Here is a 969,908-nt window from a genome sequence, read left to right on the forward strand (position 1 = left end):
TAGTATAGTTAAGATTGTTTGTATAACTCTGGTTGGAATAACGAGATAAATGTATTAAACACGTTTACTCTAACATTGTGTTGTTTACTGTTCCTGGCAGGTCAGCACAATTGTTAATAACTTTTTAACGAAGCTTCCATCAACAAATTGGTATTCTAGATTTTCGTCTTATTTTGGCCTTTGGAATCCCCTATTAAAATTTCTCCCAGGGGTGGCCGAACACCCTGTATAATTGTATTTGTCTCGATATCGATTCTGGAACGATAAAAGTGCGTGACCCTGATGTTTCGGAATTTGATTGCACAAACAAACGCGTAAAAACAATAAAAACAATTCACGACCAAAAATCGATATAAAAATATGTTTCGAGGGAAGAAAGAAACGGATTATTTATTCTCAATATTTTATTTTGTTTGTATACACTTAGAGGCCCTAATTAGGCGTGAGCTATTCCACTTTCAACTCGAATTAACAATTCAATTCTCAATAGTAAACGCACCACGATTATTAATCAATATCGTGATTCTCGACACATACATTACAATGTTAATAGTATATGTACACAGAATTGTTTTGCCTACCTAAGCTAGCTAATGCAACAAGCCGTGTAACGGAAATCAAATTGTGCAGTGTGCTTTTGTTATTAATTAACAGGTTCGTGTCGTCGTTTCGAACCGTCCTACGGCCCATGCAACCGTATAATCCGACAGCAATTTCATCGGGACGCGTTATCGACAAATAATCGCGACTTTACTCGCTCGGTAATGTCGGGTTATAAATTTGCATAACGCACAAGTTACGCAGAAGCTTCATTTTTTTTTTTTTTTCGAACGGGGAGACGCGTCCTTTTTATCTCTACTTTTAAAATTCGTTCGCTATTCCGTTAAATTAATTCATATTTCGCGTACCTTTCCACTTGGGTTCTTTTTTTTTTATTTCAACGACGTCGTCCGCTATTGAAACGCTACAATTTTTACGATCCAGGTACAGATTTAATCGATAGTCTCGAGAGGCTCCAAGGCAAAATTGTATTTAGAAAACAATATGGCGTCGACCAAACGAAAGCAACGTTACTCGACAGAATTAATAAATTTTTGTTTTTCTCTTGTATATTTATTCGTGATTCGTTATATTTCAAAGTAAAGTTTTAATCTCAATTAGAATTAATTTTCAATATATATTTAATTATATTTAAATTATGCTCGCAATTTGCACGGTCGAAATCATATTTTCGCCTCGTCGGTGCCTCAACGTCTCTAATTTTTTCCTTCGGTTGCTATTTCAAAACAATGTACATTTGTACAAATAATTATTACAGTATAGTACCACAAAATAATCTTTACGATTTCATGCGTTACACGGCCGCGTTCTGAAACACATACACGGATATACAGAGTGACGTACCTAAAAATGGCGAAATATTTTAAAGAAATATCTTTCCGTTCAGAATAAAAAAAGTGCACGATCAAACAGACGTAACCGTACGTATTCTATGATTTCATCGTTGTCTGGGGTAACTCTTAATTTAAATTTATTTCGAAATCCTCTACACGGTACGGTCAAATTATTTTTTTTTTTTTTTTTTTTTTGGTTTCATTTTTGGTAAACGTTTGCAATTCCACATTTAGATATCTCACCCTGTGCACAGTATATCATTATCCACTTAATAATATTTATAATTTATGTATATATATATATTTATATGTATATAATAGTTATGCGAGTACGTATATACAATTATATGTATATATATATAAATATATGTATGTGGAAGTCAAAAATTAATAAAGTTAAAAAAATATAATCTTCAAAATAGAAACTATAACCGTCTTTCTCTTTAGCTACAGCACTATTGTGTCACTTTATGAGTCCTTTTTTTTTTCTTTTTTATTTACTTTTCGCGAGAACACGTCGAACGTCGTTCCTTCCTTTTTTTTGTTTTCCCCCATTTTTGTTCGTATGCACGGAACCACCGGGCGTGTATCTACTGCGATATACGTGCCGCGGTCCGTTGGTTCGCGAACCAAAGAACGTTTGTAAAAGTAAAAATTACAATCATCGGAAATCGTTTTTGCCTTCTTTTTTTTTTTTCTTTTTTAATCTTTTGTTTTTACTTTTTGGAGCGTCTGTCGTCTGATCGCTACGTACAACAAATTGCTCCGGCCTACGTTTGCGAAAAAATTCGCGTTTTAGAAACGTCGATCTCGTTCTTTCGCTAGCCTCGATTAATCCTTAAACGTTATTTTAAATGCATCGCGGAGCATCGTTTCGTTAAACTTAGACACACTACGCGGGGGAGAGGGGGGGGCGGCTGATCCAGGAACGGGGTTGGAAAATACGCGAAAGTAAGCATTTTCAATTTCGAATTATTTATTTGTGCAACCGGAAAATATTTCCAAAATATAACGCGAAACGGTAAATGTATTTTTCCAAGATTTTGTAATTCTTGGTAGTCCAACCCCTCGTCCGGATCCGCCTCCGACACTACGTTTCCTTTAAGTGTTTTAAATTCCTCGCTTGATTGTTCTCTTAATGGTTAAAGTAAATTCCCAAAACGTCGCCCCTCGTTCTTGCAAATTCTTCGTTCGCCCTAATAAAACGGTAGCAATTTGAGCAACGATTCTCGCGGATCGCGGTAAAAAGGAAACCTACGGCTCGAAACACATCCCGTTGATCATCGACTTCCGAGGAATTTATTTTCCCGCGCGGGGCTGAAACCAAAACGAAACTGTTCGGGAAATGAAAATCTTCTACGAACTCAGAATTTAGAAAAAAAAAAATGAACCTGCATATTTACATAGAAGTATCAAAAACCTTTTTTTTTTTTTTAATATTATATGTACACGTGGAAGTAATTACGTAACAAATGTTCAACACGTATTTTTCCACGGGAATACGCTAATAAAGTTTCTCGTTTAGTTAGTAACAGAGGGGTCGTGGAAGTTTCGTTATAAATCATCGTTCGACGATTCCGTCGTTTAAATGATAAATGAACGTTTCCACAATTTCATGTATTGCTCTAATAAATACTGAACGACAACGTTGCTTTGTAAAGTGCAACGTAACCGAGGATACGCCGCGTCCGTACTCCTTCAATCGTGTTCTAAACAATGGAGTTTCTCGCTCGTAATGTCGGCTGACAGGCATTTAATGAAAAAATACGCTCAATCAATAAGACTCCTCTTTAAACCTTTAGTAAAAACGCGTTAACGATAAAAACTCTCTTTTGTTAGCATTAATGTACAACACGATTTATAGGAAAATCTAATTAATTAGTCTCTGGTAATAAGGAGGTATAACAAGCAGCTCATGCTTCCGACTCGCGATTCCAATATTGAACATATCGGTGGACAATTCAAGGGGGGGGGGGGCTATATCATGGACCAAAAAATCATCTGAATTTGAATAACTTTTCTTCAAGTTCTTCGAAACTTTAACATTTCCATCTAAAAATTTTTTAGGGTTGGAATTCTCAAATTGACCACCCCCTTTGAATTCTTCTAGATCCGCCACTGGTATCTATTCAAATACGAGTATATTCGATAAACATATATTTAAAACAACGTACAGTCTTTATACGTAATTTTCGTACGCTAATTATAAATCATTTATTTTAAACTATACGCAACAGCTGAAGCTTCGTTTAAAGATCCACGGATATTTTCCAGTATGGATGGTAAATAGAATATTGAAAATCAAAACCACTAGAAATTAACAGAGTTTGCAAAACAGTGCTCCCCGGAGGATATAATTGCCCACTTCGATCAATATACACTTTTCCTTCTTCTTTTTTTTCTTTTTTTTTTTTGTTTTCTGGAGAATGCACCGCTGGAGGAATACAAGGGTGTCCCGTATTAATCTTCCCGTCTGATCACATCTCGAACTCGAACAAACGTTCGAACAAGTATTAGTTAAAATAGCGAAATACGCCGTACTCTTTTTATTTATTTAGCTTTATTCCGACGCGCACGTTTGTAGCAAAGAGTCTCGTTAAATTCTACAACTATCAGCACGTACAGAGTACAGAGATATGCAAGACACCTTATACAAAATCGTTACGACTTCCTGACATTGATTCTTGTTTGTGCAATTCACTAGAACGGTGGATGTCTATACGCTGACCATCGTGTCGATAGTAACATCGAGAAAGGACAAGTCTTGCACTTAACGCACCGTAGCCTGTCCAACTCTTCGTTTTTACACCATATTACAAAAAACAAATCAGAGATCACGTATACTTATTTTCTCAAAAGCAGATTTCATCTTGCTAACATCGTGGTTTCGAAACCATAGGCCACCAAGCGATTAATATAAAATTTTTAATCTGTGTGTTTGTGATTCCCCTGTAACTCCTACTATTTTTGTCCAATCCGGGTGAAATTCTATTTATCAGTTCTTTATGCTTCGATGGAAAGTACAGACTACTCGATTTGTTTAAAAATTGTTCCTTGTGCGAGTCAGAGTAGGCGAAGTGGCTTCGAACGACCATGAGTTTATCCTGACTGTAGAGAGTCATCGAATTCTCGATTTATTTTCGAAAATAAATTAATCTTGTACTCCCCGTTTATTTTTCATTATTTCATTTTCAAATTTTTTTTTTTAGAAATATTCAAAATTTGTACGCCTTCTTTATCGTCGAGATGACCCAGTAATGGTCTAGAAAACATTTATAGCGTCGGTTACAGTTTCCAGCGAATATCGAAAGACTCGCACAATGATGGTCTCTCATAATAGAGCGTCGGGAAAAGTTGGCCAGACAGCAATGTGTTAGTACACCCGCACAAAGAGCTAGAAATACCAGAGCATGCGGAAGTTTTTCATAGCTGATTATTCGCGTTGCGTTTCAGTCGTGTTCGTGCAACGAAAAACGTTTTCTATCTACTGCGCCAGTTTCTAGAATCGTGTTAGGGAAGAGCTCTCGTTTTCGTCCCTCCTCGCGTAAAAGCGAACAGTATCGGCCAGAAAATGTGTCGAGTCCCATTCTTCATTGAAAAACTCGGGACTTGAATAAATTGATCTTTGATCACGCTGAGAACCTTCGAAGGTTCCAAATGGGGGTATCTCGGGATTTAATTCTTTTTAACAGCCGTTTTCTTACAGTATTACCCAAAGTTTAACTTCAAAGCAACGCTACTGTAAATCGTATCGCGTAACGGATTCAAATTAATCGCTTTATGCAAAATAATTCGTATCGCTTATACCAAATTACTTCATAATTTTCGTATCAAAAGTAAAAACCGTTACGAAAATTCGAAACTATAAATATACACGTCTCTACTTTTCTCAATATTAATCTCTCGTAATTTATCGTTAAGTAATACGTAACCATAAGTACAGTATTCCCTGGTTAACCGAAAGAATTTCACCAGTTAACGAATATTTAAATTTTTATATTTCTCATTAGATTTTTTTTGCGAGCATTACCAATAGATCGACGAGATTTTTCCGATTAAAATGAGTCCAAACACGACCTTGTTCGGACCACTTTCGGTTACATGCGCGTGGCGCACCGTGCTCGCGATACGGCACTGCTCGAAGTATTATCAGGCCGAATTATGTCGTGTTTGTACTCGTTTTAGTCGGGAGATCATTGACAATCTATTGACAATAATCTTTCGAAGATCTAACGACAAATATACAGATTTTAATTTTCATTAATTATGCAATATAGAAGTTGTTGACTTGCTTCCTCTGGCGAGATTAATTCTAGTTCGGTTATCCAAGGAATATTGTGTACGAGTTTAGACGCGTGAAGCGTGACAAGTGAATATATTGTCAAGATAATCGTATAATAATAATCACAATTAAAAATATTACCAAACGTACTTAAAAAAATTTTGTTGATTGTTTCTAAAAATTCAGTTAACAACTTTAAAATATTTCAAATAAATGTTTCTGGATTATAATCATAACCTACATTCAATATATTCACCTGTTTTAACTTTCATGCGAAACCTCTGTAAAAATAAGTAGAATGTACTAAAACGATAATAGCTATTTGTCAATTCCTTAAATCGAGTCTTAAGCATTTGATCAAACAGACTCGTAAAGCATTCGGTGATTCCAATATCTCCAACGATCGTACTCATCGATCTTTCGCGTGAGATACTTATACCAAACTGATGTACGTGTTGTAAAAATATGCGAGTCTTACGAGCTACATGCTTTCCACGTTGTAGGGTCACGATTACTCTTTTTCCTCGGTTTCCTGGCACTCGGCGCCCAGCAGGGTAGATTTGTCTTCCTCCTGACCGCCGACTTCCGGTTCCTCGACGCTCTGACGTTGACGTCTCGTGGTCTTTCGTTGCACGTAGAACATAAGGATTATACTGACGCCCGCCAACGCTGCCAGGCCCGCCAAAACTACGTAAATTGTTACTGGCATTTGATTGAATCCCTGCAACAAATAAACAATTCTGAATTTTCCTAAATTCTTAAGTTATTATAATTCTTAAAACAACCCCCAATCGGTGGGCAGGAGAAAAATAAATTAAAGATAACAGGAATAGGGTTTACATAATCTGTTTTTTGGAAGTAAATTCAGCCCTGAAGCGTTACTTATTTAAAAAACAACCCCTATAGCCTCCCCACATAGGTAATGGTGACACCAACAAATAAAATTTTTCCAGGCTACTATTATTTGCTAAAAAAAAATTATTTTGGGTAAATTCAACCCTGAAGTATCACACGTTAAAAAAGCAGCCCCCACGGTGGAATAAAGATAAATGATAACGAATGAAAATCAACAAATAAAATTCCTCCAAGCTACTATTGCTATTGTTGATTAAAAAGATATTATTTTAATGTCAAATAGTGGTAAACAAATTTTGTTTCATATTGATTTTCGTACCCTACTAAAGAAGACTTAAGAGAATTAACGATTCAGTTGGTACCGCGGCGAGGTTCATTAATCGAAGTCGTACAATGGACTTCAGCGAGTGTGAAATTTGCAGAAAAACAGACGTACCGGTTAGGAACGATGCCTATTTAAATTCTATCCCGACACGGAGTAAATTAATCCGTCGTGATGACACAAAACTCAATATCGGAAATTTCGCCCTAGTTAACTAACTCGGCATGATAACGGTTTTAAGCTTCGTGTTTATTAAATAGAGGACCTCGTAATAAATATTCCACGTGCCGCGCGGGTGTCGGGGGAAACAAAATTTCCTATAGTAACGCAATATTCCATAATAATTCGGTAAAAATGATTATCCTCGTACGCCGTATTATCGATACACGGAAATCAGTTTATTTCACACGCTAATATTTAGTGGCGCTAACGTCTTCAGGGTTGGCGCGTTATCGTTACTTTTGCCTTAATTATTTCTTAAAAATAAAATATTTTCTCCCCCTGAAAATTGTCGAAATCGTAAATTTACGAAAATAAATTTTGTCGGTCGATTTACATTAAATTTTGTTCAAAATCCGGCCGACCTTTTTGAAATTACTCAAATACGATTAAAGTACGTTTTTCTTTTTATAAAATTTTGAAAATCGTGTTTGACAAAGTGACTTTAATAATTTATTAACGAGAAGTTTTGATTGTATTTTGTTTAGCGTCGTGAAATCGGCGCGAGATTTAATTTCCATTGAAATCGAACACGAGCATCTGCCTTTCAAAAGATCTTCGCCTTTAAAAAGCTTCGGGGGATAACCTGTTTGAAATTCTGATACGGAGGTCGTCTTACGCGGGGGTTAATCGTCCCATTTAAATAAGGTTTACATCACTTTTAAGACGACAAATTTCCCGTGGAATGTAATTTAATTTAATCCCTGAAATTCAACGCCGTTCCGCGGAGGCCAATCTTTCATTACTCGCGTATACGCATATCGTAAAAATGATCTGCGTCGAGATATTGACGTTTAATGGCGACTAGAAGAAAAAGTGCAATTCACCGTACAATAGTTTCACGTTTTACAATTCGTACGAAAACGACTATACGTCAAACAAATTGCTCCTTTTAATCAGTTTCAATATTCCTTTTTAACGTTACTTTACCACGAATATTTTAAACATACTGGAATTTTTATTATAGAACAAGAATATAGGGTGTTCGGCCACCCCTGGGAAAAATTTTAATAGGGGATTCTAGAGGCCAAAATAAGACGAAAATCAAGAATGCCAATTTGTTGATGGAGGCTTCGTTAAAAAGTTATTAACAATTAAATTCAACAATTTCAAATCGTCTTGGAAAAATTATTTTCGGTTGCGGGGGTCAATTACAATCATTTTTGGTTATTACACATACCCCCGAAATCCTACGCTCTTTCGAGAAAAAAATTCGAGAAAGTGTGAAATTTTTCGACGAAATTAAAATATTTCAAATCGTTCTGAAAAAAATATTGTTAGCTGTGGGGGTCAATTACAATCATTTTTGGTGAATAGACATACCCCCGAAATCCTGCGCATTTTCGAGAAAAAAATTCAGTACTGGCGGAACTTTAAACGTTAATAACTTTGTAACAAAGCCTCCATCAACAAATTGGTATTCTTGATTTTCGTCATATTTTGGCTTCTAGAGTCCCCCATTAAAGTTTTTAAAAGTATTCGAACAAGTGTATTACGCAAAAGTAGAACGTGACTCTAAACGAGCGATTTCTTCAAGGAATAAGTTTAATTTGGAAATTCCTTTAGCCTAAGTAACCTGTGACCTCAATTAGTTTCAATAGAACGTGCTCACTTTTATAAGAACTTATACGCGCGACGGTCTGAAAGGAACAATTAAGCGTGCACGGTCGAGGAAAAATCAATTAAGAGTAGTTATGTGTTACGATCAGGAACATTGTTGCAGAACCGGAATATTTTTAAAATTATTTTACGCTGACAGCTTCGAATCTCTTTTTCAGACGCTTGGTTATCTTCGTTTCAAATACGAAATTCAACGATAACGACGACGCGTGTGTGTTCGGAAAATGTTTTTATCGCGAAAGAAACAAATGTCTCGACTGGATGCGGAATATTGGAACTCGTATTAATCCGGGCGGAATTAAATTTCGTTTTAGGAGCCCGGAACGGATTCGCTCGAATCCAATATGGCGGCTACCGAAAATGTTCCCGAGTAAATTAATTCGCGTGTGTCGCGTTTCGCGACAGCTTTTGCATCGACGACAGTTTTCCTACTGTCCTCGTTTCTCGTTTGAAAACAGAGCACGGAAGAAAGAGTCAGCTGGGCTACAACAGCAGTTGCACTCACTGGCGGCTAAGAAATTAAGGGATGTATAACAGGGCGAGTCGAAAATGAATGACAACGCCGGGTACGAGGAAAATAAGTCTACGAAAAGAAACGTTCTGTCGCGTCTGTCCGCCTCGTGGGACGATAAAAGGTAATGGCGACCTGGCGAGAAACGTGGAAGAAGAATAAGGAGAACCGACCGTTTCCGGTCTCCACTTTTAGATTCACGAACATGCTCTTTCTATCGATCGGCCCGAGCTCTTCGGTTTAGATGTCTTTTGGTGCAATACGATCGCTATTCGAGCCCCTTACTCGATACACCTCCATTTTATTTTAGTCTTAGGAAACCCCAACAGTGATACTTTATATAAAAATTGAATATTTTAGTCGTGTATAAACTCGCAGATATTTGTGACCCATTTTCCCGTCGGTCAGCTCTTTCGATCGTTAATAAAAGCCGGGGGAAAAAGTTACACGGCGCTGAGTGAATTATTTAAAAAATGGCGAACGATGTTTTCGTCGTTTTACATCACTTTTTGCAACCTTCGATACTTTCGGAAATATATTAAACAGATATACCGTGCTCCTCTGGTTTAGTCGCGGAAAGAGGGCAGACAGAAATTTTTCAAACGAACGAGTCTGTCTGGTATTTAATGGGTCAAATTTAACATACGGAGAGACTTCTATTAAACGTAATAAACTGTTTCCCCCCCTTCGTTTACGATGTCGCATTCTTTTCGTACATAATACTTACAAAAACTTCTGTTCGTACAATATCTTTTGTCGTTGTTGCGAAATATTTCTCGCCAGTTACAAATTTTTCTATTTAAGAAGACACGATGCTGTTTCTGAAAACTTTTCACAGGTATTCTTTCATCTCGAACAGAAAAGAATGTTTTCAGGGAGATGATGAATACCGAGATTGCAACAATACAACCCCGACGAAAAGATAAACTCCGCGGGATCCTTTGACTTTGTTTCCGGTAGCTACTTTTAAAGATTCACCGGTATTATTTAACAGGGATAATATTCCCTGCAATTTTTCTGTCGTAAGAATTAAATTTCGTGTTTCGAACAGAGCCGTTTTAACGATTAAACTGAATCTCGAAAGCTTTTTAATAGCGTTTCTACAGTAATAATATAAATTCCGAATTGAAACTGGCAGTTTAATTAGCACGTAAACGTTTTAAATTAAAAAATTTCAAATCGTTCTAAAAAAATTATTTTCGGTTGCAGGAGTCGATTACAATCATTTTTGGTCATTACACATACCCTCAAAATCCTACGCACTTTCGAGAAAAAAATTCGAGTAGATTCTGAAATTTTTCGATGAAATTAAAAAATTTCAAATCGTTCTAAAAAAAATATTTTTGGTTGCAGGGGTCAATTGCAATCATTTTTGGTCATTACACATACCCCCGAAATCCTACGCAATTTCGAGAAAAAAATTCAATAGGTGGACAAATTTTTCGTCTGAATTAAAAAATTTCAAATCATTCTGAAAAAATTATTTTCGGTAGTGGGGGTTAATTATAATCATTTTTGGTCGATACACATGCCCCCGAAATCCTACGTACTTCTGAGAAAAAAATTCTTTATCGAAAATATACTGTTTGGCCAGAAATTTTCTACTTTACTATTTTTTATCAAACATTAATGGTCTTGAATGATACGATTGTTCCGAACGTAAAATCTTTCTTGACCTTGGTTTCAAAGATTTCGAGTCGGAGTGAAACCGACGATGAGGATTAGCGAAAGTGGCGCCGCAAAGTGTGTTTCTGACGACGAGGATTAGCGAAAGTGGCGCCACGAAGCGTGAAACGTAGGAATTTGAGGACCTACCTTCCATTGAAAGTCGGAAGAGGGATCGGTGAAGAACCACTTCTGCGGCCAAGGTTTTATCGTTCCCTCGGGCGTCTTGAAGATCAACCCTTCGAGACTTAGGCCGTGCGCGAGGACGCTCGTGGTGATGTTCCCTTTCTTGTACGAGGCTATGCCCGCCTTCATGTACATTTGGGGTATTGTTTCGTTCTCCCTGAGTTTCAGCGTCACTCTGGGCAGCTTCGCCTTCCTCGGCGAATTCGCCAGCGTCGCGGCGATTTCGATCGACGTGCTCGTCACCGTCTTTAGGGTCGTCGGGGACGACGTCGACGTCGTTGGCTGCGTGACGGACGTCGACGTCTGTCGGTGGCTGTTCTGCACCTCCGAGACCATCTGAAGACGCTGCGTGCTGCTCGCGACAGGGTCTGTAAAATTATCTGACAGTTCCAAATTTTACTTTCATACGAATTTATATCTTTTATGTAACTTTAAATCATATTAAACTGCTTCGAGACACGCGTAAACGTAGGCTTTCTCGGTAAGAGCAACGAGAACTTTCAACCGTCATGGCCGCCATGTTAGTTACGCTCGAGGCGCAGGAATTTAAAAAATCGAAGTAACCCACGCGGGTAAATGTTGAAAGAATTGCACAGAATTTTTTACCTTGATCGAGTATAGTGAAACACTGGTAAATTAAGCGTACGAACTTATTTTTGTTACGATTAATTGTTTCTAGTGGGAATCGGGAAGTTAAATAATTTGAAAAATGATTGATTATTTTAGAAATATAAAATTTACGAATTGATGAGGATAAAGTAATAATAATTGCAGTCTATAACGCTAAATGCATCGGGTAGCGATGAATAATGAATGTTGTACGCCAGCAAACGGCGAATATTTTTCCCCCGCTCTATAAATGTCGCGTAAAATCGTAATATTCGCACGAAAGTTTTGCATGTCGCCGCACGCGTTGCATAAAACCAAGCAAAAGGGGTTAACGGCGATTGCATGGGCATCGTCAATTTGTTCGTACTGCAGCTGGAGTGGTTATTAAAATTTCTACAAAACTTTTGTGGGACCGATCGAAGAGCGACTTCAATTACCAACGCTTTAAAATCTTCCGCCAGAGCCGTTGATCTAAATTGACTTCAAAATTAATAAACGAACACTGTAAACTCTAGCTCGAGTATTCGAGTTCAGTTCCTACCGTGTACAAAAACGTTTATAAAAATAATTTCCCGCAGGCTGCCCTCGTAGTCGAATATTGCAGTTATTTTAATTTTGTATATTTCTTTAAAAATATTTTTAAACGTGAATGCGAAGTAGAAAAAATAAATATTTAAACGGTATCGATTATTGATTCTCTGGAGATAAATAAAAAGTCAAAGAACTTTTTCATTTACTGAAATGTCGTTTGCTTGTGACTCGCGTTCATTTTTGTTTGATAAATATTACTTTTATTTGCTCCTTTGCGAACGCACTGCTATTGCAATTGAAATTTCCGGTGTTCGATGAAAATGTCAATTTCAAATAATTAACATTTAACTTTTGGCTTCAGTTATTCATTCTAACAGTTAAATAAAAATGTTATTTTTCTCTACAGCATTAAAGTCTCATATTCCAGAGTATGAATTTATGTTGTCTAATTAAAAACTTAATTGAAAAGGCTCTCGTTAATTTATTAAATGTACGATCGAAGAAATTCTCTTTTTATTTACATTTTTTTTTTTTCATTATTTCGCGTTGTATTCTTTGGGGTTTATTTGTCGATCCAATCAAATTCCGAATATTTGAGTAACGTACAATAATATCGAAGATGTCGATGTTTATTGCTGATAACTATTCAGGACTTCGAGCGCATCTGTGAGAGAAGAATAGAGATGAAAACTCGACAGTGATCTGGAAGAGCGATTGGATCGATCAGTTTCTTCAAAATTAAATTCCGCGTTTTATTCCATCGGGAGAATCCGTTTTCACTTCAAGTAATTCCAGGTGGCAATATTATTAATAGCGACACGTTGCCACATCGCGATTAAATATTATTTTAATCGGGAATCCTATTAAATACAGGAAATATTAAAACTTTAAGAAACAGAGAGTAAACTTATCTTAATATTCGCATTTTTTGAAAATTAAATTTCGCCTTCCGGTCGTTTTTTAAACATTTTTTTATTCGAGAAGCCGCGAAAGAAAAAACTTAAGGATTATTTATGTTTACAAAACAAGCTCTTCAGGCACTTTATCCACAAATATTTTTCGTTTTCTCGTTAAAATATGCACAGATATTTATTATTGTAGTAAACGTTCAAGAAAGAGGAAAAGTCTCGTATGCGTAAACGTAAAGACCACTTCCAAAGTTATTTGTTTCTTCTCTAAAAATGGAGGCGATATTTTCCAGCGCATTACTAAGGAAAATGCAAAACTTCCCTGGGAACGGAATACAGGAAACAAAGGAACGTAAAAAAATAACTCATCTTCGACTCTTTGCCACCTAAAAATACAAGAAGTAAGAAAACAGCCTTCGAATTTAATCTGGCTATTTAAATAAGATTGTCGTTTTGTTCTGAAAAAATACGAGTAATTTTGGAGTTTAGTTCCTCTCCGGAATTTTACTTATTAAACTCCGAATCTCAAAAAATCGTACGGCGGTGGTTGAAAAATATTTAACATATTTTAAGTGAATAAATATCCACGGTCTAATAATTTTACGAAATAAAACGTTTAAAAAACATTGTAAATGGTCGGAATTAAAAACAGGGACTAAATTAAAAAATTATCAGGTCGTGTTCTCGCCAGCTATTCACGATCTTTCGCAGTTAATTCATTAATTATGCCCTATTTTCCATTCCGTATGCTAAGTAATTTTAATCTCCAGATTCCCATTGTTATTCCTCCGTTCTTTGCAATATAATTTACATGTCGCTTGCGAACGATCTACAGAAATTAATAAATGGTAAACTTTAATCAGATCGAAAGATACGTAATTAAATTTAAATTTAATTAAATATTTAATTCTAAAAATAAAGTAAATACTAAAAAATGAATGGACGAATTCGTCCAATAAACTAAACCGATGTTCTACTTTATTATCTTCGTTTGAAAAATTTAAAAATAACTAAACTTTCATACTGCACGTTTCGGAATAAAAATCGAGACCAGGTCAGACAATTGTTATTGCGAGAACCAATACCCTCCGGGATCTATAAATAAGTACACGAATAAAAGGCTAGAATATTAGTCGCAGAATATTCTGTGCCGGGTCACGGAGCTGCTTAAATTAAATTTAAATTTCTTGCTAAGTCCATAACATTTCCATAAATTAATTTTAAAAAAAGTAGATGCCTTTCAGATCTCCATTGGTCGTGTTTCTCTGTAATACTTCGTGATATTTAACTTTCCAATAATATACAAACCACAGGTGTGATTCGATCATGAACCCTTCACTCGTTTAACCATCTTTATAGCTAATATTTCTACGAGCTAGGAAGCCTATATTCTTCGTTGGAACACGAAGAACAAGTAAAGAAAATTTCATCCCGATCGGTAAAAAATCCTACAAGTTACAAGGTAATCACAAACACGCAAATTCTAGATTTTACATTAAGGATCGATACACACCACCTAATAACGAGCAAACTATGAGATCGAACGAACAAAAATCATTAGAATTTCAATGCAGTCTGTTCCGAACGAGAAGGACAGTTTTTATTTGCATCGACTTTACGTACAGTGGAAGTTTCTTACCTGTGTTCGTGGAGTTTAGAATCCCCTCTTCCTCCGTCATCAGGACCCCTAACGCTGAAGTCATTCCATCCTCGGCGCCCTGCTTCCTGTAGGCCTCCGTCGACGACATAGTCATCGTATCCGAGAGTCTGGTTCTGCTTCTGTTCGTATTTTCACCCTGACTCCTTGATGTGTTTCTAAGGATTGTGTTGTGGCCAACGCGACCCATCGCGAGTATGGTGCTGGCGAATAGGCTCTGATCGTCCTGGTTCATTAGAAACGGCGTCGCCACGCAGGACAGAATCATGAGGATCATCAGCGTCCCCATGGTGTATTTGATGATCCTCGGTCGTGATTTACTGTAAGTCTGAGGGAATCCCGACGAGGTGAGCTGGTCCGTTTGCGGTAGAATAGTATACTGCAGGCTGGCATCGCCCTTTCGTACTGTTTTGTACATAATTAATAAACCTGTTGGAGGAATAATACGACCTGTAGTTGGCAAGCTCGACTCTGATCGGTGGTAAATAACGAACGAGAGTCGAGCGTCTTTTAGATATTTCTTAGGTGGTCCGAAGTCACGAAAATTTCAATAGTTAGGCTGCCTTTTATTCCCCAGTTAAACCTTGGAAATTCATCGATTTGATATTATTTGCAATTCTAATCGTTTTTAACGCAGTCAGCCACGTTGAATATTGAAATTTCGCCGTTTTGAGTTTCGATATTTTTTACAGCGGTCCCAAAAAACTGTAATATGTTAAAATTTAAATCTTGCAACTTTTTAGTGTACAAGAGGCAATTTTTAATTTTAGAACTTGTGTGCCAAATATGTAATCTGTGACCCTAGAGACCCTCGTCTGTTAATTTCGATGCAAATCTGAGACTCCTATTTGTAGCCGTCTTCCATGCTTTCAGACCACTGTGATGTGTGACGTATAGCTTCTAATGATGTATATTATACTACTCGACAGCGAAATCCTCCCTGGGGTATAGTCATGTACACTGTGTAGATTATGATGCGCTAATTCCGAAACTGGCAATCAGTTTTCTAATAAGGTGTTAAATTTAAAAAAGAAAAGACTAATTCTAGAGCAATATTAACGATGATATTGCTTCGAAGTAAATTTTTACTAATTACAATTATCTATCTCTCAAAAATTTCACACTATAGTGATTAAAAAGATTACTTGTACGGAATGTTCGCGGTTTTCACGTTTAAATATGGATTCCACAAATGTAAAAGGAAAATGTAAACGATTTGTTAGAAAATTATAAGCAAATATTGAACGCGACGCGAAATAGGTAATAGATCTTCCATTTCTGAACAGATAAGGTCAATCGTATTTATCTTATCTGTGCATTCGCACGATGCTATAAATTATGCCCAAACGGAACTGGCTGAGGACTATTCCTTTGGGTAATGCGACCATGAGGTCTTACACCTATTGATTTCTACCTGTGGTGAACTCTAAAACAAAAGCCTCGCTGTACCAGACTAAGTAAATTCGCATCGAGAAACGATACAACCAATTAATCCAATTACTGAAATAGAATAAAATTCTCAAAATGCACCTAGCACGATAAATAAACGTTGCATCCTTTTATTTTTTATAAACGAATAAAAATGAGATTTTCTAACAAGAGAAATTCAGCGTCTTCGTGATAATTAATCCGTTACTATGTGAATTAAACATCAAGGATTTGTAAAAATTAATGTAACGAAAATACGAAATTGAACACGATACAAGAAATTCATAAATGTAAAAGTTGGATTTATCTTTCGATAACGGAATTTCTTCGGTTGGCGCAACGGTTGCTTTTTAGAGCTTTCGAATCGAATTATGCAATTCTTTTTACATAAATAAATTCCTCTCGCCGTTCAGCGTACGAACGTGTTTAAGTACGACCATTGAAAACGCAACATTTTACGAGTTACTTCATATTTTGTGTCGGGATAACAGTTTACTCCAACAGGTGTTCAAACATTTTATTACGCGTTTTTAAATCGTATAACAGTTACATTCTCCGATTAATTTTAATTTAAACCTTTGTATTATGGATTGAAACGAAATAATGCGCGAAATTCTTTTCAGTTTCTTTTTCGAATTCACGAAAGTGTAACTCGTGCTCTAGCGAAAGTACAAGCAGTTACAAGTGGTGGGGATAACTACGTGCAATTAGAGGGGACAGAAGTGTGACATTTAGAGGGACATTATTGTATCGACAAGAGGACAGCCCTGACAGTGAGTTAAATACCAAGTGTCCATAAAAATGAATATAAAGAAATTGTGAATTTTTTCAACCGTCACTCGAGAATATTTAACAGAATAGCAAAAAATATAAATACACGAATGTGCAAAATAGAATAAATAGAAAGCTCGTCAATCTTTCTTTTCGTTTCTATAAAATAATTGATTGCCACTCTGCAACGAAAAAGATATAAATATGCAAAACGACGTAGAATTGCATAAAAGAAAAAAAAACATGTTCCTACTACGAACACATTGTCATGCTTTCAATCTGCATATTAATTTTTACAAAATATCGATGACTTTTAAACGTATTAAGAAACCTTTACAGTCTCGTATTTTAGTTTAAATCTACAATATTCATACTCTATAAAGCAATATTAATTCAGACAATATAGTACCAACAAATATTGTTATTTCAAATGATTAATTCTACGATACAAAACACGGGGAAAAATTACTCTTTTAAATAAAGTACAATTATTTGAATCTATCAAGAAACTATTAAGGAAACTTTCAAACCGGATAAAAAATATTTGTTCTAATCCCAACACGTGCTTAGGTACAGAAGCAATCCATAACAAATGTACAGCAATTCTGTCGGGTATGCAACAATAAACTTTCGTGAGTCGATTAACAATTTACTGTTCAAACGAGCTACATTTATATTCGAGCACGTCGGAATTTCGCTATCTGTAATATCAATAAAGCGGGCAGCGTGCAAATTAGAGGAAAAAAAAAATAATTGTTAGCAAATTCCTTCGACGGGGGGCTCGCGCCGCTATCGAACTTCTAATTTCACAGCGACGGCGACCTATTCTTAAAATTCCCAAAGGTCGAGGATGGTCGTCGAAAAGAAGCGACAACAGACCTCGACATTTTCCTACGGGGTGAATCGATTTTCGATTTTCGGTCTGTACGCGTTAAATCGCCAACATATATCATACGCATAGACAACACAGGGCTTCGTCTGAAGGTTAAGCCCTTCGTGTCGACGCCAAGATCCAACATTTATTCCCCTTTTCTTAAATCCCGTCCAATCACAAATAATCGTTAGGATAAAAAAAACTTTTTTTAAACGTAATACAGAATCATAAATTATTCGATCGTTCCGTCATAAAGTATCACCGTTTGAAAACACACGGTTGACGGTGGTGATAGAAATCGTTTAAAACTAACGTGTATCGGAACGGATGGACACGAAGGGGTTAAACTCCGAGACGCCGTGGAAACAAAATAAAAAGCAACGTAAATATAGTTCGCGGCGAGAAACAGACCACTGGAAACTGGAAACTTCACCGTCCACGGAGGCGAATTAATAAAGACACCAGACGTTCGACGAGAACTTGTGAAAGAAACAGCGAGCTCGACGTCAAACAAACGAATTCGGTGGACGTTGGCTGTGCGCGATCCGACGACCGTGATTAGCGGAGAAGAAAACTAGTGGAGGCGTCACGGATGAGGTGGCATGTGACGATGAACAGGTACTCACGATATGTGAACAACTGAAGGGTTTGCTATTCTCCGTTTCCACTTCCGGCAGCCTGCTCTGTCGAACGAACACGACAATCCGGGACAGACAGAACCTCCCCTGTGAGAGAATTTCACCAAAAAACTGCGCAGGCTCGTCCCACCGGGTGGCGGAGGTCGCAGTGCGCGCGCGCAGGCGGTCAACTTCCGGAAATCCGTCACCGTTTGAACGTCGACAGGGTTGCGAGGGACCAACATGGGTTCAAGGACGTTTGAGTACTCCTCGACCTTGAACTCCCCTTGCAACGTTCCTGTTTCGCATATGGCAAAAAGTGCCCGCTACACTCCCCGCCATTTTGAATAAAACACGAGTCCCGTCCGTGGTGGTTTTAATTTCGAAACTTCGTTTTTCCCGTGTGTTTACTTTGGGCAAAAAAAGCCAGCGATACTAACTCACACGCGTATATCGTTATACGTATAATAGTTCAAGGTTTGGTGTACTGTAAACACTTCGAACTTTGAATTACACGTAAATGGGTTACCGGTCAAATAGTTAATCTTTGAAACTAGTTTTGTAAGTATTTTACAAATTTAGGTATTTTTATTTTTAAAAAATTAACGTTAACTCTTTGTGGTAGTTTCTGATTTATTGATTGGTTTTTCAAATCTAGTCGTCGTTTCAAGTTCAGCGTAAAAAATAAGTCAATGATCGTATTACGTCACTTATTTCGTCTTTGATAAACTTTGCACTGCGCAGAGATCGTAAGTTGCCGAGTATTCGTAAACTTTTCGTCGCAGGAGCGAAGAGATAGGGCCTCCGGTTTACATAATCCTCACCTTTAGATTGCTATTGATTTGATCCATTGGCAACTTTCGATTCGTGTGTAATAGATTTGTAATCTCTTCTAGTTTTGCGAGTTTAGATTCTATATCGAATGAAGAGATTGCAAAGATTGCAGATTAATCAAATGCGACAATTTCTGGACAACTTAAAACTTGAATGTTATCAAGACTGTCGACTAAAAGTTATCCCGGATTAGTGTAATCAAAGATTTCATTTCAACTTGGCGTAGGTCCAGGGAAGTATATAACGGTCATTAGACACATTGAACAAGGAAGTGTGCCAAGAAGCACCTTAGCAATTGAATTCACGGACTTTCATTTAAGTCACTAAGGCATTAGATGTTTCGTTTACATTGATAAATACGAGTAATGATATTCTGCTCATAGTTTTATTATTTTATTACAAAATATAGATTTATTAAACATTATAGGAACACTTCGTCTAAGGAATTGTGTCTGAATATTTCAGACTAATGGAAGACATTACTATATTTACATATTGTCAGGAAATTACGAATTACCCTTTTCAAGAGAAACTGTTCGCCTCCTACTTGTTTTTTGGGCAAAGCAGATAGAATAATTCCATATTCAATACGAGCAATCTTTTAACGAAACAAGGTGTTCAGACTATTGCATAGTCGGCATGGCCGTTGAGGATGCAATGTCAGTGGCGTCTCCGGACCTCCACAATTGTGTTATGGTTTTCGTTTGCGTGTGGAAATTTATGCCCTAGAAACAAATCATACATTTTACAATTCTAATAATACAGGAAAATTCATAGTTTCACTTACATATTTCCCATAGAAATGATTGTCGCCTAAGAACGACCCCTTATTTCCCGTAAAACTGAACATCGGTAACGGCACTGGAATTGGAACATTTATACCAATTTGACCGGCCTCGATTCTGTTTGAAAATGCCCTAGCTGTTGCACCGTTCGTCGTAAATACAGCAGTACCGTTTCCATAAAGATTTTTATTAATAATGGTAATAGCCTCGTCCATAGTGTCGGTGAATATACACAGGAGAACAGGTCCAAAAATTTCCTCGGTATAACACTGCATGGAAGGCTAAAACAAGATACGAATTAATGCTGTGCTTAGATTCGATCAAATAAGATTCATCATCTCGTAAGGCGAAATAATTACTATCGAGAAAATAAATTAATTCCAACAACGCTACCTGCACGTTCGCGAGCACGGTTGGCCCCACGAAGTTTCCTTTCTCGAATCCATCGACTACGAGTCCTCTGCCATCGAGAGCCAAGGTGGCACCCCCTTTCACCCCCGACTCGATAAGATCGCATATCCTCTGCTTCGACTGGGGCGATATAACTGGTCCAAGGTCCGTGCCAGGTATATGCCCAGCATTGACCTTCAACCTTTTCGCGGCCTCCACCAATTCTGGCACCCACTCCTTCGATCTGCCAACAAATATGGCGACCGACAGAGCCATGCACCTCTGTCCAGCCGCCCCGAAAGCGGCGCCCACGATCTGCGAGATGGTTTTGTTCTTATTCGCGTCTGGGAGCACCACGCAATGGTTCTTCGCTCCCATATTGCATTGCACGCGTTTCCCGTGCGCGCTGCTGTGTTTGTAGATGTACTTTCCCTGCAAAGGCGAAGATCGAACGTTTGTTTCCCTTTATACAAAAGAAGTTTCTAAAATTGGTTTTACATATTTCTGCGAAAACGAAACGCAATCGATATACGGATCGAATGTTGGTCTCGCTAGCACTCAACGAACCCCACTCTCGCTTTAGACGAAAGTGGGGAGAACTACGATGAGCTATAGTGCTACGAACGAAGGAACTGGAATAAACGCGATAGCTACGCACAGCTACTGGACCGTCAGCTCTGTTACAAACAGAACTAAAACTTTTAAATGAAATTTTATGGAATACGTAAGGATAAAAACCACCTAACGATTTTAATTGATTAAAAGTCTCCCTTGACTCTTTCGTTGAGGGTATCCGTCGAACGTTGCATATAAAATACGTTTCTCGATGCGATAAACACGAATGGAGGTTTACCGATAGAACGTACCGCTTGATCGGAACCGACGAAAGAGACCGCCTTGATGTCCGGATGCTCGCAGATAAAGGTGACGGCCGCGTGCTGGCCATGAATAACGTTCAGCAATCCTGGCGGTGCACCAGCCTCGGTGAAGAGCTCAGCGAGGATCATCGAAGCACCCGGTACACGCTCTGACGGTTTCAAGATAGTCGCGTTCCCGCATGCGACCGATACAGGAAACGACCAAAGAGGTATCATCGCTGGGAAATTGAATGGACAGATAGAGGCGGTCACGCCCAGAGGAACTTTATAAGAGACTATGTCCATATCTGTGGCGACGTTCGGTGTGCTTTCGCCCATTTGAAGAACGGGAATCGCGGTACATGCGTCGACCACCTCTGTAACAAACAAATACGGCGCGCAATATATCATTTTCCGATCCAATTATATATTCTTCTTAAACTTTCCTACGATATTTTTGCAACAACACTCACGGAGTCCTCGAAGAACGTCCCCCTCGGCGTCCGCCATTGTTTTGCCATTCTCTTTGACTAAATTCTCTGCGATTTTTTTCTGAAAGCACGAGATACTTATACGATTAAAAAAGGTAATGTCGATCATCGGATAACTTGTGAATTATCTATTTGCCAATGTACCGAGTGTTCGCGAATAAGTGCTTGGTACTTGAGCATCAGAGTCTGTCTGGTGAGTACGCTGGTGTCTTTCCATTGTTCGAAAGCTTTCTTCGCGCTTCGAACGGCGGTCTCCATTTCTTCTTTCGTGCACTTTGGTGTACGACATAACAGCTCGTTCGTTGCCGGATCGTGGACTTTCGTAAATTCTGTGGCTTTCGATTCTGAAACAAATCGAAACCTCTCTGTGATTAGAAAAGAAATGTTTTTATGGGAGCACAGATTATCCTCCTTGTCGCATGATCGGCTTCACAAAGTCCCGCTTAGAAAAATGTAGTTGATTTTTGTATACGTTTGTGTTTATGTCTAAAAATAATTAAAATATTTCGAGCAAAGAACCTCTACTCCACCTTACATAATTGGCCTTATTCATGTCGCTCTTAAATATTCTTCACAACGTCGATTCTCAACATTAAATTCAATCCTTTTCTGTTTTCAATGGGTACTCGAGCAACAATCGTGAGCTCCAGAAGTGGACTTTAATTATTCATAAAAGGCTGTATGAAAAATAGGTTGTAAAATACCTCTGAAATGCCTCTTTCATACAAATAATTTATCACTTGTAAAATGCTTCGCAATTTTTCCTTTGTGCTCCAAAGCTTTTTAAATTGTAAAATTTAGTAATTTCAATTCGTGTAAAATTCTCAATCTATCTGGCAGTAATAGAAGATAAATAATATTTTTCATCGAGATCGTTTTTGCGTCATGCAATGTTGATTTAATTAAAATAGTTAATCCTTTTTTCGAAATTTTTTCCCTTCGCCGTTCCACTTTATTTAATAACGAAATATTAATTAAAGTTCCCTTTCACCATTCCGCGGAGAAAAACTGTATTTTGATTATAAAATTTGCAATTACAAGGGTAAAACGTGTTCGTCGCGGATCGATTTATATTAAATTGATTTGAATAATCTCATAATACGACATGCATAAACACGAAACAAATTTGTAGAATAATATCTATTTGTATTTTCATATTAATGGACTTTGCTACTAATCTAACATATTTTTTTTAACAATTTTTAATGCAATAATATAATTACCTACGAATTGGCCATCAATGTACATCTTAACCGTCGGTACGCTACTGCTGTATGTCCTTCTGGCAAGTAGCGCCTAAAATATCATTCAATTAACATTACATAAACTTGAATTCCAAAAAAAAAAAGAAAGAAAAACAAAATTAATGAATTTATAAATTCTACGTTAATTTATTCACAATTATTTTAAGCTTTTAAATAAGTTTAGGGGCTTGCTACGATCTACTAAGTATTTTAATTTCGAGTTCATTTTTTCCAATGTCATCGATTATATCGAAATATCGTGTGTCGCTAAACGAAGACGTTGGTCTTTAAAATTATTCATGGTGTGTTAATTTTCCTCTGAAGCTCGTCCATTGTAATCAACGAAGTAATTCCCTCGTTAAATATGTAACACAGTGTTTATTTCGAGAAGCTCGAATCGCATCGAAATAAAGAATTCATCCGACTGCCCCGGTTTTCGGAGTGCCTAAGCCGAGATAAGGAGCCCCCCCCTCCCCCTCCCATCGAGATCAATGGTTTGTTCCACACGCGGTAAACGTCACTTTGACACGATACTCTGGTTGGCCGATCGATTAATCGCGAACCACGCGTTACGTAAAGTATGCAAGCCCCATTACGCGAGATTGATAATGGCATTCCCCTTTGCAAGCTCCGCCGAGCTCCCGTCAATTTCGTAGTAAAGCCATTTGGATCAAAAATGCCTAATCCCGCGTGAAAAACAAACATGGCCGTCGCGATGCTCGAACGAATTTAAAATAAGGTATAATTTCAATTTCCGGCGACTCTCGCGATCGATTTAATAAATGATAATAACAATAGTTCGATGACAGTGGTTTCCTGTTTTCGCGCATTATTCATCGAACGTTCGTAAATAATTATTATTAATATATGTAATGTTTTATTCGATAAGGCTGCAGTGCTCTAGAAACTTGCGTTTTTATTTTATTTTTTAAAGGGGGATTTTCTTGTATTTTCTTGTTAGGGTTAAATCACCCTGGTGCGGTCAAAAAATTGTGTAATTTTGGTAATTTATACATTCTTTTTTTTTCTTTTATTAACGACAGCTAAGCCTCTCTCAGGCTTATGTGTTCATAATTTATCGTAATATCAGAAGTGAAAACAGTTACTGTATATGTGGATTTTAATATGCAAAGTTTATCGTGAATTATAATAAACAAGATGCCTTGCATAATACAGAATCGTTTTACGTACTGTATAACATTGACGATAAGAGAATCTGCTGATAATGCGATCGTTAATACGTGAGCTTCGAAGTAACAAGTTTAAAGAAATAATATTATACATCCTCGTGTTGCACTATCTAATCAAAATTAAAATATAAATATTATGATATTTCTATTGCAAGTATACGGGGGATATTAGAATTTCGTGGGTAATTATATTAAGAGAAAATTATTTTATATATATCCTAAGATAAATGACACTATATTACACGTGTTGAAAATTAATTTATTTAAGTACAACAGTCTAGGTATACACACTTACGTAGAGCAAAAATAACGTATATTTTACATATATTGTTTAATCGTACATACTTTATTAATTGCATAAAATAGCTCTAATATTCGTACAATACTTTGCCGGCGTATGTCATTGCCAAGGTCCAACGTTAACTCGATTATAAATCATTAACGAACCGAGCCACTCGAATCAATGGAAGTCTAACCTCGCTCTAACAGCCGACAGTTTTGATACTGCGAAATTAAATTAAACTCGTACGATCCTAACGTATATGGTCGGGCAATTTATCAATCGTCGGAAAAGGCTGCATCTTCGATAACTTAGATAAACAAACGACACAAACGAGAGTTGCTACTGTGTCGTATCGATTCTTCGCGGTTAATCGAAAAGTTCACTCGTTCGCTTGAAAACAAACATCGAGATTCAACCAGGATACATACTCGGTGCGCTTCTCGGCTATCTGTTTTACGAACGAGACTGTAAAATTCGAAACGATAACGTTTGTTGCAAATCTTTAACATACCTCGAACTTGGCGATTCTCGCGGGGAACGCCATGATTTCAGAACACCTTCGTAGCTGTCTGCGGTGGAACTGATACCTTCGAAGAAAAAATGGCCTTGCCCACGTTAGAACGCGAGAGTCGATATTTTTAACACGGTTAATCGTCGGTGTTTACAACGTTTGGAACGGTCGATGTTTCTGGGAAAGTTTCACGTAAATTTGGCTCGATGCCGCCCGCACAGTGTCACCGGACAACAAGCCGGTGCCCAGAGGCAACTGTCCCTCCATTTATGTGGGTTAATACACAGCCATCTCGTACGTGAGCCGTGGCGCTTCGGTCAGCTTCGGGGATTCGAGAAAGAAGCCTTTCCTCCCTCTCGAAACAGCTGATCGTTCGATGGAACTTCAGGACGCATGAACAGACACGCCAACCTCGTAAAATATCAGTGCTTTTAGGGCGATATTTTCACCAAAGCAGTATTGCACGAATGATAATTGATAGGATCAGCGATGGGTTCTGAAAGCCATATTTAATGATTGTATATTTCAAAGTTACTTCCCAGCATCTGAATCTCGACAGAGAGGGACAAAGATGGCTGTACATTAATGTGCGTAACTGGTGGGGCATTCTACTCTAATCTGGTTATCGGTTCGATATTTGCTGCGTTGTGCATTTAGTATATCGATGAACTCTCATTGTTATTTAACATTATAATTTTAATTGCGAAATGATAGTAAGTTTGGTATTTTATTGACTGTTTGAATCACAGACGAGGTATACGAGTAGACCTTCCACCTTATGAACTATCGTGGCCCAATCTGACTGCCATACCGACCTGAAAATTCGGAGGTGATTTTAGCGTCCTCTTCTCATAGATGGCGGTCAGTTGAGAAACTATTCACTGAATTAGTATTTATGGGCAACAGCTGTAGTTTCAAACTACTATACACCTACAATAGTGAATATATTTCAATGAAACTTTTTTCCGACATAGAGCTCATGGGTACCTACAAAAAAGTATTGGACAACTTTTCTGTAGAGCGTAAAACAAAATTACTAAAAATCAAAAATGAATTTTTAAGGAAGATCGATAGGGGCTTAAATTTTTCGGGGGGAAAAGAAAAATTTCAAATCGTTCTAAAAAAAATATTTTCGGTTGCAAGAGTCGATTACAATCATTTTTGGTTAATAGACATACCCTCGAAATCCTACTCAGTTTTGAGAAAAAAATTCTTTACTGAAAATGTAATGTGTGGCCAGGAAATGTTTCTGTAATTTCACTTTCTGTCTCACTTCTTCTTGTGATCATTTGTGTTACCTGTTGGTATTATTGCGAGTGATACGAAAATATTAATGGGGCTGTAGGGCCCCAGAAAAATGGGCCCAAAAAATACATTGGATGTAAGGTCTACTCGTATACATCGTTTGTGCCTACAGCTCGTCTATGGCATCGGTCTGCCGTTTGCACTTTGCACGCGACAGCTATCTCAAGCTCAAAAAAAGTGAAAAGTGCAGTGGTGCGTTCAGTGCATATTCCAGAATCACTCAAGAGTTGACCATTCCTATTCTATTTTAAATTTCGTTCGTATCTATGCCTCATCTGTATCAGAAGGCCACGAATCCCTTTATTAATCAAATATTTCTCCATATTATTCAATGATTTTCACAAAGTATTTACGAATGTTGCTTTATCAGTGCATTTTAAGTGTAGAAATCTGCAAGAGATAATATGCAGAGGCGACATCTTTCAATCGTATAAAAAAGAAGATATATATTATTAATTTGGAAGGTTTGATGCATCCATGAAAGGTTGGGGTCCTCACGATCGGAAAATGGCACGCGGATAGTAAGAATTATCAAGGAATATAATTAAAAGTATTCACGGCGAACGATCGTATCGAATAACGATGGCGTCGGCTTACATTAAAGATGAGCAAGGTAATAACCTTTTTCGCTCCCTTCAAACACTTCAGTTACTTCATCGAATGAACTATTTATAACCTGTAAGATGTAAACAACTTATATTGCTGAAAAATGTAAGCCGTATTCTGATACTTATTTTCTTCTACATCATGACTAAACATTGACAGATCCTTTCGTACAAAATAAATATTCGATTTAATGTAACTCATTGTTAATCGATGTGAAAGAAATGTTTACATGTCTAAATGCATTTTGATGTATGAAATATGTTTTTCTTTTTATAAACATTTTCATAGGTGGAACGTTTATCCCTGCTAGTCAACGTCCAGATGGCACATGGCGTAAGCCACGTCGTGTAAAAGATGGTTATATACCACAAGAAGAAGTTCCACTGTACGTGATAATTTATCAAATACTTATGCTAATATTATCTCTCTTATATGTAATGTTCTTGTTGTTTCTTGTTTCAGATATGAAAGCAAAGGTAAACAAACAAAAAATAAACCCATATATCCAATAGGTGCAAGTCCAGAATTCATTACTGAGCACAAAGCTAAACACGAAGCGCTACTAGCAGCCAAGAGTAAAACTGTATCTGGTGTACAAGTTAAAACAGAAGTTAAAAAGAAAAAGAAAAAGAATAAAAATAAAACAACCGAACGTATAACAGAAGAGGTGGCTAAAATTAATATCTCAGAATCAGAACAAAAGAAAGAACCATTATTACACAATAACAAACTGCATATTAACGCAAAGTCAATACCAAATGATCAAACTCCAATTCTAAAATCAAATGCCACAAATCAATTTGATACTGCAACACTAGAACCACAAAAAAGATTAAAAAATCTGAGGAAAAAAATTCGAGAAATCGAAACATTGGAACAGAAAATAAAATCTGGATTGTTAAAAAATCCAGAAAAAGAAATACTTGATAAATTATCGAGGAAAGCAGAAATCTCGAAAGAGATAAAACGGTTAGAGGCAAGTCAATAGAAAAAGGGGGTTGAAGAAAGTATATTTGCACACTCTCATTGATCATCACTTTGTAGTTGTATCTAAACCAATGTGTGTTTCTTCAATTTTAAAACAAATTTTAATACAGTCTTACGCAATATCATACTTTCATCCTCTTTATACAGTAAACGAATGGCAATATAAAAATGTACATTTATATCGAGATTAAAATCGAATACTAATGAATATAGTAACTAGAATGTCACTGTGTGAAAGACCAATCAATCAGATTTTAATAAAAATAAATTGTTTTTGCATACTACACGTTGTTTATGTCATTGGAAATAAATACTGCATCGATAAAAACAAAATTTATATTCATTTATTAAATTCCCAATAACTATGATAAAATACTAAGGACTCATTCCACTTTCTCGCTATGCCAGATCACGCGTACGTGAGCTCGTAGAGCTTCGGAAAGTCGACAAAGGCAAATTGACACATGCTCTCTTTCTCGATTCTCCGAAGCTACCCGAAGTAATTTTGAACTGTCTCGTGGGAGACGAGAGAGTCGCCCAAGTTTGTCGTGGAATAGTTCGTCATTTTTAACGATAGATGGCGCTTATTTTTCGACCTCAAACCCTCTGGTGCTAAAACGCCCAAGTTTGTCGTGAAATAGTTCGTTATCTGCAACGCTAGATGGCACTTATTTACCGACCTCAAACCCTCTGGTGCTAAAACGCCCAAGTTTGTCGTCGAATAGTTCGTATCGTCCACGCTAGATGGACTTTTCGACAAGCTTGGGCTTTTTAGCACCAGGGGGCCTGAGGTCGGTAAATAAGCGCCATCTAGCGTTGCAGATAACAAACTATTTCACGACAAACTTGGGCGTTTTAGCACCAGAGGGTTTGAGGTCGAAAAATAAGCGCCATCTATCGTTGAAAATAACGAACTATTCCACGTCAAACTTGGGCGGCTCTCTGGACTCCCACGAGGCAGTCCGAAATTACTTCGGGTAACTTTGAGGAATCGAGAAAGAGAGCATGTGTCAGTTTGTCTTTGTCAACTTTCCATAACTCTACGAGCTCACGTACGCGTGATCTGGCATAGTGTGAGAGAGCATTTTCGGTGCCTTTCTGGCATCTCTGAGAGACTCTTGAAGGAGGGCAGTCAGTTTACCTTTGTCGACTTTCCGAAACAGTACAAGCTCACGTACATACGCGTGATCTGTCATCTCTGGTATAAACCAGAGATGCCAGACGAAGCGCCGAGTGCACCGTGGATACGTCTCATGGGAGTTAAGAGAGACAGGCTCACATTTGCCTTCTCGCTCTTGAACAACTGAAATCCGACCTCACGTCAACGGCATACGATTCGGAATCTCGACTGCCCAGGTATTTTTACTTGCCTTTCCTAGAGTTCATTACTGAACTCTACAAATTACTCCTGATTTCTATTTGCCTCAGATGATCCCTGATGACCAGTGCTGACAAAACACTGCTGACCACCCCTGATGCTTCTGACATCGTATAACAATTACTACATGCTACTGTTCGCCCGCTTTTTTTTTTTTTTTTTATCGTGGGGAAAATCTTCGTAAGACTCCCTCCCACCTCTTTGGGGAGAGGCGGGAGGGGTGTGTGGGATTCCCCGCGCCCATGGATTGACGGGCGCGGGACCTACCCACTAAAAACCCCACGGTGAACCTTCCGCACGATTTTGGAGGATACCGAGAATCGCTCGAAGCATACTTCCGGTATCCTCCCCGTGCCTGCACTGTGCGCCCATCCACGGGGGGACAAAAGGGTCCTCCCAGCAGTCACACTATTTCATGGCGGCAGGACGAGGCCACTCCGTCCCGCCGCCATCCGTCTCGGGGCCACGTTCAGTGGCGGCTGCGAGCCCCAACTCGCAACCGCCCGCGACCCCATTTCTATCCCTCGTCGGCTGGTGGCTCATGGCCGCATCATGCTACCGACGGTGAAAAAACATGACCGCTGATCTCAGCTTGCCACTGCATACCTCTGCTCGTCTCTGCTGACCGCTGCTGACCACCCCTAATGCTTCTGACAACATATAACGTTTACTACTTGCTACTATTCGCCCCTGGTGATCTCTGCTTGCCACTGCTGGCCTCTGCTGACCATCGCTTATATTTCTGACAACCTATAACGATTACTACTGACTTCTGCTAACCTCTGTTGGTCTTTGCTGATCTCTGACAGCGTGTGCTTGTCTCTGATGAACTTTCCTGGCCTCTGCCGAACGCTACTGACCACTGCAGGTATTTCTGATAATATATAACGATTAATACTTACTACTGCATGCTCCTACAAGTCTCTGCTTGCCTTTGCAGGTTTCTGCTTGCCTGTGCACGCCTTTGCTGGCCTCTGCTGAACACTGCTGACCACCCCTGATGCTTCTGACATCGTATAACAATTACTACATGCTACTGTTCGCCCCTGCTGATCTCTGCTGGCCTCTACTGACCGCCGCTTATATTTCTGACGACGTATAACGATTACTACTGACTTCTGCCTGCCTCCGCTGGACTCTGCTGACCGCTACTGACCACTCCTGTTACTTCTGACAACGTATAACGATTACTACTGACTTCTGCCTGCCTCCGCTGGCCTCTGCTGGCCTCTGCTGACCACTCCTGTTACTTCTGACAACGTATAACGATTACGACTGGCTACTGTCAACCTCTCCCAGTCTCTGCTGACCTCTGCTGACCACCCCTGATGCTTCTGGCAACGTATAACGATTACAACTTGCTACTGCTTGCCCCTGCTAGTCTCTGCATGCCTCTGCATCCCTCTGCTGACTTCTGCTGGCCCCTGCTGACCACGCTGACCTTTGTTAACAACTTCTAACATGATGTACATGTATTAAAACTTTGTATAATGTAAATCTATGACAATAAATGATATAATTTCAAAGAATTCTATGTGTTCTCATCACTTTTACCTTTCTTTTCCTCTCCCCATTATTCCCTTAGTTATAAGAAACCGTTTCTCTACTTAAAACTGGAATTCCAAAGTGCCCAGAGCGTTTTTTGAAATGCCGGTGACCTTGACCCACTTTCGAAACTGGGTCAAGGCCAAATCCTGATTCCCAAAGCGCCCGGAATTTTTCTAAGATTCGATGGCCTTGACCTACTTTCGAAATTGGGTCAAGGCCATCCGGATTTCCAAGTCGGCCAAAAGATTTCTAAAATTTCGAATGGCCTTGACCTACTTTCGAAATTGGGTCAAGGCCATCCAGATTTCCAAGTCGGCCAAAAGATTTCTAAAATTTCGAATGGCCTTGACCTACTTTCGAAATTGGGTCAAGGCCATCCAGATTTCCAAGTCGGCCAAAAGATTTCTAAAATTTCGAATGGCCTTGACCCAATTTCGAAAGTGGGTCAAGGCCATCCGGATTTCCAAAGCGCCCGGAATTTTTCTAAGATTCGAATGGCCTTGACCCACTTTCGAAATTGGGTCAAGGCCATCCGGATTTCCAAAGTTCCCAGAACATTTCTAAAATGCTGGTGAACTTGCGAAGAAGGTGGTACGCATCTTATAGGTAAGAGAATGGTTTGGAGAGGAAAAGGACGGTAAAAAATGATGAGAACACATTGAATACTTTGAAATTATATCATTTATTGCCATAGATTTACATTATACTAAACTTTAATACATATAAACATATTATATTATATTACATCATGTCACAAGTTGTCAGCAATGGTCAGCAGTGGTCAGCGATGGTCAGCTGACGTCGAGAGATGTTGGCAGAGGCCAGCTTAGGTCGGGAGATGCTGGTAGAGGTCAGCAGAGGGTGGCAGTAGCCAGTAGTAATCGTTGTACGTTGCCAGAAATATAAGCGGTGGTCAGCAGTGGTCAGCAGCGGTCAGCAGAAGCCAACGGAGGCCAGCAGAGACATGCGGAGGCAAGTAGAGTCCAGCAGGGGCAAGCAGTAACAAGTAGTAATCGTTATACGTTGTCGGAAGCATCAGGGGTGGTCAGCTGTGGTCAGCAGCGGTCAGCAGAAGCCAACGGAGGCCAGCAGAGACATGCAGAGGCAAGTAGAGTCCAGCAGGGGCAAGCAGTAACAAGTAGTAATCATTATACGTTGTCGGAAGCATCAGGGGTGGTCAGCTGTGGCCAGCAGAGGTCAGGAGAGGGATGCAGAGGCATGTAGAGACTAGCAGGGGCAAGCAGTAGCAAGTTGTAATCGTTATACGTTGCCAGAAGCATCAGGAGTGGTCAGTAGCGGACTGCAGAGTCCAGCAGAGGCTGGAAGAGGCTAACAGTAGCATGTAGTAATTGTTATACGATGTCAGAAGCATCAGGGGTGGTCAGCAGTGTTCAGTAGAGGCCAGCAAAGGCATGCACAGGCAAGCAGAAACCTACAAAGGCAAGCGGAGACTTGTAGGGGCATGCAGTAGTAAGTATTAATCATTATACATTATCAGAAATACCTGCAGTGGTCAGTAGCGTTCGGCAGAGGCCAGCGGAGGCTGGCAGACGTCAGTAGTAATCGTTATACGTTGTCAGAAATTCCAGGAGTGGTCAGCAGCGGTCAGCAGAGGCCAATGGAGACCTGTTGACGGGAGGTCGGATATTAGTTGTTCAAGTGCGAGAAGGGAAGTGTGAGCCTTTCTCTCTCGACTCCCACGAGACGGTCCGAAATTACTTCGGGCAACTTCGGAGAATCGAGAAAGAGGGCATGCGTCATTTTGCCTTTGTCGGGTTTCCGAAACTCCACGAGCTCACGTACGCGTGATCTGATATAGTGTGAGAGAGCACCTTCGGTGCCTTTCTGGCATCTCTGACTCGGTGCTCAATCTGGCATCTCTGAGTGGATCGACTGCATAAATTGTGCTATAACTTCATTCTTATTGACTATAAAATCGTGGTAGATATTTCGAGTTTATAACTACGTACAGTTAATTGTATATCGTGTAACAAACGTGGAAAATTTAAATAAAATTCTAGCGAATACCCTGGCAGGTTTTTCCTTCATTAAATCCGTATATATGATATGCGATCATTTGTATTAGATTACTGTTTGTAATCAAAATGAAATTGGGTAGAATTGAATCAACGAAACGATCGCGGAACAGATTAAAGGAAACATTCGTCGGTGATCGTCGGTGAATAAATAATTAATGACATCAAATTAATTAAAGTTCAATGCCTCTCGGCAGTAAACCCGAATGTGTGAAGTGTGGGACTCAAGAGACCCCACTTTGGCACTCAACTGAAGCCGGTAACCTTTGTAACGCTTGTCTCGAAGAAGAAAGAAGTTCCGAAACGAATCCGAACGTTAGAAACGAAGATGAGGATAAAGCAGGATCACTGAAGCCTACCAGAAGAAGTACAAGAATAACGAGATACTGCAATTCAAAGTCTGCTATTCCACATAAAGTAGTACCTAAAGGGAAAGGACGAAGAAATTTATTTAAAAAAACTGTACGTTTATCAAGATTTATCAGTTATTGAAAAACACAATCTATGTTGTTTCTTTTATTTTTAGCCGGTTAAAGCACCGACAGCTACAGCAACTCCAGTTACAAGTAATTTTGTATTTTACAAAGGTACTTATTTTCAAGTGGGTGATATAGTTTCTATGCAAGATATTGATGGAGGAACTTATTATGCTCAAATTCGAGGTTTACTCACAGATCAATACTGTGAAAAAAGTGCTGCTGTTACTTGGCTCTTACCCACTACATCAAGGTAATACATTAAAATGTATATTAATTAGTTTATTAATCTTGAAAAAACAAAAAATAATAGAATTGTATACATATATATGTTTTTATTTTCAGTCCACCACCAGATAAAGGATTTAGTCCTGAAACATATATTATAGGTCTAGAAGAAGATCTTCCACGCAAATTGGAATGTATGGAATTTGTAATGCATGCACCATCAGATTACTACAAATTAAAGAATACACCATATCCACCACCACTGACAGAAAGAGGTACTGGATATATATGGACTACACTCAGAAATGAAATTACTACATCTAAAAAATAATTTTTTATTTTGCAATTTTGTTATTTCATAGCTATCAACAATTCTGTTCAATTTCTTATGAATATAAAAAATAAATAATCCTATTTAAAAAAATGTTACAAAAGTAATTAACATATGTTTAGAATTCTTTAATGATCTTTAACAAATAAAAATTGACATGCAGTATTATAATATTTATTTGGTACTTGTTCGATACAATATAACAATGTCTAACATCTTTAATGATAACCGAATGAAGATGTTCATAAATGAGATAATGCTAACCTATACTGCTTTGAATTAAGTAATAAAAATTAAATTTTATGGAATTACATTATAATGAAAATATATATTTTTTTTTAATATTATATAAGAATGATGGAAATTTTATTAAGTATAGTAGCAGTATGTTTATAAATCTATCTCTTTTTGAGTGAATATAGTGTTTCAATTACTTCAAATCCTTGTTTCCAAAGTCAAACATAAATACTCTTCTAAATTTCATAATAAAACTCCTCTTCGGTATAAATAACCTTTAAGAGCATTAAAACCCAAAACGATCTTCATTCTTTAATTCTGGTACTGCCGAGATAGGATCATACGAAGAGTTTGCAGACAGTATTGGTGCATTTTCATTTGCTTGGAAGGAGGGGAAAAATACCCTTGTTGTGGTATTACTTGCACTTGAAATTGTAGAGGAAACCAGTCAGCTTGGGGCCAACGAAGTAACGGCTGGTCAGAATTTGAGATCTTTTATAGCTTGTGGCAAGTCAGGTAACTTCATATCCTTTATCTGTTGCGGTATATTCATATTCTTGACAGCAGAAACAGCACGCGCTGGTGCTGCTGTGATTCCTGCCTGCACATACCATATGGATGGAAAAAATGGAAAACGGAAAAATTTTAAGGATCTTTTAACTAAAATTATTTAGTAAAAGTAAAGACAAATGAGTAGCTACGCAATACATATTTTATTCTTAGAGCATAGCGACGTATACATTTGCATTAAGGCACTGTTATCCGAGCAGACATTTACAAACGAGAGCACCGTCATGCGTGTTATGAGTATTTATTTTGTAAAGCTACGAAAAATTTGTTTCGAAATTCTTGGTGAAATAGAAAAAAAAAAGAAGGGATCAAATAAACTATACAAAGGAATGAAAGTGTACAAAAAATGGTCTGATTTCTTTACTGCCGATTTACTTAGGGAAGGGGCCCCAGAAGGACAAACGGACGAGGTGAGCAAGATCGTCCTGATTTGTAAGTTCCCTAAAATTCATGTTAGGTCAATCAGTCCTACCACCATATGAAACTGCTCTACAAAACATTCCAATGCATGCATAGCTAACGCATAAATTGCTATAGGCTGTTAACTTCTTCAAGCCCAGATAGCTACTCTTGATGAAGTTTAATGTCACTTTACTTATGACTTTTTATTTTACAAAAATAATTTTTATTAGATTAAAGTCACATTGGGCCCAAACAGTTTAGGGATGTTTACACAGCTTAGTCATTGCAACTATGACTAATCAAGTTAAACTTTATCACAGTGCATTGCTATTTTATGTATAAAATTTGTTATCTTTGATACTCATAAACTATACAACAAAAGCTTAAAACGTACAAACATGTATTTATCTGTTAAATATTAACAATAAAAATCTACTTACCTCTTGCTTTTCCAATTTATTTTGATCTTCAATTCTTGTAAGTATTTCTGTCATATTAGTCTCTAAAACCATTCCACCCATTACTAATTCATTGAGTATATAGTGAACTTTATCTACATGGAAGATAAGATCCAATTCGCAAACATTTTCAAAACATTTATCCAATGTTTCGACAAAAACTTGTATTAAGTCTAAAATTCCCAACTCTGATTCTGAACTATCAACACAGAATACAAAGTATAGTGTTGCATAATGTCGATAAATCAACTTGTAATCTGATCCACCGATTAAACTTCCACCTTCCAAAAAATTACAAACATTATCATCTCTTTTTGAAACTAGTTGAAATGTTTCTTTTATTATCTGTTGTTGCATATCCTCGTTCTAAAAGAAAAAGTAAGACACTTTCTATTTAATCTAGCAATGGCTAACAGAAACAATAAAGTTTAACTACTTTGTTATACTTACAAAGTATTGATAAAACTTCGAAAGTCGGGGTTTTCCATGATTATTAAACACTAAAATTGCCTTAATCATGACTAATAATCAGTTAACGAGATGAACGGTGATTTCGTTTTTTCTGTATCGAAAATATATGTTCATTTGTACATATACAAGCCGGTTAAAATTTCGAATCTCGATGTTCACAATATGACAAAAATATAACTAACTTTTTCTGACCATTACGGCATCGAAGAAATTCGTATTCATTACCGGTTTAATTGGCATAAAAATAACGATACGAATTAAACCAATAAATGGTTCACCTTACAACTATTAACATACTCAAACCTCATTATAAACTTTATGTATTTCCTACTTCCTTTTAATTTTCGTAAAATATTTTTACAAACGGTATTGTACAACTGTCAATTAAAAAACTTTACTGTTTTATAATTATAAACTATAGTGATTAAATGCCAATTTTTCAATGTTGATGCACAACTCAAGAGACAACTGACGTTGCCACTGATCCAACTGAACGTGCTACGTAGCCCTCTGGTGGTATCGGAACTATCAGGTGGTACCAGTGTACGACGTCACACCGGTACCCAGGGGAAACTGCCCCACCACTTGCACCTTGATAACAGCCACGTGTACGTGAGCTCCCACGCTTCGTACAACTTCGGAGATTCGAGAAAGAAGACGAATGTGAGCTTTTTCTTCTCGCTCTCGAAACAGCTAAAATTTGGTTTGCGTCAACCGGCACACGGGTTTGAGTCTTGACTGCTTAGGCATTTTTATTTTCCGACCTATGTATGCCTATTATTACTATTGTATCATTAACGGGCTACAGAATAGGCCTATCATTTAATGAGGCTTCGTGACACATGAATTGCCGATGAACTGTACTCGACTACAGAAATCAGTAAAGTTAACAAATGTAGAAAAGTCTTTCTTCCGTTACATGATGTCCAGGGTTGCTATTATTAAGAAACTATTTTCAATTGTTCAATTAATTACTGGTTTTGTTTACTAGGTCGTACGAAGTGCAGGGGCAGTTTCTTTAGAGTCCCGGTCTGCCGTTTAGTAACATTGGTCGAAACTCGAAATTGCGTGCCGGTTGACGCAAATTGGATTTCAATTATTTCGAGAGCAAGAAGGAAAGATTCGCATTCGCCTTCATTCTCGAATTGTCGAAGCTGCCCGAAGCACAGGAGCTCATGTACACGTGACTGTGCATTAGTGTGCGTAAGTGTGGTCAAGAAGGTTAGTTACTTGGCCACGAAAGAACTTTCCTGATAAACCGTTTCAATGTAATTCGTGTCTTTATCGTGTATTGGGACGGATGGAAAACAACTGGGGCGTAAATGCTCCTTTCATTTTCTTTTTTTTGTGACTCGTCCACTGAAATGTGTTACCAAAATTTTATAATACTCTTCGATGAATCGTAAGTCCTAACTTACGATTGAAGTAAATGGAGATCTGTCAAATGCACCGTAGTAACGTAGTCATCGCATCTCAAAGGTAAGATTGTTTACAAAGTACATATTTAATTTGACAGTTGTATTGCAACTTTCCTATCTAATTTTCGTTATACTGTACATTATGACTCGATCAAAAAAAAAAAAAAAAAGCAATCATTCGAACATCCGCGTAAATGGATAATACTTTTATACAAAAATTATGGAGATGACATTTCGTACAAAATGTATTTTGTTTACCTTGGTGATTTATTGCATATAATCAGATAACAAATTTACGTCGCTCTTCGACAATAACATGTTTTTACAAGATATCATTGCAAAAAGTTTCATCCATATTATAAGAATTGCTTCACTGTGGTCTTTTTAAGTTTCTAATAAAATTTAATTTATTATCGCGTTTATTTCTAAAATATTATTACAAGTATTTGTTGGTTTTTTAAATAATTACTTTTCTTACATAATATATATGTATATTCCAAAGATGGTTAATAGATTGTTTTTAAATAATAAAGTTATAGAGATAAAATTACATTACATCTAGTACAGTTTATAGATTCGTTTTTTTATAAACTTGATATAAGAAAAGATATGTTATTTGTACTTAGATGGACAGATTACGACTATTGCCATTGGAATTGCCATCAGCCACCAATATAAATAATAATGGAACAATTAAGGGAAGAATATCATTTGTTCGGCGATTAGCAGTAGGATTTGTTATTTTGGCTACACTAGGTTTATTATATGTGCCAGCATATCATTCTGTCCAAAGCCCATTTTCAGGCTTAGGTGAGAATCCGTCCCCTGCAAAGTCTAATGGTGTTTCGCACTTGGTAGCCTCAGTTGGTATGCATTCACTAACATTGCTCGAAATCCTATTGCAATATAAACTAACCGGTCTTGTCAATTGATTTTGCTTTCACTTTCTTTCCTAATTATTGATTGATATTGAACTTAAATTATCTTTGGAATCTACTAATGTAAGCTTAAATATAATTTTTGATAGATGTATATTATATACAAGAATATTTAAAAACAATAAAATAAGTATCATTATTGTGATAGTAATTATAGGTAATTTGTTTTATATTATAATGAATAAATTTCAGCAAGAAATAAAAAATAAATTTAAATAGTAGAGTGAGTACTAGCACAAATCATATAACTTTTCTTCTTCTGATTATTTATTATAGTGTGCTTGAGTGATGCTGAAGTTGAATGAATATTTGTTTCTATCAGCATGAACAAAGTCAGAATTTAAGGGAAAGAATTTGTCTGATTATAGTTTTATTTATAGATTTAGAACAAAATATTTTCTAAAAAACCATTTACAGCACAGCTGCCAGGATGGGCATATAATACTTCAAGAGACCTTTGTACATATATACATCCAGAGAATACAACCTCAGTTTTAAATCCTACTGGCATTTGTTCTCCACCACCATATCTCCTAATTGTTATTTGTTCAGCCGTTACGAATCTCAAAGCCCGTTCAGCCATAAGAAATACTTGGGCTAACAGAAATAATTTAGATAGTGTATATAATTCAACGGTAAAGGTAGCATTTCTTTTGGGACAAAGTGACAACGATACACTTAATGTGCGTACTTGTATACAGTAAGGGGTTTAACCGTTTGAGTACCAGAGATCGAAAAAAAACACGATCGAAAAAAAGCCGAACAGCGCAGTAGCGTTTGTTTTATTCTGTGTCTAGAAAAGCCGAGCAGCGCGATAGCGCTCGTCTTAATCTATGTTTGCAGGTACACTTTTAATTTCTAACTTATTATTTTATGAAATATGTATGTATATACAGTGAGTCACGAAAGTATTCGAACGCTCTGAACTGAAAAGTTTGAAGCTAAAAAAATATGAGTCATGTTATGAATTACGTAATATTTTTATATCTATAATAAGATATAAGGATCTTAATTACATACATTAAATTTCAAGTACCTTTGATAATATAAACATTAGTCATGAAACATTTCTTGATAATATCGACTAAATGAACGTCACAAAAGTATTCGAACGACTAAATTCAAAATAGAGATTTTAAACAAATGTAGTGTTTTAATATTTTGTCGGACCACCACGAACACTTATCACAGCTTGTACATCGATAACTATCAAAAACAGAACATTTAAGTATCAGAAAATATTTCGAAGCTTCCTATCAGGGTATTCAAGGTGTTTGACCACTCCTGGGAAAAATTTTAATGGGGGATTCTAGAGGCCAATATAAGACGAAAATCAAGAATACCAATTTGTTGATGGAGGCTTCGTTAAAAAGTTATTAACTTTTGAAGTTCCGCCCGTACTGAATTTTTTTCTCGAAAATGCACAAGATTTCGGGGGTATGTGTATTCACCAAAAATGATTGTAATCGACCCCCGCAACCGAAAATAATTTTTTCAGAACGATTTGAAATTTTTTTTTCCGTCGAAAAATTTCACATCTCGAATTTTTTTTTAGAAAGTGGGTAGGATTTCGGGGGTATGTCTATTCACCAAAAATGATTGTAATTGACCCCCGCAACCGAAAATAATTTTTTTAGAACGATTTGAAATTTTTGAATTTAATTGTTAATAACTTTTTAACGAAGCCTTCATCGACAAATTGGTATTCTTGATTTTCGTCTTATTTTGACCTCTAGAATACCCCATTAAAATTTTTCCGAGGGTTGTATTACTTGGATTATTTATATACGAAAAAGTAACGATGCGACATGCATCTGAAAAGTTCAGCGCGAAAGCGGCGCATGGGACTCAAACGGTTAATAAATAAAAGTTCATGTAACAAATTTGAGAATAAATTATTTTACAGAGTATAATAGCTGAAGAAAATCACCAATTCAATGATATTATTCAAGAAAAATTTTATGATACATATAACAATTTAACATTAAAGTCTGTCATGATGTTAAAATGGATAACATCAAATTGTGGTCAAGCTAAATACCTCATGAAAACAGACGATGACATGTTTGTAAATATTCCTACTTTGCTGAAAACATTACACTCAAGATCACAAGCTACCAATACATTATTAGGTTCTCTTATTTGCAATGCAAAACCTATTTTAGACCCAAATAACAAATGGTAAGTAATAATTTACCATGGAATAAATACATGTAATAAAATGTATAGATGTAGTCCACATCAATGTGTTTATATAGGTATGCACCAAAATATATGTATTCAGAGAAAGTATATCCTAATTATTTATCGGGTACGGGGTATGTGATGAGTCTAGATGTGGCATTTAAGTTGTATCAAACAGCATTAGCAACACCACTGCTTCATTTAGAAGATGTTTATATTACTGGTCTTTGTGCAAAACATGCAAAAATACGGCCTGTAAATCATCCTGGTTTTAGTTATATTCCAAGGAAATTAGATCCTTGTATATTAAAAAATGTTATTACAACACATAAAGTTAATGTGTCTAATATGTATGTGATATGGAACAAATTAATTGATACAAATCTTTCTTGCAGTAACCATTCTCATACTGATAAAAAATCAGTTACCTTAAGCAGAAATGGTAGGAATGTTGGATACTATATAGTGAAAAGGAGAACCATAAATAAATGTGTATAAAATAATTGGAACTTTTAAACATCAAACTTGTTATTTATTTTTGATTTAATGTTTGTTAAAAATTACTAAAAGAAGTTTTGAAATCGGACATTTAGTATTTTCTCTTGATAATCATAAGAGATACTTGTATTAGAATTGTTAAAAGATCTGAATATGTTTTTATACTTTTGAATTTTTAAATGTCATGAATTTTTGTACCAGTTTTTTTCCTTTATTCTATTGTCTCCATCATGCATTTTTACTGCAAGAAGGACTTGTACTGACATTTAGTAAATAATTGAAGGTTTTATACACTATTTTTCCATTTGAACAGTAGTAGGTCTTAAGAAAACGCTGTCAATTAGATTTCCTGTATAAGTAGTAACTTTTTTGCCTACTTATATGAAACTTTGATGATTAAGTACTGAACACTTGTCTGACTATTGTGTAAAAAAAATTAGGAATCTCATTTTAATCAAAATATTTACTTTAAACTCCAGATATTTGATATTTTATCAGCTGCTTCCTATAGGTATTACAATGGTATAAGTTTATATAAATGACATAGAAACGTTGTTAAAAAGATATATTAGTAAATGTCGTGCATACAAAACTATTGGTAAAAGTAGTTGATTTTAGTAAAACTATTTGAGTTACGAACTTTTTATATACTTATTTAACCAAAAACTATTTTAAAAATTACGGTGCAAGTTTCAAATACAGCCGCTTTTGTTATAACAATATTTAAAAATTGCGATTTATAAACATGTAAATTATTAGAAGTGGCTGTACGATATTTATAACACAGAATAGATCTGAAACTATACAATATTAATTATGATAATTTTACATAATGAAACTCGTAGCATAATTAAAACTTGTGTATGGTAATGATAAAGATTATCAAGCGTTTTCCTCCACTTTATCATGCTTCCTTTACAATCTCATTAATCTTAGTAGATTTAGTTAGGTACTGATAAGTTTCGAAAATTTAATAAGACTTGAATGTTTGTAGTTTATTTTGAATTGATCTTATATTTTTATAAAAATTTCTATTGAGCAATGTATTTACATTCGATGTTATGATAAAATATCTCTGATGTTTACTATAAGTAATATATAAAATTACATTCATATTTTAGAAAAAGCTTCTAATATGCAATAAAATTTTTTAATGATCGTATTTATCTCAATAAGCATAATGATACAACAAAAAATATATAAAACATATTATAAGTGTGTAACACAACACTTATTGCCTAAATAAAATGAAGTTTCTCTTCAGAATAAATATTTGACTTTACACGTTCTAGAAAAATTGTTATGTGAATATATACATATATATTTTGCTATTTATACTTAATCTCAATAGTTTTTCATAGCTGATTCCTTTTAAAAACTTTCTGTAAATTTGTATATTCTGTATGCTACTTATAAAGTAATATCGATATTTTGTCATGATTATGTATTGTAATTATTTACAAAGTTAAATTATACATTTTATGATTTTAGTAGCTGTTATTTATTGGTATGATAACAAGTAATAAGTTCATTTATCCAGTTCTTTGATGAATGTATCTTGTATATAATACCATTATCTACGATATTTATTTATAAGTATCAACGATATGCATTTAACAATTAAGAATTTAATGTAGCCTAATGTATGCTATAATTATATAATATAAAATTTTATAAGAGTTCATTATAATGCATCAGTTAAGACTAATAATGATGATTATGAAGGTGATAAAAATGATAATTATATTTCTAATATTCTGAGTAATTGAATTAATTATCATCTAGTTAATGATCATGAAATTTAAATAAAAGTGTGTTTTTTGCTGATCCTATTACAAGATATATAATTAATGTATCAATAGTTAAATCAATTATTAACACAATTAATTAATATAAATTCAGGTTTTAATAATCATTAAATTTGTTGAGTGAGATCTATTCACTAGTGTAAATGAAATTATGATTATTAATGACTCTATGGAGTATGTTAGTGGCCTTAGAAAATTCGTTTTATTTTGTACAAATACATCGCTCGAAAACTTCTAACACATTGCAAAATTTGGTGCTAAATAGCAATTTAATTATACATTTATCATATATATTCTTTTATAAGTCATTGTTTAAGTTTTAAACAAACTTGATTCTCCGTAACAAAAATACTATATTTTTTAATAACAAATTTTTATTGAAAAAATATATATACGAGGTGTCCTCCAATGAGTGTAAACAAAAGTGTAATTTTTCATTTCAAAATAAATGTTTCTTTATGGCACTTCGTTTTCGAAAAAATTTATATTAAACTTGCTTGGGATATACATACACCATTTACTAAAACTCGATTTAATGTATTTGGTTATAAATATTTGTTCTATTTGTCCCTCTCAGTTATCACTTGTTTTATGGGACACACTATACACAGTATACTAGAACCAATTTTTGTGTGTTCATTGAATTGTTAGACATTAATTTGTCCAGTAATAAATTTTAAAATAGAAAGTGAGACTCTGATATTAAGAGCATGTAAAACTATGATTTTTTTTATATTTAAGTATCAGACCCCCATGTTTAAATTTTTAATAAAAACAATATTATATACTTTCATGTCTAAATTTTATTTCTATCATTGTATTAAATATTTCGAAATAAAGATATATGTATTATTTACAATTAAAATAGAATTGTATCAATAATTGTGTTTGAATATAAATACTTTTTATTTTGTTAAAAAATGAATAAGAGCCAACAAGAGTTATTATTAACTATAATATAAAAAAATATTAATTAGACGATTATACACAAATATTAATTACGTTTAAAAAATAAATACATACATAATATTTTGTATGTATAATAACGTAATTATATGTATTAAAGTATATGTATATTATTTTAACATTTTTTTTTCAAAAACTTAGCAATATCAGTTTCTACAGTATTTTCCACTATTGTATCTAATTTCTTTTTACTCTTATTTCTTTTAGTAGGTTCTTCAGCATTAAAATTAACAGCCTTTAAACTTTCTGTTATTTTATATAATTTCATTTTTAATTTTTTTTTTAATTTTGCCTTTTTCTTTTTTGATATTCTAGAATTTAATTTATTTGTCTCCCTTTTGGAATGTGCATCTGGAGACTCCTCGCACAAAAATGGAGAAGATTCTGATTGAAATTTAGAGTCTGATATAGTAATATCTTTATCCTTAATAGGAATGTGTATACTTGAATCTTTTGTATGTGATTTTTTAAATTTCTTTCTCTGAGAATCATCTAGTTTTAAATTTGTCAATATATTAACTATGTTACCATCTTTGTAATCTTGATCTTTTTTCTTTTTCTTTCTTGATTTTCTTCTTTGTTTTCTGTATGTAGATTCACTATCAAATTCTTCTACATCTTGCTCATTTACTTGTTTTTGAGTTTCAGAAAATGGAATATAAGTTTTCTTATCTCCTTCCTCTTTATTACTACTCTTAACATCACAGGATATTAAGCTCTCTTTCTTTACTTTTGTACACTTCAATTTTGAAATTTTTCTAACTGTTACATCATCAGAAATATTCTGTTTAGTTTTTTCATCGCTATCACTTATAGTGCATAAAATATTTAACTTATGGTTTAGGTCATTTATCCGTCTTTTATTTTTTCTCTTTGTATGTTTAGATACCTTTGAAGTGCTTACTTCTTCAGGGAGTAAACTAGTAGTAGGTGAGATTGTGTGTTCATTATTATTTATTATAAATGTTTCACTTTCAAATTTACTATTACATTCTTGTAATTTATCTGATACATTTATATTTAATAAATCTTCCTCTTGTTGTGCAATTCTTTTCAATTTCCCATTTAATGTTAAACCATGCCTAGCTCCTTTATGAGCAGTCCTACCACCGCATACTTTAAATAATTCTTCATCCGTTAAAGGAAAATGTGTTATATCCTTTTTAATTTTTTCTATTTCAAATACATTTGAATTATCTTCTTTTACTAAGTTGCCATTAAGGAGTGTAGAAGTCTTAAGAAAATTTCTATAATTCTTAGTATATCTATATTTAATTTCATCTAAATCTCTCTTAGAATGTTCACCAGTTATATTTTTCTTTGAAACTGATATAGAAACACCATGTACTTGTGATTTAACTGTAATATTATTAGCTGCTTTATTGAAACCAGTCTCCCACCATTCATTCCAATCTTCATCTTTATGTCCTATTCCTGATGTATCAAATTTCAATTTTGGTTTTAATGCTTCTGTGATACCACTTTCATTTTTACCTAGACCTTTGCCTGTTCCAATATAAAAGTACAAACATTCTTAAAGAATAACATCTCTCATGAAACTATGCTAATTCGTTTGTAAGTTGATGTATGCAACTTTTAAACTACACAAATTTGTTTAAATACATTGACATAACAACACGATATAGTAGTAAAACATTTTAAATGGGTCATACAGGTTGTCTCTGTTAAATAAGATCACCTAAATATCTGCCTTATTTTTTGCTACACGAAAAAACTTTACAGAACATATTTGTGAAGCCCCATAAATCCTACGATATGCAATATGTAAAATACTGCACTAACACACTGTACCTTATTAGGTAATAACAAATAAGAGTTTAGTCAAATAACAAACCATGAAGGCACTCCACGTGCTCACTCACCGACCATTGACAAAAGACTGCCTTGTCTCGTGCCAACGTTCGCAAACCAGGCAACCGACTTGCGCCGAAGATTCCCGAGCTTGCCCGAGCCGCGCACGGAAGACTTGCAGTTATATGGTGTTTTTCATTCCAAACATATTTACAAAAAATGTTTTTTCAAGATTTCAGATACTCCCTAATTTTTTTCTTTATCCTTGTAGAGCATAAAAAAGCAATTCATCGACCGTAATAACCATACAGTTCTTGACATTTTTTATTGAGATATTTTCTGTGCATACAGTTCGTAAAACACTTCAACTTTGTCCTGAGAAGTCTTTCATACAGCAAAAAATAAAGTAGACATTTAGGTGATCTTATTTAGCTGAGACATCACGTATACTTATAATTTGAACTCAAATATCACGAGTTTTCCATTACTATACCTTCTGTCCATCCATATTTCATAAGTTGTGTCTTTGCAAAGCCAGCCATATCTAAATTTGTTGTCACTATAATTTTATTTGTAACTGCAAACAACCTGCTCTATCCAGCTCTATTTAACACGATGAAGTCATACGCCATAGCACGACGGCTATACACGTTTTCTGTACTGTGTAACAATGAGTCTGAATAACCTAGAGGATGAACACCATATTGTTTTGCGAAGACTATACGAGCTTTAACTCTCAAAATAATTGTATGATGGCGTTGTAATAGAATTTCATGCGAAGTGCATGTTCCAAAGTAACTTTGTCCAGTTCTAACATTTGAGAATTATTAAAAAATTCTTTCTGCATATATTAAATACTGATTCGTAGTAACTATTTTAGTTAGAATAAAATTAATTTGTTCCATATCATTGATAATTTGCACCGATTCCAATATGTCAGTGTATCTTTATTATATCTCTGTTAGGAGAATATGTCCAATTTAAAAATGATCTTCTGTATCGTCGACGATCTCATATCTTCGTCAAGTGCACGAAGGGACATAAAATGTGGACATAATATTCATAGCAATTTTAATTAGTTATATAACTATTCAGTAGATAAAAAGTTTTCGTTTAACAACAGAAGAAAATTTGCAAAGTTCTTATCATTTAAAATTGTATATTGTTAGTACGAACAATGTATTAGTCGTTACAGAAAAGATGTTCAAGTTTTTACGTCGTTCAACAACTTGTCGATGATTTGACGTTCATGCGCCAATTGTTCGTGCACAATGTCTTTATGATATGCATCTTGTTAGTATCAAACGTTAACACGTACTACATTTGCTATGATAATTCCGCCCGCCCCACCATTATACAGCGGAATTTATTCGGTGCGTGTTACCGATATTGTCCAATGTCAGGGAAATGAACAATCTTGAACAGAGTGTGTTTGACATAAAGACACGTTTTTAGTGTAACGTCAACGATACCATCAAAATATTAAGTTACATCAGTAACAAAATAAGGTTTGTGCACTTTATTCTTTCGTGTACACGCGAAATTCGTGATCACTTTTTTTTTTTATCTAGCAAAGGCATAAATAACATTCAACTTTAATGTTGTGTAAGCAGTCTTTTGTAGTAAACGTCTTATTTTATGTTTTAGCTATATTTCACTTTAATATTTAATGTCTATCAAAATTAATACTGCTAATACTGCTTGGTTGCTTAGTGAAGTTTTTGTTACATGATTGTGTATTTTATTGTGTCTTATCAAATATGATAATCAGGAGTTACAAAGTGTAAAGGTCTATGAATGTACACATATATACTATTATTATTATTAATATTAACGTTAATCAAGGTTTCCCAAACTAAACTTGCTTTCTTTGGATTGATACAGGTGAATATTAATAATAAAAAGAGATGGCATTTCGTGAATTAGTTGAGGGTGACTGCGGAGGATCTAGTTCTCTGATTCATCTTACATCACATTTTGTACGTGATCATGGGTTCAAAGAAGAAGGAATACATCGTCCTTTTGGACCTATGGAGCCTTTTCAAGCTTCAGACTCAGATCAGTTAGTTAAACAATTTTTAGAAGAAAATCCTTCGTGTCCTCAAACATTTAGAATGGATAATTTATTACAAGAAATGCGTGAAATTGATCAAAACATTCATCCACCTATAGCAGCACCAGGAGTAGCTCAAGAATTAACTGGTTTAGATACAGCTTGGGCAAATCAGTATCTAGAATCAGGGCGTCACTTTAATGTAATTTTTTTTTGTTGTAACATGATATTAGCATTAAAATGTTATAGTATAAATGTTTACTGTTCTTTCTATTGATCTAGGAACATCATACTGATGATATCTGGAATCCAGAAATAGAACAAAATTCAAACATTTTAATTCAACAAACGCACGAATTAGGATTAGGACCAAAATGGGCAGAAGAATATATTGAGCATAGTATAGATGCTATACAAAGTGACATTAATGAAGCAAATAAAACCGAAACGATAGAAAATAGCGATAATCCTAACTTTGCATACTCGAAATTTATGAAATTTATGCAGCAAGAGGGAGATATTCCATTAGATAGTAATGAAAAATCACTGCCAGATTTTCATACTACGAGCGAAGAGTGGACAGAACAATATGAAAACAGTAATGAAAAGTCTGAAGACAAAACTTCTAGTAATAGTGACCAAGAAGTTGAAGTTCTGAATAAGGTAGAAGAAGAATTAGCTGTTGCTGGCAAATGGGTAAATGAATTTCAAAAAGAAGATGCATCTTCAGGTCAGTGTATATGTTAATATTAATTTACTAACTTAATGTCATTTACAAGATATACTTTTAGCTAAATAATTTTCATTTTAGAGGCAGACAACTATGAATCTGACTTTTTACGACTACAAAATGAATGGGACAAAATATCATCGTCCGAGGAATTGTTCACAAAACACCCGTGGCTTTCGGAGTACGATACATTCTACGATCCATTCAAAGAGTATGAATTTCACGAAGAAAATCCTATGAAGAATGTATCTAATGCGTTAGAAGAAGGAAAAAAGAGATTAGAGGCTGGTGATTTACCAAGTGCTATACTTTGTTTTGAGGCTGCAGTGCAACAAAATGAAGACAATCCAGAAGCTTGGCTACTTCTTGGTAAAACTCAAGCTGAAAATGAACAAGACCCATTAGCTATTTCTGCTTTAAAACGCTGCCTGACTCTTGATCCAACAAATGGTGCTGCTCTTATGGCTCTTGCAGTTTCGTATACAAATGAGTCTTATCAAAATCAAGCATGCTTAACTTTAAAAGAATGGTTATTAAAAAATGAAAAATACAAGTATCTTTCAGTGAAGAAGACTAACATTGATCGACATCCAAAGTCCAGTGTATCATCTATTTTGTTCGAGTAAGAAGTTAATAATTTGAATAACATACATAGGAAATTGTACTTAACGACATTTACTTTTCCCTTCTAGTGATATACACGAAGAAGTAAAAAATCTTTATATTCAAGCTGCACGAATGAATCCACGGGAAGAAATAGATGCCGATGTGCAATGTGGGCTAGGGGTACTTTTTAACTTGTCCAATGAATATGATAAAGCTTGCGATTGTTTCCAGGCAGCGCTACAAGTACGCCCTAATGTATGTATGAAATGAAGCTTCTCCTATTTCATTTAAAATGTTGTTAACATACCCTCAAAAACATAATGTTTCGAGAAGGATTCCAGATTGTGGAATAGATTAGGTGCAACTTTGGCTAATGGTCAGAAATCAGAAGAAGCTATAAATGCATACCATCGTGCCTTAAAATTATCGCCCGGATTTATTAGAGCACGTTACAATTTGGGTATTTCGTGCATTAATCTTGGTGCATATAAGTAAGTAAACTCATTTTAATATGATAGTTTTTTTTTATTATGAAATTACTTATTTTCTTATAGAGAAGCAGGTGAACATCTTTTAACGGCTTTAAATCAACAAGCTGCTGGTCGCGGAACGCAAGGCGAAAGCTATTTGCCGAAAGCGATGTCGAATACCATTTGGTCAACGTTAAGACTTGTTATTTCGTTGATGCACAAATACAATCTTAACGAAGCTATAGAAAGCAGGTATACATTTATCGATACTTCTACTGAAAACCATATCAAAACTTATGATACATGTAGTGTTGTATATTATTTCAGAGACCTTACAAGATTGAATAAGGAATTTGAAATTATATGAAGGCATGCAAAATTGTTGAAGCTATTTGTTAAAAAGTATAAACCGTTTTTAGTTTTTAAGGTACCGTAAATACAATGCTTAAAAAATATTTTTTAATAGTTCAAAAATGTATATACAAACAATAACTAGACTCATGTTTTTACTCACTACTCATGTATAATTTCTTCACTACGAGAGTTAAATACCCGATTAAGATATATATTTTTAGAAGTTGTTTTAATTCAATATTTCTAACAGGTATACAGCTTCTTATTATTTCATCTTATATGAATTGAAAATGGGTTATAAATTATATGTACATAAAATTGTTATGAATTCAATAAAAATGAATTAATCCCTGAGTAAAATAATTAACTTTTTGGGCTTTAAAAAAATAAGATAGGGAGAACATATGTTCTCAATGGTCAAGTAATATCCATTCCCCCATACAATAAACTAATAACACTATTAAAATAAAGAAGCATTTTAGTATGAGTTATAGGTATATTATTTCTATTAGAATTTATAAATATCGTAGATCACTTCTAACAGAATTATATTAGATTTATAACAAAGAGAAATTAGTCCTAAAGGCACATCAAAGTTACACATTCCGTAACATTTAAAGAGTGATGAAAATATGTGCTACATTATAGAATCAACGAAGTCAATAGAAAATAATCATCTTAACACTAAGTGTTTTTCTAAACACATGCCATCCCGCCCTTAGCGGTTAAAATATAAACAATTTTTAACAAATTTTTAGAAACAGTCAAACACCAGTCAAAAATATATGGTCACCACTATAGAATTTCTTAATTCAATTTATCAAGCAATCTATTATATTAAATATTATATTTAACACTTTAAATTAGTGTTTTTCAAAGTAGAAGGCGCGAAAGAAAATTTAAAATCTCTATTGATAGATTCATTGATCATTGAAATTTAACATCTGTAGAAGTATATTTTTCTTATAATATTTTAAATATACTATTTATCTTGGACACAAACATTTTCTTTAATTTTTTTTAAAGGTGCGCCTTCGATAATGTTTAGAAACCACTGCTCTACCCTTTTAAATTTTATTTACTTGGTTCTGTATAAATTTCTATTAGTTACGATTTAATTATTTCACTAGCTAAGGGAAAGATAACATACGTCTAGACATAATATAATATATCTATATAGAACATTTCAACAATTGATTATAGATGAATTAATTTTATCTATAGTATTTGTCTCTAGTTTTTGACAGTTTTTTTAATAACTTTGTCCATAAAAAATTTGTGCGTTACTGTAATTATTGTAACGAAAATCATATACCTTAATCAGTTTGATAAAAAAAAAATGTGTGTTTCTTCAACCCTATGCGGACGGTGTTTGTATATAACTGGACAATATATTTTTATCATTTTAAATCTACATCAGGGGAAATTCGTCACCATAAATTAAAATTAAAATTGACACATTGGATAAAATAATTTTTAGATACACATTACTTTTTTGCACTTTCGTAATATTCACACTTCAAAATGACCGTCCGTAGAGGGTTAAATGTGTTTAAATGACCGAATATTAACAATACCTGTAAAATTATGCATACGATAATAATTATTTGCAATTTTATCATTACTTTTGATAAAAAGGACTTCCACGAAAGTGTAATTAATACTTGAAACATGATTAGTGATGCAGATGTACTTTTTATGAAGAAATAAACGACTGATTTGATTCATTAAGTAATAAATTGCGATTAATAGAACTTCGCAAAAGTCGTATCACATGAAGAATTAATTATTGTTCTTAACAAACTCGACTAAGTATAATTTGTTTCGAATTTTCCTTCTCTATATAATTTTCATATAACACAACTTATTGTGTTGTATTTAAGATATCTATACCGTTTTTCTCTTAATAATAAAATGAATTGGACCTATGCTATCGTCATATGACGATACAATTAATTAGTTCGAACTGTTGCTCATAATTTCAGAGTCGACAGAAGTTCCTGTCCAGTTTCCATTATTAAGGATTTAACGTGTTCCGCGTGCATAATCTGTGTGCACATTTCAGTGCATTTTTGGAATGCTATGATGTCGTCTTTCGGAAGAACACAATGCAAACTATCTAATGATAGTATACGCGGTAGATAATTTAGAATTTCTGAAATATAAAAAATACATTACACGACTCCGTATATTCGTAAACATCTATGCAGAAATATTACGAAGTATTTCGACAAGATTTACCTTTTTTAATTTGCGTGTACAAACAATGCAAATCTTGTCGTTTGGTCGACATAGAAATTTTATTTTGCGTTAATTCAATTAAATATTTCCATTCAGATTCTTTAGTATAAATATCCTGCAATTACAAAAGAAATCTCGTAACATTTTATTATAAAAATATCAGATCTCTTGTAAAAGGTTATTTCAAAAATTGAAAACGAAATTTTATTCTTGTGCAGTACATATGTACCTTTGCATATTGGGTAACAGCTTGTGGACAGTTCTCCATGAGTATACTTGTTACTTCTTCCGTATTCTGAATGCATAGCGTTTTCAAAGACAAACTGCCATCAATTTCTTGTGTCTCAAGAAATTGCTTCACTTCGAGCAAACATTCGTTTGGTATGAAATCACAGGACAGTAACAATTGTAACTTGAACAATTCTGCGGGTATAGGTTTTTCAGTTCCAATTTTGTCGATATTAGCCAAATCGTTTAATTTATTCGTATTTAATATCTTCTGATAATCTTTCGCGTACGGGGGCATTTTATCTAAATAATCGGGTCTAAACTTTGAGAATATGAAATTTGTATAATTTTCGTCTATATTTTCTTTATTTTCTATTTTGTACACTTTAGTTTGAGACAATTTGCCTAGATACGATCGTACCAGTAGTTTGAACGCCTCAACCAAAGCAAAGTCCGTGCATATTTGATTTTTATTTATAACAGACGAGTCTGTGATTAACTTTGTACTAAAGTAATTGTGTAGATACTTCTCGAGAAAAACTTGTAACGCCATTGCCGCGCTATGCCCATCCCGACCTACTCTCGAAGGTAAGTACTCCAAGAACACTTGGATGATTTGATGAAGAGATAGAATTTCATCATCTTCTACTATTTGTATTAAAATATCAGCGAACGTAGAATTCTTTAGACGCATCAATGTTCCGGCGAAATCAGAGAATGTTGGAATCATTGGACTTTTCTTCCTCATTGCCGTCATGTCGAATAATACGTCCCAATGCTCAACAACTACTCTTTTAATACACTGTGCCGAGACTGGTTCAAGTATTCTTTCTGCTTGTTCTTGTTTTTCGGCTTGGATATATAGAAGAGCTAAAGTTAACTTAACTAGTTCGTCAGTTTCGTACAACAGCAAAAGATGTATCAATTTTTCCGTGGTGTACTCGCGCAACACGGGGCTGCCGAAAATCAATTTCAATAAGTCCCCTTTCTTCAGCTTACAGATCATTTCTACGATATTAAACCCTTGGAATAAAGCATCTGCTTCCGAACCGCTTTTCAATTTTAGAAGTATATCTGTTAAAAATGTAACAAGACCTGGTGCATCTTGGCTTGATTTTCTAGATAATACTTCTGAAAATTTCAGCCCCGACATTTTGTAATACGGTATACAACGATCCCAATCAGATTCGTTTTCCGACCGGATATAATAATCTGCGAGTAATGCACATGATTGATTATATAAATTTTTCAATTTCAGTCTGTTCTCATTTGCAGTATCATCGGATTCATTGATGTCTGAACAATTGCACGCGGTGTCTTTCGCTAAACGTATCAAAGCATGAGCTTCTCCCAATAAATGTCTGTAAGTGCTAGGGCTAGAAGATTTGTGACTTCTTGCTGCGCTTAATATGTCGTAATATAAGTTTTCCAGTTTAGGTAGAATTAAAGAATATAACGTCCATGAATTCTCAGCTTTAGCTAAAAGAACTAAATAGCTTTTGCTATGTAATAATTGCTGTATTCCCAAAAATGATCGTAAGCCGATTAAGCAAACAGGTTCAGAAACACTAGGACATGTTATTTGAACATTATCTATATTATTCGAGGTTCTCGCGATGTGATGAGACAAACGTAATGTGTAAGATTCGAGACCAGCTTCAGTTAATGCATGTAAAGCAGTGTGCTCCAATGCTACATGATTAACAGCTGCAGTAAATGGATAAGTAGTTAAACAGGTCGCATCTGTGGGATTTGTACTAGTAGCAAAGAAATGATAAAGATATCCTTCTTGTAGTGTACATAGGAAACAACTTACACCTTGTAAGTACCTGTATTTGTCTGATCTGAGAATTGACTTTTTTATACAAGAACTGTTGCATTCTTTTCTCATGTATAATGGCTTCAGTAACAAGCAACTGAATAGTTCAGAATTTCCATCTAGTTTAGGATTATTATTAACTGTTACTATTTTAAGAGATAATAAATTTTTTATTGTATAATTTTCTGACCAACCTAAGTCAGGAGAATTTGTTTTAATTATGATTCTTATGTCTGGTGGGTTTAATACAAAAGGACTTAAAGTATGTCCAGGTCCTGCTCTTTCTAAACTTATAGATGGAAAATTGACAGTTAATGGTTGAGAATTTCCATCAATAACTTCTTGAGCAATTAATCTCTGTAATTCATCTTTTTCATTGCTCATTAAGCGATCTAGATCTATGATAGCTTTGTTATTGTTAGATTTTATTTTGTTGAATTCTTCCATTTCTAATTTGCACCATATGCTTGTTTTGGAGTTTTTATGTTTATTAATTTTAGATTTTGTGTTTATTCCACTGGTATCATTATTGTCTGATGTGACAAAATGGAGATTCTGAGTAGAATTTTTATATTTTGAATTTGTTGCTTGCAATACTGTGTTACTATCTTGATTTCCCATGTGATTACTACTTTCCACAAGCGAGGAATCAGTAGATATAGATGTTTTATCAATAGATGAGGAATTTGTAGAAGTTAGAGAACTAAGTTGATCAATATCTTCATACATTGAATTAGTCAGTCGAAAAACAGATAAATTTGATTTATCCATGACTGATATAAAATCTTCAACAATTTCCATGTGTGTAGGAGAAAATGAGAATCCCAAAGACCATGGTCTTGCCTCAAAATCTATGAATTTCATTTTTGATACTTGTTGTGTTTCAATTTTGAATTCATGAAGAATAGCACTATTTCCTGAAGCAACTAGAAGGTTACCAGTACTTTGACAGCATGCAATTAATGTTGGCTGTACAATTAATGGCAATTCTATCATTTCTAAACTATTTAATCGACGATTTAAAGTTGGAGTAACACGTCCTGCTATTCTAGCACGTATAGATTGATTTTGGTCTTTTACCATAGCCCAATTAACATAAATTCTAACAAAATTACTAGTTGCTTTTCCAATCTGGTTATTGACACTTGCATCTCTACCATATTTTGATTCTAATGTTACAACATAATCACCTTTAGCACAATGTACCATTTGATTAATTGTATCAACTGTTGGGAATACAGTATGTAATTTAATATCTGACAACATCAATTCCCATACTTCAACACAATGTGTTGAAAGTGCTAAGAGAAGCATTTCATGGCCAGATGCATTTGCTATGCAACTTGCAGTTGGCTCCTCAATCTGAGTGATGTTTTGTCCCAAAAAATTATGTACCGTAATAACACGCACCATGTTAAAATTTGTACTAAGACAGATTCATAAACATACTTATATTATGTTTAGAAGGAAATCACTGTACCTGTAATTTAAAATATGCGAACAATTTATGTAACAAAACTGAATGTAAGTAATATTGAGTTGGAAATAATTTCTTAAATCTTTGGTATGGCTGTACCTTTTTATACATACTGCAATCAAATTGCACCCAGAAGAATATCTTGTTGCGATTCGTTAGACTTTATTTATATTTTGTTCTATATAATAATTAATATGAGTTATTCGCATAAAATCACGAAAAAACGATGAATTCGTTGTTGTTTTTGTTTAACTTTTCAATACCAGAGAGATATAGTTTAGGAATAAAAAGAAATTGTTCAAGTATCGTTTATAATTTGTTTAAGTGACAAAAATCTGATTTAGCCGCCTAAAAATCTGTGTTAACGAACTCAATGACGCGTACCTTGACATTCTCGATCACTTTCACGCATATAACAACGATTATACAGTAAGTAATATTGAAATTGATCGGTACAGTAAATTACGGAACAAGTATATTAATAAATCTGTCTGAAATACTTGCTACAGCATTTCATACGTGATTTTATGCAGAATTATCATTAAAAAACACTGTTAATATCACAAAGGAGTAGCAAACAATACACTTCGTTTGACAGATACACTTGTACGCGCATGTGCATTTACAATTGGAACACAAACATACAACCTACGCGCCTTAATATAATTTACCGCCTGTTCGATACGATTTAAAAATAACAACATTACAAGGTGCTCCTGACATATATTTGATAAAATATTAATAATTGTACTAATAAAAAATGTCATTTCGTTAATCTATTTTTAATTTGGAAACTTTTTCTTTAATATAATAATGTCGGCATATCTCCCCCCCCCCCCCCCGGAATTATAGTATTTTCCCACCAACAATGTTTGAGTTTAAATAGTTTATGTATTTATTATTTTATTGCAACACAAATTAACACCGGTTTATTGTTTGTATAATCCAGTGTGTTCTCTTTGCACTTTAATATAACCGATCCGTCCCCTTCAGCGTTCGGTGCACTACTGGTTTACGGAATGAGCCCCTTCTCCTTTTTTGCAAGCGGTAATCCGTTACATATCTGCTATGACGGGGACATCTACCCTATTCGGGCGGCAAAAGCTCGCATTGTCGTAAATCTTTGATCTCTTCGCGTTGAGAAGTCTATTGTTATTGAACTATTGTTTCAAAATATTTTTATTATACAAACAATTATACACGCATCTCCATAATATCAACCTTAGCTATATATAGTACAAGGATTTTATTCTACATAAATAAATTTATTTATAGGAAATTTTTATATATATTTCTTATTAGCTTATAATCTTATATTAACTTAATTCTTGCTCAGTCAAACGCACGATTACAAATGATGCAACATACCAATGTTGAGTCAAAATGACTTGATTCTGGCTAGGCAAGAGTCAGTATGCTACATGTGCATTATTATCACATACAAACTCTGCTGTTTAAATATCAAATGAACATATACTGCCATTTATTTCGTCAATATTACTTACAATAAAGTTGTAACAAAATACTTAAAACACGTTTTGATCAATCATTCAGTTAAATATAAAATACATTGTGAAAACAATTATTATTTCGAAGAGATAACTTTTTCAATATGACATTTTAAAGTTTTCAGTTGTTGCATGGTTTCAGAATCTAACACAGGAATCTGTGACATACGTAGTCCATATGTAGGTAACAATGATACTATACTGCCATTACTCAGAGGCACATTAACATTGGCAACATTTTGCTGAATATCTGTAGAAACTAATAAGGGGCTACCTTGCATGCTAAGAACCATTTCTCCTCCTCGTGGGCGTCTTAATATATTTAATGGTGTGTTGGGTTTGACTTTTGGAGTCACAAGACCATATTCATTATTCCCAGGCTTCACAGGTGCAGGGGTTTTAAATTTATCAACTTTCATAGATTCCTTAACAGGTTTCTTTACAGTTTTCTTTGCAATAGCCTCATTAATTTCACTAAGTTTCATTTTGCTATTCCTTGAACTGCTACGTGTTCTTCTGTTTGTAGACAGTTTAGTACCCTTTTTAATATTTGATACACGCGTTGTGGCTATTCCTTCAGTCACATATCCATCATCAGAAATAGCAGTGATCCTTTTTGTGGATTTTTTCTCTTTTTTTATTCTCGAAACCGGTGGTAACAAACAGTCATCAACTGACAACAAATTGTTGTTACAATTCTCTTTTTGATCGTCAACGTCGATGTTGAGTAACTCACCAAGGGTCATGTTTCGTATATCTATTGGAAGCCGCGACAAGGTAACGTCAACAAACGTTTCGAAACTTTTTATCGTCATTTTTCCCTCTTCTTCCATTTTTAAAATTCGCAAATGGGCCTGTCGTTCAAAATCTTGTATTAATAAATCACTCTCTTCCATAGATTGATGTTTCCGTTTCGATTTCTGAACATGTTTCGTTCGCGGCATTTTTGATCAGTGTCAAAAATTAAGTTCAACAGGTTCGTTTGCTTATCTTACACTTTATTCGACATCCAAATGAATTTTGCAAATTCATATATTTACAAAGTTTTTCCTCAGAATACTTGCATTCAAAACAATGTTTTGAATTCTACGTACCAACCGTTAATAGTTTAGAGTTTTATGTCAGTGAATACATGAATGATAGAACAGTAACACGACGCTAAAAAATAAACCCGCCTTTACTATCTGGTAACTATCTAGTGACGTTGGTCGACGTTAGGTTTTAAGCGTTCAGAAACGCATACAAACCGATTTTATTTATTTTAATTCGAAAAAACTAGAAAATGTTTGTAGTAAATTCAAATAGTAAATTCAATGAGAGTTACCACTCCGGACCGCATCTTTGAAGTCCTTAACTTAACCTTGACCTTTTAAATTGGTCGGGAAATCAGCGGGCTATTTGAATGAACTGAAAATACCTTTCTCTCACTTCTGTTATGATAATTTTAGTGTAGGAAGGTTCATAAATTAGTACATGTATCAATAATACTTTTCAAAGTGTTTCAGTGATTACTTTTATTTGACATTCTTTTTTTAATGAGACGAATAAACAAAGGATGCCAATTATACGATGCACACTGTACAATAAGCATTTCAGAATATGTACAATCGCCTGAAAGATTTCAGAAATGTAGATATGATTTTTTTCCTTATCGATTGTGTTTGCTACTTATTTTCTGTGTCACTAAAAAGTACAATATGGACATTAATGTAACACGGTATGCCTTTGAAATTATCAATGAAAATGTTTGTACAATAGGCGCAAGATAAAAACTGAAATTTTAGCCGTGAAAGCATTGTTGAAAAGAGTTATGCCTGTATAAGCTAATATATTTATTAACAATGGTACTTTCAGTGTCTTTCAGAAAGTATAGTTATAAATATATTTTATTATTTTAGAATAATGAGTTTCTCTTTTCGCGTTTGTACAGTATCGATATTTTCAACTGATACAATATAACTCGATATTTTACGTCCCTGGAAAAATCTACTTTTCTTTGTAATTATATTTAGCATTATATTCAGAAATATTGCGACGAAGTGTTTATTGATTCGAACTGATTAGTTATTCGGTTGATATTCATCCTATGTTGATATTAATCCTACGGGTTTAAAGTGTTTTGTAATTTAATACCGGATTGAAACGAAAAATCATGGACATCGGTCACGTAGAAATCACATTTTTTGTTTATCCTCGATATTTAAAAGCAGTGAAAAAAATAAATCTTTATTTTAAGGCCGTTGATTTGAAATTCTCTAACTAGTATGATTAAAAAATTTAATTAAGTTTAGCTAAGTTTCTCATAATTTGATATCCTTGAAAAGTTAGATATGTACATATTTGTATATGTATTTACATACATATATGTATACAGATGCATCGATGATTTACACATTATCATATCTAACACGAATAACAACTTTTTTTTCCTCTTTCGTTTTAATTCTAATTTCAATGCCGAATTGGTGTACCGTATGATAATAGTACATCTTTGAACATTATTTGACAATTCGTCTGCTTTGGACGCACTCGTGCGCGCGTTAAGAAATAATTGTATTTTGTGCTCACTGACATTTTCCATTAATATTAAAATGACGAATGTTTTCTTTATATTTGTTCGAAGAGTGTAAAAAGTAGTAGAATACGTGAAGTAGGTTAGACAACATTACAATACGTTTAGCTTGAGTGACAAGGTGTGGAGCATAGAAACAGTATAACAAAATATATGAAATATTTATAAAACAGCTGCTTTCATTGACATTTGTGAAATCACGGTATCATAATAACTATAATTATTTTATTATTCGTCTTCTAAACAAATACCTACTATACACGGGACTTGTGGTGTTTTATGGTTATTGGTCTCCGTTTAAATAATAATATTCGTCCAATAGAATGATCTTTTAGAAAGTCATTCGTATTGCATAATCTTCCGTCTTTTCAAAAGTTACTTTCAATTTCGTTCTTTGCATTTATTCAGATCTGACTATTAATCACCATGGTTTTACGAGCAACCTTTGTCACCGGAAGACCTTCACAAATGACGATGAAAGATGAACGAATACAATTGTTGTGCATGGCCAAAGCCGTGCCTTATCACATATTTCCGATAGCGATATATGTATACTATTTACATTAACTTCATTCGAGAATTACTTACAATTGGACATACACTCGCGTGATATACTTTTATATGATACATTAATTTCGAATCGGTCGGTTGATCTCTATCTACGATGTGTCGTGTTACCTATCACGAAATTAACAGTTCTGAACGCGATAGTAAATGCTCGAATTAATTACTACTTTCCAGTAACTATTAATCTAATTTGGACGTCGGCGGATACATCGAAATTTCTTGTGCACGTTATTGCTACGCTAATGTTTAAAAGTTTCGTTCCTCCGGTATGTTTAAAGTCTTCCCGTACCAGAGAAGACTACGATATGAAATGTTGAACGTCTTCCGTACCCGAGAATGGTCGAGTTTCACCGATTCGTATACAGCAAACTGGTCGCGAATGATCAGTTTAAAATACATTTGGGAAAACACGTCGTAACGGCTTAAACGAAACAGTTTCGCTAACTAGGTTTAATCAATCACAGCAACACGTACATGTATATGGAATGACACAAGAACGAACGTTACGAAGAAATATAGGTTCTCGATAAGCATTTATACAGGGTGTTTGGCCACCCCTGGGAAAAATTTTAAAACGAGATTCTAGAGGCCAAAATAACACGACGATCGAGAATATCAATTTCTTGACTGAGGCTTCGTTATTAAAAAATTAAATTAAAAAATTTCAAATCATTCTAAAAAAATTATTTTCGACTGCAGGGATCAATTACAATCATTTTTGGTGAATAGACATACCCCCGAAATCCTACACAGTTTCGAGAAAAAAATTCGAGAAGAAGTGAAATTTTTCGACGAAAAAAAAAATTTCAAATCGTTCTAAAAAAATTATTTTCGGTTGCAGGAGTCGATTACAATCATTTTTGGTGAATAGACATATCCCCGAAATCCTGCGTATTTTCGAGAAAAAAATTCATTACGAACGGAACTTTAAACGTTAATAATTTTTTAACGAAGCCTCCATCAACAAATTGATATTCTTGATTTTCGTCTTATTTTGGCCTCTAGAATCTCCCATTAAAATTGTTCCCTGGGGTAGCCGAACACCCTGTATATCGATATTCGATTTCCAAATGCTCGTGTTGGGAATACGCGATTAAAAAATATCCTTTATATAAAAACGTTTCTCGATCTGTGTGTTAAAACGAGGTTGAACACGAAGAATGCGCGATGAGCGTCGAGTTTAATTTTCAATCCAAATTTATGATTGTACACGTGCTTTATTATAGAGGCGTTCGGACCGGACAGTAAAGCATCAGATGTCCAACTAATGGAAACATTTAAAAACGAGCGAGGCCATTGATATCGTCGCTGTCGAACGTTTTTCGAAAAATCGTTCGAATTTTATAAATGTTCCGCGTTACGATGGGATATTCTATTCACGCGTATTGTTGTCCGAGTAATTCTTTCAGCTATTGCGATGAGATACCGTTGACGCCGACGATAATTTTTATCGTCGTCGTTCGTAACTGTCGATCGAAGGGAGATGCGAGTGTCTCTATTTCGCGCGTGTAAAAAAACGTACAGACCTTAAAAATTTCATGGTATTTCATTCCGATCGATGAAACGAATCTGAACGCGATTCGGCATCTCGTTTTTATTTTTTTTTTTTTTTGTTTTTCAGACGGTTGGCTCTTCTACTTCGCTCTCGTTTCGGTGTTCGTACACGATCGCACGAGCATTCCGTTTCGTTGGTCTCTGATATGTCTCTGGAGATGCTCAATTATCGAATGGATCAAATTTTAACGATCGCGATTCTGGCAATCGACGCAGGGTACTGAACGCTTGATACAAAGACGCGTTTTCGGCGTCACCGGCACTGTATCGGTGTTTATTCTCGGGATCCCACGTAGAATGTGTCGGTCTGTATAAACGAGGAATGTGTCGATCTCCATGACTTCCGACAATGAAATGACCCTTTCCTGTAACGGTGACTAGTAAATGTTAACGAAGGTTACCCCGATAAAAAGAAAGAAAAATAAGTACACACGCTGCGTGCCCTAACTGTAAAATCACCCTATCAAGTTTTATACGTTGCTGTTAAAATAATGAAAAGCAAAGTGTATCATATTTGACATTGCGTTAAAAAACGATATTCTGCCACAAAACGGTAAATTGTATCCACTAGGGAAAGGAATCAAGCGTTTTACTGAAATTGCTCACTGTGTTAAGGATTAAACGTTGAGATTTGGTCCCTCCATATTGATTCGGATTTTTAAAAAAAATTCATCACAACATTGCGAGAACGATTAAGTCTACGCGCAATTTCACGTATTTTCACATTACCTTTGTGAAAAGCTAAAGTTTTGGCAAATTCTTGCTCGTTTAAATAACTTCTACGTAGCATTATTAATCAAATTGATATTTTCGACAGAGAACAACATTTGAGTGCTTGGTTCTATAGTCATGAAACAATAACGAATTAGTTTTCCGTAGTTAATATTATTAAAATAAATATAATTCTAACGTATAATATACATGTAAAATTGAACATTTTTGGGTGGTTTTATAGTTACGACATGCAGTGTATTTTAGCTGGTAGAAAGGGTTTTTCAAACCAAAACTCATTACTGTCCAATTTTCGACTTCCTTAAGTCGAAAAAATTATAATTTTAAGTGCCACCACTGTACGGAATCTCGTTGACGAGCTTTCCTGTAAAAATGTTCAATTTCTTCCGGTTACCTTGCGACGGGGATGGCGATTTCGGCGGCGTGCCCGCGACAGGCGACAAGGGTTCGTACGGCGGCGGCGGCGGAGAAGACGGAGACGGTGTCGGGGATCGAGGTTGCCTTAAAAGAATATCAGGATCTATTTCGAGAATCCTCAGTACCCTTTGAGCGTTCGCTCGAACCCAGGAGTCGAATATGTCTACAGGCCAGTCGGTTTGCGTCGACGCGTCGCATACTCTCGGAGGAGGATTCCAGCATATAGCGTCCGGAGGATGGGACGAACTTCTCGCTAAAACGCCGCTCCCACGATTCACGGGCATTGGCAAATTCGGATTACTTTGCGGCGAACACGCCAGTATCTGCAGAGCTTGAATCGCGTTTCTGACCTATTTTTATCAAATATAGAATGTTGGAGAACCCGGGTACAATTTTTCCGTGTAAACGTTTAACACTAAACCTACCACGACCGGTCAAATGACCATTTTTTAAATTTCGTTTAGAATTTCTAACGTATAATATTATTTTAGCGCCACTCAACTTCACGAATTTTCTTACAGTATACGTACAATGAATTTTTCAATATTCACTTCTATTCTTATTGTTCGTTTTCCGCGAAAAATATGTAGTCTGTCTTGCCTACCACAATTTATATTTTTTTATAAAAAACCGGATAAAATTTGGTAGCAAATTCTGGTTAGCTTATATATACGCGCAGTTCGGACACTACTCGTGTTTTCTGCATAACTGAGCCATCGTTAGGAGCGACAAATCTTCCCCTTTAAAATGGCTTTTGATTTACGTCGATTCGACTTTCCGTTTTCGAGATATCGTAATTTATGTAAAGGGATAATTTCTTTAATTCGACTATCTCTGTCTCCGTCTGACGCGTCGCGTCAGGCCTCTCTCTCGCGCGTGAGTCGAGACAGTCGCGTGACACGGAAGCCGTAGTATTTCCAAGAATTTACTACGCACTGTTTACTATTTACGCACGCGCGGTCATTGATCTCGCGTCAATGAAACGTAAACAAACGCTTCGAACTGTTATATCTCCGGAACTAATCACGCGATCGAATTGAAACAAGTTTCATTTTAAATTTTCTGTACGAAATTAAAGTACCAAGTAACACATTTCGTGTAAAAGTATCGAAAGATAAAGATGTCTTACGAATAAACTTAAAAACACAACTTTCTATACATTTAATGAAAAAATTAGAAGTACGTTACCTCGTAAAAGAGAAAAAGAACATCATTCGACCGATCATGGTAGGAATGGGGTATATTCGAAGTATCGGTTAGTGCTGATGAATCTAAAAATGATTAGGACTTTTTCAAATTGATAATAACAGTTTCAATACCTCGCAACTAAGCGTAGCGACGTCTTGATGGAGAGTTGAGAATTGCGTATCGAGTCTTTCCACGGACCCTCGAATATGTTCTTCCACGGATTCTTGCGCGATCACTTGAGCCGTTCTGCCCCTCACCAGAACTCCCCTTGCCGCTCTTCTGCCCTCTCTGTATTCTTCCCTGTTGTCCGGTATAAACTACACTTACAGACTGTACGAAAAGAAAAACGGGCGAACCGACGTACCTAAACTTCGCGTGACGTGGACTCGACGTGTGCAGGGGCGACTTATTCGGGGGCGACAACGGCGAAGTTTCGCCTTCGTCGGGCACATTTTCGTCGTCCTCGCTGATCGACGGCAGCGTCAAAGACGGCCCGTTCATGTCCGACTCTTGCTGAAAGTTTCCAAGCAAAACGATCGTCGATATCGTTTCTCTTCTATTGCGCTATTGGAACTTATTTGTTTGAATTTACCTCCGCCTCGTAACCTTCTCGTATATTATACGTGAGATCGTGTTGTATGTCGTTCGCGAATTCATGCTGATACTCGGGGTAAAGTCGAAGAACCTCGACCAGACCTTGCATATGTATGCACTTCAAGTCGCAATAGGTCAACGCTTTAACGTCGCTGCTCGATTTTACTATAATGTCCGTTGCTCCTGTTCCACCTGTTCCACCTCCGTTGCTATTGTGTTGCAAGTGAACTTTTATATCGGAGCCTACTAGGTCGCCTTTCCCTTCACGCAGATGCAAGTAACGTTAGAAAATTGAATTGTGGAAACGCGAGTCGATGGACGTGGTCCGATATCGTACCTAATATAGCGACGACCATGTCGTTCTGTACGACTTCCATAGACCCGTTGCATAAATAATAGATGTACGAAAGCGCGTCCCCTTTGTGAATAAGGTACTCGCCGGGCGCGCAGAAATTATTTCTAATGCGTAGCGAAAGCAGTTTTAGGCAACCCTGGGAGGCGGCTTCGAATATTGGTAAACTCAAAATCTCGCGATGTAGGTGCATCGAAACATCACCCCTGAGTTCCTCGGGAAATTGTTCGAGAGTCTGAAAGGATTAATACGTTACGTATCGTAGTTTGGTATCGTCGTTACACGCCGGTTTACCTCGTGTATGTCGATACCGTGGTTCAGGGACCACATTGTCTGAAAGTAGTCTTGCATTCGCTGTTTCAGTTCTTCGGGGATCTGATGCAACACGAAAAAATCCTTGAGATCCCTTAATTTTGTTTGATACAGCGATTTTCTAGAGTAAAGTCTTTGAATAATCGCCGTCACGTTACCGAACACCACAGCATGCATCAGAGCTGTAGCATACACGATATGTACAGTGTGGAAATATTCCCTACTGTAAATTTACGTCAACTTTATTCCGCACTAATTAACATCGTTCGCTTCTAGTACACGTATACGTATATTCTTAGCGAGCAAACAAGCTTATAGGAACCAACAGGTTGATTATCGTATAATTAATTGATAATCCTTGTGGATTAACGTGTACTATATTGATCGATGATGATTACTAACCGCCAATAAGCATCGCGCAAATGGAGAATAACTTTTCGGAGAACGTGTTGGCCGAAACGTTGCCGAATCCTACTGACGTTAAGCTGCTACAAGTGAAATACAATGCTGTGATGTAACTTTCCGCGTGCGTTACATTCTGCACGGGTATCTTTAAACGGTCCGCCAACGTGTGAATCCAACCTGAAACATTGAATCGATCAAAATTCCTTCGCGCGCCCGTCAATCGATCGTCGGACGTTCCATCGTGAAAAGAATCAAACCGTCCGGTTCGTGAGTCTGTTCCCTGATTTTAAAGTGTAGTAAACTCGGTTTGGAATACATTGTAATGGAAATGTCGGCCACAAGTGCGCTAATGCCGATAAAATCTATTCGATTCGGGGAATAATGCACGAACGTGCGCTCTTAAAGGCGGATAACAGATTCGATCTTTACAAAGCTAGCGGAGAGGTCCGCGAAACAGCCGACGTATACGTATGTGTACGTGCTTAGATATAATCCGGGCTGAATTCCGTCTTCGAGCTTCACCGTTAGACGTTATTAATTTACGCGTGCCGATGAAACAGCAATGGCATTACAACTGCTTGCCTAGTGGCTGAGGCATGTAGTTAAATTACGCGATACAGTTCCCTTCTGAGAGAAAAGTTTACGGACTAACACGAATATAGTTCTAACTTTCCCGAGCATGGATTTCCACGCAGGACCCGAAGCTCTTTGAAGATAAGTTCTGTGAAACGAGACACGGGAGGATCAATCTGTATATCTAAGCATGTACGCGAATCCGTACTGAATAGATTACTATACGCGCCTGAAACGATTATACGGCTCCTTGCTTCAAAATATTAATAATATCTATGCTTCGCTATTTTTTCTGCGATGCTTGGGTCTGTTTGGACCTGAATTAATTATATAAAGTGCACTAAATGTTTTAAAAAAAGTTTACGTTCAAATAATATGTAAAAATTCGAAATATGTATTGTTTATTTATAATTATAATTTTTCTTTATTTTACTAAGAATGTAGTAATATATAATATGGGTCTGAACGGACCCAGGTACCGCTTCCAAAGGTTAAACAACGGGGCAGGAGTGACGAAATTACGAAGTAATTTCTAATAAAAAATTTGATGAATTTGCATCTTATAAAAATGATCGACTTACCGAGGTCCCAATCACTGTCGTTTTTAAGTCTTTCTTTTTCAGCGATAACGAACCACACGCAAGCCATCCAATGCGCCAACGTGATAAAACTGAGCATTAACATTGTCAAAATCACGCCACTATATTGCGCGTATCTATCCATCTTTTGAAGCAGTCGTGCTAGCCTTAGTAATCTTGTTAACTTTACTAAATGTATATTACTATGTCCCGAATCCTATGCAAAAAATATGCTATTAACGCACAAAAGCGATCGAACGTTATCGACGCATATGACGAATCGTGATTCGCGATCTTCTACGTGATATCGCATAGTCGATAGAGTGGGATCGATTTACAATCAGAATACGGTTTAGAATAAAGTTGGCTGGTTAAAAAATACAATTAACGTCTCCGTTGGTAAGAAAACGATACTACTTTCCGAACCCATTAATATTGGCAACGATCCGGAATGGACGCGAGCAACAGGAATTATCGCCTCGAATGTTCGCGTTCTCGAATGTTTGATTTCATAGGAATTGATGTAATTACGAATTCTCGGGCGCTCCGAACTTACGACGACTGGATGATTGTGCCATTCATCGTCTGGGTTACTTCGTACGTCGAAACGTAGCCGCGTACCGACGAAAACACGACACAAAGAATACGTCGCGGCGCTCAACGTAATAATATATCGATCTTTAGTAAACGAACTCCATTCACGACTCGTCTCTTGATATTTTACAGTATTCCTTGCACGTACCTTTCTTACGTTTCGCGATTTCATCGACTATCGGAACAAACTATTCGCGACAGGGGTTCGAATACGATAAACTAACTGCGATTTAACTTAAAAGCGACTCAACGAATCAATTTACGATATTGTTTCATATCTCGTGATCACGATCGATTTTACAGCGAATCGTAAGCGTCAAGAAAGATGGATGCTTTTTGGGATTATTAATGAACACTCACCTCGCCGCTATAAACGTCGGAGGCATAAAGAAAATCAAACGGCAGAGCTGCGATTAAATCGACAACAAACCAGCCCTTTACATAGTTCACGGCGATGCATTTACTATTGCTGACAACCTCACCCTTCTTGCTCACGTACGTCGTTCGAAAGTTCAGGACGATATCTGTAGAGAGGCAGAAGACGTTGGAAATATCGTGATCATTGTTTTCGGTTGTCGTTGATAATTGACGTTTCAAAATGGTGTCCGACGCGCAGAGGCGGTAGACGAGCCCGGGCAAATAGAAACGCCTGTGCCTGGAAACGCTACGACGGTCTCTCCGTCACGGTCAAAGAGACAAACTGCTCTTATAGTTACTCGTCCTTTCGAGTCCCCCGACACGGAAATGCATCGCGTTAAGGAACTTCGTCTTGGCGCGACCAACTGCTTTTAATCCCGTTTGCAAACCGGATTTCTGTCTCTAAATGCGCCTCGTCATGCTCGTTTACGCACTGGATAACCCCGGGATACTTCGTACGAAGTTACGGTTCCCGAGAGTGAAAACGAATTTGGCATTCGAGTAGCCGTAAGGATTTTTAAACGATTCCTTTGTTCCGTTCGCGAATCAAACATCGACTGTCGCTCTCAAAGAAATACTAGCTCGTCGAACACCCGCGAAGAGCCCGTTCTCGATAGATCGTTAATCGATACGCAAAGCGATACCAAACGAGTGTTTTCAAAGTGGATCTATCGCTCGTCGAGAGCGATTCGAGTAGTTTGATTCGTCGTCGACAGATTCGTTGATCTTTGGTATCGACTGTCGCGGCTCGAATATAAATAAATGTATATAGGCTTGTAAAGTAAATTCAGCTGCGTACACGTTTGGAGAAATTGCTTCGAGTGGCAATCACTTGGATACTAAACGAGACAAAAAAAAGATAAAAGGAACACCCACGACAATCCTTTTCGATCGAATTATTTTCACCGTACTGTTTCGTTATTTTTGTCAGATTTCATTGTTTCAAGTTCGTCGCGGTGGAAATTCTCTGCCCTCGAACTTCGTTCCTTACGGTCGGAAAATAAATTGGACAATGGTACCCACCGATTATAAAGAGGGCTTCGACGACAACGTCACTGACCATCGTAGGCCTATCGATATTAATGAAGCTCGCATTGAAGGGGACGACGATCGCCACATAAAACGTTGCGAGGAGTATTAACCAGTCCCAGCAAGACTTGAAGCAGCCGTAGTGGCTTAAGATAAATTGTGGCTTTTTGATTCCTGATGTTTTATACTCTGGTAAAGGCGCCGCAGTGGAATGCAGAAGGTTCTAGAATAGATGTAAAACAGCTTTATAAAAAGTATACTTTGGTGTTTGGAGATATTTGAGCCTAATATGGAAAATGAGGACCTCGGTAAAAAAAGTAAATATCTATAAATTCATAACATTTAAATTTTTATAAAAGTTCTGCAGGCAAGCGAAACATGTGTATAAAAAAAGTATTCCATATTGGGGCAACTGAGCGTTGATGTTTATTTTCTAACTAAAATAATCATTTTTGCATAGAGGAATAGCTTTATGTATTTTAATCGATCGAACGTACAAATAAAACGTTGCAGAAACAAGAGTAAATCCAATTGAAAAACACACGAAAAATATAGAACGCTGAAAGCGAGGACAATAGCAAGCGTATCAATTAAAGTAAAATCACTTACATTGTTCAACTTAATTTTGGGCTTATTATCCTGCCTGTAGTGGCCTGATAGTTGATAAAGGACGGCGCGACTCCTTCTTCTGCCGTAATTAGCCGGCGGTGCCTCCGGATCGAGACTGCCATTTGCATCTGAAATGCAATTGTACCGTTGCCGTGCACACTTCTTACCTCGTATAGTTTGTAAATTAGTTGGCATGCAATCAACGAACTTTAGCGCGATACAAATAGTTCTCTATAATTAATAATTAAAAACAAGCAACGTTCAGCTAATGGATACGGCCTTACTGTTTATCGGTTCTTTTTCTTCCCGTTCGAAACGCGTTGCGTAAAAACGGCACGCGCGATGAAAATACGTTTCGATATGAGTGTACCTATTCGCGTAGCTTTCCGGGGTTTGATTTTGCACGAAAACCAACGCGTGCAACGCCGGGATGTGTAAATACTACAAGGAAAGCAAACTGTTCGAAACTGTTGGCTTGCTTGATTTGTGCTGTTTGGTGTCTCGCTTTGAAGAATAGTGTTGCATTGCGTTTTACGTGCAGCGTGTTGCGTGGATCGCGGTGTAGAGAAGCACGAAACGTTAGGTACGTCGAGAAAAAAAAAAAAGAAGAAAGATAAACATCGTTCAATCCATATTCGATGGGTCCGTTGATACTTTGGAATGCAATTCGCCGATCGAAATGCATTCCAAGGAAAATCGTTTCGTCAGACTCGCGTTCAGCGGCGAAGCATGGCCAGAACTCACCACTGTCGTGCAACTCACAGAGCTGAAAATCCTTCTTGATCTCCTTGTGCGATGCCAGAAACAGAACGACGTCGCCCTTCTCGTTTTTGATCGGAACAATGTCGAGCAAGCAATGGAACGGGTCCCCTGGAAATTAATATCGGATTCTAAATCTTGTTAAACGTAATGAGAAAGAGGACCTAAACCGTTCGACGAACGAGCACCATCGATTTTACGTACGCGATGTTTTTTCATCGATTCGAACTCGACCATTCAAACTATTAATAAATACGGACGGTTAGTATCGTGCAAATATGATGTACACTTGATTGGATCGATTATACTGATTAAACGTGTCTCCGTTGCGCGCGTTTGCATCGTGTATTATCCGTGAAATTAATTTAAGCGAGACAGAACGAGTTTCGTTCGCGAATCGTTTCCGTTAGAATTTGAAATAATTTTGAGTCGGTAACAGGATCGAAAATCAAGCCGGGCTAAGTAAAATAGAGGTAAAACTTGCTGCGTAGTCAAACTCCAAGTTGCTTTTGCGAATCGAATCGAAAGCTGATGCGTTCCACTGCCCGTAATTGCCTGCATTCTGAACTCGAGGAGTTGCATCGTAGACACGAACTCTATATCTCTTTAATCCACCGAACTCGGAAAAAAGCGCAAACTTCCGAGCTCTCCTTAATTTTTACCGCTGTACCGTGCGAAGCTTACCGGTCTTCTTATAAAACACGACCTCCATCTTCAGTTCCGTCTTGCTCTCGAGGCTTTTGTCGATCATCCCTATCTCCTCTTCCTTCGTTTTCTGTCCATGTAGAAACTTGCAAGCGCAACCCTTCTGCATAATTTGCGCTCGCGCGAATCCTGTCAGCTCGCAGAAACCGTCGGAGCAGTAAACGATCGGATAGGTTGGCGGAACCTGCGCATTTCCCAGCACAAAGTTGCTGTCTGTCAACAACAAACAACAAAAATCTTCTATCAACAAAGGATCCAAAAAGATTCCTATCGGGGGAATTTTTTTAAACGAAAAACCCAAGGTACACAAACGTGAACATCGGTAATCGTATTTATCGATTTCTCGGTATAGTGTCTCTGTATTTCATTAACACGTTGTAACAAACATTTTGAGCGATTCAAGCTGCGATGCATCCCTTGTCCGAAAGCAAAGATATTTTCGCTGTCGACACGATTGGCTCCGTTCCACAGATAGGAAACAGATCAAGCAAACAAATTATCAACGTACACCAGCGAGGATATTGTCTCTACTGGATTTCTTATAAATGGTAAAATATAATTTAACAAAATGGTTGAACTTTAGAATGGGACATTAAATATTGTCAAAAATAATGTCAGTGATAACAAAAACACAGTCACGTATGTTTGCCGCGCGAAAAGCGAGAATTCTGTCGTTAATTTTATCGCAATAGAGAATATATTGCGGTATAGTCAATATTTTGTATCGAGCATATCATAACTTCAAAATATTTATTGCTCTGATCGTGATAAATAGATTATGTGACCAGCGGGAGAAATGGCCACGTTGTTTCAAAAGCTCATATTTCATACGGCGTAGAGTTAATTATTTTTAAGAAATGCAGTGAAAAAATTAATCTCCGCCTCTAGCAACTTGTATAGCTGTATTTCTATAAACAGTGATACTACTAACTATTGCAAACGGTGTGGGGAAAAACTATTATTCGACCGAAAAGAGTGAAGATTGAATGCAGTATATGGTATGCTTTCATTGGCTCTGTGAAAACTGCATCAAATTTGTGCCATACATGCAATCAGAAACAAAAGAGCGCGAAAACTAAACTAAAAGTAAAAAGACAGAATAAAAGCAAACTCCTATCGCGATTGACGTAGCCATCGTTCCCTTACTTTTCTATTCAAAAGGTTTTTATCGAGGAATTATGATACGTAAATCCCTAATTATTGCGTTGATCAAAGCTGTAATTGTGTTTATTTATAATACTTCATAAAATTGAACAAAATTTAAACAAAAAATAAACACCGTCAAGTGACACGGAAACGAATGGTCATGAGGGATGGTCAGTGGTTGATTTTTCGTCTTACTCGACAACATTTACTTTGTTTAAGAATTGCATAAATACGAACAAGGTCTTGACAGGAAAAAGGTTAAAGGGAATGGGCAGAACACGGCTGTTGTTCAAAATAACGACTAGCTACCCTTGTCGGTTGTCGTTACTTTGCACGTTTAGGTAGAGCACGCGTTTTGTTCCGCGGTACCGGTAACGCGAATTTTACAAATTAATTCCGCGTGGATTGGGTTTGTTTTCAATTATTCTCCGATGCAGCAATTTCCACGTGGCGATTCAATCGAACCAATGGCATCGTACAAAGAAGAGCAACCAACAGAGATCGAAGCACAGAGAGCGTTGATTAAACTATTAACCCGTGAAACTGAACAATTGAGCCCCGTTCGTCTCAAAGAGACGTTGAACGACACGAATTTCGATGTACAGGTCGTCGATACTCGTATGTAACACGATGTTAAAAATCGTTGTGCTTTTACCTTGACCGGGAATGAAAAAATTCTTTCGTAACGTGTTTCTGCATATACTTAGGGAGCAACAAGTGTAATATCCATTTTGCCCTGAAATGGCGTAAAAGATATGAAAAATGCATTTAAACAATCGAAAGAATTATCTTACGCGTCATTCTAAACGTATGCATTATCACAGTCAGTGTACAGTAAAAAAAAAATAAATAGAAACGCCTGAAAATATTTAAAAAATTGTAATCTAATAGTCGTTTCCTTTAAAAGGTTGTAAAGCATTATAATTAACTTGTATAAATGTATAATAAAACAAACAATTTTTTGTTATCCCATTAGGTGTAGAGTGTCCTAACATTATCCTATCGAGTTTCCTTCGTAGACAGCGATGGAAAATTTACATGGCGCTGTGGTGCATTGAACGACATTGTTATTGTGAAACGGAAATCGGGACAGGTAAACAAGATTTTGATAATTACATGCGTGAAATGCATGACGCAAGAAGTTGATGCATGAACGCATCGTGTGGTACAGTTCATTGGTTGATAGCTTTGTCAACGTCTCTGACGTCATGCATAATCTCTCTCAGGGTAGCGACGGTACTATTTTTAATTTTACGCTCACCCCTGAGAAACACTTTCATCTTTTCTCAGCCTCGCAGCGACTCCGTCCCCCTACGCTTCCTGTTCTTTCAAAGAAAGTCGACGATTCCGATTAACAAGGAAGTCTCGTGAAACGTTAACGTCCGCGTGGCAAATGCTAGAGAGCTTTTGGCACGATGAAAACCCCGTTTCAGATTTTCCTTAAAATAAACACGCGACGAAAGTTCTTTTTTTTTCGGTGGATGAGCATATCCAAACAATGTTGCGTAACCCTTTTGCAGTTAGTGGAATGTATCGTAATGCGGTGACTGGCGTTGAGGCCACCCTTTATGCGGCGTGGAAAATAACGAGTTCGGCCACGAAGGGTTCGAAGATAAAAATACGATTTAAGGGTAACGTTTTAACGTTATTCGATGTGTTTTCCGGCGGTTATTCTTGAATTTACGTTATTTTACTGATGCACATTCCGCGGTTAAATACAAACGAAATCTGCGTGTGTCTGTTCTTGGAAAATCTTGATCGGAATTTCAATCGCGATCAAGTTGATTGACGTTCGGAGGTAGATCGAGCGTTTAGTACTCGCAGAATCTACGGGGATTATAATTAATCATTTATTATTGCGATTCGACCATGAAACGATGAAACATTCGTTTTAATCGCGGGCACAGTACTGTCGGAAATCTGTCTAATTGAATTTCATTTGAGTGCACGTCGCAGAGAAACGAGTCGTTATAACGCGCTAACGATTCCAGACAAAGTATTGCGACAACTCTACGTTTCCTTTTACAGCGAGCGTACTTTTACGTTAAAGGTACATTTTGTTTTTCTCGTGTTCTTCTCTCCCGTAAATTTACGCGTTCTCAATAAGCGTGTGAAATCATCGTTCGAATATTCGATCTCGTTATATACACTAAATAGTATGTACAGACTCGTGATCACGACAACGACATCGTTTACGATCATCGCATCAGCCGCTAAAAGCGGTGTAAATGCTACAGTTTCAATTGAGTCTGGGCAAAGACTAATGGAGCCGTTTGTGCCGTATATATCTATCAGAACGCCTGCACACGCTAGTCGATCGGAATCTAGTCTCAGACAATTTGGTTATCCACAAAGATGCGATTCAAGTTCTTTCCTGAATTCGAATTTTAGTGGTACGGTCGAAAAACACATTTCACTGGACGCAGGTGGACGAACAAATACTTAAATAGTCTCAGATTGCGATCTTCTAAATTTATGCACGGAAACCCGGTAAACCGATACGCGTGCAGAACATTGTAAACAATTAAATGGTCTGGCGAGGATAAATGTAGTTCATGAAATGCGCATCTTAAACAAATATGGGTTTTACGATAGGTAGATCTGTGCCTGGTAGAAAACTTCCGCTTGGGATAACAAACATTTGGTTAAAATGGATTTTCAACTTTTCGCTTCAAAGACACACAAATTTTTGTGAAATCGTCGACTTTTTCGCGCTCGGGAAAATACACTACGCGCGTGTATACATGTACATATGAGGTATAATAATTTCACCGAAAACCGTCTAAAAATAACGCGAAATGAAACAGGGTGGACATTCGATTGTAGGGTATAGCATAATTCTGTTGGTGACCTTTGGAACGTAAGCGTTTTAATAATTCGTCTAGCCTATAAATCTTCTTCTCGGTTTTCGACAACTCGTAAATCTGGGTGTTAAAATAATTCGATAAAATGCTACCTTAATCCAATTGCACGTAATCAACGAGTATTTTCGGAATCTCTATCCGTAGCCAGAGTGGCTAGACACGTTTTCATGTTTTCCGGCCTTTAATTGAAAAGCGATAACCGCGTCATAAGTTCCTGGCCATATTTCCCAGTAACCGCAAAATAATTAAGTGGGTATGACGGTGTTGCTGTAGCTATTGTGGTTAATGTGGTTCAATTTATGTCCCGTTGGATGCATTGGATAGTTGTATTTACGATTTAATTTCTATGCTTTATGCCCGTTTATGAACTGTACGACCCCGTATTTTCATTGTCCTTTAAATTTCTCGGGACACAGGAAATTAATTTAGCACGGAACAGGGTCGAATTGAACGGCTTTCCACGAAGCGAGGGGCACAAAATATATCTACAATGTGTAAAATTATAAATTCCAATAACTATTATACACCTGTTTACACGAAATAATTATACAGGGTGTTCGGTCACACCTGGGAAAAATTCTAATTTTTCGGGGAAACATTTCTGGCCACACAATATATTTTCAGTAAAGAATTTTTTTCTCGAAAATGCGCAAGATTTCGGGGATATGTCTATTCACCAAAAATGATTGTAATTGACCCCTTCAACCGAAAATAATTTTTTCAGAACGATTTGAAATTTTTTTTTTCGTCGAAAAATTTAGGCATCTACCCAAATTTTTTTTTCGAAAGTGGGTAGGAATTGGGGGGTATGTCTATTCACCAAAAATGATTGCAATTGACCCCTGTAACCAAAAATAATTTTTTCCCCATGGGTGGTCGAACATCCTGTATATCGTTGCTTTTAAAAAAATTCGCAAAGCATGATCAGCTTTGTTGATCGTTCTATGTATATTTTCCGCGCATAAATATTATACATTGTTTACACATTTCATGCGTACACAACGACGATGAAACCAGGAAGGAAGGAACGCTTAAAATGAAAAACGAGAATCCCCAAACGCAAAAATTAATACTTTCGCCCCCGTACACAATTTAACGAGCAAATATTGATTCGAGGGATCCTGTAAAACGAGGATTTGATTCTGGTTGTCGCATCGTTACACAGTGGGATTAAGAAAACGTGACGGTTACCGGAAAATATACGAACGTGACGGAAGTGTCGTAACGTTCGCGTGGTAATGAAAACCATGGCTTCGCGCTTGACAACGACGATATCGTGGTCGCTAGGGATTTAAAGTTGGTATTACTCATATATGTCGACCTTGCGTTTTTCATCACGTACCGTGGACAAAGACGGAGCCCTTGCAAATAAAGGGAATGTTTCTAATCTTTCGTTCGCGCGTGAATTCACCTACGAGTGCCATTTCTCCCATAAAAAAAAAAGGTCGAACGCTACGCCGACCCTCCTCTAACGCGGTTAATTCGTTCCGCGTTGCATCGATGCGGGACGATAATCGTATGGAAGTGCCAGGAAAGCGTCTCGATCGAACGTGAATCCGCACGGATCGGATAACGGAGAGAAAACTTTGTAGCAAATTGTATTTGTTGTCGACGGACTCGGAAGTTCGGCCGTTCGAAACGTACACTCGAATGCTCTTGGTATTATCCAACCGAAGAACTCGACTCGATTGCAGATGTTCAATTAGTTTCTGTCGGCGATGCGAGGGGGGATATAACTTTTGCCTTTTATTCGCGTGCAAGTTTTATAAAATTAATCTCTCGATCGGCAGAGAACGTTTCGCGACGTTAATTAGATTTTGAAATCGTGTAATTCTTTTGTCCCGCGCGTCGACCGGGATGGGGCGTAATATTCTTGAAAGGATCGCGAGCGCTCGTAGAGGTTGACCTCCATTCGCAAGGAGATTTGCCGTTTCTTTGAATGCTCGGAACCGAAAATATTCTCGTTCTCCGTGGAAACTTTCATTCCGCTTTCGAGCACTTAGGTAAAAATCTTCGCATTATATACCTCTCTTCTTCCCCGGGGTCTAAGGCTTCTATTCCTGGCGTCCGAACGCCAACGATGCTGTAACACGGTGTTGTTGGTGCCCGTAAACGGTCTTCCCCGATGGACCATAATCGGAATTTTGTTACGGAATTCTATGCACGACTATCGTCCCGACGAGTACGAAGAACGACGCTTCGTATTCAGAATCGTCGTTCTTCGACGTAATTTAAAGAGGAAGGCCGAGAGACTCATTACCAGCGGAACTTTATCACCCATGATTGAGGTCGGTGACGATGATAACTTAGCAATTTCCACCTAGGTCGCAGTGTACCGTTTCTCCTAATCAGATTCCTACAAAATTTCGAGTACGTGGAAGGACAAGACGAAAGATTGGCTCTCCGTTTCGTGCTTTAAGGGGGTCTTCTACTGTAAACCGTCAAAAACTTCGATTTTCTTTTTTCTTTGCATTCTCTTAGAGGATATAGTCTTAGAAATATATGTGCAAAAGCATATCACCGAACTCCTAAAATTGACGAAGGTACACGTATTGCTTGGTCGAGCTATACCCGTTTAATTTTACACTAGTCACCTAAGAATGGCAATTGAATTTAAATCGAATATAAACTTGTTACTTCGTAGAGTATTTTTATTATTAGTTCGGTGTTTAGGCCTTTCAATTAGAGTGTGGTAAATTTAAGTCGCCAAATAAGCGCATCATGATGGATAATGGATTTTCCTGAAATGCATTCAATAATATAACAATGATCCAAATATGCAAATGACGCGTATGTACATAGGTAGCATCAAATACGCGGGACAACGAGCCTAGTTGGAATTCAATGAACAGCTGTCCGACATAATTACGTGGGTTCGATGTTTATTTATGAGCACGTAATTATGGCATGAAAATGAAACTGTTAAAAATACATGTCCAATATTAATAAGAAGTATGCACAACCGGATAGAATGTTTAATTAAAGCCACAGGCATGCATATAAAATATTGATTAGATTATTATAATGTATGCCTATGAAATAATAAACTATTTTATCGAGAAAAATGCGATTGGATTAATTTGCTCGCGTCGGTATTTCATTTTTTATTATGACAGTCACCTAAGCATGATTTCACTTGATTATGTAGCAATTACGTTACGGGAGTTGACTCGGGGCGCGGCTGTTAAATGAATAAAGTGGTATTTTCATCCGGAAGATTCAAAATATCGTCTAGATACGATGCGATATTTATATTATGAGTTAAAAAAGAAAAAAAATAATAAAAGCTTGACATGGCGGTTTCTACCTCCTATACCAGCCTTTAGAATTAGTTAGAATTCCGCGGTATACCGTAATTTTGAGAATAAAAATGTTTTTATTTTGGTCGTATTCGTTTCAGTTTTTCGCCTGAAATGGTAAAAAGTCAGTTCGAAAACTATCGTTCGCGGTACGCTCTTACACATTTTCGTTATTTTTCCTTTTATCCTCGCGCGAGCGCAGCGATAGCGAACTCGGGTAGAAGTCGGAATTTTGTTCTCAGAAAGATACCTGAAATAAAAGTTGGTTTCTTACGACTCGTTGCTGTCCGGCATTTTCTCTTTTAGCTTACAAGTTAGATCCCCCTCTGCTTCAGAATGCCTTTCTTGGCCCGGAATATGAAGAGATTAAGCCTGGTAGTATTAAGCCCGCCCGAGGGAACCCATACCGACTTTCCTCCACGGCATCGACTAACTTAGTAACTCCCTTTCAAAAAATTCGTCCGCCGTTCGACCAATTTGAAATCACCGCGAATGGATTTTCGTTCGTTGAACGATCGTCGTTTCGCCCAGAAAATCCAACGGTTATCAACGTTTTTTTTCCTGTTGCCGTACGTAAAGTCCGTAACGTTTTGCTGTAACACCATCTAGCAATTGCCGTTTAGTACTGGTTCATTTCCTACGCAATGCGAGGCCGTTGAAACGAACGGCGAACGATTTATTCCTGTTGGAACCAGTTGCTTGTAACGTGTATTTCCATTACGCTCGATAGAACGAAGGAATCGACTTTTAATCGACAAACGTATGTATCTTTCCCCGAGAAAGGAACCGCGTCATTATCTATCGTTACGATGTGGATCGTTACGATAAGATAAGTGTCATCGATATTGTGCAATCATTAGGTCCCGTCATGGCGATCAATACCTGAATCCTCGGCAGGTAGGATGCGTTACGTTCGCCAACGCTCTTGGGAAGATCGATGACGGTTGTAATGTTATCAGACAACTGTATAAAAGTTTCCTTACTACTTTGAAATTGCAACTAAATGCAAATACAATCCTTTTTCGTTGCCATTGATGAAAATCGTAACATTTTCTCCGCTCGCCGATCAAATAACCCCGGATAAACCGGTAACAATACTCGTACAAGAATCGTCGTCGTAAGTGCAATAGTTTTCACGTAATCCAATTCTAAATTTAACGCATTACGACCGACGTTCTCCCCTACAGCGATTGCTCCCTAAAATTTAATTCTGTAAATTACGCGTTTTGAACCGTAACGAGCAACCGTTATTAACTCGATGGAAAATTTTCCACAGGCCGCATAACTTCGATTTAGAACAGGTTTATTAAACGCGACGAAATTCAACGTTTCGCGCAATTACCAGGGTTTATGCCTCCTCGTAATACAAGTTCCCTTGCATTCTGTATTTAGATCGCTCGAACGGTTTGGCTACGCGGGCTGGTGATTTTTCAAAGTTTACCCCGGTTTATCGCGCGATCGATATCAATTACCATCGTGACAAGAATATTTTACAAACACCGTACCAGAAAAACTGTTGAAACGGCGGCGACGTCTGCTCGAGCGGTGACGCAATCGCGAATAATTTCCAAACCAATTTGTATTGTTATAGATCGATCCGCGTTACGATTTACGCGGTTATTGAAATTCATTTTTATTCCGTATCACGTATAGGGTCGGCTGCCTTAATATGGAATACGTTCCTGATTTGGAATTCCCGCAATATTAAAGCAATTATCGCAACATTGCTATTGGCGATGAATGCAATCGATTACGATTGTCATTTGTTGCGATTATCATGCATATGCTCGAATTCTAAAGCAACACGTGTTCGTGGAAGAATATTGAAGAAAATATCGCGATCTGACTTTTTCCAAAGTGATCTTTTACCTGATATTATACAATATAATAAGGTAAGTGTACCAGCTTTATATTAGCTCGATTATTTCTTCAAACATGGTCAAGTTTTCGCAATAATAGTCAAAATTATGAATTTCTATCACGTAAACTTAATATTTTTAAAAACTCAAGGAACAATGATGTGCCTAATATTGGAATACCTGAACGGGCTCAATATGCAATATTTCATATCAGTATCCCATATTACGAACACTATGAGCCTAATATGGGAAATGAGGATCTCGGTAAAAAAAGTAAACGTTTTCTAAACCGTTATTAAGTGTTACCAGTCGAAAGAGTATAAAATTTCTGATTAATTCATTTTTTTTATAAAAGTTCTGCAAGCAAGCGAAACATGCGCGTAAAAAAAGAAAGTATTCCATATTGGGTCAACTACGATCCAACGTCGATACTTCGAACGTAATTCCTAAACTCGCGATACTAATGACGTTTACCGTCGCGCCATACGACGATGCAATTAAAGTTGTTAACTGGTTCTGGAGTGATCGGATTCCTTGGGGCGAACACTACGTACGAAAACAATAGTCGGGAACGTTTGTCGTCGCGGCATTTATTTGCGGCGAACGTCAATTATTAGTGGGAAGTTTTGAGGTCGCTCGATGCGCGATACGCAGACTTTGAATTCACTGAAAGTGCATCGGGGTTGTATCGCCATTAAATATACGTGTAAACGTAGCGAGAGGCAAAACGATTCGCGGTGTACGAGCCGCATGCATGGCGTGCAGAAGTTTTGAAACTGTCAGGGATATTGAGTCGTGCCTCGCTTCCAATTTCTCCGTATTTTCGTTCGGTTCCTGCCACGTTCGTGTTTAGTCTGTTACTGTAACGTATCACCGGGCTAGACGAGCCCGAGAAGAAATATTTAGCAGTGGAACGTACGGCGTACAGTGCGTTTCGATTTCTTGGCTGACGTTTCCTTGATCGTTACTACTCGTACCAAGCGGATCATATCAACGTATACAGGGTGTTCGGACACACCTGGGAAAAATTTTAATGGGGGATTTTAGAGGCCAAAATAAGACGAAAATCAAGAATACCAATTTGTTGATGGAGGCTTCGTTAAAAAGTTATTAACAATTAAATTCAAAAATTTCAAATCGTTTTGGAAAAATTATGTTCGGTTGCGGGGGTCAATTACAATCATTTTTGGTGAATATACATACCCCCGAAATCCTACACAGTTTCGAGAAAAAAATTCGAGAAGGTGCCTAAATTTTTCGGCAGAAAAAAAAAATTTCAAATCGTTCTAAAAAAATTATTCTCGGTTGAAGGGGTCAATTACAATCATTTTTGGTGAATAGACATACCCCCGAAATTCTACTCAGTTTCGAGAAAAAAATTCAGTACGGTCAGAACATTAAACGTTAATAACTTTTTAACAGGGCCTCCATCAACAAATTGGTATTCTTTAATTTCGTCTTATTTTGGCCTCTAGAATACCCCATTAAAATTTTTCCCAGGGTTGGCCGAATACCCTGTATAACGTCTGCTGCGTCGCAGATTCGACTGTTTGATCCTTCCCGGAGAATCGGTGAAACAGTTTCCGGTGCAAGACTTTCCTTTTTTTCCGCTTTTCATCGCGAGATTGCTCCCCGGAGGCGGTCGTGGGATATATCGAACGTTCCTCGACGAGAACGTCTTTCGAAATTTGTTGCTTTGCCCCGCGAAATTGCTCGGTTTTCCCCCGTTATCGTGCGTCGTGCTGTAATTATCGACCATTTGCCCCGGGAAAATAGAACCGTAGAACCGCTAGAAGATAACCGCGAAGAGTAAATAGGTCATTCGGGGAACGGAAAGAGTTTTCTTGACCTCTCTTGTTCTCAACTTGCTCGCCACTCAACATTCACTGTTACAGCTCGACCACTCCCGGCGGGCTATTTTACTACGCGAAACCAAGCACCTTTTTAGCACGAGTCGCGCAAAACTTCGTTCCAGGTTCTAAGACACTTCGTAAATTGTACGAGCACGAATCTCCAGATACTCGACGCCACGAGTAGATCGGATTTTATAAAGAACGTAACGACGGGATGCGGGCAATTAGGTGGCCGACGCTTTTCGGGTATTTCATTGTTACGGAGCTCTCCCTTGCACTGTTCCCGGAACAAATGTAAATACAACTTCGCTGCGAGAGCACGCAAGCTCCGCGCCACATTCTCGGAAACGGGGTAAACATCATAAATCTCGGATTATTTAGTTTAACAGACGCACCACCGAGAAATTAATCATGTATCATGATTACATTGTTTGGCGAGATTCTTCGCGAACTGTACGACCGTAGATGTACTCGGTCCCCGCGTACTTCTATTTATCATTCCTGATAATATTCACCGAACGATATCTATCTACCCCTCCGCCGTTTGCTAGAATTACGCGCAATCCTTGCTTATAATAGGGGAGACGTGGTATGAATACATTCAGACACGACGTTGAAGGAGAATAATTACAGAAGAGCGTTCTGATCGATCATTAAGAAGAAATTAATGATGTTGAATTAAGGTCGCGAAAAAAGAGTCGTTTCTCTCTGTTTCGCCTACGCTGTAACGCGATAACTGTTCGAAAATTCCAACGATCCGTTTCAACGGATTTATCGGAATGGCATTATAAACATTAAGAGATAACTAATGTAAAATTCGAATTCCGAACATCGCATTCGTCCATTTTAATTTTTGGATTAATTACACGCGAATCAGCGGGGCTTTGTGTATTATTAATATTCCATACGTCTGTTGTGCGTACTTATTTTCCATCGAAATACAGAATTATGGGTCGAAATCTGATTTTCGAAATCGCGAAATAAATTTTTACAAAATATCTTATATAGAAATACTGGTTGGTTTTTTTTTTACCAACTGTGATGCTTGTTTTGCTGAAAAATCTCTAACGAGGTACTTCTTTGAAAGTTTCTTCGAGTTCGACTGCTTTGTACCATCCTTACAGTGCCTGAAGATATTAGGAGAGGGTAGAAGCAACGACTCGTAGGCAGTTATCATTAATTTCTTCTTCGAAAGCCTCATCAATTATGAATAAAAAACCCTGCATGCTATGCATTCTTTGATACTTTATTTCTGCAGATTTTTCTACAGTTTGTTATTCATCGTTTATTGATCGTGAAATGGTATTCATTAAAAAATTACGGTTTGGACGAGAACCAATCCTTAATATACCTATCTCTGAATGGATATATCAATCGTGTGAACCGTATGGATGTGCGTATAGTTGGAATAAGGTTGATTTTCGCGGCGCCGATGTTAAATTAATATTCTATTCTTCGTCTGAGGTCGACGAACTCGATAATAAAACTAGAGGTCATATTACAGAGAATTCATACGATCCAAGCAAGAGGGTTATGCATCCCCTACGTTCGGTATTGAAACACGATGTCACGGCGAAGTTTGCTTCACTTAAAGCTATATCAAAGTTTTGCGTGCATTTAATGGTTACGTTCCCGTTCGATGTGAAGACTTTTTAAAAATTCATAACAGATCCGTAGGTCACTGTCGTGGTAAAATTAAGCGAAGTCTTTCAGCATTCGCGTTCTCGAAACTCCGACCTTTCGAGTCCCGTCTATTACAGTCGAGAAAATCCAGCGTGAGAAATCGAAATTGAATTTCCAAACGAGAATCAAAGATTCCTATACGCGCCATAAAGTTTAAATGACGCCGTGAAGTTCCACGAAACCCGAACGAGCGGAAAATATTCGAAATTGAACTCGATCTCGGAATTTGGACATCGATCGACCATGAGTTACGCGCAGGGTGACGAAATAGAGTGGATTCTAAAATGTGAAATCCACTTTCGCAAAAAAAGATATTATAACTGCAATAAAGTAAAATAATATAATAAAGAAATGGTACAGAAATCGATTATTCGACCAGAAAATAATCCCTCCTCGACATAGTTTGTGTCTTGAAATTGGTACGCGATGTTCGATCATACGATTCGTACCCAGACCACCGGATTTGTTATTCTTGGGAAAATAGAAAACTATATCGGTGAAAAAGGTTGTATGAATACTTATCGCGGTTCCTGTTCCGCGAAGCGAACTTCTGGCGCGCGCGTTTCGAAATCGATAAAAAAACCGCAGATAGACGTGTACACTCTGCTAAAACGAATATTCCAATTGGTCCTCCATGAGTCTTGGTCAGCAAAGACAAACGAGTGTTTGAACAGTCGTCAACCATCCTTTAGCCCAGTTGGCGATGCGCCAAACACGCTCGGAGAAAGAGAGTGCCAAAAATATCTTCGGATAGGTACTTCGGGCGTCGTTAACGAGCAATTATTTCCCTTTTCTCCTACCAAAAAAAAAATCGGAGCGTTCACAATGGAAAGGTCGCGAACCCGCATCCAACACAGGTGCGGATTTTCACCGACGTTTCGCGTAATGGAAGCAGGTAAATCGATACCAGGCGTGAAAAATTGACTCGGGGCTAAGAGTTAATTATGCATTCGAGTAATTGCGCTGTTTTCTTGTTACGCGGAATCCTGTCGAGTCGTGTTGTATATGCAAGCACCGTTGTCGGTGACGTTAACGATCCTGCCTTTTGATTACTTTATGAGGCAAGGATGTACGTGTACGATATTTGTGTTTTCTCGAGAGCGATGGAGTTTGAAGGGAAACTACTGAAGTATTTGATGGAACGCCAAGATTGAGCGTAATCGCATAATTCTAGGGTGGTGGTATCCTCTTGGAGCTGCGAGACGTCCTACTATGACGACAGGATAGCCTCGAAAGTGTGTTGAACAAGCAAGTACTCGATCACCACTCCGAGTTACTTGAACTAATACAAACACGGTTTTGCATGCGATAAAGCAAATCGAGTTTCAACGTGTATTTCGATAACGCGAACGGTTTAACGGGAGACCGTACAAGGTGTGCATCGGTAATTGCTGGTATATTTCCTTAGCCCCGAGCTCGACGTAAAAGGACCAAAGCGTACGAACAAAAATTAAATATTCCCGTCTCTACGTGTATATTAGGATTAAGTAGTACATTAATCGACTTAATACCGCGCGCCAGGTGTTGCTACGGGATTAATTCTTACGTAGACGATAATCCAACGTTACGTAACTATCGTTACACACGAAACGAAGCATTTCTCGCGTTGCGCGAGACAGGTGTCGCGGAGACGAAATTCATCTTATCTTAATGTATAAATTAAGTCGTTATGAGTAAATATCCTCATTTAAAATTCCGCCACTAAATTGAAATGTACTGCCGGAGATTATAGTTAGATAGCGACAGGAATGCAATTTTGTCATCGTCTCGAAAGGAGGGGCGAAAATGTGATTCCATTACTTTCCAAGGACGTAACTTTTCTGTAACTCTCTTACGACCACCACCACGACGATCTGTAACCTCTTTCTCGTAATTAGTTTTCTTCGGTTTGTAGGCCCCAAGTTTATATTGATATCGCTGGAATCTTTAAGTTTCTGCCCGTCGATCGAGTTGCAATGAAACGATGCATCTAACAAGGGGACCTTCCGGCAGTGGAAATCGCTTTTGAAACGGTAGTAAGTACAAGTTACAGTACGTACCTAGTATTTTAAGCTTTCTTAAAATCAAAATATCTCGAAAACGAAAACTCCTTTTGAAGAAATCCTTCAGGGTGTTCTGATACTAGGTATATACTATAATTTCTACCTACTATCGTTTCAAAAGCGATTTCCACTGCCAGAATCTCCCCTTGTAAGCGAACACGCGGCCGAAAAGAATGTATACCGGGTGGGCGTTGTTGGTTAAACAGGAGGACGCGGGTTGAATCCAATACGCGGGTAGTCTCGGTTCGTTAAACGTTCGCGTTTCGCGACAATGCACGCGTTCGTGTGCAGTTCTTCGCGCTCTCGCCATTTTCCTTTGCCCGTAACCACTTTTATCGCGAAACGAAAAAAAAAAGAAGAAAAAAATGGGATAGCATTAAAGCGTTGGCGACAGTTTAGATTACTTTTTTTCCCCCTCGCCTTCACCGTTAGTCCCGAAACTACGTCTCCGAAAGGGAAAGGTTGAAGATAACCGAGTTGGTGTCCCGAGGGAAGCGTAACTTGGGCGTTATTATTAGCGAAAAGATGAACTCGTTTCGTCGTATTCTCCAAACGTGTCGCGAAACAGCGTTTACACGACGCGTAGTCACCCGATATAATTATATCGACGTAAATTCACCTGGACTTGATCGGTACCGGGACAATTCGGTTTCCCGCGCTGTTAACGGTTTCGTGCCGTAATATCGGTATACGAATTAGCGCCGCAACATACAACGGGCGGTGGCAAGTATTTGAGAGACGCCTCGATATTAATTTGTAGCTTGATCGAGCGATTGGTAAACATCGACACGTGCGTCCCGCCAAATCGTATTAGATATTGCGGGGGCGCTAATGGGGAAGCTAAACGCGCGTTAAATTTACGAAATTTCAAATTTGTCGTGAGCGAACGGGCAATGAAACACGATCGATAACGAATTGTGCGTTTTATAACCACAAATCACTTAATTCTAAGCCGACAAAAAGCGCGAACGAGGATCGCCGACGAATATTTGAATCGAGGCTAATCGAAGTACGGTGATAGCACGATTTGTTCCTTTGAACTCTTGGAAAGTTTAAAGGGATAGCTCCGAGGCGAATGGGATTTTGTCGGTTATGGCTCTGTTTTATTTATGCGCGACGCGATTCGACCGGACAGGGAACTTTATCCGCGATCAGTTCACTTTTGAAACCTTAATGGGAATTAATTGCTTACGGTTCGAAGAATGGATGGAACAAATTAATCGGCTATTAAACCGCGCTTCCGACCCTCTTTTCCAGCCGCGTTTCCATGTGTGCCCAGTGTAACGCGAAAAGCAGCGATGCGCTTAAAAAGAGCTTACCCGAATTAGATTTTAATAACAGCAATTTCAGCCGTATCTCGCCGTTTGGGCGCGTACACATTTTTTAACACAATACTTTAGTCGTTCGCGTTTTCGACAACGATCGAACATTTGCATTTTTCGAAACGTTCATCACCACGCTTTACAATCGTTTGAACAATTTCAGCGACGGACGATTCTAATATTGCAATATTTAAATATTAATAATCCTTCGAAAATGCTTAGTATTTTTAACCAACGGTATTCCATACATGTTGATTTTTCTCTACCAACAGTTTAACCCTTAAGTGGATTACTGGGGCCGCTGCGGCTCTCCGCAAGTTTATTTATTTATCTATTCGTTCACCGGATTAAATACTCATTAATGCAGAAAGAGATGCAAGTATAAAAGAATAGTTACATAACAAAGATAAACAGAAATGCAAAATTGAATGATACGAAGTATGAGACTGACTGTGAATAATTACAAGGAGTCTAACTAGTAATTGTTTGATATATGTCATTGCAAGTATTTGAGAATTTATGTAATCCTCCGTTAGTTAATTATTTTTAAACGTCACCGTTAAGTAAAATAATTCAATTGAGATTGAGAGTCCACTGAAGGGTCAAAGGTACCGTGTGTTTCGGGTTATAGGTCGCGTGAGCGAAAACGTGGCTGAACGTAATAAAGAGAAAATAATTAGTTAAGTGATTAATCTTTTATATACTCACGGGTTCCATCGAAACGAGTGGCGATGGTATCTAGGAAAGTGTTTTGTGGGGCGAGGAGGCCCTTCCTGCCCGGCATTGGGGCCGCCCCGCCGCGCTGTCAGGCGCTGAAATCTGTAAAATACGAGGAAAATTTCATTCAAATTGAATGCATGCAAAATCCTTGCATTAATCATGCATCTCGCGCGGAGTTCCTTACATAAGGGCACGTCGCGTAACAGAAAAGTTTTGAGGCGTTTGTTATTCGGCAGTAAAGCGCTGCTTTGAATCTGGAAATTTATGCAACAGAAAAAGGTCCGAGTGTTCGATAGGTAGGTCAGTGGTCCAATGAAAATAAAGGATTGCGTGCAGTACAGTAGTTGCGGTGATAGATGATTGCAGGCTAAGCAAAGTCGGATAGGCCTATTTTTAGCCGAGAATTTTAATTTAACATGCTCGTAAAACAATCGAAGACTTCGATCGAGTATAATTCTGTTCTTTTTTCTTGTTTCTTTTCGACGTTTCATGCGTCTTGCGAAATTTTTTCGACCAGAAAGAGAAACGCGTTTACAGAACAGAAGTTGTCGTTGGAAAGCCTGAAAGCCGGCGATATTCATAGCTTTTCATTATTGGACAGTTCTATTGTTACTCGCGTTGTTCAATGATATTCTTGATTTCTGGAATTAATCCAACTATAGTTATACGTTTCTTTCATTCCGGGTGTCCGTGGATACACATCGTTATTGTTACAATTTCGTACACTCGTATAACAATAGATAATATTTATAATATTCTAATATATTTTTCATTTCGCGAATAAGATACCGTTTCGAGGTAGAATTAGTACATGTCCCGAGTCGAAATTCGTTACAAAACCAATAAAAGTTTAACTATTTTTAGAAACAAAAAATAGTATCCAACGGGTTTCGACCGGAACAGAAAATATAGAACGAGGTTAAACGTTAATAATAAGTCGCCGGTTTATAAATAGGTAATATTGTCGTTTATAAAGATGAAATGTTTCGTATTTAAAAAACAGAATTATACGTGCACGAACATGATAACGAAAAGCTGTGTGTGCGACGAACACGAGAGAGAAAACAATTATATATTCGAGTCTGTTTCTGAAATGTTCAGCGTTATACACGTTTTTAACGTTCGTTTCAAACAGTGCATCGGGAAGTACAATTAACACGCTAGCTTTTATGAGCAACTCGTTATAGTAATAATTTGTTTTTTGCCCGTTGCTCGTTTCTGGCCACAAATCCGAAAAAATGCCAGCGTAATAGCAATTCCAATGCGTTCGTAAAGCTTTCGCGAACTCGTTGTCACGTTTCGATTTATAACGACGATTCCAACGTATCAGCTTCTGCGAGACGTAACGTAACAGGTGTGAGGTGAGGATATACTACAGGATACACCACGCATTACGTTTTTATTCACAGAAAATAACGCTCGACGAACGACAATCTTTGGTCGTAAATTTTAGAAGAAAATAAATCGCGACGCTTTAAACAATATCCGGCCTCGATAACTATTGTTCGTATACTTTTTATGTCAGAATATTGCTCGGAACGTTGAAAATTTGTCTACCGTCGTCTCTCGCGAGTAAGGACTAGTTATTCGAACAAAGCACTCTAAGAAGCTCGTTTCGAGTCGTACGATTTCACGATGGATTCGCACGGTGGTTCCGGTTCGAAGCAAACATTTCGTAGAAAATGTCGCCGACGCGTATACCCGTGCGGCAAAAATCACAGGCAGTGTAAGTCATCGGTTACAGACCTTATCGAAAAGAAAGTACCACCTCAGTGGCCAGGCATCTTAGGCATCGTCCGGAGCACTACACTTTACTTTCGTATCCTTCGACCTCGATGTGTTCACAAAACCGCACTGGACACGTTGAAGAAAGTAATCGCGTATAACCGTTAGGTTTCCTCGAGGAATCGGGGGTTTATCGCGACATCGCCATGGGAAAAGCGGGAGACACGCGGAACGTTCGCTGATACTCGCGTAACTGACTGAGCCGAGGGGAGAGATTCTCTCTATCCTGATGGCCCGGGCTCCTGGCTGACTTGCGCTCCGCGCACCAAGGAGCGCAACATGTGGTAAACCGTTGAAGGTACACGCGAACACACTCGCGACTTCCTGTACGTGCAGAGACACGCGCGGGTGTTACCCTGATAAGTGTACCACCGCGAAACTGTGTAACCCGCGCACGCACGCGCGCTGATTATTCCGAAACGCGTGTGTAAAACAGGGTCAAGACTCCGTGCGAGGATCAAACGTGTTGCCTGTCTTCGATGATTATTTCGGGGGATACTATTAACCCTCGAGCACTGGGTCTGCGTAGACCCGAGGCTCTTCGGAAAATGCGCGATATACAGTTGAACAAATATTTGTACACCTTGCTTTTTAGCGATATCTTTACATAGGCGAACGATACATTAACACAAACTGTTTTCATTAACTCGACGAAATCCGAGCCCAAACTGATGCTAAACTGCTTTGTAACGGAGATTATAAGAGCCGTGACCGACTCTTGTCGCGTACTGATAGGAACTAAAACTCAATGACGATCGTGATTTGCCGTCCACGAGCTTGGCTCGTGATGTTTACGTTTGAGCCGACTTTCTGTTCGCGAGTCTGGCTCGTAACATTCATGTTTGGGTCAAAATCTTTATCACGAGTCAGACTCGTTAAAGTACAGGAAGGGGTCAATAGTCTATTATAACGATACATAACGATAAACTAATATGTATATAATATTGTACTATTCATCAATTAAAACTATGTTACCGCTTCTGGGGCCTGTGTCAAAGGTAAACCTGAAGGTAAGACAATTTTGAACGTCATGGCGGATAAGAGAAACGAAATACCTTTGTCGATACGAGATAAAGTGATTTTTCTACATGGACGTGGTGAAAGTTATAGAAAGATTGGAAAAACATTAAATTTAAACTTTACTACGGTTCGATGCATTATTGGAAAGTACGAGAAAACAAAAATTACAGAAAATATGCACTCACAGAGAGAGAACGTCGAGGAATCGTAAAAGAAGAAAAATATCCACTGTATAGGTGCTCGAACACTACGTAATGATATCGCGACAACGTCAGGGAAGAAATCGTGTCTCCAAACTGTGAGAAACATATCTAAATAAGCTGACAGAATTTTGGAAGCTCTTCGAGAAGTCGAAGTTTAACGAAGATCCGTAAAACTTAAAACCTTTTCGTTTATTCTTTCGTTTATTTGGAGCGACTCTAAGAAAAATTACGTTTCGTCTCGTTAACGTTAGTTTCCAGAAAGCTTCGAGATCGGATGTGAAATCAAATACAGGATCGAACGTTATGTAAGTAACTCCTTCAAACGTTATGGAACCAGTAACATTCGCGTATATTTGATATTCACGTCTACCGATATGCAAAGGTATGCAGTCGTATACGGCTTGTATAAAGGAATTCATCGTTCCTTTGGTACCCCCCGAGAAAGTACGTGAATATGCTTCTTACTATAGCACAGACGTATCACGCTGCGCAAGGATTTTTACTTAAGCAGCTTAAGTAGTTGCGTTACGATTTCGAGCATACGACTCTCTCGGTACTATTTGCTTCGACAGTCGTAAGATATAGAAAAGTCGAGTTAAATTTTGTCCCCGTTAAGGAGGTCTCCTACTGTAAACCGTCAAAAAATTCGATTTTCTTTTGCATTTACTTAAAGGATATAGTCTTAAAAATATATGTGAAAAAGCATATCATCGAACTTCTAAAAGTAGCGTCCGATCCTTCCGTTTAATATGCGTTTCTCTCGACACTATCTTTTTCTGAATTGGCTTCCACGATATCACCAGATCCACTTGACCGATTTCGTTCAAATTTGGCGCGTACCTTCAGTACACGTATCGCTATAGCTTGCACTGCAACGAAGTCGAAATCATTATTCTTTCTATTTTTTTGTTCAACCTGCTAAAGTTAAAAACAAGTAAAGAATCGATATTTCAACTTCAAAATGCTGCCATTTGTACGCGATTACGTACGAGGCTCCGTACTGCCACTAATTTTGACTATTTCTCGTTGCAAAAGTTCGAGAATATTACGGAAAGAGTAATAAATACATATGCGAAACGCTGGTGCAAAAAGTTGCATAGTTTCTTTGTAAAAAAAAAAAATATACCAAAGAGAACGCAAAAAAACGCGTTTTACGGTAGAAGACCCCATTAATCCGCCTGCTTGTGTAAAATATTGTACTGGCAGCGAGTGCCGCGTTAAGTGGAATATGGCTGCGAATACAAATCCTATGGAATTACTATCGAGGCAATTTCGTGCGCAGTTTCATCGACTTTTTTTTTTCATAGCTGGATGCAGTGGTGGGCGCGCGTATAAATATATATCGAATGGAACGTTAAGTCAGGTCAGTTTCATAGTATTGTATATGTATAATGTGGCCGCCCCGAAGAGGGTCGATGACTGTATTCGCGTGTCAGTACCTCGTGAACAGGGCATGCAATCTGTAGGCGTTCCCGATATAGATCGCCGTAGAAAAATCTTCGCAAACTGCTTGCTTCTAAGATCCTGTATTTAATGATACCGACTGAATTGTAAGGCAGGCATGCGACATCGCGGTAGTCGCAACAATTATCGACCGATTGGGGTTAACGAAGAACGACGGTTGCCTCTGTATCCGTAAAATGAATGTTTACCGTCCTTAGGAGGTGTGCGTCAATCCCCTATCCTCCTAGAAAACTTTATCCGACGACTCGTCGAACGATATTATTTTAGCTGACTTTACTATACGATGCATCTCGTTAATATTTTATTAAGGGGTGAGACTCATGTAAAATGGTAAAACGAGAAATGTTTGAAAATTCTTTTTACAGCATAAGGTCATATATTTCGACAATGTCTAGCATTTTTTTCCTTTGATCTAGAATAAGAAATCGAACGACATTTTGTTCATAATAGTAGAACGCGTCGTATGAATTAACATCCTTCGTAATAATAATTATTTAAACTATGTTTATCGCATAATTAGATTAGAAGTTTATTGCAAGAATCATTTTTTTGTGTATTTTCGACAATTTTGCATTTTTTAAGGAGGATTTTAATTTATACGACGCGTAGTACTATTATGAATAAAATGGAAAATGGAATATGGAGTAACACTTATTATTTCATCCAAAGTCGATTATACTGTAAAAAAATTGTCAAATAACTCTTCTCGATTTACCATTTTACGTGAGTCTCCCTCCTTAATGACGTCGATGATTTTAATACCACTTATATTAAAACCCATCTCTCGTTTCCCGACTCTTTCTCAGTTATTAATATTTCATCTAGTTCGGTATAATATTAATCAGCAACGATCTGAACAGTTTTCTGATCGCTCCCCGATGCACTTTTCGCTAAATATTATTCCTGCCGGGCAAACGGATCAGAAATTCATATTTAAATGGTATATCATAGATTCCAAATTCGATAGATTTCGTTCCCTTGTCACTTATTCGGGATTAGTATCCGTATCTAATCACTTTAAATCGCGACTAACGCTAACAGACATTTATGCTCCGTAATCTAGATTTGACTTTGACTCGTTATATGTAGTTCGACATCGTATTTTTTGCGGGAGTAAATGTTTCTGGATTTAGAATTTGGAAAAATTACCTCACTATCAATTCCATAAATCATTGAGGCTGGGTTTCGTAATATCATCAGATATTGCCTAGTCTTCCTCGTTGGTTGCAATCCTTGCGATTCTCTCCAAATCGTCTTTTTCCTATCTTTACTCTATTACCGAGTGTGTTGTATCGCGCAACAAGATCAAACATTTTAAAACTCTTGTAGGAAATAAGGCGTAAGCGGAAACTTGTTCCTCGACGTCTGCCCCTCGATAATCGATACTGTGGGAAGAAAGAAGAATTAGCTCCGTAATAAATTGCGAGTCGTAATGAATCAAACGCTTCACTCGAGGTGCCTGGGTTCCCCCATACTAGCGGTCCCGTCGATCCCCTCAATCTGAAATTCATCTTTCCTTTCTTCTCGCGATGGCTTTCAAACGTGACGCGTGCAAAAGGCAAATCCGTGCTCGCCGATCGATTTTTCAAGCACGAATCAAACGCGCCAATATACCCGGCAGAGTAGATCACGCTTAAATGTAATATCGGAAGCTTTTGTCGGTCAGCTCCCATTTTCCAGAAAAGATTCGAACCCATCGATCCGACCGAACAAACGCCACTTTCGGTCAACCTTTATTTCGATTTCTTCCCTATTTCCATCTTCTCTTTTTTTCAAACGACATTGTACGCGCGTTACAGCGTCGCAATTTATCCCACTCGATCACAACCGACGCGTATTTCAGGGTTGTCGAGAAATATAGATTCTCGTGTATCGTGAGATTTACTTTTCTATTTTATGGTCTAGTGTAACGAGGATAAAGAATCCCCCATAGGTAGCATTGCGCGAAAGCTTATCGCCGCGTTCTGGAAAGACCTCGCGAATAACGAGAAGCGTGGAAGCGGCGACGAAAATCCGCGTATGCAAGAACCACGATATCGACGGGTCATAGAAACGATAATCGATAAAAAAATAATGTCTGCGTTGCACGAAAATTGTCAGTGTCAGTGGGCTATCCGGGCAGCACCGGAGAACCAGGGTCCATATAATCGATACTCCACTACTTCGAGTACCCGACTCCGTAGGGAGGGATGGAGAGAAAAAAAGACGAATTCAGATAAAAAAAAAAGAAGAAGAGGCAGGAATATTCGAAGTATACCTACCAGTTTTTTTTTCTCCCCTGTACCACCGGGGATCTCCCTCTCGCCATCCCCCAAGGAACGCCGGAATAACAAGAAGTCGTTTGCACGAATGGCGGTAAAATTAACGAGTCCGTTTCACCGCGTCATTTTCATACACAATTTGTCTCTTTCCTTGTAACAGAAACTTTACATTCGCGATCCTTATAAGCATTTTTATCATCCCACGTATGCGGTCGGGAAATATTTCGCGTGCCGCGTAAACAAATGCTTTACGACGCGCAAAACGCGATTGGAAGGAATAGCGAGATACAGAAAGCGTAACGAAACTGCGTTTTCCTGTTTAAAAATTAAAAGTCTGTTATTAATCTTTAACATAATAATAATAAAAGTAATAATAAATTTTGCGTTATCGTAAAACGAAGTAGGGGTTTGTACAAACCCCCAAACGATTTATATGAATTATATACCTTACGCAGGAACACGTATACGTATACGTATACATAAAATGCATGGATTTGGTGCGAGGGGCTCGTACTCGATCTAGGCTGTAAAATAAATTTGTTTCCCGTATATACACAGTTTTCGTGAAAATACTACCCTCGCGTATTTGGATTTAAACTATTGTGAATTGTTAACGCGTTGACTGCCATAGTTGGTACAATCTAACACGCATAATTTACCCTGTATAATGTAAAGGTTTAACAAGCGTTATTCTCATTGCATAATATTAATTCGTTTACATTTTATATTTATAGTTATATCGATATATTCCGTCATCGTTAACTAAAATTAACACGCAAGTGCACATACGTCCAAGTCTCTTTTAATATTTCATGTATCGAAACACTTATTTTAGCTCCAGCATTCAATGCACCACTGGCGTCAGCCTTTTGGCTGCACTTCTGGGTCGCGGAGAAATTGCTTTCAGGTTAAAGCTCTTCACAGACTAAAGAACTTATTACATCTTTGTGCAAACAGCACAATCTTTCTAGACAAGAATTTCCTCTTACCGAGATAACTGTGACATTAAAAATTTCTCGTAATTCCGTGGAACCAGTAAGTCTCGCAACGGTACAATATATTAGAGACTTGATCTAATATATCGAACACGATGCATCGACAACGTATACGTTATAAGTGGAAAAAAAATGATCTAAAAGATAGACATTAAGAGGAATATAGAATATCTCGAGTAAGTAGGAAGTACATAGTTTCAATACAACTTGCGATTCCTTCTAGAGCCGATCTTCATTTCTCTCTACAGCACTTGCAAAGCATAAATTATTCAGATTATACACATTACCTGATAAAAAAATATTTCCTACCGAAGTTAATCAGTATTTAACTGACAAGAAATTGCAGTTGCTTAAATTTAAAAACGTATTGATCTTCGATACAAAATTAAGGTCACTGTTATATTTTTAAATGGAACTAGGTATTTTTAACTCCATTTTAGGCGATGTCGAGACGAATTCAACGACTTGCTACACTATGACCTTCGGATGACATCAAAAGATGCACTGTGTTGCAGAAGGTGGAATGCAGTTGAAACATTTAATTTAATTACTAATTGCATGCACCTTTTTAACATGTGTGTTTTCTGTTTTGTTTAGTATAAATTCTTCTTTCGTGCGTTAAGTTCGGAAGTTGAATAAATGTTATATTAATAATGCATTCGTGACGTTTACGTCTAAATACGAGGTCTTAGTGTTATCTGTCTTCCTTCAATGTCATCTGAAAGTCATCGGTGTAATAGGTCGTTGAATTCGTCTTGATGCCACCTACTATGAAGTTAAAAATAGTTCAATTTAAAAATATAACAGTAACCTTAATATTTTTTTAAAATTAAGCGACTGTAATTTCTTTACTGAAAAATCGTGGGGCCTGGTTCGCGCCTCGCCCTGTACAATTAATTAATTTTAACGTGACGACTAAGACTATCGTTGTGGCGAACAGCCCGACGACGTTCAACGTCTGTAGTTCTGCATTAGATACCGGTCGGGTCAGTCTGTGTTCGCCAGTGGTGCCAGGTGCGATAGCTGAACGGTATAACGACGTAAACGGCTGCCGCATTGCCGATGTCGTGCCTGCCGTAACTACGGTACGTGGGGTACGTGTACCCTTGTGCACCCACGTCGACCTCTGACTCTCTCAAGGGGTGGACGACTTATCGACCTGGTGCTAGTCAGGCCTACCACCTTTATCTCATCGGTGCTCGAATCTCGAAATTTGCTACGCGGGGGGTGCTCGATCGTGCACCATTTTCCCTCGAGCGCGCCAGCCAGAGAGATCGATTTGAGACCAGAGTGCCCGAAGATCCTTGAGCGACGCGCGATGCCACGTCGAGATTGTCCCAACAGAGAGTTTTCAATGAAGATTCGACTTCCTTTTCTTCCTTTATTTTCTCTCTTTTAATACCGGGCGTCCACTTTCCCAGATGAATTGAACGTTCATTTTACATCACGACGAATCCGCCGGCGTAAAAAGAAAAACCGTGAGTTCGGTAGGTGAACATCACCGGGGCGTTGAAAGATTCGCAATGTGCATTCTGCTCTTTAGTCCACGCTCCCAAGAGAGAAAAGTAGAGGGGGTAGTACCTTCCCAGTGTTTGACGAGAGGCCCTTGTCCTTCTAGGTCGTCTCTTAGAGTGTTTGCGAATCAGGCCGCGACCCCGTCGTCATCGTCGTGAACCAGGGCTGTGGTAGTGGTTGCGCCGTGAAATTAGAACGTTGCATTCGTGAGGGCTGTCGCTGTCTCGCCCCTGTGGCGGGGCATCAATAGGAATAATACGAGGAACTATGCAATGCAGCTCGGGCATAGGTAGACACGAGTGTAACGACCTTACACCCCCGCAGGTAGCGGGATCGATGAGCTCCAACTCCGGGCAACCTCTCATCCACGGCTCCTACCCGTGCTGTGGGCCGACTTCCTCCACCGTCGTACTGACTTGTCCCACTTTTCTATCACGTTTTACCACTACGATGCTGGCCGCACTTCGGTTCACGCCTCGCGACTGCTGTTCGCCGTCTCGATCAGCGAACTTGCGGTGTTCCTTAAATACAATGGCTCCATTCGAAACGTTTCGATACGGTAAACAATGGCGAACCAGGGAAACGTTTTAAAATAGAGGAACAAAAAGATGCTGACTCGAGTAAAGGATATTTTTAATTCACGGTTCAGAAATCATTCGATACGCGTTGGCTTCCAGTAGGCCAACTTTCCGAGGGAGCACAGGAAGCGAGACGCGAGGATTTCAAAAAATTTGGTCAACAGCAACGTAGACGTCTTTTACAGATTCTTACATGTTAACGTCGGATTCGTACATCTCTGCAATTAAGATAAAATTATATAAGAAAAAAGTAAAACCATTAGACTCTGAAGCTCGATAACTGTTGTTATAATATAATAAAAACTCTTTCTTTTATCGTTAATATTGTCAATCATATATTGTATAAGTTTATGATTGTTACTATTTATATGACTATAATTATATCTATAATATAATAATTTGTTATTGTTACACAATTTTTCTTTAATCTGCATGTTACCTAACGTCCCTACATTCTACGCTTCAAGTTTCATGCAGATATCTTCTACAGTTCAAAAGATAATGTCACTAAATTTTTCAAGCCTCGCCGCCTAGCTCACGATCGGCTCAAAAGGAGGTTAAAGCCAAGTTCGAGTTGATGATCGAGCAAGGTGTCAAACGACCGTTAAAAAATCTCTAGGCATTTCTCTGAGCATAGAAATGGACGGACCGTTAAAAGGTAAGCTGTTTATTGTGTTGAGAGAACATTTGAATGTAATACCTTCAACTACTTCGACGCGGGTTAAAAAAAATAGTTGCACAACTTGAAAATATTCATATATGTTCAGTAACTACTCTTCAGGATAGGACATTCGGAAAAGTTATTAAATCATTTATTATAATTCTAAAAACTTAACGCACATTATATTGCACACACGCTCTTCCAAGCGTTACATACCTCATAGACGCTAACCTTACAAGACTCGCCTGCTCACACCAGAAACCTCTCTGCGTCTCTGCAGAATCTGCAATGCAGATGGCAGCATATATGTATTCATTGTGGGAAATTTTTTAATTAATATTAGGAAATATTCGATGGTGATACAAAAGAACGATGTACGTTTTATGTAACAAAAAATAACTTTGTTCAACAACGATTTAATATATGTGTCTCTCTGGGGAGTTTGTACAAAACAAACATGGACACCTGGCGGCGTTCCGATCGCCATGGCTGCCACATTAACTAGATTGCCTTTTCCAATCCCTTTATAGTACATTCACATGTATTTATGCACACACTACAGCTATCTACCCATACTAACTTAGCGAATAGTTTCTCAACTGACCGCCATCCATGAGAAGAGGACGCTAAAATTACCTCCAAATTTTGAGGTCGGTATGGCAGTCAGATTGGGCCACAAAAGTCCATAAAATGTAAAGTCTATTCGTATACCTCGTCTGTGGTTTTACACACCTTCATTGCCAATTCCAGATACAACTTTACAGCGCCATTCCAGCTTGCGTACCATTAACGGTGAGTCCTATTTCTGTAAGATCACGTTACGCGCCACAGTGAAATTCTCAAATAAACGTTTAACGTATCAAGTGTTTCGTGAACTAAAGGATTACATTCTCCGAATTAGACGAAACAGAATACCTTCGCGCGTGATTTAGGCAGGTGAATTTGAAACTGCAACCCTCAAAATGCGGGAATTAGGCAGAGCGAGTGACCTACTCCCCTTGCTCCTGTGCTGTTCAATTTGTTGGTGTTTAACTAACAAATCATCTCTGGTTGGTACTTTTAACCGTATGTTTACAGATACAAATTCGATTCAATAACTGATCATCGCGGTTCCTGTTTTGCTAGTACATACAATCAAGTTTTTCGTGCGACTTCACTTTCTCGTATTCAGTTCCCGCCATATTAAATCCTTCTCGCGCCATTTCTACGGCTCCAATTTCTACGGTAGCCAATTACGTACGAGCTCTCTTGCCTCTACCCTTTCCTCACATGCATTGTCATTATTGGTCGAGTCGATCGCAACTACAATTACATTGCGTGACGAAGGACACGAATGAAACGTATCGAGACAGAATAGGATAAAATCATATTGAACGATATTGGTATAATCATATAGTAAACTCAAAATATTAACTATGAATAGAACAAAAATGTATTTCTCGTGGATATGAACGCAATATCCCCGATTTTGTCGTACGATACATCGTCATTTCGGCCAATAACGACAATACATGTGATGGGACTGTAGGTTCGACAAACTCTAAACTAGTGTGGGAATCTAAGTACCAATCAAATCCACATTCCTTTTGCTAGCCAACTTCTCGCGGACGCACAATACATACTTGTATACCTCGTCTATAATTTAAAACCTACAACTGAAATTTCTTAAGAACACTAAATGCTGTAGTATTTAACACCACGACCGAGATCACTGTAAGTTCAAAGAATTTTGATTTTCACGAAAAATTACCGTGATTGGAAACAAACGTGATCGAATGATTTACAAGCAGTTCTAGCCATTGATTGAAACTTGTTGTACTTTAAGGTGAAAGAAACATAATTGAATGTTTTTATTTTTATTGATTTATTACTAAAGAGCAAAGTACAATAATATAATATATTACTGCAGTTAGTGATAGTAGAAATAAATTACTAATAATTTAATTCAGATATTCGTGTAAATTTGTAATAAATATTAAACGATGTAAAAACTTACAAACATAACGTCCCATATCCGTGCAGTACGATTTAGTCTCAAATTAAATAAATAATATATTTTTCTTTCGTCAAATGTTTCAAGCCAGAAAACAATGAAAAACATGTGAACGCAACCTTTAAAAGGTTAAAAACATAACAAATTTAAATAATACGATAAAAGAAAAATTATAACAGAATATAATTACGAAAGAATAAAAATATATGTGCAAGTTATTATGTTCTGGCTAACGAAACATTTTTAATAAATATTAGAAGCTTAATTAAAAACAGACATAATGGTAGAATAAAAAAATACTTTCTTTTAATAAAATTTTGTGTCTGATAAAAAACTGACAAAACCACAACCATGGATCGATAATATTACTAAACAAGTTTTCTTTAATACATGTGCAACATTAAAAATGAATGCTACACATTGTCATAAAAAAAAAAAAAAAAAAAAAAAAAAAAAAAATAATTAAGAATAAGAGACATTTTTGCTTCCATCTGTCCATACAATTAATATTACATACTGCACATAAGCATCACCATTTTAGTGTATAAAATATAAAATCTTGAGATTAAATGAAACCTTTTTTTTGGTTATTATGTCACAGCAGAGTAATTACCAAAATGGTAGTTCCTACTTTAAATAGGTAGACTAGACTATGCTAAATCACTGTCCGTTCCATTACTTTGTTATGTCTGTTACGTGTAATAAGAGAAGTGTTACACGTGGAAAGATACATTTCTCAAAAACTTATTCAAATTAGACTCTAAAGTCAGTTTCTCTTTAATTGTAGAGACAATTTGCATTAATTTGTTAGTATAATTATCGTAAAAATTTTTCCTGAATTAGAATTATTTTTCTCTCCTTATTCAACTTCTACACTTAAGCTGTTTAGCTTACATTGAAAATTATTAATAAAAATGCTGAACATAATTCATACATAATTTTCATAAGTTGAACTTTTACGAGTACTGCGATTTAATCTATCATGCTAAGCATCGTTAAAACTGCCTTACTGTCCGTCACAAGTGTTTAAACGTATTTGCGAATATCCCAATAATAAGAGAAAAATTCAAAAATTAATTTTCTATAATACGTAAAGCGGTACGTACGTTTGATATGCCAGAAATGTATACGATAAAAATATTTGCTGCAGTTCACGCATTTGATTAAATAGAAATTAAGTAGCAGCGTACAACGAAACCTCACGAATTTGTAACAGCATAAATGCTTAAAAAAAATATTACAATTCTTCAGAGAAAACTTACGATTTAAACACGCACAAATTTATAAATATTATCGTTTATCTCGACATTTATATTACATATTTTGTATTGCTATAATTGAATTGAGCAATACATATTATCTGTCTTACGGAACGTTATACATATATATATATATAATTGTATATATATGTATGTAGTGCATGCACGCGCGCGGGCGTATATATCTGCAAGAACTTGTGTATATCATGTTCATTTATGAACAAATAATATACTGAAATTTTTTTGAAAATTTATCACAATACATCGACGTAAAAGATCGATGTAAAGATTACTATTAATACATACGATTTCTCGACGATCGAAAACGTTACTTTCTCGACTTCATTCCGGGTCAGTTTCTCCTTCTCCGACCGGCAATACTGTAATAAGACCAGCAGCTGCTACCTTAGCTTTATATGCTCCCGGTTCGAACCAGCGAATCGGTGCCTGTGACAAAAAAGTATTGTTGTTAATGTACATTATCGACGATAATTTAGTACTATGTATATAGTAAGAAATACTTTAATGTCTACTTTACCTCGGTACGTTGTTACAAGCAGCATGCTTTAAATTTGTAAAGCGAGTGTTAAATAGTTTATATACGTGCATGCCTTCTTATCAAACGATACAAACGTTCTTAATTTAATTTTGAAATAAAAAAGAAGAATTTGTCATTGTTTTATTATAATATTTGTGCTATACGATTTTAAAAATACAAGAAGTAAAAATGCTTTATTATCTTCGAAATCTCATAAAGTTATACAATAATATTCACACTTTAAATCATTTTTAATCTCTCAGATAATGTATAAAATTTAATACTTTTTTTTTTCACATGATGCTTAATACTAGTACTAATACTAATGCTAATACTAATAATACTAATAATAACAAAAACAACAATAACGACGACAATAATAACGATAATAAAAATAAAAATTGCGATAATCCCTTTTTAAATTCATTTAATAGGAAATTGTACAACTATAGAAACTATAATACTTATGGAATATAAAAACGAAAAATATAATTGTATAAGAACAAAGAAATAAAGATCATATTTCTTATAACAAATATAACATATTTTCACTTTTCAGCTTTGTTGTTAAATATGCTTTTATTTAATAAACGAAAATATTTAGATCTATATCTTTTTAATAACGTAAAACAGAAAAACAAGTAAAACGATTCCGTGTATCCTATTAAATGATACTGTGTAATGCAAAACTATATCGCAACTATAATGAATCAGACGCATTGTACTAATACAATGTAGACTACTAATATATATTAATACAATGTATAACTTATACGTACATATTAGTATAAGCATTCATTAATATCGTTATTAGTATAATCCTGATGCAAATTATGTTACCATATTTGTAAAATTATTATATATATATATATATATATAAAAAAAAAAATCTTACATTCAAATTCTCTATATAATACTGTCAACATAAGAGTTTTCTTCGTAATATCAAATATCACGTCATTCATGATAGTGACATAATCTTTGGTTTAAGTATATTTGGTTCAAATAACTCTGTTCATACGATTACAGATGACTTAGAAAGTGCTACGTGCATCAAAATTATTTGAACAGATCACATAGACATACGTCATGCACATGAATCTGTTAGTGCATACTTTTATGAACATGTCATTTGGAATTGTCAATTTCATAATCTCGCATTTACAGAGATATGGAAATATAAGTTTAAAACAGAATTTGGCCTAATCAATAGAAATTGAAAATTATCAAATAATTATTCCGTGATCTTAATTATTTGAGATTAATGAAAGAAACTTGTTTGATTCTATCATGTTAATATCCTTTTCTGTAATATTATAATAATTAATATTCTTATATGAGTATCGTCAAGATAACAGACAAAAATGTAACAGTTATTTTGGTATTAACACATTTCAGTATAGAAGACAAACGTAACTTTAAAATATAGTTAACTATAATGCAAATACCGTTAATTTCGAGGCATTAAACGCGTGTCATTTTGTAAGAAAAATTAGTAACATTGTTGCACTTCAGGTGATTAGCATTGGTATCACATTGATATACCTTGCGAACAATGTTGGGACACTCCTTTTGAATACGAGCCCAATCTGCGGGCGGCCGCTTGGCATATGGGCCTGTTGAACACAACAACAAAAACTCGTACGTGAGTTCTCTGACTTCTGGAACTAGATAGATGCCTAATAAATAATTATTCACGGTAATTAAATTGCTTAAGCAACAGTAATCATTTGAAACAATTACCTTCCTGAGTCGAAGGATTTATTTCAGAAATTATACGAGGTTTATATGTCTCTTCACTTTCTGAAGTTGCAGCACTATCCATATTTAGTTCTCGGCCTATTTCATTGGTATTACTTGGGGTTAACAATGTTTTTTGTGTGTTACAAGACGAGACCGAATAAGGAGATTCTTCTTCAAAATTGAAATATTCTATACCGCTTGTGAAATTCTCTGTATCTCCCAAGAAATACTCGTCTAAGACTAACTTTGCAGTCTAAGATACATATCATTTAACACATGTTAATATACATACATTAAACAACGATTTATAAATACATACTCTTTAAAATACAAGAATTATTACCCTGACAAGATCCAGATTGCATCCTGTGATCTTTAGAGATTGATTACCAACTGTAACTGTATATTTATATTCGCCTATACTGGCGTCGTTGGTGGAGAAGCTGTGGAGGAGTGAACGTACGCGAGAGTTTTGTTGTTGATGTTGCAATCGATTACTTTCGTCTGATGCACTACTATTTAACGAAGAACTAGAACCACCCATAGCTCCTTTTTCTCCTCCACCTTGCTCCAATCTCACCGGCGATGCATTTCGTTGAATCGTATCTTTTATCAAGTCCTTCGCATAACTATTACCATAATATTTCAGAAATAAGTTATATATTCCATATAACTTAACGTTATTACATATTTTGAAAGTTCAATAAATTGAAATGAAAACGAAATTGTACTTACTGTATCTTGTCCTCGGAAGTACCCGTGATTTGGACAAGTCGTTCTTTGGCTCCAGGGTTTACTGTGAAAAAAGGATAATATTGAACTAATATAATTTATGATATTAATAAGATGTCAAACACTTGTTAAAATCAAAATTAATTTATTTCAGAAATAATCATCTGCGTTATGGTTAATATATGGTGTATAAGTGTGAGATTACATCTCAATAAAAATGTATTAAATACGCGGCTTCCTGCAGACACTCTGAGACAATTATTTGTGAATTAAAACAATAGCAAGTAGATTAATATTAATTGTATACGAGTTTTCCTGTGAAAGGAAGGTAATGTAATCTTCAAGTGCATTTGGTACTATAAGCAATTATAAGCGATAAAGTCAATTGTATTAAATACATAAAATGCTGCTCATAACACTTTATACTTACATAAATGTGACTTATTAAGATGCAAACACAATGCATATTACTTATCATACTAATGGTACTCACATAATAATAATAATAATAATAATAAAAACAATTGCACGATAAAAAAAATTATGTGAGCAATCAAACTTCAAAAGCTCTTACAGCACATTTTCAATCATTTATGTATTACAACTCTTTCACCGATTAATTAAAGGTAACATAAAAAAAAAATTAAAATATTTCATGCAAATAAAAGTAAGCACAGGTTAAAACACAAGTTATAATTATGAAATTAAACAAATATTTTTTTCAGAAAAGTGTCATAAACTGATGATAAAATATGAATCTGTTGTATCTTGTAAATACTGTATTATAAATATAACTGGGAATAATATTTAATTCCACCCAATACAATACCTAGACTCATATCTTCTTCTGTGATATTGTAAACAAAATATTTACTTCATCATGTGCGATAAATAATTTAAAAATTATATAATTACAGAAACAAAAATTCCAGTTTCAATTACCTCGTTAAAAATTGTTGTTGTAATAAGAACATTTAAGATAATAGACGTTAAAAAAAATATACAATTAGTTATTTTTGTAATGCATGAGCATGATGCTATCAAGCCATCTGCAAATTATTTGTTTACCTCGCTGGAAGGAGATGATTGTCTGGCTGAGCTCTTCGATCATGTGAACCCGCCGCCCTTTTATTCCCATCACTGTATTTTTGTGCAAATAATTTAAAAATAGAAACATAATACTTACTACTTACAATACGTGTGAAAAACGATGTATAAAATAAACATGATATAAAAACATATTGAAGAACAAATCCTAAACAATAGCACATGATAACTTAAAAATTAAATTAAACAATTAAAAATCAAAATAGGCCGTATTCTACATTTTACAAAGCTTTACACGTATTTTTCTGCTATAATATAAATATTATTAACTGAATATATAAAGCTTGTGAAATTTCCTTTACCTTTTCCAGAATCACTGTTACGTATAACAACTTCATCTTTGCAGTAGTTTTTCCCAGGAATACGTGTAGGTTTAACAAATTTGCCACTATTTTTTATCACTTCACCAGGTCCTAAGATCGGTGCCACAGTGGGTGAAGTCATTGCTGCCAAAGGAGATGACAATGCATTCGTAGGTGTGTCAGGAATCACTTCTGCCTGTTAATGTCATTTTTTACTTTTTCATGAAATCCTTGAGATATAAATATATACATAATAGAAAAAACTGACTTAACATACATTATCCAAATGTGATAACTTCTGTGTGTAATACACATCCATAGAATCATTGTGACGCCATTGCTTAGCTCTTAACTCTATAAGTTCCAGCAGGTGAACCCTAGTCGTCAGATCTAGTTTTTCGTCCTGACTTCCATTTCTGATCGCCACAAAAGCTCTATCCAACTGATCTATATGTAAAATTAACATTATTGAGAATAAAATCTATGTTGTTAATACTTTGATTAATCTACAGTTTTATCATAGAATCAACTATTTCAAGTATATATTAAAAGTCTGTACCTTTATAAATAGCTTCTAATTGATGGGCATAAAGTTTTAGATGATTACACATTGTAACCACATTCATTTGCAGCGTTCGGTCATGGAAGCCATTGGTTAGTTGCATTGCAACGTTGTCGATTAAGGACACTATGTCCTCCACTGTCAGACAAACAAAGTTTAGTCCAAGTCATGATACATATTTGAATTTTACATTTAAAATACATAAATTAAAAATTACCAGTCGTAATCCGCCCATCGACGGTCGAGTGGCGTTGATTGAGTTTAAGTGGCCGAGGTTTTTCGACTTTCTTGATTGTTCGAGCCCTGCTTAGTTGCGTTGCAGCCATTGTTTACAATCTTAAAAAAGTAATGATACAATGTTAACAATTTTATTCAATCGATTTCTCTTGAAATATTACGAAAAGTTTTAATAATATTTAATACTTAACAATGAAACAGACGTGACAATTATTTGTACAATCAATATTAAGTGAGATTAAATACAGAAACGAAATTATAAAAGAACAGTTCATATTTATTAGCCTAAATAAATTTCTTTTGGTTAGGTTATAAAATTCTTCAAACACTTTGAACAGAGTATTCTCCTAAACTTTCAACGTGTAGTTCTGCGCCGCGGGTGATTTAAAAATAACCACGGAAAAGTGGGTGGTTATGAAGAAAATAATGACCGATAACAAACGAAAAGAAACTGAAAATCTAATGCAGTAATATGAATTTCAAAAATGTCCGCAACACCCGTCGGAAATGGTGTCAAACGTACGGTCTTTACAACAGCAAGCTATTTTACCGTAGTCTACGTAGCGATAAAAATAATTTATACGGTACCCATGTGAGCGCCGCTGGCATTTTCGACATCTTGCAGGGAACGTTGGAAGAAGAGGGAAAATGTACAACGAACAAAGAAAGATGGTAAGCAAAAGAAAGGAGAAAACAAGAGTGGGGAAAGGAAGGGCGGAAAAGAAGATCGAAAGGTGTGAAGGAAGGCGACGAACAGAAAAATTATGATGAATTAAATTTGAATGTTTTACAAAAAACGATGTATATGAAATGGATGATGTATATGAAATAAACAAACTGTCTTACGTATAAATCACGCAATACTAAATGATTGACACATCTAGCATTGACACGAAATCCAAAATTATGAGAGGTAAAAGATATATGTCATGTCAAGGAAATACTCTGTACCTGGTTTTAAATGTATCGCTACAATCAACAAGTATTATTTTTGCACTTGAATTTTTATCGTTGGAAGTGACTTACCACCACGTCGGCCGTGCCACAGATCAACGACAGGCAGACAGTCCGAAAGAAATCGGTGAGATGTGTCGTTGACATACGTTGCGAAGATATACTCGAGTATCTTAAATTTAATACAATAATACCAACACGACGGTTAAAAATCACTAGCAAATGGATCAACATACAGAACACTATGTACCACTCTTAACATTTAAAACTATGATTTTCAAACAGCACGGGGGTAAATTGTTTGCATAACTCAATTATTGACATTGAAAACATTTTATTCAGTCAGTAAGAAGCATTCTACATGATGATGGTGATGATAATGATGGATGATGAATGATGGATGATGATGATAATGACAATGATGATGATCATAATGTAATAATAATCATAATAATAATAGTAATTCATAATAATAATAATAATAATTCGTCCATAATAACCATTTGTAATATACAGGTAAACTCTCTCTCCTTTTCTCATTTTTCCATCTTTCTCTATCGCTCGTTCACACACATTGAATTGTCATAATACATAAATTATAGAAATTTCACCAATAAATGAAACATTACATTCTTCAGACTATAAATGTAGTCAATAAATCATCCTTATCTCGTTTTTGCTGCAAAGATATCTTGTTATTTTTTTTAGTTTGGTATTCGGCAGCGTTGTTGGATTTGAAGGACTACTTTAAACTCACTGCCCACAGTGACGTTTACATACTTTGTGCTTTCTTTGTACATCATTAAAAGATTCGCACCTGCTAAGCAGGTTCAAAGATAACAAATCCTAGACACTTCTCTCCATAAGGCATAATATATTCCATTATATCTCGCAACAGAATGGTGGTATCAGTAAATATATAAATAAATGATGACACAACAATGTAAACGTAACTGATGCAGTTCTATTACTGTAAATCCATATTTCTATTGATTTGAGGTAGTGTATTCAATGTAATCCTATTACTTTGCTGCTATATGTTGTGTGCGGATATGTGTATCATATGAACATTTTTCACACCCATACACTTTCACTATAAGTCCAAAATATGCAAAGCATGTTAGGAAACTTTGTACTCAATAAACAGATGCAATCGTAAGTATGTAAATCTTTTCAGATCATATTCTCAGTAATAATCTTATTTGTTGTAAACAACGCGATATTCTTTTATCAATATTTATAAACAGTTCAGAATGTATAAACGAAGGAATATGTTCTATGTATATATGTATATATAAATATACACACACACGCACTCACACAAATCAGTATTTTGGACTTACAGTTATTTCAGTTGTAAGTGTGTTTCAAAAATTATCATCTATGTATAAAGTATGAGAAAACTAAATGTCGGGCAAATTTTGAAATCTGCTGTGACTTTTGCATCAATCATTTTGTACATGCCATACGTAAAACGAGCATGAGACTTTGTAAGAATGTCTTGACATTATTTGCGTCAAAATCTTCCCGCTATTCAGTATTCCAACTTCATTACCAAATACGACAAGGCTGCTGACATTAGGCTTACTAGCACTTGTAAATAATGCCCAGCAATTGTGCTATTTTGTTAGTTTCTTTAACTATTATTTCATGAATAATTTATCACATTTTAATCGTCTTCACAGATTGAAAAAGAGAGGGCACATGTAACATTATGCATTACCAAGTTGGCTCAATCTATGAACACTTTTGTAAAAAATATAACATCTATGGATGGTTGAGCCCTTGGTTAGCACATAGCGAATTAGTACTTTTGAAGGTAATGCGGATCACTTCTGCAGGAACGAGCAATGGATATAGATATCCATATACGATCTGTATTAAATGCATATAACATTACCCTTTCCTTTATTTTAAAAGGAAACATTACTTTTGGGTTTAAAAAGATACCCAATAGTTATATCTAATATTTAAAAAATGGAACCTATTTAAGCGCAAGAGACGGATACTTCCTGCAATTTGATTGTACAACCACTTTATTCTATTGCAGAAGTGATTTTCGCTCTAGTCTTCGTATATTAGTTTTTATTCCAATATCACACATACCCCCTCCCTAAGAAACTAAACACAGTAAACTTAAACAGTACTCGAGAAATTGACGACATCAATTTTGAATTTTGACACATTCGTGTTATCCTTATATTACCTTTAATATAAGTTTAACGACTTAACCAAATCAATTTTAAAGTTAAAACAACAAATACAATGCACGAACACATTGTAAACAAAGAAACTTAACATAAAATATGACTCACATCGAGATATAATAGCCTCAACAGTTCACCAGGGGAAAAACACAAACGAAATATACATATAATAGTAAAACTAGTAACTACTTCACTACTCTAAAATAGCGAGAAAATCCTAAGACATGCGATATCGCATGATGAACATTATTCTTAGAAGTTGCAGAATATTTGCAATTTCTAGAGACATTTTCCTTTATTAAAGTTGAATTTTCTAATGCTTGCACTGAATGTCTTGTGATTTTTACGCTTCTGTAACAATTAATTCAATATCATCCCTCCTGCTATGTTACCAGTTTTTTTTTTCCCTATAGCTGGAGAATATCTCAAAATAAAGCAGAAAAATCTTCTGCTTTCAACTTTTACGTTTAATTTACAATTTTAGATCTTGGAGCCGAAATCCATTATTTGATTAATTGTGTCACGGTTACACGTAATTTTTTTAATTATAAGTTAAGCTCGTATGTACCTTGACATTATTCTTCACATCTCGGAATATTATTTCTTGCGTTTCATGGAATATTTCAACTCCATAGATAAAAATTGATTTCAGACAACAATTAAAGGTTAAAATCATTATTAACTATAATTATCAATTACACGACCATTAGTATGTCTTATGCAGTAATAAATTACCATCGTGCTATTTTACTTTACCGTCGACGGTTGTTTTTTTTTATTACTAGATGTTATGAGTTATTTAGCTTAACTTATTAACGAGTATTAATGGCATCTGCTTTTGTCAAGAAGAATTGAAGTAAATTTTTTGCGTTTTACCTTAATTATTAATGCTGTACGAAATTCAGCTTTTTAAATTATTGTAAAGTTGATTTAGTGATGCCGTTTTTTCTTGAAACCTACAAAATCAAATGAAATTATTTAATGAATACTAATTGTTAGTAGAAAATAAAAATTTAACAAAACGAATTAACTTACTTTTTTTAGCTTTGCCTTTTTTCTGAGTTTTTCTTTTTTTATCAGACACAGTAGATGATTCCCCAAAAGATGTAATTTCTTCCCCAAGTGTACCAAGAGTTGTCATTTGACGACGTCTGTGTTTTTCTTGTTTAGTGACTGGCAAACGAGTCATGTAAGTTTCTTCATATTCTATCTTTCGTTTATTCTCACGGCCGAGGCTGACTTGTTTCTCACTTAGACCATGCGTGTCTTCGATAGGTGCATCTAAATATTCTTCCTTTAATTCCCTCAAAACAGCACCTGACACTGCACGTCTACGAGCTCTTTCACCAGCTTTACGAATTTTTTCTGCAACTGTCTCATCTCCATCTGCAATTATAATAAAAGTTAAGCTTTACACTTTGCTACATCATAAAATTGTATCGTTACCATACTTGTATACAATATACTAACCATAGTGTACTGCAGCAAGTTTTGGTGGTACATAAATATTGGACTTCCTCGATTGTGTCGATTTAAAACCATCTACTTCACCATCCTGATCGCTATCCGATTCTTCATCGATACTATCAACCTTGGCAATCAGTGCATCAGGATTCGCTTTAAAATTACTTGGGTCGTCATTGTTAGTAGTACCAGTTACAGCAGTCTTAACGAGCTTATCTATTTGATATTTAAGTTTGTGATCTATTGGTCGGATTTTCTCTAGGACAGTCCTGATTTCAATTAAACGATCGATCGATGGATCTCCTTCTATACGTTCTCCTGAACATTTTCTTAAAACTACGTAAGTCAAATTAATCAGATAAGAAATTAACATATGATATTTCATTTCTAGGAAACTAAGACCCTTGTCTGTAGAAATTTCCCCATTTTTTACACGAATCAACATATTATCTACAAGTTGATTTACTTGTAAGACATTGGCATTCATCTCCCCAAGCAGGCGGAATGCTTGCGGGAGATCCCTTTGCTCCATCTCATCGATTGCCTGTAAAAATAATTTTTACTTTTGAAAAACAATTATAACATTTGACATAACAGTTACAACATATGAATTTATAGTAAAAAAGAAAGTTATGTACCCTCATTTTCGTCATATTTCAAACAAAAAAAACGGAATATTTATAAATAAGCAATTAACAATATATTCTCCATTCATGAAACATTCAAATTTTTACTTTGTATCGTCATTAACCACAGTAACGTTTAACAGAATCCCTTAATATTTCTATGTCGTCTTATACCGTATTTGACACAAGTCCGGCACATAAAAATTATTATGTATTCTATTTGGCTCAACATTAACTGTGTTTCATTTTAAAAAATGAAGTACGCGATAAATTCTGTTCGTAAAACTGAACCGTATCCAATGTTTTTGAATGACTTTCCCGTGAAAATTTGCGGAAAGGCTTAATTTTAAGAAAAATGTCGGATTCGCGGATGTACGGGAAAAAAGCGCAATAATCTGCTGCCATCTTTCCTATTTACTAATGGATGACAGCGGAAAAAAAAAACAATCAAAAATTCCCAATAGACCCGATAGAAAAATGCACTGCTTTAGACAATCTCAACGGAAATTTATCGATATAATATGCTTAAAAGTTTCCACTCACCTGCACCATTGTTCTGAAATAAAAATTAACCGAACAGACGCATATCTAAATAACGTAACTTGTAATTAAACGAGTCCCCACGTGGGACGATATTTTCCTTTTCGGGGGTATATTTTTTCGCTCGGAAAAGCCTGATCAAAACACTAACTATTATATGGTATAACTGTATTTATGTTTTAATAGAAATAAATTTGTGAACGACTAAAAATAATAATTTTAATACATTGCTAATTTATAACATGCTATTTCAAGTGATAAACTGACAATTAAACAATACTTTGCATTTATAAAAGATTCACTTCCTTTCCGATTACGGTAATAAAAAATTGCGGGAATTTCAAGAATAAATATGATGACGAATGATTTATATATGGTAAACTAATGTTTCGAGCAGCATGCTAATTGATTGATAAATTGTTTTCTAAAATTAAATCAGTCGTAAGTTGCAATCAGAGTGCAAATTATTGTTCAAACAGTAATGAAATACAGTCTCATATTAACAAACTGCAGATAAATGAAATTATTAATGCGCGAGAAAGGTATTTCATTCTTTACAATATTGGCTGTGAATGTTATGACATAAAAATGCGTTATTATGTATGAGAATTTTTGTTCTGTTCGACATAATTGAATTAACAGATTGTATGCTAGCAGATATCGCGCTTACAATGAACAATGCACGGTTGTATACATACTTATATGCATGCAAATTGTAAGCGTGACACATATTTTGTAGGGAATTTCATGGAGTTACTTTTCTGACAAATGTTTCGATGCAAACTTCGTGTTGAAGTAAATTTCATTTTTGACGTGAACGGAGTGGGAACTTTGCAAGCAATATCAGGAATAAAATAAAAGGCACGGCGTGGCGCGCCTTTAACAAAAATAACATTGTAGAATGGTAGGTGCTATTGCCATATAATTCATTTTTAAAAAGTGTTAAGATCGGTCTTACGACGTTAATATTTTTAGTGAACTGACGTGGCGTTTTATATTCGTTGTTATATTTTCCAAAGTTCGGGACGAATGTATTCATAAAGTACAAATGTATCGGCTCTTAACAGAACTTGAAGACACTGTTTATTATAATTACGATAACAATATTTTGAACATCGATCTTGCTAATTATGATAGATAATTAAAATTTGTTCAATTTTTTTATATAATCATACATATTTCGCGTTCATATTTTATTGTTTATAAATTTTCATATATACAAAAACAAATCTTTTTATTAATACGTATTTGTCGTAATTCTGTAGATGCTATTGAAATTATTTATTAATTTGATAATAATACATATATTACTTATATTATTTTCTGTTAACAGGGAAGGTTAAGGAATAGTGCTGTGCTTGTAATAATATCCTTATTAATTGAAACAAATGGCTTCTATGTGCCTGGTGTTGCTCCCGTGGAGTTTAAAAAGGGGCAAAAGATTGATGTCAAAGCAGTTAAAATGACCAGTACCCATACACAGTTACCTTACGAATATTATTCTGTTCCCTTTTGCAGACCAAAAAATGGAACTCTTATTTATAAATCTGAAAATTTAGGAGAAGTATTACGTGGTGATAGGTAAGATTAAGTTAATTGTCTTATTTATATTAACACAAACTAATATGGCTTATATTTATACAGAATTGTAAATACACCATATGAGGTACAAATGGCAGAAGATGTAGGTTGCAAACTATTATGTCATGAATCATCCACTAGTATGACATGGAACGAAGAAGAGTCACAGCGTGTCATAGAACGCATCCAACACGATTATACTGTGCATTTGTAAGAAAACTTGAAGCTTTAATGATTGCATTCCTACAAGAAAAATTGCACAACATAAAAATGTTAACTTTATCAGAAAAAAAGAAAATATTACAATTCTTTAATTTGTAAATTTCCTATCTAGCTGACAATTTTTATACAATATTTGTAATATGGTTTTTTTTGATAATGTAACATATTTCCTATACAGTGGCTATATAATCCAATAAGTAAACATTTTGCAGCTGTGTCACTTTTTTCAGGGATACAATATGTTTAACTTATCTATGTAACAAATTTTGTTTTTTTTTTTTTTTTCATAGGTTGATTGACAATTTACCGGCAGCTACGAAAAAGGTCCATAAAGATACAAACAATGTAATTGTATATCATGGATATCGTTTGGGAGGCATCATAAATGATCAGTTTTACATCAATAATTACCTTAAACTAAAATTAAGCTACCATAAATATGGAGAGTTAGTATCGATCGTATTAATGTATAGATAGAATAATGTACCAGACTAGCTGTTTTCTTTACTTTTAGAAATGAATTTAGAGTGGTTGGTTTTGAAGTAGAAGCTCGATCAGTTGATATAAGTCAACTAAAATTCGAGGGAAGTTCTTGTACGTTACCTACACATGCAAATCTTCAATTTGTCAATCCTAAAGGAACTAAATTGTTATTCTTATATTCTGTGGATTGGAAGGAATCTGTTGTAAGTTGGGCAAGCAGATGGGACATATATCTAGGAATGAGCGACGTTGAAATTCATTGGTTTTCAATCATCAATTCTCTTGTTGTAGTTCTTTTCCTTTCTGGTAAATATATTCTGCTTGTTTTTAATTCTACTTGTTATTTGAAATTGTATGGACAATATTCTTCTTTATTAAAATTGTATAGGAATTTTAACAATGATCATGGTCAGAACTCTCAGAAGAGATATTGCACGTTATAACGCTGGTGAAAGTGATAGTTTAGCAGGCTTAGACGAGACAATTGAAGAAACTGGTTGGAAACTAGTTCATGGAGACGTATTTCGACCTCCACCAAATCCTCGATTATTTGCTGCTGTAATAGGCAGTGGAATTCAGATATTTTTTATGACTTTAATAACAATATGTAAGGCCATATTTCCTAATACAAGGAATCTCTGCTATTGTCGATATTTTTACGTTATCTTTTCGTAAATATTTTAGTCTTTGCAATGTTGGGTATGCTTTCTCCTGCTAGTAGAGGTGCACTTGGAACCTGCGCAATATTTTTATACGTATTTTCTGGTCTAATTGCTGGATATTTCTCTGCGCGTCTTTATAAAACAATGCGCGGTCGAAAATGGAGAAGGACAGCACTATTGGTAAGAATATAAAAGGTCGATGTACTGTTGAAAAAATATTAAATTGTAATCAATTTTTACACTTATTACAGACTGCAACACTCTATCCTGGAATTGTGTTTACTACTTGTTTCTTTTTAAATTTCTTTATATGGGGAAAGCATAGCTCCGGTGCAGTTCCATTCACAACAATGTTATCATTGTTGTGTTTATGGTTTGGAATATCACTTCCTCTCGTATATCTGGGATATTTCTTTGGGTATCGTAAACAGCCTTTTACGCATCCCGTTAGAACAAATCAAATTCCTAGACAAGTTCCTGATCAATTATGGTATATGAATCCGGTACTATGGTAAGTATATAAAGTCTATGCAGGATTCTCGTTGTATAAAAATAAAAATGTGCCATTGGAATTGTTGCAGTACACTAATGGCCGGAATTCTTCCTTTTGGAGCTGTATTCATAGAATTATTTTTCATTTTGTCTGCATTGTGGGAAAATCAATTCTACTATCTTTTTGGATTTCTATTTCTTGTTTTTTGCATTCTTGTCATTTCATGCTCTCAGATATCCATAGTTATGGTCTACTTCCAGTTATGTGGAGAAGTGAGTACTATATTATTTAAAATTCTTTTTATAAAATACGTATATACATGATGTTGTTTATACGTTACTAGGACTACAGATGGTGGTGGAGAAGTTTCATTGTAAGTGGAGGGTCAGCTGTATACGTCCTAGCCTACTCCATATTTTATTTTATGACAATACTGGAAATATCAGAACTTGTCCCAACACTTTTATATTTTGGTTACACAGCGTTAATGGTGCTAACGTTCTGGTTATTAACAGGCACAATAGGTTTCTTTGCAGCATATGCTTTTATTCGAAAAATATATGCTGCTGTAAAAATAGACTAGTCAAAATTATCATTGTCAAAGTAAGTGATGAAAGAGGATAAAACGTTTTTAAATTTATAACGAGTATTTAATTATTTTTAACTTAAATTTATAAAACCAAAACAGTATAATAGTTTCCAGTTTCCTTAGGTTAATCTAATTTTGGTTACGAATGAGTAGTGCGTCTGCGAAATATTATTCCTAAATATTTTAAAATTGGTTTTGGCTATTAAAGTAACTGAACAGAGCTAAATATTAGTTTAATTAAATGTAAAATATTGTTCAATGCTTACTATATGGTTCCAGTTTCTAATTGTTCATTAGATATTTAAAGATTTCGTTACTATTAAAGTACTTACAAATTTATAGAACAGAGTGCTACTCAAGTAATTCAATGAAGAATATACGTATATATTAAGAATGTATATACATATACGCAACACACATACACACATCATCATACGAGTTTCATTGACTATATTAATATTACTGTTTTAAACAGTATAAAAAGTATGTAAAAATGTCCGTAAATGTAATATTAATCATAGTCAATGTAAGTACTGTAACTAACAGCATTAGTTTATATTATCCTTTGATTTATCATAATAAAATGACAATACTTTGCAAATGATGTCTGCAAAAGATTGTTGACTAACACACACACACATACACACACATTGAATGCGTTACAATGTAAGACTAATAATATAAAATTCGTATATTTACTTATATTTGTATGAGCTGAGTGTAAACTTCATTCCTCAATATTCTGTCACATAATCTAAATAGGAATTATACATAAATTATTTTTTGGATCATTTATAAAGATCTGAATATTCAATTACACAGATATGTTCAGTAAATATATATGTAATAATATTTTGTTGGATTTTCAATATATTATTAAGTCAAATGTATAATAGATGAGCAACTTTTGTACATGTTACAATGGAAAATTCATGTCACGATTTAATGATCTTATAGTTCTTTATATATGTATTATATTTTAGTATGGAAATATAAAGAAAATTGAAGTGTATCAGAATACTAAAACAAATTTGATTGCATTCAAGGAATATATTAATCTACAATAATGGACAACATACAAATTTTGTACTATGAATAGTGTAAATAATATGTAACTTATACTTTTAAAGATATATATACAAACTTTTAACAATCTGAACCTCATTTCTATATGTTTGCTAGTTTACTGATGAGTTTGATTTTCATTATAGATGGAACAAAATGCACAAAAATAAATTTCAATGAAATTTTAAAAGGTAATATTGACTTTATCTTACAATTTATAACAATTTGTACAGGGTGAATCGGTTTAATTTATTCTATTCTCACGATCGACTCCAGTACAAGCCATGCTAAACGGGAAGCAGTAAAAGTGCGAGCGAGAGTGATTTTGCATTTGTTAAAAAGAGTATATAGCATTTATGCGTCTCTGTCTATCCAGTGCAAAATCGGACTTTCGATCACCATGGCTCGTAGTACTATAAATATAGAGTCGGCTGTGCAAATGCTTATTTTTATAGAAACTAGATAGAGAAATGGAATCAAGATAGAAATTTGTTTTATCATTGAGATGTTTTAAAGCAATATATTTTGCACATTGCATATTGTGTGCATATTCTTTGCACATTTCCTACACATTTGATCAACTGCCCACCGTGTTTGGAATTAGTCATCAAACAATTAACAAATATATACTTACTAATAACTTTCTTGAGTTTTTCTACATCACATACACCTACATGCGAATTACTGTACATGCACTGATGATTTTACACACACACATCAAGCATGAAGTATATATTTATACACATACATGTTATATCGAATGATTACTGTTTTATATAAATTCTGTAACATTTCATGATTAATTTGCGTGTATAGATAATATACGTATTATGTAATAATGATTGTATTTTGTTGAAATTTGTTATTTTGTTACAATGAATAAAGTTATTTTATAAATAAAACATATATGTATACATATATATTTTACACCTTATTTTACGTCACACTCTTTATTGGTCTTATAAACTATTGGATAATTTTCGGAAATAATAAAATAGGGTTTCGTATGATACCCCTTTTTAATACTAGATCAGGCTCATCAAGCACGTCACTAACGTCTATTTACACGAATGCGTGAACGATTATAACGTATTTAATACTACGATAATTTTACATTTTGTTTTGACAAATCATTACGCGCTATAATTATAAGTAGCATATCTTTGTAATTTGAATGCGAAAATCACGTTGTAATCAGCATTATAAATAAATGGTAAAACACGTAGTAAGCACGTGATGAAAATGTTGCCACCTATTGCAAAGTGTCAATGTTTAATCATACCTCTTACTAAAAAAAAACGTAAAGTTAAGACATCATATAATGCGTTGTAAAAGATAATTTAAAAAATTGTGATATACTTATTACTAAAGGATGACGAGTGTTAATGCAGTATTACGTGTTTTATTAGTTGAGTTGAATGTGTTCACGTATATACTAAGTGCAAAAAAATAGCAAATTTAGTACTATTTAGGGATTGAATCAGATTTTAGATATGAAACCTCTCACAGATTTACCTTTGATCTCAAGATTGTCTAATAGAGTAATACGTATCTTGGGATGTAATCCAGGAAATATGACATTGCAAGGTACAAATACGTATCTTGTTGGAACAGGCACCAGGTAACAACTGTCAATTTTCTATTTTCATGGAATTGAAGTAATGTGTGGAACAATGCAAGGAAGTGTTTTGGTTGTAGACGTATACTGATTGATTCTGGTGAAAAGAGAACTGCAGAAGAATATACTAAAATATTACGTAATGTATTAGAGGAAGAAAAAGCTACAATAGAGCACTTGATAATAACACACTGGCATATTGACCATTTGGGTGGAGCAAATTCTGTATATAATTTGGTAAAGTCGATGAATCCTACAGAAACTAGTATAATATGGAAATTACCCAGATCTATAGAAGATAAAGGCACAAGCGAACAGGAAAAATCGACTAACTGGCAACCATTGACAGACAAACAGATAGTGGAAGTAGAAGGTGCTAAACTTTCTGTTGAGTATACTCCAGGACATTCGAGCGATCATGCATCTCTTTTACTATTAGATGAAAGAGCATTATTTAGCGGGGATTGTATTCTTGGAGAAAGAACTGCTATCTTTGAAGACTTGTATAGTTACATGAAGTCCCTGGAAAAAATGTTAGCACTGAAACCAGAAGTGATTTATCCTGGTCACGGGATAGTATTAAAAGATGCAATAGCTAGTATTAATTTTTATATTCAGCATAGGCAAAAAAGAGAAAATGAAATTTTAGGAGCTTTAAAGGAAAATTCAAAAACCAATACACTCACTGAAATGGATATTGTAAAACATATATATGTGGTAATACTCGAATCTTACTTCGCAATGTGTGTTAAAAATACAGAATAATATAAATTTTGATATTTTTAGGATACTTCGAGTATTATGTGGAGAGCAGCAGCCTACAATATAGAACAGCATCTTTATAAATTATTGAAAGAAGGCAAAATAAAAGGCGAGAAAGGAAAATGGCAAAGTTTATAACCTAGTTGAATACAGAAAATTATTTAATTTTATATTGTAAATTTAGAAAATTATCGAATATCACAATGGTAAAATAATACGTGTAAATGTTATGTAAATTAGATTAACTACAGTTTTTTGTTTTATAGTTTATTATTATTTAATACTAACTCTATACCCATGTTGATTAAAAAAATTATTGAAAAAGCGATGCTGTGAAACATTTATTCAACTTACAGGAATAAAATGATAATACACGCTCATGACTTTCGTTTTGAATATTTAACCTGACAATGCTACAGATGTGCGTACAGTGTACAGTAAACGTTACAAACAATTTCACGAAGTACATACGACGTAGTACAATGATCTGTTTATTTCATTAACGTAGCATTCATGCTTTGATTTTTAACGACCCTTTTAAACGCGTGACACGTAAACAGATGCTCGATATAAAATATATATACTTTGCTACAAAGACATAGCACGACAATAAATGTTTCAATATTTTATTATAAAATCTGTTTTCTACTAGATAATGTTGGCGAGTATTCGTGCACGCGGTACATAGCACCCCTCATCCTGAACAAAAGGGAGAACCCTTACGTAACTTGTTACAATATATAATATAGATTTCGTTATATTTTTAATAAGCTCACTTTGTCCGATCATCTGCTTCTCTCTTTGGGTAAACGTAAAATATATTATATATCTCAGTGATATATACTTCTATATTAATTATTCTTCGTACCGACATATAATATAATCTCTCTGTCGTTTTACATTTGTCTATTAGTTATCGATAACATCATCAACGCAATCACATAATATTCTATTATTTGTATTAATTATCAACAAAAAGATTCAATTATTAAACAACATACGAAATATATTATACTTAGAAATATAATAGAAACGACGTCAAACAACAAGATGATCCATTTGTTAGAATGAAATCAAGTCAAAAAAGAAGAATGTATCAATGAACCGTAGAATATTCTACTTTAAGATACATCGAAACGTAACTTTTGCTACACTCAATTCCGTGGCGCCACTTAGAGTTGAGTGGGGTCAGCACATTGTCGATTATTAGGACACATACACACGCGATCTCGTATTCATGATGCTCCTTTGCTGCGAGAGAAAGACCAATTCGAGATACTTTACAATAGGGGAAAAGGCACCTGGATGCGCAAGAGGCATTGATAGAGATAAATAAAATGAATTATCACATTCGACAACTCGTAGAAAAAGAGGAAGAATAAAGGAAAACCCTAATTGTCGCGCTCTCGTGCGCCCGTCTTACTTAACATGATAATAGTTTTCAATTCATTACAAAGGTGGTGCAAACTTCGTCCATTTTCGTCGTACAAAAGTGAATTTTCATTTTTATCATATACAAAGTCTGAAACGACAATGTGGCACAGATATAGAATTCGTACCGAGCCAACGACATACACTTCTCGTACTCAACTGGCTGGAATTAGTAAACACGTTTTATATCCGATCATCTCGAATACAATGAACAGTTTTATTTTTAACGACAAGAATGCGGCGACACTACATAAGAAAACCGCTCTGATCGAAACAGCTGGGATTTATGTAGCTCAAAAGATCATGCTCCGACATCGACGTAAGCTCCTGAGGCAGCATACCGTCCTCTTGCTTTCTAATTGTCGTTCCACCCGCGTTATTGGGTGCATTCGCTATAGGCGGATTCACGTTTTGTCTATTAGGTGTTACGGGTAAGGCAACCGGCGGTGACTTACTCGTAACTTGTTCGACAATGTTGTTCTGGCTAGAAGGAGATTTAGGCAAAATGCCTTCCATAGCAGTGTTCATTAATTGGGCACTTTGAGTGGCCACGCTATTTAATATGTTCTTCGTCGCGATGATAGCGTGTGCCGTTGTCGTGGTAATAGGTCGATTATTAATAATATCTTGAGTCGCATTAGTAATTACATTATTAATTGCCTGTTCCGCAGCAGTGGTCAATCGTTGCTGCGACGGTTCCTGTGCTGCTCCGCTCGCAAGAGCGGAGCTGGCCTCTGCAACGAAACCAGCCGGTTGGCTCAACATCGAACCAATGTCTTGCTGTACCGCCTGTTGCATTGCTTGGGCTGCTTGCGCTTGCTGCACCGCTTGCTGAACAGCTTGAACCTGCTGCACCACTTCCTGGGTCGCTTGTTGCACCGCTTGTTGTACCGCTTCCTGGGTGGCTTGCTGTACAGCCTGCTGAACTGCAGGCACAGCCTGAACTTGTTGTGCCGCTTGCACCTGTTGTACAGCCTGTTGAACAACCTGTGCATGCTGCACAACGTGTTGAACGACTTGTTGTTGCGCTTGCTGGACAGCTTGAACAGCTTGTTGCTGCGCCTGAGCAACAACCTGTTCAACTTGCTGCTGTGCCTGTGCTACAACTTGTTCCACTTGCTGGACTTGTTGCATCGCTACAACGTCCGACTGAATGAGACCTTGAATTTGAGGAATGTGATCAGCCGTTGTCGACATAGTCTCGTTCGTTACTTGTAATGGATTATGGGCTGACACAGTGACGGTAGCGTTTGACGTACCGGTTGCGGTGGCTGGCGGCTCCTGCATCGACGGCATCAGGGCAGCGTTGATGGTTGTAAGTAAATTGTCACCAGCGGTCTGCTCCTGCACCACCGACGCGGGAGGCGAAACGGACGGTGCTACATTTGACGCCATAGGCTGAACGGTTTGAGGCGGCATCAAGGCTTCGAGTAGCATAGTCTTTACCGGGATTGGCGGGCTAGTTCTAGTCTGTTGGGGACTTGGGATTGTTTCGTGATCGCTGACCGCGTTCACGTGAGTCATCAGGGTACTGCTGTTAGGGTTAACGGTACGAAGCGACGACACCAGCTGATGAGTTTCCGCGGCGGAATTAACGAGAGTATCTAACTTTACGCCTGAAGTGGCAGGGGCTAGCATGTTGGAAGATTGTCCCTGTTGCGGTTGCCGTCCTGAGGCGATAATGGACGCTCGTTGCTGTATGTTGGCTACGTAGCCGTTCTCCTGATTATCGACCTCTTTAACGTTCGATTCGATATCGTTTAGGTACTTCTCCAAGCTATGGCCACTTTGTGCGGGTAACGGTTGTCCGTTAGGCGATGCGGTAAAGTTCGACAGAGTTCCAAACTCCGATTGATGGTGTTTCATTCGAAGATCAACGACACCGCCACCCTGAAGACTCCCGTTAGGACTGCCTTCTGTCGGCAATATCGGGTTAGTGTCTTTGTTGATATGATGAGGACTTAGAACTTTGGCTTGAGACGATTCGTGCATACCTCCGAATGTATTTTGATGCGCCGTCACCATCGTCAAGGAATGCTGATTCCGCATCATATCGACAACTTCGAGGAGATTAACCGCTTCCTGGACAGGCGAGCTGTTCGCTGCGACGGGAACTGATCTGATCATGTTAGTCTGCGACGTTTCCCTAGATGTATCGGTAACCAGCTGCTGCAACGGACTTGTTCCAGTCGAGCCGTTCGCGGTGGGCGTGGGTATGCTTTGCATACTGTTTTCGCTAATCATACTGTTTTCGCTATTTTCATCTAGGACTTCTGTCTTCAAATTGTCTGGCAGTATCAATTGAAGGTTCGACGATGATCTACGATTCAGAAGCGGATTCGCTACCAACGCTGGTGGTGGCATCATCACGTCAGGCGGTGAATTTTGACAACTCGAACTCTGAGTGGCCCACATCATGACCGAGGATACTTGAGAAGACGCTGTTACCGGTGGTGGGCTCGGATCGTTTTTAAGAGCTTCTGTCGTCTGAGATGGCTGTTGCTGTGGTTGTATGCTGGATAAGAAATTCGGCGTTCCTGCTGCTGCTTGGGTTATCAGAGCTGAAAATTCACGATTTCGTTATATGTACGTAACATTTGTAGTACGATGCTTTAATAAGCTATCTTGCATGTGTAGCTTTCGAGAACTACATGGTCGTTGCATATGAAATGGTAGATTTCTGTGAAGAATTATTAAAATCAATTTCGTTTTACCATTTCATCTGTAACAACTTCATACATAGATTGTTTGTCAGGGATAAAAGTTCGCTTACTGTTAGGTGCTACACCCGTAGTTAGAGATACTGCTGCAGGGGACGTCGCAAGGGTAGTTTCGCCATTCGTGGTGGAAAGAGGTGGAGTTATGGGCTCGACTTTACCCACCGATGGCTCGGGTGGCGTGGACACAGCGGTGTAGAGAAACGTGTGAGGCTCGCTGGTTTTACCAGAGGACATTGCGTACAATTTGACACTGACCGTTTCCGAGGGCGCCAGATCTTGCCTTCTGTAAGCGGGTACGACGCACACCAGATGCGTTTGTTGCAGGAACTCTTTGTCGGGTAAGACTGCGCACTCCCAGTGCGGCTCTAAGCTACTCGATAAATCGTCGTTATCTAATTGAAACACCACGCGAGTGTCTTTCAGGAAGTTCTTTCCGAGAATGAATAGTTCCAAACCACCGGTGCATGGACAAGACGTGAGTGACTTCTTACAGATCTCCGGGATGCCAGGTGGTTGGGCTAAAAGAAACGTTATAAAATTAAAAAAAAAAAAGAACAATGAATTGTCAGATCTATGAGAAAATTTTGTCGCTAGCATGCATGCAATTACAGGTTTTCTTTTACTCGGTTATGCTTTCACCTTGTAAAAGGAGGGTCGGGTGTATTTAGTTTTGGAAAAATCAAGATTCGGAGAACGTTTTCTTTTGTTTTGATCGATTTACAGTTTGTGTTAGACGTTTCTGGTGAGTCGAATTAGAATAGTTATCGAAGCTGGGGCTTTATTGATTGTCAATGTGATTGGTAAGCTAAAGATGGTAGTGCCTTTAGGTTTAGTGGTATTAGGTTGATTTCTCAGGATCAAGTATGCTCGGGTACACGTAAAATAGAACGTACTGCAAACTATTGGTTGAGAGCAGACTTGCAAAGTCTCCGTGGTACCATCCGAATGGGTGATCGCCGTGCGAAAGACCATGCGGCAACGAGTCGACTTCTTTTTACTGCGTCCTTGAAGGATACCAGCCTCCTGTGGAAATCTGTGCTCCACGTCGACGTTCCGTTCTTTCAGAATTCCCACGCAGTCGCAGGTGATCAGCATGTCCTTCGTCGGGTCCATGTCCACCTCGATGACGATGGTACCGTCGATTTTCCGCTCGATACAAGGAGTCGAGTTCTTGCCGCTCACGCGACAAGCTTGATAGAACATATGGGGCGCGACACGACCGAGATCCGTGCCTATGAAAACTTGGAGCGTCGCCGGTTTGTCGTAACCGACCAAACGCACGATTGGAAACCCGTTTCCTGTGCGATCTTTGACTGCTCCTCTGGAGCCCTCAGTCTGATATCTGGCCCGATGCTGCTGCTCCGGCTGGCAGATGATTTGCAACTGGGCTTTGCCATCCGCGGAAGCGCTACCTGAACGTTGCAAAGAAAAGATTCAATCAAAATTACCATCCTTTGAAATGGGGAAGAAATACGAGCCTAAATCTATACGTAAAGTTCCCTTAAAGCCGCATTTAAACTTTCACCACCAAACCAGAGTACCGATCCAAGAATTTATTCTTAACAATTGCAACGGACGAACGAACGCTTAACGACAAATCGTCTATGTCTCGTCGATAGATAAGTAGTTCCATCGGATCTTAAATCGAGAAATTATATATTATAATCTCAATTAGATTATTTTACTTAATGTTAATTTTTAATGGGGGATTACGTAAATTTTCAAATAATGAAAAAAAAGAATGTAATATTCTTGGTAAACTAGATACATGACTCTTCCACATTATGGAACGAAAACGAATGTAATTCAACATCTTCGAAATTTTCATGTTTGTACAAGAACGGTTAAAATTGTAGGATTCAAATTCAGAGAGCGCGTATCGCTTGTGATATCGCAGAAACAGTATCGACGACTCTTTTCAGACGAAATAAAACAGTCTCCGAGCAACGGCGATAACGTATCGTTACGGTAAAACTAACGAAGTGAAGGCTGGAAACGGTTTCCCCGACGGTTATTCGAGACGCGTGAAAAACGATCGATTCGCGAACGAATTCGCCATTTTAAGATCAGAAGATCCGACGTCTCGTTACGAATGCACGAAAAATCATTTGAAAAGACGATTGCTCTCGGTGGTATAATCCCGACGCGTTACAACGAACAATATAAACAACAACGGTGTTCCCGAGTTGGCTTGTAAATTCTCTGAAAATCCCACAAAATCTCGAAACGTTATCTCTTGGCTGCGACCTCGCGTCTGTGACCTCGGTTACCGGTATCTTCGCCAAAAAACTACAATATCAACAGCAGTAAATTGTCAAACCCGCGCGTTTAACGACTCGCTCCAGACGAAAGATCGATAAACCTAATCGAACGATTAGCGATAAATCACATATTTCGCGCGTGGATCGTTTCAAATCGTACCGAATCGGACACTCTCTGGAGCGACGTTTTAGGTTTAGATTAGTCTCGAACAAAGCGGGCATTTTCTTAAAATAATTGCAAAATAAAATAGTTGAGGATAACGTTCGAAGAATGGCAATTTTTGGTGCTCGTCGGGAAAGAGAAATTTTTGCGTATCGTATCGTCTGAAAATTCTAAGTTATCAGGGAGTTATCAAGAATAATATAAACAAATGATAGGCACTACGGGAGTATTAAAAAAACATTGTAGTACGAAGAGTCGAATATCTGAAATCATTTGGTGGAATTATTACTGGTAATATAATTTTTCTGATACTTCTAATAATTTGATCGTTCCTACACGTACACAGTTGGGAGGTGAGGGTGATGGGTCCTTGGTGGGCTGATGGCGGTCTTTTGCTGAGGACACCCATGCCTGGACGAGATCTGGGTACGTCGACGACCCTTCCAGCGGTCCCGTTTCTGTTGCTGGAGATCGTGGCCAACCCTATGCCGTTCGACGTGGTTCTGCTGGCCGTTTTGCTCTCGGGACTAGTATTGTGCGCAACCTCGGGGAAAGCGAAGTTTGCGTCCTCGGACTCGAGCTTGATGTCCATCTTCCTCCTCTTCGAGTCCTCCTCGCCGGCGCCGTTCCAAGCCTGTTAAGCAACGACAAATTGATAGAGGCGCGCATACGTGTACGTACTCGCTGTTAAGTTGCTAGCTTAATTTAACGAATCAGAACGCCCATCGGGCCGGGTTCAACTACCGTTAGAGACCGGTCGGTGTCGTCGTCGTCGAATCAACGACGATCCCGTACCCGCAATACGTGATCGCATTAGATACGAGGCGTCCACGCGCGCGCGACAGTGGCGTAACCGAAGGGGAAGCTTCAGAGGCTTCGAGGATGGCCTCTTGGGAAACGTTTCCGGAGCTGGACGATGCGACCTTGTTAAGGGGGGACCACTGTGACGGATTGGCAAAATCGAAATTTTTTTTTATCCCTTTTGTTACAGAAGATTTAGTACGCGTAGAAAATGTAATATGCGTAACGCTTGGAACTAAGTGCTCTTTACTTCGGTACATTCGTTTGAAACTCTTTTATTATTTCTGCTGTAGTAAAGGTTTCGTACGAATAGGAAGTGTTTTGATCGAGATAACTATGCGAATCAAGAGTATTTAGTCTAGAGCGATAAGCGGTGCGATCGAAATGTACCGATACGCGACTAAAGTGTAACGATGGCTATTCAGGATTATTACAAATAATTCCTCGATATTAAATTTGAAGAATTTGTAAAATATGGATTTTAGCTATTTGCGCTTTGTTAAAAAATTACATGACGCATCGGGTCATCCGACCACAGATATATTTTATACCCCTATTTTTACACCGTATCGTAATTAGATAAACTCCACCGCGGAGAAGTAAGAAATAGGTCGATTATTGGACTAGGATTTGAACTTTCGTTCGAAAACAGTTGCCTGCGTCTCGTTCGATCGTTACAGAACGAGCACGATGCTTTGTGTCAATATCGAGCAATCGAACCGTCCACGATATTCGTCCAATTATCATCGATATACCATTAACCGCGTTGCAAACAGTATATTATTAGAATGTAATCTGCGCGAGTGCCTTGTGTATTATATGCACGGACGCGATTTGTGTTTCATTCGTGTATCGGGTTGTTACGCAACGTAAGAAATATGAATTATCGTTGCACGTACCGATATTAATCAAAGCATGCGCGCGTCGTGTCTGTGCAGCGCGTAAAAAAGCAATTTCTTCGCCGGGGACTCTCGCGGATGATATAAATGCGTATTTTCGATCGTTTCGACGTTATTTCTTTCGCGAGGCCGTTGACTGGGCTCGCGTATTGTTTTCGTTCCGATACAAAAATAACGCTCGAGACAGATTACGGAGAGGTAGGGATGCTTTTTTGGTTTTCCTTGTCGGTTACGCCACTCGAGCGAGGCTCGTATAAACGAATAAACGCATTCAACGTCAATATCGACGATAATTTCGCGATCAATCCACGAACGTAATGCCGTTTCGCGACGTTAATCATCGATAAGATCGCTCCCGTTGCTTCTGGCAGTTTTTGTCGGCGTTCTCGATAACGCGTTTTGTTTCGCGATACGTAAACAAACACCAGAGCCATCGAATAATCGTAAAAAAGTAAATCTACAACAGTGCATTTCAATTTCGCACGAACGTTACATTTACTATACTTTAAAGCATTTGAAAAATAACAAACTAATGGAGGGTTACATAAATTACATTTACGTATATTATACAATATTAGTTTAAACTTGTGGCGGGCCCCAATAATCCACTTAAGGGCTAACATTATGGAATAGTCTAAAATTAATCACCGTTTAGAGAAACTGTCGCTACAATTATTTCACTTTGTCGATTGTTCGTTATTGACCAAACGGTTTCGCAACGATTCCTACGAAATTGTGAACCACAGGCTCGATTTATCGCTTTTTACCGAGTTCGCGAAGCTTCTGGTTCGTTCGTTATATTGAAAAATATAACACTGATAAATTTCAGAAGGCAGTCTCAACCTTATGAGCCATACTGCGCATGCAATGCACTAACGTTTGCGGTGATGAGATGTTGTTGTCGTTCCTCGAAGCCAAGTCCAGAGTCGTTCGAATTGTCGCAAACGTCCTGTGCCGAATTCGCTCTTGACACGTGGTCATCCGAGTTCCGTAAGGGTCCCAAGGGTATCCTGGGTTGTTGTTGCTGTTGTTGCTGACGTTGCTGATGACTGATCCTCCTGGTGGCGGAGTGGGCGCGGTTACTCGAACTGACAGTACTTCTTTGTACCAATCCTGTCACCGCTGACGATCTTCCGCCTGCATTGTTACCTAAAAACATCAAATACAATCAATTTACAATTACTCGATAGACGTAATACGCAATTTGTGATCTTAAATTTAAGGGGGTCTTCTACTAGAAACCGTCAAAAACTTTGATTTTGTCTTAGACAAACGGAACACTTTTTCGGTACGCGATTGCGTACGAGGCTCCGTACTGCCACTAATTTTGATTGTTTCTCGTTGCAAAAATTTGTGAATATTACTGAAAGAGTAATAAATATATATGCGAAACGTCAATGCAAGAACTTGCATAGTTTCTTTATAAAAAAATATCAAAAGGAACATAAAAAAACGCGTTTTACAGTTGAAGACTCCCGTAAGGACAAGGAAACGCGTCTCGTAGGGTTAGGTGCTCGTTTAGAGTATCGAAATACAACAGGACTTATCAGATCTCCGATTGTCGCAAACAAATTCTGTTTGAAAAACCAAAATTTTAGGCGACACGGTGGCCTAACACGACTTATCGAAGCTTATTGTTTCGCTCCCATTCTATTAAGTTATTAGCGGCTTCAACTACGCAAGAAGGTCAAAAAGTTTCTGCAACGAGATAAAGATGACTAGAATGCAATTGAATTTATTATATTCTTGAACCGCTGCTGACAATGCACGCGCCATAAACAATGATATATCTGTTGTTGTGTGTGTTTTTTTTAACACGCGTTACTAACAAAAATTCTCATAAAAGATGGAATTGAAGCGTTTGAGATTCTACTACGATTCTAAACAAGAAGGTGTTTAAAAACACATAGTTTTACAGTATTGCAGTTACTTTGTTATATTGAATGTATTATTTATTCAAAAATAACCCATTTTGATTTCCAAACAAACTTATATTATGGGATATTAATAATCGCTTATAATGAGATAGGGATCAAGACATAAACGGTGAAAAGAATGATTACCTGAATCCAGTGTAAAAATTATCACTTCGATTCGATCATTTCTGTCAGCGATTTAGTCACGTTCTATCAAGCTATTAAATGAAACTTTAACCACAAGACCCACGAGTACAACGTACAGAAACACCACAAGAGAATGGACTATTTGTCGAGCAAACGTTATCTTCGAACAACGAATAAAGCTTTTGGATTCGTTTGTTTTTAAACATAAGAATCTGAAACATTTTATTCGTTATTCGGAAGCAACGTTTGCTTCCTTGACGAGTGGAAAAGTGATAGTTTGATAGAGTTGCACGAGTCACGTGACACGCAAGCAACGAATCCCTACATCGATTGATCGATCGTGCACCTTTTCGCGCGAACCACACGGGATCGCGGCGGACGAATAACTCAATTCGGACAATGACACGTTCCCTGAGTCGAAGTTCAAGGCTGAGAGTTTGAATAACGAGTCAAGATAAAACGAGCCGCGGGGAACCTTATATAATGTCCGATCGGAGCTTTCGAAAAGGATAGTAGCTGAGGAACAATCGATAACGATGAACGCAATCGACATTACATCGCGCCATTTTTATGCGCTGTGGATCTTGACGCACAAGAGATGTCTCTTTTGCGACAATTTTGGTACCTTCAAATTTTTCCACGTACCACTTAGAAATTGGAAAATATTTGAAGATGTTTATCAAAATATATTTATCCTAAAAATTGTAAAATTGTGTTTTATATGTGTATAAGGAAACTAATAATTTATCATGAATTAAAGTTTGTGAAAAACAGTCTGGATTAAAAGCGATACATGAAAAGTATTTGGGTTTAAGATGTCTTTTGGTACCATAAGGGTTAAGGGAGTTTTGGACGTCAGAATACTATTAAAAAGTGATGGTGCAAGACTTGAAGCTAGCAATGGTTTATAAAATTTTGTCCTCTGATTTTTCTACCCTGGACTCACCCTGTATTATTTTTAAGGATTCGAATTGTGATTTTATAAATGAGAATTATGTTGAATAACCGCACGAATGGTTCTTAGTCGGTAATCGTCGGGCGTGATTCTCGTTTTTCTGGCACGAGCATCCATCGGCCGCCGCAGACATCGAACCGTGCAAAGTCCGATCTAGAGATCGTCGATTGCTCGTGGTCTCGCCAACGTCGGGGTAAAAAGCGGCGGGTTTATCTCGCGGCGATTAACGAGGCGCCGCGATCGACAAATGGAGCGGACGGACGCCGCGATCTCGCTGTCTTCATTTCGAGCTTCAGCGACTCGATTATGAATCGTCTTTGTTGGAGAATTTCGAATCCCCGTACGCTTCGTTCGAGGAAACAATTAAATATAAGGTGTAGAATACGCGCATCCAGTAACAATGAACGCGTAGATCAAACACGGACACTGTAAAGTTAAAAGAACGCGTTAGAAAAGTAAAAAAGAACATATTGGGTTGTTCGAAAAGTAATTTCGTTTTTCTTCTTCGTGAAAGGGAACAATTTTCTTATAATATACAGGGTGTTTGGCCATTCCTGATACTAATAATGAACTAACTGATACTAATTTGTTGATTGAGGCTTTGAAGTTATTAAAAAATTAAATTAAAAAATTTGATATCATTCACGGAAAAATTATTTCCGGTTGCGGGGGTCAATTACAAGCATTTTTGGTGAATAGACACACCCCCGAAATCCTACCCACTTTCGAGAAAAAAATTCGAGTAAGTGCTGAAAGTTTTGGGTGAAAAAAAAGACTTTCGAATCGTCTTGGAAAAATTATTTTTAGTTGCAGGGGTCAATTGCAAGCATTTTTGGTGAATAGACACACCCCCGAAATCCTACCCATTTTCGAGAAAAAAATTCATTACCAAAAATATATTGTGTGGTCAGAAATATTTCTATAACTTTTCAACGAAGCCTCAATTAACAAATTAGTATCCTTGATTTTCGTCTTATTTTGGTCTCTAGAATCTCCCATTAAAATTTTTCCCAGAGGTAGCCGATCACCCTGTATAATTATTTTATTGAATCATGTACTGGCCATTTTGGTCCAACACCTTTTGCTATCTTCATGGTAGTAGCATGATTCTATGCTCATAAAATTTCTGATCTTTATAAAAAACTGATGCAAGTGATTTTTGACATCGTCACTTTAAGTAAATGTTTTATCGTTTAAGAAATTTTTTAAAGACTGGAACAAGTGATAATCCGATGGTGCCAGATCTGGCGTGTATGGTGGGTGTGGTAGCACGTCCCATCCAAACTGCAATAGCTTCTGACGAGTTACTAAACTTGCGTGAGGTCTGGCATTATCACGGTGAAACCCAAATGTCGAGCTTTGAAACAAAACCATCGAACCATTCTGAGAAGCTGTATCATCGATACGTAAACGTTAAGTTGAACTGAGTATTTACTGACAGTATTGATTTGCAAATTACGGTAGATTAAAGTTAATCTGGCATTAGTGTAAGCACGGTCTAGAGACACGTGTTCCAGACGTCTATTATACTATACACGTGATCTGTCTTCATTTGTAAACAATTTAATTTTATCTGGGAAGCGTGTTTACAACTATATTGAATTTACGATACACATATATGTTTAGATGCATTTATAAATAGATGTATTTGCAGTTTGTTATATAAAGTCTAGTAAAGTTGGAATAGAATCACACCACGAAACGTTACGTTTATAAAAATTTAAAGTTTACACAAAATAAAGTCTCAGGTAATATCCGTATTGCACACTATTTCGTCTACTTGGGTTGTATTCAATTTTTAGATAAATTTTTAATCGCGTTTTATTCGAAATCACGTGTAACAGAACGGTGTTCGCGATAACTCGCGTAGATCTAACAGAATCTTAATCGTTTATCTGTTCGCGTAAGATTTCTTTGATTAGACGTATAGTTTACGATAAGTACAATTAAAGTCACGTATCCGATATTTAAAAGACTCGTAAAATTCACTAAAATGGTACCAGGATTTTTCGAGGGGGTTGAACTTTTTAAAATCGAAATTTTGTATCCGATATGTTGGACGAACAATTTCTATTTCTATTTAGAAAATCTACTGTCAATTTTCAGGGAACCACGAATTTTTTAGCGTTCAACGCGAACCCCTCGAGTCCCCGAGTAGACCTCCCGAAATAACCGCGAGCGATTCACGATCGATGCGTACGCGATGATCATCCTCGCGAATACACTGCACTCGCTGTATATTCTGCCCGCCTCGACTACAGATAAAGAGGGAAAAATGCGGTCGTACGGGAAAAAGAGGAATCGTAGAACCCGAGAAATATCAAGGAACAGGGAGGGGGTGAGAAAGAGAGCGAACAGGGAGGGGGAGAGAGAGGGAAATATCGTTCTATCTATAGAAACACGGCTACTGGATGGCATAATTGCGTGGGGGTGAAGTTGCAATCGCGAATGCAACTGGTGGTGCGGAGCCACGTCCTCTCCGCCCCTCTTCCCCACGTCAGTAGGGGGTGGGCAGGCAGACGTAATGAACGTGCACACACGTGCAAGGTGCATCCATGTGAACGTCGAGGAAAATCACGGGACGATGTCAACGACCCACATCGGTGACGATCTTCATCGTTCGCAACCTCGACGCTCGTCGGTCGTCGCGATTCCTGTCTCGTTATTTTCCGCTTTTCCCGAAACGAATACACGAACGCAGAGCTTTGTTATTCGCGCAACTTTCGAGGCACGAGCATCGAACAGGACGAGACGTCTTTGTACGATGCAACTGTCGGGAACAGGCAACACGTAATTAAACAATTGCTCGAACTGCTTCGCTATGGTTACCAAAGATAGTCTTTTGAAATTTTAATGAATTATTAAACGCGTAAGAAGTGTACCAAAATTCACGTAAGATTATAATTTTGCGCAGTTTGTGGGTTATTCAAAATGGAGCGCTACGCGAAAGAACAACGTGTCCTCGTTGTTGAGCAATATTTTTAAAATAATGAGTCATTTCCTCGTCGTGCAATTTCTCGTTTCGGTAATCAAGATTGGATTTTTTTCTTTGGGATTTGTTGAAATCCAAGGTTTATGCTAACGACCACCCACGTATTAAAGGAGGAAATTGCGCGCTGTATCAACAAAATTCAGCCACATTTATGCAAAACGGTCATGGAAAATTTCGACAAAAGAGCGCGTATTATTTACCCGATATTCCATACACAACCCCATAGTGTGTACTTCACGAATCAATGAAAAATTTTTAATTAAAACCTTGTGTTTTCTATCAAAATTACTTCTTGCGTGAATTTTGGAACTTATAATTGCCTCGGTACTTCGATTATTGCTTTTGGAATGCGTCGTACCTTGGTATTAGAAGACCCTCATTCGAAAGTAATCCCGAAGTTATTAATTTCGCCTTGGAGGAAGACGGTCAAAGTTTAAAAACTACGGACGTCGAAACGAACGGTACGACCATCGACGATCAAGATAACGATCGGCTGGAAATATGGCGACAGCAATTATGTATCGTCGATCATCGGAATGAATTCTCTGGAATTCAAAGCGCGGTAAAAATTCAACGCCTTTTATCGCGTTGACGAGCATCGATAGCGACTCGTTCCCCTTTTTTCTTTTCCTTTTCTTCTGGAATTAGGCCTCCGTTTGTCTCTCCTACGCCGTGTATTTACGTATCTTCGGTTCGTCCTCGAACTGCTGGAAGCCCCGTGCATTTGCAAGTGTACTCCCGATAACAGGATCGATAAACATCGTTACTATTACACTGTAAACAGAGCATCGGACCGCGCGCTAACTATGACGCCTCTCGAGTCTCAAGGATATTGTTACCTGCGACGCCGATCGATTCCCTCGATCCTTATCGCGCACGATCGGCAGCGTTCGACGCGCGGAAGCGAGACGCACACCTTCCGCGAGCCGCCATCTTTACTCGAGGATCTGCAATTTTAGGTAACCTTTGAACTATCGATTTAGAAACGCCACAAAGTGCTTAAGGGAGGAAACCACCGTGACGGATTGAAAAAATCGAAATTTTTTGTTACCTCTTTAGAAGAAGTAGTTCAAGAAATGTACTTTCGAAAACATTGAACATTTCTCAGAAAAAGCTTCATAGTCACGCCCAAAAAATTCTTGAAAATTGCCTTTATTTTTGGCCGTCACAATGGTTTCGACGTTACAGTGATTATGGGAGAGCCAGTTCTGTATTTTACAGATTACTTTTTTCGGGGTATTTAACCCTCTTCCCTGTAGCCATCGAATCAGTAAAGTGAAAGCTTGAGAAAGCAACAATTTAAGAATAGAAAAAATCAAACTATCGTAAATAAGAAATGCCACTGTTAGGGCTTTCATTTGAAAACAAAAAAAGACTCGGAAGTTGTACACTCGATCACGTTAATTCGTTCCATTTTGCCTACTCGAAGAAGGGGTATTGGACCTGTTGACGGTTACTTTCTCTTAGAAATGGAACGAATTAAGGTGGCCGAATGTTTTCGAACGCAGCGATGCAGGTTTCGTGGTACAATTATATTTTCCAACTCGAATTATACTTAGCTAGTCCTCAAATAATATTTTTAGTAAAACAAACGTGTATATATAAAAAGAAAAGGTTCGTTTATTATGCTTTCAAGATCAAAGAATGTTGCAACCATTATAGTATTTAGCGTGAATCAGAGAATAGCCTTTAAGACAAAGTTTGTGCAAACGGACTCTTTGAAATAAAATATGGAATATAAAAATAAGAGCTGGTTACCCAACGACAGCTATCTATCTAGGCCCTAACCAGTCCCAATTCAGTGCAACGTTAACACGCTAAAATTAACACACCGTGTATATTTTAAGAGGATGGAACTTATTTTGTAACGCTCGGTACAAGTGTCGAAATGCAACGATAGCAGTCTGAATGATTGATATAGTATCGGGCGGTTGAAGATATCGAAGTAGAATGTATGATACAATAATGAATAGATAACGATTTAGTGTTTAGATGGCCTTTGACCTAGAAACTATAGTTCTAGGCGAAGTCTAAACTCGTGAAGTATACAGTGCACGGACGTTCTTAAATAAACATCTAACTAGACGTCGACTATGGGCATCGCAGCTCAACAGTAATTAGCTTAATAACGATTGTAACAAAGTGATTATTAATTACAAGCTTTTTTCCTGTACGTTACGTAACTCGCGAGTTCCAGCTCTAGGCGAACTTTACACTTCTCGGCGCCAATAATGCATGGAAGTTCTTAAATAGACACCCACCTAGACAGTGATTATCGGAGAATGGGTCATTCTTACGCGGGAAAAGTTTCTTTCTTTGCGTTATTTAACTTGAAAGTTGCAGTTCTAAGTGAATTCCTAACCAGGTTTGTGACAAGGTTAGGGTAACAGAGGCACGTGCTCAAGTACGCGTATATTATGCATAAGGGGTTTCTCAGGCCGCTGATTACCCACAAAGCTGCAGGAAAAATTCAAGAATTCAACATGGCGAATCCAATGCGGCCGACTTGTGCGTTGAAAAGTTATTGCACGAAAATTGTCACAGAAGGGTTTTAAGACTGCTCATTTCGTTATTTGTTAATCGAAGAACTGGTTACTACAAATATAACATTTTAACGATCGAAACAAATAAAATAATCAATCGAAATCAAATTTTCTTTCCCCTACATTTTGTTGAATATAATTTACCTCAATTATTTCCTCAACATTTGCACCAATCTCTATTTCTAATTATTTGAAAGTGTAACGCAAAAATATTCAAAGAATATTTATGTGAGCAGGAACAGTCCTTAAATGAATTTCATTCCTCTTCGATAAACAAAATTACCTTAATAGTTTTGCAGTTTTGCAATGAGGTTCTAGGTAGACACCCAATCGAGTAGAAATCATGTTCAACGTAACTCGACTTCCAGAATGTTTTCTTTATATCTTTGCGTCGATTAATCAAGAATCGACACGAGTAGGTCCTAGATAGACGCCTAATCGAGTACAAGCCATGTTCGACGTAGCTAAATTTCGCTGATCAAACAGGAAAACATGATAACAAAGTTCTCGCCGTCGCGAAACAGAAAACTCAGTAGTTTGTTCGCGAACAAACAACGGATCGTGCTACTTCTACGCGTTGCTACACTCGTAGCAAGTTAATACCGAGCGAAATCATTTAGCATTAAAGGATTGTTTTCAGAAATAGAAATAGAAAGATAACAGAAAACAGAGTTTCGTCGCTCTCGTAATTATTTTCTGTAATTTATTGTAGACGAGGCGTGTTTCAGTATCTTTATTGATAGTCTCGTAATAAGTACCGTTAACATCAGAACTTTTCACCCTACTATCGCTTAATCGGCCTTTCGATGGAATATGTTATTCCTTTTAAACCGTTTACGCTATTCGACACTTTCCTTCGACTTTCACTGGCTACACAACTTGGTAAATTTTTATTTCGACGTGCCCCACTTCTTCGCGTTTCATTCAGTCGTTACACTGTCCTCCACGGATCGTCGATACCCCGAAATTTTTCACATTCTCCACCAAAGAACGCGTTCTTGCGACAGAGACCGCGCGACTGACGCGGTCATCTACGCGCTTAATGATACCGATGATAGCCTACTTAAGAATTCGAGATAAGCTCGTAAAATCTGCGAGGGCACGTCTCCTGGCCTCGAAGAGGAAAAGGAAAGAAAATCTTCGCTGAAAACCATCGACAGATAAACCCTCGTACCGATACCACTCGATAGACTCGATAACGACATCGATCTGAGAATCGATAAGACATCTGCATAACTCTGCTGCTCACGAGTAGCCATTTTGTTGCTAGATAGAAGACACTCGGTTAATCCTTGTACAGTCTTCGAGTCATTTTATAAGTATTTATGAATTTCGATGGTTAAAGATGAAAAAACAGAGGCTTGAACCAAATTTGACATACGATGGATCCAAGTTTCAACCCTCTATCTTGTTCAGAAGGGTAGTTATAGATTAAATACAGAAAATAGACACACATTCGATAATCCGAACTACCCTTCCGAACAAAATAGAGGATTGAAACTTGGCATAGAACGTATTTCAAATTTAGTTCACATTTAGAAAAAAAGTTAGAGACTCTTTTAAAAAAAAATAAGTTCGTTTCCCTCGTTACTTTTCACCATGAAAAAAATGAAATCGAGAAATTTCTGGGATCTTCGTCGACAGAGACGCAATTGTGTCAACACGGAATAGCAACGAGGTTCGCGAAAAGTGGAGCAGGTCGTACAAACTCGAGCCTGTTCGATCCCGATCGAAGATCGCGCGTTTCGAACCAGCCCGGCGATTCGACGACGCGTGTTTCTCGCGTACCGATCGAGAGCCAATGACGTCAGCGATAATGTATCGATGTAAAGCGTGGCTCCAGTTTGCCGCGAGATTACGAAACCGTCTTCGATTTTCCACTTTCCACGAGAATCGCGGTGTAGCCGAGGCCACGTTCGTTTCATAATTGATTTCCGTCGCGTAAGATCCAGGCGTCGATCGACCACAATACGCTGCACGCGCCTGGAAAACCGGATATCGCGACGATCGGATAACAACGATAACCTCCGACCTTTGGGCGAGTCGAATATCATTATATTCGAATATTGTGATTCTGGGTTAATTTTTCACTTCCGTGGGACCACGCGTGATTTTTCACGAAGATTTTCACCCCCCTGTAGAATTTCTCGAGGGTTACGATGTAAAATCGTTGCGCTTCAACGATGCAAAACGGGTTGAATGCAAAACGTTTGACCTCCTCGATATTGTGTTCGCAAAACAACCGCGACGGAGGAATTAACATTTCAGTAAATAAATATTAACCTCTTATCGCGCAACTACCTAGTTATCAGGATTAGTTGTCTGCGGAGACGCCGAGTATATTTCATATTTATCAGCGTCCACGGTACACTATCGAGAGACTCGGTTCTAATCAATTTAGTTCCCAGTTATTCTTGGATCGAGTGGTCCCACGAGATTACTAAACGCCGCCATTTTGCACGATATTCAAGGTTGAAATGTTCAAATTGTAAATTGTTGCTAGAGTTAACAGACGGAGTGGTTTTCATAAAATATACTTTATCTATAATCTTGAACAAAGTACTTTGGTTTCGTGGTAAATATGTAAAAATTCGAATAAATATATCACACGTTGTTACGATGCAAACAAGAATTCGACCGAAAGAAGAAATATTAAACTAATATTACGAAATGTTACATTTTACGTTCACTTCGCTTTTTTTAATTAAACGTATACTTTGCACGAATATTGTGTATGGTATATTCGATAAATCAATAAAAGAATAAATACCTTTACCAAACGTTTAATTTAGTATTTCCAATAAACGAAAACTTTTATCAAACCTCTCGAGTAGAATTATTATCTTCTAAATATATTTTCAAACTGTTAAAAAATATTCGGATTAAATGGTTTCGTATTTATTAACGTGAGACAATTTTGAAATTAAAAAATAAAGAATATAACGTGTCTAAATTTCATCGATATCCAAGCTTCGAGAAGAAATTTGGCGCGAAACGACTGGATGTTTGATGTATGAAAAATTTTCTTTTTCCGTATTTTGGAGGACACTGTAGAGAAACGGTGATCCACCGTGCAACGTATGGTCGACGAATCATTCCAGAAATTGAACGAACTTTCCCTAATTTCGCGGATTTACAAGCACGCGTCCTCTTTGCTCGGATGCTTCCGCGTGAATGGAACCGAAGAGCAGAGTCTCGCATTTTAATTCAACCTGTCGACTATTGCCATTTGCTGGAAAGGCCAGCTCTCTATTTTAATTGGATTCCCGTCGCGTCGCCAGTTGAATCAACTGTACTGTTAGTCGAGCATACGAGCGAGGCTGCATACATTACTCGACTACGTTTTCGCGCGAGCACGTCGAAGCACATGTCGAACACGTGCGCGTGGACAACTCGTGCAGCGAGATTTTATCGAAAGGGACGACACGTGTGGAAAAGACTCGAAATATATCGAAAAAGAACGTTTTACGTATCCAATCGCGAGCAACTGTACGAATCTACGAACGTGATTCGAATAAGGCGCGCGCGGAAAATTCAAAATTCGAGCTATAGTCGCCAGAAAAGCAATTGGATTTCAGATTATTTTGTTTTGTTAAATTAAACGATGAGTGAGGGAATTTGACGTATCTAATATGTAGGGGAGAGTAGGGTAAAACGTTTTTAAAGTAATTTTGGGGGTCCTGTTGAAGAGATGGAAGGTGATGGAGTGCTTGCGAGAGAAACGGGAAGCGACCTCACATAATATAATACTAAATGAACGAGATATCGAAAGTAAAAGCAATAGTTTTTATTAATTGCTACCAAACGAAACAGATAAAATAACGTTGATTAAATGGAACGAGCACAAGGAATTTTATTAGACGCATAGTGTGTAAAGATTTTCCACGGAAATGCCAAGGGCAGTGGTTCTTAAATGATTCTTGAAACTCGATCACGCTACTGTGGCAACGATTGAACATTACTAAAAAGAATGCACATTTAATTTTCGAATTTTCTACGAACATCCACTTGGAGGAGTTTCCAGTTAAAATGTGCTCGATTAGAGAATTAGATTCTCTAAATATCTATCATGAGTTTTATTTGGCAATTTCTTCGGTCCTGCGTTTTGAATCGTAGTTGGTGGCAGTCGGTTAACTGCTTTCACTTTCGATAAAGAGAATTTTAGAAATTTAAACGAAATATAAATAGACTTGGTTTCTTGTTGAATTATATTTAAACGCAACGCGAGGCATAAATTGTATGCTCTTAACGCAAATTTCTATAGTTCCAGAGGCTACTAATCTCTCGAAACGTTTCAGTATGATCGTATAATCTTGTAGACGGTGGCTAGTTAAGATACAAAATGCGTAGTATATTTTCTCAGACAGCGTCATAATTCCAGACAATTCTGCAAAGAATGCAAGTAATGGGCGCGAATCCCATCAGTAACGATGCATCATGCTCGGTTTCTTCGGTAAAACGGAGGCTCACCTAGATTCCCGGAAGCGTTTAACCGATGAAGAGGATCCAGGAAACGTTCGATTCGAGCGAATTCATTTTCGATATTAACTAGTAAAAACTTCACACCGTTTCCCTTAGGCTGCATCGTTATTAACACGAAAAAAAAAGGTCGATTTTCAAACACTTCCAGGAACGGCTTCACGGTCGCCGCTGCACAATTGCATTCTTGATATTGTTCAACCCATTACGTCGTCTTCGTTCACTTAAGCTTATTTAAGGATAGATAAAAAAAATGCTCTAACCGCGTACAAACATCTTTGTCGTAGAAAATCTTTCGAGGCATCCTCCCATGACAATTTCAAACGACTCGAAAATTGTTTCAAAAACAAGACTACGTACAAATAATGAAGTTGCTTCGCATACTTTCACAAAAGTACTTCGATATTTGAAAGTCCTATTTAATCAAATAAACTTTAAAGCAACAGATATTTTAAATACTCTCAACTAACATGTATTTTAAATAAGCCTTGAATTAACAGTGTTATCGTTTACATAACGAACCAATATTTATGTCCTTATCAAAAAATGTATTTCTACGTAGAAAGATAATAAGACTAACAACAAATCGTGCATAGTTGTGATTCATTATATTGTATTGAATTGTTATTATTTCGCTATTTCAATTATGCAAAGATTCATAGCCTCGACTAAAATGTTTTGAAACATTGCAGGTTTGGTACACCTGCATTATTTTCAAGAGTATCTTGTTATTTCGTCAACTACTGGAATATTATTTTCAAAGTTATTTCATGAAATCAGATAGCATAATTACTTTTCGAAAGTGAAGTAAGAAAATACGTTGTTTGAAATAATACTTGAATTAATGTCATTTCAAAAATGAAGTAAATAAAGTTACAGAAACGAAACGGTGATGTTAAAAAGAAATACTACAACTGAAGACATATTTTTAATTATAAAATTAATAAAGCTTAAAAAGTATTATCACTTGTGGTAGTTTGAATGTGAATAGAAAATAATTGAATCGAGTAATCCAGATTTATGCTCGAACATTTTAAAAGATATTAAATTTTATGAACCTTAACCAATAATAAATTGCATAAATACGTACGACAAAGGAAGATACTTTTATATAGCTGAAAAATATATTTAAAGAGAATGTTGAGTCACCACGAAACAAGTTTTCGAGACGATTCTCAAACATTCAGTACCATTCAACAGATATTGAAAATATTCTCGATCATTTACAATTCGAATTAGTTAATTTACAAATAAATGTTACTATACTATGCCTTTGAATCTTTTATTAATTTTGTTCAGTTTAAATGACACTGTAATTTATTCTGATTTAATCCTATTGTAGTTCAAACTCATATTAATTAGGAATCGATTGTAGAATGGCAGAAACCATGAAAATTTTTTTTTACTGCGTTCTAGAACATGCAGAATGCCTAATTATTAATATTTTTAAAATAATAATTAAAGAACACTGAATTATAGGACATTCCTTTACCACCTGAGTCAATATTAGTTAGATGAAATACTTCGTTAAAAGCAACTATGTTTTATTTCAGATTTATCATATGGAAAAGTTCGTCTCGATAAACTGGAAACATACCTACAGGAAAAGTAGAAATAAAACTAGAAAATTATATTAAAATTTAATGTTAAGATTGAAACTATGATGTCAAACATTAAATCGCGTTCCTAACGATTGTGAAATAATCGAGTATTTCCCAAAATCGAAAGCATCTTAAAAAGAAACAAAGATTTCGCAAACATTTAAAAGAATTTCACAAATTCTGCAAGAATTACCCAATGGTATTTCCGGTATACAAACCGCCATTTGAATAAATTTAAATATGCTCCAGTAACATCGTGCGATCTAGAGGGAATATTTTCACCGTATAAACTTATTTTGATCGTCTAACGTCACCACAGTTATCTTTCGATTATACAGGGTGTTCGGTCATCCCTGGAAAAAATTTTAATGTGGGATTCTAGAGGCCAAAATAAGACGAAAATCAAGAATACCAATTTGTTGATGAAGGCATCGTTAAAAAGTTATTAACGTTTAAAGTTCTGCCCGTATTGAATTTTTTTCTCGAAAATGCGCAAGATTTCGGGGGTATGTCTATTCACTAAAAATAATTGTAATTGACCCCCGCAACCGAAAATAATTTTTTTGGAACGATTTGAAAAATTTTTTTTCCCCTCGAAAAATTTCACACCTTCTCCAATTTTTTTCTCGAAAATGGGTAGGATTTCGAGGGTATGTGTAATGACCAAAAATGATTGTAATTGACCCCCGCAACCGAAAATAATTTTTCCAGAACGATTAGAAATTTTTGAATTTAATTGTTAATAACTTTTTAACAAAGCCTCCATCAACAAATTGGTATTCTCGATTTTCGTCTTATTTTGGCCTCCAGAATCCCCCATTAGAATTTTTCCCAGTGGTGACCGGACACCCTGTATAGAAAACACGGTCGTTGTTTTATTTTAATTTAGAACGCGTTTCAAATTTAATATGTATTATACTTTCTACGATAATATAATGGCTTGTGCAACACACGTGCAAATATACTGATTAAATAGAATTGTATACATTTTCTGATCCCTAGAAAAATGCATATTCATTGCATATTTCATGCATATACTTCACATGTATTTTGCATGAACTTTGCATATTTACGATATACCATACTTGCATAAACTTCCGCAGCCTACTTATAACTTCCAGTTCCCTGTCATATCAAATAAAGTGCATTTTTAATTGTATTTCGAATATCTGAAATTTCAGAGACTTTCCTGGAATACATGGACGACATTAATATTTTATTTCATTATTTCAAATAAGCAGATATTTGATTATAATTCACGATTCGATAATAACAACTAAACGCCAGAGTAGCCCATATGATTTTTCCTTTTTCCTAGTATTATCTTTAATACGACTCATCTAATTGACAAAATGTATTATATTTATTAGTTTGAGCGAAGAGTTCGTGCATTTTTATTCTAAATAAATTCGACTGTATGTCTTTTATTTAATCAACGATACAATTTCCATTAGTTTAGATAATATTTTAACGTCTCGAGGAGGCAATAGCGACTCTTTACAATATCGAATTGCCTTTCCCTTCAAAGACTCGTAAAGCAATACATCACGAACGTGTATCTTATTGGTAGCAATTTTTGGTGGATTTTAACAACGAGGAAACAAAAATGAACCGTTTAAAATGTCTTTGCAGTTACAACAAGAAACATAAATAAAGAATTAAGGTTACGAAAACGAAAGAATGACTACGAACAAACGATGGTACGATGAAAGGTAATTTTCTGATCGACGAGAATACGAGAAACGGTAATATGATAAAATAATTCAGGACATAGCAACTCCCGACCTATCGAACAGTCCCCTAAGTGGCTTTTCAGTAGCGAACTCGACACCAAACGCTTCGTTCCACGTTAATTTGTGATAATTTTAACATCGAGTCACCTTACAGCCAGCTCTTTGTAATTCGACTCAGATAATTTCTGCGTGCGAGCGAGAACAGACAGTATCGACAGGCAATCGATACATCGAAAGGTCACGCGTGCAGCCAGCCAATAAATTATCGATCTGCTGTGTGTGTTAATCATTAAAAGAAAGAAAAAAAGAAAGAAAAAGAAGAAAAAAAAGTTTGGCTGACGTCACCGCCAAAATGTGTTGTTTTAATCAAACTGCAGAAGCGGAGGTGTTAATGAAGAAACAAGAAAGCACGTGCATACGTGCATTTTAAATCGTCTTTCTGTAATTTACTATCCCTCCTTTGGTGTTCGTTCGTTTTACGAATTAAACAGTGGGATAAAATATTTTTTTTCTTTTCTATAAAGTTTAACGTCGCGTCCACCGCGCCTAGATGGCCATTAGCGACGATTGTTTATTACTGTAGACGAAGTAACATGAATACCATTCAATTGTGTCTTTCGAACGACTGTCGTTGAAATTCTTAGCTATGATTCAGAGTAATACGTACGTGTATCATGTTGGTTACACATTGGAGGGTTTGTTTTGGAAATTAAATACGAATGGGTGAATTATTTGATTGCTTTGATCCAATTAAAAATGTTTAAAATAGCAGCAGTTCTGTTGAAATTATAGATTGGTTAAAAGAATTCGTTACTAAATTTGCGCATTAATATTTTAAGGGATTTTAGAATCAAATAGCAACGTGTAGCTTCCTCTTTCGTTTGGCGTGTAAAATACAATAAAAAGCACAGTAACTTGCCAAACGTCTTACACAATTCGGTGTTACCATACATGCTCCCATAAAATTGTGGCTCTAGAGATTCAAACACACGTCAAAGAAACTTTCCCCGAGAAGTCCTTGTCAAAATTCGGCCGCGACACGCTTCGCTCAATTCGCACACTGTGGCGAAGTTGACTAACATTCCTCATCTGTTATAAACGCGTCAGTTATATGCACAAACAATTGGAATAACGAATAAAAAATAAATGACTGTTTATCCGTTACTTGTTAAGTGAGTATAAAAATTTTAATTATACGATCTTATATTAATGTACCAGAATTTTCTTTGTTCTTAAAAAAAATGTCTTTTCGTTGCTCTGTTGTTATCCAATTATAATATTAAAACGATCCAGCGTATATTTATTATTCAGAATTTTATAACCAAGCGTTAATTTATATTTAAGATCTAGAGACGTTTAAGATCAAGGCACTGCGTGATTGTAAAATGTACAGATCTTTGTTGGTATGTTAAAACTAACGTAATCAAAAATTTTCAATGGTAATGCCACAAATCAATATTTAACGGACGTTAACCAATATTTAACAGACGCATGGTGGACCTTGTATCGATCAAAATAACGCGCGATCAACACCAGCGATTTTTTATTCATTTCATCGAACACCTATCGCGTTTTAAACGCATATAAAAAATTATGCTTCCTCTCTCTGGCATCTTCCTCAGTGTCATAGTCTTTTTTCGAAGACTTGCGTGCTTTTTCTTGCCATTCAGCGATATTAACTTTAATCGTGGTCGAAAGTATTTAGAAGCCGCCCAATTTCAAATTAGCATAAGTAGAAACAGTGGGCAATAGGCAGACATACCAGAGCCACTGTTATTCACTTTCAATTATCTCGAAAACAATCACACATAATTTTTGTAGTATTTTTTTTAAATATTTAAAGAATACACTTTATAGAATATCTCTAGATCAAGTTTGCTCGGGGAGGATTAAATGTGTTTGAAACTTCGCTTGAAACCACATACCTAAATTACGTTTGATATTTGAAACTCTATCGCTAACTAAAAACTCGATGAAAAGTGATAATTACGTCTCCGTACCACTCCTTATCAGTATATTTAGATCGATTTCTAGAACAAAATCGTTACCTTCGCTGTACAATTGATCGGGAGTCGATGAATCGGACTTCGGGGATCAGTTATCCGGGTGAAACTGTATTACCGACCAGGGAGACGCGTATACTTTCACCGCATACGCGAGATGGACGATCGAGAACCGAGGGAAGTCGAGCAATCGCGATTTATTTACGCGCCGAAGCGAGTTCCCTTTTTTTCACATTGCCCTTGAAAACGATCGCGCGAAAGTTTTTTTTTACTTACGACAGTGAGAAAATCGCGGGAAAACTAAATGAGTCACGAACGATGGAACGACGATAAAATGCAGAAAAGTGCGCTTCAAGGGCAAATGGGGCGAGGGGGAGGGCGTTGAGGGTGTGATTTATCGTCGCGACCGATAGTGGAGAACGAGAAGAAAAGAAACGTAGAGTATATGCCGCGTCCTCGAAGGTTATCTCAAAGCGAATGCATCAATTTCCCGGGTGTTCGACAACAAAACACGCCGCGATATTAATAACAATAATATTGACCGGGAGATAGACGCGGGAAAATAACGTGGACTCTAATAAGAGTTTTACGAAGACTCGGGGATCAGCGATGCATCGAACTTTGACTTCGATGCGAGAGACATCGAGTTTCGAACTCCGTCGTTCGATTCCCAGGCTTCGAACGCAAGGTACGAGGATCGTAAAGTTCGGGCTCAAACGCGCGCGAGTTTCGAGTTTTGAACTAAACGCGCGCAGCGCGAGCCTCGAACTTTGAACTCGATGTTCGCGAGATAAGTCGCGAACTTTGAGCCCAACGTGAGCAACGCCAGATTTCGATTGGTGCGACGTAAAATTTGAGCTTCGACGTGGGTTCGGATATCAACGAACTTCGCGAAAGTTTTGAGCTCCGCGTGACGCAATCGTTGAGCAATCTTTGAGTTCAGATTTGGCTTCGCGTAAGCTTCGCGAGGCGTAAGATTTGAATTTAACGTTTACGAGATAAGATTCGAGCCCAATCGACTCGTTTTGAACTCGATGTGCCCAAATATCTGATATCGGTATGCAAGACGCGAACTTTAAGCTCGCGAGGGGAGTTTCCAACAGTGAAAATCGCTTTCGAAACGGTAGTAGGTGCAAGTTATAGCACACGTCTAGTATCAAAAAATTCTAAAAGGTTCCTTCAGAATGGGCCTTCGTTTTCGAGATATTTTTATATAAAGTTTTGTACGCAGTAGTAAATGAATTGTTTAACACAATTTAAGACTACGAATCTGGAGATAGTACGTTCGAATTCCCCCGCTGTTGTTGCTATTTTTTTTTTTATTTTTAATACAACTTTGAAATGAAAAACTGCGAGCTTGTAAAAATTGAACGTTATAGATTTTTAATAATATTTGTGACAATGAAAATTATAAATTGAAAAGTCTTGAACCTCTCGAGGGACGACTTGTTTTGTTATGAATGACCATAATACATATAGTTACACCGATATTGACCCATGACATCTATCAATCTTGTGGCGACGTTCAATTATGGATATTTATTCAAAATTGTAGTGGCTGCTTCGATGTTGCAATGTTTAAAGTAACTTATGAACTAAACGTACATGAATTTATCAGTATCTCTGAAGAAGTTCAAAGTAATCCGAAATGTTAAACCTTTTTCAAACGGGACCAATGTACAGTAAATCGCAAAAGTACACGCAACCTGTAAATTTGCAACGATTTCGAGAGTACGTTAATTTAAATAAAATTGTGTGCCAGTTACAGTTAAAAATATTTTGAAAAAATAAAATTTGATTAGTACCAGTATCATGAAAAATCAAAGAACATATTGCAATTTATAAAAATTTATCTTATCATTAATTAATTAGATGCAGAGTTGTAAAGACACACAGTCCTAGGTTAGCGTATCTTTTTAATTTAACGTGTATATATAGAAATGTTTAAAAATACCACGCATTTATTGCAGTAATATCTTTAACAAAGAACGAACCAAATACTGTAGACTTAATTAGCAATGACTAATTCGTATTGTACGTTGCAGATTTTAAAATGTGTAGTTATCTAACAGAACAATGAACTGCCTTGGTTGAGTCATCCTTCAATTATTTTAAACTGTGAACGAGACACAGTAAAAAATTATTAATAAAATATCCATATTATGCAGAATAATGGAAGCTTTTCTTTTATCGTTAGATATGAGAAAAATGCGATCCCAAGTAAAGGGAACGCTTTTTAAACGAATAAAATTTTCACATTTGAATAATCCTTGGTAAATTTGAAACAATGTAATCGTATCTTAAGATAAACATAAAAAAGAAACCGTGATCGTTCCCATCGATAAGAACATAAACAATCTGGAATATCGTCTAAGAAAACGCATTTATTAAAGACAGAGAACCGAAAAATGAAAACGCGAAACCTGTTATCATTTAATCGAGGACCTGTACCACAGAACTTGTCATAATTTTTCTAATTCCGCCAATTAATCATCCCGGTTACACGCAAACTGTAAATCCCTGGTACCTCGATCTATGCTCGTAAAATTTTACGAAGATAATACTTTTAAATCTACCAACCACGAGCGATAATACAATACGCAGATGTCTATTAAGACCAATAAAAGTCAACAAACGAGCGCGCGTTATACGAATTCGAAAATACGTAGAAACGCGGCGAACTAAACATGAAAGAATCGTTCAAACAATCGGAGAATCTACATATATCACTTGATTTATTGCTATCGAATATCGAAATATTAAACTATATAAAAGTTCTCAATTTGGGTTAGCGATTGCCGCGCCGATGGACGCGTGGCATTGCTTTGAAGCTCGGTCAGCTGATTTTAATTTCACAGCTGGCGGCCGCTCGAGCTGAAGGATCGTAAACAGTAGCCGGAACGATTCAATTTCATTATTCCCGTGCTAAAATGAAATCTAATACGCGAGAAACTAATGTACGGAACCACGTACAGTACTGCCTCGCTTCTTGCAACAATCTGTATTACGGATACTTGCGACTGAATCGTCCCCCCCACCCTCACTCCATCCCCACCACTGTTTACGTTTCTTAGGTGCGCGGATCGTCGACTCGCATTGCCAGCAGCTGTGTAATTAAAAACTCGTTGCAGCGGCTCGTTCGTGTTCGATTAGTTACGAGAACAAAGTCTCGTTTCGTACCTCTGCTCGTGAAATCTGGCGGTCCCGATTCGATTGCACGAAGTGAGACAGTATCGTGTAACGCACAAGCGGGAGCACAGCCGCGTAACTCGATGACTCGCTGCATCGAACAGCTAAGAATCGACCGCGAAAGGCAAATTGAGTTTACCGTGTCGATAGGGCTCGATCAGCGCATTTCCGACGCAGTGGAGCTGCAGGAGCATCTGAAAGTGTTCGTGTCCCTGCTCCAATGTACCGCTGTTGGTTCTCCTGAGTTCCTGCCGCCTTTTCTCGAGGTCGGGTGCCATCAGGTCCCTGAGGACCGTTGGCCCGATGAGATCTCTCCTTTTCTCAACAAGTTACGCGCACCGATCGAAGATCCTCAACGATTGCAGCTATCGATCCGCGCGCTTTCACTTGGTTCCACGGCCCCGGACAGTCCATCGGGCAATGTTCCATGTCAGACTGGCCGGTCCACGTGTTCGCGAGCCATCGAAACGCGTGTCACTTCGTAACTTCGGCACACGATGCTTCCTCGCGTCGACGAGTCACCGATACCGAATCGAGTTCCCGGCAATTGATTTCGAAAATACGAAAACGATCTGCACAACTAGGAGGCGCCCGATCGCGAGGAGACTGCGAACGACGGAAACACTGTCAGCACAGGCGACACGAGTTCGACGTTGATACGCGAACGACGAGGAAAAACTGTATATAGACACCGTTCGCAGCGACACCATACGATCATAGCGAGTGTCAGTCGCGGACTGGCGTTCGTCGTTACGTCGACGATCGGCCAACCCAGCATGGTTTGAACAGCGAGTAAATAAGCCCCCACCACGAGCCCACGCGACATGTTTATACGCTCCCTCATCCTCAGCTAGCTCGGATATGCCGAGGAGGAAGGTGACCAATCAGCAACCGCTAATTACCGACCGGGCTATCTATCGCATCTCGAGCTACTGTGCTGTCGGCGTTGCACACGATCTCTCGTTGGAATTTATCAGGCCAACTCTGATCTCGTTTTCCGGGAGGGGGACGTGTCGGGGCTGCCTCTCCAACGTGACGGGGTTAACACCCACGCTGCTCGTGATCGTTCCACGGGTTGCCAAAGGGCTAAGGAGGACGCAGGACTCGCAACGAAATATCGAAAGTCGAGGGGAATTTCTTGTCCACGAAAAATCATCGACGCGAAAGCATTCAGAGAATTTAGATATAATTAAGAAATTTGTAGAAAGCGGAGTTGCTCCATTTCGGTTCACGTTTCGTCGTGTTCATCAAGATTAGATTTTATGGGATTTTAATAGGAGATGATAATTTCGTCCATCTTTCGTTCTATAACCTAAAAAAACGAGCATCTCGCTGCTCGTGCCGATGGGCTTCGTGCATGCCCATACATATATGTATGTGTGTCTTAAGCGTGAACTGCATACTAATAATTTTAACTAGCGCATAACAGATTGTTTCGTACGTGATATACAGGATATTTAAAAAGAAAAAGGGTTCAGAACTTGCAAGGCAGGCAGTACTAAAAAATTAATATTCTGGGAATTATAAACAATTTTCTTGTCTTGCGAATTTTTCTTTTGTGGAAAAGATTGTTTTCTCTGTATTGAGAAGCAAAATCCCTGAACATTGACTCAGACCTAGATAAACGTTGTTTCATAGAACAAAGTGTGAGTCACGCAGATAAATTCTTAATTTTGTACAAAATCCCTAACTATATATACCTATTTGCAAAAAAAGAAGTGCAGTCACGCTTTTTACTTCTCGTTTCTTCCGGGAAAGTAACTCGCCTGAATATTTCCATAGAACGTAATTAATTTAACAACAAATCCATTCAGAAGCAAAGAAACACAAAATTTAAATACGATTTGAATCCATATTTAAAACAAAAAACTATGCACTCTTACGTAATATTTTACAATAGTTCCATTTGAAACCGTCTCATAAAGAAAAATTATATCATTAAAATATAGTTTCGTTGCGGCATTCCACTTTCTCCTCCACTAATTTGTTTCTGTTTCTAAAATCACTTTGTATATTACGAGGTATGCAACTTTAATTGCTCGTATCTCTAAATTACCGAGTTGAAATACCAAATATTTTACACAGACGACTGCATAAGTAGACATTTTACATACACGTTGTTTTAAAAGTACCATTTGTGTATAAATCATTTGTAAAATATAGTATCTTATCCGATTCCATCGTTGTATCGTACGGAAAATTTTTTTTTGCAACAATCAATAGGAAAATTAAATTTGCTTTTGAGGTTAGAATATCCGGAAATGCCAGATCTACCGATGATTTCAGGATCCCAACGAGGCGATAAAGCGTGACGTTTACGTTGTTTCCGCGACACGTGTTCGTCGAATTATTCTATCGTGCTTTTTCTCGCAGTTTCAACGTTCCTATCGACTTTTTATTCGCACGCATCGATGAGCTGAAACGAGACAGCATCCACGATGCACGTGCTTCTATCCACGCCAATGAACACTGATTCCGGGCGCTGTTAAGCCTGACAAAATGATTTACAGAAAAGGTTCTAACTGCGGTCGATTGCGTGCAATTTAACAAACTACGAACAGAAGGTAGAATTCGACAGACGACTGAATACCTATTGTAGAGGGCGACAAAGCGATACAAAGACTCGACAACTTCTTGGACGAACGACGAGCATGGAAAGAATCGTTGTAAATTTTTTGAACTGAAGTTAATAAGAACATTTGGTCGTATCTAACCATTGTTTCACAAATGTATACTGTATTTATACGTATTAGGTATACTTGGAAAAATTAGTTGTATTTCTGTTTAGATCGTTATTTTACAGCGTTTGCTGTTGAAGATTGCAGGTTATGTTGTAAACCCTGACTTGTGAAAAATGTGATTTTTCGACAAACAAGTTTATGACGTCATCCTGAGAAAGAGTTTCGTATTAAAATTAAAAGAGAAAGCGAAGAAAATTGTGAGGGATGCACGTTGTACGCGCGACGATCAATCGAAAACGCTTAGTTACCAGCTATTGGAATTCCGTTCTCGAACGTTTATCTCGTAATATGTGGAAGGGGCTAATCAAAGGAAAATATCTCACGGTCGATCTCGTCATTAGAACATTAATGACCCAAGCCCTCGTTACCGGTTGACGTCATCGGTACTAGGGAGAATCTCGTGATTTGCGCGATCATTTACGTCGTCTGGAACACCCGATCGAACTCCTGAAATTACGCAAGGTCAGGACGATGAACTAAAACGAACGGAGCGTTATCTGTTTACTTAATTGCAGGCGCGATTCTGCTGTGCAGATTAAACAGAAAAAGAACGGAACGGAAGAATGGCGTTACGTAACATTCATGGCGAAACGAAGGAATAGACGGTCTCGACGCTTTACAGGTACTCGTAAAAGGGGACAGAAATTAAAATTAGCTACCTACATTTCCTTATTTTAGTAATAAAAACTCAATTTACTCAAAAGTCAGTTGTAAATTTCACTTTTTTTTAATGGTTTCCTTACTATTTCTTAAGTCCTCGATACTTTCTGATTTTTTACTCGAATATTACGAACTTTAAACCACTTGTGGGGTCCATCGCTTCCCGAACTCGCCGCCAGAGAGACCGTTCCTCTCACAAGCACTCGACCGACCTTCCATCTGCATATATACAGTCTAAGGCACTGAATTCGTACGAATACAAATGAAATAATTATGCATCGAATCGCGATATTATTAAAAGAATAGATATTATAGCGTCCAGTTAGACTCGACATGGGGTTAATTGGGAACGAAATACCGCGGTGTCCAGATACAGCTCAACGTAGGATCACCATGGATTAATAATGCGTTGAACTTTAACGTAGATCCTCTGCACGAAACACGATAGGTAGAAGTTCGTTCGATTAGACATTGTAAATGAAGGAGATAATGTCGAAGGTCCTCTAACTTTATCGTTCAGAGTCATGTCGCTGATAATCCGATAGGAAAACGAAAAACCCACAAGTTCTCCTTCTCGAGTAATTAGCATCGAAGGTTAACTAACACTTGTACCACCCACTCCGTCAAACTGCTTGCTGCGAGAGCGTAATATAATGCTCTTACATAAATTAACCGTCGATATTTATGCATTGCACGTTTCGAAAATTGTATAACATTCGCGTTAGGTTAGGTAATAATAACCTAATAACGAATATTTTCGCCGAGCATTAATAAAGTTGTTTTTTTATCGCGGATGTAATAATAAAAGAAACGAAACGGGGAAATATGCGAGCGTGGTAGAGCTGGTCACAGTAATTGCGAATCACGCCAAACTCGATCCCTATTCTTACGCCATGAGAACTTATCTCTCTGCTTGACCGACGGAGAGCACGTGTCTGTAAGTTGGCATCAGAGCTGGGTAAAATGTACTATTTTATTTATTAAATATTAAATGACCGTTTTATTTTAGACGACACGCGTTAAGAGAAATTCTTTAAAGTATTTTATTTGAAGCGTAACGAAAATATTTGTGTCGTGGTATAAAATTTTTGTTGTACGTTTAATTTGTCATCAGCAAACAAAATATTGTTAATTTAATAAACGAAATCGTAAACTATCTTTATTTTTTACTTTGCAACATAGTAGGCGTTAACAATTTGGATGAAAATGATTTATTATAATTTTCGTAAATAAAAGAATATCGTCTATTTTCGTAGCTATAATTCTTTTTAATTTCCTGCGTTAACGATAGCCGTGATCACTGTAATACTGGGTGGGATTGATCGAACATTGTGAACCCTTTCAGCGACACCCTGGTAATTGGTATATGTTTATAGCGTGGTCACTGACCCCTAAGTCAATCATGGTGGGTGAAGTCGAATTTATCGTCGATGAATAACAATCAAAGATCATTTGGATTTCTGCAAAATCATATTTCAATATGAAACTCCTATGAAACATAGGAGTAGCTATCTGAAAAATTATCAGGGAGAAAGCATCGTTTATAGGTTAGGTAATCGTACGCTCGTTCATATCGCGCTTGAATAAATTTGAAACAAGCAAACAATTCGCTTAATATGCAAATGGATTTTAACAATCAAATGAACGTTTGAATAATGTAACTTCTTCTGTTTGTTTATGTGCATTATGTTCTACGTGCGATAGTGTTTAATGACAATGCTATCAGGTGAAATTAGAACGTAAGACAATACTCAGGATCATCGAAAGGTTACTTTCATCAATTTCTCTTTTTTGTGTTATTTCATTTACGATAGACGAATGACCAAGAAAAAAAAAAATTCTACCTGGATTTAACCTTCAAACTACGACGGTAAGAATAGGATCGGGAAATATCTCTCAGGAACGCATTCGAAGAGCTCCAAATAGCCAAAACCAAACGCGTTCGAAGAAAACCTCACGGGCTTATTATGTAACCCAATATGTTATTAGAAAATATTATTTGTATTTCTCTTAAATTATCAACCACAGAAAAAACGTCTACACGAATTGATTTATTACCCTGACTCTTTTTTGTACCATACATGACGGTCTTGCAAACTTTTTTATTATAGAAATTGACCCGTGAGATCATTTCTGTTGGACAAGACTGGTTTCGAACATATCGGCTTCCGCGGTGTCGTTAACTTTACGAAATAGTTCGAGATCACTCGCATAAAATAGATGTTCAACACTGGTTAGATTATCAACAGGGTCATTGATAACAGTTATGAAAAGTAATGGCTCTAAATGTGTCTCACAGAACGCCAGATATGCTACTTTAATATTTTTACATATATCGTCTTTAATTCTTTCGATGTAGGCAAGCTAGAAGAATTCTACGAAAATCAAAATTAACTAATTTGATTTCAGAAAATTTATGATCGACTTTCAGTCATCGAAGTACCAAATTCCATGAAGTCTGCTTGATAACAATTGTATACATCCGATATATGGTTTCGTTATAAATAATAACTTTTCTTACATGTACATTATCGTCGTATCTTGAAACAATCATAATTAAACTGGATTTCGAACAAATTGGAAAAAACCAGTTCTTACTAATTTATTAAATAGCATGTAGAGGTCGAGATATGATAAACTCCCAGTGTCGAATGAAAATAGGAGGGATACCATTATCATCGTCTCCCTTATTAACACCAAGAGTAGTAATGGTATTAAAAATATTGAGCTCACATCATTGTTCGTATTGGTATTTGAACTCGAGCACGACGAACAAGCAGACTCGAAATGATTCCAAAAAAGATTTGGGATAATACATGAATTGCATTTGTTGAAACCCTTCGCGATCGAAGGAATGTTATTCTTTATTTTCGATTCATTGTACGTGTATTATAATAGATATCGTGAAGAATAATGGCGATTTGTGTAACGTTGGATGTTTAAACTCAACCAAATTAAAATTTGTTTCCCTATTAATATCTAGCATTACGACATAACCTATTTTCCACTCGACGACCAAAAATCGCAAGAGATTGGTCGGAAACATGCCGAAATTTTTATTTTAAATTGAAGAAACGCACAACGCGAACGGAACGGAGCCGATACGGTCGATCGTTGCGGGCCACGATTGTTGGTAGCAGCGAGTAAACAAATGTAAAACGATGCCCATCTGAACGGCGGTAACGGTCGCGGGACTCGTGACCCTCGACATTAAGGTCGCCCTAATCGAGTCAGCACACTCCGCTCGCGCCAACGAATCGCGCACGTGTATGTAGAATTTTTTCTTCCAACAGCCGCCAATCGTCGCGAGCGCTTCCGAACTCGATGTAGCCGGTTTTCTTATCGTCGCCCTCGGGCTAATCTAAAGGCGGATACACACTCGGCCGCGAGCGTATCGACATCTCGGCTGGCGCGTCTCGGACCCCTCGTGGCGTTGCCGAAATAGTCGAACTCGTCTGACTCACCTCACGTGCGTCGAACTGTGTCACGAGCGCGACAATATCCAGCACGACAAACGACGAAACCAAAACTGGCTGGCAACCAGACTGTACCGTGCTTAAGGGATTAAAGCCGCATTCCCACGCGCGCAAATCTCGACGCGAAACGCACGAAGCGAACACAACGCGTTAAACCTTGCTTCGCTTTCCACTCAGGCGGCGCTTAACTACAGAAAGCCTTATTCCCGCTTAAAATGTTTCGATAAAATCTATTACTCTCTAGGGATCGACGATGCCTAAATGATAACTGTAACTTTTCGTACTTAAGTAAATTCTGTTCACGAATGACGAATACAAATTTCAGATTCGTTTGCAGGTTATGCTTCACGGGATTCCAAACGATTACTGTTCCCTTGACCAACACATCAAATTCATGTATTAATAAAGTCCGATAATACTTTGTGCTAACTAAATTCTGTTCACAAATGACGAATACAAATTTCAGATTCGTTTGCAGGTTATGCTTCACGGGATTCCAAACGATTACTGTTCTCTTGACCAAAACATCAAATTCATGCATTAATAAGGTCGAATACAAATTTGAGATTCGTTTGCAGGTTATGCTTCACGGGATTCCAAACGATTACTGTTCCCTTGACCAAAACATCGAATTCATGCATTAATAAAGTCCGATAATATTTACTGCTAACTAAATTCTTTCACAAATGACGAATACAAATTTCAGATTCGTTTGTAGGTTATGTTTGACTGAATTACTAATGATTACTGTTCCCTTGACCAAAACATCAAATTCATGCATTAATAAAGTGCGATAATACTTTGTGCTAACTAAATTCTGTTCACAAATGACGAATACAAATTTCAGATTCGTTTGCAGGTTATGCCTGACTCGATATTGTTTTGCGTTTGGACGTTTGTATAAATAGAAAGATATAGCATAGTGTAATACTATAAACGAGAGTTGGGCAAATTTCATTAACAAATAATGAATTTTAATTTTATGAAATGGAATTTTAAAGCGATTTCGTGTAATCAATGGAGCCACAACTGGCTCCCTTCTCTTAGAATTCTGTTCTGCGCAAACGTAGAAGATTTACTCCTATTATGCCTACCTTACAGAGTTGGGACTTTGGAACGAAGGCTCTTTCGATACCTAACTAGTGAGGAACCTGATGTTGAGAAAAGACTTGTTCGATTCTCAGCGGAGTTCGTCACCCTGCTGTACCTTACCAAGGTAATTTTTATGCACAGGGCGTAACAAGCATATGTTGAGGTTTTTAGGAATACAAAATGTATTACAAAAACCTGCTATAAAATTCAAGGTTGAACGTTTTTGTTTTTATTTCTATATATTTTCTTTGAAGTAGTTTTAAAATTCTTTTACTTCTAGTTCGAGCAGAATATATAGAAATAAACGAAAATTTGATAAAATGAATTTTTCTACAGATTCTTTTAGGAATGACCATCGATCCGAATTTGTAGATTTACTCCTGAAATCCATATTGTACAACTTGTACATAGACAATATGTCCATAATGTTAGATTGTTTGTAGCTTGAGAACGTTTCATAGATTTATTTCTTCCTTGTTATAAATATATATCTCTAACTTGAACCTTAATAATTCTTAATTATTTTACAGAGGCGAATGACGATTAGATCTTGGAACTCTACTCGTTCTAATTAAAATTATAGAGTAATACATACCGATAATTATTGTATCGTTCGTTTCCAATTGTGCGAGATTACTTTTTGTTTTCTTTTCAACGAGCACGCTTCTGATTCCATTTCCGATATACTCGGGCCTCGGTAAATGAATCGATTTGCATTAATCTGCCGCGATCGCGTCAACACACTCCGGAATTAATCGTTTCTTCTGGTTTAAAAATTACATCGGTAAAGGCAGACAGATAAGGAGAGAAAGAGAACGAAAAACTGTAGTGCGGTATCTATCGGCGTCATGGTCACTCGATTATTACAGATTATTCGATAGATGCCCGTTCTCCGTGAACAACAACGGCAGCAAATTAATTCGGAAAAGATAAAGAGCTGGACACGTGCGATAGATAGATTTGGCTCGAAACTTGATTGCCCGCGCGAAGGCTGCTTGAAAATATTATTTTCGTCGACACGAGCAAAAATTCTGCGAGAAAGACAATCGTACCGAACGACAATTATTCGATTACGAATACAACAATAATACAAACAATTTTGGTAACGAAAATAATCACAGTTCAAACGTTTCTCGCGTATGGAAGGATTAGCATCGTAATCGTTCGATATAATTCAAGTATCGACTCATCGAGTAATTATGTTTCTGAAGAACGATAGTCGAGACTAGGTTGCTTCAAAGAAACAGATTTTGTCGCAGAAATAAATCTTGTTGAGATTCTGGTGTCCTCCGGTAGATAATGAATACATTAAAATTTTACATGGAACATCTAACAGAATCGTTTTTCTTTTATGACGAGGCAGTCTTTGAGAAACGTTAAAAAAGTGTCCAACAGCTGTCCCGCAAACGTATAAAACCAGTTCGCTTTCGAGCAAGTTTCTTGTTGATAATTTTATTTCACAGTCGATGTTAATCGAATGTTTTCTATTATTTTTCTCGTTGATTATTTTACTAATGAACACCTAATCGCTGCGCACAGTGTTTGTTTTCCTTTTGGTTTCCAATAAAAAGAAGAAAACTGAACCCAGCGTTGAATAAAATTGTTGAATAATTAATTTTTTTCACAACTACTGCTACTGTAAATTGTGTTTTACGTTTCTTAATTATACGAACATTTTGTAAAGTCTCTCAATCTGCATGCATTTACGACCGTTGGACATTTGCTTATTTCTTACATTTAAAGATGATTTTTTTCAACCATTCTTGAACTTTTTTAAACATTCTTGTTCTTCGTTGGATCATTAAATTGATTTTAAATTAATTACACTACACAGGACTAAGAATTCAATATAAAAATAAATATATATTGTTCAACTAGTAAATGTAGCTCCAGAAAAGGTTCGATGCTTATTTATTGCTCAGCAATTTTTATTAGGAAATCATGAATAATATAACTACATATACCGAACGAGAAAACAAGGTACAAGGAATACTACTGCGAAATTGGTCAGAAAATTGATAACATCGATTAAGTAATAATACTTAATAATGCAATTGCAACTGGGAACAATGAAGCTCGGATAAATTCAGTCGAAATCATTTTCTAATTTTTCTTGTCACAACGGTGACTGCTTGTTCCTGGAAAATGAAAAAATGCCTGGCAAAAGTCCAGTGTAAATTGATAGAAAACTGTGACACGAGAAAATGATAACATTTTTTAATTTTTATTTTCTATTTAGAGTCTGATTTATAGTCTAGAGAATATACAAAAAAAAGAACAGTTTTTAAAATATAATTTACTTTATCTTCTTGTATAAAATTAACTTTTTGTGTAATTTTTGTAATTCTACAATCTCTTGTATCGTTGAATTATGTTACTACTCAATCATTATTTTAAGTCATTTCTTTATTTCCAACTCATATATTACACAAACCTTAGTGCATTCATGTTCCTCAATTTTTCTTAAAAAGTCAAATTATCTACGATATAAATTTATATTATGTTATATGATTTGTATTGTTATTATTCTTTGAGATTTTCAGTGACACAATTTCCTTCGCCTTGAAACAATGCAAGAAATAGCAATACCAAGAGCAACGTCTTACTTGAAAAAGCATGACTGTATTAGATAATCGACGCTGACACAATCAATTAACGCGCAGGCATAAAGCAGTATAATTTCTGTCACCGATCGTGTACGTGAAGGGACAATGGTGACATTATTAGCGACGGTATGCATGCAGCTGCATACTTAATTGAGTCTTTTGCGCGAACGAAGTAAACCCTGATACATCGATAGCGCAATTTAAATAAGTTTGAGACAGTAATCGTTAATCGAACCAATTACTATTCAAATCACTCGAGTAGGAAACAAACGTTTTTACATTAACCGTTTCAATAATCCCAATAATTGATGTTCCAGTTTCCTCGATTACGATTAAGTACGAACAAATTTAATTACACTTATCACAGTCGATTGTTCTAAACGTTGCTTAATTTTTCAAAGTCTAAAACTAGTATTGGATTACATTCGTCCAAGAGTAACTGTAACTAATAAAATTTATTCGTTAAACGATATTTACTTATTCATTATATTACTCAAAACGCCAAAATGGACGATCTGTTTTCATTTGTCAATAGTTCCAGCGAAATGTTTCTCGTTACCTCTAATCGAATCCACGTGTCAACGCATTTTTCATAAAATATGCACAGCGTAGCAAAGTCGTTGTCGAATACTTTATATGAATGAAATCATCCGTAGTCCGACTATAATGACAAACCGCGACTTCGTTATTTGCAAACGTATAAATTTTGTGTAAACAAAACATTAGTATGGAGAGTATAGATATCATTTTAAGTATATTATATTTATCGTTCTTTGAATGCAACTTCGCGATTGCACTGAAAACCGATGATTAATCTCATAATCCGATCGTTAAAACCGACTATACTAAACCGTAATCTACACGACACCGACGCCCCTCCCCGTAACTTTTTTTTTTTAACGCGTTCGCTTATTTTTACGACCATTTTATGAAATTACATAAGCTTCCTTCGCACCGTGTGATCTTTTCCTTTAGTGCAACTAGTTGCATAAAGTACACTTATGTTGTTGACACATCCAACCGAGTTATGAAAATTCACGCATCTCGAAAGACAGAATCCTTCGGAATCGTTTGAAAGATTATGGGAAAAAGTAAACGATTGATGCGTGCATCAAATTCTGATATTATTCAATGAAATACGTGAACGATTATCGTTGTAAATTTGGACACTTTATAAGCGTAATTGAATGGCAAGAATGGTAATCAATCTTGATACGAGGACAAGTGGCGACGTTTTAGAATTACAATTGCATTTGTATTAGGTCTGTCGTAAAGTTCTGATGGTTTACCATACAATTAAGGTGAGCAGAAGTTGTTAATGGGAAGTGCATGTTAAATTAAATATTAATAATCATCATAAAAATATAGAAAAATTGCAGTTAAACAAGTACATTGGCATAAAATTTAGAAGAGTTTCTTGATTGATATTATCCAGTAAAAGTAGTTGAATTCCTCTGACTTCCTAATATAAGAAAAAAATATTTCAGAAATTTGCATTTACTTGGAAAAAGTCTCAGAACCATTCTTAATCAAAATTGACTGTAAATTAAATGTTTTAAGGGCCCGTCTGCCTAAAATAAGAACAAATATTTTAGAATCGTATCGTAGTTGGGATTGCGAACAGTAAAATGCAGCATAGAAATAGTAAAAGCGATTGTATATTTAAAACGATGATCTTCTAATAATATTTGAGAATTGTAATTGCGGTCGTATAGAAAAATTGCAATTACGTAAATGTATCGGGTGGGCAATTTAATCTCTGCACAGCTTTCGTCTCGTTTCTACGATTTAATTGCAGTTCAGCGGGGGCAATTACGGTTTCGTCGAGACGAACGTTGCGCCGCAAATAACGTTCTATCTGAAAACAATTATTTACGATTATCGACGAAGGCTCGAACACGCGTTCGCGTCGAGTGGCAAACGCGCCGCAACGTTGGCGTCGGTGTCTCGTGCACGTTGGACCTTATTGCATTGCTGACTCATTCTCTGTGTTAATAGTTGCACTGACACGAAGTTTACCACGATGCTTTTTTTGTTTATATACGGGGAAGTCCAGGAGTTTGCTTCGCAGTTTGCCGGACGGTCGTGATATTGTTGGCCGATAAACAGCGTCGAAAAAATAAAATTTCGGTCCGTCGCACAATGGATTAAAATAAGAAAAAAAAAAAAAAAAAAAACTGAAGACTAAGGAAATCTTAAAATAATAACAAAGGAACGTAGACTTTAATATCCTGAGATTCTAGAAACAACACAGTTGTAAACGATGATTGTTAGTCCTTAATAATCGATGACTAACTCAAATGCATGTAACAACATTACAAATCAATGGTCGTCGAAGAGACTAATATTGATTAATGGTGTTCGATTAAATAACAATGTAAATTTTTTGTTGTTAACAAGAATACTTATCTAAAGTGACTTGTTTCTTCGATATTTATTTTCATGAAAACAATTTCTTATCACGATGAATGTGAATTAAAATTTTTTAATAATACAAATTTGACTACGTCGTTTTCCCGAACTTTTATGTATACTTTTTCCAAGATTGTGGATACGTATTTATCACTTTACCAAGTTTCACTGAAATGGGTAATGGCCACGTCTGATCCTTGGGATCGCTATATATCATTGCTCTTGCCATGTAGCTACATATTTTAATTTTTAAAAAGTGTTGAGATTATCGGTGCAGGCGATATTCATTCTATACTCAGCACAGTTCTGAAAATCGAACTGACCCACATATGTGGGTCAGGGAACGAGTTAACCCTCGATATACCAAGAAAATATGTCATTATTATTTATCATTTGATTCCAATGGACGCTTTTTTCTGTTTCATTTTACGAACATTTTACGAGCAGAGCAACGAAAGAATAGCGAAAGAATACTTTGCTAGAAATTTTAATTCACTTAAATATAGAAGTCAATCTTTACTTTTGCGATTGAAAGAAATAACACTTTCATTTTCTAATTTAGATTACTATTTACTAGAGCAAAATTTTGTTATTTCTACGTCGCGTGCAAACTCGACATTATGCAATATTAAACTGGAAACTTTAACGAGAATATGAATTTATTGTAACAATTAAATGCATCTGGTTCTCTCTGCTGCCACGAAAACATGTCACATTCAATTGATGGTTGTTTGGAAAACAAGCAGCATCTGCCGACCTCGTTATATTTACACATCCAATAATACATTTTTTTACGAACTTTAATAACAGATATCCTATGAATATTGTAAATACGCAAGAGTTTGTCGAAAAAGATGGTATTTACCACCAGAATTTAATAGTACTCGAGCTTTCAGTGAATGAATGCATTCGCGCGGACGCGTTTCCTTATTTTCCGAACAATTACGCGAAAATTGATTACACATACGTACTCGCTAAATAGAAAAGTCAATTTTGAAACATCGCAATTCCTTTTCACACTAATGGATCAAGAGGTTGGTCAAACAAAGTTTAGCAACGACTTCCAAAACATTCTCATTTTTACTATCTTCATTTGTTTCTTAAATTCATAAAGTGTCTAATCATTAAATTTCACTTTGAAAAAATGGTATAGTACCTTGCCAAAAAAATTATTAAAAAGGACCTTATCTAAATAGAAATAGTAAATAGAAATATGCAGTAGTTAGATGGAGTATTTGTTATTTTTTAATATTACTAATATTAATGACATTATTGTGGACGTTTTAAAAACACGTAGGTTTGATCCAATGTGGACTGCACACGCGCCCACGAGTCGTATGCAAATTCTATCTGAAACCCGCGTGCACTCGTGTAAAAGTGTGGCAAAAGCACGGACATAAAGCACGAGCCAGAGCAATGGTGTCGAAAGAAATCAGATGCATTGTTTTGTAACGAAACGACGAATCTGAATATAAATAGAGTTTACGCTTCTGCTCTCCTTTCTACGCGTGTAGATTACGCGTTTATATTTCGGAATGGAAATTAGGTATCGATAAGCCAGTAATTAATTTTTAAGCGATTTCACTCTAGACGTACAGCTTACAAAAATTTTTATTCGTTTGTTTTGGGTTAATTCAAAATTTAAAAATAAAATATATGAAAAACCCAATTTCTTTTTTGTCAGGACACAGAATAGACTATTTATCGATGTAGTTCTATTGAAATTGTAAATAAAACTTAATGGTATTTGTCTGCTCGATGTTGTGTCACTGGAAAACGACTGGAGGGATCGCGATAAAATTTAGAACGGTGTCCCTAAAGTAGACCTACTTAAAATATCAGCTACATAACATCGAAAGGTTCCTGAAAGGGTAGAGGAGGGGAGAGAGACTAAATATAAAATGTATGACATCTCGCTAATATCTGCTTTTACAGATATAACAAAAATTGATGGAAACTACTCCAACGCGGACGAAAACAGCTGGTTTCAGTATAAAACTTGAGGTCCGAAAGAGGATATGACAACGTCAGCATGATTCACCTACTATTATCTTGTAGACGATAGAATTTTCCGATTATGAACGCAAATGAAACAAACGAATAGAGACGTAAAAATGAAAATGATTAAAATCGGTTTAACGTGTTAAGCCTCGTAGAAATTTTAAATATGATATTGCTTATGCCAGGGATGAAGAATTTATAGTCTTTTCGTATATTTTGTCAGTTGTGGGCATGCGGAGGCGATCATATTCGTTTATTTTTCTAGGAAAATTGGAAAATTACCGACATTATGTTTCAAAACGATCTTGATCTTTCCTTATATACAAATGTAAATTTCCTTGTAAACAAATACGTGGGAACGCTGTGATAATGATTGGCTAGGTCATAATGTAAACGATAGGAACAACTTTCTCAAGTTTCTTTCAAATAATGTAGATAGAAGTATTTTAGTTGAATCACTATGTGCGGCGGAAAAAAGATTAAACCGCATTTAACAACCTCAGGTAAAATTGCTTCGCAATGTGGAAAAATCATATCGTGATATTTTCAAGGATCTTTATATACAGAATGTTCCAAAACGTGCGAACACAACTTCAGTTGTTTATAAGCAACATTGTAAATGCTATTTTGCAATATGTTCAATACGCGTTGCTTCACGCGTGGCCATCCTTAGCCAAAAGGCTCTCTCTAACTCATACTTGCAATATACTAATACTATTTTATGTTTGCCCAAACTATGAAAAAGAAATAAATGTGTGTTAATAAAATAAAGAAAGAATCGACAAAATAATTGAAATACGCAGAACGATACAGTCCCGCGTATTTAATTTCATTGTACATACTTACTCGTCCGACTTTTTCGAACCAATATGGCGACTACAGCGTCGAACGGACAACTACCGCCATGCGTGGCGTGTACGCGAAACAGCGATAGTCTGGGAACGCCGCGTATAATACGAATCGATGACAAGAGAGCGAGCATCGAGTGTGATACAGAAAAGGAAATCGAAACATATTATTATATTTTTGAAAAATGTGTTTCGCGTTACTAGTTTAGGGCCAAGCGTAATCTGTCGAAAGCAATAAAGATTAAAGATAGACGAAATTAATTCACAGAGTAGTAAGCTCGTCGCAGAGAAAAATGAAAACTATAAAAAGAAGAAACGGCTTTAACTTCGATGGTTTCTCGTCGATTTTTCCATAGCTTTTCGAGAGTTTTCACTCGAACATTTCAGGGAAAGATAGAAAAGTCGTGATCGCGACGATTCTAGTACACTCTCAGAGCGGACGCAAGATTTCGCGCGTGAGTGTACTCGAAGAGGATCATCGGCAGTCTCGTTCGGCTCGTTGAACATAAATCTCGTCTCCCGGCTGGACGATGACCCGTCGTCGCACTTATTTATCATCGCTGTCTCTCTGTTACGGTTTAACTGCCATTCGGTGTTCGCGATGCGCATTGAACGTCAACAATGACTCGCGATTGTTGGCCGCACGTTTTTACAACGGGCCAGTCACACCATGAGCCACATCGAAGACACCATGAATCTTATCGATCCGTCGATACTTTTATTTTGAACGATCCAAGAATTTGTCATCGATGTGTAGCGGCCATGGTATGAATGAAATGGAATGCCGGGGTAATAACTTTTAAGCTTTCTATTTTTCCATTTTCCCAGAGTCTCGTGCGAACCTGGTCGTCCTGTTAAACACGTACGAGGCGTCTGTTTTCCTTCAAGGTTTCGCCTGGGTCTCTTTTATGACTCTCTTCCGCTGTAATTGAACTTTCCCTACACTAGGTATTTTCTAGTTTCGTTTTTCCGTCTTTCTGTCCTGTCTCTGTTTCTCTCCCTTTGCTATTAGGGCAAGGTCATGTACATATTCAAGGGAGTTGGAAGAAAGACGCGCAGTCTGTTAAAGACGTTGTCATAGGACAGTTTGGTAAAGACGTCGTCGTTGCATAAGCTCAGTCTATTAAAGACGTTGTACCATCACAGTAATATTAACCTACGTGTGGCTACACACCCACACCGCGAATAAACATTTAATAATTGTGGGGGTAGATAGTTGGATCGTTATTTGAACCACCAGCCCCCTCAGATGTATATGCGTCATTTTCCGTTTGTTTACGTTCCCTTTGGCTACCACGCGGCGATAGTGTGGCCTGTAACTCGGCCACGCGAAGCTGTTTGCCCCGTCGACAATTGTTATCGACGCTGCTGGACAATAAATTGTTTTTGCACCGATAAAGCTGACTCGTGCTTTCGAAATTCCGATCGTTGATCCAATTGAGTCGACCGTAGCCCGATCGATCGGACGCTTCGCGAGAACGTCGCGACTGTTTCAATTCGTCGACACCCATTCTTTTTTTGCCGTTCGTCTTCGAAGAAGAAAACATTTTATCGATGCTATCGCCGTTCGTTAAAAAAAGTCACGCAGATCGTCTTAGATTTGAAATTATTTTATGAAGCGAATAATTAGGTGTTCGCAGAATAGAATTAATTAAACGAACCAGCTGAATGTTCCGGGTGATTACAAAAACTCAAACTGTGCCTCGTTTCTAAAGAGAAAGTACAAGAAATTGTTATATTTCGATGATACGGTAGATCCTCGATTATTGCACGCAAGCCTCGTTTGTTGCGTGGTATTCATAAGTGGAGGGGGATGGTCGCTAAGCAACGAACAAGGATAACGCTCTGTGGGATTACTTCTCATTGAATGAATTACTATGATTGTCGTAGAAATCTTTGAACGAATGCGTGCAATACAGGCTTGCATCTGATTCTTAATTGGAATCGTTTGTTGCATAATTAGCAAAGATATAATCAAATAAATTGTCCTGTATTGGAAAACATGCTCATCCAACGTGACTGTTGACACGACTTGTCAGGCAACTTTGTTTCAAACGGAGGTCGTATTGGTAAATACAGTCCTTGTTAGATGTACACCGTCAATACGAGATATCAACTAGGCTTAGCAAAGGCAGAAGTCGTATACGAGAAAGGTCTTACTTTTATTACGGTGTTCGGTAGCAACGAGAAATACGCTATAATAATTGTTCATGACGCGCGTGCGAAGTAAATGCCACGTGAGTTAAAATATTATACAACGGTAAGCGTTTCCGAGACTTAGTGAAATGCTTGGAAAAAGTGGCGTTAACAATCACGTTGATCGAGCACGTTTCAACGTAGGATAAATTATTTAAAAATAACACCTTTTTAAATACGCGAAATAATAAAAATATTAATTAGAATAGCTATGTTCCTCTAGATACCAATTGAAGTTTTACTGATAATGAGAAAGTTGACACGCATACCGTTTACATTATATTTCTAACATAGTTGGTAGCATCGTAATTGAAGTTACCATTGTACGTTCTTCGTAGAAAATTACACGAACGTGGCTTCTAGAAAAAGTAATTTTCAAAAGAATTAGCGGCGACAGTTACTCGATAAAACTTCCATTCGCGGAAAATGATTGTCGAAAAAACTGTTCCAAGCCCCGAGGAGAAAAAGCTGATATTCCACTCATTGTCCCTCGAATGTCATTCTGAAAAGAATCCATTTGCGACTGTATAGAGTCGTACCAGACAATCCGTCTATTATTATCTTTCGCAAATAATAATAGCGATTATCAGGGTTACAAATCGTACGTCGATGATCTACGGGCTCTTGGAGCAACGATGAATCGCAAAGATCGCGAAGAAATCGAAAACCAAAGTACAAAATGTTCTTTTGTCCGAAAAGATTCCAACGATATGTGCACAATATTAGATTCTAATAGATATTTACGCCAACTTGGATCATGGAAGTATTAAAAATCCCCTAGAACGTTGAACTTAGTACGTTGAATTCCATACGTTTTGAAACAGATCGGAAATCGATTTTACCCGTTATTTCGCGTCTTCCTAGATTTCGTACATGTATACTAACTACGCTAAACGCGTTAAACTACATTCTAATTGAAAATTTAAAATCAGGCTACAATTTTACGTTGCGTACTAAAATCGATTGACGAGAGTGCATCGGTTCGAGTTAATGAACGCGATTCAAAACGTCGTTAACGAGTGCGTAAAAATTGTTTAAAAATTTTCCGAGAACTCTACGAGATTTCTCGCTTCGAAGCGAGTGCGTAAGTTTAGTGCATCCGCGAAATAATGATAGTAACAAATACGGTAAATATGACTTTGCACTTTTTCTTTTCACTTCTACGAGGTAGAAGCGTTAATACCGATCGATAGAATACTAAGAAAAACATAAGGACATCCGTCTTTGGAGATCTAATTAAATCTTCCTTCTCGTACCATAAATCAATCGAACTACTATAATTTTCCAATTTGTAAAGACAAATTCAAAGCTTGTTTATCACACATGACGTACATACAGTTACTCCCACTCGTATTCGTATAATGGTGATTCGGTTTAAACGAAACAGAATTAGTTTTTTTGTGAATTGAACCGTTGTTTTTGAAATTGGAATGAGTCTATTGTTTTTTATATATCGAGATTTTTTTTATATGGACTTTCGTGACCGGAAAATTTTTCAGCAAAAAAACAAAGTTCCAAATCATTCTGAAAAAATTACTTTTGGCTATGGGGGTCAATTACAATCATTTTTGGTGGATACATGTACCCTCGAAATCCTACGCACTTTCGAGAAAAAAATTCGAGTAGATGGACAAATTTTTCGACAAAAGTAAAAAATTTCTAATTCTTCTGGAAAAATTATTTTCGATTGCAGGGGTCAATTGCAATCATTTTTGGTCGACAGACAGTAGCCTCGAAATCCTAACCATTTTCGAGAAAAAAATTCCTCACCAATAATATACTGTTTGACCAGAAATGTTTCCCCGAAATTTCCGCAAACGATTCTAGTTTATTTTGAATCACTTTTAACGGACAAGTGAAATTAATATTAAAAATCACAAAGAACGCACGTGATTTGAAAATAAAATGGCTTAAAGTAGGTAATCCCATCCGAGTGGCTATTCGAACGTCGAGGATATTTTTTAACGTCTCAAGATTGACGCAAAAGCCACTCTACGATCAATTGGAAAAGAAAAGAAAAAAAATAAGTAAATGGAAAAATCAGGAAAAACAGGATACGCGTTGAACCGGTCTGCGAGAACGCGTCAGCGATCGATCCCCAGGCACGCCGGTTCATCCAATGCGGCGGAGCGCGGGGAGGAAAAAAAAAAAAATAATCGAGACAGAATTATTACGGGTCATTCGCTCAGCCTTCGCGATTGGGATAAACATTAAATAGTCGCGCGATTTTCTCGGGCAGGCCTGGAGCTTTTATCGGTAGGTAGACGGCCTGTTATCAGGCCGTGGTTCTCATTGTTGTGCGCTCGTTAGGCGTCGCGTCGATTCGATAAAAAAAAAAAATTAAAAAAATTAAAAAAAGAGGGGAAAAAAACAGGAACAATGGGGGCGCGCGAAACAAGCACAGAACCAACGGGGTGTCACACTCTCTCTCTCTCTCCATATCGGATTCTTCGCGAGTTCTAAAATTATGCGGTTCGATTCGAAGTGACCCGCCCGAAAGGTCGATCGGCCGCGCTGGTCGCGCGCCTTTCCTTTTCCTTTCCCCCTCGAAACTCTTTCGCTGCGACGTCACCGTCGTCGGATTTTCCGTCGTTCGTTTTTCTCCGGCACGGCGAACGGAGTCTGGCTTGGAACTTGAACGCGAACTCGCGCGCAGCGGAGGAAAAAGAGTTCGACGCGCGCGCGCGCGAGAGAGAGAGAAAAAGCGTCGTAGCAGAAACTTTTCAGATTAATTTCTGCCTGGTATCTCGCGCAGGCAGTTTTGTTATTAATTATCGCTATTTAACGAACTTTTTTTTCCGCGCGATCGCTTCGAACAGCAAAAGAATCGGACGCTTTTAGTAATCAAAGGGTTAATTAAATATTACGCGTTTATAGAGTATCTTTTCTTATTGAAACGTTCCTTCGTAACTGTGAAAGTTAATTATAACATAAAATTGATTCGAACGATAGCAACGGCGAAAATAAACACTGCACGATTGCTAATATTAAAAATGCTTTCATTATTTAAGGAGGAACTGACTTCCATATTGGTGAACGTACGTAAATATTTGGCGGGATAAAAGATTCGGACGCGCGTCGTTTGATAAATAAGAACGATAGATCGTTCTCTTTTTTTTTTTGTTACGTCCTGTTTTCATCGCGTTATTTTTTCGCGTTTCTGGGACGATTGCGAGGAATTGTCCTGGCGGCTTAACATTGCACGTTTAGTTTACCATTCGTTCCATGAAACGGCTCCGCGTTTGCATAACTTATCGGCGAAACGAGACGGTGCAAATAGGGATTAACGGTTGCGAACAGAAGTCACGTGCGAGGCTAGAAAAGCAACAGTATCATCGCCGTTAGTATTACTTGATTATTATCTGACGACCTTCTTTCGGTACAAAGTATTCTGGCTCCGGTGAATATTGTCGCGGAACGACGGAACGTTGAAGCGGATTCGCATTGTCTGCCAAAGACAACCGACTCGCTCAACTTTCAATGGAATCTGAATGGTATTAGTCGTATTTCGTGAACGTTACGGTTAGCGTATTTTTTTAAACAGATTTAAACGTTATTTAAATGATTTTCTATATGAAATAAACGACTATTCTTTCGACAAAGCTTCTTCAAACCTTCTAGAACGCATACAGCACTATAGATTAGAACACTACTCTGCTTTAGGTCTTATGCTCCAACTAAGTGAATCATCCTGTTTACATAAATTTGTCAAAGTTCGATGAATCATCCTGTACACACTCGAGCCAAACAGATCAATCAATGTTAGGAAGAATGTAATCTGATTTCGTTTGTCACTTTACAGCGATTTCGTTATAGTAACACGGTAACTATACAATTTAACAACTCACCAAACATACTTTGACGTTCGAAGGAAGAAGCAAGAACATTTCACCTTTAACTCATTTACAAGTACAATTACCTTGTACAATTATGGCAAATGTAATCAGATTGCATTTTACTCGACACTGAAATCAATCTACATATTTGAACGGTTGGAAGAATATTTTCCTGGGCGATCGACGACTCAGAAACGGTCCTGTTCGGAAGAACAATATTCATAGACAATTGAAATTAATTAATACGATAGTTCCTAAACAACGTGTCGCGGAATTCGAAAATTTGTATAAACGTCGAGCCACGACGTCTTGTTGTTTTCGATCGTTTAACAAGTAAAAAACTACGTCCTACTGGCAACCTCTGAAATGTAAATGACGACTGCATTTACTTATATGAAGTACGGCCAGCCGTAAATGAAGTTGTAAAACGACGAGTAAAAAAAGTTGTCGCGAGACGTGAAATCTATCGATTGGTAAATCGATATGGGTGATTATCAATTAGTAAAATGCGTCGTCACCAGTTTCATTCTACCAATCGGAAGCCTCGCGCCGTACGTAACGTCCGTGACGCCACTGAACAATTTTTGCTCCCCGGTGTTCGACGCGTGCAGTTCGTGAATGAACAAGGATCGCGCGAAACTTGGCCGTGAATCATTACGGTTATGAAATATTGTACGAGCGAAGCGTAATACGCAGCGGTGGTCATGCACTTGCATATTGGACGTTCCTGGTTCGCAAACGTCGTACGCTTCTACCGTGTGGTGCAGACAAAGCGGTACTATTTCATCGAAAACGATCGAACGACTCGAGAAGAAATCACGCACGAAATCTTGGAAAGTGAATTTTCAATTCTTTAAGATTCTCTTAAATTATTCGTCTGCATCTCCAATTCCATTAACGAGACGCGTCGTCTCCCGTACTCGCCACCAGAGGGCTACGCTTCTTGTCTCTCGCAAGCGCTCGACCGACTTTCCTTTTCTGCTTTCCTACTATCTTTCTCGTTTTCCTATCACCAGCAATATAACTTTCACTTCCTCGTAGAAAAAATATAACGAAAGTTGATCGACAATTTCAACAATTTTGTTCGAACCCAGCTTCAAAGTACTGGTTACATTCGAGGCTTGAATTTCGATCGTATAACTAACGATTCCTCTGTTTATCTGTAATACTTCGATGGAACGATTGCAGCAGCTTGAGAAATCGTTCGAATAGTTTTGTGTTAGTTCCTGTTGCGTCAATACCAAAAACACCACCGAAAACCGATCAATGTCGAAACATCCCCCCGGTTGTGTGAATAAACGCGCGACGGGAACACGCTGAAACGCGTTTCGTAATAGTACGCGGGCCACGTGCTCATTACCTTCTACCTGTTACGACACGCGTCGCTATCGGACACAATGTTATGTAAAATGTTAATTGACACACGTGGATCGCGAGCGGTACACTCGCCGCCGAAACGGTTCGAATTCGAACGGGGCACGTGTTCGTAACAGAAATAGTCAACAGCGTCTAAAAAAAGAAAAGAAAATGATCGCGACGCTTCCTGCGGCCCCTAAGTTGTTTCGATTGTCCAATAGAGAGAAAATAAAAAAAACAAACTGAATTTGAATAATTTGCTCGAAGAAACAGACCCTTGATTGGACGAGGAAGTTATCGCGTCCTTCGCGTTACACAAATATTTGCGGCGCAAACTTTATAATTTAGCCAATGTATACTCGAAGTAATACGCTACTTCGAAATTTTTATTTCGCGCGCCCAAGGCTCGACGATGCAAACACTCGGGTTTCAGATAAAGAGCTAAGCGGCCCGGAGACGGGGAAACTGCAGCCTTTTCAGATTTTAATCACGGTTTCTTTTTTTTTTATTAGAGTAATTCAAATCTCGAGGGAAGAGTTAAAACGTTGGAATTAAACGATTTTTACGAGAATTGTTCATTTTTAGAGATGAGATTAAAATTGGTTCCATTCGATTACCTGTGCCTAAAAAATTCTAATAAATTCTGATCAATTGTTTTTATTCTAAAATAAAGTGTGTACCTTCAAGATTCATATAATACAAAATGAAATCATTCTAATATCATTATTTTCAAAAATTGACCTATTTAAACAATTTTTAGGGACAAAATAATGTTTCGAACGAAGATCCTCGAGGATTTACAAACTTAACGACCACCTAAAGTAAAATGATTGACTTTTTCGCTTCTAAGTCGCCGTTTTCGAACACTGTGCGTCGTCAGGTGTACGCGTATTGGTATTTTCTGCGTACTTTCTAATCGTATGCTCGATTTTATATTTGGAATTACTCTGCTAGGAGATATCGATGCACGTTCTCGCGCGACAGGCTGCACGGTAAACGGAATAAATTATACTTGCCGGTAGAAGTTTTTCTCGCAAGTAGGGTTTCGATGCGATACCGGGAATGGCCTTGAGACCGCTATGTTCATACGGATTAATGGTTGTTTCGACGTCAGTCGCATATAGGAGTGTCGGTGACCCGGGTCTATCACAGTCGACGGTAAGCGTCGTCTCGTCGGCCGTCTTATCGCACCTGCTGGACGATTACTTCGACCATAAGGCAAGGATACGTCAATGACCCTGACGATCAATTAGAAACGAATTTCTATTAACACTAGAGCTACCGAACTAGTCAAAAGTGACCGTTCGTAATTTCTAACAAATCTTGTAAAAAATTTATTCGACTGAATGTTTGAAGATTGTTATCTATACAGGGTGTTCGGCCACCCCTGGGAAAAATTTTAATGGAGGATTCTAGAGGCCAAAATAAGACGAAAATCAAGAATACCAATTTGTTGACTGAGGCTTCGTTAAAAAGTTATTAACGTTTAAAGTCTTACACATACTCGAATTTTTTTCTCGAAAGTGGGTAGGATTTCGGGGGTATGTCTATTCACCAAAAATGATCGTAATTGACCCCCGTAATCGAAAATAATTTTTTTAGAACAATTTGAAATTTTTTTTTTTCGTCGAAAAATTTCACACATACTCGAATTTTTTTCTCGAAAGTGGGTAGGATTTCGGGGGTATGTCTATTCACCAAAAATGATTGTAATTGACCCCCACAACCAAAAATAATTTTTTCAGAACGATTTGAAATTTTTGAATGTAATTGTTAATACATGTAGACTTCTTCGATCATCAAGATAATTTGCTCCCCTCTGTCGCTCGAAGGATTAACTTTTTTAATTCGTGAAAAGCTACAGTTGGCATCTTTCAGAGGGGTTGCTGCATGCGTTCGAACGGAGAGGAGCGTAAGGTTTACAAAAATTGATTCTTTCCTGGTAGCTACACACAGAATCATAGTCTTCTCGACACTGGAGCCGATGCTGAAGTTGCGTAGACCTCGAGATTAATTGTATCGCGGTTAGATTAGATCACGAAAGAAGCTATACTTCTATACTGTACACGTGTTACTTGATCGTAGCTAGTCGATTATGGAGTCGATACTAAATTTATGTAGATCTTGGGTCTGTTCGGACCGTTTAAGAGCGAATCGCGTTTAGATTAGACGGATCAACCGGGGGAATCTTCTTTATGAATATTTATACATATTTATACATTACCGCGAGCCATGGAAGTATGGAAAGTGAGATGAATTCGTTGAGTTGCGCTCTCGTCGTTTCAGGCACACATTCGCTATTTAACTTTTATGCAACACTTGTTAGCACTCCAGTTCGCCCGCACCTTGAATAAGGGTCAATTATCTGGTGTCCTCGCTTTACTAGCGTCTCCATTAGACGAAGGTCAATAAAGTAAAGGCTCGAACGACTGCTGCAAAAATATTGTTTATTTAATAAGCGTTGTAATTCTTCTATTTTTCAATGTAATCTCTCCTGCTACCACGATGGTACTTGTTCCATCGATCTACCAGCATTTTTATACCGGTACCTTTCCAACTATCAAACGTACAATATTTTTCATCGTCTCTGATATAATTTTCTTTATTCTTTCTTTTGTTGTACGCACTTCCCTCTGGTTTATATTGTTTCTCACCGTATCGAGAAACTACCGTTTACATTAACAAATAAAAACAATTACGTCGTTGTTCGATCAATGTTTTTTAACGTTGCAGGTCACCAGTGACCACCAAGTGGAAACAACGAGGATTCTAAGATTTTAAGATAGTCGATGATTTTCATTTTTGTTTAGTGGAACGATATACCTTTGTTTACGTTCTATTAAAGGCTCGTGAGACGAATACCCAAGGTCAACGAGGTCATTAAAAGGCACTTACGAAGAAAAGTATTTCGTTTCGAGAATTTACATCTTTACGTTTCGAATTCTAATTTGAGTGCTCGAAATGGTGGCCTTGAACGACGACACATGCCCCGAAGCAATTTCACGTGCATGCTATTGCATTTTATTATCGTCTATAAGCTTCTCTTATACAATCTTTCGTACCTTCCTTAGCTGTTGGCATCTTACACCCTTGTTGTCATACTGTGGTCTAATAGCGCGTCCTTCGATACCACATGATATATAAACAAACATTCCATCGTGTACACGTCACGTTTATCGCAATATTCTTGTACTAGTCTATGACAAAACCACGACGAGAGTCGTTGCTTCGAACTATCAAAATTACGATAATGCTTTAACACGAAAGAAAGGAGAATCCACGTGAAACCGCTTTACAGCCTAATTTATGGCACAGAGTTAAATTAGAACTTGGAATGCGAAGATGAAAATTGTCGTTTTATTCGTCTTGGAAGCTTTTATTAAAATGTAAATGACAGGATGCATCGGTCCATTAAAAGAAATATGGATGCCCTCCAAAAACTAAAACAACTTCAACGACAGGTGAGTCGGATTAAATGTCCCACGCTATACATTTTAATCCTATTCCTGTATCGTTGTTCCTCGTCCCCAACTGTTCTTAACCACGCTTTAATTTCCGTACGGACACTACGGTCTTGCGTTAACTATTTTGCATATTAAATTATTAATTCGAACGACACTTGTCGATGCTATAACACGTGTTCGCATTTGGCAACGCTACGAGTGCTGCTAAACTTTGTAGAAAGTCTGAGAAAATTTAATATCTGGCATTCCCAAAAGCAGCTTTCTCTCAAAGATATTTAAACGTTATTTAAAATTGAAATAAGTAATGGTAAAGGTTGTGCACCGCTGATGCAGGGTAACTATATTAACCACTACTAACTATCAAAGATAATTGTAGTTTCGATTAGAATAAACAGTATTGAAATTCTTACTATTTGTTTGGAATAAGCACCGATAATACCTACGCACATTAGCTTGTTTGAAACAAGCACAGACAATATCTACGCGTTAGCTTATCTGAAATATGCACAGATAACGGCTATATTAGTTTGCAGTTCTTGATATTGTTATAAATGGTATACAATTACCCTACAATGCAACGAATTGTAAATGCACGATAACAGAAAATTAATGTATCTCTGAACGTGGAAATAAAATTATTGAATTTCAACCGTTTACAACATTCATCCTACGCGTTATTAAATTCGATATAAGATAGTAAAAACCACTGACTGTCGCTAAAAAAGGATCGAAAGTTCTTTGAGGAAGTGGTGCGCAAAATTAATATAGAACAAAATATTATTTTCCACGAGCGAACTGAATTCGAACGATACCCTTTTGCAACGAATTTTCCGAACAACCCAACAGATATTAAAAATTGAAGATCGTAAACCAAAATTTCGTTGCGTCTTACATACATACTGACAAGGAACAAATAAACACAGTTTGAAGAAAAAGTGTAATTGAAATAGGTGATCACTTGTCAACGAGTGAAGTGAAACCTCGATAATTGTACGAGAACCTCGTTCGTTGCGTAGCGTTGACGAGTGGAGGGGATGATCGCCTAGCAACGATCGAAAACGAAGGCAGACGAAATTTAATATTAATTAATATTAGGGTTCCATCTTATTGGTTATTTCTATGCTTGAATTTTCGTATCGATTTCCTGGAATTATCCGGTTCTTAATAAATGGAAACATTTACTAAAATTTAGCACGTAGTACGCGACACATTATTTTCCATTTGAATTCTTTGGCGGTCTCGAGGTATTTGGCGTCGCGGCAGTAACGACGATAATGTTAATGAGGTTGCGCGAACGACGGGGGTGGCGGGAGGAAGGGGAGAAAAAAAGGATAACGAGTTATCCGCGATTTCCTTCGTCTCCTCGCGCGTATCCCTTTTTCCAGCCCGTAAATACCGACGTCGACTGGTCTCCGCGAGAAATCGTTCCAAAGTTCAACATATGCGCCGTCCGTCGATCCGTCGAATTAATTAAAGCGGCTAACAATCACGCCAATTAGCGAAGCAATGCCCTCGGAGAAATTTTCCACATTCGAAGCGTGGTCTAGCCCCTTTGTTGGAGAACGAGACGCGCGAGGGGTCGGGATCCGGTTGCGATTTTTGAGCGCGAACGCACAAGGATCGCGTTGTCTTTGAAAGCATGATGCAAAACCGATTCGATTTTTACGCGATTCGACGTAATTTTGTACCGTCTCCTTTAGGATTACAATGACTTTCGATCACTCACTTCGCGTATCACTGTTGCCAACAACTGTACGTATTTATACCTCCGTTCCTACCACGATCTATTTTTACGGTAAACTATTATTACGGTAACCTAATCTTACTCTCTCCTTCTGTCTTCTCTTCCACGGGTCTCTATCATCGATCGTTTTGCTAACAAGGAGAGTGCAGGACCTTCCGGTCACCGATTTCATTGAGATTTTTAGCACTGGTAAATTCAAAAATTTCATATCGTTCTGAAAAAATTATTTTCGGTTGCAGGGGTCAATTATAAGTATTTTTGGTCAATAGACATATCCCCGAAATCCTACCCACTTTCGAGAAAAAGTTCGAGTATGTGTGAAATTTTTCGACGAAAAAAAAAAATTTCTAATTGTTCTAAAAAAATTATTTTCGGTTGCGGGGGTCAATTACAATCATTTTTGGTCATTACACATACCCCCGAATTCCTACGCACTTTCGAGAAAAAAATTCCTTACCGAAAATCTAATTTCTGGCCAGAAATGTCTGCCCGAATTTTCATACGAATCTTTAAAACGTCATAACTTCTGAACGGATTGGACGATTTTGATGTTTAAAAAAGCAAACAACGCGTATTTTAATGGAGAATATGTAGAAATTACAAAAATATTCGAGAAGTTGTTCCTAAACCCCGCAAAATGAGAAAAACCTGATAAAAACTGTCTAATTTTCAAACAGCTATAATTCCTACAATAGTGAATATATTTCACTTTTCAAACTTTTTTTTTGAAGTAGAGCCCGTGGGTACCTACAAAAAAGTATTAGACAACTTTTCTATACGGCGTCAAACAAAATTACTAAAAATTGAAAACGAATTTTTAAGAAAAATCGACAGGGCGAAATTTTTCGGCGAAAAAAAAAAATTTTAAATCGTTCTAAAAAAATTAGTTTTAGCTAGGAGGGTCAATTACAATCATTTTTGGTGAATAGACATATCCTCGAATTCCTAACCAGTTTCGAGAAAAAAATTGCAGTAGGTTGACAAATTTTTCGACAAAATTAAAAAATTTCAAATCGTCCTGGAAAAATTATTTTCGGTTGCGGGGGTCAATTACAATCATTTTTGGTGAATAGACATATCCCCGAAATTCTGCGCATTTTCGAGAAAAAAATTCATTACGGGTGAGACTTTAAACGTTAATAACTTTTTAACGAAGCCTCCATCAACAAATTGGTATTCTTGATTTTCGTCTTATTTTGGCCTCTAGAATCCCCTATTAAAATTTTTGGCTGAACACCCTGTATACCATTATAGGGTTATATACTCAATATTTTTCGAGATATTTACTATTAAAAAGCTTCGATACTCCTTGAAAAGTACTTGAATGGACGCTAATTTATTTAAAGAAATCTAAATAAAATATTAACTAGTGTGAAGAGAATTCAGTAGCCGTACCACAAACTTACGTACTAATTGGTATCATAATAGTTGACGTATGTAAATCAGGAAAAGCTGTCCTATTATTCGAAAATTCTATTACTGGAATACACGTGTCTTCCTATTAGTTTTTGATGATCGAGGCTCTACTGTACGTATGTTTTAAATTCTTTATCGCCCCAAGCAATTATTAGTAGACAGACTACCGACGGACTACGAGACAGAGTGTCGACATTTTTGTTTGTTTTAAAAGTTTAAGTTTCCATTTAAGCAATCGTAAAATGGTATCCTTAACAGAATGTTACCAAACAAGGGGTCGATGGTCGATGACTAATGCAAATATCTGCCCAAAAACGCGTATACCATAGCCGAGCGCTCGTTTTCTATCGCTGAACGATTCCTTTCAGCTGAATTTTAATAACGATAAATATATTATAATTTATGGCGTCGAACGTATTACGAACGTCTCTATAAAGATAGCATCCTAGAGATAGTGATAACAGAAGAACCGTAGTTACAGTGTACTGCGCGATTCGTAGTTGTAGATCTTTCAGTCAGTAAATCACATTGTGCGTCATAAACTGCTGATAAGTTGCAGCCTAATTTTCTTTGCATTAATACTGTTCCAATTGCAAAATCTGAAATGTTAGTGGTAATAATGAATGGACGGCTGAAATCACGATACTGCGAAAATGCTTGCGCGAAAATTCGTTATTAATTGTTCAAAATTGATTTGTTGCTCTTTGTTCGAACGATCTTGGATAAAATGGCGGTAATATGTATCCTGTTAGCGTTTTCTTTTACCCAGAAATGGACAAAACTCACGTCTGGATTACATTTTCTAAACAACGATTTAAAAATAAACAATTTGATCGTCCATATTTTCTGACACACTCTGTTATACAGGGTGTTCAGCCACCCCTGCGAAAAACTTTAATGGAGGATTCTAGAGGCCAAAATAAGATGAAAATCAAGAATACTAATTTGTTGATGGAGATTTCGTTAAAAAGTTATTAACATTTAAAGTTTCACACCTTCTCGAATTTTTTTCTAGAAAGTGGGTAGGAATTCGGGGGTACGTCTATTCACCAAAAATGATTGTAATTGACCCCCGCAACCAAAAATAATTTTTCCAGAACGATTTGAAATTTTTTTTTTTCGTCGTGAAATTTCACACCTTCTCGAATTTTTTTCTCGAAAATGCGCAGGATTTCAGAGATATGTCTATTCACCAAAAATGCTTATAATTGATCCCTGCAACCAAAAATAATTTTTTCAGAACGATTTGAAATTTTTTAATTTAATTGTTAATAACTTTTTAACGAAGCCTCCATCAACAAATTGGTATTCTTGATTTTCGTCCTTATTTGGCCTCTAGAATCCCCCATTAAAATTTTTCCCAGGGGTGGCCGAACACCCTGTATAGTTAAAGCGACGAAAGATTTTAGAAAACTACTTCTTTGTATGAATTTTTTTACAATAGATTTGGAATTCTGAAATGTGCTCGCGAGCGTTATATAAAATTGCATATTTTTATTATCATAATTCCATATGAGATATGTAGATGATACGGTTTAGATCTATAAAAAGTCTGCATAAAGGACGGCGTATTCCTCGAGTGTCTTCCGGAAATATAAACATTGATTTTCTCAAGCAACTGCGGAGGCGTAATAAGAACAACGATGATTTTAGAAGGATCAATTAGATCGTTGACATTTCTGAGCGTTTTACGAGTGCTCGTATCGAGACACGTCAAGATATTATCATAAACGTGACACGAATTGCTCGTAAGAAACGTGCAAACTCAGAGTACCGGACTCTTTGTTATGTAATTTCAGGGTATAGTGGCACGGCATAATTACTGCACGATGACAGCAGATCATGCGTTGATAAGTGGCAGATCGACGGCGAAAAATCTGTCCTAGCATTACAGTAGCAGGTCTGCCACTGAATCGCCGACAGCCATAATCTGTCGTCTAGTGCCTTTCAAGATCTTTCACTAGCGAACTAATGATATTAATGAGTACTCGATAGTTTAGTACACAATATCCAATAACCCGCCATCTTTAAAAGTTGGAACGATAACCGAAGAAAAACTAGACAAATAGTAGATAAATATAGATTAAAATTTCTAGGTCTCGAGTGCTTTTACGACCGTACTAACTTCAAATATTGGGATATCTCGCTAATATTAATTGTAAAATCTGGAAAAGATAACGATAGGTTCAAAGGTATTGCGCGTTGATTAATCATAGACGGAAGAATGAATAAAAAATTAGCAACGTCGCGACTCATAGCAGGAAGGGATCCTTTCGGTTTGTATTTTGTATTGTCGAACTTCCAAAACAAATTGTACGTATTTGCCAAAACAAACGTCTGGCTCGTGGCCCGGAAAAGCCCAAATAATCAGTATTCAAATTAGCCTCCTCGTACCCAGACACGAGCCGTTCTCTTCTTCGAAATTAACTTTGGTTCGAAACGAAAAACGATATTAAAAAAAACTGGCCTCCTATTTTTGTTCGTGAACTATCTACGAAATTCGGATTCGTGACAACGATGTTATCGTCGCAACGATATTTAATTAAAAAACGATATACCTCGACGTCAGTTATCGAAGATTAATTTCAACGATACAATTCGAATTTATCGAGCGCAACTATCGGTTAATTAGCATCAAAGGGGCGCCGATGGGACCGCGTACCGCCGACCAACGAAAGGCATTCCCTTTCGTCGAGTACTCAGAAAACGTGACCGTTTCAACGAGAGTAACTGGCCTAATTGAGGCGAGGCGAACACACTTCGTTCAACAGGCGATCCTCTCGAGCTTCGGTCCCTCGCACGAAAACATCTCGCGATGACACGACGCGTCGCGGATCTTGTGTAACAGCTTGCGTGACGTATTATGAATCAAGCTGGTGAATCAAACCGTTATGCTGCACACAAATGTGCATCGCACGTAACGCGTTATCGCTCGTAGGAGTTACACTCGACCCGTAAAAAGTCTTATCGGGTACCGGGTATTTCCTAATTTGCATCAGATGCGCCAGAACATCTGTTACGACTTCCCAAAAGCTGTCTCGTGAATTTTTTAAAGAATTTCAATCAACGATGTTCTTTGTAATACAAGAACTTAAGAAGCCTAAAATTATCCTTGCATTGTACATTAATTTGCTAAATTTTACGAGCGACAATGTTTTCTCTGTATAATTCTTATTTTCTTGCATAGTTTTGTACTAAAGAGGTTTCCCGATAATAAGAATCGAAAAACCATATTGTATGAATGCAACAAAACAGGTATTACGTCAACAATTGATCTCTCATATTTATTTCAATTAAATTAATTTCTCTCCAGTGGAATGTAATTGTACTTACAAGAGATGCAGACTGAGTTGGATGGGTAGTTTGGATGAGTGACGATAGAGGGCAGGTAGAACAAATGGCGTGTGGAGAAAGAAAGCGGTTGGTGCACGTGGCTAGAGAGCGAATAAAATTGAACAAAACTTAAGATAGAAATGCAATTTTGTGTGTTTAAGATATATTAAAAATCAGAAACTGTAAACATTATTTTGTTCGTGTTAAATATATGTTATACCTGTCGAATAAAGAGTATTATAAAAAATAATATTAAGACCATACTCTTAAGCATCGAATACATCAGAATGTCCAAGGATATTATTTCCAGAAACATATTCTTCCTCGTACGTTTTATAATAACTGCTTTCCTTGATCCTCTCGATAATTTCGTCACAGGTCGTTCCGTTGCGTCGTTTTCGTCGCAATTTTCGCACGAAAACATGATGGCCAATTTTTTTGACGACGACTAATTTCTGAAGGGGGATCGTGCAGAAAGGACGCTCCGATCGATGAGGTTATGATCCTTCGTAATTGTTTTCTTCGTTCGGAGCGTGAATTCTGAACAGGTAGCGGGCAAGGTCGATCAAAACGCGCTGTACGAATACGAAAGAAGGACACGAAGGGTGAGTTGGTTGTTCGCGAACGACGCCAACGTAAACTGGTTTTCCTCAAACTCCGGATTCTTCGCGTTTGTAGGGGATACTGCGTCGTATTGCGCGAAGGTACGGACTCCGGATAGTTATTATCGAATTTTCCTGCGCGTCGTCGAAAAACAAGCGCGAACTTAGGTTAGGGTCACGCGAGCGTCGAAATGACGTGCGTTTCTATGTTCTTCCTTGTCTTGCGATTGAAAACAACCAAGAGACAGACAAGACCGGCGTTCCTATATCTGTCTTTTGGTTGTTTTCAATCGTAAGACAAGAAAAAATATAAAAAAACGCACATCGCGTCGACACTCGTGTGGCCCCAGCCTTAACTCTCCTTTTACGGGACGGCGACGTTTGCATGCGATTGATTGGCAGCGCCATCAACGTCAAAAGGACGAAGAATTAGGAACTGAACTAGCAAAAATGACAATGTTAATTTCTTTGTCAAATATATACAATTGTCCAACGATCCATTAATGTACGATGAGGTTACCATTGTCGCGCGTCGTTTGCGTACAATTGGACGCGATTTCTGGAAGGAAATGCGACGAGTTCGTACGTAAACGAACGCAAAAACCATTCCGCTTTGAAAATCAGGAACGCACGCACGCGTGACGCAAATCTACCCCTCGTGGCACTCGCGATGATTTCATGCGCATTCGCGATTTATTTCGTGATGCATTTGCATCGGAGAACCGGTCATCGAGATCGTGTCTGCGCGTTCTAGTACGTTCGCGAACATTCCGCGCGACACAGAAAGCACTAGAGTGTTTCAGCGTCGTTGATAATCGGTTCAACGCGCTACAATCTGACAAAAATTCGCGTTGCGTAAGCGGCAGATGGATGTACGTCGAAACATGCGTTCAACGCCGACAATATGACCGCTTATTTGGATCAAAATGTAGGCGTCGCATCTTGATGAAACTTAAAGGGCATTAATTAAAACGTAGTTTTTTGGACCACGCACGATTCGAATGAATTTAAAGAAAGTAAATCAAATTGATCGAAATCACTATTTAATAGATAAAACCGTTATTGTGCTGTAATTCGTACTGATGATATGATTGAAGAATTGCAAGAGGTATATCAAGGACGACGGTGTAGCAGTACTGACACTGATAACATACCGATGATAACACTGGTTACGTAATGTAACAATGTTGAGTGTTATTTAAAAAAAAAATCGGATTTTTAATAAATTGAGATTACTGACAAAACGATTTTTAACCGTTCGATTCGAATTCGAATTTGCACAATTTCTGCATATTCTTCGCGGTAATAAAACGTACAAAAACTTGTGTCGCATATACTATAATTAATTCATTAATCGAACGAGTCTCTGTGCAGCGTAACCCCTGCAATAAACCACGGCGCGAGCGATAGGATTTAAAGAGACGGTGTCAGGCGCCGCGGCGCCAGTCGTCCCTCTGTAGTCAGGCAGAAATTGTAGCCCGAGCGAAATACAGTGAACTGTTGAAAAACGACAGAGACGACTTCCGACTAACGTTCCCTCGAATAAAACTTTCAATTGGAAGTCATATATAAACGTAATAGCTATTTCTTTTTTTTTTTTACTCGTATAATAATTTTTATAACATTCAAATCGAATAATCCGAGAATGTTTTTGCATCTAATTCAATTAAATTCATTGGAAGACCTAAACGTTCTATATCCAGTGCATTCTGGTGAATTTTTGTTCCACAATTAAAGTAGCGAAATACGGAGCGAAGCAATATCGAGCAATTAAACGTTTTAGTTCGATGTTTTAATGGAATTTTGTTCCCGGCGGATCGATCCGCGCGAACGAGCCACGAAACGTGACTGTCCGCCCGACGAATCGCAAGAACGTACGAAAGAAGTCGTTTTATCAAATCGAGAGCGAGAAAGGCTGTGTCGCGCGAGAAGGTGGCTCCGCCATAAATTGTAAAGATCACTGTAGATTGACGGTGATTGAGACTACATTACAAAGGCCTTGAGTCGCTTAACACCCGTCGTTAGATTCACCGATCGTTATTTCTTCGTGAAATTCTTCGACCACCAGTATCAAAACCACAGAGAGACGCGAAATGAGTCGTTTGGTCCTTGGCAACATTTCGCGAAGATAATTTACATACGTGTGCAGCGGCATCTAAATACCCAAATTAAGCCTCGATTTCAACGGAATTACAGTCCGTCGAAAGAGTTATCCGAACGACTCGTTAGAATTTGTTTAGGTCTGGGTTAGGTTAGGTTAGGTTAGAATTTGTTTAACGTTGTACGAATTTAACGTAGGTCGTAAATAAGTTGATTTTTAGAAACAGACGAAAGGAATCGAATAACGTAACAAAAATGAGATAAAAGTAGCCACCATAGATTTTATTAATTTTGCTAACGATATTTTTGTAATTGTCCACCTAATGATATCTTGCAACCCCTTTTAAAGAGTACTAATTTTTAAGCGTCAGCCAAATAGCTTTCTGCATTAAATTCTGACCCAACTCATAACCATGTACTTATCGAATGAAGTTATTGTTCAACAAATACGCATAACTGTAAACTCACCATCGTTACTCGAAGTAATCATTATAAATAATAATCTTAAAATTCAATCTATCGGAACACGTGACACGAGCCATATCAGTGATCATCTGCTTATCTATATCATGTTTGATTTACCTAAACTTGTCCATGTTCTGCTACGTAGAAATTTTTTAAATATACATATCGACGTCATCTACTTACGACCGGTTAAAAACATCGATCCGCGTCTTTATCGCCATAGCAACGTGTGTATACTCATACAATAATCTCTTTGTGTGAGACTAGTCGTGCATGCACGTTTCTATTCGACATTGTGTCAGGATGCTCGCGCGAACACACCTCACACACCAATAGATAAATGCACGCACACACAAACGAACCGATTACGTACGTGCACGTACATACGACGTACCTCTCCTCTATTTGTTATCTTAGTCTATCTTCCTTGCTCTATTCTTATCGTAGCACGCTAAGAATGCATTTTCACGGTTTCACTAACACGCACCTTCCGTGTGACGTGCGAACACGAACGAACAAACTCGTCCCGTTGAAATAGTTTCGTGGCTATGGCTAACAAGTCTCCAAAGATCTATAAATTTTATCGGTGTAAAATTATCGTCGGAAACAGCGACGATTAGATGCTAGAAACCGACTACCTATCGACTAGAATACCTTCGCCGACATAAATTGTATTTTTACCAAAAGTGAAAGCTACCTTTTAAACGTATACGTAATAATGTTGCATAGGATTAAAGCGATCAGAAACGGTAGTATTAGTATTGGAAACGCGTATTTCAGCAATTGTATAGCAAACAGATTTGTATTACCTTTGATTTGTGCTATATTGTTGGAAATACAAAGTATCTGATATGTATATTTATCAAATGATGGTTTTTTAAATAAAGTGTGGTTTGCTAATTAATAATGTAAAGATTCTACAGATCTAAAACTAAATTCTTTAGCAAATTCTATTCTTTCTTTCTGTTAACTGCGGTTATGTGTGGTTTCCTTTTATAACGTAACCATTACACAAGTTACTTTTAAGCACTCGTACTATTTCATTTGAAACAGGTTTTTGATAAAAATCTTGAAACAAATATATTCTAATATTACTTGCTTTAGTTTTCTCTAACCACCCGAATAATGAAATGCTCTTCCAGTGAAATTTCTTTCTGTTGCTAATGATTTTATTTTCTATTCGTTTGTTTCTACTTGCTTTAACAAGCTTAATTGAATATGCACTTTTATGGTTGTAAGTTAATGGCAGTTTTTCTAATAAATTCGCCTAATTAACGATTATGTTAGTCAGAAGTTCTTTACAGTATATGACTATTAAGCTACATGTTTATTCTGTGGCTGGAAAATAAAAATACAGAATTAACATTATTCTGAGTAAAAAAAATCGATTTGAATTGAAAGTGATTTAACGCGGTAGAAGCTACGCAGTTAATACATATGTATGTAGTATGTAAAATCTAGCGCCTGACGAGCTCTAATGCGATATCGTTGCACGAAGAAATGGTGTTTTATCCAAGAGAATAGAAAATAATCACGGTTAAGTGATAGCGATGGTATTTCATCGTCAACAACAGCGCCTGTCAAACGAAAGGACGAAGTTCAGATTCATTGATAATCGCGTACACATTCGATGAACGATCTGTATTAGCTCACACTCCGACTCGACTTAAGTTTAAATAAGAACACTCTTTATCGCATACCATTAGTTAATTTGTGCAAGACCGAGTAATAGGGAAAGTACTGATAAATATCGGAAGCGATCATGAATCATGTTTACTAACGCAAAAGAACGAAATGCATCTATACACACAAGCTCGTGGGCCGTCCATATTGAAAACAGCATAACCTCACTAAATGTTTGTAGTACATTTCAATTCTTCGCAATGACACATCGAACCACAGATTGTACTTTAATAGCGTGAACGCATAATGCAATGAATTATCGTAAAATATTACTATCTCTCGTAAATGAACTATAAGAACATTGTTACCGAATATGCACAGTTTTGTGCATAACCTTGATATCTGACATCACTCCAATCACGCATTCTTTGATTAAACAATATACGACGAATGGTTTTACTCCCAAATGTATTAATGTTGACATCGTCCTGTTTCGATATCGTTTAGAAAGTTTTTTAAGAAATTCAGATGTAAAAACGAAACGTCATTCGACTTAAATAAACTTGGAAACTGCGACTAAGGTTACGATTATTCACTAGAAGTATCGACTTAAACCTAATTAGTCGCAACACATTCGGCCATGTTGTGTTGATACCATGGAAAACGTTTAGAGGGACCGAGAACGCAGCAGGGCTATCTCGTCGACTGGCAGGCGAACCATTTCGCAAATTTCCTGGCGTACCAATCTATGCACTTACCGGCCGTGGCTTTGGTGTTTTTCCCATGATACCTCCGGTTCTTCTTCTCCGATAATCGGCCCTTTAGTAACATGGTACACGCACTTTATCACGATTTTTATCACTCGTCTTACACTGGCTACGCATTATTATTCACCCGCACGGCAGCCATTTGCCCTCTACCTAGTCGGCTATAAAGCCAGTCTCGTCGTTTCGTTTAGCCTTTGGCTTTCGTCCATTCGATAGTCTTTGACGTCACGTGGACCTCGGTGACGTACCTATAACCTTCTTGAGTTTGTGCCGTTTTACTTACAAATTAGAAGCGTAAAACGGTTTTCAAGCAAAATTTTCTCCACGTAATACATTATAACGACGATCTAAATAGTTAAGTCCGGTGCGTAGAATGATACGTATCTTTAATTCGTTGCTATATTTACTTGTATGTTTTTTTCTACGGACGGGGTTCTGCGTTCTACGACAAATAGAGAGGCACTGACAAGGTTTCGACACGATCTCTTTTACCGACATACGGTTATATTTTGAACCAACAGTCCCGAAAACGTAGTATTTTAATCGTAGCGCTAATTCCTCGATGAATCGATAAACGTTTTATAGAATTACGAATGATTGATAAATCGTTTCGTTGAAAGTAGGTTTAAAAAGTGTGAAATAGAATTATGTAAAATAGAAACGACGATGTATGGATGTTTGGAAAAGGCAGATAAAAGGGGACTGGTAATAGAAGAAAGAACTACCAGAGTTGCGTGTAGGTACGGCCTTTTACTTCACACAATCATGTTCTTTTTCGAACACACATTATCCCAACTAAAGAGGTTAAACAAAGAATATCGAAGGCAGCCAATGTATCGTTGAGAAATTGGTTTTTCGCGATTTTTCATTCGTCTAGTATAAGACAATACCAAAGCTCACAAGAAACCATAGTATATTGTAATGATCATATCATATCTATATATATTTATATATTATAACGTAAGTCGAAAAGGACAATCATAACATACATACGTCGGGCATTTATATTATAATCGTACGAGATACATTTTGCAAAAGATCACAACAATTATGCAAAAATAGACGTTATTCGTCACCTATCGTAACTGTAAGAAAATGCGAAATCATCCGACTTTCTTTATGACGTTGTAACACGTAGCGAATTAATCGCAACACTCAGCAGTATAGGTTATAAGTTGCATATTCGTCGACGTACGAGTTCAAGTGTTTTCCTTTCGAACTCTTTTTACTTAATTAGTTTTTATTAATCTCGCGTTAACATTTCTGCGAATAGCCCTTTGTAAAAATTTTCTGTATAATATCAATATCTAGAACGTAGGGTATCGGTTGCAATATCACTGCGACATATTTTTTTTTTTTTTTATATAACCCTTTGTTTTATGACGATACCGTGACCAGAGCTAAAAGTTTCCTCCAGTTTTTGGTATTCCCCAATATATGCGAGTATCTACGAAGGCCGAGAAACCACCAGATGTCTATTTCGTTAAGGAAAGGGAAATTTGACGAAAACTTTGCCCCGGTTACGGTTATTACATTAGAAATAAGTACTTCCAGCGACGATATATAATACGAAAAAAAGAAAGTTAAGGCCCCTAGCCACGGTATCCATACGAGCGTAGAGGAATTAAATGTCTTGCTCTCTCTCTCCCTTTCTCACACATTCTCACTTAAACACTACACATTTTGACATATAATTAAGTCATCACAGAAGCATCATATTATCATATTCAATTAGACTACATAACTTGTGAATGTTCTTGTTCAGTTAGCGCAGTAATATTACAATGATCGAGTACAAAATGGTTTTAAAGTTTTCAAGCCTAGTATAAAGCACTATCATATATATTATGTGTGCTTAGATGTCGGCACGTACCATACACGTAGGTACGTTTATTTCGTATGGTACGTGTACACACATATGGTCGCAATTACCACTTAAGATCTAATTGTAGCGGTAGTATTCTATTATTATCCTATGAATGATGAAAGTAAACATTTAACGAACGAAACACCGAAAAGTTAGAAAAAAGAAAATAGACAAAACTCGAGAGAAAACATATGAAATATTATAATGAAATGTTAAAACACTTGACTCTGATGATCGTTATGATCCTTCTTTTCGATCTTAGAACTCGAATAAATGATTCTTCAACTAAATAATCAAATTAACAATAACACCATAGCCATTGTAAAGGAAGCAAATATATTGAAAACAAGCGAGATATAAAAAATTGTAAAAATATTAATTACTCCAACGTACATAATCATTCACAAACGTAGAGAAAGTTATTATTTTTTAATGCCATCTTGTAGATCCACAATCGTTTAAGTGGTAGGCACATTAGAACTGAAAAATAATATTTTACATGTATTCTAAACTGAGGTTAGTACGCGTATGTTTGTGTATTTTTTTTTTTTTTTTTTTAACAAACCAGTGTATAGTTAGATGAAGGCAGTGATTTTACACAAGTACAAAGTGAGGGGGGAAAAACAGGTCGATCGTTCCATACAAACGACTCCTCAAATGACTTTTAAATATTTTTTGTCTAAACGGATTTAGTCTGTCTCTCAACCACTGTAATAAAATAAGATCGTTAAAATTGCAAATCTCTCCAACTACTATAATCGCTTGCGAGTTCTTTAAAAAATTTTCTTCCAGCGAACAAAAATGGCACAAAGCGTAACGGAGTCTCGTCAAGCACGAGATCGCAATCCTCGTTAAAATATCATTCATCGAGAACGATCTTCTGTTTACCCAGAGCTGGCGGTCTCCTTCTCGGCAGGCAGCCCAGATTGTTCAGACAGAGCTGCTTTGTTCTGTCTCACCATCTCCGCGCGCTTTTCCTTTACAACAAGAAAGAACAAACGATACTTTAAACCGTAAACCAACGGAATTGCATTATTTTATAAACAAAATGTAAAAGTGGTACATGCTAACTAAGATTAAGCTAACATGTATTTATAAAATATTGTAGCTCATAAATGCGGGGTCATGCTGAAAAGAAAATGAGAAAAAGAATTAGGTATTGTAATCGTACATAATACAAATGAATTCCTATTGAATATTCTCTGCAACATAATGCGTCGAAGCACGGTAACATTCATTAAAAACTCTAACAATTGTAGCCTACTGAAATCATCGGTATTCCTACTGAACTTAATCAGCGTAACAGATATAATAATAAGCCACGTTCATGACAGCAGGGGGGGATAAGACAATAAGAATATCGAATCAACAAAAAGAGGGCGAAATTACATGCTGGCGAATAGCCTGCACACGACGTTGAATCTCTCGCTGTCGGTTCTGCTCCGCAGTAGAAACCCTCTTGTCAAATTCGAACTTTTTCGCCAGAAGCTCTCTCGTGGCGCACTCATCCGCCATCTGACGCACTTTTGCTATCTTCACAGTGTTCTAAACGACCATTTCAAAGTCCCTTATTGGGTAAATTTGTTGATAGTGCGCGAGAAAGGATTTCCACTAAAAAACAAGTTTTGAAAACTTCAACGCTCGCCGCGTCCTGTTTTCTAAACTTTACCAAACCAGGTCTGTAATTACTTCTACAAAGCGAGAAATCCTTCCTGATACTGCCCAAAACAATCGAATAGAAAACCCATAAAACAATATACTGTAACTTAGCAACAGTATAACGCGTGCAACTTACATGGTTACGCAGCTTCTCCTTTTGTTCGCGTTCGATGTTCTCGCGACGTTCGCGAGCTTGATCCAACTTGTCTTGAATTTGAGCCTCGACCTGTTGCACGCGCTCAGCTATTGCTTGGCGTATACGAGTGACTAGTTCTTCCTAAATGTTAAGGGACACGTATTTATTAAATCGTAATGTTTGATGTACCACATAATTGATTAATGATCTCGGATACTAACATGCGCCTTGAAACGATCGGGCATCCTATTTTCGTCGCGTTGAGCAGCACAACGAACCTCCTCGGTTTCAAGTTCGAGACTCAAGCGAGTCTTCTCTACACTTTCTAACTGTAACCGAAACACAAATAAAATAGTAACGTGACTGCAAATCATTCATTTGTTCTAGGTAACAAGTTTCCGCGATAAGTTCCATCGACTTTCCGGATACTTGTACCGTAGTGAACTTCAACTAACGTGTTCCTTCAGCTTGTTCTTCAGTTCCGCGATATGTGCCTCTCGTTTCTCCTCGGAGTTGTTCATCTTGGCGTCCAAAGCTTCGCGAGTCGCGGCAATGAAAGCAGAGTTAAGTTCATCCTTTTTGCGAGCGGCCTCTTCAATTTTGCTAAGCTTAGCGGTGAGAGCTGCGAGTTTATGAGCTTCCAAAGAAAGTCTTCTCTCCTCGGCCGCTCTAAGCTTATCTTCGATAGCGATTTGTTGAGTCGAACTTGTCTGCGGTGGCGATGGTGCTCTCTTAGGTACTGTTGGCTCAGCCAAAATTACCTCGTAGCACAGGCCACCCTTAGACTTTTCCTGGCATCGAATTTCGGTCGCTACAAGAGTAGTGGGGGAGTGAAATAAGTCAATTCGCCTTTTACAGAACCATTTGTTACATGTAATGATGTGCAAACACAATGTTACCACCTCGACTCATTATCGGTTTTTTTCTTCTTGTTGGTGTGCATGATCGAGGAGAAATATTTTAATGGAAGATTCCAGAGACCAAAATAAGACGAAAATCAAGAATACCAATTTGTTGATCGGGGCTTCGTTAAGTAGTTCTTAACGTTTAAAGAGAACCACTAGCAGCTGTATGCAGACTGTAGTTCTACAGGCGAAACTTCAAACGTTAATAACGAAACCCGAATCAACAAATTGCTATTCTTCATTTTCATCTTATTTTTGTCTCTAGAATCTCCCATTAAAATTTTTTCCCCGGAAAATAAAATTGTTTTGTACGAGGTTTCAGTTTTGAAAGTACTTCAGGCACGCACGCGTTTCATAAAGTCTTTTTAATCGTAAAACGATCATTTATAACCAGGCATAATATGGTTTTATAATTAACTTTGTATTCTTTGCGCGTAAACACAATAGTCTATAAAAATTCGCAAAGTTACAACATTACGGTGAGACTCGCGCGTGACAGTCTACGAAACCATAAACAAAACAATGTTATTTTAAATTTATTACTACACTACTGCAGGAAGTACAAAATATTCGTACCTTGTGTATTTAGATCACTTTATGTAAAATAAGTAATATCATTTGTCAATGAAAAACGACAACAAACAGTGATAATTAAATTAATTTTTTATTATAGATCAGAGGTTCGAGGAAAACGCGAAAGTATCGAACGCAGCTAATCGCTTTTTGGTACAAAAATTTTGCAAGCGATGAATTTATGAAGATTGCGTCGATGGAAACATTCACCTTCAACGTAGGTAACAAACCTGTTTTTAAAATCATGGATGCAATGGGAGTAATTGACGCGAAAATTTAATTGCCCCCCCCCCCAGCGATAAGACAACTGCCCAGAACTGCCCGAAAATCGAAATAAATTTTTTCGAGAAAGTTCGTTGATCGTTGCGATACTTTTTAAATAATTTTCATTTAAACTCGGTTTCAAGTAATTTTATTTTCCAACAGAAATCGATGGTTCCGTTATAGATGTGATTAAAAAATCGCGGATGGAAATAATCCACGTAGGCGAAAGATTTCTCGATACCACCAATCTCCGTTGCTCCCTAAGTGCACGAGTAAGTTACGGAAGTATGACTCATTGTCAGAGATGCGAGAAGGAAGGATCGATCAGCCCACGGGACGATTGTCTCTAGGCGCCGCGATGTCTAGCGTCGGCACACGCACCTTTTAGCGGCCACCTCACGTACAACACACGTTGGAGCGTTCTTCGACATTCGCCGCTTTCGATTTATAATTCAACCGGCGACATATTGGCGACCATTCGCGTCGGGTTCATTACACCCCCCTAACGTGCGCGATTCGATCGATGAAACACGTCGACCAATTCCCAAACCGTGATACTAACGAGATCTGTTCGATGCGACGTGCTAGATGGAAGCGAACAATTTCGCCGATCAAAGCGATACTTTCTGCTCTGATCGTCTAACAAGGAGAATACAGGACCTTCGGGTCACCGATTTCATTGAGATTTTTATAGCACCGGCAGATCTTGCTACCTCATTTACAAATATATACCATTATAGGGTTAGATATTCAATATTTTTCGAGATATTTACGATTAAAAAGCTTTGATACTCCTGGAAAATAAATTAAATAGATGTCATCAACGAAGAGTTGGCGTGGCTCAGGTATTACGTGTTAGACTGCTGGCCGTGCGGGTCAGAGTTCGATCCCCCGTACGTGTGCAATTTCTTTTTCCCTTTTTGTATTTATATACGCAAAATATTTTCGTACATTTTTTTAATTTTACGTAAAATATTTCGTATATATGAAAAGAAAAAAATTTGCATGGACGGGGAATGGAACTCTGACCCGTCCGGTCAACGGTCTGACACGTTAATACCCGAGCTATTTTTTAATTGTAAATATCTCGAAAAATATTGAGTATCTAACCCTACAATGGTGTATATTTGTAAATGGGGTAGCAAGATCTACCAGTGCTAAAAATCTCAATGAAATCGGTGACCCGAGGATCCTGTATTCTCCTTGTAAGTCAAAAATTTATTATAGGTGTAAAAGTTCGCCCCGTGAAATGTGCTCGACTCGAAGACGTCCGATCGTGGGTCCCGTAATTGTGAAAGCAAAGCGACTCGTTAATTAAAAGCGTACTCACTGATGAACTTCACTTTCTTCGGCTGCTTAGTCCGCGGCTTTCCTTTGCCACTGGGCTTCTTGAAGGGCGCATTGCCCCTCCTATCTCCCGCTTCGAAAATTGAGAATCAATGAGAGTACCGTATTACCGTAGGGACCAGGGAAACGGGGATCATGCTTTAATTATCGGGAAATCGATGCAACCGTCTGCTCGCTATCGGCCAACAACCGGGGGTGGCCATCTTGGGCCGCACCCCGATCGTTTCGCGAAGAACTTTTCACGAACCACGTGCGTACCGGGCGCTATTGCGATCTTTGCGTGTGCGGTTGCACGAGTCGAAGATGATCCATGAATAAAAAAAAAAATAAAAATAAAAATGAAAAAAAAAAAGAAAATTGAAGGGAAAAAAAAGGAATTTTGTTCGATTAATATTCCGATTACGTTTGGTAAAATAAGTCGAATTGTAATTTTATTTTCAAAAAGACATTTCGCCTGTGCAAGAATTTCTATCAGCATACCGGTAATACACGAGTGCTGCACCATGAGTACCGATTGGCGGACGGTGGAGAAATTGATCGAACTGCGGGCGTCTAGAATAATACGATAGTAGTAGCGAGAATATCGACCTCCGTCGACTGCAGTAAAAATACGACGACCGTCAAGATCGAACAAGAGCGCATATATAACGAAGGACCTTTAAGGGAGGTTTTACAAGTAGTTGGCTACTTCGACCGAGACGTACTTTAATAAAATACTATTTTTTCTCAAAGTTAACCGGAATGTTCGTTTCAGATTTGAGGAACAAACGGACGGTTGGTCCTCGAGGAACGGATACCGACGACTTCGAATCGACTTACGATCGAAATTGAAACGAACGGGTGTAAAATTCCATCGGATCGAAACGGGTACGAGGTGATGCCGTACAAAATCAGATTAAAAGCGATCTGGTCGCGAGTTTAGCGGATCACCTCGATCGCCGGAGGAGTCATTCACCACGATATCGACTCCTCCCCTTCTAGCGTTCGTCGGTGTACGCGTATCTAAGCTACCGGTTGCGGCACATCAAAAAGCGGCAAACGGTTGCGGGACGATTGAAAATGGGTTCGACGTGCGGTTCGTTTTGGGACTCACCTATGATGCCCAGGGGTGCTTTGCAGCTATGACAGAAGCACTGCAGCACTGAGTCGCGCACGAGACCGATCAGCATATTTCTAGCGTTTACGCTCTCCTCTTGTTCGCGAATCCACGCAACGAACGAAACTGAAAGCTCTGCGGGAAACTAGCGGCGAGCAGCGGGAAGGAAACGAGGGAACACAGAAGTCGCCGAGAGGGGCACGTCCGACGAGCAAAGAGGAGAGCCGGAAGTGGCTGAACTCGTATCTGGGGCGGTGGCTGGAGGGCGACTGATCCGCACAGTGCGCCACGACGCCCGGCGTCGCTCAATATCCACCTACCGGCGCCTCTTGCGGCCCTAGCCGTGGCAGACCACCCTTCCCAGCCGTGCCGAGCAGCCACCTACCCGACGACATGCCACCCTTCCACCTCCGCTAACCTCCAACCTCCAACCTCCACCTCGAGCAGGCTCAACATGCCTATATGGTGGACCCGGCAGCCGGTCGCTAGGCACGTGTGGAGGCCTACGTGGAGGCGTAAAATACCATCTGCCCAAAATCCAACCGCTTTTATACTTTTGGCACCGACTCCTAAAATTCCGTCACACTGATCCACGAACGATGGCGATCGTCCTCGCGAAGTTCTGCAGTCTTTGGAGGACGTTTGCAGATTTCGTGGCGTCGAAAACAACGAACAATTAGGGACTTTTACCAAAGCCACTGTATCGAGTACAGGAGTTTGGCGACTCGAATCGTTGTAACGTCTTTGTACTTGTAAATGGAGGTCTTGATCAGCCATCAGTCTTCGCCCATTTTCGTCAAATTCTGCAATCTATAAAAATAAAAAGAGAACCGAAGTTCCCGTATTGTTTTCTCTGTCGTGTCGAAGACTGATAGTATTTCCATCCAAATTCAACTGTATCGTGTTTTGACGTAAGTTTTTCGTTTCAGACTGCTGATCAATGGACAATATCCTTGTTTCCACCATGTTCACGAAGTTACGTAATATATCGAAGACATTTGTAGATTCTGAATTACTGGAAAGGATGAAACTACGACTGAAGGCGATAGTGCACAGGTATCAGTTGTCGACTGATTGTACACAGTCGTAGTATTGTAGGTGTTTTTAGATGTAGATGTGAAGAATCTCTCCAAACCCTACCACCGTCGACCCTCTTGCATTTTGACTCAGGTTCTTACCCAGACTGCTGATCAATAGACGATGTCTTCTTACAACATCTGCGCGAAGTGTCGCAGTGTACCGAACATGTTTGTAGATTCTGAGTTATCAGAAAAAGTAGGACTATACGGAGGCCACGTACCGTGATCGGGTTGCGATATTGCATATACATTGGTCGAGGACTCATTGTATAGTCCTAGTATTGTAGATGTCAAGTATCTCTTCAAACCCTACCGAAAGATATATTCCAACCACAGTCGAGGCTCTTGTATTTTGTCTTGGGATTTTAGCCAGACTCTTGATCAATGACGATATCATCGTGCCACTATCTTTGCGAGGTCCCACAGTTTATTATAGATATTTGTAGATAGAGTTATCGGAAAGTGTAAATCAACAGCTTTCAGATCAATACGAGATCACGATATCACGCATAGCGTAATAGAAAATTCACTATATTTTCATTGTGTATCTTTTAAAAAATTGCTCTCTGTTTTTTTACATTTTTGGAAGTATCAAATGTTTCTTCTTGTATTTAAGTGGCTTTGGATGTAAGCGTGAAGAATTATCGACTCTTTTGTATCTTGACTTGGGCTCGTAGCCAGATTGCTGATCCACAGACGATATCTTCTTTTGATTTAGATTTTTAGTCGTCAGAAATGGGACTATAACGAATAGCTATTTAGTAAGGCATCGTTGTTGCATTTCGCAGAGACCAGTTAGAACCTGATTGTATGGCAGTAATATTTGAATACTGCTATGTAGAGACGTAAAATATCCGTCCAATTTCAACCACTCTCGAGCTCTTTATAGTTTTGGCTCTGCCTCCTAGCCAAGTTGCTGACCAATGTGCAATATCTTCTTGCAACGATCTTCGCGAAATTCAGCAGTTCATCGAGAATATTTGAAGATTTGGTGAGAACAGGTCTTTTTATCGGCGTAATGTTGCTCATCTACAATTTATGTCTCATATATATAAAAATATACACAATCCAATTAAACTACTACCGCAATACTGATATAAGGTATTATCCGTCTAAAGATTCGTCAAGATTCGTATTGACTTACGTTAATCGATAGATTCCTTTGCTAAGTTTCATAGTTTAGCAACGACGTTCGATTAGTTCAACCTTTGCCAATTTTGTGTCACTAACCGAACTATAATGGAGGATCGTTTCACATTATTTACAGACAAGTTTAAGTATAATCGTGCATTGTAGTACGTTTGGTCGAATCTAATTCTTCTACCTTTACTCGAGCTCCTAGCCAAGCGTAATGATTTTTTTAAAGTTTTTTTTAGCTTGATTTAACCTTTCTGTATTCCTCGTCCTTAAGCACAAGTCTATAATGCAGTCTATAATCTCGTATGTGCACGAATTTATGTATAATCGTGTGTCGTAACGTATAAGTATCTTTAGATAATTACTCCACGGTATATTGATTTTGAAGTTTGCGAAATTTTACGTAACCGTTGCCCTATTTTGCGCAGATGTCTACTATAAATCTAGCCCTGCTGCTAGATCTCCACTTTACTTGGTTGCGTCATTGTGCGCGCAATGCTGGAAATCTTAACTTTGCAGCACGCATACCGAAGTGCAACCGGAATGCTTAGCAGTCTAGCTTCGATTGCCCCAATATTCCTGACAGACACGTGTACTCCGATATACTTGATGCTCCATTAAAATTGCAGACGAAATAAAAAAATTACCGCAGTGCCTCGAAAGACACTTACCTAAATATAAAGTAATATCTTTTTAAGCGTCCATAAACGAGCAAATCATTTTTTAATCTTTGTTTTTTCCCCCGTGTTTTGCCAGCAAACGATGCATAGCACGATGCATAGATCGATAAAAGCAATTAACTTTTCATCGTCATGTATCATCGAAAGTTTTATCGGGGTCAGCGTTTCGATCTAAGTTGAATCTTCAATATAATTATAACAAAGATATATCTTAACTGGGAAGATATTAATATATTAAGATTGTACATTTTTTTCTTATAATTCAAAGTAATAATTTGCAATTTTGTTCAACTTAGTCGAAGCATCGATTTAAATAAAACTTATATTGCTATACCTATTATTTCCAAGCTTATTAATCATTTTTAATAGTAACAGTTAAGTAATACATTCTCCAATTAATTCCTAGCAATAGTGCTTGTTGCAACGGTTCAATTTCATTCAGAATTTAACACTGTTAATATTTTACAGGTCAACGTCCATAGGTACGATTATACTTATAGACGGTAGCGTAAGAAAATATGCGAAAATGAACATCACAAAAGGCCGCAGGGTCCCCCACCCCTGATCTACGATCTTCTACCATCGTTCTGAAAGTAATTGCATTCCTCTGCAATACCATGATGCCTCTTTGGACGCGAAAAACTAAGTATATTCAAGTTTGATACGACGATCGAATATTTGTACCGTACACTGGATAAATTATAGTTTCAACTATAAAAGTAAAGCTTCTACGTACAGTCTAAAAATGAAACGTACAGAGAACACGCAAAGAGCATTGCTGAGTCGATTTACCGTGATACGTAATCTGGTAAGGGATCCATTGTCAGCGTAATCGATTCTGCTTGTAGAAAAAGCAGAAGGTTTACGTAAATGACTCATAGAAATTTAAAGATAATAGAAAGGAATGCGGCGAAAATACACATTTCCTGGAACACCCTAATAAGAAAACATCCCTTAATTGTCACGCGAATCGAGTGGCCTCTCGAAGGGGTGAAACACAATTAATTCCAGCCATTGTCCCTCCCTGATTTCGACCAAGTGATTCATCGATACTTTTTGTTTGTCCTGGCGCGAGGGTACGCGTCTATATTTGGGCTAGATTGCTTTTGTACGGAACTGCGTTTCTAAACTTTTCGTTCGACGCACCCCTTGTCTCGAGAGATCTCTGACCGAGGACAGGTCCCACCGATTTCTTTATCCTTCCCGGTATTATCGTGGACTTTTAATAAGCCGCGACGAGCAGGATCGATCGCTGTAAATGGCGTGACAATGGCCAAGGAAACGCCGTTGTTGGAAAATGTGGGACAGAAACGGCGGACCGTTGTTCCGTAAACTTTTCCGTTCGACGGACGCGATCGAACAGTCGCAATGTCGGGGAACACGTGACGCATTACGGTCGAAGGATACGCCGTGAAGTGAATGAATCTTTCGACGGCTGGATCGATATCGCAGAATATTTTCAGAACTCGGAACCGGAGAAACGGGCGATGTTAATAATGAATACGCCCCCCTTTTTCTGCTAGTCACGAACCACGGTAAATTGCGCAGAAATCGGAAGCACGGCATACGACGTAAGCGTCACGAAACCGACAGCATTATTTGGCTACGTTTTTAAATAACTTCCATGTTCGATGTCTTCCGCATTTTTCTTTCTTTTTGAATTTTCTAATGTAAAATACACCCGTAAAATACATAACAAAACAATTGCATACCTACATATATTACACAATAATTTGTTGTATAAAAAAAATTTTGTACCTCTGAGATATCATTGATATCAATAATTTGCTACCAGGAATTATACGGGACATTTATCCACCGGTGGTAAATATTTTAAAGAATAATTTTAGAAACCAAAGTAAGATAAAAATCAAGAACGACGAAATTGCTCTTCGGACTTACTGAATATATGCAGAAACTAAAATTTCATTAAATTTTTCCTTTATTGCAGAGAATAGAGAAACAGTTTATTTAATTTTCTTTAAAACAGTTCAACTTTCTTTCTTTAATCTATTTAAAACAGTTTTTTCAAAAGTTTATAAGTAACGAATATACATATATCAGAAGAATTATCAAACTGTAAGAGTTACCATTATCCATGGATCGATTTTGCTCAAAATCTGATTAAATGTCGAAATAAGAATAACGAATGAACGTTAACAGCATACATGTAATTTTGTTATTCTTGATTTCTGTCATATTTTAGTCTATAAAATCATCCCCTAAAACATTTATCACCGGTAGGTAAACACCCTCTATTCAGGGTAATATAGACACTGAGATTCAAATGGACACTCTCTTCCAAAGTGGAACAAAATGTTAAAAAGACCATACATCAAATTGTAAGGGGATCCTCTTAAGAAGACTTTAATCTTCGTAATAGTTTTAGTGGGTCTATGATCAACAATGACTAACTTATGGTCACTGGTGGTCAACAGTGAGGTAGACATCAAGGTCAGCAGTCCAGTGAAGATCCAGAAATGGTCAAGAGGTGGGACCAATTGAAATAGTATTGTTCTCTAGACCAAGCGGTTCTTAACTCTTCACGTTGACACTGTCTCCCCACTCTTCGACTTCCCCACTTGAAGACTACCGCTGGACAAATTCTTCAGTACCCCTGGAGCATCCAGGGGGAACGGGTCTCGCGGGCCTACGCCAGGCCATTCGTGGAGTGCTGACCACTGGGGGGACCAGGAGTGTCCACGACTGACCAGGACTGACCAGGAGTGACCAGAACTGACCACTACTGACCAGTGCAGATCCGACTACTGACCAGTGCCGGACCGTGATGACCACTGGTAAGAACTACTTAAAATTGTTCTCCCCACTTCTATTTTGTCGTTTGATACCAATTGAACGTTATAGAACTGTCGTTTCTTATGTTACAGCTGGACCTTTGGTGCTTCCTTGGTAATGGTAACTAATGCTCAACAAGTAGTAAGCCCACTTTACTTATTTTTATTATTATCACAAAATTGACCAGTTTCTTTTATTTGTTTGGTCATAATTCAATGTTGTTTGACTGTCCGGTTTTATCTGATTATTATGTTTTCCTCCTCTATTTCTTCTGTTGCCTTATTTTTTGAATTGGCATGATTGTGTTGAATCATATACCATTTTTGTTTGCATATTATTGTATGAATTTTGTTAACCCATGTAAAATTTTTGTTTGTTTAATTCTTGGACATTTTCATTCTTCGATTTCATCGTTGGATTTTCAATTCTGCTCCATCTTAGTTTCTGTTCTCGAATTCTCGTAATAATCTGCGAAGGTACTTTGTTTGATTCTTCCATTTCGTTTGATTGTTTGGTGTTGATTCAATCTGGTGTTTCGATCCAAGTTTCTTCCATTATTATGAATGCCGCGTTTTGATATCTATAACATTGTGTCGATGCATATACCATATTTGTTTCGATGACACTGATTAATATAAGATTTTTATTTTTATGTTTCAGCTTAAATTCTTGTAATATTTTGCTTAATTTCCTTCCATATTTCACTAATATAAGTATTAGTTTTGATTTCAGTTTAAATTTAGATTAATCGCAAGAACATCGAGGGAGTACGCCACAACCGCCGGGGGACTTTTAATTCCAAGTTGATTAGTCTTAAGCTTCGTCGCGAATCTTAAAATTAACGTCGAAGATTTCTTTATTGTACATATTTTCGCGTTTTACCAAGCAATTATTCAATAAGTAGCTTCTCGTTTTCTCGTTCCCTCGTTCCTAGCTTCGGTCACCGCTGTTTCATTGATTGAAACATGTGATCGGCCGTGTATCTGGTCCGAAAGATCTAATCGCCTTCCCTTGGTAAGCTTGATTGAGGGAAAACGGCACTTCGCTGGAAGGTGTGGAGTTTCCGTATTCTGCGGAAACGCATACCTTCCAGCGGAAGTCGACTCCGTTTCAGGTACTCTCTCTTTGTCAGACAGCCTAAGTCGGGTCCTTCGGGCTCCCGGCGGGTTGCGTTGGAGAAATGGAGACCTCGACTCGGGGTTGCAGTTCTCTGTTTTCTTGTTGAGATCGAGTTAGCAAGGGCAGTAGGTTCGATCCTCGGATCCGCTGCACGGTTCAGCATCGCGTCGCGTCGCGTCGCGTATCCCACGATTTAGCTTCATCCCTCTTTTTAACCATATAATTGCTTGGTAAAACTAACATCCAAGGAACTTTGTTTCCTTCTATCGTCCGAATTTTAGCTTCAACTTGACTAGACCTGAGCTTCGACGTTAATTTTAAGTCTCTAGTGTATCTGCGTATGCCAAGTAATTATTTAACAAGTAGCTTCTCTCGACTCGTTCTCTCGTTTCTTGCTTCGGTCACCACTGTTTCGTCGAACGAAACATGTGATCGGCCGTCCAGTTTGTCCGAAAGATCTAGTCGCCTGCCAATGATAGATCGATTTCTAGAAATAGAAATCAATCTACCAAGGGTAGTGTTGATTCGATCCGAAGATCTGCTGCACGGTTCAGCATCGCGTCGCGTCGCGTCTCCAACAATTTAGCTTCATCCCTTTTTAAACAAAATAATTACTTGGCATGACTAATCTAGTTTCTAAGGATGTAAAAGGGAGATCGATGGAACTTGGATTCCATCTATCTCCCTTCGGGTCTCCACTCGCAGCAACCTCCTCGTGGTGAGACCTGGGTAATATTATTTAACGTTTAATTAATAATCGTATCGCTCTTAGCTGGGTAATGCAATTATTAATTAAAAACTAAATAATATTAGCAAATTGGCTGCGATCCGCTTTGCATAGGTCATCATAAATATAAAGCTTCTTCGCTAAGTTAGTTTGGATTCTCATTGATTCATCAAAGATTCTAGAGTATTGTCAGAGACGAGGTATACGAGTAGATCTTTCACCCAATGTATTTTTTCGGCCCATTTTTATGGGTTCTCGAAACCCCATTACCATTTTCGTGTTATTTGTAATATTACCAACAGATTTAGAAATGAATTTCAATCCCTGCATAGTCAACTCACATGTATTTATGCACACACTACAGCTGTTAGCCCATCAATACTAATTCAGTGAATAGTTTGTCAACTGACCACCATCCATGAGAAGAGGGCGCTAAAATCATCCCTGAATTCTCAGGTCGGTATGGCAGTCAGATTGGGCCACGAAAGTCCATAAGGTGTAAGGTCTATTCGTATACAACGTCTGTGATAACATCTTTGATTTTCTAATCGGTCCATCACGAGTGCAGGTATAACAGCAACTGGAAAAATTAGTTCCTTTTATAACGGTTGCACAAACAACTTACACCTTAAAAACTATTGCGTATCTTTCTGTGAAAAAATTCACGTAAATTGACAAGATAGGTATAAATGACGATGCTAAATTTCAAACTAATATTCTAAACACGCTCTAGCTTGTCCGTGCCCATGTTACAATATTCCTCCAAATATAATTCGTTTCTGTTCTTGCAGAGCACCAAAAGATTCCTTTAAAAAATGAAAGGTACAAAAAAAATCAATAAAATAAATAATTAAAATTTAAATTTCACAATTTTAATCATCTTCGCTTACGCGATGCATTTAATTGGATTCAAAGAAACGTTAACGAAAAAAGAAAAAAAAAAAGATAAAAAGAGGGAGTCGTTCGAATAGAGAAAATGCATCGTTTTAAAACATGCTTTATCGTTGCATGCCCTTTAAGGCGAGAAAAACATACTAGAGTTTCACCGTGGAAACACTTATGGCCGTTGTAGCCGATATATCTTGAACGCTGCCGGACAATCGGATTAACCTACGCACTTCAATGTCACCGTGAACGCTCTTTAAAGTCAACCAAGCCGACCGAGAGGTCTTTCACGTGTGCAGCAAGCTTGAATCTCATTCCCCAGAGCGAGAGCAGCGGCCCGGCAAAAAGAGCTGGAGGTTCTAGTCGCGTGCTATATAGCAGTCTACGTCGCACTGAATTGTGAAATAGCGTTATTTATCGATACACGACACTCATGCGGGGTCCGTTACACCGCGTTCACCAACTCCGGAATTAAGAGATCGATACAATCGCGACATAATTATTCGCATTGCGAAATTGGCAACGGTAGCGAAAATGCGCATGATAACGTAAAATTCGAATAAATATTCCAAAATAACAAGCTGCGGGAAGCAAAAATCCTAATGATCAAATAGATTGTCCAGCAATCCTTTTGCTTCTAAAAAATTAAATTCTTGAGTCCATTCATTATGTATAAAGATATTATTACTTCGATGGTATCTATTTTAGATACTAACTGGCAATTAAGTTATACTGTATCAGTCTAATCGACGCGGTATATCAGTTTATTTGTATAAATAAATAATATATTCGTGAACATTTCGTAGTGGGAATTTATTGTATTCGAGAGGGATTGAGAATCACTGAAAAGCGTTCGAGCACTGCAGTCGAGTCAAGCTGTAGTTGCCACGGCGAAGTGCAGGCTGCACTTCTCCGAGGACGCCAATGGAGGGCTCTGACCTCTTCTCAGCATCTATCTACTTTCTGCAGCCTTAGGGTGTGTTCCTACTGCTACCTAAGTCGTCATACTAATTAAGGATTCTTTGTCCTACTAACTTCGCAGCGATGCACGCTAAAATCGCGTTACGCGCAATTTGGCTAGCGGTTTCTTTGTTTGATACGATTTCGTTAGGTGCTTTATTCGTGGCAACACGATAATCCTGCTACAGAAAACGACATCCTGATCGCACAAAAAAAAGTAATGTTAAAAATATTTTTCTAACATTTCGTACGGAGGTACTAAAAATTATATTGCATAAATAAGTCGATCCAAATAATCCACATAGAATCTACATCCATTGCATCGTAGTATAGGACGAAATTATTTTTAACAAATTTTACGAGTAAATTATTTATCATTGATCTATAATAAAAAAGATACGAATATTCTGTAATTTACCGATAAATATATGTAACGTGATAAAAATTATTTTGAATTCATAAAACGTGTCATTTGCTCATAACTCGTATATAAATGTTTTCACTTACATTCATTGTTGACGGGTGATTCCGAAGCAGTAGCCATTGTGGGGTCACTAGAAGGAAATGCCTTCATTTCATGAACCAATCAGATATAAAAAGAAGACATGAAACTTTTTCAAATCCATAATCTCTTTTTCTTTATAATTTATATTGTTTACTCCATTACCCCTGTCTCAATAAATCTGCGCGATATATGCGTCTCGAACAAAGAAACTGCACAAAGTTACGCATCATTTACCAATCGCATCAAAATTTTCCATATTTCCAAAACAATTCTCATTAAAAGCCAATAATATAGAAAAGATTAGCTTTTCAAATTTTAACCGTTATATTCTATCGAACAATGGCAAGGTACATTTTTTTGTATAAAGTCTAGAGATAATTAAATACATGTGTCGGTAAGTAATGTACTATTTGATAGCGCTTCTGTTATTCTTATGTAAGCGGAGCAGTTGAAACACGAAGAAAAAAGGTGTTTGAAATCGAGCAAAGCCTCCTGCCGTCAGGACAATGTCACAGTGTAATCAAAAACACGTTTACTTTGGCAAAGCGGTCAATTACCCGATTAAAAACAGTTTTTTTATGTATTTTATTGCATCTGTAAGAAAGCGTCCAACAAACTCATTTAAGACAACATACCGCAGTTGCGCCGTAAATCGAATGTGGAAGACGTCGTTCAGCGTTGCCGGATAAAAACGAAATTTTCTTTGTCTCGTGTTCGACATTGATTAAGCGTTTTCATAGGACACATGCATACGAGTAACCGGCACGGCGTCTCTTTGTTCGAATTCGTAGCGTCCCCTTGTCACTATGCGAAGTTATCACACGGTCACGAGCAATGCTCGACTTACCTGTTTTCACCTCAGAAGAACAAAGAAACGAAGTATTAAAAATTGCACAGAGCGTTGGGATCCTGCGACAGGAACAATCACGTACACACTCGACAATAATGCAAGGAGATCTGAACGGTCGCTGGACTAGCTAGCTGCTTTTATTGCTACATGCAAGTATCCCTGTGTATTCCAGCGATTCACACCAGTTACCATTTGGCTACACGCACGACATATACTTACATTTTATCGCTTGCCTGGAACGTCCGCGCATTCTTATTGGTCGATCCGGGTGATCGGTTGGTCACAATTGGTCGGTTTGAATTCGAAGCGTTGTGTTGAGTCTCAACAGAACGTGCCATGAGATCCTTTACCACGCATTCGCAGTACAGTTTCATTGTTCAAAAACATGGTGATTCTAAATACGAAGTGTTTGAAAAGGAAGTCATTATTTGTAAGTTTACTTTGTTTATTGCATGCAAATGTACATCTTTTGTACACTACAGCATAGAATCAGTTAGCACAAACTGGAATTGTTCGTTGAAAATGTAATTTACTGATATTTAGAAAATAGAGATTTAACCACAAATTTAAAATACAGTATGCAGCTAATAAGTACTTTATACTTCATTGAATTTGATATAAAAATTTGTAATTAGCACAATTCATTTTTCATGATTCCAATGGTAATTTTTACAAATTCATAACGAATGGTCTATTGTTTGTGCTGTAGAGAAGCTTCGTAAAAATACGATCGTCTGTATTTTTGTTTGCGAGTCGGTTACACTGTTTAAAAAAGATTCATTCTGGATGAATCATATGTCTCTGCATCTCCAGTAACGTGCGTACCAATATGTGTGGGACGCCGTGACCGTTGTGCGACCATACGAACGTAAAAATTCGTTCCAAATATGGCCGAGTCGTTATAACTGGTTTCGATGATTTTACAAGAAGCACCATGTATTCGTTAAGATTTTAACTAAAAGTTAAGCTTTCGATAATTACTTCATGTTATTAATATTTGTTTGGTTAGTTTTGAATTACTAAGTGCCAGTACAAAATTATGTTTTATTATTTACTGAAATATAGTTCAGAAATTTCCTAACATATACACTGCTTTGTTATTCTGTTAGTGTTTTAAAATAACACTGCATTAAAGGAAACTTTTAATACAGATAATAGACGGGTATTAGAAATTAATAAACTTATAACAACGGAGGAAAAAAATGTTTCAATTAGTATATATTTAATGTTACTAATCTTTCATAGTAAAATATATGTTGAAATTGCATATGTTTATAGTAATACATTTGTATCAAACCGTTTCTTGTACAAACAAAACTTATGCATACTTACTAATTAGGGCAGTATCTTTGCATTTGAATGTTATGATTCATGAAACTAAATGGTAATATGATATATTGAGCAAACACGTATAGGCGTTCTGATTATAATTAGTGTTTAAAATATAATTTTACTGAGGTAGAATGTTCTAAATATTACGTGTACATGAAAAAAGAAAACACTGAACATTTCTACGAGAAAAAAAAAAAAAACAATATTTTGCTATAATAAAATACAAAATCTATATTAAATGAATCATTTGTTTCTGTTAGTCTGGCTCGCGTAACTAAACATTTTACATCAAGATGCGATTAAAAATTCGTAATGAAAGTCTGAAAAAAATTCTAAAAAAAATTTGTACTTGTAATAAATACTTCATATAATAAAAAATGACCTATGCCAACGGGCAAACAAAAGATCACCTATAATGGGTCAGTTTACTCGTTTCTTTCTTTATAGAGCAGAGTATAGTTTCAAATGACTAATTGACCTAGGTATATGTAAAACATATTATTGCCTTCACCAGTTTTCATCGTATAAAGGAGTACCGTCGCCGCTGATCGACATACTCCGAGGACTAGAATTTGTAAATGGAGTCCCTTTGGGAGATTTGTAAGATGGAGTACGAACAGAAGGAGTTCTATTTCGTGGAACTGCTCTATCGTTTTGAGTTTCTTGATTCCGTGGCGTTCTTCTATTGTCATCGTATCTTGGAGTAATGTTGCTAAAATCGAAAAGACGATATTTCGTTGTTCTTTCAATATTGATGACTGTATCAATTATAAACTTACAAGTTTCTCGAAGTAGATTGTTTTGCACGAGCCCAGGCTTCCGCCGCCTTTGTCCAATTCGTTGAGTCAGACGAAGCAGACCTATGAGATCTTGAAGTTCTATGTGTATTTGAATTCATTGCGGGTGGTATTGGTTGTAAGAATGGTCCTTGATTATGACTGGGGGTCTGTGGATGGTGAGGTGTATGATGTGGAGTATGATATGGAGTCATAAATGGAGTCTGGCCTGAAGGCGTGTAAGGTGTGCTTCCATAAATTCCATAATTATTAACACTGGCAGTTCCTGGAGTACATGGCGGGTAATTATGTGGAGTTTGGCTTGCTACTTTCGAGAGAGAATGTAACATGTGGTGTGGCATATTTTGGGCTACTTTTTGTATTGCGTCTGAATTCACTCCTAAATTAGAAAAAGTAAAGTTCCATTAGAATAGAATAACAATTATTGTGATGTTTTAATGTTGTAACGGTATTATGAAATTTACCATTAATTCCGGGAGTACCAATGTACGGTGTTCTGGTAGTCATACCTCCATGTGGCGTACCAGGTGTAGATTGACCAGGTATAGGATCTCTAAAATGTTCTTTAAACCAACGGAACAAGTCGTTCACTCTATTAAATATTTGACCTCTGTATCGAAATCCATCCGGTGTCACGGTCACATACTCGTGACGGCAACGAACTCGCGGTAAATATGAAAGTAAAAATTTTCCAGGATAATTCTAGAATAACAAAGGGAGTAATTATATTTTGAAAATAAATATTACCGAAAAATCTTACCTTAGCAGCAGATATAATATACGGTATTCCTCCAGGATTTTGTTTTTTCTGTTCTTTTAATATTTCCTCCGCTTTATCTTTAAGGCCTTCCACATTTGGTTTGTAGTATTTAAAATCTAAAAGTTCCGAAGCATAAACAGCCATTGGATTAATATGTCTTGCAATAATTTCATCCAGATCTTCGAATTCTTCATTGCCAATCCACAGACTACGACCTAAAGAAAATACGTTTTCTTTGCCCTCCTCCCTTACGTCAATATGTTGATGAATTTTTTCTGTGACTTTCCATGTTACTGTCAAATGATCGGATCCTTTACTGCTTGGACGTATTATCGTTTCTCCTTGTTTCACTGTTTGCATTAATTTCTCAACTTCTGCGAAGCTTATGTTATGAAAACTGGGATGTATTATAACACGTTTTACGTAAGTCTGTCTTTGTTGCGCTTTTTTGGTATCTTCTTCAATCTTTGTATCCTTCTCCTCTGCTTCTGTGTCATAGTAAGCGTCCTTCTGAGGTCTGTGAATAATGTGTATAGAATGATATTTATAAGAATTATCATAACCGGCACAAATAAAAAAATTATTTGATACATTACCTCCATTCACGATTTTTGTCAATAAGGTCACTCGTCTTACTAGTACATTCGACGCTAAATCGTTCTACTTCTATTTTTGTTATACGACAATGAATCACTTGACCAACATGTACTCTTTCCTCTGGATTATTGACGTGTTTATCAGATAAATTTTTTACATGAATGTAGCCAGAGATTCCATTATCCAATCTTAACCGAATTCCAGTTGCTTTTCCAGGACATGCGCCAGCATCAAAATGATTCCACACTTCTGACAATTCTGGGAAATCGTTCTTCAAACAAAACGGGCATTGCCATAAACCAGTCTCATCGTTTCTAACAGGATTTGCTTGATCTAGCTGATCTCCTTGCGGTTTCCTGTGACTTATTCCAACAACTGTTGCTAGGACTAATTTACCAACATAGAACGTTTCCGGGGTCTCTTTTGTCAAAACATCAAACAATTTCTCTGTATTTAGAGATTGATAGGCTACACGGAGATCTTTGTACCTACAATTCAGTTCAGCTCTTATATCGTAAAGAGTAATGCATTTGTTTCCAAAACATTGTCTTTCAAGCTCTTCGGCAAACGCATCCAGATCTAAATCTTTTAATCTTTCTGGAGATTCAAGAATTTCTTCTAAAGCACCAGCAGGATTTGCATCTTCATCGTCATACTCTAATGCATCTACTGCCATTTTTCTCGCCCATTCGTACGTTTCGGGATGTACACGTGAACCATCCAAAACTTCTACATATGCCTCGGTACTATCCCCTAAACTATTTGTGTCTATCTTAATAAATCCTGCACAGTTAACAAATACCTTAGGCCCCATGTGAAAAGCTGTTACAAGTTGTGTTCTGTTCTCTAGTCTCTGATTAGTTTGCTTTAGAATCTTAATCAACGATTGAGCCTTTCTGGCACCCAGACCACACACAAATTGTACTAAGTTTGATGTATAAGGCTCCTGAACTGTTCGATTTAAATCTACTCCTACTTCATTTACGCGATTTATAAACTCCAAATATAAATTCTCTATAAGATCTTCTTTAAGTAATTGATCTTGCAAAGGATGATATTTAAGGCACATAATTTCTTCATCTACGGTACACAATTGAGAAAACTCTAATAGAGGATCTTGTATCCTTCTTGCTAAAGATATCGCTTGTCTCAATAATTCTGGATAATCTCTGAAATCGGATGTACCTTTGTTACTATTCGCATATACTTTAGCTAAGTCATTATCACATATCTCCACTTGTATTGTAGGGAATTGTTCGTCTTCTACTAAATTAGTAATACATTCCTTCAAATCTGCTACTATCATTAATGCTTCTCTAGATTCACCACTTACTACCACAACATGTGGTTTTTTTGTAGCAATGAAATTCTTAACTGCTAATAAATCAGCCTCCTTCATCATTTTTTCATTCTCTCTAAAACTATTTTTGCGTTTTAATAAATGTGGTAATCTCAAGTAATCTGTACACTCTCCATCTGGAGCAATTATACAAGTAAAAGCAGATACAGACGGATCAGATACATAAGCCAAACCCATTACTCGAATTCCTTTACTAGTATTCCAGTCTTCATCATCTTCATCAGGGAATTCGCAATTGTATGGAGCAACTTTTATCCAGTTATACATTTTACGACAACAAGCTTTCATAACACATTCTTTCGCCTCTATTAAAAGATTAGATCGTAATTCTTTCTTCAACTGTGGTATTACAATACGATTTAAAGCTATTTCAACACTGCCAGTTCTCAGTGCATTCCAATCTTGTACACTTTTACTGAATTCGTCTCTATAGTATAGTTGTTTTATTTCATCGATATAATTATTGGTAGTATTTCCTTCTATCATATCACTGAATGAAATTGTAATTAATTTATCTTCTTCTGCCATAATTAATTTTAAAAATTGATCTCCAATAAGATCTCGTACGGGCTTGTCTTTAAGATATTTTAACGTAAAAAGAGGATGATTTTCATCAATTTCTTTAATTCCTTTCTTAGTCGGTCTTACAGATAACTTTGCTCTTTCCATATACATTTCTCTGACGCACTTACATACTAACGGTTCATGTGCTAATTGAATTGCAACCATTAATTGCACAGCTTTAAGCACTTCATTGCTAGTTTTAAAAACTGCTGAACAAAATTCCTCGGCTACTACAGTAGGTTCTATTGATTCCTGCTCTACTTCGTGACGCTGATAATTATCTCTGAGATTTTCAGCGAAGTGTTCTGGCGTGAGACCAAACTTTTTAGCAAGTCCATCTAAACCAGCCTTTCTACAAACGGAATAAGGACCTTTCCTGACTGGCTGTTTTAATGTTTCATCTATTTGTCCTTCGTCATCATCCTCTATGTCAATACTTTCTTCTAGAGAAATTCCATTTTCTTCAGCTTCCGCAATTTGCTGTTTCCTTTTCTCAATTCTAGCTTTCTTTCGTATTTCTATTTCCTTCTTACGAAGGTCCTCCTGCATTGCTGGAAGGTCATGACTATAGTAAAGCATAAAGTGTCGATAAACATCGTTTAATTCTTCAAAAGTCTGAACATTTTTAAGTCGTTCAATATCATCATCTTTAATGATCCGTATATTCTCGGGTAACGGAGCATCAGGATTTTTCATAATTTCGTCCAATTGAAAATTTCTCATTTTTTCAAATAATTTCAATAAATTCTCTTTTCTTTGTTTAAGCTGACACCATTTTGTGTCGAATTTATATATTTTCCATAAATCGTTAATATTTAATTCTGGTAAAACATATTCCTTCCTATAAAATGAGATGAAAGGAACTTCGAAATTTTGATTACGCATGAAATCTAAAGCTTTTTTAATTTTGCTGACAGTTTGTGGGCCCTTTTTAGCTCTTTCTTTGGCTTCTTCATTTAGATGAGCATCTTGTACCGAAATTGTTGGCTGGCAGAATGCTTGCTTGTATATCCATTCTGCTTCAAGATCTAGTTCATCCGAACCTTCTGCCGTCGGTGTAATTGGAATAGAACGAAGTTGCATACGTTCAGGAATGTCTGTAGTACGAATCTGAAATATTAGATCCATGAGAGTACATTATGCAAAGACATAGATAATAAATTAAACCTATTTTTAATGATGTTATTACCTCGTTATCCACATCAGTAAAATGTCCACGGATAAGTTCACTAGGTTCATATATTTCAAAAATACTCTTCTTTGTGGTTTTCTTTTTAAAATGTTTCCTCGATCGTCTCGGTCGGTCTTCTCCATCTTCAAGGTATTCATCTTCTGCATCCTCCTCTTCATCTTCATCAAATTCATCATCTTCGTACTTTCCAAATTCTTCATAATCAAAATCAACACCAAATATGTCCTGAGCTTCTTGCAAAGCACTGTATCAACGAAACGTATAATATAATAGATGAGTATATAAAACATTTGTACACATATTTTTGTACTATAAATATTTCTTACGCGTCGGAAAAAATATGTTTCTTCTTTCTTTTTTTCTCAGTTATAGGTACCCCATCACCATCCACAATAAAATCATCTTCATCTTCACTTTCTTCTTCATCAAATGCTTCTACTTCGGGCCTATGACTAATTTCACTTCTTTCATCATCTTCCTACAGATAAAAACGAATACTATTCAAAATTTGTTCATTTCCTTTTATAGTGTATTATAATTTTGCTTAGAAATTTACATCTCCAGATCCTTGAAACAATTCATTAGCAATAGCATTTCTTTCATCTGTTTCTCCCTCTTCTTCCCCTTCAGATTCTTCATCTTGTATTCTGCGGAGACGTTTAAAACGATGTTTCTAAAAAACAAATTACATCATGGAATTTCACATTAATGTATTTTCTATTTCCATTTTTTATTCTTTACACACCCTCTCAACTTTTACACCCAAATTCTCTTCAAGTAGATCATAATCTTCATCTTCCAAACGATCATCAAAATCTTCATCATCACTTTTTTTACGTTTCCCAGAACCATCTGATCCATCACTATCTTCACCATCATTGTCTTCAATCGGATTATCATCGATAAGTCCATCAATTTGCCCTTTTTAAAAAAATTAAGAATATTTAAAATATACATATTTTTGGCCATAACTCTACTTCAAGCGAAGTAAGACTTTGGTAAAAAATTTTACAAATGGAGTGTAAGGTACAAAAATCTTATGAAATATCGAGGAGCCTTGAAAAAGTAATAATCAAATATTGTGTAATTCTCATTACACAAATCCCTCCAAATCACTTCTTACCTTCATCATCATCTTCCTCATCGTCACTGTCCTGCATAGCCCTTAACTTTTTAAGTTTTCTCCTTTCATAAACATCGAGTTCTTCTTCTTCCTAAAATATTATGAAAGGTTATATAAAACCAAATACTTTCACTGGTGTATATTAAATATTTCAATGCTCACCTCACTCTCTTCTGCTTCGGCGTCCAAGTAATCTGCCATTTTTTCTTAGAAATATAAAAATCTTTCGATGAAATCTACAGCGAAGTCGATAATAAAGTGAAAAACAGATCGAACAAATCTACTTTGTTCAAAGAGACCATGATATCCAGTGACATCCGCGCATATATTTGATATGTATATATAAAGGCTTATTCTCAAAGAAGTACATAATGTTACAATTCTTGTCTTTACTATAGTATGTGTTACGATTCCCGCCTATATCTTCGATCTTGTTCTTGCGTGAATACTGTGAACGTAGCTAGACTGAATTGCGTAACCATATCATGCTTAATTTTGGAGGGAAAATAAAATCTGAGAATACTTCATATAATTGCGACATTATTTATTATACAATGTATTCATTATACAATGCAATGTATATTAAATATTCAAACTTATGTAATTATGCATTCGATGTAGAACAAAGTCGTATTATTTATGTTAGTAACGTAGAACTGAAAATCAGCACGTCATTGTACTTCTTAACACCGAGTTCGTTCACTAATGGCCTATTCAATTTTTGTCCAATCTAAAGTTTATTTTTGAGTTCTAATTTCTTTGAATCTGATGATTTCTGCCTTAAACTTTAATTTACTGGAAACTCACGGAATAGTGACATAGTGTACATATAGAGATTAGTGGCTTTGGTAATCAAGCATCGACGAGATACAGAATAGACCTATCGTTTATTAGAATTCGTGTCTCACGAACCAAAATACCAACTTTGTACAAAATCTGAGATTTTAAATTTGCTCTTTGTTTAAAGAAAATGAGTTGTTCGTGCTTTATAGCAAACATAGAAAGTACGGACAAGGTACAGAATTAACCTATTATTAGTGATGGGATTTGGAATACTTCAAATCACTTCAAATCTATAAAATGGCGGAAAAATCGAATTACTTCGAATCTAATTCGAAGCCTTAGAAATCTTAGAAATCTTGACTGATTTAAAAGTCTTGATCGTCTTGATCGTTTGGGAAGTCTTGTATTTGTAGGTGTTTATTAATATACTTTCTTTGTACGATGAAGAGTCACCTTTCTGAACCTTGTTAAGGTAAGAATAATAATTATTATATTATATACAAACAGTTCTGTATGAATAGTTAGAAGTTAGAAGTATGTGATTATCACATTGTGCTCCTAGGTGACAACTTTTTAATTAAAAATTTAATTCAATTTAGTTCGAGTAATGTGCTATTGATATACGTAGAGCAAACAACATACATTGTAATTAGGGGTGTGTGGGATCCCAAAAATATTCGAGATTCTTAAAAGTGACTTAAAACTAAAAATATAACATACTAGTTAAATCTATTAAAACTGATTCCTAGAATGCAATGAAATATATCATAAATAAATAAACGTGTAATTCTTGGATTAATAAATTATTTTAATCTTGACATATGAAATTATTGACAGAGCATTGTTATTCCATATCAATTTGTACGATTTATGTATAGGTCAAAGGTTCTATTAAGTTAAAGTCATTTGTCGGGCGTGTAATTCTTCTACGCTTCCGCCAAGCATCTTCGCGCCTAAAACCGAACTACGTTTTAAGAAATCAAGATACCAACGTTGGTGACTTTTTCCTTGAACGGCAAAAATTATAAAGTTGTTTGATACATTCAATTAGTTGACATACTCGCAAGACGATTGGTCAAATTTTCTTTCTTTTATTAAAATGCAGATTTACAACCGGAAGTGAATCGATCATCGTAGTACTTTCCTGCCTGGTTCGCTATTCGTCTGCGACAGAGTGGTTTGTAAATTCCTCAATAGCGTGTTAGTGATACGTAGAAATCGCGAGGTGAAAACGTGGCGAAAAAACGCGTGAAATGATTAGAATACGAATTTGAAACGATTAATTACTTTACGAGGATGCCATCTAACGAAGAATCTACGGGTGACGGTCTTTTGGAGAGGCTTGTTAAGAGTGACGAAAATGAGGTTGTAAATTGCCGGAGTAGCGCGGACAATATTGAAGGGCACAAATTACGACACGGCACAGACAGTTTTCCAAATATCAATGAGAGGCCGGTCGATGATATTTCTATTAAATTTTTTTACAAGCCGCATAGCATTACGTTGCTCCTCGTTGCGATTGGTGCTGTAATATATTCAGCCTTCACTAGGTAATTGAATATACTGATTCTGATTTTGTTCTTATAATACGAATGTAAAATTTCTGTAAGTATTCATGTTAATTTAATGCAGGAATACTAATAATCTCGAGGACAACATTTGGGCTGGAATACTTTGCATCATATTTTTTTTTCTAATCATATCAATACTCACATTTCCAAATGGACCATTTACAAGACCTCATCCGGTCGTTTGGAGACTCGTATTTGGCTGTAGTGTATTGTATTTAATGGGCCTGTTGTTTTTGCTGTTCCAAGATTATGATACAGTGAGAAAAATCTTTGTGTGGATCGATCCAGGCTTAGCATCATTTCACATCGACATGGACAAAGAATACGGTGTTAATTGTTCAGATATTACATTAGAGAAGATATGGAATCATTTAGACATTTTTGCGGTAGCTCATTTCTTAGGATGGACTTTTAAAGCAATACTCATTCGACATTTTGGTATTCTTTGGGCCATCAGTGTTATGTGGGAAGTAACAGAAATAGCATTTGCCCATTTACTACCAAATTTTATTGAATGCTGGTGGGATGCTTTTATACTTGATGTAGTTATCTGTAATGGTTTCGGGATCTGGGTTGGATTAAAAATTTGCTCTTTGTTGGAAATGCGAGAATATAAATGGGTAAGCATTCGTGACATTGAGAGCACTACTGGAAAGTTGAAGAGAGCAATGCTACAATTTACACCTGGCAGTTGGACTGCTGTTAGATGGTTGGATCCAACTTGCACATACATGCGATTTGTTGCACTGTGTCAGTTGGTTATTTTCTGGCAGGTTTCGGAGCTGAATACTTTTTTCTTGAAGCACGTGTATGAATTTCCACCCTCTCATCCTTTTGTTGTGTCAAGATTGGTACTAGTTGGAATAATTGTTGCACCATCAGTTAGGTAGGCAAGGGTTATAATATAAAAAACATTAGATCTGTATATACAAATTTTTTAAATAGTCTTTTTGCTTTAGAGCTTCAAAAAATGAGATATCTTTGAGAATTCTTGGTCGATAAAATATAAATTAGACTTTGCTCATTACTTAACAAGGTTATAGAATATTCTTGATGATATTTACATATGAATTATAGGCAATACTACATGTATGTAACAGATCCAACATGTAGTAGAGTAGGGACTCAGTGTTGGGTCTATGGTGCAATTATGCTTACAGAAGCATTACTGTGTATACGACATGGTGCTGCATTATTTGAGCGTACTCAAGCATTGAACATTCTTGTATGGTTACTTTGCCAATCTCTAGTCTCAGTTCTCTGTGTTTATGGCTGTGTTCTATGGCACCAATACTTTGAGGTATGTGTCTTTTTCTTTGGAGTTGAGTTATTATTCATTTTGTAACTAACTGAATGATTATTTGTGGTTTCTTTTATGCCTCCTGCATGGCTCTCGTCTTTTCAGACGGAAACGAAAGCTACTTCAAAACAGTCAATTACCCAGTTAAGCAACAGCCATGTGGACGTAACCCATAGCAGTGGTATGTGTTTATGTCTACTAGATTCTTTTGAAGCATAAATAACGTACTAAGCTGATAGTGTACTGAGCTATTGATTTATAATTAACAACTACTAAATATAAAACAAGAGTGCCACCTAAACGTACTAGTCATTACCTAACTGACATGAATGGTATCAAAGCAGGAGAAATTGTGTCATGGATACATTTGTTTTATGTCCTCAATATTGAAGAGCACAAATTTGTATTTACATTCGTATTGTGTCATACTTGCAGCAATAAAAAATACATAGTAAGTGTAATAATAATTTGTGAACATTCATGAATATGAGTGCATGCTTAAAAATATTTTTGAGTTACTGTGTATGTTTATGTATTTATTATTGAAATAGTACAAATATTTTATCAGAGCTCAGTTCATCATTGGTTCAATAAATGCTAAAGTAATGTAGAGTTGTAGCAATCAATATCTGTTCTAGGGGGTATGGTTCACTCTACAAAATCTGTGCTGGAGAAGAAACAATTGTGAACAGGTTTGCAACAAAAAACGACCGACTTAAGGGTGAAGTGTTTACACTATCAAACTTTCTAGTCGTATTATAAAATAATATAGAGGGGAGTATTTAATTTTAGTAGGTTTCTGATGAATGAGCTTATCTGACTTTCTCCATATTGCGTCTGTTAAGTGTGAATGTTAAGAAACAAAAGAAATCTCGTTTCTGAGAATAAATGAAAAGCGTCGCGACCACTCGATCACTCTTCCTCATAAAAGTCAGTCACTATATCATTTACGCGTCGCAGGTACACTGGTTGTATCGCTTAACTCAAGATATGGAAATACGTTGCAAGTGTGACTAGGTAATATTCCTGAACCCTCTGCACATTTCCAAACGCCACCTAGAAATCTACTGTTAGACGCAGAAACAAAGATACGAACGCGACTCGGCAACTGCTCGTCCTCGTACAGAGATATATACGACGACGTAAATGGTGACTTCGCACAGTGCATCTGTGGAGATCGTGAATGAAAAGTTCAGTTTATGGTAATTGCCTTAATAGTTGTAGATTTTAAATGATAATGCCATAAATTTCGTTGTAACAAAAGTACCTGAGCATAGGTGAGATAGAATAGCTGATCAGAAGCAAGTTCAAGCCATGGAAGTAGAACTTCCTTAGAAGATCTCAATCGATGTAAAGTATCGTATGCTAATCTCAGCCCCATCGTTTCGGATAACCGTTCATTTAGCGTCAATTGCGAAATCTGAAAAGTTTTAGCGAAAGAATAGTGGTTACTTTTCAACAGCGTATCCTAATTGAACGTTTTACTTTAAAATAATATTTGTACATCATAACAGTTTTATAGAGGAAAGGGAAGTACAATTTCACCTCGTAAGACACATTCTGTCCTGTAGATGGTATCATCATGTTTATAGGACTTCCATAGGGATTATTCCTTTGACAGTAAATGTATTCTTCAAAAATCAGGTTTGTAGAATCGTCATTTAATAGAGAGTACTTGGCGTCGCGAGTTCCATTCCAATAATAGATACCTGGCGTACAGTAAAGGTATACTGTTGAATATTTGAATGATAAAACTTTCTTAACGTTAAAGATCTATCGTTATAAATGCTACAACGTTAGTCACTGTGACATTACGATTATTACATATTGTTTAAATACCATTTGCGTCGAAATGATGGGCAATTTGGTGTGCTATCACATTACCAAGTGTTCCAAATATTATGTAATCAAACTGAGTTTGGTTATATTTCGTGGACCAGTCAATCACACCAAATGGTATCACAATGAGATTTAATCCGTAAATTGCAAGTCCTTTGGATTGGAACGGTGTTGCGTAATGCGTCCAACTATATATTAATTCGCTTATTAGAGTAACTCATAAATGTTTCGTACACTTCTAATTGTAAAATCTTACATTTGTTCAGGATTACCCGGATTTGTAAATAATTCCGCATATGTCAGGTTTCGGTTTCTTTTCATTAAAGTAACAGAATTCTTGAAATAATTATCCGATAAAACTACCTAAAGTTAAACACCGTGATAGTTAAAATGTTATTTAATGTAAATATTTTTTACATGTCAAAGACATTAGATTTCCTAAGAATCGTATCATGTATTTATGTATACGTCAACAGACTTGAAAATTAAAACGTTTTTTTCGTACCTTATTCGCGCGAGTTTTTCTGTAAATCGAGGTGCTATTAGTAAAATACGAAATATCCGGAATGGTCACTTTCAGATCATTTATTTTTGCAACCAAAGTGTTACGTCCTTCTGCTACCCATTCTGCCTGTTCTACTTTTAATTTTAGCGTTTCTTTCAGTTTTTCAAACAAACTACGTATCTATTAATTTGTACAGCAGTAGTTAGTTATTCTTTAAAATTACATTTCCAAAGAATTTCAATATGTACATATACGCAAGAAGTATCGCAAAGTGTACTATTATCAAGCAAGAGGTAATTTTATGCGAAAAAGTAAATCGAAAATGAAGAATAAAATTTTTTTAAATAACAAAACAAAAAGCGTTGTTTAAAAAAAAATTTATTTTTCATTTATGATTCACTTTTTTTTTTATATAGAATTATCTCTTGCTTGGTAGTACTATACTTCGCGGGATACCGTTTATATATGTAAGTGTGAATTCTTACAGTTATATTCATGTATAGGATTTCATCGTTTGAAAATGAGGAAATGTACAAGCTTGAAGCTTCTGGAATTAGAACATTGACAGCTGTACGAAGGCACTGTTCCTTAGGAATTGTATGTTTTGATAAAACAAACTAAAAGAAAAAAAGATATGTCGAAAAACAATTCAGAGATTAATCGTAGACAGAGCCGTACCTTGTGATATACATCGTGTGCATATAATCCTAACAATGCATTATTTAATCCTATCGCGTCTTTAGCTTCGAACGCCTCAAGATTTTTCAATCCTTGAACCAGAGCATCGTAAAAGTAAACCTGTACATTAACTTCTGGCTGAATCTTTTCTTTCGTTAACATAAAAATCAATCTCGTCCAGTCTATCTATAACATATATTATAGAATATATCGATTTCATTGAGTAATATATAGCCAGATAAAACTCGGTCGCTTAAAGTGTTCATATGCTATTTTGTCCCCTTGTTTGAGACATAAACTAAAGTGTAGTCAAACAGTATGGTGCCAGGCAGTCACTCAATGACTTTGAGTGGTCAAAATTAATTTTGACCTGACTGTAATTAACCAATAGAATACATAAACTTATATCTTACGACGCCAAAATTTGCTTGCAGATCTTCGATCGAAACGCGGGTATAATTTTTCATCAGATACGCCTCACGTATCTTATCCTTAGTTGGATAATTCTGAAACATAGGAGTAATTAACCGTGTTTGTGAAAACTATCGAGGTATCTTATACAGCAAATGTAGACTCTGATTTAAGAAATTCATAAGATATTAAATTTTCATAATGTTTCGGCGAAACAAAAATAAGCTTCAGAATGAAATATAGATTTTAATTTGGACTTGATGAAATTAGTGTAATATTCTACATTGATAGTAATATTGTACAGTATTCTCCTAATCAAGTACTGAATGAGATAGTTATTAAAGTTTTTTTTAAATGAAATGTTATATTTTTCCTTTTTTTCAATATCACGAGACTACAAAAAAGTTAACAAATTCACTCGACAGTATTCGCAACGTTGCAAGTGTACGACATGCCATAGATCTGAATTTAATTGGGTTGATGTAACATGAAATTTTTCTGACTTACTGCAAAAAAGTTTTGCACGAGTTCAAAATCGATGTTGATGACCGTAGTGTGCACGTGTTGAGAGATATTATACGAATTGCTCAACTCGTTGAAAACGCCGAGTGCTTTCAAGGCTTCCGTGATGGAATTTATAAATGTCTCTGTATTGTTCTATCGAATATAAGGAAACGCGATTAGATTTCTCAATGATAGAGCATATTTTTTATCGAATTCATGTACATATCCGTACTTTACACGTTTTATATTCTCTGTACAGCTTCCCTAAATCAACCGTTTCTTGGTCTCTTTCGTATCGATTTGCGTAACAGGGATCATCCTCCGTTTCTTCTGTCTCGAAGGGATTTTTTAATGTCGCAGGGCCTATTTTAAGGGTGAATACTTTCGGAGAATACTCATTAAGATCTGGAGCGATGTCAAACAATAAAGCGCTGGAATATTGAACGACGCAAAAAATATACGAGTATACGCAATTTTTGTACAGTAGTCGTGCATAAATTTCTTACCTATTGTGTAATAATAATGTACCAACTAGTTCGGTGAAGTCTGTATGATTTTGAGGCCAGTTCTCGACAGTATAAAACTTTCCAACATTGTCTAACACTTCTTTCGCTGTAACGAAGATGTTATATTGTTATCAATTGTACATTAAATGTATGTATATTCAAGTTAGAGAGTAGTTAGATATCCTTTATATACCCAGCTTTATCCTTTCAATAAAATCGACGTTCTCATATTGCATGCAACTGTTGTAATACTTAGTGAAAATACGGGATTTCTCATCGTCGATGTCCTCTTGCGCTTGTCCTGAAAATGAAATGAAACTTACATATGTATATAGGGTGGTTGTGGTTGTGAAGATATAAAAAAATGTTACAGACGTAAGCGCGAATCTTTTATCAACTACCTTTAAGATTCGCGGGTTTTCAAAACATAAAGTTATTTAAATGTTTTGCTTTCAGTAGATCAAATTATATATGTACATAACGTTCTAAGGTAAATTTCGGAAGCATATGGCTGTTAAACAGATTTTTATTATACTCTATTTTTTATTTAGGATCTAGGATTAGATAAGTAATATTATATTTGTAAAGAAGAAGTGTTTGTATTTTTCCTCATAGTTATTTCAAAGTCATGTAGTATTTTTTCAATATCGTCGAGATGCTAAAAAGTGTTTTGAAAATTTACGTAGAATGACCTTCAAAAAATTTAAGGTCGCAGAAGAATAAATATTAGACCTATAGACGAAGACGAAGATGTCTATTAATATATGTTCTATTTACGTAACATGTTAAAAAGTTTCGATCTAATTAATTAAATAATAATATCTGCTCTTCTATTAATGATTTAAATAGTGTCTAATTTGATTCACTCTTTGATACTTAAAGTGACCTTGAAATGACAATTTTTTTCGTTTCATTGAACTATTTGCTTAAACTAGTATGTATTGTGGATGTGTAAATACTGTTCCTACATATTGAATGTTGGAAAACGCCCTTTGTTTAGAGATTTTAAGAAATAAAAAACGTTACGAACGTAATATACGCTGATAGGCTGCATTTTCTAAATCCACTTCTATAGTCTGTGGATTTGCCTCGAACCCACCGCAAGCGTATTCATAAAAGTCTTCACACGGATCGGCCGTATGATTCATGTAAAATAGCATTTTGCTAGCTATATTTTTACATTCGCCTGTTAGGCACAGGTTTTCATTAAATAGATCCCACGGGGTCGTGGTTATAGGTCTTCCTGTAGTACTATTTTGCACAGTACTTATTGTTGTAAAATCGGTAGTTGCATTCAGAACGTAATCGGTAATTTCAGTTATAGTACTTTCTTCATTTTTAGTTACCGATTCGATAACGTTGTCTGTTGTAGTTTCAATTATAGTACTTTCTTCATCTTTAGTCGTTAATTCGATAACATTGTCTGTTGTGATTTCATAACTGTCTGAGAAAGTCATTTTATTAACAAAATTTATATCCGTGGAAGTGGAGAGTTGCGTGGTATCGATTTCGGATCGATTAACATTTTCTTCGTATTTTTCTGTAGTTAAATTTGAAGTACTTGTATCTGTAGCATTAACATTCTCGAGTAACGAGTTCACATTAGTCGAAGAAACTTCGTACAATTGTTTGTCAGTTACTGTGGATGTTGATATTTCTTGTTTTGTGGAAGTTTCAACATTTACGAGTTCTTTGAATTCAGTTGATCTGTATATAGAGTTTGTAATATTTATCACATTAAAGTTCTGTGTGGATACTTCAAATTCCGAAGTTATTTCTAGCTCGACCGATTTATTTAAAAAAGTATCATTGTTCAAGTAAGTCGATTCCGTTGTGCTTGTCGTTCTCCCTGCATGATGCTTATGACCATAATGATGGCGCTATATCGATAGAATTATTTTTATTACCTCTATTCTAGAATTATACTCTTAAGAAACTTACCTGCGTTATACCCCAATTATCATCTTGATATTCTCGATCGTAAGTATGATTTCTTTTCCACGGTAAACTGACAAGTATTAGAATAATACACAAAAAGAAAAATATTAATAATGCCAGAACACAACTTCTATAAGATTGATCTGCTTGTGCAGCTTCTCCTTCATCCTTATTAGCGACTTGATAAAATTCTCGCGAAGGCATTTTTCAAATGTTAATTTACAATACTCATTTGCAATGTTTTAAGAAAGTGTTTATATTAGCACTAAAAAAATAATACTGGTTTCCCAACTGCACAGGATTGCAGTACTTTTTCAACTGAACTCGACACAAAAAATATTAATGCAAAAAAGGAAGTGGTAATGTGGTTTTACTAACCACTTCCTTTTGATTACAACCTAGTCTTTACGAAGTATGCTATCACTGTATCCTGTATCGATTCAGTAGGAAGTGCATTAAACACAAAATATATTAAACGCTATATGGGAAATTGGTTTGAATTAAATTAAACATACATATTGATACAAACACCTTTTCTTTTAATACATCCATAAATTCCAAATAACCTAAGGAAGGCGACATTAAAAATACTTAAAATAGATATAAGTTACTTATATTAATATATTTTATAATACAATTATCACAGATATGTAAACTACAAAATATTATATGCTATTATAAAATGCAACTTGCAGTTTGCCAATGATCCCATTGCACGTACTATGACAACTTATCTACAATCTATACTATATTATAATTTAAATACAATTAAAAAATATATTTAAAAACTCTATTCGCCTATCTGTTGTACCGAATATGTATCAATGTTGCGTTTGATTTCATTGTCCGTTGCATCAGATCTAATGAGTACTTCGATCGTTGAACCAATTTCTTTTGATATAGAAATATTCTCTACTTTTTTGGTACAAATTTCGTCTTTGTAATCGTCAGACTTTAACGTTTCGGAGGTAATCTAGAACACCAAAATGGATTAAAACATTGTAAATTTTAAACGACTACAGTAATGCCCTGGATATTGGCCGTCGTTCAGGACCGAAACTGGTCAAAGTTGAAGAGAGGTAGAGTTTTAGGAAATCCCATGTACAGTCCTCCGCTGACTTGAAGTCTCGCGGAAGGAATGCGGGAGAAGTAGAGGGGATACACGTATTCCCACGCACACATTGATCTCTAGTTCGCTATTCGTCGCGGCAGTTACACACATACACACGTGGACTGCCTGTGAGCAAGGGAGCGAGTTAGATAAATGGGCGGTCCGACTCCCTTCGCCCCTGTGTCGTCCCGCGAGACTTCAAATCAGCGGACCACTGTACCTCTTTTTTAGAAAGTGCGAGTGAGATAGAGTTGCATAACACGGCATATCGATATTTATCAATATTTATCGATATCACTAGTTCTGGACTGGTGGATATAGTAATAGGCCTTTTTAAGGGAAAATTCTGACCAATTTCTAAGGCATCACTGTAATTGAATTAAACATGGACTCTTTTTCTTACTTTTCTTTGTAATTCATCAGCCTTAAATTTCTCTAGTTTCTCCTTATCAGCAAGTCCAATTGCAGTCTTTGACGATGTTTGTCTCTTTGGAGTAGGTTTCCTTGGTTTAAATGATCCAGAAGCTTTCTTAGGTAACTGTGAGCTCGAGTGCTTTTTAGTCTCGTTCGACTGGTCACAATTATGAGTCAGTAACTGCTCTTTAGTTTTAAATGCCTGTAGCGAATATTTTAGAGAGTGAATTTCTGCTTTAACTACTTTTTATCAGTTCACTTATAGCATGACACTTACGTGTGAACAAATTTCGCATTTCAAACTATGCTTATTCATTTCGTGATGCTTAAGAGCTTGTGCCCGATGGAAATTACGATTACAATGACTACAACTAAATCTTTTGATATTGCTATGCGTCAGAAGGTGACGCTTTAATTTATCAGGTCGCGAAAATTCACTCATGCAACCTAAGTAACCTCTGAAGGGACACTTTAATCTCTTTGTTAAATCATGAATCAGCATGTGGCGACCCAAACGATCTTTTCGTTTGAATCTAGCTGGACAGTGCTATATGATAAGAAAAATTATATAAATTAAGGATGCGATGAAATTTTACGATTATTCAAATCCACCGTAAAATTACTCACTGGACATAGAAACGGTGTCTCCTCGCTATGTATTAATTTATGATTGGCTAAATATTGCTCAGTTTTAAAGGCCTTCCCGCAATCTTCGCAGGCAAATCGCGCGGATGAGGCGTGCGTTTTTAAATGACGCCTTAAAAATCGTTCGATCAAGAAACTTTTTCCACAATGTAGACAGGCGTAATCGTGTGTCGTAGTTTCGGTATGATGTTGCAAAGCCTCCAAATTCGAGAAGGAGGACTTACAAATAGAGCAACAGTAATATTTCTCTGTTGTTTTTTGTTTTTGGACGGAATGGGTATATTGATGTAGCCCAAGATCAGACAGAGTATTAAATACTCCACCACACACATGACAACGATATTCTGATCTCTTATGACTGCGGGTATGTTCCAAGAAATCTTCAAGTTCAGAAAACATCATACTACAGCTACTTTGCACACATTTGTACACTTTTAGCGCTAAGTGAGAGACTATAAGGTGGCCCTTTAGAGCTTTGTACGAATCGAATATTTCTTTGCAAAACTGACAGTGATAGGTACGGTCTATGCTTCCATCTGGAGGTACCTATCGATGTTCATGAACTATTAAAAAGAGAGATGCAAAAAAGAATTGCAAGTTTATGAAAAAAATTTTTAAAGTACCTCAGGTGGTAAAGAGTGTATAGCAGTGCCAGGCCAAACTTTATGGGACGACATATGTTTCTTCACGTTGGATTTTTGTGCAAACGCACGTCCGCATACAACGCATTGATATGGTTTTTCCCCCGTGTGGGAACGTTCATGTTGTTGCCAATAAAATTTTTTCGCAAACTGTTTGTTACAGTAACCGCATTTGTACTGCAATGAAATATTTTAATTAGAGAAATCAAAAAATTCAAATTTAAAGTGACTCATTAAGTCGTTGAAGTACATACTTTTAAATTTTGTGTTTGATTAGCAATAGTATCTGAATCTATTAATGAATTTTCAGTCATTTGTATATCAACCTTTTCTGAATTGTTAATGGTGTGCTCTTGAGAAATATCACTGGGTAAAACTTGAGATACATCGCTCGAATCATCGTTCATGGGCTCATTATCAGATGGAATAGTTGAGTTTGCAAAAGGATCCAAGCTTTCTGAACTCAATATAATTGGAACACTAAATGAGGAATCTGTTGTAAAATAACTAGCACCCTCTTGATCCATGCTATAATAAAAATACGTATCATTTGTTATAAAGAAAATATTTTAAAATATATATTTAGAATGTAACCACTTGTAGCTGACCTAAAGAGCATGTCTGATTCTTCGAGTATAATTGGTTCACCAAGTTGATCATTTTGAACAAACGTTTGTTGTGGATTGTATTGTGATGTATCTTGATCATTTTCTTCTGTATGAACAGGTTGGCTTTCATCATTCACTAAAAATTGACTCAGATCTATGGTTTCCTCATGCGTTTTCTGATGGGCCCTTTTGTGCAATATAAACATGTGCAGTGATGTAAACTGGCTTTTGCATTTCCCGCACTGAAATATATCTTCTTCATCCTGATCTATTACTAAATTAAATATATAAAACTCTTTATTGTAAATTCATTTAAGCGAAACTTTCATAAGGTAAAAATGATCGATTAATAGGTTATCGAAATTATTTCATTAAAAAACCTACCTGAGTGATCAACCTCAGTTATTAGAGTCTGAGACTCTAATAACGATTGCACAGGACTGTCCAAAGATACGCCTGTAAAGTACGAAACATGACGTTCTTAAGTGCATGAAATGCTATCTTAATTTTCTTTCAGAAAGAAAGATAAATAGAATACTCTTGTTGGTTAACCCCACCTATTTCTATGATAGAAAAGTTTTACCTGTTAAAGCGTCGAAAATAGATTGCGCCATACTCTGCAATAACATTAACGCTTCATTTTAAGCGAAACCAGCAATCAGGCTTTCATGAGTCGTTTAATGTAAAGAAAACGAACAAATACCAAGTCGAAAACATACCGAGAATTTCTACGCCCTGCCAGCGTTGTTGCTGACCAGACCAGACTAGCGAATGATAATCGATATGTCGACTGCTAAGACCGATCCTAACCTCGAAATGGGACAAGTTGCATCGTAGCGCCAACATCAAAGAAATCAGTGAAACAGGTTTAACCATTGAACCAGGTTAGACGAAGTACAAAATATTCTGTGAGTGTTGGAACGTGTGAGCGTTTTTTTCAAGTGTACCTTTGAAGAAACAATATAAAAATGGCAGCGGTATTACGCGTGAAACGTAGACACGACGACGAACCATTAAATGCATTATTAATTGCGTGCAAACGAATTAAAACAGAAGAAAACGAAGAAGCAGTAGAATCAGCTGCGTCTGTTCCACTGACGACGGTTGTTACATTTGCCGGGACTGTTAAGAATCAGGTAGAATTTAAGAGATTTTTAGTAATTATTGAATAAGCATTTTACAAATCACTTTTAAATTTACGTTAACATATTTCTTTCTTTATATTAGGAAGATAATGTTGTTGAACACATAATCCAAGCTTTGAAGAAAGATGAATTGAAAGCGAATTTCAAACATCATTCTGTTGATATTTTAAAGAAAGCACGGGAAAAAACAAAACAGGCTTCGGCAAATAATCGTTATAAAGTAATCAATTGTATTCGATCCTTGGATAATTCTAATCCAAAAGAATTAGAAGACAAGGTTATGACAGTAATAGATGTCGAGGACTGTATCTCATGTGCCATTCCAGAGGAGAAATTCGCGGAAAATGTATATAATATTTTGTTGATATTAGTTGTAGAGTTCTGTGTTTGATGCATGGGGTGTATGGGGGTTAAAATGGTCATAAACTGATATTAATTAATATTGTTAATATCAGTTTATAATTATATATATTTTACAGAATGAGGACTATGTATATGATTTGTATTATGGACAAACTGAAAATGAGCTGTACATAGATAATATGGTATCCGTGCAGCCATTTGATCAAGAATTAGTATTTGATACTTATAGAAATAATACTCACTCTGACATTGAATGCGAATCGGAGGATTCTAATTCAGAGTCTAACTGGAAAAATGATTATCCTGATTCTGATAACTCTGATTTATCTAGCAAAGATGATTCTGTGTACAGCTGCTGTAAAATGCAAGCTGTTATGAAATTGGGAATAGAAGAAGACTATGATTTATCTAGCGAAGATGATTCTGTGTACAGCTGCTGTAAAATGCAAGCTGTTATGAATTTGGGAATAGAAGAAGACTATGATTTATCTAGCGAAGATGATTTTGTTTATGCAGTCAATGAAAAGGATGTAGAGGCTCATGGGTATAAATACGCGAAATATAAGGCAAAGGTAAAGGAAATATTAGGTGAGGATGCTGATGATCATAGCGATAACAGCGGAGACACTTGACTGGTAAAATGATACAAGTGATTGTCAACTGATAGAATATCACATTACCAATGTCATTCTATTAATTCTTAGTGAATATACATAAGTTCTTTTCTACTGGGTAAAATTGAGTAGATAAACAGTGACTAGCACAACTATACTTTTACTAGAATTAGTTTTGTACGGAATTCATTTTTCATACTATTTAAAGTAATTTAGAGAAGTAAATAGAACACGTTTTGTTTTGTAGTTAAAATTGTTTTTTAAACACACGTTCTACGACTTTAAATTATTTTTTTCATTGCATAGAAGTAAGGGTCATAAAGGTCTTAGAATTTTATTTATGTCTATATATTTATTACATATTTATATAGATATATCTTGTGTGTAAAATTCATCTATCAAAATAAAAACAATAAAAGTAAACGTAGTCGTCGAAGTGACAAAGGAAGGTGTATAGGTATTTAGAAAAAGAACCGTTTTCGACGATATGGCATATAATAATATACCAGATTTATAATGTATAACAAATTGTTGGAAGTACCAGATAGAGATTTACAAGTTTTCAGTAATAAAGAATAGCTACTCCGTGATGCATTATCAAATCTTTTGTATTTATTTTTAATGGAATATCGTGAATCCTGCTTTCCTTTAGACAGCGATCAGCAAGAGTACAGGCCCGTAAATAACGTAACAATTACTTTTATAAAAGTATTTGCGAATATTTCGCGTTTATCTGGCTATTCTACTCGTCGAAATACGAAAACAATTTTACATTAACTGAGATTTTTGGATACGCTGTCGCGTTCTGCGACAATGCGCAGATTAACATCCTTTCTTTTCTCATTGTCGAAATTCGCACGTGGGAAAATTGATGCCATTAACGAACTCGTTATATGATATGAATAGTACGCTGCGTATACGTGTAACACTGGCCTTAATTCTAATTTTTACATTTACGCGCTCGCAACGAATCGTTACTTGTTTATAAGTAAGTACACGCGATGCTTTTTGATTGTATGTACGAAGCAAATGCGTTGGTAAGAATCCAATTACACCGAATCCTGAATTCGTGGAGAGACATACGGAATTTTCGTTCCTTTTCTCCCGCGATACATTTGAGACGATTGGCAAACAACAGGAAATGATTCCCAATTCTTATGGCAGTCTATGGATACATTTATCAACGTACTTACTCCTCGAAGAGTATGAGCGCGATTTATGGGCATGAAATCATTTTTTATTCATATTTATATATTTATATATAATATATTAAATGTCATATTGCAACTTAGCGTTTTCACAAGCTTGAGATTGGTATCATTCAGGATAATTACTATCGTTCCGTTAATACTCTACTCGTCTACTGTACAACATTTTACACTCATCTTTATTATCCGTAATTCCTTAGGTATGTCGATTAATTAGTTACAGCTACGAGATTATTGAAGAGTCATGAGATTGCACACCTTTGTATCGGTAGATCGTGGCTTTCGAGGCCCAGCCGTAACTTTTGCCCGCATTCTTGCTTAAACCCAACCGCAACCACGATCCTTCATATACAGGACGTGTCTCATTCGGCAGCCTCACTTTGGTATTACTTCATATAATTTTTACGCTCATTTTTTTTATTTTTTTATCTTTGCACCCAGTCAATCCAAAGCGAACTACCAAACGCCACTACCACGATCACCTAAAATATCGCTGCTATTAAAAACGTCGCTCTTTTATCCCTCCGTAACTCCGTGTCTACGCACGCATATGTACAACGCGTCGGTTGAATCAATTTGTAAGTACAAACAATTCCCTGGATCAACAGAAATCACACAACGGTAGTCGTCTAAATCGTATAGTCGGTAGTTCTATTATGTATATATATATATATATATATAATAGATATACATGTATATACATATATATGTATGTATATATATATATATATTTATATAAACTGGCAACAATTAACAGTCCCGTTGGGTTGTCCTGCTAGCAACATCTAAGAACGATCACCGCGGACGGGATGCGAGCATCCTGAGAGTCTTTAAAGTACGGACGCCTCGGTCCTGCCACTCGGAGGCGTTGTCGCGTGACTGCTCGAGTTGTTATTGTTGTTGTTGTTGTTGTTATTATTGCTCGCCTCACCGGCGTGGCTCGAACAGTAAAATTTTTTATGAGCTATGAATGTGCTCAGATAATTGAAGCTGATGTCGCAGGACCGACAGTAACGCGGACCGCTCTTGTTGGGGTCCAGACTCTCTTCCGGTGGAGGCGTGTCCTCGCGTTCCTGCTTCACCTTGCTCGTCACCGTCGGCGGTGGCGGAGGCGGTGGTGGTTGCGGACTCTTTCGAATCTCGGTCTTACCGTTCACCTGCACCTCCGCTGGGACTTCTTCGGGAGTGGTGGCTGGCGGGGGTTCCGGGGTCGGTAGGACCGTTTCGTCGTCGAGTACGCACGTTATATAATTTTCTTCCTGAAATATAAAAGAACGACGATACGATTATTTAAGAAACGTGGAATATTTTGGTCTTCATTATTGTTCAGTAATGATTCTTAAAATGAATCCCAGATGTGATTCGTGAATTGAACACTTCTATTTCCTTTTGTTAAAATATACTGTAGTTTAAGGCAATAAGAATCATTACTGTACTCTGCGCTTTAGAAAATCTGAATAAATTGAAGAAACACTTTATCGATTGATATCCAACAGAGCAAAGGTCCACTTATAGTTGGAGAACGCGTTCTTTCAAATCCACCGTTTAACATTTAAACATTTTCTATGTATGTTAGGTGGGTTACTTGTATAAAGTTAGCAAAAGGATAACGCGCTACTTCTTTCCTTACCTGCAGGTCGGTTCCGCGTTTTTCAAAGTGCATCTTGATATGCGTCCTCATACCACGCAACGTGTTTCCCTTGTAACGACAGATCGTGCACCTGAAAGCTTTGACACCCTGATGCGCGTCCATGTGACGCTGAGCAGCTCCCGCTGTTGGACTAACCGCGCCGCATACGGGACACCTCCAACCACCTGTCGGTCCGCTGGTACACGTATGCGTGCCTCCGGGTTCGATTATAGCCTATAAAAATACAAGTATAAAATACGAAAGATTCTAGCTCGAAATTTCGCTTTTCATCGTTAAACGCGATTAAATCAAATAAGTTATACCGCGCGGTTAGATCAGTCATTTTTATATTATTTATATTATATTGTAATCAATGGGATATTTTTGTTTGTTTCAATAGATAAACTTACTTTGCATTTGGTGCATCTCGAGTGATGTTCCTGAGGCTCTGGCCTTTTGGGACAGTAAAACGCTTGATGAGCCACCAGATTGTCCATGGAAGCGAACTTGATGCCGCACGCGGCGCAGATGAGCTGGACTAAAGGAGGCGAGGGTGTACCGGGTGGCGGTGGACTGTTGCTGACCGTAGTTTCCCTCGCTTGACAATAGTGCTTCTTGTGCGCGACGAAGTTCTCGTGTCGGCAGAACACGATGTTGCATTCTTTGCATCTGACAAATTCAACGATTTTATGTTTAGTATCCACTAAAGGTGAGGTTTTTAAAGTACGATACAGTAGAACTACATTTTCTACGCTTATCTACGTTTATACTTTATAGTGTTTGCTAAAAAAGTTTCGGAGTCAACATACCTCGAGACGCCCTGTTTGACGAGGACACCAGGAACAGGCGGAGGTGGGAGCTCGGCTAGTCTAAGGGCGAGCTCCGTCGGTGGAGGTGGCGCAACGGTTCCAGCTGCCGACGGTGTAGATCCGATCGACCTTGCTCTGGGGCTACCGCTTCCTCTGGACCTCGGACTACCGGGTGGCGGAGGCAGAGAAGAGGGTGACGGCGACACCCTGTTCTCCTTTTCGTCCTGATGCGCTGGCGATTTTCGGACGCTCAGATCGAGCGGCGCCGAGCCTGGCGGCGAGGTGGACGACGCAGCGACCGACGCCGGCGTTGTTGGCTTGTTCGCTGCTCGAAGGACCGGGGAAGGTTCGACCACGGCGTTTTGCGCTGTTGCGGCGAGGCCCCTAGTCATTGGCTGGAGATGACCTGTTAGGAAATGTCACTTATCATGCTGCTGGTCCACATTATCACAAGTACGTAGAGCTAAGTGTCTATTACAACAAACCGTTTGGAAGAAGGAAGCACGCGGTGTCCGGCGCGGGCAGAGTCGGTGCAGCCAAAACGCTGGCGCCGCGGAACAGGGAGTACGGCACGATCAGAATGGGATTGGTGGGCAGCGCCAGGCACGGTTGCGGCGGCGGTGAATCACCAGGACTGGCGCTCGTGGGTGGCGACGCCTTCACTGACGAGGAAGCCGCGCTCGTCGTTGGCGGCGTGTCCTTGACGACGTGCCTGGTGCTACAGTAGTGAGTCTTGTGCGCCCGATAAGTCTTGAGGGAGCTGAATCTGATGTCGCAATTTCTGCAGTACCGTTCCGCCTCCTCGTTCAACGAGCCGTTGGAAGCCGTCGCGGTGCCGCTTCCTGGCGTGGTGGTTGGAGCTGGCGCCGCCGGTATCGTGGACGGTGCTGGCGACGCTGCGTGCATCCTCATGTGTCTGTTCAAGGAGACCTTCTTGTCTGCACTGTACGAGCAGTGGGGACAGGCGTACGCCTTCCTCACTTCGAACTTGTTCGTCTTCTCCTCGTCCTCGTCGTTCGCGGTGTCCTCCTCCAGCCGTGGACGATGGGCGCAGTAAAAGGTGCGATGCGCCTCCAGGGTGCTCGCCGAACTGAAGCGGATGCCGCACGGCGGACAGATTAACGGCGCTGGCCTTGCTGGCTCCACGGTGATCGTTTCCTTACCGTCGGTTGGCAACACGAACAACCGACCAGACGCGATTGCTGAAACGTTTGTTCAAAGAAAGTAAGAGATGTGTCCCCAAGAGACGTGTGGTCGCTAAGATGGTACGCCATCCGAAGGTTAACCACTTAACACTTTAGATTATCCCGAATGTCGCCATTTGCATCGATCATTTTTTGCATACTTTTTTATTTTTATTTTCATGACAATCGATTAATAGGCTACCGGTCGATAAAGTGTTAAGTGGTTAGCATAGACCAGAACTTATTTGGCGTTACCATTTTGGAGGCCAGCCGGTAAAGGTGGCACAGGATTGGGCGGCGAGGTGTTCTCCGGTTTGACGGTGAGCGCGGCTACGGCCGCGGGTCGAAGAGCAGGGTCCGTCGCCAGACTAGCATTGAGTCTCAGTCTTGGTGCCGCTTCGTCGTCGAGTTTCAACTTTTTCTCCAAAGGTGGGTCGTCCGCGTTGGATCGCCTCGAGGAGTCCTCGGAATCTCTCCTGCAGACGGACTCCCTTCTTCGGATCGAGGAGGACGAGGAAGACGACGATCTCGGTTGACAATCCTCCTCCTTAACCACGACGATACCACCTTCCTCGTCCATGTCTTTGGGACTCGACTCTCGCGTCTGGTTGGGCTTCGAGGTAGCATGTCGGTCTCTTAAGCTTCTAGCAACCTGGAAAGCGCGAGAATTAAATAACGATTGTATTCGAACGATATTACCACGTTATGTTTACACGAAATGCAAAATATCTCTCGATTCTAATTATATTAAAACCCACGTGTTGCTGATCTTGACGTTCCGAGTTTAAAAAAAGAGGAAACGGGTTGTCATTATAGTCTTACCTCAATATCTTCGGTAAGACTAGCTAGCCGTTTTCGAGCATCCTCAGAGAGCACGCTGAGCCTCAATCTGATGTCCTCGGCGGCCGAATTGACGATCGCGACCGACGAGGAAGGGGGATTCAGTCTCGGCGGTGGTGGCAGGCTCGATTCCTCCTCGACGACCGGCGCGATCGGGCTGGAAACCGCCGATCCACCGCCCTCCACGCCACTGCTCACCGATGGTGTTTTCTCCGAATCGCTCCATTCCTCATCCTCCCCTAAAACGAGTAAACAAAAACACGGTTAATTTCTTACTCATCTACCTCGTTGATCTACATCCAGATCAACGATTCCTTTATCCTCTAATTTTACAACACTTCTACTTTACGATCTTAATAATCTCTCCAACCCGCAAAGGTGTAAATGTATAAAAATATTTGCTGTTGCGCGCTCAACGATAATACTGTTCCTACATTTCTTTACAGCGGCCCAACGACGATCCACTGTCTCCCGAGAAACGACCATAGCCACAAAGCGGATCCACGTGGAAGGAATGGCCGATCGCGGCGGAGCCGGAAGTCGTGGCCAACGGAAGAAAATACAAGAAAAAAGCCAGCACGCACGTTCAACGATGCGTCTCTATGGCCGTTCGGCTCCCTAATGGTCGCTCGCCACGCCAGCCTTTGCGTACCCTCTGTTCCCTTCCCCCTGCCCTTCACTCCTCGACCTATCTCTCTCTATTCATCTATCTATCCCCCTACCAGCCCACTTCGCCCGCTGCACCCTTCGCGCGCCTCCGGGAACCCCCACCATTCGACGAGTCGCGTCGCGGCGTGTCGGCTCGACGCCGAAGGGGCTGCTCTCGCGTCGGAATCTCGGATAAGCTGGCAGGGTTGTTTGGGTTATTGGGCACTCAGCATCCTATGAAACGGAACCGTCTTTCCCGGAACGCTTTAGGAACACTTCGGGAATTTCTGTTTCGTCGTTCCGTGGAGATTCCGACAGCAGATTGCCAGCGCGGAGATAGACGGATCTCCCTTTGACCTTGCTTATCTTCGCCCATCTATTTTCGGCCACGAGAAAGTCGAAGCGCGAAGAATCACGATCGGTTTCGAAACGGGTTTTGGGTGCGATACCGTGTTCATATTTAATACTTTTACTTCCACGTCAAATATAGGACTTTTCGCTAAAACAGATACTTCTCAAGCTGAAACGTTAAAGGAAATTAATTTAAATAGAATTCGTGAATTTTACCGAGGTTAGAAGACAAATTTTAGTCTGGTAGTTAACGTGCAAGCCCTTATTTTATTAAATATTTTATTACAAAATATTTCATTTGGATCCTCGTTTTTCGCCGTAGTAAAGGAGGATATGCGATCGAGCATAGTGTCTTGTACTGTTCAATGCTGGCAAGTTGGTAGTCGGAAAGAATTTTCAATTGGTCGAGACAAAGTACATAAAAAGGTGGGGTCTGTAGTGTCGTGCGATGAAGAAACAGGAATATCTCGAGTATCAATAGAGAGGAATAGGTGATGCTAGTATTTACTCTCTTGGCCTCTGTGCCTGGTTTCTTTAACCCTTTTGACTACGAAAAGCGCCTATAGGCTCAGTCAGTCGACTGTGTGCATTAAATGCGTATGAGCGTTCAACACGCGTGCTGCTCAAGGCATAAAAATCGACCGTAGTCAAAGGGTTAATATAACAAGGTAGCAAGAAATCAGTAGCAATTTCTATAAATTGCAGGCATCTCTCCCGGGAATTACCCTATATTATCCGAATCGGATCTGCTAGCGGGGAAACGTTGCCAATTGTCGAGAGACGTAACGGCTGACACCTTCTCAGGATAACCGTATCCCTTTCTCGTAGATCTCGAGGATATCGGTTGGGCCGGAGTATCGTCTAGGTGGGTTGTCCTCGAAATCGAGACGACACGCGTATCGTCCGTCGAATTACCCGGATGCTTTAATTGCCTCCTTGGGCGAGGCTCGGCGAGGCGGACGGAGTCCACGCGATCGAGAAGGACCGAGCACAGACGAAGAGGAGGAGGCAAGATGCCGAAGGAGATTGGGTAGAGGGTAGCAGCGCACTTCTAGGCTATCCTGAGCTCGCATCTACAGGACAGTCGTGTTCCTTCTGCCTCTCTGTAAATAAGCGGTCATCGATGGATCGGCAGCAGGCCTCGGACCCAGCACCACGTTCCTCTCCCGTCTCCCTCGTTTCTATTTTTACGTCTCCGACTCTCTCTCTTTTCTAAGCTATCTCGTTCGCCGTCTATTTCTTCGTCTGCTTGTTGTTCCCTAGGTACCGTGCCACGACAGCATTCTTAATTGCACGCGCGTACAAGCTACCTGGGACCGCGGGTTGCGTCCGCCGCGGATTTAGACTGGGAGCTCTTGATTGCACCCGGGTACACGGGTATTACGGTCACGGTTATCCGGGTGGTAGCGGCGGTTCGTTACGGGGGCGAGTCTGTTACGGTTATCCGAATTTATTAGATCGTTTGGGGAAAGTTCGTGCGGTTTCGGTTGCGGCGCAGGCCGGATCGGGGTCAAAAGTAACAAGTTGAATATTTTAAAACATATTCCGTAGGACTTGCGCGAGCGTTGGTTACGAGCAGTTTAGGCACGCAATAGCAAAGTAGCTTCCCGATGTCGTAAGCTTCCTCTTTCTTAAGCGAGTTAATATTGCGAGGTCGATCATCTCTCGTATTCGCTGCCAGAGGGACCGTTCCTCTCGCAAGCGCTCGACCGACTTTCCGACTGCATATATACGCTACTCGACTCCCAATATCCCGGTCGTCTAAGGCAGAGTCTGCTAGGATGCCTTAAAATATTATGCTGCAGGAATCATCCGCGCCTAGTCAGAAATCGTAAACGAAATGCATGGTAATTAGGGGGTAACCTTTTCCAACGTGTCGCAGTCTTATTAACTAGATACCAGACGGAAAATAGAACATTTCAGAGTAATAAAATTGTTATGTTAGTTCCGAGCTTCATCCAATTATGAGGCGTCGTGCCTAGAACGTTTTAGTCATGCTAGATCCGCGTACACCGAACCTTGCCACACCCGTAGCCCCATATCATCCCGCTACTTACCACCTTACATACAAAAACCAAATCGTATCAATTTAATCTTGCATTTTGGTGTAATCATGTATAATTGAAATGAGACCAAATCTGAGAGTTGTAATCAAATTCAGAACGAATCGCACAACACAGACATCATAGCGTATCTCTAAAATCCCTAGCGACCGTAACGATCAAAATTCGCGTCTACCCTGCTCGGTTTTTTATGAAACAGCATAACTGAGTCATCGAAATCGTCGTGACATCGCGCGTTGTCGTAGGGCTTATTCGACCACGTGCGCCCCGCATAGAACTATTAAACACGTTCCAAGCCCGTTTCTATATGGCATTCTGCCTTTCATTCTCGTTACCGCCTTCGACCATTCTTAATTGCGCGTGCATGCAAACGTTCCCGATCGAGAGGGCTGCACCTTGCTCGCCTACAACCACCTAGAACCGCCACCAACCACCTCCGGGCGCTGAGGGTGTAATATATCTCGAAAAGAAGAGGTGGAGGATGGAAGGGGATGAGTGGGGGGAACACGGCCGCCATTAACATATCCGCGGCCTGATAAGCCTTTCTCAGAACCGATACCGCGCCCGTGTACACCTCCGGCCCCGCTTTATGCGAGAAACGAACAGCCGCAGCCGCGTGAGAAACGGGGTTCGGAAGCTCTGCTCTTTGCCACTCACGGTTTCCCTCGCTTTGTCGTCGTACATGTTACGGTTGTTCAGACCGAATTCTGGAATCGCCAATGCCACGCATTGCACGCGATTCTAGTCCTCGATCACTCGTCTTCCACGATTTTTTTATCCGGTGACCAAGGTATCCACTGGAATGGTAGCTCATTGTCATGTCTCTAACGCGACAAGCAACGTTTCTTAATTCTTTTTCTGAAAATTATTTATCAACTCCGATTTTGATGATTGTAAAATATGTTATAGAGAATAAGATTTTGAACAACTTTTTCCTATACATACAGGGTGTTCGGCCGCTCCTGGGAAAAATTTTAATAGAGGATTCTAGAGGCCAAAATAAGACGAAAATCAAGAATACCAATTTGTCGATGGAGGCTTTGTTAAAAAGTTATTAACAATTAAATTCAAAAATTTCAAATCGTCCTGGAAAAATTATTTTCGGTTGCGGGGGTCAATTACAATCATTTTTGGTCATTATACATAACCCCGAAATCCTATCCACTTTCGTGAAAAAAATTCGAGTAAGTGCTGAAAGTTTTGGGTGAAAAAAAAGACTTTCGAATCGTCTTGGAAAAATTATTTTTAGTTGCAGGGGTCAATTGCAAGCATTTTTGGTCTACAGACATACCCCCGAAATCCTACTCAGTTCCGAGAAAAAAATTCCTTACCGAAAATATCATTTCTGGCCAGAAATGCCTGCTCGAATTTTCATGCGAGTCTTTAAAACGTCATAACTTCTGAACGGATTGGACGATTTTCATGTTTAAAAAAGCAAACTACGCGTAATTTGGTGGAGAATATGTACAAATCGCAAAAATGTTCGAAAAGTTGGCCCTTGACCCCGCAAAATGAGAAAAATCCCATAAAAATGGTCTAATTTTCAAACAGCCATAACTCCTGCAATAGTGAATATATTTCAATGAAACTTTTTTCTGAAGTAGAGCTCATAGGTACCTACAAAAAAGTATTAGACAACTTTTCTGTAGAGCGTCAAACAAAATTATTAAAAATAAAAAACGACTTTTTAAGAAAAATCGGCAGGAGGTAGGTGCCTAAATATTTCGGCGAAAAAAAAAATTTTAAATCGTTCTAAAAAAATTATTTTCGGTTGCGGGGGTCAATTACAATCATTTTTGGTGAATAGACATACCCCCGAAATCTTGCGCATTTTCGAGAAAAAAATTCAGTACGGTCGGAACTTTAAACGTTAATAACTGTTTAACAAAGCCTTCATCAACAAATTGGTATTCTTTATTTTCGTCTTATTTTGGCCTCTAGAATCCCCCATTAAAATTTTTCCCAAGGATGGCCGAACACCCTTCGGAAATATTCGTAAAATTCCTTTTGTAATTATTTACTTTAGGGCACCTCAATTAATTTTACGAATATCTCGGAAACTAAGGCCATGCGGCGGTTATGTGCATAGGAAAAAGTTGTTCAGAATCTTATTTTCTATAATATACTTCAAAATCATCAAAATCGGAATCGAGACTCCCTAATGTAAATAATTATCTTTTTCTTTACAGATCCCTTTGACAGGCTCATTGCCAGATAAAACTCGTACAATATTCTGCAAGACTAATATTTTGTTTTCAGACCGTTCCAAACTACATAACCCGAAATTTGTTTCGGTACTTGTTTCTCATCTCATCTTACATTTGTAGTGAATCACTATTACAGTGTATGAACACGAGTAGTAACTGTATAATATATTCCGGTTCTCTATCTACACAGCAAAGTATGTTTTTCTAAATAACATGTTGCTGTCATCTGCGTATCGTGGCACTATTTAGTCTTAATTTCGTACAAACATCGTGCATATTTTATCGAAATTATTTAATAGGTTTTAGTAGCGGTTGAGGATCGCTGGGATGATTTATGCAAAACGCGCGAATACCGAATAAATTATGCATGACGAGCGTTAAACTGGAAGCCCGCCCGATAATGTTTATCACTCAGTTTTAAAACATTGTAGCACGGTAAGCTTGCAAGGGCACACGTCCTTCGCATTTACAGAGTTAATTATGACATGGAAATGAGATATGCTTTAAGTGGTAGTTCGCACTTCCACTTAACGATTAATAGTTTTATTAAACTTGTCGGTAGAAGAAAGATCCGCCAAACGAGTAGAAGAGTAGAGGGTAAATTTACTAATATATTTATTATTTCTTAGAATATTTTTCAGCCGTTCGTATTCGCGTTCGTCCGGTCGTCTCTGAAAAAATTACGTGAAAATAAAATAGTCCGCGTGCATGGTCATTATATTTAGGAACCAACGTTTCATACATCACGACACGTGGCTCGTTTTCGGTCACGTAACGCACTATGATTTATCGTGTAACGTGTTCCACGACTACTTGTCAAAACACCGCGTTTTTAACACACGTCCTATTATCGTTATTGATTCTTTCAACGATTAAACTTTTTAACAGTATTTTTCGCTAATCGTACCGATAAAAATGAATATCGGACTAACGTAGGTCCGCGGATATTTGTGCTTTAAAAAGGTGAAGTTTGAAGTAGAAGTAACAGGTAGTCGTAGATCGTAGATCGTAGTTGTAAGGGAAATAATTGAGAATCCAAATGGTCTCAACAATTTGACTCAGACTTTTGTGTGGCGAATTCTGCATTCTTAGGTCTTCGTTCTTACAAAATCTAGTTTACCCAAGTACCGAATCTTCCTGGCCATTGTACGCGTCGTTCGTTAATTAGGCTCTAGAGCAGATCACAAAAATCATCTTCAGCGACCAAGTTCGCTTTTGTACCCGATAGTCGAGCAAGAACTTGGTATCGTTTTTCCGCTGGTACATAGAGTCATTGGTCCTTCAAAACAAATTAATGAAATCAGAGCTTCGTAGAGGCTTGTCTCGACCCCTAAATATAACAAATTCGTATCTCGTTTTGAGTACTTTTTATATTTTTACAAGTTAAGAGATATGGTTTCGATAAGATGGCGCCACTAGACCTCTTCTAGAACTACCATTTTATTTCGAGAAACGCTGTCGTCTTTAGACTGTTTCATTTATTCCAACAAACCACAAACGGTCGACGATTTCAAAGCAATCATCGTTCTTGTTCCTCGAGAGGTACAGCCCATCTTTAATAGTTTCATTCATTTCCATTTCGCGTCTCGAATTTCTTATTACATCACCCGCGAGCCCATCAGCGTAAGCAGCGAGTTCGAAACGAGTGGTTTCATTGGCGCGACGATTCATCCATAACACGGTCTCTCCAAAGTCCGAACAGCCCCCAGGTCTGCTGGCCGTTCGCCTAACCGCGACTGCAGGCCATCATCCCAGGCTGAGCGCGTAGCAGAAGGCGAAGGTACATCGGTGGCAGGAAAACGAGCGCAACGGTAGCAGCTTCATCGGCGCTATGCAAATAGGATCCTGATCGTGACGCGGGTAGGCAAACACGCGACGTACAGGTAACAGGCAGGGCTGGTGTGAGCAGCCCTGAGTGAGTCCTTTCCTCCTCCTTCGACTCCTCTCCACCTCCTCGTCGTCTTGTTCTTCTTTCCCAGTCGTATTATGGTAGTGTGCGCCCTCTTTTCACGGGGCCACGACCCATGCCAGAGATGCATGCCAGTCGTACCGATGCATCCATGAACACTTTGCTTTTCTCTTTCTGTCCCCTCCTTACTCTTTGTTTCTCCGGCCTCGTCGCGTCTCCGTCCCGCCTACGGTCACCGTCCCGTTTTTCTCTCTGCCTCTCTACACGCTGCATCGCGGAGATATGCTAATGCAGCCGTCCCGATCGTGACACTGCGGCTGCTAAGTGAGAGCTCAAGTCGCAACCTTCTCATCGGCTCCTACGCCGCGGCCCGGGCCTCCTCGTGCTCGTCGATCTCGCTCTCGGCCGGTGTTCCTGCCTCGAGCACCCAGACGGAGAATCTTTTCTTGACGTTGACAGTCGTCCCTGTTTCGGATGACGGCCCCCGTCGCGGCTTTACGACGCCCCCGACGACCGCTGCCAACCGACACTGATGGGGGATCCGATAGATCACGGGACCCCGAACATCGCTCGACTCTAGACGGTAGAGGTTACACCAGAGTTTATAGCCTATAATCTTCGAATCACGTATAGAAAAAATTTTTAAAATCGTCTTCGGTAGTCAAAATTTCCATCTCGAGTTTCGAATTGACATTTGGACATTGGCGTAAAACGGTATCAACAAACGTAATGTAACGAAATCCTCTTGCAGTTTAAATCCAATTGGGTTCGATTATCGTTTTAGCGATACTTTTTTACCATTTTTAGTAAATGACGCCCCCGAGACTGCTGACAACCGGTTGACATTGATGGGATCTGATAGATCAGGAGAGGTGAAAATTACTCAGAGTTTAGAGTCCATAGCTCTTGAGCTTTGAACTGACCTTTGGACATCAGGGCCAAACGGTATTAACAAATGTTACGTATGTCGGAATCAAATGCGTAATTACACTTAAATACAATTTGTGTTTAAGTAAGTGTGAGTACAAAATTGTATTCGAGTAGCCAGTTAGTTCTATCGAAACGAATTCTTGGAGCGCAAAGGGTTAACCCTCTGCGGTCTACGTCGTGGACGAACATTTCCTCTGTAATTCGACGTCCATCGTTGCTTTCACCAGACAGGTACATAAAATATTGCTTTTTTTAGGGCGGTTCAAAGAATTTCGTGCACCACACGGTGAATCAACGTGTCCAGAGATTTACGGTGAAAATTTCTGGCGTCCCCCCGATACGGTGCTCGTCGTAAAGGGTTAAAACCCGATGCAATCGATCAATTCAATTCGTCCCGTTACACTTAACTCCTCAAGATTCAGCGGGCATCGCGCAAGCACACCTCATTAAAACGCAAATCTACCCGATCGATCCGATATCTCCGATCTGCCTTTATTCCGGGCCTGCTCTTCGCGTCGTTTTCTTCGTCGTTCCGCGAGGGAGAAGGGGGAGAAGGGGGGGGGGGGGGTGGCGGCGCGGGGGGCGGAAGCGTGTGGGCAAGGGGAGCAGAGGATCTTGTACGGACCGTCCACGTTCGTCCATCCCTTCCAAGAAGTTCAGATCACGTCGCGGAGCACATTATTCATGCAAAGCTCTTACTACGTCCACCTTCGTCTCTATCTGCGTATCAACACGCATGGCTATACGTGGCCGTCATACATGTGTGACGGCATCCAGGCGACTCGAATTGCCTCCGATCTATGGCCAGGAATTTCGTGTGACACCGCAACCTGGTTGGAATCGTTCACCTTTTTCGTTTTAGGCGTTTCGGTGGTTTTCGTATACAACTGGAACCGATTCGATGCCGGAGTGCTCGATAAGAAGTATCGATTCGGATCGAAAGTTCAAGTGCTCGATATCACTTTTTGATACCAATTGTTTCTCAAAACTTTACGGAATCGACGCAGGCTAGAACCTATATACCTGTAACAGTTATATCTTTTCGGTTTTCCTAATTGTTTCGTGTCGAGACAGCCGTTTTCGGAACCGTTTCAACCACCAGGCAGAGTGTTCTCTTCCGCGGAGAGATCGAGAACGATATAGAAGTCATGTAACGAAGATAGAAAGTAACTTCAATTGCATTGTCACGAGGACGTCGTTCTAAAGTTCTGAATAGTTGATGGGTTAATACAGTAAACTTCTAATGTCAGTGTTCTTATCTGACGATGAATGGAAACTGCACAAGAGACGGCTGAAAGAGAAGCTTCGATAAATCCAAACGTCGAGAACATCTTTTGGAGCAAACGTTTCAAACACCTCTGAATCAAGATGTGCCAAACATTTTTACGTAGGAAGAATAATAAATAGACTTTCGCGAAGATCATCTATCCGTCAACTCGTTTTATACATATCGATGAGTGTTCTCAACAGAGACCTAAGCTATAAACTTATACATATGTTTATGAATCTGTCTGCTAAATCGATTCGCTTAACAAGGGAACGGACAACAAAATCGTTACACTAAATTATAAGCAACTATCGTAATAATATCCCTCAACTTGCTGTTTACTCTGTGAATCAGGCTAACTGTTTCAGTCAATCAGAAAAGGTACATAAAACATGTTTTTGTATAATTTGGATAGAATATCTAGGCATAGGATCATTTTTGAACCGTTTATGATAGATAAAAATATGGTTTGAACCATTTCTCCTGATTTTATATCGAACAGCGAAAAGATTAAGACACCTTTGAATCTTCCACGGATATAAATTTTGTCACCGAACGTCGCGATTGCAATTGCGCCAAAGGTCGTCGCGAATCGAGTGGAAAATTTAATTACGACGGATCCGTAATTCGATCGAAGATCGTCCGCGGATCGTATCGCCGCGTGATTTCGATGAACGCGACAAGCTCGGAGGATCGCTAAACATTACGTGTCGCGTGTTGGCGCGTCCATGTAAGAGCATTTACGCTCAGCGAGCGTGTGCACAAACGCAGGACAATAATGATAGTAATTATGCTAAAGGGCGACGATAAATCCCGGTGGCGATATCGTGACGAGATAATAGCATAACATTCCGACTTTCAGCTATTACCACTTAATTACTCGATCGGCCGATCCCATTCGTATGAAATACATGCCAATTACCAGTTGGAAATATTATTAGTTTATTGGTCTGATTGAATGGAGATAATGACGTCCAGTTATTGTCGGTACAACACGTTACTTCTGCTCTAATGGTAGGGTTTATTAGAGGACACTGGGTGTAGTTACTATTGACTTTGAAGTACACTGTCAATTTCATAACCACCGATTCTGTTGCTGGATATCTGATCATCCGGTGCTTTTCTGGGGTATTCAAGGTTGAAAGTTTCAACTTAAAACGGTATGTCTTTGCTATCAGGGAGCTTCCTCGAGAATACTTATTTTCACAAGCTTTCGTATGATTCCTATTATACAGATTTATAATGGAGTCAGTGGAACTTATTGATCATATCAAATTTTCTAGCTTCGTTATTCTGAAACGTCTATTCGGAAGGTTTATTCGAGTAAACGCGTACACCATTCGCGGAAGGTCACAATTTTTGCAACGATCCCAAAAATACAACGATGACTGAGTTTTATTAACAATGACGTTCCGAAGTTCCCACTTGTTTGTCTCAACTTTTCCAAGATAAATAATTACTCTCTCGTTGCCAATCGAATCTAATCTTCACAGATATTTTAACGCCAAAATCCCATCGATTCCCAATGTCAGGGTTGGCTCTAATCACCGACGTATCCCACTAAGCAGGATAATTCATCAAATTCGTCCAATTTCGTCGGTGCACAGTCGTTAAAGCCGTTCCGTCGGTAGTTAACCGGTGTCCCGTCCGGTCACACATTGTCTATTGCGGCTGTAAATAAATAGATAAACAAATGATCTCCATAAATTTCCATACGATTGTGCCTACGTCGAAAGCATTCTGGTACGGAGAACGATCTCCGATCAGCGCCGGGACGCAGCTGTTTCTTCTTTTATCGCGCGACAGGAACAGGATCCGTGCAGGTCGTTTCGCTTGCTAGCAGGACCTTCGAGAGACGTTATCGATACTCGCAATCTGTCACCGACTTGGTTTTCACTGCTTTTGCTGGCGATTTTTTTCTGTTACCGGCGAAAACCAGAAACCCAGACCGTCCACCTCGTATCGGGGATGGAAATATTGCATGCAACTTTTACGCTTTATAAGTGAAACAAACGAAACACGTTCAACCCTTACGACACCGTTCTTCGGTCTTCTCCACGCTCTGTCGACGTCTGTCGAGGGTTTTCCTCACTTTACGGGGTTAAGGAACAACTTATCGGATATTCTTAGAATTTCTACATATTCTTCACTAAAATACGCGTCGTTTGCATTTCGAAACGTTAAAATCCTCCAATCCGTTCAGGAGTTATGATTTTTTAAACATACGCACGACATTTCAGGGGAATCATTCGTGTCTCTGATCAGACATTGTATTTTCGGTAAAGAATTTTTGTCTCGAAAGTGCGTAGGATTTCGGGGGTATGTCTGTTCACCAAAAATGATCGTAATTGACCCCTGCAATCGAATATAATTTTTCCAGAACGATTTGAAATTTTTTAATTTTGTCGAAAAATTGGTCCACCTATTTGAATTTTTTTCTCGAAAGTGCGTAGGATTTCGGGGGTATATCTATTCACCAAAAATGATTGTAATTGACCCCTGCAATCGAATATAATTTTTCCAGAACGATTTGAAGTTTTTTAATTTTGTCGAAGAATTGGTACACCTATTCGAATTTTTTTCTTGAAAGTGCGTAGGATTTCGGGGGTATGTCTATTCACCAAAAATGATCGTAATTGACCCCTGCAATCGAATATAATTTTTCCAGAACGATTTGAAATTTTTTAATTTTGTCGAAAAATTGGTCCACCTATTCGAATTTTTTTCTCGAAAGTGCGTAGGATTTCGGGGGTATGTCTATTCACCAAAAATGATCGTAATTGACCCCCGCAACTAAAAATAATTTTTTTAGAACGATTTGAAATTTTTTTTTCCGCCGAAAAATTTCTGCACCCACCCTGTCTGTTTTCTGTAGTGTCTCATTGTCGCGTAGCTTAAGCGTCGGTGGCAGAAAGCCGATTAATAGGCTACCGGTCGGGTAAAGCGTTAAATTACCCGATGCGGAATAGAAGGGGAGAAAAAAGAACGCGTCGAACCGCAAAGGGTTGAAGCCCAAAGCCCCGTAGCACGCCTGTAAGCGTGAGCAGAAACGAAAAAGGAGAAGGTTTATCGGCGCGAGTGTCTCCGCGGTGTCAACGGCTGCTATCTCTTAATGACTGCCCCATCTTTTAAGGCTTAATCGTCGACACGTATAAAGCATATACCTGCCCTCTGCATATTCAATGCGCGTGGTACACGGGCTCGTGCTGCGTACACGCGTTGAAAATTATCTGTGCCGCCTCCTCCTTCGATTAAAATTCCGAATTCCCGTATTCAGGAAGGAATAAAACATCCGCGACGATAGGGGAACGTAGAAACTCGTGAACGTTATCTCCGGCTTTTATTCCCTCCCTGTTGGCGACTGGCACCGACGGTTTTCGAAGACGGGGCAAACTCGTTCGGGTGCACCGACGGTTGTGCGCGAGCGACCATTTTTTTTTTTTTTTTAAAGGTTAAGTGCCGCGTCGAGATCCCCGTAAGCATCGAATTCGGCTCTTTGAAAAATTTGCTCGTCCCTGTCGCGTCTCGGGGCCGACTCGAGAAATGAACTCATCGGTTGGAAATCGGTATTTGCATATTTTTGCATCGACCGCTTAACCAGGACCACCATGTATCTTCGTACGGGCCCGTGTACACCTGACTGATCGACAGACCGTAATCTTTCCTTTCAAAAAAGTTCTCGCGATGGTAATTACGCGAAGCTCGGCGCGAGTGCACGATGAAATTTATATTACGGGGGTCCATCGCTTCCCGTGCTCGCCACCAGAGGGACCGCTCCTCTCGCATGCACTCGACCGATATCCAATATCCCGGCGTCTGGGGCAGTGTCTGCTACGAAACGCTTCCCTCTCCTTTCCTTCTTCATCTCTTCCGCGGGATCCCGGAAAGTATCGTCGCGAGTTATATTGTTAAATAAACAACGACGCGTAACGACTGTCACCCGAGGCGAGATAAACCAATTCGCGACGTCCAACAAAGGCCCCGGGGTTCTCGGGGAGAGGATCCTGACTGTTGAAAATAAAACAAATCCAGGCAATTATATTCACAAAATATTCCGGCGGGCGCGCGCGCGATACCATCGGAGCCCCCTTTCTTCATTCTTTCGATACAATCAACGAAAATGGATCTGGATCGAGTCTCATTGTGGCAGGAGAGGATGCCACGACGTACCCGAAAGATCTCTACAGGGCCACTAGAGGAGGGAACACCGAACCGGGGAGAGTGAAAAAAAGAAGAGACGAAGAGCAGAGGGCGAGTGAAACAAGAGGAGAGACGAGAAGATGGCCAGGACTCTCGGTTCTCGTCTAGTTGAGATCTAATCTCTCGTTCCCGCGCTGCGTGCCTAATTAAAGATCGATATCTCCCGATATTATTGCACCCCCTTCCTCTACCACCTTCCAGCCACCACATCGCCCCGGTTGCCCTCCCCCTTCGCCACGTAGCAGGTTATTAAATTCTCCTATCTCGAGAATCTGAACTGGTCGGTCCTACCCGCTCCGTATCTGATCCGGTCAATCTTTAGTCTCGTTACCTTTCGGCCCTCTGTTCAGCCAGGATCGAGTCGATCCGACTCTTTACAAATTTCTTCGAGGACCACGACCGGCTGCCCACTAAACACGCCCCGCGCAAGGACGACGGTTCTCGGGGGCTCAAAGGACTCCGTGGATCGGTCGAATACATCATTTTACGCACTCGTTGTCGAGCACGAGTTAAACCTGGACGTCCATTTTCAGACACGAACGTTAGGGATACGCTAGAAAATTACGTATCTGTGAATTACGTGATATGTGATATTAAAAAAATGTCTCCTACTGATTTAAATGGTACAGCTTACACTGATTTTTGTAAACTGTTTCTTTATTTAATCAGTCAGCTGTGGCGATCTTTTTTCAAAGCACGCACTTGTTTGTTTTTGCCATTTCTCCATGACGAATATAGTCGTGAAACACAGCTGACTGGTTAATTGAAACTCTTTTACATGCCATATTTGGCGAAAGTCACCCAGTAAAGAATTATGTTGCTCTTCTTGGGCGTTTCTACCAACAGTTTCTAACTCGTTGCAAGAAGAGAAACAAGAAGGAGAGAAGTAATTTTTTACCGAATTAAATAACGAGAAAGAGAGACGATCGAAACGATTTTACTCTTTTCGTATCCCGGAGGCGTGGACATATTGGGTCGATGATTGGATCTGTACTTTGTTTGCAATCTAGATTGTCCTTTCTCGAGTGATCAATGCGAAGTGGAATGGTTTTTGAAACAGGACTGCTTCTCTAGCGTGTTTAGTAATTAAAATTGGTAACTGGTGTTACAGGAGAAAGCTTCTTGAAACATCTGCGATGAACGATAAGGTGACTGGTTTCTGAACAGGGATCATCATTCATCGAACCAAAAGAACAACTGTTCTTATACACGTGCTAACTATCATCTTAGGATCCTCTTTTAATCATCGCCTTCGCCTAGCTTCGACGTAAGTTCGAGATAATAGTTATATAATAGTACATTTAGTAGGATTTTTCACTTTCGTACCGATAACGAAGTATTATAACTTCTTTCATTATTTTATTTGTAATATCAGCATCCGACACAGACAGATAAATATCCACAGACTCTTCTTGTCTTTCATCTTAGAACGTATGATTCCGACTAGAAATTTTTAAGTTTCGAATCAGATCCATTACTAAGACGCTTCGTATTGGATCAAAAAGAATTTTACCGATTCTTTGGGGCATCGTTTAGAAATATAAAAGTTTTCAGTCCCTTTTGAAAGCTAGTTGCGATCGTACTGTTCACGCGTATCGAAGGTACCTCTTATTCAGACTTTCGAACGAGTATGAAAGAAGAAATGGCCGGAGATATAAATGATTTGCCGCCTCCGGGAGGTAACAGTACAGTTCCAACGTCGAGTCCAGGACGATGAAGAAACATCGCGGTTCGATCGGGTGCCATCGTCGAGCGGCGAATCAATCGAAGGCACTGTGAACGTGGCTTAAACATTGAGACGTGACCAATGCTCGTTGCCACGAAGGCAATGCCACATCGGGCAATTATCGCTCGGCAGGGCCTCGACGTGCATACATTAAGGCCGACTCTGTTCCTCTCTTTCTCTCCTATTCGTCAAGTTTTCTGTCCTCCGTGCGCGACAGAGCCGCCTGCGAACGACGAGGACGACGACAACAACGACGACGACGACGAAGACGACGAAGACGACGACGACGACGACGACGACGACGACGACGGTGAACCGACACACCAAGATTTCGTATCTGACCAGGACACTTCTCGCCTACCTTCTGGACGACGTTTTAAGATCGATATCGAACCGTTCTGGAAGTCGACCGAATGAATAATTATCAATGGGAGGACCCAGTATATCTCGCCACCTTGTCCCCCCCTCCTCCCGCCCTCGCCATCTAGTCGTCTTTTTCGATTTTCCTTTCTCGTCGACGAGGACCTCGCTCCGTGACGCGTTCGCTTAGCGAGCTCGTGTTGCACGGAAACAGGGATCGTGTACACCTTGCAACACGATTTTTGGCACCCTCCGTGAGTCTCGGTTCGTGCATATAATTTTTAGAAATTTTGGAACAGTATAAAACAATGTTTTCGATGGACTTCCGGTCGGTGTGTGGCGATCGTTACACGCGTCTGTGATTGAGTGGATCGCAAACAAGGCAGAAATTTAGGAGCAGCGAGAAGATTGGTGAGAGTATAAATTAAAAAGAAGGTTTTATAAAGAACGAATAAAAATGTTGTTCAGGCTATCATTTTGTTCCGCGCTGTAACACCGTAAAATATTGGAAAATCGAAGTCGTCGAAGAGTATTATTTACGACCGTGTTTAAGAACAATCCCCCGCGTCGCGAACTCTCACGTACTTATACACGTATATACCCCGTTTGTATCTCGGTATCACCAGGTTGCACATCTAGCAACCGCTAAAATCTTCTAAGAACGTTGTATGCCAACCATAAACACAGTCGGAGGGGGCAATCGACAGATCGCCGTAAAAGTACGATATAGAAATATCGATTGCAAGAGGATAATAATCCTCGAGGGCGATACAAATATTGGTGTTATCCAAGATTGTCTTTCTTTTCTTTTACGTACTTATGCAGTGCTCGTTTTATTTGTTTTTACGTTCGTGTGTTTAAGTTCAAACTACAAAATTCGACGCGAACTTATGAAATATACATATTTGGATAGAGTGATTAAGTGAAATTGCTCAAACTTCAAAATTTGCTTCAATAAATGAAGAAAATTTGTTGACATTACCAGTATATCGTTGATATTAAACTTTAAAAAGTGTAATAAATAACATTTTGGTAAAAAAAAAATGGGGAAAAAATTCACACCATTATAGTGTACGAATACGAGCGGGAGTAACTGGTGTACACCTTTAGAAAGATTAAATAACCAAAAATGAGCGTAACGTAATTTTCATCCCTTTCTCGGAACTATTCTATTCGCCCCTATCCTTCCATTTCGTCGTTCCCGATCGAAATCGGTCAACATCGACGCGTAAATCCGCGAACGGAGCATCAGTTCAGCAGCGTTTACGAGGGGTTGGAGAGGGTGCGTGGCTCGTTAAAATTATATTCGCGCGTCAGGTTGCATTATGCATGCGGATGCACCGAGTCCGGAACAGGCACGTACGTTTGTTTGCTATCGAGGGGAGTGTAAAGTCGCCGAAGACGAACGGGGAATGGAAAGTTATCGCTTTACACCCTGGAGGTGGAACAGAGGGGGTGGAATCGCTCAATTCCGATGGTATTGGGTTGCTTACGCCCGGAGGAGTAAATCGGGGACGGAGGGGGAGATACGCGAACGTGGATTTTTATCGAATGCCCGAGGAAGTTGCCGCGACGGGGGTTGGGCGAGAGTGGAAGTTAATTTTGCGCAGTTTATCGGTTTCCCTGCGAGTCGAGGTTTCATTTTATTTCAAGCACGATATTTCCCCCGTATCTTCATGCAATTGAAATCGATGCAAAATTCTGGGGAATTTTCATTTGAAAATTTTTGTGCGTTCGGTGAAAGAGTCGTTCATGATTCTCCGTACTTTTTCCTAAATAGAGACAAGTACTAAACTCAAGACTCGGAAAACAGTAAAGTTCTTTTCGTTCGACGACTACAACCCCTTTCATTAAGACGTTTCCCTTAAGTCGACATTTTCCAATTATTCACCAGCCAAAAAGCTTGAAGATTATTTTATCTTATTGTTAGTAATCGTGAAGAAAGTTTTGATTATTATTCCGTTCAAGGTGCGTCTTTTGCACCTCCGCCAGGGACGACTCCGTTCACGCGCGCGCGCGACACAGACGCAGAAATCACCCCGGGAAGTTTATCAGCGGCTCGCGAGAAATTGGGTTAAGCGTCCGCGTCGCGACGTAAAAGGGTTGCAGGGCCTTATTAAGAACAGCGGTGGAGAAAAAGCGACGCGGGATCAAGAGAAGACAGAACGGGCGCCATGTCGGTGAGCCAAGGTAGAGCGGACGCAGCGTTATCTACGTGCAACCCATTCGTGCGACCTTATCTACCGTAAAAACTTCGACTTTAACCACCGGGGATCATAATCGAGCTTATCTCTCCGCCTCTGCTCGTCTCTCTTTCTCTCACGGTCGCCATCGTCGGCGCACCAAAGGCTATCTCCCCTTTTGCTCATCTATCGCCCCCTGACGTGCTATCGCGGATTTTATCGTGAAACTCTGAACCGACCCGGATAGACGGAGATCGCGAGAAAGAAAGGAGCCGAGCAAAAAGGGGTAAAGGCGGGAGGATTTTATTGTGCATCGAGGCGGTCGTAAAAGGTGTACGATTCGAAAAAAAAAAGTAGAACTTGGAAGTTCCTTTCGGTAATGGTGGTAGTTCGCGTTCGCGTCGAGGGTGCATTGCGATCTGGTACCTTAAAACAATCGATTTTTGTTTCGTTAAACACGACAACAAACAGGAGATTACATTAGAAAGCTAATGAAAAAAATTTGTTGCTTAAACCGAAGATATTACGAAATAAAAGTTTATATTACGGTTGCTGGACAATATAAAATAAACTCTGGATTACGTGGAAAATGATCCACCGCGTGATCAGGTTTTTATTTTATATTGTGTATCAACTGTAACGTATGTTTTTATTTTGCAACGCTTATATCATGCATACGAGTACCAAATATACGGAAGTTCGTTGCAAAAAATCTCGTTTTCATTGGCTCCTCGACGTAATTATAAAATATTATGTTTCTTTAAATTTCATTGGCAGCTTTTCTACGTAAAACAAGAAACACAGATACGAACGTGTTAAGATCAACCACTAAATAATTGTTCACAAAAGGTTTCTTTGTTAATATTTTGTCACTGAGAGGTCCCCACGGTCTGTTTTTAAACGACGCAATGCGATAAAATTGGAATGCAACGCGGATTAACAAACGTTGCATTGTTTTCTGTTTACTCTTCGAGTCGTTCGCCCGATAAAAACCGATACGTTTACGATCTCACGAGCACTCAAATATATATTGCAACTGAGCTTCTTAATCCAACGCAAAAGAAAGGAAAATAAACATAATAATATACGTTTCAAATAACTCTTTGAGTCCAAATTATTCGTAATTGATAAGGAATTAAACGGCTTCCGATCAGAGACCGAAATAACCGAAATTCGATTGAAAATTTGTCGAGCACGCGGACGGGGAGTACGAGGCCACCCCTTCCACGTGTCCGTGGGAAAACGCAGACGGTGTGGGTGGGTCGACAGACGGAGAGGGAAGTCGTAAACGTAATCGTGCTTTTTCAGGCGCCGCCACTAAACCACCCCCGGTCCATACACCTGCACCGTGCCTTCGGGAGCCGCTTAAAATATTTTTACAGCGTACAACCGCTACGACGTCGCGATATTTCGTGCTTACGTACCGATGATAGCACCACGTACGAGATCCCCTCCGCCTTCGTCCACCCCGATCCATCTTTTCACCCCTACCATTCTCGTTCGCCGTCGAAAGAGATACCGGAGACCAGGGGGTTGAAACGCGATTACTCTTAAAATTATATCGGGGGTAATCTTGCGCCGCGAATTTCTGCTTATTCGAATCTTACGAATTTTCCTTTAATAGCGCAGCACGGGGCAGAACATTTTCTTTAAACGAAAGATTAGAATGCAATATTTCACGATCGCTAAACGAAAGTGTAATTGTTCGAACGAATGTTAGAAACAAGTTACTATACGTTGATATTTGCTCGTCTTTGCGTGTAAATATGTTCATCGAGAGTTGGATTTGAGAAAGAAAAGTATATTTGACGGTATTTTTATCTTAAAAACACGAATCAACGTCCAGAATTGCCCAAAGAACGAAACAAAGCGATTTTGACGGACGTGTTCATAACATTCGTTCGTTATTCGTTATTGAACAAGCGTGCACGTTTGACGCCCTTTATATGAACACGAATCAACGGTCCATAATTGCCCAAAGAACGAAACAAAGCGATTTTGCGTTACGATAAGAGTACGAAACATTTTTAAACGAAATATGATAAAGGGCGCCTGGCGTCCGGATTGATCAAACCGACGCGAAGAGCGAGCGTGTGAGGGCAGGGTTGGAAAAAAGAGGGGGGGAGAGGCGGCGATCTTTCGTGCCGTGCGTGGAGCGTGGAGGCAAAAATCGTCGAAGCCATTTAGACGGTTTACGAGCCCGCGGACGAAGTGTATCTCGAAGGCTGCCGAAGAGAAAGGCGGACCGTGGCGGGAAGAGGCGACGAAGACGAAGACGAAGAGAGCGTGGCGAGCGAGGTCGGCAGATACGAAACCGTCATCATATTGAAAACCATAATTCGTGGCACTGGGGGCCCCAGGTACGTGGCCAGGGGCGTACCGTGACCGCTATCTGAATCGCGTCACAATAAATACTAATTCCTGGAAGGTGGCCCCTCGGCATTATCTGAGGACCGTGTGGCAAAGTCACTTATACTTACTTATACTCCCCTCTTTCTGCTCCCTTTCGCGTCCACCACCCCCCCTGTTCGTTTTCTCCACGAGTTGGCTCGATAGAGCGAAAATAATTATTTCCGATAGGTCGATGATAGTACCGGGGGCCTCGTTATTGCTTATGCTTTATGCCCCATCCCTCTTTCAGCCTCCGTGGTAATCTTCTGCCGGAGTCTCTTGTCTACCGTCGTCTTTTTCTCCTGTCCCGTTGTCTCTCGTTTTTCGCCGCGATTCCTTTTTGCTTTCCCTTTTTCGCCACGGCTTTTTCTGCCTCGAGCCCGGCTCGCCGCGACGCCTCGTTCGTTATCCGGGGAAGCCTAATCGGGGACCATCCGTCAGTCTAATGGAGAACCGAACGGGAAGGGGCGACTTCGCTTCCTCCGCGTCGTTAATTGTTCCGTTCTGGTTCCTGGTTTATTCTCGAACGCCGGGCTTCGTACCAATGCTCACTGTCGGGGCACGTTTCGTTCGCGAACAACGAACATAAGTTTTTCGCACGTTCGCGAAAGGTCAGGCGAAACAATTTAGTCGGTTAGTTACTCCGTTTCAAATTTTGCCGCCGTAATACATATCGATATAACCTGACAAAATCAGAATTGTGGAAATATGTTTCGGAGAATTCGGAGCTTCTTTTGTAAAAAAAAACATTTCTTCGCAAGAGGTGCTTGGAACAAGCCAACGAACGATTTCCTATTGTCGAAGTTAATTAATAAAGAGTAAAAGAAATTACAATCTTTGGTTCCTGACGTTACGTCTCGCTTTCTTGGATAAAACAAAGATTTTTTAATACCATCGAAGTCAAAGACGCTTTCGATCAGCGTTGTTTTGCTCGGCGCGTAAAGAATTTTGGCGAATAAAATTGGGATCCGTTTACGATCGACGATGTTTTGCGATAAAGTTTATCGATCCGATGGAAAACGAGGGGACGAAGAAAATCGCTCGGTATCGAGGAACTCCATGGTATCCCGTGAAATATCCGCGTTGGAGGTAGCAACAGAGATGCCAGAAAGGCATTGAAGATGCTCTCTCACACTATGTCAGATCACGCGTACATGAGCTCGTGGAGTTTCGGAAACCCGACAAAGGCAAAATGACGCATGCCCTCTTTCTCGATTCTCCAAAGTTGCCCAAAGTAATTTCGGACCGTCTCGTGGGAGTCGAGAGAGAAAGGCTCAAACTTCCCTTCTAGCTCTTGAACAACTAATATCCGACCTCCCGTCAACAGGTCTCCACTGGCCTCTGCTGACCGCTGCTGACCACTCCTGGAATTTCTGACAACGTATAACGATTACGACTGGCTACTGTTAGCCTCTCCCAGCCTCTGCTGGCCTCTGCTGATCACCGCTTATATTTCTGACAACGTATAACGATTACTACTGACTTCTGCCTGCCTCCGCTGGACTCTGCTGACCGCTACTGACCACTCCTGTTACTTCTGACAACGTATAACGATTACAACTTGCTACTGCCTGCCCCTGCTGGACTCTGCTTGCCACTGCTTGCCACTGCTAGCCTCTGCTGACCACAGCTGACCACCCCTGATGCTTCCGACAACGTATAACGATTACTACTTGTTACTGCTTGCCCCTGCTGGACTCTACTTGTCTCTGCATGCCTCTGCATGCCTCTGCTGGCCTCCATTGGCCTCTGCTGACCGCTGCTGACCACTGCTGACCACCGCTTATATTTCTGGCAACGTACAACGATTACTACTGGCTACTGCCACCCTCTGCTGACCTCTGCCAGCATCTCCCGACCTAAGCTGGCCTCTGCCAACATCTCCCGACGTCAGCTGACCATCGCTGACCACTGCTGACCGTTGCTGACAACTTGTGATGTGATGTAATATAATATAATATGTTTATATGTATTAAAGTCTTGTATAATGTAAATCTATGACAATAAATGATATAATTACAAAGAATTCTATGTATTCTCATCATTTTTTACCCCTCTTTCCCTCTCCAAATAGAAATGACGTCATTTCTAAAAATTCCTGAAAATTCTCGAATCCCTGAAACTTACCGGCGTCCCTGAAACTTCTCGGAATCCCTGAAATTTCCAAGAAGTTTCAGGCAGCAGCAAAAATTCCGGCCTGAATTTTTCGGCAAAAATTTTAAAAAGCCGTTACGTAATATTACGTAACATTACGTAACATTACGTAATAGCTCTTTAAAATTTCTCGCGGCCGGAATTTTTCGGCAAAAATTACGTAATATTACGTAACATTATGTAATATTACGTAACATTACGTAATAGCTCTTTAAAATTTCTCGCGGCCGGAATTTTTCGGCAAAAATTACGTAATATTACGTAACATTATGTAATATTACGTAACATTACGTAATAGCTCTTTAAAATTTCTCGCGGCCGAAATTTTTCGGCAAAAATTACGTAATATTACGTAACATTATGTAATATTACGTAATATTACGTAATAGCTCTTCAAAATTTCTCCGGCCGGAATTTTTCGGCGAATATTATGTAATGTTACGTAATGTTACGTAATGTTACGTAATATTACGTAATAGCTCTTTAAAATTTTTGCCGAAAAATTCAGGGTTCCGGGGATTCCGAGAATTTTCAGGAATTCTTAGAAATGACGTCATTTCCAGGAATTCGCAAAAATTCCTGGCGGCGGGAAATTTGAAATCTTTCTGGGGAACTTAGAAAATTTTAAAAGATTCGGAGTGTCTTATAACTAAGGGAATGATTTCGATAGGAAAAGAAGGGTAAAAATGATGAAAACACATAGAATTCTTTGAAATTATATCATTTATTGCCATAGATTTATATTATACAACACTTTAATACATATAAACGTATTATATTATATTACACCGTGTCACAATTTGTCAGCAACGGTCAGCAGTGGTCAGCTGACGTTGGGAGATGTTGGCAGAGGTCAGCAGAGGGTGGTAGTAGCCAGTAGTAATCGTTGTACGTTGCCAGAAATATAAACGGTGGTCAGCAGAGGGTGGCAGAGGCCAGGTTAGGCCAGGGGATGCTGGCAGAGGTTAACAGAGGAAGGCAGGAGTCGTAGTAGTCGTTGTACGTTGCCAGAAATATAAGCGGTGGTCAGCAGAGGCCAGCAGTGGCAAGCAGAGATCACCAGGGGCGAATAGTAGCAAGTAGTAAGCGTTATATGTTGTTAGAAGCATCAGAGGTGGTCAGCAGCGGTCAGCAGAGACGAGCAGAGGCATGCAGTGGCAAGCAGATATCAGCAGGGGCGAACAGTAGCATGTAGTAATTGTTATACGATGTCAGAAGCATCAGGGGTGGTCAGCAGTGTTCAGCAGAGGCCAGCAAAGGCATGCACAGGCAAGCAGAAACCTGCAAAGGCAAGCAGAGACTTGTAGGGGCATGCAGTAGCAAGTATTAATCGTTATACATTATCAGAAATACCTGCAGTGGTCAGTAGCGTTCGGCAGAGGCCAGGAAAGTTCAGCAGAGACAAGCACACGCTGACAGAGATCAGCAAAGACCAACAGAGGTTAGCAGAAGTCAGTAGTAATCGTTATAGGTTGTCAGAAATATAAGCGATGGTCAGCAGAGTCCAGCAGAGGCAAGTAGTAATCAGGAGCAGTCGGTAACAGTCGCTGTATGGTGTCAAAAGTTGTCGGGAGTTCTGTACTTTTGTCAGCACTGGTCATCAGAGGTCATCGGAGGCAAATAGAAACCAGGAGTAATTTGCAGAGTTCAGTAATGGACTCTAGGAAAGGCAAGTAAAAATACCTGAGCAGTCGAGATTCCAAATCGTATGTCGTAGACGGGAGGTCGGATTTCAGTTGTTAAGAGCGAGAAGGCAAATGTGAGCCTTTTTCTCTGGACTCCCACGAGGCGGTCCGAAATTACTTCGGGCAGCTTTGGAATAATCGAGAAAGAGGGCATGTGTCAGTTTGCCTTTGTCGACTTTCCGAAACTCTACGAACTCACGTACGCGTGATCTGGTATGTGTGAGTAGGGCACCGGGTGCTGAATCTGGCATCTCCGGGTAGCAATTGCCGGCGATTACGATATCTTTGCCGGGGAAATAAAATTTAATTCCCCGACCGGGATGCATTATCGCGGGGGAATTGGTGGAAGTACTCTCTCCGACGATGATTCATCGACGGACTATTTCTCGTTTCTGCGCGTCCGCGAACGAGATACGTTTCGGATCTTGGCGCGAACGATTAGAATCGTTCTCCCGGATTCCCCGGTGCGCGCGCCGCTTCGAGATATCGCGCGATTTATCGCTCTATTTTTGCGCCGGCGACCTTCGATCATCGAACGCGTTCCGTATTGCTATTCGTTGCACTTCTAGACGTAATGTATCGCGACGGGATCGACGAGAATTCTCGTAGATTGCATGGTTCAACGATATTGGGAAACAATAGCTCTATGGATAAATCGTTTGAAAGGATTTATTTGTTATACGAGCCAAAATCCATTGGCGTGCAAGAGAGAATATAATAATAAAATATTAGCGTAGTTGGAAGTTTTTAGAGTTTCTCGATTCCTCAGATATACATAAGGATTTTCCTGCGTTTCCTTACCAAACGCGACAAACGTGAATCTGTTTTCGTTACCTTCTGGAGGAAAATGTAGAAACGAGTAATAAAAGAAAATAAAAGGTTATACTCTCACGGGGAACGGTTACAACTTCCGCGTACAACACTATTAAAAACCTACGTCCTGCCGCGGCGCGGAGAGAATAGACGGAATAATCCGTGAGAAGTCGGGCGAGTCACGCGAAATTCTTATCTGTCGATTAGAAAACTTTTTCTGCCGCGTCTAATCGCCGACTTTATCTTCCGCGGGGCGAACGATGGAGAAGGAACGAGAGGGAAAAGAAAAGGAGGGTCGTGGAATCGGGGAAAGACGAGCGTCTGGACGCCTGCGAGTCGGTCTGCCGTCGCTGTCGATAAGAGAACGCGCCGATATCTTGGACTCTGCACAATGCTGTCCGTTGTGCATCCACCTTGTGCGAGATTTCGAATAAACGGGCCACGAGATGTCTCGATATCTTTTGCCTCGCAGGACGGAACCTTGTCTCCGCGAGGCGGGAATTATATCTAGCAAAGGGGTGGAAGCGTTCCAACCCCACTGCGGTTTCGCGGGGATCGTTCAACAAGTTAAAAGACAGAGCATGGCTACGTGGCGCTAGGGAAATTTTAGTTTAAACGTTCGACATCACTGTTCGTCCAAACACGTGATCGGTTGCATGTATAGCGCTTTTGTTCACTCGTCGAGAGAGTTGACCTATTGCAAAGGGGCAGATCTTTATTCTTGAAACTGTTACAAAGAACTTTTATTCCGAGTAACTGTTATGATTTTTGTTTTTTCAAGTTAACATTCCTAGTCAACCACTCTCGACAGATTACCAATTCGATGGCGTCAACTACAGCCTCTTCGAAAAATACAACGAAGATCTCCGCAGTAATAGACGACCTTATCTTCTTAACAAAATTGCAACGAGTCAATATTTTCGTAGTCACTTTCGATTTGCTCCAATTTTCTCTATCTCCCTCTCTATCTCTATCTATCATTCCCTCGAAATGTATTTGAAATGAACGCACGATAACATGCAATTTAGTCTCTAGCTAGCTACTTTGATCGCCCAAGACTGTTGATATTATTCCATTATCTTAAAAGTGTATTAAAAATGAAATTTCTCGTAATAACGTGCAACTTGATCTCGAAGAATCAACATTTTCAGATTCACCCCAATTTCTTCCACCTCGATTCCAATCTCTTTCAAAGATATAATGAATTAAAATAACTTTGATCGTGTTCATATCGAAATAGAAATTTATTTAGAATTTATCCTATACCACTGTATGTTATATTCATTTATTAATTAAAAAAAAATATGTATATTTGGAGACAGATAACTAAGGGTACGTGGATTATAGATTCTGATCAATTTGTTAGTATAATTGTGTGAAAATATGTTCCCTCAAGTTTCTCGTCGCATATACTCTGTTTTTCAATTAACCGCAAATATGTATACCTCCATCGTATCGCAATTTTCACCTTTCATTGTGTCACAAAGTTATCCCCACACAGTTCCCGGAACAGCTTGCCTCGAGCGAGTCCCGACATTATCTTCGACGGTCGACCTAGGGCGTCAGGTTACTAATGAGTTACCGACGATCAAGTATTAACTATATCTAACTTCTTTTCACTGTTTCTCGGTTGCTGTTACTATTCTCGATCTTGTTCCCAATATATACGAACGCGAGCCAGTCACGCGTCCGAGGGGGGAGATAAGAAGCGATTCAATTTCTCTATCCGCCCTTTCATTGTGTCGCCGCCCGATACCGAACTGGTGACATAATGAAAGGATTCACTCTGTACACAATTTCATTCCGGTAACCTAAAATATCTTTACTATCCTCGACGAGGATGCGAATCTTTTCAAGGATACTCGAAGTAAAAAAAAATAACCTAACTTCAAATTTCAAATAAGCAGCTCGATGCTCTCACGATTCCAACTCCAAAACGTTGGCCAAGTCCCAAGAGATTCTTGAATAACTCGGTAATTATTTACTTGGGGGGTCTTCAACTCCGATCTTGATGATTTTGAAATATGTTATAATACGCACAGCCTTAGTTTCCGAGATATCTAGAATCTGCCCTACACAAAATCGTATAGGCAGAATTAAATGTGGTAGCACGAAAGAAATTTAGCGAATATCTCGAAAACTGAGATCGTGGGGTGGTTATATGTAAAGGAAAGAGACGTTCAGAATCTTAGTTTCTATAACATATTTTCCAATCGTCAAAATCGGAGTTGAGGTCCCCTAAAGTAAATAATTACCAACCACCGTTAGCCTTGCTCCGATTCCGTCGATCGTCGTCCAAGTTGCAGGAGGAGGAGAGGAATTTTCCCGGAAGATCCGCGACAAGTTCACGGCAGCGGAGGCGAAGAAGAAGCCGTGAGAGGCTCGCAGGGAATTCGCGATGTCGTAGGAACACACAGCGCACGGAGGCAAGACGGGAGCCTTGAGGGGGTTGGAGTGTACGTAGGACGAGAGCCTGGCCGGCTCGTTATCAGTCCAGGAGGTGTTATCAGCTGGATGCAGCTCCCTTCCAGGCCCCCAACCCCTTTGGCAACTCGGCAGAAGGCGAGACGAAGAGCGAGACAGAAGGGAAAACGCGAACACCGGCCGGGCGGAGAGGGCGTTCGAAGGTGCACGCTATCTTCCACCCCTGGAGAGATGGCTATAGAGTGCATCTAGCGATAACGAGCCAAGTTAAACAATATCGAGCTATATGAGGGCCAGGACTCCCGAAGATTAACCGCGTCTCTGGCAAGAAGATACTTTGGTATCTACGAAGAATCGGCTCCCCCAGGTCTTGGACGTATTTCGGGGAAGTTGGTGGTTGGCCGTCGGTGAGTCGACGGGGCTCGCGATTAAGGAGTATCGGTACTTGGGGAGAAACTTGTCGAAACTTGTTTCCCCCCTGCCCCCGGTTGCGTTTCGGTAGCGTTTCGTCTCCTTTTTTTCTGTCTCTCGTTAAAAAAATGGCACGACGCCGCGAATTTTCGCTCGACGCGAGCTTCCTCTCCGCGCGGTGGAATCGTTTGGCCCTCAGGTAAGTTCGAAGCGTAGCCCGCGATAACCGTGAACGACGACCGGGAGAAACTTCCGTCTTTCCGCGAGCCAGGACGAGAACAAATCACAATGGCGGTGGTTAATCGGATCAGGGTACGACGACCGATCGAGCCGGACGAAGACGAATTTCGCAGCGGGAACGAACCGTCTCCGTTGGGACCGTGAGCGCACCAAAGCGATACGAGCCCGGTTGTTCTCCTCTCGCGACGATATCTCGATCGATCTGACGAAGGGGAGAGGAAGGAGGACGCCGGAGTGGTCCGTCGATCGAATCTCTGGCCGGGAACGGGACAGGTCCCGCGATCAACGGTCCAAATATTGGGACACCGGATCTCTTTTCGAAGCCTTCGCGAAGACGGGGAGGGGAGAAGGAGAGAGGCTAGATCGAACGAGGACGAGAAGAGAAAGATGAACGGGGAAGAGGGGGGGGGGGGGGGGTCGAGAGTCGAAGAAAGACGACGAACTGGAGGCTGCAGAAGGCGAAGCAGAGGAGGGAAACCCGGACAAAGACGGGGAAAGGAAAAAGTTCGAGGATGTCCGAGAAAGAGACAGAGGGTTCCTCGATACACTTTGGTGTACGTTGGACCGACGTATATACGAAACAGACATCCCCTCTCTTTTTCTCTCGTTGCGGTGAGATAGCTCTCGAACCAGGGTACCCAGGTTGCGCCGATATGGGGGCCGAGACTTTACGAGACGGTGGTCGTGGACGAGTGATTGATGAGCGGCCGAGCTAATGAGGAGCTGAGCTGCAGGACGGGGATCACGATAAAGAGGTCCCACCACCGTATAGTCCTTCTCGCGAGGCATACGTAGCTGCAACACCTCCTTCTTTCTGCCTCCAGTTCTTCTTCTTCTATCGTGTCTCGTTCTTTCTCCGATTTTCTTACCCTTTCGTTCCACGAGGCCTCTCTTTCGTCGACGTTTCTCGTTCCGCGTGTTCCGCGCTGTGTTCTTTCGAATTCGCGACGCTCCGTCCCACAGGTTCATCCCAACCTTTCAAATCACGCGGTCGGAATGCTCCTAATTCGATACAAGTGTCAGCATTTGACGTTCAACAGAGTTTTACTTTGGTTCTCTATAATATAACTGGGTTCTTGCATATTTACAAGCATCTAAACGTTATCATTGGCGTATAACGAAAACAATTCGCTGGGTTCTAGGTGTCTTCCGTAGCCATTTTGCTGCCCAGGGCTTTTATATTTTCGCCGCGGCGATAGGAAGGAGTAGAATCGAAATAAATGTTAAACGATAGACTCGAGAGATATTTAAAAACAAAAAAATAATCGTTAAATAATGGTGACCGAGAACATATCGCTAAAATAGTAAAATACTAATCGTTAACTCTTAACGATCCAGATCATGGATTAAATATTCTTATATCAAGCACAGAATGAAAGATATTTATTTTTCCAATGAAAATTTATCAATATATTTTTCGAGTAATAGGGTAATGAATTTGCAATAACAAACCATTGGACGTATTTTCTCTCTCGCGCGACACAAATTTGTTAAACGACCCCGAAAGTTATCCTACGGTTAAAAATGGGCCATCGATTCGCAGGATGCTTGAAAACAGTTTCAGCAAGGGGAAGAAAAATTCAAATTTCTTTCGAGGGAACGGTTCGCCGCGTCGAGGATTCCTCAGGAGACCCCGGGACTAAAATTCCCTGACATCATCATCGTTTCCGACGGCGTGGCCGATTTAAGCGCCCGTTAAATGCATTTGCCTACCTTATCTTGTTTTCTATTTACAGGATTATGCTCGTAATTCGAGGAGGAAGCGAGCCAGGCCAGGAGAGGAGGGAGAAAGCCGGGGCTGAAGAAGGAGGAAAAGGGGGTTCACCGGAGCCGGTGAAGGAGGAGGTTTATAATAAAGCCTGCAGGGTCCAAGATACGCGGCTGGCAGCCGTTATCAAACGGGTCCAGCGTTCGAGTCTCTCCGCAAAACCTTTCTCTGGAAACTCGTAGTAACCTGGTTAGTGTTCCCGTGCCCGTTGAAACACGCCACGGATCCCGAGCGCCGCCAGAGCCCACCGTTTCGCGGGATTTCCCTCGTCGGATCGAAAACCACGACTGTCGCCGAGATTTCGTTTGAATTCGGGCGGATCCGCGCCGCGCCCCCGTTTCCGGGCCTCTCGAGGATCGAAAACGACACACAGTGTTCGAAAACGGTGATTCAAACGGGGAAAAGTCCAATTTTTTTACCATCTCCGATCACTTTACTCTACTTCAGGCATCGTTAAGTTTGTAACTCCTTGAGGATCTTTGTTCGAAGTATTATTTATCCCTAGAAATTGTTTAAACAGATTCATTTTTACTGAGAAACTCGACGTTTCTATTCTTCATGGAAATCTGTTTTTGTAGCTCATATTTCTCCTTGTAGGAAATAATGATATTAAAATGATTTCATTTTGTATGTCTTCTGTTTGTTTATTGAATAATTCCTACATATACAGTTACTCTTACTCGTATTCGTACGTTATAATAGTGGTCAAAATACATTGAGATATTTGAGAGTACGCGTTTGAATGAATTAGAAACAAAACTTAACACGTTGGAAACACAAGTTCTTTTCGTTCACATTACTGTATATCGTTTGTATTATACTTCTCTATCGGTTTTATTACTTGTCCGTTGATACTGGAAATGAAATTACCTCGTTAACAGAAGTAACACAGTGTAATAAACAAGATTTGGTAAAAATAAATGTTTCTTCTCGTTTATAATAGTGCACGAATACGAGTGGGATTAACTGTAAATTAGTCCCTAAAACTGCAACTAGAAAATGTATATATAATTCTTTAAACTAAAGGCAAAAGTAAAACAACAATGGCGAATAGTAGATAAATTGAGAACGTCTTTAAGAGAAAAAGGAAACACGAAACTCTCAACACGTGAAATTATACAGATACGAGTTCTTTCGCGTTTGATAGAAACGATTGTACAGGTTTTTGCAGAGAACTTCCGCGATTCGAGTAAATGGTAAAATTACACTCGGTTACCATTGGAATCAGCATATTCACCAGACAGATAAAAAACGAATTCTCTTGGTTTTTCCATGCCTCGGTGCACGGACTATGGAAGTCACGGCAACCACCGGAGAAGAAACGAATGCAATCGTTTCAGCGAGCATACTTTCTAATCACCCTGTACAGCCCCCACCCCCATTCATACCCACCGCGAAAGCTATCAGCAGCAGCACCAACAACAGCAGCAGCAGCAGCAGCAGCAACAGCAACGACAGAAGCCTGCTAGCCTGTTCTGGGTGCTGTGTATTATAATGTAGAGTGTGAGTTATCAGACATCGGGTCGTTATCAGGGTCTGGGATCGCCTGGTCCGCTGCTAAGCTCCCACCGCCCCCTATTCAACCCCCGATAACGAAAGGGTTATCACGCCACGCTCCCCAACTGCCATTCCTCGCCTCTAGAAAACCCGACCAGCCGCCTTTCCACCGGCAGATTATTATTCTTTTTACTCGCAGCCGCTTTTTCGCGCCGACCGATTACGATCCCTTTGACTCGGCCACTTTGCTGGCTCGGCCACCACCTTCGACGTCCTCCCTGGCGCTCTCCGCACAAAGCGAGCATTGTTTTCTTTGCGCCCGTGCATTTGTCTTCGTTTTTCTTGCCCGTCGACGGTTCGAAATTTTCATACGATTCCAACAGGACCGCTGGGCCTCGGTTACGTTAACCGATCGAATTAATCGTCGAACGATTTATTTCTCAGAAACCTATCAAACTGTTTTTTTTTTTTGGAAGGATATACCCTTCAATTTTATTTAAATTTGTTCACGCAATGCTCGTGGAATTAATATCAAATGATTCGGTCCCAAGTTTGGATTGTTCTCCAAAAATAGGGCATAGCTTCGACACCAGTACGAAATTTTTGCAACCAACTTTTTTACCGCAATAAGAAAGGTAGTTGTACCTTCATCAACAGCCACGTACACGATTTCTCGCTGAGGAGCTAAATAAAATTCTCAAGATTAGACGTTAATGCTAATTCAATTGTCTGAAAACAAAGTTTCCTTTTGCGTGGACAATTTGTGAACAATTTCTGCTGCCCTGCGTGTTGGATTTCCTAATCGTCTTGTTATGTTACAAAAATCATCTCCAGTGACGATTGTATATGTCTGGAGTTTCCTTCAGTTTTGGCCATGGGTTCTACGAACTCATGGTGTTTATTGTAGGAAGATAAGAGTTCGTCGCTAGGGCGAACTGCGCTTCACTCTCGCCTTTCTTCTGCGGGTGAAGTCACAGTCTCGAAACAGATCTCATAGAGAACGGTTCAAAACTCCGAGATATACCTTAGCGTATTTAATAAAAGCATTAATAAATTTACCAGTAATCATTGTCGTTTTAATCAATCATACGTCCCACAACCCTACCTATTCCAATACTGCGCTCCAATTTCAATATTAAAATATCGTATACAAGAAACAAAAGCATTAGTCAGTTACAGAGATAAAACAAAAAGAAAGTTGCGTTATTTTCCTCGCTTTAAGTAGTATCCCGTGTTCGGTCAATTCGTCTCTGTACTTGTTAACGACTACCAAACGATCTCTCCGTAGTTTCTTCATCGTCTACCTTCGTTGATACGTACCCGTAGAAACTGATAAGCTTTTCGAACGCAACTTGGATACAGTGAAGCCTAACCCAAACGCGAGGGTAAAAAATAAGGCTCGGTTAGCAGTTAGAGACGGGACGCCACGTGATTTCGTTCCGGTCTCTCGTCCAACGGCGGTGGCCGTGACGTGGCCGCGTCAAAGGGTCTGCCCTTTGAAGGGAATGCGTGGAGGCCGATCGCGGGATCGGCGTCGACCAGGCAACGATTAGCGCGAGAAACGGGTCCGCGACGTGCGAATCGTCGGTTCTCCGTGCTCTTCGACCGATGTCTCGGCGAACTCGAACGATAAATCCAGCGCAGGGAAAACGTCTCGTTAGTCGCAGAACCGCGGGGCGGAGAGAGATCTTTCGGAGATCGAGCTCGATCCTCGCCGAGGTCATCTAGGACCTCTCGTACCGGCGATGGTTCTTTTTGCCTCCATTGTCGTCTCTCGATTGGCGTTGTGTTCGGCCTTAGGCTCCGTTCGTTCGACTCGCTGTTGCTTTCGGGGCGCTATTGTTCGACGTCATTGTATTTAGCCTACGAGTAATCGGTGCAGCCGATGGTCCACGAATAAATCGATCCGCGGGGGCGTCGAAAAAATTTACTTCGGTCGCAAGTTTTATCCGAAGATCCTTTGCGACGACTTCGAACGACGATTCCTCGACGATTCGCGCGTTGAAATTAAAATACAGCGTGGAAGAAGAATTATGGTATCTTGGAAAAATATTTTTATAGGAGTATTAACCCTTGGGGCTGCTGTAGTTCAGTATTTTTTAAATGCTTTAAAGAAAAGTTGATATCCATTGGTAAAGATCAACGTTAGGTAAAATAAGTCAGTTGAGATCGAGAGTCCAGCCAAGAGAGACGTGCCCAAATCAAAATTACGATGTACTTTCACAAAGTATAACGTGCAGTTACTTTCACTCGTATTCGTACATTATAATGGCGAATTATTGTAAACGTTTCTCGCGAATTGAATCGTTTTTTAAATTGGTATATTCTTTGTAAGTTCGTAAATTAAAAATCACTGGAGTTAAGTGGGTGACTGTTTGGAAACACTGTCGTATTATTGATACTATTATTCTATGCTGTCTATATCATACTTCTCTATTAGTTTTGTAATTAAAGATTACTTGGCTGTTAAAAACTACTCTGTAAATAGAAGTACATATAAGTTAGTGTAATCAACAACAACAAGCTTTCTTTAAATAAATATATAAACAAGAACGTTCACAATTTCTATTCCTCCTAAATCAATAAAGCATCCTCGATCCCCTGGACGTCTACTCAACAAATTCGTTAATGTATTCCGATCTACGAATGAAATATAGACGATCGAATCTAAGGTATTCGTAATTCGTGAATACAACTTGTCCAACTTTCGTACGTACCTCCTTAAAACTACAACGATCCTTTCTTTCGAACCTTGGTCGATCGAAACGTGGAATATGATAACGAGCAAATTGCAATTGCCCCGAACGAAGAACAAACGCAGAGAGGCTGATTTTCTCCGTCGACACGCGAGCCAGCGCCCAGACGAGCCGCTAATTTAATATCTCCCCTCGTCCTTTATTTTCGCGCGGCTAATGGCAGCGGATTTACTCGCGGCCTCGTTATCGTCCTCGTCTGAGCCTCCCTCGAAGGTGGGGGCGAAGAAAAGGGCCTCCTTGTTCTTCTGCCAAAAGAAAAAGAAACAGCGAGAAAAGGTCCTCTCTTTGACACGACGTGGGAGACGAGAATCCGCGACACGCGGAACACCGAAGAGCGTTCGCCACTCCTTTCGGGGCTCCTACATTTGTCGAAGAAGCGTGTGAAAGTCGTTGAACGACTCTTTGTCGAGCACGGATTCAAGCTTGGGAACGAGCATGCGTCGTTTCGTAGATCGGTTGGAGTAATGTCAAACCAGCGACACGCGAGTCGACGCGGTTTCTGTTGTTTCGATGGGAAGAAATTCTTCTGGGCTGTTCACCGTATCGGTGAACACTTGGGGAACAAGCGCCATTGTCTGTCGGTACACCGCGGTCTGATCGAAATCGATTGGACGAGAGCGTTTCCGCAATTCGCGAATCACACTACCCACCGATCTTGTTATTGTTTGCAACGGTAGACTGGTAAATTATGTCGTGAGAAACAAATCAGGTAACGCGTGCTGTAGTAGACACGTTTGTAACACACGTTATTGATTTCCACGATTCCATAAAGCGATTTATGGTAAAATTTGACGTTCGACGAGAACGAAATTGATGAAAATCGCTCGTAGGAGAAGAAAAGTATTGTTTTTTGTTAAAGTACGTCTCAAAAAGGTAGAAACACTTTGGAAAATAATGGTTTTATTTGTGACGACAGTTCCCGTACTAGCCGCTAGAGGGCTACGCACTTGCCTCTCTCGCAAGTGCTCGACCGACGAGTACTAATATTTGAGATGGTCTCCTGCTACCTCGCAGCATAAAATGTAAAAACAAACTGATAGGACCGGCTAATAATGCTACGATATTGGTATATAATATTGAGGTAAACAAGATTAAAAGAAAAAAATTACAGGGCCTTATGTGCTACCCATAGAAACTAACAATTAACTCCCATCAACAACACAAGTAAAGAAACTGCTGATCAACCAAGAAGCTAGAGAAAATAATTCTCAAGATTACACGTTAAAGAAAATGAGTTTCGATAGGATTCTTGAATGTTAACGAGTCTGTAAAAATGACTTCCAATTGTCAACAGCCATTCGAGGGGTTTGGTGATGGCAGTCGAAACGTGGTAATCTCGAAGACCGTTGTAGTGTTATTTGAGGGTAAAAGAAACTTTCACGGAACTTTTAAGGTTCCTCGTTGGCTTTATCGTTTCCGAATAGATCCTCCATCGATGGTAATGGCGTTTGACGCTCGTAGGAAATCCCAGGCTCGCCGGGGAAGTGGAGTTGGCGCGTACCTGATCGGCCATCGTTACCTCGGCGCATCCTCCGCCGTGTCGGATCCACGGGACGCAAACGAGGATAAAGCACCCGAAAGAAATTTCCGAGCGCCGGTATTTGTGTTACGCCGGCGATTTCATCGCGATCCACCGGTCATGAAAAAAAATTCCGCCGTTGGAACGCGGCGTTTCTCCGTCGTGGGGAACAAATTGCGTACAAGACGAGGCGTGTGCGCGCGTTACGGATACGATCCGGCCGGAGATCGAGGCACGCAAACGAAAAAGGGAGGACGAACGAGCAAAAATCGGCCCCTGTCGGACGTCGAGGAGTGAGGGGGGAAGGTCGGGCGGAGGGGTGAAACCGCTCGTATATCGGCGCTGATCAGCCACGTATTTCCAAACAATGCTCATGCGAAGTCGACCGAAGGGATTTCGCAATCATCCGCCGAGGGAAGAAGGCTCTAGCGGCCGCGTCGAGGCGGAGGAGAACACGACGGGGGTGGGGGGTGGTTCGAAGATTCGAAGATCGAGGGCGAGGCTAACGAAGGTGGGCCCCGATAAATTCATTACCGCCGTGAAGACTGGCGAACCGAGACGTAACATGAAACGCAATAATGGGAACGGCGGACGAAGAATCCGACGAAACGATCTGCAACCCTCGCTGGGGCGTAGGTTTGATTCAACCCTGGATGGTCGCACTTTCCCTGGTTCGAATTAAATGGATTTACGGAGAAGGCTACATGTTGTGTGGAAGACGTTGGTAGACTTTGCGTAGTCGGTTGCGGAAGCGAACAGTATTGGGAATTAGTTTAACCCTTAAATGGACTCTCAATCTCAACTGAATTGTTTCATTTAACGTTGATTTTTACCAAATTGGTAAATGAAAATCAACTTTCCTTTGAAGCATTCAAAAAATAATGAACTAATGGAGCATTAAATATATTAAGCAATTATTAGTTTAAATTTGCCCCTTGGGATGGCTCCAATAATCCACTTAAGGGTTAAAGGAATTTTGTATTTAAATAATTATTTCAACGGGGAGCTATTGAACGAGAAATTGAACGAAAGAAGAAATAAGTCTCGTTTGAATCCATTAAATAAATTCAATATTTATAAGGGTTACTTACAATTTTGTATGCTTCTAAACATTCAGACTTTGATCTAAAAATTCTTCATGCCTGTCTGACAATAAGATCTCGTTCTGAAGGTAATGATTCGATACAAAAGAGGAAATGATACTTCTATTAGTTACTATTTGAACAATTGGATATTGTTTGCTTCAGTGTGAAGATTTTCATCAGTAATTTAATCTTTTGAGCGTGAACTATCTGTTTGAAAACTATTATCAATACGTTCTAGACTTTCTTACAATTTCTATTTTGAACCTAATCTATCAATTTGACTAAATGTTAGTATCGTACACGCAGTATACTATTACTCAGTGTGTCAAAACGAGTAGGAATCACATTTGCGTTTACAAGTTTCAGTTATCAAAGAGGATTGGAACAATTGCAATTCCACGCGAAAGAGTCAATACCAAATCATTCTTCGCTGATTCACCCAGGCATGGCTTCCAATTTCCCTAATTTATTTTACCGCAAAGTGGTCCGAGAGGCTCCGGGGTTCAACCCCTAATCGTTCCATCGACAATCATCACCGCGGAAGGGGCACGAGCGTCGTAGCAACGAGCGAGCGAGGAGGAACACCGGGCCCGAAGATAAAAACGAAGAACAGGCGAGGAAAGAAAAGGGGGAAAGGGCAACGAAGAAAAAGGAGACGGAAGAGGAGGTGGCCTGGCTGTATCTTGATACGAAGCCAACCCAGAGAGAGGAGAGAGACCAACGAACGATTGGTCGATGTGGTACCAGAGTGGTACCAGTCTCGACCAATCGGCACCGTCGACCTCCTCCGATGCCTGGTCCCATTCATAGATCAGCTTGGCCAGAGGAGGCCTTCGAACCGTCGCCAGGATCGGAAGATCCTTGTCGATCCCGTTCTCTCTTCTTCCCCTTCGACCAGTGCTTCTCGCCTTCTCCTTCCTCTTCCTCTGTGTACAGCGCAGGCTGCATGGCGGACGTCGCAACCTCTGCCAACGATCCGCCAATTATCCATGCACTACTCGGAGGAACCTTGCTTTTCTCGCGACCCGTGAAACACAACGGACCAGCATTTTCTCTGTACTCGACGATCTCTCGAAGAAAATTCGATCGACAAAAAACTAGATTCTTTGATCAAAAATAGGATTCGAAAGAGCTAGAATCAGAATTATTGTTAATATTGCGAGGCCTTTGTTACGAAAAGTAGGAAACGTGTGAATCTCTACGAACCTCGTAAAATAAAACTGAGAAAAGTTTGATGAAATAGCAAGATAGCTCTGTCCTTCGTGGTATAAATCGCTGAATAAAATTGTAACAGAAATGTACAGAGTGTTGTAGAATTCGTGGTACAACCGAGATTTGGCTGACTCTACTCGAAGAATTAAAGTTGAAACTGTAGAATGAAAGTTTGTTGCGTAACGCTTCGTTTTCAAGATAATAAATTTTAACCTTCAAAAAAATTACAGAATGCACTTAACGCGCAAAAATGATTGTGTTTGAGCTCCCATTTCGTTGATTCTAATAATAAAAATACGAATTTGCACGAAGATCCGCAGTCGCAAGAGCGAGTCACAAATATGGCGGCCATGATAGCCCAAAAGTTCCGGTTGCAGGACCTCACCTCCGAAAGTGGCGCGTCTAAGATGGCGCCACGGTGCGACACGTACGATTCGAGAGTAACTTCACAAGCCAATTCGTCGGAAAAAGCGTGTGCGCGTCGCTTTCCATAAATTATTCCGTCGGCTGAAAAGTACCTCCAGCGCTTCAGCGATCGTACCGATCGAGAGCACCGGGAATCGACTATTTATGAGCCGCTGGAAACCAGCTCGCATGCGCGTCGACGTTACCGAGAGATACCTCAAACACGCGTCCCTCTCATACGTGGCGTGCGTATATCAGAGTTCCCGCATCTGTCGCGCTTCCCGCGGAGAAAGGACGACCGGGGAGGAGAGTTCAGGACAGTTTCGCCTTGCTCGCGGCGACAGAGATCGGGACGGAACAACTTGCCATGTTTGGCGGAGGTGGACTCTCCTCCGTTTTCCTTCGTCCCTCCGTGCCGGCAGCCTCGAAACCTGCCTTTTATTTTTATTTTATCCCGTTGCATTCCCGGCCCATTAGTTATCGACGAGTTATTACCCAACGCGAGCACGCGCTTTGCATCCACCTCGGATCTCTGCGCGCGATCGAAATAGGGAAACGTCGCCAACGGAGTCCGCTTGGATCGCCGTAGATCGCTATCGAGCGCGATAAGTATTGCGCCGTGTCGTTCCTGTCGGGGCCGCAGACTCGCGGGGCTTATCGTCGGCATTTTTTCGGCGACATTCGGTCTTTGCGTGCATCTGCTGACCACTGCTGATACTTCTGACACGATATATATCTAATAACGTTTGTATAATATAAATTTACAGCAATAAATGATACACAATTTCAAAGAATTTAAGAGTTTAGAAGTTGGTCGAAGAGTGTATATACGATAGGAGGCCAATGCTCGTTCGAGGAGCGTACATATAGGAACAGACGGATCGGACGAGCGCTTGCGAGAGGGAGAAGAGCGTGGCCCTCTAGCGACGAGCGTGAGGAACTGTCGCCAGAGGACGGTCTATCGTTTCTCGAGTCCCTGTCAGCCCTCCCGCGGGGAATCATCGGTGTCTTCGCGCTTCGTGCAAGCGCGTCGGGGTTTTCGAGCTCGTCGAAGGGGAACCGTGGCGGTCGTACAGCGTAAAGGCAGAACGACGTTTAGCGAACTCGAGGCGTAACGAGCAGGTGCGGTTAGAGACGGTCCACCATAAATCTCAATGAGCCTTACTACCGTATTACTCGGTCTGCCTTTCCTGGTCGCCGGATGCTCTTCTAATAACACACCGGCGGGTTGGCAGCTCTTCGCTCCAGGGGGTGGCCAGACTGACCGGACCGGCGCGAGCCGCTTGATTACAGGATATGCCAAGGATGACGTGATATTAACGTAATGAATACCGATCGGCCGGTCGACGCACGCGAGAAAAAGGACGCCGCGGCGAGTGGCCGGCCGGTCTTTAACTCAACCGGTAAAGAAGCGTACGAATTTATTAGCGGCGGATTGTCACGCCGGAACGGTGATTACGCAATCGTTTCCTTAATCGTAACGACGGCAAAGCAGAGGGTACCCGGCTGGACCGCGGCTCGAGTAATGGGTAATAATTGGCCGATGCGAAAGACACTGGGGCGGCGCGGCGATTTAGATCGCCTCGAATTTTTCGGATTAATTACGGTTGCGTTGATACTACGGAGGTTAAACCGCGACGTGGGGGTTATTTATGGGCCCGCCGCGGGGCCTACGGACACCCAGACTTCGACGGTTTCTCCGAAATCTATCAAGTTTGCTGTTATTTTATGATTCCTTATAAGGCGAGTTAGCACGGTGTTTGAAAGATACTTTAGATTCGACGGATAAGAGTCGCCCGTCGCTGGGTGGTCGTTCCCGGGCATCAGTGTTAGGCAAAACGATTACGATACGTTCGATTTATTTTTAGAGATGTCAGTTTTCGTACCTTAAATGGCAAAACTGAAGAAACCGGTACCAAAATATGAGTACGCTTTTTCAGAAACGGAAAGTAGATATGAAATGCGAATAATGACATTTATTGTTAAAAAAATAAGTTTAAAAGGGTATGCAGAATGTTCGATTTGAACATAATTTTATGGTGTATGTGAAAACGAGTAATAATTCGATATTTACGATTGTTATTATTACACGTGTTTAAAGACATACTAACAGTTTGTTCCTTTGTGAATCTTCGAAAATTTTGAAATTCGTGATTCGTTAACGCTCTCTGTAACGTGAAATCGTAATCTCGCAGCTTGAATTTCGATTGCAATATACGCAAACTTCAAATTTTTCTTTCGATATAGAAGTTAAATTATTTTATCAAGTTTGAATAAATATGAAACAAACAGTCCTAGCAGCTCGCAAGCGAGCGACCCTGTAATTTTACACGTTGCATGTCGCGATTCTCGATAGGTCGCGGTTAAAGAGGGTTTTTTTGGCGAAGTACGCGAATTTTAATGCAGCTGATTGCCACCGCGGTACACTTCGAAAGTAGTCTCAAATGGGCCAATTTCGTGTTTGTAGAAAGTGGAAAAGGCTCGTTTGTATCCACTCGAGCGCCGAGCGATTTGCAAAATATAATTTCGTTCGGTTAACATTTCGCAATCTTGTCTGTGTTTTTAAAAAATTTAAGGTACTAGTTCCTGACGCGTGGTCCGTGGATCACTATGATGACTATAACAAAATTGAGTGTTCTGTACTCCAGAGTCCGAGCGGAGCAAAGCATAGAAGAAGGAGAATCGATAATGAGAGGATTCGAGTACTATATTTAAATTTCCTGTTTAATATTTATTAAGATACGTTCATACACCGTTCCCTACTCCCCGTCACTTTGTGCATCTTCATAATCATAATCGTATACAAGTCCGCGAGCAAGTCACAAAGAGAGAAACCTGTCTTCCATCTCTAGTTCACCGAGAAAATAAAAAAAGGATGTAACGTCAGTTGCACAAGGATACACTTTAAAGCAAACCTGTATTCAAGAGCGCACCGTGTTGCTCGGCAATCTACCATCACACGTGTTGCAAACCACTATCTGCCCCGTAGATTCTACAGATTTATCCAATTTTTGAGAAAATTATTTCGGAGGAATGGTCCGTGAACGCCATCACAAAAGACGGCCATCCACGTCACGAGAATTAACATTCATCGTCATCAAGATATAATTATTTTGTTATCGAAACGGATAAACGTAAATCCTAATCGTCCACTTCTATTTCAATTTCGTAAAGAATTTTCTTTTTAAGATTTACCGATCGATGGAACATCAACGATCAATCCTTTTGGTGCTGAATACTCCTGGTCAAAGTGTTGTAAAGTTATAAGTGTAACTAAAACAAATCTTAAATAATAAAATTCAATTTTAACCCTCAATCTGAACTGAATTATTTTGGTAAATTGGTAAATGGAAATCAACTTTCCTTTAAAGCATGTAAAAAACAATGAACTAATGGAGACAATAATCCACTCAAGGGTTGAAATATTGATAATTGTATGGCGGTAAGCGGGAAATCGAGAAAATTGACAAACTCACACTTTCGAGGATCGTTTACTTGTTTATTGTTTGGTCCACCTAACTAGAACCTTTCCCAGAAGGCGACCCGGAATTTAGAGGAAAAGTAGCGTTCAAGTTGCGCCCGGAGACCTCGATATTCAATTACGGATTTGCATACGCGCACGCATCTCCATTTAAGCGGTGTCCGAAACTTGCCTCTGTAAATTTGCTCGGTCGATAAACTACTGTCCGAACGGGGACGAAATATTTAAGCGAAACGACCGGGAAGAAAAAGAGGGCTGAAAAAGAGAAAAACTGGACCCGCGCGGCTCCTACGAAACGATTAAGCGGGACGAGACGCATCCGAATATATTATCCCCGCGACGCGATCGAATAAATTAATAATTAAGACGGAGCATGTTCTCGGAAGATCCAGCTACGGTCAGGCTAGGTGATGTCGCGCAACGAGCCCGGTAATTACACCCGTGAAATTCGGTGTACCGGGGAGGACAGAGGCCTGTCATCGACACGTTCGACCCGCGGAGGCATTAATTGCACGCCCCGACGCGATCGTGCACGGAATTCGCGTGAAAACGTGATGGATCGTCATTCTGCCGGGGAGTCGTCGCGACGTCGTGACCGAGACACGGGTCATCCGTGGAATATAATGAGCAGAACAGCGTAGGCGATCCCTATCGCCTGATCCTGCTTCCTCCTCTGTCGCTGGATCGGTGAAATGAATGATAGTATTTTTGGTAAAAGGATCCCCCAACATTCACGCAAGAAAGAATTTTGATAGAAGACACAGGTTTTTAATTAAAAATTGTACTTCGATGGCATAAATGCTCTCGTATTACTCTCGTGAATATTAACCCTTTGCACTCGGTTGTCCCCTTTGGATATACCTTCTAAGGAAACACAACGATATAATCGTTTTAAAGTGATAATATAGGACAAAATACGTAAGTAAAAGAATGTCAAGAAAGATATGTTTGCTTGGAGTATTTACTATCTATTTCGTAAGAAAGTGTGCTTGAGTGGAAAGGGTTAAGTTTCAACAGAGTAGCGTTCCTTTCAGGATGACCGGATGCAAACTCGTAATTCGTTATCCCTCATCGACGCAAAAAGAATCGAATACCCAGATACGATTCGTTGCCAACCCATGGAATACTCGAAACGTTCTCGTCCGATCGTGACAATAAAGACGTTGTCCGTGAATAAAGGAACCCGTTGATCGCGCGAAGAATTCGCGAACAAGTAGCGCGACACGCGAAAGAGAGAAAAGAAAAGGTTTCGGCCAAGGAAGTGGATGATATCGCGGTGGAACAAGTTCCATCACCGGGTCTCTCCAAAATGACTCCTCTGACGGTGTACAAAGTGGTCATTCGGCTGAAGCTAAGTAGCCGCCTCAACCCCGGGAGATTCCACCCTCGAGGCACGACAAATTGCCGCCAATTAAAATTCTCTTCTTCCGAGGCGCATGCCCGGATCCTTCCTTCCTGCCCGCGAGCCCTTTCGCCCACCGTACGACCAGTTTCTGCGTCCAATTAAGTTGTACCTGGCCCGCGTGGAACCGGACAGGCTTCGGTTCCGAGTCCCAAATTAATTTAAGCCTGGGACCCTCGTCCCCGGTACCCGTTCCTTCCCAATGAAACTCTTTGTCACGAGATTACGATGATGCCCGATTGCGATAAGAATTGCCACTCTCCTCTCATTCCGAGCCCCCGACTTCTTTTTATTCGCGCTGCTGCTCCCTACTTTGACGAAAAACTCGTTTCACACTTGATCGACGCGCGCGATTGTTCGCTTCAGGGAAACCTGTCGTTGCTTTGTTATTACCATTTTTTAATAAACGCGTCTAAACGAGTCGTTACGGGACGATTCTGCGTTACGAGACCACGGATCGCCAACGCAGTATCCGCCATTTTGGGAATTATCGAAGATCCGAGAAATTTAAAACAAAATATAATTGAGATTTCGTCCGGGCGTGATTGGGGTAATTATTCACTTTAGGGGACCTCAACTCCGGTTTTGATGATTTTGAAGTATCTTATAGAAAATGAGATTCTGAACAACTTCTTCCTATACGTATCACCACCGTACGGCCTTAGTTTTCGAGATATTCGCAAAAGTACTGTATCATGGTGACGCTTCCTACGTTTGCCAGCAGAGGGGGTACTGTGTCTTTCTCACAAGTACTCGTCTGAGAGTCTGTTTTTATATGTGTATAAATGTCTAAGTCAGGGACCGGTGGGCAGGTCAGAGGAATCTTGTTATTTGTATCTTGGAAGATTCATATTTAAAAAAATGTCCCCACTCGGACCAACCGAATTCCAGTGTTCCCCATTTCGACGTACCCAAATCTCGCGGACCCTGTCAACCGTGTAATTGATTCTTCTCCTTTCCTCGCTCCTACGTTAAAAGATTTCGATCGATGGTCAATCGAAAACAGCCGTTACGAACAGTCAAAGGATATGGATGCGAAAGGGTAAGACCGGGGTGGAAATCCTTCGTGTTCACCGTAACGCTTCCACACCCCCTGGTCCCTCTCATCCAGAGTCCTCCATCCCAGATTCGATTCCGGGATCTATTTCCGCAATCAGCTGGTCCAAGTATTCCGGCCGAAGGAATCCGAAATGGGAGCAAATCCGGGGAATGAAAGCCCATTTTCAGCTAGTGAATCCGCCTGTGCTCGGCCTAACGCCCCCCCCCCCCCCCCTTGGAATATGGAAACAAATAATCCACGAGGAGGATCCGAATGGCGGGTTGCTCGCGCGGAAAGCGGTCTTCGAAGATCCACGAGCTTGCGCCAGAACCGAGAGAGAATGAGAGTGAGAGAGAAGACGAAAAGCGAACCCCCGTGGCAGAGGGTGGGAAAAGGGGTGACAGAGACAGACAGAGACAGGCTAGGAAGAGAGATCATATCGGTGCCATATTAGAGGAAGTTATAAATCGCTGGGAATCTAAAATTGATCTTTTCTGCAGCGGTTCGAGCGAGCAGGACGAACCCGGGGACCGTGTCTGCGTCTCTCCGCGCGCACACACACTCGCGGAAGACGTTCTCGCTCGCACTAGCGCGAGCAAAGAGCGAGAAAGCCCAGGCGTGGGCGTTCTACACGCGGATGTCGGGGGAGTAGTCACCTATCGAGAAGAGCCTCCGCGAGATATATCGATTGCGACGCGTCTGCGAGTTCGAGATAAGCCCGATCCGCATAGCTTCGGCTGTCGAGCCACCCCTACGGTTACCAACACCCCCTCTTCGCCATCCCCAGGCTGCAGTCAGCTACCAAGTCGACTGCTGCGACCAACTTTTCCGTCCGTGTACCATCGTCCGCCCCCGATCGCGATTAAGAGGGCGAATTAGATCGTTGGGACCCGGAGAGTTTCCTCATTTTTTTCGCGAATCTTCCGAGCTGCCCTCGTTGTCCTCGAAACGTACCTGCTCGAAGTTTATGGGGGCGGTCAAGGTGAAAGAAGGTTGGGGGGAATGTTAGTGTACCGTCAAGTTTGAGAGTCAGACGAGACGCGACTGATTGGGCCCTCTTGTAGCTGATTTTATCCATTATTTAGATATTTCTGTTCGAGTATTGCTTTATCGTTGCAATGAAAACCCAATGTAACTTATGAAATTATATTTTTAGTTGTTATTAGTTATCGTAACAAATAGAGCGAAGTAATGTGTCAAACAATGTCGTCCAGGGGTAGTACGACGGAGGGGTTTTAGTCGGTAGAAATCCGACATTACCCTGGGACATCTTCCCAGGGTGTCTTTTGAAGATTTCCCCTTCGTCTTAGAACAATTTTCGTTCTAACGATCGGATGCTCTTCCGAAAATACCCAGTGGTCAATTGTTTTAAGAGAGGAAATTTTTTGACTGAAATTTTAGTTGTCTCATATCGTATAAATTAGACAAAGATATCAGAAAGAGAACACACACATTTTTCCTAACTTTGATTAGAATCTCGCTAAAGATCACACAAGAATCAGCTGCTCCCATTTGCCCCTTGATTTGATCTTTTATAATTATTTAGTTAGGCGTTAACTCCTTTTTTTTCTACTTTTTCAAGTTCTACTTTTACAAATAAATAAATTTAAATATTCCTATAACTTTTGAAACATGGACGAATAAATGAAAGAAATCTTAAAATTTCACGTCTCTCGATTCCCCTCAGCTCGACGCACTGTGGCCCGCGACCCGGAAGGGGGCATTCGACGAGAGGTTAAAAAACGGCCGACAAAACGGGGCCTGCGTTTTCGCGTATTGCGGCGCGTTCCCGTATGGCCGCGACTCGTAACTCGTGGAGTCGCGTATCGTGGCCTAATTGGAGATCGGCTTATACACGCGGCCGCCGAAAGGACTCCGTGAGCCCGGAGACAGAGACATTAGCATAAGGGAGGCTGATTTATAATTATAGTCGACGAACTTCGGGATGCCGGGCACGCAACTATCGTACACTCTTTTGGATCGCTTTGCACCACCGTGGCTGATTAACATATCTACGGCCGGACACCGAGCGGTGGATAAGTTCAACACGTTCGAGCCACGGACTTTATTCCCGGCCCAAGAGCGTGTGCACACGCCGTTCGGGCTGCACGTGGGTGTGCACGGAGGCTTTAATCCGAGTCCTCGAGAAAGAAAGATAGAGAGAGTCCTTTGTCGAGGACCCTCGATCCTGCGCGTCCGGTTTGCACGTGACTCGTGACTCGGCCAAGGGGATACGGTGGTAACTGGATCGCGGGTGGACGATCGCTATTGGTAATCAGAGACGCCTGGAGGCTCTACTTGCTCGATAGCGCGGCGATTTCTTCGCGCTAAGAACGATAACGTACACCGAAACCCTGGAAAAGTCGAACACGAGATATCCCCGCGACTTTACGATCGATATCGAGGAACGTTCTCGCGACTTTGGGATCTTTATCTCCCGACGTGGCTTCGAGCGCTTCTAGATTCCCATCTTAGGTTTCGCTGGACGCAGACGGGGTTATTGAATTTTAAGCGACCTCGACGATTTCCATGCACTCTCCGTAGCCTTATTTTAGGCTAAGTTTTGGTACAGATCGTGATTTTTAAATACGTATGTTGATCGCTGGACTGCTTCACACGTGTCTAGTAATTTATTAGGTAGTAAGCTCGCCTTTTTTAATGAGAATATTAACCCTCTGCACTCGGCTGTCCCCTCTGAAGGGCATCCAGCAGAGAATTTGCATGCACTCTCTAAGGAAACACAACGATATTATTGTTTTAAAGTGATTATATATGTTTGCTTGGAGTATTTATTATCTATTTCGTAAGAAACTGTGCTTGAGTTAGAAGAAAAGTCTTCGAGTGCAAAGGGTTAAATACTGACAATTTTATGTGGAACTCGTACTTAAATGATACACATGCATCTTAGTTTACAATCTTCTGCCATTTTTTGAATAATTTAAAACATTCTTCCATTAATTTTTTCAACTATATGTCCCCTCGAACAAACGACGACGAAAAATGAATAAAAATTTCTGGAAAATAGTGAAATAAATTTCGAGATTCGCTCTTTGTCCCATTCCCGAACAGCTGTTCGAAATAATTTATTAAACGTTCCAACGATAATCAGGATGTTTCTTATACCGACAGTCGACCGATTTAATGCGGAAGGGTGTTTGTGCGTCGTCTCGCGTTCAGAGAGCAGAACATAAACTTCGCCTGTGTGTGTGTGTGTGTGTATGAACGCGTCTTGCATATACACGTCGACAGTTAACAACCGTTTGAACGCTAAACGAACCATTAAAATTGTTATCAGCCAGAAGCCATTACCCGAGAGCGTGGGCTTTTTCTTGCTCTTCTGTTTCCTCCTTTTTCCCCTTTCGTCGATGACCCCTAGGCATTAGCGTTCCCTCGTTAACAGTGCATCTTTAATTTACGGATTTCTCCTCCGGTCGTAATAAATAAACTTCACTCGCGAATCGACCGCATTAAATACCGTTCCAGTTTCAATTTACAATTTTGATCGATTTCCAAATATTTCGAAATCAACGAATACCTCGAAATAAAGATTATTAGGCTGATTACAAATTAGTTGTAACTTTGCAAACTTTAATTAAGAAACGTTTCGAGTCTCGGTTTAAACATCGTTAAAACAAGTCTCGCGGGAAATATAAATGACAGAGATCAGAATATTTGAAAACAGATTATTTCGTAACCCGTGAAATAGCGAAACTTGGATTTTCCTTGCATCTTGAAAATCACCAGGAGGGAGGGGGCGTCCTTTATAAACCCTTGTAGTATATAAAGTGGTTATTAACCGCGTGCGAATACTCGAAGATAAGAATCTAGAATACGAAATGTGAAAAGAATTTTTTACGACCATAGAATGCACACGCATTATTTTCTGAGCTACATCGGCTCAAATAAGCCTGCGCGCTTATATATTCACCAATTACTTCGTCTCTTATTGCCGAAAAAATCCAATATCGATTTAACCTACAACCCGTCGACAGTATTTTTTAGTACCTCGTTATTTAAAAAACAAGGCCCGTAAAAACCATGTTCGAGTGACATTTTCTTTTCGTTCACTGTTCTAGATTTACGCCTCGTTATCGAGAACCTGTCCCCGTGCACTCGAACCCTCTAATTATCATCGAAACTTGTCAGGCGATAGGAAATTCAGCGAGATAAAGGCGAACACGCCCGCCGCGTGGCGCTACGATCGCTGCGTCGCGTCTCGCGATGGGCTTTTTCGTTGCTGATGCCGCACATAATCGTTTCATTAATATTCGCTGCACCAATAATCGTGGCCGCGGTCGGTGTATGCACGTGTGCACGCACACGGAGACGCGACGGAAGACGTACTTACCTTACGTGCATGTAACGTCGTACACGTAAACAACGAGGTGGTGCTCCGCGTTATCAGCGACGCGCAGCGTCGCGTCCTCGACGGGGGCGTCGTCTTTATCTCGTGTGCCGTGGCGTCTTGTTATCAGGCGGCCATTAGAATATCTAAATACCACCCCCGCGCGTCCGAATCTCCGAGCCCACGTCTTGGCGCCGCGAGACACAGACAAGAGTTTCGGCGGGGGGAGGACGGGGTTTAACAAGCCGTCGGGAGGGCTTTCTTGGCAAAGATTTCGATAATTTTCGACCCCTCCACTTTTGAACTGCGAGCTGCTCCCTTTACGGGATTGCAGAGACCGACTGTACGACGAGCTACGAGATACGGGGATGGGTTTGATAAAAATGTGCAGGAACTTTTTAGCATTTTTTTGAAGCTTCGCTGAAAAGCTCTGGAACTTCTAAAGATACTTTCCAGACGTTTTGTTCGTCGGATTGTTGACTTCGGGAGAACGGTACCGTTTCGAAGCTACCTTTGATTATCTCTATGCGTGCTTTCTGGACGTATCTCTGAAATATATTTGATCTGGCAAATTGTTGCGAGTCTAGCAAACCTTGTTTGCTATTGTACTCGTATTTGTAGCCACCTTTACCTGATTATTAAATGGATAGAAATATAGAAAGGCTAACACTAACAAGTGCTTATTATTCTGAAGACAATTTGCAAACAATATATACGGGGTTCGAGTAAATATTATTCAGTTTGGTAGGAGTTACCTAATCAATAAATATTCTCGTGAAAGGATTAGCTCGCCTGGACCATTTAAGTTAAGAATACGTCGTAGATATCTCCGTTGTTGATTTCTGAGAGAACAGCTTTAACAACGAATATTATTGAGACCACGGTAAAAAAATTACCGCGTCCCGTTTCTCAACAAGCACGGCCATCTTCTACACCATTTTTATATTCATATTCGTCGATGTTCGCTTATCCTGGGGCTTATCAGGCCCTGGCAGCTCCTTGTCACCGACGCTCCTTTTCAATCATGCACGCATCCCCCATCTCAGTCGCGAAAGGATGCGAGAAAAATATGTTTGCTCGATCAAAGTCGCATCGACGCGAGCAACCGGAATTTATTTCGATCGTTATCGCGTGTCTTTCTTCGCGGTTGACATCTTTTCCGGAAATATACATACACATATACACTCGATTCGATTCTAAACGACTGTCTTCTATCAGAGAATTAATGGAAAGTTTCTCTTTATAACGAGTAAAAAAATAGAATGGATTTTTAAAGTGTTTTCGTTAATAAATCTCGTACGTTTCCCGTGTAAAAAGTGCTTTTTTGCAAATGAATAAATCTCTTTCTCCGTTCACGATGAAAATTCCGTAAACAGAAATAAGTAAACATTTTCGTTGCCGCGAGAATAAGTAATATTTCGAGCAGAGTAGGAAAAATTATTCGAACGAGCGAGCGTGGATCCATCGTAGTCGCTCCGGATTCCTCGAGTTCGTAGAAGGACGGGCCGAAAAGTGGAACGTTTCCGGTTGGGATGGTTCAGACGAGGCCGGATCGCGAACGGCCAGGAAAGAGCGGTAAAGCGAACGGGGTTGCAAAGGTAATCTCTGCACCGTGTTGCCTTGGAAGGGTTAAGTTGTAGAACCTCGGCTGGCCGTTGGAGATAAGAACAGCTCGAATCGCTCCCTCAGAGCCGCAGAATCCGCAGGACTTCTCAGCCTGCCGCACCGATTACCCCCGAGGATCGTCGCGACGTCGACGCCTCGCGTCGGTCACCGAGTGCTTCGAAAAATCTCTGATAAAATACGGCGGAATTGCGCCGCGATACTATACGGTGGATGGCAATATTATGAAAATGTCTCTCAAACGTCGAAGAAGCAATTTTCAAAATACCTTGTCGAACGTAACGCAGAACTCGGTCGTTCCAGAGAAGTTAGACTGGACAGCGATCGCATATTAACTTACGGTAACATTCAGGATTAATTGTTGCGATCTTGTGCATGAAACTTACCTGCAACAGAAAAAAAAGTACAATATTAATTTTTAGTAATGGAGTATGGAACGAATATTGCCCTAATTATTTATACCTGGAAATATGCAATTGATTCAATTTTAAATAAAAATCTTCAGCTAGATTTTAGTAAAACGTAAAGTAAATAGTTCAAAGCCACGGGTAAAAAAATATCGACAAGGGGTAGGTGCTGAAAATTAAAAAGTTTCAAATTGTTCTAAAAAAATTATGTTTACTTGCGGGGGTTAATTACAATCATTTTTGGCGAATACACATACCCCCGAAATCCTACGTACTTTTGAGAAAAAATTCTCGTAGATCTGTGCGTGTGGTTTCAAACGTTTAACGCTAGAACTACCGAAGTGACTCGTTCGTAATTTCTAATAAAATTTGTAAAAAGATCACAATGTTCAATAAGAGAACGAATAAACGCTTATTTCCACTGCATCATACGTTTCTTCGCGTATCTATCGTTTTAATTAATTTCAGTGTTAGTAAAAAAGGACTGCCATTATACAGGGTGTTCGGCCACCCCTGGGAAAAATTTTAATGAGAGATTCTAGAGGCCAAAATAAGACGAAAATCAAGAATACCAATTTGTTGATGGAGGCTTCGTTAAAAGGTTATTTTTCGTCAAAATTAAAAAATTTCAAATCGTTCTGGAAAAATTATTTTCGGTTGCGGGGGTCAATTACAATCATTTTTGATGAATACACATATCCCCGAATTCCTACCCACCTTCGAGAAAAAAATTCGGGTAGGTGGTGAAATTTCTCGGCGAAAAAACAAATTTTTCAAATCATTCTAAAAAAATTATTTTCGATTGCAAGGGTCGATTATAATCATTTTTGATGAATAAATATACCCCGGAAATCTTACCCAGTTTGGAGAAAAAAATTCGAGAAGGTGTGAAATTATTCAACAAAATTAAAAAATTTTAAATCGTTTTAAAAAAATTATTTTTGATTGCAGGGACCAATTATAATAATTTTTGGTCAATAGACATACTCTCGAAATCCTAACCATTTTCAAAAAAAGAATTCCTTATCGAAAATATAATTTCAGGCCAAAAATGCTTCCCGTAAATTTCATGCAAATCTTTAAAACACCATAACTTCTGAACGGATAGGACGATTTTAATGTTTAAAAAGCCAAACGTCGCGTATTTTAGTGTAGAATATGTAGCAATTATAAAAATATTCGAAAGGTTGTTCCATGGCCCTATAATGTTAGAAAAACCTCATAAAAATGGTGCAATTTTCAAACAGCCATACCTCCTATAATAATGAATATATTTCAATGAAACTTTTTTCTGAAGTAGAGCCCATAAGTGCCTACAAAAAAGTATTAAACAACTTTTCTGTAGGACGTCAAGCGAAATTATTAAAAATCAAAAACGAATTTTTAAAGAAAATCGACAAGAGGTGCCTAAATTTTTCGGCGAAATTGAAAAGTTTCAAATCGTTCTGGAAAAATTATTCTCGGTTGCGGGGGTCAATTATAATCATTTTCGGTGAATAGACATACTACCGAAATCTTACCCACTTTCGAGAAAAAAATTCAGTATTGGCGGAACTTTAAACGTTAATAACTTCTTAACGAAGCCACCATCAACAAATTGGTATTCTTGATTTTCGTCTTATTTTGGCCTCTAACATCTCCCATTAAAATTTTTCCCAGGGGTGGCCGAACACCCTGTATAACATATACGAAGCGTTACACAGCGAACAGGATTCGAAGTGTATTCGGTCGCCAAGATATTCCAGCGCGACCTCGTCTCGCCGTCCGCCGATAATCGACGCCCAAGTCGATATTAGACTTGCTTTGAATCGCATTGAAACCCACCCCCGACGTCAGCCGCCTCCTATCGGCTGGCATAAATCAGACCCGCGATCTTAATAAATGCGCGAGGACGACGTAGCCGACGGTGAGCGTCGGAGAGGAGGGCGAAAGGAACGAGAGGTGGAGCGGCCACCGGGGGGTTGAAACGCGGCGCGAAAGGGGAGGGGAGGACGGATCGTATGAAACGTCGGGGCGGTTGGTAGGCAGCTAATATCCTCCTGGCCACTATCCCTAGGCTCATCTCAATAAATTCAATATACTTGTGTAAATCGGAACCCCCGAACATCCCCGTCGAACAGGAGACTCCTCCTCCCTACCCCCGGTCGCTGCCGCGGAGATGAGCTGCTAGCCCCTCCTGGTTGCCTTCCACCGCCTCCTGCGAACCTACCGATAATGTATCGGTTATTGATTACCCGTAATGAGCCGTTCGCTTCAATTTTTCCCAGAGGGAATGCTAAAGCGTCCGTCGTCTTCGTCGACCGCGGGACGTTCGCTGAATTTAACGTCGAAATCGAATACTTGCACGTTTCCAACCGTGGTCACGGCGACCATTTAACCCTTACGATCCGTACAAAAACACGGAAAACGACTCCTTGCGAAAAGAACTGTGACGAGGGGGAAGAAAATTTGTTCGTTTTTGATTCTCGAAACGATCGAAATTCACGCTTTAACGGAAGAACATTGAACTTTCGAAACCATACGTACAGGTTTATGTACTTTGCAATGGGGTGGAACAAGTCTCTATGTAATCTGAAGCTATCTTATTTACGTTTGTTGCACAATCAGGGGTTGCAGAGACGGACAAGTTCGCCATAAGCAGTAGGCTAATTGACCGCGAATATCAGTTGAAGAGTTAAGAAATTCGAGATGCGTCGAAGTCCATGTTTAGCAGGTAGAGAAATTTACTTGCAATGAACTCTGATGGGGAGAGAAACTTCTTGTAGACTTCTTTGATCGGAATGGGAAAAGTTGGAAGGGCAGGTAATCCAGCAAGCGTTCGGGGAATGTTAGACGTAGGAATTTGTAGTTAATTTGAGGAGGCTTTGGAGTTCATGAACAGGATGTCGGGTATAATTTATTTGCTAAGAACTTGAAAAGAGAAAGAGGACAAAGTTGCTACATCACCCACCGGTTAATCAGAATGAACCGTTCTGGTACCTAGCATTCTTTAAACATTTGTCACGGTATCTGCGCCGTTTGTCTTAACCCTGACCACACGACCCATCGGGAAGCTATAGTAATTTATTCGCAGAGTGTTGCAAGAATTTACCGATGTAAGAGTTGCGATGAAGATTCATCGTGGTTCGACAATGCATCTGAAATGAGCGACTCTACAAACTGTTTGAATCCAATATGAATATGTAGACTCAGAAAACCCGGTTTACCAGCTCTTATAGTGGTTTATACTATTGATAATAACAGTAAGAGACTCGCCTCAAGACTCGATATTACCAACAGATAATTCCTTTCGGATCGGTGGAGTTAAATCACAGGGTTTCGTCGATTTACTCCGGCCAGCAGGGGCGCAGCGGCGAAGAAAGGGCGCGAGATGGTCCTCGCCAGAAGTCGTACATCCCGGGGTAATTTCTTAGCGATCAACCGGAGAATTTAGCGGCAGCCACGCGCGCTCCCCTTGTCCCCCCTCTAATATCTATCTGAGGGCCTATCTGGTCGGAAGCTCCGTCGGCGACGAGCTTTTCATCGAGTCGTTAGTTAACGGCTCGGCAACTCCTTCTACCCCGGGTTATCTAGCACTTATCGGGCCCGGTAACGGCCAGGATCGTATTTAACCGGGCGATATTAATCGATTATTGATACGGGGGGTAGCATAATTTCACGGGATCCCTCTCTCTAGCGGTACTCTCGCGCGACTTTTATCCGAATCGTCCTTAATTCAGCCCATCGCGATTTTATTAAACGAAGCTTAATAAAGGGGTTATATTTCGCGCGTTATCGCCGGGAGATTTCAACGGCCCGTTTTCCCGGTTTTTCCTTCGACGGCGGAGAAATACGTTCGGGAATCCGCGACAACGACGACGAGGTTTTCATCGAGCCGTTAGTTAGCGGGCAACTGCAACCGAGTCTGAAGATAACCGCGCGAACCAACCCCCCGCCGAATCGACGACCGTCGACGACGACTTATCGGCCAGTTTTGCACGCCACCGTACGTTTCCCTCCGTCAGGAGGGCTAATGCGACGCGATCGCGCGCTTAACCGCTCGCCGTAGTCGCGATTTCGCCCGATTACAGCTTCCGCGAATTGCGTCGTATTTCCTGTGGACTGCCCCTCTACTAACCCACCCCCTTATTTTTTATTCGTTAGCCTTTTGTACGTTACATCGAACAGGGAAAGGTGGGATAAGACGATATAACTGTGGAGAAATATAAATAAAATTAAATATATTGTACGTATCGTGGAACGCTTTGCACTGAATGGTCAGTCGAGTGCTTGCGAGAAAGAAAGGTCGAGCGTAGCCCTCTGCTGGCCAGCGTTCGAAGTGTCGTTGCACTATCATAGTACGTATCGATTCTGTAATATATTTTTCGCAAGCTCTGTTTTAATATCGGACACATTTCAAAGCTGTATCTTGAAAAATAATAATTGAATATAAGCAAACATAACGAGGATATTAATTTTAGTAACGAGATATAAATTGAAAGATTTTCAGCTGTACACTATTCTAGGATGAAATGTTTTTCGTCTATTGCTTTATTGACAATAGAATTAAATCAGATTTAAAAAGTGCAGGTAACGAGTATGTGACTTCAGAGTCTCGCGTTGAGTTATAGAGGGTTAATTGGGATAAAGGGAGCCATCGACGAGATTGTTTTCGTTCCGTTCGCGACCAAAAAATTTCACCGTCAGTTTCGAATTTCATTGGGTAAAATGATTCTCCCTCGATCAGGACATCTTTCCTCGTTCCCATCTTCCCGCCCCTCTATTCCTCCCTGGACGCTTTCGTGGTAGCCCAGGCGAGGAGCCCACGGGCGAGATAAAAATAATAAATCATCCTGTGTACGAAAGGCGAGACGCACATACATTGCCGATTTCTCTGGGTATCGCGACTCGATACGGAAACGGTGGCGCGATAGAAGGGGAAAGAGGCCAAGAAATTCAGAAAAGAAAATTTATTTTTGACAGACACGAGCAACGTTCAAATTGTTAACCAGAAAATATGGAATAAACGTGGCTTAAATCGAAAGGATAAGATCCAAATAAAAGTATATTTATCAGTCCCTTTTTCAATTATCAAATTCATAGAATCTACAAGCTGATTCTCTAATAGATAATATACGTTTACGATCAAAACAGAGTTTCTGCAATATCGATTCTATAAGTCTTTTTTATCGAACACCTACTTCACGAACGAAGGAAAGTATCAAGTTTAAATATCTTGAAGCAAGGTTTTGAGCAATGATTCTTAAAATGAACGTGATTTCGCCAGAACCAGAGCAGTGTTCATTTTACAAATCATTACTGTAGGTCCTCCTTAAACGTTGATTGCTACGGTGGTCACCGGTGACCGACACTTCAAACTTGTCGACGAACCCTAATACTTGTAAAGCTGTAAATAACGCTACTCTAATTTAGAATATTGTTAAAATGACAAATTGAATGATCGAATATTTCTACTTTTGGGGTCCCGTGGTTGAGATGGAAAAGAAAGGAGTGGACTCGAGTGCTTGCGAGAGAAACGGTCCCTCTGGCGGCGAGTACGGGAAGCGACAGGAACCCCACGCTACGTTTCACGCTCCAATTTGAACAAACGTCGAGGATACCTTTAGACATGGAAAACTGGCGTGGCAGTAAATCGGATTATGAATCTAAAATTTTATAATTCTCATCTAAACGAGGCGACTGGTCCTGATTGCACTGATCCTGAACGCGAGATCTGGTCAGCGCAACTCGTACCAACTGCTGTAAAAGCGTCGCCCAGTGGTCCGTTGCGTGTCACGCGTTGCCAAGCACGCGTTTGTTCGGTGCGTGTGGTTACGTGTGGCACACGCACGCACGCACACGCGCGGGATTTCGAGGGGGCCACGATGGAAACGGGGCTACGGCGAGGGGGCTGGCGGGGGGGTTTGGTATCTCGAACAGCGCGCGCCGATTAATAACGAGCAGTCGTTACGGGAGATAAGGAAGTGCTGCGTCTTTCCCTCTCTTATTTCTCTCGTTTCGCGGGGCCGAGCCGTGAAAGAACCGGGTCGCGAGAAGATACGTGTAGGTGTGCAGAGGCGGCGATACCCGGCGATTTCGCATAGCTGCAGCATACGGGCCCCGGACGGTGTGTACGCGCGAAAGCGTAGGAACGCGAAGATCGCCGATAACGACGCGTAAATTTTGACGATCGTTAAGTAGGGAAAGCATCGTAACACCCCCTCCGGAGCCAATTTACCTTTTCAGATCACGCTTCGACACAGCGTCTCGGGGCCAGATACATCGCGTTGCGGGTGTACCGCGACGATTTATTGCGTTAGGCGCCGAGTCCGGGTCGAGCATCCTTGCACGAACAGGATCGAGATCGCAGGTTGGCCGCGCAGCACACACCTCTTGTTGCTCTCTGCCTTTCTCGCGTTCTTAATTCGCGAAATTAATGGATATCGATGGGGGACACTCCGCGCGGTTCGATGACGCGCGTGAGAATTCTTAAACGAGATACGAAGGAATTTATTTCAATATTTATGGAGGAGACTTCAGGTTCGTTCGTGCTGCACGAAGCGTCAAATTGGATAGGTGCAATTTCAGTGTACTAATAGTTATTTTGTATTCGCGGTTTTGGGCATAGTTGCTGGGGGGGTCTTTTTGGAGATAACGCGTCCAAATATAAAATTATGAAACGTTATATAAAAATATAGTTCCTTATAACTCTTATATGGCTACCTTTAGTTACTATGGTTCGGTAGGAACCTGTTTTTTTTTGGTATTGTAGGAAAGAAGAGAGGAGCCTGCTAGTGGACTCGTCAGTAAGGTAAATCGAGGATTGTATACAGGGAAAAATTTTAATGGGAGATTCTAGAGGCCAAAATAAGACGAAAATCAAGAATACTAATTTATTGATGGAGGCTTCGTTAAAAAGTTATTAACGTTTAAAGTTCCGCCTGTACTGAATTTTTTTCTCGAAAGTGAATAGGATTTCGGGGGTAGGCCTATCCACCAAAAATTATTGTAATTGACCCCCGCAACCGAAAATAATTTTTCCAGAACGATTTGAAACTTTTCAATTTCGCCGAAAAATTTAGGCACCCCCTGTCGATTTTCCTTAAAAATTCGTTTTTGATTTTTGATAATTTTATTTGACGCCCTACAGAAAAGTTGTCTAATACTTTTCTGTAGGTACCTATGAGCTCTACTTCAGAAAAAAGTTTCATTGAAATATATTCACTATTGTAAGAGTTATGGCTGTTTGAAAATTGGACCATTTTTATGGGGTTTTTCTCATTTTGCGGGGTCAAGAACCAACTTTTCGAATATTTTTGCAATTTGTACATATTTTCCATTAAAATACGCGTAGTTTGCTTTTTTAAATATTAAAATCGTCCAATCCGTTCAGAAGTTATGACGTTTTAAAGATTCGCATGAAAATTCGGGCAGACATTTGTGGCCTGAAATTATATTTTCGGTAAGGAATTTTTTTCTCGAAAATGGTTAGGATTTCGAGGGTATGTCTAATGACCAAAAATGATTATAACTGGTCCCTGCAATCAAAAATAATTTTTTTAGAACGATTTGAAATTTTTTAATTTTGTCGAAAAATTTCACACCTCGAATTTTTTTCTCGAAATTGGGTAGGATGCGCGACGAATATTGAAATGACATTAGGTCGTTGAAGATTATTTTTTCGTGTTCTTAATTCGTGAAATTAATGGATTACTTGGTGCGTGTTAATGGCCACAAGGAATCATCGCACGCAAAGAATATCAAGATCGCTATCGGCGCGTTCGTTTATCCTTTTTCGCATGTTTAATTCGTGAAATTAATGGACGTTGATCGATCGAAGGAGTTCTACCGATCGAGCCAAAGAAACGCAAAAAAGTCACATAGAAAGATAAGAAGAAACTTCATTTTTATAATCCGGTTGAAGTATCGTCGACGAAGAATATTCGGGTGATGTTAGCTCTTTTGTTGGTCTGTCTCCTCGTTCTTAACTCGCGAAATTAATGGATATACACAGTCGAACATACTTGAATATCTGTACAATTATTACATATTATCGAATATCTGTAATTACATTTACTACTTGGTGTACAAATTATTTATTTTATTAACCATTTTCGTTGAACTCGTTACAAACGTTCGTCAAATTTAATAGCCCTTTTCGATAATGACAATTCAGATAGAAATTATTATTCTTTATATATAATGTACTATTGAAAACAAAGAAACAGTAACATTTTTTCTATAATTGTCTTTCTTTTATGGAGTTGGTTCCACATAACACACGATAATTAATTACGAATAAAAGAATATAGTTGTGAAGGTATTAAAATCTACGAAACCGGTTTACACAACTTCTGTAATTATTTAAAAAAGGCGACTGATCGATCTCTCCAGGTACGAGGTATTTTTTTACAAACAACGAACACGACGAATGTCCAACGATATGCGAGAAGAAATCGAACGGTTGCCAATCGGCGAATTAACAACGTTCGTTTGGTTTTTTTGCCCCCCCGGTGGACGGCGAGGTCTACGATAAATCACGGTAGTCGTTTCGCGGATGAGCCGCGGAATCCTCTTCCGGAAAAAGATACGGAACGGAGAGGTACATCGTGGTACAATGGTGAGATACGGTTGCCGCGTCATTACCTCGATACCGAAGACGACGAACACGACGTAGACAACCGACGCAGCGCACTTTGTCAACTTTGTATATCAATCAACCGGGCCGGTAATGCTCCAGGAACATGCCGAACAGTCGATAAAGGACATCGATGCATGAAGCAGAGGAGCCGATGAGCCGAGTTCGGAGATAAACGGGGGAGGTATCTCGCTAGCGCGATATCCTTTTGGAATTTTACTTTTCAGATTGATACGGAACGATTCCATGCGTGTAACGTGGAACTGATACTCGAAACAAATTATACCAGCGTGCATGTTGCTTTTAGTATTAAGCACGAAGAAGTTTATTTAGTTGTAGGGGGGTTCATCGCCTCTCGTACTCTCCGCCAGAGGGACCGTTTCTCTCGCAAGCGCTCACAGAGTATTAAAATTTCCCATAAACGCATAAACGTCCGCGACGAAATTAGAATTAAACTACGATTACTGACGAGGCAAAACAGGTTGGGTGAAACTATCTTTTCGAAGGGAGATATACTACTAATTGCACCCAGAACAAAGCCCCACGAAAGGATTAAATTCCGCCTCGGTTCGATCCAAACTCGTTCGATCACGTAACGGCTCAAAAGTTTCCCAAAAAGCGCGCCAATTATAGGCCCCCGATAAAACTCAGCCCAATCGGATATCCGGTGGCGTTTTCAAACCCGTTCCCCTCAAATGCTCAATGTTCTCTACTCAGGCTCGAAAACTCGTCCGAGCACGAAAGCGAGCCGCGCGGAGGCCCGATGGTTCGCCAGGTTCCGGCAAAAACCCGACGATTATCGACGGTGCAAAGATAAGACGGTCGCCCCACCGCGACTATAAATAAAGCCCCGGCACCCGAAATCCTGGGGATCGTTTTAAAATTACCACCGTCGGTAACCTAAACCAGAAGGAGAACTCGCGGGCGAGCCCGATCAGATATATCGCGACGTTCGCGCGGGATAAAGATAACGAATCCGCGGGAGATCGATCGCGGGCTAACGCCGCCGATCCACTCCCCCCGAAAACTTTCGCGGGGGCGGGAGAGCGCCTCCAGAACGACGGTGAGCAAGTGGCTGGCTCGGTGGTGGTTTGGCTGTGGAGGGTGTTGGTGCCGGTTGGAGGAGCTTATCGCGAAGCGCACGCGGTCGCCACCGCCAGTCACCAGCCGCGGAATTCCGAGGAATTCGAGGGGATGAGAAAGGGTACCCCCCCGTTCTCTGTCGGGGGTGTATATATCGTCGTTTGGCAGAGCCCAGGTTTTCTGATTGCGATGAATTTTTTCAACGGGCTGGAAACGCGGCGACGATAGGGGTTGCGAGTATTGGGACATCCCCCGTCGACAATGAGCCTTCTTCTACCGATACTTGCGACATGGTACTCCACTTCTATATTCGACGCGATTGAATTTCTCATCGACGAGCCGTTCTCGTTTCAGCGCGATCTCGCCCCCGTGTTGGATAACGATCTTCGAAGGGACGATTCTGGATCGTCGTTCGCGAGAATTAAATTTTCTTTCGAGCTATACAAATTTAAGAAATTTCTTTTTCGCGCTTTAAAAGCGAACAGGGGTTAGGGTTGACAAGATTCTACATTAATGAATCGATGTTCGTTGGTTATCTATGTTAGTTTAGAGAATGGCAACAGTTTGTACAAGTAGTCACAGTCACAACGCGACAACATTGTGGCGACGCCGCCTCTAGTCTCTGTTGAAAGGTTTTAGGGGTTTTATATTAAACATAAATAAAGCGTGTTAAACAATAAAAAAATAAGTTTTATTTATAAGAAAGAACACCACGTGTTACACACCATGCGACCGAGAGGCAATTGTGACGAAGAGAGGGGAACGTGCCTCGACGAACATTCGACGCGCGCATGTCTTTTGTTTTACCGACTAGACGGTTACTCTTCAACAGAGCGAGCAACCATTCGAACGTAGATCGCGTGGCTACTTATCAATTTTTCAGTTATCCTTAACAGTCTCTCTCGCAAGCGTTCGATACTTCTACGCTACTCGAACTACTCTAAGGCATGGCCTAATATGACGCTTGCCTTTCCTTACTTTAAACGCGCCGCGACGCAATTGCATCGTATCCAATTCAGACTGCAAACCCAGCCAACTAAACCAATCGCTACACGATCAAAGAGATCGCAACTGCACTAATTGGTTCATTATGAAATCGCGAATTTTCTCCATCGCATACAGATCCGCACGCAACAAAATTTGACCCTGAAGCTACTTTGGGCCTGCTTTCTCAGCGAGACGTTGTTTTCATCCCTTTGGCGCAACCCTTGTTCCTCGGCAAGGAAGGAAGAGAGTCGACCCTCGGATACAATCCGAGATAACCTGGACGACTGTAGGCTGGGCGGAGTGAAATTCAATTTTCACGATGTTCTAGGCCGTAAAGCAAGGAAAGTTCGCGTAGGAAATGAGGAGAAGGTGGCGCTCAGGCGGGGTAACGACGCCTCGTAACGTCGAACGTCCGCAGACGGCCGCCAGCTATGCCACAGTTGGCGAGTTACGAGGGGCCGAGGCATTTCATAATGCACCGGGATTCGCGGCGGCGTGCGAGCCACTTATCGTGCCGTGGATCGGGACCCAGATCGATCCCCGGAACGTTTCACAGTGGATTTTCAGGGCGTTTCGAGCGTACCCGGGACCGTGGATCGACGCTTACGAGGGTAGCGGGGCCGGTTACGATGCCCGAAGATGACCGGGGACGACGGGAGGAGAAGAAGGAGCGAGAGGTGGGGGCCCCTGGGGCGGCTAAGAGATCGAGACGATGAGCAAAAGCACACCAGGTGCATCGAGGAACCGAACCACGAAGGTGCACCGTCGATGCAACGCAGATATCGCGCTGCATCCCTGCTTCCTCCTCTAGTCGCCACGGTGGGGTATATTTGCCCCGAAAAACCGGATTTTTAACGCTAAGAAAAGCTTTTTTCGACAAGCTTAGACTGGAGTGGGTGTAACTGTACACCTTTGGAAAGATTAAAAATGAAAACCTTTCCACACATTCACAACTATTAGCTTTTATAGCGAATCTCGAGTAATTATATTCGATTTTCCTATCTGAATGTTTATTGACCATTACATAACAGAGTAATATAAACACAAATCGACTTAATCTTGTCCTAATCAGTATCGAAATTAGTCTTGTCCTAATATTACGAGAAAATAAATCAAAGTCAAACAGTACTCAAACCATTCTATGTTGATTCTTGTCGAGGCGTTGGATCATTCTCTACGCCTTAAAATATGAAAAATCCAGAGAAATCACTTACGGGCGCGCGTTGCATTGATTTAAAAAATACAACCGCGCCGAGAACACTGTAAATGAGATTTCCATTGTGTATGGAGATCGTACTGTGACCGTTTCAAACCGTTCGAAATTGGTTTGGAAGATTTAGAGCCGGAGATTGGGAACCTTGATGATCGAGAATGCAACGGCCGACCATCCGCCACGGATACGGATCTCATCGAGACCTTGGTCGATGAAAACCCACGATACTCGCGGGATAGCAGATACTCTAAATATTCCGCGAACAACGGTACCATAATAATCTGATAAGTCTCGGTTACGCGGATCGCTCCGAAGTAGGAGTTTCTCGGTTGACGAAGACCAACTTTCCGAACCGAGTTTCCACTTGCGATTTGCTTCACCGAACGAACGAAAATCTTCTGAAAAATTGGTCACTGGGTCACTAAAAAATTTCAGTTTTTACAATATCTCAGCAAACAAAACAACGCCTTTTGTAACATGTTTAAAAATCCTCCAAATCGAGTCATCTTCTCTAGATCTTCGAAAATCGCGTAGAAGATCAAGGGACAACACGACTAAAAAAGAACCGACTACTGGGATCAAAGGGGCTCTTTGGGGGTAATTTTTTCTAATTTCCCTGTCCAGTTTTCTGCGGTTGCGTCGATTTGTTCTTGTTCCTCGAACGTATCGCCTTTCTTCGCTCGATCCCGTCTCGCTCCGATCTTTCCTGGTCTCTCTCTCTCTCTCGCTCTGACTTCGTGTTCTCCATGTTCGGTCCACCTCTTATCCTTCCGCGGGATGAGAACCCGAGATGCCCTTCTACAGATACAAATGGGTACCTATGCCGACGGCGCAACCTGTTATTATACATTCCCCTATACAAACAACGTGTTAATCGGGCCCGCACCCTGGCTGCACCGCGTACGAGACTCCCTCCATCGCGAGCAGGATATCGGATACGCGCCGTGGAAACCGATTTATCGATCGTTCCACGTACGCTTCTTCTCCTTCGTGAGCCGGTATCGCGACGGTAAATTGGAATACATCGGCCCTTTCGCCTGCCTGACTCGGTTCGACGCGATTTCGTACGTCCAAACAACACTGATTCCGACTGTTTTCGACTCCGACATCCTCCTCTTACTCGATCGTCCTTTGAACAGGGTGAAACACCCCCCTCCCCCCGGTGGAACAGTTCTTCAAATAAATATGAATTCGTATCGACTTACGATCGATCCTCTTCATGCTTTTAATTCGTGAAATTACATTGGACCCGACGAATTTTGCAAATTGACACCAAAAAGTAGAAAAGAATTTTTTTAGATTAGAGTCTAGTATCGTACCCGAAGATACGTTAAATGGAGTTAGTTCGTGAAATTAACGCTAGAACTACCGACAATTATGGTGTATTTATTTTTACCAAGGGAATTAAAACGACTCTGATAAAAAGCTACCTTATCAAAACTCTGGTCGAGTAAATTTTTTACAATTTTTATTAGAAATGGGTCATTTTGACCGCTGAAATGGGTCTCTCTGAATCGTTGCAATGATTTGCTCGTATCTGGATTTCAGAGAAAATATCAAAATAATCAGGACTTCAACGTCAATCAATACAATCGTATTGCTAAGAGCGGAGGTGTAAGTATTTAGAAATCAATGTTTAGTTAATGAGTCTTAAGATGAACGTAGCCCTGAGATTGAATTTGATCGAAGACTATTTAAGAAAAGAAAATCCTTAATACTCTACTCACGATTTCGTAGGAAAAGATTTTGATTTAGATCTGTCGCGGTTCTACGACTAGTCATTTTTTGTTATTTATTGATATTAAGCGTTAAATTTGAAAGACAACCGGTGTGTCGCTGGTACTGTCAGAATCTTGCGAACCAGTATCTGGGATCTAGAGCCAACAACAATTAGCCGGGGGTCAGAGTTCGGAGCTCGCCGCGCTGGTCCGCCACGATGGGCGGGTTTGCATCGCATCGAGGGCGATACGAGTAAACAAATCATCAAGGCCGACGTGGAAGGCCCCCTTACGAACGATCTCCTTCGTTCGCGAACCTGTCCGTCGATCTGATCTCGTACGTTTCGCGTGCGTGGCCAGCCTTTAATACGAACCGTCTCGCGAGAATCGATCGATGAGAAAATCAGTTACGAAAATTAAACGCGATATGGACTTAATGGATAACGAAATAGAAGGTTTCGTTGTTTTGAAGTACCATGGATTTTCCTTCCCTTTTTTGCTATGCGAATAACGTCAGGATCGTTTTAGAAAATAAACACTTTTTGTTTTATTCTTAAAATGAACGTGATTCGCATTTAAAGAAGCAGATGTTCATTTTACGAATCATTACTGTAGGTTTTTCTTAACACTTACTTTAATTTAGAATATTGTCATATAACAAATTGAATCGTCGAATGTTTCTATGTTTCATGCTATAATTTGGACAAATGTTGAGGATATATTTGGATATGGAAAACTGGCGTGGCAGTTAACAATTCGATTCTCTTACCAAGGGCGAGACAGAGAGTGAGCTTCCAAACTGAGTCAGTGGTCAAACGATGAAATCACCAAGGAAAGGAATTCGGGATGTTTTGCAGTTTTGTATGCAGAAGAATATGCACTCAAACACGATGAAACATACTGACATCCAACAGGTTCGCCCCCCCGTTCAGTTCGAAACCGAGAGCTGTACCATCCCTGCAATTTGTCTATCCGCCATTTATTTATCGCTATATCATTAGATACGTGTAATTACCTGTGTTTACAATAAACGATTATTATTCTATGTTATTTTGACAACGGTAGAAACCGTCTGGGGGATTGACGAAACGCCGCGCGACGCCTTCCTGGACGTGCGTCAGCGCGATCGAGACACGATCCGGAGGCCGGGAATAGATCATGATCGCGAGAGAAAAACGGGGGACCCGGTCGTTGGGAGCGGAGGGACGAGGGGCAGGGGAAAAAGAGAACGACAGATCGGCAAGGGAGGAGGAAAAATGGATGGAAAAGAGATAGACACCGGCCATGGATCCAAACGCTATCGCCTGGCTCTCCGACCGAGAGAGAGACTTATCTACCGAGCCGACCCTCTCTCCTCCGCCACCCCATCTGGCCGTTTCCGATATTAAAAATATCAGCCGGCAGATAGGCGCTCGGCTATCGGCACTCGAGCACTCGAAGGAACTTCCATTAAAAATAGCTATCTCTATCTGAGGCCGGTACTACAACAACATCGTGGCCCATGCCAGACGCGGGTTGCCGTTGCCCCGTCCTCGTTCCTCCACGGTCTCGATCGTTGTCACCGTCTCCTTCGCTCCCGTTACGTCGACAGTGGGTGCTTTCGCGGAGAAACGGACACGGAGAACGTGCACGAGCATAAAAACCGGGCTTTCTCAGGAGATACGGGATCTTATCGCGGGCAAATGTTTGGAGCCGCGCTATCAGCCCGGTTTATCGGACTCTTTTCCACGTAGTTCCTCCCTCCCCATCCCTGTCTTCGGGCTCGTTTCAGTCCTAGTTTTAATTGTCCACCGCCCGGGGACCGTAAACCCAGAAGCCCGCCCACGCGTACTCGAACCGAACTGCATTTCATCGAAACGCGCCTGAAAGAAACGCTCTGCGGCGCACCGTGTGCAAAAATGCCACTCGAAGTAACAAATATCGTTTACACGAGTTGCTGTATCGTTAGATGATAGTTGAACCTAAGTACAAACTCGTTGAATCATAGTTCCATGTCAACTTTCATTGATTCCAATGAAGGTAATGAGAATTTAGTGAGTTTGGAACACTTTTTTTTTATTGAAAATGGTACTTCTGTGATCGTACGGTGAGGAATATCTCGGAAACTGAAGCCTCGCGGCCATTATATGTATAGGAAAAAGTTGTTCAGAATCTTATTTTCTATAACATATTTTACAATCATCGAAATCGGAGTTAAGGTCCCCTAAAGTAAACAATTACCGATGTCCCTCAAATATTCGACAACGGTGAATTTGTCGTTTCGCGTTCCAATTAAACTAGCGTTATTTACGATTTCACGAGTATTAGGGTTCCCCGGTTGTAAATAATATCGCAACGCATAAACAACGTACGGTAAAAATAAGTGGTAAGAATACGTATCGAACAAGTTGCCTTCCAATTAAAAGCGAACGAATACGAGTAACCGTTACATCGACGCTGGAGAAAATGGAGGCGGGGGCCCGATGGACGCGCGCCTCGGTTCCTTCCGGCCGGGGAACTTTCATAAATAAAGATACAAACAGCCCCGGATCGCAAATAAACTTACAAAGTATTAGAAGAGGCCCGTGGCTGTCGGTGCTCGCCTATAATCTCGATGGCAAACGAGGTGTACGAAGGACGTGAAGCGGGTAAAGAGCCGACGAGTAGGGCTGGCGAGAGGCCACGGTAAGCGTACCGGATCGATAGATCGATCCATCGATGGGGTTCCATCCATCGGTAACACGCCTCTCCCGATCGACTCGTGGCCGGCGAAAGATCATGCGAGGAGATGAACGAAGGGGGCCGACGGAATCGTCCCGGGGAACCGATCGACCAACACGAAGAGACAGAGAGAGGAGAGCGGAGAGCCCGAGGGGCCCCTCGTTGCACAATTATCTCATTTGCCGATCGGACCCTCCCACGTGTTAATTTGCTTGTTGGTTAACCCGGCGTCCCTCTTATCGTTTATTTCGTTCTTGCCTTTCGTGGAACCCTCCGCGCGCCACCTCCTCCTTTTTCGTCCCCGTTCTTCCCTTCCCGTTGGCCTTCTTCTTCGATCCTCGGCCTTCCCTTGTCCTCGAAATCGCGGCAACGATCGCCGTGACTCCGCGTCCCGCTCCACGAAACCCATCCGGACCAACGGGAACACGAACGCCGATCGAAAATTCCCATTTTTCGCGCGTATTTAGAAATCCGTGCACATTCTTATTACGAAGCATGGACGTACGATAATAGAGCAAAATTCATTTTTAAAACCGAAATGAAATGGAGCAAAATGACATTCGAAGTAACAAATATTGTTTACTCGAGTTGCTATATCGTTTAGTTCAAGGTACAAGGAATCGGAATATTTAACGAGAAAAGCTATGTGCAAACTTGTTGAATCATAGTTTTATGTCAACGTTGCTCAAAAATTGCCATTTTTGGTGCACCATTAGAAATCCAACGAAGCATGGATGTACGATATAGAGCAAAATTGAGTAAACGTGTACCACTTTGGTAGACTTTGATTGTTTCCTTGCTAGAACCATTTGTTTTTCGCAATACAATATTTTTTCTCGAATACTAATTTTAGTATTTAACTCGTACATTCAAAGATCAAACATTAATAATAATTTTCACCGGAAGATGTGAAATTTTTTGATAGAATTTTGCACCGGAATTTTGTGCAACGATCAAACATAAATAAAGCGGATTAAAATAAGAAACGAGTACCACTGAGTGCCACTGTGTACCGTTCGAGACTTGAAAGAGACCTTCGTTTAAGGAAATTACAGAAAGTCGACACAATTAAAAGATAGCAACTGACACGCACGAAATTACTTCCCCGCTATTGGTTAAATTTTCAATGCTTCCACGAGTTTATCGGTATCGGTTATCGTTCCATTTTCTATTATCGTCAAGAATAGCAATTTTCTGTTTAGCGTCGACCGTAAAGTCGAAGGGAATCGAAGAAGAAATAGAAGCTGACAAAATTGAACGAAATCAACAAACAGTCGGGGGAGTAAAGTCCAGAAAAAGATAACCGACAGGGCGACGATATCGATCAATGACCAGATCGATCAGATCAAACCTACTCTTACTTCTAATCATCGTCTAGACGACTTAACAAGCTTATCGCTGCTCGACAATAAAATCGTTTTCGAGATTATATCGCGATAACGAAACCAATGATTATAAAAACAAAAAAAGATTACGATCTGAGTCGTATCAGTGTCTTGTATCGTCGCGTGTAATTGCGGGCCGACAGTTTCTCGAACAGCGTCGACAAAACTTTTGTCGTCTCCTAACTCTCGAAACTATTGGAAACGAAACAAAAAGCTAACGATACAACGTCGATAATCCATTTTGTAATTTTTGTAATTGGTTGGAAATTATTTTAAAACTGAAATTACGTTACGCGCGATGTAATTGGAAGAAAACTGGTTTGAAAACTAGGAAATAAACGAAAACGATGATTAATTGTAGACGACCCTCTTCAAAGATTCTTTCATTTTTAAATTTATTAACTTTTATTTTTAACACCTAACCCAAATGGTAACTGTTTTAACCGATTGGATTTGAGACCATAAAATCAAGCTCCATAATCTTCACTGGTTGGTCATTGAAAAATTCATTAGTTTTTTAAAAATCCTAAATGTACTATAGAGAGGTCTCAAATCTTGGAGCTTTTCAAGGATCCTAGTATCGCCCTATTTCCTAACATTCAAATGGCCATTATTCGTAAACTTTCAACAAATTCATCCGAGATTACAAACGATGAACAATTGTTCGAGTTCCAAGAGTGTTCTGGTCCGATTCAACGTAAGGAAAATCGAATAACTCGTGCGTACTCGTGGTGCTCGTCCAATAAGGTGGAGGCGGGCGCGCAAGCTCGAATTCGGGGAACAAAAGACTGGCAGAAAGTTGGAAGCACGAACGGAAAGAGAGGCAACGCACGACGATGCCGGCGACACAGGGAGGAAGTGACGTCACGGCAAAGTAACGAGCCTCGCTTAGCCGCGATAAGCCACTAATCGCGCGATCTTAATGAACTCCTCCCATTAACGCTCCGAGGCCGCGACCGGCAACGTTCGACGAAACCAGCTCTTTTTCTCTCTATTTGCCTGCTTTCGATCACCCTCGTCGGAATCGAGAGAACCGACCGACGGAATCTCGCTGTGATCGATCGTTGAAACAAGAAAACCAAGGCTCAAAAAGAAAAATAAAATAAAATGTACGTGTCACCACAAGAGTATTAGAAGTAAGATAGAATAGGCTAGACCGCAAAGTATCGTGTTCACAATTTTACATTAGTGTATCTATTTTGTTTATTTTATGTTGCTTTGTTATTAATTAGCGATAGAAAATTAAGATACGTTGCGTTTGTTTTCATTTTGCATTTGTTACTAGATATACTTAGCGTAACGAGAGAAAATGTAACGAAAACTACGTAAGAAAATGTAGAATTTTGTTTCAAAGGGCTGTACGTATACCATCCACGCGCCCTAATAAAGGAAAACTGAAACTGAAACTGAATCGATCGTTGGAAAATTGCTAGTATCCCGAGTGGATCGAGATTTACATATTAATTTTTTATCGAGGATCGAAACATTTTTTTCCTGCTTTGCAACAACCTGTTATACAACCCTTGATAAATGAATAGAAACAGAGGCGGGCCCGAGGGAGGGGCGATGACGGCGATAGCCCCTCCCTGAGCGTTATGAAATCATAACAAAATATATTTGTCGTTCGTTTTACGTTACAGTACGTAAACATTTTTTCGTATACACTGATGTACGTGTCCCCATCCCCAAGCAAGGCTTCCGAATGTATTTCTAAAAAGAGGCATTTTCAGTAGTATATTAACTAAAACATTTATGTGTGGTTTAAGTATGCAATATACAAGATTTCATTTGATTTCTTTTGTTATTATACGAGATAGAGGAAAGTAACAAGTTCGACTATATTAATACTTTTGAATGTTGCTAAAAATCTAATACTTGAGACGAGAATGTAAATTTTGCAAAATAAAAGTAAAAATGCAGTAGAATATTATTCAAAGTATAATAATAAAAAGAAATATGTATATGGTTATTAGGGTAAGAGATTTAATTTAAAAATACATCAGATACTCGTTGTTGTCTTTGGATGGTTGATATTTTGTTAAGATAAATTTTATAGTACTCTTATCGATAAAAATGTACATTGTATTAATTAAGCATTCGATTGATATAAACTTTTACGGGAAATAACGATATAATATAACGAAAATAGAAATTTACAATTGAACAGTTACAAAAATATTTTGTCGCGCCACATTTTGATTTCATTATATGTTTCAAACGATCTGTCGTATTATAAAACAATTGTTCGGTACATCTTACATTTTTATCGTATCGAATCGTTTATTTAATTGTCTTGTAATTGTTTATTTATTCAAAGAAAATATCAACTGTTTGAAATCTGCGAACGATGCAGTACGAATGCTTTTATGACTCACTATACTTTGGATATGATAGTGAAAATGTATATTAACGATGTACCTTGATGTTTATCTCTTTTAGTGTCGTGGGTACTTACAAGTAAAGTGACTGAAGATTAAAAAAAGAAATGAATTAATCTAAATCTAAATGTACGGCAAACTTTAATAACAAAGAATTATAAGAAGAGAGTTTGATCTAACGATACCAATTCGTTTATTCATTTTTTAATGGTATAATAATTTTATCAATTCAGAAGTTTTCTCGTTTCATAAACGCATCGTTCTACAAATAAAGAAAAATATTTATCTCTGTGTTAATAATAATTCAAATAAAAATAATTGTTTCGCTAGTAGCGAACGTGTTTTCCACCTCTATCGCGTAAAAATAACTTTTTCTACAGTCAAGTAAATCTGTTTGATCGGAAACTTTTTATCAGAGGATCCCTGTATCGAATTCGTTCGTTTTTCTCTATTTTTCGTATCGAGTAGAGAAAAGCCTTTCAAAAAGCTAAATGATAGAAAAATCGTACGGTTGTATTTTATGCGATTTTGCATTTTATGTCTTTTTTTTGTGTTTAACGTATTCTGGCATAGACGATTATTTAACAGTTTTAATCAGTCGATATGTTACATTCGAGAGCAACAATCTACAAGCTGTCTGAGTGGGAAATTTCGAAATTTACACGAGATAACATTGTTAAGAAGACACACCGATAATCGATCGACAACGCACGATACGAAACTTCGGAATTTACGAGCGAGCATTTTGTTTACAGAGTGACGCAAAAGTAATTAACCATTCTATCTACAATTTTTCATAGTGTACTCTGAAGAACGGACAATTAAAACTAATCGGCGATCAGTGATCCGTGACACGAGCTCGATGATTGGCTACCAACGATCCATGACTTCTTACATAGCCGCAACACTCTGTCGATCGACCCTGATTCATTTTTTCCCTCGTATAACGTTAATACGCGATCAAATATATTGTATTACAAATTTTACAAGTTTGATAATAGATCGTAGTATTTCGAGTGTCGATACTAACGATAGACAATTTTGGTAATCTATTTATAAAGGACATACGTATAACAGTATTTCTCAACCCAGGACCTGCCACCCCATTCGAGGGTGAAACTATTACAAATATTTTATTTTAATATTGATGTCAAGTTTCCCAAACATGAAGCTACTCGCCATCAAATCTTACATAAACATTATAATCAACAGATTTTTACGTTCACGAGGTATTCGTAAAACAAATCTATTCTTTCTCGTGGCCATTTCTTGTACGAGCAAATTTGAACAAAATTAAATAGTATACGTTCGAAAACTACCATTAAATCATACGTCAAGGAGTTAAAATGCAGTTTTTACCGACAAAAACGATCATTGTTTCGTTCTTTTTCCATTTTGAAATAAACGACGATCGAGAATGTCTTCGACACCGACTGTTTAACAGGTTTACTGTCTATGACTCGTATATGGGGCCATACCACGCGTTAATTCCGTCGAATCGTTTATTTGCACCGATAAAACCACTTACTTGTCAAGGAGAGGGTCTCCGTTCTCAGCTGACTGGCTCGTCGTTGCCGCCACAACAGTATACTCATCGCGTCGAAATTCGCGATTCTCTATCCGATCCGATCGCAGGCAAATCCAACAGGGACGAACGTCATCTTGTTCGTCGGCCACCAAGTCTCACACTCGCGCACCAATTTCCAATTTCTCGAAACGCTCGTCGGTCGAGCACGCGCGATTCCGCGGTGAGTCAACTTCACGCAACTGTCGACACGCTCGCGATTTCCAAGGTGGCCCGGCGATCAGATTGATCAACGTTCGATAGATCCCGGGCTAGATACCGCGTCACGTTACCGTCACGAGCTCACGACCGTGCCTGGCGATCGCGAGAGACCGATTACGATTCGTTCCTATCGCGACGCATCGGTTACATTCGCGAGCATCGATCCCTGCTTAACCAACCGCCAGCGGCGTTCGCGATTTCGCAGTATCCGCGGCTCTATCACGCTTCGACGACCGACAGTTACGGAAACAATTGGCGGAGAAACGGTCGCCCAAACTCGTCTCTGGTTTAGTCGACCGATAACCTTGCGAGGCGACGCGTACATCGACCCTTATCGACATCTCCATCGATTATCAGACACCTTATCTCCTTTAATCGCCTCCGTTGAACCGATTCGATCTCACAGAAAAAATTGTCACGAGCCTCTCGCGCAGCGAGACGAACCCCGCTCGACTGGCAGCGTTCGTTCGATTTCACGTTTGCTCATCGTTATCGTCTCGATGTTTAAGGTACAAAGTTGAAATAAAATTCTTGTTGTGCCCAAAGGATAGGCTCCATACGATGGCTGTCGCTTTTTAATTCTATGGAGAACGAGCCATTGGTGTACGGATTTTTCAAAACCAGTCTGTTACAGTCGTTAACGTTTGCTTTCGTTGAACTTCCATGGAGCTGTTAGTCAATTTAATTTTGTATTACACGAAGATCTAGATCCAGGTTCAATTGTTTTACTATCCTCGAAAAGTCACATAGAATAGACAAAGAAACTTATTCTCGACATCCTCTTTAACACGATACGCACAAGAATCGGCTGTTCTTATCGATCTTTCTTATCGTCTTCGGAAGAATCCAAAGAATAGATAAACAGAAACGTTTAGCCTGCGTTGATCAACCATTCCAGGCGTCTTTTACAATCCGCTATAGGTCTCCTTACGATCCTCCAATTTAGTTTCAGCTATCTTCCTCATTGTTCTTCCACATTCTCTTCGGAATAGTCCTTTGTGATCCCATTACAGGTCTCATTATTCTCTTCTAATTCTTCGACCATCAGGAACCGAGCTTCAGGCGTAACGCTAATAGTCTCTAGAAGGGTGGACTAACCGGGCACAGCTTCCACATTCATTAATCATTAATTTCTTCGCGATCTACAAGAGGCTTTCCTTTTGCAATATTTCGAAACATTCCAACCACCAATCAAGCTTCGGTTACCTTAACTATTACCACCGGAAGGACGGATAAATTCAATCCACGATCATCCATCATTCTCACGTGTTCCATACGATCTTCCAAAAGACAATCATTTTCCAATTTGCCACTTCCATACTGTCCTTCTTCCTAATTATCTTCAGAAGAACCTAAAGAGCAACCTCTTGTCTCTTCGTCTTCTCCCAATGCTTTGAGTCACAAACACACAGAGAATCCAGGCTCCTTAAATTTTTCAAAATATAACATACAGACGAGTTCGGCTATCCTCTTTCTAGTTATCTCCGATTTCATCCACGATTTTCATCACTTGAAGGCGTATCTTCAGATTCTCGAAAATGCAACGTTCGATAGAATCCAGGCCCAGTTCCACTCCATCTTCCCAAGGATCCAAAGGGCGCGTTAGCGCTGGGAATGGAAGAGGCAGTCGAATATTCGGCGTAACGGAAACCAGGGCAACAACGATCCTAATTTCGACAGGGAAGCAGCTAGGAGGGGCCACGAGGAGGCTCGATAGGCCGATTGTCGTCGTTGTAGCGGCGTACGCGGGAATAAACGAGCCCCGCGGATAATCCGCGTATCGCGGCCGGCCCGTGCCCGCTCCGACAGCTCCAGGGACCAACTCTTATCGGTCGCTCGTTGCCCGATAAGCCGGCACGATCGGCATCTTATCGATCGCGAACACGCGCGACGCGCGGCCGGAAAACCGACGGCTAATTGTGCGACCGCTGACAATTAGGAGGCCCGGTTGCCCGGCGAAATTTTCGTCACGGCTGGCCTGCGGTCCGCGCCTGATAACGCCTGACACCTGGACGCCGATAAGGGTAATTGAATGCTGGACGAACGGGCCACGCGCTTCGTTCCAATACTGGATCCCGATCGACGGACTTTTCGGCTCGCCCCAAGTCTCTCTACGTTTCTTTCGTTTCGTCCCCCCTCCCAGGTATTAATGGAAAGCTAGTCGATCTCAAAAGCAACTTTCGTGCGAAAGGAAGATAGTAGTTTGCGGGTGAAAGGTGTTCAGGGTGGTGGTGTTCAATTTGGATGAACAATGTGGTTAAGAAATGTTGTAAAGTGCAGTTAAGATGTTCGAGCAGGATGATGTACTCTGAGGTTGAACAGTAGTGGTGTTCAATTTGGATGAACAACGTGGTTAAGAAATGCAAGGTGCACTTAAGATGTTCGAGCAGGATGATGTACCCTGAGGTTGAACAGTAGTGGTGTTCAATTTGGATGAACAACGTGGTTAAGAAATGCAAGGTGCACTTAACATGTTCAAGCAGGATGATGTACTCTGAGGTTGAACAGTGTTCAGGGTAGTGGTGTTCAATTTGGATGAACAATGTGGTTAAGAAGTGTTGTAAAGTGCAGTTAAAATGAGCAAGCAGGATGATGTAATCTGAGGTTGAACAGTGTTCAGGGTAGTGGTGTTCAATTTGGATGAACAATGTGGTTAAAAAATGTTGTAAAGGGCAGTTAAGATGATCAAGCAGGATGATGTACTCTGAGGTTGAACAGTGTTCAGGGTAGTGGTGTTCAATTTGGATGAACAATGTGGTTAAGAAGTGTTGTAAAGTGCAGTTAAAATGAGCAAGCAGGATGATGTAATCTGAGGTTGAACAGTGTTCAGGGTAGTGGTGTTCAATTTGGATGAACAATGTGGTTAAAAAATGTTGTAAAGGGCAGTTAAGATGATCAAGCAGGATGATGTACTCTGAGGTTGAACAGTGTTCAGGGTAGTGGTGTTCAATTTGGATGAACAATGTGGTTAAAAAATGTTGTAAAGGGCAGTTAAGATGATCAAGCAGGATGATGTACTCTGAGGTTGAACAGTGTTCAGGGTAGTGGTGTTCAATTTGGATGAACAATGTGGTTAAGAAATGTTGTATAGTGCAGTTAAGATGTCCAAGTAAGATGATGTACTTTGCTATTGAACATTGTTTAGGATAGTATTTAGTAGTAAAGAATTCAGAATTCTTGTTTTCTCTAATAGAACTTAAAATCAACGTAACGTTGCGTTTGACCTCGAAATTCGTTTAAAGACGACAATGAGAAACTTCGTCCAAATCGTTGCGTTTGTTCGACGGAAAGGTTTACGCGAATTATCTTTAGCGTCGAACTGATGCGCGCGTGAGGCCTCGTGGCAAGTTAGCGCGCACTTAACGTCATAATACAACGACGATCGTGTTCTATCTCGCGCGGCAAACGTAAATCGCCTTCTATTCCGTAACGGAGCGCGGTCGTGCTTTATTTCGCGACCGATTGCGACGTATTTCCTGGCGCGAGGAGTTCGTTGTATGCCTTCCGAGGCGGTCGTGCCGCGAATTCTGAAAGGAAATCTGCCGCTATTCTCCGGCGCGAAACGAGCGCGCTTTCTTCCGTAATGCGAGCTCGTCTGACAGTCGCGAAGAATGGTTAAGGTTAACCCTTTATTGTACGAAACGCGCACTAGCCAATGTTTCGCTCGTGTCGCAAAACTTGCGCCTTTTGCACTTTGCTCGCGAGCTAAAAAGAACTTTAACCCTCGAGTGGAGTATCAATATCAACTAAATTATTTTATTTAACACGTTCGCTGTCTATGACACGTACACGGGTCATAGACACCATGTTTTTGGATACGCCGCTGAGAGACCGGACAGTGAACGCGTTGATTCTTATCAAATTGGTAAATGGAAATCAAATTTCCTTTAAAACATTTAACAAACTAATGGAGGATTGTACATTGATACGTATTAAAAAATTATTATTTTGAACTTGCAGATGCCCCAAATAATCCACTTAAGGGTTAATGTTGCGAACTAAACTCGCGTACAGCTGACTTTCCGGCTTCTCAGCGGGAAACGTAACAATTCTCACTGTTTTCCGTCGAATCGAACTCGCCCAATTTTACAGCCAACGTAACTTGACGAAATCCACAGTTCTCCAAGCGCGACTATAATCGTTTTAGCAACTTCCAAAGGTCTCGATAGACTTTTCGCGGGAATCTCTGGTTAACTGTAAGCCTCGGGTTCTGGGCCAGCCCGGACTCGAGCTCGCGATTAACGCGGGAAGGCTTTCGACGAGACGGACAAGCTTCTTCCGACAGACTGTTTAAAAGCGAGGGTAAGACGTAACCGCAGCGAGATGCTCGCTCCTGCAGGGAAGCACTATCACTGGTTTCCAAGCGGCCTGGAGACCCGTGGCAATGGCTACCTGTTATCACTCTCCTCTCTCTTCGCTTCCGTCTACGCCTGCTTTTCTCGTTCTCTCTTTCTCCGGGTCTTCGTGTTCTGTTAACTCACGATAATGCCACGGCAAACATGCCGCTTTTCCCTTTCGCGTCTACGCGGCCAACTGTTCGGAGGAGCTGATGCGACCTGGACACGGCACCGTCTCGTGGAAGGGATCGGAATCGTTTTCGACAATTTTTCTACGTAGACACGATTATGATTTCCAGATTTTTTCAGTCAATTGAGAGTCAGTTGCCTTAATATGGAATAGTCTTTTTCATACACACGATTCGCTTGCTTGCAGAGCTTTTGTAAAAAGTTAAATATTACGAATTCGTAGGAAATTTGTTCCTTTCGAGAAACTGTTTATTTTAACAATTCATCGTATCAGTTATATTTCGTACTTCGTGACACGTTTATTGGAATCCATAATCTCGCGTACGTGCTAACAACGAATATTTTTGTATTAAAGATGATACAAATTAAACGTCGAAACATTTATTAAACGAATAAAACCTCTGAAAAGAGGTCGCCATAGGTTAATATAAAAACAAATTCGTAGATAGAACGGAGTATAACAAACATTTGATCGAAATAAATGGTAAGAATTCCTAAGAATATCTGTTTGGTTAATCGTGCGTATTTGCAACGAGCGAGGCTATTTTAACCATCGATTCTACCCAGTCGTTTTAGCATAAACTTGTTCGAAACCACTCGCGAAATTCTCAACGATCGAACAATCGAAACTGTCCATCGTTCGAGTCGCGCTAGTAAACAACGTTTCCATTGTAGTTCATGGGGTGCCCTATCGGCGGTAACCGTTTCTCGATTGCACGAATTATACGGTCGTTCGCGAAGAAAAGAAACCGAGGCGAGTCGTATGTACGTATTGGTAGAATTCGGGCCAGCAAAGTTACCTCCTGTCACTGGCGTCACGAAGCTTGAACTTCGCCGATAGCGCGGCCCGATAACAGATGCCGATAACGCCGTGCGATACCCGTAACGCGGCACAACGGGCTCCGTGACTAATGGCGATAACGATAAGGACGATCGTAAGACACGTAGGGAACGGCTGTATCTAATAACCGTACTCTTTGTCTCGGTTCGACTATCGCCGTCGGCTCGTTTCGACGCCGGCGATTAGATTTTATAATATTCGCGACACCGGTTCGGTTCGCGCGAGAAACTTGCTGTTCGTTGAAAACGCAGGACACAGCGTAACCAGACTTGCCATAATTGAGCGCATTTTCCCACAAACATTAAGCGCGAAAAGGTTACTTGTTTAATTTTGTCGAAAAATTTGGCCGGCTACTCGAATTTTTTTCTCGAAAGTGCGTAGGATTTCAAGGATACGTCTGTTCGCTAAAAATGATTGTCACTGACCCTCGCAAACGAAAATAATTTTTTCAGAACGATTTGAAGCACATGAAATTTCAGGGAAATCATTGATTCATGGTCAGACATGATATTTTCGGTAAAGAATTTTTTTCTCAAAAGTGGGTAGGATTTCGGGGGTATGTGTATTGACCAAAAATGATTGTATTCGACCCCCGCGACTGAAAATAATTTTTTCAAAACGATTTGAAATTTTTTTTTTTCGCCAAAAAATTTAGGCATCTACCCCCTGTCGATTTTTCTTAAAAATTCGTTTTTCATTTTTAGTATTTTTGTTTGACGCCCTACAGAAAAGTTGCCTACTTCGGGAAAAAGTTTCATTGAAATATATTCACTATTGTAGGAGTTATGGCTGTTTGAAAATTGGACCATTTTTATGGGGTTTTTCTCATTTTGCGGGGTCAAGGACCAACTTTTCGAATATTTTTACGATTTGTACATATTCTACACTAAAATACGCGTAGTTTGGTTTTTTAAACATTAAAATCGTCCCATCCGTTCAGAAGTTATGACGTTTTAAAGATTCGCATGAAAATTCGGGCAGACATTTCTGGTCAGAAATTATATTTTCACTAAGGAATTTTTTTCTCGAACATGGTTAGGATTTCAAGGGTATATCTATTGACCAAAAATGATTGTAATTGACCCCTGCAATCGAAGATAATTTTTTCAAAACGATTTGAAAGTTTTTTTTTTCGCCAAAATAGTCTGCATCTACTCGAATTTTTTTCTTGAAAGTGGGTAGGATTTCGGGGGTATGTCTAATGACCAAAAATGATTGTAATCGACCCCCGCAACCATAAATAATTTTTCCAGAACGATTAGAAATTTTTTTTTTTCGCCAAAAAATTTAGGTACCTTGATTTGGCATAATCAACGTCGACACTAGAAACGACGAACTTCCTTAGCGTCTAACGGAGCAGAGGGGGATATCAGACGGAAGTACGAAGAAGGAACGCGATACGAATTATACTACAGGTGTCTGTTATTACTCCTCGAAATACAGAAAATTTGTTTCTTTAAAAACTGATAGATCTTAAATCGAAACCCGTAAACCAAGTAAATCACGACGATGAGAAGCAAGCTTTCGTTCGACTGTAGTTAATAATATATCACATAAAAGAATATTAGCTTTACTCGTTTGTAGCTTCGTTTCCCGGGTCGAGGTTAAATCCGGGAAGATAATCGAGCTTCGCAATTCCGACGTCCGCGAAGCATTAATTCTCCTTCGCCCGACTCGTAACGTAACCTCCCTGGTTACAGTCCGCGTTCCCGGCGCTATCAAAAAATATCCCCAGACGTTGCGTGCGCCCAGGTGCACCGGTCTCCGCATTAAAAACGCCCGGTGACCTCCGCGATAGTCGTTCTGACGTGTATATCCTCGTCGCAGATGTCGCAAAACCCGGAGAGCAGCCGGCAACGAAGTTCTCCGATAGCCTGATGGTCATTTCTCATTTGCGTAATCTCCGTGCGCTACCCTCGGCTCGCTCTCCTCCTCGCGGTGCTCCGGATAGGAACAGGAGAAACGCAGAGAAACGGAGACAGGAGAAAGGAGGGGGTGGGGGTGTGGGGACGCAGAGAAGCTCTTCCGCGAGGTCCAGGGGGTGGCGTTGGTCGGCGTAAGCGGACCATTTGTTCCGCGCGGGGGCGGTTTTGACGAGGCGAACTCTGCCCTAATCGCCGTGGCTGCGAACGCGACGCCTCCGCTGGGAGCTAATCATAATTGCGCCGCACGATAAAAAGTGTCCGGCTCTTTTTCACCGTCCTAGGCGCACCGGAGGGCACGGCCGGACGATGACAAAGTGCACGCTGCAACCGGCGCCCGGGGTATCTCGCCTCGTCGACTGACTGCCCGTGTAATCGACCTCGAAACGTTGTTACAGTCTGTCAGACAAGAGCGTGGCGTCGATAACTTCCGACCAGAAAAAAGAAACGAACGACAACGAGACCGGAGAGAATTCGTTTGCATACGGTGTAATGATTCTTAAACTCGCAAGTCGCCCCCGGGGGTTCGCGCGTTCGTCTTTCGTACGAGGGTGGCGAAACGTCGAAGGAATCATTTCCTTTTGTAAGAATCGTCGACGAGTGTCTGGGTTCGTATCATTTTTAAATTACGGTTTTCACGCTGCATAGAAGGATTCCTCCATTTGGGAGTGTATAGTCCGGGTCACGATATAGCGAGCTCGTAAAATTGAGGAGTCAAAAGTACGAGCAGATAAGGGACTTAGAGCACGATCAGGTAAGACCTGTTACAGGTAAAGGTCTTACTCGAGTTTTTAACATCTTAATTCACCTGCTCACGATATATGCAGGTAGAGAATGAAAAAAGGTAATGCAGTTACGGATATAGAAAGACATTCCAAATATTAGGGAGTTTAAGACGACTCACAAATTGTTTAAAAATATAGAAATCTATTTTTATACTTTGGATCGTCTGGGAGACGTCGAGAGATCGGGGCTCCGCGATGGAGGTTTCCGGAGAGGGAACGGTCGATCGAACGGCGATCGAATAGTTGAGTCATTTGTGTTTCAAGAATTTCGTGGAATTTCCTTCGTGCGTGGTCTGCCCTGGATGAATCTGAGGGCTCTTTCAGACGAAACACTTGGTGACTGGTATTCGGGACCGCTAAGTAGACAGCTGTCGCTGAAATATTGAGATTTTCAATTGGATGACCAATAGGCCAAACATCGATAAGTCATCCTGAGTTAGTCACAAGGCTCGTTAGTCACTAGGTCTAGGGTTCTCCTCCCCTACTATTGCTAAGATATATATATTCCTAGACCGTATCCAAGAGACAAATTCCATTGCAAATTCCGTTATTCTTCGTAGTTGAGTTCGGCGTGAGTTCAACGTAAATGAATAAACTCTTATAATAAATACAGAGCGTTACTTGATCACCCGGATTCCAACAGTTTAATCTTTACGAGGCTCTATTGCTTACAATGTATCTTCGATGACATGTCGCTTGGTCAGGTCACCGATTATGAGTGGCTCGTTTGGAACAGCCCCGAGGCTCGATGAATCGTGCGAATATGTAACAGGGATAGGGACGCCACCCTCTCTACTATCAAAGTTTGAGTTGAAATTTAGCGTACGATTGCGAATGCGCTCGCCAGCAGAGGGCTACGCGTGGTGTATCTTTCTCACAAGTACTCGACCGAGAGTCTATTTCTGTATATACATTCCTCAACAGATTATTGTCTAATAATGGGCCTGCTAGAGTTGCCTTATTACTGCATACGTTGGTGGACTGGCCAGAGAAATCTTGTTATTTGTATCTTGGAAGGTTTTTACTATTTAAAAAATGTGTCCATCTCGCGTTTAACGCAAATTTAGCTAGGGCCCACTCGCTTATATTTTAGAATCATCGAAATCGGAGTTGAGGTCCTCTGAACTACATAATTACCAAAATTACTATGGAGGGGAGAAAAAACGAAAAAGAAAGAAGTTTTGCTTTCTGTCGCTTCGTTGACTTCCAAGGGGGATTCTCCTCAGTAACGGTGACAAAATTTGTGCAATTAACGAGGGAATACTGGTGGACCAGACAGCCTCGAATCGTCCGCGTTTTCACGAATCGGTGGCCATGATTCCGGCACGAGCGACCAGCCACGCTATCCCCGGTCCATCTCCTCGGACAGATGAGAGTAGCAGCGAGATAAAAGGACACGCAGAGGCCCGGAGAAAGAGCGAGAAAGCTATCTCTCTTGTCGTCTAGACTCGAAGAGCCGTTCCTGGATTTCCTAACCCCGGGACCCTCGGTGCACTTCGCGAAACGGGGGAGCAGAGGAACAAGAGAGAATCTCGCGAGACAGTGAGACCACTGTTGGATCTGTTTCTCCCCTCCCCGTCGCGCGGAGGATCTTAACGAATAAGATAACACGGCGCCAGGGAGCTATCCTCTCGTTTTCCTCGCTCTGCCCGGCCTGCTTTTGCTCTCTGTTTCGGGGTACTCGAAGATGAGACGGTCACCGACACCGCGTCGATGATCCATCCTCCGCCCCTCCCGTTCAGACGTCCCTCGCCCCACGATTACGCGGAATCTCTTGTCCCTTCCGTTGCTTTTTCACGCCTTCGCTCGGCGTTCGACGATTCCTGTTTAGCCCTGCTAATTCACCGACTGGCTCGACCGCCTCTGCGCGGCTCCAGTGATTTGTGAAGCCGCTGGGCTATCGGCGACAGCTCGATCTTTATGACGTATTAATTGCTAACGATGAACTGGCTCGACGCTTTCGAATGTATCGCGGTGCCGAATTTATCGACGCGGTATTGTCTCGGATTTCGCATCATGGAAATTGAAGTCTGCTCGACGTCGCGCGGAACCCGGAAGCTTGAACCCCGTAGGTTTTCGGTAGTTTCGCGTTACTCTGTCCAACGGAAACATAATACCATTGAATATTTACTTGCTAAATAAATACGACAGAGTTTCGACCTAAGTATGCATTTAAATAATGATAGTTTTACAAAACGAAAATGGTGTTCTTAGCTTGACGGTTTTCTGCTGAGCTCAGGAGGCGCAATAAACGAGTGTCCTCCTCAGGTAGTACTGACCTTTGCAAGAGAGGAGGCTGCACCAATGGATACAAATTTTTTTTATGCTAAGTAAGTCAATTGGTCTCGAATTGTTTTTGCAAACGATCATTTGTTTATTGGATCAAAATGTCCAGGTGGTAAAGGGAAACATTGGTAGCGATTATCATGTCTTCCCTAGAAAAGAATTTCTTATGCCGGAGAAGGTAGAATCTAGAGAAGCTATTATAAATCTCATTTATTTTCGGAAATAAATTTTCGATAATTAATTATACGTAATTCTGTGACGTTACTTGCAACACGATAATAAGGAGTGTTCGTTATTTTTACCTTGGGCATAAAGTGCTGCCATATCTCAATAAGAACAGACGATTGTTCCTTGTTCCTTTAATAAGTACAACGTATCCCCAAATTGGAAACAACGTTTTTGGCAGGTCACAGCATGGTCTACATATATACTGGCCTGCGGGCATATTATCGAAATATGTAAGAAGCTAATTAAACCGGTAGACCAAAGTGGCCGCAGCAGTCCACGGCGTCGTAAATCATTCGCCCGGGTCCAATTAAAAAGAAATTCAGGAAGTGCAGGTTCGATTGGTTCTCCGCGAGGCTGCTGCCGATAATTTATTGGCAGGTAATTAGCGATCGCGTGAATGATAATTGCACGGTTTCGCAGTCATCGCGGAATGATATCGTGGATCGGGTAGTCCCCGTTGCGTAACCGTCGATCGAGCGAAAATCGAAATGATAAATGCCCGTCGCGATACAGAAAACGAATCGAACGAGGGAGAAAGTGCCGAGATACGTCTATTAACAACACTATATGGGACAAATGAGAGCGTAATTGAACATCTCTGTCAATCATTCGACGCAGCGAAATTTCAATTCTCGTGCAAAGCCAACAATTTTACTACCGGTGCACGAATCGATTAATTTCGAGCGTTAAATCCGGCAAATAGCGCCTCCCTATCCACCGATTTTCGAATATTTCACCACGCGTACTTCTCACCTTTCGAGCATAGCGTGCGAGCATACGAAAAATTATTTTCTAAATTACTGCGAATTTCTAAAAATTTATTCAAAGATCATCGCGTAGCGGATCGTGGAATTAATTTCTCGCGCTATTTAAACGAATCGAGATAACCTGAGCTTTCCATCGAATAAAAAAAAGTTTGTTGAAATTTTTATTATTGCACTTCCTTCTCCTCAAAGTACTCGTTAACTTTCATTCTAAACATTTTTTCTTCAAATCAGTGTGAATGTCTAGAAACAAACAGAAACGTTGATTATCGTGTAATTTAGGCTCACCCGTTGTAGCCATTGAACTTCGGAATATATTTCCATTCTTATATTTTAATTCCACGTTTCTGACAATTCGTGTAACAACACGTTCAAATTAAATCGCAAACTACTCTATCGAAGACTATTAATATTTTATAAAAATAACACGCAAGTGTAATTACCGTAACAAGCGGAAATTCTTATAATATTCGATAGTTTTATTTCTAATTTATTCAAACGCAAGTTTTCGTAATTTAGTTTTTAATTAATTTCATTCATAGAGAATCACCGTAGCGTACTAATACGAGTGAGAGTAACTGTACGAATAAAAGAATAGATATTTAATTTCCTACATAAATTTTCAGACCTCCCAAAAATCTATTCTAATTTCATTTAAAAGGTTTTTGAGAAGTATCATTGTTCAGAGCGTAGTATGTCGGTCGTATGAACCGAGTTTCCCAGAAGTCCTAACATCGACGACAGAGAACAGATCCGTTGGGCGCACAAGAGGGTGGACTTTTTGCTCGGTACATGAAAGCCAGGAAGTCGGAGGTAAGCTTTTTGCGGCGCAACGTTAAATATCGGACCAGCAAAAGAGGCATTGTCGTCCACGTCGTCGTCTTCCTACATCGCCGCGGAAGGACTTTGACAAATCGTCGATCAACCCTCGAGAATCGCTTTCTATCTCGAGAGGAGTCTTTGGAGACCCGCTGAACTGCCCACTGGTCAGGATCTTGGCAATCCATCCTCGTAGGACTTCCGATCCCGATCCTGATCGTCTGTTTCTACCATTTTTACTAGAATCTTCGAAACGTTATGATCCAACTACCATAGAAAAATCTTTATCCGTAGAAAAATGTTTCTTGAAACGTATTTGGTAATTAATTAGTGTCAATGTATTTGGCAGAAGTACTAGAACTTATCTTAAGCTCGTTTCTCAATATATTGTTTAAACGAATGTACTTTTTACCAGTTCGTCTGTACGTATCGTATATTCGATTTTAACACTAAAATTGATATTATTAAAATTAATATTATTAATATTTATATGATTCGTAAAAGATTTTAAAATTTCGTTTAGAATTTCTAACACGCAATATTATTTTAGCGCCATTTAACTTCACGACTTTTCTTATAGTATACGTACAATGAATTTTACAACATTCACTTCTATGTTTGTTGTTTGTTTTCTGAGAAAAATATGTAGTCTGTCTTAGGAAATATACGTATGTATAGCAAAGACGACAGGAGAGAATCTTCAGAACAGTCTAACAACGCGTATTAAAAATACCAAAACTTTAGACGCGTGCAGTTTCGAAATTATTAATATTTTATTTATAAATAAGCCATCGTTGGAAGCGGTAAACCTTCCCCTTTAAAGTGGTTTTTGGTTTTTGGCGATCCGACTTCCCGTTTTCGAGATATCGTAATTTATGTAAAAAGGTATTTTTCTCAATTTGACTATCTCTGTCTCCGTCTGACGCGTCGCGTCGTACCTCCTTGTCTACCCCGCGTACGTGACTGTCGTGACCTAGTTTCGGGGCGTAGTATTTCCAAGAATTTACTACGCACTGTTTACTATTTTCACGCGCGCGAGTTCATTCGTCTGAATGAAACGTAAACAAACGCTCGGACCCTCGTATTTCCGGAACTAGCCATCGCATCGACTCGAAACTAAAATCGCTATATCTCCGGAACTAATTGAGCTATCGACTCGTACGAACGCTCGTTTTAAAGGGCATTTCATCCTCTATTCAATGACTATACTAGCTGCTATAATTTTTGCTATCTTCTATGTTTATTTTGACATTTACTTTGACGTTACATACCCAAAGTAGTTTCAGCACTTCCTATTGATCATACGACTAATGTGGGATAAAACTGGATTACAAATTGTTTATTTAATTGAAAATGAATGTAAATTTGTATACAGGGTGTTTGCATAATTACTATGCAATTTTTTCGTAAGTAAAACTTGAAATAAAATTCGTTTTCAAGGGCGTTTTATCTTCCATCCGATGAAAATTGAAAAATTTCGTCGTAGTATGTAAATTTAAACGTGTTTTTTCCGCTAGTTTCGAGGTATCCGTGAAACAATGTTTCGACGAGCCCCTATAATTTCCCTCTAAATTCGCGACTGCGCAGCGAGATCTACGCGCTCGATAGATCCCCGCGACCTCCGACCGTCCGATCGTCGATCTTTCCCTCGGCCTTGGCATTTGCGAATAAATGGATCCACTGTCTGTCAGCGCGCGGAACGACTCTCGACGCGGAGAACGAGGACGGCGAAGAAGAAGCCGACGCGCCGGCGAAACGAGGGTTTCCGTGTGATAAGATAAAAACCTGGCGCGCTATCGGCGGGCCGTTTCACGATATCGGTCGCGCGGCACGAGAACCGACTGCAGAAGGAGCCCCAGGGACTGTGTAATTGTCCCGTGTATTGGCGACGCTGCGTGAAATGTTGCCCTCTTTGCTCGGACATCGACTCGCCATTAAGCCATTAACCGAGAAGCAGAAACGCAGCGAGAACCACCACGCCTTTTAAGGACTCGGGAGGTTCGAGAGGCCGTGCTACGACCGGAAGTGGCGGAACGGTCGCAGGAACCGACGAGATCCCCGACCCTATGCGTCGACTGAATGGACGCGCTGTTCTTTCGGGATTTTCGAGAAAGGGAACGCAACTTTTACGCTGCTCGGAACACGCTTTCGACGATCTCGAGGCTTACCTCGATCGTTCTTTGGATCTATTAACCAGTCAGCCGTGGCGACCTCTGTTCGGAGCACCTACAGTGCTGGGACATAAGTATCGGCATAGTATGGTTGTAACTACTAGACAACTTGATTCGAAGGAAAAACTTTTTGACATGTTCAATTATTATCTATTTTAGTTTTGTTAGATAACAGAAGCAATGATATACAAAAATGTATTTATTGAACATCTTATGGGTGAACAAAAGTATTGAAACGACTTGGAATTAAATACTAACATTTAGTTGGCCCACCTTTAATCGCAGTGAAATGTTTGCAAAGATGGATCAATTCATTCTCGCGAACGTTGAAAACCGTTCATCAGACGGACTTTCGGAGGGGGAGGGGAGGGCGTCGAAGCCCACCTGTCGTCACAAAAGGGTGGACACGTGTCCAAGGGGTGAAAACGATGTATGAACACGCGTGAGGGATGAACTGCGCCTCGTCGACCTGCTGACACGATCGGCCACCGGTGTTAGATCACTCTTGACGGGATTTCCGGTTGTTTTTTCGAATGTTCCTTTCGGAGAGAAATTTCAAAAAAAGAACTTCCTCCCGGCGCGCTATCGATTTCGCGAAATAGCGCTGCGATGCCAGATACAGCATGATATATCGTCCGCGAATATTAAAAATCGAGTTTACCGACGTGAGCGAAGCGTTAAGTAATTTATTACAGTAAAATTTTGTTCACGAAGGATTTGTTTAAATGAAAAATCTGTGTATAACGTCGACGGGGAAAGAATACACGTGTCCATTTGTACTTCAAGTGACAAAGTATCTCTTTTTAATTGTTTTCCCCGATATCGAAACTTTCGTTTCCCTTGGCTTTTTTCTGCTTCCGTTCGAAAAGAATTTCAAATAGTCTGGCAACGCGTATTAAAAATACAAAAACTTTACACGCGTACAGTTTAGAGACTACTCACGTTTTCTGCAAAACTGAACCATCGTTGGTAGCGGTAAAGCTTCCCCTTTAAAATGGTTTTCGATTCATGTCGATTCGACTTTTCGTTTTGTAGATATCGTAATTTATGCGAGGGGGTAATTTTTTTAATTCCGCTATCTGTCTCCGTCTTACGCGTCGGTCCTCTCACTCGCTCCTGCGTCGTGCTGACCTACCCCACTCACGTGACCTGCGCAGTAGCCCACTACGCACACTATTTACTATTTACTACGAGCGCGTACGCATTTCCGAGAATGCGTAGTATTTCCCGGAATTTCCTCGACCTCGCCGCGAATCAATGAAAAATAAACAAATGCTTGGAAGCCTCGCATCTCCGGAACTGACCACGCTATCGACTCGAAACAAAATTCGTAATATCTCTGCAACTAATTACGCTATCGACTTGAATGAATACTCATTTTAAAGGACTCTTTATCCTCTATTCGACGAATACACTAACTAGTACAATTTGAAATCTAGTCATCGCATAATTTCGAAACAGATTTTATTTGATTTAAAAAGTAACTTCATTCTGTCATCCAAATTCAAATTTAGAGTTTACAAAATATTATTGACTGTACCGACTAACATAATGTAGAAAGTTTAATGGAACAATGTTTATCCGTTTACTGGGAAACTCGACGCGAACTTGTGGGACGATTTAATACGTACAGAAATAATTGACTATGGTTGAAGTTCCGCGTGGAAAGCGATAATTACCCAGGCTCGAAACGGTCTACGTTCTACCGATCAGGCTAGGAGATACTGAAATTTCTTTCTCACCCCCACAGACACGTGGCCGCCCTTCGTAACGACAGGTGAGAATCGTGCCTCTTATGCAACAACCGGTTAAGTGCCATACGCGAGGAATCCATTAGGTCTGCACGTGCTTCTTCCGGTTCTCGGTCGAGGCAAGTCGTTCCTGTTTCCTTGGCCAGCCTCGAAAGGATATACGGCGCATCCTCGAACACGTGACAGGACGTCTTCACTTTGAACGAGGTCTCGTGAACTTGAAACCTTCCTCGAGACACCGTTTCAAAGTAAAGCTATACGAATCATCTACCCATGGGATCGTCTCAGATCGTCTGAGATTGATAATTTTTTAATGACTCTACGAGTAAGCAATGTTTCCATAGTTTCCATACAAAATTTATTTGTGAGTTCCTCCGAGAAAAGGCTATGCTACTTTCGTTCGACAAAAGGACGATTCAAAAGTAGCGATTGGCTTGCGACAAACAATGGTCGATCGAAAAAGTTCGAAGATGACTTCGAGCTCTGTTGGAAGAAAGCCCGACATTAAAAGAGCTCAACAGCTCGAAGTCGATAAATCAAACATTTCACGACGTTTACAGGCCATGGGGAACGATCTGGAAAGAAGAGAGATGGCTACTCTACACGAATTGACCGAAGATATTGCTAATCGTTTGAACGTCTTGATCACGTCGCTTGAGTTCTTATTTTTTGCTGAAAATTGAGTGGGGAAACATATTTTCTAAGGCGTTTCTAAGGAAGAATTAAAAGAAAAACACCGAACGATTTTCCAAATCCATTCTTCGGCTCTATTTTAAAAAATTCCACTTCTTGGTCAGTTCTGGTTAGTTTTAAAAGTTCAAAATACTGTGATAGTAGTGTGAAACAATCGTTTATTTCAGAATCGGTCGAGACCCAACTCAAGACGAAACGTCAGCTAGGTTGAAACGCAAAATCCAGCAATCATCGAAAACGTTGGCGGAAATCCCAAGGATTCTCCTGACGGACGTAGTAATCGTTGGAGGAGACTCCATTGTTAGAACGATCGTCTTGGAGCGTTCGCGAAGTTTCGGCGTTAGATCGAACTGTCTCCCGTTGGATGGACAAGAGAGAGCCTTTCCTTTTAAACGAATTGTCGAAATCGCGTCGGGCCAGCGAAGAGGCGGAGGGTTTAATCGCAAATTGACTCGTCGTCGCCAATAAAAATTCAATAACCGCCTGCCCGCCGCCGGTTATTGTCGAAAAGTTCGGACCAGGCCTTTTACCGTCCTCCTCCCACTCTGATCGCTCTCTCTACAGTTCTCCTACCCCTCTGTTCGCTTCCGTCCTCCTTCCACCCTCTCTCGTTTCACCGTTTTCCCTCTCTCGTTCACCCTCCTCGTACACGCTCGTTCTATCCTTCTCCTTTTTTCTTTTTTTTTTTTTTTTGCGTTCGCTAACATTCGCTGGAAAAATATTCGATGTTATCTGGTCACCGTGAATTGGCTGTTGACGCTCGTACCGAGACTCTGTTTCGTTTCCACTCGATGTCTCCCAACCTCCGCGTTTCGTTTGCACTTGTTCACTCGCGTCTCTTTCCGTTTCGTGGGCTGGCAAAAAAGCGGACGTCAACGTGTGTACGCTCGCACGCGTAAACGGGATAACATGTTCCATTTTTTCCATATTTTTTTTTTTTGTTTAATGATGCGATATTAGTTCGAACGACCAGCGAAACGGGGTCGGTTTTACCACGTCCGACAACCCCGTTCCCGTTAAATGGGAGGAAATTACACAGAACCATGAATATTAAAAATAAAGAAGTTATCGTTACACTTTCTCACGTGCACACAACTGTTGTTATAAAGTGTTATACAATTTTGGTAAAGTAATTACAATCTTGACTCGATTATGCGTTAAGGAAAAAAAGAACAGTATATTTTATTAAAAAATAATTTATAAAAAATTAATTTCATGCGCGCTGTGGTAAGCAGTAACCGTGAGAATCTTTCGATAAAAATTATTTGAAGCGTCAATTCCCAAGGTTGTAGGCGCGATGGTATAAATTCGCCAGCTTCGCTTCTAAATTAATAACCGTAACTATTTAATCGACCGTTCATAAAATACCGTCAATTCCGTGGCGGAGTATTTGCGGGCATACATCTCGAACGCAACGTGATTGGGTTCGAAATGTTGCAAATATCACCGCGGCAAGATGTCCGTGTACAGCGGAGAGCTTGTAAATCGTCCTGCATAACGTGCGCAGAAATTAACGACGCTTTCAGCGAATCGTTATCCACTCCCGCTGTCTGCACTATGTTTTATAGCATTACAAACTTCGACCGTACATTATCGCGAAACGTTCGATATCTTTGTACTTTGTATTTCCCAATCAATCGCGAGCCGACTGCGCCGATCATTTTCGGTAAACAATTCTTTTTGCATTGTACGTTCCCCTTCCCCCACCCTCCCCACCGCGAAACTACTGGACTTCGATTGCGGTCACAACATTTTCGCTGCGATTAAGCATCGTTTCAATTCGATCTGTGCCGCTTTGTCGGGTAAACGACGTTGATTGCGAACCGAATATTACGAAAACACAACGAAAATTGTGAAAGTGGAGTTTCAAGTGAAAATTCTGTCGAATCGAGACGACATTTCTATAATGAATGAATATATGAATAAATCAATATTGTTCGAATATATGAGCCGTTTATTTTGAAAGTGGCGTAAGTCCAATCATAGCCATCAAAAATATAATTTCTTAAATAATGTTAATTATGCCAATTGGGATGATAAATTTGACACTCTTAGAAACCCAAAAAACATTATTCTACTATGTCATCTGTCACCCATATTTTTAAATTTAATCCAACGCAAACCCTTAAATATCTCGATTCGAACATAAATGGACATACGCCACTTTCAAAATAAACGGCTCATATATTTATACGGTTCTGAAATTGAGGTGCAGGTAAAAAGACAGTTTCAAGACCCCCTGGTTATCTTCTGTTTTTGTGATCGAAAGGCTCGGCGCGTTTCGACGAAACAATTTTTACTGGCGATAATTTTCCCAACGATCTGCCGATGCTCGGCCAGAATACATACTTGTAAATCACTCCCGCGGCTGCACGGAATACCGCCGCGCTCGCCGATATTTATCTCGTAGAAACCGAGAGAAGCTTATTAGACTCGGATCCATGTACCTTAACAGACGTTCCTTATCTCAGGTGTCGACGCCTCACGCGGAAAAGGTTAACGTCGAGACAAACGTTAACCTCCGATTTACGTTCCTGCTCTTTTCACCGGGCCGCCGATAAATAGCGCCGCTCCGATCGGACGCCTATCGCCGTTGCAATTAGGTTCGACTCAAAAGTGCACACGCTTGCGAAATTCCAACCTTCTAACTCCATTTTAAAGACAGTTCGTTCCGATAAATTATACATTACGCGTAAATATCGCGTGATATACTGTACGATTTGTAGGAAAGACAACTTTTCGATTTTCAATAATATTTATATTCGAAAACTCAACTCTAACTTTTGCCCACGCTGGCCTTGACTAAAATGCAGTCGACTTACCGAAGCCCAAACAACATTAAACCAATCATTCACACACATGCTACATAATCCTACAATACTAAAATAGGATTTTTCTGATTACCTGTATTTAAGATTCTAATAAATTCTGATCAATTATTTTTATTCTAAAATAAACTGTGCACCTTCAAGATTCATACAGTACAAAATGAAATCATTCTAATACCATTATTTCCCAGAAAGAGAAATACGAACTGCAAAAACAGCTTTCTAAGAAGAAACGTCGAGTGTATGCCGTAAAATATAACCTACTTAAAACAATTTCTAGGGATAAATGTCTCTGATCTACAAACCTAGCGACACCCAAAGTGAAATGATCGGAGATGGTAAAAAAATTGAATTTTCTCGCGTCCAAATCACCGGAAATACCGAATCGTCGTTTCTCCGGGGGGTGTAGCCAGTCCCAAAATTCGCCCAGGGTCGCGGTCGAGGGTGCCCCACCAGGAAGCACCGCGGACGCGTTCGAAGCAGAAAGAAAAGAAACCGTCTAAAAATACACACGGCCGACTCTAGGTGGGAATGATTCGGTATCTCGGGCGACGTCACGGGGGTCTGAAATATGAGAGATACGACGGACCTCGCCCCCGTACCATCCCATTCCCTCGATGGTGCATTAGCGCTAATCTCCGCTCTTTAGTCCTCTCTTTATCTTTCCTGCCCTCGTCCTCCGTCACCTTCTCTCCCGCCTCCCTTCCGCCCTTCCCCTACACCGGACCCCCACCCCCGCCTCGTCCCTTCTCCATCGGTGGCGTCGCGCACCGGGAACCCGAGAGCCCCGTGTCCCGAGAGTGACGAGGAGGAACAAGGTTATACCTGTTCCTTTTCGAGCCCACCTCGGGATACCTTTATCGGCGCCATCTAATCGCCGCGATCCGTTATTTGGTGGCCACATTGTACGCGGCGAGCGAACGTGCGCCCGGGAGAGAAAGAGACGACCGGGGCCCGCCGGAGTTTTGACACTCGGAATCTCATTAGCGATCGTGAAATCCTCGACCCTGAAGGGGATTACAGCCGGGCCTCCGTCGAGGGGGGAGGAGGGACCCAGAGAGCAACCGGGGAATATCCTCGTGAACGAATTCCTCGGTATTTCACGCTGCCCTCTCTCGTCTTTCGACCGCCGGGACCGGCTAATTATACATATAATACGACTCCGTGGAACCTAGCTGGGTGGGAGCGACTCGTTCGAGAAAGTCGTGCTTTAATTAAGTGTTCCGGCGAGGTTTACGCGGCTTCGGGCTTTGCGTCCAATTTGTTTTCTCGTCGAACGTATGCGCTGCTTAGGGGACCGTTGTGAGTCTTCGAATACCTATGTTTGACGACGTTATTATTGCGTCACCGTTTCCTGGAATTCGTGTTCACGGATCGTCCTTTCCTTTTAATTGCTTAATATGCTCGGGGCACGTTGGTACAGTGGCCAACGAAAGTATTCGAACGCTTAGATTTCGGAGCGAAACCGAAGTCAGAAATTAGTAAAATTAAAAACTAGTTCATCCGTGTTTACGATAAATTTATTAAAGATACGGGTGATTGTTTATTTTAGGGGACCTCGACTCCGATTTTGACAGAATTAAATGTGGTAGCACGGAAGGAATTTTGCGAATATTTCGGAAACTAAGATCGTACGGCGGTTACAATCATCAAAATCGAAGTTGAATCTCTATCGTTAATATCGCATCTGCTCCCGCGAATTACCGTAAAAGCGTTTTAATACGGAAACAGAGCGTTTGACGACGAACAGCATCTAACGGAACCTCTCCCAACGACTCGCGCGATTGCATTGCTCGAAAAATTGACCGTAGATTGACCTGTTAATCAGGGAAAACAAGTTTAATTACATTATCGCCAATTATCTCTATCCATACGACGCTCGAACTGAATTGTTGTTGCTAACTCCATCGAAGAATAACAATAATACTAAAGTTTTACTAGAATCGGTAATTGATTAATGTTCCCGAAAAATTGATGTCTCGTGAAAAAAATGAAATGTTCGAGTATAAATATTAATTCATCCTCCTATCGACGTACGATGTTCCATCGAAAGCACGAACGATCCCCGTCGACTGAATTCCGAACTTCGGTTCGACGAGACTCGCAGAAGGAAATCGCGGGGGCGCAATCGGTACGGAATCTTCGGCATCTGCTCCCGCGAATTACCGTCGAAGAGTTAACGGTAACTAGCTGAAAGTAGAGTGTCGATATCACACGTCGTAGGACATCGCAGTTTCATTCAAATGCTCAGATAACGGCCGTCGTAAATGGCGGCAAGTTCTGTGTCTCGGCCCCACCCCCTTGGTCCCCCTTCCGCGTCGTTCCTTCTGGAATCAATGAATCCGAACACGATAATGCAAACTTCTGCCAAGAGCGCCCAAGTCGTCGCCTAATCTGTCGCCTGATACCCTTTCGAACGTGCAAGAGGCCCCCTCAACCCCCGAGATTCCCCAAAGAACGCATCGACCGCGCTTCCAACACGCTCGCCAATACCAGGGACGCATCAAAGGACGATAAGTGTTTCCTGTTTGCGCCGTTTCGACCGGGGGAATCTTTCCACCGGATTATGACGTTAGGGAAGTTTGCAGGGACGCGGAATGACTGATGACGGGACCGTTTGAGCGATGGTTTGGGACGACGCTATCTGCCCGGGTCAGAACACGGCTGGATGATGCCCAGTGTTTTGGGGAGGTTTGAAAGTAGCTAACGAGAATCGAGGATCCGTGAAAGGTGGACTTTTATAGCGTCCATTCCTATCCTGAGCAGAAACGAATTTAAATTACTCGACGAACAAATACTCGACAGGTTTGGATGACCCATGACCTCGGGCATGGCAACGCGTGGAAGGACTCATCAGTTTTCATCGATTATTCTTTCATTTTAACAAAGTTTGTTCGAGTTAATAGTTAATGGTTAACCAGTTGAAAATTTTAAATAACATGAAACGAATTTTATGCTTTACTTCATCAGAGAACGAAATGTCTCATTAAAAAGTAACACTTATCTCTTAGTAACAACCTACCCCATAGTCCTAATCACAAAAAAACGAGTTTCTATGAAAAACTTATCGCGATGTATTAAATTTGAGCTGAAAATCTTAAAATGGGATAAATTTAATAATAAATTAGTCAGGAGTGACTACATTATTTCCTAGCCGTTTTTGATGTTTTCTCAAAATCGGAAGTTCTAGCCCCGGCTCAAAGACACAAAAAATCCGTAGCGCCTGACGTAACCGGCGTTTGGGGGGGTGGTTGCCCGGCCATCCGGAGTGAACCACGAAAAAGTTCGCGGCAGATAAGTGAAAGAAGCGGGGGCGGGAAACGGCGTTTGGCTTCGACGTGCGCTAGATACACGATACGTCATTACACCTAGGCCCGCAACACCCGCGGGAGAGCCAGCCAGCGAACGAACGAGGGAAAGGCGAGAGATGGAGAGAGAGGAGGTTACCAGGGGCGGCCAGAGAACGAGGGAGAGAGGAAGAGTTTGACAGATCTTCATAAAGGCACACACAACTGTGCCGCGGCGATAAGGGAATCGGGAGCAGGCATCTCGTATCCCCCCTCCCGCGGCCCCAACCCCCGCGTTTCTCCAACCACAGTGGCGGGAGTCAGCCCCGCGCGGTCCAACCCCCCTCGACGGGGGCTTCAAAGGGGACTGGAGGGGGATAGAAGCACGGGCACTCAGTCAGTACGCTGCTATCATTTTTCCACACGAGTGGGCGGCGGCGTCGGTGGTTCCTGGGTGGTACTACGCTTCTGCTCCTGCCGCGTTCTCTCCTCTTTCGCCCCTGCCTCCCTTCGCGCGCCACCTCTTTCCCGCGAACGTGGACGTCTCGCTGCGAAACCACCTTCCTTGCGACGCTCAGACCGCGGTCTGATACGTTGCTCCCGGGGAAACAGAGAGAGAGAGAAAGAGAGTTTCGGGGTCCGCAGAGCGACACCCCTGACGGAGAAGCCACCGCGAGGGGTGGCCGGCAGTTTATGGGGTACTGACGGCCGATGGTGTATCGATGATAGCTCGAATCGACCGTCGCAAGACGGTATATTACCGATACGTGTAAGTGGAGGACGCTGTGGAACCGATCTTTAATGCTTTGAAAATATTTGCGGACAACCCTTCTTCTCTGGGGTCGTCGCGTTTCTTTTCCGGGGACGAATGTAACAAGTTTTGGTGGGGTCAGGTGCCCTGATACGGAATACGTCTCTAATTTGGAACACCGTGATATTAAAGCAATTATTCTCATTTGTTGCAACTATCGTGCATAGTCCCGAATTCCAAAGCAACGCGTGCAGTTAATAAAAATGAAACGAATACCGAAATTATGTACTTGATCTTGATACTTGGACATCTTGGTCTTGATTCTGATCTAATTTTCGATTGTTTTGGAACTTTTACACTTTCAACAATATTCAAGTGAGTACTTTATTGTACCCTCTAAGGGAATACAACGATATTATTGTGTGATTATATAGAACGAAATAGATATTTACTATCTATTTCGTAAGAAAATGTGTTTGAGTTAGTAGTGGTCGAAGAAGAGTCTCAGAGTGTAAAGGGTTAAATAAGAATTCACCGACGAATAATTTAACTTTTGACCAAATCAGCGACGCGAGATAACCTATTTACACGATACCCCCGGTATTTCGATAATCTTTCAATATCAAATATCGAGGAAATTCCTGTAATTTTGCTCCATAACGGGGCGCCTCGGCCGATCGCAAGTAACCGGAGAAGACAGATCGTCGGAATCAATTCCGTCACGGGTCTTCATTTTTCTATTTTTCCATCAGTTATATTTCGCTATTATTTTCATCGCGAGAGCGTCGCTGATAAATCGAACATCGTCGTTGGTAACCGAGCCCCCGACCAACCCCCGTTCATCGCTTCGCGTTACTCTCTATGGCGTTACAAATCGCTCGAACTGTCAGCCCGGTGTTCTCTCTGGCGATGATCGAGCGTGCTTGCACCAGAAGGATTCCTGGTCTATGGTGATAAGGGACGGAGCGATTTCTTAAGGCGGATTCCCTCCAAGCCCGGCGAACAACGAACCGATGCCCTGTCCGGGTCTTTTTCGATCCATCGGCCACTTCTCGTTTTCACGAAGCTGCACAGTGTGCAAAAATGTCCGAAATGCGGGCCAAATAAAGCAAAATGGCATTTCTCAAAGCAACGAATATTGTTCACACGAGACAATATCGTTGCAAATTGTATACCTCTCTTTTTTATTACGAACTGGTTTGCAATCGATCGTCTAAGATTGCATTAATCACTGCATTACGAAATCAGGCTCGTACTTACTCGTCTCAAGTAGTGGAAATCAGTATAGGACCGGATGAACTTACCTAAAACATAAATTTAAACTTGAATTAGTATCGTCGATGGCTAAAGAGCGTCATAGGCTTCTTAAAGAATATTACGATCGAAAACTTGCATTAATCGTTCGCTCAAACGTAATTGTCTGAACGTAGATGTTCCTGGTCTGGCTATGAACGGCTCAATTCTACTTAATAATAATTACTCTTATGTCTCATATAAAAATAATACTGTAGACTCTATGGATCTTGGAATTATGTGATTTCAAAATGTTGCTCTATCCTTCCAGAAATCGTTGCGTCGAATGATTTGAATAAAATTTACGAGAACAAAATAAAAAGAAAAACGGTCCTAACTAAACAATACTCGTGAATAAATTTCTCGTTTCTCTTCGTTGAACTTCTCTTACATTGCGTTTCGAACGAAACTAATTATTCTCGGCGAAAATTACTCTTAAAACGACCACGGTATCCACAGCCACGCTCGATAATAATAGCCCCATAATCCGAGGAACGGAATTACTTTAAACGGGACTAATTATCTAGAAGCGATTTTTTTCAAGGGCCACCCAGAGTCTCGTCCAGGTATCCCTGATTAATCACGACGTCGGTTGCGTCCGGACGTGGATAAGGAGGTTCGAATAAGAAGAAAGAGGCGTCGTTTAGAGTTCGCTGGCGCGCGTGTCCCGCATCGTGGATTCCAGTCACGTGTTCTATCGGAAATTAGAGCCACGTCAAGTCGAGTGAGTCGACCGACCCCCCTCCTTCATCCCCGAAGCGACTCTAAAGTTATGGGGTTGCGAACGACCACTTGGTCGAAGACGTCGAAAAAGGTGTAGGACTACCCCTCCTTCCATTTAAACCCGACGGTTACACGATCCAGATCGTTTTCCTCGCACGGGCCACCTCACGCTCCCCGAATTACCCTTCCGCGCGACCTTACCCTTCTGCCTCGACCCTCTTCGATCTCCGAGCACTTCCTGTAAATCTTACCCGAGAATATGCTCGTCTAATTTCACGCGCTATGGTACTCGAGGTGTCTGAAATTTAGATTTCAACCTCACCGTTCTCTCGGGATTTATACGATTCGAAATAGAATATGCTTCGCATAGTAACTCACGAAAGTATTGGAATTGCATCGTTTACAAATAAAATACACACGTTAGGTTTAAGTTTTCAGAATAAAATTGTCACATGGGGGTCTCGAGAATGTAGAAGTGAAATTACAAACAAATCTGACTACACTTACCAGACTTAATTTCACTTCTGCAAAATATAGCAATAAAAATTTTTGTACTATCATTCAGAATAATCATACGATTTTAATTTACGTACCAATCGCAATGATCCGAACGAATATGAGGCAAATTTATTTTTACAAAATTCTTTTTAAATTCTTCAGGCGACAAACTAGCGTGGAGACACGTTTATTAAAAATACGCGTAAACTTTGGAGAAGATCCCCTATCCAAAAGTGCCTCTTTTGCCTCGAAAAGTGGCCAAGCACGCGAAAACTATAAATTCTTCCGTTTGAAAAATCGACGTCCCCAAAAATGTCCCTAGTCCCGACAAGAGCACTCGATTATCGCCTGAGATTCGGTTTCAATTTTGAAAATCGCCTCGTTACCGCGGAGCCCCTCGATCGGTAAAAAGTTTCCCAGGTGGGTGAGGGCTGGAGAGCGCGTTCGCGGCGATAATTCGAAAAACGTCAGAGGCGACAAAGCGTCAAGTAGGAAAAAGAAGGGGATGAAAGGGGGATGGGGTGGAACGAAGATCGAGTCGTCGGTCGGCTCGCGAGTGAAAAAGCTGCTGGCGTCGGCTGGATGGACTTCCGAGCGCGAATCGACAATAATTGTCTGAATCAGGCGCTCTTCGAGCTACCCGCCACCCCCTCCTCCCCCGTAGCACCCACGCCCCTATCCGCAATCCGGCTCGTGTACGCGGCGCGCGGCGTGTACGGCCTGAAAAGAGACGCGAGAGGGAGGTTTCGAAACGAACGAAAGACAAAGGAGCATCCCGTTCGTCGAATCGCACGCTCCGGCGTCGTCGAGCATGGCGTATCTACATCCCCCTGGCACGGCCTATTCAGAAAGTCCCTTATACGCTCTCTGGCGTGCCACTCGAGGCACAGGCTCGGCCACGATTATTGCCGATACATCCACTCGGCATGCCTCTCCTCTCCTTTTCATTCTGTTACTTCAGCTCTGCTGGCTCTGGTCAGAGATTAGCTCCTCGCAGTCGTGGTACTCCCCGCCTCCCCCACCCGCGACCGACGCTCTATCGCGCTCGTTCTATGTTTCCCGCGTGCTCTCGCCGCTCTTTCGACGGACAGGTAATGAAGAAGGGAAAAATGTGCACGAGCGGGAAGATCGATCGACCCGAACCCCCAAGCCGTCGAGCAAGGCGACGAGGATTGTTTTCTCGCTGCGGATCAATTCGGGGAACGAGTCACCGGGGGTGAATTACGCAGGGGGGTATCTTTGTTCAGGTGGGAAACCACCGTGTCGGATTGAAAAAATCGAAATTTATTTTTTTTTATCCCTGTTCAGTGCTTGGGGGTTTTGGAGAAGTAACACAGTTATAAAAAATTTCGTAGAAATAAATGGAAAGAAACACAGAATCGCCATTATAGTGTACGAATACAAGTGGAGAAGTAACTGTAGAAGATACTTAAAATTGTCGATATTACAGAAACATTCAGCCAATTATTCTATGAACACAGCACTTACGCACCACGTTGAATAAAGTAATTTCTTCGCGAAATTATGTCCGTCTCAAAAATAATCTGGCGCGTATCGACGTTGGGTGACATCGAGACGCGAATCGTCCACGTGGAAAATAGAAAACGTCGAATACAACGAGAAATCGTTTCCCGTTAGCGAGGGAACCGGCCATTACGGCCGTAGCCGCGAAAAGGAGATTTACGATTTCACCAGGAAGGCTTTTCCCTACGGTGCACGCCACCTATCCGTTTTTGGTGGCACCGCTGGATGCCCTTAAATGGTCTCACCCCGTCCTATCTCTATCGTGATAGGAGACGCACACCCACGCGGCAACCGTTGGGGACGCTGTACGAGCGAGTTCGTTCCGCGCTCGCGGATGTTGCACTCGGCCTGCCTTAATGTCTCACGATTGTATTCAGATCCACGAGTTTTTTCCACGCGGTCTGTTCCAGCGCGCTGCGCCCGCTGGATAACTCCGACGTTTCCTTGTCCTCTTTTTTCCCCGTCCCCGATGGAAATGACGCACGCTTCCCACTGACAAACCAAGGAAACTTGACTTTCCGCGATCGTCCAAATTCTTTGACCAATATTATCATTATTTATTATCGTTATCTTTTTCTCGCTATCACGGTCGAATCTTCTTTCTTTCCAAATCCGAATGGTCGGAATCGTGGACACCGTGAGACGACTATGTATGTTCGACTATGTTCAAAAGTACGCAGAGCCAGCAATTTTCATTGTATATGGCCCCAAAAAATTTGTAAACGTTACCGAAACATATATAAATTAACCTTGTAAATTTAACCGTGGTAGGTGTTATAGTTTATTCGCAAAAAAATTCACGTTGGAATATCCCTTGCAGTCTATTTATATTTTGCTCTAAACTTGAATTTTAAAGGAGATTGATTTAGTAAGCATTCTGTATAAAATGAGTGTTTTGACGATAATGTCGTGTTAATAAAATCGTCCTGTTTACAGCCTTGACGTACGATTTAATTTTAAATAATTTTTCGAACGTATACTATTTAATTTTGTTTAAATCTGTTCGTACTAGAATTGGCCACGAAATGAACGTACCTCGTGAATGTAAAAATGTGTTGATTTTAATATATAAGACTCGATGACCAGTGGGTAGTTCATGATTGTCAAACTTGACATCAAGAAATTGTAACGAATGAGACCTATTTAATAAAAAATAGAGTTTCACTTCGATGGACAAGAGAAAGACGTAATGTAGAATTTGTAATGATTTCGACTTCCTTCAGAAATTGGAATACGTTGCAGACAGAACGATATTCGACAACTGTGGTAGTCGATGAGATTTACTTTACATGAATTATAGGTATTCAGAGACGATCCAGATCGTTGTATCCGCATAATTTTTTATCGTTCGTCTGCAAAGTTGCGTTGATAGAAACGATTTTAGAAAGCCCAACGAGAAAACTCGCGTTTCTTCTCGCGGGGACTGAATCTTGGGGTCGATTCGTCCCAATGTATGCACGGCTCGCGAGATACAAACAGAGAAGCGGAGAAAACGGCGCGCGAGAGATCGCATCTAGCGCCAACGATGAAAGACAGAAACGTGTTCGCGAACAGAAACGAAGGCGTACGAACGCTTAGGCGATGAAAACGGGAATGGAACACGGCGATCGTACGGTATCGGGGATCGAGAAAGAAAGACAGGGGAGCATAGATCTGCGCGAGATGGCGAGATAAAACGATCTCGCGCGCGTAGGAGTCCAGGGAAAGAGAGCCCCCTCGGTGATTTCGAGCTCGCGGAAAAAGTTTTCCAGCGAGGAGTTAAATTATAATTTACAGTTATCCACCGATGGATTGACGGCGAGTGGTATCTTACGAGGAAGACGAGGAAACCGTCGGGCCGAATGGAGAAAGCCGAGCGCGGAGGAGAACTCCGTCCATCGCGAGATGGATCGACCGATTCCGTGGATCACGATTTCTCGAACCGGCGCGGGGGAACAATGATTTCGCGCACCGGTGGTCCGTGAACAACTAAATTCGAGCCTCTGAGCGGGAAACGTACTCGATCGGGAACCGAAGATCGTCGCTAGAACGTTGTTCTCTTCGCTTTGTTTATCGCATTGATTACGTATAAACTTTCGCGGTCCATTTGTTCCAAGCGCACCTACACAAGTTTCTTAGTCGTTCGAATAGAAATCGTGCAAATATCTTCCTACTTTGTTCCGTCGGAGTACCTTTTTATGGCGGCTTTCGTGTCTTCTGTTCGTTTCGTTTGTTGCATCGATCGCGTATAAACACACATTATATTTTCGGTAATGAATTTTCGGGGGTACATCTACTAATCAAAAATGATTGTAATTGACCCCAACAACTGAAAATAATTTTTTCAGAACGATTTGAAACACATGAAACTTCAGGGGAATCATTCATTCATGGTCAGACATTATATTTTCGGTAAAGAATTTTTTTTTCGAAAATGGTTGGGATTTCGGGGGTATGTATATTCACCAAAAATGATTGTAATTGACCCCCGCAAACAAAAATATTTTTTCCAGAATGATTTGAATTTTTTAATTTCGTCGAAAAATTTCCATAAGGTGAAAATTAATTTTTTTTAGTTCCACAGTGTTGAGTCGTGATGGTCAAACCGTTAAGTTGAAATAATGAAATAAATTCGTGGGCGTTCTAATTTTCTTGCGAAAAATGTTGATCGTTAAACGACTTTTTACCGATGCTACGAACCACGTATGCATCACTGATATCTAAAGCTTGTAAATCAACATCATTCTCTCATATCCCAGATAAGGATGTTCGTTTTGAATTTGCTTCCCTGTATAACGTCGTTCCTTATCTGCGAACGAGCATAAACCGCGAGTCGCGTTAACTGTATACAGAAATTCTTAATCTGTAAAACAGCGAAGATGTCGCGTCCGTATCATAAACCCAGTCGTTTACAAACCCTCAACATCGCGTGAGTGTTTGCTTTTTTGTTCCGGAGGATACACGGCTCGCTCGTTTGTAGCCGTATAAAATGCCAGATCCATCGGAGTTAATCCCCTCGAACACCGGTGCACGTTCAACGTGCGTGATTGTTTCGTTTCAGCGGGCGCCGATCGCCGCCTATTGATTCATGACCGATTAGTTGTGAATAATGGATTGAGTTCAGGTAGAAAACGTTCGAGTAATGTCGGATCGTGACACTTTCTGTTAAAGGATTTTCCGAAGTTTGTAGAATTGATTGGTAATTAAATCTGTCCGTAGATAAAGAATTTATTGGCTTGTCTAAACAGACGATGGCAAGACGCAAAGTAGAATACTGGGACACCATTCTGTTCCAGATTTATCATTTCGAAACGATCAAAACTATTCTTGAATTTTCGCACGGCTCCCCATATTTGAAATTCAATCTATTTATAAGTTAATACGGACGAGCAAAAATTGGAGATTAAAGCGATAATTTAAATTAACTACTGGAGCTATCGACGATTGCGGTGTATTTATTTGTACCAGAGAAATTGAAACGATAGATACTCGAAGAAATGTATAATGCAATGGGGCGTAGGTGTTTATGTTCCATAAAAAAACTACGGTAAATTAGTAGTAGTTCTAGTGTTAAATCTGATGTCAGGAATGATATCTGTTACCATTTTCATTTAGCATTTAACATTCGAGTCTACAGATTCTTGAAATTGCGAGTAAAGACATTAAAAATGAACTGTTATTTAGCGTCTGTTGCATTATCTTTGATTTCAAATTTTCATAAAATGCAGAATGCAGTATGGCGTAAAGATGGAGATCCCCTCGGTCGTTTAGGCAAAATGTATTAATGCGATCGAGCTTCTGGGGTATTCAAATTATCATCGATCATCTTTCGCGATAAGTATAAGCGTTGGTGGTAGCCTGTCTCCGGAACTGTCGGAGAAGTTTGCGGACAAGGTACCGAAGGTGCACAGTTTTCTCAAAAAATTACAAATTACTCGTCGCGAGCGAGGATCCCGCGATTTCCCCTGGCTCCGTGGAAAGAAAGAAGAGGAGGACGTTAAGCGAGCGTTAAGAAGCGTGACAGTGTCGCGGGTGACGGCTGAGAAGGGAAGGATAAGAAAAGAGGGAGGTCAGAAAGGACGGAGGACGATTAAACGGCAGGACGTGGCCCGGGGGCCGGCGAACTTTTTAAATACTTTCGAACTTCCTAAGGATGACAAATTGGACGAAACTCCGTCGAGGCTGAAGGTATCGCGCCCAGCGAGTCTTCTTTCTCCGGCGGGCGATTAATTTGAGTCTACTCTTGTCTACATTAACCCCCCTTGTTCCCTCGCTTTTTCGCGAGCACCATTTTGTCACCGGGAGGCGGCAATTTGGGTCGCTCGGAACGATAAGCTGTTTAATATCTCCGTTTGTCAATTTTTTCTTGTCCAACCATCAGAACGCGTTCCCGTGCTTCGAAATAACAATTGCAGTCCTTAATTCCGGTTTTAAAAAAGGGCACTGTAACGAAACGTCAAAACTTTCAACGACGATAAAGAAAACCCTTGTAAAATGCAGGACACGGGATTAAATGTCCATTAAAGAAAGAGATACAAGTATCGAAAACGAAATTGAACGTTACGAAGTATGAGACCGACTGTGAATAATTGCAAGGAGATGCCAAGTAAAGAACATTTGACAACAACATTGAAAGATTGAGGTCGAATTTAAGCTACTCTCGCCGAGGAATGGTTTTAAAGAGACGTTGAAATAATTTCAGTTGAATTTCGGAATCAAAAACCGGCTGACGTATCGCGAAAACGTTTCCCGAAGACGAGGCGCCCGCAGCTTGGAGGGTAACTTGGCGCAGAAATCCATTATGAACGAGCACCGTGAAAGGGAGAGGGCAAAACGAGAAGATTCATTAGGGGCGATAATAATTAAATGAACGTCTGCCTGCCGGCTGGCTTCGCTTCGAACTCTGGATTCTCGATTAAGGTTTTCGGCGCCGGGCAACCCGATTCTTTTCCCTCTTCTTTCCGCGGTTGGTGGACCGTGACGCGCGATGAACAGGAAATTGAACCGCGAAATACTGAAGCTGTTTTCGCGCGTGAACGCCGAGAATCGCGCGCCAAAGATATTCGAACGATCGAGGAACTCTGCACCCTTTTCTCTTAGCGAAACGCTTGTACTGAAAACATTTGCGTGAAACGTATGACACGGCCATTCGAACATTCTGCTTCTTTTAACCCTTGAGCGGACTCTCAATCTCAACTGAATTATTTTACTTGACGTTGATTTTTACCAAATTGGTAGATGGAAAAAATAACGAACCAATGGAGGATTAGATAAATTTTCAATTATACAATATTAGTTTAAACTTGTGGATCCAATAATCCGCTTAAGGGTTAATATACGCGTGTCACTCAAAATTTATGAAATTGTATTAATACAATTTCTGTTCTTTTCTAAGTATCGTATGTGTTTGAAAAATCAGACGTCGAGGGGTCGAAAAGTGGTTGAATTTTAACGGTGAATGTATTAAAATAAAGAAACGTTCAAGGTGAATATCAAGCCAACCTCCTCTCGCGTACTCGTATAACACGTGACGGAGTTCGAAGGTGTCGAACTGGAAAAAGGAGTCCTTTGGTCGGCCAGTCGGTACCAGAGGAAGGACGTTCCTTTTTTTTCCATCCCTAGACGACCAGCAGACAATATAAATGTCGAGAGGGTGGAGGGTGGAAGCGTGGGCCGGCGGTGAGGCGAGTGGCTGGCTTCGAGGGTGGATATCTGCTAGCGAGTTAATTCCGCCCCCAGGGTTCGTGTATGTGTGCGTCGGGGAGACACGGACCCGAAAGGAGGTGGAAAAAAGAGGTAAAAAGGCAGAGCCGGCGGGTGGAAGGGAGAGGGGTTGGAACAGCAGAGACGAGCCGCACCGGCAAGATAACACATTTTGACGGTATAAAAATGAGTGTTTTTCCCTCCCCTATCTCCATGGAGATAGCGCACCTCTGGAGAGAGAAAGGGAGAAAGGAGACTCGGATTTTTGTCTCGCCTCTGTACGATGTTCGTCAGAACGATGGCGTGGCCGGTTGAATCGGTCAAAACAGACTCCGGAGATTATTGAAGCACAGACGCTTTCTCTAAGCTATTCGAGCTGTACGCGATCGCGTTTAAATCTATGCAATTGTCGAAGGAATCAGGTTAAAAATAAATGGAAAGAATTCTCGTAAGAAACAAGTTCCTTTCCATTTATAGCGAATCACCATTATAGTGTACGAACATGGAGTAAATTGTGTATAACCGTTGAAACAATCAGATTGTTTTTAATACGTCTAAGACAATCGTGCAACTTGCCTACAAGCTCAACGGTTAACACAGACGCCTATAGCGAGGCATTCAGAAAAGTGCATCGTCCAGAATCAACGTCTTATTTGCATTTAAAGTTTGACCTGTTAGCGAGGGTAAAGAATTCGGGGGAATCAGTTGCACCTTTTTCTAAATCGCACGAAACCGCCGGAATCGGAAGAGACAACCAGCCAGGTTGGAGGAACGCGATGGCAGATGATATCGTCGGGACGAGATACCGATGCAGCCTCGCTTCAACCCTTTCGCCCCCTCCGCGTTTCCAGCATTGTTTCTGCTATCGCAATAATAATACCTGGCATCGGTGGCTGTGCGGCTTGTACAGGACACGGGGGGTCGCGTGTCTGTGTGCGGGGGTGGGACAGTAGCGAAAGAAGGAACGAGAATAGAAGACATCTGAAAAGTCGAGGAAAGGTCTCCAACTGTGTCGCATTTTAATGAACATCTGTGCACCCACGATTCTCGAAATAGAGTAAATAGTCCCAAATTCGAACACTTTTGTTTCTTAATTTTGTGGGAGGAAAACGACTCGTATTGGATCAGATATTATTGCTCCAGGTTGTCCTCGTTCTACTCGCTCATAGTACGCACGATATTCCCCTTAATACGGGACTGTTCTTTCTTTCTCCGCGCGATATCTGCAATTCAATCCCACGATGCCGATGAACGGATCAGGGAAACACAGAGCGTATCCGTGCGGCTCGATACGTAAAAGCGTATGGAAATTTTAGCGTTGGACGTTCTTAGAGTCTCGACGTTGGAGGTACACGAGCGCTCTCGTCAGGATATGTATCGACAGGAACGTACCGGCGACCGAAACAAACCGTAACGGACTGTCTCTTCTTCTGACGGATCGATGCAAGCTCGATATAGGTGTCTAGATATCGATTGCCACTGGGTGCAGCCGAGATATCTCGATCCAGCGATCCCTTCCTCTGTCCAGCCACATACGTGCGGGTTTTCGCGATATTTGCATTACCGTGCTCCATCAGTTTTCTCCATCCTTTTATTTATATTATTATTCGACGCTTTATCCTTTTTACATTCTGTATTATCGTTCAATGTTTGTTGATTTTCAAACGAATTCAATTTTGAAACTTTCCAGCCGTAGTTGAAAACCGTCGTCGATGATTCCATTGTCTTGCTATCGATTGGACGTTTGTTTCAAAATACAGCCAAAAATTAAAAAGAGGATTTTTAAACGCTTACTTCTTTTGCTATCGAGAAGAAAAGCAAATTGTAATTGCAAACGGGGACAATTCTCTCGTAATAGAATAGGTTTCTAGTGTAACGTTCTGGGGAAAGTCGATCGAGAGCAATTTCGAAATGATTACTGTAAAAGGATGGCGTCGATAATCTGTGAAGTGAACTTGCAACGGAGGAAAGCGATAAAGACTACGAGGTGTCGATTCCCCTGCATAGTTCCACCATAAGTGCACATGGAAGGCAGTCACTGGACCGTCAACGATTATCGGTCAGATATGTTAATTTCCACGGCGCCCAGGCGAACGTTCCTTCTCTCTTCTTGCTTCATGTTCGTCCTCTGGCGTGTGCGCTCTGCGAGGGAGTGCACGGACGCCATTCAAATTAGATCGTCGTTCTGACAGTCTCTCGTCGAGTTTCTCGTTCTAATAGCTTCATCTATGAATTACGACCTGGTCTAACACGGCGGTCAACGATTCGTCTGGAACGAGTTACTAATCGAGCAGTTTTTCTTCCTTTTCTCGTCGATCGTGATCACGATTAGTGTGATATAAAGTACTGATCTGAGAATGATGTGTTTTATTATTTTCAACGTTGTTATTAAATACGGAAGTACGGATAGAAAGTATAATTTGCAAGTACGAGTATATCCTTTCACAAAACACGGTCCACTTAAAGTGCTACTGTTAAACTCAACGTAATTTTTTATACGAGTAGGTCTTAAAATAAGTTTAATATTGGTACTCGAAAGTTGAAACAGACTGAAATGAAATAATGGCAAGAATACAAAATATTTTTAACATCTTTTAATACCAGTGGAGTCTAATTTTAATACTTTAGACATGGTTAGGCTTTTATTCTCGCTGTCTAGTTCTATTTTCTAGCATTAATCATGAACGCTTGAACTTTGACTATGCGTGGCGCAGCTTGATTCGTACAACGTATAAAAAAGACCCAAGTTCTTAAAGCCCTCAGCAGGTTCGTTAAACCAAGCATACGACAAACGAATTCTTTTACGCGTACGTAGATTGTAAGCCTATAATGGAGAATGTTAATTGGTCTACTCGAGATTTAAAAGTATGAATCACAATTCGTGAGATCATTTTTTCATTTTTATTACCTTAGCCAACATTTAGAAGCTATCGAACGATCTACGCTCTAAAATTGAAATGTACACAAATTAATGGCCAGTAACGTAGATGAAAAAGATATAAAGTGGTAACTTTCACGCTAAGAAGCAGGGAGATTCGAAGGGAATTCGGTGGAGATGGTTATCAACTCGAGGAAGTATTCAAACAGCTTGAAGCACAATCAGTTTCACAGCTTCGTTCGGGTAAAGAAAATTTTTAATGTATAGAAACTATGGGCCTAAATATTTCTTTCTATTAAGTTACTGAGCACGGAACACCCAATTTTATTAACGCGTGAAGTATGCCATAATCTGATAACTAAAAACTGCTGCCAGATGGCTTTTATCGTATATCAATTTGATACTTGAAGCTCACTGAAAACGACACGGTTTTAATACAACTCAAAATCAAACTTGAATACGTATTATTCTCACGTAAATTTAAATTGGGATATGATGCAATGATGGCTGCTCGTAATACTAAATTTATCGTAAAGTTTTCTGCTCTGTTCTGTGAATTCACTTCTATTGTTATTTGTTTTCTCGAGAAAAACATGTAGTTTATCTTGCCTACCACAATTTATATTTTTTTGTAAACAACTGGACAAAATTTGGTACCAAATTCTGGTTAGCTTTCGATGTAAATAGGAAGTATTAGTATAGCAAAGAAGAGAAGAGAGAATCTTCAGTTTCCACTGTCCTCAGAACAGTCTAACAACGCGTATTAAAAATACCAAAACTTTAGACGCGTGCAGTTTCGAAATTATTAATATTTTATTTATAAATAAGCCATCGTTGGAAGCGGTAAACCTTCCCCTTTAAAGTGGTTTTTGGTTTTTGGCGATCCGACTTCCCGTTTTCGAGATATCGTAATTTATGTAAAAAGGTATTTTTCTCAATTTGACTATCGCTGTCTCCGTCTGACGCGTCGCGCTGGACCTCTTTGTCTCGTACGTGACTCGTGATCGAGTGACCTAGAGCCGGGCGTAGTATTTCCAAGAATTTACTACGCACTGTTTACTATCTACGCGCGAGGGGGATGAATGAACTCGCGCGAGCGCAACAAAAACGTAAACAAACTCTTCGAACCCTTTTATTTCCGGAACTAGCCACCGCATCGACTTGAAACTAAAATCCTCATATCTCCGGAACTAGTTGAGCTATCGACTCGTACAAACGCTCGTTTTAAAGGGCATTTCATCCTCTACCTAATGACTATACCGACTACTATATTTTATGCCGTCTTCTATATTTATTTTGACATTTACTTTGACGTTACATACCCAAAGAAGTTTCAGCAATTCCTATCGATCATACGACTGGTGTGCGACAAAACTGGATCATAAATTGTTTATTTAATCGAAAAAGAATTTAAATTTAAATACAGCATAATTAAATACAAGCAGTCCTCGTATTAACCATAAAGGCTTCATTTGCTATCAGAATTCTGAAAAGGGTCGATTAGCTTTTCCGAGAGGAATAAATCGGACTAAAAGAGAGTAAAAAAAAATTGATAGAGGTGTGAGAAGGACAAGAACAGTGGGTCGCGTCCCGAAGGGATTGCAGAAACGTATTTCGCGGTATCCCCGGGTGTTATCGTGGGGCACGGTGTGCTAATAAAAGAAATGACATTATAAGATCAACCACGCCGCGCTCGCCACGCGACAATAAAAGCCTCGTCCGCGCTATCAGAGACTCTCGTAACTTCTCGGGCCGATCCTCTATCGTTCCGCGGCGCGGTTTCTCTGCCAGAGGATGAAGACGTCCCGGGCGTGCGCCAGGTGTGCCTCTCAACGGCTTTATAGTCGTACCTGGACTCTGTTGGTTGGCTACACCCGTAAAATCTTGGCCAGTTAGACACGCGGGTTATGTCTCCGCGATATCTCCACGATCGACTTGGCTCTTCGTTGTACAGGATATCGATCTGCCGGATAAGGGGACGAGTTATGGCGATCCGTATGCTTGGGATCCCTAGGTCCACGAACATTTTTACCGGTGTCAAATATCCATCTAATCTCCTAGCTTGACCATTATCGAATCGGTATTTAATTACCTCGAAACTCGTGTACCACGCGTCGACTGCCAGAACAAATTTGTAACATTTTTTACGTGCTCGAAACTTCGATTTTAGACGATCGTAGACGCGTCTTAAAATTTGTCTCAGTACGTGATCTCTTATTCGAATTCATTTCCTTTAAAATCAATTGTTTCAGTTCAATTGCGCGAAATAAACGTAATAATTTTTCTTTTATGCGAGTGGCATGCCTTTTGAAAATTAATTTCTTCGTCTCAGCACCGTGTTTACAGGTTACGTGTAAAACGAATGACGTCTCGAGATGCGTAAACAAATCAGCGGGGGAGGCCACGATCTTTTCAAACGATCGTAGATAGTCGACACAGAAAGAGCAAGCTTTCGTTGAATGTGAAATTAGGATTCACACGGAGCGTTGAATATTACATTGTTACCGATTTATAGAATAGCGTACTGGCGCATTTTGTAATACGCCGACCGTTTGACGATGGAGATGGCTATCTTTGAAAGACAAGCGTACCGGGGACCGCTCGATTTTATAATCGAGCCAACACAGCGTGGCGGTGCTGGAGATCGTTAACCTAACGCTTCCTCTTTGGTTATCCTGTGAGAAGTTACTTCGATTGTGGGGACGAGTGCAATCAGTCACGATTTGCTGGACCAACGCTCGAGTTCGAAACGTTTCGTTCGACGAGTGTCTGGTCAAGTCAACACTATGAGCAGATTCTTTTCTCTCGATACTAACGATGTACGTTCCTTCATAGACAATTTTTGCTTAAAATAACATAGAACTGTCTTATGGTGACAACCTCAATAGGGACTGTCACCCACGTGCTATGAAACACACGTCAAAAGAATTTACCAATTACTTTGGTTTGGTGGACACTTTGTTTTCGAGAAAAATGCATTCGAAAATCTATATTCGTATCACATTCATTGAATTTTCCTAGCTTTAACTTCGAGAATATTGTCTCGATTATTGAAAATTATTGGTTGCATGCTTTATATGAGACCAAAATTTAAACGTGAAATCTTTCGATTGCTGGTCAGATTGTCAGAGAAAAATGATTTTTATTATATATATTATTGAGTCAATACTGAAATCTGATACTTATGAGTAGCTGGATAATTGAACAGATCGATCGAGCTATTCCGAACGCTAGTCGATTACGTTTCCCCGATGTTTCTATCGAATAGTCGATTCCCTTCCTATGCAGTGGCCACTGATCAATTACAATTCAAAGGTATTTCAATAAATCATGTTATCACGATGCAGTTACGATCGAGTGGTAACGAATATGGATCACAGATAGACTCGAATGGCTAACTCGCTACCTTGACCAACAAAACATTGCCCTTGACATAGTTATCGCCCTTCTAATGAAAATTATAGGATAACTATTGTCTCCAAAGATATTCCTAAGAAGAATATCCAGCATCCACGCAAGTTTAATTTCTTTTCATAGGTATTGCTCTGTGTTGCCAAGTAGTATTTAAAATATAAAGTGCTACCTTTATAATTCGTTGAACGTAAACACAAATCTTTTTGTAAGCAATTATCACATTTAAAGTAGAAGCTTTCGAAATCAATCTTCTCAGACGAGGCTTAATTTATTTAAAACATACAAAATTTTAAGTATGGTGTCTCGAATGCGTTTCAGTCAACATACATTATTACACTAATATGTTTTGTACGTTAATGTATATAGTTCTCTACTAGACTAGAAATTTTTTCCCCGTCAATTTGAGAATGTCGAACTGGACGAATATTATTTGTACCGAGAAAAGGTTCACAGACAAATGTCTTTAATTTTGTCGCGGCTAGAAGTGGCTTCCGTCCCATCGCGGCGTTACGATAAAGACATCGGCGTTGGGCGCCAGATTTTCGTGCGACGTTCCTGGTCTCGGTTGGCGGCCCTGCTGGGTGGGTACGCGAGATAGAATCAGTAGCTGGAGCTAGTTAGATGATAGCATCGCTGAGCCGCGAACCGAGGCTATACGAGGGGAACGGGGGCGCGAGCGAGATAGATAGAGAAACAGAGAGGGGGTTCGAAGGATGGGGGCGAGAGGGGGAGGCAAACGGAGAGCGCGATCGCCGATAAGAGCCACCGCGCAGCCGATAACGCTCCCTTATCTCCATCCAGTGGCGCCGCAACTCTCAAGGCTTTCCAGCCTCGACACCACTCGTATATATTCCACTCTACTCTTTCTCTTTTTCGCCGGTCTCGTTTTCTGCGAAATGTTCCGCGATCTTTTTTAACCCCCCTCCCCCCTCCGCCCCCCACCTGCGCCCTTTTTCGCTTCCTCGTCGTTCCATTTCCTTTCGAGGGCCGCGTTTTGGAGGGAACCAGACGATTTCAATTCGAACGGGCCACCCCGCGAATCGCGCGCTCGTAAAATCAGATTCGACTTTCGGAATTGATTTTCCTTCGAGGAGGGGGAGGGAAGAATAACGCCGCGAAATAGCACGACTCGCGAGCCACGTGCGTCTACGCGATTACTGTGCAGGCGATGCCAGAAACGGGCAAGACTTTATTTTGGCGATCGAAGGAAGAGTATATTGCACGTACGAGAGGAACGGGAAATAATTATTCGATAAAAATTTGTTTGGGCGTGTTGTAACACACGCGCGTAAATCTAAATAATTTATTCCGTGAGAAATTACAAATTTCTTTTTTTCGAGGGAAATAAATTTAGATAGGACTTGTGAATGTCAGCGAGGCTACAAAAATTAGGAACAAATTTTGGATCATGTGGTTCACGATGGACCAGAATCAAAATTTTAGTAGCGCAGGAAATTGTAAAACTGTGGAGGGTCGAAGTTCGTCATAATTTGCACCCGTCCTGGATTTACAAATTTTATGTAATTATGTAATGAATATTCCGAAATAATTATAAGTAGTGGAAATAGAAAGTATTAGGAATACTACTATCGAATGTCTCTCAAATCTAAATAATTAATCTTGCAAACGATGCAACTGATACTACTTCGATAAATGCTGTTATTTTCTGCGATGCAACGGTGAAAATGATTCGAAACGGTAGACTCGAAGGTATCAGCCTAAAATTTGCACGCTTATTTTGGACGGAACACGGATGAGAGAGTTTAATGCTCTACTATTTTCTTGATTGATCGAACCGGGCGGCTCGTCGAGGAAACATTTCCGGAGCATCCAGTCAGCTGAACGCTTTATGACCGGTCCGATTACAATATAGATAAACACGCTTTAATCAGCGCGACGAAATGCACGCCCATGGCTGGAAAATATATTCGTATCGACGTATCGGTTAGAGATCATCGATGGTCCCATGGTTATCTGTGCCGAAAGATCACGAACGTTTCCTTATCTCGTAGCCGCGACTCTTGTGAATATTCAAATCGATGCAGCAAACGCGTTATATCCTGCTTTTGTTTGTTCAACGTGTTCCACCATCTTTATTTGCCTTCCTTTTCCTTTCTGTCCTCCACGATCACCGAACGAGATTCCGTCCCTGCGTCGTAAATTATCGTTCGCGTCGGATTCTAATCTCCCGCGATCGACATCGCCTCGCGCAAGAAAGTACGATCGAATCGGTGTGGGTCTCAAAATTTAATGAAATTAGAAGAGTCACAACTATGTTACTATATATTTGGATCGTTTCATGTTTTACGAGTGTAAAATCATAGTCTAAAATCGAGTCGTTTACAAAAGTAAAAGCTACAATAAAACTCTGAAATATACACCAAACGTAAACCGAAGTTAAAGTATCGTTCAGCCGTGGAAAGTGTCAAATAGCATCGATTATTAATTACGCGCGGGCCCCTTTACAGAATACCCGCACGCGTAATTTGAAAGCAAAGTATCAAAGTCGGCAGTTAATTCCATCTCGAGTGTATGCAAGTCGACTCTATTCATCTCAGTCGACGGTCATTTGTAAGACTTTTGTGTCGCAAGTTGTCAGCGCTTTCAGTACGAATTCTATTCTCGGGCAACGATTATACGTTTCATCTAAATACGGGGATAAGAAAGTAACAGGAAGTCGGACAAGTCCATTTCCTGCCGAATCTAACGTTCACTCATGCCGTTAATTCGACAATAAAGCCGTAATAAATTCGCGCGAGAGTAACAGATACGTTGGCTCACGCCGCTGGAGCATTGTACGGTCAAACACCGTGTATAATCAGAAACATGTGTTTTAAGTAGCCTACAAGAGAGGAATGTGCGATTAAGCCTGGTCGGAGCGGATAGTCCAGTTAAAGACTGGCGTAGATCGGTTTGCATAGGAAAACAAGTACAATAGTCTTGCGATAGAAACGTCGAATGGTTGAAAAATATCGATGTTGTTGATCATTGGAAGCATTAGGTTTGAGCACGAATCGCATTGTCTATTTTTTAAATATAGGCAACTTCGTAATTCAATCCTTTTCTAACTTTTCATTTCCTATAACAAAAGATCTTGGATATACATTTTACAAGCCTCCAGGAAAATGAAACTTTTCACCAGCGGGTAAGTTTTGCGCAAATATTGGAGGGTGCAAATATCGAGTGAACATGGTAGTCAATTTATTTTTGACGAGTTTACAATGATATCCCGTTTCGTCTTTGATGGAAGATTACGTACTATTTCTGATGGCCAGTTTTGGTCGTTTTTGAACAGAATGCAATTAACATAATAATAACATAATGTCTTTCACGCTTCGCTGGTTCCAAGGATCCCCCTAGCCGGTAGAAACAGAAACGTTCGACTTACGAATCACGTTCATTTTAAGAATCATTACCGTTAAACCCCCAGGACGAATCAAAACCTTCGTTCGAACGTACGTTTTCTCATCAGCACAAACTATATCGCTCGCTATTTAGTTCTCGAAACCTGTCCTCCGTCTCGAATCCCCGAAAATCTTTTTCATGGTCGTTCGACCGGACCGTCGGGGGATCTATTCATCGATTTCCCCGCGATCGTTTTCGTCGAAGCTAGACGACGAGGGTGGCGGTGCCCGGGGCCCGTCCAATCTACGATCGAACAAGGAATTCGCCGTGTATCGGGGACATCTTCGATTCTATCCCGTTATCGGGATCGCAGGATCTTCCGCGGACGATCGATAACCGGTGCTCGGGAACATTTTTATCTGTCAACAGTATCGGTGGAGCGCGGCCGATAGAGAGGGAGGCCAGGAGGACCATTCGAGAAATTGCGAGCGTCTGTGAACCCGACGTTAGCACCGGCGCGAGGAGGACTGGTAGACGGCGGCTGAGGAGGGTGGAGGAGGAGGGACGAGGGAGAAGGGGTGGGGGGAGTGGCGCGGAACGTTATCACAAGGATATCGAAGTGTGTATAAACTAGGACATAGTCAGCGCTCAGATACGAGGGATAGGAGAGGCAGGGAGGAAGAAGTGGGAGGTGGAGGAGGAGAGATTCCCTGAACGATACCGGTATAGGATGCCAGATTCCCGTGGGAGATTAGATCCCAGTCGTGGATAGAGGCTACCTCGACTGCGTACAACTCACCCGTCTCTCTCTGTCTCTTTTTCTCTCTCTCTCAACGGAGTTGGCTCATTCTTTCTCTGTCCCTTTTATCATTCAGTACCCGGGCTTTCTCTGTTTACCGTCCTCCTCTCTCTCCGCAACAAATTGCCGAACGTCTCGCGAGCCGCGTCATTGTTCTCTTCTTTTGAAGGCTGAAGAAGATAAATAGATAGATAGAATTATTGTGCGCTCGGGTTTAGCTTCTCCCGGCAGCCAGTGACGTAAATGAGAAGCAAGGGAAACGCGAGATAGAGCGGCGTGCCGCTTCTATTCGTTTAACGCGTTTAGGCGGCAGTTTATTGAGAAGTTTGCGAGACACAGAGGAGCGGAGGAGCCCAGGTCTGGGCTCCTTGGCGGAAACTTATCGACCGACGTTGCCCAGGTTCGAATTATATTGTTTTGCCGCGTCCAACCGGCCGATTTTCTAAAACTTTTCCCCTCCTTTATGAACACGGAAGATATGCCTTTCTTCTTGTTACGTATACTTTCCTTTATCTAGTCAACGCGTTACCGCTTTCGAACGATTATTGGGACTTGTTGAATGGAGGGTATTATATTTCTGTTTTTTTCTGACATTCAAGAGTCTATTAAGGAATGTATATATAAGAACGGAAGTCGAGTGCTTGCGAGAGAGCCAAGAGCAGCCCTCTGGTAGCGAGTACAGGAGGTGTCGCCACAGTATTTATGGGTAAACTTTATCTATTCGCTGAATAAAGAAACGCAGCCACAGTAATCGACTCATTCAAACTATCTATCCTATGCAAACGACATGGCACTTAACCTTTCCGAGAATGATTTGGTTTTTGTTTTGCGTTTTAAATATACAAGAATTCACTTATGCACGAGTATACCCTAGAATCCCCGAACCAATATAAAATAGTTCTACGGTGCAAAATAAACCGAAACGATGAAAGTGACTTTGAAAGTTGAATATGTGTGCACCTGACTGAAACTTGGCGTAACAGATTGCGTTACAGACTACTGTTATGCATTCGCCTGTAAGTGATACGCATAGCACGTACGATAATCTTGATAGTAAACAAGCCATAACATTATATCGTTTATAAAACAAATCATAACAGTAGCCCGCAAAGAAATTCCTTACGCCCAGTTTCAATCGACCGCACGCGTGAATTTATTTTCAATATCTACTCTTCGTTTCGACTCGTATTATGAATTTAAATCCACGGTGTATATAACGATCGGCCTTATTAGAAATCGTATTATACAAAAGAGTAATGTCAAACGTTTTGCTAGTTATTTTTTACGAGCGCGCGTACTGGCGCTCGCAGCGTCGCGCGCAGGCTGTCCAACTACCGTCAAGCGTTAAAAACTAAATGTTCCCGCATCGAACAGTCTGCAATTAGCAGAACTGTTTGCTTGGCGAGGCGACCGGGGGGTTTAAATCTTTTTTCTGCTTCGCGACAAAGGGAATAGTTGCGATTTGCATCTTGCGACGGGCACTGACGGAAGAAAGAGAGACGAGATCGGAAAGGAACGAGTTTAGACAATGACTCGACGCTATCTGTCGATCGACTACTTCTTCTCCGGTAAATGGGAGAAGATAACGGCGGACAATACCGTCTAGGCAAACGCGAAGATAAATGCGGTGACTCACTTGGTCGCGAGATAAATGTCTGGCGGAGACTGGCTCGCGAAATTGTTGACGTATTTTTGGCAAAAGCGCCGAGACGGTGACGATTTTTAAGCGGATCTTGATCGTTTTACTACGAACATGTAACCTTTTCTACCCTACAATTCGAATCGTCAAATTTTCTTAAGGAGATATTGTTTGAAACGTCGTTTCAGGAATTTTTCGAGTAAATTTTTCGAATTTAGTATACATTATAGAACTTTTTATTTTTTGTGTTTCGTAATGATATTAAACATTTTTTATAACGCGTTTGCAAGAGGTTGACCAAACCTAACCACAGTAAACATTTTCTAAGGGGAACATTATGTGATTCTTTTTTTTTAGATCTCATCAAACGTACCGAGGATTTCCGGAGTCGGAATCGTTACACGCCCACAATAAAGTGCTTGAATCAACTGAAACAAGCAATGTCAAGGTTCCTGAGTAAATTGGAAATTCGTTATTATACTTTGTAGAAATTACGTAAGATTTCTCAGTAGATTGGAAATTTGTTATTATACTTTGTAGGAATTACGAGAGCATGTAATTGCGAGGGCGCGAGTTGCAGAGTACATAATTGCGAGTGGGTGTGTGTGGTATAGCTCATGAGAAAGTCATTGGTATTACGCTTTACGTTATGTGCAAGTTTCAATTAATTTATGTAAAATGAGTAATTAATAAAATACATAAATTAATTATACATCTGTATAATCTAAACAAACGTTGTTTACACGGCCATTTCTAGATCTTACATTATTCAGAATTCTGAACGTTCGAAACAATCGTGTCAAAGAACGTTAATTTATAGCAAAAAAAATAAAAACACGGTTCTCCGTTTCATCTCGTATTAAAATTATCGAACTTAAATATTTCTTTCCATTCTAAATCCGAACTGAACGTTCGATTGACAGGAACACCTTTAGCATTCGTTATGTCGCGTTATCAAGATTGCATTGCATTCCCTTTGCGATGTCTCGCTGAATAACAATTGCAAGATGAGTATTACTAATAAAACCCCGCCCTTTCTTACTAAAACTAATTCTCTTTTCACTTCGTGTACGTCTCAACGCTCGGCAACCTTTCATTGTAATAAAATTTTCTACGAATATATCTCGAAAAGAGGGGAAGGGGGTCCCTCCACCCTTCAAAGTTATTTTTCAACGGAGTTCTATTAGTTGTTCGAATAAAATCACGCGTTAAAACTTTGAGGGTGGATCTCACCCCTTCAAATCAAATATCTACGAGATATATTGTAAAAAGAAACGTTGTTAGTGTAACTTTTCAGGGAAGACTGTATTTTCTTAATTCGTAGCCCCCCCGAAAAGAAAAAGACATCCCTGACGCCCACGACATTTCCCGCTCGCGACCCTCTAATTAATTTCGTTGAGGCCTCGGTTATCACGCGCGGCACTTCGTTGTCGTGCAGAAGAACGTCGTTGGGCTATTTTGCCATAGTCGTTACGCGGCGCATGAACGTTGAACATTGCATAGTCCTTCCTTTTTCCGTGGCCAGCCGCTTTTTACGGACGGTATCCGCCACCACGATCGCCGGTAGACCCTAATCTATTTCATTTCGTTTCGTTAACCAACGTTCCGACCACTTTTTCCGGGGAGGTTTTTTGCTAACCTCGACGACCAAGATCAGCTATTAGGGGATAGAAAACCACGGAGGCTGGATAACGGAACAATCCAACCTCCATTCTTTCTTGAGCGTAGTCCACTCTCGCGTACTTTGCCAAGAATCCTATAATAATATACTTAGTTGAACTCTTTAAAAAGGAGTCGAAGCATCGAAAGTATATTAATTATAATGTTAGCTACGCGTTATAGTATTTTGCTAATGGTATGATATACGAAAAGAAATTCATGTTTTACGTACGTGGGATCGAAAAAAAATTCAAGAAGTCAATGACCCGGTCGTTGGAAGATGAAATCGGAGAGTTGTCGAAAACTTCTTAAGCAGGAAATTTATAACCGCTACCTGGCTTTACCTCGACCCGGCGACTCTCGGTATTTTATTAATAGAAGGTCAGTCATAGTTATTTTCGTTATACGGTCGGACGAGGTAAAGTGGAGTAAGAGCATGGGATGAAAGTTTTACAACAATTTGGGGGAAAAAGTTATATCGACTCGAGGAACACTGTATTATCTGTCTGAACGTTCGTACCTTGAACTAGGCTTGTGACCTCGACTCGACGGGACAATAAAATTGAATGAAATGGAGATGAAGTTTACTTATCTAATCCACCCAATCCTAGATCTATAACTTATCCAAGCACCGGTCTACTCGGAAACGAATTTGAAATAAAAAGAATTCCAAGTAACATTGACTCGTGGCAATTATCGATCTTACGAGATTATGAATATTTATTCACAATTGAATCTGACATTTCGAATAACTTCGGGCTAAAGATGCAGACAGATGTCAGGTGATCTTGAAAAGATTAATCTGAATTAATTGCTAGGATCGTTTACGAACGAATTATCTTTTCAGAATTGTTGCAACAAACAGTTTGTATATAATATATGCTTGTAAATATTTGAAAAATTCAAAAATAGTATACAGTATAACACTTCCGCGTACGAATGTTCTAAATTATAAATACAGCTTAATATTTTTCTGACACTACCACGTACCAGTGTTCTATTTATAAAAACAATCGAACTAAATTTCTCCATGGAGGAATTACGTTTCCTGCGTAATAATTGTTTCTACGGAACGAGAAAGTAAACACGAATCCCGACGAAACGATGATTTGGCAGCTAATAACGTGTTACGGCAAAGAACGTAGTCCGTTTTTACGAGTCACGCAGTATGCACGCAGATCGCGCGCAAAAACGCGTAATACACGCGAGAGCAGGAAGAGGAAAAAAGGGGAAGAGGGAGGGAAGGCGTACACACGCGTGTCCCTCGTGAAACCAAGCACACGCACGCCAAACACAGTGTGTACACGATCGAAACGAAGAGATAATCGCGTGGCGTACTTTGTCTATCGCGCACCAGTGTACGATTTTCGTACGGATAAACGCTGCCCCTAAATGTCACTTTCGCGAAAGGGGAAACGCGGTCCAGGATCTCGGTTAACGCTTTACAGAAATTTCTGTATTTTTCAATATTTTAGGTAACAAAAATAAATAAAAAAACAAAGACAGACAGTCTTGCAAGATCGTAATCAATTTCTAAATTATACCGATCGAGGCTTCCGGGTGTGAACCGTGTCTTGTATGAAAAGTGACGCCATATTGATTTGGTTTGAGTTTGTTTAAAATTAGTTACCAATCACTATTCATATTCAGCTTCGTCAAAAATTTCCTAAAGGAGAAAATGACGTTTGGTTGTCTGCTTCGAAAAATCAACGAAATTAATTGCTGCATATTAAAATAAAACTAAGTATAATCGCATCGAGCAGTGACCACACGATGCTGTTATGAAATATATTCACAGATTACCAGTTTAATGGTAAAAATATCAATCTACTTCACGCAGAGACATTTAATTCTAAGTAATGTATTGAAATGGCGACCACTCGTTTAATAAACAAACACAATAATTGCGAATATAATTTCAATATACAGCCAAACAGTACTTTAGCAATTTATGGGAATACAGTGACTGCGTCAATAAAATTGAAATGTGTGCTAGAAATGATACAACGATAATAATTAATAGAAAAAAAATCCAATGACGTAGTAGAATGTAGCAGATACTATTTTTCCAAAACTTATGGTTATGGATATCAATTATCGATCTATGCCAGCAGCTTCTGTTCAAAGTGAAAGATTACTTTCTAAAACAGGACAGATTCTTTCCGACGCAAAAACAAGGTTACAGCGAAAGTACACCAACACGTTTTCTGTACTAAGTTCGAATAAGAATAAATAGATCCAAGCGACAAGTTTATGACACGTTGCATTTTACTCTAATTACTTGTATTCGACTTGTCGATATCTTGACGATGTTATCAACACGTCGACAACTATTCAACGCTATTGAAATTTAGAGAGCGTAAATTTATTTCTCGTACACTGTCCAAATTGCAGACTTTATAATTAAAACGATTCCATGCGATTTTCTATAGAGTGACTTTGGCAATAATGATAAAAATTGGTTTTTCAATTAAAAAATTTCAAACGTGCACAATTCGAAAGATATCGAGTATCTGACGTTAAAGTGGTACGTTTCCTTAACACGTTGATTGCCAGACCCCTCAAATTGTCCACGAAAACGAAACTTTGTTTTTAGACAATTGGAGACTAGCATACCTACAATTATATACAGCCTCGTAAAAATTTGAGAGTCCTGTCTAGATTTATTCTTTTTAGCATCTAATCTTGAGAATTGATTTGTTTAGATCCTTAGTGAAAAATCGTCACTCACATGTGGGTGATGTGGCAGTCAATGTGTCGAAGAATGTATCGAAATCTATCTGTTTACAAAGTTTCGATCAAATCGGTATTTCATCCTTCTCGCGAGAGGGGATAAGCCGTAAAAAAACTAGACTCGATCGAGTTCCGTTGCAACGTCGATCGCGAGATCTCGATTCTCTGGAGCGGCTGGCAGCGCTCGAGCATCGTCGGTCCGCAAGCTCGCGTCCGTGTGTCGTTGGGTCGATTTTCGGAATCGGACGAGCACGGGAAAGAATGAGCACCGATGTAGGACACTGAACGTGTCACCGCGCGAGGCCTGACACAACGAGAATGACGGGGATACGGCGGAGAGCCGTACGGTGACTTTATCTGACGCACTGACGCATCGTGACGAGCCATCCGCCGCGCTCGACAGTGTGAGTCACGTGGATCGGACGGAGACGAACGAACCGCGAACAACGAGGACAGATCGTTAAGAGAGACCGGAGAAAGGGTGGAGAGGCAGCTAGGGGAGGGGGGATGAGAGAGATCGTTATCGACGCTTTCCTGTGTCCTGCCACGTTCTCAGAAGAGCATTCGAGCTGTATGAGGAAACGCCGTCCATGAATTATTCATGGCCGTCGTCAAACGGCTGCCAGCGCATCGCTTTAAACCTGTGCTCGGGGTTCTCAGAGCGGCCGCCCCACGCGAAGCTCAGAAAATCGCGGATAACGCCCCGGTGGAAACCGACCGCTGATAGATCGCACGGAGACCGCGACTACCACCACGACCAACGTCAGGTCCCTCGGCAAATTGTACCTTGAAGCGACATATGTATGTAATTGGAGACGATCGAGTTCTAACGTGATAGCCGCGGAGGCGATAGAAACGGCTAAACACGGATCCACGACATCCGTCAGACGATCGTCGAAATTATTTGAAATAGGGAACTCCTCACCGATTTTTATGATTTTTAAATGTGTTACAGAATTCGAGGTTCTGAGTAAGTTTTTATTATACGTGCAACTCCTGCTTGACTTAGTTTACGAGATATTTGCAAAATTCTGTCGCTACTACTGAATTATGGCTATACATGCACGTCAACTTCGCAGCCAACCGCTCCTCTCTTGTTTTAGAAACGCATCAGTGGTTCGCAGTAGTTTAGCTTACGTCGGATATTCGATGCTGGAAGTACTACCAAAATAGTATTACTCTGATGACTCCTATTCCAAATAATTACCGACTTTAGATACATTCGTAAATTAAAATCTATTGCTAGAATAGTTACGCGTACGGCGGTTCCTGGGTCTCTTCAGACCCATATATCGCAATCTTTATATATTGTACTGAATACAGATAATGATCGTCCATCAGATAATCACATCCAGAGTTCATTTTAAGAATCATCACTGTACGTCATTCTTGAACAATTGTACGATATTCTCTGTTACATCGTCACCAATTCACCCCCAGTTGGGAGGGATACGACAATTCAATTTACGAATCACGGCCCAGAGTCATTCTTAAACAGATCCTGACCGACGGATGATCGTGTTTACGAGTAAAAGCAAATCTTGCAACTGAAATATCGAATCGTTCATCGCGCGGTGAAAACCGTGCCCGACGGTCGAAACAATTTCACGTACGATTCTTTCGAAAAGAATCGTTGTTCCCTGACCAGAGTTTGAAACTGCGATTCCCTTTTCGAGATGCACCGACGACCCAGCTACCGCGGCTGCACTTTCGACCGTGTCAGAGGAGCGCAGAAGAGGGCGAAGGTGAGAAAGAGAGGGACGAGGACGTTAGTTATCTGGCGCACGTCAAAACGGCGTAAAGTTGTGCCGGTCGAGAGAGGCATATCTCGGTCGCAGCAGGTTGTACGCTGAGACTTGGTGGCACAGATACTGGCACTTCAATGTCAGAAGATAGCAGTCTGAGACTCCGCGAGACCCGTCACGACGCGCTACGGGAATTACTACTGTGCGCCCTCGAGTCTGCACGCGTCGCTGCATCCTCCGCGAAGACCGTGCTCGCGCGGACGTTTGTTGGGTCATCTCCGTAACCTCGATCGCGCCTAGACGACACCCAAGGCGTGGTCACTTTTCACGATGTTCCTTTCCACGTTTTACAACAGTTATTCATTTTACCTTATTCGTTTACAAGATAAACCCTTTGTTGCAGAGAATTAACTGCAAGTACGATGCAAGAAGACTCAAAGGAAAAATTTTAATGGGAGATTCTAGAGACCAAAATGAGACGAAAATCAAGAATACCAATTTGTTGATTGAATCTTCGTTGAAAAGTTATTAATGTTTAAAGTTTCAATCAACAAATTGGTATTCTTGATTTCCATCTTATTTTGACCTCTAGAATTTCCCATTAAAATTTTTACCAGAGCTGGTTGAACACCCTGTATATCTAAACGAAAGAAAAAAGACAAACGTAACTGGTACGAAAAGATGTTTTCTATCTTACTTTAATATATTGACACCGAGGAAATCCTCTTTGAGGAGGTGGATTCGTTTTCGTATGTTGCAAAACTTCTGATTTGACTTTCGAAAACATCACCGCGAAGAAATTTTTATTCAACGTTTTCAATTTGTTACGCATAAACGATCGTACACGATTCGAGACGATTTTTCTTTTGTAAATTGTAAATAGCGATAGGAGGCAAGGAGAAGCTTTATCCGTTGATAAATGATAAATTCTCTTCCGTACGCCGCCTATGTAGCGACTGAAAGAGAGAAGTGGGAGACGATTAGGCGAAAAGTGGTCCGGACGAGTCCATAGATATTCTGATATAAGCCGGCATGGAATTCGGAGGTCGGAGAAGAAAAAAGGCGAGGAGAGGCTGGTCCTGAGACGGACGAGTGTCAAAACAGTTGGACTCGACCGTCGTGTTCGGTCTTTCGAGTCGGCCACAATGACTCGGATGGGTCCGTCGACAGGTCAGGTTGATCGTAAACAAGTTTCTTTGTCTACGTTGAGATTGGATAAAAAAGAATCGGCTACCTGTACCTTCGATCGTGTTCTCTTTCCAACGCAAATATTAACGCCGACTCATGGTTGAAGAGTTGTGATAGATAATCGTACGAATACATAGTATTGTAAAATATAGTAATGTGTGAACATATCTGCACTATTCCAAAACAGAAGCACGGATCGAATATTAAAAATGATACGAGTTGCGAGTACACACGTACAATCGAAATCATATTTTGAAATACTCGTTTCCAATGTGTTTTGTTCACTCTACGAAATAAAACTTTACGAAAAGTTGGGTACTATTGGATAGACTGGAGATCAAATCTTTAAAAAAAAAACAATTTTCAACTTACAATTCGGAACAAACGTATTAAGTAGAAGTACAGTGGTATCACAAGGATATTTTAAGTTCTCAATATTTTGTTTGCGACGTTTTCTCTTGTATCATTGTGAAATCTTATTGCTTTGGGTCTACAGTCACCGTAGATGTTAATGTATACGCTACTTACGATGCAAATCGTTCAATTATTCAGGACAAGTTATTGGACGCAGACGTTCGTTCGATGATCCGTAAAATTCGACAGCTTTACGTAACCATGTTACTTCATCGACACGAGATTCCTAGAAATTTCAATGGGAACTGTAGCTACTATTATAATTCGAATTTCCAACGACTTTAACTAAATTTAAATGTTTATACGAATTGGTATTAAATTTTGAAGGGATTTGGTAGTTAATATCACTTTTCCATTAATCGTTTTGCTCCAACTTTTCTAAACAGCGTAGAGATCTATAAAAAATTAATTTGTTAAGATATATTTTCATCTTAAAAACAGTAACTCTCACATAATTATTCTACTCTGTCGTTGTACAACTCCTACAGATTTTTTTTTTAAGTCTACAACTATAATTTTAAACGATCATTAATAATATTCAAGAATCAATCGAAGGTCAAGCATACGCGACTACTTTCACAAAATAATCAGACTCTTTATTGATTCTATTAATTTTAATGGAAATTCTAGACGAGTCTGCGTCCTTGATCTAACTGTTCCTTTCAACTTTTAAATAATTACTAACTTTCATATTGGTTTCTCGTAGATAATAATAATAAGAAATAAACTGAAAAATTATTTCCAAAATTAATTATCCGACAGTTTGCTCCGAGGGTGAGCGAATCTGCATCGTTTCATCTAAAAACTTTGGTTTTTTATAATCGACTATAAATGTTAAGTTGTTCAAAATAAAAATGTCTGAGTCAGGTCTAAATCAGGTGTTCCTCGTCAATGAAGTTTTATTTCTAACAATACTAATTCTTTGGAATTTATGTGCTAATAATCTGTATCATTTTAATTTCAAGCAGTGTTGATTTAATGGAATTTGCTTGGAAAACGTATTCATCGTATAAGTTTAACGGGCAGAATATCTCCGGCGGACCTAGTATTACGATTTTCGAACTACATATCTTCGAAATCCAATGGCCAATACTACACTTTCGCAATATCCATCCGCAAAAGCCGTCGAACTTTTACGCAACGATCCCCGCCGATCCGCCACATAACCGACAATAATTCACCCGTTAAACGGCACCGAGATTTGCATACTTAGGCGAAACCGTCGTAACGATCTCGCGTGGACGCCATTATGCAAATGGCGCGAGGCTTCTTCGCGATCCCGTAAACCAAGACGCTTCGATTCCAGCGATTTTCAAGCACGGATTTTTCATCGATCCTTCGGCAAATTCGTGAGATTTCGCGCGCCAAGTCATCCTCGTTGCGCGCGGTCAGTTACAACGCGCGCGTATCGTTGCCGCGCGCACCCTGGCGCGAAAGTAAATAAATTTGAACGCGTCAAAAATTTCAATCGTAAAGTGAAATATTTCGCAACGAACCGGATAAAAATTGAACTATAAGATAAATTACTGTACGCTGGTCCCGTCGGTTATCTATTTCTCGAATAAAATTTTGTCCATTTCCGCAGCACTATTTATCAGGTTATCAGACGATCATTATGTTTTTAAGAGAATTGCACAGCCACCTAGATATCATGTCTAATTTTGTTCATTCAGTTTAGTAATATATAAGGAAATGACTCGCTCGAGATAACGCATTTTAAACCGAGGCATTTGTGTCACCGGCGTTAAAAATGCTTGGAAACAGAGGTCAAGTGTGGAATTAATAATATTATCTTATAAAAGTTACAGATATCGTCAAATGTAACCTGTTTTCTGACAAGTGCTCGATAACTGGGGCACGTTCGATTATTCAACAGCCACCTTATACATTTTATACTCCGATTATTGTCTTTTGGCTCCAAATCGCTCGAGTATAGTCGTGTTTGGTATCGTTTCGATCGCAAGGACCTCGTCCATCCGATCGAAGCAGTTTCGTTACGCATATGCTCGAATCGTAAAAACGAAATTTCTCTGTCACCGTGACTCATTACCGGCTGAATCATCGTCGATGGCGGGACGCAGATAACGTCGAGACACGCTTCGTACGAGCATTTCCAGGAAGCAGCAACGATAAGTTTGTGACAACCTGATGGACAGAAATCGCGACAACGCGACACAGAACTGCGAAACCCGCGCGTAGATCCGCGGAGCGTTCAATGGCCGATCGCTTTCGTAATACGCCGTTCCGAGTCGAGCATCAAAATGCAAATACCGAAGCCGCGACTTCGAACGACGCTTATCGCGAGCGGGGATCTATCGATACGGGATCGCAGTTTTTTTCGCTCTACTTTAGCGCATTATCAACCTCCTCCGATCTTCCTTTACGCTCATTCGCGCGATTTTCCAAGCGCGTACATTTTCGTCAAGGAAAATTAAGGGTATTTATTATCTTCTCTTTTCCCCTACATTTTGTGCGACGTAATTTAATACGTATCATTCTTATAAAACAATTTTTAGACAAATTTTACTATTGGGCGAAATTTTGGCTCTTGCTTGTGGCTGATATATTATCGCGCTAAGACGTCGATACGATTATTACTAAAAACTAATATAAGCGAGAAAATAAATAAATGGATCCAATCATTATCCAATAAATGGATGGATGGGTTCAATCGTGATTGAGAATTTCTCGAATTTCGCCACGATTTTTTTTTTTTCAAGGTACCGCATATCAAGATTCGAATCGCTAAGAGAATGCAAATGAAAGCGAACTCATATTTTGATTCGAGATTAGCCAGACTGCTCCCTTAATTAAATCGTCTGACGGCGGCGTATCGGTCGCCGGGGCGTGAAATTTCGCGTGCCCGGCGACGATGCGTCAACCGGGGCGAATTCCGTCGCGGTCGTTGCGATCCCGCCTTAATGCGATATTAAAAACGTTCCAGCGCCGGCGCGCCGCCAAGCTTTATCAGTCATTTCCATTTCTTGATAACTGTTTCTGCTTATCGGGGGTCCGTGCGAGCACCGAGAGAACTCTCCTATCCCGTTCTCCCTGTCTCTTCTCTTTTTTGCGTAACCCATCCTTCTCCGTCAGTCTCGTTTCACGAACGCGTTCCTTTCTCTGTCCACCAAAGCCTCGAGCATCTCTGTTGCTCTCGGCGACGTCGCCTGTTTCTCCACGCTGTTTCGTGTTCCTCTGTCTTCGTCCGTCTCCCCCCTCCCCCACCCCCGGCGGCGTATTTCGTCCCGCCTCTGTTTCTCTTTTTCGTCCGTTTCCGTCTTCGTCCCGACCGCTTCCTCTATCCGGTAATAACTTCAACTATCGCCTTCATCGATCTCCCTATCGCTGTTTTATCTCGCTGCAATGGCGTCGCCGCTCGTGGACTATCTCCCGGTTCGTTTCCTGTCGGCTTAGTAGCTCGTCGGAAGAAAAAATATAAAAGTCGACCGCGCACCCTACCCCCACTCATCGCGCGGGCGACCCCAACCCCGGGAAACTATTCGAATCCGTGAACCACGGTCGCGCATGCGCGTACCGCGGCGGGCGTCGCGTCGTTGCGCGCGCCATTTTTTATCTGGCCGAGTTATCTGCGACCGTTGGTGGAATTTATGATAGCGTACGATGCCGCGATATCGCTTATTACGCCGATGCTAATTCAGCGGCGCGTTGAAAAATTTACTTCTCGTGATCCGGAAAACGAACCGCCGCCGGTAGACGCGACGAGGAATCGCGGTTTTTTAGAATCTCGATCCAACGAACGAACGATTTCCTGGAAAACAGACATTCTGCGATCCTAACTCGTGCATCGAATCTCCCTTTTGTGAAATTGGGCTCACTTAAATATCTGTGATATTTATAAGTGTACGAAAAGCTTTTTTAATGGGAAGAAAATTACCCTGAAGATAATTTTTAAGGGATCTCGAAGTCTGTAATGTTGTATCAAGATGTAAAAAATGAAAAATTATGTTAAATTTGAATAGTGCTCGTTCCTGATGCGCGGTGCTCGCGATACCCAAAACCGTAGAAGAGGATTATTGCCGTTTGACAAATATGGAATACGCGAAAAATGTTTCCTTGGCCTGACAAAGGAAAAAATTTCCAATCGGTTCGGGAAAGCGATGGTCCCAGGTAAGCGGGCCGTGCGGAGCGTTCGCCAGATAAACAGCAGACTATCTCTAGCCCGATGGACGAATCGAATAGACGAGAGGGAATCTGCGGTGAACCGAGCGCCGATCCGATAAGTCGAACGGGGACGAGGATATTCCTAATCTTTCGGCGATCTTTCGCGAATGAGCCAAGTATCTGCGAGCTGCTCGGACCCGGCCGGCTCTCGTTCGAGGTTACGCTGATAAAGGTTGGCTACATTATTCAGGAGAGGCGCACGCATGTACGCAATAGAGCTTCCCCGGGAGCCCGGAGTCACGCGAAAGGCAATGCGAGGAATCGTATTTATTCTTGTTTTTATCTGGCTGCGGTTTTTCCCTGTTCGTTTTACGCCGGCTTGTTCGGGGCTACGAGCCTCTTTCTCTCTCTCCCGAGTTTTTTGCAATCTTATAGAAACGACCAGGACGATATCGCGCTTGGACATGGAACAGTACTTCTTTCCTCCATGTCAATTACAGAATTGAAATTTTTTCATTTTAAAATTCTAGCCACGCTTTAACCCTGAAACACCGGGTATATACTGCATTCCGCAGTTCGTACTACGGATATTTCTGACGTTCTCTTGCACATCGTGTCGTTGACTTTAAAACTGTTTTTTAAAACTGTCGTTAGTAAGGAGAAAAGAATATCGAAGGTCGACGAGTTTCTGAATACTTTGAAGTCCGAGCTTCGATGGTGGAACACGGAGATATCGATGCTTTAAATCATAGTTTCTTAAACATTCCTCCGTGTACCAAAACTAAAATGGCAGGCTTCTTGAAATAGAACTGTATTCCAATTTTGTTTAATACAATTAAAAACTGTTTCAAGAAACGATATCGCCAGAATCTATTTTTTACAGCGCATATTTGCGACTACAAGCATTCTCTTCGTCAGAATCTGTAACGACTTTCAAAGTTACAGCTATGGAATGAAACGTAAAATTAGATATACAATGAATTTCTGTACAACTTTGGTAACGTTATTCAATTCTGCGCGAACGAGGCCTCGAATGAAAATTCTTCGAGCCTAACTATCTTAAAAAAAAAAAATATTTCAGAGCTCAGAATATTCGTAAACCGGCCGAAGGTGTTTGCGCCGATACACGATGCTCTCTTTCGGTGAAACTACACGTGCCCAGTGGTCGTTGCACGTCCATCCGAGACGAAACGATACGTTAATTGAATAGTTAACTCGACAAACAGCACGCGAGGGAAAAACGAACTCTCATCGATAACCGGAATCATCGTGGAAACCACTCGCAACCAATTACCAACTAAATCAACCTTCCTCTCAATATCAATTTATTAACTCGTCGGATCTTAACGTCAAAACAACGACCTTGCCGCGCGAGATGCTCTGATTCTCGTGCGCGTATTCATCGTCTACCACCTCTCTATTTTGCCACCAGTCGTTTCGATCCACTTTACGTGCAACGAACGAGCCATTCCAGTTCAAAGGTGTTTCTAAGATGTTCGTTTAGGTATCGTCTCCAAGGACATAAACGAAAAAGCATGGTAAAACGAGTTTCAGATTCCAAACTTAACGTTACGGAGAACTCGTATATATTATTTGAATTTACGATGAATTTAATTGGCAATAAACATATGTGCAATAGATGTTCGCAAATCTAGTGTTAATACCAATTAATGTAGTTTATCTGTTTACTTATTACTCTTTCCTTTCGATTAATAGTTACGTCAGAACGTTTTAATAAATTCTGTCCCGATATTTACGTAACACTCTTTCTTATTCATCGAACGTATTAGAACAATTTGTTTACACTTAATACATTTGAAGAAAATAAATCTAAATGGGACTCCTGAATTTTAACGATGCTGTGAAAACAAGTTTCCGATTGGAAAGAAACCAAGTTAGTTATTGAAACAAATATTGTTTTTATAATTAGCAAATGCATAGTATTTAATTTACGAGACTTGTGTACCATTTAATCGATTTACAGTGTAGTGACGTTCAAGGAAGCATCATGAACGTATCCAGGAAAAAATGAGTAGATATAATCACAGACGAATAGATACGAATAGATATATTCATAGATACGAATCAAGTTAGATACGAGTATATATGATTGAATACGGACCATATATGAGTCATAAGGGACCATATCCGATGTCGTACATGCAATGACATAACACATATCTGAATGAGCATGATCGTTCACCATCGTATGGGATCGTGTCTGATCATACGTGGTGCTACATACGACAATATATGGAATCGTATATCGTTGAATAATATCACGTATGAACTTGCATTATCAAACACGATTATACAGGGTGTTCGGCCACCCCTGGGAAAAATTTTAATAGGAGATTCTAGAGGTCAAAATAAGACGAAAATTAAATATATCAATTTGTTGATGGAGGCTTCGTTCAAAAGTTATTAACAATTAAATTCGAAAATTTCAAATCGTTCTGGAAAAATTATTTTCGGTTGCGGGGGCCAATTTCAATCATTTTTGGTCATTAGACATACCCTAGAAATCCTACCCACTTTTGAGAAAAAAATTCGAAAATGTGTAAAATTTTTCGACAAAATTAAAAAATTTCAAATCGTTCCTGAAAAATTATTTTCGGTTGCGGGGGTCAATTGTAATAATTTTTGGTGAATAGACCTACCCCCGAAATCCTATTCACTTTCGAGAAAAAAATTCATTACGTGCAGAACTTTAAACGTTAATAACTTTTTAACGAAGCCTCCACCAACAAATTAGTATTCTTGATTTTCGTCTTATTTTGATCTCTAGAATCTCCCATTAAAATTTTTCCCAGGGATGGCCGAACACCCTGTATAGGATCGTATCTAATCAAACACGGCACCCTATGCATGTGCGATCATACGCAAATTCATATGTGTAATTATATATTATTCGTACTTGCATCGTAACATATTCTATTACTAATACGTTTTCGACCAGGCATCTGTCATCATCCAGGATCTAACATAAATGTTCTCATATTGCATGTAAAAATGTAGCATGTCAAAATGAAATTTACGCAGATGCATGGACGAAACTCGTCGTTTTCACTGGAGGGGTTAAAAAGGAAACGAAAAAATCAAATAAAATCGTTTCGATTTTCGAATTCGCGACGTTACTTTGTGGTTTTGCGTTTGGGATAGGTTAAATTCCTCCTGTAATCCTAAATTTATTTAAAAATCCTAAAATTCTAAATTTTTAGAGTATCGAAGTTATCCAGCCGTGAAAATGGACAGAAAATCGTTGCGTACGATGGCGTAAACGGTCGACGATGACGTCCAGACGCGATGTTCGTGTTGCGCTACCCCCGTGGACCCGTTTCCTCGTTATTATTAATATTTCACAATTATCGTCGAGGTGCCGTTTCGCGATCGGCCGGCCTGATAAACGCGTCCCGACTCGAAACGCTCCCGGGGATCGAGGGATCGAGGGATCGAGGGATCGAGAATCCGCGGCGACGCGAACGAACGAAGGGGTGGCGAGCGAGAGGGAGGCCGTCTTGCGAGACAAAGACGGACGACGATTGCAAAGAAAGACAGATACGAATGGAAAAAAAAATGAACAGAGAAGGAGGAGGAGGAGGGCAATAAAACATCGAAGAGGAGGGAGAGTCGGAGGCATTAAGAGAGATACTCGTTAACGATAGGCGCGGTATCGCATGAAAAATCGTGCAATCGTTGCGAGAGATCTAGACGATCTGAGACGCGGTCGCGTCACAATGGACTCGTCAGTCGAGGAATATTTTTATTCGAAAAAGAGATCGACGATGCGTTATGATCGAGATGTTGCCAAACTCGGTACCGATCTGTTTGCGATACAAAACCAGCGTTTCTCAAATTGTACCTGCCCTTGGGTCTCCGTGAGGGTAAAAATTGGGCAAAACTTCTTGTCCAGACAACAATGTCGAATAGAAAATAAGAAAAGCTGAACGATTTTCCATCGAGTTCTCAGCGTGCAAAATAAGTGAAAATTAGATGCGACAAGATTTGGTAAATACGATTGGGGTAAAATAGCCCTATCGAGTTCCAATAATTTCTTTTAGGTTTGCTTAAAAAACAATGGAAAACAAATTTTTCTCTTTTCGAGGAAGATCAAATAAATTATCGAATCGTTGCATTAATACTGTGAAAATTCTTTCGATTATTAATTACACCCTTGAGCGCGATTTCCACCCCTTGAATATAAATACGAGTCAAGGGAAGCTTGAATTTTCAAACGTATGCGAACTTTTTTCATTTTTAGCAAGAGTATATAGTACGCTACCATTAGCGGGACTCCTATTTCGTATCGTCCTGTATCTACGAACACGCTGAGAGCGATGCAATTTTGAATTTGAATGCACGCATCCGTGCACGACCTCCGTCTCTGCCTGCATCGTGTTTTTAATTGTACCAGTTAATTTTATGCCGGTTAATACCGGTCGACCGGAGATATCGAACGGCGGTTATCTTTCGAATCTTGATTGACGTGGCAGCGGCGTCCCCGATATATCTTCTATCGATGTTATCGTTCGCTCCGGCTCTATCTCGTCCGACGACCGGAAACAAAATACGATCGCGAACACTTTTCGTAGCGCGATCAAAGCATTCGTTCACCGATAATTAATCGATCGTGTCAGCTGTCTGGTATCCGTTCGATTAAGCCGCTAACTACATTTTAGTCTTGCAATATCAGTCACTTCGCTCGAAGCTTCTTCCTTAATCAGCGTTCCATTAAGATCCATGAAACTCGTTTCCCCACGAGAAAATACAACGCGAATTCCAACGTTTTTCGATCCTTCCAACTGGACATTTTCCACGAATAATTCCAGTCCCGCAAACGTCGTCGATTTGATTTTTCTCTTCCAAAGTATCGACCGTGTCGAAACGACGATTACTAGTAAAGATTAATTCGTATCCTGGAAATTCCTCGAGTAACGCGTCATTATTTACGCCAATGTTTTACAGATCCCAACCAGATAGTAGATCGTTACGATTGCAAAACTCAGATATGTAATTTATATAACGCTTATGAGCATTTTCTGAGATCGTTACGTTTGTTCTCGGGATCAGACGTTTCCTTTTAAACGTCAGCTCGGAGAAACCTCGCGAACGCGAATCGTTTTCTCTTATTATTGTTTATTCGGTTTCATTGCCTCCCTTGTCGTTTCTAACTTAATATGGTCACGAGACAAACAGTTTACGCAACTCGATCTTTCGTTCAAACAACCGAAGTTTTTACAGAATTTCGTCAAATAAATAGGCATTGTTGTGAACGATGATATTTAGTATTATTTCTATTCTAAGATTATGTATTAAAAAAAATTTCTACAGTCTAAAGTACGTATCCGATAATTGATGTGAAAGTAAGTCCCCGAAAGTCACCTAATTTCGATCACTTCGTGGCAAACGTCAAGCAATTTATCCGCCTGGCGAACGCACACGTCGATCGTCCGGCTTTCCAACCGGTTGATCTCACTAAACTTCCAACGAACTCATTATCGGACATTTCTATTAATCCGCGCGCCTTATCTAATCAAGGATCGAGCCACGGTGACGCACCGCCCGCAGAAATCGCTGGGCAACGAAGGAAAAATCGTGATATCTCTGGTTCACGGCGAACGGTTGTGCAACTCCGATCATCCGAGTTTCTCCTGATTAACGCTGGAAACCGCCTCGTAATATGCGATCTTAAATCGAACGATCGTTATCGGGCCGCGGCCGTAATTACGGCATCCTCGACGCGTTTCCTATCGACGGCCAGTCGAGCTTCTTCGTCGTATTTGCTGGTCGGTTTTCTAGAAATAACAAAAACAGAGTCCGCAACCAGTCCTTTCAACGTTCCCTTCTCTAACGTATTTAATTTGTCGTTAATTACTTTCCAGCGACGCGGATCCACGATTCTGGACACGATTAATTCACCTTCATCTACCCGCCGTCTTACCCTAATTGTTTGTGTTTTGCGCGCGATAACTTTGCGGCTAGGTCGCTAATCATCCACTTGGCTGTACCTCTTCATCGAGAAGATTATTCTAGATTAGGTGGTATTTATCCAAATAAAAACCGTACAATTTTCTGCAAGACTAAAATGTTTTAGACCGTTGTAAACTGCTGAACCTAAAATTTATTTTTGTGACCTGGCTAAATTTGAGAATTAACTTTTCTAGTTCCGTAGTGGGGAAATCCTGTTAAAGTATTGAAAAAATTCCGTGGCGATACTTCCTGCGCTCGTCAGCAGAGGGCTACGCTCAAATTTACTCTCTCGCAAGTGCTCGACCGGCTGTTTCTATATACACACTCCTTGTATTGAAAAACTCTTAAAGTAGTTTCTAAATATTACACACGGTTTACAATAACAGTTGCAAGGCAAATCGTAGAGGAAAATATGCCAACAGTCTTCGTCCAGTGTTTAGCGTATATTATTTATATTCTTCCTGTTTGAAAGAGATGATTTCCGAACTCCTTAATAATAAAATGGAAGTGAAACTCGTACTTTGGACGTGCAAAGCACACGATGCTTCGATCAAGAGTATTCTGACTCAGAGCAGATATATCTTGTTTGCAATATTAGTAGGTAGACTGTGTATAGTCTTCCAACAAAATCTTGGCAAACGATTCGATACGGTTATGCGACTTGGGCGTGCTTTGGAGGAACACGCGAGTCAGGGTATAACCAGCGTGTGTTCGTATTCCAAAAATCCCGTCGAACAAACAACAATCGGGGAGGCCCGTTATCGGGAACGAGCTGCTCTCGATCACTCGTCTTCTGGCTCTCTCACGCTCTCCGGATCATCGTCGTGGATCGAAGGCTCGGACGGGCCTACGATCGGGTAGCTGGACGGGCCAGGCATGAAACGGTAACGCTCCAGGCTGTGTGCGTTGCGATCCCGTATCTCTCGTTACACTTATGCAACCCGAGATTTATTGCCGATGATTATGCGCGGATGGAAGTACGCGGCGGAGGAGGTGGGGTCTCGCCCTCGGGTGCTCGCCCGGTTCGAGATATCGAACGGTCGCTATCGATTGACGTGGCCACGCCGTCCTCGATATATCCCTCTATCGATGGCAATACAGCCTCGTCGTCTCTCTCCCACGAACGGGGGACTCTATCGCGCGGGAGACAGCGCTGGAATATGATTTCATATCCATTTCTCTGGCCCCGACACGTTAATCAGATCTATTGGTCACGAGGACGATCGTTCTCGCTCCTCTGTTGGAGTTTTATTTAATTTTCCGTGGACGATCGTGACTGTTCTGCTCTGCTGCGGTTCAACGAGACTCGAGTATCACTCGGGTGTTGTTTAATGGCGGACACGTTTTATACGCGGCCTTTCCGAACCTATCCAATGCTCTCTACCGCTTTTAAAATAATTCCTAATTAAAGTCTTTAGAAAAGAATCGACAGGTTTCTTTCGATCGAATCTACGACGCAGAAAATTAGCCTTTCCGGAAATATCGAGATTCGAGGAAGTTTCTATACGTCCCTAAAATATTCTATTCGTAGCTGCACAATGTTCTTGTGCTTGTAGAAAACGTAGTAATTTTTAACCAGCTTGACTACTAATATACTCTTTCTCCTTTCTATATTCTGTTAAACTATTGCATTTGTTTAGCTCTTCATCTTTGTAGAATAAAATGTACTCGCTTATTTTTAGTTACCTATCTACCGATCGAGTTCAATGCCCCCATCGTTATAGTTTTATTTTATTTGAGTTCATTTTTCAGTCTTGTTTCTGCAATAACAATGGTACTCATCGTCTAAAATACATTGATCAATTATTATTATCATACATACAAATAAAGCAAGGTATATTCAACGAACCTACCCTCAGAAAACAATCTTTTGTTTGTTCTGTAACTGGAAAATGAAATGTTTGATTTCGTGATTTTATGATGTATCAATTAATCACATTTCTCCTAAGAACCATTTAATTTGCTCTAGTTTGACGTTCGTTCGATGGAGGGTTTTCTTTTCAGAGAACCGCTCCGTTTGCCTATGAACGGATTCTCTTTTCCGCGCTGCAATATGCCAAAGACGATTGCACCGCTATTCGAGGACGACGACGTATCCAAAACCGCATCGATTGTACCGAGGCAAGCGGTGCAATTAGGAAAACGTTGCACCGCGGAAGAGCCAGGATACGCACCGTTAACGGGAACCTGAATAGAAACAATCGACCCGCCATACAATGGGAGCGACAACGGACCCGCCACTTAGACCAGCGAACTGCGCTTGCATTTCGAGCCGCGGTATCTACGGGATCGGACATATTGTGAAGCGCGCGCGCGCGTACGGACAAGATACGCGGAAACCTCCGATATCTCCAAGTATGTTATTATTACGTAATGCTTAATAACAATGCAAACGCGCCGGTATCTCTCGGTAAATGCGCGATACGATAACGAGTGCAAGAGCTTTCCGACCGGTTTCGCGAGAAAACAAATATTTTCTCGAAACCGTACGTGTCCTTTGCGCGTTACGGTTCAAGGGTCCCCGATAAATAACGAACATTGTTTGAAAATAACGATACCAAGGAACGGTTCGTCGAGGATACGAAAAGAGTCGAAATAAAAAGCTTCGTTACTATTCGTTCGAAGAAACGACCTACTGGGACTTTGTTACTCCTCGAAACGAATAAAAATAATTTATTTTAGACTCTTGAAATATTAAAAATATTTCCTAACCCAGACCTATCGAGTGTTTAACTATCTGTCATCGAAGGATAGAATATATGACTTTCGAAGTTTTAAGGAATCGAAAACGAAATTATAAATCACCCGATGCATAGGTTAACCTTTGTCCCTGCCGATTATCACCTCTTCCGAGAAATGCGCGCTTTTTATGCGGGTGGTGATTCAATGATGATGACGACATCGCACCGTGGATTTGCGTAATTTTGTACATTTAAAGAACTAACACGGCATTGCAGAAAAATGCAAATGATTTCGAAACTGAAAATTATATTTTGTTCTATGACCTGCTTAAAATGAAAGAAAAAAGACGTATTAATATAGAGAGTAGGACGTTTGAGCATATTTTTCTACGACAGAAATTTTCTTTCACCGTCCTCACAGATCGTAACTGGTTCCCTTAGGGGTCGCGCTAGTTTGAAAAACACTGCTCCAAATCGAGCCGTGTGCCCAAAAGGACTTATCTTGCTGATACTATTTCTGGTTAACTTTGTATACCCGTTTCTCACGAATTACTGCAAACGTCGACAATTTATTAAATATAAGGTAAACTCAAAGAAGTTGCCGATAGAAAATCGTAAAAGAAATTTAAGAATTTGAGAATTCCATCCTTAGAAATTATAAACAGAAATATTGAACTCTCGATGAAGTTCTTTAACTCAAGTTCTTCCCCCCCCCCCCGTGTTTACTGTAGTTTATGTACAGTTACTCCCACTCGTATTTGTACACCGTAATGCACTATAAATCTTTCTCGAGAATTCTATTTATTTTTACCAAATGTTGTTTATTACAACTGTGCTGCTTCTTGTAGCTCTTTTCAACGTCCAACGCCACTCAACTTCGGTGATCGGACGAGAACCGGTGTTTTCAACGTGGCATGACCATCGACAAGTTTTATTTTTAATTAAAACCCTTAAATATCTCAATTACAGCAAATACCAGTAGGAATAACTGTACATAAATAATATTCTTGCACGCCACGCTCAAATACAATTTCAATCGTGATATAAATAAATTGCTCTTCTATTCCAGTTATCTTACTTACGCGTATCTAAAAACGAAATCCAAAAAAGCGAAAGAAACTAGAAAATTATTTTATTTTTCGACGCTATCTTCCTAGCAGATATCAAATGTTTGGTTATCAGAAGGCAGTGTTATAATTAGAAATTTCGACCCAACATTTTTCAACGTTTCGTACGCGATACTTTCGGATTTTTGTCGTTCCACGATTTTCTGCGAAAGCGTTTCTTTGGCCACGTCGGTCGATACTAGTCGGTTTAAAAGAAAACCGGCAGCTTTCCCTCGGCCGCATAGATAATTCAGCGAGTCCGAGTTTCGTCGATCGTGAAACATTCGCGGCGATAAACGCAAGACGAGCCCGGCGCGGCTCTTATCCATTATCAAGCGGATCGTAATTAATGTCTCATTAATTTGAGAAATCGACGGTGACCGTTATCGATATCTTCACTCCCGGCGTCGTTTCTTCTGTTTCGTGGAAACGTTTCGTCATATTTTATCCGTTTCATTATCGAACCTGTCGGGCTCCTGGTCGTTTTTCAGGCATCCTTCGGCCGCGTTTCCAACCGCTATCTCGAAGCCAAGGTGTGCATGCACCGTATCGTGTGTACTGCGCCTAAGTTATCGTCTACCTACATGCGTTTACGTCCACGGAGCGTATAGAGAGGCGACTTCTCCGCGCCCGTCGTCGTATTCTCTCTATCGCAACAAAGTCCTCGGTATGCGGCACAGATTACGATTTGTCGTTAGCCTCGCGATAAACTTTATGCCGGTTGGTGATATCTGTCGATTCGAAACGCATAAAACATCCGCGATCAGCAGCCCTCGATACTTTCTGGATCCAACTATCGACGCGCTTCACGGATTTTCCGATTTGCCAGCGGACCGTCACATTAAATCCTACATTCACGTGGTTCCTAAATATTTCTAATTATATTTAACAGTAGAATTAAGGAAGTCGTCGATTCAATGGGTTTCAAGATTCCATATTTAACCCTTAAGTGGATTTAAAGTTGCTTTCCATTTACCAATTTGATAAGAATCAACATCAAGTAAAATTGTTCAGTTAAGATTGAGAGTTCACCTAAGGGTTAAGGTTACAGAATTGATAAATATTATTTGTTCGCAATTTATATTGAATCTGATCAATATATATTCTAATTGAAAGAAAAATTGCATTTTAATGTAAAATATGCACAATCAATGCTCGTAAATGTAGTTAATATGTCGGTGTAAAGGAAAGTCTCGAATATTAATTATTAAAAAAATTATTTTGTCAGTTTTCGGGCAACATCTTTTCGAAACGAACATTTGAAAATTCAAACAGATATTTAACATACGTAGATAGTGACTGATCTAGACTTATCGAAACCGGAAGTGCACAACTTTAAGTCGCCTTCTCTTTTTTTTTTTAAATACTTTGATAAAGGTAGACGTTATGTGTGTATATTAGCATGTAAGAAGAACAATGTTAAACTAAAATTACTGAAAAATATCGTAAAACTTCATTTCTGATATATTATTTAAATCGAATATGTAGAAATAAGAAAAGTATTGTTATTGGGGGGAAAAGGAAAATTTAAATTAAGTGGATACGGTTTCGAAGAAAATCATGGCTATTCAGGTAAAATGATTTTAAAAACGGAGACATATTTACGAGCATAGTAGGAGTAATGTAAAAATACGCTACGTCTCAACGATCAAAGAAATCACAGGGGATTGGAAAATAATGAACCATAATCTTCATCGTGCATCCTCGGATCTGAGAATAGTTTCTGAGAATATTTCAGCGAGCAGCGAAGTTTGTGTACAATACCAAATTAAGTATTGAATAAGAAAATATAATACATACAGCATAGATAATTGTAAATTTACGGTACAAAAGCAAGGTATTTACAATTATACTCTGTTATAAACTAAACCTCGATACTGTCGAAGTAGACATCGTTGCACAATAACGAGATTTTGAATTAGAATGTTTCTGGAGGCGGTAATTACGACATTTATTAACTAATGACAGCTGAAACGGAACCGACATTATTTTCGTAACAGTTTTCGTTACAATTCACAGGTATAATTAGAGATAGGCAGAATTGGTACGTCCACGAAGGTGACATCCACAACGTTTGGTAATTAATATCGTTTATCGCGCGAGATGCGATAGCAATAGAGTCTAACAATTTTCACTATCGTTTAGAACAGGAAATTCTAACGGGACACGTTTCTATCAGAATACAGACCTATCTCAATTAAAACTCGACCGTAAAAATGCGTTTAATCTTACACGTGTATTGTACGGGGAAAGGAAGACGTACCTCGAAGGGGATTACATGTCGTATTGGGTCAGACATTTTATTCAGCCTTCGCGAGGCCTGCAACCGAAGAAAAATTAAACTTTCCCGAGGGAGTTACTCAATACTGTTTAAATAAAATAACATTTCAAATGGGAAATAAAATTCGTAAATTACAAAATAAAAAAATTTAAGTATATATTTTAAATATTGCTTGGCAGTAGGAACAAGTTGAAGGTTTTCATAAATTTATCCAGTATTCTACGAACTCCCGACGAATACAGAGTCGTCCTTATTTTGTTGATTCGTACCAGAGAGACGCGTAGATGGGAATCGTTGCCTCCGACGTCCACGGTTGCTCGTGTTAAAACTTCGCCGCGCTACTTTTCGCACGTACCTCAGGAATTTCGTTTGCGGCCCCGTTCCCGAAGACGTCGGCTCGGATTTCGTTAACGAGCGATTACAAAAATGTACACGCACGCGCGTAATTCATCACGGGCCTCGCGACGCGACGCAAGACCCGACCCGCGATTCATTGCGCGTTTCATAAAAACATCAAGGCAGTCGGTGTGTAACTATAAATTTTCTACGCGGTGTCCCGAAGAATATATCAGATACACGCCCGGCAATATATTTCCTCGACCGTGGCCGGACGATATTTATTTATTTATTTGTTTTTTTTTTTCGAACCCGGCCATCTCCCGATCCGAAGCTGGATTTTTCGTTCGGTCGTTAAATTCGATTTCAAGCAAAATGATCGGTAGAAGGCGGACGACCGAAAAAGGAGAAATAACAAAACGTGAGGGTGGGGGGAGGAAGAACGAACAAAAAGAGAGTCAGGGATTAGAGGCAGTCGTTGCCGCGATTAATAAATCCCGCGAGCGGCCCGTAACTCTCTCGGCGAGCTATAACTCGAAATAGTTGCCGCGGCTTATCCGGCGTAGATCGGCCGCCGTCACACGATGCGTCGTGACGCCGGGCCTCGAGCCGCGACGCCGATTACACGCCGCTCGTCGGATAGACTCGTGTTTTTTCCTCCCCCTACCACCATCCACGGCCGCGTATTTGCATCCGCTACGCGCCGCCGATAAGGCAGCACGAATTGAATCGATGCGTCGACTGATGGATCCGAAAACGCTTCTCGTTTCGGGAGCTTTTGCAGATTTATAGACGCGCGGGATGGTAAATCGCGGGGGAGAAGGAACGGTCGCGATACGCTTACGGACACCTTTCACCCCCGAAAAGGTGTCGAAGGTCGTCTGTTTTTAAAATCGGAGCTACGGACGACGATCACAATGATTCGTAAAATGATCGTCGCTGAAGTAATTGACGCGTTCATGAAGGATGATCGATTTGGTTGAATTTCAAATCAAACTGTTTATAGTGTTGCTAATATTACTGTTACTGTTATACTTTTGTTTGTTCTTCGATTGAAATATTTGTAATTATGAAGGTATATGGTGACGTTTTATATTGGATAATGTTACACTAATGATTCTTAAAACGTTCATCTTTCGTACAGCGAGGGTGAAATTCAACACCAGCAGATATTTATCATCTGTCATTCTACCATATTATGCTAGCACGTTATCATACTCTATTGATACTGTGCACTAATACAGCTACATTCTCTGGATATATCTCGTAACTATGCAAATTATTTTTGTTTAAAATAGACACATATGTTCTGTTCTGTCATTTGATCCAATTCGAACGAATAATGATTCTTAAACTGAATCCCATACGTGATTCGTAAATTGAACAATTACGTCCCTCCCAACTCGAGGAGATCTATAGACTGCGTGTAAACGTGTGCTGGTGTCGAATTTCGCTTCCGCGAAGCCCCGGATCAGTGTTCATTTTACGAATCATTACTGGTACTCGAAGTCGTCGGTGTTTGGTTTGAGTTTCCATGCCGTGGAACGTCGCGGGGGAACCGTATGGTTGATTTCGTTGATCGGGCGTCGATATCACGGGGGCGTCCCGACGCCAGACATAAATGTCTAGAGTCCGCCTCGTGTAACAGCGGCTGGTCGACTCACACCTGTTGCCGCACGCCAACGCCGCAGCATAAGCGGCACGGTGTTTGGTACACGGCAATCGATTATTTAGCAACAAGCTGCAAAAATTGGAAGGTTAATTTCGCCCGTTTGTTTACGCTCGTCCGCGATTTCATTGCTCCTCGCCTTCCACCCTCTGTCTATTTTACTCTGCCTCTTCCGTTGCACTTGTACTCCCTTTTGGAGATCGAACAAGTTTGCAACGATGATTAGCAGACGACTGCAGACAGCTATATGTACGAGTTATATGATATTAAACATACCCTAACGCAACGAAATCAATAAATACCGTCTGTGTCAAAAGTAAAATATTTCTTTTTGCGATCGACTAAGTTCCTTCTATTACGAAGAATTTAAGTAACGGACAACTTCTTTGTAAACGTTTCAGAGACATATTTTAAGCCAGAGCTTAATCTAAGGAAACGAGAGGGTAACTTTAAAACAAATAATTAAATTAAATAAACAATTCTGAATGACTTCTTAAAAAATGCGTTAAATTGTAAGTGAATTAAAATTGTATGCAAGAAATTTGAACACTTCCATGTACATAATCTCTCGTGTAATTCAGATCTTTCTATCTAATTATATCTTTTCATATATCCTGCGGATACAATGTTCTTTTTTTTGTTATCGAGAAGCGCGCGTAGAGCATCAAGGCACTCAAGAAATCTAATTCCAATGTTTCTAATTATCGTACCTCCTATTGCCACGCACGTTACGAGACCAAGCCACTCGTTCAGCGGAACAAAATAAAAAGAATTACAATTGCAGACGAGTAATGGACACGTTTAAAAATTCACGATAATAGCAATTAAGTTTTTTCTCGATGAAACTTTACGCAGATTTCCACGTTAATGTCTCGGTGAATACAGATATTAATTTAAAGAAGCAATTACACGATCGGAGTAAAATTAGAATACGTTATCGTTCGAAAAATTACGAGCAGACAACGTGGGTTTGCAGGTTGTTGCTGGCGTCCTTCTCGCAAATTAGCCGCGTCCGGTCGACCGGTTGATCGATTACGAGCCGGTTAATCGATCCTCGATCGTACCAACGCGTTAAGCGGCCCAAATATTTGCATCTTACCGAACATCGAAACGTTTCTCGCAGTTTATTGTACCACGTTCCTCTTTTTCGTGTCTCGTCTCGATGTTTCGAATCGATAGAGATACCCCTATCGTTGTCCGCCCCGGTAATCGTACTCGTTATTTAATTGAGGACCGGGCCGTGAAACAAGAGGCACGACCGTACGAAACGATAATGAAGTTCGACACTTCGATTTAGATTATCGCTCGACAGCCGATTGATCGATTAAGCCGTCGATAAAAAGGAACGGGTCGACGAACGCGGTGAATGTGAACAGTTTCAAGTTACTTTTGATTGTGGAATGCGTCGGGTAATTAGAATATTTTCCGTGCGTGTGAGCGCCGCGCGAAATCGAGCCGAGGACAACTTGGGATTAGAGTTGCACGCACTTTATTAACAAACGACGAATAAAAATTTTAGATTTATTCGTTGATCGGCTTTCGCTTCAAAAAGTTCAACGTGTCGACAAACTTTTGAACATTTTGTTCAACCCATCTACCAGGTTTGAAACACGAAAGCACAGTTTGGTTTTTGCACGTACTCGATTAAAAAATTAGAACATTGTTTGACTCAATAGTTTGATGAATAGGTTCCTGTTTAAGTATCTCTAAGTATATGGCAAGCTACGTCGATATATTCCTCCCCCTCTACGTGCAACTTGATTTAATTATGGTTCGTATAGTTTCTTTTCGCGTCACTATTCTATACAAAAAATTGAATCTTGCCCCCTAGCATAAGTAATTTTTCTTACAGCTATCTTTTAAATAGCATTAAGAGCAACAAACGTTTCTCCAATGATAAGATTACGCATGCTCTATGTTGAGCTATTACTACCCCCTTCTAAAATTGTTTCTTTGCCCCATTAACGTTCATTGCAAGAGAGAAAAAGATGTATAGGTACGTATAATCATGACTATGATTCGATATCGCAACGCTTTGACGAACACATTTGGAAGTGGAGGAATAATGTTAAAAACGATTTTTATGGAACAGATATTTTAGAACTAATAAAAGTACCATAGAAACAGTTAGTTGTATTAGAAAAAGTTTCATAAAATAAATAAAATTCCATGTTCACATTACGTTGTAAGCAACAGTATTAATGGCTGTATGATACCAATTAATAAATAGAAATTTTGTACATTTTCTAACGATTAAATATTTCTCTAAATGGTGTGTTTCTGATACGAGAGGTTATAAATTATCCAATTAACACTTTAACTGCCATTAAGGATTACGATAAATAGAGATTTTATACATTTTCCAACGATTAAATATTTCTTTAAATAGAGTGTTTGTAATGCGAGAGGCTATAAATTACCCAATTAACACTTCGACTGCCGCGTCAGCCATAGGTGATTTACCACTGCGGAACTAGAAAGATTAATTCTCAAGCCGAGGCGTCGAGGGAAACAAATAAATTCGAACAGGATTTATGAATTTCAGCAAGCTTACGAAAACGAGGTTACGTAGTTTCCACGGTTTCGATCTGCCAGCGAACGCTGTAGTTGATCTATTCAAATTTCAAGAGCCCGGTGGAATGGCGAAATCACGAGGAAACGTAACGGCAACGTGGCCCCGTAAAAATCGTTCGATTAATATCGCGTATCCGGGCCGCGAGATCGAGCTTAATCGACACCCCCTCGGCGGGATTAGGTCTCTCGAGCGGGGCCCGTGCTCGAATCCCGGTGATTTTTATTTTTTTCAATTAACCACGTTCGACTTTCGAGGCGAGGAACGCGCGCACGATTCGCTTTCTCCTCTGCCGATCGATCGGGACCCTGGTATCGATCCCGGGCAGTATTTCTCTTTTCTCAGGCCCCGGAGCCGAGCGGGACCGAGAGGATTCGAAGCGGATAAAGGAGCGGAGCGGAATGGTAGAGGGACGGTGTGCAGCTCTCGTCCAGGCCGGGAGATCCTCGCGGATCCTCGCCCGTACCGAAAACTGGTTCGTGCGGCATCAGATTGCGAAGATAGCCGAGTTTTATGCGCGGACCGCGATATCGGACGGTCCCATCGCGCCGGATGACTTTCCTGCGGATTCTTTCTTTCCCATGGCTTTCCGATACACCGAGGGCCCCGGCTCCGCTGCCGCGGGGAATTCCAGGGCCGTATTAATTCTTTTTCTCCATCGTCCTAGGTCGTCTCGCCGTCCGGAAAAACCTTCTTCTTTGCGTCACCCGCGTGGGGGAATTCGACATTCGCCCCCTTTGCTCCGTTTCATAGGGTTCTCGTTTTTATTTCCGTTGAGCGTCTCGCGGTGGGATCGAATGCGTGTCAAACGTGAGCGACTATGCGTGAAATATGACTCCAAAGCAACGGGGACTTTCCATTTATAAACGTTTTTATAGAATATTTTATGAAAGCGCGTTGAGTGCCCAGTTACCACTTTTCCAGAAATTCTACACCAAAGTATGCGTTGTTTGCATTTTGAAACATTGAAATCCTCCAATCCGTTGAGAAATTGTGATGTTTCAAGCATACGCATGACATTTCAGGGGAATCGGAATTTCAGGGTCAGACGTTGTGTTTTCGGTAAAGAATTTTTTTTCTCGCAAGTGCGTAAGATTTCGGGGGTATGTCTAATCACCAAAAATGATGGTAATTGACCCCTGCAATCGGATATAATTTTTTCGGAACGATTTGAGATTTTTTAATTTTGACGAAAAATTTGTCCACCTACTAAAATTTTTTCCTTGAAAATGGTTAAGATTTCGGGGGTATGTCTAATCACCAAAAATGGTTGTAATTGACTCCTGCAACAGAATATAATTTTTTCAAAACGATTTGAAACCTTCTTTTTTTGCCGAAAAATTTTCGGTGGATCGAAATACGCGTGCTTCCATTACGATTAATTATTCGATGTCGAGTCGATGTTTAACACTAAAACTACCAACAATTATAAATTGACGGAGCCTAAACGTATAATGCAATGGAAATAAATGTTTGTTCGTTCTCTCACAGAAAACTACGGTAAATTTTGTACAACTTTGATTAGAAATTAGGAACGGGGTCATTTTGACCGTTTCGATAGTTCTAGCGTTAAACGGTTAAACGACAATTTGATCGTCGAATCGAAGAACGGCGACACGGAAAAATAACTGCCTCGCGGGTTCAAGGCAACTTTCCCCGCCCGTCGCGGAACAGTTTCGTTAATTTACAGCCGGCATTAATTGCAACGGGCGTTTATCTCCTGGGCAGAAAGCTCTCTTGGTAATCGTCAGCAGTTGCAACGGCTACTTTAAAAAGATAAATCCCGATTCTCGGTGCGTGTGTCCGCGTGTAACAGGGGGCGGAGAGGGGGGGGGGGAGGACGGCGGTAAAAACGTCCGCGCGCACTTTCTCGATTTATTACTGGAAATATCGTAATGGAACTATTTATACCGAACGCAGCCGCCGATAAAAGGCTGCTCGTCCGCTATGGTATCGCGATCGTGTAGTACGCCGCGACGATTTCGAGGAACGAAGATCGGAGATGATGCAAATGAACGGTTCGCTCCGTCCTCGTCGATGATGAAACAGATATACGCGTGTGTTATGCATATCTGTTATTATTATCGTCGTTATTACGGACGGGCCGCGGAGAGAAAACAGGACCTGGTCTTTTTCCATCAGTCTCGCGGCCAGTGATGACCGATGGACGAGGCCGATGACGATAACGTGGTTATCGAGTGATCTGGGGGCGTCCAAGTGTTATCGCCGCCGCGATAAGCTTCGACTGGGAACGATACACCACGCGGGGACAATCTCATCTGACCCAGACCCTCTTCCACGTCTCTGTCGTTTATCTGGTACACCCGTAACGCTCTTGAAATCGAACAGAGACGCGCGTCTTCTCGTCCACGGGTCCCTCTTACTTATTTATTTACCCGCGAGAGGCTTGTTTGTTCATCGGGGCTGAACAATACCCGTCGATAGCATCGATGCTAATTGAGATTGACCAGTCGGTTGCACGGAAAGCCTCGATGGATCGGACCCCGTTGCTGGGACTTTTGCTTCTTTTTTATTCTCCGGTTAGTTGCGCGACGATCGATCGCGCCAGTTATTACCAGGGCTCGAGAGGTATTTTCCTTTGGTCATTCGCGTAGAATCGCTTGGAAATCGTAGAATTCCGTTTAATTTTTAAACGTACGTGCACTGAAATTACTTTCTAGATTTCACGAGAGGAGAGAAGCGAACAATCTCGTCTGACCCAGTAGTCTTTTACCTGAACGGAGACACGTCCTCGGATAAGCATTCGTTCGCTTGCATATTATTATTATTTTTTTTCCTTTTCTACTTTGCCGAGTTCGATAAGACTGAATGTAATTAAAATTGACCACTTAAATGCGCGGAGTATCGCGAACGATCTAATGGAGCGTGGAGAGATTATACGTTTTTCCTTGATTGGTTGTGGGAAGATCTGTTACGGATATATCCTGTTACATCGTTCAACTCGTTCCTTCGTCGAACAGGACTACGGGACGGTCTGTATCGTCGAAACGGTTTCAGATATGATAGAAAGGCACGAGACAAAATTGCAACGTATTTAAATGCTTTCGATTCCGATACGCGCATTCGGTTGCAAGAATGCAGCTGCTGCTTTCGGTTCTGCTTCGTTCCTTTAACGAAACTCTGTACACTTCGATATCTGAAATTTCTCACTGATTACGATAATTTCCTAGTTAGTCCCTAAAATTGGTCAATTTAATCGTTTATTCGAAACACTTTGAATCCGAATATTCTGATATATTTCTCAAACTCGTAGTTTTCTCGAGAAACGCTTTAATATTGTTTTGCAGATAGCACCTGCGTTTGATGGTGTAAAAATATAAGATTTCATTTAATACAAAACTTGATAAAAATTCAAAGTGATGACAACTTATTAGACATTGTGAAGAAAGTACTAAGTCGACTAAGAAGTAAAAATATAATATCCATATTCTTCAATCGTGCCACGAAACGCTTAAATCTCTTTGTTAAAATCGAAAGAAAGAGAGTGCGTATATAAATTGAAATTTAAACGATGATACGTATTTTTAGTTCTACAGAACTCGATTTAACGGTATACGGTTTAGCTTCGAAGAGGATTAATCATGCGAGTCGACCGCGTACTCGTCGAGCAGCACGGATTGAGCAGTTACCCGTAAAATTTGTGTTCGCACTTTGGGCAACAAGAGCGCAGGAAAATAGACAAGATATCTGTAATTTTATGGCGTCGAGATATTTATGAAGGACCAGACGATCGGAACCGCCGCACCGTAGCTCGCGGAAACGTCGTTAGTATATCGCGGGCAAACGATTCCTTCCTGGGCGACACGGTGTAGGAAGGCACCGTGAAAAAAAATCGCTCGTGACGAAACAGCTCGTTTCCATGCATCGTTCGCGACGAAGGCGATAAGCTTTACGAGAGCAAAGAGCTCCTTCTCGCTTTCTGACGCCTCCGTCTCTGGCTCGTTCCGCTTCCGTCGCTTTTCCCGCGTACCGATCGCCTCGGAAAACGGGATTCGATCGGAAGACAATATCCTAATATTTAAATTTGCCGGAAAGATAACAGATTCACGATAAACCAACTCGTAAGAATAATTAAATCCACGTTTATTAAAAAAAAAGTAGAATCTACATTTCGATTCGAATCTTTTCAATTCTAACGCTGTTCAAGAACTTCCTTGTATCCGTTTTATTATATGTACTTTTTTATTATTCTAATCACCGAGCGTGATTTCTCTTGATTATCTTTGCAACTATGTTGCTCGAACTAACTCGTACACAACCGTTGATTAAATGATTAAATCGCATTGATTCAATGAGGATCGTGTGAATTTGTGTAATTTTATTCAATTATGGACATTAATTCATCTATGTATCGCTCCTGTATGCTAGGAATTTCTTTTACTTCGAACATTTACGATTATTCGACTTGTTCTGACTTCCGAGCAACGCGCAGAGACAATAGTAAAAGAAACTCTAAATCACTGCGTCTAGGAAAAGAAGCGATACAGCTACCGTCGTTTCGTTATTTCTTTGACTGGAAATTAAACTTCGATCGTCCAAAGTATACGTACATACATTTAAAATCTCCCTATAGAAATAACAGAAATAGGTAGTAGATGGCTCGAAATGTACATCGTATTATACTCTTTTACCGGGGTAAATTTAAATCACCGAATGGAAAAATGTCTACCACGCCGCGAACGCTGATATTCTCGTTCGAAGTGGGAGCTCGATATTTACAAGGATCGATACAAGTACGTTATATAAGGATTTCGTGGGACAACAAAAATCCCAAGAGGGAAGGGTGAGAGATTAAATCGAGATTTAAGCGGCGCGGCAGCGTCTCCGCGACGCGAAACTCGATAGGAATTGCAAAAAGGCCTCGATGCTCGATCGGGATCGAATTTCTCATCGGGCCAAAAATCTCTTTTTTATTGCGGCCCGTTGCCCGGAATCCGGCCGCTCCATTTCAATGAGGCCGGGACGCGGATCTTCTCGATCTTCTTTTTCGAATCTCGAGAGATCTCTGTGATCCTTGGTGCGCCGCTGTAACGCGCATTCATGCGTGCTTGTTGCACACGTCCGACTGACTCTTCGTCCAGCCTGACAATCTCTCTCTTTCCCTCTTCCACGACGAACAAGAGAGTTTGACAATGTGTCGTGTCGGAATGCAATTTCGTAAGCACGAACACGCCCACAGAATCGAGTGTTTATTTTCGTCGCCGATAACCCGGCGATATCCGCCAACGAAGAATACGTGGTACGACGATCGCTGATATGATCGAGAGAATTTAAACGAACAAATTATTGCCCGCGACGAAGAATCGACCATTTTCTTTCGTTCGACGTTGGATTCTACGTCTCTAGATACGACACAATATCGATAACCTCGGACGATACCGGGGATAAGAAACGTTTTAATATTATAATAACGTACCGTTTATTCGATCAAACGGTTCAGTTTCTATTTGATGAAACATTCAACTGCGCGATTCAAATTTTTATTCGTGTATTTTACGCAGATATCTTAGTCTAGGTTGCGTTTGTTTCTTTTGGCGGGGGTCAGCGAGAGTGAACTGTCGCGGTAAAATTACGGTCAACTAACGCGACGCTACCGTACGTGGAAGCAAGTCAAAATTACGTATCTACGACTAACTCGAGAAACCACCGTACCAACGCGAAACTCGTTGAAACGAGATAAATGAAATTAAGTAAAACGCGAGTATAAAATTCGTGGATACCGTACGACGTTATTATTGGTTTACTCGCGTTCGTTTCGCGCTTCCGTCCACGGGAATCCACGAATTCGCGCGTAAGTCAGTTTCGACCGCCTATTTATTCGTTTTCGGCGCGGCATATATTTGCGTTATTGCGGTAAACACGGTCGAGCTGGTTTTTAGACGTCAGAGCGTGGCGATCGAGCGCGTTCGTTCCCAATTAATCGATTTGCTTCGATGGCCAGCGCTGTCGAGATCGTATCTCCGTACACAACCTACTACCTACTACCTACTACCTACACTGCACGCAGAAGCCGCACGACCCGGCTGACGACAGAGCGAGAAGAACGGAAGACGCGATAGACACATCTTACTGTGTTCAAAATTCCATGAAAATTCATTTTTATCTATTTAATTTCAGGAAGAAATCTTTTTACGCTAACCCTCTATGGGCCGCTTTTCGTTATTGTATAGGTATACACTATCCTTAATATCCTATCCACACTCTATTCCTGATACGGATCGATGTCGACGATCTATACAGATCCATTTTCAAATATAGAGTAATAAGACGCATTCCGTACGTTCGATGACGATTGAATTAATAAACGATTAACACACGTACACTGCCAGAGCAAAACTGTACAATTTTTCACGTGACTCTCACTTTAGACAATTGTAAATTACAGAGATTAAAATCTGTCTCGGTACCCGTTTTCGTAACCCCGCTGAAATTCATAAATCCTATTCAAAATTAAATTTCATCTCGAGAATTAATCGTTTTAGTCCCGAAGTGAAATCTGGACCACGCGGCAGTAAAAGCGTTAAGGAACTGTGGTGGAATAATAAATAAAATTTACTCGAGATTTATTAAAACGACGCGCGACGGCTCTGTCGAACGCCTATACGTGCGAACTTTCCCCGCCTGCGTTCGAAAAACCGTCCGTCGATGGATAAACAATCCTGAGAACTGTTGGAAGCTTGGTTTCCCCGCGGAAAATTCACCGGCACGCTGTTAAGCAAAGGCGATTCCGTTGCCTCATCGCTCGTGATTAATGCGTACGTAACAGAAATGGGTCGAACGAAATGAATATTATCGCGTCGCATTTTTACACGCGCCGTTATAGGTTGACTGATATTAATATGTTAATGGGGACCGACGATTATCATAATATAATTCACGGTTTCTCTAAAGGGGGGAAACCTGGCGGCGCTTATCGCGGTGCGCTGTTCCGTGAGATTATCGGTCGTGTTTCCAACCTTATCTCGCCGAGGTGTTAATCGATCGAAGATCGATATCGGGCCTATCAGTCGCCAGTTACCTCGATTATTGTTGTCGGCCACAATCGATAAAACGGAAACTCGCGTTGGTTTACGCGGTCGTCACTACCGGTTTTCCTGTTTTGTTGTTTCTACCTTTAGGGTTAATTGCCGGTTTGGATTGTAACGCGCTATAAGTGTATCCTGCGCGGTACGTGAGCAGCCTGTAGATGACTTTCCTGCAGATGGAAATACTCAAGCACGCCTTTGTATATTATGGTAAATATACTTTAATCGTAGGTTCCCAGACATTTTATGTTTATTTATTTCCTTGATTTACGAGAGGTCAATTTAACTCCCGTATACGCGAGATAATATAGTGATACAGCGAGTCGCCTTAGAATTTATTACGGGCAACCGTGTATTTTAAGATTGTTCAAAAATCTTCTTCTCCCTCTATCGAAATTTTAATAAAAATATTTACTCGCGTTGCAAATTTCTGCGGTAATAATGTTCTCGCGCGAATTCCACGGCGAACGTTTCGGAAGTTCCTTGACTGATTAAGAGGCCAAATAAAATGTAACGAACAGAACAGATCTAATTGGGAGAATAAATTATGATTTTAATAACAATTTGCATTCGAGAAACATGGCAATTAAATGCACAGAAATTTAATTAACCATTAAAGTAGAACTTGAGTTAATGGTCATCATAATATCGTATATATTTCAATAATTTTCTCATAATAATTATTCGATTATTGGAGTAAATCTTTTTGTTGTTAATAAATCGTAGATCAGTTAGTCCAAGCACTGTTCGCTTTCAACGCGTGGCAAAGGAAAGATTAGCTGGCTCGAAAATAAAAATACAACTAAAATAAAGGAATTCAAAAACCGGATATCGATGGTACCCGATGTAACGTCACAAATTGAGGAAAGCAATAAATATCGATCAATTCGAAAACGCATCGATACCCAACAAAGCGCATTTCATTTTCTCCGTGTTCGATCGCGCGATACAACTTCGAACCGCGCAATAAATCAACCGGGAAAACAATAATTCGTCGAAGCTTAAGCTTGCATTTTTTGTTCACGATGAAAAATATTCTCCTCCCCCCCTGCGCACACAACTCTGTCATTCATCTTCGTACAAAATTCCCCAAATTTCCGAAATTAACTGCAAAATCAGAGATTAAGTTTTGATAGCAGAATTTTAGGATCTCTTAAAACACCACGTGTTGTTGACATTATTATTATTGTATACTGTTTATGTTGTGCCTCCCTGTCAGTTTTGTAATTAAACGTTACTTGCCCGTTAATATTAAACAAAAAAAACTACAGAGTAATAAAAACAATATTTTAAAAAAATAAATGAAATCATAAAAAAACATGGTAAAGTTATTTGTAAAGAAGCACTTGTAGAAACAAAGTAAGAATTCATTTACAGTGTACGAATACGAGTGCGAGTAAATGCAAATGTTAAGTGACTCGAACGAGCAAAATAACAAATATGGCAGTCAGTGACGATTGAAATATTTTATATAGCTTTCTTAAGACACGAGATTGGAATAATGTACCAGGGTGTACCATGCTATTCAAATATTAACGCGATTCGGTATATTGACGGTTTCTTTCGATCCTCGGTGAAAGAATCGAAGAGTTCGATATTTATCGAGGCGTAGCGGTACCAGTACACGGCCATAACGAGGATTTACAAGCGGTGGGTGATACGGCAAAGTAGTCTGGACAGCATGAAAGGGATTCGTCTCTGTTCACGTTGGATGGCGAGCAGCCAACGAACGAAGAATCGGGGGTGGCTCGTTGCGGGCCGAAAAACGGGGCGTCGGAGGGTGAAAACTAACGCGGTGCAATGGGGCGGCAGTCGCGTGCCTCGCATCCCCTAAACCGTGGATCGACGTGACGCCAGGACGGAGGAGAGGGGGTGGAGGTTTATGCTCGTGGCAAGTCCACCCTCCTGCGCCGACACCTCGATCTTACTTAACCGAGCTATCGCGATCTGCGATCCCGCCAAATCACCGCCGCGAATACCGCCACGAAACCGAACAACCGTGCACCGTGCCAACCTACCCAGGGTTGTTTTACTTATTCCTTTATCTATGCGGCATCGCCGTGCTCGTTGGATGGAATAACGTTACGATAATTACTGGGAAGATACGCGAAAATATTGTGAGAAGTCGACTCTGCTGCCAAATCGGTATTGGGATCCCTCAAATTCCGTTCACCGATCTTTTACAGCGTTTTAAATCACTAGAGCGCAAACTGAAAATCTCATCAGAGAAAAGAGTGTATTTAAGGGTGAGAAATATTTCCAATTGTTTGACAAAAACACAACGATTTTCCCTACGATTCGTTTCGAATCTTCGATAGAGGCCATCCCTAACCGAAAGTTGCACTATTTGGCAATGGTAAAACATAAATCGTAAAGTAAAACAAAAAGCTTTGGTCGAAGAAAAATTTCCGTCGTTGGTAACGATTAAGAACGACACAAATGTACTTTCCTCATTAATAATGGTTGTCGTCAAGAAAAAATAAAATTTCGATCGTAAATAATGATTATCGTGGAATTAATAGTCAATGTTGTTTTCAACGAATTTACTACAAACTTGCAAGGGAATATCACGAATCTGATAATTTAAAATATTAAAATCGTCCCTCGACGAAATGCAGTTCTTTTTGGCGAAGTTTACGCAAAAGTTGAAGTTAAAGCACATCAATTTTTCGACAATTGTCTGTCCCGTAATTTTGTAGATGTAGAGAAGGATTCAACGATTCTATGACAAAGAAATGTCTGAATTTTTTTCCATGTGCAATTTCATCCCCATAAACCGGAATTCCGTGCAAACGAGAAATGATTTTACGTCACGAATAAAGTGCTCCATTCGTATATAATGTTAATTTGTTAAAATCCAAAGAAAACGCGAACGCATTCGACTCGAAACGCGACGATGACGAAGCAAAGACACGTTTACCGGAACCGACGATTACTATCGCCAGTGGCAACATTGTCGTTTATCGTCGTAACCACGATTACTTCAAACAGTACTTACACCGGCCGAGATATTTCAAAGTTCGCAAATACCGGCGTGCGCACGCGGCCGGTCATTATAATTCGCTCGCGATTATTTGTCTCGATACGTTTTACAAGCGCCCGAGCCGCTGACTCGCCCTCCCAAGTTCCCTTACGTGGTTCGTTTCGAGTAGGAGGACCGATAAAGAACCGTCTTAATCGCTATGCAAAACAGGAAGCCAGCACGTGGAAAAATGCTCGCATAATTTACTTCATCGATCCCTACGATCGGGAAGCGTGATCCGCGCCGCGCGTTGCACACACCATCTCGTCCCTCTTTCCCTCTCTCTCTCTCCCCCCCCTTTCTCTAGATCTCTCTTGATCTCTATCCCTTTCTTTGTTTACGTCATCAAGGTTTGATCGCCGCGAAGTGGCGCGAAAATACGAGTCGGTCAGGCGAAGTGGAGCGAGCCAGAATGGACGCGATGATAAGAAAGTCGCCCACTCGTTATCGCTTATCCTTATTCTAGCGCGAAAATAAATAATAAAAAAAAAAAAAGACTATCTGCAATACGCGCGATACGTATCAGCGCCGATGAAACGCGACGCGGTTCCAAGACTCGCGTTCCACGCTCGTAATTAGAATAAAATTGCTCGGGAGGGTAGGAGGGGAATGAGAGAGAGAAAGAAGAAAGAAATTGCACAAACTTTACAGCGGAATCGATAACGAGGAACGAGATTCCTATCGTCGGGACGACATTTGTCATCGTCGCGGGCGAAAATTGTTTCCCTTTCAGCTGTTCTTTGCGTAATTGTCGCCGAGAACGGTTGTTTAAACGATGACCTACCGTTTTCAGTATACTTCCAATCATCGATGTCAACCGCGTACCGAACGTTATGGATGACCACGTGTTCGTACAATCCTCTTAAGTCCAGGTTGATATTGATAAACGAACGAGCACGCTTGCAGAAAAGATGATTTTTATTCGATCGATTTCCAGCGAATTATAAAGCTTCGAACGAAAACAAGAACTTCCTTAATCGCGAGTGTCGAAGAATGAAATTCGTTAGCTTTGCACGTGCATATAGAAGACGTCTCCTTTCGCCTGAACATGCCGCTTCGGGTCTCGAGCAACGCGCATGTAACGCGGGAATATTGTACCGCTCCGATTCCATCGCTGCAACGTCGTTTAACCGGTAAAAGTTTCAACAATCTTCGAAGATGGAATCGAAAGGTTGGTCGATGGACGGAGAAGAAAAGGGCGTGGAAAGCGAAAATAAAAGTATCAATTTTTCGCAGAGGAACGTTGCTTGGGACCGAGTGGCACGCGTTTAAAATTCCGCGGACAGCATTTCGCGATTAAAATCGTCGAATTTCCATGGTCCCGCGTCCGGTACGACCAAAAATTCGCTGGGAACGGCGGTCCTCCGTGGGTAGTACGTGAAGTGGCGCGAAAATACGAGTCGTCCGGGCGAAGTGGAGCGAGCTGGAATGGATGCGACGGAATATACGTACGGGGCGAAGCAAACCGGCGCGGCGCGCCGATAAGAGCGGTGGCGAGCCGTTATCGCGATCGCCGCGCGGCCACGTCGCGCGATAACGATAACAAACTCTCTCCCTCCCGCCCCCGACGTTACCTTTCCTCTCTCACTCCCTTTCTCTCTCTCTCGAACCGCTCACACGAACGTACGCGCGTGTATATTACGCGCTCGTCGAGGGCGAGAGAGGTGACTCGCAGTTACCGTGTTTGCTGCCTTCGCCAATCCGCGACCAACGTACGCGAAACACGCCAAGACGAGCGAATCGAAGGGGGATGCTCGCGCGAAAGGAGGACGAACCGGAAGAGGGATGCTGCGGAATAGGTTAACCCGGAAGTGGGTCGAGCTGTTTTCCTTCACGCGGTCACGCGAGCTAGATTTTTACCTCGATCCTCGAACCGTTGATGTTAATTGACAAATCGATATACGGGCTCTTTTGCTGATACTTGTCAGGGAAGCTTATCCAACCCCTCAAGCACGGAATTCATACAGCGTACGGACTACAATCAGTTAATTGCGTTCGACTTGTACGCGCGCGTCTTTCCAAGGTTTTATTGCGATTGTGCAAGATAAAAGATTATTATTTAAAAAAGTTTGATTATCCTCTTTGGTATATTGGATGTTTTCTGTGCGATCCATTAGATTTTACAAACTAGGTTGATTATTTTCTCCAATGTATCTGGTATTCTTTGAAAAATACCACACTGAAATCAGCTGGATTGAAATTCAGTTCACTTTTCTCCAGGTTTATTTTCTAAGTATAATTTTCCTGTAAAATTAAACGTATCATAGAGCACAGTTTAAAATTACCGATCGATCGTAAACATCGTGTAATAAATGTAAGAATAGGGATATTAAATCTATGGTATACAAAATGGGGGATAAAGGAGCCCTCGATCAGCGAATCTATCAAAGATGTAAATTCTACGTAGACGCTAGGATCCTACATGTGAAAGATTATTGTAATTGTTATTAATAAAATTCTGGAAAAAAAAACACCACGCTTGTTTCTGGTACCCAACATTTTGGAAATTCCGATTATAACGAATAATCCACTTCGCTACATTTTTCATTGGCAAGAAATTGGGCCTCTGACCCACGGTTCGTCGCAACCCCTCTGCAAGAAAAATATTCGTCGCGCCACAGAGACAATCTCCCGTCCCACTCCATCGAAAAGAATTCATTCCTTCCAGATTATCAAACCGCGAACTGCGGGAATCGTTCGCGGCCATTCTAATCCATCCGATAGCGAGGAACACACATACCCGGGACCGTTTCGCCCGGCGTCGTCGCAATCTCCGCGCACCTATTGAAATTTCCAACGGATCGGAGGAGGGCGAGGAGGCAGCGTGCAGTCTCCAGAGACCGGAGCCACACACCGTCATCGACCTATATGCGTCGCACGTACACGTCAACGTTCCACCCACACACCTGCAGGGTCGCCACATAGGTGGCTGCAAGGGTCCAACACGGTGGAAAAGAGGGGGTTGGTTGGTCCGTGGTCGGCGGCGGTGTTATCGCGTCGGCCCAGATTGAATATATTTCATATGTTTTCATAACTACCGCAGCCGGGCCGCTGCGTCCCGCTATCTGCGCCCACCTACGGCTACACCTCGTGCTGGAGTCGCCTCTACGACGCGAAATGGGGTGGCGTTTAGCGGGTGGACGGAGGGGCGAACGTGTGTGGAGCCGGTGCAACGAAGAGGGCGGCTGGATCGAAAGAGGGAGCGCGGATAAAGAACCGGTGGAAACGGGGGAAAAGGCGCGAAGATTCGAGGGAGAAAGACGCTCACGGAGGGAGAGGAGAGAGCAGGTGGGAGGGTGGATGCCGAGGGCACGAGAAGAAGGGACGCTAGAGTGGAAGAGAGTCCGGGTTAGGTTCCAACCGCGGCCACGGGAAATCAACCGTGAGGAGATACCGGTTGACTGATGTGCGCCTTTCTGTTGTAAAACGATAAAGGCGGCGTGGCATTGGTCGGGCCGAGGGTTTCCGATAGCCAGCCACCCCCCACCCTCCTGCCTCGTCGTCGCCCGCCAGCGACCCCCGGAGGACCTTCGACGACGGGGGTGGGAAAAGAAGGGCGCGTCCAGCGGAGGTGCATTTTACATTGTGTACCGTGGAAACGGACGAGACCAGGCGAGAACGAAGATGGGCAGAAACGAAGGACCCGTGATCCGACGCCACGGGCTGGGGAATATTCATCTCGCGTACCGACGCTGCCTGCTCGCCGATAACGACGTCGCCGCAAGTCTTATCTGCGGCTATTCTGCTCGCTTCGAGGATCGCTATCGAAAGGCTACCGGTTGTGGGAATTCCTAGTTACCTTTTCTATTTTTTACAAATATTATAAGGACAAGTCGCGGTTATCGCGTTATACGAAACGTCTTTTACTTTGTATTTGGTACTGTTTGATTATAAACGTAAAAAGTAGTATTGCGAAGTTTAGTCGATCGTACGAGCCGCTGGAATAATATGGACTCGGACCAGAAAGAAGAGAAAACGTCTTTGCATCCCATAGTTCTTACGCGAGAAGAAGGCACAGCGCGTTTACATTCCCATTTGCGAACTATGTAATATGCCCAGGGTAAAAGATCCGATTACTATCACCTATTTCGATATTTGTTTTAGTTTTACAATACTTTAAATTCATCAAGAAGAACGTTTTGGGAGCTATTACTGCTCTCCTCGACCAAATTACCGATACTCCAATTATTGCCAGCTGAGGAATACTGTCACGATCAAAGTCTTTTTCAACGAAAACCACACGTATTACGTAATTATAGAATAAATATTTATCGAGTTCTCCCTTAAGACTTTAGGGAGAGGTTATTTGACATCTCGATGGCATACCGGGGTTGTCTACGCATTTTTCTTCCGATAGCGAGGCTTATTTAGCGGCTTTATCTGCATGTTCATTCCCTTTTATGTTTATACGCGATGGGACCTCCGCAGCTGTTGTTTTGCATTTAAGAATCATCGAGAGGGAGGGAGGGGGGATATAACGCGCAATTTGTTTCGATAAACCTCAGCTTCGCTCGACAACCTCATTTCACTTGATACCCAAGGTAAGAAGATTACGACAGAAGTGGAAACATTGAAAAGGAGTCGGCCTCAAGTATCGAGTACGGTATCAGCGAGTTACTCAGGGACACGCCGAACGTATTTTAATGGGGCAACTTGTGCCGCTTTCGATTTTTCGCACCCTTGGTACAGCTGTAACGAAGGAACTCGATCCGAACGTTAATATCATCGACTGATTGCGAGTTACGAGCTGTTATTTCTTCTCATTTTACCCTACCTAACTTCTTGTTGCGTCTTCACCCTTGCGCTATTACCATCGAAACAATCTTTACGTTACGTTATAATTAAATGAATGACATCAGAATAAATTCGCAGTAAGGAATATTACCAGTATTCGATTCGCCTCTGAGGAGTCACATTTTTACATTCTAAATCTACATCCAATTCCTTGCCAAGAAATTACTCTAATTTTATTTAAATTCGTTTAGAGACTGGGATAAGCTATAGTAAAAGTATCGCAAATATTACAGGAAAATTTGGGAAATTTTGGGAAATTACTTTAAACTCCATTGAAGTTTCAATAACGAACGAACAATAAACTATCCGTTACTCGAACAAAATTCTTTGTTATTGGTTATCTATCATTCGAATAAAATTTTGCTTGTCTCTAGCTAACACCATAGTCTCGATTATTGTGGTATTAACTTTTAAGGTGTCACACATTTAATCTAAATGTGATCTCAGCAGAAAAACTACGAAGAAATCGAATTTAGAAGACTGTTAATTTCCTATCGATTGAAAGTTAAATTTTCGTTCTCGTTCGTTAAATTTCTGTTTATTTTCACGAATTTCGTGACCGCTGCACGAGAATCAAATATGCAGGGTGCGAATGGTCACGGATTTGAAATCGTAAGCAATCCGGTGGACGTAATCAGCGTGCAGGGGACACGTTACGCGAGGTCGATGTATCGGCTGCGAAATCGAGCCATAAAGCTGGCCATTCATTCGATATCAGAGCAATACCTCCGCGAGATGATAACAAGAATAGGTGAGCATAGGTGGGCCATTCTTGCCGGGGCTTTTGTTGGACAACAACCCGGTTACGAGAGATGGAGCGGCGATTTTCTATAAGGGAAGCCAGAATGGTCAGCATACATACAATTTACGAACTGGATAACATCGATTAGATAACGGTAGAAATTTACCACGAGCACGCTGTTGTCACGTTTTTATATCTCACACGATCGGGTCGAAGAAACAAAGACAAACGTTAAATAGAAATTCTTCGTTATTTTCTTCTTTGATTACCTTGTGTAACGAAATTAAGATAACAGTTGTAATTTGCATAAGAGTTTCGATGAATTATTAACGTGGTACAGATACGTTACGATTCAAGTCCACTTAAAGTCGCAATTAAAAACGTAATTTTAAGAATACAAATTTTTGTTATTATGTACTCTTTTCCGGGTCGATTAAATATAACCGTGAAACCGCCGAATTTCCTTTCGACGACTCGCGTATGCGAAAATTACTTCGCAATCGTAACAGAGCCTGAAATTATTTCCAACACGCGAGATACTCGGGCTGGATAACGAAAAGCTGCCGGAGACATGTTCGATCATTCGCGTTATTTTTATGCCGCGGAACGATAATGCGAGTTAAGTCATCAGATTGATTGCTCTTTATGGAAGACGGGAAAAACGAGGAGAGGACGGGGAACAATGCGGGCAACCTTATCGAATCTCGACCTCCGACCTTTTATCGCCCGTTCCTCGATAGACGTTCGCGCCTATCGCGATTCGAATTGGTGCATTTTAAGGATTCCATTGATCTAATTTATCTCCTCGACGGTAATTAAAAGTCTGCCCGAGAGAACTGCACACATTGTTTAGTTGCACAAGCGTTCATATTTTGCCTATATGTATATAGGTCGCCTCTGTAACTCCGTTGGAGATAAAGTATTCCCGCGATAAACGCGACAAACCCATTTAGGGTGCACGAGACACGAAATGTCAGCAACAGTGATCGAATGAGTCGAGCAGTTGTCGAAATTAAAATTTTTTTTTTATGAAACTTTTACTACCGTATTCGTAAGGTCTTCCCGATTAAAACGAGACCGAACACGACACAATTCGAATTATATTTACTTATTTAGCGAGCGATAATAACTCATTATCTTTTGCTTATTTAATAAATAAATACGATCCAAATTATGTTGTGTCTGGTCTCATTTTAATCGCAAAAATCTCACACATATGATAACGATGTTTCTATTAACAAATACTAACGACAAAGAAAAGTTTCTTTTCTGTAATCTCATCGACTGATGTCACGTTTTAGTCGAACTTCGAACATGGTAGCGTGTCACAGTCGCTTAACTGGTTCTAAGGGAGATCTCCCTAGTAGCGGGGATAAAATTTTTACATTTAACGTAAACGTAAACTGATGAAATATTAACCCCTTCGTACTCCCTTTATAGTCCCTATTACAAACAAAACGAATACGATTCGTGTTTCTCATGTTTGGCCCATAATAAAGATTAAGATTTTCGTCGTACAGTAAAGAAAAGCACAAAATAAAATATGAACTCAATTGTAAACACGATGAAATCTACCAGTCTTTTAAAGGACATGAATGTACATAACACGATTTAAAATAAGAATACGTAATAAACAAATAAACTCCCGCAAATCTGACTCGATGGTATGCATTAACGAAAGTTTTCCTCGTCCCAAATATGGTGGCTCACCCAGTGACCCACGTGGCACGTTTGTATTATTTATTTTCGCGTCTAGCAGAACTAACGGGGACGCTCTACGTCGGAAAAAAAGGACCTAACGACACTAATAACTAGATTCCGGAGTGACGATTTCTTTCAGTCAACGTAACGGACCATACCCGACCGGAGCGAGTTAACAAAACTTCCTCGAAGTTTCGCGTGTTTCCGTGAGAAGTACATAATGGTTGGTCGCCGTCTTTGGTACAATTAATTAGCGTCATTAGTGCCATTGGCTGAGCGCCTGCCTCGTTAAACCCTCTCTCGCTCTTCACCTGCTTCCCCCCTTTCCCTCTTTTCTTCCCTGTTCCTTGGGTGAACGACCGTTTTTGCGCGCCAGTTTTGCAACGTTCGAAACCCTTATATAGGCTCTTTCGTCGAAACGAAAACGGGGCAACACAACGCGTTCCCAATGCCGATGACGTCTCTGAGAAAAGAACAAGCATTTTCACGTACAAGACTTGACACAGAAAACTCGAAAGCTTTTCTATCTTTATTCCCTAACGATTCAAATTTTTCTAGCCCTTTGACCTCTTCTAAATCCGTCGTTGTTAATTACAACTGCCCATACTCCGACGCATGGGGGTTTTCCCCGGAGAGAGAATATCGATACAATGCCACGAATGATTATTGGATTTGGTTACGTTTTCTCTTAATCACTTTAGAGACGAATTATACCATTATGAAATGAATATAAAGTGAAATTGACATTGATCCGCTGCAATCTTTTATCTACTTATTTATTAGTACTTTCTACGTTAGAAAAGATTCCGTTTTAGCAAATTCGAAACATTGCACTCGATACTTGTAGTTACGCCAAAGGAATAAAATGTGTCTTAGATAAAACGATAAGGATCTACAGAGGATCGAAATGTGGTGTAATAAATATTAAATGAAATTTGTATTTATTCGATTCGCTTCGCAACTAAGGACTCCAACGGCGATGTCAGACGTAAATTGAGATGCCCGGATCCGAATCGGGATTAAAAGAGATTTCGAGTCGTTTCCGCGTCATCTTGCTTCATTATTAACCAAAAACGCTCGAGCGAAGAGTCGAGGAGGTGGTTCGGACACGGACGCGAAGATTTCGAGGCTTAGTGGGCACTTCGGTCAAGATTCAACCGTGTACCCTTTCAACGACGTCCCTCTCGAGACACGAGATTAAGAAATCTAAGATTTACAGGGCAGATAATTATTTAAGCGAAGTGGCCCCGGCGCGCTGTGAAATATAAAATCCGTCCGGTTCCGCCGTATCACTGTTAAATACGGTTGAAACGCATCTCGACAGAAGTTTATTTGGAGTAATCCCTCGGATCGTCCTTTTTTCGTACGTGGCCGCGGAGATAAAGCACCTGCATTCTCGGCCCAGAAGACGGCACTCCGAAACCCACGCTTCGTCGATAAACCAACGGTTGCATTCCTCCCCTATCGTCCTCGAACCACCTCCGCGGCACCAAGATAACTAATGCAACTCTTACACGCTCGGACACGCAGATGCTTCGATGGTGTGCACGCATTCTCACGCGAACGGCGATCGTCCAGCGTTCGGCGTGTATCGACGTTTTCACGGGCCACTATTACAGAAAAAACTATCCACTCTAGTCGTATCCGTATTGTACAGACTCCATAAAAATCTTCTCTCTCGACTACGGTTATCGTTCTATAAACGAACGCGATTCGTAAGTTGAACGCTTCTATCACCCCTTGAAGCAAGCGAAACGCGAAACGTCGACCCCGGATTGGTGTTCTTTCTCTTCTCGATTTTAGTCACAGTTACACTTTAGCGAATTCTTATCGCTGTATAACGTATGAGACAAAAGTGTACCCAAAAATTTTAAAACAGAAACGGGTAATCAATATCTCACTCGATGTTTAGACACCTCGAAGCAGACTGTAGATTCGATAAGAGCAAGGAAGCAATTTTTCAACGAGGATAGCAATCAGACAAGACGGAAAGATTCGTTGTTTGTCGGTTGCAGATTCAAGAATAACTACCGCGAGTGTACGAATTATTATCGTGTGAAAACGGAGTGGGAGTGAGTCCCCAGAAATGGCCACGCGCGATCGATCGATTCCACTCGCGACTTACAGAGCGCGTTCAATTACGAGAGTTATCTACCTGCAGCTTGGCGCGTTTCATCTTGAGCCCTGCTATCGAACACCGAGCGCAGGAACGACGGCGTTACCATACGGAATAAATTGAATTTATCCGTACGAATCTAATCATAAGTACGCGCTCGCTTCCCTCGTGAAAAATGAATATTAGTTTAAACACTTTTTCCATATTTCAGGCAACGCGATACGAGAACAATCGAAGAAAAGATTCGCACGCTGTACAAATGAATACACTATTAAATCCATAATCTCGACCGTTCTATCTGGCATGCCGTTTATCAGATGAACGGTGAATTTATTTACGAACGACGTTTTAGCCGGTTAGAAGCATCTAGGAATTAAAGAAATCCCGAACGGGACCGCTCGGCAAGACCCAAAGCGGTTGGAGCCTTTTCGTAGCGGGGATTCCACGGTCGATCGATGCCCGACCGCGTCAATTAACGGCCAGCTCGATTTACATAACCGAACACATAAAAAATCCCTAATTAGAATCGCTACCGTTAATTACACACGGGTGTAGCGCCTAATACGTGCGACGGTCACGAGAAGATCGTGGAGGAGAGCGTTACAGATTCGTCAGATCGGTCGAGGATAGATCCGTCCGCGGATCGAGAGAGGGGTCAGGGTTCGATCAAACTTTCTCGAAGGTCACGACGTAGGGGGAGGTCGACTACAGCCGGCCTTACCTCGGCCAGCCACCCAACAGGTAGGTTTATATACCGGAGGATCACGAAGAATAGTCGTTAATGCCGAGCAGTCTGCGGATCGAGAGAAAAACGAACAACGAGGAACAAATAGATGGTCGACGACAAACTACGCCTCATACACGTGCAAATAACTCAACCGATTCCGCCGCAATGAGGTATTTCTATGAGAACCGTGGACATCAAGAGCCATCTAAATGATTATTTGTATAAAATATTTTCAAAGGAAGTCGTCGAGTGCTCGTGATGTAAAATTTTATCGACTCCCTGTCTGCTTCTGTCATCTATTTTATCGCGATTACAAAAGTTAATTTCGAAAACGACGATACAGCTGCACGACACGTTCCCTGCCAGCCATTCCACAACTTATTTCAGACGTTGTCGTGATCGCGCTACTCGTTATATCTGCCCCGAAGGGATTTACTTCGTATTAATGAAAATCATGTTACGTTCAGTAACCATAAAAGTTTTTACAAAATAAAATCAGTCTCGTTTCTTAATTGCCAGGCCGTGTATAATGATCCCTTAACGTTTCAGCTGGATGTACAACCCTCTTCAGGAAACAACATAATTAACACGTAACATAAATTGCACGTGGCGCGTACCGTGTGTCCGCGAGAAGTTAGCTAGGCAAAGAAACGAGGGTTTGATGTATGTCTAAATCCCTGCACTGGTTGGATTATTAATTCGTAGGCGAGGATTACGAGAACGTCTAAAGTGCCGTACAACCATGATGATTATGTTTCGGACTGGGACTTAATCTCTTACGTTGATTCCTTTTTCTTTGATTTTGTTTTGTCATGCTTATTTGACCCGTTAAAACCAATATGATATACCTGTTGTTGCTCACTTATTACCAAACAATCCTACGCCGCGCATATTTCAATCTTTATCTCGCGTATTTGCATATTTGTACGAACGAAAGAATAAAATTTGAATTTTAAAATGTTTTATAGACACGGCCTAAAGTGTAATACGATATAAGATTCTTTCGTCGTTAATAAACATTCGTAAACTGAAATTTCTCGAGAACGAAACGCGCGTCGTACCAAGAAAATGTATTCAACATTTTCGATTCATTTTTTTCGCGAAGAATTAGTTTCTTAAAGTATTAAAACTTCGTATCCGATGTTTACACGATACTTATAAGTCACGCGTAATCGTGTTCGTTGATATAATTGTTAGCTAAAACACTGCGGACAATGTAATGCCAACGACAGCGATCCTGTCGGAGGAGATACTGACCCGAGGGGTTGGAGAAAGGATTCAATGACGAGAAGGGGTATCTTTGAGGGCGCCTCCCTTCCACCCCTCTCTTTAAATGGTTATCTTTACGAGAAACGTCGCGGTTTACGTCGACCATTTATCCTTCGCTTCGTTGAGCCGAAAGAGACGAATTTCGAAGTGAAATGACGAATAGTAGAAAATGTAAATAACAAACAATGACGTAATAAATAAAATTAAACTAAACGAGACTGTTCTCTTCGCTATTGTAGCTATCGATCTATAAATATCGTATGAATTTAATTTATAATAATGTTCATCCCTGTCGAACATACATTTTGGTTAAATTTAATAAAACGCAAACAACGAGACAAAGAACGTAAGAAGCTGAAGGAAGTTGATATTTGTATCCGAAATACGACACCAATACGATAAAATTTTTTACCTTCAATTACACTTATCGAACCCCAAAATAACTTGAGCGGTGCGATGATAATTTCTGTTTACCCAAAACTTAAACTCGCAATCTGAACTTCGACGCTACCGAGTTAATTAATAAATATCCCTGTGATTGTTAAAATTCGCATAACTATTGTGACTTTTTAAATTCAATTACGATCGTTAAAATAACTTGAATCAAAAAACGTAAAACGATTTGAGAACCGTATCTGTTCGTTGACGCAAAATTTTTCGAAAATCACAACGCAACTTTACGAAAAGAAATACAACTTGAACGGATGCTTCTGAGAGGCAGCCGGGATGCAGAATTATTGGTTGAAAATTCACCTCCTCTCCTCCACCCTCCGAGACACCAACCCTTACGCGGAGTTGTACGGAATCGAACGTCCACGTCCACGCCGTCGTATCAAGTTTATTTGCACGGTGCTCCGATGATCGTGCCGTACAGGTAAACGCATGTTTGCTCGCGCGCGTGTTCGATGTACGTACACGGATCCGTACGCGAAACGCACACGAAAGCGATCGAAGCTGGTACACACGGAGTTGGACGCGGCAATCGGTGGGAGCGCCGTGGTCGAATCTAATTAAATATAATTAGCTGCGATTTGCATAGATAGCCGATAGAGACCGGACGCGGTGATAACCGCGATAACGGGCGTGCACCGCCGATACGAGGGACGATTATTGTTGCCGGCCCTGGGTCTCGCTGCCCGTGCAGACATCGCCACGATCATCGCGAGTTCCCTCTCTCTCTCTCTCTTTCCCTGTCTCTCTTTCCTCTCTGCGTTTTTTCTATCTTTTTTCCTTCGCCAAGCGTCCATATCTAGCCTAGACCCGTCTAATAGTTTCATCGTTGCTAGCGTTTATGTCTTTTTACCAGAGTCTAGATATTTCGCGATGTCGCATGGAAGAGGGAGGGCTTGTCAAGATCCACCGTGTTGTTCTCTATACGTTTCATTGGAACGTAATGTTTAAATACATGATTTTCGAAGTAGATCACAGTTCTCTGGGTTAGAAAACAAATAAAAGAAGCACTATGTGATATAATGTTTTTGTTTCGTCGTCGAAATAATGGTATTTGAACATTTTTAATTGAATTCGATTTGGCTGGAGTGTCTGTGATACTTTCCATGCCCGCCACCAGAGAGCTACGTTCAACTTGTACCTTTCTTACAAGTGCTCGACCAAACATCTATTCTTATATGTATATACGCTTCTCGATCAACTCTAAGGCAGGGGCCTGCTAAGATTGGAACGTAAGTAACGATCATAGTTGATATTACCGCGAATTAAGTAACGTAACGAGCCCAACTAAACAACATTTCATCTGGACGAGAATAATACAAATACACTAGATGCTATAGTATTCTTATATACATCAGAAGTTCTCAGACTAATCTTCCAGATCCCACGAATAGTACTATATTTATTTAACGTTTATGTCTAAACTGAAGTTAATAGAATCTCAGTACGTAACCCCCATCTTTGATTCTTCGCGAGCTACTAAAATTAGTGCTCGTACGCTTCCTCCGTGGGGATCCGGAGCCTCTAACCTTTCCCCTCTTTATCGAAATCCCGAAGGCAGCGTCCATGTATCATTTTTAAGCGCGGTCCCCTTTCGATTTTCAATAACGCGACGATCTCCGGCAGATAGGCCGCGTCATTGATCTAATACGCGCGCGGCGTCTTCCGAAACGGTGGCGCGATAGATTTTCTCGCGACGGGCCGGAATTAAACGGACTATGATCCATAGATCATGGGAGATCGAGCAGCCACGAAGGCGCCTCCGTGCCCCGGGAACGATCCTACGTTGGATCCTGCTGCTGCTGCAGTCTGGGGTAATGACGTGCGAACAGATATCGGATCCCTCGCTCGCTATCGTGTCCTCGGCCCTCCACCAACCTCCATCTACACCTCCGCCTCCGTCTCCGCCTTCTCCTGTTCCTGGTTTAACAGGCTTTGCACGCATGATTTCACGCGCGCGCGCCCGCACGCATACGCGCGCCACGTCGTAAAAACCCCAGAGATGGCTAAGCATGACGCGTTCACTGGCTGGTGACGATGTTAATAATAACCTTCCAGCACCGTTCCGCGAGCTACGAAACGACAAGAGCCGAGAAATATACAACGCAATGGCCATCGTAAGGCGATCGAGGTACGCGACAAGTGGAACGATTAAGATGAATAGGATTGGGAGGGTGTCTAGGCAGATCGCATGATAGATGGGTGAGGACACCTGGCAATATAGATTCAACGATCGGAGGAAACCGTGGAGTCGTATCGAGTCAGGCATTTTAGACAGCCTTCGTAAGGTCGCGACGAAGCAAGAATTACTCGACTCGCATTCCACTTACTAGTGGTACCACATTCCTCTTAATGTGGGACTAAACCGCCCGACAAGTATGCCGTATTTTTAGAAATGTTTTTCCAAACAAACAATACAACGTAAATCAATTTACCAACGTGTCTATCAACGCTGCAGCGTTGACAGTGATCGAACTATTAGATTTATCTGATGTCAAAACCATAAAAATGTTTGGAAACTAGAAAAAGTCTTTGATACGTATATATTAACGTAATACTGATTCACTTGCATTATTAGTTTCAAGTTTCTGAATACGTGTACCTAGTAATACCTAGTAACAGGTAGAAGATACGATATGATTTTACTTGAAGGAAAAAATAAAATATGTAGAATAAAATGCTTCTGTAAGAGAACCGGAAAGACAATTGGAAACTAGTTCACCCACTATTTGTCGTGGAACTTATGACGACACCTCCCGTACTCGCCACCAGAGAGGCTACGCTCTTGTCTCTCTCGCAAGCGCTCGACTGACCCTTCCATTTAAAGCTAGAAAGCCTTGCTACTTAATTCCTCCGTCTAGCAAACGTACCTCAAACTTATGTTTATACTCTAAAATTCAAGATTCCCATTTAAAGTTATTTTCTTAAAGTTCAGCTACGTGGGTAAACAATTCTTAAGAACGTGGTGTAAACACTCAAAATACTACCGATTAAATTTTCTCAAAAACCATATGCCTCGTGCAAGACAGTATCCACAGTTTCGACTGGTTTCGCGACGAGGTATCGTTCGCGTTTCGTTGGTACGGGGAATTGCACCCCACCCTGTACAAGATCCAAGGTGCGCGCGACAGTAGCGGGCAATTCTCTCTCGCGCGGGACGATTATACCTCTACCGACTGCTCCCATGGATGTCTCGATCGCGTCTGGTACTTGTACCACTCCCTGTAGGTACGTTGTAGTAGGCCTAGTAGGTAGTATCTACTTTAGTTGTAGGTCGTACACTCGGTATAGCCGTAGCCCGGCAAACGCCGTCGCTTGATATCTGCTACATATCTAGCAACGTGTGCCATGCCTTATCTCCGCTGCCGTTCGTAGCCGTATTCGAGCACACGTGCATGTGTGTGCGAGCGTGCTCGTATGTCCACGCGCGAGCGCCGGATTCGTCCGTGTCCCCGGAATATATGCACAAACGCGAACGCCACGTACACACGTAAATAAGAATGGAGCGCGGCGTGCGAGAGAGCACCGAGGCGAGCGACTTCGCGAGACCGTTTGTATTTGGCGGGCTTCGCATTGTATGGATATCAAACGATTGTGCATGGGCCCGTGCGAGCGAACGACGTTTACCTTCGTACATGTTCCGCGAGATTTCCGCGGCCAAGTGACTTACCATCGTTTTACGACCCGCTTGGCTTTTCTTTCCCGCGCCGCCGACGTCGGGGAATTAGTCGTCCCCGTTTTGGGAGACGCCATCTTGGGGGTTCTAGTACGCACTGGTTCTCCGTTTCGCGTCTCGATAACTTCTTCGGAACTTTGCTCTTTGTTTCGTTTGCGCATTAATCGCACGGACGAGACCGTTCCTCTTGTTAATTTAATATTAGTTAACCCTTAAGTGGACGCTTGATCTCGACTGAATTATTTTACTTAACGTTGATTTTTACCAAATTGGTATATCTACCTTAGTCGATAACGATTACTTGCACAAATTTACACCAATAAGTATGGCTGAATATTGAACTGTATAGAAAAATAGTTGACTCGTATACGCGAATAAATAGCGTTGCAAAATCTGTGACGAATCTGCTGACAAATTGTCCTGAATTACCGTGTAACTCTATATGTCAGAAAGAAAGAAAAAAACTGCTCCCCTCGATCGCTCCTTGCATCAGATCATGCGCGATTTTTCCCAACCTCGTTATTGTGTTTACGACCAACTACGTCGGAATGTGTTTAATTAATAGGCACCGACCGCGTACTCGTTATCGGGAAACGATTATTCTCGAATATTTTGAATGTGTATCGTGCATCGTATTGCAGCAGAGATACGAAAATGCGCTTGAAACAAATAAGTTTACTCGCTACTTCGAGCTCGTTCGAAAGAAAACGGTGCAACCACGTCGGAGTTGACCTTCCAGCATCTAAAATCGTTTTGTAAAAACTACTTCTGATTACGATTCGATAATTTTTTTTTTTAACTACAACACTCTGCAACAAATGCGAGCAGAAAAATTGTTTTCCAGCGGCGGCGTAACGCGAGAATATTAAATCGAGACTGATGTAGGTCATAATTGCCTAGGACCGTCACGACGTCATGAATTAAGATTTTTGCGTAAAGAGTCCGCATAGTTCTACTTGGCACACAGCCAATGTGAGATTATCGTACAAGGAATCCGCTAATATCCATACAATGTCACGCACTCCCATACACGGGTTAGTATTAACATCGTTTCGCTCCGAAATGTACAATATCAACGTTTGTAATGGTCTCTGAAAGCCGCTTATAAAAGTCGCCATTCCGATCCGTGATGTCCTCGCCGTCGCTTGGTTTATAAACGAGAAACAATATTCTTATTTAGATAAAAGCTTCTGATAAGAAATGAACGATAAACGATTCAAATTTCAATTATACGACAAACTATTCGGCCCATCTACGTTCTGGCTTTTCACTTTCGAATTCGAACGACGGATTCTCACGGAACTCTACTTTGCAATCCGTACGACTATTTCAATTCTTTATCGCAGAAACTCGTGTACGAACGATACAGAGATTTTATTACTGTGTTCGTTTGCCTTCGATGCATTTTAATGCATTTTAATAATCGTTTTGGCGCCCCAACATGGCGGAACTAAGCAACTAATTACTTGGCTTTAAGTTCTTGTAACGCTCGTGTTAACATCGTAACGTATTTAATTCCAAAGTAATTAATTCGTTTTCGTTGCATCGTAGAAGAATTGCGGAGGCGTTCGATTCGTTGAAACTTCGTTGCTTCAACGAACAGGTTACCGTTTCGACGTTAAACATCAGATTTCCTTAATATGTTCGTTCCCGAAAAACGAATGCGAAGCAGACAGTAACTTTAAATACCGAGAGTCTTTTTAAAATCTTTAACGAAGTTACCATTTATAGTTGTTCTGCAAACACGAACGAAGCTTCGAAAGATGAGACAAAAATTTACACATTTATTAATGATTAATAGGACCCCCATTACTTCTAACAAGCTCTAATATTCTATTTCCTGTACTGTTAAGAACGTTAGCTGTCTCGAGCTTTTCAGGCGTTCTGTGTCGACGATCATTATTAATACACGTGTCGTGCCAAAATTGACCGCAAGTTTTCAATCGAATTGCAGTCAGGACTGCAACGTAGGCTAATCTAGAAAGTCGATACGATTGGCATTAAATCAGGCTTTCGTCGCGTTGCTATTGTAGATAGGAGCATTATCCTATTGATACATCAGCCAAAGTCCACGCAACCATATTAAAAATAGACACTACTGTTCCAAACAACCCCAATGTACATAAACGCAAGAACAACTTTTCGTCAAATGTCAGATGTCTCGTCACACGATATGCACATTTCGAATTTTTTACAAAAAAAAAAAAAAAAAAAAAAAAAGGAACAGGTACATTTTTCAGTACTTATGTTCACCTGCGTTTCCCGACATGCTAAGGGTGTTTATAATCGCGTGGAGCAGCTTGGCGAACGACGTTGACCTTCGAAGTCTACGGAGCTTCCGATAGAATATCAGCGTGCAGAAAGTAAAAAGTAAATTAAAAAAACTCGAGAAAAATAAGGGGGGAAGGAAGGGAAAAGTTGGTCGCGTAAGGTGTAGTGTCAATGTGGCAGAAAAGAGGGTTGGCGAGGGGAGGTGGAGAGGGCTCGAGGCTTAGGAGAGACCGTAGGTGGACGACACGAGGGAAAGGGGGGGCGCATGTGCTAATGAACGCCATTAAAAGCAGCGTTAATTAGATTGCGCTAATCAGATTGTCCCGTCCGTATCTGCTACCCTTTTTTTCGTACGCGACCGCAACATTCGTAGCCGATGGTAGGAATGTGGGTAGGCTCGCACGAAAACCTTCGCCGTGATTATTCGCTTTTTTCCGATTCGTCGGCCACCCCCACCCGCCCCTAACGTTGCTCTTTTCTTTTCCTCCGTGAAATACTACGTGTTCCGACCGCATTCTAATCTTCCCCGTCAGATCTAATAATCTTCCCCTCTTTCTCTCTCTCTCTTTCTGTCTCTTCGTCGAGGATCTAATTAAACTTATTGTTATCGTTTCGAGCAAATTTTTGAGCCGTGGACTTTTGGGCGTGGATCGAGTCGGAAAAATTAATATTCTGATTTTACTAAAATTTTTCAAGCTCTCCGTTTTCGATCCGTTTCGAAAATATTCTGCAAAATTAATTTTAATTACGCACGACAAAAGGACGAACAGTTCGAAAAGATTTATAAAAAGATAGTTTTAACCGATTGCGATCGATATAAGATTGTTTTTGACCTTATAGACAAAAGTTGACTCGCGTTTAAACGTCTATTTCATACCTTAATGTTAATACAGGGCATAAAGAACGCACGTATTTCGAAAAATTGTATAATACAGTATAGAAAATCCCTTCACTTCGTACAATGTAGGAAAAAAATTCAGTTGTATAAAGAGATTAGTGAAGTATGTTGTATAATACTGAATAACTAGATCATCTTGATACCACTCGTGTAACTGGAATATGTAATTTATATAACATTCATTATCATATTTCAGAATCTTTAGATTTATTCTCGCTATAAGCTGGTTCTTTTAAAATGTCAACACACAGGAACTTCATAAATATATATAATGAATATTCTTTACTTTCCATTTTCTTCGATTACAGTACCCTATTCTGTTGTTTACTTTGTTTAATTACATTTTGTCGCCAGATAAACGAGTGAGATCATGCTTACGAGGGAAAGATTCAACCTGTCTTCCTTTCTGATCTTAACCCACTTTTACTGGAAATGTTAATTACAGGATTCTGTTGCTATGCATAAAATATTAATGCAATAACTCGACAATTTTAGAGATACACAGTAGCAAGCAAACATTTTAAGAACTAGAATCGAAACTTCTAAATGTATTAGTACAGTAACCGTTCAAGTAAACACATATAGAAAAATAAATAGCCTATATTTTTTTCGAGGTATTTCGAGGTTTTATATTCTTTTATAACCAATGGTAATAAAAATTTCTTTAGGTTTTGATAATAAAAGACAAAGTGAGATAACAGTGTTACTTAAAGTAACATTGCAATATACGCCATAAATATTAATCTCTATTATTGAAATCATCGCGCAACAAATCGTATAAGGATTTTACATGTTTCAAGATTGCGAGTTCAAGTCCTGCATATCTAATATTCTTTTCTCGTTTTTGCAATTGCGTTAACAATATCCACGATACCGAATGATAATCATCATACATGCGTTAGAAACATACAAACACGCAATACAATTAACATATAATGTATGCTTCCGTGCTGCAGCGAAACTCTTTACTTTTCGTTCCTTTCGGGAGAACGACTCGATTGACGTTCAAAGATATTATTCTCAGGACGTCATTAATTTTGCAAAAAGAAAAATGCTATAATAGGATAGGCGACGTTTAAAAGGAAGTATAAAAATTTGCAATACATCGGTAGCAGAAATAAGGAAACGTTCGAAGATAGAATAGGATCGGCTGAATTATTTCAGAAACAAACAGCGAAGGTTATCAAAATTCTTGACCCACATATTGTTAATAACACCGAGCGGGCAGGCCGCCAAGAACCATGTAATTATTCGGTGAACTTGATCAAATCGGGGCGAAAATTCGCGGAAAATAATGCGAGGAATAAAAAATAATAACAACGACTTCTGGAAAACTGCTGCCAACAAATATTTAGCATCGAGAGAAGGAATTGGCACGTTTGGACGAACTGGGAGTGGCCTTGACCGTGGTACCATTTCTATGCTTTAAAATATTCGTAAATTAAATTTTATGCCTCTACGCGTTCAAATATTATTAAAAGGATATGAAACGGTAGGTTGTACAAATATACATGGAACTGTTTCTAAAATTGGAAAATACGCATAAATCGCAAGCTGTAAGTGACGGTACTAAAGTTACGAAACTTTCGAGTTCTCATTGCTGTTCGAACGGTGCACTAAATTTTTCCTATCCGAACGAATAGATAAAATAATAAGTACCAATCGTTGAAAACTGAGTCTCGTGCGAGAAGGGGAACAAATCGCCGGCGATTAGGCAATAATCCCGCGATTCTCGAGCGTCGAAGCGTGCCATTAATGGACGTATCGTCGTCCGGAAAAATGGTGCGTATTTCTAGCGGTCGGCGTCGCGTGACTCCCGGATAGCCCGGTTCTCGTGCACACATTTTTCTTTGATTCCACGCCTATTCGGTAAATAGCGCTTTACCGAGTGCCCGCATAAATCGACGACCCAGTGTGCACGGGTCCGCGAATCCATATTCATCGTCCCGAAGTGCATAAAATTACGATATAGACAGCCGTATGCGCGCGCGCTCTCGCGCCTGTACACGCACAAACACACAGAGCGACGTGTGCGTGCGTACGCAGCGTGTTGCGGCCGGCTTACGTTCACGTGTCAACGTGTTCGGCCTGAATTATGGGTTCCTCGATAAATCTGATAGCGATTAATACCTGCGAGAAGTGAACCGAAGGAGAAACCAAAATACACACATACACGCGTATATCTTAATTCGCTTCGATTTAAAATACGCGAGCTACCCCGAGGGAGAAACGGAACAGATCATCGCGAGACGCTGCGAGTTTGACGTTAATTAATACACGGTATTCTCGAAAATCTTCCCCAAGGATTCCTTTGACTTCGTCGGTCTCCAGCAAATTTTATTCCCCGAACAACGAATTTTTAATTTATTCGTTGCTCACCTTCCGTTTGCGTTTCGTAAAAATTTCACTGTTCCAAAGAATTCGATATCGCGAATCTAACATCTTTGTTGTTTGGAAATAAAATTTGATTTGCGTAAAAGTTCTAAAAGATAAACGACGAAATGGACAACTGAAAATTTAACCGGTCGTTTGAGTAAACGTAATAAGTAAATTGTTGCACGTTGATTTCATTCGTTTCCTAATATTCGAATACAATTTCGTCCATCTCTGTCGTGAAAAGAGAAGGGGAGAAACAACAACGGTTGTTTTATTTGAATGATAGTTGTGTTCGAGTAATTTTGTTCTTCAATCGACGACGTCAGCTTTGTCGTTATCCTTCATAATGCACGTAGAACGATTCTAGGAACATGTTTGAGAACAACGTTCAGCTTTTTCATCGGCATTTATAGTCACGATTTACATACTATTCTCGTTGTCACATACAGTGTCTATACACAATAATGTAAAATTGTCGCTTTGCGTAGAAGATGTTAAACTGCCGAAATGTCGCTAAATATTTCTAATTTAATGTTTTAAATTTATAACTTTTGTTGAATCTCCCGATTGCTGGACTATAAAGAAGATAAACATCGTAAAGCTTATCTCGTTGCATTTTCCGATAAAACGAAAAGCCCCTGCATTTTTAATTGAAGTTTAAGCTTATATCGTAATGATACGAAACAAGATTCGACAACAAGTATTTACGCCAAACTCCGACGCTTTGGAAATTTAACGCGGATCGTATAAGAGCTTGAAACGCAGCATTGTCGATCGAAATGCAAAAAAAATGCTACGAAAACTTTTATGTCCGATCGCGCATCTACGGAATGTCGGAGTCGATAAAGGCAGCGATTGCAACATTATCGTCGCGTACATTACAAAATTATTTACGATCAATAATTCCTTATCTTGTACAGTGCTGGCCATTAACGGAGCCCACTTACAACTTTACTGGCTGCAACGTATTACGAACTCCGATATATGTAATAAGTGTTCCTCTACGTACAAAGATCTCCGTGCATTCAACGTGAGTAATTTTCGTCGGTACGAAAATCTGTGGAAATCAATCCCGGAACGTTCAACGAAACCTCAACCGACGAAACGTTGCTCGTACAATTAATTTTCTTCGATACGATCATGATCTACGATGTTAGAAATACAGGGTAGACACATCCGAATTAAAAGAAAAAGATAAAACAAAATGTAACTTATTCTTAAATTTCATGTTCGCACGGTCACGCACTAAAACGTCAAATGTCTCTTTTAACCACTTTCGTTTTGAAATTGGTTACGAAAGAGCAATCGAAACTACCTGACAAATTATTCACGGCTAACATAAAACAGCACTCTTCCGTTGTCAATAACAAGACAAGTTCCGTGAAAGATTTTGCATAGAAGAGGAACTTTCGAAATGTCATAAAATTGAGCACTTTCCCCTTTGGAATCTACGGTGAAAATCGACCTGATCGATTGATCAAAGAGTTCGTTTTGAATCTTTATAAACACATATTATAATAAATATGGTGTTTATAGAAGAGGTAAATACCGAATAGCCGTCAAAAATATAACAATAAGTCCTAAAAATGAATATTCTTTACCTCATAAAAAGGAGGATCTTCATTCTACTTTAACAGTATTCGCGAGTTTCTCTTTCGAAGAAAATTTATACTTTTTCCCTATATAATCTTCTCGACAAATATTCTTAAACACTTTCAATGATATTTAAGTCAGGAACCCCTTAAAATATTTTACAAACTAATGGTACTAATTTATATGTAAATTGACTAATGTTCTTGGTTTTGTAGAATACTATGCAAAAGGCCAAGGTGATAATTTTGTCCACGAATTACTTCTCGTTGTTCATGCCAGTCTTCGGTTAACTTCATCGTATGCATTGCAGCGTATGATGTCGAAGTATCCACTTATTATTTTTCATAATTTCAAAAATCATAATTTTTGCGAATTTTATACCTCCAGTTACTTTGTTGCATCGTTATCTCAAATCGACGACTCCTTTCAAGTTTATGGCTCCGCAAATCATAACCGATCACCCTCCATGCTGTCTGCACGATAAAATTTGTTTCCCTTCCTCGAATCATGATAATAAAATGAATATCTACCGAGGCCATCTGAATTAAACTTTTTAAAAGTTAATTCTTGTGTTCCTTCGTGGATCAAAGCCTATCCCTTTATATATGAAAATCTTTTAAAAATTATTCTTTTTTAAAGGATCTATAGGAGGATTTATAATAGACCTTATAGTAGAACTATTCGTAAAATAACTATACTTCTATACGATAATTTTTACTATGTTTTAAATGTGAACAAATTACAATTTCCCACATTTTCAATAAATAGTACTTTGCTGCTCATAATTGCAGACTATAATTGCTCCCAAAGTATCTGTGTTCGAAGTCCCAGTCTCGACTCCGATGAAAATCTTTGATACTAACGAAAATCTTCGGATACCCTGGGACACGTACCGAGAAGACCGTCATGACACTATCGAAACGACGGAGCCACGAAAGCCAGAAAATGGAGGCTCAGTGTGCGCGAGTCGTGTGCCACGTAGAATGGCGCGTTATTGGCAAGAAGCATGCGATACCCGCAAAACATGCATAAATGCATAGCCGTCTCCCAGATGCACGGGGATACCGACGGAGATCCCCCAGTCCGACAAGACCAGCCACCCCTTTTTGCTCCCTTTGCGCAATCCCTACCCTCCCGCCCCCGACCCACCCCCTGTATTCCTACGCGGACTTGTTCGACCACCCCCGATCGGTTCGCTTACAAGAGGAAAACTGCCTTTTTCGATGGACGTCACCGAGACGAACACCTCACAACCTGGTTCAACGCACGAGTTGCGCTCAAAATCGCCATATCGAAAGTGAGACCCAAAAACGGGGTCCCGTTTCTCGTCCATTTCCGGTCCCATGATTCTTAAAGCGAATTGCACGCAGCACGTTAGTTTATAACGAGGAGTTGATCAGTGTCAAATTTTATAGAAATAAATTCGTCGTCGAACGCTGGTCGTTATTCAACAAATTCTTTTGCCTACCTCGACTGTTCCAAGTGTCTTATCTATACTATAACAGCATACTCAAGAACAACCACAACGCTCTAAATGCAGACCGCGTAGAAGGTTCGCTGCAAACGCGATCAGAAACGCGCAGCTACCAACACGACGCTAATCGTCGATTCCCCGCGGGTATCTGCTAAGCAATTCACGCAACAATTATCCTTGCTCGCAAGGACCAATGAAATCTACGTGGAATTCGACCCATCGGGAATACCGTTAATACCGATAAAATACTCGTTACATAACCGGTATAATGGATCAATTTGAGACTTCGATAAAATTAGAATTCTTTTATCTTGTTAAATTACGTAACTATACGTATTTTATTACCTATACTATCTTTTAATCGAGCTTTCCGATGCCAAGGTGAAATGCCTGTTAATGTCATGGTCAAATAATAAAATGCAGGATATAAAATAAATGTTACCGTCAAATTAAAATTGTTAACTAGAATCGTTCTAAAGTATCAGGTTTTATGTAAAATATTGCAACGATTGTTTTTCAACTTATAAATTAAAAAATATTTTTTCAATGTTAAATTATGAAATTTATTGCGCGTAAAAGTCTGCTTTGTCGCATCGGATTAGATCTATTTTTAAAAAGTATGACACGAGAGGACGAAAAGATAGCAACTCTATAAATACTAGATTTACAGCGACCGCCATTTTAGTCGTACACCAGTCGATGACTAAATTCCTTGACGGTTCATTTCTTAAAACAGACAGTGAAATAATGTCTCACAGATTCGTTCACACGAAACAATCGGATTTATGCATTCAGATTGCATGTATAAGCTCATTTTTCGCAACAAAATTAGAACCAGATACGAGATACGTACCTAGGAATAAAGATAAGACAGATGAGGCGAGTAAGGATAATACATCAGTTTTTGTAGTTCGTTATTATTCCGAATGTGAGCAAATCTGTGAGTGACTGTACATGTTTAGAGTTTCGTTGCGTTACATCAGATTTTACGTCTTTTGCATATCGTAGCGATGCATCAGATTTCCTAATCGAATCTTCTTTCTTATAAATCAATGTCCGTTATCGTGTTTGTCCGACCCTGTCCGGCTCTGTCTAGACTGGAGCCTCTGATTGCAGGCATGTATATTATACCAAATATCTACGCGTGTAAAAATTTCAATTCAAACAGGCAACCGCGTATACGTGACGTTTTATTTTTATTTTTTTATTTACGAAACTACGTTGACCGCGAAATAAAAATAAAAAAGCAAAACGCGCATAAAAGAACTAATACGGAACAGGATTAAAAGTCGAAATTCGACGAATAAGTCTGATTTACAACCTAAGTATTTAGAAACAATACTGCTTTAATTACTTTGTTTCGTTCAACCTTTCGAGTCTTGAACTGTTTTCTTCCTTGCGATAAAAACATTACAATATATGAGTTTTAATAATTACAACGATACTGACCGACAGTGCAGAAGTAAAAGTTCGTTTAAAATGTAAAGTATTCGAATATCATACATAATCACGCTTAAATCACTCTTGAATATCCGCTATTCGATCACGAAGTACGCCTATATTATTTAAAAAATTTATCTTAACTAGTTTACTTCTTCCTTTAAAACAAAGAAAATAAAGCATAGACTCTGTTCCTTGTTATGTTCAGATAACGTGGATTAAACCTCGCCTACATCTGATTTTAAATTAAATTTAAGTTCGATCGAAATATCTTTGCCCGTGATATTTTGTCATATGATATTTTTGTATTTTAATTGGAAACTTGCGTAACGCACGCCAAAGAAGACAGGAGCCAAAAGGAACGAACGAAGTAAAGCAAAGAGGCAAGAAGGCGAAGGCAATTAGCACATGTTTGCTATGCTAGCCACAAAGTGAGCGTCCGCGATCGCGAAATTCCTGACACTTAGGCGCCTCCCTTGATTGGCACTCGATACTCCTCCGGCGGAGTTTCGTCAAGGCGGTTCTCATCAAACGATCGTCGTCCCCTTCTGAGACGACCGCCACGTGAAGACACTGCTTAAGATCGCGGAGCTTTCTGTTCCACGTCCTTTCTCGCACGCGAATCGCATTAAATTGCTCGCCTGGGACCGGCTCGATCGATTCCTCGTGAATCTTGGCGAGCCTTACTCGCGTCTGCCGCGAATTCGTACTACGTAGAACGTGTTTCGGAATTCTCGAAGTGGATTTCCGTCTTGGGGGACTGGGTAGATTTTATGCAGGGCCGCTTTGCGCGAAAGGAACGATACAGGAAAAAATTTATAATCGTACAGCATGGTCTACTTTGTAACTTAAGGGGGCACGGTCCACTAACGACCTAAACAGTAATTGCATTTTCGAGAATGGTCTTGAAATAAACAGTTTAATCGCTGTAGAAAAATCGTCGTTATTAATAACATATCGGCATATTAATGTACTATTTATTTCGTTTTTTATATGTATCTTTTTACCATATTATTGATAATTTTAAAAATCAGAATGTAAATTTAACTCATCACTGAAATATCGTGTAATGGTTGTATCGACCAAATTTTGTCGGTCCCCCGGTGCTCGTTATAACCGAGTTCGGCTGTATTTTGCTACGTTAACAACGAACAAATTAATTTTACTTTGATAACAGAAATGTGATGCTTTTTTGGTAATAAGAGCAATCAGCAGAAAAAATATATATTTCATAAACGAATATCTTTACAAAATCAACGTTTTGGCCATCTCATGCGACCTCGAAGGTTGCTAATGTCATTTTTCGCGAGTCAATTTTCTCTAAAAAATATCTGAAAAAGAGTAAATCGATTTTAATTAACCGCCACGTGTCTAAGAGCATTTCCCCCAACACTTAAATGGCCGAAACGTTCATTTTGTGAAATTACACATTTATAAAAAAAATATTATTTCTGCCGGGTTTGCTTCTATCGCCAAATCGCGTTTATCGAGATTTCCAAAAGGAAGCGATTCATTTTGTTTTACCAAGCGACAACAAGTTACATACGTTCTCTTTAGACTTCGGTGAAATCTTTTCAAATCTGTCCCCAATTTCCAGGAAACGTTCGTCGCTACAACGACCGAACGAAATCGTATAAGAATCCTAATCTTCGGCGGATACCGGTTTTTCTCGATGTATCCGGCAGGTTCGTGACGATGAGTCAACCGGCAAACGTACCTACGTGTTTGGCGTAAGTCGTTTCACGAACCCATCGATCCAGCGACTCTCTTAAGTGGTAATGGACGACTCGTGTCTGTACTCCCTCGTTCGTCGCAATACTTATCGGACTCTCGATATCGATACACGACTCCTTGTACGCTTATCTATCCGCGAACAGAGGCTGCGCATTCTGCCGCTAATAATATCAATAAATAATCGTACTTTGCGTCAACGTGTTTCTCAATCTCTGACAAAGACGACGGGCCGATTCCTTTTCAGCCACCAAACGCAATTCTCGCATCGCCGCTAATGACGAGTCGATGACAAAGAAAACGGTAAGTAGCTAGCTCGTAACGAATGTTTCCCCGTGTCCGAGAGAACAGTGCAACAGAAACCTTTCAATAATCCGACGGTACGAGAGATAAGCACGAAAAACGACAAAGTATCAACCGAACCGACGGAATCCTTCTTCCTGTCGGACCGCATTGCGCTGGCCTTACTCACGCGACTCTCGCTGATACCCGTGTATCGAAACGCTCGAATCGATTATTTCTTCGGCCTTTCGTGTTCCCTTCCTCCGACGGTTTCATTAAAAATACCAGAATTCCTTTATCAAAAGCAACCTCGATTTTACTAGTCCCCTTACCGAGAAATTCCGCGATGCACCATTCGAAATCACTGAATCGATGTCGTTCGTAAGGATAACAAGATTCGAAAAGTTTCAAATTGTCCGTAAACAATGTTTTGTTTCCGTGAACCTCTGACGAGCGGACTATAATGTTGTTACGTACCGTTTGAAACTCGCTGAGATCAATTTAAGAAAAATACCAACGATGAAGAATAATAAATTAATACTGTTACGTTGCTCTTTAGTTTAACGAATGAACGTCCGCCGACAAATGGGGAGTTGAAAACGATATATCGTGTACGTACGGTCTTTATCTAGCGGCGATTTAGCAGCGCGCAAAAAGGACAATTATCGACGATTAATTTCTCAATTAATGAGTCCTGACGAGCGGCGGTGCACCGTCGCGGGTGTTCGCCGCCACGTTCGCTAAACATACGCATTGCTGCGTACAGCAACAGCAAGCATAGTCTCGATCGAAGATAAGAGCTAAATTTAATTAAGCCGCACGGAGAACCGCTCCAATCGATTTGTGACAAGATAAACGTTTCCAAGTGTACGCGACCGCACGAGTCTTGTTAGTCTTCGCGCAGTCTTCGTGACAACTGTAACGACGTTTCATTATCAACATTGAATTCGCCTCTGCTAATTGCCGCAAATGTGAAGCACGTTTCCAAAGATGGCGTTCAAAATTCGGAAGTGTTTCATTTACTAATTGAAAGCAACAACTTTCATTTACGAATATCCCCAAAATGTGTAATTTTAAATACATTAACACGTTCACCCCCCGACTGATTAATGGCGTATAATGGCGCGTAATGCCAATAGCCCAAAGCTCTAGCCCGCACACGGTTCACTGTAAAAGCGTTCGTGACGAATGTAACTCATTATCGTACAATTTGGCATAAAGAACTTAAAAAGAGTCAGACTCGTTCATTGTATGACAAGGGGTTAAAATATTTTCGAAGCGTGTCGGCCGGGAGTCAAAACAATTATGAAACTTTTTCAATAGAATAGTCGAAATGGAATTATTATAATAAAAGTTTACTAAAAGTTTATTGAAAGCTACAATATAATTACTATAAAAATTCTAAAGTATCCGTCGCTACGAGAACAGTCTCGAAACAAGGTCCTAATTTAAATAATTTAATTTTGATTAACTTTCGCAAAGATATAATTTAAAAAGAAATAACGGTAAACTGTTTTATTCGATCTGTATGGGCGTATTTTCGCGAAATGCGAGCAAAAGAGCGGCATTCCCGATCGTGGAATCAGCATAACTTTTGTTCGTCGCGAAACGAAACGATCGCAACGATTCGTCGAAAAGCCTCGTTTCTGCAATATCATTTTATCACGATCAGCTGTTATCGGGTTCTCGTGTTTCGCGATCGAAAGCAAGCATTGTGCGTTCGCGCGGCGCGCACGATTAAAAACGAAGACGAGAGAGAAGCGCAGGAACGTATCGCGCGCTGCGGGGTACCCCGCGATCGGTCGATTCAATTATCGAGATCGATATCACGCCGGTCGCGCACAAACGGACGCGTGTACGGGACGCCAACGAGGCACTCCTTTAACTTGGAACACCTTATACGAGCTGTCCGCCCTCTCGCGATGACGCCGACGATCGCGATGATTAATGACGTCACCCGATCCGGTGAAAGTAACAGCCATTAACAACAAATGACGATACAAATGTTTGGCGTAGGCATTCAGCGCGGGAAAAAGATTCGCAAGTCCCGCCGGTACAACTGGATCGACCGTCGAAAAACCGAACACCCTGACGAATGCAAATTTCTAAATAATTCGAATCTTTCAAAATTTTTAGAATGGTACATGGAACTTCCTCGTTGTAAAAAATTAAAAATTAAAATTTTTAAACTCTTATCTTTCTCTAAACTTAGATTCCAAGCTATTATATAGGGTGTTTGGCCACCCCTGGGAAAAATTTTAATAGGAGATTTTAGAGGTCAAAATAAGACGAAAATCAAGTGTATCAATTTGTCGATGGAGGCTTCGTTAAAAAGTTATTAGCAATTAAATTCGAAAATTTCAAATCATTCTGAAAAAATTATTTTCAGTTGTGGGGGTCAATTACAATAATTTTTGGTCATTAGACATACCCTAGAAATCCTACCCACTTTCGAGAAAAAAATTCAGTACGAGCGGAACTTTAAACGTTAATAACTTTTTAACGAAGCCTCCATCATCAAATTAGTATTCTTGATTTTCGTCTTATTTTGACCTCTAGAATCTTCCATTAAAATTTTTCCCAGGGGTGGCCGAACACCCTGTATAATAATAATACGTCTGAACCGGTCGATGAAACAAAGTCACAAGAACGTTAAAAACCATCAGAGACCTCGATTGTCAAGCAAATGTATTTAAATCCAACCCACGCGGCTATAATTCATCCCACACAAACTCGATCATCGACATCGTTACGCGTCCTCTCGCAACTTCGATTCTTCTAGATCGCTGCGTTGGTCGAGGAGGTTAGCAAAGATCGAAAGCATTCGAAACACCGAATTCAACCTCGGAGGCGAAGAAAGGCCACGGCGTAGTAAAACAATTGGCGCGACTCTGGTCTCGCGACTTCCGATACCGGCGATAAACTACGCAAAGGGGATGGGAGGGAGTTGGGTACCTGGGGTTGGCCTCCCCGTCTCGATATTTACGGGCTACAGCCACCCGTTTTCGCCGCTCTTATCGCGCTCCGCTGGAATAGCTGCAGTCTAGGTGCATCGTACACAACGGTTGCAACCCTGCAAAACGACCGTCCAACTCGCCACCCTTCCTTCCCCCGTCCCCCCTTCTTGAGCCACCCTGTTTCGAGGCTGTTTCTTCGACCTATCGCGCGTTATACGCGAGCGACGACAGCGTGAATACCCTGAGTAAGCTACGAGCTCCTTGACAGGACCAGTCAATGAATCGCGAAGAAAGTTTGAGAGAAACTATTCTTTTTTTAACACCTTCCCTTACGATATCGACACGTGGTCTGTGGTGAAACTAGTTGTTTTCGATATGCATAGCTTAATATTTGATGCTTATTTAAAGAAGGTAAGGTTTTGTTATCTCCTAGTCGATTCGACGTTTATTTGGGCACACCAAGATGATATCTATATTCTATATCTATATTTTTAAAGTTTCGTTTCATCTTTTAACCACTTTAACCAAATCAACTGTTTATAGCAGCCATTGCCTCGAATACAGTTTCCATTAAATTAACCTTAAAAATTACAACTAATTATCAACGATCTGTCGCATAATTTTATTTACTATTTTAACAGATCCCCGTCGATAATCTCAAACTAAGAGCAATTTTATCGAGACGTACATTTACATTTTACGTGACTAGACAGTTTATGAACGACAGAAAATGTTAACGTTCACCGTTTAATTGGAAGTCGACGCAACCCTCTCACCCTGTCCCGTTATCGCGTTATCAGTCCGTCCGGGGGAAAAAGCCTTCAATGTCTACGCTCGAACAATTCTTCTTCATATTGCAACGTGTGGCCAGACACGGGACCAGCGTACGTACACGTTGCATACAAATGTCTGTGTGCACGCGCCCGCCTCGGCCATCGTCAATCCGATAAATTCGCCCTTTCTCCGACCGCCCTCGCAGTCGTTATCGTAGCGGCAATGCTTTTCCAGACACCAGAGAAATAGTTCTCCAGATAGTAGAGGAAAGTGCGCTTTTTTCTGCGGGCGCGCTGATATCGCCAACGATTCCGTATCGGCCGAATGATTTCTGGGCTCGAAACAAACGATGCTTTCGGGTGTAAATGAACGCGCGATAACTTTTCCTATTTATCAAGCCTCCGGGACGCGATACCCGCACGTTTGCTTAAGGAATCTCTCACCAAACAACGCACTCGCGATTAATATATTTCAGTTTCATAAAAATCTCACGCATATTTATTTTTAGGCAGGGTCGTTCACAATTTGATAGTCAGACGTTCGATGAAATTAAACCCTTAGAATCCAGAGTAGTGATTTTTAACCTACTATGAAATCGGTCTCAAAACACAAATGAATTGTCATTACATCGCTTCGGTGACATTATTGTAACCAACGTACGTACTAAACTCTCGAAAGAATTAATTTCTACTTTCATGGAAGTGTCCCGACCAGAAGAGAGTCCATTTATATGGATTTACTCTTACGTCGGATGATTGAATATTCGGATAACGAAGAGAACCGTACTTTATAATTTTTTAAATTATACGAGCTAAAAAGATATATACGGATGTTAATATTAGAAAGTCAGAGTCTGCGGAGGCCCCGTGTAACGTAACTGATCCGATCAGTTACTGTGCGAAGCTGAGAAGTTGATCTTTGGAAGGAATTGTGAATCGTGTTGAGTCAGACATTTTACTCAGCCTTCGAACGTTCGAATGCTGCGCTACGTTCTATTCGACCCAAACTTTAAACTTTTCGAAAAGTCAACTTTAGCAAATATTAACCATATATTAATTTCCATGTGGAATACTCGACAGAACTAAGATACTAAAGATCGCTCACAAAGTAACCGAGTCGAAGTGTTCGTTGCTCCAAAACCGCCATTCAACTCTTTCGCCTTTTCTCTTCTCGCGTTCACCGAACCGTATCCATTTCCATTTGGACGTCGCAAATCGCGACTACCTGATCGAACCCGATGGATCCCGACGATCGATCGAGCAATACCGTCGTACTTGGTCGGCCCCTTCGGTCGCGATTGCATTTCCTTGCTCTATTAAGCATTTCGCCGAATTGCGCAACGCATCTGTAGGGTCCCCTATTATCGTCGACGCGTCATCCTAGTTCGGGTTGTCAGCGCGTGCATCCAGATAAAAGGCAACCGCGGTCGTTGGCTGGGGGGAGACACGTTGGAGGACGGGAACAGCGTCGAGAAACTAGCCGCGGTTCTCGCGGAACAATGGAACGCGACGAGCTTTCTACTTTCGCGCCTACGGACGCGGATAAAAGCGACGAAAGCTTCCGCGAAGCCAATTGAAAAACGCCACGGCATCGGAAGCCGATGGCTCCTTCCCACCCTTCTGAGCAGAAAGGGACCGCTCTCTATCCGATTCGATCCAACCGTGGTCTCTTCGCCCAGCCCGGTATTCTCGCAGACTACCTTGATATTCATTTGCGAATCAAACGACCGACTCTCGCCAGGGGCTTTCTCTTTCCCCGCCGACTTCCTGGCTCCGTTGTTCCGCCGGCCACTTTTTACCGTTTTGTTAAATGTTACTGTCCCGCGTGCTCTTATCGCGCGACGGAACGATGCACCTGCATCGAGCTCGACGCTGCAAGGAAATGCAAGCTCGACGTTAACGGGGAAATTATGTTAATCGAGGTCGGTGAATTAAAATTTCCTTCCCGGCCGACGGGGGAGGGGATCAGCAGCTTTTTGAAAGAGGACCGTTTCAATTTCAATGATCTCTTATAGAACGATGGAATACATATTTTTCTAACGACTGTGGAATGTTGGCCGTAGTTACTTCATATACTTTTAAAGATATGATTCGAAGTAGGTCTTCTTTTTCAACGTCCAACGCCACTCAACTTCGATGATCTGACGAGAATCGGTATTTTCAACGTGGCATGAGCGTTGATAAGTTAACCTTAAATATCTCAGTATATGAAAATTGAACCTACACCGGACTCAATTCGTAGGAAATTGAAAATTTAGCAATATTTTTAATCGTTATATCAAAATTAATAAACTGTTAGAAAAAATTGCCATCCCGTTGTAGGAATATTTAAGTACTCGATACTTGAGATACCCAGATACAACCATGAACATTTTAGTTATTAGCACAAGGGTTAAATAAATCCTGTTATCCATTTACATAGAAGTTATTAATTTCGTTTCAATTATATACACGTGTTCGATGTACACGAATGTTGTGAAACGATGATATACCTATGGCACGCGACACGGTAGCAAAAATTAGTCCTCGGACTAAAATGATTTTATTCCGCAGTGTCTCTTATTCTTTGCCCGCGAAGTTTCGTCAACATCGAAGAAAGGCGTTCGCTGTAAGTTACGCGTTTTATTCGGGCGTGTCACGATCGAAAAAGTTCACGGAAACGCGGTGTAGGAGAATTCGTTATCAAAAATTCCCCCCTGAAAAGCGACTACGCCACGGAACGTTCGAAGCTCTTCCTCCGGTAGCCAGATTATGCAATCTTTTCGATGTATAATTGGATGAAACTGTCGCGAAATAAATTTTATCTCGTTTACGGACGTACGTGTATCCGAGTTCCACGGGAAGGGTTGCATTTTCGCGTGCAATAACGCTCGCGTGTGCGCGCACGTACGTGTAAACAGTGGATCCACCGATGCGGGGGCGGACGAGGAAGAAAGTTGGAATATGCAGGGGCTGGACAAAAACTAAAACAGCAGAGTGGCGTGATAAGGTGCGCGCCGTGCACCCACCCCCTACGAATCCACCCCTATCAAACTCTATCCCGCGTACCCCCTAGGCCGGTGCCGCATCCAGGGTCGGCCATTGCGAATTTCAGCTGGAGAATTTTCATCGATGCAACGGAAACCGTCTTAAAATTTCCATTGCATTAACGTACGTGTAATTACGTGTCGTACTACATTTATCGCATATTTTCTTTAATAAAAATTTTATCGAATATTTAATTTACGCTACGTAGGAATTTTATCAGATAATTTTGTAAACCTATCGTTTCTTTCATAGATATAAATTATCTATAGTAGTAGTTACCAAAGTCACCCCTCCCCCTAAGAAAAGAAGAAAATTTCTATCCCTAAAATAAGTGGCAACTTTAAAATGATGAAAGAAAAATAATATTTTAAGCAGGTGCACTTTTCCTTGCAATAGATTGTGAGATTTTACAGAATGAAAAAAAATGTTTATATCGTCGTAGCTCCTACCTAATTTTTCCCCCAAAAAACAAAAGTATACCAGTTTTTCTAACTGTGTATCTTGTATACTCGAACAATTAATATTCCATTTTAAGATCTCGGTGAATTTGGAGCTGGATAATGTACGACAAACTAAGTCGATGGATCACGAAACAAGGTAAGCTGCTGCATCCCTGACTTCGTTGCAGTATAATCACGCTCGGATAGCGCAACTTTTTTCGAACTGGAACGGTGCTACTTTTGAGGCTTTTATCTGATCCCACCCCACTTTCCATCGCATCGCGGCGAGTACAGCGAAGCACCCTCTCACGATAACGTTTCATCCCCCGGGTTCGGGGCTGTCTCCCTTTCGCCTTGCCCTCCCGCGGTCCCGTTTTGGCATCGAACCAGTTAACGTTCGCAATTAGATGCCGAAATTACTGGAGCGGTAAAAATATCGCGGCGATTGACCTGAAATCGAGACGACGGATGAAATACGGTCCCGAGTAACGTGATTCGCTCGTTTCTGTAATCTATGCACGAGAACACGTTGCATGATGAAAACGAATCTTATCTTCCTATTGGTGCAATAATTTTCCTCGGTCAAAGTATCGCAAAAATAGGTTAACTAAAATGTAGAATTTACGTAATATCGGTTTAGCACCGGTTGAAGCCAAATGTAAAAAAATTCACGTAGATGATGTGGCAGCCAATGCGACGATTCGTGGCTGCGCACATCCTTCGTGACGCGTTTTAAAACAGACAAAGCGTTCTTCGCCGCGTAATGGTTCCATCGATCCTGTCGTTTCGTCGATTCGCCGTTTAGCGGAATCCTCGAAAGGGGAAAGGTTCGGGATCATTTATCCTGGCCCGGGAAAGGTGAGAGTCAACGGAGCGTTCTACGCCGCCATTATCATCGACGCGATATATCATCCGCGCGCGGGCAACTTTTGCCAATCTCCTTCCTCTTCAGGACACCGAAGGACGAAGTACACCCAAAGTCATCCTGCGCGAAAGCGGCTGCGAGAACGTGCTCTGTGTCTCTGATTTCATAATTTCCGTAGGCGGAACGTGCACCGGGTGGACACCGAAGAAACCGACAGAGAGAAAGAGAACGCGAGAGAGAGAGAGTGAGAGAAACGGAATTTAATGCGGAGCATCGACGAGCTCGGAAGAAGACCGGACTGAATAAACGAGAATGGAAGCTCAAGGAGATGGATGAACTTTGGACGGTTTTCGGAGTGGATCCTGGCAACGACGCTCGTCGATGCTGCAACAAATAAGTTGGACCTTCGTTCTCAGTCTTTTTTCGAGAAGCACGAACGAAGAGGAAATACAGTATGCTTCAAAATGATTGATGCGATTTTGGAACTGCAATTGTAGAGATACTGATTAATCTTCTTGTACGGAATGTTTCAAAAATGCATGTAAATATTCGAAAAGCTGAATCTACGCGCAAAAATAAGCAAAAGAAACGACGTACTAAGATACGTCCTATACAGGGTGTTTGACCATCCCTGGGAAAAATTTTAATAAGAGATTCTAGAGACCAAAATAAGACGAAAATCAAGAATACCAATTTGTTGTTTGAGACTTTGTTAAAAAGTTATTGACAAAATTATTGTCAAAAATTATTAATAAAATTTGTTTCTCGAATTCTTTTCTCGAAAGTGCGTAGGATTTCGAGGGTATGTCCATTCACCAAAAATGATTGTAATTGATCCCTGAAACTAAAAATAATTTTTCCAGAACGATTTGAAATTTTTTAATTTCGTCAAAAAGTTTTCCAGTCGGTGTGGAACTTTAAACGTGAATAACTTTTTAACGAAGCCTCGATCAACAAATTATTTATACTGGTCAATGACCACGCATCTGATTATATACATTTCAATACATTAATTGGCTCTCTGAGCAATTTGATAATCCAAGAATCGCATAATTTCTATAGAAACAATGACGCCATGACGACTATGTGTTTCCTAGACCACAGATGCTGAAAAGTGTTCGGAACTTTCGCACGATCTTTACCATGCTGCTTCGTTAACCCAGCCGAAAACCAATCGCCCTTTCAATCTCGAGAAATTAATTTCACGATTCTTCCTGACCCACTTACAGTCTTTTCCATGCTTGAGCTCGGATGCGATCAGCCTATCTCGCTTCTCGCATCGACACCGACTAGACCGACTATCGGTGAATTAATCGGAGAACTTGACGACGTTTATGGGACAAGCTCGTTGCAACAATCATTTATATAACAACTATTATTTATGATAACGACTATCGACCAAACGTACTCGTACCGATCGAAACAACCGACGCTTCTCTCACACGTGGAAACAAAAGATTTTAACCACAGAGTTATTTTTCTCTCGTTCACAAGTATATCAATTTAATTTATTTCTATGCAAAATATTAGCGAAAAATGCTAGTTTATCTAAATACATCTGCAACCGCATATTTTTCTGAACTAAACACGTTCTATTCCTTAAACGTTTCCATAAAATAAAATTCCGACGATAACATCCACGAAAATTCCAATAATTACGTTTCAAAAAAATTCCAATAATTGCCTTCCTAATGAGAATTCTCCCTCGAAGCAAACGCCCGTTGTGAAGCGGATCTCTCGAACGAACCAATTCCGACGGCGACAACGCGCTAAACAAAATTAATAAGAACATTCATAAGGAGCGCAATTCCACTGCGGATATAAGTTCCCCACCCCCGCAGGCTCGAGCCATGGAAACTCGTAGTCCCGGAGCCGCCATAGAACGCGGACGTAACCGAGTACGCGCGGATAAGGGCTCGATAGGGCGCGGGGGAGACGGTTGGATGCTTTTAGAGCCGCTTAAGTAATATAAATGCGAGTTAAGAGACGCAGCTCGACGAGCATAGGTAACGGATGACCGCTGTATCTCATTGTTTTCATTTCCTTCGGCACGCCGGCTAGCTGTAAGACGCGGAAATGAAGTGCGCCGGCTTGCCATCTGGAAGGGAACAGAAGGTAATGGAGGATAGCCAGGGCCGAGGGGGCGGACACACCGTTCATCCCCCTTTGCATCCTGCATGACAACGAACCCCCGTTTGCTATCCTCGTTCGTTTCTCCCATCCGCCGAGCGTTTCGTTCGCGTACGTGCACACGATGCGTGCGTTCCTACGACTCGATATTTACCCGGATATACACTCGATAAAAGGAGTCCTCGCACACCTTATGCTCGCTCCTACAACGGATCGTGATATTCTCTCCGTTCTTCGTAAGTTAACTTTTACGTACGGGGACCAAAATTTACAAAACTTACGTCCGAAAATGATTCGTTGACAAGATATAAACGCTCAAAGGTTTACGAGCAAAATTCATTTTGAAATGCATTTACTATTATTTAAAGAGTTCGACATTCTTTTGTTCAACTTTATTTTACTTCGTTAAATAACCGAATGAAAATTACAAATTCTTAGAGAGCAGCGAGCAGAGGCTTTTTACGCGTGACTTTGGACGTCTCGGTCCTTGTTCCTTCCGAATTAAATGGCTTCCACGGACGTTCTGGTCTTTTTACGGTAGGAAACGCGCCGAGAGAAAAGGCTGCGACTGGCCGACCCAGACTTTTCCTCCGACCCGGTCCGACGCCAGAAAAGAGAGAGACGCGATAACGAAGAAATGGCCCCGCGCGGTTTGTCTTTTTACACCTCTCGGGTTCGTGTAACTACTTCCTTAATCCGGCCGCTTTCAGCCGGCTGTTCCGCGATCTTTTTCTTCAGGAATTACGGACTCTAATTCTATTTGGGGCCCGGTGGTCTCCCCCGGAGGAATTGCGTCGCTGGAAAATTGAAACGATCCGGGTCGAAAATTGATACCCTCGCGTTTGGGACCGATTCAAAAATTTCAGAGGACGACGTCTAGAACTTTAGAGAGTAACACTCGTTTTTTCGAGACGCAAAATGAGTTAACCTCCTCCTTTAAAAAAAGAAGATAATTTCAAAATTGACTTTTCGCGCGCGATCGATTCGATTTAAAGGGAATTTACCAGAGTTAATAAGCGAATTCTGGAAAACATTAAGCTATCTATATGCAAGATTATGAGTCTTTTAATCCTATTAAATCCTGCGGTTATATTTGTTAAGTATATTTATTATACGACGCACAGCCTACACTGTTCGACTAGACACCATATGGGTGCCAGTAACAACGAAAGTGTTAAATTGTCAGCTGGTCAATTGGAACCTTAAGAGTGGTTCGCACAGAATGTTAGAGATAATCATTGATCTTACCGATATCTAACAGTTGTCGACGATTTTCGATAACAAATGGGTGGCCCATTAAACGTAAAACTTTTAGAGGCAAGGAAAGCGTTCAAACTATTATTATCGTAGGAAAGGAACCGTGAAACTGATCATTGGCCCTTCAGCTTTTCCGTTCGACACGTTTCGGTGTTATCCCGGCTGTCGATCGGGCAGACAGTGAGATCCTTCGGCACGTGACGACGATGCAAACGACTTATTATATCTGGCATACGGGGTGATAATATTATAATATTGAGGTCGACTGTGCGGATGTGGCACAGTGGCTCGCGTTGTCCAGACGGTGTTGATGCCCGCGTTGCAATCGTTTTATCTGACCTTACGCTTTTGCCTCTTTATCGCGCATTATGTCAAGTCACGGGCAATCATAACAGCGGACCGTCATTGGCACTAACAAGATATTGTTTAAACCTATCGTTGATATTTCGAACCTTTGTCCGTTGATTTCGGTTAATTGCTTGGTGTCTAATTTTTCTGTAGCGAGAGCAGCAGTTAGAAAAAGACGAGCAGCGTCTCAACCGTATCGCGAGCTAAAGTTTCCACGTAAAAATGCTCCGGAGGAATTTTCTAGACAGCGTAACGTTTCCCTGCGATTAACCTGTTGAGCATTACGAACGTAAGCTTAAGTCGTACCGCAGAAATCGGTCTAGCTGGTCTAACTGATCAACAGGTTACGTCCTCCTCCGACCGGGTAGATTATGTTCCACTTTATGCTTTAATCGAGCGTTTGCAATCGCCGTAACGATTCGATCGCGATCGTCATTCGTCACGTGCTGTATCATATTTCCCGAAAGAACGATTTCAAGTTCGTCTCGAATCGACGAAACTTCAATCGAAGCTTTGAAACCTAGCCTCAAATTCTGGACTCGATCGGACGTATCTTTGAAATAATTACATCTGTTTTACTTTTTCAAAGGAAACTATAAAAATTTACATCGCCAAACGTGAACACGACTCCAAAAGTAAATTCTATATACGAAAATTATTTTGTAAATACAGTTTGACGGAGCAAATTCTGATACAAACTATTTTTTTAATACTTTCGTTTGTCGATTTCCATCTTCGAGTTGTGAAACGCGTTACGTTTGGTCGATAAAAAGTATCCAGAAAAATTATTTCAACGAAATAGCGAACGATTCGTGATCAAGTCATCAGACCGTGCTCCGCGACAAATATTACATCGGCAGGAACGAAATCATTCCGTCGAGAGTCCTCGGAACGGAAGGAGTCCCTTCCCTCTCTTTCGAAGATTAGACCCGGCGCTTCACTCCGGATGCATCGATACGATCAGTCTCTACTAACGAAGTCACCCGGTATACCTGCACGTGGAGCGGGGGTGGGCAATCAGCGACGATCTCGTGTGTCTGTCCAGTGTACCAACTTAACGACCATATCAGATAATTTCTCACAGTTGTGTAGGTACACACGTGCACGTTTACCATTTTTTTCTTCGTCGTTCCGTCCATCGGTTACAATGAATCATTTCCATGTTTATAATTAAGCCGACCGTTCCGTTCGGGTCTGTTTGACCCAAAACGACCGACACGCAGCGTTCGAAGAAACTTTCCGAAACACGTTTTATCAATTTTACATCCCCAGTCACGGATTTATTTAGACGCAATTAACATTTTTCTTTACCTAGAATATCAAAATTTAATCTCTCGTATCGAAACTGGAAAAGCTGACTTGGAAGTCTATTTTCTACAAAAGTACATATTTCAACTCTGCAATTCGTGCAGTTAGAGATTACAAAACTTAAAAAAAAAACAATCGTTAGACAAGACCAATACCTAAAAATAGTGTACCAAACTGAATACCCGACGGACCTGATTCCCAGTTGATTAATTTCTTTAAATTGCGACACCATCCACGCGTTGCGAGGTCGCTGAATTCTCCTAACAATTAAAGACAGATTCCTAGCATACGCGTTGCAATTGCACTCGATTTCACTCCATGTACGAGCAACACTGTTCTCGCGATAATTGTAAGGATCGCTAGTGAATGCCTGGAAGGCCAGCTTCGCGCGTATAATAAATTTCTACGCCGTGCTCCTACGCCAAATACGACGGAGTCGAAATAATTTATGACGCCAGACGCGAGCCCAGAATATTTCATACGCGTTTAATTATCACCGTAAGAACACATCGTTGGAATTCCGCGGGGTTCGCTTCTGTAAGTGAATAATATTCGTGCACCCTTTCGTTACCGACCCACCATACTTCCCCAGCATACGATTCATTATTTTAATCATTTACATAAGAGTAATTTACGCGCTTATATCCCCGGTTAAACGAGATCGCGACTAATTGTCTGGCCATCTCGTTCGATATTTTTCCTTCGTTCCCTCCAAACACACGATCCACCCGAAAATTACACGTTGGCATACCAACGAAATGTTCTTCGCACGTTGTTTTTAAATGTTACTTGCAACGAATTTCGATATTTTTTAGAACGGTGTTTTCCAAAATAGAGATTCGCGGACCTAAAGGGGCGAGAAATAAAATTTAAACAAATTTTTATCCAAGAATAACAAGGGTTGAAATATATATTTAAAACGACGAACGACCACAGTCTAAATCTACGCGATCCTGTCTTAGGTCGCATACTCTTGTTATTTCACTGAAAAATGCAAAGCAACTTTGGTAATATACGTTTGAACTTCCTCCGAGTTCCAACACCCCTCATTCGTAAATTATTTCAAAGAAAATATCGGCCGAAAAACGCCTTAATTTCGCCCGTTAGCGGGCCCGGGTAACCGAAACGCGGCCTCGAGGGCTTCAATTACTCCTTCACGCCCATCTTAAGTACCCGGTACCCCTCCCTTTGCACGTGTGCGTACCTTTCCTCGGTTGCGAAAGACGAAGCTGGCCGTCGCGTCGCGGGAGCCGGCATGCGTGTGCGTGTATCCGTGGCGAGAAGTGGGAGCCCGTCGCGGCTGTTGGTGGGGGGTCGCGATCGAGGGGTGGGGGTTGCACGAGTCGGTGCCGCGCGATAGGGGCGCGGAGGGGAGGCGAAAGAGACATGACGAACGCGAAGGAGTGGGAAGACGGAATCGGGGAGGGGGAGTGTCGGCGGGAAGGGAGAGGCAGAGCGTGAATTAACACCTCTACCGCGGCATCAGATAGCGCCGGTAACTCCCCTCACCCTCGGAGAAGCGTCAGCGGTGGCGGTCCCCTCCTCCCCCTCCCGGCCACCCCAGCCCCTTCCGTCGCGCTGCAGTCGAGGGAACGCCAAGGGGTGGGAGGTGGATAGCAGAACGCGCGGGGGAAAGGGAGTTTATAATTGGCGGCGTGCGTATGCAAGCCGGAGGCCTCCTCGAGGAAGAGAAGGCAGAGCGCGCGGAGAAGGCTGCACGAAAGATGAGAAAAAGAAGAGGCGACGAAGAGATTTGTTACCCCGGGGATTCTCTTACACGCGCTCCTCCGGTCGTACCGGCCGCGCTTACCGCCAGGATTCACCGTTTTCATCTCCCTCCCCCGCCCCGGCGTCTAACTTTCGCGCCTAACCGACGCTATTTTCCTTTTTTTTCAGCTCGTTCCTTTCGCGCGCATGCTCACCCACTTGTTAAGTCGTTAAGTGGCCGTTACCGCTCGACGGAGGGCTTGAATGGGGCTACGGACGCTCCCGATGCTCCATTTTTTTCACTTCTAGGAACCTTCGTCGTCGAGAACAACCGCTCGCTGTTTCGGACAGTCACCGTTGTTTCGAATCGGTTTCCTACCATTTTTTAATCAAACGACCTTTTTGTAAGCTCACAATTGTATCAGGGTTCGATTACCCCTGAAGCACGTAATGGCGATTATAATTTATTATAATGTTCCCGATGGGTTGGGACACCTTTGACTCAGAAGCTTTATCGTTTTCTGCGTACCGAGTCTTTACTGTCGCAGTAAACGTGTTTGCATCGTCGTTTATTCGTAATTTCATGCGCAGTTAGCCTGATCGCGTTGAAGAGGACGCTTGTAAACGATATCGAAGGCACCAAGTGAAAACAACGTCTTCGTTTATAGCGCTGGAAGCAGACTTTAAGGAAGAACCGACCGATAAATATCTCTGAAGCAGCAACGAACGCATCCTCGACGTTAATGGCTATCAATCGTACAACGACTCCTACGAATCAAACTCGAACGTTATCGGTTGGAGCTCCGGAACGCGGACGTCCTACTCATCCTGCGTCATTCGTCTTCGGGTCCAGGGAATTGTAACGAGATCGCAACCGATTAGCGAGGCAAGATGAATGCAAGCACTCGATTGGTACCGCGTCGAAGACAAATTCGACCAATGGCGACGCGCGAGGGAGTACGCCTCGATCGCCCTTATCAAACGGCGCCCAGGAAACTTCCAATTCCGATTCGCCGACTACAAGATAAGCAGCAGATAAATGTCCCGTAACTCACGATAACGCGAATTCTCCGATGCGTCCAGCTACCCCCGCGACGAACTTTATCTCCGACAACGCAATTTCGATGCTGCTCGGCACACGAAAAGAGACAGACAGAGAGAGAAAGAGAAAGAGAGAGAGAGAGGGAGAGATAAAAAAAATATAGAGGATAGGTTGGAAACAAAGTCACGACGGTAATTACAAACAAATATTTGCCGAGAGAAACGGAGGTAGAGGCGAAGGGAAAGGGTGGAGACCCGTTTGCAGGTGCAGCCCGGTTTTAACGCAGCCACATTATCGCGCGGCGGTATCAGGAAGCGCGGAAACAGAAACGAGAAACTAGAAAGTCTTTGTCCCACGACGGTGATAGCAAGCAGCGGTGACGTTAGAGGTGGGTATAGGTAAGTGGTGCTGGTAGCTGGAAATCCAATGGTACCGACGTACGTGTGGGACAAGGGGGAAGCAGAGGGAGGGCTCAGGGAATAGGTAGGTACCTTTGATAAAGAGACATTAGCGACCCGTATGCGATACCGCGGTGTCTGATAAGGGACACATAACCAACGACGGTTCTGTCTCTCGACCGTGCGTTTCGCTCGATTTTTACGACAACATCAGGAATATCTGGTCGGTTGTCCGACATCGGTTCGGAGATGCCCGGCTTCGATCGGGAGCTTTCAACAGGGTCTATCCGCTGAGTAATCTTTTCGCGCGATAATCATCGAACCGTACAGTTGGCAGAACGCAATCTCGAAAGACGAGATCCACGGTTACGAGAATCGCGAGTGAAATTCAAGCCTGGATGCGTTATCGGGAGTACGTTGTCATCGCGCTGCGTTCGTGATTCGAATTCAATAAACCCTTAAGGCCGGTGACGCAACCCCTTCCTCGCGTCAAGAAGAAAAAGTGCAGCCCTGTAATCGCTCCCCCGTAAGCAGGTGCGAGAGCCTTCGCAATGGAAACATATATCGCTAACCGTAGACGTTATCGCGTCGCTGACCACGACGGTAACGTTCTCCTATCGCACCCCTATGTCGCAGCGAGTTCTCACCGAGGGTGGTTGACGTCCGTCTTTCGCAGGCCAGAACACGCTCCGATAATTTCGCTAATCTAGTCGGAGGGGGACAATTAAAGCTATACAGGCCAGACGACTAGGACGATCACCTTACTAGGGAAAATTAACGACGCGACAGAAGAGCATGCAAAAGGGATATAACAGTAGACGTGATAATACTCTGCCTGTGGTACAAGTACCAGCACTGGTCTAATGGAATAATGCAATCAACGATGTAAAGAGTTACAAAAGTAGAATTCGGACTGGGAGCTTTCCAAGATCGAAACGATTGAATACTTATTGTCAAAATAGATAGAATCCCCCTGTGAAGAATTTACAAGGCATTCTGCGTTATTCAGTTCACTAGTTCAAACCCTGACCTGGACTTATAAGGGCCCGCTATTATACTTCGTGCTTATACACATGCTCGACACGTCTAACTTATGCTACGTATTCGTCCCAGTTTCGTGATTGCAACTGGAAAGATTACTGATCAAACCACGCCAATGAAATCGCTATAAACGATCTCAATTAACAGCATTCTAAGCAGAGTCCAAGACCTAATGCGGATAGCGATCGTAAAAAGAGGAAAGCTACGTCCTCTCTCTAGTCTTTCCCTTCTGGGTTCATAAACTCGAATAGGAAGATCACAAATCAAACGATATCGACGAAAACAGTCTAAGACCGCTCGACGTACCGATAAGTTAGATAACCAACTCTGCCCTATTCTCTCGTTCTTCATCTCGTTGTTTCATACTCGCTGGAAGGAAGATCGCGAATCAAGCAATATCGATAGACTCGCTATCCGGCAATAAACCGATATACCGTAAAGTTCTAGAGGCTGTTCGAGACTATCGACTCTAGTCTCGTTGTTTCATAGCCGAAGGTGGAGACCGCAAATCAAACGTCTTCGACAAAATCACTAACTCTCAATAAACCGAACTAATTCATTCTGTAAACGGTCTGACAGCACAGAGCCCTCGTTCGTCCGATGCACCGATAAGGTATCAAAGGACGAAGGCTACGTGTCCAGCGTCTTCGTGTTTCATAATCGCGAGTAGAAGGATCGCCCATCGAGGAACATCGACGAGATCGCTAACCCTCCATAAACCGATTTCGTTTTCAGAAAGAGTCCAAGACTCTCATCGTCGAACCGATATCCCGATAACGGAAACTGGCAACAGCAGAGGGAAGCAACGAGCCTCTGGCCGGTATCCGTTGATCGGCCGAGTAAGTAGGTGCATTTTACGTTTACCATAAACCAAGCACGCCTCCATTCCCCGTGATACGGACATCAGAAGCATTTCTCCGGGGGGCTTGGTATGCGCGCGACCACGTGTCAACGTCACACGGGACGCGCAGTTAGCCACCCAGAAACACGTGCGAACGAGCACCAACACCCACGCGTCCTCTAACTCCCTATCGATGGTGGTCGTTGGCGAGCAACGAGCGGCGGACTCGCTCGGGCCCGCGTATCTGCCAGCCAATCGAGACGTTCTCGCCTATAATGGCTAGGTGTCCATTACATCTAGTCGACCGCGGCGAAATAATAAAACCCGCCGTAACGTCGACCAATCGGTTTAAGAGAACCGAGAGAACGCGCGCGACCCTCCGGGATATTGTATCGCGCACCGGCGGCCACGCCGCGTGTAATTGAATCAATCGACGATTTACTACCGACGCGCGCTGCCCGGAGTGATGATTAATCTCGTAGCTCGCGAACGCGCGCGCGCGCCACGCGGAATATGCTGTTATTTTCGACGGCTCGCTGGTATTTATGAAGATACGGATCGACGATCGTAATTGCGTCCGGTCAGGGACTCCGGAACGGATTCGCTCGATTGACGGCAGATTAACGCGCGAATATCTTTTAGTTTTCCGGTTGCCAGTCGCGCGACACGCTGGAATTCAGTCGCGATAATAACAATTATTGACCGATCCGCGGCGTGAACCGCGACCCAGGAAAATATTCCGATCTTTCGATAGACGATGATACAGGGCGATGATATTAAGATTGGCGGGAAAATTTATGCAGAAAAATATTTTCAAATGGATGGGTCAAATTAAATGTGCCTTTCTGAATACTATTGTTTTTTCTGTAACAAGTGATAAATCTTAACGCTTACAATGTTCACGTTTATAGTAACCAACTACCGTATTATTATTTTATAAGTATACTTTGTTTCTGTCTCATCGCGTTATATTTTTTGTTGTAAAAGAATTATGCCCGTCATAAATCCCCTTTATCAATATATTACCATAATTGATCATAGGTTTGTAACTGCTCGTGTATGTATTTTACTAAAACGACGCTTATTGAAATCGGAAATAATAAAATGTCTTATGAAAATGAGTGCTAACAAATCGCTATACAAGCTATGAAACTTGATGTACTTTCTTTCTAGTCTTCCTGGTACTTATACGTACGTGCATTTAAATAATTTCTTTGAATGATTAAAACGGGATCGGGAGGTCTTAAAACGTGTATTTCGTTTTCAAAAATATCAAACTCGGTGTCGAAAATGACGATCGTCGCGTCTTCCGACGTGCAACGACAGATAATTCCGACGGTTCTAAATCGCGGAAACGCCGCAATCAAATACATACGGTCGATTTGCATGAGAAAGAGACGCGGATGACGCAACTGCAACCTTCGCGAATCTCTTTCCGCGACGTTGACGCGACTCTTCGATCACGATACTTTCCAGGCCGCGCGATTCATTTGGTCGCGATAAAGCAATTCTCGATATCGTCGATATACCGCACGCGCAGACCGGCCAGGATCGATCGTCGATCGATATTTCGCGCAACGAGGGGGAAAAACCAAACGACGTGGACGTAGAAAGGGGCTAGAAAGAGAGGAACGGAGGAGGATCGACGAGAAACGCGAAAGATTTCCTCGGAAGCTTCGATGAGCGACGTGTTATCGGTCGGTTCGATAACGCTCATCCTTTGAACGGACGTCGAGAGGCAGTAGCCGAGAAATCGGCAGTTTGTAACGACGTTTCGTCATCCGTTTCCTCCCCCGTCCGTTTCGCGTGTCTCGCGACCGTTTGTTTCACGTCCTTCTGCGTTCACTAAGCGCGGGGAGATCTCGACGGGACCGTGATAACGACGCGGATCGTCGACAAATTTACTCGTCCAAAGGTGCATTTGCCTTTGGCAACCGACGGTGAACAAAGAATACCGAACGTCGAATTGGACACAACGTTCAGTAATGGCCCCTAACTTGATACAAATCGTGTCCCTCTAATCATTATCAGTAAATCGAATTTAAAAATTCATGAAATTTTGCGTGTAGAATTTCATGACAGAACATATACGACTTTCCAATGTTAAAATTCGCGAACTAACTTTGTTACCATAGCTTCACATGAAATATTAAGTTACGCAATACTTCCTAAAATATTTTCACTCGAATTTAATAAACAAAATTTGGCGATAAGGTCATGTTTTTAATTTTTTTATACAATACAAACGAGTTAAAATAATTCGTTAATGGATCGCAATTTATGAATGAATATACGAATAAAACGTAAACAAAAGTTAGTTAACGAATGAATCGAGATTTTTTATTTCTCATTCGCGATTAAAATCTGCCCAACTCCGCCCCTCTACCGCTCGCAGAGTGCTCCGTTGCCCGTGGGGGCGTGGTCCCGTGCCCGCAGTGAGCCACAATCTGTCTGGAAACGCTACAAAGTGTCCGCACGACCAAAAAGTTGATCGTTCCTGGTCTACGTAAACAAAAATTGCTAATCGCCGAACGCTCGTCGCGATTCGACCGAAACAATTCGCTGGCTATCGTTCCGGTGAACGAAAACGTAAACGTCGAGATGGGAAAACAAAGATTTTTGGTTGTTCGGTTCAACCATCGGTCGTTGACTGTTATCCGTGGCGTCGCGACGCGACGGTTTTTCCCGAAGACCTCTGGATCTCTGCGGTTTGTTCACCGTAATCATCTCGCAAAAAGTTGTTCGAGCATCGTGCGTATCAAGGCGATATCGCTGCTCCCGCCAGCAGATTTATTCGCGTCCCGTAGATTTCTGACGCGCAGAGATCACGACTTATCGGCATGCACACGTTTCTCTCGAACGGCAATCTGCGCGCGATAAATTCGTATCTTATTCGGTAACGCACACTTCGCCGTCCTTTATCCCGGAAGGCGGCCTTCGGCGCATAATTGCGACCATTCTTTCGTTGGAAATCGACGCTCCTGTATCTTAGCTTTTATTTTCGTCCAACGCAATTATACCGTTCGTTGCGTGCATCGCGAAGTGCATACGAGAGATACGCCGAAAAAGACGCAGCTACGACGATAAAACTTATTTACTCGATTTACGAATCGAACTTCGCATTACACCGGACCAATTCCGGATGACGATTCCGATCCAATTAAATTTATTCGTGCAGGAAACAGTTTGCCGTCTCGTTTCTACTCGGGGATCTTGGTATGAAGCGTGACGATTTTTATCAATTATTGGAACCAGCTTTTGAAATTATTATTATACCTGTATCGATCGTTACGCCAAACATCCAAGGAATAGTTGATATAGGTCGAGATTTTACTGTGATTTATTCGACGGTCCTCCTTGAGGAAAAGAACTTCGCGAAGATCAAAACTAAACAAATACTGTCTTTAGTTGATCTTTCTTACAAAATGCTTGTCTAGATACAAATTTCGTATTGAAAGTAAAAGATAAACGATCGGTTGTCTAATCCTTTTTATTCGTAAAAAATAGCTTCTAAATGAAATATATACTCAAAAGAACAGGATCAAAACTTTGGATCACTTAGATACATATATTGATTGCTGTCTATATTTATTTATTTTTGTTCGTCAAATTTATTCGTCGACAAATGTTTTGTTATTGTTACTATTCGTCAACCAAGCCCTTAAACTTTTTCAAAAATTGGTATCGTATAAACGTTTTTAAAATGAATTATACAAAATATAAATACAAATATACAAGTCGACATTTATAAACTGATCAATGTTTTTATCTCCAAAGTTTCAAAATATATGAAAAAATGTTCAATTTGTAAGGAGACGTCGTATACAGAACGCGATTATTTTTTCGGTAGATACGATAAGGTGATCTCCAGATGAACTTCGTTTTTTCAAACAAAATGTTACGTTTCTTGTACGATGAAAGAAATTGCGCAATCTATAACATGCTATCATTCGAGATTACAACGTTAAGATTATACTATTATTAAAAGATCTTTGATCTTTTACTATCTACGTACAGTGTATCTTCAAGATCATTTCATCGCGTGTTTGAGAAAACTTTTGCAAAACGAACCAGGAGATCAAAATATTCAACAAATTTTGACGTTCCATCCGGCGAATGTTCAGAAACCGAACGTAATCGATCGCAAACCAAAAGTTACCAGTACACTCTACGAATACACAATATAGTCCATCCATTCTTGAGATTTCGACAAGATATTTCTAATATCTAACGTAAAAGTTTGAGGTGGAACTCTATCGAATTATATGATTTCCTATATTAAAAAAAAAAAACCAGCAAACAGTCATCACCGGCGAGCAGATCGCGAAGGAAGAAAAACGAAAACGGGCGCCAGCGCCAGTATCAGCCAGGCAGGAAGCTGCTTTTTGTAATGGCGGGATGTGGCTCTTTTTGGCCTTTCAGCCGGTGGCTTTCAGGGCCTTCCAGCGTGGCAGATAATGAACGAGCACCCTTGCGCCGCCAACGCCACCTCGCCTCCTCTCTTTCTCGCTCGTAGCCCGTTTGCTACAACCGGTACTTCCTCCCTTTTCCCCCGTTCCTGCGTCCCACCCTCGATTCACCTCGACCACGATGTCAACAGGTGGGCACGCGGATGCGACCTAACCAATGAACCTGGCCTGTCGATTCGATCGCCCACGACCTTCTCCATCGGGGCTGTTGACACCCATCCGCGCGATGGGGAAAAAAGTATGCGCCAGGAAATGGCACTCGCGTGACGCAAGATGCTGTTCGCTAGATACCACCGCCATTCGCGAGACAGAAGCTTAGTATGTTAACCGTCGCGTGAAATTTGACGATGATCAAGATTTTACTTCTCCGCGTTTCTTACTCTACGTTTCCTTAACATTGCACGATCTTCGCGACTTTCCCAACTACCTCTTTTACGGCCAGCGATCCTACAAGCATTAGCAAACATCCAATTAGATCTTACGACCCGCTTTATCTTTTTTATTAGGGGTATGCAAAAGTTTCCATCGTCTTTACACGTTGCTTAAATTAATGGTACAGCCCGTATAATATTTTCTCGACAAAATTTATTTACCACATTCCGGGATTTTTTTCATTTCAAATACGAACGTTCCCTAATGTCCCTGGGTTTCTCTCTCGATATTGATCGCGAAATCATCCCCACCAATTTCTGAAATTGGAACACCTCAAGAGTAGATGTTAAAGAAAAGAAATCTAAATAGGACTCTTGAATGTTAACTAGCCTGTAAAAACAAGTTCTACGTCAAATTGTGTCTAGTGTCCAATCGTCTAAAAGCAGAGTTTCGATTTCATGGGCAATTCGAGGAATTCGGTCTAGTAGTCGAAGCGTTAAATCAAAACTGGTCTTTGGTTCGTTCGACCGTTCCTAAATTTATGGCACGTCGTCGTGCAGCGAAGGAGCAAGCGTGCAAACATTACTTTCAACACGTTTTGACAATGAACGCGCTCAAAGCAGACACCAGTCCACGCAATTTCGATACGCGCACAAAGAAGGCCGACGATCCTCGCGTTTGCTTAGTCAGATCGACGGGCGCGAACGTTCCCGTGGTATCAAGTTCAATAAATCTCTTGGGTAGACGTTTCAACGGCGCTTCTTTCTCCCAGATTACGCTTGGTCGGTCCTCGTTTCTCGGTAATCCAGCATGTAAACCAGCGATCCAATAAACGCACCTGTCTAGCGACGCTATCGAACGAGGATCTATCGCTATCGCGGGCGGATCGACGTAGCCGAACCGCAGACGAGGAAGATGCCTTATCGGGACGGCGAGCAGATGAGAGAAACACGGTCTCCGTACGGCATCGCGGATAACGATAAGGTGTTTTTCAGAGCGAATCAGTGTTAATGGATGTTTTCACGCGGGTTCGCGCGACTGGCTGCATCTCGCGTTGCAGATAAGTTGCATCGCGGAATATTGACAGACATCGCATCTCGACTTTTAATTTGTCCTCCCTCGGCCGTCCCCCGCGACTGCCTTGGGCCTGCTTGTCTTTTTCTTTCTCGACGGTCGGTCGCTCGACTCCGATCTTTGCCTTTCTCTCTTTCGCGCTGGAAAGCTTTCACCCGTGTTCTCCTTCGTCTTCCTCGCTTTCTGCAACACGTTATCGGGGGAAGACCGATACCCTCGCGGTGATCTCTGGGACAAGACAACAATGCAATCTGCACTGTCCGGGCGTCCGATCGTTGGAAAACAGTCGTTATCGAATTGCGTTGCTAGCAGCGCCAACGAAAACCGGCCGGTCCACCGTTCGCTGACGAGCAACGATTTCTTTCGGGGGCTGAATCGCCGATAGATCTACCAACGGACAGGGCTTCGAGTCCCGTAGACAGATAGTCTCGATGCATCGATAAACGAAGAAAGAATCGACGCGGAGACAACGGGTTCCCCTTGTATCCGAATTGAGTAACGATTTTCGAGAGACGGTATTTTCTGTCGCGGCGATCCGACGAAAATCGAAACCTACGACGACACGAGACGCTTTAAGTGCACGCTGCCGAGCGGTCGAGGATTTTTGTAAAAAATGGCCTACGAGTTGTTGGTCGTCGATAGGATATCAGTTGATGGTCAGCCGGACGGAGATAGCGGTAATGAGCGACGAGAGGAAAGTTTCCATCGGGCGAATAACCAGTAAAAGGAGTCGCGGGAGAAAGAGAGAGAGGGGAGGAGAGGGAGACCGGATGATGGACTGATTACGCTCCACGTCCGAGATAGCAGCCCGATAGAAGAGAACTTCTACGAATTCGGAATTCACTTCCCGAACGTTCAGCGCCGATGCTCGAACGACGTTCGACACGATACGCGACGTAGCTACGAAAAATAAAGGAAAACGAAACGACCGGAATAATTACGCTACGAGTTCCGCGCGACTCTTATCAATTATCAATCGATGGTGTCGATTTGCTTCGAGATACGTCTCTTCGATTTCATGGCGAGTTTCGAAACGCGCGATACGAACATCTCGGAGCCGGAGAAAGGAAAAAGCGACGGTTTTTGCGTCTTCGGGTTTAGCCCCATCCCTGTCCACGACTCCGGAACTTGTTTCGTTCAGCTTTGTAAATTGAAAACGTTTAACGTTGAATTTAATAAAAGTAACGATACGAATATACTTCCTAATCAAAAGAAAAATTTCAAAATATTCCACAAATTGGAAGATAAAAAGAATTATACTAATATAAGGAAAAATATAGAGAGATGTTTTGAATACTCTTCGCACGGGATGCTGTACGTTCGCGTAGGGGCTAATAAATTACGTCGGTATAATCAAGAAGTAAATTAATTGTTTGCTGAGATAGTTTCTGATATGTTGCTAGGAAGTGCCGGGGTGAATAAAGGTTCCATAATCCAAGATAAATCACACGATTCTGCGCTAAGACGTGTGTCTCAAAGTCTATCGATTGCCCATAGCAACATTAAGATTCTTCTTGGACGTTTGAGGCTTTATCGAAACAGAAGTTGCATCCGAGAGAAAGTTATCGTGGAAAGAATCATCAATAACGTCGACATCAACCTGGAATAATGAAATCTGGTGTCCAAAATTATTACGACAATTATCGCAAAAGCAACGCCACGAATGACAACAATACCAAAGAAGCAACAACGGAACAAAGACTGGTCGAAACGATGAGAAAGGGATGGCCGGGTGGAAGCACATCGTCTTTCGTGTAGATTATTAGGGAAAAGTTGATGGCGCGTTGCTCGTATCGCGTTGCGTCAGCTACAAAGACCGAAAGCGTATCAAACGAGCTGCCGAAGCGGGCATTGAGGGCGGGAATGGCGCGGAAAGGGTTGGGATAGTCGCGTGGACAAACGCAGGACACGACAAAAGATCCCGTGGACGCAGGGAAAAGACAAGAACGATAAAGGGAGACAGAGCGATCCTGCCGAAAGTTAAAAGGGAATCCATCCATAAATAAGCGCGGCTCTCTACGGGGTTTGCCTTGGCGAGCCGTGGAACGGCCACGGATCAGCGCGCGATCTCCAACGGAATAATAATGCGGGTAAAATAAAACCGGCCTCCCCCTCGAAACGCTCGAACACGCTTACGCACGGGGCCGAACACGCGTCAACGTTCCCGTACGTGTAACCTGTGCACAACCCGAGAGAACCCATATAATACCCCCATAGAGAGATGGGAAGATCAAACACTGAAATTACAGCATTGTGAGCATTCTTCTTGCGGCCACTCTTCTTCTTCTTGTTCTTCTGCTTCTTCTTCTTCTTCGTCTTCGAGTCTGTGCTTACCGATAACGGTCTCTCGACTCTCCTTTCTCTCTTCTTCCAACAACGCGTTTCACTCCTTCGCCACCACCGCCTCCTCTCCCTCGGTCTTCGGGCTTTGCCTATCGCCCCTCACCCTCGTTCGCATAAACACACACTTGCCGTGCCTGCATAAGGCTCCCTTTATTATCAAAACCCGGATCGCGTGCATATTGCATCGGTGCACCGAGAAGAGGAGAAGACCGACCGTTCGCCGTTGCATCTATCCGTATATATCGAAGTCGTAGCTGTAGCCACGCTCGTTTACTCCTCCTTCTTCTTGTTCTTACTCGCTTCACGGCCGAGTCCTCCTCTCGAAGGACCTGCTGTCGCGTACGATCGCTGTCGAGCGACATTTGGCAAGGACTCGATCGAACGGCCCGCCGTGACCACGTACAAATTCCTTATTTTCTGCTCCAAAGTAACGATCTCACCCTGGCATAATGTAACAATAATCGAGTCGCGGACGCGCGGGGGCGTGTACCTTCCGAGTGAAAACGATCGCTGTTCGAGTGGCGGACCAGACACGTCGATGGACCGTGCACGAACGCGGTGGCTAGATTTACCAAAGAAATTGGAGTCATTTTCCTTTTTCTTAGAGTTACGTTTGAGGCTAGAGGAAGTAGTCCACGGTCTTAGTGTTCTTCTGTTTCTCGTAAACTCTGTATCATGAAATACATTTACAATTGTATCGTTTCTAAAAGTAGGACTGTGAATCAAATTTGATAATTCTTGCTAATTGTAGACGAAGGTATCTTATTTGATCATCATTACTCGTCATGTGTAATTCGAAGAACTTCATCGACAACGTAACATTATTAAATTTTATATCTGGTATGAACCCATTATATCTGCCCACCTCAGCACTTGTTTCAGTCATTCTGCGTTCATTTGGTAAAAGGGAATCTTTATATTTCTTAAAAGTGTGAAATATTCGTAGATGTAGCAAATTAACCGTCTCGCGTGAAATTTAAAAAATAAAAAATTTACATTCGACAAACTATACGCGTTTAAGAAATTTCCAAAATTGTCCAGCTACACGGGTGGCACATTTTTCAAAATTTTGGCGCGCAAAATACGTTCGTTCCTCCAACCCGACAGACTATATTCGAGCTTTATATCCTTTAACGGTCGTCGGAAATAGCTGCATAAGGAAAGTGCAAGAACAATCGAGATCGAATCAGCCCCCAAAGAAGAGCAAATAGACGGTTAATTTCCAAACACAAAGAGGGAATAAAACTCTCGACGAGGCGGATACCTCGAGGCATTCCTTCCCTTATCCTGACGCGAGCGTTTCTTTCCAGGCCGGTCACTTATGGCAATTTAACGGATTTAACGACCACACCTGTACGCTGGTCTGTCCTGGTCCCTTTTCCGTGTAGCGACGCCGGCCCGATAAGAATCGGGGCGAACTGTGAGAATCGACGACGACGAGGAACAACGTTCGAGAGAGATCGATCGCTCGTCGTCTTCGTCGTCGTCGGCGGCAGCGACGAAGACGACGACCAAGGCACACGGAGGCGCGTTTCCATCTCGCGGAATGCATTAAGCCGGACGTCGTCCTCGCGAATGGAACCAAGTGAGCGGCACGCAGACGATTTTTAACCAGATAGGATTCTGCCTCCACCTCCTCATCTTCTTCCCTCTTTCCTCTATCTCGCTCTCTCTTAGAATCTTGGGGACTCCCGCACATACGAAGAGACGCATAAGGTGAATGCAAACGGTCGAACGTCGAGAAAGAATAAACGTGGATCGCAGGGTCGGATCCAACCGAACAGTAACTCTTTTTTCGGGGGATCTTTGCGAATTAAACGATTCACGATCTTACCAAGAAATTGAAAAATTAAGAATTTGAAAAGATTATCCGAGGTGATATGGCTATCTTGGATATTAATTACTTTCGAAAAGTTACGAAGACAAATTTCAAAACGCTACATCAAAAATGGAACACTGATAGAAAATCAAAAATTAAAAATTACATCGCGCAAATAAAATCCATCGGATTGTATTATCAAGGAAAAATTATTCATAATTTCGTAAAAGAATACTTTCGTTTGTGAACCTATCAAAAATATTTATGTAAATTTCTAGTATCTGCATGCACAAGAGTTTCGCTGATTCTAACTAGGAGAAAAAGATTTTATCGTCTCCAAATTGTCCACTATTGAGATTGGTAATTTGCAAATTTTCTCTCTGATTCATCGAGAATATCTTCCCTTCTTTATCATTGCAGACTATCGTTTCGAGGTTGAAACTCATCGATGGTGCATCAACCGAATCAAACAATCGTACATTGTCTCGCTATCTATACAAATAACGGAAAATCAAAGATCTCTATCGACACCGATAAGGAACAGTACTACGACAATCTCAAAATTACAGATGTGTAAATACTCCAGTCTGTTCCTTATCAAATCACTGTGTACACAACGAGTTCAAACAAACGTGGCCATATAGTAGGAACATGTTTCGAGTAAACCAGCGTGCTCGTGTCAGCGTCGTCGTTAACAAGACCATAAAAATCTAATGCTATCACCTGTTCGAAGTGACAAGCAAAGTCAGTGACGATTAATCCACCCCTGGCGGATAAACGTCCCTAGAGCCAGGGGTATCCATCCGTGGAGCATGTGGACCGAGTTTGCCCCGAGGGGGCTGGGGCGGCTCACAAGGGGATTGGCCCGTCGAAGAGGAAGAACGAAAGAACGAGAGAGCAACCCCAGACGATGCGGAGACTGATAAAACTACGAATGATAACGCTACCCTCTCCCGACTCCCTTGCCCCCGTTTGCGCCCACAGTCCGTCTGTTTCTGACTATCCGCGATAATCTCGTGCTTCCGCATGCGGCGGAACGAACAGTTTTGCCCCTAAAGCTGATCTCCTCTCGTGTGGAAACCGCTCGCGACTCTCAATGACCTGCTATGATAAATTCGCGCGAATTTCGGACCGGAACTTTTGAGAACGCCAATGGGCAGGTTCCCGAGCTATTACAATTGTTTTCGAGGTCTATGTCCGACATTAAAAAAGGAAGATAACGCTTCTTATCGGTGAAGCGACAGAAAGGAAACTATGAACGCGTTGTAAGCCTGGTCATTAATTGTTCACACATAAGACTAAGCATGCTTCTATGAAAACGTGAAAAACGAAAAAAGAAAATGAAGAATAGACTGACGATTGGCTGGTGAAATCAACCTACCCAAAAAGCTAGATATATACTTTGATTTTTGAACGATTTTAGAATCTGTAGAATAAACAAACGTTGAATGTTTCTTTCTATTTCACTCAGTTTTGCTTGTAATACGATCAAGCCTAACACAGATAACGGTTGTCAATTCCCAGAATTGTACACGTCCCTCGATAACGTTCGCGTCCCGAGCCAACGAACGTTATCGAGGGATCACTATAGTGCAACATATCTACCGATTATTCTAGAGCGCGCAGACAATTCACAGAACTTAATTCTGAACGCTTTGCGTTAGATTGCTTGGACAATAGTTTCAAGTTCAAGCACAATAGGAATGCATTAGGAATGTATTTAAAATAAAAAGGAATATCGGAACAATTAATCAAAATATCGTCAACTTGTACAGAGCCCACCGCGCACAACTGTCCGGTTTCCCAAGCACACAATTTGATCGATCCTCGACAAAGCTATCGTCAATAGTCCCACGATGTTATCCATCGATACCCTAACGCAAAGCGTCAACGCCAATAAACGTGGCGCGATGTCACGAGGAGGCAGTCCATCAATATCCGTCCACGCTCGGGCAACCGAAGCTGCAAGATTTTCCCCCGGAACAACCGCACAGAGAGAAAGAGAAAGAGAAAGATAAAGAGCCAAAGACACGGAGACCGAGATGTTATCGACGCCCTGGCGAGATCGTAGTCTCGAATCAAAGCGGTTAGCAGCGGGTACAAGTACGCGCGGGGCAACGAGTAGCGTGTAAAGGTGAGCGGTCGCAACGGGGACGTGCATCTTCTTATAGCCGACGAGAAGACAGTAGTCCTTTCTCGTGAGAGATTCGCGACCGATAACGAGCGGCCCGCTCGGTACGTATATCGCCAACTCGACTCAAAACCCTTCGACTACCTGGTGCTCGCGTTGCCAGAGACCCGGTGGACGTTCGCGAACCACCGTCTACACATACCCGACTCGAAATTCTCGCCTTTCTATTAACCTTTCCAACACGGCTTCTTTTGTCGAGTGTCATGCACCGACAAAATATCACCCCGTCTCGACTCTTGTAGGATACCCTAGAAAATACGGGGAACTGGAAACAATAAAACGCTTTGATCCCTTAACGCTCACATTCTTTCGGTATAACTCGAAAAACCTAAGAACGGATCCCTGTTCTTTATTGGGTTTGTTTCTGGGCTACGTGACAAACAACTAATGTATTTTCATCCCTGAACACTTTAACTACCAAGTCATCTTGTACATGGGTGGCAGTCGACGCGTTAAACGGTCAGATTAAACGGACATCGTTCTTAGAAACATACGAACCATGCAGAAAAAAAGTGCTTATGGGCAGCCAAATGCCAGACTACGTAAAATTGCTAGAAGGTTTTAAAGTATATGTGTATTTAACTGTACGAAGTAACAGAAAATTCACCGATTCGTTTCGCTCAAGTTGCTAAGGAAATACGAGGACTATCGTTGCAACGTTAAGTATCAGCAAAAAAAAGTTCAAGGGGGAGACTCAAGCAACAGATCAAACATATCGATTTTTTTTTTGCATAAAACGATACTTTTACATCCCAAGAATGTTGTGCAAAAATTGGGGCGATGAATTGACGTGAAGAATAACTCAAAAAATAATTAACCGATTGAGCTATGTCAATGCATGTTAATGCATAATTAAATTCTTTATCGTATGAACTAACATCCTTCGTAATAATAATTATTTAAACTATGTTTATCGCATAATTGAATTAGAAATTTATTGCAAAAATCATTCTTTTGTTTTCAGAGCCGTGTATCACCGACAATTTTCGATTTTTAAGGAGGATTTTAGTTCATACGACGCGTAGTACTATTACGAACAAAATGTTGTTTTTCGATTGCACGTCGATGATCACTGTCGACCGGTAGGTCCATAAGAAATAACATTATTTTACTAGAAGTCGATAAAATGTAACGGGCAAATAAGTATTGACTCTTGAAATGTTATAGAATATACGTGGAAAGTGACGAAAAGTTTCGTCAAGCTCTTATGCTGTAAAAGAAATTGTCAAATATCGCTTCGTGTTTTACCATTTTACTCGGAGTCTGCCCCCCTTAACGCGTGAGACAGGGAGCAGAAGCGAGAAGTAGACAGAGAGACGAGAAAGCGAAACGTCGAGCAATACGAGAATACTCGGGCGAGCAACGGGCACCGTTTCGCTCGGTGTTACCTACGCTCTCGACACGCTCGCTAATATCGACGATAAGATCGAGAGGCTGTATGTCGATGCCAGGGCGAAAGAAGCGACGAGAGGCGCGGATACGCTCGCGGCGGCTGCTGCTGCTGCTGCGGCGTCGCACGGTTGCGATGCGAGGCACAGGTAACACGGTCGCGCGATCCGAGACGACGTTGGGACGCGCCGCTGACACCTCCGTACAAGCGCCAACGTTCCACCTAATTAACGCCGTAACCGCGTGCAACGCCGTTGTCAAAATAACACGCCGATCGGTCTTGCCGATCGACACTGACACGTACCATTAACGCTCCCTATCGGGCCTAGATCGATTAGAGGGGATCCTCTGGGCCGCTGCTACGGCCGGTGGCTTGCGAAACCACAGGACGATCGACCCGAGAGTCTTCTCTATGTTAATGCGCCCCGTTCTTTTTCCCGGCTGGATAAATGAGGTGTTAGCCCCGAGGAGCGTAACGTATGCCGACAGGAACGCAAAGTGGCGTCCGGCGCGAGCTTGCTGGCGACTCGTTATTCATTTGGGTCACGCTGGGTCTGTTAATAGCGTGTACCACGCGGTGCTTGCTCCTTTTGGGCCGAACCGTTTGGTCTTAATTCACCCGACTCGCGATGCTTACTTTCATTTTGTTGCCGAATCGATTCGGTCCCCAGCTCGAACAAGCTTCCTGGAACCAACCCTCCGTGATCGCGTAGGGTGAAATTTCTCTTACGACTCGTGAGATCCGTACGACTCCGATGCCCGTCTTTATAAACTGTTTCGACTACGAGACGAACACGTTCTGGATTCGGATAATATTAAAACGAGGATTCTTATACTTTTACAGTTATTAGTCGGCATGTCATGATCGATTATCAATTATTTGTTTGTCCTTCAATCCTTCAATCCGTTCAGGAGTTATGATGTTTTAAACATACGTATGAAACTTCAGGGGAATCATTCATTCATGGTCAGACATTATATTTTCAGTATGGAATTTTTTTCTCGAAACTGCGTAGGATTTTGGGGGTATGTCTATTCACCAAAAATGATTGTAATTGACCCCTGCAACCGAAAATAATTTTTCCAGAACGATTTGAAATATTTTCTTTTCGCCGACAAATTTAGGCAGTTATGATCAAAGATCGATCTCGAATCTGCTACAATTTAACTCAATTTCGGATTCGGTACACCAATCTACGATCGTTCCTACTTGCAATGTCCTTGCAAGCAGATTACAATATCGGACGTTTTCTGCAGAGAACAAGAAATGTACTGTACGTTCGCGAGAAGTTGGCTGACGAGACGACGAGAGAGGTCAGGGGAATACTTTGCTTGCTTCGCCCATCCCCACTTTCGTGGTCTCGCCAGATTCTAAGCTAGAGTGGGGAACCGATCAGACCCGCGATCCTTTCGCTTGCCAACTTCTCACTGACGCGCAATAGTGGATACGCACCGCAAGAAAACAAGGTGCACCGTTTGAGGATTGCTTTGATACGTCTAGCGTTGATTAATGAAGAGAGAATCGACGATTTCATCGAGAAAGCTCCTTCGCTCTATCCTGGAGTATCCGCGCGTATGGAACGCTCGATATCGTCCGTAAAATCGTCTGCTCGTTGGCCTTATGGTGGACGCATAAGGGCGTTACAAAACTCCCCGCCGTCTTCTTTCAGTCGTTTTCGCGAGGACGCTCGCGCGCGCTCTATCGAACACACACACACACACACATGCGTGCACACGGTCTATCGGGCGCACGCTTACACAGACGAGCGTCTATTTGTCGGAGACGCACGCACACGGATTCCCGACCGAAGATGCATAGATAAGAAGGTGGAATGAGGCGATGCCGCTCCTCAGTCTTTCTTAAATGTCCTCCTTCTCTGTTCGTCTTTCTCGCGCGAAGCTCCACCTCCTTTTCTCGTCAGCTCTCCTCTTTTGTCCACTTCTATTCGAGCCGGCGCAGCCACCCACGTGCTCGCACTTTAAACAGCGCTCTTCGACGAGCTCTCGGAATGACGTGTCACGTCGGGAACGAGGAACAGACCGATCGCGTGGGTTACACGTAATCAGTCTTCGCTGAGAAATTGATATCGGGTTCCCTCGAACGAGGAAAAGACAAATCGACCCGCCGCCGTGGATGCTGGCTACTTTGAGCCTCGAGCTGAGGCTGATTTTCATCCGGAACGTAGGCCACGTCCAAGGATACGGACCACAATAAACCGTTACACTTTTCAGCCTTTAAATTTCGTCGAACGACACCAAGTAGTCGATCAACCCCTACACGTGGTATAAATAGAGGCATTCTTATTGATTTTGTTAGAAGAGCTAAGAAACGAAGAATGTTGACTATGTTTTCATCAGTGGAAAATCATGCCAGTCGTGGCAGTCAATACGTTAGACTTTTAAAACTGCCATTTTAGGAAGACTAGCACAATTTTGTTTCGCGTAAGTAGAGAAGATATATTTTCTTTAAGTTTGAAAAGTCATATAATGCTAGGATCCTCCCTCTCCCATACAATTGTGTATTTTTCCCCCGGAAAAAAAATTCGTAAACCCATTTGCCAGGTGTCCAAAAGACCGAGAACGTCTCCGTAACAAAAACGAAGCAACTTCCGAATTAAAATCACACATTGATCGCATCAGGTTCGGTTTAAGATCAAGAATATCGTCCGACTCCCGACGCAGACGCGAGTTCGACGCCGTGAAAAATTACCCGACAAAATTCCCGTTACCTTGGCGTCCCATAAATACTTTATCACAAAACTGCACCGCTTCCACCGTGTCTCCCGCTGTTCATAGCCGTGCTTCGTGTAAAGTTTACGAGCATCGTGACCATCGTAACACGCCAGGCCGCTTATTTGTTTCTAGAAGCGATACAGAAAGCCGGTGAGAACGAGATCTCAGCTCGTGTCTCGTCTCGAGCGCGCGCCGCCCGTAATAATATCTTGTTTAGCCGGACAAACAACGGCACGCGCGCCGCCGTGTCTGAAGAGACCTAATTGCCCGCTCGTATTTGCTCGGCAAACACCTTCAGCGGCGTACAAACTCCTTTCCCTGTCCCTCCGCGTTGCGCCTTCCTCGTCGACGGGCTCGCCTTGCGAGTCACATTGTCGTTTCAGGCTACTTCCTCGACGAGAAGCTACGCGATAATTGTCATCGCGCGATTCGATCGTTGCGTGTCACCCGGCTGGATTAAACGTCACCCGGTGTGCCAGATTAATCTCTAGAGTCGCACGCAATATTTATTTGTTAGGCCACAAATTTAACCCTGGGATGGGACACTAGGGTCTTTCATGACCCCAGAAAAATTGTCTATATACTCGAATAAAAAGTGGTCTATTTAGATTCTCATCGAGCAAATTTAACTTTGGAATGGGACTATGGTCTCTTATGACCCCAGAAAAATTGTCTATACACTCGAATAAAAAGTGATCTATTTAGATTCTCATCGTGCAAATTTAACCCTGGGATGGGACACTATGGTCTCTTATGACCCCAGAAAAATGATCTATATACTCGAATAAAAAGGGGTTTATTTAACTAAAACTCAATAGTTTTCGAGTTATTTAAAGTTTTGCATTGCTTTTAAAAACTGGGACGATTAAAGGCGTCGACAATTAGGATTGTGCTCTAGTGGTATAGCGATCCGAATGCTTTTATTTGTTGAAATTAATTTGACTGCGAATATTAAATAAATTTTTGCAACGCGAAAACAAAATCGTTATGTATAGAACGTTAATCATTGAAATTATACTCTGAACTTAGAAAACGTCCAATCGTGTATTTTAGCGTGTATAATATTCTATATTATAGATTTCTATAAATAACAGAACATAAATATTTACCCGTGTACGGCCGTCCGGTAATGTAATGTTTTTGATTAAACCTCGATATCTTTTAATGAAATTTCAGTGAATTTCACGAGTCTACCAGAGATAAGTGACGTCAACGAGACAGATCGAATGTGCGAGCAAGTGGTTGCAATATTTGTAAAGATTGACTGAAAATGATGAATGAAAAAGAGACGAGAAAGAGAATGAGTAGAGATTAAAACGAAAACATATATTGTACATACAGAGATACAAATTGTAATCGCGAAAGAACATTAACGTGCATTGTGAAAAATAATGCGTAGATATACTTCAACGTATGATCGCGAACAAAGGAACAACAGAAATGATCAACAAAGAAAACTTTGCAATAAATAAAATCGACGTAATTTCTTGTTCCCCGTTCGAAAAACAAATAATCGCGACACGATGCTAATACGTTAATTCGTGTGAACGTTTTGATGCACATAAAACGGAGATCTCTGTAACGTATGTTTCGATATCGCATCCGGCGACCTAGAAAAATCGTATTAAAAGCAACGCTCCTCCGGGGATCGAAACCAGAATCCAGATCGAGATGAAAAACTGCTACGAAACGAGACGGTTCTTTTATTCTTCGATTCCCTTCGACCAGGGAACGGTTCGCGTGCATTGTATCGAGGCGACGGCGAAAAGGAACGTGTTTATTCGCCCGGACAGCCTTCGGGTCGTGGTTTAATTGCCATCGAAAGGTCGTTCTTAATTTTACGCTATCTCGATCGGGAGAATTCGAGGCCGGTAATGCCACGAAATGACCGAGGCGCCACTCTTATCTGAAGAGGCACGGATAAGCCCGATGATTGAGGAGAAAAGGAGCACTCGAGATACTACGGCGTCGGCGAGGAACGAAGAGGGCCAGAAATTGTTAAGAAATGACACACGCATCGACGCGCACACATACGTAACGCACACTTCGAAACGCTTACGCGTCGGCAAATCTGATGCACTTTGCTTATCGATAGATCCTCGTCTACATTAATCACGGTGTACACACACAGTTTCCGTGCATACCGAGCGTTTGATTTCACCCGATTTCACTTCGAAACTCGCTTCGAAACGAGACCCTTTGACACATTGCCCCTCCACTCCTCGCGGCGTATCTCATCTCGTGGATCGACCACGGAATAAAAGGACGCTGTATGTGCCACCTATCGTAAGAATCGTTCGCGGAATACTCCGGTTGCGAAAGCGGGACAATTATCTGATTCGGCCGCGAAACGAAACAACGGGCCAAATCGTTCTGACCGAGATCAGCTGCGATCTGCCGGTCCCTCTTCGCGGCCCTGCCCTCTCCTCCCCCTCAACACGAGAAGAAGAAACTCTCGTTGTTCCGATCAGTTAACGCTAATGAGCGATATATTTGGAAGACTCGCGAAACTGGCCGGCAACCGTGCCACGGTTCTTTCGTACCACCGGTGAGCAGGGGACCGGTCTCTTCACCGATACGTTAACCCTCCAATACGATACCCGTAACACCCATAACAATTTTAACAACTAGTCGAGTAGCCTGGACCCCGCACGGAATTACAATACACCTGTGTCCTCTTTTACCGTGGAAAAAAAGAGTGCACGCGTTTGGGGAGAATTCAATAACAAACGCAGCTGCAGCGTATCGAGAAAAAGATGGATTTAAAATATACGCACGAGCAGGATGTGCGTGGATTTTTTTTTAACGTTTAAAAACCTGAACAAAAGTTGATCGTATAAAAAGAGACTCGTGTTTCGTGAAATTCGTTACAAACAAGTGGAATATTGAAAAAAGAAAGAGAAAAAAGCCAGCCCAATCCTCTGATCTCAATCTAATTGAGAATCCGTGAAACGAATTCGATCGTAAAATAGGAAAAAAATGTCGAAAATTACAAACACGAGTGGGGAAATATTGATGTAGAAATTATTTAAAATCCCGAGTGCTACAAATAAGGTAAACGAAAAGAAGATCTAATTATTACGAATGATTTTGGTAAGATTTTATACAAATTCCAATTATTTTTGTAGGTCTTTACGAAATTTAGTAGACGTCTAACTTTTGAGCGGGAGCGTACACCGACTTACATTTTGAAACAACAGACAAACTGTACTAGTCCCAGTTATAAAAAGTCAGACGTGTTTTATACGCCTCCGCAAGTTCGAAGCATAAATTATTCCAATATCAATACGTAAATACGGAACAAGTGTTACCCGTATTAGTTCTCGTACGTCAATGTGGGCATTGGCGTACACACGCTCGTGCGTATCGTGATCAGAGTGGAGAGACGAGCCGGGCAACTACCCTTGCTCCTCCTGTCCGTTTTATCTGAAGACTTGAGAAAACGCAGACGCTTCGTGGCGAGGCTAATCTGCCTGGTATCGGGGCCCTAAAACCGCCGCCAGGAGGCCAGAGACAACGGTAATAGGAGGATAGAGAGCGAACCGTGTCTACGAAATGCTATACGAGAAATATAGCCAACGTGAATAATATACAATACGCGAATATAGCTGAACGACCATGTTTTCCTCGTTATGGTAAACGATGACGCACGACAGGACCAATAATGTGGGACCAAAGGTCGTGACTAACCGTAGAGAAATTACCGAGTCCGATCCAAGGAGACGAGTCCATCCATCGCAAAATCGTAAAAATATTTTCGATGTATCATTCGTTACCGCTTATGTCTTTAAGATCGACGTGCACAAAATTGATTTCGATTTAATAAGAAAAAAAAAGTCCAAAGCAAAAGTTGACTATCGCTGTAGCATCTATTTACCAATAGATTACTGTTTCAGTCTACTATCAACACCCACGCGCAATTTCATTGAAAACCGAACACAGATAAAAATACTATCGATAAAAAGTATTTTATTAAACGTCTTTATCTTTGACGACAAAAAGAAATAAAAATACAGATTCCAAACAGTAACCAGCGATCTCTTATCTGGGATCCGTTTGATTCAATTCTCCGTTGAAATTTGATTTTAATCTACTATCGACACGCATAACGATACGTTCCATTGAAAACTACATCGAACCGATCGCACGTCGCTATCGATAAAAAAAATACTTCGTTCCTTTCGTTTCTATATCAGAATTTTACTTTAATCCGCGGTATGCACGCGAATAGCTAAGAACGAAACGAAAATCACTACCGATAAAATTCATTGACCAGGAACCGTATCAGATATCGAACAGTCCGGTTATCGATTAACCGCGAAGCGAAGCTCTCAAAGGGTCTTTACAATTCGGCTGGCAACGTTTCGCGTAATTAGAACACGAACGAAGCCATCAGATTTATTAAAACTACTACGATCACGACAAAAGAACCACGCGATAAGGGGAGCGCCCAAACGTAGATACGGCGTATTGTTTCGAACCGCGGTCGAGATTATTCATATCCACGTGTGCCAGTCGACTGTATTGTCGCGTAGTCGTCGCGATGCTTTTGATCGTCGGATCGTACGAACGTGACGGTCGGCAGGTTAAAATCTACTATCGGTGGGTATCAGCTCATTACGCTAATATTCACTCGGAATGCCAGACCGATACGGTATCTCGATCGTGCCTCTCGCGTTTCGCAAAGGCCTTTTTGTGCCGTGGTGTCCCCGTCGCTGCCGTATGCGCGCGCACGTCTAGAGGTCGTACCATTTTTGGACCTCCCGTTTTCGCCCAATCCCGATACGCGAAGCTTTCGCCAAATCATATCCGCGATTCCGATCGCCGACGGATTCGCTTGCTCGATTTTACATTCAGTGATTTTCAAAATTTTCACACCGATGCCCCCTTTTTATCCTTCGACGATTATTACGCGATCCGCATTATTCGTAAAACATCGTTGACCTACAATCTTCTCCGTGCATATTTCGTCCCAGCGTAACTAGAATATTACGATCGTTTTTTTCTTTGCAGTACGAATCCTTTAGTTTCTAAATTTTTTTTAAGCTTTTTTTATCGACTTTGATCCGAATTATTTCAAAAAAACATTAGGTCAAATTGAATGTACTTTCAAAACGATCTCATCGATAAACAGGAAATCATAAAGATTTTAACAGGAAATCAAAAGAAACTTAAAGATATCGGACATTTAGTAATCCTTTGCTACATTTCTCCTAAAAATGTATGTAAAACTTGATATCTAAATATTTTTTTATTCTATTGGATTTTCTATTTTTAATTTAGTATTCTCAGTTATTTGCCTGTAACCAGCAATCCTTAAAATCTGGTTGAATTCTGATTTTATTTAAATAATTTTTAAATACTCTGTGATACGTTTTGCTATTGTTTTCGTAATCTTGGCCAGCTTCTAAGTACAGTGGTGGCAGTGGAGGTTCAGAGGAGTTAGGTGTTCCAGGAATTGAGCGCTGTGAGATACAGATAAGGAGTGATGAACAGTGGAGGAGACCAACGAGTGAGATACAGTTAAGTGGTGGGGATGACCGTGATACTGCTAACGAGGCAAAAACCGCAACAGTTAGCGAGGCAATATTGTTATCATATTTGAACTCATTCTATTAAATTATTTCATGGAAAAAATAGTTATGAATACACTTTATCTTTAAAAAATTCACAAATGACTCGTAACTGTCGGTACCTAAACAACCCCAATATTTCTATGTACACTGATAACACGTGCTTGTACGAAAAGTATTACACAGTTCCAAATAGAGATAGATTCTACAGTGAGCCGCCTTTTTATTTAAGTTATGTACTACAATTTCTGTACCGAAGTTCCTACAATAACTATATTATAGTGTCGCCTCGTCGTTCGTGCACTCTGAAAAGTATATCCAAAGTAGGCCAATGCCCTTAACGACGCTGCTTCGTCGAGGGAACTGTTTTAGGGATCAGAAAAAAACTAAATCCGTAGAATTCACGCGATACTGTTTTTTTAAACCCTGGCACAAAGAGAGTCTTTGTTTCCAACTTGACGACAAAAATATAGCATTCAGTTTACAATTTTTAAATAATTGTATTCGTTACTGATACGTTTTACATAGTTTAAGCTAAAAAAAAAATGCAATATTCGGGTACTCGAGTATACGCAAAGCATAATGAATAATAAGGTTAATTCTCATATTGATTTACGAAAATTGTAATTTCGTATGGTAGGATACCTAGAAAGAAATCGTGGTACGTACCGTAAGATTAATGGTAGAAGAAGCAAAACAGAGCAAGAAATTCGTCAAGAACGGTGCCACGAATTCCCTGAGCGAGAATCTGCCTAATTTCACGGTTCCATCGCGATGCATTCCTCGGTTAATGACTGTCCCGAGCGACGCGACGTCGAAGAACCCTCGAGAGTCTCTGGTTTAACGCGAAACACATGTCGGCCGCATGAACCGCGTTCCCACCACGAATCTATTAAACCTTATCGGCGGTAGACTATCGAAAAACTCTCGGGACAAACGCGTCGCGCGGCGAATGGGGGATCACCGGATCTCCGGAGGGAAAAGGAGGAGGACCGTCTGAAAAGAAACGGGCCAGTTGTGTCCGGCATCGGAGGTACATCGCGGTTATCGGCGTAAAGCCGCGTTTACACGCGTGTAAAGCTGGTACGAAGGCTGGTTGACACCGAGCGAGGCGAGGACGGCACCAGCGGAAGAGAATCAACCAGAAGGGGGTGAGATAGGGAGGAAGGAGGCCTAACGCACGGTACGGGATAAGGGAGGAAGAAGGAGAACTCGCGGACACCATTCCAGCGATGCCAGGGTCGTGTCGTAACAGGCTGGAGTGACACCACAATGCGGTGTAGCAATTTGTAGGCTCGCCCTTCGTCCTTCCTCCCCGGTGTGTCTCTCCCTGGGCCTCCAGCAGCCGCCTCTTCCTCCGCTTGTATTTATGAGCCGAGTCGGGAGAACGCCTGTATCGGTTCCTCTCGCTCGGCGAAGGCAGGAAGGACGATGTGTGCAGGGGCCCCGGCACGAAACGAGCACACCGGAGAGACCACGGGCTGCCGATGGACGACGGAACAAGAAGACGACCACGACGACGACGACGACGACGACGACGACGGCGACGAGGAGGAGGAGGAGGAGGAAAACACCGAAGCAACCAGAGGGGGAGAGGATGGACAGAGAAGAAGCACGAAGGAGGGTTAACTGGACGAGATCAGCGTCGCGATAGTTGTCTCTTCTGCGTTTATTCGCGAAGAAGACACACGAGAGGGAGGCGAAACAAGGTGGGAGAGACGCAGAAACCCGACGAACCGGGGAAAAACAGGAGGGATAGAGAGAAGAGGCGCACACAGGCTCGGAGGAGAGACATCTGCCGCGGTCGGATTCATGCGTTTGCGCGGAATAAGGGACCCGGGCGAGGAAGATAAGGGACGCTGATGGACCTTCCTTCTCCGCTTCTTCTTGTTCCTCTTCTCTGCGCCGTCTTTCGCTTCTTCCAGGCCTTCCTTGCCCTTTTCCTCCTCCCTTCCCTTTCACGTCACCCGCTCATTGCACACACCGCCGGCCGATCGACACTGATAGCCGCAACGACTGTTCGCGGGTAACCGGCCACGACGGAATTTGCGACTTTGCTTTTGTGCCTTCCTTCAGTGATCCTCTAGCTAGGGGGCGAGAGGGGGTGCAGGGAAGCGTGCCCCTTTGTACCGATAGATTCGAGCCCGAGATTTCGGGAACCTTCACCCGGGAAATTGAATTCCTCTGGTAACGCGGGTATTACCGATTTCGAGAAACGCAATTAACCGTTGCTCGCCCCGCGTCTTTATACGGGAGAAATCAGGGGGCAGGTGCAATTTCAGTTCCCCGATCCTTGGGGTTACCATAGAGAGACGACTTGTTGGCTAAGCAAACTGAACAACGCAAGGACAAGGGGAGTAGATCTTAATTCTCGCCAGAAAACCTCGGTCTTACGTCACGTTACATAGGAGTAGAATCTTCGTATCTACAAGAGATACATTTTTATTCTATCCATGGTTAATAACCTGATCTTATGGCTACGTCAATGTCGTCCAATAAGGTTCTATCCTACTTTGGACAAAAGTCGAGGCTTTATTCGTTCTATCTTCAAAAAATATATCTACGTTATTGAAGCGAAGTTCTAAAAATTAGTAAATTTACAGGAATCAAAAGGTAAGCACTATACACCATCTGTACATGGTTTGAAACGACAGAGATAGCAATTACAAATTATATTTTAATGTAGTCAGCGCGAAACAATTTGCTTTTAAATTCTGATAAAACTAAGCGGATTCATTGATTCATCAAAATATGTACGCCAAACAATTTGAACGATGTAAACAATATTTCTATTAGCAGATACGCGATTTTCAATACAGAAACGATACGTTGTCTGCGGGTTACATTGAACAAAATTATCGTGAAATGATCACATTCATAATATTTGGAATAAAATTAATGGTTCTCTTTATCGGATTAACTCTTTTGGACCTCGAATTTAAATTCGGTTTACGATTGAGTTTCCCTTACGAACATGTGATATTTATTAATCTTTATTAATATAGAGTGCATTGCACGTGGAGGAAAATAAATGCATAATTTCATACGTATACACGTATACGTAATACACATGTGTGAATATGTACTGTAGATACATCGTAACAGCGTTTACTTTAAAATTCATTGTACACATTGTTACCGTCGGATTTGAAACGGTTAAAGTTAATGAAAAAAATACCTTAACTTCCATACACGCAAACTGTTAGTTACCAGTTTCATTTTACCTCGTACCGACTATTCCTAACTCGTTTTTAATGACCACACAATGACACTCGATATTAAATTTCAAAGAACATGCAATAGCTGCATACATTTTATATTTCAAGAGAAAAAAGAAAATATTATCAATTCCAAGCATTAGTCGCTTCAGAAACTTCTCCGACAAAGGAAGTGTACGACTACGAGCACCGTTTGAAGAGGATCTGGCTAAAATTGTGAATACCGTAAAGCATAAACGAACTATAAAACATCAACCGTATCTAGCCAGCCGTTTCAACAAAAAATATCTTTCAACATTCAAATTTCGACATTGTCAAATCGGACTCAATCTGCACGCAAACAAAAGCTTATGATAATATGAGCAAAGTAATCTTCTCGTACGTTAACTGTCTAGGATCAATAATTTTAATATACTTCAGTTTCGTATAACAGTAAAATTCCGAAACAAATTCTCGTCGCGACATAGCCAAAATGAAACGTTAAAATTTACATTCCCGTGATACTGTTGTATTTTTTTATTATAATAGAGTAATATATTTAATACGATTTAGACTATTCGCTGTGCGTTTACCTCTCGGCTGACGAAACAAGACCGAAGAAGGGTACAAAACCAGATATTGGAATCTTCGTACTATTTAGGGATTACGCGTCAGATTACATCGAGTTTACATTTATGACTAAAAGATGTCACGATTAGTCTGATTTACAACGAATACAGATAATTTCCATGAAGAGGCTACGAGGATCAGTCTGCCTAGGTCTTAATTCGTCGCTTCGAACGACCGATCCTCCAAAGAGTATCCCAAGCCCCGTTAAATTTGCAAAAATGTCCACCCCCAGCCGTCACCCGCAATCACGTAAAGAAGCAACCGCACGCAAGACGAACATTCAATTACCATATAAAAGAGGGGGTAAAAAAGAACGTCGAGAGAAGTGTCGCTATCGGGGAATCTCGCGAGACACAATGAACAGCACGCGAAGAAGCAAGAAACACCGAAGACTAGGCGATAGGCGCGGCCCGAAGCTGTCGCTATTAGCGCGTCGACAACGATTACAACGAGAACGGGCCGCGAACGCAATGGAACGATTCTCCTCCCCTTTTACCGACCCTTCTTCCTCACCCACCCAACCCCCCCGTCGACCAACGGGTTTCGCTCACCTCGCCGTCTCGTCGAAACAAGTCGATGGCGCGCGAAGATATTATTTACGATGGGGCACGATTCAATAAAACATTCTATAAAATCATTGGTTATTAATTTGACGGGTTCGCGCGACGGGGGGTGATTGCTGCCTCTCCGCGGGGTACCTTTTATCCCTGGCATCGTCGATTACCAGCACGATACAAGCGAGCCAGACCTCATCCGCCTCCTCCTCGAGCACGAAGCCGCGACCCTTCTTCCATCCGGCGATTTCGATAACTCAAAACGGCGCGTTTTCAGCGGAAAATAATCAAGATCGAAACGGGGGATGATGTTTCTCGCTATCGACGCGACGTTTAGTCCACGATCCTCGACCGCCCTCGAAGGGCCTCGAGTACTCGTGCCCGGGAGAATGGAAAATAAAATTCGTACGATAGACTTGCTATCGAAGGAAGTCCTCGAGAAACGAGAAGAGGCTGTTTCGAGTCTAATAATTCTCTAGAGTGATCCTAATATAACATAGATTCTTGAGATTTGAGAAACTCCTGGAACTGTATACCGACCAGATTTGTATTTTTTTTAAATTGATCGAAAAATTGAAAACCGAGTGCGCAAGAACGTTTGAAAATCGACCACAGAACGGAGAGATTCGGCGAACCTTTGGTCCGAATTCCGTTAGACGGACTCTTCCATATTGGTATCAAGAGAAAAAGAGGTAACTAATAGCTCCTGTAATCCTCGAGCGATCAACACATTCCGCGTATCGCCGCGAGTCGTTCGGGCAATAGAAACTACGCAATAAGGAACTGGTTGGTAATAAGGAGTCGGCGATGACGCGGGCGATATCCAAAAAGGTAAAACAGTTTTCGCCGCGGGTCTCTCCAGATACCTTACAGATAAACAAATCCCGATTCGCGAGACTTCCTGTTCGCCGGCGAATTCTCACGAGACAGCGGCGACGACGATCGCGAATCGAGCCAAGAGAAAAACCGCGCGCTTCGCCGGCCAAACGCAGATAAAGAGCCACTGACGTCAATTATTTTTAATCTCGCCGTTGGTCGCTTATCGTGCATTTGTCGCGAGGTCCGTGCCTCTTTCTCGAAGGACGTATCCACGGGCGTTATAAACGTAATCGCGGTCGTCGTCGTGGCGCGTCCTTTTCCGAAATCGACGAATTTTTGTTGCACAAACCGAGCGAACAACTGCTCGCGCACTTTAGAATCCTTCGCGACGATAAGCAGAGATAGCTTAATCTTTAAGGCAATCGCGTTATTCCGTCGCGAATTTCAGGCACGTATCGCCATCGCGACATAAATTTTAACGATTTCTTCGAAGTTACGACTTTCGGAGAACGTGGTCGTTTATTTTTTTTTTTTCTTTTTCACGAGTGCTGACCGTTCACCGTATGGAAATAATCAGGAAACATCGACCGTATTGATACGTAACAGCGTTTCCCGCGAATCCCTCGAATTTTACTTTTTCCATTACCTTCGATGTTATTAAAACCGATCTTTTATCTACAGTCAAACTTTGGACAACGTTGAAACATGAATGCGGTTACGACTTTATTTTACTTAACTTCGAAGACGTTTGAATTGCACGAAGAGGATTATTAGCAACGACTGCGATTGATGTTGAGTAGGATTCGTTCTTTGAGAAAAAGAAACGTAATTTTTAGAATATTCGAGCGATCTACGAGGTGTTCGAATAAATTCTGATATCGATTAAATTTATTTCGAAAACTTTGCAATTTTCCCTCGCATCAATGAACTATACTATTCAAAGTCGATGACAGTTTTGCTAAAACGGACGACCAATAGCAACACGATTGAAAATTGAATGTTTACTGTCGTCAAATAAAAATGTGAATACGTACTACTTAATTAGCGTTACGTTTAACAAAGCCATAATTTTTAGCAGTCCGTTTTAGTTTACTCGGAATTGGTAAAAATTTAAAGTTGCATCCCGGGTTGTTGCAAAGTCTCGTTGAGCAATAAAAATTAATCCAAGACTTTGCGGCGCTTTAGGCGTGTTAAAATGAAGGGCTAGGATACAAACGAAAGCCGGTAGACGCGCGTCGTTCGCGTTCGCTCGTTATTAACTCGATTACAGGTGCTCCCAATTAGCCGTCACGCGCGTGGCGCGCCGTAGCGTCGCGTTCACAGTAATTACTGGGACGTTAACGTAGAAACAAACTGGTCGCGGGCCCAAAGCGAAAAAACGAGCTCCCCGAAAAATCGGCTCGATTTAGGACGAACAAGACAAGGGGGAATAACGAACGCGTCGTCCACGAAATTCTGAAAACGTATCGAAAACAGGACCGAGACTATTTATTTGCATTCAAATATTTTGTGCACGGATAAAATATCTAAATATTCTGGTAACATTTTCGAGTAACGTGTCGATAATATATTGATCATTCGTTAAGAATCGACGATTTTACTCATCGTAACGGTTCGGTGGAAAATATATAGTAGTATTCGAATAATAATAACTAGACTGCGGATGTTTATGCATTTATGGGAAATTTTAATTCTCAAACGAAACTACAGAATGCACTTAACATGCAAAAATATAAGAAATGCTTAAGACACGAATTATTATATTTAGGGGTTAAAACCATCTTCTGCAAACCTCTGATTACATTAATTTCACTAATAAAAACATGAATTTGCATGAAAATTCGCCGTCTAATAATAATAGTACGATAATATCCGAGTACTGGTATTCCAATATCAACATTCTAATCGTGAGGTTCGAATAAAAATATTTGTATATTGATCCTCGAACAGTAATATTCGAATATTAATACCGCAATAATAAATTCACATGATAATGCTCGAATTGAAATATTCGTGGTGCTCGAATGCCTGTAAAACTATTATTATTAAGTAACTCGGATAGTCCCTAGCTAGAGAAAGAGGGAAAGAGAGAGAGAGAGAGAGAGGAGGTAAGGAAATAAAAGGACAAACGCCTGGTTGGGCGAGCTGCTGCTGCCACGTGAAAGTGGACGACGACTTTCGTGATCGCGGGCCACGTGATCCAGCCGCGACACAAGGGCGGCGAGGGACGAAGGATCCCGCGGAATCGGCACCCGCGATCTCGTCTGGCCTCGATCGTTTTACGCTGAGATCGAAAAAAAGAAAAAAAAAAGAAAACTGGCTGATACGAATTTGTGCAACGGGCCCGACCGTCGGCCGTACGATCGATACGATCGGAGTCGTGGAAGTCAATGGCTTTAATTGGCGGCTACGATAACGCGTGTCATTTGCTATTACGTAAATACTTCGCGTTAGAACCGCGAAGATCGAAACGGAAATCGTTTGACGCACGTACGAACCGAATTCACGGAAATTTCGGGATACGAAAATCTCGAGAAAAGATTTCCTAACGTCGCATTTTCGTCATTTTCTTCTATTGACCAATCTAAACCTATAGTTCGGAAACAGAATCATTGACAAAAGTAACGTTGAAACAAAGTACTGGAAGAAAAACTTGCTACTTGCACGACCGACTCACCGAATACTGATTTGTTATGAAATGTATTTTGAAAATATGTCTATTATAGATTTTGCATTTAACTGAAAATTTATAAATGAATATGGGAATGATTCCTTATAGTAAAATAAGATGAAAATGTGGAATAAAATTTTTTCTAAGGATCGAATACAATTTTGCTGACACGTCTGTTCATTACTCGCTGTTTCTACTCGTACTGATGTCCAACTAGAAGCTCCAGAAAAGAAGCCTTAGTTAAAAAATGGTCGTAAATGTTTATATAAAAATATTTCCATAGCGCCAACGAATATTATACGAAGCTTCCAAGACCTACAAATTGTTCTACACGGTAAATAGAATTCTGAGATAGTTATCCGCGTCAACTGTGAATACTAACCTTACCAAACGTCGTTTAATTTAATTAGAGAAATGGATGCAATTTGCAAGAAACACTTAAACCATACGAAATTTAAATAGAAATATTATTTAATTTGAAGATTTAAAAATTACTACGAACTCCTATAAACTAGCGTTCGAGTACGCGCAGTCTTCGAAAGAGCGTAACTTAAAATGACGGATTCGGTAGTTATGATACTATCCTCTGACAATAAACTGACGCACGGAATCGGTTTTTCGGCATCCCATTACGAAACACAAAACAAACCTCCGAAGCGACGGGCTGCAACAACTACCGGTGTAAGCCAAAAGGTCTTTGTACTTTCTCAAAGATCGTCCAAGAGACGAAGAACAGCAACAATCGATCTCGATCAACAGTGAGCGCGACTAGTTCGATTATTATCTGATGGAATCGTAACGCAACGGTTTCTTTACTATTGGAGTACACACGCGGTCGAGCGCTACATGCGTGGTCGACCACGTGACCCGCGAGCTCATAAGGTCAGCTGACGAGCTGACAACAACGGAGCTGTCGAGCGAGTATTAGTCGTTTCTCGTTCGCTGGCTAACTTTGCATCGAGTCGATTGAAAAAACAGTTGTACGAAATATGGAAACGCGCGAGACTCGCGTATCGCTACGACGACTCCATTATTTTCGAACGGATTCGAGTGTGTCTGAAAAAATTCCCGCCAATCGAACGACGGGATCCGAGTACGCGATTTACCTGGATACGCGACGTGGAATCGAACTCGTTCGAACGGATCGAGCACGGTTCGTTAAGAATGGCGTAAAGGGTTTCTTTGTATGCGACTAAATAGCAAGCGACGCGAGTAAGTCGAGACAGTTTACACGGTAGGTAAGCGGCGAGTGGAAACGCGGCCTGACAACCAACGACGCCCAATCACCTGTCAAGCAACGTGGCGGCCGGCTAAAAGCACGCCGTCCGAGAAACCCGTTTTCCGGGTAACTCGTCGCGGCGCACGACAAACACGATTTAACACGCGTCGCGCGGGACACGATCGCACGTAGGAACGAAAAGAAAGCTGCGTGACGGGAAGAAAATGGAATCACATTGATTACGACTCACGTTTCAGCGGTTTCGGGTTGCTCTGTTTGCGGCGTGACATCCTCTACGTTCTGCCATCACCAAATCATCGTCAACATCGTGCTTGACATCGTCTAAGATACGCCGCAAGAAGACGAAGATTGGTCGTCCCGAATCGTCGTGTCGTCGTCAACATATAACAAATGACACTGCACACGCAACGAAAATAGCGTTAGACGAAACAGGTTGGTACGAAAGACAATAAAAGCGAATTAAACGAGGAGTAAAGGAAAAAAAAAATAAAGCGAAGAACAGCGGAAATAACACTTCGAGGCACAAAACGTTTCCCGATCACCGGACAATGTACGTCGCTTGCGAACGCCTTCCCTACCGTCGTACGGTTTCGGGCGGTTCGAAGCGTCCTTTTTCTTCTTACCCGCGTTTACGGCCGGTTCTCGCGTTTTCCACGCACGAGTGCCGACGGAGAACGCATACACGCACCACGACAGCTCGTACCGCGGCCGCTGTCAGCGAGCAACTAAACAAACGCGATATACCAAACAACCCCCACTCCCGCGAACGCAGCGTGACTACGTGAAACGGAGTGGGGATACTAGAGAGGTGTCAAGCTCCGCCCACAACGCGCGGTCTCTTTACGAACGCGGGAAATTTTAAACTGTACGCTTACCGGCCGACAGTACTAGCTAACACCCAGATGGCGACACTGTGCTACATCGATCGTCTGTTCAGAATAACAACTATATATAAACCGTAACAACTATATATAAACCGTAACAACTATATATAAACACTTTCTACGATATTAAAGAAAACAATAATTAAGTATTCTCATTATTCTTGTACAATCTCTCGCAACATATTAAATGTAATAACCAATATTACAGTCTAACAAACGTTACGAAAAAATACTCGAATCGGAAAAGATAGAATCGATTGATTCTTCGATCGATAGTCTACTTTATGAAATGGCTATTTCGCCCAAAAGAATCAAATGTTATGAATAAAAATGGTAACGATTAATCGATGAATTTTGGGAGTTCTCTAAACGACATCTGCGGTACTGACACTACAGCTCTTTGTTCTCGTTTGGTAATCGAAAAAGAATTTAGTATAGATTATCGATAGTAGATATCAACGGCATCTTGCTTACCTACAGACGAGATATGCAAGTAAATTCGCAACGATACCAACAGGCTATAGAAAAAGATCATAACGCTTATTATGGCAGGAAATGAAATAACAGAATTTGTTTTGTTTTTTAACAGAATGAAAGCTGTACGGTCCAAAGTTGAACATCAAACCACCGACGAGGTATACGAGTAGACTTATCACCTAATGTATTTTTTCGGCCCGATTCTCTGGGGCTCTAGAGCCCCATTACCATTTTCGTGTCACTCGCAACGTTACCAATAGATTTAGAAACGAACACAAGAGGAAGTGAGACAGAAAATGAAATTTCAGAAATTTTATTATTTTTTAACAGAATGAAAGCTGTACGGTCCATAATTGGACATTAATCGATTAATTTCATTGGAGTAATCAATCGATTAAGGTTATTTAAAAATTTCAAGATTATTAAAATACCTAAAGATGTATCTCATTGATACGTACACCGCAAATCCTCTAATTTTTTATTTTAAATTGTAATATATCATTTATTCAAAAAATAACTCGGTAAAAACGTATTTGAGACTCGAAATCGAGGAAGATATGTGAATCTATAAGAAGAACGCAGCCATCAGCTCATATTATTTGCTATGTAATTAATTATTATATTAATTACATAGTAAATAATAATCCCCAGGTCTCACCGCGTGGAGGTTGCTGCGAATGGAGACCCACCCTAGCCTCGCCCCAACCACCCTTCCTTTGGCGAGGAATTCGAATACCTATCTAAGAGAGAAGCTATCGAAAAGTTAAAAATGAGGTACAAAGAGAGAGTTCTTAAAAGAACTGTTCAACGAAGAGATGAAAAACCTAACAAAATGTCAATACATGTGAGATGATACACATGTTTTCTAGAAACGAAATTGAAATGTGCAACTGTACGTACGTACTCTGACTGATGAATAGATCAGAAACCTAACGAAATGTTGATACATGTGAGATAATCCAACACATGTTTTCTAGAAACGAAATTGGAAAGTGCAACTGCACGTACGAATCCTGATTATTAAAGTACCAATATGTACTTTATTATTATTCGCTCCTTCTTAAATGAATCCTTTCATTATGACAGTGTTTAATAAGACACTGAAGATCCTACCAGAAATGTGCAACTGCACGTATGGACCTTGCATATTATAATACTAGTATATACCTTAATATTAATTATTCCCACTTAAATTTACGCACACGGTTCAATAGTACTTAATACAACGCAGGAGAACGCTTATATCTATATACATTTGTACTTATATTCTAACGCAGTTTCTGGAAACGAAGAAATATGAGGAAATATTTTCTTCTTGGTGTCTTCATCAATCCCACGATGTTTTTCTAAAATAGAAACTCATATACAATAAATATAACCGATATAAAACGAAGAAATATGAGGAAATATTTTCTTCTTGGTGTCTTCATCAATCCCACGATGTTTTTCTAAAACATACATTCATATACAATAAATAGAATTATATAAAATATATCTCCAAGAACGATCAAGATGGAATCCGTGTACCATTTCCAATTCCATTCTTCAATGATTATATATTCTGTAACAAGAACTTGTTCAAAGGATTAATAGCTGGAATGAACGTGTATTAATGAACACAGAAAAAAATAATTACATACGAATGAATGAAAAATATGAAATTAATATTTGAACTAAGGCTTTCACGAGTAAAAATTGATATTAAAAAGTTTAAAAACATAAATATTACGTAATTGAAATTGAATGAAATGTTAAATTCGTCTCAGTGTTAAGATAAATACCGAATAGATTGAAAATTGTATTTATTTGTTACCGTAGATTTTATTTTTCGTTTCTTTTATGAAATAAAAAGATTTTCCAGACGTATACATTGCAATAATTATATTTTACTGTATTGAAAACTAAATTACGTTCGTACAGAAAAAGCAGTAACGAACGAAAATGTCGATTCTACGCGGAAATTAACTTTCAATATGAAATATCGAATTGCAATTTGCATATCCTTTTGATGCAAGCATTCTATTTCCCAACAATTAAAGCAATGATCGCGAACAAACTTTGATTTATGCAAGGAATACAGAATATTTATAAAAAAATTCACTATTTATAAATAACAATTGGATTGCAAAGATTATTATATCCCGTAAAAATTATCAACTCTAATAATAAATAATTAGTGATATAGATATATATATACTGGAATCATAAATTCAATCTACAATAAAATTAATCATAATATAGCATTTTTGAATGCATTACAAATCTGTGATAAAAATGTATACATAAAAGTTATAAATTTGTACACGTTATGAAGAATGAAACAATTGGTCTATTTACAACAGTACTTTCAAGCAGTATTTCTTTTGAGGAATATATAAAGAAAAGATGTATTTCAGATAGTTAGAATAAACGTCCACTCGTCTTAAATTCAAACAACCCGTGAGTGGACCATTCTTTCTTTCGCAACGCTAATTTATCAAATAAAAAACTATACGCGAGTGGTGCTTGTTATTCGTTAAATGAACCGCACAGGGTTCTTTTATTAATTAAATCGCGTGCACCCATATTAAATCATGCGCAACACTAATTTTAATAATGACGTTGAGCCTTTCGAGGCTTTGCAGAATCCCAGCTTGCTTCTTGGGTGATCCTGGTGCAGTGGCCAGCGTTTTGGCCAGCTTTTGGGCATCGAATCGCAACTCTAATTAATAAAAAACGCGACAAGTTAAGATCGCAACGCTAATTTATAATATAACAATTCCAAACGCGATTTATAACAATAAAAGCAACCGCGAATGGTGATTATTCGCAAAACTACCCTGAAAACTAAACGCGAAAAACAATTATTCGCAACGCTAAGAGCAAACCGATCAGTTAATTCGCAACACTATTTTTAAATAAGAATAAAAGCAATTGCGTATGGAATTCGCAACGCTAACCTGAAAAGGAAACGCGAAAAATAGGAATTCGCAACTCTACAAGCAAACACGATTATTGTATATTCGCAACTCTATCTTTAATGGAAATATATTTATGTTTCGCAACGCTAATTCAAATCGCGTTGCCCAAAAATGCTGGTTCAGGTGCTGGCGTCTTCAGTTGTAGCTAGAACATACATGCATAAAACAAACTAACTACTTCAAGCTACTTCAAACTATAATAGAGTGGCACATATGGGGATGAAGTTAGACGTTTTAAATATCGCAACACTACGGGGCAACAACGCGATAAATCAACAATCGCAACGCTAATTTATAATAGAAAAATTCCAAACGCGACTTGTAACAAGAGAAGCAACCGCGAATGGTAATTATTCGCAACACTACCCTGAAAAGCAAACGCGAAAAATAGTAATTCGCAACTCTAATTCGCAATCGCGTTTACTAATAATTCGCAACGCCATTTTTAAAGCAAACTCCCGGTTCCTAGGTTTGCATAAAATCAATCGCGTATCATGTCTATAAGCAACACTAACACATCAACGCGATAAATATTTGTTCGCAACTCTACGAGCAAACGCGAACATTGTATATTATTCGCAACTCTAACTTTAATCAGGGGCTATTGGTACATGTACATACACATGTACTGGCCACAAAATAAACTAACTACTACTAGTACTACAATTAGGGTCGAATTTTGGCATTTAAAGTATCGCAACGCTAAATAAAAAATCGCACGATTAATCAAGATCGCAACTCTAATTTATAACATGAAAATTACAAACGCGGTTGACATCCATTATATGTATAAAAGAGTAAAAGAGCAACGCGAATCGTGATTGTTCGCAACACTACCCTGAAAAGCAAACGCGAAAAATAGCATTTCGCAACTCTACAAGCAATCGCGTTTATCAATAATTCGCAATGCTATTTTTAAAGCAAACATTTAGTACCGAAGTTTGCAAAAAACCAATCGCGTATCGTGTCAAGTCGCAACACTACCCTGAAACAGGCAACGCGAAAAACAGTGATTCGCAACTCTAAAAGCAAACGCGATTATTGCACATTCGCAACTCTATGGATATTAAAACCGCGAGTTGCCCTGATGGCTGGCATGTATGGTGCAATCATGTACCAGGTACATGCATACGTGAACCAGTCAACAGAATACAGGGGAGGGATGGCTGGCATGTATGGTGCAATCATGTACAAAGTACATGCATACGTGAGCCAGCCAGAAAAATAAACTAACTACAACTACAGACGAGTTAAGTGACAAAGTAGTAAGAAAAATGACTTTCCATCCTCATCCAAAGATGAAGATGAAGAGCCATTTGTTGCAGCCCATTCTTGAGACAGTTTGTCAGGGCCTCTTCAGCTCATATAGAGCCTTTTCTTTCTTCGGCGGTCCTGCCGATGTCTGAAACTTACTTAAGACTTGGCTCGAGATTTTGTGCAATACGTAGTCTTCCAACAATATACGAATTGTTGAAAGAGCATACGTGGTGAATCTCGAGGGGGACGAGCGTTTCGTAAGGGACCTAATCACGACCGCGAGCGCGAGAGAGCGACTTTAAGAGTCGCGCGATTCGAGAAGTCGAAAATAAAGCTAAAACAAACAGCATGCACTGTTTGGATCAGCAAGATTTCTACCCTCGAAATCGTAACTACAGGGACAGAACTGCCACGCGAAAACGCGCCTACCCGAGTAACTAATGTGGACAGTCCTGCTCTGACCCTACCTACTTAAATCTAGCAAACATACCAGAAAGTTACCTACCTACCTAACCCTATATTTAAAAAATTGCAAAACTCAATCAAGCAAACAAACACTCCACGGTTCTCATTCTCAATGTCCGGGCGCGACCTAAACTAGAGAGGACTCCCCGGGGTTCCTCCGACACCCGGACATAACACTTCATTCATACTCTAAATGTACATACCAGTTTCTGAAATCGTCTGACAAAGGCTAATGACTATTGCGTTTTTATATTTTATACGTAAACATTTATATAGACGCGTTGATATAATATACTAGTTGATAAAATATATTTTATATATGCTCTTATGTATTTGTCTACAATTTCTTGTACCCATCTCAATTGTGTCGTCAATTTGTTGTTTCTTTACTATTTTAACGATTATTATTATCGATATTATTAATTTACTTGCGTAAAATTCAAAAAAACGTAAATTTTATATTCTTATTACATTTCATAAAAATGTAATGTTATGAAATACAATATCATTTGAAAATTATAATGAATTTTAAAACGACGCACTTCCACATCCTAACCACACACACACATGTGAAAAGTACGTCGTGCACAGTTCACTAACCAATGTCAGCCGCTAAATGTTATTAGAAATTCTTACAAACTAAATCATCGTGACCATTGCCTTCGCTCATGCAAGTAACGCCTGGGCACGTGCATGAGTTTAGGCAACGAACACGGAAAAATTAGTCTGAAAATCCTGATTAGAAAAGCTGGTTAATAGCTAAACGGTATTTCGTATTTAATTTTTAGATAAAATGACTCGATTTTTTATATGTAATATATCAATAATAAAATACGTTAATATTTAAAAACATTATTATTCAAAAAAACTATTATAATTGAAATTTAGTTATTTAAAATGAAAGACTTTATTAAGATTTTATGATAATTTACTTTGAGAATTGAAATTCATTATCGAAACAAATTTAATAAATAGTTATTTAAAAAATTCAAAGTCGATTCCGTCGTCAAAGTAAATTTTTAAAATATGTAACTGGTATAAAATGCATGTTACTTTGACTCAAAAATCAACCTGTCACGAAATGCCTTCTTGCACATTAAATACATCATACGATATATTAATTAAGTAAACGATCAATATTTAATAATTTATGTTAATGTTCTACTCGATATAATGTTTTCACATTATATTAATTCATTTTCTTCTCAATCATATGATTCATATAAAGTTGATAAAAATATTTTATATATTTTATAAAAATTGTGTTATATTTATTTGTAACATTAAGAAACGCGAGTGCAAGAAGACCCTAAAACCTGCTCTAAAAAATATAACAGTTGATGTTACTACTCACGGGTATTTTTCATACCCGCGGTCACTTAACTCGTGAAAGAAACTAAGTATACAACTGGTCACCCGTGTTGATTAGGATCTTTCATCCTACAACATGGTTGGGGACCAGAGGAACACAAACATCATGCAACTCACCAGTGGTGACTTGAAATCATCAGTCATCCCTCCGTTCAGGATCAGGTTCAGAAACTGTAAGAAAAATGCAAGAAAACAATTAGAATCTATTGCTGAAATTATAGGGATTTTTAATTAAAAATTTCAAAGTATAAATTTATACTTACGTTGTTCGCTCGTGGTCCACCACCCGATATAGTCCTCCGGATACTTCTGCTAGTTCTCAGGATCAGGTTCAGGCACTGTAAGAAAACTGTAAGAAAACAATTTAAATCTATTGTTAAAACTGTACAAAATTTTTAATTAAAAATTTGAAAGTATAAATTTATACTTACATTGTTAGCTCGTGGAGCACCGCCCAATAATCCTCCTCGGCGATGCACTGACTCTAATTCCGGTAACGAGGAGTTTAAATATCAAATTGAAAAAATAATTAATTTTATTAAGAAGTATTAAATTAGATTACCGCGACCGAAGATTGAAATCGGCGAACAAATGACTCTGTTATCGCGATTCAGAAAACAAGTAGAGCCACGATGCTCTGGAAATAATTTAATACTGCGTAGGAAACACTGCTTCTATCCTCGCGTTTGCCTAACACCGTAAACGACAACGTTACGTTGGGGTCACTTTGCCCCAAGAAACAAACTTGTTGCTACGCACAATCACTGAATCTACCGGCCGCATTGCGCGCGGCCAACAAATTTCCTGGAAAAAAAGACCTGAAAAGAAAGGGACACAGGATGGAAGAAATACAACAAGCACACCAGTGCTTTGCCTACTGGTTTTCTTTTTCCTTCTTACAAGAATTCGTCAACAGAAATACTGCTTTACTTAGTACGACTGTATACATAGTTTGTAACGTAAAAGTTCAATGCCACGAAGGCGAAATATTCTCAATCAATGAGAATTTCAACGATAAAATATTATTTACAAAAATAATTAAGTACAAGCAATTATTCAATTTGTAAATATTATATCACTAAGTTTCATAGTTAGAGTTGTAAGCATGATTATGTTCACTTTATCGAACGTTAGAATATCCCGTAATTATTATAAATATTCCGAAATTTGCAACAATTAAAGTTCGTTGGTTATTTATGCTTGAATAGCATACTCCAACTATGTAGTTTCTACGTTTTCTTAAACTTGCATCGAAAATGTATGCAAATTACAATTACAACAACTCATAAAGAAAGAAATATGAACAATCAATTAAATAAATAACACTTGAAAATATTCAATCGCGATCAGAATACAATTAAATATAAACTATTCCAATTTATCGTCAATATCTACCGACGCCATTTGTATATACTTCGATATATATCGAAGTGGATAAAAAGTTTGGTAACGATTTTCATATTTTATCTTAACATTGGCCGATTAGAAAATTATAATCATGCTTGCAATGGATGATTTAATAAAGAAATAAAAATATATAAATATTAATATGCCCGTTAATTTTTATTACAATTGTTTAAACGTTACCAATACTCCTTCCAAAATTTGTCGAGTTGCCTGCCATCTGTTATGGTGTCGTTTACGTGCCAATAAGTTTCCATGGCGTCGAATTTCAATCAGAGACTGCTACTGAAATAAAATATAAATTAAATCATAATTAAACAATAATTGATAATAATGAGGAAATACCAAAAGGTTAGAAATACGTACTTCGTCTTATCACGACAATTTTTACAGCAGGAATGGCGCCCCCTCGCTGTACCCACCAACACTCGCGAATTGGGGAGGAGTTCCGTTGTCAGAATAGCTTCTATTTCGAATAGAAACGAAATAAAAATGCATCAAAGTACGTGAACAATAATTATAATTGAGGAATGATTAAATTCAAACCGTATGACAAGAAATCGTAATTAAATTCAGAGAGACATGTTAATAATTAACACCGATCGAACGTTAGAGAAAAAGCGCGAAACCCGATTCAATTTTTGCCACAATTCCGACTCAATTTGTAGTAGAAATGTATTAATATTACACGAAAGCATCGCTAGAGAGTAAACGCGTGTAGTAATAACGATGAAATATCAACAGGTTAGAAATACGTACCTCGTTGGTAGCGAAACACCGACAAGTCTCGACACGTCTTGTCACGGCAATTCTTACAGCAGGAATGGCGCCCCCTCGCTGTACCCAGCAGCGCTCGCGAATTGGGGAGGAGTTCCGTTGTCAGAATAGCTTCTATTTCGAACAGAAACGACATAAAAATGCATCAAAGTACGTGAACGATAATTATAATTGAGGAATGATTAAATCCAAACTGTACTACAAGAAATCGTAATTAAATTCAGAGAGACATGTTAATAATTAACACCGATCGAACGTTAGAGAAAAAGCGCGAAACCCGATTCAATTTTTGCCACAATTCCGACTCAATTTGTAGTAGAAATGTATTAATATTACACGAAAGCATCGCTAGACAGTAAACGCGTGTAGTAATAACGATGAAATATCAACAGGTTAGAAATACGTACCTCGTTGGTAGCGAAACACCGACAAGTCTCGACACGTCTTGTCACGGCAATTCTTACAGCAGGAATGGCGCCCCCTCGTTGTACCCAGCAGCGCTCGCGAATTAGGTGGTGGGTGGCGGTACCCTCCGATCTTTCCCGAAGCTTCCATTTCGAGAAGAAATTCCTTGACTTCGAATTTCAGAGACTGTAACAGAAATAAAATGCAAATTAAAAGCAACTGTATTACAGTAAACATAATTAAAGAACAATTGAACTTGAAATAATATGTATAGGATACGTTTTACAATTTCGTTTAGAGGGATATAAAGAATCGACGCCGGTTAGATATCGAAGTAAATGTGCTAAATACGATTCAACTTTTCTCACGATTCCGACTCAATTTATTGCAGTAATGTATTAATTTTAAACGAAAGCATCGTCGGAAAGTAAACGCGAGTAGTAATAATGAGGAAATTGCAGGTTAGAAATACACACCTCGATCGCGAAACGCCAATAGATCTAGACGCGTTCGAACACGTCTTACCCCGTCAATGTTTACGATAGTAATGGCGACCCCGCGTGATACCCAGCATCGCTCGCGAATCAGGTAGAAGGGAAGGGGAAGTTCCGATATCTCGCGAAGCTTGCATATCGAAAAGGAATAGGGACACCTCAGGTAGAGACCGCGGATACAAAAAAAAAGGACGAAGATACTGAGCCTACGTACTAGAACAACGTAAATACCTTGACTGTAAAATCATACTGATGGATGACAAATTCTTGCATTCGTTCACATTATTCACTTCGATGATTACACGCAATTATGATTCACAAAGTTACATTTTTACTTTTTGGATACGTAAAATGATAGTGAAGATCAGCTTAATTCAGAAACTGTGCTAAAATTTATCCTTCTTCAGACAGAGTATTCAATAAGTATCAAAAAGTAATATAATTAAAATTTATTCCTTGTAACGATAATCGACTGTGAAGTTACAATATCGCGAATTTGTCGACACTTTCCATTCCGTAACACTCACTGCATCTAAATAACAGGTTTTGGAATAAATATAGCTTTTATAAACAATAGTTTAATAACTAATTAGGTGTTCTTTACACGACCGATTCAACACGAGGTTGTGTTCTACCGAATCGAAATACTGATCACGTAAACAATGAGTAGTTTTACAGCGCACTCTGCATTTAAGGACAACGACTACATGAATCATATTTCACCCGTTCACTGACGTCGGTAACGTCAGCAAATTCACGAATTTTGCTCCTGATACAATATCGACAAAAGTTTTTATAAAAAATTATTTACAGTCAATCATTGTACGGTCGGATGGTTCTACAGTAAAAGATACTTTTATCACAGACAAGGTATACGAGTAGACCTTTCACCTAATGTATTTTTTCGGCCCGTTTCTCTGGGGCTCTAGAACCCCATTACCATTTCCGTGCCACTCGCAACGTTACCAACAGATTTAGAAATGAACACAAGAGGAAGTGAGACAGAAAATGAAATTTCAGAAATTTTTTTATTTTCTAACGAAATGAAAGCTGTACGGTCCATAATTGGACATTAATCGATTAATTTCATTGGAGTAATCAATCGATTAAGGTTATTTAAAAATTTCAAGATTATTAAAATACCTAAGGATGTATCTCATTGATACGTACACCGCAACTCACATGTATTTACGCATGGACAGCTTTCAGAATTCAAGAAAGAAGGCGAATGTGAGTCTTTCTTTCTTGCTTTCGAAACAGCTGAAATCCGAGGTAAAGACTAGACCTATCGCTAGTGGGATGAACGCTATCGCTGTACCACGAGTGTTTTATAACATGAGATACACTCTTCCAAAGTGGAACAAAATGTTAAAAAGATCATGCATCAAATTGTAAGGGGATCCTCGTAAGAAGGCTTTACTCTTCGTAATGGTTTTAATGGGTCGATTAATGGCTAGCTTATGGTCACTGGTGGTCAACAGTGAGGTTGACATTAAGGTCAGCGGCCCAGTGAAGATCCAGAAAGGGTCAAGAGATGGGAACAATCGAAATAGCATTGTTCTCTAACGGTTCTTATCTCTTCACGTTGACACTGTCTCCCCACTCTTCAACTTCCCCACTGGAAGGCTACCGCTGGACAAACATTCTTCAGTTCCCCTGGAGCATCCAGGGGAATCGGGTCTCGCGGGCCGAAGTCAGGCCATTCGTGGAGCGGTGACCAGTGGGGTGACCAGGACTGACCAGGGCTGACCAGGACTGACCAGAACTGACCACTACTGACCAGTGCTGACCAGTGGAGATCCGATGACTGACCACTACTGACCACTACTGACCAGTGCCGGACCGTGATGACCACTGGTAAGAACTATTTAAAATTGTTCTCCCCACTTCTATTTTGTCGTTTAATACCAATTGAACGTTATAGAACTGTCGTTTCTTATGTTACAGCTGGACCTTTGGTGCTTCCTTGGTAATGGTAACTAATGCTCAACAAGTAGTAAGTTCACTTCACTTGTTTATGTTATTATCACAGAATTGACCAGTTTATTTTATTTGTTTGGTCATAATGCGGTGTTGTTTTACTGTCCGGTTTTATCTGGTTATTATGTGTTCCTCCTCTATTTCTACTTCTACCTTATTTTTTGAATTGGCATAATTGTGTTGGATCATGTACCATTTTTGTTTATATATTATTTTATGTATTTTGTTTGTATATTATTTTATGAATTTCGATATCACTAATTAGAATAAGATTTTTATTCTTGTTCTATTTCGCTAAGATATTTTGTTTAATTCTTGGGTATTTTCATTCTTTGATTTCATCGTTGGATTTTCAATTCTGTGTTGGATTTTCAATCTTTGTTTCTGTTCGTCTTTGAAATTTGTATGGTTCTTCGGATAATTTTTGTAGTCATTTGCTATTTTACTTCGACATTATACTCTCGTTACGCAAGTATAGGTAGAATACTTTGTTCGTAACATGTGTAAATTTTGTACATTTCCTTAGGTAGGTTTAGCATCGAGAATCTTATAGATTCTCACTTTTAGGTACATCAGCACGACTAATTATTCTATCGCTTCGTCTAGTTTGCATGGTATTTATTAAATTTCCTTTCGTATGTCACTAATATGGGTATCAATTTTAGTTTCAGATTATTCGCAGGGACATCGAGGGAGTACGCCACATCCGCCGAGGGACATTTAATTCTAAGTCGGTTAGATTTAAGCTTCGTCGCGAATCTTAAAATTAACGTCGAAGATTTCTTTATTCTACATATTTGTGCGTTCTACCAAGCAATTATTCAATAAGTAGCTTCTCGTTTTCTCGTTCCCTCGTTCCTAGCTTCGGTCACCGCTGTTTCATGGATTGAAACATGTGATCGGCCGTGTATCTGGTCCGAAAGATCTAATCGCCTTCCCTTGGTAAGCTTGATTGAGGGAAAACGGCACTTCGCTGGAAGGTGTGGAGTTTCCGTATTCTGCGGAAACGCATACCTTCCAGCGGAAGTCGACCCTGTTTCAGGTACTCTCTCTTTTGTCAGACAACCTAAGTCGGGTCCTTCGGGCTCCCGGCGGGTTGCGTTGGAGAAATGGAGACCTCGATTCGGGGTTGCAGTTCTCTGTTTTCTTGTTGAGATCGAGTTAGCAAGGGCAGTAGGTTCGATCCTCGGATCCGCTGCACGGTTCAGCATCGCGTCGCGTCGCGTCGCGTATCCCACGATTTAGCTTCATCCCTCTTTTTAACCATATAATTGCTTGGTACAACATCTAAGGAACTTTGTTTCCTTCTATCGTCCGAATTTTAGCTTCAACTTGACTAGATTTGAGCTTCGACGTTAATTTTAAGTCTCTAGTGTATCTGCGTATGCCAAGTAATTATTTAACAAGTAGCTTCTCTCGACTCGTTCTCTCGTTTCTTGCTTCGGTCACCACTGTTTCGTCGAACGAAACATGTGATCGGCCGTCCAGTTTGTCCGAAAGATCTAGTCGCCTGCCAATGATAGATCGATTTCTAGAAATAGAAATCAATCTACCAAGGGTAGTGTTGATTCGATCCGAAGATCTGCTGCATGGTTCAGCATCGCGTCGCGTCGCGTCTCCAACAATTTAGCTTCATCCCTTTTTAAACAAAATAATTACTTGGCATGACTAATCTAGTTTCTAAGGATGTAAAAGGGAGATCGATGGAACTTGGATTCCATCTATCTCCCTTCGGGTCTCCACTCGCAGCAACCTCCTCGTGGTGAGACCTGGGTAATATTATTTAGCGTTTAATTAATAATCGTATCACTCTTAGCTGGGTAATGCAATTGTTAATTAAAAACTAAATAATATTAGCAAATTGGCTGCGATCCGCTTTGCATAGGACATCATAAATATAAAGCTTCTTCGCTAAGTTAGTTTGGATTCTCATTGATTCATCAAAGATTCTAGAGTATTGTCAGAGACGAGGTATACGAGTAGATCTTTCACCCAATGTATTTTTTCGGCCCATTTTTATGGGGTCTCGAAACTCCATTACCATTTTCGTGTTATTTGTAATATTACCAACAGATTTAGAAATGAATTTCAATCCCTGCATAGTCAACTCACATGTATTTATGTACACACTACAGCTGTCAGCCCATCAATACTAATTCAGTGAATAGTTTGTCAACTGACCACCATCCATGAGAAGAGGGCGCTAAAATCACCCCTGAATTTTCAGGTCGGTATGGCAGTCAGATTGGGCCACGAAAGTCCATAAGGTGTAAGATCTATTCATATACATCGTCTGTGATCATACAATTACATATTATCCGACGAATGGATCGCCAGCAATTCACACTGACCATCAACAGAGGTCTTCTAATTTCTACTAATTCTCGCAAGTTCTCATTCCCAATTTTATTTCTTTATACATATAAATAATATCTTAAACAAAAATCACATTATAATTATATATGTATACATATATTTTAGTAATTACCATATAATATTTAATGTTATTAAATAATAGTATTTAAATTAAATGTACTTATAAAGTAAATAAATGAGTAACTAAAAGGAATTTAATGAATTAATACTTTCCAAGAAATCCAACATTGTAAGAAATTATAGAAATTATAGAAGTTTATAAATATGATTCGGTCAAAGTTTTATGGATCCCAAACAATTTTAACTAGTAAATAACACAATTTTTTAAACAAATTTATTTATTCTATTAAGCTACGTTCCTTTTGTACCTCATACTATCTCAATACTGTTTCTAAACCCTCGAATGCTTCAAAATTTACGTATCATTGCTCGAAGCACACATAACACTAGCATTGTGGACAATTAAAGAAGTTTTATCACATTGAAACCATTCTCGCAGATCAGCGTTATCACAAGCACTGCATCCTGCTATTGTGTTCAGTACAAAAAGAGTTTCTTTTATATCTGTCATAATATTATTTTTCACCTTTTCTTGTAAAGTGTCTACAAAATAGATCTTTCTTTTTTAATGTATTATTAAAGCGATATGTCGGAAAGTGTTATGATGTTTTCGTCGTTTTGCGTTCAAAGCACACATACAATTAACAACGACGAAAACGGCATGAAAAGGGAGATCTCGTCGATGATTGGCAAAGTGTTCACTCGAACGTTGCGTGGTATTTCGACCATTCAGTGGCATGGTCGGACGAAGGCTGATTTTGAAGACGAAGCCAGAAATAAAATGATGAAATTTACAATGACAGTTCCTGCATAAAATCAGACAACAATAACACTTTGTATTCAGTGCTACGATACTTGTAATTCAATTAAACGGATCCTCGAAGGTCGAACCAAGGAAGACGCTATCGAAAAATAAAGAAAACGGACAACAAAGATAGCGATAGGAAGGATTGACCATTATGTATGGGCGACGTAACGTAACGTAAAAGCTATGCGTTAATTGTAATCGCATCTTGGTGACGGAATTTTTTATAAGCAATGCTTTTTCTTCAACTTCTCATGGTCTAATCAAGCACTTTTTTTATTCATGAAACCTGTCTTTTTCTGGTTCAAATAAATACGATTAATTTCACCTAATTTTATTTCATACATACAATTCTAAGTTACAAACAATATCTTTTAAAATTAAAATGGAGATTGTTGCTTCTATAGATCGATACTTGGGTATTTATATTTTTTACTCGTTTATATTATTCAACTACCGATACTTTCTTTCTATAATTTTTATTTAATTTTACTAATATTTTCTAGCGTTTTAAAACAATAATAAAAGTTGCGTTTCGATAAGATGCTTGTGATTGTTTTCTCAAGGTGTACTCCATCAAGTATGATCGGGCGCACACTTGAAATAACTCCCAATTCCTAATCTAAAGTTTTTAATGTTTCGATAGTTATCGACCATAAGAACTGTGATGGTTAATGGTACACGAATATTTTAAAAAAATTAAAAAGGAAGCTTGAAATTGTAACGCCGTTACAGGAGAATCCTCCCTTAAGTTCGGAGTCTGAAACCCCGTGAAATCGAGACGTTTCGTTAAGAACGACAGTCGGTTTTCGATCGTCCGTTAGCAGATTATCTATTCTATTTCTGCGACTGGTTCTAGCATGCAAAAACCGTTCGGCTACCTCGGTTATATGATTAATTAGGATTGCAAAACGTCGCGGTACGTTATAATACGAAGACCGGGGGAAGGTCGAGTGCTCGGCCTTGGAGCCCTCGCACGGGGAACGTGGCGCAGAGATACGGGCTCGAATGTTTTCGTACGAAACCGTCCCCGGCACGATACACTTTTACACTTAACGGCCGGTTTCACGTAGTTTCGGTAATCGTGCGGATGTTTCCTGCCCGTGTTCGCTAGATACACGCTTTTAAAAACAACGTCAGCGACACTTTCGCGGAGTTAACGCGAAGCTGGCGATAATACGTGCGTCCGCGACGGATACGTGCACACCACGAACGGTGATCACGAGCCCGTCGAGTGATTCCGTTGTTGTCTGTCGTGAACATTGGAAGCCTTTGAATTCGTCAAATCTGCGGGACGCGTGCTGCTCACGAGAATCGATACAAGCCAATTAAAGGCCGCGGGGGAATTATTAAAAACTACGGTCCGTTATACGAGGGACGAGATAAAGCCAGTGATGAAACCGCGGGTAAATTTCACGATACACGGGTTATTCCTTACGACACGAATTATTCGAACGAATCGCGTTCGCGTTCGCGCGGTGGGCGCGACAAATTTTTCCGATGCGTCGTCCGGGCATAAATTGAAAACCACGAGATACGCCGCCGGATAAGATCGAGTTTATTGGAAACGCGAAACCATCCGTTGGAATAAGAATTTACATAGTAATATTCCACGCGATTTCACGCCGCGCGTGATAAGAAGCACGGTCAAAAAACGCTGGAGATAAAAACACCGACGGATACGTGGAAAATCGCGCAGACGGCGGACACGATTTCTCGATCGTCGTTCACCTGCGCGATCGAACGATCCGCGTTAAAATTTCGTTAGATGTTTATTCGCTAGAAATTGGGTCGCTTAAAATCTCGAAACCTTTCGTTACTTTAACGAGTTACTTAATTAGTTATTTTATGCGTAAACGAGTCATAATGTCGATCTTCAATTTCGTGATAATTTTATCACCTATCAAACTGGAATCCTAGCTTAACTTTTTCCTTGTTCGACCGCTGGAAGCCGATTTCATGTACACTCCTTACTTTTTCAGCAAAAACTCTTTGTATATTTTGAAATTAAGTTGTTAAATTTTGTGAATGTTGAACATTTTGAAAATGTTGAGTTTTGTATTAAAGTTCTGTAATTTTGCGACAACGGAACTTTTATAATCGAATTATGCGTCAACAGATTCGGTATACTTGTGACGACGTAATGCAAGTGTTCAAATTTCAGTTCGCGTAGGAAAATTACACGAATTTCACCTTTTATGCATTGTACGCTTTAATCGATAAGGAATCCACGTGTACAGGACCTTACAAACAAACAAATAGTGCTTGACTGATAAGAAACCTCGCTCGAATGTAGAACATAGATTTTTATGAAACTTTACGTACAGATAAAGTATTGTTTATTTCTTTATTGAAAAATACCCTTAATTTTGTGGATGAAATAACAATTTAGTTAAATTTCTTAAAAACCAAGAGAGGTAGAAAAGAATGTTTAATAGAAGTCTTGAAAATAATTATATATAGAAATTCGAGAAAATAACGAAAACCGTTGCCTGAATAATTGACCCATCGATTAATTTAATTATGAACCTGAAAATTTCTCGCGCGAAGAAAAGTCGAAAGGTCCTACGCCATTTTGCAATCTGGTACTTCGTTTATTAGATATAAGCAGTTACAGTTTTTACGTGTGTGTATGCATGGACACGTGTGTCTTGTGTGAGTGTGTGCATTGCGATCGTGCGATCAGCTGACTGGGATATAAGTAGCGCGTGCCTGGAGTCACGTCGGTAAACTTTAACTGCTTACATCAAAATTCATGCCTTAGATAGTAAAAAAATTTTTTTAACTTTTCGATTCCTCTTCGTACAACGAATCGGTATTTTTCGATTTATCTCGTTTGTTTGAAACGCTTTACATAGGTTTTCGTGCTACTATTTTGAATAAACACTTCACAAATAAAAAACTAATTCGATTCTTTATTCAGACGATCTACACACCGATCTACACACCGAAAATTTGTTTGTATTAAAATTTACCATTTATTAATACCTTATTATTAGTTTATCAATGGTTATCGAATCACATTGTGTAATTGTTTTTCAAAGCCAAACATAATTTACGTCATAGAGAATAAACAGTTTTACTATAAGTATATATTCCACTATCACTCACCTAGAAAAGATAACAATACTTGACGTGGCTTTCTCATAAACTTTAATATCCAAGTGTAGTTTTTTTCACTAACAAGTTACTAACCTCCGATCCGAGTCGACGTTTGGAAGATGTATGTAATCTAACCGATCATGAAACGATTCCAGAAAATTAGCACGTAAAAGACGCGTATCTTGTTATGCAAATATGTCAAATTCACACAGTACCGAAGAAGGTAGAGAAAAAGCCAAAAGAGTAAACACTGAATGTTTACAGTGCAATAAAACATACTATCTTACTTGCTTTAATTATAAACACAAATCATGGAGCTAACAAATTACCTCTTTGTAAGGCGCGATCCAAGTTACTCTGTTTTCATGACATCTACTTTTCAAACTTAAATATTACATATCATCTCCATACTAATAGTGACTAATTCATTACTTCAAATTAAATAATACGATATTGATTCTTTCAATGTATCAAATGTTCCATCAATGCTATAAAAGTATAAAAGCATTTTATTTTAGTAATCAACAAAGATGTATATATCCAGTGTATATTGTCTTAAAGAATAGTAATTAAAAATGATCCATTTTCGATCGATTTTTTTATTTTTTGTGTTTAGGTACACTTTATTTTGATTAGAATAAAATATTGATTGTTTGTTTCTCTTTATAATCTTAAAGATGTCCGTTATTATCATGTTGACTATTAATATTGGTACTAACGATACTTTGTCTTTTTTATGATCTCTATAACGTTGTGACACCGTAATGAATCGTCGTAAAAGTGTTACGGACGCATTGATAAGAACGCGCAATTATAAATTGCCCTGTACCGAGCACGATTAGGTAACCGCGTGCAACGGGATGCACCGTTTTCAAAGCCGATTACGACGCGGAATGTTTTTCCCAACGGTTTCGACGACAAAAGCTGACATCCTTCGATTCTCGCGAACATAGTTAACACTTTTCCGACCAACGACTATGAAACAATAATTTCCTTTTGTTTAACTTAACGATGTAACAAATACAAATATTTGTAAGAATATGGTAATTGCATTTTCGAACTGTTGTCGATTCGACTGTGCGCTGAGGCTGACCTCTCGTTCGAAATAGATAAATAAGACCTATGCTCTTTAAAACACATACCATAAGGCAATATACACAGTATATTTTCAAGTTAAATAAAACGGAATATACTTCCAAGTATTTGAAATGATTAGAATATAATCGAAAATATTCACGTACTTATGTTTCTCGTTATTTAGATTCGGCTCATTATTATAAGCAAGAATCAACCCTCTCATTCCACAATTTTCCCCCTCAACGTTTCCCATATGACCGAGGATGGATAATTGACGACCTATCTTAACTCCAAATACAAACTTTTTCTAAGGATGTCTACTCTTGGATACTTTTTTGGTTGAGTCTGATTTGCAACAACATCACCAAGTCGACGACTCCTTACTCATCCACCACTCATCCTTTCTAAGGAAACAAGTTACAGAACCTTTCCTCTACGATGCGTTATAGAAGATGTCTAAATTTCGTCTTAACTTTCACGAAGAAACGACATGTTCAGCCACGAGTGCCGAATACGTTGAACGTTCCACTCTGTGTTTTTGTATACGTGTTCAAAGGTACCAAAAGCGTCATGGCAAACGGCAGCAAAAATATCTGAGGAAGTCAGAGGCGTTTACAAACAAGTGGGTCGTACGTTTTAAAGCAACAAAACATCCGAAGAAGTCAAAGGCGTTTATAAACAAGTGGGTCATGCGTTTTGAGGAAACAAATCCAGCTGGCGATTTACCAGAACGTGGTACGAAACGAAAAACAACAAATAAAGAAAGCAAGTTGATTGTCGAGACATTTGCGTTAAAGGCAGACAAAATTGAACAAACAAAGAAATCGTTTAATTTTCAACAATACAAAATTTCCCGATACAATAAAAAAAACTTTCTTTTTTGAAGTAAAAGAATGATACAAATTTATTTTGATATCGAAGAGAAGAGTGTTACAGGTAAGTAGAAGAAGTTACAGGTAAGTTCGGACAACAATGCCGTTTTGTACAATTATTTTTGCATTATTAAAAAAGTATTAACAAGTTCTTAATAAAGAGATACAAGTCGTTTAAAATGTTGCGGTCAAAGATCAATTTTTCACTTTCCTTTGTTGTGTTTTTGTACTTTGAAAGTCCGAAGAAGGAGACGCGTTAAAATTGTTAGAAAAATTTGTCGACTCATATCGGACGCGAGATTTTCACTCTCCAATATGGAAGCAACACGGTCGAACCACGTTATCTTAGTGGGGCGGACACCGTCGCGTGGCAATTGAAGAAAATTGATAATTGCGTTTTAAAGCTGCACCGCGCTTAAGTGGGTCACACCGTACGAATCGCGTTTATGATGGAAATCGAAGGATACGTATCTCGAGACCGTAATCTTATTAATACATTATTAGGACCGACCCTGCAGTGCGACGCGAAGGTCGTGAAAAGTGCTGGGAGCCCAAGGAAAAGGTGTTCAGAATAGAAAATGACGTTTCCCGGGATGGGCGCGTCTTCAAGGTGAGAAGTAAACCGAAGACAATATAACGTATATGATTAGATTAACCACGTGCAATAAACATCAGTTGTCGACCCGTTGTTTATGAGTCAACTATTTGTTATCGTCTCGCGGCTCTGATTTATTTTAGTACTGGCGCGAAATGTGGCACGTTAACAGATTGTCCCGGTTTGCGGGCAGATTTTCGCGTTTCCACGCCAATACGTCGTTGGAAAATAATTCAACGATAAGGGGAGTAAATTTAATTTAAATAAATAAATTTTTTTCAGCGTTTACTCGATTCGGAAAATCAACGAGGAACATTGTAAATTTAAAAAAAAAGTATTTAAAAAGGTAAAACGATAATCGTAAGAATGTTATTTTTCCAGTAAATTTCGTGTACTCTTTCTCCAACCTGCTTCCAACCATTCGGTCAATCTAACTTTAAATAAGCGGAGCTCCGAGTGCCCGCTGATGCAGACATTTGATCAGCCATCCAAACCGACTAATTTGCTCTACGATGAGGGCACCGTTAAAAAATACAACGCAACAAGAGGACGATGGAAGAAGAGGAGGAGAAGAAGAGTCAAAGACCAGCACCGTCAGAGCTGGATTCGAATTAACCAGTCGTAAAGTGGGCGGCCGATATATTTAACAGCAGACTGTGCCAGAAGCTTCCTCGTTGAAAATCGACCTCCCGGTGACCTCGCTTTCCAAGATTTTTTAGTTACTCGCGCGACACTCGCAGTGGCGATGTTCGAGCGCGATTGTTTAGGCGCGCGGAACCTCGACGATAATAAACCGAATAAATCGGTCGGATCGGTTGGAAAATGTACCGGCGGGCAGACGTCTAGATACTTAGCGAGAACGACGTGGCAAGAAAAATAACGTCTGCGCGAAGAATCATTAATCATTAATTACACGCGCGAGGATGCAAAGCGCGTTCCGGGAAAAGCAACGCGGCTCGGGAAATTTTCCTTCGTCGCAGTCAACGTTGCAGGAAAGATAAAATATCCTGCTCCGCGGGCAGAAAAAGAAGAGAAGGAAGTAGAAGTGAAATCGTCGAACAGCGACGCGCGCGGTCGTTCGTACGAATAATAAATGTTTTTGTCGTAACGTGTGCGCGTCGAACGGGACAAAAGAGGTAAAGAAAGGTAAGAGAGGCGAAACGTACAATTCGGGGGCTCGTCGTGTCCGCGACGCACCACGGTAGTATTCTACTGTTGCCACGGTCAGACTACGAGGAGGAAGAGTCGTAGGAAGAGAAAAGGCGTCGAGACGGAGAGAGCGAGTCAGATAGCTACGGCAGTAGGCGTAGGAGGGTTGAAACTGCATGACGCTTGGGGAGCGCAGTGATACCATGACGTATCGACCGAACGCGCCACGCGGACTGACGTCATGATCACGGCCTCAGTCAGACCGCGAGCACGTGAACAGCACGCTGGTGATCATGCGGTCGTTGGCTGATAACGCGGCTCCGATTGGCCAGCCACGGCGAGCCCCTCGACGCGATTGGTCGGAGCAGTACGCGCCGCATGATCACGCACACCACGGCCACGGCGTGTCCAACCAGCCGACCTGAGAAAGCTTCATTGCGTTACCAGACGTTCAACGGTTACGTCCATTGCGGCTTTTTTCGCACGGTATACCGTATACGCGAGACCGAGTTTCCCGTCGCTGGTCGAGCCTCTTTAACGTACTACAGTTTCACGCCACGTTTTTTTTCCAAAAGATGGATACGAATCAAACACCGCTCTCACCACCGGCCTCACCCCAATTCAGACACGTAAGTGTACGCTAAATTAAAAGTACCGCCGCCGTAGAGCGACTATCCGCCCGCGAAATACGAACGCAGCTGGGAACAATGACCCAACCCTGTTCCGCATAACGAGCCGATTATTACTATTATTTTCTCTACTTTTCGTGTTGTCTTATAGTTCTTTGGTTCTGTGAACATTTTTGTCAATTTTGATCAAGTTTGTGCCCTTGTTTGTACATACATAGGGTTACTTTAAAACTAGTGTATTTTAACGTTAGTGTATTTTCCTTTTCGCAGATTGAACCGCTTCAATCGTCGTTCAGCGTCGCGGCACTTTTGGGGGACAAGCTGCTGCAGAAAACGAAGAGTACCGAGATAAACGCGAAAAAAGACGACGATGGAAATGCATGGCCTGGTTTACCCCCGACACCTCAGCCTTCCGATTCGGAGGAGGACGAGCCTCTTCGAAAACGGCGATGCTTAGAGCAATGTGAATTGGCGAAGGTAAATACCGTCTTATCGACAGACTGCTTTCTGCGCATCTTAAATACAGAACTCTATCTCTTTTTGATTTTTTCTACGCGCGCGATCGACTGGCCACTCCAATGTGCATGCGCGCATGCGTTGTACAGTTGTTTTGCAAGATGACCCCGTTTACGGCGTGCATTCACTCTTACACCATTTTTGTCGCTTATCCTTCGAGCGAATGTTTCATACCTTCTGACGGTACCAGTCAGAAAATGCATAACTGGCACATTATCATAAATAGATGGCATTAAAATCATCTATAAATGGTACAAAATTTTTAAACGATACGTCATTAAAAAATTTCCTTCTCTTTTCTTTCAATTAAATCCGAAAATACGTGCACCAACCTGTTTAAAATTCTTTAACCTTTTCCGTACGAGTGTCCAATTAATTAGTCGTTTGTTACTTATTCGTAGCAGTCGGTTGACTCTAACGGCCGTAACAAACGCATTGACCAATTTCCACGTTTTGTACTAAAAACTAATCACTAATTAAAAATAATCACCGGCGAAATGCAATTTAAAAGTTATAATTTTCTTATGTTAGCTATTGCTGGACGGTACACCACCTCCGAGTCCAGAACCTGCTCGTGTGTCGGTGATAATGCATGCCAATCGTGACGGTACCTGTAGTCCAGTCATATTAACGCCAAAGACTACAACCACAACCACACAACCGATTCCACGTGTGGCACTAGTCTCCGGGCCGCAGTCGGAACCAAACTCACGGCGGAGCACCACGGAACCGGAGAATGTTCTCAAGAGCCTGAAATTCAAAATGAGCTTGCGAAAGGAGGAGATTATCGTGAACAATAAAAACACGGACCGTGAAGTTACTCAGCCAAAATTACATCTTTTGGCACCAAAACCAGCACCGATTATGGTTACCGGACTTCTTGGATCATCTTTGGTTTTACCGCGAGCACCCCTTCTATTGGTAACCGCGCCTACGGCTACCACCACGACAAGTTTGTCTACTCAAGAGTCGGTTGCTCGACGTCGTGTTTACGAATGCGAGCATCCAGGTTGTGGGAAAAATTACTTTAAATCGTCCCACTTGAAAGCACACACCCGAACCCACACAGGAGAACGGCCGTTTTCGTGCCCGTACGAAGACTGCAGTAGACGGTTTTCGAGAAGCGACGAACTGTCACGGCACAAGCGCACGCATACTGGCGAGAAGAAGTTCGCCTGCACGGTCTGTCAAAGAAGATTCATGAGAAGCGACCATTTGGCAAAACACGTGAAACGACACGTCAGAGACAGATCTTCGTCCGTCGGAGTGACCGGTATTCAAGCTTCCGTTACGCAGATGACAGCAGCGCCTTTAAAGGTTAGCTTACTTCCTGTTATAGCGCCACGAATAACACAATCAACTCATCAAATCATACCACCGCAATTGGCGGCTTAAACATCGCTAAGAGAGTGACGTGGTGTCATTTGATATGCTTGTACCATACCTTAAAGGCTGCGAACCGAGCTTTAATTATCGCAGGATTGAGAACCATTCCAACGTCGTGAAAAAATCGAAAAAATTTATTATCTTCCGATGGATAATCGAAAACCGAATCTACACGTGACGATAGATGTCCTTCTCCGAATTTGTGAAAACTGAAAATGATCGTCGGAGGGTTTTCGTACGTTCTCGATAGAACTGACGTGAAGAATATGACTGCGTCGAGATTGGAGGAATTACAAGCAAGAGTGAGTTCCCGCTTGCCTCTTTAACGAGTATCACATCGTGATCGTAAAACGAATTAACACGAGGCGTACTTACTAGGAAGGGACCTAAAGGCACGAGGAGCGGTGATAAGTCATGAAAACGAGGCTTCTTTGCCGTCCGTGAACCAAGTACCTAAGTGTGTCTGTGATCTGTGATGCATAAGCGCGTTGACCGAGAAAAGAGTATTTATTTAAAAATTCAAAGACAGTTTTTATGAATTAAACACATAACGGCTATGCAAAAAAGAAACGCTAAAGTTATGCAGTTTTCATTATCGTCGACTAGTTATATATGTTAATTATAGATCATATATGTATATCTCGTCCGGTTCAGACATCCTGCCGGGCAACCTAAGACTTCTTACTGTAAAGATAAGTTTTAATGATTTTTCTACAAGATCAGAGATTAATTAAACGACTTATATACTTTCGTAAAATTATTGTGTACACGTACAATTACTGTCGAGCCTTGTTCTATCCTCTCCTCTGTCCTTACGCGTCCAACTATTTAACCTTCTAATGATTTACAATGGTAAGACGTAACAAACTTTCCGTTTATGACCAGAAGCATTTATTACGAATTGCATTGGTGCGTTTTATAGTTACAACGATCAGTCCTTAAACAGATTAACGTACTAATTTAGATTTTTTTAATTGAACCTATTCAAAGTTTAGAATAGAAACTAGCTTTTAAAACGAGTTACTACAATACGATAAATATTTTTATGAACTTTGAAAAGTATAAAAACTAGCGCTAGAACATTTCACTCCTCTTCGCTTGAATTGCATAACCACATCACGTAAAAAACGTATAACAAACATCGTTAGATCGTCATTTTTCAAACAAATAACAGTTTAAGATAAATACGGAAGGTCATGAAAAGAGATGACCAACGGCGGGGAAAAACGCGTTTTTATGTGCATTTACGAAGAACTCGTTAGACGCATCGATTGGTTGGACGATAGTGAACCGTCTGCATGTGTGACGTAACGTCTGCTGTGATTTAGATAAATACGGTAAGCACTGAAACACTTGCTATGCACAAACGTTTTTCAGTATTGAATTCATGATATATATTTCACGGTACTAAAGAAACCTTGCAGTATTGTCGAAAATAATGTATTAATAATAAATATTCTACTATCAAACGATTCAAACGAAAGTAAATATTTTAAAAAAACTAACGTCATTGGGTATTGTACAGATCGATGTGTCGTAAATTAACACATTTGGACTCAAACGTTATTTACACGTGGAAATGAGAACTCCGGTGACTCAGATCGATTTGAAAAATATGTGTGCAAGTTGAATTACGTACTAATTAATGAATATTAAATGTCTCTTACTATCATTAATATTTCGTTGTGTAATTACTATTATTTCATCATTTTTGACGCAATGCCATTTTTAAATAACGAATAATAATAATATTATTTCTACTTCGATAGTTTATTATAATGGACTATGAACTATATAAAGAGGAAACATTAAGAAAGAAAAAATTACCCACTAAATAATTTTTGTTTGTATATTGGAAAATAATATTTTTATTTTTATATTTGTTTTTTTGATAACCTTCCAAGAACTAATAAATCATCTGAAATAAAAAAAAGTTCTTATAGTAAAATTTAAAAAAATGGAAGTATGCTTGATTGGTTCATCTTAATTTCCATTTGGGAAAGAGAAAATAATATTTTTTTTGTACTCAGTTTTAATTTAGTTATCGCATACTTTGCAATAAATGTTCATGTTTAAATGTCTTGCAAATGGTCTTATACATTTATCATATGTTGATGAATACTTATTACCTTTTTGTGAAGGACAGATATAATATCTTTTACGTTTTCCGTTAGCTTCGTTTGATGAGTTGATTGAAAATTCGTACTAAACGAATATTCTTTTTTACTTCAAACTTCAGCTAATAATTTCTTTTTTTTATCATAAAAATAATTAAAACGATTATTCGCGGTATGTTCCATCTAACCATCACCAAAGTTAATTTCCAAATCGCTGTCGTAATCACTATGTACACGCTCGGAGTCAGCATGATTCCTCTAGTGAACTGAATGCCTGATATTAAAAACATGTGGTTAAGTTTCTTCATAACTAGGACTATTCATGGATTCGAAACAACTTGAACGGTGCCATCTTTCCACTAAGAATCAATTTGCAGACAAAAACTTATTTGTGTACAATTACTGAATCTATCTTTATCTGAAATGGTTTTGATATACAGAGAATTTTGTTGTTAAAAATTCCCGGTAGGAACATGATACTTAAATCAGAAAACAAGAATTTTGATCATTTGTTTTTAAACTAAGAAACTCTTTCCTCTCGGATAAAATGTGACCCAGTGAGGGTAATTGAAGGTTAAATGTATAATACAAATCGTGGGGCGAAAGAACGGAAGTATAGGATAAAGTAAATGAATGTTATATCAAAGCAAAAAGTTTCCATCACGCATCATATGAAGAGCTCAATTACATTCAAGTGTTTGGATACAATCTCATCTCAGCTGATTAAGATCCACGAAGACACCTTGCATACAATTTCGAAGACCGCGATTTTCTTACGTCGAAATATCTTTATCTTCGAAAAACTATTGACAGAGATCCATGAAAACTTTATACAAATTTACATATAAAAATAGAACTTCTAATGGCATTCACATCTTTGTATACATATTTTTTAAATAATTATACATAATTGATAGTTTCTGTCCGCGTATTAATTGACACTAGAAAATTGAAATTGAAATTAGGAAAAGAAACAAACTCGCATTTAGTCACAACTATGATTACTATGATAACTACACAAAACAATAATACATTTACTATGTTAAATACGCGTAAAGTTAATTTGTTATAAGAAAAAATACAGTAGAAAGAAGGAAAAATAAAATATTCCATTCCAAACATTATCGTATTCCTCACACTTGTTAAAAAGGATCGTCTTAACGTCATACATAATTCGCAAGGTCATCGATTAAGATAAGATTTTTTTATCGTTCGTTTGTATTCGTCCAAAAATTGAATTGCCAAAAATATATTTCCTGAGAAATACACGTAGATTTTGATCTCTTAGATATTTTGGTATTTAATAATCTCCCGAAATAAAAGTGCAATTTTCTGATACAACATTCAACGAGATAGCATATTCGTAATTATTTTAGGTTACTCTCTCACGCGTATTACTTATATCTTTATTAAGAATTTTAACAATAGTCGGCTGTTCGAACAAGTATATTGAAAGCTAACCAAATAAGCAGATCTTTGACTAAACAAAAAAAAAGAGCCCGTTTGTGTCTAAATCGACAAATATACAAGTTCAATTTCAATTTATTTTTATACTTCTAGCTTTCTACCCATATTCTTGGCAAACTAGTGCAGGACAAAGTTGTACAGGTCAACTTAAAAACATGATTCTCGCCAATGGTCTCTCACGAAACCTCGTGGTTTCTTGCATCAGCCAAGGACTCGGTCTCTTTTAATGTTGTAAATGCCACAAACAGGTGTGGGACCGGTAGATGACGTAAAATATCCTCTTAATTACCCGCATTTGCTTTTATTAAAATTTGTCTCGACCATTAAAAACGTAGGATGCATTAGAATTATTTCTTTTTAAACCGTTTAAAATAAACATCTCTAACCACGGAAAAGTTCAATTTGCACAATATTACTATCATTGTGGTTATTATTATTATTATAAGTATTTAAATTTGTCGATATTGTGTCTGTGTACTGGTATGATTGATTTATTCTTTTATACATTTTGGTAATTTTTACATTTATTAAAAAAACGCGTTAATTTAAGAACCGATAACTATGAAAATAACGGACAATATTATTGATTAATAAAGACTACCCTGTATGTTTTTCTGCCTATTGATTTTTATTTGAAAAAAGACTAAATATGTAAAGTGAAAATGGTACTATGCAATTTTTGTTATCAAAATTACTTGAAATTTAAATGTATTTATAAATATATTTTAATCAACTGTATCATGGTACTTTTTAATGCCACGTAAAATTAAGGTTAACCTTTTTATTGAGCTTCTCTGAATTAACTTTTTTATTAAACTTCTGTTTATTTCGCGGAAGTTACATTTACCATACCCGTTAATGTTATCGAGTAGGGAACACCTCAATTTTTTCCCTCATAAATAAGCATATACCTGAAAGTGCAATACCTCCTAGTCATTGCATCAAGTACAAGAATTCCACTCCTATGTCTTTCACAATTCAAAGTGAATAAAAAATTTTAATTAAGCGATAAATTTATTCGTATACATGTACCAATCATTCATTATTGAATACCTTGATAGAGTATAATAGATGTACGCTCACGCATTTGTACTGTCGTTACTTTTATGAAGGATAATGTTTACAAAATTATATTTTATAACTTTATGAATAATAAAATATATACATATATTTCAAAACAATAAACATGTATACATATAGTTTGCAGGCCTATATTATTTTTTAAAAATACCTTTTACCATTGAACTATATATATTATGCAAATATTAAAGTTATCTCAAAGTATAAACTGTATAAAAATGCTTTAATAAATAAACATACAACTATCTTGCATTGTCATTCGTTGTAGAAAATACAAATTGATAGGACAGTCTTAATATGTATATATATAAGTATATAGAAAAATATAGCATTTTTAAACATTATAATCGTCATTCATGCCATTATTATAAATGCATCAAAATTTCAATCATTTAGTTTTCAAGTTTGGATACTGTATAAACTTGAACTATTTAGTTTTGAGTTTTATTTATTGTTTATGGAATTTTTTGCTTGAATCTGATGCAAAATCATATAACATCTGGCACGGTTTGAAAGCGTCGCCATAATTACTTTGATATTCCTCCATTTTATTTACTAATTTACCGGCTCCGTAATGATCTACCCAACGGAAAGGTCCACCAGTAAATGGAGGAAAACCTAATCCAAAAACAGCTCCTACATCACCTTCCAACTATAAAAATATATTATTTTATACACGAAGAGATACAACGTACATAATGCATAAATAATAATTCGACCTACTGGATTAGCCAATATATTTTCTTCTAAACAAAGCACTGCTTCATTAACGAATCGAGATACCATTCTTAATTGACGATCTTCGTCTAATACACTTCCTTTTGGCTCAAGTTTATACTTCTTTAAAATATCTAACGCTCCAAGATTAACATTTCTGTTTTTCGTATTGACTTCATACACATATATACCTTTTCCAGATTTTCGGCCTAAAAATTGTAGATACCTCGTTAAATATCTGTACATTACAAGGATAAAATCATCACAAAACCATTAATAAGAAAGAAAATACCAAGGAAACCAGCTTTAACCATATCACCAAGTATATTTACATCTCCACCTCTAAAACGTTCGCCTAAAACCTTTACGAGATAAGCACTTATATGAGCACCAACGTCAATTCCGACTTCATCGGATAAGGTTGCTGCTCCAACAGGAAATCCAAATTTTTTTGTCAAATTATCCAGATCCATTGGATCCATACCTTCCTATTTTTTTTATGCATTATACTTTATCTTAATATATTAATTAATGTGAATAGAAATAAAAGTATTAACCTGCATTAATCTAATAGCTTCAGATAACATAGCAGACAGAATCCTTGTGGTATAGAATCCTGGACCGTCTCCAACGGTAATAACTGTCTTACCTTGTTTTAAACCAACATCAACCGCAGTTTTAATAGTTTCGGTCGATGTTCCTTTGTGCGTTATTATTTCTAATAGTTGCATTTTATCTACCGGAGAGAAATAGTGCATTCCAATCACCTAAATATCAAAGTTTTATTAGACTAAATTTACAAGCACAGCGCTATCATTAAGGGTCGGCGGGTACCTGAGATTTTAGGACCCGACAATATTCAAGTACCTGATGTTGGGTCGGATCAGGAGCCCGAATGTTTATACTATTTCAATACTTGAATTTTACAACATGTCGCAACAGATCAAACAAACTATGTCTACGGAAAATTTGTAAAAACTATAAAGGTGCCCGCCCATCCCTACTTGTTTTCCCTTACTTTATCTGGACGACTACTTCCAGCAGCTATTTCAGTAATAGGAATTGCTGACGTATTCGTTGCAAGTACGCAATGCCCTGGCGTGCTTGCTTCGATTTCCTTTATAACTTTGTGTTTAATTGCAATATCCTCAAATACAGCTTCAATTACTATATCTGCATTTTTAAAGGAACTATAATTTAAAGTGGCATCAAGCTGGGAAAAGTATTTATCTTTTTGAAGACTAAAAATAAACATAATTTACACAATAAATGTTTGAAATTATAGACTGGATATAGGAATAAATTCAAAGGAAACACCCTATACAAAAATATCTCAACGAAAGACAAGTTCCGAACTTACGTCGAATACTTTTTTCTCTTTACAGCATTATCCATTCCCTTCTGTATTTGATTGACACCTCGATATAAACCTGTTTCATTTGTATCTTTCATAATTACCTCAAAGCCTTTGTCTATGCTAACTTGAACAATACCTGCCCCCATTAGACCAGCGCCAACAACAGCAAGTTTCCTAATATACATACAAAGTTATATTTCTCTAAAAAACTAATCATTTTTATAATGATATGCAAAAAAATCTGCTCACTTAACAGCACTTTTAGGTGTACCAAAGCGATTCCTTTTACATGCCGTTTGTCCAAAAAATAAACTTATGAGACCTTTAGATTCTGGTGTAATTGCCAATTCACCAAAAGCTTTAATCTCTACTTCACTGCCAACAACTGGACCCTTATCTAAACCAGTGCGTATTACATCTAAAATCTTGAGTGGAGCAGGATACAAGCCTCCAGTCATTTTCATCACTTGTGCTCTTGCTTTTTTGAATATTTGATCTCTGACAAACTTAAATGAAAGAACATAGTTCACAACCTTGTCAGCCAATGTTTTAGGACCACGATTAATTTTCAGAGTCCCATTTGCAATATCTTTTGCAGCTTTAATAGCAGTTTCTTCTAAATATCTCATAGAGCTATAAATATTGCATATATAGCTTTCATATATATAACTTTCACAAAAGTACACATTAAAGTAATTAAAACATTTCTCACTTTTTTTCTGATGTTTCAACTCCTGGACCAAGACGATTTACTAAAATATCTACTATTCCAAATTTTTTAGCTTTATCTGCTCTCAAATTTTTACCAGTAAGAACTATATCTAATACATTAGGAAGTGCTGTTAATCGAGATAATCTTTGACTGCCTCCTCCTCCAGGCAACACACCTAACATTACTTCTGGTAAACCTAAACTAGTTTTTGGATCATTGGTAGCTATTCGATAATGACAAGCCAGTGCAAACTATATTGTTTAAATAAAACTTTAAATGAGCAAAAGTTAAGGTGTATAAAAATATTAAAAACAATATACAAATTATAATTTTGTAATTTATATACCTCTAAACCTCCTCCTAAACAACTACCCTGAATTGCAGCTACAATTGGTTTTTGGCTTTGTTCTACTTCATTAAAAATACTGTTACATCTTGAAGATATATTATAACCATCTTCTATATTTTTAACATCTCGTATCAAAGTAATATCTGCACCAGCAATAAAACAATTTGGTTTTCCACTTATAAGAACTACAGAATTCACAGCAGAATTTGTTTTTATATTGTGTAAGATATTTGTAAGTTCATCCGCCATTTCATAATTCATTGTATTTACCTACATTCAGATATATTAATGTATTTATTTGAAATGTATATTACTTGATTCATTCTATTTTTTTTATAATGTTTGATAATTATAAACAATAATATCATTAATATCTCTTAATATGATATAAATATTATACCTTGACTCCTGGAGAATCTATAGTAACCAGAGCTACATTGTCTATGATTTTATATTTCAAATGTTTTGAGCTTGCTGCAGTAGCAAGAGTTCTAATTGCTTGATACATTCCTGAAAGCAAAACTTATGCAATGAATTACATAAAGTTAAGGTAAACGGAAAAAATAAGGACCTGCCCATTATATTTATTGCATATTGTTATGGCACAGAAATATATTAAACATTAAATATCAGTAATCCAGTTCAACATATGTGATATTAAAGTATAATATTCAATATCTATGTAGATAAATGTTATATAGTCTTTAGGTGTTTAATTCTAAAGTTAAAATATACTCATACATTAAAAATGTTCTTTTACAATTTTACAAATTATTAATGTTTGTTAAATATTACATGGTTATTACGTTTGCAGAATTTATACTTTCATTGTTATAACACAAAAATCACAAGTTTGTCAATTAACAATACAAAATACAAATGTATACATATATAAATGTATTCTCTGTTCGTGCTTACCTGTTTGAACTATAAAATTTTTATTTATGCACGAAGAACGTGCAATAGCATTTAATAATCTGTATTGAGACATATTTTAAAGTATTACCTGCATACGTACAAATAAACAGTATTAAATGTGAACATGGAATGAATACTATTCTGAAAGTACCTTCTACAGGCACGCATGCGTTCAATATGTGAGTTGGTACTAGCCTAACTTATAGAATTCGCTATACTTTTCGAAGACTTTGACCTCAAATTGATGCACTTAATATATGATACACATGTTCATTGAAAGATAATTTGAATATTTTGCACTGTTTATTGCAAATAGACAGGTCATATATATAGATTAGGTCATAAATGATAACAATTTACGAAAGACTTTTTTCTGTAAATATAAAAAGCTCGAGTAATTGTAATAAGCAGTATTTTGAAAAAAATATGAATAACTAGTATAATATATATATTACTGTCTGTAAAAATAATTAATACTTTACATTTATAAATTATTATTTAAAAATTGGTGGAACTCTATAACAACATGTAAATGAAAAATGTATATAAAACTTTAATGTATGAAATATATTTATAACACTAATAAAGTTTTAAACAACATAAATGTGTGAGTATATTTATCTTTAATTTTGTATATATTTTTTTTATATTACTCCTTTGTCTGTGTAACATTATTTTTGTATTTTCCGTACTTAGTAACTAACGGTTAGTAAAGTCTAATTATCTTATCTATCAACAACATAACATAACTAAAAAGTCCAATTATCTTATCAATCATTCTTTTATTGAATTTACTGCATACGAAACGTAGAATCACAGATAAGATACAAAATAAATATTTCATTTGACGGGCATAGACAAGATAAAGAATAAACGTAAGCATTTCTTTTTCGAGTTACAAAGATTGGAAGCTTGCGAGTCCTTTATCATGTTTATGTCACTACCAATATTATCGGTTCAAATAAAAATTGAACAAAAATTTAGTCGAATAGCGAATGGAGGATTACAAATAAATCTGACTCAATTAATTTCACGAATAAGAACTAAATCGATCTTATTCCTTGTATTTTATTTGTGATTGGAATTATTCATTATTCACAAAGATAAATCCTAAGAATAAACGATTAAATCGTAGCCTAAATTCTATTGTATATATCTGTTTCATCGAAAATTTGTTCATACGAGGTTTTATCTTCGAGATAATTGAATTTAGAAATTTGTTGAATACGCTAGCGATTGAGTACAAGTTGCTCTGATATGTTTGCCCATTAACCACGATTTCTACTTGTACTGAAATTCAAATTGTACTTTATTGTATGGATACACAATGAATTTTCAAAGTCAAACTGTATTTTTTAAACAATTTTAAAAATAATAAAATGATCACTTAACCCTTCTCTCCTTTCCCTATCGTTACATGGATTATAACATATACATATATTTTAATTCGAACAAATGCCCTAGTATCGGCTAAATAAAAAACGCCCATTTTACAACCGTGAAGCAAGTGTCTATCTGATAGAATCTGCTCATGTTCAGAGTTCAGGTTCAAATGTAAATGCACCTTTAGATGACACAAATTACATATGCTTGACCCTCTGATCTGCCTCATCTGTAGCTGTCCTGTGCGAGGACTTGTCAGTTTCCTGATGTCCATGACATTACATTTGTATAGTTTATGTTTTTGTAATCAGCGGGCTGCGCATATGCGAAAAAAATGGTCCGTCTGAGACACCTCTGATTTGTATGCAAACATCTACATAGTTATATATAGAGGAAAAAATCAGTAATAACACATTGAGGCTTAATTTACGCCGAAGTTATATAATATCGATGTAGTAATTTTAATTCGTGTAAACGTACTATGCAATAACTTGATAAGTATGTAATGTCATGCAGTACAGAATACTTTTCCAATATTCCATTATAATGTGGAGTACATGTAATGACTAATATCATGTTTATTTAAAATCACATTGTTCTTTACTTATAAATTATGTTACATCTCATCCCTTATATTGTTTACAGCTGTCCAAGACATCAAATACTAGAATGTTTTCATGCAAGAAATATTTAACAGGAGCTGCTATAGCTTTGTTATGCGTATTTATCTTCTGTGAATATTTGATATATTATTTTGTGCTTATTCAAGTAAGTGACATTAATATTAGATGTAATTCTTATGTACATAGACAAATTTGTAAAACTTTTTTTTCTAATATATTAGTGTTCATGGCCTACTTTGGACTCTCGTAAAGTCGATAAAACAATTCCACAACCAAAGAAAGAAGAAACTCCGGTGCATGCATTGTTTATAGCAGATACCCATTTGTTAGGTTCTAAACGAGGACATTGGTTTGATAAATTAAAAAGGTCCACCTTATGTATAGTTTTTATTATTTATTCATATGTAGATAGAATTAAATATTTTTTAATAAAATGAATCTTTTCTTATTCAGGGAATGGCAAATGTACAGGGCATTCCAAACTATGGTTACACTTCATAAACCAGACATAATTTTCATATTAGGTATGCAATAATATGCATTTTAAGTAATATGAAATAATAAATAATAATGAAATGTTATAATTATCACAATAGGTGATTTATTTGATGAGGGACAATGGAGTAGTTCTGCAGAGTTTGATCAGTACATACAAAGATTTCATTCGCTATTTTCAGTACCTAAAAATACCCATCTTTATGTTGTTGCTGGAAATCATGATATTGGATTTCACTATGGTATTATGAAATCTTGCATATCCTTGTAATTAGTTAATGTTCCTAATAAAAAAGAAATATTTATTTAGCGATTACGCCATATTTGAATCAAAGATTTATGAATGGTTTAAAATCACCAAGTGTGAGAAGAGTTAGTATAAGGGGGAATCACTTTGTTTTAATCAATAGTATGGCCCTAGAAGGAGATGGATGTTTCTTGTGTCGTCCTACGGAAATTGCATTAAATAAAATAGCTGGTACATTTTATTTTTTGTTTAAAAAATAAATGTTTATGAAAATTAAAGTTTGCGAACAAAATACATTTTCTTTCAGCACATTTAAGATGTGCAAAAGGTATTGGAAATCATTGTAGTGAAGATAATGCAATTTCAAGATATAGTAGACCGATACTTTTGCAGGTCAGTAAATAATTTCTTGATACAGTAGAAGTTGTATTATATTTCAATTATAATTATAGCATTACCCAATGTATCGTGAATCAGATGAAATTTGCCATGAAACTGATCAAGCACCAGATGAAATAAAAGATATCAAATTTAGAGAACGATGGGAATGTTTGTCAAAGGAAGCATCTGAACAAGTATATAAAATAATTTATGAGCATTATTATTGAAACGTTGACTATAAAATATTTAACTTACAGCTTTTAGATATATTGAATCCAAGACTGATCATTAATGGCCATACTCATCATGGTTGTAGAAGATTACATTTAGGGAATATATTTGAATTTACGATACCATCATTTAGTTGGCGTAATAAAGATAATCCTTCAGTCTTACTTGTAAGTTAAAAATTTTAAATATATAATTCAAATTCATTATTTCACTATCATTATACATATAAAATAATACTGATATTCCAGGGTGTATTTACTCCTAATAATTATTCTGTATCAAAATGTTATATGCCCGTGGAATCTACAGAAATTCAAATTTACATTATGAGTATAGTGTTTATTTTTATATATTTTATTATAAAATGTAAACTAAAGAAGAGTCGATATTACCTTTTAAATTTTCATTGAAGTTTAACTAGTAGATTATGATAACTAATTATAGAAATAAGCAAACACATGGAAATATGAGTCTCTGCCTTTTTAAGGTTTGTATATATTTAGAAATAGTAATTATATATTATTTACACTATTTACAGTACAGAATATTTATTATTTGTTATCATATATTAATAGAATCCTTCAATGCAATCAAATTTGAAGCATTTGTTCCAGTATTCTTATATATGCACTTCAATTTTTTTTGTATTTTTATACTAAAATATAATATATAATAAAAGTTGCTCATGTGTGTGTGTGGGTGTGTATCAACAATCTTTTGCAGATATAATTTGCAAAGCATTACCATTTTATTACGATAAAACGAAGAATAATATAAATTAATGTTGTTAGCTATAATACTGACATTGATTATGATTGATATTATATTTTTATGAACTTTTTATACTGTTTAGAACAGTAATATTAGTATAGTCAATGCAACCTATATAATTGTGTGTACGCGTGTATATGTATTGTGTGTATATAATTTTTATTGTATATGTATAGTGTTCAGAACTTTATTGTATGAGTTCGTGAATACTGTATAAGTACGAAATATTTCAAAACATTCTAATAAAAAATTAGAAGCATTGAACATCTATTTCATTTTTTAAATATCATTTTGCCCGCCCGAATTGTTTAAAACTCTATTCGAGGCCCGGATACCCATTAAACGAAAGTTTTCATCTATACGATTGTGTTCACAGTCTTTTTTATCTTCAAATTTAATTCATACTTTCTTTCTGTCATCAATTACTTTTATAAATTAAATGTTTTCAAATAGGACCGCCAGAGATCATGCCATAGCGTCGAAGTAGATTTAAAAATAAACATAGAAGCCTATAAATTATAATAGTTGTTATATTCATTGGTTACTTTGTTGGCTATTCGTTGATTACCGCGCAGGTGATATGATTGGGGTAGGCCAACACGACGCGCGAGTGAGAGAAAGATCCGATGCATAAAACCGAGAGAGAGATAGTGAAATTGGAAAAATGACGCCTTCCTTTAGATAACGATATCTCTGAAACGGAAAGTCGGATCGACATAAAACAAAAATCATTTTAAAGAGAAAGCTTTGCCGTTCCTAATAGTGACACCGTTAAGGGGGAAAACACGAGTAGATTCAGATAAATCATTGAACGAGCCGATTTTATTGCACGCTTCGTATTAGTGTACTTTCTTATATAATACTACACATCATATATCAACAATTAGTATAGTATTAGTATAGATGTGATTAAAAATTTAGTTGTCAGAAGTAAGTCGCAATTAATAATCAGGAACAGCCGATTCAGAGGAACAAAAAATCCAAAAACTCACCGATCGTTGAATGCAGCACTAGTATCTGGATGACCATGTTATCCATTGAAAATCGTCAACGAAGTCATCCACGAAGTTCTCCGGATCCAAGAATCATGAATCCTTGACAAAATGAGATGCCAGAATTCTGTAAAAGAAAATAGAAAAAATAACATTCTGTTTTTCAAATTATAGAGATTTTAGTTTCAATAAAAAGATTTCTAATCATTTTGAACATTTAAAATCGATATAACAAAATTTGGAACTAACAATAACAATTTTTTAACAAAGTATAAATATACTTACAATTTTTCGCACGTGGGACATCGCCAAATACTCCTGTTCAGTGATGCACTGTCTCTAATACCGATAACGAGTAATTTTTACTTTGAAAAAACAATTGCAAAAGTTGTTAAAGATTATAGTAGGATATTAAATTAACGCGACCGAAAATTAATCATCGGCGAACAAATGTATCTACTATCGCGAATCATAAAGGAAAGAGAGCCCCGATGCTCTGTACAAAATTTACGTGTGCGCAATATACACTGACTCGACTTTCGCGTGTATCTAAAATGTATACGAAACTCTACTCGAAGCCACTGTGCTTCGAAAAACAATAAACTACACTACGCAACAAGCACTGATTCTACCGACCGCATTGCACGCGGTCAACAAAATTACTGAAAAAGAAAAATCTGATTAGAAATAAGAAATAATTAAGTAAGCATATAGACCTGTCTATTTATTGAAATAATACTAAATCGATAAAAATACGAAAATATATGTATAAACGTACGTAGGTGCATACTTACTTGTTATAATAAATTTTCTGAATGTTCGATTTTAAATTCCCGCGATTCGATATTTCGAAGCATTATGGCGTCGATTGCAAGCCGGTAGCGTTCTTTCGAATTGCAGCAATCAAATTCTGTAACATACATAAAACACAAATTTCAATCAAATGCATCAAAATATATGTTCCTACAACTCAATTTAGCATCAACTGAACACGATATGTGTTCCATGAAATAATAATTTCGATTAGATGTGGAAGAAAAGGCGCAAAATTGATTCAACTTTTTTCTCGATTCCGACTGAATTTGTGAGACACGTATTAATATTGAACGAAATCACCAACAGAGAGTGACGGAGTGTACTAGTAGCGATTAGAAACATTTAGGTGCGAATAATTAAGAAGTACGTACCTAATTAGACGCGAAGCCTGTCAATGTACCTCATCACACCAGTTTCCAGAGAACGAATGAGGAGCAGGTCCGAACACGTTTACCGCGCGAAGTAATGGTGGGGGGCGCGGGGTGAGATTGGTTGGCAGTTCGTTTCGTTTCTTGATGTGTATTTCCTAATGAAAGGTTAAATTTTATATATCAAATAACATTATATTATTTAAAAAATAATTATAGAAAGATACAAGATAAACAATAAATTACGTAATGATTTATTATAATCATACTCATGTGACGTCACATCCGTAGCATCCGGTCTGGCACTTCTTGTACAGTGAATATATCGATATGTTGTTCGATATACATATTTAGTAACTAGATCGATTTAAATATGTCCATTCTAACCATAGAAACGTATAATGTGTAAATATTAATTTATATCAAAATTTCAATCAGTTTCTCATATAAATGTTCTTTTCGTGTATAGTGTATTTTCTAAAAATGTTTGTATTATTTCTAACTATATCTACACAACAATTATTCTCGATTTTGTTGATAACAGTGGGTTTGACACAGCAATGGTAAAAAGTTTTTCAAACTGTATCGGCATAGACGCAGTATGGAATAGAGGTCACAAATAATATGTTTTTCGTAACACACGGATCAAGCGCACAAACAATACAAAGTGTAGACGTGAAGAGCAATACTTTTTCGTGTCACACGGACAAGTAATTCGAGAATCTAACTTCAAGGATGAAGTCGAGAAGCCGGTGGCCAAGAATGTAAACACAACGAGATTGAGTCACGAAAGAAAAGAACTGTCGCGGGTTCGGATTACTGTCCCGGGTTTAGTAAAGCTAGCAATGGTAAGAATACAATTACTTTAAAAAAATATATTTAGATATTATTAAGTACATATTCCGATCGACCGAGTTACCTATGAATGGCGACATTATCGAATCTATCGAATATATCGAAGTCGGATGCAACGTATTGTGACGTCATAAAAATATATCGATAATAAATCATTAAGTAATTAATTGTTTATCAGGTATCTTTTCGTATTTATTTTACAGTCGCAGTTTCTATGTGTATGATCATTGTTATTCGACATATAAGATTTAACCTTTCTTTCGGAAATATACATCGAGAATCGAGACGTTGGACTGCCAACCAATCTCACCCCGCGCCCCCCACCATTACTTCGCGCGGTAAACGTGTTCGGACCTGCTCCTCATTCGTTCTCTGGAAACTGGTGTGATGAGGTACATTGACAGGCTTCGCGTCTAATTAGGTACGTACTTCTTAATTATTCGCACCTAAATGTTTCTAATCGCTACTAGTACACTCCGTCACTCTCTGTTGGTGATTTCGTTCAATATTAATACGTGTCTCTTACAAATTCAGTCGGAATCGAGAAAAAGTTGAATCAATTTTGCGCCTTTTCTTCCACATCTAATCGAAATTATTATTTCATGGAACACATATCGTGTTCAGTTGATGCTAAATTGAGTTGTAGGAACATATATTTTGATGCATTTGATTGAAATTTGTGTTTTATATATGGTACAGAATTTGGTTGCTGCAATTCGAAAGAACGCTACCGGCTTGCAATCGACGCCATAATGCTTCGAAATATCGAATCGCGGGAATTTAAAATCGAACATTCAGAAAATTTATTATAACAAGTAAGTATGCACCTACGTACGTTTATACATATATTTTCGTATTTTTATCGATTTAGTATTATTTCAATAAATAGACAGGTCTATATGCTTATTTAATTATTTCTTATTTCTAATTAGATTTTTCTTTTTCAGTAATTTTGTTGACCGCGTGCAATGCGGTCGGTAGAATCAGTGCTTGTTGCGTAGTGTAGTTTATTGTTTTTCGAAGCACAGTGGCTTCGAGTAGAGTTTCGTATACATTTTAGATACACGCGAAAGTCGAGTCAGTGTATATTGCGCACACGTAAATTTTGTACAGAGCATCGGGGCTCTCTTTCCTTTATGATTCGCGATAGTAGATACATTTGTTCGCCGATGATTAATTTTCGGTCGCGTTAATTTAATATCCTACTATAATCTTTAACAACTTTTGCAATTGTTTTTTTCAAAGTAAAAATTACTCGTTATCGGTATTAGAGACAGTGCATCACTGAACAGGAGTATTTGGCGATGTCCCACGTGCGAAAAATTGTAAGTATATTTATACTTTGTTAAAAAATTGTTATTGTTAGTTCCAAATTTTGTTATATCGATTTTAAATGTTCAAAATGATTAGAAATCTTTTTATTGAAACTAAAATCTCTATAATTTGAAAAACAGAGTGTTATTTTTTCTATTTTCTTTTACAGAATTCTGGCATCTCATTTTGTCAAGGATTCATGATTCTTGGATCCGGAGAACTTCGTGGATGACTTCGTTGACGATTTTCAATGGACAACATGGTCATCCAGATACTAGTGCTGCATTCAACGATCGGTGAGTTTTTAGATTTTTTGTTCCTCTGAACCGGCTGTTCCTGATTATTAATTGCGACTTACTTCTGACAACTAAATTTTCAATCACATCCACTAATCAATTGTTTACTTCAATAAATTTAATCGAGTAATTCTCAACTCTGGATCGTACAGGTACAGACGAGGTATATGAGTAGATTCTTCACCTTATGGACTTTCGTAGCCCAATTTGACTGCTATACCGAATTATTTTTTAAATAAATGATGTATTACAATTTATAGTAAAAAATAGAGAATTTTCATTGTAGTTGTCAATGATGTACATCCTTACGCATTTTAATAATCTTGAAATCTTTAAATAATCTTAATCGATTGGTTACTCCAATAATATTAATCGATTAATGCTCAATTCTGGACCGTACAGCTCTCATTATATTAAAAATTAATAAAATTTCTGTAATTTCATTTTCTGTCTCACTTCCACTTGCCTTTATTTCTAAATCTGTTGGTAACGCTGCAAGTGACACGAAAATGGTAATGGGGCTCTAGAGTCTACTAGAGTCTACTCGTATACCTCGTCGGTGGTACAGGTTTCGTTCCTTTAAAGAACAAGAGAATTCCTGTAATTTCGTTCCCTACTATTATCGACGGTGCAGGTACCCTATAACTGTTGTTGGTAAGCCAACAATTTAATTCTATAACAGGCCGCTGAGTAGATTGTCGGAAGCAGTGTTCAAAAGCATGGAAAGTGTCGTCATTCCTCCAATCTGATAAGCATAGGTGATAACAAAAATAGAGGAAAAAGAATAATTATATGGTAACCAAATTGGATACGATAATTTTCGATTTCTGAAATCTTTTAAGAACGACGATGAAATCATCCATAGTATGCATAATCCAATTACCGTCGTGTATCATCAAATCATTTCTCATTTCATCAAACTATATTATTTATAGAAATTTTGTTGCGCGAAGTGGTAAAAAGAATGAAGATATTTTTAAACACAGAAAAAAGCAAATTCGTTTGAGGGAAAACTGGTGAAATAAATGTGAGAGGAACAGATTGAATTGTTTTTAATGCACCACAATGTATTTCACATGAAACTCTGCATTATAATTTTGAACAGTACATATACATAGTTATACACATATAATTATGTTGGAATTAATTCATTTGATAGAGGTACTTTTGACTCGAGCCTGAAGTGGCCATAGTTCCCCAATGTGTCGTACGTGAAAATAATACGCGGAAGAGTAAGATTTTCCATATTTCCCCATCAAGATCAGAAATCCACTAGGTGTATGATATGTATTAGTTTCAGTTCGTAATTTTCTCTTCGTTCGCTTAATTACACAAGTAACGATAACAGAATGATTAAATAAGTGTAAAACGATTACACAGGGGGGTCCTAAATTACAACTTACATTCATATAATTGTTACTAAATTGGTTATTACAATTATAATTAATCGAACGTTGGGACTGTGAATCGTGTAACCTGAACAAAGGCTCAAATCAATCGAACAAAGTACTTGATTGGCTAATATTTGCTGACAAGAGGTACGCACGACGCATCAGAGGGTAATTACATTATATGTTTATAGATATACGCCTCCGGAAAATATATGAATACTATGTAAATATATAACGTTTAAGTATACATATCGGTCGAAGATAAAAATATAATTTCAATAAGATATATCTCGTATAATAGCATTCACAAACTCTCTTAATGGATTAGGCATTCACATGATATGTTTAGAGTTTCCTTATACTATAAAGGTCAACGTTGGAAGTATAATATTCCCGTGTAACTAGAAATACGTTCCATTTTTGTTTTTATTTGTAGTTTGGACTCTCGATTGCCTAGCATCAGTGGCTTAGAAACGAGGGGTCGTCCGGATTTCGCAACAGGTACTTGACGCATCAGAAAATGTCTCGCGACAGTGTCTAAACTAAACACTGCGGTTTCGGTATTATTACAATTGTAACATTTGCTTCGTTCACGTTCTTTAATGCCACGGATACGATCGTGAATGCAGCTGGTTCCTTCGTCGCGTATGTATATAATATATTCTTTTTTAAAACCACAATTATAATTAACATCTGCGAATCCCAACGATATTGATTTCTTCTTTAGTAGAGATATAGATATATTTAAAGTAACGATTCTCACATATATTTATATATATATGTGTGTGCGTGTGCTCCTTTAATTATGTTATATGTAACGCTACGACTTTAATAACATTTAACGAAGCAACCTCCGAGGTTTCAATATTCAATAGAGCGATTCCCGCGATTTAATCCTTAATAGAGCGATTTCCACGATAAATGTTTAATCGAGCAGTTTCCACATTTAAATAATTCATCGTACTAAATGTTCTACGTATACCTCTAAGAATTTTGGAATATACGCTACGCGAAGCAATGCTGACTTGATATGCACGTTATCGGATTTTGCTCCTGAATGCGCATCGATTAAAGTACAGCTGTGCTCGAATTCCGCTACACGACTTAACGATGTAGTAACGCGTTGAGTAATTACGTTTTTGCAAACACCGACGAAGTGTTCTTTCTTTTCAAAGTTTCGTAATCGTGTGTTCTATGGAAACATCTGCGGCGCGATTTCCGATCAGATTTGAGAACTTTAATATCGTAATCGTCGTGTCGCATTACCGTGCTCGACTCTTCCCCGCGAAAAGTATTTCCATTACCACTGACATATGAAGTATTGGTCTGATTTCTTCTCGAGAATCAGGAGAAATGAAAATATATATATATAGTTTTCCTCTGTGTGTGCGTTTAAGTAATTCGAGGAGACACCTTACGAATAAATTCAGGAAACTCGATTCGAGGATCTCTCGAGATCGTCGGTCCAACGATCGTAACTAAATAAATTCTATCGCAAGTAAAGAGCATTTCTCTCTTTCAGTCATTGTTCGAACGCAAAGGGATTTCCTTTTAACAAAAATTTTTATTCAATCGTTATCGTTTATAATTATTTTCTTCGACGTTTCTATCGCTATAATCATTCATTCCTTTTCTATTCGATTCCAATGTAAATTCTAGTCCTTTCGTACGATAAAAGAAAACAGGTGTTAAGAGAGTGGATAAAGGAACGAAACTTTTAAACACCCTGGACGTTGTTTCGACGACAATTGGAACAACTTTTGAAAACGCGCCTCCGTGAATCTTCTCATTGATATGTATTTTGTCTTACGATTCTATGAGACGGGCTGTTCTGATATGTATCGCGTTTCTCAGTCATAATGTTGAGAAAGAAACGATTGGAGGGCGCGTTCGCGTCCTTTCCGGATCGGTCGTCGCGAGGGTGGATCGGGAACATCGAACGAATCGAGAGAATTTCGAATTGACAGACTTATAGCCTAGGCTTTTCTGCATAGTTATATAAGGTAGATTTGATTCAAGTAGACACTCCTTGCATTCTCATCGGTTAATTAAGGAACGATAGAGCATTTAGGCGAAGGGGACCCGTTTAAAGATTCGGTTCCCTTGTCCGGTGATCCGCTTCTCACCGGAAGTGTACTGTACCACGGACTTGATCTGATCCGTTGCTACCGGTCCAATGCACACCAGTGGATCCTTGAAGTATGAGCAAACCTGTCCAAACATAAGACATTTCTTCAACGATGATCTCAAATATCACAACTTGTTGCCAGTCAGAATTCGATAGTATATTTTTATTGTCCTTAAAAATAAAAAAAGTGTCATTGCAAGACATAAGTGCTAAAAAAGTTACTAGAATTTTCGTTATCAGAGAATAGTTAAAGCAATGTTGTACAATTTTCTGTTAAAGATTTTAAAATCAATACCTTTACATTTAAATATTACTTCTTACAGTTTGACGCATTAACTGCCGTACTCACAATTTCTCATAGAATTTATTTTCTATTTATATAAGGTTTATCTTCTTTCATCTAATCTTGAAAATAAATTTGTCTCTAGCTTCTTAATGAAAAGTTATGTTACCCATAAATAGGTGGCGTGCAGTCAACGTGTTGACGTGTTAAACGGGAAAAGTTAGACACGTTTTAGGTAACACTCGACGACAAAAATAGAGAAGAACGAAAGAGATGGTAAAAAAAATGAAATAACATAGGGAGCAAAGGAAAGTTAGTAGAATAAAATCAATTGTCTGGACAAGGACATCCCCACCATTGTCGATCGCGCATGCACGATTCCTTTTTGACGTCATGACAATTTACAAAGAAAGTACGCTTGCAGATTTACGTAATAACGCGTGTGGTGGGGATAGCCAATCGTAAAGCAAAGGTGGGAACATTTTTTCAAGAAAAATCTTGAATTAGCAAGTACGGTGGACATTTTTTAATGGAGCTTTAAACATACAACATAACGACTTCTGTTTAATAATTTTTTAATGTTATACTTTTCGTTATTCAATCAACTTCACCCTTACGATATTACTCTTGAACAGTAATTGGATAGAATAGCACCGATAAGGATTGAAATTTCTGCGAAATAATGAATAGAAATAAACGAAAATCTATATTAACCTAACCTCGAACTTGAATCATCGCAGTTAAAAAAAGAACGAATATCCTTTATTCTTGGCTGTTGTAAAAACTCGAAAAGTTCAAATAAAATCGAAGGGAGTGCGAGCAAAGATAGACAGATTCCTTGCCGGTGGGTTATGAACGGTCAGTTGATTTTGTTTCCGGCTATAATAAGGTACACGTAAAAGAACAGATATTAAAGAACACACTGTAAATACCTTTCTGGGCGTTTGCCGGTGACGTCTTTGTAGCTGACAACACAAACCACGGCTGATGTCACATTCTGCAGACATGTTGCACTCCTCGTCTGGAATCATTCGGTATAGTTGGCTCCACGTTTAGAAGTTAAATATAAACGTGTCACGTGAGACCTTATAATTATCTCTTTGACGTAAAACCGTTTGTGCAGTGACCTTTGCCGGACTACGTGTCTCTAAACGCTTTACTCGAAACAAAGTTACAGGTCGTCTTTCGCGTAACGGATCAAGGGTAGCTTACTGTATAGTTTGTTGGAAGTCACCGGTGGTTGACACGAACGAGTTTCGCTGCCGGGTATCTCTGCACACATTAAACCAGTTTCGCAGTCGTTGTCCCTTCTGCACAGTTCACCCTGTTTCTGACCAAGTTGGAACACGCAATGACCCTCCTCTGAAATCCACCAAATGGAATTTTTCCGCTGTACTGTTATTTCAAGTTCGATCGTAGGGGTGAAAAATAACACGACTAACCTGCGTCGACGTTAATGCAAATAGAACCCGGGCAACAGTGCTCGTTGTTCGTGCACCGCCTCTCTTCGCAGGGCACAAACGGGTCCTCTTCCAAGGAATCACCGTAAGCGTTTCCGTAGCCAGCAGATAATGGCCGCTGTAATCGAAACGCGAAAAGTTAGTTTATCACGAAAGAGATATTTTAACGATTCGAGAAGATTCCAATCTCAAAAGAAATAAGTCATACGTTCTTCTTAAACGCCATTTTTTTTTCTAGCATATAATTGATTATATTTGTTGTGTAATTCGTTCGGTCGAATAACAAAATTTATTTTTGTATTTAAATTCATTTACGATAAAAAGTTTTATTCGAGACTGAATATTTTCAATCGCAACATTTAATATTTAGTTCGTCGTGGTGCAACCCTTTAAAAGAGCAAAGATGCTTGGGGGTTATTTCGAGTCGCCAACGCGTGCTAGGAAATTACTCGATTAAATTTTCCCAAGTTCCATCTGATTTGAAATCTAACGACGTTATTCTCGCGAGAATTCACAGGTTCGTGACAGCAAAACGCTTTCGTCCAAGTGGTTTTGCTGTTACGTGAAAACAATATGTCGATCGATTGTCGACCGTACTGCGGCAAAGTTGCAACAGCCATCGTGCGCGCAAAGACGCCTGGAACACCACGGGAAATCGCGTAGTTTTAAAAAAGATCCCCTTACCTGATACAGTCCTGTCCTGCTCATGTAATCGCCGTGGCCACCGTAACCGAAATTCGACAGCATTTCGGGGCTGAAACGATTAAAGAGACCGCCCCATGCTTCGACTCCGAGGTGCATCGAGCTCGCCAGGGCGACGACGGCCAGTGCAACGCACGTGTGCATTTTCGCTTTTCTAGCAAGTGTCTAACTTGTACTCCTGAAAATCAAAAGTACAGAGCTTTTTAAAAATCTGTACTCTGCCCGGACGAGTTTTGTTTTGATTGAAAACCCTTGAAAGGAAGTGATTATTTAGATACTTAAAGAAATTTTATCTAAAAATAAGCCTGGATTTCCCATACTGTTTGAATTTTTTTTAAAGTTAAAGTAAAATTGAAAAGCACGTTTCGATAGTTCCTAAGAACGCGATAATAAGGGAAAAATGTTGAAACGTGCCGGACAGGACGAATAGTGTGATCGTTGTCGAAAATATTTTATGATTTCATTATTTTCTCGAATTTTTGAATATTTTGTTTGAAATTTAATAAGGTCCCGAGATGGGAATATTATATGTGAAGTTTTAATTAAATTCATTTAATCGTTTAGGCTGAATCGTGTCCCAGCATCGAGTGTATATATAAAACTGTCGCGTTTATTGCGTTTTGGTACAACCAAACGATGCTTTTTGCCTAATTAGAGTGAGGTACAGTAAAGATTTGTGTGCGACGTTGCGGAAGTAATAGACTTGCGCAACTCTGTTTGGTATAGATTGACACGCCAATTAATATGTTGAGATACGTTGAGTCTTGTGTAATTGATTTGACACATAGTAATGCGTGTTGCGTTGGTGAGGCAGTACTCCTGACTTTGAAATAAATCTCTCACATACCCTATGTATGCTAAAGTCTCTCGAAACAATAATTTTAGATTTAGAACTTTTATTGCTATTGCATAACAAAGACTTAAGTTTCTATCAAAGCACGAATCTTTTTTCTCGAGAGAGTGACAATTCCACAATTTTGATCATTTTTACAAAATCTTAGTTCGGATAATAGTCACAATCACACGGGACAAGAGTCGTAATACTAGTATCACTAATATCAAACAGAAAGAAAGATCATTTTTCGAAGAAACTGTAAGTAGTATTGGGTCGGGAAACGTATGTAGTCAGCCCTCGTTATGTCTGCTACTACTTAAACGACACTATTCACATTCTACTTAAAATCATCGAGTACAATAATATTTTCTTAAATTACTATGCAAAAGAGTCTCGATTTGCATCTTCCATACCACGTTTTAAATCATTGAAACCAATGTTAATGACTTACGGGATTTGCGAAAGCGGCAACGGTAACAATTGTTTAATAACACCGGGGATGCGTTAAGTAAATTGACAATTTTGATCGCGCCAAGAGTTTGCGTATTTTTGTAAAATGTCTGCCCACGATTACGTGCTAAATTAGCTGTTCGAAATAGAATAAACGAAAAAGCAACGTTCCAAATAATTGGAGAATAAATTCGTTGAACTTACTAGATTTTTAGTGCTTGCTCAGATTTAAGTTGGCCGGTGGTAGGACGACAAGGGAGGATTTCTGGCTGTTCTCGAGATCAACAAGTCCTCGACGAAGTTTGCTGGAGGACTGAGTCTGAGTTGTGCTTGCATTGCCAATCTATACTCCTACGTTGTTCCTGTCTTCGTTGTGCAGACTCGTAGACTACTTTCGCGCAAGCGCGGTCCTTGACTTTTTTTTCACATACACAACCCTATAGTCTGTTCCACGAGAGGTTGAAGAGGGTTTAAATAAAACCACGTGACCATAGCAGGAACGTATTGACAGAGTATTGCTCGACATACACATTATTATTTACCTATATTGATAGTAAGGGTTCAGATTTTTTTCAAGAATTTTAGCTTTTGCGAACATTTTTTAACGAGAGATTTCTCCATACATTATTATTCGATCGTTTCTTGCATCTTTTTGCGTATTCCCACTGGACGTCGAAACGATGATACACTCCTGGCCAGAGCTCCGTGTCGACACAGTGGACCAATCAGATTTTGGTCACGGGTCGTGTTGCGTTTACGCCCGACTTAATCGTCTCATGGAACGAACTATAGGTGACATTTCTCCATTCAGATTTTCGGTTCCGCCTTTGATGTCACACGTGGTAACCTTTTATCTATCGAAAGAGGAAGATATATCTAGCGGGGGACACTTTCATTTTTCTCCGATCGTCTCGAACCTTCGCGCTACTATCGTCGCCATATTATTTCGAATAGGAGTACCATCTATAAACTGAATAATAATTACTCGTTGAATTAACGAGAATTCCGTTTGTTTGCTTTGTTTAAATTTTCCTGACGGTTCTGTTTGCTTCGTAAATGCGATTCGAATCAATTTTCCGATGACCTACAGGGCAGTTTTGGTCGTTTTCAAATTTAGCGAAAATTCTAGAAAGATTGACAACGTCGCGTAAAACCAACCCCGAAGAACTTGCTTGTCAGGTGATAAATTTGGAGGAACATTTTTTCCACTCTTTTTTACAAGGAAACTTGTAATTTTATCTCGAAAGTTGTCCCGTTTGTAGTTGTTTAGCAAAATATGAAAGTCACCGAGAAAATTGCATCCTAACCTAGGACGTAACCGCGCCCTTCAACGGGCGCACATTCGTGTAGGTGTTTAGCTCTCTCTTCGTCGTTGCAGTTGAATGGCCATTGTTTCGGTCTCTCTTGGTCGTATTGATCCAAGGTGTCCTGATGTTCTACTGGGCGGTCGATCCTGCTCCATATATTTTCCCTCTACGTAGCCCACGAATAATAGACATGGCAAGCGTACGCGCGAAGGTGGACAGGACGGTTTTCATTAACACAGAGATTGAAACAATTGAATTTCATTTTTTTCTCTTTGTTTCGTTAACAGTGTAGGCCAGAAGTCGAGTACCGGTATATTTCGAAGCGTAAAACGTTCTATTTTTACACATATTTGCCCCGGTACAGTAATGATTCTTAAAATGAACATCGCTCCGGTGTTGGCATGTATCATATTTAGTTTAGGCCTTAAGGTGTTCAGGTGTCCTCGCAAATAACCTTATCGAACTAGTTTTTATCGATACCATAACGAACAATAATAGATATTTAAACCTTTCAAGTAATAATTTAAGTAAAAGTGCAACGAATATGGCGATTGATAATACTTTGAAGTTTTAGAACTAAAAAAAGCTGACAGAGTCGCGGGTATCGGTTAGCTTCACATAAATCTTGTTTACTTTCGCGAAATACTGACACTGAAGTATGGTTCACTCGTTTCTGACAGACACGCGTTCTGAGTGATTTCTCGAGAATCCAGCTACCCTGACGAGGATCGTAAGTGCACAAACACCTGGAAATGCCAAAGTGTGCCCTTTACTTTGCACGCGTAACATCTATTTATTACGCGCGGTCGCGTGATTTATTTAATCTCCTTTTCTCAATGGGAAGAACCCATCAAGATTTAAACGTAACTCGGAGCTGTGTGAGAACGACGAAATAAAATCGTGGACCCGTAACGTGCTCGCGACTAATAAAGTCGACGTTGTATCGTGTTTATTTTCTGCATGTGCGCCGTACATCAGCAACCTGTCTGAGTTTTCCAGATTATGGTGACCCTTTTTCCCTGCTCGCATAAATAAAAAAATATATATACTTTACCGGATAGCTGCATTACTTAGGATTAACTGTCGCGTGCTAACAGACGTAACAGGTTCAAGATTTCCAAGAAACTACGTTCACGTTGGCTGAACTTTGTGACATTAACACGCACTAGGTAGCTAGTTGTTTCACAGGTGAGTGGATTGGTCGTTAAAAGATTTGTATCGTCTACTCGAAAGTTCGTATTCCTTTCTCGCGCAAAATATGAAAATTTTTATTTGTTTTCGTTTTCATGTCGTTCGTGGAACAAAGAAACACCGTTATCTTGTATAAAAATGAGTTTAATAAATAACATCTAACAACGAAATAAATAAGCAAATCGTTATTGTATACATATAGTACGCTTAAAGCGTACTCACGTATATGTACACGGAACACACAGCACGTTCAATGCTTGGATATACATGTAAATACGCATTAGCTTCTCGTATATCGATTAGAATTTTTCGAAAGTACTCGCCGCAGAGTATCAATCACGGTACTATTTCGAAGTTTAAATAATTTACAATCATATTTTTTAGTGTATCAGAAACGGGAAAAATTCTACATAAATCATTTCGAATAACGAATATAAGTTAAATAGCTCGATTCGTTATTTATTCGGTAAAAATTAAATAATCCGATATAAGACATTTGTGTTAGTCACATATTATTCGAATAAAGTTTTGCCAATCTCTGTAGTCTTCTTTGCGGAAATTGTATCGTCCCAGAATTGATTCGTTTCAAGGTTTGCTTGAATGGCAGATGAAAATTATTCAAAGTTCTAAATAGCATTCGAGATGCGTTCGTATTGTTTTTTAGTCTCTTAATCGATATTCCTCAATCTACACCGAAGGAAATAAATTAGTCTTCCTTTGTACATTTATACAAGTGGCACGGAATCGTCGATGCCTCGTCGTGTTTTTCCAAGGAACGTTCAATTCCCTGTACCCCTGAGTCCGGTGACACCCTGTAGCCAGGGTTTGAAGAAAGTTGTTCTCATGTAGACACCGGGTAGGTAGGGTGCGGCACACTTTATTCCGTGAGATACAGTGCCCACCAAAAACCATCTTCCATCTGGTCGTTGCATTACCAGTGGTCCACCGCTGTCACCCTGGTAACAAATTGTCCGAAACTTAACGCAGTGCACGAAAGGAAAGAGAAAACCAGAAATAGAGCGGAACCTTCATTATTTGACAATTTAACGATAAATGCTTGTAAATTGTGAATACAAATTAAGGAATAGTATGATTCTACATAAGTATATAATTCTCTATTGAAAGATTACACTTCATAATGGATATTCTCTGTATCGCTTCTCTATTTGCGAAAGAAAAATGGGGAAAGTAATATTTTAGTGGTTGTTGGGTAATCAAATCGTTGAAAAAATTATACCTCGCAGGAATCCCTTTCCCCAGTGGCGTATCCAGCGCACAAGAAACTGTCGAGAATCAGTTTGGAATGTCCACCCGACTGGAACATCTCTTGACAAACAGAATTCTTTATTATGGGCACTTGGACTTCTTGTAGCATGGATGGTACTCCGCCGTCTGCAAATTGCCGCCATGTCAGAACACTTAAAGTCGTTTGCGAACATATGCTCGACGTACTGTTAGAGAGAATAAAATGTGGTGCTTACTGTACTTCAGTCGTCCCCAACCTGTAACCGTGGCCATTCTGCCGGTATAATCTATGCCATCCTCGGGCATACAAATCGGCACGATGTGGTCGTCGAATTGTACCGGTGACTCTAATTCCAGAAGGGCCAGATCGTTTTCGAACGTCGCGGGATCGTAACCTCTGTTGACGATCACGCGTCGTACGTTCCTCGTGACGCTGCGTTTCTTTTCCAATTCGCCGGATAGATCGAATTCTCCAAAAACGGCCACGAGGGTTGCCAAGAATCTGTACAAATTTCGTTAGGACGGCTAATTTAAATCACTGGTTCTCAAACTTTTCGAAAGATGTCACATTAAGAAAAAAAGAATTTTTACACCCTAGACTTATAGATACGTTTTGTCAAGTCAACTTTATTCTTTATACGTTGCGATAGAAGGGATTTACTGTTTTTCATAAAAATGAATGAAGCTTAAGTGCAAAATTCAGTACAAAATGGGATGATCTAATATACAGGCTATTCTGTTATCTAAGAAACGTTATTCATTTTTTGTCGACCTGACATCTTTCAAAAAGTTTAGAAACCACTTCCTTCGAACCGTTCAAAAATGAAATATCGGTATTGCAAAACGAAGCGTCCCCTACCCTGGTTGACAGTGAGCCGCAGTGACGACGTATTTGTCCGTGATGAGAACCCCGCCGCACTTATTTTTCGTGAACAGGCCGAGCCACGTGGCTTCGCGAATCAAAACTTGCCACGGCCATTTGCCGAACGACGCCGCTTTACCGCCGACTATTTTCCCTTCTCTGATCAAAGGCCTCACGCCACACTCTGCAAAACGAAATAGCGTTTCACGTCGGGAACAGAGTTTCCGATAACCGGGGTAAAATCACGGACACTTACGCGAACGCAAATCGGTCGGTGGCGGTGGTGAGCTCGTGGTAGTTTCAACCGAGGTCGAAAGACTGGTTACTTCTTCTTCGGCAACAATTGCTTCCGTGCTCGTAGCTGGCGTTGTGGTTGGCCTTCTGGTCGGCCTGGGCCGTTTCGTTGTCACCTGGGGTTTCTTCGTGGTGATACTGGACGTCGCGGTCGGTTTCGGTTTCAAAGTGGTCGGTTTTGCAGGACGACCTGGTTTCTCCGTCCCCGATGGTTTCGACGGCGTCGGACGATTCGTTGGCCTCTTCGTGGTTATCGGCCTCCGCGTCGTACTCTGCGACGGTTTCGACGTCGATGCAGGTTTTCGTATGGGTTTCTTCGTGGTGCTGGCTGGTCTTTTCGTCACCGTGGACGGCGTAGCCGACGTTGCGTTTACGCGACTGTAAACGATGTCTTTGAGATCCTAGAAAAGTAAACGAAGTGACAACGTTTTTACGTCTCAAGGAATTAAGAAACAATAGATTTTCTAACTCTAACCGTTTTAGAGATACAGTAATGATTCTTAAAATGAGCATCGCGCATTGATATGTTTATTTTTCGTACAGCGAGGATGAATTCTAACACAAATCACTCTACTGGCTCTAAGGGGGATTCCCCAAGTAGGAAGAGATAGAAATGTTCAATTTACGAATCACGTATGGAGTTCATTTTAAGAAACAGTATATCTTTTCCTAGTTGCGTGGGAGGTAAACGGAGGTCCTTAATTTAAAAGAGTTATGTTACGTTTCAAGTTGCCCAGTTTCTAACTTTCTGTTGCGACGTAAAAGGAGCTGGTAAGGATACCTGGAAGTTGCCTTGCAGGGATTGGACGATTTTGTTCACGAAGGTGTCGACTTTGTTCGTCAAGACGTCGTCCTCGATAAAGGTGGGCGTCGGAATATCGTTCTCGCCCATGATCTCGATCTCCGGATAGCCAGTGTTGTTGAAGGTCTCGACGATGGTCGGTTTCTCCTGTTGCGAGATCGGCGTGGAGATGTTCAAATTTGGATTTCGAACCGGCGGGAAATTGATCAGATCGTCGGGAGCGGGTGTGTCGTCCTCGCAGTGAGGAGCAGGCGTTGTCTGTTTGAAACCCGACGTCGGCGAAAAGCTGGGATCTTTGTTGGCGACTATAGTGTTGACGGGTGTCAGATTCTCGTCTGGAAAGACGAACGAGGGCGTCGATGGTTTCAAATAGAAACTCGGTTTGTCGGACCACGGAGCCAGAGTGGTCCAAATCGTGGGTCTTCTGGTCGACACTTTCTCAGAGTTCTGTTCGAAATTATTCTCGAAAATCACAGCCTCCGTGCTGTAGTCGTTGCTCACGGTTGGCTTGGACGTCGTGCCATCCTTGAGGTTCACGCTGAAGAAACTCGTCGAGACGACGTTGCTAGTGGCCATGTTCGAAATTACCGTGCTGATATTGTGAGTTATGGTCGTAGAAACGCTAGGTTTTCTCGTAGTGAGCGGACTGGGTCTCGTCGATCCGATGGTGGGTCTGGTAGCCGCCGCTGTGGGTCTGACAGCTTCCGTTGGCTTCCTCGTGATGGTTTTCTGCGTTGTTTCGGCAAATTCGGTTCCCAGCGGGCCCAGAACTATCAACGTCGGCGCTGGAGGGTTCGTAGTCGTTTTGGTGGAGAAACCGTAATTGCTGGTACTGGTGAAACTCGACTGAGTCGATGGCCTCGAAGAATACGAATTAGACGTCGAGTGCGATGGATACGTCGTTTCCGTGGGAACCGTTTCGTAGCTGTAATAGTTGGACGTTTGCACCGGTTTGTAGAATATATAAGGGAAGGACTGAGCAGTGGTGGGTCCGGGAACAGCTGGTTTCGTCGACGAAATTCTGACCAAGGACGGTTTCGAGGTCTCGTCGATGCTGACCCATTTGTTGATGGACGAATTCGGAGTTTGAATTGTGGTTCCCGAGCCTGGTTTCGTGTCGTTGAGAATAGAAATTATATGGTTGATCGCCAGTTCCTCTTTATCCACCACGTCGTTCTTCTTGATACCGGATGGTGTGTCGTAAGTGATCGTAGGTACTCTGATCAGATCGTCCTTCTTGTCGCTCAACGTGGTCATCGGCGTGGTCGTTTTCTCGTCGGTCCAATCGAGCGCTTGCACGTTCTTCGTCGACACTCTTTCCTCGATCGTACCGATCTTTTCGAAATTGTCGAACGCCGTCTCGGAAACGGGAGGAGCGGTCGTGAGTCTCTGCGTGTTGGCGTACATCTGCGTGACGAACGGCGATTTCGTCATCGACGAGGTGCTGATCTTTTGCCCGTCGAGGCTGGACGACACTCCGTTTGTCACGGAGGATCCAGGATACTCGGGAAACTTCACCCACTGTGTGGTACCGTGCGCCGGTTTCTTTCTGGTTCCCATGGTCGGTGCATCGTCGGTCGGTTTTGGTTTCTGTGTGGTGGTCGGAGCATCGGTCACTCGCTTTCTCTCGGTGCTCGATTCGACGCCGGGCTTGAACAAATCGTCCGGGTTATGCGTCTCGTTCAGCGCGGTTCCATTCTCGTTCAACAGTATCGTGTCAGCTGAAACGTGATCGCTTTGACCCAGTCCCTGAGAGAACAGGGCTGGCAGCTGATCGACCGGATCGGCTATTTGTAGTATCTGATCAGGACTGAGCAGAGTGGTAACCGGATTTACGGCGGACGTATCTTGGTGATTCTGTACGTCGTTGTTCGCGTCGGAGTGACTCAACAGATTCGGTAGGCTCAGGTCGTCCAAAATGTTCTGTTGACCCAGCAGGGCCGGGAAATCCTCCTCCAGGTGACTTATGTCCGGTTGGGCGGGCAGTTGTGGCTTTTCAGCGTTCTCGATGCTGTCCATCACGTGCGACGCACCGAAAGACGGTCTCGCGGTGGTCGATGGCGCGTCGAAGATCGAAACTTTCGTGTACGTTGTACCATGGTTGCTCGGACGGTTCGACGCCTCGGTCTTCACGGCGTTGTCCTGAGGTATCGTCATACCGAGGGGCGTCCCGTCGGAATTTAATAGTATAGGAATATCTGGGACGTGATCGATCTCGTGCACGTTGAATATTTCATCCGCGTCTGGTATCTTCTCGAGATTGTCGACGGCTGATGTTTTCGACGGCAGCTGACAGCACGCGCCGAAGAGGAAACCGTCCATACACGCGCCGACAACTTGTCCGTTTCGACGCGAACACTCGTAGTTGAACATGCATATCGCGGGCTCGTTCGATTTCACTCGCGACGGGATAGACGGCTGGCATGCTTTCGGCACTATTCTGTACCCACCGAATAATCGTCTGCCTGTAAAGAAAACAAAGAGAACAAATAGTAAGTCGACGTTAACAATGTTCGTGACTAGATTATCTTTCGCGAAGTGAATGGATTGTAATCGGTGCATAATCGGAGCGAAAACCCCGAGTTTCTAACGCGAGGCGGTGTAATCCATGGTAACAGACATTCCTAAACGGTAAAACGAGTCGATTAATCCGTTCAAAATTGATTATAAATAATTTATATTGCAGATACGGATGCAAATGTGGATGTTCGGATAGAATAAAATAACAATAATGGGATACAAACAGAAATTCGTTTTACTTTCGTAATACTTTCGGGATATTTTTACGTACTTATGTGTCTATCAATGTTTGCAAATTAATTTTAATAGAGGCTAATTAATTTACTTTCAACTTTTGTTTTCCGTGCATTTTCAATTTTCACGGTTCTTTGACAATATTAATTATTAGTATTAATTGTCCCAGAGAGTTAATAATTGTAATTTTTAGTATTGACAAAGTTGAACTAAACTAAGTATCTTCTAATTGTCTATTTCTTGTAATGTATTTTGCATCGTAACTATTTAATTTAATCGTAAACGTTTAAACGTTTCATTTAATTCCTGTTGTTGACATTCAAGTGCATCGGAATAATTTCCGATTTTATATCTCTATTTATACTTCTAAATTATCTTATCGTACATTTATCTTATCATCAATTTTAATATGCCTGCTAGAAATTTTCGTGACCGTCAATTATTTCATATCGATACGTATTATGCGTCGTATTTCAATTTTGTTTACAGCAAGCGTATCTATAACAAAGTTGGCTCATTTTTTGGTTCCTCAGAGTCATTGAATTCTATCATCCGTGCAAAGTACCATTATTGTTATGTTACTATTATATCTTATGTCGTTCTGTACCGCCTCGCTCCTTGTCAGTAAAATAAATAAATTACTTACACGATGACCTTCAAATTATTGGACGGTTAATTTAATTCCGTACGATTAGCGGTTCACCGAAACGATGAGTATTTATTATTCCAGTCGAGGTACGCGGCTGCAATTAGTCCTGAGTTTACAACGGTTCACGATAAACGAGTTGAAAACGAAACGAGTACTGGACGATCGCGGAGACTAACTCTGATTGGTATTCGTCCAGTTGGCGTCACACAGTCGTACGAATTGGGAACAGTTGTCCCGAATTCAGTATTCAGAAGGTTGCAAGTTCGCAAAAACCGGAGAACTACTACAAAACCGAGTTTCTCAAACTGTGGTCATCGGGACCTTGAAAATTCGGGCACGTTTTAGTAGAGATTCGCTAGCTCTCGAAAGAGAAAAAGGAAACATACTGTATAGCTTCAGTAGTTAGTTACACACCCAAGTATTTGATAAGAAAATATAATTGATGGCTTAACGAATGAGGAATTACTGTTCACAGACCGTTTATTCAATAAAAAAACAATTTCTTCACCGAGGACATTCAGAAAACGCGTCGAATAATTAGAAGAAAATGTAAATACATAAGTAAGGGTAAAATTCTTCGTTTGACGTAAAAATAAAATAAAATATGGAACGCGAAAACGTGTCCACTCGTTGGAGCATATAAATATGATATTTGAATATTTCTTGACGTTTTTATAGTTGTAACGGCGAATATTTAGCGTGATCGGTTCTGCTCAGGTGACTAAGGCATAGGCGAGCAAGCATGTAGGCTTTTCACGTGCCTTTTCATATGCCTACATACTACCGATAGAATGACCTACTCCATTCATCGCCCGTAGTGCTTGTCAGAATCCTTCCGGCGTTCCAGATATTTTTCTTCGTTTTTTTTTTTACGGGCTTTCGTTTTACGTCAGACTATTACCGTGGATAACGCCGACTCTTTGATTTTGAATTTTCCTCGTACATATTACGCTTCGTTATCCTTTTTTACTTAGGAGGTCACTCGTATATTTTCCAAGGAATTTATTCGATTTCGCGGCTTTCACGCGGGCTGACACGATTTAAAAAATGCGAACATTTGACGGAAGAAATCGCTATGGACGACGTTATGCTTGATCCGTCGAGACTCAATCGACCGTATCCAAACAAACGAGTGTGGGCCGGGCTTTCGATCATTTAGTTTCATTGTCGAGTTGCAGGTTCGTGTAGACTTCAAAATACGTAACATAAAACTTAATTATTTTGTACTTTCATTTCTAGAATGAAATACGTGGCTTTGGAACTTAGGTATAAACCCTCATCATTGGACAGGGATATCCGAGACATACTCGTAGATGATTTCACATTGACTCGCTGTCTATAATTTAAAAAATCTGTCATTCAAGTCTATCAATTTACCCAATGTCAAACGTCTACTTAAACTATATCTTAGAATTAACGACGTCGTACAAACTAACGTACTCCAAACTGATTTCTATTAAATTGCTATACGGTGTGAAAACTATTTGATCTCGATATTTCCAATCATCCGTAGTCGACGTATTTATATGTACTCTCATATATTCGATGATAGTCTATTAATATCTAGTGACTGTATGTGCAAAGTAGGTATAACCTACGATAGTAAATTTTCTTTCATTCTACAAATTGCGGATACGTAAAAAAATTAATTCTGAAGATTAGATGTTAGAGTGTATAAAAACAAGTTCTATGACAAATTGTGTGCTTGTTTCCGATTGTCTGGAAACGAAGTTTTGTTTTCCTGGACAATTTGAGAGATCTGGCGGTCGTCGCGATAAGCAGACATGCCTGAATCGCGCGTGGACGATTAAAGGATTAACGATGGTCGCCATTAGGCGACTCAACGGTTTGCGTCTAGTTTGGTGAACCCGCGCGTATGATATCGATGCGTTGGGTCTTGTACGCGTGAAATTCCCGCGAGCAGGACGGACTCGGTTCGAATTCAGAACGCGAATCGCTAGTATGTGTGTCATTGATGGAATTATTTGAATTTTGCTGTCGCGCATTGGGAACGCGGCCCGCGGAATGAGATGCGCGCGTGCAAATGCGACCGGTGGAATTCGCGACTTTCGAAAGGAAGCGAGAGATGTAAGTGGAATTCGGTGTCAGTGTTGGTTCGCGGGATTCTGAAAATCCCCGCGTGCCCGTGTGCGTAGCGCATGCGCACCGTGCTATTCAAACGTGAAACTTGGACGACACGTAGATCATTTGCAAAATGACCGCCATTCACGGATTCTGGGAACCATCGGTCGGGAAGCACACGTGGAAACCTGCGTTCGTCGAACGTGTTGACACACGGAATTACGGCATCGGCAAATAATTCAAAGTCGACAAAGTATTGGTTGGAAAACTCTTCCAAAGAAGCGTAAATACGTACGCGACGAGCTGGACGCTGGAACGCGGAGTTCCACGCGAACGGAACTTTTTATTGACCTCCGACATTTTCATCGTTCTACGTTGAGAAGCGTACGGTGGTGCGGACAGTATCAAAAACAAATACTTTTTTTATACGTTCGTGTAGTATACTTTTAATAATATATTATAGAGTGGTAGATCTAGAAGAGTTCAAAGGGTACTGGCAAATTATAAAGAGAGATGCAAATAGAAACGTTAGTTTCGATGATTTTTCATTAGTTAATAGGGCAGTAGTAGCACGACCCCGCGTACTTTTTAGTTTTTTTAAAGTTCCGACCGTACTGAATTTTTTTCTCGAAAATGCGCAACATTTCGGGGGTATGTCTATTCACCAAAAATGATTGCAATTGACCCCCGGAACCGAAAATAATTTTTCCAGAACGATTTGAAATTTTTGAATTTAATTGTTAATAACTTTTTAACGAAGCCTCCATCAACAAATTGATATTCTTGATTTTCGTCTTATTTTGGCCTCTAGAATCCTCTGTTAAAATTTTTCCCAGGGGTGGCCGAACACCCTGTATAAAAATAAGTGTATGTTTTTTTATACCTAACGGTTGAAGGAAAGAAATAGACTATAAATAGAAATAATATTATGAAAAGATAAAAGCATCTATCGTAGCAGCGATACTTTAATTTTGCGTTGTTATTCTTTGCAAAGTTAAATTAGTGTATTTTTATTGTCATGTTATTGCTCTGTTGCGCATTGAATGAGGGTTGTAAACGTCACCTCGGTGGGAGAAAGATTTATCTACCCCCAACCTCGAACTGAAAATCGAACGGAACTTTTCCATGCAAACTTAAAAGTCAAAGGTTATCTGCATATTCCATAGTACAATGTGTGCGTAACTTCAAGGTACCGCGCAATTAAACTATTCGGTTTAGAATCATCTAAATAGGGTTGTAATGCATACAGAGTGGTACAATTCTAGTCCTTTGATTAATTTTGAAATTATATTTAGATAAAAATTTGTCAAATAAAAATTACATGGCAAAGAAGGAGACAATGTATAACGAGATAAGGTTTTAATAATAATAATGTATCTGTTTCGCGTTAGATAAAAATGGCGATAATTTTTCTGTAGGTAGATTCGTTATTTAAAGAAAATAGAATTCTTTATTTTTATAAACTTTATTAAAAACTCAATCTATAGTAAAAGAACGTTCAGTGCCATTGTCATCATCCTGTATATCTATGCAACCATGAATCTTACGTTCTCGATTTATAGTCGCGTACTAGTTACGTAATATAATTGTTACCTGTGCCTTGAGCTACGCGAGAGTGCGAAATGACGGACGTCGAAGAAAGGATGACGAGGATTAATTGGATACTCTTCCCGACAGCCATCTGCAACAAAAAAAAGAAATTATATTGTTCGTTGGAAAAAATTGTGGGTTGCCGTGAAACAGCGTAGAATAATTAGCCTACATTTACGGACTAAATGAAATTAAAGTCGCTGAACACATCGCGGCGATATATTTAAACGTCATATGTTAGTCCGCGCATTAAGAACGAGAAATTCATTAACAGCCCTTTCAAATCTACAAACTTATACAAGGTGAACCGTATAAAACAGGCCACTTAAATAACTCGCCTACTTTTAGTGATTGCAAAATTGGCAAATATTCTGGCACGCGATAAATTTTCCCTCAACGTCGTATCGTTCGATATTTTTTATAAATGGAACTACATATTTTTATCACCGTGGCGTAATAGTAGAAAGTCAAGATCAATCCAATGATACGTATCACGACCTTCGAATGACCTTGAGTACAATAAATTCAGGACTCGACTCCGTTAAATATCACCGTTACTTTCGATGATAGAAAGAAAGGATATTCCTCCGAAAATACGTGGAGGGGATGTAGATCATAATTATAAAATTTTAGCTTTGGTTATTTAACAATTTACGAGATTTTCGCAAAAAACTTTTGTTCTACACAGTCGAATTCTGTCTATACGTATGCGTGAAACACAGTTTACTCTGTAGTAGTGTCATCGTCGACTGTTGAACCCACGACGCATAGCGATGTATCGAGCCTTAGTTTCTATAGAGCGTCTCACTTAAAATTTATCCATCTTTTGAATATTATGGCAAACAATTTTTTTAAGATCGTATGTTTCGATATTGCAAGTTCATTTACGTTCTCCAAGACGGGATTACATATTTTTATCGCCACTCGGAAATGACTTGTATCTCTCCGCTAACGTTTCAGTTATTTCATTCTCAGCGACGTCCAGTAAGTTTAATCCTTCTCCTTTCGTTCCCGAGTTCAAAAAAGTTGGCAGCATTCTCGTTTCATTACGAGATTAGCGTCGCATGTTTACACTTTTGCTCGTCACTGTACGTAGTTTTCGATAACGGTACAACACTTCCAATCCCGCGCATGCGTTATAGAAGCTGGAAATTCTGAACGAGTTAGCATTCTATTTTGATTCGCAGACTACATTCTTGTTACTTAATTAAAAAAAAAAAATTCCTTCGGGTAATTGTTGGGTAGGGAGCCTCAGCAAGTCTTGCAGGAAGATCCACAATGCGAATACGCAGGTCAACGTTGCAAGTGAAATACTTCGAAGTTAACCGCGTTCGGTACGAATTATTTTGTTCGAAACAAATAAGAGTTGGAATTAATGGCATTGCTGCATCGTATTAGGAAACTCAATCGTGAATATTTATCAATTCGAGTGGTTACGTGTACGTCACAATGTTTAAAATAATTTGGCAACCGTATATCGGTGCTAAAACACTGAAGAGGTTTAAATGAAAATTAAGTAAATCATTGCTGTACATAGTATTTTGTTACTTCATAAATACTAGAAATAAAATTACAGTGCATTCGTACTTTAAAAGTCACGTGATATTTAAATCAATTTTAATAGCAACGAAAGAATGTTTTTTCGAATGTAAATAGGACACTGGTAGACGATGGGCTACGAAAAGAAAGGAAATTACATTAGAGGTATGTGTTGTTTTCTATCAACGATATATTACTTTTTTTAACGACGGATTCGAGGGTTCGAATTGGGAAATAGCAGGATATGATAGTAGATCTTGATTCGAGGAAATGACCGAGGTCCATGGCCTCCGAATCGTCGGACTTTCTTCGTCCGATGATAATTCCTCCCGAGAGTTACATGCTCGCTGGCACGTGCGTTTCTCGTATGTGAGCATACGCTACGCACGACGGGTCCCTACGTGCTTCGAAATCCCGTTACAGAGTCCGTCCTGGAGCGTTCTACGTATTAACACGGACCTGCGAGCGATGCTAAACAGAAGAACGAGGGACGACGATGAGGAAGAATGATGGAAACGTGAACGGAACAGCCGACGAGAGAAGAGGGGCCGTGAGAAAGACGAAGAGAGCGAGTGGCTGATCGCTTCAGCGTTTGCTTCACCAAGCCACCGGTAACCCAGTTACCAATTCCCCCATCACCGGTTCTATTCTTCGGCCGTTCCTGTGACCTTCTTAAGAACGAGAAGTTCGATTGCGGCCCCATAAAAGCGAATCGATTATTCGCTAAATTCACCGCGTTCTCTTTTCGAATCTCAACGATCGATCGCGCGCCATGCTTGCTCCGTGAAAGTAAACTGTGCTTTGTCTTCTAAATTATGGAAATTTTAATAGCTATGCTTCTCAACTGTACAAAGAGAAGGTAAATTGGAATAATCCATTAACAAAATCGTTGTTTTGCGTAATTTTTCAGACGAAAGTTCTAGATACTCTTCAGCTTGAATTACTTGTTTCTTACCATCCTCTGTTGCATTTTTAAAAAACTGGTGTTTCGACCACTGTAGCATCTTCCTTGATATTCAATCTTGTTAACTCGATAAAGAAACAGTTGACACGTAACGATGTCGTAAGAATGGAAAAAAAAGGATTATACAAGTTTTTGTGTCAATGTCCTCTTGAATGATCAACTGCTGGTACACTTACCACGCATATTATGTATTATTACCCCATGGTTTTCACCCGTAGTATAATTACGTAAGTCGAATACTCTAAGAACAGTAAAATTCCTCCAGTCAACGCGTATTTTTAGCACCTCGTTGCCTTCTGTTTCCTTTTACGATCGCCCGGAGCACGCTAAACGCTGAACACCCGTTTTTTTTCGCACGTCCGATAGTAATTTGTTCCCTCTCGAGAGCGTCAGACAGGAATCCAAGAGTCGAAGCACAGTCCCGTTACTATCGATTATCAATACTCGGCGTTGTTTCTGTTTTTTCCGTTTGGTCGCGAGACGGTATTACGCGCACGCGAGCCCACCCCGCACGACGATTCATTGGAGCAAATAGAAAAAAGATAAATGAAATTCGAATTAAATTCGTTTTCTGTTGTTCGCGAACGTCACGCAGGCTACGCGTAGAAAGTTCGTTTTTTTCCGGCAGCACGAATTATATATAAATTTTATTCTTATCCACGACATCTCGCGGCACGCACGACACACGGAGAAAGTATTTCCCCGTTTCCATTATACGACTTCGATAAAATTAATCGCAGCATCCGACGTTCGCGTTCGCAAAAGCGTGTCGCGAGAGCGTTTCGCGTTTGATAGCACGACAATCGTTCCCTTTCGTTCAACGTTTATTCACGCGCGATACGGGCGAGCCCCACACGCGCGAATACGCGGAAGTCACTTTCCATCGAACCGTTCCGTTTCTCGGGCTTCGGTTTCAAGCAGTTTCGATCGCTACAAAAACCAGCCCGGGTAAGACGAGAAGGTAATTATCATCGACGATCCTCTCGTTCTTACGGAATAGTTAACAGTTACTCTTCGAACGAAATCCTCGCTGGCGGTAATAAAGCTAATAAGACGGTTGTTTCGCTACCGTTTCAACAAGCTAGCGTTGCTTCGCGAAGGTGTGCGCCAGGTTCTTCGCCGGCATTCGGATCTATTAGTCGAAAGTAAAAATTTTGTTTTTTTATTTAAACAGCCTCCGAAAGCTCCAAGTAACCAGAAGCTATTTACGAACTAATATATCTAGCAAAAATTGGCAGTACAAATAGAACCGGGAGATTCTATGACTCGAAATTGGACTATGAACGAAATAAGAATTTTCTTGCAGGGGACAATCTTACGAAAGTTTACGTAATGGCGGTTCCGTTTGACGATTCTTGATGCTGTTTGATGGGTCAAATCTAATCAAATCTATTTTTGTTTCGAAGATATATACAATTTTGTGTGTCAATTCATCCTCAACCGTTTTTATCAGTCAGTTTTCGAAGAATGGAGATAACTTCATTTTTTTCCATTTACCTTCCTCCTATTCTTTAGTAGATTTCACGGGGATGCGAGCACGCGAACGTGTTTCCGCGGTTAAATCTAAAAGGTAAAACAGGTTCCGCATATGAAAACGCGGATAAAGCGAAACGTTGTAGTAATAAATTGAAACTGAAGCTCGATGCACACGGGATTTCGCTATACAGAGGTATGCACGCGCGAACACGGGTCCCCGTTATTCCAAGCGAATTTTACGCATTTTCTTTAAAACCATTCACGATACGTGTATGCTCGTAAACGAAGTCTAAACAGCGAGCAGAATTCACGAGATAAAGTCTTGAAAACATCGGAGAGTCCCACGCACTGATTTAAATGATAATGCAAAATGTTCGTTAATGAGTTAAATTTTTTTTGCAAGGGTGGTAATTTGCAATTTTGATAACTTTAAAAAAATTCAAGTTCACACGATATAGTGATCATCATGTAAAAATCATATAGTATTTTTGATTCTGCAGATTACATACTGGTCCTTCGCCCTTCAACATGGTAACGTACATATAATTCAAAAGTTACTACTCGAAACAATTTATACAAGTACATACTTAACATATGCAAACATACGCGTCGAAAATTTGAAATCGATAGGTCTGGTACTATGTGTACCTAGAACTGATTAGCGGTCGTCAAAAGTGTGATAAATTTAAAGATGTCTGCCCAACGTGTGTACAAGTCCACAGGTAACGAGTTCATCGACTTTAAAGATTAATATCTACTCCATTTTAAAAATGTAGGTCATTGTTCTAAAACACGGTGGAGGCATCTTTGAAAAATCAATCTTAATAGTCTCCGAGATTCAATATTTTAGTGGTCTCGACCCTTCTTGCGTTCTTCAAATATATGTAACTTAACATTTGAATTACAAAAAGTACATTAAATGTTGATTCGAAACGAGAGAGTCATGGCTTGTGAAAAATTATTAATAAATTTCTAGATGTAGGTATGCGTTGATACGTAGACAAGGTTTGATCGTTTCGCTGAGAAAGAACCCATGTAAGTAAGAAAATCTGGGACTCGTCGGTATTTGAAGAGGGTCAAGCAACACCTTCGCGCCAGTTGCATCCAGAAGCGACGCGTGTCTCGGATCGGCGCGTATGGAAAGAGGACACCCTGTATGCGCTCGAAGGTCTGGACACGGTCACGATCTTGGGCTCGTAGCTTGCACGAGGAAAGAGTCAAAGAGTAGACTCGAGTGCCTCGAAAATTCTTCCGCGTTCATTGGCCGTCCGTCAGCGAGCGACGAGGGCCGCGTGTACAGGTGCGTGCATAGAATTCTGCGCACACGCGCGCATATACACGCGAACCTCGGAGAAAGCTCGGTTCGGTTCTTCTTCGTTATTGGATCTGGGTGACCCGATTGGCTTGGCCTCGCCGACCAACCGAGAAACGCCTCCTCGTCATCGTCCTCGTCATGGACTTCGTTGTGCCTCTCCCCTGTCTCTTGCAGTCGGATCGCGCGAATATGCTATGCCAAGATCATTATTCTTTTGCAAACGATTCGCGGTTGCATCGAACCTTGCCGTCAAAGGAGCGTGGTGACACTTTTCGCGCTCGCCACCAAAGGGGCACGCTCAACTCTTCTCTCTCGCAAATACCCAACTTTAATTGTCCCGGCGTCCAATGTAGAATCTGCTAGGGTTCCCTTAATGACGACTCCACTAGCAAGCCCAGGTCGCTACAGTAGAAACTATCATCCATCGATCTTTATAATATATCCTCCAAGAGCTACTAGCTTTTCGGATCGGGGTTCCCTTATCCGAGATATCCTGCTCTTCCGTGGTATTGTTTCCCTCCGACCCTCGAACGATCGTGACTTCCCAAATTCCTGTTTGCCGGTTCTTCTCGCTTGACCGATATATTTTTACGTCGAGTCGATCGGAGGATAACGAAACGGTGTAGAAAGTAACCCCGAAGCCACGAGACAGACAAAGGTAGACACGAAGAGATGCAAAGCGAAGATACGCAGCGGCATTGCGGGACGGTCTCTGCTTTCACTTGGTACGTTCGAGGTACGCTTTGAGCCCGACCATTCGTGCAAAACCGATCGCCTCCTTCGACTCGGTTCGACTCGAATGACTCTCGAACGCTCAACGAGAGCCTATCGTCGTCTCGCCTTCGCGCGAATTGCAGAAAGTGATAGTCCAGGCCGTATTGCGTATCGAAACGGTGAAACGTTTGGCGGAAAAACGACGAGGAAACGAGATGCTCCGTTCGAGCCACCATCTGTGCATATAGTCCCCGGGTAAATGAGAATGCACGAAACGCTCGACGACCACTTTCTATCGTTGCTACGTGCCAAAATGTAGTTACTTTGGAGCAACATGAAAGGGACAGTGCGTCGTCTGCATTTTAAGAGGTTCGAAAAGTAGTCCCCGAATGTAGGGCAATAAGAACAAAAGGAACGGACGTTAAACCGGCTAATCTACGTCGGTCACGCTGACAGAAGCCGATCATTAGAAAATTATACATCGGTATAATTACAGGCACAACTAACGAGCGCGTTAAATTATGTTAATTTACGCTTTTGCTCTGCGGTATTGTACAATAATGATTCTTAAATTGAACCCCAGTCACGATTCGTAAGTTGAACATTTCTATCCCCCCAATTGGACGTTTAGGAGAGATAGACACTGTAAAATAGTAAACGACGAGGGTATCGATAAAAATTTTAAAACTGAACTTATAACACGAACTTTCGGATCTTTTTTCTACAAACTTTTTGTCTAGTATGTACACCTTTGCTAGCGACTTGTCCATTCTTTAACATCAGTACTCTAAACATTCGTAAGATAGTTATTAATAAGAGGAATCGACGCTTCTAAAAGAGATGTTGGTATACATTAAATACCAATATATGACCGCTGCGTATCCACCCACAGAAAAACAACTTAGGCTATCTTGGGGCTTCTTCGAAAACATTCAATTTTCTCCTCTGATATTTTTTTCTAACTCCGACCGTAACCAAGATACAGTAATGATTCTTAAAATGAACGTGATTCGTAAATTGAAAATATCTGTTCCTCCCAACTGGGGGATCTCCCTTGGATCCAGTAAAGCGTGAAAGATGACGTTTAAAAAAGTATACGAGCTGGGCGCCGGTAACGATTTGTATAAAAGACAATGCTTTTTTCTCAGTTGCTCTCGCTAGCAGCTTTTCCTCGACTGTCGACTATGACAGTACATCTGCTAGCGATGAGTTTCACCTCCGCTGTACGAAAGATGAACAGACCAATTGCGGAGCTACGTTCATCTTAAGAATCATTACTGTATCGTTGTCGGAATTTCCGCGTAGCACCAGAAGGGGTGTTACATTATTTAAACAGTTGGACGTTTACTCGACAAGAACCTTCTTTTTCGTGGCTTGGCTCGATGTTGGTAGATTTACTGCTGCATCGATATAGAGCGACAGGAAGAGTCACGAATAAGCGTTAAACGTACAAATCAGAGAGCAGGATTGGAAAGAGTGACACGAGCCGTCTGTGCGCTGACAACCGTTACCAACTTACCACTACCCGGTGCCGTGGCATACCTGAGTTAAGTGCACACGTGTGTTGTCGCGTGTGTGCACGGTACCTACGTGTCAGACGTTGCTTGGGGTCAACACGAGAAATCTCTATTCTCCGTATTCTCATCTCCTTCGGTCGGCTAGCACGAAGTTCTGGCGAACGCTCGAGTCGCATGATTAATGAAGAATTTCTTAAGGTCGAGGACAGTCATTCCAGCAAATCAACGGATGAACAGGTAAATTCGATTTCGCAAGAAATCGTCGATTTATGATACAAGTCCATTAGATGATCGTGTCGATTAGAATAACGGACTAAACGTGCGTGTCCCCGTAATTCGCGACATCTCCCGTTGGATGTTCCGAAGGTCAAGTTTCAGGATAAGAACGAGGTTAACGTTACTGCCTGCGTCACGTCGATTCGCGTTAAAAGTTTTATCGAACAAGCGAAACTTGGTAATGATTTTAATTCGCGATGTTATTTAAATTTGATGCATAAATGGAGAAAGTAGCGTATAAACGTTTCGACCTTATTTTTAGATCCTCTTCGTTGTAATTTATGCATCAAACATTTATTATTGAATCTAAATAATTTATAGAAAGGTTATTAGGTATACAAGCGAGAAAAACTATAAAATTATTCTTACGGAATTAATAGTATGGCCATTAGTCAAGTCGATTATAAAAACTTTTATAAGCGTTTTATGATATTCATCACAGCTATCCCACCACTTTATTGTTCTCCATTTTTCTCTTTCCAAGTATCCTACGAGATTCTAGTTCGTTCGTTTCGACTCATATAATTTGTTACCTTTTACATATTTTTAATTAATTACCATGTTTGTTTTATACCTGTACACATTTATCAACTATTTGAACAATTCATAACGTATATTCCTTATACAAATATTAGCGGACCATAGTATGCTTCTTGTTTAACAAACAATTTCATATAAATCGTATCGAGAATTTAAACGTAAGGTCGAGAAGTTAGCGTTTGACAAACTACGCTTGCTAGTGGAACTTTCTTTGTTTAGTTTTTAAATAAAGTAAGTACCGCGTATCGTGTACTGAAATTTCAATCGAGCGGAGGCGGAACGAAAGAAGGGTAAACGGATGCGTTTAGGAGAGTTTGCGTTTGACGGGCGTTTAAAAGCCGTAATTACGAGAAGAAAGAAGCGCGGAGTAATTACGCGTGACTGCGTCGTGTTCGCCTAATTTCGATAAACGGGCCTGTGGGAAGGTGCAGCGCGTAGGTAACGATGCATGGACGAAATTCGTTGGGAACCGAAACGCGTACAGAACGAAGAAAGAAAGGAGAAAAAAAGGGTAGAAGGATGCGTCGAAGCAGCGAAGTATGCCAAATGATCTTCTATGTATATCGCCTAGTTTGCTACGGGCCAAAGTCGGAAACCCAGCTTTCTCCTGCCTCCACGGTCAGATTACCTTCTGTACGATCGCACTGATTCCTGATCACGTCCTGGTTCCGATAAACGATCCTACGACATAAACTGGCCAATTTTCTTTTTGTCGCCGGCACCGTGAAACTTTCTACATTAATAATTTATCGTATTGTCTGAGCCGCGGTGGGACGCGCGACGCGAACCCGCGTCGAACGCGGCGCGGCGGAGCGTCGTCGTAACCCGGCCACGTGTAATTGCATCCAAGAATGGTTCCCCCCCCCGCGAAATCATGGCAACGGAACTGATATCCATGGTACGGAGTTTCTGTGTGTGGCGGTCGTTTAGAACGGGCTAACAGTATATCGTAGAACCAGGAGACATAGTTGGGAATGGTCTTTGTAACAGATCGAGCATACTAATGAACGTTAATTTCAGCAAGAACGGTTCGCACAAATCGAGCAATCCATTCTTCCTTCGCGCGAGTGGGTTAATGGATGACACTCATAATTGATAACAACAGCGTACGTTTTCGGAATAATTAAATACGATCTAAGTCGCCTTGATTAATCGAAGAACCTCGAGAGAGACACTTACCATGCAACCCGTTAATCGTGATACGTCCACCGATTCGTCAGAACCGTCTCATACCGTAGCCTTAAATCCTCGAGAGAAGCCTTGCCCCGGGTCGTCCTCCAGATGAAAACACGACCTCTCTCACGTCACAGGAACGTCCTTTGTCGGAGTTCACACGTTCTCACCCCAGTACCTCCGCGCCGGTACACTTCGTCACTGAACTTCCTCCACTTCCGTTTCCAGACTTACGGACCATGTACCGTCCCGTCCGTACGTCGTTAAAAGAGAATCCGAACTTTACGCGCAATCGATAACGAGCGGGACTAACAGTGTGCACTGATCTATCCGAAAGCCACTCGAATATCAGTCAGCGACGCACCAGACCGATCGCAACCTCGACACGATCGAGTGCCTCGTTAGCGTTGAAAGTTGTAGCGATTGGTCGACAACCCGGGCCCGAAACTCGCCAGCCAGATGCACTCGATGGACTCTGAACGATGCTCGATCGTACGTGTTTCACGCGATTCTAATACCGATCTCTTCCGCGCATCGTTCGTCCATCCGGTTAGTCAACTGGATGGTACCTGTCTGGCTGTTGTACCTCGTGCCACGGCATGTGCTGGAATCGCATGGCTAAGTCATAAGCGGCGCCTTCGAAGAGGATCGCGGTGGTGGTGGTGGTGGTCGAACGAACGAACAGTGGTGGAGGTCGTTTATGGTGGAGGTAGCGTCGTAGCCAAGACCGATCGTCCATCGAAAAGGTGGGGACGTCGTCAAAGACAGAAACGATGAGGCACCATCGTCAGGGAACGAAGCGAAAAGGACGACGGGGGAGAGAGACGGTGAAAGGGAGGGAAGGAGAACGAACCAGAAGGAATCAAAGTGGGCCAGTGACCAGGTCACGTGGAGAAGAACGAGGCCCAACGCGCACGACAGCGACACACTGTCCTACTCATCGGCATCGTCGCCGCTCCTGCTTCTATCTGTCCATTCAGGAAACGTATCGCGATGCGTTTCAGCCTCCGCTCGCTTGTTCGATCGGTGCTCGAGCCGAGACGCGGGAGCACTTTTACAACAGAGACGATGAGTTACGAGCTTCGACGCTTCTCCCATTACTCGCTATTAGAGATCCGGAGATACATCATCGCGTTTACGTAGAGCGCGAGGAAAGAATTATACTTAAAGGGGTATTCTCGTCTAACAGCATTAGAATTAAAGGTTTCTTTTTAATTCTTTTCGTAAATAATTAAAAGTTCTATCGTATTACGCTTTTAGGAACATGAAGAGAAACCTTTAAACTATACGAACACACTTTTTAGTCCATCTTTTATTATCTTTTATTGAATAGTAGTTGTCTTTTAATCCTATTCGACGATGTAACCATAGTTGATGCAGCGATGCCAAAAAATTGGAACTAATCTGTGATATTATACATAGATCTTATTAAAACAAAATTTATACGAAGAAAATATATAACTCAAGGAAACATTTTACATTCTTAAATTAGTAACATGAAAGTGATCGTCACGGCACACTTTCTGATTGCTCGCTTAAGATAGAATTGATGATCGACATGATTTACCTTGATCTCTGTGACCCACAATCTGATTGCGATGACCCTACATAATTGAATATTACCGATCGTAATTACGTACTTTTTATTTTAAAATTAATCTAAAATTAATATATATTAATATTGAACATATAATTTAGCAATTCGACAAAAATTAACATTAACAATATTATATTAATATTAAATAATAATTTCTGTTAGACGATCTTCATCTTATTTTCTTCTTGTGATTCCAGGATCTAATTGGTACAAGTTACTCGACGCCCAGCGACAAGATTCGATACACAACCCAGAAATCACAAGGTACAGATTCTAAATATAACTTCGTTTGCGCGAACGAAAGTTTCAGTCGACTCGTTTCCTTCGTTTGGTGTTTTTACCGTAAATAGAAAATTTCTATTTACTTGTGCGTCGTTGAACAAACGGAAACGATGCGCCTCGAATTTACCTTATTTACAAGTTTTGTTCGATACTTCATGAAACTTTGGCGAAAAGATAAACTCCTGCTGGGTTAATTTTAAAACAACTTGCATCGAGGCTAACGAGTTCCGTTAATGAAGCTGGTTTGAAATTTCTGTTGTTCATTACTCGAAATGACCTCCGTGAAAATTAATGAACGCCTTTTATTAACGGGAGAACAGTTTTCACCGCGCGTTATCTAATACTGTTGAACGATACATCTTTGGCGAGAGCATTTATTGCGTTAGCACGTTGACTGCCACATCAAACTTCTCAAATTGTTCACGAAAGCGAAACTTTGTTTTCAGACGATTAGAAATTGAGATATTCACAATTTGTTATACAACTTATTTTTACAGCCTCTTTAAAAGTCAAGAGTCCTATCTAGATTTATTTTCTTTAACATCCAATTTGGATAATTAATATTTTTAATGGCAGTCAATGTGTCAAACGAGCAATGAAATGGCAAATGCCGGTCGTATTGTCGAAATTCATTCGTGTAACTGGAACAGGAGGAAAACTGACGTCGAGAACGGGGCAACAACACGGCTAAGAATCCCAATCGATCGAATTTCACTTCATTTCGGAGTCAGAGCGTCAATGTGTGTCAACTGCTTATGACGAATCGCATCGTAGACACGCGCTGCCTTCAGGAACCATAATTACAGTCCGAAAAAACGAGTCACAGCACATCAAAGGACGATAGACAGAACAAACTTTCTAACCGTTTTTGCTAATTCCTTGGCGTGCACCAGCCACGGATACAACTAACAACGCGAAAAAGTAGACTTTCGATGCGAGGATACGGTGTTAGGAAGGCATTAATTACTATTTAGAACTGACATGGGTGTAACGATGCACCGTCGAAACGTCGATAATTGGCTGGATCGTATCGTGCAATTTCATGCCGCGTAATTATGTGAAAATATCGACGAGTTTCGGTGTATTTATACAGTGCCCGCGACCTCATTGCAAACTCTTTAATAACACGCCGCGGTAATGATTTCTTTGGAAATCAAACGTTCGATCGTTGTGTACCGTTGAAAAAGTTTCGGTCGCGAGACGCGCGGTAAAAAGTTTTCAACAAGCCACGGTGCAATTACTCGAAGGAAAGTGTCCGTATCTTTGCTAAACACAACTCTTATCGCGAGGGACACGGAACGAAACATCAGTCGGCTCGTCGATAGTTTGTCGCGGCGAAATTTCCAACGAGTTCCGCGTATAATCGATGCTCCTTTCACTGGAACGAAATTTGCATTCGAAGTGTCCTGGCGAGTCCGAGATTCGAAATCTCACGAGGTCAGAGCCGACGAAGTGTGTCAAACTTCGCCAGGCCATCTTTTACGGTACCTTGGTGCTCACCTTGTGACTCGGGACCAAGAATTCCGGATAAGATCTTCTCCTAACATCTTTGTCCCGCCGTTACAACCGCACGGCGGCCTTAGATGCACAGTAGTAGATCTTCGGGAATAATTATGCACTCGTATGGGATTACACCGGTGCACGCGGCGGCGGTGGTGGTGCCTTTAGAGAGTAGGTAAAGTTCAATCCTTGATCGTGAACGTGACTCGTCCCAAGTAGGTCAGGACCTGTACCTTTCAGCGGCACCTCGACGTTGTCTTCGACCAAGGTGGCATCCCATTTATTTAGAGGCGTCCCGACCGAGAATATAATTGACCGGCGATGCTTGTCGGATGGAATTACTGCTCGAAGATCCGCGGAGTAGACGTAAACAGAAACAATTTCTGAACAATGTTACTGCATTTTTCCCTCGGCGTCTTATTAAACTCGACGTGATGTCGAGATGCTCGCCGGTGGTACGCGTACCTGTTGATTTGTACAGTTACTCCTGCGAGGCTTGAATTGATCACTGAAAAGCAACGATGAATCTTGCGCGTGGGAAATTAATCTTCCGGTCGACGCGATGCACAGATAGATTTGAAATTTTACGATTTAAATTAATTTAATGCGAATCGAAAATTTATAAAATAATAATATTAACGAATTATATAAACGAAGGAAATAACATACAATTTAGCAGGGACCCACAAAAATTACGTAAGTTGTCATAATATTAGCCTATCGTTTAAACTACACTTAAAGTTCAGCTGAATGCAAAACTTGACGTATTAATTATAATAAATAAGATTATAATGGTTTCTAGCAGGTACTCTAGGTATAGAAAAATTTATTAAAGAAAGTAGTTCGGAAGATATAATCGTGGGATGCAGTTAATTCGAATTAAACGTTTCAACAGTTTCAGTCGATTTCTGCTTAAACGAAACGTCAGCTTTATTTTCGTTATTTTTATATTTGACGTTTCAAGCCCGGAACGAATCGATTCCGTGGCGGCGATTCAACGCCATATTAGACCAGAAGGAGGCAAGAAATCGGTCAAAGAGATTTAATTCCTAAATGTGTTTGCTGGATTATACAGTAAAAATAACGGTGCTCGTAATTTGTCCATTTTTTTTAAAAGTGTCGAACGGATATTTAATTCCGCCGTTAGTTGCTGTATTAATTTCGAGTCTGTTCATTATTGGTGCGTAATTATGGTCGCTAACGGCCTTAGGGCGACGAGTTTTTCTTCTTTTTTGTTTTTTTTTTTTGGTTCCCTTCTTTCGGAACGTGACGCACCTCGCAAGAACGTACGAATGTTGACCGTGATCGTGACTTTCGTTAAGTGGGTCAGAACTCGTCCGTCTTCAAATGGATTTTACACCTTCGTGACTCCACAAAGAATACCAGCGATATTATGAGCCTTCGTAGCATAGTTTTCACGTTTCTCTTAATTAACATTATTACGGCAATTAACTGTTTGCGGTGTAACTATTGTCGAATAGAATGCTTCTATTGCCTCACGAAATTGCAGGGGCAGTGAAAGAAGCGGCGACGATTACGTAAAAATAAACACCTGGCGAGCTCCGAGCGATAAATTAATGATAGCGTATAACTGCATTTCGCCTTTGAATCGCGAAGTACGTATTTTTCCTTCTGTATGGAGTTATCATTCGTGGTTAACGAGATGGAATTACGCAAGGCCCCCTTCGAAACATGATTCGACTGCAATCAAAGAGAACACCGTGTGCATATATAGGAGAGAGTCATATATGTATATTCTTTTATGCAATAGGTATTTAATAAAGTAGATAAAAAATCACAGTAGATGATCAAAATAATAAGTCGGACAAGCTGTTTTATTTATTTTCTCATTTCCAGAAGAGTATATTCTACTTTGACTTTTATTTTTTTTAATTCAATACTTCGTTTCATATCACACGTACACGTCTCTGGTGCAATAAATCTCATGCTCGCGTATTATAGGACTAAAATTCGTAGGAGGATTGAGGTTAGCAGCTGATCCTTGAGTGCAAGGACGCAAAAAGTTTCGTTACCAGCTGAATCGATTATCGTAGAAGATAGTAAGAAAGAGAATTTCTCATCCTGCGTATCGCCATACATTTCCGGCGATCGTTATAGCGTCTAATTCCAGGGAGAGGCAAATCTCAAAGCATTTGGGTCGTGACCCCATAACCAATGGGAAGCCATTCGCGAGAAAGAACGAGGAGAAACAATCGATGATCATGACCCAGGACACGCTCGACGAAACTGGGTCAGAATTTAGCCGTGTCTTTTCACATTTTTCATTGCTGTTGCTAGCGTTAACTTGCCAGGCCTTTTGGTATATGGTACGAAAATAACCATAACCCGAACCCCTGTATCTTATCGTTAGATTTACCTCGGAATAGTCATCGTCGGATTCCCTTTTCTTCCATCGAATAGTTTGGATCAGTTACGTTGGTCGTAACAATCCACTCGGTATCGTTTTTAACTCGTAATAACGACACGTAAATGTTTGGCGAGCAAAGGTACAAGGTTCTACTACTAGCGACATCGTTCTGGATTATCAAGGCCAACCCATGACCCTGCCCGAGTCTGATGGCGATTCGAATAAAATCTGTTGATCGATCTGGGCGCAGCAGCGTGCCAGCGCCGACGCAACTCGTCCTCGACGATGTGTTTCACTTATTCTCGCAAGCTTCCTCCTGCGTACCACTTTTCTCCACGTTGCTCGCATGTTAAATCGCGGTACAATTCGCGAACCGTAACTTTCATTTTGGCGAATGAAATTCAGTTCGCGAACCATCCACAGCACTATAAGAGAAAATCCGCCTCGCTTAAAGGACAAGATTGTTTTGGTCTTGTATCAAGTTGGCCAGAAACTGATGGAATTTTCGGTAAGAAACGGTAGTCGTGATTTTAAAATGTAGAAAGCTTCATTAAACAACGTTCGATCATTTAGACTCGCAAGGTTTAGCTTCAAAAAAAATATTTGTATACGTTAAACGCCAACATATAACCGCTGCGTATCCACCCTTAGACTTGTAGCTCCTACGAAAACGTTCAATTTTCTCCTCTGATATTTCTTTCTAACTCCAAACATAACCAAGATGTAGTAATGATTTTTAAATGAATCCCTCTTACAATTAGAGTTGAGCTGGGTGACAGCGATGATTCGTGTAGAGATCATTTGTATAAAGATAAAATCGATTCGGACACGATATAGCTGGTGTCGAATTTCACCGCCGTTCATTTTAAGAATCATCGCTGTATCTCTAAAATGATTAGAGCTAGAAAATCCATCTCTGGCCCATGTTGAGCCAACCTAATTTTTTAAAGAGGAGAATGATACCATCGTTTCTTAACTCTTTGAAATATACAGATGTATACTACCTAAAACAATTCTTTTTATCGTAGGAGCAACGTTCATCTCAAGAGTCATTATCGGCGAAAAATTGATGTGCAAATATAAAAACTGGTATTGCTCGATCGCGTCGACGAAAATTAACGAAAATGCATAGTGTATTTTTTTTTTGTCGCTGTGTTATGGGTGTACCAATGTACCGGTCCATCGATCCTCTCCAGTCGAATCGCGGGAGCCGCGTACGCCGAGAGCCATAAATTTCCATCGTTTAAGGTCACGGGAGTCAAATATGCTTCGAAATTTGCATCGTTCGTGGATGTGACCGACGGGTGAAGGCCGTCGATGGTTTACTATCCGGTGTCCGCACGGTTTCGCGACTTCATAAGGAAAAGGCGGAGGTAGCTGGCTTTCTCCAAAGCCACTTAACCCGGTCCAGTAACATCCATCCATGAGCCGTCACGCCTGTGACATTTTCGACATCTTCTCGTGGAGGCTGGCCGCGGAATATCTCTCTCGCGATTACGTTTTCGCCGGTGCGTCGCGGAATGCAAAACGTCGGACGCGAAGACGTAATTTTACTATCAACTTCCACCGGCCGGAGGATGCATAAACTCCGCGGAGAAATTACGAACGATTATTGTTCCCGGTGATCGCAGCACGCCTATATTCTGTGCGGTTTGTAACAGTTACATTCTATTACCGTTCCTATTAGAGGTTACACGATACGAGAGAGACCGGACATTCTTAAATTACTCGCCTTTCCGTGAAATTAAAATAAATTGCCTAGCCGTGGCAACGACGCACCGCGTGTGAAACGACGATAAGCAAATCCATTCGCGACTCGAAGATAATGGAACGAAACAATTTAAAGCGTGCATTTCTCGTCGGGTCTGAGTCGTTCTTTTCTCGAAGCAACGAGAAACGGTTCGAACCGTTTGCAACGTGATCAATATTAACGCTTTACCGACGGAAGATACATTGGTCGCTGAATTGACCAGTAATTTACTGCTTTTGCGATTACTTTTTGTAGTTGATGTATTTATTCGATAATTAAAAACTATAGCGTGTCAAAGAAGCGTTGCCACATCCTCTCTATTTTTAAGAACTAGGGGCAACGCGTGCCAGTAATCGGTTAAGGAAAAGCGAAATGTTCTACGCTCTAAACATGAATTAAAACAATCGTTTTTATCGTCGATCTTTTTTCTGACATTTTTCTGATATCTCGTTTCTACATCAAAGCGGTAAAATATAAATAGAATTATTGATATTTATATTAACTATATTACGCTCACTATCGTCAAATGACACGTTTCAAATAAGAATAACACCCAAAGCTGTAAGACCAACCATACAGCAATTAATTCGTGACGTTTGTTCGATCGAACGATTAATTAGTCGTTACGAAAGATTTATGTTTATTCGACTTTTCAGAAATAAAATGTATGGAACGCAAGTTTCAGTGGAAGATAAAAGTAAAAGAAAGGACCGCTATGTCGGAACCAATTGAAAATCTTGATAGTTTTATTCGAGCGCTCTGATGAAAGAGGCGTCTCTTGAAATGGATCCCGGTAGCGTCTCTCGTTCTCTTTACGTTCGACGAATGCTCCGAAGTCACGGATGTGATGCAAACGCTCGAAGAGTACTCGCTTTTCCAGTCGCTCTGAATCGCGTTATTCACCTGCTCGACGGCCAGTGTGGGATCCGAGCGTGGAATTTCCCCGTTTACCGCGGCATCGCGTGAAATTTAAATTGGACACAATACGAACGCGACGAAAGAAAGAGTAGCACGACTGCGATTTAGAAATCATACCCGGCCTTACCGACCAGTCAAAATTTACGTACCAATGAAACGTCGTGAAAGGAGAGAGAGTCACATTCACGGCGACAGATCGACACAATTGGGCGCGACTATCTGCTCGACTCGTTCAACGAAATCTAAAAACCGCGATACTATCTAGGCCAGGCTGGTCTTTCCGTGAGAAAACGAGCGTCAATCATTTCGTCTTTCTTTTCTTTCTTCTTTCATGATCGTTTACAAGCATGTGCTGACAGCTTCGCTGCCGCGTCGCAGAAAGCAGGACGATCGATTATTTTGTTTATTAACTTCGATTTTGATGTTGCACGAATTCCCGCGTTGCTCGTATACAATAATAAGACGAACGCCAATGGGTTTCATCTTACTACGATCGTGTTCTTCTTAATCCTTGAAGACTTTCGTTGTGTACTTTTATACGCAAATAAGATGTGACAACGGTAAGTTGCATAGAGTAAAAAATGTAGACACACCTACTATTCTTGACAAATTTTTACACACCAAAGTGACGTATTAATACGAATTACATATATCGTTTAATGTCTTTTAATGTGCGGACTTCTATCTAGAAATTCCATAAAGAAAATAAGGAACAAAAATGATTTGAGAAAGCGTTATCAGATGAGTGATTAAATAATTCTGACAGAACTGCGAAATATTTGTATAATCGATGTCAGATCGGTTACAGGCTACAATTAATGCTAAAGGCATTACACATGCAATTATTGAACACCTATTCCGTATTTAATAATTCAAGTAACTGCGTGTTTACTAAATAAATATAGCAATCAATTTTGACACAATGCGGTAATTGCCAATAAGGAACGTTTGTAGAATATTTGAATTTATTAGATATCTTATTAATTGCTAATGGATGAGTCATTGGGCACATTATCGTACGTAAATATAAAAATCAAAGGTGTGTTTATAATAATGTGTTTTACAATGCTATTAGAGTTTGTTTAAACTTTGAAACTACTTTCTTCTTTTATTCGAGTTTAAACTCATCGCTGCAAACGCAAACATTTATATGGATAAAAGAGAGAATAACGACGACGACGACGATGAATATTTATTGGAGGGGAAAGAATTGTTATAGAATGCAGAAACACAGAAAAAGAAAGTACGAAATTTAAATGTACGATGAACTAGCATAAATAGAAACGATTGGAAACAAACGAGAAGAATGGTGTCAAAGTAGTAAAAGGGATTTGTATTATGTAAAGATCGTAAATTGCTAACTAGAAATTTAAAGAAATTAAGAAATTAAAGCTGTACATATTAAATGTACAGATATAAAAACATCGAAAATAGATTACATTTACACTGATTTTGTTTGAGTGGCCCGCATATAGAAAATGCGTGGGTCAGCTTTCGCTCTCATGACCTCAATTATCCGTGTTTAATTTTAACTTTTACCTACCTTAGTAGTGCACGGTAACGACTGCATATACCTTTATTAGGTTTTAAACTAATATTTAAACTTTCATAGCTTAATTATTTTTTATTATATAGTTAGTTAAGAGCGTGAAACTTATGCTGGGAAAGAAAATGTATTAAAAGTACTTTTGCAAACCATTCGATCGACACGCTTTCGTTTTTAAGTTACCCGCGTCGATCGTTTTGTTATTTATCGTAGTTACGTCACATGATTACTAGTATTTTACTGGAAAGTATTTAAATTTTAAAGGAGACAAAACTTTTATCGAACACTTCAGATTGAAATGTATCGTTCCTTTAGAGGCCTAGGCATTCGCGAAGTAAACGGAGAAGTCTGTAACGGGCCAAGCAATCGAAGTTAGGGTTGAATTCGAGGAAATTGAGGTGTCACATACAAGATGCCTTCCATTTATACAAACGGTACGAACAGTTTGACGTCCGTCTGAAGTCCAATTAGAAGTGGATCGCGCTCGTTCGACGTTCCTGTTTTACGACTCCGGTACAGATAGAATCAAGTTGTTTCACGCGCATCTAGCAACAATAATGAAGTCTGTAGAATAGAGTTTTCGAATTTTATTCAGATTTTTTACATTCGATATTCCACACGAACGATAGAAAGTTTTAAGAAATCGTCTCGTTTCCGAGAACAAATTTATACAAATCGAATGATATAAAAGCGCTAATAAAGTTTAGCGAACCGTATAATTACACGCTAGACATAAGAAACGTATCAACTGCGACGCAGGTGTTCGATCTGAAAATAGAAATAATTTATCATTGTCTAAGATAAAATTTCTATGGTCAAATAGTTTTCCATAAATGCACTCGCAATTAAATTATATGTATAGTTACAGGTTTCATATTTGACACAAAGAGTTTATTCATGCTATTCAGACGGAGAACGCCGATTTTAATTTACCAGATACTTTCAATTTTGGATTTTTACATTGTTAAATATTGGTGATTCAACGATCGATAGTCTTTGTCTTTTGGCCTGAAAAAGTTGCTCGTTAAACTGTGATGAACAACTGCACTCGGTCTATGTAATTTCTGTTGCAGTTTTGCAATAATAAATTCGTCATTTATATCGAATATACATGTACAAACAACTTCATCGCCGATTGTTTTGAAAACGGTCGCAAACAGAGAGTCGAAAATATCTAATAATTATATTAATATAAAATGGTTTGTTACGATTACAGATTCTAATGTAATTATGTGGCTTACCGTGAAATTTTCCAATCTAGTTTCTCGGTTCGTTAAATGTTTCGCGTCGTTCGTGTGACAATCGTGTAAAACCTCGTCGAGCACGGTGATCCTGTTACTTTGGGATTTTGTCGATGTTCCATTAGCCATTTAGCCACAGGTGAACGCGTGGGCGTTTCCAGTGGGCGACGATCGAACTCACGGTTAGGTATGGATCGTAAATAACAACACCCACGTTGTCGGCTGCTGGACACGTACGGTTCTGATTAGACGATTCGCGTTAGGTAAACAGGATAATCAGAGAGCTTTATTTTTACGAGGGACGTCGTTCCTGCTCTTTAATGCTCGATTGGTAAATACAGAGACATTGAGGGGTAGAAGTGTGAGGGGCAGTGAAACAGTAAAAAATATCAGAGTGTAATTAGAGTACAGCACGCACCACCAATCGATCGAGTACATATTTACAAGCTCGGGGATTTCGTATTTTTGCAGCCCCGACTGCAACACGTACGTTAATAAATTATTTATTCGCGTATACACGTTCGCCTATCTATACGAGTTTACATGATAATGTATCTATGCATACACACATACGTATATACACGTATATATACATATGTATGAATTTTTCGTATAAATTAAATTAAATAAGATTTAAGCAATTTCTTGTACGTAACAGAACATAGCATCGGTTCTGTAAATTGTTGTCTTTCGGCACGAACTCTCGTTAAATTTCGTATGCACACGATTTATGCCACTGTTCGCACCCAACTCGTGTCAGAATGCTCGATTGCGCGCAACGAGTTGGCAAAGTGCACCAGCACGCTTTTGCCTGTTTACTGTCGACGTATTCCTGCTCAAGATTGGCTTGGTACAGTCGGAACGATCGCGAAAAATAAGTTTCACGGAAATTACCGCAAGCAGCACCGAGTTTCGAGTAATGTTCCCTTGCGCTGAGATCACTCAAACCACGTTTTTACCAGATTTTTATGCGTTGCGTCGCGAGGCGTATTGTCTTCTTTGATGATCAAACGTCAACATTCACTCGTATTTTGTATTTATTCGTACTGTCAGATATTAAATAGTTATTTAATTTTCTTCGAATACCGAATATACTATTTTCTATTCGATATTCGATCGTATGTATAGTAAAGAATAAACATATTATCTTTATAAGTCGTACGTATATGGCGTTAACGTGATCAGAAACGAAACAAGAACACAACCACAATAACGGTCTTTAACACGTTGACTGCCATGACGGTCATTGGTGACCAGCGCTTTAAACTCACAGCGCGTTGCAATGCTGTAAAATTGTAAGTAACGCTACTTTTATTAGGAATGCTGTGGAATAACAGGTACGCTATTTAATTATCGAATATTTCTACGTTTGACATGAAAAACTGGTAGTCAACGCGTTAGCGGCTGATGGGACGGAAGACGTGAGAATAGAATTGCAAGAGACCGGAAATCGTCAAGTATCGTCGACTTTTTGGAGTTGACGGTTTCGTGTCGTCGAACATCCTCTCGCGATTTTCTAATTTCTATCTAATTTCTGGAATAAGATATTTTTTCCTCCAATCAAAAACTATCCTCGATAGAAAAGAGACCTACAGGGGATCGATTACCATCAATCGATACTCTTTACTAAGCTCGCGATGCAAGTCGAGTTGGTACAAGCGTGTTGTTAATACACGTAATCGGAGTATTGAACTAGTAGCACCATTGGTGCATCGCTGCCGTTTAACGTTCGTGATAACATCACTTTATCGCATTGCAGAGCACTAGTCTATCGACCTCTTTATTCGGTCGCAACGAGGTTGTGGCACGAGCAGAAGGTGGCGATAGTAACCCGTCGCCGTTTGAAAGTGTGTGTGCGACACACACGTAACGCGATAACCCACCTATGCGAAAAACACAAAATTCGTCGCACGACGTACTAACGATGTCGTCAAATGTATCATGTATAGTATAATTCACGCGCGATAGGCAATAAATTAACTTTATCGGATGTAGCGCGGAATTTCATAAAAAATATTGCACGCGTACAGAATTCATCTGCTGTTTCGTTTGTGCTTGTAAGTTTGCCACGTTTGCCTCCGTGTACGTTCGAATCGCGTTCCTTCGCGTGGTTTTCACTAGATCGTCGTTCCAAATTAATGCGATCCTTTGGGTTAGAATTGCAAGATTTGGTTGATCCATTCACGGAACTCGGAGATTCGAGTGTACACGCCTGGTTGGTTCGGTACAGCGCAACCGATCCCCCAGCTGATCACTCCGGCAAGGATCCATCTTTTATCGCGCGCCCTTTGGATCACCATCGGTCCTCCACTGTCGCCCTACGGGAAAACAGCGAATTTAAGCAATCTGCTAGCTAAAAATAATTTTTATATACATAGACAGGATAAAATGGAAACGCTCAATGAATCGATCCGCGAACGTGTTAAATGTGAGCTACACGTGTCCAAATATACTTATCGAAAAGGGACAAGGTTCTTTGCGTATCGCCTCGTGGTTGAGCATAGGAAGAGATAAAAACCAAAAAGATTAAGAGTCAAACTCGGTCTTTACGTTGTGTAATACGATTCGGTGAACACTGTCGGATGAAATGTTTAAAAATGGTACAAAGACAGTTATATTAAAAATTAGAAAATTACTTTATGTCATTAGCAATATGCATTTATGATAATTGTGTACGTCAAGAAAAACTTTGTTGAAGTAGCTGTAGTAGAGTATCTCATAAAATTGTATCCATGGTATACACGATATATTTGTTCATGGTCATTATAATTTATACTAAGATTCTTAGTACTTTTGTCCCACTGAGCGTCGGTCTAGACATTCTTTTACAAGGGAAACGGTTGTTATCGTAAAAGGTATTACGACTGCAAAGTTCGAAATCTTGTAGGTGGAACCTTTGTAGTCTCTTATCGATCGATCACTTTGTTATTGTGAAAATACATTTATTTGAAGATTTAGATAAGAAAAATATACGTGAAAATATTTTATGGATAATGAGTGTTTTTTTTTTTGTGAGTAAATTTGACCTACGAGCGCACAAATAGAGAAAATTCTTATTTAGATACGAATATTTAATGACTAAACATAAAGAAATTAAATTCCCTCGATCAGATATTCAAACTATTTGGATAATCAGATACTTGATCCCGTTTGTAAAAATGAATCTCGCCTCGGTTTGAATTTCAAGAACTGTGACTACGGTAAATCATATCCATGTTGCTGTAGATTTGTATATCCTGTGCATAAAATTCACGCGTACCTCGCAAGAGTCGAATCCACCGTTTTTCCAACCGGCGCAAATGAAAATATGCGGAATGTGCTCGATGTATCCCGCGTTTCTGTACATGCCCTCGCACATTGTATTATTGATGACTGGTACAGCTACCTCCTGAAGCGTGGATGGCAACGGTCCCTCTGTAAATTAAATTTCGATCAGCATGCGTTCTCGATCAGGCTAACTTAGAGGAGCAAATAAGCTGTCTGTACCGTCGTAAAGTCGACCCCAGCCGGTGACATAAGCTGTTCGGCCGACGTAAGATTCGTCGTCGTCCGGCAGGCAAATAGGCAGAACGTTCGGTTGGAAAGGCAACAGGGGTTCGTAGAATCTTAACAGAGCAAGATCGTATTCGAACGTTCTAGGATCGAACTGTGGATGACTAGCTACGATTTGGATTCTTCTCTCTTGGTAACCGTACGGCTCGTCTTCGTTTGCCAAGTCGTGTTCGCCGATTCTCAGTAACAGGTCGCTCGGCGGTACGCTGTGAATTGTTGAAACGTTAGAAACCCACATAATGCAATAAATAGTAACTTGAATCTCCTATAGTCATAGGAAAGATCATTCGAACAAGCAGCATAAACTATTCGTTATATTGCACATTTTTGTGGTAACATTAAAGAGAATACTAAACAAAATTAATAAAATAATTTAACTAATTTGATTATCAATAATTTTAAAATGAAAAACGATTTGTAATTGTGACACGATTGACATCCCTTTCGGTCATTTGGTGACGAAATATGAAAATGTCTGTTGAACTCGTTCACGGTAGTGAACTCCGAAGTGTGAGCGCAATAAGGAAGCAACGTCGAGTTCGTAAAGTACCTGAATGTACAAAATCGGAGTGTAAAAACTTTTAACGAGGCTCGGAGATGTGAGAAAACCGATACACATTCTCGGTACGATGGCGAGAAAAGTAGAAACATGTATTACAAGTTACGCGTATCAGGTTTTCGTTGAAACGTTCTTGGAATTAATAAATTGTAAAGGAAAGAAAGATATGAAATGGGATTGTCGTGTATTGGGAAGGAGTATCGATTGAGATTCATCACGATGATAAACACGATACCCACTTTTCCACGCAGTGCGCTGCGGTTATGGCCCAATTTTCGTTGAGCAAAGCTGCGCCACACTTGTGCAGATACGTCGACGTTCTCCATTGTCGTAATGAGATCTGAAAGGAAAACATTCATCTCCTTTAACGAAGAACTATGCTCGATCGTGCTTACCGATTGGCGTGTCGATTATGGAGCCTTGAGGCACGATTGAAAATCCAAGAATAGAACGTAGAACATTCCTTTTATTAGGTTATTGCATATGAAATGATTTTCTAGATACCATAGACGAAAAGTTTAAATTCCTCTAACCTCGTTATAGCACTGTTTAAACGTACCATTAAACATATTAAATTCCTCACAAAATTTATTAATATTTTACACCATCGGTCTTTCAGAATCTCTCGAAGGGTTCTTTCGACTTAATGTGGCGTTTACTTATCCGTTTCTCCAATTCCACGTGCTCGATGGAACCTTATTCTGGTGATTGCGTGAGCGTAGGTCACGTGTAGGGTGTATTACATAAAATCTATTGACGTACTACATGGCAAGTGCGTTTCGAATTCAGAACCTACTGGAAGTAAAGTGTATTTTCGATTTCTAGTTCGTCCTTTATTAAACAGAGAAAAACGATTGTATCGGAAAAATGATTATTTTCTCGGTATCCCCTAAATGCAGTTTCTTAACCTATCGTCGAATAAAAGGATCGTTCTCGTTTCAACGGTCACGCGAGGCTGAAAAATTATTGGGAAATTGGTTCGGGCTGTACTCACCTGCCAGGGCCATTTTCCGAACGAGCTGCGACTGCCACCGACGATTCGAGACTCCGGAAACAATCTTCTTCCGCACACTGCAAGAATAAGCATCGTTGAGTTAAGTCCTTTCAAAAAATTCCCGTGCCTCGCTGGGACGGCCATGTTGGAGAACGAGCCTTCCACGTTCGTCGAACCGGATGAACCGGTATCGTCGCGAGCGCGCCATCCGAACGTTCTCTTCTTTACAACGCGGCTCTAATTAATTTTTCGCCCGACTTGTGCATACGATTCCCGTTTTCGTTCGGTGACTCGATACGTCGCCAATGTTTCTCGACGCTCGCTACTACGACAGACTCGTAAATGCAAAATAATTAACGATTCGACGACGTTTTTCTCTTAGATAATCTTCATTCGTTCTCTCTTACATAACCGCACTCGGCTGCTTATTTTTATCTTCCATCCGTAATCGTATAATTCATCGAGATTTCTCAAGTCATGCAGAATAACTTCCAGATTTCTGTATTATCGATAATAGATTCCCGTTTTGTTACAGCATTCGATTAAATTATGTTTAAAAGATTCGCGTCTCGTATCGATCGAAATATCGCCCGATTAAGACTCGTTGCTGATAAAGGAGGATTAAACAATTTTATGCGATACGGTCACCTTGCTTATAATCGGACATGTTCAGTGTTTCCATTGGAACCGGAAGTTCTGTGTCTATTGTTACGCTAGCGATCGATGACAGAGTTGTGAATATAGTGGGCCTCTTCGTGACGTACTCAGTGACTGTCTCTGTTGCAGGTTTTGCTAAAAAAGACATAAATTCATCGTAAACTGAAAAGAAAATAGCGCAAAAGTATTTATACAAATTTATCTTTGTCCTTGTTGTTTAATTTTTAAGAAATAACAAAGATAGTGATAGTGAATCAAAATTCGTTATTCTAAACAACGTTTGCCCAGCACTGCTTTAGAGTCAATGCATAACACAATCAATTTCATGTAACGAAAACATTTACAAAAGTCTGTTGAAATGGAGGTTACTACCGTACCGGAAGTCGAAGGTTGCAAGGTAGACACAGGAATCGGTTTAACCGTCGTTTCTTCAGAAATCTGAGGCGGCGTTTTAGTAGTAAGGGATTGAATCATGATCCAACCGTCCGGAGTGGTGAGAGGCGTCCAATCGCTTTCAGTTTGATCTGGAAGACATTGAAAACGTATTATCGAAGTACGAATAAAATTATACTGAAATCGAAATCGAAATTCTCGATCAACCATTTCGACCAAGATATACGAACGGGTCGAATATCGTCAAGAGAGAGGACACAAGCGACGGAGCGAAATGTTTTAAATATGTCTGCCATCTCACTTTCAGCCCCAAACTGGAACTTGTTATCGCTTCTTTCGCTTTTAGGTTGGGACGATGTTGAATTTAATCTTATTCTAACGAAACTCTATAGTTCGATCCATTTTAACGTAAGTAGTATGTTGCATTAAAAAAGACCATTTTGTTAAATAGAGATTCACATCGATAAAATTGCAGTAATTTAATTATTTATTTGTGGATTCGCTCGTTCGCGTGCAGCAGCCTAATACTTCCAAATGCTACTAATTCAAAATAAAATATTTATGCATCGAAATATACTCGGGCAGGATCGTTACGTATTTGAATCGCGTATTTTCGACGAAAAGTTTTTGAGATCGAGCCGAACGACATTGCTCTAGAATTAATTTTATCTAGCAATAGAAACAATAGGACGTAGGTTGTGAAAGCTAACAAGAAGGCGAGAATTTCGACTCGGGGTACAATCGCCAATCAGTTTGCGATTCATGAGCGCGTTGGATCGGAACAAAATAAAAAAAGGAAACGTATGCATATACGTATACGTATATGTATACAGAAAGTTGGAAGGTTGTTTTCGACGATAACTGGAGCGAAGTGCAGTTATCGGAAAATAATTCGAGTCGTTTAAATTACAACGGGAAAGACGAGGAGAGGGAAGAGTGAATGTTGTCCGTGAAGCATTCGAGAGGAAAGATTACGGTGGACGGTTTAAACCGTTACAGCGTTCCGCGCGTAACAGAATTTCATCATCTATCGATACGCGGGGCAACGCGACCTTTGGTTCTTTAATTGGGAACGCCCGTTTTGGAACTCGATTAACGCCGGCCTACAGAAATTCTATCTCGCGTTTCTGTCGCACGTGCGTCTCGAACGCAATTATTCCGCGTAAGGACAGGTGGACGCGTTTGCCCGGTGACGTTCGTACGCGATCGATGTGCATTAATCGACGGGGTGGATACGTGCATCGCGATCCGTGCGTCGTACGCGGAAATTGCGAACGCAACATTGAGAATAACGCGGGCTTGATTGTCCTTTTGTCATCAGCGCCCGAGCAATCCATTTTGAGATTAAATGCTCTTTATGGCGACCAGCCTGTCGCAAGTAATTAAGATGTTCGGTATCGAGACCGTCGGACAATCTACAGGATCTATCAAACTATGCGCTACATATTTGAAAACTTTTCTAACCGCGACCCAAATTGCGTAGTGCTGCTCCTCCCGACCCACCGTATTTCTGATCCAAGTTGGATAATGATTTATTCAAACATTTTGTCTCCGATGTTACTCACTTTTACATTTTCCAAATAAACAAACAGTTTCAGCGATCGTTAGCATTTTTCGCGAGCTGCTTGAAATTTCACACAAGCGTTTCTCGTATCTACAAACACGATTTTTTTTCGATTAGAAAGATACGTGAAACAAAAAACAATATTCTGTATCTTTTGTTTAGATTTTCGAAGGAGATTGCCTCTCAGGTCGGACCCTGTATTTTGGGATACTCTGTATTCTCACGCGAAGGCGCAACACTGTTATTTTCTAATCTCGAAACGAAAAAATTCCGGCGAATTTATTAAAAGTGCAGGTGAAAGCGCGAGTAAGGTGGATCAGCACGTAATCAATCAAACTCAATGGGAGCTTTCGCGGTTTTCTCGATACTAGTTAATGCAGGAAGCGTGCTCCTCGACGTGAATTGCTGCCGAGATGATTTCCTATTGACGACAAAAGCGTCACGTTACACAATGGATATTCGTTTTCTTTGATTTCACCGATCCACGGGAACCGTTTTCGTTTGCCACGCGAATAAGTAATGCATACTGAATCGACTGTCCTCGTCCAAAATACACACGAGTACGCGCCGATTGAACAAACGATACAGAGCGAACCAAATAATTTGATCATCTTGATTTTCGGACGTTGACGTACGAAATCAAAAATTCTTTTATCTCGAATCGATCATATGATTTGTTATCTACGACACGTAAAGATAAGTATAAAGGGAACAATTGTATTCTATCAAAAGAAAGTGGAAAAAGTAACAAAATGAAACAATAAGACGTAGATAGATGATTTCGGTTATAAAGTGCAGAGGATCTATGGTTCTGAAATTTATTTTAAGTATGCCCCGCGTAGAAGTGCGCTTCTACGTCAACTTTTGTAGTTACAATAACGCGTTAAAGTGCTCGCGTAGGCTGGTTTATGCTGTATTGGATCTCGTTTATACGATGGAAGAAACCCTCCCCGCGTCTTGAAAGGGTTAATGCTGCATTTTACGTTGATGTTGTTAAACGCTTACAAAGCAGTATACATCCCGTCGAATGGGACGAAAATATAGAAAGGAAATCGGTTTATTCTCTGCCACGATAACGCATCGGCCCACACATTGTTTTTTGCTCGTTTCAACGTTACTGTCCTCGACCATCCATTGTATTCTCTTGATCTTTCCCTGTGTAATTTTTCCTTATTCCTAAACGTAAAAAAATGTCATGCAGGGAGGGTGTTTAGGGGACGTAGACACCATAAAATAGGAAACGACGAGGGTATTGGACAGCGTTTCAAAAGAGGACTTATAACATCGGTTTAAACAATGGAAACACTACTGAAGCAAATGTGTAGAAATGTCGACACGAAGCGATGTTCGATTTAAGAATCATTACTGTATCTTCTGTTACGGTTCCGCGGATCATACTTCATTCGTAAAATCTTTTAAGTTAAAGAATCGTATAAACAATCGTAGCTTTAATTTTGACTCACCCAGCTGAGTAGTCGCCGTGGAAGAAATCTCCGGTGTCTTGGTGATCGCATCGTCCGAACTCGACGTCCACGTAACGAATCCAGGCGAATGAGTCGTCGGTGATGTCTCTTCCAGGGTTTGATTGGCGACCGGCGCCTTCGTCGATACAACGTACGTGGACGTGGTCGCGTCGGAGGAAGTCAGAGACACGAGATCAGCTTCCGTCACGGTGGACGCGGAGACGGTCGATGGCGTCGTCGCGGTTGGTTTGCTGGTAGGTTTGCTCGATGGTTTCGTGGGCTTTGTAGCCTCCGTTGTTGGTTTGCGTTTCGTAACAGCCACGGTGGACGTCTCGATCGAGGACAGAGTTCCCGTTTTTTCGGTCGTGGACGTGTGCTCTGGTTTGGACGCCGGCTTCGCGGTAGTCGTGGCGATCCTCGTCGGTTTTGGCTTCGACGCGGTCGTCGTGGACGGTTTCGAGGTCGTCGTTCTGATCGTCGTTGGCTTGATTTTTTGAACAGGTCGCGTCGTGACGGGCGTGGTGGGTTTCGAAAGGACGGAGGAAGACGTCGAGGGTTTCGACGCTGTCGAGGACGATGTGCTTTCGACGGTTGTCGCGATGTTTGGCTGATCTTTGACGGTCGTTGGAGCCGGTTTCGAAGTGGTCACAGGCAACGTGGTCCCCAAACTGGAAGTTGCAGGTGGTTTCGTAACGGTGGTGGGTCTTTTCCCGTGCGTGGTTGGTTTCTTCGTGGTGCTGGATGGTCTCTTCGTACTGGTACCAGTCGTTGGTTTCTTGGTACTGGTGACTGGTCGTCTGGTGGTAGGATGAGTAGTTGGTTTCGCGATCGTTGTGTTTCTTGGGGGAAATCTGGTCGCGGGGATGGTCCTCTGAGTGGTCGTGGACACGGTTCTGGACGTTGTTGATTCGGTTGTTCTCTCGGTGCTCGATTGAAGGGGTTTCGACGTCGTCGTTTCCACCGGTTTGGGGACCGTAGTGAGACTCGGTTTGTGCGTCGCTGGACGCGTCGGTTTATGAGACACGGAAGAGTGGATTGGTTTTTTAGTGATCGGTTTCGTCGTTTGGGTGAACTTTTGCGTGGTGAATGGTACTTTCGTCACGGTTTCCAACGTCGTTGGCCTTTGAGTAATCGAGGTAGTCGGTATAGGTTTATTCGTGGTACTGGTGGTTTCCGTTATCGTGGCAGATGTTTTTTGCGACAGTTGAACAGTACTAGTAGTGATTCTCAGCGGACTTTCCGTGGTCAAATCTTCCTTCGAGACGTTTTGCACGGTTTGAAAGGTCGATAACCGAACCGGTTGCGTGGACGTTTCGACGGTCGTGAGTATTGGCTTCTTCGTCGCGAGTTTCGTCGTTTCCCTTATCGTGGTCGGTGGCGTGTGAGTGTTTTGCGTACCATAAGCGCTGCTCGTTTCCTAAAGATTAACAGGAAAAAAGAGAGACGATTATTCTCAGCGGAAAATTGCATTCGTTTGCTGTAGAGCCGGATCAAACATTCTCAGAGAGCAAACATTATTTAACAAGGTCCTCGATTCATAAGAAACAAGTTTCTTTTCGTTCATAGTGAATCGCCATTATAGTGTACAAGTACGAGTGAGACAGTACATGTTTATCGATAAATAAAAAATAATATTGTACGAGTTTAACGCCGATAATATATGCGAAAGTATTGTGGTAAGATCGATAAAACGAAAGATAAAATATAATCAGAACATACGCATGCGTGTAAGAGACGAAGATGCCAGTCTAAGAATACTGCTGCAAAACCTAATTTCGATGTACTTGTACAATTGACCTATAAAAACGGATCGACGATGTTTATTTCCAAAAAATTGTTACCGAGCAATTTAAGAGGGTCAAGTATATGCGTTAATGTTAGTTTTCGTTTGAAGAATGCGTCGAGTTTGAAGTCGTATTGTTCTATTTAGGAGGTATGCAACTTCCTCTACCGACTTTCTCATCTAACGGTGAATCGAATCCGAGAACCGAGTTAAACCTCGATAAATACGAAATTGCGGTCCACTTGCCTCGGTGGAGTGCGTCCCAGGCGGTTTCTTCTCGCTGATCGGCTTCGGCCTTGAGAAGTACTCGGGTATGTCGTTGCTCTCGATGGGCCCGCCGGTCGTGACGAACGGCCTTGCCGGCGACCCGTCGTCGATACTGTTGTCTTGCGGAAAAATGTCCGGCTCGTCGTCGATCTTGCAACAGCTACCGAAGTAGAAACGATCGATGCAGGTGCCGAGGTGCGTGCCGTTCGCCTTCGCGCATGTGAACGCGAACATGCAAACGCCGGTTTCGCCAGTTCTGCGTGACACGCACGGCAAGTTCCTAATGTTTCTTCCCGTACCTGCGAAGAGAACAGAGACTGTGTGAAATCGCGGGAGAATAATTCCGTGACAAACCGATTCCTTGGTAGTCAACGTCGCCTTCCATCGTTACGTTCGTACGACAAAGACGGGAAGGGAACATCGAGAGATTATCCTTGGTCATGGATGGAATATCTACGATCGGAATTTTTGGAAAAGATTGCTCCAATATTGAGTCAAGAATATGTATTCCATAATTATTCGATTTTACGGACCGAGAGAGGAATACATCTCTTGGGGTGCTATTTAAATAACGACACTACAAGCGTAATATTTGTTTAAATAAATTCCAGATGCATTTGTAACGGTAACAATACAATTGTTCGTGCAATATTGAAAATTATTTGAAATTGTTATATACGAAATCAAAGTGTCTTGTTCCTTTTCATAGATTCTTTCCTTACTTTCTAAAGACGCCTTCGAAGATGATCGTCTAAACAAGATCTGTCTCTGAAAGACGCGACAATCGAAAGGATCAAACGTGTCCGTCTTCCACGATCTCTCTACATTATCTTCGTGATATGTACTTCGATTCGGTATCGTCATCGTTTGTTAACTCCACTTAATCAGCCTCCTGTGTGCATAATGGAAGATATCGGGCGCAGCAAGATCAATTAATAATCGCGTCGAAAGAAGCCGCGAATCCCGCTGCCGGGGCACGTAGATCGCTTCTGCTTTCTGATTATGTCAGTCATCGAGATGATGATAGGCAGCGATGAGGTGTAATTAGTTCGATAGAATTCGAATATCTGTTAACGGTGGAAGCGTTTATCGCGGACAAAAGCGTAAGAACGTCAAAGGCGGCTAACGGAACGACGGAAGCCTGCTTGGGCAATGATTCATGCGCCCCTCTGGTACAGTTATGAGTTTCCACGGAAAATAAGATAGGAGAAATAAGGCACGCGCGTAGAGGGGGAATCGTGTCTCCGAGTTTCATCTAAATTTTAAACGCTCGCTCGATAAACCCCAGACTCGCGATAGTCGCGTCTAACAGCGATACGTGACTCAGATTAACATAAGCCGTTTCAATAGTATTTAGTTCAGATTTAATTGATATAGCTGTTCTTTCAACTCTTTGACATTTTTCGTTTTATGTGATTTTTAAATACTCTAGTTTTACTAGTATTTATTCCCGAGATCGTTCTGCGCGAAAACAGCATTTGAGTATAACGTTTAAAGAATATTTTGCGAGACGTATCACATTTTTTCAGTCAGAAACACGTATCATTTTATGTTATTATTTAATACTCTACCGCGAGAAAAGAAACAAACGAATTCTAAGGATCTCTATTTTTGTTTATAGATTCAATAATTAAAAGAGTGCAATGTGGGAGTTCTTATATTCAATTATTGTTGCCTGGACAAAAATCGAATTCTAGCATTTGATGAACAATATTTGGCTGTACTTTTGTGTAGTTTATTAACATTACATATGATACGAACAAAACAGAGTTGTGAATTATAAGTAATATCGGCATAAATATTTATTGAACGAGAAATCGAATTGTAAGTTATGCACGTTCGATTTTTGTTTTTAGAATAACCGAAAATCCCAATATCCATAATCTAGGCCAGTTTAATTCTGTATTTAACACATTGACTGCCCGCTGACCCACATGTGGGTCAGGGCGTTGCGTATTCAGGAGTCCGTTGGATACGGAATAAATATCGTCAGCAAATAATCCGAAAGATATTTTAAAATTGAACAATTTTGAATGAAAGGCTCTCGTTTAGCCCCGTTAATCTTTGTAGTTATTATAAATTATCTTGTTGATAATTTAGACAGCAGTAAATATCCGCTTTATACCCATTATCTTAGTATTTCTCAAAGTTATTCAAATCTGATTCTACTTGTTAGAGATGTTAACAGTTCGATAGAAAGAGTCCAAGAGTCAATTCCTTATTTGCGCCACCCATTTTATCGGATATCTGATGGCTTTTAATTATTTCGCGCAAGCTATAAGTTACTTCGTCCATTATTTGTCGAATCATCATTAATCGTTCCCAGAGTATTGGTGAATTTCTTATCTATTATCGAACACAGGTTAAATCATATAGTTCATCAGGGCGTTATCGAAGAACGAATTGATGTCAGTCGAGGCGAAGCATCTGGGTACCGTTAAGTTTCGATGTATGAGCTAGTTGCCCGACCCAAAAGTGGGACACAGTCATAGCCTAATGTAACAGACCGTTTCCCTCTAAGACATCGCACGATCTCCACTACTTCTTCTTCGTCCTTTCTCGCGTTGGCCGGCTAACGAAACCATCGCTACGCATTCTAAAGTTCTTCGACACGATTAAATCGACATACCTGTGTCGAGCTACATCGTCAGAGATAAGGCACACCTGTGTCTCGGCGGTGGTCGCATACGGGAAATGCGTCAATGGCGGCATACGTACCATCAAAAGGCCTTGACGAAAACAAGCAAACACATCTGTTCGTTTTAAATGCCGCCTCTAAAACGTCGGGTCAGAGGTGACAAACTTACGGGCACGCGGACGACCGAATTCCAAGTAAAATTAATTTCACGTTCGAAATTTATGATGCACTTTTTAAAACAAATATAAATAAAAATGTCGGTTAACCGTTTATAGTGTACAATCATTTTCTCATTGAGTTTCACTGGCTTTAAATTATCAGGTAGGTTCGTGAGACTTATTGTATTATTAAGTTAATTGTGTTTCTAGAAAAATACGTACAAATGTGTAAAAAATATCAATCGTGTAATAAGTCGTATGTTATTATACATTAACGTATTTATATAGCATAAAGTATTCGTAGACTACGTTCATTGATCGACATCTGGTTCCATTAAATCGGTTGTGGCAGTTTCGCACGATCGGTCCAGTCAAACTTTTAATGAAATAGTGTACTTGCCCCTATTTGTATGTTTAACGTAGGCTCGTAAAACTCGCGGGTCGTGGACTTTACAGGGTTCGATAAATTCGATTTCGCGGCTCACTTAACTCATTTATTATTTCGTTAGAGCGCTTGTTTTTTATACTACGCTAATAACGTCGGATCATTTCGTTAACACAACATTTAAATTATCTCTCAGCAGTGAATATTTTTAAATTTCAAAAATAATTGATATCGTTACGATCAAATTAATAATAGACTCTAAAATATTTAGGTAATCGTTCGGAATAAAAGTAAACTAGGGAGAAATCGTTTAAAACGTTAGGTTTGAAAATACGCTGGCTAAAACAAGTTTCACGCGTTTGGTTCAACGTATCGAGCACCAAAGGTATACGTATACGTGTCTGCAAATGCACTATTATCATTAATATCGTTCCACTTGTTCCGTACTCGCGAAACCCGCGACGTCGAGTGGCAATTAGGGCGAATAATACGGAAAATTGATTGAGTTTCTCCGAACGAGTTTTCCCTCCGCGACGACATTTCTACCCTCTCCCCCCCTCTTCTAGTCCCAACCATCCTCGCGTAAACGGAAATCGAATTAACAACGGATTGCCTGACGTAATTAGCTAAACGCGAAACAAAGTCTCTCGAAATATCGAAAAGTTACATCGACACCGGTGCCAAAACGGTAACGCGTTCTTCCCCGGGATATTTACTTTCTTCTTGGCTCCGATGGAGGTTGATGGCCGTGGCGAGTGAAAATCGACCGTGAAATTCTACAGAAAACCACGGACGCCCTTTGATTTCGGGTCACTCGGCCAATTCCCTCGACCAAAACGTTTTACGTGCTACGTCGTTCTTCCGCGTGGCGAATGTGTGTTAACGGAAGCGGTCGTATGCGTCATAGCCGTGAAAGAAAGTTGCCGATGGCATTACGCACTTGTCGGAATTTCTGTCGTGGCCATGTCGAGAGCGCGTGCACGCCTACGCGAGAATCGTCGCACGAACGAATTTCACTCGCGATAAGAAAGTATTCTTGCGAACGACGCGCCAATGTCACGGTGTGAAAAGCTTCGAAATAAACTTAAAACAATGCCGTCTTCCGTACCGTGCAATTTTCGCGGAGTGGAATTACAAAAGAAAAGCGAGAATTGTTTCGCGCATACTTGCGCGGGAAACGTTCGTCCCCTTTCGATTTTAACCTACTTTTGTAAGATGGGGGGCTCCAGGTTCCTTTTACTACAAGTAAAATATTATAACAATGATACTAGTATCTCGTTATGGAATATTGAGAAATTAGAATTGTCTAAAATGAACAAAATTGTAAACAAAAGTATACGGTGAGAAATACGAGCTGTATCGCTGTTATTAATTAATATTCATAGTGTAAGCGGCTCTTAATGTGCGAGACACACTTTCAGCGGTCGATTAAAGTCGCAAAAGGAACGAGAGAAATTTATGTAGATATATGCCCTGTTTGATTTTATTTTCAAGTTGTAGCTAGTTTTCGCGAGCATTTCAACGGTAGCGATGGGTTCTGAATAAACGAATGTTTTTAAGTGGTTCTAGAAATAAAATTCCGAGGGGCTTTAAATCTGGAGAACGAGCAGGCAGGTGGGTGGATCCTGCAGGACCTATCCGTTAGGGGATGGTCCGTTCAAGAACTGTCTGGCTACTCGGTTGGAATGAAATGTAGCATCATGCATAAGTCACTTATGTTTTGCAAAAGGTTTACACGAGATTCGCCTGTTAATCTTCCATTAAGGAAAACAAAGAATTATGTAACTTTTCATATAGTTTAGTAGAATCAGTTATACCTTGGGACAAAAGTCAGATAGAGCAAATGTTTATAGAAACATTCGTCATTCGTTTTATACATCTAATCCATCACCGAAGTGGGTTCCACGTGTTAGGATCCACTCTGGATATTGCAAGATATACTTCCTTTACTTGCATTTTGTAAAATTATCCAGTTACTATGCCTAATATCTTACGCGTAACACCGGGGACCTGTGTTCTATCATTCTGTAAAAGTATTAGGTTGGCCAATAAGCACCTATGTCGAATTTTTAAAGCAGACGACGTTTCTTGCTTGTTCCTTGTATGGAAAGAAATGAAATACATACATATTCTGGAAGCTGACACTTAAATTCATCGAAGACATTCGACAAGTACCATAATAAAAAAAAATTTGTTTATTTAAAAAATCGAAGGTTTCGATTTCTACCAAATAACAATAATAATACTAGATACGGGAATTCGTAAAAATAAAGTATCTGCAAATAAAAAACCTGGGAATACGAAATAACGAAGTTCAGGATTTTTTTCTCGGATCAAAATAAATCCAGTGTCTGTTGGTCGTCAAGACGGTTAATGTGTATCGTGTCGCTAACGTTTAATAACGCCATGTCGTGGAATTTTTTAAAAGGCCGACCATATTTTCGGCTAATTTCCCTCCGACGACGGCCGTTCGAACGGAGCGATAGGAATACTGATAGGAACGAAGATGACGGGGTCGGAAAAATCAGTGTAAGTCGTGTGCGCGCCGATGACCGAGGCTGACCCACTTCTGTAGGAAACTGACCAGTCCGCCCACGTTCCGTTCGAGCTTGGATCCAAGGTAGGTTCAATGTCGTCCTGTGTCGCGGACAGGTAAGCACACGTACGCACACACGCCTACAGCGTGTACATTCGCACGCTCGAGGATACGTACAGGTTTTGCCCTGCCCATCCCGAGTATTCGCGTACCAATCCGTTACTCAGCTGGCACTCCGGGGAAATCCAGAAATCGCGAAAAAGGAGCCCGCGCGAAAGGAGGGAAATTAAGGAAACAGACTCAAAGTTCGACTTCTCTCGTATTCGTACCCGTTTCGACGACAGATCGAAAATAATTTGCAATTTTGATGTTTCACGATGTTTGATAATATCGTCCAGGGTGACAAGTTGACAAATAAGGTAGTAAAGTAAACGTCACAATTATCGATACACTTTTGAGTGATCTTCACTTTGAATGTTGATAAAATCTTTCTCGATGGATAGATTGTGTGATCGTAGAATAGATTATAGGCATCAATTTGGTATATACAAGATGAAATCTGTCAGTTTTGGGACACAAAACTTTTTTTCTATAAATATAATAGTTCATTTTATATATAAATTCTAAAGAAACAAACCATCCAAAACTAATTAAATTGCCTATAGTTCAATTAATATTATACAAATACTTACTACAATAATTTTTAAAATAGAGATTATATAGTTTATTGTCGAAGTTCATTTCACGTTTAAACTGTAAACTTTTGTTGGAATTGTAAAATAGATTGCTTATAGGCCATTTTGTTAAGATAGGATTAAAATAGACTTCAAAATTGTAAGTAACGGGTAGTTTTTTAAACAATGCAATCCATACAATGTACGAAGAAATCAAAATATATTTCTTTTTTCGTAGCGACGGTCCTATAAAAATGAAAAGTATCCATTTCCAAAAAACAAATAGAAATTTTTTAACTATTCCTCGGTTGGAGAACGTGGACGTTTGTAACGGTCGTCCGACCGAGTCGAGGCTGAAGAACAGTTAACAAGTTCATGTGTTTTTTTTTTCTTTTTTGAAAAGGCCCTGCACCTAATTTAAGAAAGCATACGTTTAACCTGACTTCGAATGCTTTTAAAGATTTAAAATTCCCGAAGAGGTACATTGTTTATCTATAAACACTGTTCTCTCTCTCATCGTACACTAATGGGCTTTTATCGGTATAATAAATAAAGAAATAAAATATTCCATGTAGGCCAGAACATAAAAAACCCTTTAAAACTTTGCAGCAGTAACCGAACATCCTATATTTAACCCTATAACTCGTACGGTTGAATTATTTGTACGCTTCTACAGTAATTGTACGAAAACTGCAATGGAAATGCCCGAATTCGAGTTACTAAGAGAATTAGTTTTCAACTTCTTTTAAAAAGTCTAGTAATTGTTTGAAAACTGTTCTGGTTGTCCGAGAAGTGAAAACATATCGGGACTTACTTCCTGGAACAAACTGAGGAACGTAGATCGGGGAGGCAATCACGGTATTCATCAGGACGTTGCCTAGAAGAACGACGGCCCAGGCTTGTCTTTGTCGATCCCACATCTGAAACAGAGGAAAGACGGCAAGTTGTAACTAGCGCAAAGAAACGATTCGTACGTAACGTTAGCTCGGTAACGTGGCCACGTGAATACCATTCTTTTCGCGACACATATGAGAAAATTCTCACGGAATGGACGAGACCAGAGACCCTCTCTTCGACCGACGACTACACGTTTCCGGAATTAATTCGCATTACAGAAACTAGGCGATGCACGTGTCCAATTTCCTCCCTGTTTACCCGTAACCGTAAATTTTTGTACGAGTCCGAATCTTTGATTCTAGACAATTGTAAATTGCACAAAAGTTAACTCGGCATTTATTTTTGCTCGATAAAATTTACGAATCTTATTTAAATTTATTTCCTTTAACATTTCAACGTGAGAATCAATCATTTTAAAAGATTTATTGCAGTCGTATACAAACCAACACACGAACAGTCTATTGTCATTTTTTACAAATTACAATATTTATCGATCGTCCTTGTAATAAGATTAAACTTTCATACGTTTCGACGATTCGAATTTCGCAGTTAACGAGCAACAGTCCAAGGCTAAACGTCGCCATTTTAGCGAAATCTGTAAAACTTGCATAACCCCTATAATTCTCGTATTTAATCGAAACGACGCAAGGCGTTGATGGTTACGAATCGCAAAAGATAAGAGAAAGACGACGAGACATTCAGTCCCGCAGTATCGCCGCGAGAATAGAAAAGTTCGAGTGAACGACCTTATGTGAACGAACGCTCGTTTTCAACAAGATGCCGAGCACGATATTACGCGAAAGCAAGAACAAGCCAGAGATACAGATTCGCAAACGCGATTGTTCCTATTCACGATTTTGTCTTCTATATTCTCTTTCGAGATGCTTTGGCACTTTCCTCGCGTCCGTTTCCCTTCGCCTTTCTCGGCGACGCTAATGTCGTTTACGATGGCTGCCGTCGACGTCGAGTCACGGTTACCCGATATTTGTCGTGCAAGAACCGAGTTACAGTTATTCGGAAGCAAGAATTCGGCTGTAACGTTATACATATCCCGTCCAGTCGGATCGTGGATCGTTGTGTCGATTCAAACAACGCGTTCCACTTTCCCGATTCGTTCGTAATCTTCGTGCCCCGTTTTCCTGCAAATTAAACTGCGACTATCGTAGCTCCTTTAATTCCTACGCATCGAAGGTCGATGGAAAATTAAAGATACCGCGATGGGAATAAAATTATTATGCTCGAAATGAAGGCAAATAATACCACTAATTTTTTGTCGTGAAATTCAGGCGCGTAATTCTAGTTTTCTTTCGCGCTTCCCGAAGAAATGCAATGATCTCATCCAATGTGCACTCGCTCCTCCTCGTTGAGGAAGTGATAAAAACCGTTACAGTTACCCAGAGGCAGGAATTCGGGTGGATGAAGCAACAAATGTCGACGTGAGTGGCGCGTTGGCTTGTCGATGGTCAGGTTACTGGTTTCCTGCTTCTGATTAGTTAGGCGACAGTTATCTTCCCCGCCTCGATTCGGAACGGACTATTTCTGCCTTTTCTCTATTTTCCTTTCTTAAACGCGTGCACGTCGATAGCCCTGAAAGACCGCGATCGTTTACAATTTTCCAGTAGTCCCTTATTTCAAACGATCTTTTCCTCTCAGTGCCATTAATAACCTCGTTGTAACTTCGTATTATCTTGATCGATAACTATCCTTTTCTTGATTGCTTCTGATACAAGCTTGAACGAGTTTAATCATTTTTATATACATATATTTTCTGGTAAGAGGCTTCGTTTTTTGAGAAAATCAATTTTAAAAGTACTTGAGCTATCAATCTAATGGCGTACGTAAGGTATGCCATTTTTCCCAGTGAAATTATTTTCGTTCCTAATCAAAGTGGCGTGATTTACAATTTTACAATACGGTTCTTCCATTGAAAACAATATGACGTGATGTAAGTTCGAAGCACCGGCCATCGCGGCAGTCGACGCGCTAAAAGCGCGCGTATTTTAAAAATCAGTTTTCTCGAGAACGAGGCCACGCACGAGAAACTTGTATCGTATGTTTTCGAGTTATTTTTTCGCGTAAAATCGCGTGATTGTTCTATGTACTATTTACGACGAGACTTCGTGCGGTGTTACAAAGAGAAATTTACGAGGTTCCTCTATTTTTCGTATTGTTTTATAAATAATCAGAACGGATATTTTTCTGCGTTCCAGTATGATATTCGTATCGTATTCTCGTATCGGTTTGTAGAATATCGAGATTAAAGACGTTGAAGACGAAAGCGGTCAACGTGCACGCGCGTTTACGCGCATTTCTATATAAAAAGCTTTTGTTGTAACGCGGTACGTAAGTCGTAACGGTACCAGCCACTTTCATTTGTACGCACGTATCTAATGCGAGGCGCACATGTGGGTTGGCGCCGAAGTACGGTATAGAGGAATAAAACATTCGTTCGGAAACGAGGTGGCCATCGGTATCAGCCAGCACTCGTTAATCCTTCGCGTTCAAGACCGTTTATACTCAAAGTTATTTACGAAACGTAACAGATCGGAAACGATAAAACATTTAAGTAATCAACAAATACAGTAGTCGTAATAGAAATGTGTAAAATCATTTGGTAACCCAAACAAGTTGTTTCAATGCCGGATTATATGTTTCGACTTTATTTTTCGGTCATCCTCGAGAATAAAAATATATATGGATACGCACATTAAAATAAGGTAAATTTCTCTTCGTCCGTCAACCGAAGCAGTTCATCTTGTATTTAATATTAGTTTTTAATTATGTTATAGAAAAAATGTTATATTGTTGAAGGGGGTAAAATAGGTTTAAAGTGTTTAATAGACAATTGTATCGATTTAGGTTATAATCGTCACGTATTCTAGTCTGTGAATATCCAATAAAGTCGATAATGAGAATTGTTTATATATGTTCGTATAAAAATTGTCATTTTGTCTACTTTAGTTACTGCAAAATTAAATTTAAGTCAACTTAGTTATTGGCTAATAAAAACATTTATTTAAGAAGGTACTCTATTATAAAATAGAGTTATTCAAATTATAAAATGTTTATTCTTATAATTACATAGGATATCTTTCAAAGCATTCTGGATTTTTGAGTACGCGTATCGCAATAACAATTGGATTTCTTTATCTCGTTAAATATTTTTTACTTTCTTCTCGTCGAGAGGACGTGCAATTGTCAAGTTTACTCTTTCCCTTGTAGATTAGAGGCAAGAATTTTTCTTCTAGTCAAACCATCTTATCGAGAATCCTTACTCATTTCATAAAATGTTCCTCTTTTTGAGTTTTACAGTCTCCTTGTTTGAGTATTCGTATTGAATATTGCTGAACAAAATTAACCAAAGGTTTGCTATCAGATTAACAACATACATATAACTTTCCTTGTCCCTTGAGAGACACGGCTCGACTGCTAAGGGTTAAGAGCAATGTCGTAAATACCTCGGTTTAATCGTCGAATCGAGCTCCCCATATTACGGGCAAAACATTTCTGAGCAGTACCGTGTGTTAATTGGACATAAAATTTATAGACTATAGACTAGGAACTTAATTCATTATTCTCTAATTTCTAAAAAATCTTTCAATATTATGCATATACGTATAGTTGCTCGACACTAAGACTGGAACTATTCGTTGGATTTTGATATATTCGACTACCGCTGGAACATTTTGTCGCTCCAATACTATTTCAATATTTAAACATGTCCTTTTTTAACTTCATTATCATTCACGATGTTTCATTAACGATACTCTATGCAACATTTTCATTTCAATAAAGAAAAACTAATGCGTTCATATTGTTTGGTGTAAGTATTCACTTTCTGGAATCGCTATGTTTCCGTCGAAAGGACTGTGCGAAGTGGTAGAAATGTTTATATTCGTTCATCGGAATAGTAATAATTTGAATAATAATATACGAATACTTAAACATTGAAGGATTGGAGGAGAACACAGTCTTCCCAATCGTTTCTGTATTGCACACAGAGTGTTCACGCGTTTTCGTTCGTTCGATATTAGTAACATTTTCCATGGCGTAACCGTTTCGAATCGTCGTTCTTTAACTTGTAGCGAGAAATAAGTCTTTTTGGCATGCGTTCTTTTTCTTTTTCGGTCGGTTCGTGAATCACATACGAAACGAAGCGATGTCATCGAGAGAATGACACTCATACTAAGGTTACGGCGTTCCGTGAAAGTTTGAATTCTGCTTAAAGGAACGAGCGGTACCGCTATTCGTGAACGACATACGGTTCGCTTTGGCAAATCGCTGGCAACCGACTTGGAAATTTCTTTGGCTCGGTAAATACTTGTTCGCTAACAAGCGCATGTAACGTCGCGAATTAATTGTGCAACGAACGCCACGGATGAAACGCTTCCACGTTGCATTTATTTACATCGAATTCGCTTGTAAATCGTATCGCGGTTCAGTCGGTCCCATACATTTCGCGTTCGTATCACCGGCGAAACACCGACTAACGAATCGTCGCCGAATATATTTACACGTTAAACGAGGAAACAGGAAATCGTTCGCATAATGCAAAATATACCGTATCGATCGATCAATTAATATATTAGTATCCAATTACCACCTGAACGCGAGACAAGCGATCTCGTAAATATCATAAAGTATTCATAATGTAAATAACGATTCGCTAATGGCTGACGGCGAGCGCAATTCGTTCGATCCTCTTTTTCCAAGACCTTGGGAATCTCGTAACATTACCTTGAACGATACCAGCGAACAACCGCAACGATGAAGACTTCTCCGTGGTCAGGCTCCAAGAGGCGTCATCCCCCCAGCGAACCCTCCTAAACGACCTTCTGTTCGCCGATAAAAGTCACCCCCAAAACACCGATCGCGTAGGTCGAACGCCGAGAAAATTGAATTACGCGCGCGCGCGCGATCCGTGTCACCGAGTATCGATCGATCGACGTCGAAAGCTCGAGCGTGACACCTTGCACCGAAAATCTCGTGGAACTCGCGAGATCGAAGAGACTCTCGTCGACAGGATCCCTGGTCGATCGATCGTAAATCGTCGAGACCGCGTCGAGGGGTCTCTTCAGGGACGCGAACGTACGAACTCGACCTGCTTCGCCGCGGTTAGCACCGATCGAACTGGTTTGTCGGTGATCCTAGCGTGGTTCACGGCTTCTGGATCACCGATCCAGGTGCTCTCGGGTGCGCTCCGCGTGCACGAATCCTGCCGTGGCGCATCGTCGCTCGCGAGGGCCCCACTACGACCGACGGAACGAAGCCACGCTAAACTGCAAGACAATTCTGCATGGTAGAACGTGCCAGGGTCGAGGATACACCTCGCGTTCGAGACTTTAGCTCCGGCTCGAGGTGAGGTGGTGGCAATGACCGTTCTCCTCCGTTGGTCTTCTCCCTCTAAACGACAGACCGTCTCTCTCGCGCCGACGAACAGCCACGTTTGCGCCTCTTCTTCTTCTTCTTCGCGAGGGCCTGTCGAGTCGCAGCTCTTCTGGCCTTTCGAACGTCCCCACTTCGACCTGGTTGTCGTCGCAGGTCGTCGGATGCCCGATGGAAACGCGTATACCTCTTCTTCGATATTATTATCCTTGCCCCTTTTTCCCCTTCCCTTCCGTCCTGATCCTGAACGACGGACGATTTTTCATTTTCCTGGGAAACAACGTTTCGAACCTCGTTCCGAGATGGCAGATACCTTGCGCTATCGTACAGGGTGCGCATTTTTGTTTATTTATTCGCGAGATTAAATACAGAAAGTGATACAAATATAGAAGGTAATTACGTAACAAAGATAAACAGAAATAAAAAATTTAATAAATAATTACAAAGAGATGCGAAGTAAAGAACATTTACGATTATAAGGGTCGTAGAAGCCATAAAGTGTTCGATGGTGCTCTATGTGAAATGATTCAGAACAAAGTAGTATTTTTGAAAGAATACTAGATCTAAACATTTAATTTGAAAAAACCGATTTGTACCTGGCGTACAACCCTCTGGGCCCGATTTTTCGACACCCCATCCCGTGACTAGGTAGGTATTCGTGGTAACCTTGAAGGTTTTCCCCTAAGACGAGATTTTCGGTATTCCAACCTTTCGATTTGTACATCAGGTCACCGCCTTCTGAAAAGAAATAGAGTAAGTCATTTTTCACAAGTACTAAATACTAGAATATTTTTGTCATAAAATTATAAATATTTTTAATCGCAAAATTCTTGTTTAAATTTGTATAACATAATGTGTCATAAATTATCTTCCGTAGCGTTATTGTACTGTTGGAAGCAACACTAATAGCTATTCCACGTAGCAGAAGATACTTTTGACACGCTCGGTACCCAAGAATGACTAATTTATTTGCGTAAATTTATTCAAACAAGAAAGGAAATGCAATCTGTGGGTTTATTCAAACATGCAAGAAACCTTTACATTATAAGATCTTTAACTGTTTTAGTTAATCCTCGGTAATTAGTCCACCGTTTGATTGAAATTTGTTTCACAAATTACCACAAACAGTATGTTGACTTCGAAGGAGCATTGAAATATTGTTACCATCTTCTATTATACAATTAGTTCCGCACTGTATCACTCTTAGATTTTTTTTTCATTCAAAAAAGCACACAAACATCGTCTTAATTCATTCACAGTTTTTTATCTGCGGGAAAACTCTTGAAAGTGTAAACTGGATCTGAATATTGTCAAAGAAAGGCAGTCGCGGGCAAATCAACCAGCAATAGTTTTTGCATTTCTTTAAATATTTTGAATAGAAATGGGGGAAAAATTATATCTAAACGAAAGATAACGCAACGAAGAAATAAAAACTCAATCATTCGGTCGAATAAACAGAAGAAATCAATCGGTATACGTCGCTCTCATGGTTACATACTATTCTTACGAATTTTTAAGGAGTGTATTTTTATATAATTTTCGAAGCTAAATTCAATCGTATTCTTCTTGGATACCTTTTAAAATAAATGTACCGAACAGACGAGGGTAAATTTACTTTTTACATCAAAATTATTTTGTATCTCTTTACATTTATTTTTCCACCGTTCGTTTCAGTGATGAGAATCGCGGTAAAGATAATATTATTCAAAATTCTACCTTGAAAATGACTGGTGATTGATACTCGCGCGAATGTCCGCTCTTAAATGGCATACGACAGAAGGTATAAATTGTAATCTACGAAGGAATAATCCACAGGATGAACTGGATTACTTAACGAAGCAAAACGTGTAGAAGGGTAAACCTGTGAATCAGTTAAACGATAAGATTCGGTAAAAAAAATTTAAACAAAAGTATTACCTGAAAGATAAGAGTCAGTGACGAGTGTAAGATATACATATGAAAATATTTTTATTATGAATACTTTGGTTATCGCAGTGTCTCTCAAACCGCGAACCTGATCATTTTTAAACGTGGAATGCAACTTTCGCGGAACCTGGGTGAAAAATGGAAACGCGGGGCTTGGTTCTTTCGTTTCTAACGGACGATCTCGACGGTCGAGGGAACGTATCCACGAAAAGTTAAACGAGAACATTAACCTGCCTTTGAACGGGCACTGCTGTCTCTCGAATTCGTCGAATACACGCATAGCAAAATCTAGTTAAGACCAACAAATACGAACATCTGTTCGCATTCGTCGATTCAAGGGGACAGTTATCGTTGACATTTAATTTTTGGTTGCTGGAAAATATCGTCGGTCACGATTGTTTGCCGAAGGTTTTTATTGTATCTATACGCGTTACACGTCATCCAATCGTTGAAACATTATTCTATTCGCCCCTTTGTCGACGAGAAACATTCTGCGCTGAACGTTTTCACGAATTTTACACTCTTTCGATTCAGACAAAATGAACACGAACATAACAATATTTTATTAAAAAAAAAACAACACGCCCTCTGAATGAAAAATCGATGCCAAAAAATGGTCTCGCATGGGGGATTTCGCTGCAGCTTAACCCAGTTCCTAGAAACTTTCTTTTTTTTTTTTTTATTTGTCTCTCTATTACAATAAACGAATCGATCGATGTTCGTATAATTTCTTTCTTTTTAGATACTAGTAAAAGGGCGAATACATTGCGTCGTATCTAATAATTTGCGCGTCTCCGTGGCTGTAAAATCGTGACACTGACCATTCTGTATACCGTTAATCCAGGTCTGAAGAAGGACCAAAGGTCTACGGATTAAAGAGAGTACCACGAGCGACTCATAATGCCCGAAATCAATGACGGTAAATCCACGAAGCCGGCAGGGTGTCTTTTATTAATATTGGTTTCTTCTTTCCCTCATTAACCGCGGCTGGACGGCGGGTTCTGTGTCTGCGATCTCGTTGAACGATTTCATCGATATTGACATCACGATTCGTATCAAACACACCTGCAAGAAAGATTATTTATCTGTGTCGATTCTAGTTTCGACGCGTACAGCTTCGCGCCGTTATCGAGCATTCCTAAGTTTTCGAAGCCCCCTGTCAGATTTAACGATCTTAAGATTGGCGGACGTATCGTGCGGATATCTCGTTCTCGAAGTTTCGTGCGTGGATATCCGCTCGACCTACATGGGTTGATGCAGCGTGGAGGAATAACAGTGGGCGGAACGCGTTTTATTTTAAATATAAAGTAGATTGAGAGACGAAGGTGATTTTCCGGAAATTTTAGTTCGTGCTCGGGGAATATTCAAAGGAAATCGATTACCGAAGCATTAGCGTGGATCGATCGAAAGGAACAATGGCGAGAGGGTTTACAATTTCGAAAAAAATATTTATTTATTGTAAACGGGATCAAGTCCCATTAGTGTACATAAATTTAGTACATAATTCGGATGAAACGTGTTACAGTTACTCGAAAAAAAAATTCAAATGTGTTTATTAGACAAATTAGATGAAAAATTACGGATATTTTTGTAAACTAACGATGTTATGAAAAAATTTAATCGCCTTCTCGTTTCACATCCTCTTTGATGAAGACATTGCACCGTCGCTATAAAGCTTTTTCATTAAAATATTTTTCTAGATGATTTTTCATACGGTCAATATTATCAAATTTTTGCTGCAACAAACGAGATGCAACGTCCGTAAGATGCGATAGTTTTGGTAAAATTTTACAATCAAATTCACCTAATTTCCTATGCATATCTTTTAGCAAACAAATCACGTTTATCCGATTTGTGAGCTTTTAATATCTTTTTCTTTAATTTCTCGAGTTGAACACGATGCCCGTCGATATTAATTGTCCGATTACTCGGTAGCAATTTAAAAAAGTAATATTCCTCTCTAATCCCGCCATGGAGAAAAAAGAAGGTTCCGCAGATGGTTTTGCAACTTCCCTTTTTTTAGGATTGTCGCACAAAATCTATGTTTTCTAAGAATTGCTCTTCGCTGTTGACGCAAAACAGCTTTCTGTCAATTGAAAAATTTAAATATACATTTTTTATGTAAAATATTTTTTCCCAATTTTCCCTCCGAAGAACATTAATGAAATTATTTTGAGAAAATCGTAATTTTGTATCTGCAATAAACTTCTGTACGTTTATTTCCGATACATTTAAGAACGTGTTTACACAAAATTTATCAATTGAAGATTTTTTTCGACTATCTATAGTTTACTATACTTGGAATTTTCGTATTTCGGCGAACGATCATTGCTTGTGAGACTCAAGATAACGTTAATACACCGTCGTGGAAACGTTTTTATAGATTTTGCATAGAATTCCGTATAAAAGAGATCGGTTGACACAGGCGCAAAGGAATATACAATTCTTTGCCAGAGTAATATCCGTTTTTAACTCTCACAGACGACTTATAAGAACGTTTCATTAAATCTCGAAGTAACCCCGTATTTCAAGCCAATCTGATTACACTGTTGTAGAATCTTATTCCTCGCGAAGAAGAGTGTACAAAGAAAGGAAACTTATTTCTTGCAGCACATTTTTAACGTGAACGTAAGGATACGTGTTACGTTATATTATAACAATTTAACATTAAGGTATTCCATTATGGCAGAATTTAAAAAATTGACAATGTAAGATTTAAAACTGAATTCTATATACACTCCCACACTGTACGTTAAATTTTCAAACCGGTTCTCCCTAAATGACATCTTTCAAGATTGTGGTCGTATCTCGAGAAATAATATTCTTTTGATTTAATAAAGTAAATAGCCTTCTAAGGTCGCAGCTAAAATAAATTAAATATTTTTAAAATTATTTGTCTACAATTGTTAGTATTTAGAAATTAAAAGGAAAAATTAGCTACGACGTTGGTACGTTTGTGAAGTATGAGCCTTTCCTCTCAGATCGGATGGTTCAGCGGAATCTTAATGGACAACAACAAAGATCGAGAAAAAAAAATCCACGGGAGGATGGAAGGATGTTTGGTGGGGTTGAACTTCGTGGATTGGCTGCGCGATACATGGGCTGCAGCCGAGGGGATGCGTCGGAGGGTGCGTTCTCAGGTATATATACTCCTGTCGGTGGCCCGAGCGGCCGATCTGAACTTACGAATCGTTCGCCAGGGTACAGAAAGATTTTCGACGATACAGATTAATCTCTTACATCCACGACAGTAGTCTCGAATCGACTCCTCGATCGATCGGTGAGTAGGTGCTCCGAATAGAATTTACATCCGTCAATCTCGCGACGTACTCGCGTCGTTCATCTTCTAACGATTACGAAATATTGTGAGCTGTTTTGTGTAATTATTGTGATTTGTGCAATTGTTCGCATCGAACAGGACCGTATCGTAAATGTCTGATAATCTCGAGGTCGTGAGCGAAAGTATCCTCGAACTTTTAATTATTTCGAATCGTGATCGGTCCAATAAAATACAATTATCTATGGTTACATGAAAATTTAGTCTAACGTAAATATATGAAATAATCGAAGTTCTGCTATGATTTCGATCGTGTGCATAGACGTACAACGTTAATGCTTCCATATTTGTTATTCTTTATCTTTGAACGTCGATCGAACTGATCTCGGTTCTACCAAGATCTGATCGTGTACAAAAGTCACATAGTCGTATTTATTGCACACTACTCGAACGACCATAGACGTTCATCGAACTCAGTGCACGGATCAACCGAACCATCGTAAGCGCTCACATTATTAATAGAGTTTCATTATTCTAGAAATATTCTTTCATTGATATTCGACAGATAACACTTTATCGTGCAAATGACGAAAGTCATTCTTTTGTCCATTACCCATTTTAAAAGTGCTGTTTTTACTTGAACGATAAAGGCGTTTATAATATAACTCTGTCGTGAAAAGAGAACGAGTTTAAAATTCGTGTTCCCTGATCGATTCGTTAGCTCGTTATCGTTCCGATTATTTGAAGTGTCTCTACTTCTCATCTGCTAAACGACATCGCAATCAGTTTTACATATTCAACGAAAATCACTTCGTTAACGTACGCCATTTCGTTTTTAACAGACGCGAACTTCGTTTTTCAATCAGACCTATGCAAATAGGGATACCACCCAACGGCTGTCTAGACAACACTTTCTTTTTATTTATTTAAAAGCGTTAAGGACACCCACGCAATTTTATCGATCTTAATCAGTGGTGTATTTAAATATTTAACAAAGGACGCGCAACTAAAGATTGACAGATACGAATGCGTCGAAGATAGAGGGAAAGTTCATTTCATATTTATCCATCGAATGAAGTAATCAAGCTGTTTTCTCAAAAACTGACAAAGACACTGGCGTCAATTACTTTTTAAAGTACATTATAAGATAATAAATTCTTTTGGGGAGTACTACTAAGAGAGAAAACAGATAATCTTGATTTTTTCTAATAAAGTACCATTTACCTGAATCATTCCTTTTCTATTAAAATCGATTCTACAAATACGTTCAGGGACAAATGTTTTAAACCATTGCGATTCTATTTGCGAACGTGCACTTCTAGCTGTCTAGTTGCTATTGTAATTTATCGCCTTAACTCCGTAACTATGCAGAATAAAAAAAGTTGGCTTAAGTAAATATTATTCACTTTGATAAGATCCAAATAAAAAGATAATACCATCATTCGTTTAAAAAAACCTAGATTGACCCCCGTTTTCCTTCTAACAATCGTTCCAAAAGAGCCCAAAAACGAGACCAGTCTCGCTGGACCATTTGATTTAAGACAAAAATGAATGTTCCAAACGCTTTATTCAGACCATATGGTATGGCATATTATATACAAAGAAATATATTTTCAGTTCCCTGTTTTAATTACCCTTTTATTAATTCCAATATTAAATACAACGAGCGACGAAATTAACAAAGTCGATTAATACTTCGCCATTTTAATCGAAGAAAATAATTATTTAAACACGAGAATATTTACAAATGCAAATATATTTATCGAAACGTGTACAAATTTTTAGGGATGAGAAGCAACGATTCGTTTAATTTTTTTCTTTTATTCGAGAAGATAGTGCAAATGTTTTTTGTACAATTGCACCCTTGTAGTTCTTGCACCCCCTTCGCTCGAGGCGCGCCACTGATTCGTAACGATTCAAATTAGTTTCCAGTAAGAATTTCGCTGAAATTTTGTTATCCTTTCGAATCACGGGGACGATGAGTTTATCGACAGAAATTATTTTTAAAGTTGTAATGTACACAGGATAAACGGTGCTAATGTTTAGAAAAATGATCGATGCGTTTTTAAACGACCGCAATAAGGAACGCGCAACTTGTGGAATATTCGTCCTCTTCGAGCAGCTTTGTTACTGGATTATCGAGTTTGCGAGAGTACCTTTTATGTCGCAGTTTTCGCCTAACGATATGTATTCTTTTAGTGTACGGTCCGCTATAAAACAGGTAGACGGTCGATTCGGTTTGTTTCTCGGCTTTATGAAAACTGGCCATAGCGCGAGTTAAGCCAACAGCAAACCAGTGATATTGTCTTCTTAATGGGCCCATAGAAATTACTGAATTAATTTCACAGCGTTCCTCGGAACTCGGTCTAAAAGAATTGTTTCCCTCGTAGAAGGGAAATGTGTCATTTAGCTAAATAATAAGAAGCGATCAAAATAACGATTCTCTAATCGACGGTATCAATAAGATTATCGCACGTAAATATTATGTTATAATGACGAATTCTATCTGATTAGTTGATGATGCTGATTAGCACTCGATTAGTTATTGTATTTCGTACAATTTAGATTTCCTGGAATTGATATTTTAACCCTTTTTATGGGCGCCTCGTAAATTTCTAGTCTGGACGATAAATTTCGAACAACGAATAAAACGTAAACAAGTTTTACTGCGTCATAATCGAATTAAGTCGAAGGAACGAAATATCTTATAACGTATTTTAAGCCTATCAGAATCCATCACGACGCACAGTTTCGACAAGTTCAAATTTAAAAAAATGTTTTAGATAAACCTTCGAAAGAATTAAGTTACACGTGAAAAAATTAAAAAACATTTTCTCTATTATTTTCAATAAAAAAAAGAAAAGATTAAATGAAATCTTATTCGTCGCGTACTAATTCCAACTTAGTTATCAAGAATATTTATGTAACTTTTTCCTGGATTTGGCATGCAATTGCCTCCACTGCGTCGGTCGATTCCATTTCGATATTCGATTTAGAACTATCGAATATTCTCTGTGGTAAACTTTCATTATCGGCAAACTTGTGGCAAACGAGCACGATGCAACAGGTAACTCAACTTCAAGTTTAGTTTCCGTCCAGATTAGTTCGTTGCAATGCGTTATCGCGAGTTATTCTGGGTCTCTTTCAAGAATCAATTGTTCGTGTTTCACGCGATCTTTCCACATGTTGCGTTTTGTTCGACTCAATAGTCATACGTGGCGTTGCTTCTGCTTGTCTTAGGTTTCAATCGCGACACTTATAAAATAAACCAATAGTGGTTTCCGATCTGTTTGGAAGACGCCCCCTTGAAACGGAAGCGATACACAAAGCATTTAAACTCGACTTCTCTCCGCGTATTAAAATTATTGTCGTAGAAGCTAATAAAACTCTTTATCGAGCGATTTTCATCAACTCTCGCTAATACGTATTACGTTTAATTGCTTCACTGTTTACTTGTGAGATCATAGTTTGAATATGCATCAGTTACATGGTCAATCAACCGAATCAAACATAAACGGATGATAGAAAGTATACGACATAAATCCTTCTCAAAAACCATACTATTTGTAATGGAGTATGTGTATACTCCAATGGGGTTAACTGTACAATAAATTATTATTATTATTATTGTACATCTATAAGAAATGTTTAAGTTTCCCATGTTTTTTCTTAGATCGTAAGATCGACTCCCTAATTTATAGTTTATACACCGTTAAGTGGTAAACTAATCACGGGTTATGATGTTTGGATAAATTTCCGATCTGACACTGTACGTTTATCTTTAATGTAATAGATCGGACGATATTGTTCCGCCTATTGAGAGCAACGTGGAAATTTCTTTTTCAGTAAACTGGACCGTAATTCGGTGGCAAGAATGCAATCGTTTCCAAATGTCATCTACTTGTTCCTCGTCGTCTTCATTCTTGGAACTGCAATTGTACTTGGTGAACCCGAACCAATGGCCAGACCAACGCGACCAGAGGTATTCTCAAGCCCGGACGAGCTAAGGAAATACCTTGACCATGTTAGCGATTACTATTCTCTCAGCGGAAAGGCTAGGTACTGTGCAATACCTAATATTCGATGCATATAGTATGAAAACGAAGTCGGTTATATACATTGTTTACTGCTACACGCGCGTAGCCCCATCGTGTGGTTAAAAAATGCCATAAAAAGAAGTGGTAAATATGTGGTTTTTATACTTTGCGTCACGGACTATTCTATATGACATAGACAGCAAGACTTTGCGACGAAATTGAATTTTATTAATAGATCCGTATATCGTTTAGCGACAAACGAACTTACTTTTGAGAACTCCTATTGCAATAGAGCTTAGGATAAAAAGGAAGCTTAAGAACCTAATAACAATTATTTTCATTTCGTGGTTGATTTCCATTGTCAGAGACGGACGAGTAAAACGTAGCGTATTGTGCGTCTGTGAGAAGTTGGCTGGCGAAAGGAACGCGGGTCCAATTGGTTTTCTACCCTGGTTTAGAATTTGGCGTGCCCGTGATACCATCGCGCGCTATTGGCCGAAACAACGGCGAAAGTGGGGATAGGCGGGGCTCTTCACTAGTCAACTTTTCGCGTGCACGCGATACACGTGACGTTAAACGTCGCAGTGACCTCGTTATAACGCATATGGTAAAATAATCAGGTACGGGAAAAGAGGCGATGGTCCATTCGCGATGTCGGACGACGGCCGTGCTTGGGACACAGTAAAAACGATCCTGGACGTTTCCGAACAACCGCAACAACCGAGTTTCGAAAAGAGGAAGCTGGAGAGACGTCAGTTTTTTCGCGAGCTCGACAGTTCCGGTGACAGGAAGCAGCACGGCATGAGAATCGACGCCCGACCTTGTCACGTGCTAGCCGTAGATGAAAAATACTACGACGATGTGCAATAAAACGATCTGTGCGTTCTCCTTCATTTACAGCGTATACGTCTTTTCGTTACACGAATTAATTGTCGTATATCCTTAAACTGTTTGTCGACGTCGAACAAGGTAATATCTCCCACGAAACGGTTACCCCTTAATCTTTTTACTCGTGAACGACGCCTTGTACATCTACAACTGGAAATGAAACGGAGGAGGTTCGTTCGGGCGGCATGAAAGTACGCAATTAGAATATTTAATTGTTCGTTTATTTTGATAAGTTATAAGTTGACACGCATTTTCCTGTGAGGCAACGTTAAAATTCGGAATAAATGATAATTGACGCGACGTTGTTGTAAACATTTTATTAACAATTTAGACTTGTTTCACGTTCTTCGCTACGTTCCGTCTGAGTACGATGGGAGTAGTTCGGCAAATAATGCAATGTTTACGACATATTCAAAAATATTTATTGTACAATGGTGAAGTTTTTCATGAAAAATACATCGTATACAAGGTAATACAAATACTCAAAGATATTCACGTATGGAACGATATTTGAGAACAGTTATTTACGACAAGGCAGGGTTAGAAAGGGGACGTGTATCTTCTGCTCGCCATGTTATAAAGAGGTAACAAATTAAATGAACTACCTAGAATGCCATATTATTCTTATATTTCGTGCGTATACATTTTTACTGGGAACATTTTGGAGGAACATTTGATGCAACATCGCATTTGCGTGTTATGGGATTGAAATATTGATTTTCTAAACAGTAGAAGGGTCCAGTTCTTCTACCATTCTTGCATTCATAATACATTCTACAATTTGATTCATGTTTTATTCTATCGCCATTTTTAAGTGACCTACAGTCATCGTCATCTGTTGAGGCAGTTGTAGAGGTAGTTGAGGGAGTTGTAGAGGTAGTTGAGGAAGTTGTAGAGGTAGTTGAGGGAGTTGTAGAGGTAGTTGAGGAAGTTGTAGAGGTAGTTGAGGGAGTTGTAGAGGTAGTTGAGGAAGTTGTAGAGGTAGTTGAGGGAGTTGTAGAGGTAGTTGAGGAAGTTGTAGAGGTAGTTGGGGAAGGTTTAGGTTCTTCATCTGTACAGCAGGCTACATTAATTGGCCAATCGCATACTTGCAACTTCGGGTTAAAGCACAAATCGTTTGGGCAGGTTATTTCTGTCTTCTTCCCCATATGACACTTGTAAAACTTATGGCAACTGGATTCATGCGCAATGTGAGTCGCATTTTCTCCATCTATTTTTGGACATTCTGTTGGAATGTCGGCAAATTCGTCGGCAAATTCGTCGGCAAATTCGTCGGCAAATTCGTCGGCAAATTCATCTGGTGTAACGCTTGCCACTGTTATAGCGACGATAATGGCCACTAAATATATTCCTGAAATTTATAAAGCAGAAGAGTCATTACCGCGTATCGTAATTCTGCGAATAATATTTGTTTTCGATTCTGATTCTTTCTTTCAAACGTTCATTCGATCGACCATAAATTCGGCTACATTACTACCGAATTTAACTATCGTGGATCAGTAATCGGACATTCTTCTCGATTAGTGTTGTCATACATTGTTATCAAGCATCGTAATCAAACGACACTGCGTGACTGGCTATGCGTAACGTTATTGTAGCCGCGGTTTTTACAGATAAAAAGTACCGCATCCCCGAAAGAACATGGCATGGCTAAGAAGAGTATAGTTTACGATAGAGGCAAATTTTTTAAAAAATATTTTGCAATTTTTAAACACCTCGATGCAGTACTGTTTTTATGATCTGAATTAAGATTTCACCTGCTTCGTGCGAATCGTATTAAAAATGTATTATATATATTGAAATATATAATTTATAATACTTAAGTTCATAAATCTATTCGCTAGGGAGCAATTTTTAAACAATGTTTCGTTCGATTTCTAATTCGACGCTCGAAAATGGATGGGCCTTGTCACTCTTTTTGTGCGGGTGCAGTGAGTATGCGAAACATGGGGAAAGTAATTCGTTGGAGAGCTGTCGGTGCTCCGTAAAATTCACGACCGAAACGCACGTTAAATTCGTCTTAGGTAAAACGAAAATACAAAAAGAAATATAACCGATCTTCTGAAATAACCATTAACAACTTTTCAAGAGTAAATATTATCACCAATTTACTATACTCCGACTATATTCCGACGTCCAATAAAATAAAGAATTTTCGGAAAACAGCTATTCGCACACGTAGAAATCATACCGAACACATAAGTACGTCTGAAACAGGGTTTAGGGCACCTAATACCGAACGGTAGCGATATTTCGCCTAAACAGTAGTAGGAATAGGACAAACGATGATCAAGTTTCGTCGTGTTCCATTCGTGTGTTCACAGCTAAGAAGATCAGTTGATCGTTGCGTCTAATTAGAAGCTAGTTTATCGTAAAAATTATAAACTACTATACCTATCAATTTTTGCAATGAAAAAACGTGTAAATGGCATTATTATATCTTTTGGTAAGTACTTTTTAAATCATCTTTGTATATCGTATATACGATGCACTGGTTTTCACAAAAAAAAAAAAATTTCTTTTTATCAATAATCGTATCAATGATTGCTATTTCGTTTTCAGTGGTTAAAAATTCATTTAAAAAATACAAACAATGATAAGCAAAGTTTGCGGGATTTATTATGTAAATTGCGAAATGACAAATATTCCGCATGAGAAAATAAGGGATCGACAAGATTTGATTTCTAAAAAACACGATTATGAGACAAAGGAAAGAGAATTCGAAAGAGCAAGGAGATGTAAGAAAAGTGAAATCCTGATCTTATCGGTCAATAAATTATAAATTAACGAAAAAGGAATGAGAGAACAAACAAAAAATTCGGGAAAAAACGTAAGAAAACCAGAATGCTAGAAAAGCTATTTGCGTGATCTGTTTAAAAAGCAACGAAGAAGACTGGATTCAGTATTGGTGCAAAAAATGGGTAAACGAATCTTGAATCGATACCACTGAATGCGCGGGTAACTGTTTGCTAAAGATTATATTGAAACTGTTTTGAGTTACGTTGTCGACTTATGCTATATCCGGTATTAGGAGTCACCTAACGATCTATCCAAATTCTATACCAAAGTTTAAAGCTTCAGTTAATTATTATAATAATACTATTTGTTTCGATGTTTTACATTGACTTCTAATACTGTTAGATTATAAATAAAACAGTATCGAAAATATACAATATTATATTCTTATATTCGTCTAAGAAATATCTTGAGTGCCGTGAATTTATCAAATAAAAATGTTTCCAATATTTAGAAAAGTTAAAATTTTTTAAATTATGCATGACCAAATGTATCGATAATGTTTAATAATATTAAACGATTCAATTATCAATATTTACTAAGAAGAAAACGAACGTATCTTCGTGCTTCTATTTGCGATCGATTTTTTCTTTAATTTTCTCTTGTCCGTTGACGTTGCTTCGAAAAATACTTACGTCTCATTGCAAATCACACGGCTCGCTGAATTTTAGAAACGATCCACGTTATTATTGGTTATCTGGTAAGTAACTGTATACTTCACGGATACGGAATCACTTTTATAAGCGACAAAATGCCTTATCGCTGTGCCACTAAATATCGTGCATGCGTGCTCTATACTTAAGATTAACAGTTTTCGGTTCGTTTAATCAGTATTGATTGATTCGCTCTGATAATATAGTTATGATAAATCTAAATCGTGTTTCTTCTATCGGCACTTAACTTATAAATGAATGTAATTAATAAATTCATATCGTCAAACTAACCAATCGTTCTTTAGTGTTACGTTAGCAACTTTTAAGAACCGCCCTGTTTAAAAGTATTTATACATTTCTTTATGGCAAATCACTGTGGTAAATTATGCAAATATCTGGTAATGTAATTAGTAAATTATCTTAGTGTGATTGAAAAGTTTGTTTACCTATAAACTTTATTGGAGTAGTACAATGTTGGCAAGAACAGGACTTGCCAAAGAAGCCAATATATAATACTTTTTCTTTTACCTGGAACGAATTCTTTAAATAACCTAATTATGAGAAACTCTGATAACATAAACGTGAATAAATACAAAAAAGGGGTGTCGCTAAAGAACAGGATAGGTTCGATGCCTGCAGTGTAATGGAAGGATTTCAAAACTGTAAAATTTCTCCATTATACCTAGGTGCCAAATTTTGTCTTGAATGGAAACTTCGATTCGACACATTGGCCGCAAATAAAATATTAATTTATTAATTGAAAAAGTATTGTATAAATGTAAAATTAGTCTAACCTTCGATTTATAGAATTTTGTATTACTTGAATATTCCAGATTAGGAGAGAATTTTTATCTAATGACACGCGTTTAGAAATAATAGTCGATAGCTTTTAATGATTCTATACAGAGTGTTCGGCCATCCCTGGGAAAAATTTTAATGGGGGATTCTAGAGGCCAAAATAAGACGACAATCAAGAATACCAATTTGTTGATGGAGGCTTCGTTAAAAAGTTATTAACAATTAAATTCAAAAATTTCAAATCGTTCTGGAAAAATTATTTTCGGTTGCGAGGGTCAATTATAGTCATTTTTTATGAATACACATGTCCTCGAAATCCTATCCACTTTCGAGAAAAAAAATCGGATAGCTGCTGAAATTTTTCGGCGAAAAAAAAAGACTTTCGAATCGTCTTGGAAAAATTATTTTTAATTGCAGGGATCAATTGCAAGCATTTTTGGTCAACAGACATACCCCCGAAATCCTACTCAGTTTCGAGAAAAAAATTCCTTACCGAAAATCTAATTTCTGGCCAGAAATGTCTGCCCGAATATTCATGCGAATCTTTAAAACGTCATAACTTCTGAACGGATTGGACGATTTTAATGTTTAAAAAAGCAAACTACGCGTATTTTAGTGTAGAATATGTACAAATCGCAAAAATATTGGAAAAGTTGATCCTTGACTCCGAAAAATGAGGAAAACCCCATAAAAATGGTCCAAGTTTCAAACAGCCATAACTCCTACAATAGTGAATATATTTCAATGAAACTTTTTTCTGAAGTAGAGCTCATGGGTACCTACAAAAAAATATTAGACAACTTTTCTGTAGGGCGTCAAACAAAAATACTAAAAATGAAAAACGAATTTTTAAGAAAAATCGACAGGGGGTCTAAATTTTTCGACGAAAAAAAAAATTTTTATTTAATTCTAAAAAAATTATTTTCGGTTCCGGGGGTCAATTACAATAATTTTTGGTGAATAGACATACCCCCGAAATCCTATCCACTTTCTAGAAAAAAATTCGAGAAGGTGTGAAATTTTTCGACGGAAAAAAATAATTTCAAATCGTTTTGGAAAAATTATTTTTGATTGCGGGTGTCAATTATAATCATTTTCGGTGAATAGACATACCCTCGAAATCTTGCGCATTTTCGAGAAAAAAATTCAGTACTGTCGGAACTTTAAACGTTAATAACTGTTTAACGAAGCCTTCATCAACAAATTGGTATTTTTGATTTTCGTCTTATTTTGGTCTCTAAAATCCCCTATTAAAATTTTTCGCAGAGGTGGCCGAACACCCTGTATGTGCAAAGTTTTAGATCGATAGGGTCGAATAGTTCTCCAAAACAAAGTCTCGAATTTCACCCAATGTTTGGAACTTGAAATTGTACGGACTCCTTTGCTTTCAAATAAAATAGCGCCAGAAAACGTTTGCTCAACGATATCAATTTCCGTAAAGGTGTACGCGGCAAGGTACGAAGACTCGAAAGACCGTCTTCCGAAGCTAAACTCCAAACAACGCAAAACTGGACGTTTTCGTTTCTAAGTTAAGTATTTTATACACAGTTCCGATTCGTTGATCGACGTCGTTTCGATATTTGATTTCGAATCATTGTCGCGTATTCCCAGTGGAAAAGTTCCATTATCGACAAAATGATGGTAGTAAACGTACACGATGCAGCGAATAACTCAATTTGAAGTTTAGTCGTCCAACATTAGCGTTTTGCAGCACGTTATCGCAAGTTAGACTGAATCGTTTACAAAATATTACGACATATCGCATGCTGTTTCTATCTACTACTATTCGACCAGTTATTAGATTCAATTACTCCGTTTATAAAGTATAGTTATTGGTAACGCGTCGGTTTGGTAACAATAAGAAAAAATAAAAGGACATGGAAGAATAAAATTTATTTACATTATCTTATTCGAGAATGAGAAATTTTTCAATATGGTAATTTTATAATTAATAATGAGTAAAATACAATACTTTTTGAAATCTAGTAACTTATAAATATCGCGTAAACGTGAATCGTATTTTAGAGAGTAAATAGGTTATCGAGAATTAACTGTTTGACCTAATTCGAAAAAGAATTTCTTAAATCGAAAAGGAAACAAGAGAATCACGATTACACTTTTGTTATTATAAACTAATTCGAAGTCACACCTTTAGATTATTGTTTAAAATACGGCTAAATACTATCTAGTAACATTAAATGGAATTTAACGAACAACTTAATACCATCGATATATTTGGAAGTACCGATTTATCGTCTTAAAAATAAAATTTCGTGCTAGTATTGGGTTGGCTAAACGTCTCGTGCAGATTTTTACGATACTTGTCCTCGGGACGCTGCGAAAATCTTAAAAGCGTACAATTACTCGGCAGTTAATATTCGATCGTACATTGTCGCGAAAAAGTTTGAGGATTGGAATGTTCTTTTTTTTACAATTCTCGGTAAATCGCAAATTTGCTTGTCTGGATTATAATTAAGACCCGGCGAGCATTTTTACCGCATTGTCTTTACCAGTCCGTATTATGGGGAAAGCGAATTATTATATTCTTCGTCGAAGAACAATCACGATCCCGATATCAGACGTAACAGTCCGTGTTGCTTTCTATATCGCACACTTGCAACAATTCGTTGAAATAATGACCATCGGAACACTTCATCGGTATCTTTACACCGTTCTTGCATTGGTAATATCGGTTGCAATCGTTCTTATCGGGAATCTTTACGTTCCCATGCTCCGGACACTGGTTTTTCGGCGGTGCAACGTTCGTACTGCTTGGAATCATCGACGAAGGTTCCGTGGGTTTCAAAGTAGTCGTCGGTGTGTCCGTAGATTTCGGAGTAGTCGACGTGGAAGGTTCCGTCGATCCAGTTCCAGGAGTCGGTACGGGTCTCACGCAACGAATCTCTCTTGAATCGCGGCAAACTTGATTTACATCGTCGAACATCTCGCCGTTCGGGCAAACCTGACGAATCTGTTCCCCGTCTCTGCAAAGGTAATATACTTCGCAGAGGCATTCGTGCGGCAATAGTACAGGTTTGTCGGAATCCTTGAACGGGCATTCGGTTACAGGCGACCGATCAGTGGTCTCTGTTTTGGGGTCCATCGTCGACGATATCGGCGTCGTGGATCGCGAACCGCAATCGACGTTCTCCCACCAAGTGCACATGCCTTTCACAGCGTCGAAATAAAGGCCGTATTTACATTCGCGGAGCTGCTTCGCGCCGTTCGCGCAACTGTAAAACAAATCGCACCTGGTCTCGTGGGGAAGCTGCGCGGTGCCAGTCGGTGGACATTTTGCTTCCGGCGTTGGCGTCGCGCCCGGATCGGTGTTGCACGACGCCTGGTCGGCCGGTACGCATCTTCTGCGTTTGCTGTCGAACAGCTGATCGGACGAGCAACGTTTCAATACTTTGTTACCGTTGGTGCACGCGTAATAATAGGAGCAGTTGCGCTCGTGCGGCAAAAGCACGACCTCGTCAGACTCCGGCGGCGGACATTGGTCCGTAAGTTTCGCGCAGATCACGTCGTTCGCGAGTCTGCACGACAACCGTACAGGATCGAACAACAGCCCATCCTTGCAGTCCCTTACGCGTTTCTTGCCCGCGTCGCAAAAATAGTACGATTTGCAATCGTACGGGTAAGGCCAGACGCATCCGTCGTCGACCGCGGCGCATTCCGGGTCCAGTTTGTTCTGACACGTTACGTTCCATCGCCAGTCGCAAACTTGTAACTCCCGGTTGAAGTACAGTTTGTAGCCAGCATCGTCCATAGGGCAGTTTACTTCGTATTTGTCGCCCCTAATGCATTTGTAAAATTTCGAACAGTCGGACTCGTGGGCGATGTGAACGGTACTGTTCACGGGATCGAACGACGGGCAGGCAGTTGGAATTTTTACAGGAAAAACGCCGACCGCCATTGCCGCGATGGCAGCGGCTATTAGAGATAATTCTGAAATAGAACGAATCGTAGTAGGATTATCGTTGTACGTCTTATACCGGTTATCGTGTATTTTCGTGATTCAAATTCTACAAATACGCGTCGATTGACTAGAAATACCGTTCGTATTACAAACGGATCAGATACAATATGATTTATTATGCTACGATAATCGAGGGGACCGGTACTATTGTAAATCTGAAAACAAACAACATGTTACGATCGTTCTGTTTTCGAACGGAATAAAGAAAACAGTTTCGAGGGAGTTAATATAGAATTAAGGGCAAAAGTAAGTGGACGGATGATGAAAATGAATAGCATCATGATTACAGGTTTAAGCTTTACTTAACATTTATCCTTGCTATCCTTTTTCACCATCTGTTCACTGACTTTTGTCCCTGACTGTATAGCTACGCAGTTAAGCTTCGTAAGAAATACGTTGCGATAAAGCACTGATCGATATTTAAAAATACAAAAGATTGAAGTGATCGAAATGATTTTTTACATTTTTTGAAAAATAAAACTGTATTTCTACCCTTACTTTGACACTTTCGATACGCGCAAATAAATTGCAGCTGCCATCATTATTATAAAAAGTATCAGGGCAATTATTTTTATTTGAAATTATATGATTGTTGTGAACCGTTTAGGCAATCTGAGAGAAAAAGCTTTCGACGTAATAATTTATAATAACGTCGTCGATACGATACTTGAAAACAAAAACTTTACGTATTAATTACCATAGCTTGTCAATATAAAGAAGAAATTTCCGATTTCTCTTGATCCTGTGTCATGATTGTATCTTTTAATTTTTTCTCAACGAATCGACCAAAAGATTGAATTATTTTTATTATTAAAATCAAAATTATTCGTAGCGATTCTTTCCTCCTACAAATAAAACTTGACACATTCAGAGTACTTACCTTTCATGATATACAAGATATTCACTGTGTTTGGAAAACAATGCACGTTATTGTTGATTATTTAATAGATACTGGAGATCTGAGTGTACAAAAAGTCTCTTATAAGCAAGAAATCTTATCACCAAATGCCTGCCGGGGTTATCATATCTAACCTGTATTTTTCGTATCGTAAGATACCCCCTTTAATTTGTCTATGTTGACACTGTCACCCACAAATTATTAGTACATCTTAAATATAATTCTATTACGAGACACTACCTACATCCATGATCGAGGACAAGGAAGCAAATCTAAAAGAAATAAATATTTAACATGCACCGATTCTTTCTAATAATACCAATACACAATGTTTCATAATTTGCTTCTAACGAAAGTTAAGTTAACGCAAATACCTACAAACCATACGATGTGCATATGAAACTGATAAGTAGGCTGCGGATCAAATTCACATTTGTGTTAATAGAATTAACAACCCCTTCTCAACCCCTAAATATAATAATTCGTATCGTACTTTAAGTATTTCTTATATTTTTGGATATTAAGTGCATTCTGTAGTTTTCTGCGAATTAAAATTCCCCGTAAATGCATAAACACCCACAATCTATCGATAAGATACTTGTTAATCAATTAATTTCGTCTCACTTCTTATCGATGATTGGGTACGTTGCATATTTTATCTTTAGATTATGCATTCTCTTCGAAGGTTCAAAAAGTTACTTATAGTCGCGTGGGGATTATCTTTGTGCTCTTTATTTCATATGTAGTTCTTACTTTTACTTGACTCCATTCCAAATTAGACATATCGCTGCAAATTATTGTCTGCCGAAAAGAAACTGGCTATTTATTACTTTCTTTTGTAAATTCTAAACGATGCTGAACGTTTACTTTGGAAATGTATATGGACTTTGTTAACACGAAATATTATTTGTGATAAATGTGTCCTGGAACAGTTCCTGTGTCCCAAAACAGGGCTTTGGCCAAATTCATCGCTTATTCGAGTGGTCTAAACCCGAGTTTCGAGCTACCAGTGCACCCCTAACTGATTTCAAGGGCTGTCTGACCATAACGATTCAATCTACTAGCATGACATGGTCGCGCCGTACGTGCATATTGTAACCACGTAATCGAGCGACCTAACCCGTTCTCTTATCGTTCGTCGATAAGAACGCGATTCACGAAAGAAAACATTTGCATACATGTAACGTCGATCGATCATGCAGTTGCATTCGCCAAGCGTCTTTCGAATGCGGCACCGGTGACTCTGGTGTCGTTGCATCGGCGATGCATGATCTCCGTGTCGCGTCGCGCTCCCTCAAAAATAACGATCCAATGGGAAGCGTGTAAACAATGGTTGAACGGCGTCGGATTGGCGGCGCTGTCGCCAAGTCGGCTCGTTGGAGCCAATCAGAGACCGGTTATATTGGCTTCAGGGGAATGTGCATCGGTCGTCTTTTCCCCCCCACTACCAGTGACGGCGGCACGGCTCATGTTCAGTAGACTCGGCCATTTCTCTTGCGAAGCGTAGCAACTCGTTCGGCTGCGACATTTTTTTCCCCCTGACGACCGTGCGGGTATTCCCGGAAACTTTGCAAAATAACGCGACGCAAAAGGATGATACACTCCGGGCGGACCAGGCTCGAGGTAAGTCAACGCATCATATGACAGTAAAGACGAGGCTGGCTGACTGTGGAAACGCGCGTCAAAGTCACCATACAGGGGGGGTCGTGCGTGTGTCCAATGTTGTCATTGCCGAGGCGAACAGCTGATCCGCTCCCCTGACCACCGTGATGCCTGGCAACGATTTCTCGCCCGTGTCTCGGCCTCCTGCCGCGACGACGATTCACGAAAGCCAACGGTGAACACGGTTTGGACGGTGTCTTGTCTCCGGGACAGTTATAAAGGCTTCTTACATTTTGATCGCTACCATTTCGCGTATATCTCTCTCTCTCGTTCTCTTTCCTTCTATCTGTGTCTCTATCGGTGCGCGTTCTCGCATGCTCTGTCTCTTTCTACGTCTACGGTCTCTGTTGCTCTGATCGACCAACCAACCAGCCAACTCCGTCCTTTGTTCTTTCATTCTTTGTTTCTGTCTGCCTTCCTTCGTTCTCTGTTCACGTTCCCTCGTCTCCGGTAACGCACCGCCGTCGACGTCGTCGTCATCGTTGCCGCTGTCATTGTCGTCGCCACGACACTGTATTGGAGCGTCCTCGGATCCCGTGCGTTGTCCTTCTCTCTTTGTTCGGTTCGTCGTCGCGTATCGTTACCGGACTACGGACTATGGTCTGGCGGTATCGTCGCGACGTTCGACGCGCAAGGTGCTGCTTCTATCGGTTTTGGACGGATTCGTATACGTGCACAAACTCGTCTCGAGGAATCATCGACGTTGTCAACGAACTCCGCGTCTTTCGTTCCGTCTCCCTCGCTCTTTCATCTTTGTCTGCCTTGATTTATCTGTCCGTACACCTCTTACGCTCTCTGTCAACTTGCCTTTCTTCGTTTCTACGACTCTATCTGCCTCTGTCTCGTTTTCTCGTTTGGCGATCGTTACGCGCTATTAGAATGTCAATGAGCGTCGTCCTTCTCGCTGGGTTGTCAGTCGAACGTATTCACGAAAATCGACTCTTTTCGAAATCGTTTCATGTTTTTTCACCTCCCCTATCCTCCTCCCCTTCTGTCCGTCACCCTGCTTCTCTCCGCCGACCTGGCTCGCGCGTGGCTGCTTCAACGCACACGGATCCTTATTCCGTGTCGAAGTAGCGTTTCGCGGTTTGACGAGTCGGTAGCGTCGCGACGCTCGTCGTAGGACATCGCCGCGCCGTTACATTCTCCAAGTCGAGCGCGAACTCGCAGCTGATTTGGAGGGAAAACTAACTCGCCCCGCTGACCGAATCAACGATTCTCAAACTGGGGTCTTCAAACGCGTAAGAGTCTACGAGATCTCGGAAGAAAAGAGAAGAGCATATCAAATCGTGCGATAAATTAACAGAAACCGATACGTCGTAAAAAGAACCTCTGAAAAATTGCTTTCGGGGGCTGGAATTCCTTGTCGAATGTTACCAACCTAACCTCTTAACGCTTCTCTCGACTTAACCCGCCAAAAATGGTTAAATTTTTTTTTTATCGAATTTGTTACTCGGCTACGTTAAGAGACGATTTTTGTTCGTTCTAATGGTCTATCTCGCGCAATAAACCCATGTTTTAAACATAATAAAATGCAAATTGGAGCACAGAGTTATGAATAACACAAGTATTTTTATACGTGCAAAAAATAGATTTCCTTATTGACGTAAACTTATATTTAAATTAAGTTTACATTGTAGTCCTTGTAAAATGTTCAAAGATAAAAATACTGGCATTTCGTTCGTAGTAATTGGGAAAGAATCACTTGACGCGTTACCATGTAAAACAGTATATTTATTGCTTGCAGTAACTCGTAAGTTTACTAAACACTCGCCGAAAAATAATTAAAAATGTGGGGTGCGTGTAAATGGAAACCTCTGCGGTACACAATTTTGTTCATTAATTCTGAATCGTGTACAATTTGTTTTTGTGCCAAAAGAAATTCAAGCAACTTTTTATTTAATAATTGTATATAACTTATAAAAAATATAAATGTATTATGGGTATAATAATTTTCTCTAATATATAGGGAACATGACAGTGAATCTGCAGCGTTTTTCGAACTAAATTTACCAAAATAACGTTTGTTTTCTTATTTGAAAGGCGAATAAATGTGATTAATGAGCGTTGCCAACAAGCAGTCTTCGTGCATGGATAATTTATCACAATTCAACCACAATTTGTATTCGACGAATAGCACGATAATGAAGATGTCCGTGAAAAGATGAAGTTTGAGAAACACTGGGTTAAGCAGTTCGCGGTCGCGTATAAACAGAAACTGCGCGCGCCGTGGATCGCGATCCACAAGCCCGCGTTTTCTTCGCTATTCCGATGACTCTTTCCATTGGATGATTCCGCTCGATTTCCTCAAAGCACGCAACGTTTAAAAAATTTCAATACGGGACATGGTTCGCATAAAATTGATAAATTTATTCTGCATTCCCAAGAGTAAAGAGACAATAACTTTCAAGCAAAACGTATATTTTTGTCTTGTTACGAGCGACATACAGGGTGTTCAGCCACCCCTGGGAAAAATTTTAATCAGAGATTCTAGAGGCCAAAATAAGACGAAAATCAAGAATATCAATTTCTTGATTGAGGCTTCGTTAAAAAGTTATTAAAAAATTTCAAATCATTCTGAAAAAATTATTTTTGGTTGCGGAGGTCAATTACAATCATTTTTGGTGGATACACATACCCCCGAAATTCTACTCACTTTCGAGAAAAAAATTCGAGTAGGTGTTGAAATTTTTCGGTGAAATAAAAAAATTTCATATCGTTCTGGAAAAAATATTTTCAGTTGCAGGGGTCAAATACAATCATTTTTGGTGAATAGATATACCCCATAAATCCTACGCATTTTCTAGAAAAAAATTCAGTACGGCCGGAACTTTACACGTTAATAATTTTTTAACGAAGCCCTGTATATTATTCGGTGTAATGAAAACTTAAATAATCTTTTATCGAATAGTTACAAAATATTGACGAATAATTATCATGATTATTTTTTGTAATTAATTATAAGAGTTGCCATAAAATCAATTACTGCCCAACTCTGCAGGTAACCTTGCTTCTGGTAAATAGTCTAACCTAACCTAACCCTTATGGATTCGTATTTCACTGCCTTCCGAAGACACATCGAGATGCCTGCGAATCAAATTACATAGCAGACGATCGTCTGTCAGCGTGTCGGATCGAAACGATAGTTACGTTCGAAATGACAGGATGCAATAACTTTGAAAAACCGTGCTTCGCGAGCAACAAGTTAACGCAATTCGAAAGGATATAAAACTCAGACTTGATTAACCAGTCGATTACGATCTATCGGTCGATCGTGGCGTGCTTTTTAATAGATCTATCATTTTCTCTGTATTACGATATTCTTAGCATCGTATTTTAGTTGATTTCACTCAGGCTGTTACAAATTCTCATTTTCCTTCCTGTCAATGGGCCTTTGAAACATGATTACATATTCAACTGCTGATAAGATTTATTTTTTTGTACTTAACGACTGTTTTGTAACACGTTAAATTTGTTTACATAATTTCAAGAATCTTTCTAAAAAAATGCTAATCGCGTGACGCTGTTGTTATTCCATTAGAAATTGTTTGACAATATTACGCAATAAAATTTCGTGTACGACTACATATATCCAATATAAGTAGACTGGACTAGAACTTATTTATTTAGTAAAATATGTAAACACGTTCGATGCAAAGAAGTTACGCGATCGTTAAATTTTAGAGAAGAGTACATTCTAAGAGGCACTCCGAGAAAGTTTGCTTGTCGAGTCGTGTCGTTGTTATTGTTGAATTTGAGGTTAGGTAATAACGATATGCTGCTGTGACTCGCTTTTGTACTAAACGTATACTTAATCTTGCTTGTATACGTTAATTTTCCCTCTCTATTTTCTTCATTTTCATAAAAGGTGGAGGGACAATGGATTCAAGATATGAATTTTGAAAGTATACAAGATCTGACAGGGACTAGTACTTTTCGATCGGCGCTGGATATTCGCGTATACGTATAAACATATTTGTTTTTCTCGTACTTAATTCATTGGAAGGATACGGTACAGTACATAGTATAGCTTACAAAATAACGCTTCTAACCAACAGTAGGCTACTGTAGTTAGGTTGTTGTACATAAAAATGAGAAACTGAAAAATAGCATGCGGTTTGTACTTCGAAAAATATGTCGGAATTCTATTTTGAAACCGGATCATTTCCCAGGGCACGAATGATGTGACCGCATTCTAGCTCGGACTCTCGCGAACATCGCACGCGACCATATATCTTGTTTAACGCTAAACGCGAAACGTAAACGTCGCCCCGATATTGCGTCGATCCCTCGAACACTGGGAGTTCGATCCTTCGGTCGCGTTTTATTCATAACGATCACGATATCGAAAACGATGACGCGAATGACGATACTTCGCACCGTACCGATTTCCAAAAAATTTTGTCAGAATTCAAACGATCGATTGCTCGATATTTCGAACACGAATACAACCGATAGGTTAGGTTGTGACACTTGAAACGTTCGATCGAATTTGTTCAGTGTATGCTTCGTAACGCGCGTGATATTCGTTCTTTAATTATTTTTGAAACATTCGAATTTTGTACGCTGGGGGGCCCCTTGGAGCCAGTGAAGCGCGAAATACGACATGAAACACGATACGAGTTGGGATGCCGGCGACGATTGGTAGAAAAGACCATGTCTTTTTTTCGCTTTCGCTCACATTTGCTGTTCTTTTCTTCGGTTGTCGACAGAAGATAAAGGCGACTCGGAGACTCGACGATATCGGTGTGTATAAATAACTGTTGGTGTCTAATTTCACCTTCCCTGTACGAAAGATGAACCTAACCCCTGCAGCGGGTGTTCATTTTAAGAATCATTACTGTACTCGAACGTATTTCAGTGAATATTTTCAGTCTTTTTGCGCATCATAAAAGACACTAGTGTGTCGTATGGTGATTCCAAGAAACAATGTTCTACTTTAGGGTTAACTTAATTTCTCCTCGAATTTTGTAGACGCCATTTTATCGATTGTTTTGCAACGATCGTCCAGCGTAGAACCTTTCTTCGAAGAACTCGGTTATTCGCTCTTACGAGGGAGATAAAAATGTTGGCGAGAAATTAAACATAACTTACACCGACGAGGGTATACGTAAAGGGTCGATTCGATGGGCAGAACGATAGTGTAATTACTCGGTTCGAGGGCCGTTGTCGAAAAATCAACGCTACGAATCGCGAAGCTGCATCAATCCCGAAGCTGCGAAAGGGTATTTATAGAGAAGATCGATACCGAGGACCGCGTGTTGCGATTACTTTTTAAATACCCAGACCGTTGCCGTTCCATTTTTTTTTTTTTTTTTTTTTTCTTCTTTTTTTCGAGTACTTTTAGTAATCCACGATAGAAACATTCTTTTAAATCTGCTCGTTCCAATTAACTTTTAATCAAACGTGAATCGCGAATCGATTGGTCGAAGTACCGTCGTGTTGAACAGTGGGGCGAATATACATACATGCGTATTCCACCTATTTCGGTCATCTTGACTAGTTTTCACTAAAAAAATTTTAATTAGGCATATATTAATCACGATTTAGCGCAACATTGATTTAATAACGGTTAACGTATTTTATGCTATATTGTTCATAAACGATTGACTAGAAATACAAGATTTCTGAATTGTTATGAAAAGAAAATAATTTTCTCCCCGTATAATTATACGACACGCAAAACATGTACGCTACGGCATATACGCATATAACATGCGCAAGTAGAACTAATGTTACATGCATATCACATACACGCGCATGTACGCATATACGCTAAAGATAGTTTTATCATTTACATAACCATAGCGTTACTTACGATGATTGAAGACAGAAATACAATATATGATCGTATATGTTCGATATAAAACGTTGGTACCCATATTACCCCAAATACCAATGCACACGTTTCTTTGAGCCGGATAATTTTTACAGGACGTGGTTTTTTTATAGATATTTTATATTAAGGTGTACACGATTATTTGTTACTCTCGGTTGGAAAAGACTCGTTGGGTTGTTTCGTTATTTTGCATAAAATTGTGCTTGAAGAATATACAGGGTGTTCGGCCACCCCTGGGAAAAATTTTAATGGGAGATTCTAGAGGCCAAAATAAGACGAAAATCAAGAATACTAATTTGTTGATCGGGGCTTCGTTAAAAAGTTATTAATGTTTAAAGTTCCGTCTGTGGAACGCCAATCTGCGAACACAGGCGAATTTTTTTCTCGAAAGTGCGTAGGATTTCGAGGGTATGTCTATTCACCAAAAGTGATTGTAATTGACCCCCGCAATCGAAAATAATTTTTCCAGAACGATTAGAAATTTTTTAATTTTGTCGAAAAATTTCTCCTACTCGAATTTTTTTATACATTTTAAAATTCATTCCATACGTTTTATAATCCATATTCGTGATTAAGAATCTTCTCCTAAGACAGTGATGAGAAACCAAGAATCTTTTGCAAAAAGAAATTAAGAAAATCATGCAACTTGCGTACTATAGTATGCCAATATGCTGTTAAAAGCAATAACTTGTTAGGAAAAAAATAGAAAATATTCACATTTGTAATGACAGTTTTTATTTGTATTATCTGTAGCACGTAAATGCGCATAAGAACACTTGACACTTTCGCGGCGAATGATAAGCTGAGTGCCCTTGTTGCGATACGACCTCACGTCTTCAATCAAGACGATAATAATTGACGTTATGCAGTCGGTTGTTGTGATTACATCGTGTATCTGTGTGATTTTACAATTCGAGAATCCAATTAGTGAACCCCAACAAATGCGATTAAAAAACTATCGAGTTTCATATTTTTCATTAACTATTATACATAATCGTTCTTGTGCACAATAAAAATTGGACTTTTTCGCGTCTAAATCGCCATTTTCGAACACTACTGTGCGTCGTAACGATAAGCTTGTAGATCGCAGAATCATCGGAATCGGTGTTGTCGTTGCCGGTAGAACTTTGAAAATCGGTCTCGTGACAGATGATGATGGTTGTTTTAGAAAAAAGTAAGTCGCGTGGGCGTAGAAAGAGGGGGCCATGTCGGGCAAGGGGTGCAACCGGTCGAGGAGTCCGGTGCAAGCGGTCAGTGGTGGAGGCAACAACATCCATCGTATCATCATCATCATCATCACCAACACCATCACCATTATCACCATCAGGCCGGTTATTACATTTCTCAATCGCACACTCACAACAATCCTGTCACTACCATGAAGCAGTCTTACATGCAGGTTGGTCGCCTTGTACTCTCACGCATGCCATTTTTTTCTCGCTTCACGTTAACATGGAACTAAAACTTCTTTGTCGTTCGAGCGCCTTTTGCCTAACGCACAGTGGTTCAGAACACGAAAATCCTAGCCAAAATCCTGCAAAATCGCTTTTCAACGATCCATACTTGTCCTGAGCAATAATCGCTAGCACAAACGTTACGTTTACTATTTTGCTCTCTGCGCCATTACAAACTGCAGTTTTACGTATTTCGTTTATTTTGGTGTCAATTGTTTTTAATACGTTGACTGCCGTCGTTTTCCACCGAGGAGCTAAAAAAATTAATTTTCAAGATTGGATGTCAAAGAAAACAGATATGACAAATGATGGGTGGGTGTTGGTTTCCAATTGTCCAGAAACAAAATTTCGTTTTCGTGGACAATTCGAAGGGTTTGGTGTGGCAGTCAACGTGTTAAGGATGCATTCTCTGCACAGTATTGCCCTACTAAAAAGCCTCTTCCATTTATTATTCTGTTCACCGTGGACTCTTCACCCAGGAAGTAATTTATATTTTAAGACGTTCATTGCGCCGCGAATATTGCGTAGATCGCAACAAAGTGACTGACGTAACGAAGAAAATTTTATTCGATATTTGAGTATCACACTTCTGGGCTAATAATTAGTTTGTCATAGTTTCTACAGTAGAAAGTATCAAAATACCATTAATATCACGTGACAAAGTCGTCACCTCTTACAAGTATAAGAGGGCGTCCGAAATTATTATCCTTCCGGTGAAAGTAAACATCGATAAGATTTTATTATAGTCGAAGCAACGGTGATATTAACGACAGCGAATTTATTGTAAAAGAATATTAAAAAGAGACTTTGTAAAAGCTCGAAAAGAATTAAGAAAAATTAATTGCATAGCAGTTGAAAAGAAAATGTAAAAGAATATTAAGGCTGGTTAAGTTTTTGCAAAAACTATCAAATTAAAGCTGGAATATCGATCAACGGGGAAAAAATAATTTGGTGAGATAGATGTAAAACAAATCGAATTTATAGAAAATTCATTAGTTTTCAATGTCTCTTCGTTCAATCCCTGTGAACTTTCGACAGGATTTTTATTTTTTAAACCACTGTGCGACGGGAAACAGTTAATGTTTGCATTTTGTCTGTGCAATACTCGCAAATAAGGTGCAATACGTAGTGGGACGGGAAATAGTTTTCACGCAAATGTAATAACTTTCTGAATCGACGATGTTGGACTTGAAATTTTTGAACTATGATATTAAATTCGTAATCATCGGCTGTAAAGAATTTTAGGTACCATATTTTTAATTTATATTCGCGGAAATCTGAAAACTCTTTCTATATTTGGCCAGCTTTTAGAGATTTTGTTCCTTTGTGTAGCATCTCTCCGTTGACCTAACAGAATTCATTTGAGTCTGTTTCTGTTTTTGGTTGCAGCTAACATGGGTGTTTCATGACGACGAGGCGCAGATTAATAAGAAACTGCCAAAAGAATTGTTGCTTAGGTACCGTAAGCAACGTACTTGTTTTTTTTTTTTTTTTTACTCCCTTTGTTCCAACGATCTTTTTCAGTTTTTTTTTTTTTTTTGCGCGACCAGGGAATCGCACGAAACGTAATCACTCGTATTTTAACGAAACTTTATAGGATGATAGAGAATCAAAAACTACTTAATCCATAGTAGACTGTAAGCATAATTAATCGACAGGTTGAAAGATATTTCATCGTGAAGAGCATAATTGTCCACTGAGTTATTAATACTTTTATGAGTCTACTATTCTGTCAATTTTGACGATAATCAAACAATAAATAAGATTTCGCAATTTTTGAGGGGCACCGATTAATTTTATTTCTTTTTTTATCGGTGACACGCAAACATTGAAATATTTTTATCCGCTGTTCTTTATTATACGCGTTACGTTCTTGCCGGGTGTCGTTGCACACGAACAATTCAAGGCTCTTTTAATGAGTCATCGCTCAAGTCACTGCAATTATTTGTTTCCTTATTACATTTGCTTAAGTGAATCGATCAGGGTGTATATAATTTCGCGATAATGTGTACAATTTCGTGATAACCTAGTACGATTAGACAACTATTTCTTTAGGTGTTCGTGCAATGGTTGTTTTCAAAGCCACGAAATTACATTTACCCTCTTCTCGTCCGTAATCTTTGAAACTGAAAATAGAAACTATTTATTGCCATGATATATCAGATAGTATCAAAATCTAGTCCCACGGACGAAATTCGTTAAATATAATATTTGAGGTTTCTATCCACCTAGGAATTTTCCTTAACATCCGAGCGTTACGGTCCGCGCGATTCTCTACTAATTATTTTTGTACAAACAGTATTTATTTTTTTTATTTTTTCTTTCGTGTGTTGTAACCCCAGTAGATTTTTTTAACGGGTCGATCGTCGAAATCGAGTAACACGATTGCCGTACAATTGATAGAATTCTCTCGTATCTGGACGTGGTGTCGCTATGCCGGTGCGCGCAAGTCAGCAAAGCCTGGAATGTGTTGGCGCTAGACGGATCCAATTGGCAGAGAATCGATCTCTTCGATTTTCAACGAGACGTGGAGGTAAATCGAACAATTAACGCGTTGCTTATCGCTACGCGATGCGACAGGAAATTCGCGTTGCATGCAAGCCCGATACAGGATACGTTAAGGGGATATTGCTGTCTAAACTATCATTTTTTCGGTCTTGTGATTTTTTTTTTAACAATAGGTAGGCTGTTTTGTACTGAGATTTTAAAGATATATTTATTCATCTTACAAGCATGTACAGTATTTTGTTCATCAGAAAATATTAAAAATTGTGGGAGTTATTAAACTTCATATTCAATGGCTCTTCTGAAGAAGGTACTCCACGATTCCAGCTGATCCGCTAATCTGAAACAAAGGGGGCTAAAGTATCTGTGCTAGGAAGGGTGTAGTAATAGCAGGAACTAGGGAGAAGTCAAAAGCCCGATAAATAAAGGAATGACTCTTCAAATTTCGAATTTCTATTTGTTTTTTTTCTTTTGTCTTTAGGACATTAAAAAAAATAGTACAACTCAATATTTTTTGAAGCCTCTAGTTCCAGCAACAAAGGCGTGCCTGCTGAATATTTTCTCCAAAATTTGAAGTAAATTGGTTCGCTGGATCTTGAAATATCATGGAAACCAATAAACAAGAAGTTACCTAAACTCTGACAATTTTTAATATTTTTTGATGAAAAAAATACTGTACGTACTTATAAGACGAATAAATATACCTCCAAAATCTCAGTACAAAACAGCCTACCTTTCATTAAAAAAAAAATCACAAGTCCGAAAAAAGACACTCTAGACAGCAATACTCCTCCTACGAGGCAAAAATTATGTAGTCACAATCACGCTACGGTGGCAATTGACCGTTAATAGATTAAAGTTATATTTTTAAATCATAATAAAACCTTGATCATCGGTATTTAAAAGATTACTATCTGCCCCTTTAATGTTTATACTTTCTGAAACCGGATAACCGAATCTACAAACGTGCAAAATTTCAACGAAATCGGTAACCCGAAGGCCTTCTTGCTCTCTTCTCGCGAGAAGCTCGATGGAAACGGGAATTCCCTTAGCATTCGAGTCTCGTTCCGTCTCGAATAGTCGTGATTGTCTCGAATTTCGGAGTCCCCGCATGTAACCCGGATCCTCGAGCAGCTACGATTCTTAATAAGTCCACGGTCGTCTAACTAAATCATTCCAACGCAGGGACCAGTTATAGAGAATATATCGAGACGATGCGGCGGCTTCCTGAGACAGCTGTCTCTCAGGGGATGCCAGAGCATCGGGAATAATTCCATGCACACGTTGGCTCAGGCCTGTCCCAACATCGAGGAGCTGAATCTGAGCCAGTGCAAAAAGATCTCAGACGCCACCTGCGCGGCGCTCAGCAGTTGCTGCCCGAAACTCCAACGACTGAACTTGGACTCCTGCCCCGAGATAACGGACATCTCCCTGAAGGATATCTCGGACGGATGTCCTCTCCTCACTCACATCAACCTGTCCTGGTGCGAGTTACTTACCGACAACGGAGTCGAGGCGCTGGCGAGAGGCTGCCCGGAACTTCGAAGCTTTCTATGCAAAGGCTGCCGTCAGCTGACGGACAGGGCCGTCAAATGTCTGGCTATTTACTGCCCCAATTTGGAGGCGATTAATCTACACGAATGCAGGGTATTTACGGACAAAATTCACGCGACTTAGGGGTGGGGGGAGGACCATTGTGACGATTGAAAATAAACGGCAGGTTTCAAGAATTTTTTCAGAGTAACTATGAAACCTTTTGTGATGAATGTTTAATGCTTTCGAAAGTACATTTCTTGAACTACTTGTTGTAAAAATTTTGTATAGAAATATTCATTATTATAGCCATAATAGAAACCAGAATGAGAGGCCTTCAAAAATTAGTTAGAAACGGGCGGAAGTGTAATTTTTCACTGCAAGTTGTGAAACAAGAAATCATGCAATATTTTTAAACTATAGGATAGTAGCTTCGGTTGCACGTACCGGATTTTTGAAAATAATTATTTATTATAAAATGGTGGAACTTTGAAAGGGAAATCTAAAAAAACTGTGACAAGATCAATACTTCTTTTAACGCCACGTCGAAACTAATTATTCGATCGAGAATTCCGTACGTGTAACCGAAGAGAATAGTATTAGGAACCACCATACAAAATTTTAAGTACATCGGATGAAAATTGACTGAGTTATTTAACCGCCTAGTTTGAAAAATGTGGTTTTGACACCATTTATCGCTCTAGACTAAATACTCTTGATTTACATAGTTATCTCGATCAAAACACTTCCCATTCACATAAAATCTTTAGCATAGCAGAAATGATAAGAGAATTTCAAACGAACGTCCCGAAGTAAAGAGCAGTTAGTTTCAAGCGTTACGCATATTACATTTTCGATTTTTTCAATCCGTCACAGTGGTTTCCTCCCTTAAATCTTTGCGCTCGTACGATTTTTCAACTAGCAACTCGCCGCGATTCCGACAGGAAGGAACGTTTATTTCATAACAAAGTAGACACGCGAGCGCAAAGAGTTAACAGATTGAGCGCCGCGATGTACACCCAGAGTCTGTCACAATATTTATCTTCAGCATCGCAGACTGAACACTTGCTGCGACGTTTGGTTAATGTCAACGCGATTTCAACTCCTTGCAACTTTCCAGCTATCCAGATAGTCTTACTCGAAAAGTACTATCCGTGTTTGGTAGTCGAAGATTACTGATACACGCGTTGTTAGTAATGTTTGCTCGAGAAGCAGTCTAATATGTTGAATATACTCGTTTAGAGGGGCTGTCGAGTGTAAGTTAATCGAGGCGCTAAATCTGTCCTAAAGTATTTGTATGTAAAGGAGTTGGTTCACGAAAATTAGACTCATTGCAGAATATAACAGACGACGCGGTCAGAGAACTCAGCGAACAGTGTCCACGGCTGCACTACGTTTGCCTGTCGAATTGTCCCAATCTGACGGACGCGTCCCTGGTCACGCTGGCGCAACATTGTCCACTCCTCAGCGTCCTCGAGTGCGTTGCCTGCACACACTTCACCGACGCGGGCTTTCAAGCTCTCGCGAAAGTGAGTTCTCGATCCGTCTACAAACGTCACAATGTAAACAGCACTCTGTTCTACACCTTGCTTTCAACTTTCAGAATTGCAGACTACTCGAGAAGATGGACTTGGAAGAGTGCCTTTTAATAACAGACGCCACCCTCATTCATCTGGCCATGGGCTGTCCCAGATTGGAGAAACTGGTGAGTTGATTCTTCTCAGATTTTACATTAAAATTATGCCAATAATCAAAATACATATAGTTCAATAACTTGAGTACCTGAATACCCAAAGCGCTTTGATCGAATAAGTAAACAGTAACTCCCAGAAAAGAAGTCGTCCAGTAATCTTTGTGAGGTTGTTTTAAAGATATAACCTTATACTTTCACATTCTTAGATTGAATTTCATTGGAGATTCTTTTACACTAGGAAGCGAGTGAGAAAGTAAACATTAACAAATTTTATATCAACCTAAAACTACCATAGATTTATTGATTAACACCTACACTTTACGACGATTACTGTAAAATTAGATATAAGATTTTGTCGCCATTTTATTTCACTTTGTACAGTTACAAGAAGCTTTTACTCTGAAAGGTATAACAATGAAAAAACAATAGTATTTCGTGTTATAAAACATGTACGATTTGAAAGTTGAACACGTATTTTAAAAAAGATCAGATATGGATCTGATTTGTAGGATGTAGCAAAAGCAATGGACGAATTTCAAATTTCTATTAGCAACGAATGTACGATAAAATGGTAATAAGGTCCAACGTGTAGGGTAAACAGAGAACCATTTCGCTGTTTGGAGAAACACACAACGTGTATTCGATGTCAAAACATTTCGTAAACATATAAAATCTGCTATTATTATCCGAAGTTATTACTACTTTCGTTTGCATTTTTATGCTCATCGTAAAATTATACAATCACGCAATAAAATTATCGGTATACAGTAGTCGCGTAACTTCTGAACATGTTTTGGAATGTGCTGCAAAGGTGCGATAATGTTCGTTAAGGAAAAGTTTCTTATCCTTTATTAATTAATATGATAAATATGAAGTAACTATGTTGTATCGCTTAAGATACATATTTTCTGCAGTGCATCACATTATTTCTCATTGCTTCGTGATTATAGTCCGTAAAACGTTGTTTTACGTTGAAATGTGCGTTAACGAGCCTGAAACACTGATAGAATTACGGGACAATATTCGATATGAAATTGCCGCGATACAACTGAATATTAAAACGAGTATCAACAAATTTCGCTCTTTATTTACGCGGCTGTATACGCCAGCTGTCCAAACAAAATGTTGCTTAACAAAAATAACGCTTGCTTTAAAAGAAAAAAGAATAAATAAAATCGATATCTACATTTGTTATTGAGAAAAAAGCTTGTAACGCTGTATTTAAACCACATGGTACAATACAGAAATATTTTCTCGATATAAATCTTATTTACTTCGATACTTGCATAATTATAATCATTTAAAATTCATTGCTTCGGAGAAATAAGGGAAACAAAATGAATCAAGAGTATTTATTGAAAACATGAATATCTAAAAATTTAGTTTAGTCTAACTGTTTCTCGTTTGTATGGCGATATAAACTGATAATATAAACATAACTGATAAGTTCGGTGCAGACGATACGATATTTTCTTTTCTTATCAAAGTTCATTGTATATCCATAGATCTGGAAAGTATAGAAGTTAATCTCGTAAACCGATGCTTTGTAAAAAAACAGAGTCTATCGCACTGCGAACTGATCACCGACGAAGGCATCCGACAGTTGGCTCTCTCGCCATGTGCGGCGGAACATCTGGCGGTGCTGGAACTGGATAACTGCCCCCTCATCACAGATGCCAGTCTCGATCACCTTTTACAGGCCTGCCACAATCTCGAGCGCATTGAGCTGTACGACTGTCAACTGATCACCAGAGCTGGCATACGTAGACTCAGAGTACTGTCTCATTGATTCTTAATTATTACCGCTCTTCTACGGTGAAGTCAACGAAATAACGAACTTGAATATCTACAGGACCAGGAACGAGTATCTTTGCTGTCTTTGTCACTTGTAGCCAGGGACTTGTAACTGAAATTAATACCGGTATTTTTCTATAATTCCTCCACTCGACATAATCTGTAAGCAGCTTACATACTCTTATACATAGATACAATGTATATAAAGTTGATAAAAATTATATAGAAATAAACGAACCGCAAGGGAACACGCGTATGAGAATATGCACTGAAAGTAATATCGACATTTTTATATTTCTTTTTTTGTGTATATAAGAGTAAGTGTAACTGGAAATAAGTGATGTAATAACGATATTTTGCGTTTCGTTATAAGTCCCTGGTTGTAACAAAATATTCATTTTTTTATTTGTCTGAAAAAGATTTATTATTACTATCATTCATGAATATGAACGGGATTTAATACCTAAGCATGCTCGTTCCTGTCGTTGCTTTTATTGCTTACTGTCAAACTAGCGAGCATAACAAATCATTGAAGAAAATAGTAAGATGGGCTAATGTTTCCTCCAGATGGAGACCTCCCAAGTTGATTCTTTCGTTGACCCCACCATAAGTTTCTCCATCCTTCACAAAGTGATTCTTAACACTTTAACACCCGCTTGTTTTAGCCAACGCTCAATTCTGAGAGCCGCGTTCAACCAGGGATTGTAACCGTTGTCTAACCCGAGTGAAAAACTGGGTTACCAATGTAAGGTTAGTGTAACCCGTAGTAATCACGAACCAACATTCCCAGATAGTATACAGAACAGAGTAACCTGTTCAGAACTGATTACAAGCGATATTATTAAATATTAAGTATATTTTGAATTAACGTACATCATAATATAACGTATATACACGTATTAACATACACGGTATAATTGCTGCATAAAATGAGGTTTCAAACCATTTCAGAAGTTATTTTACATATTTGGGGAATTATTTACAAGGAAGACTACATGAATTCTCACTGTCACCGATTCTAACAAAGAACATCGGCGAAGCGTCTCTCTCCAATTTTGATCAAATTTGCAGGTTTTCTGAGCGACTAAAGTAAAGGATATATTCAAAAGACTTGTATATCCAATGATTTTGAGATTTGGATCAGAATACTGTAACTTTGAGTGCTAGCTTCGCCCCATAAGTTTGAGTTGAAAAAATATATGTATTCTTTATTTTACAAACCTGGATTGTTTCATGAAATTCAAAAGAGGAAGGAAGCACTTCTCGGATGTTCCTTGTACGTCACCGATTTGATTGTCCTGACCTACTTTTTACCTTCTTTGTTTTACAAGTTTTACCCACACACTGCGCATGTTACACGCGTACACACATCTGAGCTGGATTTTATGCATCCTCTCCTACATGTAACTAATTGATTTAATTTATTCTTGCTATCGTAATATCGCCTAAAATATTGGAAGTCAATCTTGATCGTTGATTGTATAATATAAATTTCAAAGCGCAAGATATTTTGCAAGGAACAGCGATAAACATAAGAAACGAAAATAGTTAACCGTGTTATCGCGTGTCATTGTATAAAAATAACTTACTTATTTGGGTTAATGTACACCATTAACGGCCGAATCTGGTTTTGATTACGGTTACAATCCCTGCGTTCAACTGCATAAAACTTAACGCCAATACCCGGGGAATTTTATCATTAATTAAATTAAATTAAATTACAGTGTATCCATTCTACTTAGAAACTTGTACCTCAAAAACTATGCATTATACAGGAAGTTGTTCCAAGTGCTGACACTATACGTCGGCGGTTGCATCAACTTTGATGCCTCGTGTCTCGAAATTAGCTTGTGCAAAATGCATAAATAAGTAGTAGTTTTAAAATATTTTAACGTAGAGTTCAATTTAAAAAATTAAATGTTATCTTTACAGAGCTATGTCTAAAACATTTAACGATATGCAACATTTGTTTAAAACATTTTTCCGTATCGTGCATAGGTTTTGAAATATTTATACGTTTCTAGTTATAATGGACATGCTATTGTATAGTAATAAATGTAGTAGTGTGCCAACGGCTTCCAGCTTCTGGAAATAAAAATACATAGTAACACGTTATCCGGTGCCAAGGTGTTAAGTACCATTCTGTGCATCTTTGCTTCTCGTATTAACCTTGTGACGACTGCGGTTACGTCACTGAATTATATTATACATTAGTCATAATCATTACCTTAGCTTTTCTATAACCCAATTTTTCAAAGTGTTTCATAAAAGTTATAATTAATATATGAAAAATACTGCGTAAATATTAAATCCATTGTTTAAAAAAAATATATAATTTAAGGTCAATCGAAAATAGAACATCACATTGAAGCGTATGGTTAAAAAGTAAATTGAAAAAAAAGAACCACGCTATTACAAGACAAGTACCTTATCAACTTTGCCACGTTCGATATCGACGCGTGCAGTCATATTTTATCAAATAAAGATTGGTAATATCTTCAACGTTAAATATCTCAAAAGCTATAAGCCGTCTGCTCCCAAAACCGTGTATCGTTAGTTTCAGTTTTTCAAGCTCTACCTCGGGGCCTCTTCTTGTAAAGGATAAGTGGTCCGTTCGAATGTGCCCGTGTGTTTCGCTGTTTCGTACCGCTAACGATGCGTTTGTCGATTTGTTTCAGACGCATTTGCCCAACATCAAGGTTCACGCATACTTTGCGCCCGTGACACCGCCGCCTAGTGCGGGGGTGTCTCGGCAACGATACTGCCGGTGCTGCGTCGTTCTGTGATTCCGCATTCAAGTGACTCTGATGTAAATCGTCCGACGTACCACGCTAACGGTGGACATTGTTTCGGTGATTGCCGCGCTGTTGCGGCAATCTTGGGACCCTCTTCTCTTCTCTGGTTCGCCAGGCGGGGACACCACGGCTGGCCGCCTGCGTCGTCAACAGTGAGAGAACGAGCCCTCGTCGTGAATAATCGCGAATCCTTCGAGAAATACGTTCGAGCTACACACGCAAAACGTGTACAGTACGCGTTACCGTCACCTACATACACACAGACACACACAGCCTCAGCCGCTACTGCAATCAACTACTATTATCGCTGCTACTCTACCACTAGCCCAGTACCTATATTCGCCGCTGTTGAACACTGTTTTCGCGGTGCGTTTGTCGTTTCTACTCGGAGAACCCATCCGTTGTTATCGATGGCGCAAATGATTATGCGCGCCATCGTCCATTGTTCGCGCGCGCGTCGCTCACCGCGCGACGAGCAGAGGTTTCGCCAAAGGAAAGAAACTCCCGGCGATCGCTGGCGATCGCTTCTTTCTCTCCACTCGTTACAAACGACACACCGACGACGACGAACACGCGCATAGCCGAGCGTCGTGCGCGCATCTCGTCGATCGGACGCCCGTATTTCTCGCGGTTGGATGTTCCACGTGACACGAAAACAAAGGGGGAAAAAAAAGATAAGCATATGTATATACATATATATATATATTTTTTTAGTACGACGCATCCTCTCTTCTGCTATAAACGCTATTATCGAAGAGAAACGCGCGATCCGTTCCGAACGATGATGGGCGTCACGCACACGTCCAACGTCGTCAGACTTTCCGAACATAGGATGTTGATAATCCCGTTCGAATGTATTTCGAGTTACGTAGGCACTCTCGGGTTTCTAATCGAATATTCACACGCGTGCGGATGTGTGTATACGTGTGTGTGCTCGCGCGTCTGAGCGTGTTCCTGTAGCAGTTTCTCAACGAACACTGCCTGTTATAATGTTATTGATATAAAGAAAGAGAAAACGCAAAAAAAAAAAACAATATATATATAGAGAGAGGACACGAGCGTCGTAGGAAACCGCAGATTTTTTGAATCTCGTCGTGAAACCGTAGATACTGTCGTTCGTTAGAATACATTATACACTGTGTCTCCGACAAGAAGAAGAACAAAACGTTTCCTGTCCGCGTTCTGTTCACGATCACGCGCGCGACTAGCTAAGCGGCGCCTACGGAGTTTCTTTCCTTTCGCGTGGCACGCGCGTCGCGAACAACATACTTAACGAGAATAGAAGCGGGACGCTGATGCAAATTCAGCGCCGGCTGTCGACTTCTCGAAGCAAACAGAGAGAGAGAGAGAGAAAGAGAGAATGAGTGAGAGAGGAGAGAAAGAGAGAGAGGACAGGGACGCTACCAAAGTGTCTGTCGTCTTCGAAACTCGCGTTTAGTTGCTGCTGGCGTTTAGGCGGTGGCACGTTTCAGATGATGCATTTTACAACGATTCGCGGACAAAGATACGGTTCTGCTCGTGAATCAAGCCCCCCTCCATAAAAAATGGAACCGTATTTCTCCTCGATGACCCGACATCTATTTATCTTTCTGCCTACTTTGTATTTCGTTTGTTTCTTTTCCCGTTGTTTTTTTTCTTTCTTTTTTTTTTTTAACTTGTCATGGACTAGGAGAGCACAGACTGACAAAACGAATCAAAGCGTTAACGCGTTGAACCGATTCACTTTGGCCCAGCGACCGACTCGCTGGCCTCTCTTTTACTTTTTAAGCCTAGGTTACGGAATGGTGGCGGTACGAGGATCGCGAACGCGCCCGTAAACGCGAATCGACGGATCTTTGGAAGCTCGTTACGCGCACGGGACTTCGTGTCACTCCACGATTGAAGTGACTGACGCGTCGTCGACGATACGACGTGGAAATTCATTCGCTCCCGGACCCCCCTCGCCATGAATGTGGATACACGCGATGCACAAAAGAAAGGTATAATGAAAAGAGAAACGTTTCACGATACAGACACCGGAGCCTCCTTTCTGTTAAAACAGCCGCAATATCACCACGGCGCAAGGCTCGTTCGGAAAGCGTAACGCGTAAAACTAAATTCCAAAAGATTTATTTTCACTGAAGCGAACCATATCGGCTATACATGCAGGGTGTCCCATTTATCACAAACATCGCACACGTTGACCGCAACAGTTCTCCGTCTCTAAGAATGACCCTGACATTTGTTTAAATTATAGCATGAAAGATAGAAATATTTCATAGCTCGATATTGTACGTATTATTTTCTGGTATTATTACAACCGCAATTCTATTAAAATGTTTACAAGTATGAATGTGTATTCGTAGAAAGCGTTTTAAAAATTATATATTTTTAATTTAACAAAATTATTTTAATAATTACACTTAGAGTCTTGATTGTCTCGTAGGCCTTGATTCAGTCAGCTTGCAAGGGTTTACATTGTATCGGTTAATTGGAGTCCTACTGTAGTATACAGGTATACAGGGTGTCCGGCCACCCCTGGGAAAAATTTTAATGGAAGATTCTAGAGGCCAAAATAAGACGAAAATCAAGAATAACAATTTGTTAATTGAGGCTTCGTTAAAAAGTTATTAAAGTTTAAAGTTCCGCCTGTAGAACGGCAACTTGATAACAGCTGCGTACGCGCGATAGTGGCTCTCACTCAGAAAACAGTAAAGCTGTCGATACGTCAGTGAGTAGAGTTTCTCATGCTGAGTGAGAACCACTATCACGCGCACGTAACTGTTCGCAGGTTGCCGTTCTACAGGCGGAACTTCAAACGTTAATAACTCTCTAACAAAGCCTCAATCAACAAATTGGTATTCTTGATTTTCGTCTTATTTTGGCCTCTAGAATCTCCCATTAAGATTTTTCCCAGGGGTGGCCGAACACCCTCTATATTTTTTATCGTATAGCGCCATTGTAGGCGTCGGTGGCAACGGAGGCATTTAATGATAATTATGATAAATGGCATATCCTGTATACTCATACATACATGCATACATGTATATAAATATATATATATACATATATATTTTTGTTTCTTATCGTAGCCAGGTTACACGACGAGGAAGGGCATCAAACTTTTATTTTAAACGGTCCATCCCGAAGTGCAATAGTCGCGACGCACTCTATTTCTATATCCTTCCCGTTGTTTCGACGATTTCGCGAAAGCTAGCCATGCGCGAAACGATGACCACGACGACGAGTCGCGTCGAAAAGAAAAAGTATCGATCGTTAATCCTTTGCTAGCGTGTAAGAACGTACACCGCGTATATTTAATATACAGTACATATATAGCGTGAAAACAGAATACCGGATGAAGCAACTAGACACATACGTACAGTTATTCCCCCTCGTATTCGTACGCTATGACGGTGGTTCGCTATAAATGAAAAGAAAGCTTGTTTCTTACGAATTGAGCTGATGTTTTTGAAACTGGTACAAGTCCATTTTTTCATACATCGTTTGAATAAATTAAGAACAAAACTTGTCAACGGTCATCGGTTTTGTTATGGGGTATTACTTGCCCGTTAATATTTAAGGAAAAAATGAATAGAAATAATACATGAGAAACAAGTTTCTTTTCATTTGTAGCGAATCACTATTATAGCGTACGAATGTGAGTGGGAGTAACTGTATATACATACATATATACATGCATATACATATGTATGTATGTGTGTGTGTGTATATATATATATACTAAAAAGAAAAAAAAAGAAAAATAAATATGTAGATAAGATATGTTTTATACGCTACATGTCATTTCTAGAGGAGTAATGTGATCATCGTAACGTGTCATTTCGAAGTCGAGTTTTGTTCTAGCGAATAAACACTGCTCGTTTACGTGCACGATCGTAATTAAGCGACGCGAAACAGTAAACGAAAGGAGGATGAACGAACAAACGTATACAGGCGAATGAAAACTTGTTTCGTTCAGAGTTGGGCATTAATCGACTAATTCTCAACTAATAAAATATCGCATATTTTTTGTCCGCGCGTTTCAAAAACATTTAACTATTACGAAACGTATACCTGACAGGTCCCGTTGAAACTCTAAAGCATGTCAGGTAACTGAAGCACGGTAAGCAGCATAATTTGGCACGATTTTGAAGGCTTTAATGTGTAACGTACAGTTTTATCGTTTACATAACGGATACGTTCTTATAACAATGTGCCAAATTCTACTGAACGTTGCTGAAATTTACGATTAATTTAATTCCATTGTAATCGTAATCGTGGATCGTTGTGTCGATTAAAATTTGCCCAGCTCCTCCTTCGAAAGTTCTGGCCGTTCGCTTTTACGCGAGAATCGCTTACCACGGCTGTCGCTAATCGTTCGAACGAGCTTGGCCGAAAATATTAAGTCAATCGCAGTGCCTGAACCGTCGCAAAAATTGTAATATACGCGTAGTCGAAATTAACACGGGTCGCCGCCGTGCAGGGAAACGTACAAGATTTAGATAAAAACACACAAAGGACTCTCATTCGCTAGTCGTTGGGTTAGACCCCGCATCGAACGCAGGATGACGCACCGCAGTTATTTTGTAAAAGAATTTATTTCTGAATAACAAATAAAAAATTTTTATTTCGTTCTTAAATTAGTTTCTGTTTACGTTGCGTTTGCAAATCTATTCGTACGTTAAAATCCATCGATGGATTTTCCAAGTCGACATCCAGACAAGGGAAGTAAATAGCTAATTTACGAATCTAAAATTTTTATTTGTTAATTTAATTTTTCCAGCTTCGCGCTACGTCATCGTGTGCTCGATGCGCGTATAGCGTCAGTATCCTCGAGTGTCTGGCTGAAAGGGAAGCTTAGTCTCGTCGAACGAGCGACAGCCATGCGTCCACGAGCGATCGACAAGTGTTTAACGATAAGCATTCGATACTCCAACGAGACGATCGGAGCATCGAATCCCTCCGAATGACTTTCGACGCTTAGAGCAAATCTAGAAATGGACCTGAAGGCACAAAAGAGCGTCCAGGAGCGGTTGAAAAGTTCGAGTTTTCGTCAAAACTCTGAGACACGACGCGAACACGACACAGTACAAGTATATACAAAGTCTGTGTTAGGATTGTCTTTTGTGAACGTTTTTTCGCGTAACTGGAAGATCGATTGCTAGTCGAAAGATTTTATTAACGATTCGCGACTAATTTAGCGACACTTGGGTCATTACTTCGACTCTCAGGAGCTTACTAACTTCGAATAATGTTTATGGAACGATTCGAAGCTTTCGTCGTGTCGATGGTAGAGCATTGTAACGAAAATCGTCGAACGAATCGTGTGTCTTTCGAACGAGGAAACGTTCTTCGCGTCTTGAACGGAGGCTCGAAAGTACATATATGCGGTTTCGATGACCGCTGGAGTGATTTTAACGAACACTCGATGTGTCTGTCCACCGTGTGCGGGGAACGCGCTTAGGCGTTCAAACGACACGATCAACGAGCCATTGCTCGACTGTTCCGCACACGGCGCGGAGAGATTTTAACATTTTTAAAATTTTAAGAGCGTAGCATTTTTAAAACGTTCAACGCGCGGTGTCCGCTTGGCATCGACAACGTTTTAATGTCGATCTACTTGCGTATAATATATTTTATTAAATTCCTCGTTTCTCTTAAGTTGAAATAGAGACTCGTCAATCTTGCCGCGGCGAGACTGCTAAATTAACCCTGGGTATTTGTAAACCGTTCGTTCCAGAATTGGAGAAAAATAGGAAATGGAATTTGTATGTCCATAACTGTTGTGGAAGTGTTGTTGTTAGATCGATGCACACGATACGTTGTTTCCGAAATCAAACGTAACATGTAGAATTTCTATGCAATTTTTTACATTTTGCCGACATACTGTCTACTAACTTCGACTGCCATTGTTTACGACTTTCCTCTGGACGCTATTTTCAACGAAAATGAGAACGATGATCTCTGGGTTATGTATTTTTGAAAATCAACGTTTAAAACTCCTCGCGTTGATAGATTGATTTTATTCGTTCGTACGAGCGTTCAGAGTATTTCTGTCGCACAGCAGAAATTCTTAAATCCGAAAGCTGAGTATCGATTTTAAAAATGAATTGTCGCAGAAGATCGACAATTAAATAACACGATAGTGGAAAAAGTTCGATATTTGACAAGAGAAACGACATCTCGTGTGCACCAATTTATTGTAGTTAATCCGCTGATAATCGATTGTTAAAAAAGTCGTCAAACTACGCGACGATTGCTTCTTTAACCCCCGAACTGCGTAGCGCAATTGTAATATCGTAAAGTATTGTGGAACACACCATATTGTGCGTGCTTTATTTTCCACGATTATCCGTAGATGGCACCGAATGAACTTGATATATATAATTGTGTTTATAATTATATGATAATTTGATATTTATTATTATGTTTATAATTACATAAACATGATAGTAAATATGTAAGGGTTACATGTTCAGCGTCAAAGCGACGCTCACAAGGGGTCAATGATCGATTATCAACGCCCAACGAGGTCAGTGAATCGGCGTAATCGTTATTGTGTCGAATTGTACGTCGAATATAATAGAAAATGCCGTCAGTCCCGTTGTTAAAATCTACGAGACGCCAAGAGCCTGTCAAAGAAAAAGTCGCGACTGATTTTTTCGTGGGCGACATTGTACACGCATTGGAGACTCCATGTAAAAAACCAAAAAACAAAAACGGAAAAATAATCGTCGATAAATATGACAAAAAAAAAAAAAAAACCGTACGGGAGGGAAACAATAGTTCACCGGATCGCAGTGTTTGTACCGCGATATAAATAAAAAGAGAGAAGGGGGTTGACGAAGCGAAAGCGAGGGCGATGATAACGAAGCTTTGAGGCCGAGTGATCGAGCAAGTGTTTGGCTGTGCAGTAGAATAGGAAAGAGACAGAAAAAGAACGATAGAGGGAGAACGTGAGTTAGTGAGAGTATGAGCGAAAAAGAGGGTGTGAAAGAGAGACAAAGATTCAGATGTTAATCGAAGCCAGCGAAAGTACATACATACACACAGACACACATACGTATTCGGGTTATGCGTTTCGCTGCATGTATGCACTGATCGCGCGACACACTTTTATTCTCGTTTCGAATGCATCCGGCTGTTTTGAATTTACTTCGTTTGTTTGTTTGTTTTTTTCTTCGAAAGGCAAAGAAAAAAAAAAGGGGCGAAAATTGAATTCGATTCGATAAAGAAGATATTATATATTCCCGTCGATCGAGAGTCGTGAACTCGAAAACTTAATAAAAGCGTGTAACACACCGATGGTCTACGCGTGTCGGCCTACACGTGCATCCCTGAATCCGCGACGATTTTCTCCGACGATCGGGAGAGGACGTCGCCGCTAAAAAGGGACGCAAAGTATCGCACAGATCGGTTCGCATACGAATACTGTGGCTGATTACATTGACAATTTCGCTGCTTCGACAAGCTGCAGTCTACCATGTATATATTTTCATTAATGTATGTATAATAAAAAATATATTCGAGACAACGATCTGCTCTGTGTTTAGTGCGTGCTCTGCCGCTCTACGTGGACTTAAGATCGGAGAACATTGATCTTAGGATCGATCGAACATTCGTGTTCCGGAGAATATTTTTGGCTTCTGAACAATATATATATATATATATGTATATACACGTATATATATATTTGCAACGACGTGTTTCTCCTAGAAATAAACCTTAACGAGGAAACTCCCCATAAACTTCTTTGTATTGTGTAATAAACGGCACCTAATCGCGTACTACCTTTCTCGCCGTGAGGTTCTGTGTTAATGTCAATAAATTTTCAATGATTTTTAAGTCGTCCACCCCGTCTCGAATTTCATTCTACCGTGTTACCATAGAGTCTATGGCAGAGATGCCAGATTGAGTACCGGGTGCACTACTCACACTATGCCAGATCACGCGTACGTGAACTCGTAGAGTTTCGGAAAGTCGACAAAAGCAACACTGACACATGCACTCTTTCTCGATTCTCTGAAGCTACCCCAAGTAATTTTGAACCGCCTCGTGGGGATCGAGAGAGCCGCCCAATTTGTCGTGGAATAGTTCGTTACCTTCAACGCTAGATGGCGCTTATTTATCGACCTCAAACCCTCTGGTGCTAAAACGCCCAAGTTTGTCGTGGAATAGTTCGTTACCTTCAACGCTAGATGACGCTTATTTATCGACCTCAAACCCTCTGGTGCTAAAACGCCCAAGCTTGTCGAGAAATCCATCTAACGTGGACGATACGAACTATTCCACGACAAACTTGGGCATTTTACCATCCGGATATCCAAATTGCCCGGAACATTTCCAAAATGCTCTGGCGTCTTGCGAAGAGGTGGCAAGTATTTCATAGCTAAGGGAATAATGGGGAGAGGAAAGGAAAGGTAAAAATGATGAGAACACATAGAATTCTTTGAAATTATATCATTTATTGCCATAGATTTACATTATACAAAGTTTTAATACATATAAATACATCATATTATATAATATCATGTCAGAAGTTCTCAGTAACGGCCAGCAAAGGTCAGTAGAGACCAGCAGGGGCAAAAAACTGACATATGCTCTTCCTCTCGATTCTCTGAAGCTACCCGAAATAATTTCGGACCGCCTCGTGGGAATCGGGAGAGCTGCCTAAGTTTGTCGTGGAATAGTTCGTTACCTTCAACGCTGGATGCCGGTTATTTATCGACCTCAAACCCTCTGATGCTAAAATGCCCAAGTTTGTCGTGGCATAGTTCGTATCGTCCACGCTAGATGGATTTCTCGACAAGCTTGGGCTTTTTAGCACCAGAGGGTTTGAGGCCGATAAATAAGCACCATCTAACGTTGAAGGTAACGAACTATTCCACGACAAACTTGGGCGTTTTAGCACCAGAGGGTTTGAGGCCGAGAAATAAGCGTCATCTAGCGTTGAAAGTAACGAACTATTTCACGACAAACTTGGGCGTTTTAGCACCAGGGGGTTTGAGGTTGAAAAATAAGCGCCATCTATTGTTGAAAATAACAAACTATTCCACGACAAACTTGGGCGGCTCTCTCCCGACTCCCACGAGACGGTTCAAAATTGCTTCGGGTAGCTTCGGAGAATCGAGAAAGAGCTCACGTATGCGTGATCTGGCATAGTGTGAATAGTGCACCAGAGATGCCAGAAAGGTACCGAAGGTGCTCCCTCACACTACGTTAGATCACGCATACGTGAGCTTGTGGAGTTTCGGAAACCCGACAAAGGCAAAATGACACATGCCCTCTTTCTCGATTCTCCAAAGTTGCCCGAAGTAATTTCGGACCGCCTCGTGAGAGTCGGGAGAGAAAGGCTCACACTTCCCTTCTCGCTCTTGAACAACTAATATCCGACCTCCCGTCAACAGGTCTCCACTGGCCTCTGCTGACCGCTGCTGACCACTCCTGGAATTTCTGACAACGTATAACGATTACGACTGGCTACTGTTAGTCTCTCCCAGCCTCTGCTGACCGCTGCTGACCACTGCAGGTATTTCTGATAATGTATAACGATTAATACTTACTACTGCATGCCCCCACAAGTCTCTGCTTGCCTTTGCAGGTTTCTGCTTGCCTGTGCATGCCTTTACTGGCCTCTACTAAACACTGCTGACCACCCCTGATGCTTCTGACATCATATAACAATTACTACATGCTACTGTTAGCCTCTCCCAGCCTCTGCTGGCCTCTGCTGACCACCGCTTATATTTCTGACAACGTATAACGATTATTACTGACTTCTGCCTGCCTCCGCTGGCCTCTGCTGACCGCTGCTGACCACTCCTGTTACTTCTGACAACGTATAACGATTACGACTGGCTACTGTTAGCCTCTCCCAGTCTCTGCTGGCCGTTGCTGACCACCGCTTATATTTCTGACAACGTATAACGATTACTACTGACTTCTGCCTGCCTCCGCTGGACTCTGCTGACCACAGCTGACCACCTCTGATGCTTCCGACAACGTATAACGATTACTACTTGTTACTGCCTGCCCCTGCTGGACTCTGCTTGCCACTGCTTGCCACTGCTAGCCTCTGCTGACCACAGCTGACCACCTCTGATGCTTCCGACAACGTATAACGATTACTACTTGTTACTGCTTGCCCCTGCTGGACTCTACTTGCCTCTGCATGCCTCCGTTGGCCTCCGTTGGCCTCCGTTGGCCTCCGTTGGCCTCTGCTGACCGCTGCTGACCACCGCTTATATTTCTGGTAACGTACAACGATTACTACTGGCTACTGCCACCCTCTGCTGACCTCTGCCAGCATCTCCTGACCTAAGCTGGCCTCTGCCAACATCTCCCGACGTCAGCTGACCATCGCTGACCACTGCTGACCGTTGCTGACAACTTGTGTAACATGATGTAATATAATATAGTCTGTTTATATGTATTAAAGTTTTGTATAATGTAAATCTATGACAATAAATGATATAATTTCAAAGAATTCCATGTATTCTCATGATTTTTTACCGTCCTTTTCCTCTCCAAATCATTCTCTTACCTATAAGATGCGTACCACCTTCTTCGCAAGTTCACCAGCATTTTAGAAATGTTCCGGGAACTTCGAAAATCCGAATTTGACCTTGACCTTGGCCCAGTTTCGAAAGTGGGTCAAGGCCATTCGAAATTTTAGAAATCTTCGGGCCGACTTGGAAATCCGGATGGCCTTGACCCAATTTCGAAAGTGGGTCAAGGCCATTCGAATCTTAGAAAAATTCCGGGCGCTTTGGAAATCCGGATGGCCTTGACCCAATTTCGAAAGTAGGTCAAGGCCATTCGAAATTTTAGAAATCTTTGGGCCGACTTGGAAATCCGGATGGCCTTGACCCAATTTCGAAAGTGGGTCAAGGCCATTCGAAATTTTAGAAATCTTCGGGCCGACTTGGAAATCCGGATGGCCTTGACCCAATTTCGAAAGTGGGTCAAGGCCATTCGAAATTTCAGAAATCTTCCGGCCGACTTGGAATCCGGATGGCCTTGACCCAATTTCGAAAGTGGGTCAAGGCCATTCGAAATTTTAGAAAAATTCCGGGCGCTTTGGGAATCAGGATTTGGCCTTGACCCAGTTTCAAAAGTGGGTCAAGGTCACCGGCATTTCAGAAAACGCTCCGGGCACTTTGCAATTCCAGTTTTAAGTAGAGGAACGGTTTCTTATAACTAAGGGAATAATGGGGAGACGAAAAGAAAGGTAAAAGTGATGAGAACACATAGAATTCTTTGAAATTATATCATTTATTGTCATAGATTTACATTATACAAAGTTTTAATACATGTACATGATGTTAGAAGTTGTTAACAATGGTCAGCGTGGTCAGCAGGGGCCAGCAGAGGTCAGTAGAGGGATGCAGAGGCATGCAGAGACTAGCAGGGGTGGTCAGCAGCGGTCAGCAGAGGCTGGGAGAGGCTGACAGTAGCCAGTCGTAATCGTTATACGTTGTCAGAAGTAACAGGAGTGGTCAGCAGAGGCCAGCAGAGGCCAGCGGAGGCAGGCAGAAGTCAGTAGTAATCGTTATACGTTGTTAGAAATATCAGCGGTGGTCAGCAGAGGCCAGCAGAGGCCAGCGGAGGCAGGCAGAAGTCAGTAGTAATCGTTATACGTTGTCAGAAATATAAGCGGCGGTCAGTAGAGGCCAGCAGAGGCATGCAGTGGCAAGCAGAGATCAGCAGGGGCGAACAATAGCATGTAGTAAGCGTTATATGTTGTCAAAAGCATCAGAGGTGGTCAGCAGCGGTCAGCAGAGACGAGCAGATGCATGCAGTGGCAAGCAGAGATTAGCAGGGGCGAACAGTAGCAAGTAGTAATTGTTACACGATGTCAGAAGCATCAGGGGTGGTCAGCAGTGTTCAGCAGAGGCCAGCAAAGGCATGCACTGGCAAACAGAAACCTGCACAGGCAAGCAGAGACTTGTAGGGGCATGCAGTAGTAACTATTAATCGTTATACATTATCAGAAATACCTGCAGTGGTCAATAGCGTTCGGCAGAGGCCGGGAAAGTTCAGCAGAGACAAGCACACGCTGACAGAGATCAGCAAAGACCAACAGAGGTTAGCAGAAGTCAGTAGTAATCGTTATAAGTTGTCAGAAATATAAGCGATGGTCAGCAGAGTCCAGCAGAGGCAAGCAGTAATCAGGAGCAGTCAGTAACAGTCGCTGTATGGTGTTAAAAGTTGTCGGGAGTTCTGTACTTTTGTCAGCACTGGTCATCAGAGGTCATGTGAGGCAAATAGAAATCAGGAGTAATTTGCAGAGTTCAGTAATGAACTCTAGGAAAGACAAGTAAAAATACCTGGGCAGTCGAGATTCCAAATCGTATGCCGTAGACGGGAGGTCGGATTTCAGTTGTTAAGAGCGAGAAGGCAAATGTGAGCCTTTCTCTCTCTCGACTACCACGAGGCGGTCCGAAATTACTTCGGGCAGCTTCGGAACAATCGAGGAAGAGGGCATGTGTCAGTTTGCCTTTGTCGACTTTCCGAAACTCCACGAGCTCACGTACGCGTGATCTTCCATGTGTGAGTAGGGCACCGGGTGCTGAATCTGGCATCTCTGTAGTGCACCCGGTGTTCAATCTGGCATCTGTAATCTATGATAAGATCGTCGTACGCGAGCCGATTGAGTGTTATGGCTCAAATTCATTACTATAATGAAATAAGTACTTTGTTATTTTCATATGACATTTGTTTATATTATTTTTAACAACTGATAGTCTGGAAACATACGCAATAAAATAATTGTTGTTAATTCAAAACATTGAATTCGTTTACTGTAAACATCGAAAAGGTTAAGTGAACTTAACCTTAAGTGTCTTAAATAGCTTTACCTTTTTTTGTTATTTATCGCTGAAGTGGAAAGAACAGTACAATTGTCTATATATTCAGGATGATTTGTAGCTTTAAATTTAAAAGGCAGAAATATTAAAATAGAGATTTATATACGTTGGTAAAAAGTAAACATAAACATAACCTGTCGTTAGCGTCAATAACATTATGAGTAAATACAGAAGAAAAGAATCCTCGAGCGAGGATAGTGACAGTGAAGAAGAGAGGCGTAAGAAGGATATTAAGGAAAGGGATGAATTTGCTAATCGTCTTAAAGCAAAAGATGAGAGTAGAATACGGAAGGTTGCTATGCCAGCTGGTTCGGGAGCAGGTAAATTGTATTTTACCATGTAAACATGATTGTATCATCAAGAATGTCTCTTTACTAATATTTATGAATGTAAATTTTACTATTTACATAGCTGAAGCAGCAAAACGACTCAAAATTATGGAAACAGATATGAGGGAGAAGTTGGTACCAAAGCTGAGAGTTGAATCTCGTAGAAAATATTTGGAAAAACGTAAAGAAGATAAAGTGGCAGAATTGGAAGCCGATATTATTGATGATGAATATCTGTTTGAAGACCAAATGTAATTATTCTTTGATATAACACAAGACAAAGTTATGTTACAAAACTTAACACTCGATTAACAATGCATTTAATACAATAGATTGACAGATCGGGAAAAGAAAGAAAGGGAACACAAGAAGCAGTTACTACAATTGGCAAAAGAACATGAAAAAGCTAGGGAACTCGAAAGAGTACAAAGGTATCATATGCCCTTGGAAAAAGGGAAGGTTGAACCAGAACAAGATGTACATGATAACGAGCCACTGCAATCTGAACAAAGTAAATGGGAGTCCGATCAAATGTCGTCCGCCGTCTTTCGCTTTGGCGCCAAGGATAGAAAAGGTACATAATTTGTATAATGATACATTGAAAGAAAATTTCGTTAATAAGATACATTTATCATGTAAGATATTTTCAATTTTTTGCAGTTGAACAAGATTACGATCTCCTTTTGGAGGATGAGGTAGAATTCGTTCAAGCGCTGCGTATGCCTGGCAGTGATAAAGATCGGAAACGCGAAATAAGTCCACCACCGCAAGTGAAAGCACTGCAAACCATTCAGGAAACGAAAAAGAGTTTACCTATTTACCCCTTCAGAAACGACTTGATTCAAGCGATCAAAGATCACCAGGTATTTTAAATAACTGTGCCGTCTAAGGTAAGACTTTTCGCTATTATTAAAATGTTACATTTTTAATGTAGGTGTTGATAATAGAGGGAGAAACGGGTTCCGGAAAGACTACGCAGATCCCACAATATTTATACGAAACCGGGTTCGCGGAAGATAATAAAATTATCGGTTGTACTCAGCCGAGGAGAGTGGCTGCCATGTCCGTGGCAGCGAGAGTCGCTCACGAAATGGCTGTGAAATTGGGAAACGAAGTCGGCTATGCTATTCGTTTCGAGGATTGCACTTCCCATCGAACTCGAATTAAATACATGACTGACGGTACGCTGCATCGAGAATTTCTAAGCGAACCAGACTTAGCTTCCTATAGTGTCATGATCATCGATGAAGCTCACGAACGTACTTTGCACACTGATATATTATTCGGGTTAGTGAAGGATATTACAAGATTTCGACAGGATTTGAAGTTGTTAATTTCGTCGGCCACTTTGGACGCAACGAAGTTTAGCGAGTTCTTCGACGACGCTCCCATTTTCCGAATACCCGGTCGACGGTTTCCCGTCGATATTTATTACACCAAAGCCCCCGAGGCAGATTACATAGATGCTTCCGTCGTTTCCATTCTTCAGATACATGCAACTCAACCTCCTGGCGATATACTCGTATTTTTAACAGGTAAGTGATCCGATCGTTGTAATATGATGTCAATAACATCTGAATTTAGCTGACAAGGGAATTTGACAGCACAAAAATGTAAGCCTTTGTAAATTTTGCGAATTAAAATTTTATCATAAAGGTCAGGACGAGATAGAGACATGTCAGGAAATGTTGCAAGAAAGAGTGAGGCGATTAGGGTCGAAATTAGGGGAGCTCTTGATTTTACCCGTTTACGCGAATCTTCCAAGCGATATGCAGGCGAAAATATTTCAACCGACTCCGTTCGGCGCCAGAAAGGTATCGATGAAAAATTATTTAACGAAGGCAAACGCAATTATTTCTTTACCTTCTTTTTACGAGCACACGATGCTTTACAGGTAGTTCTCGCCACCAATATAGCTGAAACATCCTTAACTATAGACAACATAGTGTACGTGATTGATCCTGGATTCGCAAAACAGAACAATTTCAACTCCCGGACAGGCATGGAAAGTTTGATGGTGGTACCAATCAGTAAAGCCTCCGCCAATCAAAGAGCTGGCAGAGCCGGTAGAGTAGCTCCGGGCAAGTGCTTTCGACTGTACACGGCTTGGGCCTATCAACACGAGCTAGAAGACAATACAGTACCTGAAATTCAGAGGATTAATCTAGGTAATTAAATTTAATTTGCATTATTTTTACCGAACAAACCTTTCGACATAAAAGAAGACAAAGTAAACACGCAAAAGATTGCCCTGGAATTGTCAACAAATTTAAAGTAATAATTTCAGGTAATGCTGTACTCACTTTGAAGGCGTTAGGTATAAACGACTTGGTCCATTTCGATTTCCTCGATCCACCACCGCACGAGACGTTGGTCCTAGCATTGGAACAGCTGTACGCTTTGGGAGCATTGAATCATCGCGGAGAACTAACGAAACTCGGAAGAAGAATGGCTGAGTTCCCATTGGATCCAATGATGGCCAAGATGTTGTTGGCCAGCGAGCAATATCGTTGCTCGGAGGAGGTGGCCACCATCGCCGCCATGTTGTCAGTGAACGGAGCGATCTTTTATAGACCAAAGGATAAGATTATACACGCGGACACGGCGCGCAAGAATTTCCACGTACCTGGTGGAGATCATCTCACTTTGTTGAACGTGTATAATCAGTGGCAGCAAAGCGACTTCAGCACCCATTGGTGTTACGAGAACTTTATTCAACATCGGTCGATGAAGCGGGCGAGGGACGTCAGAGAGCAGTTAATCGGATTGATGCAGCGGGTCGAGATGGAGCTCGTTTCGGGGATCACGGAAACCGTGAACATCAGGAAGGTTAGTATTTATGTAGCTTTTAAGATTGACTAGCATCCAACGTAAAAAAAATGCTGCAAATGCGTGCCAATAGCGACACATATAGTAATAAAATGCAAAGCAATTTTATGCGATAAGTGCGTACACCAACTTGTTTTAAGTTGATTGATATTATCATATTGACGATTTTTCACATAAATCCGACGGATTCGATCTTATTAATTGACTACTGTTTTCTAATGATAAAGCGAAAAATAAAATAGAGTTGATTTCGTTAAATTTTAGGCTATTACAGCCGGTTACTTCTACCACGTGGCTCGATTATCGAAAGGGGGCCACTACAAGACTGCTAAGCACAATCAGACGGTGTCGATTCATCCGAATAGTTCACTGTTTCAAGAACTACCGCGTTGGCTACTCTATCACGAACTAGTATTCACTACGAAGGAGTTCATGCGGCAGGTACGATTCTTAATATATTGTATATTAGGTTGTATAATAAATCCATGAATTTACTATGGATTCACGACTGAATAAATTAAAAGCAACAAAAGAATTTGTATCGTCGCTCATATTTAGAAATGGAGTTGTTTTCACTATAATTTTTTGGTTGGGATGTTTTACCCCAACTATATCTAGATGATTTTTATTTTAAAATAATGTTTAAGACGATAAATTTTCGATTTCTAAGCCAGACAAGCCACTTGAAATTAAATTTAAATAACAATTAATTCGAACAATTTTTAGAATAATGACGATTATTTTCAATCGTGATAGGTAACAGAGATCGAAAGTAAATGGCTTTTAGAAGTAGCTCCGCATTATTACAAACCAAAAGAACTGGAGGACTCCACGAATAAGAAGATGCCGAAAGTTGCGGGAAGATCGCGCCCGGACGGAACAAATTAATTGTGACGATTAACGCAACTAATTAGGTGCCTGTACAATGTATAGAATTTGCATGAAAGTATACTGTGCAAAAGCCTGCGATTCCATTGTGACTTTCACGATATCAATTTTTCGAACAAGAACGTTCTACGCGATTGTGGCGCAAAATATTAAACATTTGTATTCGTTAGCTGCAGTTAATGCAGACATTTGTGCCTCACGGAACACTTAGCAACAACTGTAATGTAAAATATACAAACACCACTAATCGACAAATATATTCTTAAATATTTGTATTTCGTTTCAAATGCATTTTATTTTAATAGAAAAAGCCGAGAAGAAAATAGTTGAATAGTTTCTCTTTATTTAAATTACCTTCGTATTCTTCCCCTTTGCGATCTCTTTTCGTAAATTATGCAACTTCAGGGTTGTAACATTGTTGATTTCACTACTTTTGCACTCTTCATGTTTTCAAAACGGAGGTCTACCAAAGTTTTGCAATACCAAGCGTACAGAATGTTCCGCGCAACGGAGACATCCTTGCACCAGTTGTTGCAGTTGAAAATAAAAATTGGATCACTCTCGTCCATTTAGCGATCGTTCTACTCGCCGTACCATGAATTTAATATAAACCGGTATTGTACATAGTATGTATCGCAAGCTACATCGTACGTAACATTGATTATTTATGTGTTCAAAATTATAGAGCATGTGCACTTAATGTTTTTTATATAGCAACAGGGATCTGGATCCTATCATGGTGGTAGAGCAGGACAAAGCCAAAGGGGGAAATATTCGCAACCCCTTGAAAAATAAATATATTACACTGTGCTGCACTATGATTCTCTGTCAAACGTTCCCACCGATTCGTCGTCACGTCACGACATCTTCTCTACACGATGATTTCGATAAATAAATAAATCGTTTCCGTAAACGACACGTTGGCAACATGTTAAAATACTAAACTCTCGAATATAACAACGAGAGACTTCTACGGGAAGATCCATAAAATTTCAACTATTAATATGTAGCTAGATCGCAACGCATTAGTCATTACGATAATGATACGCTACGCGCATACGAAGATAGATGTCTGGAGTGTATTTCGTAAAAGAAACGCGAATACTATTTTCTGTAGCTATAGACGACACGTGGATGGTCAGTGTTTTATAAAATTTTGTCCGGTCATCTCGTCGTGAGAGTCTGTACTCGAAGAAAAATGCGCGACGAACCGAAAGTATGTTCGTTTCAGTTCGTCGTCGATTATCGAGCAGCATGTTGCTCGAAACATGTTCGTTAAGAAATAAAATAATGGACGCAACGACGAATATCAAGAACCAATTGACAGAAGAAAAATACACCAGGCGGTACGAGTTCCTCTAAACATTTAAGAAACAGGATCAGGACCAAGTACTTTCACGGTGCCAGTGATTTATTAAGGACGCCTTGTTCTCTTTTAGCACGAAGTATCCCAAAATTGTCTTTGTTGTAATGCTGTGTTTAACGATCGGTGCCAATTGTTTTTAAATATGAGTATTCTACGGCCAGCGTTCTGTATATTGACATTATGCGGATGTTGGAGACCACCCGGATGGTCCACGATAGGCAAAAGATTATTGTACGGTTTACACACGATATTCGTGTTCCTCCTGTTGCACAGCTTTTGCGCGTCGCAATTCCTAAACGTGGTGCTGAACGTGAAAACCGCGGACGAGCTCAGCGAGAGCGTCTACATGTTCATCGCGAATTGCCTGTCCTGTTGCAAGATCATCACGCTTCTGGTGAACCACGAGAGCATAAAGATTCTGACGAGAAAACTCGAGGTGGAACCCTGCAAACCGATGGACGAGACGGAGTCGACGATTCAGAAAAAGTTCGATAAAAAGATCGGGTAATCGTCCAAACGTTCGACAAGATTTGTGTCATAATTACTCCCATGATCAATCGTAAACTTTTTGCAGGTCCTTCACGATTTTTTACACAATTATGGTGGAGTTCACGGTCCTCTGTATGATTCTATCGTCACTGTTCACCGACTTCCGGCATAGGAAGTTGGCGTACAGAGCGTGGCTACCTTTCGATTACAACGACCACCATCTCTATCACGTCGCGTACGTTCATCAGCTTGTGAGCCTGATCGCGGTGTCGCTTATGAACGTGGCTTGCGACGTGATTGTTATCGGTCTGTACTGTCACGCAAGCAGCCAACAGGAAATATTAAAGTACAGATTGAAACGGTTCACGCGGGAAACGAGATCCGAATTTGGAAAGTTTGTGGATTTTCACAATTACCTTTACACGTTAGTATCACAGGAACGTTTCAGGAGTATCTTGTTAACATTTGAAACGGGTATAGCTACCTGGAAGAGTCAAAGACAGACCAGTGTTTGTAAAAGTTTATGAAATCAGTATTCTGCTCGTTTGTAAATACATAAATTCCACAGTATTCAATTAAAATAAGAAAATCAAATACATACTTAAAGTGTATTTAGTTTATGTCACAGTCGTTTCTTGAAAAAGCATCTATGAGCTTATGGTGGGTAGCAGAGTACGATAGAACCTCCGTTATTACAGCCTAAAGAATAAGTGATGTTAGAGACACTAGGCAATATCATGTTGAACTGTACTTCAACGAAACTTATATGAGAGTAAGGCAGACAGTTAGGAGGCTCTATATTTTTGTAAATTTTGTAAATATTGATTTCAAACTTTCATAGAACATTGGTGAATGATAGATCCCTTCGAAACGAAACGAAAGGATCGATGTCTGTTGGCCTCCTAGGTGCAATATAGCAATGATTCTTAAAATGAACCCAAATACAGACGTGATTCGTAAGTTGGACATTTATATCTTTACCAAGTATCACCCATGGAGCCCAGTGAAACGTGAGAAACATTTAAAGAAACGGTACAAGCTAGGTTAGGTTATGATGTTCATTTTAAGAATCATTACTGTACTAGTATTTATTTCGCGAGGCATTTCAGCGACTTCATTTACAAACCTAGGTACGTTTCCAATGTACAGAAGACATTTAACATGATGATTGGTATTCAGCTTCTGTCGAGTACTCTAGTGGTGTGCTTTATCATGTACCAATTGTCGAACATTTCGCCAACGAGCCCCACGTATTTGCAATTCGTCATGTATATGGTGTGCATGACAACGCAGATTTTTATCTACTGTTGGTACGGCAATCAACTAAAATTGAAGGTACTTACGTGAAAGATAGCCGTGTCACGAACATTTTCAATACCTCTCTTACACTTAGTTCGCTTAACTCGTTGACAGTCATGGTGGCCACCGGTGACCGGCACTCTAAATTTACACCTTAACAAAACTTAAATCTTATACAATTAAGTATGTCCGAATGCTTGTGAAATTGCAAATTACTCTCCTCCCTGTCCGAAAATTCTTAATAAGAATTAAAGTTAACATCATACTTATTCGTATACGTTCGTAAGAGCAGAGCGTCGAAATCTTGCAAACGATTTCCGAGCTAGATTGGGTGTATCTTGACAACAGCTCTAAGAAAGACTTGATAATGGTCATGAGAAGAACGGCAAAGCCAATAGAAATGGCCAGCGCGTACGTTTTCACGATCGACTTGAACACCTTTGTCAAAGTCAGTAAAAAGTGATCTAGCTTTTAACACGGAATCCTGCGATCCGTTCCCTAATTTTATATATTTTTTTTAGATATTAAAAATGTCTTATTCGACGTACAATTTGCTTCAGAAGACGAAAGAATCATAACGGACGGGACGATGGAATTATTAAAATCGCTAAACAGCGTATTAACGATAATAGAATGCAACGTACTTAGCGTGCACAATAATATACAATATTAGAAATATTCTGCGCATAAAGTATTCTGAAATAAAATTATTATACAGTTCACCGTGTCCGTTACTATTCGATCATAAAAACATTAATGGTAATGATGATTAATTTTGTTTGTAATACTGTAATGCTTAATTTCGTACCGCGTGGCGTGGTATAGCTTTCTATACCAAACGTTCTTCGTGCTTCCTGTGGTACAATGGTCTCAGAAAATAAATGTATCGATCTCGTCATGAGTATGTTAATAATATGGTAAAATAATAAAACGTTGAATTCGAAAGAAGGGATAAGAAATTATAAAGAAAATACATGAAACAACTCTTATGGGACAAAGCGGATAGATCACGTCATCGATAGTGGGTAATTGCGATAATGATACACCGCGTGCATATGTAAAGTCTTCCGTAGAAGAGGAACAAATACTCAAGAGAAATATCTTTCCTAAAATATAGGCGATTCTAGTCTTCAGTATTTCGTGCAATTTCATCCAAGTATCATCGAAAATTGTCTGTTCGTAAAGAATGACGCGAAAAATATATTCCATTTGGTTCGTAAAGGTTGTTCGCGAAAAAAAATAATGGATGCAACGACGAACACGACGTATAATTAAAACTAAACTCTCCAAGCACTTTTCCAGTGGCAGTGATTTATTAAGAACACACTCTTGGCTTCCTTTGCCGCAAAGTCTTCGTTATTATGCGATAACGATCGGTGTAAATTTTCTCGATTAAAATATGAATATTTTGCGACCACCGATCGATGTATTTACATTTTGCGAATACTGGGTACCGATCACTTGGTCCACGAGTGAAAGACTAGTGCGTGGTTTCATGCTTTTTTGCTAATATAGAGTTTTTTCCGTATTGCAAAGTCCAAGTGTGATAAATGTGAGAAACGACGCTGCACCCCTTGAGGGTGGATATATATGCTTATTTCCAGAAACAGAATAACATCGACGTTCCACGGCAATATCGAGAAAAAGGAATACACCGTCCTAATAAAACATTAACAGTACGTTATTCGTCGATATTTTGAAGTGCTAGAATAAGTTTCGAATTTATGAATAGATCGAAGGATTAAAATCTTGGCTGAGAATCACACGTAATAAGAGCTTCTCGAAGCTGGAGGAAGAATGAGCATCGAAAAGATGAGTATCATGCGATGGACATTTCGAATTCTTGTGATATGTGGCTGTTGGCAGCCGCCATCTTGGACGTCGCCCGTGAAAACGTTTCTGTACACCTTGTACAGAGCGATCGTCTTGTCGTTGGTTTACACGGTCACGTTTCTCCAATTCATGGACATAGTGATAAACGTGCAAAATCAGGACGAGTTCAGCGACAACTTCTATCTGCTGCTGGCGATGCTGGTTTCTTGCCACAAGGGTTACAGTTTGGTGAAGAATCGCGAAAGCATAGCTGCTTTGAACGATATCCTCGAACAGGAGCCATTCATGCCGGAAAACGCAGAGGAAATCGGAATTCGAACAAGGTTCGACAAAAGATCCGAGTAAGTTTACTTAATTCGTGTTTCGCGTCGAAGGCAATCGAATACTCTAACTTTTGGTTCACATTCTTTAGCTACTCGTTTGTCTTCATTTGGCAATCGATTAAAGAAAACAACGCGACATTCTTTTATTTTATAAATATTCGTTCACCAGCTAAGTCGTTATTTGCAAATATTTCTACGATCGCTCAGGATGAAATTCGACAAATTGCAATAGTACAGAAAATATCAACGTACGAGGTGTTCAGTCACAAATGTCAGAATAAAAACGATTTATGTTAGCTTTGTTCTACAAAACTAGTAGCTCTGAATCCATTTGTTTAATGAGTTCTGCTTGAATTGTACCGTGTTAATAATCGTAACTATTATTGCAACTACGTTTCAGTCCTGATCACGATGGAAAGCGGAAAGTTATTCCTCGTTCGATGAGTTTGAGCGATCAAGTTTTCTGCTTTTTAACAGCCTGACTCGTTGCAACGTTGTTAGACGTTTTCTTCTACGCGAAAGGTTCCGAAAACGTATGTGTTTGCAGACTGATGACGCTTCTCTACGCGGTTCTGATCGAGTCAACGGCCATTTGCATCTCGTTCTCGGCGTTACTGAGATCCGAAAGTGGAGAACTACCGTACAGAATGTGGCTACCTGGCAACGTTTCTTCGGTGTATTTGTTTAGCCTTACCTACGTTCAACAAGTTCTAGCCTTGATCGCTGGATCGTTGATGCACGTTGCTTGCGACTGTTTGGTCTGTGGTCTGTTGATCCACACTTACAGCCAGATCGAGATACTCGGCTCTCGTCTGAAAACTATCAAAAATGGCGAGAAAAAGTCGTTGATCTCGTGCGTACGTTACCACGAACGTGTCTACCGGTTGGTTCACCATATTGGCATATTTTAGTATAGCATTATTTTTTCTCTTTTTAAGCATACGTTGCATTCGAACTAGATCTGGACTAAAATAATTAATTTTCACGTTGAGACGTTGAGGGGAATTTTTGATAGGATTTGGCGAATTTTAGCAAGGTTACAAATATTAAAATTTTAGTCTTGCAGAATATTATACAGTTTTGATCTGACAGTGAATATTAAAATGCATACTAAGTGCACGTATAAACAAGTTAATCTGATACCTTCTCAGTGAAAACTGTTCAGGCATTGCAGAAATACATGAACAATATATGTATAGACCGTGTAATAAAAAATCAAAATGTTGATTATTGCAAAACGATTCTACAACTCGATATAACTGTGCTTGTCAAAAAATGATTCCTGCAGGATCTGTGTTTATTAGAACATTTTCGTTAGGTTCGAGGCACAGAACAGATCCATATGTATATCTTTTGGCAGAACTTCAGGCTGATTCTGTATCATAATTCATCAGCGATCAGCGAATACATAAAAGTTCTTTCAACAAAATTCCAGATTCGCTAAAATGTTAAACGCAAAGTTTACAATGGTAATTTTCGTTCAGTTCACGGTGAGCACTCTGGCGGTGTGCTTCAACCTTTATCTATTAACGACCACGGAAAGCGTAAATGCACAATTATTGAAAATAATAATGTACACTTGCTGCATACTGACGCAGATATTCGCTTACTGTTGGTGCGGGAACGAAGTTAAGTCGAAGGTTCGTTAATACCTAATGTATAATGAGAAAAAAACAGCTTCCATTGTTTGTAATATATGCTTTCACTTCTCAGAGTCTCGACCTTCCAAACACGATTTTTGAAAGTGACTGGACGATGCTTGACAACAACGCTAAAAGAGTTCTTATGGTGATCATGAGACGCGCGACAGTGCCCATCGAGTTTACCAGTATTTACATTGTGCCGATGAATCTCGAAACTTTCGTGAGCGTTAGTATAAAAAAAATATATTTTCCCTCGCGTTATCGTGGCTCGCAAAAAGTATAGAATCATCCGTATATTAAAATCTTGTGTCACTGTTTCTTCTTGGATCACTGTTTGTTGCAGATACTAAAAACTTCTTACTCGGCGTACAACGTGCTCCAACGAGGTAAGGGATAGGAGAACGAACTTTAATAATTTTCCGTCGTAGAGAAAAACTTTTGTAGACGAATATCCCGTTCGATAATCGAAACGTCATTGCGGAAAAACAAGAAAACTGACGTTGAAATATATGTAGGATGTGTAGTAATAAATTTTACAGAAAACTGTAACGTATCTTGATATTAAAACGTAATTTCTTTTTTTTAACGATTTCTTTCCTTTCATATTACTTTTCTCGTGAAAAAATCAACTGAATTATCGGATACAATGTGTATTAAACGGAAAGCTATACGATCATTTATTTTTACGTTTTAGCCTAACAAACGAATGAAGTTAAAAACAAGAATATTAAAAGAATTTTTTTCTTGAAAATGGTTAGGATTTCGGGGGTATGTCTATTCACCAAAAATGATTGTAATTGACCCCCACAACCAAAAATAATTTTTTCAGAACGATTTGAAATTTTTTTTTCGATGAAAAGTTTCAGGGGAATAGGTGTATGCCTGATCAAACATATTTTCAATAATGAATTTTTTTCTCGACACTGGGTAGGATTTCGGTGGTATGCCTATTGACCAAAAATGATTGTAAATGATTCCTGCAACCGAAAATAATTTTTTTAGAACGATTTGAATTTTTTTTTTTCGACGAAAAATTTCAGGGGAAGAGGTGTATGACTGATCAAACATATTTTCAATAATGAATTTTTTTCTTGACACTGGGTAGGATTTCGGTGGTATGCCTATTGACCAAAAATGATTATAAGTGACCCCCGCAACCGAAAATAATTTTTTCAGAACGATTTGAATTTTTTTTTTTTCGACGAAAAATTTCAGGGGAAGAGGTGTATGCCTGATCAAACATATTTTCAATAATGAATTTTTTTCTCGACACTGGGTAGGATTTCGGTGATATGCCTATTGACCAAAAATGATTGTAAGTGACCCCTGCAACCGAAAATAATTTTTTCAGAACGATTTGAAATTTTTTTTTCGACGAAAAATTTCTGTATCTACTCCTTGTCACTTTTTCTTAAAATTTTGTTTTTTATTTTTAATAAACACAACCCTGAGTAATGTAGTAATACAATTTATCATTCAGACATTCCGGACTCTACTGAATGTAAAAAATTCTTAAAGTAAGATATGAATTATTATATTTAGGGGTTGGAACAAAAATATGAATTTGCCGAGTGGTCCGCAATCAATTAATAGTAATTAATTTCGTTTGCATTATATTCATTCATATGTAAAATGAAATAATTAATTTCTTACCGTATAGTGCGCTATATTTTTATGTATCGAACGTTCTTCGTGCTTCTTCTCTGGTCTCAACAACTTCTATGAGTACAATGATCTCAAGAAAGAAATGTATGGCTCTCGAATCGGTAGATTATTAATACACTAAAATAATAAAACGTAGAATTTAGAATAATCGATTTTCATAAGATGGTACGTAAATTAACTCTAACGACAGAACGTATAGATCATGTCAGTAGCAATTACGATAATGATACGCCAGGTGCATACTTAAAATCTTTTTTAGAAGAGAAATAAGTATTCAAGGGAAATTCCTTTTCGAAAGTATAGACAATGTTTAGTCCTCAGTGTTTCGCGCAATTTCATCGAAGAATCTTATCGTGTAAGTCTGCCCACAAATGTAAAGAGTATTTAAAGTTGCGTTAAACGATAATATTTCTCTAACAAGTTAAACCGAACCAAGGAAAACACATTTCGTGTGTCAGTGATTTATTAAAACCACGTTGATTATTATGAAATAACAGTGAATATCAATTTTCTGGATCGAAAGATGAATATTCTGCGACCAGCGTTCTATTTATTAATGTTTTCTGGCTGCTGGAGACCGACCAGCTGGTCCACGACGGGCAAAAAGATATTGTACGGCGTCCATACAACTTTTATGTTCCTCCTGATACACAGTTTTTGCGTGTCGCAATTTCTGAATGTGTTAAACGTGAAAACCACGGACGAGCTCAGCGACACCATTTACATGTTCTTCTCGACGTTCACGGCTTGTTCCAAGATACTCACTCTTCTGATAAACCACGAAAACATAAGAAACATGACGCGAAAACTCGAAGAAGAACCCTGCAAACCGATGAACGAGACGGAGGTATCGATTCAAAAGGAATTTGACAAACGAATCGGGTAAATAAATTGTAATATGTAATTTCGAGGATCGTTACACACACTTAATCAAATCCACCTTAGGCGTATCAATCATATTTACTTTAAATCGTTTGTAATTACCGTTCGTGACAATTTCGATATTCCAAAACTTTTTTTTAAAGAAACTTATAAAGAAAATATCAACGCGATAATTTCTGTGTTGCACGCGTGCACTGAACGTTAAGGGATATTCACGGTTTTTCTTAAATTAATACAAACAACAAATCAAAGTAGATTATGTTTGCATCAAAAATATCAATAAAATTTTACTATAATATTGTACAAAGTAATGTATTTTATTATTCAGCATGGAACATACCAGTGTTGGTACTCTTTCGCTCGTCGCTGTGCACGACAATTTATTATTCCGAGACAATTGCTTCCACAAGTAGCGAATTAATCAACCTCTGATCATTCATAGCCACTTTCCAGGTCCGTCTCGATTTATTACGCGATTCTGGTAAAGTGCTCGGTCCTCAGCATATGTACGGCGTCGTTGTTCACCGATTTACCAAAAAGGAAGCTGCTGTACAGCGCTTGGTTGCCATTCACTTACACCAACCGAAGTCTTTATTTCGTCGCTTATGGTCATCAGCTGGTGGCTCTGTACGGACTGGCGTTTATAAACTTGGCTTGCGATGTGTTCGTCATCGGTCTGTCCGCCCACGTGTGCTGCCAGCAAGAGATCCTCAAGCATAGATTGAAGGAGCTCACGCTAGAAATTAGACCCGATTTTGGGAAGATAGTGCGCTTTCACAACTACCTCTACAGGTTAGTCTAGTTAGGAACACTGAAAATTCAACGGTTTCAAATGATAAACTTGAAACAAATTCTTTTTTGTTCCGTTTTCAAACACAGATACGCATTCATGATACAAGAGAATTTCAAAGTGTTGCTGGCTATACAGCTTCTGTCGAGCACTCTGGTGGTGTGCTTTAATTTGTACGAATTGACGAACACGCCGCTGACCAGCCCCAAGTATTTAGAATTTGTCATGTTCATGGCTTGCATGATGGCACAGAGTTTCATTTACTGCTGGTATGGAAACGAACTGAAACTGAAGGTATTTGCGCGAAAGAGAAACACGTTACAATGCAATCTTCGGTGTTTGAGAGATTTGAGAGAGACAGAGAGAGAGAGAGATTATATTGAAAATGATTACCACAGTAACAACCACAGTAACAACTGTGGTATTATAGCTATGGAAATAATCACGATGCTTCTAGAGTTCCAAATTCTTTCTCTTTCTCTATGGCGAATTTCATTCAAGTTTCCAACAATATGCCTCTAAAATCTCGCGTGTACCGTTATCAGAAACGAATGGTAATACTTTGTCTCTGTTATATATTCGTAAGTGCAGAGCGTCGAGCTCGTGGAAGCAATTTTCCACCTAGATTGGATGTTTCTCGTCGAAGACACCAAGAAAAGCTTGTTAATCATCATGTCGAGAGCAATGATTCCGATAGAATTGACCTGCGCGTACATAGTCAAGATGGATGTGGATACCTTTGTGGCAGTTAGCATAATTGATTGAATTTTTATCAGAAAATTATATGTCGTGCCTTTTGTAATCATTTCACGCTTCGTTACAGATTCTAAAATTATCTTACTCGTCGTATAATTTGCTACAGCGAACGAAATAATTGTAGAACAAGAGACGAGTGTTGAATCGATATATCAAGAATGCTTGATAACGTATACATATAAGGTAGTAACAATGTATCCAATGTGCATGATAATACAATTTAACTTGTAGAACGCATATAAATAAAATTTATAGATACGTAGTCGATCACGTCCATTACCGTTCAATACAACTGTTAAAACATAAACGTCATCGAATGCGTTTCAACAAATTGAATTTTAATTCTTGGCAACCGTGTACAGGGTGTTCGGTCACCCCTGGGAAAAATTTTAATAGGGGGTCCTAGAGGCCAAAATAAGACGAAAATCAAGAATACCAATTTGTTGATGGAGGTTTCGTTAAAAAGTTATTAACGTATAAAGATGCACCCGTACTGAATTTTTTTCTCGAAAATGCGCAGGATTTCGGGGGTATGTCTGTTCACTAAAAATGATTGTAATTGACTCCCGCAATCGAACATAATTTTTCCAAAACGATTTGAAATTTTTTTTTTCCGTCGAAAAATTTCACACCTTCTCGAATTTTTTTCTCGGAAGTGCGCAGGATTTTGGAGGTATATGTATTCACCAAAAATGGTTGTCTTTGATCTCAGAATCTAGAAATAATTTTTTTAGAACGATTTGAAATTTTTGAATTTACTTGTTAATAACTTTTTAACGAAGCCTCCATCAACAAATTGGTATTCTTGATTTTTGTCTTATTTTGGCCTCTAGAATCCTGTATTAAAATTTTTCCCAGGGGTGGCCGAACACCCTGTATAAATCAGGAATTTTCAACGTTGGATAGCAGACTCGAAAATTAACAAAATCGAACTTTACCACCGACTAAAATATTAATAAAATACTTGTACTTACGTCGAGCACTTTTTCGTCACAGAAAATGTTATTAACAGAGCTAAACAAATTAAAGATTTTAAACGGTCGATTATCGATCTTTTGCGAAGGGATACTAAACGATTATTAATTTGACGCGTGCAAGAGATCAAAGGACGTTCGTAAACGATACTATTCAAACAATCATTTTCTTTCGACTGTCAAAGGAACGTCTGCAATATTTTTCGTTCACAGCACGATGTATATTCTAAAGGATGTTTCTTCGGCTTCTGAGTATAGTCAGCCATTGAAAATTAATGTAGCTCGAAGAAACTACAAATGAGTGCAAGGAAAAAATAATGAAATACCAAGGAATTCAACGGTGCTCATAAATGTGTAATTCTCTAACTTGCGTGGCCGCATTGTTGAAGATTGCTGTAATAACATAGTTTGTGCATCGAAGGAGGGAACTCTGGGGACTATCCATCGTTCAAGGGGTGGACACTCGTACAGTCGACAGAAGTAAATCGACACTTGTCGATGTTACGTTCCGTTTACTCAGTCGTCGTTTAGAAATTACACGATATTTTTCTCTATATCTCGTCGTACGAGTTTCAGATGGTGATACTCGCGAAAACGTTTGTGAAAGATTCCGAAAAGTTAAAACGAAATACCTAAAATGGAATCTATGCCAAAGATCGAACGCAACGAACGTTCGGGGAAAATGGGTATCCTGCAGTCGATATTTCGAATCCTCGTTGTGTGCGGATGTTGGCAGCCTCCATCCTGGAGGTCACCGTTTAAAAAGTCTTTGTACACCGTGTACACGATGATCGTATTGTTGCTGCTGTACACCGTCACATTCTCTCAATTCATGGATATAATAATGGGCGTTCAAAATCAGGACGAGTTCAGCGAGAACTTCTATCTATTGCTCGCGATGCTCGTCGCCTGCCACAAGATCTACAGCATGCTGAAAAGTCGAGGATGCATCGCTGCTATGACCAACATACTCGAAAAGGAGCCTTTCTTACCGGGGAACGCGGAGGAAATCGGAATTAGAAGCAAATTCGACAAAAAGGCACAGTAAGTAGTTTGGACTAGACTTGAACCTGTTGCGTTTCATAAATCTTTTTGCTGCTGAATCCATATTTGGTCGCAGAAGTGTTTTGGTGGTTCGCCACTTTGAGAAAATAATAGTTAAATATACCAATAAAGACGATTTCAGTAATTTCTAAAGGGATATATTAACAAAATGGGTCTTGCAAGGGAATTAAAAAATATTCTGAAGCTTTGGGAATAAGCAAGGCATGCGTAGATACGTATTACGCGATCGTGGGGTCCTTCGCCTCCCTTATTCGCCGCCCGAGGAACCGTTCCATCTTTTTCATCTCTTCCACAAGACCCCGTATGATTATTTAAAACATTTACAAATCGTTTACTACATGGACACATCCAGTTTGCGAATTACAACGATAAAATCAGAAACGATCGAACGTTTCAGGATTAATTTCCACCCCCTAATTTCGAAGTAATTGCACGTTATTGGCGATTATCGTGCCTAGAAAATGGAGACAGGCGGAGCAAACTAAGCCACTCCCCTGTCCCAAAACACGTACCCAAACTTCATGGGACCCAGATACGATTTAAAATTACTTTGCAGATCGCTTGCAATATTCTATGCAATTCTGGTCGAGTTGTCCGTAATTTATTGGTCGTGCGTCGCGTTTCTGAGACTCGCACACGGGGAATTGCCGCTCAGAGTGTGGCTACCTTACGACTACACGTCAACGTATTCGATGAGCCTTACCTATGTTCAACAAAATCTAGCCTTCGTCGCCGGCTCGTTGATGCACGTTGCCTGCGACAGTCTGATCTGCGGTCTGTTGATCCACGTTTACAGCCAGTTCGAGATACTCGAGTGTCGTCTGAAAGCAATTAAGACAGGCGAGAATCAGTCAGTGAATTCGTGCGTTCGTTACCACGATCGTGTGTACCGGTTGGTTCTCTAGACTAGCTTGTTTGACCAGCACAGGTTTTAATTTAAGGAAAAATTCTAGTGTAACGGATTCAAAAAATAGAAATTAAGACGAGAAGTACGAAGTCACAGCCATATATTTTTCTAACGAATAATTTGTCGTTTATTACTTGGAGTTTTTTTATTCGAACACACAAGTATCATGTTTATCAATATTCAATTTTTGATACACGAAAAATTTATGTACTTGTTTTTAAAACTGTTACGCTCGCATTTCTTCTTAACGAAAGTTAATCGTTTGAGATAAATAGAATTTTTCGATAATTCTACGTTTCGTTTAAACATACCAAAAAGGCCTGGGGAACTGAACGAATGCAATAGTAAAATATTTGCACCCTCAGAAGTTCGATAATAGTTCGAAAGGCTGTCTGACTGTTCGACTGTATAATTAATAAATTCGTAATTGCACCTTGAAAAAAAATTCCAGGTTCGCTAGAATGATAAACGCAGAATTTAGAATGGTAATTTTCATTCAATTCACGGTGAGCACGCTGGTGGTATGCTTCAGCTTGTATGTATTGGCAAAGAAGACGAGCTTCAACACAGTGGTGTTGCAAATAATACTGTACACTTGTTGCATGCTAACGCAGATATTCGTTTACTGTTGGTTCGGGAACGAAGTTAAGCTGAAGGTCCGTCGCTATAAGTTCGATCCGAATCCCATTGGATCGCGGGAACTTTTTCAAGTGCATTCCTTTTTTATTATAGAGCCTCGAAATTTCCAACATGTGCTTCAGAATCGACTGGACGCTGCTCGACAACAACACCAAAAGAATTCTTCTGATGATCATGAAACGTGCGTCAGAGCCCATCGAATTTACCAGTATTTACGTTGTTACGATGAATCTCGAGGCTTTCGTGAACGTTAGTACAAAGTGAAACGAATTTTCAAAATGAAAATATTTCAATTTGTCGACTGGTTCGAACGGTGGTGAAAGGAAAGAAATTATGAATTTTTTATTTGCCTGAAATCTCATTCACGAATGCCAAAATTCAAGAAAATCAGTTCTGTACTAAACTTAGCTCTTACGTCGATACCCAAGTATTCAAAGGGTGAAAAGATAAAGTTGATGTTGTTTATAAAAAATAAATATACAAAATTTTATGAAATATTCAAACGTAAGTCTATCGTAACTCTTTACTAGACCTATACGATCACTATTTATTGCAGATACTTAAAACTTCTTATTCTGCGTATAATATGCTTCAACGAGGCAAGGGATAGTACTACGAATATTTTCAAGATCGTCGAATAGTGTTAAAATGTATGCAGATCGTTTAACAAATAAATTATAGGAGAAACTGTTAGCCACGTGTTATTAATGAGTAACTTATCATTTTCACGATTTCTTCTTTAGCGTTTCGCCAGGAGCGACAATATTCTGTATCGTTTAGATATTTTCACAGACTTTCGTTCGCGACAGCTGATTTATATTTCATATGTGTATTGTCAACCTTTATTGCCAGTTCTTTCCGGTAAAATACAACCTCCCATACGGTTATTATAGAACATGACTTTATTACTGAAACATAGTTGCATATGTCGCGTGGTTTGCGTCATCGATGTAATTATAGTAATAACATAAGTCATGCATCGGAAGGGTACGATTCCGGAAGGGAACTGACTATTTCGAGGGTGAAACAGGATATTCTACCATGTTTCATTAAATTTTCTGACATATTGTTCTCAGTTTGTGTTTCAGAAAATCTTCGTGGGATCAATAGCAGAAACAACAAGGAACCACGTACTTTTTTCATCAAGGGTACTAGAGAAACCTATGGAAATAAATAAGCAATAAATGTTACTTCACGTTTTCTCTGCTGATAAATATTTTGCCTCTCGTAGAATTTCTTCTATCGTGTTTCGATGAACTCACAATATTGCTACTGACGGAAGCGTACGAGTAAGGTACGGAGAGATTTCAACTACACGCGACAAATGAAAATATGGATTACCTTTCTACTCTCAGTCCAACCGTTTAAAGCGTTTAGAACATATTCAATGATAAATGAGACTGAAAAAAGGGAGAGGAATTTATTCTCGTTGTACGGGTCGTATCCATTATAGACAATTAGTATAATGATATAGCCAATAGGAATACTATCCATCGCGAAGGTGCACAAGAAATATCGATACTCTGTGAGACCTCAGTGTTGCATAAAACTTCGTTGATCAAGGATCGTGAAACCAAACTGTTACTTCCGTATTTACTTATTTTCCAAGCGTATCAACACGATTTCAACAAATTTACCGTTTTACCTCGTCGCTTGATCTCATCAGTGTTTAAAGACCAAACCGATCCAGGGGTAACAGTTGGAAAAATTCTGTAAAATCGACAATGACAATACTGCGACGAACGTTCAGAATTCTGACGGTGTGCGGTTGTTTAAGACCGACTTCGTGTACGTCGTCGTTCAAAAGGCTCTTGTACGACATTTATACGATTTTTGTAATTCTTTTGACGCAGACCCTCGTGCTTTCTCTAGTTTTGGACATTGTCTTTAACGTCGAGAATCAGGATGAATTCAGCGACAATTTCTACGTGACGCTGGCGCCGTTTATCGCTTGCTGCAAGATGTGTAACTTTTTAATAAATCGATCCAACATTGCAGCTTTGATTGACAACCTTCGAAGGGAACCGTTCGCGCCCGCGAACGCCGAGGAAATCGAAATTCTAACGAGATACGACAAAATTATCGAGTAAGTACCACGTTGATAATGGTAAAAGTAGAATAATTTATTAAATAACGTCGATGCTCCATATTGTAATTCACGTTTATATTAAAAAAATGTGCAATCATTATTTTTTCGAGTCAACTCAGATTTATAATATTTTTTTCTCGCTTATAATATGCTTTACTTGTTTCTCGACGCGATTTACTTATTTCCACTCGTGTTCGTACACTCTAACGGCGATCCGCTATAAATGAAAAGAAACTTGCGTCTCCACGAATTTTTTCCATTTACTTTTATCAAATGTCTTTATTACATTATCGGTGTTTTCAACGTGGCAAAATCATCGACAATTTTTGTTTTTAATTTACTCAAACACCCTTACACATCTGAATGTATGAAAAAGTGGATTTTCATTAATTTCAAAAACAACAAATTCATAAGAAACACAAGTTTCCTTCCATTTATAGAAAATCACCATTATAGTGCACGAATACAAGTAATTATATATTCTCTGAAACCATTAAAATTGTATTCGAAATATTTTTTTCATACAATGAACATTGTAACTCAAGATCCAGTTGTTCCATTCCCTAATAATGCAACGTGTATAAATATTTTTTCAGATGGAATACGATGGCTTACACTGTTTTAATCGAATCGTGCATCGTGTGGATATGGGTAACGTCATTTTTCACAGATTTAAAGTGCAAAAAATTGGTGTACCGGGCATGGCTACCCTACGACTATTCTTCGTCGTTTTTGTACGCTGTTACCTACGCTCAGCAGGTTGTAGGTATAACGATCTGCTCGCTTTTGAGCGTGGCTTACGATACTCTGTACAGCGGTATGTTGATCCACACGTATTGCCAGCTGGAAATACTTGGACATCGTTTGAAACGTGTCGTAAAAGATGACAACGACTCGGTCAAACTGTGTGCTCGTCACCATCGCAGCATATACCAGTTGGTTTCCCAATTTCTCTTTGAATTAGAAACTCACGAAAAGCCTTCTAGTAAGTCTTAAATCGAATTCTAAAGTCGGACGAGTCGATTAAAAAAAAAAAAAAATAGTTTCCTACTTCTGGTCCCTTTTACTTATTCTATCGATGTTTGTATTGATAAAATCAAAAATTGGCCAGCTTCTACTGTTGTCTTTAACAACGAAGAATAGGAAAGAAAAGGGAAATAATGACTTCCGTTTCTAAAATGATCACAGATTTGCCGGAATGGTGAACCAAACGTTTAAATCGATAGCATGCACTCAACTTTTGGTGAGCACGTCAATCGTGTGCTTCAATCTTTATCGTTTGACACAAAGTGACTTGGGCTCGAGAATGTTCGAAACGGTGTTCTATGGGATTTGCATGCTCACAGAGATATTTTACTATTGCTGGTATGGGAACGAAGTTAAACTAAAGGTTCATTCTTACGACAAAATATTTCAATTTCAAACCGAGTATCCGTAATTTTACACAACGTTCTCTCGGTAGAGTCTCGAAGTTTCTAATATGATAATGGAAGGTGACTGGACGTCTCTGAATGTCAAGTCTAAGAAGATTCTTCTAATGATCATGAGACGCGCAACGATGCCTATCGAATTCAAAAGCATCCACGTCGTGTCGATGGACCTCGAGTCTTTCATGATGGTATCAAATAAATATAGTTTCTTAACACACTGTTATCCAATTTAGATTTGGGCTCATAATTACCAATAATATAATGTGACCTTTTGTGCAGAAATTAGACACAATTTTTTGGTAAAACGTCACTGTTAAATACCTCAAAATAAACTTTTTGAAAATATTTCAACGTAGGAATTGATAAACGGACGACACAATTTCTGAATTTTACATTTCTTCTTTCAACGAGTTGACAGTTGTACACTGTTGGTGAAATCATTCGCGTTGTTAAAAGGTCGAATGCAATTTGATATTACTGTAGAAGGTCCACTGAACGTATTTCTTTATTGAAATTGTAAGAAAGTGAAGTTTGGAAAAAGTAAAGTAAGAACGATGATCGTTTAATTATTCTGAGAAGTTCATTAACAAAGATCACGAACACTGTAATTGTAAAGATTTCTGCTAGAACGATTACCAAAAAGACTGATAAAGCTTTCAACTCTAACATACCTATTTGTCACAGTTACTCAAGACTTCATACTCGGCGTACAACATGCTCCAACAAAGTAAAGAATAATACCACGAAAATTGACTTTCAATTATTCAAGATACAGAAAGTGAAAAGAATGTGAGGAGACCAAAAGGACCGCATCGTCACAAATGATAAGAAACAGCACTACTGTACACATAACATGATATTCGCTATGGATTTTAATAAATCCAACTAAAAATATGGTGTGTTTTCAGTGTTTCAACTTTTTGTTAGAGAAACATCCCCCACTACTGGTCCTCCAATGATTTACTTTCGTTAATATATGCAATGGCAGACATATACTTAACTATACTTTAATCTTCATCTTTTTTATATTTCCACAGAACACATTGCATAATATCAGAATTTTATTTCTCAGAAAATTCAACTCCAATGGACAGTACCAAGGTTTTCACATATTTCAAGAGATAAAGTTCTTCACCAAAAGTCGTACATCAAGTTCTGGCTTTTATAGCAGAAAATCACTTACGTGTACTACAGTCATAAACAGTTAAGTCGCAACTAAAACTCGTCCAAACATTTGCACCCACTTTCTTAATATACGCGACACTTATACCAAAGGTAAAACAATGAATCCAACTTTTCACATGTTCGATCAAAACGTATACAATTCCACTCTAGAATTTTATGTTACGAAGAATTTGTCTTTCATAACCGTTTCCTTGCAAGAAATACAACCCCACGTTACATTGCAATGTGAAGTAGCAGAGAAAAATTCGAGGACAGACGTCAGATACGAACAGTGTAAGGGAAAGGACTGTCTTCTCTTTCTTAAATATTCATTCTCCCTTCCGATATAAACGTTTATTGTATGTATGACTTCTCTTTGATGATTTTGAAATGTTTCGAGAAATTCGTCGTCTGTTTTTTCTATTCATTTCTCCCGCGCGGTGCATTCATGCGTAACAATTCAATGGAAAATAACAAACAGCGAATAAGATAAAATTACACATTACAAGGAGCGTATAGCTGTTCTTAAAATGTGTAAATAAGTAAACAGGGTCGCCATGTTCTCCATCATTACGATAATTATATGGCCCGCGAATCCGAGGGGAAAACAGCTGATGGGAACTGACTTCTGCAAAAGTATTCTAGAAATGCTGATATGTTATAGCCTTTAGTTGTACCTCAACGTCCGTTTAGCAAAGAATCAGAATCGCGAGTACAATGTATTGTCTCTATCCTTAATTTCGTAACATTCGAGTTCCTGTAACAACGAAGGCATAGAATATCTTGCTTTTGCAGTGTTACCGTGTCATTCAATCCACATTTTACGAATAAACTGATCCAAATCTATATTTCGATGTACGTATGTAGTACAATAAAAAAACTTTGATGTGAAACATAAGGAACGTGAAATTCTTAGTACTTCGCGATACGCAGCAATTAGAAGGTTCCTTGTAGAATTAATAATGCATGTACTACAAGGAGTGTTCGTGCTTCTCAGCTTCTGTGGTTGTTGGCGACCGTCTTCTTGGACGTCCCGGCCCAAAAAGTTTCTGTACACTACGTATATGGTTACTATGTTGTTCTTGACGCATAGCTTCTTGTTATTTCTTATATTGGACTTAGTCTTTAATGTTGATAATCAGGGAGATTTCAGTGATAATTTCTATTTGACAGCGGAAATTTTTGCATGCACCTGGAAAATGCGTAATATAATAATAAATTCTGAAAATTATGTAAAGTTGATCAACGGTCTTCAAGAGAAACCATTGGCGCCAGTGAGCATAGACGAAACGATGATTCGAAAGAGATTCGACAAACTAGCTGAGTAAGTATACGTTAAAGTTGTCGATAATAATAGCAATTAGTTTTTTTGTAACTGTTCCAACGTTTCAGCAAGATTGCAGAAAGTTTCGTCACGGATCTGCAATCACCTGTAAGAAGTATTTCAATCGATCCGTTAATTAGTTGAGGAAGCTCTGCAATGTTGACGAAATAACGGAACACTGATTCACAATGACTCGACTCGTACACCTACTCGCATTTAAGCGTAGAAATCGGTTAACTGCGAGTCTAATCATTGAAATGATCTTCAATATTTGATAGTAGGACTTTCTTAACAGATCGAACGCAACTGTCTATGCGACTTCAGTGACAATACTTCTAGCGTGTATCGTTGCGACGTCGATCATCAAAGATTTCGAAACAAGAGAATTATCGTATCCATTGTGGTTACCATGCGATTATTCTTCTCCTTTTTTGTTCACTATCGTTTACGTTTATCAAAATATAAATTTAGTGGTCACTGCGTTTTTGAACGTTAGCTGCGACAGTCTGTTCACCGGGCTTCTGATCCATATCTGCGGTCAACTTGAAATATTGCGACATCGTCTGAGACATATCAAAAGAAACGGAGACTACTCTGCGGAACACTGTGCCCGTCTTCATAATCGTATATACAAGTTGGTCTGCGATATTTCTAGCAAATTCTAACTTTAAAAATGGTGGACTGAATGGTGGACTCCGGGTCTATTTTGATTCCGATATAAATTTTTCTGTTCCCTATTTCAGTACAAGGTTTCTGATTGAATTCTTGTGTCATCATAAATATTATATATTCATTTATTTATTAAAAATTAAAACTGTGCAACTTTGAGTTTTAAATAGTTTAAAACAGATTACACAATCTTGAGGAGCATTTTTGACCAGTCGTAGATCAAACTTCGAAGCATGACGATTCAGTTTCGGGAATAATATTGTTCCCTTTTTTAATAGCATCGATGTAGATAGTCAGGTCCACCCACTGCGTAGTTTAATACCCCTTCTACCTAAACACTGACATCGTTACAGATTCGCCACAATAGTGGGCGAACGATTTAAAACTATAATATGTATTCAGTTCCTGGTGAGTACGTCTACCATATGCGTCGAAATTTATAATTTGACGCAAAGGGACCTGGATTCGAAGTATATTGTAACTGTAGGCTACACAAGTTGCGTAGTTCTGCAAATACTCTATTACTGTTGGAACGGGAACGAAGTCCGATTGAAGGTTCCATTGCATGATAAGTAATTCAATTTTTATTTAGAGTACTAAAATTTCACGGAGTGCTTTTCCGTTTAGAGTCTCGAAATTCCTGACATGATAATGGAAAGTGACTGGGTCTCGTTGGATAATGGCGCTAGAAAGACGTTCCTAATTATCATGAACCGAGCAACGATGCCCATCGAAATAAGAAGCGCTCACGTTGCTACGATGAACCTCGCGTCTTTTATGTCAGTTAGTACGAATTTAATATACGATCTCCATTCTGTGCTATCGAATTTAAGTTCGTCATTTCTGACGACTATCGCGTTGATATTGAACCGTGTCTATCGTAAAAGTTTCATTTTTGATAACAGGAGAAAAAATTAACAACCAGCAAAGTAACGATGCAAGGTCCCTCAAATTTCAGTTTAAAGTTTAACATACTCTCTGATATGGAGGGTAAAAGACATCGATTATCGATAGAATGATCTGTATTTAAATTTTAAATATGTATTCGTTATAGATAATCAAGACTTCTTACTCGGTGTATAACGTGCTTTTACAAGGCCAAGCATAAAAACTGTTTACCAAATATAGAAAACGAATTAATTCAGTGGAATGGAAGGGAAGAAGAAGACAATGTAGTAGGGATATTTCAAAACTGTCTTAAAGTACGTAAAGTACGATACTATCGATACAATCCAATAGACATCTATTAATATTGTAATACTAAAAGTTTGTTAATATAATTACTGTTTAATAAAATTTACAAAGTGCGTGAAAATTTTTTAATTTTCATCGGATATGAGATAAGACGCCCTTAAAAATGAATTCTGTTGCGAGTCGAAACCGTAGTTAATTTCGGAGAAAACATTTATTTACAAATAAAATGAAATAGTAATTATGCGAACAGCCCGTATACAAATTTAAATTCATTTTCAATTAAATAGACATTTTATGATTCAGTTTTATCGCACACTAGTACGATCAGTAGGAGTTACTGAAATTTCTTTGGATGTATAGAGTCACAGTAAATATCAAAATAAACATAGAACGTAGCATAAATAATAATAGTTGTTATAGTCATCGGATAGAGGATGAAATACCTTTTAAAACGAGCGTTCGAAAAAGTCGATAGCTCAATTAGTTCCGGAGATATGACGATTTTAGTTTCAACTCGATGCGGCGGCTAGTTTTGGAGATATAAAGATTCGAAGCGTTCCTTTACGTTTCATTCGGATGAATGAACTCGCGCGCGTGAAAATAGTAAACAGTGCGTAGTAAATTCTTGGAAATACTACGCCCGGCTCTAGGTCACTCGATCACGAGTCACGTACGAAACAGAGAGGTCCAGCGCGACGCGTCAGACGGAGACAGCAATAGTCAAATTAAGAAAAATTACCTTTTACATAAATTGCGATATCTCGGAAACGGAAAGTCGGATCGTCAAAAACCAAACACCATTTTAAAGGGGAAGATTTACCACTTCCAACGATACCCCATTTATAAATAAAGCATTAGTAATTTCGAAACTGCATGCGTTTAAAGTTTTGGTATTTTTAATACGCTTTGTAAGACTGTTCTAAGACAGTGGAAACTGAAGATTCTCTCCTTTCGTCTTTGTGATACATATACATATTTCCTATTTACATCGGAAGCTAACCAGAATTTGGTACCAAAGTTTGTCCAGTTTTTTACAAAAAAAATATAAATCATTCAACCGGTCCGATTAGTGTCAACTATCATATCAAAATAAAATAAAATTACAGATTAACCATTATAATCGATACGACATCTGCAGACATATACTTAAATATATTTTAATCTTCATCTTTTTTATATTTCCACAAAAAAATAATGCACATTGTCAGAACTTTATTTCTCAGAAAATTCAACTTCAGCAGACAGCACCAAGGTTTTCACATATTTCAAGAAATAAAATTCTTCATGACTTTATAGCAGACAATCACTTACGTGCACAAGAGGTATAAACAGTTAAGTCGCAACTAAAGATCGTCCAAACATTTGCACCCACTTTCATACGCGACATTTATACCAATGATAAAACAATGAATCCAACTTTTCACATGTTCGATCAAAACGTATACAATTCCACTCTAGAATTTTATGCTATGAAAAATTTGTCGAACAACTTTCATAACCGTTTCCTTGCGACAACCCCACGTTCGATTGCAAAGTGAAGTAGCAGAGAAAAATTCGAGGACGGAAGTAAGATACGCATTTGAAAAGAACAGTGTAAGGGAAAGGACTGTCTTCTCTTTCTTAAATATTCATTCACCCTTCCGATATAAACGTTTGTTATATGTACGATTCCTCTTTGGTAATTTAGAAATGTTTCAAGAAATTCGTCGTGTGTTTTTTCTACTCATTTCTCCCGCGCGGTGCATTCAAGCGTAACAATTCAATGGAAAATACCAAACAGCCAATAAGATAAAATTACACATTACAAAGAGCGTATAGCTGTTCTTAAAATGTGTAAATAAGTAAACAGGGTCGTCATGTTCCCCATAGTTACGATAATTATATGGCCCGCGAATCCGAGGGGAAAACTGAGGCGAACTGACTTCAGCAAAAGTATACCAGAAATCACGATATGCTATAGCCCTCAGTTGTACTTAAACGTCCGTTCAGCAAAGAGTCAGAATCGCGAGTACAGTGTATTGTTCCTATCCTTAATTTTGTAACATGTGAGTTCTTGTAACGACGAAGGCATAGAATATCTCTCTTTTGCAGTGTTATCGTGTCATTCAATCTTCATTTTACGAATAAATAAATCTATAAATAGATTTTTATAGATATCTAAATCTATATTTCGATGTACGTATGTAGTACGATAAAAAGACTTTGATGTGAAACGTAAGGAACGTGAAATTCTTAGTATTTTGTGATACGCAGCAATTAGAAGGTTCCTTGTAGAAACAATAATGCACATACTACGAGGAGCGTTCGCGCTCCTCAGCTTCTGTGGTTGTTGGCGACCGTCTTCTTGGACGTCACAGTCTAAAAAGTTTCTGTACACTATGTATATGGTTGCTATGTTGTTCTTGACGCATAGCTTCTTGATATTTCTTACATTGGACTTAGTCCTTAATGTTGACAATATGGAAGATTTCAGTGCTAATTTCTATTTGACAGCGGAAGTTTTTGGAGTCTGCTGGAAAATGCGTAATGTAATAATGAATTATGAAAATTATACAAAGTTGATCGACAGTCTTCAAGAGAAACCATTCGCGCCAGTGAGCATCGACGAAACGATGATTCGAAAGAGATTCGACAAACTAGCTGAGTAAGTATACGTTAAAGTTGTCGATAATAATAACAATTTGTTTTTTCGTAACTGTTCCAACGTTTCAGCAAGATTGCAGGAAGTTTCGTCAGGGATCTGCAATCACCTGTAACAAGTGTTTCAATCGATCCGTTAATTAGTTGAGGAAGTTCTGCAATGTTGACGAAACAACGGGACACTGATTTACAATTTAAGCCTAGAATTCGGTTAATTGCGCGTTAAGTCATTGAAATTATTTTCAATATTTGATAGTAGGACTTTTTTAACAGATGGAATGTAGTTGTCTATTCGTCTTCAGTGGTAATACTTCTAGTGAGTATGCTTGCGACGACGATCTTCAAAGATTTCGCAACAAGGGAATTAACGTATCCACTGTGGATACCATGCGATTATTCTTCTACTTTTTGGTTCACTATCGTTTACATTTATCAAAATATGAGTATGCTGGTCACCTCGTTTTTGAACGTTAGCTGCGACAGTCTATTCTGCGGTCTTCTGATCCATACCTGCGGTCAACTTGAAATATTGCGACATCGTCTGAGACATATAAAAAAAAACGGAGACTTCTCTGCGGAACACTGTGCTCGACTTCATAATCGTATATACAAGTTGGTCTGCGACTTTTCTAGCAAATTCTGAATTTAAATATGGTGGACTGAATGGTGGACCCCGGGTCTATTTTGACTCCGATATACATTTTCCAGTTCCCTATTTCAGTACAGGGTTTCTAATTGAATTCTTGTGTTATAATGAATATTAAATATTCATTTATTTATTAAAAACTAAAACTGTGCAACTTCGAGTTTGAAATAATTTAAAACAGATTACACAATATTGAGGAGCATTTTTGACCAGTCGTAGATCAAACTTCGAAGCATGACGATACAGTTTCGGGAATAATATTGTTCCCTTTTTTAATAGCATCGATGTAAATAGTTAGGTCCACCGACTGCGTAATTTAATCCCCCCTCTACCTAAACACTGACATGGTTACAGATTCGGCACAATGGTGGACGAACGATTTAAATCTACAATATGTATTCAGTTCCTGGTGAGTACGTCTACCATATGCGTCGAAATTTATAATTTGACGCAGAGGGGCATGGATTCGAAATTTATTGTGTCTGTAAGCTTCACAACTTGCGTAGTTCTGCAGATACTCTATTACTGTTGGAACGGGAACGAAGTCCGATTGAAGGTTCCACTGCATGATAAGTAATTCAATTTTCAATTATAGTACTAAAATTTCACGGAGTGCTTTTCCGTTTAGAGTCTCGAAATTCCTGACATGATAATGGAAAGTGACTGGGTCTCGTTGGATAATGACACTAGAAAGACCTTCCTAATTATCATGAACCGAGCAACGATGCCCATCGAAATAAGAAGCGTCCACATTGCTGCGATAAATCTCGACTCTTTTATGGCTGTTAGTACGAATTTAACATACGTTCTCCATACTCTGTTATCCAATTTAGCTCAACCGTGTCTGTCGTAAAAGTTTTATTTTTGATAAAAGAAGAAAAAATTAGTAACCAGCAAGGTAACAATACAAAGTCCCTAAAATTGCAGTTTAAAGTTTGACAAACTCTGATATACAGGGTAAAAAGATATCGATTATCAATAGAATGATCTGCATTTAAATTTTAAATATGTATTCATTATAGATAATCAAGACTTCTTACTCGGTGTATAACGTGCTTTTACAAGGCCAAGATTAAAAACTGTTTACCAAATATACAAAACGGATTAAAACTAAAGGATATTTGTCGATCATTTGAATAGCGCGCGTGAACGACCGAAACGACATAAGATTATCATCATATTCGTTTGTCTTTTGTTCGATATCTTCTTTTAGTAGCACTTTTTGTTCAATGTCTGTAGTACAAGAGTTTTGTACCATGTCGTTGTTAATAAATACAATTAATTTAAAACCCAACAAATTCAATGGAATGATGGGCAAAAAGAAGACAATGTGAAGAGATGTTTCAAAAGTGTCTTGAAGTATGTAAAGTACGATACTATCGATGCAATCCAATAGACATCTATTAATATTGTAATACTAAGAGTTTGTTAATATAGTTATTGTTTAATAAAATTTACAAAGTACGTGAAAATTTTTTAATAATAAAATAAATAATAATAGTTGTTATAGTCATCGGATAGAGGATGAAATACCCTTTAAAACGAGCGTTCGAAAAAGTCGATAGCTCAATTAGTTCCGGAGATATGGCGATTTTAGTTTCAAGTCGATGCGGTGGCTAGTTTTGGAGATATAAAGATTCGAAGCGTTCTTTACGTTTCATTCGGATGAATGAACTCGCGCGCGTGAAAATAGTAAACAGTGCGTAGTAAATTCTTGGAAATACTACGCCCGGCTCTAGGTCACTCGATCACGAGTCACGTACGAAACAGAGAGGTCCAGCGCGACGCGTCAGACGGAGACAGCGATAGTCAAATTAAGAAAAATTACCTTTTACATAAATTGCGATATCTCGGAAACGGAAAGTCGGATCGTCAAAAACCAAACACCATTTTAAAGGGGAAGATTTACCACTTCCAACGAGACCCCATTTGTAAATAAAGCATTAGTAATTTCGAAACTGCATGCGTTTAAAGTTTTGGTATTTTTAATACGCTTTGTAAGACTGTTCTAAGACAGTGGAAACTGAAGATTCTCTGCTTTCATCTTTGCTATACATATACATATTTCCTATTTACATCGGAAGCTAACCAGAATTTGGTACCATGTCCAGTTTTTTACAAAAAAAATATAAGTCATTCAACCGGTCCGATGACCGGTCGTGGTAGGAATACAGTTAACTATCATATCAAAATAAAATAAAATTACAGATTAACGATTGCAATCGACAAGACATCTGCAGACATATTACTTAAATATATTTTAATCTTCATCTTTTTTATATTTCCACAAAAAAATAATGCACATTGTCAGAACTTTATTTCTCAGAAAAAATAACTCCAATGGACAATATCAAGTATTCACATATTTCAAGAAATAAAACTCTTTATGACATGTCGTACATCAAATTCTGGCTTTTATAGCAAACAATCACTTACGTGCACAAGAGTTATAAACAGTTAAGTCGCAACTAAAGATCGCCCAAACATTTGCACCCACTTTCTTAATATACGCGACATTTATACCAATGGTAAAACAATGAATCCAACTTTTCACATGTTCGATCAAAACGTATACAATTCCACTCTAGAATTTTATGTTATGAAGAATTTGTCTTTCATAACCGTTTCCTTGCGAGAAATACAACCCCATGTTCGATTGCAAAGTGAAGTAGCAGAGAAAAATTCGAGGACGGAAGTAAGATACGCATTTGAAAAGAACAGTGTAAGGGAAAAGCTCTGTCTTCCCTTCCTTAAATATTCATTCTCCCTTCCGATATAAACGTTTGTTATATGTACGATTCCTCTTTGGTAATTTAGAAATGTTTCAAGAAATTCGTCGTCTGTTTTTTCTACTCATTTCTCCCGCGCGGTGCATTCAAGCTTAACAATTCAATGGAAAATAACAAACAGCGAATAAGATAAAATTACACATTACAAGGTGCGTACAGCTGTTCTTAAAATGTGTAAATAAGTAAACAGGGTCGCCATGTTCCCCAGTTACAATAATTATACGGTCCGCGAATCCGAGGGGAAAATAGCTGATGGGAACTGACTTCTGCAAAAGCATACTAGAAATCACGATATGTTATAGCCTTTAGTTGTACCTAAACATCCGTTCAGCAAAGAATCAGAATCTCGAGTAGAATGTATTGTTTTTATCTTGAATTTCGTAACATGCGAGTTCCTGTAACAACGAAGGCATAAAATATCTTGCTTTTGCAGTGTTACCGCGTCATTCAATCCTCATTTTACGAATAAACTGATCCAAATCTATATTTCGATGTACGTATGTAGTACAATAAAAAAACTTTGATGTGAAACATAAGGAACGTGAAATTCTTAGTACTTCGCGATACGCAGCAATTAGAAGGTTCCTTGTAGAATTAATAATGCATGTACTACAAGGAGTGTTCGTGATTCTCAGCTTCTGTGGTTGTTGGCGACCGTCTTCTTGGACGTCCCGGTCCAAAAAATTTCTATACACTACGTATATGGTCATTATATTTCTCTCGACGCATAGCTACTTGTTATTTCTTATATTGGACTTAGTCTTTAATGTTGATAATCAGGAAGATTTCAGTGAGAATTTCTATTTGACAGCGGAAGTTTTTGGAGTTTGCTGGAAAATGCGTAGTGCAGTAATGAATTATGAAAATTATACAAAGTTGATCGACAGTCTTCAAGAGAAACCATTGGCGCCAATGAGTATCGAGGAAACGATGATTCGAAAGAAATTCGACAAACTATCAGAGTAAGTATACGATAAAGTTGTCGATAATAATAACAATTTGTATTTTCGTAACTGTTCCAACGTTTCAGCAAGATTGCAGGAAGCTTCGTCAAGAATCAAGGAAGCTCTGCAATGTTGACGAAACAACGGAACACTGATTCACAATTTAAGCCTAGAATTCGGTTAACTGCTTGTTTAATCATTGAAATGATCTTCAATATTTGATATTAGGACTTTCTTAACAGATGGAATGTAGTTGTCTATTCGACTTCAGTGATGATACTTCTAACGAGTGTCCTTGCGACGTCGATCTTCAAAGATTTCGAAACAAAAGAATTATCGTTTCGAATATGGATACCATGGGACCATTCTTCTTTTTCTTTGTTCACTATTGCTTACGTTTATTTATATATAAATTTTGTGGTCACCTCATTTGCGAACGTTAGCTGTGACAGTCTATTCAGCGGCCTTCTGATCCATACCTGCAGTCAACTTGAAATTTTGCGACATCGTCTGAGACATGTCAAAAGAAACGGAGACTACTCTGCGGAACATTGTGCCCGTCTTCATAATCGTATATACAAGTTGGTTTGCGATATTTCTAGCAAATTCTAACTTTAAAAATGGTGGACTGAATGGTGGACTCCGGGTCTATTTTGATTTCGATATAAATTTTCCTGTTCCCTATTTCGGTATAAGGTTTCTGATCGAATTCTTCGGATGTGAAATAGTTTGAATAGTTTGGACGGACCTGGTGTCTGCTGGCCAAGACTTAAAAACAGATTACAGAACATTGAGGAACATTTTTTTCTAGTCATAGATCAAACTTCGAAGTATAACGATACAGTTTCGGGAATAATTTAGTTACCTTTTTTAATAGCATCGATGTAAATAGTCAGTTCCACCCACTGCGTAGTTTAATCCCTCCTCTACCTAAACACTGACATCGTTACAGATTCGCCACAATAGTGGACGAACGATTTAAATCTATAGTATGTATTCAGTTCCTGGTGAGTACGTCTACCATATGCATGGAAATTTATAATTTGACGCAAAGGGACCTGGATTCGAAATATATTATAACTGTAGGCTACACAGTTTGCGTAATTCTGCAGATACTCTATTACTGTTGGAACGGGAACGAAGTCCGATTGAAGGTTTCATTGCATGATAATTAATTCAGTTTTCAATTAGAGTACTAAAATTTCACGGAGTGCTTTTCCGTGTAGAGTCTCGAAATTCCTGACATGATAATGGAAAGTGACTGGACCTCGTTGGATACTGGCGCTAGAAAGACCTTCTTAATTATCATGTACCGAGCAACGATGCCCATTGAATTCAGAAGCGCTCACATTGCTACGATGAACCTCGACTCTTTTATGGCAGTTAGTATGAATTCAACATACGTTCTCCATACTCTGTTATCCAATTCAGCACAACCGTGTCTATCATAAAAGTTTCATTTTTGATAAAAGGAGAAAAAATTGGTAACCCAGAAGGTAACGATACAATGTCCCTCAAATTGCATTTTAAAGTTTGACAAACTCTCTGATATACAGGGTAAAAAGATATCGATTATCGATAAATTGATCTGTATTTAAATTTGAAATACGTATTCGTTATAGATAATCAAGACTTCTTACTCGGTGTATAACGTGCTTTTACAAGGCCAAACATAAAAACTGTTTACCAAATATGAAAAACGAATTAATTCAATGGAATGAAAGGAAAGAAGAAGGCAATGTTGTAGAGATGCTTCAAAAGTGTCTTGAAGTATGTAAAGTACGATACTATCGATATAATCCAATAGTGATCTATAAATATTATAGTGCTAAGAGTTTATTAATATAATTATCGTCTAATCATTGCGGTATATTTTTAAACGAATATTAACACATAATGCTAAAAGTTCAATCCTGTCAGTGTCATAAATGTTTTTGCACGCAGACATTAGAACTGAATCTTCTATTTAATTTTTAAACTGTCGACTTTTTAATTTCTGTCGAATTACTATTACCAGGTTACAGTGTAACCCCTTCTCGAATAATTATTTAATAATTTGTAAATAATAGAAACAACCATTTTGTTACTAACCGTGTCTCTTCCAAAATAAGTGAGAATATTTAGTACACATCCATCAAGTCCGCACATGCATATATTTTTATTCCTTGTTCTGCTTCTCTCACAGTATATACTATTGAAACGGTAACAACAATTTTCTATAGCTTTCATCATATCATATATCACGAGTAAATATATTTTAAACAAACGGTGGAAAATTAAAATGACTATATCGCCTCCCTTTTGAACGTTTAGCATCTCCCCTTTCGAGTATTACGTTTCTAGAAATTTCTCTATCTATTCCTTCTACGAAAAACATCTTTCGATAAAATTGCAACGGAAAATAAGGCATGTGTGTGTCGTTACCTCTAAAAAATATAAATAAATTAAAATGACTATATCGTCTCCCTTTTGAACGTTTAGCATCTCCCCTTTCGAGTATTACGTTTCTAGAAATTTCTCTATCTATTCCTTCTACGAAAAACATCTTTCGATGAAATTGCAACGGAAAATAAGGCACGTGTGTGTCGTTACCCCTAAAAAATATAAATAAGTAAGTCGCGTCGTCGTATTCTGTATCATTACGGTAATAATACACTTCGCCTGCCCGATGAGAAAAGTAATAGGAAGAAATTCAATCCTCCGCAGGTAAACGGGGAGTCACGATCTCTTATAGTATTCAGTGATTCGCAAACCTTCGGCGATAAGCAAAGATCGCGACGAGAAAAATGTTTTCTCTGTTCGTATTTTCGTAACTTGACATTCGCGAGAACGCAATCGTACAGTTAAACGTCGTCAACGTTCGAAAACAGTAAACTAAATTCGAGATTACGTCAAAGTATGCACCGAAGCAATATCGTTTTCACGTGAAAGTATCGTAGACTTTTAATTTTGAGATTTGATAAATTTTTTTTAATTTACGATGCACTCGCTACGATGGACATTCGCGATTCTGACTGCGTGCGGTTGTTTGCGACCCTCTTCTTGGACGTCGCCGTTCCAGAAGATCCTGTACAACGTTTACACGATTTTCATGATCTTTCTGACGCATATGCTACTGCTCTCCCAAATCTTGGACATAGTTCTCAACGTCAAGAACCAAGACGAATTCTGCGACAACATATACATAACGCTGGCTGTGTTCGTTAGCTGTTGCAAGATGCATAACATTCTACTGAATAAGAAAAAGATTACTCGTCTGTTGGACACGCTTCGGGAAAAACCGTTTCTGCCAGCGAACGCTTCGGAGATCGAAATTCGAAAAGAATGCGATAAAACCATTAGGTGAGTCGGTTCTTAATTATTGTAGCACCAACGATATTCGAAATATTGCGTTTAAGGCACTTTGCAAGTCTGAGAAGTAACGAAACTATACTCCGTTAATCAAGGAAAAATAGTTAAAGTTAATATTCGACGAAATATACGATACTTTTGAAAACTTTCTTTGTTAAATATTTTTAATTTACTGTTGTATATACACGGTGCATGTTCTTTAAATTTCGAGTGTAAAATGACTCATATCGACGCGTGTCGATTTTTAAACGATAATACTTGGATGATAATTATTAAATATGCCTTACATACAAATTGAGGGCAATAGTGATTTTATTAGAATGTTTAAATTAATAATGGTCGTTGCAGATGGAACGTGATTGGCTACACGGGTTTGGTCGAATTTTGCATATTGTGGATGTGGGCAACCTCGTTTTTCAGAGATTTTAAACACCGACGGTTGTCGTTTCGCATGTGGGTGCCTTACGATTACTCTTCCACTGTCTCGTATACTGTTACTTATGTCCATCAGGCTGTAAGCTTAACGATCAGCTCGCTTTTGAACGTTGCTGGCGATACTCTGTTCAGCAGCCTATTGATTCACACGTATGCCCAGCTGAAAATGCTCGAACATCGTTTGGAAAATATTGCTAAAGATGACAACCACCCGGTAGAGGAATGTGCTTATTACCATCGTTGCATATACCAGTTGGTTTCACAAATGTTTACTCGCGAGGAGAGGGCCAGAAGTGAAATCGAGCTTTTCAGTAAGTGACAAACGAAATTACAAAATTGAACTCTTCTTGGTAAAGAAACGTCCCTCACTTCTGGTCCCCGCCCGATTTATTTTTATCAATATATACACTGGCGGACATATTCTTAAATATATTAAATATATTTCATATGGAATAGTGTCGAAGAAGCTGTCTATGAAAATCGTACTTCAAGTTATTGGTTTTTATTTTTAAATAAACAATAATGTTTAACATGTCCCGCCCAAAATCAGTTTCAGAATCACACGTTTGGAATTTACATCGTGATGTATAATGGAAACTTGCAAAGAATGGAATTTTCGAGAATGTTCTCTATTTAAACGTAATTTTAGTCCCTTAACAGTGATTAAATTTATACGTATGTACATTACTAATTTTAAAATAGTCAAACAGTTAAAGTTTCTTATTAGAATTATCGGTATAATGAAAATAATTTTAACGTAAAAAATTAAAATGTGATCCCCCATTTAATAGTCGACACGTGCAATTTTACAAAATCTGAGCGATCAAACTCAATCTCGAATATTTAACGATATACAATATGACTGCATTATTACATATTGTCTATCGTTTGGCCTATGAGATACAGAAATTCATACATAAATCATAAATAAATAAACGCTAGAGAAGGTACAACTAATACAAATTGACATTTCTCCAACTTTCCCAGCGAGTCAGTACAATTTGAAGGAACACACAGAATTAAAGAACGAAATGTAAATACAGTGAATTGATTATCGTTTTTTAAACCGAATACAGATTCGCAGCAAAGGTGAACGAAACGTTCAAAGCCGTAGCGTGTACTCAATTTTTAGTCAGCACGTCGGTCGTGTGCTTCAACCTTTACCAAATGACACAGAGGGATTTAGGCTCAAGATTTATAGAAACGATAATGTACGCGACCTGCATGCTCACGGAGATATTTTACTATTGCTGGTACGGGAACGAAGTTAAACTCAAGGCACGTTATTGCTATAAAATTTTCTAATTTTTAATCGTATCTTGCAATTTTACGCAACGCTGTTTCTGTAGAGTCTCGACATTCCTGACGTGATAATCGACAGTGACTGGATGTGCTTGGATATTAAGTCTCAGAAGATGCTTCTAATGATTATGAAACGCGCGACGATACCCATCGAATTCACAAGCATCCACGTCGTGTCGATGAACCTCGAGTCTTTCATGTCCGTCAGTATGAAATAAATATATGGTATCACTTCGTAACGTACGTTTTATCGAAGCGTTACTGTATATATCTACGATCCACTAAAAGCTTGGAGTTTCAATTATGAATATAATTTCGTTAAGACGAAATCAAAGCAACCATTCGATCCGATTGAATATCCAGAACCGATGTTCCCAGCATGTAGAATGAAAACTATACGATTGAGTTTATACATTTCGTAATTTTTTATCCCGTTGGCTACCAGAAAATATCGATGCACCGATTGCTAAATTGTCACTTGTAATACGAAAGTTGTAGTTAAATTTGTAGTTAAGAGATCGAAAATAACTCTTTATCCCTGATATCGTTAATTAATATTGGGCAAACAGTTGCTAATATAAATATGATCAAATACTATTGGTATGTTATGAGATTTATAGATCGTATAGTTGAAACTCACAAAGTGTTAAATACACAGATTTTTTAATTATTATAAATTATATGTTAACAAAGAATAAGTATATTGAATTTTGAAGATCCTTCTTGGAGAATTAATTACTCGTAAATTTATTGTATTATAAGGAAATTAAGTTATATAGAGAATAATTTTTAAATTCTATCGCAAATATCTCGTTGCAGTTACTGAAGTCCTCTTATTCGGCGTATAATTTGATGCAACGGAGTGAGTGATAGTATCAAGAACACGCAGATTCCCTTATGGTTTAACGAAAACTGACTTTTGATTCTTTAAGGCAAAATAATTGAAAAAAAAACGAAAAAAAACGAGTAGAATGCGTCATCATAAACGCTAAAAAATTGTCCTGGAGAGTATACAGTATAACATTTGGTATGAATATCAATATATTCTACTGCATAATTGTATAGTGTCAAAAAATAATTTTAGAGACTTACACTGTCACATCAAAATAAAATAAAATTACAAATTAATCATTATAATCCCACCCACTTTCTTAAAAAACGTGACATTTACACCAACGGCAAAACAATGGATCCAACTTTTCACTTGTTCGAACAAAACGTTTACAATTCCATTCTAGAATACTATGCTACGACGAATATGTCGAACAATTTTCATAATCGTTCCCTTGCAAGAAATACAACCCCACGTTAGATTGCAATGTGAAGTAGTAGAGAAAAATTTGAGGACAGACGTAAGATACGCATTTTAAAAGAACAGTGTAAGGGAAAACCACTGTCTTCCCTTCCTTAAATATTTATTCTCTCTTCCGATATAAACGTTTATTGTATGTACGACTTCTCTTTGGTGATTTTGAAATGTTTCGAAAAATTCGTCGTCTGTTTTTTCTATTCATTTCTCCCGCGCGGTGCATTCATGCGTAACATTTCAATGGAAAATACCAAACAGTCAATAAGATAAAATTACACATTACAAGGAGCGTATAGCTGTTCTTAAAATGTGTAAATAAGTAAATAGAGTCGCCATGTTCCCCATAGTTACGATAATTATATGGCCCGCGAATCCGAGGGGAAACCAGCTGATGGGAACTGTCTTCTGCAAAAGTATACTAGAAATGCCGATATGTTATAGCCTTCAATTGTACCTTAGCGTCCGTTCAGCAAACAGTCAGAATCGCGTGTACAATGTATTGTTTCTATCCTTAATTTCGCAATATGCGAGTTGTTGCAAAGACGAAGGCATAGAATCTCTCTCTTTTGCAGTGTTACCGCGTCATTCAATCCTCATTTTACGAATAAACTGACCCAAATCTATATTTTGACGTACGTATGTAATACAATAAGAAAACTTTGGTGTGAAACAAAAGAAACGTGATGTTGTTAATAGTTTGTGATAGCTTCGTAATTTTTTGCTCTTAGATACGCAGCAATTAGAAGGTTCCTTGTAGAATTAATAATGCACATACTACGACGAGTGTTCATGCTTCTCAGCTTGTGTGGCTGTTGGCGACCGTCTTCTTGGACGTCGCGACTCAAAAAGTTTCTGTACACTACGTATATGGTCATTATATTTTTCTTGACGCATAGCTTCCTGTTATTTCTTATATTGGACTTAGTTACTGTTGATAATCAGGAAGATTTCAGTGAGAATTTCTATTTGACAGCGGAAATTTTTGGATGCTGTTGGAAAATGCGTAACGTAGTCATAAATTCTGAAAATTATGTAAAGTTGATCGACAGTCTTCAAGAGCAACCATTGGCGCCAATGAGCATCGAGGAAACGATGATTCGAAAGAAATTCGACAAACAAGCACAGTAAGTATACGTTAAAGTTGTCGATAATAATTGCATTTCATTTTTCCGTAACTGTATTAACGTTTCAGCAAGATTGCAGAAAGCTTCGTCAAGGATCTGAAATCACCTGCAACAAGTGTTTCAATTGATCCGTTGATTAGTTGAGGAAGCTCTGCAATATTGACGAAACAACATAACACTGATTCACAATGACTCATATGTGTAATCATTGAAATAATCTCCAGTATTTGATAGTAGCACTTTCTTAACAGATGGAACGTAGATGTCTATACGACTTCACTTACAGTACTTGTAGCATGTATGATTCCGGCCTCGCTCGTCAAAGACTTCCAAACAAGAGAATTATCGTATCCACTATGGTTGCCTTACGATTATTCTTCATCACCTATATTTACTATCACTTGCGTTTATCAGGCTATAAATTTTACGGTCTGCTCGTATTTGAATGTTAACTGCGACAGTCTGTTCACCGGCCTGCTGATCCATGTCACCAGTCAACTTGAGATATTGCGACATCGTCTGAAACATATCAAAAGAAACGGAGACTACACTGCGGAACACTGTGACCGTCTTCATAATCGAATATACAAGTTCGTCTACGACTTCTCTAGCAAATTATAAATTTAACCCTCGCACAATAGACTCTCTTGAAAACCGAATGGCGGTCTCTGGGTCTATTTTAACCCAAATATAAATCTTCTTATTTCCCAATTCAGTACAAAGTTTCCAATTCAATTTATCAGAATTGTTAAACCTTTATCTATCAATGTTAAATATATCGGCAGTTCACACAAGTTCGCTGGTTCATGTAAATAAGTTCTAATAGGATAGAAACAGTAATAAACTCGATGAAACAATTATTTTCGACATCGTTACAGATTCGCCGCGATGATAAACGAACAATTTAAAACAACATTGTTTGTTCAATTTGCGGTGAGCACGTCTTCTTTGTGCATCGAACTGTATCATTTGGGGCAAGCAGACCTGGATTCGGATTATATTGTAACTGTAAGCTACACAAGTTGCCTAGTTCTGCAGATACTATATTATTGTTGGTACGGGAACGAAGTCCGATTGAAGGTTCCATTGCATGATAATGAATTCAGTATTCAATTATAGTACTAAAATTTCACGGAGTGTTTTTCCGTGTAGAGTCTCGAAATTCCTGACATGATAATGGAAAGTGACTGGACCTCGTTGGATACTGGCTCTAGAAGGACCTTCCTAATTATCATGAACCGAGCAACGATGCCCATCGAATTTACAAGCGCTCACGTTGCTACGATGAACCTCGACTCTTTTATGGCAGTTAGTACCAATTTAGTATACGTTCTCCATATTCTGTTATCCAACTTAATTGAACCGTCTCTATCGTAAAAGTTTCATCTTTGATAAAACAAGAAAAAATTTTTAACCAGCAAAGTAACGGTACAAAGTTCCTCAAATTTTACACACCCTACAAGTTTAAATTTTAACAAATTCTGTGATATAGAGTAAATTTTAAATATATATTTGTTATAGATAATCAAGACTTCTTACTCGGTGTATAACGTGCTTTTACAAGGCCAAGCATAAAAACTGTTTACCAAATATGGAAAACGAATTAATTCAATGGAATGGAAGGAAAGAAGAAGACATTGTAGTAGAGATGCTTCAAAAGTGTCTTGAAGTATGTAAAGTACGATACTATCGATATAATCCAATAGAGATCTATTAATATAATTATTTTTTAATCATTGTGATTCATTTTTAAACGAATATTAACACTTTCTTTTTGTACATAGGCATTAGAACTCAATTTTCTACTTTACATTTAAGTAATTGCAATGCGAGTATATCTTCAAGTTCTGAACAATGGCAAGAAATTAACTTTGGTCAGAATTCAAATCAAAGAAACTTTTTTAACATCAACCTAGAATCTTTCATGCTGCAGAATAATAGACTGCCATAACGAAAAAAGAAGAAGCAGAATGAGTCATCATAAACGCTAAAAAAATTACCCTGGAAAGTATACAGTATAATATTAGAGTAAATATCAATATATTCTTCTGCATAATTGTATAGTGTCAAAGAATAGTTTTAGACCTTAACTGCCACATCAAAATAAAATAAAATTACAGATTAACTATTATAATCACACAGAATTCAATTTTTTGGCAGAGAAACCCCCCACTTCTGGTGCCCAAGTGATTTACTTTTGTTAATACATGCAGTGACGGACATATACCTAAAAATATTAAATATACTTTAACCTTCATCTTTTTTATACTTCCACAGAACATAATGCAATGTTAGAACTTTATTTTTCAGAAAAAATAACTCCAATGGACAATACCTAGGTTTTCACATATTTCAAGAAATATAATTCTTTATGACATGTCGTACATCAAATTCTGGCTTTTATAGCAGACAATCACTTACGTGCACAAGAGTTATAAACAGTTAAGTCGCAACTAAAACTCGTCCAAACATTTGCACCCACTTTCTTAATATATGCGACACTTATACCAATGAAAAAACAATGAATCCAACTTTTCACATGTTCGATCAAAACGCATACAATTCCACTCTAGAATTTAATGCTACGAAAAATTTGCCAAACAAGTTTCATAACCGTTTCCTTGCGAGAAATACAACCCCCACGTTAGATTGCAATGTGAAAGTAGCAGAGAAAATTTCGAGGACGGAAGTAAGATACGCATTTGAAAAGAACAGTGTAAGGGAAAAGCTCTGTCTTCCCTTCCTTAAATATTCATTCTCCCTTCCGATATAAACGTTTATTGTATGTACGACATCTCTTTTGTGATTTTGAAATGTTTCGAGAAATTCGTCGTCTGTTTTTTCTATTCATTTCTCCCGCGCGGTGCATTCATGCGTAACATTTCAATGGAAAATAACAAACAGCGAATAAGATAAAATTGCAAATTACAAGGAGCGTATAGCTGTCTTTAAAATGTGTAAATAAGTAAATAGAGTCGCCATGTTCTCCATCATTACGATAATTATATGGCCCGCGAATCCGAGGGGAAACCAGCTGATGGGAACTGACTTCTGCAAAAGTATACTAGAAATGCCGATATGTTATAGCCTTCAATTGTACCTTAGCGTCCGTTCAGCAAAGAGTCAGAATCGCGTGTACAATGTATTGTTTCTATCCTTAATTTCGCAATATGCGAGTTGTTGCAAAGACGAAGGCATAGCTACTCTCTCTTTTGCAGTGTTACCGCGTCATTCAATCCTCATTTTACGAATAAACTGACACAAATCTATATTTTGACGTACGTATATAATACAATAAGAAAACTTTGGTGTAAAACAAAAGAAACGTGATGTTGTTAATAGTTTGTGATAGCTTCGTAATTTTTTGCTCTTAAATACGCAGCAATTAGAAGGTTCCTTGTAGAATTAATAATGCACATACTACAAGGAGTGTTCATGCTTCTCAGCTTGTGTGGTTGTTGGCGACCGTCTTCTTGGACGTCCCGGCCCAAAAAGTTTCTGTACACTACGTATATGGTCATTATATTTTTCATGGCGCATAGCTTCTTGTTATTTCTTATATTGGACTTAGTCTTCAATGTGGATAACCAGGAAGATTTCAGTGATAATTTCTATTTGACAGCGGAAGTTTTTGGAGTTTGCTGGAAAATGCGTAGTACAATAATGAATTATGAAAATTATACAAAGTTGATCGACAGTCTTCAAGAGAAACCATTGGCGCCAATGAGCATCGAGGAAACGATGATTCGAAAGAAATTCGACAAAATATCAGAGTAAGTATACGTTAAAGTTGTCGATAATAATAGCAATTTGTATTTTCGTAATTGTTCCAACGTTTCAGCAAGATTGCAGTAAGCTTCGTCAAGGATCTACAATCAGCTGCAACAAGTGTTTCAATCGATCCGTTGATCAGTTGAGGAAGCTCTGCAATGTTGACGAAACAACGGAACACTGATTCACAATTTAAGCCTAGAATTCGGTTAACTGCTTGTTTAGCCATTGAAATGATCTTCAATATTTGATAGTAGGACTTTCTTAACAGATGGAATGTAGTTGTCTATTCGACTTCAGTGGTCATACTTCTAGTGAGTATGCTTGCAACGTCGATCTTCAAAGATTTCGAAACAAGAGAATTATCGTTTCGAATATGGTTACCATGCGACCTTTCCTCTTTTCTTTTGTTCACTATTGCTTACGTTTATGTAAATATAAATTTGGCGCTCACCTCATATGTGAACGTTAGCTGCGACAGTCTATTCAGCGGCCTTCTGATCCATACCTGCAGTCAACTTGAAATATTGCGACATCGTCTGAGACATGTCAAAAGAAACGGAGACTACTCTGCGGAACACTGTGCCCGTCTTCATAATCGTATATACAAGTTGGTCTGCGATATTTCTAGCAAATTCTAAATTTAAATATGGTGGACTGAATGGTGGACCCCGGGTTTGTTTTGACCCAGATATAAATTTTCCTGTTCCCTATTTCGGTATAAGGTTTCTGATCGAATTCTTCGAATGTGAAATAGTTTGAATAGTTTGGACGGACCTGGAGTCCGCTGGCCAAGACTTAAAAACAGATTACAGAACATTGAGGAACATTTTCTACTAGTCATAGATCAAACTTCGAAGCATAACGATACAGTTTCGGGAATAATTTTGTTACCTTTTTTAATAGCATCGATGTAGATAGTCAGGTCCACCTACTGCGTAGATTAATCCCCCCTCTACCTAAACAGTGACATCGTTACAGATTCGCCACAATAGTGGACGAACGATTTAAAACTATAATATGTATTCAGTTCCTGGTGAGTACGTCTACCATATGCGTCGAAATTTATAATTTGACGCAAAGGGACCTGGATTCGAAATATATTGTAACTGTGGGCTACACAGTTTGCGTAATGCTGCAGATACTCTATTACTGTTGGAACGGGAACGAAGTCCGATTGAAGGTTCCACTGCATGATAAGTAATTCAATTTTGATTAGAGTACTAAAATTTCGCGGAGTGTTTTTCTGTGTAGAGTCTCGAAATTCCTGACATGATAATGGAAAGTGACTGGACCTCGTTGGATAATGGCTCTAGAAAGACCTTCCTAATTATCATGAACCGGGCAACGATGCCCATCGAATTTACAAGCGCTCACGTTGCTACGATGAACCTCGACTCTTTTATGGCAGTTAGTACCAGTTTAGTATACGTTCTCCATATTCTGTTATCCAATTTAATTGAACCGTGTCTATCGTAAAAGTTTCATCTTTGATAAAAGAATTTGTAACCAGCAAAGTAACGGTACAAAGTTCTTCAAATTTCGCACACCCTACAAGTTTAAAGTTTAACAAACTCTGTGATACAGAGTAAATTTTAAATATATATTTGTTATAGCTAATCAAGACTTCTTACTCGGTGTATAACGTGCTTTTACAAGGCCAAGCATAAAAACTGTTTACCAAATATAGAAAACGAATTAATTCAATGGAATGAAAGGAAAGAAGAAGACATTGTAGTAGAGATGCTTCAAAAGTGTCTTGAAGTATGTAGAGTACGATACTATCGATATAATCCAATAGAGATCTATTAATATTGTAGTGCTAAGAATTTGTTAATATAATTATTGTTTAATCATTGTAATTCATTTTTAAACGAGTATTAACACTTTCTTTTTGTACATAGGCATTAGAACTCAATTTTCTACTTAACTTTTAGGTAATTGAAATGCGAGTATATCTCCAAGTTCTAAACAATGGCAAGAAATTAACTTTGGTCAGAATTCAAATCAAAGAAATTTTTTTAACATCAACCTAGAATCTTTCATGGTGCAGAATAATAGACTGCCATAACGAAAAAAGAAGAAGCAGAATGAGTCGCTAAATCATAACGCTAAAAAAATCATAAACATCATAAACGCTAAAAAAATTACCCTGGAAAGTATAGAGTATAACATGCGAATAAATATCAATATATTCTTCTGCATAATTGTATAGTGTCAAAGAATAGTTTTAGACCTTAATTGTCACATCAAAATAAAATAAAATTACAGATTAACTATTATAATCACACAGAATTCAATTTTTTGGCATATACCTAAAAATATTAAATATACTTTAACCTCCATCTTTTTTACACTTCCACAGAACATATTGCAGTGTTAGAACTTTATTTCTCAGAAAAAATAACTCCAATGGACAATATCAAGTATTCACATATTTCAAGAAATATAATTCTTTATGACATGTCGTACATCAAATTCTGGCTTTTATAGCAGACAATCACTTACGTGCACAAGAGTTATAAACAGTTAAGTCGCAACTAAAGATCGCCCAAACATTTGCACCCACTTTCATACGCGACATTTATACCAATGGTAAAACAATGAATCCAACTTTTCACATGTTCGATCAAAACGTATACAATTCCACTCTAGAATTTTATGCTATGAAAAATTTGTCGAACAACTTTCATAACCGTTTCTTTGCGAGAAATACTACCCCCACGTTAGATTGCAATGTGAAAGTAGCAGAGAAAATTTCGAGGACGGAAGTAAGATACGCATTTGAAAAGAACAGTGTAAGGGAAAAGCTCTGTCTTCCCTTCCTTAAATATTCATTCTCCCTTCCGATATAAACGTTTATTGTATGTACGACATCTCTTTGGTGATTTTGAAATGTTTCGAGAAATTCGTCCACTGTTTTTTCTATTCATTTCTCCCGCGCGGTGCATTCATGCGTAACATTTCAATGGAAAATAACAAACAGCGAATAAGATAAAATTGCAAATTACAAGGAGCGTATAGCTGTCTTTAAAATGTGTAAATAAGTAAATAGAGTCGCCATGTTCTCCATCATTACGATAATTATATGGCCCGCGAATCCGAGGGGAAACCAGCTGATGGGAACTGTCTTCTGCAAAAGTATACTAGAAATGCCGATATGTTATAGCCTTCAATTGTACCTTAGCGTCCGTTCAGCAAAGAGTCAGAATCGTGAGTACAATGTATTGTTTCTATCCTTAATTTCGCAATATGGGAGTTGTTGCAAAGACGAAGGCATAGCATCTCTCTCTTTTGCAGTGTTACCGCGTCATTCAATCCTCATTTTACGAATAAACTGACCCAAGTCTATATTTTGACGTACGTATATAGTACAATAAGAAAACTTTGGTGTGAAACAAAAGAAACGTGATGTTGTTAATAGTTTGTGATAGCTTCGTAATTTTTTGCTGTTAGATACGCAGCAATTAAAGGGGTCCTTGTTGAATTAATAATGCACATACTACAAGGAGTGTTCGTGCTTCTCAGCTTGTGTGGCTGTTGGCGACCGTCTTCTTGGACGTCACGGTCTAAAAAGTTTCTGTACATTATGTATATGGTTACTATGTTGTTCTTGACGCATAGCTACTTGTTATTTTTTATGTTGGACTTAGTCATTAATGTTGACAATATGGAAGATTTCAGTGATAATTTCTATCTAACAGCGGAGGTGTTTGCATCTTGCTGGAAAATGCGTAGTACAATAATGAATTATGAAAATTATGTAAAGTTGATCGACAGTCTTCAAGAGCAACCATTGGCGCCAATGAGCATCGAGGAAACGATGATTCGAAAGAGATTCGACAAACAAGCAGGGTAAGTATACGTTAAAGTTGTCGATAATAATTGCATTTCATTTTTCCGTAACTGTATTAACGTTTCAGCAAGATTGCAGAAAGCTTCGTCAAGGATCTGAAATCACCTGCAACAAGTGTTTCAATTGATCCTTTGATTAGTTGAGGAAGCACTGCAATGTTGACGAAACAACAGAACATTGTTTCATAATGACTCGACTCGTACACCCAGAAGTATTTAAGCCTAAAAGTTATTTAACTATGAGACTATTCGTAACCTGCAATATTTGATAGTAGCATTTTCTCAATAGATGGAATATGATTGCCTACGGGATTTCAGTGTTAATGCTTCTAACATCTGCGTATGCGTCGTCGATTTTCACAGATTTCGAAACAAGAACATTAGCTAATCGTGCATGGATGCCCTATGATTATTCTTCTTATATTGTGTTTGCCACCACTTACGCTTATCAGGCTATAAGTTTAGTGGTCTGCTCGTATTTGAACGTTAGCTGCGACAGTCTGTTCAGCGGCCTTCTGATCCATACCTGCAGTGAGCTTGAAATATTGCGACATCGTTTGAGACACATTAAAAGAAACGGAGACTACACCGCGAAACACTGTGCCCGCCTTCATAATCGTATATACAAGTTCGTCTACAACTTTTCTAGCAAATTGTAAATCTAACCCTAGTACGATAGACCCTCTTAACAATCGAACAGTGGACTCCGTGTCTATTTTAACCCGGACATGAATTTTCTTATTCCCCATTTCAATACAAAGTTTCCGATCAATTTATGGTAATTGTTAAATTTTATCTATCAATGTCAAATATATCGGCAGTTCACACAAGTTCGCTGGTTGACGGAAATAAATTCTAATAGGGTATAGAACGTAAATAAGCTCGATGAAACAATTATTTTCGACATCGTTACAGATTCGCCGCGATGGTGAACGAACAATTTAAAACGACAATGTTCGTTCAGTTTGTGGTGAGCACGTCTTCTTTGTGCATGGAACTGTATCTTTTGACGCAAAGAGATCTGGATTCGAAATATATTGCGAACGTATCTTTTACAAGTTGCGTAGTTCTGCAGATACTATATTATTGTTGGTACGGGAACGAAGTCCGATTGAAGGTTCCATTGCATGATAATGAATTCAGTTTTCAATTATAGTACTCAAATTTCACGGAGTGCCTTTCTGTGTAGAGTCTCGAAATTCCTGACATGATAATGGAAAGTGACTGGCTCTCGTTGGATAATGGCGCTAGAAAGACCTTCCTAATTATTATGAACCGAGCAACGATGCCCATCGAATTCAGAGGCGTTCACGTCGCTACGATGAACCTCGCGTCTTTTATGGCAGTTAGTACGAATTTTTGATAAAAAGAGAAATGATTGGTAACCAACAAAGTAACGGTACAAGGTTCCTCAAACTTCGGACGACCTACAAATTTAAAGTTTAGCAAATTTTAAAAAGAGTGTCGATATAAAGTTAAAAGTGGTCGATTGTTGGAATGATCTATATTTATATTTTAAATATGTATTCGTTGTAGATAATGAAGACTTCATACTCGGTGTATAATGTGCTCAAACAGGGCCACGAATAGTACAAGATGAATTCTTTATTTACGGTAGAAATTGTTTCTCAAACATGCAGAAGGAACTAATTCAGTGGAATGAAAAGGAAGAAGGAGATTAGAGTATGTAGAGAACGATACTGTCAATGATATAATTAATCGTAAATTATTGCAAAATTTAAGAATACATGGAGTTTCGAACAACTTTTTACAGACAAATTTTATTCTACATCGTTTATCAACACAATTAGATCAGAATTTAAGAAAGTTTAAAATTAATACGCTTAAATTTTGAATTTTCTTTTTAACGTGTCTGTAAATAAATTATTAAATCTCTAATACAAGAACACGTATAATCAGTGTAAGTAAGTTTGTATTTCCCTGATCAGAAACATCTGTTTTTTACAGTAGCTAGAGACTTCTTAGAGTAGAACTACACAATTGAAGATAATAGAATACGCAAGAGAACAATACGATGCTTGAAAATTATACTAATTTGTGCATAATACAATAGCAGTTACGAACATCAATAATTCTATTAAAAGCTGTTAATGTTTAAACGCTACTGTATAACTTGCCTTTCTTATTCCTTTCTCGAGCACTTTCAAAAACAAAAGCCAACTGAAGCCAACGTATCGTTCGTAAGTTAAAAATTGTTTACTCAACTTACAACGTGCTGTAATAAAGTTAGACATAGTACGTCGAACCAGGTGATACTTTTCATTACTGTCAACAAAGTGTCTATTAATCCTCCAGTATACAATAATTGAAGAGAATAGGAAAAACGAAAGGATGTGCTTAAAGACGTTTAAAAATTATTCTGCGGTACGTAGAAGCCAACGCTAATCGTAAGTATGGATATTAATAAATTCTAAAGAAGAAAAACTTGTCTTCGTTATAGGATTTTCCTCTGTCTGAGATAAAGTAACATTCAATTATTGACACAAAGCGCGTATCTGTACGAAGCGAAGGGAAAACGAACTGACAAAGGACAGCGTGTCTCGTGCCTTCTAACGTTTTTATTTTTTTTTTATTAAACAAATTTACCGTTTCCCAATCTCATATTTTATTCTTCGAGGAATTTGTCGTCGGGCTTCTCTATTTTTTATACAGGGAGCAGCGAACCGAACGCGAGGTAGCATTACGAGCAACGAAGGCAACGCACGTAATCGCTCGTGTAAAATATTAATCCATAAGTCGCGTCGTCATACTCTCAGTTATTTCGCTAATCATATATCTCGTGGACGTAGGGGGAAAGTAATGGGAGATTTACTCCTACGGGGATATAATAAAAATATCGACATTTAGACTTTTCAGTGATAAATAAACCGCTGATCGACGATGTAACCGAGACCATGAAATCAAAAAGTTCTTTGCGTTGGTGTTTTCTGTGAATGTTAATGTACTTTCTCGGTTTCTACACACGTAACAAAGCAACAGCGTTCGAGTCTGCAATAAAACGAATGTTGAACACGTAATAAATAACGACAACCTCGCGATTATTTTCTAATGAACGCGAAGAAATAAGAAGAATCTCTGTTGAAACGACGATGCAAGTACTGCAATATATATTTACGTTCATCGGGGCGTGTGGTTGTGCACGACCGATTTCTTGGACTTCCTGGTACAAAAAGTATTTCTACAACGCGTACACGGTCGTTTTGTTCTTAATAATGCACAGCTTCCTAGTGTCTTTGATCATGGACCTGATCTTGATCGTCGACAATCAGGACGATTTCAGCGACAATGTGTATCTGACGCTGGAAGTTTTTATATCATGCTGGAAAATGCGCAGCCTGATACTGAATCGCGCGAACTATGCTATTTTGGTCGACATGCTCGAGGAGGAACCATTGTCGCCGATGAACCTCGACGAAGTCGAGATCCGAACGAAATTCGACAACTTCGCGCAGTGAGTGCAGGAATTATTTTAGTTTTTTTTGGGGGGGAGGGGGGAGTATTCTGAAACTTCAGTAAAATGCAGGAACTTTCGTTGAAAATATAATACTTGTCAGTATTGGTGAGACATGGAAAGTGCATAAAACAGGAACTCAAACATTGTTTACTTTAAGTGTTCCTAACTTTGAATTAAGTGATTCTTTCCCTCGTTGAAATAATTTTTTTGTAATAATAAAAATTAACTCTGATCCTGATGGATTAGAGCGAATATAGTAATACTTTGTCATATTCAATTAAAAATATAATGGCAAATATAGTTTGAACAAGCCATATTTGTTTGATATAAACGTTTCGATACCTAATTTGGATCCTCTTTTATGTACAAAAATTATATTATTATATATACCTCTGTATGAGTTTTGTAATTTGGTACTACTTGCCCGTTAATATTAAAACAAATATAAATTACTTCATAAATAAAAGTAACACAGTATAACAAAAAATAAATGAAAAGAATTTCATAAGAAACGAGCTTCTTTTCATTTACAGTAATAACAAGTAAAATTACTTCATAAATAAAAGCAAAATAAAAAAAAAAAAAAATAAGCTTCTTTCCATTTATAGTGAATCACCATTACACAGTATAGGAATACGAATAGGAGTAATTGTAACTAAAATTCACGATTCAAATTGTTAGCATCCATCTTAATTTTAATTTAGATTTTAATCCACTGACTCTAGATAGAGAAACACTGGAGTAAAAGTAAAAATACTCTTCAAAATTGGATCGTAACGTTTTTGCAGAAGGAACGCGATAGCCTACACGCTTTCGTTGATAGGATGCGCAACGTGCATGGTCGCGACGTCGATCTTCGCCGACTTTAGAGCAGGAAGACTAGCGTACCGAGGATGGATACCGTACAATTATTCATCGTTTCATATGTTTACTATTACTTACGTTTATCAAGCTACGAGCATAACAGTTGCCACGTTTTACAACATTGCTGTCGATTGTCTGTTCAGCGGCCTATTGATTCACGTGTACTGTCAGTTCGAGATACTCCAGAATCGCCTGGAAAACATCATGAAAGAAGGAATAGATTCGGCGAAACAGTGCGCTCGACACCACAATTACATTTACAAGTGAGTCGGTCTTTGACGTTTCTATCGAATTAGCAATTTACAAAGGGAGAATGAACAATTTAAACGTACCTTTCATTCCCATATATGAGTGACGTGATTTTTCACCGAGGACCTAAAACAATTAATTCTCAAAATTAGATGTTAAGTGAAATAAATTCTATGGGAAATCGTAGGTGTGCTGGTTTCCAATTATCTAAACACAAAATTTCGAGGGGTTTGGTCTGACAGCCAACACGTCAAACGAGTTATATTTCTTTTAAATATTATCATAGAGATATTTATTTGTTAAAAAGTAACGTTGCTTGCAAACTGAAGCGATAAACACGATTATTGTGAATATGATTTCGATCGATCTCTTTGCAGAGACAAGTTTAACTTACAATTTTTTCTGACGCGATTACAGATTCGCCACGACGGTGAACAGAGAGTTTAAAACGATAATATTCATTCAATTTCTGGTAAGCACGTCGATCATGTGCATCGAGCTCTATCAACTGACGCAACGAGACTTGGATACGAGATATATCGTGTCGGTGGTCTATACGAGCTGCGCTCTTATGCAGATTCTGTACTACTGTTGGTACGGGAACGAAGTGAAACTGAAGGTTCCTTGATGAGATAAAAAGATACAATGTAACCCAACACTCCAACGTAACCCAAATTATCTTTCCGCAGAGTCTCGAAGTTACTGACGCGGTGATGGGATGCAACTGGACGTCTTTGAACGACGACGATAAAAAGATCCTCCTGATGATCATGAAACGCGCGGAAGAGCCCGTCGAATTCACTAGTATTTATCTCGTGGTGTTGAACCTCGAGTCCTTCATGATAGTCAGTATAAAACAAGTGTCCTTTCTTGATAACAAAATTTCTTAAATTTCACGTATCTCCGTTACAGTTACTCAAGACTTCTTACTCGACGTACAACTTGCTTCAACAGAAACGGTCATAGCAAGATTTTCAGCGTGTTGCCAAAAAGCTGTATATATCTTATCGATATATACAAAAAAGTAAAGTTAGAAAGGAATATCAATAAATTCTATGAAAACCTGTGAATGATGTTGTGACGAAGAACATCTTGCCTCGACAGTGGCACTCTTCACTGCCGTCGAAAGAAATGGAATGCCACGTAACCGTAAAACACGTGTTTTGAAATCTTTCAAATATTTATTTCTCTTTTCCCCGTCGATAATTTATGGAATATTTTACGGTACTTGTCGTCTAGTTTTTCTATTTATTTATAAGACGAAACGCGAGCCTGCATAATGTATCGACGGAGGACAGCGTGCAACACGCGACATTAGGAACAAGAAGAGCCCACATCTTTACCCTTGTAAAATATAAATAAGTGAAACGCGTCGTCGGATGCTTCGCTATTGTGTTAATAATATATTCTACAAATCTCGAGGGAAACTTAAGGAGACCTCTTCCGAAGATGAACGCGAAATACCGATATTCTATAGTCTACAGTGATGTCCGAACTTCCGTTCGACGAACAAGCGGAACCGCGAAGATAAGTTTTTGATGTTCGATCGAACGATGTGATCAGTGTGTGAAAACTAAACGGAGGCCTTATAGCAACGACGGAACTATTTGTTAAGAAATCACAGACGAAATAAAATTTATTTGCGAGGTCGACGATGCGTTTATTGCGATCTATATTTACGATTCTCGCTCTGTGCGGTTGTTCGCGACCGCTTTCTTGGACCTCACCGATCAAAAAGTGTCTGTACACTGTCTACACGTCGTTCGTGTTGATCATGGTGCACAGCCTCGTGATATCCCAAATATTAGACATAGCGTTCAACGTCGACAATCAAAACGACTTTAGCGAAAATTTCTACTTGACGCTTGGGGTCTTTATATCTTGTTGTAAGCTGTGCACCTTGTTGCTGCGTCGCGATAATTACGCGACGATGGTCCAGACCCTTCAAAAGGAACCATTCTTGCCAACGAACACCGACGAGATCGAGATACTGGCGAGATTCGAGAAATGGGCGGAGTGAGTCTATATTAGACTGCGGATGTTTATGCATTTATGGGAAATTGTTTAATTTAGGGGTAGAAAGAACCCTCTGTTCTATTAATAAAAATATGAATTTCCATAAAGTTCCGCGGTCTAGTCTGTATTTATATTTATCATCGATTGCAGTGATCGTAGCAACGATCGTTGCACTTTTTTTAGTACTTAGTTTTGCCAGGATTGCAGTAACCTTGTCGAAGATCTGAAGCTAAATGTAATTTGAAGTTTGATAATAGTATTTTTACAGATGGAACACGATCATCTACACGATATTGCTCGAATCCTGCGTAACATGGATGATCACGACGTCGTTTTTCACAGATTACAAAAGACAAAGGTTACCGTTTCGTGCCTGGGTACCCTACAACTATTCTTCTTCCTTTATGTTTACTATTACTTACACTCATCAAATAATCAGTATAGCGATCTGCGCGGTTTTAAATATAGCCTGCGACAGTTTGTTCAGCGGCCTGTTGATCCACACATACTGCCAATTCGAGATACTCCGTCATCGTTTCAAGCACATCCTAGAAAACGAGAACCTTTCAGCGAAACACTGTGCCCATCATCATAACCATATATACAAGTTGGTCTTCCATTTTCTGTGAAAGCAAAGTTTAGTTTTTTAAACACGTCGTACTTAAATATATCATCGACAACTTATTTTCTTAATCGATCTACTCGTTTTACTTTAATACAGTTCACAAATTTTTTGCAAAGAATAAATTAATAATTTACATCGTCGAAAGGGACTTATATGAGATTTTTTTCATTTTTAAAAAGAGTAGAATGATAGAATAGTCTTATTCTTGAGCGAAATTAAGGTGGTATTGCGGTCTAGAGTTTAGAAAAAATCGAGTTTTCTTTCGGTCACTTGGAAAATATATAATAAAGATATGTTCTCCCTCTCTGTATCAGATTTAGCGTATTAGTTGCAATTATGAAAACCAATGGAGCATATTTTTTACAAGAGCCATTAAACAAGTGGCTATAACGACCACAATTTTCAAGATTTTTGTATGAAAAAGATATTATACATACTTATAAGATAAATAGACGTATCTGAAGAATCTCGATACAAAATAGCCTGTCTGCCATTTAAAAAAGAAAAGTCAGAAACAATGACAGTCTAGACAGCAATATCACCTTAACACCTGACTCTAGTAATATAAATACAAATAAACTCGATGAAGTAATATCTTTTGATACTATTGCAGATTCGCCACGATGGTCAACAAAGAATTTGAAACAATAGTACTAATTCAGTTTTTAGTGAGCATGTCGATATTATGCTTCGACCTTTATCGGTTCTCGCAAACCGAACAGCGCACAAAATTAATGGAAATGATACTTTATGCAATATGTACGCTCATGCAAATATTGTACTACTGTTGGTACGGGAACGAAGTCAGAGTGAAGGTACAAAATACGTTTCTACTTTAACGAAATCAACATTCTGGTTTCAGACAATTAAAAATTTGATAACGTAAAATTCGCCTTAGTAATTGTTTTAGTAATCAAAATTCATGAATCGAACCCAGACTTATTTTCTGTAACATTTTGATTTGGGAATTAATTGTTTTATCTAATAAAATATAATGTCACCCACGTATGGGTCACGTGGCAATCGATACGTTTAAGAATTTCGAAATTAAATCGCAGTACCTTTATACAGCAGTCTTCTTGACAGAGCCTCGAAATTCCCGACATGATAATCGACAGTAATTGGGTATCTTTGGACAACAACGCCAGGAAGATTTTCCTAATGACTATGAAACGAGCACTGGTGCCCATTGAATTTTCCAGCGTGCATTTTGTACCAGTGAATCTCAACTCTTTCAAAGTAGTCAGTACGAAATATATTATATTCTCTTAACTTTTGCTTATTTTTTTAGAGACTTTACTTTTTTTATTTCTGTATCTATTTGAATCTGTTTACAAGTTATTCTACGTGCATAACTGATTATTTTCGTTGAAAGTGCGTTAGTATAATTTATGTATATACCCAGTCGCTCCCACTCGTATTCGTACACTGTATTTTACATTAAATTGAAAGAAACTTTGTTTCTTATGAATTTTTTCCATCGAAAGGTGCATATTATTTTCACAAAATATTGTTTATTACACTGTGTTATTACTCCTATTTACGAAATAATTTTGTACAATAAAACCGATAGAAAAGTATAATATAAACAGTATACAATAATATTAACAAAGCGAACCAGTGTTTCCAACGTGATGAGAACAACAACAAATTCATAAGATACAATTTCTTTTTCATTTATAGCGAATCATCATCGCAGTGTAAGAATACGAACGGGAGTAACTGTAACTGTTTTCCCTTCTCGGAGGAAGAAAAATAGGTACAAATATATGTTTGTTGCAGATATTAAAAACTTCTTACTCTGCGTTTAGCATGCTCCAACAAAGAAATTAGAAAAGGCGCGTATTAATTTGAAAAAAAAAATTTATTGACCCCTTTAAATTAGTTCTTGATGAACGAAGAAAGGGGAATGGAAAAATAATCACTGACAACGTCCCATAACTGTGGTTGCTATATTTGCAAGTCTCCCCCCCTCCTGTTATTAATTACTATTAACAAAGTATGATCTTTAAAAGAGTAAAAGAGTATACCTTAATTTTGAATGAATTTTATCGTAAACGTAAGGGTTAGACCAAACGACCAAGATCCAACGAATACATTTTATAAACAACTGTTAACGTTTCACTCTGTTACAATGTCTTTCACTGTGTCTGTTAACTCATTCACTAAATAAAATTCTTGACAACGACTTCAAACGAGTATTTAAAATGAACGATGCACCGTAGAACTTCCCTTCGTTTGATTCATTTACTTCGCAAAATATCGTTTCTCGTTGAATTCGCAATGACAGTGACTGCACGAAGGGATAATAATATAGAATTTTATTAAATGACAAATGGATAAGTTCCATCAACGGTAACTACTATAATGATATAGGTTGTGGGCTAGGACGGAATTCTCAGGAAATAATGTACACGTCGAGAGAGCGTAAGGAATATCGATAATTCGTGACCGTCAGTGCGGTCTGAAACTTTTCGAAACAATAATCGCAGTATCAAAGTCAGAATACCTTTATAAAAGTTATCGTATCACTGTGAGTAAAGAAACACGTTTATTGGTAACGTTTCGTCGTTATAGCGAGCTTTAAGTAGCGTTGGGAAACTAAACGTGAATGAAAATCGAAATGCAGTACAGTCGTTAGCGTATGTTTCGATAAAAAAGGATATTTTCGCGAACACGAAAGATATAGAGGGTATTTATGTAAAACTAACAATGGGTATACTGCGGAGGATGTTTATGCTTCTGACGATATGCGGTTGTTCGCGACCCACTTCCTGGACGTCACCGACCAAAAAGTTCTTGTACAACGTTTACACGATCTTCGTGTTCCTGACCATACACGCTCTCGTGATCACTCAAATTTTGGATCTGGTTTTTATCGTCGACAATCAGGACGATTTCAGCGACAACTTTTACGTGACGCTGGCGATGATCATCACCTGCGTCAAAATGTGCAATATGCTGATCACTAGAAAGAATATTGGAACATTGATCGACACTCTACAGCGGGAGCCTTTTTTACCAATGGACGTCGAGGAATTTGAAATTCGAACGCAGTACGACAATATATCCGAGTAAGTCCATTATTGATACCAGACATTAAGTAACAAACACCAGTATTATTGATGTAACATTGTTATGCAAGATACACAATAATCAGTATGATGAATTTTAGTTAATACCATTATACCGTTTATACCACTTCCAAGTAACGAACATTTCTGTATTCCGAATTAAAAAATTCGAAAATCCCATTCAGCCTTACAGCTTTCCGAGTGAGGAGTATGTAGATTATTGTTGCAGTTTGTGCATATCGTTTGCAGTTGAAACATTAGAATCCTTCAATCCGTTCAGAAGTAATGAAAAGGGGAATCAGACATATGTGGTCAGACAATTGTATTTTCGGTAAAGAATTTTTTTCTCGAAAGTACGTAGGATGTTGGGGGTATGTCTATTCACCAAAAATGATTGTAATTGACCCCCCCCAACCGAAAATAATTTTTCCAGAACGATTTGAAATTTTTTTTTCCAGCCTCGATCAACAAATTGGTATTCTTGATTTTCGTCTTATTTTCGTCTCCAAAATCTCCCATTATAAGCTTGTTTATACGCGTACTTAGTATGCATTTTAATATCCACTGCCAAATCAAAACTGTATAATATTCTGCAAGACTAAAATTTTTATTTTATACGCTACTTTACCTAAAATTTTTATTTTTATAACCTTGCTCAAATTCGTAAAATCCTATCCAAAATTATAGGCCTAATATGTACGTTCGAATATGAAAATACCGTTAATAATTCAGCAATAGTATTCCTGCAGGAATAACACGATGACGTACATATATGCGATCGAGTGCTACATAATATGGATGTGCCTGGTGACGCTTATCTTGGAATTTGAAAACCGGAAATTAGTGTTTCGTGCCTGGTTGCCCTTCGACTACACTTCGGTGCTAGGTTTCAGCTTCGCCATCGGTCATCAAATTATAAGCATCTTAATTTGCTCGGCTTCGAACATCGCGTGCGACAGTTTGTTCAGCGGTCTGTTGATTCACATTTACAGTCAATTCGAGATACTCGGGTACCGTCTGCGACATATTGAAAGAGACAACGATGACTCGGTGAAACAGTGCGTTCGTTATCATAAACACATATACAAGTTGGTATTTCAGTTTTACAATGATAAAATACAAAACTAGAAATTGCAAATGCTCGACTAACGAGTGCTTGCGAGATGACAATCAGTTTGGCGCATTTCTTTTTACGAGCGCACCGTTTCTCAGAAACGAGTTTAACGGTTAGTTGTTGCAGATTCGCCAAGATGGTGAACGAACAATTTGAAATGATCGTGTTCATTCAGTTTCTGACGAGTTTATCGACCGTGTGCTTCGATCTATATCGTTTGACGCAAAAAGAAATTGGCTCTGAAAGCGTGGATATACTGCTCTTTGCGTCCGTCACTTTCATGCAGATATATTACTATTGTTGGTACGGGAACGAAGTGAAACTGAAGGTTCGTTTCAACGATAACAGGCTGCATTTTCGCTTTGAGCGTGAATTTACGTATGGTTTCGTTGCACAGAGTCTCGAGGTTTCTGGTATGGTGTTTGAAAGTGACTGGACGTACCTAAACAACAAAACTAAGAGGACTCTATTAATGATTATGCGACGCGCCACGGTACCCATCGAATTTACCAGTCTTTATCTCGTGACCGTGAATATCGAAACATTTAAAGCGGTTAGTACGAAAAGAAATAAATTTTCTTCATGGTATGTAGCTTCGTAATTCTTGGAGAAACTCCAAGAACACCAAATTATTGAAATTTCAATAATGTCAATTGATTTTTACAATATTTTATGACGAATATTTTTACATGTTTAAAAAACATTCTCACGTCCGTCTTTGTCACAAATTCTAATATGTTTTTTATTATATGAAAATTAGATATTATGTATATTCCAATTAATACTATTATTTACAATATAAAATAAAAACGAATAAAATAAACTTTTATGAAAAAAATGATTGAGAGATGGAAGGAAGTCGTTGAAAACGATGATCGTTTCATTGATGATTAAAAATAAATGTAAATATTCTTCTTTGACACCCACGCGAATAATAAGTGGTTAATATCTAGAAATTTGTTAGTAGTTGTAGCGTAGTAGCATAACACGTTTCAAAATTTGTTCACGATCAAATATCTATTTATTGCAGTTGCTCAAGAGTGCCTACTCAGCGTATAACGTGCTTCAATGCAGCCAATGATAATAAAATGACAGAGAATTATTTTTCGTAGAACAACGAATACCTTCCCTCAAACTTCTCGTGGTATATAGTCTTAAAGTATGCGAAATAAAGAAGAACATGAAATCATTAAGGATAAAAAAAATATAAGAAATATTGGAAAACATACTTTTCTCAACTACAGCCATCTGCAACTTTGCATAGCATATTATTTCTCGTTAAAAAACCATATAACTTCCCTGTACATTATCTTTTCGTAATTTTAGACTTAAAAAAAAAAAATATGTGCTCGATCGTTTTGATGGAAACAATTATAAAATGAAGGTTAAAGAAAGTTATTCTTAAACCGAAATAATTTTTACTTTGACAATATTTTCTAAAACACTCACCGCTCATTATAAAAATTTATCAAAAACCATACTCTTGTTCTAAAAAATATTTAATTTTGCGTAGAATGAACCTTATATTACAATTGTAGTTCGATCAAACGGAAAGTGGATGTTTGTAAAATTGTTTATTATAGATTTCGGGGGGGAAAAAAATTTAAATGTGGTTAACGTACGACTGTTCTTTATTACTGTTAAATATTACCTGCAACATCGTAACCAGAACCGCGACGATATCCTTGCTTAGTTTTGCAAAACTCTGTTCGAACTTCAGTTTTAGAAACAAGTGACTTCCCTCTGACTTTTCATTTTCCACGACTCCTTTTGCAAAATAAAAATGCTGACATTAGAGAGGGTGGACATTTACATGTTCATAATTTATATACTAATGCATTCGTGGCTGGCTATACGCGATCGTCTTTGTTGCGAAACATAAACTCGCGACAGAGAAAAGTGAATTGTAATAACGTCTCGCAATGGTATTTGTAAGGAGATTAACGGGACAATCGGGGAAGTGTGCAATTATTATAATAGCATAGACAGCCGGAAAAGGATTCTATCAAAGTAAACTGACTTCTTCGAAGGAACGTAAGAAATATATCAATATTCTATAGTCGCGATTACTACTTGAAACTTCATCCAGCGAACGAGATCGACGGTTGCGATGACAAAATACTTTCGCGAAGAATCTCGTCGCGTAATCGAGCTAGTATCGAGATAATAAACGGCTATATAAATAAACAGACAGCCTGGGAACAAAACTGGCGCGTGAAAATCGAAACGCACCATTGTAGTTGGCGTTTATTCCGGTAAGAAGAACTTTCTGGTCGACGAATACAAAGGTAAACGAAGATACGATACTTTACTTCCTTATAGATCGGAAAAAAATAGAAGACGTTTCGGGAAAACTTGACGATGGATATACTAAGTTTGACGTCTCGTCTTCTGACAGTGTGCGGATTTTCGCGACCGCCATCGTGGAAGACGCCGTTGAAAAAGTTCTTGTACAATTTTTACTCGATTTGCTTGATTCTGATCGTGCAAGCCTTGGTGATTACCGAATTCCTCGACTTGGTTTTCAACGTAGACAATCCGGAGAATTTCAGCGACAATATCTACGTGACGCTCGAGATGATCGTCATCTGGTTTAAAATGTGTAGCTTGTTGATAAAGCGAAAGAATATCGCGATCTTGATCGATACTTTTCAGAGAACGCCTTTCGCGACAACGGACAGCCAGGAAATCGAAATTCGAACGAGATTCGACAAAACAGTAGAGTAATTATCAGCTAGCACTCTAAGTGGCAATTAGCGAGTTTTTCGAGTCTTTTTCAACGCTCTGACCGCCACGTAATCAAAACGATTAATTCTCAAATCGAAATGTTAGAGGAAATATACTTAAATGAAATTTAAATGGGATACTAAGACAGATTTGATGTTACGTGGTTTACAATCATCCGAAATCGAAGTTTTGTGGTCTGGTAGTCGACGCGTTAACGAATTTTAAATTTGTATTAGTTACTGATCGACAAAATTTTCCTGGCTCTAATCGCTGTTCGATGTAACTGTGTTCGATAGAAGCAAAGACGAATAATTATGTAAATCTTGGTCGAAAAGCGTGACGATAGTATTTTTACAGATGGAATACGAAACTCTACACGTTTGTATTAGGATTATGCGTAATATGGACGATATTGGCGACGTTAGTTGCAGCTACGACTAGCAGGGAGCTACTGTTTCGTGCCTGGCTTCCCTTCGACTATTCTTCGACGATAACGTTTTACTCTGCTTTGGGTTTCCAAATTCTATGTGCAATGATCGGAAGTATCTCGAACGTTGCGTGTGACAGTCTGTTCAGCGGTCTGTTGATTCACATTTACTGTCAGTTCGAGATACTCGGGCACCGTTTGAAAAATATTCTAGAAAACGAGAATGACTTGGTGAAACAGTGTAATCGTCATCATGATCAAATATACAAGTTGGTCTCTCAGTTTCGTAGAGTTACAAACATTAGAAGTAGCGAGTACGAGAATTTGTTCGACGAGCGTTTTAAATGACAGATTTAGTCGCACGTGGCACCAATTTGAAATGATTTACACTGGGACACTGGTTCTGTGAGACTATTGCACAAATTATAATAATTTTTTTTCGAAATCGTTGCAGATTCGCCGCGATGGTGAACGAAGAATTTAAACTAATCATGTTCGTTCAGTTTCTGGTAAGTACGTCGATAATGTGTTTCAATCTATATCTATTGGCGCAGAAAAAATTCGTCTCAGAAATCGTGGAATCAATTCTCTACATATTGTGCACGCTGATGCAGATATATTACTATTGTTGGTACGGGAACGAAGTGAAACTGAAGGTACGTTTCTTCATTTGCAATTTCAACAACGTGATTTTACGCGAGTTTCTCATCGACAGAGTCTCGAAGTCACCGACATGATATTTGGAATCAACTGGACATCTTTAAATAACAACACTACGAAGATTCTGTTGATGATTATGAGACGTGCAACGATACCCGTCCAATTTACTAGCCTCTACGTTGTGTCTGTGAATCTCGAATCGTTCAAAGCTGTTGGTACAATAATAATTCATTCGAATTTTCTTTAATTAATTGAATCAGGGATTTCGTTCGAATCGAACTACGTTGTAGTCATCGTTTTGCTGTTTTCTAAGTTGTTTAAAAACCTTTCCATTTCTTTAGTTTTAATCGTAAAGGATTGCCCTTACGAAAATTTATCGTAAGCTCAAAAAAGAAGAAAATCGTATCTATTTATTGCAGTTGCTCAAGACTTCTTACTCGGCGTACAATCTCCTGCAACAAACTCACTGATAATACGACGAACGTGTATTATCTTCCGACGTAGTCGAAAGGTTTTCTCTCTATCTCCAGAAAGAGGTGCGAAGGAATTTACAGAAAACGTATTTACAATATGTTTTATATGAAACAACGCAACTTAGATGAAATTTCCTGTGTTTGCACGTAAAACTAAGATGGCTACCAGGCAATCGTGGAAACCTATTGGAAACGAAAGAAGAACTGATGAAAAGTAGCAATACCAGATGTGATGGAAATTTTCCTACGTACCTTGTTTATAAAAATTTGTTCAATGGTTAGCTGATTCATACTTGCTGACGGGTCCATATATTTTTACAGTGTCTTGTATAAAATAGTGTACGAACAGTATCGCCTCGCTATTTGAAAAATCGATTCAGTACTAAACACAAACACTGAATGGAGCACTACATAAATTACAAAAAATTCAAAGAAACTATTGTAAAACACTGCAATTGATTTAATATAATTAAATAACAGTAATTCGTACTAAACGATCATGTTTAATTTTACTTAATTTTCACGAGCGTACTTGTAGTTCAATCGATAGTTACGAGAACAGTACTAGTTGGTGTTTACGTCTCCCAACTTCAATTAGCAGAAAAATTTTAATAAAAGAGTCTTACGTTCGGTACTTAACGCTAATTACGATCGATGCCATTAGCAAAATAGAACGCAACTGTTCCGCTCCACTCTCTCTCCTAACTTTGTTAATTATTAAAATTTCTGTCCACGATCGCGCTTATGCTAAGTGAACATTTAACGAAATCTTTCAAATATTCATCGTCTCTTCTTCCATTGAAAACGTTCTGCCGCGACAGAAAACAGAACAGAGGGAAGTAAGGTGAAACTGTGGAACGTAATATTTAAAAGGTAATCGGGTAAGTCTTGTCGTCGATAATTATTGTAATAATATAGGGTGTTGTGCAGAAGGGAAGTGATGTGACTTGCTCGAGAAAATGCAAGAAATATCGATACTCCGTAATCGTCACTTTACTTAAAACTTCGTGGAGCACACAACAAGATACTTTTGTACGCTTCTGTCGGCGTCGTTGCTCAGAGAACAAGCTAATCAACTACTATGTGAATCAAAGGGATAACTAGTAAGACAAATTTCTTTACTCGACAAACAAATAAACGAAGAAACACGTTTCGGTGTGAAACTGACGATGCAGATACTACACTGGTTATTCACGCTTATGGCGATATGCGGTTATTCGAGGCCACCATCTTGGACGTCGCCGTTGAAAAAGTTTACGTACAACTTGTACATGATCTGCACGGTCATCATTATTTACATCACAGCGATCGCTCAAATTTTGGACTTGGTTCTTATCGTGGACAACCTGAACGATTTCAGCGACAACTTTTACGTGACGCTTGTATATGTAGTCGCCTGCTTCAAAACGTGCAATCTAATAATTACACGACGCAATATTCTCCAAAAGGAGCCATTTTTACCGATGGACGTCGAAGAAACAGAAATAAGAACGAAATTCGACAAAGAAGCAGAGTAAGTTGCAAGTTATTAAATTGTTAATTTTGAATGCTTCAAAATAAATATATATAAACAATGTTTACCCCAATAAATAAATACCCCAATGTATAAAACACTGAACTTGTTTCTTTCTTTTACAGTGAATCCATCACTATAATGTACGAATACGAGTGGTAATAGCTGTCTATAAATGGTAAAACACTATTAATGCGTGCTGCTTCGACATTAAAATTAATCGATAGTAAAACCGTTACGTTTAATATTTAATATTTACAAACCCTATTTTCGAGATACTTTGATCGCAGATTAGCGTTCATAACGCGCCCACCCGGAAATGTGAAAAAATCGTTGAACTTTGTACGATTTTCCAGAGTATCGACCTGGTGACCTCGATTTTTCAAACGGACTGGATAGGATTGAACGAAAGTGCTAAGAAGATCCTGCTGATTATGACGTTTTTTTGGACACGCGATTAATCAGTGAGCCACCAATTCACTATCCTTGCATTAAATCATGATATGTACTATATTTCAGTAAATATAACAGAATTGCAGTGGCTTATAAACATTACTAGATTCTTGGTTTCATAGAAATACTATTAAATCGCGATTTCACCGCAGAACAATTTACGTTTTCTAAGGCTGATTACGCGAAGACTGAACTAATCTTGTTTTTTCCATTTACTATTCTTCTATCTAAATTGAAAAAAGAACCTATCTCGAAGAAAGTCCTTTCGAATAACTATTCAATCGTAAACAAAGTTTTTTTATGTTATGTTACGTTATGTTTTTTGTTTGAAATCAAGCAAAGAAAACAAATTTATTTACGTACCAATAGAACCATTGTCACAATCCCAAATGAAAACGTTCGTCGAGCAAGTCCATACCATCCAGCAACCTTCCGTCTTCCACCACGGTCAGCGGTGAACTGAAATAACATTGCGTTTCTGAGTTTATTGTTCAGAGGGGTTCGACGTCGATAGTCGTCGATACGTCGTTACCTGCTCCCCCATAAATACAACCCATTTACGCTTAATGGAACCGTACTTAGCCAATCGATCGAATTTTCAAATACGTAGAGTCGATAGTCAGTGGTTATTAAACTTTCGAGATAAGGCATATACCATTAGTCCTCGGACGGAAGTCACCACGACATAATTGAAATTACCATTACCGAGGGAACTCGAGAAAAGTGTACCAGGAAACGTTACGAAGGAAGGAAAAATTATTTTAATAAACAATGTGATTGAGAACGAAACTCTGCAGAGACCAGTAAATTTTTATTTCGTTCAACGTCACGATTGATATTTCTTCTAAGCAGAGGAGCAAAATTTTTTCAACGATACTCAACTCGTTGCTAGAAAGTGCAATATAAGTACCGTCGATTTCCAAAGTGGTATAAAAGATTCTTACGTGGTGCACAGTGATCGCGACGTGGGTCGAAAATTGTGGTGAAAAGATAGAATGCAAAAGCTTCCTTTGTCGTTTGCCCTGCTGACTTACAGCGGCTATTGGAGACCGACAAAATGGCCAGTGCATTCTATCAAATACTGGTTGTACAACGGTTACTCGGCTTTCATGATATTGTTCGTATACTCGTTCACGTTCTTCTTCTTCATAGACTGCTTGCGGTTCGAGGACATGAAGACCGCGGTCCATAAATTCTCTCTGTTCATCTCAGTGCTAGGTGTATGCATCAAGGTTACGAATCTGTTTTGTCAGCGTGACAAAATCATAAACATGGTGAATACTCTGGTGCAGGGAAACTATTTACCAAAGGATGAGGACGAGGTAATCATTCAACAGAAGTTCGACTTATATGCAAGGTAGTCGTTCAAAACATTCTTTTCTACCATGTTTTCGAATTATGCACGCTCAAAAAGCACCATAATTTTTGCTCCGATTAAAAAAAACATCTATACCTTGGCTATTTGTGCCTTCAAAAAAAATTCTTTGAATAAAGTATATTTTAAGTTATTTTGAACGCCATTTTCTCTTCTTCAATGAGTTTCTTTAATATTAGTAAAAGTGTATTCAACGTATTGGAATTTTCTTTAATCGACTAAAAGTTTTGAGAAAATTCTATTTGCACATTAAAGTTTTAAAGCTCTCGTCTGGAATATATTGTTATTAGAAAGCTCGTCTTAATTTTCTAGTTTTGCTTACTTCGAACAGTACCGTTGACCATTACTGGACAAATTTTTATTTTTGCAGAAATTTAACGATATACTGCGAAATCTTGAACGAATCGACCGCGGTGTTCGCAACCGTGGCGCAATTCAACGAGTTCATAAGCACGAGGACATTGCCCGCGTACGAACGGATGCCTTTTAGTCTGGAATCGACGAAACTGTACTTATTTTCTTTGTTGTTTCAATCGTTCAGTTTGATTATATGCGCGAACTCCAGCGTGGCCAACGAGACGTTGATCTCTGGTTTGATGATCCAAGTTAGCGCACAATTGGAAATATTCTGCCACAGGGCACGAAATTTACCTGCTTTAATCACGGAGGCTAAAGAGGTTTGCACATCGATGGAGGACTTTAAGAGAAGAAGAATAAGTATTCTCGGGGATTTGGTGAAAAATCATCTGGAAATTTACGAGTAAACGAAATTAAATTTTCTTTGAAGCACCGGAAAACACCGGACACTTGCAGTTTAGAAAATGTCTTGTTGAAAATCGATCAAAGTAACGACTTCCTTGTGATCAGAATGCCATTTTAAAAAAACTGTGCGCCGGCAGTAGTATAAGTCCATTGCGCGTCAGACACGAGAGAAAGCATCAACGCTATATCATCGTTCTTGACTTTCGTCTTATTTTGGTACCTAGACTGGCGTCATTTTGCATTCACCTGTTGCTAAATATTTTCTACAATCTTTGAAGTGGTCTTGAAGTAGCGGTCTTTTTAATTCACAGAGTACTAAAATTTATCTGTGAGAATTGGTTTTTTACACAAGGATTTTTTGTAACTATAAAAAAGGATTTAACTTCCGCGTAAAGATATTCCAAGAGAAAAGACACACTTTGTTTTCTTCGAAGGGTGAAACAAAAAATCTTGTTTTACCGATAGACCACTCGACTTGCACATTTTTCAACATTTCCTTTACGAGCACTGTTTATATTTTCATTTACTAGATATATTTATATAATTTAATAATAAATTCTGGTACTGGTACTTCGAGCGAGACAGTATCTTATCGCATATATTTTTGTTCTTATTAAAAATTATTTTATCAATTACGCTCCTTAAAAAGATCGTTTGTCATAATTTTAAAGCGTCCCTCGCAATATGTGACCCAATGTTCGCGTAAGTCGCAACCAGTGATTGCGTAAATGTGCACTGTAAGTTTCTAATATTTATGTCTCGAGGAATAGGAACTGGGCGAGAAATATTTTTTACTCTAAAATACACAGTGACATTCTCTGCTTAACATACTTCAAGGCCGTTGAAATCGACACTGTAAGAAATACTCCACCCTTCCACGCCAGACCATCGAGATTATTTTTAAATCGCTCCGTTTAGTCCACGCGAGGACCTCGAAACGATCAGTTCTTGCAATCTACATTGTTGATCCGCCTGTCCCTTTTCCACATTTCATTCGAAAAGTTTCGATAGCCTCGAAATTTTAGACAATTTCTATTTTTAAAGTGAAAATTTATAGGGGAACTTTCAAAACCTTGAACTTAAATTTCTTGCAAATATAAACACAGAGATATTTTTCATTTAAATTCATTTAATTGTCCGGGCGAACGAATCACTGTTTCTTTCTTTACGCGAAGTTCCCAGAAATATTTGGTTATAGAATCGTCATTGTTGGACGCTACTCTTCGACTAAGAAGATGGTATCGTCCAAAACTTTGGGAGTAAATTTCAACCTACAAATATTTCTCAACGCGTACCAAAATTCATAAAACTCGTGTTCCTTGTAAATGTCCGGTGACTTATAAAGAGAGTAAATCAAAGTTCACGGAAATGAAAGATTGTCGACGAAAGACAGTCGTATCTTCGATCGATTAATCGTTAAGACTCGTCTCTATCGGTCTATAAATATGTCAATAATATTACGAATTGATTACAGCTTCGCAACGATCGTCAACACTATTTTTCAATACACGATTTTCGCTCAATTCTGTATAAGCGCGACGGTGGTCTGTCTATGCATTTACACAATGTCAACCGAGCCCTCGTTCAACATCAACTTCGTTTGGAGCTTCTCCTACTTGTGCTCTATGCTGATGCAGGTGTATTTATACTGTTGGTATGGAAACGAGGTGGCGTTACAGGTTGGCACCGAATTTCGTCTCCTTGAATCACCGTGTTTCGTTCAGTGCACTAAATTAAATATAAATAACAAGGTTGATTAGAAGCAAACAAAAATTCTGACGATCCCCTTCGAGCAGATAAATAAAATGGGCGAATTAAATGGAAACGAAACTGAATAGAGAAAGTATAATTGTCTAATGTTTTTACATAACAAAAATGTTTCTAATCAACCCGCATTGCACCGAATACTTTGATTCGTCAACGTTTATTGCGCGAATTATGCTTGCAGAGTAAAAGTGCGGGCAACGCTATTTACGAAATGGACTGGACAACGCTCCCTATTAGCGTAATGAAGGACTTATTAATTATCATGGCAAGATCCAGCAAGCCCATTGTAATGTCGAGCGGCCACGTTGTCACTTTGTCAGCGGATTCCTTTATGGCTGTTAGTAACGCACAAACATCATATATTATTTAAATACTTCTTGAAAGAAACGAGATCGAAAAACGAGATCTGACGCAACGAAAATTTAAATAAGTGAATTTATTTGTAACGATTGCAACGGTTGCAGATCATGAAGATGTCGTATTCATCGTATAATCTCTTGAAAGACACATCGAACAAATGAGAAATCTCAACAGTAAAAATCGACAATTCTGCAGGCTCTAGGACCCAACGACTTAATCAGCAATATAATTTTATAACTGTTATGAAAACATATACGGAGTGTGCTTTTCTATACGTTACCATACGACATTTCCATTTTATGTAGTCATTCTGACCACGGAAGAGAAATAAAACTGCACGACATATCGATAAAGATTCAATCGCTAAAAGATCTAAACGCTATCGAACATATTTCAGATCACGATGTTGGGCATCGATGGCGTCGCTACGGACAGAATTTTCTGTAACATGCTAAAAAACTCCGAGAGAAAGCAAGGCTATACGTTTCATCTTACGTTTTTATGAGTATTTAACGATAAGATCGACGAAGAAAAATTAGTAGCAATATTGCATTACACGTGTCGGAAGTAAGTCCAGTCCAATCAAGAAAGTAATTGCTATCCTATGATTTTTTTTTTATTTTGGTCAGAGCAGTTATAATCCCTAAACGTAACTGATCTAATCTTTATTTTAGAATTACAATTTAAAAGTAGTCCGGCTAAATACGAAATCGTACAATTAAATAGAATTTTATAGGAATTAAACCGATAATTAAATTTTGTTAAAGAGTTGTAACTATTCTTGAGTACTGCTGAATCTAGTGACCCATTTCGTGGTCGTCGCGATTCAGAATTGTGTTTTCGATATGTGTCGCGTATAAGCTTAACGCTTTCTTAAATTATCATCAACACTTATCCATTGGTCGCCCCGCTCCTCGGCCATTGCAAAATATAGAATACGTTAAGATGAATTCCGAGAAAATGACAATTGAAACGAGATACGAAGGTCGATACAAAAATTAGATTCTATAAAATAATAGTCTCTTGCGTGCTGGCGGAAAGGGTAAAATTTCTAATTCTATATTGTTCGAGATTTAGGCGCCTAAAATTGTAAGAAGACATCGTTCGATAAACCCCAAAGTGGAACTCGTTAACTTGGAATGTTTTGTAAGGAAAAGTCAATATGACGTGTTCGCGTTCCAGAAAATTGATGGAATTTTTCAAATTGATCGAACAAATCGGAACGAGAGCTGTAAAAAGATGCTTCTGATCGCGTTGGATCGCTCATATTTACGTTTTTCAATGCTGGTTACGCGAAACCCGAACTAACGATTTATTGTTTTTGGCTGGCCAATTATAGCCGGTTAAAAGCTTCTATTCGACATAGAATGTGCTACAAAATACTCGGAAATAACGTCGAACGAAGAAAAGAGTGACGACACGATGTTAGAAACGTCATTGTCGAGCGCTGTCAAATTGTTGCATACGCGATTTACAATTTTTCTACGTAATAAATCTTGTTCGATCGCAAACCTTATAGTTGTTCCACGGAATGCTTTGAGCAATTCGAAGGAAACGCTCCTAGATATCATTAACACATTATTACTGTCTTCCATAGTCTATTCCCAAACAAACGAATACTATTTTGAAATCTTATACTCCACTCCTGAGATATAAGTCTCCCTTGCTTTAATTCCCTTCCAGATTCGTTTGTCTCGTTCTATCCCCGTGATACGGTTTCTTATCACATTAGATTATAAAATCTGATATTTCTAATATTTTGTTATAGTAGGCACTCCATCGCCACATTATCTCATTCGTTTCTTCTATTTTTACGTCTGACTGGTAGAGGTATACAACACTGTTAACTCGTATTTCTTGCACTATAATGGTGAATCTTGGTTTTTAGAAATTTTCACCAAATGTTTATTATCACACTGTGTCCTATTTATGAAGTAGTTTTTTTTTGTTTTTAATATTAATAGACTAGTAATAACCAATTACAAAATCGATGGAGGGAGATAATATAAAACGCGTGTCTTTTGAATTGGATTACGATCTAAATAAGTTGCCATTTGGACTTAGTAGACTAAATACTTTGACTCACATAGTTATCTCGATCAAAACACTTACCACAGCAGAAATAATAAAAGTTTCAAATGAATGTTCCGTAGTAAAGAGCAGTTAGTTTCAAGCGTTACGCATATTACATGTTCTACATCTACTAAATCTTCTGTAACCTTGTCATTTTTGCGAATTTTATACTAATATTTTAGGGAATCGTTCTTAAAACCCCCAAGCATTGGAAAGAATTTCGATATTTTCAATCTGTGACAGTGGTTTCCCCCCTCAAACGACGCGTTGTCCAGCGGTTACCGAATCGATCGCTGGATCCAGCGGTGTGTTCGCGTCGGGAAGGTGAGAGAAATTTTCGAGAATACGCGAGCAGAAAATAAACATTCTGGGCCCCACCCCCGTAGAACTTTCCGCGGCGGTCCATTTTTGGGCTCCCCCACCATTGTCCGCGAGTTCAGCTCTCGCTTCTCGCCGACGAATAAGCTTTTCCGAGCACCCTCGTACACTCGACTCGCGCCACTCTGCTCGCTCGGGTTAGGTAAGTGAATCTCGGAGCAAAGTTCATCCCGTCGAACGTCGTTTATCCGCGTATTTCTCGTTCCCCATCGAGCGAAATCGCGACGATCGTAACGCGAGTGCCGAAAATAAAACGAAATAAAACCAAAAATGATAGATTGTGGACGAACGTGCGCGGCGAACGTCTCGCGAAACGGTGGAAAAGGGAATTCTGCTCGTCGACGGAGGACTCCGTGAGACTATGTTCCGATACGCAGGATTGGAAGAGGAACGAATGATAGATCGTTAACTTTGCCACGACCCGCCATCGAAGACATCGACGCTACTAACCGTAGACGCTTGGTCGATCTAAGGTCGACCAAGATGGAACTTTTGGCTTTGCAACCATCCGCATACAAAGAAACAGCTTTGGCTTCTAGGAGCTTACGGCTCGAAGGTTTTAGAGACTGTTCCGCTTTGACGACGCTTGTAAGTAGTATTAACGTTTTCACGCTGCTTCGGCCTTAACGATTTCCACACCACGAACCGATCGTTCTCGAGGTGAGGTATTTTTTCTTTCATTGACGCTGGAACGTTCGAGTATCGTAACTACTATTATTATATTACGTCTGCGTCTACTTTGTGGCAAAAATAAGCTGGGTTTGGATCGTCCTGTCGGTCAGTTTATGCTATTTTCAACCGCTAACGTTCGATACTGCGCACTTACGAATCAATGATCCGAAAAATCTCTGGTTCTGTCGTTTCACCTAATCGTGATTCGCAAAAAACTTTTTCACTTTTTCGAGTGGATCGTCGTTTCCAGCGTCAAATGTTGTACGAATAAAAAATGAGACGGCTGCTATTGAAATGCTTGCAGGGAGCGTCAATGGTACAAAGGACTGGAACGCTTTTGCAAGGCACTCTAATCGCTGTGGATTAACAGTAACGCGACTAACGCTTCGAAAAAACTGCTTTTTTGGCTTGAGCGTAACGCAATGGCGTAAGTAGCATTCGCAATGTCACGTAACACGCTTCTGCAACCCGTCCTTTTAACGCTTTAAACATCCCCATACCTGTGAAACTAAACGATTCGAGAGTCGATCGCTGTTATTGACTTTCGAAAATCCATTTTCTAATGTCACTTTGGCGCCCCGCGAGTAACCAGACACGAAAACCTCCCGAACGCTATTAATAAACGGAAAGAGGGTCGAATCTGTTGCCATTCAGCTTCCAAACGATCGATTAAATGAATCGAAACGCGTCCACGCAACTGCGATTCTACGTCATTCGCGTTCTTTCGTCGATTATTTACGAATTTTTTCGACCCGTAAAGAATTCGGTTCCTCGTCGTTCACGAGGTCGATCACAATATTTTTATGGACGATAGAATTCACTCTGAATGGACTTCGGACTCAGCTATCAGAATTTTTGTTAAAAATTTCACGAGTGGTCAAAATTTCGATAACGATATAGCATTTTTATCGTGAAAACGCTATTTACATTGACATTGATTCTAGACCCTTGCAGTAGAACCACCGTTTACCATTTTCTTTCTAGGGTTAAATGATCTTGAAATATAACATTTTTTTCAATTTTTCTCGTCACGAAGGATGTATATACAATATGAATCTGTCTAACTTTGATTCCCTTTTTTTAGTACCATGGGAAGAAAGAAAAATTGAAACAAACAAAACACTTCCGACATTATTATTCTGAACTTGGAATCTTCGAACTTTAAAATAAATAAACCTTGTATTCAGAGATAAGATTATTGCTTTACGTTCGTAACAATCGCTTTAGAAACTGTTGTTACTTGTTTATAAAACAAGGTCGAAGTCAAGACTAATAATATAATAAAATATATTTAATAAGATGATTATCGCGGACAGGTTGGATGGTAGTAATTTTTATATCGTATCAAACTGCCTCTAATCCTTTGCAAACGGTGTCAGCGTACAGCAGACATACTTGCCCCGTCATAAATATGCATCGCAAGTCAACAAATATTAAATTGCTCGATACTAGGAAAAGACGAGTAAGGAAGTCTTTGAGGAGACAATTGCAAGTCGATACAGTCGAACCTCGATAACTCGAAAAATGAAATGGAAATAAATGAACGCTGAGAAACATAGAACGAAGTTTTACAGAAAGATCTAATGACATCGAAGACAATATATTTTCTGCTCTGGTTATCGTTGAAAATGACACTGACCAACGATCAAAATTACGGATTTTTGTCTGTAATAATCAGTAATAGCAATCTTTTGCCCGTAATAGAATTTGCTTATGACTATGTTCTGCATGTATAAAATAAATAATTCGCTCCCTTTAAGTGGAATTTTCGTATATTGAGACTCTCTTGGTCGAAGTCTCTGTAACTCGAGGATTTCAGCTGTTCCCTCGAGATTCGAGTTATCGAGATTCGACCGTAGTAGAAAAAGGATTTGTTTCCGTAAAGTTCGAAGAGATTAGGGAAAGTTTTGAGCAACCAGAGCGTGCTCCAGATGAAATGAACCGCGCAAGTCGAGGACTCCGGTGTATTCACAGGATCTAACCGCGAGATCGCGAGGTGCCGGGCGATGATTTCGTAAATGCTATTAATACGCGGCAGTTAGATCGAATGTCGGTCGTCGGTGGCGGCCAAGTAAAGCCCGTTCTTCTGGGTTACGCTTGTGCTTTTTGGCCTCCTCGCCTCGCGGCCTCAGAAACGCCGGCCGCCGTCCTCTCTTCGTCGTTCCGCGCATATTTATAGAGCCTGCCTATGGATGCTATTTCCGTAGACGCACCGACGTTCTCTTCTCCTCTCTTCGTGGCACGGAGGACGGACGGTATCATCCGGCCGATTATGACTCGCAGAACTCGCGAGGATCGTCGAAATATGCGAGGAGCCGCTGCTATTCGCTACACCCGCGCTTTATACCGCGCGTTCCTACGTCTTCAGGGTTAAAATCGGAGATCACGAAAGTCGAACGAGGCCCCAGAAGCCGAGGAATCGCGAACGACCCAGCGTTTCTCAAACCTCGATCGCGCGAACCCCTGGGACAACGCGTGACGCGTATCTGGATAAAAGTGTCGAGCAATAAATAGAAATTAAATAAATTAAAATACTCGTTGAATAAAATATTTCACGATGGACAAATACAAATTTCACTATTTTATCGAACAAACGTCGGGAATGTATTGTTGGAACGTACGATTTATTCCAGGACTGATTTTTCAATCTTTGTCTCGGATATTATTCAAAATTAAGGGAATCTATATGTACTACTTTATGGAAAGAAAAACTGAAAAAAAGCTTTGTTTATTAATCTATTATTCCAATAACAGCTGAAAGCTAAATAATACAGATTGTTTACTACTATTCCATAAAAGGAATTATCGTATTATTAAATAGTATTAAATAAATTCTAAAGGAACTCATGTAAGTCCGTCAATCTTTTTCATATATGTTTTGTACATTGTTTTTAGTAAACAATATATATTAAAAAATTCATTTAAATTGTGTACAAAATTTTTAATCATAAATATATAAATATATTTATTTTCTTTTATCAAAGAAGTTTGAGGAACACTGAAAAACATCGTTTGTTTGAAAAACGATCGTATCTAAATCTACACAAGCGCAAATTTCTACTTTATAAATGCACTGCAATAATATTATTTTTCATCTTGTTTTGATAGATAATCTGAACACGAATACAAGGAAATAACTTAATGTAAATTATTAATAACTTGTGAGTAGCATAAACACCTTGGCTTGCCCAGTTAATTCGTTCCAAACCTTTCTATATAAGACGTATACCTCGCGAATTATATAAATACAACATGTTGCAAAGAGAAACAAATATCAATCACAAAATATAAACAGTGTCTGACACGATACAACTTACAATTTCTTCCAGGACTGACTTCTCATCCTTTGTACAATACACTTGAAACTTAATTTCAAAAATTAGTCAAGACTAAGCAGACTCATATATACTCCTTTATGGAACGAAAAATTGAAAGAAAAAAGAAACTTCATTTGTTATCTAAATAGGACACAAATATCTACGAATCCGTGTGACTCGAAAAATTCAACGATGAAAATTGTTATGAATATTCTCGATAGAATAATAACGATACGAATTTTTTAAAAACAAAAACAAAAAATATTTTCCTACCGTGAAAGCGTCCGATAATTGTAATTTATTCAAGAATAAGATTCAGATGTAACTATCGAGAAGGTATAAATCATTGATTCGAAAACGTAAAATTGTTCGCGTACGCTTCGAATCGAAAATGAATTATCGATTCCTGGATCCACTTTTACGCACTGTTCCGTTCGATCACCGAGGTTCTAACGCATCGAAACGATCAACGAAGATCACGGTGTATCGTTCGTCGTCCCCAAATTCCGAACACACGATCGAGACAATTTTCGCTAAACTCGAGAACCCGAAATAAAAATCGTCCGGGAAATTTCAGCAAACTCGATAGTTTCACGAAGGAAGCCGGCAAGAGAAAAAGGTCGCCACCATGGACGCGATCAAGAAGAAGATGCAAGCGATGAAGCTTGAGAAGGACAATGCGATGGATAAGGCCGATGCCTGCGAGGGCCAGGCCAAGGAGGCGAATATGCGCGCCGACAAGGTCAACGAGGAGGTCAGCGAGCTGCAGAAGAAGCTAACTCAGGTGGAGAGCGACCTCGAGACCAACAAACAGAACTTGGAACAGGCCAACAAGGACCTGGAAGAGAAAGAGAAGGCTCTTACCAACGTGAGTGTCACTCGAAACGTTAGACTCCAGCTGCTCCAGTTTATCTTGGACCGTGTCCAACCAAACTTCCCGCCATGTTTTATTTTAGTCTTGTCATCGAACCTGGGTAGTCGTCTCTTTTAAGATCGATGACTCAGTGTTCGCGTCGGCGAAATCATCTGTTACTCCCTTCTTACTCCCCGTTTAGGGTAAGGGCCAATGAGTCACGCGAGTCTCTTCGATTTCAGGCCGAATCCGAAGTCGCCGCTCTGAACCGAAAAGTCCAACTGATCGAAGAGGATTTGGAACGCTCCGAGGAACGACTCAACACCGCCACCGCCAAGTTAGCCGAGGCGTCCCAGGCTGCTGACGAGTCCAGCCGGTAATTGTTTCGAATAAATCCTACAACGATCCTCTCGATCCCTTAACCCTTGAGTGGACTCACGATCTCAACTGAATTATTTTACTTAATGTTGATTCTTACCAAATTCGGTATGGAGAATTACATAAATTTTCAAACAATTACATTTATATATATTAAGCAATTATTAGTTTAAACTTGCAATAATCCACTTAAGGGTTAAGTAAAAATGGACTTGTGGGATCCATCGCCTCCCGTACTCGCCATTAGAGGGGCAAGTGCTCGACCAACTTCCTCTCACAAGTGCTCGACCAACCCCCAATATCCCAGCGTCTAACAGGGAGAGATCGCGAGGCCTGACGTTCACTTTTTGTTGAGGTTTCATTCAATGATAGATATTAAGCTACTGAATCTAATGGTACCTGGTTTTGGGCGTATACGACTTATAGTTTTTGAGATATTTGATATTGAAGTTATTACAGGTTCTACAAAAATAGAATTGCGTTTCCTAATAGCCAGCTTAGTCACATCCAACTATCACATTTAGCGTACGATTAAAAAATGATTGAAAAAAAAGGACCCCGTAGACACAATTTTGATACTCTAGCTAATATATTTAAAGAAATCGTAAAACGAGGGGTTAACCGTAACGCGTACTTGTGTTTCAGTATGTGCAAAGTATTGGAAAACCGTGCACAACAGGATGAAGAGAGGATGGATCAGCTGACGAACCAACTGAAGGAGGCGCGTCTGCTCGCTGAGGACGCCGACGGAAAGTCTGACGAAGTGTCGCGAAAGCTAGCCTTCGTTGAGGACGAGTTGGAAGTCGCGGAGGATCGAGTCAAGTCCGGCGAAGCGTAAGTGTCTTCTTCGTCGGGAGAAAGAAAAAGGAGAAAAACTTGAGCGTGAAAACAATTGTTTTGTAGCAAGATCATGGAGCTGGAGGAGGAACTGAAAGTTGTCGGTAACAGCTTGAAGTCTCTCGAGGTTTCTGAGGAGAAAGTGAGTATCTCTGTTCTCTTATTCGAAATTGATACGAGTTTCTAATTGGATCGTTTCTAGGCTAACCAAAGAGTCGAGGAATTCAAGCGACAACTCAAAACGTTGACGGTGAAGCTAAAGGAGGCGGAAGCCCGGGCCGAATTCGCCGAGAAAACTGTCAAGAAACTGCAAAAGGAGGTCGACAGGCTCGAAGGTGAGTTAACGACGTTTATTCTCTTACGCGAAAGCATTTCGAACAAATTCTGCCGTTACGAAATTCCGTCGTTGAACCATTTTTCACCGACGTTGGACAACCGTGACGTAATTTGGCAAAACGACAACGTACCGCTGCCATTATTCGACTCCATCGCGGTAACGGGATCGAAGCGGTCGATTTCGCCAACCTTGAGCAACCGTGCTATCCAACGCGTCAAATGATTAATAAACGAACGAAAATAATTTGTTGATTTATAGCTCGGTCGTCCGTGGGAGTCGGGAATCTGAGAGATTGATTTAAGAAACAGTATTCACTTTTACTAGTAACAAATATTTCATAGTTACAGAGATTGCGAAGGTAGTGTTCGTTATAAATTTTCGTGATAATGACACATCATCGTGCAACACAACTGATTTTCTTTGCAGACGTATTGCACCAGCAGAAGGAGAAACGCAAAACGATTTGCGAAGAATTGGACAAGACATTCGCTGAGCTTTCTGGCTACTAAAAAACAAAAAAAAAAAAAAAAGAAACGAAAAAAAAGTCACCCATATTCGTCCTAAACGTTCACAATTTTATTCCTTTGCTCGAAAGATATCTCTCGTCACAAAACTTTTCCGCTTTAGCTACGTTTTTCTTCTTTTTTCCCCGCCAGCTTCCGAGATTGGGCGTGTTTTCATTCTCTTTTTCTTTCACTTTAACAAACATCGTTTTTACAAAAAAAAAAAAAAAGGAAACGCACTGTATGTTTTTTCTTTCGCTTTTTCTCGTTCTCTCTACGCTCATGTATAATTTGCGACACGCAACGTTCTCCAAATTCGCCCGATTCTCTTATTATTTTCACGCCACACGATCTTTGTTATTCGTAACGTCCCACTTGGGGAGCGCTTTGCTTTGTTTTTGCGTGAACTATATTTTTTTTTCCTTCACGTTGAGCATTGTCCATTAATATATATACGCGTACATCGAACACACGAGCACACAAGGCGCTTAACAGAATAAAAAAAAAAAAGAAAGAATAAAAAAAAAACAAAAACAAAAGCTTCGCACGTTTATATGGGCCGTCGTACGTCAGGTACAATTTGCCAACCCCTCGCAAAACTGTTTGCCTTACACTCGTGCAAAGGTATACCACACCTCACGATTCTTGCATGCTTCAAGCAATGTGATTAACCGAACGAAGAAAATTACATGTAACACGATAATGAGATTGCAGTTGGATCGAAATCAATTGTCTGCCATCGTTCGCGTTTTTATTCCGATAGATCGTTACGAGGTTGGCCTCGTGCAACCAATTAATTTCGTTCCGACTAGAATTCCGAAGCGATGGACGATAATGTAGTTTTCTTCCGTAGAAAAAGGATTATATTAAAGCTACCATTTAACGTTTGCTTTCACACGCGTGCAAATGTGCGACACGATGCTTTTTGTGCACAATTTTGTCTATCGTACAAACACACCGACATACACCACGTTGTACGACTTATGCACTCGAGAGCTAGTGTGCAAATTTTGTTTAGGACGAATGCTGTTGCACCCAGCACCGATCACGCGTGAACTTTTTTTGCCTAGGTTTAACCCGTTCTTCCAATAGCCGAAATAGGAAAACGATGAATTCGACGCGTTCACGTTCACTCTAAACCGTGACTTGGATTCATTAAAACGAGAGTAGTGGATCGGTCTGCGCTTGTCCGTTAAATACCTAGAGCCTGGCTCAGATGTGATCGTTTGAGATTCTCTTGTCCTATGTCGAAACCGTTTACCGGCCAGGCGCATAAAAATCGAGTAGAAAAACACACGTAGGACCGTATTTGTTAGATTCGAAGAGTCTCTGAGAACTGAACGCGTATTCTGAACTTTTACAGACGAGCTGGGCATCAACAAGGACAGATACAAGTCGCTCGCCGACGAGATGGACTCCACGTTCGCCGAACTGGCGGGATACTAAACTGTTTCGTCCGTTCTATGCTTCGTATAACGATCGCAATATCACGCGTGGGGATGGAACTACGACCGCTTCGCGCGTAGGACCTCGAGAACTCGACCCATCGTTGCGAGAACGACGAAAGAAGCAAGGGGCTGAGGACACGTCGAAGATTGGATGTTATTTATCTAAATTATACTACGTTAACGCGACGTCGTTGGTCAATATATCATGGAGATCGTACGAAAATTTTACTCTGTTACACTGTTGTACCAAATATTACACGAGACCCAATAAACTGCTGAAATGTGGTATGCGTTACTAATTAAACGCGCTTTTCAATCTATCGCGTTCGACTACTGTTCTTCCACGAGAAGGCGCAGCGTGTTTACGACCCCCCACTCCTGCCTCAGTCCGCTGACTCCGCCTACCGTCGCGGGTATTGGTCGCTGATCAGCTGACTACAGCAGGAGTGGGGAGACGTAAACACGCTGTGCCTGCTTTCACCTTCGAAAAGACCCGCGTTCCCACGCGAACTTTGACCAAAGATCCGATAATTTGTGCGACGAGAGAAGGTAAGTATTTGATGATTGAGTAAACACGACAGACAAATGCTTTTTCCAGCGACACGTCGGGAACGCACGCTTTCCGTTTTGATTCAAACACTGTCGTGATATAGTTGTTTAGAGGCACAATTATATAAGATGTTTATTTAGTCACCAAGGTACTTATTAAATGTACACCGAATGTATAAATGTACACCGAATGGCATATAAATTCAGGAGTACCGTCTTGTACTATATCCTCGAAAATCATGAATAATTATATCTATACACGTTAACCGTTCACGGTTCCTTATCTACTATTTACAACTGATATAATCGTCGGGAAATCTCATTTCGCGCAATTGTGCATATACTTTATACAACATTAGCCTATCTCCAGGTGCCTCGAGCGTTCGTAAGAATAATTTTGATGATTGTGCACCTATCTATAAACACGCACGACACCTCACGTAAAAGTCAATTAAAACTCAAGCATGCAACAAACAAAAATATACAATCTTGTCGTTCGTAAAAATATTAATGGTATCTACAAAACAATAAAGATAAAATAGCACACACATCCAATAAACGGACATCGTATATGCGTATACGCTATCGTTCCCAAGTATTTTCCTACCCAGTATTTTCATTATATTACAAATTTGCAAATTCATTATTTTGTAAGGAAAAACACAGTGGTATTACGTAAGATACCACTTTCTCTCGCGAGTGATCCATACTTCTACAGCCTCACGTATTGCTAAATGTGAACATAGGATTAGACCTGATTGCATTAATTTTTTGACAAACGGGTATTGTAAGTTTCAGAGGTAGCTTACGCTTCAAAGTATTAATAGAAATCTAACGTAGCGTGTGCATTTTGTGTACAGCATCGAGACGTGATAGGTTAATGAACGATGTTGTTTGTACGAACGCCAATTTAGAACGATTAAACGCTGATTCTTATTTTAATCATACGTATGGTACATACCAGTTATCCCCACTCGTATTCGTACGCTATAATATGGTGATTATATTTATTTTTATCAAATGTTGTTTATTACAACTGTATTACTTTCATTATTTACCATGTAGTTTTGTTTTTGTTTTTTAATATTAACGTGTCCAAGTACAAAATCGATAGAAAGATATAAATAATATAAACGGTATAAAAATCAACGATACGTGGTATGTTCACGTGGTTGATAAGTTATATTTTTACTTTAAACCCTTAAATATCTCAATGTATGAAAAAATGGACAACGTCTCGATTCGTAAGAAACAATTTTTTTTCATTTATATTAAATCACCATTATAGCGTACGAATACGAGTGAGAGTAACTGTATGCTCAAACTACAGTAAACAACGCGGTAGAAATAGAGATTCCATATTACCAGCTCGATAGCCTCATAGGAACACATTATGGTGGGTTGGGATTATGCATTGGATCTTTTAATAAATTGGACTAATTCCAGGATAGAAATGTCACGGTTCATTATGCGTGTTCTGATGACTAGGTTGATAAGCCAATCCGTGACAATACCAGGATGCAAAGAGATAGTGGATTGTTTAGAAGAAATCAAACCTGAGACCAAATTATATTTTAATGTTCAAAGGCTTCGTTGTAGTAGTAAATTTTTAGTAAAGTAAATTGGCTGTTGTCGATAATCGTGGCGGTTACGTGGACGAGTCAACGATTTAACTTTTGAGTATATATTTTTATAACAAATTAAGCATTTTTTATGTGATTAAGTGTAAGCAATAATATACAAGTATTCGTGGGACAAAAAGTTTCGTGTCTGATTGCCTTAACAGAGTAGATGCTGCACAGGGTGGGAAAATACTTTATGAACGATAGTGTACATATATGCCAAAAAAAAAAAAAAAAAAACTGTTAACAATGAAAAACAACGGGCACTGCAACGCAAATTACGATCAGCTAGAAAATCGCTCGGTTAATCGATCTCGTCGATAATATTGCATATCGGGACGTATCGTGTCGATTTTTCCGCTCGTAATGTAAGAAAATTCTGGAGTATTTTGGCACGGTAGGCCACTCAAACTTTCCTTAAAGCCTCATTGGTATCTGTTTGTCGAACGAGATACTCGTTCAACGGAGAAAGATGTTCGAAGCTCTCTCTCAACGCAGCGTATTTTACATTTACGAATGTATAAGATACTCGAGTCACGCGACTAACGATAGATACGACGTACGCCTACGCGAAAAGTCTCTTATTCGAACGATCGTGTAAAATCACAAATTAATAATAACGTATGCGATGATATACTGAGCCAACAATAACTATCCAGCAGTTTCTGGTAATGCCCTTGCCTCGAAAGAATTTTTTCGATTCCCGAGCACACTCTATACCGTGGAAACCATTACGATCGCTAATTTTATAGTACGAATCCCAAGAATCAACGTTCCTAATTTCGTTGCACGATCGCGGGATCATTCCGCGAACAACAATCGGTTCAAATTCTCCCCGATCAACGACCAATCGATTCCTGCGCGTGACATTACAAAAACAAAAAAAAAATTTAACAAAATTAACGTTATCTACGATTATATTAAATATCACGAAATCGTACACTCGACACGACGCTTCGACACGTTCGATCGAAACTCTGGCGCTATCCTAATACAATAAATAACGCGCTGCAAAACTATACAGACTACCGTGATATTCGTTACCTAATTGTACAATCTTCGTTACCTAGACAAAGTTATCAAAAACATTAGACTATTTGGTGTGTCGATTGCACGCAACGTCATGATCGCTCTGTGGCATTTCACAATTGCGTCTGTAAAACGGACAAATGCATCGGTAAAAAAAAAAAAAAAAAAAATATATATTGCCGTCCTGGACGGTTTTCGAAAATACATTAGCACAGGAGGGACCGGGCATCGCTATTGATTTATACAATACTCGTATCGAGCGAAATTACGATACACGAAATATACTCCCTTTAAAATAAATATTAAGTGCCCCAGTATACGAGGTTTTTACTTCTGATGTTTGAAGGATCCCTATTGACCGACGCGAAATATTCGCGACGACGGTGAAATTTACAAATATCCACTGAAAATGCGGATCAAAAAACAAAATGGCCTCCGTTCCTAACCCAAACATCGCCAAATTGAGAACGACAGCGAATAAAATTAAAAAATAACGTTATAAATTGGCATTCGGGGAGAATTTTTCGTAAGACACCGTGTATTTAGCGCGAATATTACGCGTCTGTCCGTGGAATCTTCGACACTGTGAGCCGGTTGTCATTTTAATGACCTACTAGCCCGGTGGCAATGGCTACCTAAGAATTTAAAAAGAAATTTCGTCTCTGGCAATTTCCATGATGGAAAACTCAAAGTTCCCCCACTTTCGCGATGGAATAAACCGCGTGAATAGCACATCGAGAGGTTCAGATCGTTAACGCGGTTTTTCGTATAATGAAATTGTGAATGTAATATTGATAGAATCGCCGCGCGGGTGATATCAACGCGCGGTTATGCGAGAGCAAGAGAGATACGTGCCTTGAATAAAAGATTTGCAGCAAAATTTTTCCTTCGAAGGCACGATGACATGGCTAAGAGCTCGGAAACAAGTATAAAAGTATCATTAACTAGTCGACGCGTCGATGTCGTTTATCCCTGTCGAACATATAATCCAGTCTAACGGGTACTTAGAAAATATTCTTTATAAAAGTAAATAAGAAACGCCGCATCAAATGCGCGCACACCACGCAATAAATTATTATTATTTTTCGAAACCACGAAGATTCATCGAAGCGCGTCCCACTTCGTTTCCAATGCATTGCGTATATAATACAAAAAGAAAAAAAAAAGAAAGAAAGAAAGAAAGTACGTCGACGTTCACTAATAAATGTAAAATGACCGAATGATCGCCTCGAATGTTCTTATATTAATACAATGCGTATGAAAATATCAATAAATAGAAGGTGTCCTTGATTCATGAGGATGAACCTACGTTAAATTCTTCGCGAGATATCAAGAATATATCTATGTTACAAGGCAATGCGATGCACAGAATTTTCTTTTTCGAACGACCCCGATTACGCCATGAAACGAAAACGTAAAATGTTTTTTATCTTTATAATATACAAGAAAACAATATATATTCGTGTCTACATAACGTGAATAAATGCACTGCAGATCATTTCGAGAACGTTCCCCAGATAAACGGTAAAAATTCTATGTTACACGACGATGCAAATGTACAATTCCCGATCCGTGCTTTATACAAGTTATATGTATGTATCACCTATGTACAAAATTAACGTAAAAAGTAACAAGTGCTGGAAACGTGTATAAATGTAAGAAAATAAGCCGATCTCGTGACAAAGACGAAGGACCTGGAGTTAAAAAGCAATAATGTCGTGTCTCGTTTCCTCGTTAAATTTTTTTTTTCCTCTATGCAATAATTTATGCATATATATATATATATCCGCGACGCGATCGAAATGTATGCGGTCGTTAAACTGAAACGAAAGAACAATGAAATTCAAGCGTGCGCCCAGATAAAAGAAACGATTTCCTCTCCTTGCCGAGGAGGTGTCATGTGCAATATTCGTCTGGGGTCCTATATATTACTTTATATTCACGTGGAAGAATCTCTTGTAAGCTCAAATAACTTAGTGACTTATACATAGAATAATAATATGTAAAATGAAGGAGATGTCATATACTTTTAAGCTACAGACGGTCACGACGCAAAGAACTGCTGAAGGCGCTGCACTGTTCTACGATCCAGGGCGCACAGGTCAAAGTCAAATGTCTTCTTCGTGATCTCGTACTGACCGGTCTCCGCGATCACCTGAACAACTCTCTGTAGCTCCTGGTTGTCCTGCAGAGTCATTATCTTTTGTTGCAAGTCTTTCAATTGGGACACATAATCCTCCGAAAACACTGGTGGCTCTCCCATCTCCGTATCGACCAAAGTACTGTTCGTCGAATCTGGAGCCACTTGTTCCGCCTCGGTTTCGACACTTTTTTCAACGACCTGTTCGGTCGCGGGACGATCCTCCTTATCTTTCGCGATATGAACCGTTTCCTGGTCTACCACAACCGGCGATTGACTCGACGAAACTGGCTCCAAAGGAGGAGAAGTTGAATGCCCTCTGTCCTTCTCTCTTTTAACTGCGTGTTCATCGTCACCCTTGCTCTCGCTCCTCCGTTTCCTCTTACGGGTTTCCTTCTCCTCCCCTTTGCTCCCTTTCGGTTTTTCCCTCTTGTTCCGATCCGCTTTCTCTTTCTTAATGTCCGTTGGCATTCCGGGCGAAAGTGGTTTCGCCATTTCCGTGGGTGGCGTGGACACTGTCACATTCTCCATCTCCTTTTTAACGGGGGGTGGTAATTTTGGTTCGGAGAAGGAATCGTCATCGATGGATGGCGCCGAATCGCTGCTATCCCTTTCTGGCATTTCGGCCAATAAAGTCGAAAGCGGGTTGGCTACCGGCACGTTTGGCACGCTGTTTTGCTTCTCCGTCGACGACTTTATCCTGTCGCGTTTCTCCTTCTTGTCCCTTTCCTTGCTGCTGTCCCGTTTATCCTTCTTCTCCCTCTTTTTGTGCTTATGTTTCTGCCTGTCCTTTTCATTCTTCCCATCTTTCGTTTTGTCGGATTTCTCAGTCTTCTCTGGCTTCTCTATCTTCAATAATTTTTCCTCCTTTGGCTTTTCAACCTCCTTCGACGGCTTTGGTGATTTCCTACCATCTTTCGCCGATTTATATTCTTGACTTTTCTCCTTTTCGGATTTCTCAGATTTATCCGGTTTATCGCTTTTCTTTTCATTTAATTTTAGAATTTCCTTAGCGGCAGACCGTTCTCCTTCTTTGTACTTGTCTTTCCTTTCCTTGTCTCTGTCCTCTTTGTGCTTCTTTTTATCCTTTTTCTTCTCGCTCTTAGAAGAATCTGCCGCGCTCTTCGAGTTATCCTTCGCTTTATCCTTTTCTTTGCCTTTATCCTTCTCCTTCTCTGAAATCACTTTCTTCAACTCTTTCTCCTTGGATTTTGGAGAAGCCGGTCTCTTTGCAGGAGGAAGAGTGGAGGGACTAGGGGGTCTTTTCAATGAAACTGGCGATGGAGGTCTTTTGTTAGAGGGACTCGAGTGACTTTTATTACTTGGACTAGAAGGCCTTTTCGATTTTTCTTTACTCCGATTTTTATCTTTCGATTGATCTTTAATCTTTTTATCCTTTTTATCGTCTATTTTCTCTTTTTTACTCTCTTTGTGAGGGCTATCTTTTAGTTTTGATATTTTTTCCACCTTATCCGACTTTTCTGTGGTAACTACTGGTTTAGGAGCCGATGATTTTTCCGGTTGCGTTGGCTTTTTGGTATCCTGAGAAACCTTTGTAGGTTTCAAAGGAGTCCCAAATAATTCAGCAAAAGAATTTGATGTTTTTGACTCCACAGTTTTGTGCTTTTTTGTTTCGCTTCCACTTAACTTTGGTTTGCTAACCATAGTTGGTGTCTTATTTTCACTTTTTTCTGCTGAACTTTCGGAACTGGATACAATGATCTGTTAGTACAAATATTTCGTTTATAAACTTTAAAAATATAAATAAAAGCTACGCAAAGTAAGACAAAATATTTACTTACACCACCACCCTTCAATAATTTTCTTCTAAATTCATCTGAAGGATTATTAATTATTTCAGTATGCCGTATCACGTTTGTAATAGCAGGTCCACTAGGTTGTAAATTAAGATCATATAAAATTTCAATCTTTTTGATTCCTTCATCCTTGTTTTTTAAGTAAATGTGAATGGGGATCTCAAAACCGGCATAACCGGATTCTTTGATCTCAAATGGTGGATCTTTTAGTACCCTCTTTGGTTTTGAGAAAGTTTCGTGCAGTTGAAAAACCACTGAGGTTTAAAAAATGATATATAAAGAGATGTTTATGTACATCTAAGAACAAGCAAACATATTAAAGAAATATATTTACCTTTCTCAACATAGTGATGTATGTCAGCGTTTTCAACACCCCGCACAAATAATTCCCAATCATGAGTATAACCCTGAGGGGTAGTGCGCATACGTAACATCGATGAGTGACCACATTCTAACGTAATACGAATTGCCATTCTCTCATATGAAATTTTTAAAATGCTCTTTTCCAAAGAAAATAGAGGGTGTCAATTACCGCGGGTAAACACAGAAATTTATATTACATTTTTATTTATCTGAGTGGACGTGAATGAAAACACTAGTGAATTCTTAACTATTGAGTCCATCACAAAGCATTTACAATGCTGTAAACCATCGTCCAGCAACTTATGCTAGATGTACAAGCAATGACAGCACTTCTTTCCTAATTTTCGTATTCTTGAGATTCTGGTGCATCGTTTGGTTACACTTGTTTTGTATGAAAATGTTAACCACCTCATTAGAATAGAATGTTGTGTCAAACGAGGAGTTTACTGGAGGCAATTTGCCTCGTTAAAGTCGAAGTAATTCTATAGATTTTTTCGAGCTAAAACCGATTCGATTATCAACAGGTAAACTTTACACCAACGAGAACTAGTCGCCATACTCGTTATTCCGTATACTATATAGAATTAAAAAAGTTTGTATACGTCGCCATCTACTGGCAAACACTGTATTTTTGTAGTGTGCCAATACAAATACTTGTTTTTGTACAATTTTGTCCAATCCTTGGTTGAATAGATGACACATTATTTATTATTAGAACACAGAACTCTAACATATTTAAGCGTTGTTTATTGGTGAAATTTTAAGGACATCTCAACTGCTGAGATATAGTTGAAACACTGGTCATTGGTGTAATGTTTTAAGCAGAATTCACAAGACTTTATTCTCAAAGTAGATATCAAATTACCAGATTCACATGCAGTTTTTTTTTTTGAGATCAATAGACAAACTGACATTAAATAAATAATTGTAAAGACATTTGTTGTAAATAAATATAAATTGTACGTTGGAAAAATATACTTCTTATATGTAATTAACTATAAATTTCTAAGTAAGGACAATTCGGATATTTACGATAAATGTAACCTATAAATAGTGTTACAAGAAAGTACTGTACTTGTTTATTAACAAAGATGTTATCTACGATTGTAAAAGAACATCAGAGTAAACAAGCAGCAAGAAAAGAGAAGCAGGGTAATTCGAAAATTCTTATACTTAAGTTCATTATAATCACAAAGGATTCTACTAAAAATGATATTGTTTTGACAGAGCAAAAAAGAAGAGAAGCTGTGCAAGCTGCAAGTAATTTGACACAAGCTTTAGTTGATCATTTAAATGTAGGGTAAGTAGTAAATGTTCTTTGACACACAATGAAGCCTGAGGATGTTATCAAATACATATTTACAATGCAGAGTGGCCCAAGCATATCTGAATCAGAAGAAATTGGATGCAGAAGCAAAGCAGTTGCAACATAGTGCAACAAATTTTGCCAAACAGACACAATCTTGGCTAAACCTGGTGGAATCTTTTTCAAGTGCATTGAAAGAAATCGGTGATGCAGAAAATTGGGCACGTAGTATTGAAGGAGACATGAGGACTATAGCAACTGCTTTAGAATATTCTTACAAAGGTATATAATTTGTAGAATTTCTATACAAATACAGAAATATTTATTGACATATTAATTTTAGCAACTCAAGAAACTCAAGGAACTAGTGCTACATAAACATATCTGAAGGATCCAAAATAAGACTTAATTGTATTTTCTTGTTTAAAGAATCATAGTTATAGAAATTATTGAATGTTGTTATAAAGTTTATCTTATTTTGTGTTTATATCAATATGTATTAAAATAAATCTAAACATGTTTTCTAATATTCAAAGTTTACAATATTAATACAAGTATCTTGGCACTGGAATTAGTGCTTTCCTTCGTTGCATGATAAGATGAATAAACGTTCAAGTACTTACTAGATTACAGTGATGTTTGCCGTTTGAAGAGAAAGTCACTAGCTCCAGTACCAATCAAGACGCCTAGTTGAAAAATAAATCAGTTTGATTGGTATTTAAGATAATAATTTTCTTTTGTTAAAGAAAGAATCATTGTGATCAATAATAAAGTCGATAACAACAATTTGAAGTAGCAGTTCATTTTATTAGCGTAAACGATAGAACTATTTCAAGGCAATTAACATTTTACCGAATACAAATAAATTTTATAAGTTGAAATAACTTCAATTTTCTGAAATTTAAAAGAAAAATATTCGATGCTTGATGCGTACTGACGCTGAAAGTAATCGAAGATTAAAAAGTAACTAAAGTAACCAGATAAATGTTATGACATTGAACGATATATGAAAACTGCTACAAAGACTGGTACACAGTCATAAAATTTTATGACAACAAAAATTATGATATAATTTCTACTTCTACGTGAAAACGAGTCTCGAAATTGATGATTTTTCCCCTTATGAAACACTAATTCATGTTATCGAATGTATAATAACGGCATTAAAGCTTTCTTGAGCATTTTGGCGCCAAAATAAATGGTATAAGCGATACTTATAAACGCTTATTGCGCCTAAATATCGTAATCGAATATCATACTTTGTAGATTATCATTCAGAGAATTAATCTACCATTTATTAAATATTTATCATTATATGTTAGAAATGAATTCCGATTCATGTTATTTAAAAGACTAATGTACTGAAATGCCATGATAGGTATTCAGTAAGTAACTTGTTCATTGGATTGATAATCTATTACGTACAAAGATTAAATATTACCATCTAACTTTTCATCTGCGTAACAACTAAAAGCTCCTACATCGTTCGTTGTATTCCTCGAAAACGTTGGGAATTAATAAACACAAGGATATGTTTGCGATATCATATGCATACGTGTAAATCCACAGACTCCGGTTAAACAGTAACTATGGCGGCCGGCCCCATTGCAGAACGTAACCAAGGTAAGTTTATGTTGTATAATAAACATAAATTTCTAAAAGCTCTGTTTATATGTAACACATGGGATAGTAATTATTCAAATCCTGTTACTTTCTTATAACACATGGAATATTGAATTATATTAGGTTATGTATAACCTTAAAATTAAAACAATTAGAATAACATTCTTACTTCTGAAGTGAAATGTTAACTATAACTGATACTAGCAAATTTACATGATGTACAATTTTTTACAGATGCTACAATATATGTGGGTGGTTTGGATGACAAAGTCACGGAGTCCCTTATGTGGGAACTATTTGTACAATCAGGACCAGTGGGTTTGTAGTTAATATAATGTATATTACGACAATGTCTTTGAAATATTTATATGAAATGTATCTAATAACTTCATTTTTAGTTAATGTCCATATGCCTAAGGACAGGGTGACACAAATGCATCAGGGCTACGGATTTGTTGAATTCATGGGAGAAGAAGATGCAGACTATGCTATTAAAATAATGAATATGATAAAACTGTATGGAAAACCAATAAGGGTGAATAAAGCAAGTGCTCATCAAAAGAACCTGGATGTTGGAGCTAACATTTTCATTGGAAATCTTGATCCAGAAGTAGATGAAAAATTATTGTACGATACTTTCAGTGCATTTGGCGTAATTCTTCAAACACCAAAGGTAACATATTTCGATTAGTAATACAAATTCTAAAATAAAAAGATAAAAACTATATGTATTGCCAAATTATAGGGCCTGATCATAATCTATTCCTCTTTCAGATAATGAGGGATCCTGAAACAGGAAATTCAAAAGGTTTTGCATTTATAAACTTCGCCTCGTTCGATGCATCCGATGCAAGTATAGAAGCGATGAACGGACAATACTTGTGCAACAGGCCTATTTCTGTATCGTACGCTTTCAAACGTGATGCTAAAGGAGAAAGGCACGGCAGTGCAGCCGAAAGATTGCTAGCCGCACAGAATCCACTGAGCCAAGCGGATAGGCCTCATCAATTGTTCGCTGACGCTCCTCCGCTGGCGCCACCTCCAATGCCAAATTCAAATCCGGCATCTCATCAACCTACTCATCATCCTCAACATCACGTGATGCATCACGGAATGGTCGTTCCACCACCGCCGCCACCGTCAACGCCTGGACCTCCAATGGGTCATCCTCCTCCACCTCCTGTTCCTCCTCCGCCATCGAGTGGATTCCCTCCGTCAAGTATTCCTCCGCCTCCGTTGCCACCTATGTCGATGGCAGCTCATCCTCCTTTACCACCTGGTATGCCACCTCCTTTACCACCTATGCCTGTTCCTACGTCTCAAGCGCAAGGGACACCAAGGATGATGGCACCGCCACCTCACTGGAGCGTCGGTGGCCCGCCACAAGGTCAATTTCCACCTCCCCCGCCTCCCTCTTCCACCGGAGCACCACCTCCTCAGTTTGGACAATTTCAACCACCGCCACCGCGTCCTCCACCTGGCTGGAGACATCCACCTCCTCCTCCTGTATCTCAAGGAGGACCGCCACCACCTCCGCCACCACCGCCACAATTTCGACCACCATTCCCTCCGAGAGGCCCACCTCCGCCACCACCACCCCACGATACGAATCAATATTAAGATTACTCTTTGTCTTAGTTTCTAACGTGTTCCTTAAGACTTGTCAAAATGTAACGTAAGGATTTTCACTGTGTTCACGATGTTCAATCTGACTGAAGGTATAGACTGTACAAAGGTGTATTTCGTACAAGAATTTCATAATAAACTTCTGGATCGTAAATCATGGCTACCTTTCACTGTAAATCCTCTAGGAGGACGGAACAAAAGAAGAAAGACGGAAAATTTTCCTGTAAATTTCCGGGCGTTGTTTTCCGAATGTTTCGAACTCGGTCATTTGGTACATCGATCCGGTAGTCGCGTGTGAATAAGGACATGCCAAGCTCGTGTTATCGATTATTTCGAGCTTGTCCTGTCCAGTCAGTGATAACGCTGTGCGGACAAATGAGCGGCAAAACAGTTGTCACCGAGCACACCGACGCGTTGAAAGGTTTCAAAAGGCGAAACGGTACGGAAAATAAAGACGCGCGCGACTGAGGATCGCGTTGTGCGTGTTGGTCGCGTGTCACCAACCCGGTAAGTAAGGGGAACAGGTGTCTGGAGTAGTAAATTAAGCGGCGCCGGCCGCGCTATGCATTCTGAAAATAACAAGATTTTTTTAGATCGTTCGTGACTCAATGCGGTGGCTTCATCGATCCGCGCGTCGTCTCGCTGGTTCCCTAGCTTTTAATAAAATTCAGCTACAACTGGTAAATTCTGAGTGCTGTTCGATAGAATTTTTTTCAACGAAAACAAAGAGGGATCATGTTCTCGTCGTGATATGGCACGTTTCTATTACGAGTGTAGCGCGGATCTATGGAACGGTACGGGGGATAGTGAAACGATAAAACCTTACGCGTGCACCCCAGACAAGTATTGTTTGTACTGCTGTTGCAATTCCCAGTGTTGTCTTCTGGTACAAAGACGGCCGCCACGACATATCTGGGAAGCCTGGTACTTTTGGCTGGGCGTTGCTTTACTCGCTGTATTTATCGTATCTTCGGTAAGTGGTCCCCGAATAGGGGACATCAGAATCGTATCGGTTAATTGTAGTGGCGCAAGTGGCTCGTGTCGTGTCAAATCGAGCACTGTTTGAAGTAACGCCTTAAATTATTTCGGATAAAATGTTCTGACAAAAAGCATTATTTAATTTGTTCTTTTTGCTTATATTTTTACGTTTTAATTACTTCCGAGTTGTTAGACAGTAGAGACGATGGTGATAAATATCTGTATGAATTATCTAGGAATGAAACATTTCATTTTGATCTTCTTAATAAATTCGGAATTAGAGACTTTAAAATAACCGGTATTCTGCGCGCAATAAAAACGGACCTTTTCTGAAGCATTTACTATCCGCGGATGTCAAATGAATTTCACACGACAATTCTAAGCGAATATATTATTGGACTGACGAAGAGAAAACACTATAACGATGCGCCGAGCGAGGTTTATGTCCTCGTAAAGTTTCTTTATACGTCTAATGGGATTATCAAGGCATTTTGCATTCTGAATTGCGACCAAGCAACGTAAAACGTTTAATATCATTGGATAGAAACAAAGTAAAAAATGTTCAAAATATATTTATATGAATTTCGGTACATGTACCTTGTACATTCCAACACTTTTTAGCAAGTAAACAATTTGCAAATATCAATCTACTCTTAGGAAAAGGCTACATCTTGTCCGAGTCTTTTAGAATGAACCTGTACAAAAAGTTATCGTACCAACGATCCTAAAGATATTCAAGTACAAAATGTTACTGCAATTTGTGTCCGATTTGACATAGAACGATTCAAAATAAAATACTAATTGCTTGTCCACCTTGCTTTAAATGGTTTTCTCGTTCCTCGCGTAGTAGTTGTCGTCTACATCGAGTTTTTCTGAGGGTCATTTTGATTCCTTTTCGAAACCAGGTGAGCAGCTACATAGTCAGTAATTGCAGACATAATATTCAAGGTGTTCCATTAAGACACAACACGCACGCCGTCCGACGAAACGACCGCGCCAGGCCTCCAGGAAGTAATCAGAACGAGATACTAATAAGTATAATTCCAACGTCGGAATTTTTCCCGTCGCATAGAAAAATGTTCGTAATCGCCTCTCAACCGGGCGTCAGTCACCTGAGTGAGTACAATTTTTTAACACACCCGGTGACATTCGCTCGCCAGATTTAGCGCGTTCGTGCATTCAAATTCCAAAGTTCGTTCGAAACGCATTCGTATACGTTCGTGCGCTATATTTCATCCCGTACCACATAATCACGTATGATTTAGTAAGGACGATGTTGGCGGATACGTGATTCGTATCGAGCAGCCGCGATAAATAGAAAACGAGTAACAAAACGGCAAACGAGTTTGAATGCAAAAAACGGAGGAACAGCAATCCTTAATCCTTCCGAGATTCGATTAACCTTAGAGTATTACACACATTTTTTTGTTCGTTAATACCATACCGGGATCCATCTGACTGCTATTTGTGCTCTTAATGTTATCCATAATTAATGTTCTCGCTCTAAAAAATGACGGACTGCAATCGCGCAGAAGTTTTAATTCGAAGTTATATTTTCCATTTTGTGCGACGCTGGTATGCGATTCCGTATAGAAACGTTCACGACTACTGATAAAATTGTTTCTACCATTTGTTTTTTGTATGTATTCCTGGAATACTATCTCGATATGAAGAAGTAAAAAGTGTAGAAATATTACTCGGTAATAAGGTGTTTTGAAGTTCGTGTAAATTAGAATTATAAGATACTGCTGTCTTTTAACACAATTTAGAAAAAGCAACAAATTCTCGTAAATTTCAATTCAACATTTTGAAAATCGTTTTACGATATAGATGAATACGTATCAAAATTGAGCCACATCTATTTTTAATATTAGATCGTAGAATGAAAAATATAATTACGAAAAAACGGAATGACGAGCGGGAAATAATTCATAGGGCCACGGGCACTAATAACTAATAGCGTTGTCCGTGCATTGATTTATATTGCAGCCCCTGTCGTAGCGTGAAGTCGTTCCGTTTTAACGGGCCAATTATGTCGTCGAGAGACCGATGGAAAGAGCTGGAAGACCACCATTTTGCCATTTTTCGCGGCGATGCGTCTTGAAAGACACCGTGTTGCACCGCGAGGTCTTTGATTGGCAGGAACGTCGCAACCGCGTCATTACGTTGCAAGGAGCATTTACGATAAACGTATCTTTCTTACGTAGCCCTCTCGGATATAATAACCGGTAAGATAGCGACTCGACGCCCCGATCGCGGCCAACATTCTGGACAAATGAGAAACGATTTTATCCAAGATGGTGGGCGCCATCTGTGCTCTATGTTGGTCAAGTATTCTTTATTCCCTTTGGTAAGTACTGTGAGCCCCTAAAGTCTTGGCCCCCCATTTTTTAACACTTTGCATACAATAGCGGATTTAAAAGAGTTGAAACGGGGAGGGGGGTGGCTACGCAAAAATCGTGAAAAAAATTCAACGGTTCGAGAATCCCATTCATAGAAATTATACGTTACATAAAAATAGAAAGATTAAGGTTTTCATGGGCACTGTTTGAAGCGATTAAAAGTAGCCCTCCCCTCCCTCCTTATATTCTACCTGTAGAATGTGGTTAATCTAACGCAACGGATGCAGTCTGAGACGACGATTCACGTTAACGACGACCAGAGTACAAATCGCGGATCGGAATTAATTAGGTTTAAGTCGTTTCGGCACGTCTGAACATCGCTCGGGAATTTAGCATTTTATACTCCGGGGAGTTTCTGCTTCTATTCGGTCGAGCGGTTAGTCCCGATCGAAACTCGTTTTCGAGGACTGGAACGGGCGCAATTCCTATTAACAATTAAGAAGACACGGTTGACGTACTCGACCGGGTACGAAGAGATTGGAAGCTAATTAAAAAAGACAATCGAACCCCAAATGGAACCCCAAGGCGACGTTTAACTCTTTTCTCTTTCTCTTTTCGCGCATGTCCCTCGATTCACCGCGTCCCTTTATCTTTCTACGGCTCTTCATCTTCCCTTTCCGTCTCACTTTTGCTCCTCCGTTGCTTCCCCATCTCAAGATCGATCCCGAGATAGCGTTTAATCGCGGTGTAATCTTCGTGGAAGAGTGGAATCGGAGTGGATCTTCGACGGTTCCCGGGACACGCGCTTCTCCGACGATGAAGTCGCCATAGTTCGTTTTTAGGGTCGAATAATTCGAATGCAGTGTAAACTTAACAGTCAACTATGGGGGATCGGATCTCTGACTGGATATACCGATTATCGTACTCAAAATTATTTATAATATTTATTATTTTTAAATACAGTTAATCCCCCATTCGTATTAGTAACAATGGTGATTCACTCACTGTAAGTAAAAAGGAACTACTTTTCTTTTCGTTTATATTTTTACCAAATGTTTACTACACTGTGTTATACTTCTATTTACGAAGTACTTTTTTTTATATTATTGAGCAAACAATGCCCAATTACAAAACCGATAGAGAAGGTATAAATCAATAATACGTGTTTTTTTGTCTCCAAGCGGTAACCCACCTCTACTCTGATCGAGTCGAACGATGCTTAATTTCGGTTACCAGACGAGAACTATCGTTTCCAACGTACCGCGGTTGCTGACAAATTTTGTTTTTAATTTATTCAAACATAAACCGTTAAATATATTAAAGTTTCTTTTCATTTATAGTGAACCACCATTATAGTGTACCAACACGAGTGGAAGTGTATATGTATATAAAAGTCACACAAGTTGGGCCATTCAAGCATGGAGCATTTCCTGTGCTCCTTCAATTGTTTTCAAGCGACGATAAAATTTAATCTTTGTAGAATAGAATAGTTTCGCTATGTAAGGCGTACGTTAGCATATTGTTTATAGATGTTTCAGTGGGTTTTCCAACGAGAAGCGTTATATTAAGCTTCACGCAATTTACGGTCTGGCGTACACTTTTGAAAAAAATAAGTTCCAAGTTTCGGAATATTTGGAATACCAGGGCTCTTTGAAAAAGGAACTAAACGACCTCTGTGCTCTGTTAGTAGAAGTGTGTGGATTGCAAAACGACTTTGTAAATTTGTAATATAACGTATCAAACACAGGAACGCTGGTCGGTTATTTATTTCCCACTAACCTAATACACGGTCTCGGGAAAGCATAACGATCCGCGACACATCGATCGTGAAGCTTAATTAATATGCACCGAAAATAAAAGCCGATACGCGTTTGACATTTAGCACGAGATCGTTTGCAATTAGTCGCGTAGGCTGGGAGAGGAAAAATACCGTCTCGTTAACATAAGATTTCGTCGAGTGGTCGTAGCAACGGTGAAAAACTCTGGAAATAAAGGATTCAGTTATGCTGTGTTTAATAATATACCTATACCTGTTTTTATTTCCCTCAAATCCCACGCTACAACGCGCTAACACAAGACACCCATTAATAAATAGCAGGATTCTAAAGATTTACACCTGAGAAACTCCAGTTCTCACGATTGAGTCGTTGGTCTAATTAAAGCTAATTACGCCCGTACAAGTAATATTCCTGGTCGGTGAAGCAAAACTATTGCGGAGTTTCGTCCTAGACTTGCCAAAAGATTAATTAATGAGACTTTTCTACCGAATCCTAAGATCTGTTGAACCCTTAAATCAAACCGTACGTGTAAAAAACGATAAGTTTTTAAACGAGAGTACTTTTTTTGTATTCATAAACTGATCAACTGATTTTTGGTTTATCATCGAGTAGCTTCTGCAATTAAATTCTGAGAGAATCTTTCGATGCAAAATGCATAATACAAAGGTATAACTAGGACAGAAGAAAAGAAAAGATACAAAACGAAGACGATATAGCAAGAGACGCGTAAAAAAATTAAAATACTCCGTTACAAACATATTTACAACGCGGTCGTTGATTTAAAGCGCGCAGCAAAGGCTGTTCAAAGTGCGTTGAATTGCAAACAAGATCGATAACATCGTTGTACTCGTTAATTATTATGTTCATACGATTAATACAATTATATCTACCGCACAACGCGCGATGCTGTTCCAGATAAAGTAAAGCACGAGTGTCTTGGATTTCTAGCAGGTATTTAAATAGTTTGCGGGTATGATTGATGAAATAAGGAGATCGAGCTAACAATGCACCGAACGAGGGCGCGTTAAAGTATAGTGAACCGTTTTAAACGTGTTTGTCTCCTCGTGTGCGCGAATACCGACGAAGGGGGGAAGCTGCGATCGAAGAAAAGTTCGGTCCTCATCCAGACGCAGCGTGGAACGTGGATCGAAGCGATCCTCGTTGCCTGCAATCGGAATCGGTCCGATCGGCTGAACGTCCGCGATACATTTCAATAAATTAGCCGCGTGAAAGAAATCCTTGTGCTCCCTGTAAATCTTTTTACGCTGGACACTCGATCCGCTTGTGCAATAAGAAGCGGCAAGGGAGCAGACTGCCGACGACCTCGTTCAAGTGTAACGAAGTGTCATTCCGATAACCCAGGCCGGCTTTTACTGTCACTCGACGGACGACGATAAAGAAATGTGCAACCAGCGGGGCTCTGTTTAATGTTGCATGGTCAGGAAACCGACCGGGGAATTAAACTCTCGTCTCGTTCGGATGCCAGTGGCTGCAATTGAGACGTTCACGTCGTCCGCCATTGCGAACCACGGTTACGATTCGTAAACTGAACGTCGTTTCGTGATTGGCGCGTTCAACTTTCGTACAGCACACAGAGGTCGCGATTATAGGTACTAACTAGAGAAAACTGTTGTTTCTTTACGTGCATCGATGAATAAATATACATATTTTTTGTTTTATTCGGTATTTAATATCTATTTTTTGTTAATTTATTTGGTTACTTTTGTTTCTATGCGTCGCCTAAGCGTATATACGTATTTAACTTTCACGAAGCTCAGCTTTTCGGTTGCTGCCCGTTACCGAGGACCCTGCCCCGTCAAAGATTGGTTGCATCTGGACGTTCCAAAATATATCGCTGGAAAATACGCACGCGCGTACAGTTTAGACACGATTGTTCCAATAAATCGGTCGAGTTCGAAATAAAAGTGCATGGAATTCTGTGAAAGCGCGGCGATAGAGACAAGAAGAAGTACGATCTAATAAAATACAGGAATCGACGAATAAAATACCGCTGTGCAAGTATACTTCTTTGTTATTTATTACGCGTTACTATATAGGGTGTCCCAGTGATCGTAGTACAACCAAGAAGCAGGCGATTGTTCGTGCGAAAACAAGACGAAAATGTAGAATAAAATTTTTTTCTAAGATCTTTGAATATTGAGGAAAATAACTTTGAAAATTTGTAAGACGCGGCGCACGTGACCAATTGCAAATCTCCAACACAGTTCATCGTTTTAATTAAATCTGTTGTACGAAAATTTACAATGACTAAATAACGATAAATTGTCAGAGTTATTTCATAAATCTCGATGTAACGAATTTTAATATTTATAGATCGTGAATGATTCAAAGTTCTTTTCCTGGATGATAAAAGGCGTTACAAAAAAATTTTATTCCACACTTTCGACTTGTTTTTACGTAAAATGTTATTTACTTCCCGATTATACCACGATTATTGGCACGTCCTGTATAATACGTACAAAGAAAGGCAAAGTTTGTTAGTTCCTTTCTATCTTTTAGAACTCTACCTAGGACGTAAGAATTTTCTTTTTTCTTTTAGGGTAGCACCTTCTGAAAATTTGAATACCACTGCTGTACTATTCGCGAGACTCTCGCAACGATTGAATAAACATTCACCACGGACGGAAACTTCGATCGTTCATTGTGATGCGAGAGATTTCGCGATTGGCCGCATTCAAAGGCTCTGTACCCCCATCTGGAAGCCGTCTGTGATCCCGTGGCTGCGTAAACGCGTACACGGATCCCTGTGTTGTTGTTCCAATAAATCGGTCGGCTTTAAGAAACCTCCGTCGCAAAAAGACCGCCAGGGGTTCAGCGAAAGTGCGAATAAATTGCGAATGCCGCGAAGGCTCCGGCAGGAATTACACCGACTCGCGGCGAGAAAACGCAAAAAGCGACTGAGGAAACCGACAGACGGAGGACAGAGAGGACAAAAGCAATTAGTCCCTTTGATAAGTACGTATGTCCTTAGCGTCCGTACTTTACAGCGCGCATTCTTGTTTCAAGTATAATCACGAAATAAACTCCTTCGCGGAGAATCGATATACATTTATAACGATAGTTATTTATAAACGAACCAACAATCGTTTTTAGGTGATGTATGATAATAGTGAGCACCGTAGATAAATGTCTACGGAAAAGAAATATAAAGTTTAAACTAATACAAGGTAAATAAATGCGCTTTTTTGTTTGGTACGAAACGAAACATTTACGTGCAAGTACGTTAGTCGGATGCAACGGTATTTTCAACGGAGTGTATAGGATCGATAAATCGAAGATTCGTAATATACGTGCTATAAAAAGCAGTACGTTACAGAGTATACATTTAAATCGATTGGGTGTGATAAATCGAAAGAACTGATACGGTAATGTATTGTAAAAAATGTTCGACTCAAGCTACTGCTTTACTGTAAATTTTATAACGCTCGTATGAATTACATTAAAAATTACATTAAATCGTACGTCAAGGGGTTAATTTATTTTTATCCCGCGTTCGTCGAGCGTCTGGTGACTTGTGAACGAAAAATTTCGAGGATCCACATAAAAGAGATAAAAAATAAATAATAAATAAATCACAAATCGTGGAAAAGGTTTCAAAATCTACTGTTACACGACTCCCACTCTTCTAAGCAACACCGTCGGGTCCACCCCGAAAAAGATACGTTGTTACAAATTGCCTTCTTCGGTTCACGTTACCGATCCATTACACGATGGAAAAGAGGGCGATCGGCTCGGAAAAAGAAATCCCCTCGAAGGGGCGCCCATTACACGTCGCGCTATGCGAACCGAACTAATGTCACCGATGACGGAATTAAAATAGATATAGAAGTAAATTTGTGAGCTACCGGAGAACGAAGAAAGAGAAACAGAGGGAGAGAGAAAGATAGAGAGAGAGAGAGTGCGTGAAAGAAGCAAGAGAAATAGAAGGACGCGTTTCTCTTCCAGTGGGAGGTACTAAAATTAGAGGAGCCCACGCGGGTAACAGTTTCTTCTTGCAGCTTCCTTCAGACATTTTCAAATAGTCCTTTACGCCGATAACAACGTCGTGTTTTTGCGATGTCTCGCGCTGTCAGTCGCCGCCACTCGGCGCCGTGATTCTGTGTTCGATTTCGATTGGCTCGCGTAGCGACTTCTTGGAATTCGTTCAACGAATCCCCCAAGCTCTCCGTAATATTCCAACAACCGTTTCTTTTATACTCTTTGTTATCGTCTACGATTATCGTTATCGCTACGTCATCGATCGGCGGGAATATTACTTTCGAAAAGATCGATCGGTATCCACATCTCCGTGGATTCGGAATAAATCCTTCGACAACGAGACCAGTCAAGTGTCGGGATCCTTTGCCGTTGATCGCGTTATCGTAATCGTGATCGCTGGTTACATTCGGTACAGACCCGGCTTTCGAGATGATAATATATATTCCTGTCTTCTGCACGCGTTTCGAGTGGCTCTCGTGCGGATAGCAGAACAGAGAGAACCTGCTTCGCCGTCGACTTTGCTTATCAATGAAATTCTCCTTGAGTCGTCGTCGCGTGAAGTGATTCCGCAGGCACCGACCCTCTTCGTTTATTGAGAGGTTCGTGATTCCAGGAGTGCTCGTTTCCGTTAAACCTGACGGCATGCGTTGCAATCGATCGGCCATCGAGTCGTCAATCTGCATACATTTCCTACTGATGGTCCTGGTTTTTCTATCGGCGTGCATCGAACGAGTCGAAGGTAAGTTGGTCGCAAAACGACATTTACGTATCGACTTTTCGCCCGGCCGTAATCCACGCAACGTATATACCCGGCACGCGCAATATCACGCGATCTGCACACGTAATGGAACGACCGACGCGGCGTGAAACGAACAAGACGAATCGGTTACGCCAGTGGTTCTTAATCCTTTCGAAATCGACACCTTCGATCAGAAGTTTTCAATTTCTGCAACTTCAACGTCTGAATCTTAGTATGAGATTCTTCGGATAATAAAAAGAAACTATCGTAGATATTGATATTAGTTCGAACGATAGTCAATCCTTAAGTGGGCTCTTATACTTAACTGAATTATTTTACTTAATGATGATTTTTACCAAATTAGTAAATGGAAATCAACTTTCCTTTAAAGCATTTAGAAAATAATTACATTTACATATATTAAACAATTAGTACTTTAAACTTCGGAATATTTCAAACTATCCATTCAAAACAATAGACTGCAGGATATATGCAATACTTTAAGTAATAATACAAAGTATACTGTGTTGCCTGGAAAAATAATTAAACGCAAGAGAATGATTTAAAAATCCTTGCTCTACAATTCTACAGGGTGTTCGGCCACCCCTGGGAAAAATTTTAATGGGAGATTCTAGAGGTCAAAATAAGTCGAAAATCAAGAATACTAATTTGTTGATGGAGATTTCGTTAAAAAGTTATTAACGTTTAAAGTTCCGCCCCGTACTGAATTTTTTTCTAGAAAGTGGGTAGGATTTCGGGGGTGGGTCTATTCACCAAAAATTATTGTAATTAACCCCCGCATCTGAAAATAATTTTTCCAGAACGATTTGAAAAATTTTTTTTTCGTCGAAAAAAGGCACATATTCGAATTTTTTTCTCGAAAGCGGGTAGGATTTCAGGGATATGTCTATTCACAAAAAATGCTTATAATTGCCCCCTGCAACCAAAAATAATTTTTCCAGAACTATTTGGAATTTTTTAATTTAATTTGTTAATAACTTTTTAATGAAGCCTCAGTCAAGAAATTGATATTCTTGATTTTCGCCTTATTTTGGCCTCTAGAATCTCTCATTAAAATTTTTCCCAGGGGCGCTGCCGTACTGAATACGCCCTTGCCTTTACAATTGCTGGAATAATTACCCAATTTATGTTTAACGTTTCATCTTGGAAATTACTGTTTAGTTTCCCAGTGAAAAGTTCTGCCGTGGCAATCGACGTATTGAGAACCACTGGATTATGATCGCGCGCGTGTCACGCGAATCTGTACGCGCTAAATGCCAGGAAAATTCATTGATATTCGCAGGAAGGAGATGCGTGTGCACCAGCAAGGCCTGCAAGAAAGCCGGGGTGGACACGTGCAAAACGAAATTTTCCTGTTACACGGAGCTGATTCTGACTGGTGGTCAGAAATTGGGAGAGAACGCCACTACGAGAGGATGTACAGAGTTCGTATACTTTATAAAAATATCCACTTCGTCATAAATTACCTCTCTGTCCTTTTGTGACAGGTATGTCAAACATATGACCCGCTTGATCCTCTTGTTACAAGCACTATTTACCCAAAACAGTGATAATCTAATCTTTTAATAATTTAGTATAACGGTTCGTAACCTTGTGAACCCTTTCTACTAGAGATTCTCATTTCAAGTGTAGTTTAATACGCCTACAGTCGTTAAACTTTGTCAATAAATATATATATATATAAATCTTTTAAATTACGGAACGTGTTTTAGAAACATGCAACGCGTCTGGAAAACAATAAAAGGAACACGTTTCGAAGAAATGTAGTCCGTATTATCGAATGAGAATCGTTTCTTAAATTGATTATGAAAAATAAAATCGAAACGTCTAATCGTGTTTACTCCCGTCCGCAAGAACGAAGTCACAGCGAAACAAAACGAACGGGACGCTGGTAAACACTGTCTCTGCGAAAAGTAAGTCTCCGACCTTTAACCTTCCCCCGTTGTCGGACAATAAATTCCGACGGTACGAGCTGCCGCGCCTCGAAAACGATTTAATTTGCCGGGTCCGACGATTGACGTCCCGTCTATAATGTCACGAACGCTCTACGCTAAGCAGATAACCTTGACGAGATAATCGTCACCGAAATCGGTTTTCACGAATTCCGTCTGGCCGCGTCGAAACGATCGTTTAAATACCTCGGACATCGTCGCGCGATAACGTAATATCAATTCACCGCGGAGGCGAGGAAAAAAGGAATAAAAGAAAACAGGAAAACATTCCCGTTTGAAAAAGACACCGACGACAGTCGCGAAAACAAATCGAATCGACCCCGTTTCGGTCCGATCCCTTTCGATATTATTGTATCGACGGCGAAACAATCGCTTCGAGGCGTAGCGAGGTTCGATACGCGCGAGAAATATTGAAATCTCCCGCGGCCATAAATCGCGCGAAACGGTTATTTAAATCCCGGCTATCGCCGGGGTCACGGAACTTTATCGAGCGACGCATTTATCGGGGCACATTTTATCGGCGTGTTGCGCGCTGCCGTTGTCCAGGGGTGCCACACCATTGTTGTGCGAGACAAAGTCCTGGGTCACGAGGTCGAAGTCGACCGACAACGTGGACCGATCGTCGGCTCCCTGGAACCATATGACTTGGCCCAGATTGAAGTGTTGCGACAGCCACGACTACTGTAACGCCAATCACCACGTGAATGTCTCCACGTGGATCCACGACGAGGACAGGACCGATCTCAAGGAACCCACCGTCGACTATGATGGTAAACAGCCCCATTTGACCGATTCAAATGAATTTAAGGATGGGAACCACTGCGATGGCTGAAAATAAAGACAATTTTCAAAAATTTTTCGGCCGTAACTATGAAACTTTTTCTGATAAATCTTTAATGTTTTCGAAAATATTAATTATTACAGCCATAATAGGAATCAGCGTGAGAGGCCTCCAAAAATTTGTTGGAAACGGACGGACGTGTAATTTTTCACTGCAAGTTGTGAAACAAGAAATTCTTAATTTCAAGCATTGAAAAGAGATAAGAAAAAAAATTTCGATTTTTTCAATCCGTCACAGTGGTTTCCCCTTCAAATAATCTTCAAATTCCATCTTCGATACCTTCGTTGCTTTCGACTATACGAAGAAACGTTAGGGGGTAATAGACGTTCGAAATGGTGTTCATCCACGCTGATACCATTGTCCGAAACGAACGATAAGATAAGAATTAATAGCAGTACGAACTGTAATTATTGTTTTTCATGTAATCTGGCGTTGTCGGTTGTCCATTATAAACGACTTGTTGTAAGTGATCCCATAAAAAAAGTCCATTAGTACGAGGTTCGGTGAACGCGATAGTCACGGCGATTGAAAAATTTTGTATTTAAAATTTGTTTTACAAGACGCGCGGTACGGGTTGAGCAACTGTCGCGCTGATACCACGATTCTTCTAATCTCGAGAGACAGCAATCGTACGTTTGATTTTAATTTTTAGAGTCAGAGGTCGGTTCAGAAAACGAACGACCTTGAAAACTCCGGGGGGAAAATATTTTTTGCAACGCATCGATGTTTCGATAACGTTCAAATTACAATACATATCAAATATTTCTCGTATCGTCGCGCCTGGAAGAGATATTTAGGTGGCCTTTACGTCATTTTATCCCATTCTTTTCGCATCATTCTCAAGGTCGAGTCAACGCTTTCGATCAATGTATTTCTTTTTTTAAATCAGCACCTCGTTACATTTTGCATAAAATTTCGCGCTGAATAAAAACAAGTTATTATTCTCGCGTGAAATAAAATTACCGCGAACACGAGGCGGCCGGCGACGGCCGGTTTTGCAACCGGACGGCGATAGCGAGCGTTTTAATGTTGAAATTATTCGTCGAGGTTAATTGGAAATGTATTCGCGTGCAATAACTGTCCGGCGGTTTAAAAGAAACCGGAATCGACCGGTAGAAAACTGTTGGAAGGATGGATTTTATGTAAAAATTTCTGTTATGTACGAAGGCACGTTTAATGGGATATCATCGCATCGAGACGTAATGGAATCGATCCAGCCTGATCCAGGGGCGATCGCCGGAGGTCGGGAATCATCCGATGAGCTTCTTCAGAATCGCGTTAAGCCGCTCCACGTCGCCGCTCTGGTCTTGGCGATCGCTGCCCTGATATCGGTCCTAGCAGCCTGCTACGTTATTACAAGGTCTGCGAAAATTTTTATTATCACGTCTACCGTAAAGTTTCCTCATTGGCGGTGATCGTGTGTCCGCCTCTCGCAAGAAAGGTGTCGGGATCCCGTGTAACGACTTCTTGCCGTTTCGCTTTTGCGCGCCGCATCGGAAAAAACAACCCTGGCAAGATGCTACGATAAAACGTTCGTTTTACGACGACAACGCGTCCGCGCCCAAGAAGGTTTCGAACGCGTGTTTTTTGACGTACTGCCAGAAATGTTTTTCCCGTCGTGCGTTTCGAGCGTTTATAAACAACCAATTTTTAATCGTTCGTTTTGTTTGTTTATCTCCTCGTCGTCGGGCGTCAACGTTCTACCCGTACCCTCGATCGACGGAACGTTCTTATATTTTCCACCGCGTTTCACTTGACGCGCTGCCAAGAATGTCTCTCCCTTTTTGTTTTGACTCTTTGCTAAGAAAGCGACATTGATACGTAAGCTCGTAATTGTAATTGTTTGGCATTGCTCGCTGGCATGATACGCCCTGGGGAGGTTCGGTGAATCGATTCGTGCGACACGGCGTTTTAAATTCACGATCGAAGCAAAAGTTCCGATTCGTTCCTATGGTGAAATAGAGGGTCGCGCGTGCCAGAACGTTCCGTCGCGTAATACCCTTATCAGCCGACGTGTTTTCGCCACGATGTCCTTTGGGCAACGAGGAAAACCTTGTGCTAATATTAACTCGACGATCCGTTAACAATCAACGTTCGCAAGGTTGCAAATCGCGTCTGTCTCTTGGTGGTCGTCGATGGTCGATCGAGTCATCGACGATCGGGATTATTTGTCTTAAAAAATTTTCTTAAAAGAAATTTTAATAAGAGGTTCCGCCTGTAGAACGGCAATCTACGTACAGCTGCACGCGTACGCAGTGAAAATTTGTGTAATCCTCCATTAGTTCATTATTATTTAAATGTTTGAAAGGAAAGTTGATTTCTATTTACCAATTTGATAAAAATCAACGTTAAGTAAAATAAATCAGTTGATATTGGGAGTCCACTTAAGAACAGATGTCTCAATACCCTTAATGCAATTATTGACGACCTGAAGAAATACCTATGTAATGCATCGTAACGTTCATTGGGTTTTATTCAGCGAGAACCCCGACGACTCCTAGCGTCGAGGAGCTGAAAATTCAGGAATCTATAATGTTTCCGATGCACTCGACGCGGTCCAAAAATATCTCGCGATAAACAGCGAGTGTAAGAGGGAATGCGTTTACTGAAACCGTACGCCGCGGCTTATCACGATTGTCCCTTATCCTAATTCACCTCCATTTTACTTGCGCTCCGAGCGACCGTCCGTCGACGATAAAGGAGAGGTACACTAGCGATTCGCCCCACGGCTGGCGTTATCCTCGTGACAAGGCAACGTCATTACACGCGACAGATAGAAACGCGCCCACATTAAGGCCCGGAGACCGTGTGAAACACGAAGAAATCAGGAAAGGAACGCGACTGCCCCCCCTCCTGGACGTGACACTCGAAATACACGCTCGAAGGCGAGATAAAGAAGAAGGGAAGGAAGCGACACGGACCACGAAAAGGTGTGCGCGAGTGGCTGACTGGTGACCGGGACATTCCCGAACTCGAAAACCCACTTAACCGTTCCGGGGGCCGAAGATTAGAGGGTAGACCCATGGTGGGCCATCGGGACCCTGCTATCTGCTCCAATGGATTCCCTGAAAGAGCAGGCCTGATAAGGGGCCAGTTGTGTGCGGCTTTTAGCACGCCGCGACAAACCGGCCAGACGACGGAACCGGTGAAATCGGCCACCAAACGGAAAACGAACAACGAGGCCGAACCGGATAAGAAAAAGCCCGATGCAAGGGCAATCGCTGACGGACCGAGACCCATTATTTATTTATTCGTTGAAATAAAATCGTAACATTGCCCGTAATTGTATATTTCTTAGCCGATATCAAGGTGGATCAGTGATTCTCAACGAGGGCGATAATGAATTTTTTTCTCGAAAGTGCGTAGGATTTCGGGGGTACGTCTACTCACCAAAAATGATTGTAATTGATCCCCGCAACCGAAAATAATTTTTCCAGAACGATTTGAAACTTTTCAATTTTTGATTGAGGCCTCGTTAAAAAGTTATTAACGTTTAAAGTTCCGCCTGTAGAACGGCTATATTACAACATTCCGTTGATCTTTCAGGTTTTTGAAGACGAATCCGTACACTGCTGGAAGTGTACAGTAATGCGAATATCGTTCGTGGTTCGTCTAAATCGATGTTCATTGAATATCTTTACACCTCCCACTGTCGGGACGAACGAGTCAGGTAAGTATCTTTTTTCATTTTTGTATACGGGCTTCAAAAATACTGTAGTAATTTTCTGTAGCTACAATCTTTGTTTTTTGGAGAGTTCAGAGAATTTTGAAAATAACCTCTTCGATTCCAAGCAATGTCGAGCAAAAGCCTGGATGAAAATTTCAACTAACAATTAATCCCTCTTCATACCAAGTTTCATGAGTTTATTCGTAAAAGGAATCTGTTCTTTTTGATGCACGAAGAAATTTAAACAAAATTAAATAGTATATGTTTGGACAATTGTAATTAAATCGTACATTAAGGAGTTGAACGACAAAGAATTAGTATATCCGTTAGTGGTTGAATAAAAATTTTAATTATAGAATTTAATATTTCATCGTCGTCACAAATTGCTATAAATCGGTTTTATTAGTTATCTATTTCCATGATAAAATTTTCTCCAACTCTGATTCCAAGCAACTAGGAAGCCATTTAGAAATTAACGAGTACCAAAAGAACCACGATTCATGATTTACGGAGTAACGTGTCGTACAGTGACGTACGACTTGATAACCCCCTAAATATTGCCCATTCATAACGCATTCGACAGATACGTTTTATCGAAAGGTGCCGGTTAAAGCCAAAAAGTCTTATCAGTCGTGCACTGTTGACTCGATGCGTAAAGAGAAACGTACACGCGCGACAGACTGAACGATTCAAAGCGGAATCTAAATCGGCTCGAGCGCTCGTTTGTACGCGCACACGGATACTTTCCGCCTTAATCGTATGCCCCTGATCGACTAACGAACGTAAAATATAAATAGAAACCGACCGTGCAGGAGATAACTGCCGTCGACAGGCCAAACGAGTCCGTATTGAAGAGATTTTTGTTAAAGATAATGCCGGACAGCTTTCAAGTCCTGGCAACCAGTAGTGCCACGGGATTATTCGCAACAGCAAATGCCAATAATATTATCCATCGCCAATTATTTAATAATCGAAACAACATTAATCATCTTTCTTTTCCGAGAGAATAATCTTCTTCGTTAAGCTAAGAAACCAGCACCAGTAGGGGACAATTTTTTCCTAAGAATAACTACTATCGAGGGCGAATATACGCCCAGGACTTCTGTATTGGTCCTATTCATCTTTAAGTTCCAAAGAATCTTAAATTTCTATTCCATCATAGCTACTGCTATAATTTCGGTGAACATAAGTTTTAATCTATACTAGAGATATTTATGTCGATCGAGTACTTGTGAGAGAACGTAGCCCTCTACTGGCGAGCGAGGGAAGCGGCGGCACATATATAATTGAATTATAAAACACAACCTTCGCCAATACTTTTGTACAGCGCTATACTTCGATATCCCACATTACCAAGTGTATTCCAAATATGCTTTCCTTTAATTCTTATGATTTTTTTCTAAGAACTGTTCACTGCTGGTACGATTATACACCGTCTCTTCTCCGAATTCTTGTTTCTCTGACTTGCGTCCCGCGGATTGTTTCAACCAGTTGTCTCGACTTTAATCGAGCATTCTTATGTTTATTCAGGATGATGGATGCGCGGTCGGGAATGGATCCCAGGAATCGTGGGATACACCCAGTGGTTTCAAGAGTCATCGACTGGATGACGAAGCTCGACGAGGGACAGTTTCGGGCAAACAAGTCGTTGAGATCTTTTGTTTCGAACGGCATGACTAACACGTGGGTCGCGTCCGCTATTCGAATCTCGTCCGCCCGTTTGCACGCGGGCCTGGAACCAGGTGCTACGGTGTTTCCACGTAATTAGTCATCCTTGAGACGCGAAACAGAGACAGAATCGAAGAGTCGAACGCTTCTGGGCGAGCAGGACGCCTCGTTCCGAACGTAAGTGCGCCCGTGACGGACGAAAAGTAAATACAACGGTAGCCAAGAGCCATCGAAGCCATAGCGTGTGCATTGAACGCGACGAAATAATTGTGTCTACGGTAAACTGCATTCCCGTCTAGACATTTTATTTACCATTGTATACATAATAATATATACGATCGGTGTAAGAAACAGGGCACACGAAGGATGTAAATTTTATTTGACTTCACGAATTCAACGACGTGTATATAAAAACGAAATACAAACGTACGAAGAAACTGTGAGATGGATTTGCGTCATTCAGATTATCTTCTAATCTAGAACGGTAGTAAATATTCGATGACGTAACGTTGCAAGATTGATAGACGCCTTTCGAATAAAAAAATTCGTTACCCGAACAGTTTGAATTGTTTTCCAATCGACAAGGTATCGCCAGAGGGAACTGTTTTCTTTTCTTGGACGTCTTCGATCATACGACGACCGACGTTGATCGACCTTAGTCATGCCGGCTGGAACCATGACAAACAATAACGTATTCCATTAAGTCTAGCCTGAGAACTAAGCAGTCAGTTCTAACCAGGTGCTCGTCGGGAACAACTTTGGATCCGACTCGACCGCTTGACCACCGCATTCGTCGCGCCCGACGAGAATCAATCACTCCCCCAAACGTACGGGCTCGATTCGAAGGTAGATAACCCATCCTCGGAACGATCGTCGAACGACCAAATATCTCAGATAAATATCTTCAGCTTGTCTAACTGGTTCATCCACGAGCCACTAACAAGACGTTTCTCTCTTTCGTTCGTGCTCCTTTTTCCGTGTGTGTTCACGGTTTTACTGTTAAACAAGTTCGATCCTCTACGAACCGTGAAACGATTTACGTTCGACTTCCGTGCGTTACAACGTATTAAGGGAGCAATTATGGGACCGGTGCCCACGGAACCTTTTTTTGATTCCTCGATAGAGAAACCTAACATTTCGTGCTCATTGAATCTAGATATAATTAGAGGATCACGTTCCGAACGATTCAGTAAATTGCGTCGTACATTAGGATACTATGAACATATTCGACTCGTAATCAACATGTTTATTATTCGTAATAGTATATTTATTTTCTAATACCTGTACTAGTCTTCCATTAATTTGAACTTTATTTCATTTAGAATCTAGCTCACACACTAGCTCCAAGATAATTTTAGCGTAACGCTTAGCAATAGTCAAACGTGTCTCGAAGGATTTTCCAAAAGATTCCATTGTAAAGATTGCGATTTATTAAATTAAAGTTTTAGTCGTTTTCGTAACTCACGAATAAACAAAGAAGCCTTCTTCACAAATTGTTTCCATTTTTGTTACACGTAAGTAATTTAAAAAAAAAACTAGCTGACAAGAAGACGATCCACCGATTTATGGAAATTATATCGTCTTTCACTGATATTTTGAAACGTTCAACGTGGTTGTAACCCTTCGAAGCATCGAAGAATCTCGTAGAGACGAATTTTGATTCCGTAAGCGATGTTTCTTGTTCGCCGATTTGGAATCAGAGGATGACGTTTGCATCGTGACGAGTGTCAACGAACCGCGGCGGTTTTCTCGTTAGATATGTCTTTGTATCCGCTGTTATCTCCCGCTTAATGGACGAAACGCATCGAACTAGTGTGAACGACGCGTACGCGCGACGGAACTGAAATTCTCCCTCGGTTGTCGTAAAATTTTATCACATCGGCTCGTAAGACTGAGGTTTGAATCCGTTGAGCCTGAGAACGGTATCGGCAACGCGATCGTGCCAGAAGCATATTTCATTTGGCAAAGTGTTTGCGAACGGCACTTAATGTCGGGCGCGTCACATCGGATCGGATTATCCGCGACAAAATACCGACGACTCGGAAGGAGGCAACGATGCATTATCTTGAGTAAGAAATAAGCAAAAATAGGATCACCATCGTGGCGCCAAGGAGTTAATAGCTAATTGGCTAATGCCCGGCTAAAAATAAACGGGGTAAACGGCGACTTTGAAACGCTTGTATTCAAAGTATCGAGCCGGGTCGTTCGCTTTTAGTTCCACGAAAGGAAAGTCGTAGACGAGCGGAACCACGTCTTAGCGATTGCTCGCGCGACGACTCGCATTTGTTGTCAGTAGTGATCCCGACCGAAGAGTTTAGTGGTATTTTCCCGTGAAATGGATTCTTTTATATCTACTGAATTTTTCATCAGCCTCGAATGTAAAGGAATTAACTCAGTTTTTTCGAATCGTAGTTTGCACCGTATTTATACCGACGGCCATCGATCCTACGTGGAACGAAAGTAAGAGATCTCGCCCGGAGCGAAAAGGGCCATCGAGGGACGCGTGTATGCATAATGCACGTCCGGCGTCGAAAGGGAGGCCGATTATCGGAACAAATAGTGACGATTTATGGTGTTCGTCCTCTCTCTTCGCGGACTCGCGCGGCGTTAGGCAAATTATATTTACAAACTAAATAGAAATGTCAGGTTCGTAAACTAGCTCGTTCGAATTTACGAACGAGACTGTGGCGTTTCGAAGATTTCAAAAATTGTGAAAAGTATCTTGAAAAAATGAAATAATTTTTATTTGTATACTTTCTGTGCCGACAAAAATGAGTTTGATATGCCCGTCGTATCGCGAGGGAAAAAGTGTTACGTACAAAATTCTGAAAACAAAATGCCGCGATGGACTGTTAATTTTAGATAGGTATAGTTTGGTTGCGCCGCGTCGTTGGTAAAAGTTACCCGCAGTCTGCGATGGATGCGTGAGCGAAACGGCCGACGATAAAGTGGTAATGACAACGGGTTCGCCATCGGCGCATTTAAAAGCCCTTGTGTAACCGCGGCCCGCGAGTACTTTCGTTCGCATGAAGGGAAAAGAAGTAGCTCGGGGCGACATAGCGCACGACAAAGCTAAAAAGGCGGCCGACAGAAGGAGGGCCGACGATCCACGGCAGAAGCAAGCTGCCGCTCTTTGCATCGTCCCTCTTGCTCCGTCCAAGCGCGCGGAGCATGTGTGGGTCGCGCATCGTGTGTCGCACAGACACTCACCCACACAATGAAGAACGTGGCGTCTCTGCCTCGGGGCTCAGGCGCCACTGTCTCCCTTCTCCCTGTCCCGCGTTTCCCTCACCGACCGCCCATTTCCCGGCGTCGATCCGCACCACTCAACCTTTTACCAACACACAAGTCCCACCGGCCTGCCCGCATACTATACGTTCTGGTACAGTGGCTGACATTAACGTAAGTGGCACAGGCCATGTGCGCTCTTCAGCCACCTAACCGATCGAATTGCTTCGATGAGGATCTATGAAGATCGATGATGCGCTGATCGACGACACGTAGAATCGTCTGTCGATCACGTAGATCGCGAGGATTAAAATTCCAAGTACGGTTCTGTTTGGAACATCGGCGGATTTAACCGGCGAACTAGGGCAGGACCGTGATACGGCAGGGGACAGAAGGGGCACGTGTGTCCCTTAAATAATATGCTTTAACGCTTTATCGTACGCATAGTTCGCGTAAAAGCTCCGCGCTATGTTTTGCAAAAATGATTTTATTTGCTTTTTCTCTAAAAATGCGGAATCAAAATTTTTCACACGAGAAACATACAAGACGTCTATGCACGCAACAACGTATGTACATATATCGATCGTAAAGACAATGGGCCAAGGGTGCCGTGTGTCATTGTTGCCCCAGGCGCCAAAATACCTAGGCATCGCCCTGAGCTAGGGAATGACAATTTTGTCAGTCTTGATCTTCTTTTATTATGACGTTTTGATCCTTGGGTTTTGGGACATTTTCAGAAAGGAAATAAAATAGTTGCGTAAGAACTAGACATACTGTAAGTTCAGAAGAAAATTGGAAGCAAGCTTACATATTTGATGGCTTAGATTTTTCTTCGCGAAGCATGCTCCGAATTTTCTTGCAAATCTTAACGTAGCGACGGAAATCCGCGATTCGACTAGAGTTCCACCGATCCATCGGCGATTCATCGAACTATTCTTAGCGGAGGGATCAAAATAGTGACCGCGATTAATTATTTACTACTCCACTATTTTATAGACATTTGAACAGTATGAATAAACTTTAAATAGTTATGTAGTTCAATAAATTGTTCGAATATCATTATCCAAATACGATCTACAGACGAAGACTTCTAGCGAATGTAACCGATGATTTATAGATGATCGATAATTTGTACGTATATAAACATATACAACTAATATTGTTTATAAACGCAACAATTCATTAGTTCCTTCCAATGAAAATAAAATTATACGAAACGACGTTGATAAAATAAGTAATTTAACCGCTAATAAGATTTGAAAAGACTTATTGGATGCCAACAAAATGGTAACTTTGTATCAAAATAATCTTTCGAGTGTACCCACCCCAGCGTGAGAAGTTAGCGTATTCAAGCAGTTGATTCAAATAATTAAGTATTCCCTGGTAGTGTTCGAAACAATTAAGTACCCCAATTATATTCGAATAATTAAGTATCCGAGTAGTAATCGGACAGTAAAGTATTTCGCCGAATATTCGATAGATCGAAGTAGATATATCGACAAGAAGTCCTAGCTTCACACGCAACCGGCGCAGGCTAGATGGCAGATTAACGGCAGTCGTTGAACGTGCGTATTGTACGCGTTCACGGTGCGTGGTTCACCGACAAGGGGCACACACTATCGCGGCCGGAGGCGGGACTCGTTTAAAAACTATCTGGCGAGTGTTCTTCGGCGGGTGCCCCTGGTGCGCGCCAGCCGCGGCGGAGTCGTCCGGCTGCACGGCTGGCGTTTGCTTTTCGAGACCGAAGTGAGTCAGTCAGTCAAGCGTCGACCATCGTCGGGATCGGTTGTGCCGTTCGTTCTCTCGCGATTCGAGTCCGTCGATCTTTCCGTCTCCGCGACGTTCCCGTGCGATTCGTTATGAATTTTTCAACGATCAGAAGGACACACACATCGTGACCAGCAGCCAGTTCCAATCGACGACCGATCGATGGAGTTCAATCGTGGCTCCCGTTGATCACACTGAACGCGATCGACAATCGCTACCTTCGATTTTAACGCGGTTCGAGTCGACATCGTGACAGTGCGTGAACATTTTTACTTCGTTTCGTTATTAAAATGCTGTCACGGGATTTGTTGACTTTCGCGACGATGGTGTCCAGCCTGTCTGTGGTCGTTGGTGCTTCCGTGGATCTCGACTCTGGTGACTACGAGGTGCTGGCCGATAACGAAGGGAAATCCAATGACAATGGCAAGTAAACGTTTCATTTTGAGCGCATGATTTCATGGGAAAGTCGGGAACGTAGTATCCGACGAGGTTAGACTTGACCAACGCGTGAACGAGTCCACGTGGGTGGCGGGGGGTAGCCGGACGAAAACAAGGAGAGAATCGATATTTGCGTTTCTGTCGTTGAACATCGGTTCGTAGATGGTCTCGAATTCTTTATGCGCGTATCGCGGTCGCGTTTCTGCATGCCACGTTGTTCCGGAGCCGAGATTTATTGTTGTACGTGGCCTTCGTTGCTTGGAAGCGTTTCTGCGTGGAAAATCGTTTCTTATGGTGTGCTTTCTTCCTTCGAGCGTTGCATACTTTATCGGTAATTAATGCGAGTCAGTACTATCGGTACTGGCACAATAATTAAACTTACATAGCACACGCAACCTTTACAGCATCGCAAGCTTTACTTCCAATCGTTGCGAATTAATTTAAACGGGAATGTAATCGAGTCCAACTTTTACGAAACGAAAACGACTCGTGTTTCCAGCCATTCGGGCATTTATTACTACCTACAACGCGCTTGATTTCGATGTATAATTTAATAAGCGTTCAATATAAAGATAATACGTAGGAGCAATAATAATAATCAATTTAAAGGAATTCTTGCAAGAAAAGCATCGATAAACTTACAAAATAAATCGTGCATGTAAAGAATTTGAACTTTTGAGATCGACGACTCGATAAACATGTGGTTAACCTTAATGTTGTAGTCGACGTTCGTAAATTTTGATTCAGAATTAAATTAATACTATTTACGTCTTCTTTAATTTGAATAGTTAATGTTGTGAGGTTAGCCAAACGTTCATCGAGTCGACAGTTATTTATCTTATAATTTTACAGATGTCTTTTCTGTTTCGATTCTTTCGATTAAGCTTATCTAACATAAAGAGAATCTGCAATTGCTAGAATCACTAATTGTATTGCAAGTATTTATTTCACGAAAAAGATCGATGAACATTCGCAACTAACAAGGACAGCCAAAATTCATTACTAGATAAAAATGGCAAAAAACAAAAAAAAATAAACAACTTCTTATTTGTTACCAGTGGTGTAACCATTAAAATTTGAATTATAGTACAGTGTAATGACTCACGTAAAACGACCAGAAGCTTTATTCGTTGTACGTTTGAATAATTTCGTCCATTTCTTGGTTAGGTTTGGGTTGGCTTTTCCAATGGTACGTCCCGTAAGTTTTTCGACTTCGCCTAAATTTCACCGAAGTTAATTAACACTAAATTAAGTCACTCCGCGTTTTCCACGTGTTCGATCACTGAAAAAAACGTGCAAAGAGTCACAGAAACGACCTCGACAAACTTAAACGCGCGCGAACGGTCGATCTCGCGGCACAGATGCACACAAACCGATCTTCGGATTAATAAGAAACCCACGACTGGCTTTCAAGCTTATCGCTTTTCGCCGGGCAACACGGTCGACGAAGACAACAACAGAAACGATAAAAGTTCAGGATCGTTGGAACGTTGCGAGTGTCCCGCGCGACGAACAAAAAAAAATTCGAGATAAGAGACGAAGCAGATGCAGACACGCCGCTACGTCACACGCCGCGGCCACGGTAATTACAAAATTGTACGTTCTCTGGAACGAAAGAAAGGAAAAAAAAGAGGTTCCATCGACGTGTTTAAACTTGTCTGCCGTCTTTTTGCCTCCGTCAGCGCGGTGCAATTAAGAACGCGTGCAATTTAAACGTTTTATCGGCGCGCCTCGTGTATTCGTCGAAAATGGAAAGACACAAGAACGAAAAGCTTTGAGCTTTCTCTGACAGTGGCGCTCCTGTCACTGTCTAATCGAAGATGGCGACATTAAAAAAGAACCATATGGCGAATCTGGATGATTCTTTGTTTGTATTTTTTTATTTTTAACTCGGATTTTAAAAATTATGAAACAAATTATTATAGAGAATTTGTTTTCAATAATTAAATTTTCTACGTTATTTGAAAGTATTTTTATCGTATTCATGTATTTATTCTGCTTAAGTTGTTAGTCAATAAATCTCAATTGTTTATAAAACAATGCGTATTGCAGTATTGTAGAGAGTATCATCGTTCGACTCGTAGATTCATCGTTGTAAAAGTGATCGAAATCTCTCATGGGGCAGCTGTAGAATCCCCTACTGCAGTGATTCTCAACGGGAGCCATATGGCATCCTAGTGAGATGCACAGCATTTGGTGGGGTAGAAGGCTTGAATTAAAATGTAAATGCAGGGAACTGTAAAACCTTACGAGTGGATCATCAAATATATTTCGATACAGATTAGACAAGTATTTATGGATACGTACGAGAATGAGCAAAAATTGTTTGATTTCAAACATTATTACGACACGAGTAATGTAATAAACAGATCCATTAATGACAGATCCAACCCTGGTACCACGTGTTCGAAAAATAGTTATCAAATTGAGTAAACTTATGTTAGAGTAATAAAGATAACGTGGTCAAGAACTTGCAATGATATCGTACCAAGAATCGCAACCGTACTACGCGATTTTCTCTAACAAATTCGAAATCAACAGGAAAAAGGATATATGTATACCGTCGTATTCTATTACTATCTTAGGCGCCAACATGTCGAGATCTCAATTGATAGTATCCGACAGATATAGAATATGGATTAAAATTGATCCAACTTCGTCGACGTTGAAGACGAAAAATGACAAATTGAAAACATATATACGTACACTAGCAAACAAATTGTATCGTATCGGCGTGCAACGTGTTAATACCGTCATTTTTAGCAAGTAACAGCAACTACAAGGGTTAGAAGTCGAGAAGGGGGTTACGCAGAGATACAATGAAGCTCAGAAGTGGGCCACGAGTCAAAAAAAGGTTGAGAAACGCTGGCATGGCGAGCTTTGGACGATACAAACCGCGGTCGTCTTATTTGCCCGAAAAGCAGGAGAAGCGACGCGAACGAGGGGAGAAATCGAGGAAGTCGCGACAGAAATTGAGTCGGTTACGAGACGACCTCGGGGAAACGATAAAATCGTCCGCGGGGAGAGCGCAGCGTTCGCTTACGATCGCCGGCCCTCAGTGTCCGAATGATTCACAATCGATCGATAGATTTACATCCGCGGCTGGCGCCACCTGGAACACGAGTCCCACAGGATCGTCCGGGACACGGCCGTCGTGCCACGAATTCCGGTCAAAGACGGTGCGCTTGCGAAATAATAAATATTTAAATTTTGCCGTTCGCACGATACCGAGTTTAGAAAGACGATAAAGTATGCGTCGGGCGCCAGCTAGGCGCGCGGATAGCGGAGTATGTACATAATATAATGCCTATGTGCACGATAGGTACTTTCCGACACGCTTGTCTTGCGCGGTCCTCGTTTATGCGAGTATACCGCCAGTCTCCGTGCACCGTGCGCCGCACGCGGATCGCGTACAGAGCTAAACAGTATATTAGTTGACCACCCCGAGAGTGATTGATCCCATTTACATACCATTGATCAAAACTTTGATTTTAAACAATAATGACTTAATATTTGTTTCGGTACTTATACCAGTTCATGAATCTTATTCAAATTTCCATTAACATTTCAACTTGAGAATTCATTTTACTTCCATAGTGAAAAGTCCTGTCATCCATAGATGAGTGTACGAGGTATCGAGGAATCGAATCTCGAGAATTTCGAATATATCGCAATGCTTTACAGTCTATCGATGATCAGAGTATCGATACATTTTATGGAAATTGCAAATAAATCGGTAAAAAAACATTTAATTTCGACAAGTTTGACACAAGAGTACAACTTAACGTTTTAATCTGCCGGACACGAGTCCACATTTTTGGTGTATCGAAATGTTCCTGGAATTTTTTCCCCGTACACATAGTCCCGTTTATGCACTATGTACGGATGGTATTCGATTCACAGAACCATTTCACTAACGTTATAATTTCACAGACGCGTGGCACGTCTCATTCTTTGCCTCCGTGAAACGAAAAAACAAAAAAAATGCCTGACCCCTCTCTACGCTGCCACGATTCGTTCAACGATCGCCGAGAAGCCGTTAATCCAACGCGTCCGACGAATCGGACCGTTTATCTTCGAGAATGTCAATCTTCCCGTTCGAGGAAGAACTGGTCGTGCAGAATTTTATATTTTCAGTTCACGCAGATTGGAAAGTTTCTCGCGATTCCCGGAATCGTTAGTTCGATCAACGCTGTCGGTTATCGAGAAACTATAATCATTTTCAATTATTTTGTCGTTCGGACACATTCCTCGATTACGAGGGGAGAATACTAATGAAACGAGAGTTTCTTGGACGAAATCGAACTTAAAACGGAAAATACATTAATCATATGATAAAATACATTTTAAGACTTTATGATTAGATGTCAAAACCATGAGTATGAAAACGTGATATTTTTCAACCATTCAACGTCTTTTATTTAATGTATTATAAAAAAAATTAAATAAACAATTCCTGTCTTCTCTAATAATCATCAAAGTTGAATTCAATCTTATTCATTCCACACTTGTATATTAACGACATATGATATAAATACTATAATACATTTATGAAAACATTGTGTTATTCATACGATTGTTGTCTGCGATTAAAATAGTATCTACTGTCCGTTGATTTGCTTATTGAATAATGCTCCACTGATGTGCATTGAAATAATAGAATCGCGATTCGAAGGTTCGTAGAGAATTACGCAATACGCCGACGTTCGAGTTTCTTATCCGATTTCGATGCAAATAAGTTACGGAATTACGATATTTCTCGATCGGTTCGTGCAGCCGGTTGCTTATCTATAAAGTAGAGAAACCGATTTTACGATGTGACTCATTCGTCTCGAATCCCAAACGTACAGTATCGTGAAAGCTATCGAACAGCGAGGTTATGCGAGGCTAGCGATAGGGAAAATCATTGTCGTTTACTGCTATTCCGATTCGAAATTCAAATTCCGAATTTAAATCCTTAGATTTCCAAGTTTGACAGTAATTCGTTCGCTCACCACCATTTTGTCGAAACGCCATCTACCAAGAACCACGCTTTACGTACTTGCAATGACTTTATTTAACATAGATAGTTATAGTAACTTTATTTTTCTTGTATTATTATAATTATTTTTTCGATTAAATCATCCTTAATCTTTTCTGCTAGACGAAACACGTTTTTATACGCGAGTTTGTCCGACTCGCTGTACGTAACGTTGATCTCTCGCGAGAATCGATACGCGATTCGTTTCGTTGACACCGAAGTCAGAGAGTGCTTCGAACGTCGAACGTACGCCGGGCGTTCGTGTAAAAAAATTGGGTCGTCGTCGTAAACGTTTTGAAGTGGCGTTCCCACCGTAAAATCAAGAAACATTTAGGCGCGCTCGGAAGTTCTGTTTCGTACGCGTCGAAAAATGCGAGCTCATCGGCGCGCCACCGACAATCGTAACGCATGCACGCACACGCGAGTACACCGGTGTTTCACGTGTTCACACTTGGCCGAGTTGCAGCTGGTGTTACGTCCACGATCGCGCACAGACGCTAACAGCACACAGGAACGACACGGTGGCGCCTGTCGGCCACACAAATGTGCATGCGTGCGTGACGCGTTTATGCATCTTTGTCTTACGCTCATGATGCGGCGTGTCGTCGTACCCCGGGACGAGCGAAGTTCTTATCCGGATCAAAAATTTCGAATCAACGATCGGAAGATAAATCGCTCATCGAATACCAGTCGCGGATTACACGCTCGAGGGGACCTTTCAACCGTTTAAATATACTAAATGCACAACGACAAGCTGCGAATCGTCTTTTACACTTCTCATTCCGGAGGTAAGAAAATATCTTTACGATGTTCTCTAAGCTTTTCGAAAAAAGCAAATTTATGTAAAATATTTATATATTTTGGTTTTTATAAGGGATATACACTACTGATATTTACCGGTATAATAGTTTTGACAGGAGGCGCTGGTATGTAGCGTGCAATTTTGTAGGTTAGATTGCTGTTCATGTAGACTCATTATTTCGGTGATAGGAAAATATCTTTACGTCTCTATGCTTTTTGATAAAGCAAATTTATCTGGAATATTTACGTAATTGGTATTTTTGATAGGAGACCCTGGTACGTAGCGTGTAATTTTGTAGGTTAGGTTGTTGCAATCGTCGATTTCGAAACGATATAGGTGTTGCATACGTTGATTACATAAATTTGTTCTGACTATGATTCTACAATTGGAAGTTTATTATATTTTCAAACAATTTCTTTGAAGTTTACTTACAGATTAAGCGCGATAGCATAAATTCTTGCGACGTTCGGGTTATTCGCGGAAACTTTTTCGGGGTCGCCTTTCCTTCGAGCAGACCGCAAATGCTTCACGGCTATCTTGTATTTCATATCTCGTACACGGAAGTGACGGTTGTCGCGCGTAGCTTCGGATATTGTTACGTGCATCGTGTCCCGGCTTGTACGGTGCACGAAGCCGTGGCGAAAAGTTAAGACATTTTTCTTGGCGCCTTCGCGCTCCATACGCGCCACCCACGCGTTCCCGCTATCTGTGCCCGAATCGGGGCCCGGAGCGTTATTTACGGCCGCGTCGCTGTCGTTCCGTATCGAATCATTAAATTAAATTCGATCGAGTTACACTCGCGATAAAAACCAGTCGCGAATCCGTACCGCTCTGAATCGCGAATCTAGATGGCGGGGTTGTATAGTAGGAGGGAGTGGTAGGGGGGGGGGGATGAACCGCGAGCAATTAACGTCGATTCGCATTAAAAATGACGACCGATTAATTGGGCCCGGCGCCCTTGCATTTCGCGCTCATAAATCAGGCGGAGACATTAACGAGAAGTAGAAAGTTTTATTCGCGGAAGACTTATTTACGGTCGAGCTTGCGCGATAATTCATGCGCTCCTTGGTTTTTCCTGGTCGACCGGCTCCTCCATTATTAATTAAATATAGAGGAGCATTGATCAAGGCGCACGCCGTCGCTTCAGATTCGAAATTGCGGTTCCGCGAACGAAGAACTAACTGACGAGGAGCTGATAGCGATATTTCGTTACGGGGATAACTTATGATCTTCAGAGATATTTTGTACATATACAGGGTGTTCGGCCACCCTTGGGAAAAATTTTAATAGGCGATTCTAGAAGCCAAAATAAGACGAAAATCAAGAATACCTATTTGTTGATGGAGGCTTCGTTAAAAGGTTATTAACAATTAAATTCAAAAATTTCAATTCGTTCTGGAAAAATTATTTTCGGTTGCGAGGGTCAATTACAATAATTTTTGGTCAATACACATACCTCCAAAATCCTATCCACTTTCGAGAAAAAAAATCGGGTAGGTGCCTAAATTTTCCGACGAAAAAAAAATTTTTCAAATCGTTCTAAAAAAATTATTTTCAGTTGCAGGGGTCAATTACAACCATTTTTGGTGAATAGACATACCCCCGAAATCCTACTCACTTTCTAGAAAAAAATTCAGTACGGGCGGAACTTTAAACGTTAATAACTTTTTAACGAAGTCTCCATCAACAAATTGGTATTTTTGATTTTCGTCTTATTTTGGCCTCTAGAATCTCCCATTAAAATTTTTCCAGGGTTGGCCGAACACCCTGTATAGTCACTCGATGGATAAGGTGTTTCGAATGACGCGGTATTATTGTTATTATTTTATTAATTAACTGGGTGCGAGCCTTTGGTATAAATAGAATCTTAAGATTATGTCTGAAACGTGTAAATAAAATGACATTTCCTGGTTGTTATCCTTTTATTTGTGGTTGATATATGACACTTGTCGTGTAAATATATTGACTAGAACAACTGATAATTTTCTTCGTTGATTTAGCTTCGTTCTGTTCGTTGTTTGGACAACCTATGTTATAGTTACATTTATGTAGGTATACCTGAACTTCCTTCCGATTGTCGTGAAAGTGAGCTGATTTGTTATCGTATTTTGCCTCGCCCAATTTGTCTACATTGGTCACAAAATACGTAATAGAAGGTGTGACTGTACCCGAAATGTTCAGATATCCGTAATATACTTGAGGTTGGGTATATTATATTTTATTTTATTTTTAATAAAAAGTTTCCAAGTTTTAAAGCCTATAATTTCCCTGATTCGAAGATCATACATATGTTTTACTTCCTAGAGCACCATTATAAGATTTAGAACTCGGAAAAACTAGGCGGGAGATCTGCCAGACTCTAGTTGGCGTCAGAAAATTTTTTCTTAAATCTAACAAAAATTGTAAATTAACGTCCATTACTTTGCACGAAATATAACAAAGTTAATTGAATTTTTCGTTAGGTAAGAGTAACGTCCAAGCTGTATAATGATGTAGTTTAAATAATTTTCGCAAATTTGTCAGATTTAGAAATTAAAATAGGTCTTGCACGTGGGTACATAAATGGCGGCTACCGTGCGCGCGCGATGGGACCCGTACGCCATTAGCAATCCGTGAAAATGTTTCTAGTTATGGTGTCGATGTTCTCTCTAGAATGTCCCGTTCAAAGTTATTCTGTTCCTAGGCGTTTCGTTAGCCTTGCCGTGCGCGCGTAAGTACGTGGCTATTGAAAAATAGTGGCTGTTGGGACAAATATAACTCGGCTGCTTGAAACGCGTGTCCCGTACGATCGGACTTGTAATTCAACAATGGTAGCAGTGCACCTCTGACAGCGCGATGTCCGACGCGCATGCACACACGACGAGCGTGCGTCGAACGATACGCGACCGCGAGACGAAGCCTACACGAATTCGCATATCGTTTCAATAAACACGCTGAAATATGCAACCGCGATATATGCGTTAAGATATATGCAAAAAAGAAAAGAAAAAAAAGATTGCAATCGTCGCCTATAATTGCCGAGCGTCCTTCTAGCGATGAAATTTTATCGTAATGCATCCATCAGGCGTGGCTAAACTTCGCAGGCATCGCTAGACGGTCACGTAACGAATACGATTTTTTTATTTTCATCAATGGCGCCAAACAGCAATAATTCTTCGTTCGTCTCATCATAAATGCAAGGCATATCGTGCCGCGAGTCGCTGTCTACGTTTCAATTCACCGCGATAAGATGTAAGTCCAGCCTCGGGGCGACGCTTAAATTCAATTAATCCTTCCTGTTTTCGTAGGATAATTCCAGCGTACGTACGTGCCAATAACGGCGGCGTGTTCGATGATGTAATTTAGTGTCAATTATACTTGAAACAGAACCGTTCCGGAAGCTTTCAATCTTCTGGAAATCGTGTCGATTCCATTACACAACGCCTTATACCTTTCCCCTTTTTTTGCAAGATTGAAATATCGTGCGTTCCCCAACGCCATCGGGTCGTTAGGGATTGTTTAGCAGCGTAGAAAAATTGAATCTTCGAAACGTCGAGAGCTCACTCTTGGAGGTCGAATTGAATCAAATTTCACTTACGTCGAAACGTATATAGGAGAATTCGGAGCAATGGAAAAAGGAACGAGTTCTAAATTCATATTTTTAAAATGCTTGTACAATCCTGCGAAAGTAGAGTCAAAATCAAAGGTGGAGAATTCTAAATCTTTCCTTGGGACAGTTCGAGAATCGAAATCTATTTCGACGTCGCTAGCAGTAACTTGTTCGGAAATGCTCGACAGTCGATTCTGCCAAGGGTATTTCAGGAATTAATTTCATCGCAGGGCGTCGAAGCGTCGCGGCGCGAAAACGTTCGCCGACTGGTGGCGCCTAAAAAGTCATAATCTTCAAATCGTACGATCGGGAATACAAGACGGCGGTGTGTAAAAACGTACGAAAAACAAAACGACAGTATTCAAAGTAACAAGTATTGTTTACAGGGAGTTCTTGTATCGTTGGTTCAAAGTATAAGGAATGGTATAAATTAATGAGAAAAGTACAGCGACTTTTATTCATTCAAATGATTTGAAAGATATAATTCAGTCTGCTATTTGGATATATGGTAGAGTTATTTGCAATGTTATAACCCGTGGATCGTGTTACCCATTTATATATACTGTTTACTGCCACTCGTATTCGTACATTATAATAGGTGATTTCGGTAATGAATTTTTTTCTCGAAAGTGCGTAGGATTTCGGGGGTATGTCTATTCACCAAAAATGATTGTAATTGACCCTTGCAACGAAAAATAATTTTTTCAGAACGATTTGAAATTTTTTTTTTTCGTCGAAAATTTCAGGGTAGGTGTACACCTTGTGTACTGTACAAATACGAGCAACTGCATATGAAAAAATTCGAAGCATTTTTATATTTTGATCTATGAATCGATCGATTAATTTGAACATTAATATAGCGTTAGATTCGTAATCGGTGACCATAAAAAACTCTTAATATAGTAATTTTCGTGGAAATCGAAGATCGCGATTTCATATTTTCTCCGCGTTTCTGCCATTTCTACACACCGCGCGGCGCTTCGTCGTTGGATAATGTTGCGCGACACGACGCCGCGAGCAGCATATAACAGTCCGTTTCGCCATTGCTATTTACTATCGACTATCAATCAGTGGCAAGCTATATTCGAAGTATACGAATATACGGGTGTCGCTCGGACACTCGCGCGAGTGTCTGTGGCTCGTTGAAACACGCACGCTCGCGCGCAAGCGTTATGTTAATTCGGTGCTTCGTATGCGCCATGATGCCGCGTGCAGGCACGCACGCATGTGGCATGCATGCGTCCAGTGCAACCGGAGATGCGTCGAATTCAAATGAACGAGCTCAGCCGCTTCAGCGAGGTCTCCGTTCGTTGGCTTCTCCATACTTTTGCGCGTCTAATGATCGAGAAACATAGTTGACGGTCAAAGGACTACCGCTATCCGTCAGGCAACCGTCCGTCCAGACGTTGACAGACAGTAAGAACACCTGTGTGCTAAATATCAAGTCGTCCCATAAGTTATGTCAGCCTCTGACGCTGATTTTCGGTACGAGACCGAAGCACTACCATTTTCCACATTTCAGTCAAAAATTTCTAACGTTCTTTGGATTATTCAACTATCGATCTGTGTTTTAAAAATAAAAATTGAAATGTGTACGGTTATTATCAGTAAATTATACGGAATATAAAATTTTTTTTTGCATGGAGTATAAAGTACGATTAAGTATTTTATACTCCTCGACTAATCGAATTAAGGTAGTTTGCATGGAAAGGTAAACGTGTTCTAAGAATTTCTATATTAGTTTCGATAATTTGCACACAATGGGTTAAATTTAGCGCGACTCATAACTGCCAAATGGGTCAACTCAGGAACTTGAAAAAAATTCGAGACGATTAAATATTCTTTTATAGAAAAAGTTACATTTACATTTACATTTACATTTCGAGAAGCGAAAAATTTCGATGGTTGAAGACGAGACTGTTACGTGCGCTCGTTAATTGCACGTAATCGCTATTGGTGACCGTTTACACGCAGAAATAGGATCGTTAAGAAAAAGCAATAGGTATCAGGTAATTATAGCTGTGTATAGTGTTTCGTCGTTATTTAGTGAGTGCGGTGAAAATTGTTATGCTTCCAGTGGACAACTGCACGTATCATTTGTCGAGATAACACGAGTTATTCAAACGACTGACTCACGGTAAATAGCGATAGTCGTTACGTATGTTTCGCTTTAATATTAGCAGGGGACATAAACGTAAACCTCTCCTTCCGTATCGCGATACGAATATTTGTGCGATGCGTTTGTCGTGCGCACACATCCAGATATACAATATCTTCGCCTTGCTCGTCGAGCCACTTAAAAGTCCCGAGCGATTCCCAAACCTTTTTCCGAGGCGCTTCACTGACAATTTTTGCAGTCGAATATCGTCGAAGTTTAAGTAAACACGAGTAACTTTATTAAACAACGTGTCAACCATTTTGATCCATCATTCGCCATCTCGCGAATAACTTCGTAATCTTACCTCTTCGCTATGTCTCGAAATTAAAACAATCCTTTTTATCATTGATCTTTCCAAAAACGTTAAGAGCACTCAATGGACTAATATCGATCTAAAAATGACTTTATTTATTTTTTTTCTCGAAAAGAAATTTGTTCCAGAAATTATTTATTGAAAGCTCGCGATAGACAGTGACTTTGAGCAAAAACTGGGGGAACGACAAGACCGTAACTCTTAGAGGAGGATGAATTAACGTCGGGGATTGGCTAACCAGTTATTCCTATTCGCGAATGCCACGTGTTGCGGTCGGATCGAAATCTCTCACTTGCCACGGAATCGCCGCGAGCATTGAAATCACGTGCTTCCGACACTCCGGAGGATCGCATTAACGGCACGCTCATTCCCGATCAATTAGCTTTAATCCCGAGCTTCCTCCTTCGGTACGAATGTACTTTTTGTCGATCGTTCGCGATCGTGATTGCATCCGACGCGAACGAAAGCCCGCGCGGAATCGCGTTCATGGACCCCGGTTGGATCGTCGATTGCTCCGTTTTCGTAGAACGAGTTCGTACGTCAAGCTAATTACTCGAAATTGCAGCTGCGAGCCAGAGTGAGTAACTTTCATATTCGGATACTTCGCGATCCTCACTTTGTCGCTTTACGGTTCGAAAAATTCATCGTGCGTTTCTTGCTCGACTTGGACAAATTTCTTTGACGATGAAACGTGCCATAATATTCGCGGGAGTAGCAAAATTTACTATAAATTTCTTTCGAGGCTTTCACAAGAACAGGTACAAACTACGTTTAAATGATAAAACGTTGAAATAATAGAACGTTTTCACAGTACAGCTTTACTGTGTATTATTTTTTCCGAAACGCGCTGTCCAGAGGGTCATTTCATCGAATTCTTCCAAATGATAATCTTGTTTGTGTTTGATACTGTTACACGATATCTCTTTATCTGCCATTTGTTTTTGTTTGTATTCTGATATTAGGCAAATTTCTTTTATATTACAATTTAATTCCAGTAAATGAATGATTAAATAAATATATGAGTAAAAAATTTCCATTTATGGATACTAATGTAATTATGTAAGTGATTAATGATTGTGTTTAGCGAGTAATCAGTAATTATGGGTAATGGATAACGAGGATAATCGAATCAAGTATCATTGATTATAATTAATTCATACAATTTTTAATATATTTAAAATATAAAACTTATAAAAGCTAAATTGAGGAGTCTCCAATTACGTGATTACTACATGTATACTGGTTTATAATCAAAGATTACAAATATTATTTATGGTTACCGATTAATTTTAGCGATGATCGATTCATCAATTAGATAATAATTTGTATGCATTTATAGTGACACACCCTTGAGATGCGTAATTTTTTAGTTCTTGGTATAAAAAGAGAGGTTCTCACTTAATTTATGACACCGAATAACGATATTATAATGCTATTGCCTCGATAATATCTTCTTATATTAATTTACAAAACATCGAAACTTGTTTATCGAGAACTCGTTATTTTTTAATTATGTCACTGCTGCAGCAAATAACCGACACGTTAAACGTATACAAAATATATGTACTTACACAAAATGAAATATTAATACTATCAAATTGATTTATGAAATATATTCTGCATACGTTTTCCATGCTAACGTATGCTATAAACCAGAAATCTGAATTCGGAGACATTGTAGTGCAAACAAGGGATAATTAAAATAGATATTATTTACAGTATAAATAAAAATGATCGATATACAAAAAAATGTAGAGTTTTTATTTCATTGGTTGTACGAGTAACATTTAAATCTTTGAAGTAAATTTTACTATTTTAAATTATATCGTGTAACTACAGCAATAAGCATAAAAAATTTGTCGTAGCATTTTTAGTGCATTTCATGGGAACTGATGGACAATTTTCATTGCAGTCGAAGATGAGACTGCACTACTACGTGTTATCTTCATCGATATTCAAGCTTGCGAAAGTCAAATCTCAATCAGAGTGCTAAGTGCTCACCGTGTTTGACGCGCAGCTGCGGGCAAACGTTGAGCAAGTCGATAGTGCACTGTTTTTTTGTTCTTTTTTTTTTAATCGTCAAACAGAACGTTGCCTGCGTAGAAATCTTTTTATCGTGCACGCACGATCGCTATTTCCTTTTCTCGAGTGATTTGCTGCCAAATTACGCCCGATGGCGGGCACGTAGTGCTCGTGGCTACAATTTCCGTGCCTGTTGCAGTGTTTTGCCCTCTTTCAGCTGTCCACCTTGCTCGTATTGCATCGTTAGTACCTGCTTGAGAACACGAAAATACTTTCTCAATGAGCTCCATCTTCGAGAGCCAGGTAATCTTTATTGATTAGGACTTTCGCCAAATTGGAATTTTAGTGGTCACTCTGATCCAGTGCCAGTACGCGGTCAACAGCTTTCGAATCGCGATTAACCGTAGAAAGACTATGAATTGGAGCTGATAAAAAAATTTGTATCGTTACTTGTGGGCCTTGAAATTAACGTTCAATCGATTTGTAATTTTGACGAGAATAATGTAATAATAAACGAAAAAAGAAAAAGCGGGAGGTTACTGTGATTACGTACGCAGATAAATTAATTTCCTAGAACTCTTGAATCTTATCAGCTGTATACAGGGTGTCTGCGAAGAAAACAGTCGTTCATTAGAACGATATTAGTTTTGCAGTTTGTTGATTTCTGAATCGGAACGAATAGTCAACGTGTTATGCAAGGAGGGGTGTATGTTATGAAATAGAAAAGGTTTATAAAAACTTTGTCGGGAATGCACAGTTAATGAAAGAAATGTTTGCATTAAAAAGGACTCTTCTTAGGCCACGCAGAAACTAAATATCTTATCTGCTTCGTTAAATGCTTGCATTCTCAGCGTTGCGTTGCGTCCAAAGTTTAACATTGGTTTCGACGAAAATAATACCAATACATTCTTTAGTATCTAATAGCATTTATCTCATCGATTATTACGTTTACAAATGAACTCGGTGACTTTTTCTTTTTTAATTCTGTTTAATTTACTTACATTTTGTTACTAAAAATAATCCCCATTATCGATATTATATCTTGTCGAACTATGATGACGTTCGTTTGCTTGTATCTGACGTAATATTCGTTTCACAAGAACTGTTTCCGCGTTAGATCGGTCTGTATTAATCAATCGACGACGAAACATTTGTAACTTAATCTATAATCAACATTGTAATCACAATATGCTCGTATCAGTTTATTTAAGGATACATACCGATACAGTTTATCGTGTTTTATAAATCAGACAAATTTCATCGATAATCTGTGAATGAAATCCAATCGTACGGTTACACGGACCGGGTTGTAATATGTTTATACGGAGCAAAATAAATAAAAACTACTAGTCTTCTCTTGAGTTTTTCTTTTAGAATAGAGAATTTACATGTTCCTAACATAAAAAATTATGTTAGCTCTTAAAGATTGATTCAACCCCCTCCCTCCTTCAACGTAACAGTTCGTGGCCCGATCATTCTAGGATTAAATATTCAAGATGATCGTGGACAATTTGAGAAATTTGTTAAAATAACGATAATAATCGACTCGAGTCCCGTTCGAAGTAATTATTTATCGTGAACCTGAAATCAGAGAGAAGAGATTCGCTAATGAAAAATTTACGACAATAGGCTCGGTTTCGAAAACCTGCACGAAATCGACCTAATTAACTTCGCCCCATCGGAAGAGTATTAACCATCTTCTTCATTTCTTAATTGACGCATTTGCTCGAACGCCGATAGTAATCGCGGATAATGGCAAAGAGAAAAATGACGGTGGCTCGACGAAACGGACTCGACGATACGATCGGAACATGTACGATCTCCTTTACCGGATAATTATTCAAATTAAACGAGCCGCTTGCTTTTGTAATTACTGAAATTACACGGAACGGTCGCCGTGGTTTCGTAAAACTTTCGACGATCGTTCCCCGAGAATCAAGTTTTCTTCGAACGTCGAACGCTTGGCGAGAGTTGCTTATTTATAGTTTGCTAATCGCTTGTGTCGTTTCCCTGCAATTTCTTTTATTATTACCGTATATAAATGTTCAATTGCGAATATATAAAATTACCGACGAAAAGTATAAACAAAAAATTAGGCGATGCAATTTTATTCCGACGTTTACATTTTTAAAGAAATAGGTTCACTATTTTACGTTAATTTGAAATGGATATTATGATTATTAAGTTGAACAATTTGCATTTGCCGTAAATTTTCCGTGCATTAAGGGGCTAAATCGTACCGATATAATTTATGGCCTCTTTCATGAAACGTGCATTATGGAACGCAACCTTTTATTATTGTTATGATTCATGAAACGAACATAAATACGTTATTTAATAATTACCAACATACGTTGGACTTCTGTTTCTTTATTGGTAAAATATGTTGAAATTTATTTTCGTTCGTTTACTGCCTTTGACGAATGCACGATTTCAGAAACAGTTACGACTTACGAAACCAATCCCATAACATTTTTATTACACGATAAATGTGCTTATAAAAATTTAATTGGCTCGAGAGAAACGTATATTATATACAAATTTAACAACGTTAACTCGCGTACAAATTAGCATAAAATAAAAAAATATGAGATGTCGCGTGCTTTTTATCGGTCAAATTAATTTCAATTAAAAAAATGATTTTTCAGTAGCAACGAGTTTACGTCAACGTTATTATGAATAATCGATGCGTTTACGCGCGAGACAGAAATCGCTATTAACTCGCGATAGCTGTTTGCGTAACCGAGACAATAATCGGTGTGGAATTGAGTAATTATCGTGAACCGTGATCGTTAAACGTCGCTAGGGATCGTTTTTATATATACGCGTACGAGCACTGTGCATTAACTATGCTTAATAGTGCATTCCTACACCGTTGTAATTACAATGAGACTCTATATATAGCCAGAGCCGTGAGAGATTTGCGGAATCAATGTCAACGATTCCAAGGAGACGTCTCTATAAATACCTGCCTCTTCGAATTTACCTGTGTACGCAGGTGTAAGCGCAAAACGAACCGTTTCCACGTTACAATGCGACCATATTTCATTACAAAGTGTAGACATCAACTGGACAATCGTTAATCTGTCGTGTCGCGGAAACGATTATTCGAGTCTCGATGTTTCCTCCATTTTGTCCGTTTCGCCTTGAATGGCGGCCAATCTCCGCAAATAACGCATCTCTCGCGACTGTTTTCGGTGCTCTTTTTATTCCTAATATTTGTATCGTAACGTTATTAAGTTGCAAAGGAAAAACATTGTTTTGTAATAGTTAACGCGTTTATTGCCACGGTGGTCGTGGAATAAATGGAATATTTCCATACGAATGCCCATATTGCATGAATTATGGGAGTTCAAGTTACGTTATTGCAATTTGTATACACAATTTACGAGAAACGTGCGATTGACAGCCTGGAGAAGTTTAGAGACCAATTCCAATCTGAACGACAACCGACAATGATAATTTATTCCTATAAACAGTGATGCATCTATTTATCGATACACGAATACATAATGTAATAGTATTATTATAAAGTATTTACGAGCCCAATGTTTATACAAGATTTTTGTATCGTTTGCTCTCGAAGAATATACTGGTACAGTGTAAGTGATAATACGTTGTATGCATCCAACATATCAATTGATTCAATGAAATCCGTCGATCCCGATTAAGTGTTAACATCCCGTGATCATAGAAGGACAGAGACCCTCGCGTGATGCTCTAAAAGCGGCGCGAATAAAGAAAAGAGAACATGCACGCACCGGTTGTCACGCGACTTATGAAAACTAGGCTCTTACGTACTCCTTACGGATCGAACAAGTTACGAGACGAAGATCATACGAGACGCAAACGAAAAGAAGCTCGTTTCCGGCACGATAATTGCAGGCTACGTCGTCTCGACAAAACGAACGTCGAGGGGTTACGCCACTTTTGCAGCATCATTTTTTATAACACTTACCTTTTATAGTTTGGACCCTTAAACACAATACAGGAGACGTTTTATCAAAAATATTGTAAAGTGATAATTTGCACGACAACGATAAGTTGATTGCACATATTTTCATCCATCACCTGTCGTGCTGACGATTTCATTAAAATACGGTTTTACTTTTTATACACGTTTATATCGTTACACCAATAAAATCCAATATAGATTGCTGATAAATAATCTTTACGAGCTCTTTAACTTTAAATATGGGATTAACACCTGTTTTTTAATCTATATAGTATCTAAAGGAATGGATTTAATTAAAAGTTAAGTGGTTCGACAGCTCGCGTAGAAATTATTGCATCTGAATATTCGAACATTTTTATACGAGCACGATTGAATACGATTTCGTTTGGCGCGTCTGTTCATTACTTACTGTTTCTACTGATGTCTGTACCAGGAATTACCGGCTGTATTTTTTTCTATTTGCATTACAGTAGTATCTTTTTGTCAAACTTTCATTGGTATTTCTCACCTTACTTGCATTGCTATTATAAAAAGTATATAATTTATTCGCGTTCAAAGACGTTACATTAAGACGATTATTTTTCCTCGTTTATATAGTACCAAACACGAGAAAACGTAAGACAAGATGAGAATGTTTTGTTACGAAGATCATTCGTGCTCGATTAACGTCTCGAGATCGCTATTATTAATCGAGAACGCGTTGTTGGACACGACTATCGCCCGGTTTGTTCGTGATCCACACTTTCGAGCGAGATGTTTCGCCCTCGTACTCGCGGTATCCAAGAATTCCGCGCGTTTCGTGGAAACGCGGCTCGTCGTGTATTCACCTAGACGTGGCGTGTAGCTAACCGAGGCGGGTAAAGAAAAGAAAAAAAAAAAGGAAAAGCTTTGAAAAATCTGGTGCCGGTTCTCGCGTACACGCACGTAAGCGCCTAACATACGTGCCGCGCGAAACAAATTGCCAAGGGGGGACGGGACGCTAGGAAAGCGCGCCACGGGAACGCAAAATTATGACGATAGGCAAACCGTTGTTGTTTTCTTTTTACCCCGCCGACGATTAGCTTGGGTCGCGGTTCCTTATTTGTTCCGCGCGTACCTAGACTCGCTCTATCTTCTCGGAAAAAGACTGCTCAGCCGTCCAAGCGCACTTTATCTTAGACAATTTACTGACGTAGGTTCGTACTTTTCGAAACGCTGTACAATATATCTTGCGCGGAGAATTTTAGTCGAGAGTATAGAATTGTACAGATTAATCACGGGTTAAAAATTATTTTTTTATCGCTGTCAGCGTCAACAAGAAACATTTGTACAGATTTACGCTTTGTTGTACTATCGTACAATTTTGTTTGGAATTTGAATAAAATTTTGGTTATAGAGGGGGTTGAGTAGAGAAAATTCCCTCGTGACTAAGGCGTAACAGGTGTCTACATCTAATATTTCGAAAAGATTCAAGTTCTGGATCGAAAGACATGGAATGGTGCAATTAGGCTTATTTGGACTTGTCTTTTCTTATATTCGTTGTGTGTTATGTTTATTGAGTCAGATTCGATTATACGGTTGGTGCAACAGTCTTTAGAAATGTATAAAAAGTACGATAAAATAATAAGAACAATGATGATAGTGATCAAATTTTAGTTGAAAATTATATACGTAAGGCTATGGGTCAGCTTGGACCCAATCGTTTTGCGTCGGTACTTCGAGGGTCAAATCACGTGTTTACTAGCTACTGACGCAATTACACTTATACGTAAGTGGTAATTTGCCTGCGTTCTCGCAACGTTTTGCGATTGTTCCAATTGATTGTGATTTGCTCGAGGCCCCGTGATACGGTTCCCTGAACACCGTTCGCAATTGTAAAACAAACACGCAGTTTGTTGTAACATAAAGGCCGACGTAGTCTATGCTTGGCTTCGATATTTATGTAATTAATTGGCGCAACGAACGAGAAGGCTCGTTGCAAGTCAATAATCTACCTAGAGACGAGCGAAATTCTTGTTAGGATAGAAATATTGAATAACGCACGAGAGTCACGCAACTTTCTATTCATTATTCTTTAAATAAAAATTATAATATTGAACAAATACGAACTGAACTTCAATAATAATTATACAATATGGTAATAGTAATAAAAGACATTTCTTTCATTTATTTACATAATATTAGAATTATATTGTAACAGATTTATACGTATTAAGTTTCAAATATTTTACTAATAGCCGAGAACATTTTCCAATTACGCAACTGTTACAACGCCAGTAAACCTATTTCATAAAATGTTCTTGCGCTTCGCTAGTTACACAGCGCTCGTCTAGTTATAAATCATTCAAACATGATCACGTTCAATATCATTTGCATCGTAATCACTAGCCGATTATATCAGTCATTATACCGGTAAAGCTTAGAATGTACAAAATTTCGTTTTTCTTGCTTCGATCGATCGTTAGTAGCTGAGTCATCGTCGTAAATGATGTCGAGACTCGCTGCCTCTCGATGCATTAACAAGTAGTGGGGAAATAATTTAATGAGAACCCGATGAACGATGCTATTCTTGAACATGATAATATATTCTCGAGCCTTTTCACGCGACGCTACCTAATTGATTTAGTTCACCTGTGGATTATGTTAGCGTAACTGTAGATGCTCGTTCACTGGTCCCCAGTATAGAAAAGGTTGAAATCCGAGGAGAGGAATGGGTTTCGCTTCCTTCGACTCACAAAGAGGAAGACCTGTTTCCGAACGATCGACCTGTACTTCCTTCGAGATGCCTCATCATTCAGGGTCTTTGTTCCTAGCAGTAAATCATCGGCCACTTCAACGAACAGGATCAAGATGTCCCATCGGGCTTGGGCGGTCACGATATGATTTCTTCGCAAAAGCATTTTTCAATTTCTCCAAGCTCTTCAAGATCGTCGGTTCTACTCGCGAATAATCCGTACTGTCCGTGGTGAGAATTGATCAACAATGATCAACAAAACCGCGGTGGTGTGTAATCGACACGCAAGCCCTGGTTTATACAGGCGCTCCGGTGTGTTATTTGCTCAGCCAACACGTTCAAAGAAAACTTCGTTGTCGTCGCGCCGCTGTTCAATTGTACTTTAGCTGAGCACACGTGTGAGCGAAGAACAAAGACTTAAGAGGACATTATACCCCAGGCGAGGCGTGACAAACCATCCGAAGTGTTTACTTTATCCGGGACTGCCCAGTGGCGTGCCGTAAAATTCTCCACAATTCGAAGCATCTGTATTCTTCGGTGCTCGCTCAAGTAAAGGTCTGATATGCGTATTTTCGTATAAAGCTATGCCTTTTTGATAAATCCAGCTTCTTGAGATAGCAAGAATCGAGAAGTTGATTGAGTACTTGCGAGAGAGCTGGAGGCTGAATGGCCATCTGGCGGCGAGGGTTGGAAGCGTCGCCACAGATTGAACTCCCGCGAGGATATTTGCTTCGCAAAGTTATCAGAACGCAACCCATTGTCTCTGTTTAGAAAAATCGTTGAATATCCCTTTTCTTCGATCGTTCCTGCGTTGTCGTGACTAACTAGAGAGTTTACGACGTACGCGCGTTTCTCCTTTTTGGACTCGACTTCATTTTCGTCAATTACGTTTGCGTTATTCGAAACGGAGAGCACCGGGGCCAACGGTAATCAAAGGTGGCTGTTATATACCCGACGAAGCAAAACGACCAAGGATGTATTATCATAAGAGCTCCGCGGTCCACGCGTGTAATTTGGAGCAATTTGGCAATTGCATATAATTGATGAGGATGCCTTTTACTCGGCGATGCCCGCGCCGCGTCCACGCAGTCGAGTTAAGTAGGGCTAATCACTGGTTCGCCTCTCTCGAAAACATCAGGAACCTGCCTTCTAGCGCCGAAATACCAAGGTCCTGCGTACACCAACACAGAGACGGGTCAGGACAGTCAAGACGCGGTCTAAAATACATATACCTGGGGCCTCTGGAATGGCAGGACCGAGAGGGACCCTCCTACTTCCCAGAAATAAGGGCCTCCGAGTCCCTATTGTTCTTGCTAATTGCCACCCCACGCAACCACCCGGCCTCTGGCCGGTTCGCTGCGTTGTCTGGCCCTCTTCTTTAATAGCCAGGTACTCGGGGATGATAGTTACAGGTCCCAACGCAAATACCGGCTTCGTACGTAGCCCTTTGTGAAACGAAAATTAGCCGAAAGCCCCGGAGATACCCTTGGACGAGGACAATTTCTCCACCTCGGGTATCCGTTACAAGAGCTGCCGTCGGCAATAACCTTCTTCCGACCGATGGTTTTACGGCGTGTCCGTGTAGTTTGAGGATAGAAAGCCTACCGGAATGTTGTCTCTATTTGTCGGGAGGACAGATCTCTCGAAATCGAACACGGTAAATACCGTAGACAGCTTATTCTAAAATATAATAATATATTCACTTGGTAGACTCGATTTCGATTCGTTTTTGTCTTCGTTCGCGACGAGGCTATAAATTTCTCTGTTCGCGGTCGACGAATACGATACGATCGACGAAATTAGCAGTCTGGTCGGTAAGGAGTAAAATGGCCGACTGGTAAACTTTCTCCCCGTTTAATGGACTCAAATCGATCTCGATAGAGGTACAAAGGGCTTCCGTCGTGTCCCCGAAGATAGTATCTTTGATTTACACGGTGACTCGATGCTCGATGTTACAACGATAGTCACCTTCGGGGTAATTCAACGTAACGGTAGTTGTCCTTTGATCGATGAACGGATCCGTGGCGCGGGCGGAAGCGAAACGACCCGCCATTGTCGCGTAGGTTCTCGATAACGTTTCACGCCTTTGCCGGAACGGTGTTAATTGTTATCGTACGACAGGCGCGGTTAGAATTTTTACCAGAGACGCTTCTGTGCTGCTAGACACCCGACGGTTAATGCAATGATTAACGACCGCTTGCTCGTCGTTTACGCGTTATTAATCAATTGACGGGCCAATTTTCTCCAACTTTGTTTCCAACTCTTTTTCCTGTTTCTTCCCTTTCTGTTCGCGGAATCTCGTAATCTTTTACGAGTCGCTATCAACAGAATTTTACTGGAGTTTTCAAAAACCGTCGGAACTTTCGAAACAACAGGAACATAAAATCCGCGTAATTCATATTTCCTTTACTATCCTCGCGAATTACGTGCTCGTAATGTAAACATCGGTTTTGATCGAGCGGTTCGAAGAATCCCTGCTTATCCTTTTATCACGAAAATAGTCGTGACCCAATATCGGTACAACGACCATTGCAAATATGTTACAAGAATTGTTCTATTCGTAACTTGGTTTTTAAAGACACTGTGAAACATCCAATCCTCATATCACCTAACAGTCTGAAATAATAATATCTATCATTACGTTCGTCGTCTCGGACGATTACGTATAATTTATTTTATTATGAGAAAATACCAATAAGTTAAGCGTGTTATAACACTGAAGGTAACTTAAAAGTAATTCTACAGAGTCGTATAGAATTAACTCTAGAAAATATATGGTACAGAAAAATCTGTGGCAATCGACATTAATAATGTCTTCATCAAGGATCTCTGAAGCATTCATACCGCTATAAACAGATTATATAGCGGAGGTAGGTAAGAAATGAAATTCCGAGCACTTAAATACGCGAAAAAAACTTGGACGTCTAAGAAACTTGTTTCCTTGAATTATTTTTTTGTTTCGAATATGGATACTTATGCTATTTTACCTGCAATATGGAACGATCGACCTCGGATAAATAAACGATCTTTTTCGAAAATCTTCATACTTGAACAGATTCATAATTAAAATTCCGCTTAAAATAATTTGTAATATTTGATAGCTTTACAAACTTTCGACGAACATTTGGGATGAAATGTATTATATACCATCTTCGAATTGTGAATTTAATCGCGAAAAAAGTTATTCAAGATTCGAGTTTCATTTGAATTTTGTTCGTACTTACGAGGAAAAAATTTGATCGTTCGATTATTCCGTGTAATAAAGCGTAGAAAAGTATTTGCACTCGAGTCGAAATTTTATCCGAGGTAAGATTACGTCACGCGAGAGATCAGGCTCTGGCGAAATTGATTTGGCTCGTGTCACCGTCAATAAAGAACTTAAGTGGCCCTTTCTTCGATTCCGCTTGGAATCCGGTCCGACTTCCCTCTCCGAGGTAGGAAGAAGAAGAGCAAAGGACTCTGCCACACACAACGAAAAGCAAAAGTTTTATTGAGCCCCCGGGTTCCTGACCAGCCGACCCGCCTTAGAAAGAGAGCAAGGGAGAAAAACCGGCCCATTATGTGGGTGCACTTGTCGTTGGTTCGGCGAAACGCTTTGCATCGTTGCGTCCGCCATAGAAATTGCTTCGCCCCGCTACTCTGCTTCGTATTTTATAGCTGTGCGCGCGAGCTTACGTTCTAAATACGACGAAAATACGTTGCTCGACAATATGGTCGCTCTAAACGCGCGTTTTATTAAGTTTCGCCAAATTACAGGGCGTGAGAATTCATCGATCGATTTTAAACAAACGATAATGTGACTCGGTGATTACCGGAACGTCTCGTTTAAATATCATCGAATGCGTATAAATCGCCCGGTAAGGAAATTTAATTTCTTTCTTATTACCGTGCACGAGAAAAAAAAAATACCACGAATACCTCTTTTTTTTCACAACGTGAATTCTCGTCTCGAGAAGGAGAAAGAATTTAATTGATGCCCTGTTCTTGACCAGTCATCCTCCTTAAAAAGGAGAACGGGAGGAAGCCCATTAAACGGATGCACTGTTGTCTCTACAATTACACGCGTATGTATGTGCACGCGCATATATTGTATCCGAGTGTGTGCGTACCTTGATAATCCGAGACCGTCCGCCAGGGTCGAAATATCCACGACTGCAATAAAACGTATTTTAGACCTCCTGGAGAGGAGACACGGGGCCGTCTTTCGTTGCGAGTCAATGAGGAATCGACTAAATTCGTGCGGTATCCGGTCCCGTTTAATGGGGATCATTAGTTACAAGCTTTTATCGGATGTCTGTCCACCGTGTCGATCAGACCGGGTATACCAGCGATAAAATATCTTCGTCGAAAAACTAAGAATATACCGATCCGTTTCGAGTTTAACGAGGCAATTAGTCCCGGGGTCCCTACTAATCTCGACAATTAGTAAAATGTACGTCCTCCATTTTTGAAAGGGTACTTTTCTTCGATAGCCTCGTCGATCAACATCAACGTTGACGACTGTCAAGAGTCTCTTTTCGATTTTAAGACCTCGAAATTTATCCCCCACCTCCAATTCGACGATCCGTTGCTACGAAAAATGTTCCACCGATCGAAGATACCGGCGGAAGCCAATAAAAGGTCCCGTCGAATTTGTTCAGTATTCGATCTCATTCATCGTGGATCGCTGCTTAACCTTCTTCCTGCGTATCCACGTTACCCACGAAGAACGTGGCGGCTTGACGAAAGTTTCTCACGAATCTTTCGAGGAACTCCCCGAGGACCGGTCTCCCTTCGTTCCCATCCTCCTCCATCCTCTTCTTCCTGCGGTGGTCACTCCTTTCGGCTGCGGCGTCGATGAGGAAACCCTCCAGGTCTTTGGGGCCTTTTTGTTTTCGCATAACTCCGCAGGTTCATAGCCTACTCGCGGTACGAACAGGTGTCCCGCGGTGGACCCGTAGGACGTGACTCGCTTTTGGCGAACCTTTATTTTCTTTATTTTCCACCCAACGAACCGTTTTATAATTCTCGCCTCCGCCTTAATATCCCCGGTACCCCGCTCCATTCGTTTCTGATTTCGATCGTCCCCCCTTTGACGGCTCGGTAGTAAATGGTCATTGTCGCGACGAAGATTCAAGCGATTTAAACAACATATAAGGAATTTTGATTATCAACTTCTGAAATACACACGACAAAACGATAGGACGACCAGTTCTGACCGATGTAAATTCAGACCAGAGCCCCCAAAATTGATGCTTCAAAAACTGATTGCTCTTATTTCCATATACATAATGCAAGAATGAATAGTTATAGAATCTTGTTCGAGGGAAAGGCATTGTGGGGTCCGCTACGTCTCATATTCGCCGCCGGGGGGACCGTTCTCCACAGGACCCCCAAAGCCATTTTTTCAATTTTAATAAATATAAATTCGAAACAATCAGCGATGTTCAATAGTCCGAGAAGGCAACTGTGATTCTCTAACTATTTAAATAAATTATTTTACTATGAGAGAAGATTTTAGTCGAGGTGCAGTTGTTGCTAAACCCAGCATCAAATTTCTAACGGGTTCTAAAATTCATCGTTAGGAGGGTCGCGCTCGCAGGTCTGGTTTCGGTTCAACGACTCGAGGATCGATTGGAACATAAAAGAATTCCCGAGACGATTAACAAATGGAGGCAAAAGGACAAGATCGCCACGACCCCGGCAACGTGTCTCGTTATCGCAGGACGATCTTTTGCTCAACAGGTCAACAGAACCAGCTGCCGTCGACGCGAGCACGCACGAAAGCCCTGGTATACACGCGTCAAGATTGAAAAACGACCCTTTTCTCTCGCGTCATTCGTCTTCCGTGCACGCGAGGTCACGCAAAATTTTAAGAAGTTCCGTAACCTATCTCCCGTAATCCCCGATCGTTGTCACGTGGAATAATTTTTCTTCGACGACTTTGTTTGTTTTTGAGTCACGGCAAAAGCGAAGCGAAACGAATGCCACCGGGGGGCATATCGTGGCTGTCGTGAAATTCAATTCTACACACCGTCATGACACCACTCGACCACCAACGCGCTTTACGACGCAGCGGAATACTAATTGCGGCAATTTAGAACCATGGATGTTGTTAATTGAAAATTAAGATAGGCTGGAAAGTCGCCTTTGGTGTTTTACAATTGCCCCGCAACGTGGCTTACGGAATGAACAATTAAACGCGACATCAAAACTTTCTCCGTCGGGACTCGTTCTCGTTCTCGCTCGTCCAACCGATTTCGAAGCGTAATCCCGCGAGACACGGCCCGCCCGCGTTCGTTGAACAAGAGAACACGGACCTGGGGGGCACGAAAGCCCCCAAGGGTACGAAGCTCGTCGGATCGAGGACGGGGGGGCTTGCGAAATTCAATCGCGTGCCCTTTTTTCCCCCCTCGATGAAAGAGAAATCCTACGGTGGATTGATCGCCTCCGGTAATACTGTCGAAACGTAATATAAACTCCGCGACCAATTTCTAGTCCAACGATATTATTATAAGAAAATATAAATGTAGAGATACCATAACTGCCTTAGACGCCGGTATATTCAATGATCGATAGAGTGTATATATAGAAACAGACAGTCGGTCGAGTACTTGTGAGAAAGGTGTTGAGCGTAGCCCTTTACTAGCGAGCGCGAAAAGCGTCGCCACAATATGTTGACTAAAACAGTAAAATCAGCTGGCTGGCAAAGTGTTAACAAAAGGGAAAGTAACGGATCGCAAGAGCATAGACGAAGAAGCAACGATGCATGGGTTTGATGATCGCCGCTAATTTTTATTACGTAACGCGTTAAGCATCGCCACTATTAATTAGAATGATATTCGGCGCTATCGGCGTTCAGTCTCGTAATTGGCCAGACGTAATGTCGTTAGCGCGTTACTGTATCCCTTCCTCCTCCCCGTCAGGCCCCAGTTACCAACACCCTTCCCCGAAAACAAAATAAAATTCATGCAATTTGAATAAATGTTCGCGCATCTACTGGCGACGGTTGTTACGCAATGTGCGTACATTAGGGATCCACTCGAGGGAACCGAGAGAAACTCATTAGTTTCATCATTCCCGTGGCTGGTATACGTTCGGTTACAACGTATACCGTGGATGTATACGAATACATGGGTCGTCGCTCTTCTAATTGCATATACAACGGGCCTCGTTCAAATCAAGTTTCCGTCGAGCACAGCTTTCTATCCTCAGGCATGTTGCTCGACTCGTTGGAATAAACGAAACAACCTCTTCGAAACTATGCTTTTAGCGATTCGTTACCGAGCACAAGCACCGATTATCTGTTTCGATGCGAACGAGCGTTGAGAATGCGTCGTTATGTCTTTGTTTGATATTAGGGTTGGGTATGCCACAAGTGATTATCGATGAGTTTATATTATTGCTTTTACTTTATTACTATGTGGTTACTCATACAATCGAGGAGTGTTCATAGAAAGCAATGTAAACATTGAAATATACTTTTGGTACATTTATATTTTCCATATTTTAATAATCTCAAATGCTGCCCCCTTTCTTTTCTCTTTAGCGTTAAGGTACGGAGTTATAACCCCTATTACTCTAACAAGGTACGGTCTGTTAAGTTCCATTCGCAATAAACGAGTGGTTTAAAAGATTCAATTAATTAGGTAATTATAAGAAGAGCCAGCGTTAGAAGGACGGGAGAAGAGTACTTAGGCTTCATCTACATAAATGAATATTTAATCTTGGATGAGCGAAGAGTCAAATGTAACCCTCGCAAGTTGTGTCGCAGTATAACAAATAAACAAGCTTATCTAAGAACTACAAGTAACAGCACGTGTATCTCGTTAGATACATTCGATGTCTCGGCGAAGAACATATATCTAACGTCAGTAAGTTAAAGGTTAAGCTCCATCGAAAAGCGTGTCCGCATAGAGAGCGTCGCTGAAACCTTTTATCAATGCGATACGACACGAAGAATTCGCCGATCGTGGCCGAAGAAATCGGACAGCTTTACGAGCGCAAAACACCATCGCGGTGGGGAACGTTCGTCAAGCGTTTCAGGCCTGTCTGCCTTTTTGCCAGCGGCATCGCCGCTTCTATTTTTTTCCACTGTTCCTTGGTAGTCTCTAGTCGATCCGCTACACGCGTGCATTTGCATAAATAGTACATTATAACGTTATTAGAATCGGAGCGAGACGTCGGAAGCAGAACGATTTTTTAAACTTTCTGCTTTCGATACGAGTACCTCCTGTTCTCAAACAATTTCAAAGCAGTTTTCAAAATATACATAAACTCCATTCAATGAACAGATAAGTGTACGAGTAAACAACATCACGTGATTTCGACAGCAGCGTATTGGCAAGCGATTAGTCTTCGAATAGATACAGGCATAATAGAATTTATGTCAATTGCTATTTATATGTATAAATCATTATCTTTCGACCGTTACACTGTATACATCATAAATATTCTAACCTAACCTATAGTTTTAATCTGTATTTTTGAAAAGGCCCCAAAATCTAAGGTTGAAGTAGGCATCAATGAAATTCCATGTTGCCAATACTTTAACGATACGTCGACCACGTGACAATGCATTTGTTTATACGAGCTCTGTATTTACTTCGAACGAACGATAGTCGAAAAGATAATCTAACTTTTCCGAGATCGGAATTCTAACGTTATAAAAGTAATACGACGCGACGAATCGATGGACCTTGATGTCGATTCGCGTGCATCTCGGGGCCTGTAATCGTTCGGCAACCGACGAAAAAATGTAAAAGAAAGAAATACGAGCGATATGGGTGGAGGGAGAGCCCGTCGAGAAATAATTAATATGCCACGGACGCATAACGAACGACCCCGCGAAGCAGTCTGTTTGTTTTCGGACGGGTCTTCTTCGGCTCCAAGCATGTCGGCCGTATCTCTCTTTTGCCCGGACCTTCTCGACCTCCCGCTGCTTCCCCTTTTCCCTTTTTATTTTAAACGCACGCGAGAGAGGCCCTTCTCTCGAGCTTCTCTTGTCTCTCTCTTCCTTCGAAGAATATCGTTCCCTTTGGACTCTCCCGATCGTAACCGTAGACTCGAGACAAATTCCTTTTAGAGAAATTTCGAGTCCCGATACGAGAGTATCGTATCGTATCGAAAGTGAAGCGATATCGTAAACGCGTCGTAGTGTCTTTGCAACGATAAAGGTATATACGATCGAGACGATTTAACGAAACGAAAGGATTTCGCATTGGTCGTAGCTTCCCCAAGATGTTTACGTAATCTGTAGAGCAGCGAGGAGAGGTTTTCCTTAAAATCCTCTCACGAGTCTCTCGTACCTTCTCTTTCGCTCCAAGGGGCTCACGAGAATCGGTCGAGCAAGCGAGCGAGTAGCACAGCAGCGATGCACACAACGAGAGAGCCGCATGCCTCTCTCCATATATTCTCTCCACTTTAATCTTTCTTTTGTGACTCGGCTGTTTTAGCGTTTTTTATTCCTCGATGAGCCGGGCTTCGTCGACCAGAGACAAAGCGAAAGAGACGGCGTGCAACGTACAGAGAGACAGAGAAAGAAATCGAGGGTGTAGGGAAAGGAGAGGCCAGCGCTGCAGGCTTATTAGCAAGAAGTCAGAAGAGAAAGAGGGGAATGCAAGAAGGTTCTGTCGAGGGAGAAAGGGTCGTTTAATAGGGTGGGGGGAGGAGAAGGGACAGTTCGAGAGACAGACGGAGCAAAGTCGCGGATAAAGATGGCTTCGTATTACCATAATAAACAACTGTACTGCGGTTAATCCTGCGCAGAACCAAAGTTCTTTGTTCGACTGACTCGAAACCCGTTATTAATTTCTGTGTCGATCGAGCGTGTTCCATGATTTAACGGTTGGACGGCTGACCGCGAATGACGAAAACTGGGACAGTCCCAGGAATTGAAAAACGTTGCAATAATATTTATCCGATCTATCGAGAATGTCTATACCTGTTTCTTCGTGTTCATTTTTACCACAGCGTCGTTGTAAATATTTTCTATCAAACGTTTAAAACACAAATTGAATAATAAAACGATATTGTTCTAATTTTACTTGTTTCGGTTATAAGAAACGATGTGGTCTCCGTCGTGGGATGGTTCGAAATAGGGTAATTCGGGGACCACGAAAACGACATCGATGCTGCATTCGAACGTGGAAGCGAATTATTTCGTTACGAAGTTTCTTGGCAGTTGAATCTGCGGTAGCCTGTGCAGCAAAATAAATTATTCCGTTGACCGAGGGGGGCGGGGCAGAGCACGAACGTAGAGAGACCGAAAGACGACGAAGGGGAAAGAGTAAAGTCACGGATAAAGATGGCTTCGCATTATCATAATAAACAAGCGGCACGATGGTTAGTCACCGCGAACTGTTCCATGTCTCTTTGTTTATTTCGTACGGCTCTCATTAACACACTGCGGAAAGAGAACTCTACTCTCTTCGTGTATTGTATATTTACGCTACGTAAAGCACGGTCTCAGTGTATCGGGCGTGTTTCTCGCGACGGATTCCTTCCAGACCCTCCGGTTGAAATCCCTCCGAGCCACGGATATTTCGAACGATTCTTTTTACACAAATTCCTCTTCCACGCGTTTGGTCTTTATTTTGAGAAATTTGTTTATTAAATACAAGCTGTTTGAGATTACCATGTCCCATTTGCACAGACAATACCGTGTATCTCGGTATTCAAAACACTGGCCACGGTATTTCACTGGAACGTACTACCACCAGCACAGAAAACCGTCTTTCGTTCACAAGGACCGCAATTTTGTGAGAATAGTATAAAGTGTCCTAATGATACGCGTGATATATCAGGCATTACTTAATAATTTTAATAAAACAAGACGTTTTGTCTGACTATGGAGATAGTTATTAAAGTTAGACTATATTTTAGAAAATGTTGCGTTAGTGTTTATAGATGAAAATGGCATTTTAACAATTTATGAACAATAGAGAAGCAAAATTTTTAGCGTGAACCACTGTGTAAAAAGAAGACTAGTCGGTTTGGGAAACGAAGGAGGGGCTTTGGTACACTGGCAGATAAATGAAAGTGAGGCCTGTATACCTGTTGTGACGAGAAGGGTATAATCTTTTATGACTTTCCGACGGCTACTCATTAGGAGAGGCCGACAACTATCGACGATGTTACGCTTAGAACGTTAGAGCGCAAAATTGTCGAACGTTCGCGAAAATTATATTCCACATCGTCGAAATGGTCTTATCGAGCGCGTATTTATAAATAAAGATGAGTTGTAATCAATTAGCGGAGACGAGTGGCTTGTTTCTCGGCTCCGTATAATTTTGATGATAGAGTCTTATTATATTCGAGGTGGTATAACGGGGCCGGGTAGATACGACGAAACTTGCCACGTATACGGACCACCCATGATATTGCATCATTAATCAGCACGAGCCGTTTATCATCAATGACGACTGTTACTATAAAAAAAAAAAAAGAAAAAAAAATGAGACTTCCTTCTACAGAGCAACGGCTTCTTTCATTTTATCACGATTTCGGTATTATTCCAATTTGGAAAAAAGAGTTCTTTGACCCCAGTCGCGAAGTTCTCCCTCCTTTCGAGGACTTCGAACTTAGCATTGGAGATAGCTTCTTCAGCCAATATTGTTGCTTTGATCTTCTTGCGTATGCAAAGTGCCGATAAGACATTTAATATTGCAAACGTCTTTTATTTTCACCGGCGCCGAGCATTCCCGCGTTATAAACGCGATGCCCTTGTTGGACTTTCGTCGATAAGCCAGCACGTGAAACTCCGACCTCGTTAGCTTCTTCTGCTGTGTCATTTGTATTTTACGTCCACTTACGAGCGTATAAAATAATATTATTAATCGTCGTTCGCGTGTAACGATTAGTCGCGGTAAGGTATAATCGAAAGTGATTTATTGACCCTGGTCATTTTCTTTTTCTGTTCACAGATTCGCGAAACGTTCGCGAAGTGAGGTGCTTTTGTAATCAACCGGAATGCGTACCTCAAGGATACATGTGTCGTGGCAGGGGCTGCTTCACCGAGCTACCATCCAGCACAAATCCGTCGTTATTAAGAGCGGAACACAGCGCGTACAGCGGTTGCCTCGACGAAAGCTTCAAAGAGCGACAATGTCCCACGGGATACCTCTGTTGCGAGCAGGATCTCTGCAACCACGTAGATAGTCCAGCCATGAGAAACAGGCTCAACAAGACTCTTCAAGGTTAAATGATCGTTCTCGTTGCGAGATCATTAAAATTGCACAGGCTTAACTGGATGCAACGTCGGGAATGGCATTTTCATAACCACTCCCCTCGTTTTATTGCCCGACACGTTTCGTCGTCGCTTCGAAAGGAACTTTTTCCTTTCAAATGTTCTTGTATCAAAACCGATCGAGAACGGTTTTGTTCGGTTCTGTTAGGTTCTCCCATAAGTCGTGTCGTTTTGTGACGTTAACCTTCAAGTGTACGATTGCAGTACTTACTTTTAATCGTTAATGCGCTAACTATCGTTTTCCACCAACTTCCTCCCATCTTTCAATCCACGTACTTTCCAATTCCATCGAATGTACGGGATTTTGAGTTAAAAAATTTATTTATTATTAATTCGATACGCGATTTCAAACGTTAATGATCGATCTTGATTTATCAAAATAGTAAAAAATCCTATTTTGAAGTTTAGAAATCCACCTTTGACGATTTTTTTAAATTCATACAACACGTAATGCCAAAAATGAATTTTTTTCCAATAGAAAATATCGCTCTAGATGTTTCGAATACGTTTCAGACAGACGATAGGATATTTCTAGAAAGGTATATTGAGAAATTTACGATAAGTACGATAAGAACGACATGACTTATGGGATGACCTAATATTTCCATTACTTGAATTTATTCTCTACAAGGGAATTAGGGATAATATGGTTAGAATTAAATTTATTCTTCAAAATAAGAATAAGTAATGGGTGTGCAACATATTTGTTGTTATAATATATGTAACTATTTTCAATCGAAATTTCATGTAACTTAATCAACATTTTTATATGTGTATATGAACCAACTATTATGAAAAAAATATTTCTGTATCCCATGCTATGAGGTAATATGGATAGCATAGATTTAATTGTATTTCATTGAAAAAATAACATAAACTGAACTGTACTATCATATTTACTACCTATTTATACAGGGTGTTCGGCCACCCCCGGGAAAAATTTTAATAGAGAATTCTAGAGTCCAAAATAAGACGAAAATCAAGAATACCAATTTGTTGATGGAGGCTTCATTAAAAAGTTATTAACAATTAAATTCAAAAATTTCAATTCGTTCTGGAAAAATTATTTTCGGTTGCGGGGTTCAATTACAATTATTTTTGGTGAATAGACATACCCTCGAAATCCTACCCACTTTCGAGAAAAAAAATTCGAGAATATGTGAAATTTTTCGACGGGGAAAAAAAATTTCAAACGGTTTTGGAAAAATTATTTTCGGTTGCGGAGGTCAATTAGAATCATTTTTGGTGAATAGACATAACCCCGAAATCTTGCGCATTTTCGAGAAAAAAAATTCAGTACGGTCGAAACTTTAAACGTTAATAACTGTTTAACGAAGCCTTCATCAACAAATTGGTATTCTTGATTTTCGTCTTATTTTGGCCTTTACAACACCCTGTATATTTGAAACACGTAAAAAGTGAATAGTACTAAACACTATATTCTTTGACACTTAACTCAATTGTCACACATTCTACAAAAGTATCATATACATGCTTTATGCATTACAACAAAACTTATCATACAGCACAAAAATATGACTCATGTCACATACCACTAAAGTAAGTACTAAATGCTCCACGCACACATACAGATGTAAAAGAAAGGTTTATTATTTGTACAAGAATGGTGTTATTATAATTGAACATAATAAACATTGATGCCCATATTATCCCACATGCCGGTGCTCATATTCCCCTTAACGAACATTTCTCACAAAAAACGTATAATAATTGTAAATAATATTGGAACAAACATAAGTAATTCCTTAGGAATAGTGAAAGTAAGAAAGTCTTTCCTTAAATATAACCTCAACGATCAATTATACCTTGCTACTACAGTACATATTGTCAATAAGTATGATAAGCAGAAAAACAAGGATAAACAAATTCTCTGTCATAGTATTCAAAGAATTTAAACAATATCGCGTACATTCCACGCAATGCCTATATTACCACGAATTCCCTTACACATTACAAAGAAGCTCGAGTTCGTTGTTATCTACGACTTCTACGAAGTTTCGAACCGTTGATTTAAAACAATAGTGAAAGTCGAAGGTTGTGCGAATTTATGAATAATGAAACCTTTTGCATAATTTATGCCAAGCAACCTGCAGCGTAATGAAGGACTCTGTATTGTTACAGAGTTGGCGGGTGACCAACGACCTTTCCTCGGCCCGGTGCAGCCGGTCAATCATGGAGGCCAAACGACGGACGGTTGGTTCAAGACTGCCACGATCGCAGTACCGATTTGCGGTCTAATTGTTCTATTGATACTGGCCAGCCTCGCCATTAGATTACTCCAGCCTGTACCAACGCAAAGCGATAAACTCGGGCCTCATCGGATGCCCGATAATGGGCCACCGTTATTGGGACCACCGAAAGTGCCTCTCGTTTAAAAGATACCTTCTGCGATCCAAAGACGTTTAATAAAGATAAAGTGTTCTAGCGGATAGACATTAGTAAGACTATCTGTAGAAAGCTAGCGGGCTTACAATGGCTCCACTTGGCTGTGAATTTTTTGTGAAAAAGCGACTGCTGTAAATTATAACACTGCGCGTTGTGCATCGATTGCTGCGATTCCTCTCCGAATGACGATACCACCGTGTAATCGTCAAACTCATGAATTTAAAGAGTGAGAAAGGGCCAATATAAAGAAAAAAAAAAAATGAGGACCTTTGTACATGACTTGTTAACGAAAATAACGAAACGCATGATACCGCCTTTATTTGTAGTATTGTAAATAGATTATGTATTTTCTATCGTGTTAGATAATACCGTTTAATTAGGTGGCGCACAAGTTGCAATGTAATCGCGTTCTACGATCTTGTCAACCACTAGATTATCGAAGACGAGAAATCTAACCCTGAAATCGTAGCTGACGATACGATACAATCTGAGAAGGATGCACGTATAATCCAGCAACAAAAACGAACATTTTCCCATCGAGAAACCATGCGGATATAAACGGATGAAGATCAATAAAAGTCTGATATCTGTTTTGTTTATTTTTTTAATCGTGTAGGTATCTTCTTCCGAAAATTAATTATCCTGGTACATCATGTACTTCTCATACAGTAATCGTATTCCATATAAATATTATTATATTGTGATAGTATGGCATAACCGTGCATTAGTAATATTATTAAATATGTACCGCGATTTTGTTTTACAACACGTGTTACTCATGAGGGGTAAATTGATGCGAAAATCGCCTTAAAATACATTGAAACGATTTTTCAGTAATCGGACTCTATTTATTTGCTCCTTTTATCAATTACATACACATACCACATCGATACCCGATATATAGGAGGGGTATGTCATTAGTTTGTAAAATAGGCATTTCATTTGATCAGCTCAGAAAATTTGTATCGCTCTGTTTCGGAATAGTAACCATAAAACGTTAGTATAATATAAATGTTTTGGCATCACAGTTTCAAATCGTACAATTTTCACATTCCTTGTCCCGTTTCTTTTACAATGATCACTTAGCTCATACCTTGTTATGCATGTCCATCTTATCCTTTTCTCGGGAGAAAATGTATTAATTTATAAAAATACTGTTGAAGGTATGTATCTCCATTTATATCTATATTTTATCCTCCCCAAAAATTTGGGCTACCAGTCAAGTTCAATTGAAAGTCAAGCATGACATTTATGTACCATCTATGCACATGTAACATAGAGATACTAGGTTTTGCTCGATCGTTTAATCAGTCGACCGTCATAACCCGCATGACGGGTTTCAGTTACATCAGTTAACAATTGATAGTTTTAGGATAGAATTTCACCAAATGATTTTACGTAAGCTTCATGAAGTTTGTGAATAAAATCTGGATCACTTCTCAATAAATAGTTAAAAGCTTGAAGAAGCTGGTTCCTGGTCAATGGTTCTAATGGTCTCGCTAAGGGTTCGGGCGGACTAGGTGCAGCGAACATAACGGGAGGTATTAGCGCTGGTGCCGATCCTTTTCCTGGTAAAGTAGGTGCCGTGATAATATCTTCTGATGCCTAATTGATTGAAAAAAATTTTTAGATTCTTTACTTGCGCAACTCACGAAATTATGTGATTTAATCGATATGGAAATTTCTACTTACCGTTGTCGCAGATGCATGAGCGAACAAAGATGCAAGCGGATTTGAATTACTAGATCCAATAATATCTGAGGCCTGATGATTCGTTGAATTAGAAGATAGTGCATTTGTTGGGGACTGTATCCTAAGAAATCCTGTTGTGCCATTTGTATCGGTAGTGTTTTGATTTACTGATGATGGAACATCTTGATTTATAGACGCGGGTGTTGATATCATTGAATCTTGTTGAGCAACTACCTTGCTTCGTCGTTTAGATCTGTTCAAAGCAGAAGCACTACCTGCATTATTTGATGTCATTATAGTAGTTGGAGTTGCTTGAGACTGCTGTTGAGTAGTTGGTTGAGGAGTTATAGATCTATGTTGCTTTTCAATATGTTCCACTGTATGTGCTGCAGGATGCGACATTAAACGTGCAAGTAATGGTTTACTTTCATTCACTATAGTACCCCCTGCTGTAGGTTGATCTCCAGCCTTAAAATGTCCAGTATTAACCTGGAAATATTGCAAATACCTATATATTAACATCTAAATAATATTATTTACTAGTAACAAAGACAATCTTATATAAATACTAACTTTAGCCTTTGCAAAAAAGTCCATTACACTCTGTGAAGTAACATCTGGGCCTAATGGAGCGGTTAGTGGTCCAGATAGATTCTTGGTTATAGGAGTAACTAAAGGGGACTTGGAGTCAAGTCCTTCCTTAGTACTTCCTCTGCTGCCACTGTTGTTTCTATTAGTATTAAAATCTTCTTGGGCTTTACTGAGCATACTGAATATATCGACATTGTTTATATTAGGTCCAGAATTCTTTTTAACACTGACTGCAGGTTTATTACCCGCCTTGCGATTTTCTTCTGAGTCTTTAACAAGTTTGTTCAACATTGCACCAATACGTACACATTCCAATTTATCATAAAACCAAATACCATAGATATTGTATCTGGTGTTTCTATAGAGTAAAAAGGGTTCCTGAAGTTGTAAGTCTAAACCTTGTGTAACTGGTTCCACTAGGTTATTTGTATTTAATCTGTAAAGTATTATCAAAATAAGAAATTAAAAGTTTTCTTTATACATTATTATGATATTCCATACAATCAAATCAAATCAACTTTATTAACTATTATCCAAAGGACTCTTCGATACACAGTTTTACTTTTTACAACGATAAAGTTTAACCTCCATAAAAACTGTTAAATACCACATGGTATATATTGGAATATTTGAAATATTGTAAGACTCTTAATACAAATTATTATGTCTTAAAGTTATACATCAATTAATTATACAAACAAAAGGATTAAAAATGCATATTTTCAAAGTAATTATCAAAGCATTTAATCATGTAACCAAACCATGCTTCTGAGAACATAACTACCTTAACAAATATAATGATCAATGAGGATAATATATATGTTGCAGGCTCAGTTTACTTAGTGCTTTTGAAATGTACGACAATATGTACGAGCATTTTTGTGAAAATGTGTATATAATAATTATATGTTACCTATTCATAATAAGAACACTGTTGTAGGGTTCGCCATTTCGCGAGTATACGAATAAAGCACCCTCGATGTCGGTTTTTTCCCACTCGTTGTTAACCGCATTAAAAGTGTACAGCGCTACGTGTGTCGCAGTTTCCAGAATATCTTTCACATAAGGGTCTACGCGTTTCAGAGCAGCCACGTTCATTCGTAACTCCGTTAGATCCGTCATTGTATTCCTTTTCAGCTTGGTAGTACAACACAAAAAGTACAGTATAACAATGGTTCGTTTTACGAGTCGGTTGAAATTCAACTGTGTCGCTCGAGCTGATCACCACAAGTACTATATTTTAATATAACGTAAGCAGCTGCTTGTATAATAAACGTCATACTAGATTTTAAGGTTGATACCGTTTGTTACAACTGCGAGTTAGTAACATCATCACAGAATGCCGACGCTTCCTTTCCTTTTGCTTCAATGTCCATTTCCGATTGGTTCGAGAACAAGCAATCGGATAAGTGAAAATGGACGCGAAGCTGAGAAAGGAGGGTCGTCCAACGGTTTCGTCCAATCAAATTGATAGAAATTTTGAAAATGCAAGCTAACAGTACGTCAACAACATAATTATAATGTAGACCGTATATCGTTAAATGTATATAAATGCAGTTGACAGACCCCGGAGAAAGTTATTTTTAAATTTTCACTTTTACGGTAAGTCTCGTTAATCGGGAGGGCATTCAAGGCGTTTCGCACAGTAACATTTCATTTTTAAACGTTTATTAAACAATTTTTGTACCATTCAATTAATATCGTTACAAACAGTAGAATAGATTATCTAACACTTTGGTGAATTTTAGTAATGTTGTGTGCATATCTTATACAGGGGACGCTTATAATGATCAAATGAGATATTACGCCATCTTCACAGGAAAAAATTGACCGCGTGTATGGTTTAGTTTTTAATCATGGCTTAAAATAAAAACTGACAATTGATGTAATGCTTCTATACTAATCCGCAGCAGCCGTTACTCTTTGTGAAAAATAAACGAATAGTATTTTAATTCATAATTGATCGTTCTTCCACTATTGAATTAAGTAACGTAACCATTAATGCCAGCAATATATACACATATATATATATATAGCACATTGTGTGCCGGCATATTTTACAATACACCTTCCAATCACTTGCTTGCTCTGTATACAGATACTTTCAAAAACTTAAGCTAACGTTTCCTGAAGTTCCAAATTTATTTTCGGATAAACTTCTCAGTACCAGTTTCATCCGGAACCATTATGCAACATTTGCGATTGATTTATTATCGTGCTCCTAAGTTTTCCTATTTTCACGGACTCTCGAGGAAAAAACAAACCGCGACGATTATGCATGCACATAAAATAGAATTTTCAGAACATCATGCGCGCTAGCGTAGCGCATGGAAAAATTGGGTCGATGTGTGAAAGATGGCGGCTGCTGCGTGGTGTGCGTGAGAAAAGATTCATGCCGTGGATTTTACCAACAACATGACAAGATATGAAAATGCCTGTTTACACGTGCAGAGCGCTATTGTATGCGAAAGGTTCGTAATATGCTTGTAACTGTTCAGATTCTATGCCTCCGGTTCGCGTGAAGAACGTTTGTTTACGCAAAAAGTTTGTATAATACACTTCAACGTGAAGTGGAGTGTCGTAAAGGGGAAAAAGGGACTCCTTAGCATAGACGAGACTGGAGATAAAGTGTTGCCGGACTTTGGCCCGGTGAGAAGATCAGTAGAGATGCTGAAGCAATTGCAGATGGGGATGAGAGCTTTCCTCCTGATGGCCTCCCGTGTGTGGACCTGCGTCTGTTTTCTCCTCAAGAAGCAGGTTAGAGCCGTAAGTAGGCGCTTCGCGCCTCTATTAGTTGTATTTTTTGTTTATGATTTTTGTAACATAACAGCATCCTAATGTTGTGTCAATTCACTAGCTGGACATGTTGGTTTATTCTTCCCCAGATTCAACAAATTCTTCCCTTTCCTGGCGAATATTTATCGTAATTTTGTTGTTATAATATAATGTACTCTTGCCTGCCTTGAAATGTTCAACTTGACAATTAAAAATATTCTCCCTTAATGTTATGGTCCTGTTCTTTCAATTTTTATGCTATGCACCAATTGTAATCAGTTATTTAATAGTTTTATGACAATAAAGAGTGCCTTATGGTTCTATTTATCAATATCCTTTTATTGTTAGATGCAAATATTACACAAATGCTCTCAGAAGCAGTGCAACTCAATAACACCTGTTTATCATGTAAATAAATAAAATAATTATTTTGCTTGAAATTATTTCTAATTACATTATGCTTTCCTCTTCGTTTTCAAGCATATAATTAAACATAGTGTATTACATGTTTTAATTAATGTTGTATAAAATTATGTAGCTTTGTAAATGGCTTAATACAGTTGATTCCTTTTTTTCAGATATCACAAATGCAACCTGTTAAATATGAGATCTTTCCATTATCACCATTGTCAAGGCACAGGCTTAGTAAGTGTTATTAATTTTTAATTATTTTTAATGTATAATTATAGAATTATTATTTTTTTGTATATAACCAAAGTACATTCCAGGTATAGTTCAAAGAAAAGTATTAGTATTGGATTTAGATGAAACATTAATTCATTCTCATCATGACGGAGTGGCAAGGCCGACGGTCAGGCCTGGTACACCTTCAGATTTTGTTCTTAAAGTGACAATAGACAGACATCCAGTCAGATTTTTTGTTAACAAAAGACCACATGTGGATTTCTTTTTAGACATTGTTAGTCAATGGTAGGTATAATTATCAAAAAGTACAGTAGTGCCCACTTAAGTGACCACGCTCGGGACCGGCCGCGGTCATTTATGTGGGCATGGTTACTTCTTAGAATTCAACGGAGATAAGGAAAGAGGATAAGTGCGAGTGAGATACAATAGCTGGCACCCGAAACTATATATGTATACAATGTATCGATAACGACCGGCTTTAAATTACGCTCGACACACTCGATGTTCGAAGCTGCTTGGCTTCTAAGAATTGGTGGGGATAACCGCGGACATTTAAGTGGGCAAAAATGCGATCACTTAAGTGGGCACTACTGTACTTTACCTATGTATTTTGAAATTGTTGAGTAGTTCAAGTTATGATTGTGCTTCATATTATTTTTTCCAGGTATGAACTAGTGGTGTTCACTGCTTCTATGGAAATCTATGGAACAGCTGTTGCAGATAAGTTAGATAACAACAGGGGTATTCTAAGGCGCAGATATTATAGGCAACATTGTACCCCAGAAATGGGTACTTATACTAAAGATCTGTCCGCAGTTTGTCCAGATCTAGCGTCAGTCTTTATACTTGATAATAGTCCTGGAGCCTACAGAGCTTATCCAGGTAAGTGTAGACACATTTATCGTTTTTAAGCGCAACAATCCGAATTTCATATTACCATTATGATGTAGTTGTCTGATTTAACATAATGATTTTTTCATTTTTTAATATCTACTAAAAGAACTGTCTATTGTAAATTCGTTTAATTTTATATCACGTACATGATGCAATAGTAATTGTGTGCATTGGTCAACAGTAAAATGGAAATTTGTATATATGAATTAATTTTGCATATTTATAATGTTTCATTAATGATTCCAACAATATTGCTGTATCATGTACTGTATATCATGACCCGTAGTCAGAACTTGCTTACATGTGCACAATTGTATGTAGTGGAATAATCTAATTCCAATTTGAATTGAAAACACCAGATAAATATTTCATAATCATGTCTAGATAATACTTAATCGAATTCATGAAAACATTCTCATGAACAGATATCATTTACCTTGTGATGTTTATGTATTTTATATAAACATATGTACACACAACATTTTGTACCAGAAAATTCAGATATCCTGTATTTTTCATTTATTCAGCATACTAATGTTTATGTAACATTTTATGTTATGGTTCACATTAATCTCGTCTATACGGCAGCTGCTATTTAATTATTCGTTAATTACGATATTCTCTTTTACAAATTTTTCAAAGTAGGAATTGTGGAACTTATATCTACAAGATTTGTTTCTGATATCAATATTCACCATACTTATATCTATTATTATTATTATTATTTTAAATAAGCGGTACTTCATTAATTACAGAAAATACCAACATATTTTATTATTATGGTTTTGTTTCAAGTTGTTTAGCTCTTAGGACTAAATTTGTCAATAGTTTGGCTGGCTAAACAAACACTAAAATACATAGTTCAGATAAATCTGATGGAAAATCGTATCTATTTGCAGCTATCAGCGTTGATGTTCTGTAAGCAAGCACTGAATACAGGCCTATGGATAAATGTAAAATACGATCAATTGCCAATGCTCCTCCACTTGAATAAGCACTGGATACTACGCCGAATTGGCAGTAAAATAATTTCTACCGTTTTAGTCATTTTTTTAGTAATTCCTGTGTACCAGGTACCAGTTTAAAGACTAGATTTTATTTTTATATTCAAAGCTTTTCATCTGTAGCATCCAAGATAATTGTAGTTTCATAGTACCTATCGTTTAATTATATTTATTCTTGTATATTAGGAGTATTTAGATATCGAATTGGCGTAATATATTAATTACTTTAATTGATTGGTTTAAACATCGGAAAATGGAATCGAAAAACAAAGTGTATGTGAATTGAAATTAAATTTGTTGAAATAAATATTTTGCACCAGTTTAAAAATTACAGTAAGTCTAAAAATGTATGCATGTTTAAACAAGTTGTTTAAAAGTTGTATTTCTTGGATGTTATATTGGACTGCTATGTAATTTTATGTAGCTTATATTTCTTTTTAATGAAAAGTTTTAAATGAAAAAATATTAATCGTTTGTATATTTTCAGCATATTATTTTACGCGTGCATTTGGTGTTTTTGTTATTACAGATAACGCGATACCAATCAAGTCATGGTTTAGCGACGCGGGAGATACTGCTCTCTTGAGCTTACTTCCAGTTTTAGATGCACTTCGTTTCACACAAGATGTGCGGTCCGTTCTTTCAAGGAATTTACATTTACATCATACTTGGTAGCATAGTCTGGATTGATCGATACATTAGATTTATTAGAGACCGAGCTGCAAAACAGTTTAGCGTGTTTAATCTAGGATTATTATTGTTACGGATAATAGACATTAGGATGCTGCCTGAATGATAAGACGATGATCCCTTTACCCTGTCCTCATTTTTTACGCTCGTTAAAAGTGGACCCAGAACGAGTAAGTTTAAAAGGGAGTGGGACCTTCAACCAAACTATTTATGTCAGCACAAAACATCCTGGTATATTTTCGTTATGTTCATGTGTGCGCAATAATATATACATACGTACATAACACGCACAGACACATATATGTATGTGTGCGTGTGTGTGTTTGATTAAAAAGATGTATTTGCCAAAGATCGAGTTTTTAAAGTAATGTAGACTCATATATATTTCACACTAAATAATTTTGTTCTAAGTAAAGATATTATACTAAACAGTTTAAGTACTTTTTGCCACACATGATTAAAAAAAAAATGTTATATTTTTTAAACGAATTATTTCTGTTATGTATAATATTATTAAATCTAGGGTATAGTATAAAAAAGAAAAAAAATACTAAGTCACACTTCGAATGGATTTTGCTGTAACTCACTGTATCAGTGAGGCAGCTATCCTGATTACCTAATAATAAAAAGAAGTATTAAAGACTATAAAGAAGCGATATTTGATTTCATCAAATTTCTGAAACAATTAGAATTATTTAAAATACGATGTACGATGTTAATACGTCAAAAAATAGACGAGTAAAGTAACAGTGAAAGGATACAATCACATGTGTGACTGTATACTTTGTTCGCTCGTTTAATCATTCAAAAGTACTATTGAATATTATATGGTTTGTAAATATTATGATGAGGAATGTATTTGTTGCAAGAATGATTGGTTTACGTGAATGAACAATGTAATTAAGCCATTAAACGCAAATTTTACATAACATTTATACATGTATATAAATATTTGTTTTACTTAATCATAAATTTGAAAATAGAAAAATATGCCCATGTGCACAAGATTGAAATAATAATTTGTTCTCAAATAAATTATATATGATTGAGAACAGTTGTTTATTTATTGACGTATATCGAACGATTTGCTCATGTGGATTTATATTAATAATTGTAATTTATCCCAAAGTAAGTTTAGCCATGGGTAATAGATATAGGTTAGAGCAGGATCACACCACACTCGGTAAAATTTTTCTGTACATAATATGCTTGCATGTCTCATTGTCACATACATGCAGTTATACAGGGTGTTCGGTAACTGGTGGTACAAACGAAAAGGGGGTGATTCTGCATGAAAAAATAAGTCTAAAATATAGAATAAAAATGTGTCATGTGAGGCTTTGTTTTCGAGAAAATCGGCTTTGAATTTTCGCCGGGTACGCGTGCACTTGATCATGTCTTGTTATAACGGATCTCGCTGTAGATCATTGTCTCGATTGAAGTTTATTGTACTTAATCGAATTGTTTATTGTACTTAACAATGTACTATGTTACCTTACCGCTAAACACTATGTTGAGACCCAACACAGGTAGACAGAGAAGGGTCGCAGCGACCGTCGCATTTTTAGGCAATTAAGAATTTTCGCGACCAGAACGATCCAAATAAAACTCGATCTCCGTGTTTCTAATTTTCCATTACGATAAAAACAAACTTAAACTGCAATAATACCCATCGAGACAATCATTTATAGCGACATCCGCTATAACGAGACATGCAAGCATACCCGACGAAAATTCAAAGTCGATTTTTTCGAAAACAGAACCTCATATGAAAAATTGTTGTTCTATATTTTAGACTTATTTTTTCACGTAGAATTACTCCCTTTTCGCTTATACCACCAGTTACCGAATACCCTGTGTATATATATAGTATATATGCCGAAGAAATAATTTTTTAATTTCAAATATGCAGTGCAAACTACGGTTTGTTGTATAAATATGGACAGTGGCTTAATGTGGTTCTTGGTATTGCGACTGTCTCTTTAAATTTAAGTATGGATTAAAATGTACATATTTAATTTGTAAAGATAGTACTCATTTTTGGTTCTTATGCCTTTCTCAATACATAATTAAATATTTTGAATGGACCATTTGTGTTGTAATAGATAACAGGTAATACTAAACGTAGCGTAATTCTCTCACCTGTTAAAATATACCCACACATTAAAAACAAATTTGTATTTGTTACCTCATTCTTGTTTTAATTCATATACAAATTATGACATACATTAGAGAGGCCTTTAAAAGCAGAGGTGGGTGAAATACCGATAATAAAAGCTGAAGGAGAAAATTTGTTAATATTTTTAGGATTTTGTTAAAAAGATAAAGTAATAACCACCATATTTACAAGAATTATTATTATTTAAAAAACTATGTATTACATATATCCCTTTGTTTCATAAACAACGTTAAATACCCTTTGTAGAAATACTAAAAAATCGTAATTTCATTTTACAATACGGGAAAATAAAATAGAATTTAATTGGACAAATTAAACATTAGATTAGTAACACTCGATTTTCAATATATATTACACGTGATTTGGAAACACCCGTTTCCTCCATTATATTTGGATATACATCACAGAATATCCTGTATATCGAAGACTGTTATGATGGAAGTGAATGTTTATGAAATATTTTCATTTTACTCTTTAGGTGGATCTTCGCGGATCATTTCCAAAGAACTATCTGAATTATTAGCACTAGTTCCACTTCCAGCATCATCTTCTCCTTCAATAGGTTTTTCCTGATTTGTACCAGTAACATCTAACTGCCATGATGGTATAGATGCTGGTGCACTTGGAAATTGCTTTCTGTTAAAAAATAAAATTTTGTTCAATAATGATACATTTGGAAATTACATGAATTTTATACTATGATTCTTATCACATTTTCTAATATTCTAATTATAAATTAATATAAATACTGAATATAGGATTGTTGTTTTTTTGCACATAATTTGTAGTCAGTCAAAACTAAACCCATATATTTTATAATTCTCTCTTTTCAGAAGATCTTTACTTTGATATTTTTACACCTATGTGTATTTGTACAATTGAATCTTAACTGTATATATATATATATATACACATATATATGTTTATATGTGTCAGTACAAAGAATGGTGATAAATTCTTGTAAAAAGTATCTTATTCTGAATGTATAAATTTAAAAAAATGAAATAGCAAATGATGTGTAAACAAATTAATTATTGTATAGCAATAAATGTTATTATCAAATTATTGATTATGCATTCCAACAATATTTTAATTTGTGGTTATAATAAAATGCAATGATATATATTATACCTTGATAAAAGTAAGGATTTAAGACTAGCTAAATCTTGTTTTAGTTCTTGTACCAACTGAGGTACCATTGGATCAATGGATTGGTTTTGTGTTAACTTTTGTACATCATCTTCTACTTTTGAAATTGACTGTTTTACTTCTTTCATAGAATTTTGAATAGTTTTATCTAATTCAGAAACTGAATCTTTAATGGTATTTTTTTTCTTTCGGCCAAATAAAAATGGTTCAATAAATTTCTGTAATACAACAAAAGGCACCAGATAATTTATTATATGATTAAAGTACCAACTTCATACTATATTTATACATTAATAATACCTTATAAAACCAATGAACACAATATATTGTAGCTCCAATTAAAGCAGTAGCATTAAAGAACTCTTTGATTTTTTGAAAAGGAGTTATTTGATATGGATATGTTTGAAAATATGGATAGACTTGACCTGGTGGAATAGGAATTACAGTATAATCTTTTGATTTACGAATAACATTTTGATCAGCTGTTATATCAACAGAAGCTAATTTAAAAGCAGTTTGTATTTCCTCCTCTGTCAAACCCTTTTTTCTAAGAAATTCCTGTTTACGACCTATAGGACTACTAGCTACCTTAGGATTTTGTAAAAATTCCACAGCAGTTTTTACCTTTAAGAAAACAAATTCTTGTTAATTTTCATACGTATAGTATTTCTAATTCTTTATATAACTGTCCAATGTAAAACTTCATTCTTATGAATTTACCGAAATTTAGCAATATATCGAAAAGTGTTAAAGGGTTTTTAAATATACATATAACCTAAGAGTGTTAAAAACTTACTAAATTTTCCCTTAAAGGGAGGTTATTATTATTCGCATCTTGGTCAGTCATTGCCATAATTACAAACGTTGTCACTTTAATTAAAATCTCATAACTATGCGATGTTCAATATTTTAATGTGCAAATCACATTTTACAATACTAGATACACAAGCATCTGAAAGTATGACAATGCGCAAGCGTTGATACAAACACCTCGTACAGTTTCTTAAGCTGTACAAGTAAGACTTTCGAACATCATGCAATCGAAAACGTGATTGTATGGAAAACCATTATTAGATTTTGTATTTTATATGAAGAGAATCGTCAAGAATGAAATAACATGATAATTACGAATTTTCGAATTTATTAAAAATACATTATCGTGTTATTGGACCGACCAACTTATTATCTTTATTATGATATCAAAGAAACAGCTTTGATTACAGATAAAATATTATTTTGAGAAATTTATAAAATGGTGTAATTGTTAAATCGTTTTATAGATTCGAAATATTCATTTCGTTATATTTTCATTAAATATCGATTATACAGGTAAATGTACATATGTGCAACTACCGGTTTTGAAATCAACACAACAACCCTACTTGCTCCATAAACATATGACTAATGCATTTGCAAACGGAATAGTTCAAAGTTGAATCTAAACTTAGAAACAACAAATTGCCATATATTTTGTAAGGCAATTATCATTTTACAAATAATTTATTGCATCAGTATGTCTCTGAGACACGTAGTACAGAAAAGTGGGTGTTGCTGTCGTCATTTGATAGTTGCACTTGTACCAGTAGGTTGGTACTGTTACCGTACGTTTCGGAGGTTGATACAAATTAGTATCGCTTATTTTTATTATCAGCAATAAGAGTCATGCGTAAGTGATCTTTTATGATACTGGAATTAATATTTACGAGCCGTTGTATCTCAGAATTTTTTAAGAACTTGTAGTAATGTCAGCATCTACGGTATAAGCAGTTCCATTTCCGATCAATAATACTAACCGTTTACAAGACATATCAGAGAACCTCAAATGTCATTTAAGAAAAGGGGCGTTATCTTGTATACGTATATTTATACTTTACAGTCCGAATGAGTACGTGACGAGGAAATTTTATATTAATGCTTAGTTGAATAGCTTATTCCTAATATTTTCCAAGTTAATCTTGCTATCATTCAAGTGATTTTAACATAGTTATATCCTAAACGGTTTCAATATCTAACCATCTTCTGTATTCATTGATTTTTTGTACTTTCACCGATGTATTAGACTCCGTTTTGATATAAGTTACATTTATATTTAATGTAAATTTCATTATAAACCTTGATAATTGTGTTTAAAGTTTTTTCTGTAATTTATTAAGCCAAACGAATTTACAATATTGAAAATTAGTAATATTGTGTGTAACTAATAAATCTTTTTTTACAGGTTGGTTGTAGTTGAAATAATAAATAGTACCCTCTGTCAAGATGATAGGGGGTTTATTTGTATATAATCACAAAGGAGAAGTACTCATCTCCAGAGTATATAGAGATGACATTGGACGAAATGCAGTCGATGCATTTCGTGTTAATGTCATTCATGCCAGGCAGCAAGTAAGGTCACCTGTCACCAACATTGCAAGAACATCATTCTTCCATATAAAACGAGCTAACATTTGGTTAGCTGCTGTTACCAAGCAAAATGTCAATGCAGCAATGGTATTTGAGTTCTTGTTAAAAATCATTGATGTTATGCAGTCATATTTTGGCAAGATTTCTGAGGAGAACATTAAGAACAACTTTGTATTAATTTATGAACTATTGGATGGTTAATATCATTCTATTCTTTATGTAGTTATAAAATACAATATTTAATTTGGAATATTCATGAATAATTGAAATTCTTTGCACAGAAATTTTGGATTTTGGGTATCCACAGAATTGTGATACTGGAGTATTAAAGACATTCATTACTCAACAAGGAGTAAAAACAGCGACCAAAGAAGAACAGGCTCAGATAACTTCCCAAGTAACTGGTCAGATTGGATGGAGACGAGAGGGTATTAAGTACAGACGCAACGAGTTATTCCTGGATGTACTTGAATCTGTAAATCTCTTAATGAGCCCTCAAGGCCAAGTGCTTAGCGCTCATGTTGCTGGAAAGGTTGTTACTTAAATGAATAATTAATAATTATTTATTTTATTTATTTATTAGATTATCAATAATCTAATTGCAATTTATATTTTTACTGTTATAGGTCGTGATGAAATCTTATTTGTCCGGGATGCCAGAATGCAAGTTTGGAATTAATGATAAAATTGTTATGGAATCTAAAGGTATGAAAGGTGGTGGTGGTTTGGGGGGTGGGGGAGATGATCCTACTGGTGCTAGATCCGGTAAACCTGTTGTTGTTATCGATGACTGCCAATTTCATCAATGCGTTAAACTCAGTAAATTTGAAACAGAACATGCTATTAGTTTCATTCCACCCGACGGCGAATTCGAGTTGATGAGGTACAAATGTTAAGAAAACAGACATTGTAAATTTAACTTCCATTAAGATATCGGACTTTTGAATAGTTTTTGTTAATTTTTTACAGATATCGTACAACCAAAGATATATCATTGCCATTCCGTGTCATTCCATTGGTGCGCGAGGTGGGCCGTACAAAGATGGAAGTGAAAGCAGTCCTAAAATCAAATTTTAAGCCATCTCTGCTTGGACAAAAGATCGAAGTACGTGTACCAACGCCTTTGAATACCGCGGGAGTACAATTGATTTGTTTGAAAGGAAAAGCGAAATACAAAGCGTCGGAAAACGCGATTGTATGGAAAATCAAACGCATGCCTGGTATGAAGGAAACTCAGTTGTCCGCGGAGATTGATTTACTTGAAACTGACACCAAGAAAAAATGGACACGACCACCGATATCGATGACTTTCGAAGTACCGTTCGCGCCATCCGGATTTAAAGTACGCTATTTGAAAGTATTTGAATCCAAATTAAATTATTCCGATCACGACGTCATAAAATGGGTCCGATATATAGGCCGAAGTGGGCTATACGAGACACGGTGTTAACGTCTCGTTACATAAATTGTAAATGAGTAATCTCAATGCATAAATACGATTTTTTAAAAATTGTTTCTTTTGCGGCGCATATACCGAGCAGTTATCCGAAATACTCGGATCAGTTGGCAAGCGATTAAGAAACGAAATAATGGGGATACCAAGAGGGAAAAGTTTTTTGTGCCAATGTTTTTTGTCATCTGATTTTTCATAATATGCGTTATATTTCACCGTAACGTGTGCATTATATTTAAGAACTGTTTTATACATTTTATTTTATCTGAATTTTAATAGAAATCACGTTTCAAAGAAGGTTGGTGTTTGTAATTTCGTACAATGATATAGATTTTATTCCGTATGTACAAGATCTGTGTAACATTGTATTTAGTCATCGTACATTATGTTAATAACATCGTTCGTTTCTTTGCTCATGATGAAAAACAAACCTCTTTGGTATCAATATGACAAAAAAAAAAAAACTATAAGTATTGCTGAACATCGAGGATAAATGTAACATATGCGCAATGAACTTTTAGGTTATTGAAAACATTTGTTGTCAACTATGAAAATTAATAGAGAATGTCTTGATTTACTGTAAGGAAAGAATTATGTCTCTCTATGTTAATATTCATATGCATAATAAAGTATATATGTGATTTAAGTGGTTGATAATTTGTTCATTGTCTATGTGCAGTGATCGTTTGATGTTGGTTATGTTCGTAACAAAATTTTCACTTTATAATTCGTTTATTCCTACGTCGACTAATCGGTTATTCGATTGTCGTTTCGAGTAGAAAACGACTGTATTTAATTAGAACTAACCCTCGTTTCTATCTAAAATATGCAACCACCTCCTATTCGTTTTTCGGTAATGAATAAATTGTAAAACAATTTCTGCCATATAGTAAAAGTGTTTCCATGATTTATCGGTTAATTGGTAGAACACGAAGCAAATCGAACCAACCGTTGGTCGTTGCCAACGATTAACGAGAATACACGACGCGTCTTAAGTAGTCTTCATTCATCAGATTCGTTGAGCATACGCGATCATACGATTAAATCGGTTCGCACGGGGACTCGAGAACAGAAATTTAAATTCGGAGCGGAGTTTCTCATCTATACTTATCAGCCGCCTGTCTCCTCGGTGGCGGAGCGTGATAACTTCTGCTTTGGCGCATGCGGCTCACGGTCGTACCCGTGCTCGTACCTGTCATGGATTCCAAGGATCGACCGCGAGCGCAGGCACGCGTGATCGCACGATTTTATGCGTGAAAATCAACGGGTACACCGAGAGATCCGTGTACGAGAGTAATGCACGATTATGAGCCGGTGGTAAAGTGGTGATTTCACGTCTATCCAAGTGTTGCCGTCGCGTAAACAACTGTTCCAAGATGAACCATCTCGACACGGGTTACGACGAGCCTTCTGTCACTCGGACCACGTATATCGTGAGTATTCGCATGCGACGCACCGTTTCTTTCGATTAGATTAATACTTATACGCGGCGTTAGGCATAACGTACGTACCGTGGCACGATTTACGTGCGCGTTATACGCTGTTCTCGCGATAGACCGTGTCGGTTTCGGAGAAGGAAACTGTTACCATCGAGACGACACGCTTTTTTGGCCCGATAGCTTTTCGACTTCGACGGTTCTCCGATCGAACTAGAAATTCAGAAAATTCCCGACTGGTTCACGGTGTTTAGATTATACACGTCGCTCGTGGATTCGTAGGTGCCACGTACTCGAGGTCTCGTGGCGATTTTCACCGAGCAGTTTTATGGGTACCGCTATTTTTAGTGCGTACCGTAAACCCGCGGTTCCATCGTGCGCGTGGATGGTATCGGGAATTTCGTCGATTTCGTTATTTACCCGGCGACTTCTAGACGTGTCATCCAATAATTAAAAATTCTTTATCTCTGTCCGTGTATCCACAAACGCGTTCGCGTGTCCGCGTCTAGCCCGTGGGACGCGATATATCGTTAAGAAGGAATTCGATATTCGATGGGGACCGTCGCTGCGAAAGATTTCGCTCGCTATCGTCCGACGGGATCGGAAACAAAACTGTTCGTGCGGTTGAATTGTCGTTTTTGGCGGGAAGCGGCGATAATAATAATACACGGGCGCGACCGAAATGCAAGCGTGCAATGTGATTCGTTTCAGCGACGAACGTCGCGTTTGGGCGAGCTCATCGTAATCAGCTGTTATCAAGAACGTTTTTTGTATGCGTTTCCTGCCACTTGTGGTTCCGCGGCCGTTCTGTCGTAACCGATCTGTGCCACATTTACGGCTTCGTTCGTGCGTCGGAATTGTCATCGTTAAGCATTTCGCGGAAATTGGGTCATTTTTCACACCAAATTAACCTTAGAACACCACGCTTCATTTTTAGGTAAATTAACATCATTCTGGGTATTACCAGAACCTCCAATTCTTACTGCCGTCCTTGTGTTGTTTATAATCGTTACTTTTAACAAAGTATCGAAATCGAAACGATGGATCGTAGGTAAAACACTCGTTTACTCACAGTTTTATAGAGTTTTGAAACTTAACTTTACGAGTACGGCAAAAATTGAACCTGTTTTATCATCCGGGGCTATTTTTAGTTATTAATTTTAAATTATTTTAAATATAATTAATATTAAACGGATCAAACATTTTTTATTGTTTACACTCGAAATAATACGAAAACTGAAAATGACATCTTCGACGACTTTGTTTTAAATGGCAAGAAAGTTTGAAAAAACAATAGTCGAGTACCTGTTAGGTAACTATAGAAAAATGAAAATAATAAATGGAATATTTCATAAATATTGTCAAATTCTTGAGGAATTAAAAAAATAATGTCAATTTACTAAACCAAATGTATACGTGCATCTCACACAGACTTTATTACAATTTCAATTTCTCGAGCATATTGAGGCTGACACAGCATCAACCATAATGTTGATACTATAAACACTTTTTCCGGTGGGAGTAGGAACCCAAATGTCACTCTTTACGAAAGATATACACACGTGGAAATAGACTTGGGTTCACTGGACTTAAGTCTCATTGTATGTAAAATTCTTCGTTTTATTTTCGAAAATGGAATATAGAGGGATAACAAAGAGAGATAAGAAAGTCGAAGATTTTGTGGAAAAGACGGAAGAACAAAATTCGGATAATAAGGGAAACGTAGACGATGTTTTCCGTGGAAGAACGTGTAGCTACAGACCGTAATAATTTTATATATTGTAAATCGAAAGGTAATTCTATAGTATGGCACGCTAAATCAATACTTCGACAAGGTAGAACGCGAAAAGAAAATATTTTATCAATACGTCTGGGATTAATAACGTGGGTTACAATATTTATTATTTCCATAAAATCGTCTGTTGATTTATTTATTTCAAACCAGGTATATAAGATTATGGACGAACAATGGAAACTAAGATATATTTATCGTTAGAATAGCAAGGAAATACGAAACTCGGGCAAGTCACGTTAATTTTTCTCGTATTTAAAAATAATTACAAATACTGGCAAGTATTATGTTTCATGGAAGAGGCTATACCATTAATTGCGATAACTTCTTCGCGATATATAACTTGGGCGGACAATTACCCCGTCGTAATATTATTCTAGTTGGTATTGTTAGAAAACAAAAAACACTGGTGCATTATATATTTTTGTTTATCGAAAGTGCAATACTCGTATTTTATATACAGTTATTCCCACTTGTATTCGTACACTATAACGGTGATTCGCTTCTTAAGGGTGTGTGTTTGAATAAATAAAAAATGAAATTTGTCAACGATCATGCCACGTTGAAAACACCGGTTCTCGTCCGATCACCGAAGTTAAGCAACGTTGGGCGCGGTTAGTATTAAGATGGGTGACCACTTAGGAACACCGCGTATTGTTGACATTATTATTATTATATATTGTTTATATTGTACCTCTCAAAATTTGATGAACATAAATCGGAAAAAATTCATAAGAAACAAGCGTTTCTTTTCATTTATAATCACCATTATAGTGTACGTATACGAGTGGGAGTAACTGTATCGAAGAAATGCAATTATCGAGTATGCTGCACCGTTCCCCTGTCGCTCGAAATGTATGATAAGGAGAAAATCAGAACTTACAATGCAACCAAAATAGGAGTGGTATGCATTGGGCCGGTCGAACGGTTAATTACACGTGTAAATGTGAAACAAACCGACGATCGGTCGTTTTGTTCTCGAATATGCTAGATTTATTTGCATACACCCACGTCTTACGGTGCACGATAAACAAAAGATGGAATGCGAATGAATATTTAAAAAAGCGAAACACATTGACGAAGGCTCACATTTTTAAGAAGAAAAAAAATTCGCGAAATTTAAAACCGTCGTTCGTCGAGTGCCTCAACTGCTGACAATTCGTCCAAATTAAAATAAACGAGCACGTTGTCCACAAACAAACGTAAACGACGATACAAGTATTATTGTATCGTTAAAGCTCGAAAGTAATATTACGAAATAATTCCTGCATTATTTTCTGTATCTCTACGCGGTTTGTTTTACCGTTCGTATATTTAGCATCGGAGTCAGTTTGACCCAAATTTACTTCGAGAGGATGAGTTTTTTAGATTCAGCGCGAGGGTTAAAACCGCCGGGGCGCTGGTTTAGCCACCTTTTATTTTTTTATTTCACTCCACCGCCAACCCCCGGGTGGTGGTTGTTTTATCATTCATCTTATCGCGCTGTATCGGAAACGATAATCGATATTCGGGGCGATGGCGCCGGCTGAAATTTTAAGTTTCAGCCCCCGTTGGCTATTAAAAGACGAAACGGACACACACGGTTTGCCTTTCTTGGGGGATCCGAGGGGGCGAGAAACGGTTGGTCGATCCGTAGCTGGAACTTAGAAGCCAAGTCGTAATCTCCTGTTTAAGGAAACCCTGCGTTTAACGCGTCCCACCGAAGTGCGATTCAACGAAGTGCCGGGACATTCTGAAGGAAAAGCGAAAGCGGCTTTTGCTCACTCGATACAATGCACATCAGACTTTATGTTATTACGTTAAGGTTTTGTATTGGCTTGTTTCGTACAGAATCGCGTTGTTCTTTTTCGATCAAATTTCTCTCTGTTTGGCTGCATTCCATACGAGGGGGGGAGTCCCATGCCATTTCCGTGCCCCGATTGTAATCTTATTTTAAGTCGCCCCGAGTCTCGATGACATTCGAATGTCGTCGTTTGTCGTTCGATATTAGGTAAAGGGAGCAGCAGCAAGCTAAGAATGCCTTTGTTCCCATATTTCATCCCGGATGTTAGGGGGCCATTGGTCGCGTCGCTGTAACCAGTTCCCGAGAAAAGTTCTCAAGAATTTCCGACCTTACCTTTGCTCCTGGAAACCTCTTAGAGATCTAGAAAGAAAGTATTTCTATTCTGGATCACCTTTAACCCTTTAAACATGTTTGATCCTTTTTACTCGTTTTCTTTTTATTTCGTTTTTCTCGTACAAAGTTCTGTCCATTCACTATTGGGGTTGATAAAGTATGCAATGCTGGAATTTTTAAGTAAAAAAAGTAGTAAGTGAGAAAGTAGGAGAAAAGGAGAGGAGATATTCAATGGTTGGTTGAGGAGCGTATATGTAGGAATAGGTGGTTGGCCGAGTACTTGTGAGAAAGAAAGGTTGAGCGTAGTCCTCTACCGGCGAGCACGGGAAGCGTCGTCATATCAAAATAGATATTCTTTCGTAATTAAAAAGAAAACTTTATCTATCAAACTAAAATTTGAGAAAAAATGGATGTCACGTACAGACTTTGTCTCGAAAACAACTACGTCAATTATTAAAAGTACATTTCTTACGATGAAATATATTTTTTACAATGCTAGTAGAACTTGAAAAAACAATGCGTTTCGAAGTCAAAAAGTAGCGCGCATTGGCTCAGCCTTTTGCTTCATTGTAATTTCTCGACGAGCGTCAAAAAGTTACTGTCACTTATGGCACTACAGTTATTGGCACCAGCTTTGTATATCAATCAGAGTGAGCATAGCCATAAGCGAGGCTTCGTTGAGCAGATGCCACTGGTATCGTTTATGTAAAAGAAATTCAGGTTTTAGGACAGACCGTGTATTTGTAGAAAAACTTTAGTAATTGCTTCTATAACGTTTGTTTTGTTTTGTAATTAATAATTTGGCACCTCACCGTATTAATAACAAATCATGAACTGATGTCGAGAACGTAAAAATTTGTTGGAATAAATACTTGTGTTTCATTGGTATCGTTTCGATTAAAAGAGTTTATTTGTAACGAAGTACCTTGATAAACTTTTATCTGGTGGCTTAGGAAGAAAACAAACGACACCTCGAAATTTCAATAGAACAACCGAGCATATTCTTTGGAATTAATTGTAAGTGGAATAAAAGTAAACAGCTGCAAGTGTAAAGAATTCAACGGTTCTGTTCTTACGCAGACGTGTCTGCTTTAAAACGCTCCGTTTCAGAGTGCTTCGTTGATACGCCGCTTTTCAATTATACTCGTACTTATTATTTACGATGCTTATCTCGCTCTTAAGAGGAGTTTTCAGACGATAAAGATCCATTCTCATCATAATTCCTTTCTGTTACAATTATTTCTTTCAAAATGTTCATTTGTCAGACACTGCGGGCAAGGTAAATATAATAAAATACTATATAAATGTAATTATTCGGACACGGGTCCGCTTGCTTCGTCTATATTCCAATTTCCACCGTACGGCGCCACCGTCGCGTCGTTTCTAGAGTGGGGATGCAACGCGCCAATCAGACGCGCATTCCTTTCACTGGTCGACTTCTCGCGGACGCATAGTAGATGTCGCACGCCAGCGTAGGCACATGTTTCATGAAAATCATGAATTCAAACGTTCGTGCCTTTTCGTTCGAAGCTGTATACGTGCACAGGCATCGCTGGACTTGTTGAGCCCGCGTTTAACACGCGGCTCCGGTGTAATGTCTGGCACCGGGCGCGGAAAACGCTTAGAAATCGTGCACAATACCTGGATTATACGGCGTGTCCGCAACATCCGCGCGCGTACGTACCACCGGCGTATAAATTATGGCGCGCGCTGGTCGCGTACGTTCGACGTTAAAAAGCAAATAAATATGTACATATTAGAGTCGATTATGTATGCGCCGGCTATCGAACGTGCACAGCGATTATTCGTCGATAGAGCGGCACGTGCAACGATAATAATAGAACTGTCGGTGCGTTCACACACGGGGGATACTTGTTGTGTGGTGTGTTAAAGACGCAAAGTTTCACGCTCAGGCTCGCTTCAATCATCGTCGGGATTAGACCCGGTTAAATCGATAAATCCGATTGAGCCACGGTGGCTGGAAATACAGTTTCACCTTTCAGGAATACCTTTGCACGGTGTATTAATAAATTTCAATAATCGCTGTGCTCGTATTGTGCCGCTCAACCTGGGCTCTTCGAATCTCGATGTATTAGCGTAAATTAATTTTCTCTTCGCGCGTTCTGGAAGAATCATTAAGATTTTTATGGAACGTTGGAAAAGTTTTTTTTATGGGGGAATTTTAATTGCTTTCGGACGGAGTTTTAATCGCGAACAATTAATACAAATTTTAGATTAGTTCGCGAACCAACTTTCTCTAATTTTCAATTGTAAATTTATTTATGAATTAGAATCTGCAACCGACAACGGGTGAATTGTTTTATTCGTTTTAGGGCGCGAATAAAACATTATCGAGTAATTGTAATACTTTCCTGTACGATTATTGAGAAATTCAATTTATTTTGTTTGAAAAACTTGCGTTAAACGCTAGACCTTTGTAACCCTCTGCTAACTCGGATGACCGCCTAGAAAATGTCCATTCGAGCACAACGGTTGGCATCAGTGACCATTTGCTTTAACAATTTACCTCGCGCGTATGCACCGCTTTGCATAAATAAATATAAATAAATGACTAGGGCCGATTTATTTAAAATCGTTATCATACGTTTTTCTCGTGAAACGTAAATCGAATAAATATCTAGAAGAGAGTCTATATTTAAATAATATTATGTATCGTATATATCAGTCGGATAATAATCGCTAGATTTTATAAGTGACATTTTATTATAGCTATAATGGCGATTCGATTTTAAATTGGAAATAAAATGTGGTAAAAATAAATGGAAAGAATTCACAAGAAATAAATTTTCTCTTCATTTATATCGTCATTGTAGTGTACGAATACAAGTGGGAGATATTGTAATACATACAGTGAATATAATTTCCTCCACAATTCCATGCATATCGGTAGTAGGATGAAATGGAACTTAATAAATATAGATACAGTGATCAAATGTGACTTCAAAGGCGTAGAGGTACCAAGTTGAGGCGCCATTTTCGACGCACCGTTGTTCTCTTTCTCTCAACAATCCGGGTACGGTCAGTTTTAGGAATTCGGTGCTTTTAATTAGTGGGGAATGTTTCGTGTACGCTTCGCCCTGGAGGAAACATGGCTCTTCTGGAAATTCCGAAGGGCCAATCACGTTCGACAAAGCTCCAAATAAAGTAATCAGAGATACCGTTTCTACGTTGCAACGTCGATCGAAATGGAATAACCTCGCACGGTTTAATCACAAAGACGTCCGCTATCGATAATGTAAGGTACCAGTCGTTGATAAGGTTTATAAAAATAGTGTTTTACGTCACTTTGAACGATTAGTAGTCTTAGTAAAATATAACGTGTAAAGGAAGGACTACAGAACACATTTAAATAGTTTTATTCAGACTAAAATAAATTTCAAAGATAATAAACATGTACAGACAAATATGAAATAGCCATTATTGGTAGTTTTCAATCGAAATATTCATGTCTAAGTGAACATTCGAGACATCGAAAACTTTTCAAACTTTCCTTTAATACTTTCTCTGGTATTAATTTCTTTGATGTTCGAGGATCGAATATTTGGATCGACGAGATCCTCTCACGTTTGGTAAATCACGAGCATCCCCGCGAATAATATTCTTGTAGGATCTCATTTGGTAGACGCGTCCCTTTCAGCAATTAAGTGCTGTTGCCTGCGCGATTTTCAGCTTGTGTCGCAGATAAATCATTCCTCTGTCGTCGATTCGCGTTCGTACATCACGGACGCTCGTCAACCGGTTTTACGATTAAGGACGTTGATACGATCAGATTCCATTCCATTTCGGAGACACGTTTCGCTCCAGGAAAGCATAATTAATCGTCTATCCTCCCTGTTCCAAACAGATATTGTCGAAATTGGGCCACTCGGCATATTTTCGATCGTACATGGTAAACGAAATATCATCGATCGACCCTAAGCAGAAAAATAAATTAGCCATCGCGTGCATAATGTCTCTATTTATCGATCCATTTAAAATCTCAAATTACAACACTGGCCCAATCAAGCAAATTCTACAGAGAGCTGTAACCGGCAGACAAAATTCGTTTCGTCTACCTGCCTTTCAGTATGCTTTAACTCGAAAATTACGCTACGAAATTTACAGACCTCGCAAAATCCAAAGCTCGCTTTCGAGAAAATGTAATATGTTTGGAACTCGCCGCGTAAATTCGCAAAACGATCTGTCGTTTCCCTCAACTAATTCCATTTCCTCTTCGTTTTCATCAACGTTGCCCTTCCACCGCGTAGACGACGGAATTCTATTCATCTTCGAATTTCTAATTCCGTAATTGAATACGCGAGCGAAGTCATTTGAACACGTTGGGTGCAGCAACGTTAATTGGTCGTTTGGAAAATTGCAGACAGCGCGTGGGATCGTATTAGGGGTGAAAATTGCGCGGAAGGGTCACGATTATGGGAGAATGAAAAACACGACTGACCACGACTCCGTTTAACCCAGTGTTTCCCAACCTTTTCCCGACCAACGCCCCTTTTCCAGCAATTTTTAAAATTGAAAACAATTAAATAAATTACTTTAACGCTTTACCAAGGTTGCCCGTAAGCTTCTTGATTTTTTTTAAATTGAAGATACAAATTTGTTCAACGTGAATTTATAGATCAGCCATTTTTACATAGTCTTTTATATCGACTAATAGATGTTAAGTCTTTAATAACATCTTTTCCCTGGTACTTTTACGTCGAGGTAGCCGGGTTTCTAGATGTGAAAAGCTAACATCCACGAGTCCATAGTGCATGCACGTTGGATCAATGATAGAGAAGCCTGCGTTGCTAATCACGTGGTGTCGAAACAAAGATAATTAAAGTGCAAGGGTTCGGCTCGGGAAAGCTGTACGAATTTTATAGCTCGTTTGGGCGTGATTTAATTGCCGAGACAGTCGCTGCACCGAACGTAACAACTTTATAGTCGAAACGCATTCCATTCATCGTGATTGCACGTACAAAATTATATCGTCACGTTTTCGACCCTTTCATCGAGGCAATTTTCGAAAGCTATAAATTCCAACGATTTCTTAGGAAGGTATAAACTATAGAGCAAACGTTTAACATTTATAGATACTTTGGCAGAGGAGGGTAAAAGATAAATTTGTTGGCTTCCGGGGGGATAATTTTGCAAGATTTAACGCTCTATTTAATTCTCACATTCGTTTACAAGCGTAATAAAATTAATGCAACTTCCAAAAAACTTTGCATTCCTCATTTTATCAATTTTATTTTGCAACTTTCTCTCTCGAAATTATATTATTCATTCATTAACAGGCAAAATCTTTCAGTACAAAAAGAAGTAATATGCGAGGCCAACAAAATACAAATTATACAGAGAAAATATCGCTTATAAAGTTCACTAAAATAATTAACAATACGTTCCGTTTTTGTGCGTACGGAGTTAGAATAATCATTCTATTTACATAATTTTTAGTATACGAAACAGAGTCCTTAAAAAAAGAAATGTTACAAATTACATAAATCAACAATTTTACGAGTCGTGTAATAAAGAAAACAGTCCAGTTCAATTTTTCCTGAAACTTTTCCACAGACACGGGTCGAAAATAGACTCGAGGAGTTTTCTCTGCTATGGAACGTCGATAGAAACTATTTATTTGAGAAAGTTTTTTTAAAGTGTTACCGTTACGAATCGGATAGTGTAAATCCCTATTTTTCTTAATGGATGTCTTTACACTGTTCGCGGAATATGTTCTTCCGGCGACGCAATCATTTTATCGTAGGCACTATCGGTGCAAAAAGTGATGTATTCCTTTCGCGAACGTCGAGTCCGTGTACTGCAATATAAACAAGCGATAAAAGCGGCTCTCGCGACATCGAAGGTGTTCGCGGTAATATCTCCGGGCATTAATACAACTTTTCTACCGTTCAATACGGAAACGCGCGCATTTGTTATCATTTCCTGCGTTACCGTGGAACGCGTACACGTTATACAGCGTACCGACTCCTCCGCCATTGGGAAAAGGCTCTTTGGAATATTATGGATGGCGTGTATAAAATACAGCAAACGCGTCTATTTCGTTTCGTTTCGCGGGAGTGAATGCACTTGCAGCACGTGCTTTCCGGTCGTTGCTGTTTGCAATAACATTTACTTTTGCCCAAATAGCGCTGGTTAGGTTTCGTCGTACCAGCCAGGGCCCCGCAAATGTCATTTCTGCCCAACGAACGAAAATTCTCGTTCGTAAATATCCGTATGCGTTTCTTTACAATTTTTTAAAATTCTGTATCGATCGTTTGGGGACTCGTGACAATTTTGTTTCAGATTTGTGGATCAAGGCAAAAGAAAGAAATTATTTAATAATTTGGGAATGATTAACGTGCACGTTTTGTTTTTTGGATAAAATTGTTTCTCAGGTGTGACAATAGAGAATCCGGTAGGTGATCGTTCTGGTCGGATTTCAAACTAAAATTGCAGTTTAATATTTGATCGAAGCAAGCGCCGAGCTATTATAATTCGATACGACGGTCGAAAATAATTTTTCATTATAAATTAAATTCGTACTATTACCGGAATAGAGAGTCTTTTTAAAGTTGCGATTCATCGACGAAAGCCAGCTAGGAGCATCGTTCGATGTGGTTGATTTTAAAACGTATAACTCACGATCCAATATTAACATTTTGGCAGAGGTATTTTGTTTCTTTTCTTCTCCATTTTACTTTGCTATCATTCTTGCTGCAACGGACAAAACAACTTCGACAGCTTTCTTTCCCGTGGACGGGATAATGTCACCGGAAATATCTTTCATTCACAGACAACGAATAACCTCAACATACTTTCAAAAAATGAAGTAATTTTATTGTGCATGCATTATTATTATCGATCGAATATAGGTCAAGAACGTTCTCCTATATAAAGAGATATACTTCGACGCATAGTTACCGTAGACTCGAAAAGAATAACAAGAATCGTACTAATTATAATCTTTACTTTGTAGTAATAATAGCGATAATAAAATGTCAACGGTTCGGAAAACTGCCGGCAGACAATTATTTTGCCCCGTGAGTTTGAAAATTGAAGAGTGTAAAAATTTTATTTTGTTATTATCTCTTCGAGGAATTTTTATTCACTTTCTACCTCGACTGTAAAATTTTCTGTATTCCATGCAGCTTTAAAATATTCGCGATGAATCGATGGAACGCAAGATAATAAATCCATTAAATCTTTATGCTTTTCCTTTGCCTTGGCGAAATATCTAAAACACGAAATCCCTCTTAGGATCCATTCAAGTTTTACAAAACATTTTACTTTCGACTGGTTAATTCTTGTCCACCGGTATAAAAAATGACAATTTGGCAAACGTTCTTCCATAAAAATGAAACATAGTCGATACGTCATAGTACTAAATGAAAATCTTAATTTTTGTTGGTTCCGCGACTTTAATAACCTACTTAGATATCAGCGCAAGTAGAAATAGCGAGCAATGGTCAGACGCGCTGGTAAAATCGCACTGAATCCCGCGCATACCCCAATTTTTAAATTCAATTATCTCGAAAGTGAGGCATCGCACGAACAAATTTTATTCTACACTTTCGACGTATTTTTGCGCGAAGAATAATAATCTCTCGCCCGGTTACACTAGCTTTTCTTCTAATGCATGAAAATACATTTCGTATGCTCCAATATACGGTTAACTTTGTAATACTCTGAGAAACAAAATTTGTAACAGTTTTACATCGATTTTTCTGAGAAAGGAGATCTTTTTGAAAAGTAGATGTAAGTATGATCGCAGGTATCAGCTTTCTGGAATGACTTCCGGAAAGCATTCTTGCCTCGATCGAGGTTACAGCTTTTACAAGCAAGGAAAAAATTCACCCTGTACGAGTAAATGTTTCTTCGAAGCATCGTGATTTCCATTAGGGGGAATTAGAGTTAGAACGGGAGGGGGGGGGGGCAGAGGAAACTCGAGAAATTTTATTTACAGCTTGCTGCGATGCACTTACATCTCACACGGGATTAAATGCTTGACACACGAATCCGAGCCGGGCAATATATTTTCGTTACTGTCCCCTTACGTGCATGATAGGATTTCCAATGTACTTCTTTCTTTCGACGTTCAGTCATGTTTTTTTTTTTTCATTTCCTCGGCCAGCTCGCGCTCAAAACGCGTGAAGTGTCGTTTTAACAGTTTTACGGTCGGACGTTTCGTTCAAAGGGGAATTTTGTTTAATTCAATGTTCTATAAATATTGAAATATTACCGTCCCGTGCTCTTATCGTTAAACAAATTTGAATTAACGCTTTGACGACCGTGCTTTTCACCAGAAACGTCGCTGCCTGCTGTCGAATTTCATGAAACTTTCAATATAACGAAAGCTTTAAATTTGTTTTTCAATTCCAAATGATCAAATTCTGTATTTTATTAGATACCATCACCGCTCAGTTCCGTCGTTCAATATAAATAAAATAAATAAAAATCAGTTGCAACAGGGTCTGATGAATACGGGAGAATTTCTATCGTTATAGATGTATTTAATAACATTTTATAATTTCTACCCCCTACCCGAGATCACAGCGCTTCGAGTTTAAAAAAATCACACTAAATTGAAAAACAAATCTCGAATAAGGAATAAAATTTCAGTTTTTGAAGCCTCGTTTTCGAGGTAAAATTTGAAAAGCTGAATACGAATTGTTCTGGTATGTCTGATCATTATCTACTGTTTCTACTTCTGTTGAAGTCCCAAGTGTTACTATCTCCCCTACATTAACACTTTGACTATCATGTTACCCGTATATGGGTGACAGGATTTACCACTATAGGGCTACGAAAATTAATTTTCAAGTTGAGATGTCAAGGGAAATAAGTTTGTATAAGTTTTATGAATTTTAGCAAGGTTACAAAAATAAGTATTGAGACAAATTTTCAATTTGAAATTGAAATTTTAGTCTTGCAGAATATATTGTACGATGTTGATCTGGCAGTGAATGTGTTAATACATATCGTTGTATTTCGCGTCTGGTACCGATCTTCTCGTCGACAGTTTCTAATCTTTGAAACTCGATTTCCAACGATCGTTCATCCGTTTCTTTTTAAAATTCGCGTCATCGTCGCGTCTGGTCTCAGCTTGTAGCAACTCGCGCGTTTGTCAGGACGATTCGCGGAGGAATATCAGGGGTTAAAAGAGCAAATCCGGGAACGAGAAAGTGGCCGTTCAGGAAATCGAGTTCCGACTATGCAGCGATAAACTCAGGAAGTTGTTACCTTTTCGGGTAATAGTCTTTCGGGCCGGGGTTAGCGTCGGAGATAGTTGCGGCGTTGTGTGCATTTCCGCAGGATATTAATGTTGGGCAAACTGAAACGCGCGGCGATGCACATCGTGAGGGAGCATCGCGGGCGAACTTAAAGCAAACAAGTACGCGGCGGGCAAAATGCCTTCGCTCTTTCGCGCGAACTTTGTTCAGAGACGCGGTGCTTGTTTAGGAAAACACCGCAAAAACAGGGGAGGAAACATTTTTGCGCCAACGACGGGCTTCTCCTCTTGCTACGGGCGCTTCTGCTGACCTAATACACGTAAATTGCGTTGCGTTTAACCAGCTGAACCGACGCGTGCCCGAACTACCGATTCTACGTGGCGCATTTTTCATTCGAGGAACGTGAGCTTTTTTGCCGACGCGGCATCGATTATCATCGCGAGAACGGAGATACGTATTGGGTTGGTTCCTACGAAATGGCGGATTTCACGGACCAAATAAATATTTTGCTTTTAAACAACTAAATTTTTGGGAGGAACAAAATTGTCCACGTAAACGATGCTATGTATTTGGACAATTGGACAACTATCATACTCGATAAAATTCAAGAGTCCTATTCTAGATAGCATTATCATTAATATTCAAATTTTGAGAAGTTTTTTTAGGCTCCTTAGTAGCAGTCGATGTGTTCAAACGACGTTTAGATATTTAAAGAAATGGTAATTTTGTAGGAGATTTTGGTATGGTGTTCTAGAATCGAGCGAGACAGTAGGAGGAAAGGGAAGGAAGGGCCTGCTAGTAGGACTCGTCAGTAAGGCAATGATAGCAGATCTATAAGGTGAAAGGTCTATTCGTATACTTCGTCTGTGGTGTCTAAAGAGGTGCTGTAGTATTAGGTAGTGGAAAGAGTTAGTATACTTCATATTTTACATTTTAGTTACTGGATGGCTATTATAAAGATCTTGTTGTCGATGGTAAAGTTGATTCGAGTTTCCCTTATCTTGGTCTAAACAATTAATCGTGTTTGAAATTTTACGTCTTCGTCGCTAGAAGGTTACTTATCAAGATCTTGTTATTCATACTGTTTTCGAATACCCCTTATCTGGGTAAATGTCTAAAAACCTTTAATCGTGTTTAAGGCAGGTGTTATCAGATAAGCCTTTTACGGAAGTGTTTGTACGGAAGCAGTAATATTGCCCATAACTGAACAAATGTTACCATTTTGTATTTCTTATTTCATATTTTTACCACAAAGTTTAATCGAACTTCTTCTTATCTTTGCGACCGTATAACGACCAACCGGATTTATGGATTTGTTGTTTCAGATAGCAGGAATATTGTTCGTTGACCGAGGAAAATAATAAAAAAATCGTTGCTATTTTTCCTCGCGGATATTATTTATCGATGAAACTGACATATTTTATTTCGATAGAAGTAAATACCAAAGTTGGGCGATTCTGGAACGAGCAGAATTACAAAGTTTCTCGATTTAAATTCGAGTTGTTCTCTGGCTGTAGAATTTCCACGGTCAGTTCGGGAACCTTCGTCCATGTTGGAACCGGGGAACAACCGAGGGGAATGCATACATATTCAGCGCAAATAAGAATGATATTCTTGTCGAAAATGCATCCGGTTACGGAGTCCCTTTCCAAAATTCAAGTCCGCCGGTCCGCTGTTTGCGTTGTACGTTCACGTCGTAGGGAAACTAGGTCGGCGTCTCTCGAAGGTAGAATAAACAAATAATGGAAGGCGTATAAAGCCGAACGTTGCATCCCGAGCGAAAGCAAAGGAACGCACTTTGTTGGCGATTTCGGTGTACGCGTGGGAGTACACTTGTTTTCCATGTAGAAAAATAAGCTTCTCCCTGGGTTCTGCGCTTTCCAGCCTTCGCGAAATCCCAGTTCGACCGTCGTCCTATGTTTTTTTTCTCTTGTTTAAACAAAACTTAGGAAACATTTGGGAGATCACCATTACCGTTAACATCGAGGTACTTGCGTGAAGCAACCTTGCACTCGTAATTAGGGCTAGGAATAATTTAACGCTATGTAGTCGAATAGAGTCAAGTGGTGGTGGGGGAAAACAAACTAAAAATGCAGTAAGAAGAATTTAGTTACTATGGAAAATCGCTCTAATTACTAAACATTGTTCTAGTTCTCCACGACGAATTGTTAATAAAATAACAAGAAATATTTCCGTTTGTAAAAATTGTTCGAATTAGAATTAACGCTTTAACCAAATTTGAAGGCGATTTTCGTATCTCATGATAAAGAAACAAAGTATGAAAAAAGTGATTATGGTACTCTGACACCCCTTTAATATCGCGGAACATTCATTTGAAACGTTGTTTCGTACAGTAAATAATTTATGTGTTATTTGAAGTCGTCGTGTTACGAGACTCACCCTCTATACCTACAGTAATCCCTTGTTTGTCCCGGACCTAAAAGAGACAAGGGTTGCTTGCATAATTGAGGGGGTTGGAAAATTGGGGGAGTTTTTTCATCTTAGAGCAACAGGTGGGTTATAAATATATCGTAATTCTTTCTTCAGCGATATCGATATTATCGTTATATAAAATATCGTTTCTAGAACATAATACATAAATTATATAATACGTACGTTTAAATAAAAAATTTCGTAAGCGTTTGTTAAATTTTTCGAAGATGTACGAATAGGAATAAAGCAACGATGCAGCTCGTAAACGTTTTAAAAACTTTAGGTCAGATGATTCGAGGCTTTTATTTATTTATATTATATATTATTTTTACATTTTCAAAGAATGTATATCACAAATTTACGTTCTCCGTTGCACCGTGATGTTCTTTTTTACCGTTGCAAAGCACGTAAATATGGTTTCAAATATTTAATAAAAAAAAAAATGTTTCACAAATATTATCCTGCTCATTTTGTCGTACACGCTCTCAATCCAGCGACAACTCGTCAGCCGTTATGCTGTCGACTGACACGCGACACGTGGAATTGATCGGCATTCCGCGCACACACGTGCACAAATTACAAAAGTGTTTCAGGTGTGTGTGACACGGCATTTGCGTGCGAAAGTATATCTTGTTTAGCAGAATTGTGAACAGCGTTGCGCAACGTGGCTAATTAGAACTTCCGGATGACTGCCTCGAAACCGTGCTAACGCGATGTCGTTGATTCGTCGAAGCTGATCATGCACGTTGCACACTGCAAAGATTTTTGATTTGGAATATTTAGTAATTTTTCAAGGGGTCAAATTGCAATATACGGGATCTTAATTCCGATCGAAGTTTCTCCATATTAAAACTGAAGACTATTTATTACAGGAAATTTTCGATGGCCTTGCGACAAAATTGCAGTTTCCGTTTTATCGTCAGCCTTAAAGTTTCTTCCGTCGAAGATCGTTTTTCTTGTTTGAAAATAAATAATAATCAACAAGGGGTTAGGTCTAGACTGTGGGGATGGTTGTGTAACATTTAGTTATTATCGTAACGTTGCTTTTGCGAACAGGTGCGTTGTCCTACAATTTTCTCCATACTTGGCTTTTTCTAACCGATTGACTTGCTTATTAGGCGATCATTCGTATACTAATTATACTGAAATCAGGTTGAAAATTGATATTTATAGTCGTAACGAGTCACGGGATAGAACTATTAAAGCCAGTCAACCTTCACCCTCTCAACCCCTTCCGTTCTGCGAACTTTTTGACTCTCGCGAGGAGGGGTAACTACTTTACGGGAAATTTGAAAGACAGTTTGCAAATTCCAACTATCTTGACTACTCCTAGTAACTACTCCTCCTTACCTTTCTATTTGAATTATTTTCTTACGCTACCTTGCTTGTTTCACCTTCGTCGTTTGTATTCATTTGTATTCTGTAATAAGTTTGAAATTAGGTTGAAAAGCAGCCGCTGGCTGTAGGTACCTTGCCTTTATGAAACCTGCTCTGTATACAACCTATGTACGCTGCACCAACGAGCATAATAAAGATGTTTAATAATAACAATTATTATGCATACATTTTCAGAAATTGTATAGATCGAGTATACGAACATTTAAGGTATTACTCTACTTTTACCTACTATCGTTGATCGTAACGTAACGCAACAACCAAAAATGGGCACGTTGTTTTTTGAAAAATTTCTTTTAGATTTGTTAAGAGTTTATCACGAAGCAACTTCTCGTTAATGATTTTCTTCGTGGAAATGTTTAGGGCAAATGTTAGTTTTGGACGTTGGTTTTAAGTTCTTGTTTGAAATTCATTGTTTGCCCTAGTAGGAGAAAGGAAGGGTCGTTCTCGATTTTCTGTGTTATTCGACGGTTGTACGGATGTCACGGGTGGTCGTAAAGTGGTTACAAGCCATCGTGGACGCCTCTTTCCAAAATTCATGCCTCGAATTTCCCGATTCATGGGGAGAAGGAAACTGGGTCAGCGCGTCTCAAAGGGAGGTCGGTCGGTTCCAAGGTGAATCGCGAAGTTAAAGCGACCGAGAGAGATATTGGGGAGGGCGTAACAGACCGGAAGGGCGTGGAGGATGGTTGAATGATCGGGAAACCATGACGAAATTCCACGTATATCGTGTTCCTTTGTGAAGCCACGTGCCTCTCGCGGAACGATTGGAACACATCTTTTGTCGCAGAAACACTGGTGCTCGATCAACCGTTAAATTGGTTAATTTGCGGTCAAACAAAGAGGACGATAACTGCTCGGGTTTGTGTCAAAACTTTGACGTGTTCTCTAATTTTGAATGTTAATCGTGCCTCGTCTGCGTGCAAGTTAACCGTGCTTCTTTTGATCTTTTCTTTCAAGGAGCCTGCTCAGTTTGGTACCTTGTACGTTCACCGAAATCTGAGAATGTGGTTGTTGTCTTAACGAAAAGAAATAAAGTAAGTTGGACATTGTTTAAAAATGCATCTAAAATTATAGTCACAGACGTCAATTTCATTTTGGTTTAGTCAATAGTGGGACATTTGTCATACTTGTGATTCTTGTGTATCGATTTTGAATATACTTTTCTACTTAGAAAAGATACTTTTACTGATCCACTTAATTCTATTTTTTTTTTATTTGCATTTTATACGCTTTTGGAAATGTTCGGTTCAGAACAGTAGCTATAGACCTGTATACGTATTATTTAGATATTTTTAAAAAATCAACAGTTTCAAATACATAAAGAATACTACGAACCACGGTGTTGTGAAAAATTAAGGAGCAACATGAATAAGAAAAGACTGATTCCTCAGTCTAAAAGAGCTATCGATGCCCCTGCGAGCATAAAGGGAGTTGACTAGGGTTCTGGGTCTGCAATAAAAATCGTCTTTGAAATTTAGCATTTTTAAGAAACATAGATCTCCATCTGAGAAAACAAGGTTACCTTTCAAGTGATCTCGAAAGCGTTCAATAAGTCAAAAATAAACGAAACAGCTTTGATTTTTGTATTTAATATCTTTCAAACGAACAGCGAGATTCTTTCGACGCAATTTTATCTTTAAAACTTAAATCGACGTAAAGATATTTTTCCGGTGTTTTAAAAAATATTGTAGAAAGCATGAAAACGCGTTAGTCGCCACGGTTGCCAAGATAACGGCTTCCACGGAGTACGGGACAAGGTCCTTCGGTATATTTAATCAAGAAACGATAGTTGCAGAATATTGAAGCTTTTCAGAGCGTCCGTATTAACATCCCCGGCGCGGGTTCGTGTTTTACGAGGGCTGAAATGTGCCCGAGAATTAGGTCTCTGCTTTCAGAGTGGAGGGCAAGAGGGTAACTGTCTCCAAGGTGAATACCAAACTTTGAAGTGTAGGGAAGATAGACAGAGGGAGAAGGAGAGAAGCTGGCAAGAGGCTGGAAGGGCGTGGAGAATGACGAAATTCCGAGTAGACAAGTCTCTTCTTCTCTGAAGTACTTAGTCGTTATGGACATTCGAGCGAGAGGGGATGTTTTAACGGGGCTAGCTGGATCCGACCTCGCGTTGTTTCATTCATAGTTTAATCTCCGAGGGAAGAGACAGAGAGGGAAGGGGTAGAACTAAAACGCGTAGAGTTAATTTTCTTTCGTTTCGTTTTGGTCTACGCGAACCGAGCCGAGTTTTATGGAATACAAAATGGCGGTTCGACGTCGCTGTTGGTTCACGTCTGAAATTTCGGCGACGAGATCGATTTTCACGAATGCAACTGCGCGCCGGAAATTAGGTTTGTTTTCCTCAAAGGGAGAGTAACTGTCTCCGAGGTGAATCGCGAAGTCGAAGTGCACGAGAGCTTGGCGAAGGACGCGGAGGAACGACGAAATTCCAAGTAGATGGTGCTCCTTTGTGAATTATCGGATTCCGTTGGATTCCCGGCGGAGCTACGTCGTTCCTCGCGAAGGAAGTTCAGACCGATTACCGATAGTCGTCGGGGATTCGTCAGCGAAACAATCGAAAGTGTATTCAAGCTAATCGATACCATTAGGGAACATTTGTCCTTTGAACGCGGAACACACGAAGCCGTGCATCGATCGGCGGAATCTACAAACGTAGGACGCCCCCGAATCGTGTTGACAACTATCGGGGGACCCCGTGTATCGCTAAGCAACCGAAATTACCAAAAACTGAATGCACCAGGTTGGTTTAATTAAATTAACTCGAGTCAGTAATTTCCAATCGGGCCACTGTCGAGTGGATTCCACGATGTCATCGTTCATTAACCCTCTACAACCCAATTTTTTCGTTGGCCCACGCAGAAAATTGCTCAACAGGGATACAGCGAACGCCCACAGTCAGAACTTAGTTAACAGTTAAATATTTATATGTAAATTTTATTAATTATTTTTAATTAAACTTCTTTTCTTCGATGCTTTCAAGAAACAATTGATCAAAATACGTTTAAAATAATAGTTTTCTATTAATTTGTTACTTTATAATGTTACTAAATAGGACTGATAGGTCTCTGAATATGTATAACCTCAGTTCCTGTAAACGTTTGATTAGAAAACTATAAACAGGAAGATGCATTAGCGGTATTTATTACTAATTCTTTTAAAAATATATGGCCTGTAATCGTAGCAGAAATAAATCGAAAACGTAAGATAAATAACTTGGAGAATCTTGCGGTTGTGGGGGAGGACAATATAGACTGACAAGTTGTACTTTGACAACTTCTCGTATAGCGTAGGTTCGATCGTTGTTATTTCTCCAGCTCGCCTTTGTATACATCGAGAACGAGAATGAGAAACAGTGGGCGGGAGTGAGATACAATTAACACGGTACGAACAGTTCCAGAGGGTGGTGAGGATAACTTTGTGACAGCTTTTCAGGCAACTGTACTTGCGTGCGTATTTGTATTTACAAACACATTAGAAAGTCACTGTCTTATCTTATTTGCGAAACTATTCGAGGCATAAACAGTCAATAATAGCATCCGTTGAAACCACACGTACAATTCCGCCGATGATAATAAAGCCATATACAAATGTGAATCGATTTAAAATTCTAATTAATAAATTAATCGAAGTTATTATACAATACCTATGCTAAATAATTTGAAAATTAAAACTAGACAATTTTAAAAAATATATTCATATTATTTAAAGTGGATTCATCGTCTCTTTACATCTTTTTTCCCTTGCATATAATGGAGGTATTAACTTGTATTTCGTAATAATTATTCTCATTATTATATTTTCTTACGATTATTTACTATCGTATCTGATCGAGCACGCGTCAATTTATATTTGCATTTCGTGTAAACGTTCATTAAAAATAACTTGTGACTACGTCTATCGTTCTCGTTCTATTAAAAAACAAAGGCGTGTTTCGTTTTCATGTTTGGCAAGTATACCTATGGGATTGGCATTGGTACGCAGCAGTTGATTAATATCGTAACTGGACTGTTTCGGTTCGATAATATTTCTCGCATGTGTAACCATGTTCTTTCAAACGTGGCGCAATCTGTCTTTCTTTCTTGTCCAACGTATGATTTAAATACCCGGGATTTACATTCGTGCGCGTTTTCGTTAGGATCGGGTTAACAAAATAAATATAAACTGCAAACTGCGATATGGTCGAATTGCTCCTCCCAGATGCATTCAATTTTTCCCTCTGTACTTTTTTTTCTTTTTTCTCGCCGCAGTCAAAAAAATATGACTTGTTCCAGTCGGCCGAGTCAGCCTGTATAGTTTGCTGGAACGTGTCGCACTGTTTACGGTGGTTAAACACGTATTGAATTTATTCAGTTTAATTGCTTTCCATGCGTTCCATCGGCGAGAAAAAAAAAAAAAAAATAAAGGTGGCAGAGGTTTTCGACGTTCGTATTTTTTCACTGATTTCGATCCTGTTATGGGTCACGTGCCGCGAACGGGATTGTTGAATGTAATTGGGATGACCAAACAATCGAACTGCAATATCAAACATTGATCCCGAAAAAGTCACTCGTTCTTTCGTACGAGGGTGAAAAAAAGCGACGAAATTTCTGCGTAGTCGGTTTTCGAAACTGTCCTTCGTCGCGTTTCACGATTTCATAATAAAACTGGCAACGCTTCCACCCTCGAATCGTTGGTCGAATAATTTCGTGTTTCTCGCGCGTCTCCGATGGAACTGCGTTCGCGAAGACTTCCGTTTGGTTTTACTGGCTGCAAATCTACGATAATGGCTGCCAAGAGAGTCGCGTGTATGATAATGGCTGCCAACTAGAATCAACATTGGAAAGCCAACTACCCGTGACAGTCGCGAAAAAATAGAATTGCAAGTTTCGTCGCTCGTGGCAGGACATTCGACCGTGACAGTAATTAACGATTGTAATTACCATGGAATCGGACAAAATAATTAATGTAAGAGACACGTTCAACACTTTTGGTACTAATTACGAAGTCGTTACATTTCTTGTAGCGTCGTAGAATAGAATTTTACAATAAAAATATAAATACAAATAAAATGATCCACATTCTCAAGTAAACAGTCAATCACTGTCTTATCGTAACCAGGAAATATGAAATTACAAGCACGGTTTGACGGGCACGTGAAATACCAACGAAGTATTGTTATCCTCTTGTTTTCTTCGAATCTTAATATATATTCACTGCGGCAAAGAGACGTGTAAATTCGTCTCTCGAGACACAAGGGAACATTAAATTTTCGACTCACATCTGTTACATCTAGCAATATTTCATTGTTTCAACACAACTATTATTCTCAAATTTATCTCACGAAGCAAGATAACATGGTTGCACCCCAAGAACGAAATGATCGTAAAACAAGGTAATATTTGAAATATTTTCGATAATATTATTTCAAAGGTATTCGGTCTCTCGGTGACGATCTCTGCAATCAGTTACAAGAGCAATTAGAAACTAATTGATTACGTTGCATCTGAGTTCTGAACGGTGACCAATTGTTTTTCGATTAGCCAACGCGATGCACGCGTTGCACGAGGACGAGAAACGAGGATACAAGCCTTCCAGACGCGATTTTTGGTTACCGGTAACAACATCGCGTGCTTTCGATCCAAGAATTTAATGTCGCGACGTTATTTGGAGCGGTTTCAAATGCTCGAGACCGCCTGCACGTTCGTTTCTTATTTTTGCAGGCAATCCATCATGACTACGCTAAAATCCCCCGTGACAACTGGCCATTAATGTATTTCGTGTCCGTACATTTTTTGCGACTGCTCCTTTAATCGGTTCGTTATCAGATTCAGAGACGGGCAAAATCATCGCGTTTCACGAACTTCCTTAGAGACTCTATTAGGTTCACGACGATGATCGGGCTCGAAGGCTCATAACCGATGCTCGTTTTTTCACTCCACGACAAAATTAGAAAATCACGTCAGAAAAAAGAAATAAAATACAACATCGTTCGTTTAAGTTGTACAATTCAATTTTTCGAACGCGACGTAATTCTTTAACGCGTTTAACGTTTTCAGTCGAACGAGATTTATTATTCGCACGGCAGCGTGCTTTACGGTAATTCCGAGTTCTTTTAAAATGTTTTCACCGGCCAGCAAGGTGCCAAAGAAACCCATACGAACGCAAAAGCGAATCTCTGCGCGAAGTCGAAGATTAACAAGTAGTTTTCACGCGATATCCCTAAATCAAATAGCCCCGGAGACCGTGCTTCTTTCGCGAAAAATTTTCACGTCCCTGGATCGGATTCCTTCCAGCTCAGAGCTGCCGGAACCTTCTAGCATTGAAAATCCATACGTTAGTTCACGAATTTATCGTGAGATCCCATACTTTACGCGCGTTAGATTTTACGAATATTTCAAGAGACATTTGCATTTGATATCCAAATATAAATTAATATTCTTTGTCTAACCCTGTCAAGGAGTGAATTATCGTTTCGTATTAGAGATAGGATTGAAACGTTTTTAGGTACTGTCGACAAATCGATTATCGCGTATCGGTCCATTGAATCGAATGATTACGAACGATTTCAGTTTTAGCGAGACACGCGTTAATTGCATTTTTTTATACACTGAGATACTTGAGGATTTATATTTGAATAAATTAGAAATAAATACATATTATTATTGTTTATAGTATCGATCTTGTAATTTGGGCATTATTTACCCATTAAATATTAAAGAAAAACAACTACGTAAACAACCAAGAGTAGTAAACAACATTTGGTAAGAATAACTGGAGGAAAGAATTTTTAAGAAAACAGAGAACTAATTTCGTAAATAGAAGCAACAGAAGTCGTAATAAATAAAATTTGGTAAAAGTAAATGCTCCGCTGGTAGTATGTTTAGAAGTTTCATGAGACGGGAATGGTTTGAAACGAAGCGGCCGTCGCGAGTAGCCGTGAAACGTAGTCCGCGAAAAAGACGATCGGTTCGAAGGTAGTCACACAGAGACGGTCGGCAAAAATAATCCTTATCGATTTGCCTTTCGAGAGAAGCCACGTTGGTACACGTTCCGGGTGACACGTTCGTAAGAGAGAGAGAAGGCCGCGTCGCGGAATAGGATGGAGGTAGGATCATCCTTTAAGACGACAGCTTTAATATCGAGGGGTGGGGGGTATCTTGGTGTACGTGTGTACAGGAGGAGCAGGTGGTAGCAATCGCGCTGGAGCTTTAAGAGCCAAGGGGTGGAGGCTGGAGAACGCATTTCCCGTCGGATACTTGGATCAGCTGAAGAAGGAGGATCGTTTTCAAGGGAGCTTTCGTGCAACCTGTGCACGTTCTCCTTCTTCGTCAGTAACAGCGGCAGGGAAGAACGAAAGGACACGCGACGAGGATGAGGCAAGTGGTCGTGCTGGAGCCGGCTGGCAGCGTTCTGGTGATCAGGCAGACTTCCCTAGGCGGTAACGTTACTACCGGGAACACCAATTCCAATGCTGGGTCCAATAACGGCCACGAGACACACGGGCTCGCCAATCACGCTGCCGTGTCCACGATTGCCTCCAATGATCACAATCAGAATCGTATCGTCGTCGTGCGCTCGTCATCGTCGACCTGCATGACCACCACGGTGAGTCGATTAATTCATTGTGGCTGTTTGCGGACGGGCGCCCGAATCAAATTCTCCCGTGGGTGATTTTCATTACGTCACGTGTATTGGAGAATTCCCAGCGGTCGTGTTTTTAGAGAGACGATCACGGTTTGGTCTGGGTCAGGGGTCGACGAGCAAGGGTCGTCTTTGCAGTTCACTTTTAAACTTGGTCATTTTTCGTTTTATTACTATCTATTATTACACTCAAAATATAAGACAAAGATTGAATAATATTAATTTTCTATAACACTCGAATATGTGTTATTTAATTTCAATGCAATTTTTACATGTTCTCACATATCCTCCACACGCGATATATACGACAATTTCAAGATATTTACTATACTGTACGGTTTGTGACAATCTCAATTAGGAATATTTCATACGTATTCCATTACACTAGAAAAGAGACCTAAACAGAGCCCCCGTAATTACTAAGAAATCAACGCATTGAACGTGCTGTCCTTCCACGAGAAGAAGACACGTAGTGTTTACATTACGATTCCTGATGCAGTCTCATTGATCGAAGATCGACAGCGGCCATATTGAAACTGAGCGAAACAATTGGGACTGCAACGCAGGAGATGTAAACGCGCCGTGGCTTCCTCCCGCGGAAGAGTAATACCTTTGTTTAACGTTTCTTTGTGACGTTAGAACGACAAGGTCCCACGGAAGACGTCCTGTCTGTTTCACCAGGCCGACAATCACGGGTCAGCGAACGGTAACGGGAACGTGAACGTGAACGTGAACGCCAATCTGAACGGAAACGCCGGCGGTATCGTTAGCAAAACATCGTCGAAGGTCGGCGTTGGCGGCGGTGGTTCCAAGTCGAACGAGAGAAACGATCATCTGAGGAACGATCACAAGAGTCAGGAGGGGATCGGTACCGGGGAATCGAACTCTGGATGTCGTCCAAGGACGAGCAAGGAAGCGGCTCACGAGAACGTCTCCTTAGACAGGAAGCTCGATAGCGCGGATACCATCTCCGGTAAGTACTTCCGTCGTTACTTGCTTTTACCTTTGACGGACCAGCCGATCCCGGACGTGAATTATTTATTCCTGCGTCTCGGGTCCTACTCGATCGTAGCTCGATCATTTCCCTTGATGTTCGCGCGAACGAGAGAAAAACGACATCGCGAACGCTTACCACTACCCTCGGTTGGCAGTCGATGGAAACGTTCGCGATTTGGACTTTGGAACTTTGCGTTCCTCTTCGCGATCGGTGATATCGGGAATTGTAATAAATGTACATGTCTCAACTGAGGAACGTTGATACGAGAAGGAAGCTGTTTGTGTCGATGATGGAAGTGTTTAGGCTAAGATCAAATGCGTATGACCGAATATTTAGGTTTAATAAGAAAGACTTTGGTCGAGAGAAGTCGCTTATGTCTTTTATGTACTTTATATCAGATAGTTATTTTGTAACTAATTACTTCCTAAAAAACTCTCTTACATTTCCCATTGGTCTTAATTATATACAGTAACATTGTATAATTATAAAACACGGCAGTTTTTCGTAAAATTTGTATTGACGTGTATGATCGGAAACTTTCTGCCAGGGTATTAAATAATATAGTTTATACAGGGTGTTCGGTCACCCCTGGGAAAAATTTTAATGGGGGATTCTAGAGGCCGAAATGAGACGAAAATCAAGAATACCAATTTGTTGATGAAAGCTTCGTTAAACAGTTATTAACGTTTAAAGTTCCGACCGTACTGAATTTTTTTCTCGAAAATGCGCAAGATTTCGGGGGTATGTGTAATGACCAAAAATGATTGTAATTGACCCCTGCAACCGAAAATAATTTTTTTAGAACGATTTGAAAAATTTTTTTTTCGCCGAAAAATTTCAGCACCTACCCGATTTTTTTTCTCGAAAGTGGATAGGATTTTGGAGGTATGTGTATTGACCAAAAATGATTGTAATTGACCCCCGCAACCGAAAATAATTTTTCCAGAACGAATTGAAATTTTTGAATTTATGTATTAATAACTTTTTAACGAAGCCTCCATCAATAAATTGGTATTCTTGATTTTCGTCTTATTTTGGCCTCTAGGACCCCCTATTAAAATTTTTCCCAAGGGTGGCCGAACACCCTGTATACGTTTAAAGTGTCCGATGCAATGAATCCGACCACACGCCTGTAACCATCCCCGACATCGTTGCAGAATCCGATTTTCGGTTACGGTCGATCGACGAACCGTCGACGGAAGCGTAGGTCGATTCGCGAAGAAAGGGGGTTCCCCAATCGCGAATGCGTTTGTGCGGGGAAACGAGTTCGATAAATGGCGACAGGTACACGGGCAAAAACGACCAAGCGTTTTTCATTTCTTTTTTCTCTCGCGTTATTTCTATAACGCGAGCCTTTCTTTTTATTTGTTTCGCTTCGTTTTTCGTCGGTATTGGAAACGCAACAATCGGAAAGAATATCTTCGACGCGGAACAGGCTTTCGCGATACGATAACGTGCTCTAATAAAAGTTTCCGTCGGCAATCGGATACCTCGCGGCGTGTGCCACGTTCTGAGCGCCGTTAGATTAATTAAGACGATAACAGAAACCAGAAGTTCGCCGCGTCCTGAGGCACGACACAATCCGCCGTATAATTTTTAAGACACGCCGTTTAAGCGTCGAACGTTGTATCTATATCTTAAGTAGGTCTGTTTTGTCACGAATGTATTGAATTTGCAAAATAGAAATTTTTATTAGGTCGTCCGATAAGTTCGTTTGCGTTCCTTTATAAGGATATTAAATACAGTCAATTTCATATACATATAAGTTGAACTGTCGTATGTGCCATTTTGTATGTAATTTAAATACTTTCTTTTGCGATAAAACTCGTCTCCTTCGTTTTTAAAAAGTTCAGACACGCATTTATAATTCCTGTCAAAAATCGAAAATACTTCGGATTGTAGGGGATTAAATATTTTATTTATTGAAAACAAAACTTTTTTATATTTGCATTCGCATCTCTTAGGCGTGAAAAATATTAATGTTTTAATTATTTTCGCAGAGATTTGTAGCTCTGTGTGTGTGTGTGTTTTTTTTGGCCATTTCCAATTATCTTCCAACAGTTTTCCATCGAATTCGAATTCAGGCTGCTCGTCCAGCCATCTCGAATTGGAAACACGATGACCCTCGATAAAAAAAAAATTTTTATCTGGGATTAAATATCGAATATTTAATAAATATTCATAAACGAATTTCATCGCAAAAACAAAATTGGGTTTAAAAACGTATCTCATAGCCTTTGAACAAAATGTCTAATCGTTTTGGAAAATTATTTAAAAATCATAAAATTTTCTTACATTTCTTTCTAGTATTTAGACGAATACTCAAACTTTTTGATTTTCTGAAAACTTTACTATCGACTGTAGCATGTCACACAAAAATTATGCCATTATTTCATCTAATATTAAATTTTACTTTGTCGAAAGATGTTTCTTCTTTTCCTATCTATTCGGTCCAGTTGGTTTCATAAATAAATTCTTATTTAAAGACCTGAACGTTCGTACCGAAATATCAGTATCGAAATAATATTCGAATTTTAATTCTTTATTTTGTAGATAATTTTTTACAAGTCCTTTCCTCTGATCCCGACCAAATTTCTGTCGGTTTACGCTTATTTTACTAACCTTAATACGATTGATTGATTAAATCCAACCATTGTTGCAATCGTTCGCGTAGAAAGGCTTTCTGTAGCCAACACGACGATAATAATCTTGCCCATTTAACGTATGTTGTATTTGCACATAATTACGTAAAAGTAGCTATCCAAATGAAATTCTTTTTCAGTAGTTAAAATGGTAGCTGGACGCGTTTAATATAGTTCGTGAAACATAAAAATATAGATGCTCCAGCTAATACTCGACACACGCAAGTTTGCATGAAATTGAAATTTTACTACAAAATATTTTAAACGACAACCTAGCGTTGAAATTATATATGTATTTATCGTATCGTTGTATCGTAAAATCGTGAGGACGCTAATAATTTAGAAACGGAAGACCCGCGGCGGTAATAAAAATTGTTCGAAACTGGCCTTGGTTCGAAAACGATGGGAACGAAGGGTTTAACAGCGCGAAACTTTTCCCGCAAAGCATTTTGTTGGTTCGATCGTTTCTGGATTTCGTTTCGTTTTAGTGGCGTGGAAACTATGCAGCAGAAAAAGTTCCGAATTCTGAGCGAAACATTGCCCGGTATCCGTGGCACGAGTCGCGCTCTTTAATTCTTCCCCTTTAAGTCACATATTTAAATTTTAAATGAGAGAGCTCATCGATCGAATTTCGTTCGGAATCAAAACTATTTAAGCCCGCATGAATTATACATAGTTTGCGTTAACTTCTATGACAGAGGAAACAATTACTCGTGCCTCGTATTAATGAATTTTTAACGTCGCGACGGTGGAGGTTGGCGTGGGGATCCATATCAATCGTATCGCCCACAGGGCGTTGTTGGAAGTATAGAAATATAATTTTCATATTTATACCGTGTATATAAGAAGCAACTTGGCGGACGTAGCGAAAATATTGCTGCGTTGTTTCAGATCTAATTTCGCGGCGAGAAAAATGGTAAAAATTGTAATTTGATCGCTAAGATGCAAGAGAATTCAGGTTATTGAATGAATATTGCTGGGTTTTTTGTACTAATTTTATTCAACGAAATATTGTGAACGTTGTGTCACAACGTGAGACTGGCCTATAGTTCCTACTTTGTTTGTTCGTATGATCATAATATATGCGATAATCGCGCTACACATTCACTGGGTCAAGAAAGTTTCCATACACTTGGATAAACTTTCTTTTTAAAGTCGTTTGCTATTCGTTTTCGTGATAAGTCTTAACTTTCTGCGTTTTCTTACGATGTTCATAAGCAACGTATATATTTAACGCGGTAAGGTTTCATAACAGTATTTTTAGTTATACCTCGCCTCTTAAAAAGAAGAAACAAATTGTTTCTTCTTTTCAATTAGAAAAGAATTTCTTTTCCGACTAAGTTCACTTTGAAAAACCACCCCCAAGATAGTTATAGCCTTTTAACATTGCCAGAAATACTTGTAACACTTTGTGTATCTACGACGATACTAATTTAAAAAATTTATTTTACGCGTTCGATTTATTTTTCTTGTACTATTCATTGCATCGTGGTAACATTTATAACTGAGATTCAGTTGTGTTGTAATTACATGTTTCGCCATTCATTTTCGCCTGTTAACCCTTAGACGACAGCGCGAGGTCCATCAAGGACACTAGCCTCATTATTTAGTTAATAACTCATCGACTTAATTGAATTAGTACTTGATATTTCACGTAATCCTCTGTTTTAATCTCTTTAAATCTTACGCTGGGGTTACAGGTTTCCAAATTGCCTTTAACCAATCGAAATTAATTAATTTTAACCCGGGATTGATTAAAGATCTCAAACGATGCTTTATGTTACGAACTCATTACACATATATTGACTCGAGCATGTGAAATTGTAAATTAAATGAAAGGTTCGTAGCTACTAGCGTTGGTGCAAGTTTTCTTTTCAGAAAATAATGCTTTCTAGTAGAAAATGGCGTTCCATCCTAGGCATTTCATCATTAATAAGGCCATCGAGTCCACCATTAGTCTATTACTCGCTTCACGTTGCTTTGAAGTTCCACATTTTATACAAAATTGTTAAAAAAGAAATTTACCGTGTCTCTTAATTTCAAGCTGCGAATCAGTTTCCAACGCAAGAGTTTAAAATTACAAATTACAATTCTTAGAGAATAAATTAACCAGATACCTCGTGCACATTTTTCGCTTTTACGAATATTTCTATTCCAAAGTAACATCACTTTGTTTTTCTATCAAACGATGCCGATCGATCCGTCATCTCAAAGCGCGACAATTTCGTATTTTTTTTAATTAAAAATTAGGTTTGTAGTAAGGGAAATTCGTCTCTTTTTACCGCGTCAAGGTCGAGTCACTCGAAGCAAGGAATCCCGGGTAGGAAACTTCCGCGAGAAAAAGGATTCCATTACCGGGAGACCTTCTTGAAACCTTTTTTTCCCCTTTTTTTTTTTAAATCTCCGTTGCACGAGAGCACCCATCACGGTCGTATAATTTTTCCAACGCGACTTTTCCTTTTCTCCCCCTTCTCGACGTCGCGCGTTTCGTTCTTTCGTCGTCGAACGGGCCCCCCTCTTTGTCGCTCGTTCGCCGCCCCTCGTTTTCCCCGAATCGAATGTATGCACGGGGCGCGAGGGGCGGGTATGCAGCCCCAGTTACACAGAAAGTACGCGTGCTCGGCTGTTCGATTCTTCTCGAAACATTTTCCAACGGGGCGAGTCGCAATGTTGATCCAGACGACAACGACCAGACGCGAACTATCGGGAAACACGCGATATCATAACACCCCCGTCCCTTCCCGCTGACACCCTCCGCCACCCCCGGGGAGTCGAACAATCGAAAAGTTTTCGTTGCAAAAGGGGCAGAGCTGCCGCGAAAGCGCCCGGCAGCTATTTTCGCTTTCCAGTTACGCGGCCGGAAAAAAGGCTCGGGCGAGGAAGAAAAAATGTTTTGCCTCGAATCCACGCACGCAGGTCCGCGCGTGTAATGCTTTTACCGAAAGTAGGACAGCCGGTTTCGATCATGAAACCACCCTACACGCGGCTCGACTCTCTGGAATTTTACGATTCGATGCGTTTTCGAAACGCGCTTAACGTCGCGCTCCTTCCCGCGGAATATCCGTCGCGGGACAAAGGGAACCGTAAAACTACAGCAATTCTAGCAAATAAAGAGCGAAATTAACCCCTTCGAGCGAAAATGGCGAGTCTTGTTCGCGGAAACACAACCTTCACGGGATACGCTTGCCAAAATATTTTAAGTAATTCGGATACTCTGTAGATTGAGAAATTTAAGAGTTGAAACCATCGTGACGGCTGAAAATAAAGGCAATTTTCAAGAATTTTTTTGGCCGTAACTATGAAACTTATTCTGATAAAATGTTTTCGAAAGTACATTTCTTGAACTACTTCTTCTAAAAATTTCGTATAAAAATATTGATTATTAGAGCCATAATAGGAACCAGCGTGAGAGGCCTCCAAAAATTAGTTAGAGACGGACGTGTAATTTATCATTGCAAGTTGTGAAACAAGAAATCATGCAATTTTCTAAAACTATAAGACACACACAAATTAGAATTTATTATACTGTTATAATTTATTATACTGCTGAGCAAAAATGGCAAGTCCAACTTACTACCACTCGTTTCTCACTACGTCCAGTATATTACTCCACTGTAAAGTCAACCGTCCGATTGCACGTATGCGCTGTAGTTTACCATGAATTGTAAATAGAGTTCCTTGGTTCGTTTAAGCGTTTGACCAAACATTTGTCGCAGTTTCTCCTACACGTACGTTCCAACGGAATATTAAATTCTCCATTTTGAACTACACGTGAAATACCTTTCGAAAGAATACGTTTTTCTTAAGTTCCGCTAAGAAAGTAATAAATTAATTTCCTAAAACGAATCTATTCTTCTAGGTGTCCATTACGAAAAACGAAATCAAGTAGTATACGTTTAAAAAATTATTTGAAATTAAATCGTACGTTCAAGGGATTAAGGAGCACGCACAAGATTAATTTATATATTTCTAATTTGAAATGTGTGGTTAAAGAAAAACAGACTTGCAGCGAGAGTAGATACAAGGCACGTTCGACGGTTTCGCGCGGAGCAAACAATGAACGTGTGCTCGAAAACCTGATTCTGCTTTGCGATACGACTCGTCGATAGCTTCGCGTAAAGCTGGTTTTAAAGGGTAGTTACGCTCCGGCGCCCTTAATACGGGGGCGAAACTTTATGTACAAGTTTATAACCGCCGCGTAGCGTCGATCGCGCGCGTAGGAATTCGTGTCAGCATCGACTTTACGCGAAACTGTTCCTGTTTATCAGCCATCGCGCAATATGACGGACCACCGATCCAGCTGGACAAAAATCATTTCGGTGACCGTCGCGAAATATTTATATTTTCATTAATTTTTATCTATTTACGTAGCCACAATGCCTCGTCGATGTTTGTCGTCTTGGGTAATTTGAGAAAGAACACTTTCGTCGTTTGTTTGTAAAAAAAATATTTTTGTGTTTTACGATAACTAGTGTAAATTTGTTTTCTAAAGTCTCACGGTACGTCGACGTGTTCCAACTTTACGTAGACCTAGAAAACGCGTTTGGTGTTTTTTCTTCCAGCAATGTATCGGGGGTGATTCATTGCCTGCAAGATGTGACAAATTGTAACTGCCGAGAGACGCCGGGGGTTAAAATATTTCACTTTCTGTCGAGTAGCGTCCGACTGTTCCGGACCAAAGCTTTTACAACCTCTGTACTTCCGTTCTAAGTTAAAAATGTATACGTCGTGCGGTTTTTTCTTTAAATTTAGCGTATAAATCGCCCTGGATTGTCCTTTAACGTCCATTGTGCGCGTAAAATACATCCACTCGTATTTGTACACTGCACCGATTCGCTATGAATGAAAGGAAACTTGTTCTCTTATGAATTATTTCCCATTTATTTGCATCAAATGTTGTTTATTGCAATAATTATAATATAACGTAAACAGTAATGTCAACAAGAGTTCTTCGCGTTATCGAATAAGTTCGACGAATCGTAACGGTACCGAACGAGCCAACGTTCTTCATCGATTTGCAATTTCTGTGTTTCGGAAATCCGTTCCCGATGATCGCGTGGATATCGATTGTCTCCGCTGTGCATCGAGCTCTCTCGGCGGTTTTCCTGCAACAGCTCCTACGCCCGGTGCACGAGGAGCTATATTTCCTGTCCGGAAGCCATTGTTAAGCAGGTTGTCTTCCTTATCGACTGGTGTCGCGGCCCAGTTCGAACGTTCCAGGACTCGGTCTCGCGGCCCTCCATCGAAACAGCCCCGAAAGAAGTGCACCCTGGCGGGTAAGCCCCGTTGGGGATAATTGGTAGTTCCGGCAATATCCGCCAGAGCGGCGATTCCGTCACCTTTCCTCCGTCGCGTCTCGCCTCCAGCCGTGCATGGGCAGGGCAACCCTGCGATTTTTATTCCCCCCTAGCGCAAAAGGTCTTTCCACTATTTCATCCCCCGGTATCGATCTTACCGTGATCTCGTTCCTCGCTCGAAGGACAAACCAGCGTAGCAATCGCGCGCCCGATCTTAGATCGTAATTTCGCTAGACGACGACGAAGACGACGACTAATCGTTGGAATTTAGCGGTTGGTTTCGAGAAATTGCTATCCCGAGCGTAGGAATGCATCCCCGATCGGCGGGCGTCGCTGGTTGGCTGTTCCATGGGCACACACGCACACGCCTTATTCCAACGACTATCCTAGCCCCGTCTATCCTGACCTATCCGATCGCTGCTGACTAGAGTAGGTATCGACCCTTCGAGGAGGTTCTTCCTTTCCCCAACCCCTTATCGCCGTCTCTCTCGTTCGCATCCACCCCCGGAATCTTTTTCCGTCTCTTTTATCGCGAAAATCCCGACTTTCTTAATTCCACCCACCCCACCCCCGTGTCCCCTCGACTACCCTCGGTTTCCTCGCGCTGGCTGTTGTCTCTTTCTCCGTCCTTCGTTGCTCTCTCCGTCTCGGGAGGATCCTTAATTCGGGAGGTTGCGTTTAACGACGATAGACTACGACTTAGCTGTTAAACGCGAGTCCCGTGGTCCCCGGCAGGAAGAACCGAAGCAAACTCGACGAATCCGTGCACGAGCTCCTTCAGACCGGGCGATCTTATTGATTGTCTTAGCTTTCCTGCCGTCACGCGCTCTCTCTCTCTCTCACTCACTCTCTCTCTGTTTCTCTCGTTGGAACCTTCCTTCTCCCTCTTTCTCTTCGGTCTAGCTTGCAACGGAACACTTACACAGAGTCGCTCTTTCTCTTTCTGTCGCCTCTCCGTCCTCGAAGACTCTTATTCTCTCTCTCTCTTCTCGTATAGCTTTCTCTCGTTTGCTCGTTCGTAGGGATAGCTCGACGAGCTATCGTCGTCGGGCGACTAACGACCGGCGACTTACGTGTCCGGCTAACTTTGCCCCGTGTTCGACGAAACGAAGAGCGATCTACGTGATAAAGGAACACAAGAAGGGCCCCCGGACGAGGGACAAAGGGGCAAGGAATCGAGGGAGGGCAGGACGAGGGTAGAATCGGGGCGGGGGTACAGAGAATGGGCGAAACGGTGGGAGGGGGGAGGAGGGAAAAGGGAGAAATAGTTGGACAGGAGCCTCTGCCAACGTTCTATTTAAAGCCGTGGGGGTAGCGGCAGCTAGCTGACTGGTAATTTACGAGCTTATACCAAAAAGTTGGACACCTTGGGGATGGCTCCGCACTTTGACACGTGACCCAGTTTTATCGAGTTACGTAATTGATCGCCTCGCGCCTGCCCCGTTTGCGCCGCGAAATCCACGAGGTCGAGCCTCCTTTCTCTTTCTTTTCCACCCTCTTTTGCAATTTCCAACCTCCTCCCCCCTTCTCCACCTTGACGTTTTGCCTTTATCTTTCCCATCCTTCGATCCGTCGTTCCACGGATCGCAACCCCTCGCGACTGTTTTTCTTTGCCCTCGCGTCTCGTTAGAAGCTCGCTTTTCAACCGAAACACCGTACCTAACGACGTTTTTTTAGCGCCGTTTCAAAGCGCGTACAGTCGATAGTTTAGGGAAACGTTTAGCGACGAAGACTCGAGGATATCCATCTTCCGTTCTGCGAGCGGAACCTTGGCAGACGAACCCCTGGCATAATTGATATAGGCGTGCGTCTGCCAAACCGCCATTCTTTTTTTCGTGGGCGGGTTCCGTGCACCGCCCGGACGACGATTAATTCTTCTTTGCGCCGCCGTATTGTTTATCGTTGAACGTTTTTACAAATCATTTTACGTTGTTTAAATTTAATCGAAATGTCAGTTTACGCGAAGGTACATTTTCATAGTACGTAGAATTCGTAGTAAATCGAAGATATTGATTCTTTGCAGCGCAAACTCAACTTTTGAAATGTTTAGAAATTTTATAAAAATTGAACCACTTTGGCTTTGTTCACAATGATTGCGTGGACAATTAAACAGTCTGAGTAAACACGTTTGCTTGAAAATAAATCGTAATGCAAGGGGTTAACGTTATAGTGTTAATAATTTACGTTTAACGAACAAGATGACAGGGCATTTTTATTAAAATTTTCCTGTACGACAAAAATAAGCTTTTAAATTAACTACTTGTGATGTATTCAGTCAGAAAAACATAAATAATACATAGTACATAGTAATGTGTTAATTTCTCTGTTGTTTGTTACACAATTCTGTACTTAAACCCTTAAATAATGAATTCTTCGAAAGTGTAAGTTATAACTTGTTACTGTGCATTGGTCGTACGACCAAAGCGCGCATTACGTTTATTTATTCCTTTCATTATAATTTCTACGTAAATTTGGATGATACTTACCGTAGAAGAATGTAGGCCATACCAACGTTGTGCACCACAAACGTGGCAGAAAGGACCTAATTAGTATTTATACTGCTTGCAAAAATTTAATAATTGTCGTGAACGGATCCATACGTAAAAAGTCAAATTTAAGGAAAGTAGACTTTCAACTTTATTTATTCAACGTGCAAATATAAGAACACGAACGATGGTTAGTAAAGAAACATTTTTGAGAAAAGTGTTGCACCAAATTTACATAGTCGCCTTGAGATAAGAAATTTGATTCTGTATCCGACGAACTGGATACCGAGTGGACGTAGATTACCAAATTAGACTTTTTTTTAGCGCGGAAAAAAGTTTTCGAAACCTGCATATGGAACGACATTTTTGAATTGTACCCTTTCGTTGAACCGGATGCATTAGCTGAGTGGTTTTATCAGAGCAACGTAAAACTGTAGTTTGACGTCGATTTTCGTATCAGAATGCGGACGACTGCATTTAATATTGTCGGTACACGCGAACGTAGGAAAATTCGAAATAATAGGTAAAATGATTTTTTTTTTCTGTTTTTAATATACACTGAATCTCATGTTTCGAAAGTATCCGTCGCTAGATTCGGTATTCGAACCGCTATCGCTGTTCAAAGAGCCAATTAAAAAGCGAGCGTCACACTTGGGAAACTTCCTTTCTTTCATTTTCTTTTCTTCGACCCGTTTAATTTCTCCATTCTCGTTCTTTCGTTCGGTCCCGGGTCGGCCGCCACCAGTCGATCATCGGGGATCTGGCCAGCAATCAAATCCGATTAACATTCCCAATTTACTTAAGTGACTCGATGAAGGTCTCGTTCGCGGAATCGTACAATCGGTAAGAAGATCGTATCGTTGACAGTTTCTCGTTAATTCAAATAATTTTCTCGTTCCTTAAGGTCATTGGACAAAGCGACGAGGGATGAACGGGCGACGGTTCTATTTACGTCGCATTTAACGCGTGAGGGGATGTTGGGTTATTAGCCCTTTCAGCCTCGTGCGTCGACCTAAATAAACATTAATAAAAATTCCTCCGCGTTAAGGTTACATTTTTTTTGTTCATCGTATTCCTCCTGTTTTTGTGTCTGTTACATTGCGAGTTAAGATCAAGTTCCGTTAGGTTGTGTAACACCCTTATTCGCTGATACACTATTTTGTTTTATTAACGTTTGGTCCATTGTCGTAATATTAAACGATCGTAGACGAAATGTGAAAGCAGCTATAATGTGTATTTGTATCTGTTACGTACTTAAATAGATCCAATGGATGCTTTTTAGTGTCATATGTAATTATTTTTTCGTGTATTTTGTTATACCTACAGATTTCTTAGTTCGCTGCTAAAAATATTCCATATACTTAATTTGAAAGTTTGTTTGTTTTATATTTTCTTTATTTTCAATTTCCACCAGGGTAATTATGTTGTGTTTTTCGTCAGAGTCGAGACTCTAAGATTGTTTCGAAGGCAGATAGTATTCGTTTCTCGGTGGCCGTTTGGCTTTCGACAGGTTTACGGCTGGGTCAGAGGTTAAATAGGACCGTGACATAAACTATGCACCCTCGTTGGCGGGCGGTCTAAAGACCTTTCCTTTATTAAAGACTGATTAATTAAATATCTTTCGCATAGTTTAATCGCAGGACATCTTTCTCGTTAATTAAGAATAAAAGCAGTAAGTAAAAACAGTTCTATATACTGATTCGATTGTACTTAGTACTAGCGGTTGGCTTTGTAGACCGGTAGTCGTTCCGCGATGAAAAATCATGCGAGTTCAGGAGGATTGAGCACAGAGTGGCAACGCAGTGTTTCGTAAATGATGTGCAATAATTCCACGCCTGGGTTTCCCTGCAAATAAATTTAAACAAAATTAACCCCTTGACTTACGTTTTAATTCGAAATAATTTTTCAAACATGTACTATTTAATTTTGTTTAAATTTGTTCGTACAAGGAATGGTCACGGAAAAAATAGATTTGTTTTACAAATACCTCGTGAATGTAAAAATGTGTTGATTTTAATTTATTGAACTTGTGACGAGTCAGACAAGTCATTGTATGGCAAGGGGTTAAATTAGTATACGTTTGTAAAATTTTAAATAAAAGGGATTGAAAAACATTGAAATCTCCGGTGCAGCTTCGCGAATTATCGCCAGAGCCCCTGCCTATCGGCATTTCGAAACAATTAGCGGTACCTTCGAAGGGTGGTTCGTCGGTCGCGATTTATAGTCGCCGATTCTCTCTTTTGTGAACGGAGCCACGCGGTATCAGAACGTTAATGCGACGGTCCTCGGTAAAGGGGCGGCATTCTTCCGCGCTCGAAACGATAAATCCACCGCGAACGAATTCGGCCGTGCGCGCAACGGTTCCATTTCGACGGTCGGTCGCAAATCACGCGGAACCGCGGAGCACGCGAGCAAACTCGGCGCGATACCAAAAATTAGTTGGCGGTCCAGCTCCCGCGGAAACAATAGCGATCATTTCTGACCGGACGGCCGGTGTACGCGTTCCACTTTCGCGTAGCACGCTTATTTCACCGTAACTGTCTCGATCTCGTCGCAGGGGGTGGCTCCTCCGGAGTGGCGTCGCGACGCGGAGGACGCCAACCGTGCAACGAGACCAGAAAAGAGGGGGAGGGGGGGGGGACGGTGGAAAAAGTGAAAACGTGAGACCATTCTCGTCCCATTAGCGACTACATCGTTAAAAAACCGATCCCCCGACCGATAAAACAAAACTGTCGATAAATCGGGGGAAGAATGGACGATCCCCGAGGCTTATTTCATTTCGTCAGCAAACGCGCCTCGTTACGGGATCCGCTCGATTACGAGTTCCTGGATAAATTACGAGCTTACGCGAGAAAATCTACGAGCCCACCCCACCCACCCCCTGGTCCGTGTGCTAGACTGCACATGCCACGGTGCGCGCGCGTCTGTGTAAACAGACCGCACACGCTCCCGAAAGCCTAATTCAGACCTAACCGTTTACCAAGCGCGATGCGTCGAGCGTGTGCGTGCCGCTCAGCGCCGCTTAAATCCATATAAATACGCGCCCGTGAATCCCATCCATTAATCAGATCCGCGATAGGGTGGTCTCGTGCCTGACGCCCGAGTGATTTCAACCCCTGGCCCCCTCCATCCCAACCACCCCCTCCCCTCTCCGTCGACTCTCTTTTTCCCTTGTCTTTTATTTTTCCGTTCCTCTTTCGCCCGATACCTATAGAGGTCCGTTTGCAGGGGTCACTGAGAGATGGCAGCACCTCCATTAAAATTCGACGCGAACCTTCTGCGAGAATCCGATGTATGCTGTGTCATGCCCTGCTTATAGCGTCGTATAGCCTAGCTTGCAAGTCCTGCTGCAAAGGCTGTCATTGCACACGTGTGGAGTGTACGTGTGCCAGGCGCGAAGGCAGCACGGTTATAACCCACGGCTTCCGTAGGTTGTGAGCGGAATATGGTTTAGGGGTCTCGGATGGAAACGGGGGATGGAGGACGACGGGGCTATGCGCCTACATGTCCCCGAACAGGGGGACGGAGAATCTGCTCAACATTTCTCTCTTATTCGCTCGGGGAGGTTTTCTTTTTTTTTTTTACTCTGCCCCGTCCGTCTCCGGAGAGTTCCTCTTTCTTTTTCGTTCCGGGCGATTTCGATTTGTTAACCGTTGCCGGAACGTTCGATTCCACCCTTTTTACCTTTTTACGCTTTCTCTGTCGGGACGTTCCCGGGACGCAAATATCGACGGCTGTCGGAAGGATGTCACCCTCGCCCCCCCCCCTGGAATTTTGCATTTTTTAACGTTCCTTCTCTCCTCTACGCGGTGACGATTTATCGTTGAAGCTAGCTCGACCCCCGTTCCGGCTAATTAAAGAAAACAGGTAACTTTTTTTTTGGTGACGACGCGTACCGTTTCCCCGGGGCTCGACCCAAAGCCTCCGGTAAATCCGCGGGGCCGTGTAAACCGCGAAATCCGAGAGCTCGGACGGAACCACCGGGTTCTCGTTCCGCGTGGCTCCGTATGCCGCAGAAGGTCGGATAACAATCGATTATCGCGGCCCGACGGAGCAACACTTCGTTTCTCGGTCCGCGTAGGATGAGAGATTCCGGGGGGCCACGGAAAGAGGACCAGTCGCAACGCGTCGTAGAAAGCGCGCAGTAGGTAGAAACGTGCGCGCTTAGGCATTAATTTGCATCCTCGGTAATCCTTAATTTACAACTCCGACGGAGTTTTCCACAGAGGGTAGCATCGGCGGGTTCTCCGCGGAATTGGCTCGGTGTGCATCCCTGCATACACACGCGCGCGCGCACGCACACACACACACACACACGTACACGCACATAGTCTAGCAGAAACACGGTAGTGGAAACTGGGGGTCGCGATGGTGGGGTGGAACGCTGGAGAGGGCAGTCGCGGAGAGGAGTAGGGAGGAATAGGGGGGTGGGGGGTCGGTGGGGGTGAAGGAAAAGGGATTCGGCAGACAGGGGCTGTGGCTGGTGCTGGGATAGTCGGACTGGCCTCGATGGTGGGGGTCTGGGGGCTATGAAATGGCGGAACACGAGAGGGTAGGGGGCGAGGGGAGTCGCGGAAGGACGAAAAGAGGGGCGATGGACGGAGGTCGAGAGTCGCGGGTTGGCTCACTCTGCGGCTCCCGCCGCTCGGGAGCAGACACGCGGGGCCAAAGACTAATTTGAACCTATTTTATTAACAAAACAAAAACATACATATTTGTAAATAACACTAAATAACACGCAAATAATACACAGCAACGTCTCCTAAAAGTCTCTCTTACCTACTCATTAAGAAAGGAAAACTTTTAGACTTCTGTATACAAAAGAAAAAAAAAAAATATACGATTTAACAACAACAACAAAACAAGAACACGGAACCGCAAAACGACAAAAACGTTAAAAACTATTTCCAGTCCCCTGTAAAAGCGATCGTTTACGAAGCCTGATAAACGCGACTGAGAGGAGGACACGAGGATAAGCGAATATTTGGAACGAAAGGAGAGAGGCCTCGAAGGGAGAGGAAAACGTCCGTTTTGCGAGTCTACCACCGGTTCGGGAAGAGCGAGAGGCGCGCGTGCCGAGTAAGAGACCGGGGACAGTGGTAAAGGCAGCGAGGAGGCGCGAGACGCGGAAAGGACAGCGAAGGAAGAGATCGAAAAAGGGAAAAAGAAAAGAAAAGAGCCACCAAAGGACGTAAGAACGCGCGAAGGGCGATCGTAAATCACGCGTCTGGCCGCGGGCGAAATCTCGGGTTTTTAAGTTCTCTCTGTATTCTGTGTGACCCTTACATTATTTTGTCCCTGCGGTGGGGACGGGTTCAGTGTTGTAACCTAGGATATAAGAAGAATAAGAGCTCCGGAACGCACAACAAACGAAAAAAAGAAACAAATAATAAACAAAAAAAGGAAAGGGAGGAAGGCGGGGTAGGCGAGACAGGGAAAGAACAAACGTGCGTGTGTGCGTGTGAGTGTGCGTGTGCTGGCGTGAGTGTATGCGTGTCTGGGGTCGAGAGAGAGTCAGAGAGAATTTGGAAAATAAGGTACGAGGACACCGAGGCGTCGACGAAGATACCGAGATCCAAAGTCGAAGAAGTCTAGGCGGAGAGGGAAGTTTTGCGAGAATTCCGGTAACACGATCGGGGCTCCAGTTTTTTTATACTAGCACCAAGAAGCTGTCCGGGAAGTGAACAAGAGGAGAAAGGGAAGGGAGCGAAAAAGTGCGACGGGAGGAGTTTCGATTCTTCGTCGCGGATATATCGTGTCCACGCGTCCTCCACGTGTGTTGTCCCCGTGTGCACGTCGCGTTCGCGGTACTACGTTTCGTTAAAACAAAAGAAATAAACGCGTGCTGATCGTGGTCGTTTTCTTCGAAGGCATCGGTAGAAATTTGTTGACTCTGAACCGAGGGTAGAGAGGGACGTTGTCGAAAGGACAAGCTGGCTCGCGTACACGATCCTTCGGGGGATATGTCCTGCCGTTCTAAGGGGAACCACTGCCCACGTGCACGAGCCTCACGCAGAGGACAACGTCAAGCGAGTCGTGTTTCCATCCTAGAACCCGGCAGCAAGCTATCCTGACAAAAAGAGTGCCCCCGCAGCCTGTCACGGTCCAGGATCGCGAGCACCGACCACGGTCGAGTCGCCGTGTCAGCAGCACGCACGTCCAGACACACGAGGAGCCCGGGGATGCCAGCGAGAGCACAGCAACGATCGCGCTACGCGTACGTCCAAGGACGATGACGATCGGCCACGATCGTTAAGATCCAGGAAGCGGTAGCTCGGACGAGCGCCACGGAAATGGCGGGCTACAATCATTCGAATCCGCAGCGTGTCGTCTATCACGCAACCTACCCGACGCCGCTCGCTGCAAGTGAGTCCTGATCCTTACTCCTGCAACCAGAAAGAGAGACAGAGAGCCTCCGTACGGATGTTTCTCTGTGCCAGGTCTCTATGGCGGACTGGGGTGTCTCTCCTATTCGCGCATATTTTTCTTTCTCAAAGTATCGCGCTTTTTGCACCGCCGTCGTTTACGATTTATTTTACACGTTCCTTTCAATAGTCGGCCGTTTCACGCCCGTTCGATCGTTCCGTCGAAATTGAGGTATCGGTCATCTTTATGGCCCGAAAATTCATAACGCGCAGAAGGTATCGGCAATAAATTACGAACGGTACCGAGAAAGCGCAGCTGCACCGCGATATCTATAACGATCCAGTTTTCCTTAACGTCTCGAAACGTCGATACGCGTTATTTATTCGGTGGAATTTATGCGAAATTTCGAAAAATCGTTCGGTAAACGAATACGCGTATCGCGCGCGAGCTTCGTGGTCGTCGTGCGTAAAAATAGAAAACTTTCCTTGGCTCTGTTTTCTCTTCGAATTAATTACGTATTTGAATATCTCGGCGTAAGGTTGTGCACGTGAACGGTGCATTACTTTCGCGAGTGTCGTTTTCTTGCGCCCGGTGCGAGAAAGGGGCTTTTCGCGTCGGGGGATCGATAACAGCTTCGATCCGTTGTATATAAACACGACTAACGATGCGTTGTGCGAACGTCTGAGCTTTCGTTGAAATGAATAAATCGAGCACGAATTACTGTGACTCGCGCGATAACCGGGAACGATCGGATTACGAGGGGGCACTCGAACGACAGTTAACCGGGCCGGTAGCAAGCGAAACCGTCGGGGATATCGAATTTCTCTGGAATATTGGAAACCGTTCCTCGCGAAATATCAGACCTTCGGGGTTAGCATTTTCATCGCGTCTTTATTGGTCTGTTTAGATGGGGATCCGATAAAACTTCCGGATAATTTGGAGACCCTGCCACGAGCCGAGCATTTTCCAACTCAGAGGCACCGATGGAACACCAACGAGGTGAGTCGAAAAGTCACGATTCCAATTTCATCCCAAACGATTCTCTGTTTCTTTCTCAGATTAATATTACTGACAGTAATCAGTAACCAAAAAAAGAAACAAATGTGTGACGTATTTGATTACAACTCTGTTTTAGTCATGGACAACTGTAAATCAATATTTCATTTTATTCTTTGATATTGCAGCGCTACTCGTAACATAGAAAATTTATGAAATTTTGACATTTGCTTTCAACTACATGTTCCTTAAATTTTAAATGATAAAAAGATTTCAAATTTTGGTGAAACGAAAAGATGCAATAAATTAACCCTTAAATGGATTATTAGGCCCTCTGGAAGTTTAAACTAATAAGTAATTACTAAGAACACGTAGTCGAAAGGACATTTTTAAAGTTTACGAGCAGTCATAAAAAAATGAATTAAGATATCTCTTGTCTTTTATTAGACAAAGCTTTACAGTATAGTTTGCTAGATAGAGCCGAATTAAGCGTCGAAAAATTGTTCTGTATCGCTACTTTTTAACTTCGTTTAGAATATAGTTGTGGTCCGTCCCAGTTGCTAGATACGCTCTGTATATCGTTCAATTTGAAAGAGCTACGACTGTTCTAAATTGTAAATTCGACAACAAAATTAGAGGGTACTTCGTATGCCCGAACCCTGGACGTCCGCTCTCAATTAAGGAAAACGTGAAAAGCAGAATTCAACTAGCACGGCCTCGCGACTGAAAAACGGGCAATAAAAAAGTTCCAGTCGAATTCCAACAAAAGAGCATGCGCTTTCTAGCTGCACCAACTGGGTATAGAGAGTGTTCCGCTAACTGTGCTACAAAGAGTTTTCACTTTGTCGCATAAAGAGCCCTTTCGCATCCTACGTAGAACGAAATTTACAAACCTCTCGAACAGAGCGAACTGTGATACGGCTTGAACATTTCAGACGCGTCTGTCCATACTTTTATACATTTGTTTTTAAACATTAATCGATTCAACGTGTAACGTTTACTCAAAATAATTTTCAAAACGATCCACACATATATTATTTTCTTTTTTTCGGTAATGTCAAATTAATTTATATGCTATAATATATATGGATACTTTACTTATGGGCGTAATAAAGATGTTTAACGACAATAAAATGTAATGCAACGGAATGTAGGGAACTTGTAGAGTGTAAGGGAAAATAGACAGTATATGGTCAGACGGATATCGGGAATAGTACAACAGTGCCTATGTCTCTGTGCCATACGTTGCGTGTGTACTATTTTAAGAGTCCATTGAAGTAACAGTCGTTCAGAGCAAAGCAACTTCGGATACATTTATGAATTTGTTTAAAAAATGGTGTACGAATTCAATAACAATACGAGTTAGGAGGTAATCTTGACGAGCATCTCTTCGGTTATATTTCTCGGATCGTATTTAAAAAGGTTAATATTTAAAATGTTAAAGGTACAATATACAATCTTTTAATCGATGGCTACCGCGAATTTGTGCATAGATATAACAACAATTCGATTGGGTAAAGCAAAGATCGTTCCACACGGTCCTGGATTGTTCTAAAAGATTCAATATTTAAAATGTAGTGTATTTTTTTTGTCTAAACTCAACGCAGATTCGTATAAAAATGTAGTAACAATTTCTAAAAGTCTATAAATATTTAAAATAGGAATAGTGAAATATACAATGTTTTGTTCGTTTATATTTTGATGCGAATACGCGTATAAAACGTAAAATTCTCGAGTAACGTCTTCGTTAGCCATTAAACCGAACAGTTCAAAAAGTCGCTTAAAGTACGAAACGTAAAATATACAATTTCTTATCCTTCGAGGCTATATTCTGTTGCGAATTCGTTTACAAATTTGGCAACAATCCGATTTTCGATTCTAAAGGTACGCTTACGTTCACCATCAAACCAAATAACGTTCCGCTTGGTTTCATTTTTTGCATCATCTTTGGAACGAGTCTATATTTATAGCTCCAGACGTGGACTCGTGCAAATTTAACGATTCGATTTAAGATTCCAAAAGTTATGTCTCCGTTCGGCCCCATAATTTAATGTACAAAGAATAAAACGTACAATATTGTACTCGTTACGGTTATTTTCCGGCGCAACTCGAGTACAAAAGCAACAATTCCATTTCAAATTCTGAAATTACATGCCCGTTTAGGTCGTTTTTGAAAAGAATCAATATTTGAAATATAAAACGTAGAATGTACAGTCTTTTATTTGTCAAAACTCTTTCCTTGTGTAAACTCGTGTGCAATTTCAACAAAAATTCAAATTCTTGGATCTCTAAAGAAAAAATAAAATAACAATGCATATTTAGCAATGATTCCATTTAAGGCTGTGAACATACGTACGTCATCTTAAACAAAAAAAAATAATCACTCACGGTAGAAAAAGTAAATTACACAACTTTTTACTTCTCAAAGCTATTTACTGACGCGAACTCGTCCAGAAATTTGGCAACGAAACAAAAATTCAAATGTACAATCCTCTGTCAAGGCTATTTCCTCGCGTATAAATTCAGCTTGAATCAAAAGTTTGATTTAAGGTTTCGAACTTCTCTCCGTTCACCGTTAATAAACAGTCGCTACACTAATGATAAAAATAAATAAAATAAAAAATAGTTCCCTCGAACTGCGAATCGTCTCGATTCGATTTAAGAATCCGAAGCGGCGTCTCCGTTTGGTATTTCAGGAGGAACGGAGCGGAGAGCGGTTCTTTTTGAGCGTATTTGCCTCCCCGTGCATTCAGGGGTCGAAGTTTGCTCCGAGGATTACGTCGACGTCGTTAATACGTTCGCGATAAACTCTTCGCGAACGGAGTTAGCGAAACGTTCCTGTGCATTTACACGGAATTCCAGTAGGCACAACTGGTAAAGTAAATAGCGACGTCGCAACGCCGTTGGTGGCTCGTACGGTAGCGTCGGTGGTTAGAGAGGATAGATGCTGTCCGTTCGTGTGCAGGGACGCGTTGGTGTGCAGGGGTGCACATACCAACACGTAGAGCACCGTGCACTCGTAGGTGTACCGATGTAGTCCACTGCTACTCTGACCCCGGTCGGCCTTCGATCAATAGCTGGAGCCAGCTAGAGAGCTCAGCCGAGCCGAGTTGAGTTTTCAGTTCCGTCGAGTCGAACCCAATTGCGAGCCTATGCCTCCTCCCCCACCCCAATCCACCCCCAAAACTATCGCGATAAGTCCCTTTCCCCATCCGGTTTCTACCCCTTTTTCGATCTTCGATACTCCACGTGAATTAATGGTATCTCGGACCTTGGGGGAAGATGATCCCTCTCGACGATGATTCGGGCAACTAACGTCAACTTTTCCACCCCCTCGTCCGTTCTCTTACTTCTGCTCCTTCGAGCACTGTCTTCGTTCGTTCGATCGGGGGTAGTTTCGAAAGGGTCCCGTTCGCCGAATCGTCGCGACGCACAGTGTTCGAAAACCACTATTTGGATCTACGATCGTTTTACTTTAGGTGTCGTTGAGTTTGCAAATCCTTGATGATCTTCGTTTTGAAACGTTATTTATCCCTGGTTGTTGTTTAAATAGGTTAATTTTTACTGAGAAACTCGACGTTTCTATTCCTTTTGGAAATCTGTTTTTGCAGTTCATGTTTCTCCTTATAGGGAATAATGATATTAGAATGGTTTCATGTAGTACTGTATGAATCTTGAAGGTACACACTTTATTTTAGAATAAAAACAATTGACCAAAATTTATTAGAACTTTAAATTTTAAAAGAACCAATTTTAGTATGCAGTTATTTTAATTCGTCAAATTAAACATAATTCCACCACGTAGGAAACCAAGTAGGAAAATCAGTTCCTACTTTTTGCTACTTTTTTAATAATATAACTCTAAAGTTCGTAACCATGCTCCCAATACGTTATTCGATTAGTTCCGCGTTTCGAAGCATAAAATATAAAGTTACACAAATATATAATTGGCAGACGAAACGAAAATTAAAAGGAAAAATATGTAAACGCGAAATCAATGTTTTAAATCGATTATGCGACACAGTTGCAAAATATCATACAGATTTGGATCATGATTTTGATTTTGATAATGTTGAAACGATAGAAACAGAATGTGATTGCTACGGAAGAGATCCTTTTTCGAATTATTCCACATTATTTAGAATAACACGGTTAAAGACAATATAATCAAGGTTTGCAGTCGAAACATTATCTGGATTTTGATTAAATTGTTTCTTTTCGGACATATATATCTATATATTTCTGTATATGACAAGCAAAGTGTACGTTTATATAACAGTTAAAACAATGTGTATACATAAAGAATGTGTTCACATTCGAAAATAAAATATAAAATTCATCGTGTATTCGTGTACAGCGATTTGGACTTCAGCGCAAGTAGAAACAGCAGATAATGGTCGGACATACCAGAACAACTCGTATTCAATCGCACGCATACTCGACTTTTAAAATTAAATTATCTCGATAGCTTTAAAAAATAAAATTTTACTTCTTATTCGAGATGTTTTTCAATGTAGTATAATTTTTTTTTTATTCTTTTTTGAAGCGCTGTGATTTCGGTTCCATTTAGGGGGTACAAATTATAAAATGTTAGAAACGTTATTAAATACACCTACAACGACAGAAATTCTCCCGTATTCATCAGACCCCGTCATTACGAGGTTCTCGAGTACACAGAAAAAGTAAACATACACATATTTGGATTTTTTAATGAAACAAAACGAAGAGTTCCAAAATAGCAAAAATAAGTCAAGATCCATAAAAAAATTGACTTATCGCGCAACCCAATAGATAAATACACTCGTTCTCGCAACTAAAGTACCATAATAGAAAAGTTATCAAATTCTTAAACGCAATTATTTATAAATCATCCGTACCTACGTTAAATTTCAAAACGATAGAAAATTCTAGAAACCTTCCAGCACTTTGTAGATTCGATCGGTCCCGTCGATTTCTGGTTTGTCTTCGAATTGATCATCGAGGGTCCAACCGTGGGGTTCCAATGCTTGTCTCGCTTATCTATTGCGGGCGTAATGATGCATCGCTAATGAGGTCAACGTGAAACTCGAGCATCGTCTTTTCATCTTCGTCGCGAGTGTCTGGCTCCTCGGCGTAACTTCGATGTAAAATTAGCGGTATCATAAATATGAATGAAGGCCCGTCGTTATCGCGGTCTTGGAAATTTGATGCGCGGGTACGGCGTATCGCTATTGATATTGCGTCAATTTCTTTTTTCATTTAAACCGCGCGTCGAGTCGAGCGGAACTGATGAAAGACGGCCGCATCAGCGATTCATACCCGCGAAACTATTCATGGGACGAAGTTCTTGGGAAGTTAACGGAGCAACTTTCGCGGCACAGGGGAAGTTTAAGTCCCTGCGCGGCCGAAATCCCTATCCCCGGGTCGCTTCGTGCCGTGATCTTGTTTTCTCGCCCGCTTTCTCCGCGCCCTTTTTGCCCCCAGCCTCCCCCCAACATCCTCTCCCCGCGTTTCTTCGACGCCATTTCTCGCGAGCGTTCTGACAGCATATGTGAGTACGTCGTCAGCCCGAGATTCTCGGTTCTTCGCTGTCCGACGCGAGCATTTCTCGAACGAGTCAACGAGATAAATCGGAGCGCGCGAAACGGTGATGAATTTTTATCGCCCCTGATCGCTACCAAACTGACAGCTCTCCAAACTTTGGCTTCCGTTCTCCTCGAAGACGGAAAGAAACTACATAAACATAAATTCTGAGTCTCTTTCTTCTTGAAATTGTAAATCTTCGGTGTCGTAGGACCTTACGAGTGAATTATAGACACTTTGTGTTGACTTCGAAATTTTATACGAGTGGCTTTCGTACGATTCGAAAGCAGTGTTTTTGTCAGAAATAAATATTGCAGCAGAGCGTGGATGGAAAAAGCCCTCTAAACATAGATCTCGGTTTTTGTTGACTTCGAAATTGTATACGAATAACTTTTGTACGAATTACGAGCACTTTTCTTGCGAAGAAATAAATATTGCAGTAGAACGAGGATGGATAAAAGCCATATAAGCATAGTGTATTTTATTTTACACCTTGCGTAAATTAGTACTTAAAAGTAGCATTTTATTTGAAGAACACTGGAAAGTATGTCGTGGCTTTACGTGGATATATTTTATTAATTTTAATTTATTCGATATCGGGTTTAAAATCCCGGTTTCCGTTGTTTGTACGACGTTTCGGAGCACGCAAACGATTATATAATCACGGCTGTTTGTCGTCCAACATGGCAATTACGATGGTATTCCTAAAAACTTAAGGATAGACGTAATTATACTAAAGAAACAGTAATAAGTGCTTTTAAACAGACAGCGACTTCAGATTTATGAGCTCGAATAAATCGTCTTCGCAAATCGATGCACAAGACAGAAATTAATGATCTTTTTCGAATCTTTTTACGATTCATGCTGTACGAAACAGAGTTTGGGAATCATGTTTTAAATTCATGTTAGTTTTAATCAAGTCATCTTTGTAAGTCATACTAGGTGGAGTCTATATCTATAAAAGTTAATTATTATACACTTAAATTAGCAAGTACTACTTTTCTCTTCGATCGTATTTTGAATTTTCACCGACAGAAAGAAATAAATATTTGTTATTTAAATTAAACGGACATTCCTATTACAGTTTTACGTTTACTCGTTTCGTAGATCAATTATATCTATTTGGAATTGAATCGAACCAGAAACCGATGAAAACGAAAGTTTTCATCACACAGATACGTGTCTATTTTTCTTCACGAGTACAAATTACTCGTGCGTTTCATATTTCAAGATAAATTTTTTACTCATACGAACTAGTTTCATTTTAATACATGGGATAATCGTAGTACGATATTCCGAAGAAACCACAGCCTTTAGTTCAAAGTTTAAGTCGACGAAATAATTCGGGGAAAATTTTATTACGCGAAAAAGAGTCGTTAAAACGTTTTATTCGAATCGTATCCATTCCGGCTCGGTTTCGTTCGTACAGCGTTCTCGCAAGATTCGACTAATCGACGAGGCAATCGATTGGAAATTGAATTCGAGTTTACAAAATCGACGGGTAGGTAGAGTCCATTGTTCCGGATTTTTATTGACCCGATGCCAAATTCTAAGTCGTTATCGGAGACAGGCTCGTAATCGAGTCTAAACTTCAAACGAGCACAAAGTTGCCCGATGTTCTGTTCGCCGAAGCAAATCAATTTCGTGGCTGATGGCGGAATTATTCCGTGGAAACTTTTCCTATTAACTCCGTTTTTTCTCTTTCTTTTTTTCTTTTTTTTAATAGCCCCGATCGTGCACGGAACAGAAATTTTTCGACCGGAAAAAAGGGGAACGCACGCTGTTTCGAGTCGCCCTATCGATTCTTTTTTTTTTCGCCTTCCTGTGTATTTTTCGCATTCTCCTCCCCATTACTGTCCGCGGCGATGTCTGGTGATAACTTCCAAGATTTCTGTCGTGCTTCGTTCGCCGCTATTACGGTCGCCTGATGAAATACCATTTGTAACGAGACATTAGGTGGAATGTATATATATCCCGGGTGGGGGGAATTATAGTAATAACTTTTAACGCATACTCACTCGGCAAAAGCACATCATTTGTTTTGCACTTTTAGCGTCGGTAATGAGATCCAACGACGTTGATTTATTAACTGGTATCCGACCGTAATGGCGTATAAGCGTTAGAAATATGGAACACGTAACTGTATGTAGATCTCGTTATTCTCGTCTTTGATTCGCGAGAATAAAAAGACAAAATATATCGATCGTTACGTTTACACGTTATTTAACAACGTGCAGACTATTTTCGGTTTACACCAGGTCAAATGCTTTCTTTTCGCGAGCATATATTTATTGCGAGGCAGATCTCAACTACCGCACAGGGTGGTCCATGATTCGCGATAGAAAATCAAGAAGAATAATTTTAAAAAAGAAATTTAATAGATCACACGTGCCAAAAGTGTAATAAATTTGAATAAAAAACATTAAGTGATTCGTTAATAGTAATTTTGCAGTCAAAGACTCCACAGTTCTCTACAAAAGCTGCACCAAGTTCTCTGGTAAATCTAGATCGAAATAATTTTATAAAATTAATAAATTTGCATCTTCGTAGTCGAAGATGTTTCGTGGCCCATGCTTACGAGTGATAATTAATTTGAAAAACGAACGAGGAATCCTCGAGGGTCGTATTTTGCACGCTCGAGGCCGAAGTTTCATTAGTTTCGCGATAGATTCGACCCTAGTTTGCGGTCAGTCCGTTTCTATGGCATTCAGGATTACAGTTGAATTTTTTTTTTCATTTCGAATTGACACTGCGCCCCCTCCTCCCCCTCCCCGTCAGTTTTCTCCGATAACATTTCGTTTAATTGATGAGCACATGAAGCCCGGCGGTCTATCTGTAAGCGGAAATCGATCCGAAAACAATGTTTCTGTTTGCTTATTGATTTCCGATTTGCCGTGGTGTATAAATGCGTTGAATGGCTACAGTTTGCCAGGGTACACAATGACAGCCAGGGCGCAATTAAACGTTAGTTTGCGCTGTCGGTAATGCAATTTCCGACTCGGCTGTTTTTCAGTAAATTGTATTCGAACGTAACGCCCGAAATTGATTTCGACAGACACGGCCGTTATTGTCGCACGGAGTCAATATTTGCTTACTTCCGTCTGCCACCAATTTTCGACCATCGAAAACGCGCCACGCTCTCGTAAGGGAGTTTTTATTTTCACCTTTCGCGTATGATCGATGGTCCGCCATTTGCATTCTCAGTCGTTACGAATCGTACAGAGTATTTTTGAAAAATGTTACGTCGAACTCTTGAGAATTAACAAGATAGCAAGATTATTAACTTTCAAATACGTAGAGACGCGACTGCATGGATTCAAGCATCGTTTTTTTAAATTGATACGCCAAAGAGTTAGGTATAACACTGTGCAGGTTAAATTGTCGGATGAGTTTGTGCAGCAAAGATATTTATCAAAAGTAAAACATTTCATTTTCTTCAAAAAATCATATCTTTATATTGATAAGAGATAAAAGGGTTTTATCACACGAAAGTGAAAAGGTAGGGAGTTGTATCGCACGAAAAAAAGTACCCTGAGACGACTCCTTGCAAAAACTATAATCGCCTTGCAGAATGAAAGTAGATGAATTTTTAAAGATGATATTTTTAATAAGAAAAAATGCAAGTAAACGTTCGTGGCGTTTAACGTAATATCTTTTAAGTATGAAAAAGTTGTGAAAACCTTAAAATGTTAAAGGTTTTTACGTGAAAATTAGATTTAAAAGATTAGAACAGTACAATATATGAAGTTCTAAAAAATTCTTTATAAATATACTATTGTCAACACAGTTGTAGCAGGCCTCAATAGTATGTTCTTGGCACATTGGCTAGCGGCTTCTATTTTACTCGACACAAGCCAAATATACCCACATAATATAAACGTAGCTTTATAAAAGCAAGTAATTTGTGGAAACTTTTCTATTTATATTAGTCTAAATCGAACATCTATATTACAGTCATTTGACCGCTGTTATGGTTGATTTTGCACATACGATGTTAGAATTACGTGGAAGGATACATTAACCGTACAAATTATATCGGTATAGAATTTGTTAGCGTACAATCTCGTTCGATGAGAATCGTCGAGTCGGTAATCATCTAAATTCCGTTTTTATTGGCTCTAAAGGTAGAAGTCCCGAGCGAACGAAGGAGTAACGATCGAGTCATTCGTTTGTCCGGCGAAGAAGAAGTTCGCTCGTTATTGTTTTACGATGATCGAAAAACGAACGAAGAAACGGGGATGACGTATAGGCAGTAAATGCCATTGGCGAAATAACATCCATTTGCTGTTATTCGGTACTCCACAAAGGGTTCAGGAAATTGGCTAATTTTTCCGAGATGACGGAGGGAACCGGTGCACCGGAACGTTTATGTGGGCCGCATCGATATGCAATTTCTCAGATGCACTATTCGGTTCTGACCACCGTTGCGACTGCGTTTTCGAATCGAACGCTTCCGTTGGCTCGGGAAGGAGGTAATTTCAGGTAGTGCTGGCGTACCTCGTTACCGTTTCCATATTTACCGAAAATAGAAAGTTCTCCGCGGGTATCGAGAATTTTTTTATCATCGACCATTACAAAGTGGCTATATTCGCTGTTCGTTCGAAAATAAAATTTCCCAACACGGTGAAAATAATATCAACTGTCAATATTATTTAAGATTCAACGCTGCTTTTCGTAATTCGATAGTTTTAAAACTCCTCGATACAAAACGTAATGGAGACCTCAAGACGTTGACAGATTTATTACAGTTTAATATCGCCATTTTGAAACGCACGGGAAAAATATTTATCGTATATATAGGTCACAGTTAATTCTCGAGCTAAAATGTTAATGGAAAGAAATTTGAATAGGGTAGACAAATTTTAAGTTACGTATACGACGAAGCGACAGTTTTTACGGTTTTTGTTATTTTGTTCGATTCAGGAAGGGTAAGTTTTGGTTGTAAAATAGCACGATTCGCCGATGAACTGTTGAAAGGTGGCACAGAGTGTAACACACCCAACGGCCGTCCTCGCGATTTAAAAATAGTACCGGAGGGTGTAAGCCTATCGGGTTGCTGGCAGTACGGAACGAGAGCATTCGACCTGTCCGGGAAACAAGCAAACTTCTTTGCACCGGTGTCGTCGCTTGTCAAACTGTTTTCGCATCGTTATGTACTTGTCAGACCGAGGGAACCGGCAAGTATGTTTTGACTTCGTTGACAGGAATTTTCGGTATGATGTTGACATTCTTCCATCGCGTGTTCTCGTCGCTTTTCCCTGTCTGATCGAATAGCGCCTCGTACTACTAGAGACGCTCTGCGTTCACCAAGTACTTCGAGAGCACTTGTCTGCTCTCTATAACCGTCAGAATACTTTATTAGCTCTATCTATTCTAGCAGCTTGTTGAAATATTGCCGGGATCTGTTTCAATAATCCAACATTCGAGCGTATATGATGTTCGAAATATTTCACCGCAATTCCGAATGCATATAACTTTGCGTTGTTAGTAATGTTCGACTATATTTTGAAAAATATCATTAGTTAATAAACTCAAATTACAGTATAAATTAAACTTCGAATTTTCGTAGGTTTCCTTTTACGCCAATTTTGTTAATGAAACATATAACAATATTCTATTTTAGTGTATTTATAACGCAGACTGAATCGATTGTTGAGAAACAGTTTATGTTTTGTTTAGTTTGCGTGTATCTATAGGATACTTAATAAAAATTAATTGACTAGCGACTATAGAAGTATTTACATTAGAAATACGGTTGTCTTTTTGAGATTCTGTCGAGAATTCTTAGTGAATTTGTGCAGGAATAATATAACTAGCAGGTCTGATCGGTTATAGTATAATCTCCTTGCTATAGGTATATGATTTTTGTCTCATTTCGAAGGATGTACGTAACAAAAGTTATTCAGTACATCTACAATAAATATCAACAGTACAAATCCTGTTTTTTGAAAATATTCGTTCCGCCGCTTCATTGTCACGGGAGTACCGAATTTCGCGACATTTTTTCCCATCGGATTGTCGCAAAAGTTGCCGTAAAAGTTCGCGTCGACCGTTACGATGACCACTACGCGCAACTTCCAGTCGTCCGACTCTAAACGAGACTATTCCACTGGCCGTTCGCGACCGTCGCGTTCCACTTTACGCAAGCCAGACTTCTGCTCGGTTAAACCGTTCCATCTACCGATCCCAGAACGACGCGATACCGTCCAGAAACCGTGTAGAATTCTGTGCATTCGCGCAACACCGACGGGAAACAGCCCGTTAATCCAGTAAATCGCTTTCATATCGATGATAGATTTACGATAATATTCGTCGGTCGTGTGTGTGTCGTAAACAGGAAGCGTCGAAAAGGACGCACCATCTTCGTTCGGGGGCGTCGTCGGAAGGAGGGTCGATTTATCGGTCCTTTCGCTATTCGTAAATCAAGGGGAATACATCCTTTCCGGCAACACACGAGACAGAAGACGTCTCGTTTACGTATCCGTTGAACCGAATGCAGGAATCTATGGGCTTCTCCGTCGTATCTTGAAGGATCTATAACATTCTACGCTCGAAGTGCACGTGGTCTGACCTTCTTCGTCGCGACGTCGAATTCCCGCGCGCAACGATTCGTCGAGGAACGAACGAAGGCAAGAAGGGGGAAAAAACAGGAAAAGAAAGAAAGCAGAGACCGAGAACGGGGCTCGAGCAACACGAACTTGAGAACATTACGTACGCAATTACCAGGGGGGAAGTCTCGTATCACGCCAAAAATTTTTCGAGAGTCTGACTGGCGTTGCACGGAACCCGACCTTGCACGCAACGTAACGATATGCACTGTCAGACGCCATCTTTCAAGCTAAACTATTCCCCGCGTTGCCTGACCCATTTCGTGTCTGGCACGTTACGAAATACGGTAAACGCGTGGAAAATCAATTTTAACGCGGGTCGTTCTCGCGTGGGGAAAATTCGCGATCGCCGCGGGAGACGAGGGAGCGAGGGGAGGGAGAGGGGGGGGGCCGATTGAATTAAGATACGCCCGGCCGAGGAAGCTATTAACACGACAGACAAATATAATAATTCCGTTTCGTGATTTCTCGCCTGGGTCGGTTGTTATTTTCGATCGAGGAGACCAGGAACTAGCCAGCACCGGGTACGGCGAGAGATAATACCTGGTGGTGAGTCTACCTCCGACCTTTTCTGCCATTGATCAGCGCCCTGACTTCGTAACGAACGAAGGTACAGAGAAGGTGTTCGCGAATTCACGGCGAAAGTCGGGGTCGGAAAGTTCTAGTTTCTGGTCGCGATCTATCTCCCGACAGAATGCAAATGATCAATTAACCAGTTGTAAATCAATGGAACATAGGCGGTCTGGCTTTATCTAGCCCCGTTGTCGGCGCTCGCCAGCTCTAATGGCCGCGGAGCCTTACGTGGGCTCTTATTCCGTTTCCCCTCTTTCCAGCCACTCCAGTTACCCATCTCGGTCTCGTTCTCTCATCCATCCCTCGTTAAGAATATTTATATCCAGGCCACGTTCGCTGGAGAACCTTTGGAGTCTCCAAGGCCCACCCTCGGGAACGGTGCAAAGTTATTAAGCACTCTGAACCACACTCCATTCCTCTTATTTCCTCTTTCCTCGTTCTTTCTCTTCCGTTGGCCTTTCTTCGGCGATTATCTTCCAGGAACGCGGCAGGGGGATTCCCGATAATTTTATTCGAACGTACATTAGCTCGCGTTGCATTCGACCTCTTGGATCCTTAATTCTCTTTTCGAGGAAACTATTCTTCGTGCGCCTCGAGTTCCTCATGAGGTTCGACGTATGTAAGCCGTTCCTACTTCTGATACAAAGATTTCAAGGTAAATTAATTTAAAAGTCGATATGTAATATAATTTTATTTTCAGTACTGGCGATAGATCACTGAAACTTTCATTTTAGTTGAACTTATTCTTCTTGAATGTGTCTCGTGAACTGTGATGATTTAGGTATTTGCATTCTACGGTAATATTTATTTACTTATTTCTAATGTAAAGATCTGAAAGTAAATTCATTTAGTTTCTGCGAAGAATGAATATGATTTCCTATATGGAATGTGTCACGTGAATCATAGAATTATAATTTTATTTTCAATAATGACGACAAACTGCTAAAATTGTAACTTTAACTAACCCAGGCCTGCATTAGATGTCAAGACATTGAGTGGTCGATCGAGAGCTTGTGAGAAAGAAAGGTCGAGCGTAGCCCTCTGCTGGCGAGCACGGGAAGCTAAATACAGCATACGTATTAACATATATTTACTCGAAAGCACTTTCTGAATCGCCCGCAAAAATATATCCTGCGCTTGTTGCATTTTCATTGTTGGTTTCGTTTATTTTTAGAACGTTGTTTCGAAAGTCTTTCGCGTCGTTGCTGGGAACGCAATATTTCTCTAACATATTTTCCAAATTTTGCTCCGTTGAACCATCGCTTTTGCCGATCGATAGCGCGCTTCTTGAGCGGGCTGGTAAAAGATCATGATATTGCATTCCTTTACAATTATTAACGGAACAAAGAAAATCGTAAATTATCTTGGACGAGACCCAATATTTTCTGGGATGCTTTAAAGCCAGAGTATTTCTTCGAATCGCGGATTCTTGCGTCGCTCTTTACGCTAATTTCGTTACGCGGTTGGAGACGAAACACACGCCACTCTCAACCCCTAAACACCAAACACGATTCGTCCCCGTAATGCGACATCGCCGCAAGCGAGCGCGATCTTACCATACCTCATTTGAAATGTGCGATTTGTGGGTTTCGCTTGCCAAACGCGCGACCTCCCAATCAGGGACTGTCTGTCAGAGGAAAACGTACGAGAAATTCCTCGGCCATTGCGGCCGTGTAGCTTCGATTGCCTCGTGGTATCTGCGCTATTCTCGATATGGCGTTGGAGACATTCCTAATATATCGCGCGAAAACGACTGGCAAACTTTCGCGAAAAGTATTGGCAAGAAACGTCGATGAACAGAAATTAATAAACGAAAGCAGGTAAAGTAGGCTTACAGGAGAATTAAAGCTTACCAAACCGATTATACATTTGGTAATTACAACTATCGTGCGCATGAAAAATGTCTTTCTGCTCCCCGATGTTACTTATTTACAAAAGAAAATATATTTTTACAGTCGAGGTAGAGAATAGTGCTTATAGATAAACAGTAATATACAATAAAGTAGAATTAATATTGAAGCTCATAATTTAATTGCAATTTGTAAACCTGATTTTTGAACGAGGAAATTTCAATGTAAAAAATTTCGAGCCTCATTAGTGATTGTAAAATTCGATCATATATATGAAATATGAGATCGAATCACCTGAATCCAGAGTTATCATTGCATTTTCTTTCGAATGCTAATATAAGATAAATAAATTCTCTTCTACGAGCACCGTTATTCCCCGAATTATTTCGTAGAACGAAGGTACCCCGTTGCATAAATTCCGTGTAACGGGTGGTCCCGAGGAATCGTTGCGCCGCGTCGAGCCGATTGGCAGCGATTTCCCAAACGAAGGCGACACGCGAATCGCCGTCCGACTTGAACTTTATATCAACGCCGGTAGAATTTTATTGCCGCCAGCCACCTTTCCATGGTTAGTCGAATCAGCCCGCAGTTTGGCGTTCGATTTGCATTTACCCACGTCAGATCGCGTGCAACGCCGTTTCTGGCCGTGTACGCTTACTTATTTCCACCCCCGTACCCCCCGACAAGTGTTCAATTTTTTGCAACGGAGAGGCTGCTTTTCTCCGTTCTGTCGTCGATGGAAACGACGGATAACCATCTCTCGTACCGTTCTTCGAATATTTATACGACCGAATTCTTTCTCTTATTCTCCGTACACGTTTTTCTCCCCCACTCTGTCTCTCCTTCTATCCACTCCTTTCTCGCGCTGGCGGTTGCATGTCGAGTCGTGCAAGGGTGCAATCTCGGCGCGGAGAACGACGTGTCACGATTAACCACGCGAAATCTGTTCGTCGGTAATTATATTTCTCATATTTTTTTTTCTTTTCTTTTACCCGTTTCCCGACAACTCGTTTTCTCCGTTTCCTAGTTCGCCTCTCGGCGCATTGTCACGTTCCGGAATCGTACCGGTCGGTTCTTCGCGCTGAAAATCGATGAAGGACCGTATAATAACCGAGTTACTATTATTAGTGGTACGCAAATACTAAGGAAACGAACGCCGAGCATTATTATTCGCGTTTTCGCCTTAAGCTGAAACGCTTTCGCGAAAGCGCGGGATCGATTTGTTGCTGGAACACGTTATAGATCGAACTCTGCTTACATTCTGCGAGGGTGAGTCGCCTGAGATTGGACGTTGAAGCATTTTCGAAACCGCTGGTTGATTCGATTGATATTTCTGTTTTTTAAAATTGAAATCGAGTCGAGACAATTCAAGAAAAGCGACCAGAATTGGTAAATCGTAAAGGTATTGCGTTCCACCATGGTAATGCAAGGCCACGCACATTTTTGGCCACTCTTCTTGCATGGTAAAACTTTTAATAACGATGACGATATCAAATCACACTTGGTTCAGTTTTTTGCTAAAGAAAACCATAACTTTTGTGAACGTGGAATTATGATGTTGCCTGAAAGATGGCAAAAGGTCATAGTTAAAAATGAACAATACATTGCTAATTAAAGTTGTTTTGTTCCATGAAAAAATTGTCATTCATTTTATTAAAAATATCCGCGATTACTTAGTTGCTAAACCAATGTTTAAAATCACCAACGGCGTTCCAAATGTGCCGCAATTCTTGAACGGTTACTGCGGATAAATCGTCGAATCTGTTACGTAGCTTTCACTCGACGCTTTCAGGGTACGCGACGTATTATTTAAAGTACCCGCGAATATTCTTTTATCCGCGTACGACGAGAAAGGTTCCCGGATAATAAACGATCTCCGTGGGTGATTTTCCACGTACGGACGAGTTTGCGATTCATATTTCTTTCCGTGTTTTGCATGCGTCCCGACAGTAGCGGGAATTCCAATGCGAGGAATCCCTTAACGTAGTCGGCGAAAATGTATGCGAATATTTTGCGCGAGCCTCCCGGTACCGCGAACACGAGAATCGGAGGGTGGATCGTAGATGTATCAGCACGATTTGCAAAAGTAAGCGAAATCCACGGAAATGGCAGATGTCAGCGAGGCTGCCTGAAGAGCGTCTGTATGTTCCCTCGAATCCGTGTATCCCACTTCCCTCTCTCGACGTTGCCTTATCTTCGTCATCTCGAGGAGTTTCCGGTTGCAGTTTCTAAGTGTGTCGCGCGCCGTGACGTAACGGGAATATAAAATAAAATGAAACACGACCGCTCTATGGATGGAAAGGACTCGAAAGTCACTGCACTTTAACGGCGACGAAAAAAAATTGTCAATGTTCGTTGTAGCGAAGAGTTGCCTTAAGGGGGTACTGATGTCTAGACAATTGTTGTTTAGAAATCGTTCTAAAAAAATTATTTTTAGTTGCAGGGGTCGATTACAATCATTTTTGGTGAATAGGCATACCGCCGAAATCCTACGCAGTTTCGAGAAAAAAATTCGGGAAGGTGGAAAAATTTTTCGACGAAATCAAAAAATTTCAAATCGTTCTGGAAAAATTATTTTCAGTTGTGGGGGTCAATTACAATCATTTTTGGTGAATAGACATACCCTTGAAATCCTACGTACTTTCGAGAAAAAAATTCGAGTATGTGGACAAATTTTTCGATAAAATTGAACAATTTCAAATCGTTCTAGAAAAATTATTTTTCGTTGCAGGGGTCAATTACAATCATTTTTGGTGAATAAACATACCCTCGAAATCCTACGCAGTTTCGAGAAAAAAAATTCAGGAAGGTGAACAAAGCAGCTGTAGAAATTCGTGTCTCTTAAAACGTTGCGATCTTGTTGGCAGGAAATCGCCGCCATCTTGATAAGTTTCCAAAGGCACGCGGAATGGCAAAGTCGGGAGGTGAAGGTGCGACCGCGCAGTGGTTCGATGTTACTGTACTCGAGAAAGAAAGTTCGTTACCGGCGGGACGGTTATTGCTGGAAGAAAAGAAAAGACGGCAAAACTACACGAGAGGATCACATGAAACTGAAGGTAGCTTCCTGGTTTAGTTTACGCTCGAAAGGTGTATTTAAATCGGGCTGGAGCGTCGTCAGAGTGAGATTTATTCTCGGTGGTGTCGCAGGTCCAGGGTGGCGAGTGCATCTACGGCTGTTACGTGCACTCGGCGATCCTTCCGACGTTTCATCGGCGATGTTATTGGCTACTGCAGAACCCAGACGTTGTTCTCGTTCACTACTTAAACGTTCCTTATCCGGACGGTGATGCAAAGTTAGCGGCGCTGCCACCGTGTCTCGCACTGCCGCCAGACAAGAAAGAGTGGACGCGCGACGAGCTGGTTTCTCAACTCAGACCCATGTTCCTCGGTGGAGATGACGATCCGAACAATCCTCATCTCACACAACACTCGAATCATTCCGTCGACATGATAGTTTCGCAACTGTTGGACAGACAGCGCGCGAACTCCACTTCCTCCACAACCAGCACTCAGCTTGCACCTAGGAGACTAACACCGGACAATCAGGTAACGAGCCTCGAGCGTTCGATATTTACAGAAAATCGTTCCTTTCTTAACGATTGCTTCTCTATTGATGGTTAGGTTTCCTCGACTACCGGAGGTCAGCAATCGTCAACGACAGCTTCACCGGCTCCTCGCGTATACTCAAGACATTCCCATACGACTCAAAGCCAACAGCCGGCTCCACTAGTGTTAAGTTTGCAACAGATCCAAGGCGGCGGCGGTCTTTTGATACTCAACAGTCAACCGTATCATCATCAGCAGCAGCAGCAGCAGCAACAGCAACAACAGCAGCAGCAACAACAACAGCAACAGCAGCAGCAGCAACAACAACAGCAACAGAGCCAACAAGTGGAGATGCAACAGGTCACGGAACAACAGATCGTACAGCAGACGAGCGTCGACAGAGAACAACAGACCCAGCAGGAGATCGACGCTCAGGAAAGCATGGATCGTTCCGCGGTGCAAACGTTGCCGATCGGTGGCGCTGGCACCGAGGTCACCGATTTCGCCGAGACCTTGGATCTAAGTCAAGAGGACATTCAGCGAACGTTATCCGCGAACATGGTGCCCCCGTCTCCGTCCCCTTCCCCGGCGGACAATAGCATGATCAATCCAATGGATTTCATCGACTCGTCGGACGACGTTCTGGTAAATCTGGACGCGTTCGACGTGTTCGGCGATCTGCCGGAGCTGCACGACTTCGAAGCTGAACAAACGAAGGCCGAGGAGAGAGGCGGATCCGATAACGACGTGGGATGTCATCCTGGAACAACCGTCCATATTGCGGAATATAGTCCGGAGTGGAGTTACACCGAGGGTGGTGTTAAGGTACGCTCTTCCCGCGTTCGCCGGCAGAGTATCGATCTTTCATGATGGCAAATAGTAATTTTAAAAGTATTCAACGCGAAGTTGATTAGTAAATTCCGTAATAACAGTATTTTGTATCGTGTCGCAGGTTCTGGTTGCTGGCCCCTGGACAGGTGGCAGTAATTCTCAATCGTATTCGGTGTTGTTCGATGCCGAACCGGTGGAAGCCTGTTTGGTGCAACCAGGCGTGTTGCGTTGCCGTTGTCCTGCTCATGCCCCGGGAATAGCGTCTCTTCAGGTTGCGTGTGACGGGTTCGTTGTCTCCGACAGCGTTGCTTTCGAGTATCGAAGAGCACCGACGACCGAACCGAGTCCAGAGAGAGCGCTCTTGGATCGTTTGGCGGATGTGGAGTCTCGTTTGCAAGGACCTGGTCCACCGTCACCCGCGGCTCACTTGGAAGAGCGACTAGTTGCGTATTGTCAGGTCAGTAACACCTGGAAACGAGTGGTTGCTCGATACCATCGAGATTCTCGACGTTAAACGGTTGTTATTTTGTTGGGTTCCAGGATGCTGTTGTCCGTCCGTGGCGAACCGGAGCGGAACCGTTACAATCCGGCGGCCCTACTCTGTTGCATTTGGCCGCCGGATTGGGCTACTCCAGGTTAGCCTGCGCCCTCCTTCACTGGAGAGCGGAAAATCCTAGTAGCGTATTAGATGCTGAAGTTGATGCCCTGAGGCAGGATAGTGCTGGTCTTACGCCACTGGCTTGGGCTTGTGCCGCGGGACACGCAGATACTGCCAGGATATTATATAGGTATGCATCGATCAGGACTGGTTTCCTTGGGCCGTTCGAATAGATGAATTTATACGAGAGCACGAAGCAGACGTCTGAAGTGTAACACAGGATCGATCGAATTTGATCGAGTCGTGTACGGGGTGTTCTTGAACCGGTTTTAGGTCTAAATTGCGTAAAAGCGTGGTAGGAAAATGGAGCGTAAGCTTTAGGGTATCAGCACGCAGCTACTAATTCAATAAAAGCGACAGCATTCTCCGTTTCTCTGTAAAACAACAGTGTTTTTGCATGTTTTCAAGCATGTAAACTTTATTATAGGCGTATTTCCACGTGCTTTTATCTCCAATACGCCACTAATTCAGTCATAACGGGGATTTATTCGTTCTTCTTACTGTTAAAAACAAATCCATTTGGACGTTCCTAATTCGATAAAAGCGGGATGGGGGATGCGCAGAGGTTTAATGCCTTTTGATCCCCGAGGCTGCTTCAGACTCTGCGTACGACAGCGAGAAATAAAACAGAGTCGACCGTAGCTTTAGTCTCGAAGGAACGATGAACGTGGCGCCCATCTCCGGTATGGTTTTGCGAATGTTTCTCTGTTTCCGCAGATGGAACGCGATGGCGCTTCGCGTGAGGGATTGCCAGAATAGAAGCGCGACCGAGTTAGCGGCGGAGAACGGTCACACGGCGATCGCGGAAGAGTTAAATCGACTCGAAGCCAGAAGGCAAGACGAGAGGCTTTTCTTGCGACCGGCCAGCCCTAGCCCTAGGAGGCCATCTCAAGACAGCGGTCTCGATCTGGCGTTGTGTTAGTCTCGTTTGCTATTATACTGCCCTCTTCCGTAAATACACGCACATACATTCACGTCCACACGTAAATCACAGCGTCCCCCCAGCCACTACACCCCCCGCGCCATGAATCCCCTTGACCATCCCTCCCCCCTCGCCCCGTCAACCCAGCCCCCCCCCCCGTAAGAATTTAGATTAAAAGGCCGTAAGACATGCGAGCGTAACATAATCAGGAAACGTAGCAATTAAGGGGTTTATCGAAAAACACAGGTGGCTCGCCGCTGCTGGACAACATGGAATTGTTGCAAGAGGATGACTCGTCATTAGCCCTCAGCGAGCAGGGAATGGAGAGCGCTCCGACCCCTCAGGAGACTGTAGGTCCGTACCTTCCTCGTTTCCCCTTCTATTTGTCTGTCTGTCTGCCTGTCTATCTGTAACTATTCGTAACTCTGTCTGTTTTCTAATGTACACTTAAATAGATTCATCGGCCTAGATAAACATTACTGCGCGTGCTGCGAATCCGTAGTGTTCCTAGCTAAAACTGCGTCCCATAAACTCTGTCTCTGTCTCTTTCTCTGTTTCACACACCACATGTACACACACACATAACACCGTACACACACGAAAGTTCTTTTTGTTTGTTCCGTTTCTCTGTTCTCTCTGTCTATGCGTACGAGACGACCGGGATCGGTCCAGGCTCGCTGTCCTCTAACTCCTCTGAACTCTTGCAGCTTAAAAGCAGTATTGGTGTTGCTTGGCCTTCGTAACTGCTGGGTGTTGGATGATTGCTGTGTAACGTCTAAACCTTTCTTAGCCGCCTATTATCGGCTGCCGACCAGTTCCTCGAGAGAGGTACCCGACGGTCCCGTCTCTGGCTCGCGGATATGCCCGTGAAAATTGGAGAGCTAAGAGAACACGCACTTGCGAGAAAACTCGTGTACACCGAATCCGGAAACGCCTGTCGGATTAACCACGAGTCGGTTGCACACGTAGCGCCACGGAACAGCTTCCGACAAGCGGAGAATAAACGTCGACGACGATTCGATTCGTGTCGTACAGAGATATCTCTCTCTCTCCGCACCGTGCTGAAAATAATCGATTAACGTTCAGATTTGGTTCACCATAGAAAACTAAAAAAAAAAAAAAAACAAAAAAAAACAACAGAAAACAAACAAAAAAAAAAAAATATGCGTTCACGGCTTTTAAAAAAAAACAAAACCTCGGTGTTGTGATCGATGTGATTTCGCCGGTCCCGTAAACACCTTTTTCGAGTTTGGCTAGGGTGGTGATTCCTTTTTATAGGGGAGGAAGACGCAAGGGTGCTGACATTGGCTGAGCAAATTATAGCGGCGCTACCGGAAAGGATCAAGAGAGCGGAAGGCGATTCCCCGTCTTCTTCCTCGCCACCTCCCCCGGCACCGCCCTTGTCGCCACTGGAGGACGCTCTGATGGAACAAATGGTAAGTGCCTTTTTAGCGTCATCTCTCGCAAGCATTCGACCGACCCTTGCTTAACGATCACTCGACAGCACCTGTTTCGTTTAATTTAGCGCCTCGATTTCCGAGGCTGCTCACACAAAAATGTAAAATTGTTTCTTTTTTTTCTACAAAGAAGTTGATCACGCTTTTAAACCAGTTTGAAAATGACCCGTGCAGCTGCCCTCGCTTGTCCCCGAAAATTCATTCCGTCGTTGTTACGGTGGTTGCAGCCCCTCGATTCCGGAGAACTGTTCGAGTCGTATCGCGACTGCAGCGGAGGCGCAGCGTCGGTATCAGACGTCGACGCCGACGCCAGCCCCTCGAGTCCATCCAGCAGCTGCCTGACGCCTGACTCTCCGTCGCCGCCGCCCACCACGGCCGATTTCTGCGAATTCTTGCAGCTGCAGCTGCAACTGGACAGTAGCAACGGCCACAACGGTCAATACTACTCGACCGGCGGCGACCGGAAGTACGGTAACGTGATGGGATCAGGAATTTGCGGGAGTGTGACAGGTGGCGGTAACGGAGCCGGCGACGGTAGCGAGGCGGATCTGAGCAGGCTCACTCTCTCCGATCGGGAGCAAAGGGAGCTATACCATGCCGCCAGAATGATTCAGAAAGCCTACAGAAATTACAAGGGCCGCCAGAGGCAGGAGGAAGCCGAGAGACACGCCGCTGTTCTCATCCAGCAATATTATCGTCGACATAAACAGTACGCTTATTATAGGTAATCTGTTTCTAGCTTAACACCACGCGGCCGTTTTCTTTCATCCCGGATTCTCTTCCTATCCCGAACACGCTATAAAAATGATAATATACAGGAACGAACAGTTTCGGTATTCGTTTGAGAAGGGCAGTCTTCTTTAATTTGAATGAAAACGAATTATTGTTTCGTGAAAAGTCTTCTCGAACAACCTATCGAAAATGGCGTCCATCGAGCCATTGTCCTTCCAAAGCATCTTCGTGCACGGGTCACGGAAACGTTGCATCGATCTGTTCCGGACACGGTCGGAACCGTTAAATTCTCGTCAGTGTTTCGCGAATTGGGACGTTAGTTTTAATAAGCGGCAATTAATAAAGCGGGAGGACAGGGGCGTAACCGTTGTGGGGCCAATTTAACGATCCAGTTGAATCGGACGGATTTCGCCAAAGTTCGTTCTGTCCACCTCTTGGGGGGAGCGAACTTTTAATTGGCATCGTAAATAATTCGAAAACTTTAGGAAGTTCCTTACCTCCGGACGTGGCGTACCGAATACAAAATTAACCTGGCATTAAATTAATACGACTTTTGTTTGAGATGAAAGCTTTACCTTCCCCACCACCAGCACCGTTGCCCCGCTTCTTTTGGCTCGTCCGTTACACGAATGTACTAGCGCATTCCCAGAGCGTGCCCTTCGAGGCGGTTTTATTTCACGGTGTGCTCCAATTTTACCTTTTCGCAGACAAGCTACGAAGGCCGCGCTGGTGATACAAAGTAACTACCGGAATTATCGTTCGCGTCCAGGCTCGGGCAGCTCGAGGCAGCAGGCTGTCCATCAGCAGGCGGCTCATCAGGCAGCCAGGAAAATACAGCAATTCATGCGACAGTCGAAAATCAAGTTAGTGTCCGGCCGGTGCACATAATTGCATTTCCTGTTGCAACGGTGTGCACGCATTATTAGTTATGTAGACTTCTTGTTAGCACACGAAAGGCTTATCGTACGAAAGACATCTAAAAGTTCTAAAGTCTCCCTCTTCTGTGTGTACTAATGCAGCTTGTCGTGGGACGATTCACGACCGGTAAGTAACGAAAAACAAGTAGGGCGATTGTCGCGCGGCAAACACTGCTCGTTTATCGCTCCCTCGTAAACTCTTATCCCGTGAGGATATACTCGCTCTTTCGCTTTCACCAGGACGATCAGTGCACCCTGTTTCACGACACCAAACTAACGACTCGATATCGATTCCCCGGGAAGAACAGAAAACAAAAGAAACGAAAATATAAGAAACGAACCATCCACGAGATTAGTCTCTGTGTTTTATTACGGAATGCGACCGGTGCTTTGTGTCTTTCCTGTTTTTAAATGTTCTAATCGTGTTACGGAGTATCAGTCCATGCAACAGTGTTCACATACGGAGCTTGTCATAGAGACGAGACGAGATTCTTCAATTATCGCGTTGCTCGACGATTAACGGGAATGTATTTCTTTTGGCGACGGATATTTTCGTCGCTCTTGCAGGCGAAACCATCAATTGAGTTTACGTGTACGACGTGTGCGTTCAGAATGTGAAGGGCAGACCTGGGCATTCTGTTTCACGATTAATCGTACGATGCATTCTCATAGATTCAAAAAAATTTGTAATTTCAAGTAATTCATTGTGATAACGCGTTGAACAGGTTGTCGTGTGAATTTTTCTGGTATATTGTACGACTGAAAATGAGATAAAACTATTAAGTGGTTTGAGAACAAGTCTTTGAGATATCCATATTTTCAATTATAATTTCGAATAATTATTTATTATGCTCGATTAAAATTAAAGTACAGGTCTGCCAAAGAGAATACTTGTTGCGGGTTTCTAGGCTGAATGAAAACTTCTGTAATTTTCAAACTGAACCTCCAAGAAACCAGACGTCTCAATTCATGCCTGAATGTCGCTACTATTAATAGATTTCTCATGCGTATTTAGTAAAAGTGTACATTAAGGATTGAGCATTGTTGTACAGATTGAACACGGACCAAAAATAACAGTTATGGTCCCTGAAACCTTCGCTAATAAAAAACAAACATAGCTCCCTTTTGTCCTATAGAAAATCACTAATAGATAAAAGCCAGTGTTAATATTAAAAAGAGATTTAATCAGATACGAGTACGCGTAAGAGTTTTTTTAAATGTTTTGATACGTATACAAAGTAACTATAACGATGCAATATATTCTGGGACACGCTAAGATAACTATTCTTATCTATAAAATAGCAATATAGTAGTAATAAAATACAAAATTTACTCTTAGGACCAAAGTAAGTTCGATACGCCTGTTACAAGTCCACAAATTCATCGATCTTCGTTCGATATCATCCTACGTCTACTGTGCGCCCGCGAGAAGTTGGCAAGTCGCGCGCTATTGACCGAAACGACGAATAGGCGGAGCTATAGACAACTTCTTGCGAACGTACAGTAGCGACGCAAAACATCGCGAATCGCTCGTCGACGCTCGAAACGGAATAACTTCTCGTATTAACGCAAAACGGGGATCGCGAAATGATTGGGAGATCGAAGACGCGTCTAAATATGTTTCGATACTGATTCTCGAGCAACGTGTTAATTGCGGACAAACCACTGACTTTAGATGCGCTCGTTTGTTTACGTAGTTGACGTGTTCCTCAGAGTGCTTGGTCATTCAGTGTCATGTATGCACATTCGCAATAGCGGGGCGAGGTAAAATGGATCTACATGAACGAATTGCGTTTCTCCAATTAGGCTGCAGAACGCCAGGGCCGCCGCAAGCGTGAACGGGAGGCAGCCAGCGGGCATTTTACGGGCGGTTGCTGTCCCCCAAAGCTCGCCCTCATCTAGCCCAGGGGCCAGCCTAGTAGCCGCCAACCAAGAGGTCACTTAATCGACTGTCGATCGAACAACAAGCAGAACGCCGACGACACTCCGGGAGCGAAACAATAAAGCCTAGCCATTCGCGTATATCCGTCGTCGTCGTGTGGACGACCGACAAAGGAATTATTTTCGACGTTTCCGGGCAAGCACCGAGGAGGTTTACCACCAACGAGAAAGACGAGGGATAGATGAATCGAAAGAGAGAGAGAGAGAGAGAGAAAGAGAGAAAGAGAGAGAGAAAGAGAGAGAGAAAGAGAGAGAGAGAGTGGAAAGGTTTATGACCACCAAAACACGGACACGCTTTGCTCTCTACAATCCCTGATTGAACATGTACCTGCCTTTGATCTAAATCTATCCACCTTTCGTATCTTTGTCCCACAGTTCTGCTCAAGGATCGCGCCTCGTCCTGATCTACAACTATTACTACACACGCATACACACGTACACACACAACATACATACATAGACAGCTTTCGTTTCGCTTAAATTTCACTCGATGCTGTCGTTATTGTACCTCTCGCTGCATTTTTTTCAACGGTACGCTAGAGGTAGGTGATAATCACGATGTCTCGGCAGGCGTATCAGAAACACACGGATATACACTATGGTCGATGATAGAAATATAGCGATCTTGGTGAAATTGTGGGGTTTCGAGTGGGGACACTCGACGCTAGGCGATTCACGATTTCGTCCTTTTTAGCAGTTAGAACTTTAATTCTTTTAGCTTCGTAAGATTTCGCATATTTCGAGCCAGTAGCTGTGCTAGTTTTTGTCTTATTAAAGTCTATTATTTTTGTCTTATTGATTCGACCTTTTTCAGGTACATAGTCTTTGACACAGCTAAGAAAAAATTCAAAATAAATTTACTTGAAACATATGGCGATGTTAGATAAATTTGTACAACTATACTGTCAAAAAGAGTCCTCGAGTATCTGATCTTCTCACCTGAAAAGATGAGAAAGTTGGTCGTTCTGAGTCTAACTTCTCCAAAGTATCGTCAGGTGTTTGGAAGATCGTAGAATCTTTGCTATACAGAGCTACGAAAGTTCGTCGAATACAGACCAAATCTACATCATTTTCAAACTGGAAACTGTAGCTACATCATAGGGACAACGATGATACGTAAAAATACAGTAGAGTATTTATTATCCCGAAAATCTCATCGTCAGTAAATATGTTAAGACTATTTCAAGATGAGTTTTACGTTGTTGTACTGAAAATTGAAACATATTCAGTTTCTTGAAATTGGCTCAAGAGGATCATTATATTAGTTTGGGGGAAAAGAGATCCATTATTTTCACGTTTATTTCAAGATTTTATTTAACATGTTTCGGATTGTCCGACTCGGGTCGAATATGTACCGTTTTCTTTTATAATTTGTTGCCATTTTAAAGGCAATAGAAGCCACTTTTCCAACGAGCACAAGTTTCAATTTGTTTCATCGATACTTTACGAGATATCGTTACAGCCATCCAGGTGAGAAATAATGGATTTCTTTTCCTCCGACCTAATATTATTCATCAAACGTATGCAATTAAACGACGAATTTATCGAAGGCCGCGCGAATTAAACAGAATGCAACCGTCGTCTTCCGCTTGCCGAGGCATCGATCGTCGTTGACGTATAATTTACCACCGAGAGTACAAAGGAGACTACGTTTCTGCTGAAACCATTTTGAGAACGATCGTTCTGCACTGATTTTTTCCCGCACTAGTTAGTTTTTCCACGTTTTGTTTGGTCGTTTGTATCTTCGCAGGCCCGGCGACTGAACGGTCTCTGGCTTTCGACGTCCATTTTCTTCGCTCTTGTTGTTCACATGTTTCGTTTACGTTACTTTCACGCGGGGATGTTCGACTTTGAACCGACTTTCCAAGAAATCATCTTTCGAGCCGTCGATTCTTTTTTCGATCGTCTCTTTCAGTGAAATATCGATTTGTCCAATATTTCGCGAAACGTCGCATTCTGCTTTTATTTACGTAGGGACGAGCAACATTATTTTATAAGACTTGGTACGTCATCTAATAAACGACTTTTTACTGTTTTTCTTTATCGTTTGATTTACTGTACTCGGAGTTTAATTCGTTTAATTTCTTTTTGAATAATTTGTTGTTCACGGACGTTCCGAGGAGTTGTATCGATAGCGTATAATTCTATTTAGATACGACGAGCAATGATCTCTTCCCTCGCGCGAATGTTTTCTTTTGTCGCTTGTTAGGGGAAAGGCGATGCACGATTCGACGAACGCGAAGTAAGCACCTTATTTTCGACGAAGTTTGGTGTATCCGAGATCTAGGAAGAGAGCGAGAGAAAGTGAGCATGGACGAGAGTGAGCGTGTGAACAAAAGAGGGCTGCTAGAGAGAAAGAGAGCTAGGGAGAGTTTAAAACGAGGTAAAAAAAATGTGAAAAAGGAAACAAAAAAAAAAAAATGAATATTAAGAGCCCCTTCCTCGTTCAAGGAAGAGGGGCGCTTCATCCACGGGCTGTGCTTAGTCACAGTATAATCAACTTCGTAGCGTTACATTTAGGGTAAGATAGCCGATTACATTGTTACAAACTACCTACCGTTTCTCTCTCCAGTAGGGGATTTTTTTAAAGGTTCTTTAGATAAAGATAAAAATAGAGGTAACAAAAAAAAAAAAAGTAAATAAAGTGGAGGAAAGAGGGAATGAAAAAAGAATTTAAATTAAAGGGGGCGTAGCGCGAGGCGGGTTATAATTATGTACACGGGGGAGGGCACAGCCGTGGTACCCGCGTTCAGAATCGATTAAGAAGACAAAAATCTATTGTGATAAATTAATGGTGATCCAAGAAAGTATTTCCGCAGAAAATACCACAAACGAAATAAATAAAAAAAAAAAAAACAAAAATAAAAAAAAAAATAAAAAGTTACAAGCTGAATCCAACGTCTCGACGTCCATCCGGGGACGACGCGTCGCCGAGACGGTGAGAACAGACAGACAGACAGAGAAATTTTCATGTAAATGGTGAGTTCGAGATTTTCACGCCGTCGGGAGAGAATCTGTCGATATGGATAGAACCGATCGATCCTCGTCCTCGAACAAAATAAATAAATAAGGAACAAAGCAACAAGGAACAAAAAAAAAAAAAAGAAGAGTAATAAGCAAATCCTGCGTTGATCCTGCGGCGTTTTACAGTGAGGCTGCACACGGGGTGGTTCTCGTAGCGAGGTAACTGTGCGGAGTGCGAGCGGAAAAGAAGAAAAAAAAAAAAAATAAAAAATTGTATAAGATACTGTACACACGAGTCAATTCCAACGAGCATTTTCATGCCACTAAGCTTAAAGAATTATTAGTTAATAACGAAGCGAGTAACGAGAAAACAGAAATAATAAATAATAGAAAAAAAAAGAATAAATAACGGGGGCGACAAAACGGGGAAAGAATGCGAACGATAGAATCGGGAGAGAACGAAAAAAGGAGAGATAACAAATTCTTACACACTCTTTTAATCATTGTTAATTAATTAATTAATTAATTAATCACGATCCTATCGATACTTAAAACGAGACGAGTAAAATAATAATTATTATTATATACATAAAACTATTATTATATTCATATTTTTGCTTATTACGTATTTAAGAAACTATTAAACGAGGGCTAGCGAGTATAGTAACGTTAAAAAACGATTAAACAGAAAATGTAAAAAAAGATTAAAGAAATCGGGAGGGGGGAGGGAGAGCGAGGCCGATGACGAAGGGAAAAAGTCTCACCTATAGGAATATTTTTAGTCTGTCGGGCTTGTACAACTTCGTGCGTGGCAATCAAGCGTCGAATTTTACGATAAATAAATAAATTTAAAAGAACGAACGCGACGTAAACACTTGGGCGAATAAGAGTAGGAAAGAAATATTTAAGGAAAAAGAAAAGAAAGACAGAAATTCTAGTATCGTACACGCCGAATTACAAAAACGGGGGTTTTCTTTCGAGAGTTTCCGAGGCAGTTTGGGGCCCGATCGCTAAATAAACCGGCGGCATCGTCGCTTTTCCGGGATTCGAAAGCGTAAAATTAAAATAATAATAATAACGATAACGGGGGAAGGGAGGGAGAGGGGGGAAAAACAAAGAGATTTGCACACAGTATTTTTCAGTCGCGATAGAACGGAAGTTCCCAGATGGAAAAGTCGACGCCGCGGACAAAATATTTCACAGTTCCCCCATTTATTATTACTATTCTAGAAATTGCATTATTACCACGTACACCAAAAAAAAAAAAAAAACTTTATCGAGGTACGGACGAAGAGCGGGGAAAAACGAGAAAACGAGAAAATGCTAAAAAACAATTAATTAATTAAACCAAAAAAAAAAAAAGACATCGCTAGGGTAGGCGCTTCGAGGAATACATAAACTTTAAAAGTCACTTAATACAAATTATTCTCAAAATATTACAAAAAAAAAAAAAAGTTTAATAAGTAAACAAATTTTTAAATCTACCTAAGAAAGCCAAGAGTCAAAGACGACTAGATGATAGGAGCCGCATGGCCTAACTGCTGCCACTTTAATTAATTAAAAGATAATTAATTATAACTTTATTACTACTTAATTAAAACTCGAATACAGAATGAGAAAAAAATAATGTCATGCCACTTTTCAAACTAACTTTCTAGATGCAGAGACGAATCAGTAGATATAGACGACTATTAAACGAAACTTCTCTTCTAATTGGGAATGATTGATTCGCGCTATAGATTCGAATATTTCCAATTGTCCAGTCTCCACAGATAAATCGCACGAGATATATACGCGTGTAAGATGTCTGGTTATGAACCAACACGACCGTCCATCTGAAATCGGCGTTTAAATTCGTACAAAAAAAGAAAAAAAGAAAAAAGAAAGAAAAAGACGGCCCGAACGAAACGTTTGTTGTTCGACGAAGAAATTGAAAATTCATTCGCCTCGGAAATATACGGGAAACGTGAACGTTTTGTTTACTAACGGATTCGATCGAACGAAAAAGTTCAAATGAAATTATTCCCACGGATATTTGCTTTGTTTTTATCTCTTTCCACGGAAACCACGAATATCTCGATCATCCACAGCCACGTCGTGTTGGTGTGTCGCGAGACATCCTGTAGTACGTTTGTATCACGATGTCGAAAAGGTCGAAACGATCGGATATCGGTGCCTAGCTCATGTTGTTCTACTCATTGTTCCTTGATTAAGACGGTCACTTTGTACCTGCTTGCTGCCTGCCTGGCTCCGTGCGTTACATAAACATAAACTTCTAGTCTTTATCGAGGTGTAATCAACGCTCTGTATTTAACTCGATATAAAAATAACAACAACAAGAAAAATCAACGTCCAAGCATGTCGCGTAACTTTCGTTGTGATAAATCCGACGGCCGAAAACGCCGTCCATCGCGGTTTTTCTACGCGGTATCGATATATCGTGAACGCCGATCGATTAATTTCTTGCAATCCAATTCGATTTCGCGACGAGCGACTATCCCCCGGAAGGTTGATGGTTTCGACAGCTGTTTCGACATCTACATCCCAGCCGACGTATCCACGTTCGAAAATTCACGAAGTCCGATTTCCTTCGAGCGCTCATCGTTTATCGTCGAACAAAACGTTTCACGGAAACCGCGAAAAGAAAGGGAAACGAATAAACGAAAAAGAAGAAGAAAGAAACGAGAAAAAAAAGAGAATGAAAAGAAAATACGAGAATAATCGAATATCGACTGAAACGGAACCGAGGGAACTCGTTACCTTCTCTAGTGAATTTTGGAACGAAGACGGCAATAATTAAAGAAAAAAAAAAAAAAATGAACAGGTTCGTGCTACTTTTTAGTGGAAACGAATAATGGTAAAGGCTCCATCTCTTGTAATATTTTTATTATCGCAAACGTAATATATTACATTATTAAATTATATTAAATAAAGGATTACGCCACCGTTTATTATTTATTATTGACTAACGTTCAACTAATATTGTAAATAATAACGAAAATATTTTATCTATATTTCCGATCCGGGGGTGCCGGGCGGGGCAGCGTATTACCTCTTGTCCGCCCTTGAAGGCGATCTTACGATCGCCGTACGCCCGCCCCCCCCCCCCATTGTTACACCATTTCATCATTGCATTTAATAAATTATATATTTATTGACTCACTCACCTTTTTACTTAGCCCCCCGTATATTTTATTCTAGCTCTAGGCACTTCTCCAGGGGGTGGTTTCCGGGAACGTCTCGATGGACGAGGAAAAAAAAAGGTGAGACTAATCATGTTTTTTATTTTCAGTTCACGGGATCGGAAGGAACGAGACGGCGTGGTTCTTTGTTTGTTTGTTTTTTTTATTGTTTTTTTAATACTTCCGCAACAATTTATTTAAAGCATACAAACGGTACAAACTGTATTTGTTGTCACTTTGAGTATAAATTAAATTAAGTTAACGCGGATATCAGGTGCGTACGAGGAAGTTGACAGAATGAGGGAGGGGATAAGACGAGAGGAGAAGAAAAGAATAAATTGGATCGATTTTTGGTTCGTTTTTTTTTTTAACTTTTTTCTTTTTTTCTTCAAGCTACGAATCTTGGAATTGGCCAACGTCCGAGGCTGTTGATTCTTTATCGAACGAACAAGGGCCGCGAAAAATAAAAGAGTACATCGGAAATTGACAAATCGAGCTGCAAATCCCGCGTTAGAGAGTTCGAAAGCTTCCGCGGTCGGACCGAATGAAATTTATCCCCCGAAACAAAAGCTTCCATGGTCTGTACCAAAGGGCTTCCCCGCGAGTAGATTAGCTCAACACAAACAACTATGTTAATGAACCTAACGAAGCAAGTAATGTTTTTTTACGCGACAACCCACCCTCCCAACCCGAAATCGTAGTCGAAGTGCTCTGCTACTCCTTTGTGTTACTGGGTTTCTGCGCGACACGTTGGTGCACGTCGACTTGGAAATCCCTCTGATCGGAGTACGGACCATAGGCGTTGCTCGTTTTCAATTATACGCGTTGTCGAAGGAACCTTGGATAAGCGAATTGTATCGATTTTCTAATTTTGTGACCCACTCGAGATCGCTCGAAATCTCTGGCCGAGGATATTAGAAGGAGCGTGGAGAGAAAAGAAAATTAACAAGAAAGAAAGTAAACGACGAATCAGAACACTTGCACGCGGTGATTCTCGCGGTCGCAGACGACGATGTTACCGGTTGACGTGACAGCTACGCCCTCCAGGCCCTTGAATTCACCGTCCCCGCTGCCCCAGCCGCCGAACGACTTCAGGAACGCCCCCTCCGGGCTGAATATCTGTATTCGGTTGTTACCGGAGTCGGCGACGACGATGTAACCCTGGTCGTCGACGGCGACGCCCCTGGGGAACTTGAACTGACCCTCGTCGGTGCCCTCGGTACCGAACGAGCTCAGCACGCGACCGTTCACGTCGAATATCTGAACACGATGGTTGTTCCCGTCGCTGACGATCACGCGGTTCGTGTTGCTCACCGCTATGTAGTGGGGGTGTTCCAGTTGGCCACGTCCGCTTCCGCAGGAGCCGAATTTGCCCACGAACGTGCCGTCCGATTGGAACACCTGACGAGAGGCAACATTATATTTGTCGTCGTACGGTGATTGGATCGATACCAATTAATACTCGGTGAGACGTATCGGTACATTACGTTAATGTATTGTCGGAGAAATTATTAGAAAAACACACACTTGTTCGGTCACCTCTGGGAAAAATTTGAATGGGAGATTCTAGAGGCCAAAATAAGACGAAAATCGAGAACACCAATTTGTTGATTGAGGCTTCGTTAAAAAGTTATTAACGTTTAAAGTTCTATACGGACGGGAAAATTTTTCGGTGAAATTAAAAAATTTCAAATCATTCTGAAAAAATTATTTTTGGTTGTGGGGGTTAATTATAATCATTTTTGGTGAATAGACATACCCCCGAAATCCTACGCACTTTCGAGAAAAAAATTCCTTACCGAAATGTCTGATCATACATTGATTCGTTCCCCTGAAATTTCATGCGTATGTTTAAAACGTCATAACTTCTGAACGGATTGGACGATTTCAATGTTTAAAAAAGCAAACTACGCGTATTTTGGTGGAGAATATGTACAAATTGCAAAAATATTTGAAAAGTTGGTCCTTGACCCCGTAAAGTGTAAAAAACCCCATAAAAATGGTCCAATTTTCAAACAGCCATAACTTTTAAAATAGTGAATATATTTTAATGAAATTTTGGGAGGAAGTAGTGCTCATGGGTACCTATAAAAAAGTATTAGACAACTTTTCTGTAATAAAAAACTAATTTTTAAGAAAAATCGACGAGGGGTAGGTGCCTAAATTTTTCGGCGAAATTGAAAAGTTTCAAATCATTCTGGAAAAATTATATTCGGCTCTAGGGATCAATTAGAATCACTTTTGGTGAATAGACATACCCCCAGAATCCTACGCAGTTTCGAGAAAAAAATTCGTGTAGGTGGACAAATTTTTAACAATAATTTTGTTAATAACTTTTTAACGAAACCTCAATCAACAAATTGGTATTCTTCTAAAAATTTTTCCCAGGGGTGGCCGAACACCCTGTATAATTGCAATAAAGTTGTTTCAGTATTATACGATTCATAAATATTTATGAATTTTTCATCATTCATTTTAAGAATCATTACTGCATTTGAAGTTTGCTGAAATTTTCAGCAGCGTTACGTACCTGTACGCGATGGTTCTCTTTATCACACACATAAATAAATCCAAGAGCGTCCGTGGTGATGCCCCAAGGATAATTGAACCGACCGTCGGCGGTACCTTGGGATCCAAAGGCTCTCAGAAAACGACCGGAAGGATCGAGCACCTGAATTCTGTGGTTGTAACGATCCGCGATGATGTATTGCCCGATCCTGTTCACGGCCACCCCGGCGAGGCAGTCGAATTCACCCTCGCCACTTCCGTACGTTCCGAACTCCTTCATGAAGTTCCCATTACAGTCAAATACCTGCGAATAACAAACAAACACTGTATCTCGTTGATCCGATCCATACACGATTGCTCGAAAGATACTGTCTGGCGTTTATACAGGCTGGACCACGTAACATCACCCATCTTTTATGATCCCCCTAATTCTGTACACTAACGCTACTCGTTCAAAACTTGATTATCTCGAGAACGAAGTCGAAAACAAACAAATTCTATTCTTTATATTTTTCTTATTTTTCCACGAGCGCAAGAAACATCGATACAAATGAAACGTGGAAGAAAATAATCAACGTTATTCTGATTTTAATTTTTTTTAAATACAGGCAAAGATCTTTTAAACGACTCGAGCGTTTCGTAAGCAGAGGGTAGTTACTTGAACGCGATGATTAGAGCTGTCGGCCACGACGATGGTGTTGTCCGGGCCAACTGCGAGGCCTCTCGGCCAGGTGAAACATCCGGCATCGCTCCCCCGCATCCCGAATTTGAACAGCTGCCGCCGCTTCAGCAAGTAGTGACTCCTCCGGCCATTGCTGTTGCATTTTCAACATCGATCATGCACGAAAATCTAGTACAATTCTCCGCGTACAATAATCGTTCGAAATTATTTCAACTCTGGGTAGAGTCGTTGACCAACAACAAACTGGCAAATTATTTTCTTAAGATTCAATTCTCGCTTTTATCGACCTTTCAATTTTCGGGGTGGATTTTCAACGAGTAGAATCGTTCGAATAATAATTTTGAACGACAACTTACACACGGGGGATATCGAATCTGTCGTGTAAATCGTAAACATTACTTCACGATAGATTCGATCATTCCTAATGAATATTTTATAATTACCTAGTGGAGGAACCTGCTGCCGCGGGTATAACGGGAGCTGCTGTAGGGGACGTGGGGGAGCCTGACGGGTTTTTTTGATCGTCGTCAGAAGATTCGAAGGATGTTTGGCCAGCGTGCCTCAAAGGTAGACCGAGCGATAACCTCCTCGAGGCTGCGCTGCTACTGCAAAAAGATTCCCTCCTTAGCACCCCCAACGGACACTTTCGTTATCGTCGAATAATAAATTCAACCTATAATTTCACTGTCGCGCGACAGACGACTCGTTCTGTCACTGATCCATGCACCAGAGTTGGGGGAAAAGTTTTATTCGAATAATGGAGAATATTATTATGCGTAGGAACAAGGTCTAATCATTATCATTTCATTTATCATTTAACATAAATAGTAAAAGCGTGTGTGTTGGTATACCTTGAAAGTTAATTTCTCCCTCCATGGACCACAACAGTTTATGGGTCCAGGTATCGAATAAAGTAAAACAAAGTAAAGATAAACTGAAAGTGAAAACTTAAAATGTAGAGTGAAAGTAAAAGCGAACGAGTTTCGAAAATGGCCACGTGCGACGATCGTATTTGTGAAACCGGGAAGTATAGTTGAAAAATTAAAAGATGAAACCAATTTTCCGATATCGCCTGTGTGGGATGAACGGAGTAGAAAAGCGACGAGTGCTCGAGATGTAATTTTCGTGAATCCGAAGCGAACCCTGATCAAGCAACTAATGAGAAAATTTTAAGCGCCAGATGAGTATTTAAGATGAAAGAAGATGGAAGGTATAAGCCTATTAGTCCACGGGGATTCGAGCAAGAGAAAGGCGTTGACCACAATGAAACTTACAGTCCAGTTTTAAACTCAAATTTATTTGGGTTACTAACGGCTTTATCTGTTACAGAAAATTATTACATCTTGAAATTTGTCATTAAAACAGCCTTCTTATACGGACGGTTCGACAACTCCGATAAAATAAACAAATTACAAAGGGCTCTTTATGGAGTAAAACGAGCACCGGTTAAGTAGAACGTTTCAAATCGCTCATAAAACGAAATGGTTTAGAGCCTATTCCCTCGGATCAATTCGTTTTCAAAGGTAGAAAAGATCGATTAATATTAGCATCGTATTGTAGACGATGGAATAGTATAACGATATAAATAATTTGAACCGTATTAAAGAAAATCTGGCCAAGGAATTTGTGGTAAAATTATACAACCGTTTCCGAAAATTTTTTAGGTATTAAAATGAATCGAAACAATAATTCGTTAAAGCTAGATCAGTGTAACTACGTAGAGAAACTGTTAAAGGAGAAAAATATTGCCTCTACATCTACAGTAAGCATTAGTGCTGACTCAGACACTGATGTAAACGGTACAAAGTCAAATTACTTCCCCTATAGGAAGCTTGTAATAGGCAATTTGCAATATTTATTATCTAAAACTCGGCCAGATATTGCGTTCGCGGTTAATCGTGTAAGCAGATTCGTAGAAAAGCCTTCGAATGAATATATACAAATTGTAAAACGCATACTACGATATTTACAGGATACTAAAGAGGTATAGTGGCTCGGATTTTGAGTGTTTGGTATACCTTGAGCTAATTCCTTTTTCATAATCCACCAACATAATAATTATGCATTTTGAAATCATATTTATTCACAGCTGCTGGTGTTGCTTTTATAACGTGTCTCGATATTTCTAATCAGTTGTCTAGAATTCGTTATCATACTTATGTGTTGGCTAGGGCGTGCCTCAGCAGTCGTAAAATATAATTAATATTTATAGAATCCACTTTTTCGAGCGAAATATTTGATCAAGGTAATTTCAACTTCATAAATTATTCACATCACCGTACGCATGACGAGGATTAAAGTATTATTATTAAATGTATTCCATTTCGCTTTAAGAATTAATTTCAATGCATCGTACGTGTAACGAGTTGGTGTAAAATAATAATGCTGTGTCAATAGCTCGTGGTACGTAAAGTTTCGAACACGTAATCCATTCAAGGATCAAATAATTATTTATTAAATATATTTTATTGCAATTAGGATTTGATTTCCGATACACGCAATTAATATTTCGCATGTTTTATTTAAACGACGTACATATTCATATATTACGCATCAGCATATGCACGATAAAATGCGTAAAATAATACTAAATCAAAATGTGCAGTCGTATACCATAAATTACAATAAATCAAAATGTACTGGACAAGAACTCCGCATGTACCGCGGATTCTGCACGTTTTTGTGCATTTCAATGCATTCCACATATTTCAATGTATCTGACACAATAAATGCGTGTAATATATTTTTCTACGATGTCGTTTAAATGAAATATGCAAAGTATTAGTTACACGTATTGAAATTCCCTCTGAATAAGCAACGAAACGTATTTAATAAATACCGGTCTAATCCCCGGATCGATAACCTATTTTAAACTTTAATCCTTTGCGGACGGCGTCTGGATTCACGAAACAATGCACTTTAGCTTCGACTCTACCAATATAACTGCATAACTTTTTTTTATCTTTTACTCTTCATAGAAATTTTTCAAACGCCCTCGTTACGTTTCTCTGATTATGTCAAAACCAAACGCGACCGTAATTTCTGTTATATTTACATAGTTATTCAACAAGTACATAATTAATTTACAAGTAATTACGTTATATGGTATATCACTAGTACGATATCGAATGTAATTAATTTTATTCATAACTTGTTACTCGTTAAACAAGCGAATATGTTTCAAGTCGTGTCGCGTTTGCTTCAATTTTAATCAGAAAGGCTTCACTGGTACGATATTATAATTTTGATCAATTAACTTGTATATTGGTTTGGCAACTATGTAATTGCGGATTTCACTGGTAGATGATTTTAGTTGAATCGTTACGTATTTGTATATATACATATTGTTCACTGATAGTTTTAATTGTCAGAAAAGACATTGTATCGATCGATCGTGTAGTTTTTTTTTTGGCGTCGATTGAACAATGGAAATTCAGAACGAGCATTTTCGTCATAGTTTGTTGTATTACTTTCGGGAAGGAAAAAACGCATCGCAAGCTCGCAAAAAGTTATTTCTTCTTCGACAGCAGAAAGTCACTCTGCATCGAACTCTGGTCGAGAGTAGTCACTTATGATTTTTACGTTTACGTTTTTATGTTCTGTTTATGTTCTTTTATGTTAAATAGTTATAGTTTATATAGTTACGTTGAATCTGACCACACACTTGTGACCATCTCCGAGACCTTTACAATACATTGCTAGACAAGGATATTTTGTTTTATGAAAAAATTGTCTTCCATTTTATTAAAAAAATCAGCAATTACTCAGTTGCCAAAATGAATAATTGTTCAGTTTTCTAATTGTTGAGGCTCGATTGGGATGGTAGACGACGCCGAAGCCTGGCTCGAGCCACCGATACCAGGGGTTGGTGGGGATGGATCGTGGGTCGTATAAGCGTACTAATTCGTTGTCATATATCCGGGCACCACTGTACTGTGTAGGTGGTTCGATAGTTCTTACCTCGATGATGGAATAGTCGAGGTGGAGGAAGAAGGCTCTTTGTCCTTGATGGTGCGATTCCCGTACTTATTCTTCAGGTACCTCGCCCATGAGCTCAAAGCAGCGCCGTCCTTCTCTGTTCCTGATCTGTCACGTTCAGGGCTCGGCTCCCTGGACTTGAGGGCGTGAGTACTTCGACTCCTGGCCAGTTCAGAGCCGGCTCCGTACTTGGCCGCCAGATAAGCGTTCGGCGACTGGGTCGTCGGAGAGGGTGGTTCCTCGTCGAGGTCGAGGTCGTCACCGCCGAAGTTGTGGGAGCTTCTGGACCGCGCCAGCCGCTGTCTTCTGTCCTTCAACGTTGCGTACCGCGACCTCGCCGACAGTGGCGACTCGACCTCTGTATCCGCGTCTCGTTCGCGTTCGCGTTCTCGTTCTCTTTCTCGTTCGCGTTCCCGTTCCCGTTCCCGTTCCCGTTCTCGTTCCCGTTCCCGTTCCCGTTCCCGTTCCCTCTCCCGTTCCCGTTCCCGTTCCCTTTCTCGTTCCCTTTCTCGTTCTCGTTCGCGTTCCCGTTCTCGTTCCCTGCTTGCTATCATCGCTGCCTGGCTTCTGCTCTTGTTGAGAAACCTGCAACATGGCGGAACGAAGATTTGGCTCGTTCAGACGTTTTTGTTAATAAAGAAGCCTGTGTGTTACTTAGCGACAGAGTTGGGCCAAACTTTATCCGCGAACAACGGACGACATTAATTCGCGAACGAAGCTTCGTGCGCCCTGGTTGGCGGTTTCGGAAAGATAGAATGGAGTTTGCCGAACTCTGCTTGGCGATTACTGGGGGAAGGATACTCGCGAGCCATCGAGGGGAGAGCGATCGTCGATCGTTCGGGGAATCGATTGTTCGCAAAATGTAGACGATGTTTCGTGTCGGTAACATGCGATTTCTGCCTCGTCGAGTCGGACACGTGGGAACATCGAAACTCTCGGTTACTCGTGTTATCTTTCACGGAGAACAACTTGGGTCCATCTTGGAGCTGTTAACTTGGAACCACGGTTACTGTCCGTTAACATTTCGAGCATCACGGTTCGTCTGTATTTGTCTCTTCGTACAAAGTGATTCTAGAAATAAAAATTGGCGCCGGAAGTCGCCTATCTCACGACGAAGTTTCTTCTTTTCAAATAATTACGTCACGACCCTTGAAAACGTAATCGTTCGCGAAATCTTTCATATTTTATACGTTTTAAAGTGCAATTAGTGCCACTTGGAAGCGACATATGTTTCGTTCCAGCTTCGAGAATCATCTTGTACGCTAACGACTTATCGAACAACATAGGTTCTTTCGTATTCTACTTATTTATGGAACTATACACCGTGAGGTCAGAATTATTAACAGGGATACATAAGATTTAGTAACACGGGAGTGAAATAATTCGGTGGACGATTTACGTTGTGCTCTGCGATCTCGAAAATTTTGTCTTGCATCTTGGTCTTCCAATTACCGATCGTTTCATTAATTAACGACACGTGTACGTCTCGCGATTCTTCGTTATTATATTGATTTCATGGCATTTAGCTACAATGTCGTGTAAATTCGACCCATGTATCAATCCGTGGCGGCGGTGGTTGATACGTCAGTTGCTTCTCGTTGCTTTTGAATACTAAATATTTTTTCGCTTTCGCCATATAATATTCGACAGTGATTATGTAATATTTTGAAAATCAAAGTTCCTTTTTTAATGTATAGTATACATGCTCAAGATAGGCTATTTCGACGACACGTTTATTGGCAAAGTGGTTCGAAGCTACGAAGATCCTTTCTTACAGGAAAATACTAACTTTTCGTGTCCGAATTTGATATCGCATTAAAATCTGAGAATAAAGTTATTAATATGTAATTACTAGGTTATTAGAATTATCATGAAACAAAGATATTTAAACAGCAATACTTGAGTAGTTAAATATCTCTCAACAAATTAGTTTAAGAATAATCGTACCTTTGTACGATTATACTTAAAATGCATTATCGAATTCTTCCATAAAAGACCTGAGAGTTCCATTAAAAAATTTAAGCTCAATCAGACGAAAGTTGACGTGAAATTATATACACCAGAGAACCGAGTAAAATATTTTTTCATTTTTTTCTCCATTCCAAAGTAAATGAGATACTCGATAGCCGTAAAAGTTTGAAGCAGCCTGTAGCCTACGTCGTTCCAGTTTCCCGCGTAAAAATTTTGATCGCGACGAAACGTCCAAAGTTCGCGTTCGACGTACATTCGGTGTATTCGCGCGGAAGAAATCGACGTCCGTTTAAATCATTTCCGTTTCATCGGGGCAGTGGCTTTTCGTTGAAAGCTCTCCGTCGTTTACTTTGAAGTTTCGAAACGACCGTCGAGGCAGCGCGTTTAATTGATCTTCAGCGCTAGAACGTATTGGAATAACATCCGCGTTTCCAGTCAGGCAGCCTACAGACCGATATAGCCCGGCTGACTGTCCGCGCTGCAGCAGATATTTTAAGTAACAAACGGGTTATATTTAAACCTTTTACTGCACGCCTCGGGGCTTCCCGTATGATGCACAATGCGGCCGCGTTAGTTCCGTCTGTAATATTTTCCGTGTAATTCGCGCGTAGACGACTGTAAAACTCGATCAGTGTCGAGAAATTGAATGAATAATTTGAATCGTTGCGCCACGGCGAGGCAAGGCGAGTCTGCAGCCCAGTTTGAAAAAAGTTTCGTTTTTGCAGTCGATTTCCTTCGAGGTTTGAGAATCGTTCCCACGACCTGTGATATCTGGATCGATTTTTACCTTCTCCTTGGAATATACGCTTTCGCAGAGTATTCTGTAAGTTCGTGCATCTTGAGACGATGCAACAGAGGTTCAGGGGTAGCGGGGGGGTGTCTTAAATTTAAAAGAAAGCTGAACGCCTTCGTGGAACACCAACGAACAACGAAAGGGTTCGACGTGATCGATGCTGACGAACGTACAATCTGTCAGTGCAATAAATAAAGATGCATTTTTTGTTTTGCTTTTTTTATCTTTACGTGTGCGTATTCCAACACGGTAAACGATTAATCGGGATCAACGTACAAACAACACGAGAGAGTGACAAAGAGACCACGAACAACAATTGGGAATGAAAAAGAAAAGAATATACGAGAAAAGTTTCTTTTTTCCACTGTGAGACACTTGTGAGAGACGAATTGACGAATACGAGAGAGAAAATTACAGGCGGGGCACGGCATTTCTTTATCTTTCGGTTCGTTATTTTCTTCTCTGTTTTTCGTTATTGCTCGTGTAAACTGAGGACAAGTTGAGAGGGAAATAAATAATACGAGTTATCACAAAGAAATGCAGTTTATTTACCACACCAACAAACTGACGCAAGCCTATTCACTAGGAAAAAGAGTACAAAAACTTAATGATATGAAACGTGGCGTAGGCGGGAACCATATGTCACGCGATTTTCAACGCATCGACTGGCGAACGTCTCTTCCCGATAATTTTGGTCACGAAACACGGTAACCTTTTCGAATCTGAATTTTTTTTCTTTTCTTCGTAAACTGTAAATGTACGTTATAAAATACATCGAAAGATTGGCTCTGTATAAAACGCTATCGACTACAAAATATCGTTGCACGTATCACCGTCAGAATCGAAGGGGTCAAAGTATTTCGTATTTAAAAATTTTAGACTCGGATGAATTATTACTATTATTGTTCGAAACGAGAAACGGAGGACAGTCGATGCGTGGTTCGAGTTGCGTCGCCGCGGAGGCGGTAATGCGCCATTTTTTGAATCGTCTCGCGATCGACGTGAACCGTGCCACGTGACACGCGGTTCGTACCAACGATCCAGTGGGAACGAATTGAAAAAAGCTTCGTTTCAGCGTGGATTTAAGCTGCTCTTGGGAGGACGGTCGTTTCTCACTACACTTACCGAGCGTTAGCCGACATAACTTCTCTCATAACTACGAAGCTACTTGTTTGAGCAATGCGGGGGACACGTATTCGCGGGAATCAACGTAGGAACAACAAAGATTTTTACGATCGTAACGTACGATTATCACAATTAATAAAATGCAAGTTCCACCATACAATATTACTACGCGGATTAGCATTGTTTTACCGGTGTTACTCACCGATTTTTATTATCACCGCACGGTACGCGACGATTTACCATGTACTAGAAGACGCGCCAGGGGAACGAAAGACACCGTGGCAGCAGTTTCGCCAGATAGAAATCAAATAAACCGTTCGCGAAGCAAACGTTAACAGGGACGAGGCGTAAAGTATCTCGAAAAAGTGAATATCTTGACAGTTTGTATACTGTTCCTAGCCGATCGACGCGTTTGCTACCACCGTTCGGACAAAATTTTATCGCTCGTAGTAATATTTTCGATAATACAATATATCACAGATAAATTAAAACGAAATACAAGACACGATAAACAGGGGCAGAGGGGGCAGAGTGTGAAGGGGGGGGGGGATGAAAAATAACGAGGGTAAAAATAGAAAAGGGAAACTGCTGCGTCGGATCTCGCTATCGGAGCCAGTCTCGTCTGTTTTCGTGGGTGTGGTTCGCAGTCTTTCACGGCCAACAACACGAACGAGAAAATAAAAAAAAAAAGGTGTGGAGGACGACGAACGAACGCGAACGTTTGAACGTGAACGAGGGGCGGGATGGCACGTATATTCGGGTTACAGGAACAGATTGATTAGAACGCTGTAACACAGTACGGACACACAGAAAACGGTGGTTACCATTTGCATCGGTATAGTGATATTGACACCAGGCGTGTCCTCGTGCTCGTTGGAACTGTCGGTCTCTTTGGATTGGGTAGCGTTCGCGACTAGTGCACCGTTCTCAATGTTAGTTCTCGTTACGAGGTCGGTCGTTTGGGAACGAATCGTGCTCGTCTCGTCCGTGCTTTGGCCCTCGACGTCTTTCGCCACAGGCGTGTCGTCGACCTTGTTCAGTATCACCCACCCGTTCTCGTCGATGTTCCATGCGCTATCGGTCGCCATCGAACCTTTATCGTCTTTGTTTCTCGCGGTCTGCTCGCCATTTTGGTTCTTGGAGGCGTTCATGCCCTCTGGCCCATCGGGGGACGACGCGGCTCGATCCGTTTCGCTGTCGGACTCGTCCGACACCAGCCATCCGTTTTTACCTATGCTGCTCTGCCGGTACACTCGATTCCTCGGCAAACTCTCGCTCGAACCCGACTGGCTCAGCGTATTGGTGCTCTCGTGGTTGTTCTGTTTCTGCTCGCTGTTTTCGTTACTCTTGGAGATCTTTCGCGAGCCCTCCGGCTGCAGATCCTGATCGGTGACCACCCATCCGTTGTCGTCGAACAGCTCCTCGATGCTCTTCTCGCCGATTATCGAGGAACTCCGTCGTTTCGCTGTCTCGTCGTGCTGTTCCGAGTTGGCGAAACGATCCTCCGATCGTGGAGCGCTCAGAACGGTGATCTCGTCGTCGGTCTCCGACTCGGTGGACCCGTCGTCGGTTTTCGAATCGGCGGAACCGTCGTCCTCGGTCTTGGACGTACGGTCGTCGTCCTCGGAATTCTCAGTCTTCTTGTTTCTCAGGTTACTGTTCTCGTCCCTGGACCGTTCTTCTTCCTCGTCTGTCTCTGAGTCGGTCTCGGACTCGGTCTCCGAATCGGACTCGCCGCTGACGGAGTCGCCTTTGCGCGATCCCTGTTCTTTGTCCACGGTGGATTTCTCGCGCGAGTTTTCCAAAGATACGCCGTTCACCGATATCCGTCGATCGTTTAATGCGGATAACGAAGAGCTCGCGTCGTTCACCGAACGACCTTCCACTAACGCGTGGACCTTGCGGGCCTCGTTGCGGTTCTCTAGTCGACTATCGTAACCGCTACCTTCGAGACACTTGGATCTAGTCGCGTAGGAGGAGGAGGATGAGGTGATCGTTTCGTCGGTGTCCGTACTATCGTCCGTGTGGGTCCGTTTGTTCGACTGCGGTTTAACCATCGATCCGTCCGCACCGTCAATATCGTAATCCGCGTTCTTAGCCGCGATATCGTAATCCTCGCGACGATCGGTTGACGGTTCATCGTGTTCGTCACTAAACGTCCTAAAACGATTACGGTCGTGGGGGTTACTGGAATTAGAACTGGCCTGATGATGAGTCTGACCGTGTGCTACGTGTGCTACGAACCTGCTGGTGTAGCCGGCCGGCGTTGTCGTCGACGTCACGGCGCCCGTTGCGGTCGACGTCACCGCGCCTGTTGCAGTCGTCGTCGGTGACGTAGTAGTCGGGCTCGACGTCGTTAACGCGGGACTCCCTCTCGGCGTCGAATACCTGAGACACCAGTGATACCGCTCGATATTTCAGTTCGATCTACTTTCCCTCTTTTTAAAATTACTCGGGCACAGTGGGCGAGAATTTGGTAATTATTCGCTCTATCGACGGTGTCGAACGCGGAACTAATTTTGTTTCGCTGCCTTTACAATGCTTTGAACGAGATACGTCGAGCAGAGAACGTAATTTTTCTTTAAAATTGCATTGTTACTGTCGTTTAAGATTTATTCCTATTTATACTGCAATATGTGTTGATTTTCTATACGCTTAATATCATTTACGCTCCTTTAATAAAAGCAGTGTTCTGGGAAACTGTGGATAGAAGAATAAACGAACATTATCTATCCATCTGCCTACAAAAAAAGAAAAATAATAGCCACAACTAAAATAGCTTGAGCCAATTTAAACATTTCTTTGAATGGACGACATTCAAAGGTTGTTTTCCAAACTTTCTGCATAGCTACCCCTCGAAAGATTCCATGATTAACGTATTAACGTATAAACATGGGTTTAAGTAAAAGAAAGATGAACTGAATTTCGTTTCGAAAGCAGTCGGTTATTTTCGTTGTTCTGGAAATGAATTCTGGCCCACTGTGCGCGGGCGTGAGTCTGTCCATCGCGCGATTCTCTTTTCTCGTTCTATTTTTTCAGACTTCCGCGTCACGTATAGCCCCCGGAATTTTGGAGCTTCCGACCATCGTCGGGGACCGTTCGTTCGCGACGTTTCAAACATGGCGTCGGGCGACCGATTGCAGCTAATGATTCGAAATTGCGGGCAATTCGCGTACAGGCGTCGTTCTCGCCGCAATGGAACGTGGTTTTCCCGTTCGTTGGCATTATTGATTCTCATTTCTCCCGAGTTGTTGCATGGCGCTCGTTACACAACCCCTAACGATTCTTTCTTACTCTCTAAAATGAAATTAATACTTGATATTCTTACAAAAATACAGAGCGAATCACGAAATATCGATTTGACGATAAACTTTAATTGACCAATGTCATTTTAAAATTATTGAAATAAATTATTTCTCGGGGTAAATGAATAATAAATAAAGTTTATTTTGTTTGTAACCAATATCGTGCTCTATTATTCCGTGCAGCCATGTAGACTAAAGACTTTTATTTTTTAATAATATATTTCGAGGTAGAGAAGTGCCCCAGGATGACTAGTTATCAATCGAGGGTTAAAGAAATTCGATCTTTCCAAATTATCATCTGAATTATTACTCGAAGGAGACTGTACTTGCCTGGTCGAGGGTGAGTCCTCGCTGCCGCGCCTTGTCTTCGCGATTTGGTTAGCCTTCCTCGTCAACTCTTCTATGTCCAAGACGAGATACGGGGCGTTCACGGGGCGCGTAGTATCCACGTCGGATTCTTCGGTCTCGGATTCCGATTCGGAGTTGGAGCTGCTCGTTTCCTCGTCCTCGTCGTCCTCCTGCTCCACTTGTTCCTTTGTCTCTTCCCGCGCCGCTGGTGCTTGCGTGGGTGGCGCCGGAGCCGCACGGTTACCTAGAGAAATACGATGGAACTCGGTACACGGCTAAATAAATACAGGGTGTCCCGTAAATAGTGTAGGAGCCGGAAATGTGGGGTAGCTGAGACGATTCTGAACAACAATTTCCTTTGCAAAAATGTCGGATGGAGCTTCGTTTTTGAATTATTAACGAAAAACACTGACGAATCACGGCGCGTGCCTGCCACGCGCTCAGGGCCGTCCGAACTAAGAGAGCCACCGTGTCGGGTAGGTAGCAAGATGTGCATCGGAGATACGTCGAGGAACGAATACAAATAATTAAAAATACTACCACTGCAACTGTTACCTCTGCGGATTGGATAAATCAGTCAGATAAATCGAATTTATTAATTATTTGTATTCGCTGTTTCCAAGAAAGAAGAAATAAAATGTGGGAAGATGCTCTCGGAATTTTTAGGAAATTAATTCTTCGCACCTGAGTGACGCTTCTCGCCAGAGTGTGTTAAAATTAAAATAAGAATTATTTTCAGAAAATTAAAATAAATACGGTAAGAACCATTTGTAATCGTTTGTTATTAAAAACTGTACTGGAAAAGCAGACTGGATTTGTGCGTACCGAAACATTTTTCGCATGCAAGGGGTTAATAGAGAATTAATTGAAATTCGCCTTACCCATTTACTTGCAAGTTGCAATAGGGCCAGTTAGTGCACCCCTGTCGATCATGGAAAGGTCGAAGACCCCAATAAAAATCAGCTGATGGGACGACCCGGTCACTGCACTCGCTTCTTACCCCGAAAACACTTTACAGTACGGTCACTAGCACTTTTCACTTTTACATTTTCGGGGTAAGAAGCGGGTGCAGTGACCGGGCCGTCCCATCAGCTGATTTTTATTGGGGTCTTCGACCTTTCCATGATCGACAGGGGTGCACTAACTGGCCCTATTGCAACTTGCAAGTAAATGGGTAAGGCGAATTTCAATTAATTCTCTATTAACCCCTTGCATGCGAAAAATGTTTCGGTTCGCACAAATCCAGTCTGCTTTTCCAGTACAGTTTTTAATAACAAACGATTACAAATGGTTCTTACCGTATTTATTTTAATTTTCTGAAAATAATTCTTATTTTAATTTTAACACACTCTGGCGAGAAGCGTCACTCAGGTGCGAAGAATTAATTTCCTAAAAATTCCGAGAGCATCTTCCCACATTTTATTTCTTCTTTCTTGGAAACAGCGAATACAAATAATTAATAAATTCGATTTATATGACTGATTTATCCAATCTGCAGAGGTAACAGTTGCAGTGGTAGTATTTTTAATTATTTGTATTCGTTCCTCGACGTATCTCCGATGCACATCTTGCTACCTACCCGACACGGTGGCTCTCTTAGTTCGGACGGCCCTGAGCGCGCGGCAGGCACGCGCCGTGATTCGTCAGTGTTTTTCGTTAATAATTCAAAAACGAAGCTCCATCCGACATTTTTGCAAAGGAAATTGTTGTTCAGAATCGTCTCAGCTACCTCACATTTCCGGCTCCTACACTATTTACGGGACACCCTGTATACCCGCTTGGGTCTTACGAGTTCTTTCGCATTTTTTTATCCCAGCGAAATTACGAGGAATTGTTCTTCGACGCGAGATAGGATCAATGGAACACCGAGGATATTAGAGTTTCGTTTATCGAACGCTTTGCACGCCTTTGGTATAGGCTACAAAGGTCTGTCGATAGTTTCAACAACGATTCTTCGGTTTAATAATTCATATAACTGATAATGCTCGATGTGAAACTAGGAAGGATCATCCGAATAGCGGGTACAACTGCTCGATGAAGCGATACTTTATGAATAACGTCAAAAATATTTATTTGGGCCCGGTTTCTGCTTGAAAATTTCTAAGGAACCGATATTTCCTTCGGAAATATTTTATAAACCCTTTCAAAGAGTATAGAATCGTTCCTTCTTCCAGCGTGGGAGACCCATCGTTGATTTGGCGGCAACTAGCTCGAAGAAACCAACGCGTTAGAGTTCTTTTTAAGGATCCTCTTTGTCCTCGATGGTCGATTTGGCGACAAGTTGCGTGTGGTCCTTTTTGTTATCCACCGTGGCGCCAACCATTGTCATTGATACGACAGTATTACGTTTTATCAGACGGTACAGTTAAGGGTGTCTTATGCAAATATGACAAATTCACACAATATTGCAGTGACTAGGAAACAAATTAAAAGAGTAAACGTTGAATGTTTACAATGCGATAAAGCGTATTATCTCACTTGATTTAATTCTAAATACAAATCATACAGGCGAAATATTGTATCTCCATAAGATGCGATCTAGAGTAATCTACCCCCATGATTTGTGCTTTTCCTCCTTGTAACATCGTTAGCTTTAATATAATACATCAGCTTCCATAATGGACATTAAAATTCGGAAAGAAAAATTAATTTTATGTTTATTTAATTATTTCAGTTTAGTACTGCGTTAATATTATAAGCTAATATCGTAAGTTTAAGTTAATATTCTAGCGTAATACAAATATTAATTATTTCTTTTCCCTACGAAATACTCTAACACGCCCGTCACGTTCAAATAGCTGCTTCGATATAAATAGGTATCCGCGTATCACATGTGGCACATTAATATATGGCCTGGGAGACAACCGTATGTCATACATAAAAAACTTTTTTTAATCGATAAATTGTATATGTATGACGCACGGAAAGGAAAATGGCAAATCTCGAAGGCGTTAAGGGGGGTAGTCTGGTCTATAGGTCACGAATTTAGGTTCTCTGTATTAATTAAAACAAAAGTATCAATCCCATCATTCTCAAACATTATATACGTATTCTTACGTATTTTGTGTAGTATTTTTTTCAAGCAATAATTCATCCTCCAATTACATAATATTGAACTTGTTGGATTAAACAGAAACGGTAGTTTCTTGACGTGCATCGTCAAATAAAGAAACCGTGGACCTTTCGAACGATAAAGAAAACCGAATTTCTGTTCACTTTTTTGAATTGAAAATAAAAAAATAAAGAAATATACGTTTCCTCAAAGTATATATATATCAATAAACGTGCAAAATACAAGAAAGCCACTAGGAAAACCCGAACGAAATGTCAATATTTCTAACTCGTTTACTTCAGAGTTTCAAATTCGAAATTCGTTATTTAATTTATCCACGATCGTACCCCTCGAGTAAAAGTTATAAAGGACACTGTCACCGGTAAGCAATTCCTCACAATATTTAATTTATTCTTTAACCCTTAAGTGGACTCTCAATCTTAACGTGAATAATTTTACTTAACGTTGATTCTTATCAAATTGATAAATGAAAATCAACTTTCCTTTAAGGCATTTAAAAAACAAATAATCTACTTAGGATTAAAAAAGGGTTAAAAGCGAATTCTCAAGGTTCCTTCGAAAAATTCTTTCCAAATTGTCGAAACCTCGGATTGATTGAAAATATCAGGAACACCGTTTGGGGTTTTCGGAGCAGAAGACTCCCTTTAACGGGGATTCGCGTAAAGTGCTGGAACGTTCAAGAAGTGTCACCTGTGCCTAAAAAACGGCTTTGAAAGGTGCGCGTCGCAGGCGTCGTGGCGTTGGTGGAATCCTTGGCGGGCGTCGGCGTGCCGGTGGTTGGCGTCGAGACCGTGGACGCCGAGTTCGACGTCGGTGCTCTCGCCAAGTATTTCTGCTTCATTTCCTCGGCGGTGAATGGCGCACCAGTGCTACGGATTCCTGATCCTCCTGAGCTTTCGGAGCCGGTGCTCGAGTCTGATGAAGCGCCTCGCGTCGCTGGGGCGTGGGTATCCGTCGAAGTTCTCCTGCGAGCAACGATATTTCAATTAACGATCACCCCCACTCGGTAAACTCGACGGTGCAACCGCGTGCAATCGTTGCACCTTGCCGGAAAAGGGTAAAATTTCTATTGGAATAACAGATAACCGACAAGACGAACAGCAATTTATTCGCGACGGCGCTTACTCGTTGGTTAAACCGTTAATTTTGTTTCAAAGTTTTTCGTTTTAGAACGTAATTTCCTTTCACCCTCGATTTCGCTTCATTCTGCAACAATTCAACCGAGCTGTTTCGCGTTTGTTAGCGGTGCTTCGAAAGTTTACGTCCCTTTAAGCGATCTATTCCTTTTGCAATTTGCCGTGCTGCGAGAATTTAATTGGAAGCCACCCTTAAAATAGCTCCTCCCCGAGATGTTTCTTTTCGTCAGCCGTTAAGATTTTTCTTTGCGTTAGAAATAATTACGAGCAAATAGACGCGATAGTTATATCATTATATCATCCCTATCTACATCGAGGAGAAAGCTTATTGTTATTAATTCACTAGTGGAAGCTGACAATTTTAATCTCGTCGAGACACCGTGATAATAAATTACCATTCAAATTTTTACCGAAGTATTTCAAACGTGATACCGACTCCGTCTAATTTATATCACAAATTTTCCCAGACGCGAGAAGGCGCAGCGCGGTCGAACGGGCCGGAATTTCGGAATTAAAAGGGATTAAAACCCGGTGCCCGTAGTTTCGGGTATTAGAATTTCCGCTCGTTAAAAAGCTCGACATGGCGTTACGAACCTATAAAAATACCTCGCGCGAAAAAAAAGAGCTTCCCGTTATCGAGAGAAGAACGAACAGAAAATCGCCGTTTCCTTTTTTTTTGCCAGAACCTGGAACAAGCGTTGCGTCGAGCGCGTTTGGAATTTTTAAAAACACCCTCAAATATTTCCAAGGCGTACAAGGCACGAGGTATTTTTCGTTTCTCGTGGAAAGGAGGAATGGGGGAGGGGGGTGTTGCCTGTTTTTCGGCGGATGGTATCGATTCCACAATTAGAACGTAATGCTGTACCACGAGGTCGAACCGAACGCGCCTCCAGAACCCGGAGCGTTCGATCGAAACGATCAGTTTCTAGCGAATGAGCATAAATCAGACTGTCTGACTAGGTACGCTCCGCTACTACTGGGAGTGCATAGTGAACGAGGCCACGTGACTCGACGTTTACGGTGGTACAGCTGAATGTGATCAGATTGTACGTACATCTATCGGGTAGCGGGGGCTTAATTAATCGTGGCAAGTTTGTTAAATTAATTCTACGACCCACGCTTCGATCAATGGAACGTATTACTCGACATAATTAATCTGTATCAAATACAGTTTACGCTAGTTTATTAACGCGTTGATAGAACACGGTATGGTATTTGTAAATTTACCATTTATAAAAAACTTCACGATACTGAAATAACCGCTCTAAGTAGGAGGACCAATTATGAAAGTTGCGGTATTTTGCTTATGGTTGCATTCACGACAAAAGTGTACGTTACAAAGTTGTTGAAAGTTAAATTTGGAAATTTTTAACCGAGTTTACTACCATTTATTAGAAAATATTACCATATTAGTTTCACCGCCAGATAAAAATCGTATAATAGTTTTGCAAGACTGAAATTTTGATTTTAGACCATTGTAAACTACGGATCATTATGCAAATTCATATTTTTATTAATAGAATTAACGAAACGGTATCTTACTTTGCGTATTTCTTCTAATGTAAGTAAGTAAGTAAGTAATTCGCGCGGTAGAAAATGATGTCGAAGAAAACAGGGGCGAGATAAGTCGGAAAATATTCCCATGGAAAATTACGAGAATATTTTATGGAAAACGAAGGGGTTTATAGATACATACGTACCTCGTGGGCATCGGTCTTCGCACGGGTTCCTCAGGTTCCCGTTCCGGGGGTGTTTCCCTAGGGGTTGGACGTTCCTCGACCGTTTCTGTCGCAGGTGGCGTGGCCACGGTTTTGTTTTGCTTCTTGATCCTGGAAATCTCATCGTCCTCGCTGGTCTGCCTCGCCATCGCTGTGGGTACCTTTCTGACCTGTACCTACGCGATAAACAGAAACGTTTAACACGGCAAAAATATACTTTACGTTGTCTTTTCTTTTCTTTTTTCTTTTTTTTTTTTCTAACGCGACACACGCGTCCACGGTAAATTATTCGCCAGGCGTGTTACGTGCTCGCAAATACGTTAGGAAAGGACCTTTTTTTTCTCGCGCTGAGCGTGTACTTCTGTATTTATGCGGTAACACGCGCGCTCGCTCCCGGTGAATTAATACGCCACTCCGATTCCACGGTTCGCGTTAAAACGCGATTATAAATGAATAGGCGGCGGTTCGTGGGACGTTGAGGGTTCGCCGCCGTATTAGTGAAGGAAAAAACGAACATTTCTGATTGTAAAAGAATTGTATGTATTATTCAATTTGCATTATAATAGGATTTTCTTGTACAAAATATACAGGCATCTTGCTACACACTAAATTTCCATCATTCGCTCGTGCATTCGATTATTTACATGCACGTGAAACACCATGATTCCACGTTTCCGTCCTCGTGAGGTATCGAATTATTTTTAGCGCTCGTTGAGACTTATGCCCTTTACGTGTCCGTGGATGGGGAGGGGAGTGGTTACACATCGTGTACACGTTCACTGATCGAAAATTAAGTTCTCGTTGAATTCCGGTCCAAGCGACATAACGCGAGATTTCCGAAGCTACGCTTCGCATTCCATCAAACTGCCGCTCGCAACGGTCCATGCCCCGTATTTCGCCTGCCATAATAAGGGAATCCGTGGGAAAATTCTGTGGTGGAATCACTGTCAAAAATAAATACGACCGTGTGAAATTTACGATAAACCAATCGACATTGTTCTCCGGATTATATATTTCTAATGAACGCGACACGCTTCTACGCGGGCTCTGCGGAGCAACTCGGGGATCGAGGCCACGATTTATACGTCGAATCGTCTTTTGGAACGCGGCGATAAAAATTCTTCGATCCGGGGGAGCGGATAAAAGAAATACGCCCGGCGCCCGCGGCGATTCGTCGAAACGATCGGGATCGAACGTTTCGATTTATAAACACGGCAATTTCGCGTGGCGCGGAATTTTTGTTTCCTTCGAACCACGGGAAAACCTACGAAAGCGGAGAAAATGTTTTTGGAGGTGGGAGCCGACCGGGAAATCAATAACCGCCGTTAAAACTGAACAAACCGTAGCGGTCTCGAGACTAAACGGAAATGCTTTCGAATTAAATTTCACGATTCGTGCGCGATTCGAGCACCGAGGGAAGAAAGAAAGATCGGTTCAAGGGGAACGTGGTACCACGAGTAAAGTATTGGATCGTTTGAAAAATCTTCTCGTTTTCTTTTTTAAGAAATTCGAGTGCAAGTTTTGCTCGTGATTTGTTTGTAAATTGATTTGAAATTTTAAACGCCTTCTTCTAGCGGGAAACGTCATTTCTAATATTGGTTTCTTAACTTTTCATTCACTTTTCATGTGAGATAAAAAATGAAATTACTATATTTTCGGTAAAGAATTTTTTTTTCGAAAATGGTTAGGATTTTGAGGGTGTATCTGTTCACTAAAAATGGTTGTATTTGAACCCTGCAACCAAACATAAGTTTTTTAGAACGATTTGAAATTTTTTAATTTCGTCGAAAAATGTAGGCACCACCTGTCGATTTTTCTTAAAAATTCCTTTTTCATTTTTAGTATCTTTGTTTGACGACCTACAGAAAAGTTGTCTAATACTTTTTTGTAGGTACCCATGAGCTCTGTTTCAGAAAAAAGTTTCATTGAAATATATTCACTATTGTAGGAGTTATGGCTGTTTGAAGATTGTACCATTCTTATGGGGTTTTTTACACTTTACGGGATCAAGGACCAACTTTTCGAAAATTTTTGCGATTTGTACATATTCTCCATCAAAATACGCGTAATTTGCTTTTTTAAACATAAAAATCGTCCAATCCGTTCAGAAGTTATGACGTTTTAAACATACGCATGAAATTTCAGGGGAACGAATCAATGTATGGTCAGACATTTCGGTAAGGAATTTTTTTCTCGAAAGTGCGTAGGATTTCGGGGGTATGTCTATTCACCAAAAATGATTGTAATTGACTCCCGCAACCAAAAATAATTTTTTCAGAATGATTTGAAATTTTTTTTTTTGCCGAAAAATTTCAGCACCTACCTCCTGTTTCTAAATGTTTTTCCTCGACTGTTTCATTCAGTTGATTTAATTGAAAATAATCTTTGATCGATTGTTTTATATTGTAACGTTCTTCCAATCCCGCGAAATGCATAAAACGATCTTCTTCCGACGAAAATTGACTTCCGGAGTACTCGGTGCCTAACTTCCAGTGTTTCTGAGCTTTACTGTAAATTATCCATTTCACTGTCTACTAAAATGAATCACTTTATGTATTTTTCTTGTTGCCTATTATGTAAAAAAAATGTATATTATAAGATTATTGCCTCTTGTTTATTTGTACGCATGCTACATTCTCAAAAGGCGATAACAAATATAATAATTGATAAAAAATAAAAAGTACAAGATACTTACCGCAAGAGATAAAAACTTGTAAAGAAATTATATTCTTCTGGGAACACCTTTCACATTTTACGATTTTATAAATTTCACAGTCTTTCGACAGGCTTGATATCACATTTATCGTTGATTTCGCACTGATCTCGTTTCGTTTGAACGTATTCTGCACTTCACGAAATTAAATATATATTTTAAATGTAATGCCGCTACAGCCATAAAGTAAAAAAAACAAAACGAGAATACGTTGTTGAGTCGATATGACTTTTTTTCGGGGACTGATCTTTCTTTCTTCCTGCAATACGATCGTTCTATGGAGAATCGTGGAGAACAGCGAAGATTGAAAAAAAAGGGACGTTGGAACGCAGCGGAAGTAAAAGAATATTAGAAATAAAATGGAGGGCGAAGAATTAAACTAACCTGAGGCTTTGGTGGTGGTGGTTGTTGAACAGGATGAGGAGCTGGCTCCTCTTTCTTTCTCTTTCCGGCTCTTTCGTACTCTTGGAGCTTCTTCATGACGCGCGGCGAGTCGGTCAGACGAAAAATACCCGAAAGTGGTCCACGCGCCGCGTCCTCTGTGTCCAGAACGCGTTCGCGTAGTCCTGAGGATTCCTGAGGCGTCGACGTGAACCTGACGGTGGACCTCGTGTCCCCGTCGGAGTCGTCTCCGTCCCGATGCCGCATAAATCGACTCCTGTACCTCGATTTGTTCCTCGATACTTCGTACTCCGGCGCTTCGTACCTGTGCGAGCGATAACTATCATTCAGCTTAATTTTTTCTGTATTGACAGCTTCGAAGCTGATAATGGTCCTACTGACAGGGAACAGCTAATGAGGGGAGTTTTCGATTTACAAGTATCTTTGGTATGTATAGAATAGTTGATCATTCATGGGGGGACAAACAGGGCTAGGGAATGTATGCACTGCTCTGCAATTTATTCATAACTCTGACTTTATAATTTTCTGAGGTACTCTTCAACTTTCGAAATGTATACCATCACATTTAGATTGGACATATTCATTCGGGAAATTACAGTTATTTCCCCATTCGCATTCGTACGCTATAATGCCGATCCACTGTAAATGAAAAGGAACTTGTTCTTTCTTATGAATTTTTTCCCATTTATTTTTATCAAATGTTGTTTATTACACTGTTGCGTTGTTTCTACTTACGAAGTAGTTCTTTTTTGAATATAAATTTGCATGTAATGCTTAATTACAAAGGGTATAATAATATAAAACAGTATATGAATCAATAATACAACGCAGTGTTTCCAACTTGCCATGACTACTGACAAGACTACTGAAACTACTGAAACAAGCTTTTTGTCATTCACAGCGAATCGCCATTGTGGTGTAGCTGTACATAGTAAAATATTTAATTCAGGTAAAACAATAATTACCGTTTGGATTCTCTTTTGTGAGAACATCATGGCGGGTCTCGGAGAAAATATTTGATTAAATATATTTATCTTTGATCGATATTAATATCTATAATATATTTGAAATATAATATAAAAAAATAAAGTTATTCGAACAGCTGTATTATTTTTTGGCATGGATAATCAAGGATGTATTATTAATTAACGTTTTAGAGTGGAAGAAGCATGGAATGATTAGTTTCGTCGAGCGTAACAACCGAGACTGAATGGAGTTTACGATTTTCTGGTACTGGGTTATCTGCGTTTCGAGGCGCGCGGCAACGGGTGCATCCTGTTGCTCAATTATCGCTCTACAGACACCAGAATGGCTCGGTATAATGAGGGAAGATCAGAATGGAGGATGGGGTCGTATGTTGACGGTAATTGATCTTATTCAAATCTCCACAGTGCAGTTACTCGTGACTCGGAAACGCGAGACGCGAGTTTTCCGCTCGCGGAGTCTAGAATTGTTCGCAGACGTTGGGATGGGAAATTACGCCCCGGAAAACTCCCCCGTCGACCGTGTAATCCGATTCCTTGGAAAACGATCTCTTAAAAAATTGATGTACATCATTTGCTGGACTTTCATTATTGACTTTTGTGCTAGAGACCAGTACACGGCCTACAGATCGATATTCTCGGAAGTAATACATTTTCCAAATTAAAATATGGTTTGCACGTTTCGTTATTGGTTAAAAGTTTCGATCCTCTTCGATAACAATTTGTTTCCCTTTAATCTTCTACATGCTTGTACGGAAACTAAGTACCTTTTTAATTGCGCGAAATATGCACGGCTCGAGGAATTAAATTGTTGGTAGTAACTTTTAAAATCTACAAAATTATTACCGATATAGAGGAGATTTGGAAACACGTGTTCGGTCATTATAATTATACTGTCAATTATTTGCACTCGATGGCCAGTAGAAAAATAACACAATAGCTCCGATATAAATACAAGAACGTTATAACACAGGAAGATATGTGCAGAAACGATTTAAAAATACTCTCGTGGTAACAGGAAGATAGCAGAGAACTATTTAGAATGCCCGCGGTTAAATAAATTGCTTAAACTTCGAGTATGAAGGAATTAAATAAATGTTTCCCGTTTTCTAGAGCACGGAGCAGAAAAACAATTGAGCACAGAATGAATATAGAGAAAGGTTAAACTAGTTGCTTGGAAATATCTTCTTCTGCCTTTTCTAGACCGCTCGAGTGTCTGGAGATTTTCATTCCACCGCCATCGAAGTGGAACTCGTTTCGTCGAAACCTTTAATGAAACCTGCTCGCGGGAGAAACCACCGACAACCAGTAAGAAAATTTTCAATTAGCGTCACTCTGTTGTCGATCGCGTAACGTCGTGCTACAGTTCATTTTTTATTTCCTCGAAATCTTCAATTACGCAAAGAAATGATTTATAGAAGTTGCAGTGTAACAAATTCGTGGACACGTATCGTTTCCATTTCGGATGAAACTTTTATTTTAGCTGGTGTGGTGCTTCTTCTCGACAAACGTCGCGTGTTTGATGGGGTTCGAAGGCGTTTGAAGTTTCGAAATCGTGCTTTCCCCGACGAAGTAGCGTGCGGGGTAGTTTCGTCTACGCGATTATCCGCGATAATCGGTCGGGAAATTGGGAAATTAGCGGGTGGATCGGTCACGCGACGAGCAGAATTGCGGCTCGTTCTTGCGTCGATCGAGGACACGCGAAACGACCGCGGAGTTTGGGCCGTTGGTTTACTGTTTATTACGCCGCGCATTATATCAAAAGCTTTTCATTTACATTTTGACGAGGTGGCTTAATAAAACGGCCCGCGCCGCGGCGTATAACACGAAACGGCCAGTAATTAAGCCCGACCGCGCCTATTTCGGCCTCGAGGAAGTTGTTCGCGGCCCACGCCGCGGAAAAAAGATTACGGCCAGACGAGAGCCACGCGTATTTATAACGTTTGCTAGAATAGATATGTGGGACATCCTGAAAAATGTATGCCCACCTCGGATGCTGTTTGGCGATAGTCCAAAGTAATCCGCGCACACGGTCAAACAAGTTTTTTCCGGTCAGTCCGGACGAACTCGTTACTCCCCTGTCTTCAATTTTCACGATACCGAGAGCCAAACATCGAGCAACACGCTTCTACTTAATAACTTACAAATTATAAAGTAGTCGTTCGAGTTCATCAAACGTGTCCCAGTTATTGGACGCTTGGCATAATTTTTGTTTCATTAGCAAGGAAAGGGGATCTGAATCCAACGTTCTCAAACCGACGAGGGTCGAATTTGTAATTTAGAAACAAACGTTAGTTCAGGGGATTTACGAAATTTCAAACATACCTACGTTAACGATTCATAGTTTGAAAATAGATACTGGGATCTAGACTGGTTTATGGAATTTTTTGATCGCGTTTGAGCTCGATTATACAAGTATTTTTCTTAGCATATAATAAAAATCTTCAACAGTCTCCAGGCTTATTAGTGGGTAAACGTTTTAAGAAATAGCATCGAACTAGATTTTATTACAAAATCAAAGACGTTTTTTAGCGACGATGTAATGTCTTTGCCAACGAGAGGGGTGGTAGTTGCCTCAATATTGAACTTCTATAAATTTTTCAAGTATTTTCCAAGTATTTTCTTACGCTAGGTGTATATTCACCGTTTATCTCGCAGAATGTTTAAATAATTCTGTGTTATAAGTAATGCAATCGCCCGAGAAAGAAGTTTGACGAGAACATTATCTGAGGAACAGTCTTGTTTGCGCATACTGCGCGGTGCTATTATATAACGATCACGTCTGACATGGAACATCCGTGACCTCCGCCCCTTCGTTTTTTGATGAAATTTTCCAAGTTTGCAGGCCGGTCAAAAATAAGGGTTACGTATTTTTTTGTTAGCAGCGGTAGCTCAAGTTTAGGGGTGAAACTACCCTCCAAAGTTACACCCCTTAACGATATTTTAATTGCTGTTCGAGATTCGAGAAAGTTTCATCGACAAATTCATTATGGTCTTTTTATGGAAAATAATACCAGCAACAGAAATAATTAAAAAAGTTTGGGAATTACTTTTACCACTTTTCTCGACTATTCTCGACATTTACAAAAAGACGAAACACTGTTTTTGTTTCGAATTCATGACTAGCTATAAATAGATTTATTTCGTACTTATACCGTGCACAAATTAAAAACATGAAACGAGAAATTGTCGAGATCTTCTTTCGAGCTTTTAGAGTGGTTGAGAATAAGAAATACTTTTTTCATACTGCAGTTTACACCATAACTGTAACATGGAATAAATGATTATAGACATTAATTAATCTTAACGTAACGCAGATTACAATGCCTACAAATGATTTATATTTTCATAAAAATCCATTTAGAATTTGTTCGAAACACACCTTCGTAAAATAACTTTGGAAAGACCAAAACCTTGTAGGGTGGTTTTCTCCAGCAAAGAACGAAAACCGAAGAGGACGTTTCACGGAATATTCCTTTAATCGACATTCACAATGCGACAGAAATTAATGTTTTTATTCCTTAAATGCGTTTTTCTTTTTTTTATAGAAATTCAAGCAACCTTTCGTAAAAACTTCGTTCGTTGGATCTAAATTCTGGCAACCTGTCCAACTTCACGGTACAGTTTCTATTACGTTCTTGTGTAAAGAAACTAAAAATGCAACGCGGTGGGTTTTAAAGCCTGGGTGGGACGTGTCTTGGCAAGTTCGCGAAGGAAACAGGTAAGAAAGGTAAACAAAAACGAACAAAAGATATAATTACTCGTATTCGGGCAGGTATCGATTTCTCGCGAGCCGTTCCTCCTCTTGCTGCCTGTACTGCGAAGCCAGACGATGGTCACTTTTACTTCTCATGAGGCCGGGCGATCCTCCAGGTGGCGCTAGGCTGCTCGAACTACCCAGCAACCCTCCGCTTCCGGTCTCCGGCTTAATATTCAGCTCGCCGTAACCCGCTACGTGGAGGACCAGCTGGTTCGGATCGTGGGCCATCACGAAACGCACTCGCCGGCTGTAATCCCCGGCTTCGTACTCGAAGTTCCTGCAAAATGATCGAACATTAACGATTGTTTCGATCCTCCATCAATTACAGAGTAAGGAAGAAGAATAGAGTGCAATTGAACGAGAATGAAACTAACGACAATGTTAAGAATGTAAAAGCAAACGTGAAACATGTAAACTAAAAACAGGATAATATGACGCAAAAGACTGGATCACTCTTAATAAAGCAGCTCTAAACTTCAAGGTGTTGAAAAGGTTTAATTTGTTTAGCACAGTTCACGTGGTTTTAAGTTTATCAGTGTCATCGTTCGAATATTGTACAACTTTCTGAATGATTCTGGATGATTCTGGAAAAGTATTGGTTGCAAACTGTACCAATTGTTTCGAGAGATATTTCCCGATATAGAGACACTTGGTAAAGTTTATGCACACAGCATGCTTCGTTTCTTCCCTATGTTTAGAGCTTTCCACCTTCTTTGTGATTTCTCCTTTAACCCAGTTCCTAGTATCTTTACAATTGTATGTTTTCTCACACCGATTTGGAATATTAATGACGAATTGCGCGAGGAAAACGTACACGGTGTATATATAAATCTTTGAGATGATCAGAATCTATTTTAGAACGCTCGCGCGTTAGCGTACATTTCCGTTTAGATCAACGTGATTCATTACGAATGATAAGAAACTTTTGTTTCTTACGAATATACTTTCCATTTATTTCCATCGTACTACTTCGATTTCGATTTTTTGTGGGACGATAGGAATACACATGTCCCACTTCTGCGAAATATTAGTCGTAGTTGCTTGACAGTTTGAACGATATAATTAATTAAAGTTACATACCGGGTACTATGAATATATCTGATCGCGGAAACCGCGACAGGGAAGTGACATATTGCGTGGTTTGCAAATCGTAAATTAAGCGATAATTCGATCACTGGGCTTCCGATTTAGAAGCCACGCAACGTGTCATTTCACCATCGCGACTTCTACGACTAGATAACTTTAATCAATTATACCCTTAAAGCTATCGAGTAACTGTGAAAGTCGTTAAAATTAAAGTAATGCTACGTTCTTTGTAACTTTTCACAGAACTAGAATTATTCTCTTCGTTTAGGTTTCAATCATCGATGGTAAACTTGTACGTCTTCTGATGACAAAGTGCTAATTTACTCTGACACAACTTGAAATAAAAATCAGAAAGAACTTTCTGAAATAACAGTTCGTTATTATTTAGTGGTACTCAAAAATAAACGAAATGTCAATTTTTTTCTTAAAAACTTTTACTTGCAGTAAATAACAATCGATTTGTACATCTTTGAAGCCTGAAAAATGGCGTCTCGTCGATACTTTGGGTTCCGGAGCGATACGAAGTTCGATTATTTCTTAACATCCTTCTTTTATGACTTTCGCTATTCCGGAAAGTAATTAAAGAAAAAGATCTGCGCGTGAAAGTTCACAGACACGTTCAAAACGTGTTGGACATTCGTTGCATTCAAGGGTTGATACGCAGCCTTTGCATTTTATATCAGGGAACTTGTAACTTATTCTTCTTCCCGTTTCTTTGCCCTATTTATCGCGACATCGTGGAAACAAGTCCGGAAAATATTTCACGAAGTTTGTTTCCGCGATGGTCGTTCCGCTACCGTTGCGTCTTTCGGTAATCTTTCCCTCGCGGCAGCGATAACGGCCAAAGGACCAGGAACAAAGGGATATTTAAGGGGTCGCGCCATCTTCGTGGCGAAAACACATCGAAACGATTTGTGTTAGAAAACGATAATCGAAATGTTAATCCTTCTCTTCCCACCGTAACCACACGATTACACAAAATAACATAAATTGAAACCAAAATCGAGATGAGTTATTATTACGTAGTAATTATCGTTTAGAACTTGGAATTAATTATTCTAAAGCATTTTATTTGCTAATGGTTTGGAATTATAGAGTTCAAATACTTTAATAATAATAAGAGCAAGAACACGAGTATGATTAATAATAGGAATGTAACGTTTCGTTCGTGTGTACCACGGAGGATGGAGCGCAAAAGTTGGTTTGGGGTCTCGTGGGGGTCGAAGGGCGCGCAGCTGGGGGCAGAAAGTTACGCGAAATATTGGAGAAACGATTTGGAAAAGAGCGTCGTTACGCACGCGAACGGCGTCTGGAATTGTTATAAAATTAGAAACCGTATTTTAATCATTTTCCAACCGTAACGCGAGCCTCTCTCGAATAGAACAGCGGATCGTAGCTTCCCGCAGGGACACGATCGGTAAATTGAAAGATTTACGATGTTGCGCTGGTCGTCGTACGCGAAATTCCATCAATTCGTAACGACCTGTAAAATTGCCAGTTTAATAATGGAAACGACCGGAGTTGCCGCGTTCAACGGATTCGCGTGGCTCGATGAAAAATGGCCACTCGACGTTAAGTAATTATTTTCTTTCGGCAAATGGAGTCTTTTAAGACGCTCGGGAATTTCGGCTGTTATCTTTCGCACAATATTCTTCGCGAGCTTCTTCCCTTGGCTGTGTCTATAGGTAAAATAATAAATACTCGGGGAAGAGGTCAAAGTTCGTTCGTGTATGCACCGCGGAAAGTAAAATAAATTACACGATGATTGGAGAAAAATTGAACGATAAAAGATAGACGCCGGCGCACGAACCGAGTGATTTATCGTCCGTTGCACAAATTATGTTTTGCGCCTTGTGCAACACCTTTGGTTTTCTTTTTTTTTCTTTTTTGCGGAAATACAGCGACGAACGAAAGAATTGACGCGCTACTTATTGTGCAGAACGCCTGTAATTATTGGTGGAAAAAATAATCCTGTTTATTCGCGATATCTCGTTTACTTCGACCACATCAAATATTTTTGTTTCTTGTCGATGATGACCATCCACAAACGTACGATTATTCGAACCATGAATAATATCAGTATGGCCCATAAATTTAAATTCTTTCAGTTATTTCGTTATGTATCTATTATTGAATTTTTATACAGTATAAGAAACGTATTGAAACAAATTTCTTTACACGAATAAATCTTCGCCGGATAGCGACGAACGATTCTGTATAAATTTTTGAATAGTTTCGTGCACCGATCGGGTATGGAAGGCAAGTGTTTCGGCGTTTTATTAAATCCCGGCATTCGCCGGCCACCGATTAAATTTTAAACGAACGAAAAGTTTAATGATGCGTGCTATCTTCGTCATAGCTTCTGTCGAAAGCCCGCCGGTTCTCGTCGGCATTGAACTTGACGCTCGATAAAGCAAGTAAAGCGAAATACGCGACTGGGAAATTGCCTCTCCGCGGATAAAACTCATCGTATTTCATACTCAAGGGGGATCGTTATTCCCCGCAGAGTCTACAACAAATTTTCGAGGGATCGGGATTTCCTCGAGATTTCAGCGTCGTTCGTGAACCAGACGACAAAAGCAAAATAAAAACGAATTCCAAAGGTTTCCTTTTTAATTTTCTCCGGTTCTTTCAGCCTTTGACTAACTCGAGACGGCTCTTAAGATACGAGGGCCGATTAAAATCTCGAAATCGATGCTCGTTACGATACGATACAACGTCGTTTTGCACGCCTGGCGAGAAAGATACGAAATTTATTGTAAGTGTTTTAAGGAAACGCGATAGAAACGTGGGAGTATCGTTCCTTTAACTCGATAAATTTTAATCTCGATCTGCGTGTCCCGGAAGGGTACTACGCGAACGTTTTGGAAGATAACAAGTATCGCGGAGAAATTTGTTTTCATACTCGTGCCGTAACGGAGGGCTGCTCTTTACTCGAGGGCGTCATTAGAAAATAAAGGATTATATTCTTCGGTCTGGTGGCCCCCCGGGGAATCGTGATCCCGATAGGAACATATTTTTTTTATTTATTTTTACGATAGAACCTTTTTGGTACACGTACACGATCTATCCGAGGAGAGGCAAGATAGGGCGAAACATGATGGTAACAAGAGTATGATGAGTAATGAAGTCGAGTTTCGCTAACGAGAAACATCCAGAAACTGTCCAACCTCGACTTTCATGAAAGTTTGAAGGTTCATAGATACGCCGAAAATAAGGGATAAGTTTTGTTCTTGGCCGAGGAAATTCTAGTTCAAGGATACTAACCTTCGCGCTTTCATCACTCTAATATCTTGGAAACTGTCGGGGGATAAAGGAAACTTTTTTCAACGAATTCTTTATGATTCCCGATGGAAATTCACTCGTGACTAAATTCTTTTATTTTGTACTGATACTTTGTTTGTGCTCGTTATATTCGGATCTTAATAATTTCTCCGACGATCGTGTTATTTATCACAAAATATCATGTATAATTTATTCGAAAGATTTGTCGATTCTGAACTGTGCCATACAACGCCTGAAAGACTTTTTAAGTTGTATTTACTGGTTAATAATATTTTTTAAAAATCGAGAATTTCCAGGCAAATTAAGTTTGCGTTACGTTCTTGATGCATAATGTCTTTCTGGAACTTTTGAATTGCAGCATACAACGCTTAAAAGACTCGGTTAATAACATTTTTTAAATTAAAAGTTTGCGGACGAGCATGCACGAGGTCATCGACCATATCGATAGTTTACGTAGACAAAAGTTTATGTTGCCAAAGTTGCAAGAGTATTTATTATTTTTAGCCGCTTCGTAAACCCTGCAACGAGTGCGAAGATTTACCGGTAACCGGGAGAAGTTTGAGAAATACTGTCACGAAGGAGTCGAACACGCGTTAGGGGGGAAAAAGCTGGATGGATTATGGACGACAAACCTGATGAATTCCACGGTGCGCAGGAAGAGCTCTTTTGTGTCGAGGAGCTCCGAATCGTCCCACGGCACGTTCTCATTGATGTGAGCCTCCGCCAAATCGCAGTTGCTCTGAATATTCGCGATTTCCAATTCGAGATTCTCTTTGAGCTGAATCATGCCTCTGAGCTCGGTGCTCAGGTATCGATCGACCTCGTTACGCAGATGTTCAGTACGGTCTTTCAAAGCCTTGCTCAGCCTCCGATAAATCTCGTCCACCTCTTCCGCGACCGAGGCGCAGTTTGTTTGCAGACCAAGGGTGTTTTTCTCCACCAGAGCCAACGCGTCCTGCAACCTGTGCAACCCTCTGCGAATCTGAAAAGAGGATTATCGTCGGATCCATCAGTAAATTCGTATAATTATGCCTCCGGGTTAATCGAGTCGCGAGCTATTTTTTTTTTAGGGGGAATATCCAACCAGGAGGACCGCGATAATCGACACTTTAAATCACTGGTAATTCAGGATTTAATTAGCATGGATTCGCGTTTATTTTCTATTCTCGAGGAAATTGCAAATATTCAAAACGACAAACAGTAGTTTGTGTAATAAGGTCTCTAAATGTTCTAATACTTTATTATGAACTTTCATCGGATAACTAGATTTGATTGGATTCGTGCCCAAAAAATGAGTTGTTTTTGGGACATAAAAGTTATTGAAGTTGGGATGTTCTATACCACCCATCGTATTCACCAAACCTTTTAACCGAATTTTTTGATTGAACGAACAAGGATGACGGAAAGTCAGAGAATAAAATGGCAGTTGTTAGTATTCTTATAAAGAAACGTAAATGAATGTAAATAAATGTTTAATTGATACATAAATATAGAATGCAAATAGAATGCAAGAAACTATAAAGAATAGGTTACCTAATTACTGATAAAAATTAGCCACAAAGAAGATACTTCTTTTTTAGAAAGGGTTATATTTCTTGCTATAGTATAAAGAGTTAAATAAAATATGGTTTCACTCGTTTCATCTCAGGTCGGCGAACCTCGATTTGTCTGACCTGCTTCGGGTTCTCATTACGTCGGTTAATCGAAATCCTACTGTATTTGCGGAATTACGCTGAGTTTGATCGTGCGTCTCTCTTGTTTCTAGAAATCATTCCCAACAGAGTGCGTGTTTGCTTTTTTCGTCCGTTCCAGTGATTTTTATAATTAAGCATAAATTCAACTGGGGAAGTAAATAGTTCACATTGGCGGACATTAGCTATTACTGTAATTTAAATAAATTTTATAATTCATTGTACGAAATGTTTGCCTAAGAGTCTCGTTGGGAACTTGATAAAAGGACGAAGAAACCTTGAAAATGTTATCCTGTGAAATTTTTAATTACATCTTTGATGATATTACAGAGTCTTCGACTACAGTTTTATATATTTATTTGTCGCAAATATTAAAATTTAAAAATATTATGAAAGTAATCCCAATATGGCTTCCCCCTCGAAAGATCGAAGTATCGTGAGAACTTCCCTTTCGCGGTTTCGTTGGAATCGTGGAATTTCGGGTGTTAGTGTTTTTCGTTTTGTTTGGAAATGGAATTCGCATCGTTAAAGGGAAGCGTTTGTTTTGCGCGCATTAGGGGGGCGAACAAATATACCGGTAGTTATTTTCGGATTGCACGTACACAGGCGTGTAGTTGCACCACGGTTATGTTGACCCGAATTTACGGTATTCATCCGGCTTGAATCGAGTCGTTTGATCCGCTGGACGAGTTGAACGTTTCCCGCGAGCCCATTTAAAGTTTCCCAACGAGTTCCATAAATGTATCAAACATTTTTCATCGAATCGATTGTTTCTGCAACTGATGCAACTTTATTATTAGATTCTCGTATAAATTTCACTTTGTTTTCACAAGCCTACAGTCTGTCATTAAACAAGAAGTTACAACTACCACAATTTTTAATATTTTTCGATGAAAAAAATACTGTACATACTCATAAGATGAATAAATCAGTACAAAACTGCCTACCTATCATTAAAAAAAAAATCACAGAAAAGGCTGAGAAAATGACAGTCTAGACAGCAATACCCCCTTAGATCGATCGAAGATAACTTAAAAACGTTCGATGACGATGTAGAATTAGAGGGATTAATCGATACGGACTGAGATTAAATCACGAGCGATCGATACAAAAGGAAAATAAAACTCAGCTAGCGCCGCTTTGGTGCCAAGAACAGGGAAAATCTGTTTCGCGTTTATTTGTCGTGCTGTCAACGCGGTCCGTGTAACACGCAACTTCCAACCTCAAACATGTAGCAAAACTCGCAAATTTTTCACTTCTAAATCCCCGGGAGAGCTGCTTCGATCCATGGCTCAAATATTGATCAACATGTTCCGCGGTCCGCGAAGCATTTAAGTTAAAAATGGAGTGAGCGAAGAATAGGTTGCGACGTTGTACGTTTCCCGTGGGCACGGAATAATAGTTGCGTTCTCTCTGTTGCAGACATTTCCCGGAAAACTTTGTGGGCACTTTTCTGAAACTCCACAACGACCTTCGAGCCCTTCACTCGTCTCCTCCGGTAGTAATCGTCGAGGAGGTACGCACCGATTTCCTGTTATTCTATTTACACTGTTATTGAATATAATAGAAATATTCACATTTTTTCAGTCTTTTCTATTTCTCGACGTTTAAAAATATTTAAAATGTGTAAAAGAATTGGATACAAAATTCAAAAACATGTATAGTTACTCTCATTCGTATTCGTACATTATGATGGTGACTCGCTATAAATGAAAAATATTTGTGCAGATCCATTTTTTCATACACTGAGATATTTTAGGGTTTAAATGAACAATAAAACTTGCGAATGGTCGTATCGCGTTGTAAACACTGGTTCTCGAAGTGAAGCTGTGATGGACATTGCCGTATTATAGTTGTTTTATTATTGTATACTATTCATATTATACTTCTTTATCGGTTACATAATTAGCATTACTTGCATGTTAATATTAAAAAAATATACTACTTCATAAACGATAATGGTGAAAATAAATGGAAAGAAACGAGTGACTTTGTAACATTCATAGCGGATCGCCATTATAATAATGCCCGTAGGTCCATTTTGGTTAGAATTATTGTAAACAGAAAACTTTGTCTTCAAGTTGAACGAACGCGCGCAAGAATGGGCGGACATTTTGGCGAAAAGAGGCGCGATCGCGTACAGATCGGATCCAGAATATGGAGAAAACGTATACGTGAGCTACTGGAGGGACGTACCGAAGGAAACAAAGCCGCAGGATCCTATAAAATTTTGGTTAGTCCTCGCGGAAACCACGGGAAACTTATTACCGCGATCCATTTGAATTTGAATTTCAAATAACTCGACCGCGATTCGTATTTATTGATGTTCCAGGTACCGTGAGGGTAAATTCTTCAAGTACGGGGAACCGACGGCGAAAAATTTGGAAGACGTGCGCCACTTCACGCAACTGATATGGAAAGGAACGACATCGATCGGCCTTGGAATAGCTACCGGCTCCGACGGAAAAGTTTATTTCGTTTGCAACTATCAGCCCCCTGGAAACGTCGACGGTGAATTCGCGGAGAACGTGTTGCCACCGAAACAGGTAAATCTTGAGAATTATCGATCACATTATTTTCAATACTTTTCCACAATTTAAAAAGTGGACTTGCATAAATAGAATTACGTAGAAAGCATAGGCGTATATACACTATTTCTCACCAAACGTCTCGATTGTTATACGTATAGAGTTACTCGTATTCGTACACTATATGAAGAGAAATTTGTTTCTTTCGAATTCTATGTATTTATTTTTACCGAACGTTGCTTATTACACTGTTGTAGTTTCTTAAAAATATAAACATTATACAATAATAATAATGCCAACAATGCACAGTGTTCCTAAGTGGTCATCGTAGTATTTTCAACGTGCCACGACCGTCGACACGTTTTATTTTTAATTAACTCAAACGCCAACGCTTAAATATCTCAGTCTCTTAAAAAGTGTACTTACACAAATAGTTGTGCGAATACGAGGTAACTGTACAACGTATATCCCTTTTTCCATCCAACGTCCTATTTGTATTAGGAATTAATTCGTATTTGTAATTGCCGTGGACGAGACGAGTTAACTCGTTTCGCGTTTATTTTAGATTACGCGTTACGCGTCGCGTTTCTGGTTTGAAAATGACTCGGTTAATAGGCCAATCTCGTAGCCGTGACGTTTTATCCGTTTAACGGGCACGATAACTTCTATCTGGCTCGCGGAAACGCGACGGGCACGGCGATGGAAATGAAAGTCGTCGGACGATATGGTCCGCGCGTTAACAGACCGATAAAAAAAGGGGAAAACGAAGTCACGCGTGAAAAAACATGCGATACCGGAATTGGAAAACGCGCCAGGGTGAATCGAATCGCGAACGGAACCAGAAACTTTGATCGCCCGAAAACGATCTAGCGTCGAAACTATTACGCAGTTTTCTATGGAAAAAACTCATGTAACTTACGAGGGAAATACGCTTGAAAAAGTTTGGAACGTTGCGACGAATCGATCGCGTGTGTATGGTTCTTCGTTTATAAAATTCCGAAAAGCGTCCCCTAAATCAGCGACCTTTGACACTGATTTTCCCCGTATTAGTATCTCTGTCTAATCTTGATCCAAAGAGTTAATTAGACAGTTGTAATAAATTTTGAGCTTCCTGAAACGGACGTGGAAATAAATGCGAATCGTCGAAAGTAGTTTAAAGGATTAGTTGCTGTTGTAATTGTTTTCTTTTGAAAGGATCTATCGTTCCGAACGTTTTATACGATAGAACGAAATTTGCGGGCGGGGGAAACAAATGGTTGGTGTTTTTTTTGTTGTTTTTGTTACGAGCGTGCATTTTCACTTTGGGCGCGTGGTATTCGAAAAGGATTCCCACGAACGTTCGGTAGGCGAGCGTGCTCCTCGTACCTGGGAATTGATGCGCGTAATCTCACGCCTGAGGATGTCCATGTGAGCGTCCTTGCACTCGGAGCAGCACTTTTTCTCGCAGTGCACACAGAGGGAGCAGTAGCTTTTCTCTGAACAAACGCCGCACCGTTCCATTGTCTGGCCGCTGGTCGGGTCTGGCAGCTCTCCGGTGATCTCGATGTGCAATTCCAGGAATCGTTGCAGGGTCACGTTGGTCGGGAACGCCTGCACGCCCTGCCAGACAAGACGACAAGAGTTAGAGGATCGCGAACACCCGATAGAATAACCATAACTCTTCGCGGAAATGAAACGAAAGGAATTCCAATGAGACTACGGTTACTCGTATTCGTACGCTACAACGGTGATTCGCTATAAACGAAAAGAAACTTGTTTCTTATGGTTTTCAAACTGGTATCAGTTCACTTTTTCGTACAGTCAGATATTTAAATGAAATTAAAAAGAAATCTTGTCGGCGTAAGCGGCGTTGAACGCGATCGAGTACAGTACTTTGAAAGAAACTACTTTGCAAATAGAAATAACACAGTGTAATAAACAACATTTGGTAAAAATAAATGGAAAGTATTCATAAAAGAACAAAATTACGTAAATAGAAGTCGCACACTGTTAATGGAAACAATATTTGGTAAAAATAAATGGGAAAAATTCGTAAGAAACAAGTTTCTTTTCATTTATAGTGTATCACCATTATAGTGTACGAATGCGAGTGAGAGTGACTGGTATTTATTTGTTACCAGCGTTACAATTTAAAAGGATTATTTTAAATTGTTTTATCTTTAGATAAGTGATTGATTCTGATTATGAGACAATATGTCCGTCGCGGAAAGTAAGATAAATGATTTGTAAAAAGTGTCGCTTTATGCGATTAACTTCATCCATTTTCATGAGCGATTCTCTGTCTCCGCAGATTCTCCCTTGAATAAAGATGAGCCTACGCATTATACGCGGTTAAGTAAAACCTCATTCGAGTACGGTTAATTTGAAGAACGCATGTACCGCACATTTTCATCTTCCATTCTTCGCAATTTCTCATTTTAATTAGTTCCTGACACGGGACAATATTAACAAAACATTCGTTCGTGCTACTTTTGTATTTAAACCCATTAGCATCGTACGAAAAAATGAGAAATATGCCCTTATCGGAATTCTTTTTCACCGAGTCTACGCACAAATATTTTGAAAAGTATTACAAACATAATATTTCAGTGATTCGAACCCAGCCCTCCATTCAGAATTTTTCAATAAAAATTAAATCCCCTTTCTCGTTCTCTAAAATTTTTTATTTCTTTACAAAAGAATACTCTCTTTTAACCCGAATTATATTTTGTTAATTCAAATACAAATAAAAACTTTTGAAAACCTGAGTATCCAATTTGCGCGAGAAAAGCTTTTTTTTATATGCATCGAGTATTCATCGATAAATATATTTAAATAGGATCAAGATGAAAACAACCGGACAGAAAATTTAATAAAACAAAAATTCGCTATAAAATTGTCACGATCTCGGATATCGTCGGATGCCAAAATTGTAGCGCGTTCTAAACAGGTCCGTGAACTCGAAGAAGGTTAAGAATCGCTGGGTCGACGTATCCCGAAGGCAATCATAAAATTATTTTTGTTCTATAAGAGTGAAACGAGCCGTGAAAACTTGCGACGTTCGAGGTTGTCGGTCGCAGAAACGCCCTTAAAGAAGCGATTTCGCGGAACCGGATGTTCGCGACAGTTGCCTCTAATGGCGGAAACTCCTGCCGCTGACGCTTCCGGAATCGATTACCCACCTGGTAAGGTACACGATGTTCCGCGCGGCATTCTGGACATTTGAGCTGTCGCCTCACATAATCAATTAGGCCATCCATGCATGGTTCCATGCAAAAGCTGTGCTGGCATGGCAAAAGCTTTGGGTTCCTGTACCGGTCCAGGCATATAGCGCACGTCAGCAGTTGCTCGAACTGCTCCATGCCTGTAACACGTGTAAAAAACACTCGTTACTTCTTCGTTTATCGCTATTTTTACCGATTCGATTCGAATCTCGTCGCTCTAAAGCATTTCGTCAATCAGAATTTATTAACAGCGAGAACAATGATCGAATTATACAAATTTCTTGCTTGTGGCGATGGTCGTTTCTCATTAATTATAATTTTAAAAATCACTGGACGTTGTATGGAAAATATTAAACAGTAACGTGTATGAGCATTTAAAGCAAGAGTCTTTACGTTATTGATTTATCATTGCACATTATTACTAATATTTCTGTGGTCTATGTTATATATTATTACTTTTTGGATTACTATTTTAACCAGAGATATCCTGGCTCAGGTCCTTGGCATCGGGTCTGACTCGAAATAAAATTCCCCGCGACTGAAAGGTATATTTTTAAAAATTTACACCAAGCGTTTGACGTTGCGTGACAAAATATAGCGTAACGTAATCCCCAATCTATTCGTACGATTCGTTGGAGCAGAGTGGCTTAGTTATTCTATTTATCGAATCGATCTGCGTCACGGGTTCAAACAGCCCTCTATGAAATATTTTCAAAGTTCGCGTCACTACGTGAAATACGAAGTGACCGTCGTCACGGCTAATAAATAGTTCGAACTCGTAATCCGTGCTCTGTTGCAATTCGAGACCTGTATTTTGCCAAGTCGTTATTCACCGTGTCGTATGTTTGGTCCCAAACATTATATTTTCCCCTTGATTCATCGAGCACCTGATCGAAAGAACAGTCATCGACTACTTCCGTTTCGTTCATCGTCCGCTGTTACGATTTTACGATTACTCGTTTCTCCGCGAACGTGTTTCAATTATTTCTATTCTTTTCCCGTCGAATAGCAACGCGTGTATTGAATCCAACGAGACAATGTCAAGATCTTGGCAGTGTCGTCAATCCTCTACGTTGCCAAACGGAGACAGGCATCGGTTAAGAGTTAATTGAGTCGAATCGAGCTTCGTGTCAGACACTTGGGTGCCAAGGAACTGAGTTTGTAGTAATAATATAAACAGTGTTAATAACAATAATAGATAATAAATCTCGACACCGTTACTCCTAAAAATATACGACAACGTAGAGAATTATCAGCTATTATCAGTCGTCCCAAAACATAATATTTGTCGCTAATAATCTTCAGAAATTCTTCAAATCTTTCTTCTGGATGAATAGGGGTTTCAGAAAATGAATGACCTTCAAATGTCCTTGTCATTTACACCGGGAAAAAAATGAAATTTCCAGTTCAAATATTCTGTCTACCTTTCAAAATAAACAATCCAGGCGATCTATCTCAATTATCTCTCGCGCATTATTTACGACACTATGATCGATGGATCAAGGAATGAACTCCGGGGAGTTCCTGCGTACTCGGTGCACTGGAAATTAGGCCAAAAAACGATTTCGTCTCGCAATTAAGAGGCTTGGCAATCACCCTGTCTCGACTTCCTCTTTCCCGAGTGTTTCAAAACTTTCTGGTTAATTTACGATCGAGATCTACGCTGATATGCGCGACATCGTTGAAAACGGACGCTCTTGGAAAATACGATTCCCCGGCGTTCGTAGCGTCTCCGTACAGTTTGATCGATGCGACGCGATTACGCGATGAGCCAAGCAAAATATCCACGCGCGGATTCGACAAGACAGAGTTTTGTCTGGGCCGCACATTTTTCGATAATAACGGGACCTATTAATACCCGGCTATTTCTATTCGTCAGCTCTCTTCGCGCGTCGCGACGCCTTCTCGATCGACACTCTAATTGTGGATCGAATTTCTTTTAATGCTTCAGACGCGATTTCCTAGTCTTCTCTATAGCCGATGGTTATTCGAAGATTTGGCTACCATTATATTGCTAGATACACTGAATCAAAAAATAGTCCTCCCTGCTCTAGCGCGACCAGTATATTATTTTTATCGATTTTTCGTAACTTGTAAAGGAATTATAATTATATGGTTCTCCTTATCATTCCTTATATAGAATATGGGATTGTTATATCAGTGATAATATAATTAATTTGAGCGAGAAAATGCTTTTCGTAGGAGCTTGTCTAACGCGTCTGACTATTGCCCGTTAGTTCTACTTACGTGCAGTGTTTATAAGCATCGATACTGGCGCAGTATTGCTTGTACCGAATGATTTTAAGTAGAAATAACAGATAATGGACAAACACGATCGACAGATCTTACTCGATCACAAATTTTCATAATGAAATTTAATTTTCCATTTTCGATTCACTTTTTCACAGTTACTGGACACATATTAAAATTAAAAATTGTAATAAATATAAATTTTGAATTGTCTTCGTTCCGCTACAAGAAATTGTAAAATAGTTGGAGATTCTAGTCGACGGCATTTTAAAATTTCTTTAATCCACGATTGATGTATGCTGATGACAGAATCAAAACATACTTCCAAGATGTAGGCAATGTGTCTAGAGAGTCGTGTGGGTCGCATAGAAGTTATTGATGTAGAACAGTAAATTGAAATCATTGGATCGTATAACTCAAACGAGGCAGACATTAATTGAAGAAACGTAAGACAACTATCCGTGTATATTTAACCAGCATCGTGGTACAAGGTGTATTCGTTTATGAAGCTATCAAGTACTACGTGACAATGCTCGCGTAACCTCGCGTACTTTCGCGTTATCTATAACCCCTGAGAATCGTATCCTCTCAAAAACACCACCCAAACATCGCCTAAATCTAAAAATATCGCCTGCGTAATAACATCGCGACTCCTCGACTACCAATGCGAACCGAATTGCGTCGGTCTGCAACAGTGATGCGCAACTTTATTCGATGGCCTGCAAAATAAAACGAAAATACGTTTTCCGAGCAAGCATACAAACGAAAGTTTCAATTTAATATCATCCAGCGTTGTATGAATTTTATTTTATTTTCCCTCGAAGTAATTAATATTGAAAATCGAACAATGAGTGCTCGTCTGCAATACTAAAAATTTTGTGGAACTTCATCAGCACAAATATCGTTTTTATTAGGTTAAATATGTTGTGGACTGTGATTTAAGGTGCATAAATATTTTTACCAAAATGTGTTTTTGCTTCGGATGGTTGAAACAATTAATGTCAAAATTCTTAATTAAATTACAAAAGAAGTATGTTTTGAATAATAAAATTCCTATTTCCATATTAATAAAAATAAAATAATTTTAAATACTTATATTTCTTAACGTGTCTAATACCTATTTACGCCTAATATTTAACGAAAAAATTCTTTCGTGAACCGCATTAAAGAGCCTGTTTGGCTAGCATCGTAAAACGATTTGCAATAATTTCCATCTGCTGGCCGTCGTTCGATCGAATCCCGAAAAACATAGACGGACGCGGGTGGGTTAAATTTAAAATCGAGATCCGCGGCGTATTCCGCGTCGAAACGTACGCAGAAAGAGACTCGAAGCGTTCGCGAACACGTAGTCGACAACGGAGCCAAATCCATTCCAACTTTCGCAACTTAGGAACGCGCTGACGATTCGATAGGCAGTGCCAGGAACCAATCGGAGCACGCGGATACCGTGTGCACCGAAAACCGCGCGTCGCGCATTAGGAACCATTGTTACTCTTAGACGAACCACTTGTTGATCTTGAAGCGAATTCTAGGGTGCAACAGGCGGTTAGGCGCCCATTGTATTAGCAACTTTCTGAATGGCACGACCGGGACGAAGTAGAATGTTAATCCTGACGCGACAGCATCCGTAGATTTCCATTGTCTCGACGCTCGACGTTTCCTGGACAAAATTTCATTTTACAACTGCAACTTTGACGAGAAGTTTTCCTTCGAAACGGTAACTCGTTTATATCCGTCCGTGAAAGACTCTAGACAGCAGAGTTGACGGGTAATTTTAATTAATCGTTAACTGTAAAAATATGAAAGTATTAAAAATCCGTTTAAATTTATTTCTTTGCATCAATTGGTACACTTTCGAATAATATTTAATACCTTTACACTATCGGGGTTGAGAATCAAAGGCTCGCGTATTCGTGGAATATTTATAAACGTTCATCGAGAGGCTAAGACTACTTGCAATCGTCTGCAGCATTCAAAAAGGTTTATAAGACATTCTGAGAAGCTGAGATTCTCAGAGAGCTGTATTTGCTTCGAGATCCATTGCAACGCGCACCGGTTGCATTCGCGATCGTTTCCAAAGACAACAACGCGGCTTGTATTTACTTTGTACCTTCTACGCAGTTGTACGACTCTACGCGCGGGGAATTTCGGCGATAAGTCGGGCCAAGAACGTTCAAAAAAAGAACCGGGACAAAGAACCGACCGATTCATTGAATTTTCCGTGCGTTCGTGCTCGTAAATTTTCCCGGTGACGAATGGTTTTGTCTTCGATCGCCATTTTGTTCGCTGGCGTTCGGAGGTCGTTGAAATTTGGCGGGAAACGAGCACAAAGCGCCGAAATTCCTAAAATTTTCCACGGTGACGCGTCGGCGAACGCACGTGGCGTGTTATTATTTTCGCGCCAAGTAATCTAATGGCGTCGCGAGTGATTCAGCTGTTTCCTTTGTTCGCGCCGAAAATTCTGGGCGCCGTTTTACGACGCATCCGCGAGGTCCTCGACACGCGAAACGCGATATCGCTTTATTTACAGGATTCGCGGAATCCTGCGTCGGTCGACCAAAGTCCCTGAAATTCCGTGGAAATCGCGACAAAGAATAATCTTTAACAAAGAACATGACTTTTCGGAAGCGTTCGAATTACGCGAAAATTGAATTTTCTTGATTTTGACGAGTTTCAATTGCCTTTACGACTGTTAGTTTCACAATGATTTTTGAAATAAGTGTTTATATCGTTGTATCAGGTATTAAGTCGATATAACGTCATCAACGGGTTATATATTATTGTTAAGAAATTGTGTAACTATCTGTTCGATAATTTCCATGGTGTTTTTAGACTGTCTGTCATTAATATAATTTACTAATTTGGTTGTATGACTGTATTATGACATCTGTATCTTGGTTGATACGAAGAGCAGAGATTTAAGGGGTTTAAAAAGTGATTCATTGGGAAGATATTAACAGAACGAAAATATTTTTCCGTTTAGCGGTTATAAAAATGTGTTATGGTTAAGAAGAATGAATATTCTTTAGCAAAAGGAATTGCTTTCGTAAAGACTACGATCGAGAGAAAATTACTCGACACCCTTCGTATTCTTTTTGTTCATGGTATTACATTCCGATTTTCGTTTGTCCTCATAAATACATACTGTCCATTTTCCTTGTCACGAAGGTTTGATTGAGGCAGTTCTTTTTATCGAAAATGTACGAATCTATATCAGATCCTGTATGCTTACTTCGGTCAGAATTGGGCAAATTTTGATTCACGAACACCAACTTTAATATCTACTACACGAAAAGAGACCATTGTCGCTTAATTACTTAAATGTGAAGTGCACTATATATGATGATTATTTTGATGTTTAGAATTATAGAAATACACTAAAATTAGAAAAGTTTATAATTTGAGATAGTGGTTTTGAAATCTTTTTAGGAAGTGACCCCCTTTAAAAAGAAGGAAGAAACTTTTCGCATACGTTTATGTTACCCAAATTTCACTACGTTTAAAAATTTTCATAGAATTTGTGCCCCCTAAAATTGAAGTATACTAATATAACAATGCACTTAAATCGTAGAAAATGTAAAACGTTTCCAATTTCCGTGATCTGACTCGGTCAAAGTTAACAATACGAACGGACTAACGATCGTCGACGTTCCATCGCTCGAGAACCTTATTGCGGAAAAACGGAAGCACCGAACAAGACCAGGATTCCGGTTCGTTCGTTATTCGTAAGCCCCTTACGTACCCAGAGAATTGTGTACGAGACTTCGACGAGCCTCAAAGCGCAGACATAAAACAAATCCGAGTCCCTTTCTCTGATCGAGAAGGAAAGGCTAAAGACGATGGTCGGCTGCACGAGGAGGAAATATACTTTCAGGGGAATGGTCTTTTCCTCCCAGACGAAACTTGGACGCACAGAACCGTTTGGATATCACACGCGGCACGCTCGCGATTTCTTATGGGTCCATTCGCGAAACTGTTGTATTGAGAAAACCGCGACGAGAAACGTGAAACGATGTCGCGCTATCGGTTTTCACGGGACACTGAGACGGATCAGCGTGCTTCTGGAATCGGTCGGTCCAGGGGTATACTGACACTTTTCGACGTCAGTGGCCAGACTTACGCTAGCGAGGCGCGGTCTATACTTAGACGGAGACCTTCGATTTCCGGCGGCTCGTTTTCGACGAAAGATCCACGCGGGAAGGCACGAAACACAGCCGAGGGACACGTTTAGACTTCACGCGTGTGACGGTGCCAGAGTTCGACGGTAATCGATTACTTTGAGCTTGGTTTTCTTGTTCGATTACGAAGAATATTCGTGACGATCGCGAGTCGACAAAATCCTGTCGACAGTTACGTTGATTTGCAATGTTTCTTTTGGTCAGAGTATATATTTGTATCGTTGCGATATTAGAATCGACGAGTTCCGTAAATCTAGTGTTAATCTGTAATCAGAGACACCATTGTATACTACTAGGTGATTGCAATGTTGTCGACTGGTCCAAGTTGACGGTATAATGGACGTAGATTCAAGCCCTGGGGGACACTAGATACTGTTGGAATTCTCCGGCGAGAGGGAAAGCAAATTTTCGTTGCATTTCGCCGGTCGTCGGCACGAAATTTCGTTTTCGATCACGGGACAGAGAGCGATTTGTGTCGTTGCGTGAACGCGCGCGAATCAGAAGAGACAAAAGCGACCTTGGTGTAAATTTAACATCCTTGGGGTCGTCCACGTGTCCCTCGTGAGCGAATCTTTTCAGCTTTTTTCCTGTTCATTTGCCATTGAGAATCGGGAAGGTCTTCGTGGCTGTTATTTAACGGTGACGCGCGCAAGGTGGAAACGAAATCGAACTCGTTACAGCTTCGACCTGCAGACTAGAACGTTCGACTCTTCGTCAGTTCCTATTGACCTTCCACAATCTAAATTATATTAGAAATGATTAATCATAAAGCAGCCTACAGGGGGCAAGAAATACTATTCGATCTTGGTTAACTCCAATGAACAGACTTCTTCAGAGAACTGCTAAACAACCTGTGAAGGTGCACGTTTGGGTCTACTTCTCGAGGATTTGGCACGTTACCTGTTGTACAGAATATTCGAATGCCCAAAATGTAGTTAAAATTTATTAAAGAGCTTTAGTACTAAACTACGTTTGTTGTTTTTAGTTTTGTTAGACAGACTATGTATAATAGGTACGTGATTACTTCATAGTCACGCGTGGTTATAGAGAATTTCCCTGATGGAGAAGTCATCGTCGCCGATGGTCCACGATATTCCCGATGTCAGATGTCGTTGAATCTAAATTGCTAATGACAATACCGGGGATTTGATTTCTAATTCCCAATTGTCCATTTCTAGCGAGAGATCGACGAGATCCACGCAGCAAGCGCCGCCTAATAAAGGCTTCTGTTTTGACGTCAGAGTTAATATGCATTTCGTCAGGCCGTGGCTCTCGCGATCGATACGAAATGCCTATTCAACTTCCTGGATGACGAGCATCGGAAATCAATGTCGAACGGTGAAAGTGGACCATCGACACGACCGTCAGCTATTCTTCTCTGTCTTTAATTATCGGTCCCGATTTAGAGAGCATTCGGATCCACCTCTCTTCGTCGTCTCATCATCTATGATTTATTTACTGCACGACGAACAACAAAGTTCGATAAAATTAGACGGTGCGGTCGAATTAGATAATCGAGGACGTCTGTCGAATTTTTGTTTTCATCGGAGTTATTTTACGGAATATGAATCTGTGTACGAATAAAAATTTAATGCAATAACGATAGTCACGTCCCTAAATATTTAAGATACAGTATAATGGTTCAAACTCGCGATTCGAATAATTTTGATCGCGTGCAATGATTTTAATTTTTCAAAAGTTTGTCATATGAGAATAACGCGTAGGGGTGGAATTATTATCACTATTACAATTGTGTAATAAAATATGCTGCGTTTAAAATTCAGGATTAATCGCGTCCGTTTTTAGTAAATGGATTTTTGATGCCGAGCCAAACGAGCGAAACGAACGAATTTAACGTCGTTTAGAAATTACGCCTTAACCAGTTTATTGTAATTAAAGTTAAAATGATGCAATGGCGTGCACGGCGTCAACACGAATCGATATCAATTATATTCAATCTGGCGGCACGCCAAGCACCGAGGTCAATATTAAAGGCTAATCCAGATGATCGGATACAGTCGCGCCGTGAAAATTTTTAGAGAATTGCCTTCCCGGCGACTCGTTTTCCATTCGTGTGTACGACCAACTGGAAAAAACCATTATGATACCGATATCGGAATGGGGTTCCGCAGTCGGTTATATTTGAAATGTTGCATTACTTTTGCTCCCATATTGATTTTTCGAACCTACACATTCTTTAAAACAACAAAAATTAGTAAAAGTTTTATTCGAATTAAAAGACACAAGTTTTTATCATCGACTCACCGAACAGGAATTATAATTGGAGTTATAAAATAAAATTATCTTGCGCGACACATTAATGGAAACATATCTGAATGGATGTTCGATCGTACGAACGAACAGTTATGAAAACGCTCTACATCGATTTTAATTGTCATTTGTTCCTCGAATAAAATTTCTGCTGAAACAAATTATATCCATCCAAACTGGGTGAAATAAATATTTGAATAGCAAAGGGCAGCGTATCGAGAGTAATCAACAGTAAAATATAATAATAAGACAAAAAACATACGTTTTAAATACTATCCGCGGATACGAAACGACGTTTATATTTTTTTATTTCAATATTACGTATGGATAATTGAATGTAAATAAATGGAACCCTGAATAATTCGAGCAAAGACGAAACTATGCGCTAGGCATTCTTAGAGAAATAGACTCGCTACTCTAGTTGGAACGTTTCGTGGTTTCGAACAGTGTACAAAAGGTCCGCGGTCCCGAAATAGTGACACTCGTGAAAAAGTGTTTGCCGATCGCGGCTCTACGGTCCTATTAGCGGCGAGCATCGGCACGAAAATCCGAGCTAAAGTTAGCCGACGCGTTTCGGTTCTCCAGCGCTGCGTATTCTCAGGGAGGGCTCGCTCTCTCTCCCTCTCAGAATAGCCCTGGCTTTTCTTATCGACCCGAGCTTTTCTTTCGTCGGCAAGACAGCTTTCTGCGCCGGAATTTACCAGGTGGCTGTATCCAAACCGACGAAACTCGGTCGCGTCCGACCCGTACGGAGTCGATAACTGGACATTTTCTTACCTAGCGGTGGCACTCGTGGTCGAACAGGGTGAAACAACAGACCTACGCGGACGTAATCGAACCCCAGGCTACGCACTATTCCTTTCCTGGAACTAGAATTACCCTGACAATTTAATAGAAAGCTCACGGAGTGACTTGTCGTTGGAGAGTAGTTTTTGGTTATACAAAACTAAGCCACTAAATTTATTTGCATTTTAATTCCGTTATCGCGACTAAAAATTATTTGAAACGAATTTAGACGTAGAAAAATTTACACAGTATGATAAATAGATGTATTATTTGGTGCAAATGATTTACAGTGACACTAACTTCATCTTCAATTTGTATGCCATCGTTAGTGTTTATCTACAGTCTTTTTGTAACTTTTTTCTTTTAGAAAACAAATATAATTTACGTTACATACGGTTAGATTCGTCGTGTCTTTTATCGTGGTTAATCGCGGAACGATAGGTTTAGTGAATTTGATTGGGAAACGTATTTCGCGTCGGAATAGGATCATCGACGGTTCCGTGGATCGGTAAATTGTCACGAAATGCTAATCTCTTTTCCATTATATGTTCGAGCTTTGTTTCCGATCTTGGCGCCAAGACACCAGGTTTCGGAACAATCGTCGAAGCTGTGGCTGATATAGTACGCCCGACGCGACATTTGGAATCGTTAAATATTTCTCAAAGCGGACGCGCGATCGTGAAAACCCGATGGACATTCCGAGGCATCGAAATTAGAACTGGAACGACCGTCCGTCGCTTTATTTAACTCTCACGGGCGCGCGAGGTCTATCAGGTACACGAGCCCCCATTATTTCGTTAATAACTCATTTGCTCGATTGAATTAATACTTGCTATTTTAAGCGATCCCCTCGTTATACCTCCATAATCCTACGCCGTGTTAACATTTCCTAAGTTATCGCGGCTCGATCAAAATTAAATAATTTATCGAGCACGGTAAAAGGTCCCTCGCTTTACACAGGGAATTCTAAGCGAAAAATATAGGTCGAAAATGCAGAATAAAATTTTGTAATACTCCGTTTCTTAGATAGATCATTGAATTTGAATATTTGTCCTAGGCACTTTTATTAAACGCTATTTTTACTTATACTAATATCCAAGCTTCGTGCGAAACAATTGTATTCTACATTTTTTATTATCACACAGCTCGTATAAGAAATTTATTTATTATAAAATTAAGTAAAATTTAAGAAATTTCGATATCTATAAAGAGGGTCCTAAAAACAACTGGCTTTTCGAAGCGCCAAAGCGAGGAAAGCTCTTAATATCACGAAACTATGTATATTTATCAGCGTCGACGCGTACCGTCGTTCGTTTTCGTCCATTTCAACAGGCCCCTATCGATTTCTGCCTTCAACAAAAAAAAAAAACATTCTCCGCACGCTTCGTATTTTATGCCCTTTCGAGCCCTTCTAATTGACAAATGTCCCAGTAGCTGTAGCGTACTAGGAAAAATTTATATGAATTTCTCCACTGTCAGTCGACTGGATGAAAGTTCTTTTACCGGTGGCTTTTTCCTCGTTTGCACCCCATTGTTCCCTTCTCCCTTTCTTTCTTCCAAGCTCGATCGCGAGTTTCCTTGGCTCTATCGTGTTTCGTTCCCTTTCCTCCCTTTCGCGAATGGTCGCTGACCTACGCCTCCCTAAACTTCGTCGATTAGCATTGTCCAGATTTCGGTTCGAATTCAATACGCGTATCGCCATTAACCTCCGCAGTACTTGTCCCTCGTGTTCTATGCCGTTCTCTTCGATTCGAGGATTGTCTGGAAACGTTCAACAGCTGGACGTACGCACACCGTCGTTAATCATCGAATGGGGAAACTTCAGCTACCCCCAGTCGCGCCAGCAACGATTTATCCGACTCCACCCTCCGTTCCTCGGATGAAAATAAGTCGAAAGCGTTCGAACGAACTTCTTTCCGTGCGTGAATTGGTTTTCGAGGTGATCGCGTACGAAGAACAGTCGAAAACTCGCGCAGCACTTGCTTAGTCCGGATGAGTTGGCTGATCAAAGTCGTTTCCCTCACTACGAAGTACACTGGACGTTCTAACTTTTACGAGATTCACTCTCTCATCCATAAAATTGGATATTCGTGTTTCGAAGCGAAAAGGATTTTGTGAGTAAACTTTCTTTGTTTTTTTATGTTTCGTTATATCTATGCGATATTATTAAGTAAATTCAAGGTTTACATCCTGACAATCATGATAGTTTGACGAAACTAATTTTTAACCGACCCTCGCATTTATGCACTATATCCAGTCGTAAGAGCTATAATAATATATTCACGACAATGCGTAGAAAAGTGTAGTTCAGATAACATCCCCATTTTCCTATTCACATTTGCATAGTTTTGGTGGGATTATCGGTAAATGGTCGGTTATTTGTATTCACCAGCGTGACATACTTAATCCTCTTTGCGTATTGTCCTGAGATTATTGGAATTCGGCTACTAGTTCCTGATGACCGGAATAATCTGTGACCACTCGATTCAAGTAATTCTGTCTCTATACCATATTCGAAGAATATGCGTCACCTAAATATTTCTTTGGACAGAATTGCGGGAAACATTAAGAATACAATGTTTCGAGAAAATCGATTGTAAGATTTTCAATCGTGAGCGTGAATAAAATATAATTTGTAGAGATATAAAAATGTGTAATTTGTCAAAAAACTGAACAATTCTCCACAAAGTTACAACCTCATTTATATAAACGATGTATTATAGAAGACAGGTGGAGGCAAGCTTGCAATTTTTATTGTTCACATAAAAAGAGCTTCTCTTGGATACGATAACGTATTTCTCCAACCTCAAAAACCCAATAAAAGACAATGTGCCTTACCCCAAAATATATGTTTTGAATAAATTTATATTGTTCTGAATTCAAATATATTATTTTGGTTGGTCGTAAAAAGATATTTTATTTGACCACGCCTACGGAAAACATTGTTTCATATTTCGCTCAGGTAACATAAAATGTTCCTTTACTCGTGGCTTACAACAGTATTTTATTTTATTTGACAACGAAGAAATATCACGCGTCATTTATTTTTTAAGATGCTAACATAACGAGATCTACGGCCGTTCGAAGCCCACGATTGCTTGCTTTGCGTGGCGACGGTATATTTGCATCGTAAGCATCATTCTGTGTGTCGTGCAAAGTATTACGTCACTGATTCGTTCAAGTTGTCCCGGAGTCTCGACGATACGCCACCAACTTTATCGCTCGACCCACGAGATTCTCGTTACAGAGCGATTGAAAGGATTAACGCGCTCATCGGTGAAACGTTACCACTTCTCCGGCGATCAGCGATGCAACGCAAAGAGCAAACTATGCTAAAATCGCTGATAATTTTGCTCGACGACGTGCCAGAACAGTCGCGAACTCTGTGTCGCAACCTCGTGGCTTTACTCGACTGGTCAACACCGCTACGGAAGTATGACTGAAATTCCGCCAGCCATTGTCACGTTTGACTTCTCAATATCCCAGTCGTCCAAGGCAGGGCCTGCTAGAAAGGCCCGGACGAAACGCGCCTCCTCCTTTCCTTTTCTGTCCTCCTACGATTCTTACGAGTTCCACACCGCAGCGAACGCAGCGCCATATATAAATTGTTGGAATTAATGTTACGTTAATACACAGTTTGAACAAACACATTGAAATTAAGAGCGCCACGACCAAACAAAGAGTTTTGTTAAATTACAAATTCCACTAATGAGGTCTACCATAAGCAACCTTAATTCGGTGTATTGTTAGTCAGAGAGAAGAGAGGGGTTAATGGGTGTAATTTCGAGCAACACGAGGCAAATGATCCTGTAGTGCAGAATTTTAAACCAGAAGTTTCAAGTCTCAGCTTATTCCACTATGTGCAACGTTATCGATTCTCAATTTAAATACGAAGTTCTTCCTCTTTCTTTTGTTCCGAATAAGGATACTTGTTAAAATGGCACTTTTCCTGTTTTGCTCGTACTAACCAGGGATTTGCAAAGAATCTAGTTTGACTAAAGCATCGGTAAAGTCTGTCGTTGTGAGTTTGAGTCTAAAAAGGAACTGTGCAAGAATGGAACAGTCGAATTTCAGCAATTCGAAGGACGAATGAAAATGGTCCAGCGAGTTCTGGGGAAACAAGACGAACGCGAGCAGACGGATGTTTGTTTCTCTTCGGTGACGTGAATTCATCGAGCTGCTGGAACGAACAAGAAATCTTCTAGTATTCGTTCGATGAAGCAGAACGTCCCGTTATCCTCTGGAGAAGCGTTAGCAAAATGAAACGTTCGATAACGGCGCGCAACAATTACGCGAGCCAGATATGTTTTATTCGAGAACGTTCATCGGTGGAAACATGCTCTCTCGGGCCTTCCTATACGTAACTCTGTTCGAGGGAAAAAGCCATACGACTCGAGGGAAAAAATTTGTTACGCGCGAAGCGTGGATCGGATTATTCCGGACGAGTTTCCTTCGTACCTTTTTTCTCACCCAGACGAGTATTTATCGGGGATATCGACGCGACGGTACGACGACGATGGGAGAGTCCCTGTGGAAAGCTACGCTCCTGCTTAGCCCGTGCTAACGAGTATCGTCGAACGTTGTTGCGTCGTGTTTGTCTTCCCGACCGTCGACTCCAACACGACGACCGAGCGTAAGTAAACGTGGATGAACGCGTAAATAATAAACTTCCATAATCCAATATTATCATATTCTAGGGAAATAAATTTTATTCGCTAAGAGTTTAAGAGTTACTTCGAATCCTTCAGCAAAAGCTCAATTTTTAGAGTAGTCACATTGAAAAGCTTAGATTTCTATATCTTATGCGGGTTGATTAATTTACACGATTGTTACAAACAGAAATTATTAACGATTTTTAGTGAATCCCTCGTAAGGCGGTAGAAATTGTGGCGATGCTTCCCACGCTCGCCACCAGAGCGCTACGCTCAACCTTTCTCACAAGTGCTCGATCACCTATTCCTATATACAGGGTGTTCAGTCACCCCTGGGAAAAAATTTAAAGAGGATTCTAGAGGCCAAAATAAAACGAAAATCAAGAATACCAATTTGTTGATGGAGGCTTCGTTAAAAAGTTATTAAGAATTAAATTTAAAAATTTTTCAAATCATTCTAAAAAAATTATTTTCGGTTGCAGGGGTCAATTACAATCATTTTTGGTCATTACACATACCCCCGAAATCCTACGCACTTTTGAGAAAAAAATTCTTTTCCGAAAATATAATGTCTGACCATACCATCGATATGTTTCACTGAATTTTCATGCGAATCTTTAAAACGTCATAACTTCTGAACGGATTGGACGATTTTAATGTTTAAAAAAGCAAACTACGCGTATTTTGATGGAGAATGTGTACAAATCGCAAAAATATTCGAAAAGTTGATTCTTGACCCCGTAAAGTGCAAAAAAACCCCATAAAAATAGTCCAATTTTCAAACAGCCATAATTTCTACAATAGTGAATATATTTTAATGAAATTTTGGGAGGATGTAGTGCTCATGGGTACCTATAAAAAAGTATTGGATAACATTTCCGTACAACGTCAAACAAATTTACTAAAAATGAAAAACGAATTTTTAAGAAAAATCGACAGGGGGTAGGTGCCTAAATTTTTCGACGGAAAAAAAAAATTTCAAATCGTTCTGAAAAAATTATTTTCAGTTGTGGGGGTCAATTACAATCATTTTTGGTGAATAGACATACCCCCGAAATCCTACTCACTTTCTAGAAAAAAATTCGAGAAGGTGTGTAGAGTTCAGTTGTTAGAAAAGGATACGAAACATGGAATATTTAATCTGTAATAGGAACGGGTATAAAATAAAATAATTAAACGTAACGAATTGTACATTTTTATCTATAAAATGTCGCTAATCGATATCTGTCTGCTTATGAGGATTTATGAAGGGATTTGATTTTCGCCACGCGATTACCTTTCGCCGTTGCCGGGAACGAGAATGGTGATTCAATGTTTGCAAGCGCAGCATGTTTTCTAATGAAAGAATCGGTGGGGCGGCAAGGAAACGATATCGTGGAAGAAAAATGCGACACTGACCGGAAACAAGATCAGCGAGCCCCTTAGTTCCGGTCTCGGGCAATGATAAGTAGAAGACGGGGAGGAACCTCGATAAAATTCAATAACCAGGCGATATTCGCTGAGATACGTTATTTCGTTACCCTTGACTATTTCGATCGAAGGTCATTTTTTAAATCGAAAAAAACAGGAAAAGAAAGATAAGAAACTTTGTATTTTTTTCCACGATCGAGTGACCGTTTGGATTACTCGTTTTGGGAACCCAGACAGGCCATAAAGGAGAAGGCAACTGCCGAAATGCTGACTCTATGAGATTTTCGAGAACCACCAGGTCGTAAACTTGAAAGCTAAAACGCCTAGTGTCCGATTCTGACGCGCGGATGTCTCGAGGCATAAATTTTTCTTGCAAACGTAAGAAAATATGTTCGTCCACGCTCAAATTAACGTAACGTGATCTAACACTGACACATTTATTGGTAATTATAAAAGGAATCCTATTTTTACGGAATATTTTTTCATCAGACAACTTGAAATGTCAGTTGTGCAATTGCTAAAGAAAAATATAATTAAATAGATAGACATACGATCCAATTAAATGTTTCTCTTTTTACAATTCTGTTTTTCGATATGAGAGTTGCTGGAATAAAAATTAATTATCAAGTGCAAAGGTTTGATCATATTTTAATCATGTAGAAAACAAAATTGCAAAACGTAGGCTTGCTTTGTGTAAAAAGAGAAACACACGGTGAAACGAAATTCTACTTCCATTTAATTACATTTCTCAATAGAATTTTGTTGCTCTTGGAGTAACTTAAACAGCTTTTTCAAATGAATTTCCGGAAATATCTGTTTCATTATCTTTTAAAGCGTACCGATAATTTACTTCTAGGGACACGAAGAGAGAGAAATTAATTAAAAGTTCCGTTCAATCGAAATAACTTCTCGGAAACTAATGTTAGTCAATTCCGGGGATTAAAATCAATTTGCACACCTGTGCACGAAAGTACACTGAGCACAATGCAAGAAATTTGGGCTTTGTTCTTACATTTTGCAACGAGCCAATCACGTCATCCTGTTCCTCAAAAGGCCCTATAATACATTGTGTGGGAAAAATGAATTTATAAATCAGACACATAAATTATGACAAACACATTTCTGAAGTTTCCTTTAAATGAATCAAGAGATACACTTATCAGAATATTGTATAATGAAACTAATTTATTAGAAAGGATTTTCTGGGGATTTCAATTATATTTTTTCTATAGATCTAAATATGTAACTATTTTTATCGTGCATTATTTTTTTTTTCAAGTGTTAACTATATAACAATCGTCTATATTTATTTACAAATGTTCCAAAAGTATCTTAAAAATATTTTAACCAGGAATATGTATAAAAATAATTTTGCAGCGTTTTTTTGAAGGTGTCGCACGTTCAACTTGGTTTCGAGGCACTCTTGACCCCCTTGTTGGGCTACACACTTCCGGTTTTCTGGCGTTTCCGTGAAATTTCATTCAATTGTATTTCTCAATAATGAATCATCGTGTGTAATTGTTTTATATTCATCGCGATGAATAATGTAGAAATATTTTAAAATGTGACTAAGTTATTAGCTCGAAAGAAATTAAATTTGATAACGCGGGGGTGGAACAATGGTCGAAAAGCGTAAAGCGGCGGTGATTTACGCGTCGGTGAGCAACTTTTTACGTTTCTTTGCTGCAACGGAGGCCTCCGGGTTGCTAAAATAAGAGTGGCATTTTATTTGTTGGTCACGACGGTTGCGCGATATTTTAGGTCACGTCATAGAATATTCCGCATCAACGCTGAAAAGTCGCAGTGTCGGTGCAAAAATTCGGGGTTTTTGTCGTGTTTTCTCCGAAAGCCTTGTTCTTTCGCGTCGCCCACCTCTTGGAGCAAAAATCGCGATTCAGTGACGAAAACGTGCCCGTGAAACGAGAATTCACGCCCCTACAACGAACGAGAGCGATCGAATAAATATTATAACAGATTTTCCTTATAAGGTGACATTTTTAAGATTTTATGGTTATTGGCATTTTTTCAACTGGAGTGCTGTATCTTTATTATTACAATATTATAGTTGTTCAGTCGTATATGTTGACTTCTGGATAATAAATCAGGAGTTAGCCACTTAAATTGCAGAAGCAGAATGTTACATAATGCGTTGAACATAGTGTTCGTTAGTGTCTAAATATTTTTGTAACCCGATTCCTAACCGTTTGAGTGCCAGAAGTAGTTACGAGAATTTATACGAAACGTACAAAGCGTATCCCGCAATTAGCTCAAGCGAACAACCACTGCTATGCATTTAGTTCCTCGGATTTCCAGTCCAAATATTGTTCAACAATATTCACATTGAAATACCTTCGTGCATTAAATCGAGCATAAAGGTTATTTGTAATTTAACATATCATTTCTTATAAACTTTAAAAAATCTCTTCGAACTAAATATCTTTCGTCTTAATAACGTGCTTAAATTTCCTCGTACCGTTAACAGCAAGATAGTTTAGGTTTCAGCATTAGACGACTCACTCTGCACACGATGGTAATTGGGTCAAACTAAGCAACTACATAATAAATTAAAGACCCTAATTAGATCGTGTTTGACGTTTCATAAATCTCCCATTTTCCTTTCTCAGAAGAATAAGTGCGAACGAAGAGGCTGACTATAATTAGTAAAATTATTCTAGACGAATTTTGCGTAGGGAGGATTCGAGGCTCCTGCGCCAACATTGTTCATCTGCATGAAAATACGCTTCGTCGACTGTTGGCGACGATTCAACGACATTTGTTTACACCAACTCCAGAATGTAACAAAAATTGCATCCGCTCCAAGGTTCGGTCGACCGTACCGCGGGGCGGGTAATTTAATTTCCGTCCACCAAGACAATACGGGACCGACGGTCGCGAGTTTGTTAACGCTTCGTAATGCCTAATTAGAATTCACGGCAGGCTTTCCGTAATAATTCGCCACGGACGAGTATGTCCGATTCGCAGCTGGCTGATTTATCACAACCGTAACTTTCGGAAAACTTGGACGCCGCCGCGCCGTTTTGGGAGAAAAATTTATGCGCGACGAACGACGCGTTTATTTCGGTGGAAGGACGTGCGCGCAGAAACCCGTGAAACGTTCCGTTTCGATTCTCGCTATTTACCAAAAAATCCAATAATTTAACGCGTATCGACAGCAAAATTTTCCGTCGGGCAACATCGGGAGCGTTTTATAGACTTTGGCGCGCCGAATTCAAAATCTGGCGATAAAATTTCTTCGTAGCGTCGGATGCTTTGAGAAATAGAAAGCCATCGTGTGTTGGAAATAGAAAGGGAAAAATATAGTTCTTAGTATGGATTCTTTTTCGATTTGGAAACCAAGATAATGGAGAAAATAGAACTTTGAATCTGATTGTTTCTTCGTATAAAAATTGGTGAATCTACTTTGAAGGTGAATAAATATACCGACAACGTTATAGATTGAAATATTTTTTAATTTTCTGGAAAATGAAATCGTAAATATTGCCTATTTTCCATCCGTTTGAAAACGAAGGATCCCTTTTAATGCAACGAACGTTTATTTCTTCTATTTTCCAACAACTCGCACGACGGTGGTTCGAGGCATGAGGTACGCATACAAACTTCGTAACAATAGTTAGCAATTCGAATATTACGCGTACGCGACAAGGGTGTTAGAACTTTCGCGTATAATTCCCGTGCAAGTGCGCCTCCGCGTTCGAACTGGAATTTTCATGCAGCGGAAGGACAAATGTTATGGAAAGATAATATACCACGACAGTTATATAGATCGTTTCCCTACTTTTTCAGCGTGTCGTCCATAAACTGCCGTTTGTGCTTTTATAAGAAACATTTGCGAAGTACCTTGCCTCTTCGTTTAGACGAAACTTTGTTGGACCGTACAACAGCCAAAAATAGAGGGAACGTATCTTTTTTTTTACCAGCGATAACTTAAGTTTAAGGAGTACAATTACTTTCTAAAGTTTCAGTTCTCTGGTGGTATCTTTAAAACTACTGAATGTACACAGAAGACTCTAAAACAAATTCATTCTGGTTTTCGATGAAAAATAATATCAGTTAGAGGAAACTTCTACAAAGTCGAGAGGTTTTGCTTAGATCCTTAAACTTTTTCCGAAATGACGATAACAAAGTATTTTTAAAAATCGCCCGTTATTTTAGAATTATTTTTTAAAACTTTCATTTTATATAGTTCTGTCGTTCAACTTGAATTTTTGCAGAGAACTTTGGAGCAGTAAGCTTCTATAAAAGAATAATATATGATCACATATTCGTGCACACGTTCGCGCTGACGAAGTTCTGACACGGCTACTTCTAATTCGCAAAGTGGAAATGGCGGAGCCTGGCACCTCGAGAAAGCACATTTATTTATAGATAGGTGGATAAATAGAATATTTGCAATTTTTTGTTAATTTATTTGTCCGAAACAAAAGTTTTAAAAATAAATTATAATGTAACGTGTGATTTCTATATTCTGTATTCTATAATTTACGTCAATCTTTCAGTGAAGAATTCAAAATAAAAATATTTTCGTATTTTCGAAAACTTTAAGAATATGGTCTTCGTTATTTGCCATGTTGGAATCCATGCGGAATTTGTTTGAAAGATTTCCTTTGTATAATGATTCTGAAGGTAGCGTCAGAGGACGGAAACTTTGCAGGGAAATTTCACCTTTCAAACTCGAGTTATCACAGTTAAAAAAAGATCCTTGTTCCCCGATGATTTGCCGCTCTACGAACTCGCAAAGTTTCGTCGAAATAAGGGAGGGACACTTTAGAGATGTTCCTAGTAAGACCGAATCCGGTGCGCAGCTACGAGGACGTTAAACAGCACGGCGATAAAACTCCATAAAACTAAGTTTCAATTCGCGATGGATCAGCGTTTGAAGGAAGGAGACTTCCAACAAGGTCAATTGATTCTCGCGACGCGGCGTGATTTCCGGTGGACGTGTGCGCGCGGGAAAACCGTAGACGTAGAATTTTTAATTAATCCCGTAGGGGTGAGGGGGCACTAGGAGTCAATTAAAAATTTCTCAAAACTTACTATCTTGTGCCCCCCTCCCCCGAGAAACTTTTAAATGACTTTTTAATTGGTTCATATGACGGATGGTTAATTAATTTCGCGGACGAACGGCGACACTTGGCCACGAATGTAGACGATTAGTCGAAGATTTTTAATTAATCCCCGAAAACGAGAACCGGGCAGGGGATGTTTCCAAGTCCCCCGTATCTCTCTGCAAATCTTGTTTTGCTTCTCGTCTTCTAAATATTACGCGAACCAAGATGAAGTTATTCGCAGAAAGTTTTCCGTGTTTGCTCCGTAAAATGCAGCGAATTAAACGATGAGAAACTTGTATGTTTGCTGGCACTGCTAGCAGAGAGGCTAATTCGCGTGGATAGTTTCATTTTGAAACAGTGATAGAAATTTTGTCTGTGAACGACTGTAACATACGTTTGAATGTTACATTGAAGGTATTGTGCATTAAGTCATACGTACTTCGATTATGATAAATTAATTCCTATTCTAAAAATCCTCCCATCGATCACTCATATTTTGGGATATTTAGTGTCTAATTATAGATGTCGTAGCTTCCAGTTGGTATTGGAATACATAATAACAGTAAGTATATAAAATAAATTAATAATCTAGTATGTGTAACTAATAATGTGGCCTCCCACTATGCAGTTTGGTGTACCTACTGTTCGTCCGTGAGAAGTTGGCTAGCGGGACGTCACAGGGGACAGGGGATCGTTTCCATTGCTCCGCCTATCCCCTTCCACTTTCATCGTTTTGGCCAATAGCGACGATACGTGATTAGAGTGGGGAACCAATCAGAGTCGCGTTCCTTTCGCTAACCAATTTCTCGCGAACACACAGTACATTCTATCGTGAGCTTCGTACGCCAGTGAAAGTTTTCGAGCAAGATATGCGGCAAATCTCGGTGTATATTTGACTCAGGACCATATTACCCGGGAGTTTTTCAATTAATTCAACGGTATTATGTAGGAGGTCTTTATTCAGGAGAGAAGTGGGTCGTAGGCTGGTGCTCGACAATACTGGGACTGCCAGAATCAGAACTATGCCGGGTCAACAAAGATAATCATCGTGCTTCGCATTGTTAATCTTAATTAACGCGCCGGCGTGGATCAGGGACACAATATCGTAAGAAGTTCCCGCGCGTTTTGTTCGAACGAAACTACGGGACAGGATTGAATTTAATTGGACGAGGGACCCGTTCGCGAGATGCGGATCTTAAATAAAGCGAAATCTCTTTATTTCCACCGCGGGACAATAACCGGTGAAAAGCCACCGGATCCCACGGTTTTTTCATTCACCTTCGTTGACCCTCTTTATTTCCACCGTCCGCGTTTCTTCGCCTCGAGACAAATAAACTTCTCGATTAACGATACAGTTCATCTGGACGTTTGATCGAGGACGCTTTCGCATTGTTCGTTTGGTTCTCGATTAAAATTACGAGTACAGTACTCTCGATTAAAATTAGGACGGAACCGTCCGGAATTTCATTTGAAAATTAATTAGAAATATATGCGATACGATAATATGGAACCATGTAAAAGACATTCATAATATTCATCGTCATCGTAATAGTCATCGTTAAAGGAAGAAAACAATATTTTCTCAATGGTTATCGACAGTAAAAGATAGCAGTTTTTAAATATAATTTTTGCAAAGTTGAAAATCGCGGTTTCAGGAAAACTGGATTTAAAGCTTCCGAGCACCACTGAGCTTGCACTTTGCTGCGACAGAATATCATCGCGGTCTCAAAGCTACGTAATTTTAATTTCTAATATTTCTTCCTGTTATTTAAAATAGCAAAGATATTAAGGCGACCTATTTTTAATGGGACGGTCCGTGTAATAAATTCCAGACTGCAAGTGCTGTTCTCGATAATGCCACCTCGAGGGTGGGTTTCATTAGGGGGACATCGATTACTGTTCTCCGCACGTAGCTTCCTGCGATTCATTTTATTTTTTCCCGTCTTGGGACGATCTTTCATACAAATTACGGACCGATAGTTCGTTAGGAGTGCCCACTGGCTTGGTCGTAGCATAAAACACCTCAGTGTTGTTCCTGATGCGAGGTTGGAAGAAATTACACGCAAAACTTATTAGTTGCAAAATAAATTATTACAAGGTTTTATTCAAATCAGTATATATATTTCATCAAGAATTGGTACCCTACGTATTGTTTTGGCACAAGGGTTGAAAAAATCAAAGACGCTTCGTTTTCGATTTCCGTCGAAACGTTCGTCTTCGTCATTACCGTGATAAAATTGCATAACCGGGGTTGGCTTTCGTTATTGCTAATGCAAAAACTCGACCACCGTTCGGGCCATTGTAGGCAGATTTGCATAATGCATAAGGTGCACTAGAGGATGGTACTATACGATCGTTGCACGAAACAGGGGAAGCCCCGTTTCACTGGTTGGCGCTTATTACGCTGCTCCAATTAAGGAATCTTTGCATCTAGACTTGGACGTCTAAAATCGTCTTTTCGTTCCCGTCGACCCGCTGAAAAATTTGTTGCGAACTATTTTGCATTCCTCCGGCTCCCCTGGACCAAGTCACCGCGCAGTATTTATTTTAATTTACATTTACCACGTTCTTCGGTCGTTCTTCCATACAGACGTTCACGGCGCATTAATATACATTTGTAGTCGTGAAATACATTACCGTGGAACCGTGCATGCCTTCGTTAACTTCCTTCTCCACCCACGTCGAGCGATATTGCTAACGCGAAGCAATAATGCGTGGCCTCAAAGCTTTCGAAACTGGTCGCTTTTATTGCCAGCGAATACTGTGCATAACGTTTCAACGATGCTTCGCAAGGCACGCGCTATGCCTTGTTTCTATCATACACGATTCCCGGTAATTGTTTTGGTAACAAGTTTTATCCGATTCAATCGATGTTTGGTAAAAACTAAATAAATCGAATGGAAGTCGAGCCGTTTCGTTCGTTAATTTAGAAATGTTGGACGGTACGGCGAGTCGAATAGAAGACCGTTTCAAACAGAATGGTGTTCGTTTTCGACATTTATAAACGCGTATTATTATCTTAATTTACGATCGGTAAATAAATCTCGTGTCTTCTTCGTCCTTGCGTCGATCGATAAATTTCTAAGGCGGTATATTAAATAATCGTGTTTATTTTTATGCATATTTTTGATATTATGTTACCGGTTGTATGTACATTGAAAGCTCGTTAATCTGGACTAATTGCAAAGAGAGGTCATGCGGGGTAAGCAGTAATCTGGATTAGTGAAACAAAAGATAATCCCAACGGACAGAAAACCTTGAAACAGGTTTAAATGAAAACCTTAGTGACGCATGTGGTGGTGAGAAATCAATATCGAGATTGATATCAAAATTTTTAAATGACAAATTGTTCGCGTGTCGCCTAACTGTCGATAAGGTAATCAAATTTAGGGCCGAGATAATTGAAGTAATTTTGTATTTCAAGGTTTCGGTAGAAAATATCGAACACCCAGCTATTACGTCGAAAAAGTATCAAGCGCGATGGTCGTATTAAATGTTGAAAATTAACAAAGATTTTTCTACCGTAGCAGAATTAGCTAAATGCTTTTTACGTATTCCAGCTGCGCGCTCCTATGTCACAAGGTTCCCCTTTGCAGTTGGAAATATAATCAACGCAAACAAAAGTTCGTTTGAGAATCTCAAAGTTGTGCAAGTTTTTAATTTCGTATATAAACCCGAATGAAAATAGAGTTTAAAAATAAAACGATAAATGTATGGCTCGCGTCATAAATATTTGAATGTTACGCGTATCCAGAAATCCACGAATACTGGAATACCTGAAGATTCGTAATATTCAGACTGAGCGATTTGTCTTCTAAATTACAAACTCTTACTCGAGATTATTATATTTTAGATTGTTAGAGAGAGGCAGCAAATATACTCTAGTTTCTAACTGGTAAAACTTTGCTCTGTATCTACCTTTAAATTCGAGACTCGGTATTTAACGCGTTGTTAACTGTCAGTCATACTTAACGCACGCATAGTTTAGTTCGTTTTGGCGTTGATAAATAAATCTTTGCTCGATGATGTACGATTGCTTCGAATTTTAGGTACGAAGGACAAGGTATATATTCCGTCAAGTACGAGTTCGAGAAGGGACGCAGAAATGAATAGAAGTCAGCCCAATTTCTGTAAGAATCGCGTTAAGTGTCGAGAGTGCGCTTTGTACGAGGTGACAGTATCTATTATTCCGAAGCATTTTCATGAGAATTCTCGTTGCAACGACGGCGGATGTGGCGCGAGTTTCAAAGAATAATGGAATGAATAAAGCAGGCTGTACAGCGCTGTACGGTGGGGGTGGATGGGGGTTGGCCTTCGTCTAGCGTGAATACTCCCTTTATCATGCTAGTGGAAAATAAGAGACGGTTGGCGGAACAAATTCTCTTGTAACCAGTTCACGTGAGAACAGATAGACGTCGCTGGGACAGCGTTGCCTTGACAGGATGATTATACTCCCATTTTGCGTCACGGTTTCATACGCCGCGTCACGTTTAACGGCGTTATTTTTTCGCATCTTAGCACGCCGAAAGAATATCAATTTACAATTTCAGTCCATCGGGAACGTGGTTGAAATTTCCAGCCGATGGCCGCGTCGAGAACGTTTTGAGCTGGCAAGTGTCGCTCCCTTCGATCGAACGTCGAAGACATTTAACTTTACCCATGAAATTCAAAGCACTGGAACTCGATTTACGCGATAGACTGGGCTCCACGAATGTATCGTGTAACGAGAGATTTATTTGCATTATATGTGAATTGTACCCTTTCGATTATCATTATTATTGTTAGGATAAAAGGCAACGTTTGTGGGGCTGTCGCGCAGCAGATCTTTATTCGTATTCAAACTCTATTTTTAAGTAGAACTGTCTTATCGATTCTGCTGTGTGACATTCAGAATCTTGTCCAGAGTGATGGTGTGACTATCGATAAATATCGATACATCGATGAGATGTCGATAACTTATCGATAATTGATAATCAGACTTCTAGACCGGAAGTAGAAGAGGACAGAGCCAGAGTGTCGTATTCCCTTCAAAACGGTAATAATTGATGGTCCAACGTACATCTGCGGGTCACTTCCTTTACGATTTTCGTGTCCCTCGCGGTCCGTTAGTTCCGTTATTTCGGACTGATAAAAACTAGCAGATCCGGCGGGCGGAAACTATTCGAACGTTATTGTTCAGAACTTCCTCTGAAGTTTCAATGATGTATTCCGGTTCAGAATTTCAAAGACTAACGTTGAACTTAACTTCTTGCATTAACGTAACTTCCCCGAAACGGGGAATTTCGTCCTTCTCTCGCTATCGCGGATCACTCCGATTGTTAACGTTCTAAAATTTAGAACGCTGAATAACGTGGTCGACGGTGCTGGGTTTTCTTCGAAATTTTCAGACTTTCTTACACAGTGAAAGACGGTAGGAAATCATGGCTGCACGGTCGACGAAAAGTGTTTCCCAGCTTTGTTTCCCATAAAGAAGTATTATGGATTCATTTATCAAACTATGCGAAAGATACATCGTATTTATACAGGATGATTCTACAGAGGCCATATCATGAATACTTAGGATATTCTTAACAATGACGTTTCTAATTCCCAAGAACTTTCCTGATATCCCTGACTTATTCTTTAACACAATATTTGTCGTTATATTTTTCATTTATTAAATTTTATTTCTTCGAGGACTTTATTATTATTATCCTTTAGTAGAGAAAGAAGCAATATGTAAGGAAAAACAAAATAAAAATTATACAATATGAAATATTATTGTTCATAGAAGTATTAAGCCTCTTAAGGATTGCTCAATTATATTTGCACAATTCTATTTATACAATTTTAAGATTGTTCGTACTAAATTCTTGCAATAATTAATTTTTGCGATTATGGGGGAACGTTTCACGAAAAAGAGTCTCACTCTAGAAACACGTAATATGTTCGGATAATAAAACGTTCGAACGATACGTTGGATGGTTGAACATTCGAATAGAGATGATTCGTATAATGTAGGATCCATTATGCTTCGATTGTTACGCGAACAATTAGTCGCGGTATAGTTCGAAATGATGGATAGAAATTTCGATGTCCAGCGAGCTGCGTCTTCCGACGAAAGTCGTGGCTCGTAGCAATCGGATATGTTCCGAATCACGCGCAACGCTATTAATCAGTTGATCCATTGTCCCGATTGACCAGTCGTTCTTCATGCTAATTGGAAGAGTGCCGCTGTTTCACGAATATAATGGGACGAATGAAACGCGTCGCGGCGGAAGGGATTCGCTTCCTGAATATTTTGCACGATGAAACATATTCCGAAAGGAGAACCAGAAAGAACCGATCGCGCGATGAATCTCGATGAACTTTCATCCCGTTCGAGTTTCTCTAATTCTCGTTTAATCGTCCTTTCGCTCTCCCGTTTAAATCACCTCGGACGCGGTCGAAGAACGAAATTTCTGGTTGTCAGCTTTACCGACTCCAATTTCCTGTTCCCCCTCGAACGAAGGGATTTATTATTTAGATGAATTTTACGAAATGGGAAACCGTGACGAGAAAATGGTATTGTTATCCGATTTGCACGCGAAAGAGTAAAAAGTAATCGAACTCCCGATAGCAAAGATCCTTGGGTTCTGTTCGAATTGGGACGTTCGTTCTAAATGCGACGTTAGTCAATACGCGGTCACCAAAAATATTTGTGATCAGTTAATTTCTGTACTTTCGTTACAAACTTGATAAATTTACTTATCGACGATCGGCGAACGAATGCAACGAGCCAATTAGTGGCTCATCAATATTTTTCATTCGATTGAATTGCAAAACCTTTTATATCTCGCAACAAAGATAAATGGACTTAACGGCTTTCACAACCAATCGCACAATTAGCTGGTTATCTGTTCAATGAAATATCCGGTGATTTAAAAATAATGCGTATTACATCCAGCGAAAGGTTACTGAATTATTACGATCGTCCTGTTTGTATTTATAGTGAAAATCGTTTCTCAAATCACGGTGAAATATAAATGATAAATTTTCGAGATTGGAAATAATTTAATACTATGACGCCATTACTTTGTTCGTAAATTTAATGTAACTTTTTAAATTATAACATCTTTTGCCTATTTAATATTTCAAAAGAATTTGTCGATTCTATTTATTAATTTTTAATCCTACACAAAACATAAAAATCGGTCAAATATCTACGTCATGAAATACATATTTTCTCATCCGTGCACAATGGCACGGTATTTGATAATAATACCTATTTAATACATACGTACAGATCAGCGTAATCACGTTATAAGAGCCGTTGAAATTTATAATTCTGGAAATTCAGAGACAGAAAAATTTGACATTTTTATGTTTCACGGATACACAGACGCTTTTCAACGAATCGCTAGCGACTGTAACAAAATTACTACCAGAGCTTTATCAATTTTTCGAGCGAATTTTCCGACACAAATCGCGACGAGTACATTTTTTTGTTGTATGGGGGTGAGCTATAGGTACCAATCGCGCTAGCAAAGTATACAAAACCATTCCCGTAAATCCCATTAGCGGGTCGGCAGAATGCAAATGGCCCTGGCGTTCGTAAATTCAACGATTATCCGCTATTACAATTCGACCGTTCTGGGTATTCGATCGCGAACAAGCGACATGGCGCGTCTATAACGAATTGCCGCGGGCTAAGTTCACGTACAACGCGATACAACCAATGATAGCTACGCCATCGTTAGCGGGACACGGTCATCGATGGAGGGCTGACTTTTTTTCGCGACCTAACAGCGTTCTTTTCACGACGAAACCGAAAGTCTATCGCGACAGTACGAGAAATAAATCTTGGAAACGTTCTTCTCACTTAATTTATAAATTAAGTACAGTACCTCATTAAAAATTTTAAAATGTTACTTATACTTCTTTTTTTCTAAAGAGAGTAAGAGTTTCCCCTATTACAATCGTTAGAATTATTATCAGTCGGAATTCTGGTTCAGTTTTTTCGAACTTGGCATAATTATTTGTCCTTTTGTCTCTTATTGTAAAATCGATACTTTGGTCGGAATATTTCTTTTTACCACGAGGAAATCTCGAAATTCCAATTTCGTAGCGTTTCAAATTCCAGATAAAAAAAACTGTCGAGTGGAAACACAGAGGTGAGCCCTCGTCCAGTGTAAACAGAGCTAATCGCCGCCCTTAAAGTTAAATCCTCGTGCGAAGCTGCAGAGATCGGCTTAAATCAGTCAGTCTTGCAAAAATTGCACCAGTCTACCGACAAATAGACGAACCCGGAGAAGCTTTGGGAGCGTTTAGCGTTTTAGTGTTCTTTGGCCGTTTTACCAGGTCTGCGCGTTTCTCGTCTTCATTTTTTCCTACGCTTCCTGGCGACGTTCAATGCGCGAAAGCACCAGAAATAACGCTTTTGCACCGCTGAAAGGGTGCATCGTAGACTAACGAGGTACAAAGTGCAGTTACGAATGTAATAAATGTCTGGCAAGGAGGAAGAGTAACTTTCAGCGTGCGTCTCCGGCGACGCTACGGGAACACCGGATAAACGGAAATTTACTCGGAGTATTTGCACCCTTGTTTACTTCCCCGTATAGTACGACTCATTGTAATTCTCTTCAAGCGTTTAAAAAATATTACGCAATTTTAGTTGCCTTGCTTCCCGTTATTTTTAACGCGTTCGCTGTCATTTTCATTTTAGATTTTAATAATCTTGCGAATTCATTTTTTTACCCCCATAGCGGTGAACCCTGTCGCCCATATATGTTTCCAGTCAATTGACACGTCGATAATGAGATGTTAGAATGTCTGTTGTGCTGTTTATTATTGGTTGTTTAAATAGTTTGACGTATTAACGGAATAATAGGAACAAAGAAATACGTCTTTCTGTATTGAAACGAGCAAAAATAAAAATGAATAACGGTACGCCGAAGGCTGGAAATCTCGATAACGGCTGAAAAAACAAGGAAATTTCTGTGATCGTTTCGTTAACGCGATAAAATACTATGTAAGTGGAAAGTTGTATAAGCATGGTGACGAAACGGGAAAACGAACAAAGCTGACTGCTGAATTGAAAGTTTTTCAATTGAAATTCCATGGAAACGGCGATATAAATTAAATACTTCTGTTAACGTTTACCTCTCATTAATTTAGCAATAAAACGGGGAAAACAAGCGCGCGAACGATGGAAGTTGACGCAAAGCGTCGCGAAGTTAAATTAAACACTACAAACGACTGGTAACGATCGCAGTTTCGCCAACAAAAACCGTGAAAGAAGCGTTTAATGGCGAGATCTAGCGAACCGTCGGTCCGGAAAATATGTCAGAATAACGATCCAAAAAAACGCATTTTCCGTCCTTTTTACGTTATAGAGATATTTGTGACTATCCTTTGAGTTTGTTTTCCTTCCCGCGGTTCGCTCTTCCTCCCGTGTATTTTATCCTATAAACTTGGCCGTTTTATAAGATAACAAAACCGAACAGCTTTATTTCCCGAAGAAGCATTTCCATCTTCACGACTGTTTTACTTCTGTTCGGAGTGGAATATGGTTCAATCGTGGTCGTCGAGTGTTTCCCGCGTTCACACCAGATTATTCGACCGACGGTAAACAGGAATAAAATCTCAGAAGTCACATAAATTACAATCCACGTTTCGATCGTCGTCGCGTTTGCGATTCAACTTCGAACGGAGTTACGATCTTCGAATCTCCGTCAATTTTTCACTCGCGCGATTCTTTCTGTCCGCTCGAGCCATAGCAAAAACAATTTTTCAATAAACAAATTGTAAACGAAAGTGTTAAAGCGACAAATATTTTGTTATTTTTATTTTCTACCAGCGAAAGGACAGAAAGCGAAGAAATTTGAAAGTCATCGACGCCTGCGCAGTCGAGCAACCCTCAACTCGCGTGGAACTTTTGATCGGCATATCCACGACTCGATTCCGTGGAGATTTACGACGACGACAGCGTACTCTTTTTCTGCCGTCAGTTTTTTCCATTCTCCACGTCGGACCTCTCGATCGACTGAAACCTCGCAAATTGCCAAAGGGGTTGGAAGAGATCGATGGCTCGAACTACCCGAAAGAACAACTGTGTCTTCATAAAAACCAAGCCGAAACACGAACAGATTTTTCTGTTGGTGATATCGTCGACGCGTGACAGGACAGTGATCAAGAGGGTAACATTTTTTCGGTCGCGACTGCGCGGACATTAACAATCGTTAACAACTTCAACGGACCGAAACAACGTGTATTTCTTTACTATATATATTTCGTTCGACACGAGCATCTATAAATTCGTCTATTTAAAGATCGAAAAGAGTTCCGGCGTGCAAACACTTTTTTCCATATTTCATGAGACTTTTAGGTCATCGATATTTTTTTTTTAACAGGGCGATATATTTTACGCGTCACCGAGAACAATTTATTATTTTTCTCCTGATCTAATCCTTTCCTTCTTTCTGTTGCTTTCGTTTAAATCCATTCGAGTGTCTTGGTAGTAAAAGAAGCCTCTGGATTATATTAATATACATATTACAATGAAATGTTAGGTTTATCGACAATGATACGTAATACCTATACTGATGAACTCGAGAGAATGCACCTGATTGGAATTCATCGATCAGATTTACTGGAAACCAATCATCAATAGTATTGCTATCGACAAAATGTATCGATAAGACTGATTTCTTTTACACCGTGAATACAACACAAAGTCTTTATATTTAGAATCTTTGGTATTTAACCCTCGTAAAACGCGAAAAGTGTTTAAACACTTTGTTGTGTTACAAACAGTACGAGTTTAGCTTGTTGACGCGTTAAAACATTATTTCACGAATACATTTCAATTTTTCCCTGTATCATTTTACACTTGATTATAAATTCGCGTTGTGTTCGCGAACGGAAGTCGAAAATGACGTTCCGAATAATTTCGCTAGTCGTTCGTTTATCCGACGTGAGAGGGCTCGGTCTCCGAAAACACGCCGTTGCTAAACGTAAGCTCACTAGAGAGTGATTATTTTTAAGTAGTCGCCAGGTTCGTTAAAGCGACATTGTTCGAGGAAGTCGGACGTTTCCTTGAGAAGCGTGGAGATTAAAAGCCAACGAATGTTTCAATGGAAATTAAAATCTTCGAGAAAGTCGTCGAAAGGACGAGAAATGCATCTCCATTTTGCAACACGAGTGTGTCGCGTGTCTACCGCGAACAAGAGATCTATTTCTTCTTCTTTTCGCGACTTTGGTCCTGCCGTCTCGCAGATCAATCTAATTTCTCTTGATCAAGAGCGTGATTCGTTCTTTTCTCCGTTCGCGGGATAAAGATTCGGAGGAATTGGAAGAAACGTTGTTGCAGGTTGATCGATGTCGTCGCGTGTTCGTTTCACCCCTCGGAAATAAATTTTTATGGTCATCCTCCGTTATTCGTTCCACCTGACTCGGACAATTGTGCGCTCGCATTTAACGAGCTTAGAATGATACGCTACATTAAGCTTCGAACAGCAATAGCAGTAAAAGGCTCATATACCGAGCAACGAATATATCTTTTCTTTACGGATGGGTACGTTCGAATTATTCTGTAATTGAAACGAGTTGGCTCAAAATCGCCGGCAAACAATAATATTTTCGTCGACGATATTAGGTTGAAGCGCACGAAACCTCACATTTTTGCGTATTTCCATAGATCAGAAGAAGATCTACGTAAAATCTCCAGAGAATTTACGGATTAGACATTGATCGTATTATAATAGTACGGTACCTACGGTGCTATAGATGAAATTAAAAAATATGGATAAATGGGTATTTTATAAATTGTCTGGGTAAAACAGAAAGGAATAAAATTTTGTTGTGTAATGCATGGTTTTCGAGATAATTGAATTAAAATATTTATCGGATATGTGGCACGTCTGACTATACTAGGCTGTTTCTACTTGCGTCGAGCCAGACTCGTGCTCTATCGCAATTGAATTAACATATTTGTCGAATATGTGGCACGTCTGACCATAGTAGGCTGTTTCTACTTGCGCCGAGTCAGACTGTATCGTGCCCCATCGTTTCGTATAAAAAGATTTTAGTCCACGGTTTCCTTTGCTAACGCGTTCTTAGTTTTCCAGTCATAACGTTTAAAAATATAGCATATAACAGAAATCACCAATTATATACGAGGTACATAAAATTAATTGAAAAGAAAAGGGGGAGATAATATTCCGAGACGTCCTTAGAATTTATTTTGTTTCGTTAAAAGTCCTTTTTGCGAGGTTCTACACTTAACGACTGTTAGTTCTAATGATAATTGTCGCGTGAATTGTCCTGTTGGCGTTAACGTGTCTCAAGATTTAATTGTACTATTCATTAATCCCTGGCGTGATCACGGTCAGGTGTTCCCTGAGTCTGCACGTTTCGAATATTGTACGTCTCGACGAGAGGCTGCTGTCGCATCTCTCGAGGGCGCCGTTATTTCGCTAAGCATATCTCGTTTAGCACGTAGCGGCTCGCTACGTTCCATCCAGATTGTGGTTTGCAGAACTGACAAAAATTACTTGAGAAAGAGAGTGAACGTTGTACGCCGAAACCAGAGAGGAGACGCCTTTGCAATTCCACGGCGAAGACTGCGAAAAAGGGTCGAAATACACGAAGAAAATCGAAGATCGTGACAAATGTGTCGCCGTAACAAAAGTACGAAGAACAAGACCGAGAACGGTACAAATAATGAAGGACAGTTGAATTCTGTTTTTTAATAAAGGAAACCTTGAACGAAATTCTAGAATAGAATAAAATTATTGTCTTTGTTCGTATGTTTCAAAAGCATTTTTTTTTTTAAATAATCTTGAATAAATTATACTTAATTTAATGCCTAATATTAATTTCATTATCGAAAATGATGAAAGTATTTTTCTGATAGGTACACAAATGTATCATGATTGTGTGGCGTGTGGGAGACGCGCAGGTATTTATGTTATGTGTTCTGTACCTTTAGAGTGCAATAAAACTGTTTATTATGATTACTATCGTTATAAATTATAACGAATCGTAACAAAACAAGCATCATGTTTATTAACAATCATCATCGTATGCCTCAATGAATCTCAAATTGGTCATAAATATTTCGGTGTTTCAGAAAATATTGCGCGTTCATAACATATTGATGTAAAGAGTATTACCACCGAACTAAATGGAAATATCAAATTTAAGAGATTTCATAGAGCGTAATCGTACAAGGTTATTTCAATCATAAATACGAAAAAGTCGAAGTCCAGCAAAAGTGTATTAAAAAAACTATCAAATAGAAGTAAATCTACTGCACGGTATATAGTGAAAGAAATAAAGAAACGAGCGCAGTATTAGAGACCGAAATGCATTAAGCTGTACGTAAGAATTTCTTCGAATTTTTGTTATTTCATTTACAATTTCTTAAAATATCTTTACACTCGTTTTTCGGATATTCTTCGTATACACGCTCGCAGCAGAAAATTCATGCCACTGCGGAGTACACTCTCGACGATGAACCGCGATGCTCGAGGGTTTGAAATCTTACTTCGAGAATGTATATTCAAAAGAGTGCTTTTTTATTTATTAACAACGTAGACTTGCAAGCGTTCGAGCACACTTGCGAACAACTGTCGAAAGAATGGAGTTACGGCGTTGTGAAGTCTAATCCGTGGGATGATTGAAGCGCATTAGCAATTTATTTCCCTTGAAGGACGGACGGGCAGATAATGCGTACGCTTCTAACGCATCGGACCCGATTGTCGGATCAGAATTTATTCTTATCGGTGAACGAATGGCTCTGATATAAACTGTTTCCGACCCGTTGCGGATAACGAATGGCGCGTCATTGTTTAAATTCGAATTGTAGATTCGCGTCGGGGCGAATGACGTTTGTCTTTGACCGGCCGTGAATTTATATCGCGACTGCGTTATCTGGCGCTGTTTCTAGCGTCGGATGCATTAGCCGATATAAAACCCAATGAAACAAACGACGAGGAACGGTGACAGTTATCTTTTTCGCGGAGTTGGTTAGAAAAAAGAAAAAAAAAAAAGAATGAAAACAAACGAAAAAGACAGAGAATAAAACTGCGAGTACGCGAGTTGGCTGTAACTTCGAATTTCCGCTCAGAATCGCGGGCACGGGAACGAAACGCGTTGGTGAGAACGAACATTAATTAGGGAAATGAAATATGTCGGTCTAACTGCGCTAATTTGCGGATGGCTCGCTTCGAAGCACGAAATTTTACACGCGCCATTTTTTTTTTGTTCAAGCTGCTCGTTAATGACCACTTTAAAAATTAGACGCTCTCTGGTAACACGGTTTTTCCTCCCCACACTCTGCAACCTCGACGTTTTTCTACCATTTTCCACTTTGTAGCCAATACGATAAAATCGTTTAGTATTTTCCAACAAATTTAAAAATAGTAAAACGCATGAAACTTATGGCTGTTAAAATTTATCTGAAATTAAATATCGTCCTCATCGTATTCTGCGATATCGAGTGTGTTATGGTTCGAATCTCTGATAAAATCCTATGCTCGCGATACGCTCGAGCCCGTCGCTACTCTCTCGAAACCGCGATTCGCCGATCAGCTGTGATCGCGCGGCTCCGTCGAAGCGTTTTTCGGCGTCCGCTTTGGCAAACTTTCTGCAAGGACTGCCGACGATTCGCTGGAAATTACAACTTCACGCGGCGAGATTTGAATGCTCTGCCGTTGAAAAGAAGCAATTAGAGTTATTTCGTTTCAACGAGTTGGACGGGAAAGAAGGTTCTTAAGGCGCGAAAGAAAATTAATTAGCTGTTCGTTTCGACCGTGGCGTTCCGCGGTAAATAAGAAAATGGAACGAGCTCTGTTTTGAGGATAAATCATACGCCTTTTTTCCGTTGGGGGAAAAAAAGAAGAAAACGAAGGGGGAATAACTCGTTGAAACTCTAGAGGCGGTGAAACGTCAAGTGGCTGTTTCGTTTGCCGCGTTCCATCGACACTCCAAATAAAGTGACGAAAAAACAAGCGACTCGTTTCGAGCGAAATGCCAATCGATACGTCAGTCACTGGTCCCTGAACAAGGATTTTCCAAACTGCAGGAACGAAGTGATAACCGTGTTGATTGATAAAGCGGCGTTCGTCGAGTGCTTGGCATAAAAACCGAACGGCCAGTACAAGCGATCCGTTTGAACTCCGAGCAGATATTTCAAGTTACGAGCGCAACGTGGGGAGTTACGATGGTATTCGAGGTTTGCTTGCAATCTTTCAAACGCGTCAGGTCGCTGAAAGCTTGAACCAGCTCAAGCTGGCTTTCAAGCTAGTTCGATTTGCTTGACTCGAAACGGCTTGAATGACTCGAATACCTTAAATGAGTCAGAACCGTTCAAGATGCTTTGATCAGGGCCGACTCTGTGGACGTGAGTACCGTGCAGAACAGGGATCCACATTCTAAACATTTTCGCGCTTTGTTTGGCGCTCTTTTATCGCCGTCTTGAATTTCCCAATAATTTTATCTTCAACCTGTATTTCTCTGATCAAAGAAATATTTACCGTGAAACAATTTTGCTTTGAACGGTGCTTCGATCCACAAACATAAATTGATTCGTTATTTTCTAAGTTATGAGAAATGTTTCCTCCCCTCCCTCAATGTATCCTCTTTTCGCCTTCGTGCAATTTCTCAAAAATTCAATTTCAATATTCGCTATAGCGTATACACGATTGTTTCAGTCGAATAAATAAACGATACGATTAAATTTCAATAGTCGACGAGAGCCACACGACGATCAGCGTTTCGTAAGGATGCTCGTGTCGATACCGCGACACTGATATTCATCGGTTGCAATCTAATAGAGGTTCGTTAAAATTCCATTATAACTAGGCAAATGTTTTTGCACGGGGAAATCCTTCGATCACGGAAAATTAAATTCGCCATTGTTCGGACAAATTTACCGCGCTAAAAGAGCCCGGCGTATATCGAAAGGTGAGAATAGAAATGATCTTACCTGAGTGTTTGACCGCCTTGCGGCGGCCTCTTCCGGTGGGGGGCCCTCTCTATGGGGCCCCAAGTGATACCACTTTTCGTTCACCAATATCCGGCGCTGTGACAGCTAGAAATCAAATCACCACCGTTAAACGACCGTGCGCGTGTACGTGGAACGATGTCGATCGCGTAACCGCGGCGACGGCGCGCGAGGAAATTGGGAAACCGTCGACCATTGTGCGTATTTCCATCGACGGAAATTCACCTTCTTGATTTCGCGACGCGTCACGACCGGGAGTACGTTCACCCCCGCTACGTTTATTCAGAGACCTGTTTGCACGCGATATAAAAGTGTAAGGAAATTTAAATAGTATCGAAATTGACGGATTTCGGTAGAATTTTTATCGATCATCGGATCTCCATCTCGAGAAAACTAAACCTTTAATTATGAAATTCTATAAGTGGTACGAATCAATGCTTGGTCGGACCGAACGGTGAATTTAAGTAGAATAGTTCTATAATTTGTCGGACGTCGACGGACTTTACAAAATTGAATTAAATTGACGAATTTCGTTACAATTTTTATCGATCATAGAATCTCCATGTTGAGAAAGATAATATCTTCGATTTTGCAAAAGTAAATCTTTTTTCACGGAATTCTGTAAGTGGTAGGAATCGACATTTGGTCGGACCGAACGGTGAATTTAAGTAGAGTAGTCCTACAATTTGTCGGAGGTCCACAGAATCTACGAAATGAATTAAATCTTGTAAAAATATACAAAAATTATACATTCTGAAATACGGAAAGTTGATTAGAAGAAAAATTCGTAATAATTATAGCAACTATTTTTCCTTTAATTGATTCCTTGTACTCCAAAAATCTAAAACGTTTAAATTTACGTTTTTATCAAGTTATTGAAAATGAAGGGAAAACGAACACCGTTAACTTATCACTGATATCGCGTGTAATGGTTTTATCGATCTTTTCGCGTTCGTCGAAAGTGAATTCGACCGTATATACGAATTACTCTCACCGTCGATACGACCTAGGTCACATGCAATGGCTACGAAATTGTCGGTTCAATTATCTGCACGATCGAGGGAAAATACGCTCGCGAAAATTAATTCAAGATACCCCTGTCGCAAGGAAAAAAAACTATCACTGATTTCCGCGGGTCGAAAGTTTCCCCCCTGGTGCCGCAAGAATCACTTTGCCAATGGATTACCGGTAATCCTCGAATCATCAATTTCCTCCGCGAAAGAGCGGGAAGAACGATCGCTGCGTGGGGGAAATTTCTATCCTCCGGTCTCCCAGTCGCTCTTTAATCGCTGCTAAACCCAACCCCGACGATCACCCTTTCCATCTTCATCGATACTGTCATCGTAAAAAGAATTCGTAAAACTTGAAATGGAAATTTACATGACTCCGTTTATTCGTAAATATTAACGAAACGAACAGTTTGTAGATATGTATTCCTAGACACTGTTAGAATGGATATTATATAAATGACACGAAGATACTTGTTGACTTTGCAAAAATAACTTATATAAATAAAAAAAAAATGTGCTTCGTTTGCAATTTTAAACCAAACGATATAATATTTTACAAAAATATGTAAAACGTGAATATGTAAACCAACTATTTCGGACAATGCATTTTTCTTTATGAATATATTCGACAGAATTTGCATTGACGAACAAGGTTTTTCAATTGTAAATATGAATAAAAATACAGTTTGAAAGCCGGATGAAAATCTAAATATTGTTACGCAACTTGTGTTTTAAATATAAATTCAGCCTTAGCGCATTTTTTTTCAATCACGAAATGCCAACAGAAGACGAGGAGTCTCGATAAACTATTGAATATGCATGTAGATTTTTTTGAATAAATTGTGCACTAACTCAAATTAAAATATATTCTTTTATTCCCCTATTTATCCGAAAGTTGGTTGGTAGAAAATTCGTTATTTCATTTTATATTCGACCCACTGGCGAGGAGGGTTGTGCACCACTGCCATAGAGCATTTATAGGACCATCTTGAACGAAACATTCGTAGTCATCGCGTATCTTCGAAAGAACCTCTGAAAATTGCTTTGCTGGGAGAATAGAATAAAATTCCGCCAAGTGTAACATCAAATTTAGCGTATTCGATGCCTGGAGGGCTTGAGGTAATCTTAAAGTCGAAAGGGAACTCGGTCAAGTATCGAAATTTTAGATAATTTAATCTCTTCGTACATCAAAACGTACAAATAGCTTATTTTTGTCATAAAAAAATAAGAAATAATCGAAGACACAGTAATCAATCCAAGCATGTCATTATTTTTACTATCAAAGCATACGACCTTAAAATTTTGTTTCTCCGTTTTGAATATCAATAATACCTGTCAAATATTTTTCACTAGTATGCAACAATATAAAATTAAATAGAACGTTGCTATGGTTATAGTGGCTTATGAAAATCGCTATTCACTCTGAAGTGCTCTATACGTTTTTAAAATTCCTTTTTTATTTTTAGATTTGCATCCTAAGACTGTCTAAACGTCTTCCCCGTGTTTTGTACGTGCAATCTTCTCCATCAATATATTTCTAATAATTTGTAATATCATTTGGTAGGTATCATCGATATTTACCACACATCTAAATCGTAAGGTCGAAAACTTCGTAACTCGGGTAAAAGTAGAGAAACGGTGATGGATATAAACTCGATCGAAGTCGGCGCCAACCAGATTCTCTATCCTTATTGGTCGCAGTGGTAAAGAAATTTTCCGTCGCTAGAAAACGGAGGCATTCCCGCATCGACTAGTCCTCCAAACGATTATGTAAACTTTCGTTTCGTGGCGGTCGGTTTGTACGAATACTTTTTTCCACCCCACAGTATTTTTAATCGTTCTTTTCCCCACCGTTTCGCGGCTCGAGGCGCTGGTCCGTGTATCGTCACGGTTTCCCAATTTAAATCGCGACGACGCCGTATCGATTCCGTCTCGCGGCGATCTTCGCGGACGTTCGGAAAAAGGCACCGGTACAAATGTCGAACGAATGGGTGTGATGGCTGGTGGGGGGACAGCACAGTATGGAGGACGCCGGGGGTTGAATGGATCGTCGCGGCGGAAAAAAGCAGAAAATGGTGAGCTGGGTGTCGCGACGGTTGATGAGGATCTTTTCTCGGTCGCCGACGACGCCGGTGGCCGCGAAGAGCGTGGAAAAACTGTCGCGTCAACGAAGCGAGTAATTGGACACCGGCTGGCCATATTAGAGCACGGAGAGACAGACGGAGACAGCGGGCGCGTGAAACGCCGGAGAAGGAGTGGAAGAAGAGAGAAATAGATGGGAAATGGGAGACGGAGAAAGAGAAAGACAGAGAGAGTGAGAGAGGGAGCGATTGGGAGTGGGAGGCGATGGGACACAGAAGCGGAAACGAAGAAAAGCCTGCTATCCAGGGGGGGGGCGAGAAGAAACGATGAAGAAGAAGCTGAGGGTGGCTAGCTCGCGGGACGAGGGAAGAAAGAAGAGAGATAAGAAGAAAAAGAACGATCAATTGTGCGCCCCGGAATCGCAATTAAAACGGCGAAAATCGAGTTGAATAGCGAACGTTCGTTAACCCATTGGCCTTACTTTGCTGGCAAAGAGCGCACTGTGTAGTTGTTTGTTGTTACGTACAAGTAGAACCGCATTTTTTTCGATTATCCGTGGCTTTGTTACCTTAGCCGCTCGAGTGCCAAAGGAAATGATAAAAGGTATTAAAAGCGAGAAGCTTGAAAAATAATTAATTGAGTCGATATTGTTTTATCCGATCCTTGTATGCTTCGTATTCATTTTTATTTCGAGAAAAATAATTCGGTCCTGGTTAAGCGATTTCTAATTACGCGACCACAGTGCGCAAGAAAATTTTTATTCCTGGTATGTGTAATCGAGGTTTATATTGCTTTGAAAGAATCAAGTTAAAAGTGAAATGTCTCAAAAAGTTCTTTATGTCGCTTTTTTACTCCCATTATTGCAAATAAACTGGGATCCAGCGAGCCAATTTATCCGTCGTCAACATGAAAAATAACAAAAAAAAAACGAAAAAATTGTACAAATACAACGCATCGTCGTAAAATCAGATAATCGTGCGCGCGTTTAGGGTCGGATTATCGTTGAGTCGATGGGTTAACAGACGCGGGGGCGTCGCGAACAAAATGTATAAAGAGAAGCTGTCGATCCGCCGAAAATAAGCTTCGTCTCGAGCGAGGGCTCACCGGTGCGCCGAGAGACGAAGAATGGGAGGAGCTTTAGGGTGGAAGCGGAACCAGAGAGAAACGAACCCCGATCTTCCGAATCCGTCGACCGAGCGTTTGAAATTCGCGGTGAAACGTCTCGCGGACGATTCTTTCCCGGCGACTCGTAAGCGTCGCCCGAGGGCGCCTAACCTCAAACTTTTCTGCTTCTAACGAAGATACAGCGTGCATGGAAAGGCGAAGTAAAATAAAACCGTCACCGAGGGTTACGATAACACGCTTCAAATCGCCAGGAATTCGCGAACTTCGAGAACCCATGGAGTCGCGAAGAGATCTCGAAGACGGCTTCGAGGAAAATCTCTTGGGGATCTCAGGGGCTTTCCAGCGGGATTTCGTGAACGAAATCGGTCGTGAGACGTGCACTAGGAGCATCGACGACGACGGTGCACCGACGTTTCTCCCGTGGGCAGCTTCCACGCTAATGGCGACGAACAGACATGCGCGAGAGTTGGCCGAGCGTGTGTGCGCATCGCCGGTGCCGCTACCGTTTTAGTAACCGAGCGCACCGGTGCGCACCGGTGTGCATTATCTAACACTTAAAATTAGACGGGCGATGGCGACGGCGAAAGAGATCCACTCTCGCGCGTCCGAGCCTCTCGTCCTCTCGTCGATTCGTTGTCTTTCTCTCTCTCTCCCTCGCTACTCGACGCACAGAGGTTCCCGGGAATAGCAGAAACGTGGTCGCGATGCTCACGAACGATGGATCACTTTGCACTGATAGATCACGTCATTATATATACGTATACTCTTTCCCTCTTCCTTCGTATCTTTTTCTATCGTTTAAGGGTGACTTTGTTAATCGAGCGAATCCGAAGAGAATAACGGAAGCGGACACTTTGCGGGAACTAGGACACCCGGAGCAGTGGTCGTCACGACGAGCGAGCGTATCGGTTTCTTCGCGGCACTGTTACGCTTTTATGTACGTGTGGTTTTTAGCGATTTCACCGTCACCGTGGCGTTTATGAGGTACGATCGTAACGAAGGTGTGTGACGAGATGCCGATTACGAGGTTACGAGACGCACCGCGTTCGTCCGGGCCGGCTGGCCGCCCGTCTCAGAGTGAATGTCTTATTAGTTATTTCTGGCCAGCTACTTCGTCGCTCTCTGCCTCCTACTTCGTCTTTTCTTGATTCTCTGCCCGAGCTTCCGCCCCGCTCGTGTTCCGTCTCTGTCTCTCTGTCGCGCTGATCCCGTTCTTCCCTCGAAAGCTTCGCTCGGGTCCGTCGTCGACGACGATCCCCGCGGACGCCAATGGCGAAGTCCTCGTCAGTCAGCTCTGCCCCCTTGCGAGCTGCTCACACTGTCGAGGACTTTTTCGCGGATCGCCCTGTCCTTGAACTTACCGCGACAAGTTCGTTTTCTCGCCGCCGTGCTTTCGGGATTCGCCCATCGCAAAACGTGAACCGGACGCGACCACGATCACGGATTATTTATTAACCGGGAAGAAAGGGTAGAAAGCACGGTATCGGCCAGTGATGTATCATGGTTCGTAAAGTGAAAGCGAAAGATTCAACGAAACGGATGTAGACGCATGAGAGCGCAAGAGGAAGGGCGAGGAAGAAGACAGTGTTTACGAAGTTGAACGATAAATTTCTCTGGGACTCTAAATCCCCATTAATAAGCATTGTTTGCATTTTTAAATATTAAAATCCTGCAATCCGTGCAGGAGTTATGATTTTTTAAACATACATATGACATTTCAGGGTTACAAACAGTTATGGTCAGACATTATATTTTCAGTAATGAATTTTTTTCTCGAAAGTGAGTAGGATTTCAGGAGTATGTCTGTTTACCAAAAATGATTGTAATTTATTCCTGCAACTAAGCATAATTTTTTCAGAACGATATGAAAATTTTTTTTTCGCCGAAAAATTTAGGCAGCTATCCCCTGTCGTTTTTTCTTATAAATTCGTTTTTCATTTTTAGTAATTTTGTTTTTTCCGCTAGAATCTCCCATTAAAATTTTTTCCAGGGGTGGCCGAATACCCTATATGTCTCTTGTACCTTAACACAACTTTTGCAAATTACTAAAACTTTAAAAATACTTTTGATATAACCTTCATCCTCTACCAGTGTTTTAACAAAAGTGTCTAATTTTATGGGAGTACTTTTATTATACAAAGCGTTATACACTACAATTAGTAACCTATTACGTACAAAGATTTTCTGTAAGACTCGAGAATTTACCCTCTCGCCTTCCCAGCATCTGTCTAGGATTAAGTGGATTCAATTTGTTGAAGCAACGTGACTGCTCACAGCTAACAGAAATCCTAGGGAACACGGATCTTTTTGGGTATCGCTCTTGATACCTGGATATGGGAAACACACAGCTGAAGCGAATAAATTAGTGACAAATTAAGAGTTTCTATGATCCTGCGCTGGCACCGAAAAATTTGAATTTCCAAAGCATAAAAAGCTACGTCTGCCTCGAGGGTACGGCGGACTAAGTTGCAAGACGATACTTGAGAAAACCCAGAGACACTGCGTCGGATGTTTAGCAGTAAATTTCTGGAAGAGTGTTTCAGAATGGCGCAAGCAAATGCCACCTAAATAGAGAGAGGAACGTATCTTTTCAGTTCGAAGACAAAAACCAGGATCCTGGAGTTAGGCAAACGTTCCGCGCGGTTTCTCGCGCAGTTGGGAGCGCATGATGTTTGGACTTTGTGTCGAGTGGGTAGAAACTGCGGTTAGAAAACCTTAGAAACAGCTTTAAAAACATTGCAAATTGACACGAACATGCCTTCTGCTTTCTGCTCGTCAATAGTTACATTTCACTCGTCTCCAGTTGTCTCGTACCCGCATTACTGAATCCCAGATACTCAAAAATGGTACGAAACGTAATTTTGTATTCTTGAAAAACTAATTGGCTTTGGTCACTTTCCTCTATTAATGTTTTATCAATTATGCAATAAATAAGGGTGCATTGTTGGAATCGTACCTAAGCTATCAGTTTCAATCAGAGGTTTCCCATAGGTTAATGTTATCCCCATTAATGTTGTCTAACGAAGAGAATCGATAGGTGATCTTATCTGACACAACTTTCTTTTCCCACCATTGAAGTTTCATTAGTCGGGGAGATCAGAGACAAGAGTCTCTCCCTGCTGTCGAAAGTGTTCGATCGTGCTTGATTCGCTGATTGCCGACGAGGTTCGTTTAAGTTGGATGTAGGCTGGTCCCGAAAGCAGCCGTCTTCGATCTGGCCCTCGCGAAACTCGCGGTCGATTAGGTGGAAAACATCGAGGATTCTTTTAACGAAGAGAAGAGGCTCTCGCGAGAAATGGGATAACGAAGGGTATTATTGTTATTGGAATATTTTAAATTAATTAAACCAACGTTTGCGTCCCAGTTCATTAACGCCAAGACAATTACAGGATTGTTTCTTTCGTTATAAATCACCGCGAACGCGCACGAAACTTCTCGACGAAGATCCGCCGAAGTAATAACGATGAATTCGAAAAAAGTTTCGCATCGATTAGAGTCCTCGCGATTCATCGTTTTTCTCGAGATAAACTGACGCCCGGAGTCTTTAATATTCCCGACGCGCAGCGTTCCACGGAGCATTTAATGGGCAAAACTTTTTGTATTAACAATCTTTCTTTTGTCATTGTTCCTGTTTTTGTTGCAAATGCTGATGTTCTGTTTGTTACCGTAAAAATGGAAGATTAAGAAATATACGCTACCGGTCCATGAAACATCGAATATTTCGCTAACTCGTCTTGGAAAATGTAAATTAACGCTAGATTTACGGGCATTAATTGCATATAGATATGAGAAGTGACGGTGATAAATTTTTGACAATTTTTAAAATTGAAATCTTTTCAGATTAAATACCGAGTGACTCGTAATGGAAATATTTTTCGATGGAAATTCAGTGAATCTATACGCTGACTAATGAATGTTCACCTTTACTAATTTCATTAACGAATGTATACTTTAATGTTTTCGATTCATATTCGTTAATGAAAATGTACGTTCGCTGCTCGCCTGCGGATATTTAGCTTGAATATTTATGCGTGCATGTATTCAGGTTAACAATTTTTTACATAAAATGTACAATATATTTGCTTTGTCTGATTCTATTAACGAAACAATAAATTAATTACAATAAATGCAGGTTGCAAAGTATACATGTGGTAAACTTAAAATATAAATTTATTTTAAAAAGAATATAAAATTAATGGTTAACGGAGCAAAATAAATATAAAAACAATTTCACCGAATCCAATTAGTAAATGGAAACAAACACTATAGAATGTATACACAGACGAGAAAATGTGAATGCCTTGAAATAAACGAGTATTTAAAACAACGTTCACGGATGAGACACGCGAAGGTGTACGGTCTCTAGTAATTGTACAGAACGAAATTTTTACATTCACGGTGTCATATACGAGTAGAACTCGACAGGCAGAGAGGATGTAAATCTATCGCCATTAGGGGGAAAAAGGCTTAAATATGACAAAGTGGCCGCTTCGTAGTTACGACTTACAGGTACCACTAACGACCCTTCTATCCCCGTTTGCGGCTTCCTGTCCTTTCAAAACTCTCAGGTAATAAATTATAGAGTATCACGGAGCTTCCTTTTAGGCGTTCTTTTTTACGTGTCGCGCAGGAAAATTAATTTTTAATAATTTATGTAGGGGTCATTCCACGTCAAATCGATCATATTTTCGAGCCCGATGCCTGGCAAAATTTGATGAAATTTAAATATAATGTATTCCACGTAAAATTGGGGGGTGGATTAAGGACGAACATCACGATAACAGCTTCGAAGAAATCTTTTTATTAAAATTTTGAATCTATCTTGAGATTTTTTGTTCGACCAAATTGTTACAGAGATAAACCCACGAACGACCAACTGTTTTCAAATTCGTACGTATCGTACGTAATTCTAACTTTTATTTCATACAAATTCGTAACCAGCAACACGATGATTTGTGCCATTCTCCGAAACTTTCCGCGGCCTACAAACGTGCTTCAATTTCGCCAAAATCCTTGACATCGAGTGCAGAAAATGATCGATTTGGCGTGGAATGACCCGTGGATAATTCGCGCTCGATGTAATCGAAACTATCGGTACGATGGTTCCTATCTGTCTACGACAACGAATCGTTTAATTAATGGAACGTCGTTTACACTTTCATCCAGGATAGAAAATGAAATTTGAATAATGCATTGCCGTGAACTATGCAATATTCGATCGAACCAATTTTCATTAAAAATCAATATTTACGGAGTTATCGAAGTCCTCACTGCTAGCGAGTCCTCACGAGTGTGCTAATATAATGAAAACTTCCAAACAGTTCGCCGATTCGATCCTTTTAAATGTATCATTTTGTGGATGCAGAAATGGTGTCAAATTTTTATCTAGAGAGACTGATAATATTTAATGTATCATTAATGGATTTAAGAGAATTAAAACTGGCGTTTCGTTTCAGACCTGCTAGCGGATTATTCAATAAGCTCAGCGTCTTATATACGTCTAAAAAATTTTAGGAAGGATCTGCTAACAGTGAGACGAATTTCGCCAAGAGTAAAAATGCTAAGAGTATTATTACAAGAAAATATAAATACACCGAACATCTTTTAATACGGAATGATTTGATCGGGTGGTTACATAAAGGCGCAGAGAGTAAATTTCTGTACAAGCGGCAGCAATCATCAGAATGTTAATAAGTATGACTTACCAAGAGTATCTATATCGAAGAGCTGAATAATACAGAAACGGAATTGAGGAGAATGCTGCACGATGCTTACTCAGACAGTTATTTCGGTTACAAACCGAGTAGAGGATATAAACGCGGAAGATCGCAAATAGAAACGTAGAAATAGTCTTCGCAGAAGAAAATTTGAAAGCGAACGAAAAGTAGTGGTGAAAAATTATTATGATTCTCATTACCGTATCGTTTTCACTACGCGTATCATCGAACGGAGAACACTTTATAGTAGAATGAATGCAATAGTCTATAGATAGATAGTTTCGTTACGTAAGGGCAAAATACAGTCGATGGCTGTTTTTAAACCTTACCTTAAAGAAATCCACAAATTAAAATATAAATGCGGAAGATTGCAAACGTAAATCTAGAATTACTTTCCGACGCGATGGAGAACTTGAAACTGACCGAAAGGTAATCGAATAAATTATTATCGTTATTAAACAGAGTTTTCATTTCTTTCGTTCGTCCAACAAACACCGTAGAATTAATTTAATTCTTTATTATCAACGTTTCGACCATGAAATTCTTTTTATTTTCTTATAACCGTCCGTTTTCACTTGTGCCGGAGATCGATTTACGTAAACCTCCCCAAATATCGACTCGAAGGGGTGGTATTTTTATTTTCCGTACACCATGATGAATTATCGACGGCCTGCTCTTGACTTTGTTTCGTAGCTGACAACGACGATCTGTCTTCCGATTCGATACAATGTCCACGGTGTTCTGGTTCCTGTGCAGTTTGCGGTTGCGAGCGTACGCGGTCGCCTGCCAAAATGACACAGATTCATAATTAAATGTTGAATTATTATCGGTCGGTTCGACCGCCGGGCGCTATTAGTTTGAATTGTCACGAAATTCTGCGTTGCTGCCGATTTAGCGACATTGGTTAAATAACAACCATCCGGGGATTAGAATTTCGTTTCTATTCACTGGGAAATATGGAGGACGGACAGCGAGAGTTCGAGCTACAGAGCTACGACCGCCCAAGCTTTATTCGCACGGAATTTCCGGCTGGCATACATTCGATCGGATTCTCGACGCGATCCGACGTTTCATAATGTAGGCATACTTTTTTGGAACACGTTATATGAGATCCATTACAATATTATAATATAGCTGAATGCGATGCAATGTAAATTTTATTATTTTTACTAATATACGTGTACTAAGGAAGAACCATTATTATTCTTTATAAGGAATACAATTATGAAGCTCGCGATGTTCTTTAATATTGATCTGTTCACTGATGAGGAATAGGTGGTCGATCGAGCACTTGTGAGAGAGCAAGGTTGAGGCCTAGCCCTCTGTTGACTAGTGCGAGAACTGTCGCTGGCTATACACTTATTAAATTTTAAATGTTTCACCCCGTATCGTAATTTTGATTATTCTATTTAAAATACTGCCATGCTCATGATGCTTCATTTGTATGTTTTCTATTTATACTAAAAATGAAGTGAATTAGTAAATCGAATATTATACCAACAAACGCTACAAATCAAACATCTCTGATTGTAAATTTAAACCTATAATTTTTCTTCAACGTTATTTTCATTTATGAGTTTTTATGAACTATATTCTGTACAACGTTTCCATCTTGATAAAGTGAAACGAATTTTGTCCGAGAGGAATTCTTTTCGCAGTTATTACGTTTCCAGCTACAGAACTTTTTCAACGGAGCGTCAAGAAGCAGAAATATATAGAAAACATTTCGCTAATTTTGTTACGAAAGGAACCTTATTTAGTTTTCACAATATGGGTCACTCCGTCGAATCGTCGGAATAAAAATATTCGAAGAAGTGATTTTCGAATAGTAATATTCAAATATCAATATTTGAATACTCGAATAGTTAATACTTTATCCGCAGAATTGAAATACGTCTGAAATATTTGAAAATTAAATTATTCGAACGGTCTTGGCCCTCGAATGATAGCAAACGAGAACCCTAGTCGTTGTTAGGTATCTGACTCACGCGTATGGTTCCCTAAAAATAAAACGTACCGTTCAATGACTAAGAAGTCTATGTTACGATCGCGAACCGGATGTGCATGTTCTGTGACCTTTAATACGAACTTCGACATCACGTTCTTCGTAAACAAATTCTTCACCGAGTTGAAGTTTGAAGCTCCGAAGAAGCAAATGCGTTCCACCCTAATAATAACCAGTTATTATTACCAATATTTACTTTGGGCTGTATTCGCTTGTTCCTGACATTGAGAATTCAAAAATTTTTTAAATCGTATTCACAAGATGTCACGACTCGACGTGTGAGGTTGCATTCGATTCTAACATTTAAAAAAGAGTCACGGTACGATCCGCGAGTTTTGTTTCTAATTTTAGGTGGAACGTTTCGTCGCGATCGATGAAATTATACGCGACGCGTCGACCACCAGCGTGATCGACGCGTTTCTTCGACGTTGGCGATCCTCGAATCGTTTCTGGCAGCTGAGAACGACACCGTGACCAGTGATTTTGGAAGCTTCGTAATGCTGCTTACAGCATTGATCTTGGCATTAGCGTCGCACCAGACTCGCGAGCCGCCTTCAGAATTTTAAGACTCTTTCGTACAGGCGTGTCAGGTCAATTAGCACTTCTCTACGTGTCTAGGATCGAAAAGAAACTAATTGCAATGGAAACGACCAAGAGGGTACATTTATTCGGATACTTCGAACAAACTGTTTTCCCCAATTCTTATGCAGGGGTGCACGCAATTGAAACATAAGTTGGCGCACGGTCATCTGCCAGACCTTCAATTTATTTATTTATACTTTATACCGGCTCAAGGTTGTGGAAAACGAAATTTCATCCGGGAGACAAAATATATTTTCTACGGGGTCGTTTCTTCAAACGAATTAATATATAATTTAGAATGAATAATATTTGTAAAAAAAGTACTGTTCTTGAAGCTTGCCTTGATCAATAATGTTTGACCAAGAAATTCCTAAACACCAGTACCATTTTGTAAACGTTAAAACATCAAAATTTTGTATGAAATCTGAAAGAAATTTTATTTTCAAACTTGAAGAAAGGTATCGATGTAAACGTGCACTCACAAAAATACAGAGAAAAATTTTTACAATTAATAAACTATCAAAAAAAATCGTGAAAGAAATATTAATAGATCGCATCGCGTGTTTAACACGGTTGCTTTGGGATATTGGAGCGGGTCGTTCGCGTATCGCAGGGAGAAGAAAAGCGTTGCGATTAATTAAATGCAACGGGTGAATAGAAGCCGCGACGAGCAAGAAGCTGTTAAGAAAATCCTGAATCCTCGAAGTTTTCAGGCGGGTGTAATAATTCACGGCGTGGTTGACTGATAAATTAATGTTTACGCGCGATATTTCCGCGAACGTTTAATCCATTCCGTGATATCGGGTCTCGCGAAGGAAACTTTCGTCGACTATGAAATAATTTCCCAGCCACTTAACGTGATTAGCGTTGCAATTTCGAGATGAAGTTTCGCCTACGTAGCACATTAATCGTTTCGGGTGTCTTGATAAAATGAACGGCCACACCTCATAGTGAATCGCAAGACGAATGCGCGCGTCACACGTCGGGAAGATATTTTTCGATGATAGCCATTTTTGGTACTGGTTCGAAAAAGAGAAAACTCTTGTGACGGATGTCCAAAATGTCTATATTTTCACTACTATTGTGTATCAATTGTAATTTTCTGTACACGAACCAGAGATAAAGATAATTACAAACTCGGTTAAGAGATCACGCATGTAGCCAATCACGTAAGAACATTGTGTCTAATATGAACGCACGATGGAGTAGAACGGGACAAAAATATGGGACTCTGAAAGCAATTTCCAATGAGAAACTCATTTCTGAAGTGCCCTATATAACATCCTAAGAAGAATGGACTATAAACACATAAATTTAGAACTCCTTAGAGTGAACTTTTAGAATCTTCTAAACTTTAACCGTGCAATATCTTTTTTTAATCCCAATCCTGTTATAGATGTTGTTTCTCAGCATTTCTATAGAAATTTCTTCGATAAATTAGTATTTTTTTTGCGAAGAAAAGAAGAAACAGCTATCATTAACGTCGTTCGGAGCAATAAATTCGAAGGAGAATGCCTTTTTCAAAATTTTTGAGTAGAGAATCCCCTTAATGTTCGATCGAAGTGTATGGTATATAAATCAAGCGAAATTTGCTTTAGAAATTACGCCCGGAAATAATTTATACGGCACTGGCTCGTCGGGGTAAAAATTCGCGGTCCAAGTGACATTCAATATATCATCGAACGGGATAGCAAATTTATTCGTCTTTGGATCTCCATCCATCGCGCAATATTCGCGCATGAAATCACGGGAGCGCGAACTACATTTTCTACGTAATTCTCGTTTGGTTTATGAGTTATGCAATAGCTCTTTGTGCACGACAAAACCAAACTATTTGACGATGAAATTTTGAAACTCCAGAATGTTGTTAATCGCGCATAATTGAAAGTTGTAACACGATAACGTTTATGGCTTCGTTATTTTGTTAATTTTCGGGAATTTGGCGTGTAACCTTTGGTACAAGGATCGAAATAGTCGTGGAGTCTAGCGTGCTAAATTTTATACTAGAATTTCAAGCAATATTTCAAACATAACCATTGAATTTTATGACAAATCGTAATCCCTTTTTCGTTCAATAAATCCGACCCACTCTTTCAACAAAGCTATTATTCCATCACTATAAAACATTTTCGACTTTCCATTTAAAATGTTATTCAATATATTACGTTGATATTTTTATATTTTTTACCCACTGAAAAGTGTTGCATACACATACATAAAATAAGTGGCAATCGAGTGGGGGCATTATTTGTTGAATAAAGTAGACGCGACAAAATTTCACAACTAGATTCACCGTAATTTCTTATTACTTTTTGCCACGATGTTATTTAAGATAGGATTAAACATCATAGATTGCATAGAATTTGCAACAAATCAAAATAAAAAGTTCTTGATCCGTACGAATTTGCATTGTAATAAATACTGGACACTGTTCGATGATAGATTACGTTACATGGATCTCGACGCGTGGATTTGTTTTATTTTATGATAATATCACTTTTATATCGAAAATTCTGAGATAAGCGTTTCCACGGTACTGCAAGAACAGTCATAAGAAAAGTTTCTACGGGTGAACAGTATTTTTCTTAAAAAAATATCCCAAGGACAGATACAAGGTTTAATAGAAAAAGTTAACTGTATAAAGAAATTCCATCAAACTCGATTTTGATGAAACTTTGCAAGTTTGTAGAGCGTCCAAAAATAAATCGTACGTATTCCTTTTTAACGACGGTAAGCTAAGTTTGAGAGGCTACTGCCTTCCAAGATTTCACACCCTAATGCAATTCTAAAAAATATTCGACGTACGAGGAAATCTTTTAATCAAATTCTACAGAATTATAGAAAATAACGTTGCTAAATAGAATTAATAAAAAAATAAAAGAATCAATTTTATCTATAAACGTATCTGAAAAGACGATACGGTGGACTATTTTTATTTTGAAATCGCAATGAGTCTCGCGAACGGAGTAAATAAACGCGAAGAGTAATGAGGACGTTTCGTCGTTTCGTTCGAGCTTTACCAATTTGTAAAGCGATCCCGAAGCTTTTAAACGCTACGGTTAATTTCGCGTCATCGCTCACGCGTGCAACGCCGATCGTCGCAGATTGTGCCAATAAATCACCTGTTCCTTTTTACCCGGCTAAATCCCCCGATTCGCGAGTTTTATCGCCTGTTCGATTTGTTCATCTGTCGTCGCCGAGACGGTGAACTGAAATCAACCCTGTGGACCACGCGTTCCTTCGTTTCAGCAAATTTACCTTTCCCCGATTTTCTTTGCCTTTCCAGGGAAGGAAATTCAGGGCAAATAAGTTTACGTGTTTCGACGGTACGCGAGGGGTATGAAATTAGAAATTCCGAGGTAAACGTAGAACTCGCGATCGCTGTTACGCGTCGTGCTTTGCGTCTACCACGTATATTGCTTCAAGAATATTTCGTGCTCGTCAGAATCTCAACTTTTTTCTCGTCCTTATCCCAGTATTTTTGGACGAAATTTTTCGCGAGATTCAAGCTCGACGGGAACTTTCGAAATTTCGTTCGTTACATTATTAATCAAGGAAAAAGATTTCTCGTATCATTCCTTTTTGATTATGAAGAAATAATTGGATCACGTAAAAATGATACAATGAAAAAGAAGAGAAAAATTCAATGGATAAAAATGAAAAGAATTAGTCATTTGAATCACTTTATAAGTGAAATTCTACGAATGAAAAATTGTAGAAATTACGAGGAATGTTTTTGTCTGTCGAAGCAATTAAGAATTGGAAATATTCAAAATTCTGATATTCCCAATTTCGACAATGAGTTCCAGGGAAATGCAGAGCAAACAATCAATATTTTTGTCCGGAGTTCCGAAGGCACGTTATTCGATTGCAAGTTTCCTTCTTTCGACAAACTGCTACTTCATCCGGCCATATTCAGTCGAGTTTTCGAACGAACACGGGGGAAAATGCTGTTCGTGTTTCCGCCTTGCGGATCTTTCTTTTTAGAGTTTAGAGCGTAACACCGAGAAAGGTTTCTGGAGAAGTTACTCTCGAAGGATTATCATCAATTTCCATTCGAGCCGGATTTTCGACGCGATCCTTTTCGGGAAAAGCTGAGAGCACTCGACGGATCCGTCATTGTCTGGAACAAGAAATTCACCGGGGTGACTTATCGCAGCAATTGCAAAGCACGACGTCGACGTCGACAATGGACATTGTACGGAATACCTCTCTACTTGTTTCGTGGTAAATGGGTGCACGACCCGAGACAAAGGGCATTCAGATCGACCAGACGCGTATACACGCGCGATCCCATCACAAAGAAAACTAACATCGTCCAACGATACGTTTAATCGCGAAAAGTCTCAACCACAAAAGGTCGCGTTGACGCGTCGGTTGCCAGACCAAACCCCTCAAATTGTCCATGAAAACGAAACTCTGTTTTTAGACAACTGACAACTAGCAATTTGTCATGGAACTTATTTTTACAGCCACGAGAGTCCCATCTAGATTTATTTTCTCTAATATCTAATCTTCAGAATTAATTTTTTCACCTTCTCAATAAAAAATCATAAGTTAGTGCTTTCCCTAAACAGTTTAAATTTAACGAAACAAAATAGTATCATAGTGGACGTAAACTATCTCGTTCGCGTTATAAGAGTCAACGAAAAGTTTATGGAATATTTACTGTCTGAATTTCTGCAATGTGTTGTAATAAATGTTTTGAACGTTTCAAGCCGTATTATATCTGCTGTCCAAACAAACGTGTTGTTAAGGTCGCCATAATTGGCATCGTTCCACAGATGGAAATCGAATAAAATATATATATTCTCAAAATATATAAGTCTGGCTACAAATCCTGAATAAAAACTAAAAAGTATAATGTAACAATGTGACAGAATCTCGAAGAAGGTTTCTGAAATTATACCATTTTTTATCTTTGAGAGTGGTACGAAAATAGGAGGGTTAAAAGCATCGGACCAAGTTCGATGGAGATTGCAATTGGACATTTATTTTTACATGCATGCGAAATTCTAAATTCATCGGTTTATTCCCCAGATATCATTCCCCAAAAATGCATTTACGTTGTTTATAAAATATGCCTGGATGTTATTTTCTGTTATGAGCTTTATATGAATAGGCTCGACCTCATTGTTCAATTTTTTTATCAGTGAATCAACATCGATTTTCAAATAATAGTTTGGAAATAATCTACGCGAAGAGATATGAAAGCTTTTACGAATTTCTGTCTGCTTTTATTTTTTTAATTTTTATAATATTGGAGTATTATAGCGCGGAAACACTTTGTTCCGTAGTTTTCGAACCACGAAAAAATTCCTGAAACGAATTACGGAATTGTTTCTGCCGTAGTTCGATGTTTTTCTCGCGGTCGTGGGCTCGTCCGTGCTTCAGAATTATTTGCGGATTAGAGCGGTTTGTATTTTGAGAATTCGAGAAATTTACGGCCGGCCATGCTGTACCGACAGGATTAATATCGAAACTAATTTCTGAGGAACGTCGCGGTGCGAGTTGCGAAAGCCAACGAGGAAAAGTTAATTATTCACGTTTCTGTTGCGGCGCGAACCCGCTTCTCGAAGGAGTTCTCAACTTTGATTAAGATAATAGCAACTTTTAATGACTGTTTGATGAGGTCAAGATTCGAAAAAAAATACTCCCTCGTTACTGTGACTTTACGTTTCCCTTACGCGACAATCGTACCTTTTACTTCCCAGAAATATCGCTCTATTCGCTTTTACTGTTATCTTTCACAGTATCCTAGGACGATTTCTGTCGAGTTTCGTTTCCCGAGTCATTCGAGATACTCTTCGAACTTAAGTTTTATTAAATTTGAATTATACGAATTTGTATCTATGAAAAATAATGTTCCAGTTTACCTAATTATCCTGCAGAAAGGAGTACATATACAATTTTTCCGGAAGACTCGCCGAAAACAATAAAATTGATTTGAAATTTGTTTCATGTTACGTTGTAACAGAGTACTATTTCATATTATCTTATGAGACTTATAATTCATATACCAGTCACTGTCTGAAATAAACTCGATCAGGCTGTAAACAATTCCTAGGAACACGTTGGGTCAGCCAAGACCCCAGAGGTCCATTTAAGGATAAATGGAGGATTTTCATATTTCGTGTTTCGTCGATTCGAGATCGCCACGAAGCACCCAAACTGTCACGGTCCTGGCTGCTATTTTTGCTATCGCCCGTGCGTTATTTATAACAACAGACTTATTTCACCGCCGACACGACTTCTATCTGTCGCGAGGCATCATACCTTTGGATTCACGCCGGAAACACGCCGCACAGTGGGGCCAAACGCGAATCTAGATGAAAAAAATTAATAATTTCATAATTTCTTATTACTCAATTTTCAGTTTATAGAAGTTTCCAAATGTTTACAGATCTTCAAATGAAACGCTGCTTACCTATGAAAATGTTTTAAGAATAGCATTTAATGATTGACGTTACTCCTTTTTGGAAACGATTGATATTATGTATGAATCATTTTGCCATTCATGGATTTTGTACAGGAATAAAATATCTGTCCTGCAATATTTCGTTTTCAAGAAAGTCGACTGTAAAAATTTGTCTAATATACAGGTTAACATTCTACATATAACATTACAGTACGAAAGAACTAAGGATAGTAACATTGACAGGAAGCAGGTTTGATAACATTGCTCTTGTTTATAAACCCAGACACGACTAGAAACAGAAGTCTTACAAAACGAATCTATTAGCACTTTGGATTTATTTTGTAACGAGAATGCGTATATAATGGTTTATAACACCATGTTCTATGAGCAAATAAATGTTGTGTCACAATTAACCCAGTATATTTGTTAGCCTAGAAATTTGATATTATTATAAACAAACATATCAATATTATTCATTACATACCACTATGTTCTCGACAGTTTGATCTAGATGAAAGTCGGTCTAGGATTAAAATAGACAGAATGCGTACACGAATATAACATATAATAGTTAATAATCTTACTATGTTTTAAATTGATAGACATTTATGTTTGGTTGTACCGTTCAAAATTTTCTTTCGATGTTTCGCGTAATACCTACGAATTTTCCGAATGTACGCACGTGTTCTAAATCTTTTCATACAGAAATGAATAGGGACATAAATTCGTGTTCTGTTTCCGAACCAATTCTACAAATGCAACCAGTTCGATTCAGTACAACCTCGGTATCGAATGTTTCTTCGACGAATTGTTCTAAATTCACAGCGCCCGCTAGATACCTCGATATTTTCTGCTACGGTAATAGAAACTTTGATCAGAATGCCTGCACCTATTGTTTGCATCTCGGAGGAGCAAAGAACGAAGAAAGAATCGATGTTGCTTCGAATACCGTAGTCGTGGTTAATTTTTATAAAGGTCTCCCCTTCCCTTCGAATCGCGCATAAGTTGTTTCGTCTTTTAATAAATTATTCTGCTTAATACGTAGTTTAATAAAGTTTTCTTTAACAAAAATGACTACTGCTCGCTAAAACTTTCGACGTTACTTTTTGTAACTACCCATTATGTATCGTTCTTCCCTAACCTCGAAACTGAGAAATAAATAATTAAAATGCCTCGAAAAAATGAAGCTACGTACGATGATATTTTATTCCCCATTACGTTTCCTGACATCGTCGAGCCGATTTATCTATCCGTTCTTCGATCGAAGCGGGATTAAACGCTAACGGGACGCGCGCGCTGACGTCGATAAATTAACAATCAGCGAGTTTATCGAGCACGGGTTCGTTTACAGAATCGAACGCCGTTCATCTTACCTACGTTCCATGCCCCGTTGAAATACAACTTGCAGCAATTTTCGACTGGGTCTTTCTGGCCAGATCGCGCGATCCGATTACCTTTCGCGCTCACTGGAAATGATAATGCACTCGGTTTGTCCACGAATTCCGCCGCGTCGTGTTCATTGTTCCCTCTCCGCGACCGAATCCGATGGAAATTCATTAACGCGTACATTCGCGAACGAACGTATCCCGTAATCGGCAAGTTTCGCCGCGCGGTCCATTAATTTTGCAACGCTGAATAGCGTCGCTACGAGATAAGTAGTCACTGGCAACCATTATGAAATAAGTCTGTCACGGTAAATACTACGAAAACTTATTTCGATCGCGAGACGTAAAGTCAAAGTTAACGGTTAAAACTGTTTGGTCTGCAGAAGAACCACTTAGGTTGATTCTACCTCTTGGAAATTGATGTCAACCTCATTGTTGATCATCGTTGACCATTAACTAATCATCGTGACCATCGATAACCATTGTTGACCATAGATGACCATTAGCTAACCATTGTTGGCCATCGAATAACCAAATGAGAGATTAAAGCTTTCCTACAAGGATCTCCTTACATATTGTTCCAGTTTGAAGGAATGTATTTTATG

General features: G+C 39.7%; 63 protein-coding genes, 5 long non-coding RNA genes and 1 other non-coding gene across 129 annotated transcripts; 45 read left to right on the forward strand and 24 right to left on the reverse strand.

Moving 5' to 3' along the window:
• Positions 1-921: 921 nt before the first annotated feature.
• Positions 922-18,596, reverse strand: LOC143347951 (uncharacterized). 3 transcript variants are annotated; one of them, XM_076777635.1, is made up of 4 exons: positions 18,459-18,596; positions 14,742-15,188; positions 11,019-11,422; positions 922-6,397 (listed from the first exon to the last, which is right to left on the reverse strand). In XM_076777635.1, the coding sequence occupies exons 2-4, from the start codon at positions 15,175-15,177 to the stop codon at positions 6,188-6,190; spliced, it is 1,050 nt and encodes a 349-aa protein (XP_076633750.1). In that variant the 5' UTR covers positions 15,178-15,188; positions 18,459-18,596; the 3' UTR covers positions 922-6,187. The 3 variants fall into 3 exon arrangements, with proteins under 3 accessions (XP_076633750.1, XP_076633748.1, XP_076633749.1); XM_076777633.1 differs by having other exon boundaries at positions 11,019-11,434; XM_076777634.1 differs by lacking the exon at positions 18,459-18,596 and adding an exon at positions 18,244-18,449 and having other exon boundaries at positions 11,019-11,434.
• A 1,056-nt stretch (positions 18,597-19,652) lies between these two features.
• On the reverse strand, positions 19,653-25,401 carry LOC143347796 (putative methylmalonate-semialdehyde/malonate-semialdehyde dehydrogenase [acylating], mitochondrial). Of its 2 annotated transcripts, XM_076777323.1 has the most exons (8): positions 25,035-25,401; positions 23,030-23,102; positions 21,951-22,150; positions 21,789-21,867; positions 21,325-21,692; positions 20,462-20,890; positions 20,071-20,349; positions 19,653-20,008 (listed from the first exon to the last, which is right to left on the reverse strand). In XM_076777323.1, exons 1-8 carry the CDS (start codon positions 25,065-25,067, stop codon positions 19,907-19,909), a joined length of 1,563 nt encoding a protein of 520 aa, XP_076633438.1. In that variant the 5' UTR covers positions 25,068-25,401; the 3' UTR covers positions 19,653-19,906. The 2 variants fall into 2 exon arrangements, with proteins under 2 accessions (XP_076633438.1, XP_076633439.1); XM_076777324.1 differs by lacking the exon at positions 23,030-23,102 and having other exon boundaries at positions 25,035-25,399.
• A 967-nt stretch (positions 25,402-26,368) lies between these two features.
• On the forward strand, positions 26,369-28,265 carry Pym (partner of Y14 and mago). Its single transcript, XM_076777325.1, has 3 exons — positions 26,369-26,952; positions 27,234-27,330; positions 27,408-28,265. The coding sequence occupies exons 1-3, from the start codon at positions 26,922-26,924 to the stop codon at positions 27,931-27,933; spliced, it is 654 nt and encodes a 217-aa protein (XP_076633440.1). The 5' UTR covers positions 26,369-26,921; the 3' UTR covers positions 27,934-28,265.
• Positions 28,266-32,711: 4,446 nt separating this feature from the next.
• Positions 32,712-34,022, forward strand: LOC143347953 (GATA zinc finger domain-containing protein 1). Its single transcript, XM_076777637.1, has 3 exons — positions 32,712-33,356; positions 33,421-33,623; positions 33,716-34,022. Exons 1-3 carry the CDS (start codon positions 33,078-33,080, stop codon positions 33,927-33,929), a joined length of 696 nt encoding a protein of 231 aa, XP_076633752.1. The 5' UTR covers positions 32,712-33,077; the 3' UTR covers positions 33,930-34,022.
• Positions 34,023-34,081: 59 nt separating this feature from the next.
• Or (AP-3 complex subunit sigma-2 or) lies at positions 34,082-36,685 on the reverse strand. Of its 2 annotated transcripts, XM_076777638.1 has the most exons (4): positions 36,250-36,685; positions 36,047-36,158; positions 35,579-35,962; positions 34,082-34,767 (listed from the first exon to the last, which is right to left on the reverse strand). In XM_076777638.1, exons 2-4 carry the CDS (start codon positions 36,113-36,115, stop codon positions 34,645-34,647), a joined length of 576 nt encoding a protein of 191 aa, XP_076633753.1. In that variant the 5' UTR covers positions 36,116-36,158; positions 36,250-36,685; the 3' UTR covers positions 34,082-34,644. The 2 variants fall into 2 exon arrangements, with proteins under 2 accessions (XP_076633753.1, XP_076633754.1); XM_076777639.1 differs by lacking the exon at positions 34,082-34,767 and adding an exon at positions 34,774-35,177 and having other exon boundaries at positions 36,047-36,685.
• A 586-nt stretch (positions 36,686-37,271) lies between these two features.
• LOC143347950 (beta-1,3-galactosyltransferase 1) lies at positions 37,272-42,402 on the forward strand. Its single transcript, XM_076777631.1, has 5 exons — positions 37,272-37,546; positions 38,112-38,352; positions 38,841-39,106; positions 40,330-40,604; positions 40,682-42,402. Exons 2-5 carry the CDS (start codon positions 38,112-38,114, stop codon positions 41,103-41,105), a joined length of 1,206 nt encoding a protein of 401 aa, XP_076633746.1. The 5' UTR covers positions 37,272-37,546; the 3' UTR covers positions 41,106-42,402.
• Positions 38,274-50,155, forward strand: Pex5 (peroxisomal biogenesis factor 5). 3 transcript variants are annotated; one of them, XM_076777629.1, is made up of 9 exons: positions 46,728-47,199; positions 47,576-47,753; positions 47,864-47,946; positions 48,027-48,474; positions 48,556-49,096; positions 49,167-49,335; positions 49,414-49,571; positions 49,635-49,802; positions 49,878-50,155. In XM_076777629.1, exons 2-9 carry the CDS (start codon positions 47,681-47,683, stop codon positions 49,915-49,917), a joined length of 1,680 nt encoding a protein of 559 aa, XP_076633744.1. In that variant the 5' UTR covers positions 46,728-47,199; positions 47,576-47,680; the 3' UTR covers positions 49,918-50,155. The 3 variants fall into 3 exon arrangements, with proteins under 3 accessions (XP_076633743.1, XP_076633744.1, XP_076633742.1); XM_076777628.1 differs by lacking the exon at positions 46,728-47,199 and adding an exon at positions 38,274-38,295 and having other exon boundaries at positions 47,576-47,946; XM_076777627.1 differs by having other exon boundaries at positions 46,729-47,199; positions 47,576-47,946; positions 49,878-50,153.
• LOC143347949 (uncharacterized) lies at positions 42,091-46,380 on the reverse strand. Its single transcript, XM_076777630.1, has 2 exons — positions 46,185-46,380; positions 42,091-45,385 (listed from the first exon to the last, which is right to left on the reverse strand). The coding sequence occupies exons 1-2, from the start codon at positions 46,231-46,233 to the stop codon at positions 43,995-43,997; spliced, it is 1,440 nt and encodes a 479-aa protein (XP_076633745.1). The 5' UTR covers positions 46,234-46,380; the 3' UTR covers positions 42,091-43,994.
• Positions 50,156-50,229: 74 nt separating the features above from the next.
• On the reverse strand, positions 50,230-56,502 carry LOC143347945 (BLOC-2 complex member HPS3). 2 transcript variants are annotated; one of them, XM_076777622.1, is made up of 5 exons: positions 56,054-56,502; positions 55,769-55,847; positions 52,375-55,672; positions 52,146-52,260; positions 50,230-52,059 (listed from the first exon to the last, which is right to left on the reverse strand). In XM_076777622.1, exons 3-5 carry the CDS (start codon positions 55,603-55,605, stop codon positions 51,878-51,880), a joined length of 3,528 nt encoding a protein of 1,175 aa, XP_076633737.1. In that variant the 5' UTR covers positions 55,606-55,672; positions 55,769-55,847; positions 56,054-56,502; the 3' UTR covers positions 50,230-51,877. The 2 variants fall into 2 exon arrangements, with proteins under 2 accessions (XP_076633737.1, XP_076633738.1); XM_076777623.1 differs by having other exon boundaries at positions 55,783-56,502.
• A 379-nt stretch (positions 56,503-56,881) lies between these two features.
• On the reverse strand, positions 56,882-58,289 carry LOC143347952 (uncharacterized). The gene has a single exon (XM_076777636.1). The coding sequence runs from the start codon at positions 58,119-58,121 to the stop codon at positions 57,255-57,257; it is 867 nt and encodes a 288-aa protein (XP_076633751.1). The 5' UTR covers positions 58,122-58,289; the 3' UTR covers positions 56,882-57,254.
• A 3,618-nt stretch (positions 58,290-61,907) lies between these two features.
• On the reverse strand, positions 61,908-89,889 carry Elk (Eag-like K[+] channel). Of its 3 annotated transcripts, none has more exons than XM_076777626.1 (16): positions 89,669-89,889; positions 87,911-88,021; positions 71,114-71,347; positions 70,433-70,540; positions 69,671-69,798; positions 69,056-69,284; positions 67,976-68,139; positions 67,025-67,238; positions 65,868-66,047; positions 65,448-65,647; positions 65,139-65,388; positions 64,800-65,062; positions 64,572-64,720; positions 64,339-64,507; positions 62,997-63,369; positions 61,908-62,235 (listed from the first exon to the last, which is right to left on the reverse strand). In XM_076777626.1, the coding sequence occupies exons 2-16, from the start codon at positions 87,984-87,986 to the stop codon at positions 62,033-62,035; spliced, it is 2,940 nt and encodes a 979-aa protein (XP_076633741.1). In that variant the 5' UTR covers positions 87,987-88,021; positions 89,669-89,889; the 3' UTR covers positions 61,908-62,032. The 3 variants fall into 3 exon arrangements, with proteins under 3 accessions (XP_076633741.1, XP_076633740.1, XP_076633739.1); XM_076777625.1 differs by having other exon boundaries at positions 70,418-70,540; XM_076777624.1 differs by having other exon boundaries at positions 70,415-70,540.
• A 10,362-nt stretch (positions 89,890-100,251) lies between these two features.
• Mxt (Eukaryotic translation initiation factor mextil) lies at positions 100,252-108,034 on the reverse strand. 5 transcript variants are annotated; one of them, XM_076776561.1, is made up of 11 exons: positions 107,904-108,033; positions 106,858-106,976; positions 106,638-106,778; positions 106,356-106,525; positions 106,079-106,274; positions 105,738-105,809; positions 104,673-104,733; positions 104,281-104,566; positions 103,938-104,190; positions 103,740-103,861; positions 100,252-102,103 (listed from the first exon to the last, which is right to left on the reverse strand). In XM_076776561.1, the coding sequence occupies exons 2-11, from the start codon at positions 106,964-106,966 to the stop codon at positions 101,999-102,001; spliced, it is 1,515 nt and encodes a 504-aa protein (XP_076632676.1). In that variant the 5' UTR covers positions 106,967-106,976; positions 107,904-108,033; the 3' UTR covers positions 100,252-101,998. The 5 variants fall into 5 exon arrangements, with proteins under 5 accessions (XP_076632676.1, XP_076632672.1, XP_076632674.1 ...); XM_076776557.1 differs by having other exon boundaries at positions 103,740-103,873; XM_076776559.1 differs by lacking the exon at positions 107,904-108,033 and adding an exon at positions 107,466-107,563 and having other exon boundaries at positions 103,740-103,873.
• Positions 108,035-108,145: 111 nt separating this feature from the next.
• Positions 108,146-112,850, reverse strand: LOC143347422 (neuroguidin). Of its 2 annotated transcripts, none has more exons than XM_076776564.1 (4): positions 112,672-112,850; positions 111,509-112,046; positions 111,074-111,424; positions 108,146-110,994 (listed from the first exon to the last, which is right to left on the reverse strand). In XM_076776564.1, the coding sequence occupies exons 1-4, from the start codon at positions 112,678-112,680 to the stop codon at positions 110,969-110,971; spliced, it is 924 nt and encodes a 307-aa protein (XP_076632679.1). In that variant the 5' UTR covers positions 112,681-112,850; the 3' UTR covers positions 108,146-110,968. The 2 variants fall into 2 exon arrangements, with proteins under 2 accessions (XP_076632679.1, XP_076632678.1); XM_076776563.1 differs by lacking the exon at positions 112,672-112,850 and adding an exon at positions 112,141-112,605.
• Positions 112,851-113,419: 569 nt separating this feature from the next.
• On the forward strand, positions 113,420-116,748 carry Tm9sf4 (transmembrane 9 superfamily protein member 4). Its single transcript, XM_076778415.1, has 10 exons — positions 113,420-113,572; positions 114,002-114,249; positions 114,313-114,459; positions 114,762-114,917; positions 114,986-115,260; positions 115,343-115,561; positions 115,639-115,796; positions 115,868-116,127; positions 116,198-116,381; positions 116,453-116,748. Exons 1-10 carry the CDS (start codon positions 113,570-113,572, stop codon positions 116,690-116,692), a joined length of 1,890 nt encoding a protein of 629 aa, XP_076634530.1. The 5' UTR covers positions 113,420-113,569; the 3' UTR covers positions 116,693-116,748.
• Positions 116,749-118,777: 2,029 nt separating this feature from the next.
• On the forward strand, positions 118,778-120,322 carry LOC143348330 (endoribonuclease LACTB2). Its single transcript, XM_076778420.1, has 3 exons — positions 118,778-119,384; positions 119,462-120,098; positions 120,168-120,322. The coding sequence occupies exons 1-3, from the start codon at positions 119,257-119,259 to the stop codon at positions 120,279-120,281; spliced, it is 879 nt and encodes a 292-aa protein (XP_076634535.1). The 5' UTR covers positions 118,778-119,256; the 3' UTR covers positions 120,282-120,322.
• A 134-nt stretch (positions 120,323-120,456) lies between these two features.
• Positions 120,457-188,916, reverse strand: Nfat (nuclear factor of activated T cells 3). Of its 5 annotated transcripts, none has more exons than XM_076778414.1 (7): positions 150,116-150,723; positions 129,296-129,567; positions 127,061-127,352; positions 125,188-125,706; positions 124,348-124,812; positions 122,834-124,135; positions 120,457-122,734 (listed from the first exon to the last, which is right to left on the reverse strand). In XM_076778414.1, exons 1-7 carry the CDS (start codon positions 150,252-150,254, stop codon positions 121,821-121,823), a joined length of 3,903 nt encoding a protein of 1,300 aa, XP_076634529.1. In that variant the 5' UTR covers positions 150,255-150,723; the 3' UTR covers positions 120,457-121,820. The 5 variants fall into 5 exon arrangements, with proteins under 5 accessions (XP_076634529.1, XP_076634527.1, XP_076634526.1 ...); XM_076778412.1 differs by having other exon boundaries at positions 120,457-123,487; positions 123,569-124,135; positions 150,116-150,722; XM_076778411.1 differs by lacking the exon at positions 150,116-150,723 and adding an exon at positions 188,706-188,916 and having other exon boundaries at positions 120,457-124,135.
• A 117-nt stretch (positions 188,917-189,033) lies between these two features.
• LOC143348331 (uncharacterized) lies at positions 189,034-195,035 on the forward strand. Its single transcript, XR_013080754.1, has 3 exons — positions 189,034-189,454; positions 193,955-194,071; positions 194,281-195,035. It is a non-coding gene; the product is annotated as an uncharacterized LOC143348331 (long non-coding RNA).
• Stai (stathmin) lies at positions 189,645-207,436 on the reverse strand. Of its 4 annotated transcripts, XM_076778416.1 has the most exons (8): positions 196,741-196,924; positions 196,559-196,706; positions 195,449-195,538; positions 192,832-193,187; positions 192,598-192,705; positions 192,377-192,517; positions 191,971-192,126; positions 189,645-191,558 (listed from the first exon to the last, which is right to left on the reverse strand). In XM_076778416.1, exons 2-8 carry the CDS (start codon positions 196,632-196,634, stop codon positions 191,466-191,468), a joined length of 1,020 nt encoding a protein of 339 aa, XP_076634531.1. In that variant the 5' UTR covers positions 196,635-196,706; positions 196,741-196,924; the 3' UTR covers positions 189,645-191,465. The 4 variants fall into 4 exon arrangements, with proteins under 4 accessions (XP_076634531.1, XP_076634533.1, XP_076634532.1 ...); XM_076778418.1 differs by lacking the exons at positions 195,449-195,538; positions 196,559-196,706; positions 196,741-196,924 and adding exons at positions 206,452-206,512; positions 207,297-207,436; XM_076778417.1 differs by lacking the exons at positions 195,449-195,538; positions 196,559-196,706; positions 196,741-196,924 and adding exons at positions 206,452-206,498; positions 207,297-207,435.
• Positions 207,437-208,500: 1,064 nt separating this feature from the next.
• LOC143347666 (transcription elongation factor SPT6) lies at positions 208,501-215,435 on the reverse strand. The gene is made up of 11 exons (XM_076777061.1): positions 215,187-215,435; positions 215,025-215,115; positions 214,647-214,822; positions 214,458-214,574; positions 214,228-214,379; positions 213,899-214,145; positions 210,785-213,819; positions 210,189-210,705; positions 209,893-210,130; positions 209,411-209,807; positions 208,501-209,343 (listed from the first exon to the last, which is right to left on the reverse strand). The coding sequence occupies exons 1-11, from the start codon at positions 215,223-215,225 to the stop codon at positions 209,139-209,141; spliced, it is 5,214 nt and encodes a 1,737-aa protein (XP_076633176.1). The 5' UTR covers positions 215,226-215,435; the 3' UTR covers positions 208,501-209,138.
• A 1,360-nt stretch (positions 215,436-216,795) lies between these two features.
• On the forward strand, positions 216,796-224,155 carry L(3)77cdf (phosphatidylserine synthase 1 homolog l(3)77CDf). 2 transcript variants are annotated; one of them, XM_076778012.1, is made up of 5 exons: positions 216,802-217,357; positions 217,440-218,264; positions 218,456-218,678; positions 218,784-218,859; positions 219,317-224,155. In XM_076778012.1, the coding sequence occupies exons 1-5, from the start codon at positions 217,104-217,106 to the stop codon at positions 219,364-219,366; spliced, it is 1,428 nt and encodes a 475-aa protein (XP_076634127.1). In that variant the 5' UTR covers positions 216,802-217,103; the 3' UTR covers positions 219,367-224,155. The 2 variants fall into 2 exon arrangements, with proteins under 2 accessions (XP_076634128.1, XP_076634127.1); XM_076778013.1 differs by lacking the exon at positions 218,784-218,859 and having other exon boundaries at positions 216,796-217,357.
• LOC143348128 (endothelin-converting enzyme 1) lies at positions 219,608-225,360 on the reverse strand. 2 transcript variants are annotated; one of them, XM_076778006.1, is made up of 15 exons: positions 225,063-225,360; positions 224,152-225,001; positions 223,315-223,422; positions 223,122-223,227; positions 222,848-223,046; positions 222,619-222,768; positions 222,114-222,206; positions 221,701-221,886; positions 221,508-221,639; positions 221,023-221,202; positions 220,774-220,880; positions 220,518-220,705; positions 220,224-220,387; positions 219,946-220,098; positions 219,608-219,846 (listed from the first exon to the last, which is right to left on the reverse strand). In XM_076778006.1, exons 1-15 carry the CDS (start codon positions 225,261-225,263, stop codon positions 219,622-219,624), a joined length of 3,042 nt encoding a protein of 1,013 aa, XP_076634121.1. In that variant the 5' UTR covers positions 225,264-225,360; the 3' UTR covers positions 219,608-219,621. The 2 variants fall into 2 exon arrangements, with proteins under 2 accessions (XP_076634121.1, XP_076634122.1); XM_076778007.1 differs by lacking the exons at positions 221,023-221,202; positions 221,508-221,639.
• Positions 225,361-225,662: 302 nt separating this feature from the next.
• LOC143348130 (uncharacterized) lies at positions 225,663-229,256 on the reverse strand. Of its 2 annotated transcripts, none has more exons than XM_076778011.1 (9): positions 229,062-229,256; positions 228,863-228,934; positions 228,479-228,752; positions 228,197-228,398; positions 227,853-228,047; positions 227,212-227,775; positions 226,862-227,131; positions 226,574-226,786; positions 225,663-226,032 (listed from the first exon to the last, which is right to left on the reverse strand). In XM_076778011.1, exons 1-9 carry the CDS (start codon positions 229,105-229,107, stop codon positions 225,850-225,852), a joined length of 2,019 nt encoding a protein of 672 aa, XP_076634126.1. In that variant the 5' UTR covers positions 229,108-229,256; the 3' UTR covers positions 225,663-225,849. The 2 variants fall into 2 exon arrangements, with proteins under 2 accessions (XP_076634126.1, XP_076634125.1); XM_076778010.1 differs by having other exon boundaries at positions 228,125-228,398.
• Positions 229,257-229,284: 28 nt separating this feature from the next.
• On the forward strand, positions 229,285-230,837 carry Fs(2)ltopp43 (female sterile (2) ltoPP43). Its single transcript, XM_076778016.1, has 3 exons — positions 229,285-229,614; positions 229,706-229,969; positions 230,103-230,837. The coding sequence occupies exons 1-3, from the start codon at positions 229,447-229,449 to the stop codon at positions 230,616-230,618; spliced, it is 948 nt and encodes a 315-aa protein (XP_076634131.1). The 5' UTR covers positions 229,285-229,446; the 3' UTR covers positions 230,619-230,837.
• Positions 230,838-231,182: 345 nt separating this feature from the next.
• Ush (Zinc finger protein ush) lies at positions 231,183-470,118 on the reverse strand. 2 transcript variants are annotated; one of them, XM_076778009.1, is made up of 8 exons: positions 469,608-470,118; positions 236,254-236,510; positions 235,687-236,083; positions 234,733-235,449; positions 234,248-234,653; positions 233,849-234,107; positions 233,439-233,672; positions 231,183-233,067 (listed from the first exon to the last, which is right to left on the reverse strand). In XM_076778009.1, exons 1-8 carry the CDS (start codon positions 469,645-469,647, stop codon positions 232,639-232,641), a joined length of 2,739 nt encoding a protein of 912 aa, XP_076634124.1. In that variant the 5' UTR covers positions 469,648-470,118; the 3' UTR covers positions 231,183-232,638. The 2 variants fall into 2 exon arrangements, with proteins under 2 accessions (XP_076634124.1, XP_076634123.1); XM_076778008.1 differs by lacking the exon at positions 469,608-470,118 and adding an exon at positions 308,382-308,734.
• Positions 368,702-622,600, forward strand: LOC143348135 (uncharacterized). The gene is made up of 2 exons (XR_013080718.1): positions 368,702-368,787; positions 620,169-622,600. It is a non-coding gene; the product is annotated as an uncharacterized LOC143348135 (long non-coding RNA).
• Positions 490,658-492,504, forward strand: LOC143347804 (uncharacterized). The gene is made up of 2 exons (XR_013080667.1): positions 490,658-490,754; positions 491,121-492,504. It is a non-coding gene; the product is annotated as an uncharacterized LOC143347804 (long non-coding RNA).
• Positions 492,385-495,176, forward strand: LOC143347802 (uncharacterized). Its single transcript, XM_076777334.1, has 3 exons — positions 492,385-492,517; positions 492,788-492,994; positions 493,565-495,176. Exons 1-3 carry the CDS (start codon positions 492,464-492,466, stop codon positions 494,426-494,428), a joined length of 1,125 nt encoding a protein of 374 aa, XP_076633449.1. The 5' UTR covers positions 492,385-492,463; the 3' UTR covers positions 494,429-495,176.
• Positions 499,290-503,312, reverse strand: Mtpalpha (monolysocardiolipin acyltransferase Mtpalpha). The gene is made up of 11 exons (XM_076777617.1): positions 503,137-503,312; positions 502,619-502,728; positions 502,216-502,488; positions 501,870-502,120; positions 501,407-501,790; positions 501,161-501,331; positions 500,819-501,041; positions 500,358-500,567; positions 500,093-500,288; positions 499,807-500,009; positions 499,290-499,735 (listed from the first exon to the last, which is right to left on the reverse strand). Exons 1-11 carry the CDS (start codon positions 503,207-503,209, stop codon positions 499,532-499,534), a joined length of 2,298 nt encoding a protein of 765 aa, XP_076633732.1. The 5' UTR covers positions 503,210-503,312; the 3' UTR covers positions 499,290-499,531.
• On the forward strand, positions 504,789-507,429 carry Pgap5 (Per1-like protein PGAP5). Of its 5 annotated transcripts, none has more exons than XM_076776645.1 (10): positions 504,789-504,880; positions 505,165-505,287; positions 505,364-505,509; positions 505,596-505,666; positions 505,739-505,879; positions 505,948-506,115; positions 506,192-506,277; positions 506,337-506,459; positions 506,523-506,663; positions 506,745-507,429. In XM_076776645.1, exons 2-10 carry the CDS (start codon positions 505,189-505,191, stop codon positions 506,904-506,906), a joined length of 1,137 nt encoding a protein of 378 aa, XP_076632760.1. In that variant the 5' UTR covers positions 504,789-504,880; positions 505,165-505,188; the 3' UTR covers positions 506,907-507,429. The 5 variants fall into 5 exon arrangements, with proteins under 5 accessions (XP_076632760.1, XP_076632757.1, XP_076632758.1 ...); XM_076776642.1 differs by having other exon boundaries at positions 504,795-505,078; XM_076776643.1 differs by having other exon boundaries at positions 504,795-505,067.
• Positions 510,998-587,002, forward strand: Npf (neuropeptide F). Of its 4 annotated transcripts, XM_076777316.1 has the most exons (6): positions 510,998-511,113; positions 511,246-511,623; positions 511,782-511,908; positions 543,242-543,308; positions 585,604-585,816; positions 586,415-587,002. In XM_076777316.1, the coding sequence occupies exons 3-6, from the start codon at positions 511,863-511,865 to the stop codon at positions 586,662-586,664; spliced, it is 576 nt and encodes a 191-aa protein (XP_076633431.1). In that variant the 5' UTR covers positions 510,998-511,113; positions 511,246-511,623; positions 511,782-511,862; the 3' UTR covers positions 586,665-587,002. The 4 variants fall into 4 exon arrangements, with proteins under 4 accessions (XP_076633431.1, XP_076633434.1, XP_076633435.1 ...); XM_076777319.1 differs by lacking the exons at positions 510,998-511,113; positions 511,246-511,623; positions 511,782-511,908 and adding an exon at positions 539,635-539,695 and having other exon boundaries at positions 586,415-586,995; XM_076777320.1 differs by lacking the exons at positions 510,998-511,113; positions 511,246-511,623; positions 511,782-511,908; positions 543,242-543,308 and adding an exon at positions 581,497-581,620 and having other exon boundaries at positions 586,415-586,995.
• On the reverse strand, positions 512,955-519,517 carry Spab (space blanket). The gene is made up of 6 exons (XM_076777369.1): positions 519,362-519,517; positions 517,855-518,050; positions 517,153-517,288; positions 516,923-517,072; positions 516,643-516,731; positions 512,955-515,510 (listed from the first exon to the last, which is right to left on the reverse strand). Exons 2-6 carry the CDS (start codon positions 518,014-518,016, stop codon positions 515,367-515,369), a joined length of 681 nt encoding a protein of 226 aa, XP_076633484.1. The 5' UTR covers positions 518,017-518,050; positions 519,362-519,517; the 3' UTR covers positions 512,955-515,366.
• Flz (transmembrane serine protease filzig) lies at positions 522,435-532,024 on the reverse strand. Its single transcript, XM_076778056.1, has 7 exons — positions 531,937-532,024; positions 524,838-527,323; positions 524,019-524,457; positions 523,760-523,946; positions 523,137-523,402; positions 522,893-523,047; positions 522,435-522,611 (listed from the first exon to the last, which is right to left on the reverse strand). Exons 1-7 carry the CDS (start codon positions 532,022-532,024, stop codon positions 522,435-522,437), a joined length of 3,798 nt encoding a protein of 1,265 aa, XP_076634171.1.
• Positions 552,464-571,192, reverse strand: Np (serine protease notopleural). Its single transcript, XM_076777315.1, has 10 exons — positions 571,087-571,192; positions 563,861-564,180; positions 561,832-563,248; positions 558,789-558,935; positions 558,403-558,546; positions 557,755-557,831; positions 557,000-557,100; positions 556,136-556,407; positions 555,909-556,063; positions 552,464-554,967 (listed from the first exon to the last, which is right to left on the reverse strand). The coding sequence occupies exons 1-10, from the start codon at positions 571,190-571,192 to the stop codon at positions 554,803-554,805; spliced, it is 2,904 nt and encodes a 967-aa protein (XP_076633430.1). The 3' UTR covers positions 552,464-554,802.
• Positions 587,197-594,857, reverse strand: LOC143348156 (uncharacterized). The gene is made up of 2 exons (XM_076778065.1): positions 593,570-594,857; positions 587,197-588,033 (listed from the first exon to the last, which is right to left on the reverse strand). Exons 1-2 carry the CDS (start codon positions 594,843-594,845, stop codon positions 587,330-587,332), a joined length of 1,980 nt encoding a protein of 659 aa, XP_076634180.1. The 5' UTR covers positions 594,846-594,857; the 3' UTR covers positions 587,197-587,329.
• LOC143348133 (F-box/LRR-repeat protein 2-like) lies at positions 597,286-616,115 on the forward strand. Of its 2 annotated transcripts, XM_076778015.1 has the most exons (9): positions 597,286-597,429; positions 606,151-606,218; positions 607,165-607,294; positions 608,452-608,913; positions 610,137-610,328; positions 610,403-610,504; positions 612,051-612,266; positions 612,952-613,036; positions 614,965-616,115. In XM_076778015.1, the coding sequence occupies exons 1-8, from the start codon at positions 597,400-597,402 to the stop codon at positions 613,003-613,005; spliced, it is 1,254 nt and encodes a 417-aa protein (XP_076634130.1). In that variant the 5' UTR covers positions 597,286-597,399; the 3' UTR covers positions 613,006-613,036; positions 614,965-616,115. The 2 variants fall into 2 exon arrangements, with proteins under 2 accessions (XP_076634130.1, XP_076634129.1); XM_076778014.1 differs by lacking the exon at positions 612,952-613,036 and having other exon boundaries at positions 597,288-597,429.
• A 3,815-nt stretch (positions 622,601-626,415) lies between the features above and the next one.
• Positions 626,416-632,288, forward strand: L(2)37cb (DEAH-box helicase 16 lethal (2) 37Cb). Of its 2 annotated transcripts, XM_076777016.1 has the most exons (10): positions 626,420-628,252; positions 628,344-628,512; positions 628,594-628,835; positions 628,922-629,124; positions 629,196-629,796; positions 629,918-630,075; positions 630,156-630,429; positions 630,549-631,090; positions 631,355-631,531; positions 631,847-632,288. In XM_076777016.1, the coding sequence occupies exons 1-10, from the start codon at positions 628,090-628,092 to the stop codon at positions 631,976-631,978; spliced, it is 2,661 nt and encodes an 886-aa protein (XP_076633131.1). In that variant the 5' UTR covers positions 626,420-628,089; the 3' UTR covers positions 631,979-632,288. The 2 variants fall into 2 exon arrangements, with proteins under 2 accessions (XP_076633133.1, XP_076633131.1); XM_076777018.1 differs by lacking the exon at positions 631,847-632,288 and having other exon boundaries at positions 626,416-628,252; positions 630,549-631,131; positions 631,208-631,491.
• Positions 632,289-633,486: 1,198 nt separating this feature from the next.
• LOC143347651 (uncharacterized) lies at positions 633,487-633,852 on the forward strand. The gene has a single exon (XM_076777034.1). It carries the CDS (start codon positions 633,487-633,489, stop codon positions 633,850-633,852), a length of 366 nt encoding a protein of 121 aa, XP_076633149.1.
• A 91-nt stretch (positions 633,853-633,943) lies between these two features.
• LOC143348367 (odorant receptor Or1-like) lies at positions 633,944-635,756 on the forward strand. The gene is made up of 4 exons (XM_076778493.1): positions 633,944-634,352; positions 634,849-635,168; positions 635,425-635,580; positions 635,654-635,756. The coding sequence occupies exons 1-4, from the start codon at positions 633,944-633,946 to the stop codon at positions 635,708-635,710; spliced, it is 942 nt and encodes a 313-aa protein (XP_076634608.1). The 3' UTR covers positions 635,711-635,756.
• Positions 635,757-636,944: 1,188 nt separating this feature from the next.
• Positions 636,945-643,142, forward strand: LOC143348368 (odorant receptor 94a-like). Its single transcript, XM_076778494.1, has 6 exons — positions 636,945-637,306; positions 637,836-637,875; positions 641,966-642,270; positions 642,358-642,562; positions 642,860-643,015; positions 643,092-643,142. Exons 1-6 carry the CDS (start codon positions 636,945-636,947, stop codon positions 643,140-643,142), a joined length of 1,119 nt encoding a protein of 372 aa, XP_076634609.1.
• Positions 637,882-639,481, forward strand: LOC143348157 (odorant receptor 10-like; the record flags this gene model as incomplete). Its single annotated transcript, XM_076778067.1, has 4 exons — positions 637,882-638,171; positions 638,724-638,928; positions 639,002-639,157; positions 639,275-639,481. Coding segments are annotated over 4 exons (705 nt in total), but the record flags the coding sequence as incomplete, so codon positions are not given.
• A 1,628-nt stretch (positions 643,143-644,770) lies between the features above and the next one.
• On the forward strand, positions 644,771-647,219 carry LOC143348372 (odorant receptor 10-like). Its single transcript, XM_076778506.1, has 6 exons — positions 644,771-645,042; positions 645,119-645,183; positions 645,550-645,955; positions 646,422-646,626; positions 646,703-646,858; positions 647,166-647,219. The coding sequence occupies exons 1-6, from the start codon at positions 644,786-644,788 to the stop codon at positions 647,217-647,219; spliced, it is 1,143 nt and encodes a 380-aa protein (XP_076634621.1). The 5' UTR covers positions 644,771-644,785.
• A 1,114-nt stretch (positions 647,220-648,333) lies between these two features.
• LOC143348378 (odorant receptor 94b-like) lies at positions 648,334-650,866 on the forward strand. Its single transcript, XM_076778521.1, has 6 exons — positions 648,334-648,369; positions 648,463-648,695; positions 649,295-649,683; positions 649,925-650,088; positions 650,161-650,316; positions 650,813-650,866. Exons 1-6 carry the CDS (start codon positions 648,334-648,336, stop codon positions 650,864-650,866), a joined length of 1,032 nt encoding a protein of 343 aa, XP_076634636.1.
• A 1,625-nt stretch (positions 650,867-652,491) lies between these two features.
• Positions 652,492-654,393, forward strand: LOC143348379 (odorant receptor Or1-like). The gene is made up of 5 exons (XM_076778522.1): positions 652,492-652,616; positions 652,912-653,250; positions 653,639-653,840; positions 653,913-654,068; positions 654,340-654,393. The coding sequence occupies exons 1-5, from the start codon at positions 652,492-652,494 to the stop codon at positions 654,391-654,393; spliced, it is 876 nt and encodes a 291-aa protein (XP_076634637.1).
• A 2,368-nt stretch (positions 654,394-656,761) lies between these two features.
• On the forward strand, positions 656,762-658,841 carry LOC143348380 (odorant receptor 10-like). Its single transcript, XM_076778523.1, has 5 exons — positions 656,762-657,123; positions 657,393-657,731; positions 658,120-658,321; positions 658,394-658,549; positions 658,788-658,841. Exons 1-5 carry the CDS (start codon positions 656,762-656,764, stop codon positions 658,839-658,841), a joined length of 1,113 nt encoding a protein of 370 aa, XP_076634638.1.
• A 2,550-nt stretch (positions 658,842-661,391) lies between these two features.
• LOC143348381 (uncharacterized) lies at positions 661,392-662,949 on the forward strand. The gene is made up of 4 exons (XM_076778524.1): positions 661,392-661,516; positions 661,585-661,677; positions 661,741-662,083; positions 662,725-662,949. The coding sequence occupies exons 1-4, from the start codon at positions 661,392-661,394 to the stop codon at positions 662,947-662,949; spliced, it is 786 nt and encodes a 261-aa protein (XP_076634639.1).
• A 1,529-nt stretch (positions 662,950-664,478) lies between these two features.
• LOC143348382 (odorant receptor 46a-like) lies at positions 664,479-667,456 on the forward strand. The gene is made up of 5 exons (XM_076778525.1): positions 664,479-664,840; positions 665,198-665,595; positions 666,369-666,562; positions 666,634-666,789; positions 667,406-667,456. Exons 1-5 carry the CDS (start codon positions 664,479-664,481, stop codon positions 667,454-667,456), a joined length of 1,161 nt encoding a protein of 386 aa, XP_076634640.1.
• Positions 667,457-668,894: 1,438 nt separating this feature from the next.
• On the forward strand, positions 668,895-670,594 carry LOC143348383 (putative odorant receptor 71a). Its single transcript, XM_076778526.1, has 5 exons — positions 668,895-669,019; positions 669,271-669,609; positions 669,898-670,027; positions 670,172-670,327; positions 670,541-670,594. The coding sequence occupies exons 1-5, from the start codon at positions 668,895-668,897 to the stop codon at positions 670,592-670,594; spliced, it is 804 nt and encodes a 267-aa protein (XP_076634641.1).
• A 1,836-nt stretch (positions 670,595-672,430) lies between these two features.
• LOC143348386 (putative odorant receptor 69a) lies at positions 672,431-678,235 on the forward strand. Its single transcript, XM_076778534.1, has 5 exons — positions 672,431-672,792; positions 672,861-672,870; positions 673,821-673,973; positions 674,045-674,200; positions 678,182-678,235. The coding sequence occupies exons 1-5, from the start codon at positions 672,431-672,433 to the stop codon at positions 678,233-678,235; spliced, it is 735 nt and encodes a 244-aa protein (XP_076634649.1).
• On the forward strand, positions 676,461-677,801 carry LOC143348158 (odorant receptor Or1-like). Its single transcript, XM_076778068.1, has 3 exons — positions 676,461-676,645; positions 676,935-677,273; positions 677,561-677,801. Exons 1-3 carry the CDS (start codon positions 676,461-676,463, stop codon positions 677,799-677,801), a joined length of 765 nt encoding a protein of 254 aa, XP_076634183.1.
• Positions 678,236-679,878: 1,643 nt separating the features above from the next.
• LOC143348387 (uncharacterized) lies at positions 679,879-689,313 on the forward strand. The gene is made up of 13 exons (XM_076778535.1): positions 679,879-680,117; positions 680,909-681,247; positions 681,651-681,852; positions 681,923-682,078; positions 682,146-682,192; positions 682,881-683,249; positions 684,488-684,689; positions 686,452-686,948; positions 687,178-687,279; positions 687,698-688,036; positions 688,189-688,390; positions 688,460-688,615; positions 689,093-689,313. The coding sequence occupies exons 1-13, from the start codon at positions 679,879-679,881 to the stop codon at positions 689,141-689,143; spliced, it is 2,901 nt and encodes a 966-aa protein (XP_076634650.1). The 3' UTR covers positions 689,144-689,313.
• A 1,110-nt stretch (positions 689,314-690,423) lies between these two features.
• LOC143348394 (uncharacterized) lies at positions 690,424-691,564 on the forward strand. The gene is made up of 2 exons (XM_076778548.1): positions 690,424-690,785; positions 691,147-691,564. The coding sequence occupies exons 1-2, from the start codon at positions 690,424-690,426 to the stop codon at positions 691,562-691,564; spliced, it is 780 nt and encodes a 259-aa protein (XP_076634663.1).
• Positions 691,565-691,677: 113 nt separating this feature from the next.
• On the forward strand, positions 691,678-692,562 carry LOC143347653 (odorant receptor 10-like). Its single transcript, XM_076777035.1, has 3 exons — positions 691,678-691,872; positions 691,932-692,087; positions 692,296-692,562. Exons 1-3 carry the CDS (start codon positions 691,681-691,683, stop codon positions 692,344-692,346), a joined length of 399 nt encoding a protein of 132 aa, XP_076633150.1. The 5' UTR covers positions 691,678-691,680; the 3' UTR covers positions 692,347-692,562.
• Positions 692,563-695,310: 2,748 nt separating this feature from the next.
• Positions 695,311-698,796, forward strand: LOC143348395 (odorant receptor 67a). Its single transcript, XM_076778549.1, has 5 exons — positions 695,311-695,672; positions 696,061-696,450; positions 697,927-698,131; positions 698,401-698,556; positions 698,684-698,796. The coding sequence occupies exons 1-5, from the start codon at positions 695,311-695,313 to the stop codon at positions 698,738-698,740; spliced, it is 1,170 nt and encodes a 389-aa protein (XP_076634664.1). The 3' UTR covers positions 698,741-698,796.
• Positions 698,797-701,021: 2,225 nt separating this feature from the next.
• Tm2 (tropomyosin 2) lies at positions 701,022-709,660 on the forward strand. The gene is made up of 7 exons (XM_076777022.1): positions 701,022-701,172; positions 705,597-705,887; positions 706,115-706,248; positions 706,896-707,084; positions 707,154-707,229; positions 707,290-707,422; positions 709,291-709,660. The coding sequence occupies exons 2-7, from the start codon at positions 705,648-705,650 to the stop codon at positions 709,371-709,373; spliced, it is 855 nt and encodes a 284-aa protein (XP_076633137.1). The 5' UTR covers positions 701,022-701,172; positions 705,597-705,647; the 3' UTR covers positions 709,374-709,660.
• On the forward strand, positions 701,181-705,590 carry LOC143347652 (uncharacterized). The gene is made up of 2 exons (XR_013080647.1): positions 701,181-701,618; positions 702,007-705,590. It is a non-coding gene; the product is annotated as an uncharacterized LOC143347652 (long non-coding RNA).
• Ear (ENL/AF9-related super elongation complex transcription factor) lies at positions 708,850-718,890 on the reverse strand. 2 transcript variants are annotated; one of them, XM_076777020.1, is made up of 4 exons: positions 718,825-718,890; positions 716,867-716,983; positions 716,518-716,786; positions 708,850-716,437 (listed from the first exon to the last, which is right to left on the reverse strand). In XM_076777020.1, the coding sequence occupies exons 2-4, from the start codon at positions 716,964-716,966 to the stop codon at positions 714,620-714,622; spliced, it is 2,187 nt and encodes a 728-aa protein (XP_076633135.1). In that variant the 5' UTR covers positions 716,967-716,983; positions 718,825-718,890; the 3' UTR covers positions 708,850-714,619. The 2 variants fall into 2 exon arrangements, with proteins under 2 accessions (XP_076633135.1, XP_076633134.1); XM_076777019.1 differs by lacking the exon at positions 718,825-718,890 and having other exon boundaries at positions 716,867-717,447.
• Positions 717,549-718,730, forward strand: Blos1 (biogenesis of lysosome-related organelles complex 1 subunit 1). 3 transcript variants are annotated; one of them, XM_076777033.1, is made up of 5 exons: positions 717,549-717,837; positions 717,906-718,047; positions 718,123-718,195; positions 718,266-718,483; positions 718,545-718,730. In XM_076777033.1, exons 2-5 carry the CDS (start codon positions 717,987-717,989, stop codon positions 718,577-718,579), a joined length of 387 nt encoding a protein of 128 aa, XP_076633148.1. In that variant the 5' UTR covers positions 717,549-717,837; positions 717,906-717,986; the 3' UTR covers positions 718,580-718,730. The 3 variants fall into 3 exon arrangements, with proteins under 3 accessions (XP_076633148.1, XP_076633147.1, XP_076633146.1); XM_076777032.1 differs by having other exon boundaries at positions 717,910-718,047; XM_076777031.1 differs by having other exon boundaries at positions 717,550-718,047.
• Positions 718,891-719,527: 637 nt separating the features above from the next.
• Positions 719,528-721,594, forward strand: Spx (Spliceosomal protein on the X). The gene is made up of 4 exons (XM_076776670.1): positions 719,528-719,824; positions 720,059-720,142; positions 720,223-720,497; positions 720,599-721,594. The coding sequence occupies exons 1-4, from the start codon at positions 719,791-719,793 to the stop codon at positions 721,442-721,444; spliced, it is 1,239 nt and encodes a 412-aa protein (XP_076632785.1). The 5' UTR covers positions 719,528-719,790; the 3' UTR covers positions 721,445-721,594.
• A 156-nt stretch (positions 721,595-721,750) lies between these two features.
• On the forward strand, positions 721,751-725,648 carry LOC143347755 (uncharacterized). Its single transcript, XM_076777239.1, has 4 exons — positions 721,751-721,957; positions 722,044-722,423; positions 723,334-723,544; positions 724,418-725,648. The coding sequence occupies exons 2-4, from the start codon at positions 722,202-722,204 to the stop codon at positions 724,432-724,434; spliced, it is 450 nt and encodes a 149-aa protein (XP_076633354.1). The 5' UTR covers positions 721,751-721,957; positions 722,044-722,201; the 3' UTR covers positions 724,435-725,648.
• A 5,393-nt stretch (positions 725,649-731,041) lies between these two features.
• On the forward strand, positions 731,042-739,402 carry LOC143347790 (uncharacterized). Its single transcript, XM_076777311.1, has 6 exons — positions 731,042-731,286; positions 732,590-732,731; positions 733,806-734,029; positions 735,268-735,460; positions 737,647-737,770; positions 739,298-739,402. The coding sequence occupies exons 1-5, from the start codon at positions 731,190-731,192 to the stop codon at positions 737,687-737,689; spliced, it is 699 nt and encodes a 232-aa protein (XP_076633426.1). The 5' UTR covers positions 731,042-731,189; the 3' UTR covers positions 737,690-737,770; positions 739,298-739,402.
• A 4,942-nt stretch (positions 739,403-744,344) lies between these two features.
• Positions 744,345-780,903, forward strand: LOC143347649 (BMP and activin membrane-bound inhibitor homolog). Of its 2 annotated transcripts, none has more exons than XM_076777028.1 (3): positions 744,345-744,853; positions 777,344-777,616; positions 779,809-780,903. In XM_076777028.1, the coding sequence occupies exons 1-3, from the start codon at positions 744,721-744,723 to the stop codon at positions 780,060-780,062; spliced, it is 660 nt and encodes a 219-aa protein (XP_076633143.1). In that variant the 5' UTR covers positions 744,345-744,720; the 3' UTR covers positions 780,063-780,903. The 2 variants fall into 2 exon arrangements, with proteins under 2 accessions (XP_076633143.1, XP_076633144.1); XM_076777029.1 differs by lacking the exon at positions 744,345-744,853 and adding an exon at positions 750,003-750,676.
• Positions 780,904-780,906: 3 nt separating this feature from the next.
• Positions 780,907-783,666, reverse strand: Dcp1 (decapping mRNA 1). Its single transcript, XM_076777021.1, has 4 exons — positions 783,269-783,666; positions 782,338-782,791; positions 781,765-782,253; positions 780,907-781,677 (listed from the first exon to the last, which is right to left on the reverse strand). Exons 1-4 carry the CDS (start codon positions 783,475-783,477, stop codon positions 781,441-781,443), a joined length of 1,389 nt encoding a protein of 462 aa, XP_076633136.1. The 5' UTR covers positions 783,478-783,666; the 3' UTR covers positions 780,907-781,440.
• Positions 783,667-783,857: 191 nt separating this feature from the next.
• Positions 783,858-790,579, forward strand: Dd (CTD nuclear envelope phosphatase 1-like protein dullard). 5 transcript variants are annotated; one of them, XR_013080646.1, is made up of 6 exons: positions 783,858-785,121; positions 785,709-785,775; positions 785,859-786,060; positions 786,440-786,657; positions 787,569-787,742; positions 788,203-788,340. XR_013080646.1 is itself a non-coding variant. In XM_076777027.1 (5 exons), exons 2-5 carry the CDS (start codon positions 785,734-785,736, stop codon positions 788,346-788,348), a joined length of 618 nt encoding a protein of 205 aa, XP_076633142.1. In that variant the 5' UTR covers positions 783,858-785,121; positions 785,709-785,733; the 3' UTR covers positions 788,349-790,579. The 5 variants fall into 5 exon arrangements, 4 of the variants coding, with proteins under 4 accessions (XP_076633142.1, XP_076633139.1, XP_076633141.1 ...); XM_076777027.1 differs by lacking the exon at positions 787,569-787,742 and having other exon boundaries at positions 785,849-786,060; positions 788,203-790,579; XM_076777024.1 differs by lacking the exon at positions 787,569-787,742 and having other exon boundaries at positions 788,203-790,579.
• Positions 790,580-790,715: 136 nt separating this feature from the next.
• On the reverse strand, positions 790,716-792,689 carry Pex14 (peroxisomal biogenesis factor 14). The gene is made up of 4 exons (XM_076777023.1): positions 792,488-792,689; positions 791,992-792,315; positions 791,674-791,909; positions 790,716-791,178 (listed from the first exon to the last, which is right to left on the reverse strand). The coding sequence occupies exons 1-4, from the start codon at positions 792,542-792,544 to the stop codon at positions 791,010-791,012; spliced, it is 786 nt and encodes a 261-aa protein (XP_076633138.1). The 5' UTR covers positions 792,545-792,689; the 3' UTR covers positions 790,716-791,009.
• Positions 792,690-793,208: 519 nt separating this feature from the next.
• On the forward strand, positions 793,209-796,193 carry Ap-2mu (adaptor protein complex 2, mu subunit). Of its 3 annotated transcripts, none has more exons than XM_076777618.1 (5): positions 793,209-793,357; positions 793,910-794,290; positions 794,376-794,626; positions 794,721-794,977; positions 795,064-796,193. In XM_076777618.1, the coding sequence occupies exons 2-5, from the start codon at positions 793,951-793,953 to the stop codon at positions 795,542-795,544; spliced, it is 1,329 nt and encodes a 442-aa protein (XP_076633733.1). In that variant the 5' UTR covers positions 793,209-793,357; positions 793,910-793,950; the 3' UTR covers positions 795,545-796,193. The 3 variants fall into 3 exon arrangements, with proteins under 3 accessions (XP_076633733.1, XP_076633735.1, XP_076633736.1); XM_076777620.1 differs by lacking the exon at positions 793,209-793,357 and adding an exon at positions 793,463-793,576; XM_076777621.1 differs by lacking the exon at positions 793,209-793,357 and adding an exon at positions 793,644-793,785.
• Positions 796,194-796,721: 528 nt separating this feature from the next.
• Positions 796,722-872,084, forward strand: Camta (Calmodulin-binding transcription activator). 7 transcript variants are annotated; one of them, XM_076776735.1, is made up of 16 exons: positions 796,723-796,980; positions 821,117-821,545; positions 822,221-822,554; positions 840,277-840,368; positions 857,826-858,014; positions 858,106-858,504; positions 858,580-859,329; positions 859,457-859,792; positions 859,876-860,123; positions 860,711-860,910; positions 861,162-861,269; positions 862,194-862,351; positions 862,600-863,096; positions 863,812-863,967; positions 864,124-864,148; positions 865,828-872,084. In XM_076776735.1, the coding sequence occupies exons 2-16, from the start codon at positions 821,312-821,314 to the stop codon at positions 865,921-865,923; spliced, it is 3,822 nt and encodes a 1,273-aa protein (XP_076632850.1). In that variant the 5' UTR covers positions 796,723-796,980; positions 821,117-821,311; the 3' UTR covers positions 865,924-872,084. The 7 variants fall into 7 exon arrangements, with proteins under 7 accessions (XP_076632849.1, XP_076632850.1, XP_076632853.1 ...); XM_076776738.1 differs by having other exon boundaries at positions 863,812-864,012; positions 865,828-865,936; XM_076776734.1 differs by lacking the exon at positions 864,124-864,148 and having other exon boundaries at positions 796,722-796,980; positions 862,600-863,081.
• On the forward strand, positions 799,320-799,438 carry LOC143348666 (5S ribosomal RNA). Its single transcript, XR_013080810.1, has one exon. It is a non-coding gene; the product is annotated as a 5S ribosomal RNA (ribosomal RNA).
• Positions 872,085-872,250: 166 nt separating the features above from the next.
• Tn (tripartite motif containing protein thin) lies at positions 872,251-954,367 on the reverse strand. 10 transcript variants are annotated; one of them, XM_076776728.1, is made up of 16 exons: positions 954,238-954,363; positions 948,962-949,066; positions 912,355-912,536; positions 910,559-910,792; positions 905,607-905,956; positions 900,605-900,880; positions 895,843-896,179; positions 892,728-892,921; positions 890,582-890,856; positions 886,801-887,062; positions 885,410-885,553; positions 879,259-879,861; positions 875,742-875,900; positions 875,275-875,431; positions 874,639-874,920; positions 872,251-873,509 (listed from the first exon to the last, which is right to left on the reverse strand). In XM_076776728.1, exons 3-16 carry the CDS (start codon positions 912,532-912,534, stop codon positions 873,078-873,080), a joined length of 3,885 nt encoding a protein of 1,294 aa, XP_076632843.1. In that variant the 5' UTR covers positions 912,535-912,536; positions 948,962-949,066; positions 954,238-954,363; the 3' UTR covers positions 872,251-873,077. The 10 variants fall into 10 exon arrangements, with proteins under 10 accessions (XP_076632843.1, XP_076632842.1, XP_076632846.1 ...); XM_076776727.1 differs by having other exon boundaries at positions 875,742-875,903; positions 954,238-954,362; XM_076776731.1 differs by having other exon boundaries at positions 875,742-875,903; positions 895,843-896,164; positions 954,238-954,361.
• A 1,698-nt stretch (positions 954,368-956,065) lies between these two features.
• On the forward strand, positions 956,066-959,372 carry LOC143347523 (uncharacterized). Of its 2 annotated transcripts, none has more exons than XR_013080613.1 (2): positions 956,066-957,764; positions 958,653-959,372. It is a non-coding gene; the product is annotated as an uncharacterized LOC143347523 (long non-coding RNA). The 2 variants fall into 2 exon arrangements; XR_013080614.1 differs by having other exon boundaries at positions 956,066-957,705.
• Positions 959,373-969,908: the final 10,536 nt, after the last annotated feature.

The sequence above is a fragment of the Colletes latitarsis genome, chromosome 11 (genome assembly GCF_051014445.1).
Source record: "Colletes latitarsis isolate SP2378_abdomen chromosome 11, iyColLati1, whole genome shotgun sequence".
Classification (NCBI taxonomy): domain Eukaryota; kingdom Metazoa; phylum Arthropoda; class Insecta; order Hymenoptera; family Colletidae; genus Colletes; species Colletes latitarsis.

Coding starts and splice junctions, on each gene's coding strand:
- LOC143348158 (XM_076778068.1), top strand. CDS start 676,461: ATGGAAGATTTCAGTGATAATTTCTATCTAACAGCGGAGGTGTTTGCA. Junction 676,646..676,934: donor AGATTCGACAAACAAGCAGG/GTAAGTATACGT, acceptor TTTTCTCAATAG/ATGGAATATGATTGCCTACG. Junction 677,274..677,560: donor CTTCATAATCGTATATACAA/GTTCGTCTACAA, acceptor ACATCGTTACAG/ATTCGCCGCGATGGTGAACG.
- LOC143347949 (XM_076777630.1), bottom strand. CDS start 46,233: ATGGCTGGCTTTGCAAAGACACAACTTATGAAATATGGATGGACAGAA. Junction 45,386..46,184: donor GAAATATGGATGGACAGAAG/GTATAGTAATGG, acceptor ATATTGGAACAG/GCAAAGGTCTAGGTAAAAAT.
- LOC143348378 (XM_076778521.1), top strand. CDS start 648,334: ATGACAATACTGCGACGAACGTTCAGAATTCTGACG. Junction 649,684..649,924: donor AACTCACGAAAAGCCTTCTA/GTAAGTCTTAAA, acceptor TTAAATCGATAG/CATGCACTCAACTTTTGGTG. Junction 650,089..650,160: donor GGAACGAAGTTAAACTAAAG/GTTCATTCTTAC, acceptor TTCTCTCGGTAG/AGTCTCGAAGTTTCTAATAT.
- Elk (XM_076777624.1), bottom strand. CDS start 87,986: ATGCCGGGCAGGAAGGGCCTCCTCGCCCCACAAAACACTTTCCTAGAT. Junction 69,285..69,670: donor CCAAAATTAAGTTGAACAAT/GTAAGTGATTTT, acceptor CATCTATTCTAG/AACCTTCTGCATTCCACTGC. Junction 65,063..65,138: donor CATGGTCGTCGCTATATTAG/GTACGATATCGG, acceptor ATCTGCGTGAAG/GGAAAGGCGACCTAGTAGGC.
- LOC143348128 (XM_076778006.1), bottom strand. CDS start 225,263: ATGCCTTCGCGAGAATTTTATCAAGTCGCTAATAAGGATGAAGGAGAA. Junction 221,640..221,700: donor CACACGATGTATATCACAAG/GTACGGCTCTGT, acceptor TTTTTCTTTTAG/TTTGTTTTATCAAAACATAC. Junction 221,203..221,507: donor TCCTATACATGAATATAACT/GTAAGAATTCAC, acceptor ACAAATTAATAG/ATACGTAGTTTGTTTGAAAA.
- LOC143348133 (XM_076778014.1), top strand. CDS start 597,400: ATGATACACTCCGGGCGGACCAGGCTCGAG. Junction 597,430..606,150: donor CCGGGCGGACCAGGCTCGAG/GTAAGTCAACGC, acceptor TTTTGGTTGCAG/CTAACATGGGTGTTTCATGA. Junction 610,505..612,050: donor GTCCCAGATTGGAGAAACTG/GTGAGTTGATTC, acceptor GTAAAAAAACAG/AGTCTATCGCACTGCGAACT.
- Pex5 (XM_076777628.1), top strand. CDS start 47,599: ATGGCATTTCGTGAATTAGTTGAGGGTGACTGCGGAGGATCTAGTTCT. Junction 47,947..48,026: donor AATCAGGGCGTCACTTTAAT/GTAATTTTTTTT, acceptor CTATTGATCTAG/GAACATCATACTGATGATAT. Junction 49,803..49,877: donor AACGAAGCTATAGAAAGCAG/GTATACATTTAT, acceptor ATATTATTTCAG/AGACCTTACAAGATTGAATA.
- LOC143347952 (XM_076777636.1), bottom strand. CDS start 58,121: ATGCCGCGAACGAAACATGTTCAGAAATCGAAACGGAAACATCAATCT.
- LOC143348383 (XM_076778526.1), top strand. CDS start 668,895: ATGCGTAACGTAGTCATAAATTCTGAAAATTATGTAAAGTTGATCGAC. Junction 669,610..669,897: donor CTTCATAATCGAATATACAA/GTTCGTCTACGA, acceptor ACATCGTTACAG/ATTCGCCGCGATGATAAACG. Junction 670,028..670,171: donor ATTCGGATTATATTGTAACT/GTAAGCTACACA, acceptor TTTTCCGTGTAG/AGTCTCGAAATTCCTGACAT.
- Blos1 (XM_076777033.1), top strand. CDS start 717,987: ATGTTATCTACGATTGTAAAAGAACATCAGAGTAAACAAGCAGCAAGA. Junction 718,196..718,265: donor GTTGATCATTTAAATGTAGG/GTAAGTAGTAAA, acceptor TTTACAATGCAG/AGTGGCCCAAGCATATCTGA. Junction 718,484..718,544: donor TTTAGAATATTCTTACAAAG/GTATATAATTTG, acceptor TATTAATTTTAG/CAACTCAAGAAACTCAAGGA.
- Nfat (XM_076778409.1), bottom strand. CDS start 150,254: ATGGCACCCGACCTCGAGAAAAGGCGGCAGGAACTCAGGAGAACCAAC. Junction 127,353..129,295: donor AACATCTCATCACCGCAAAC/GTTAGTGCATTG, acceptor GTTGCTTAACAG/GCTTGGAACGGCGCCGGCGA. Junction 124,136..124,347: donor TACGGGTGTAGCACCTAACA/GTAAGCGAACTT, acceptor GTGAATTTTCAG/CTCTGATAACCCAAGCAGCA.
- Npf (XM_076777316.1), top strand. CDS start 511,863: ATGGACAACATGGTCATCCAGATACTAGTGCTGCATTCAACGATCG. Junction 511,909..543,241: donor AGTGCTGCATTCAACGATCG/GTGAGTTTTTAG, acceptor TTGTGATTCCAG/GATCTAATTGGTACAAGTTA. Junction 585,817..586,414: donor TCTCTCAGCGGAAAGGCTAG/GTACTGTGCAAT, acceptor TAAAATAATCAG/GTACGGGAAAAGAGGCGATG.
- Np (XM_076777315.1), bottom strand. CDS start 571,192: ATGTGGGATCGACAAAGACAAGCCTGGGCCGTCGTTCTTCTAGGCAAC. Junction 557,101..557,754: donor TCGGAAAATGGCCCTGGCAG/GTGAGTACAGCC, acceptor TTTTCCTTTCAG/ATCTCATTACGACAATGGAG. Junction 556,064..556,135: donor CTGGGGTCGACTTTACGACG/GTACAGACAGCT, acceptor TTTAATTTACAG/AGGGACCGTTGCCATCCACG.
- Ush (XM_076778008.1), bottom strand. CDS start 308,448: ATGAGTATACTGTTGTGGCGGCAACGACGAGCCAGTCAGCTGAGAACG. Junction 236,511..308,381: donor GGAGACCCTCTCCTTGACAA/GTAAGTGGTTTT, acceptor TACTCGTTTTAG/GGGAGGATGAGGAATGGAGC. Junction 234,108..234,247: donor GTCAAACAGGGCGTCTCGAG/GTATGTTGACTC, acceptor TGAATTTGTCAG/ATGCAAAGAATGCAACATCG.
- LOC143348130 (XM_076778010.1), bottom strand. CDS start 229,107: ATGTTATTGCAGAGTATGGCGCAATCTATTTTCGACGCTTTAACAG. Junction 227,776..227,852: donor TACACTCTTTACCACCTGAG/GTACTTTAAAAA, acceptor GAACATCGATAG/GTACCTCCAGATGGAAGCAT. Junction 226,787..226,861: donor AATGCGAAATTTGTTCACAC/GTAAGTGTCATG, acceptor TATTCGCTACAG/GCATTTAAAACTAAAGAGCA.
- LOC143348382 (XM_076778525.1), top strand. CDS start 664,479: ATGCACTCGCTACGATGGACATTCGCGATTCTGACTGCGTGCGGTTGT. Junction 664,841..665,197: donor GAATGCGATAAAACCATTAG/GTGAGTCGGTTC, acceptor TGGTCGTTGCAG/ATGGAACGTGATTGGCTACA. Junction 666,790..667,405: donor ACCTCGAGTCTTTCATGTCC/GTCAGTATGAAA, acceptor ATCTCGTTGCAG/TTACTGAAGTCCTCTTATTC.
- LOC143347950 (XM_076777631.1), top strand. CDS start 38,112: ATGGACAGATTACGACTATTGCCATTGGAATTGCCATCAGCCACCAAT. Junction 38,353..38,840: donor GCACTTGGTAGCCTCAGTTG/GTATGCATTCAC, acceptor AACCATTTACAG/CACAGCTGCCAGGATGGGCA. Junction 39,107..40,329: donor GTGACAACGATACACTTAAT/GTGCGTACTTGT, acceptor ATTATTTTACAG/AGTATAATAGCTGAAGAAAA.
- LOC143348372 (XM_076778506.1), top strand. CDS start 644,786: ATGATCGTATTGTTGCTGCTGTACACCGTCACATTCTCTCAATTCATG. Junction 645,184..645,549: donor TACCAATAAAGACGATTTCA/GTAATTTCTAAA, acceptor GAGCAAACTAAG/CCACTCCCCTGTCCCAAAAC. Junction 645,956..646,421: donor TACCACGATCGTGTGTACCG/GTTGGTTCTCTA, acceptor AAAAAATTCCAG/GTTCGCTAGAATGATAAACG.
- Flz (XM_076778056.1), bottom strand. CDS start 532,024: ATGGCTGTCGGGAAGAGTATCCAATTAATCCTCGTCATCCTTTCTTCG. Junction 524,458..524,837: donor CCCTGCAAGGCAACTTCCAG/GTATCCTTACCA, acceptor TTACTTTTCTAG/GATCTCAAAGACATCGTTTA. Junction 523,947..524,018: donor ACCGACCGATTTGCGTTCGC/GTAAGTGTCCGT, acceptor TTCGTTTTGCAG/AGTGTGGCGTGAGGCCTTTG.
- LOC143348330 (XM_076778420.1), top strand. CDS start 119,257: ATGAAACCTCTCACAGATTTACCTTTGATCTCAAGATTGTCTAATAGA. Junction 119,385..119,461: donor CTTGTTGGAACAGGCACCAG/GTAACAACTGTC, acceptor TTTTGGTTGTAG/ACGTATACTGATTGATTCTG. Junction 120,099..120,167: donor TTGTAAAACATATATATGTG/GTAATACTCGAA, acceptor TGATATTTTTAG/GATACTTCGAGTATTATGTG.
- Camta (XM_076776733.1), top strand. CDS start 821,312: ATGAGGCAAGTGGTCGTGCTGGAGCCGGCTGGCAGCGTTCTGGTGATC. Junction 821,546..822,220: donor CGACCTGCATGACCACCACG/GTGAGTCGATTA, acceptor TTGTGACGTTAG/AACGACAAGGTCCCACGGAA. Junction 860,911..861,161: donor CGGTCTCGATCTGGCGTTGT/GTTAGTCTCGTT, acceptor CGAAAAACACAG/GTGGCTCGCCGCTGCTGGAC.
- Or (XM_076777638.1), bottom strand. CDS start 36,115: ATGATTAAGGCAATTTTAGTGTTTAATAATCATGGAAAACCCCGACTT. Junction 35,963..36,046: donor CGAAGTTTTATCAATACTTT/GTAAGTATAACA, acceptor TTTTTCTTTTAG/AACGAGGATATGCAACAACA. Junction 34,768..35,578: donor ATAAATTGGAAAAGCAAGAG/GTAAGTAGATTT, acceptor TGGTATGTGCAG/GCAGGAATCACAGCAGCACC.
- LOC143347945 (XM_076777622.1), bottom strand. CDS start 55,605: ATGGTGCGTGTTATTACGGTACATAATTTTTTGGGACAAAACATCACT. Junction 52,261..52,374: donor CTGTTACCCAATATGCAAAG/GTACATATGTAC, acceptor TTGTAATTGCAG/GATATTTATACTAAAGAATC. Junction 52,060..52,145: donor GTACACGCAAATTAAAAAAG/GTAAATCTTGTC, acceptor TTTATATTTCAG/AAATTCTAAATTATCTACCG.
- Tm9sf4 (XM_076778415.1), top strand. Junction 115,261..115,342: donor TGTAGTTCTTTTCCTTTCTG/GTAAATATATTC, acceptor AAAATTGTATAG/GAATTTTAACAATGATCATG. Junction 115,797..115,867: donor GGAGAAGGACAGCACTATTG/GTAAGAATATAA, acceptor CACTTATTACAG/ACTGCAACACTCTATCCTGG.
- Pex14 (XM_076777023.1), bottom strand. CDS start 792,544: ATGGCAATGACTGACCAAGATGCGAATAATAATAACCTCCCTTTAAGG. Junction 792,316..792,487: donor TCCCTTTAAGGGAAAATTTA/GTAAGTTTTTAA, acceptor GTTTTCTTAAAG/GTAAAAACTGCTGTGGAATT. Junction 791,910..791,991: donor GTGTTCATTGGTTTTATAAG/GTATTATTAATG, acceptor GTTGTATTACAG/AAATTTATTGAACCATTTTT.
- Tn (XM_076776722.1), bottom strand. CDS start 912,534: ATGGAGCAGTTCGAGCAACTGCTGACGTGCGCTATATGCCTGGACCGG. Junction 890,857..892,727: donor CGAAGACCGATGCCCACGAG/GTACGTATGTAT, acceptor CGTTGCTCGCAG/GAGAACTTCGACGGATACCC. Junction 885,326..885,409: donor CCGGCCGGCTACACCAGCAG/GTTCGTAGCACA, acceptor TAATCGTTTTAG/GACGTTTAGTGACGAACACG.
- LOC143347653 (XM_076777035.1), top strand. CDS start 691,681: ATGGTGAACGAAGAATTTAAACTAATCATGTTCGTTCAGTTTCTGGTA. Junction 691,873..691,931: donor GGAACGAAGTGAAACTGAAG/GTACGTTTCTTC, acceptor TCTCATCGACAG/AGTCTCGAAGTCACCGACAT. Junction 692,088..692,295: donor ATCTCGAATCGTTCAAAGCT/GTTGGTACAATA, acceptor TATTTATTGCAG/TTGCTCAAGACTTCTTACTC.
- LOC143348379 (XM_076778522.1), top strand. CDS start 652,492: ATGCGTAATATAATAATAAATTCTGAAAATTATGTAAAGTTGATCAAC. Junction 653,251..653,638: donor CTTCATAATCGTATATACAA/GTTGGTCTGCGA, acceptor ACATCGTTACAG/ATTCGCCACAATAGTGGGCG. Junction 653,841..653,912: donor GGAACGAAGTCCGATTGAAG/GTTCCATTGCAT, acceptor TTTTCCGTTTAG/AGTCTCGAAATTCCTGACAT.
- LOC143348381 (XM_076778524.1), top strand. CDS start 661,392: ATGCGTAGTGCAGTAATGAATTATGAAAATTATACAAAGTTGATCGAC. Junction 661,517..661,584: donor AAATTCGACAAACTATCAGA/GTAAGTATACGA, acceptor CCAACGTTTCAG/CAAGATTGCAGGAAGCTTCG. Junction 661,678..661,740: donor CAATTTAAGCCTAGAATTCG/GTTAACTGCTTG, acceptor CTTTCTTAACAG/ATGGAATGTAGTTGTCTATT.
- LOC143348386 (XM_076778534.1), top strand. CDS start 672,431: ATGCACATACTACAAGGAGTGTTCATGCTTCTCAGCTTGTGTGGTTGT. Junction 673,974..674,044: donor GGAACGAAGTCCGATTGAAG/GTTCCACTGCAT, acceptor TTTTCTGTGTAG/AGTCTCGAAATTCCTGACAT. Junction 674,201..678,181: donor ACCTCGACTCTTTTATGGCA/GTTAGTACCAGT, acceptor TATTCGTTGTAG/ATAATGAAGACTTCATACTC.
- LOC143347951 (XM_076777633.1), bottom strand. CDS start 15,177: ATGTACAAAACAGTACGAAAGGGCGATGCCAGCCTGCAGTATACTATT. Junction 11,435..14,741: donor TCTAAACTCCACGAACACAG/GTAAGAAACTTC, acceptor TGGAACTGTCAG/ATAATTTTACAGACCCTGTC. Junction 6,398..11,018: donor CTTCCGACTTTCAATGGAAG/GTAGGTCCTCAA, acceptor TATTTGTTGCAG/GGATTCAATCAAATGCCAGT.
- LOC143348395 (XM_076778549.1), top strand. CDS start 695,311: ATGCAAAAGCTTCCTTTGTCGTTTGCCCTGCTGACTTACAGCGGCTAT. Junction 695,673..696,060: donor AAGTTCGACTTATATGCAAG/GTAGTCGTTCAA, acceptor TTATTTTTGCAG/AAATTTAACGATATACTGCG. Junction 698,132..698,400: donor GAAACGAGGTGGCGTTACAG/GTTGGCACCGAA, acceptor TTATGCTTGCAG/AGTAAAAGTGCGGGCAACGC.
- LOC143348156 (XM_076778065.1), bottom strand. CDS start 594,845: ATGGCGGTCGGCGTTTTTCCTGTAAAAATTCCAACTGCCTGCCCGTCG. Junction 588,034..593,569: donor ACCGATGAAGTGTTCCGATG/GTCATTATTTCA, acceptor TATAAATTTCAG/GAATATATTTAGTGGCCATT.
- LOC143347802 (XM_076777334.1), top strand. CDS start 492,464: ATGGATACGAATCAAACACCGCTCTCACCACCGGCCTCACCCCAATTC. Junction 492,518..492,787: donor CCTCACCCCAATTCAGACAC/GTAAGTGTACGC, acceptor TCCTTTTCGCAG/ATTGAACCGCTTCAATCGTC. Junction 492,995..493,564: donor AGCAATGTGAATTGGCGAAG/GTAAATACCGTC, acceptor TTCTTATGTTAG/CTATTGCTGGACGGTACACC.
- Spx (XM_076776670.1), top strand. CDS start 719,791: ATGGCGGCCGGCCCCATTGCAGAACGTAACCAAG. Junction 720,143..720,222: donor TGTACAATCAGGACCAGTGG/GTTTGTAGTTAA, acceptor CTTCATTTTTAG/TTAATGTCCATATGCCTAAG. Junction 720,498..720,598: donor TAATTCTTCAAACACCAAAG/GTAACATATTTC, acceptor TTCCTCTTTCAG/ATAATGAGGGATCCTGAAAC.
- LOC143347422 (XM_076776563.1), bottom strand. Junction 111,425..111,508: donor ACTTGCTGCAGTACACTATG/GTTAGTATATTG, acceptor TTATAATTGCAG/ATGGAGATGAGACAGTTGCA. Junction 110,995..111,073: donor AAAAGGCAAAGCTAAAAAAA/GTAAGTTAATTC, acceptor TTGATTTTGTAG/GTTTCAAGAAAAAACGGCAT.
- LOC143347796 (XM_076777323.1), bottom strand. CDS start 25,067: ATGGCGTTCCCCGCGAGAATCGCCAAGTTCGAG. Junction 21,868..21,950: donor CACTTATTCGCGAACACTCG/GTACATTGGCAA, acceptor TCGTGCTTTCAG/AAAAAAATCGCAGAGAATTT. Junction 20,009..20,070: donor ATCATTTCTATGGGAAATAT/GTAAGTGAAACT, acceptor ATTTGTTTCTAG/GGCATAAATTTCCACACGCA.
- Pgap5 (XM_076776640.1), top strand. Junction 505,510..505,595: donor TGGTTTGATAAATTAAAAAG/GTCCACCTTATG, acceptor TTTCTTATTCAG/GGAATGGCAAATGTACAGGG. Junction 505,880..505,947: donor TGATATTGGATTTCACTATG/GTATTATGAAAT, acceptor ATATTTATTTAG/CGATTACGCCATATTTGAAT.
- LOC143348394 (XM_076778548.1), top strand. CDS start 690,424: ATGGATATACTAAGTTTGACGTCTCGTCTTCTGACAGTGTGCGGATTT. Junction 690,786..691,146: donor AGATTCGACAAAACAGTAGA/GTAATTATCAGC, acceptor GTATTTTTACAG/ATGGAATACGAAACTCTACA.
- LOC143348368 (XM_076778494.1), top strand. CDS start 636,945: ATGAGTATCATGCGATGGACATTTCGAATTCTTGTGATATGTGGCTGT. Junction 642,563..642,859: donor GAAACGAACTGAAACTGAAG/GTATTTGCGCGA, acceptor TCGTAAGTGCAG/AGCGTCGAGCTCGTGGAAGC. Junction 643,016..643,091: donor ATGTGGATACCTTTGTGGCA/GTTAGCATAATT, acceptor GCTTCGTTACAG/ATTCTAAAATTATCTTACTC.
- LOC143348387 (XM_076778535.1), top strand. CDS start 679,879: ATGCACAGCTTCCTAGTGTCTTTGATCATGGACCTGATCTTGATCGTC. Junction 682,193..682,880: donor AACTTGCTTCAACAGAAACG/GTCATAGCAAGA, acceptor TTTATTTGCGAG/GTCGACGATGCGTTTATTGC. Junction 688,616..689,092: donor ATATCGAAACATTTAAAGCG/GTTAGTACGAAA, acceptor TATTTATTGCAG/TTGCTCAAGAGTGCCTACTC.
- Ear (XM_076777019.1), bottom strand. CDS start 717,005: ATGGCAATTCGTATTACGTTAGAATGTGGTCACTCATCGATGTTACGT. Junction 716,787..716,866: donor ACATCACTATGTTGAGAAAG/GTAAATATATTT, acceptor TTTAAACCTCAG/TGGTTTTTCAACTGCACGAA. Junction 716,438..716,517: donor AATTATTGAAGGGTGGTGGT/GTAAGTAAATAT, acceptor TTGTACTAACAG/ATCATTGTATCCAGTTCCGA.
- LOC143348380 (XM_076778523.1), top strand. CDS start 656,762: ATGCACATACTACGAGGAGCGTTCGCGCTCCTCAGCTTCTGTGGTTGT. Junction 657,124..657,392: donor AGATTCGACAAACTAGCTGA/GTAAGTATACGT, acceptor CTTTTTTAACAG/ATGGAATGTAGTTGTCTATT. Junction 658,322..658,393: donor GGAACGAAGTCCGATTGAAG/GTTCCACTGCAT, acceptor TTTTCCGTTTAG/AGTCTCGAAATTCCTGACAT.
- Dd (XM_076777024.1), top strand. CDS start 785,023: ATGCTGAAGCAATTGCAGATGGGGATGAGAGCTTTCCTCCTGATGGCC. Junction 785,122..785,708: donor TCAAGAAGCAGGTTAGAGCC/GTAAGTAGGCGC, acceptor CCTTTTTTTCAG/ATATCACAAATGCAACCTGT. Junction 786,061..786,439: donor TTAGACATTGTTAGTCAATG/GTAGGTATAATT, acceptor TATTTTTTCCAG/GTATGAACTAGTGGTGTTCA.
- LOC143347790 (XM_076777311.1), top strand. CDS start 731,190: ATGCGTTGCAATCGATCGGCCATCGAGTCGTCAATCTGCATACATTTC. Junction 732,732..733,805: donor ACTACGAGAGGATGTACAGA/GTTCGTATACTT, acceptor GCCGTTGTCCAG/GGGTGCCACACCATTGTTGT. Junction 735,461..737,646: donor GCCTGCTACGTTATTACAAG/GTCTGCGAAAAT, acceptor TTGATCTTTCAG/GTTTTTGAAGACGAATCCGT.
- Tm2 (XM_076777022.1), top strand. CDS start 705,648: ATGGACGCGATCAAGAAGAAGATGCAAGCGATGAAGCTTGAGAAGGAC. Junction 707,085..707,153: donor CGAGTCAAGTCCGGCGAAGC/GTAAGTGTCTTC, acceptor ATTGTTTTGTAG/CAAGATCATGGAGCTGGAGG. Junction 707,423..709,290: donor GGAGGTCGACAGGCTCGAAG/GTGAGTTAACGA, acceptor GAACTTTTACAG/ACGAGCTGGGCATCAACAAG.
- Pym (XM_076777325.1), top strand. CDS start 26,922: ATGGCGTCGGCTTACATTAAAGATGAGCAAG. Junction 26,953..27,233: donor TTACATTAAAGATGAGCAAG/GTAATAACCTTT, acceptor ACATTTTCATAG/GTGGAACGTTTATCCCTGCT. Junction 27,331..27,407: donor CCACAAGAAGAAGTTCCACT/GTACGTGATAAT, acceptor TTCTTGTTTCAG/ATATGAAAGCAAAGGTAAAC.
- Mxt (XM_076776557.1), bottom strand. CDS start 106,966: ATGGCTGCAACGCAACTAAGCAGGGCTCGAACAATCAAGAAAGTCGAA. Junction 104,567..104,672: donor ACTTCCGAGGACAAGATACA/GTAAGTACAATT, acceptor TTATGGTAATAG/TTATGCGAAGGACTTGATAA. Junction 104,191..104,280: donor GCAATCTGGATCTTGTCAGG/GTAATAATTCTT, acceptor TATGTATCTTAG/ACTGCAAAGTTAGTCTTAGA.
- LOC143347953 (XM_076777637.1), top strand. CDS start 33,078: ATGCCTCTCGGCAGTAAACCCGAATGTGTGAAGTGTGGGACTCAAGAG. Junction 33,357..33,420: donor GAAATTTATTTAAAAAAACT/GTACGTTTATCA, acceptor TTTTATTTTTAG/CCGGTTAAAGCACCGACAGC. Junction 33,624..33,715: donor CTCTTACCCACTACATCAAG/GTAATACATTAA, acceptor TTTTATTTTCAG/TCCACCACCAGATAAAGGAT.
- Mtpalpha (XM_076777617.1), bottom strand. CDS start 503,209: ATGTCTCAATACAGATTATTAAATGCTATTGCACGTTCTTCGTGCATA. Junction 501,791..501,869: donor GTTGAAACATCAGAAAAAAA/GTGAGAAATGTT, acceptor CAATATTTATAG/CTCTATGAGATATTTAGAAG. Junction 499,736..499,806: donor AAAATATATTGGCTAATCCA/GTAGGTCGAATT, acceptor ATATTTTTATAG/TTGGAAGGTGATGTAGGAGC.
- Ap-2mu (XM_076777618.1), top strand. CDS start 793,951: ATGATAGGGGGTTTATTTGTATATAATCACAAAGGAGAAGTACTCATC. Junction 794,291..794,375: donor AATTTATGAACTATTGGATG/GTTAATATCATT, acceptor TTCTTTGCACAG/AAATTTTGGATTTTGGGTAT. Junction 794,627..794,720: donor GCGCTCATGTTGCTGGAAAG/GTTGTTACTTAA, acceptor TTACTGTTATAG/GTCGTGATGAAATCTTATTT.
- LOC143347651 (XM_076777034.1), top strand. CDS start 633,487: ATGAGTATTCTACGGCCAGCGTTCTGTATATTGACATTATGCGGATGT.
- LOC143347666 (XM_076777061.1), bottom strand. CDS start 215,225: ATGGCAGATTACTTGGACGCCGAAGCAGAAGAGAGTGAG. Junction 214,823..215,024: donor TGAGGAAGATGATGATGAAG/GTAAGAAGTGAT, acceptor TTTTTTAAAAAG/GGCAAATTGATGGACTTATC. Junction 213,820..213,898: donor TTACTGATGTGGATAACGAG/GTAATAACATCA, acceptor CTAATATTTCAG/ATTCGTACTACAGACATTCC.
- Spab (XM_076777369.1), bottom strand. CDS start 518,016: ATGCACACGTGCGTTGCACTGGCCGTCGTCGCCCTGGCGAGCTCGATG. Junction 517,289..517,854: donor GCAGGACAGGACTGTATCAG/GTAAGGGGATCT, acceptor TTTCGATTACAG/CGGCCATTATCTGCTGGCTA. Junction 516,732..516,922: donor GACTTCCAACAAACTATACA/GTAAGCTACCCT, acceptor GAATGATTCCAG/ACGAGGAGTGCAACATGTCT.
- LOC143347649 (XM_076777028.1), top strand. CDS start 744,721: ATGCTGTCACGGGATTTGTTGACTTTCGCGACGATGGTGTCCAGCCTG. Junction 744,854..777,343: donor AGGGAAATCCAATGACAATG/GCAAGTAAACGT, acceptor TTCTGTTCACAG/ATTCGCGAAACGTTCGCGAA. Junction 777,617..779,808: donor GCTCAACAAGACTCTTCAAG/GTTAAATGATCG, acceptor GTATTGTTACAG/AGTTGGCGGGTGACCAACGA.
- Stai (XM_076778416.1), bottom strand. CDS start 196,634: ATGCTGATCGGTCTCGTGCGCGACTCAGTGCTGCAGTGCTTCTGTCAT. Junction 193,188..195,448: donor GAAGAAAGTGAAGTTCATCA/GTGAGTACGCTT, acceptor CTACTCTTGTAG/CGACCGAAATTCGATGCCAG. Junction 192,518..192,597: donor CCGATCGTTTCAAGGCGCAT/GTTAGTATCCGA, acceptor CTTAACATTTAG/GAAGAACTAGTCACTCGTAT.
- Dcp1 (XM_076777021.1), bottom strand. CDS start 783,477: ATGACGGATCTAACGGAGTTACGAATGAACGTGGCTGCTCTGAAACGC. Junction 782,792..783,268: donor AGTGTTCTTATTATGAATAG/GTAACATATAAT, acceptor AATACTTTACAG/ATTAAATACAAATAACCTAG. Junction 781,678..781,764: donor CTCATGCATCTGCGACAACG/GTAAGTAGAAAT, acceptor TCAATCAATTAG/GCATCAGAAGATATTATCAC.
- LOC143347755 (XM_076777239.1), top strand. CDS start 722,202: ATGGCACGTTTCTATTACGAGTGTAGCGCGGATCTATGGAACGGTACG. Junction 722,424..723,333: donor CTGTATTTATCGTATCTTCG/GTAAGTGGTCCC, acceptor TTTCGAAACCAG/GTGAGCAGCTACATAGTCAG.
- LOC143348367 (XM_076778493.1), top strand. CDS start 633,944: ATGGTGGAGTTCACGGTCCTCTGTATGATTCTATCGTCACTGTTCACC. Junction 634,353..634,848: donor ACAGACCAGTGTTTGTAAAA/GTTTATGAAATC, acceptor GTGAAACGTGAG/AAACATTTAAAGAAACGGTA. Junction 635,581..635,653: donor ACTTGAACACCTTTGTCAAA/GTCAGTAAAAAG, acceptor TATTTTTTTTAG/ATATTAAAAATGTCTTATTC.